The 1,153,433-nt window shown below is 40.1% G+C and overlaps 6 protein-coding genes and 2 long non-coding RNA genes across 35 annotated transcripts in view; 4 read left to right on the forward strand and 4 right to left on the reverse strand.

Moving 5' to 3' along the window:
• Nucleotides 1–389: 389 nt before the first annotated feature.
• On the forward strand, nucleotides 390–91,284 carry LOC110834305 (uncharacterized). 2 transcript variants are annotated; one of them, XR_002544552.2, is made up of 13 exons: nucleotides 390–788; nucleotides 25,078–25,163; nucleotides 66,002–66,143; nucleotides 69,434–69,501; nucleotides 70,354–70,614; nucleotides 72,311–72,544; nucleotides 73,545–73,764; nucleotides 74,773–74,840; nucleotides 75,971–76,051; nucleotides 77,431–77,685; nucleotides 78,244–78,522; nucleotides 80,390–81,364; nucleotides 91,070–91,284. XR_002544552.2 is itself a non-coding variant. In XM_022073309.2 (12 exons), exons 2-12 carry the CDS (start codon nucleotides 25,097–25,099, stop codon nucleotides 80,494–80,496), a joined length of 1,782 nt encoding a protein of 593 aa, XP_021929001.1. In that variant the 5' UTR covers nucleotides 390–788; nucleotides 25,078–25,096; the 3' UTR covers nucleotides 80,497–90,743. The 2 variants fall into 2 exon arrangements, 1 of the variants encoding a protein (XP_021929001.1); XM_022073309.2 differs by lacking the exon at nucleotides 91,070–91,284 and having other exon boundaries at nucleotides 80,390–90,743.
• An 80,034-nt stretch (nucleotides 91,285–171,318) lies between these two features.
• Nucleotides 171,319–235,286, forward strand: LOC110840741 (uncharacterized). The gene is made up of 30 exons (XM_087340131.1): nucleotides 171,319–171,426; nucleotides 175,047–175,256; nucleotides 176,726–176,974; nucleotides 178,842–178,987; nucleotides 179,933–180,042; nucleotides 180,430–180,625; nucleotides 181,838–182,128; nucleotides 182,977–183,234; nucleotides 183,813–183,894; nucleotides 184,178–184,277; nucleotides 188,775–188,934; nucleotides 191,602–191,878; nucleotides 193,924–194,172; nucleotides 196,133–196,278; nucleotides 197,745–197,854; nucleotides 199,609–199,804; nucleotides 200,766–201,056; nucleotides 202,157–202,414; nucleotides 202,998–203,084; nucleotides 204,206–204,308; nucleotides 208,226–208,325; nucleotides 208,388–208,635; nucleotides 212,627–212,836; nucleotides 215,261–215,509; nucleotides 217,478–217,623; nucleotides 219,280–219,389; nucleotides 231,633–231,828; nucleotides 232,790–233,080; nucleotides 234,193–234,450; nucleotides 235,061–235,286. The coding sequence occupies exons 2-30, from the start codon at nucleotides 175,053–175,055 to the stop codon at nucleotides 235,149–235,151; spliced, it is 5,412 nt and encodes a 1,803-aa protein (XP_087196257.1). The 5' UTR covers nucleotides 171,319–171,426; nucleotides 175,047–175,052; the 3' UTR covers nucleotides 235,152–235,286.
• On the forward strand, nucleotides 224,157–230,335 carry LOC147871155 (uncharacterized). Of its 2 annotated transcripts, none has more exons than XM_087340361.1 (2): nucleotides 224,157–224,880; nucleotides 228,545–230,335. In XM_087340361.1, exons 1-2 carry the CDS (start codon nucleotides 224,157–224,159, stop codon nucleotides 228,757–228,759), a joined length of 939 nt encoding a protein of 312 aa, XP_087196487.1. In that variant the 3' UTR covers nucleotides 228,760–230,335. The 2 variants fall into 2 exon arrangements, with proteins under 2 accessions (XP_087196487.1, XP_087196488.1); XM_087340362.1 differs by having other exon boundaries at nucleotides 228,551–230,335.
• A 2,487-nt stretch (nucleotides 235,287–237,773) lies between the features above and the next one.
• On the forward strand, nucleotides 237,774–255,021 carry LOC110838804 (fatty acyl-CoA reductase wat). Of its 3 annotated transcripts, none has more exons than XM_022082407.2 (9): nucleotides 237,774–240,512; nucleotides 242,738–242,964; nucleotides 243,389–243,637; nucleotides 246,383–246,528; nucleotides 248,350–248,459; nucleotides 249,396–249,588; nucleotides 251,592–251,873; nucleotides 252,952–253,209; nucleotides 253,649–255,021. In XM_022082407.2, exons 2-9 carry the CDS (start codon nucleotides 242,752–242,754, stop codon nucleotides 253,767–253,769), a joined length of 1,572 nt encoding a protein of 523 aa, XP_021938099.2. In that variant the 5' UTR covers nucleotides 237,774–240,512; nucleotides 242,738–242,751; the 3' UTR covers nucleotides 253,770–255,021. The 3 variants fall into 3 exon arrangements, with proteins under 3 accessions (XP_021938099.2, XP_021938102.2, XP_021938100.2); XM_022082408.2 differs by lacking the exon at nucleotides 237,774–240,512 and adding an exon at nucleotides 240,535–240,925; XM_022082410.2 differs by lacking the exon at nucleotides 251,592–251,873.
• A 6,447-nt stretch (nucleotides 255,022–261,468) lies between these two features.
• On the reverse strand, nucleotides 261,469–958,693 carry robo1 (roundabout guidance receptor 1). Of its 24 annotated transcripts, none has more exons than XM_087340339.1 (29): nucleotides 958,568–958,693; nucleotides 929,996–930,030; nucleotides 823,342–823,474; nucleotides 801,573–801,729; nucleotides 734,574–734,654; nucleotides 675,793–675,927; nucleotides 590,851–591,420; nucleotides 353,214–353,522; nucleotides 301,506–301,659; nucleotides 300,786–300,916; nucleotides 299,830–300,096; nucleotides 298,019–298,296; nucleotides 296,604–296,808; nucleotides 294,322–294,647; nucleotides 292,688–292,918; nucleotides 292,194–292,419; nucleotides 291,775–291,890; nucleotides 289,557–289,759; nucleotides 288,845–289,005; nucleotides 287,789–288,090; nucleotides 286,710–286,887; nucleotides 286,067–286,302; nucleotides 284,355–284,532; nucleotides 282,365–282,534; nucleotides 281,357–281,546; nucleotides 279,896–280,015; nucleotides 279,136–279,362; nucleotides 278,683–278,899; nucleotides 266,489–277,234 (listed from the first exon to the last, which is right to left on the reverse strand). In XM_087340339.1, the coding sequence occupies exons 7-29, from the start codon at nucleotides 590,918–590,920 to the stop codon at nucleotides 277,011–277,013; spliced, it is 4,719 nt and encodes a 1,572-aa protein (XP_087196465.1). In that variant the 5' UTR covers nucleotides 590,921–591,420; nucleotides 675,793–675,927; nucleotides 734,574–734,654; nucleotides 801,573–801,729; nucleotides 823,342–823,474; nucleotides 929,996–930,030; nucleotides 958,568–958,693; the 3' UTR covers nucleotides 266,489–277,010. The 24 variants fall into 24 exon arrangements, with proteins under 24 accessions (XP_087196482.1, XP_087196465.1, XP_087196462.1 ...); XM_087340336.1 differs by lacking the exon at nucleotides 958,568–958,693 and adding an exon at nucleotides 947,001–947,095; XM_087340340.1 differs by lacking the exons at nucleotides 801,573–801,729; nucleotides 958,568–958,693 and adding an exon at nucleotides 947,001–947,095.
• Nucleotides 692,440–696,018, reverse strand: LOC110838809 (uncharacterized). Its single transcript, XR_002546243.2, has 3 exons — nucleotides 695,828–696,018; nucleotides 695,314–695,405; nucleotides 692,440–692,934 (listed from the first exon to the last, which is right to left on the reverse strand). It is a non-coding gene; the product is annotated as an uncharacterized LOC110838809 (long non-coding RNA).
• Nucleotides 958,694–1,024,624: 65,931 nt separating the features above from the next.
• On the reverse strand, nucleotides 1,024,625–1,148,373 carry LOC147871156 (uncharacterized). Its single transcript, XR_015532584.1, has 3 exons — nucleotides 1,147,448–1,148,373; nucleotides 1,051,375–1,051,528; nucleotides 1,024,625–1,025,631 (listed from the first exon to the last, which is right to left on the reverse strand). It is a non-coding gene; the product is annotated as an uncharacterized LOC147871156 (long non-coding RNA).
• A 2,200-nt stretch (nucleotides 1,148,374–1,150,573) lies between these two features.
• The window catches only part of LOC110841072 (uncharacterized), a 19,649-nt gene continuing 16,789 nt past the window's right edge, over nucleotides 1,150,574–1,153,433 (reverse strand). The window contains exon 3 of the mRNA XM_022086376.2: nucleotides 1,150,574–1,153,433. This exon is cut by the window's right edge and continues 33 nt beyond it. Coding sequence (XP_021942068.1) covers nucleotides 1,153,147–1,153,433 — 287 coding nt within the window. The 3' untranslated portion in view covers nucleotides 1,150,574–1,153,146.

The following is a 1,153,433-nucleotide window of genomic DNA, read 5'->3' on the forward strand; positions in this document are numbered from 1 at the left end:
GCCATAGGAACCTGAAACCTCAGCAACTTTGCGCTTCTGGACCGTGTGTCGAATTTACACCGAGCGGGTAAAGGGAGGGTTAAGAAATCACTGATCTGTTTGACCGAACGGAAGATTACAGTATCTTCTGGGCTTGGACATTGGGATTACAGAGCGGTGCTTTACCGATCGAGTCACCGAGTGCGGGAAATGGAGGTGGGGCTACAGTGCCCCACCTCTGTACATGCAGTGGGTCTTTTTGCTCCGAGACTTGTTTCTTCCCTCTACCGTCAGTCAATATTGCCTATTCTGACACGTCATCTGCCGGGAAAGCTCCCCTCTGCCGCCATAATGGATTCGTCCACAAACCAAGTCACGTGACTTACCGAAGGTCCCCTCCCTAACCCGTGCCGCCATTGCTGGGAGACGGCTAGAAAAACCAGTTATAAGTTGGAATACGGCCTTCGTATATCGCGAGGAGTAGCTGTAGGTGATTGTGGCTAGAGAAAACCATCTGCTAGCTCATCTCGAGTCATTAAGTGTCTGAGTTATCGATTTTGAAGTGCTTGCGTCCGTGTTTTCGTCAATAGTGTGCTGAATGTCGACTACCATGTCGTGGAAATAGAATAAAAAAACAACTTCTATGGCTGTTTGTGGTTAGAAGGTAAATTGTACGTACTGTGTAAAAACAGAATGAGTGATGTGAAGCCGCTGTGAGTGGATGGAGTTCCACCTGTCATCTTACGAGAAGAGTTGGCTGGGGTCTACCTCAGGGACGCACCTGGCAGTCTGCAATTAACATCTGCAAGGTGACGTTTTAAGATCTGTCACATTTATAATGCATCCAAATAACGGCCTCAACACAGCAGATGTTGCGATAATATTTAGTTCCCGACGAAGGCAATAAAATAAAATGGGGAAAAAACCTAGCGGGAGCAAGTAGGGTCAGTGGATAATTAACTACAGAAAATACCCTATTTATTAATTTACTAGTGCTGCGTGACGTCACTATTGATCGCAGATTTATTTTTAATGATAATTAGCATTTATGTTGTAATGGAGAGGTTTTTAACGCAGGTTAAGTGCACTATATAATGTACTTGTGAAATATGACTTGTCATGCTGGAGTGTAAAATGCTAGTTGTTTGTTCTCATGGCAAGTGTAAATATATGAGGGATGTCAGAAATTCTGTTACACAGTTACTGAAGTTGAATATTATCCTGTGGGGTATCATTTCGCACAGATGCGGATAAACTGAATCGGAGAATATCAGTGACCACATATATGTCAGAAAGAAAAGCCAATCTCCGTATTTTTGATGTTTTAGTCAGGGAATTTGTGAGTACTGTACTTTGTTTTTAGTAACCGCAAAGAAAACTGAATTCGGTGAAAATAACGGATTCCAATTGTTAGGCAAGAACAGTAAATGTAACGCGAGTTTAAAGTCTCTGGTTCGAGTTTCGAGATTGTAAAGTTGTCTAAATAATTTACTCACCCCCAAGAACATATATTATTCTTTATAAAATATAACATGTTTTCCGACATTAACATTTAGTTAAATGGTGAGTGTTAAAGTAATCAGAAGGTGTTTCGCATCATGGCGATCTCCTCCCCCAAGATGTAATTGATATTCATTTATTGTACCCTTGTTTTCAAAGCTAACTAATATTACAGATCCTGCAGTGAGAAGACATTACATTCTACTACAGAAGATCAGAAACATTGATAAAGTCATAAATGATTTTGTTGATTGTGTATTTTGATAAGTATATCGTAACAAAAACATTATAGATCTTCATGAGGTATGGTTTATGATTATGCCACGTATCTGTTTTCTATACGATGACTCGTTTTTCCGAAATTTGATGGAATTTGAACTGCATGCAGAGTAGGGACGTAACCACCCTATTACTACGTTTGTATCTATACAGTGCAAGAAGGGTTTAAAGCGCTTTGCCGCGAAACGTAACACACACACTCATACTTTTTACCAGTTCCATAGCAAGAGCTGGGGGATCGTTAAGGCGCGAATTTGCATGTGTTCCATTCTCGCTCCCGGGACCTTGGCCTCGCATATTTAGTATTGTGTTCAGGCTATTAAGGAGTCCCACAGCCGTGTAGAAACAAGACGGCAGCAGCAACCGCCGACAGACTTTGGACTTGCAGTAGAAGTATGGGGCGTGGAACCAGGTTAACTAGGAGCCGTACACACATTACACGGGTGTACGTCAAATTGCCTACCGCACAGTGGTGACGAATAGTCACTATCTCACTGCACTCTCTTGCCATCGATGTATGATGGCTGGCTGGGAAGGTCTTGGACCTGTCGGATGGGCGGATGAAGAGTGGTGAAGGCAAACAGAGTTTTCGACACAACAGTGCTAATAGACAGACAGTACTGTTGAGGGTGACTGACTAGCGCCATCTGGTGCACATCTAATGCTTTGTTTGCGTACAAAGTTTCAATAATAACGCCATCAGTGTGCGGTAGGCAATTTGGTGTACAGCCGTTCATTTACTCACCAGGCGCTTTGTAAGTCAAATTGCAGCATGCAAGAAGGGCCCTTAATTAAGAATTAAGGATTTGCTGATCTATATGTATATGAATTTATGTCAATAATATGTGTACGTCTAATATAGAATAATTCTGTATAGTTGATGCAGCGTCGTCAAATAAGTACACGTGAAAGTGAAAGGTAAGAATGGTGATCGGTTTATTTTGTTTGGGCTCCTTTCACCATTGCATTGCGCGTCACATATAGTCGATTGAGGAGAGGGCAACTAACTAATCCTTCTTGCAAGCTGTTTGTCGTTTAGCTAGTCATATTACCTGCATTTTGTGGAATTCGAAAGTTCATTACCGTGTTCACAAGAGCCCGCCACCGGTCCCTGCCCTGAGCCATAAGAGTCTAATGCCCACTCGCAAACCCTACATCACCAAGATCTGTTTTAATATTATGCCCCTATCTGTGCCTAAGTCGACTTCCAAGTGGTCTCTTATCTTCAGGTTTTCAAACCAAAAACTTCTTCGCATTTCTCACCTCCCCCATGCGTGCTGTATGCCCATCCAAGCATATTTCCCTGGTTTTATAGTTTTAATAATTGGTGAAGAGTGCAAGCTATGAAGCTTTTCTTTATGTTATTTTTATCCTCCCTCCTATAACTTCATCCCTTTTAGGTCCAAATACATTTTCTCCTCAGCACCCACTTCTCTCAGACATCTTTAATCCGTTTTCCCTTTGACATGGGAGACCAGGTTTCACAGCCATGTAAAGGAAGAAGCCAACGTATTGTTTTGTATGTTTTAATATTTACGTATTTAGATAGACGGGAAGACAGAATGTTATGAACTGCTTGTAGCAAGCATTCCCTGAATCTAGTCTTCTCTTAATTTGAAGATTTCCGTCTTCTGGGTTGTTGCGCTGTGTAGTCTGGTCGATATTAACTAACGTTTCAGAGGTCATACTGCCTCCGTCATCAGGGCGATGAATATTAATTTCCTTATAAATGCAGTTCTGATTTGTTAACATCGTCCCCAAATATCTGAAATTTTGTCACATTTTCCAAAAATTTATTATAGTCGGCGCAGTAGTTTCTGGCCGGTGGAATTTTCAAGGGGAAGGCTAGGAGCGAGTCTTTTTTGCTGACTGCGCCGAGGAGCGAGTCTCGGACCGAACGCCCAAACAAAAGAAATGCACTGACCGTGCCACCTCAGGTACACAGACTAGGCCCGTCCGCCAGCTCCGCTAGCTTCTCCACCGGCCAGAAAATACTGCGCCGACTATAGCTGCATTTATCCAGCAGACAGGTGACGGACGACACATGGACTTGTACTTCGTTTTCTCTTCGTTTGCTTCTAGACCAACTTCCTTACTAGCTTCCGTGTTTTTCTTCGTAGTTTTAACATGCTGATAAGCAGCCGCGGACAGCCGACAAATAGTGGTCTTCCGTCTTGGGGATTGAGCAGAGAGCAGATAATTCCTCACCGTAATGGGAACCAGTAATTTTACGGAAATGTCACTACGGGATTCTGACTTGGACGGAATCTTTGGCACAACCTAAGCAAAGAAAGAAGTGAAGTGAAGTTTTGAACTTGGAACATAGGAGTCGCTCATGGGGTAGGTTCATTGACATCAGTAGAAGAGAAATAGAGACGTATTATTTAAAATTAATGGGGGATACAGTTTAGGTGGGACAAAGATATCGAACCAGCAGACTATTATAATGTTTTGGTGCCTCTCCCATACATGGAAATTGAGAAGAAAAGGGACAGAGTGCTTAGGACAATGTTTGTCGTAGTTAGGAGAGAAAACAGCGAAGAAGAGTAGGAACTTAATGATTTGTACTCTTCGCCAAGTCAACATTAACATTCAGCCTGTCAGAAATTAATACAATTTTCTTTTTCTGAAAATCTGAAATTACTCGGGCGTGTATGGAAGGATGTCATTAAAATGTACTTTAAGGAAGTAGGTGTGAATGAGTGATCACAATGATTGCGTGGTCCGAGGCGTGGTCTTGACTGCTCAGACACTGGGATCGTGGGTTTGAATCCTACTCGCAGTGTGGATGTTTGCGTCTTTTTGTGTTGTGCTCTCTTGCGTAGACGGAGACCTTGCGTCGGGCTGATCCCCTATCCAGGGAGTCACACAAAAAAACGAGTAGACGGTTTCATAATTTTAGAAGTATTTATGACCTGGAATAGATCATATGGCCTCATCCGTGAAATATGTAAGGTGGAGGGGATTCAGCTGGCTTAGGATGGGGTCTAGTGAACCTGCCCTCAAAACGCCACAAACGTCTCTTCCGATATCTTTCCGTTCACAATCATCGAACGATCTCTCAAATTTCAGTTATCTTCTAAGTAATTCGAGGGTTTATATTAAGAAAATGTTATTCGTCTTTTTATGGAAACCAGATACTCGTTACTGCGTTCACAGGACTCATCCACTCGATCCTATCCCAAGCCAGTAGCTGTTCACTTGTGATAGTAACGTGTGTTCTCATATCAAGCAAATATTTTGAGTAGTTGTTTACATGTGTTGCTATTAAATCACTCAATTCACTTTTCATTATTTATATCTTAAATTACGCCAAACTCTTTTTCCTTAATCCACGGCCCACGTTACAATACGGAAAAAGTGTGACGGGGAAAAAGTTATTGAAAATTGCGTATTTTCAATCTTTTTTTTTTACCTAGGATGAGCGGTTAACGGCGTTACGCTCTTGAACATTATCGATAGTCGAACGTTGGTGCGATGACATGACAGTTCGCTAGTCGTAGCTGTTTTCCTGGTTTATTTCACTTCGTGTTTCCTCAAGGCCCGCGACGTTGGGAAGACATCCACCCCCCTCCCCCTTCAGCTGTCACGTAAACTTTTTCTGTTGATAACGTCGAGTGTAGGATCATAACCGCTCGTCATAGGTAGCAAACACATGATTTTCAAAGGTTTTCCCGGTTTTTATTTCCCCGTGTTGTGGTCCCGGGCGTGTGGGACACGCTGTTTGACCGAGCAAACCGGTGGGCTTATTGGTTCGTATCTCTTGGGCGGTGCTACCAAGTAGATTTGAAGCGGCGTCTGTTGCATCGTGTTGATCCAGAAAATTGTCAGCATCAGATCCTTGGAGAATGCTCTCGGTTTTCAGTGGCTGTCATAAATCATCCACCACGTAAGCTCGGTCCTTTTCGGACTATCATGTCAGTGACCGAGTGAATGACCGTGAGTTGGTTCACTTTAAGCTTGATGAATATCTTATAACAAATGATGGCAAACCGATGGCTTCAGTAAGAAGGAAATAACGAAAGCTCTTTGTCTGTGTAGTTTCTTATTCTTCGTGTCATAGAAGCCATTCATCTTACCCTGCAGTGCGTTAATATGAACTATTCTTAAAGTTAAGCTTCCTTTCTTATGCCTAAAACATTTTGTGGTTGATATTTAACGATAGATGGCAGGCAAAGGATTGTATTATAGTTGATCAGACACTACGATGAAACTGTGCGTCTTTGAACATTGCTAATCATTTAAAGTGCTTGGTTCGAATGACTTTTCGCTGTGTAGTATTTTTCACATGGAATGATTTAAAAGGCGCGTTCTATGAAATATTATCCTTCCATTACCAGATAGTCTTTTCAAGTTTCCTTTTGAAAATTTTTGTACGCATTTCTTATCTTTGGCTATGCTGTCTTGATTGTATCATCCTAATAATATTTGGAGAAGATTATAAATTATGAGGTTTCTCATTGCGTAATTTCCGCAGTCACTTGTCAGATCTTTCGTCTAAGGACCAAATATTAATCGTAGCTTCCTGTTAGCAGACATCTTCAGTTTGAGACCAAGTTTTACACTCATACAAAACAAGAAGTAAAATGATAGATTCATGCGGTTTAGTTTTGGATAGCAGACGAGGATACCAAAGATTTTCAATTATTATTTTCTTAAATTCTTTTTGAAATCGATTTTGATTTATTTTTGTTAAAAAAATTTAACTTTGCCGTATTTTCGAAGGATTTATTAGCTGTGTTTATATTATGATTTTGTCTTGCATTCTCATGATGAGACACGAACCTATGCATGCGAGGATCACGATTGAGGGGTTTGTGAGAGAAAACGACATACGTACAAAATTAACCTTTTTGAGAAGTGGTGCGTCACTGTTTACAGTCACATTAACACGAAACAACAGACTTTTCGTAAAACACGTAGAAAGTTAAATTTTTAGCGGAGTAAATGTAGCAGAAAGACTGAAATTTATTGCAGTCCAAGGCCGAAAATAAAGGCGACACATTGCTCCGAAACGCTGTTAAACACGCGGCCTCACAAAGCAGACGACCGCAGTCCACAATTTTACCGAATGTCATGGTTAGCATTTCTGATTATCCTCTTCGCATCCGGGAGACAGCTTCAAGATCTTGGCCCGGAGACCGCTATCTTAACTCATATATTTTCACGGTTTTACTCAGTCCCTACAGGAAACTTTCGGGGAATTATTCCTTAAATTGGTTAATGATCACTTTCTTTCACGTCTTTTCCAATTAATTATTTGCTATAATCGTCTCATTCGACGCTGTGTAATCTGAACCTCTGAAAATGTCGTTAAATAAACTATAATTAAATAAATAAATTAACATTTTATCCGCCCGTGAAATCCTCACGTCTCAAGCCGTACTTCAGTCGTCAAAATGAAAGGACCAGTGACGAGAGACCGGTTGAGGTGAGACGAGCACACGAACACATGTTCAGACAGGCGTACTGTCCACAGACCAGGAGAAAAGCCCTGCGGGGGGAAGTCGTTTCTGGGGCGGTGCAGGGGGAATGTTTACTATCAGGTGGACTAGAGGGCTGCTATTGGTGGGAAGTGTGATTACGTCAGAGTTTTACGCTACTACACAGACTGAAAACATCAAGCAGTTAAGAGTAGCGTGTTGTGAGTACACCTCTAATGTGTTCTGTGGGTGTTGCGATAATATTCTAGATTAAATCGCTGTGCCGCTGTGAGGTAATCTTAAAGCTGTACCCATTAGAACACATGAAAGCCTGTCGTCTGTTGTTCGTTCAGTGGTTGTGGAACGAATGCTTTTAGGATGGGTCGTCACTCACAGCGAAATCTTGCGCATGCGCGTATATCGAATTCGTAGCAGGGATTTTCTCCTGGTCTGTGGACTGTAGGCACACGAACGTGTTTCATGTGTTGTATTTGTTGTTATTCTTGTCCTGCATTTTATTTAACTCGATGCTCATGAATAGGTTGTTAATTATTTTAAATCCAAATTTATTCAGCGATTCAGGACTTAAAACCAAAAATTAGCTTGTTATAGAAGGGTGTTGTGATGTAAATTGAATCCCTTCTGATATGTTTGTCCGACCAACAGCTGCAGAATTTCATTTCGTATTCGTGTCAAAGGATGTCAGTATTGTTCGCGTACCGCATGTGGTTCTGCGAAGTGTATAGCCTATTAACAAGATTCGTTTAAAGTAACTTCCCCCTTGATACCTTGGAAGTCCGCGTATCGTATGAACTGAACGTGCGTGTCAGTCCACGTTCTGTGCTCTTTTGTGCTCATTTCACTTAAGTGGAAGTTTGTACACCCAAAACCTGGTCAGCCAGAGTGTGAAACCCTCGTTAACGTTGCTTGTTTAGTTGCATTGTAACGTTGTTAGCCGGTTTTATTAAACTTTTGAAGCTCAGAGGCAACTATGTACGGTATAGTCGGCGCAGTAGTTTCTGGCCGGTGGAATTTTCAAGGGGAAGGTTAGGAGCGAGTCTCTTTTGCTGACTGCACCGAGGAGCGAGTCTCGGACTGAACACCCGAACAAAAGAAATGCACTGACCGTGCCACCTCAGGTACACAGACTAGGCCCGTCCGCCAGCTCCGCTAGCTTCTCCACCGGCCAGAAACTACTACGCTGACTATACCTGCTTTGTTATTATATAACTCCGGTATTTTTCCAGAATGTGTTTGTATAGGTTTAGATTGATTCTTCAAATAAACAGCGATAATTTTCTTAGAGAGTATCGACCTATTTTACTTTGTAATGAAGACGCGTTGGTCCGTCTTTGAGGAAAGAACGTTTTAAATTATACAAAAATGGGAACTGTCGAACAAGGCTGATTTAATACCTCGAAATGCACGTTGCAAAGGACGCGTGAGGGTATTGTGTCTATTCCGGCGTGGAATTCTCATTCCGAGCTTGGATCCCTTGAAATTCGGGCAATAGGCTACGCATAGACCGGTTTCTTAAATGACTTTGCTGATAGCGTGTCATCAGGTTTTCAGGCAAGTAGACGCTTTCAGGTAAATTTAACTCGCCCTGTATTAAGGCTTGACCAAAGGCATTGTCTAGGACAGTGGTATTCAATCTGGGGTACGCGAAGACATCTTAGGGGGTACGTGAAATTTAAAATATATATTATTTTATGATTAACACTGAATAATCAGTAATGTAATTTATTTAATTTATTTTAGATGTAGATTATATACTATGTATAACTCGAATTATACACTAACAACTTTGGGGGTACAAAGTTGAAGAGAAATTATATCTGGGGGTACGCGAACAAAAAAGGTTGAATACCACTGGTCTAGGAATAGCCTTCCATTGTGGTTACGACTATACTGAGCATCAGTAGTTAGCATACTATGGAAAATAATGTGGACTGAGTGCTGTTATAGTGTATTGAACTGAAACTCGCAGGTGCTTTGATCTTGATGTGGTTTCCATCTCTGCTACCGACACCACTAGGCAAATTCCTCCTGTTATAATTTGCAAATTGGGCCCATCGTGAAGTTGGAGTTGTTAATAATCCGGTAATGAAGCATTACAGATGGCCATCGTCGTGTGTCCTTTCAGGAAATGACAGGAACAAGCCTTAAATGGGCATCCATTTGGAAGATCTCTGAAAGGCGAAACAGATTACGTAATTTGAGATTTGATGGTTGTTTTAGTTATGATTTTTTTTTATTTAGTGTTCTGTCTGACGACAGGTCCATATGAACAGGATCCTTCCATCCTTTTCTCGGACTGGGACCTGTTCATATGCGTTCTTGGCAGATGATCCAGAAGTGGTTTGCCATTGCCTTCTTCTGTGTGTGAATGGAGTAATTGTTGGGATGCCCCGGAGAAACCGGGGAAGCCCCCGGAGGAAAACTCCGTGTTGCCTAGACCACGGCCTTGCCCAACACAAGTTATAAATTCGGGCACCGCCGGGAATCGAACCCGAGACCCCAGGATTACAAGGCCAGCGTTCTAACCGCTAGATCACCGTGGCATTTAGTTATGATGTAACGTAATAATTGTTATGTAATGTCAAGAAGACAGTAACAATTTTTTTTGTTTAATCGTTTTGTGCTAGCGTCGAATCGTGTGAAAACGCTGAAAAAAGTAAACTTTGTTTTATAAGATTCTTAAAGTTAAGTAAAAAAGTCACCTGATTCTGAAACCAAACACAAGAAAGGCGAGATTTCAGGTTCTCACGGATGTTAATATGAAGATTATATTCTGGGATATTGCGCCGTGTGGTTTGGTAAACGTTTGTCGACGTTTCATAGATGCTTGCTGCCTCCACCATCATAAAATCGAAAGGGCAACGTCGTAATTTGCCAGACATTGGATAACAGAGTTGTGGCAGTAACACGGCAACATCTGATCCTTCACGATGAAGTGAAGTGGTAATGAATCTTAATTCTTTTTCGATTCCCGAATCACTTCACTCAGAATTAAGTTGAAGTTAACGACCTGTCACTTTTTAAATCTTTTCTTCGAGACGCGAGTGAGATAAATGCCGAGCAGTGAACTTATCCCAACGGATGCTGGGAGAAAATACACCCCCCCCCCCCGTTTCAGATAGGCGATAGATCAGGATCTATATTTCACCGGATCTCTCGCGTATGTCATGAACTGCACCAAAAATGTCTTTCATTTCAGCACAGTGAGGATTTTGTAGTGAAAATCAGCGGAATATTAACGAAGTTGTCAATGTGATGGATATTTAAAAGTAATTTGAAACAAATTTTAATTATTGATGGTAGAAAGCGCCATTAGATTACGTTTGAATTAGTAATGCATTGCATTTTCATTTGTCAATTTAATTCCGATGTTGTGAACCAGGTGTACATTAACATTTGGGACGTAATTTTCGGGTGTTTATGACGCCTGCTGTACGTATGTGGGCAAAACGAGAAACCTGTTAGGTCTAAGAATAGTACTCGTCTTGGGCTCGAACCGGCACCCGTTTTACTAAATTTTTACGAAGGCCCATTAAATATATTTGTTACATTACCAAATCGTTAGTACATCGCTATGCAAATTTCAACTTAACCCGTATCGCTAATTCCTTAGTAAATACCGAAATTGAGAGTTTTGTAGTATGAATCGTGTTTTTAGCCTGGTCCGCGTTTTAATTTTTCCCTTTTCCATGGTTGCATGTAGCTACTTTTCATTAAGAAGCAGCTAACTAAGTCTGTCGATTACTAATTTCGATTCATTCTCGATATACCGGGTAACTGTCGAATTTCCCTCATACCTGTCTGGGACCGGAGGGGAAGTTTCTTGGTACGGTACGTCAGGACACGAAAATGTTCTATATTTTTTACCGAGATTTTGTTCAGATTGTGAAAAAAAGTCTCCTGACTCATGTTAGGTAGAAAAACCAGCTCGGACACGTGTGGATCACTTATCATAACAGTATGACGAGCTGTCAGACTGCGAATGGCGGAGAACGTTTCTAGATATGGAGAGTAGCCGCAAATAAGCAGTCGTGGAAAGCCGACAGGGGGTGGTCCTCCAGTTTTGGGTTTGGGCGAAGGGCCAACAGGACTTCGTCCTAAAAACTAGCACGTCAGTGTATATTCCACATGGCTGTTGTGAATACAATCATGAACTCTCGACTTTGTTCCTTACTGACTAAATTGAACTGGCTTAATTTGAGTTGAATATTTTTTTAAGATTTGCCATTTGACTGATGCTGTTCGCCCCCTCAGAAATACGCACGGTTACCGTTTAATATAGCAACATGGGATGACTTAGTGACATTCTGTTCACGTGGAATATCTGAAGATAGGGTCATGCTGTGTAAAACGTGAACGGACAGGTGCATTTTTGTTTCAGGTATACGAAAAAAGAACGGGTTTCGTACCGTAATTATAACGGTTGATGGAACGCGAAGATTTAGGTCCCCACTCCATCCATATCTTGTGTTCGGCAGCGTTGGGATGGGTGCATGCTGGCAACACGTGTTCGAATCCTGCGTAGGGCATGATATGCCTGTGTATTTTAACTTGTTCGTTGTCATTCTGTGTAAAGACGCAATGGAAAATCTGCAATAGGAACCGATATCAGAACGAAGACATTGATCATAGTTGATTCATTTCTACGTCATCGTCTGCATTGTTTTTTGATTTTTCCTTGTGTGGCCACACGCACGCACGCACGTCCGCGCACACACATCATAATTTCAGCTACAACACTCTGCACGCGAGCACCCGTTCTACTAACTGTTAAGAAAATATCGACTGAGTTTTCCGTTGTTATATCCCTCAACTTTTGTGAATTACTTTTTTAAACACGCCTGTGTTGGTGTTGGCCATTGCTTTCGTGTGTGAACGCGCGTAGTGATATAAACGACTAACTGGCCGAAGGATCGGAGCAAATGTTTTTTTCGAGACTCGTACAGAAGCCTTCTCTCCCCTCGTCTCTCAGTTGAGCACCTTACAGTGGCAACCCACACAGATTTCACAGCCCATTTAAACGATCATCTGCCGTAATGTTCCTTACATATTTTACGCATCAACGCGATGTAATGTTGAAAGAGAAGAAAGTCTTTCAAAAACGTATTGACAACAGTTGGTACAGTTTCTGATAACCTCTGCTGATGGCTCGACGATGGACGTAAACTGCAAGTGGGTGAAGATGACTGACTGTCTTTGGCGTTGAAGTGCCATGTAGTCTGTTAGAGGGTGATTTTATTTTGCCTTTCGTATAGGAATTTAATTTTAAAGCCATATTTATGAAGACTGTTCTAAATATCGACCCGTAAAATTAGTTAAACGTTCATGTAGTAGGATGTCATACGTAGTTTTATGTTGCAAACTCGTGTTCGGAGTTACAGCTCGCCCCATGAATCTCGCAACTGTTGTACAACTTAATGTGTGAAGTTATCATTATATTATTTATTTAGTGTTCTGTCTGACGACAGGTCCATATGAACACGATCCTTCCATCCTTTTCTCGGACTGGGACCTGTTCATATACGTTCTTGGCAGATGATCCAGAAGTAGTTTGCCATTGCCTTCTTCTGTGTGTGAATCTCCATTCATTGTTGGGATGCCACGGAGAATCCGGGGAAGCCCCCGGAGGAAAACTCCGTGTTGCCTAGACCACGGCCTTGCCCAACACAAGTTATAAATTCGGGCACCGCCGGGAATCGAACCCGAGACCCCCAGGATGACAAGGCCAGCGTTCTAACCGCTAGACCACCGTGGCTATTTAAAATCATTATTGGCATGAATTGTACCTTAACGCTAAATTTAAAAAAAACAAAACAAAAACAATTTAAACAGGAAGTAATTGAAGATTTCTGTCTTCTGGGTTATTGCGCTGTGTAGTCTGGTCGATGTTAACATCGACCAGACTACACAGCGCAATAACCCAGAAGACAGAAATCTTCATATTCACCGCTGTGAGAACCTCAAGTCTTACAGGAAGTAATTGGATCGGAAAGTGAAATAATTGACAAGAAAGTTAATGTACCTTAATTAAGGGGTGTTGATACTGAAAAATGAGAAAAACGCTGATAGTAGAGATTTTAATCAACATGAATTTAGGCCAGTTACGTATTTCATGAATTTGATGCGTGGGGCTCTGGGTCATCGAAGGTGTTGGGGGGGGGGGATACCCAATTCGGCCCCCCCCCCCCCATCTTCCCAGTCCGTTTACGTCACTGGCTTAATTATGCTGTCGACTTGTCTGGCCCACTTTACGTTACCATACCCGGCATTTATAATATGCTATGCATGTTTTGCGTTTTCAGATACAAACGTTGGTATTCATGACAGCGGTTCTAATTAAGATGGCTCCGTCACACCTGGACTCGTAATTCCAGTTTCTGACAACAGAGTTGGAGGAGTTGAGTGGGGGGTGGGGGTTGCATCCAATTATCTTTGTGCATTATCATGGGAGTCAGGTCGTTGGGTCTGATACAGCAACAAGCTAGTTCTCTCTTCACTAATCTCTCCCAACTGAAGAATATGTCTACCTGTTTTGATAGCGGTTTTCAATCAGGGGCCAGGTTTGACTTAGTTAAATTTATGTTTACAGTAAACCCTGTTTAAGGGGGAATCTGCATGAAATAGCAGCTTCATTTGTATGCTGCAGTGGAAACGGAGTGAGAATCGATACTAAATAAACAGAAAATGACGTGGGAATACGAAAAGAAGAAGTTAACGGAAATTTGTCTGCTGTTTTATGTTAAAATAATTTTGTTTTGCATTTTTTTCTGGGGGTGAACATTCCTGGCAAGAATTAACCCTGGACTCAATACGTTCCTTAAACTCCGTGCGGACCCCAGTTTTAAAAAGGGCTGATAAAAATTAAATAAATTAGCGGGGTTCTAAACCAAGTTAATCTTTATTTAATTTTTAATGCATATTTATTAAAAATATAACACATAATTAGCATCAATAACAGCAAACCCCTGTTACATCAACGTAATGAATATCAAATACGTTTTGACTTTGTGTTTAGGACACACTGGTTTCTGAGATTTCAATGTAATTGGTTATATTCTTGTATATCTCGAAAGGGGCAGAAATTACACCTTTTCTCAGATGTTTTAGTGTGGGTGTGTAAAGTTCATCAAAAGAGTTCACGCATGGAACTGTAGAAATGGATAATTCCTTCTTTTTCTGTCTTACTGCATTGTAGAAAACAGCTTGGCCTGACATTTTCCCCCCTTCTTGGAAGTGAAGGGCACGGAGACATTGTTTTCCTTGAACACAAACCGTAATGAAAGTCCCAGCCTTCTTGATAATTTCTTGATTTTCCAGAAGTATCCGTGTTTCGAGTTCTGTTTCTACAGATTTTGATTATCCTTTAGAACCTGAGATTCTGACAACAGTTTTGGCAGCACTGCATCTGCGATGTAGGCCCTAAAGGTTCAGCGTTCGATCGGTAGACACTTTTACCAAAACGGAATCAGACGAATGCCCTCTTCGTCAGATATTTCACTTGTTCACACAGCCTTTCAATATTGTCTTCAGATTCGGAGCTGCTGTTCTGTTCCACATCTTTGTCCAAGTCCTCAGCCTCCAGTATCAGAAGACAGATATCAGAACTTTCCAGCAAACTAGTCAGTCCCCGGTTTCAATTATTCGTTTCCATGGTTACGTAACAGTGTGATCGGCAATGCCTGGGTCATGCGGGTTGCTGTGAAAGACATGGACCGGCCCATAACGTGTTCTTCTGTCATGAAGAACTCCTAATACCTAAGAAGGGATGATCTAAGAATAAGAATAAGAAGAAGACTGGAAATGAACAGGGTTCCTGTTGTAGTATGAATTTCTGAGGTTATTTTGGCGTTTGAGAAACGATGGACAGATACAGCTTGATAACTGGATTCAGAAGAAACTTGTTGTTTAGGAAGGTCGTTTGTGAAGCTGCTACACATCCTGTTTGTTCTCTGGACAGTTTTGTTTTGTGTCCGCTGTCTCTCGTCACAACAGCGGGTAATAACACACAAATACGGGTCCATTAGTTGGTTTCGCCTCGTTTCCTCAGTAACCTGCCATTAGACGACTAGGCGCCTGTGGGCAAACACGAGCATGCAGCAAGACCGTCCTCATCTCGGTTGAAGGAGACGTGAGTCGAAATTTCACTTTCAGCCGGACAGCCTCTTGTAACCGAGAGGCATCATTTCGAATTAGTTTCGTCTTCTTAGATGTTTGAGTCGTTGTTCCCTACCCGGATCTGATGAAGAGTGGAAATTTACAAACGCATTTTGCGGCGTAGAACCCCGCCTAACATATTCGGAATAGAAATATGTTTCTGACCGACCGAATTAGCAGTGCGTGCATTAGAACACAGATATTTTCTGAAGAAGAATTTTAAACATTACATTACGTTGTGTGGACCGCCACGGTGGCCTAGCGGTTAGAACGCTGGCCTTGTAATCCTGGGGTCTCGGGTTCGATTCCCGGCGGTGCCCGAATTCATAACTTGTGTTGGGCAAGGCCGTGGTCTAGGCAACACGGAGTTTTCCTCCGGGGGCTTCCCCGGTTTCTCCGTGGCATCCAAACAGTTACTCCATTCACACACAAAAGAAGGCAATGGCAAACCACTTCTGGATCATCTGCCAAGAACGTATATGAACAGGTCCCAGTCCGAGAAAAGGATGGAAGGATCCTGTTCATATGGACCTGTCGTCAGACAGAACACTAAATAAAACTAATAATTACGTTGTGTACAGACGTTCATTTTCCTTGTCTTTTGTCAAATATACAGAAATTATTAAAATACAAGAATTTTAATGAGATATTTAATATCGTGTACGTTGGACCATTGATGATAAATTTGATTTTTAGTTTCATGTAGCGTGGATTTAACATCAGGCCGATACGGACTAAAGTAAATTCACCAGGCAGACAACTTTCAATGCATATTCCTTTTTTGAAATTATACAAAATCATATGAGAAGTCAAACGCGCAGATTGAAGTTAAACATACTCAAACATACCTGTTATTACCTCGTATTTGTTTAATGTAGAGAACGCACAGTATACAAAAGTAAGCTTAAAATTTACCTCCTCTGTTTTCGACAAAGATGGGGAAGCACCTAACCTAACGATGGAGCCCAGTCCTTAATAATAATTCCCCTGTGCCTCCCTTACTTGTATAGGAAAAGGGCTGACAAACAATCTAAGTGAGGAATGGAGCATCGTACAAAATGGGAAACTCCATAAAGTCACAGTTTTCCTAGTGGAAAGGATATTAAGACCGGCTGCACGTACGTCTTGGATGGAAGATTAGTTTTCGAACGCCACCGGTTAGACCGAGATCGAAATGATAATATTAAAATGTAAGAAATATTTGATTTGAAATTAACTGGCTGAGGGTCAAATTCAGCAACTCAGGTTTTGTGATAGATGGCGGGTGTTGAATCTTGTGGAGAGAGGTTAGTTCATCTTAAAATGTCGTTACGTGACCTTGTCTCAAACAGTTTCATCCAGATTACTAGGCTGCTCAAAATATATTTCGGTACATGAGCTAAGAAAGAATCGCTCGATGAAAGTCTATCGGAGACGCAGTCATACATTCTGAATCGTGGTACCAAAAAAAGGTGATCGATCACGGTGTGTACTACCCCATTGTTCCGTCTTCGTCATTGTCCGCGATATTTTATATCAAGTATTGCCGTCGCCTTTGCGTATTTTGTTTCTCATGTTCATACTGCCCGTACACGTGCGGCTAATCTGTACCGCTCCTAAAATAACGTCGAATGAATACGTACTGTGAAGTGCATCGTTAAGTAATTTAATATGAAGTGAGAACTGACTATGGAGTTCGTATGTGCTGATTCATGAAGCTCTTCTTAGAGCTGGCTAAGCGGTTAATATCCCTACTCTATATTCACCCAGGTACAAATTTTGAATAACATTGTTGATGCAGTCTAGTGTTTCTCTAGTTCCCGTCATTACCACACAGTTATAAACAACACTGTGTACAACCACCAACACTGCACAGTCATCAACACAAAAACTATATCACCACCAAGACTTCACAGTCAACACCAACACTACGCGGTTATCAACACAAAAACTGTATCACCATCAAGACTTCACGGTCAACACCAACACTACGCGGTTATCAACACAAAAACTGTATCACCATCAAGACTTCACGGTCAACACCAACACTACGCGGTTATCAACACAAAAACTGTATCACCATCAAGACTTCACGGTCAACACCAACATTACGCGGTTATCAACACAAAAACTATATCATTATTAAGACTTCACGGTCAACACCAACATTACGCGGTTATCAACACAAAAACTATATCATTATCAAGACTTCGCAGTCAACACCAACACTACAATGTAGTAAAGGCAAACCACAAACACTCTCGAGTAAACACCAACACCATCTACACGAACAACACAGTAATGAGCTACAACCACACAGTCATCAACACCATGCAACCACAAACATCGTCACATAATATTTCAAGCAGTCTGCGAGTGTACTGATAGTTTTTAACCAGTTCAAAGTGCAGTGAAGCAGATGGCTGTCTTCCAGCTGCACTTCTGTCCCCACGCTCGTAATATTAACCTGTTAATGTGACAGCCAGCAGCGCCAACAGACGAAATGCAGCTCCGATGCTACGCACACTGTTGTGAGAAATTGTGATGTGGTGTATTTTAAGGCACTAGTCCAGTACAAACTTTGAGGGACTTCCACAAAGAGTGTTTTTCGTAACATTTTAATAATGTACGCCTACGTCTTTGTTTCTGGATTCTGTCAGATATTTTGTACGAATGTATTTGTCTGCACGACGTGTCCCAGGCAGTCTTTTTAATATTCGTAGTTCGTTCTCATACGTGGTAGGGCCAAACTTTCGCAGAATCGTCCTACACTCAGTCGATCAATCTTTTACTGCCCACCGTGCTGGATACTCAAGGACAAGGCGAGATCTTGAGAGTGGCTGTGTGTGGGTCGACTCCGGGAATTTTTTTTTACTCGATTATTTATACTTGGTGGAGAGTGAAGCACCTGTTTACGTGATTTCCCTTCATTCCCTTTGATTTCGTTTCTGGAAAGTCAAAATTAATTCTTCGGCCCTGACAGTCTCTCTCATCCTATAAGATGAGACGAATACAGAATAAAAACATTGAAAATGTTATATGAGAGATTATTTTATAAATATTTTTACGTGTTCTTTGAACGAAATATGAAATGAATGTGTAATGGGGTTTGTGTCTGACCATCAGCGTGTTCCATCGTCGAAACTCTTGATCGGGTTTTGATAAAATTTCTTATTGGGGGATCTGTACTATACGTTGTCGAGAGAATCATGAAGCTCAGATCGAAACGGGTCGTGGAAAGAACAAGTTAGGAAGTGTACGCCTAGCATAACTGTTCTGACGCCTTTGCTCTGTGTCTAGATTATCATTTCGTATATGCTAACATGTTATGCCGTTGTAAATGGTACAAACCGTGGTAGACGGATGAACATTATTTTTTTTTCAAAATTGACCCGAAGTTTTTCAAGTTATGAGATGAAACATCACTATTTTCTTTTGTTTAATTGAAACACTTCTTGGTATTTGAGAATCTCTAAAGAAACACGAGGCAGAATTATTTCAGAATTTTGGATGGGTTTGCAGCAGTGTATTTTGTCTGCAAAGTAACTGGTTTTGTTTCGTTTGTTTTCCTTTCAGTACGATTAAATAAATCGCTCAGAATCTTAAGTGTATGAAATACCAACAATTTTTTTGAAGAAAATGATAAGAATTAATGAGATCAATGAGTTATGCTGTCCCACTATACGCCATGTAGGCGTTTGGGGTGAGTGGAGGTATAGCTCCTCTCTTCCTTGACATCGGCACTAGATGGGGGTGAGTGGTCAGCATCACGCCCCGGCCGGCTTTACCCCCGGGAAAGGACCCCAGTACCCATTAGATAAGAGGCTGGGTGGGCCACAGAATCGGTCTCGACGCAGAGGCTAGAGGAAAGTCCTCTGTTCTTGTCTGGGATCGAATCCCGGTCGTCCAGACCGTAGTCACATTATTGACTGAGTAGAGGAGTCCAGACCTTTTTCAGAGCGATATCCTATACATCAGTGGTATTCAACCTTTTTTGTTCGCGTACCCCCCAGATATAATTTCTCTTCAACTTTGTACCCCCAAAGTTGTTGGTGTATTATTCGAGTTATACATAGTATATAATCTACATCTAAAATAAATTAAATAAATTACATTAATGATTATTCAGTGTTTATCATAAAATAATATAAATATTTTTTAAATTTCACGTATCCTCTAAGATGTCTTCGCGTACCCCCGGGGGTACGCGTACCCCAGGTTGAATACCACTGCTATACATGATACAAGTTCATGACTCCACATATTTAATAATACGAAGAAGACTGTTTTTAAATAATATTTCTCTCCAAAGGGAAGTACTAGCTTCATGAGATCTTTGTCTGTACCCCCATTTAACTTCTGAATCAACTGACTGGCTTTACTAAAGGGTATCGTGCCTTTGTAGCCCCCCCCCCCCCCCCAGCATTGTATTGTTCAGTTTCCTGCAATTCGTAATAACAACATGGCGGACATTTCCTCAATATGACTTTAACATTACCAAGATTTGTATTATGTTTAATGGAAAAGTATGCAGGACTTCAAGGACACATCCAGTCGCTCAGGAGTTCCATAAATTTGACTGAGGTACTATGGAGTAAGGTTTGTGCATTGTACTGTCGAGAGCAAGCTTTCAAGGACTGTGTGTTCAACGCCCGGAGGTCCTTTTACGACAGAATATGGGTTACAGCACTGCGCTCCCATGGGATTCCGACCAGCTTTATTTAATGCAAGACACGGTTGGTTGACTGACAATGGCACAATGAAGTAAGCCAGTTAGAATGATTTATGATGCCTCGGGCGATCAAGTACTGTAGATCAGCCACTGCTGGATTTATACGGCTCGAGTACGCGCTAATACACAGATTATCAACATATGGCCTCGGAGACTGGATGAGCTTACATGCCAGTTCATGTTGACTAGGCATTTTCAATAAATGTTTGCTTCGAATTCCGAGGTTCCTTGCTTTTAATCTTGAGGTATGCTTTTAGACGTGACTTTGGGTTTGTTTGAGTCAAAAGATTGTGTATCTTCTCAAGTTCTGGGGAAATTTAGTGCCTGTAGTACTGCTTTGAACACGCAAACTCGTACTCGACAGGGCGTTCTTTTGGTATAAGAGCATTGCACTCATTAATTTTTATCTCGTAAGCATTTTTATATTTTAACAACAAATTTAACATTTTCGTAGACCTAGGTTTAAAATGTTGTGGGCTGTATTTTTGTGTTTTCAATCGATAATATTGAACGTTTTCCTGTAAAATTCACCCTATAATTGACGCGTACTCCTCTGTACCACTTGTTGTTTGTATTTATTTGTAACATTTTATTTGGTACAGAGCATACAGTACAAGTTGTGAAGCTAATTCCATTTTAGTCCTCATCCGTCTGCTATCACGCGAAGCAGAAATCGAACTTCACGTGATTTTTCAAAACCTACGTGGCATCCCAACAATTACTCCATTCACACACAGAAGAAGGCAATGGCAAACCACTTCTGGATCATCTGCCAAGAACGTATATGAACAGGTCCCAATCCGAGAAAAGGATGGAAGGATCCTGTTCATATGGACCTGTCGTCAGACAGAACACCAGATAATGAAACGTGGCATAAACCAGGGAAATGTTAAGGTCTGTAAATTTCGTCGAGAGAGAGAAAGAGAGAGAGTGAAGTTACAGGCCTTGAAATACACACAACCACACCACAGTTGTGTATATTATTGTTCATATTTTTCAGTTAAAGAGACAATATTATAATGTGTACAGTAATTTTATGTAAAATGTCCCATTCTGTCCCACGACTTCTGAACCAGAAGATCGTGTGTCTTTTTAATGGTTGTGATGAAGGCGGTGTTACAAGTCGGTATTGCTTAGAACCCAAAGTAAATAAGGGTAGTAGGGTAGAGCTAATATTACTATTTTGTGACTACTGTTAGGGACTGATAAAAATATAATTTCTCAATAGTTTAGAGAAGCTTGGCCGGGTCTGTAGACGACGATGAGGATCGAACAGGTGATTCAGTGCTGGAAATCGGTTTCTGGAAAAAGTCCATTGTATGACGAAAAATAATGATTTCGTCGTCTGCGCTGGGTTTTACAACTTTTCCGGTGAGGTAGGTACTGTTGTTGTCAAAGTTAGGGTCAGTTAGGGGTCACTTCACGACACTTTCTTCCAATACGTGTTTACCGGCGTTTGTTCATAGTGACGTCATTCCGTTGTGAGACAATGACACGTCATAGGAAATATCGTACGTTGCTCAGTCTCCCTCTCGCCCCTATCTGTCGAGCAGTGGTCAGCCGCATCGTTACCCTAAATTCCTATGAGACCCAGAATTTATGACACCGAATTAGAATCCCAGGAGACAATAAAGAAAGAAATTCTCAGTTGTCACAAAAGTATAACAAAACTAGTGGCACGACTCTTGAACTCAAAATATCTGCTAGTCGATCAGCAATAAGTAAGGGATGAAGGGAAGATGGCTGTGGCAAGGGGGGATCAAAACGACTTATGCGATACCCCCCCCCCCCGCCCCAACACGGTTGGATGGTCCCGACGTCTGTAATTGTAACGGTCAACGAAGCTCGGAGATATCTTGCGACGAGTATGTTTGGAGATGTAAAATGTGGATGAAATTAAATTTACGTTTCTACAATAAAAATTCTTTTTTAATTGTTGAAATGAGACATACAAGCTCAGTGCTTCAGGATAATAGAGCATTTTGTACAAAAGACCCGTTTGACAGACGTCTTATTCAGGATCCTCTGAACCCTTCTTGCAGATGGTGACGAGGCGGACAAGAAGTGGATTGGCTCGTGTTGAGTCGAAAGAGGAATTTTGAATCACTTTATAAATGGTTTTTGACGTCAGAAAATTGTTTCATCGAATTGGTATTTACTCACGAAAGAAGGACTGGTGAATAAAAGTAGTCCCTTTTGTTTTTGACTGTACATCGATCCCACTTCCGCTTGACTCCCACAAACGTCTGTTTCTTGGTAGTTACACGACGCTAAATTGGAACCTTATGATTGGAGACAGATGAATGGTTGGGTCAGACAGCAGGCCAGCTCATTAAGTGAATGTTTGCAGGGCGATGCGTAAAACTTCCCTTAATTGAAACCCGGGTGGCTGAACATTCTTAACTCTTAACAAGCCTCTGCTTCTCGGAGCGTTGTGTCCAGTATAAGAAGAGTCCAGCAGCCAGACGTATTTATTAATTGGTACCACGGTGGTCTAGCGGTTAGAACGCTGGCCTTGTAATGCTGGGGTCTCGGGTTCGATTCCAGGCGGTGCCCGAATTTATAACTTGTGTTGGGCAAGGCCGTGGTCTAGGCAACACGGAGTTTTCCTCCGGGGCTTCCCCGGTTTCTCCATTCACACAAAGAAGAAGGCAATGGCAAACCACTTCTGGATCATCTGCCAAGAACGTATATGAACAGGTCCCAGTCCGAGAAAAGGATGGAAGGATCCTGTTCATATGGACCTGTCGTCAAACAGAACACTAAATAATAATAAGATGAGGTGGTCTAGCGGTTAGAACGCTGGCCTTGTAATCCTGGGGTCTCGGGTTCGATTCCTGGCGGTGCCCGAATTTATAACTTGTGTTGGGCAAGGCCGTGGTCTAGGCAACACGGAGTTTTCCTCCGGGGGCTTCCCCGGTTTCTCCGTGGCATCCCATTCACACACAGAAGAAGGCAATGGCAAACCACTTCTGGATCATCTGCCAAGAACGTATATGAACAGGTCCCAGTCCGAGAAAAGGATGGAAGGATCCTGTTCATATGGACCTGTCGTCGGACAGAACACGATGTAAATAAAATACCCGGACGGCTGAAACAATTGTTAGTAGATAATGCATGGTACATTAACCAACTATCTTTGGCATTTCGCTAACATTTGTTCTTTTGCGAGAGGCAAACGCGTTTTGGTCATTCGACCATCTTCAATGTTTTCGTGCGTTCCACTTAAATGTAATTATGTAGCCAGTTAAAACACGGTTGATTTATAAATAAATTAAGCTTTAAAGTAAAATGGTTATGTGAGATTCGTGTAAAAGTGTTCGGAACATGGCCAAGGATCATTAAAGTACATACATATTACATGTTGCATCAGTGTTTGCGTAGATGTCGCTGTATGCCCAAGGGACTTTAGATGCCCCCAAAGACAGTTGTCCGAAGGAATTAGGTCGGGTGACCTCGGCGGCCAAACAAGTGGACCCTGCCGTACTAGGGCTGAACTGAGCTGTTGGATTGCATAATGGATGGTTCCTCTTACATTATAAACGACCAACCCTCTACTTCCATTTCAGGAAGGTTACAATGTGCGTAAGTGTTTGCGGACGTCGTTTCTGAAACTTTGTTAGCAAAGAAATCAGCTCTTACGCGCAGTGAAATGCTGATCACCGAAAGATCATTGGTAGCTTTCAATAATGGGAACTGTAAAATCAAGGAATAATAATTTGGATTTGAAGTTCTCACAGTTGCAATTCCGAAGATATCTGTCTTCTGTAGTCTGACAGAAGTTTACCAACGTTTCGGGGCCCCTTGCAGCCTCCATCATGAGGGCGATCGTTGGTTTGTAACGTTGTTGTACCAGATTATATGACGGCACAGAACAGAAGACGGCCATCTGAAGGGAATAAAGTCCAGAGCAGTGTCGGAGGTACTCCTCGTTACATTACCAAACGGAACAGCTCTTACCCGGTGTCCTACGTGAGCGATTAAGTGTGAGCGGTGCGAGTTGCGTGGGTGAAGCAGAAATATCAAACTGGCTGTTTGTGTGGCGCTGTCCTATGTTACAGCGAAGCGGTCGCCGGCCAAAGCCGAGATCAAATATTTTGATATTTTCGCGCAGGTCGCTGCGCTGGCCAGTAAGGCGCATGCGCAAGGAAGCTCTGACTGTGCAGTACAGGGAAGGCGCATGCGCAGGAAGGCCGTGTGTTTCTCTCACGTAGGACACAACAAGCGATTCCCTTATGTCATATGACACCCCATGCTGCTTATGCAGCTCGCACAGCTCGCTTCTTATCGCTTACCTAGGACATTGCCTTAAGGTACATCGGCACAGCGTGTATATCTCGAGAAGTGAGTCGAGCCGAATAAAACATTGAAGGGAGCTGAGAGTTTGACGTACCTGATAAATAATAAATTAGACAAGGACTGACTAAGAACTAAGGTTGAAAGAGAGGTTCGTTCCATTACCTCGTGTTTCTAAAATTAACATGTCCGAACAGAAATTGGTTGTCGGTGTTTGGACCTGCGGGTTATGCTACCAGGGAGTTTGGTTAGAACCGAGCTATAAAGTTTATTTGATACGACATATCGTTCAAAAACTTGCCTCACTCCTATGCAGGGTTGGATTTAAATATTAGATTTGAGTTCATTTTCTTTCTTGTGGTTACACACTCATGTACATGAAGCAGGGTGGTCCAACAGTTTACACACCTGACTCGTATTCTGGATGTAAATTATTCCAATCTCGTCCGGAGACCTGATGTCCTCTGGTTTTGCGTTGTGCTTGAAAATGGATATCGACTCGTTTTCCTTGACGCCCGTCCCTAGTAACAAGTCATCCTGTCTGACCTATCCGAATTTGTTCTACAAAGTTATAAGATAACGAAATGACTAATGATTCAGTTACTTGTGTGGTATTGATTTCTGTGAGCGCTGTGTACGTTACTTTCAGAGCCCCTAACCACTTCATGTCATTCATATCATTCAGGAGATTGCAATATTGTTTTGTGTTGACAGAGCCTCTGAGGGCCCCGCCATGAGGAGAGGGGCTGTGATTGGATCCTGGTGGGGCGTCCTATGCTCGCTCGTCGTGGCCGTCCATGGTGAGTGCAAGTGACTCATTCACAATTAACGCCTGAGGTGGTTGTTTCCTGCTAGTGCAATGTGGACACAGTGAGAACTTTGGATTTGTCACTGGAAAAGCATGGCGCTGTCTCTCACACCCTACGAGACGTGTCTCGTAAAATACGGGTCTTGAAACTGAACACGGAAAACACGCAGTGGTTGATTTTAAATTCATAGAAACAATGTTTGGCCTTTGATGATGATGATGATCTCTTGAGGGAAAAGTTTTTTTTTTTTCAGTTCGTGGTCTTCTGAGTTATTACATTGTTTCATCATGTCAGTAATACTAACCTTTCAGAGGAGCTTACTGCGTCTATCTACAGGGTTGTGAAGCGACTTAAATGCTGAAGATTGTCTTCTGAGTTGTTGCGCCGTGTAGAATGGTAGATGTTTACCAACGTTTCGGAGGTCATACTGCCTCCATCATCAGGGCGATTCTTAGTATGAAGATTTCTGTCTTCTGGGTTGTTGCGCTGTATAGTCTGGTCGATGTTTACCAACGCTTCAGAGGTCATACTGCCTCCGTCATCAGGGCGATGAATTCAGGCAGTATGACCTCTGAAACGTTGGTAAACATCGACCAGACTACACAGCGCAACAACTCAGAAGACAGAAATATTCATACTCATCGTCCTGATGATGGAGGCAGTATGACCTCCGAAACGTTGGTTAACATCGACCAGACTACACAGCGCAACAACCCAGAAGACAGAAATCTTCATACTCATCGCCCTGATGACGGAGGCAGTATGACCTCTGAAACGTTGGTTAACATCGACCAGACTACACAGCGCAGCAACCCAGAAGACAGAAATTTTCTTTCTCACCGCTGTGAAAACATCAGATTTTACGACTTATATGTTGTTGATGCGAAGGCCTTAAGTGGCATGGCGTTACGAATACACGACTCGGACTGTCTTTGTCAGGGGACAGACACGCACAGTTGATGACAAAGCTTCCAAGATGAAAGTCTCTTCCTCCTTCAGAATCATGAAAAAGAAATATCAGAGTTGGAGGGACGGTCGATTACACTTTTGCTCTGATTTCCTCTTCTTTGTGTTTCTAACGAAAACAGCTGGAGGTTGCCGCACTGAAGTGTGATGCTATCAGAGCGAGGCTTGCAGAGAGTCTCTGACGCATTGCGATGTTTTACTGTTTCAGTGAATACCAATGCAGTCATTAGGGATGTGTCATGGAGCTCTTGTGCGTCTTATCTGTGCTTCGAAATGTCTACCATTGATTTACTAGCTTAATCTTCCTCTCAGCAGGTTGGCAGCCCTGTCGTTACATTATGCATGTTTAGAGTGAGTCATGTTTGTTTCAGACTACAATGGGCAGGAAAAGTACAATTATTTGCATCTGCTTAAAATGTTTGCACTCCGTGTTCTTTTATCGGTGTCCCCTTTCCGTGTCGTCGTAAAATCAAACTTCTGTACAATATTACGTTTTTTTTTTTTTTAGAGATTTGTCATTCAAGTAGGCGTAATCGTAATTTATTGGCGCTGCGTTGTACCTAATCCGTCGTTAATTGAATGAACCAGGCAGTGGGAAACATTTTATTATTGGACGTTAAACGAATGTAATTACAGTTGCGCAGTTTGGAATGGGTTGGGCGCGTTTTACAAATGGCCGAAACAAATATGTGTCTTATTTAGTTTGTAAAACGCGTGGACCGAAGATTCCGAAATGTATTTGGAAAGAATTAAATTTGTTACGAGCGAGTGAAGGAAATGGCTGAGGACTGTGTCCAGTGGCTTCCCTTAGTTGTCAGCGACGATCTGTCTGGTGTCGTGACAAGGGGGAACTTTTGAATAGTTTATTTCATGGAATAGTCAGTAACTTTAAGGATTTAAATTCACATGACTGCTTTTAGTGTAGATTTCTGTGTTAAATTTAATCGAAATCTGGTGACTGGTTGCTGAGATGAAATTGTTGGCGGACTGATCAGAGAATTTGCTGTCCGAGACGGGTCTGGCCGAACTGACGTGTTCCTGGGTCACCTTGTCACTTCTAGTTAGTAATGTTTATATAGCGTGTTTGTCGAAGTTCTTAATGTTGATGGAACGTTGAGGAAATTTGAAGGCATCAAGGCGAGATATGAAAGAAACATCTGGTTTGCAGATGGACGGGAATATCGTAAGAAAAATATTGAAATTGGTAAACTTAAAAACGAACGTGAAATGTAGCTTCTATCGAATCATCCTGGTGGAGAAAGTGTGAAATTAAGAAGCAGTCGGGATATCTGAAGTGAAGATATCGGTTGAAGGACTCGGGGAAACGTGAGGGTGGAACGTTTAAACGATTAGTAAAAAAAAATAGGGTATGAATGTGTGGACTGGATGCAGAATAGGGGTAAGTGGTGGGGATTTTGAAAATGCGGTTATGAAATTCGTATACCACAAAATTCGGGTAATTTATTGAGTAACTGAGCGATTGTTAACTTGTCAAGAATTCTACTCTTGCATGCCAAGTCTGTATTGCGTCCTAAATTCCCAATTTCTTTGTCGGATTGATTTAGGATTTTATGATGTCTTGTACTGAAACTTAGTGTCGGACTACGAATTTGGCTTCATTTTCCTGTTGTACTGATGCTTTACTTCAATAATCCATAAATACCATTCGTATCTTTTAATACAAGTTATCTTAAAGTCACGCAATCCAATCCTGATACATATTCTACTTGCTTTATGTACATGTTTGTGGGATAACCCAGTCTGAAGAGTTTTTTATTTCAATGACGTTCGTGGAGAGCGCAAGAAAGTTTGACGGATGTCGACGAAACTATCGTCATTTGACACCTAAGGCCGACCGAAACAGTTCATCAGAAGATTATGTTTGGCGTAGGAGATTCGGGAAATATACCAGGTAGTGTTCGAAAATGAACTCTCTTTGCACTTGTGAAAAAAGACATCCTCGCACTTCAACTGTTTGAAGACAACTGACGGGTCTGGCGCGAACAGGTTACAACATGACGCGACCTCCGTGGGCTCGTGTGTTTATTAATTAATCCAGTCGAATTGTATTTAATTGCAACCATCAGTAACACTTAAGTCGATCATTCTGTAACCGTATCGAAAATGCTTGAAAGAGGACAACTTATTTGGAGCAAAGGGGTGGTTAAATCGAATCCTATTAGGTTTTCTGGCTTGTCATGTATGAACTGTTATATTGTACATGTAAAATTACACAGTTTTGTTGAATTTCAGTACGCAGAATACGTCTCCAGAAATTCTCATTTTACTCCAGAAAGGAAATAATGGCTCTTAAAGATAGACCTTGAAGCAGGGAACCCTTTTGCCTGGCTAAGTAAAGGGCTGACAAACCCTTTGAGAAATTCTGAAGCGTCGATATTTAGATTAGTTCTCTGTTTATGAGGTTATCACGGATGTAAAGATGCAGCTGTTGGTCTTCTGGGTTCTGACCCCCCTCCGTATGGATTTGTAGGTAAATACCAACCGAGAAACATATTGGCTCCATCTTCAGAACACCAGCCCTGAAACTGGAGACATTATGTTTCTCCGAAACGTTGGCATAACTCTTGAATGAATATATTATCACTACCTTACGGCAGGGATTTTTAATACGAAATCTCATCAAACCAGAGAAAGAGCTCGGGAGATCTCCCTCCAAGAGGTGATAAAGAAACGGCTAATAGCTATGCGTCTCGTTTGTGTGCGAATTCGCAACTAAAATTTCCACAATTGCACCTTTTACCTTCTTTCCGTCCGTCTGTCCGCATGTAACAGTTCGAGAACGGCAGAATGGATTTAATTTAATGGGCGAGAACATAAATAACACAAAGAAATACAAAGAAACACTTTTAGACGAAGGCTGGCCGGAGAAATAAATACAGAGAAAATTAATTACATCTCGTCACCAGAATTCTGACAACAAAGTCGTAATATTTTGATGGATAGTAAATTGTAAAAACGTGGCACAGTTAAGTGTTCGTATGCACAAAGAAGGCAAGAGGAGATTGAATTTTGATACTACTGGCAGCCAATTGAGAATCTTATACGTTGTCGTCCAGTGTTTAAAAACGTGAAGATTAAAATTCGCAGAGGTATGAATTTATCTGGTGTTTTGTGTGGGTATGAAACTTTGTTTCTTGCTTTAAAGGAGGAACGTATATTGAGGGTGTCGTGAGAGGACTTCTGAGGAGAAATATTCCAAACTAAGAGGCCGGAAGCTGGAGAATGATAAGGATTTTGATAATTCGTACTTTTTTTTTTACAGAATATTGTTAGTCTTATTAAATGTTGATTGATTAAATGATCAGGACATGAAATGCGCATTAAATTGTATAATTGACCCAAGAGGAACAATGAGGTTTTACAGAGACGGTGACAGAAATAATTCACTTCGCTGGGAATTGTTAACTTCTTCGTCAGTGGGATTAAATAAGTGGGTACACGCTGTTTGAATTACCCAATGGAGTGTTGAACCGGACTCTGAAGTTGCGTCTTCCCTGATGATTCACATTTATCGAAGAGTAACGTTTTGTTGATCGCCATTCGTAATAGAACATTAAAAATTAAACATTACGAGGTTTATTAATAAAAGTAAGAGTCCGAGGCTTGGATAAAAGCGAATTTTTAAAGTGAGTGATTATTATTTTTCGTTGACTGTGCAATAAAGAACTACGAGGACAAGTTTTCCATGACGGAGCGCCATTTTGTCTGTTATTTAATTAAGTTTTCACCACACGAGAATGATATTGCTCCGAAATAAAACGTAAAACTTGTAGGACATGGCGTACGGTTACATCATGCACCTAGAAATAACAACACCTTCTGCTGTCACTAAGTACAAACTTGGGAATACGTGTCATATCAACGGCCATTGTTCAGACAGCACTCGACTATCAGCTGCTACAGTAGCCGTCAGATCGCATGTTTCACAGCCACGGTTCACAGTTACAGATAGGTTTGCTACGCAGCGAATTCTGCGATGGCGTCACTCGCCGGGGCTCCGGTGTTCGTGTTGCAACCGAGCATAGTTTTGTCGTGACCTTGAAACATGCAATTTGGTGATGGGTCTTGTAATCGGTCCCAAGGGAGCGAAGGCCTAACCGAATGTCCGTGTCTCCTTTGGGGGTTACACCTTTGAACCATGACATTTTGATGGATTGAATGATGATGAAGTGTCGCTTTTAGCTAATTAGAAATGAATGAATTCGTGTATGAAGTAAGCAGTTAGAACATTGATAAGTGTCTGGTATTATGTCTTATACTGGTGTATCGTCGTCTTCATTTTGTAATAGTTCAATAACGTTTGGAGTTAGAAGAATGGAACCGAATTTTCCGCTGGTTCTTAAGTCCACAAAGGTCTATACCAGTGGTATTCAACCTGGGGTACGCGTACCCCCAGGGGTACGCGAAGCTATCTTAGGGGGTACGTGAAATTTAAAATATATATATTATTTTATGATAAACACTGAATAATCAGTAATGCAATTTATTTAATTTATTTTAGATGTAGATTATATACTATGTATAACTTGAATTAAACACCAACAACTTTGGGGGTACAAAGTTGAAGAGAAATTATATCTGGGGGTACGCGAACGAAAAGGGTTGAATACCACTGCTTTAGTCCACAAAGGTCTATACTACCAAGTACTCGGACACGTTTTTGTTATTTAACTGGAATATTTTTATTTTAAACCTAATAATAATATAATAATGCCTCTTGTCTGGGCGTGGGTCTTGGCCGCTTTGACATCTATGTTCCCAGGTTTGAACCCTGCTTAAGGCATGGATACTTGGCCTCGTCTTTCTTTGTTTTGTTGAGCTGTCCTATGTCTTGCGAGTTCTGATCACTCGTCCAAGATGTCGAAAGTAATTCATAATCTGAGAAGTACTTCTGAACTGGTTCAGGTCCCAAAGCCTAATCCTTAGGTACTGGTGATTGTAATGATAATATAGGTTATAAGAGTAACCATAAAAATTATAGTACTCGGATAAAACTTGTTCTAAGGGTTGTCAAGTTCCCAAGACTTCTGTTTCTGAATTCCTGTATCGTGGTCTCTGAGACTTCAGCTTCTAGAGTGCGTAAGTTCTGCTTCGAGAAGGCATGTAGTACGTAAAATATACGTGAAAGGAAAATGGGCCTAAGAAACATCGTTTAAAGAGGACGTTACAGGTTAGCACGAGAGAATTCGTGTCTCTGTCTTGCCGTCAAGTGAGGTAATGAAATGTTTGCATTTGTAAAATCTAATTCCCAGGTTTAACGTTCACAAAACCTGCGGCAGAGTATCAGAGTAAATTCAGAGCTCGCTACATATTTAGTACGCAGTCTCTCAGCGTTCTTCGTAACACTTCGTGCATCGGAGAATCCCAATTAAACGAGAAGTTTCATAAGGACTTAGGGACGCCTGTTTTTAATGTAAGGGCTCCCTTAGACGCCAGTCAAACCACAAGATTATTAATTATACAGTTCAATGATCTGTAACTAACACCAGAGTTCTTGAGAACCTGATAGTCGCTCACCTCGTCAGTACGTTCCTTGCCTTTCATTCAACCTGAAAGTTCATTACAGTGTTTATAAGAGCCATTGAACCTTATTCTAAGTCCGGTTTCCAATGTAGCACGCATTTCGTCTTCCGCGATTCACAAGCGCACAACAAAGGTTTCGCAATTAATATTGTGGGAGATGTGGTACAGCGCGCTACGTCAGAAGCCAGCACGTAAGCAAGTAGCGTGTCAGCATTCGAGGTTTGGCTAACATCATCGCTTGGAAAGTCATTCAATCCTTTCCCCCCCCCCCCCCCCCCTTCAAGATCATTTTTAGTGTCTTTTGTATTCGGGCCTGCGCAGACAGTCGGGGAACGTAAGCCTTAACGAAATGGCTTACAACACCTGTGATGGGCTGTTTGGAACTGGTTAAAATTGCATTTTACGTGTTTAGTTCTGTTGTGTGAAGCGTGTTGTGGAACTGTCGTTACTGGTAGAATAGTCACATGGCCCAGATGATTTGAATTTTATTAGGAGAAGACAGGACTTTACGGCACCATAACCTCACTAACAAGGACAGTGGGCCGGAATAGGTGTGACTAACCATCAAATGAATCCTTTGAGAAAGCAGCTGCTGTTTATCGCTTTATCTTTTTTTAGCTGAAATCAGAACTGCCTGGTTCGTAAATAGACCAAAAAGAATTATGTAACTTTTGTTTTTTTATTACGACTGAACATTATTCTCTGGCAAAGTTTGTAAGCTGAAACGTAAAGAACAACGGAAGTTGGTAAGAGTGATGTGTGAAGTTGTCGACAGGGCGCACATATGTAGCTCATTAAGTGGCGACTGGAGCGCTGTTGGCACATGGCTGGGTACTAAACCTCGGTTTCCTTGTTTGATTTATGTTGGCGCACTTTGACTTCGGTTGTTACTCGTCTTCAGCTTCCAGTGGAAAAAATTTCGACAGTGACGGCGACAATCTCGAGTTTAATTTATTTTATTCCCATGTCTACACCTAGGACTGCATGTGGTTGTCAACCAAAATGTTGTTTGATTTCGAAAACGACGTAAAACCGAGACAAAATATTTTGATCTTAATTTATTGTACTCTACAGCCAGTATTTACGTCATAAGGTCTTGTTTCGTACGGCGTGAGGTTTCTGAGAGGACATTTTTTGATGAAGATGGCGCTACGTAGTGGCAGTTATGTTTCGTCGCGGGAGGTGTTCTACCAGACTGTGGAAACCGCTGAATACGATCGATAAGAAACAGAAACAATCGGTTAGACTAATGTAAAATTGATGACGGAAAGAACTTTGATATATTTCTGTTCTGAATAAGTAACATCGGATGTAGAGCCTTGTCCCTCAAAGTACGTGGACATAACTTTAACGTAGTACTGAATACTGGCTTTTATAAATGATACGTCTCTTATCTTAAACACAGTATATTCGGAATCCATACCCAACTTTAACATAATTTATTCCAAAGCACCGTGCTAAACGACATGTTATCAATAAATTGCCATCAGACATCGATAATTTCCGTGACGTAGGAATCGAATTACCAGAACCATATCCTAACAATTCTGGCGCCTTCGCTCTGTTACTAACAGGTGCTGCTGTCTGATGTTAATCTAAATTTGAATATGTCGGCAAAACATTATAACTTATCGGTATCAGATTTTGTAATTTGTTTATAGGCTCTCGACAGACTGAGATGGAGACGTAATGGCAAAGTAATGGGCGCATCTTTGGCACTTTTTCTCCTCCGATAGTTGCATAAATCAGTGGTCCTGCCGCGATGCAAAACAGCTAAGACGCATTTGGGAAAACGTGTGTAGGCTCTTCGAAACATGATCACGCCCTTTCATTCTTTAGTTACAACAGATAAAGTTGGAGATGGCGGAAGTTGCATTCCTGGAATGAATTATCTGTGGATTGTGTTCCTCGAACACTCCCCGCTATCTCATCAGCCTGTTACTTGCTACTGCCTTGCAGGTGTTTGAATACTGGGGGAAATATTAAAAATACTCGGTGTCAGATTCGTCAGCTACCGTTTGTCGTTCCAGGAGTAGATCTTTCTACTGTTCAAGATGTGCATTCATCTTACCACACTGGGATACTGGGAACGACCCGTTCTTCAAGTTCCTGAGCACTGCGAGTCGCAACCTTTCGTTGGCTTTGATCTATTAGACATTCGGTAGGACTCCTTGGACGAGGGATCGGCCCGTCCTAAAGCCTCTACCTGTACACAGGACAAGACAACACAGAAAAACGCGAGCAAACATTCATGTCTTGAGTGGGATTCGAACCCACGGTCCCAGCTACCAAGCGGCAGAAGGCCCACGCCTCAGACCGCGTGGCCACTGAGGACACACATGCTCTATATTAAATTCAAACGTTTTATAACAACCCTTTTTTATTTCCGTTTCGCAGCTTCGGAACTCTGTTCGAACAATGCCTTTAACGGGAACCCCCCCCCCCCCCCCCCACTGGGCCCTTCCACGGTAAGAGGAGCCGTTGGGGGGGGGGGGGCTGAAAGAGACTGGGATACGTATGATGGCGATAAGTTGACATGTCAGCACACCAATTTATCTCTCTCGCTCTCGCTTCTGTTTAGAAGTCTGAGTCGTCATCTCTTATGTCTGCCTGCCTGTGGCTTTTTTTTAAGGCCTCGTTCATCTGCTGTGTTTTGCGCGTGACAGAGGCCGTGACGAAGCAGAACGTGGAACGGGGCTTAGTCGCTACGGAAGGCCGGTCGTACTTTGTTTCTAGTTGCACCGTCACTGGAAGTTGTCGACTCAACTACAGTGGTTACTTGCAACTGTCAGCACAGATTAGTTCGTTGTCAAACGAACGGCCATACGAGAGTTTCACTCACTCGTTGGCGTGACGCTTGGCTTTCGATGTTAGTACGAAGTACAGCCGATAACTCAACCCCGTCTCTGTATAGTGTTTGACTACGAACTGTACGATCGGGGTTTGATTCCCGGCAAGGGTAGATGGTTTTTATTCTAGCCTTTGCGTCAATACTAACTCGGGACCTCCACCCAACCTCATATCGAGTGGGTACCAGGGGTCCTTTACCCGGGGTAAAGCGCCCATCTAGCGTCGAAGCCAGGAATATGTAGGAGCAAAACTTTTTTTTTCTCAGCTGAATTGCCCTCCATATGTTTGTAAGATGTTGCAGTGGAACTTTGAAGGCTCGATTGTGTGATTCGTGCGGTTAAAATAATAGCTTTGGTGTTTTATTGATATTTTACACCTCAATAAAAATTTCATAATACATTTTGCGCCGTTCTTAAAAGATCTATCACAGCGTAAAGTGTTTCGGACACTATTAACTGCTGCAGTATTGCATACTGACAGGCGTTTTAACGTTCAACTCACCAGTTAAAGCTCCCAGAGTCGGCGTGTTCTTTGCTGATCACAGCCTGTGACCACTTTTTTTTTCCTGAAAAGTCTCCAGTGACGTCATGTTCATATAAAACGCCTACCGCCTGTTATATAGATGTCCGCATTTGAATCAGGGGTCTGACACAGAATCCGTAATAAATTTCAAACCCAAAACTCGATCCAGTCCGTTGCGTACAATAGACCTACGGTAGAAGTTGTAATGTATGAAAATAAAATTCAAAATTCATTTGGTCTGCCGTAGGTCTGTATCACTTCATACGCATATTTTATCCAAATGCATCTTGTGGTCTGGAAAAATATCCGCCCCGGAATATATGCATAGGCGTTCTTTTCTTTTAACTGTACATTTAGAGCTTCTAAGAAAACGACAGTCTTGTTGAAGATTCAGAATTAAAATTTTATGAAGTTAAATATCGTCCGATCTGCAGGACCATTTTGGATGGAACATAGTTTGGTACACCTGAGGGTGCATGTTCTTATTCTGTGAAGTTTGAGACGCATTACCACAAAACTACCCTTTAACCGCAGTTCGGTATTTCTCGTGATGAGGTGTAAAGAAGGTGCACGTATGACTGTAATCCTTTTCCTGATATTGGCACTAAGCCCCCCTCGACCAGACGACTCACGAGGAGTCCAAATCCCGTCACCGAAGTGGAAACGTTAAGAAACACGTTTATGGTTTGGTTCGGTAATTCCGTCTGTTTTCCACCCGAACTCACCCTTCTCCGTTTCCCCTCTCTCTGTATGTAGTATCTTTTAGTACTTTCCGCCTCGCCTTTTTATGGTGTTCTTTGGTTGGAACCCTCGTTCTTGAAAAATGTCAACGTTCCCTGCGTCTGACTGTCGGCATCTCGTCCTTTCTTCGCTGGATAAAAAATAAAATTGGAAGAAGAAGGCTTTCCATTCGTCATCAGGGAAAACTTCTAAAGAACGTCATTTCCAGTTCCCGGTATCTTGAAGCTACTGTTTTTATTGCGTTGGTACTACTGTGGGACTTCATTTATACAGCGCTGTGACGTCATGCCTGTGACTGATATGAATATTCAAAATCAGGAGGTATTTTGTTGGTGTATTATCAGGATACTCCAGGCTTTGGTCTTGAAGTTTTGCTGTTCCTAAGAAATGACCTTGTCACTCCGTCAGTATGCTGAAAGTTCGAAACGACGGAATATATGAGCGAATTTATTTAAGATAAAGCTAAAATTGTACTTGATTTTCTCCAAAAACTTCTCATCTTACAAAAATGTTAGTATTTGAGGTTTTCACGGCGGTGAGTCTGAAGATGATTGTCTTCTGGGTTGTTGCGACGTGATGAAAAATGTTTAAAATTTACGGCATCGTCATAAAATAAAGTACGAGGTGCTATCGGAAAGTTTCAAGACTGTGTCAATAGAGGGCGAACCGGATGTAGTACGAGCTTCTGCCGCTAGGGGGTGCGGCCTACATTCATAGTGAATCAGCGTGCCAGCCGGCATCATCGAATTAGCATTTGTTTCTTAGTTACGGGCGTTTTGGTAGTGCATTACACCGACCCTCCTGCGATTTCGGAATGGCGTGTGCATCAAATTTTGCCAAAGACTCGCCAAAACGGCTACGGAAAGCTATGAAATGCTAAAGCAAGGATTTGGGGAGTCCGCAATGGGTCGTGCACAAACTTTTGTGTGGCATTCACGTTTTAAAAATGGCCGAACCTCTGTCGATGATGACGAGCGTTCTGGACGACCATCTTCGAGCACAACGCCCGAAAATGTTACGAAGATCGACGTCGTACCATCAACGACTTGTGCGACATTGTTGGGATAGGCTATGGGACCTGTCAGCTGATTCTAAAGGAAGAACTTCACATGCGACGCATCCTGTCTGAGGACCAGAAGCAGAATCGACTTCTCGTTTGTCAGGAGCTCAAAGATCTTGCAAGAACCGACCCCAACTTCCTTTCTAAGCTCCGAGTAACTTCTTCCTCTTCCCAAAGATGAAAATTCAGCTAAAGGGAAGGAGATTTGAGACGATAGAAGAGATTGAGGCAGAATCGCAGATGGTGCTTGACAGGCTGACAAAGAAAGATTTTCAGGGATGCTTCCAGGCTTGGCAGCGGCGCTGGGATCGTTGTGTTCACTCCCAGGGGAACTACTTCGAGGGTGATGGATGAATTTAATACCTGAGATAAGTGTACGGGTTTTTATATGCGCAGTCTTGAAACTTTCCGATCGCACCTCGTAGTAGTATACCTACCAAACTCGCGGACCACATAAGCATAACTTGCGGACCCCCTGTTGATAAACACTATTCCACATTGTAGTGGGACTCATGTTGTTTTGCCAGACCGTGATCTTTGAACGTTCAAGCTAAGTGAGTAATTTGAATAAATTGACCCGTCTTTGTTGATTTACATCCACATGAACGTATTAACGCGGTCTTCCACAGCGGGTGGAAGGCATCGTGAAACAACCGATACAGATGTTTATGTGTCCCGAAGGTTTAAACACGAGTTTATGATGGGGTATGGTTATGGTCTGGGAGAATCGTAAATACTATATTACTGGCACGGCTGTGTATGGCTCTGAATCTATTAACTGGATTCTCACAGGTGCAGCGGCAAACAGCTTCGTCCCCGTCAGGTGTATGGTTGGTTGGTTTGGTGATGTGTTTCAATCCTTTTATCCCAGAGACAGACCAGTGGTGGCTTAATTCGTGTCTGTCCTCCTGTGTTGAAGACTGTAGGGTAACAAACAAACAAGCTACTGATCAATAGCGTATGTGGGATTTGATTTTGAGAGTGTGATTAAAAGAATCAGCTAACGAAAATTACATAAATTTTATTGTATTATTAATTCGTGGAATGTTACTTTGATAATGGTCATCCCTGCTTTAGGATACTGGCACCGTGTGGAAATGGACTGTTAACTAGTTTCCTTAATATCTGAAAACACTTTTTCAATATTGTTGGTACTTGGCAGTCACTCAGTGACGAACGAAGAAGTATTGAGGAGAGTCAACGAGCAAAGAAACATTCTGCAGGCCATTACACGAAGGAAAGCTATCTGGCTGGGACATATTATGAGAAGGAATGGGTTAATGAGTGATATCACCGAAGGCCAGGTTGAAGGAAAGAGAGGACTAGGAAGAAGATTGATGCAGCTAACCGACGATCTTAAACAAGGAAAGAAGATGAAGTTTCAGGAATTAAAGCGAGAAGCCGAGAATAGGGACAACTGGAGAGCTCTTTTTGGGCAGAGCAATGGACCTGTCATAAGACAGAACACTTAATAATAATAATAATAATAATAAACTTGGCAGTATTTTTCCTTGTGAGAAATTGACGGTTCAGAACGTCAAACTAGGACGTTTCTACCTGCGGAACACTGGGAGAGATGCGTTCGAATCGCAAAATCAGAAATGAAACTTGATATTGGTAGCACGTTTAATGAACTGTTACGAAATTTGAATAAATTGTCTTTATTAATAATCGTGAATGCTCCAGATAACGATCAGATACAATAAGAACAGTTGTTGCATTCTGATGAGAAGGAAATGTGAGTCTGAAGATGGCTTCTGGGTTGTTGCGCCTTGTAATCTGGTAGAAGTTTACTGACATTTCATAGGTCCTTGCTGCCTCCATCATCGGGGCGCCCTGAAAACCTCAAATCGTACAAATGTGACGAAATTTAAGGCCGAAACTACAACGGGAATTTGACCTTTCGAAGTTGGCACCACCGACGGGAGTGAAGGACATCCTCTCTTGCCACCTTTTCCTCCATCCATTTCTTTAAACGACCAGTGAAATGGTTTATGACCTGAAGGACACACACGATTACCTCTGTAAGGCAGCTTATGCATTTTAAAACCGTTCTTCAGAAAGTAATGGCTGAATTCTGCTGCCATGTCAATGGCGCTGTCCCTTCGTCTGAACTTTTTGTACGTTTTTACATGTATCCACTGTCCGCGTATCCGCTGATTCAATTTTGGACGTCAGTGCGATTTGTGAATCTCAGCACAAAGAACATTCTTCTTTATGGCATCCCATCTTCGTGTTCTTCAAATCATACGTAGTCTGTCTACAGTAACAACATGGCAGCTGTATAGTCAGCGTAGTAGTTTCTGGCCGGTGAAGCTAGCGGAGCTGGCGGGCGGGCCTAGTCTGTGTACCTCAGGTGGCACGGTCAGTGAATTTCTTTTGTTCGGGCGTTCGGTCCGAGACTCGCTCCTCGGCGCAGTTAGCAAAAGAGACTCGCTCCTAGCCTTCCCCTTGAAAATTCCACCGGCCAGAAACTACTGCGCCGACTATAACAACATGGCAGCTGTGCGAATTTGGTAGATGGTAACATTAATTAATTGTTGTTTGCGTTAGGAACCTGTTTATCTCTGTGGTGACAGATCTTAGATGAACGAATGAAAAGAGTAGTTTTTATAAAAGTGGAAAATTACAACATGGCTGTGAAGCGAAACTATTGTATTTTGATTTAATGCCCGTAGCTGCCCTGAAGATGGCAATTGCAGTGTTTATCTAAACTTGGGATAATTTCGGCATCAGAAATTGGATATTGAACTCCAATCACGAAAAACAAAAGAGTAGAGCCGACCGCACTACCAGCTGGCCTGTCTTGGCCCACACAGTAGGCGAGTGGTTAATTCTCCGACCACAATCGAACGCCGTCAGAGCGCTACCAGTGTTGGCGTTCAAATGGTGGGGCTGTAAATCGATTTTTTTTTTTAATTTTGTGCCATATTTTTATCTGATAGTGTATTTAAATGCCGTGCCCACTGTTATTAGGATCTTGAGGGTAAAAGGAAAAATGCGAACTTGTGAAGTCTGTATTTAACACCCTGTGTAGTATTCATACTCGCCATAATCTCATTTCCGGGGCAGAGTACAATATATGCCATTTTTTGGGCAAACCTCTTCACATCCATCTATCTTAATTCATTTCTTCCTCAACAGCTGCTCTATTTCTGACATTCACTTACCCTAAGGTCTTGTAAGTTTTGCCCCCTCTCACATGTTTCGTTCTCGCATTTATATTTTCCCCCTTTTCTATGTCTGAGAATTCCTCCGACACGGAATCGTCCGATTGGTTTACCACGCAAAAGGGAGAAATTGTTTGCGGGCTTGCAGAAGAACGTTGTTCTCTGTGGACACATGACTCTTAGTCACCAGTTCTTGACGTTGCTGGTTTCCTAGCACGTCGTTACGTAAATGTGTGATGATAAACCTCATGCCCTGTGAATCAGCCTGGTAACTATTCGAAGTGGTGTGTTTGTGTGCATGGAAAATGTGGAACATTCCACTAGCCTTGTCTAACATAAAAAGAGTTTTAGATCTGTAACTGTTGTGAATATTTTGTAACTGTACGTAATTTATTGTCGGTCATGTGCCATTTTTCAAATCAGTGTCCGTCCCTACAGGTTCATTTACTTAAGTACCTGGATTCGGAACTTTGTCATGTTCACCGTCAACCCCAGTTACATCCCAACTATTTTCCCCAATTTGCTACAAGTGATTCTTTAACCTTGTATGTTCTATTTGAATATGTCTTCTGGGATGTTGCACCGTGTAATTTGGCAGAACCTTACGTTTCAGAAGATATTATTCATACCAGCCGCCATGACAGTATGAAATCTTAGTTTTTTTTATATATTAAATCTTGTCCGTCTAATCACAATAAATTCTTATTAAATATTAAAATATTACAATAATTAACATTTAAAATATTAAACATTGAGCATGATGTATATATACAGAACAACATCGAGTGTGTTATTAAAAATGGAATAAAAATCTGAAATAGAACATCGTCTGATATCTAGAAAAAAATCTGATAAAAATGTACGCTAGCATAATGTATGAAAATTGTATTTTGAATTATTTACCGTTTTGAAGCTTTATATAATTATATACACCTGAGGATGGTTCTTTTAGGAACTGAAACATGTCGTGAAACATGAAAAATGATGGTCTAATGTAAATCGAATATTTCGATAAAGAACATCATTTAATATTTTAAATATTTTAAATGTTAATTATTGTAATATTTTAATATTTAATAAGAATTTATTGTGATTAGACGGACAAGATTTAATATATACTTATTATATCACAACATTCTACACTTCTGTCTTTTTCCGACGGAAACACAAATTACATGGCGCTGTATCTGAATCGAATATAATGCTCAACGATACATTTGTGTTGCCACATTTGCGGGGTGGTGCTTTACCGAAGGATTCCGTTTGGAATTACTCAGGGATTTTCTGTTCCGAGAGTCTTTCGTGGTCCCAGAGCGAGGGTCACGTTATGTAGAGGAACGCTGTGTAGGGGTTTGACCGTATTTACCGCCGAGGGCACCTCGCAACTTGACATGTGATGATGTTCTGGTGTTGTCGGTTGGTACACTGCGGTGTGTTCCAAGTGACCCGTAAATTCTGTCAGGGGCTCGCTTCGTTACCGTTTACATTACAAATTGCATCACATTACAAAATATATATTATTCTGCAAAAGTTTCCTTCTAAAATGAAATGTAATAAAAATTCGGAAAGTGACTGCCACAGATATTCATCCGCTGTCAAAAAATGTCGATCGGTGGCTACGAATCGTTAGGAAACCCACTATTACAAAGAAACTATTAGCACTTGGCTAATAGGTAGACCACGAACTTGTGTTGGGCAAGGCCGTGGTCTAGGCGTCACGGAGTTTTCCTCCGGGGGCTTCCCCGGTTTCTCCGTGGCATCCCAACAATTACTCCACTCACACACAGAAGAAGGCAATGGCAAACCACTTCTGGATCATCTGCTAAGAACGTGTATGAACAGGTCCCAGTCCGAGAAAAGGATGGAAGGATCCTGTTCATATGGACCTGTCGTCAGACAGAACACTAAATAATAATAAGATGAGGTGGTCTAGCGGTTAGAACGCTGGCCTTGTAATCCTGGGGTCTCGGGTTCGATTCCCGGCGGTGCCCGAATTTATAACTTGTGTTGGGCAAGGCCGTGATCTAGGCGTCACGGGAGTTTTCCTCCGGGGGCTTCCCCGGTTTCTCCGTGGCATCCCATTCACACACAGAAGAAGGCAATGGCAAACCACTTCTGGATCATCTGCCAAGAACGTATATGAACAGGTCCCAGTCCGAGAAAAGGATGGAAGGATCCTGTTCATATGGACCTGTCGTCAGACAGAACACTAATAATATTAATAAAACTAAATAATAGGTAGGCACAGTATTGTGGAAGAGACCGAGAGGCGACTAGAAAGATACGATTACCTGCGCCGCGTACAGCAGAAATCTTCGGTTCTTGGTTTATAAAGCTGGTAGGTGCTATAAGGAGGGTCTGAATTAGGTTGGTTTTGGCTCTGGCAATGTGGTCGGGGCTCTTTGAAGAGCCCAAACAAGATCAGGGATGCACAATGGACTCAACAGTGGTCTTAGTGCCTGGGGCGGATGAAGTTCTTTCCCCATGTACCAACAGGGGAACGAAGAATGTACCTGCCGGAGAACTTCAAATTGCCACTCTTACTTGTTTTACATAGCAGTAGAATAATGCAACAGAGACGGAAGACGTGGGCGAAACGTGTAGGTCTACCACTGACAGAAGGAAGTTATGAAATATGCAACATTTTCGTAGAAGGCGTCACGTGAAGAGACCGCTAGGTAGGCGTGGGAGTAGACTGTGGCGTTGATGTGGCTCAGGGTAGGGTCCAATGGCCGACTGTCTTGGTGACAGTCGTGTATCTTCTGGTTATATAAAGAGTTTCTTCAGTTGTACCTGAAAGTGTGAAGCGGGTATCTTTCTACCGTGAAAGTGGATAGGCCTGTGTGCCGAGTTAGGATCTGCGTTTCAAATTTTTTTTTCCACAAACTCATGTAAGAAAATTAATACAACACGAATTATTGTATCACATATTCTTCAAATTCTTTATATATAGATTTAAAAATTTGCAAGAAAAACGTTTCTACCTACTTCGGAAAGCATTTTAGAGACAAACATGGACCTAAAAGAAGATGATTGTCTTCTGGGCCGTAGCATCGTGTAGTCTGGTAGAAGTTTACCAACGTTTCAGAGGTTCTTACTGCCGCCATCATCAGGGCGATGAGTATGAAGATTTCTGTTTTCTGGGTTGTTACGCTGTGTAGTCTGGTCGATGTCCACCAACGTTTCGGAGGTCATACTGCCTCGATCATCAGGGCGATGAGTATGAAGATTTCTATCTTCTGGGTTGTTGCGCTGTGTAGTCTGGTAGAAGTTTACCAACGTTTCAGAGGTCATACTGCCTCCATCATCAGAGTATGAAGATTTCTGTCTTCTGGGTTGTTACGCTGTGTAGTCTGGTCGAAGTTTACCAACGTTTCAGAGGTCATACTGCCTCCATCATCAGGGCGATGAGTATGAAGATTTCTGTCTTCTGGGTTGTTGGCGCTGTGTAGTCTGGTCGATGTTTACCAACGTTTCAGAGGTCTTTGCTGCCTCCATCATCAGGGCGAAGAGCCCGGATTAGCCGAAGTATTTCGAAAGTTTTTCAGTGAGAATTCTCAGTACAAAGCTTTCCCCACGTAAGCTTCCCCATTTTTCGCTTTCTATAAGAGAAATATAAGTATTCGAAATATCCGTTTTGGGCGGTGGTTTAACCGTCCAGTCTTACCTCCAGGTTAACGTGTCGGTTCTTCCAGTGCACAGGGGTCGCCAACCGTACGCTCGCGGAAGTGTTCCGAGTGCTCGCGAGAACTCTTTGACGAAAGCAACTGAGCGGGACCAAGTTCGGTTAGTGCTAACGGCACACCGTTTATTATATTTGAGCTAGGGTAAAAGTATGGAAAGTGTTTACGTAATATAGTGATGATTCCTCAATTGTAAAAAAAACCTTTCATTTTAAACGCCCACAACTTCTTAAAGCATATGGTATCGGGTTTTGAATCGCAGTACATTCACGTATCCCTGTGGTATGTACGTGTTACACCGGGTGAGCACAAAATAACTTTTACACTTTAAAACGTGATACAGGAACTAATTCGGCGTACGTAGAACTCCACACCCATACCACCCGGTAGAAAAACTCTCAGAGTTTGTACAGACTTCACGGAGACTCGATATGTCCACGAGTCAGACGGCAGATGTCGAGACGATAATCCAGCGCGTCTCCAAACTTTGTGCTGTGTCCTCAGTGATGGAACCTATGGCAGTTATGATTCTCTGATACTCGGTTGGGTAGTTTCATGTGGAATTGTGTGCGAAATGCGCGTTGCACATCTGTTGCAGACGCTGTCTTCCATAACTGCAGAACACACGAACTCCTCTGCTGTGGGGGTAGCCGTTTCCAAAAATAGTGGCATCTGGCGGAGGCGTGCAAAACAACAGTCATCCGGGTCATTTGAAAGAAAACTTTGAGAGATTTTCTACCTACAGGCGCGGCTGTGAAGTTCTGAGTACGTCGCATTTGCTATCTGTATCATTTTGAAAGTGCAAACCTCTTTTTTAGCTCACCCTGTGTTAAATATCAGAGGAAGTAATCTTTCTACGTTTCAGACAGCTTTCTACATAATGTAGGCACCTCTGCGAAAAGTATATTGTGCAGTACACAAGCTGTAAACTGTTTGTGTTCGTAATTTATTAAGAATGACAAGCTGCTTTGTAGGCCGACTTATTTTCGAGTTTTTTTATCTTACACCGTTAATCTGTTGCACAGTTTTCTCGACTGCCGGACCTAACTCTTTAATGGTTCTTGCACGCTGACGTAACGTGGGGAATCCCTAGGCTATCCTTGTTACTTAGGTTGCCATGGTTACCAGGGGAATCTCCAGTCGTACATACGACTCTGTCGTCACTGGAGTCATTAGCTAAGTTCTGAGTTCATATTCTGGCCAACCCGCCTGAGGGTGGCTCAGCATTGAGAATTATCTGAGGGTCATTTGTTGCTTAGGTCTTCTCAGTATCGCCCCTCTGTACGAAGTCGATCTTTCTGTTTGATTTACCAATCCAGGCTGCTGAATGCGATTATTTCTTCTTTAAAATCGAAACGAATGCATTTAATCGTTTTCTCGTAAGGACGAGTTTTTTAATCGACAGTTATCAACAGTAACACGGAATGGTATTTACCATAATGAGGTGCGTTCTAGAGATATAGGCGGTGCATTTCAATGCCGAAGCTGTCCGTACGCTTCAAAATACTTCTGTGATGTACGAGGTGCGATCGGAAAGTTTCAAGACTGTGTCAATAGAGGGCGAACCGGATGTAGTACGAGCTTCTGCCGCTAGGGGGTGCGGCCTACATTCATAGTGAATCTGTGTGCCAGCCGGCATCACCGAATTAGCATTTGTTTCTTAGTTACGGGCGTTTTGGTAGTGCATTACACCGACCCTCCTGCGATTTCGGAATGGCGTGTGCATCAAATTTTGCCAAAGACTCGCCAAAACGGCTACGGAAACCTATGAAATGCTAAAGCAAGCATTTGGGGAGTCCGCAATGGGTCGTGCACAAACTTTTGTGTGGCATTCACGTTTTAAAAATGGCCGAACATCTGTCAATGATGACGAGCGTTCTGGACGACCATCTTCGAGCACAACGCCCGAAAATGTTACGAAGATTCGGCAGGTCATTCACGAAGATCGACGTCGTACCATCAACGACTTGTGCGACATTGTTGGGATAGGCTATGGGACCTGTCAGCTGATTCTAAAGGAAGAACTCCACATGCGACGCATCCTGTCTGAGGACCAGAAGCAGAATCGACTTCTCGTTTGTTAGGAGCTCAAAGATCTTGCAAGAACCGACCCCAACTTCCTTTCTAAGCTTCGTGTGACTTCTTCCTCTTCCCAAAGATGAAAATTCAGCTAAAGGGAAGGAGATTTGAGACGATAGAAGAGATTCAGGCAGAATCGCAGATGGTGCTTGACAGGCTGACAAAGAAAGATTTCCAGGGATGCTTCCAGGCTTGGCAGCGGCGCTGGGATCGTTGTGTTCACTCCCAGGGGAACTACTTCGAGGGTGATGGATGAATTTAATACCTGAGATAAATGTACGGGTTTTTATACGCGCAGTCTAGAAACTTTCCGATCGCACCTCGTACTTTCCCTCACTCATAGGCAGTGGTTCTCAACCGGTGTGCTGCGAGGTTGCCCCTCATTTTTCGTAATTTAGTTTTTTTATTAATCAGTTGAATTATAATAATTGTAGTTCGCCTCAAGTAATGGCGACTGTGTAAGTTGGCTTGACCGTCTCTTGAAACGGGTCACATCAGACTGACATGGTAGACTGGAAACCACAGAAGAACGTTGCTTCGGATGCTATATTTTATTTTCCAGACATCGGAATTATAGAGGACAAATAACATCAGACATTTTCGTTAACTGGCTTTGTTCACGAAATTACACGCTCTGAAGATTCTCAAACACCAGCTGCACTGTCTTTGACAGTACCAAAAAATGTCACTAGAGGCACTGGTGGTGCAACACAGTTCTGAACGTGGTCATTTTTTTGTTGTTATTTCCCGTCCTTCCGCCGAGGAAAGAGATTTTTTTTTTTGAAAAGGGAATATTGAAACCGTATTTACGTGTCCTTACACTATCTTTTGAGTTCGGTGTCTGTCAACTTTTTTCCCCTGCGTTCTTTGTTTGCATTTTCGTTCGGATGTTTTCGATTTTGTTCGGAATTTTTCGTATGAGCGAGTTCGCTTTCGGATGACGAGCAAATGTGAATATTCGTGAGGCGAGGACCGACTGTATTAACAAATTGTTAACCCAAATGCTGGAAGGTGATCAGTGCATCGGGGGATCTCTGCATTCTCAGGACAATGACATAAGAACATCGGTGTCGTGAGCTAGATTCGAACCAAGAATCACACAGATTTGTTTTCCACCGCGATGTGTCTTCTGGGATTTACGCCGTGAAGTCAGGTAGATATTAACCGACGTTTTAGAGGAGCTTACTATCTCCATTAGGATGATCGCCTCCGAAACTTCAGTTACTTATCTACCAGGCCACGAAGCAACATTCCAGAGGACAGCCGTCTTCAGTTCTATTAATCACAGTCCACATTGTGCTCACAATTCATGCACTTTCCTCAGACAGGTCTGTGATGTCGTGAAAAATAAGAGAGTAGGTTTTTTTAATCATACGGTACGTCACTAAGAGACCAAGTTTCCTAATCATACGGTACTCAACAAGGGACTGAATTCCCTAATCATACTGTACTTTACTGCCATCCTAATATCTATGTAATTTGACATGAGCCAATGAAACGAATTGAAATATCAGCTTTGATTACAGAGTGTAAGGGCTCTGGTAGGAGGCAGCTGTTCTGTGACAATATATCAAGAACTTAAAGCACCACAATGAAAATAAATAAATAAATACGGACCTGCTGGTTTACCTGGCATATAAGTTACCAGATGGTAGTTTTGTGGTTGCTGGTTTCAACCCCCCAACATAAAGCACTGATGTGAGGAGACCTATAATACGGTTCTCCTAGCATACCCTTCAGTTCGTTTTCGTCCAGTCCACATACGCCGTATAATTTTATCATCGCCATTCTTATACCTCTGCCTTTGTGGGTCTTCGTCTGTTGTAGCACCCTTCTTACAGACGACCCGAATATCCTCCAGGGGTGTTCAAGGCAGACTTCAAAAGTAACGTATGACCTGGGCAAAGACGTGTCGTGTAGTAACCATTTCATTCCGTGGTGCACAATCCCCATCTTAAGAAGCTGGTGGTCGTTTATGGAGTCGAGGAACTCCATAGCGTAGTGAGGATAGTGAAATCTAGGATGCTCCGATTGGCTGGACATGTACGAGGTGCGATCGGAAAGTTTCAAGACTGCGCGTATAAAAAGAAAACCCGTACACTTATCTCAGGTATTAAATTCATCCATCACCCTCGAAGTAGTTCCCCTGGGAGTGAACACAACGATCCCAGCGCAGTCTTGAAACTTTCCGATCGCACCTCGTAGGGGTGCATACAGGATTTTGGTACGGAATCCTGGAAAACGACCACTGGGAAGATCAAGAAGGAGATTTGAGGATAACATTAAGATGGATCTTAAGGATTTTTTTTTTAAAAATTTCTTTAGAAGGTAAGTTAAAAGTGAGAGCATCTTCACAGCGGTTGAAGCCAGACTCCTGCCAAACGCACCAATGCAAAACGGACCGTATTCCTCTCCCGTCTCTGATATAGTTTTTAGGGGGCGTAAGCCGTCTTTTGCTTCCCTCGACAGCCCTGTTATGCATAATTATCACTGTGTAAAGATGTTACATCCTTTAGCACGTGCTGTAAGGGTACTGTTTTGACAGGGAAGAGGTTGTATTATTTACAAGATTTACATAACGGAGAGGCAGTTTATTTATTCCTTTAACAGTGCAGTTTGTTTTAAGAAAACCCCGGGCTATGAACGGGGCTTTCCGCTCGTATGGATTTGCCACTGACCAGCAGCTGTTCGCATGCAACCTGTTGAGAAGCGCTTATGAGATCGCTCCACATATATCTTTATCAGACGAGATTAATGGAAGTGTTATCCGTCGACAGCAGCTTCTGTAAGGAATGGAAGAATACTGACTTTCGTGACAGGCGTAGAAAATGAATAAGAAATCTGAAAAGGCACGAGGAGAAGGTCTTCCTCACATCGGCGATGAGACGGGAAATGTAGAAAATATACCCGTGGCAGGACAGATGATGTTGATATGCAATTGTCACTGCTTTTGAATACGATTATGTGGGTCCTGTGATTTGCAGTCAGCTAAGATACCAGTTAGGATGATGCTCTTACGGCGTAGTGCCAAATATTGAAAGTTTGTGCAAACGATGGTTCTTTACTGTCACCACAGGGGGAGATGTTTTGGGTTATTTTGTTGTGGCGTGCATTCATCATGCTTTTCTGGGAATTTTCGTTGATTTTTAAGAACCTGTCTTTATCTATTTTTACTTAGTTTCCAGTATGAGCCGGGATAGCTCAGTCAGTATAGTGACTAGCTACGGGCTGGACGACCGGGGTTCGATCCCCGACGGGGGCAGAGGATTTTTCCTCTAGCCTCTGCGTCCAGACCGGCTCTGGGGCCCACCCAGCCTCCTCTACAATGGGTACCGGGGTCCTTTCCCGGGGGTAAAGCCGGCCGGGGCGTGATGCTGACCACTCACCCCCATCTAGTGCCGAGGTCAAGGAAGAGAGGAGCTATACCTCCTCTCACCCCAAACGCCTACATGGCGTATAGTGGGACAAACTTTACTTTACTTAGTTTCCAGTATATCGTTATGTATTAAACGTGGTAAGGGTTTTTTTGTTGTATTTGTTGAAAATCTTCTTTTAAAAAAAGTCCCGGGTCTTTTTATATTACTCTACATTTTGTTTATTCGGTTCGAATCCCAGGATTTGCCAGCCTAAATTTTTTTTGGTTTGGGGACAGACCGTGGCAGAACCCCGTATTGCGATTATGTCGATGAGAGGATGATTGGCAGTCACAAAGAATGCACACAATCGTAGTTACCCTAAGCGGCATTCCTCCCCATGATCCTGAGAACCGAATCTGCTAGAACACTTTTACGACCATTGCAAAATGCTAGAAACCCAGGGGCATTTACAAACAAGAGTGGATCGGTGTAAGCTGCTTCATATAAGATTTGAATCACTTCGACCTTGGAAGAACGTTGGTATCTAACTTCAAGTCCACGGCGCGTTACAATCCAGACGTCCAACATCTGCAATAAATATATATTTTAACAGAGTGGACAGTATACGTATTAGGGGCCATTAGATTATATGTTTAGGAACGTGGATAAAGTAAGCCTATTCGTCTTATTTAAAGTTTACGTCTGTAAGTAGGATTTGAGGTTCTGATAGCGGTGAGTCCGAAGATGGCTGTATTCTGGGTTGTAATGCCATGTAATCTGGTGGAAGTTTACGGACGTTTCAGAGACCCTTGCTGCCTCCATCATCGACGTGACTTTTACCAGACTACAGAGCGCTACGACACAAGACAGCCATCTTTTCCACGTATATGTATTGCTTAGTGAGAGCACTTTTATGTCGTGTATGTTTAACGAGGAACTCATAAATATGAAGATTGTTCATGATCGTATATTTTCGATGTATTTTCGTCAGGGGCTCAGATATCAAATCTCGTCAAAATTTAGCGCACTGCTCCGGTGTCTCGGTCTTGTTAGCTCGCCGGCTTCGTATCGGGGAAGTCCAGGGTTTGATTTTCGACCCGGAGGCTGGATATTCTGACGTTCTTTTGAGAGTTCTCTCATTTTATCTTGTTAAATGCTGGATACTTGAATGATTAATAATAGCGTAACAGGGCACGTTTTGTATGACATTGTGTGTGTGTTATGCGCCCCCAGAGTCCACAATAATGACTGAAGATGTCAAAATAGTTTATTTTACAAGTGCTGCTACCATTAAGAAACTTTTAGAAGTACGGTGCTTCTAATACGAGAAATAGAAACGTCCATTGGGCCACTAGTGCCTTAAAATGGGCTATCGGTATATTTTTTCCATACATTCTCAGTTCTTCATTCGTAATCATATTTCCACTCGACGTCATGTAAACTGTGCAATTGATATCTGGTAAAAATCTGATAAAAATGTACGCTAGCATAATGTATGAAAATTGTATTTGAATTATTTATCGTTTTGAAGCTTTATATAATTATATACACCTGAGGATGGTTCTTTTAGGAACTGAAAATGTCGTGAAACATGAAAAATGATGGTCTAATGTAAATCGAATATTTCGATAAAGAACATCATTTAATATTTTAAATGTTAATTATTGTAATATTTTAATATTTAATAAGAATTATTGTGATTAGACGGACAAAATTTAATATATAATATATGATAAAGCGTTATTAAACCGACGGACTGTTTTGAAAGTCTGGACGTGACCTCAGAACTCTCGATTGTGATCTTGCTGTCTGGTTATCCCTGTAACAACCGCAACGATTCCCCCCACCCCCCATACCTGTAGAAGGACCCGCAAGACCGCCCCTAGCAAACAATCATCTCTTATTTACTACCATTTCAGGAGCCATCCTCCATTCTTTGCACCCGGCTCAATTTCTTTTTTTTTATGGTTGGGATTCCACAGATTCATTGGGCCCCCGCTGCGTGGAGGTTCAAAATACCTTCTCAATCTCTGGACACGTTCGTCCCCTCCCGTAGTAACCAAACTGAGACCAAGACTTTTCAAAAGTTTGACACAAAACTGGTCGTTGCTGGGGGGGGGGGCTGCCTTTTTGTGTGATGTACTGAGCAGTGACAAGCCGTACACGAAAGTATTATACGTACTTTTCTGTCCAAAATGCCGAACACTTTCATGGGGGAAGACAGTAAAAATGAATGCACTAGAAAGTTTCAAAAGAGATTTCGTGTCAACCGTAAGATTTTAAACTGAGGATTAAAATATCAACCATTCTATTAAGAAATTGCGTTTCTTTCATTATTGAACCCTTGGTTTTTTGGCTTGATTGATTTTTGTAAAAAGTTACCGGTGCATTTATTCTCTCGTCCTAGGCGTTTTAGAGGAAATTTGAAGCAGCAAATTTCCTTCCCCATCCAAAGTACCGTTCGGGGCAAGCTTATGGTATTCTTCGCCCTTACTTATTGATGATGGCCACGGTGGTCTAGCGGTTAGAACGCTGGCCTTGTAATCCTGGGGTCTCGGGTTCGATTCCCGGCGGTGCCCGAATTTAAAACTTGTGTTGGGCAAGGCCGTGGTCTAGGCAACACGGAGTTTTCCTCCGGGGGCTTCCCCGGTTTCTCCGTGGCATCCCAACAATTACTCCATTCACACACAGAAGAAGGCAATGGCAAACCACTTCTGGATCATCTGCCAAGAACGTATATGAACAGGTCCCAGTCCGAGAAAAGGATGGAAGGATCCTGTTCATATGGACCTGTCGTCAGACAGAACACTAAATAGAAATAAATAACTTATTGATATTTATGTTCACAACCTTTTTTCACTCTCGGCACATCCTAATTTGTCAAAAACACATTCAAACAAATTCTCAGTCCCGTTTCGATCAAAATTTGTGTGTGCAATGAAAACGTTATAACGCTGGGCGAGCACGTACTGAAACAAACGCGTTAGAAGGTAAGTTGTTGTCAGCAGTTTCGTCATTCTGCTGGTAGGTGACTCTCAAGAATATAATAAAGCCACAGGCATGCACAGTTGCTTCGTAAAAATAAAGATAAAATTTATATCCCGAACTCTTGCAAGATAGATGTAGTTAAGGGGTATATTTTTTTTTTTAAATTTCACGTATCCCCTAAAATGTGAGATACTGAATGATTATTTTATCTGTTTTAAAAAAAGTCGTAATTGTATTTTGAATTGAGTTCAGAAATACCCATGAAGTTGTTTTAAAACATAACCTCATTCAAAGATTACTACTGTTACGACTACTACAGGAAGTTAACAGTAATAATAACTGTAAAATCCCGACTTCATTAATGTAACCTTTGTAATTAACGTACAGGGGTGTACAAATCTTTTATGTTCGTTCTGATCTGTTAGATAGAATTCTTTGGTATTCGCATAATATTGTTCACTGTGCAGTGAGTCGATGGTTTGCATATGAAATGATATTTTTCAAACCTTGTACGCTATATAATGCCGAGAGTTAGGGTGATTTTGGGTGACGATTTATAAAGGACAGAGTCTGAAGTAGCTTGTTGGGAGATATTATCATACCATTTGCCTGGAGGGTCCCACATACAGTGGAAGATGCCCGCAACCCCACGGTCCTGCATTACACAGTGGAAACACGTTCTGATTTTTGTTAATTTGCCTATTTTTGGGGGAGGGGGGAAGCAGTGTTTTTCTAACAGAACTAATTTAATCCTCTGCCCTGCTTCAAAGTAGGCCTCTTTCTGTTCTTAGTAACGAAATGAAATTAGTCCCAGAGGAACGACCAAAATCGAGATCCGACGCGCTGGCGACCTCTCTACGTCATCTGGACATTTTCCTCTCTTCACGGAGTTTGGCCCGCGGGAAGGGATAAATAGATGAACGAATGGCCTCGTTATTAATGACTCTGCTCTTCTGAAATACTCATTTAATAGCCCCTGGTATTGGATATAAAAACGAATGGAAGAAACGAGAAAGAAATTCTGATGAAGCACCTTCAGGGTACACAAACATTAATTGCAGGGTTACTATTTGTTCAAGGCTCCATATTCCCTTGAAGGTGTAGCGATTTGCTTGTTTGCAGTATGAAGCATGCTCTGCTCTCAAATAACCACGTGACCGCTGTTTGCTTTCCACGGGGTTGGTTCACAGGTCGACAAAAACGACTTGGAGTCTAAAGGATATGTTCAAAGCAGCGCGTTCTGTGTAATGAATGACGTCCGATACAAAACTGCAAGCTGTTTACTGTAGACCTACGTATATGTAAGAGACGAAGAACTGCTGTAAAATGATTCAGATTAATTTGTTAAATTATAATTCGGGGTCGCGTGTTTCAGCCTCAGGGTTAGTTCCGGACCTGACCGGATTGATTTAACCAGTTACGATTCTATGCACGAGATTATTTGGGTCCTACTCGTATCGAAATAATGTCGTTTGACTACGACCGATGTTTCTTGTTTCTTCCGACTGAGCCGTGAACGTCCAGCCGGTCGTAAGTCACTTGGATCAGACAAGAAGACGGAACAGTCGTGAAGCTCCATATTGTGTTTTATTTATTTATTTAGTGTTCTGTCTGACGACAGGTCCATATGAACAGGATCCTTCCATTCTTTTCTCGGACTGGGACCTGTTCATATACGTTCTTGGCAGATGATCCAGAAGTGGTTTGCCATTGCCTTCTTCTGTGTGTGAATGGAGTAATTGTTGGGATGCCACGGAGAAACCGGGGAAGCCCCCGGAGGAAAACTCCGTGTTGCCTAGACCCACGGTCCAAGTCTGACCGTCGGTCCTCGGCCTGATTCAAATTATAGCTATCAGACATTGTGTAAGTAGAACATTTAGGGCCTTCTGTGGCTTCTACTCGAAAAGGAACATTTTTCGTAACTGCGTTCATGGCAAATTCGGAATCGAGAAACAATTCACACCGACTTGAATTTCTCGGGTATTTTCGTAGTTGTTTCCTCCCAGAAAATAGTTCGAGATGAAATCTTACAAACTGGGCATTAGATATGTTTGTACCGTTCCTCAAACGCACGAAGTAACCTCAGATGTTTAATGGAATTTATGCGTAAAAAGAAAAATGTGTTAATGTTAAGATTTTCAGGGTAGATTGTAAATTGATAGGGTTTCATTCGGGCTTTACTAAAGGGAAGTCGGGCTTAGCTGGGGTTCTAAGTGACATATATCAGGATAAACTTCGGACCCTGAGCCAGACGAAATTAAAAAAATCGGCCAGTCCGGACCTCTTTAGTTATGGTTCGCTCAGCAGGACCCCTTTTTATCCCTTCTCAATGTTGCCGGGCTTACCATTAATAGTATCTAAATCTGAGCGGAAATGTGCTCTCGGATGATTTCCATTTTGTAACTTGATATGCTCCATGGCATGTTCTTACGGTACGTGACGTTGTATGTCTGCCGCCGTTCAATAAGCAGAATGACACAATAAACAGTAGCTGTGTATGGCGTCCACATTTGCAGAGGACGGCTGACGTCGGCTCGCGGATTGTTGAGGATGTAGTGTAACTTTACAGGTGAAGATTTCTGTCTTCTGGGTTGTTGCGCTGTGTAGTCTGGTCGATGTCTACCAACGTTTCAGAGGTCATACTGCCTCCATCATCAGGGCGACAACCCAGAAGACAGAAATCTTCATACTCTTCGCCCTGATGATGGAGGCAGTATGACCTCTGAAACGTTGGTTAACATCGACCAGACTACACAGCGCAACATCCCAGAAGACAGACATCTTCATACTCTGATGATGGAGGCAGTATGACCTCTGAAACGTTGGTTAACATCGACCAGACTACACGGCGCAACAACCCAGAAGACAGAAATCTTCATACTCATCGCCCTGATGACGGAGGCAGTATGACCTCTGAGACGTTGTTAAACATCTACCATACTACACAGCGCAACAACCCAGAAGACAGAAATCTTCATACTCATCGCCCTGATGACGGAGGCAGTATGACCTCCGAAACGTTGGTTAACATCGACCAGACTACACAGCGCAACAACCCAGAAGACAGAAATCTTCATACCGCCGTGAAAAACCTCAAATCATACAAACTTTACAGGTGTTCGCTCGTGCAGTGAACGCAAAATAAATGCAAGCTTGGACCGCGTTACGATTATGCACCTTTCATCTCCTCCGCAAGTAACAGTTGACCCAGCCATCCGATTTTCGTGAAACCTTTCATAAAATACGTGGAAAGGGCAGGGGGAAAAAGAAGGCACGTATTGTGCAACTGAAAACACGCTCCCATTTTAATTTCTACATTATCGGTGGTGCCTTGATACATTGACCTTTACACTGCACTGTATCTTGTGATCCAGAGGGACTATGGAACACTAGCAATGCAGGCATACGCCTTGCTTATCCCACACTCGCGTCTTATACAGCCTAAACATAATAATTTCACACCCGATAAGATACAAGGAAGAAATGTATTCGAACAATCTGATTTCCTTGAAGACTTCCTCAGACATCGTGGAAATGAATCACATCCGTTGTGATAAATAAGAATGCCTTCTTGTTTAGCAGACTTTACTTTCTTCTTCTTCTTCTTTTTTTTTTACGAAATTTGTGTAGGAAAAACAATTTTTTCGAAACATCGGTTTCTTCATCCCTCAAGGCCGTCCTACAATTTTGTCCTACACCTGCCCGTACACACATTGGACTGTTATCTCAACTCTGACTTCTTTTAGCTATTTCGAAGTGCTGTATGCAAGCGCCACGGTGAGTGACGACCCATCCTAAAAGCATTCGCTCCACAACCACTGAACCAACAACAGACGACAGGCTTTCATGTGTTCTAATGGGTACAGCTTTAAGATTACCTCACAGAGGCACAGCGATTTAATCTAGAATATTATCGCAACACCCACAGAACACGTTTAGAGGAGGTGTACAGTCCACAGACCAGAAGAAAATCCGTGCTAGGAATTCGATATACGCGCATGCGCAAGATTTCGCGGTGAGTGACGACCCATCCTAAAAGCATTCGTTCCACAACCACTGAACGAACAACAGACGACAGGCTTTCATGTGTTCTAATGGGTACAGCTTTAAGATTACCTCACAGAGGCACAGCGATTTAATCTAGAATATTATCGCAACACCCACAGAACACGTTTAGAGGTGTACAGTCCACAGACCAGGAGAAAATCCCTGCTAGGAATTCGATATACGCGCATGCGCAAGATTTCGCGGTGAGTGACGACCCATCCTAATAGCATTCGTTCCACAACCACTGAACGAACAACAGACGACAGGCTTTCATGTGTTCTAATGGGTACAGCTTTAAGATTACCTCACAGCGGCACAGCGATTTAATCTAGAATATTATCGCAACACCCACAGAACACAGATCAGGTGCACTCACTACACGCTACTTTTAACTGCTTGATGTTTTCAGTCTGTGTAGTAGCGTAAAACTATGACGTATCATACTTGCCACCAATAGCAGTCCTCTAGTCCACTTGGAAGTAAACATTCCCCCTGCACCGCCCCAGAAACGTCTTTCCCCCGCAGGGCTTTTCTCCTGGTCTGTGGACTATGGTAGTGTTGACTGCAATGGACAAATGTTTTTTGAAAGAGTATTATAGCGCAGCCGTTTATGGCGAGCGGACCGCAGAGTGGTTAGTGGTTAGTTGCTGGGGCAACGAGTGAGGTGGCTGTGGGTTGTCAGACCATGATTTTAGATAAAAAAAATGTGGATGATGAAGGATTAATGATGACAGTTAAAGGTCGTGGTCTGTCCTACCATAACACCTACACTCGATATCTGAAGAGACGACGGCTGAGAAATGTAGCGAACCAGGTAACTGCCCATCACGTGATTTACAACTCGTGTTCGAAAACTTTTGACTGTGTTGTATTTGGGTAATGTATTGAGCGGTAGTAAACGTAGACGAGGAACTCGGACACGTGAGTGATATGCGGTGTTCACGGTCACCTGCTACCTACTTCAATGCGTCTAATATCCATCTTAAACAAACGCATGCAGCTTACAACTAGGACCGTCCCTAGGATGCGGCAAATCAGTTTGATTTTATTGAATAATGAATTCGTTATTTGCTGGGAGTTTGGTGTCAGCAATACTCACCGAAGACAGTTGGCTAAGACAGTGGTATTCAACCTGGGGTACGCGAAGACATCTTAGGGGGTACGTGAAATTTTAAAAAAAAATATTATTTTATGATAAACACTAAATAATGAGTAATGTAATTTATTTATACATGTCGTGAAACATGAAAAATGATGGTCTAATGTAAATCGAATATTTCGATAAAGAACATCATTTAATATTTTAAATGTTAATTATTGTAATATTTTAATATTTAATAAGAATTATTGTGATTAGACGGACAAGATAATATATACGTAATTTATTTAATTTATATTAGATGTAGATTACTTAACTTGAATTATACACCAACAACTTTGGGGGTACAAAGTTGAAGAGAAATTATATCTGGGGGTACGCGAACAAAAAAGGTTGAATACCACTGGGCTAAGACACCGGTAGGTTACCTCAGAGGAGTGTGCGACTGCTCGTAACAATCGATAGACGTTATTAATTATTCTGCACGTGTCACCCAGTCTGGGTAGGGGGTTTCGCTTATCAGTTCTCCAACAGAATAGCAGTTCTTAGTGTCGAAACTGTGACTGTGTTCAGCTGTGACACAAAATTGAATGAAAATTTTTGTTTTGTCGCAGACAAAAACTTACTTTGCTCCGAAAACTTGTTTCCAGTTTCTCTATTATTGTCTTATTCGATACTACTGTGTCCTTTTATGCATTGCCAAATGTTTCACGAGTACCAGCATCGATGCATCGAAGTCGAGTTGTTATTGAAACAGTTCGAATACAGCGCAGTTCTGTTGTTATGTGTAATGCTGAGGGCAACTACTGTTCGCGACTGTAATCTTGAGACATGCGAGGGGGGGCGAGGAAAGGGGGAAAGATAGCGTCTGCCTTTAATGATTTCCAGCATTCCTAGCAAGTCTCAAGATTACAGTCGCGAACAGTACATTGAGCTGAATTGCCGTTGCTACTTGATTCAGTGCTCTCACTATCTAGATGTGTAACGATGACGTCATTAGAACTTGTAAGTTCAGCCACTCAGCTACTCCAGAAATGTCTCGTCTCTTATGGAACCTGAAGGTTAGTTAACGTGTTCTCAAGTGCCACACTATGTGACTTCAGAAGATGAGTAAACGTTATAAAAATAATTAAAAATAAATGTAATGTAGCTCCTGCCCAAGCCACGTTAACCCCCTTCTCACCAAAGAAAGATGATAACAACTGATAGGAGGCTGGGTGGCCTGGACTGCATTGCCCCGAATCCCTTGTCGCCCGGTCACATTACTCACGAAACAAGCAGCAGATGTTTTTGTTGTGATGAGTACAATGCCCTCTCTGTCTTTAACTATTTCCAATTTACGAAGTTTATAGGGACGGAGAAAGGTTAACTTGGAGCACAGATGAGGACAAAAAAAAAAAAAAAAAAAAAAAAACTTCGCTTGTGGGTGACGTCACAACTGTAGGAAATTGATAGCAATTCTACTAGTCGTTCAAAACGCATCTGACCTCAAGAAGCGAAGGATATGTATAAAAATATTATATTTATTGTCAGTAAACCGAAATCTTAAAGCAGATTGGTCACGTAACTCACACTGTGGACTTAACGACTCGAAATACTACCCAGAACTGAATCCTGAGATAAATGTTTTCAGCAAGGTCGCTGATACGCCAAGCACGTTGCCCACGGAATGTTTTAAGTTCTTCGAAAAAGTACCGGAAATAATTACTCACCCCTCTCGTGAGAACTGCGTAACACATTTAGTCCCGCCTAGAGTGGTTGCAGATGAAATCGAGATGTTCTTTTCGGACGCAGCCTGTGGCTTTGTATTGATTCCTTCAAAATTTTTTCCTTTCACGTGCATTTCTAATGGTGTATTGTAGCTGGTATTATTGTCGTCTGTCAGTTTGAAGACCGCCTTTCTTCATTACATCCAGCCGTTCTTAGGCAGCTTATTTACACAATGGACTTTAACCAGCTGTAGAAAAACTCGCGTTACTATCCCAGGTGGCTTCTACGTCCATTCACTTCTAAAAGTGTTTCTCTAGCCGAAATCACGTGACTATTTCTCACCCTGTATATTTGTCTTCGGAAAATAGACAAGAATATAATAAGTATCAAAAGTATTTGGCGTTACAGTGGTACTAGAAGTTTGCCGACGTTTCAGAGGTGCTTATTGATCATACTTCCACATTTATTACATATCATGGATCCATAAGTTAGTCTGATGACAGTTTTTTTTAGTGTTCTGTCTGACGACAGGTCCATATGAACAGGATCCTTCCATCCTTTTCTCGGACTGGGACCTGTTCATATACGTTCTTCGCAGATGATCCAGAAGTGGTTTGCCATTGCCTTCTTCTGTGTGTGAATGGGATGCCACGGAGAAACCGGGGAAGCCCCCGTGTTGCCTAGACCACGGCCTTGCCCAACACAAGTTATAAATTCGGGCACCGCCGGGAATCGAACCCGAGACCCCAGGATTACAAGGCCAGCGTTCTAACCGCTAGACCACCTCATCTTATTATTATTTAGTGTTCTGTCTGACGACAGGTCCATATGAACAGGATCCTTCCATCCTTTTCTCGGACTGGGACCTGTTCATATACGTTCTTGGCAGATGATCCAGAAGTGGTTTGCCATTGCCTTCTTCTGTGTGTGAATGGGATGCCACGGAGAAACCGGGGAAGCCCCCGTGTTGCCTAGACCACGGCCTTGCCCAACACAAGTTATAAATTCGGGCACCGCCGGGAATCGAACCCGAGACCCCAGGATTACAAGGCCAGCGTTCTAACCGCTAGACCACCTCATCTTATTATTATTTAGTGTTCTGTCTGACGACAGGTCCATATGAACAGGATCCTTCCATCCTTTTCTCGGACTGGGACCTGTTCATATACGTTCTTGGCAGATGATCCAGAAGTGGTTTGCCATTGCCTTCTTCTGTGTGTGAATGGAGTAATTGTTGGGATGCCACGGAGAAACCGGGGAAGCCCCCGGAGGAAAACTCCGTGTTGCCTAGACCACGGCCTTGCCCAACACAAGTTATAAATTCGGGCACCGCCGGGAATCGAACCCGAGACCCCAGGATTACAAGGCCAGCGTTCTAACCGCTAGACCACCGTGGCCATTCTGATGACAGTAGGATATGGAATAAGTCATAAAAGTACAATACATATATGCAAGAGCAATTCATACTGATATGAAGATTTCACATTATATAAACAAAAGGGTTTTGCATAAAGTAGTTACATGTTACAAATCGCATTACATACAGTAGATAAATTATACTACCCGTTGTATTATTTAAAAAATGGCCAATAATTTAATTTATTGATGAACGTAGTTGCTTCTTTGTAGTGCGCCCATATCTTATTCCAGTGGTATTCAACCTGGGGTACGCGTACCCCCGGGGGTACGCGAAGACATCTTAGGGGGGTACGTGAAATTTAAAAATATATATATATTATTTTATGATAAACACTGAATACTCAGTAATGTAATTTATTTAATTTATTTTAGATGTAGATTATTTAACTTGAATTATACACCAACAACTTTGGGGGTACAAAGTTGAAGAGAAATCATATCTGGGGGTACGCGAACAAAAAAGGTTGAATACCACTGTCTTAATCGACAGAACCATAAGACGCACTAAACTGACATTGCTATCTCTTTTAATATTCGTTTAAAACGGTGGCCGTGGATTCTGATAACATCTACGCCGGAAAAGAACAGTAAACTGGTTTGGAGTCACTGTTGATGCATCCAACATAATTAGATCTGCCGGAATGGTACGGAGCTCTTCGTGAAGGTTTTATTGTGTTCAGTGACCGAAATAAAAGAGGAAAGGAGACTGCACTCTTTAATTAACAGCTAAAATAGTTGGAAAACTAGCATCGGTGTATTATCACGGAGGGCTGCTTTCTCTTGGGGAAACTCAATATACAGGATTGCCAAAAGTCTCGCCCCGTAGGAATATAATGCATTATAATGTAAGTGACTCTCGTCGAGAATGATCCACGCTTTATGGTCTGGGCGGCGATGTGGGAGGACAGGTTGATCGGCCCACACACTTTGACGTCTAAGTCATGGTAGAAACGCATCTCCACATGTTGAAAACATTTGTTATGCCTGTATTTTACGACATACAATTGGCAGATGAACAGAATCTTGTTACAAGAAGGTGCATCTCCCCACATTGTGCGCGATTTCTGTTTCCGAACCAGTGGATCGGGAGTCGTGGTCACCTAGAATGGTCACCGCGGTCACTGGACTTTACGCCTTTGGAGTCTTTGCCACCGAAAGTCTCTCGTTTACACTGACTGATCAAGAAATGTTTAAGAAATAAAATAGTGTAGTTGCGTCATATTGTGATTTATTAAATTAAAATTAAATTATTTGGTTATTCCGTCAAATCACAATGTATTTAAAATAAGATAATTAAAATAATTAAAATATCATTCTGTGTTCCATATCGAATAATCGATTTACAATTGGAACAGTTACAACATGTTTCGGTTTTATTAAACCATCATCAGGTGTAAAATTATATTAAATTTAAAACTCAATTACAATTTTTTTTACAATTTTTCGTAGTGTAGTTTTGGAGGTCGTGTCTAGATATTTTCATATAATGGATCAACTTTATTGTTTGAAGTGATGCTTTTGATGTTTACATCGGTCAGAGATGAAATAGTAGACAACACAGTTGTGTCTGGAGGTGATCCAGAAGTATTACCATATCCGATCAAGGTTTAATACTGAATGCGGTTGTCTACTATTTCATCTCTGGTATGTTTATTTTACTTTCCTTATAATATTATTTATTTATTTAATTGTTTTCTATATTCATCCATATTCATTAATGTTTCTTTGAATCATTTACTTCACAGACCGATGTAAACATCAAAAGCATCACTTCAAACAATAAAGTTGATCCATTATATGAAAATATCTGGACACGACCTCCAAAACTACACTACGAAAAATTGTAAAAAAAAATTGTAATTGAGTTTTAAATTTAATATAATTTTACACCTGATGATGGTCTAATAAAACCGAAACATGTTGTAACTGTTCCAATTGTAAATCGATTATTCGATATGGAACACAGAATGATATTTTAATTATTTTAATTATTTTAATTATCTTATTTTAAATACATTGTGATTTGACGGAATAACCAAATAATTTAATTTAAATGTTTAGGAATTGAAGGACGATGTGCGATCTGAGTGCGATAAAATTACTGGGGACATCTTGCGGCTAGTTCAAGCAACTGTTCCGTGACTGGAAGTTGGTGGCCAACATTTTGAACATTTGCTGAAACAAAGATGATTCGACGATAAACTCTTTGGGGCGCTAGTTTTTTGTGCAGCCTGTACACGGAGCGGCTGGGAGTTACAGATCTCGGAAGAGAGATTCAGTTAATGTGTGCAAACCGTAAATTGTAGCTTGCTGAAAAGGAAGGGAGGCTTTGTTAACATCATTAATAATAATAATAATAATAATAATAATAAATTAAGGTAAAGGCCATATACACTAATTTCAAAGCCATAGAAGTTTCTGTAACTGAATTTGAAAGCAGTCATTAATCCAAGTTACCACGTGCTCCGGTTATACACGTGGAGTGTAGGTTTGGCAGGGAGTTCTGGCAAGAACACGGAAGACCACAATCCACTTGCTGACGGCCGTGTAAACCTCTAATCTCTCTCGTGTAACGAAGTTTACAATCAGGCAGTAATAACACGCAGTTTAGCTGGCGGGTTAGTGTGCTGGGCCCGTGCTTAGATGATCATAGTAGCATTGAATCCCCACTCATGCGCAGAATGTTGTTTGAAATTTATTTGATAAATTCCATAATTATTTGTTTAAAAACACTAATTATTTCACGTTTAAAATGTACCCACATATGATATATGTTTTAATGACAAATGTTTAATCGTACTGTACAAAATGTTGTTTATATAATTGTAATGGCGATGAACCTCAAATTCTACATAATTGTAATGATTATTATACCGATTTATCTGGGGATAATTTTAATTGTTCGTAAAAATTAAGTTCTTCACAGTCTCAGCACGCAAGTGATATTGCAGTTGGCACGGGAACTTACAGCACGTGATACATAGAAGCATAACAGTTCTCCTATTCGCGTGCAGTCTAGTGCAAAGATGTATACGAGGTGCGATCGGAAAGTTTCCAGACATCATGACAACGCCCTCAAAGTTCGGCAGTTTTTGGGCTCAAACACCATGGCCGTCATCCCGCACCCTCCTTATTCGCCGTGTGACTTCTTCCTCTTCCCAAAGATGAAAATTCAGCTAAAGGGAAGGAGATTTGAGACGATAGAAGAGATTCAGGCAGAATCGCAGATGGTGCTTGACAGGCTGACAAAGAAAGATTTCCAGGGATGCTTCCAGGCTTGGCAGCGGCGCTGGGATCGTTGTTTTCACTCCCAGGGGAACTACTTCGAGGGTGATGGATGAATTTAATACCTGAGATAAGTGTACGGGTTTTTATAGGCGCAGTCTAGAAACTTTCCGATCGCACCTCGTAAACGCACGCAGCTTATGAAGGTTTGGCAGTCCATTATATACTGGCGTATAGTCTGATATATGTATTTTTTTCCGCGACCCGAATTAACTTTGAGTTAATATTTTCTTGCAAAAAATAATTAACCCGAGATTCCTCGGTATAACCAGGGAAGTGGTTAAGTAGACGCATAGATTCTGTGTATGTTAAATTGTCGGATTAGGGCTTCATCCCAATATTTCGTACCATTACAGTTTTTGTCAGTCGTCGTGTGTAGTTTATCGTACGAAATCAAGATGTGAGGTTATGGTGTTCTCAGTGGCATGACGTTTACATGAGATTTGCGTAAAGTGGTTCATACGTTGGGACACACACATAGCCTGACAATCTAATGATTTTGTTTTACTTTAGAATTATACCCTTCTGCACTCAGTATTCAGTAATTACCAAGTCGGTTAGCCGATTATCATATGCGAGCAAGGACTCTTCGTATACTTGGCTGTGCAGTTCTGCAAGCTACCATCCAGCGATGACAGGAATCAAGATGCCTCCTACATTCATTGCTTTTACTCAGACACGTTACATTGTAACTCATAAAATGTAACCTGAAACTGATGTATATAAATTTTAAACAGGAAGTAAATTAAAATTACTAGTCATTTTGGAAAAGATATATTGGCTAGAGACTGTTGGTTTGTAAGACTTGAGGTTCTCACAGCGGTGAGTATGAAGATTTCTGTCTTCTGGGTTGTTGCGCTGTGTAGTCTGGTCGATGTTAACCAACGTTTCAGAGGTCATACTGCTTCCGTCATCAGGGCGATATTCATACTCATCGCCCTGATGATGGAGGCAGTATGACCTCTGAAACGTTGGTTAACATCGACCAGACTACACAGCGCAACAACCCAGAAGACGGAAATCTTCATACTCATCGCCCTGATGATGGAGGCAGTATGACCCCTGAAACGTTGGTAAATATCTACCAGACTACACAGCGCAACAACCCAGAAGACAGAAATCTTCATACTCATCGCCCTGATGATGGAGGCAGTATGACCTCTGAAACGTTGGTAAACATCTACCAGACTACACAGCGCAACAACACAGATGACAGAAATCTTCATACTCATCGCCCTGATGACGGAGGCAGTATGACCTCTGAAACGTTGGTTAACATCGACCAGACTACACAGCGCAACAACCCAGAAGACAGAAATCTTCATACTCATCGCCCTGATGATGGAGGCAGTATGACCTCCGAAACGTTGGTTAACATCGACCAGACTACACAGCGCAACAACCCAGATGACAGAAATCTTCATACTCATCGCCCTGATGACGGAGGCAGTATGACCTCTGAAACGTTGGTAAACATCGACCAGACTACACAGCGCAACAACCCAGAAGACAGAAATCTTCATACTCATCGCCCTGATGATGGAGGCAGTATGACCTCCGAAACGTTGGTTAACATCGACCAGACTACACAGCGCAACAACCCAGATGACAGAAATCTTCATACTCATCGCCCTGATGACGGAGGCAGTATGACCTCTGAAACGTTGGTAAACATCGACCAGACTACACAGCGCAACAACCCAGAAGACAGAAATCTTCATACTCATCGCCCTGATGACGGAGGCAGTATGACCTCCGAAACGTTGGTTAACATCGACCAGACTACACAGCGCAACAACCCAGAAGACAGAAATCTTCATACTCATCGCCCTGATGACGGAGGCAGTATGACCTCTGAAACGTTGGTTAACATCGACCAGACTACACAGCGCAATAACCCAGAAGACAGAAATCTTCATACTCATCGCCCTGATGACGGAGGCAGTATGACCTCTGAAACGTTGGTAAACATCGACCAGACTACACAGCGCAACAACCCAGAAGACAGAAATCTTCATACTCATCGCCCTGATGACGGAGGCAGTATGACCTCTGAAACGTTGGTTAACATCGACCAGACTACACAGCGCAATAACCCAGAAGACAGAAAACTTCAGACTGTTGGTTATTCAATAATTTTTTGACTGAACGGAATCAGTTGATAAGTGGAACAACACTACTGTCTACAGTGGACCTTTCCACGTAATGATGACTGAACGTTGAACGTCATCTCCGCTGATCGCGTGGGGCATGCAATCACGGTTAGTAGTTTTAATAGGTAACTTGGTGATTTATGTTGTCTGTTCACAGGTGGTTGCCAGTTCCCGAAACAATGGTCAGGACACTGGTTCCAGTCTGGAGTGCCTCATCTGCTCACTGTCAATTCAACCTCCATAGAAACCAAAGGAGAGTGTGTGGAGGGTCAGGGAGACAAGTTTATAGTAGAGGACAGGTGAGTCATCACAGGTGGCTTTATTTAGTACTCTTAGTAGTCTATTACAATGTGACCTACACATCTGCTAGCTTGGACACATATTGTGCTTGGTTTTATTCTCTGAAATTGAAAAACACAGTTACAGACACTTTGCATGAATAAAGCGAATTACATAATATTAAATATTTCAGATACATATCAGCGTTGAAAAATAAAACAAATGCCATGCGTTCCTGTGTTCTTAAGTTGGCAACAGGAAGTTCTGGAAAGAACCTCGTGATTTCGTAATCGCTTTTAACGCTTGAATCTGCAAGAAATCGGCGATGATGCAAGTGATTTAACTTTGTGAAAACGTGCAGTTTTAGTATCTGGAAGTTTTGATATTAGACGTCGAATTTTTGCAGTATCACTGTGCTTTATAGTTTTAACCACTGTATACCGCTATACTGTAATGTACAGATTTTACGTGGTAATGTTGTATTAAGAGATTAACATTATTTTGGTAATATGTATGCTTGTTTTGATGCATTTGTTCCCTTTCTGATGTAACCATTTTAAAGAATTTATTCATGGCTCTGCTAAATCAGAACGGAATAACGTTAGTAATTCTCTCAGGCCTTAAATCTAGGAACACTATGCAATTAAAACGTAACTCATATTCCATTTCTTGAACCACAGTTTTGAAAAGAACGTGTATTACTGCATTGTTTTAACAATAACTTATGTTAAACAGTGTTATTTTGTAATGGTTACTGTCTGTCTTATACCTTTGAAAAATTTTAAGCAGTCGTTTTCGAGACGAATTTTAACGAACATGGGGATCTCCAAACTTTTTCACAAGTGTGCCCTGTCGTCAGTAAATTCAGTGTTTGTGGGCCCGACTGCGAAGGATGAAACATTTTTTTGGAAACGTAGATGCCCAGTATACGAATCTAAGTTATTTTATTAGTAAACGTGGAAAATGAATTGGAAAATTAAGATTTTTTGCAATGATCATCCAACCCACAGGCTGTACTTTGGAGATCCCTACTCTACACTAAAAAAATAATAATGATTGCCATACGTGGTTCTAAATTCAGTTTAACGAATATACTTTATAGGAAAAGTGACTTTTAAGGTAAGACAATTTTCATGCTTCCTTCAGCTTTTTGAAGGCGGAACATTTATTAGTAGAGGTCTTTTCAAATTTAGATTAAATTAAAGTTGAGAACATAATATACCTTTGTATTTTACTTAGGAATGTGAGAATGTAGCAGTGAATCTCTAGTTACTTTCAAGTTGAATATAAAGTTGTTTAGTTGGGCTGCCGAGCCTGTGGAGAAGGAGTGCAGATCTTACGTAGAAATTTATCTAGACTCCCTTCAAAACACACTGCTCTTTGTGAACGCAGCAAAGGAAACTAAGAATTGAGCTTCATAAACTTAATAAAGTCTCTTGTTTCCGATGAATACTGCCTAAAACCACTGTCACAATACAAAACACGACGGGAATGTACAAATTATATAATTGTGAAGTACAGGAATTTTAACAGTTTCACTGTAGCGTGAACTCCATTTGTGTCTGTAATAATTGCGCGAACGTTAGTGCGATAAGAGTTGGATTATATTTGTGGTTTCTGCGAAGTTATAATTAGTGCTCGGGTGGGTCGGGTCTCTTTCGCTTTGCCATGAGAATAATAATAAGTGAAAGGAGAGCATATAATATCCTGGAATGTATACAGTTGGCATTCTGCTTTACTGCTGCTTGGAATCAATAATCCACTGGCATGTGGACGTAGACAGATGGGAGCATAGCTGTAATTCTCTGCATGTATCACTTATAGCTTCTTCTTTATTACGCCATCTCCTTTACAGGTGGTTGGCGACAGTGACAAGATATGAATCACATCACTATTGGATAAATTTGAACGCTTTTAGAATTTTTCCATCAGTGTTTCCCTGGTGTTACTAAGCTCAAAATTCAGGAATAACATACTGCCTGTAAATTTGGGAACTTCTAATAGGCTGTGGACTGATGCGACTTACAGTTCCTTTCAGAATGATTAAGAAATGGTCTTAAAAGCTGGGGTGGCTCGAGTCTTCTATGCTAATGACACGTAATGGTGAGGTCTACGAGGTGCGATCGGAAAGTTTCAAGACTGAGTCAATAGCGGGCGAACCGGATGTAGTACGAGCTTCTGCCGCTAGGGGGTGCGGCCTACATTCATAGTGAATCAGTGTGCCAGCCGGCATCATCGAATTAGCATTTGTTTCTTAGTTACGGGCGTTTTGGTAGTGCATTACACCGACCCTCCTGCGATTTCGGAATGGCGTGTGCATCAAATTTTACCAAAGACTCGCCAAAACGGCTACGGAAACCTATGAAATGCTAAAGCAAGCATTTGGGGAGTCCGCAATGGGTCGTGCACAAACTTTTGTGTGGCATTCACGTTTTAAAAATGGCCGAACCTCTGTCGATGATGACGAGCGTTCTGGACGACCATCTTCGAGCACAACGCCCGAAAATGTTACGAAGATCGACGTCGTACCATCAACGACTTGTGCGACATTGTTGGGATAGGCTATGGGACCTGTCAGCTGATTCTAAAGGAAGAACTCCACATGCGACGCATCCTGTCTGAGGACCAGAAGCAGAATCGACTTCTCGTTTGTGAGGAGCTCAAAGATCTTGCAAGAACCGACCCCAACTTCCTTTCTAAGCTCCGTGTGACTTCTTCCTCTTCCCAAAGATGAAAATTCGGCTAAAGTGAAGGAGATTTGAGACGATAGAAGAGATTCAGGCAGAATCGCAGATGGTGCTTGACAGGCTGACAAAGAAAGATTTCCAGGGATGCTTCCAGGCTTGGCAGCGGCGCTGGGATCGTTGTGTTTACTCCCAGGGGAACTACTTCGAGGGTGATGGATGAATTTAATACCTGAGATAAGTGTACGGGTTTTTATAGGCGCAGTCTAGAAACTTTCCGATCGCACCTTGTATCTAATTGGTGGCTCCAGCTGGCTACTTCCCACCTGTATAGAGCTGGGAATGCATACTTGGGATCTTACAAAGAGCGCGTCTGTTGTATAAGGAGCTGGGCCACTTGTTGACCGGTTGGTTTCTGTTCCGGTAGATGTTTAAGGCTGGTAATACATTGTCTGAGTCAAGTCAAGCTGAATTTTTAAAAATTTAGCCACAGATGCACGTAATGTATGTGGTCGTAATTAGAATATGTGAAGTCTGATCCTCTAGGTCCGTGATGGTGACTACTGGCTTTGTACAGTGGATAATTACGATGTCATTTGCAGCTAAATACGGTTTCTTGCTTGCAGAGTGGACAGCTGTTACCGATGCGTTGTTATACACGAGAAGCACCCAAATGTGTTACAGTACAAGGAGAGTAAGTATGCAGTATTCTGTTCTTTTAAGTGGTGTGTCATAATTGTTGTAATGAAGGACAAACGTAAACAGAGGACGATTTTTTAAAATGAGACCCGACATTTTAAGATTGGATTCATCCGTGTCAATAGTGGGATGTTGGTGGACAAGGAAATTAACTTTTGGTTTATATTATGTTGAATAAAGTTATCCACATTTTTGTGCTTCTCATTTAAGACCACTCATACGTACACTATTTGCTGTGTTCCCATTAAAAAATGTCTATGAGTCAACTATATTTTTACATATGTAAATAGATCTAAATATCTGGACATCCCAACAATAATTTAAAGCTTTTTTGAATGTTTTGCGTTGTTATTTTATTTCATGACATACCATGATAACCAGGTTTGCCATGTAAACTAATGTGTGCAAAAGTACTTATTGCTTATTGTTTGAAAATATTGTACAGAGCATGATATTTTTAGTTCACTACATTTCTGATATAGTAGTTTTTATTTTGGAAAGAATTTATTAGGATAAATGTACAAGTTAATTAAAAACTTAAAGTAAAGAATTGGTTTAAAAATATTTTTAAGTCCTTTACATTAATTAGAATTTTATCTTGTTCCATAAGTGCACTGTTGATATTATGTCTCAGTTGTATTGATAGACACGTTCTCTTCATAAGAGGTTTTATTATTCTTTTGCTCATGTAAGATGTTATTTTGCTTTTAAAGCAAAAGGTAATACTTTGTAATTTGTCATGAAGTTCTCATGAAATGCCTATTGCAGACTAGCTGTATTTTTCTATGGGTTATTTATTGATAGCATATATTTTGAAGTTGGGTTACATGACGTGTATTTATTGCAGCATACTGTGATTCGAGAGAGAGTCTGGACCATATGTGTGGGCAGATAACAGGCGACGCCAATTTGTTCTCCATGTTTCGGGCTGAACCAGCTGGTTTACCTGTCCCCTGCCCTTTTAAAGGTGCACCCTTCACCTTTACATATAACCGAGGATCGGGGGAGTGCGGGAGCCCAGTGTCAAGGGTGGACTCTTGTACAGATGAGTCTAAACTTCTGTTGAGGTATCAGGCCTGCCCCGATGTACAAGGCACAGAAAGTGCAGGTTTGTCATTTTTAATAATTAGTTTATTATTTTAATGGAATGGATTTGGTCAGAACAGTAAGAAGTTGTAGTTAGGACTATAAAATTTCCTTCGCCTTATCGTTGTGTCAGGTGCAGCTTATTACATCTTATGCCATCTCTTCACTGTTCTGAAATTTCTCTGCCTCTTAGACTTTATGCTATAATCTGGTTTTGGTATTCTCTTCCTTTTATTCTGAACCTGATATTTCTTGAAATTAAAACACGCTGTGGTAGATTTTGGCGATTGATAACGTGTCAGTTTTGGAGTCTGTTATGACAGCCTACTTCGCTGTACTACCTAGAATTGTTTATGACACATTTCAGACCCTAATTTGTTGCTGTAGCTTTCAAATTACAGTTTGTAATGTGATCATGTTCTATATTAAACTCAAGGCAAACCAGAAAGAATAAAACACCATGTGCAATCCTGTTCTGTGTTTTTATTGTTGTTGAGAATTTCACCTTCCGTAGCTTATGTCAGCTTCTTAACTTCTTGAGTAACTTGTTCTTATCAATTTTGATTACATAAACACAAAGACTAATTAAGTCAAGGTTTTCAAGTATGTGTGTCTGTAATTTGGCACCATGTTCCACCATATTATGAAGTGATGGCATTAACTTTCCTCACATCATTTGTCATGAACAAATTAATGGAAATGGCATTTTATTACACAGGGACCTGGTAAACATGCTCAGAAGGTCTTGGGTCAATCCTCTTCATATGTATTCAGGTTTTTCTCCTGCCTCGTGTCATAGTTAAACTTGAAAATGTGCGAAATATCAGGTCTCGACTGTGGAGCCCATCCTAAGAGAATAGGTCACCTGTACCAGCTTTCATTCCCTGCATCTCAGAAATAAACTTATTGACTTATCTGGGTAGGCACTTGTAGCGAAGGTCATGGCAGGTTTGTGAGACTTATTAGTTTTGAATTAATAGGCAGCTCTGTGCGACTTATTAATTTAAATTGTGTCATTAGTATTTATGAGAATTCATTCAGGAGGGTGCAATTACTCTGTATTCCTTTAACATGGGGTGAAATTGCCATTCAGCTGCATATATAATACAGAGCGTTATTTGTTATGGCCTTTGGAATGTGGTTCTGGATCTGTTGCGACAGTTTACTTTTTTATATTTATAATATGAACAAAATATTATGTAGCATTAAGAAAAATATGTTTTCCATCTGTCATAATTTCTCCTTTTGGAATGCTACTAGTTACTTGTGCCCTCGTTTAGAATCTGAACAGTTCAGTGTGTTTTATTCATATTTTGGCTTTAGGAATATAAGTGTTTACATTGTATAAATTTAAAATATACTAGCTTAAAAATTAGATTTTGTATGAAACCTGTAACAGAAGATGGAAATTTTCTTGAAAATGGTTCTGATGGTTTTGGTTACGTTTCACTCGTCTGAATAGAACATGATCCCAAACAGTACTATTTTAGATGAATGTTCTAAAATAAAAGTAATATGATATCTAGGTATTCCTTCACATACACAATGATATGAAGAAATAAGTGCAATATTTCCCTGGTAGTGATCAATGGTTTATAAAACTAATTTAATTTTATCATCAGGATTTATTATACTCATATCTAGAAATGAGTCTAAAGTGAATGTTCTGCCAGTTTATCTCCGAGATGTCAGAACTTGTTTGTACTTCAATTTTCCAGTGGAGGAGCTTGAATGTCTAGCCACATGGAAAGATGGTTCTACACGCTACCTGGTGGGAAAACTGTACCATAAGATGGCTACATCAGATGAAGACCGGTACAGGTGTTTTGTATATGACCAACAGCACCAACACAGCCATCACCAGGTTTACCAAGTGGCACAGTCTGGCGATGCAACATGCAATGGGCTTCCCTCTGCTCTGGAGGGTTCTCGCACAATGAAACTTACAACAAGTATGTTGCTTGTGTTATGCCTGACACTGTTACAGCCGTCGAATCAAAGTGTATGAAATGATGGGATCACTTGAATAGGCGAAAACAATTTCTCATCGTGATGGATGTCTTGCCTCATAACCAGACTATAGGACAGAAACATTACAGTACGGTAGCTAATAAATCCAAGTATGACAAAATTTGAATGTTTGGGAAGAAAAGAAGAAATCAAAATTGCATTCATGAAGAAATTAAGAGCAGATTACATCTGGGAATGGTTGCTACGTTGCAGTTCACAATATTTTGTCTTCCTGTCAGTAATGTAAAAACATAACTAGCCAACGAACTATTGAGAAATGTATTCAGAATTTTAATTGGACGTTTTGTAAGGCAGAGACCACCTAGAAGACCTAAGCACCGTTAATATAACATTAAAACAGATCTTAGGCAAATAGGTTGTGTGTTGATTGGATTCATCTGGCTCAACACAAAAATTGGTAGCAGGCTCTTGTGAACATGGTAATGAACATTCAGTATCCAATAAAATACATTAAATTTCTTATATTAGGTTAGACTAGGCCAACCCCCTTCACTTCACTACTACCATTAGAAGAAGCTAGCATGCAAAGCAATAACATCTGAAACTCTGGAACAAGAAGAAGCGTGCTGACGCTGAAGCTTCAGTAAAAATTAAATTAAATCCGTGGCATAACAGCTCCAGAGAGCCAAAGCCGACTAGCTTGACTGCTGGCCTCACATTCACATGCCTAAGCAGAGGTGAACGATCATCCAACCAGATGTAGAATGACGTGTGGTCAGCACGACGAACCCCCAGCCGAAGCTTCAGTAAACAGTTGATAAAGAAAACCTACAGCGGAGTCTTTCTTGAGAATGTGACATTATGCTCAGCAAGTTGAGAGATATTCTGAATCAGAAAAATATTCTGTAGCTAATATATACTTGCAGTTAATCAGCTGTTATCACAGATCTTTAGGTGATCGTTAACACTCGTCTGTTGCAGTTGAAAATCAGCACAGCCGGTGTCGCTACCCTACATTTATCACTGACCATCACCACTGGCATACACTGGACCATTCACAGTCTTTTGTGATCCTTCATAAGAATACTACGCTGCGCATCACCAGAGAGGAGGGAGGGCAGGAGATGCGGGTAGTGTGTCACAATGAATACCACACGTCACACCATCAAGTCACCGTAGTTGCCCATGCCACGAGTGGGTGGTTAGTATAATGACCTTATCATTACTGACAGAACAGATTTATTTATAACCTGATTGCTACATTGCATGAGGTTTGCTACGTGAAGTGATTCCTTCAGAACTTGACTAAAATGTTCAGTGGCAGTGGAACTCACTGGGTGATAACGTTATAACAGTACTATCAGCAGTGGGACTTGATATGCCATGGGGGAAAGTTTTTATAAAAACTAGTAATATGGATTTATTTTTGAAGGTGATACCATCATACCTCTATCGATTATTGCCACTCTCACTACAGGGTGACCAATGAATCTAAAACCCTGGAAAATATGTGAATTACAAGTGGAGATTCCACTTCCACCCCTGATTTTGGGAACAGTCAGTTCCTCTCTGTTTAGCCATTCTCCTTTCATCCTCTCCTGGCACCGTCTTAAAGCTGTGCTGTTGTCAGACTAAACATGATGAGTGACTGGTAGAGAATATGTTATAAAACAGTTCAGCATGAACAAGATATGGTAACTCAGTCTACCACAGCATTACTGACAACAGTCTTACCAGAGGTGTATCAAGTATAGATTTTCTAAGCTGCAGAAATGAAGTCAGCATTCCTATCAGGCGATTTTGATTCATTGGTCCTAGTATTTCTGCCATCCTCATTAAAGTTTTTCATAATTTATATTCTTCAGTGCTTAGTCTGTTTCCTTGTTCCATGTCTGCTGTTATTACTCCACCTCCCAGATCAGAATGTGTATTTCTGCTCTGTGCAATCATATTTAAAATGTTATCTAGGATTCTTTTTATTATAGCCGGAAAACATGTTCTTTCCATTTCTGTCTGTTTGATTATTGTGTCTGAGAGAGGGTGTATTTGTAATTATTCTCTTACATATGTGTTTTTCATGTAAATTACATTCTAAACAGATATAACTTGTAATCTAATTACAAATTCTGATTTTGTATATTTATTTCTTTTTTATTTGGTATAGGAGGTTGATTTTTCATTTGGTAACACATTGTCCGTCATGTTTTAGCAACAGTGGCTATGTCTGCATGGCATTCTACAGGCGTGAGGGTCATGTCATTGAACTGCAGCAGAGCAGTAAGTACAAATTAGAGTGTCCTCTTTATTCATTGTTTAAGTACATTTCTGGTGTCGGGGAGGTTTGCGTTAGTGTTGTCAATAGTCCAATAATTTTTAATTAACCTTCGTACAGACTGTATATCCTGGGTAACTAATTTTAACTCTTAATATTTTAACTTTTCATTTTGTTCTTCACATGACACCCAAATAAGGAAAAAATTGAAGTGGGAGACCTAGAAATCAGTCCATTACCCTTATATTTATTCAGAAAGTAGGTAGTCAGTGAGATTTTAGCTTTTCAAAGCAGTGAGTATGAAACGGCTGGCTTCTGGGTTATTCCTTGTAGTCTGCTAGAAGTTTACTGTTTCAGAGGTCCTCGCTGCCTCCATTATTCAGGCAACGATTGCCTTGGTGATGGAGGCAGCAAACACCCTGAAATATGTGTAGACTTCTACCGGACTACATGGTGCAACGACCGAGAAGACATCCCTGAGGCTGTGGAAAAGCATAATTATCAAGGATCTTAAAATTCCATTTTGCTGTTTGTCGTTTCTTTCTGCAACAAAAATCAGACCTGTCACTTTTGAGCTCGTAATTGTATACTGCAAGCTTATCTTAGAAGTATCCCTTTTTATGTTTTGTGTGTGTTGGATGTACTGGAACCTCAGATTTGAAAGTTATGCCTATTTACAACCCTTGATATATATTTTATGTCTCTTTGTTTGCTATGCTGATGTGTATGAATATAGAAGATTCAAGCCAAGTCATGTTTTCCAATGAAGCTACATTGTGTATGTCAGGGAGCCCATATTGATATAATACAACCGAAATAGAAACTTTACAGTGTTACTTTTAAATCAGTTTGTTTTGTTATTCTGTGTTGTTACGTTCATTAAAAATTGAAATACCAGTGTCTCTGAATATTACTTTCTAATACACATTTATTGTTTATTTCTTGTTATTTGCACCGGACATAAGAAAGTTTGTATGCGTACTTTGCACGATGTATTTAAGTTTAAGAGAAACTTGTTCCGATCTTTTACGAGGGGACCGGACAGGCAGGTACACAAAGAGTTGAACTTCTCAGAATGAAATGTGGAGTAACTGAATTAATATGCATTAATATTTCTTGAATGCTTTGCTTGCAGCTCTGTTTGTCCAAGTGCCAGAAGAGGCATGCAGTCCTGCCAACTTTAATCCAGCTACTCTACCATACATAACACTTATAAGTAAGTAGCAAATATTCATTTTGAGGTCACTGCACTGCTAATGATCTGAAGATTCTCCACACGTTGGAAGAGTATTTTGCAGTTGTTGGCTGTGTTTTATTTAAATGTGCCGGGATGGCCGAAAGTCACAATTGGATGGTCTGTAAGGCATAATAAGATTTGTCATGAGTAAAGGAAAGAAGATGTGTGTTATGATGATGGTATGCACAATTCATGTGCATGCTGTAACTGAGTTAAAAGGTTAGAATTCCATACCTTCAACACCACCACACCCGTTAATGTTCAGTGGGCCTTCTGGTGCACTTGGCAGCAAATACAATTATGCGTTGAAAATGACAGTAACCATATTTACTGATTAGAAGGCTGAGTGCTGTGTGGTGCAACATCTGTTAATTTCATAATGTACATTGATATCATTTACATATTCCTTTGTAGTTAAAATGTTTGTATACTAAGTCTCTAATCTTGTATTATGCCTTCTACGCCATTCAACTTGGACATTGTCTGTCCGTGTATTCATAAAGAACATTAAGTAAGTACTACATATTTCTCTTGCTTATGATTTAGGTATTTTGTACTTTTCCTCAGTTCTTTCATATAAAACAAAAAGAAAATACTCCACATTTATCTTGAATTGTCCTACACCATTTTCTCCACATTCCCTCATTGCAGATGTGAGGGTTTCATATTCCACAAAGCAGAATATGAATCACCACGGTGGTCTAGCGGTTAGAACACTGGCCTTGTAATCCTGGGGTCTCGGGTTCGATTCCCGGCGGTGCCCGAATTTATAACTTGTGTTGGGCAAGGCCGTGGTCTAGGCAACACGGAGTTTTCCTCCGGGGGCTTCCCCGGTTTCTCCGTGGCATCCCAACAATTACTCCATTCACACACAGAAGAAGGCAATGGCAAACCACTTCTGGATCATCTGCGAAGAACGTATATGAACAGGTCCCAGTCCGAGAAAAGGATGGAAGGATCCTGTTCATATGGACCTGTCGTCAGACAGAACACTAAATAAAAAATAATAAAAGAGGTGAAGTTTCATAATAGATTTATAAGTTATCATAGGATTGTTATAAATGAGGAACCGAGATGATTATGGAAGAAGTGATCATGATTTATTGAAGGTATTATTCTGGCATTCATGTGGCAGGCTCATTGAAAACTATGGGAAACCTCAGTTTGGATACACAACATCACAATTGTACCATTTATCTTGGATATTTCTTTCTCTTGATATGCCATCTCTGCCATCTCAATTGCTGGCTTTCTCTGCGGGCTGTAACCATGTTTTAAATCCTTCAGTTGGTACCATCTCATGTTTTTGTGTTGGTACTTTTATTTGTACTTGCATGACTGTCACACTTTTATTGCAGCTACATCACTCCATAAAAAGAGATGTCCATACTTGGGGCGCTACACCGTCAGTGGGCTGAGTGTCGATGGACGGCAGGTGTCAGCTGCCCGTCGGAAGAGGAAATGCAGTGATGAACAAGGAGTGGTAGACAATGCAGATGTGGACAGCAAGGCAGAGTGTGGCAGTTATGACTTTGAATCTCTTGTTGTTGGATGCTCAGAGAACTCGGATACCATGGAGTTCTACTCTTCGTGTGACACAGAAACTGTATCTGGTATGATGATTTATATGCTTCAGTGTAAAGTCTGGTTTTTTACCTTTTAAATGCAGTAATTCCCCCAAAAGTCTGTAAAGACGAGAAATGAGTGCATAAGAATATTTTAACTTTCCGCAAATAAAGTCCGAGACAGAATCGTAATGTAACAAATCAGTAGTGATCTTTTGAAAATGTGACAAGGTTCAATGACTTAAAACTAATATGAACAATCTTGTTATTGTATCGTCTTCTTTTAACATAATAGCAGTGCAGTAAACTGTAAGTTTGCTTGTAAGTTATGATTTGGGAGGGGGTGCTATAGTTCGGAAGGAGTGGATCTAGACCAGATGGAACCTCGGTAATCTTGCTATATGTTTATATTTTTTACATTACTCATATGATATTTCAAGTTAAACAGACTTCTTTATCATTTACGTAAACTGTGTTTCAGTTACCATAGATAATCAGCACTGTTCTGCATTCAGATCTCACTTTGAAATTTCATACAGCCTTGTAGTAAATAATGTGACGTCTCTTATTATGAAGTTAACATACTTGCTTATTTTGAACTTACAGCATACTTTTGCCATGGCAGCTGGGAAGACAATGGAACCAGCTACTTGATTGCATCTCCTGTCAGTCGCAAGTCGGTTGGAGCCCGACGATTCTGCTTCATCTACACGCGCAGCGATGGGGAATCTAGCATGGGGCTTTTGCAGCAAGCAGTTGGAAACAAGCGTAATGGGGTGGGACCAGTGTCTGCTATGCTGAGGCTGTCCAGTGTCACAGAATCCTGCCATCGAAATATCAACCCGGGGGTTACAGGTGCCTGGGCATTCAATCTCACAATCATTGGTTCGTAACATATGTACATAATCAAGTGATTTTGTGTTAATAAATGCTGGAACAGGCTAGTAATTTTAATTCTCCAAGATGTTCACTATCTCATAAAGAAGAGCATCTGATTGCAAAAACAGGTACTTGCCAAATGCTAGACCCTCTTTAGTTTCAAGATACATGATGAACTAACTCCATGGAGCATAGTCCTTTTTGAGAAGCTGATAGAGCCAGTCAAGAAATTTCAAGCCTTTTAATGAACTTGAACGTTTGTTGCCATGTTCACAAGAACCTGCCACCAATTTCTATCCTGAGCCAGATGAATCCCTGCTTCCCTAAGATTCAGTTTAATATTATCCTCCCATTTATGTCTAGGTGTTCTGAGTGGTTTTACCTTTCCAACAAAATTTTGTGTACGTATCTCATCTTCTCCATTCCCCACCCATTTTTATCCTCCTTTCATCCTTGATTTGATCATCCTAATAATACTTGATAAATAGTACAAATTGTGGAGTTGTACAGTATGCAATTTTTTGTAGCTTCCTTCCACTTCATTCCTCTTCAGTTAAAACCTTCTTTGCACCCTGTTTCGAGACATCCCCAATCTATTTTCTTTGCTTAATGTGGAAGACAGAGTTTCACAGCCATACCAAACAACAGGTATTAAATAATAGTTTTCATTTTAATCTTTACGTTTTCAGATAGCAGAAAAAAAAAGAGGTTCTGAACTGTGTGAAAGCAAGCATTCCCCAAAATTAGTCTGCCCTTTATTTCTTTGTGAATGCAATTTTGATTTGTTACTGTCATTTCCAAATATATGAATCTGGCCACATTTTAGGTGAATGTGTCGGCTACCATCGTATAATGATTTTGTCATTTAGTCTGGTGATGAGGTAAGAACATGCTAAGTAGTCCAAATACTGGGGAGAATGATGATCACATTTTTAGAGTGAAGATTTAACCTCTGATGCTTGTTTAAAAATGCCTTAATATAAAACCGCAGCATTCAGTAAGTAAAATGATTGTAGGCTGATATTGAAGGGTCACCACTTACTGCATGGTGTCAAAGTAAAAAGTAAAAAGAAAAAAGAAAAATCATCATCATCATCATCATCCCCCCCCCCCCCCCCCCCCCGATCAGTAAGATGATAATTATTTTGGATGTTATATTAGTCATCTTTTTTTTTCTTCAAACGGCGTTTCAGAAATTGAATCTGTGTCCTTCAGACAGTGGTCACCTGATGTTGGAAACAGATCTGTGTGATATTTAAAAAAATCTAATATAATGGACAATGTTCAAAAGTAGTAATCCTATTTGCCTTCTTGGTATGGTGCATACTGCTTGATGGTTGGATACCTTTCCAGTGCCAAAGTTTAAAGCTTGTGTTGATATATCACACCACTTAATGAGTTTAACTGTTTTGCTAGTGAACAGTTAGTACCATTAGAACTCTTACATTTTCATGTAACTTTCCATTGTAAACACATTAACCTTGAAGTGTGATTGAATGTGATTTTATCATAGTGAGCTGCGTTTTGTTTTTTTGTTGATGGGATACATTTATTTCATTCAAGATTGAATGTGAGGGAGATTCATATCAAATTACTATAAATTTATTTTCCTTTCAATAAAATCTTCTCGGGCAATCAGCCGTGTTTACTGGTTACCGTAGTAAACCGAAATTTCGGGAACAAACTCTGTAGATGGGGACAATTTGTTTCCAAAACGTCGGTTTACTACAGTAACCAGTTAATGTGACTGATTGCCTGAGAAGATTTTATTGATTGTACTTGCCGCAAAAGTCTCAAATCCTATATTATTTTCTTTTGTAGCTTATGTTAGTATTACTGAGGCTTGGGTTGCAGGCATTCATTGTTTTTTCAGGTCAGTGTGCGGAGGCATCGACAAGTGCTGTGTCAATGACGGCAATTGCATTTCCCTCCCTGTTCTTCGTCATGACTCTTGCCGTAGTAGTATCGAACATGAGATGATGACGACGGCGATATCACATGGGCAACAAGAACGCTCTGGGCCGCAGTCAAGACATGTTCCGAAGTTCACCAAGCACCTGGTGGCTTAATAGTGAAGGATATTTCTAATTGGCTAGCCTATGGCAGTGTTAATTCTAATGAAAACAGTGTGGTTACTGTGTAAAAATTCTAATTTGAGTTTGAGTAACTCTGCTACTAAGGCTTTCTGATTAAGATGGCTCAATAGTAAGATGTATGTAACTCTAACAAAGGTGTAGGATGGCTCAGTGAAAAAATGTAGGCATCTAATGAGGGAATGTTAAATTGATACAATATGACATTTCTGGTTGGTGAGCGTTTGGAACAAAGAGGTGTGAAGATTGAGTAATTTCAATCAGAATATTGAATGGCTCATTTGAAAGGGAGCATAGGTGCCTAAGTGGTTTTGTCCAAGCTGTACAGTACAATTTCTTACTGTAATCACGATTCCAGACAACGAGTGGACCTAGCCCCCGCTGTGGACAATGGCGTTGACGAAGACTGCGTAACGGCTTGTCGATTCCAAAGTCATTGATCAGTGGAAGTATTTTCTGAACATATTAGACATTGCAATGTCTGTTGTTAGCATTAGTTACATTTAACAAGATGTGTTGGATCACACTGTTGGTAATTTGGATGCACACGTACTGTCATTTGGTGATTGTGTATAGCATGGAGGCAGCTTCCAGTTTACAGCCTTTTTGTTTGTTTGAGATGGGATTGGTGCATCATTTGGCCTTCGAATTATATTGGGCAACAGATGCAATGTGCCCATGGTCTTGAAGGGTACTGGAATGATGGGACATGAGGCTGTGTGGAACAAGATGTTGCAGATGTAGCCTACAAACAGGTGAGGACAAAGGAAGTGTACTCATCATTGTGTTCCTTTATTCTGTTAAGCACTTTTCCCACTGGCTATTAGGTTCCAGTTACATGTTAATTTCACAGTAAGACATTTTTTTGTATATTGTCATTTTGATGCAGAAGAGGTTTGTAGATGTTCATATTCCCTCCAAGGCATGCCATGCTAATGCTGGCATATTCGAACATCTAAAATTTGTGTGTACACAATTTATGAATGGAATAGTTGAAAAGGGATGGGCCACATGCGAGGGGAAGGTACATTATTAATTAGTATGGCACTGGATATTTTGTTTGCATTCAGCTGTGTCGGTGAGAATACTGGCACAAGGAATAGAAATAAACTAGGAACTTGGTTTTGTATTATCGTTGGAAATTACAATAGAATTGGCAGCATCATTCTGCAAGTTTACACTTCTTCTGTGCATAGTGTTGTAACCTTGTTTTCTGATGAAAAATAGTATGCAGTTGTGTAACCAGATTTGCAAATTAATATACAACATCCTTGAGTTCTTAATTCTTTGCATGAAAATGTATTTAATGAAACAAATGAACATAGTTGGAAACCATTGTTCCACAATAATACGTATGGTATCACGATATGTTCTATTGCTTCCGTAATTCCTTGCAAGTCACAGTACATGTGCTTAGTGCAAGTTTCAGCCGCCAATTCTAGTGAAAAACATTACAGTTAGCTAAAATTATTAATTCAATTCTAAAGGGTTTTGACGACGGTAGTTTACACTTAAAATTATTCATTGTCGGGACTTTTTCCATCGTCCAGTGACAGAGACTAGCTCTATCTAAGGGACCCAACAGAGTAGGTACCTCTCACCTGAAAACGGAGACAGAACCTGCCTCTGAAATGTCGTGCTTTTAAAGAACAGACGATGGAAAAAGTCCAGACAATGAATAATTTTAAGTAAAATTATTAAATTTGACTCTTGTAGGTTGTCAGTTTATAATAATGATATATACACTGTATTCAACAACTAATTATTTAAGAGTGTACAACAGAACCCTAAATGAAGGAACAGCAAAGAAACCCAAAACAAAGAGTTTGAGAATGTTTTGTTGACATGTGGCAGACATGATTTTATTTAGGAATAGGAAATCTGCGTATGTAGCATTTTCCATTCTCACTCCAAACTGTTCCAGATCTGTACAGTAACTGTGAACAAGTTTGATAATTGGATTTGGCCAAGCAGCCAGTAAATTATAACAGTAAGTTGTATCTGCATCATGGTTTTTGCATATTTAGACTTTTCTCAGTATACACATATATTGAAGTTCATAGCACTAACTAAATATTCATTGCCATCAGAGTGCCTGTATCCTTTTTTGGTAATTTTTTTTCATGTACTGTTCAATTGATATGTTGTGTGAGAGTGATTTCCTTGTCGAGCATGTCAGCCAAAATCATACAAACTGTTATTTAAAGACAGAGATTTTCTTTTATTACTTTGCTGATTAAGGCCTACTGCTGTAATTGTAACTTGTTTTGTATTTATACAAAGGTGCTAAAACTAACATTTACAGCGCCTAAGTTTTTCCGTCTTGCCGCAGCAGACTATTTTTAATTAGATCTGACTTCACATGAACCAAGACACTTTCATGATTACTTATAATAGATTTTGCAGCCAACTACAATTTGGTTAGTGTTTGCACGTATACATATATTTAATTATCTTTGAAAATAATAATTTATTGATAGGATATTAATTTCTTAACTCTTAATAACTTCCATTGGTGTGCAGAGTTACTCAGAAAAAAAATATTGATATTTTATCAATTTGTGCAACTGATGAAATATTTTCATCCATAATAGTGAAGGGGTTAATATCCCATATAAATATACAGTTTATTGAACAGGTAATTTAAAACATTCTTGATAATGTACCAATATTCAAGAAGCCTTCGTGCACCATTCAAGTCAAATCCATTGTCATATGTCAGTCTGTTGTACAGGTAAAAACCAGTGAGTTATGCTGATTATGTTAACGTGTCTAGGAACAGGGCAGTGGTGAATACAATTAAATATTGTCACTAGATCTGATATGTCTGATGTAAAGCTACAGGTCCATTTTGCTATTTTATTGATGTTTTGTGAACATAGATCAAAGTAACACATGAAAGATCACGCAGTTCCACTTGGAGATGTATGAAATCACAGATTCTAAAATTTCAAAATCTCTCTTGTTTCTGAATTGTATAATTTGTGCTCTGTTGATTATATTTAGTTCAGAACAGATTTCCACCCTAATTATTTGTATGGAAGCCTGTCAAGACGTGCCCCTGTTCTAATCTATACGGTTCTGCATCTACACGGCCATGCACTGCAAGTAACAAGTGTCAAGCCAGGACTGTGGAATGTGAAAAGTATGATGAAGTTGGCTTTAATGTAGTAGCACTGATATTTTTTGTCATAATAAGTATTACACTGATCAGGGGAACTTGGTGACAGATCACTAACCTTCTATGTGGAATTGTGTGTCGCTGGAAAATCGGCTAGTACCAACATGTTGACATTTTTCCACACTTTGTTTCCGTCAGAAGTGGCCTACTGCTTCCATTTTGTTTCTTGTGTCCATTATATGTCACTCTCTAATAGGTGTAACACTCTTCAGCCATCCTGCTAAATGTCCACGTGAAAAAGGTTGTACACTGACAATTCTTATGTTTTAACATGTTCAGTGCTGCCTTAACTGCATGTATGACTGATTCCAAGAGCTAATGTTTTTTCAAGGATTTGTAAGAAATAATGAACCAGATAGTAGCACTACTATTATATTTTAATTCTTCTTCTTCTTCTTCTTCTTGTAGCGTTATAACCCTATGTGGGTCTTAGCTTGTTCGACGAGTTTTTTCCATTCTGTCCTATCATTCACAATTCTACTCCATTCCCTCACATCTTCCTCCACGTAATCTAACCATCGTTTCCGTGGTCTCCCTCTCATCCTTCTTCCCATCGGTCTCCATTCCATCACTCATTATATTTTAATTAATTTTCTTTAAAGGAACCTTCAGAATGTACTATGACACATGTGCAGCACACATCACTGATAGATGGTTTATATTTTGTGCTTGCCAGTGTATGCCATCAGTTTATTAGGGTATAGAATACTACGTAATTACATAAAAATACTAAATTAGTTTCCATTGCTTTGCAGTGCTTCTTCAGTGTATTGCCTTTCTCATTTGTTTTGCATTGGATCAGCAGATCACGTGTTACTTTAGGTGACTTGGATTTCGTTGTTATTCGGGATTAGAAACGGTGAACTTGCAAAATAATACTTCGGTTTCTAAATTCATTATTGCTTTAAGTGTCACTGAAATTCCTGAAAGGTCTCCGCATCTGAACTTGGTCTGCTAATGTACACACAATTTTTACTGCTGAATCTGTTTCATTTTCCCTAGCAATTGGTTCGCTTATTTTGTATCAAGATGAATAATATTTGTCCTGTATACATACTACTAGAAGACATATTTGCCACTAGAAGAACTTCGGTTTAGGTCCTGAAGTTACCTGATTAAATAAGTTGGATGTATTGAGAAGTGGTTACTATATTGGCAGAAATTTCCATTGTGCTATACAAAAATTGTTATAACTGTGAAGATGAGGGTATGTGATAAAATAATGAAATTGATAACATATCGACATGCGTAGCAGAGAAGAGATTGGAATAAATCATTAATATTTGTAAAGTCCAGCTTCCTGGTGACGCTAACACCAATTAAAAGGATAGGGATGGGAATCTATTATCAGTGGATGCAATTATAACTAATAACAGTGAAATGGGTAATGTATTTTTTATGGTTGACTGATATATTGGAAGATTTGATTTGAGTAATGTACAGAAGTGCAGGCATGATGTAGGAATTTTTTCCGCCCCTCCAAAGATCTGCCACATCACTTTTTTATACAGTACTTTATATTTGTTTTAGATCAGTTTTGGAATTTGTAGACATTTTTTTGCTAATCTTATGACAAAATAAATCCTAAATTCAGAGACAAAGTTAAAGTCTGCGAAGTTAGAATAGTTTGTTTTGAGTTATAGATACACAATATGAGTCATAGATTTACATTTTTCAGGTTTGCTTTAACAAAATTTGTGAGGTCAGAGGGCTGGTACACGTTCATTTCAGTACTTGTAGTTATTATTGCATGCTTTTTATACATTCATTTATAAGCTTAGATTTTTTAAATAAGGGCAATGGAACCGAGTTCCTCAAACACAGTATAGAGTGTCACACTGATGGATATGTCAGTAACAAAGAAGAAGGCTGACATTGTTGAATTAATCTTAAATTTTGTACGTGTAAGGAGATGTACATATGTGAGATTTCATATTCTCACAGTGACGAGTAAAAGATGGCTGTCTTCTGGTGTTTTGCATCACGTGTTTCGTAGTTAGCGACTGATGTTTCAGAACCCTGAAATATCAGTAATTATCTACCAGACTAAATGGCAAAACATCCTACGATGCGGCTGTCTTCAGATTTACATGTCTCCATCATATCTGTATCATAGATCCATCTTCTTTCCACTTTATTAGTGGCCTAATTCATATCAAGGGTGATAATATTTCTTTATGTCTAGTGAATGGTACAGAGGAATGTTATTTGGGGTGGGTGGGGCAGAGGGTTCTGGATTGCATCTCCAGCCAGATCGTGTGCATATTTTTTTCTGTACAGAAAATCCACTAGGTCTCTTCGGCCAATATTTTAAACGTCACTCTATTAGAGGTATCGTAAAATCTTCCTGAAGGATGTTTCCACATCAAAAATTAATTCCTCCACTTCACTGATAGTGATTTGCCACAAACGTTATGTTTGACTTTTGGTTTACTTCCTGCCATTTCTTTTATATAAGATTACAAAACGTCCTAGGAAATGGGCGGAAGAAATGTGTAAAACAGACATCATGAAAAATAAACTAACACAAATGGTGTAATAGAAATGTTGCAGTAATCATCCAACTGCTATTCAAACATCTTATATCTGTGGAATTAATTTTATTCAAAACAATACTGTGATTTGAAAAATCTTATTTTTAAATTCATCATTGTTTCTTGTGACAGGCAGAATTGCTTTAACTGAAATGAGAGAAACGGAATACGAGTCCGCAAGGCAGGAAGTCAAATTACATTATTAGCTACATTTCAGAACAGTTATTCAGGATTTGTTTCATTGCATTCTTGGAAAGAGTTCACAAACCACTAATGGTATGCTCATTCATATGAACTTTATGTAGCTTTTGGCAGCAACAGAATGAAATATGAAAATGTTTTTGATTACCATATATTGTTATGACTGTCTTCTCACCTCGCTTAATGATGCACTGTTTTATCGCACTGTTGATATCAGTAGTGCTGTGTTCATTGTACCACATCACTCTGCAACAATATTTTTAATGTGGAATCATTCAACGTTTCCGTTTTGTAATCGGAAATTGTTTGAAGTACATTTTTATAATTATTATTTTTCACGTTAAAATGGAGTATAACTTATAAATGAACTGGTGGATCTATGATATGTTACACTTAAAGCACTTTCAACAATTTTTAGAAAGTTATATATATTATCCTTACTTTACATTTTAAGTTTTTACACATATACTAAAATAGTTCCTGTTTTTTTATTTTGTTTTATTATAACAATGAAAAAAATATTGAGTTCTATGAGAAGCTGGTGTTAAAGGATTTTAAATAAATGCATTTGGTAGCTTAAGGTCTTATTGTTGACATTCATGTTCTAAACCGTGTATACATGGATTTTGTATGTGCCATCTTACTAGCACACATTCAAAACGAAGAATCCGGCCAAGCGTACAGGTTGTGAGAAAGGAGATGGCCCTAATGAATATATCGCCTAATGTCATGACATCTATTTCCATATTTTAATGTTCCGTTGTGATCAACAAGTAAGAGAAAAGAGTGGAAATATTGCAGACACATTTGTTGGCTTTATTTGTACCTAGTTTAGGTACATTGATATTTGTTCACTTCAGTGTACCTTGAAGATGTATTCATATGAAATTTATTGAAGTGTTTTAAAGTAGAGGAAATACATCTGTTTTGAATGTCCATTTCTACCTGCCTCTCAATACAATAAACCTAAACTTTTGTAACTTCTATAATTGTTGTGGAACCCGATTTTGTCCATAAATAAACCCTTGGAAAAGTGCTTCATTCAGCATGGGTTGCTAAACCAGAAGCTGAACATAATTCCGGCACAAAGGATCTGTGATTTAACATATTAATTAATTTTAAAAAAAACAATTACAACAAAATTTTGAGAATGTTAAAATAAAAATAAATAACTTTATAATTCTTCTTCTTCTATGGCTGTCCGGTCCGTGTTTGGTCCATGGCCTTTTCAATTCTCCTCTTCCATTCGGTCCTATTGTTAGGTCCGTCTGTCCGAGGCTTTGATTGAGGTTTCAAAACATCTTCCTTTTTACGGTGCAAGGTTGTTAGCCTTGCGACCAACCCCCAACCTGGAGGACCAATTATAAAATGATTATGAAGGCAATTTCTTGAGTATCTGCTGAATGCTCTGAAGGAGCCTTTCATTTGTTAAGGGTGTATTTCTGTTAAGACAAGAAAATAAACTCTTGAAAGTGTATAGTGTCTAATTGAAAATTTTAGGTGGGTTTTGATTTTGTAGAAACAGAAAGAAAAAAAAATTGTCATGGTTTTGAAATGTTGTATGATTACAATCGGAAATTTTGGCTATTGTCTGTAATGAAGATACAGAATATTGTAGAAATTTGGCAACAGATACCTGGTACTAATTCAGTTGTAAATGCAATATTTCCAGTCTTAAATTTAAATAATTTTTTTTGAGACAGTTCCTGGAAATGTGTCTAAACCAAGGAAATAGAAGCTAGAAATGTGTGCAGCTACTTTAAATAATTTGTTAATTTCTGTGATCAGGTCAGCTTCAGTTTGTGGGTGACTGGACACAAATTTTATCTGAAATAATAAACTTAACGATGACTGATTAAACTTTATTTGTATAAGGCCAAACAGAAAAATGATGGCAGTGATGTACTGTATTTTAAAAGATCAGTATTTATATGTGTTATATATATAATTTTACAAGAAATGGATCTCTTGAGAATTTGTTACTTGCTTCAAGATGACAGTTTGTGAATGGTTAATGAAAAAAATGCTTTGATGTGAAAGCATTTGTAACTTCAAACAGTCAACTTGTACTCTAATATTCTGGCATATTTGATCAAGAAACCATATGAAAAATATTGAGGTTCCTTGGTTTTTCAAATGTTTTTACGCATTTTGTGATTTTTCCTATATATTGCATGTTGCAAGATATACACTTTTATGAAGTAATTCAATGAATGAAAACCTCTGCTTAAGAAAACGCCTAATTGTAACAAAGTGATGCCTTGTGTTAGTGATTGGTTTCATAATGGAACACTAAAACCATTGGTTAAGTAAGTCTGACATTTCGTAAGTATAGGTTTGCTGCTTCATCAACTAAAATTTCATGATCTTATTATAAATTTCTGCATTTCTTACAAAGAATATTCTGACCTAAGAATCCTAGTACGATCAAAGTTTGAAACGTGTTACGGATATAATTTAAGGCTCGAATGTGCAAGCTCTGTGGGAAGAAGTTTAAAGTATTATATTTTGTTTTGATGGGGCGAGTGTATCTGTGGAATCGAAGCTGCTAAGAGGATTGTTTTTTATATCCCAAATGATAATGAGAGGTAATATAAAAAATTTATGGAATGATTTTGACAGTGCACGTAACACACACTTGGAAAGCTAGTTATTATTTATGCCCTGTGATATTTGTCGATGATATCGAATGCTAATTATGTGTAATATTTTAAAAGTACTAAGTAATGAGTTTTTTTGGCACATTTACATAGAGGTAGTTTTACACTTCGAGTATGTTAGTGATTCTGCATGCCCTTTTGTAAAAGTTTGTTCAGCGTCACCAGTGAAGAAGAAAATTGGCAGAGTAATATAAAAAATATTAGCAAACAAGCCACTGAATTACTTAATGCAAAAATTGTGTTTTTATGAAGTCTTTGATTTGCATTTTGAGAGTTAGAGTTTGTAGTTGTAGAAGGGTAAAGGATATTGTGTTGGGTGAAACCAACTCCCCTTTCATGTCTGTTACACAGAGCACCGGTGCATCGAAGATTGAAAATCAATCATTATTGCGTAATCGAAGACCCTCCTCAATGAGTCTAGCCAATAGTAGGCTTCTGCGCTGACCTATCATAAATGACAAACTCTTATAGATTGGAGCACTTTGCAGATTTTTTTTATGTTTTTATAATCATTGAATCTTCGAAGATGGCTGTCATCTGGATGGTTGCACCATGTAGTCTAGTACAGCATTTCTCAACCTATGGTACGCGAGCCAATGTTGAGTGGTACACGAACTACGTAAGAAAATCAAAAGTTAATATTAACATAAATAACAGTTTTCCCTGAATGCATTTGGCTAGTGGTACATTTAATGTGTTAAAATTGGACTTAGTTGTACGCCAGCAGAAAAGGTTGAGGACCCTTGGTCTAGTAGAAGTTTACCGATGTTTCAGAGGTCCTTGCGATGAATCATGGTGGAGGCAGCAAGGACCCCTGAAACGTCGGTAAGCTTCTACCAGACTACACAGTGCAACAACCCAGAAGACAGCAATCTTCAGACTCACCGCCGTGAAAACCTCAAATCCTACGTTGACTCTACCAAGAGGGCAACAAGGAATTTTTGGATTTGCAACAAATAGGGAAATACTGTTAGTCACATGATCTGAATGAAGTTTGTTAAACTCGTTTGAAAATTTTCATTCCACCATAGGGATTTTCTGGAATGTTCTGGGAGTCGGAGATGTAAAGTATTGTCTGTGTGGGATGTTATGACGTAGCTTTGAAACCCCTGTGTAGTAAACTGTCTGCAGAAGCCATTAATGAATTCTTGCTCGTAATCTAATCTTTAACGCATCACTTTGATAGAAAGGAAGGCTTTCTTTAAGCCAAGGTTTCATAGGGTAACATACATATATTTTGAATACTGAATATGTTTAATATAGTCCACATTTTGTTTTTTCTTATTGATGGAAACTTGTGCTAATGTATCAACTTATTGTGAGCTTTTTCATAATTTATCAGAACCGTCACTTTAGTGCCAAAAATTGGTCAGAAGTAAAAAAGAAAAAAAAAGAACACAAATTAAAGAAGCTGTATTGTGTAATTCCCTGAGTGCACCAATGCTAATTAAACTATTGATCTGCCAAAAATTGCCATTATTGCGTTAATGTGGAAGAGATTTTATTTATAAATTTTTTAATCCATAATGCAATAAACCATAACTTCAAGTTAACTACATTTTTGAGTATGAGATTCATGTGTTTACCTGTCAAATATGTTTCTTCCCTACATTGTCCATACTGTACGAGAGCGATGCCAAGTAACATTCTGTATAGTCGGCGCAGTAGTTTCTGACCGGTGGAGAAGCTGGCGGACGGGCCTAGTCTGTGTACCTGAGGTGGCACGGCCAGTGCATTTCTTTTGTTCGGGTGTTCAGTCCCGATAAGCTCCTCGGTGTAGTCAGCAAAAGAGACTCGCTCCTAGCTTTCCCCTTGAAAATTCCAGCGGCCAAAAACTACTGTGTCGACTATACCTTCTGTGTGTAAGTGTTCTTTATGTTCTAGGATGACCAAATACCTTGTGGGCTCATCCATACATATTTGATGCACGTGTGTGATTCATCAGTAACTGGAACATGATCCATGTGACTCAAGTGCATACTGCAGCTGTGAATGTATTTAAGACATTGGCAACATTTCTTTGGTAAAGAAATGTTGTTCTTGTCTCTTAAGAAAGAAAGAAAAAGAAAATAAAGTTGAAGCTTTGTTGTCTGTCATTATATGATGACATTTCAGTATTTCTAGTTGTAAGGTTTGCTATTTTAAAAACGATACCATGTATTTAAGTATAATGGTAATGTCAATATTTAAGCGACATCTTTCTCATTCTAGGAACCAGGAAAACACCCCCCACAACCCAGGGGGCAAAGCAAACACGGGATTGCCCTAGGAGGGTTCACACCTACCCTGGGGCTTTCACCACAGGTTTTGCCCAAGTGAGCTCTTCCGTCCTGGGCCTTACCCCCACTCAGCTTACCTCACTTTGGGGCTTCCCCAATAGGAATAATATCAGAATAGATGGCCCAGGCTTTGGGAATATCAGGACTGCCCCCGAGGGCTTGCCAATATCGCTTTACCTCTTTCGGAGCTACGGCTTCTGGGGATACCCCCAGGTAATTCCTACCATGGTTGCTCCGAATTGGGCTTGCACTCCCGGGGCTTTAACACACAGACCTTTCTCCGTATGCTTGTTCCCGAGGGCGTAGCCCACTGCGCTTGGTGCTATATGGGTTGGTCCCGCGAGCTTCCTCCTGTGCCGCCTGGCTCACTGATGTTTTAAAAATCCATTGCATTTTTCTTTGCTGGGTTAGATAACCACCGGCACTTGCTACTACAGGCTTGCCCACACACGGGGCTCGGAAAAACACCCGGGGATATCCTCCCGATCTTGTTCCAAACCGGGGTTGATACCACCAGACCCTTGCATTTCCTCAGCATTGGTGCATCATCAGACCAATCGTCCGGTAGGACCGGTGGCAACTTATGTCGGAGACTTTTGGTATGGACGGCGTTTGACGGGCCCTCGTTTAGTCAGGCAGGCCTCATGACAAGCAGGCGCCCATTCAGGAAGCCTGGTCTCTGAAGAAGCCGACATCTTGTCTAGGCGGTGTGAGGTGAGTCAGCGTGTGTTCTAGCTTGCGTTTATTTCGTCAGGTTTGCGGGCAGATAAACCAGTTGTGCCGGCACGTCCTAGAGTCGACATTTAATCTGCCTGATGTGTTGTAAGTCCTGTTAGTATCTGTTCTGGCAGCTGTCCGATCAAGCCTGCAACTACATACGATGACGTCTTGTTGGGCCGTCTAGGTATTCTGGCGTCTAATATGGCTCGTGTGTATTCATGATTTTCTTACAACGCCGTCGTATCAGGTGGGCATTTGGTCGTTCCGGCATCATCCGATCGGCGTTTATGCAGGTCTGGCATACATTGTCAGACCTACGTGCAGTTAGGTCGAAGTATGTTCGGTCTTGCATATAGTCGGACGGCGTATGGTTCGGCCTGTGTGGAATGATGTCGGCATCCTTCGTGAGTGGTGTCCCGGTAAGGTAGCGAATTGCCCCATCGTCCTGTAGTCAGGCTATTTTCTGGGAAACGAGACGTATAGTATATTAAAAAATTTCACCTTAAAATTTTTTTCTCGAAAATTTTTGGTTTTGTTAGACACTGCAACATTTTTTGATTTTTCGAAAATTTTAAAAATTAAAAAAAAATTCTCAAAAATTTCCGTCAGAGTCGGAGTGCGGCAGAGACCGGATCCTGCACAGAACGTCCTGCTCCACCGTTGGCTGTCTGAGTTGGTGTTTGCCGCATCCGATCTCTGCTTGACTCGGTCTTTGCTGCATTCAGTCTCTGCCTTACCCGGTCTCTGCTTGACGCTCTGTGCCTCACCCGGTGTCTGCTTGTCTCGGTGTGTGCCGCACACGATCTCTGCTTGACACGGTCTCTGCTTAACTCGATCTCTGCCTCACCCAGTCTTTGCCACACCCGTTCACTTTAGAACCGGGTCTTTACAGACGGTCTCTCAGAGATCGGTTCCTACAGATTAGTGATGGTGCAGACACCGAGTAGTTCAGAGAACGTGTCCGTCAGAGACAACGAGAGGCAGAGACCGTGAACTGCAGAGAATGGTTTGTGTAGGGATAGAGAGGAGAGAATGTTTAAAAAATTTCAAAAGATTTGAAAAACCAAAAAATGGAAATTGTCGAGAAAGTGCACAAAAGTTAAAATTTTTGAAATATTTCAATTTTTTTCTCGAATTTTTCGAAAATTTTTGTTTTGTGCGCTTAGAAAGTTTTCAGCATTTTTTAATTTCTCGAAAATTTTGAAAACCTACAAAATTTCTTAAAATTTTTTCCTCATAGCATCCCTACGAGAACCACTTTCTGCCGAACGCTGTCTCTGCCAGACTCGATCTGTACGTGACACGGTCTGTTTTTCACCTCGGTCCTGCTTGACACTGTGTGCCGCACATGGTCTCCGCTTGACTCGTTCTCTGCTTGACTTGGTGTGCCACACCCGTTCCCTTTCCAACCGGCAATTTTTAGACCGCGTGGCAGAGAACAGGCGGTGCAGACACCGAGTCAGGCAGTGACCCGGTCCGTGAGAGACAGCTTGCGGCAGAGCCCGTGTCCTGCAGAAAACCGTGTTTGCAGGGATCCGGTGGAGGGAATGTCGAAAGAAGATTTGAAATTTTTCAAAATTTTCGAAAACCCAAAACATAGTGGAAATTGTCCAAAAAGCGCAAAAAAGTGAAAAAAATTGAAAAATATCAACTTCAATTTTTTTCGAATTTTTTGAAAATTTTTGGTTTTGTGCGCCGTTTAGACACAGCATTTTTTTATTTTTCGAAAACTTTGAAAAATTTCAATTTTTATTTTCAAAATCTTCCTCATATGATCCCCACGAGAACCGCTCTCTGCCGAATAAGGTCTCTGCGGCACCCGGTCTCTGCTTGACACGTGCCACAACCTTCCTCTTTAGAACCGGGTGTTCTTAGGGACGGCTTTGCAAAGATCGGTTCATACAGAGAAATGATGGTGCGGACATACAGTCAGGCAGAGCCAGAGTCCGTCAGAGAAAGCGTGCGGCTGAGACCGCTTTCAAAATTTTTTAAAAATATTTCAAATTTTTTTGGTTTTGTGCGCTTTTCAGACAATTTCCAGCATTTTTTGATTTTTCAAAAATTTTGAAGTTTTACAATTTTTTTTCAAAAATCTCCACAAGAGCTGCATGCCAGCCTCGGTGAATGTCACATCCTGTCTGCCGGACTCGGCCTCTATGTCAACCCGTTGCTGACTGCCTCGTTGTGTGGCCGACCGTGTTCCTGTCCGTCTCGGTTTCTGCCTCACGTAGTGTTTGCCGCACCTCGGCTCTTCAGAGAGCGTGTCAGGCACAGACCGCGTTCGTCAGAGACAGTACAACAGAAACAGTCCGACAGAGACCGGTTCTGCAAGGCATCAGATGGGGAGAATTTTGAAAAAATCATCAACATTTTGGAAAAATAAAAAAATGCTGGAAATTGTCTAAAAAGCGCACAAAACAATTTTTTTTAAAAATTTCACAACCAATTTTTTTCAAAACTTTCGAAAATTTTTGGTTTTGTACGCATTTCAGACAATTTCCAGCATTTTTTGAAAGTTCTTAAAATTTTCAACTTTTTTCAAAACTCTCTCCAAGAGATGAATGCCAGCCTCGGTGAATGCCACATCCTGTCTATGCCGGACTCGGCCTCTATCTCAACCCGTTGCTGACTGCCTCAGTGTCTGCACAAACCGGCCTCTCCACGACTCGGTGTGTGGCCGACCGTGTTCCTGCCTGTCTCGGTCTCTGCCTTACGTAGTGATTTGCGAACCTCGGCTCCTCAGAGAGCGTGTCAGGCACAGACCGCGTTCGTCAGGGACACAGTACATCAGAAACAGTCCGACATAGACCGGTTCTGCAAGGCATCAGATGGGGAGAATTTTGAAAAAAAAAATTGGAAATTTATCAAAATTTTCGAAAAATAAATAAATGCTGGAAATTGTCTGAAAAACCAATTTTTTTTTGAAAAAATTATGAAGTTGAAATTTTTGAAAATTCCACCACCTGATGCGTTGCGGAAGCGGCCCCTCTCGGACTGTTTCTGATGTAGTGTGTATCTGACGAATACGGTCTGTGCATGTCTCGGGCACTGCACGAACCGGTCTCTGTAAGACACGGCTCTGACGTGCCGTCTCTGAGAAGCCCAGGTTCGGAAGACAACAGGTGAGGCAGACGCGGACCTGCCGAGACGAATGCTGCAGAGGCTGGTTGGTGCAGACGAGGAAGGTAGCAACTGGGTGAGATGGTGGTCGAGTCCGGCAGAGAGAGGATGTGGCATTCACCGAGACTGGCATGCATTTCTTGATGAGATCTTTGAAAAAAAATTTGAAAATTTTTCGAAAAATAAAAAAATGCTGGAAATAGTCTGATATGCGCACAAAACAATTTTTTTTTTGAAAATTTAGAAAAAATTATGAATTTGAAATTTTTCAAATTTCTTTGGTTTTGTGCGCTTTCTGGACAATTTCCAGCATTTTTTGATTTTTTGAAAATGTTCAAAATTCCACCACCTGATGCGTTGCGGAAGCTGTCCCTCTCGGACTGTTTCTGATGTGTGTTTCCGACCAATACGGTCTGTGCATGTCTCGGGCTCTGCACGGACCGGTCGCTGTAAGACACGGCTCTGACGTGCCGTCTCCGAGAAGACCAGGTGCGGAAGACAACACGTCAGGCAGACGCGGACCTGCAGATAGGAGTGCTGCAGAGACCGGTTGGTGCAGACAACGCGGAAGGCAGCAAGTGGGTGAGATGGAGGCCGAGTCCGGCAGAGGCAGGATGTGGCATTCACCGAGACTGGCATGCATCTCTTGATGAGATCTTTGAAAAAATTGAAAATTTTCAAATTTTTCGAAAAATAAAAAAAATCCTGGAAAATGTCTGAAAAGCGCACAAAACCAAAAATTTACGAAATTTTTCAAAAATCTTTTAAGTTGAAAAATTCCAAATTCAAATTTCTTTTCTGCCTCACCACAACACGTCTCTGCTAGTCTCCATCTTGCCTCATCCGGTTTCTTCTAGACCCGGACTCCGCTTCACACAGACTGCAAGACACGGTCTCCGCAGCACTCGCTTTCTGCCGGATGCAGTCTCTATCACCCGTACTCTTCCGGGCTAGATCCTTGCTGGCGATACTTCAGAGACGTTACTACATAGATACACTCGTGCAGAAAACAATTCCAGATAGAGACTTCGTCCTTCAGAGGGAGTGTGTTTCAGACTCTGTGTGCTGCAGACACCGGTTGTAGCCGATAACGGGAGGGAAGTATTTTAAAAAAAATCAAATTTTACAAAATTTTTAAACAATACAAAAATGATGGAAATTGTTCAAATGCCGCACAAAAGAAAAAAATTGAAAACTTTCAAATTATTTTTTTTTAAAAAAATCGAAATTACTGTTTTTCTGCCCTTTTGAGACAATCCAGAATTTTTCGAAATTTTTCTCAAGTCTTGAAAATTCACATGTCCCAAGTTTTCAGAAGTCACTTGTCCCAAGTCTTGAGAAGTCACTTGTCCCCAGTCTTGAGAAGTCACTTGTCCCAAGTCTTGAGAAGTCACTTGTCCCAAGTCTTGAGAAGCCACTTGTCCCAATTCTTGAGAAGCCGCTTCTCCCAAGTCTTGAGAAGTCGCTTCTGCCAAGACTAGAGAAGACGCTTGTCCCAAGTCTTGAGACGTCACTTGTCCCAAGACTTGAGTAGTCACTAGTCCCAAGTCTTGAGAAGTCACTTGTCCCAAGGCTTGAGAAGTCACTTGTCCCAAGTCTTGAGAAGTCACTTGTCCCAAGTCTTGAGAAGTCACTTGTCCCAAGTCTTGAGAAGTCACTTGTCCCAAGTCTTGAGAAGTCACTTGTCCCAAGTCTTGAGAAGTGCGTGTCCCAAGTCTTGAGAAGTTACTTGTCCCAAGTCTTGAGAAGTCACTTGTCCCAAGTCTTGAGAAGTCACATGTCCCAAGTCTTGAGAAGTCACTTGTCCCAAGTCCTGAGAAGCCACTTGTCCAAGTCTTGAGAAGTGCGTGTCCTAAGTCTTGAGAAGTCAAATTTCGCAAGTCTTGAGAAGTCACTTGTCCCAAGTCTTGAGAAGTCACTTGTCCCAAGTGTTGAGAAGTCACTTGTCCCAAGTCTTGAGAAGTCACTTGTCCCAAGTCTTGAGTAGTCACTTGTCCCAAGTCTTGAGAAGTGCGTGTCCCAAGTCTTGAGAAGTCACATGTCCCAAGTCTTGAGAAGTCACTTGTCCCAAGTCTTGAGAAGTCACTTGTCCTAAGTCTTGAGAAGTCACTTGTCCCAAGTCTTGAGATGTCACTTGTCCCAAGACTTGAAAAGTCACTTGTCCCAAGTCTTGAGAAGTGCGTGTCCCAAGTCTTGAGAAGTCACTTGTCCCAAGTCTTGAGAAGTGGGTGTCCCAATTCTTGAAAAGTCACTTGTCCTAAGTCTTGAGTTGTCACTTGTCCCAAGACTTGAGAAGTCACATGTCCCAAGTCTTGAAAAGTCACTTGTTCCAAGTCTTGAGAAGTCAATTGTCCCAAGTCTTGAGAAGTGCGTGTCCCAAGTCTTGAGAAGTCACTTGTCCCAAGTCCTGAGAAGTGCGTGTCCCAAGTCATGAGAAGTCACTTGTCCCAAATTTTGAGAAGACACTTGTCCCAAGTCTTGAGAAGTCACTTGTCCCAAGTCTTGAGAAGTGCGTGTCCCAAGTCTTGAGAAGTCACATGTCCCAAGTCTGAGATGTCACTTGTCCCAAGTCTTGAGAAGTGAGTGTCCCAACCCTTGAGAAGTCACATGTCCCAAGTCTTGAAAAGTCACTTGTCCCAAGTCTTGAGAAGTCACTTGTCCCAAGTCTTGAGAAGTGCGTGTACCAAGTCTTGAGAAGTCACTTGTCCCAAGTCTTGAGAAGTGCGTGTCCCAAGTCTTGAGATGTCAATTGTCCCAAGTCTTGAGAAATCACTTGTCCCATGTCCTGAGAAGTGCGTGTCCCAATTCTTGAGAAGTCACTTGTCCCAAGACTAGAGAAGTCACATGTCCAAAGTCTAGAGATGTCACTTATCCCAAGTCTTGAGAAGTGAGTGACCAAAGTATTCAGAAGTCACTTGTCACAAGTCTTGAGAAGTCACTTGTCCCAAGTCTTGAGAAGTTACTTGTACCAAGTCTTTAGAAGTCACTTGTCCCAAGTCTTGAGAAGTGCGTGTCCCAAGTCTTGAGAAGTTACTTGTCCCAAGTCTTGAGAAGTCACTTGTCCCAAGTCTTGAGAAGTCATTTGTCCCGAGTCTTGAAAATTCAATTGACCCAAGTATTGAGAAGTCACTTGTCCCACGTCTTCAGAAGTCACTTGTCCCAAGTCTTGAGAAGTTACTTGTCCCAAGTCTTGAGAAGTCACTTGTCCCAAGTCTTGAGAAGTCACTTGTCCCAAGTCTTGAAAATTCAATTGTCCCAAGTATTGAGAAGTCACTTGTCCCAAGTCTTCAGAAGTCACTTGTCCCAAGTCTTGAGAAGTAAGTTGTCCCAAATCGTGAGAAGTAAATTGTCCCAAGTCTTGATAGAGTGCGAGTCCCAAGTCTTGAAAAGTCATTTGTCATAAGACTTGAGAAGTCACTTATCCCAAGTCTTGAAAAGTCAATTGTAACAAGTCTTGAGAAGTCACTTGTCCCAAGTCTTGAGAAGTCACTTGTCCCAAATCTTGAGAAGTTACTAGTCCCAAATCTTGAGAAGTCACTTGTCCAAAGTCTTGAGAAGTCACTTGTCCCAAGACTTGAGAAGTGCGTGTCCCAAGTCTTGGGAAGTCACTTGAACCAAGTCTTGAAAAGTCACTTGTCCCATGTCTTGAGAAGTCACTTGTCCCATGTCTTGAGAAGTCAATTGTCCCAAGTCTTGAGAAGTCACATGACCCAAGTCTTGAGAAGTCACTTGTCCGAAGTCTTGAGAAATCAAATGTCCCAAGACCTGAGAAGCCACTTGTAACAAACCTTGAGAAGTGCGTGTCCCAAGTGTTGAGATGTCACTTCCTCCAAGTCTTGAGAAGTCACTTGTCCCAAGACTTGAGAAGTCAATTGTCGCAAGTCTTGAGAAGTGCGTGTCCCATGTCTTGAGAAGTCACTTGTCCCAAGTCTTGAGAAGTCACTTGTCCCAAGTATTGAGAAGTGCGTGTCCCAAGTCTTGAGAAGTCACTTGTCACAAGACTTGAGAAGTCGATTGTCCCAAATCTTCAGAAGTGCGTGTCCCAAGTCTTGAGAAGTCACTTAACCAAGTCTTGAGAAGTCACTTGTCCCAAGTCTTGAGACGTCACTTATCCCAAGTCTTGAGAAGTGCGTGTCCCAAGTCTTGAGAAATCACATGTCCCAAGTCTTGAGAAGTCACTTGTCCCAAGTCTTGAGAAGTCACTTGTCCCAAGTCTTGAGATATCACTTGTCCCAAGACTTGAAAAGTCACTTGTCCCAAGCCTTGAGAAGTGCGTGTCCCAAGTCTTGAGAAGTCACTTGTCCCAAGTCTTGAGAAGTCACTTGTCCCAAGACTTGAGAAGTGCGTGTCAAGAGTCCTGAGAAGTCACATGTCCCAAGTCTTGAGAAGTCACTTGTCCCAAGTCTTGAGAAATCACTTGTCCCAGGTCTTGAGAAGTGCGTGTCCCAAGTCTTGAGAAGTCACTTGTCCCAAGTCTTGAGAAGTCACTTGTCCCAAGTCTTGAGAAATCACTTGTCCCAGGTCTTGAGAAGTGCGTGTCCCAAGTCTTGAGAAGTCACTTGTCCCAAGTCTTGAGAAGTCACTTGTCCCAAGTCTTGAGAAGTCACTTGACCCAAGTATTGAGAAATGCGTTTCCCAAGTCTTGAAAAGTCTCTTGTCCTAAGTCTTGAGATGTCACTTGTTCCAAGACTTGAGAAGTCATAAGTCCCAAGTCTTGAGAAGTCACTTGTCCCAAGTCTTGAGATGTCACTTGTCCGAAGTCTTGAGAAGTCACTTGTCCAAAGTCTTGAGAAGTCACTTGTCCCAAGTCTTGAGAATTCACTTGTCCCAAGTCTTGAGAAGTCGCTTGTCCCAAGTCTTGAGAGTTCACTTGTCCCAAGTCTTGAGAAGTGCGTGTACCAAGTCTTGAGAAGTCACTTATCCCAAGTCTTGAGAAGTGCGTGTCCCAAGTCTTGAGAAGTCACATGTCCCAAGTCTTGAGAAGTCACTTGTCCCAAGTCTTGAGAAGTCACTTGTCCCAAGTCTTGAGAAGTCACTTGTCTCAAGTCTTGAGATAACACTTGTCCCAAGACTTGAAAAGTCACTTGTCCCAAGCCTTGAGAAGTGCGTGTCCCAAGTCTTGAGAAGTCACTTGTCCCAAGTCTTCAGAAGTCACTTGTCCCAAGTCTTGAGAAGTCACTTGTCCCAAGTTATGAGAAGTGCGTGTACCAAGTCTTGAGAAGTCACTTGTCCCAAGTCTTGAGAAGTCACTTGTCCCAAGACTTGAGAAGTGCGTGTCACAAGTCCTGAGAAGTCATATGTCCCAAGTCTTGAGAAGTCACTTGTCCCAAGTCTTGAGAAATCACTTGTCCCATGTCTTGAGAAGTGCGTGTCCCAAGTTTTGAGAAGTGCTTGTACCAAGTCTTGAGAAGTCACTTGTCCCAAGTCTTGAGAAGTCACATGTCCCAAGTCTTGAGAAGTGCGTTTCCCAAGTCTTGAGAAGTCACTTGTCCCAAGACTTGAGAAGTGCGTGTCACAAGTCCTGAGAAGTCACATGTCCCAAGTCTTGAGAAGTCACTTGTCCCAAGTCTTGAGAAATCACTTGTCCCAGGTCTTGAGAAGTGCGTGTCCCAAGTCTTGAGAAGTCACTTGTCCCAAGTCTTGAGAAGTCACTTGTCCCAAGTCTTGAGAAATCACTTGTCCCAGGTCTTGAGAAGTGCGTGTCCCAAGTCTTGAGAAGTCACTTGTCCCAAGTCTTGAGAAGTCACTTGTCCCAAGTCTTGAGAAGTCACTTGACCCAAGTATTGAGAAATGCGTTTCCCAAGTCTTGAAAAGTCTCTTGTCCTAAGTCTTGAGATGTCACTTGTTCCAAGACTTGAGAAGTCATAAGTCCCAAGTCTTGAGAAGTCACTTGTCCCAAGTCTTGAGATGTCACTTGTCCGAAGTCTTGAGAAGTCACTTGTCCAAAGTCTTGAGAAGTCACTTGTCCCAAGTCTTGAGAATTCACTTGTCCCAAGTCTTGAGAAGTCGCTTGTCCCAAGTCTTGAGAGGTCACTTGTCCCAAGTCTTGAGAAGTGCGTGTTCCAAGTCTTGAGAAGTCACTTATCCCAAGTCTTGAGAAGTGCGTGTCCCAAGTCTTGAGAAGTCACATGTCCCAAGTCTTGAGAAGTCACTTGTCCCAAGTCTTGAGAAGTCACTTGTCCCAAGTCTTGAGAAGTCACTTGTCTCAAGTCTTGAGATAACACTTGTCCCAAGACTTGAAAAGTCACTTGTCCCAAGCCTTGAGAAGTGCGTGTCCCAAGTCTTGAGAAGTCACTTGTCCCAAGTCTTCAGAAGTCACTTGTCCCAAGTCTTGAGAAGTCACTTGTCCCAAGTTTTGAGAAGTGCGTGTACCAAGTCTTGAGAAGTCACTTGTCCCAAGTCTTGAGAAGTCACTTGTCCCAAGACTTGAGAAGTGCGTGTCACAAGTCCTGAGAAGTCATATGTCCCAAGTCTTGAGAAGTCACTTGTCCCAAGTCTTGAGAAATCACTTGTCTCATGTCTTGAGAAGTGCGTGTCCCAAGTTTTGAGAAGTGCGTGTACCAAGTCTTGAGAAGTCACTTGTCCCAAGTCTTGAGAAGTCACATGTCCCAAGTCTTGAGAAGTGCGTTTCCCAAGTCTTGAAAAGTCACTTGTCCTAAGTCTTGAGATGTCACTTGTTCCAAGACTTGAGAAGTCATAAGTCCCAAGTCTTGAGAAGTCACTTGTCCCAAGTCTTGAGAAGTCAATTGTCCCAAGTCTTGAGAAGTGAGTGTCCCAAGTCTTGAAAAGTCACTTGTCCCAAGTCTTGAGAATTCACTTGTCCCAAGTCTTGAGAAGTCGCTTGTCCCAAGTCTTGAGAAGTCACTTTTCCCAAGTCTTGAGAAGTCACTTGTCCCAAGTCTTGAGAAGTCACTTTTTCCAAGTCTTGATATGTCACTTGTCCAAAGACTTGGGAAGTCACATGTCCCAAGACTTGAGATGTCACTTGTCCCAATTCTTGAGAAGTGCGTGACCCAAGTCTTGAAAAGTCACTTGTCCCAAGTCTTGAGAAGTCACTTGTCCCAAGTCTTGAGAAGTCACTTGTCCCAAGTCTTGAGAAGTGCGTGTCCCAAGTGTTGAGAAGTCACATGTCCCAAGTCTTGAGAAGTCACTTGTCCCAAGTTTTGAGAAGTCACATGTCCCAAGTCTTGAGAAGTCACTTGTCCCAAGTCTTGAGAAGTGCGTTTCCCAAGTCTTGAAAAGTCACTTGTCCTAAGTCTTGAGATGTCACTTGTTCCAAGACTTGAGAAGTCATAAGTCCCAAGTCTTGAGAAGTCACTTGACCCAAGTCTTCAGAAGTCAATTGTCCTAAGTCTTGAGAAGTCAATTGTCCCAAGTCTGGAGAAGTCAATTGTCCCAAGTCTTGAGAAGTCACTTGTCACAAGTCTTGAGAAGTTACTTGTCCCAAGTCTTGAGAAGTCACTTGTACCAAATCTAGAGAAGTCACTTGTCCCAAGTCTTGAGAAGTGCGTGTCCCAAGTCTTGAGAAGTCACTTGTCCCAAGTCTTGAGAAGTGCGTGTCCCAAGTCTTGAGAAGTTACTTGTCCCAAGTCTTGAGAAGTGACATGTCCCAAGTCTTGAGAAGTCACTTTTTCCAAGTCTTGAGATGTCACTTGTCCGAAGTCTTGAGAAGTCACTTTTCCAAAGTCTTGAGAAGTCACTTGTCCCAAGTCTTGAGAAGTGCGTGTCCCAATTCTTGAGAAGTCACATGTCCCAAGTCTTGAGAAGTCACTTGTCCCAAGTCTTGAGAAGTGCGTGTCCCAAGTCTTGAGAAGTCACTTGTCCCAAATCTTGAGAAGTCACTTGTCCCAAGTCTTGAGAAGTCACTTGTCCCAAGTCTTGATAAGTCACTTGTCCCAAGTCTTGAGAAGTGCGTGTCCCAAGTCTTGAGGAGTTACTTGTCCCAAGTCTTGAGAAGTTACTTGTCCCAAGTCTTGAGAAGTCACTTGTCCCAAGTCTTGAGAAGTCACTTGTCCCAAGTCTTGAGAAGTCACTTGTCCCAAGTCTTGAGAAGTGCGTGTTCCAAGACTTGAGAAATCACTTGTCCCAAGTCTTGAGAAGTCACTTGTCCCAAGTCTTGAGAAGTCACTTTTCACAAGTTTTGAGAAGTCACTTGTCCGAACACTTGAGAAGTCACATGTCCCAAGTCTTGAGATGTGCGTGTACCAAGTCTTGAGAAGTCACTTGTCCAAAGTTTTGAGAAGTCACTTGTCCCAAGTATTGAGAAGTGCGTGTCCCAAGTCTTGAGAAGTCACTTGTCCCAATTCTTGAGAAGTCACATGTCCCAAGTCTTGAGAAGTCACTTGTACCAAGACTTGAGAAGTCACTTGTCCCAAGTCTTGAGAAGTGCGTGTCCCAAGTCTTGAGAAGTCACTTTTCCCAAGTCTTGAGAAGTCACTTGTCCCAAGACTTGAGAAGTGCATGCTCCAAGTCTTGAGAAGTCACATGTCCCAAGTCTTGAGAAGTCACTTGTCCCAAGTCTTGAGCAGTCACTTGTCCAAGTCATGAGAAGTCACATGTCCCAAGTCTTGAGAAGTCACTTGTACCAAGTCTTGAGAAGTCACATGTCTCAAGTCTTGAGAAGTCACTTGTACCAAGTCTTGAGAAGTCACTTGTCCGAAGTCTTGAGAAATCAAATGTCCCAAGACCTGAGAAGCCACTTATAACAAACCTTGAGAAGTGCGTGACCCAAGTGTTGAGATGTCACTAACTCCAAGTCTTGAGAAGTCACTTGTCCCAAGACTTGAGAAGTCACATGTCCCAAGTGTTGAGAAGTGCGTGTACCAAGTCTTGAGAAGTCATTTGTCCCAAGTCTTGAGAAGTCGCTTGTCCCAAGTATTGAGAAGTGCGTGTCCCAAGTCTTGGGAAGTCACTAGTCCCAAGTCTTGAGAAGTCACTTGTCACAAGTCTTGAGAAGTCAATTGTCCCAAGTCTTCAGAAGTCACTTGTCCCAAGTCTTGAGAAGTCACTTGTCCCAAGTCTTCACAAGTGCGTTTAACAAGTCTTGAGAAGTCACTTGTCCCAAGTCTTGAGCAGTCACTTGTCCCAAGTCTTGAGACGTCACTTATCCCAAGTCTTGAGAAGTGCGTGTCCCAAGTCTTGAGAAGTCACATGTCCCAAGTCTTGAGAAGTCACTTGTCCCAAGTCTTGAGAAGTCACTTGTCCCAAGTCTTGAGAAGTCACTTGTCTCAAGTCTTGAGATAACACTTGTCCCAAGACTTGAAAAGTCACTTGTCCCAAGCCTTGAGAAGTGCGTGTCCCAAGTCTTGTGAAGTCACTTGTCCCAAGTCTTCAGAAGTCACTTGTCCCAAGTCTTGAGAAGTCACTTGTCCCAAGACTTGAGAAGTGCGTGTCACAAGTCCTGAGAAGTCATATGTCCCAAGTCTTGAGAAGTCACTTGTCCCAAGTCTTGAGAAATCACTTGTCCCATGTGTTGAGAAGTGCGTGTCCCAAGTTTTGAGAAGTGCGTGTACCAAGTCTTGAGAAGTCACTTGTCCCAAGTCTTGAGAAGTCACTTGTCCCAAGTCTTATGAAGTGCGTTTCCCAAGTCTTGAAAAGTCACTTGTCCTAAGTCTTGAGATGTCACTTGTTCCAAGACTTGAGAAGTCATAAGTCCCAAGTCTTGAGAAGTCACTTGTCCCAAGTCTTGAGAAGTCAATTGTCCCAAGTCTTGAGAAGTGAGTGTCCCAAGTCTTGAGAATTCACTTGTCCCAAGTCTTGAGAATTCACTTGTCCCAAGTCTTGAGAAGTCGCTTGTCCCAAGTCTTGAGAAGTGCGTGTCCCAAGTCTTTAGAAGTCACTTTTCCCAAGTCTTGAGAAGTCACTTTTCCCAAGTCTTGATATGTCACTTGTCCAAAGACTTGGGAAGTCACATGTCCCAAGACTTGAGATGTCACTTGTCCCAATTCTTGAGAAGTGCGTGACCCAAGTCTTGAAGAGCCACTTGTCCCAAGTCTTGAGAAGTCACTTGTCCCAAGTCTTGAGAAGTCACTTGTCCCAAGTCTTGAGAAGTGCGTGTCCCAATTGTTGAGAAGTCACATGTCCCAAGTCTTGAGAAGTCACTTGTAACAAGTTTTGAGAAGTCACATGTCCTAAGTCTTGAGAAGTCACTTGTCCCAAGTCTTGAGAAGTGCGTTTCCCAAGTCTTGAAAAGTCACTTGTCCTAAGTCTTGAGATGTCACTTGTTCCAAGACTTGAGAAGTCATAAGTCCCAAGTCTTGAGAAGTCACTTGTCCCAAGTCTTGAGAAGTCAATTGTCCTAAGTCTTGAGAAGTCAATTGTCCCAAGTCTTGAGAAGTCAATTGTCCCAAGTCTTGAGAAGTCACTTGTCACAAGTCTTGAGAAGTTACTTGTCCCAAGTCTTGAGAAGTCACTTGTAACAAATCTTGAGAAGTCACTTGTCCCAAGTCTTGAGAAGTTACTTGTCCCAAGTCTTGAGAAGTCACTTGTCCCAAGTCTTGAGAAGTCACTTGTCCCAAGTCTTGAGAAGTCACTTGTCCCAAGTCTTGAGAAGTTACTTGTCCCAAGTCTTGAGAAGTGCGTGTCCCAAGTCTTGAGAAGTCACTTGTCCCAAGTCTTGAGAAGTCACTTGTCCCAAGTCTTGAGAAGTCACTTGTCACAAGTCTTGAGAAGTCACTTGTCCCAAGTCTTGAGAAGTCACTTGTCCCAAGTCTTGAGAAGTCACTTGTCCCAAGACTTGAGAAGTGACATGTCCCAAGTCTTGAGAAGTCATTTTTCCAAGTCTTGAGATGTCACTTGTCCGAAGTCTTGAGAAGTCACTTGTCCAAAGTCTTGAGAAGTCACTTGTCCCAAGTCTTAAGAAGTGCGTGTCCCAATTCTTGAGAAGTCACATGTCCCAAGTCTTGAGAAGTCACTTGTACCAAGACTTGAGAAGTCACTTGTCCCAAGTCTTGAGAAGTGCGTGTCCCAAGTCTTGAGAAGTCACTTGTCCCAAATCTTGAGAAGTCACTTGTCCCAAGTCTTGAGAAGTCACTTGTCCCAAGTCTTGAGAAGTCACTTGTCCCAAGTCTTGAGAAGTGCGTGTCCCAAGTTTTGAGGAGTTACTTGTCCCAAGTCTTGAGAAGTTACTTGTCCCAAGTCTTGAGAAGTCACTTGTCCAAAGTCTTGAGAAGTCACTTGTCCCAAATCTTGAGAAGTCACTTGTCCCAAGTCTTGAGAAGTGCGTGTTCCAAGACTTGAGAAGTCACTTGTCCCAAGTCTTGAGAAGTCACTTGTCACAATTTTTGAGAAGTCACTTGTCCGAACACTTGAGAAGTCACATGTCCCAAGTCTTGAGAAGTGCGTGTACCAAGTCTTGAGAAGTCACATGTCCCAAGTTTTGAGAAGTCACTTGTCCCAAGTATTGAGAAGTGCGTGTCCCAAGTCTTGAGAAGTCACTTGTCCCAAGTCTTGAGAAGTCACTTGTCACAAGACTTGAGAAGTCGATTGTCCCAAGTCTTCAGAACTGCGTGTCCCAAGTCTTGAGAAGTCACTTGTCCCAAGTCTTCAGAAGTCACTTGTCCCAAGTCTTCATAAGTGCGTTTCCCAAGTCTTGAGAAGTCACTTGTCCCAAGACTTGAGACGTCACTTATCCCAAGTCTTGAGAAGTGCGTCTCCCAAGTCTTGAGAAGTCACATGTCCCAAGTCTTGAGAAGTCACTTGTCCCAAGTCTTGAGAAGTCACTTTTCCAAAGTCTTGAGAAATGCATGTACCAAGTCTTGAGAAGTCACTTGTCCCAAGTCTTGAGAAGTCACTTGTCCCAAGACTTGAGAAGTGCGTGTCACAAATCCTGAGAAGTCACATGTCCCAAGTCTTGAGAAGTCACTTGTCCCAAGTCTTGAGAAATCACTTGTCCCAGGTCTTGAGAAGTGCGTGTCCCAAGTCTTGAGAAGTCACTTGTTCCAAGTCTTGAGAAGTCACTTGTCCCAAGTCTTGAGAAGTCACTTTTCCAAAGTCTTGAGAAGTCACTTGTCCCAAGTCTTGAGAAGTGCGTGTCCCAATTCTTGAGAAGTCACATGTCCCAAGTCTTGAGAAGTCACTTGTCCCAAGTCTTGAGAAGTGCGTGTCCCAAGTCTTGAGAAGTCACTTGTCCCAAGTTTTGAGAAGTCACTTGTCCCAAGTCTTGAGAAGTGCGTGTCCCAAGTCTTGAGAAGTCACTTGTCCCAAGTTTTCAGAAGTCACTTGTCCCAAGTCTTGAGAAGTCACTTGTCCCAAGTTTTGAGAAATGCGTGTACCAAGTATTGAGAAGTCACTTGTCCCAAGTCTTGAGAAGTCACTTGTCCCAAGACTTGAGAAGTGCGTGTCACAAGTCCTGAGAAGTCGCATGTCCCAAGTCTTGAGAAGTCACTTGTCCCAAGTCTTGAGAAATCACTTGTCCCAGGTCTTGAGAAGTGCGTGTCCCAAGTCTTGAGAAGTCACTTGTTCCAAGTCTTGAGAAGTCACTTGTCCCAAGTCTTGAGAAGTCACTTGTTCCAAGACTTGAGAAGTCATAAGTCCCAAGTCTTGAGAAGTCACTTGTCCCAAGTCTTGAGAAGTCAATTGTCCCAAGTCTTGAGAAGTGCGTTTCCCAAGTCTTGAAAAGTCACTTGTCCTAAGTCTTGAGATGTCACTTGTTCCAAGACTTGAGAAGTCATAAGTCCCAAGTCTTGAGAAGTCACTTGTCCCAAGTCTTGAGAAGTCAATTGTCCCAAGTCTTGAGAAGTGAGTGTCCCAAGTCTTGAGAAGTCACTTGTCCCAAGTCTTGTGAAGTCACTTGTAACAAGTCTTGAGAAGTCAATTGTCCTAAGTCTTGAGAAGTCAATTGTCCCAAGTCTTGAGAAGTCAATTGTCCCAAGTCTTGAGAAGTCACTTGTCACAAGTCTTGAGAAGTTACTTGTCCCAAGTCTTGAGAAGTCACTTGTCCCAAATCTTGAGAAGTCACTTGTCCCAAGTCTTGAGAAGTGCGTGTCCCAAGTCTTGAGAAGTCTCTTGTCCCAAGTCTTGAGAAGTCACTTGTCCCAAGTCTTGAGAAGTGCGTGTCCCAAGTCTTGAGAAGTTACTTGTCCCAAGTCTTGAGAAGTTACTTGTCCCAAGTCTTGAGAAGTCACTTGTCCCAAGTCTTGAAAAGTCACTTGTCCCAAGTCTTGAGAAGTCACTTGTCCCAAGTCTTGAGAAGTGAGTGTCCCAAGTCTTGAGAAGTCACTTGTCCCAAGTCTTGAGAAGTCACTTGTCCCAAGTCTTGAGAAGTCACTTGTCACAAGTCTTGAGAAGTCACTTGTCCCAAGTCTTGAGAAGTCACTTGTCCCAAGTCTTGAGAAGTCACTTGTCCCAAGTCTTGAGAAGTGACATGTCCCAAGTCTTGAGAAGTCATTTTTCCAAGTCTTGAGATGTCACTTGTCCGAAGTCTTGAGAAGTCACTTGTCCAAAGTCTTGAGAAGTCACTTGTCCCAAGCCTTGAGAAGTGCGTGTCCCAAGTCTTGAGAAGTCACTTGTCCCAAGTCTTGAGAAGTCACTTGTCCCAAGACTTGAGAAGTGCGTGTCAAGAGTCCTGAGAAGTCACATGTCCCAAGTCTTGAGAAGTCACTTGTCCCAAGTCTTGAGAAATCACTTGTCCCAGGTCTTGAGAAGTGCGTGTCCCAAGTCTTGAGAAGTCACTTGTCCCAAGTCTTGAGAAGTCACTTGTCCCAAGTCTTGAGAAGTCACTTGTCCCAAGTTATGAGAAGTGCGTGTACCAAGTCTTGAGAAGTCACTTGTCCCAAGTCTTGAGAAGTCACTTGTCCCAAGACTTGAGAAGTGCGTGTCACAAGTCCTGAGAAGTCATATGTCCCAAGTCTTGAGAAGTCACTTGTCCCAAGTCTTGAGAAATCACTTGTCCCATGTCTTGAGAAGTGCGTGTCCCAAGTTTTGAGAAGTGCGTGTACCAAGTCTTGAGAAGTCACTTGTCCCAAGTCTTGAGAAGTCACATGTCCCAAGTCTTGAGAAGTGCGTTTCCCAAGTCTTGAGAAGTCACTTGTCCCAAGACTTGAGAAGTGCGTGTCACAAGTCCTGAGAAGTCACATGTCCCAAGTCTTGAGAAGTCACTTGTCCCAAGTCTTGAGAAATCACTTGTCCCAGGTCTTGAGAAGTGCGTGTCCCAAGTCTTGAGAAGTCACTTGTCCCAAGTCTTGAGAAGTCACTTGTCCCAAGTCTTGAGAAATCACTTGTCCCAGGTCTTGAGAAGTGCGTGTCCCAAGTCTTGAGAAGTCACTTGTCCCAAGTCTTGAGAAGTCACTTGTCCCAAGTCTTGAGAAGTCACTTGACCCAAGTATTGAGAAATGCGTTTCCCAAGTCTTGAAAAGTCTCTTGTCCTAAGTCTTGAGATGTCACTTGTTCCAAGACTTGAGAAGTCATAAGTCCCAAGTCTTGAGAAGTCACTTGTCCCAAGTCTTGAGATGTCACTTGTCCGAAGTCTTGAGAAGTCACTTGTCCAAAGTCTTGAGAAGTCACTTGTCCCAAGTCTTGAGAATTCACTTGTCCCAAGTCTTGAGAAGTCGCTTGTCCCAAGTCTTGAGAGGTCACTTGTCCCAAGTCTTGAGAAGTGCGTGTACCAAGTCTTGAGAAGTCACTTATCCCAAGTCTTGAGAAGTGCGTGTCCCAAGTCTTGAGAAGTCACATGTCCCAAGTCTTGAGAAGTCACTTGTCCCAAGTCTTGAGAAGTCACTTGTCCCAAGTCTTGAGAAGTCACTTGTCTCAAGTCTTGAGATAACACTTGTCCCAAGACTTGAAAAGTCACTTGTCCCAAGCCTTGAGAAGTGCGTGTCCCAAGTCTTGAGAAGTCACTTGTCCCAAGTCTTCAGAAGTCACTTGTCCCAAGTCTTGAGAAGTCACTTGTCCCAAGTTTTGAGAAGTGCGTGTACCAAGTCTTGAGAAGTCACTTGTCCCAAGTCTTGAGAAGTCACTTGTCCCAAGACTTGAGAAGTGCGTGTCACAAGTCCTGAGAAGTCATATGTCCCAAGTCTTGAGAAGTCACTTGTCCCAAGTCTTGAGAAATCACTTGTCTCATGTCTTGAGAAGTGCGTGTCCCAAGTTTTGAGAAGTGCGTGTACCAAGTCTTGAGAAGTCACTTGTCCCAAGTCTTGAGAAGTCACATGTCCCAAGTCTTGAGAAGTGCGTTTCCCAAGTCTTGAAAAGTCACTTGTCCTAAGTCTTGAGATGTCACTTGTTCCAAGACTTGAGAAGTCATAAGTCCCAAGTCTTGAGAAGTCACTTGTCCCAAGTCTTGAGAAGTCAATTGTCCCAAGTCTTGAGAAGTGAGTGTCCCAAGTCTTGAAAAGTCACTTGTCCCAAGTCTTGAGAATTCACTTGTCCCAAGTCTTGAGAAGTCGCTTGTCCCAAGTCTTGAGAAGTCACTTTTCCCAAGTCTTGAGAAGTCACTTGTCCCAAGTCTTGAGAAGTCACTTTTTCCAAGTCTTGATATGTCACTTGTCCAAAGACTTGGGAAGTCACATGTCCCAAGACTTGAGATGTCACTTGTCCCAATTCTTGAGAAGTGCGTGACCCAAGTCTTGAAAAGTCACTTGTCCCAAGTCTTGAGAAGTCACTTGTCCCAAGTCTTGAGAAGTCACTTGTCCCAAGTCTTGAGAAGTGCGTGTCCCAAGTGTTGAGAAGTCACATGTCCCAAGTCTTGAGAAGTCACTTGTCCCAAGTTTTGAGAAGTCACATGTCCCAAGTCTTGAGAAGTCACTTGTCCCAAGTCTTGAGAAGTGCGTTTCCCAAGTCTTGAAAAGTCACTTGTCCTAAGTCTTGAGATGTCACTTGTTCCAAGACTTGAGAAGTCATAAGTCCCAAGTCTTGAGAAGTCACTTGACCCAAGTCTTCAGAAGTCAATTGTCCTAAGTCTTGAGAAGTCAATTGTCCCAAGTCTGGAGAAGTCAATTGTCCCAAGTCTTGAGAAGTCACTTGTCACAAGTCTTGAGAAGTTACTTGTCCCAAGTCTTGAGAAGTCACTTGTACCAAATCTAGAGAAGTCACTTGTCCCAAGTCTTGAGAAGTGCGTGTCCCAAGTCTTGAGAAGTCACTTGTCCCAAGTCTTGAGAAGTGCGTGTCCCAAGTCTTGAGAAGTTACTTGTCCCAAGTCTTGAGAAGTGACATGTCCCAAGTCTTGAGAAGTCACTTTTTCCAAGTCTTGAGATGTCACTTGTCCGAAGTCTTGAGAAGTCACTTTTCCAAAGTCTTGAGAAGTCACTTGTCCCAAGTCTTGAGAAGTGCGTGTCCCAATTCTTGAGAAGTCACATGTCCCAAGTCTTGAGAAGTCACTTGTCCCAAGTCTTGAGAAGTGCGTGTCCCAAGTCTTGAGAAGTCACTTGTCCCAAATCTTGAGAAGTCACTTGTCCCAAGTCTTGAGAAGTCACTTGTCCCAAGTCTTGATAAGTCACTTGTCCCAAGTCTTGAGAAGTGCGTGTCCCAAGTCTTGAGGAGTTACTTGTCCCAAGTCTTGAGAAGTTACTTGTCCCAAGTCTTGAGAAGTCACTTGTCCCAAGTCTTGAGAAGTCACTTGTCCCAAGTCTTGAGAAGTCACTTGTCCCAAGTCTTGAGAAGTGCGTGTTCCAAGACTTGAGAAATCACTTGTCCCAAGTCTTGAGAAGTCACTTGTCCCAAGTCTTGAGAAGTCACTTTTCACAAGTTTTGAGAAGTCACTTGTCCGAACACTTGAGAAGTCACATGTCCCAAGTCTTGAGATGTGCGTGTACCAAGTCTTGAGAAGTCACTTGTCCAAAGTTTTGAGAAGTCACTTGTCCCAAGTATTGAGAAGTGCGTGTCCCAAGTCTTGAGAAGTCACTTGTCCCAATTCTTGAGAAGTCACATGTCCCAAGTCTTGAGAAGTCACTTGTACCAAGACTTGAGAAGTCACTTGTCCCAAGTCTTGAGAAGTGCGTGTCCCAAGTCTTGAGAAGTCACTTTTCCCAAGTCTTGAGAAGTCACTTGTCCCAAGACTTGAGAAGTGCATGCTCCAAGTCTTGAGAAGTCACATGTCCCAAGTCTTGAGAAGTCACTTGTCCCAAGTCTTGAGCAGTCACTTGTCCAAGTCATGAGAAGTCACATGTCCCAAGTCTTGAGAAGTCACTTGTACCAAGTCTTGAGAAGTCACATGTCTCAAGTCTTGAGAAGTCACTTGTACCAAGTCTTGAGAAGTCACTTGTCCGAAGTCTTGAGAAATCAAATGTCCCAAGACCTGAGAAGCCACTTATAACAAACCTTGAGAAGTGCGTGACCCAAGTGTTGAGATGTCACTAACTCCAAGTCTTGAGAAGTCACTTGTCCCAAGACTTGAGAAGTCACATGTCCCAAGTGTTGAGAAGTGCGTGTACCAAGTCTTGAGAAGTCATTTGTCCCAAGTCTTGAGAAGTCGCTTGTCCCAAGTATTGAGAAGTGCGTGTCCCAAGTCTTGAGAAGTCACTAGTCCCAAGTCTTGAGAAGTCACTTGTCACAAGTCTTGAGAAGTCAATTGTCCCAAGTCTTCAGAAGTCACTTGTCCCAAGTCTTGAGAAGTCACTTGTCCCAAGTCTTCACAAGTGCGTTTAACAAGTCTTGAGAAGTCACTTGTCCCAAGTCTTGAGCAGTCACTTGTCCCAAGTCTTGAGACGTCACTTATCCCAAGTCTTGAGAAGTGCGTGTCCCAAGTCTTGAGAAGTCACATGTCCCAAGTCTTGAGAAGTCACTTGTCCCAAGTCTTGAGAAGTCACTTGTCCCAAGTCTTGAGAAGTCACTTGTCTCAAGTCTTGAGATAACACTTGTCCCAAGACTTGAAAAGTCACTTGTCCCAAGCCTTGAGAAGTGCGTGTCCCAAGTCTTGTGAAGTCACTTGTCCCAAGTCTTCAGAAGTCACTTGTCCCAAGTCTTGAGAAGTCACTTGTCCCAAGACTTGAGAAGTGCGTGTCACAAGTCCTGAGAAGTCATATGTCCCAAGTCTTGAGAAGTCACTTGTCCCAAGTCTTGAGAAATCACTTGTCCCATGTGTTGAGAAGTGCGTGTCCCAAGTTTTGAGAAGTGCGTGTACCAAGTCTTGAGAAGTCACTTGTCCCAAGTCTTGAGAAGTCACTTGTCCCAAGTCTTGAGAAGTGCGTTTCCCAAGTCTTGAAAAGTCACTTGTCCTAAGTCTTGAGATGTCACTTGTTCCAAGACTTGAGAAGTCATAAGTCCCAAGTCTTGAGAAGTCACTTGTCCCAAGTCTTGAGAAGTCAATTGTCCCAAGTCTTGAGAAGTGAGTGTCCCTAGTCTTGAGAATTCACTTGTCCCAAGTCTTGAGAATTCACTTGTCCCAAGTCTTGAGAAGTCGCTTGTCCCAAGTCTTGAGAAGTGCGTGTCCCAAGTCTTTAGAAGTCACTTTTCCCAAGTCTTGAGAAGTCACTTTTCCCAAGTCTTGATATGTCACTTGTCCAAAGACTTGGGAAGTCACATGTCCCAAGACTTGAGATGTCACTTGTCCCAATTCTTGAGAAGTGCGTGACCCAAGTCTTGAAGAGCCACTTGTCCCAAGTCTTGAGAAGTCACTTGTCCCAAGTCTTGAGAAGTCACTTGTCCCAAGTCTTGAGAAGTGCGTGTCCCAATTGTTGAGAAGTCACATGTCCCAAGTCTTGAGAAGTCACTTGTAACAAGTTTTGAGAAGTCACATGTCCTAAGTCTTGAGAAGTCACTTGTCCCAAGTCTTGAGAAGTGCGTTTCCCAAGTCTTGAAAAGTCACTTGTCCTAAGTCTTGAGATGTCACTTGTTCCAAGACTTGAGAAGTCATAAGTCCCAAGTCTTGAGAAGTCACTTGTCCCAAGTCTTGAGAAGTCAATTGTCCTAAGTCTTGAGAAGTCAATTGTCCCAAGTCTTGAGAAGTCAATTGTCCCAAGTCTTGAGAAGTCACTTGTCACAAGTCTTGAGAAGTTACTTGTCCCAAGTCTTGAGAAGTCACTTGTAACAAATCTTGAGAAGTCACTTGTCCCAAGTCTTGAGAAGTTACTTGTCCCAAGTCTTGAGAAGTCACTTGTCCCAAGTCTTGAGAAGTCACTTGTCCCAAGTCTTGAGAAGTCACTTGTCCCAAGTCTTGAGAAGTTACTTGTCCCAAGTCTTGAGAAGTGCGTGTCCCAAGTCTTGAGAAGTCACTTGTCCCAAGTCTTGAGAAGTCACTTGTCCCAAGTCTTGAGAAGTCACTTGTCACAAGTCTTGAGAAGTCACTTGTCCCAAGTCTTGAGAAGTCACTTGTCCCAAGTCTTGAGAAGTCACTTGTCCCAAGACTTGAGAAGTGACATGTCCCAAGTCTTGAGAAGTCATTTTTCCAAGTCTTGAGATGTCACTTGTCCGAAGTCTTGAGAAGTCACTTGTCCAAAGTCTTGAGAAGTCACTTGTCCCAAGTCTTAAGAAGTGCGTGTCCCAATTCTTGAGAAGTCACATGTCCCAAGTCTTGAGAAGTCACTTGTACCAAGACTTGAGAAGTCACTTGTCCCAAGTCTTGAGAAGTGCGTGTCCCAAGTCTTGAGAAGTCACTTGTCCCAAATCTTGAGAAGTCACTTGTCCCAAGTCTTGAGAAGTCACTTGTCCCAAGTCTTGAGAAGTCACTTGTCCCAAGTCTTGAGAAGTGCGTGTCCCAAGTTTTGAGGAGTTACTTGTCCCAAGTCTTGAGAAGTTACTTGTCCCAAGTCTTGAGAAGTCACTTGTCCAAAGTCTTGAGAAGTCACTTGTCCCAAATCTTGAGAAGTCACTTGTCCCAAGTCTTGAGAAGTGCGTGTTCCAAGACTTGAGAAGTCACTTGTCCCAAGTCTTGAGAAGTCACTTGTCACAAGTTTTGAGAAGTCACTTGTCCGAACACTTGAGAAGTCACATGTCCCAAGTCTTGAGAAGTGCGTGTACCAAGTCTTGAGAAGTCACATGTCCCAAGTTTTGAGAAGTCACTTGTCCCAAGTATTGAGAAGTGCGTGTCCCAAGTCTTGAGAAGTCACTTGTCCCAAGTCTTGAGAAGTCACTTGTCACAAGACTTGAGAAGTCGATTGTCCCAAGTCTTCAGAACTGCGTGTCCCAAGTCTTGAGAAGTCACTTGTCCCAAGTCTTCAGAAGTCACTTGTCCCAAGTCTTCATAAGTGCGTTTCCCAAGTCTTGAGAAGTCACTTGTCCCAAGACTTGAGACGTCACTTATCCCAAGTCTTGAGAAGTGCGTCTCCCAAGTCTTGAGAAGTCACATGTCCCAAGTCTTGAGAAGTCACTTGTCCCAAGTCTTGAGAAGTCACTTGTCCCAAGTCTTGAGAAGTGCGTGTCCCAAGTCTTGAGAAGTCACTTGTCCCAAGTTTTCAGAAGTCACTTGTCCCAAGTCTTGAGAAGTCACTTGTCCCAAGTTTTGAGAAATGCATGTACCAAGTCTTGAGAAGTCACTTGTCCCAAGTCTTGAGAAGTCACTTGTCCCAAGACTTGAGAAGTGCGTGTCACAAATCCTGAGAAGTCACATGTCCCAAGTCTTCAGAAGTCACTTGTCCCAAGTCTTGAGAAATCACTTGTCCCAGGTCTTGAGAAGTGCGTGTCCCAAGTCTTGAGAAGTCACTTGTTCCAAGTCTTGAGAAGTCACTTGTCCCAAGTCTTGAGAAGTCACTTGTCCCAAGTATTGAGAAGTGCGTTTCCCAAGTCTTGAAAAGTCACTTGTCCTAAGTCTTGAGATGTCACTTGTTCCAAGACTTGAGAAGTCATAAGTCCCAAGTCTTGAGAAGTCACTTGTCCCAAGTCTTGAGAAGTCACTTGTCCCAAGTCTTGAGAAGTCACTTGTCCCAAGTCTTGAGAAGTGCGTGTCCCAAGTCTTGAGAAGTCACTTGTCCCAAGTTTTCAGAAGTCACTTGTCCCAAGTCTTGAGAAGTCACTTGTCCCAAGTTTTGAGAAATGCGTGTACCAAGTCTTGAGAAGTCACTTGTCCCAAGTCTTGAGAAGTCACTTGTCCCAAGACTTGAGAAGTGCGTGTCACAAGTCCTGAGAAGTCGCATGTCCCAAGTCTTGAGAAGTCACTTGTCCCAAGTCTTGAGAAATCACTTGTCCCAGGTCTTGAGAAGTGCGTGTCCCAAGTCTTGAGAAGTCACTTGTTCCAAGTCTTGAGAAGTCACTTGTCCCAAGTCTTGAGAAGTCACTTGTTCCAAGACTTGAGAAGTCATAAGTCCCAAGTCTTGAGAAGTCACTTGTCCCAAGTCTTGAGAAGTCAATTGTCCCAAGTCTTGAGAAGTGCGTTTCCCAAGTCTTGAAAAGTCACTTGTCCTAAGTCTTGAGATGTCACTTGTTCCAAGACTTGAGAAGTCATAAGTCCCAAGTCTTGAGAAGTCACTTGTCCCAAGTCTTGAGAAGTCAATTGTCCCAAGTCTTGAGAAGTGAGTGTCCCAAGTCTTGAGAAGTCACTTGTCCCAAGTCTTGTGAAGTCACTTGTAACAAGTCTTGAGAAGTCAATTGTCCTAAGTCTTGAGAAGTCAATTGTCCCAAGTCTTGAGAAGTCAATTGTCCCAAGTCTTGAGAAGTCACTTGTCACAAGTCTTGAGAAGTTACTTGTCCCAAGTCTTGAGAAGTCACTTGTCCCAAATCTTGAGAAGTCACTTGTCCCAAGTCTTGAGAAGTGCGTGTCCCAAGTCTTGAGAAGTCTCTTGTCCCAAGTCTTGAGAAGTCACTTGTCCCAAGTCTTGAGAAGTGCGTGTCCCAAGTCTTGAGAAGTTACTTGTCCCAAGTCTTGAGAAGTTACTTGTCCCAAGTCTTGAGAAGTCACTTGTCCCAAGTCTTGAAAAGTCACTTGTCCCAAGTCTTGAGAAGTCACTTGTCCCAAGTCTTGAGAAGTGAGTGTCCCAAGTCTTGAGAAGTCACTTGTCCCAAGTCTTGAGAAGTCACTTGTCCCAAGTCTTGAGAAGTCACTTGTCACAAGTCTTGAGAAGTCACTTGTCCCAAGTCTTGAGAAGTCACTTGTCCCAAGTCTTGAGAAGTCACTTGTCCCAAGTCTTGAGAAGTGACATGTCCCAAGTCTTGAGAAGTCATTTTTCCAAGTCTTGAGATGTCACTTGTCCGAAGTCTTGAGAAGTCACTTGTCCAAAGTCTTGAGAAGTCACTTGTCCCAAGTCTTAAGAAGTGCGTGTCCCAATTCTTGAGAAGTCACTTGTCCCAAGTCTTGAGAAGTCACTTGTACCAAGACTTGAGAAGTCACTTGTCCCAAGTCTTGAGAAGTGCGTGTCCCAAGTCTTGAGAAGTCACTTGTCCCAAAATCTTGAGAAGTCACTTGTCCCAAGACTTGAGAAGTGCGTGTCACAAGTCCTGAGAAGTCATATGTCCCAAGTCTTGAGAAGTCACTTGTCCCAAGTCTTGAGAAATCACTTGTCCCATGTCTTGAGAAGTGCGTGTCCCAAGTTTTGAGAAGTGCGTGTACCAAGTCTTGAGAAGTCACTTGTCCCAAGTCTTGAGAAGTCACATGTCCCAAGTCTTGAGAAGTGCGTTTCTCAAGTCTTGAAAAGTCACTTGTCCTAAGTCTTGAGATGTCACTTGTTCCAAGACTTGAGAAGTCATAAGTCCCAAGTCTTGAGAAGTCACTTGTCCCAAGTCTTGAGAAGTCAATTGTCCCAAGTCTTGAGAAGTGAGTGTCCCAAGTCTTGAAAAGTCACTTGTCCCAAGTCTTGAGAAGTGCGTGTCCCAAGTCTTGAGAAGTCACTTGTCCCAAGTCTTGAGAAGTCACTTGTCCCAAGTCTTGAGAAGTCACTTGTCCCAAGTCTTGATAAGTCACTTGTCCCAAGTCTTGAGAAGTGCGTGTCCCAAGTCTTGAGGAGTTACTTGTCCCAAGTCTTGAGAAGTCACTTGTCCCAAGTCTTGAGAAGTCGCTTGTCCCAAGTCTTGAGAAGTCACTTTTCCCAAGTCTTGAGAAGTCACTTGTCCCAAGTCTTGAGAAGTCACTTTTTCCAAGTCTTGATATGTCACTTGTCCAAAGACTTGGGAAGTCACATGTCCCAAGACTTGAGTTGTCACTTGTCCCAATTCTTGAGAAGTGCGTGACCCAAGTCTTGAAAAGTCACTTGTCCCAAGTCTTGAGAAGTCACTTGTCCCAAGTCTTGAGAAGTCACTTGTCCCAAGTCTTGAGAAGTGCGTGTCCCAAGTGTTGAGAAGTCACATGTCCCAAGTCTTGAGAAGTCACTTGTCCCAAGTTTTGAGAAGTCACATGTCCCAAGTCTTGAGAAGTCACTTGTCCCAAGTCTTGAGAAGTGCGTTTCCCAAGTCTTGAAAAGTCACTTGTCCTAAGTCTTGAGATGTCACTTGTTCCAAGACTTGAGAAGTCATAAGTCCCAAGTCTTGAGAAGTCACTAGACCCAAGTCTTCGGAAGTCAATTGTCCTAAGTCTTGAGAAGTCAATTGTCCCAAGTCTGGAGAAGTCAATTGTCCCAAGTCTTGAGAAGTCACTTGTCACAAGTCTTGAGAAGTTACTTGTCCCAAGTCTTGAGAAGTCACTTGTCCCAAATCTTGAGAAGTCACTTGTCCCAAGTCTTGAGAAGTGCGTGTCCCAAGTCTTGAGAAGTCACTTGTCCCAAGTCTTGAGAAGTGCGTGTCCCAAGTCTTGAGAAGTCACTTTTTCCAAGTCTTGAGATGTCACTTGTCCGAAGTCTTGAGAAGTCACTTTTCCAAAGTCTTGAGAAGTCACTTGTCCCAAGTCTTGAGAAGTGCGTGTCCCAATTCTTGAGAAGTCACATGTCCCAAGTCTTGAGAAGTCACTTGTCCCAAGTCTTGAGAAGTGCGTGTCCCAAGTCTTGAGAAGTCACTTGTCCCAAGTCTTGAGAAGTCACTTGTCCCAAGTCTTGATAAGTCACTTGTCCCAAGTCTTGAGAAGTGCGTGTCCCAAGTCTTGAGGAGTTACTTGTCCCAAGTCTTGAGAAGTTACTTGTCCCAAGTCTTGAGAAGTCACTTGTCCCAAGTCTTGAGAAGTCACTTGTCCCAAGTCTTGAGAAGTCACTTGTCCCAAGTCTTGAGAAGTGCGTGTTCCAAGACTTGAGAAATCACTTGTCCCAAGTCTTGAGAAGTCACTTGTCCCAAGTCTTGAGAAGTCACTTGTCACAAGTTTTGAGAAGTCACTTGTCCGAACACTTGAGAAGTCACATGTCCCAAGTCTTGAGAAGTGCGTGTACCAAGTCTTGAGAAGTCACTTGTCCAAAGTTTTGAGAAGTCACTTGTCCCAAGTATTGAGAAGTGCGTGTCCCAAGTCTTGAGAAGTCACTTGTCCCAATTCTTGAGAAGTCACATGTCCCAAGTCTTGAGAAGTCACTTGTACCAAGACTTGAGAAGTCACTTGTCCCAAGTCTTGAGAAGTGCGTGTCCCAAGTCTTGAGAAGTCACTTTTCCCAAGTCTTGAGAAGTCACTTGTCCCAAGACTTGAGAAGTGCATGCTCCAAGTCTTGAGAAGTCACATGTCCCAAGTCTTGAGAAGTCACTTGTCCCAAGTCTTGAGCAGTCACTTGTCCAAGTCATGAGAAGTCACATGTCCCAAGTCTTGAGAAGTCACTTGTACCAAGTCTTGAGAAGTCACATGTCTCAAGTCTTGAGAAGTCACTTGTACCAAGTCTTGAGAAGTCACTTGTCCGAAGTCTTGAGAAATCAAATGTCCCAAGACCTGAGAAGCCACTTATAACAAACCTTGAGAAGTGCGTGACCCAAGTGTTGAGATGTCACTAACTCCAAGTCTTGAGAAGTCACTTGTCCCAAGACTTGAGAAGTCACATGTCCCAAGTCTTGAGAAGTGCGTGTACCAAGTCTTGAGAAGTCATTTGTCCCAAGTCTTGAGAAGTCGCTTGTCCCAAGTATTGAGAAGTGCGTGTCCCAAGTCTTGAGAAGTCACTAGTCCCAAGTCTTGAGAAGTCACTTGTCACAAGTCTTGAGAAGTCAATTGTCCCAAGTCTTCAGAAGTCACTTGTCCCAAGTCTTGAGAAGTCACTTGTCCCAATTCTTCACAAGTGCGTTTAACAAGTCTTGAGAAGTCACTTGTCCCAAGTCTTGAGCAGTCACTTGTCCCAAGTCTTGAGACGTCACTTATCCCAAGTCTTGAGAAGTGCGTGTCCCAAGTCTTCAGAAGTCACATGTCCCAAGTCTTGAGAAGTCACTTGTCCCAAGTCTTGAGAAGTCACTTGTCCCAAGTCTTGAGAAGTCACTTGTCTCAAGTCTTGAGATAACACTTGTCCCAAGACTTGAAAAGTCACTTGTCCCAAGCCTTGAGAAGTGCGTGTCCCAAGTCTTGTGAAGTCACTTGTCCCAAGTCTTCAGAAGTCACTTGTCCCAAGTCTTGAGAAGTCACTTGTCCCAAGACTTGAGAAGTGCGTGTCACAAGTCCTGAGAAGTCATATGTCCCAAGTCTTGAGAAGTCACTTGTCCCAAGTCTTGAGAAATCACTTGTCCCATGTGTTGAGAAGTGCGTGTCCCAAGTTTTGAGAAGTGCGTGTACCAAGTCTTGAGAAGTCACTTGTCCCAAGTCTTGAGAAGTCACTTGTCCCAAGTCTTGAGAAGTGCGTTTCCCAAGTCTTGAAAAGTCACTTGTAATAAGTCTTGAGATATCACTTGTTCCAAGACTTGAGAAGTCATAAGTCCCAAGTCTTGAGAAGTCACTTGTCCCAAGTCTTGAGAAGTCAATTGTTCCAAGTCTTGAGAAGTGAGTGTCCCAAGTCTTGAGAATTCACTTGTCCCAAGTCTTGAGAATTCACTTGTCCCAAGCCTTGAGAAGTCGCTTGTCCCAAGTCTTGAGAAGTGCGTGTCCCAAGTCTTTAGAAGTCACTTTTCCCAAGTCTTGAGAAGTCACTTTTCCCAAGTCTTGATATGTCACTTGTCCAAAGACTTGGGAAGTCACATGTCCCAAGACTTGAGATGTCACTTGTCCCAATTCTTGAGAAGTGCGTGACCCAAGTCTTGAAGAGCCACTTGTCCCAAGTCTTGAGAAGTCACTTGTCCCAAGTCTTGAGAAGTCACTTGTCCCAAGTCTTGAGAAGTGCGTGTCCCAAGTGTTGAGAAGTCACATGTCCCAAGTCTTGAGAAGTCACTTGTAACAAGTTTTGAGAAGTCACATGTCCTAAGTCTTGAGAAGTCACTTGTCCCAAGTCTTGAGAAGTGCGTTTCCCAAGTCTTGAAAAGTCACTTGTCCTAAGTCTTGAGATGTCACTTGTTCCAAGACTTGAGAAGTCATAAGTCCCAAGTCTTGAGAAGTCACTTGTCCCAAGTCTTGAGAAGTCAATTGTCCTAAGTCTTGAGAAGTCAATTGTCCCAAGTCTTGAGAAGTCAATTGTCCCAAGTCTTGAGAAGTCACTTGTCACAAGTCTTGAGAAGTTACTTGTCCCAAGTCTTGAGAAGTCACTTGTAACAAATCTTGAGAAGTCACTTGTCCCAAGTCTTGAGAAGTTACTTGTCCCAAGTCTTGAGAAGTCACTTGTCCCAAGTCTTGAGAAGTCACTTGTCCCAAGTCTTGAGAAGTCACTTGTCCCAAGTCTTGAGAAGTTACTTGTCCCAAGTCTTGAGAAGTGCGTGTCCCAAGTCTTGAGAAGTCACTTGTCCCAAGTCTTGAGAAGTCACTTGTCCCAAGTCTTGAGAAGTCACTTGTCACAAGTCTTGAGAAGTCACTTGTCCCAAGTCTTGAGAAGTCACTTGTCCCAAGTCTTGAGAAGTCACTTGTCCCAAGTCTTGAGAAGTGACATGTCCCAAGTCTTGAGAAGTCATTTTTCCAAGTCTTGAGATGTCACTTGTCCGAAGTCTTGAGAAGTCACTTGTCCAAAGTCTTGACAAGTCACTTGTCCCAAGTCTTAAGAAGTGCGTGTCCCAATTCTTGAGAAGTCACATGTCCCAAGTCTTGAGAAGTCACTTGTACCAAGACTTGAGAAGTCACTTGTCCCAAGTCTTGAGAAGTGCGTGTCCCAAGTCTTGAGAAGTCACTTGTCCCAAATCTTGAGAAGTCACTTGTCCCAAGTCTTGAGAAGTCACTTGTCCCAAGTCTTGAGAAGTCACTTGTCCCAAGTCTTGAGAAGTGCGTGTCCCAAGTCTTGACGAGTTACTTGTCCCAAGTCTTGAGAAGTTACTTGTCCCAAGTCTTGAGAAGTCACTTGTCCCAAGTCTTGAGAAGTCACTTGTCCCAAATCTTGAGAAGTCACTTGTCCCAAGTCTTGAGAAGTGCGTGTTCCAAGACTTGAGAAGTCACTTGTCCCAAGTCTTGAGAAGTCACTTGTCCCAAGTCTTGAGAAGTCACTTGTCACAAGTTTTGAGAAGTCACTTGTCCGAACACTTGAGAAGTCACATGTCCCAAGTCTTGAGAAGTGCGTGTACCAAGTCTTGAGAAGTCACATGTCCCAAGTTTTGAGAAGTCACTTGTCCCAAGTATTGAGAAGTGCGTGTCCCAAGTCTTGAGAAGTCACTTGTCCCAAGTCTTGAGAAGTCACTTGTCACAAGACTTGAGATGTCGATTGTCCCAAGTCTTCAGAACTGCGTGTCCCAAGTCTTGAGAAGTCACTTGTCCCAAGTCTTCAGAAGTCACTTGTCCCAAGTCTTCATAAGTGCGTTTCCCAAGTCTTGAGAAGTCACTTGTCCCAAGTCTTGAGAAGTCAATTGTCCCAAGTCTTGAGACGTCACTTATCCCAAGTCTTGAGAAGTGCGTCTCCCAAGTCTTGAGAAGTCACATGTCCCAAGTCTTGAGAAGTCACTTGTCCCAAGTCTTGAGAAGTCACTTGTCCCAAGTCTTGAGAAGTCACTTGTCCCAAGTCTTGAGAAGTGCGTGTCCCAAGTCTTGAGAAGTCACTTGTCCCAAGTTTTCAGAAGTCACTTGTCCCAAGTCTTGAGAAGTCACTTGTCCCAAGTTTTGAGAAATGCGTGTACCAAGTCTTGAGAAGTCACTTGTCCCAAGTCTTGAGAAGTCACTTGTCCCAAGACTTGAGAAGTGCGTGTCACAAATCCTGAGAAGTCACATGTCCCAAGTCTTCAGAAGTCACTTGTCCCAAGTCTTGAGAAATCACTTGTCCCAGGTCTTGAGAAGTGCGTGTCCCAAGTCTTGAGAAGTCACTTGTTCCAAGTCTTGAGAAGTCACTTGTCCCAAGTCTTGAGAAGTCACTTGTCCCAAGTATTGAGAAGTGCGTTTCCCAAGTCTTGAAAAGTCACTTGTCCTAAGTCTTGAGATGTCACTTGTTCCAAGACTTGAGAAGTCATAAGTCCCAAGTCTTGAGAAGTCACTTGTCCCAAGTCTTGAGAAGTCACTTGTCCCAAGTCTTGAGAAGTCACTTGTCCCAAGTCTTGAGAAGTGCGTGTCCCAAGTCTTGAGAAGTCACTTGTCCCAAGTTTTCAGAAGTCACTTGTCCCAAGTCTTGAGAAGTCACTTGTCCCAAGTTTTGAGAAATGCGTGTACCAAGTCTTGAGAAGTCACTTGTCCCAAGTCTTGAGAAGTCACTTGTCCCAAGACTTGAGAAGTGCGTGTCACAAGTCCTGAGAAGTCACATGTCCCAAGTCTTGAGAAGTCACTTGTCCCAAGTCTTGAGAAATCACTTGTCCCAGGTCTTGAGAAGTGCGTGTCCCAAGTCTTGAGAAGTCACTTGTTCCAAGTCTTGAGAAGTCACTTGTCCCAAGTCTTGAGAAGTCACTTGTCCCAAGTATTGAGAAGTGCGTTTCCCAAGTCTTGAAAAGTCACTTGTCCTAAGTCTTGAGATGTCACTTGTTCCAAGACTTGAGAAGTCATAAGTCCCAAGTCTTGAGAAGTCACTTGTCCCAAGTCTTGAGAAGTCAATTGTCCCAAGTCTTGAGAAGTGAGTGTACCAAGTCTTGAGAAGTCACTTGTCCCAAGTCTTGTGAAGTCACTTGTCCCAAGTCTTGAGAAGTCACTTGTCCCAAGTCTTGAGAAGTCAATTGTCCTAAGTCTTGAGAAGTCAATTGTCCCAAGTCTTGAGAAGTCAATTGTCCCAAGTCTTGAGAAGTCACTTGTCACAAGTCTTGAGAAGTTACTTGTCCCAAGTCTTGAGAAGTCACTTGTCCCAAATCTTGAGAAGTCACTTGTCCCAAGTCTTGAGAAGTGCGTGTCCCAAGTCTTGAGAAGTCACTTGTCCCAAGTCTTGAGAAGTCACTTGTCCCAAGTCTTGAGAAGTGCGTGTCCCAAGTCTTGAGAAGTTACTTGTCCCAAGTCTTGAGAAGTTACTTGTCCCAAGTCTTGAGAAGTCACTTGTCCCAAGTCTTGAGAAGTCACTTGTCCCAAGTCTTGAGAAGTCACTTGTCCCAAGTCTTGAGAAGTGAGTGTCCCAAGTCTTGAGAAGTCACTTGTCCCAAGTCTTGAGAAGTCACTTGTCCCAAGTCTTGAGAAGTCACTTGTCACAAGTCTTGAGAAGTCACTTGTCCCAAGTCTTGAGAAGTCACTTGTCCCAAGTCTTGAGAAGTCACTTGTCCCAAGTCTTGAGAAGTGACATGTCCCAAGTCTTGAGAAGTCATTTTTCCAAGTCTTGAGATGTCACTTGTCCGAAGTCTTGAGAAGTCACTTGTCCAAAGTCTTGAGAAGTCACTTGTCCCAAGTCTTAAGAAGTGCGTGTCCCAATTCTTGAGAAGTCACTTGTCCCAAGTCTTGAGAAGTCACTTGTACCAAGACTTGAGAAGTCACTTGTCCCAAGTCTTGAGAAGTGCGTGTCCCAAGTCTTGAGAAGTCACTTGTCCCAAAATCTTGAGAAGTCACTTGTCCCAAGTCTTGAGAAGTCACTTGTCCCAAGTCTTGAGAAGTGCGTGTCCCAAGTCATGAGGAATTACTTGTCCCAAGTCTTGAGAAGTTACTTGTCCCAAGTCTTGAGAAGTCACTTGTCCCAAGTCTTGAGAAGTCACTTGTCCCAAGTCTTGAGAAGTCACTTGTCCCAAGTCTTGAGAAGTCACTTGTCCCAAGTCTTGAGAAGTGCGTGTTCCAAGACTTGAGAAGTCACTTGTCCCAAGTCTTGAGAAGTCACTTGTCCCAAGTCTTGAGAAGTCACTTGTCACAAGTTTTGAGAAGTCACTTGTCCAAACACTTGAGAAGTCACATGTCCCAAGTGTTGAGAAGTGCGTGTACCAAGTCTTGAGAAGTCACTTGTCCCAAGTTTTGAGAAGTCACTTGTCCCAAGTATTGAGAAGTGCGTGTCCCAAGTCTTGAGAAGTCACTTGTCCCAAGACTTGAGAAGTCACTTGTCACAAGACTTGAGAAGTCGATTGTCCCAAGTCTTCAGAAGTGCGTGTCCCAAGTCTTGAGAAGTCACTTGTCCCAAGTCTTGAGAAGTCACTTGTCCCAAGTCTTCATAAGTGCGTTTCCCAAGTCATGAGAAGTCACTTGTCCCAAGTCTTGAGAAGTCACTTGTCCCAAGTCTTGAGACGTCACTTATCCCAAGTCTTGAGAAGTGCGTGTCCCAAGTCTTGAGAAGTCACATGTCCCAAGTCTTGAGAAGTCACTTGTCCCAAGTCTTGAGAAGTCACTTGTCCCAAGTCTTGAGAAGTCACTTGTCCCAAGTCTTGAGATATCACTTGTCCCAAGACTTGAAAAGTCACTTGTCCCAAGCCTTGAGAAGTGCGTGTCCCAAGTCTTGAGAAGTCACTTGTCCCAAGTCTTCAGAAGTCACTTGTCCCAAGTCTTGAGAAGTCACTTGTCCCAAGTTTTGAGAAATGCGTGTACCAAGTCTTGAGAAGTCACTTGTCCCAAGTCTTGAGAAGTCACTTGTCCCAAGACTTGAGAAGTGCGTGTCACAAGTCCTGAGAAGTCACTTGTCCCAGGTCTTGAGAAGTGCGTGTCCCAAGTCTTGAGAAGTCACTTGTTCCAAGTCTTGAGAAGTCACTTGATCCAAGTCTTGAGAAGTCACTTGTCCCAAGTCTTGAGAAGTCACTTGTCCCAAGTATTGAGAAGTGCGTTTCCCAAGTCTTGAAAAGTCACTTGTCCTAAGTCTTGAGATGTCACTTGTTCCAAGACTTGAGAAGTCATAAGTCCCAAGTCTTGAGAAGTCACTTGTCCCAAGTCTTGAGAAGTCAATTGTCCCAAGTCTTGAGAAGTGAGTGTCCGAAGTCTTGAGAAGTCACTTGTCCCAAGTCTTGTGAAGTCACTTGTCCCAAGTCTTGAGAAGTCACTTGTCCCAAGTCTTGAGAAGTCAATTGTCCTAAGTCTTGAAAAGTCAATTGTCCCAAGTCTTGAGAAGTCAATTGTCCCAAGTCTTGAGAAGTCACTTGTCACAAGTCTTGAGAAGTTACTTGTCCCAAGTCTTGAGAAGTCACTTGTCCCAAATCTTGAGAAGTCACTTGTCCCAAGTCTTGAGAAGTGCGTGTCCCAAGTCTTGAGAAGTCACTTGTCCCAAGTCTTGAGAAGTGCGTGTCCCAAGTCTTGAGAAGTTACTTGTCCCAAGTCTTGAGAAGTTACTTGTCCCAAGTCTTGAGAAGTCAATTGTCCCAAGTCTTGAGAAGTCACTTGTCCCAAGTCTTGAGAAGTCACTTGTCCCAAGTCTTGAGAAGTCACTTGTCCCAAGTCTTGAGAAGTGAGTGTCTCAAGTCTTGAGAAGTCACTTGTCCCAAGTCTTGAGAAGTCACTTGTCCCAAGTCTTCAGAAGTCACTTGTCACAAGTCTTGAGAAGTCACTTGTCCCAAGTCTTGAGAAGTCACTTGTCCCAAGTCTTGAGAAGTCAATTGTCCCAAGTCTTGAGAAGTGAGTGTCCCAAGTCTTGAGAATTCACTTGTCCCAAGTCTTGAGAATTCACTTGTCCCAAGTCTTGAGAAGTCGCTTGTCCAAAGTCTTGAGAAGTGCGTGTCCCAAGTCTTTAGAAGTCACTTTTCCCAAGTCTTGAGAAGTCACTTTTCCCAAGTCTTGATATGTCACTTGTCCAAAGACTTGGGAAGTCACATGTCCCAAGACTTGAGATGTCACTTGTCCCAATTCTTGAGAAGTGCGTGACCCAAGTCTTGAAGAGCCACTTGTCCCAAGTCTTGAGAAGTCACTTGTCCCAAGTCTTGAGAAGTCACTTGTCCCAAGTCTTGAGAAGTGCGTGTCCCAAGTGTTGAGAAGTCACATGTCCCAAGTCTTGAGAAGTCACTTGTAACAAGTTTTGAGAAGTCACATGTCCCAAGTCTTGAGAAGTCACTTGTCCCAAATCTTGAGAAGTGCGTTTCCCAAGTCTTGAAAAGTCACTTGTCCTAAGTCTTGAGATGTCACTTGTTCCAAGACTTGAGAAGTCATAAGTCCCAAGTCTTGAGAAGTCACTTGTCCCAAGTCTTGAGAAGTCAATTGTCCTAAGTCTTGAGAAGTCAATTGTCCCAAGTCTTGAGAAGTCAATTGTCCCAAGTCTTGAGAAGTCACTTGTCACAAGTCTTGAGAAGTTACTTGTCCCAAGTCTTGAGAAGTCACTTGTAACAAATCTTGAGAAGTCACTTGTCCCAAGTCTTGAGAAGTTACTTGTCCCAAGTCTTGAGAAGTCACTTGTCCCAAGTCTTGAGAAGTCACTTGTCCCAAGTCTTGAGAAGTCACTTGTCCCAAGTCTTGAGAAGTTACTTGTCCCAAGTCTTGAGAAGTGCGTGTCCCAAGTCTTGAGAAGTCACTTGTCCCAAGTCTTGAGAAGTCACTTGTCCCAAGTCTTGAGAAGTCACTTGTCACAAGTCTTGAGAAGTCACTTGTCCCAAGTCTTGAGAAGTCACTTGTCCCAAGTCTTGAGAAGTCACTTGTCCCAAGTCTTGAGAAGTGACATGTCCCAAGTCTTGAGAAGTCATTTTTCCAAGTCTTGAGATGTCACTTGTCCGAAGTCTTGAGAAGTCACTTGTCCAAAGTCTTGAGAAGTCACTTGTCCCAAGTCTTAAGAAGTGCGTGTCCCAATTCTTGAGAAGTCACATGTCCCAAGTCTTGAGAAGTCACTTGTACCAAGACTTGAGAAGTCACTTGTCCCAAGTCTTGAGAAGTGCGTGTCCCAAGTCTTGAGAAGTCACTTGTCCCAAATCTTGAGAAGTCACTTGTCCCAAGTCTTGAGAAGTCACTTGTCCCAAGTCTTGAGAAATCACTTGTCCCAAGTCTTGAGAAGTCACTTGTCACAAGTTTTGAGAAGTCACTTGTCCGAACACTTGAGAAGTCACATGTCACAAGTCTTGAGAAGTGCGTGTACCAAGTCTTGAGAAGTCACATGTCCCAAGTTTTGAGAAGTCACTTGTCCCAAGTATTGAGAAGTGCGTGTCCCAAGTCTTGAGAAGTCACTTGTCCCAAGTCTTGAGAAGTCACTTGTCACAAGACTTGAGAAGTCGATTGTCCCAAGTCTTCAGAACTGCGTGTCCCAAGTCTTGAGAAGTCACTTGTCCCAAGTCTTCAGAAGTCACTTGTCCCAAGTCTTCATAAGTGCGTTTCCCAAGTCTTGAGAAGTCACTTGTCCCAAGTCTTGAGAAGTCACTTGTCCCAAGTCTTGAGACGTCACTTATCCCAAGTCTTGAGAAGTGCGTCTCCCAAGTCTTGAGAAGTCACATGTCCCAAGTCTTGAGAAGTCACTTGTCCCAAGTCTTGAGAAGTCACTTGTCCCAAGTCTTGAGAAATCACTTGTCCCAAGTCTTGAGAAGTCACTTGTCCCAAGTTTTCAGAAGTCACTTGTCCCAAGTCTTGAGAAGTCACTTGTCCCAAGTTTTGAGAAATGCGTGTACCAAGTCTTGAGAAGTCACTTGTCCCAAGTCTTGAGAAGCCACTTGTCCCAAGACTTGAGAAGTGCGTGTCACAAATCCTGAGAAGTCGCATGTCCCAAGTCTTGAGAAGTCACTTGTCCCAAGTCTTGAGAAATCACTTGTCCCAGGTTTTGAGAAGTGCGTGTCCCAAGTCTTGAGAAGTCACTTGTTCCAAGTCTTGAGAAGTCACTTGTCCCAAGTCTTGAGAAGTCACTTGTCCCAAGTATTGAGAAGTGCGTTTCCCAAGTCTTGAAAAGTCACTTGTCCTAAGTCTTGAGATGTCACTTGTTCCAAGACTTGAGAAGTCATAAGTCCCAAGTCTTGAGAAGTCACTTGTCCCAAGTCTTGAGAAGTCACTTGTCCCAAGTCTTGAGAAGTCACTTGTCCCAAGTCTTGAGAAGTGCGTGTCCCAAGTCTTGAGAAGTCACTTGTCCCAAGTTTTCAGAAGTCACTTGTCCCAAGTCTTGAGAAGTCACTTGTCCCAAGTTTTGAGAAATGCGTGTACCAAGTCTTGAGAAGTCACTTGTCCCAAGTCTTGAGAAGTCACTTGTCCCAAGACTTGAGAAGTGCGTGTCACAAGTCCTGAGAAGTCACATGTCCCAAGTCTTGAGAAGTCACTTGTCCCAAGTCTTGAGAAATCACTTGTCCCAGGTCTTGAGAAGTGCGTGTCCCAAGTCTTGAGAAGTCACTTGTTCCAAGTCTTGAGAAGTCACTTGTCCCAAGTCTTGAGAAGTCACTTGTCCCAAGTATTGAGAAGTGCGTTTCCCAAGTCTTGAAAAGTCACTTGTCCTAAGTCTTGAGATGTCACTTGTTCCAAGACTTGAGAAGTCATAAGTCCCAAGTCTTGAGAAGTCACTTGTCCCAAGTCTTGAGAAGTCAATTGTCCCAAGTCTTGAGAAGTGAGTGTCCCAAGTCTTGAGAAGTCACTTGTCCCAAGTCTTGTGAAGTCACTTGTCCCAAGTCTTGAGAAGTCACTTGTCCCAAGTCTTGAGAAGTCAATTGTCCTAAGTCTTGAGAAGTCAATTGTCCCAAGTCTTGAGAAGTCAATTGTCCCAAGTCTTGAAAAGTCACTTGTCACAAGTCTTGAGAAGTTACTTGTCCCAAGTCTTGAGAAGTCACTTGTCCCAAATCTTGAGAAGTCACTTGTCCCAAGTCTTGAGAAGTGCGTGTCCAAAGTCTTGAGAAGTCACTTGTCCCAAGTCTTGAGAAGTCACTTGTCCCAAGTCTTGAGAAGTGCGTGTCCCAAGTCTTGAGAAGTTACTTGTCCCAAGTCTTGAGAAGTTAATTGTCCCAAGTCTTGAGAAGTCACTTGTCCCAAGTCCTGAGAAGTCACTTGTCCCAAGTCTTGAGAAGTCACTTGTCCCAAGTCTTGAGAAGTGAGTGTCCCAAGTCTTGAGAAGTCACTTGTCCCAAGTCTTGAGAAGACACTTGTCCCAAGTCTTGAGAAGTCACTTGTCACAAGTCTTGAGAAGTCACTTGTCCCAAGTCTTGAGAAGTCACTTGTCCCAAGTCTTGAGAAGTCACTTGTCCCAAGTCTTGAGAAGTGACATGTCCCAAGTCTTGAGAAGTCATTTTTCCAAGTCTTGAGATGTCACTTGTCCGAAGTCTTGAGAAGTCACTTGTCCAAAGTCTTGAGAAGTCACTTGTCCCAAGTTTTAAGAAGTGCGTGTCCCAATTCTTGAGAAGTCACTTGTCCCAAGTCTTGAGAAGTCACTTGTACCAAGACTTGAGAAGTCACTTGTCCCAAGTCTTGAGAAGTGCGTGTCCCAAGTCTTGAGAAGTCACTTGTCCCAAAATCTTGAGAAGTCACTTGTCCCAAGTCTTGAGAAGTCACTTGTCCCAAGTCTTGAGAAGTGCGTGTCCCAAGTCATGAGGAGTTACTTGTCCCAAGTCTTGAGAAGTTACTTGTCCCAAGTCTTGAAAAGTCACTTGTCCCAAGTCTTGAGAAGTCACTTGTCCCAAGTCTTGAGAAGTCACTTGTCCCAAGTCTTGAGAAGTGCGTGTTCCAAGACTTGAGAAGTCACTTGTCCCAAGTCTTGAGAAGTCACTTGTCCCAAGTCTTGAGAAGTCACTTGTCACAAGTTTTGAGAAGTCACTTGTCCGAACACTTGAGAAGTCACATGTCCCAAGTGTTGAGAAGTGCGTGTACCAAGTCTTGAGAAGTCACTTGTCCCAAGTTTTGAGAAGTCACTTGTCCCAAGTATTGAGAAGTGCGTGTCCCAAGTCTTGAGAAGTCACTTGTCCCAAGACTTGAGAAGTCACTTGTCACAAGACTTGAGAATTCGATTGTCCCAAGTCTTCAGAAGTGCGTGTCCCAATTCTTGAGAAGTCACTTGTCCCAAGTCTTGAGAAGTCACTTGTCCCAAGTCTTCATAAGTGCGTTTCCCAAGTCTTGAGAAGTCACTTGTCCCAAGTCTTGAGAAGTCACTTGTCCCAAGTCTTGAGACGTCACTTATCCCAAGTCTTGAGAAGTGCGTGTCCCAAGTCTTGAGAAGTCACATGTCCCAAGTCTTGAGAAGTCACTTGTCCCAAGTCTTGAGAAGTCACTTGTCCCAAGTCTTGAGAAGTCACTTGTCCCAAGTCTTGAGATATCACTTGTCCCAAGACTTGAAAAGTCACTTGTCCCAAGCCTTGAGAAGTGCGTGTCCCAAGTCTTGAGAAGTCACTTGTCCCAAGTCTTCAGAAGTCACTTGTCCCAAGTCTTGAGAAGTCACTTGTCCCAAGTTTTGAGAAATGCGTGTACCAAGTCTTGAGAAGTCACTTGTCCCAAGTCTTGAGAAGTCACTTGTCCCAAGACTTGAGAAGTGCGTGTCACAAGTCCTGAGAAGTCACTTGTCCCAGGTCTTGAGAAGTGCGTGTCCCAAGTCTTGAGAAGTCACTTGTTCCAAGTCTTGAGAAGTCACTTGATCCAAGTCTTGAGAAGTCACTTGTCCCAAGTCTTGAGAAGTCACTTGTCCCAAGTATTGAGAAGTGCGTTTCCCAAGTCTTGAAAAGTCACTTGTCCTAAGTCTTGAGATGTCACTTGTTCCAAGACTTGAGAAGTCATAAGTCCCAAGTCTTGAGAAGTCACTTGTCCCAAGTCTTGAGAAGTCACTTGTCCCAAGTTTTGAGAAATGCGTGTACCAAGTCTTGAGAAGTCACTTGTCCCAAGTCTTGAGAAGTCACTTGTCCCAAGACTTGAGAAGTGCGTGTCACAAGTCCTGAGAAGTCACATGTCCCAAGTCTTGAGAAGTCACTTGTCCCAAGTCTTGAGAAATCACTTGTCCCAGGTCTTGAGAAGTGCGTGTCCCAAGTCTTGAGAAGTCACTTGTTCCAAGTCTTGAGAAGTCACTTGTCCCAAGTCTTGAGAAGTCACTTGTCCCAAGTATTGAGAAGTGCGTTTCCCAAGTCTTGAAAAGTCACTTGTCCTAAGTCTTGAGATGTCACTTGTTCCAAGACTTGAGAAGTCATAAGTCCCAAGTCTTGAGAAGTCACTTGTCCCAAGTCTTGAGAAGTCAATTGTCCCAAGTCTTGAGAAGTGAGTGTCCCAAGTCTTGAGAAGTCACTTGTCCCAAGTCTTGTGAAGTCACTTGTCCCAAGTCTTGAGAAGTCACTTGTCCCAAGTCTTGAGAAGTCAATTGTCCTAAGTCTTGAGAAGTCAATTGTCCCAAGTCTTGAGAAGTCAATTGTCCCAAGTCTTGAAAAGTCACTTGTCACAAGTCTTGAGAAGTTACTTGTCCCAAGTCTTGAGAAGTCACTTGTCCCAAATCTTGAGAAGTCACTTGTCCCAAGTCTTGAGAAGTGCGTGTCCAAAGTCTTGAGAAGTCACTTGTCCCAAGTCTTGAGAAGTCACTTGTCCCAAGTCTTGAGAAGTGCGTGTCCCAAGTCTTGAGAAGTTACTTGTCCCAAGTCTTGAGAAGTTAATTGTCCCAAGTCTTGAGAAGTCACTTGTCCCAAGTCCTGAGAAGTCACTTGTCCCAAGTCTTGAGAAGTCACTTGTCCCAAGTCTTGAGAAGTGAGTGTCCCAAGTCTTGAGAAGTCACTTGTCCCAAGTCTTGAGAAGACACTTGTCCCAAGTCTTGAGAAGTCACTTGTCACAAGTCTTGAGAAGTCACTTGTCCCAAGTCTTGAGAAGTCACTTGTCCCAAGTCTTGAGAAGTCACTTGTCCCAAGTCTTGAGAAGTGACATGTCCCAAGTCTTGAGAAGTCATTTTTCCAAGTCTTGAGATGTCACTTGTCCGAAGTCTTGAGAAGTCACTTGTCCAAAGTCTTGAGAAGTCACTTGTCCCAAGTTTTAAGAAGTGCGTGTCCCAATTCTTGAGAAGTCACTTGTCCCAAGTCTTGAGAAGTCACTTGTACCAAGACTTGAGAAGTCACTTGTCCCAAGTCTTGAGAAGTGCGTGTCCCAAGTCTTGAGAAGTCACTTGTCCCAAAATCTTGAGAAGTCACTTGTCCCAAGTCTTGAGAAGTCACTTGTCCCAAGTCTTGAGAAGTGCGTGTCCCAAGTCATGAGGAGTTACTTGTCCCAAGTCTTGAGAAGTTACTTGTCCCAAGTCTTGAAAAGTCACTTGTCCCAAGTCTTGAGAAGTCACTTGTCCCAAGTCTTGAGAAGTCACTTGTCCCAAGTCTTGAGAAGTGCGTGTTCCAAGACTTGAGAAGTCACTTGTCCCAAGTCTTGAGAAGTCACTTGTCCCAAGTCTTGAGAAGTCACTTGTCACAAGTTTTGAGAAGTCACTTGTCCGAACACTTGAGAAGTCACATGTCCCAAGTGTTGAGAAGTGCGTGTACCAAGTCTTGAGAAGTCACTTGTCCCAAGTTTTGAGAAGTCACTTGTCCCAAGTATTGAGAAGTGCGTGTCCCAAGTCTTGAGAAGTCACTTGTCCCAAGACTTGAGAAGTCACTTGTCACAAGACTTGAGAATTCGATTGTCCCAAGTCTTCAGAAGTGCGTGTCCCAATTCTTGAGAAGTCACTTGTCCCAAGTCTTGAGAAGTCACTTGTCCCAAGTCTTCATAAGTGCGTTTCCCAAGTCTTGAGAAGTCACTTGTCCCAAGTCTTGAGAAGTCACTTGTCCCAAGTCTTGAGACGTCACTTATCCCAAGTCTTGAGAAGTGCGTGTCCCAAGTCTTGAGAAGTCACATGTCCCAAGTCTTGAGAAGTCACTTGTCCCAAGTCTTGAGAAGTCACTTGTCCCAAGTCTTGAGAAGTCACTTGTCCCAAGTCTTGAGATATCACTTGTCCCAAGACTTGAAAAGTCACTTGTCCCAAGCCTTGAGAAGTGCGTGTCCCAAGTCTTGAGAAGTCACTTGTCCCAAGTCTTCAGAAGTCACTTGTCCCAAGTCTTGAGAAGTCACTTGTCCCAAGTTTTGAGAAATGCGTGTACCAAGTCTTGAGAAGTCACTTGTCCCAAGTCTTGAGAAGTCACTTGTCCCAAGACTTGAGAAGTGCGTGTCACAAGTCCTGAGAAGTCACTTGTCCCAGGTCTTGAGAAGTGCGTGTCCCAAGTCTTGAGAAGTCACTTGTTCCAAGTCTTGAGAAGTCACTTGATCCAAGTCTTGAGAAGTCACTTGTCCCAAGTCTTGAGAAGTCACTTGTCCCAAGTATTGAGAAGTGCGTTTCCCAAGTCTTGAAAAGTCACTTGTCCTAAGTCTTGAGATGTCACTTGTTCCAAGACTTGAGAAGTCATAAGTCCCAAGTCTTGAGAAGTCACTTGTCCCAAGTCTTGAGAAGTCAATTGTCCCAAGTCTTGAGAAGTGAGTGTCCCAAGTCTTGAGAAGTCACTTGTCCCAAGTCTTGTGAAGTCACATGTCCCAAGTCTTGAGAAGTCACTTGTCCCAAGTCTTGAGAAGTCAATTGTCCTAAGTCTTGAAAAGTCAATTGTCCCAAGTCTTGAGAAGTCAATTGTCCCAAGTCTTGAGAAGTCACTTGTCACAAGTCTTGAGAAGTTACTTGTCCCAAGTCTTGAGAAGTCACTTGTCCCAAATCTTGAGAAGTCACTTGTCCCAAGTCTTGAGAAGTGCGTGTCCCAAGTCTTGAGAAGTCACTTGTCCCAAGTCTTGAGAAGTGCGTGTCCCAAGTCTTGAGAAGTTACTTGTCCCAAGTCTTGAGAAGTTACTTGTCCCAAGTCTTGAGAAGTCAATTGTCCCAAGTCTTGAGAAGTCACTTGTCCCAAGTCTTGAGAAGTCACTTGTCCCAAGTCTTGAGAAGTCACTTGTCCCAAGTCTTGAGAAGTGAGTGTCCCAAGTCTTGAGAAGTCACTTGTCCCAAGTCTTGAGAAGTCACTTGTCCCAAGTCTTGAGAAGTCACTTGTCACAAGTCTTGAGAAGTCACTTGTCCCAAGTCTTGAGAAGTCACTTGTCCCAAGTCATGAGAAGTCACTTGTCCCAAGTCTTGAGAAGTGACATGTCCCAAGTTTTGAGAAGTCATTTTTCCAAGTCTTGAGATGTCACTTGTCCGAAGTCTTGAGAAGTCACTTGTCCAAAGTCTTGAGAAGTCACTTGTCCCAAGTCTTAAGAAGTGCGTGTCCCAATTCTTGAGAAGTCACTTGTCCCAAGTCTTGAGAAGTCACTTGTACCAAGACTTGAGAAGTCACTTGTCAAAAGTCTTGAGAAGTGCGTGTCCCAAGTCTTGAGAAGTCACTTGTCCCAAGTCTTGAGAAGTCACTTGTCCCAAGTCTTGAGAAGTCACTTGTCCCAAGTCTTGAGAAGTGAGTGTCCCAAGTCTTGAGAAGTCACTTGTCCCAAGTCTTGAGAAGTCACTTGTCCCAAGTCTTGAGAAGTCACTTGTCCCAAGTCTTGAGAAGTCACTTGTCCCAAGTCATGAGAAGTCACTTGTCCCAAGTCTTGAGAAGTGACATGTCCCAAGTCTTGAGAAGTCATTTTTTAAAAGTCTTGAGATGTCACTTGTCCGAAGTCTTGAGAAGTCACTTGTCCAAAGTCTTGAGAAGTCACTTGTCCCAAGTCTTAAGAAGTGCGTGTCCCAATTCTTGAGAAGTCACTTGTCCCAAGTCTTGAGAAGTCACTTGTACCAAGACTTGAGAAGTCACTTGTCCCAAGTCTTGAGAAGTGCGTGTCCCAAGTCTTGAGAAGTCACTTGTCCCAAAATCTTGAGAAGTCACTTGTCCCAAGTCTTGAGAAGTCACTTGTCCCAAGTCTTGAGAAGTGCGTGTCCCAAGTCATGAGGAGTTACTTGTCCCAAGTCTTGAGAAGTTACTTGTCCCAAGTCTTGAGAAGTCACTTGTCCCAAGTCTTGAGAAGTCACTTGTCCCAAGTCTTGAGAAGTCACTTGTCCCAAGTCTTGAGAAGTGCGTGTTCCAAGACTTGAGAAGTCACTTGTCCCAAGTCTTGAGAAGTCACTTGTCCCAAGTCTTGAGAAGTCACTTGTCACAAGTTTTGAGAAGTCACTTGTCCGAACACTTGAGAAGTCACATGTCCCAAGTGTTGAGAAGTGCGTGTACCAAGTCTTGAGAAGTCACTTGTCCCAAGTTTTGAGAAGTCACTTGTCCCAAGTATTGAGAAGTGCGTGTCCCAAGTCTTGAGAAGTCACTTGTCCCAAGACTTGAGAAGTCACTTGTCACAAGACTTGAGAAGTCGATTGTCCCAAGTCTTCAGAAGTGCGTGTCCCAAGTCTTGAGAAGTCACTTGTCCCAAGTCTTGAGAAGTCACTTGTCCCAAGTCTTGAGAAGTCACTTGTCCCAAGTCTTGAGACGTCACTTATCCCAAGTCTTGAGAAGTGCGTGTCCCAAGTCTTGAGAAGTCACATGTCCCAAGTCTTGAGAAGTCACTTGTCCCAAGTCTTGAGAAGTCACTTGTCCCAAGTCTTGAGAAGTCACTTGTCCCAAGTCTTGAGATATCACTTGTCCCAAGACTTGAAAAGTCACTTGTCCCAAGCCTTGAGAAGTGCGTGTCCCAAGTCTTGAGAAGTCACTTGTCCCAAGTCTTCAGAAGTCACTTGTCCCAAGTCTTGAGAAGTCACTTGTCCCAAGTTTTGAGAAATGCGTGTACCAAGTCTTGAGAAGTCACTTGTCCCAAGTCTTGAGAAGTCACTTGTCCCAAGACTTGAGAAGTGCGTGTCACAAGTCCTGAGAAGTCACATGTCCCAAGTCTTGAGAAGTCACTTGTCCCAAGTCTTGAGAAATCACTTGTCCCAGGTCTTCAGAAGTGCGTGTCCCAAGTATTGAGAAGTCACTTGTTCCAAGTCTTGAGAAGTCACTTGTCCCAAGTCTTGAGAAGTCACTTGTCCCAAGTATTGAGAAGTGCGTTTCCCAAGTCTTGAAAAGTCTCTTGTTCTAAGTCTTGAGATGTCACTTGTTCCAAGACTTGAGAAGTCATAAGTCCCAAGTCTTGAGAAGTCACTTGTCCCAAGTCTTGAGAAGTCAATTGTCCCAAGTCTTGAGAAGTGAGTGTCCCAAGTCTTGAGAAGTCACTTGTCCCAAGTCTTGAGAAGTCACTTGTCCCAAGTCTTGAGAAGTCACTTTTCCCAAGTCTTGATATGTCACTTGTCCAAAGACTTGGGAAGTCACATGTCCCAAGACTTGAGATGTCACTTGTCCCAATTCTTGAGAAGTGCGTGACCCAAGTCTTGAAAAGTCACTTGTCCCAAGTCTTGAGAAGTCACTTGTCCCAAGTCTTGAGAAGTCACTTGTCCCAAGTCTTGAGAAGTGCGTGTCCCAAGTGTTGAGAAGTCACATGTCCCAAGTGTTGAGAAGTCACTTGTCCCAAGTTTTGAGAAGTCACATGTCCCAAGTCTTGAGATGTCACTTGTCCCAAGTCTTGAGAAGTGAGTGTCCCAAGTCTTGAGAAGTGCGTGTCCAAAGTCTTGAGAAGTCAATTGTCCCAAGTCTTGAGAAGTCACATGTCCAAAGTCTTGTGAAGTGCGTGTACCAAGTCTTGAGAAGTCACTAGTCCTAAGTCTTGAGAAGTCAATTGTCACAAGTTTTGAGAAGTGCGTGTCCCAATTCTTGAGAAGTCACTTGTCACAAGTCTTGAGAAGTCACTTGTCCCAAGTCTTGAGAAGTCACTTGTCCCAAGTATTGAGAAGTGCGTGTCCCAAGTCTTGAGAAGTCACTTGTCCCAAGTCTTGAGAAGTCACTTGTCCCAAGTCTTGAGAAGTGCGTGTCCCAAGTCTTGACAAGTTACTTGTCCCAAGTCTTGAGAAGTCACTTGTCCCAAGTCTTGAGAAGTCACTTGTCCCAAGTCTTGAAAAGTGCGTGTCCCAAGTCTTGAGAAGTCACTTGTCCCAAGTCTTGAGAAGTCACTTGTTCCAAGTCTTGAGATGTCACTTGTCCTAAGTCTTGAGATGTCACTTGTCCCAAGTCTTGAGAAGTCACTTGTCCCAAGACTTGAGAAGTGCGTGTCCCAAGTCTTGAGGAGTTTCTTGTCCCAAGTCTTGACAAGTTACTTTTCCCAAGTCTTGAGAAGTCACTTGTCCCAAGTCTTGAGAAGTCACTTGTCCCAAGTCTTGAGAAGTCATTTGTCCCAAGTTTTGAGAAGTGCGTGTCCCAAGTCTTGAGAAGTCACTTGTCCCAAGTCTTGAGTAGTCACTTGTCCCAAGTCTTGAGATATCACTTGTCACAAGTCTTGAGAAGTCACTAGTCCCAAGTCTTGAGAAGTGCGTGTCCCAAGTCTTGAGAAGTGACATGTTCCAAGTCTTGAGAAGTCACTTTTTCCAAGTCTTGAGAAGTCACTTTTACCAAGTCTTTATATGTCACTTGTCCAAAGACTTGGGAAGTCCCATGTCCCAAGACTTGAGATGTCACTTGTCCCAAGTCTTGAGAAGTGCGTGACCCAAGTCTTGAAAGGTCACTTGTCCCAAGACTTCAGAAGTGCGTGTCCCAAGTCCTGAGAAGTCACATGTCCCAAGTCTTCAGAAGTCACTTGTCCCAAGTCTTCAGAAGTTCTTGTCCCAAGTCTTGATAAGTCACTTGTCCCAAGTCTTGAGAAGTGCGTGTCCCAAGTCTTGAGAAGTCACTTGTCCCAAGACTTGAGAAGTCACTTGTCACAAGACTTGAGAAGTCGATTGTCCCAAGTCTTCAGAAGTGCGTGTCCCAAGTCTTGAGAAGTCACTTGTCCCAAGTCTTGAGAAGTCACTTGTCCCAAGTCTTCATAAGTGCGTTTCCCAAGTCTTGAGAAGTCACTTGTCCCAAGTCTTGAGAAGTCACTTGTCCCAAGTCTTGAGACGTCACTTATCCCAAGTCTTGAGAAGTGCGTGTCCCAAGTCTTGAGAAGTCACATGTCCCAAGTCTTGAGAAGTCACTTGTCCCAAGTCTTGAGAAGTCACTTGTCCCAAGTCTTGAGAAGTCACTTGTCCCAAGTCTTGAGATATCACTTGTCCCAAGACTTGAAAAGTCATTTGTCCCAAGCCTTGAGAAGTGCGTGTCCCAAGTCTTGAGAAGTCACTTGTCCCAAGTCTTCAGAAGTCACTTGTCCCAAGTCTTGAGAAGTCACTTGTCCCAAGTTTTGAGAAATGCGTGTACCAAGTCTTGAGAAGTCACTTGTCCCAAGTCTTGAGAAGTCACTTGTCCCAAGACTAGAGAAGTTTGTGTCACAAGTCCTGAGAAGTCACATGTCCCAAGTCTTGAGAAGTCACTTGTCCCAAGTCTTGAGAAATCACTTGTCCCAGGTCTTCAGAAGTGCGTGTCCCAAGTCTTGAGAAGTCACTTGTTCCAAGTCTTGAGAAGTCACTTGTCCCAAGTCTTGAGAAGTCACTTGTCCCAAGTATTGAGAAGTGCGTTTCCCAAGTCTTGAAAAGTCACTTGTTCTAAGTCTTGAGATGTCACTTGTTCCAAGACTTGAGAAGTCATAAGTCCCAAGCCTTGAGAAGTCACTTGTCCCAAGTCTTGAGAAGTCAATTGTCCCAAGTCTTGAGAAGTGAGTGTCCCAAGTCTTGAGAAGTCACTTGTCCCAAGTCTTGAGAAGTCGCTTGTCCCAAGTCTTGAGAAGTCACTTTTCCCAAGTCTTGATATGTCACTTGTCCAAAGACTTGGGAAGTCACATGTCCCAAGACTTGAGATGTCACTTGTCCCAATTCTTGAGAAGTGCGTGACCCAAGTCTTGAAAAGTCACTTGTCCCAAGTCTTGAGAAGTCACTTGTCCCAAGTCTTGAGAAGTCACTTGTCCCAAGTCTTGAGAAGTGCGTGTCCCAAGTGTTGAGAAGTCACATGTCCCAAGTGTTGAGAAGTCACTTGTCCCAAGTTTTGAGAAGTCACATGTCCCAAGTCTTGAGATGTCACTTGTCCCAAGTCTTGAGAAGTGAGTGTCCCAAGTCTTGAGAAGTGCGTGTCCAAAGTCTTGAGAAGTCAATTGTCCCAAGTCTTGAGAAGTCACTTGTCCAAAGTCTTGTGAAGTGCGTGTACCAAGTCTTGAGAAGTCACTAGTAATAAGTCTTGAGAAGTCAATTGTCACAAGTTTTGAGAAGTGCGTGTCTCAAGTCTTGAGAAGTCACTTGTCACAAGTCTTGAGAAGTCACTTGTCCCAAGTCTTGAGAAGTCACTTGTCCCAAGTATTGAGAAGTGCGTGTCCCAAGTCTTGAGAAGTCACTTGTCCCAAGTCTTGAGAAGTCACTTGTCCCAAGTCTTGAGAAGTGCGTGTCCCAAGTCTTGACAAGTTACTTGTCCCAAGTCTTGAGAAGTCACTTGTCCCAAGTCTTGAGAAGTCACTTGTCCCAAGTCTTGAAAAGTGCGTGTCCCAAGTCTTGAGAAGTCACTTGTCCCAAGTCTTGAGAAGTCACTTGTTCCAAGTCTTGAGATGTCACTTGTCCTAAGTCTTGAGATGTCACTTGTCCCAAGTCTTGAGAAGTCACTTGTCCCAAGACTTGAGAAGTGCGTGTCCCAAGTCTTGAGGAGTTTCTTGTCCCAAGTCTTGAGAAGTTACTTTTCCCAAGTCTTGAGAAGTCACTTGTCCCAAGTCTTGAGAAGTCACTTGTCCCAAGTCTTGAGAAGTCATTTGTCCCAAGTTTTGAGAAGTGCGTGTCCCAAGTCTTGAGAAGTCACTTGTCCCAAGTCTTGAGTAGTCACTTGTCCCAAGTCTTGAGAAATCACTTGTCACAAGTCTTGAGAAGTCACTAGTCCCAAGTCTTGAGAAGTGCGTGTCCCAAGTCTTGAGAAGTGACATGTCCCAAGTCTTGAGAAGTCACTTTTTCCAAGTCTTGAGAAGTCACTTTTACCAAGTCTTTATATGTCACTTGTCCAAAGACTTGGGAAGTCCCATGTCCCAAGACTTGAGATGTCACTTGTCCCAAGTCTTGAGAAGTGCGTGACCCAAGTCTTGAAAGGTCACTTGTCCCAAGACTTCAGAAGTGCGTGTCCCAAGTCCTGAGAAGTCACATGTCCCAAGTCTTCAGAAGTCACTTGTCCCAAGTCTTGAGAAGTTCTTGTCCCAAGTCTTGATAAGTCACTTGTCCCAAGTCTTGAGAAGTGCGTGTCCCAAGTCTTGAGAAGTCACTTGTCCCAAGACTTAAAAAGTCACATGTCCCAAGCCTTGAGAAGTGCGTGTCCCAAGTCTTGAGAAGTCACTTGTCCCAAGTCTTGAGAAATCACTTGTCCCAAGTCTTGAGAAGTCACTTGTCCCAAGACTTGAGAAATGCGTGTCCCAAGTCCTGAGAAGCCACATGTCCCAAGTCTTGAGAAGTCACTTGAGCCAAAGTCTTGAGAAGTCACTTGTCCGAAGTCTTGAGAAGTGAGTTTACCAAGTCTTGAGAAGTCACTTATCCCAAGTCTTGAGATGTCACTTGTCCCAAGACTTGAAAAGTCACTTGTCCCAAGACTTGAGAAGTGCGTGTCCCAAGTCTTGAGAAGTCACTTGTCCCAAGTCTTGAGAAGTCACTTGTCCCAAGTCTTGAGAAGTCACTTGTACCAATTCTTGAGAAGTCACTTGTACCAAGTCTTGAGAAGTGCGTATACCAAGTCTTGAGAAGTCACTTGTCCGAAGTCTTGAGAAGTCACTTGTCCCAAGTCTTGAGAAGTCACTTGTCCCAAGACTTGAGAAGTGCGTTAATCAAGTCTTGAGAAGTCACATATCCCAAGTCTTGAGAAGTCACTTGTCCCAAGACTTGAGAAGTGCGTGTCCCAAGTCCTGAGAAGTCACTTGTCCGAAGTCTTGAGAAGTCACTTGTTCCAAGACTTGAAAAGTCACATGTCCCAAGTCTTCAGAAGTGCGTGTCCCAAGTCTTGAGAAGTGACATGTCCCAAGTCTTGAAAAGTCACTTGTCCCAAGTCTTGAAAACTGCGTGTCCCAAGTCTTGAGAAGTCACTTGTCCCAAGTCTTGAGAAGTCACTTGCCCCAAATCTTGAGATGTGCGTGTCCCAATTCTTGAGAAGTCACATGTCCCAAGTCTTGAGACAAGTGACATCTCAAGACCTAATACAAGTGACTTCTCAAGGCTTGGGACATGAGACTTTTCAAGACTTGGGACATGAGACTTTTCAAGACTTGGGACACGCACTTTTCAAGTCTTGGGACAAGTGACTTCTCAAGATTTGGGACAAGCGACTTCTCAAGACTTGGGACACGCACTTCTCAAGACTTGGGACAAGTGTCTTCTCAAGACTTGGGACAAGTGACTTCTCAAGACTTGGGACAAGTGAGTTCTCAAGTCTTGGGACAAGTGACTTCTCAAGTCTTGGGACAAGTGACTTCTCAAGACTTGGGACAAGTTACTTCTCAAGACTTGGGACAAGTGACTTCTCAAGGCATGGGACAATTGACTTTATAAGACTTGGGACACGCACTTCTCAAGACTTGGGACAAGTGACTTCTCAATACTTGGGACAAGTGACTTCTCAAGACTTGTGACAAGTGACTTCTCAAGACTTGTGACAAGTGACTTCTCAAGATTTGGGACACGCACTTCTCAAGACTTTGGACAAGTGACTTCTCAAGATTTGGTACACTCACTTCTCAAGACTTGGGACAAGTGACTTCTCAAGACTTCGGACAAGTGACTTCTCAAGACTTGAGACATGTGGCTTCTCAGGACTTGGGACACGCATTTCTCAAGTCTCGGGATAAGTGTCTTCTCAAGACTTGGTGCACGCAAATCTCAAGACAAGTGACTTCTCAAGACTTGGGACAAGTGAATTCTCAAGACATGGTATACGCACTTCTCAAGACTTGGGACATGTGACTTTTCAAGTCTTGGGATAAGTGACTTCTCAATACTTCGGACAAGTGACTTCTCAAGACTTGGGACAAGTGACTTCTGAAGACTTGGGACATGTAACTTCTCAGGACATGGGACACGCACTTCTCAAGACTTGGGACAAGTGACTTCTCAAGTCTTGGGACACGCACTTCTCAAGACTTGGGACAAGTGACTTCTCTAGACTTGGGACAAGTGAAATCTCAAGACTTGGGACAAGTGACTTCTCAAGACTTGGGACACGCACTTCTCAAGACTTGGGAGAAGTGACTTCTCAAGACTTGGGACAAGTGACTTCTCAAGACTTGGGACATGTGACTTCTCATGGACTTGTGACACGCACTTCTCAAGACTTGGGATAAGAGACTTCTGAAGACTTGGGACAAGTGACTTCTCAAGACTTGGGACACGCACTTCTCAAGACTTGGGACAAGTGACTTTTCAAGTCTTGGGACAAGTGACATCTCAAGACTTGGGACAAGTGACTTCTCAAGACTTGGGACAAGTGACGTCTCAAGACTTGGGACAAATGACTTCTCAAGACATGGGACAAGTGACTTCTCAAGACTTGGGACACGCACTTCTGAAGACTTGGTACAAGTGACTTCTCAAGACTTGGTACAAGTGACTTCTGAAGACTTGGTACACGTGACATCTCAAGACTTGGGTCACGCACTTCTCAGCACTTGGGACAATTGACTTCTCAAGACTTGTGACATGTGACTTCTCAAGAATTGGGACAAGTGACTTCTCAAGACTTGGGACACGCACTTCTCAATACTTGGGACAAGTGACTTCTCAAGACTTGGAACAAGTGATTCCTCAAGACTTGGGACAAGTTACTTCTCAAGACTTGGTACACGCACTTCTCAAGACTTGGGACAAGTGACTTCTCAAGACTTGGGGCAAGTGACTTCTCAATACTTGGGACATGTGACTTCTCAAGACTTCGGACACCCACTTCTCAAGACTTGGGACAAGTGAATTCTCAAGACTTGGGACATGTGACTTCTGAAGACTTGGGACACGCACTTCTCAAGACTTGGGACGAGTGACTTCTCAAGACTTGGGACAAGTGACTTCTCAAGACTTGGGACAAGTGACTTCTCAAGACTTGGGACACGCACTTCTCAAGGTTTGGGACAAGTGACTTCTCAGCTCTTGGGACAACTGAATTCTCAAGACTTGGGACAAGTGACTTCTCAAGACTTGGGTCATGTGACTTCTCAAGACTTGGGACAAGTGACTTCTCAAGACATGGGACAAGTGACTTCTCAAGGCATTGGACAAGTGACTTTTCGAGACTTGGTTCAAGTGACTTCCAAAGACTTGGGACACGCACTTCTCAAGTCTTGGGACAAGTGACTTCTCAAGACTTTGAACAAGTGACTTCTCAAGACTTGGGACAAGTAACTTCTCAAGATTTGGGACAAGTGACTTCTCAAGACTTGGAATAAGTGACTTCCAAGACTTGTTACAATTGACTTTTCAAGACTTGGGATAAGTGACTTCTCAAGTCTTATGACAAATGACTTCTCAAGACTTGGGACTAGCACACTATCAAGACTTGGGACAAGTGACTTCTCACGATATGGGACATCTTACTTCTCAAGACTTGGGACAAGTGACTTCTCAAGACTTGTGACATGTGACTTCTCAAGACTTGGGACAAGTGACTTCTCAATACTTGGGACACGCACTTCTCAATACTTGGGACAAGTGACTTCTCAAGACTTGGAACAATGATTTCTCAAGACTTGGGACAAGTTACTTCTCAAGACTTGGTACACGCACTTCTCAAGACTTGGGACAAGTGACTTCTCAAGACTTGGGGCAAGTGACTTCTCAAGACTTGGGACATGTGACTTCTCAAGACTTGGGACACGCACTTCTCAAGACTTGGGACAAGTGACTTCTCAAGACTTGGGGCAAGTGACTTCTCAAGACTTGGGACATGTGACTTCTCAAGACTTGGTACACGCACTTCTCAAGACTTGGGACAAGTGACTTCTCAAGACTTGGGACAAGTGACTTCTCATGACTTGGGACAAGTGACTTCTCTAGACTTGGGACACGCACTTTTCAAGACTTGGGACAAGTGACTTCTCAAGACTTGGGACAAGTGACCTCTCAATTCTTGGGACATGGGACTTCTCAAGACTTGGGACAAGTGACTTCTCAAGACTTGGGACAAGTGACTTCTCAAGACTTCGGACAAGTGACTTTTCAAGACTTGGGACAAGTGACATCTCAAAACTTGGGACATGTGACTTCTCAAGAATTGGGACACGCACTTCTCAATACTTGGGACAAGTGATCCCTCAAGTCTTGGGATAAGTGACTTCTCAAGACTTGGTACACGCACTTCTCAAGACTTGGGACTAGTGACTTCTCAAGACTTGGACACGCACTTCTCAAGTTTTGGGACAAGTGACTTCTCAAGACTTGGAGGAAGTGACATCTCAATACTTGGGACACGCACTTCTCAAGGTTTAAGACAAGTTACTTCTCAGCTCTTGGGACAATTGAATTCTCAAGACTTGGGACAAGTGACTTCTCAAGACTTGGGTCATGTGACTTCTCAAGACTTGGGACAAGTGACTTCTCAAGACATGGGACAAGTGACTTCTCAAGACTTGGAACAAGTGATTTCTCAAGACTTGGGACAAGTTACTTCTCAAGACTTGGTACACGCACTTCTCAAGACTTGGGACAAGTGACTTCTCAAGACTTGGGGCAAGTGACTTCTGAAGACTTGGGACATGTGACTTCTCAAGACTTCGGACACGCACTTCTCAAGACTTGGGACAAGTGACTTCTCAAGACTTGGGACATGTGACTTCTCAAGACTTGGGACACGCACTTCTCAAGACTTGGGACAACTGACTTCTCAAGACTTTGGACAAGTGACTTCTCAAGACTTGGGACAAGTGACTTCTCATGACTTGGGACAAGTGACTTTTCAAGACTTGAATGACGCACTTAGCAAGTCTTGGGACAAGTGACTACTCAAAACTTGGGACAAGTGACTTCTCAAGAAATGGGACAAGTGACTTTTCAAGACTTGGGACAAGTGACATCTCAAAACTTGGGACATGTGACTTCTCAAGAATTGGGACACGCACTTCTCAATACTTGGGACAAGTGATCTCTCAAGTCTTGGGATAAGTGACTTCTCAAGACTTGGTACACGCAATTCTCAAGACTTGGGACTAGTGACTTCTCAAAACTTGGACACGCACTTCTCAAGTTTTGGGACAAGTGACTTCTCAAGACTTGGAGGAAGTGACATCTCAATACTTGGGACACGCACTTCTCAAGGTTTGGGACAAGTGACTTCTCAGCACTTGGGACAATTGAATTCTCAAGACTTGGGACAAGTGACTTCTCAAGACTTGGGTCATGTGACTTCTCAAGACTTGGGACAAGTGAATTCTCAAGACATGGGACAAGTGACTTCTCAAGACATTGGACAAGTGACTTTTCGAGACTTGGTTCAAGTGACTTCCAAAGACTTGGGACACGCACTTCTCAAGTCTTGGGACAAGTGACTTCTCAAGACTTTGAACAACTGACTTCTCAAGACTTGGGACAAGTAGCTTTTCAAGATTTGGGACAAGTGACTTCTCAAGACTTGGAATAAGTGACTTCTCACGATTTGGGACATCTTACTTCTCAAGACTTGGGACAAGTGACTTCTCAAGACTTGGGACATGTGACTTCTCAGGACTTGTGACACGCACTTCACAAGACTTGGGACAAGTGACTTCTCAAGACTAGGGACACGCACTTCTCAAGTCTTGGGACAAGTGACTTTTCAAGTCTTGGGACAAATAACATCTCAAGACTTGCTACAAGTGACTTCTCAAGACTTTGGAAAAGTGACGTCTCAAGACTTGGGACAAATGACTTCTCAAGACATGGGACAAGTGACTTCTCAAGACTTGGGACACGCACTTCTGAAGACTTGGTACAAGTGACTTCTCAAGACTTGGGACAAGTGACTTCTCAAGACTTGGGACACGTGACTTCTCAAGACTTGGGTCACGCACTTCTCAGCACTTGGGACAATTGACTTCTCAAGACTTGTAACATGTGACTTAACAAGACTTGGGACAAGTGACTTCTCAAGACTTGGGACACGCACTTCTCAATACTTGGGACAAGTGACTTCTCAAGACTTGGAACAAGTGATTTCTCAAGACTTGAGACAAGTGACTTCTCAAGACTTGGTACACACACTTCTCAAGACTTGGGACAAGTGACTTCTCAAGACTTGGGGCAAGTGACTTCTCAAGACTTGGGACATGTGATTCTCAAGACTTCGGACACGCACTTCTCAAGACTTGGGACAAGTGACTTCTCAAGTCTTGGGACAAGTGACTTCTCAAGACTTGGGACATGTGACTTCTCAAGACTTGGGACACGCACTTCTCGACTTGGGACAAGTGACTTCTCAAGACTTGAGACAAGTGACTTCTCAAGACTTGGGACAAGTGACTTCTCAAGACTTGGGACACGCACTTCTCAAGACTTGGGACAAGTGACTTCTCAAGACTTGGGACAAGTGACTTCTCAAGACTTGGGACATGTGACTTCTCAAGACTTGGGACACGCACTTACCAAGTCTTGGGACAAGTGACTTCTCAAGACTTGGGACAAGTGACTTCTCAAGACTTGGGACAAGTGATTTCTCAAGACTTAGGTCAAGTGTCTTTTCAAGACTTGGGACAAGTGACATCTCAAAACTTGGGACATGTGACTTCTCAAGAATTCGGACACGCACTTCTCAATACTTGGGACAAGTGACTTCTCAAGACTTGGTACACGCACTTCTCAAGACTTGGGACTAGTGACTTCTCAAGACTTGGACACGCACTTCTCAAGTTTTGGGACAAGTGACTTCTCAGCTCTTGGGACAATTGAATTCTCAAGACTTGGGACAAGTGACTTCTCAAGACTTGGATCATGTGACTTCTCAAGACTTGAGACAAGTGACTTGTCAAGACATGGGAGAAGTGACTTCTCAAGACATTGGATAACTGACTTTTCGAGACTTGGTTCAAGTGACTTCCAAAGACTTGGGACACGCACTTCTCAAGTCTTGGGACAAGTGACTTCTCAAGACTTTGAACAAGTGACTTCTCAAGACTTGGGACAAGTAACTTCTCAAGATTTGGGACAAGTGACTTCTCAAGACTTGGATTAAGTGACTTCCAAGACTTGTTACAATTGACTTTTCAAGACTTGGGATAAGTGACTTCTCAAGTCTTATGACAAATGACTTCTCAAGACTTGGGACTCGCACACTATCAAGATTTGGGACAAGTGACTTCTCACGATTTGTGACATCTTATTTCTCAAGACTTGGGACAAGTGACTTCTCAAGACTTGGGACAAGTGACTTCTGAAGACTTGGGAAAGTGACTTCTTAATACTTGGGACAATTGAATTTTCAAGACTTGGGACAAGTGACTTCTCAAGACTTGGGACAAGTAACTTCTCAAGACTTGGGACACGCACTTCTCAAGACTTGTTACACGCACTTCTCAAGACTTGGGACAAGTGACTTCTCAAGTTTTTTGACAAGTGACTTCTCAAGACTTGGGACAAGTGACATCTCTAGACTTTGGACATGTGACTTCTCTAGTCTTAGGATAAGTGACTTCTCAAGAATTGGGACAAGCACTTCTGAAGACTTGGGACAAGTGACTTCTCAAGACTTGGTACACGCACTTCTCAAGACTTGGGACAAGTGACTTCTCAAGACTTGGGACAAGTGACTTCTCAAGACTTGGGATATGTGACTTCTCAAGACTTGGGACACTCACTTCTCAAGACTTGGGACAAGTGACATCTCAAGACTTGGGACAAGTGACTTCTCAAGACTTGGGACATGTGACTTCTCAAAACTTGGGACAAGTGACTTCTCAAGACTTGTGACATGTGACTTCTCAAAACTTGTTACACGCGCTTCTCAAGACTTGGGGCAATTGACTACTCAAGACTTGGGACAAGTGACTTCTCAAGACTTGGGACAAGTGACTTTTCGAGACTTGGGACAAGTGACTTCTCAAGACTTGGGACATGTGACTACTCAAGACTTGGGACAAGTGACTTCTCAAGACTTGGGACACGCACTTCTCAAATCTTGGGACAAGTGACTTTTCAAGACTTGGGACAAGTGACTTCTCAAAACTTGGGACACGCACTTCTCAAGACTTGGGACAAGTGACTTCTCAAGACTTGGGACATGTGACTTCTCAAGAATTGGGACACGCACTTCTCAAGACTTGGGACAAGTGACTTCTCAAGTCTTGGGACAAGTGACCTCTCAAGATTTGGGACAAATTACTTCTCAAGACTTTGGACAAGTGACTTCTCAAGACTTGGGACATGTGACTTCTAAAGACTTGGGACACGCACTACATAAGTCTTGGGACAAGTGACTTCTCAAGAGTTGGGACAAGTGACTTCTCAAGGCTTGGGACAAGTGACTTCTCAAGACTTGGGACAAGTGACTTCTCAAGTCTTGGGACTTGTGACTTCTCAAGAATTGGGATACGCACTTTTCAAGACTTGGGACAAGTGACTTCTCAAGTCTTGGGACAAGTGACTTCTAAAGACTTGGGACAAGTTACTTCACAAGACTTGGGACAAGTGACTTCTCAAGACATGGGACAAGTGACTTTATAAGACTTGGGACACGCACTTCTCAAGACTTGGGACAAGTGACTTCTCAATACTTGGGACAAGTGACTTCTCAAGACTTGTGACTTCTCAAGACTTGGTTCACGCACTTCTCAAGACTTGGGACAAGTGACTTCTCAAGACTTGGGACAAGTGACTTCTCAAGACTTGGGTCACGCAAATCTCAAGTCTTGGGACAAGTGATTTCTCAAGACTTGCGACAAGTGACTTCTGAAGACTTGGGACACGCACTTCTCAAGACTTGGGACATGTGACTTTTCAAGTCTTGGGACAAGTGACTTCTCAAGACTTGGGACAAGTGACTTCTCTAGACTTGGGACAAGTGACATCTCAAGACTTGGGACAAGTGACTTCTCAAGAATTGGGACAAGTGACGTCTCAATACTTGGGACAAGTGACTTCTCAAGACTTGGGACAAGTGACTTCTCAAGACTTTGGACAAGTGACTTCTCAAGACTTGGGACAAGTGACTTCTCAAGACTTGGGACAAGCGACTTCTGAAGACTTGGGACAAATGACTTCTCAAGACTTGGGACACGCACTTCTCAAGACTTGGGACAAGTGACTTTTCAAGTCTTGGGACAAGTGACTTCTCAAGACTTGGGACATGTGACTTCTCATGACTTGGGACAAGTGACTTCTCAAGACTTGGGCAAGTGACTTCTTAAGACTTGGTACACGCACTTCTGAAGACTTGGGACAATTGACTTCTCAAGACTTGGGACAAGTGACTTCTCAAGACTTGGGACATGTGACTTCTCAGGACTTGGGACACGCACTTCTCAAGACTTGGGACAAGTGACTTCTCAAGACTTGGGACAAGTGACTTCTCAAGACTTGGGACAAGTGACTTCTCAAGACTTGGGACAAGTGACTTCTCAAGACTTGGGACAAGTGACTTCTCAAGACTTGGGACACGCACTTCTCAAGAATTGGGACAAGTGACTTCTCAAGACTTAGGACAAGTGACTTCTCAAGATTTGGGACATGTGATTTCTCAAGCCTTGGGACACGCACTTCTCAAGAATTGGGACAAATGACTTCTCAAGTCATGGGACAAGTGACTTCTCAAGACATGGGACAAGTGACTTCTCAAGACTAGGGAAACGCACTTTTAAAGACTTGGGACAAGTGACTTCTCAAGACTTGGGACAAGTGACTTCTCAAGACTTGGCGCAAGTGGCTTCTCAAGACTTGGTACACGCACGTCTCAAGACTTGGGACACGCACTTCTCAAGACTTGGGACAATTGCCTTCTCAAGACTTGGGACATGTGACTTCTCAAGACTTGGGACAAGTGACTTCTCAAGACTAGGGACACGCACTTCTCAATACTTGGGACAAGTGACTTCTCAAGATCTGGGACATGTGACTTCTCAAGACTTGGGACACGCACTTCTCAAGACTTGGGACAAGTAACTTCTCAAGACTTGGGACAAGTAACTTCTCAAGACTTGGGACACGCACTTCTCAAGACTTGAGACAAGTGACTTCTCAAGACTTGGGACAAGTGATTCTCAAGACTTGGGCAAGTGACTTCTCAAGACTTGGGACACGCACTTCTCAAGAATTGGGACAAGTGACTTCTCAAGACTTAGGACAAGTGACTTCTCAAGACTTGGGACATGTGATTTCTCAAGCCTTAGGACACGCACTTCTCAAGAATTGGGACAAATGACTTCTCAAGTCTTGGGACAAGTGACTTCTCAAGACTTGGGACAAGTGACTTCTCAAGACATGGGACAAGTGACTTCTCAAGACTTGGGAAACGCACTTCTCAAGACTTGGGAAAAGTGACTTGTCAAGAATTGGGACAAGTGACTTCTCAAGACATGGGACAAGTGACTTCTCAAGAATTGGGACACGCACTTCTCAAGACTTGGGACAATTGACTTCTGAAGACTTGGGACAAGTGACTTCTCAAGACTTGGGACAAGTGACTTCTCAAGATTTGGGACAACTGACTTCCCAAGACTTGGGACATGTGACTTCTCAAGACTTGGGACTCGCACTTCTCAAGACTTGGGACAAGTGACTTCTCAAGACTTGGGACAAGTGACTTCTCAAGACTCGGGACACGCACTTATCAAGACTTGGGACACGCACTTCTAAAGTCTTGGGACAAATGACTTCTCAAGACTTGGGACATGTGACTTCTCAAGACTTGGGACACGCACTTATCAAGACTTGGGAACAAGTGACTTCTCAAAACTTGGTACAAGTGACTTCTCAAGACTTGGGACATGTGACTTCTCTAGAATTGGGATACGGACTTCTCAAGACTTGGGACATGTGACTTCTCAAGACTTGGGACAAGTGACTTCTCAAGACTTGGGAAATGTGACCTCTCAAGACTTGGGACACGCACTTCACAAGACTTGGGACATGTCACTACACAAGACTTGGGACACGCATTTCTCAAGACTTGGGACAAGTGACTTCTCATGACTTGGGACAAGTGACTTCTCAAGACTTGTGACAAGTGACTTCTCAAGACTTGGGACATGTGACTTCTCAAGACATGGGACACGCACTTCTCAAGACTTGGTACAAGTGACTTCTCAAGACTTGGTACACGCACTTCTCAAGACTTGGGACAAGAGACTTCTCAAGACTTGAGACAATTGACTTCTCAAGACTTGGGGCAAGTGACTTCTCAAGACTTGGGACACGCTCTTCTCAAGACTTGGGACAATTGACTTCTCAAGACTTGTGACAACTGACTTCCCAAGACTTGGGACATGTGACTTCTCAAGACTTGGGACACGCACTTCTCAATACTTGGGACAAGTGACTTCTCAAGCCTTGGAACAAGTGACTTCTCAAGACTTTGGAAAAGTGACTTCTCAAGACTTGGGACACGCACTTCTCAATATTTGTTACAAGTGACTTCTTAAGACTTGGGACAAGTGACTTCTCAAGACTTGGGACATGTGACTTCTCAAGACTTGGGACACGCACTTCTCAAGACTTAGGACAAGAGACTTCTCAAGGCTTGGGACAAGTGACTTCTCAAGACTTGGGACAAGTGACTTCTCAATACTTGGGACAAGTGACTTCTCAAGACTTGAAACAAGTGACTTCTCAAGACTTGGGTCACGCACTTCTCAAGACTTGGGACAAGTTACTTCTAAAGACTTGGGACAAGTGATTTCTCAAGACTTGGGACAAGTGACTTCTCAAGACTTGGGTCACGCACTTCTCAAGACTTGGGACAAGTGAATTCTCAAGACTTGGGACATGTGACTTCGGAAGTCTTGGGACAAGTGACTTCTCAAGACTTGGGAAAAGTGACTACTCAAGACTTGGGACAAGTGACTTCTCAAGACATGGGACAAGTGACTTCTCAAGAATTGAGACACTCACTTCTCAAGACTTGGGACAAGTGACTTCTCAATTCTTGGGACATGTGACTTATCAAGACTTGGGACAAGTGACTTCTCAAGACTTGGGACATGCGACTTCTCAAGACTTGGGACACGCACTTCTCAAGACTTGGGACAAGTGACGTCTCAATACTTGGGACAAGTGACTTCTCAAGACTTCGGACAAGTGACTTCTCAAGACTTGGGAAACGCACTTATGAAGACTTGGTACAAGTGACTTCTCAAGACTTGGGACAAGTGACTTCTCAAGACTTTGGACAAGTGACTTCTCAATACTTGGGACAAGTGACTTCTCAAGACTTGTGACTTCTCAAGACTTGGTTCACGCACTTCTGAAGACTTGGGACAAGTGACTTCTCAAGACTTGGGTCACGCAAATCTCAAGACTTGGGACAAGTGATTTCTCAAGACTTGCGACAAGTGACTTCTGAAGACTTGGGACACGCACTTCTCAAGACTTGGGACATGTGACTTTTCAAGTCTTGGGACAAGAGACTTCTCAAGACTTGGGACAAGTGACTTCTCTAGACTTGGGACAAGTGACATCTCAAGACTTGGGACAAGTGACTTCTCAAGACTTGGGATACGCACTTCTCAAGACTTGGGACAAGTGAATTCTCAAGACTTGGGACAAGTGACTTCTCAAGACTTGGTACACGCACTTCTCAAGACTTGGGACAAGTGACTTCTCAAGACTTGGGACAAGTGACTTCTGAAGACTTGGGACAAATGACTTCTCAAGACTTGGGACACGCACTTCTCAAGACTTGGGACAAGTGACTTTTCAAGTCTTGGGACAAGTAACTTCTCAAGACTTGGGACATGTGACTTCTCATGACTTGGGACAAGTGACTTCTGAAGACTTGGGACAAGTGACTTCTCAAGACTTGGGACAAGTGACTTCTCAAGACTTGGGCAAGTGACTTCTTAAGACTTGGTACACGCACTTCTCAAGACTTGGGACAATTGATTTCTCAAGACTTGGGACAAGTGACTTCTCAAGACTTGGGACATGTGACTTCTCAGGACTTGGGACACGCACTTCTCAAGACTTGGGACAAGTGACTTCTCAAGTCTTGGGACAAGTGACTTCTCAAGACTTGGGACAAGTGACTTCTCAAGCCTTGGGACAAGTGACTTCTCAAGAATTGGGACATGTGATTTCTCAAGCCTTGGGACACGCACTTCTCAAGAATTGGGACAAATGACTTCTCAAGTCTTGGGACAAGTGACTTCTCAAGACTTGGGACAAGTGACTTCTCAAGACATGGGACAAGTGACTTCTCAAGACTTGGGACACGCACTTTTAAAGACTTGGGACAAGTGACTTCTCAAGTCTTGGGACAAGTGACTTCTCAAGACTTGGCACAAGTGGCTTCTCAAGACTTGGTACAAGTGACTTCTCAAGACTTGGGACACGCACTTCTCAAGACTTGGGACAATTGCCTTCTCAAGACTTGGGACATGTGACTTCTCAAGACTTGGGACAAGTGACTTCTCAAGACTAGGGACACGCAATTCTCAATACTTGGGACAAGTGACTTCTCAAGATCTGGGACATGTGACTTCTCAAGACTTGGGACAAGTGACTTCTCAAGACTTGGGACAAGTGACTTCTCAAGACTTGGGACAAGTAACTTCTCAAGACTTAGGACAAGTGACTTCTCAAGACTTGGGACATGTGATTTCTCAAGCCTTAGGACACGCACTTCTCAAGAATTGGGACAAATGACTTCTCAAGTCTTGGGACAAGTGACTTTTCAAGAATTGGGACAAGTGACTTCTCAAGACATGGGACAAGTGACTTCTCAAGACTTGGGAAACGCACTTCTCAAGACTTGGGAAAAGTGACTTGTCAAGAATTGGGACAAGTGACTTCTCAAGACATGGGACAAGTGACTTCTCAAGAATTGGGACACGCACTTCTCAAGACTTGGGACAATTGACTTCTGAAGACTTGGGACAAGTGACTTCTCAAGACTTGGGATAAGTGACTTCTCAAGATTTGGGACAGCTGACTTCCCAAGACTTGGGACATGTGACTTCTCAAGACTTGGGACACGCACATCTCAAGACTTGGGACAAGTGACTTCTCAAGACTTGGAGAAGTGACTTCTCAAGACTTGGGACATGTGACTTCTCAAGACTCGGGACACGCACTTCTAAAGTCTTGGGACAAATGACTTCTCAAGACTTGGGACAAGTGACTTCTCAAGACTTGGGACACGCACATATCAAGACTTGGGAACAAGTGACTTCTCAAAACTTGGTACAAGTGACTTCTCAAGACTTGGGACATGTGACTTCTCTAGAATTGGGATACGGACTTCTCAAGACTTGGGACATGTGACTTCTCAAGACTTGGGACAAGTGACTTCTCAAGACTTGGGAAATGTGACCTCTCAAGACTTGGGACACGCACTTCACAAGACTTGGGACATGTCACTACACAAGACTTGGGACACGCATTTCTCAAGACTTGGGACAAGTGACTTCTCATGACTTGGGACAAGTGACTTCTCAAGACTTGTGACAAGTGACTTCTCAAGACATGGGACATGTGACTTCCCAAGATATGGGACACGCACTTCTCAAGACTTGGTACAAGTGACTTCTCAAGACTTGGTACACGCACTTCTCAAGACTTGGGACAAGAGACTTCTCAAGACTTGAGACAATTGACTTCTCAAGACTTGGGACAAGTGACTTCTCAAGACTTGGGACACGCTCTTCTCAAGACTTGGGACAATTGACTTCTCAAGACTTGTGACAAGTGACTTCTCAAGACTTGGGACAAGTGACTTCTCAAGACTTGGGACACGCACTTCTCAATACTTGGGACAAGTGACTTCTCAAGCCTTGGAACAAGTGACTTCTCAAGACTTTGGAAAAGTGACTTCTCAAGACTTGGGACACGCACTTCTCAATATTTGTTACAAATGACTTCTTAAGACTTGGGACAAGTGACTTCTCAAGACTTGGGACATGTGACTTCTCAAGACTTGGGACAAGCACTTCTCAAGACTTAGGACAAGAGACTTCTCAAGCCTTGGGACAAGTGACTTCTCAAGACTTGGGACAAGTTACTTCTCAAGACTTGGGACAAGTGACTTCTCAAGACTTGGGACAAGTGACTTCTCAAGACTTGGGTCACGCACTTCTCAAGACTTGGGACAAGTTACTTCTAAAGACTTGGGACAAGTGATTTCTCAAGACTTGGGACAAGTGACTTCTCAAGACTTGGGTCACGCACTTCTCAAGACTTGGGACAAGTGAATTCTCAACACTTGGGACATGTGACTTCTGAAGTCTTGGGACAAGTGACTTATCAAGACTTGGGAAAAGTGACTACTCAAGACTTGGGACAAGTGACTTATCAAGACATGGGACAAGTGACTTCTCAAGAATTGAGACACTCACTTCTCAAGACTTGGGACAAGTGACTTCTCAAGACTTGGGACAAGTGACTTCTCAATTCTTGGGACATGTGACTTATCAAGACTTGGGACATGCGACTTCTCAATTCTTGGGACATGTGACTTCTCAAGACTTGGGACATGCGACTTCTCAAGACTTGGGACACGCACTTCTCAAGACTTGGGACAAGTGACGTCTCAATACTTGGGACAAGTGACTTCTCAAGACTTGGGACAAGTGACTTCTCAAGACTTTGGACAAGTGACTTCTCAAGACTTGGGACAAGTGACTTCTCAAGACTTGGGACACGCACTTCTGAAGACTTGGGACAATTGACTTCTCAAGACTTGTGGCAAGTGACTTCTCAAGACTTGGGACAAATGACTTCTCAAGCCTTGGGACACGCACTTCTCAAGACTTGGGACAAATGACTTCTCATGTCTTTGGACAAGTGACTTCTCAAGACATGGGACAAGTGACTTCTCAAGACATGGGGCAAGTGACTTTATAAGACTTGGGACACGCACTTCTCAAGACTTGGGACAAGTGACTTCTCAAAACTTGGGACAAGTGCTTTCTCAAGACTTGGGACACGCAATTCTCAAGACTTAGGACAAGTGACTTCTCAAGACTTGGGACAAATGACTTCTGAAGCCTTGGGACACGCACTTCTCAAGACTTGGGACAAATGACTTCTCATGTCTTTGGACAAGTGACTTCTCAAGACATGGGACAAGTGACTTCTCAAGACATGGGGCAAGTGACTTTATAAGACTTGGGACACGCACTTCTCAAGACTTGGGACAAGTGACTTCTCAAGACTTGGGACAAGTGCTTTCTCAAGACTTGGGACAAGTGGCTTCTCAAGACTTGGGACAAGTGACTTCTCAAGACTTGGGACACGCACTTCTCAAGTCTTGTGACAATTAACTTCTCAAGACTTGGGACAAGTGACTTCTCAAGACTTGGGACATGTGACTTCTCAAGTCTTGGGACAAGTGACAACTCAAGACTTAGGACAAGTGACAACTCAAGACTTGGGACAAGTTACTTCTCAAGACTTGGGACAAGTGACTTCTCAAGACTTGGGACAAGTGACTTCTCGAGACTTGAGACGAGTGACTTCTCAAGACTTGGGATATGTGACTACTCAAGACTTGGGACACGCACTTCTCAAGGCTTGGGAAAAGTGACTTCTCAAGGCTTGGACAAGTGACTTCTCAAAACTTGGGACAAGTGACTTCTCAAAACTTGGGGCATGTGACTTCTCAAGTCTTGAGAAGTCACTTGTCCAAGTCTTGAGGAGTCACTTTTCCCAAGTCTTGAGAAGTGCGTGTCCCAAGTCTTGAGTAGTCACATGTCCCAAGTCTTGAGAAGTCACTTGTCCCAAGTCTTGAGAAATCGCTTGTCCCAAGTCTCGAGAAGTCACTTGTCCCAAGTCTTGAGAAGTCACTTGTCCCAAGTCTTGAGTAGTCACTTGCCCCAAGTCTTGAGAAGTGCGTGTAACAAGTCTTGAGTAGTCACATGTCACAAGTCTTGAGAAGTTACTTGTCCCAAGTCTTCAGAAGTGCGTGTCCCAAGTCTTGAGAAGTCACTTGTCCCAAGACTTGAGAAGTGGATGTTCCAAGTCTTGAGAAGTCACATGTCCCAAGTCTTGAGAAAACACTTGTCCCAAGTCTTGAGAAGTCACTTGTCCAAGTCTTGAGAAGTCACTTGTCCCAAGTCTTGAGAAGTGCGTGTCCCAAGTCTTGAGAAGTCACATGTTCAAGTCTTGAGTAGTCACTTGTCCCAAGTCTTGAGAAGTCACTTGTCCCAAGTCTTGAGAAGTCACTTATCCCAAGTCTTGAGAAGTGCGTGTCCCAAGTCTTGAGAAGTCACTTGTCCCAAGTCTTGAGAAGTCACTTGTCCCAAGTCTTGAGAAGTGCGTGTCCCAAGTCTTGAGAAGTCACTTGTCCCAAGTATTGAGAAGTGCGTGTCCCAAGTCTTGAGAAGTCACTTGTCCCAAGTCTTGAGAAGTTACTTGTCACAAGTCTTGAGAAGTCACTTGTCCCAAGTCTTGAGAAGTTCTTGTCCCAAGTCTTGAGAAGTTATTGTCCCAAATCTCGAGAAGTTCTTGTCCCAAGTCTTGAGAAGTCACTCGTCCCAAGTTTTGAGAAGTCACTCTTGCCAAGTCTTGAGAAGTCACTCGTCCCAAATCTTGAGAAGTTCTTGTCCCAAGTCTTGAGAAGTCACTCTTCCCAAGTCTTCAGAAGTTACTTGTCCCAAGTCTTGAGAAGTCCTTGTCCCAAGTCTTGAGAAGTTCTTGTCCCAAGTCTTGAGAAGTCACTTTTCCCAAGTCTTTAGAAGTCACTCGTCCCAAGTCTTGAGAAGTCACTCGTCCCAAGTCTTGAGAATTCACTCGTCCCAAGTCTTGAGAAGTTCTTGTCCCAAGTCTTGAGAAGTTCTTGTCCCAAGTCTTGAGAAGTCACTCGTCCCAAGTCTTGAGAAGTCACTTGTCCCAAGTCTTGAGAAGTTATTGTCCCAAGTCTTGTCTGCTTGTTTAGGGCTGTGCCTCACCCGTCTTAGCTGAATTCAATTTTTTTTCGAAAATTTCGAAAAATCGAAAAACGTGGCAAATCGTCCAAAAAGCGCACAAAACTAAGAATTTTTGAAAATTTTCAAATATTAATTTTTTTTTGAATTTTCCGAAAATTTTTGGTTTTGTGCGCATTTCAGAAATTTTGCAGCGTTTTTTTATTTTTAGAAAAATTTGAGAAATTTTCCTTCTAAATTTGACCTGTCCCATCCCTATCAGGACTAGACTCCCAAGTCTTGAGAAGTCACTTGTCCGAAGTCTTGAGAAGTTCTTGTCCCAAGTCTTCAGAAGTCACTCGTCCCAAGTCTTGAGAAGTCACTTGTTCCAAGTCTTGAGAAGTCACTTGTCCCATGTCTTGAGAAGTCACTTGTCCCAAGTCTTGAGAATTCATTTATCCCAAGTCTTGAGAAGACACTTGTCCCAAGTCTTGAGAAGTCACTTGTCCCAAGTCTTGAGAAGTCACTTGTCCCAAGTCTTGAGACGTCACATGTCCCAAGTCTTGAGAAGTCACTTGTCCCAAGTCTTGAAAAGTGCGTGTCCCAAGTCTTGAGAAGTTACTTGTCCCAAGTCTTGAGAAGCCATTTGTCCCAAGTCTTGAGAATTCACTTGTCCCAGGTCTTGAGAAGTCAATTGTCCCAAGTCTTGAGAAGTGCGTGTCCCAAGTCTTGAGAAGTCACTTGTCCCAAGTCTTGAGAAGTAACTTGTCCCAAGTCTTGAGAAGTTACTTGTCCCAAGTCTTGAGAAGTCACTTGTCCCAAGTCTTGAGAAGTCACTTGTCCAAAGTCTTGAGAATTGCGTGTGCCAAGTCTTGAGAAGTCACTTGTCCCAAGTCTTGAGAAGTCACTTGTCCCAAGTTTTGAGAAGTCACTTGTCCTAAGTCTTAAGCGGTTACATGTCCCAAGTCTTGAGAAGTCACTTGTCCCAAGTCTTGAGAAGTCATTTGTCCGAAGTCTTGAGAAGTCACTTGTTCAATGTCTTGAGAAGTCACTTGTCCCAAGTCTTGAGAAGACACTTGTCCCGAGTTTGAGAAGTTCTCAAGACTTCTCTGACTGTTTTGATTACATTTTGTTTTTTTGCAAAAATTCGAAAACCGGTTTAACTGTTTTTTTTCAAAAGTCGGTTTTTGTATAAACCCTAATACGAAAGAGAATTAATATAACGTTGAAGGTTTCTCTGGTAATGTTTGTGTTAGTAACAAGTGGTTGAGGAAAATTGTAAAAATGAGAAAATTCTCAGGAAGGCGGAATTCCAAGATTGAAACAATCCTACTGTTAAATCTGACGGTGTTTCTGCTGAAAATGAAGAATACACGTGAGTTGTTTTAAAAATAAAAGGAGTGGATCGCGATCAGTCACACACTTCTAGGTTGAATGACACAAACAGCTGTGACACGAGGTCGTCATCGTTTATATGCTTCTGCTTAATGCAGAACTGAAATGTCAGCAGCTCAAGAAATGCTCATACTTATTAAACAGCCTGACGCTGCAACTTGGAAGAGGCCGGAAATTAAAAGTTTGTCTTGCTTTTATACTACATAATTTTTCAAGGTTTCTAGAACCATACTCCGTGTTTTTGTTGTGTGGGTTTGGAGGGCCTTGTCTACTTTTAACATCGTTCCCTTTAAAAGGAATGGCAGGGCTGTGCCCCACAAATTAAACCGCCCAAATGATCAGATTTTTTTCAGACAATAAGACGACAGACATATTAATACAAAGGTACATATGCAAATATGAAGCACAAACTAAGATTTTCCAAAGAGTGATGACAACCAGCACATTTTCTGTAGGAACAGAAAGTGTTCTTTCTCTTGTAAATTTCACGGTTGAAAATAGCGGGTAAATTCATAATAAGAGGCAGACTGAAAGAATTCTCCACATGTAAAAAAATAGTTTGATTTGCTCTGTACCTTGCGTTATCCTAAGGAATGTCCTGTCCGTCACGTTTATCAACGAAGAACATTTCGTTAGATTTAAAATCGTGGGGGGTTTTCAATTTAAACTGCACATACAGAGATGGCAAAATTTGTGAAAAGGAAAAAAAATCTGTAACTTTAAAAACTACAAAAGCAAGACTACAGATTACCATACATAAACAAATTTCACCTGCATAAAGAAAAGAAGTTGAACAGAACAAAAAACACCACAATATCTATAAAGTGCTTTGTGGATGTATAGTAGGACAGCTTTATATATGATTTGAGGTTTTCACAGCGGTGAGTATGAAGATTTCTGTCTTCTGGGTTGTTGCGCTGTGTAGTCTGGTCGATGTAAACCAACGTTTCAGAGGTCATACTGCCTCCATCATCAGGGCGATGAGTATGAAGATTTCTGTCTTCTGGGTTGTTGCGCTGTGTAGTCTGGTCGATGTTAACCAACGTTTCAGAGGTCATACTGCCTCCATCATCAGGGCGATGAGTATGAAGATTTCTGTCTTCTGGGTTATTCCGCTCTGTAGTCTGGTCGATGTTTACAAACGTTTCGGAGGTCATACTGCCTCCATCATCAGGGCGATGAGTATGAAGATTTCTGTCTTCTGGGTTGTTGCGCTGTGTAGTCTGGTAGATGTTTAACAACGTTTCAGAGGTCATACTGCCTCCGTCATCAGGGCGACGAGTATGAAGATTTCCGTCTTCTGGGTTGTTGCGCTGTGTAGTCTGGTAGATGTTTACCAACGTTTCAGAGGTCATACTGCCTCCATCATCAGGGCGATGAGTATGAAGATTTCCGTCTTCTGGGTTGTTGCGCTGTGTAGTCTGGTAGATGTTTACCAACGTTTCGGAGGTCATACTGCCTCCATCATCAGGGTGATGAGTATGAAGATTTCTGTCTTCTGTGTTGTTGCCCTGTGTAGTCTGGTCGATGTTTACCAAAGTTTCAGAGGTCATACTGCCTCCATCATCAGGGCGATGAGTATGAAGATTTCTGTCTTCTGGGTTGTTACGCTGTGTAGTTTGGTAGATGTTTACCAACGTTTCAGAGGTCATACTGCCTCCGTCATCAGGGCGATTCGATCCTTCTTGGAAAGAAGGTTCTATCTTTTAAATTGTAAACGTATTTTTGTTAACCTGTATTAATTAATTATTGATAGAGGAATAATGAAGTCTATTATTATGAAATACCCTTCCTGAACACTTATCATACAATGTCAACGATCTTTAACTTTTTATGTGTACTTTTCACGAAGTGCATGAAAAGAACGCACATAAAGATGGTCATTTCTGTCTGTCCGTCCATCTGTCCGCATGAGTCAACCCCGTAACCACAGTGACCTATGTACATATAGTACCAAGGGAAGGATGGTAGTCAATGTAACTAAGAAAACCATGGCAACCTTAGATTAGGCTACGTAAAAAAAACGATATTTGTGTGCCAGGGGCGAAGAATAAGAATTCACACTTCGGAATTCTACAGTCTGAATACTTGAAAGTGGATTCCTTAATCGTCTAAAGTCTAACCTCGATGTTGGGATGTCCTGAACCTATTCACGCCAGGTCCTATTAAAAGTTAGACGAGACAGAAAGTGTTCGGCTACAACTAATACTGCTAACACACTGCCTGTAACCTTGTCTGTTCGTCATTAAATGTTTAATGTTGTTATTAGCACGTTTTCAGTTTAAATGTACACTTTGTCCTTATTTGTAAATAAAACAGTGTCACTTAATTGAAAATGTGGACTTCATTTTATAGCCTTCTTTGTTTTTATTTAGTAACACAAATTGTCATTTCGTAACCACTTTATGCATAAACATCAATGACTTAACAACAGTTTCTCAGGAACAAATACGTAATTGCAAAAAGAGTTGTCAATATTGAAACGTTAAAATTCCTTTTAAATATTGGCTATTCTTGTTGTAATATACGTATTTTTTTCCTTAAACAAGAAACTACTTTGTATCAACACATTTGGAATCTTCTTTGTTGCTATATTTGTGTTTGACTAGTGTTATGAAAATATTTTTTTTTCGCTTCAGTCATACAATATGTTGTTTCGACATCGATTCTTAAAATCGAGAATAAACGGTATTAGGGTTACGCACGAAAACAAACCAAAATCACACACAAATATCGCAAAACGTTCGAATGTTTCAGTTGTCCCTCATATTACCGCCAAGGCGCAAAGCAAATGTGTTTAGAATTATTTCTGAAGATAGGAACGCTACCTAATTCCAATCTTTATAACCATCACTAAAGTAGAATTCGAACATTTAGAAAATCCATAAGAAGAAAAATAGTGTTAAACTGATATGATGATATTTTATACGAGTACGTGATATTGAAGGTTTGCAGAGCCATTAGAAACTTGTTAATACGTAGGTTTTGCCATTGCATGAGAAGAACTACGTAATCAATCAACAAGAACAACAATTTTATTAGCATCTTATGTAGTTTAAGTGATTTGCTAATGCTACGTCAGTTCACGTGTTAGGTGTAAGCCATGGACGATCAAGGTACGGCTTGAGGGCCGAATGCAGCCCACAGGACCCCGTCACGTGGCCATTTTAACGTACCGCTAAATTACAACTGGGTCAGTTATTAGAGTACGATAAATCGGGGCGAAAGCCCTGAAATTCCTTATCACTGTTTTTGTTAGTTTTCTTTGGTGGAACTATGTTATCAGCAAGTCACTAAAATAAAGTGGCTATGACCCCTCAGTGTTTTGGTAAGATAGAGGAGTGTGTGACGGCTAGTAGCAATCCACAGATGATATAAACTATTCTGTATTTTTCCACATAGTTTGGGGAGGGAGAATTTGCTTAGCAGATCTCCAAAATAATTGCAGTTCTTAGTGTTGCCACTCATAATCATAATTTCAACCAGAACACGTGTGCGAGCTGGACATTCTTTCCAAATGTGAGTTGTAACGTATTTGTCAAATATCGATCAGCCGTCATAATCGATATGTTTATGTTGTGTTTATTGTAGAACAAAGTGTTCTCCAGCGGTAAAGTTTCATGCTGACTGCAGTAGACGTTATGATTTTTCCAATCCACTTTGCTGACGAGATTGAATTTACTTTAATTTGCTTCTAGACAATACTGAGAAAGTTCGTTGTCAGACAAATATTATTGTATGCAAATTTTATACCAGTTTTGTTCTTTGGGGTCTAGTGTTCTAAGTGTAAATAACATTTTTTTAATGCTTTGGGCTGTCTAATATTAAAGAAAGCACAGAATTAAACAAAAACACTTTATACGTATAATTTCTTTATCAACAAAGTATAAAGTGGATTTCGAATGTAGAATTTTTCAAAATAAGTGAACATTTTTGTGTTTACATGAACTAAAAAACATTAGGTTTAAGTGAAAAAAGGTTCATTAAGTCACAACATAACACTTCACAAAACAGTCCAATGGTAGTCTCTCTGCTTTGCAGACACGTTGTGTTCCTTACTTGCTAACTAAAAGACGTAAACATTTTATTTTTGCTTCTGATGGGAAATTCGTGAGAAAAGACTACAATATATAGCGCAAGAAATTTTTCTTGAATAAATGTGTTTTTAATGTTCCAAATTTTTCACGTGGAACAAAAACGCGACAACATTAAGATAAGTGACTTCATTAACCCAGTAACATACAAAAAGACGTGAAAGCTCTTATTTAACACTGGATGAGAGTAATTTCACAAGCGATATTGCTCAGTTATTAATCGTCATTAAACACGTAACAGATTGTTTTGAGATGGTCGAAGAATTATAGCAGAAGTCACCAAATTGCATGCTTCAAGGTCACGGAAGAACTTCAACCCCCCCCACCCCCACCCCCCAACGCAGCACCAAGTTAACAACACAACTTTGCTAGCTTTGATACGCTGCAAGCTCTGAGCTGCCTTCAGCAGTCACATAATCCTGCCGTAGGCACTGTTGTGCTGTTAATTTTAATTTATTCGTTTGTCACAGTTTTGTATTATGTTGTATTTTGCGCTAAATTGCTGTGTTGTGATATGAAAGATCAACATGAAGTGTCCTCGGCTGTTACAACAATAGTTAAGTTGGACAGATTCACATAATCTGCCATCATAAGTCAGAATTAGAGGGATATTTACAATATGTACAAGCTTTTCAATTTAATATATTTATGGGTAATCTGAAATTTTCAATAATATAAACGTCTATATTAAACAAACTAGCTGTTCGGTTATGTGGCGTGGTCCCAGTTGCACACAACACACAGACGTACACTGTATTTTCTCAAAAAATAAAAAAATAAATCGAGATGTGATTTTCGAAAACATAAAGCTGGAACCTTAAAATTTCATAGCCATAATGTAGGTGGTAAGAGAAATATTTGTAATTAATTATTAATGCCGGGAAGAATAATTCGAAATATATGGAAAGATTTTTAATTTATTAAAATAATATAAATCTATGGCAAATGCATTAGAAAAGTATTCTTATGTTAAGAAATACATTAAAAATGCAGTGATATAAATATCTTATCGGTCCTGTTACAAATGAAAATATTGCAGTAGGTTGAAATGAGAATTCCCGCAAAACGTTCATCACCTGTGTTGCAACGTTCTATGATTTTGATGTGGCCTTGAATCAAGCAATTTTGTGATGCCTACTATAGCCAGTCTTAAAAAGTGTTACATGGCACTAAAACGGGATAAAATGTATGTCTGAGTGTGTGTGTGTGTGAAACCAGGAAGGGAAATTAGCTGCACTGGACAGAACTAAAGCCGGAGCAGTGGAAACGCGGTCTGAGGCATGGTCGCTGCGACCGTGGGTTCGAATCCCACTCGAGGCATGGATGTTTGTTTGTCCCCTCTTCCAGTCTGGTGGATAAAGACTGGCCACACAAGGCAAGGCGAAACCACCGTGGTACTTTCGCAAGAAAACCCTGATGGGATCACCACGATCAAAGCTGACCATGAAAACTAAACTAAAAAATAAAATAAACTCGTTATGATAGTTATAGTGTCATCTGTGAACTTCATTGAATCTCATGGACTTTTTCATTTCCAGTTTAATTTTTCCTGTTGTTGAAAACTGGTGATAAATACGGGACGTTTTGTGTCATACACAAGTCCGACGGCTGAGCCGTGAGCCAGTGTCGAAATTTTTTTAGCTTTGACGCTTTAAATAGAAATGTCTATAAATGAGAAGGACAAAATTATGACGGAACTTATTAATGAAAAGTGACTTTGGGATTTGGCATTGCTATGCGATGTCAGCCGTCAAAGTTAACAGATACTCATATCTAATGTCTGAGGCTCTAAGAGCTTCTGGATGAAAGTATTTCGGTAATGAAGATATCCGTCTTCTGGGTTATTGCGCTGTGTACACAGCGCAATAACCCAGAAGACGGATATCTTCATACTCACCGCTGTGAGAACCTCAAGCCTTACATATTTCGGTAATAGTTGTAAAATTTTAACTGTATCTGTGATGAAAATTGTTTGATTCCTTGGCTGAGAATTTTAAAATGAGATTTAATGACTTCGGAATTGTGCCACAAATATGCGTATTTTTAAAACCTTTCTCCATTGAAGTAAGGACGATCCAGAAATATTGCAACTTGAATTTACTGTACTGCAGTAAAACAAGATTTCGTGTAGCTGTTCGAATAAGAAAGCTTTAGAAGATGACTGTGGGTTGTAGCGCCGAATTTCAGAGATCCTTGCTGGACCAGGAAGGGCATTTAAAACTGTGGTAAACTTGTAACAGACTACACGACGCTACAACACAGAAGACAGCCATCTTCGGACTCACCGTCGTCAGAATTTCAAATCCTACTAACGAACCTTTAATTACTCGTACCTTTTATGTCGGCGTTCGATCCCCGACGGGGGCAGAGGACTTTCCTCTAGTCTCTGCTTCGAGACCGGTTCTGGGGCCCACCCAGCCACCTGTCCAATGGGTACCGGGATCCTTTCCCGGGAGCAAAGCACGGCCGGGGCGTGATGCTGACCACTCACCCTCCTCTAGTGCCGAGGTTAAGAATTAGTAGGAGCTATACCTCCTCTCCCCCCCCCCCCCCAAGCGCCTACATAGCTTGTAGCGGGACAACTTTATATTTTATGATTCTTAACCAGTATCTCGCTTCTCTGAGTTATGTAAGTTGGTAAGAAATTGTACAATTGTATATCTTAGCACAAATACATGTGAGCAGGATAGCGCAATGCAATGCACATTAGTAACATAATACCCATTCAGTCGTGCCTGTTTGCACAAAATGGCGCAAGGTCTGTTCTTTTAAAGCCAGGGATTCCCCAACACAGTTATTCATTATTTTTTGCGGGCAAATCTAATATAACTAAAGAGTAGAGCAAACAAAGGCGTCTGCCAGATCTCCTAGTTGCTAGCACACCAGAAACCCAGACCTATTGCGTGAAGGTGGACTTATCGCACGGTAACGACCACACACTGCTCAGCCAGCAAGTAGTTCTCCTGAAGCTCGAGGTTAACAGCGCCACAGTAAATTTGAGTAAGTACCACACGCAAAGTTCTGAACATCCACGTTACTTGCAGTTATACTAATTAGCACATTATTTGGGAACTGGTTACTTTGGACTCTAATTTACTACGATACAGACTGCCGAATTATAGGATAACTAATTTCGGAGGAATTGTCTGTGTCCTTGTTTAAGGTAGGTGAACCATTTCGGAACTTACCTGAAGGGCCTGATGGAAACCACGAAAAACAGTGGACAATCGTTCTCAGGATCGTGATTTGAACGCGAGGATAAGCAGTCATTACAAACATTAATTATATTCATTTAAAATTGTTATGTTGATTATTTAATTTTTGGTCAAATTTTGTCCAAATCTACATCAGATGTAGTACAGAAAAAATTCTCACCATTCAAATACCCAATGAAGGAGTCCAAGCACAGTTTTATAAAATTAATTAATTATAAGGTTAAAGTCCAAAAGAATGAACATCGTTCCTAACGAAAGAACGGAAATCAAGTTATAATCTTGAAAAAAAAATCCATTTTATATTTTACAAATGATCAATCCATTTTCAAAAAGTAACTACACAGCGGTATATAGTGAAGAACTTGAAACATCGCCATTTTTAAATACGACAATTGACGATGACGCAACTACAGACAATGTTACTGTACCTTATGAAGAAAGATAAATACTGCAGGAAAATGCGTTATATGTTCGTATTAACTTTTCATATTCATATAGGTCAGGCGAACTCCAAACTGCATTATAGCAGGCCTGGCCAACCTTCTTTGTTGTGCGGGCAACTTCGGCAAAATTTGGTCTTTATGCGGGCAACATGCAATTCTCAACAGGAAGTGTTTATTTGTAGCACATTTTTATAAAATGAATAAGAATGTAATGTATGTCTCCATAAATAAAAAGCTCATAACCTTTTTAAAATACTATTGCATGGATTTTAACTTATGAAAATATCAGGAAGAAGCCGCTGGTGGTGCTTGCACATCTGCAAATCGTCGACAAAGGACAATCAACAGTGGGGAAGTACATTCTTCTTCAGCGGCATTTAATATTTTCTTGTTCTAACGTGTGTTCGCGAGTGCCTATAATCCTAAATTGGGCGTGGAAGATATTAAAAACTGCATGAGAATATCAGAGCTTTTCTTGCAGAACATGTCAATAGTCACTTCCAAAAACACTTCAATTTCACAGCGCATCGTTCACTGATTCCTCTTGGTATCTGATATTAAATTTCGGCTATTTTCATGTCACTAATCAGCAAAAACTTTTCAGCAGATGTACAGAATGTTCGTAAGCCGAATTTACGACGACGTGCAGGAAGGCATCAATAACAACACCTTCACGGATTCTCTTAAATATTTTCCATAGTGCAACTGGAAGAATTTTTTTGTGCAGAGATATTGATGGTGTTCATGGACAATACGTGCGTATTTTCTTACTATTGCATTATTTATCCCAAGCTACTATGATCTTAACAAGATGAGACAGACATTGAAATTTATTTCCAGTATTTTTGTACGCTCACAAACAAGCAGTACAACCTCTTAATATTTTGTTAAAGTGGCATTTGTAAACATAATCCACATTCATTTCCCAAATTCCCTCTTAGAGAAATGGTCTCATATAAGGAAGGCAAAATGTGTCAAGTTTCACCGATGAAACTCGGGTAAAATTACAAAATTATCCACCAACTAAGATAACGTGGCATAACCCAGTGACACACGAGATCCTTGATTCCAAGAATAAATAACTTCTTCTTTCAATTCATACATACACACGCAAAAACGATAAATTTGGTAACCATCTAACCTCTCTGTGGAGGCTGCATATTTTGATCCATTTCATTCTGGCAAATACGCGTTATGAGAAGTGGCCTGCTTTTAATTAACAAAGGTCTACAGCATTTTTTAAAATCATGTCCTACTGTTTTCGCAGAAATCGCTTCATGATGCAAAAACTAAATGTGCTGTAAAGAAGATTAGTTATCCTTCTTGACTAATGACACTTTTAATACACAACTATTAATTAGCACCATGTGAAATAATTTCCACACAAAATTTCCAACATAAACCAACATGTTTTAGGCAGGTGGTCAGTGCAGTGTATACGAGGTGCGATCGGAAAGTTTCAAGACTGCGCCTATAAAAACCCGTACACTTATCTCAGGTATTAAATTCATCCATCACCCTCGAAGTAGTTCCCCTGGGAGTGAACACAACGATCCCAGCGCCGCTGCCAAGCCTGGAAGCATCCCTCGAAATCTTCCTTTGTCAGCCTGTCAAGCACCATCTGCGATTCTGCCTGAATCTCTTCTATCGTCTCAAATCTCCTTCCCTTTAGCTGAATTTTCATCTTTGGGAAGAGGAAGAAGTCACACGGCGAATAAGGAGGGTGCGGGATGACGGCCGTGGTGTTTGAGGCCAAAAACTGCCGAACTTTGAGGGCGGTGTGCGCTGGCGCGTTGTCATGATGCGTCGCATGTGGAGTTCTTCCTTTAGAATCAGCTCACAGGTCCCATAGCCTATCCCAACAATGTCGCACAAGTCGTTGATGGTACGACGTCGATCTTCGTGAATGGCCTGCCGAATCTTCGTAACATTTTCGGGCGTTGTGCTCGAAGATGGTCGTCCAGAACGCTCGTCATCATCGACAGAGGTTCGGCCATTTTTAAAACGTGAATGCCACACAAAAGTTTGTGCACGACCCATTGCGGACTCCCCAAATGCTTGCTTTAGCATTCATAGGTTTCCGTAGCCGTTTTGGCGAGTCTTTGGCAAAATTTGATGCACACGCCATTCCGAAATCGCAGAAGGGTCGGTGTAATGCACTACCAAAACGCCCGTAACTAAGAAACAAATGCTAATTCGATGATGCCGGCTGGCACACTGATTCACTATGAATGTAGGCCGCACCCCCTAGCGGCAGAAGCTCGTACTACATCCGGTTCGCCCTCTATTGACACAGTCTGGAAACTTTCCCATCGCACCTCGTATGTCTTGGCCTGTTTCAATTTATTCAAGTTATCTGAAACACAGAAACTGTTCTCAGTTATTTACCAGTTACTAAGGCAACCTTACGTGTTCATCTATTTGTATTACCCAGAAAAAAATCCTTTTCATCTCGTTCAGCTACGCTGTAAGGTGGCAGCATCAGCATGTCCGCAAATGTATAACGTTTAATCGTTTTGACTATCGATTCTGCTTCCAAATAAATTGTCACATCAGCTCTGTCTGAAACTTCCGTGGAATCGAATCGCCACAGACGAATCAACCTAGACTGGCAAGGAAGTGATCCGGTTTTTCAAGTCGAAACGTCACCTAAAATGTTTCGTCTATAGAGCCCTCTGACCACAAAATATTTACTGCTGATACACTGATCAAGGGAGCTATAAAAAAAACTGCTCGAAGATGGAATGCAGTTCAAATTCGCCACTACGTCTCTACATACATGAGATAGTGCAACACAGAAAAATACGAAAACATTAATGTCTCGAGTGGGATTCAAACCCACAATCCCTTTGTTCGAGCAGTCAAGACCGCATGGTCACTGTGATACGTCACTTGCGATTCCCTTGCTATACTTAAGCAACATTATAAGACTCCTTAAAATTATCTTCCTGCCATTCAATGGAAATTGCTCTGAACAAACTGGCACATGTATTACTTCCTACCTTTTGATTGTATCAAGACATTACATTGAAAAAGAACAACAAAAGAATATTGATTAACAGCTAATTAAAATTATAAATTAATATAAAACTGACAATTCAAACACAAGCTATTAATGAAGCGTGAAGAGAAATTACCGCAGTCAGGAACTTGACCGCGAACAAGTTGGAACGCGAACGCAAACAACAGATAAAAAGGTGTAGTATTTTAAAATACAATTTAGAAGTCTCAGTCTCTCTGAAAGATAATAAGCTATACGAATGGGTACGTGGCTACAACGTTAAGGGAGGAAATCGTCTACCTGAACAATTCCAGCGTGAATACAGTAAATGCATATTTACTTGAACGTGATACCATTAACACGTATAGACAGTTTTTCTTCTTCACTCTGCATACGAATTTCGACTTTGTAAATCAGCTCTCAGTACTTCCCTAAGAAAATTGTTTTGAAAATGTGGTAACAGTTACACAAGTCGTTATTTTTATTAGTATTTTAAAAATCAGAGTTATTATTCAGATCAGAAGGTATCACACACATTCACCATGGAGACGGACTGGGCTTGATCGAGTAGTCGGAAACGTCTGGAAACGTCCGATCTTTGGATTGTGCATCGTAAGTGGAATCATCACGTTTCCACTTTCCTGAAGGTATGACCTTAACGCTCGATTCTTAACGGAGGCCTCTGATCTTTTGTGTTATTCATTACCTCATACAGAAGGTGAGGTAATTTTAGAAAATAAAATTGACATTGCATAAACCATTTCTTCCAGAATGAGACGATACCCATTATTACTAACAACTTGGACATTCTTATGAATTATCAATGGTCTGGTTTTGTTTAGCAAGATCTTTAAGTATACAGGGTGATTCAAAAAGTTAGGGCCAAACTGAAGGAGCGTATAGAGGGACTCAGAGAGAACAGGAATCCATGTCCTCCGAAGTTATCCTGAGTCAGTCGAGGCCATTTAAGGTAGGGAAGTCTGATAACATACCCCTGAAATAACCGTACTTTGCTATTCTCCTACTAGCTTAATTTTTTTTTTTTTTTTTTGTTAATGTACAACGACTACCTTACCGCCACTGTGGTCTAGCGGTCAGAACACTAGCCTTGTAAGCCTGGGGTCCCGGTTCAATTCCCGGTGGTGCTCAAATTTATAACTTGTGTTGGGCAAGGCCGTGGTCTAGGCATCGCGGAGTTTTCCTCCGGGGGCTTCCCCGGTTTCTCCGTGGCATCCCAACAATTACTCCACTCACACACAGAAGAAGGCAATGGCAAACCACTTCTGATCATCTCTGCCAAGAACGTATATGAACAGGTCCCAGTCCGAGAAAAGGATGGAAGGATCCTGTTCATATGGACCTGTCGTCAGACAGAACACTACAAATAAAAAATAATAACAACGATTACATTAGAGCATAGCAAAGTACGATTATTTCAGCGGTATGTTATCAGACTTCATTCGACATTTTCGAAAACCGACTGTCCTTCGGTCCCGTTTAGGTCGGCAAATTGAAACCTTACTGTGCCATTAAATGTAATCCTCCTCGTACAGCCTTTTAAATATCAGTGGTAACTACATGAACCTTGTTTTAACATTAAATAACTTCGCATATTACCCACGGAGTTTATTACTGGTCTTGTTTGATTGTCAAAGTAACCAGGAGTTGTTTCCTCAAACATAGTTATCCAATTCAACTCTGTAACGGGGAAGTGTTTTCTTTGAGGTACGGACTGAACTACCTCTTTCCACGATTACACCTCACCGCCTTGGGCACGCAGCAATCATTCTTAGCACAATGCGCAAGAAATAAAAGAATAAAAAGCTGTCCATGTCTGCCAGTTGATTCATTCCAATTCTGTGCGCGCATAAATGTCTGAGCGCAGAATTCCTCACGTAAACGGGCAATCACGAGGAATCCCACATCATGATACCATCACCCAGGCACAGAAGCGACAGACACTATACCCACTTAAAACCAATGACAAATATGACGTCGTATGATTTGAGGTTTTCACAGCGGCGAGTATGAAGATTTCTGTCTTCTGGGTTGTTGCGCTGTGTAGTCTGATCAATGTTAACCAACGTTTCAGAGGTCATACGGCCTCCGTAATCAGGGCGATGAGTATGAAGATTTCTGTCTTCTGGGTTGTTGCGCTGTGTAGTCTGGTCGATGTTAACCAGCGTTTCAGAGGTCATACTGCCTCCGTCATCAGGGCGATGAGTATGAAGATTTGTGTCTTCTGGGTTGTTGCGCTGTGTAGTCTGGTCGATGTTAACCAACGTTTCAGAGGTCATACGGCCTCCGTAATCAGGGCGATGAGTATGAAGATTTCTGTCTTCTGGGTTGTTGCGCTGTGTAGTCTGGTCGATGTTAACCAACGTTTCAGAGGTCATACGGCCTCCGTAATCAGGGCGGTGAGTATGAAGATTTCTGTCTTCTGGGTTGTTGCGCTCTGTAGTCTGGTAGATGTTTACCAACGTTTCGGAGGTCATACTGCCTCCATCATCAGGGCGATGAGTATGAAGATTTCTGTCTTCTGGGTTGTTGCGCTGTGTAGTCTGATCGATGTTAACCAACGTTTCAGAGGTCATACTGCCTCCATCATAAGGGCGATGAGTATGAAGATTTCTGTCTTCTGGGTTGTTGCGCTGTGTAGTCTGATCGATGTTAAAAAACGTTTCAGAGGTCATACTGCCTCCGTCATCAGGGCGATGAGTATGAAGATTTCTGTCTTCTGGGTTGTTGCGCTGTGTAGTCTGGTAGATGTTTACCAACGTTTCAGAGGTCATACTGCCTCCGTCATCAGGCCGATGAGTATGAAGATTTCTGTCTTCTGGGTTGTTGCGCTGTGTAGTCTGGTAGATGTTTACCAACGTTTCAGAGGTCATACTGCCTCCGTCATCAGGGCGATGAGTATGAAGATTTCTGTCTTCTGGGTTGTTGCGCTGTGTAGTCTGATCGATGTTAACCAACGTTTCAGAGGTCATACTGCCTCCGTCATCAGGCCGATGAGTATGAAGATTTCTGTCTTCTGGGTTGTTGCGCTGTGTAGTCTGGTAGATGTTTACCAACGTTTCAGAGGTCATACGGCCTCCGTCATCAGGGTGATGAGTATGAAGATTTCTGTCTTCTGGGTTGTTGCGCTGTGTAGTCTGGTCGATGTTTACCAACGTTTCAGAGGTCATACTGCCTCCGTCATCAGGGTGATGAGTATGAAGATTTCTGTCTTCTGGGTTGTTGCGCTGTGTAGTCTGGTCGATGTTTACAAACGTGTCAGAGGTCATACGGCCTCCGTCATCAGGGCGATGAGTATAAAGATTTCTGTCTTCTGGGTTGTTGCGCTGTGTAGTCTGGTCGATGTTTACCAACGTTTCAGAGGTCATACTGCCTCCGTCATCAGAGTATGAAGATTTCTGTCTTCTGGGTTGCTGCGCTGTGTAGTCTGGTCGATGTTTACCAACGTTTCAGAGGTCATACTGCCTCCGTCATCAGGGTGATGAGTATGAAGATTTGTGTCTTCTGGGTTGTTGCGCTGTGTAGTCTGGTCGATGTTAACCAACGTTTCAGAGGTAATACTGCCTCCGTCATCAGGGCGATGTGTATGAAGATTTGTGTCTTCTGGGTTGTTGCGCTATGTAGTCTGGTCGATGTTAACCAACGTTTCAGAGGTCATACTGCCTCCGTCATCAGGGCGATGAGTATGAAGATTTCTGTCTTTATTGAGCAATCAGGCCGTGAGACTGAAGTCATCCTTTCCCCGCGAGCAAATTTGTTTACCGTTTGCACTTACAATTAAGACGTGCATGTTTTCAGATCGTAATGGAATGCGAAGGCGAGACTGCAGTGCAGCAGCTGTTCCACGGCGCTGTCGTCTTCGTGACGGGGGGCACGGGATTCCTGGGCAATGCGCTGCTAGAGAAGCTTCTACGCTCCTGTCCTGGCGTCAGGACCATATTCATCCTCTTGAGGCCCAAGAAGGGCAAGACTCAAGAAGAGCGATTCTCTGGTCTCTTCGAAGCACCGGTTAGTACAGGAGGCCAGCGAAAGTATTTATGAGACGCCTGCAGACAAACTTGAATATAAAAAGTGACTAATTATTTTAACAAATTCGTAACATTTTGCTGTTTGCAGCATGGTGAGTTTCTAACGTAACCGCCACAATACCCTTCCAGTTAAAGAAGTGTCGCTAAATAATCCAAGGAAAAATTAAATGCAAAAGAACACTTTAGCTGTCACAATCGGATCCTCCAAAGTTCTTCCATTTTCGTTACACGCAATCCCACCCCCCACAAACCATTTTTACACGCCCTGCTACTCTGGAACTCATTTCATCCAATTTAAGTCGAGGATTTTTAAGACGTCTCTTCTCTAAAGGCTTTTGACTTAAATTCTGCATGCATTTCTCATGATGCAATTTTTTCCAACAACCTATAACTTTATCTCTCTCGAATCCAAATATTCTCCGCAACACCCTGTTCTCAAATACCCTCAATGTGAGAGATCACATTTAACAAAACAAGTTCCATTATAATGTTCTCTTTAAATCTTTTTGTTCTTATAGCAGCCGGGAGAACAAAAGATTCCTGAAGTGTCTGGAAATAAGTATTCCCCAAATTTAATGTGAATGCGATGAACGACACGGCAAACAATGAACACCATTTGATTCTCGGTATGAAGACATCTCGTGTGTACAAATGTTTCATTTCCAGTAACCTTGGCCATGTATGTTAGGTTAGAACTGAGTGTACACACACGCGTTGTAGAAATTATTTACGTGTGTGCTGAAAATTATCAACTACGGGGCAGATCAAATATTTTGGTTTCACACAGGAAGAATCACAAGCAGAAATCTTTGTTAACACTCAATTTGTAAAACGGACTTTCACATTGACGTGTGTGCATATGACAAATTGCGTACAGCTGAGTGAAGAGATGAAAGCTGTTTGCCAATCAGGTTACACTTAATCATTAAACGCTGTAATCCTATAATTTTTTCTCTCTTCACCGATTAATTAGCCATGTACGTAAGGAAAGGAACACGGAATCCTGTATCCCGAGCCAGTTGAATCCAATTCACAGCTATCAGTTCTCTAAGATCAGTTTAATATTATCCTTCTCGGTATTCAAACTGGCTCCTTTCCAAGAGGAATGGAGAGAATTGATCACAACCAGACAACACACAGAGACTGATGATGCTCAGAATTAGTACAAAATTGATGACTGCCTTCTGCAATGTTGCGTCAGGTTGCCTGATAAAAATCGATAAACGTTTCAGAGGTACTTACCGCCTCAGTCATTAGGGCGATGGGAACACTCTCATCACCCCGATTATACAATAAGCATCCCTGAACACTTCCTACCAGACTACACAGTGCAACATCCCAGAACACAGCCGTCTTCACACACGTCACCACGAGAACCTGGTATCTCACCCAGTACAAACTTGTATTAACATCCATAAGGTCAGGGCTGACTTGTTTCATTGTGTCCAGGTGTTTGAATCCATGAAGAAGGCCTGTCCCAACTATATGACCAAAGTGAGGGCTGTGGCCGGTGACTGTGGGTTGCCCGGCTTGGGCCTCGGAGAAGCAGATCGCGAGCTGCTATGTCAAGAAGTGAGAGTCGTGTTCCATATCGCAGCAACTGTCCGGTTTGATGAAAAGCTGAAGACAGCTGTCCACATCAATGTCAGAAGCACGAAGCACCTGCTAGAGCTCGCAAGGCACATGCCACATCTCAAGGTACAAACTCAGAATGCCTGGAATCGAACATGGTCCTCCAGTCTGGAACTAGTGTTCTTGCTACTTATAACTGCAACAGTTCCTTCAGCTGTTTTGAAATGTGTTCAGTTTCCAATCCCTGTATTCATGCCAGGAGTTCTCAAACGTTTCCAGACCTGGGGCCACATTCAACATTTATCAATTAGCAAGCTACAGGCTTTTAAATTAGGACATAGCAGTTCATTAAAACGGCTAAGTTTTACCTACTGTTTCAAACAGGTTCACATGAAACTTAAGACTTTTCTTTAACAAATTAGTAATTACTGAGATATCTGGATACTGGGAACGACCCGTTCTTCGAGTGCCTGAGCACTGCGGGTCCCAACCTTTCGTTGGCTTGATCTATAGACATTCGGTAGGACTCCTTGGACGAGGGATCGGCCCGTCGCAAGGCCTCGACCTGTACACAGGACAACACAACACAGAAAAACGCGGACAAACATTCATGGCTTGAGTGGGATTCGAACCCACGGTCCCAGCGACCAAGCGGCACAAGGCCCACGCCTCAGACCACATGGCCACTGCGGACCCCTACTGAGATATCTGGCACTGATTTTGCTCCAGTAATCTCTCAATACCAAGTCTAATTTCGGCTTCTGAAATTTGCATTTTTTTCCTTCCATGTTCATCATTAAAATGCATCCTAGTTCTTGATTTAACATTAATTTAAACAGTTGTAGACTGTGACGATTACAGCCAAGTAACAGCAGAACCAATCAGATAAAAAGCATCATTAGCCAGCTCCAGCCAATCAAGTGCTGTTAGCCACTGATTGGTTCTGCTCTGTTCCAGTGTATGGAGTTGCACTGAACGTTTTAATTTTTAATTGTGCAACATGGTTAGTATGAATGTTCCACCCCTCTTCAGTGGTCTCATCCAACGGTATATGCTTCAAAGTGCTGTGGATCAATGCAAGAGAAAGCAATTTAAGAATTTTAGTGCGGTATATTTCATAATGACCGCCACAGTGGTCTCGCGGTTAGAACGCTGGCCTTCTAATCCTGGGGTCCCGGGTTCGATTACCGGCGGTGCCCGAATTTATAATTTGTGTTGGGCAAGGCCGTGGTCTAGGCAACACGGAGTTTTCCTCCGGGGCTTCCCCGGTTTCTCCGTGGCATCCCAACAATTACTCCATACTTCATATACACACGAGAAGGCAATGGCAAACCACTTCTGGATCATCTGCCAAGAACATATATGAACAGGTCCCAGTCCGAGAAAAGGATGGAAGGATCCTCTTCATAATATGTCGCCAACCTCCTGTATAGGAAATAAGAACTGTGAAGAACAGTGAATGATTCTGTTACTGGCATCATTATCATCCTCTCACATATTAGATCATTTAGCCTGTTATAGCTTCACGCCATTTCTTTAGTGGTCTTCCTAACCTTCAATTCTTTGGCTTGTATGCCACAGTAATAAATATCTTTATGAAAGCTGAAATAAGGACATGGTCCTGCTAAGTGGCTGTTTGCCAACAGTATTCTACGTTTAGTTAGGCCTTGGGGTTGTATAATGCCTACACTGATGTAATGTTTAAGCCATCATGACCTGGTCCCCAGACCCTTGGTTAGCTGCTAGTGAAGTATCAAAAACAGGTTGTACCATGAGACTTTGAGGCAGAGAATTTAATAGAAGTGGCTACTGGAGGCACCTCTTATTCCTTGCAACCATAATTGAGTCTGTAATGTTGCCAGTTATTCAGACAAGAACAGAATCAATTGCTCAAAGACTCTGCATTTTGCATCTTTCTTATTTTCTTCTCTTTCATTTTCTTTTATACATTTGGAATTTTCCTTGCCTTTGCAAATGATGTTTTTCTTTCCAGTCGTTCATCCACGTATCATCTGCCTTTGCACAATGCCCCATTAAACACATTGAGGAGAAGTTCTATCCAGTGCCATTGCAGTGTGACAAAGCAATACAGCTAGTGGACCTTCTGGATGAAGATGTGCTGTCCATTATGACTCCAATGTGAGTATGGAAGTCTTGAACCCTCTGCTGACATTTGGTGTGCCAGATCCCAATCACCAAAAAACCATAATTTGCACATTATGGATATAGAGCAAATAAGAAATTATTTCAGAGTATGAAACATGAAAAAAATATATATGAACTTGTATTTAACTGTTTCCCCGAATACTTTTATCTTAAAATATGATAAAAAGTTACATTTTTATGTTTCACATTTTAAATGATTGCACAAAAATTAAATCATTGATGTGTTTTAATGCAAAAGTATTTAATTGTAGATAAAAAGTAAAAGTACAAAATTTTGTTAATATAATTATAATTATTATTGCAAGTTACCTCAGCCACATTTCAAAAACACTTAAATATCCTCTTCACAATCACAACGTACAATGGACTGAAAAGCTACCGCAGGAACTTACGACATGTGCTACAGAAGCATAGAAGCACAGAAATCAGTTTCCAAACAAATATAACAAGTTTCTGCCTGGCAAGAATTAACACAGGAAAGGGATTTAAAAGAAAATCATGAGGGAAAGAGTGAGGATGAGATACAGGAAAATGTCAGAAACTACGAGATTAAACCGTGACTGGAGAGGGGGGGGATAGCAATATGAGTAAGGAAAGCTTGAGCTAACACAACTCATTACAAACAAGTATCACAAGTTGATTTCATATAGAATAAGGAAATATTTTGGATATGCATTTTAGAAGTACAGGAATAGAGAATTCATTTGAGACTTTGTATTTATTAAGTATGTTTTCCTTTCTTGATCACATTCCACATAGTGCGGTGTTATAGGCTGTCCACAAAACCAAGGATCCTACATCATAAACTACTCAAGGGTGAGAAATAGGTCACTGTAATAGCAGTGACTTAGGCAATGCTTAAAGAGTTAATTAATATTTCAACTAAACTGTGCAGATGTGAATGGTTATTAATTACAGGATACTGAGGGAGTGGCCAAACACATATGCACTCACTAAATCAATTGCTGAAGACACAGTACGAGAGTTTGGAAAGGGCCTGCCAATAGCAGTGGTGCGACCTTCTATAGGTAGGTAGCTCATATTTGTTTCCAGTTTCTCATTGTGAAAGGATTATGGAAATGGTAACTGAAATGGAGAATTACTAAGAAGAACGTTGCATGACTGAAAGCTGCGAGTCTAGAATCACTCCATAAGAGCAAAACGCTGTCCTGTATAAACATGTAAGTGTCACTTAAAGAAAGTTCTTCATGAATAATTTCTACAGATGATATTCTGCTAATTTTTTTCCCTATTTTAGAGCATAATCCAAAAATGTTTACAGTACAAAAATCACTGTCATGTAGTGTACCTGATCTCATATCGCAGAAATGAACATAATTCTTGAATATGCTAGTTACAACACCACAATCATTTGCACATGAGGCCAGTAAACTGATAAGACTGCTTTTTTATAGTGATAAGTACCGCACGTGAACCTTTCCCTGGTTGGATCAACAACATTTATGGAGCTACTGGAGTTGTGGTAGGAGCTGGGGTTGGACTCCTAAGAACCATGCACTGTAATGAAGATATGTTGGCAGAAGTGGTTCCTGTCGATATGGTTATTAATGTGATGATAGCTGCTGCTTGGGACGTAGCAACACAACAAAGGTAAACAATCAAGTGCCTGTACAGGTGACTGACTGGTATTATCTTAAACTTCCTTCATGGCCTAATTTAAAGTATACCAGCTGAGATTCTAAATGGGAGAATGATAATGAAAATCAAAATGATAAGTGGCAGACAAGACCCATGGTTGAAGCCACTTTTTCTCTAGTATTTGGCAAATGCAGAAAATTTGATCAGTTGTAGATCTACTGTGTGTGACAAAGTTCAAATATTTGGGAACAACGATAACAAATCAAAATGAAACTCATGAGGAAATTAGTAGGAGACTAAATTATGGAAATGCTAGCTACTTTTCAGTTAAAAATATTTTTTCTTCCATCTGATTTCTAAGATCCCGAAGATTTAAATATACAAAACAATAATTTTGCCTGTTATTTTGTATGAGAATAGGTCGTTGAGGAGGATATTTGGGCCTAAGAGGGAAGACGGTGGGGCGTGGAGAAAACTGCATAATGATGAGCTTAAAAATCTGTACTGCTCCCCCAGTTTTGTCAGGGTGATTAAGTCGAGAAGAATGAGAAGAGTGGTGCACATGGATGGGGCAAGAGGTGTGCACCGTATATTTGTCAGGAAGCCTGAAGGGAAGAGACCGCTGGGGAAACCTAGACGTAGGTAGATAGGAGGATAATATCGAGTCGGATCTATGGGCGATAGGAGTTGAAGGCAACTGGATATTGCTGGCCCAGGACAGGGACCGATGGAGGGCTTTGTTTAATTCGGTAATGAAACTTTGGGTTCCCTAAGCCGTGTAGTTATTTAGTTAATAGATCTATTATGATAGAACACTCACTGACCAGTACGAATCAAAATTAAATCTGGCCAACAACTTATAATTAGGACTCATCCCAATGAAGAACATAAATGAAATTCACTGAGTGGTTTTGAAAATGAAATATACATATAGACAAGAAGATGTCCTCACCAAAGTATTGGTACACGTGTTTCATGCACTTTGTACAGAGAACACAAAAAAATGCTCTAAAAGTTTATGTTCTTGAAACAATGGACATAAAAGTGGACTGCATAAGATTTTAAATCTGTGACTGGCAAGCACCTGGCTGACAAGGGATTGCTGTGTATAAAATTAAGGACCATTATAGAAAAATAACAAACTTATGTGCGAGGAATCAACTCACAAGGGCACAACCAACCTTATCAAATTATAAATATAAAGTGTTTTTGTTTGTTTCATAGGTTGAAAGCACAGCAATATCTACTTGAAAAACAAACTGGGAACCTTCCAGGTCCAGATGATGATATTCCCATCTTGAACTATGTATCTTCAATTCAGAATCCTCTCACATGGGCTCAGTATATGAAGTTTAATGAATGCGGGAAAGAATTCCCATCTATGAGAGTGCAGTGGTACTACTGCTTCCAACTTAATAAATACAAGATCATGCACAATTTGTATGCCATTTTTCTGCACTTTCTGCCAGCTCTCATTGTGGATACTGCAGCCAGACTTGTTGGGAAAAAGCCAATGTAAGTTCCATAAATTAACAAGCTGAAATATTAAAATGTGTATGTACACTAAACCCTTGATTAATGGATTTTGGATTTAACACACACCATTTGGTGTTGTCAATTTGTTTATGGATGTGAGGATTCTTTTGTGCTCCATTATCTCTCTGCAACATCGTGGTTTAGTAGACCTTGTGTTATTGTAGGTGTCCTGTTCACATTACTAATATGTTTAATGGTGTTTGTAATTATGGTTTAAGGATGCATTACTGGACAACCCTTACAGTCCATTATGCTGAGGGTTTATAGTACATATGTCACACTGTAACGAGGCCTGAAAGTGATATTGAGGAAAGAGCTTCAAATTTATTACACAAGAACTGTATACTCAAAATGATAAAAATATGTTAGGCTGTAAAGGGGCCTGTCATTGTATGAGGTCATAGAAGCATCTGATTCATGACCGGAAAGAAGGGCGATAGGCTCTCGCCAAGAACACAACCCAGCACAGTGGGTCCTGAAAGGGGCTGACCTCTTCACTATCCATCCCCCCTCCTCTGATGCCTGTTTGTTGACTCCCTATTGGCACAGAACCGTTTCCCACTTATTCCTCAGTTATCACCAGCCCACTCCATCAGCATTCCCTACCTCCAACACTATAAAAATATCTCGACTTCCCAGTGTTTCCGATTTCCAATCAAAATTATTTTTACAAAAGATAAGTTGCCTAATGAGATAATCTCTCACCAGCAGCAATAGCTCCTACTTTGAAAAAGTCATGGCTGGAACACTGAAACCTTTAAAAGGCATAAAATATAAAAAACTTTTTCTAAACATAACAGTCTCAGTAACTTCTTGTTTTCTTTCAGATTATGGAATGCTTACAAGAAGATACACAAGTTTGTTGATGTGATATCATACTTCTCCACCCAACAGTGGAAGTTCACAAATGACAATGTGCAGACTTTGTGGAAAAGGATGAGTCCTGAGGATCAAAAGCTCTTTGACTTCAACATTGCTAACATTGATTGGCAGTCTGTATTCAAAGATTCCATGCTAGGGTTGCGCACGTATATGGCACAAGACACCCCTGACACAATAGAACCTGCAAAGAAACGCTACAGAAGGTACAGCCAAAATGTTTAATAAAATGACTGTAGTGTACTAATACAAATATCAGTGCGGTAAGTTGGAAAATTAGTTATAGTAGATGGCCGTGAATTGAAAGTAACAGTAGAAAAAATAACATTCAATTCAAGTGCCATTTTATTGTTCTATTATTCAAGACATTTAGTAATCTCTCCTAAATCTGAACTCAGAAAATATTACACACCAAAGAAATGAACAAACTGCAGTCTTATATATTGTGTAATTCAATCTCAAGTGAAGTACTGAAATATGAAGTGAGCCGGGATAGCTCAGTCAGTATAGTGACTAGCTACAGGCTGGACGACTGGGATTTGATGCCCATCGGTGGCAGAGACGTTTTCCTCTGGGTCCCACCATATCCAATGGGTGCGACAGTCCTTTCCCAGGGGTAAACAACTGCAGTTCAGTAATGACACTAATGACCCACTTAAAAGCTACATTGTTGTAGTGAAAGTAACACAAACTGTGAGTTACTTGTGTAAAAGTGGCAGTAACTTCATGAAAAGGATTACAGAAATAGGAACTTAGAACAATAATGCTGTCATTCTGTTTTCAGGTTGAAGATTGCACATTACACTTTGGTGTACACAATACGCTTTATTCTACTTGCCACCTTAACATGGATTACCATCAACATGGTGATGTGACATCTACAGCTCTTCAAGTCAGCAAAATGGAAATACTATTGGGTGTAGATAATTACTTTCAAAATTAATGAGTCCTGCCATTATTCATGTTTTCATATAAGATGATAAAAATACAACACAATTTGCTGTGAAACTCTTAGCCTTGTCATTGTTAAGAACAAAATAATTTCACCACATAAAACAGACCACTTCATTTTGTATATTTACGTAGCACAGTGAGCATAGTAACTGACTCAATTGACTACATGCTGAATAACTGGGGTTCAATCCTCAGCGGATGCAGAGGATACTTCTTCCAGCCTCTGCATCTAGAGTGGCTGTGATGCCCACCCAGACTCCTATACAGCGATTGCTAGGAGGTCATTTCCCCCAGGGTAAAGAGCGACTGGGGGCATAATCTGACAGCTCGTCTTCATCTACTACCAACTTCAAAAACAAGTAGGAGCTACACCTCTCTCCCATGCACGTCCATGGCTTGAATTGGGGAGTTTTACTTTTATGTGCGCGTAATATTCTCGTAACTTTAAATTATCCCTAACATGGATAATTTTCTTATTAAGAGAAAGAAAAGAAAAAGACACTGAATACAAAATGAAGTGGCATTTGCAAATTCATTCAAATTAAACACAGGTTCTGTAGTTGCAAGAACTAATGGTATTGGAAAAAAGAGCTACCATATCAAATTTGACTTAAGTTCAATACTTTAATTTTTTATTTTGCCTGCATTAAAGTTCCTCTGCATACAGAAATAAAAACTTCAGTTCCCAGGCTTTCTGAATAACAAGTCTCTTAATGTTATTTGCATGTCCACAATTGTCTTCTGGAAACAATGTAAGTGTCTGAGAAAAAGTTCTCATCATCAGAATTCACTGTAACATTATCATAATTGACACTGGAAGTCATGATAATGCAACTTCTCCAGAAGACCCTTTCTCCTTTCTAGTTTCATCTATAGCTGAACACAGGTTCTTATTAAATAATAAGCTTTAATATTTATGTAACATCTTGATTCATCGGACACATTAATTGTTATTCCTACCATAATTTTTGTCTCAATGCCCATTCCAAATCAAGATGATTTAAACCCTTCAGCTTTATCACCCAGCCCTCCTCCTTTCCAGGATGCTTGCTTCATTGGGCAATGCAGCCAGTTATTGCGTCTCTAAAGACTTTACCCCAGGAACCAGCTCTCCCTTGCTTTTGCCACCAGACCTGGATATCCCCGTTCTTCCACCATCCTGGCAACAATAATGGCCTTGCTTCTTTAAATCTCTAACCCAAATACCTCATTTATTTGTTATTTTCCCCATTAAAATTTTTCAAATATAAAATACCTTAAATGACTGTTTCAGTACTATGGTAATTCACTGTTACCACATATTTTGTTACTGTAAATACAGGAAGCCCAAAAACTCTTGTAGTAAGATCTGATTTTTCATCCACCTAAAATATCAATGAAACATTCAGCTTTCCTTTTAATGTCTTATAACACTACATGTTTCGATCTAACGGAGACCATCTTCTGGTGGCATGTAAGGTTTTTATTGAACTGTATGTAGCTTATGATCTATTAATAACCAAATTATGAGTTACAAATAATATGTAACACGCTGTACATTGGGTCTGCGGATTAACCGCAAAACATTCGAGAACCACATACACCATTAAAATATTGACCACTGAGAAATATATATCAAAAATTTGTGTAACTGCATTTCAATACCAGCAGCTGTGAGGAAAATGTGTCACTTGCAGCAGTATCACAATGTTTCTTAACAAACTATATACCATCCAGGAACATCGAGTTTCATGTACGTGCTCGTAACTGCAACAGCAACTGCTCTGCTGTACAAAATTTCATGTACATTTGAGCTTTAATATTTGAAACATTTACAAAACCTCAAAATTTTATTTCTTAATATAGATTGTTCCCTTATTTACCAATTACTGATAGGGTAGCAGTCCTGGGACGGTATAATCCTGATGCTGGAAGCACAGGTTTTCTTATAAAAAGGGCTGGTCATGTCTGTTTGTCCACATGATTTTGGTTTGCTCTATAAATTTGTTTCATTTTAAAAGTTCTTTCAATTTAATCATGTAAGTGACATGGTTCTCACTTACCTTGCAATTCTTAGCCATTTGTAATAAATTCTGCCACTCTCTGAAGCCAGAAGATATCACAGTTCCTGTGCTGGGTGAGAAAGTTCACTTATATCACTGGATGACTAAATAAACATGTACACAAAGAAAGACATAGTGAACTATACTTATAATTCAACTGAGTACATGGCAACCTCAATGAGAAAGGATTTCTCAGTCAGAATAGTGTCAAACTACTGACTGGGAGAATGGAATTCAATCCCCAGCAAGAGCATGGAATTTCCCTTCTAGCCTCTGCATCCAGATCACCTCCTATCCTGTGTGTACCAGGGGTCCTTCCCCTGGAGATAAAGCAAGGCTAAGGTGTGATGCTAATCACTCATCTCCATCTAGTGCCAAGGTGAAGAATAATTAGAAGCTATATTCCTCTTCAAGTACCTGCATGACATGTAGCAGTGCAGATTTACTTAACACGACAACCTAACAGGTTACCATCGATCAGGTTTAGTATACAAAAATATCACTGTAACCATATTTGTTTGAACTGTACGATATAGCCATTAAATTTATGGAAAGGAAATATTTATCTCATTCTCAGAAAGGGAAATTCGAGCTGTTCCTTCTCCTGTTTCCTTTTCTCCACACCAAATTACTTATTTCACATGTCAACTCTGATATCATTTGTTACCTATATAACACAATACTTGCTTACTAACCTAACCATGCACTCAGCAGAATTACATAGCCACTTCGATCTCACGAATGCCACCGTTAAATAGTCTATTGGTATTCTTACTACGTGTTTCTTTGTACACATAACCCTATACATTTTACTTCGCTCCGTTATTTTAACGTTATAACACACTACACCTAGTTAACTTCAAATTTTGAGTGAAATAGGTACCGCCAAATATTACTTTCGGAGTATCGGAATTTAATAATCGATAGTTGTCGCTCAATGCCACTGACACGCCAAAGATTATACCACGATAAAACACTCATCTCCCTAATGATAGAGGCAGCAAGCACATCAGAAACGTTGATAACCTTGTACCATACCACACGGCAGTCATTCTTATGATGCACACAGATTAAACCTGCTTTTGTAATTCATGCTGCAGTAACTCAACAACTACTCGATAGCTTTCAGTGAGTCGTCAGCGTCACGCACCGGCCGCGTTTACTGCCGGGAAAGAACCCGGGTACCCATTGGATAGGAGGCTGTGTGGGCCCCAGAGCCGGGCTGGATGCAGAGACCAAAGGAAAATTTTCTGTCCTCATTGGGGATTGAACCCTGGTCCATAGTAAGTCATAATACTGAGCTACCCTAACTCTATCCAATAGAAGTTATTTTCACAAAGGACATATTGCCCGATGGAAGCCACTATCACTAGCAACAATGGCCCTTTGACTGAATACCTCAAGGCAAATTGTTAATTGTAATTATAGTAGTGTAGACCGCTGGGGAGACCTAGACGTAGATGGTATGATATTCTCTGGTGGGATTTATGGGAGATAAAGAATTGAAGAAGACTTGATTTTGTTGACCCAGGACAGGGTCCAGTGGAAGGCTTTGGTTACTTTGGTGATAAATCTTTGGGTTCTGTTAGCCATCTAGTTAGTAGAATAAATCCAGCTTGAAGGGAACACATGTGGAATCAGTGCTTACGTTACATATTTTATGCAAAAAATATATAAACCTGTATTTACTTCTGTTAATAGATGGATCAGACTCACCATGACTTCTACAAGGTAGTCCACTGATTTGTGAAGATTGAAGTCACAATGGTTAATCGTTTAAATATTTCTCAGTTTTTAAGGACTGTTTAATTGCGTTCTGAGTTATTACATTTAAGTTCGCTGTCAAGACCCTCATCTGTTCTGGGTCACCAAAATGCAGAAGGTCCAATGTTTGGTATTCCTGAACTAGACATAATTAATTATTTATCTTTCTCTAATGAACAAGACATGTAGTATCACGCAAAAATACTTACACTGGTGTGATGTAATTTAACATATCTTCATTCAGTGATTCCACCAACTGTTCTCTCTCTCCAGTTCACTGGCAATGAATAAAACTTATCATTTTCTTTACTGGAACAATTTTAATGTGCCACCGAAATGTGTACAAATGCCAACAAGAAAATATTATTTTCAAAACATATTCAGATTATGATCCGTTGTATCCCTTATATTTTCTATAAAACAAATACAATAAAATCTGCCCATACTCTCTCAATGTGGTTCATTGATATGCAGCCAAGTTAATGGAATGACAAAAATACAAGAGGAATGAAGCTGAATATAAAGCCTGTATTACCATAATGCTACACTCACCTTCGGACTACTTCATCAGAAAATACCTTGACACATAAATCATGGTGGTATAACCATTACAACTACAGTACAAGAAATGTCACTATCTAATTCCACAGGAGTCTATCATAGCAGTATGGCAATTACCATGCATATAATTCAGAAGAAATGTTTCTAATTTAGGTTAGTTTGTCCATAAAGATGGCTGTCTTCTGGGATGTAGCACCATGTAGTCTTGGTAGTCTGGTAGAAGTTACCAATATTTCAGAGGTACTCACTGTCTCCATAATCAGGCCATGCATGAGGAATTGGTCTCAGATATAGGGACCAGTCACTCAAGGCAGGACATCCTCAGACAGAAGAAGAGGAGAGAAGTTGAGGCTGCTGCCAAGGCTACGGGTTGGGCAAACATTCCACTGGCCAGTCCAGTGGGTAGACATCTGGTTCTGCTGCAGGATGGGAAGGGCCTTTAGTCTCCAAGAAGGCCCCTCAAACCAATGCACGGAAGCATAAAGCCAATGAGTTGGACTTATCTAACTTGGGCAGTTTGCTGGAGCTTGCAGCTAGATACCTGGGCCACTGTCTGGAGCCAGTTCTGCACCTCTGCCTGCAAAGGCAAGGAGTAAATCTGCCCAATGTCCAGAGGTTAAATCCACTGCCTCTAAGGGCGAACAAGTCGGTCATCAAAGGTCACAGGAAGTCTTAGATACAACAATGCCTATCTCAACCCGGACGCTAAGCCAGCACAATGTCCTTTTCAGGACACTAACCCAGCTCTGGCCAGTTTCTCATTTTCTCTGTCCCAACTTGTACGTTATTTTATCCATATCCCACTCAACTTTCTCCCCTGTATATTCCCTTTCCTTATACTCTTACACTTCTTTCATCTACCCTCATTTCCTTTTATCCAGTGAACTTCCCACTGGTCCCTCAGGGGCCCTGATAAGGACCATTTTTTATTTACCCTCTCTCTTTTGCTTACTTCTCCCCTCCTGACCAGGCTATGGTATGCCCCACTCTCCTGTTTGATCCCTTGCTCTCAGATAATGCAAGACAGCTGGGGACAGCTAAAACAGTTTGGCCTTGAGAAAGACCAATTCCTCCTTTCCAGTTATCCAGCAGCGGCAGGCTACAAGCAGCAACTCCCTGATCTGTCGCCTATTTCATCATGTCTCCAAACCAGGGCGATGAGTCACAAAATATCAAATCAGCAATCAGTCTGACCTCTAGCTTGAATCTCTGGTCAGGCTGTGGTACGTCTCTGTCTCTTTTTGGTTACCTTGCTCATGCCTGACGCTCGCCCTCTTCACCACTCATCCGGCTTCGGTTCTGCCTCGAGTGACTAGTTCCTACATCTCAAACCCAGTCCTCTTACATGGCTTACCTGTCACCCTGATAATGGAGGCAGCAAATACCCCTGAGACTTTGGTAAACATAGATAAACCAGACTACATAATGCTACAACCCAGAAGACAGCCTTCTTCATACTCACCACTGCGAGAATCCGAAATCTTACCTGGTCTATTCATAGTTTTGCCCTACAAACAAAATATACCCTTGGTCTGTCAGACGCCTGGTCGGACTTCACGAAATGACGATGGCAATCTGTCACAAGATCTCTACATACATGAGATAGTGCAACACAGAAAAATACGAAAACATATTCATGTCTCGAGTGGGATTCAAACCCACAATCCCTGTGTTCGAGCAGTCAAGACCGCGCGGTCACTGTGATACGTCACTTGCGATTCCCTTGCTATACTTAAGCAACATTATAAGACTCCTTGAAGTTATCTTCCTGCCATTCAATGGAAATTGCTCTGAACAAACTGGCACGTGTTATTACTTCCTACCTGCTTGATCGTATCAAGACATTACATTGAAAAACAACAACAAAAGAATATTGATTAACAGCTAATTAAAATTATAAATTAATATAAAACTGACAATACAAACACAAGCTATTAATGAAGCGTGAAGAGAAATTACCGCAGTCAGGAACTTCACTGTGAACAAGTTGGAACACAAACAACAGATAAAAAGGTGTAGTATTTTAAAATACTGATCAGACAATTTAGAAGTCTCAGTCTCTCTGAAAGATAATACTAGGTGCGATCGGAAAGTTTTCAGACTGCGCCTATAAAAACCCGTACACTTATCTCAGGTATTAAATTCATCCATCACCCTCGAAGTAGTTCCCCTGGGTGTGAACACAACGATCCCAGCGTCGCTGCCAAGCCTGGAAGCATCCCTGGAAATCTTTCTTTGTCAGCCTGTCAAGCACCATCTGCGATTCTGCCTGAATCTCTTCCATCGTCTCAAATCTCCTTCCCTTTAGCTGAATTTTCATTTTTGGGAAGAGGATGAAGTCACACGGAGCTAAATCCGGCGAATAAGGAGGGTGCGGGATAACGGCCATGGTGTTTGAGGCCAAAAACTGCCGAACTTTGAGGGCGGTGTGCACTGGCGCGTTGTCATGATGCAGCAGCCAGTTGTGGTTGCGCCACTTTGACGGCCGCTTCCGTCCTTTAGAATAAGCTGACAGGTCCCATAGCCTATCCCAACAATGTCGCACAAGTCGTTGATTGTACGACGTCGATCTTCGTAACATTTTCGGGCGTTGTGCTCGAAGATGGTCGTCCAGAACGCTCGTCATCATCGACAGAGGTTCGGCCATTTTTAAAACGTGAATGCCACACAAAAGTTTGTGCACGACCCATTGCGGACTTTCCAAATGCTTGCTTTAGCATTTCATAGGTTTCCGTAGCCGTTTTGGCGAGTCTTTGGCAAAATTCGATGCACACGCCATTCCGAAATCGCAGAAGGGTCGGTGTAATGCACTACCAAAACGCCCGTAACTAAGAAACAAATGCTAATTCGATGATGCCGGCTGGCACACTGATTCACTATGAATGTAGGCCGCACCCCCTAGCGGCAGAAGCTCGTACTACATCCGGTTCGCCCCCTATTGACACAGTCTTGAATCTTTCCGATCGCACTTCGTAAGCTATACGAATGGGTACGTGGCTACAACGTTAAGGGAGGAAATCGTCTACCTGAACAATTCCAGCGTGAATACAGTAAATGCATATTTACTTGAACGTGATACCATTAACACGTATAGACACTTTTCCTTCTTCACTCTGCATACGAGTTTCGACTTTTACTCATTCCTGACATCGGCACTTGATGGAGTGAGATGTCAGCATCACGCCCCGACCGGCTTCACCTCCAGGAAAGGCCCCCAGAACCCACCGGACAGCTCAGGCCGTGAGATTGAAGTCATCCTTCCCCCGCGAGCAAATTTGTTTACCGTTTGCACTTACAATTAAGACGTGCATGTTCTCAGACCGTAATGGAATGCGACGGCGAGACTGCAGTGCAGCAGCTGTTCCACGGCGCTGGCGTCTTCGTGACGGGGGGCACGGGATTCCTGGGCACTGCGCTGCTAGAGAAGCTTCTACGCTCCTGTCCTGGCGTCAGGACCATATTCATCCTCTTGAGGCCCAAGAAGGGCAAGACTCAAGAAGAGCGATTCTCTGGTCTCTTCGAAGCACCGGTTAGTACAGGAAGCCAGCGAAAGTATTTATGAGACGCCTGCAGACAAACTTGAATACAAAAAGTGACTAATTATTTTAACAAATTCGTAACATTTTGCTGTTTGCAGCACGGTGAGTTTGTAACGTAACCGCTACAATACCCTTCCAGTTAAAGAAGTGTCGCTAAATAATCCAAGGAAAAATTAAATGCAAAAGAACACTTTAGCTGTCACAATCAGATCCTCCAAAGTTCTTCCATTTTCGTTACACACAATCCCACCCCCCACAAACCATTTTTACACGCCCTGCTACTCTGGAACTCATTTCACCCAATTTAAGTCGTCTCTTCTCTACAGGCTTTCGACTTAAATTCTGTATGCAATTCTCATGATGCAATTTTTTCCAACAACCTATAACTTTAACTCTCTTGAATCCAAATATTCTCCGCAACACCCTGTTCTCAAATACCCTCAATGTGAGAGATCACATTTAACAAAACAAGTTCCATTATAATGTTCTCTTTAAATGTTTTTGTTCTTATAGCAGCCGGGAGAACAAAAGATCCCCCAAAATACCTCCTTGTAAGTTACGATAATATTTTAACTCTCCCTAGCGGTACCAATGATATGGCTGTGCACACCACAGAGTCCTGTTCTAATCTGATGGATAAGTAAGCAATTCGACGCCAGTATATTCTGAATATTATGCCTATTTTTATGCACTTGTAAAATAATTATTTCGGAATGAACTAAACGTCATATTTTCGTAACACGAAACTTAACGTTATACTTTTCCATGACTACTGATGACAACAAACTGGAACGTATTCAGCAGACGTTTGCAGTCCTGTGCTATAATCCTTTCCTCCCCCATGTTAATGGGCAGTATTTAAAATTCAAAATCTTAACGCAAGAGGATATATTGCATTGATGCATTGTTCCTTGTCCAAGTTCACCGTAGTTTAAAATACTGCCCTTCCCTTATGGAAGATGTCAGTCTCTGCATCCCTGCTTGGAATCTGAGAGATTTTTCTATGTTCAGTTTTAGCCCTTTGATCAAAAACAGTCCCTCTGCTAGATGCACATCAGCTGCTGATGTCGTCTGCAGGGACTTGGACATATTCGAGACGAAAATTGTCACACTTAATTACATCCTACAATAATCTAATGTACTTAATTTATCTAAATTATTACTACAAATATACCAATGTATTTAGTAGCAATTTTTCTTTGTGTATGGGAGTCCTCTGCACTCATGTATTTTATATTCCCTTTGTTGTTACATTCTTATAATCATTACTTTGTTCGTGTGTTCGTCTCTGTGCTGTATCTGTAATTGGCCTTCTTGCTGTTGACACAGCACATTAATAATAAACAATTGAATTGAAATTAGCATATTAAGTAATCAACTTTGGCTGGCGTGTTCACTCTGTTATGAACAATTATACCAGTCTTCGAAAACAGGAATCATGTGTCCCTGGCCCTGGGGCCAATAGCGTAGGGCATGGGGTCAGTGTGCTAACTGGCATTATTCCGTGGTAACTTATTGCTTTGTTGCTCTGCACGTGTGTTTTCGACTTATGAAACGAGTAAATGAACCACTGACAGGAAGACGAAATCCTGTATCCCGAGCCAGTTGAATCCAATTCACAGCTATCAGTTCTCTAAGATCAGTTTAATATTATCCTTCTCAGTATTCAAACTGGCTCCTTTCCAAGAGGAATGGAGAGAATTGATCACAACCAGACAACACACAGAGACTGATGATGCTCAGAATTAGTACAAAATTGATGACTGCCTTCTGCAATGTTGCGTCAGGTTGCCTGATAAAAATCGATAAACGTTTCAGAGGTACTTACCGCCTCAATCATTAGGGCGATGGGAACACTCTCATCACCCCGATTATACAATAAGCATCCCTGAACACTTCCTACCAGACTACACAGTGCAACATCCCAGAACACAGCCGTCTTCACACACGTCATCACGAGAACCTGGTATCTCACCCAGTACAAACTTGTATTAACATCCATAAGGTCAGGGCTGACTTGTTTCATTGTGTCCAGGTGTTTGAATCCATGAAGAAGGCCTGTCCCAACTATATGACCAAAGTGAGGGCTGTGGCCGGTGACTGTGGGTTGCCCGGCTTGGGCCTCGGAGAAGCAGATCGCGAGCTGCTATGTCAAGAAGTGAGAGTCGTGTTCCATATCGCAGCAACTGTCCGGTTTGATGAAAAGCTGAAGACAGCTGTCCACATCAATGTCAGAAGCACGAAGCACCTGCTAGAGCTCGCAAGGCACATGCCACATCTCAAGGTACAATCTCAGAATGCCTGGAATCGAACATGGTCCTCCAGTCTGGAACTAGTGTTCTTGCTACTTATAACTGCATCTGGGAGAAACCGCTGACTGGACGATCATTTAAAGACACTGTAACATTGTTGAATCACTTTTAGTGTCACTTGAGAAAAAGACAAACATGGTTTATTGAAACTGCAGTGAGTAAAATGTGTAGTCCAGTTCTTTGGGAATTGATGTTATTTGCTCTTAAGTCCCTGAACTAAAAGCTTACCACAAGCTACAAGAAAACAAGTAAAGAGAGAAGCAGCTCACCAGGTTGTGATGTCTGAAGCTGGCAGTGGCTACAGCCTGGATATCCTTACTAGTTTCAGTTTCAATTTAGAAAACCATATTTCTGTAAAATTTAACTTTCATTACAATGCTATTTCTAATTTTACATAACATGCCAGCCTGGGCAGTGCAGCTGTTTTATCTATGTATCAAAAATTCCTTCAGCTGTTCTGAAATGTGTTCAGTTTCCAATCCCTGTATTCATGCCAGGAGTTCTCAAACGTTTCCAGACCTGGGGCCACATTCAACATTTATCAATTAGCAAGCTACAGGCTTTTAAATTAGGACAATTTATTGAAAGGGCAATGTACTTTATTCAAACGGCTACGTTATACCTACTGTTGCAAACAAGCACACATGAAACTCAAGAATTTTCTTTAAAAAATTAGTAATTACTGAGATATCTGGCACTGATTTTGCTTCAGTAATCTCTCAATACCAAGTCTAATTTCGGCTTCTGAAATTTGCATTTTTTCCCTCCATGTTCATCATTAAAATGCATCCTAGTTCTTGATTTAACATTAATTTAAACAGTTGCTGTGACACGTACAACCAAATATTGATGACATTAACAGCAGAAACAGTCAGATAAAAATCATCATTAGCCAGCTACAGCCAATCAAGTGCTGTTAGCCACTGATTAGTCCTGCTCTGTTCCAGTGTATGGAGTTGCACTTACGCAAAGTGTCAACCAGCTAGGCCAACATGGTTAGTATGAATGTTCCACCCCTCTTCAGTGGTCTCATCCAACGGTATATGCTTCAAAGTGCTGTGGATCAATGCAAGAGAAAGTAATTTAAGAATTTTAGTGCAGTATATTTCATAAACCTAACAATAGGACCGAATGGAAGAGGAGAATTGAGGAGGCCATGGACCAAATACGGACCGGAGAGCCATTGAAGAAGAAGATATTTCATAAAATAAGTGATGGGTTTAAAATTAAATAAGATTCTGATTCAATTCACAAAGAGACTGTTATAGATATAAAACCAAAATAATATGTTGCAAATTCAGCAATGATATTTACAAAACAGATTTTATTTCACACACATAGCAAGACAGTAGCAATGAAATGAAATAAAAATTGTGAAGAACAGTGAATGATTCTGTTACTGGCATCATTATCATCCTCTCACATATTAGATCATTTAGCCTGTTATGGCTTCACGCCATTTCTTTAGTCGTCTTCCTAACCTTCAATTCTTTGGCTTGTATGCCACAGTAATAAATATCTTTATGAAAGCTGAAATGAGGACATGGTCCTGCTAAGTGGCTGTTTGTCAACATTATTCTACGTTTAGTTAGCTTCTGGTTAGGCCTTGGGGTTGTATAATGCCCACATTGATGGAATGTTTAAGCCATCATGACCTGGTCCCCAGACCCTTGGTTCGCTGCTAGTGAAGTATCAAAAACAGGTTGTACCATGAGACTTTGAGGCAGAGAATTTAACAGAACGGGCTACTGGAGGCACCTCTTATTCCTTGCAACCATAATTGAGTCTGTAATGTTGCCAGTTATTCAGACAAGAACAGAATCAATTGCTCAAAGACTCTGCATTTTGCATCTTTCTTATTTTCTTCTCTTTCATTTTCTTTTATACATTTGGAATTTTCCTTGCCTTTGCAAATGGTGTTTTTCTTTCCAGTCGTTCATCCATGTATCATCTGCCTTTGCACAATGCCCCATTAAACACATTGAGGAGCAGTTCTATCCAGTGCCATTGCAGTGTGAAGAAGCAATACAGCTAGTGGACCTTCTGGATGAAGATGTGCTGTCCATTATGACTCCAATGTGAGTATGGAAGTCTTGAACCCTCTGCTGACAATTGGTGTGCCAGATCCCAATCACTGAAAAAATATATAAATGTTCACATTATGAACCACACATCTGATCAAAGAACAAATAAGAAATTATTTCAGAAAAAGAAAACTCCTCCGTTTTGGGAAAATAACAAAAATATACTTGAACCCTTACTAAACTATAAAATAAGCAAACAAACAAACTATTAACACTATAACATTATAGTGTTAATAGTTTATTTGGTTGCTTAATTTATATTCTAATACACTACACGGTATGCAAAGTTTTAACCTTACTAAACTGTTTCCCAGGTTAAAGTTTTCTGAAAATATAAAATATTATATTTTGTACTTCATATATTGAATATACACAATGATGTGTTACGATGCAAAATGTTTAACTGTACTACACAAAATTTTGTTTATATAAATATAATTATTATTGCAAGTTTCCTCAGGCACATTTCTACAAACACTTAAATAACCTCTTCACAATCACAACGTACAATGGACTGTATACCTACCGCAGGAACTTACGACGACATGTGCTACAGAAGCATAAAACCCTTGTGTTTACATGAAAACCAGTGTAAAAAGCTACAACTACCGGATAATAAAAAGGATGTAATATAGAAATGTTACACAAACAACATAGGTGTTTTATGTCATAAACAGTCTCTTCATATACTGAGCCAGTTTTTAAATAAAGAAAGTAAAGTTTGAAGTATGGCCTTCCTTCTTTTGTTTGCTGCACTGCAATACAATGTAATATTATTTCTTACTCCGCAACCTGTTGTCATCTGACAAAACTAAGAATCCATGGATGTGAAGAAGATACACACAAACACACAGGAGGACTTTTTTCGTTACCCAGTATCTTATATTGCACCCCCAGATGGCTGGAGTTCTGAATGATGAAATGAACGAAAATAAGACCAGGAGGTGTCAGGAGAAAGCACAGAACTCAGTTTCTAAACAAATATAACAAGTTTCTGCCTGGCAAGAATTAACACAGGAAAGGGATTTAAAAGAAAATCATGAGGGAAAGAGTGAGGATGAGATACAGGAAAATGTCAGAAACTACGAGATTAAACCGTGACTGGAGAGGGGGGGGATAGCAATATGAGTAAGGAAAGCTTGAGCTAACACAACTCATTACAAACAAGTATCACAAGTTGATTTCATATAGAATAAGGAAATATTTTGGATATGCATTTTAGAAGTACAGGAATAGAGAATTCATTTGAGACTTTGTATTTATTAAGTATGTTTTCCTTTCTTGATCACATTCCACATAGTGCGGTGTTATAGGCTGTCCACAAAACCAAGGATCCTACATCATAAACTACTCAAGGGTGAGAAATAGGTCACTGTAATAGCAGTGACTTATAGGGGTAGGCGATGCTTGAAGAGTTAATTAATATTTCAACTAAAGTGTGCAGATGTTACTAATTACAGGATACTGAGGGATTGGCCAAACACATATGCACTCACTAAATCAATTGCTGAAGACACAGTACGAGAGTTTGGAAAGGGCCTGCCAATAGCAGTGGTGCGACCTTCTATAGGTGGGTAGCTCATATTTGTTTCCTGTTTCTCATTGTGAAAGGATTATGGAAATGGTAACTGAAATGGAGAATTACTAAGAAGAACGTTGCATGACTGAAAGCTGTGAGTCTAGAATCACTCCATAAGAGCAAAACGCTGTCCTGTATAAACATGTAAGTGTCCATTAATGAAGGTTCTTCATAAGTAATTTCTAAAACTTTGTTTCGTACGGCGAAGTGAAAGCAATTTCATCGTTTTCTTGCTGATGATTTATAAAAACCAGTCTCTTGTGCAAGGTATATCAGTGACAGTTAATCTTATATGGTCCCTTTCTCTTGCCCAGCACAATATTTTTTTATTTGTTTCTTGTCTTGAAGAGAGCCAGTAAACCTAATTTTATCAGTAACTTGACGAATTCCCATTGTGTTCAGAATTTTGAACCAAGAACATTTACGGAAAAATTGTCTCCAACACTATTTCGCAGAACAGTATATTTCACATTGAACTGATAGTGATTGGGGGGGAGGGGACAGCATATGGAACTGTATCAGCTCACAAAGATAACATTTTTGCCAAACACTATCATAGATTTATCCTTTGACAGTGATAATCACTACTTAATGCACTGTTTGACAATATTGCAGACTTATTCATTAAGAGTTAAAACCAAAACTCTGTGTCTACTCTTTTGATGATGAACAGTTTCAGTGGAATTTACTGGCATTGTTTAAGCTTTCTCAAATGTTATAGAATTATTAGAACTAGTCAATGTTTGTTGAACAAAATGAAGAAAATCTTTGTTCTTGGCAGGTCCCACATTAAATCTATCTCAGGACAGAGATTGGCTAACCAGACAGGAATGTTTCCTCAGTCCATCTAGGAAGTAGTACATCTTAAAGTAGGCCAGAATAATTTCTTTCGTTTCTTGTCAGTTCCATCATTTGAAGTCATTCTGTCAGTTATTTGACACAGCCTATGCAGTAGTTAAATTATGAATAGCCCTTCAGTTGTTTCCGGTATAGTACCACACATAATTTCCAGCTTCATATTCTTTGAATGAGATACTTCATAAAAGTGTGAACATAATGTGTTCTAATTAGGTTATTTCTTTGAAGTACTTAATGCATTACGTTACATATCAAAATATTCATTAACTAACAGTCAATTTTATTTGCTTGTTCTGTTGTTTGCATTGGTTCTGAAATTGGAAGCTAGAATGTTATAATAATAATTGTTTACAGTTTCTTGATCATGAGAGAAAAAGTGTTTTCCACAAACAGCTACCAGTGGCAAACATAGCAAATGTTACTAAAACACTTACAAAAAATACTAAAGGAGTAAAACCACATATAATTATATTAGTAAAAAAATTACAATAGATATAAATAAAGTCTACTAAATGTGTCTACCACGTTCCTATGGCGGACACTAGGCTGTTGTTTCTGGTGAGCAAACATTTTAATCACACATAAAACACATCAACTGCCTTCGAAAAATTAATTTTAAAAATTAAAATTAATGAATGGGAAAGGTAAATAACTTTCCAGATTGAAGAATGTTCACACATTCTGTATGGTTTTAAAGATGATATTCTGCTAAATCATTTCCCTATTTTAGAGCATAATCCAAAAATGTTTACAGTACAAAAATCACTGTCATGTAGTGTACCTGATCTCATATCGCAGAAATAAACATAATTCTTGAATATGCTAGTTACAACACCACAATCATTTGCACATGAGGCCAGTAAACTGATAAGACTGCTTTTTTATAGTGATAAGTACCGCACGTGAACCTTTCCCTGGTTGGATCAACAACATTTATGGAGCTACTGGAGTTGTGGTAGGAGCTGCGGCTGGACTCATAAGGACCATGCACTGTAATGAAGATATGTTGGCAGAAGTGGTTCCTGTCGATATGGTTATTAATGTGACGATAGCTGCTGCTTGGGATGTAGCAACACAACACAGGTAAACAATCATGTGCCTGTACAGGTGTCTGACTGGTATTATCTTACACTTCCTTCATGGCCTAATTTAAAGTACTTCCTTTACATTTTACTGGAGGAACTGAGGAAAACCAGCTAATTTCTGAGCCAAGATTAGAACCTAAAATTTCCTGAATATGAAACAGAAATGCTAACCACTCAGTCATGATGATCATTTCTTTAAACAGACAAATTTTAATTCATCATGTTTCCTCCATGGTTACAGTCACATTAGAAAAATGGATGTAATGAGTTCAACACTGTCAACTGTGATCTTCTGGGATGACTCCATCTAGTCTTGCAGGTGGCTGCCAACATTTTGGAGGAAGGGAGATGGTGTTACATTCCTCTAAAAAGCTGGCAACAACTTGGATGACTACATGGCATCTCAACCCAGAACACCACAATCAATATATTGTCACCATGAGAACCTAACATTTCACGCAATTCAACTATGACAATTTTATTGATCAGCAGAATATCATCTCATGGACCCTTTTAACGTTTACCCAGGAGTTTGTAATTACCAATACTTACAACAGGAATGTAGTGGAGATCTTGTGATAGTAAGCATATTTTTCTCACTTGATACATTACCCCAGTGTGAAAATAGTGATCTCACCACAAGGGAAGAAGAAAGATTAAGGATATTTGAGAAATGTGTTTCATGCACTTTGTACAAAGAACACAAAAAAGTGCTCTAAAAGTGTACAGCAATCTGTTGCCAACTGCAGAGATTATGTTCTTGAAAAATGGACATAAAAGTGGACTGCAAAATATTTGAAATCTGTGACTGGCAAGCACCTGGCTGACAAGGGATTGCTGTGCATAATATTGAGGGCCATTATAGAATAATAACAAACGTATGTGCGAGGAATCAACTCACAAGGGCACAACCAACCTTATCAAATTATAAATATAAAGTGATTTTGTTTGTTTCATAGGTTGAAATCACAGCAATATCTACCTGAAAAACAAACAGGGAACCTTCCAGGTCCAGATGATGATATTCCCATCTTGAACTATGTATCTTCAATTCAGAATCCTCTCACATGGGCTCAGTATATGAAGTTTAATGAATGCGGGAAAGAATATCCACCTATGAGAGTGCTGTGGTATTACTGCTTGAAACTTAATAAATATAAGATCATGCACAATTTGTATGCCATATTTCTGCACTTCCTGCCAGCTCTCATTGTGGATACTGCAGCCAGACTTGTTGGGAAAAAGCCAATGTAAGTATGCGTAGGTTTCCACACCAGCATTTTCAACTTCCTACATGTGTACAAAATTAGAATTTAAGTTTCATAAATCAAAAAGGTGTAATATTAAAATGTACAGGTAGCCCTCGATTTGCACCGGTTCAATTTGCGCTGATTCAGAATAACGCCGATTTTGAAACCACCAAGCCAAAAAGTGAAAAAAATACATTTTACTATTACTTATAACATTTTACAATGTATCTCGAACTGATTATTATACTAAATCTTAATTCTTACATCGCTGATTTTCAATAAAAATTATAAATACAGTAATCTATGCAATTACACAATTATTACATTACTGTGCACTCTGAAAATGATAATGGGTACACCTTGATCATTACAGATGTGAGGGTCAATATGAAACAAAGGCCAATGCCAATTGTAAATGATGTTTCACAGTTAGTATTACTCAGTTCCTGGATTTTGTTCATCATCTAGTATTCTGAACAGACCACAGCTGCAGAGAAAGAAATACGTTCTCCATCCCACCATAATGGATCACTTATAGAAACTTGCAACCTGTGTTCAACAATATCAGTGATTCAGGAACCATGGAAGATAGTGACATTGTCAACATACAGTTTCCTTCAATTCCCCTAAGTCATCCTGCCACTCATATAAGTTGTGCCATTATGTTAAACCAGTTCCATCAGTAAAATCTTCTCAGGCTGACAGTCATATCAGTTGGTTAACAATAAACATTTCAAGGACCACCTCCATCCCCGTCATTAGGATTTGATCTGTTGTCTGGAATAAACATAAAAAAATACTTACTTCATGTATAAAGTGAAGCTTTCGTGGCGACTGGAGTTGATCAAAGACTCTCAGGTTACAAGCTGCGTCAGGTGGCTGAATGGTGAATAAACCATATCTTCTGCCAACGTTCTCATCGGCAAGCACGCTAAAAAAAGGACCAGATTTGTTAGCAGCATCCCTGAGGATGAAAGCAGAGATTGTTCTCAAAACGTTGGCAGAAGGTTTGGTTTATTCACCATTCAGCTAATTGACGTGGCTTCTAACCCAAGAGTCTTTCATAATAATAGTTTTAGTAACTTCTTGTTTTCTTTCAGATTATGGAATATTTACAAGAAGATCCACAAGTTTGTTGATGTGATATCATACTTCTCCACCCAACAGTGGAAGTTCACAAACGACAATGTGCAGACTTTGTGGAAAAGGATGAGTCCTGAGGATCAAAAGCTCTTTGACTTCAACATTGCTAACATTGATTGGCAGTCTGTATTCAAAGATTCCATGCTTGGGTTGCGCACGTATATGGCACAAGACACCCCTGACACATTTGAACTTGCAAAGAAACGCTACAGAAGGTACAGCCAAAATGTTTAATAAGCTGACTGTAGTGTACTAATACAAATACCAGTGTGGTAAGTTGGAAAATTAGTTATCGTAGATGGCCGTGAATTGAAAGTAACAGTAGAAAAAATAACGTTCAATTCAAGTGCCATTTTATTGTTCTATTATTCAAGCATTTAGTAAACTCTCCTAAATATGAACTCAGAAAATATTACACACCAAAGAAATGAACAAACTGCAGTCTTATATTTTGTGTAATTCAATCTCATATAAGTGAAGTACTGAAATATGGAGTGAGCCGGGGATAGCTCAGTCAGTATAGTGACTAGCTACAAGCTGGACGACTGGGATTTGATGCCCATCGGTGGCAGAGAAGTTTTTCAATGGGCCCTACCCTATCCAATGGGTGTGACGGTCCTTTCCCAGGGGTAAAGCAACTGCAGTTCAGTAATGACACTAATAACCCACTTAAAAGGTACATTGTTGTAGTGAAAGTAACACAAACTGTGAGTTACTTGTGTAAAATTGGCAGTAACTTCATGAAAAGGATTACAGAAATGAGAACTTAGAACAATAATGCTGTCATTCTGTTTTCAGGTTGAAGATTGCACATTACACTTTGGTGTACACAATACGCTTTATTCTACTTGCCACCTTAACATGGATTACCATCAACATGGTGATGTGACATCTATAGCTCTTCAAGTCAGCAAAATGGAAATACTATTGGGTGTAGATAATTACTTTCAAAATTAATAAGAGTCCTGCCATTATTCATGTTTTCATATAAGATGATAAAAATACAACACAATTTGCTGTGAAACTCTTAGCCTTGTCATTGTTAAGAACAAAATAATTTCACCACATAAAACAGACCACTTCATTTTGTATATTTACGTAGCACAGTGAGCATAGTAACTGACTCAATTGACTACATGCTGAATAACTGGGGTTCAATCCTCAGCGGATGCAGAGGATACTTCTTCCAGCCTCTGCATCTAGAGTGGCTGTGATGCCCACCCAGACTCCTATACAGCGGTTGCTAGGAGGTCATTTCCCCCAGGGTAAAGAGTGACTGGGGGCATAATCTGACAGCTCGTCTTCATCTACTACCAACTTCAAAAACAAGTAGGAGCTACACCTCTCTCCCATGCACGTCCATGGCTTGAATTGGGGAGTTTTACTTTTATGTGCGTGTAATATTCTCGTAACTTTAAATTATCCCTAACATGGATAATTTTCTTATTAAGAGAAAGAAAAGAAAAAGACACTGAATACAAAATGAAGTGGCATTTGCAAATTCATTCAAATTAAACACAGGTTCTGCAGTTGCAAGAACTAATGGTATTGGAAAAAGGTGCTACCATATCAAATTTGACTTAAGTTCAATACTTTAATTTTTTATTTTCCTGCATTAAAGTTCCTCTGCATACAGAAATAAAAACTTCAGTTCCCAGGCTTTCTGAATAACAAGTCTCTTAATGTTATTTGCATGTCCACAATTGTCTTCTGGAAACAATGTAAGTGTCTGAGAAAAAGTTCTCACCATCAGAATTCACTGTATCATTCTCATAATTGACACTGGAAGTAATAACAATGCAACTCTTCTCCAGAAGACCCTTTCTAGTTTCATCTATAGCTGAACACAGGTTCTTATTAAATAATAAGCTTTAATATTTATGTAACATCTTGATTCATCGGACACATTAATTGTTATTCCTACCATAATTTTTGTCCCAATGCCCATTCCAAATCAAGATGATTTAAACCCTTCAGCTTTATCACCCAGCCCTCCTCTTTTCCAGGATGCTTGCTTCATTGGGCAATGCAGCCAGTGATTGCGTCTCTAAAGACTTCACCCCAGGAACCAGCTCTCCCCTGCTTTTGCCACCAGACCTGGATATCCCCGTTCTTCCACCATCCTGGCTACAATAATGGCCTTGGATCGCACTAGGTCAACAATAACCATGAAGAACAACTTTCAAAAGTCCAAAATATCAAGTTCCTTCTGGCTTGTGCTTTCAACACAGTGCTGTTTGATCTAGATTCAAAATCTGTCGCAAACTTCTTAATTATTTTCTTAAAACTTTGACCTTATTCTTCCTTTAAAATGTCTCTTTATTTAATTTTGAATTGTTCCTGTAGTGTGCTACTTTAAATCTCTAACCCAAATACCTCATTTATTTGTTATTTTCCCCATTAAAATTTTTCAAATATAAAATACCTTAAATGACTGTTTCAGTACTATGGTAATTCACTGTTACCACATATTTTGTTACTGTAAATACAGGCAGCTCAAAAACTCTTGTAGTAAAATCTGATTTTTATTCCACCTAAAACATCAATGAAACATTCAGCTTTCCTTTTAATGTCTTATAACACTACATGTTTCGATCTAACGAAGATCATCTTCTGGTGGCATGTAAGGTTTTTATTGAACTGTGTGTAGCTTATGATCTATTAATAACCAAATTATGAGTTACAAATACTATGTAACACGCTGTACATTGGGTCTGCGGTTTAACCGCAAAACATTCAAGAACCACATACACCATTAAAATATTGACCATTGAGTAATATATATCAAAAATTTGTGTAACTGCATTTCAACACCAGCAGCTGTGAGGAAAATGTGTGACTTGCAGCAGTATCACAATGTTTCTTAACAAACTATATACCATCCAGGAACATCGAGTTTCATGTACGTGCTCGTAACTGCAACAGCAACTGCTCTGCTGTACAAAATTTCATGTACATTTGATCTTAAATATTTGAAACATTTACAAAACCTAAAAATTTTATTTCTTAATATAGATTGTTCCCTTATTTACCAATTACTGATAGGGTAGCAGTCCTGGGACGGTATAATCCTGATGCTGGAAGCACAGGGGTTCTTATAAAAAGGGCTGGTCATGTCTGTTTGTCCACATGATTTTGGTTTGCTCTATAAATTTGTTTCAATTTAAAAGTTCTTTCAATTTAATCATGTAAGTGACATGGTTCTCACTTACCTTGCAATTCTTAGCCATTTGTAATAAATTCTGCCACTCTCTGAAGCCAGAAGATATCACAGTTCCTGTGCTGGGTGAGAAAGTTCACTTATATCACTGGATGACTAAATGAACATGTACACAAAGAAAGACATAGTGAACTATACTAATAATTCAACTGAGTACATGGCAACCTCAATGAGAAAGGATTTCTCAGTCAGAATAGTGTCAAAATACTGACTGGGAGAATGGAATTCAATCCCCAGCAAGAGCATGGAATTTCCCTTCTAGCCTCTGCATCCAGATCAGCTCTGGGCCTATACAGTCTCCTGTCCTATATGTACCAAGGGTCCTTCCCCCGGAGATAAAGCATGGCCAAGGTGTGATGCTAATCACTCATCTCCATCTAGTGCCAAGGTGAAGAATAATTAGAAGCTATATTCCTCTTCAAGTACCTGCATGACATGTAGCAGGGCAGATTTACTTAACACGTCAACCTAACAGGTTACCATCGATCAGGTTTAGTATACAAAAATATCACTGTAACTATATTTGTTTGAACTGTACGATATAGCCATTAAATTTATGGAAAGGAAATATTTATCTCATACTCAGAAAGGGAAATTCGAGCTGTTCCTGCTCCTGTTTCCTTTTCTCCACACCAAATTACTTATTTCACATGTCAACTCTGATATCATTTGTTACCTATATAACACAGTACTTGCTTACTAACCTAACCATGCACTCAGCAGAATTACATAGCCACTTCGATCTTACGAATGCCACCGTTAAATAGTCTATTGGTATTCTTACTACGTGTTTCTTTGTACACATAACCCTATACATTTTACTTCTCTCCGTTATTTTAACGTTTTAACACACTGCACCTAGTTAACTTCAAATTTTGAGTGAAATAGGTACCGCCAAATATTACTTTCGGAGTATCGGAATTTAATAATCGATATTTGTCGCTCAATGCCACTGACACGCCAAAGATTATACCACGATAAAACACTCATCTCCCTAATGATAGAGGCAGCAAGCACATCAGAAACGTCGATAACCTTGTACCAGACTACACGGCAGTCACTTATGATGCACACAGATTAAACCAGCTTTTGTAATTCATGCTGCAGTAACTCAACAACTACTCGATAGCTTTTAGTGAGTGGTCAGCGTCACGCACCGGCCCCGTTTACTCCCGGGAAAGAACCAGTTTACCCATTGGATAGGAGTTTGTGTGGGCCCCAGAGCCGGGCTGGATGCAGAGACCAAAGGAAAATTTTCTGTCCTCATTGGGGATTGAACCCTGGTCCATAGTAAGTCATAATACTGAGATAACCTAACTCCATCCAATAAAAGTTATTTACAAAAAGGGCATATTGCCCGATGGAAGCCACTATCACTAGCAACAATGGCACTTTGACTGAATACCTCAAGGCAAATTGTTAATTGTAATTATAGTAGTGTAGACCGCTGGGGAGACCTAGACGTAGATGGTATGATATTCTCTGGTGGGATTTATGGGAGATAAAGAATTGAAGAAGACTTGATTTTGTTGACCCAGGACAGGGTCCAGTGGAAGGCTTTGGTTACTTTGGTGATAAATCTTTGGGTTCTGTTAGCCATCAAGTTAGTAGAATAAATCCAGCTTGAAGGGAACACATGTGGAATCAGTACTTACGTTACATATTTTATGCAAAAAATATATACACCTGTATTTACTTCTGTTAATAGATGGATCAGACTTCTATAAGGTAGTCCACTGATTTGTGAAGATTGAAGTCATATTGGTTAATCGTTTAAATATTTGTCAGTTTTTAAGGACTGTTTTATTGCGTTCTGAGTTATTACATTTAAGTTTGCTGTCAAGACCCTCATCTGTTCTGGGTCACCAAAATGCAGAAGGTCCAATGTTTGGTATTCCTGAACTAGACATAATTAATTATTTATCTTTCTCTAATGAACAAGACATGTAGTATCACGCAAAAATACTTACACTGGTGTGATGTAATTTAACACATCTTCATTCAGTGATTCCACCAACTGTTCTCTCTCTCCAGTTCACTGGCAATGAATAAAACTTATGAAGATTTCTGTCTTCTGGGTTATTGCGCTGTGTAGTCTGGTCGATGTTAACCAACGTTTCAGAGGTCATACTGCCTCCGTCATCAGGGCGATGACGGAGGCAGTATGACCTCTGAAACGTTGGTTAACATCGACCAGACTACACAGCGCAATAACCCAGAAGACAGAAATCTTCATACTCACCGCTGTGAGAACCTCAAGTCTTACATAATAAAACTTATCATTTTCTTTACTGGGACAATTTTAATGTGCCACCGAAATGTGTACAAATGCCAACAAGAAAATATTATTTTCAAAACATATTCAGATTATGATCCGTTGTATCCCTTATATTTTCTATAAAACAAATACAATAAAATCTGCCCATACTCTCTCAATGTGGTTCATTGATATGCAGCCAAGTTAATGGAATGACAAAAATACAAGAGGAATGAAGCTGAATATAAAGCCTGTATTACCATAATGCTACCCTCACCTTCGGACTACTTCATCAGAAAATACCTTGACACGTAAATCATGGTGGTATAACCATTACAACTACAGTACAAGAAATGTCACTATCTAATTCCACAGGAGTCTATCATAGCAGTATGGCAATTACCATGCATATAATTCAGAAGAAATGTTTTTAATTTAGGTTAGTTTCTCCATAAAGATGGCTGTCTTCTGGGATGTAGCACCATGTAGTCTTGGTAGTCTGGTAGAAGTTACCAATATTTCAGAGGTACTCACTGTCTCCATAATCAGGCCATGCATGAGGAATTGGTCTCAGATATAGGGACCAGTCACTCAAGGCAGGACATCCTCAGACAGAAGAAGAGGAGAGAAGTTGAGGCTGCTGCCAAGGGTATGGGTTGGGCAAACATTCCACTGGCCAGTCCAGTGGGTAGACATCTGGTTCTGCTGCAGGATGGGAAGGGCCTTTAGTCTCCAAGAAGGCCCCTCAAACCAATGCACGGAAGCATAAAGCCAATGATCTGGACTTATCTAACTTGGGCAGTTTGCTGGAGCTTGCAGCTAGATACCTGGGGTGGGGACAGCTAAAACAGTTTGGCCTTGAGAAAGACCAATTCCTCCTTTCCAGTTATCCAGCAGCGGCAGGCTACAAGCAGCAACTCCCTGATCTGTCGCCTATTTCATCATGTCTCCAAACCAGGGCGATGAGTCACAAAATATCAAATCAGCAATCAGTCTGACCTCTAGCTTGAATCTCTGGTCAGGCTGTGGTACGTCTCTGTCTCTTTTTGGTTACCTTGCTCATGCCTGACGCTCGCCCTCTTCACCACTCATCCGGCTACGGTTCTGCCTTGAGTGACTAGTTCCTACATCTCAAACCCAGTCCTCTTACATGGCTTACCTGTCACCCTGATAATGGAGGCAGCAAATACCCCTGAGACTTTGGTAAACATAGATAAATCAGACTACATAATGCTACAACCCAGAAGACAGCCTTCTTCATACTCACCACTGCGAGAATCCGAAATCTTACCTGGTCTATTCATAGTTTTGCCCTACAAACAAAATATTGTCTGAAGATAGCTGACTTCTAGGCTGTTGCACCGTGCAATCTGGTACACATTTACCAGTGTTTCAGAGGTCCTTGCTGCCTCCGCCATCAGGATCGCCTGATGATGGAGGCAATATAACTACAATAAGAAGATGGATGTCTTCCATAATAACCTCAAATTCTACAAAATAATACAATATTTTATGCGCCATATGGCATTTTAATACTACTCTACTAATAAAAATATACCCTAAAACTAAGAAAAAAATTAAAATTAATTTACCACCATCCCTGCTTTTATGCCAATATTCGTGGTGGACAAAGAATGGTACTCTTAAGTGTAATATGCATCTTCTGTAGATGCTGTTATTACTTGGTCATCCGCAAATATTATTATATTGTAGTACTGTATTATGGCTACAGATGAGCGGATAATTTTATTCTGGAAGTAGGCTTTTGAAGTGAGAAGTGGACATCTGAGAATGGTGGGCCCTTATGATTACAGTGACAGGGTTTTGAATTCCATTATGAGAATAAACCCGCTGATACCTGAATATCTATTTGCTGATACTGGGAGATTCTGTACCATGGAGCTAAGTAAAAATGTTTGCCAAGTTATTTTGAAAACCTCATTTCCATATTAAAAAGAGGACAGGTGTTAAAGTTTCACACAAATATAATTTTTGAAGAAGCCCCAATATAAAATTGAATCACATTATTCTTCTCAGAGAATGTAACTGAAACTTGCAAACTTCTGTATTCCCCGTTGAATTCCTATGGGCTGATACGGATGTGAGTCCTGAGGAATGTCCACAAAATTATGCACTCTTATTGTCACAGAAATGTGAAGCAAAAATTCAATTTGCACTGCGAACATCGAATTAAAGTTCTATTTCCATTTTCCTTCAGTTCGCAAGCTAAACTGACGTGTGACCTCGGTATTTGTAACACCAACGCAATTGCGTCTGCGCACAATTTGAAGGTTCACAACAAGTGAATCTCACTGTCAAGTAACTGGTAACACACAAACGATCTTTAGTCACCAAGGTCTCACTCATCGTGGGAACAATTTTATTCCCCACACACATTTTCACAATCGTTCCTCACTTCAATACCGTGCTAGTAACATATTCCTCAAAACTTTCTTAACCATAACCTTGTCCATTGTGACCTTACAGGGCAGAGACTGAACAGACCAGTATTTTACATTATTTCCTGCATTGTAACGCGTGAACTCAGACTGCACCATCGCCAGTTATCAAATAACATTGTGAAGATATCCGTCTTCTGGGTTGTTGCGCTGTGTAGTCTGGTCGATGTTTCGTTAACATCGACCAGACTACACAGCGCAACAACCCAGAAGACGGATATCTTCATACTCACCGCTGTGAGAACCTCAAGTCTTACAAATAACATTGCGTCTGCGCATTGAGGAACTCCTTAATGCTCGCTGGCTTCCATAGTGCTTGTCATGAACCAAACTTCTATTATCTATGTGTGTCTATAATAGCAAATGTAGCCGCCACCAAATTGCGTGCTTCCACCTTTTACCTAACCTATAAGACGCTTCATCTACTGCACTGCTTCCCAAACTTTTTCCTTCATTACCCAAAACCGCTTATCTGCAAGTCCTTTTTACCCAATGTAGGTAAAACACAAACTGCACAGAAAACATATTTTAAACATCTCTAAACATTTTAGCAGTCACAAAAAAATTGTAATTATTCACCATGAATATTTCATCACCCAGGTCCCAGCTAATGAGTACAATGCCACTGCTCCATCTTATTTACTAGTTCCACAAAATTGGGAACAATTGGGGACAGTACACACCTCATATCGTATTCGGTGTTCACAAACTGGGACCCTTGGTCTGTCAGATGCCTGGTCGGACTTCATGAAATGACGAGGGCAATCTGTCACAAGATCTCTACATACATGAGATAGTGCAACACAGAAAAATACGAAAACATTAATGTCTCGAGTGGGATTCAAACCCACAATCCCTGTGTTCGAGCAGTCAAGACCGCGCGGTCACTGTGATACGTCACTTGCGATTCCCTTGCTATACTTAAGCAACATTATAAGACTACTTAAAGTTATCTTCCTGTCATTCAATGGAAATTGCTCTGAACAAACTGGCACGTGTTATTACTTCCTACCTGCTTGATCGTATCAAGACATTACATTGAAAAACAACAACAAAAGAATATTGATTAACAGCTAATTAAAATTATAAATTAATATAAAACTGACAATACGAACACAAGCTATTAATGAAGCGTGAAGAGAAATTACCGTAGTCAGGAACTTGACTGCGAACAAGTTGGAACGCGAACGCAAACAACAGATAAAAAGGTGTAGTATTTTAAAATACAATTTAGAAGTCTCAGTCTCTCTGAAAGATAATACTAGGTGCGATCGGAAAGTTTTCAGACTGCGCCTATAAAAACCCGTACACTTATCTCAGGTATTAAATTCATCCATCACCCTCGAAGTAGTTCCCCTGGGTGTGAACACAACGATCCCAGCGTCGCTGCCAAGCCTGGAAGCATCCCTGGAAATCTTTCTTTGTCAGCCTGTCAAGCACCATCTGCGATTCTGCCTGAATCTCTTCTATCGTCTCAAATCTCCTTCCCTTTAGCTGAATTTTCATCTTTGGGAAGAGGAAGAAGTCACACGGCGAATAAGGAGGGTGCGGGATGACGGCCATGGGGTTTGAGGCCAAAAACTGCCGAACTTTGAGGGCGGTGTGCGCTGGCGCGTTGTCATGATGCGTCGCATGTGGAGTTCTTCCTTTAGAATCAGCTGACAGGTCCCATAGCATATCCCAACAATGTCGCACAAGTCGTTGATGGTACGACGTCGATCTTCGTGAATGGCCTGCCGAATCTTCGTAACATTTTCGGGCGTTGTGCTCGAAGATGGTCGTCCAGAACGCTCGTCATCATCGACAGAGGTTCGGCCATTTTTAAAACGTGAATACCACACAAAAGTTTGTGCACGACCCATTGCGGACTCCCCAAATGCTTCCTTTAGCATTTCATAGGTTTCCGTAGCCGTTTTGGCGAGTCTTTGGCAAAATTTGATGCACACGCCATTCCGAAATCGCAGGAGGGTCGGTGTAATGCACTACCAAAACGCCCGTAACTAAGAAACAAATGCTAATTCGATGATGCCGGCTGGCACACTGATTCACTATGAATGTAGGCCGCACCCCCTAGCGGCAGAAGCTCGTACTACATCCGGTTCGCCCTATATTGACACAGTCTTGAAACTTTCCGATCGCACCTCGTAAGCTATACGAATGGGTACGTGGCTACAACGTTAAGGGAGGAAATCGTCTACCTGAACAATTCCAGCGTGAATACAGTAAATGCATATTTACTTGAACGTGATACCATTAACACGTATAGACACTTTTCCTTCTTCAGTCTGCATACGAGTTTCGACTTTTACTCATTCTTGAACTCGACACTAGATGGAGTGAAATGTCAGCATCACGCCCCGACCGGCTTTACCTCCAGGAAAGGCCCCCAGAACCCACCGGACAGCTCAGGCCGTGAGACTGAAGTCATCCTTTCCCCGCGAGCAAATATGTTTACCGTTTGCACTTACAATTAAGACGTGCATGTTTTCAGACCGTAATGGAATGCGACGGCGAGACTGCAGTGCAGCAGCTGTTCCACGGCGCTGGCGTCTTCGTGACGGGGGGCACGGGATTCCTGGGCAATGCGCTGCTAGAGAAGCTTCTACGCTCCTGTCCTGGCGTCAGGACCATATTCATCCTCGTGAGGCCCAAGAAGGGCAAGACTCAAGAAGAGCGATTCTCTGGTCTCTTCGAAGCACCGGTTAGTACAGGAGGCCAGCGAAAGTATTTATGAGACGCCTGCAGACAAACTTGAATATAAAAAGTGACTAATTATTTTAACAAATTTGTAACATTTTGCTGTTTGCAGCACGGTGAGTTTGTAACGTAACCGCCACAATACCCTTCCAGTTAAAGAAGTGTCGCTAAATAATCCAAGGAAAAATTAAATGCAAAAGAACACTTTAGCTGTCACAATCAGATCCTCCAAAGTTCTTCCATTTTCGTTACACACAATCCCACCCCCCACAAACCATTTTTACACGCCCTGCTACTCTGGAACTCATTTCACCCAATTTAAGTCGTCTCTTCTCTACAGGCTTTCGACTTAAATTCTGTATGCAATTCTCATGATGCAATTTTTTCCAACAACCTATAACTTTAACTCTCTTGAATCCAAATATTCTCCGTAACACCCTGTTCTCAAATACCCTCAATGTGAGAGATCACATTTAACAAAACAAGTTCCATTATGTAAGACTTGAGGTTCTCACAGCGGTGAATATGAAGATTTCTGTCTTCTGGGTTATTGCGCTGTGTAGTCTGGTCGATGTTAACCAACGTTTCAGAGGTCATACTGCCTCCGTCATCAGGGCGATGAATATGCCAATAGGGTGTGAGGAGTTGGATTTTATAGGCAGGGAAGTGAAAGGTGTAGCCTGCCCCGAGCCAATGGGAGCAGGTATGGGAGTGGACCAATGGTAGCACGTGGGCGAGGGTGGGAGAGGGAGAGATTGTAGAGAGAGAAAGGTGAGTGTAGTTGTATGGATAAAGGCCCTGAAAGGGGCCGAGTTAGTGGTCTGGTTGGTTCTGGCGGCGCACTCTTGCTCGTTCTCGGAGTCACACTCCGAGGACTTCAAGTTCCATTATAATGTTCTCTTTAAATCTTTTTGTTCTTATCGCAGCCGGGAGAACAAAAGATCCCCCAAAATACCTCCTTGTAATTTATGATAACATTTTAACTCTTCCTAGCGGTACCAATGATATGGCTGTGCACACCACAGAGTCCTGTTCTAATCTGATCGATAAGTAAGCAATTCGACGCCAGTATATTCTGAATATTATGCCTATTTTTATGCACTTGTAAAATAATTATTTCGGAATGAACTAAACGTCATATTTTCGTAATACTTTTCCATGACTACTGATGACAACAAACTGGAACGCATTCAGCAGAAGTTTGCAGTGCTGTGCTATAATCCTTTCCTCCCCCATGTTAATGGACAGTATTTAAAATTCAAAATCTTAACGCAAGAGGATATATTGCATTGATTCATTGTTCCTTGTCCAAGTTCACCGTAGTTTAAAATACTGCCCTTCCCTCCTGGAAGATGTCGGTCTCTGCATCCCTGCTTGGAATCTGAGAGATTTTTCTATGTTCAGTTTTAGCCCTTTGATCAAAAACAGTCCCTCTGCTAGATGCACATCAGCTGCTGATGTCGTCTGCAGGGACTTGGACATATTCGAGACGAAAATTGTCACACTTAATTACATCCTACAATAATCTAATGTACTTAATTTATCTAAATTATTACTACAAATATACCAATGTATTTAGTAGCAATTTTTCTTTGTGTATGGGAGTCCTCTGCACTCATGTATTTTATATTCCCTTTGTTGTTACATTCTTATAATCATTACTTTGTTCGTGTGTTCGTCTCTGTGCTGTATCTGTAATTGGCCTTCTGGCTGTTGGCACAGTACATTAATAATAAAGAATTGAATTGAAATTAGCATATTAAGTAATCAACTTTGGCTGGCGTGTTCACTCTGTTATGAACAATTATACCAGTCTTCGAAAACAGGAATCATGTGTCCCTGGCCCTGGGGCCAATAGTGTAGGGCATGGGGTCAGTGTGCTAACTGGCATTATTCCGTGGGAACTTATTGCTTTGTTGCTCTGCACGTGTATTTTCGACTTAGGAAACGAGTAAATGAACCACTGACAGGAAGACGAAATCCTGTATCCCGAGCCAGTTGAATCCAATTCACAGCTATCAGTTCTCTAAGATCAGTTTAATATTATCCTTCTCGGTATTCAAACTGGCACCTTTCCAAGAGGAATGGAGAGAATTGATCACAACCAGACAACACACAGAGACTGATGATGCTCAGAATTAGTACAAAATTGATGACTGCCTTCTGCAATGTTGCGTCAGGTTGCCTGATAAAAATCGATAAATGTTTCAGAGGTACTTACCGCCTCAGTCATTAGGGCGATGGGAACACTCTCATCACCCCGATTATACAATAAGCATCCCTGAACACTTCCTACCAGACTACACAGTGCAACATCCCAGAACACAGCCGTCTTCACACACGTCACCACGAGAACCTGGTATCTCACCCAGTACAAACTTGTATTAACATCCATAAGGTCAGGGCTGACTTGTTTCATTGTGTCCAGGTGTTTGAATCCATGAAGAAGGCCTGTCCCAACTATATGACCAAAGTGAGGGCTGTGGCCGGTGACTGTGGGTTGCCCGGCTTGGGCCTCGGAGAAGCAGATCGCGAGCTGCTATGTCAAGAAGTGAGAGTCGTGTTCCATATCGCAGCAACTGTCCGGTTTGATGAAAAGCTGAAGACAGCTGTCCACATCAATGTCAGAAGCACGAAGCACCTGCTAGAGCTCGCAAGGCACATGCCACATCTCAAGGTACAATCTCAGAATGCCTGGAATCGAACATGGTCCTCCAGTCTGGAACTAGTGTTCTTGCTACTTATAACTGCATCTGGGAGAAACCGCTGACTGGACGATCATTTAAAGACACTGTAACATTGTTGAATCACTTTTAGTGTCACTTGAGAAAAAGACAAACATGGTTTATTGAAACTGCAGTGAGTAAAATGTGTAGTCCAGTTCTTTGGGAATTGATGTTATTTGCTCTTAAGTCCCTGAACTAAAAGCTTACCACAAGCTACAAGAAAACAAGTAAAGAGAGAAGCAGCTCACCAGGTTGTGATGTCTGAAGCTGGCAGTGGCTACAGCCTGGATATCCTTACTAGTTTCAGTTTCAATTTAGAAAACCATATTTCTGTAAAATTTAACTTTCATTACAATGCTATTTCTAATTTTACATAACATGCCAGCCTGGGCAGTGCAGCTGTTTTATCTATGTATCAAAAATTCCTTCAGCTGTTCTGAAATGTGTTCAGTTTCCAATCCCTGTATTCATGCCAGGAGTTCTCAAACGTTTCCAGACCTGGGGCCACATTCAACATTTATCAATTAGCAAGCTACAGGCTTTTAAATTAGGACAATTTATTGAAAGGGCAATGTACTTTATTCAAACGGCTACGTTATACCTACTGTTGCAAACAAGCACACATGAAACTCAAGAATTTTCTTTAAAAAATTAGTAATTACTGAGATATCTGGCACTGATTTTGCTTCAGTAATCTCTCAATACCAAGTCTAATTTCGGCTTCTGAAATTTGCATTTTTTTCCCTCCATGTTCATCATTAAAATGCATCCTAGTTCTTGATTTAACATTAATTTAAACAGTTGCTGTGACACGTACAACCAAATATTGATGACATTAACAGCAGAAACAGTCAGATAAAAATCATCATTAGCCAGCTACAGCCAATCAAGTGCTGTTAGCCACTGATTAGTCCTGCTCTGTTCCAGTGTATGGAGTTGCACTGAATGTTTTTATCTTTAATTACGCAAAGTGTCAACCAGCTAGGCCAACATGGTTAGTATGAATGTTCCACCCCTCTTCAGTGGTGTCATCCAACGGTATATGCTTCAAAGTGCTGTGGATCAATGTAAGAGAAAGTAATTTAAGAATTTTAGTGCAGTATATTTCATAAACCTAACAATAGGACCGTATGGAAGAGGAGAATTGAGGAGGCCATGGACCGAATACGGGCCGAAGAGCCATTGAAGAAGAAGATATTTCTAAAATATGTGATGGGTTTAAAATTAAATAAGATTCTGATTCAATTCACAAAGAGACTGTTATAGATATACCACCAAAATAATATGTTGCAAATTCAGCAATGATATTTACAAAACAGATTTCATTTCAGACACCTAGAAAGACTGTAGCAATGAAATGAAATAAAAATTGTGAAGAACAGTGAATGATTCTGTTACTGGCATCATTATCATCCTCTCACATATTAGATCATTTAGCCTGTTATGGCTTCACGCCATTTCTTTAGTGGTCTTCCTAACCTTCAATTCTTTGGCTTGTATGCCACAGTAATAAATATCTTTATGAAAGCTGAAATGAGGACATGGTCCTGCTAAGTGGCTGTTTGCCAACAGTATTCTACGTTTAGTTAGGCCTTGGGGTTGTATAATGCCTACATTGATGTAATGTTTAAGCCATCATGACCTGGTCCCCAGACCCTTGGTTCGCTGCTAGTGAAGTATCAAAAACAGGTTGTACCATGAGACTTTGAGGCAGAGAATTTAACAGAACGGGCTACTGGAGGCACCTCTTATTCCTTGCAACCATAATTGAGTCTGTAATGTTGCCAGTTATTCAGACAAGAACAGAATCAATTGCTCAAAGACTCTGCATTTTGCATCTTTCTTATTTTCTTCTCTTTCATTTTCTTTTATACATTTGAAATTTTCCTTGCCTTTGCAAATGGTGTTTTTCTTTCCAGTCGTTCATCCATGTATCATCTGCCTTTGCACAATGCCCCATTAAACACATTGAGGAGAAGTTCTATCCAGTGCCTTTGCAGTGTCAAGAAGCATTACAGCTAGTGGACCTTCTGGATGAAGATGTGCTGTCCATTATGACTCCAATGTGAGTATGGAAGTCTTGAACCCTCTGTTGACATTTGGTGTGCCAGATCCCAATCACTGAAAAAATATATAAATGTTCACATTATGAACCACACATTTGATCAAAGAACAAATAAGAAATTATTTCAGAAAAAGAAAACTCCTCCGTTTTGGGAAAATGACAAAAATATACTTGAACCCTTACTAAACTATAAAATAAGCAAACAAACAAACTATTAACACTATAACATTATAGTGTTAATAGTTTATTTGGTTGCTTAATTTATATTCTAATACACTACATGGTATGCAAAGTTTTAACCTTACTAAACTGTTTCCCTGGTTAAAGTTTTCTGAAAATATAAAATATTATATTTTGTACTTCATATATTGAATACGTTACGATGCAAAATGTTTAACTGTACTATACAAAATTTTGTTTATATAAATATAATTATTATTGCAAGTTTCCGCAGGCACATTTCTACAAACACTTAAATAACCCCTTCACAATTACAACGTACAATGGACTGTATACCTACCGCAGGAACTTACGACATGTGCTACAGAAGCATAAAACCCTTGTGTTTACATGAAAACCAGTGTAAAAATATATAAACTTGTGGTTTACGTAAGTACAGCATTCCAAAATTCTTAGACATCTAGAGTCAGATACATGTATTTTCTTCACAACCCAGATAAACTCAGTTGGGTAATAACAGGATAAAATAATAAATATTGTCCTGGATAAACTCAGGTAAATATAGTATTATTTAAACAAAAATCATCAACCTGAGATATCTTGGAATATTCAGGGAAGTGATTAAGCTACAACTACCGGATAATAAAAAGGATGTAATATAGAAATGTTACACAAACAACATAGGTGTTTTATGTCATAAACAGTCTCTTCATATACTGAGCCAGTTTTTAAATAAAGAAAGTAAAGTTTGAAGTATGGCCTTCCTTCTTTTGTTTGCTGCACTGCAATACAATGTAATATTATTTCTTACTCCGCAACCTGTTGTCATCTGACAAAGCTAAGAATCCATGGATGTGAAGAAGATACACACAAACACACAGGGGGACTTTTTTCGTTACCCAGTATCTTATATTGCACCCCCAGATGGCTGGAGTTCTGAATGATGAAATGAACGAAAATAAGACCAGGAGGTGTCAGGAGAAAGCACAGAACTCAGTTTCTAAACAAATATAACAAGTTTCTGCCTGGCAAGAATTAACACAGGAAAGGGATTTAAAAGAAAATCATGAGGGAAAGAGTGAGGAAGAGATACAGGAAAATGTCAGAAACTACGAGATTAAACCGTGACTGGAGAGGGGGGGATAGCAATATGAGTAAGGAAAGCTTGAGCTAACACAACTCATTACAAACAAGTATCACAAGTTGATATCATACAGAATAAGGAAATATTTTGGATATGCACAGGAATAGACAATTCATTTGAGACTTTGTATTTATTAAGTATGTTTTCCTTTCTTGATCACATTCCACGTAGTGCGGTGTTATAGGCTGTACACAAAACCAAGGATCCTACATCATAAACTACTCAAGGGTGAGAAATAAGGTCACTCTAATGGCAGTGACTTATAGGGGTAGGCGATGCTTGAAGAGTTAATTAATATTTCAACTAAAGTGTGCAGATGTTACTAATTACAGGATACTGAGGGATTGGCCAAACACATATGCACTCACTAAATCAATTGCTGAAGACACAGTACGAGAGTTTGGAAAGGGCCTGCCAATAGCAGTGGTGCGACCTTCTATAGGTAGGTAGCTCATATTTGTTTCCTGTTTCTCATTGTGAAAGGATTATGGAAATGGTAACTGAAATGGAGAATTACTAAGAAGAACGTTGCATGACTGAAAGCTGCGAGTCTAGAATCACTCCATAAGAGCAAAACGCTGTCCTGTATAAACATGTAAGTGTCCCTTAATGAAGGTTCTTCATAAGTAATTTCTAAAACTTTGTTTCGTACGGCGAATTTCATCGTTTTCTTGCTGATGATTTATAAAAACCAGTCTCTTGTGCAAGGTATATCAGTGACAGTTAATCTTATATGGTCCCTTTCTCTTGCCCAGCACAATATTTTTTTATTTGTTTCTTGTCTTGAAGAGAGCCAGTAAACCTAATTTTATCAGTAACTTGACGAATTCCCATTGTGTTCAGAATTTTGAACCAAGAACATTTACGGAAAAATTGTCTCCAACACTATTTCGCAGAACAGTATATTTCACATTGAACTGATAGTGATTGGGGGGGAGGGGACAGCATATGGAACTGTATCAGCTCACAAAGATAACATTTTTGCCAAACACTATCATAGATTTATCCTTTGACAGTGATAATCACTACTTAATGCACTGTTTGACAATATTGCAGACTTATTCATTAAGAGTTAAAACCAAAACTCTGTGTCTACTCTTTTGATGATGAATAGTTTCAGTGGAATTTACTGGCAGCATTCCACCTGGGTCATATTAGGCTAGGCTGAAGGCTGGTACAGGGAAGTGGGAGGGGGAAAAAGTGATAGAAGTGAGGCAAAACTAACTGCAGCCCCAGACAAACGTATTGTTTAAACTTTCTCAAATGTTATAGAATTATTAGAACTAGTCAATGTTTGTTGAACAAAATGAAGAAAATCTTTGTTCTTGGCAGGTCCCACATTAAATCTATCTCAGGACAGAGATTGGCTAACCAGACAGGAATGTTTCCTCAGTCCATCTAGGAAGTAGTACATCTTAAAGTAGGCCAGAATAATTTCTTTCGTTTCTTGTCAGTTCCATCATTTGAAGTCATTCTGTCAGTTATTTGACACAGCCTATGCAGTAGTTAAATTATGAATAGCCCTTCAGTTGTTTCCGGTATAGTACCACACATAATTTCCAGCTTCATATTCTTTGAATGAGATACTTCATAAAAGTGTGAACATAATGTGTTCTAATTAGGTTATTTCTTTGAAGTACTTAATGCATTACGTTACATATCAAAATATTCATTAAGTAACAGTCAATTTTATTTGCTTGTTCTGTTGTTTGCATTGGTTCTGAAAATGGAAGCTAGAATGTTATAATAATAATTGTTTACAGTTTCTTGATCATGAGAGAAAAAGTGTTTTCCACAAACAGCTACCAGTGGCAAACATAGCAAATGTTACTAAAACACTTACAAAAAATACTAAAGGAGTAAAACCACATATAATTATATTAGTAAAAAAATTACAATAGATATAAATAAAGTCTACTAAATGTGTCTACCACGTTCCTATGGCGGACCCTAGGCTGTTGTTTCTGGTGAGCAAACATTTTAATCACACATAAAATACATCAACTGCCTTCGAAAAATTAATTTTAAAAATTAACAATTATTTATTTTAATCCGTCTTATCACAATATTTAAAATTTCTTATAATTAAGATAATAAAATATCATTGATGTTCCATATCGATTGATCGACAAAAATTCGTTTACAAATTTAACACAGAACCCTACACCAAAATATCAAAAGAAAATCCAAAAAATAACCCAAAAATGTAAAAACATCTTTAACCCCCCAAAAACTCAATATTATAATTACAGCGCGACTTCACCCACAATTACAGGACTCATAAAATTACACAAAAATCCCTATTCTATCAGACCATTAATAAACTGGACATCAGCTCCTGCATACAAAATTTCATCAAAAACAGCAACTCTCTTAAAAGAATACTGCAATTTACCAAATACATTCAACATAAAAAATTCTATAAATTTAATTAACGAACTTAATGAACTCAACCTCAATAGAAATTTACATATGTGTTCATTCGATATTACAAACATGTACACTAATATCCCTACAGATATATTACAAGATATCATCCATAATATACTAAATAAACAAAACCTCGATACACAAATAATAAACGAAATTAAAATAATAACAAATCTTATTATTAATCAAAATTATTTTCAATTTAATGACAAATACTGGCAACAAAATACTGGACTACCTATGGGTGCCCCCACGTCAAGTATACTTTCTGAAATATTCCTCCAATACTTAGAACATAATAAACATTTTAAATAAAAACCATATCCAATACTATAGCAGATACGTAGACGATATATTAATAATTTACAATACGAAAAAGACAAATATTCAACAAGTACTTAACGAATTTAACAACATAAATCAAAACATTCAATTTACAATAGAACTTGAACAAAACAATACAATAAACTACTTAGATTTAACTATAATAAGAAAAACAAAAAGCTTTGAATTCAAAATTTATAGAAAACCAACTACAACAAGCACCATAATACATGCCTCTTCTTGCCACCCCTTTGAACATAAACAAATGTCCATCAATTACTTACTAAACAGAAAAAATCTATATCCAATATCTACAAAAAACAAACAAATAGAATTAAACATCATCCAACAAATTCTTAGTGAAAACGGATATAATAATCACAAAATAAATATAAAACCTAATAAAACAACAAAACCTAACGAAAATGAAAACATACAAGATAAATGGGCCACTTTTACATACATAGGTAAAGAAACCAAATTCATAACAAAACTATTTAAAGAAAGCAAAATAAAAATCGCTTTCAAAACAAAAAACACAATAAAAAACCTCCTCAAACAAAAACCACCAATAAACATAAACAATCAATATAACTTACCGGGTATATACAAATTAAAATGTAAAGACTGTCCATTAACATATATAGGTCAAACTGGCCGCACTTTCACACATAGATACTGAACCGTTCTAAGGTTCAGGGCCTCAATGACCTCTGGCGGCCGGCGCTTGAACTGTGTTTGGCTGGCCACGAGAAGGTGAAGTACCGCAAGACGATGATCCAGCTAGCATAATCCTCTATGTTCCCTTACGTCACTACGAACCAATTAGCTTCTTTCCCCCCTCTCCATGTCTCAGGCTCGGGAAGACGCGTGATTAGGATTGACCTGGCTTGGGTCTTTCTTTTTTCCGGTTCGACTGTTATCATAAGGAGACGTGCGTTAGGCTTCGTTTGGCTTCAAAATTCTTGGTTCTCTATTTCGGTTCAAAATTAAGTCTGATAAGCTTATTACGATGGTCGACGGAATTTGCAGCTTGTGTATATAGTTATTTTCTGGTGTGAGTTTTTTTTTATGAGTAAATGGAAATTGTAAGTATCGAATACTTGTGGTCGGGCGTGGCCCAGTGCGATATGCATATGTCTCATCGTATAGGTTGACGAGTATTTTATTTTGTTTTTTTTATCACTATTACTCTCTTTTTTTTTGTGTTTCAAAAGTGTATTTTTGATTTGTTGTCATTCACGAGAAAAGTGTGGGGTCTTGCAATAAGTGAAATTGGACACCTGTCGCGAGGCTAGCACTGTGTGATAAGTCGGGGGAAATACCAAGTTGATCACGAGCTACTGCGTAGCAAGCCGCGTGATAACGAGGCTATGCCTGGTGAGAGGCTAGCGTCCACTTGACCGCTCTTTGTCTGGATGGGAATCCCAGGCTGGAGTGCAGTCGGAGATTGTAACGTCAAGTGAGGAGAGTGTTAAGTTGAATCCGTGTGAGGTTCAGAAAAAGAGGTTTGATCAAGAAAAATGGAACTTGATCTTCTTAACGTTGTCACAGACCAAAAAGGGAAATTGGTCTTTGTAACAAAAAAAAGCTAATGGAAGCTTTTGTTGTTAGTTGGTGAAAGCACTGCGACCCACATATTAATACTTGTTAGGTATTTTGAGTTTACTTGTGGTCGAGTGTACGAGGTGATGAATTAATTGTGTCGATATCAGTGTAAAGCCGGTCTGGCGGCTAAAAGGGGAGTTTGTGGGTAGCCAACTGCGCCTACAAACATTCAAATGTTTAAGGGGGGCCTTACGTAGTATTCTGTTTTAAATGGAGAATGGTTTTTCTTGGATGTTGAAGGTGTGGCTGCCATCAAGTATGGACACACTTGGGCGTATGTTTGTGTAACTTTAATATTATCTTCCGAAAGATTAATTGTATTCTTGTTTTTGTAACACAGTTTCTTTTTTTGTAATTCTTGCCTTTTTATCATTTTTTTCACATTAAATTCATTTTTGTTTGTTTAACTTCAAAACTGATTGGGATTTAATTAATTCATTGTTTGTTATGTTCAACTGCCTTCAATGTTCCTTGGTTTCCCCACGAATATCTCGGGGCGTAGAATACACGAGCAACCGAGTATTAGGTGGACCGGATGAGCTGATGGTTCATAAATGGTAGCAAATGGACAGGAGGAGGAGCAGCTATCGGTTCATAAATGGTAGCAGAGCGTGGTTTGTTTGTTAAAGGTTTATAAATATTTGGTTAGATTAGTTTTGTTCATCATTAATTTTTCTAGAAAATTGTATGTTCATTACTTTTGTTTTTGTAAAATTCACTGTGTAACTCTGTGTGAATTAGATTAATGAAAAATTGTTTTGTTGTGCCATATTGGGCAAAGTTTTGATTTACTGCTGACTAGTGTGTTAATAATATTGATTGGTTGTTTGTGTTTTATGTGACCAACATGCCACAAACGTGGATTCGTCGTCTGACTATGGAGCAAGCCAGTCAAATGGCTGAGCAGTTGAACGTACCAGCAGGTGGTTCATTGGAGGAGATTAGGGCGCGCATAATGGATAAGTGGGCTGAGATTGAGACCATCCTGCCTTCAAGTTCTGAAGTTCAGGTGAAGTTGGAAAAAGTTACCCCGGTTAGTGTTGCTTCTAGTTCTCTGGTGGATACCGCTCCAATTCAAGTAAATTCTGAGGCTACTGTTGGAAAGATGAGAAGTCGTGTGGTGTCTGATCTTGTGAAAAATGTTCTATTGCTTCTTAACACTGATCCTGAAAACATTTTAAAATTTCTGATTCAACTTAAGGAAGTTCATGATTTAAAATTAGTTTCTGATTTTGAATTTTTGTCATTGATTGTGGGAAGAACGTCTGGTAGAGTGGCCCAAATCATTGGAAAATATTTGGTTGGAAGGCCCGAGTGGAGTACATTCCGTGCTGAGTTAATTGCAACTTTCTTTCCTCCCAGGATAAGGGAGAGATTTTTGGCTTCGTATGTCCTTGATCGTTTTCAGGCAGCGAACGAAGAGTTGAACCAATATTTGATGGCTGTCGTAGCTGCAGCAGATATTCTTGGGTATGAGGGTCCAGAAACTCTACTGGTGAATAGGATTCTTCAGAATCTTCACCCGTCGGTGAGGTCATATCTCCAATTTTCGGATAAGCCGACTTCCATTGGTGAGTTGTTTTCATTGGCTACAACTGTAGCGGAAGCAGTGGCGGTTGAAAAGCAGCGAGATACTGCAGGTAGATGGACCTCAAGTTCAAGGCCAACTCCCAAGGTTGTTCCTGTGACTAGTAGTATGGTTATTACATCCCCTGGTCGATTATTAAATTCTCGTGTAACATGTTATCGTTGTGGTGGTATAGGCCACATGGCTAGAAATTGTCCGTCGACTCAGGTTAGTGGTAATGTTGACCCTAGGAGTCAGGGAAACGCCGAAGGCGTTCGGCCGAGACAGGAAAGAAGGCTGGAAACCGGACGCCAAAGACAACCCAGCCAGTGAATACAAGAATTTCTAAAAGTAACGTTAGTAGTCCTTGGGTAGTTGCGGTCATTAAGGAATGGCGCTTGCCCACTGTTTTTGATTCTGGCTCATCTCGATCTTTCATTAGGCGAGATGTCTTTGAGCGTATGAAACAACTTGGTCTTCATCATACTTTAGAATCTGTTCAAGATAGTTGTGTTACTGCAAGTGGTCAATCTTGTACAATGACTGAGGCTGTAGTGTGTTCATTCAAAATTCAGTCCTTTTCTTGGAAATTTAAGTTCCTGATCTTTGACCAATGTCCAGTGCCTTGCATTTTGGGAGCAGACTTTATGTCATATGCTAAAGTAAGGTTAGATTTTGCAAATCATAGTTATAGTTTTGGTTTTGCTCCTGATAAAGAATTTAAATTTTTACCTTTGGAATCCTGCAGGAAGCAGTTTAATGTTTTGCCATGTTCTGTTGATGTTTTTGACAAGTTAGTATGTCCGTGTCTACCTATGTTTGATGACGAGAAGGTAGACAATGTTGTGTCAAATTTTCCCAAGTTGTTTTCGGAAAAATTGGGTACCGTAAAGGGAATGGTATGTAACATTGATTTGACGGATGAGGTTCCTGTTCGGAGTAGGCCGTATCAGTGTGCTCCGCCAAAATTAAAAATTTTACGAGAAACTGTTCAAGATTTATTAGATAAAGGGGTGGTGAAGAGAAGTCAGTCTCAATATGCTAGTCCCGCTTTCTTGGTGCCAAAACCAAATGGATCTCACCGTATGGTGATTGATTACCGCTTGTTGAACAAAAAGGTCATTTTTGATGCTTTCCCTATGCCATCTGTTGAGCATGCTTTTGATACCTTTTCCAATGCTAAAGTTTTCTCGGTGTTAGACTTAAATTCTGCTTACTACCAAATTCCATTGTCTTCGAAAAGCAGGAAGGCTACTGCCTTTTGTACTCCTTTTGGTTTATTTGAGTTCACTAAATTGCCCATGGGAATTAGTGTGGGTTGTCAAACTTTATGTCGAGTGGTAGATTCATTGTTTGGCGATATTAAACTGAAATTCGTATATAACTTCATGGATGATCTGGTAGTTTATTCTCAAAATCTCGACGAACATCTTGAACACTTAAAGGAAGTGTTTCGACGCTTGGAAAAAGCAGGTTTTACGTTAAATCGCAACAAGGTTCATTTAGCCCAGTCCGAGATTAAGTTCTTGGGACATACTCTGTCGGCTCAAGGAGTGAAGGTTTTGCCCGAGCGAGTGGAAACAATTCAAAAATTTCCAACGCCTAAAAATCTAAAGGCGGTCCGCCGTTTCCTTGGAATGGCAGGATTCTATGCACGATTTGTGCAGAATTTCTCGTTATTAGCGGAGCCCCTTCACGCGTTGAAGCGTAAGAACGCTAAATTTGTCTGGGGTGAGAGCCAGCAAACTGCATTCGACCAGCTGAAAGCAGCATTGTCAACACCTGTGTTGCAGGTTCCTGATTTTTCTAAAGAGTTCGTTTTAGTAAGTGACTCAAGTGATGTCGCTATTTCGGCTGTTTTACATCAAAAACGTGATGGTGAATTAGCTCCCATAGCTTATGCTAGTCGTTTGTTGTCCCTAGCAGAAAGAAAGTATTCCATTTATGGGAAGGAATGTCTTGCTGTTGTGTATGGGTGTGAGAAGTATCGTGCCTATTTAGAGCACAAGGAATTCACCTTACACACTGATAATCAAGCCTTGTCTTGGCTCTTGAGACATGTGAAAGAATTAGGTCGAAGTGGCAGGTGGGTTTTGCGTTTGACTCCTTTTAAATTCAAGGTTTGTCATATCCCTGGAAAAACCAATGTGGTGGCTGATTGCCTGACTAGGCAATATGAAGAAGTGCCAACTGATGCTAAATTTTCTGGTCTGATACTGCAACATCTTCCGGCAGCTTTCCAATCTATTCGTGAGCATCAATTGAAAGATCCATTTTGTGTAGAGATGCGTCAAAAGATTGCTGCATCAGATCCAAGTATACGAAATTACAACCTACATAATGATACCTTGGTCTATTTCCCTTCAAGAGGAAAAGGAAAAAGGCGGTTGGTAGTTCCTGAATCTCTGAAACCTATGATCTTCGAGTATTTCCATGACTCCACCTTGAGTGCTCATTTAGGGATGACGAAGACATTGCGTCGCATTTCTAACGTGTTCTATTGGCAAGGTATGAGGGCAGATGTCCTTGATTACGTGAGGAAGTGCCAAGCTTGCCAACGAGCAAAACCTGCTCGAAATACTCAAGTCGGATTACACCAGAGTCAAGTGGTTACAAAACCCATGGAAAAATTATTCATTGATTTTGTTGGACCCATCGTTCGTACTCGAAAGGGAAATGTTGCCATGTTAGTGGTCTTAGATGGCTTCTCTAAATTTGTGTCTTTGTACCCCGTGAGGAAGATAACATCTGAAGCTGTTGTTAGCTGTTTGATGAAGTTCTTTCCTTGCTATGGGATTCCACAGTGTATTGTTTCAGACAATGCAACTGTCTTTAAATCCAGAGCTTTCTATAATATGTGTTTCTCTTGGGGGATTCAACATGTAACAACGTCGCCATATTACCCTCAAGCCAACCAGGTGGAAAGGTTTAATAGAAACTTAAAGGCTGCGTTGAAAATTTACCATCATTCTCAACACACACGCTGGGATGAGAACCTCCCATCCTTGTCCATGGCATTCAACTCTGCCTGGCATGAGTCAATTGGAGCCACTCCAGCGAAATTGTTTCTTGGTCGAGAATTAAACCATCCCCTCGGGTTGAAATGGGAATTGTTCGACTTAGATATGCAGAAAGACTCTGTCGAGATGAAAGATTTTTGGGCTGATGCCCTGTCCAACCTTCGGAAGGCTAGAGAGAGAGTAGCCTATAGGTATAATCAGTCTAGGAGGCAGGCTGAATTCAGGGAGGGAGATCTGGTATTGGTGAGGCTTCACCCCACCAGCTCCAAGTTGTTGAAACGCTCCGCGAAGCTTGAGAACATATGGTCTGTTCCGCTAGTGGTAGCAAAATTCTTAACTGCTGTGACGGTACAACTAGCGAATCCTGACACTGGAGTCTTTGTGAGAAAGGCCCATGTTTCGCAGTTGAAAAAGTTCTTTCCCGGTGACTGATGAAAAGAAATCGTGAATGCACAACTGTATTGTATTGTATTTTTAGGAATTATGTAGTATATTATTAATTCTTGTTGTGTTATCCAATGTCTATTAAGTCAACCTATATAGATATTTTTTTTATAGATAATGATTTAATATGTATGTGGAATGGATGTAACCTGGTATGAGTGAAGATGAGCATGTGGGTGTATTTTGTTATAAAGGTTTTCCTAGTTGCAGGAGCTGAGAGACATTTCCGTGTTCCTTTTTTCTTTCCCTCTGGCTGGATTGGTGATCGTCAAATTAAGACTGGATACTGCGATGAAGTGGAGAACCCTGCCCTGGAGAACATTCAAGTAACATCTGTAAAACACTTCGGCTTGAGATGGAAGAAGGAGTTGTCAGTGAGTGAGGCGTTCCTGCTGGTCGGGAGATGGACTCTCTACTGATAAGGCTCTGGAAATAATTCTACCTTGTGCATGTCCTAGGGGGCGCAAATCCGTTGGCTGGTGGTGGTTGTGAAACTGGGGCTACTTGTGGCCATGGTGGACTCTAGTTTTCACTAAGTGCTCGATCCTTTGGGATCCTTCAACATCTGAGTGATTATGTTCTTCGGAGGTGGAAAAAAGTGTGACGAAAAACTTGTTCAAGTTTTTCTTAGATGAAGGGGGGGATACTGAACCGTTCTAAGGTTCAGGGCCTCAATGACCTCTGGCAGCCGGCGCTTGAACTGTGTTTGGCTGGCCACGAGAAGGTGAAGTACCGCAAGACGATGATCCAGCTAGCATAATCCTCTATGTTCCCTTACGTCACTACGAACCAATTAGCTTCTTTCCCCCCCTCTCCATGTCTCAGGCTCGGGAAGACGCGTGATTAGGATTGACCTGGCTTGGGTCTTTCTTTTTTCCGGTTCGACTCTCATCATAAGGAGACGTGCGTTAGGCTTCGTTTGGCTTCAAAATTCTTGGTTCTCTATTTCGGTTCAAAATTAAGTCTGATATGCTTATTACGATGGTCGACGGAATTTGCAGCTTGTGTATATAGTTATTTTCTGGTGTGAGTTTTTTTTTATGAGTAAATGGAAATTGTAAGTATCGAATACTTGTGGTCGGGCGTGGCCCAGTGCGATATGCATATGTCTCATCCTATAGGTTGACGAGTATTTTATTTTGTTTTTTTTATCACTATTACTCTCTTTTTTTTTTTGTGTTTCAAAAGTGTATTTTTGATTTGTTGTCATTCACGAGAAAAGTGTGGGGTCTTGCAATAAGTGAAATTGGACACCTGTCGCGAGGCTAGCACTGTGATAAGTCGGGGGAAATACCAAGTTGATCACGAGCTACTGCGTAGCAAGCCGCGTGATAACGAGGCTATGCCTGGTGAGAGGCTAGCGTCCACTTGACCGCTCTTTGTCTGGATGGGAATCCCAGGCTGGAGTGCAGTCGGAGATTGTAACGTCAAGTGAGGAGAGTGTTAAGTTGAATCCGTGTGAGGTTCAGAAAAAGAGGTTTGATCAAGAAAAATGGAACTTGATCTTCTTAACGTTGTCACAGACCAAAAAGGGAAATTGGTCTTTGTAACAAAAAAAGCTAATGGAAGCTTTTGTTGTTAGTTGGTGAAAGCACTGCGACCCACATATTAATACTTGTTAGGTATTTTGAGTTTACTTGTGGTCGAGTGTACGAGGTGATGAATTAATTGTGTTGATATCAGTGTAAAGCCGGTCTGGCGGCTAAAAGGGGAGTTTGTGGGTAGCCAACTGCGCCTACAAACATTCAAATGTTTAAGGGGGGCCTTACGTAGTATTCTGTTTTAAATTGAGAATGGTTTTTCTTGGATGTTGAAGGTGTGGCTGCCATCAAGTATGGACACACTTGGGCGTATGTTTGTGTAACTTTAATATTATCTTCCGAAAGATTAATTGTATTCTTGTTTTTGTAACACAGTTTCTTTTTTTGTAATTCTTGCCTTTTTATCATTTTTTTCACATTAAATTCATTTTTGTTTGTTTAACTTCAAAATTGATTGGGATTTAATTAATTGATTGTTATGTTCAACTGCCTTCAATGCTCCTTGGTTTCCCCACGAATATCTCGGGGCGTAGAATACACGAGCAACCGAGTCAGCGAGTATTAGGTGGACCGGATGAGCTGATGGTTCATAAATGGTAGCAAATGGACAGGAGGAGGAGCAGCTATCGGTTCAATACAAAGAACACATTGCAGCCATAAAACACAATAAAGACAGTTCTGCATACGCAAAACATATTCTAAATACAGGACATGCATATAATACAATAAATGAAACAATGGACATATTAGAAATAGTACAAAACAAAAAACATAGGAATACAATAGAAAAATATTACATACAACAAACATATAAACAAAACATTTGTCTAAATGACAATAACATACTCCTTAATAACCCCATCTTCAATGCACTACAGATCATTAACCCCAACCCCGACAGCCACCTTTCACTTACTCCTTCCACAAACAACCAGAGTCAGTATTGACCCACACCTATACGATGACAGTAGTACTTCTGGACATATCGGAACAATCACTCCTACACTATGGTATGTTTTATTTTAGATTTACTTTTATTTTATATTTTTATTTATATTTTACTGCTACTTTCTAACTATAATTTATATATTTTGCATTTTATTCTCTAAATTCTTTTATAAATTCTTTCAAACTCTTTGGTGTTTCTTTCAATCTTCTACTTACAGACCGATATGTACATCTGATAAAATTTAAGAAAAGACAACACCTCGCCCAAAATTGAAAAACAAATGGCATGAAACATTACAAAATGGAATCATATTTGAATTTTAAGTTCGTAAATATTATACACCTGATGATGGTTTTATAAAAACTGAAACATGTTGTGTAAAGGATGTTCCAAAATGTAAATCGATCAATCGATATGAAACATCAATGATATTTTATTATCTTAATTATAAGAAATTTTAAATATTGTGATAAGACATTAAAATAAATAATTGTTAGAAAATTCACAATATGACGCAATTACACTATCTTTTAAAAATTAAAATTAATGAATGGGAAAGGTAAATAACTTTCCAGATTGAAGAATGTTCACACATTCTGTATGGTTTTAAAGATGATATTCTGCTAAATCATTTCCCTATTTTAGAGCATAATCCAAAAATGTTTACAGTACAAAAATCACTGTCATGTAGTGTACCTGATCTCATATCGCAGAAATGAACATAATTCTTGAATATGCTAGTTACAACACCACAATCATTTGCACATGAGGCCAGTAAACTGATAAGACTGCTTTTTTATAGTGATAAGTACCGCACGTGAACCTTTCCCTGGTTGGATCAACAACATTTATGGAGCTACTGGAGTTGTGGTAGGAGCTGCGGCTGGACTCATAAGGACCATGCACTGTAATGAAGATATGTTGGCAGAAGTGGTTCCTGTCGATATGGTTATTAATGTGACGATAGCTGCTGCTTGGGATGTAGCAACACAACACAGGTAAACAATCATGTGCCTGTACAGGTGTCTGACTGGTATTATCTTAAACTTCCTTCATGGCCTAATTTAAAGTACTTCCTTTGCATTTTACTGGAGGAACTGAGGAAAACCAGCTAATTTCTGAGCCAAGATTAGAACCTAAAATTTCCTGAATATGAAACAGAAATGCTAACCACTCAGTCATGATGATCATTTCTTTAAACACACAAATTTTAATTCATCATGTTTCCTCCATGGTTACAGTCACATTAGAAAAATGGATGTAATGAGTTCAACACTGTCAACTGTGATCTTCTGGGATGACTCCATCTAGTCTTGCAGGTGGCTGCCAACATTTTGGAGGAAGGGAGATGGTGTTACATTCCTCTAAAAAGCTGGCAACAACTTGGATGACTACATGGCATCTCAACCCAGAACACCACAATCAATATATTGTCACCATGAGAACCTAACATTTCACGCAATTCAACTATGACAGTTTTATTGATCAGCAGAATATCATCTCATGGACCCTTTTAACGTTTACCCAGGAGTTTGTAATTACCAATACTTACAACAGGAATGTAGTGGAGATCTTGTGATAGTAAGCATATTTTTCTCACTTGATACATTACCCCAGTGTGAAAATAGTGATCTCACCACAAGGGAAGAAGAAAGATTGAGGATATTTGAGAAATGTGTTTCATGCACTTTGTACAAAGAACACAAAAAAGTGCTCTAAAAGTGTACAGCAATCCGTTGCCAACTGCAGAGATTATGTTCTTGAAAAATGGACATAAAAGTGGACTGCAAAATATTTGAAATCTGTGACTGGCAAGCACCTGGCTGACAAGGGATTGCTGTGCATAATATTGAGGACCATTATAGAATAATAACAAACGTATGTGCGAGGAATCAACTCACAAGGGCACAACCAACCTTATCAAATTATAAATATATAGTGTTTTTGTTTGTTTCATAGATTGAAATCACAGCAATATCTACCTGAAAAACAAACAGGGAACCTTCCAGGTCCAGATGATGATATTCCCATCTTGAACTATGTATCTTCAATTCAGAATCCTCTCACATGGGCTCAGTTTATGAAGTTTAATGAAGGCACGAAAGAATACTCACCTATGAGAGTGCTGTGGTATTACTGCTTGACACTTAATAAATATAAGATCATGCACAATTTGTATGCCATATTTCTGCACTTCCTGCCAGCTCTCATTGTGGATACTGCAGCCAGACTTGTTGGGAAAAAACCAATGTAAGTATGCGTAGGTTTCCACACCAGCATTTTCAACTTCCTACATGTGTACAAAATTAGAATTTAAGTTCCATAAATCAAAAAGGTGTAATATTAAAATGTACAAGTAGCCCTCGATTTGCACCGGTTCAATTTGCGCTGATTCAGAATAACGCCGATTTTGAAACCAGCAAGCCAAAAAGTGAAAAAAATACATTTTACTATTACTTATAACATTTTACAATGTATCTCGAACTGATTCTTATACTAAATCTTAATTCTTACATCGCTGATTTTCAATAAAAATTATAAATACAGTAATCTATGCAATTACACAATTATTACATTACTGTGCACTCTGAAAATGATAATGGGTACACCTTGATCATTACAGATGTGAGGGTCAATATGAAACAAAGGCCAATGCCAATTGTAAATGATGTTTTACAGTTAGTATTACCCAGTTCCTGGATTTTGTTCATCATCTAGTATTCTGAACAGACCACAGCTGCAGAGAAAGAAATACGTTCTCCATCCCACCATAATGGATCCCTTATAGAAACTTGCAACCTGTGTTCAACAATATCAGTGATTCAGGAACCATGGAAGATAGTGACATTGTCAACATACAGTTTCCTTCAATTCCCCTAAGTTATCCTGCCACTCATATAAGTTGTGCCATTATGTTAAACCAGTTCCATCAGTAAAATCTTCTCAGGCTGACAGTCATATCAGTTGGTTAACAATAAACATTTCAAGGACCACCTCCATCCCCGTCATTAGGATTTGATCTGTTGTCTGGAATAAACATAAAAAAATACTTATACAAACATAACAGTTTCATGTATAAAGTGAAGCTTTCGTGGCGACTGGAGTTGATCAAAGACTCTCAGGTTACAAGCTGCGTCAGGTGGCTGAATGGTGAATAAACCATATCTTCGGCCAACGTTCTCATCGGCAAGCACGCTAAAAAGGACCAGATTTGTTAGCAGCATCCCTGAGGATGAAAGCAAAGATTGTTCTCAAAACGTTGGATGAAGGTTTGGTTTATTCACCATTCAGCTAATTGACGTGGCTTCTAACCCAAGAGTCTTTCATAATAACAGTTTTAGTAACTTCTTGTTTTCTTTCAGATTATGGAATGCTTACAAGAAGATCCACAAGTTTGTTGATGTGATATCATACTTCTCCACCCAACAGTGGAAGTTCACAAACGACAATGTGCAGACTTTGTGGAAAAGGATGAGTCCTGAGGATCAAAAGCTCTTTGACTTCAACATTGCTAACATTGATTGGCAGTCTGTGTTCAGAGATTCTATGCAAGGGTTGCGCATTTATGTAGCACAGGAAACCACTGACACGATAGAAGATGCAAAGAAACGCTACAGAAGGTACAGCCAAAATGTTTAATAAGCTGTAGTGTACTAATACAAATACCAGTGCGGTAAGTTGAAAAATTAGTTATCGTAGATGGCCGTGAATTGAAAGTAGCAGTAGAAAAAATAACGTTCAATTCAAGTGCCATTTTATTGTTCTATTATTCAAAACATTTAGTAATCTCTCCTAAATCTGGACTTGGAAAATGTTACACACCAAAGAAATGAACAAACTGCAGTCTTATATTTTGTGTAATTCAATCTCATATAAGTGAAGTACTGAAATATGTAGTGAGCCAGGATAGCTCAGTCAGTATAGTTACTAGCTACAGGCTGGACGACTGGAATTTGATGTCCATCGGTGGCAGAGAAGTTTTCCTCTAGCCACTGCGTTCAGACCGGCTCTGGGCCCCACCCAGCCTACTATCCAATGGGTGCGACAATCCTTTCCCAGGGGTAAAGCACCTGCAGTTCAGTAATGACACTAATAACCCACTTAAAAGCTACATTGTTGTAGTGAAAGTAACACAAACTGTGAGTTACTTGTGTAAAAGTGGCAGTAACTTCATGAAAAGGATTACAGAAATGAGAACTTAGAACAATAATGCTGTCATTCTGTTTTCAGGTTGAAGATTGCACATTACACTTTGGTGTACACAATACGCTTTATTCTACTTGCCACCTTAACATGGATTACCATCAACATGGTGATGTGACATCTACAGCTCTTCAAGTCAGCAAAATGGAAATACTATTGGGTGTAGATAATTACTTTCAAAATTAATAAGAGTCCTGCCATTATTCATGTTTTCATATAAGATGATAAAAATACAACACAATTTGCTGTGAAACTCTTAGCCTTGTCATTGTTAAGAACAAAATAATTTCACCACATAAAACAGACCACTTCATTTTGTATATTTACGTAGCACAGTGAGCATAGTAACTGACTCAATTGACTACATGCTGAATAACTGGGGTTCAATCCTCAGCGGATGCAGAGGATACTTCTTCCAGCCTCTGCATCTAGAGTGGCTGTGATGCCCACCCAGACTCCTATACAGCGATTGCTAGGAGGTCATTTCCCCCAGGGTAAAGAGCGACTGGGGGCATAATCTGACAGCTCGTCTTCATCTACTACCAACTTCAAAAACAAGTAGGAGCTACACCTCTCTCCCATGCACGTCCATGGCTTGAATTGGGGAGTTTTACTTTTATGTGCGTGTAATATTCTCGTAACTTTAAATTATCCCTAACATGGATAATTTTCTTATTTAAAGAAAGAAAAAAGACACTGAATACAAAATGAAGTGGCATTTGCAAATTCATTCAAATTAAACACAGATTCTGCAGTTGCAAGAACTAATGGTATTGGAAAAAAGAGCTACCATATCAAATTTGACTTAAGTTCAATACTTTAATTTTTTATTTTGCCTGCATTAAAGTTCCTCTGCATACAGAAATAAAAACTTCAGTTCCCAGGCTTTCTGAATAACAAGTCTCTTAATGTTATTTGCATGTCCACAATTGTCTTCTGGAAACAATGTAAGTTTCTGAGAAAAAGTTCTCACCATCAGAATTCACTGTAACATTATCATAATTGACACTAGAAGTCATGACAATGCAACTCTTCTCCAGAAGAGCCTTTCTCCTTTCAAGTTTCATCTATAGCTGAACACAGGTTCTTATTAAATAATAAGCTTTAATATTTATATAACATCTTGATTCATGGGACACATTAATTGTTATTCCTACCATAATTTTTGTCCCAATGCCCATTCCAAATCAAGATGATTTAAACCCTTCAGCTTTATCACCCAGCCCTCCTCTTTTCCAGGATGCTTGCTTCATTGGGCAATGCAGCCAGTGATTGCGTCTCTAAAGACTTTACCCCAGGACCCAGCTCTCCCCTGCTTTTGCCACCAGACCTGGATATCCCCGTTCTTCCACCATCCTGGCTACAATAATGGCCTTGGATCGCACTAGGTCAACAATAACCATGAAGAACAACTTTCAAAAGTCCAAAATATCAAGGTTCCTTCTGGCTTGTGCTTTCAACACAGTGCTGTTTGGTCTAGTTTCAAAATCTGTTGCAAACGTCTTAATTATTTTCTTAAAACTTTGACCTTATTCTTCCTTTAAAATGTCCAAGACAGCTCTTTATTTAATTTTGAATTGTTCCTGTAGTGTGCTTCTTTAAATCTCTAACCCAAATACCTCATTTATTTGTTATTTTCCCCATTAAAATTTTTCAAATATAAAATACCTTGAATATTTCCGTCTTCTGGGTTGTTGCGCTGTGTAGTCTGGTCGATGTCAACCAACGTTTCAGAGGTCATACTGCCTGTCATCGCCCTGATGATGGAGGCAGTATGACCTCTAAAACGTTGGTTAACATCGACCAGACTACACAGCGCAACAACCCAGAAGACGGAAATCTTCATACTCACCGCTGTGAGAACCTCAAGTCTTACATAAAATACCTTCAATGACTGTTTCAGTACTATGGTAATTCACTGTTACCACATATTTTGTTACTGTAAATACAGGCAGCCCAAAAACTCTTGTAGTAAAATCTGATTTTTATTCCACCTAAAACATCAATGAAACATTCAGCTTTCCTTTTAATGTCTTATAACACTACATGTTTCGATCTAACGAAGATCATCTTCTGGTGGCATGTAAGGTTTTTATTGAACTGTGTGTAGCTTATGATCTATTAATAACCAAATTATGAGTTACAAATACTATGTAACACGCTGTACATTGGGTCTGCGGTTTAACCGCAAAACATTCAAGAACCACATACACCATTAAAATATTGACCATTGAGTAATATATATCAAAAATTTGTGTAACTGCATTTCAACACCAGCAGCTGTGAGGAAAATGTGTGACTTGCAGCAGTATCACAATGTTTCTTAACAAACTATATACCATCCAGAAACATCGAGTTTCATGTACGTGCTCGTAACTGCAACAGCAACTGCTCTGCTGTACAAAATTTCATGTACATTTGATCTTAAATATTTGAAACATTTACAAAACCTAAAAATTTTATTTCTTAATATAGATTGTTCCCTTATTTACCAATTACTGCTAGGGAAAGCAGTCCTGGGTTGGTATAGTCCTGTTGCTGGAAGCACAGGGGTTCTTATAAAAAGGACTGGTCACGTCTGTTTGTCTATATGTCCACATGATTTAACTAGACACCCACTGGGTGGATTTTGATTAAATCTGATATGCACATGATACCACTGGGGACTACCCTAAAATAATACTGCAACATGGGGCTGAAGCCTTGCACTGTAGAGGAGGGGCCGCCCTACTTTCCCCCCCCCCCCCCCCCCCCCCCCCCCCCGCCAGTGGATGCAAGCTTTGGGTGTGGCCGTCGCAGGATGTTCCAGAATGTTGTATTCCCCTGCTGAAAGGAAGGTTCGGGAAAGAGAACATGCGAGATTCTTGGCCTGGAACGTTCCTAAAATTAGCTGATAGATATGAGAGTTTCCTCCACGAGTGATGGTGATCAAGCATCGAACAGTCGGGACTAGCATGGAACAATGAAGCTAGCATGGAGCAGAAGTGAACAGTGGTGGAGTTCAGTGTTGAACAGCAAAACGCAGTGTAAGTTCAGAGTGAGAGTCCAGCATGGGTCTAACATAGTCCAGCGTTGAACAGTAGTGCCCAATCATGGAACACTGAACCGTGATGGATAGTGGACAGTCAGTGAACTGGCGAGATTGTGAGCTAGTGAGTGTGAGAGCAAGAAGCCACTGAGTGGTCTGGTGTGTGAAGAGCACCGAGTTCGAGGACCAGAACAGCTCGGCGGACAGTACATGTAGACAGAGCTGAGTTTGTGTCACGAAGTTGTAGAGTTAGAGTCTTGGTGACTGTTTTGTCAAATTTGCCTGAGTGTAGACTTCTGTAGATTGATTTTTAAATAAATCAGTGTTGAGATAGAGCTCAAGTTTTAGTCGTCGTCGTCGTCAAAATACTTTTAAACTACCTACAATCGGAAATACCAACATGGCAGATGAACAAAATTGTGAGGTGGGACTGACAATAGACCACTTGCAATAGGGCCATACATTGATGTATGGTGAGAGATTTTCGGAAAACAAAATGTTGGATCATAATTCTTTGTATAAAACAAAATAACAACATGGTGGTTGCACAAAAAAAATTCTCACTTCAGCAGAATTATATCCCATGTTTCCATGCATATGAGTTCAGCAGTACACTACCACTAAGCAAACATGCCTTATGGAGCATCAGACATGATTAACACTTCTTAGCATTAAGACCAGATGATCTGCACAGTTCAAAACTAATGTCGTAAAAGTAAGATAACTGTTGTCATCTTTTATTAATAATTAAAATTTGCAAAAAATAAATGTATGTATTCCAGTACAGATTACACCTTTCCAGTTATGTTGACATGGAGCACATTCAGACCAGTCCTTAAACCTTAACACATGTCATGTACTTCCAGTAGAAACTGCGAGCTTCCATCATTAAGGTGACCTCTGAAGCAATGGCGAACTTCTACCAGACTATATAGCACTACAACCCAGAAGATGGCTATCTTAAAGCTGTATACGAGGTGCGATCGGAAAGTTTCAAGACTGTGTCAACAGAGGGCGAACCGGATGTAGTACGAGCTTCTGCCTTTAGGGGGTGCGGCCTACAATCATAGTGAATTAGTGTGCCAGCCGGCATCATCGAATTAGCATTTGTTTCTTAGTTACGGGCGTTTTGGTAGTGCATTACACCGACCCTCCTGCGATATCGGAATGGCGTGTGCATCAAATTTTGCCAAAGACTCGCCAAAACGGCTACGGAAACCTATGAAATGCTAAAGCAAGCATTTGGGGAGTCCGCAATGGGTCGTGCACAAACTTTTGTGTGGCATTCACGTTTTAAAAATGGCCGAACCTTTGTCGATGATGACGAGCGTTCTGGACCACCATCTTCGAGCACAACGCCCGAAAATGTTACGAAGATCGACGTCGTACCATCAACGACTTGTGCGACATTGTTGGGATAGGCTATGGGACCTGTCAGCTGATTCTAAAGGAAGAACTCCACATGCGACGCATCCTGTCTGAGGACCAGAAGCAGAATCGACTTCTCGTTTGTCAGGAGCTCAAAGATCTTGCAAGAACCGACCCCAACTTCCTTTCTAAGCTCCGTGTGACTTCTTCCTCTTCCCAAAGATGAAAATTCAGCTAAAGGGAAGGAGATTTGAGACGATAGAAGAGATTCAGGCAGAATCGCAGATGGTGCTTGACAGGCTGACAAAGAAAGATTTCCAGGGATGCTTCCAGGCTTGGCAGCGGCGCTGGGATCGTTGTGTTCACTCCCAGGGAAACTACTTCGAGGGTGATGGATGAATTTAATACCTGAGATAAGTGTACGGGTTTTTATACGCGCAGTCTGGAAACTTTCCGATCGCACCTCGTATGTCATGTAAAATGTTTTGACTAGTGACACTAGTGACACCTACAATGGTCAAATATGAATTGCATGAATTTTAAATCTGTTACAGTGACACAGAACAAACTGCTCACAGGTTTTAATTATTTTAAATGTAGTCTGATTTCCGCTATGACCTGTATAATTTTAAACCAAGTTCAATGGGAAATATATTAAAGGTAAATGACTTTCATGCGTAAGTCAATGCTGTCACAATGACTTATCAAAAATAAAGCAACTTGAAGATGACTACACATTAGTGAAAATGTGTAATGTGCCATGTATGTTGTGAGTATTGACAGTTACATAAATTAAATGCAGAGTATCTTGATTTGTCCTGTATTAATTACTTATTCATGCACAAACACAGTTCATGCCCTTCCTGTAGAGTTTGTCAATAATTTATGACTTACCTCTATACAAATTAGTGGATTCTTCAACAAGTAACAAACAACACTCAGTGCTCTGCGAGACAGGGTAGTATTAGAAAAGTATTCGAGTAAAGAAAAACGAAAGCACGTTAAATCTACATTTGAAGCTATTACGTCTTGTTTCACAACACATTGCACAGCATACAACAGGTATTATTGGAAGAATATAATGTAAGTAAATGGATCATTGTATTATTCAAAAATAAATACAAATCAAGTTATTTAAAAAAAATTCATTGTCTTGCTGCTTTTGTATAAATGAAACATGGTAACTTAATCTGAGGAAAATAGAGAACATTTCACTTTATGACATAAAGTATTCACTTGATACTGTAATAATAATTAAATCTAGGACTTTATGATGCACCTGATGTAGATAGGTACTAAGTTTGTCGGCTACTTAATATAGCTGTACAAAAGTATACAGCACCATGTCAATGAATAACCTGACAAAATAAAAATACCATGAATAAAAAAAATTACAGATTTCTAATGCCACAGATAAACATTTCTCCACAGTATGAAATCTGCTCTATGTGGTAGTTCCTTTCTGAATATCACTGAGTAAGAAAATCATGTCATTGGTAAGTATACACACCACAAAATAGTATTCCACTCTCAGATGCTGAATCATTTAGAACTGCGTTAGTGGCTTCATTTCCCATTACATCCACATAACACAGAATGGAAAGTTTTGTAGTTGACCCTAGGAGGGGAAGAACGTGGGTAAGATTTTGTTCTAACATCTTCCCTGATTAATATTTTCTGAAAATATGACCCATTTTTTTAACATATTGAATATTGATATGTGTTTAGATGAGAAATATTTAATTGTACAAAATGTTGTTCGTGTCATTGTAATGATTATTATCCAGAGTTATATTATGTCACTTTCCATTGTTTGTAAAAATTAACTTCTCCACAATCACTGCATACAGATAACATGGCCAGTTAGCAGAGGAACTTGACACATGCTATAGAAGCATAAAAGTCCTGTTCACGTGTGATATACGAGCTGCGATCATAAAGTTTCCAGACTGCGCCTATAAAAACCCGTACACTTATCTCAGGTATTAAATTCATCCATCACCCTCGAAGTAGTTCCCCTGGGAGTGAACACAACGATCCCAGCGCCGCTGCCAAGCCTGGAAGCATCCCTGGAAATCTTTCTTTGTCAGCCTGTCAAGCACCATCTGCGATTCTGCCTGAATCTCTTCTATCGTCTCAAATCTCCTTCCCTTTAGCTGAATTTTCATCTTTGGGAAGAGGAAGAAGTCACACGGCGAATAAGGAGGGTGCGGGATGACGGCCATGGTGTTTGAGGCCAAAAACTGCCGAACTTTGAGGGCGGTGTGCGCTGGCGCGTTGTCATGATGCGTCGCATGTGGAGTTCTTCCTTTAGAATCAGCTGACAGGTCCCATAGCCTATCCCAACAATGTCGCACAAGTCGTTGATGGTACGACGTCGATCTTCGTGAATGGCCTGCCGAATCTTCGTAACATTTTCGGGCGTTGTGCTCGAAGATGGTCGTCCAGAACGCTCGTCATCATCGACAGAGGTTCGGCCATTTTTAAAACGTGAATGCCATACAAAAGTTTGTGCACGACCCATTGCGGACTCCCCAAATGCTTGCTTTGGCATTTCATAGGTTTCCGTAGCCGTTTTGGCGAGTCTTTGGCAAAATTTGACTTGTTCATGAAAATCCGCCATTCCGAAATCGCAGGAGGGTCGGTGTAATGCACTACCAAAACGCCCGTAACTAAGAAACAAATGCTAATTCGGTGATGCCGGCTGGCACACTGATTCACTATGAATGTAGGCCGCACCCCCTAAAGGCAGAAGCTCGTACTACATCCGGTTCGCCCGCTATTGACACAGTCTGGAAACTTTCTGATCGCACCTCGTATTGTAAAAATATACAAATGCACATGGCTTATGATAGTATAGTAGCCTGTCATTTGCCAACATCTAGTCTGATATACTTATTTTCTTCATGATCTGAATTAACTTGGTTTAGAAGTAATGGGACAGAAGAAACAATATTGTCCTGAACTAACTCTTCAGGGCTGTATGCTTAACGGTCTTGAATAGTCTGTATTGTTCTTAAGAAATCAGAGTTATTTTGGTTTATTAGTTCCCACATCCTTCCTAGTCTTTTAAGTTTCCATTTTCAAGAAATTTCCCCACAAAAATTTTGTATATACTTCCTGTTTCTCCTGTCCAAGTGATATGGCCAGACCTTCATAACAGCCTTCATTTAACTAGCCTTAGAAGGAAAAGAATACAAAACACAATTGTTCATGATGTAATTTTCTCCATTCCTAACTTTCTTCAACTTTCTAACATCAAAAAGTTATTTCACACATGAACCATATTAGCGCATTATGTCCTCCAGAAAGAGCAACAACTATGGATAAGAAAAGCAAAGCCCCAAGTAAAAGCAACATCCTGGAAACATTTCGCGGTGCTCGGGTCCTTGTCACTGGAGGAACAGGATTCGTGGGTCAGGTGCTAATAGAGAAACTGCTCCGCACATGCGAAATAGACAAACTCTATATAATCGCCAGACCCAAGAACGGAATGACAGAAAAGGAACGTCTTGAGAAAATATTTGATGATCATGTAAGTTTATGCTTTGTGTTATTCTGATTACTCCAACTAAAACCCTCAGATTAAATTTGTAATATGTAGAATTGCTAAGTTAACAAGATTGTGGTGGCACAGCGGTATAACACATTCAGTTTAAAGTTGAGGAACTGAGTGTTTGCTTCTCACTATGGAGATTCAAGTGCAATTCCAGGGTAATTCAAGCTGTAAAGGAGATAATGACATGATCTGCTATGATAGAATATAAAAAAAATTAAATTTAAATCCAGACAAAGGAAATGATTAACACCCGTAATGAGGTGGAATTATTCTCATTCATAACATCAACTGAGTGTACAAGAACTCAATAATGATTATTTGTTACAATCTCTGTAACAGACATAATGTTACAGTCAGAGTATAAATCTTGTCCTTCAAGACAGCCTTTGCTTTATTGCAGCTGTATAGACGAGTGAAGCATGAACAACCAAACTGCATGAGTAAAGTAGTCCTGGTCAAAGGTGACTGTGAACAACGAGAACTTGGACTGAGCAGAGATGACCATGCTGTTTTGGTCGAAGAGGTCAACATAATATTCCACTCTGCAGCCACAGTTCGGTTTGATGCCAAACTCTCTACAGCTTTTGCCATAAACGTTCTAGGAACTAAGTACTTACTGGATATGGCCAGAGAAATGCCACATCTGAAGGTGAATCACCACACTGTATGAAGCTCATGTAGTCATTATCTGTATAAAATTCTAGAACCATGCATGCTACCTGATAACACATGCTAACTGATTGTCATAAAGTTACTGCATAAACAACCCATATAATTTCAGGGCTTAATTCCATTGCAAGAGAGCTTGCTTGTGATTGATTGATTAGTTATTTATCAGTATCACTATTAAAACATAACAGGACAGTTGTCTGCACTGTATCACAGACATTTCTACGCAGTCTCGGTACATGCCCAGCCTCAGGTTCACAATGAAAATGTCAATAGTGCTGTATCAGGTGTACATATACGTGAAGAAGGAAACAGAAATAAATATTTGTTACTCCTTTTTTATCTTATAGCTACATTACAACATATGAAATACAAGAATACGATGGACATTACAAATATAATATACTAGAATACAGTACTATAATTTTAGGTCAAGATTGGCAATCCATTCAAGTACTGGTGGAGAGGCTAGGAGGAAATCTGACTGTTCCCCTGGATATGCCCTCAGGTGGCATTCCTGTACAATATGTTTAATGGTCTGATGACTCGCACCGCAGTCACAGTTGGCTGTTTGAATTTTTCCCCATTTGTTAAGGACATCTGCGTATACACCATGGCTGGTACGGATCCTGTTGAGGGTTTTCCATGTTTGTCAAGGAAGGCCTTGGCCTGTTGGTAATTTCTGAGGGTTTATATGGCTGTTTACATCAGGAGGAGTTAGTTCGGCCCAGTTACTCCTTATTTTTCTGTCACACTAATTGACATTTAATGAGTGAAATGTCAGAAGTGGAATATCACAGAAGACTTCGAAGGGAATCAATTCTGTGTATGAATACATTAAATGAAAGCATTTTCAGTAAGGTAATCTCAGCACTAGCAAATAATGCCCATCTATTAAACTCATTTTAGAACAACTCCAACCACATTACAACTTCAGAATACAAAATGTTTACATACAATTGAACCATACACAATTATGCATGCACCCCCCCCCCCCCAACCATTCAGAATCACACATTCTATACAGAAAGATTTATATTCAAAAACCATAAAGCTTTAATTTTATATATTTAAAAGACTTGATATTGTTGGAGGTTCACTTCATATTCTAATACAAAATGAGGAAATTTCAGTGCGGTGGAGAGCACCCTTGCATCATATACAGGAAACACCTGTTTCTTGGCTATAGATTGGTTGAACTCACTGAGGGAAATGTTACAGTAATACAGAGCATTCTTTTCAAGAGTGAGATGCTTCAACCATCAAATTTGCATGACCTGTAACACAGCGTGGTCCAACTGGTGGCAAAATCTGACCTGCAAAAGTATTTGTTAATTTGTTTCTAATTAGTAAAAACACATTTTCTTTTCTTTTCGAAGTTGACATTCCGTCAATGATAAAAGAACATTCTGCTCAGTGCTCTCACTAAAGCTATTGACTTTAAAAGCATAAGATGCACGTTCTACTGGTACAAATTGTTAAAGTATCAGATACAAACTGTTAAAGTAGCGGAGTTCAAATAATTTGCGTAAGTTTTCCAGGTAAAAATTTTGAGAGATACAAGCTGTTGCAGGATCAAATTTAAAATAATATACAACTATGTAGTAGTTTGTGCACATTTAAATAGAATTTATATTTCAGTATATGCAATGGTAAATTGTCATTTTTGAATGAGTATTATTAAAGATAACGACTATGCAGAAATAGTGACAGTAGCAGTTTCTTGGTCCTTCGGCAAACAGGAAAATTATTCTCGCCCGTGCAAGGAAAAAAGTTGGACCACCCTCCTGTAACATATAAGTATGCTTCTCAGCTGTACCTTAACATTAGAGATGATAATAATAACAGTCTGTTCTGGTTCCAAGAAGACAACTATTATCTAGGACCAAGTTCGTTGAAATATAATACAAGTACCTCATGCCATCCTTAAAAAAGTTCTCCTATTATGTAGATTTACTGCACAAATCATTTACAAGTCTTAAACAGTAATTAAATTATTATTGTTGCAGTGAATGAAAATGGGCCAAACCAGCAAAAGTAAAGCCCCTGGAAAATGTGAAGTAGAAGGGTTGATTCCATAAATTTTGCTTGCATAGATTGCATTTCACAAAATCAGGAACAATTGGACTAAATTAATTCCACATTTAACTTCTCTTCAGCCACTGAACAGATCATTCCAATGTGCCTCATAGCATGGCAACACCATAATAAGGAAACCAAACTTCCAGCCACAATTTCTGTTGGCAGTTTACCAAATAGACAGAAGCATAAGTCAGAGAAATATAGCTCTTGTTGCATTGTTTGTCACAATGTCAAAAAGCAGCATGACCAGCTGGCAATATGTGAACTGAGAGAAGCGCTTAACTGTGTGCAAAAAGAAAAAAATACTTTCTTCATCATCACAGAGACTTCTGCAATACAGTGCTCCCAACTTCCATTGGAGATACATGAAACTTGTTAATGTTTTAAGCATTAGTCTTAACTTGCTCCATGTAAATAACAGGTACAAAGTAATAGGGACGGGAAACACTCCATCTCTATAGTCTTCTTCATCCACCGCATCTAATTCTTCTTGTTCATTTCAGCACCTCATACATAATCTCTACCTGACACTAATAAATAATCTCACAACAAACATATTCCTTTGAAAAGCCGTAAGCAATTTTAAACATGAATACAAGGGAAATGAAAAGGATTATTAAACAAATTTTCTTGCACTTTGCAGGCATTTGTACATATTTCTACAGCATATTCAAACTGTGTAATAAAAGAGATTCACGAGCAGTTCTACTTGCCAGCTCTGAGGTGGACAGAGGTAGCACAGCTGATAGAATCACTGGATCAAGAGACAATTGAAACTATTACACCAATGTAGGTATTTCAACCACAGTTTCTGCTGAAGATGGCCGTCTTCTAGGTCATAGCACCATATAGTCTGGTTGAAGTTTACCAACGTTTCAGAGGTACCTGCTGCCTCCATCATCAGGGCACTGAGTTGGAGGCAGCAAGTACCTACAACCCGAAAGACAGCCATCTTCATACTCACCACTGTAGGAGCCTCAAATCCTACAAAGTTTCTATTCCACCAATAACCATGTTTTATAGAAACCTAACAATCCAATAAGCAGTAATAACATGTCAGACTAATGCTTGTTTGATGAAAGACTCTCCATATCTTCTGGCAACATTTCGAGAACAATCTCTGTTCTCATCCTCAGGGCTGCTGCATAACAAGTTTGATCCTTTGTAGCATGCTAGCCAATGGGAACTTCAAGTGTGCTACAAAGGATCAGATTTGTTATGCAGCAGCCCTGAGGATGACAACAGAGATTGTTCTCGAAACGTTACCAGAAGATATGGTTTATTCACTTTTCAGCCACCTGACGCAGCTTGTAACCCAAGAGTCTTTCAACAACTTCAGTTGCCGCGAAATCTTTACTAAATCCTTGTTTATTTAATACTTCCTCAACTGCAAGCAGTATTAGTTTCAAGTTTAAGTATAATTATGCATAACAAAATAGACATAAAACAAGAGGGAGGAGTCACAGCCTGTTTTAAGATCTTAAGAGATGTGATCAAAAAATTTCCATATTAATTTCTTCTATATTTAACATATTTAATGGCTATTCTATACTGTTCTTTTCAAAGTAGTTCATTTGCGAGCTGATACAGGAAGTCCAGTGATTTTTCAATTGTTGGAAGCATTTATGGAAGTGTACTGTATTTTATGATTTTTCTGATTGCAATGACATCATTAAATCTCCTCCTGTCAGGTACTAAGCAACTATCAAGTGTAAATCTGGAAAATATTGAGGGTAGGAAAAACAGTCATGCAATTTCCTAACAAGACAAAGCAAAGTAAATGCAAACATTGTCGTAGTGGAAAAACAATCTCCAGTGTGCTATTTTTCAAGACTTCTTGCCATAAATCTTACTGCAGACATTGCAAAACATATGCGTGGAACATAAAATATTATGTTCTCATGGTGGCAAGTATAATGAGGGCTGTCTTCTGGGTTGTTATGTCATGTAGTCTGGTAGAAGTTCACCAATGTTTTATAACCAACTTCAAGTACAGTAGAGTCCTGATTACCAACCAACATAGAACTGAAGGACTGACAAATAATAAAAAATGGAAGAATAATGAAAACAACATAGCAACTCAATTTGTGACATTACTAAATTATGACAAAACACAGTATGGCATCAAATAAAAAAGTTTATTTCACAGCACCCCGGATAAAATGGAATGTTGGGTAACTGAAGGTTGGTTAATCAGAACTGTACTGTATGTAGAAATGCTGATTTATAATTTCCAACATGTCCACAACACCTCCTCTACCCTTCTGGGGTAAAGCAGCCAGTGCATAAACCTCAGCACTCAACTTCACGTTTGTGTGAATCACGTACAACAAAAACATGTAAAATTGGAAATGTATGACAATCGCCATTTTTACATGAAACTGGCACCAGAATTCTCTGTTACCAAACTTACATCACAATCTCTGATAAGCCTGGAGAAGGTATGATGCAGGTAACAGGCCATTGAAATTTGGCCACAGACAGCATATCAGCGCTCCTAATACTGAAATAAAACCATGGATATGTAAATAGCAAAAGCATGTATAACGAGATCCCCCTATATAGAACTACTTAATGATTGTACACATTGTAACTCAAAACTGTTTCCAGTGTGCTAGGTGACTACCCAAATACATATTCATTTACAAAGTCTGTAACAGAGGATCTGATCAGAGAGGAAAGCAGAGGTCTTCCAGTAGGCATATTACGGCCTTCTATTGGTAAGTAGAGCACACTTACTACTCTTGCATTCATAAGGTCTAGGTAATCTGCAAATCTTCTCCTCAGAAAACGTGAGGTTACTCAAAACATAAGGTAAAGACTACATCTGAGTGACAATAAAAACTATTAGTTCCAGATTCATCATGTTTAACTTAAACTGATTGATTATTCAGTGATGTTTATGTTGTACAAAATTGTGAGGTTATGTAATGTTGAATGATATTGCAGGATACTTTATTTATTTATTTTTATTTCTGGCTTACTTAATGATGCTGTAAGCAGCTCAGACTCTATAGTCAAATGACAGGATGATTCATGACTGATGAATTGGAAATAGCATAGAAGGTAGCCTGATTTGATTTCCAGACCCTAAAAAAACCCCTCTAAAATAGACAGTAGAAGACAAACCAAACAGCATTTTGAAAACATTACCTTATTTAATAATCATATAAATGTTAAAATTCTTTAAGCAAAATTATGTCAAATGGGGAAGCCTGTGTACTTTTATAATTTATCTTTTTCTGTTCTTGCATACAAAATATAAAATGATTTCATATGAAAGTAAAACTGTCAAATATTATATATACTGTAAATTACAAACACCAGTGTTATCTATTTCTAGGTTCTATTCAAATATTGACCTTGAGAAATTCACAAAAAGCCTCAGAATACATTCTGGACTTCTTTTCACAAAAAATGCAGGCCGCAGCAAACAGAGGGAAACATCTAGCTTCACATATAACTACTACACACATAATAAAAAAGAATTATTTATGCATTACAGACGTTCTTGTATGTTGGGTCAGAAAATGGATCAAATATAGAAAGAAAATTAGAGAGCAGACAGTTGAAACAAATCCCTCTGCAGATGATTACCATGTTAAGTTTAGTACAGGAACATACAATTACCCCCAGTTCATGTGATTGTTTTACAGTTGTTAGTACTGCAAGTGAACCTGTAGTGAGCTGGATCAACAATTTGTATGGTGCAGTAGGAGTAGTGACGGGAGCAGCATTGGGCCTTCTCAAGACCATGTATTGTGACAGTGATATGCCAGCAGACATTGTTCCAGTTGACATGGTCATCAACAATGCAATAGCTATTGCTTGGGATCTAGCAGAGCACACGTGAGTTGCATTTATATATATACAGTAAAACCCCTCAAGTTGGACACCTCTATATCCTGGACACCCCTTTATATTGGACACTTTTAATTGGAACTGGCAAATATCCTATAATTTTACATGTCCACAATACCCTATATCTTGTACACCCCTTTTTGTTGTAAGTTGGACAGGTTCATGCACTTAACTTCGATGCTTTTCAGGGAAACTTTTTCAGTTACATAGTTTGTTATTTTGAATTTCTGACTGATGAATGCCTCCTCTCTGGAGGATTATCTTATGGACATTGAACCCATCATTGGAATGCACTGCAAGTGTTTAACTATTCTTTTGCTGAACCCTTAACTGCAATATTGCAGAAGACACAGTTTTAACTCCATCAGTTCTGTGCTTGCATTTGAGTTCAGACTGTGTTAACAGAAATGGAATTTTTCTTTTTGCGATGGGGAAGCAAAAATTGGTGGAATAAACTTTAGAAAATGTTATTGAGGCTGGGGTGTAATGTGCAATGCATGGGAGTGGGCTTCAAAAGATTATTATTAATACTATTGTCATAATTCTTAATTCAAATAAGTCTACAGTAGTTAGTATATGTAAGTAAATAGATTATATTGTCATTAGACCACAATCTGATTTTTCTCTTTCCCTCTATCTTGGACGCATTTTCGTGGAACCCCGTGTCCAACTTAGAGAGGTTTTACTGTGTATGTGTGTGTGTGTGTGTGTGTATGTATGTATGTATGTGTATGTGTATATGTGTATATATATATATATATATATCCCTCTTACCACATATATACAGCTTGAAGTGGGTACAGAGAGGAAGCAAGATGATCCGTAAAATCTCATAATTTGAAACAATTAAAGAAAAGAGACACTTGACCTTCTTTACCTTGCATATAATTTGAGATCCAGCTAACAAATAAAACCAGAACTCTCTTAAGATAGCTCTCTTCTGGGTTGTAGCGCCATGTAGTCTGGTAGAAGTTTACGGACATTTCAAAGTCCTTGCTGCCTCCATCATCATAGGAATGAGTTGCCAGATGATGACTAAACGGCACTTCAACCCAGAAGACAGCTATCTTTGAACTCACTGCAGATAAAAACCTCAAATCATACTAAAACTTTCTTAAGCCTTTAAAGCCAATGGAAAATATATATACCACCTATTTCAACAATCAATAACTCTAATTTTGTATTTATGGGTTTCACAAGATTCTCACTGTAAACTGTGATTATTTCCTTAAATAACACAGCAAGTTTATCTCTGTAATGGTGAAGAGTTATGATTTCTTTGCAGTATGCAATTTATGTTCATTATTTAGAAAGAGATCCCACTGCAAAATCACACACAACAATAGGGAAAGTGATAATTTCATAACTAACTAACTAAATGGCTTACCGAACCCGAAGGTTCATCACCGAATTAACCAAAGCCCTCCACCGGACCCTATCCTGGGCCAACAAAATCCAGTCTCCTTCAACTCCTATCTCCCATAGATCCCGCCTGATATTATCCTCCCATCTATGTCTAGGTCTCCCCAGTGGTCTCTTCCCCTCAGGCTTCCCAACCAATACCCTGTGCACACCTCTTGTCCCATCCATGCTCGCTACATGCCCCACCCATCTCATTCTTCTTGACTTAATCACCCTGACAATATTGGGGGAGGAGTACAGATTTTTATGCTCATCATTATGCAGTTTTCTCCATGCCCCATCGTCTTCTCTCTTAGGCCCAATTATCCTCCTCAACACCCAATTCTCAAACACCTGCAATCTGTGTTCCTCCCCCTGAGTTGATAATTTCATAGTGTTTTGAAACATATGAGAAAATTTCAGTTCTTTAACTGAATAATAATAAGCATTTCTTTACTTTAGTTTTTGCATAATTGAAATTAAAATACCCATTTAACTTTATGCAGCAATTTACCTTTCCCAAAGCTGTAACTTGGTCTTACATTTTAATTTATTTGGAGAAAACTGACTTAATTTTGTGTTGTTATCAGGTCTGAAAACAAACTTCCTAATACTGACATCAAAACAAGTAAGAATGAAGACAAAATCCCTATATTCAATTATGTATCATCAATACAGAATTCCATCACATGGGGAGAGTTCATGAGACTCAATGAGGTTGCAATTATCTATCCATCTTTTAAATGCATATGGTACTATTGCTTCCAACTCAACAAGCACAGGTTCATTCATAACATATACATCATATTTCTGCACCTGTTGCCAGCAATATTCATAGACACTGGAGCCAAGATCATTGGCAAACAACCAATGTAAGTGCCTCTACAAATACTTTACACCAAACTTATATATAAAGATTTATAATCCTTTATTAAATTGCTCCCTTTTCATGACACAGCTTGGCCAAACACAAAATAAGTAGTTGTAAAGAGATGATGAGGGATTATCCTTGAACTTGGGTTTGATTTATAGATTGACTGATTGAGATTTTAGTCACCCTCAGTGGACTAGTGGTTGGCATGCTTGCCACTGGACCTAAGGTTCGCAGGTTCAAACCCACCAAAGGTTGATGGATTTTTAAGGGTGATAAAAATATGTAGCACAAGTTCCTTCGGAGGGGAAGTAAAGTCAGCGATCCCATTTCATAGATTTACGGCATGTAAAAAAACATTACGAGCATGAATGAGATGTTTCATAAGCAAAATTCAGCAGCCATTTCTCAACCAAAAGTCTCCTGATTCACTACTAGATGGCTCTAGCAGAAATAATCAGGATTGAGTAGAAATTGTGCAGAGGCAGTGAGCTTGTCACTCACAACTTATAAATGCACACTTCAAAGACAAAGAAACCTCCCACATGGGAGGAAACCATGGCTTGACTTTGGGCTGTTGTGCCATAGCAAAAATATTGAGATTTTAGGTTCCCACAGTGCCAAGTATGGATAGCTGTCTTCTAAGTCGTTGCACTGTGTAGATTGGTAGAAGGTTACCAATTGTTTCAGATATGTCTGCTGTCTCCATCATTACCCTCATGATGGTAGCAGCAAGCACTTCTGAAATGTTAGTAACTTTCTACCAGACTACGTGGCATAACAACCCAGAAAACAACCATCTTCAGACTAACTGATGAGTTTAGAGTAGACTCAGATGCTCTGTTATGTGTAATTATCTACTCATCAAATAATTCAATAAAAATCACAAACTCAAATAACTGTGGTTTGATATTCTAGAATTAAATAGTGGCATGTGCTCAATTAAAGGTATAATCGTTGCACTGCTATTGGGGCCAGATGCTATTCTGATCGCCAGTAACCATTAAAATGTAGCTTGTTATGATACTTCACAAAATGGCTTGGAACTAGTCAAGTTTACAATGTATTACATGTTACAGCATGTGGAAGGCATACCAGAAAATTCACAGGTTCACAGATGTTATTGCATACTACAGCACTCAAAGGTGGATCTTCCATAATGACAATGTCCAGAATCTCTGGAGAAAGATGAGTCCTCAAGATAAGGTTATGTTTAAATTTGACATTACTTTACTAGACTGGGAAGTGTACCTTTTCAGCATGATTAGGGGACTAAGGCTTTACATCCTTCAAGAAAATTTTGAACATCTTAAAGAGTCATCAGTGCGATACAAGAGGTAAGGCTTATTTGTGTTTTTAAGATAATGGAGATCTGCTTGTACATTCCAACAATATTTGGAACAGCTGTTAAATGTACATGGAGCTAACAATGTTGGGCAGGCTGAAATATATACAGTTCACCTTATAACCTGAGCCTAGCTCTCATTTTAAGATTCCATAGCTTCTGGAAATTTCATATCACATATATTGCCATGCACTCATCAAATTCCAGCATAACTGATCCAAACTGGGGATAAACCAATACGTTCAGAAGTCCACAAACTCATTAATTATATTTTGAACAAAGACTGCCACAGCAATGGAATTAACTAAGTCCATGATTCATCATAAAAAAATAAAGTGATAAATTTTCTGAACAGGATGCATAGACTTTTCATAGTTGCAGTAATTATCATGTTCATTATTGTTTTTATTCTGAACTCCATTTCTTTACAGACTGAAATATCTGCATTACACAATAGTATATTCATTTAGACTGCTTCTGCTGTATGCAGCTTACCAGATAGCACTTCACTGCTGGATCGCCTACAAGGATGTTTTATTGGAAGTACTATAAGAGAAACTCGGTATTCCCAAGAAAGTCACATGAACTGCCTCATACACTATATAGTTACATAAAAATTGCATGTGAACATCAGCAATCTACTTACATATCTTTATTCTAGGTGTTTTCTTGGTAAGAAAGTCTATTCTGAAGCATTAGCTCAGTTTGCCACTGAATACTAGCATTCTATTTTACCTACTAAAAACTGGGAACAACATTATCAAAATTCTTCTTTTTACAGACTTACACACCTGACACTAGTATTTTTATTTTCAATACTCACACACAATAAGGTTAAAAAGTTAGATACATTATTCTTACACCTTTATTTGAATTCCTTAATCTGAAGGAAAGGATAAATCATCACAAACTTTCAGTTTTATTCGACTAGAGCTGTGCTCACTTTGCTCACCAACCCCACTGAACAACGCCCATTCTTCCCTCCTATTCCACTCATTCCATTTACTTTCCTGCATTCCTTACCTCCACATTTTATGAATTTAAGAGCAACAAACAAGGGAAATTAACAGAAATTATGAATAGTTTGTCCTTTTTCAGCTTTGAAAACCAATGCACCACATGTTCACACACTTCACATGGTACTCCTATCTACATCTCAGTTTCAACAGATTTATTTTCTCCAGCAGGTCCAATAATTTGTTCCCATCAGTGAGTAGCTATCTCAGCTTAATTCATATAAGACACAAGTCAAGAAGTGCATACTTGTAAATCTTGCCTATTTTTCTTTTTATTCACAAAAGAAACTGGAGCAAACAATCTAATATATGTATTTTCCAATTTAGCACCCAGAGCCATGTATGTGTTTTGAATGTTGCCTCCTTTCTTGTCTGCACATTCACTTGTTTATTTGAAAGTGATTGTTGAGAGAACAGCATAATTTGGAAGACACGGCCATGACATTCATTTAATACACACTACAGACTAAGCAATAACTGCAATTTATAGCCTACAATATATGTTGACATGTCTCTTACCTTGTTCATTTTAAAGGAAAAGCAGATATAAAAGATAATGTCAATTATCTTACTTAACTTCAATTTATACCTATATAAATCATGTATTAATAATATCTCCTTTAAATAATATAAACCTGTGACAAAATAATACAATGCAAGTTACCTTGCAGTGGTGTACTGGATTAATATGAAAGAGGTCATGTAACTGAATTCTGACAGAGTAAAAATTGTTTTGTTTCATGTACCTGTCATATTATTGTTTTACAATGTATAAAGAATTACTGTGACTTTGTGCATTTTTTTTATAAATCTATTAACATACACCATTGTATGACCCTATATTATGTGGCACTACTGTTGCCCTAACCTCACATGTTTGTCCATCCATCATGAAGATTGCTGTCTTCTGGGTTATCGCACAGTGTAGTCTGGTGGATTTCCACCAATGTTTCAGGGGTCATACTGCCTCCGTCATCCTGATGATGGAGGCAGTATGACCTCTGAAACACTGGTGAAAATCTACCAGACTACACAGTGTGATAACCCACAAGACAGCAATCTTTAGACTCACCACTGTGAAAAATTCAAATCCTTCATCCATTATGTTGATAAAAACGATTGCAGGAAACTAGAAGTAAGAGTTTAGGATTGCCTCCAATGATATAAAGTCCACATCAAATTTCACAGAAGTCTGTCAAGTTGAATCATGTGGATAGACAGGCATGTTCAGCCCTATAAGTACTTATTTTGTGAAAATCTTGCAGAGAATATATAATAACTGTATGGAGTCTGATCAGATCTAAATGGGCCACAAAGAATCATTAATTAACCAGTCATGAGAAATGATGAATAAGGTACCACAAAAATATACAGAGTGGGTTGGAAGTAAGTAGGCATTAAATAATCGCTATGCATTGGATCTTTTTGAAAGAATACATATTCATTCTTCTTGTCACTTAGATTTTGAAAAATGTGTGTGAAAATATGCCTAATATATCCTTGAATTTAAAAATAACAATAATAATGAAGATCCAATGATACATACTGCACTGATGCATGCCATACACCAACTTTCATGTTAGGTAAAGGCATCCCACGTATCAGTCCAGGATTATTTTAACAACCTGAGTCTGTTACACTGTATACATACATCACCATTCAAATTAAACTTGCAACAATGCCACAGCCTAGTGGTTAGCCCTCATGCTTTGTACTAGGTTCAAATCTCAGCTCAGAGACTGACTGAGGGCTTTCTAGTTTTTCTCAGTCTGTCCACACAGATACCAGGATCATTCCTTACATAAGGCCATGACACCTTCCTCCCAAATCCCTTCCAATTAATTATCCATTAACACCTTATATATATATATGTAGTTTGAACTATTTTGGCTTGCTCTATGAATTTGTTTCTTTTTAAAAGTTCTTTCAATTTAATCATGTAAGTGACATGGTTCTCACTTACCTTGCAATTCTTAGCCATTTGTAATAAATTCTGCCATTCTCTGACGCCAGAAGATATCACAGTTCCTGTGCTGGGTGAGAAAGTTCACTTATATCACTGGATGACTAAATGAACATGTACACAAAGAAAGACATAGTGAACTATACTTATAATTCAACTGAGTACATGGCAACCTCAATGAGAAAGGATTGCTCAGTCAGAATAGTGTCAAACTACTGACTGGGAGAATGGAATTCAATCCCCAGCAAGAGCAAGGAATTTCCCTTCTAGCCTCTGAATCCAGATCAGCTCTGGGCCTATACAGCCTCCTATCCTATATGTACCAGGGGTCCTTCCCCCGGAGATAAAGCATGGCCAAGGTGTGATGCTAATCACTCATCTCCATCTAGTGCCAAGGTGAAGAATAATTAGAAGCTATATTCCTCTTCAAGTACCTGGATGACATGTAGCAGGGCAGATTTACTTAACACGACAACCTAACAGGTTACCATCGAACAGGTTTAGTATACAAAAATATCACTGTAACTATATTTGTTTGAACTGTACGATATAGCAATTTTATTTATGGAAAGGAGATATTTGTAGGATTTGAGGTTTTCACGGCGATGAGTATGAAGATGACTGTCTTCTGGGTTGTTGCACTGTGTAGTCTGGTGGATGTTAACCAACGTTTCAGAGGTCATACTGCCTCCGTCATCAGGACTCTTCAAGGAGATATTTATCTGATGCTCAGAAAGGGAAATTCGGAGATGTTCCTTTTTCCTTTTCTCAAGACCATATAATTCACTTCACAGGTCAACTTTGATATCATTTGCTTACCAATACAACACAGGACTTGCTTACTAACCTAACCATGTACTCAGCAGAATTACATAGCCACTTCGATCTCACGAATGCCATCGTTAAGTAATATATTGGTATTCTTACTACGTGTTTCTTTGTACACATAATCCCACACATTTCACTTCGCGTGTTAACGTCTTATTCCGTTACTTCAACGTTTTCAAACACTACTCTTAGATAACTTCAAGCTTTGAGTGAAATAGGCACCGCCAAATACCCGAACAATATTACTTCCGGAGTATCGGAATTTAATAATCGATAGTTGTCCCTCAATCCCTCTGACACGCCACAGATTATACCATGATGAAACACTCATCTCCCTGATGATGGAGGCAGCAAGCTCATCGGAAACGTCGATAACCTTGCATCAGACTTCACGGCAGTCATTTTTACGATGCACACAGATTAAACCAGCATTTGTCATTCATGCTGCAGTAACTCGATTAATCGATAGCTGGCAGTAAAACCTTTTTGGCTACAACCCGAAGATATCCACCCAATAAAAGTTCTTTTCTCAAAGGACTTATTGCCTACCGGAAGCCGCTCCAACTAGCAATAACGGCCCTTACACCGAATTCGTCAAGGCCTTCTAAAGCACTTTCCCGCTTATAGTTTATGAGGCACTATTTCCGAATTTCAGCTATGCATTTCAATTACAGGGTTACAAATTGCGCTCCAATCCTTAGTTAGCATCTTGGTTGGGCAGAAACCTATTGTGGAGGCAGCAAGCACCTCTGAAACATCACTAAACTTCTAGACTACACACCACTCTACCCAGAAGACAGCTATCTTCATACTCGACCATCATTAGAACCAAAAGTCTGAAATGGGTTATTAATTAACTAACTAACTAACTAGATGGCTTACCGAACCCGAAGGTTCATCACCGAATTAACCAAAGCCCTCCACCGGACCCTGTCCTGGGCCAACAAAATCCAGTTTCCTTCAACTCCTATCTCCCATAGATCCCGCCTGAGATTATCCTCCCATCTACGTCTAGGTCTCCCCAGCGGTCTCTTCCCTTCAGGTTTCCCAACCAGTACCCGGTGCACACCTCTTGTCCCATCCATGCGCGCTACATGTCCCGCCCATCTCACTCTTCTCGACTTAATCACCCTCACAATACTGGGGGAGCAGTACAGATTTTTAAGCTCGTCATTGTGCAGTTTTCTCCACGCCCCATCGTCTTCCCTCTTAGGCCCAAATATCCTCCTCAACACCCGATTCTCAAACACCTGCAATCTGTGTTCCTCCCTCTGAGTGAGAGACCATGTTTCGCACCCATACAAAACAACAGGCAAGATTATTGTTTTGTATACTTTAATTTTCAGGTTCTTAGAAATCAGACGGGAAGACAAAATATTTTGGACTGAGAAGTAGCAAGCATTTCCGGAATTTAGTCTCCTCCTAACTTCCTCACAAGTATCATTTTGATTTGTTATTGTTGTTCCCAAATATTTGAACTTTGTAACCCTTTCAAAGGATTTATTAGCCACCCTAAGATAATTTTGCCCGCCTGTCTTCTGATGACGAGATACTAACATGTACTTAGTTTTTTCTGAATTTACTTCCAGCCCCACTTGTCTACCAGCCTCTAGTAAAACTTCTGCGTTCCTCTTTATTGTATTTATATCGTCCCCCAATAAATTAACATCATCAGCATATGCCAATAGCTGATGTGTCCCATTCAATTGCAAACCCTCCTGCCTACCTTGGACCTTCCTGATGGCGTATTCTAGCGCAAAGTTAAAGAGCAAGGGAGACAAAGCATCTCCTTGTTTTAGACCGTTCTTGATGAGGAATGTCTCAGATACATATTTACCTACTCGAATTTTGCTACAGGTTTCATTTAAGCACATTTTTATTAGACCCACTAGCTTCTTTGGTATACCAAATTCAATAAGAATATTATATAGCACTTCTCTCTTCACAGAGTCATAGGCTTTTTTGAAATCTATAAATAACTGATGTACGGTCCCACCGAACTCCCATTTTTTCTCTAGTATCTGACGAATGCAAAAGATCTGATCAATCGTTGATCTGTTTCGTCTGAACCCACACTGATGATCCCCAATAATTTCATTCGCATATGGGGTTAACCTTGCCAAAAGAATGTTGGATAGAATTTTGTATGAGGTTGATAGCAGCGATATTCCTCGGTAATTACCACACTCAGTCTTGTCCCCCTTCTTATGAATAGGAATAATTATGGATTCCTTCCACTGTTGTGGCATCTCTTCCTTATCCCAAATTAACTGAATAAGCTTATGGATCCTCATATGCAACCCTTTGCCACCTGCTTTAATTAATTCGGCCGGAATCTGGTCAATTCCTGGAGATTTATAACTTTTCAACTTCCCAATGGCTAGTTCCACTTCATCTAAGCTAGGTTCTGGCACCAACAGTTCAGCTGTATGCATTTTAATCTGTCTAATATCACCAGTATCATGAACATTTAAGAGCTCGCTAAAGAAATTTTTCCACCTATTCACAATTTTTATTGGATCTGCAAGCAACTTGCCACTATCATCCTTTACCAAATTGGTCTGGGGTTGATATCCTTTCTTAAAGTTATTAATGCCTCTGTACAGGTCTCTGATGTTTTTTTCCTTATTATTTGTCTCAAGTTCAGCAATTTTGCCCTTCAGGTATTCCCTTTTCTTAGTCCTAAAGGTTCTACTAGCCTCACGTCTCACGTTACATAGATTATCCGCATTTGTTTTGTTTGGGTTCTGCAAACATTGAAATTTTGTTTGCTTCCTTCGATCTATTAATTTTGAACATTCTTCATCAAACCACGGTTTATTTTGCTTTCTCCTGTAGTATCCTAGTTTCTCTTTTGCTGAAATTTTGATGCAGTTTCTGACATTTTCCCACTCCCTGTTGATGTCCACACTTTCATTATCCTCATTTGCCTCTAAAATTTGAAACCTATTCGAAATTTCAACTTGATATTGTTCCTTTGCCTCTCCCTCACTTAATTTTTTCAAATCAAATCTTTCTGTGTCAAAATTTTGTTTAGTTCGTCTACTTACTGAAAGCCGCTCCCTCACTTTTGCTACCACCAGATAATGATCAGTGTCGCAATCTGCTCCTCTGAATGATCTCACATCAATTACATTTGTCTGCCTTCTCTTATCTACTAAAACATGATCTATTTGATTGTGTGTTCTGCCATCTGGAGAAGTCCAAGTGTATTTATGAACATCACGGTGTGGAAATTTTGTACTTTTTACAATTAAATCTTTTGACGTAGCGAAGGTTACTGCTCTAAGACCGTTATCATTACTAAGTGCATGGAGACTCTCGCTGCCTATTGTGGGTTTGAAGATATCCTCCCTCCCAATTTTTGCATTGAAATCTCCTAGCAGAATTTTCATGTGATACTTGCCAAATGTATCAAATACTGATTCCAATTCTTCATAAAAGCTATCCTTGATATCATCGCTTTTGTCTTCAGTTGGGGCATGAACATTAAGGACAATGATGTCGCACCAACGTCCTTCCAAAATTACGTAAGACAACCTGTCACTAACAAATTCTACTCTCTTAACTGCTGCCCTAATTCTGCTATGAACAAAAAAACCCGTCCCTAGCTGATGATTGTCATTCCCCTTTCCATAGAAAAATGTAAAATTGTCCACTGGGATCATGCCCTCCCCCTCCCATCGCACTTCCTGCACTGCCACTAAGTCTAACTTATAATTCCCTAATTCCCTACACACTGATTTCAGTGCCCCAGCCCTATAGAGGCTCCTAATGTTCCAAGTACCAAATCTCATGTCCTTTTTCAATTGCCGTGGTCGTGCCAAAGAGTCCGTCCTGATCCGAGGCTTGGTTGATTTTTTCGTAACACATATTTTTTTTAAAGGTGAAAGGTTGTTAGCCCTACACCCAACCCCCAACCTGGAGGACCAGGGTATCACTCTTAGTCTAGCGCATCTCCTTAGACCTGTCCGGCTTGGGTGACCCTACCATGAGCCGAAGCTCAGGCCGGCATAGCCCTAAGGGTCATTTGAGCACGCAAGCCTCCTCACCCGGCAGATTGCCTTCGACAAGGTGGTGATACCTTCATAATATTTACTGACCTTCACATATCATGCTGTAGTTGTCTGCTGTTCTATTTCAATATGTGTGGGCAGCACAATTTTTCATTATCTTCTTACTCTTAACAATGTTCTGGGTTAATACATAACATAAAACTTGTAGGTAGATACAAATGTTTTGGAGAAACAAACTGTCTCCATTTTTGGTGCTGTAGGTTTATGCACATGCACTTCTGTCCATGTTTGATACATCTAATCACTTATATAAAATAAATAATTAGAAATAGAAATAATAAATTTGCATATATATGGACGAAAAGTTTGTTACATTCCCTTCTGAACTTAGAGGAAGATTAAACTGACTGAACAATGTAAAGTAATACTCTTCATTCATAAAAGTAAACAATTTTATTAAACTGAAATAATATACATGTGGGTTTATACAAGAACTGATACAATCAGTGGAAGATGCCAGTGGGGGAACACCTCCTATACATAAAACCATTTCCAAAAAAAGCAAATATATCACAAGTCAATAACTTGGTGCCATTACTTCCCTGACACAAAACCCTTTGCATATTAGTTAACAGCTGTGCAAAGGAATTAACATATCAATAATCCTCTTGCAAGTGAGAGTTGGCAACTTAGTACAGTAATTATACTGATGTTAATGGATAAAATAAACAGTGACTAGCAATATGGAAACAGTGAATTCTGTCTGCAGTGATGAAGAACCTTTTTCATGATAATAAACAAAGTTAAAATTTGTAATACATGGCACCTGAATACAACAGGCCCCATCACACCACTTCTTTGGATATACTGTTTGATCTACATTGATATGTCCTGCCAGAAAATAAAAGCTTAATTGGTTACCTAATTGAGCTGAAAAAATCTCTGGCAGCAAGAAGTCCACAGATTTTATTTTCAAGGAGCTTGATGTACTTATGATTATTCATTAATAAGTTAATAAGCATATAACAGTTATAAAAGATAAAAATAAAGGTAACTGAGACAAAGAAAGAAATTAATGCTCCTTGTACTAGTCAGATTGAATACAGAAGGAAATGAACTCTGTATTAATACAAACACCAGAACTACAATCATGTAGCATCTGAGTGGCAGCAATGAAGAATGGAAATGTAAAAGACAAACAAGTAATGAGTATTATTGAGTAATATTCTGTAATCTTTTTCACCTGCAGCACACTCTAATTTGTCAAAGACACATGATAGCACACCATAAAATTTCACCTCACAAAAAAGGGGTATAAAACTGTATGTGACCATAAACATGTATCTACATACAAATCCTTGTCCTATAAGAATAAAGGCATATGAAAATAAAAACATAGCACATGTTAAAACTATCAATGATGAACCAGTGTGTGTCTGTGTGTGTATTATAAATTCTAATTACAGAAGATAAGATATTATACTTTTCATAACTTTGTAGCTCACCTGTAACCTTGTGGCAGTACATCAGTGTACTATGGCACAGCAGTTTTGGAATAGTATTATAAAAGATAATGAATATGACACTCCCTTTGAAGTGCCCAAAGCAGATAAAGTTACAGAAAATAACAGTAATAATGTGGTAAGAATGACAAAACAATTGTGTAACTTCATTTTCTGCATCTCAACAGTGGCAGGAATTACACACTCTAAAAATATCAACATACACTCTAATAAAATATACGCGCTATACCGAGATTTCACATTGTTTATTTACTTTTAAAATTTTCAAATATAAAATTTGATGGGTATACAGAAAAAGTGGAAAAGATAACTGAACAACTAATACATTGACACCTACTGGAAAACAAAAACGGGGGAAGACTAAATGCATAGTGGCTGTAAGTGATGGGAATTAATGGGTATTTGTAAGATAGAGGACATCGGAAAATAATCAAATGAATATTAGGGAAATGGACTGAAGTGGCTCAAAATGGTGGCCAATTGTAGATTTTAATATTACAGGTGTTGAACCTTTGGGTTGTAAGAACAGGGGGTGAGATGCATCTTAGAATCTACTCTAAGTATGTAATTAATTTTTGTGTCAAATGAATGTTCATGAATGCCTCTCCCTATATTTGATAAAATTAGTAATCCTAGAAATGGAAGCACTAAAAACTGAAATGGTGTAAGACAGAATCTCATTCCTGAATTGTCATATTTGTTTTACAATGCAGATTTCATTCACTTCATTGGTTCCCCATACATGTTAACATTTGTCATATAGGAACAGGGGATTTAAACCAAATACTATAAGGCTGTGGCCAGACTTTAACCCCTAAGTAGATAAGGACAAAACACTCACTAGAACAGAGCCAATTAATTTAGTAGTAAACACACCCAGTTCAAATTTCACCTACAAACAATATTCTTTGATCGAAATGTTCTATGGTTTTCTTCATTTCCCCACCATGACAGTACCTTGAAATAGGCTATACCTACTTCCACTTGCATTCATCCTGATAAACCACTCACTATTCAATGAACCTCTCCTCTACAGGATTCAGAATAAATCAACATGTTGTTTAACTCCATGAAATGCATAGCAATCAATACACACAGGTCTTGTAGACAAGTTTCTTTCACTGGTAACTCTTGTAATATTTCTCTGATGTCTCACCCACGAGGCAGTGTATGATGATTTATTGGGCCCAGAGAGAAACCTCAGGCTTCTTCATTCACCTTCTGTACACTGTAAATTCATGACAAAGTTTTTATTATTATTTAAATCTAACAAAATTACAAACATTAAAAAATTATTTTCCTTAACTTGGCACATTTTAAGGTTCCACAGAATCTGTAAGCACAAAAAATTATGGTAGTTTCTATTTCGATATTATATAGTAATAAGAGGAAGGGCATGTCATGTAACAATATTCTGTACATCACTTCCTCGACAAATTTTCAATTATAAGGAATTTCAACATAGGCACAAAAGTTTAATAATGTGTATGCTCTTTTAAAATTGCATGTATGAAATTTATATGTATTAACTGTATTTAAAATGGGAAACAACAACATGGTACTGTTTACAATTGTAATCTTGAGACTTGTGTGAGGAAGTGGGTTGAAGGAGGAAAGATAGCGTCTGCTATGCAGTAGCCCTTAACACTTCAGACTTCCTGCATTCCTTGCAAGTTTCAAGATTGCAGTTGCAAACAGTTTTGTTTGTTTGTCATTGGTCTTTCGACTGGTTTGATGTGGTCCTCCAATTTCACCTATCTGGCGCCAATCTCTTCTCTTCATTTCCACATATTTTTTACAGCCTTGCAAACAGTATGTACTTTTAATTTTATGGTTATAATTGATGAAGCTCTGAAAGCAGACATGTGAAATTTGGTATAACTGAAATAAATATGCTAAATTTTTACAGGTTCCACATAAAATGTAATTTGTTTGGCAGGAGTGTGTACACGATGATGACATGAATGTTTTAAGATCCCACTTGTAAAGAAACTGTTAAGAGTCTAACAAGTCAAGACTTGGCTCATATTAATGTTTTGTACCATTTAAGTAATAGTGGTCATTGGTAAGGGGCTGGTGTCCTGTGCCAAAAGTACTGGCTTGAGACCGACCATTCTGCTATAATGCCAGAACTCTGTGAATGTTAGGTTAATCATACTCTCCTGCTACTGCTCAGAATTCAGGTCACCTCTGTTTTCTGTCAAGGCATTCATGCACATTTCAGATAACATGGGTATAAAGATGCATGTTAATTCAGAGTATGAAGATATTAACACTATATAGGACCACTCATTTTAAAAATTAAATCCGTGGCGTAACAGCTCCAGAGAGCCAAAGCCAACTAGCTTGACTGCTGGCCTCACACTCACATGCCTAAGCAGAGGTGAACGATCATCCAACCAGATATAGGGCGACGTGTGGTTAGCACGACAAACCCCCAGCCATTGCTAGCTTTCCTGACCGGATTACGCTACTCATTGTAGCTCCCCAATTTCCTCACGATGCTGGGTTGGCACCGGTCCCATACACTGGTCGAAAGCTCATGAGAAAATTTCTTCTCCCCTGAGACTCGAACCAGCGTGCTTTCCATATCGCCGGTCCGAAGCATGATGCCTCAGACCGCGCGGGACAGGACCACTCATTTTACTGTTGACAAAACTGATCAATAGTAGTCCACACATAACATAGCATAGAAGCAAGAACACTTTTCTTTGTATTTCATTAATGTCCACCATATACAAAGGCATTTTGAAGAGGTTCCAAGAATGTTGACATTAGAAAACACCACGTACCCATGAACATTTCTTTCTTTTGCCTTGGACAGCTGCTCTTAAAAGTTGGTTCTAAAAGCAAAAGTTGATGAATACCAGTACATACAAAAGCTTTTACATTTTATGGCATGTCTAAGACCTACTTCCTTAAGTGTGATGACCAATGACGGACGGTTATACATTAAATGGTAAACATTTCCTCCATAACAAGAAATTTCTTAAGAGTTACTACAGCATGACCAGTGGATCTATAATCCAGCAAAACATGTGGACCAGAGTGAAAAATCCACTTCCACGCCTGCCTTTGGGAATAATCCCTTCCTCCCTGCTAAGCCACCCCAATCTTTCTCTTACTTCTACTGGCCAACACCTTCCCATCCACACGTTTACCAAACTAAGTGTAACAATATGATGGATGTAGAATATGGTATAAAAAAATCCTACAAAATAACAATCTACCAACTAACTTTACCCTAAAAGTATTGGTGCTTTACTAGAGTATGGAGGACAGAATTCCCAACCTGCAAAAACAAAAGCAATGCTTTGACCACTACTTTGAATTTTAGATTAGTTGGACCCATAGTATTCATTGATCAAGATTTTGTACCATGGAAGTAGTCAAGAAGCAGCATGAAACTAAGTTACCAGAATACTTGGGCCATTTTTCTTCTGGCTTACCTGTACTAGGTCTTAAAGAGCTTCATAATTATGTATGGCTTCAATCAATTCCTTCTTGCAATAATGGATATTAAAATTAGGTTCATCATAATAAGCAAGGCAAATTTGCAACTGGGGCTTTAATTTAACTTTGAGATATGCCTCAAGTGTACTGAACTGCCCATTAGGTCCACAAATGTGTGAACTTTCTTGTCAGATAAAGTTGACCTTGTACCAAAGAGCTGAACCATAACAGAGCATACACAAGACATAGTCATGCAGGAGAAAAGCTACCGTTTCCAATGGTAGTATCAATAAATACAAGTTCTGTTACTATCATAACATTTTATTAAGAGAAATCGTTCCTGTATCGTTTTCATGAACAATTAAGAGCACAAGATTGTTGTATCTTTGCAGTCACTGAGCTTAAGACCACTACTTCACCATCCAATAGAAACAACTATAATTTTCTATTTTGGTGGATGAAACATAAGGAATTTAAAAAGACTGGTTATTATTTCTATTACAAATAAATAACAGTATTTACAGAATATGGACGTGCAAATAACAAACTCTGCTATCATAATGGCATACAGTTCTATCAATATTAATTACACCGCTATACATAACCTAGAATTATGTACAGAAAGATGATATGGTTGACACATGGTCTGATATTTAAAAATTAGAGTAAGTCCACTACAGGATGTCTGTAAATAAAAAAAAAAACTGTCCACAACTCCAGTAACATAGTAAATATAAAAAATACAACCAAAGACAACTGGTTGAGGTAAGTCAAAACTGTCTTATCTAAGCTAATTAAACTTTGTGTTGTTACTACACTGTGTACAAATATTGCCTCATAAAATGTGAAAAAATGGATCAGAGTACCCATATCCACACTCCAATTTGGATTCACATCCAAAAATAAGTCTCATTCAAATTCAGATGTTTATGGTTAGAGGACATACTTTGTCTTTTAGTAAATGAATTGTATACTGGAAAGTTCCATGTACTGTTGCAAAATCACGTTTGGTGCTTTATAATCAACTAAACAAGAATATTTACATGGATTAAATAAATGTCTACACGATCAGATGGAAATGCTGTTCAACTGATGATAGATTATACCTGCTGGCTTCAATCCCTTAACAGTCCTGTGGGATTTGTAGTGGAAAATTAGGCACATCCTATCCAGAGTAATTTAGTTTTTCCCAGCTAAACATATTTCCACCAACTACTGTCTCACCTTGGTTAGATTTATATTAAAGAGTTCTTAGAGAGATGTGAAGATTAAAACCATTTTCATGTTGTCAGCATATCAGAAACAGGCTATGGGAATTACATAATTTTGATTAAGTCTTATTTAACCCATTCACTGCTGGCCTAAGAGCTGAAATGTTTTATGTTGTGCTATGTGACAGAAAAAAGGAACAATCCACCTTTCACAGACATCCAGCAGCTACCATGGAAACTAAATCAGTTTCACTGACAAAATAAAATGTAACTTGAATATGCTGAACCCACTTTCATACAATAAACAGCTTGTGCTACAAGAGTTACAATAACAAAACCAGCTGAATGGTATTGTGACAGGATCCACCTAGAGAAACATGATATGACCACATTATCTGAATTACTCCATTGAAAATAAAATATTTCATAGCTGTATAGTGACTAGAAGAACCTTGTGAACTTTTATATGTAAAATATAATTTAAAAAACCATTCAGTGTTGAGGGCTATTTCATAAATATTAGTTACTCAGTTACTTAGCTTGGAGTGCCACATACATGTACAATTTACAAGTTGCAGACCCTCCTTCAACATTAGAAAGAGGTTCAGTCCCCCAGAGAGATTAACTGTCATGTATAAACATCTAGTTAGGTCAAGTCATAGTTGATGGAGGTATAGGTGTTAGTACATATCAGCTGAGAAAAACAGAGAAATGTGTTATCCACTTCTTGTTAAAATGTTGGTAAGATACATGTAATAGTTCAGTGGCACCCTGCATTAAAAATATTGTGCATAGGATAAATAACAAATGACATTCAGTTTCACCTTGTCAGATGACTCAGACTTCAACTTCTTGACAGCCATTGCAAATTCATTCAATGTCTCTTCAGGGAAATAACTTTACAAATGAGTTACACTGCATATTAAATACAGATCCTGAATTTGAAAGATGGAAGAAGTCAGTATAGAGTTAAATTCTTTTTGAACAAATATGTTGGTATAAAAAGTTTATCTTCATTCTGATGTGTATTTACATAATGATTAGTTACTTTACAGTGCTTTTACACTCTCCTTTGGACAGATAGAATGTTATTAAAACAACTAGTGACCTAGTGCAGACCTGCACAACATGCGGCTCCCAGAAAGATTTTTTCTGGCCCAGGGGTGATTGGCTCAATTGTATACAGGTCCCTGAAAAATCATCTTTCAAAATGAATCAAGTACAATAAAACCTAACATTCTTGAACGTTACCAATCCTATCATAAAAGTTTGTACTTTCTAATAACCAAAGTATTAATAAAAACTTGTTAGTTACTGAATTCATGCTCTTATAAATTTAAATAGTAATTAATGCAATAATTAATAAAACACATTCGTGTATTTATTTACATACAATTAATACAAAATCTTCAAATACTTTTGACTAATGTAATTATTATACAAAAAATAAAAGACTGCAGCCCAAAGCACTTACATAGTTTACATTTTGGCCCAATTATACTTTCAAGTTGTGCAGGCCTGACCTAGTGTTTAGTGCTGAATGCTAGATATATAAAGAGAGATCAATTTTGCTCCAAGAATGTTGGCAATGTCCTGGACCTACAGATCATCTTGCATTAAGGTCATTACTTATATAAAGTCAAATGGTAACAAAACATACTACTTACCCTTTAAAGAACAGTGGCAACTGGAAGTACTACATCCTTTAACAATCAGTACCTTAGCATTTTACCCACAGTTTCCATAAATCATTAATTAACTAATGTTTAAATGGAGAAGCACTGTTTTTTCTTTGAAACACAGACTGAAGTTTTAAATATTATTTAGATGAGCTTCTGTTTGACCACACCACTACATCAAACTCTTGCTTTTGATATCTAGTTATTATACGACATCCTTATGAAGAGAGAATATATCTCAGACTGCAACTTACTTATGACACTTTATATAGCAAAAGGACTGCATGGTATATTAACACAAATTAGCTGAGAAAATTTCTGGAGGAAAAATTAGTCTAATTCAAAAATACAAATTCCTTTCTGATTATTTCAGATTAATTTCAAAAGTAAAAACAGCTTTTAAGAGCAAAACATGTGTGCACATTCATGACAAAGGTTTGGAGATAGCAGCTGAGTTAATACATAACAAAAAATCTTTTGTTAACAATTTTTTATCTGGATAATACCATGGCTATTACACAAGTTTGTTTTATACAAATCTGAAGCATCACTGTGCTTCAGAACATGAAATTTTTAATGATGGAAGAAACGCGTCTACAGATTTTTCATGATAACACTTTTGTGTTATGTTAAAACAAACCACATTTCAAGGATACAAACATTTAGAGTATACTTTCCCAAATACTGAAAATGGCCTTTCTATTATGATGCATTCTGATCTACTTTCTTGTCCCTAGATATTTCCCTCTTATTATATGAGTGCAGTCACTGAGAAGAAGTGGTGGGGAGAATTTTGCAAACATTTCAAATAAATATTCAGTGGATACAACTATTTGTTTGAAGATTTCTGTCTTCTGGGTTGTGGCGCTGTGTAGTCTGGTCAATGTTTACCAACGTTTCAGAGGTTATACTGCCTCCGTCATCAGGGCGATGAATATATCGCCCTGATGATGGAGGCAGTATGACCTTTGAAACATTGGTAAACATTGACCAGACTACACAGCGCAACCCAGAAGACAGAAATCTTCATTCTCACCACTGTGAAAATCTCAAATCCTATATAGAAAGTAATAAGTTGGTAGAATGATTATATGGGGGACTGAGAATGCAATGGATGATGGTAAAGATGATGCACATGGGTAATGACAAACTGAGAATCCTGTCACACAATGCACTACCTGTAATAGGACGGCTTCCTTATGGCCTATAATTTCATCTCAATGAAAATCAGGGCTGAGTGGACCCTTTATACATGCTACATAAATAACACCAATGTTTTAAAAAAGGATGAATAAAATTCATATCAAAAAGTTGTGTGCACAAAGGGTGAGAGCACCACATGGAATTCTGATGTACGTGGATCAAAGGAATGGGAGACGAGTGAAATGTAACACAGACCTACAAATTACTTCCTGCTCAGTTATGTACAATTTCAGTTTACACCTATAGTAACTATCTACCAGATATGTGATACATGTACTAATAACCCCACAGTCATCTATTCACCCCAGTCATTCAGAATTATAAACTTTCTTCATTTAAAAAGGATGCACTTATACAATGTATATAAACTCACTTGCTTTGATGTACACAAGCATTACAGACTTTAAAGGCTTATATTTTTTAGGAAAGGCGGGTATGCCTTCCACGTGGCTCATATACACCATATCAAGGTGACAAGAATAATTATTCACATAGTTTAGAATAATTTGTGCATTTGGCAACTGGAGCTGAGAGTGACTAGATGTTAAACCTTTATTTGCCATGGTCCAGCTGACAGTACATCGCAGTAGAATACCATTAAACACCAGAACTGACAGCCCTACAATATGGGGATTTAAATTCCATATTCCTGTACAATAAATATAACAAACCATTATGACCAAACTGGTTCTGGAAGATGGGCAAATCCTGGTACATGGAACTTTTTCCCAAAAATTCTGGAACTCCAATCTACCACAATCTTCCAGATATCTACCCTTCACATACCATATAATTAATTAACCAGACACTATATACAATGATAATTTGCATGGATACTAATAAACAATGTTTTTGATTTACACTTTACATTACAACTTTTCTATTACAGTCTTCTTCACTCTTCAACATCATCCAAAACTGAAGTTAGCATGGAATAATACATGCTTTGTATACATATCTACATGGAGTTAACTTTAATTACCTTGAAAACGTGAAGGAAAAGGAAAATACAAAATATTCGTCTTATTAGAGGCTGCAACTTCTTTTCTGAGATATCTCTCAACCTATTCTGTTTGTATTTAAATACTATGCATGTAGAGCTGTACCCATATATACAGCAGTATCTTGCTAACTGCAGAATTTATGCCCCGAAGGACACTGGTTGGCAACATAAAGGCCAAAAGGGAAATTTCATGAATAGTTAAATCGCTAATGTCTTAACACTCATCAAAGCCCAATACAACTGCATATTTAAAACAAATTAGACAAAAAAATATTAAAAAGTAACACAAAATACATACTTCACACAACGTAATGGCAATTTGGAAGCAGTCATGGATCTCTTAAGTGGGAAATTTAATAACTTTCCCATATACACAAATTAAAAACAGTGGATGCTTGAAGTCTGAGGCTGAAGAAACCGTCTGCAGTTAGCAAATATACTGATTCTGCAAACATGTTGCGCAATTTAAAGCAATATTCAATTTAAAGATGACTGTCTTCTGAAATGCAGTGCCATGCAGTCTGGCAGAAGATCAGTGACACTTCAGAGGTGCTTGCTGCCTCCACCATCAAGTCAATAGGACACATCATTACATCAGCATCTTCAATATATACCATTATTTATTTCTTCGTATGTTTCATTATATTTAGACTTAATAATGTATAATGGAGATACCTAAGTTCATCCTTGGGCCTCTCAGAGTAGAGGTCATGCGAGTAGTAGTGGCACCTAAATGCGTGATGTGTAAGCTGAGAAGAGGGGAGTTCAGTAGTAGTGAGGGTCACACAGCCTCAGCTGCGGTGACACACAGATCTAAACATGGCTAGAGCCACAAACCAACTGAAGCTGACTCCCCTCTAGCGCTTGCTTCGGACAGGTCCATCTCATACGACAAAAATCAGTCCTTTGTGCAAGTGCCGACACTTCTCGCTTGGCCTCTACTTGCCACATCAATAACTCATTCTATAAAAGACAGGCTCAAGTTGAGAGGGGTGTGGTCATCAAAGGCTTGGAGATCAACACATGCCCTCATGATGGAGGCATCAAGCACCTCTAAAATATTGGTAAACTGCTATCAGACTACATGGTGCATCATCCCAGTAGATAGTCAACTTCACACTTGCCACCATGGGAACCTGAAATCCCAAACAATATTAAGTTTGTTTCAACATTAGCAAGAACTTCTAAAATATAAAATTTCACCAACAGCAGAATAACCACTCTGAGTTTAAATATAATATTTAGGGAGTGAGATGAGATCACGATGAAGATGAAACAAAATAACTTCAGTTTAAAATCTGAGGTGTCCTTAAGGCAATGTCCTATGTAAGCGATAACAAGCGAGCTACCCGAGCTCCATAAGCAGCATGGGGTGTCATATGAAGCGGGGAATCGCTTGTTGTGTCCTGCGTGAGACACCCCAATAGAAGCACACAGCCTTCCTGCGCATGCACCTTACTGGCCAGCACAGCGACTCGCGTGAAAATATCAAAATATTTGATCTCAGACTTTGGCCGCTTCCCTCTCCTGACCTCTTCGCTGTAACCTAGGTCAGCGCCACACAAACAGCCAGTTTGATATTTCCGCTTCACCCACGCAACTCGCACCGCTCGCATTTAATCGCTCACGTAGGACACCGAGTAAGAGTATTACCATGACACTGGACCAATTCACTATGCCCTTAAAACAAGTGAAGCATCTGATCTTACAAAGCAATAGGAAACCTTTGAAGTGAAGCCCCACTTAGGACAGACTTCAATTAATTCATATGGCACAGATCCAGTTCCATGGAACAATTAGTATATACCAGAGTGTGAAATATACACACAGGATAATAATGTTAAAGAAATCCAGGACTGAATGTAGTATACATTTACTTACAAATGCTTCTCAAACGTTATTGGCATTTTGACAGGCGATTGAGGCTGTTGTGTGTTATGACACATTGGTCGTGCCTAAATCAGAAAAATGAACATAACAGCCATTTTCCAGTATCTATACATCACTTTCCCACACACGTTCCATGTTACACTAAATAAATTCATTAATTGGCCAGCCACAGGTGACAAACTATTCAGAAATTATGAGTCACTGTTGTAATAATGGGATGCTGTCATTCTGTCCAACCTTTAGATCACAACATATCAGAAACAATATATTTCTAACCTTGGGTGAAATTTAGGGAAGTGCCTAAACAAACTGGGTCTGTTAAAGTAGCCTTATGGTCACTGGATAACACAAGCCAATCAACTGAAACTATATGAGCCACTATGACAACATTTTGTCTGTGGGAGATAACAAGAAAATTTACAACTGTTGAAATATGCATGAACAAATTCTATTAGTTGCAGGTCTTCATGTATATCTAATGACAATGAAAGCACTGAAATTATGTTGGATTTGAGGTTTTCACGACAGTGAGTCTGAAGAAGACAGCCATCTACCGAAATTAAGTAGTGAATGAAAGATTTAGGATAATGAAACTAAAGTAAATATGGAGGGGATGTAATGGCCTTTATTAAAATCGTATCATTTGTCTAGCACCACTGGGTGTGGCTGTCGTGGGGGTGAGGGCAGAAATAAAATGGTGAAAACCTGCATTACTTGGCTGTTCTTCGCCATTATGAGGCAATACCCTGCTTCAGTTGATTATGTAACACTGCTATAACAACTTCCAAGGTTCTATTGTGTAAAATGCCACGTAACAGGACAATTCTAAATTATGAAGTCAGAGGAATATTGAAAAAAGTAGTAATGGCCTCATACTTTCATGGACAATAATGAAAATATTATGAAATCTGCCAAGAGAGCTGATTTCTGTCCAGGACTTATAGCAGGTACCTCGAGGAGTCATATATGTTACCACTGTGCCAATTTACTCATACCTGTCTGTATACCACAAATGTGTATAATAACCTCTTCTGCTCTCAGTATGTTTGATATTTACCACAGTTAAGGCTTTCCACCAATATAAATTAATTAAAAGATACCACAAAGGTAACAAATAAACGGAGGCACCACTCCATTGAAAAAACAAGCCGACTGAAGATATACGGCCAAACAATGCTAAAAGGATCATTTTAATAGGCTGAAGAGCTGTAAAATGATGAAAGATGGCATCCTATTTAACTTCCTCAACTGGTAATATCAAGGGTGGGATAATATGGGTAGAATCTCATCTAAACCTGATGACAATTTTTGGGAAATATTTCCACAAAGCACATAATTTCAATTAAAATATCCACTATTAATGACGGCAGGTGCTGTTTAAACAAGTATACACCCCACCCCCCGAGCGCTAATGATCGCCCTCAATATCTTAACTGTCTTTTGTCCAACGGTTTCGTACAATTCATGTAAAACCTTAAACACATTAGAATGTTTGAGGAATCAAAATAAGTATTAATTTTCATAAATATCTGATAGAATGGTTTGTTCACCTAATCCAAAATTTCTGTGTGTGTTTCCTTAGGCAAGATTACTTGACCCATGGGTATAAACTAGCACTGAAAGACCCTCTGGTGAAAGTATACAATGATCTCATTTTACTATCATATTGCTAAAATTTGCTCTGAATTATGGAACAGTTTCCTCCCAATGCAGGAGCCAAGTTAGATGAACACCTCAAGAACCAAGTCAATGGAAAGTAGCAACTTTGTGTTAAGCAACATCCTTGTAACACATCTCACATGCTCTGAGACACTGATATCATCATTGAAATAGATGAAAGATTGACAGTTTATCCACTGGAGCAGTATGCAATTAGAAATCTGACAAACATTGGGATAGTATGCAAAATATGTTTCTGTATCTCTCAAACCTTCTCAAAATTGAACTCATAGCTAAAAAATAGTTTTCTTTCTTTTGTTGCTTCTCTCTGACTCCATGTTAAGTCGGTCTTTGTCACTATCAGATGGTGCAGCCTTACAATGCAGATGAAGAAGTCCACTGGATATGAAGGCTAGTCCTGAATATGTTGGATAAGCAGTCATACGCAGCTGACAATGGGTAGGCCTGGTTGTCAGTTGGTCTAACCCCCCCACCACAAACAACCAGCATATTATAGAAAGTTATAAGTTCAGTGTCAAGATCTTGTGAAGAATGTTTAAACAGCGTAGGATGCAACATCTGATATGGGTTTGAATGCAACACATAAAAAAAAGATAAGTGTCTTCTGGGTTGTGGTGCGACGTAGTGTCGTAGAAATTTACCATCCCTGTGAGAATCTAAATTCCTACATACAAACAAATCTAAGATGCCTCCAGCAAATGGCACTGAATTTTAACATTGTTTCATTCATTGAACTCCTAATGGCATTACAAAACATAACAATATATCTTGTCAGGAGACTTTTCACCATGTTTTCCTTCTTTCTTTTGATATTTTTCCAAATATGGAAGAAATTCTACCAGAGCTCATTCTTTTGATATTTTCATCCACAGCTCTGTTATCCGTAAAATGTTATTTTTATGACCTCATAAAACACATACTCATTCCCATACTAATCTCATCTCAGTAATTCACGTAGCCCATTTTTCAGTGTCACACATTATCATCCCAGAAAGTGATTTAAAAATACAAGCGTCCACATGTCTCTGCTGAGCCCACAAAGTGAATGTAACTAATAGTATTTACACTTATATGTATTCATGGTTTGTAATGGTAATTCAATACTCTCAATGTGGCAATAAAAGGACTGTGTAAGTGGAATTTGGACACTTGCCAGATACCTAACTCTCAGCTATGTAACTGCAACTGTTTCCTGTAATTCTAACAACACTTGTAAACGGTCACCTCTCTATGTGACATATTACTAATGGTTCATCAAGCCTTTAGCATGGCAGTTCTTGTACAAAAAATCAAATAAATTATAAAACACAAATTCTTATCGAAGTCTATTAAAAAATCATTCTACGAAATTATATTACTCCTTAAAAAATCCATATAATTTGGGTACAGCCATAACTGTATTTACATTTGATGTATCTTTCAGATGACAAAAATAACATGTAACAGTATTAGAAAGAGCAGCATTTATCTCACTTAAACATGAAAACAATGGCACAATGCATAGTGCCAAAACTTAGTGCTGAACCACAAGGGCAGGGCTCCTGCAGAGTAAGAGTGATTGGGAGCGATAAGCTGACGGACAATCCAGTGTGGCAACTTCCTCACTCAAGTAAAAAAGGTTGAAGACTGCTGTCTTCTGGGTTGTTGCGCCATGTAGTCCGGTAGAAGTTTGCTGCCTCTGAAACGTCAGTAAACTTCTACCAGACTACATGGCACAATAACCCAGCAGATAGCAATCTTCAGACTCACCGCCGTGAAAACCTCAAATACTACACAATGAAGCTGAGATATAAAGCAGCCTCAACATTTTTCATCGCTAGCTAAAACTTAACATTATCATCCAGTTCATGCACGTGTATCAGATGGTTCAGCACTAAGTTGTCATGCTATAACATCACAATATTTATAATATTCAAAACAACAACTTATTGAGTTAAAACAGAGACTGCAAAAAGTGTCATATGCATGTGAGCTTTGAGGTTCTAATGGCAGTGAAGGTGATGTTTGTCTTCTGGGTTTTCATGCAGTGTGGACTTCAACCCTGAAGATGGAAACAGTATGTTCCTCCATAACACTGGTATCTACCTATAAGCCGAAACAGAGTCACAACCCAGAAGACAAGCATTATCACGAAATGACAATATCAAAATGAAGCATCATACAAGACCATTTATGGGCGTTCAAACTGCGAACACATATAAAATGAGAGGCCTTACTGTGACAATTTGGTAGCTGGATAAGTTATGCCCTGCCACTTATCGACAAAATATTCCAATGCAATGTGACCACCAAGATCATACACATAAAACCAATGAACAGGTGAGTTTCTTATCGCATTGGGTTGGCAGTGTTGGTAGTGGCACTGTTGTGGAGAGTATGAGCATCACTCGTTTCACCTGGACTGGAGCTTGACGTAGTGCAACCGCCACCATTTGCAAAAGCATTCCCACTACCGGTTAGTGTGTGATGGCGCTGGCTTGAGTTACTCAGGGTGTTGTTGCAAGATGACTGGGAGGTGGGGTAGTTGGGTTTGGCATATGCTGGGGTATCATCTGTGTGCAGGAAACACAACCATGTGATGTGTTACTGAATACATCTACAACTGAATAATGAGTCCCATGGGACTGGTCCTATTTTGTAAAATCCAATCTTAAGGGAAACCTATAAACAGAACACTGTCCTATTTCTTATGGCACATTACACCTGATTTCTTTTAGAGGAAAGGTTTTCAATACTGGGAAACATTTGTAAGTGCTGCTACAAATGCAAATATCAATGGTGACCAACCATACTTCATAGCGTGATCTGTGGTAATTTTAAAAAAATCTAAACGTATTAATGTTAAAAATATTATATCCAAAAAAAATTAAAAATTTTACTACTAAGAAGTTCAAATAAATGCTGCACATTTACACACACAAATTCTGAAACATTCCCACACTGACTACGCATAAAAAAACATTCACAAAAGGGACTTTGTGTGTTGGTAGTTCTTGTTAGATCAGAATTTTACTGTAGGTGAGGAAATGTTTACTATTATATGTGTGCAAAACTGTGCAGTTACCTAATTCTGCAGAGACTCTTGTTCTTCACTCATGACAAATATCTTAACATTATTCTCTTTCTTAAAAAATGTTGTAGCCAACTATGTTTACAGCTTAAAAAAGAAAAGTCACTGAAGAAAACAATGTAATACAGCAGATCTGATTTTAAAAAATGCAATATTACCAGGCACCACAAATCAAAACATACCTCATAGTTCGTTAGCATATAAGGTCAATTAAGGAGAGACAAAACAGTTGAGCTTCAAAAAAACATTCCTGAACATCAAAAAATATCTCAGTCAAATTACAATCAGACACTGCAATGCATGCTAGTTATATGTTTTATGAAATTTCAGTAAAACAAATTTTAAGTGATACGGAAATAATACAAGAATGCTCGAAGCCAGATGCAGATGTTGCATCCACATATAAAGAACATTTATATTTTTTTCTTGTTTTAATCATTACATTAATATTTGTATTATCTGAAACCAACAATTTATTAAATAAAGTGTAAATCATATAGTTATCATATCACTTAAAGCTTGTATAGGATTTTGAGCTCTGTAAATTGGTCCCAATGCAAAAAAGGTACACAGCAGTACATGAATCCACTAGTTTTATAGAGTTAGACCTTATTTTGTGGTTAATTTCATGACACTGTCAGTAGGTCAGATTACAAAGCAGTATATAATAGGATGACTGAAAATTAAGAAACTGGAAATTCTGTAGGAGGAGGCAGTTACGATGCATTACAAGTACCCCTTTTTACAAGTTAAAGAACCTATACAGAATTCTTGCCTGGAGATTTTCCATCTGAAACAAATGCTGTGCATCCACTCAATCCTAGCCAATTACTTATTGACTCATTTATCAATCCAGCCCTCCTGTTTATGATACACACACAGATGCATTCCATGCACTACATCATATTTTCACAGGATGGTTAATCATACCTCTACGTGTGTGATGGAGGGAGGTAGGTTCTCCCCTCTGGTGCTGCACTCTATGAGGAGGCCTGGCATGAGGTGGCCTTGCGCAGCTGTAGTTTGAGTCTGTGCTGTAGGAAGGTGACACTGGTCGGCCACAACTTGCTGACATATTTCCACTATTCTGTTGGTGATATGGCCGCCGCACATGTCGAGGATTGTTTCCCATGTGTGAGCAATTCTGCTACATCAATCACAAAGAGAGAAAGGTTTCACACAACATAAACATAATACCTCATTGCAAGCCCCAAGATTATATCTGTACACTTTATATGAATGTGGGATGCTCTTGGCTGCAGGAAAATTATCTAGATACTCCTAAACGAAAGGCCAATTAGTTTTCATCATAGTGCCTACACAGTACCAAATATTGAGGTTAAGTAAGATAACACTAAAGCGAAGCTGTCCCAGACTACTAACCTGTGCGTGTTGTGCCATCACTTCCGCTGTGTCAGCATAGAGGCAACTTGATTCACTACAGGAGCAACATGTGTCACTAGCATCCCCACTTGAACAACTGGCATGATCGTCATCCCAGGATCCTGCAGTTGTTGAGCCTTCCCCACCACCGGTACCACCACCAGGACTACGCCACTGATGTTCACAGTCACTGTTGGAGTCAGGAGCATCCCATTCGCCATTTGGACCTGTAATATACAAACTTCAAACTTTGCATCTCGTCATTAAGATATCTCATTTATCCCTTTCCTAGCTGGCAGTGAAGTATTAGAGATGCAATGCAATTACAAGATAATCACCCACTAGATATCAGGCTAAAATCATTACTTTCAAACTCTTTTGACACTATTTTATTTGTAGTGTTCTGTCTGACGACAGGTCCATATATTATGAACAGGATCCTTCCAACCTCTTCAGGTTGTCAGGGACCTGCTCATACATATATACATTCTTGGCAGAGATGATCAGAAGTGGTTTGCCATTGCCTTCTTCTGTGTGTGAGTGGAGTAATTGTTGGGATGACACGGAGAAACCGGGGAAGCCCCCGGAGGAAAACTCCGTGATGCCTAGGCCACGGCCTTGCCCAACACAAGTTATAAATTTGAGCACCACCGGGAATTGAACCCGGGACCCCAGGCTTACAAGGCTAGTGTTCTGACCGCTAGACCACCGTGACGGTCTTTTGACACTATAGCCTCAAATTTCCGCAAGTCATATTCACCCAAATCCAAGGGCACTCCTTGCAGATGTAGCCTGGCAGCTAATGATTCACCTGCCAGGCTTGGAAGTGATGACTGGATCCCTCGATCAATTGCACTGTGACCTACACGTGCCAACTCACCTGCAAAGAAACACAGTGACTCAATAAAATGTCATAAGACAAGATGGGCAACACATAATAAAACAACGGATATTCTGTTACAGTTAGTCTGAATGATTTAGTAACAATTCTGGTGTTTCTATGCAAGATCTTTTCTTCTTGCATTCAGATCAGCTTTTAGTTTGTGTAATATGCATCTTGAAGCAATTTCCTTGCTTACATATTACCTTGAAACCATTAAAAGTAGCAATTAGCAGATGATAAAAGACAAGTTCACAAAGTTGTCAATTTAAATACCCTCTGGACAGCATTTTCACATTGCTTATCTCTCCAACAAAAACACTTGAAATATCAATGCACTGAAATAATATATTTTAAGAAAAGTGTCTGAAATTATTTGACATTTTTATTTACATAGTTACAAAAATTAACTGTGATCTTCCTCAAAATAGTTCCCTTTGGAGTTGACATACAGCTGCATACAATGCTGCCACTTTTGGAAGCAGTGCTGTACATCACTTTTGGTAAGACAGTTCAGCAACTGTCATTTTTGCCCTCACCGCTTCTACCATCTCTAAATTGATCCTTCTGAGCACGAATTTGATCTTGGGGAAGACAATGAAGTCACAGGGAGCCAGGTCTTGTAAACAAGATGTGTGGTAAAAAACAGTAATGTTCTTACTGGTCAAATACTGCTTCACAGACAAAGCTGTGTGGGCTGACGCTTTATCCTGGTGCGACAAACCACCCAATTTTCCACAACTCTGGCCATTTTCTTCTCGTCGTTCGCGCAATTTTGTCAAGATTTCGATCTAATATTGCTGATTTACCGCCTGGCCAATGAGAACCCACTCTGTCATCGCAACACCCTTGATATAAAAGAAACTTGATGGGAGTGAACAGCCCAGGTGCTCATCATCTTCCACGCTTTTGCTGCCTTCCAAAATCGATTGTGTCATTCGAACACACATGACAACAATCTTTCCTATATGCCTCAGTCAATAACTGAAAAGTTTCTGTCGCAGATTTTTCAAGTTTAACGAAAAACTTATTGTTAACACGCTGTTCCAATTTACAATCTGACATTTTCTGACCGAGTGTAAAAACATTTCTGTACAGAAACACACGTCCACTGCTAATGAGTGAAGCAATCAATTTGAAACTTGCACCACTGGTAGAGGATAGATCAAGGTCAAATATGGTACATTTATTTCACCCACAATATTACTGGTTGCCTAGTTACACCATCAGTCTCGTTATTTTTGTGTCAGACCTTACAGACATAAACTTATTTGGTTTGGAAAACTTTTAATTAGTTTTGTTTCTGCAGAATTCTAACCAGACAGAAATACAAGACATTACCTGGCATCTGTAACTGTGATGGACAGTTCTGTTGGTACTCATTGCCATCAAAGTTATGCTGGCAACCCTGCTGCCCTTGTCGCTGTTGCTGTGCAGTATATGGGTGATACAGGTTTGAGTGTACACTGTGATTGCTACTCCCTCCATTTGAGTTGGCACCACTGCCAAATCCTAGAGGAAAACTCGGTACCTGAAAAACAATAACATGAAATCTTCTTTACCTGTATAAAAGCACCACTTTCTTAATGTCTATCAATGTGGCATATGTCTTGTTCCAGTGTCCGAGATACATTTAATACAGACGACACTCTGAGAGTTAACATATTTCATTCTCAAGTGATTTGTTACTGTATCTGCAGTTCTTCTGTTTCTTCTGGCAGCAAACAATACTGAACCCAGAAACCATGGATAGCATAACAGAGTTTCATCAACCCAACAACAAAATTACACGATTCAGTGAGTTCAATGTCCAATTGAATTATAATTGAAAAAATTACATTCAATAGCACAAAATTAGAGTAGACCCAACTGTTTAAATGTCATGTACACTGACTATATATCTCAATCAGATGAATGAGAGCTAGTGCGATTAGTGCAGTAGAAAATTTCAAAGTCTGAAGGTAAAATTGTTCATTTGGACTTTGCCCATTGTCTAAATTATAAAATAATGTTTCAGAAGCCAGATTAAGCTTCTGAAACAGATTCAGTTTTTTATTATTTTATGATTTGGATGTTGGACAAAGTCCAAAAGAACATTTTGCATGATGCAAAGTGGTCATGTCTATTTGAAAGAAATTTTGTGACACTTCCATACAGGGCCTTAAAACAAACAAACAAACAAACAAAAATCCAGTCAGGATAAACTGACTTCATGGCCTAGATCAATCCAAGAATGAATAAAAAAATTGGGACCTGAAACACAAAATTATGGTAGAAAACCTCATGGGAAAGACATCTCATGGTAACTATATACTATTAAATTATTAAAATTATATGTACATAGCTAACCGGGGGAGGATGTTGCTGTGGTGGTAGCAGGGCATAGCGGCCGTCACCATAATTGTTGTAAAGTGCGGCCTCACCACTAACACCAGCCCCTGGTGCCCAACCAGTCGAATAGCCATTACTGCTTCCACAGCTGCTGCCTCCTCGTACTGGAGGAAGAGGGGGTGTGGGTCCTGCAATATAACAGCAACAACCCCTTTACAAATAATTTCACCTACTACACCTAGACTAATTCCTACACAATCAATTAATATAAGATTTACCTCTTTGTACTACTATATAATCACTATTGTTGTTAAGAGAAATTCTTTTTTCTATAAAGCTTCAGCTTCTAACTTTACATGTTCACATACAAGGACATGTCGTTCTGTTACGGAATTTATGCACAGATTTATCTTCACTTCTCCTGTTTGAAATAAATGCATTTATCCTTCCTTTTAATGTGTAAAAGATGACCTTTTAAGCCTGAAAAAAGTCCCTCATACTAGTCACCTTCAAAAAAGCATAAAATATAAAACTTAAATACTAAAATTCTGCTCAAAGTGTAAATCCCACAAAAATTATTTCTAATTGAGCTTGTTTGTTATACATAATTAACATAAAATAATATGTGGTGGGATGGAATGATCACAATTATCATAACTGCAAGGCTGTCAGATGAAATTATTGAACAACAAATTCAATGGATGGTACAGAAAATATGTCGTGGCAAGATAAGAGCGATTTTGATTCACATACGCCTTCATATGACGATCCACTTAGAAATAGAGCTCAGGATGAACTTCAAATGTCAGATGCAGATGAGAATATTGCAGAATTTGAATGCATATTAGTTTAATAAAGATTTTTACAAGCATATTATCAGTAAATACAGCCCAAAATTTTTAATTAAAATTTAAATTTGATGTCACCTTATGCACCAAATTGTCTTTTATGCCAGATATACAGTATATATACATAACCTAGGGATGGTAAGTCAAAACCTAGTGTATATCTAGCACTCGAGAAGCAATAACTAATTGGCTTTAAACACAAGTATATATTTAACCGAGGCTGAAGAGTGAAAAAAGAAAAGAAAAAAATATTTTCATGCTTATGAATGTTGGACACATCAATGAAATAAAGGCATAAGTGAATGAAATTTTTATTACCCTTACTGAAATTTATCTACAAAGTACCAAGCTCCAAATTGTGTTACTTGCCAACTGGTAGAGAATATATTGGTAATAACATTTTTACCACTAACACAAATGAAAATTACAGAAGTTAACAATGAATTTATTTTAATTTATTAACTCATCCCTCTTAATGCTGCTGGTTCATGTTGTTGACCTCCTGTAATCATGCACAGATTCTCAGAGTCAAAGAAGTTGGCCAGATGTTTGTAGCATATCACTGTGGCCAACACATGGAGTGCCACGCATAGACCTTATGGTTAATGCCAATGCTTTCAAATATTGGCAGAGAATATCTTCACAAAACCCAGCTTTTATTAGTGGTTGTAAACATGCCCCTGTGCTACAGAAATTTCTGTTGCAGGAATAACTAATATACTAAAGTATTTTCTGTGGTGTTCTTTAATAATTTGTATTCAATTTGTTCATAACTGATTGATCTTTGGTCTTAAGGCACGAGATTTAAAATGTAAACATTAAAAAACTTAAAGAATTGCATAATTGTTACACTGCCTTTCAGCAGTTTGTATACAAAATACAGTTTCTTTGAAAGTTTAAATATTTCTCTGTCATTTGCATAAAAATGTCTGCTTTAAAAATAGCGTTTTCTGTTACATTTTTTTCCGCCAACCTTCATAAAAACACTGGGCAGTTTAGGGCGGTAGTTTCAGACAATGGATTGGCACCAAGAAGGTTAATAAGTAGACTTGCAAATTGCCAAGTGCAGGCATATGATAGCCAAGACAGAAATGAAAATCTTCTGTTCACTTTCATTGTTCTAAAACTTACATAATGGGGAAGACTAAAATGCTACATACCAGCTGCACCCTCTCCAGCAGAATGAACTGTATGGCTCAGAGGGGTACCCTCCCTGGAGCAGCTACTGCGTTTCCCCAGCAATGGACTATTGGGGTTGAACCCCTGACCACTGGGATTAAAATTAGGAGAAGCTCCTCTGTTACCTGTAATCCCTTGACTGGGATTGGAATTTGGTAACTGCAACAAAAAATAAAATTGTACTGGCACTTCATTTCAAAAACATATCACTCATGTACTACGAGGCACGTCCACAAAGTAAGTTTCCCACTCATCCCACAGCTAGCAAACCTTATATTGCGCGCAGCGACTGTGCGTACGTGATAGAGCAATGACGTAGCATGGCGCATGCACTAACGGTACTTCCCGCGTTCTCACAGTAGCATTGTTGTAGCTGTTGAAGATGGAGGTTCTTATTCCAGCTCCCACCGACTGTGAAGTGCGGTCAGTGATAACACTAGGCCGCACACGGCTCCTGCAGGAGACTTCAGCTGGGAGGTGTTTAATCATCCACCCTACAGCCCGGACCTCACTCCCAGTGATTTCCATCTTTTCCTACACCTCAAGAAATTCCTGTCCGGTCAGTGTCAGCGTTTTGAGAATGACAGAGAGGCGGAGATGGTTGTCACACAGTGGTTCCAATCCCAGGCGGCAGACTTCTACGACACAGGTATTCAAAAGTTGGTCCCACGGTATGACAAATGTCTCAATTCCGGTGGCGAATATGTTGAAAAATAGCTGGACACTTGCTGTATCTGTTGCAATAAATATTTCCATGAAATTGTGTTTTGTTTCTGTAAACGGCCCGAGGGAAACTTACTTTGTGGACGAGCCTCGTATAATGGCATTCAAACCTCCATGTAAGTGGCACCAGAAGGGCTGAGGAATGAGTAACACATTTTTGTAACTTGCAAATCTTATTAAATTCACACACAAAGAAAATCTACTGTTAGTGTCAAAATATTTGTCATTAGAAAGTATAGTCCATGCATTTAAATAGAATAGTAGCATCATTTACTTACTGCATAATGTTTCAAGGATCAAATATAATACAAACAGCTTCTGCAAGCAAGCAGTGGATTGTAGTGTTCAACCCCTGCTCACTAAAGGGAAGTGAATTATGTCTGGCTCTATTAAATTACATCACAATTTTTTATTTACGAGAAATGAGGCAGATTATACAGAAGAAAGGAGAGTAACACTTCAGTGATAAATGTTTGGGTTGAGCGAGTAAACATGCAATAATATTAAACTAGTATCATACAGTCCAGACTTCTCAATAACTATGAATTATGCAGAATGAACCACGTCACTACGCAAAAAATATAACACTGAAGTACAAGTACACTTATAAGACACCGTCTGGGGCTTAAATGTAAATTTCAGCATGCATTATGATTTTCTAAAGGTCTATGACAATGGTTGATTGATTGTACAAATATTATGTTGGACACTTTTCATTACCTGAGGAATATCTGACAAGACTGGAGCACAGAAGATTCCCAAGACATTTGAATATCAAACATATCTCAGACAATAAACAATGTCCAACATAAATAATCATTGAATGTGTGCTTTATGTGCAACTAACTACAGTGCATGTTCCTTACTAGCTGGAAAATGCTTGTTTGTTCCAAGCTTACTAAAATTTTCAATTATGATAATGTTTAAAAAACTACAAAGCACGACACATAAACTCTCTCTTCACACTCACCGGTACAAGCAGCCTACTACTAGGATTAGTATCACTACCAGCAGTAGAAGGCGGGGGATGCTCAGGTGGTGGGGGTAGAAACTCGGCCCAATTAGGCAGTGTGGTCTGGCCCTGAGCCTGTTGTCCCCCGCCACTGTTAATGGCGGTGTGGGAAGGGGCAGAGAACTTTCGGCATCCTGCCATTGGCCCAGGCTGCAAACGTCTCCCAGGCAAACCATTGTCATCTGGAACACAGACTAACATCAGGAGTGAATATGGTACGGCTCCACAGTGCAGGGCAGGTACAATATCATTTATTTGTAAATTAAATATAATAACATTTCAAGTGCAAAATCTACCCCAAAACACATGTTGAAAAAGTCTTGGTAATTTTTGTGAAGTCAGGAACCACATCCAATTTTTTTGCATTGAAATTAATGAGCAATTGATTTTAAGTTTACAAATTGCCACCTCATAAACAATTTTCGTTAAACAAACTGCATTCATAAACTGAAGAATCGGTATATCTAAAAATCAGATTACAGCAAACTTTGGCTGCTATTCTAATGTTCTAACATGCGTCCGATTTGTTTGTGGTTGTAATGTCATCATGTGGATGTAGGTCAAATAGAAGCAGCAATGTTTTAAGAATATTCTTTCTCACCTATATACACGCTGCCTATCTCTGAACTTGGGCTACTGCTCGACTTGTTCCCACGTTCAGGATTCGTGTCCAGGCTTGAGAGATCTGGTTTAACACAGGAATCGCTTGAGCTTGACGTCTTAGCTTCGCCCCCTCCAGGACCACTAATTGCAATAGGCACAAATAGCTGACTGTTATCCTATAAAAGAATAAGCAAAAAATTTACAGTAATCCTTGAAACAATTTGCCATTGTGTAGTCAAGACAACTAGCACTAAATATGACAATAGAAACTGATTCTCTTAAACTAGCAGTCTTGAACCAATACAAGTTGCTAAGGTCTTTGGTCCGGGTACGCAACATTATCTCATGGCCTAATTTTGAAGCTTTCCCCCCCAGGGATATTATTTAATTCACTTCTTAATTATGAACCAGCGGGTTGTACTTCTGAAAGATGGTTTCAGTACTGCAAGTATGCACAGCAGAGCGAACAGAATGACATCTAGAGACAAACTGTGCCCCACCATCACCTTCCACAAACATCCTATTTACAATGGTCAGGCTATAATGCTAGACAAGCACATATGATACTCATGTTATTACATGTGATAACTAAGAATTCAGAACAACACAACAAAATGAAAGGGATTATTTCCAAAAACAGCACCACAAGTACATGAACCACGAACTACTTACTCTGAAAAAACCTGTGGCCTACAGTATATGTAACAATGGCATCGACATAAAAATGGTGCATTTTCATATTACAGAATATACGCCTGTGTATAGCTCAGTCAGTATAATGACTGGCTACAGACTGGACTATCGGGATTCGATCTCCAAAGGGGGCAGAGGATTTTTCCTCTAGCCTCTGCATCCAGGCTGGTTCTGAGGTCCACCCAGCCTCTTATTCAATGGGTAATGGGGTCCTTTCCCAGGGTAAAGCATGGCTGGGGTGTGATGCTGACCACTCACCCCCATCTAGTGATGAGGTCAAGAATGAATAGGAGCTATATGTCCTCTCCCCCCAAGCGCCTACATGGCATACAGTGGGACAGCTTTACCTTTTACTTTTATAGTACATAACAGCCATTAACATACCATGTTGTCTCTTCTAGACATGGAATTAATGAGCGTTGTAGTGGCATATGGAGCTGGGATATCTGGTTCCTTTGGTCTGCAGTTGCTATAAAATGTGGTAAGATTCCTTGTGTCCACCTCAGCATAGTCTGTGGCAGAGGAGTTTAGGTCATGGCTTGCTGCTTGGTTGTTGAGCAATTTTGTTTCTACACAGACACCCGTGGAGTCCTCATTTGCTGGCCGCCACCCTCTATCAATCCACAATGTCTCCTTCCCATTCATTAAGTTTAGTTGCGATATGTCATTTGCATTCACTACAGGAACTGGAAAATAATCGAATACAAATTGTGTGTTTCCCTTTAGAATATGGATACATACTCTGCAATAGGACTCATCCTGCTACTGTGAGTCAGAAAAGTTCTGGGAAGAATAAATTATGCTCAGTTTCATTCACTACATACAAATGCTAGCACAATTTGTTATTAAAAATTTGCCAGTCTAAGGCAATGTGGTTTTAAGTTATAGAAGTTCAGAGAACAAAATGCTGTTTTCAAGAAGTCTTTACAAAAGACTGATATTTTTAACAAATATACAAACACCCTTCTGCCATTCAAACATAAATTTGAGGCTATGTGGCAGTTTTACTAAATCAAAGGTAACAGAAATATAGGCCTTAAAATAGTGATCACACTTTAGTCGTAAACATATCCTTTACACTTGCACGGGCAAATTATCAAAATATGTGCAAAATTTCTGTAAGAATATAGTTATTTTTAAATTCTTAACCTCAGACTTTCACATTCTTGTTATATCTGCAACTTTTAACTCCCCATAGAACTTTCATGATCAATTCATAGGAATACTTGTGATATAAGCACCATTTATATTTACGACTTATAAATTATCCCTATCAACCAAAACAGTTAATATAGACTTCACATTGTTCGTATATTGTTTTTTACACTTTACAAAAAAAACCTTAAGCTGACTGTTACAATAACATGTTAGGGACAACACTGAAAACATGTTCTCTAAACACAATACCGAAGCGTCACATGCCCAATGGATTATACATACCATTCAGGTGCCCAAGCTCCTTGCCAAGAGCTTGACGTCTGCGCAAGTACAGCATGCCAACAAATCCCAGGACTAAGGTCAGCACTGTTCCACCAATCAAAAGAAGGAACCATGTCTCACGCACAACACTGCTGCCATCGCCACCTTCACTGGGATGAGCCCTGGGCATGAACAGACAAAACCATATAAACGTACATTCACCCCACCATGACCCATTCCACTTGATACTCAAACAATGATCCAGACTGAACAAAAACATTTCATAAGGCAGCCAATATGTAGCATGTTGTATTTCATGGTGCTGATTGGTGGAGCAGAAGAGCGGGCTGCTATCTGGTGGGAGATCATGGGGTTGATGAAAAGAGGTGATGAATATTTTAAGAATACATGGTGAGAAATGGAGATGAATTTTTGGTGACCACGTTAATCAGGAAAGGATTTTCAGTGACTATTTGAAAAATCCACAAAATTTTTGTATTATTCATACGAGGTAGCTGGTGGCTGCACTTTCAAAATTATATGTTTAATGTGTTTAAAAATGACTGGAATTTAATTTCTCCAGCAGCTTACTGTAAAAGTAATCATTATATCATGAAAATTATTCAAACAGTAGGAAGCTTCTTCCTATATAAAGGCAAAGAGCAGCACTATACGGAAATCACGTAATGTTTGTGAAGAGACCAAAATACAAGAAACATAGCAAATGCCTCACCTGGGAGGGTACTGATGCAGTAGCGATGGGTCCATAACAAGAGCCACTGGGGAAGAGAATGGCCCCAGGCCAACACGAGTGTATGCCACAACTCGAGCTGTGTACGAACCTCCAGTGGTGAGGTTATTCAAGAGGACTGATGTTGTTGTGGCATTCAGAGTCATCTGAGCTAGGATCTTACTGCCATTGCCCTTGATCTGAATCTGCAATTTTACATGGAACCATCAGATTCATCTGCACTGTGCCTCAGCATCTCATAACACAGTGGTCTCAGAAAGTGCAGGGAAAACAAAAAGAGATATTACAGGTTCTTGCTTTCAAAATGACAAGTAATGCTAGCAGTTCATTCCACTCATAATACATTTTAAGTAAATATGAATTTAAATATTGTTGAGTGAATCCAATCAGAACTGTCATCTAATAACATAATTCAAAATAATGATTCTTATGTCACATTTGGAATACATGCACAAAAAATTAAATTACTGAAATGCAGTTTGATGAAAAATAATTAATTGCACCAGACAAAATGTTGTTCATATAACTGTACTATTGTTATCCCAAATTATCTCAGGCCACTAGCCAATGTTTGCAAAAATAAAGTCCACAATTACAGCATACAAATGATATTACAGGTGGCACAAGAATGGACACATGCTATACAAGTCCTTCAATTGCAAGTGATCTACGTTAAAAATACATAAAATGCGCATGGCTTATGAAAGTAAACCAGTCTTTCATTTACCAGCATGATGAGTCTAGCATACGCATTTTATTCATGATCTGAATTAACCTGGTTTAATAACAACGGGCAGAAAAAAATATATATATATTCCCAGATTACTGGGATACTGGGAACGACCCGTTCTTCAAGTGCCTGAGCACTGCGGGTCCCAACTTTTCGTTGGCTTGATCTATGGGCATTCGGTAGGACTCCTTGGACGAGGGATTTTCCCGTCGCAAGGCCTCTACCTGTACACAGGACAGCACAACACAGAAAAACGCGAACATCCATGGCTTGATTGGGATTCGAACCCACGGTCCCAGCGACTAAGCGGCACAAGGCCCGTGCCTCAGACCGTGCGGCCACTGTGGACCGACAGCAATACCGTAACTGTTTCCAAGTCATGTATCAGTGATTAACACAAATCACTTTTTATGCACTAGAAACTGTATATGATTTTCTAGCAACCAAAAAGGACAATTGGATGTGATGAAGAAACATCAGACAATGTTTATATACAGTACAACCTGACATAGTTAATTGCTTGCAAAGTTTGGAGAAATGCTTTAGTTAAGCCTCCTAAGTTTTAATTACTACATAGAACAGTGGTTTAAAATATTTTATTGTGATTACAGTAATATTTATTTGCTCAAGTGGTTATCATGGTGAAATTAAAATAATAAATAAAAATTCAGTGTTCTCAAAGTCTTTAGCATTACGTATATCAAGAAGGTAATAATTCTTTGTATCAATAAAGTCTTCTAGGTATACTCCCTGCCTAATCATTCCATTCTATCTCCTTCATACTCATCGCCCTGATGACGGAGGCAGTATGACCTCTGAAACGTTGGTTGACATTGACCAGACTACACAGCGCAACAACCCAGAAGACAGAAATCTTCCTATCTCCTTCACTTTCACAGTTACGTAACTGATGTTCCCTTTCAGACATTACTACTGTTGGCCATAATAAAGAATTATTTCTTATTCCTAATCTAATATAATGTAATTTAGCAACAAGCTTTGAATGTTGAAACTAAACTGCAGACATAGATCTTCTTCTTCTTCTATGGCTCTACGGTCCGCATTCGGTCCATGGCCTCCTCAATTCTCCTCTTCCATTTGGTCCTCTGTTAGGTCTGTCTGTACGAGGCTTTGATCGAGACATAAGATAGTGTTGCAATAAATTTGCTCTACTGATTCCTCACCTACATAATATTTAATAATTCAGTCCATATGGCAAACAAAAAAATAACACTCCACCATTACATTACAAATATCAATTTGTTATCACTATTTAATGAAATAATCCCCGTATACACTGCAAATCATACTGAGCACTGACAGTTCAGTCAATAAATTGACAACTTTCAACTGAATGAATATGGTTCAGCATTTATTCTAGTATTGGGAATTTTCTGTTTACAGTCAAATCTGCACTGATTGCGGTGAATCGACAGAGACAGGTAGCAACCCTCCAAGTCTGTGACGTACCTTATAGCCCAAGAGAATCCCATTGTGGTGCTGTGGTGGGGGCGGAGACCAGCGAACAAAAGCAGCTGTTGCATTCAGCATCCCAACTTGCACATTGTCTGGAGGAGCTGATGGGACTGCAAACAAAGAAAATGAGCGGTAAAACAATTACGTGCCCTGAAATATCAACACGGTGAAATTTTATTACAAAATGACCAATAGTAAATGTAGAAATATTAACTTCCAACCAGATGAAATTTGACATTCACAGCAGTAAATTGGGTATTGCCATGAAAGTGAAAGAGTTCCCCCCCAACCCCCATGACCAACAGAGCTAATACATAAAATATTAGGATGCACATTAAAATACAGCCACATAAAAATAAACATGTTTCATAAAGTTAACTTCACTCTCAAAACTTGTGCATATTGCTACTTGCCATCTTCTGCAGTCTGTACATTTTTAGAATTGGATGGTTGCCCCTCTATGGATTTGAAGAATGGCACGAGGAAGAATTCATATTTTGTGAATTTTCGCAGATTGGCCACAGTGTAGCTTGTGGAGCCAGCGTTCAGCACTGTCACCATGTTGTATTGCTGTGAACCTCCAGACACATCACGGAAACGAATGTAGAAGCCCTCGACATATGTCTCACCAACTAGGATCTGAAAAACACATAATGCATGCAGCCCTTGCAGAAAGCCGCATATCTTACTATACTAATTTTGGAGTCCCAGATTACCCCAAAAAAGATACCTCCTCTGTCAAAGAGACTACTAAATGCTGTTGATGAATCTGAATATTTTTGGTTCTACATCTAAAATTTATTCCAACATTCCTTATATGATACTGCCCCAACACATAAAATGTGTATTTGAAGTTCTTTGTCTGTAAGCAAACATGCTGGGTCACAGCCCCTTTCATGTGACTTACATCCCAGATGAGTCTGACAGAGGTTGAGCTGATTGGCTGAACATCCCGCAGCTGCACTACCTTTGTCCCCAGCCTGGCACGTGCCTCATCTAACTCATACTTTGGTACTGCTCGCCGATCGGCTCCCAGAGTCCGCACCACGTTCGACACAGGACTAGGAACTGACACTCCATGTGAATTCTCAGCACGGACCAGAAAGACATATGAAGTGTCTGGTTTCAAGTCCCCAATCTGGAATAGGACCCAGAGGTAAAGGTAACGCTGACAACCAAGTTCACTTCACTTCGATACTATAAGAGCATTCCTCACGTGAATATGAATCTAACATCTTTCCTTTCTTACTTTCTCATATATGTTTTCAGTTCAACATAAAGTATGGAAGTTTGTGCAACAAGTTACATCAACAAAGACACAAAAAAGCAACCAACAGCCACACGCAAGTGGAAGAGAAATGTAGCCAAGAAAATAATGTGAGTTTGAATTATGTTTTTGCAAGCCCTGTGCATATTTGTTAGTGTACGTTCTCTTGTTTTGTCTTGCTTATCAAGTAATTTCAGTGAAGACTATTAATTCATATTGGAATCTTTCGTACATATATTCAAAGAGCTCTCCAGTTTCCAACACGTAACTTTAAATGAGATGTGTCCAATTGTACCACACTGACTATAAAGTAAATAAAATTACTAACAAAATGCCATCATCAGAGACTTGCTAGTTACCATGGACATGTGCTACAGTTCTGACACTTTTATGCTGGGTGAGTCAGAAGTATGTTTACAAACTTCGTGTGCGTGTTCCAGGATCAAAAATAAGAACTAATGTTCCTATGAACATGGGGTCGCAAATGTTTCATTTTCGAAATAATAGCCAAAAATAAGTTTCATTATTATTTATATCAAAGTGAATCCAGCTTCTAGGAAAGATTTTCAATTAACTTTTAGGCAGGAATTGTTGGTGACTTGCTTATTGGTCCATACATGCTTCCATCGTGTCTAAGAGGACCTTCATATCGGTGATTCTTAAGAAGACACTTGCAACGTCTCCTTGAAGATGTACCACTGAATACAAGAAGACATATGTGGTTTATGCAGGACAGAGCCCCAGCACACTTGTCTCATTGCGTCAGATATGATCTCAATGAACAGTACCCTCAGCGATGGATTGAGAGTTGTGACCCAGTAGCATGGCCACCGAGGTCACCGGACCTGACTCCATTGGACTTTTATCTGTGGGGTGACTTGAAGTTCGTCGTTTATGCAACACCCATAAACAATGATGACGACCTATGGGAACGTGTGCAGAATGCATGCCAGATGATTCGAGGTAACCCTGGTGTGTATGAATGAATTCGACAGTCTTGTGTACGTCATGCTCGTGCATGTGTGGAGAATGGAGGAGCAACCTTTGAGCATCTGTTATGAAGAAACATCCCTGTCCTTATACTTGGCAATAAAGGCATACGTTGAAAATTATTTTTGGCTATTGTTTCGAAACAGTTGTGACCCCATGTTCATAGGAACATTTTTTCTTATTTTTGATCCTGGAACACACACACGAAGTTTGTAAACATACTTCTGACTCACCCTGTATAATGTCTTAGAATTTACTTGCAAAATTTCAGCTCAGAGACTCACCGTGATTGTGTCAGCAGTAACTCTGTTGGCTGCTACCACCCAACCAGTCTGGAGGTCTGAGCTGAAGTACTCGACAGTGTATCCTATAAGAGGTGAGGCTCCAGGTTTGCTCTTGGTTGCCTCATGCCATGAAACAGTGACAGATGACTGGGTGGAGTTAAGAATATGAGGTTGAGACGGAGAACTTGGATATGTAGATGGATCTGGCATGCGGTGTAGGTTGGGAGCTGCTGTCTTCTCAACAGTGAGAGAAGCTGACCAAGAAGTCTCCCCACTCTCAGAACTTGCTGTGCAAGTGTACAGGCCTGAATCAGTCAGCTGGAGATCTAAAAACACAGTGTGTGAAGTAATTAAATAAAGTGCTATAAAATGTTAAATTGGCTTTGCTTCCATTGTGCACTGCTTCCATGTTATGAATAAAACATAAATACAATACAATTTTCAATGTTTACCATGGCTTACAAGTGTTGGAAGTTTCTTCTGCCACGATCAATATACACGTGGCACCTTCTAACCCAGTGGTCCCCAACGCGGTGCCCACGGGCGCCATGAACATTATAAAATCAAAGCACAGATCTCGACTTACTGACGCCCATCTTAACGATTGTTTGCGAGCAGCAACATCATCCTACACTCCCAAATTTGAAAAACTGGCCGATGAAATGCAGTGCCAAACATCACACTAACTTCCCACTTGAGTAATAATAATTGTACTTATAATTTATTGCATGGTTTCTTGTATCATTAAACGTTGTGTTGTTTTGCGTATTATTTGGTGTCCATGTCTTATTTGTCCACAGAAAAGAAAATTTGGCTTTGTTAATTGGTTGGTGCCCGCCACGATCTCATAAACTCTCAAATGTGCCCGTAAGCACAAAAAGGTTGGGGACCACTGTTCTAACCAATGAACTACACAAAGTACTGTATCTCCACTCTGGATATTAAAACTTTCACATATTAGATGCTTCGTGTGGTGGACATTGAGGCCACTTACTGGCCTTCCATAGGCTCTAAATGTTAACCTAGTAAATTTGTTATACATAAGTAGGGTACAGCACAAACTTCTAAAACTTGAAACCGATTTTGTGCACATATTTCCAACACCCAAAATATACACAACCAAATCCAAATCTACTAATCATAAATTGAAGATCCCATTCTTGACATCACTGACCATTTTTATAATCATGAGAGTCACTGGGTAAAAATGTTCAGATGAGATCACAATATTTTTCTGATGGAGAAAATGACAGCCATCTGACAAAACCCATATCTTAACAAGGACCATAAACTGTGTTGTGGGCTCAATATTCTTTATATCTTGTTCAGTGCCTCTGCGTCAAAAACTACACTAGTAACACAGATAATATTCATAAGATTACTAATGACGACTCAATATTCAAATAACAGATTTATGGTAATTCACTTCCTTATTTACACCATTTATTTCACTGAATTTATACAAATCAAAATGGCAGAGCAGTCTTCCATATATATGTGAAATAATGGACCATGCCAAGTGGCAGACTCGCTCGAACACTTGACAGTAACATCCTGAGGTAGACTGAAGACGGACTGCTTCACTCCCTCCATGCCAACACAATCATGGTATGCGTGATACTGGCACTAAACCTTTAAAATGTGTGAACAGGTACCTTAATGCATAAGTGTTATTTACCGCAGACCAAATCGAGTATAAAATACAGTAACTGGATCAATTCCCTCAGCGGTTGATATTGGGTTACAAAGCATATGATTAAATGACTAAGATGACGAGTGATACTGGATCATCACAAATAGTGGACTAGTGGTTAGCGTATTCGCCACTGGACCCAAGGTTCGCGGGTTCAATGCCGGCAGAGGTCGATGGATTTTTAAGGGTGATAAAAATCCGTAGCAGAACTTCCTTCTGAGGGGAAGTAAAGTCAGCGGTCCCATGTCATAGATCTATGGCATGTAAAAGAACCTTGCGAGCATGATACGAGATGTTTCATAAGCAAAATTCAGCAGCCATTTCTCGCCCAAGTCTCTCCTGATTCACTGCTAGATGTCTCTGGCAGTCAAATAAGGAGTTAGTAGAAATTGTGCAGTCAGTGGGCTGGTCGCTCACTACTTATAAATGCATGTTTCAAGACCAAAAAACCTCGGAAGGGAGGCGGCGATGACCTGCTACTGGATTAAGCTACTAATAGAAGACACAAGTGATGTCCAATTTGACAAAAATGGAAATAAATCAGAACAGGCTAACATCTTGCCAAGTTATCATGCTCTCTTTTCCTCACCATCTATATGGAGCGTTCCCGAGTCCATGACCTTGATACGAGGACCCTGGCTGATGAGTGGTGAGCCGTTCTTGTACCATTTGATCCTAGGTTGAGGTGTGCCAATTGCCTGACAAGGAAGTGTAGCTACTGACTGTAGTGGCAATGTCTGATTGGCGGGGCCAATCTGCACAATGGGGGGTGGAACATCATCCACTGATGTGACCTAGGCAAAGTGGGAAAACTCACATTCACATTCTCTCAAAATCATGCACAACATGAAGTTGGGTTCCAAGGTCTTCAGCCCTGTGGGATGAGGTATGTGGCGAGAGGAGCTGGAATAAGGAAAGGCAACTGGGCCAGTCACAAGGCCACTGTTTATCTGGTGAATAATTAACAGTCTGTGCTCTATGACATGGACAGAGTATCCCTTTGTAAATTATGTTCCTGTTTGGTGCTACATGACAAAGAGCAAAGAAAATGATCATGTAGACTTCACAAAAACAGCAATGGAGAACTTGATCAATACTTTCATTCTGAATACTACATACATTTCCTTATGTTTGCTATCATCACAGTTCCTACCCCGCATTTCTACCAGTGCTCCAGAATTTGGACCAAGATAGTAATAAAAATTGGCACATGAGTTATCTGGGGCAGAAGGCAGCCCATTAAAGCATGTCCCAGTTTAACTCAATGCTTCATCTACCCCTTAGGCTGGGGCCACACGACCGTACAAAGTATGTCCGTTGTAACGCACATCGTGACGTCCGTGATAGAAATATGAAGGGGCAAGATCACAGAACGCAACGGCTTCTTCCAGCTCCATTGGGGCAACTGACGCATCACACTGCGCTCGTGTGGTGTCCTCACCTACGCCCGTACAAAAGTACGTCCATTGCAACAGATGTACTTTGTACGGTCGTGTGGCCAGGGTCTTAACTCTTAACTCCTAACCATAACAGGTGGCATTTGAAGGGCACAAGGGGCTGTATTACAAGATTACTTACTGCTTGCAGGAAACATTAGTATCTACCTATAAGCCTACAGGATGTCACAACCCAGAATGATGATAACAGCAATATTAGTATCAGAAAAACATTGCTGCAATAATAGAATAGGGCAGTGGTGGTGATGGTGATGATGATGATAATAATAATAATAATAATAACAACAATTTACTACTCATTTTAATTTTTTTTCAAATCGGGCTTTCTGGAGACTGAACTTAGTATTTTTTCCTTCTTCAGTATATTCATAAATAATCTAAGTAAATACATAACAAAATATGGTATGGACATAGAACAACAATGAAATAATTTTGTAATGATGCACAAAGGTAAAAGCATGTAAAGATTATGATACCCTTGAGTCACAAGACAGCACTGATAATTAAGAAAATATCAAAAAAGAATAAAACATTCGATATGACAAACCTGCAGGAATGCTCTCACAGTGGTAGAGCCAGCCACACTCAGAGCAGAACACACCAGAAACCCAGCATCCTCACGCTGCACACCCTGAATCTTGAGTGCGCCCTCAGGGGTGACATGGAGGTGCCCATAAGAGTTGCCTGGGAACATAAGCACTTGGCTGCCTTCCTTAGTCCAGAACACAGATGGTGGTGGGTTGCCCGTTGCCACGCACTCAAAACTCGCCAACCCGTTCAGACCAACCTTTTGATCTTGCGGCTTTGTTGTGAATACAGGTGGAGCTGCAAACACATGCAACAGTCAAGATACGCAGCAATTCAAAAGTATTTAGATCCCATATTTGCAATGCCTTAGTAGAACTCTTGTAACATAAAACAAATGCTAATTTCATAAACCAATGTGACACTTGTAGTAGCAAAATCTCATATCTTGTAATGATATTATAGAAAATCTTAGAGAAGCAGCATGATATTTTGAAGCACAAAATACAACGCTTATGGTCAAAGGGGTAAAGTTAACCCCCAGGGTTATAGTCCAGAACCGAACACCATTCATTACCTCGGAGATATTGTGGGTTCAGTTCCAGAGCATCACAATAAAGCAAATGTCACAATAAAGCACGTCACACAATTTTTTTGGTTTCCCAGTGCATATAAAAAGTTATGTTTACACTATACTGTAGTCTATTAAGTGTGAAATAGCATTATGTCTAAAAAAAATACGAGAACATTGCAAGAATTACCAAAATGTGACAAAGAGACGCACAGTGAGCACATGCTGTTGGAAAAATGGCGCTGATAGACTTGCTCGACGCAGGGTTGCCACAAACCTTCAATTTGTAAAAAACGCAATATCTTCGAGGCGCTATAAAACGAGGCATGCCTGTACTAAAACACTATTATTGCCCCAAAGAAAAGAGTAAAAACAAGAGATTCAGAGCAAGAAGGTGATGAATATGTCTTCAATCATGATAATTACTTACATGTTAATGAACCAAACAAACAATGCCAAGCGTAATAGCAAACAAAGCCTTATCCATGAGGCATACTGAGTAACACCAGCAGCATGTGTTTAAAGGGGTTTATTTGAGATGCACTGCAAGGCAGTATCTCTTACTGGTGTCAGTGTGGCTTACTTAGTCTGGCCATCAGAGAGTTAATAAAATATTCCTGCAACGAAGCCATTTTTTCCCAAGAAGAAAGTTTCGTTGCAATACATCTGAGTATGTATGAAAGTATTCATACTTCAGCTTTTTTTTAAAATTTTCCATGCTGATCCCCTTCTTTATGACATTTTGGGAAGAATATCTTTCATCTGTGATGTAAGTTATAGGCACAAATGTGACGTGGCAGATTGGAAATTTCTGATGAGGACCTGATAAATGAAGAAAACTTACATTGATGGTTACTTATCACTTTAAACCTCAGAATGGATAATGAATAACATATAAATGGACTGACTTTAGCGGACACGTTGTTCCAGAGCACAAGATGACCAATGATGACCATGAGACCAATTAATGACTAAAATAAAAATGACACATGACAATCATAACTCAGCATTTAAGTTCTGTAGGATGGAGAAGGTGAGAGCATAAACAGAAGTAATAAATAAAGACAATAAACAGATTATTATGAAACTTTGGTACAATTCAAATTACAGAGTGAAGTAAAGAACATGAGAAGAGGTAGAGGTAGTTAATTCCACATGGAATGAAAACATGAAGTAGTATTTAGAACACCAGAGGATGGAAATACCACATGTTCAAACAAAATAAGCTGTAAACTACTGGAGGAGTATCGCAGGGTACTCACAGTGCACGGTCAGGGACGCTCGAGCCGACACGCTCCCCACGAGATTCTCGGCATCACATATGTACAGCCCTTCGTCGACTGGTTCGACGTGCTCTATACGGAGAGACTTGTCATCCAGGATCTGTGCCCGTCCAATTGGCATTTTCCCATCATCTCTTCGCCATAAGATGTTGGGATCGGGGTCGCCGCCGACCCGGCACTGGAACTGCACGCTCTGCCCTTCCAGCACTGTCACATCAGATGGTTCCTTGCTGAAGAATGGCTTCACTGAAACCACGGCAATAATCATGTTTGACATTAAAACATAGCATAAGACTGTCAGTTATGAGGCACTGAAATTACTACTAGGCATGTTAGCATCGTGGGTGGATATTCCCCATGAACTAAAACTACTAAAAAAAACCAAACAACAGGGCCAGAAAATAAAACTTCAGTGAGAAGTACAAAATTTAATTTATGAAAAGCTTCCAGTGCAAATTAATCAACGTTTAGTGGTAAGCACTTCATATTTGCACCGTAAAAAAGGAAGATGTTTCGAAACCTCCGCCACAGCGGAGGATAGGACCGAATGGAAGAGGAGAATTGAGGAGGCCATGGACCGAATACGGACTGGAGAGCCATAGAAGAAGAAGAATTCTTGATCTAGAGGCCAGTTATCCTGAATTGACAGGATTATCATGGTTTTCCAAAAGTCCTCAGGCCACTGCATTCCACATCCTATTTAATACATTTCTCACCATTCCATCATTCGACAATATAAAGTGTCACAAAACCGGTCTGGAGAATGTTGCCAATCACAACATAGTAGCATAATAATCATCAAGCACTGCAGGGACCAGGTACTCGAGGTTCTTGTATGATTTTTGCCTGCTTGAATAAAGTGACGATGTAAAACATCATGCCAAAATTCCATCATCTACGTTTCTAATCAGGCGAGTTCTAAAGGTATTACATACCATGCACAGTGAGAGTAGCTGGGTCGCTCTCTCTCATACCGACCATGTTCTGAGCAACGCATTGGTACTTTCCCTCGTCCCCTGGCCGCACGTCAGCTATCATGAGATTGCCACCATCTATCACACGCACCCTGCAACCACACAACAATATTATTTCATGTGATTGATTAGAAATAAACTATAAATCAGAATTAAAAGCAGTCACATGGCAGACAAAGGGCAATGTTACGATGGGCCTTCATCAAATAAGTTGTGTGACATAATCAGACAGATTAGTGCCTAATAGAGCCAAGTGGTGGACTTCTCAAATGGCTATAACTCGCAGAGGTTGTCAAGACGCTGTCTTTTATGGAACCCAAAGTTTCACCACTGTAATCCATCCTGTCCAGATAAATCCAGTCCATACCCTTACATTTTATTCAACACCCATTTTAAATTCCCATGTATTCTTCGGTATTAAAAATGACTTTTTCTCTCAGCGTCTTCAACCAAAACTCCCGTAAATAAGTTATTTAGTCCTTCATTTGTACAACTGACCTGATGGACATAAAAATGTGAGGCAGAAAACATTAACTGTATATTACGGATTACGCAAAATCTGACGGCTTCCAAATTTTTACACAGCGATTCTTCTAAACCCATTCTGAAGTTAAATCATACAGAGATTGTCAAGTCTAGTAATTTAATAAGAGCTGAATTCAGTAATTCCAAAGTAGTTACCTTTTGGACGCTTCAATGTCGATTGTCTGGCCATTTTTGCGCCAGACCAGGCTGGGCTCTGGGTGACCCTTTGGGGGCCCACATTCTAAGAGTGCAGTCTCTCCTGCTGCAACGCGCGTATCTTTTGGCACGGGACGGAATTCATCACGTAACACTGGAACAATGTATGGCATCTGTCAATATCAGCACCATGAAGTGAGGTTAATGACATATCACTGGGCCACTATGAAAGAAATACTGACAAATTATTTTGGATAACCTTGCAATTTCTACGAGTCTCCGTCCTGATTCACTGTATCCTACAGAATTGTGCATATGAAAGCAACAGCAAAGACATTTTTTAAATAAAAGATCAGAACTTTTTGCAATGGTCAAAACTATAAGTCGTGGATTCTACCACGTAGATGTATGCGATACGTTCCTTCAAAACACTGGTAATCAATGACAAAGCTAAATGGCAAACAGAAGACCAGAAGATACTAAAAAGTTGCTGCCTCGTGTTTGTGAAGTTTAAAAGGTGTTCAACAAACTATTACTGCGGCCAGCAAATAACAAAGGATGAGAAGATGTAACTTTTAAAATGGAATATTTCTGGTAAAAGCCCAATTTTAATCAATTACTGGTATTTGTAAGAAACAATGAAAAGGAGTAGTTTTTTATAATGAAAACCACAACGTAGTCAAAAAGAACACATGTCGACGGTTTCTAACCTATAATTTTTAGTTTTCATCAACAGGTAAATGAAATATGATATGACAGCAGAAAATGTAGAATTCTTCATTCCTTGTTTTATATAAGAAAAACGTTTCTGTAGGCCTACTTTCCTCTTAGAACACAAATCAAGATTATGTTAAAATAGGCTACTTTCACTGTTCAAAAAATTGAGCTAAAGTTATTATCGTGTACTCCTATAATCGTTCATCTTGTTTAAAGAAACGAGACGTAAATTACACTAGCTGATAAACAGCTACATGAACACTCATATTAAGGCTTGCATGCATATGACGTAGTAACATCTCAACTGTAAACGGATAACCAGTAACTGGAAGCATAATTTTCCGCTACAGTGAATGTCTTCAGAGTTCTAACGTTGGTAGTTTCCTGCAATGGTGAAAGTTTTGTTTTACATTTCCACTGCGTCCAGCGCGTGGTGGGAAGCAGACGGCTTGAACAAGTCTGTAAAGAATTTTATGGGGGCAGGCCTTCAGGAAAACGGACCACAATATAAAATCATAAACAGATACAACAGGACGCAGTTCACAGTGCAGAATATCGTAATGCAGAAAACATCGTTACAGCACGTACCAGAATAGACTATGTGTAATATTTCTGTGTTCGGGGCAGCGATGTTCTGGGGTGTTCAAACGATATCTGCTGCGAGAATTTCTCCTACAATCCCAATTAAGTAAATATATATTCATAACTTGCGACGAACTTCCAGCAATAAGCCCACATCCTATTCAAACATCCCGCTGACAAACTTTAATCTCCGTTCTGATTAGACGTCCCAAATTTCCGATTCCATCGTAGTACATACGCCCCCCCACCCCCGGGGGGGGGGGGGGGTTGATTCTGACTCTGGTAAAATAACACGAAGATTTCGATGACGCCTGCACCAAAACCAGCTGCTAGATATGGTCCACAGCCAGTTCACTCTAATTAACATCATTATCGCCCATTTTCAGAAGATGAAATTTAACATTTTCCCTGTGCCCTTAAAGGTCTTAATAAATGGCTTCTTAAGAGGTTTCACGACAAATATTTTGTTTCCGTAACTGAAAGTTAATTCCCATGCAGTGAGTCGTCATTAATTCTTCAAGGACTTAAAATAGAAAGCAATTCAAAAACTGTACAGAATAAATAAGATTATAAACGTATCTGTTGTTTTGTATGGTTGTAAAACTTCACTCAGGCATTTACAGTGAAATATAGACTGGGGGAGGGTTTTTTTAGAGAACAGGGTGCTGAGGAGAAGAGACCTAAGAGGGAGTAACAGGAGCCCAGAGAGAAAAAAATGCCAATATTATAATTTCTTCTCCACAAAATACAAATACAGGGATCATCAACTACGGTGAGATGGGCGTGACACGACAGATGGGGACATCTTACCGTATTCTGACCGGAAAAAAACCTGCAGGGGAAAGACGACTTGGGAGACCCAGATGTAGATGGAAAACACTAAAAGGTATCTTGAATGCATGGGATATCATCCAGAGGCTGTATTTGTAAACATAGCAATAGACCTTCGGGTTCCGTAATAGGGAAACTGCTATAGTCAGCGCAGTAGTTTCTGGCCGGTGGAGAAGCTAGCGGAGCTGGCGGACGGACCTAGTCTGTGTACCTGAGGTGGCACGGTCAGTGCATTTCATTTGTTTGGGCGTTCAGACTGAGACTCGCTCCTCGGCGCAGTCAGCACGAGAGACTCGCTCCTAGCCTTCCCCTTGAAAATTCCACCGGCCAAAAACTACTGCGCCGACTATACATGACGTTACTTCGTATTAACAACTATTTTGTAATCTGCCTTCAATGGGCATGATGGACTTCCCACAACACCGTCAACATTAATTCCAATGGCTGGTCTCAAACCACACATATATTACATTACGCGTGTTACATGATACGCACTTCTGTTACAAACTTCCCACCATGGACAACCCTAGCCAACAACACATTTTATACAACACTATAGGAGAAATTGTGAAACAAGAGCTATGACAGCATCCCTAAGAAGACCAAAAAGGTCTACTGGTTGAGAATTTCGTGAACGTCACAGAGGGCATGGATAAATTAAAAGGATAAACTTGCCATATGAATTTGAAAAAAATGTCCACTGATGAATACAAAAAAGGAGATAAAATGGCGATTATGCAACACCGAAAAAAATCAAAAGGAGTAGAAAATGTTGCGTAGGACGCGTTTTGCAGCTAGGGATTAGTTACTCTGCAGAGGACAAGTGGATGATGACTCGAATGGGAGGACGCCATGAAGCGAGTTAATTAAAAGCAAACAGCTTTGATGGACGAGAGCAGAGACGGGGCTTTTAAAACCCGTGTTACGACGAGGAGGCTTTACACACGGGAACATTGCAGTTGGGAATCGCTTGTTTACCATCTGAGGATCTGGATTCAAAGGTGACAGCAACCTCTGACGTGTTCTGCGGGAATGCCTCGTCCGTATTTTCAAATCCTTACAAGGTCAAGGGCTTCAAGATTGCAAATGCGTGAAATATAAACAATTACTGAGCACTTGTTAATTTCCTGAAACACTATAGACAGACCAAAGATTATATTGATGCTTAAAAACTATCACGCTACACGCCATGTAGACGCTAAGGGGGAGAGAAAGTATAGTTCCTACTCATTCTTAACCTCGGTACTAAATCGGGGTGAATTTTGACGTAAATAACTATTATTTCCTAGAACGAACTGTTTTTGTAATTGAGACGCGTTGTTTTCTTTGAGGTAGGTAATATGTTTATTTTAAATGTTGGTATATACCTTCGCGAGCCACGGTGTCTAGCGGTTAGAACGCTGGCCTTGTAATCCTGGGGTCTCGGGTTCGATTCCCGGCGGTGCCCGAATTTATAACTTGTGTTGGGCAAGGCCGTGGTCTAGGCAACACGGAGTTTTCCTCCGGGGGCTTCTCCGGTTTCTCCGTGGCATCCCAACAATTACTCCATTCACACACAGAAGAAGGCAATGGCAAACCACTTCTGGATCATCTGCCAAGAACGTATATGAACAGGTCCCAGTCCGAGAAAAGGATGGAAGGATCCTGTTCATATGGACCTGTCGTCAGACAGAACACTAATAATAATAATAATAATACTATACCTACGGCGTCACAACCCAGAACAACTAACCATAACATCTTCTATTTCCGTCCTTTTTAAACATCCGTCATGCCATTTCACGTTACACAACCTGCTCAGGTGTTACAATGCCGTTAATAAAATGAGAATTATAAACTGAATATATTCGTTTAGTTTTTGACTTGGTTTTGAGATTTGCTGGCAGCTGTCTTGCATTTACTCAGTCCTTCTGCGAATGCCATGGCAGTACATTGAACCCCGCGGCGACTGGTAACGCACTGATGATGTCCAGACACGTTTCTCTCTCGTCGCGGGCTCCCGTAAACCGTGAAACGAACGGGGCAGAAAGACACTACGCGCCAGCACTGAGAGAACCCACCGAAATTCTGCACCATCAAATCCATTTTAAATGTGATCTTAAGGAACCTGCACATTGACCGCGAAGTACGAGTTAAGGCGAAACACCACGCACTTATGGCATGAATAACCAGTCATTCATGCTATACGTATTACACTGAACTAACACTGACAGACAGGGAAGCATTTTAGGCGTTACCTTCCACTTTAATCAGTTGTCAATTACTTCTGGTACCCGCAGACGAGCTATCCTGAATGTCTTTCGTGGTTTTTCTCGGCCCCTCCTGCCAAGTGCGGGGATAATACCTAGGATTAGGTCATGAACGCTTCCTTCCACATCGTTCCTGATTAATTTTTCATCATTATTATCTCATTCGGCCGTCACAGTGGCCGCGCGGTCTGAGGCGTGGGCCTTGTGCCGCTTGGTCGCTGGGACCGTGGGTTCGAATCCCACTCAAGCCATGGATGTCTGTCCGCGTTTTTCTGTGTTGTGCTGTCCTGTGTACAGGTAGAGGCCTTGCGACGGGCCGATCCCTCGTCCAAGGAGTCCTACCGAATGTCTATAGATCGAACCAACGAAAAGTTGGGACCCGCAGTGCTCAGGCACCTGAAGAACGGGTCGTTCCCAGTATCCCCTTGCAGAGATGGCCATTTTATCTTCTCGTCCTTTAAAGATCTCCGACCGTGATTTAATTTTACTCAATATTCGTAATCTGTACTTTACACGAAATATTAGGAAGATCTTATGCGGGGAATGAGAGGAGCGTGGCATGTAGATCGCATTGGTAAGATGAGAAATATACATAGTTTTGGCCGGAAAGCCCAAAGGGAAATATCTAGATTTAGTTGAAAGGATAATATTAAAACGGATATGGAATATCTGATGGGACCCGCAGATGCTCAAGGCACTTGAAGAACGGGTCGTTCCCAGTATCCTAAGTAAGTATTATCTCATTCGACGTTCTATAGTCTGAGATACTAATGTAAGTCCCGTTAAAGAAATAATAAATAATTCGGGGGGGAATATTTTGTAGAAGGTAGTGCGTAATTATTTTTGCCCATCTGTGGCAGAAATGATGGCTGTCAGCAGAATTTCGGGGAGTACTTGCCACAAGGAGCAAATGTTGGTATTCTGGGTTGTAACGCCTTGTAAAATTATAGGTAGATACCAACATTTCTAAGGAACATGCTGCTTCCATTTTCAAGGCTGAAGGTCCACGATATTATAATCCAAAAGACCAAAATGGACAACTACACCGCCTGAGGAAACTGAGATATGAATTTTGCAATAGTTTTCAAGCTGATATGCCTGGGACTAATGGCAAGTCGGATATCCAATGGATCCAGGATCCGTTGTGATTTCGCATCCTTTAGACAGAAATGTCTTGCTCACGGAGCAAATAAACACGACAAGAACTATGGTCCACAGTCATAAATCCCGATATTGACAGAGCAATCATTAGCATAGACTAACAAATCGCATTCTTCGCAAAGTTAATCAGCTGTAGAAATACGTGTTAAGTCACTCTGCTGACATATCACCACGATATACAAAAGTTTATTTATTTATTTATGTCAAATGGCAGGTACAGAGAATTACATCTTTGACCCTTCTTTGCCAAGCTTGTAGACCACTTTACCGTCAACGACGTTGCCCAAAAGCAGAGATACGCATCCTCAATCATATGTGTAATAAAGGCCGAATATAAACTTGAATGAAATGTTGTTGAAGAAATTCAACACCGTTCGATTTGCTCTTAATGTAAAAAATGTATTAAAATTAATTAATTGGGGAAAAATTAAATTATGGTCTAGCGGTTAGAACGCTGGCCTTGCAATCCTGGGGTCTCGGGTTCGATTCCCGGCGGTGCCCGAATTTATAACTTGTGTTGGGCAAAGGCCGTGGTCTAGGCAACACGGAGTTTTCCTCCGGGGGCTTCCCCGGTTTCTCCGTGGCATACCAACAATTACTCCATTCACACTCACACAGAAGAAGGCAATGGCAAACCACTTCTGGATCATCTGCCAAGAACGTATATGAACAGGACCCAGTCCGAGAAAAGGATGGAAGGATCCTGTTCATATGGACCTGTCGTCAGACAGAACACTACAAATAAAATAAATAAAAAAGCTCTGTAGGTTTCCATTGCCAAATTTAATACAACTCCGTTAAGTGACCATGTAATTTAAGCAAAAATATATGACCTTCACATTATGTGTCCACTTCAAGCACAGAGTGAAAAAACTCACATTACCGTAGACCTGAGTTTATCGCCTTTAATTTACACACTTTTCTTAAGGCACGTGATCCTAGTGCCTAGACGACAAGGCGCGCCCGCGCTACAGAAGTTTGCTTCCCGATCTCCGTTTGGTTTGAGGGCCATTAGATGAGCCTTCCTTTTACCCAGAATAACGCTTGATGGCGGATGAGTCAAGCACCCCAGTGGGGGGATAGTTGTGATGGAAGTGGCTAACCGATGGCCTGATATCGGCAGGATAAAACTTGCTAATGCATCTAATAGCTCGCCCCCCAGGTCCCAACGAGCTGGTTACAGAAAACCTCATTAGGCATAGGATAATTGCTGTTTGGTCACGGAAAGAATGAACAGGGGAAATTGGGCGTCTACGTTGCCAGCAAAAATGAGCTAACAATCTTCAGAAACCTAGTGACATCTGTATAAGATTTTGAGGTTTTCACAGCGGTGAGTATGAAGATTTTTGTCTTCTGGGTTGCTGCGCTGTGTAGTCTGGTAGATGTTAAACAACGTTTCGGAGGTCATATTGCCTCCATCATCAGGGCGGTGAGTATGAAGATTTCTGTCTTCTGGGTTGTTGCGCTGTGTAGTCTGGTCGATGTTAAACAACGTTTCGGAGGTCATACTGCCTCCATCATCAGGGCGGTGAGTATGAAGATTTCTGTCTTCTGGGTTGTTGCGCTGTGTAGTCTGGTCGATGTTAAACAACGTTTCAGAGGTCATACTGCCTCCATCATTAGGGCGCTGAGTATGAAGATTTCTGTCTTGTGGGTTGTTGCGCTGTGTAGTCTGGTAGATGTTTAACAACGTTTCAGAGGTCATACTGCCTCCATCATCAGGGCGATGAGTATGAAGATTTCTGTCTTCTGGGTTGTTGAGCTGTGTAGTCTGGTAGATGTTTAACAACGTTTCAGAGGTCATACTGCCTCCATCATCAGGGCGGTGAGTATGAAGATTTCTGTCTTCTGGGTTGTTGCGCTGTGTAGTCTGGTAGATGTTTAACAACGTTTCAGAGGTCATACTGCCTCCATCATCAGGGCGATGAGTATGAAGATTTCTGTCTTCTGGGTTGTTGCGCTGTGTAGTCTGGTCGATGTTAAACAACGTTTCGGAGGTCATATTGCCTCCATCATCAGGGCGGTGAGTATGAAGATTTCTGTCTTCTGGGTTGTTGCGCTGTGTAGTCTGGTCGATGTTAAACAACGTTTCGGAGGTCATACTGCCTCCATCATCAGGGCGGTGAGTATGAAGATTTCTGTCTTCTGGGTTGTTGCGCTGTGTAGTCTGGTCGATGTTAAACAACGTTTCAGAGGTCATACTGCCTCCATCATTAGGGCGCTGAGTATGAAGATTTCTGTCTTCGCCCTGATGACGGAGGCAGTATGACCTCTGAAACGTTGGTTAACATCGACCAGACTACACAGCGCAACAACCCAGAAGACAGAAATCTTCATACTCATCGCCCTGATGATGGAGGCAGTATGACCTCTGAAACGTTGGTAAACATCGACCAGACTACACAGCGCAACAAACCAGAAGACAGAAATCTTCATTCTAGTGACATCTGCTGAAACGACTGGCATCTTACCCAAAGAAACGACAAAATACATAGACATTAACAATGAGTCTGAGACAACGGTAGCTGTCTCGGTCATAATCTTACAACCATCCTGACGCATGTCGTGATCTACCCCAGGACCTCCAGGCCTATGACAGGAAAACAGCCTTTAAAGTACGCCACGATCGCCTCTTTACATATTTTCACGTGGTCACTGTTCATAATGACCTGGAGTTATGTAACTTCTGAATACGAAACAATTCAATTAAATATCCAACAAGAACAAAATATTTAAACAGTTTTATAAAAAAGTTTACTTAATTATAAAGTTATAAAATGTCGTCCTGCCTTTTAGAGCTCACTTTCTGTTCCCCCTGAGTTTGAATCACTTTGAGCGTAATTTGTTACTGGACTGGCAAGGACCGACGGTAGCCACGATGGTATTAGGATTCTCCAAACGAAAATCTAAAAGTGGTGGATAGAAAATGCTTCCTGTGCGCCCAAACACAAAATGTCGCTGCAGCTCCAAACTTACGACACCCAGAAGCGACGTGTGACTTGTTCAAAAGTGCTAGCCAAATTCCAAGGTGTGGGGGTGGGGGGATGACTTTGGCAATTGAATCCGCACAGTTAAAATCTCGAGAAACGTTTTGCAAAAAGCCAGTGCTAACGCGTTAGCAGTCGAAGTTTGGCTAACATCTTAGCTTGGGAGAAAATGCAGTTCCCAAATCCCTCAGGCCAGCACTAAACCGTGCGCCTTCCAACTACGCCTGCGCAAAGGGAAATCTTACTCCACGACGTGGAAGACAACGGGCAGATTATCGACGGCTCATAACGCCAGCAGCGGGGGAATTACTTCACTAAAGTGAGGCCTTTTAACAATTAAAAATCGCTGTTGTAAACAGTGTTTTGAGAATTTCGCGGCCATCAGTAGTTAAGAACAAAATCATGTAACGACAACTGATTCATTACACCTTGGAATAATCCCAAATATAACGGAAGCGTAATTATGCTTTCCATATCTTCAAAACTGATAAATTCATACCTTAGCTTATCAAAACGCCACGAAACGAGGACTAGTAATGGAGCGCGTGCAATTATACGCAAGGCATTAAGCCCATGGCGTGCCTCTCGTCTGCAAAACACAAGCAGTACCCACTAGAAAGGAAGTGTGGGTCTACGACAGTCCATCATTTCACCCTCCTTCCAAGATAATAGCGATTTGATGAATCCGCCCACAAGCTAAGGCGGCCCTCAGCCACGAAACAGCATCTGCTGGCATTTGTCTGCTTTCCAGGCGCGTTGCTGTCCTGCTAGTGACATTCTACTAGAATGTAAACTGGAACTAGCGACTCGTGTTTTCACGTTGGAACGTCAACTGATGAGCTGACAACAGAGCTACATTATTCCACCGTAGCTGGAGCCTGCTACGTCACTATAATTCTCCTTCACTACAATACGTGTGCGTCACAGACCCCTTCACCCCGTTCCTTACATATGTACGTAACTCACCGACAGGACCACAGAATAACTAAACAACCAGTTCACTAACTCGCCCGAAAATTACAATTATCGTGTTCAAAACAATTCGCCACTGGCCACGAATCCTGAATCGCATGAACCCACTCCATATCTTCATACCGAATTTATCTACGATCCATTTTAATATTATCATATTTAGGTATAGATATCTGAAGTAGAAACTTCAGCCTCCTCAACTTGTGTATACATTAATCTTCTTTTGGCTTTTGACTACTACACGCCACGTATATCTGATGCTCCTTGATTATATCGCTCTAATATTTGCAAATTACGGAATTCCGCATTATGCAAAGTTAGGCTCGTTACTTCCGTCTTCATGGGTCCAGTCCACACAACACCTTCACTCTACAATCGGTCTCCAGTGTACGAGACCAAGTTCCACACTCTCACAATAACACAAGCAAAATAATGTAGCAGGTGGCTGTCTTTAGTATTGTAGTGCTGTATACTCTAGTAGAGGTTTACCATCGACATCGCCCTGATGATGGAAGCAGCAAAGACATCTGAAACGTTAGTAAACTTCTACCAGGCTACATGGAACTACAACCCAGAAGACAGCCATATTTGGACACACCGCCGTGAAAACCTCAAATCATACAAAATAATAATGTTTACATTTTCAAACAAGAGGAACCGGATGGCAGAGGAAGCATTCCTCTAATTCAATCTGATCTTCATTTGTTCCTAACCGCAATTTTCACTTCTTGCTGTCGTCTCCGTGTATTTAAACGTCATATTGTTGATGGATTTATTAGCTATATATATAAGAAATTCGTCCTGCATTCCGGCAATCAGACATGAACCTGTAGATTATTTTAGGTTAAGTCAGGTGAGGTTAGGTTAGGTTACGTTAGGTAAGGTGAGGTTAGGTTAGGTAAGGTCAGGTCAGGTGAGGTCAGGTTAGGTGAGGTGAGGTCAGGTGAGGTGAGGTTAGGTTAGCTTAGTAACGGCAGTTTCTTCTACGTATCCATCTCCTTAGTAGCTTATAATGGAGTTCCTGTGTTTCTCTTCCATGTACTCATGTTTCAACCAATAAATTAGCTACAAAATATGCCAGAAGCTCACGTGACATCCAATTCCAATCTCTCCTGATTCTCTTGCAATCAGCCAACAAATCAACATACAAACTATACAGCACACTGAAGGATCCTTCGGCCTTAGTGGATGACCGAAGCATTTCGACCGATCCTCAGAATCTGCTCCTGCAGCTAAGGAGGACCCGAGTCTGCAATACACCTTATAAACGGAGTGACTCGGTTTGGTTACTCTCTTAATACACAGAACTGCCTGTTTATTTTCGAACACTGAATGGGATAGAGCGCGTTGTGGAAAAACAGCAAAATTGTATTTCCTCATCGTGGGCAAAATAAATAAACAAACTTTGAATGACAGGCCAATTCGTTAGCAACAGGTAACTAGGTCTGTCAGCCTGTCGCAATACCGAGCTTACGTCACGCGCGAAGAAAACAGACGACGGTGCAAACCGCGATTCAAGGACTGGAATTTATTAGATGGTGGCCTACAAAGCGACATCATGGCCACCGGCTACTGAGCGTGCCAGTGGGGGAGCTGCCCAGTTTGGTGGCCCAATCCTCCAAGTCTCAAATGGGGCTTTAGTTCTTCACGACAGAACACGATCGATTCCTTCGGCAGACTCTACAATTCGATACACACATTACGCGTAGTCTGGTAAAAACTCACCAACGTTTCACAGAATCTTCCTTCCTCCACCATCCGGGTATCACGGCAGGACACATCTGAAACTTTCGGTAATACCCACCAGAACACATCCCAGAAAAAGACAGTCATGTTCATACCTGTCACCGTGAGAACCTGAAATCTCACCTATGCACTTAATGTCCGGCCATGTTGTGCCATAGAACTATTCTTCCCTAAACAACCATTACAAAGAAACGGGTGGGAAAATAGATTTATGAGCTGTTCGGCAGAGGGAGAACTATTTCCGCGTGTCACGGCTTAATGCCTATCAGGCCAGCACAAGGGAACCCCCCCCCAAACACTCTGACCCCCCCTATTAACCTAGCTACACAAGCAATTGTAGGGGGTTGCTGATGGCAACACGAGGGATGGCATCTTAATATCCTCTTCCGCCTTGCGGCGGGGGGCAGTACTAGCCTCCGGCTAACGCACGTGCAGATAAGAGGAATCTTACCGGGCGGTCAAGCCCAGCGTTCATTACATCAAACTGCACGGTTTAAAACACGAAACTTGTTACCGTGCCTTGTATTTTATGAAAATGGTTCAGCCTTACTTCTCCTATACAATGTTACTGATGATGGTCTTTATTCGGATATAAATCGATCGGAGCATAAAGCTAACATCTACATCCACAGTATTGAGGTTAAGAATGTGTGGAGATATACCTCCACACCGCCATACGTCTGAAACAGTGGTAATCACCCCGAACAACTTTACCTTTTGACCGGGTTCGATCCAACATGTGACACGTTAAAATAGAAACACTGAAAGCGTGTAACTAATAAAGTTTTACAAACCAATTTCACTCTTTCGCTCTCACCCTATTTCTACTGTTCTGGTCTTCAACACTCAGGCCAATTTTCACATATTTACAGCAACTGTGCTTTGGAAAACACTCTATTGGTGTGAGTAGCTCTGGCTGTAGTATTTGGAACACTGTCACCATCGCTTTCAATGTAATCAGTCACTTTCAGGAGTAGTCACTAGCGGCACCTATCCTTGAACTTGAACCAGCCATTGTCTAGGTAAAAAATTTACAAACACCAAACCCTATATATAATAAACTAAAGCAAAAATAGTCAGCCAACCCCGAGGTAAACATGTGAGCTCTACGTATTTCATTTGTTAAAAAATGTTTGCCTAAAGGAGACATCTGTTGAGGAAAATATGAAATAAATTTTAGAATATATGATCCAGCCTTGTATTGCCATCTGGGAGCCTTAAAAACACTAGACTTCGCCAGCTCCGATGGATCGGACGCAACAACCCAGAAGAGAAACCTTGTAAGTAGTACGAGAATTACTTCACTGGGAATCCTGGATATCAACAAAGAATAATTCCGATAATCCTTCATACAACAAACAATATTTGAAGGATCAGAAACCATCTGCGGCGATGTGGACAGGCTACAAACTCTAAGAGTTCAAACCATGTCGCCTTTTTCCTAGGTTATCACCTCTACCAATAACAGATACAAGAACAGTAACATCAGACTTGGAGTCATCCATCATGTTTGTCATCACAAATCCCACTGTAACCCCCCCCCCCCCCCCGCCACACACCATCCGTAATATTGACAGGCTTACATCATCAATACGGTCGATTTAAGTCTGTTCTAGAAGCTTCACCATTGCTACAGTGCATTGTAAAATCCTATATTCACTTCACTAGATCGTTTCTTTCTGCAGATTATTCAATATTAAACGCCGACGCCAACCCCTTCAAAAGACACGTATATCCCAGTGTAGACGGGACAGTTCAAGAAGAGGCGACAAGTTAGGCGATAGCTGACATCTTGTCACATCCTTAGTCCGTTCCCTTCTTTGTTGGTGCAGTCAACTCACTAGTTTACCTCGCCGACTACTTAACGTGTAGTCCATGAGACACAGTGACACGCCGGCCACTGGGTGAACTGACAACTCCACTAAAAACCATCAGGTACCGCACCGTCCATTGTATTCAGGATGCTACTGTTCTGAGGCGACGTCCTACTGAGGGTTAACTGGTCTCTGCGTGTCATTTCATACATAAGTAGGACGAATTCATCTCAATGAACTGACTGCATGAATAACCGAATGACTTCGCCCTGAATACAGACTAATTTAACAACCAGTAACTCTGCATTTATGGGTTTCGAATGATTCTCACTGCAAACAGAAATTTTTCCTTATGCAGTATCAACCAATTGAAATTCGTAATGGTGTTTCTTTGTGGTACGGAATGAGTTATCCGATATTATCGGGGGTTTCCTCACGCCACTGGGATACTTCCGCACTACGTACACCTGGAACAGACATTGGAACTGAGGAAGGCTTGAGTTAAAGCCGCGGTTGGCGTCTTCACAATACACCCCAGTGCCATGTGGACGTAGTAAGACGCAGTGTGGGCGGAACAATGCAAAGCAGATCTTCATTTGAACATCAGTCACCGTTCAACGCAAACTAAAATGGTTAAGAGACAAGAGAGAACAGATAAGTCCCCCAGCGAGTTTGTAGTAACAGTGCGAGAGAATTAGGAGGTCCCTGTGACGTATCAGGCCTGGGAAATGTAGAATCACACATGGATAACATAACTCAATGGAATAAAATTAACATTTGCTTACATTTACTGTGCACTTAAAATACGTTAGAATGCGTTCACCAAAAGCCGAGTTAAAACTGTGGACAGATAGACAAACAAACACGAATTCTACGTAAGCCATATCACTTTCTAAAGAACGCCTAATGACTGCAACACGACGCTCGCCTCGAAACGTTCATTTTTTTATGGCTGTGGCTTAAAACCTGCTGGTTTGCTTGTTCGACGTTTCAGAAAACTGCTGACAGTAGCGACCATCTCCTACAGTACGAGGCAATTGGTACGCGGACGAGATGCGAGACGCAAGAACACGGAACGCAGTCTACGTCCTGTTTTAAATATTTAAATGTCCACTCTAGCCCCGGGGACGCTGACTCGTCGATTTTAAAACGACGAGATGAGAGGGGAGGGGGAGACGTGTACTCGAGTGGGGAGGCAGAGCACATAAGTATGCAACCCGCAGAGCAGCGATCATGATGCTTTGGACGCTCAAGGAGAACGGCATACAAATACAGTTGCAAGGAAACAAATTGTGCCAGCCCATTCCTTACACATGAGAGAACAAAGACAAAAGTTTCTCGTGGCGAACTTGCGGTTACAGCTACATGGCAAAACTTGTTGAATAACGCCAGTGGGCAAGGTCATAGTTACATGGCACAAGTCATGTAGTGAAAAGGGACTTCTGAAACACCCTGTACATACCTGTCACGATTCAAGTAACTTTTTCAATTCGTGTGGATCGTTTCTATATTAGCAGCGCAACGAGACTTCTGTGAGTTAACCCTTCATTCACGCGACTTTGCACTTCAAAACACAGGGATCGCTGGTTCGAATCCTGTTCAGGGCAGCGATGTTTTTCTGTGTTCTGTGGTGATTTGAGTCACTACCCAAGTAGTCGTAATAATGATATCCAAACGTCTACAAGATGTCCGCACTGGAATCATTTAATACCTTGAAGAGAAAAAGTTTATTTGCCTAGATTAAAACTGTATATGTACTCTTTAATAAAGAAAAGTGTTATAAAATTTTATCGTCCGACCAACAAATCGGAAGAAATTAAAACACGCGACAGACTGCTTCCCCCCCCCCAATATTTATATTTACTTTGCGCGTAAACAAAGAACAAATCTCCCAGAATTGTGGGTAAAGGTTTAATATGCAAGAAGATTTACCTACTTTCTAAACAGACTGTAACTGCCGATCGCCGTAGTGTGATGGAACGTCTAGTAATTAAAGAGCACCCCATGTCAGGGTAATGGTAATTAGTTTTACGTCACACGCATTTATCAGCACGGAGTATGATGTAGCCCAAGGAACTGAAGGGAGGGACCTTCGATCGAGATCAGAGTAGAGCAATTTTCCGTTACTCTAAAGCATTCTTAAACGGCGAGGGGAAAAGAATCGATTATTTTGTAATCGATTACATCGTTCTTAGAGATGAGGTTCTCAGAGCGGTAAAAATGTCAAATGGAGTCTTCAGGGCCGTGACAACGTACGAGGTGCGATCGGAAAGTTTCAAGACTGTGTCAATAGCGGGCGAACCGGATGTAGTACGAGCTTCTACCTTTAGGGGGTGCGGCCTACATTCATAGTGAATCAGTGTGCCAGCCGGCATCATCGAATTAACATTTGTTTCTTAGTTACGGGCGTTTAGGTAGTGCATTACACCGACCCTCCTGCGATTTCGGAATGGCGTGTGCATCAAATTTGGCCAAAGACTCGCCAAAACGGCTACGAAAACCTATGAAATGCTAAAGCAAGCATTTGGGGAGTCCGCAATGGGTCGTGCACAAACTTTTGTGTGGCATTCACGTTTTAAAAATGGCCGAACCTCTGTCGATGATGACGAGCGTTCTGGACGACCATCTTCGAGCACAACGCCCGAAAATGTTACGAAGATTCGGCAGGCCATTCACGAAGATCGACGTCGTACCATCAACGACTTGTGCGACATTGTTGGGATAGGCTATGGGACCTGTCAGCTGATTCTAAAGGAAGAACTCCACATGCGACGCATCCTGTCTGAGGACCAGAAGCAGAATCGACTTCTCGTTTGTCAGGAGCTCAAAGATCTTGCAAGAACCGACCCCAACTTCCTTTCTAAGCTCCGTGTGACTTCTTCCTCTTCCCAAAGATGAAAATTCGGCTAAAGGGAAGGAGATTTGAGACGATAGAAGAGATTCAGGCAGAATCGCAGATGGTGCTTGACAGGCTGACAAAGAAAGATTTCCAGGGATGCTTCCAGGCTTGGCAGCGGCGCTGGGAGCGTTGTGTTCACTCCCAGGGGAACTACTTCGAGGGTGATGGATGAATTTAATACCTGAGATAAGTGTACGGGTTTTTATAGGCGCAGTCTAGAAACTTTCCGATCGCACCTCGTATAGTCACACAGGTGGTTAACAACGTTTCAAAACCCTAGGTTTAAACACGACAATTGAGGCGGTACGTTCCTCCGAATGTACAGTATCGCGGATCTGAATTACAGACTTCCGTAATGGGAATCAAACCGATTATCGATATTTAAAATAGGTTGTTGTTTCAAGCTATTTACACAATCCACTCTCAAGTACTTTCCCAACTAAAGCCTGAGCTCCTATGGGCATCTTACTGTAAGATTATTAAATAAACTAAAATTAATTGTAGCCAAAGAAGACGTTACGTCGATCCAAATTCAAAGCATTTTAAAATCTCGACCTAATCAAATCACATTATTGAACACTTCTACAGAAGAGTGCAACATACTCGTGAAAATATATGTCCAAATACATATTTCATAGCCTGGGAATAGTTTTTCAATGTTTCAAGATTTGTGATGGACCCTGAAATGTCCCAACCTAATGATTTCGAAACGAGTTAAAATTTGTATTCTTCTGTCCCATAAGAGGAGATCACTATTTCCAAACAAGAAAACCTGTTCCAAATTTTAATTTGTAGATATGCCTTCTTGATGTTCTGTAACTCTGCCACCAGCCAGACGAGGGCGTTACTGCTGTCAGTTGAAAAATTGCGGCAGGTAGAATCTCTTTCTGCTTAAAAAAAACCCCACCTTCTTTCGAACGATAAGCTAAAGCAAGTCTCCAAAGGTGTAATAAATTAAGGTTATAGGCCCATTGTAGACACTTGGGCGAGACTGTAAAAAGAATGGTAGACGGTAAAATATGAATCCCACGAGATAATTAAATCCTGACGACGATGGAAAACGACTCGCGTGCCCTCTGTACAGCCACATCTCGTGAAAATGGGGCAGTCCCTAAAGACGCTTTTCTCAAATTTCGGTAAACTTGCATCTGTCTGGTATGACCCATCAGTAGTTTTCGTTCCTGACTTACGCTGAACTTTATTCTTAATCAACAGCTGATTGTACTCCACAGCCCGAATATTTTCAATATTTCTATAATAAGTCGAGAGCGGGTTCTGAACTCTGCGACTGTAAATCGATCGGGGGCGTGCAGTCAGAACAACATACTTATCCGAAAATAATTTTAAGGTCGTATAGTAAAATCACCGCCACGGTGGTACAGCGGTCAGAACGCTGGCCTTGTAATCCTGGGGTCTCGGGTTCGAATCCCGGCGGTGCCCAAATTTATAACTTGTGTTGGGCAAGGCCGTGGTCTAGGCAACACGGAGTTTTCCTCCGGGGGCTTCCCCGGTTTCTCCGTGGCATCCCATTCACACACAGAAGAAGGCAATGGCAAACCACTTCTGGATCATCTGCCAAGAACGTATATGAACAGGTCCCAGTCCGAGAAAAGGATGGAAGGATCCTGTTCATATGGACCTGTCGTCAGACAGAACACTAAATAAATAAAATAGTAAAATCCTGACAATTCCCAATTCCCTGCGATAAAACTAACGAGACGGTCGTTTTGAATTTGAAAAGGGGGGCGTCATCACGCGGAAAAGTTCAACGGAGGAATACAGAAAAGCTAACCAATGCCCCGAAATTCGAAATCAGAACCTTCGACGAATGCTGAGGAAAGAGGCCAGAAATCATAAATCGCAAAATGGGGCGAGGCTGGAACCACGGACCTCCCGCCACTTTGCACAGCAGCTGAAGGGGGACCGCTAATGGACCACCCGATCAATGCAACGCTCCCTCGAGAGCCCCCCCCTCCCCCTCCAATGCATCACGCTTTGTTTCAGGGGGCAGACAGCCTGTGGGCCTAACCCCGTGTCCATTTTTACTTTCTCGCATAAGGATGTATTGTATTTCTGAAAATATCGACTGCCAATATTTCGTTACTGGTAAGTAGTTAAGTTAACGAAGCATCTGAAGGTACGTTGCGTCAAGATTAAGCGTTCACAATTCAGTAACAGAATAGCATATGAATTATAAACAAATATAGACAATTATCTTCAAAATTTGCCTCTTCAAGGTATTAGTCGGATTATCAAATGACTGGTGATGAGATAAGCTGAGAATGTACCCTTAGGAAAATTAAAAAGTCATACATTTTTCAGTCGGAAACACAGAAAATAATAATTACTTGACATATCGAAGTGTAGATGGGGCAGTTGTAATTGTTCGCAGAACGAGGTGTGTAGATTGGATTCATCCGGCGACTTCTTTGAACACACATAAAAGGAAGGTTCTTGGCCGGTCCACCGAGTATCCGCTTCTCAAGAAAAACTGTGAATTTGTTACGGGAAAAAAATGAATGTCACGTCGCGTTGTGGACCGCGCGTCATTTCCATTATGGTTTCACATTTTAGAAGTGATGGTACTAGGCAGTCAAATGACGGAGGGGAAGGGTTGTGTTGCATTATAGATGCCCAACGATCTGTCAGATGCTTAAATGTGCATGGGGGCCCCACTGCGTGGTGTAGAGGGCGAATGGATATAACCGGAAGACAGGAGTAAAAAGAACAAAACAATGTTCCTGTTATACACGATCGCCAACATAACTGTACACGGTACATACGGCATCACACATGATAATTTCAAATGGTAAAACGGTAGACAGCAAGAGTTACATGTCCTGAAGCGTTAAACATCTTCATTAAACAATAAAAACCCGATTCTCAGATCGGTAGAGTCATAAACATCAATCTTGACTGAAATTATTACCATCGCTATCCAGAATATAAATGTCAAACACGTGATTTTTCTTTAAGAATATAATTCTGAAGGCGGTTTACGTTTTAAAATGTCATTATTGTCGCTTCAGATTTTATCCTGTGATAATGGACTTCATATTTGGTTTAGATGCGCTTAAACATCGCGCAGTCCAAGCTCCGTTGACCGACACAAATACACACATGGAAGGTCGCGAAGTGATAGACAACCCAGACCCTCCTTGTGCTACAGAATGTGAATTATTTACCTTTAACGAGTCAGCTATTTTCGGTCTTAATCGCCGTGAGAACCAAAAGTCGTACTTGTTACGTTTATGCTGTGCGTACGGTTTAGGGCATGCGCTGTAGTGTTTTAAAGTTCCCTTGGTACACAGACACACCTCCCCCCCCTTACCGTCAACACTTACTGTGAGACAGCTCAGGCTCAGAGTCATTCTTCGTCCAGTGCAACTGTACTTAGCCACGTACGTCCTACAAGTAAACAAGACGGAATCGAAACAAGGCAGAAACACACAACGTAGAATGCCGCAGTATGTTCATTGTATTGTTATATTCTATAGAAAGAACGCTATAGACCTCTACGTCTCTTCGCAAAATTTATTTATGAGAAATCTTCCATTGCTGCTGTTAGTACGTCGTCGTTAGTTTCCAGATCATTCTGTTAGTTCCTTGCGTCTCCCTTCCTGTTGCATCGTAGACAGGTGCTGCCACGCTGCGAGCCTTGAAGTGGACGGACCACGACCTCAGCTGGTAGCCAGGCAACTACAGTCGCCTTGGTGACAGTGATATGACACAGGAGACAGTCGAGAACAATTGCTGTCGCAGTCTGGACGATATTCCAGGTGGCACTGTCATCTACGTTTCAGTCAAAACACGACTGGCAGTCACAGGCCGACCATAACCTCAACATTTTGCTTTCAAACACCTTAATTCGTTGAAGTAACAATGACGATACAATTACGCATCCGAAAATAAATAAAACATAAAAATAAATTACACGTAAATCAAACAATGAGAGAGAGAGAGACATTTCCTGAATGTGTTCTCACCTTCACTTCATTGTGAAGAACATTTCTGCACGTTGTTATAATTTATTTTCAAAGTATTTTTTTAAAGAACGTACCTACTGGCATTTGTTAAACGTGACGGGCATTTAGTTACCTAAGAATTACGTTCTTTGGTGTGCACATTATTGCATGCAGTCATATCAACTGGGTTAATTTGAAACATACTGACAACTCAACTGGCTTATTCAATTAACGAATTCATCTTATTGGCGAAAAACTTTATTGGTATGAAAGAGAGCGAAAGGAAGATTTTTTGTTGTCCTCAAGGTCAAACAAGAATTCAATGTGAGTTACGTAAATGCAGCTGAACAGAAGCTAAAGACGCATTTCTGAGCTACAACAGTGACGATTTTTGCTCGTCTCTGGCACTAACGACATTGATGTAGGATATTCTTCAATGACATCATTAATACACGATTTAAACGCATAAACGGTAGTAATCATTGAATAATTAATTTACCGACAGTCTGTTATTTTCGCGCTTTAGGAACGGTCCAAGTTTGTTGGTCAGTGGTCTTTCCAAAATGTCTTCTTGAGCATCGAACACTGGCCCACAAGGTAGGGTGCTGCGATACCGGCAGAGCCAACGGTGTGGCAGAAACCGCGCTAATGGGCTCAACATGGTAGACCGATGTGTTTTTGTAACGAGATCACGATGGTGACCGGGCCCCAGCGGGGTACCGACAGGATCATTCAGCCAGAGATTGGTCTCAGCGGGAATCAAACTGGAACCCCCTGGGGCGACCAGGTGGGGGGCAATCGGGGAGAGCTAAAACGGAAATGAAACCTGCAATATATAAAATGATCGGCAGCACTTCCAAATGGACAGGCAGTTAACCGGAAGTGACGCGTTTTATAGCTCCTGAAATGCGTGGAGCGCGGGAGGTGGGGAAGGGGGTCAAAACAGCAAAAAGCGGACAGGTAAAATGGAAACACGCGAGAAAATTGACTAACCATTTAAGTCGCTCGATTCTCAATTATCAGAGTTCTGAAATTCGACACGGGTAACAAAACCACGCCACAGACGATTAACCAGCAGCGCGAAGTTCTACTATACAATTTAAACTTCTTCGGTATTCTTTGAACACAGAGAATTAATTCATCACGGGCTGGTCGTGTATGTCTGTCCGTCCGTCTAGTCAACTCCAGAACCACTGGACGGATTTGGATAAAATTTTATGCGGAGGTTCTGCTACTCTACATAACCTCAAAATCGTACTTTTAAATGACCTACGAGCGGTGATAACAAAATGACGGTTGAGGAAATTCGTGAGGTAGACAATGAGGTGCTACGATCTAGTGGCCAAAGTGGGAACTATCGCGCAAGACGACTCTTAACACATCTACATGCACATAGCAACGAACGTTTGAGGATATTATACCTGTGTGGAATACACATTCCGAGCTTCCTTTTGAAAGATATCTTCGTTCGGTAACTTAGCATTTGCCCACAGAATATATCTAGGGATTTCGTATGACGCTCAGAACTGCGATTATTTCCCTAAATGACATTAACAACATTAACATTGTTTAGGCGAAATCCGTCCTTTAAAGGGTTATACAGGAATGTGAGTATCAGATAAACTATACTGATCACCAAACTGTATGCTTCAAGGCATTCATGCCCCTTACCACGTGGCTCCAAGTCAAAAGTACAGATTTGCTACGCAGCGACGTCTGAGCTGTTCCACTCGCCTGGCCTGCGCAGTTCATTTTAAAAAGCTGTACGATTTCTCTACGATCTTTCATTGCAGCATGCAACTTAATATCGAAAAGGTCGTGAATCACAATGCGATACAATTCGATCTCAGAATGAATCATCGAAAGCAAGTTATTTAGCCAACTTTGGTCCACTTATTTAGTCCGGGTGGCATCAACTGAAACAAGAAACGCAAAAACGGGAATGTCCAACGACCAAAATGCGACTGGACCCGATGATGAACAATGGTGGAGGAACCCGTATAAAGAAATTTTACACAAAAAATAGGGAGACATTACCAGAAAATATAAGCAGTTGAAATAGTTTGGCGATTCACAGTTTTATATTTATCAGGCAGTTTGAATAGGGAACGGTTTATCAGCTGTCCTTGGTGACATCTTTCCCTCCAGACGAACACTAGGAAGACATCATTAAAACATATCACTGCCTCCTTCCAAATCCTTACCCACCAGTGTCGTCTTTTTGGGTGTGTAGCACTCTGATTCAGCGGGGTTTCTCAGGAAATAGGCAACCCGCACGAATTCTTCAGGGCTCGCGGTGAAAGCGTACATCGGGTTGCACTCCCGAGGCCCCTCGTACCCGAGATATTTCAGCCCAGGTTTTTCCCAGAGGCGCTATTTGCCTCATAGGACTTGCACCTTGCAGGTTTACTCCCCTTCTCCCGGACTTGGTTGGGAACCACTGGGCTTTTAATATAGCAGGACTGGAGTTATCCTCGAAGGGCTTGCCAACACACCGGACTACGCCACTTCCGAGGACTATGCCCCATGGGGCAACCACCACGTAATCCACTCCACTCCTGCTTCCAGCTATGCTTTATCCCTCGGGTTTTTCCCCAGTAGACTTTTTCTGTGGGGCCAAACACCCGTCTCCGCTGCTTCAGATCTGCCCTCGGGTCTCATCTGCTGTATCCAGTTCCCTCGGGCAGAACTCCACCCAGAATGCATTCTGACTTAAGCCAAGCCCCCAGTGCTTGGTGCTCCACGGTTTAGGTAATGTTTAAAGTGAGCAGTGGCAGCACTGGGTATAATCGAATGGGTTGTGGCACCACTGCGCCGTTGGACCTACTGTCCACAGACCAGGAGAAAAGCCCTTCTGGGGGAAGTAGTTTCTGGGGCGGTGCAGGGGGAATGTTTACTACCAAGTGGGCTAGAGGGCTGCTATTGGTGGGAAGTGTGATACGTCAGAGTTTTACGCTACTACACAGACTGAAAACATCAAGCAGTTAAGAGTAGCGTGTAGTGAGCGCACCTCTAATGTGTTCTGCGGGTGTTGCGATAATATTCTAGATTAAATCGCTGTGCCTCTGTGAGGTAATCTTAAAGCTGTACCCATTAGAACACATGAAAGTCTGTTGTCTGTTGTTCGTTCAGTGGTTGTGGAACGAATGCTTTTAGGATCGGTCGTCACTCACCGCGAAATCTTGCGCATGCGCGTATATCGAATTCCTAGCAGGGATTTTCTCCTGATCTGTGGACTGTAAGGATATTACGGCGCACAGCCTAGAGTATGGACATATCCAGTTGTGGCGCTTCGGACAGAATCGCGTTCTAGCACCAGCGAATATGAAAAGATGAAGTTGCGATTCGCGTCATACCAGAACACGCACAAATGAGGTGAGAACGTCATTCATGGTTGACAATTTCCCAGCTGCGGCATCGTAAGAGTGGTGCTAACGGAATAACGGGGAAATTGCTTCATTTGTGTAGCAACAAGGTTCTAACTATAACGTTACTTTCCATACTGCTGTTTCTCTGGACTCGGAACGTCGTTCAATATTCTGAAACGAGACTACTACGTTCCAAGCACTGAGATTAGCCGTTTGCATTGGACCAAACAGAACAGACATTTTTTCCACCTGAAGACCGGAGCAGGGCAAACGCCCGAAAACAGCAGCTTCGTTTTAGAATATTCAACGATGGATAAAATGCAAAGAAAGCATTAACATCGAATAATGGCATGACGTTTCAAGTCGTGTTTTGAGGAACAAGTCTGTAGAATTTACATCTCTGAAGAAAGAGTGTTGGACGTATTTCTACTAGCAGCACAGATTTGTGTAGACACACGGATAGTAGGACGTGATTGGTTTACTGCTTCCTTTTTCCCCTTTACATAAAATTCTATCCGATTAGTTCGGGTATCCGCCCAATATGAGCGTTATCAAGCAAACGAATCAGACGCTACAGCAACAGGCTTTATTTCTTCATCAGCAGCGAAGACCTTGTTTCATACAGCCTCCTCCCCACCCACTGGCCAACCAGAGAATTGAGTCAACTCTTCCTTTCCACATTTTCGACCAGCAAGCCTTGGTATCCACAACACAATGACAAATAAAGTATAATGGCTTTAGAATGAAAGAAATTATATTTTCCGCTGACGGCCTGCAGAGTGGCCTACCATACAATTCTCCGTATTCGATTCTCGAGCGTGTGAACAGATCGATTAATGCAGCGTTTGGATTCGATATTCATATCTCGACTGACAAGAATTCAAACTACGTCAAGAATAGCGCACGAATCAAAATTATTAAAAACACAGTCATAAGTATTACCCAACACAAGAAAACATTAACAATATTGCTAATGCAAAGATTATAACACCACACATTCATTAGCGTTACGCCATAAGGCCTAAATTCCATCAGCTGGCAACCAAGCTACGAGCACTCGCTTATACACTGAATAATCAGTACTGTAATTTATATTAGATGTAGATTATTTAACTTGAATTATACACCAATAACTTTGGGGGTACAAAGTTGAAGAGAAATTATATCTGGGGGTACGCGAACAAAAAAGGTTGAATACCACTGGTCTACGTTACTTGAAAGACGAGTTCGAAGGCGCCTCGTGGTAACAAATATGCAAAAAAAACCTTCACCTACAATACGAATAAATGAGATCATGTTTGGAGCGCAACTAATAGAAATGTCGGTCTGTAGCTTTCATTTAGGTAATACCTAAACGCGGGTGCAGGCAGCAGCGGGCTGGGAACACGATGAGCGGTATGTATGCGTAAACAGGGATGCTAACCATAAATTACGTATACGGCTAGGGTTTCCCGACTAGCAGAGCGAATATTAGCTTCCAACGATCGCAGTATTGGTATTGTTGAAGACGTTAAGTCTTGTAACTGTCAAGACGAGGGTTTTTGGAAACTTTTAACATGCAATTCCTTGAAAATCGGTCAACTAATGGATATAACGTCAGTGTCGTTAATGGATCATAGACTACAAGACACCGCTCAGTGGCCTCAGAACGTAGGCTTCTAAACAGAATACCTTTCTGCTGTACAGAAATTTCTCCAATGAGATTTCCCGTACGTCAACATGCCACGGGCCATGGAGGCGGTTTGGGGGGGGAGTGATTGTATCGCTCATGTTTGTTCTTGGTCTCGGCACTAGATGGGGTAAGTGGCCAGCGTCACGACCCGACTACGCTTTATCCCCAGGGACTCTACAAGGAAACCACTGAATAAGAGGGTCCCTAAAGACGGTCTGGACGCAAAAGCTGAAAAGAAAAGCCTGCATGGGCATTGGAAATGTGGATGGGGCGATGCATGACAGGACGGCGCATCTAAGAGAGCACAAAACGACCTTACGGTGCTGGAATAAGGAGAAATGAAGAGTGGAGAACAAACGTGGACACGTGACAACTGCAATTGATGTGCTGATAGCCAATACTCACTTTCGCCGGATAATTAATTTGCAAAGCACATCTAAGGGCGGTATCGCACTAGGATGCCATGGCAGCGACACCAACAGCGATGCCATGGCGTCCAGTTGCCAGAAAAAGACTCCTGACAAGCTGCCAGCTTTCGACGCCAGTCGAGCGAACAGATGGATCAACATTATGAGATCACGAAATGAAGGGCTATTAGCAAGGAGAAATGTCCACTTTTATCACTTTTGAGAAAATGAGATTTACCTTTATCAAAACTACATACCTGGAGTGAATTTCAATTCTGTAACAAAGAAATAAGTAAAAAAAAAATCTCCATTCACACACTTTGCACGTCCATACCATTATTTAATTTGAAATATTTCAGTTCTTGCAAATCACATGTAATATTACATGAACAAACTTTATTTAATAAAACATTATAAAAGCAGGTTTCTTCTTAATTCACGTTATTTGTGATATACAGATTGCTAAATAAAAAAACTTATAAATCAAGTTGCCACATTGGAAAGCGGCCCCACAAATAAAGCCATAGAAACACTTCTTAGCTTATTCTTTCTTTTCTACTGTAAATAAATCTCCTCCAAATATTTCCACAAGTTCTACCCAGTTTCTTTTTTTCAAGTCCCGGTTTGCGTATTCAATAGCAGATGAATCCCATAGTGATGGTCGGGACTGAATTTCAGTTATCAATCTTTCGGTGTCGAAATTATCCATGTTTGGAAGAAACAGAAATACACACAAGCACATTCACGCACGGACGTCAATGGACTGGCCAGACTGTCATGTGATGTTGATTTGGCCTTGGCCGTGGCAGCGATGCCAGTAGCATTTGAATTTGGCATCTTGGTTGCCAGCGATGCCAAGTTGGAAGCGCTGCCAGACGGATGCCAGGTGCGATATATGGTCACTAAATTATTGCATTGAGTTTGGCCGAGATGCTGGCAGCTGCGCCATGGCCTCCCGTTGGCATCCTAGTGCGATACCGCCCTAAGTTTCAGCTGTACCTGTCACAATAGAGACCTACGGACACCAGTCGGATTTGAAATATGTACGGAAAATGCAGATTATGTTTAAATGCTGAGGCTGGTATTAAAACAACTAACCCAAGATGACCTGTCAATGTAAAAGGGGTAGGAATATGCCTTTTTGTAGACTTTCAATTTACTGCTGTACTTTCTTTGCAAATCGTATTGAAAGTACATAACATTTCAATTAAAAGTGAAAACATTCGATGCGACTGAAGCCAGGATCCTGACAAAAGCACCAACACAAAACCGACAGCCTGGATGCAGAATAAACTTAAAATGCAGATTCCGCCAGGCCTCACCATTTGCGCCATCACAGCCTCGTCTGCATTTCTTGTCACTAGAGGCGGAGCCATCAGAACTTAATTCCATTATTTACCGCACCGAAGCGTGGTGGCCAATGCCTATCGTGTATTACACAGGGTAATTCTGCTTCTGATTTCCCTCCTGTTTTGCAGTTCGTGACTGATCGTGCGTTTCGGTGGTACACCCTGTACGCTAATTTTTGTGGGGAATGACGCAATGACAGCTCTAGATATATACCTCGCTGTCCTCAACAGGCATATTCTGCAATTACAGGGTAGACACAGAGAAAAAATGTGACGCGTTTTGTGAATACCATTTGAGCCCACCTGTTATCAGGTGTACGCCTTTCAGAACTGACCCCTCACACCAGATGGCGCGCGAGTTGCCCCTCAGTGAAGCCCTCCCCATCATTCAGACGGCACCCTCTCGCCCCTAATTGTAACTTTTTAATAAAAGTAGCAATAAATAACAGAAGTACAGTCACATTTTAGTGTACAGGCCACGCCGTGTTCGCCCACAGCCATTCTTTCTTATTTTAAACTGGTTTCCGGTAGGAAAAAGTTCAATGCCCCCGTGTGGACCTACAGTAAAAGTCAAATGACACTGAACGGGTAAGCGCTACAACTAACCGAACTAATTTGTTGGGGTCCGTTTTAATATTATCCTCCTTACATCTTGGTCTACGAAGTAACTCCTTTTCCGAAAAATTCCTCCACAGAAATTCTCTTTGCCGTTCTCCTGGAATTTGATTCCAAGTTAACAGGTTGAAGACTACAGAACAAAAAAGTTGTTCGTCATGTATTTTTCTCCCTTTCGAGCTTCGTACACTATAGTTCCGAACGTGATTTAAAATTCGTACAATTTATGTTTTCACTCAGAACGTCAGAATTCTAGCTCAAATCTAAAAGTTTGTGACAATGGTGCGTTTTTAAAGTAAAAAGTTTTCTGGATGTTTTCCATCGTCTAATAAAATCATAGAATTGCACGAAGTTTCGGAAATGGGACTCTGAAGACGAAGACAGAGTCCAATCTCCGAAACGTCGGGCAATTTTATGTCCTGTCTAGGTACGTGCGTACCTGCAGACCCCAATGAGGTGGAGCACCATCTGTAAGCTGTAAGTGCTCAATTTTTGGTACTGCGTACAGTTCCAGCATGTCCAGGAAGGTGTTCATGTTTCCAGGCAGATGGATCGGCAGAGACGGTCCAATGCCTTGGCCTCCACGTTCACCAGACATAACACCACTGGATTTTTTTCCTGAGAGGTTATGTCAAGAGCATTGTGTTCTGAACACCAGTTAACGGACTTGATGACCTTAAGACCCGTAACAGGAAGGCGATCTCGGCTATTCCAGCGGACATGCTCCACAGAACATGGCAAGAGCTCGAATACCGTCTGGACGTTCTCCATGCTACCAAGGGAGCCCACATCGAGGTCTACTGAGGTCAGTAAAAAAACTTCCAGAGTTTCACTGTAATCTGCCGCAAACCGCATGTGGCTAGATCAATTTGTTTGCGCGCCACAATTTTTCAAAACCCCGAAGGGACTTTGTGGACACACTGTATACTTATATTACAACCAACGAGTATAGCCACTTCCTTCCACTGTCAACTTCTATTTGAGTTACGTTTAACTACCTACTGGGCCAATAATGGCCAAATTTGGCACGGCAGCATTTACTGTAGACCCAAAAATACCAGATTTAACTAAAAATCCGTCGGGTAGTTTCTGAGACGAAACATCTCGATAAGCGAACGGCTGACAAAAGTTACTACTTTAGTTGCAACAAAAGTCATTTCTTTTCGTAAACACGCTAATACGGCTGTTACTTGGAACAGAACAGAAGCTCCTCATGAAATTATAGCAGATTTTATTCATAATTTCCCCACAGTTACGGATTTTATTATATACTATCGAGACGTATTCCATGGTGTCTCGCATATTGGCAAACCTCTGGGATCCTCAAACTATAGTTTGAAGGCTAAAACGGCTCTTGGAAATCATTTTTGGACAAATGACCAAAATAAACCGTGTGAAACAATTCATCGACACAAATGTGCTTCATGTAAGGTATCAATCAACGGGGGCGGAGTAATGTCACGAGTAACAGACAATACGTAACTACAGCGCGCTTAAATATGTAACGTCGTTAGTCGGTTGTTCGCGTTTTCCAGTAACGACCTGAAATGAAAATAGGTTAAATATAATTTGTATATGTATGGACAATTCAGAAAACAATGACTGACGTACATTAAACTTATTACGAATTCGTAATTTAACCGTATGAAATTAATATCCAAACGCGTTACACAAAAATATCGCTTAACAACTTAATTTTATTAGCATAAACAGTCATGGTAACCGGTCTATAAAACACGCTAAACTCCCTCACTGGCTTTTCAGCCGTCCTTTGACCGAAGCTTATGTTTCCTTTCCCTTTTATTTACTATATTCCCCCTGAGATAACGCCCAATCTATCTTCGTTTGCTTCTGTTAAGATACATTTCAGAATGAAATATTTGGCTAATGTGCAAACCTTGATGAGTTGCTGACAAACCTCGTGATTTCACACGTGCGGCCGAGGACCTAGGGTAAGGAGCCGTGAATGTATGTTGGCCCGCATCACTCAGGCTGCCAACGTGAGTTTCACGCACACAATAAGCCGTTAATTCATCAGCTGGGGTTGACTGGTGATGCTGAATATCAGAGACACGCATCCAGTCACCGTAATACAAAAGAGGAGCGTGTCGCATCTTAACAGCTTTATACGCGCCCTTGATACTACAAATGGCTTCACACTACAAGCAAACTAGCATTAAAGACATTTCTAAAACATGTCCTAAAACAAAACGCCAACAAACCATTCAAACAAAAGTAATCCATATATTGCATTTGCAGATACAATGGAGTCAGTAGACTATCGATGGGTTACGAAAAGCAGTCACGGGTCGAACGGAAAAGTTACACCGATACAGATGACTCGATGGACACCCCTGGTAATTGCCGCGTAAAACGTAAAACAACACATGCCCGAGGATTTTCCTATTGTTTTACCATGAGAAGCCTCAACTGTAGTCGCTGGAGTCAAAATGATGGGACGCGTCTACGTAAGTGTAGCTCAGTCGCCCTCAGAGGCAGCTTCTACCGTGGCCGCGGATAGGATATTGATGCCCCAAATTATTTTTATTTTTATTTAGTGTTCTGTCTGACGACAGGTCCATATGAACAGGATCCTTCCATCCTTTTCTCGGACTGGAACTGGGACCTGTTCATATACGTTCTTGGCAGATGATCCAGAAGTGGTTTGCCATTGCCTTCTTCTGTGTGTTAATGGAGTAATTCTTGGGATGCCACGGAGAAACCGGGGAAGCCCCCGGAGGAAAACTCCGTGTTGCCTAGACCACGGCCTTGCCCAACACAAGTTATAAATCCGGGCACCGCCGGGAATCGAACCCGAGACCCCAGGATTACAAGACCAGCATTCTAACCGCTAGACCACCGTGGCATCGCCCCCAATACTGAAATAAAATATCTGATGGAGAAATTACATTTTACGATTTTTTTTAAAGATTTAACAAACCAGAGCCCGATACTAAATGACACTTAAATTCATGGCAATGTTCAATGGCAGGAATACGAGGATGACATGTGACGATTTACATGATATAATAAAAAAATATACCATTTAGTTGTCTGCAATATTTGCATCCGCAAATGAAACAGAGGCCGCAGACACACGACTCCCTAACAGGGCTCTGGTATAAGAGAATGCCGACTTGTAAAACACATGACATTTTGGAACTTTAAAACCCATGCCATGCGATCTCTTCTATACAAACTCCATGTCAGGGCACCAGTACGTATGGACACATTATTTAATGACGACCACTTTGAATCTCCCGAACATCGCGAGCCCATGAAAAATGCAACAAACCTGACATGACAGCCGCTCCCTTGCCATGGACGCTTCTTTGATTCCAAGCGCCCTTTAAGTATTTAACTTACCAATCCTAATATAGAGGTCGCGCGAGAAGTGCTGACACTTGCGCAAAGGAATGATTTTGGTCGTATGAGATGGACCCGTCCGAAGCACGCGCTAGAGGGGTGTCAGCTTCAGTTGGTTTGTAGCTCTACCTGTGTTTAGTTCGGTGAGTCACCGCCACTACCACTGAACTCCCCTCTCTCGGCTTACACATCGCGCATTTAGGTGCCACCATTACTCGAGCGACTTATTACTGCGATCGGGACAACCTAACCTAAACGTCTGCAACACAAAACGGCTACCTTATGTTTTACAACAGTATTTCAGATTACCCTTTCATATAAAATCGGACAATTCTGGCTCAATTTGCATATAAAACTCAAAAGGGGAACCAACCCTATCTTGCTGCCAGCTCAAATTCCTTGTTAAGGGAGTTCAAGCATCAGAAAATCAACCCTTTGTCTTCCTATTGCGTTCTGAAGGGACATGCACCCTCTCATATATTCCTGTCAACGTCACATTCTCGAGGTCCAAACACGGCTCCGTGCAAAGTGGGTACCGGCTGTGTAAATACCATTAACTTTAAAATGTCAATATCAAAGTCCAGATGGCAAAATGGCGACTGTGAAACAGTATAATTAGTGTCGACGTGTTACTTTTACGTCTAACTTTTTAACATCCGGTCACTGCATTTATCCCTGCGTTCTACGCATCCTCATAAAACATCCCTAACTCCACTGTTCTAACGGTACGAATGAAGATCATCTCCGTCGCTCAATTGCTCCGTTCTCAAGACATTCTTTACTAAAAACTATGTTGCTTACCACAAGACACGAACTTGGTAATGTCTCCAGGGAACGCATCCGACTGTGACAGGCTCCAAAATTACGTGAGTACTCGAAGCACTGCGATACTATCGACGTGGAACTTAGCTCATAATCGAACGACCGAGCATCGAGGATGCAGCTGTACAGCGCTGCTGTTCACATCCTCTCACACTGGCAGCCTCGCTCAGGTGCGATACATAACATCCAGTCTAATTCCTCGGGTAATTTACATTACAACGCCCAATCACAACAAAATTGATTTTATTAGATCGTTACGCACCACTAAATTGCACTTTCCCGTACAACTTAGTGAAATTTACTGTAACTCCGAGCTTAGATGACTTGAATGGAATTTTTTTTAAAAAAAGGTGAAATGTTTTCAGTTACACTATACATGTTCGGACAGACTCTCTGCCTTTCCATCATCCGTTTACAATCTTCGTGTAACGTAATTTAAGCTCGGGCTCATTTTGCGTCAACTGTAAAACAGGCCACGATCGTTTTAAGTCCATAGAATTCATGATTATCTTATCTTCGCTGAAATTCAGCAAAAAAAAAAAATCCTCTGCAGTTGAATAAGTTAGGGCTCGATCATTAATCTCTCGCCATATCAAATTTTATTACAGCAGTAACGTGTCTGACGTGAGCCTGCCCGGCTGAAGACCGTCTCCCCGGGTCAATGCAAAAAAGCAGGTGACAAAGGTCACGAACATCTTTTCCGCCCGCCCTCTCCAACTCGACGAAGCCATTAGACGTGAACTTCCAATGTCCGTGGAGTCGTTAAATAAACCCACGAGTCAATCAAGTGTTGATCAAAACTCGCGTCTTCCCGAGTAACTCCGAGTTGAGCTACGTCACTGCATGGAGAAGGGCGAAGGAGGAGAGAGACGGGAAGGAGTCTGTCAGAGCGTGTATTGAGCAACAGAAAACATTTCCCAACTTTTAATTTTGACATTATCTGTGGCACTTTGATGTACTGACGTTTACACTACGCTGTATTTTGCGAACCAAAGGAACTATAAAGCACATGCCATACGAGGTGCGATCGGAACGTTTCCAGACTGTGTCAATAGAGGGCGAACCGGATGTAGTACGAGCTTCTGCCGCTAGGGGGTGCGGCCTACATTCATAGTGAATCAGTGTGCCAGCCGGCATCATCGAATTACCATTTGTTTCTTAGTTACGGGCGTTTTGGTAGTGCATTACACCGACCCTCCTGCGATTTCGGAATGGCGTGTGCATCAAATTTTGCCAAAGACTCGCCAAAACGGCTACGGAAACCTATGAAATGCTAAAGCAAGCATTTGGGGAGTCCGCAATGGGTCGTGCACAAACTTTTGTGTGGCATTCACGTTTTAAAAATGGCCGAACCTCTGTCGATGATGACGAGCGTTCTGGACGACCATCTTCGAGCACAACGCCCGAAAATGTTACGAAGATTCGGCAGGCCATTCACGAAGATCGACGTCGTACCATCAACGACTTGTGCGACATTGTTGGGATAGGCTATGGGACCTGTCAGCTGATTCTAAAGGAAGAACTCCACATGCGACGCATCCTGTCTGAGGACCAGAAGCAGAATCGACTTCTCGTTTGTCAGGAGCTCAAAGATCTTGCAAGAACCGACCCCAACTTCCTTTCTAAGCTCCGTGTGACTATTTCCTCTTCCCAAAGATGAAAATTCAGCTAAAGGGAAGGAGATTTGAGACGATAGAAGAGATTCAGGCAGAATCGCAGATGGTGCTTGACAGGCTGACAAAGAAAGATTTCCAGGGATGCTTCCAGGCTTGGCAGCGGCGCTGGGATCGTTGTGTTCACTCCCAGGGGAACTACTTCGAGGGTGATGGATGAATTTAATACCTGAGATAAGTGTACGGGTTTTTATAGGCGCAGTCTAGAAACTTTCCGATCGCACCTCGTATAAGGAAAGGCATCGCGTGAAGAAAGATACGCATGCGCGTAGACGTTGAACGACTGGCAGCAGTGGATACATTCCGATATTTAAAATGGACGCTACAAGAAACCCACGAAAACCACAGGACAGCCGATGCAGCGGACGATAATACAGTCAGCTACCACAGGAATAAAATCCAGCCGCGTTATCACTAAATCAAGAGTCTCCATTCGACACACGCGTCGTCTTTTTAGACAGGCCCAGAGAAAGTATGGAATGACGTAACAGTAGCAATCAACGGGCGGGAACTGACTTTGCCCTGCTACATTATTTCTCTCTCTCGCAGCTTCCGATCCTGTCGTAAAACGGATCGCTTTGCATATGCTAATTAGACAGCGGCAGGTACAAGTCCGAGGGACTGAGATACGCCTCAATTAGACATTCGACTTCCCAATGATATTAAAATAACATAATCGTTAGACCAGCAGGGGCGTGGGAGGCAGCCGGTCTTACAGACACGCCCTGATGCCCCGTTAAGTAGTTGATTTATGTCCACTCAAAAATTCGGCAATGTTTTCGTGGGAATGGTGCTCGACGAAATTTCATAGACATCGCGTTCTCTAATCTAGTCAACAGTCGCCACTTACGGCGTCTTCCCGCCTGACTTCACACAGCTATGTCTCGCTGACTGGCAGTTAGTTCGACGACTTTTTCAATCAAATGCAGAGGTCATGTGCCGCCACATAAAATATGATATAATGGCTATAAATGGTTAATCTCGAGGAATAACGGATGTCACTGATTGTGTTAACGTTACTAAGCCAGTATTTTCGTGGACGGACCGAGAAAAACCAACAAAATATTTCTGATACTCGATCTCTGGGCAAAGGTTCCGACTAATAGCCTCCTAGTCAGAATAGGGAAAACAAAACACAATAAGGAAAGATCGGTTGCTGATTGGTTAATGACGACACTGCAATAAGATACAGAGTTACGTAACAGTCAGTGTTCCCACGAAATAGCAACTGCTACTGCGGTCAGTCGAAGAGCAAACTAGGTATCGCTTTCCAATCGGGAAACAACGGCTGATTCTCAAGCAACCGGATCTACTGTACACATGGTCACAGACAAGTGTATACATTTCGTCCCCTGTCCAAAGTCAACTCCCCCTGCCCCCCATCCAGTCAACTGCCAGCACATTCCACTATACACGTGAGGCCTGTAACTGGCCGAGCCTTGTCATGGCCACAGCGTTCAAATTCCTGAACAATCTGTAAGATTTTGATCAAGTTTATATTCCATATTGGATTCCTCCGTCAAACTCTTTAAATGAATATGTAAGCTGTAAGATTGTCCAAGACGAGTAACAATAGACTTTTCAAATATTCTACACCACAGAGTGAGGACGGATAGTCCTGGAAAATAACTTGAGAGCCATAATTCAAACTTTATATTATTGTGTTGTTAGGTATGCGCTCGATGATGGGGGTCTATCTCGATAAATACTCAGATTTCATCAAGCTGTGTATAAACTTGGATCTTTTAACCAAATTAGGTCACATGGTCTGTCCCAACTATCACTAAGAATATGAATAACTACACACAAGGGGCAGAAGATTGTTGAAATGCTACACAGGACAACACATACAAACGTAAGCGAACATCTATGACCCACGTCATGTAAAGTTTTGTTACAACAAACGAAACAACGAAACCAAAGTGCCATGGAAAACAATAATTTAAAAAAAACAACACCATTTTTACTTTTAACATCAGGGTTTTCTATACTGAACAAGAAATATGGAAGAATTTACTTACAAGAAAATGCACTGAACCTTGCCCGTTTATATTCCAGTTTCGTCAATTTATCATACGACGGCTTTATTTTAACCCACCTTTCTTCATACAGAGCTGCAAATATCCTGTCCAGGCACGAAAACATTGATACTATATACAAATCCTATTTACAGGCAGGAGAATGGTGTTCTCTGCCCACTGCAAGCCGGGCTCCTTACCCTGAGCGAGACGTGTTAAATTTTTTCCCACGCGTCTGCCAGCGCTCAGTGACTCATGGCGGACAAGGGCGAGCTTTCATCCTGGCTCCAGACACATTTCTTAACAAATAGTCCAGCGACTGCTCTCATTACGAGTGTCAGGCGCTAGATACAGCGAGTGGTTCATATCACAGACTGCCTACAAGAGCTTCCCCGGGTTTCAGGAACTACTTTGTCACGAAAACAGTGAAAATATCACGCATTTTTGGATTTGTGGCCGTCAGATTCAACGATGTATTCCCCTAATCGATCATATTATCTAGTAAAGTGGTTCTTAACCTTCTATAGCCGTGACCCAAGTTACGGCTTTGGCGATCAAATCCTGCGCATAATTTTTATTGAATTAAACAGATCGGTATTTATTGCAATAATGAAAATACCAGTTGAACGTTAAATTATGATAGTATTGAGTAGTAGGAGAAGAAACTTGGTACAAATATATAAAATACTTTACCATAAGTTTGTACCTCCTGAACCGCAGACAAAAATATCAAAAAAGTTATTAATTAAAACGAGGGTACGAAAGACTTACAAATACAAATAAGCAACAATCTTAGTGTGTGCCTTGGTTTTGTATTTGATTCGATTTTTAAGCGTGGTTTCGTTGCAAAGGCTGCACTTCAGGATGAACCTTGTTAGCGGACTTCGCCTCTCTTTTATCTGTTCCCGTCCGTCGCCAGGCTTACATTCTTCGTCAACAGATGGTGCCACAGGGCTGCTAAACTCTTAGACAAAGAAAGTGCAGTTCTACCTCTGTCATCGCCCCTTCCACTTCAACTGTCACATTCAACTTTATTTACCTCGTCAATAAACTTTCAACAAACATTTTGATTTTACTGAAATATTTCGCGAGCCACTTAAATTATCATGGCGACCGAGGGGTTAATAACGACTGATTCGTGCGCCAATACCCAAACCTAAGTGCACTAAACTTGGAATAAAAATCTAGCTTATACTACTGTCAGACTTCCGAATTTATTATAAATTATTTTGCCATTCAATATATTCCTTGTACTTGATAATGGATTTTATGACCAGAATCTGACGGTAAATAATTTGCCTGGAAAAAATCAATCGTCAGTCAGACATCTAGCAATACTCGTACTTAAGACTGAGTAATCTTTCACCATCACAATCAAATTGTGCTGTTGGAAGTAACATGCATCGTTCTACGTGTTACCGCACAGTACCGACATCAGCAAACGTGTTCTGTAATACAGAGTAACTATTTTTCATCACACAGTGTCAAAATGTACACTGATCGCACAAAACACATCTGTGGACATCAGGTGGCCCGCGGCCTGCGGCTTGAGAAACCCTGCTCTGAACGTTTTATGTCCTGAACTCTACTACGTCACCGGATATAAAGATCGGAAAATAAATACACCTCAGAACTGAACAGGCGCTTGGACGCTGAACACTGCGGTGAAATTTCTATCTACATCACAACCTAAAATATACAAAACGTCCAAACAAAACGTACACCAACGAATTCAACGAGCAGGAAGAAAACCTAAGAACACGTGAGTAGATAATTTGATCGAGTTATTGTGACCCAGATTCTACAGACGTTCAATGAGGGCACAGTGAATTTCTAAATGCAGTTTCGAACCAGACGTTAAGAAAATCCATGGTAACTGTAGCCACTGCATGTTTAAAACTCCGGCAAAGTGGTAATCCATGGTACATGTATACTGGATCCCTTACGTATCCCAAAATAAAATAAATTAAAAGAGAGTGAGGTCAGACGAACGAGGTGGCCAAGTGAGAGGCCACCACCCTACAATTCATTTCTTTGGAAACCTGTAATTTAAGAAGTCCACGCCACTTTCCTGTAGAAATGTGAAGGCGCTTCGTCTAGTTGGAAAAGCATGTGATTGGGACCGTCATCTTTTAAATAGAGGCATAAGTAATCCTCTATTTGAGAGCACCTCTACAGACGAAAAGATTTTGAAACGTCATACTAATTTTAACTTGAACGTATAACTTTAGTCAAATGGATTGTAGTTCTCATTCTTCCGAGCAATTATATAGAAAAATGTATACTTTTAATGTGTACGCTCTGTATTTTACGGTTCCACCTCGGTCTGACTCTTAACATATGCGACCAGTTCGCCTCACTAAATTACAACCACAAAAGTTCCTCGTAGTCCCTTAGTTAAAATCATCATCTTAAACCGCTCGCTTCCAGACACATGTAAACTAGTCATATCTCCATTTACGCACTCTGCATTTCTTTGTTTTTTTATGGTACTGAAGAACACCACTTCTTCATTTAGAGCGCCTTAGTTCTGTCTTCCAAATCCTTTCTGTAATAGGCAGCATGACAGACAGAGACAGGGTGGCGATGACAGAAAGCGACGACGTCTCTTAGAATGCCAACCTAACACTGCATACAACTACACACACATTTTACACGAATTAACGTCTGAAGCTTCGTCTTGCGGCAAATCAGCGTTCAACTTTTTCTTGCGTCCGTGCGTAATTATTTCTACTCTACATTTGACTGTAACATTGAAGCAGACACGTGGCAAACACTCCGACGTCACACAAACAAAGACTGGGAATGTACTGCCCCACACCAGGAACTCGATCGAATCAGACTTACAACATCCGATAACTGGGGTGTTTCCATTTTTGTCCTCCAGAGTGCGAGCAGGAGAGCTCCTTCAACCTGTCGACATTACAACAAGTTCTCTCTCACTGTCACGGGGCCACAGACATCACGTGACAACATGAGATCTGCGAAGAGGTGAGGCGTTCGAAACCTTTGAGGTCCGTAACACGATACAGCAATGTATATCAAACAAACGCTTGCTACAAGTTGTCGGCGTTTAATTCAATGTAATTGATGGTGTCCATATTTTTCTGTTGTGGAACAAAAATGTATCAATCCCCGAAGTCTATTGCAACAGCCCAAAGCGTTCATGAGCTGTGTATAGTTCGCGACTGTGATCTTGAGACTTGCGGGGTGAGGAGGTGGGGTGCATTCCTTGCAAGTCTCAAGATTACAGTCGCAAACAGTACACAAAAATGGAGGTGTGGTCGGTCTATAAGCGGCTGAAATTGCCCCAAAGTCGCGTTTTCCAATTGTGCAAGAAGTTTTTTGGGTTCGAGACTCATGTCGGAGGAAAACGGGAAGGAGTAAGTGTCAAGTGTTCTTGCTGCATATCTAAATTCGATCATACAGTCAGCGACCACCACATTAAGGGATGACTTCAAATACTTTTCTTCTTTATTCTCTAAAACTTCGCGATAATGGTCGATTTATTAATAATTATTAATAAATCTACAATTATAATTGATACCAATATTATGTTAGGATATTTGGCGTGTTCAGCTTTCGAATATAGCTCTTTTACGGTGAAGGTTGTGATTAAACACAGGACCTCCAGAACAAGTTACTAAGAAAAAAAACCCGGGCATTCGTACTTAAAATAAGTTTCCATAAACAATAATGAAAACAATAACTGATAATGTACATTTTGTAATTACAACAAACTACCGAAACTTCAGACATTGGACACTTGTAACCGATTTTTGTCTTTTCAACAGAAAACATAATATTTGAAAATAAAATAAAACCAGACATGTTTCTTACAAAGCAGCGTGCGTTCATACAGTACAAAGAACGTACATCAAGACGACTTATCTCTTACCGTCAACAGCGCATGCCCCAATATTTACTGGAACGTTTAAAGCAAGCGTATTTAAGCAAGACCTAGATTAAAAGTGTGAATTTAATTTTCAAGATGTGGGGGGGGGGGAACTTCTCATGTTTGCGGGCACCAGCATTCATTTACTTTTACCATAAGCAAATGTTAAAATTTTTATAACTGTATTTCAGTATCCTGTAACGATATTTATTATTTTAGTGTTCTGTCTGACGACACGTCCATATGAACAGGATCCTTCCATCCTTTTCTCGGACTGGGACCTGTTCATATACGTTCTTGGCAGATGATCCAGAAGTGGTTTGCCATTGCCTTCTTCTGTGTGTGTGAATGGAGTAATTGTTGGGATGCCACGGAGAAACCAGGGAAACCCCCCGGAGGAAAACTCAGTGTTGCCTAGACCACGGCCTTGCCCAACACAAGTTATAAATTCGGGCACCGCCGGGAATCGAACCCGAGACCCCAAGATTACAAGGCCAGCGTTCTAACCGCTAGACCACGATACTAATTTATAATGATACAATGCGAAACAAATCCATGTTTGGAAGGTCCCCGTTTCAAATCTTGGGGAAAGGGAAACTTTGTTTCTCGTGGTTTTCCTCCATTATTAAAGTACAAAACTTCCTGGGTAATACAGGAACAGAAGAATGGAGGAATATGGCTTCCCATTGCGTGTTCAAGTGCGAGATACAGGTCTGATCGAATAAAGGGCGACCCAGTTCCCTCGCTGCAGTTCAAACAAAGGCCGGCCTCTGCAATGTCTACGTACGTCCTGGTACCCTCGCAATGGACGTGCGTTCCACTGAGATAATGGACTCTTTACATCTGAGATTTGTCTGTGTACGTTCTAATTTTACCTTCCGAAAACAAATTTCAGTTTCTAAACACACTCTGAGCTGTCTGAACCTCGATTGGCAGCATTAGCATGAGATGAGGTCAGGAGGTGGGAACCTCCCAATGTTCGTTCTTTTGTGCAGCACAAAGGAGGAGTGAGAGAAAATTATTCACAGGAACACCTTCCTTTGTTGTATTTGTGATAATGATCACCACGAGATGAAAGACAGCGTATCACCAAACCATCTACGAACAATGAAGTAAGACCTGAGGCCTCTGACACTCGACGCTCGTGGTTCGCCCCTTGGCCCGTGTCCCTTTAGCAGCCATTTAGCCATTCCTGCGTGTGGTCAGAACACTTCAATTCAAAGGAACGCAGTTTCCAAATACCGTTTTTACCACTAAATCGAGCAAAAAATTTATTTTTATCTTAAGTCGGGCATCTTCACATTGGCCGTCCAAAGAACCTCAAATCTCACTTATTTTAATCTGATTTCGGTACTGCGCAAAAAGAACGCGATCAAGGTATGTTTACAAACTTCCAGATATTGATCTGCATGAAGAATCAACAGAAATGCGAGGTAATAAATAAATATAAAACTGTACTCCTTAAAATGGACGCAACATCTCCAGTTCGCTCAAGATGCCATATCCGTCGATCTACATTACCATCTGAAAGCCGAAATCCTCAGTCCATAACAGTCATCAACCAAAGTCCAAGAACGCGGACCGTTTAGGACACCGGTCAGTTCATCTGTCTCCGCCAGACTATCATTGACGCGAACAAAACGTTCAGTGACGCTGTATGTATTTATGAGCGGCTAAAAATGTTAATTGGGTCACGCTGAAATAAGACCCCGATATCCTGCCCTACATTCTGTACGCTGGCCTTGTAATCCTGGGGTCTCGGGTTCGATTCCCGGCGGTACCCGAATTTATAACTTGTGTTGGGCAAGGCAACACGGGAGTTTTATTCCGGGGGCTTCCCCGGTTTCTCCGTGGCATCCCAACAATTACTCCACTCACACTCACACAGAAGAAGGCAATGGCAAACCACTTCTGGATCATCTGCCAAGAACGTATATGAACAGGTCCCAGTCCGAGAAAAGGATGGAAGGATCCTGTTCATATGGACCTGTCCTCAGACAGAACACTAATAATAACCTTAAGAACACTATTACGGCCATTTATTTATTTAGTGTTCTGTCTGACGACAGGTCCATATGAACAGGATCCTTCCATCCTTTTCTCGTACTGGGACCTGTTCATATACGTTCTTGGCAGATGATCCAGAAGTGGTTTGCCATTGCCTTCTTCTGTGTGTGAATGGAGTAATTGTTGGGATGCCACGGAGAAACCGGGGAAGAAGCCCCCGGAGGAAAACTCCGTGTTGCCTAGACCACGGCCTTGCCCAACACAAGTTATAAATTCGGGCACCGCCGGGAATCGAACCCGAGACCCCAGGATTACAAGACTAGCGTTCTAACCGCTAGACCACAAACGGCCATTATTAGAGTAAAAATATACATAATATGGCATGGCAAACTCCTACAATGGATGATCACCTCATTTCGGCTGTTTCTGGTGTCCTGGGTATTGATTTCAGCGGGGAAACCATGGGAATAATAAATGTAACAATACGAAAGGCGGCACTGGTATCCAAGATCAATGTAACAATTTGATGAAAGGCGTAGACAGGCATGGGTGGGCCCACTATGTCGTCTTCGCTGGCGCTAAATCCCAAAAGAACGCCAACGCCTAATAAAAGACTGCAGATATTTACGGCCAGGAGATCTTGCATATATTAAGAACGCTAAAGGCTAAGGTAGCACCCCATGTCAGCTGTCGATAAATTATTATTCGCCATATTCACAGAAACCTGCATATTCAAAGCATCTTGTTTGACCTTTTAAAGGCCAGTGGAAACTACACGTTTAAATATAAAATGGCTGTATTCTGAATAAGATAATTCATGTGGGATTTGGTGTTATCACGGCGGTGAGCCTGCAGATGGCTGTCTTGTTGTGCCGTGTACTCTGGTAGCGATGATCGCCCTGATGATGGAGGCAGAAAATACATCTGAAACAGTATCGACAAATCGAGCTTTGCAATGGTTAAGTTAACTGATTAGACGATTTTCGGGGCTAAATTTCGAGACAGAGAGAGACACATCCAAACGCTAGGCAGTAAAAGATACGCTCACTCCGGGGTTCCGGGAACAAAAGAGCAAACCGTCGTGTGGCAATGTAGAGACGCAAGACACGTGGTTAAACAAAACAATCAATTAGCCATGGATCCCCTAGCAAAAAAGAAACAGTAGGCAGGCAGAAGTTTGCGCTGATCAATACGACAGATCAGCGGCCACTGGAGAGGCTTGGCGGCCTCAAGAATAGACCTCACACCACAACCCGACGCGGCTTCCTTCGCAGACGGAAGGCTTTAAGGAGGAAAATCATCTTTTCTCCATCATCTACCTCATCCATCATGTCGCTCTACACTTTTTCTTCCACTTTCTTACACTCAAAATTTTCTCTCGAGAGCAGAATCAGAAGAAAAAGGAAGATTTCGCAAGCTACTTTTATCCCAGCTTTCCCCTGAGTTCGTGCACCCGTAAGACTTTTTCTCAACGACTCACGGAGCCATGTCACCTGCATTAAGACATTCAGAACCCAAGCTAAAAACTACAACTGAACAGCAGTTTACAAATAAAAAAATTGACAGTGCAACCACGGTTCCGGAGAATCTGACGTAAATACGCAAATGTATCAGTAGCGTGAAATGCAATGCGCTCTTATTTATATAAATAAATGTTTGTAGAACCTAAACCATTTGCGATATGTAAGATCTGAAAACAGATATGGAGAGCTCAAGAGGTAATACGTATTTCGTACGCAATATGTCCCGGTCCATCTCTTACGGTTTTCGAGAGGCGGGCGCTTAACGCGCCAGATACATTGAAAATTGTACACATTGGTTCATTAAAATTACAATAAATTTATAAACAATTATAATTACAATAAAATACGTTACAGATTCTTATAGGTCTTTATTTACTGATCATTTTACATGTAGGTCGATGACGTCACTTCTGGAAGAGTTACAATTTAGACCTTTGAAGCCGAAGCTCGCCTAAATACTATTTAATACATCAGTCCGTACCGCGAAGAAAACACAGCACTTCATTACAAATGTCAACTGGTTAACGCTGTTTAAGGACATAATCCCTGTTTACGTTGAGAACAGTCCGAAATGACGCGAGTGGATTGCGCCTTTATTTGTATAAATAAATGTTTGTAGAACCTAAACCATTTGTGACATGTAAGATCTGAAAACAGATATGGAAAGCTCAAGAGGTAATACGTATTACGCTTTTTTGCGGAATAACACTGGCCCTTACATATAGACGTATTTACGTCAAAAAAATCAGCCCCGTCCGTCTTATCCCTACGTACACCCATGTAGTTCCACCGTTCCGATTCTAACTGGACACGGTATCGGGTCTCGAGTATTGACAACTGCACTTCCTGAATAGCTTCTTTAGCCAAATTAGGGGGCAGTGCAGTAAACCATCGTTATTTATCGGCCCAGAATCCAGCCTTCCTCGCATCTGTCAGTTATCTTTCAACGCCAGTGCCTCTACACCTCTCGTCGGTTTCCTTCATAAACATATTTCTTAACCACACTCCATTCGTAAATATAACCGACAGAAAACGCAGTGCCTATCCACCAATAGCATTTATTTCCGTTGTTTCGCAAGCCAGTAGCAAGTACACTGACTAATTTTCTTTATTTTTACGATAAAGTCAGTCGCAATGTCTCTGCAGTCAATTAAGGAACTCGTACGCACTTAATTGCGGCAAGAATTTCTGTCCTTGGTCCAAACCCCTATTGGAGCAGTCGTCTTTGCGTCATGTACGCTCAGCGCATTGGACAACTGAACCACACTCGCAGCACGTTACCGTCTGACCTTGAGCTACGCATGGCCACGCGCCAGCAGTGTTGACAAGGACGTAGTGTACTGTCCCCAAACGTCTTTCATCGCCAATTTATTCGTTATTTAACGGCACTGTCACTAATCGAGACGTTGCAGCATCTAATTATAGATTACAATGAATAATTAACTGTAAGGGATTCGTAACAGATCGCTCGTCGCCTAATTTAAGGTTTTACGCCGGCAGTGATTGAGTGAAACCACCAAAACCCTAAGTCGGCACAACTGTATTTCGGGCCGGGTCATGATTTAATCGCGAATAATTAAGGATTAAACGCAGTAATGCGAGTCTTTGGAAGTTGTGTGCTTTATTAACGGACTAAGCTTATGATTTCTCTCTTGGGCACAAAACATTAATTTGCTTTTAACACAGAACATTATTATCGACGCTTTGAAGAGGTGGCGCCTCTGGCGGGTTTTTTTTTCAGAACTCTATCGCATATTTGTACAATAAATCGCCTTACAACAAAATGACGTAAAAAGGAAGACGATGCGGAAAAACGGAAAACAAAATGAAGTTTTCACGACCGACTGCTTCAATGCATTCATATGCTAGACAAGCTAAAAACACGGGGACACCCCATTTCTGATTGATTGATGATAGCATTACTCCAACCCACAAACGAACGAGCTTTCTCGATAATCGATATATCTCTCCTAGGATGTACGTATCCATCACAGCGAACTAGGGATATCGACATCCGTATCGATTATGGTGTCACACAAAGTGGCCCTACAGCAATGAGAAATGGGCGATCGCTCAAAGAAACCGTAAACCATACGAACGCATCTCGAAGTTTACGTATGAATATCTGCATAACGCTACAACTACCGACGCGAAATAATAGAAAAGAACAGACAAGAATACAATGCAAATACGAAACAAACATTCTCCCCCAGTTCATTTTAAGCCCAACGCTAAAAGCAGCAAACATGGTAATTACCAAATGACAGCAGAAGATAAAAGATTTATGACAAAATAATGTCAAACACGTTGACATTAGGCCTATTAAAATATCACTGGTACGAAAACAGAAGGTACCACGGTGGTCTAGCGGTCAGAACGCTGGCCTTGTAATCCTGGGGTCGCGGGTTCGATTCCTGGCGGTGCCCGAATTTATAACTTGTGTTGGGCAAGGCCGTGGTCTAGGAAACACGGAGTTTTCATCCGGGGCTTCCCCGGTTTCTCCGTGGCATCCCAACAATTACTCCATTCACACACAGAAGAAGGCAATGGCAAACCACTTCTGGATCATCTGCCAAGAACGTATATGAACAGGTCCCAGTCCGAGAAAAGGATGGAAGGATCCTGTTCATATGGACCTGTCCTCAGACAGAACACTAAAATAATAATATAATAAATACGAAGGCAAAGCGAACAGAAGAGCATCTACCGCGTGAAAACAAAGTGTAGAAAGAAACCATGGAAGTCACTTTTGAGTCTTTTAATTTGAGGTTCTCACGGTGAGAACCAAGATGGCTGTATTCTGGGTTATAGCGCCGTGTAGTCTGGTACGGGTTTACCAAAGTTTCAGAGGTCTTTACTACCTCCATCACCAGTTCGTTGACTCAACTCACGATGGAAGCAAGGACCTCTAAACGTCCGTAGAATGCGAGCCAAAAAATAGTCCCATCTTCTAAGAGTCATTTCTATGGATGGTTTGTAAGACGTGTAAAATAATAATGACTGCCGTAACTATACAGCTTGTCAATACATGACAACAATTCACCTTACAGGCACTCTGATATGTGCGTACAGTCTGTTGCATAAATCAGTAACACTGCAGTCGCAGTCAGAATCTCAATGGATTATCTTTCAAATCGCATGAGTACGTCAGCTGGTTGGCGCGACATAATCAACTGTGAGCTGGCAAAATGCAGTCACGTGAGTAGAACTGAGGGTGGGAGAAGTTTTGGTATAGCTAAAAACACCGTTGACACACCCCCAGGCATCAAGAGAAACCTCCTCCTCTCGAAGAAATGACACTGACATCAAAATAACTGTTTCACTATCTGACAGCTCTTAGAATAAAGTATGTTGATAAAGTCTTTTATAGTTGTCAAACACTACGTAAATTGCGCCTGCGTAGGAAGCAGCTGAGAAGCGGCCGTACTGCGCATCACGTGATCTCCCGTTGTACACCAATCACAGCCGATTACTGCGGAATGATACCTATTACTCGTTTGCATTTCGTTTATATCCGGTTTGGAATAAAACCGAATGAACTGGGACTATATCGTACACAGAAACCTGTTAGTGCTGAGCCATAGGCTAAAGGCTGCATGGATTTAATCACACAGCTCCATCTGACTATAATAACTGGATGGCATAATAACTACATAATAAAATACTATCGTTTTAGCCATTTGTTAACAATAATAATTAACATCATAATGAAAATAAAGCAACAAGCTTAAAACTATTACCAGTAATTGGTCCTGCACAGATTTACGAAATAGCGATAATACTGATTATAATTTAATTAAATTATTCATTTTAACGAGCTAACTCAACAGCCTACAGGAGCCTATTATAATAAACACAAGAAAATAATGAAAAAATTAAACTAATTACTCATACATATAATCAATCTAAAAACTCTCTCGTGTGGAGACAATGTTTCTGGTCAAAACTGTCCAAAAGCCTGGATGTAACAACGACTATGTCTTAGCGTACTGCTCGCAAAAAGTGTCTTATTTGCCTTCTAGGAGCACAAATACCAAATAGTAACAATGTTTTCGAAAAATTATAAAAAAAAATTGTGATGCAATCGCGTTAATCAACTGTTTACTGTTATCTTACTTGGTACTCAAGACCGAGCTCTGTCGATGACGGACATTAACTGCTGTTCGGAACCTTCAGCGCACATCTACCGGACGCTGTGCAACACATGAGGGCTGTCCTTATGAAGACGGGCCTTCCGCCTCGGCCACGTATTTTCCGCTATAGTCTACAGCCGTGTTTCGTGGCACACAGTAATTTGTTAAAGACATGACGGCACAACACACAATATAGCATCACACATTATAGTTCCTTGCCCTATATAAATCGGCATTTGTAAAAACATAAGTGCTAACTCAATCATCACTACAACGCTGAGATTATCGTTTACGATTTATGCGGACTGACAGGACCTACTGGTACTCGCCTGGCGTTAGCTACAAGCAACACATATGCCACCTAACGTTATATCCGTACATACTGCACACACCCACATGACGGAAAACGGTACTTGTGGGTTATCGGGACACATCGCTTTAAAAATAGGTTAGGTTAGGTTAACGTTTGTGAATAAATGACATATACTTGAAAGTTATTATATTTTATTTCAATAAATGACAACTAACCTAACTTAACCTAACCTAATCTAACCAAACCTAACCTAACCTAAACAAACCTAACCTAACCTAACCTAAACAAACCTAACCAAACCTAACCTAACCTATTTTTAAGGCGATGTGTCCCGATAACCCACAAGTACCCGGAAAACTTCGTCAGAAACTTGGTTTCTGTTTTATCGTTAATACAAACAGGGTGTCTATCATTCTGTACGAGTTAGTTACAATTACCGCTGAAGACCGCCACTGGAACCTCCCATGAGGATCTTCAGTTCGATTCGTACATCCACGTGGCTTTTACATTTTATCAACAACTTTGCCCTACAACCAACGAATTTCTGGTAGCGAGCCGAGGAACACAAGCCATGGTGATTTTCGATAATAGTATGACAAATTAATTTGTACACGTCACTGAGAAAATATGCTATCTAAAATAGTATTTTGTATATTAATCTTATAATGTAAATAGCCACTCGACTGGCATTCAGCTTTAGTCACAAGTTCCACTTGTGGCCTGCGCATTTCTAGTGTCACTTGTTTGGCGTGGCGTCACAATTTAATTGCTACACTCATGTTGAACTCGTATCACTACGCATAACGTGAACATGGAATACAAATTTGGAGTAGACATTCGAAACTGCCATCCATCAATGTCACAATCAGGCCAGTAAATAAAGCACAATAACGAATTACAGCATGCCATCACAACCCGCTGTCATCAGCATGATGGACACCTTGTCTGGCGTTAAAGCCAACTTGTCCATTAAAGGGTTCCATAAACTCCACACTAGTCATCTATCATTTTACATGTCTTATCGCTTGGGTTTCACTATTCCAGGGATAGCCTTGCTTCTTGAGACCAGTTCTAAAAAAAAATTTCGTCACAGACCAGAAAAAGTGGGTCGAGCAGAACAGAACTACTTCTCTTGAAGTCTTAAGTCTTCAACACTCCCCACCGGTCTATTTAATGAACTGTTGGGATCACGCACAAACGTAGCATGCGAGCATTCGCCTGCAGCCAGATTCAAGTTCGTTCTCAACTCACGTTACAATCCACAGAGCAAAACATTACCACTAGTATTTGGCCGCTATTTCATTACGTTAAAATTTAAGGCTTGATGCACGTGACTGTTGTTTCATTCGAAGCTATATTGAAGACAGGAGAGTACAATGAACTGCGTTCTGACACAAGAACAAACGTCACTTAAAGCTCGTTTTGCTCACAAGGTCAACGCCTCAACTCTCCACATTTCAGTTACGGGTCGATACTATCCATCCGGCGACCAATTCCTTCTCGTATACGCAGCTTCTTAAAATGAACGTCCTGTATATGACTAACAAAGCTAATGAAAATCCGTAAGCTGTTGTCACAAACGAATGAAAACTGACATAATAGTTTTCAACTAGAGCATTTGCTTTTCTTGTATCCCCCCAACAAATAAATGTCCCTAATTCAATCTCACTAACAGTGTCAAGCTTCAATAATAACCTTCACTGAACAGGAGTCCGTAACACTTCACCACGGGTTGGGAGAAACAAAATGTCTGGCTATACAATAAACCTGACAGTGGAGACAAGGAAGTGACGCGTCGCGTCCAACTGCAACCTCCATTAGCATTAACGGGTCCATTAAAGGCTGAAGACTCAAAAGTGTGCTGAGAAGTGATCAATCATTTCGTAAGTCGCGCAAGCAAAGACAAACAATGCAGGAAGGGCGCGTCTTCCAATACCTTCATATAGCAAAATGGCCCTTAACAACATCCCCGTGCCCATTAGTAGCTATATAATAGATCAAGCAGCCATTACAGCTGGCATGAAACATGGCTGCAGCGCGCAGTCCTGCAATCTTATTCTTAATGAAATGACGCAGAGGGGAGGGAGGAGGGAAGCGGGGAAATACGTGCAGGTGTTAGAGATGCTCCCTTCAGTATCTCAAGTATCAGAAAAGGCTAAACGCACTGTAGACGACAGCTCTGCCCAAAGACGCGAGATTCCACGTCACTTAAAAGTAGATCGGGTGTAACCGGAGTTAACACAAACTGACTTCCAAGTTTTGAAAGCTTCGTGCTCTTGTGACACCTGTACTCTGAAGCGTGTAATGCCGGACATAAAATTGACCGGCGTGACTGAGGTCTGGCAATACACCGTAGCAAACATAATCTAAGCATGGCTATTATAAATGGTCGCCATCAAATCGAAGTGTGCCAAGCGCCAGAGGAATCAATTACCGCTATAAGCCACTGCGAGTCACCTTTTGTGGCTTAGTGGTTCCGTTGCTTCAAATGACAGCCATGCTTTCATGTCAGCCTGTCAGGCATTCCTTCGCTGTTCCCTGGCGAGCCATTACTGTCTGATTCACAGCACAGACTAATACGTATGTCCACATAATTTATTACAGACGGTTCATCGTATCAAGCGATGCGTTTAGATAGTTAAACTCTGAAACCCTCTTATTTTCTATTCATATCGACAAGATGGAAACAAAATTTTTGCTTGAACGAATCAACAGAGAAGGGAATTTCAGCCACTAATATTTAAGGTCATTTAATAGAGTTCTTAATGGGAAGCTAATATAATCTCAGCTCAGCCAGAAATTTAGAGTATTATAGTTTCTTTTTTTAAGAACTATTTTAATATTATCCTCCCAGCTACGTCTAGATCTTTGATGCCAAGACCCACGGCCATCCCATCTTACATGGCTTTAAGAGCCATTTCGAAAAGCAATCAACATAACTTTCTTTCGTTACGCCAAGAAGGCCGGCGTGTATTTCACACAAAATGATCTTTTGTCCTTCCTTTAAAGGCTTCTTGATTTTACAGCGAGCAGCCTAAAAATAAAATCTTGAAACTTGTAATTCATTATCTTTCCTGGTCCAACGAAATGTCACAGACAGTTGCAGAACAAAACTTCAATGCCAGCCAGAACTTTTCTTGAGTGACAGGCGTGATGTAACCTAGTTAATACCTCGGCAGTCTGCTAGACTAAAGTCACGCGAGAGATATAGGTACAGTCCACAGACCAGGCGAAAATCCCTGCTAGGAATTCGATATACGCGCATGCGCAAGATTTCGCGGTGAGTGACGACCCATCCTAAAAGCATTCGTTCCACAACCACTGAACGAACAACAGACGACAGGCTTTCATGTGTTAAAATGGGTACAGCTTTAAGATTACCTCACAGAGGCACAGCGATTTAATCTAGAATATTATCGCAACACCCACAGAACACATTAGAGGTGCACTCACTACACGCTACTCTTAACTGCTTGATGTTTTCAGTCTGTGTAGTAGCGTAAAACTCTGACGTATCACACTTCCCACCAATAGGAGCCCTCTAGTCCACTTGATAGTAAATATTCCCCCTGTACCGCCCCAGAAACTACTTCCCCCAGCAGGGCTTTTCTCCTGGTCTGTGGACAGTAGGTATGTAGTAAAGAGAATGAAATCGCATCTCCTAACAAGACGACGATGTGACTACAGCAACAAACAGAACGTTAAGACGAACGAGATGAAGCTGTTATCGATGATTTCAACATAGAACCGAGAACCCATCATCCAATTTACGGTCTACAGAACTCCCAAGCCAACCACAGATTCATTTTTATTACCATTTTCTCCGCCCACGTGATTTGTAATTACTTGGCTATTCGAGGTTCTTTGCAGATGGTAAAGTAGGTTGGCTTCCGCACCCAAGACGGTAAGATAGGGCCTGAGCGGAACACGAAACTCGCGTGACAAGTTTCGCCTGTTTACACGATGAACTACATATCAAAATACGGTCAGTAGTTTCGTATGTAGACGAAACATGCAGACAGACAAAAAGAACCTGCCATTGTGTTCTTCTCCTTATGCAAATCCCACGCTGACTAAGAAGTTGGCCAAAACCTAGCCTGGGCCAGATGAAATCAGTCTACACCCACACAACTTGTTTCACGAAGACCCAAGACCCATTTTAATACAACCGCCACAAGTTTTCTAAGTGGTCTCTTAATTTCAGGTTCAGCGACTAAAATTTGGAATGCTATGTGTTTCTCATTCGCGTAAATAATCTTTCTTAATGACACAAACAAATGTTCTTATTGACTTACGTTACGGCATTAGTAGAAACGATTTATGAATGGTTTAATGATCGTTCATGGTCAGTAATGAGATCTTTGTCAATACAAATTAGGCCAGGTTTCATTAAAGCACTTCTTAAGGAACACCGAAGAATTAATATACAGCACAACATGCAATTATAATTAAATCCAGTTCAAATAAATTCTCTTTTTTCCCTTTGTAAGGAACAAGTCTATTACCCAAGAACAAATCCTGAAATAATATGAAAAGAAAAGTCGAGTACTTGTTTTCATACACGGAATTCAAAAGGGCGGTTACCCGTCCGGGTGTTGACCTTGGTCAGAGTTGTTGTACTCACCGGCAACCTGGAGGGTGGCGTTCCGGCTGGTAGCGAGGCCGGCCTGGTTTCGGGCGACGCACCAGTACACCCCGCCATCTTGTTCCTTCTTTCCATGCATAACCCTGAGGAAGAACAGAGACCCGGCGGGCAGCAGGACACGATGCGACTTGGAGTCTGAGGGAGAAGTGCGAACTGGTTCCCCGTCTTTGAACCACTCAATTGTCGGCTCCGGCTTGCCTTCCGCCTTGCAATTCAGGGTCACGGGTTCGTTCTTCGCTACTATCATGTCGGACGGGTGCTCTGTGATCCTCGGCGTCCGATACTGGCCTGGAAGTAAAACAGAAGACTCACAGTACGTTCAACCCACAGCATGACTCCTGATGTAGCCCTTACCATGTGAAAAACAACGCCCTTACTGACGTTCAGACGTGCACAACAAAATATACGCATGCGCAAACGGATCGTTTCGATGATGCGCGGGAGGTATGCGCAAACGGTACTTTCCGAATACAACGTGTAGATGCAACGTCAGTGCACACAACTTAAAAACAAAATAATTTAACAAATTAATAAGCACGACGTCCATGTACGTGTGTGTTAGAGAGAGTGAGATAATTTATTTTGCCGTGTCCGAACTCAAAGGCCAACGTTTCATAAAAATGCCTTTTTCTGAAATATCGGCATTCAAAATGGTTGACCCGAACAATTCTACTGGGTTGTAACTTCTGTCGACACAACATAAAACAATACTCTGCGCTCGAGAATAACATGACTGGGGCTGTAGGCACGCGAGCCACACTTGGTACAGTCACTGAGAAGCCCTGGTAACGAACCCCACAGCACCATCGGGTGACAGCCCGAGAAAGCGCATCATTTGTCATAGAGGGAAGGGTGGCATCACTGTGGGAAAAAGGGGCGGAGAGAGAGGTGAGGTGCAAGGCCACCAAAGCGCACAGCTTCATGGGAAACTGACTCCATCGCCCACACGAAAACAAAGAAGGTTCGCGATTTGTCCCAGATCTTTAACGATGCTGTATCAACAACTCGTTTTGTAAGAAGAGGGCAAGTAGTAGGATTATTAAGATCTGGAACAGACAACATTATTTCTGAATTATTCCTTTCGCTGGTCTTGTTCATTAACTGCAAAACCAAATACACAGAGTCTTAAATACAGGTATGTCGAAAATATATCTTAGACACCTGTTATTCAACGAAGATTTTCTCTCTCTTTCACAATATTTCCCGTGAATGGCCAACGAATTAGGAATTTATATTATTTTGCAACGCATTTCAATTTTTCACACCACAAATGTCAATTTATTAAAACTAGCATAAGAAGGTAGCATCATCGAACTACGTAGGTACGTTACTCGTGCAAGTTAGTTGTTTACCTCAACAGATGGCACCTCTGTGACTTAAACTTCTAGTACATTCTCTCCATTCTCTCTTGTCTACTGCTGCAATCTGCAAATCATTCAGAAAATTTCGTGTGAAAAAAAATCAGTTCTGTTGTCGCGACTGACAATTTAGCGGTGGAAACAAGAGTTCTTCTGGCCATATTTGATGTGTTTTACTATTTTATAAATTCCTTCACTGACCGTCGATAAAAAATGGATAAAAGATGTGTCCCAAGGAAAAATAATCTGGGGTTATGTTGAAAAATACTACAATAATAGCAAACGAAGTTGGAGTTGTATGTAAGGTTTAGCTTCGGATTTTTGGTAGAGTAAAGAAGATAAATTGGGCAAACAAATATCTCATCGCCCTGATGATGGAGACTAAACTGCGCTACACCCCCTGAAGGTAGACAGCCATCTTCGGACTCACCGCCGTGAACACCTCAAATGTCTTGTGAGTTTGGTTTAAACTCCGTCGTCCTTTAGGAAATGGTAAATTAATACACGCATGGGCTCAGAAGTATCCATAAAACACGGACTAAAGACAAACGGATAATCCATAGAAAATACACAAAAACTAAAGCATAAATATATGACGTCACGTGTTGAAGACAGAAAATTCTTGAGCCTCGGGATTTTTGAAATGTACTGCTGTGATGAGACAACAGTACAAATTATGGATGAGAAACATCTGTACGGCGCAGACCTGAAGAAAAACCGATCGCTGTGTTAAATCAAGCGAAATACACTGATAAAATCGTGGTCTGAAGTGGAAGTTCTTGGAACGTCACAATTCCGTTACATGCTGCGTGTTTCCAAAAACAACAGAATTTTCGAGTAGGACGGAGCTCTTACATTCTGCCAAAGCATGAATCCTCCCCACAGTCACAATGGCCAGGAAACAGCTTAAATATTAATCCATTTGAGACTTTTTTGGGAGAAATTTAAAGGCTGTGTCGGCAAAATGTTTTCTGCCACTAAGCAGAAATTCGCTGAGAGGTTGGTACAGTGATCAAAGACTTGTACGTTCAGAAAGAGAGCGGGGGGGGGGGGGATAGAGAGAGAAAATTCATGCCATGACGCATTCAAGTTCTTGTAAAGGCCAACCCAGGACAAAGTATCAGGATATTTATAATATATTACTTGATGTGTACCTACTATTTATTTTTTTCTGCGAAAAGCTCGTATCAAAATACCTAATTCGTCTAACAAATTATATTATGGAATGGGTAAGAAAAACTCCTAATTTTTTTTGCCGTCCAATGTCCTTTATATTTGTCTCTCTTTCTCCATTTTATATTCCCTTTGGTCCGTACGATTCTGACGAGTTCTTACCGCAAGAGAGAGAGAGGGCGAGGAGAGGGCGAGGAGAGGGAGAGAGAGAGAGGGAGTGAGAGCGGGCTGGTGAGGGGGGGGAGGAGAGGGTTGAGGGGGAACAGAGGGGGAAAGAGACACTGGTAAATTTCATCCGAACGCCTCGTATGTACATGGAGGATCCGGGGGTCCCCGGTTATTGCACAGACCCATATTCTGAATACTTTAACCTCGCCCTACACTCAGTGTCACGCGATGAAGCATTTTAATTTGGGCAATTGAACTCTTTGACACAGACAAACACATCCAGCAAAGAGTGGAAGAACTGTCCACACTCTACTACACATCGTATTAATCGATTATCGATTTGTCTCGCTGAAAAAAAAACACACAGTATATACAATTAGTCTTCTAATATGCATAATAACAGAAAGGCGTGTCAGCAAACTGGCTGATTTATGAGAACTTCTTACGTTTATTTGAATTTACAAATGTCCATTATCACTGTCAAAACATTTTATTTTAAGCATAATGATATGCAATATTTTTAAGATAAAATAGTTGCACAAACAATGCAGCTGTGGAAAGATGGAACAGAGGTTGCCCCATTTATCTGCAAATCCCTTCGGGGTGGTTTCAGCCAAGTGTCAGAGCGGGTTCGTCGGGAAAAACTGCGAGTGTTATTTCCACAAAGAATCTGTGATAATGGCGGTGCGGATACATTTGAGGTACGCGTTAAGCCTTTGTAATAATTTCTGCAGTCGCTCCAGCCGCACTATTGCTTACTAGACAAAGTTCTTTACAGAAGGGAAATGGGTTGTGTGTCGCCGTTCAGCTTGATGGATGTGTGTCAGGTGAGGTATAAATCGGGATGGGAGCCAGTTAAAGAGAAAATACCAGAAAGTACGGGGACACGTAACAGATGGCTGGTCGCTTATTCTGAGTTCTTACATAAAGGTTTTGAAGTCTGGGAAACGTAAGATAAAAGGTAAAGTAAAGTTTGTCCCACTATACGCCATGTAGGCGATTGGGGTGAGTGGAGGTATAGCTCCTCTCTTCCTTGACCTCGGCACTAGATGGGGGTGAGTGGTCAGCATCACGCCCCGGCCGGCTTTACCCCCGGGAAAGGACCCCGGTACCCATTGTAGAGGAGGCTGGGTAGGCCCCAGAGCTGGTCTGGACGCAGAGGCTAGAGGAAAAATCCTCTGCCCCCGTCTGGGATCGATTCCCGGTCGTCCAGTCTGTAGCCAGTCACTAAGATATGCATACGAAAATGTGGTTACAAACGGACGCAAATTGTAAAACTAGGAAGGATATGATTTGACGAGAACTGAAATTATGTGCCGTCCTCAGTTTCTCCAGAGAAATGGCAAATAACCTTAGACTAGGCTGCGATATCTTCCTCAGACACCCCTTACAAGTTATTATTCATTAATCATGCTATTCTCTGACGCTACACACTCTGACAGCGTTGTTAAACGAAAAACACAACTTAAACGATGAATTTAAAAAAGTTGAGTTCCTGTCAATCTGCGAGTATAATGAAAGAGCACAAAACGGGAAACGTTCGAATGTCCATGAAAGACCTTAACTTTCTGTCCCTGAGGTCAAAATATTGTTGCGTGCGCAAGTCAATGGACCTGTGTGGCAGATCCTACAGTGACCACTGACGTCATATTAACGCTTCTCGTGACACTGAAATCAAAACAGCGGATATATTAAAACGCGGATAGCGAAACCGCGTAAGAGTAACCTGTTCGGGGCAACAGGGCGATGGTGTAATCGGTTTGTCTTACCTGATATGTGTCGGGATTCATAAACAAAACTTTTGGATAAAATTAAAGGTCCGGAGAAGGTACAATTCTTTCGAAATACAAACAGTTCTGACAAGCGGGAATATGTTATGTGAAACTGTCTGTACCTGAAACTAACAAGCCTTGTTTCCAGGCTGAAGATTTAACCCACTGCAGCGTTTTTAGTCTTTGTGTAACCCACGCTGCCTCGTTACTCCCTACATTCCAGTTAAATTTAGCTCTGATGTACAAGAAAGAGGGTTCAAATTTCAAAGAAAACATTTTAACAAACTTGGAACCTTTTGTTTTATTTATTCCAGTGAATATACTCCAAAACTATGTTAGGCGCGTTTCCTACACAAACTACAACACCAGCCGTTATTTAAATAAGATAAATGTTGAACGTTTGGTAGTTCCGCCCGAGATGTGTTGGAACTTGTTCAAAATACGCAAACTGCTTTGTCGTCAATGGTAAAAGCTCGCGGAGTCAAATCTTGGCTTACGTCAAGGTCTAATAGGCAGCCACTAGTAGATTTGATAATGGAACAAAACACGACCGTCCTCCGCTCCCATAATGCGTTCGGAATGTCACGTGTCTTTTCCTCAAGTATACAACATTTAATTTATATGGCTCATTTTCCCCATTGGTCAGCCCTAATCCCTGAGACTACAGTGTTCCATAAGCCACGGTGGTCTAGCGGTTAGAACGCTGGCCTTGTAATCTTGGGGGGTCTCGGGTTCGATTCCCGGCGGTGCCCGAATTTATAACTTGTGTTGGTCAAGGCCGTGGTCTAGGCATCACGGAGTTTTCCTCCGGGGGCTTCCCCGGTTTCTCCGTGGCATCCCAACAATTACTCCATTCACACACAGAAGAAGGCAATAGCAAACCACTTCTGGATCATCTGACAAGAACGTATATGAACAGGTCCCAGTCCGAGAAAAGGATGGAAGGATCCTGTTCATATGGACCTGTCCTCAGACAGAACACTAAATAAATAATATATAAATACAGTGTTCAGTAAATCAAGACGAATGTTTGCAGTCGAAATTTGTGAGCCCATCACAAAAAGTCATTGGTCCAACGCTGATTCCTTTACGAGCTGGCAAGTGGCTAAACTCAGCAACTACGAAATATAACAAAATAACACAGTTCACATTACATCGGGACAGCGAAGATGAAATGGCTTATGTCAAAATCACTTCTAAATCAGCTTAAATTAAACTACAGGTAATTTAGCTAGCCTTTTATAAATCGCTAAACCATAGTTTCATCATATTGACTAATAGTGCGGTAATTTGTTCTGGGCTATGCATCCGCTAAAAACGTAGTTCCGTAACACTGCCAGAGACCTTTTCTACCATCTGACGCCCATAAAGAAAGATATACACAGTTTGTTCAACCCATGGCACGTCATGAACAGAAGTCTTGGAAAAAACCTTAACAGTGAACAGCCTTTACGATCAGCTAATTAAACGATAAAAGATTTAGTAATGTTGACGCTGGGGGGTGCTAGCGACTGTCCACTGTAGCTTAGCCCAAGGAATGTAGAGGAAAAGTGACGGTACAAGGTTATTTAGAAATATTTTGGAACAAATAACACTTTCCTTAAACAAACATAGTACAAATTATTAAGCTTTACGTTAAGAATTTTCCTCTGACATGTCACGTCATCTTTTGGGCGTAGGATTTCGCTCCATTGGAGTTAACAAAACTTCACATTCGAAAAAAAAACCCAAATTAAAATTAAACTTTGCGTATTACAATGTTCAGGTAATATATGACAGGCAATATTTGTTTTATAAATGCAATATGCATCATTGGGGTAGGAACAATTACATTCTGGACCACACAGGACGTCTGTTGCAGACCTACAGCATGAACAGCTGAAGAACACTTTTATGAGATTTCTGGTTGGGGTTATATGAAGAGGGGTATCTTCTCGGACGTTACGCCATGTCTGTTAGAAACTCTCCGACGTTTCGAAGCACCTTTGAAAATTTGGGTTATTTTCCAAGACACTACACTTTCATCTTCGTTAAAGTTTATTTTTGTAGTACACAAGAACTGAAGAAAAGATGTCATCTCTGGGGGCAGCTATGCAACCATTGGGGCTACAAAATAAGTTCGGACTGAATTCGAATGTGTGTCTGTCTGCTTTCCTTGTAGGGGTGACGGCTTCAGGAAGCCCCTACGAAAAGGGAGTACACACAACCCCTGGTGTTTATTGCCAGCAAACAAACTACAGCTGTTTGTCTTGAGAACACACAGATTCTTCACTGGATTGAGAGCCCATCCGTAAAACAATCAGATTACTCTGCGACTGACCAGTCTACCGTTATGTGATTTACTTAAATGTGGAAGTGAAACGTAAACACGGCGGGAAAGGGAATTGTTGGCACAGCCATGGTTTAATCAATTTGTGTAACTTCTGCTTGAATTTGAATGACTCAGAATTGTGTGCTATGGTATCAACTACGTTGTTCCTCCAGATAACATAATCAAGTTACTTATGAAGCTTATACGATCTGTGGCTGTGATTTATATTTTGAAAAGTCAACGAGAAACGCTAGAATAGTTTGAATAGCAAATAACGTAAGATTTTTGTAACAGCGCCGAATTTAAGAATGTGTATCATGGCCAAGTGGGTGATGAAGAAACCAAGAACGGAAATGGATAAGCAACAGACCGAAAGACAATGAAGAAAAAGTGTGCAGATAAACAAATAAGAACACGTGAATCTGATTCGCTGTTTTAGAAGGGTTGTGAACATAGTGTAATACGACGTACAATTATAATTACTAAATTTTGCACTTTTTCATTCTCTGATATTCTGAATACTGTCAAGTGGAGACAATGAAGAATGGATAATAAATCCATCATCCATTCATCACCCTGATGATGGAGGCAGTATGACCTCTGAAACGTTGGTTAACATCTACCAGACTACACAGCGCAACAACTCAGAAGACAGAAATCTTCATACTCATCGCCCTGATGATGGAGACAGTATGACCTCTGAAACGTTGGTTAACATCGACCAGACTACATAGCGCAACAACCCTGAAGACAGAAATCTTCATACTCATCGCCCTGATGATGGAGGCATTATGACCTCTGAAACGTTGGTTAACATCGACCAGACTACACAGCGCAACAACCCAGAAGACAGAAATCTTCATACTAAGAATCGCCCTGATGATGGAGGCAGTATGACCTCTGAAACGTTGGTTAACATCGACCAGACTACACAGCGCAACAACCCAGAAGACAGAAATCTTCATACTCATCGCCCTGATGATGGAGGCAGTATGACCTCTGAAACGTTGGTTAACATCTACCAGATTACACAGCGCAACAACCCAGAAGACAGAAATATTCATACTCATCGCCCTGATGATGGAGGCAGTATGACCTCTGAAACGTTGGTTAACATCAACCAGACTACAGAGCGGAATAACCCAGAAGACAGAAATCTTCATACTCATCGCCCTGATGATGGAGGCAGTATGACCTCTGAAACGTTGGTAAACATCTACCAGACTACACAGCGCAACAACCCAGAAGACAGAAATCTTTATACTCATCGCCCTGATGACGGAGGCAGTATGACCTCTGAAACGTTGGTTAACATCAACCAGACTACACAGCGCAACAACCCAGAAGACAGAAATCTTCATACTCATCGCCCTGATGATGGAGGCAGTATGACCTCTGAAACGTTGGTTAACATCAACCAGACTACACAGCGCAACAACCCAGAAGACAGAAATCTTCATACTCATCGCCCTGATGATGGAGGCAGTATGACCTCTGAAACGTTGGTTAACATCAACCAGACTACACAGCGCAACAACCCAGAAGACAGAAATCTTGATAATAAATCCGTTAATACGCATCGGACAATCTGATGATAGTGCTCTCTCTCTATCTCTCTCTCTGTGTGTTTGTAGTTTTATCCAGCTGATTTAGGTTGTCCACTTACTGAAACTAGACGATTTTGAGGGGGCCCAGCTAAGAATATGATCCCAACCACTTCAATTCACGACGAAAACAGAGAAAGTTTGTAAAATTTCGCGTTCTCGGGAACGACTATAAAAAAAGTCCCCGAACTTTGAAATACCTAATATTTACTTCCTTGTATGTTTATTCGTTGTACGTACGAAATTCCTAAATAATAAGCTATATTATCCTATCTTGATTTATTTAAAGGCACTGTTCTAACTGCGTTTGCTGGTTCGTTGCGTAGTACCTGCCGAATTGTCGATAATTAATTTCATAGAATATATAAGTTGTAGTGGTCTATTTTAACCGTCATTACAAAATATATCGAGATGGCTATGAGGATGCAGAAATTCTTAAGTGCGCCAATTAACCGCGGAACATCGGTCTATCATCAGGTGAGTTGCGCTGTTATCAAAGTAACCGAATGCAATCCCAGGTGGAGTTTCTTTCTCGTTATCTGTCGCCCCCCCCCCAACGCCTAATTTCTCTGCAAGCTTGGGGAGGGCTCATGAATAATTTCACCCTCGACGGGCAATAACTCACCGCTCCCCCTTTACGTTGTGCCGTACCCTTACCTTAATGAATTATCCATACTGCTTGGCGTGTTCCCGTGCGACTGGAAAATGCTTCCATAATACCCGACGCACAAATCAAATTGGCATTATTTTGAATTTGCATTATTTCATCGGGGACTTGTGCCTTATAACTGATCAGTGAAGCAAGACGGAAAGCCAAACCGACGGTCACAGAACCGAGCCAACCATTTGCCGAGAACACTGCCAAATCCCCTCAGTAGTGACTAAACAGGGATAAGACAGGAATACCACAATGGAAGCAGCCAGCTAGCTACTAAGCACGGTCGGGGAAGTCACGTGACAAGCGCCTGTACAGTAATACATCATCAGAAAGCGTCTTTTGTTTACAAAATATACGTGAATCACTTTTATGAGACGAATGGCCGTAGGGTACTGAATGGGGTAGAATTATATCATTTAAGCCAAGTTTAAACTCGCATTCACACTATAAACATATAAAGTAATAAAATACGGTAATTGTGTTAATTATACTGAAGTTTTGTTGCTGCATGGTTAGGATGCTTCCATCCCTATTTTATAGCCGGTAAATTGCTAACTGCAGTCAAAGAACTGTCATCAGGACATTATACTTCATCCTTTTAGGTGTAGGGTGCATCTAGATATTTACAAATTAGATTAATTCCATTCCAAAGATAACTTGATTAATACTTTTCAAGAAGATGATAGCTGATAAATATTAGAATCATACAAAATCACGATACAGTGACCGAAAAGTCACTCAACCCTTTCCTAACATATTTTCTATTTACCAAAAAACATATCACACTGAAAAAAGTTATACCGAGTGTTGGAAATGTCCACCGCCTTCATGTCTGATGCATCCCTGCAGTGACCAGAAACGGCTGACCAAACGAGATATTGTCGATTTGTTTGGGACAGAATATTCGGGGAATGTGTCCCTAAAGTTATTCCGGCGACTTTAATAACAACGAGACTGCAAGGCAGTGTTCGAAAATGAACTCTCTTTGCACTTGTGAAAAAGACATCCTCGCACTTCAACTGTTTGAAGACAACTGACGGACTCGCGCGAGCAGGTTGCAACACGACGCGACCTCCGTGGGATTTTGCGTAGTCACAGCGACATCGTGTGTTTATTACTCCAATATAAGTCTACTGAAATGAATCATCAATACATATTTTGATACGGGTTTCTTTTCGATCATCTTGTACAGTCTGTTGGCAAAATGCAGCATTACTGGGCGTTAAAACAGACGGCCATATCAGCACCAAACAGTGGGTATACTGCCGGTATCTTGACCTCGGTAAATGTCCGTGTTCAGTAAAATAATTTCCCCCTTGACATCACTAAATGTCACTAAATACAGTAAGCACGTGAGGCGATCTGCAAGGCGCCCTGCCAAATTTCTAAAAAAAAAAAAGTGACAGTGGAACCACGGTTCCGGAGAATTTGACGTAAATACGTCTATACGGAAAGGAAGTTTATATATTGGCTTTATTCCAAATATTTCCTTTATACATGCTTTACAATTGGGTAAAGTTTGATTAAGACTTTGCTTATTCAACTTGAATTAGTTACGCTTAAGATGGGTCTGTGGTAGCTGAATGTAATGTAAAGTAATGTAATGTAATGAAATGTATTTTAATGTAATGTAACGTTTCCTAGGTAACAACAATGCCGAGTAAACTGATGATGTTTCCAAGGTAACATAACAATGAAGTTACACTTTTTCGTTCCACTTTTTGCCGAATGACACTGACCCTAAAATATAGACGTATTTACGTCAGAAAAAGAATGGAATCAGACATTGTAAAAGCTGAAAAAGTGTTTGTAATTAAGTCGTGGCCTATTTGGGGATGCAATCTATGCAATCGTGTGGGGTCTGAGGAAAACTAAGGAAATCTTCAGCCACACTGTCCTCATCGTAAATTCGAACAGTGCTTCTGACGGGAACATATCAGCCTCGTACGCCAACCGCCATGTTAACCTGCTCGGAATCGTCAAAGAGCAAGGAACAGAAAGCAACAAAAAAATCATGAAATTGCTCGGGGTGTGCTGATTCCGCTCATTAGCTGCGTTTTAATTCTCGGCAGGCCGGTCTTCGCTGCAAACCGCGGTGTACTTACTTGACGGTAGATCCCCGCAGGGGAGCCAATAAAATAGCATGAAACCTAGCTCCCCCTCTTGAAGGAAACCTCAGCTTAGTTTGACTCTGATACTGGGGACTGGTTCTTCTCTGATTGTGTGCGTTTGCTTAATAAACAGGTTGTGTCCCCCTCACACAGCATGGCAGAGAGAACACAACAGAACATCGCTGCCTTCTTGGTCTTCGCCCTAAGCCAGATTTCAGTATTGTAAGTTCTCTGGTTTTCTTTGGGTGAGGAAAATGCAGCAACTATCTGGGGGGGGGGGGGGGGGGGCCACAAACGACCCTCGGGCCATTTCGTGTTTGTGATACACTCTCAGGGTCGTCTGACCTCTGAGGGTCTCTAACGTCCTATTTACAGAGACGACAGGATTTGTTATACATTGAATCAGTCCATCTTGAGACATCTACCTAACAAGATAAGTGAAAAGGCATTCGTTCTACGCGATCCCAGATTTCAGCCGTCGTAAGCCCAGGATCTATTGTCAGCGGGGTCGATAATTTTCTTCCGTAAGCATGGAATTTTAAATGAAATGTAAGATATACGCCCAAGCTTGTCAAAGTTACACTTGTGTAGGTGGATACCAGCTCTAATTTCAATTTATACATTATCTAAGAATTATTATATTTTCTTATATTCAAGTCTCGAACATGTAAGTAAGCCTATTTAGTTTTGTCTGATTTTTTATTTTTATATTAAACTGACGTCCGCCACGTGGTCTAGCGGTCAGAACGCTGGCCTTGTAATCCTGGGGTCTCGGGTTCGATTCCCGGCGGTGCCCGAATTTATAACTTGTGTTGGGCAAGGCCGTGGTCTAGGCAACACGGAGTTTTCCTCCGGGGGCTTCCCCGGTTTCTCCGTGGCATCCCAACAATTACTCCATTCACACACAGAAGAAGGCAATGGCAAACCACTTCTGGATCATCTGCCAAGGACGTATATGAACAGGTCCCAGTCCGAGAAAAGGATGGAAGGATCCTGTTCATATGGACCTGTCGTCAGACAGAACACTAAAAAAAAAAATTAAACTGACAAGCGTACGACACAGATCCTGTGATTCGGAAACACATCATATTTTGCGATAAAACTACAGACAATCCTTACAAATGGTATACATCGAACAGCGGAAATCAAATAAGGACGATGCATTCAATAGCGCTATTGAACTTCGTTGTTAGCACCTCGAAAAGTAACATACGAAGCAAGTTGACGATGGCAAAGGAAATCAAACTTTTCCAAACCTTTCAGAGACACACGTGTACGAATATGATACAACAGACCAATGTTTTCAAATAACAAAAGAAAACAGACTTGATACAACCTATCGCATGTATTCATAATGTGAAGACCATAAAACATGGTTCTAGACTTCCATTTTAGGCCGTCTACTAACTTAACGTACAGTTGTTAAGTTACATTTATTTTTACAAACGAACTGTCTGTCTCGCGTCTGTAAATGCCAAATGCTGGGGGCCGTTCGTGTTCCGCTTTGTTAAACAGGCTGTACTCTGTGGTGGCAACGAACACGAGTCCACGCCCCGAGCGGAAGTCGAACCGGCAGCGATAAGATAGGTATCCTTTGTGTTGCCTCGGTTCAAACACATCCGCCTTGTACCTCGTACCTGGTATACCAACGGTTCTGGGACAAAGCCTCCTATCAAAGGCGTTGCAGGGTTAAAGCAGCCGAAGAGGGAAGCTAATCACCGCATCTAATGCAGTGGTTTGAGAATACGTGATGCTGTTAACTCGATTCGCCCATACGTCTGAAAAGTGCATATGAAGACAAATGTAAAACACACTTTTTTCTTATACAGCACGTCTCATAAAACCACGGCCATAAGGACTCTTTTGTTATTTGGTAAAACACGGAAGAATGTAAAAGAGGGAAATTTGTTTGGTGAACTACTAAGAGTGGAATTTTTTGACGTAAATACGTCTATATTTTAGGGTCAGTGCCATTCGGCAAAAAGTGAAACGAAAAAGTGTAACTTCATTGTTATGTTACCTAGGGAACGTCATCTGTTTATCAACAAATCGACAATAATGGTTACATAAGGAACATCTCGTGCCACGGTGGTCTAGCGGTTAGAACGCTGGCCTTGTAATCCTGGGGTCTCGGGTTCGATTCCCGGCGGTGCCCGAATTTAAAACCTGTGTTGGGCAAGGCCGTGGTCTAGGCAACACGGAGTTTTCCTCCGGGGGCTTCCCCGGTTTCTCCGTGGCATCCCAACAATTACTCCATTCACACACAGAAGAAGGCAATGGCAAACCACTTCTGGATCATCTGCCAAGAACGTATATGAACAGGTCCCAGTCCGAGAAAAGGATGGAAGGATCCTGTTCATATGGACCTGTCGTCAGACAGAACACTAAATAAAATAACAATACATTACCTTACCTTACATTACATTCATCTACCAGAAACCCATCTTAAGCGTAACTAATTCAGGTTTAATAAGCAATGTCTTAATCAAACTTATCTCAATTGTAAAGCGTGTATAAAGGAAATATTTAGAATAAAGCCAATATATAAACTTCCTTTCCGTATAGACGTATTTACGTCAAATTCTCCGGAACCGTGGTTCCACTGTCAACTTTTTGTTTTGCCAGAGGGCGAGACGTCAGTTCATGTTTCAGAGGGGAACCAGAGCTTCAGATAGACTGTAAGCGTCCTATCGGGAAATTGCCAGCTTGCCAGCCTACAAACCTGCATAAAACAACGTTAGTGGTGTCATTCTGTCTGTGTGAATGTCTCCCACTAATAAACGTCCAATCAAGTCACCGGCCTTCTCGCATCACGGAATACACCAACACATGGCGGTCGTGTGAACGCCAGAGTTTGGAGAAAGTCTGGATCTATTTACTGCTTGGATTCTCTAACTTCGGAAAATGCTATTGCATCTCGAGTGCGTATTTTCTTGTAGAGATAAAGAAACACGGGCTTGTGTTTAAAATATTACCAAGGCGACAACAACGCTGGGAAATTTAGCTATAACTTTGTCGTGTTCGCTTTTCGTATTTTGAAAACCTTTTGGTACCAAGGAAAACATGCAGACAACATACAAAGGAGAACATTAGCATGATAAATTTCGCCGTCTGACGGCTTGAAGCAAATCATTCCTCATGTTGGAAGCAGTGGGGAATCATGGCGCCTCGAGTCCACTTCTGCATAACTGCGGGTCATTGTGTGACAAACGATTTCCCTGGTAGTGAACACGCACCAAACGGCCCGTTTCCTGTCTGAAGCAGCAAAATACTTTGTAAACATTCGATTTAATCTCGGTCCGAAGAAACCCTTATCCTGGCTAAACTGTTTCCAAAATTTTCAGGTTCTCGCGGCAACGACTATGAAGAATACTGGTCAGTGGGATGTTGTTTCGTGGTATAAGTTTTCCGAAGTTTCGGAGGTGCTTGCTGCTTCCATCATCAGGGCGATACTCGCTTAATGATGTCAAATCCGTTATTGTAATTATTCACGCGCCCAAGCCCATAGTAACTTGACTTTACCGACAGACTCATTCTAGCACAAAATTTACCTTTTACGGAAACTCAGAGGTTCATTTGTCATCACACAAGCTGGACTCGGTCAGTCGAACACCAACCGTAAGAAGAAACACTTAAGTCTTCTACTACTAAGTGAACAAGGGGGCTTGGAACACATTAGTAATAATTGTTGTTAATGACAGTAACAAGACGTCTAATAATAACAGAATACAAAAAAATATTTTACACATTTGCATAAAACAACAGATTTAAAAGACCGTTTCATACACAGACGTGATTTTAATTATGAAAACTTTGGCAAGGCCAATTACAGGCATTCCACCACTGAAAAAAGTTATTATAATAGTCATTATAGACCAACCTTTCAATCCTCCTATTTTAGACACTTAAAATATAATTGACTCCCTATACGATGACATTAATGTATTAATTAAATATATAATCCTTGATTAACAGACGCAAACAAAACATATAATACTTCAACCATTTCTTCTACTGTCATGTAAGCCTAATCGTCACCAAAAATTCCACTCCGAAAATATCGTATACTTTGTGCGAGGAACGAGGTTCCATTTGCAAAAATGGCCGCCCTCCAACAGAAAGGCCTTCAAAATGTCTGACAAGAGAGGACAGATAACCAACGTAACAGCTTCCTGCATGAAAAGCGAACTCCTTCCGTGTGATGCAGTGAAAATGCAGAATCAGCAATAACAACCTCTACTTTTAAATTCCCACACCAGAGTGTTTCTAAAGCAAGAGGTAGGCAGATCACGCACAATCCCCTACGCCGAAACTACACCCAGTGCTCACTGTAAATGAATGAATCGTTAGGCGCGCATGCGCGTGTGACTGACGAAAGTTATAAAGGATGAAAAAGTTGTCAGTGGAACCACGGTTCCGGGGAATTTGACGTAAATACGTCTATACAGAAAGGAAGTTTATATATTGGCTTTATACTAAATATTTCCTTTATACATGCTTTACAATTGAGTAAAGTTTGATTAAGACATTGCTTATTTAACTTGAATTAGTTACGCTTAAGATGGGTCTGTGGTAGCTGAATGTAATGTAATGGAAGGTAATGTAAGGTAATGTAATGAAATGTTTTATAGGTAACAACAATACCGAGTAAACAGATGTTCCTTAGGTAACCATTATTGTCGATTTGTTGATAAACAGATGAAGTTTCCTAGGTAACATAACAATGAAGTTACACTTTTTCGTTCCACTTTTTCGTAACAAATTTTTGCCGAATGACACTGACCCTAAAATATAGACGTATTTACGTCAAAATAAATTAAACCTTTGGGTCGACGCTTGTTTCAGAAATCACAAAAGTCTCCATTACAAAGATAAATACGTTAAAGGTGCATTCAGAGTTACACAAAGCACGCGAATGCAAAATGGAAATTTTCAGATTGTTAATCCAGGGGGTACATATTGAATCTGAGGTTTGTCACGGCGGTGAGTCTAAAGATGGCTATCATAAGGGCTATTCATCCCAGATCACACGGTCCTAACACCCAGAAGACAGCCATCTTCAGGTGAAACATAGTTGCCACAGGGCTTAAAGAAGAGTTAATAAACCAAATAACAAACTGACTGACTGACGACAGACACTTCCTATTGCAACCATAAACATCAGTGCCGCAAATTAAAACCCTTGGCTATGTTAGCAAACACTACTTCCTCGGCACCGAGAGAAATTACAATTGTCGTCTCACGATCTTTCCTTAAAAGCTGTCCCTCGGCTCTCGACAGGGGGTGAGTGGTTAGCGTCACGCTCCGGCCGCGCTTTACCCCAGTAAAGGAAGCTGGTGGTCACTGGGTAGACCCCAGAGCCTAGAGGAAGAATCCTCTGCCACCGTCGGGTATCGAACCCCGGTCATTCAGTCCATATTCAGTCGCTATACTGACTGAGGTACCCGCCTCAATATCAGATCTTTCCTTAACATCTCATTTTCTACAGCCCTGTTTCGATCGTCCCAATTAACCATGCTCAGAGAGGGTTTCCCAACTAAAATTCTCCGTCGTTTTCTTTCTGTAACCCAACAAATATGCCAGGCCCATTAAGTGTCCCTTAGTATATAACAATATCAGCAGAACACGTCCTCTAATTTCCAAATTACGCGTTTCTTTATTCTCCTCAGGAATCAAATACATCCGGATACATATTACAGTTCTACACTGAAGGCAAGAGGCAGTGTTCTCTGCATTTACTGAACATGTTCTTCGCATAGCCACCATATTTGGATCACTCATGAGTGCGGTTTTAAAAATGTTTACATTCAACGGAATGACCCTGATTCTTCTAAAGTTACTTCGGCAGGATTCGTATTGCATGCGCCACGTAATAAGAATGTTTGCCTCTTTCATAAAACAGCCAAAATATGGCATTGGTCTTACAAACTCATCCATAATTATTACTTGAAAAACAGCTGTTTTATCTGGGGGATTCGTAAAGTGTTTAAAAATTCATGTCAAACTTAAAACAATGAATAGGCCTACATCGATTACTGAGCACTGTGCATGGCTTGGAGAGCGATCTAGAGGAATGCATGTCAAATCCTCGTGCATTTTGAATGTTGCGTAATGGAGACAACAGAGTAGTCACGTCTCGATCAATGCGACTTCGAAGCAAACTGACTCCAAGTTGCTCTTACTTTCCAAGTGACACTTGAAGACTCGAGGAATGTGCCTCCGACGTAACACAGACACATACTGGAAAGCTTAAAATGTCATTCGGTCTAGCCATTAAAAGCGTAGCAACAGCGGCCCGGTCTGAAGGTCTGTCATCCGCTCAAAATATGGATGTTCGTTGTATTTGTTACCAGACAGTCGTCACTCGTCGTTCTTGTTGAAATTCGGCGCGAAGACGTACCACCGAATATTGCCAAAACGTGATTTCCTCTCAACCACACGTCATGAACAAAGTCTTAAGACCGGAGACCACCTCCGCCATTCGGTGCAGGGGCATGACATTGCGAGTAAGAAGGAAAGTGGTTTGTTGACAACCGATGACACGATAAAATTTGCAACAGCATCAAAAGCAGACACAGAGTCAGTGTGGAACATCCTGCGCACGTTTGAGATCAATACTAACATAAATCGTTCTTGGTGAGATTATAGTTCTCATGGCTGGGAGTACAAGATGACTGTCTTCTGGAAGTTGCGTGTAAGTTTCTAACCTTTAGCAGCTATAGGTCCGTCATAAGGGCGATGGTGGATGCAGCAGGGACCTCTGAAACGTCTGTAAACTTCCACCAGACTCCACGACGCAATAATCCATCTATCATTTTCATCCCCAGACAGACGAACAAAGTCCACACCCTCAAACGCAATTCCTTCGGCATTTATTCCGACGTTATCCTCCCATCTACGTCAGGGCCTCCATATTTGAATCTTCCCTTCAAGTATTTCTAAACGCAGGCGGATGGATAATATTAAAATTGACGCTAACAGACACGGCGTGAAGGTAAAGCATTCATGACCTCTGGAAATGGAGCCAAAGATGTGCTCTTGTGAACACTGTTATGAACATTAGTGTTCAATAAAATACGAAGAATTTGACTGGGTGAGCGACTACTAGTTCTCATGAAGGGGATTTAAGTAAAATGCTTAAGCTTTCCTTGTGTTTCGTGTTATCTGGCAATTGTTCACAAATTCCCATCTCACCTTCCTCGGCCTTTTCCTTCCTGATACATGCTGCATGCATTAACCATCCAATCTCGTCTCCATAACCTAGACGCGGAAGTGGAAACATGGCAACACACAACAAATGAACATCGCTTTAGTTTCGGCGTGTTAGCGTTATTCGTACATCAGCGAGCTTTGTTTCGGTGATGATTAATTTAACGACATAGTAAAAGGCCCATTAAGCTAATCGTTACGTAGCAATTATCGTAACTGCAGCTGATAATGCACAGTTATTAATATCCGAATGTCAAATTAAGTTGATGTATCACGCAACCAGAAACTCTCAGTGTATTTCTGTTTATTTAATATCAATAGTGTGCGAAAAATACGTTAGAGGCAGCACTGCAGTGAGAGACAACAGACAGTGACCGTTCCTTATAAAATGCGATGATAGGTAGGAAAAAGATGGATCGTTAGAGAGAATAACTCAAGAGTTAAAAATCGGGATATGTGGATCTTCGTGGGAAAACGAGAAATGTGTACAAAATTTTGGCTTGAATCACTGAATGGTAGAGATCACAAGCAGGATCCAGGCGTAGATAGGTGGATAATATTAAAATGGATCTGAGGGGTTTGGGGGGGAAGGGCTGGTTTCACCTGGGCCAAGACATATGGATTTGCAACAAAGCTTAGTATAGTATACCCGAAATTCGTCGTAACAAATAGAAAGATACCGACGTTAAAATGTAGGCTGCGTAAATATATGGCGTTAAGATGAAAGATTACCTTGTTCATTCGAATGATCTTAACTTTTCGCGTAAAGATCGAACATGTATCTCGATAAAGTACATTCACTAACAAAGGCGGATGTCTGTCTCCTCCCGGTTTCCAGCAGGAACTGCATCACTCATAGCCAAGGGCTTGAAACAACGGCCTCAAAAATTACTTCGCACGCAACGCTGTTATACGAGGTGTTTGCCCCCAAAAAATTAGTTACCATGGCTTTTGAAGTAACCCTCGCAATTTTCGACACCGTTCCGCTGATAACATTACTCGTGAAGTATAAGAAGGAAATATCGTAGGCGATCACTATCAGACTAGGATACTAACGCGTTGCCCTTGGTTCTGACTCCATGTTGTCCCACTACAATTCTTTTTTCATTCGTTCTTCTTCCACAAATTCAACACTACACGTAAATGTACATTCCATAAAGCAACCGTTTTAAGTTGGGCCCGAAGGCCCATTGGTTATTGGTTAAACAGATAAATTTACTGAAAAAATTTGACGTATTTCCTCGACGTTAAGAACACTCTTGATTTAGTAATAGGTTTTCAGGAGAAAAAAAAGACGCTATCGATTGTAAAATGCACATTTGATTTATAAATAGGTTTTCTGGAAAGAAACACGTACATTACAACAGGAGTTGTGAATATTCAAACACAAAACTTCTTTAATTTAAAACTTTTCAGAATCTTCTTTGTAGCAATCATTGTGTGTACTCACATGGTAGCTTTTTCTTTCACTTATGTCACAGAAAACAATTCGTCGCCCTGATTTCATAAATTTTAAAATATGAAATAAGCGCGTCTTCAAATAGAGGAAACACGGTATTAAAAAATACAACTATTATACAATATTGCATAATTAAATATACACGCAGCCACTACAAAGTAATGTCGGACCAAAAGCTGCAGAGAGGCCACAGGTTGAGAATCCCTGCTCTAAAAGTTTCTGACAGCCACTGGTTCATAAAATTCCACGATGTCTATATTGTTCACAACCCAACGAATATTGGGCCCCTTTTCGGGGTTCTGGCTGCTACAAGGTTTATTCTAACACCTGTAAACACTTATTTATTTTTAATATTAGTGGCGACGAATGAGATGAAACTGAATACTCAACTACTATGAAAAAAAGGCTTTCGGGAAAATTCCAACCGAACACCTGAAGACGAAACTGGAGTTAGATACCGAAACGTCGTGAAAATAAAAATATGCCACAAGTAGTGGACACCACCTAAGCCTAATAAATGTAAGTCAGAAAAAAAAATTTGAGGGCGGCGATCTTCCGGACGGAACAGGGCGTGGCGCAGAATTGCGGAAACAATTCAGTCCCTCCGGCTTACCCCGCATGCAATCGCCCCCGTCAATAGCCCATCCTGTCTTAAATCGAAACAACAGAGCCCACATGTACATAAAAAATGTGAATTGATACAAAACTTATTTCCAGGTCAGAAACGTCATCCAAGTGACGTCATCACTTACAAGTGATAAATAATCTTTCGCATGAGTAAGATCTAGTACACTTTTAAACAGGGATTATTACACGCGTTACAAACGAGGAAATTGTAAACATAGGTCTATAGGCTTCACAATGGCATGGAAGGTAATCAGTCTGCGATAAAACCAGCTATAACAGCACAAATCAACAGAGTTGTTATTTCAGACGTTAACAAATAATAAACGATAAAATTAATACCAAACTTTATACGTTACGCCCCGAAACATAAATAATCGTCCCATTTCAACACATGGGACAGGAAACATCGCAATGAATTACAAAATCTCATTTAATTTACACGGTTCAGTATCTGGGCTTCCAGGCCGCTGTATCACCAAAACATTGTTTCATATATCTATAAATGTCCATTCGTTTGCCTACTTCCACACGCCATTTGATAAGCAGCGCTCCGCTTGGGGTGGGGTGGCGTGACACAGGACTGCACGCCAATCCGCCATCCGACCAGGCCACAGGGCGAACACCACCTGAGACCACCAGACGTGGTGTGATAAGTGAGGGGAAAAAACTTCAAATGCCAGGGTCGCACCAAGAAACGGGCTTGGAATTAATATGACCAGGACCCTAGCTATTTTGATGGTACTCCATATAGAATTTCCGAAAACACTCGTCATATGTCGCTGTAATATTTTAATTCCAATAATCCTTCCCTATTGTGCCACGGTGGTCTAGCGGTTAGAAGGCTGGCCTTGTAATCCTGGGGTCCCGGGTTCAATTACCGGCGGTGCCCGAATTTATAACTTGTGTTGGGCAAGGCCATGGTCTAGGAAACACGAAGTTTTCCTCCGGGGGCTTCCCCGGTTTCTCCGTTGCATCCCAACAATTACTCCATTCACACACAGAAGAAGGCAATGGCAAACCACTTCTGGATCATCTGCCAAGAACGTATATGAACAGGTCCCAGTCCGAGAAAAGGATGGAAGGATCCTGTTCATATGGACCTGTCGTCAGACAGAACACTAAATAATAATAAGATGAGGTGGTCTAGCGGTTAGAACGCTGGTCTTGTAATCCTGGGGTCTCGGGTTCGATTCCCGGCGGTGCCAGAATTTATAACTTGTGTTGGGCAAGGCCGTGGTCTAGGCAACACGGAGTTTTCCTCCGGGGGCTTCCCCGGTTTCTCCGTGGCATCCCAACAATTACTCCATACTCCATACACGCAGAAGAAGGCAATGGTAAACCACTTCTGGATCATCTGCCAAGAACGTATATGAACAGGTCCCAGTCCGAGAAAAGGATGGAAGGATCCTGTTCATATGGACCTGTCGTCAGACAGAACACTAAATAAATAATAATATAAATAAATAAATCCTTCCCTAAAAACAGCGCTACATTGGTACGTCTGGGGGCTTCTTACGTCACAAAAGGTGTTCTTCACGACACACGACGTGTAGTTTCGTTAACAAACACGGTTCGACGGAAATGCGAATCTCTCTTTCTGAATCGACTGGAATAGACTTGACGAGTGGACCAACCCATAATGCATTCTCGATGTGCAGTTCGTGCAAAGAACGCACAAAATGCTACCCTTTATCGGATTTTATTTTCTGAAACAGAGCATAAGGAAACATCGAAAAAAGTAAGTAATCCTCACAAAAACACATAAAAAATGTTTTAGGAAAATAAAACTTTTGGGATTTGCGCATTACAAACGCGTGCGTCTACTATTTTAGATGAACGTTGAGTGCGGTTATTTTAAGTCCGGCTTCATGCGAGCTTTAAACCTAGAATACCAATAAGATTCTAAGGCTCCGTGTCACTATTATCTGCAATATTATTAATTTTAATTTGTTATGAATTTCTGTGCCTTCTGAGCGCGCAAAGTAATGAATTTTCACTGTAGAATGTTTCTCGCAAATTTAGCCAGTCTCAGTCTGTGTACATCCCTGGTGTTTCGTGTTTCCCAAACCCTGCCCTGCTGCGTATAAGTAACAAATTAATTTATCCAATAAAATGAACATAAAAACGGGATGTGGATAGGGTGAGAGGCATATCATGAAAATACTCTCACTGAACGCAAATCCGAATCAACAACATGGTTCCACGTGCTTTTAGATAAAGTATACGGTAAAAGTGGTCATGAATCAGAAAAGACAACAAATAAGCCGTTGTGTTTTACAGCCTTCATCAATCGTGTATAACAGACAAATAATAAAATACAGTAACTTTCAAAACATAATTCTAGTTACGAACAAGAAAAACCAAGAATCAACATAACATCGAAATGTCACATCACGGACTTCAAAGGGGAAATCTCCTACAAACATCTGTGGCAAAACAGGTCTACTATTCAGCATAACAATCATGTCTGATACAGCGCCTTCGAATTTTTATTTCCACTGCCTGAAACATTCAGCTGTAAAAATACTGTACACCAAGTTTTGCGTTTACGAATAAGGGTCTATTTATATAGGAACGTAAAGATAAAGACACGAGCCCCTGCCGATTTTTCAGAAAATATTATTCAACGTTTTTCAATGGAACTGTTTATATTGACTCCGAGCTCGTCCGTTCCACGAACGATTCTCGTCCAACTTACGTCTCCAACGATATTTTTCCTAAACAGTTACATTGAAGAACGTTGAATAATATTTTCTGAAAAATCGGCAAGGGCTCGTGTCGTGCTCGTGTCGTTATCTTTTCGTTCCTATATAAATAGACCCTAAAACCTACTTACGTAAGAAGCCAGCCACCTGTAGCGAGTTGGGGGTCAACGGTGTAAAAGACACCACTCCAAATCCATCAAGTTATAAGAAATGTGTAGGACGTTTGAGAGGTCCATGGAGGCAGCATGGACGTCTGAAACGTTGGTGGAAATCTACCAGACTACACAGCGCAACAACCCAGAAGACAGAAATCTTCATACTAAGAATCGCCCTGATGACGGAGGCAGTATGACCTCTGAAACGCTGATAAACATCTACCAGACTACACAGCGCAACAACCCAGAAGACAGAAATCTTCATACTAAGAATCGCCCTGATGACGGAGGCAGTATGACCTCTGAAACGCTGATAAACATCGACCAGTCTACACAGCGCAACAACCCAGAAGACAGAAATCTTCATACTCATCGCCCTGATGATGGAGGCAGTATGACCTCCGAAACGTTAGTAAACACTACCAGACTACACAGCGCAACAACCCAGAAGACAGAAATCTTCATACTAAGAATCGCCCTGATGACGGAGGCAGTATGACCTCTGAAACGCTGATAAACATCGACCAGTCTACACAGCGCAACAACCCAGAAGACAGAAATCTTCATACTCATCGCCCTGATGATGGAGGCAGTATGACCTCCGAAACGTTAGTAAACACTACCAGACTACACAGCGCAACAACCCAAAAGACAGAAATCTTCATACTCATCGCCCTGATGACGGAGGCAGTATGACCTCCGAAACGTTAGTAAACATCTACCAGACTACACAGCGCAACAACCCAGAAGACAGAAATCTTCATACTCTGATGACGGAGGCAGTATGACCTCCGAAACGTTAGTAAACACTACCAGACTACACAGCGCAATAACCCAGAAGACAGAAATCTTCATACTCATCGCCCTGATGACGGAGGCAGTATGACCTCCGAAACGTTAGTAAACATCTACCAGACTACACAGCGCAACAACCCAGAAGACAGAAATCTTCATACTCTGATGACGGAGGCAGTATGACCTCCGAAACGTTAGTAAACACTACCAGACTACACAGCGCAATAACCCAGAAGACAGAAATCTTCATACTAAGAATCGCCCTGATGACGGAGGCAGTATGACCTCTGAAACGCTGATAAACATCGACCAGTCTACACAGCGCAACAACCCAGAAGACAGAAATCTTCATACTCATCGCCCTGATGATGGAGGCAGTATGACCTCCGAAACGTTAGTAAACATCTACCAGACTACACAGCGCAACAACCCAGAAGACAGAAATCTTCATACTCATCGCCCTGATGACGGAGGCAGTATGACCTCCGAAACGTTAGTAAACATCTACCAGACTACACAGCGCAACAACCCAGAAGACAGAAATCTTCATACTCATCGCCCTGATGACGGAGGCAGTATGACCTCCGAAACGTTAGTAAACATCTACCAGACTACACAGCGCAACAACCCAAAAGACAGAAATCTTCATACTCATCGCCCTGATGACGGAGGCAGTATGACCTCCGAAACGTTAGTAAACATCGACCAGTCTACACAGCGCAACAACCCAAAAGACAGAAATCTTCATACTCATCGCCCTGATGATGGAGGCAGTATGACCTCCGAAACGTTAGTAAACATCTACCAGACTACACAGCGCAACAACCCAGAAGACAGAAATCTTCATACTCATCGCCCTGATGACGGAGGCAGTATGACCTCCGAAACGTTAGTAAACATCTACCAGACTACACAGCGCAACAACCCAGAAGACAGAAATCTTCATACTCATCGCCCTGATGACGGAGGCAGTATGACCTCCGAAACGTTAGTAAACATCGACCAGTCTACACAGCGCAACAACCCAAAAGACAGAAATCTTCATACTCATCGCCCTGATGACGGAGGCAGTATGACCTCCGAAACGTTAGTAAACATCTACCAGACTACACAGCGCAACAACCCAGAAGACAGAAATCTTCATACTCTGATGACGGAGGCAGTATGACCTCCGAAACGTTAGTAAACACTACCAGACTACACAGCGCAATAACCCAGAAGACAGAAATCTTCATACTAAGAATCGCCCTGATGACGGAGGCAGTATGACCTCTGAAACGCTGATAAACATCGACCAGTCTACACAGCGCAACAACCCAGAAGACAGAAATCTTCATACTCATCGCCCTGATGATGGAGGCAGTATGACCTCCGAAACGCTGATAAACATCTACCAGACTACACAGCGCAACAACCCAGAAGACAGAAATCTTCATACTAAGAATCGCCCTGATGACGGAGGCAGTATGACCTCTGAAACGCTGATAAACATCGACCAGTCTACACAGCGCAACAACCCAGAAGACAGAAATCTTCATACTAAGAATCGCCCTGATGACGGAGGCAGTATGACCTCTGAAACGCTGATAAACATCGACCAGTCTACACAGCGCAACAACCCAGAAGACAGAAATCTTCATACTCATCGCCCTGATGATGGAGGCAGTATGACCTCTGAAACGCTGATAAACATCGACCAGTCTACACGGCGTAACAACCCAGAAGACAGAAATCTTCATACTCATCGCCCTGATGACGGAGGCAGTATGACCTCTGAAACGCTGATAAACATCGACCAGTCTACACAGCGCAACAACCCAGAAGACAGAAATCTTCATACTAAGAATCGCCCTGATGACGGAGGCAGTATGACCTCTGAAACGCTGATAAACATCTACCAGACTACACGGCGCAACAACCCAGAAGACAGAAATCTTCATACTCATCGCCCTGATGACGGAGGCAGTATGACCTCTGAAACGCTGATAAACATCGACCAGTCTACACAGCGCAACAACCCAGAAGACAGAAATCTTCATACTAAGAATCGCCCTGATGACGGAGGCAGTATGACCTCTGAAACGCTGATAAACATCGACCAGTCTACACAGCGCAACAACCCAGAAGACAGAAATCTTCATACTCATCGCCCTGATGATGGAGGCAGTATGACCTCTGAAACGCTGATAAACATCTACCAGACTACACAGCGCAACAACCCAGAAGACAGAAATCTTCATACTAAGAATCGCCCTGATGACGGAGGCAGTATGACCTCTGAAACGCTGATAAACATCGACCAGTCTACACAGCGCAACAACCCAGAAGACAGAAATATTCATACTCATCGCCCTGATGACGGAGGCAGTATGACCTCTGAAACGTTGGTTAACATCGACCAGACTACACAGCGCAACAACCCAGAAGACGGAAATCTTCATACTCATCGCCCTGATGATGGAGGCAGTATGACCCCTGAAACGTTGGTAAATATCTACCAGACTACACAGCGCAACAACCCAGAAGACAGAAATCTTCATACTCATCGCCCTGATGATGGAGGCAGTATGACCTCCGAAACGTTAGTAAACACTACCAGACTACACAGCGCAACAACCCAAAAGACAGAAATCTTCATACTCATCGCCCTGATGACGGAGGCAGTATGACCTCCGAAACGTTAGTAAACACTACCAGACTACACAGCGCAACAACCCAGAAGACAGAAATCTTCATACTCTGATGACGGAGGCAGTATGACCTCCGAAACGTTAGTAAACACTACCAGACTACACAGCGCAACAACCCAAAAGACAGAAATCTTCATATTCATCGCCCTGATGATGGAGGCAGTATGACCTCCGAAACGTTGGTAAACATCTACCAGACTACACAGCGCAACAACCCAAAAGACAGAAATCTTCATACTCATCGCCCTGATGATGGAGGCAGTATGACCTCCGAAACGTTGGTAAACATCTACCAGACTACACAGCGCAACAACCCAGAAGACAGAAATCTTCATACTCTGATGACGGAGGCAGTATGACCTCTGAAACGTTGGTAAACATCTACCAGACTACACAGCGCAACAACCCAGAAGACAGAAATCTTCATACTAAGAATCGCCCTGATGACGGAGGCAGTATGACCTCTGAAACGCTGATAAACATCTACCAGACTACACAGCGCAACAACCCAGAAGACAGAAATCTTCATACTCATCGCCCTGATGATGGAGGCAGTATGACCTCCGAAACGTTGGTAAACATCTACCAGACTACACAGCGCAACAACCCAGAAGACAGAAATCTTCATACTCTGATGACGGAGGCAGTATGACCTCCGAAACGTTGGTAAACATCTACCAGACTACACGGCGCAACAACCCAGAAGACAGAAATCTTTATGAGAAATGTACTTGCTAGTGAGAGCGGCGTAGACTTCAAAATGGAAAACATTACCAGTTTAATATTCATCAATTTTGTTTCTATTGGATAAACAATCAGCACAGCTTGAAGCAAATAAATTGAGTATTACTGAGATAAGGGTTTGTGTGTGGCGTGTGAATGGACAGCAAATATCCGTGTGTACCTATAAGGAATAATATCCCAGTGCAAGACTTATTTCTCACTTTCATTCGACAAACCTTTCTGAGTTTCACTCGACTGTCACCGCGTTTTAACGCCTATACCATTGATAGACAATTCATGGCGCTATAACGGGGTTCCACAAAAACTACTGTTCGGCAAATTACAGATTTGGCACCATCCCAACTAAACGTACAGTGAATGTATTTTCTGTTGTGAGAGCACAAACTGTTTGTCTCACAGCGCAGATATGCGGAAACATTTGCTTAACGATGCATTACATAAAACTACACGTAATGTTTTCATCAAAATATCAAATCCGGAAGCTTATTGCAGTACATGGTAGTCCCTAACTGTGGAGTTTTTGGTCAAAGAATATGCAAATCCAGGAGTTCTGAATGTGTTACGACTGTGAATGATAATCAAACAGTTTGAATGTCATTCCACTGTTCAATAAAAGAGAAACATTTATTATAAACAACTGAGATATCCTGGATTAATTACTTTTGATTATTCAACTGACGACCGTCTTAAAATATCGAAAATATATCAAATCCTTTTTCATGGATGTGTATTCAAATTTCATCCAACATCGTCGTATTAGACATTTTCATCGCAGTGGAAAAAGCATACATGTACCACCAGCTTTAACATTCAATAATTCTGTATTTGAAGATTTCTGTCTTCTGGGTTGTTCCGATAAATTCATCTACTAGACTACACAGCGCAACAACCCAGAAGACAGAAATCTTCATACTCATCGCCCTGATGACGGAGGCAGTATGGCCTCTGAAACGTTGGTAAACATCGACCAGACTACACAGCGCAATAACCCAGATGAAAGAAATCTTCATACTCATCGCCCTGATGACGGAGGCAGTATGGCCTCTGAAACGTTGGTAAACATCGACCAGACTACACAGCGCAACAACCCAGAAGACAGAAATCTTCATAATCATCGCCCTGATGATGGAGGCAGTATGACATCTGAAACGTTGGTAAACATCGACGAGACTACACAGCGCAATAACCCAGATGAAAGAAATCTTCATACTCATCGCCCTGATGACGGAGGCAGTATGGCCTCTGAAACGTTGGTAAACATCGACCAGACTACACAGCGCAACAACCCAGAAGACAGAAATCTTCATACTCATCGCCCTGATGATGGAGGCAGTATGACCTCTGAAACGTTGGTAAACATCGACCAGACTACACAGCGCAACAACCCAGAAGACAGAAATCTTCATACTCATCGCCCTGATGATGGAGGCAGTATGACCTCCGAAGCGTTGGTAAACATCGACGAGACTACACAGCGCAACAACTCAGAAGATAGAAATCTTCATACTCATCGCCCTGATGATGGAGGCAGTATGACTTCTGAAACGTTGGTAAACATCGACCAGACTACACAGCGCAACAACCCAGAAGACAGAAATCTTCATACTCATCGCCCTGATGATGGAGGCAGTATGACTTCTGAAACGTTGGTAAACATCGACCAGACTACACAGCGCAACAACCCAGAAGACAGAAATCTTCATACTCATCGCCCTGATGATGGAGGCAGTATGACTTCTGAAACGTTGGTAAACATCGACCAGACTACACAGCGCAACAACCCAGAAGACAGAAATCTTCATACTCATCGCCCTGATGATGGAGGCAGTATGACTTCTGAAACGTTGGTAAACATCGACCAGACTACACAGCGCAACAACCCAGAAGACAGAAATCTTCATACTCATCGCCCTGATGATGGAGGCAGTATGACCTCTGAAACGTTGGTTAACATCGACCAGACTACACAGCGCAACAACCCAGAAGACAGAAATCTTCATACTCATCGCCCTGATGATGGAGGCAGTATGACTTCTGAAACGTTGGTAAACATCGACCAGACTACACAGCGCAACAACCCAGAAGACAGAAATCTTCATACTCATCGCCCTGATGATGGAGGCAGTATGACTTCTGAAACGTTGGTAAACATCGACCAGACTACACAGCGCAACAACCCAGAAGACAGAAATCTTCATACTCATCGCCCTGATGATGGAGGCAGTATGACTTCTGAAACGTTGGTAAACATCGACCAGACTACACAGCGCAACAACCCAGAAGACAGAAATCTTCATACTCATCGCCCTGATGATGGAGGCAGTATGACCTCTGAAACGTTGGTTAACATCGACCAGACTACACAGCGCAACAACCCAGAAGACAGAAATCTTCATACTCATCGTCCTGATGACGGAGGCAGTATGACCTCTGAAACGTTGGTAAACATCGACCAGACTACACAACGCAACAACCCAGAAGACAGAAATCTTCATACTCACCGCCCTGATGATGGAGGCAGTATGACTTCTGAAACGTTGGTTAACATCGACCAGACTACACGGTGCAACAACCTAGAAGACAGAAATCTTCATACTCATCGTCCTGATGATGGAGGCAGTATAACCTCCGGAACGTTGGTTACCATCGACCAGACTACACAGCGCAACAACCCAGAAGACAGAAATCTTCATACTCATCGCTGTGAAAACCTCAAATCTTACAATTTTGTATTTGCTCCCAGAATGCACCTGCGGGCTTCGATTGTCAAAGTATTTCCTCGAACAGCGTTAACCATCTGATCTCTGTAATGGAAGACAGTCTTGATTTCTGAACAGTATAAACTGAATATTTAAGTGTTGTGTAGAATAACTTCGTGTTTCAGCGAACAACGGAGCTAAATAATGAGTGGCGTGTTTGGGACTCGCTTGTTGCTTGCGGATATGACAGACTTTCTGTACTTTTCCTCCCGTTAGGGGGGGAAAAGATTAATAATCACAGTAGAGGAACTGTGAAAATGTCGTCAAATTACTATAAAAACATGCGAGCAGGCCACCATTAAGAGTAACAGAAAATAGAGACGAGTGGAGCGTAACAGTCGGGTGGACAGATCATCGCTCAGTGTCCGGGGTCGCGTGCCGGGAAACCCCACTCAGGGCCGCCAACTTTGTTTTCTTTTCCCTGAAAACTGGTGTCGGGAGCGGCTTGACGAATAAGCTACAAACGAGGCCCGTTATAGGAAATGGAGGACAGAACATCCATAATTCGATGGCCGAAACACGTTTTTCGCCGCGTTCTCATACAGCTGAGTGGTATCTTGTTGGTATAACCATTATATTTCACTTGAGGTTAAGTCTCAACTACAAAATAATCACAAATGATTTTGCTATAACAGTATTTTACAAAGGTTGCTCTTTCCTAAAAGCAACCATTAGGAAGGAGTACGTTTATAACGACCATTTATGCAAATGATTTCTAAGAACCTGAAAATTAAAGTATACAAAACAATAATTTTGACTGTTGTTTTGTATGGGTGCAAAACATGGTCTCTGACTCAGAGGGAGGAACACAGATTACAGGTGTTTAAGAACAGGGTGTTGAGGAGGATATTTGGGCCTGAGAGAGAAGACGATGGAGAAAATTACATAATGACGAACTTAAAAATCTGTACTCCTCCCCCAGTATTGTCAGGGTGATTAAGTCGAGAAGAATAAGATGGGCGAGGCTTGTAGCGCGCATGGATGGGACAAGAGATGTGCACCGGGTACTGGTTGGGAAACCTAAGGGAAAAGAGACCGCTGGGGAGACCTAGACGTAGATGGGAGGATAATGTCAGGCGGGATCTATGGGAGAGAGGAATTGAAGGAGACTGGATTTTGTTGGCCCAGGACAGGGTCTGGTGGAGGGCTTTGGTTAATTCGGTGATGAACCTTCGGGTTCGGTAAGCTATCTAGTTAGTTAAATATGTCCAAATGTGGGTTGTAACAGACATACACATCAGACCCATAATGACCAATCTGTCGGAAGGATTCCTCATATCTACAAGAATATTTTTCGTTCTAAACAATTTTTCTAAGCTTGGCATTTGTTCATCAAAATAAAATTGACAGTTTAAGGTCTGTGAAGTAACACTGTGGTCCTAAATGCTGGGAAGCTTAAAAAAAATTAAAAATCTTGCAAGCTGAAACATGTAAAAAGGTTGAAGAAACAGACATGGCTTGTGTGAATATGAGTTATTTTCAGTTCTCTCCATGTCGAAAGTCACGTCAAAATCCTTAACTAATCTAGCATTTCCACTGATCCTGTCAGTAAAAATTTCAGGGCATTGAACTGCAATGTTTGCCTCTCATTTCAAACGCTGGAGCCTTTCCAGTGCTTCCTTATTGAGTGGCGTAAGTTACTTCTTACATAAAACAAGAATCACGGGCAGCCGCCGGCGACAAATTAGCATTCAGCCCGAACTGTGATGTAACATTCTGTATTGGCAGTAGAAGCTAGGTGCATTAAGGCAGCTGTTTTGAAAGCGATTTGCCTGGTGGGACGCCGAACGGTCACTGGGTAGATCAAGGCACTAGGAGCGACCTCCTAGTTGCCAGGCGGCGCTCTGAAACGCCACGTAAGATTATCTAATTTACAGGCTAATATCAAACATTAATGTACCTTTTGGTAATAGAAGTGTAATAATGTTCGTCACAGGCCACGATGGTCCTCGATTCAATGCAATGGAGGTCACACAACTACACTCATGAAGATTCGATTTCTATCATGCTCTGATATCCGCATGTCTTCCAAACGACCGCTCTTTGACGAGAAACTTTCATAAAACGTCTGTGCCAATTTGCTGTACACCACATCCGTGCCAGGCTTATAGTTCATCAAAATTCCATTCATTTAACCACAATTACCAAACTGGATGAGATATCGGTACAAACGACAAATTTGTTTTTCACGTATTAACGTTCCTTCCAATATTAAATGTTATATAGTTATCAAAAAGTCTAGCAACCCGTTCCTTATTATATTTTCCAAAGAATAAATAAATAAATTACACTGAAATCAGACAAAAACATGTTATAACTAACTAGATGGCTTACCGAACCCTAAGGTTCATCACCGAATTAACCAAAGCCCTCCACCGGACCAACAAAATCCAGTCTCCTTCAACTCATATCTCCCATAGATCCCGCCTGAGATTATCCTCCCATCTACGTCCAGGTCTCCCCAGCGGTCTCTTCCCCTCACGCTCAGTTAATCTTGCCAAAAGAATGTTTGATAGAATTTTGTATGAGCATAGCGGTCAGAACGCTGGCCTTGTAATCCTGGGGTCTCGGGTTCGATTCCCGGCGGTGCCCGAATTTATAACTTGTGTTAGGCAAGGCCGTGGTCTAGGCAACACGGAGTTTTCCTCCGGGGGGCTCCCCGGTTTCTCCGTGGCATCCCAACAATTACTCCATTCACACACAGAAGAAGGCAATGGCAAACCACTTCTGGATCATCTGCCAAGAACGTATATGAACAGGTCCCAGTCCGAGAAAAGGATGGAAGGATCCTGTTCATATGGACCTGTCCTCAGACAGAACACTAATACTAATACTAATAATGCCAGCGTAACGCTGAAGCATTACTTAGCCGGATGCAAAAGGCCGTGCTTCTTGGGTCGCTCCGACTACTGCGCGTGCGCACGACCCCAACTCACTGTAGCCGCCTATCTCGTGGTTCGAGCCGTGACTACAGTTTCATCTGGCCTGCAAGCATCCGAGTTATGACGGCAACACGCCTGAAGTTTTTGGCTGCTTGTGGACCAATTAAACAATTCATAATAATAATAATAATAATGTTATAAGTGTTACAGATATCAGCAGCGTTCAGCGACGCGTACAACCACTCGTTTCACGAATAAACTGGCTAAATACAGCCGGTCTACGCCAATCTGACGAGGCTGATGACGCGAGAACGGTTGGCCACTTTCTATAAAGAACAAGAAACTGAAGGCGGTTGGAAATAGTTGGCTTGTCCTCATAAGTCTCTTCTCACTTCTCCGAAGAATCTTTGGGACACTCTGTATAATATTTTAATACCAATGGAAAGTAGCACAACAAATATTTAATTTACGTAACAACGCCACCCAAGAGCAGAAGGGGGGGGGGGGGGGGGGGGGGGGGGGGGGAAATCAGTTGGTTCGGGGGCCACTTTAAATCGCGTGTGGTCTCAAAGGGATAATCGGACCACCCCGAAAGGGATCCACTAGGCGTGAAATGACCCTTAAAATAATCCATTTCGATGTAATTCTGCCTATAATCACCGCTCCGAGCACGCACGCTTGAGGGGCGGGCTCATTAAAACACACACAACTCATGATTCTGGTAACGGCGCATATTTCCCGCCAATCGCCTGTTCCCTGACGTGTCTTTAAACACCCAAAACCACGATTTGGTCCCACGATCAGGTATAAGATTGCTACTCGGCCTGTCTTCGTGATGTTAAGGGTTCGGCGTTAAATTAAAAAAAGGCTACCGTTAAACACCGCAGCCCGCAGTGGGATTTTTAATACAATTTCAGACCCATAACACGATGTTACCGACCAAGCAGAACTGATTATTTTCTATGAGTTAGTGCATTATGATAACAGCCTTCATACGTTGGACAATGTGCACTGGGGGTATGTTTCACACGGTCCTACACGTGTGACCGGCTATCATCCTCTTATTAACTGTTTTAAATACTAGTGGCGTTAGTTGGGATCGAACCCAGGACATTTGAAGTCCAGCCTACTGTACATGTAGTCTAGCGATCAGCGGTAAAATGTACCAAAGTGAGTGTACCATTTTGACGTGGTCCTGGTTTGACACTGGCTCGACCAAGGGGCATTTGTCCTTGTTTCATATGAAGAAGGCAGCAAAAACAACTTTCGAAACCCTGTGGTTTAATGCCGCCTAGGCGATTGGTGAAGCCCCTCCCCGCCGAAATAAAATTTAACAAAGTGCCCCTCTATCGTAAGAAACCTTCGAATTAAGCATGAAATAGGTGTGGACTGACCATCGAAAATTTCTTGTTTACAATCAACGCGGAGAACTGCATGATGGCAGACTACAGCGGAGGCAGTGGTTTGGATGTGTCCTTCGATGCGTCATATTAAGGACTAACTCTATAATGGATTTTACGTGACACTTAACACAAACGGCGCCAGTGGCCTACTTTCGGGAGGTGCCCGCCTTGGCTGGGGTCCCGGAACGGGAAAATTCTTTCCAAGTAGGTTAAGTCCGAAGAGGATGGCTTCTAGACTGTAGCGCCGTGTATTCGGGTAGTATTTCACCGACGTTGAGAGGTTCCTTGTTGCCTCCATGGTCTACCGAAACGGTAAAATTGTACCAGACTACCCAGAACACTTGTCTCTTTTTTTTCAGGAGTAGCCATGTTTTATAGAAATATCACGCTTTCGAGATAATGTGCAACCATATTTACGGCTGAACTCACTGGCTTCAAGACAGTCCAATTCTCAATCTTTTGTTTGAATAGGCCTCTAATAAAATTATAATAAATTGGGAATTTACTTCAATAAAAATGTCGTAAACTCAGTTCTGGTGGAACGTTAATTTTCTGAATTACGTGAAAGATTATGCCTCGTTATTTTCCTGCTTATAATTATCTGACTACTTAAAGACCTTCAGCAACACTCTAGAGCAGTGGTATTCAACCTTTTTTGTTCGCGTACCCCCAGATATAATTTCTCTTCAACTTTGTACCCCCAAAGTTGGTGTATAATTCAAGTTATACATAGTATATAATCTACATCTAAAATGAATTAAATAAATTACATTACTGATTATTCAGTGTTTATCGTAAAATAATATATATATAATTTTTAAATTTCATGTCTTCGCGTACCCCCGGGGGTACGTGTACCCCGGGTTGAATACCACTTATCTAAACGACGCAAACTTCATTCCATACACCACCGTAAAACACAATACATTTTATGACGTTATTAGCAACAAATATTTAATTATCGTGAAAATACTATCACGTTCTCATTAACGAGCTATCAGGAGAGTTTAATGACTCTCTAAAGAAGAATTTAAAAATCAGGGCGGCTATAACCAATCTCGCCGGAACCATCTGTCTGCTGGCCGGAAAGATGATTCCTTTTGCTTTGGCTAATGTCAACAGACAATATTTTATGACGGCGAAGAGTGAAATACGTAAGCGCTTTCCTTAAAAAACAAAAGCAACACACCGGAACGCTGTAAGAGTTAAACCGAAAACGACGTAACTATAAATAAAACGCGTGAAATGGATGATTAAAGATTAAAACTCTTCTTAGTTACCACGTGGATAATTGCATTCCTGGAGCAGCTAACAACGTGGCCACATTACGACACTCGAAACCTATAATTTGCTCCGTCCGTGTCGATTAAGTTTGGCATATGTGAGCTTCACCCTCCCTAGGAATCCACACCCGTTCACAACTGGGTAGTTACATACATACGTGATTCAGACACGCCAAATCCAAGCCGTGAGACTTGTCACGCAATTTATGACGTCACAGACGCCACACTCGTCGTCTTAGCAACAACAAATGAGTGGGTTGGTTCGGTAACAAAAGACGGTCTCCAATGCCACTGGAACGTAAGAGAAATTTCTGAATACTCAAGCCAAGACCCTTTCGGCCATGTAGGCGCTCAGGGGGAGAGTTGGTGTAGTTTCTACTCATTCTTAACCTTGACAATAGATGGCACCGGCCGCGCTTTACCCCTGGGGAAAGGACCCCCCTTCCCGTTGGACAGGCGACTGAGTGAGCCCAAGAGCCGATTTGGACTTAGAGGCCAGAAGAATGCTGAGATCGACATTGCGAACAAGAATGTCGCGCCGTTGAGAGGTTCTTGAAATGTTTGCAGAAGCCTGCATGACATATCACGCGGTCCCCATGCTAATACATTGTACAAAACTATCTTAAGACTTACTGCCAGTTTTCATAAATTTCGAAGCATTTATAGCCACGATTTTCAGATGAACGTGATTGTGTAGCATTCGCGCGAAATCAAAGTTTCTGTGTTTATATATGAACCCGCTTCGAAATACTTAAGAAAAGGGTCTTTCCTTTGGTATTTATGACGTATAATACAAGTCCTGAAGCACTATTAACCACTTTAACCTGCGTTTCGTTTAAATAGTATCCAAGAAGTCAGGTCGTACGCAACCATATACGAGGGTTACTTCAAAAGTCATGGCAACTAATTTTTTGGGGACAAACACTTTATATTGAAGTGTCAAGAACATTTTACGTCTTTGGAGATGGAAAGTACTACACCATCCTCCATATTCACCCGACCTTTTGCCATGTGACTACGACTTAATACCCAAATTGAAACAGCCATTGCGAGAGAAACGCCTTCGTACACGAGAGGACATTTCGAACACAGTTCAGCGCGAGATGGCAAGATTTGGAGATGGTGAAGCTGATGGTATTTGCCGTCTTCCTCGTCGTAGTCGGCGAGTACTTGATATACTCGGAGACTACTTTGAAGGTTACTAGTCTTAATGTAAGAATTCTGATTTTAACTTACATTGAATTTTTTTAATCACAATTGAATTTTGAATTGCCTACTATATCTACACCCATTCACACCTACCTGATCTGACTACGCCTATCGGAGGAATATATCGTGCCCTTTCATCTGTATATTTTGAACTTTCTTCAATATAACGTGTTTTCCCCCAAAAAAATTAGTTGCCATGACTTTTGAAGTAACCCTCGTATGTATTTCATTTTCTCTGCGTACGTCTCAACTGAGAGATCATCTTGTCAACAGAACACTGAGTTCCCGAAGAAAAGATGATGGGTCACACCACAGAGGCAAAGAAAGATGCCATGACAATATGATAACAGTAGATGCGAGTAGCCAACTTCAAGGCACAGAATATTCTGCGACACTTGGCAGACCTGCTTACTGAACTGATCAAACAATTTTCATCAGCTCTAGAACCCCGACGTCCATCACACTTATCATACAAGACGGAAATTATATTAGACCACATATTCACTGCTTACTTCTCAAATGTCTATTTTAATAATATCTTCCATGCAAATACAGGCCTCTTCAAGAATGACTACGCCGGTGAAATTCCTTGTCCGTTTGCTAGGGTAGAGTTCGTCGTCTCTGAAGCTTACCTGAAACAGAAGAAGATGAAAGGTAAGTACGCCCGTCCGAAATTCTACATGAAACACAAATCGGTGAACAGAAAAATCTTGTGAAATCGGTTTCATGAAAACTGTGGTTTAGTCTAAAATATCGTATTCTAAAAAATGTAAAAATTGACGGCTCTACGAATCTGAACTAAACCCAGACTGTGAATAACACAATTGATGTGCCCAAAAAAAACTTATTCGGTTCGATTAACTGATTAACTGTCTAATTAGTTAGACGTTCAATGCACCTGTTTTGACATACTTCACCCCACACTGAATCTTCATAGCTTTCTTCTATTTTCAGCTGCAAACGAGACTTTGTTTCAGCCAATAGGCGAACAGTATTGCAAGAGAAACCACCAAGATGTCCTACAGGGAGGTGCATGCTACTAGACCGAAGTTATTGGTCAGCTACACGTTCCGGCCGCTTTATCCCCGGATTATCACTAGGCGGATTGCTAGGTGGGTCCTGGCGCCAGTCTAGACACGTGAGTTTGCCACCGCCTTCCACTCAATACAAATAAATACAAGAATGACCAAAGAAAAGTTGTTTAAAATTTATTCTCATTTTGCCACTGAAAGCAATGAAGTTATTATTCCCAGTTCAGTAAAAAAAAAATTACTAAACATGCCGGTGGCTTCTTACATTAAACCCAACCGGCACAACTCAATTGTTCCCGTTAGTACAATAAATGAATGAATTGTCGTGGCATACAAAGGGTTTAATAAATTGCGTTCATCCTGCTGTAAAAGGGCTGTGAAATATGATTTATTTGCCCCGAGCCCAGCTGGGAAGCGTAAGTGATGTTTACTCAAGATTATTTTTCCCCAAGCTTTGTTCAAAGGGCAAACGCACGACAATAGCAACAACGCAGCACAGACCTAACGCCTTTGTACGACGTCGGTCAGCCAACGTTCAAAAAAGCCATATCTCGATGCATCTGAACACGTGAACCTGAAATCGAAGCTAATAAATTACATGCCACGACGAAAAAGTTGTGTTAGCATTATCTACAGGGTGATTTAAACTTTATACGCAGGGCAAAATTCTGAGGCGAGGCCGTGTGAAATCCTTGGCGCGAAAGAATCAGTATGTAAAAGAACCGTGCGTTTTTAAAATGTCGCTAAATTAAGAACCCTTGGCTCAGAATAGCAATTTTCTTCTTATTACTCCAGGGGTGGCCAACCCGCGGCCCGCATGTGGCCCGCCTTGAACATTTTTTCCGGCCCGCGAGATTCATCACACTTTTACAAAATATATTTATTTTATTTGCAAAAGCTAAGTGAAAGAGTGGAGAAACAAATATCGCACTAGTAAAATAAATATTTTTTAATGATTTCATTATTTTTATTTCATTCATATTTATATATTTTCTATATTTAATTTTTAGTGCTATATATTTCTTTACAATGTACGCTTAGTATCATTATTATTATATTATCTATGTTTACATGTAAGAATAATAGTAAACACAATAATAATAACTCATTATGTTTCAATTTTTCACTCCAAAAAAATGTCTATAGTGTATCTAAATCTAATATGGGGATATATAATTTCATATGTGGCCCGCGGAGTTATGATGCATTTCCAAAGTGGCCCGAAAGATCATTTGGGTTGGCCACCCCTGTATTACTCAGTTACCTGTAAATAAAAAAATACACCGGAACAATTTTCGAAAAACTCCGGTTTCAAATAGGCCTATATAATAAACGACAAACCACGATTAAATCCTGTATATTATCCGTGAAAGTATATGTCTCGAAAACGAGCTCTTATTTCAAAAACATGCAAAAGTCTTAATGTTTATTAATCACCAGACGTATCTTTAACGTGAACTAGAAGACTTGACTGATCACAAACGTCACAGAATTCGTTTTAATATGGTATCGCCAGTCTTAGTGGCAACTTACAGTCACTGAGGACGTGTTCCTTTGTAAACAATTGTAGGCGGACGGGCGCGTTCCATCCACGAGTCGCAAATACCATCACGATGCACGGAGTCGAGTGGCAGATCCTGTTTATAAATGGTGGCGCGTGCCCAAGCGGCCATTACAGTTGGAAGGTAATTAGTTATCAGACGTTCCGGTTCGCTGAGCAAGCAGTCAGGCACACGATCCAGAAACCGGCCGACAGAACTCAAAAAAAAAAAAAAAAACTCCCATGTCTCGGAGTTTGCATGCCAGCACCACAGCTGATTTTATCCTCATTTGTTAGTATATCGGGGGTTATCAACCTTTAAACACCAAGTCTACACGGTCACACAGCGCAAAAGACATCGGTATAATTATAGTAAGAATTTTTTTTCCGTCTACACAAATATCTCTTCTAATAATGTCTTCTTTTCAAACACGTGTTTCGTCAGTTTTAACCTATCTTCAGGCTGCACTTTAAAATGTTAAAATGAACTCTATGGCTTTTCATATGTGGCATTTCCTGTCATTAAAATATGTAAATGAAGATAAAGGTAAAATATAAAACTGCCAAATTCTGCAAAATCTTGTTACGTATTAAGTCTGTAATAAAAGATAAAGTCGTGATACGGAAAAATACATATTATATATAAAGTTTAAACATTTGTTTCCTTCTAAAACTTCTTGACGATAGTGAAGAGTCAATTGAATAAAAATTTTCTTGGATATTATCCATCGTCCGGAGATAGGGATTAGCTCTATCTAGTGGGCCCAACTGTGTAGGAACCTGAAGACGGAGACAGAGTCCCATCTCCGAAACGTCGTTTTACGTTTTATATTTACTAGACGATGGATAATATCCAAGAAAAATTTTCTTCAATTTGTTTCCTTGTTTCTGCAATATAAGTCAGCTGATTATGCAACGTTAACCACGCAAGCTGGTTGCACCTTAAGCACGGTTTCACAAACCAGCGTGAAAATTCGACAGCTAAGGTTCCAAGTAAGAAAAGTTGCCGAGTTCCAGTAGAACAGTCAATGATGTCCAGAGCTCTCAATTAACTGTGTTATACAACTTACAGATTAAATAAATGTGAGGAGTAATGCTTTTTTACTTTCCTATCAGGGTTTAATGGGGTTAGCTGTGCATTGGAATTCCATGCTAGAACAGAACTGCACAACTCAATACTTTGCTTTTCTCCTGCCCAAAGCACAAAAAACTTTCGTGAAACTAACTCACTGCTCTCGGAATATAGGAAAGGGGGAAAGGGCTAAGGAAACAGTATTCCCTAGCTCAAGGTCAACCTTGTATAATTCCCGTCGCATTTACCAAAAACGAGGTTTTGGAAGCCGATCAATTCCAACGCCTACGAACCCAACTCGACGAAGACACGTTCTTAAAACCTATCATTTTCGTAATAATATTTGGTACAAACTGCGATAATGCCTCTTTAAATATTTATATTTTCCTTTGGTGTGTACGTAACCCGCACAATTTCGTCGAATTTAACCAACGGTGACAAATTCATTACAAAATGTGGCACTGTACGTATTATTATTATTTATTTAGTGTTCTGTCTGACGACAGGTCCATATGAACAGGATCCTTCCATCCTTTTCTCGGACTGGGACCTGTTCATATACGTTCTTGGCAGATGATCCAGAAGTGGTTTGCCATTGCCTTCTTCTGTGTGTGAATAGGATGCCACGGAGAAACCGGGGAAGCCCCCGGAGGAAAACTCCGTGTTGCCTAGACCACGGCCTTGCCCAACACAAGTTATAAATTCGGGCACCGCCGGGAATCGAACCCAAGACCCCAGGATTACAAGGCCAGCGTTCTAACCGCTAGACCACCGTGGCGGCACTGTACGTATACGTCTGATTAAAACGATAAAGGTCAACTGAAATGCTAGTGACAATTTTAGGTTACAATTGAATAAGTTATTCCAACCCGGAAAATCGTCTTTAGAAGTGGTTATTTTACTTAACAAGGTCCACACGCAAAACAACTGCTGCTCAAGTGTAACATGAACCTAGCAACATTACGAACCTTGTCACACTAGTAATGAAGGCACGGCCTAATTCTACAGCCTAAACGTAATAATTTCTCGTCCGATATTCTACAAGAAAAAGCGGGTTATCTCTCAGTTGCGCTGTTTCGTAGTTTTCCCGTCCCTTCCAGGTGTACTTGTAATGGCCGTCCACGCTCAGAGTTATCTTAAGGTACAATTTGGCTGCAAGCGACAGAGACAAGCGACCGAGGCAGGCGACAGAGACGGGAGACGGACACATCGCCACACACCTTTGAGGTAACGACCGAGACATGCGGCAAAGTGTTTGTTTTCTTTGTTTTGTTGAGACATACGTGCACATATTCTGTGAAAAATGAGTACAAAAATGCTTCTAAAAAGATTACTCGAAGAAGAAGAAGAAGATGATGATGTGTTGCTGTGTTATTTGTTGCGAAAGAAACAAAGAAAACCTATGAGTTCAATTTTCAAAACCAGACGTGAAGAAGGATCTTTCTGTCGGTGGTCAGTGGTCGGTTTTCTGCTACTAATTCTACCAATTGCTCGTCTTGGTCACCAGTAAATTTAATTTCTGCCATTATTTTACTCAACAACACAGTGCTGCCTGAGCCCGTCGCGAGACACTACTGGTCCGAGAGCGGTCTCCTGTGCTTTGTCTCTGTCGCCCGTCTTTGTCTCGCGCTCGTAATTGTACTTCATACGATTGTACACAGAGCAGACAGGAAGCGACCAGTCTCGGTCTCGTAACTCTGTCGCCTGTCTCTGTCGCGTGCAGCCAAATTGTACCTTTACGGCAAGTGCACTGCAACAGCACAGATTATCTTGGTAACGAAATCACGGACGATCGGTGAGGAGGAGAGTCCAAATGAACAACGTTTCTGTGCAGTTTATAAAACAAAGTCACAGAAACTGTATACTGTGCCGATGTTTTCTTAACAGTTAGTAGAACGGCTACTCGCGCGACATCGACGCTGCCCAACGGAGCGAGTAGCAACTAGGATGACAACTCTCAAGATACCTATCTTGCATGCTAAAGATACATAGGAACTTGGAAGAGTTGAGTAATAGCACAGAAGAAGTGTACTTTCCAAATGAATCAATTCGAGTTTGGCTGGCAGGCCTCAGACTTAATCGCTTGCGCATGAATTCGAACCGGATTCATCTCGTGCGACAAAACACTGAAACACAAGTCGACCTGCAAATTTATTCAAATGCAATTTCTCGCGATTATGTAGTCCTAAATCTGCAGGCTGGTGCACTGGAGGTTGCTGGCGACTATACATTCACGCGAGACATTAGAATCGGGCACTTTTAAAACCAATTCAGACAACCTTCTCCACGGAATTCCTATGCTATAGAAAACCACTAACAACTGGCCAGCGAGCGAGGTCCATCGTCGTCATATGATGGGGTTCCGCTCGTATTTGTAAAGAACGGAAGACAGCTGCTCCATCTCTGTTCATCGCGGAACACTGAACAGACGTTCTGGACGACGTGGACATTTGGACGTACTGAAAGCTTTAGTAGGAAAACCACTGTTAAAATATCAAGTCACAAAGAGTCAACTATATCAGAGGTTAAGACATCTACAGGTTGGGTGGGAAGTAAGTAGGCATTGAGAAATGGTTATAACCTCTATATTTCCAATACATAGCAATTACGTAATGCCTACCTACTTTCCACCCACCCTGTATTATCAGATCCAGCCGTTTGACTTCCCCCTGAGCCATTCGACTACAATTCACATTATTTCAATGGTCTAGCGGTTAGAACGCTGGCCTTGTAATCCTGGGGTCTTGGGTTCGATTCCCGGCGGTGCCCGAATTTATAACTTGTGTTGGACAAGGCCGTGGTCTAGGCAACACGGAGTTTTCCTCCGTGGCATCCCAACAATTACTCCATTCACACACAGAAGAAGGCAATGGCAAACCACTTCTGGATCATCTGCCAAGAACGTATATGAACAGGTCCCAGTCCGAGAAAAGGATGGAAGGATCCTGTTCATATGGACCTGTCGTCAGACAGAACACTAATAATAATAATAATAATAATAATAATAATAATAATAATAATGACGGTAACACAAATACAACCAGTGAGATTTTTCGGGTTCTCATGGCTGTCTTATGGATCGTTACACCGTGTAGTCTGGTATACGTTTACCGACGTTTCAGAGATCCTTGATGCCATCAACTGAGCGATCGACCTCTAAAACGTCGGTAAACTTCTACCAGACTGCACGTTGCAACAACCTAGAAGAAAGACATACTAAAATATTTCTTGTCTTTATCTGACACTTCGTATAAACGACAGATTTCCGTAAGAACTGCAGTGCGGCCGGGCGCCATGTCAAGTTTTGTAGCACAGTTAATTTAATGGTAATCAGTCCGAGCTCGGCTCGTTTTAATTACTTGACGGGCCCGCATAAGATGGATCGCGGGTTTTCGTGACTATCTCGACGTCTGGAAAGGCTTCGTTTTAATGTCCCTTAATTTCCTATTCCCCTAGGAAGATAAAAAAATTCGTAGCGACGAAGAATACTCTAGTGCTATGTGAATCTGAAGGTGCAACGAACAAGATATAGAAAAGAGTGAGGAAATTACAAGCCAAAATTATCCTGGCGTCGGGGTATACGAGAAATTAAGGAAAATGGTTAGAGAGAACTACATTCAGACATGCAAGCACGTAGACAGACAGAGCTATACAAACACAGGCATAGTTACGAGGTGCGATCGGAAAGTTTCAAGACTGCGCCTATAAAAACCCGTACACTTATCTCAGGTATTAAATTCATCCATCACCCTCGAAGTAGTTCCCCTGGGAGTGAACACAACGATCCCAGCGCCGCTGCCAAGCCTGGAAGCATCCCTGGAAATCTTTCTTTGTCAGCCTGTCAAGCACCATCTGCGATTCTGCCTGAATCTCTTCTATCGTCTCAAATCTCCTTCCCTTTAGCTGAATTTTCATCTTTGGGAAGAGGAAGAAGTCACACGGAGCTTAGAAAGGAAGTTGGGGTCGGTTTTTGCAAGATCTTTCAGCTCCTGACAAACGAGAAGTCGATTCTGCTTCTGGTCCTCAGACAGGATGCGTCGCATATGGAGTTCTTCCTTTAGAATCAGCTGACAGGTCCCATAGCCTATCCCAACAATGTCGCACAAGTCGTTGATGGTACGACGTCGATCTTCGTGAATGGCCTGCCGAATCTTCGTAACATTTTCGGGCGTTGTGCTCGAAGATGGTCGTCCAGAACGCTCGTCATCATCGACAGAGGTTCGGCCATTTTTAAAACGTGAATGCCACACAAAAGTTTGTGCACGACCCATTGCGGACTCCCCAAATGCTTGCTTTAGCATTTCATAGGTTTCCGTAGCCGTTTTGGCGAGTCTTTGGCAAAATTTGATGCACACGCCATTCCGAAATCGCAGGAGGGTCGGTGTAATGCACTACCAAAACGCCCGTAACTAAGAAACAAATGCTAATTCGATGATGCCGGCTGGCACACTGATTCACTATGAATGTAGGCCGCACCCCCTAAAGTCAGAAGCTCATACTACATCCGATTCGCCCGCTATTGACACAGTCTGGAAACTTTCCGATCGCACCTCGTAGAAGGAAAAAATAGACGGATACGTGAAACAAAACACAAGCTTAGAGATGTCTGCATCAATGCCAATGGCCGCATACACAGAAATACAAACACACTTAAACACACACACATTTAAACATGAACACGATAAACCATCTGCAGCTGAGAAGTACAGTTGACAAAGACTTGCTATCAACCTCCGGATTAATGTTTACACTAAACGCTATTCACCTGTCTCAAAAAATGATGCAGTGTTCTTAAGCAAACGGTGAAGTTCGTAATTTCACAAACCGTCATATCACTGCTGTCTGTAGTATGTGACCAATCTCTGTTTCACACCTGTTGTCTTATCTCCCATGCTCAGTTCATCTGTCAGATTCCACTCTCTCCCATAAGACCGGTCTATTCGAAATGGATATCTTTATTTTGATCTTATGCAATTCTTTTCCCACGACTTATCATCCTTCCTGGTTATCCGTATTTTGCTATTCGCTCAGTCATATCGTGTGTCATTCGTACATTCATTCACCAATTCTACATTTCTTGAATACCCCCTAACTAACTAACTAGATTGCTTACAGAACCCAAAGGTTAATCACCGAAATAACCAAAGTCCTTCACCGGACCCTGTCCTGGGCCAACAAAATCCAGTCTCCTTCAACTCCTATCTCCCACAAATCCCGCCTGACATCCTCTCATCTACGTCTAGGTCTCCCCAGCGATCTCTTCCCCTCAGGCTTCCCGACCAATACCCGGTGCACACCTCTTGTCCCATTCATGCTCGCTACATGCCTCGCCCATCTGATTCTTCTCGACTTAATCTCCCTGACAATATTGGGGAAGGAGTACAGATTTTTAAGCTCATCATTATGCAGTTTTCTCCACGCCCCATCGTCTTCTCTCTTAGCCCCAAATATCCTTCTCAACACCCTGTTCTCAAACACCTGTAATCTGTGTTCCTCCCTCTGAGTGAGAGACCATGTTTCGCACCCATACAAAACAACAGGCAAAATTATTGTTTTGTATCTTGAATACCTCCACTGCTGATTAATGACTTGGCTTGCTTCAAGATGATTCTTTTGAGACGTGGTAGCTCAGTAAGGGGATAACCCCAGAGCAGTCCCTGAGGAACCTGTGGTAAACAAAGCTTCAATGAAGCATAATATCTAGATTCTCCCCGGACAAGCATCATTCAGCCAATGCCCCGTGTCCACGTTACGTGAGATCGCCAAATGTTACGACCGACTGCCCGAAAGAACCTACGAACATCGCCACGCCCAGAAATGCAGACTCACGTCCACTGGGAACTTGCCATTTATGTTTCGTTCTTTGCACAGTGGGCAGGAAACGAGCACATTTTGGACTGGCTATGTACGTCTACCGGTTCATCTCGCAGCATCGTTCAACGCGGTAACCGCTGCACACAGATTTTGGTGAAATTTCGTATAGTCGTTCGTTATGACATTTGGGTCTACGATCACGGCGGTCGAACGAACATGTGAGGTTGGATGGACACTAGATTTATTATTTGTAGTGTTCTGTCTGACGACAGGTCCATATATTATGAACAGGATCCTTCCAACCTCTTCAGGTTGTCAGGGACCTGCTCATACATATATACATTCTTGGCAGAGATGATCAGAAGTGGTTTGCCATTGCCTTCTTCTGTGTGTGACTGGAGTAATTGTTGGGATGCCACGGAGAAATCGGGGAAGCCCCCGGAGGAAAACTCCGTGATGCCTAGACCACGGCCTTGCCCAACACAAGTTATAAATTTGAGCACCACCGGGAATTGAACCCGGGACCCCGGGCTTACAAGGATAGTGTTCTGACCGCAAAAATTAAATACAACAAAATACGAAAAGAAATGCTTGCGCGTTTGATAGGCGTAAATATCTGTTCGTCTGTCTCATAAAACACTTCTATACGACAAATTTCTTACACACATTCCACTACCAAGACTTGATTTTGTAAAATAAGTAAGACCCTAATTTCCATGTTGCTTTAAATACCTTGGGCTCACGTCCCCAAGACGTACCCCGACACGTGATACCAATCACGTTTCTTACTCCGAGCGTAATTTCCATAACAATACTACGACTTTCCTTTCATAGAAACAGCCTGTTTCTAGTGAAAGCAGTCCTCACCCGTTTCATCCAAATCTCAAGGACTGGCTTTCGAACGCGCCCTAATCGGCTGGCAGTACAAGCGGATTAGCGTCGGCTCGGTCCCTGCGTTCGGTAGTTAAATTGAAACGGATTGCACGGCCGATGCTGATAATGATTACGCACGTGTCGTGCGAGGGCGACGTATTAATCAGCTGGGACCCATAGCGTCGACACAAAAGGGCAGAACAGGTTCAACTGGTATGCAGCTACGCATTCGAATCCCGTCCGGTCCATGGAAGACGTCAGTGTTTTTTGTTACCTAAACAGATAAGTTACAGTGGCAATTTTGTGGGACCAGTGGCATTAAACCTGATAATTATTAGCAACTACAAATTTTACAAAAGTACGGATCACATCACGACACTTAGAAACTGGGCGTCAGAAGTTCGTGATGTATCTTCGTGTAAACACTTTCCCGGTGTGAGCAAGTTTATTTAAGGCCTTGCATTTCAGTGTCACGAGAATAATTTCGCTGCCCTGCATATTAAAAATGCTCCATCAGAACTTAAGTAAGAAAATAATTTGTATCGAGATCAAGTTTAATGAAGGCAATCACATTTTTAGTCCAGAAGTAAAATTACCTCGGACGCAGATAAATTTTCTTCGACAGAAACTAAAGCTGAAAGAAAAGTACGAAAGATAGAATATAAACAAAAGAACATGACTGTCTTTTGGGTTGTGACACGGTGTAGTCTTGCAGATATAAGATTTAAGGTTTTCACAGCGGTGAGTATGAATATTTCTGTCTCATCGCCCTGATGACGGAGGCAGTATGACCTCCGAAACGTTGGTTAACATCGACCAGACTACACAGCGCAACAAACCAGAAGACAGAAATCTTCATACTCATCACCCTGATGACGGAGGCAGTATGACCTCTGAAACGTTGGTAAACATCTACCAGACTACACAGCGCAACAACCCAGAAGACAGAAATCTTCATACTCATCGCCCTGATGATGGAGGCAGTATGACCTCTGAAACGTTGGTAAACATCTACCAGACCACACGGCGTAACAACGCAGAAGACAGAAGTCTTCATACTCATCGCCCTGATGATGGAGGCAGTATGACCTCTGAAACGTTGGTAAACATCTACCAGACTACACAGCGCAACAACCCAGAAGACAGAAATCTTCATACTCATCACCCTGATGATGGAGGCAATATGACCTCTGAAACGTTGGTAAACATCTACCAGACCACACGGCGTAACAACGCAGAAGACAGAAGTCTTCATACTCATCACCCTGATGATGGAGGCAGTATGACCTCTGAAACGTTGGTAAACATCGACCAGACTACACAGCGCAACAACCCCGAAGATAGAAATCTTCATACTCATCGCCCTGATGATGGAGGCAGTATGACCTCTGAAACGTTGGTAAACATCGACCAGACTACACAGCGCAACAACCCAGAAGACAGAAGTCTTCATAGTCTTGCAGATATTTACCGACGTTTCCGGGTTCCTTCTTCCCTCTTAGCCCTGATAATGAAGGCAGCATGATCTCTGAAACGTCGGTAAACTTCCACCAAACCACACGGCGCTACAACCCAGACAGTGCTTGAAACTCAAAATCTTACAAAGAAACAAAAGTACATGAACGCCGAGGATAAACACAGACCATTCTCGGCATAATTTGTTGGGCACGCTTGTGGCAGGATCGGGTAGGGCAAAATTCCGAACAATGGGCATTATCAGAAGGAAGACAGAACGTGTCAGGCCAGATCAATATACCCTGGCACTGAAACTCAACAAAGCGGGGTGCATTTGAGGGTTCGCTCGGTCGGTGCGTGCAGGCATCGCGGTGCGTGGATGTAGGTCGTTAAAGTTCCTCTGAAGCAGCCTATTAGCAATTCACTGGCACCAACGCTACCTGGGGGCTGAATTATACACAGCAGAATCCATCTTCTGGCGCCGGTGCACCCACATTAGGGAGTTCTGATATAATTTCTAGGAAAAACCCCCGCTTTTATGAGGCATTAAATGAGATCTATACAAGACAGACGCCATTACAATGTAATATTTAACGACAGGACACAGTACTCTCACTATCGATTACTCTCGAACAAGATAATCGACTGTACGTAAGATTTACAAAATTGTATATGCTTTTGAAATAAACTTAACTTTAAACTACATTTTCTTTAGAACTGCAGTGGTATAATATCAGTTCAACATTCAACAGATTTCCTCCTCAATAATAAAATAATAGTTTTTGCTTACAGATAAGAATAATAAAAATAAAATAAAATAAAATAAAAATAATAATAAAAACGTTAAATTTTTAAACTAAAACGAACACAAAGCTGAATTTTAAAAGATATGATCACAGATCATAAACATTATTTATCTCCGTGGGATTCATCGTTCGATGCATTAAAGCTCTGCTACTAATGCACAAATCTGTACGAAATATTACATTATATACCATGGGTTGCAGACAGTGTAAATTTCCAATTCACAAGTTTAATTACAGGGAACTTTCTAATACCGACGCTTCGTTTCAACGTAATTTAATCATCAAAATCCATTGGACAAAAACAGCATCGACAATACGTAAAATATCATCACACAACGAAGTTTCAAAACTAGTTATATCTTCACATTTGCAACTGTAGGCGATCCCACCATGGGGCGAGGGTACAACCAATGATTTGAATCGTAGGACCGCGTGCAGATACACGATTGCTCTAATCAACTTACTCGCAACGCATCATTACCGACCGAGAGCCAAAGTATTTCAATCAGTCGTTCGCTGATATTCTGTTGGCTAACAAGGACGATGAAGTATGTACTTACGTAAATGTAACACAATTTGAATGCACATGGTGGGGGCATGCCTTGTTACTCAGATAGTGAACAGATACTCAGCGGTATCCGACGGCCTTCGGGTGACAGCCGCGTCGAAGTTTTCGTGTTCATCAACGTGGCAACTGCAATGTTTGTTGAGGATTGCAGTTGTGCCATGTACACTGCACATCTCGAGGTACTGAGTAAACACAAGTCTTCAACTCCGACATACTCGGAGATGAGTCTTTAACATTCACCGGAAATCTCATGCGGAACTCGATCTAGTCATCAGCGCTGAAGGCTGCTATGTTCCTGGATCGAGGAGACGCCTGTTTTATACAAAGACTATTAAAATGGAGTAGATAATCTGACAAGGGTCCATTGGCAGGCTGTCGTCAACACAGTAAATGGGGCTTCGGGTATCCTGAAACATTGGAAATTTCCCGACAACTCTGTGGTTAATCGCAACAGATTAGACACTTGGGTAATTTAGATAATTAGACTACGATGTTTCTAACTAGATGAGGCTATATGGCTTCGAATTAGATGGGAGATAATCATGAATAGTGAAGACCTGCCACGGTGGTCTAGCGGTTAGAACGCTGGCCTTGTAATCCTGGGGTCTCGGGTTCGAATTTATAACTTGTGTTGGGCAAGGCCGTGGTCTAGGCAACACGGAGTTTTCCTCCGGGGGCTTCCCCGGTTTCTCCGTGGCATCCCAACAATTACTCCATTCACACACAGAAGAAGGCAATGGCAAACCACTTCTGGATCATCTGCCAAGAACGTATATGAACAGGTCCCAGTCCGAGAAAAGGATGGAAGGATCCTGTTCATGTGGACCTGTCCTCAGACAGAACACTAAATAAATATAAATAAAAATGAAGACCTGTGTATATGGACGGATTAGGTCATAGGCCTAAAACAATTGAAGGATTGTACCAGAAACCTCTTGGATGAAAGACTGGAACCATTTCGGATAGCGAAGATTATCCCTCAAGTAGCTATTATCTAAGTCAGAGAAGTAATAGATCTACCAATCTGATACTGGAGAGTAGTGGCAGATCTGATAAGCTCAAGTTGTTCTAAAACGTTGTTTAGAGTTCATCTTAGTTGTAGTAAAAACAAAATTCCCTGCAGTTTTTTCTTCACAATCGCTGCTGTCATCGGGGGGGGAAAACACACGCACGATTTGCTCACACAGGGAGACAAGAACGAGAAGTCGCATCTGATAACTGGGTCCGTGAAACAGCCTATGTGGTACAGCATTCTGGATTCTGCGAAGACTCTTTCTTACAGCGGCGTTCAGGGAGTACGTTAGCTGGCAAACTTTCAAGTCATGCATATTTATAAGAAGAAATACTCAATTTCTTTATCATTACGGCAGCATTAGGACTGCGGCGAGGGAGGTTCCAAAACTTATACAATGAAACGGAAAATTGTCTTCTCCGGAATATTTCTTTGGCTCCAAGTGATCAAATGGGCAAAAAAATATATAAAAGCTGGAACGTTTTAACGAGAAAACGTAAATAAAAAATTGCTACCGAATGAAAAGTACTGGCCGAAGGACAGAAGAAGTGCTAATTTTACTACCAACTACAGTTCCCGGAATTTACCAAAGAAGTGAAATTTTATTACGCTATGTTGTTCTTAGAATTTAAGCGCCATTTTGGCTCTAGAAATATACAAACGCGTCTATTCTGGAATCTGTGAATATTATAGAACAGCATACATAATATTCTTGGTTACAGAAAGAAGCGTAAAACCAATTTAAAATTAAAAATTCAGTTTTTGCTTCAAAAAAACTAGAATAATGTCTCCATTGCAAAGATAAATTGCTAATTGTCGTTTAGGAAAATATTCGTTGTAAAACATGTTGTATGGAATTATCGCTTGAAAAAAGAGGGGCCAGTTGATGTAAATCAGTGGTATCCAACCTGGGGTACGCGTACCCCCGGGGGTACAGGAAGACATCTTAGGGGGTAAGTGAAATTTAAAAAAATATTATTTTATGATAAACACTGAATAATCAGTAATGTAATTTATTTAATTTATTTTAGATGTAGATTATATACTATGTATAACTTGAATTATACACCAACAACTTTGAGGGCACAAAGTTGAAGAGAAATTATATCTGGGGGTACGAGAACAAAAAAGGTTGAATACCACTGAAGTAAATGATCATGAACGTTATTAACAAAAGCCCGTGAGAGACTGCATTGCTGCTGGAACTGCACTGCTCATCGCCAAGAGCTACAACGTTTCCCCAACACGAGTCAAGTATCACTCCGTGAAAAACAATGAAATCAACTAACCCAAATAATAACAGTTGCTGCCGCCAGGGGCGTGGAAGTGACAGTCTAACTTAATCAGTAAACGCAGTGCGGTTCATCGCCGTAAAATACAGAATTGTATAAAAAGTGAACGTCGTAATGCGGCTTCCGACTTGGAAAGAGAAAACTGCGACACTGTATAAAAGTGGTTTCTAAACGCAAGATCACGGAAATATAAATTTCTGAAATAATACATTAATACAAAAGTATGTAAGAAATAAATTGGACAAAATATAAAACACTACTCCTTCTAATAGACGGCAGGAAAATCTTATAAAAGAAAATACAGCAGTGTATTCTGATATGCAAATGAAGAAGTCAGTCACTGCACTGATTAGCGAAGTTCTCTCATTCCAAAGGATATGAACAAAAGAACGTTACAAACAGCGGCGAAGGTTTGCATAATCCATCGTTTATTTACCGGTTTTATTGAACGAGGAATTTCTTAAAACATTTTGCTGTCGAAGTGTCGTCCCATCTTGAACAGGTTTTACGGTACATAATAGACGTTTCTTTTACACCATCTGGAGAGAAATTAAGAATTCTTTATCGTCAAATTGTCATAAATTAAGTAGTTATGTGGGAAAAAATCTAACGCAGAGAGCGAGAAGCAAGTACGATCAATATAATTGTGAGGGTGGAAGGGGGTAACGCAGAAGAAACTCTCGGTCTGTGCCATTAAACCGCCTAAAATGAAGCTAATCTGTGTATAATTTGTGGTAATTGCATTTCCTAACGCGGCAGCAGCACTGCCTGGTTATTCATTTCATAGGAAGGGGAACGTCATAAATCCCCGAGACACGTTTTCGTTCTGAACAAGGAAGTGAAAAAAAGCTGAGAATAGCTACATTACAAAACGCCAGAGAATGGGGAAATTACAAATGGTAATCTTTATGTTAAAATACGTCCTACTATTCATTGCAGGCATTTTTGTTTGCCATCCACTTCACAAACGCAACTTTTCAAAAAAAAGTATTAAACGAAAACCTCAAATCTTACACAGTGTTAAACAATGTTAACTATTTGTTCAAACTTCTTCAAAAATCAGTAAATCCTCGTATTATATTTTTTGTGTTACAAATAATCTTCGTGATAAACAGCTGTATTACTTCCTTAACCAGCAAAAACCAATTGATATTTGTAATGGTGAAGTCTGGTGTTTTCTATGCGGTACGGACTAAATTATTAATATCATTGAGACCAGCTTCGGTTTCTAAAGGGTTAATCGAATACAAATTACCAAACCTACTGTGACAGTGAAATACTCTTACACTTGGCGAAACAGTCACAAACAAATGAACAGAGAGGAATTTATTAGTGTGGGGAAAATAAATTTACGTAACTAGATATGTCATGACTTTGCCACGATAGACTAATTAAGTTAAGTAGCTGGATTCGTATCTCGACGGAAAATAAAACGAAGGCCTGTAAAGAATTTTGCTTTAGAGCCCTGATAAATCAGCTAGATAATGTGACATTTTTAAAGAAGCAGGCTGAGATTTCTATTAACAGAATTGCTTTAAGCGCCGATCAATTTGAAATCTGTTTCAATGTGCTGTGTAAAAATATAAATACTATAAACTTTCTCATATGGGATGTACGTTATAAGTTTCACAACTAATCTTCACAGGATGAAGAAACGTTAATGTATTTAAATACATACAGAAAACTACACGCCATAAAAGTGAAAGTCATAGCTTCGCACTGACAATTAGGTTGGCTTCACAATTTGGCCGCCTTTATCCCAACGATGAGGGCCTACTATGGTCTTTGATAATTCTAGATATATTGTGAGACACGTCAAAACACCCCGAATAAAATGCTGAGAATCTTCAACGCTGAGATAACAAGTGAAATTCCAAATATAATATTGTAGTAGGTTCAGAAATGTCGATTTGATATAAATTCTTGTTTCGTCTACTATGTTACCGTCTTTCCTGTAGACGCCAGCACGGGCCCAAATTTTATAATCTGAAGCATTTGGCCCGAGTTTATCTTCAAATGGTCGAAGTTCTTGAAATGAGATTTAAAAAATGTCCTGTGGAAAACAGAAAAAAAAACATGACAGGAATATCGATTAGGTAAGTGCGGGTAAAATCTTATTGGATTTCCAGTTACGAATTAAATTCTCAACTGCCCGTTTATTTAATTCTGAATCTAATTTGTTTCGCTAAATGAAAATGACGGGCCTTGGACCGTAGCTAGTAAACTATATCAACACGCCCGAACGCGAAACGTTCCTTGCTAACTCGTACCTGTAAAAGTAAAGTTTGTCCCGCTATGCGCCATGTAGGCGCTTGGGGTGAGAGGAGGTATAGCTCCTCTCTTCCTTGACCTCGGCACTAGATGGGGGTGAGTGGTCGGCATCACGCCCCGGCCGGCTTTACCCCCGGGAAAGGACCCCGGTACCCATTGTAGAGGAGGCTGGGTGGGCCCCAGAGCCGGTCTGGACGCAGAGGCTAGAGGAAAACTCCTCTGCCCCCGTCGGGGATCGAGCCCCGGTCGTCCAGCCCGTAGCTAGTCACTATACTGACTGAGCTATCCCGGCTCATAACTCGTACCTGTGATAAGTGTAAAACAAGAAAGAGTCTATAAAACGTCCGTTGATGTAAGTAGAAGTTATTTCATCAAATCCCTTTTATATAAAACAAAACAGATAGAAGAAAATGAGCATTTCAACATGCTTCAAGTGTAGCTCATTACGTATTTCATAGAGCAAATAATGTTTCGAGCAAACGTTGCAGACAAAAACAAAACGCGTTGTACACTCAACTAACTTTTTTCCGTCTCACGGTTTCCCAGGTAATTAATTATATGTAACTATAGACGCTGTAGAATTTCCAGAACCACTAGACTGAATTCTATCAAATGTTATCCGGCCACAGTTGATGGCGTCTCTCATAATACATTCTGTAACTACGCTGTCTTTTTAGAAAGAATGAGTTGAATCACATATCCACATCAGTAAAATCATTCTAAAATTAAGAAATAAAAACTAACGTCTGGTTTAACTGCTGCCTGTTTTCTAATACTGATTATTGCGAAATAATCTTCCGATTTCGGATGAGTTTTCTGTAGACTCACCTGCAAACCAAAAATAGCGAGACCGCAACTGATATTAGGCCATGTCTGGAGCATGAAAACACCTAAGTGGGAACAAGTCACAAAATAGTGTCGAAAGACTGGTCATTAAAAACATTTTCTTCAGGAAGGCTGGCTTCGCTTATGGTGCCATCGACTTCACAAGTTTGAGCAACCGTCAAGTTGGCATTACCGACTGTAGGTGATTAAAATGTACGAGTTTCGACGAACCTGCGATGGCATAACGTCTATACTAAATTTCATGAAAATCTATTCAGGCGTTCCTACATACTTATAGAAAGACGGACAGCGTGGTCTATGCGGGAATGCAAACGCCCAGGCGGCAAAATGGCGTCAGGCAACGCGGAAGCTCGGGCTCCTTTGATTGTATTGTTTAAGGTGTTTCTTGTTTTTTCTGGAACAATTCCGAACGACAGACGCAAACAATGCAACGAGACTCAAAAGCTTGACACAGTCTGACCTCATTCAACAACCAACTAAAGACACGGAAATCGCTCGCTTGCCGAAGTTCTCTGCTGTTGTGGTAAAATAATGTCTCTCGCCGTCACAACAAAAACAATTTTACGAAACAAGGCTCGTGTTTCTTGCCTCTCGTTTCCTCTTTTCTTAGTTCGCATTCCTTCTTTGTCAGTGACGTGTCCGTTTGATTCTTCCTCTATTGAATGTTATAAGAAGAAATGTTCGTGTACGAGCGTCAAATATGTCAATCTCACATAACGACATCCACCAAAATGCGTCGATCCAAAGCCATGCATGCGCAAATGCTTCAGAGCTGCTTAACACTGACACATGAACCAGAAGTAACATCGATATATTTTACTGCAAATATGGAACGTAAATTCTGCGATTAGTTATGGCATATGGCAAAGACATGAAGTAACATTACAAGACAAAGTAGCATTACAAGACAAAGTAGCATTACAAGACAAAGTAGCATTACAAGACATAAAGTAACATTACAAGACATGAAGTAACATTACAAGGCATAAAGTAACATTACATGAAAAAGTAACATTACAAGATATGAAGTAACATTACAAGACATGAAGTAACATTACAAGACATGAGGTAACATTACAAGATATGAAGTAACATTACAAGACATAAAGTAACATTACATGAAAAAGTAACATTACAAGACTTGAAGTAACATTACAAGACATGAAGTAACATTACATGACAAAGTAACATTACAAGATATGAAGTAACATTACAAGACATGAAGTAACATTACAAGACATGAAGTAACATTACATGACAAAGTAACATTACAAGACATGAAGTAACATTACAAGACATGAAGTAACACTACAAGACAAAGTAACATTACAAGACATAAAGTAACATTACATGAAAAAGTAACATTACATGCCATAAAGTAACATTAGATTACTTAAAGTAAAATTACATGACATGAAGTAACATTACAAGACATGAAGTAACATTACAAGGCATGAAGTAACACTACAAGACAAAGTAACATTACAAGACATAAAGTAACATTACAAGACATAAAGTAACATTACAAGACATAAACTAACATTACACGAAAAAGTAACATTACAATACATGAAGTAACATTACATGACATAAAGTAACATTACATGACATAAAGTAACATTACAAAAGCGGGCATTTTAGACAGTACCTGACGCATATACATTAGGGTGTTTTACTTTTAATCATTTAAATTTTAAAAATGTGCATTTATGAGCAGAAACAACAAACGGAGAGTAACCCAGAAATATATGGATGAGTGTTGATGGAACAGGCTTTATAAACTTAATCCTGTTCGTCCAAATACAAAACTTCATAGTGACGTTAGGGAACGAATATGTTTTTGTGTTTCCATTAAAAAAAGTTCTACTTCAAAGGCACCAACAATTAAGGCGTGCAGAACAGACCAAATACCAGTTATTTCAAGCTTCTTTTGACGTATGTTGGCATTATATCCAAGCACACACGGCCACCAGAAATGTCAGTCGCGTTTTCAATAAATCTACGCAGTGACGCCGGGGTCCTGTCCCTAGAGACGCTGCCGCGGGCTCAGCTGTTGCGTTGCGGACAAATTGCAGATCGAGCCACGTGTCAAGTGAAGTTTAACTGTCGCTTCCTGCTTCAAACTTTTCACCCCTAGCACGATTTAACTCTTAAAGCACGACTATAGCTAGCATGTATGTACCACGTGCTATATTCAATAACTATGCATTTGCCCTCAGTTTCACAGAATAAACACAAACTTTTAACTCAAAACACATTAACCAGTTTGTAGAATAAGGAGTAGCTATAAAGTTTTGCTCGAAATTTCGTATTACGTTGTTTCATATATAAAAGAATCGCCCGATGCCCCAGTGGAGAGGTCATCAGTCAAGTTACGGGGAAAATGGAGACACGCTGCTTTGCTGTTTTAAGCAAGGATTTTGATGGTTTTTTCACGTTTCCAAAATTGTTAACATTAAAATACCTCTTTTATACACTTTACCCTTAAAACCTATCTACCTAGAGGAAACGCGTTGTATTTCGGTGGCGACGTTTCAGGTTATCACGACAAGTATAAAAAAATTGAAGTAATTCTTTGTAACCTGATATTCTTACTGTTCGACATCCCAGAGGATCTTACTTCCAAAATCTTGATTATAGAGGTTAGAAACGTTTATCTAAAACGTCGGTCAATAATTATAAGGCAACGCGGTGCTACGCCCCATACTACCGTCTTCGAGCTGTTTTCTTAGAGGTACGAATTGAGTTTTCAAATATTCGGCTGAAAATGTACTCTATTAAAATCAATCTTAACGTTTTAGTACAGTACAAGCCCGAAAGAAATTTTGTTCGTATTGTCTCCATTCGTTTACAAGCCCCATCATGTGTTCTCACGGGACACTGCCACCCAAGATATATTTTTGGCCCAGAATTTTTTTCTGCGTGTCCGAAAGGATATGAAAAATTATGTGCTCATGATCAGTACTATTACTTTTTACAATGACTTTGCAGAGACCACAAAACACCATACTATAGTCGTATTACTTCGATTACCACACATTCCATACAGAGTAGCTCAAGCCAGCCATTTCAGTAAATGGTTATACGTAAAAACGGAACAGAATCGCTTTTATGGACAATGTCCAAGAACGCGTAGACCAAAGAAGGCAGTGTCCTTAGTGAAAGACCAGGCCATTCACACAACTCTCAACATTTTTGTGGTATCCCGAGATTCATTGCCAGTATTGTGAAACATTTCGTAACATACTGTTTTCTTGGGGGGCGGGGGGTTGTTAGGAGTTACCCTTCATATCTGGAGGTCCCTCACCCATCAGCGCCCTCAATATGCTTTATGTACTGGTGGTAACGGACCCTGCTTCATGGTTTATGTATTTGTTTACCTAAATACCTCAGTTGGCAGCACTGGTAGAAATTAAAATTGAAACTCACGCCAGTTGCCGCAGGACAAAATATTGCTCGCAGAATGTTTTACATCTGTTCATACATGTCCACGATATAGGTACTTTACTGTTTACTTTTATCGACCAGCCTTTTCCCCCTATGTAGTGGAAAAAGGTCTGAGGCCAGTCAGTCAACTCTCCGAAACAAACGCCTTGGCCGATTGGCGAACTGGTTTGCTCGCGGATGGCAGGAGTTCGATGTCGGTAGGGAGTTGGAATTTTTCAATGTCCCTGTGTCGGGGGGGGGGGGGGGGGGGTGTTTGTCAGTCACCACATAAACATTGGTTAACTTAGCTAAAGCGTTTAGTCATCTAGTGTCCAGATCAAGAATGTCATGGACCTTAACCTGAGGAAAACCACGAAACTGTGCCCCTGTCGAGTTCAAAACAGGGCATTGCTCAAATGAGACACATTATCGCTGTGTTCACGTGTAGGGCTGATCGACGCTCGATTCATTTCACGCACAGAATATCTCGATTTCTCTCTTTGATGTCACGTCCATTAAGTGTAGGATCGTTCCAGGTTTCATCCAACTGGTACTTGAAACAGGGTAATACGAATCTAAGAGCAAAGCTTACAAACAACTCACCGGAAATATTAATGCCTGGGGGTGTCTCTATGTCCCATAGTAGCATGAATAGATATGTTTCCCTTTTAAAAAAATGAAAATATGTACCTTCAAAACTGACGTCATACAATATTATCAATAGAAAACAATGACAACAGAGCGCGCGTGTGTCAATACACGTACGCTGGGCTGCGATAGTAACTGCCTTCTTTCGTTACGTAATAATACGAAAAAGACCGTAACGTCTTCCCAATTTCAGTGTGTACTGCCGGAAATTAAAGCGTTGCTATGGAAACCATGTTTATTTAGTATGAGAAATCCAGCCAAACATTCCGTGACTTGGGAGATATCGAGAGTCAATCGAAGAAGGAATGCATTAAAGTTTTCTAGGGAATATAACTGGGGTGCTTGTAAATTACTTAGCATGCAGAGAACCTACATACAGCACAGCGAAACTGTGCGTGGTATCTCAGAGGCGAGGTCATACGCGAGACCCTAAGTAAGCCACAGTTGAACTTCGGGCTGCCTAGAACACTGTTAATTTAATAGTGCATACAGCCTACTAAAACACGCGGTTCACCCCACCACTCAGACTTCAAGTTTCTGATTGTAACACTTTCCTTATAATGTGTGAGGTTATAGTGTGGCTGTTTTTATAGAATCTATTGAATGCTTTCCTGGTATTTATTGTTACCAGATTTTTTTTGTCCGTTAGTTACAATTTCCGTAGCTCCAATAATTACAGGTTTGGCCAAACATTTCGTGTTCCACATTAACTGAATTTCTACCTTCTCGATTACATTCTTCTCCTATGGCACTGCTACATCTACCAACAAGCAAACTTTATCTTTGTTATTTTTAATTCTTATGTCAGGCCTAATTTTCCAGAACTTGTATCCTTTAATTAAACAGCAATGTTTTCATGGTCACATTCTGGCTTAGGCGTGTGTTCCTACCAGTTGTCTGTCGTTTCAATTCCTAATGTTTTGCATTCTAAGTGATAAGGATGAGGCTTATTTATCTTATTGGTGTATTTGGTGGTAAAAATAGTTGCTTATCTGCTTCGGATACTGCTAGTCTGCGCGTGCCAACTGTGTCAATCAAAACTACTCTACTTTTACTGCGAATCTAAATTTCAAGGTCAGTCCCTCAGCCAGATGTGGTTCTGCTGCCAATGCAGTCCATGGGAGCATTGACATCACTAACAAATACGTCATTTCGCTTGCGGATACGTCAGCTTTGTCCAATCAAAATATGTTTTCTTTTTCCCAGTGTTTCGCTTTTAACCTATTGGCAAGCACATTAAATAAACCAGTGTATTTTAATATTATCATTTATTAAAACGTGTACTTTAAATAAAACTGTTTTCAGTAACAAGATCTCCGTCTAAAAGCGGTGAAGTTTAATCGTTACTACTAACCGTAGGAGTCAACACGTACATGTAAAGAACGCCTACATAATATTCGCAGAGCCCTCTGTAAAGCAAAGCACGAGACTTCCCGTCTCGGTGACAAGAGACGGTCGCCTCTCGTACGAGTTAACGCTAATTATTCGGGCCCGTGGTTAAGGCACGCAGGAAACGTCTTAGCCTTAGCAGAAAGATATGAAAAGAAAAATCCTGCTAATAGATGCGAGGCCAGGTCCAGGTCACACACGTGTGGTTGGTGGGAAAATAAATCCCACCCTCGCCCCTACCTGGCAACAACTTCAAACCTCTTCGTTCGATTAATTACGTTTGGCGATTTTAATGGGAAATTCAACACCTCACACTTGGCAACTCTGGGTCCGCGTTATGCCTGAGGATGGCGATGTAAGGCAACTGTTTTGTTTTCGTTTGTTGTTTGGAAACATTGAGCAAAAATATTGTCATGGCAAGACGAACTGTTAGTGACGTAACAGAGACATCGATAATTTATTTATCGTCAGGCTATTCTAATTGTGACATCCCGGGGGCACCTACCTTAATTACTAATAATTTAATTCAATAGTAATGTATCTACATTTAACGTTTGCACACGCAGGCTGAGTTTTCCTCAGGAGGCTTCCCCGGTTTCTCCGTGGCATCCCAACAATTACTCCATTCACACACAGAAGAAGGCAATGGCAAACCACTTCTGGATCATCTGCCAAGAACGTATATGAACAGGTCCCAGTCCGAGAAAAGGATGGAAGGATCCTGTTCATATGGACCTGTCGTCACACAGAACACTAATAATAATAATAATAACACGTAGGCTATCAGCTGCAAGAATGTAGTGAAAGTACTTAGATGGGACACAAGATAAACATTCAATACCAAATACAAAAAAAAGGTGAACAGGAAGATTTGAACGCAAAACATAATATATTTCAAATATATTTTCCAGAAGGTACAGCTTATGCAATCAGCCTTACAGAGGAGGTTCAACCCTCGTTCATGAACCGAACACTCTATAACACGGATGAAGACAGTAACTTCGTGGGGCATGGCCCGTCTTTACAGCTGTTCAAACAATTCCCCATCACTTAAAAGATACCAAATATCATTACCGCGTTCACAACAGCTCACCACTGAGCACTAGAAAAATCTAGTCATGTAATCACACCCTTTGTAAGAGACGTTTCGGTAAAATCCTCCACATTACGCCTAGTTCTAAGGAGTGATCTCTTCCCTTCAAGATCTCAGACTAAAATATATGTTGTATACATTTATTGTCACGTGAGTGATATGTGCCCAAACCATCTCGTCCTCGATTTTATCGTCCTATTAATACGAGTACAAGTTCTGAAGATCTCTACACAATTTTCTACACATTCGTCTCAATTTTCCTCTCTCACATTAAAATATTATCCTCAATATTTTGTTTTCAGACACCTTCAATGCACATTAATTTATTTTTAACACGCAGATTTCTCACTTCGAAGCTGACCGTCGCTCAGACAGTCAAGAAATTCCTCGCCTTTTATGAAACAGGTATGTTAGTTTCGCTCAGAGTCACACACGAGTACAGTCCTCTCCCGGCCGCCATGTTTGAAATGAATTAAGGGCCCTCACCGTATACTTGACACGTCTGGCGCTATTACTGCGTCATCTGGCGACTTTCCCCTAAAATAAAAGTCGTAACTTTTATGAAATATGCCTGCCCGACCTGAATTCAAATTTACTGGTACATGTCACAGCCTCCTACCATAGCTATTAGAAACTGTTAGCTTTACGGACATACATTATCGCACCAATTTTAATGGGACAGCTTTTTGGCACGAAGTTGACGGCTAATAGGTGTAGAAGAGTGCATTTACAATGTGAAATACGCGGCCAGAACCCTCGTCCATCCATACGCTACCTCATCGTGAAATGGGCTTGTCAAAACTCTATATAAACGATGCATTTAAGAGTAATTTGCATTGCGTTCCGTCGGACAGACCAAGGTATGTACAGTCAAATGGAAGAGTTACAGGTCTCCGTGTGGGCAGAATGAAAATCTAGTAAATGTCGCTCGGTGTCGATCTGCTCTCTACGTTATATAAAAAGTTGTCAGTGGAACCACGGTTCCGGAGAATTAGACGTAAATGCGTCTATACGGAAAGGGAGTTTATATATTGGCTTTATTCTAAATATTTCCTTTATACATGCTTTACAATTGAGATAAGTTTGATTAAGACTTTGCTTAATCAACTTGAATTAGTTACGCTTAAGATGGGTCTGTGGTAGCTGAATGTAATGAAATGTAAAGCAAGGTAAGGTTTATTTATTTAGTGTTCTGTCTGACGACAGGTCCATATGAACAGGATCCTTCCATCCTTTTCTCAGACTGGGACCTGTTCATATACGTTCTTGGCAGATGATCCAGAAGTGGTTTGCCATTGCCTTCTTCTGTGTGAGTGTGAATCGAGTAATTGTTGGGATGCCACGGAGAAACCGGGGAAGCCCCCGGAGGAAAACTCCGTGTTGCCTAGACCACGGCCTTGCCCAACACAAGTTATAAATTCGGGCACCGCCGGGAATCGAACCCGCGACCCCAGGATTACAGGGCCAGCGTTCTAACCGCTAGACCACCGTGGCTGCTAAAGGTAAGGTAATGTAATGAAATGTTTATAGGTAACAACAATGCCGAGTAAGCAGATGTTGCTTAGGTAACCATTATTGTCGATTGGTTGATAAACCATTGTTACACTTTTTCGTTCCACTTTTATTCCGAATGACTCTTCCTTAGGACGTATTTACGTCAAAAAGAACGTGCCCGATTCTTTATAATAGTGTTGACATAGTAACGTGGTCGCAAATTTACCATCGAACGGGCCACATATCATAGAGACATTTTTGGCTCTCTGTAAACGTGTTAATTTCTGCATGGTTACTTCTACTCTCGCAGAAGCTGAGACTTTTAAGCAAATGATGCAACAGGGAAACACTACTTAGCGGGGAGGGGGTATATCAGCCACTACCCTTGAGGCAGAAATGGGATATAACTTATCGGCCGGAAAGCTTTTCTGTGTCCAGCCCGTGAATTAAGGCCTGCAAAGAAGTGTCTATAGCACACCTTCAGTAATAGCTGTGTGGTAGGCCTCATATTATCCACGCACGTGCGGACGGATCTGACAGAAAGTAATCTGTAACGTGGAGCACGTTACAGGATCATATATAATCATTGCATCAGGAGGAATAAGGCAGAAATCAGTCAACAAAATAATAAAATTAACTGCAGAAGAAACACAGTTGACTTACGAGATGCGATCGGAAGGTTTCCAGACTGCGCGTATAAAAACCCGTACACTTATCTCAGGTATTAAATTCATCCATCACCCTCAAAGTAGTTCCCCTGGGAGTGAACACAACGATCCCAGCGCCGCTGCCAAGCCTGGAAGCATCCATGGAAATCGTTCTTTGTCAGCCTGTCAAGCACCATCTGCGATTCTGCCTGAATCTCTTGCCAAAGACTCACCAAAACGGCTGCGGAAAGCTATGAAATGCTAAAGCAAGCATTTGGGGAGTCCGCAATGGGTCGTGCACAAACGTTTGTGTGGCATTCACGTTTTAAAAATAGCCGAACCTCTGTCGATGATGACGAGCGTTCTGGACGACCATCTTCGAACACAACGCCCGAAAATGTTACGAAGATTCGGCAGGCCATTCACGAAGATCGCCGTCGTACCATCAACGACTTGTGCGACATTGTTGGGATAGGCTATGGGACCTGTCAGCTGATTCTAAAGGAAGAACTCCACATGCGACGCATCATGACAACGCGCCAGCGCACACCGCCCTCAAAGTTCGGCAGTTTTTCGCCTCAAACACCATGGCCGTCATCCCGCACCCTCCTTAGCTCCGTGTGACTTCTTCCTCTTCCCAAAGATGAAAATTCAGCTAAAGGGAAGGAGATTTGAGACGATAGAAGAGATTCAGGCAGAATCGCAGATGGTGCTTGACAGGCTGACAAAGAAAGATTTCCAGGGATGCTTCCAGGCTTGGCAGCGGCGCTGGGATCGTTGTGTTCACTCCCAGGGGAACTACTTCGAGGGTGATGGATGGATTTAATACCTGAGATAAGTGTACGGGTTTTTATACGCGCAGTCTTGAAACTTTCCGATCGCACCTCGTACGTCTCTATAGAAGCATTTTCTTTGTATTCCAGTTCTCACACCAATTCACTTCCGTCTAAATTGTGACGTACATTCGATAATGGTTTCCGGTAAAAAGATACGTCAGTTACGGACAGATCCGAAAACATTTCAGAGCAATTCATGTACGTCCCGGCCACAACTGCTTGATTTAGTTTTTATCAATCAGTAGTGGACCTTCAGATTCTGATACCGAGAAGTTAATTACTTGAGTACAATTTTTAAAACAAAAAACAAAAATATCTTCCAGGCCTTCGGTGTCTGGACTAACCGAAATCTCTGCGCGGATTGCCACTGTGGTTTTCAGTCGGGACCGCACATCCCGGACTTTGCTAGGTTTGTCGACTTTAACGCGACACAGACATTCAGATGCTGAGTGCGTTCAAAACTAACACAGCACAGACGATGAACTTTCAGTGGGGCGGGCGGCTTGTTCTATCAAAGGCTATATCACTGATACACTATCTGTACGGTCCGTTGAAAGCTACTATAATCAGGAAAAAAAATCCATCAATTATTTCGTACGAACCAAGTGTTCTGAACATTTGCTTTCAGGTTCGACCCGTCCTATAGATCTTCGATGGCCTCTGCATGTGAAGCGAGATGAAGGATTAACTACAGCCCCAATTGTATTGCCCTCAATAAGAAGACGATTATATGCGAGATGCCATTCCATCTTCGTGTTCAGGAAGTCCAGGGTTCCAGTCTCGGTCCATAGACGGCTTAAAGGTTTTCGTGGCTTTTCTCAGCCCCTCCAGTCACAACAAAACTTTACCTGAAATAGCATAAAATGACTATACTTTACTATGATTGATTCCGAAATGTCGTAAGGAGAAACCCCTTTCTGTGATTTTTCTTATAGAGCTCGTTGCGGTGACCATTCTACAGAAAAACTGGAAACCATCCCCCTTGCAAGAAGCAGTGTTTTTGAGAAAATGTGCGTGTCTACGCGCAGTCGCGGCTAGAGATACCATCAAAATCTGAGGGAATGTTCAAATTTTGTTAAAATCGGACAGCAGAAACGGGTACATCACATGAAGTTCTGCATATGTTTCTCTATGCAGAGTTTGATTTGCAGATTTAACGACACCTTTTTTTCAACAGCTCAGACTAGAAATGGAGAGTGGTTAGGGGAGAATCCCCAGGCTACCTTGGTTGCATGGGGAATCCTCCACCGCCTAAACTACTCGGATATCGTTGGCGCTATATACAACTGTCAACGTTCAAAATAGCTCAAACGTGTATTGGATTCGTGTAAAGTGGTTATAAAGTATGGAGGACTGAAAAGTAGATCAGACCGAGCTTCTGGTGTGAATCATCGCCGAATTTCGTATAAATTCGTCAAGTAGCGTATTACTTCGTGTTGCTATGTGCATCCAACCACTATAATTGAAGGCAGCGGTGTGTTGTAAACACTTTCGAACCTACTGTAATATCATAATATTAACAGACAGGATTTGTTTCGATGACCAAACGTCACGGATTTGTTTGATTTGTCTATTCCTATCAGCTGTGATAATAATGACATTAGAGTCTGAATAATGATTAAAATGGAACTGTGCCCCATGGCAGACTCCTCATTCGGCAGTGACAATACGAGGTGCGATCCGAAAGTTTCAAGACTGCGCGTATAAAAACCCGTACACTTATCTCAGGTATTAAATTCATCAATCACCCTTGAAGTAGTTCCCCTGGGAGTGAACACAACGATCCCAGCGCCGCTGCCAAGCCTGGAAGCATCCCTGGAAATCTTTCTTTGTCAGCCTGTCAAGCACCATCTGCGATTCTGCCTGAATCTCTTGCCAAAGACTCGCCAAAACGGCTACGGAAACCTATGAAATGCTAAAGCAAGCATTTGGGGAGTCCGCAATGGGACGTGCACAAACTTTTGTGTGGCATTCACGTTTTAAAAATGGCCGAACCTCTGTCAATGATGACGAGCGTTCTGGACGACCATCTTCGAGCACAACGCCCGAAAATGTTACGAAGATTCGGCAGGCCATTCACGAAGATCGACGTCGTACCATCAACGACTTGTGCGACATTGTTGGGATAGGCTATGGGACCTGTCAGCTGATTCTAAAGGAAGAACTCCACATGCGACGCATCCTGTCTGAGGACCAGAAGCAGAATCGACTTCTCGTTTGTCAGGAGCTCAAACATCTTGCAAGAACCGACCCCAACTTCCTTTCTAAGCTCCGTGTGACTTCTTCCTCTTCCCAAAGATGAAAATTCAGCTAAAGGGAAGGAGATTTGAGACGATAGAAGAGATTCAGGCAGAATCGCAGATGGTGCTTGACAGGCTGACAAAGAAAGATTTCTAGGGATGCTTCCAGGCTTGGCAGCGGCGCTGGGATCATTGTGTTCACTCCCAGGGGAACTACTTCGAGGGTGATGGATGAATTTAATACCTGAGATAAGTGTACGGGTTTTTATACGCGCAGTCTTGAAACCTTCCGATCGCACCTCGTATGAGATCATAGAGCATGTGGCATACATGGGGGGAAACAAGAAACGATGTCATAATTTTGGTTAGGGCCCTGGTAGTATGAGAGCGCCCGGTAATCGGAATATTGGATATGGATGTGAAATAGAGGATGCATGTGTGTGAAATGGATTGAACAGGTCTGATTACGGCGAAATAACTTTCTGGTCCAGTAAGAGGGAAATTTATGTTGTTGGTGGTGAAAACTGAGGAACAGTCTCTTGCAACGAATTCAATTCTGCTCATTTTTGAGCCGAACGCCACATGCACACAGAGTAAATTAAACCTGCTACGTCCATGTGATTCCAAGGGAATGACCACAAATCCCCGAGTCCTCTTTGGCTAGCAAGAACTGCGGTCTCCAAATTAATCCCTTATAGCTGCTTTTCGGAAGCATTATGAAAGAGAACTTAGACAAAAGAACAGCCTTAATTAAAGGATGTCCCAATTACGTCTGTTTTATCTGCAACTCGAATTTTGGCAACACTGCCGAGCTTTGATGTGAAGGTTTGGGATTTAAAAAGAGGGACAGGAAAGGGTGGATTAAAAACCCAACTGGATTGAATTTAGACTCCCTTCCATGCGCAGTAATCCTCTAACCAAATACAGCTCCAGATAAATCGCCCAGTCCGAGGGGAGTAGATGGATTGGTTCGTTTGTTTTGGCCGGGGATTTGGGGTAAATTACGATCCGACATCACAGTGTCCATTTTATCCGTCCTCTTTCAACCTTCACTGCAGTAAGAAGCTGTGTCATTTCGTACAGATATGTGTGACTTTGCCTTCTGCGATGCCACGATAAAGACGACTACTCCACAAACTAAGTAATCAACATTATAAACGTCCCAGAAAAACTATTTAATATTTCCGTGCGTTACTAATTTAAAAACGCATTTGAAACAACTGCCCACATCTCGTGTTTCAAACGCTGGGCCATTTTATATTAAAATGGGGCAAACATTTTACTTAAGCGACTAAATAAGCGGCTTGTCGGGTTCTATTGAATCAGGTGCCTTGTGATTAAGGTATATCGCGGAGCATGTATTTAAACAGGCATCAAAGCTGGTAAAGTATTCCTATCTGCTGTAGACAGCCAGTAGGCTGCTGGATATTTCTTCCACGCGATCCAGACATGCGGTAATCCTCCAGCTCCATCTCGCAGATAAGAGATCAGCATTAAATTGAGCCTAAACCAAGAACATGCATCATGCATACAAAGAGGCGTGTATACATGCAAATAAAACGAAATAAATTACATGGAACATGGCGTTGTTGTGGGGTACACGTTTAAAGCTCCAAGAAAACGGCTAGTCTGTTGGAGTAAAAATAACTAACTTCTTCATGGCATACCTAAAACATAGTTTTTTCGAAAAATACTCCAATGACGCATGTGGTCAGAATTAATGAAGTGATATCAAATCAAAGGGACACCGGACTTCGCGTCCGGTGTCACGCTAAACGAACACGGACATTATAAAATCATCGTCGCGTCTCCATTACTGCTCGTTCTGCTTTTTTTGTATATCCACTTTTGTTGTCGAGGTTCTACATCATGAGAATTTAGTGGGAACGGACGTGGTCCTAATGAAAACTAAATTTTAAAAATACACGCGTTTCTTTATCAAATTTCCTAATCAACTAATGCCCTCTTTTGAGATAATATTTCAGATGGCCCCATATATCACGCCAACATCTGCAATATGCCAATTTACTCTTTCACGTGATGATTGTTATACTTGATACTTTCAAACCCAGCGGTAAATATATGCACCACCCACTTCACCATGTATTAATGAGTTCCATATCTTTATCGCAATAGATCGCGATTATATCCTGTCAAACAGATTTAACCAATTTGTGTTAGTAATGGAGAACTGTTGTGTTCTCTTTGCGGTAGGGGCGACATTTTTAAATAACGTTTGCTTACACGAAATTTATTTTCGAAGGGTTAATGCTAACCGTAGTTTTATACGACTCTGGAGATTACCTGAGCTTCGACATAACAATATTGTATTCAACGTGGAGGAATTTCCGACTACATTCAATTCCATCTGTTGTTTCACTGTTGATAGCTAGCCATTATAATATAAAACATGTTTCACGCGCAGTTCCCCACATTTACATCTCACATCAGAAGATATTTATAGCCGTAAGAATATATTTCCCCGGCTGTAAGTTTCAGGAAGCGTATAGAATCGTGGCTGGAGAAGCGAACGTAAATCAAATGCCACAAGTTCTGCGCCGTCAAACTGAGAACTACTACTGTCTTGTGCGAATCCACCGTCGTGTCGCTGGCTACCGACAGAAAGGCCACACGAACTTCAGTTCACCCTCTTCTATCCCAGGATCACCCTCCAACCCCATTTTAATATATATTCTTCCCACTTCATTCCTGGGCTGTTTCATGATCCTCCCTTACCTCTCCAACCCGTCATTCAGTTTCAGTTATCAACCATTTTCGTTCTTGTCCAAATCAAAATTATTTCGCGTTTACGTTTTGAACAAAAGGCAATGCCAATATTTCTTCCGTTATCCTCATGTTCAAAGTTATTACCTGATCTAAATACAATTATACTGAGGGATCTTTATTAGTGAAGATTTACTCTTTTCGACAATTACACATAAGTACTTTTGAGTATATCGCCACGGTGGTCTAGCGGTTAGAACGCTGGCCTTGTAATCCTGGGGCCTCGGGTTCGATTCCCGACGGTGCCCGAATTTATAACTTGTGTTGGGCAAGGCCGTGGTCTAGGCAACACGGAGTTTTCCTCCGGGGGCTTCCCCGGTTTCTCCATGGCATCCCAAGAATTACTCCATTCACACACAGAAGAAGGCAATGGCAAACCACTTCTGGATCATCTGCCAAGAACGTATATGAACAGGTCCCAGTCCGAGAAAAGGATGGAAGGATCCTGTTCATATGGACCTGTCGTCAGACAGAACACTAAATAAATAAATAAATACTTTTGAGTATTCGCTGGAAAGTTCGATTCGTATAAAACTTGCCTCGTAAAACACGTCATCACCAGTGGCTTCCCTGTATCACCTTGTTTTGCAGGTCAGAAAACCTCTCAACTCCTCTCGTATTCAACACAACTGGATTCAATACTTCCGTAAATTAAATCTGGGCTTTGTAAAATGTATTAATAATATTTAGCACAACTGAAAAGTTTGAACAATTACTGGTAAATTCAATAATACGTCGAGAGAAAATTTCTGGAGTGTCCCTTATCTGCTGTGTCCACTGTAACCCAATTGCCCCGTATTAGTTCGTCTATACTAACAGTGAATAACTGCTGGTGTCAATAAATTTTGTAGGGGGGGGGGGTGCATGCTCAAAATAGTAGGAGAACACTTGAGACGCCATAATACTATAGTTTGTGTATGTTGGATAGTTAATAAAATATGAAATATATTGATTTACACGCGTCATATAGTACAGAAGTCGTTCTACTATTAATTTAGTCTACTGGACATGTGATTGGTGATGATAATATTCAAAAAGTCAACACACTATCACAAATGGGCTCGTTTTGTAGACCGACATTCATTCCATACAAAATTGGAAACAAAACAATATACAAAAAAAATTGATAGGCAGTGTCGGACAGTGCGGCAGTACGTCAATCGTGTATAGTATATTGAAATTAAACATTTTTGTAATTCTGGTTGTATTTTGCCCTCATATATCGCGACATTTTAAAAAAATCGGGAAATTATCAAACTTCTTGAAATTCACAGCCTCGTATCTTTTTGAGTTTTTGAGATACACACTTGGAGGCCAGGATGAGTTGTAACATATACACTCCTCTACAAAACAACGCTCGGTTCACTCGGATCGGATAATTAGTCTCTGAGATATGATCCCGTTTATGGACACGTGTCGAATCCGGAAAGTCGAAAATCGTGGGTTCATTTTGCGCGTGCGCAGTTCGCGACGTCCGGCCGCCACGAATGTCGGAGCGGTACTGGCACAAACGTTCATCCTTTCTCTTTAAAACGAGACTAAGATGGCGGCGCTATGTCTATTTTTAGCCGAGTTATTGAAGTTTGAAATTACTTCGACAGAAACTGTCGCTCATTTGGGCGCGATTGCCTCCCCACACCCGGCATCGATTTTAAAGACGTTTTCACGTCAAAACCTAAATACCCTAAAATATTCTGCGTTATTCTTTTTCAGTTGAATTGGTGGGTGTCAGAAGGCCTGCGCCAATCCCATGTACCGAGGTTTGGAAAGAAATCTGAGCTAGGGTGACGCCGGGGAATGAAGCCAAAACGTTGCATTGTGGAACGCTGGATTCCAGTGAATGCGAATGGTTTTATCAAATGTATTTTCATTCAAACCAAGTACTCGTGAGTACTGTTTATTAATTTGTGAGCTGAGCCATTCAAATCCACGCCTTTGTTCCCCTGAAAGTGTGAGCGTGTAACAACGCCGTTCGCCTAACGATTCTTCTCTGTCACGCAGTTTCTGAATGGATTGAGCTCACATGGCTTACTAGCAGACCAGCATTGCGCTCATTGGCCACTCGCAAACTCCAGAGCTTGACTCGTCTGTCAGTTCCAGTTCCAGAATGAGTAAAAACTGTAGTTACTACATTTTCAGGTCTTCCGGAAATGCTGGCAAACATTTTCCCGTACACTATCACAAACACAATATTTGAAATTTGCCAAAACGTTGTTCCCATTTTCAAAGTGGATTATTTATTACGTTTACCCTTGCGAGAGCAAAGGTATTAATAAAAGGCGAATTTAACCCACAACCACTACGTCGTGTAGTTTGGGGACGTTTTCAAATGAAACGTAGCGAAAGTTATGTCATCCGAAGTGTTAGGTTTGTAAAATTAAACGCACTACAAAATTAAATACTTAATTTTAAAAGTTGCAGCTGCGTGATGTTTTATTGATATATAATAACGCCGAAATTGGTCATTTTGAATGTGGTGATCTTATTGGCTTGTGACAAATGAGTCACACAGAACTGCAAGAACAATTTGAAGGAAAAAACATGTAATTTGAGAGTTTTGGAACTATTACGCGTTCACCAATAATACAAAATGTTGGCTGGTCTAAAGACGGGGGAACCACCCCCCGTGTTCCTGGCTAAGATTATAACGGTAAGAGTTAGCATTATCCAAAACTTAAATTCGTGTAACTGTGATTTTAAAATACAGGTTTGGGACAGGATCAATTATTGCACACCCTCATTACAGTTTGCTGGCTGTTTGTACGCCAGAGATTTATCGCTGTCCGATCATGATTTATTACCACGTCCGTTGTCACGCTATTCCGACATTTCGACCCGGAAATGTCTTTCCCGACGAAAGGGTTTCAGCAGAAGTGTTGCAACACATTTCTACAGTCTTCTGTGATATTTCGCCGTGTAGTCTGGCCTACTGACGACAGAGGTAGCAAGTGCCTCCGAAACGTCGGTACCCGGAAATGTCTTTCCCGACGAAAGGGTTTCAGCAGAAGTGTTGCAACACATTTCTACAGTCTTCTGTGATATTTCGCCGTGTAGTCTGGCCTACTGACGACAGAGGTAGCAAGTGCCTCCGAAACGTCGGTACCCGGAAATGTCTTTCCCGACGAAAGGGTTTCAGCAGAAGTGTTGCAACACATTTCTACAGTCTTCTGTGATATTTCGCCGTGTAGTCTGGCCTACTGACGACAGAGGTAGCAAGTACCTCCGAAACGTCGGTAAACTTCTACCAAACTACACGGCGCAATACTGAATATTACAAGCTCTATTTCACAACTAACCCCGACAATAATGTAAAAAGTAAGTAGATCGGTATGAAGATATATAGAACAAGTATCAAAATGTAAAGACGCATAAGTAAAATATATTTAAAGGTAATATTTTATAAAGTTATGGCAGCACCCGCACTTAGACAAAGAAGGTACCAACAATGATCATGATTAAATTAATTATTCGGTTTTTTTCCGTCTAATCACAATTATATTTAAAATTTACAAATAAGATAATTAAAATATCATTTTATGTTCCACATCGAATAATCGATTTACATTTGGAACATTTTTTACTATTATTTGATTATTCGATGTGGAACATAATAATTATATTTTAATTATCTTATTTGTAAATTTTAAATATAATTGTAATTACACGGAAAAAACCGAATAATTAATTTAATATTTGATTCACAATATGACGCAATTATACTATCTTATGAATGATCATGATGATAATGACGAAGTCGATGATGATGATGGTAGTGATATCGGTGATGGTAATACAGTCAAGCACTGTGTAAAAGAAGCTGATGGAAGAGTTAATTTCCTAGCGAGGGGTCACTCCAGGCCAGAGTTACAATGACCATGCAGATGTGCGTTTCGTTGTGTTCAGTTTCCTTTTTGCGGTAATTAGCAGCATATGGGACGGTCCATGATATGCGAGCCCCACAGATGTACATGCGTCATCACAGCCTCTGTGCTTTGTTCCATGAAAACCTTTCTGAAAACAAGTTGTTTGCCTTGCCTACATATGAAAACCGAGATTAAAATGATCAAAAACATTTTAATTTCCCTAATGTCGAATGATCCCCAGTGAATTGCATATTAGGAACGGCTACGAGAAACTGCAAGAAATCGACTTGTTCCACTCTGTTGTCAACCACATGGTTTTATTTACGTAGTTTGCTTGAATGATTGAATTAGATGTTGATGCATAGAGAGTATAATATTATAAGTGTTTAATATAAATCTATAACTAATCTATATATGGGGAGCCTCCGACATCTCAGAAAAAAGTAAAAATGTTACGTTCAAATAAAACTCGATATTTAGATTAATGGAATGTAGTATTGTGCACTGTCTCTGAAATTAACAAGTCACTCACATATCAAATTCTGATAAAAATAACGGGAACCGTACACGTGGGTTTCGAAATTTGGGACACAGCCACAAACATCCGCGCAGTTCCCATGTTCTTAATTACTATAGCAAAATAATTATTATATTTGTAGACATTTTCCTATGCTACACAACGCCTGCTTTTCTGCAAAACTTTGCTATAGTCGGCGCAGTAGTTTCTGGCCGGTGGAATTTTCAAGGGGAAGGCTAGGAGCGAGTCTCTTTTGCTGACTGCACCGAGGAGCGAGTCTCGGACCGAACGCCCAAACAAAAGAAATGCACTGACCGTGCCACCTCAGGTACACAGAGTAGGCCCGTCCGCCAGCTCCGCTAGCTTCTCCACCGGCCAAAAACTACTCCGCCGACTATACTTGTCGTGAAACCAAAAACATTACGTCCAATCGTCATTCTTTCATTTTAGACGAAAATAAACTCGACATATTCTACAAAGGGTAACCAATCCATTAAAAACTTAAGAATCACCAACACACAAATTCTAAAGATCGAACATTAAATGAAAAGCGATTTATGGTTTGGTATGAGGTTAGGAACGAAGTAATCATCAATAATTTTACACAACGCCTCTCAGTAGCTCGGAAACTATTACAAAGTTGAAGATGGCTGTCTTGTGGTATGTTGTGCCGTGTACTCTGGTAGATGTCTGCACGTGTTTCTGGGACGCTTGCTACCTTCGTCATCAACGTGACAAGGCCAGATCCGAAAACAACGCACACAAATATTCTCAATTAGTAAACATTTTCCGCGTTTCGGTATTCATATACTCATATTTTTAATTTTATTTGTTCCTTTTGAGATTTATTAGAAGGTACGAGAAATATAAATGGCAGCCGCGTATACTACGGAAACCATGAATCTTCAGGACACGAACCTCGCTTCAGTACAAGTTATCTTTTGCCTTCAAGCCTATGGAGACGTTATAATCGCGCTACAAACAGTAAGCAAATCGGAATGTCAATAATCAGAGCGCACGGTTCGTGATGTTCACTTGTTCCACATTGTGCACAACAAGAAACAAACGCAATTCGCGGTGCGACTGTTCCTGTTTTGCGAGCTTCTAACAGTGGAGGCCGATAACGTACAAAAGAGACTAGTTTACATACAATGACAAAAACAGTTCCGGAAAGCAGTTGGGGGGCCATTTTCCTGTTTTATCATTTGTTTACAGAAGCTACAGGGACGTGGCAAATAATATTTAATTTACAACTTAAGTCCTGTTTAATTTGTTGCGTCCGTTAATTACGATAAATTAATGATACCGACATAAAGATTTCGCATTGCTACTACTTTAAAGATAAGATTATTTATTTATTATTATTATTTAGTGTTCTGTCTGACGACAGGTCCATATGAACAGGATCCTTCCATCCTTTTCTCGGACTGGGACCTGTTCATATACGTTCTTGGCAGATGATCCAGAAGTGGTTTGCCATTGCCTTCTTCTGTGTGTGAATGGAGTAATTGTTGGGATGCCACGGAGAAACCGGGGAAGCCCCCGGAGGAAAACTCCGTGTTGCCTAGACCACGATCTTGCCCAACACAAGTTATAAATTCGGGCAGCGCCGGGAATCTAACCCGAGACCCCAGGATTACAAGGCCAGCGTTCTAACCGCTAGACCACCTCATCTTATTATTATTTAGTGTTCTGTCTGACGACAGGTCCATATGAACAGGATCCTTCCATCCTTTTCTCGGACTGGGACCTGTTCATATACGTTCTTGGCAGATGATCCACAAGTGGTTTGCCATTGCCTTCTTCTGTGTGTGAATGGAGTAATTGTTGGGATGCCACGGAGAAACCGGGTAAGCCCCCGGAGGAAAACTCCGTGATACCTGGACCACGGCCTTGCCCAACACAAGTTATAAATTCGGGCAGCGCCGGGAATCGAACCCGAGACCCCAGGATTACAAGGCCAGCGTTCTAACCGCTAGACCACCTCATCTTATTATTATTTAGTGTTCTGTCTGACGACAGGTCCATATGAACAGGATCCTTCCATCCTTTTCTCGGACTGGGACCTGTTCATATACGTTCTTGGCAGATGACCCACAAGTGGTTTGCCATTGCCTTCTTCTGTGTGTGAATGGAGTAATTGTTGGGATGCCACGGAGAAACCGGGTAAGCCCCCGGAGGAAAACTCCGTGATACCTGGACCACGGCCTTGCCCAACACAAGTTATAAATTCGGGCACCGCCGGGAATCGAACCCGAGACCTCAGGATTACAAGGCCAGCTTTCTAACCGCTAGACCACCGTGGCACAAAGATAAATTAACTGAAAAATATCTATCGCCACACAAATCACATAATAGCCGAAATCAAGGTTGGGATGAGGAAGAAATGTGTGAATAAGTGCGTACCAATAATTTTGAGTACATATAGGTTTGGAGGCTGTTTACTGTGTCCATCGTCACGGTAATGGGGCGATGCAGTATTATTTAATATATATATATATATATATATATATATATATAATTAATTTGGTGTAAAAGACACGGCAGCATTTATACCGGAAGTCGTTTAATTAGTTGGGTTAGGTTCGAACAGGTCCATTAAACTGGTCTTGTTGCATATTCAAATTTGCTGAAAAGAAACCAACTTAGCTCCAGATGCCACATTAATAGTTCGTATCTCGTTAAGTGTTCGCCACACCAAATAACATTCCAAATGAAAACCGAGATCACACCCAAGGGTCGTGTTTGTTTTCCGGTTCATACAAAAAGTTGTTTATCAGAAAACAGACTTCGTGTACGCTTAAAATATACACCGAACCGATAGAACCGAAATTAAAGCCGACACAAGACTTAATCGACGTCCGCTGAACAGTGTCGGGCAAGAAGCTGGCGGAAATCAACGCAATTACGTGAGTTCAGTACAAGAATGTCGTGTATTGAAAAAAAGTAGTCAGGAAAAATAAGTTACGTGAGTCGTTGGGGACTGTCAGTACATAGCATAAATTACTAAAATTGGTTGTGATTGAATTATCAGTTCTATCAAAAAAAAAAAATTAGAAACCTGCCCTGAAGATGTCACTTAATGGAAGAATATATTACGGAGCCCAAAGGTTCACTACGTTGTTCACAAGATCACGCCAAATTATGAACTCAAAACTGTTTCCCTTAGATCTATTTTAATTAATATCACACTCCTACCTACGAGAACGTTTTTCGACTTTTCCTTCCCTTCAGGGTTACAAAATTTTGTTGGGATACGCCAAAGGACATTTTCAACGTAAACATTAATAAACCCTAAGACGAGATAAGATTCTACCATCTTCTACGGAGAGTCAAAGAATTTTGTAACGTGAAGCATCGAGTTCAAAATTATGCAAAGAAAAAGATTTTACTTTCAAATGACACAAAGTCTGTGTGGTTTACAGTGCAGAAACACATGTCTTAAAAAGTCACAAAAATATAATTCTAAGATGACAGCTTTTGAATGATGAATGCATTTCCTAGGAGTCAAACCTCAAAGTTGCTGCCTCCTAGAGGAATTCTTTATAATTACAAGTCCTGGATTCCTTCTCTCAGGCACGAAACCTGGGGGCAGACGGCGCTGACGAAGAAAACATCCTCCAATGGAACTTCTGTTTCGGATATGTTACACGACCGTCATTTGTCTGGCAGACGAAGAACTGATGGCTACACGATTCTATTACTGCAGCCCTCTGGTGTTAATGAGCTACAAACTCCAGAGAGGTCACCAGGGAGCAGCACCAGTTTCCTTCTGCTCATCTTTAAAAGCTCATTTCCGATACAGTCCTTGATATTTCCGGTACAGAACAGAAAACAGCACAAAAAACCAACACGAAGAAGGGAGGCAAAAAGTTAAGTGTCGAAAGACAAGACAAGATGCTTGATCTCGCCTGTTTATTCTGCAACTGAAACCTCGTGCAACAAAGCCAGTCGATGGGGGGTCACTATAGCCTTTAAGCCAGCTTATAATGAAGTTACTCAACTGTCTCGGTTACGGTAAAGACGGAAAAAGTGCCACGAGAAATATCTATCACCAACAAACTATGATAGCAATAGCGGAGCCAGTTGAGTGGATGGAGCAGAGTCCTTCTTCAAAAGCTGATAGTGATTTAGTCACGAAAAACCGCATTTTATTAAAAACACAGGTTCGTTGCCGTGTTCTCAGGTGTCCGACGTCGGTCCCCAACCTCAGCAATCTTCTAATTTACGACCAGATATTCCGATTGCCATGGCCAAGGCAGCTTTCGTCAAGAAGAGGATACTTCTCACTAGCAAGTTGGGCTTGGAGATGAAAAAGAAACTAGTGAAGTGTTACGTATGGAGTGTCGCGCTGTATGGAGCAGAGACTTGGACACTCAGGAAGAAGGAACAGAAATACCTGGAGAGTTTTGAAATGTGGTGTTGGAGAAGAATAGAGAAGATCAGGTGGACGGATCGAGTGACCAACGAAGAAGTATTGAGGAGAGTCAACGAGCAAAGATTACACGAAGGAAAGCTAACTGGCTGGGACATATTATGAGAAGGAATGGGTTACTGAGTGATATCATCGAAGGCCAGGTTGAAGGAAAGAGAGGACTAGGAAGAAGACTGATACAGCTAACCGACGATCTTAAACAAGGAAAGAAGATGACGTTCCAGGAATTAAAGCGAGAAGCCGAGAATAGGGACAACTGGAGAGCTCTTTTTGGGCAGAGCAATGGACCTGTCGTAAGACAGAACACTTAATAATAATAATTGTTCCGATTGGTCTCCTCCGTTCAGGATTGCAAATTAAAATTTTGCGTTCATTTCACACTTCCTCCGTGAGCGCTACAGGCTCCGATCAAACATCCTTTTTCAACTTATAAAAATATATAATATGCATGCAAACATCTATTTACACTATGTATTATACTAACGCCAAACGCGTTTCGACCTCAAGAGGTCGTCATCAGTAACACAAAAAACAAGTTAATTCATATAATATACATCAAAAGATTATGGTTTTAACAGAGCATAAAGGTAAGTTCTTTATAAACCATGTTTAGTAACACTTCGCTGGCTGTTGGTTGCACTGGAGTTGGTGTATTGGGCACTTCGCTGGAAGTCCACTGGTCTGATGGTCACATTCTTAAAGAACTTATTACGTACCGTTATTTTGTACTGCAATCTGATGTCCAGACATGAACATGTATTGGTTTTCTTTTCGTTGAAGTCTAGACCGACAAGAGTTCCTTTGTTCTTTATAAGATATTTTGTCCTCTCCCAATAAATTAACATCTGCACAGACAACACACCGATGTGTCCCATTCAACTCCAATCCACATTTTTCTCTGACCTTCCTGATGACATAAATCAGACCATTCCGAACACGAAATGAACCGCGCAAATATTTACCTGAGTGGACTTCACTACAGTTTTCATGTGTTTCATTGGCACCCCCGAAGACTACATCGTTCAGTAGAAAAACAAGGTGTGTGCCTCCTCTGGGGTCACACTATGCCGCGAAATAAGAGAATTCTGTTTAAATTACGTATTTTTATATTAATTGTTTTATTTTTAGGATCTATCGAAACTAAGTTCTATCAGGTATTGCTACTTATGTCAGAGACGTGGATAAAATTGTATAAGGAAAAATGTACGACGCTTAGGCGGAAACACGGAATGCGTGCATTTTCCTTCACAGTTTCAGTATGTGATTCGAGATGCAGGCAAGCAATTGAATGGGGATTTGTAAATCGTTAGGGAAACTGCACAGTTGCGGGATCTCGGGCTTCAATACTTAAAAAGAATTTGACCTCGTACCTAACCTTTGAAACGTGGGCCTACAAGCCACGCCAAGAAGCAGCCATGTCTTGTACCTACTTCATGAACGCGTGATGGCGACTGGAGGTCGGGTCGTATTTTACACATGTCAACTTTGTTTTTCAATTCACTCGTCACAACTCAAACGTCATAATCGTTACAGAAACGCGGTTAACCCCCCCCCCCCCCCAAATGTTTTAACAGGCTCCATCACCGCTCCTTTTTTGTTTTTAGTTTCATAAAATTACCATTAGGTGGCGCCAGCACAGAATCTAATTTTAGAATCCAAATCTCAGACGCCATTCGTGAACAATACAGGCAACATTTAACCCCTTTCAAGAACCCTAATCACAATGTTTCATCAAAGAGTAACTGTTGTGGTCCAGACTTAATGTAAGTACTGTAGTGGGGGTTAATCCGTGCGTCTAACGACTGCTGAAAGTAAAAGGCACGTTGATCAGATGGGCAATGGCGGGGTATACTATTCATACTAAAAACACAATTTCACGGTGTCAGTACTTTGTAGCTCACTTCCTGTAATGGTAATGTCTTTGGTTCATATAGTATGTGTGTTTTTAAATTCTACCTACAAGACAAACATTACGGCTAAACGGGAGTTAATGAGCCTCGAAAAAAAGTTCGTGCCACGCGAGGTTATTCTAACGCGGGAGAGAATTTCTACGTAAGAGAATCAGTTTGTGTTATCCAATGTGGTATAATAAATACAAATTGTCGTGTAAATATTTATTAAAAACCTTTACTTAAACTTTCCTAATATCTGTAGGCAGTTTAAGTCAAATTTTGCAAGATTCGAACTGAAAATTAGTGTATAGATTTCTGCTCATTATATATGAATAATAAACCTCTCGTGCTTGCAAACTCTTATATATACTCCACGCTAAGGGTTGCAAGTACGCGGCTAAGTACGTGTAATTAAATTACATGGCAATATGTAACTTTACTTCTAGCTTTGATTTAGCTACAATTTCTTTCGACAATTCAGACATCATTAATTCTGAATCTTGTTGCTGAATTCCGTAGCCGTAAATTAATTTACGAAACTCGGCAGTCTGATGCGAAAGAATGACCCCGAGTATTTCTCTGCGAGCGGGTACTTCAGCTTCCAACTTCGAAATTCTGTTCATGGAGTCATCAAGTCCTGCATAATTACGCTGGGGCGTGCACTTTGCTGGAATGAGAGATGGCCGTCTCATCATAACGTGTTCAGAATATGGCGTTCAAGGAGCGATTTAAAACGTCGTTCAGGGTACTATAGTCGGCGCCGTAGTTTTTGGCCGGTGGAATTTTCAAGGGGAAGGCTAGGAGCGAGTCTCGGACTGAACGCCCGAACAAAAGAAAACCGCTGACCGTGCCACCTCAGGTACACAGACTAGGCCCGTCCGCCAGCTTCGCCACCGGCCAGAAACTACTGCGCCGACTATACCACAAGACTTGTATCTTCATATAATCCTTATAACCACTCAGGAATTAAAATAAGAAAATTCTGGTAATAAAAACCCCAAACCAAATCTTAAGCAGTGCCCGTTGAAGTTCACACCTCTACTTTAGTCTGCCGTGGTGTTAATTGTTCGGAATCCCTATTAACCAAAGCAGGTCAGTCGACATTAAATCACTCTTAAACGAATTAATCAATCGATGACGAACCACTGGGAGGATATTTTGCGGGTCCCATTCGTACCCCGAGAAATAAGTGAGAAATTGTAGTTTTTCAATCTTCAGGATTCGGTCACGATCAAACATCAACTTTCACTGACTCGCCGGGTAGAATAATTTTATTGACGAAACAAAACATTCTCGTAAGAGACTAGGTTTGAATTTCATTCCATTTCTCGTAACCAATGACGTAAGAGTAAAGTGGCCGAGGCGTGAAGCTGAAAGCTCATCACCGTCCAGTACCACGTTAAGAATACACGGATTTATAAATCTACTTCCTGATAAGCCCTTATGGATGTGATATTTAGATGAGCATCAGGGACAATTTTAACTTTATACAGTTTTGCCAAATGTCTGTCCTTAAAATCCATCTAGCAAAGACGTGCACAAAATTGCTGTTAGCGTGGAATTTTTAAAATGCTAAGACAACGGTGTTCGAAGATTAACTTTTGGCCATGTCAACAGAAAATAACCACTTTTCATACAATAACAAGCCAGCTTGTAGGAATGAGATCAACATGTTACAATATTAAATTTCCCCCAATGGTCCGCCTACTGGTTATAAGTTGGTTTCAGTTCAGTTCAACTTCTTCAACTAAAACTCCCACAAATAAGTTATTTAGTCGTAAGATTTGAGATTTTCACAGCGGTCAGTATGAAGATTTCTGTCTTCTGGGTTGTTGTGCTGTGTAGTCTGGTGGATGTTTGCCAACGTTTCAGAGGTCATACTGCCTCCGTCGGTAAACATCTACCAGACTACACAACGCAACAACCCAGAAGACAGAAATCACCTGGTTTCAGTTCATTAACTTAATCACAAATCAGTCACGAGCGACAGTATAATGGTGTTCGGCTTCAGAAGCAAGCGTCTCGGGTGTACGTCACGGTGGGTTTGCAGAAGTCAAGAATGTCAGCTTGTGCCTGACAAATTACGATATAGACGCTGATTACCAAGACGGAATGCCAAGATGTGCATGTAACGTGTGACCAACAACCATACACATGTCAAGACGACGCAGAACATAACACCGCAATATTAATTCTGTCCTGTGATACTTTTAGTGGTGTTTAATGATGTAAATGCGGTCATAGGCCCTTACATACATAACCTTGGATCTTTCGCATTCTAGATGCGCTACTGAATCAGGGTAATAAAGTAAAGTTTGTCCCACTATACGCCACGTAGGCGTTTGGGGTGAGTGGAGGTATAGTTCCTCTCTTCCTTGACCTCGGCACTAGATGGGGGTGAGTGGTCAACATCACGCCCCGGCCGCCTTTACCCCCGGGAAAGGACCCCGGTACCCATTGTAGAGGAGGCTGAGTGAGCCGCAGAGACGGTCTGGACGCAGAGGCTAGAGAAAAAAATCCTCTGCCCCCGTCGGGGATCGAACCCCGGTCGTCCAGCCCGTAGCTAGTCACTATAATGACTGAGCTATCCCGGCTCACTGAATCAGGGTACACATTTTTAAAGAAATACGCCAATACACTTCATTCTAAACTGCTAAAAGAACACAGTCTTCCTTCGGGAATATAAATGAATATTTCTGACAGCACTCGGCGTGTTTGAAACTAGGGTCTTGAAAACTTTTTATACGTCTCACCCCACAACGCTCCACACTTCTATTTGCAACAGATAATTTGTCACGGTTACACATGGAATCGATAACCAATTTCGTGTTTCGCGAACGTACCGCCACGAACGAATACTGCACAAACGTCTTAAAAAGTTATTCCAGTGATTAAGTACCAACCGCATGGTAACGTACATGAAAGCGAACATACAACCCACGTGTTCCTAACGTCGTCTCAAGTATACGGTTAAGACATCAACCCCGTGGCACACCAGGTGTCCTTTTGAGAGTAGATATGGTCAAATCGACTGAGATAAAAATCCTTACACCAACCATGAATCGAAGCCCGCTCATCCAACTCGTATTAGGTCACTTGACTGTACTTCCCGACGTATGGCAACGAATAATTCGGGTAACAAAAGTTAAGAACCGCTTCTTTTAAGTGTAGTGTCTCTGTGTGTTTTTTTTACAATTATCTAAGCTTATAAATATGACGAAATATCGCTTCAGTGTGCGTCACACCGAACAAGCCGCCAGACGGTCATTCAGTGCGAGACAGGTTCCGTCGAACTTCCATCAACATCAGTAAGATTCAAAGCATTCCGCAAATGTTTGCTAACACTCACAGAAGTCTACTCACTGTGCATGTTACTGTTTGCAGTGGCCCGTAACTGCGAGCAATAAACATCGAACAGACGATCTCGGCAGGCGTCTTGTCGAGTTCGTGACTGACAGGTTCAAAAACCTCGCAGGAGTGGAATTCCCCGCTGTTCCTCGTGGTGCTACAGTAGTGCGCTAAACGAGTATAGCGAAGCAGTACCAACACAAAACACCAAAAAAAGAACATTCAGGCATTCTGTATCGTGATACAAACATTTACGGGCTCCCGGCTTCAAATCCTATGGTCACAACGAATATTAAAATTTAGATCAGAATAAAAGTAAGTAAATAAACAGTCAAGACTATTTAAATACTGGCACAAGCCGAATATCAAAACGTAGTATAGGCCTACAATACAGACTATCGACTACATATATATCTCACACACAAATTTCAACATTTATGATTTGAGGTTTTCACAGCGGTGGGTATGAAGATTTCCGTCTTCTGGGTTGTTGCGCTGTGTAGTCTGGTCGATGTTTACCAACGTTTCAGAGGTCATACTGCCTCCGTCATCAGGGCGATGAGTATAAAGATTTCTATCTTCGGGGTTGTTGCGCTGTGTAGTCTGGTCGATGTTTACCAACGTTTCAGAGGTCATACTGCCTCCATCATCAGGGCGATGAGTATGAAGATTTCTATCTTCGGGGTTGTTGCGCTGTGTAGTCTGGTCGATGTTTACCAACGTTTCAGAGGTCATACTGCCTCCGTCATCAGGGCGATGAGTATGAAGATTTCTGTCTTCTGGGTTGTTGCGCTGTGTAGTCTGGTCGATGTTTACCAACGTTTCAGAGGTCATACTGCCTCCGTCATCAGGGCGATGAGTATGAAGATTTCTGTCTTCTGGGTTGTTGCGCTTGTAGTCTGGTCGATGTTTACCAACGTTTCAGAGGTCATACTGCCTCCATCATCAGGGCGATGAGTATGAAGATTTCTATCTTCGGGGTTGTTGCGCTGTGTAGTCTGGTCGATGTTTACCAACGTTTCAGAGGTCATACTGCCTCCATCATCAGGGCGATGAGTATGAAGATTTCTATCTTCGGGGTTGTTGCGCTGTGTAGTCTGGTCGATGTTTACCAACGTTTCAGAGGTCATACTGCCTCCATCATCAGGGCGATGAGTATGAAGATTTCTATCTTCGGGGTTGTTGCGCTGTGTAGTCTGGTCGATGTTTACCAACGTTTCAGAGGTCATACTGCCTCCGTCATCAGGGCGATGAGTATGAAGATTTCTATCTTCGGGGTTGTTGCGCTGTGTAGTCTGGTCGATGTTTACCAACGTTTCAGAGGTCATACTGCCTCCATCATCAGGGCGATGAGTATGAAGATTTCTATCTTCGGGGTTGTTGCGCTGTGTAGTCTGGTCGATGTTTACCAACGTTTCAGAGGTCATACTGCCTCCATCATCAGGGCGATGAGTATGAAGATTTCTATCTTCGGGGTTGTTGCGCTGTGTAGTCTGGTCGATGTTTACCAACGTTTCAGAGGTCATACTGCCTCCGTCTTCAGGGCGTCATCGCCCTGAAACGTTGATTAACATCTACCATACTACACAGCGAAACAACACAGAAGACAGAAATCTTCAAATTTCAACATGGCTAACTATTGGCACAAAGAAGACATTTACTTTGGAAGGTAAATCAAACGTTTTCAGCAAGTGTAGTTCAGTCAGTTGCACGTCTGACCACGGACGGAACGACTGGGAATCAATCCTCTGGTAGAGGCAAAGAATTTTTCTTCTGCCTTTTGCGATGACACTGATTGTGGGGACTACCAACATACCAATCAAAGACGGCCGAGGCGTGACGCTGACCACTGACCCCCATCTAGTGCCGAGATAAAAAATGTATCCGTTATATATATATATAATATATATATACCTACAATTTCAGAAATTATTATAATTAGCGCGGCCGTATTGCTATACCGTTGTATTTTATTTGTTTATTTAATGATTCTGTGCCAACTGGAGATATTTCTGAACATGGAATGAGATCGAAACATTGGGGGAAAATTACACACGAACTGGCGGCCCCAAGTTCAAAACGGGAACCTCCCAGTATCATACGTACTTTGATAATCTAAAAGCAACTTAGAACTTCCTCATAAGCTCATAAATCAGATCAATGGCGTTTCCTATGTTTATTTGTCAGATGCGGGTATATTTGGCTCATAAAGTTTCACAGAGAGATGCCGTTGTCATAGTCACAAACTCGTCTCAGATGCGGCCACCCATGTGTGGCACATGTGTTCATCGTATACAACACAAGGCTAGAATTACACGTGGCGAACATGCTCCACTATTAACCGCCGCTTTTTATGGCTTTACTGCGTAAAAAAATTACCGTTATGCAGACACTAAACTATCCCACTGTTTCACACCCCTATTTAGTCTATGTTCATCATACAAAGAGAGATAAAAGGCAGCCATATTGATCTGAATGTGTCTGCCTAACAATTTCAGGAGCAAATGACTCAGCTCCCGATGAAATGCCTTTAGTGTCCGCTCCGTCTTGACTCATTACAAAAGACGCCAGTCGAGGCGGTGCGAACTTCTGAGGAGGAAGTGTCCGACGTTTAAGATAGGTTCTTCTAGTAGGCAGCTCTTCGAAAACATAATTTAGTAATGTATAAGAAAGAATGCCATTACAGGACACCTGTAGGGCTAAGCCTACAGTACAATTTCTTCATGCGTGCGTGTGTGAATGAGAGAGAGAAAGAGAGGGATGGGGCGTGTGTCTGCTTCTACTTAACAACTTTCAAACAAACCGACAGTTCTCATGATAAGAACAACGAAGGTTTTCATATCAGAGCTTAACCACATTAATATGAAGGCTTAAATTTTATTAAAAAAAATAAGAGAGATGAAGGCGAGGTCCCGGTTAATTTATATTATTTGTGGTTTATTTAACGACGCTGTCAAAATCCGACTACATAACGTCGAGTGCTGCGATTATTAATAATTAAACTGGAAAGGACGCTAAAGTAACAGGTCGTGGTCTATTTTCAAAGAGCTATAGGGGAACTTGCCTATAGGTAGGATTTGAGGTTTACACGGCGGTGGGTCTGAATATTTCTGTCTTCTGGGTTGTTGCGCTGTGTAGTCTGGTCGATGTTTACCAACGTTTCAGAGGTCATACTGCCTCCGTCATCAGGGCGGTGAGTATGAAGATTTCTGTCTTCTGGGTTGTTGCGCTGTGTAGTCTGGTCGATGTTAACCAACGTTTCAGAGGTCATACTGCCTCCATCATCAGGGCGATGAGTCTGAAGATTTCTGTCTTCTGGGTTGTTGCGCTGTGTAGTCTGGTCGATGTTAACCAACGTTTCAGAGGTCATACTGCCTCCATCATCAGGGCGATGAGTCTGAAGATTTCTGTCTTCTGGGTTGTTGCGCTGTGTAGTCTGGTAGATGTTTACCGACGTTTCAGAGGTCATACTGCCTCCGTCAACAGGGTGATGAGTCTGAAGATTTCTGTCTTCTGGGTTGTTGCGCTGTGTAGTCTGGTAGATGTTTACCGACGTTTCAGAGGTCATACTGCCTCCGTCAACAGGGTGATGAGTATGAAGATTTATGTCTTCTGGGTTGTTGCGCTGTGTAGTCTGGTCGATGTTAACCAACGTTTCAGAGGTCATACTGCCTCCATCATCAGGGCGATGAGTATGAAGATTTCTGTCTTCTGGGTTGTTGCGCTGTGTAGTCTGGATGATGTTTACCAACGTTTCAGAGGTCATACTGCCTCCGTCATCAGGGCGGTGAGTATGAAGATTTCTGTCTTCTGGGTTGTTGCGCTGTGTAGTCTGGTAGATGTTAACCAACGTTCAGAGGTCATACTGCCTCCATCATCAGGGCGGTGAGTATGAAGATTTCTGTCTTCTGGGTTGTTGCGCTGTGTTGTCTGGTAGATGTTAACCAACGTTTCAGAGGTCATACTGCCTCCATCATCAGGGCGGTGAGTATGAAGATTTCTGTCTTCTGGGTTGTTGCGCTGTGTAGTCTGGTAGATGTTTACCAACGTTTCAGAGGTCATGCTGCCTCCATCATCAGGGCGATGAGTATGAAGATTTCTGTCTTCTGGGTTGTTGCGCTGTGTAGTCTGGTAGATGTTAACCAACGTTTCAGAGGTCATACTGCCTCCATCATCAGGGCGGTGAGTATGAAGATTTCTGTCTTCTGGGTTGTTGCGCTGTGTAGTCTGGTAGATGTTTACCAACGTTTCAGAGGTCATACTGCCTCCATCATCAGGGCGGTGAGTATGAAGATTTCTGTCTTCTGGGTTGTTGCGCTGTGTAGTCTGGTAGATGTTTACCAACGTTTCGGAGGTCATACTGCCTCCATCATCAGGGCGATGAGTATGAAGATTTCTGTCTTCTGGGCTGTTGCGCTGTGTAGTCTGGTGGATGTTAACCAACGTTTCAGAGGTCATACTGCCTCCATCATCAGGGCGATGAGTATGAAGATTTCTGTCTTCTGGGTTGTTGCGCTGTGTAGTCTGGTAGATGTTAACCAACGTTTCAGAGGTCATACTGCCTCCATCATCAGGGCGGTGAGTATGAAGATTTCTGTCTTCTGGGTTGTTGCGCTGTGTAGTCTGGTCGATGTTTACCACCGTTTCAGAGGTCATACTGCCTCCATCATCAGGGCGATGAGTCTGAATATTTCTGTCTTCTGGGCTGTTGCGCTGTGTAGTCTGGTGGATGTTAACCAACGTTTCAGAGGTCATACTGCCTCCGTCATCAGGGCAATGAGTATGAAGATTTCTGTCTTCTGGGTTGTTGCGCTGTGTATTCTGGTAGATGTTTACCAACGTTTCAGAGGTCATACTGCCTCCATCATCAGGGCGATGAGTCTGAATATTTCTGTCTTCTGGGTTGTTGCGCTGTGTATTCTGGTCGATGTTTACCAACGTTTCGGAGGTCATACTGCCTCCATCATCAGGGCGATGAGTATGAAGATTTCTGTCTTCTGGGTTGTTGCGGTGTGTAGTCTCGTACATACTTCTCAGTACTCTGTTCTAAATTTATGTTCTCAACCGAGGATGAGAGACCAAGTTTTACGCCTACGTGAAACCTGTGAAGTTACAGACCTATACAGTTTACTTTCGTTTAACGAGTTGGTTTCTGAAAATTTAGAGCAATAAAATAAAGTTTACAATCATATGGATTGGTACCTCAAGAGAGGTCTGTAACAAATAACTTACATGCCGTATTTCCTCGATTTTAAGAAATCATTAATTGCAAGAAACGCCTTTGATTCAGTAGAAGGTTTTCAGGAGAGAAGACTATCACATATAAGACACGCAGTCAATTTAAAAGTTAAAAAGTGCGTCTTAAAATTGATGAGATACTGCATAACATATGTGTACTCCAATTTGAAGTGGTCAACAAACCCCACTTACCATTCAAGCTTTTGTTCTAAATACAGAAATCAGTGTCTAAATATCGATTTAGCTTCCCTGTTTCGGCTTTGGGACAGAACCTTCACAAGAGAACATCGTAATTATAAAACATAATTAATCTACAGAAACAAATGTCTAAACTGGTATCGTTAACTTTGAGATTTATTTCTGTACTCACAACAGTTTCATAATAAAGAATACTTTAACACGGCTGACATTTTATTGCGCCCCGACTCAAACGTTTTCAGGGAAATGTGGTCGTAATCCGAATTAATATCCTTGGTGAGTCAAACTACAAAGAAAGCGTGTAAACATGGCTCGCATGCGAATCTCACGAGGTGGTGCGGTGCTATCTGCATGAGTTATGATACCACGTGACGCGCTGGCCGATACGCGCGCACTCTCGCGTCCCATTATCACATCACTGCATACGGCGTCACACAACGCCCCTCGTTTCAATTTCGGGCAGATAATTTAAAATAATGCTGTTGGATGGATAAAAGCCGTGTCCAGATTATGACTATTTCCGCCTCGTAGCTGTTTGTAAATATCCATTTGAAGTAAACATATTTCTAATCCCGTAACTGGCAAAGTGGCTTTGTATAAATATGACGGCCACTTCACATTCGAAGCAAGTGGCCTTCTTTTAAACTGAAGTAATTAAAGCTTTACGTATTTGTTTGTAGGCTATCTAACAAACAGAACAAGAATTGACAGAGCACCAATATGATGACAAGACCAACAACAAAACGTTTTGGATCTAATTTAACATCAAAATAGTGAATGTTCCATTTAAATAAAAGTTCTTTGGATATTTTCCATCGTCTATTAAAACATCCGAAGAACCTTTTATTTAAATAACTCACCATCGTCACGAACTTTTACAAGTGAATGTTCCACTTTCACATTTTAAGCGTTTTCGTTATACGCGGTGATTCGCAGGAACTCATCCCCCGCGTATAACGAGAGTCTGTCGTGTAGCTAAATGCACAATGAACTTGTTGCTAAGACTACGAAAGTGTTGTCCCTGCGATCAAAACAAGAGACAGCGTCACGACGTTTAATGACGTCTACACAGCCGCCACTCCTTTTTTACTATTTACGAATACAAGAGCATTTATTGTCACGATAAATCCTTTCATATAAACCGTAATGTTAATTTATGGGGGACCGATATTTCACACTTAAAGTGTGTTAGTAAATCACGTTGTATTAACAATTGTGGGTCGCAATCTGTAATGGAGATATCGACTAATCGTAATTCAATACTGCAACCAGACTTTCATTATTACTCATCTACGTAACATTTATTTTCCTCAAAAAATTGTACCCTTTACCCAACGGAGAATTGTACCAAATATACGCATAGTCAAAATTCACGATTACAAATCAGAATTTTGGTTCAGATAAAGTCACTGCGATGTAGCACAGTGACTTTACGAAAGATTGGGCAATATCAGTAAACGCATTACATCTTCTAACATGTGTAAAATACCTCTTCTAAAAGTCACTTTGTGTTATGAGTTTTAAATTCTGGATTTGGACTCATTCAATCTGAAGACACCGTGTAACTGAACCAAATTCAATCACTGACAGAGGCTAGAGACTCGATGATGGCGTTCGCTATAGTTTTTTCTAGGCATACCAAGGAAAGGTAAAACAATACGGGAGGACCTGAAATCTAAACCACCTCTTTAATATTCTGTAGCATATAAAGAATAAATACAGGGGCCCGGGCGTATCTCGGCGGGTGATCACGGATCTATTTCACTACCGACTCTCGCTGCATTGTTCCGCGTGGCTTCCGAAATCCTGACACGGGGGTTGGGTGTCATTTGTCACCCACGAACCTACTGTCTCATATCTGCCAAGGCTACTGCCCATCGTTGTTGGTTAGTGCGAGGACCACCCACCTACAGGACGTAAAATAAGTCCACGTGGGGATTTTCGTTGTTCGGATCACTGACAAAGGTAAAGTTTTCAAATCTGAAAATCTAAAGAAAATCAGGCACATAAATTTACCATTACATGAAAAATTTCCCACTCCTAGTGTATGATTTTATATCCATGTCTTGATTTATTTAACAATTACGTTATCATCTATTCGTCTGGGATGGAAATACTAAACAGATACTGTGGTAGCCGTCACAAAATTGCATGTTTCAAGGGCATGGAAAGACGTCGCCCACTCTCTCCCGCGGATCTAATTCACCAGTACACTGCTGCGAGTTCATAACTGCCTTCACTTGCATGGGCCACGCTGTTGCTGAAACAGCGTATGATTTTACTGTGACCTTCCAGCGAGCAATTTGTTGGCGCCTACTATACGAGACCATGTTACGATGTGTTAAGCGAATGACCTGGCTGATAACGGGCATTCACTGAACCCGGTGACGACTCCACTGTTTCTAGATATGGCGACGTAAGTGTGGCGTAAGACAACGTCAGAGGACGAAGTGTGCACGAAAAGTTAAATGAACATGTGTCATTAACTTTAAAAAAATGCTCATTGTAAGCAAAAATATAAGTCAAAATACGGACGCATACATACAGCTCTACGCACTTGGTTCTGTCGTGCCTGACTCAACTTTCCGGTCGGTTTTGATTGGCCCCGGTAGCAACTCGGTAAGAATCTTTGAGGGCCCCTCCACATCATTCAGAGCTCCAGTCGGAATTCCAGACAATGCAGACAGTTCATAAAAGTACTGCCGGTTAATGGACAGATGAACAAAAGGCCGCTTCACAAACACAAAACACTTTGTCCTCGTGCGACTGCTTAAACGCTGGTAAACATCTGACTCGGAGCCGACTGGCATTCGCTTTTCTGCTCGCCCAAGCTTGAAACGTCATCTCCTCCTGCCTGAAGACAGAAATCCAATACACTTCATCACAGATACGGCACCTGTGACTCCTGTCAGGTAGGCCACCTGCCTGACACCGTCCACCGCCAACTATTCTCCATACTTAACTAAACGCGTTCGGTGTTTCAACTGACACAACGCGTGATTCCTTGCAGTTCTCTCACGCCGGTAAAGCTGTCCCACTTTTCGATACGGAGAGGAGGTATACCCCCTACATGGGGGTGGGGAACCCGGTATCCATTGGATACGAGGCTGGATGGGCCCCACAACTGGTCCAATGTCTGAGGAAAAGCGTTACCTCGAACAAGACGTTTTGTGAACTGGTTATGCGTACTGACCATAATCTCGCAGTAGGACCGATTATGTCACGGGGTATTTGGCTGGATAAAGAACGTTGTCTTCTGGAAGCTGCACCGTATAAATTCAGAGAGATCGCCTATATCATCAGAGCGGTAAATAAACCGTGCGAGGCCCTGACGATCGAGACAATAAATGTCTTTTAAACACGCAACACCCAAGAAAACCTAGACAAATTGGTAACTTTTCCTATATGTCGTACGGAGCGACGAAAATTTCGTTCAGTGTTGAAGATGCATGTCCTTACATAGGCTTCATGCCCGTAAAACGATAAGCTAATGCGAATTTTTCCATCGAAAGACAGGACCAAAGACACATTCGTTTTTATTACACTTCAATCACTTCACTGTACTTTTCCATCCAATGAACATACTTTGGCCTGAGATACGGAGCAAAGGTTGCCGGAACGTAAACCTCGTACTCCCGAAGTTTTAAGAGTGTGGTTCAGCCTACACGCTCTCTGCACACTGCAGTGGCTGTTCTGACGTCATCATGTCGTATTAGCAAGCCCGAACAGAGGGCACCACTTACAGCTAGACACAGCGCCATACTTGTACGGGCAAAGTTCTCCAACATTAAGTACAAAGTCTCCGGTTCAGGATACAACTTATAGTTAGAACCACCTGCAAACTTCTACCCCCCTCCATTTTCCATCTGAGCACAACTTTCTCCGGCCGAAATGGGGCAAAATGTTCTCAACTAGTTTTACTTGGGATGAAAATTACGGCTCGCGTGAAGCACGCAACTCCAGACACAAACCTGCCAGCGCCATCTGCTGTTGTGTTTAAGTACGATTTGATGTTTTCACGGCGGTGAGTACAAAGATGGCTGTCTTCTGGGTTATAGCGCCGTTCGTCATTAAGACGTATCCCGGCTGCTGATTAAATATTCTTCATTTTTAAGATGGCCCGTTGCTCACAGCGACAGTTACTGCCAAATACTGGTTAGTGATTAACAAAGCAACGAATATTTCTAAATCACACGGATTAACAGAATAGGCTCATCAGACGCTACCCTATTAAGCCTGCACGCGGACTGCACACAAGACAGGCTGAGGACAGCGACGTACGGAAGACGTTTCTGCGGTTTGAATCGCGGTGCGAGTAGGAATGTATCCCAAGCGTTTAAAATTACAACCTTTTATTATTATTTTTTGCGAATTTATGTTCTTAAACCTTCCCCCAGACCTTGGAATGCAGCATTGCCTTACGAAATCGGTGTATCAATTTCCATCTAGCGAAATGACGTTCCCAGGGTCAGCGGTCACTTGTTAAATCTGTCTTGTATATTCTCTGCGTTGGAGAGTAAATTTCCCGACAGAATTGTGATCCTAATGGACAAGCATAGAATTAGATTCACGCTGCAAGTCTCGACAATAAAGCGCATAAATGTTATAAACTTTCACTGTTATGCCTATCAGATGTTTTTCGGAGTACATAAAACCGTGGAATTTGTAATTTGGAGATATTTTCGTGAAGACTCACATCGAAGACCCCCGCTGTGTTAGTACACCTCACAGTCAGGCCCATAAGTAATTGATTTACGAAGGTTTTCGTTCTAAAATAGTCTTCAACAAATATATATATCCTAACCAGTGTTCTTACAAAAACATTTCGTTCCACAGAAAATAACGTTCATATTAACAGGTGTCATTGAATAAATTTTTCATGTTTTATTTCGGGTAACATATGAACTGATATCAAACAAGACATCGTTTCGGAAAGGGTTATAATAGCTCATTTGCATTTCCAGTGTTGGTAGGAGATGTTTTTGGACAAGGTGATACTGCGACGTGTCGTTCTGTAACAGTTTACAACACGCTGTCACCGCGAGGCACTCAGACACACAGACAAAGAGATCAAAGAAATCTTTTGGAAAGAAATTACACTGCTAATGCTCCTGGGACAACTGTCATTGTTTCTGTATGCGGAAGCGTCTTCCTATTTGGAGCGGCGGGCCAGATTCTTTGTGCTAAAGTAACACTAACTCCTTGACTTCACTCACGTCACACTAAAAGGGGAATCACTGTTGACAGACGTGGTATAAAGTCGGTGCTTCATATGTGCTTGAAAAGAAGATAATACTTTACAAGTATTAACACACTGATGCCCAAATTGAGAGAGGGGGGGAGTTAACATATAATCTCGTCCATCCGCATCTGTCAAAATTCTTGATTCCGAATGTTACAAATTAGAGCAGATCTCAGTGTTTGTCGGCATTGTTCGTCCAATACCACCGTGCAGCAAACGTCCGTGGCCTCAACAGAAAGATAATAATTTTTCAACCGAAAAGATTACCGCTACAGTAACTAATCACGTTTCAAGGTCACGGAAGGAATTCCTCCCACCGCGTCCGTTAGGGCGGTATCGCACTAGGATGCCAACGGGAGGCCATGGCGCAGCTGCCAGCATCTCGGCAAAACTTAATGCATTTATATCGCACGTGGCATCCGTCTGGCAGCGCTTCCAACTTGGCATCGCTGCCAACCAAGATGCCAAGTTCAAATGCTACTGGCATCGCTGCCACGGCCAAGGCCAAATCAACATCACAGGACAGTCTGGCCAGTCCATTGACGTACGTGTGTGAATGTGCTTGTGTGTATTTCTGTTTCTTCCAAACATGGATAATTTCGACACCGAAAGATTGATAACTGAAATTCAGTCCCGACCATCACTATGGGATTCATCTGCTATTGAATACGCAAACCGGGACTTGAAAAAAAGAAACTGGGAAGAACTTGTGGAAATATTTGGAGGAGATTTATTTACAGTAGAAAAGAAAGAATTAGCTAAGAAGTGTTTCTATGGCTTTATTTGTGGGGCCGCTTTCCAATATGGCAACTTGATTTATAAGTTTCTTTGTTTAGCAATCTATATATCACAAATAACGTGAATTAAGAAGAAACCTGCTTTTATAATGTTTTATTAAATAAAGTTTCTTCATGTAATATTACATGTGATTTGCAAGAACTGAAATATTTCAAATTCAATAATGGCATGGACGTGCAAAGTGTGTGTATGGAGAATTTTTTTTACTTATTTCTTTGTTACAGAATTGAAATTCACTCCAGGTATGTAGTTTTGATAAAGGTAAATCTCATTTTCTCGAAAGTGATAAAAGTGGACATTTCTCCTTGCTAATAGCCCTTCATTTCGTGATCTCATAATGTTGATCCATCTGTTCGCTCGACTGGCGTCGAAAGCTGGCGTCTTTTTATGGCAACTGGACGCCATGGCATCGCTGCCATGGCATCCTAGTGCGATAGCGCCCTTACAGTGCGACTGACGGTCGACACAGTAGAGTGCTACAACTTTTGCTAGGTTGCGAGTTCGTATTCTAAGCAACCTGTGCTCCGCTATGCACTGAAAAGTTATATATGATTTGCTGTGACCTTGAAACATGCAATCTCGTGACTGCTAGTATAAGTTGTCTCTCACAGTGCAACGGTGGAGATTCCCCTTCAGCCCCTTTCACCTGCTTGCATAAACTGGCCTTGGCCTTGATTATGTTTCGGAGCTGACCTTCTTCAGTCTTCTAATATGTACTAGGCGTTCTTTTTCAACATTAGTTCAGTGTAGACTTCCAGATATAAGCGTGGGGCATTGCGCTTGTGGCCGCGATGTTGTAATATTTGCCGACTTGTCCTTTTTTTTTTGTTTGGCAGAAACAAAATTATCCATTCTGTTGAAAAACACAAATTAAACTTCAAGAAATCACCGTTAAAACACCGACACCTGTTTAACTTTTCTTTGGACGGCAAAGTACTGCACTCCAAATCACTACGCGCACAAACCAAGCAACTGCTGTAGTGGCTGTTCCTTCGACCGTACACCATCCCGCTAATTATAATATAAAAATACATTATATTGGATGAAATTTAAACATTTGAATAAACTCTTCACACTTTTAATGAACTACAAATTTCTTAAAGTACATTCTTACGAAACACATTAGTACAGCAACTCTCCGTTTTGTAAATGAGAACGTATTCACAGGGGGTGAGAGAAATGGACGTACAAGCTCATAAGGACCCGTGCTTCACTCATATCTGGATTGTTTGTGGAGGTTAAATTTTACTTTCAACTACCATCCTGGCACATCTTCCTCCTATGGTGCTTAGACACAGAGGCGCCTTTAGTGTTGTTATAACTACACGGTTGCTATGTCCACAATCTCTGTGTGAGGCAATCTAAATGATGGAGCACCGTAGGGGGAAGCTAGTGACGTCACTTCCTGCACGGGCCACGTCAGCCACAGGTCTCGATCCATCGTGCACTGAAGATACTGCCTGGATCTCGAAACTACCTCGCGTAATAAATAACAGGGGGGCACAATGACCATTGCCCTTGTGCACAGTGAAAATGACGAAAAAATTATGCGTGAGGTGTCATGATTTGGGGGGGGGGGGGGGTCCTGTGTTAAAATTTTAAAAACTAAGGTTCCGTATTACGAGAACCTTTTATCTGGAGAAAAGTTTTGTATCTTTTCACTAAAATAAAAACTTCTGTAAAGAAATATGTTTTTTTGTTTCAAGATATTGGTTACTTTCGGTTGCCACATAACTTTTCTAACCATTGACATGCCAGGCAGCATATTTAATGACATCAAAAGCCCTTAAAAGCCTAAATAAAACGGTGTTCCATAATAACAATTTCTGTCCTGCAGAAACTTTATTTTCTTCAAAAGAAATATGTACTTGAAAACAAATATAGGGCGATAAAGGAACGCTATATTTTTTTGTAGGACTGTGGACTGATAAGAAATGGGTTGAAGCCATATTACTGAAAATACACAACTCTTGCTGTTGATACAGCAGTACGCATGAATGTGAGGGCCCAGATCACATGACCGTACATCATTACATCTCGAAACCACGGCTAATACACTGATACATTATCATCGGAATTTAAAAGTAAAATTTGAGTTACGTCTGAGTGATCAGTCTCGGAGAATGTTAGAGTTGTCAATCAAGCCTAAACTTTACGTGCATGTGTTGGTAGCACTGCACGAACGGGGCGTTGCGTGACTGGGGTGGCGGTCGGGGGTCGATCCACCACCTCGGACCTACTATTAATGAATCGACAGTCCAGTGGGCGTGGCACACAGTGGTGCAAGTGGGTGCTCACAAGGTGCTGAAGGTTTACAATTACAAGCCACCAGATGAGATCTGGGAGTTATTACGTTGGTAAATATGACGATGTTGTTTTTTTCTGGGTAGTGATGAAGAAACATACAATCTCCATCTTCGGGGTACCTTCCAGAATTGGTATCAAAAGGCGAAAATTATTAGCAATCTTCAGACCCACCGCCGTGAAAACCTCAAATCCTATACAGCAAATTATTACTTTTATTTGCCGAGTGGTAGGTAAAACTCATTCCTAAAGTTCCGGATGTACCTGATTCAAAGTCTTGTTTTATTACCGACAGTTATGAATAGAATTTCTCATGGATTTCCTCAGTCCCTCCCGTGGAAAATTTCAACCACTCCCCAGCCCTTGATAATTATATTACATCCGTGGCTATACATTTTAAAGTTGATGCAGCGTACTCACATAATCCGATATTGTTTCAAACTTCGTAAGTAGGAATAAATATCGCGACCAAGATAATTAACGTAATAAAAGTTGCATCAGAACTTCAAGATTTCTGACAAAATTCGTGTTTCAGTTTGAAACTAGAGGAGACAATGTCCCGGTGTGATTTATTGATGAAAAAATAACCTAATCTGGAGCATTTGACAGTTTTGGGCAAGTTTTTTTTCTGGTCACGAATCGAGTTGTGGAAATCGCATGTCGAAGACTAAATAAAATATTCGAAGAGCCAAGCTCGTAATTGGAAAAGTGTCTGCACGATCGTCGAGTCATTCCGAATCAGCGCGCTCGAATCACGTGGCGACGTACATTGGTAAAAATGCTTTGTTGCTTTGTAATAAGAATGTATTGTTACCGAGTTTCTCAACTTTTGGTCCTGTTTTACACCACAAGCCCTTTAAAATTCTTCCAACACTGCCCAGTAATTACCGCAAATCCTCGATTTAAAGACGACCTTCTTTCACATTCTAAACATCTGACATCTGACTTGCGTCTTATATTTGACGGCGTCTAAGAATCGATGTCAAAAATTATATTGTGTGACTAAAGCATAAGGAAAATATTCATATCCATAAAATTAGTCGTGGGACAGTGAACAGAAATACAATAACAATAAATATTAATAATACAATTTTTAATATTCACCAATTCCTATTGAAAAATATTTTCCCCCTGAAAACCTATTACAGAATCATGAGTGCGTCTTACAATCGATACAGTCTTTTTCTTCTGGAAACCTATTACAAAATCGATGGCGTCTTAAAATCAAGAAAATACGTTTCTGTTCGCATTTCGTTCCATATTTCTATTTGCACACTCGTGACTCGCGAATGACAGTCAAGGACTCTGAAGCTATCAAAGAAGCCGACGGCGACTTTAAAATCTTCAGTGCCAACACACGAACAGTCCCTGTTTGTTGTTTTGTAAGTTTCGCGTTTCTCTCTCTCGCTCTCTCTCTCTCTCTCTCTCTCTCTCTCTGGAGACCCCACTAGCACTTTTCTTGTAGCTTACTGGTAACCAAGGAGATCATTTGGTTAGCCACTCAGGAGATACCCCGGGAGACACAAACGACAGAGCCCGAATAGTACAAGTCGACTTCTCGCTGCAGACTAAGAACTTCATTGTTAAATTCGGTGGGTCATATACATTGACAATTACTTAAGGGATAAATTCCTTCAAGGCCCCGATAGACTTTTATACCCAGTCGTAAAAGGGTGTTATCCCCGCTTTACACCTTAGTTCTATTATAAATTATTACGTGGTAATAGCCTTTTAGAGACTCGGTTACTAATTTGAAAACATTATTCAGGACACTCAAGTCAGGTGCAGACATATTTTGCGGAGAACTGACTGCAGGCCATGCACACTGCGGCTTGCGTGAGACAGAGTGAAGTGCCGTTAGCTGTAAACACGCATGCGCAGATTCTAAATCTTGCAAAACAAGTGAAACTACGTTACGCGCATCGATTAGTCCCAAAATGTGAAGGTGTTCTGAAACCAACGACGGTTAATCAGGCAAGATTTGTAAAAAAAAAAAAAAAAGGTTTACATTTACAAATATTCCGATTCTATTTTTAATTACGCTTTCATCGGTGGTTCGCCAGGACAGTCTGTAACAATCTTACCACAAGGTATTGAAATGCAATTTTTAAATTGAATGTGTGATACGTTATATGTACCCTGAGGCTTGCCGAATTGTACGGTCGGGCAATTCCATGTTTTATTGCCGATGTAGTTTACGTGTGGCTTCCCTCGCTGATTCGCATCTCTGTTCGCACACATTCGCTGATAAAGGACGCAATTATCCTGAAATTTATCACGCACTTACATGTAAAATAATGATTTTGTAATTGATTTGTGTGTTCCAATTCCATCAGATTCTGTCCACGGTACCATCTCCATTTAAAATATTTCTTTTTTGTCCATATATGACATTCAGACCGCCACGGTGGTCTAGTGGTTAGAACGCTGGCCTTGTAATCCTGGGGTCTCGGGTTCGATTCCCGGCGGTTCCCGAATTTATAACTTGTGTTGGGCAAGGCCGTGGTCTAGGCAACACGGAGTTTTCCTCCGGGGGCTTCCCCGGTTTCTCCGTGGCATCCCATTCACATACAGAAGAAGGCAATGGCAAACCACTTCTGGATCATCTGCCAAGAACGTATATGAACAGGTCCCAGTCCGAGAAAAGGATGGAAGGATCCTGTTCATATGGACCTGTCGTCAGACAGAACACTAAATAATAATAAGATGAGGTGGTCTAGCGGTTAGAACGCTGGCCTTGTAATCCTGGGGTCTCGGGTTCGATTCCCGGCGGTGCCCGAATTTATAACTTGTGTTGGGCAACGCCGTGGTCTAGGCAACAAGGAGTTTTCCTCCGGGGGCTTCCCCGGTTTCTCCGTGGCATCCCAACAATTACTCCATTCACACACAGAAGAAGGCAATGGCAAACCACTTCTGGATCATCTACCAAGAACGTATATGAACAGGTCCCAGTCCGAGAAAAGGATGGAAGAATCCTGTTCACATGGACCTGTCGTCAGACAGAACACTAAATAATAAAATAAAATAATATGACATTCAGAACATTTACTAGTTCCAGTAGGTTGATTTTAAAAGGGTTGAAAAATGGATTGCAGCCCGTGTTAAAAATCCACACCCACCCAAAAAACATTGCTCGAAAACCTTACAAAAAGAGATATGGCGAAGATTAAGTTGTACGGGGTCTACTCTGACCAACTGCATGCAGGACAACCATCCTTCTGAAGCTAACATACGCCCAGTAACACAAGGTGATTTCCGTAATTTACGGAACACAAATACTCCACTTTCGTGTTCACAAGGGTCCGCCACTCGTCCATGAAGTAATCAATGCAGTCCACGCTCCATCTCCACGTCTTAAAGATCCACTTTAATATCCTCCATCTATTCCTACGTCTTTCAAGGTGGCCATTTCCGTTCAGGTATTACGTCTACATGTTAAATGTTCTTCTCGCCTTCCCCTGCGTGCTACATACACTGTCAAACTCACACTTCTTGATTTGGTCATCCTAATAATAATATTTTCTAAATTGTACACATACGAAGGTCTTCATAGTGAACATTTCCACACATCGTGTTTCTCTCGTGTCAGAATATTCTTTTTAACATCCTTCATCGTTTCTCGCTCTCACAAAAACAAGGCGTTATTACAGTTTCGGATATTTTAACATCTGCGTATTTAGACAGAAGGCGAAAATCAAGATCTGTTAACTGATTGGTGGCAAGTATGGAGATCGGTGGGCTGTAGAAACACTGACAAACACTAATAACTGAGGTTCTACGTCCGAGTGTCGCTGTAATCCGAATACTATAGTCAAAATAACGCCTCGTACAGTTTCACCGAGTTGCTGATGGCTTTAGACACCAAATAGTTAATCCAGCACTGCCAGAACACGCGTAAACTGTTATAGGATGATTCAAATGGTCCCTGTGTAATCAACCACATGTTTAAAGGAATCTGCAAAATCCGCAACATCTAGGCCCCCTACGTGCGGTTAATTATGTTTCTATAACCTGTAATCCTGGGGTCTCGGGTTCGATTCCCGGCGGTGCCCGAATTTATAACTTGTGTTGGGCAAGGCCATGGTCTAGGCAACACGGAGTTTTCCTCCGGGGGCTTCCCCGGTTTCTCCGTGGCATCCCAACAATTACTCCATTCACACACAGAAGAAGGCAATGGCAAACTACTTCTGGATCATCTGCCAAGAACGTAGATGAACAGGTCCCAGTCCAAGAAAAGGACGGAAGGATCCTGTTCATATGGACCTGTCGTCAGACAGAACACTAAGTAAAAAAAACTATTAATCTGTTGGTTCAGTTTCTTTACTATAATTAAAGGCGACTGCTCAATCTCACGCTACACAGACCAAAAACTGGAGGAGTTAAAGTAGAACGTATGTGGAACAAAATATTCCTGGTCTACCTTAACCCTCTGAAGCCGGACACTCGTTTGAATAACATTTAAAATTTCAGTTCTTACCTTAAAGAACGCAAAGAGAATACCCATTAATAAAATCAATTACTTAAACCTGTTTCAAGAAATATTCGATGTTTATTCTGAAAATCTCATTAAAACCACGAAAATACAGAGATATCAAATGCTAAAACAGGTGGTACATGCCACAGCGTTTAAAAGGGCCGTGGTAGTACCCCCCAGTAACACTCTAGAAGGATTTAGAACCACAACAATGTCAGTCAAGTTAGTTGGCCTTCGGGTTCAGAATCGAACCCGGGGCCTCCGAGAGTGAAGTGGGAATGAAAACAATCCGATAGCCACGTTCTGATTGATTACAATAGACGCGGGTACGAAGTGAGGACCCTCACCCGAAAGCTACAGGAGACATACTGTTACATGGAAGTGAAAAATATATACAGAGTGATTCTTAATTATAAGCATTTTCTGTATGCCTGGACGCTGGAGTCACAAAGCCCTGTTACGCATTCAAACTGAGTGAATTTTCAGATACTTTTGTAAACATTCTGTTAACACCAAATGTCATGCTGAAATCTAATAAATGCATTCCTAAAAACGTCACTTCTCTGATTTGACTTAGTAATCCATCTCGTTCTCCCTAGCATAGCGGTGGCCGCCACATACGTACAGGGCACAGGAGACTTCGGGCTTCGATTTAGAACAACACGATACTTGGATTTTTTGCATGTATAAAAAATCACCCTGTGTAGGATTATAGACAAGCATGCTGTCGGAATGAACTCTCATCAAAATGAAAATCTACAGATTCCAAGTTCATGAGAACAAACAAAGAAAGTTATTGTTTACTAAAGCAAGAAACGCTTTTGGGTCTATATTCCCACGCGGAAGCCAAAATACCCCGCCATTCAGCGCTTCGTGGCTGACATTTCTGATCGCTGAAAGGTTGGTGGTCCTATAACAAAACGTCGAAGTTGTTTTTAGATGACAAACAAAGGCGGCTAGACGCATTTCTTGGCAGCCATGCCGGTGTGTATTTTCAACTCAAACACGTGGTTCCACAATGCAAATCACTCTTCAGAAGCTCGTCTGATTTACAGCACAAGACGCGGTACAACTGCTGGACACCAAAGAGGAATGCGTTTGCAAACAAGTTAAATACCTTTGCGATGTCTGAGACAGCGGCGCGTCTGATTAAATGTGACATTGGAATTCGTAATGTAAATAAGTATATAAATCTCTCTGAAACCGAACCAATACAGTTTTTTGTTTCTTTAGACGATGAACGTTGGGAAAGTTGATAAATCCCGTGCTTTTTGGATGGTGCCCGGTTCGAATCTCGACCGATATCATGGCGGGTTTATCCTCAATCCATGTAAGCAAATTCAAGACAATATACGAGGTGCGATCGGAAAGTTTCAAGACTGTGTCAATAGAGAGCGAACCGGATGTAGTACGAGCTTCTGCCGCTAGGGGGTGCGGCCTACATTCATAGTGAATCAGTGTGCCAGCCGGCATCATCGAATCAGCATTTGTTTCTTAGTTACGGGCGTTTTGGTAGTGCATTACACCGACCCTCCTGCGATTTCGGAATGGCGTGTGCATCAAATTTTGCCAAAGACTCGCCAAAACGGCTACGGAAACCTATGAAATGGTAAAGCAAGCATTTGGTTAGTCCGCAATGGGTCGTGCACAAACTTTTGTGTGGCATTCACGTTTTAAAAATGGCCGAACCTCTGTCGATGATGACGAGCGTTCTGGACGACCATCTTCGAGCACAACGCCCGAAAATGTTACGAAGATCGACGTCGTACCATCAACGACTTGTGCGACATTGTTGGGATAGGCTATGGGACCTGTCAGCTGATTCTAAAGGAAGAACTCCACATGCGACGCATCCTGTCTGAGGACCAGAAGCAGAATCGACTTCTCGTTTGTCAGGAGCTCAAAGATCTTGCAAGAACCGACCCCAACTTCCTTTCTAAGCTCCGTGTGACTTCTTCCTCTTCCCAAAGATGAAAATTCAGCTAAAGGGAAGGAGATTTGAGACGATAGAAGAGATTCAGGCAGAATCGCAGATGGTGCTTGACAGGCTGACAAAGAAAGATTTCCAGGGATGCTTCCAGGCTTGGCAGCGGCGCTGGGATCGTTGTGTTCACTCCCAGGGGAACTACTTCGCGGGTGATGGATGAATTTAAAACCTGAGATAAGTGTACGGGTTTTTATAGGCGCAGTCTTGAAACTTTCCGATCGCACCTCGTATGATTTGAAGCTTTCACGGCGACGTAATTCAACATAATCTTCTCGGGCCCATTTGATGCGGTTGATCGCCCGAGAAGATTTTATTCAAGATAATACTTTAAAACAATCCCTACCAGCTAACAGGCCTAATTCATATAATCGACCTCTGTTGACATTGAAATATGTCGAAACAACCTTGTTCGGTAACCAAATTGCGTCTTCCCGTGAAATGTCCCACAAGCTCTGCCCTGTCGTTTATATACGCGTAATACAGCCGTTTCGCATGAACGAATTCTGATGAAATTTGGCAGTGACTGACGATTTGTAACCGGTGGGGGGCAGGAAATCCTGAGAGCATCAAGATTTTTATCGGCCGTTTATAAAAATATCATTTCCAAATTAGACACATAAACCATGTTGACCCAACTGGTACTTATTTCGCGAGATTCGCAATTAGGAAGCCTTTCACGAGAAACTTCATTATTTGGACAGTACACTGGTCGAGAAGCGTCTACATGCATGGTGAAGACGAGCGATACATCATCCCTGAACAGCGTCAAACCAGCCTAACCCCACCACCAAATTTCCCGAATATCCATTTTAGTATTATTCTACCATTGTCTCATGCAGTCTGGTGATGAGATATGAACAAATACGTAATTTGTTTGTTTCTTGAGCGACTTCTTCCTGAAAAAAGCCTCAAATGTTCCTGATAAATTCATTACCTTATAGGGGAACAAACCCCGCTTATCTGTCGGAAGATCTTGCCAGCAGTACAAAGCTGTTTTTGGCAGGCCGAGAAGTACAAGATGGCGTACTTCGTAAGAATTGTCACGAACGCACGCTGCAACTCCGCAAACTACAATCGAGTAATGTCAATGACTGGCTGGATCCCATCCCACACTCCGTCAGCTTACTTCTGCGTGACGTACACAAATCGAGCGAACGGTGAGAAAATGTCCGTCTCTCCGACTTACCCATCCATTTTAATCGACTTCGATGACAACACACGTGGAGATTAGGCAGAAAACGATTGAACTAATTTGATTTTCGATTTATCAATGTGGTCGAAAATTAGGCCAATCGAACATCATTTTCCGATTCTCAGGCGGGGTTAACGGACTGGGACATTTACTGGGAGTGCATAATTAACTGAAAAGAAGGGGAAACGAGATTGCTCTGTGAACGTGGTGAGTGTTCAAAACATGTTTAACTTAAGAATGAGTAGGGGCTTGTAAAAAATCTCCCCCCCCCAAGCGCCTACATGGCGTACAGTGGGACAGCTTTACTTACTATTTTGCTTCACAAAATTCTACATAGGTTCAATCTCTCAAGTGCCTTCTGTTCTCAGATGTTTCTCATTCTAGCACCGGACTTGCAGTCGACGACTAAATCCTCCGCACATAATCGGAATGAACAGACTGGATGTATTTCCCAACGCCGTGAAGTTGAGAAAATATCTTTGAGAAAACCTAGAACACCGTTTTAACCGTTGTACAAGGCCACGTAACCTGCCTTAAAGCTATTTCAGATAAGATGACTGCGTATGTTGAGCTACAGTGCGCGAGAGTTGAAGTCCCTCTGCTATACGTGGCCCGGTAAGCAAGTGACTGGCGGCAGTGCGCATGCCTGAGTGCAGAACACTCGTATTACTACTCGCACGTATTGTAGCTTTCCGCTGCGTCGCTGTTCAGTATCGTTCATTTGTTTTGTTCTTACTGACTACTAAAAACTTCCAGTGTTATAAAATATTACCAGCAAAGTGTACATCAAATTATAACAAGCACGATGCTTTCTTGTCTGCTAGTAGTGCAGCAAATGACATCCCAGGCTGAATGTCACAGGGACTTCTATTTCGTACTGTAGAACAGTGGTATTCAACCTTTTTTGTTCGCGTACCCCCAGATATAATTTCTCTTCAACTTTGTACCCCCAAAGTTGTTGGTGTATAATTCAAGTTATACATAGTATATAATCTACATCTAAAATAAATTAAATAAATTACACTACTGATTATTCAGTGTTTATCATAAAATAATATTTTTTTAAATTTCACGTACCCCCTAAGATGTCTTCCTGTACCCCCGGGGGTACGCGTACCCCAGGTTGAATACCACTGATTTACATTGTCTTCGCGTACCCCAGGTTGAATACCACTGCTGTACAAAATATGAGAAAGGAAGCAGTCTTGATCTGCCTGAAAGGGCTCGGGAATCGACAACGATATCGATATCGATATCGGGGTAGTCGAAGCAGTGAACGACATTCAAAAAGGCAACCTCCCGTATATGTTTGTCGCTGAGACCATATGAAACAGACACGACAAGCTACTTTGTGCAAAGACCGCTAAGAAAGCGTTAACAAAAAGAAATTCGGGTCTTAAAAAATATACTGTGGTTCAGAATTGGGTACAACGGCACTCTGTTAGCCATAGACCTTCAAGACGCCACAGATTCATAGTATAATGAATGCAAAGTCACGGGTTGGAATGCGCTACGCCATCTTCCAAAAACAAAACAAATAAACAACCCCTGTTACTGAAACATGCAGTTATAACTAAGCGTTCTTGTGTCGGAGGGCCTGTGGAGCTCACAGAACGCTAGAACAGTAACTGAAACTGTGAACGGAATTAGCTCATTCGTTTCATCCCTTCGAGTCAAGTTTCTATTAATTATGGGCCTTCCAATTAGTTCCACTCCAACGTGACCTCATATTCCTCCGCACAAAGACCATTTTCTGGTATTTCCATTTATATACGTAACACCCGGCAATAATAAAATTCTAGGACTCGGCAGTTGGCAGCACTGCTTACTATTTGATTTCCGACACAGGGATGTTACCGTTGCATATTTAATCTCTATCTTTGCGCCTTCACCAACTCGCATTCATACCGGTTACTGCTCCATCCACCCCTCTCTCTCTCCTGCCATCCCCTCACCTTGCCTCTATCGAACACTCATTCATCACCCTCTCTTATTTCCTATTCTCATTTTTCTCCCTCACGCAGTCTTATCCTCTTATTATTCCACTCCCCATATTTTCTTTTCTTCATCATTATCCTTTTATAAACAGGTAATCCCTCATTCCTTATCCTCTCTCCTTCAGACATAATATTTTGCTTTTGTGCGCCTTCTCGCCATCTTGTAAGGCGGATCTCCCGAGATCTCGTTTCTGCCTTCCGCTTTGCGTCAGACGGCCATTGTGAAATACGAATAAGCGCATTACATATTTTAAAAATCACGCGGTACGTTCTGTAATAATTACACGTGAATTTGAACTTCGATCTTATTTCATATAATTCAACACAGAAAAGGCGCAGATAAGTCAATAAATTCCTTACAACAAAAAAGGAACACATTACCAACTCTATCAAATGACTCGTAAGAGAACACAGGGTTCAGTTGGAAACCCGACGAAGAATGGTTGAAAAGACAATTAAATGGATCTTGGGAGAACAGATTGTTAGGATGGCACTGGCTCAAGATCGTGTCCATTGGTCAGTTTTTGTACTGACGGCGTCGAACTTCATGGTTGGTCAATTACTTAACGAGATTTAAGTTATGAACACTTTTTGTGCAGAAATTATGTAACGCTTTCAAATTGTTCGTTTCGAGTCCACACGGAACAGAAGCTCGGACTCATAATCTGTGACAGAACAGCAGAACGTAAAACTTTATCAGCGGCTTTGGTAAAGGTACTCAATCTCTTCAGCAGCTACCAACAGACCAGGGGACAGTGCACCCGGGACATTAGGGAAACAATAGTGTCGTCCACTTTGCCTTTTAAGCACCACCTGATTGATAGCGCGTTCAAATCACACGCTCCAATTCTGTCTGCGCCCTGACCTGATGGCTACACTATTACCAGCGAAACATCGGATGCAGACGGGTCTCAAACCTCAAAAACTTCGGTACGGTAGGTCAGTGTTTGCCTCTAAACCATCTGTATGAGTGTTCCAGAACCATGATACTGGAAACAACGAGTATAATACCACTGACCAGGCAGCACGTTGGGTTCTTCAACCCTGACACGGCTGTTGGCGAGTCTCCGAGACCAGCCAGAAAATTTAGTTGCTGTATAGACACTGTAACCGTCCACCCTCTCCCGGTTTTGCTCCGGTTAACTCAGGATACTCAGGGTTCAAAGGTTACAACTACATCGAAACCCAAATATATTTATTACGTAGTTTCCTTTACAAAATGCACACTTACAAAATTTATGCGAGCGGTGCGAGTTGCGTGGGTGAAGCTGAAATATCAAACTGGCTGTTTGTGTGGCGCTGTCCTAGGTTACAGCGAAGCGGTCGCCGGCCAAAGCCGAGATCAAATATTTTGATATTTCCGCGCAGGTCGCTGCGCTGGCCAGTAAGGCGCATGCGCAAGGAAGCTCTGACTGTGCATGCGCAGGAAGGCCGTGTGTTTCTCTCACGTAGGACACAACAAGCGATTCCCTCATGCCATATGACACCCCACGCTGCTTATGCAGCTCGCACAACTCGCTTATTATCGCTTACGTAGGACATTGCCTTATAATGCCTCACTGGTCTCACTCCTTCAAGGGACCACCTGGTATCCTCCTCTGAAGAGATTATGCGCTAATATTATAATCACTTCCTTGTTCAAGGCTTGCCCTCGCAGCTGTAATTCACAGAATTCCATTACCCAATCATAAACGAGTTTGATAACAATAATAATGACGTACGGACGTCAAAACAAGGTCCCGCCTGTTACAAAACTTATGGCACGATCCAGAACGGCACACTTACGTAGCCGTTGACAAAACAGTATTTAAAATACCGGAATTAGTACTTCTACAAACTGTTTCACACTTCGAAAACAACATAAAAACAAATTTCGTTCACAAATATTAATTAAAATCTTTCGTGTTATTTGTAGTTTGACGACGCTTGCGACAGCTTAAACTATGCGGCGTCAGATGATGGAATGATTACAAAACAACGAATTTCGAAAAGACGTATATAAAGTTTGAGGTATTGTACCAGCACTTGCCTAGAAATACAGAGGAAAACCACCGAAACACGTTCAGAACAGCCGGTCTCCAGGTCGAGATATTAACCTCAAACCTCACGAATACGACGTGGGCGTGTTAGCAACTTAGCCGCGACGTTCAGCAAAATTCCCTTGCTCATATGCAATAACCATTACAGCGCTAGAAAGAGTGGGAAGAACTGTTGGTAGTGCACATGGTGGGGGGGGGGGGGTTAACCGCATTTTAAGGGAGGGGGTTTTTAGGAAAATGGAAGAGATAGTGGCAATGATGGCTTATTGACAGGTGCGTGGGGTCACATCATCAGGTGGAGGTCCCCAGCTACGACGAAGGACTGTAGGGCAGTCAGGGGTACAGACAGGATGTTCTATCAGAACTGGGCTTCTCTTAACCTTGCGTACAAGAGAATAAGATGGGGAAACAAGAAATCTTCTTTATTACGCCGTCTCCTTTACACGAGGTTGGCGACATTATGGACAGGATCCTTCCATCCTTTTCTCGGACTGGGACCAGTTCATATACGTTCTTGGCAGATGATCCAGAAGTGGTTTGCCATTGCCTTCTTCTGTGTGTGAATTGAGTAATTGTTGGGATGCCACGGAGCAACCGGGGAAGCCCCGGAGGAAAACTCCGTGTTGCCTAGACCACGGCCTTGCCCAACACAAGTTATAAATTCGAGCACCGCCGGAAATCGAACCCGGAATCCCAGGATTACAAGGCCAGCGTTCTAACCGCTAGACCACGGTATAAACAAGAAATACGTATAATTCTTTCCCCATAAGCTCGTGGCGCTACAATACAAATGACAACATAATTGTGAAGACGGGCGTCTTCTGGGTTGTTGCGACGTGTGGTCCGGTAGAAGTTTAGAGGCGTTTCACAGATCCTTTCTGCCTCCATCAGCGGGGCGGTGATTCATCGCACCGATGATGGGCCCACGTATGAAACTGATCAGCAATACGTCCTCCGTTTTAGCGGCAGATCGTTACTGGGCGTGGCCTTTGCTTCACGCACACGTGGTCACCTCTACAGCAAATACGAATTGGTATCAGGTAATAAATGCGTTTCGAGTCAACAGACTAAACAGTTTTTGTGGCACCGTGTGACTGCAACCTCATCCCTTACAATTCCCATGAAGATAAAACTCGGCTAAGTTAGCAGGGGGCGCGGTTGCCTGGAAACCAATGCTTGGTTTGTAATATTTAAGTACATGTAAGCAGGCAGCCAGGCTACTTGGCGTCGGGTAGTTAAACATACGCTGTTTGCCGACTTAGTATTAATGAAGATGGCTATCACGCTACGAGACAGCCACTAGTAAGACGTCGATCGAGAGCTTCAAAGAAGCTAACAAATGCTACGAGTGTCTGTCTGTCTGTCCGTCCGTACGACCATCTGAGAGGAACGCATACAAGGACAAGCAAGGTGGACGATGATGCACTACGAGAGTTACTGGCCCAATACGACCGCGAGATGGACTTCGGTCGAGAACGACGTCAAAGTCTGCAAGACGGAAGACACGGAAATCCGGAGAAATAAACTAGGACGAATGAAGCGGAGACAAGGAAGGGAAGAAAATATAGGAAGCAGAAGAGATTAAGAAGAAAGGAGAGGCGTGAGAGAATAAGAATTATAGGACAAGATAAAATTCAAGAACAGGCGGTAAAATTGTTCAAGGGGAGAGGAAACAGACAGAATGAAAGTGTATGTAGAAGATGAAAAAGAAATGATAGATGAAGACAAATAATAGCCTCTAAAAGAGGAGGGGTTTATGTGGCATACTTCAAACACATTTTCTGACCAAGAGTTACATTGGTCTAAGACAATGGTATTCAACCTGGGGTACGCGAAGACATCTTAGGGGGTACGTGAAATTTATAAAAAAAATATTATTTTATGATAAACACTGAATAATCAGTGATGTAATTTATTTAATTTATTTTAGATGTAGATTATATACTATGTATAACTCGAATTATACACTAACAACTTTGGGGGTACAGAGTTGAAGAGAAATTATATCTGGGGGTACGCGAACAAAAAAAGGTTGAATACCACTGGCCTAAATCACACATACCTTTCTGAGAAAGGGCCCACTTTTTGCATCACTTTTATTAACAGTATTGGATATTATATTCAACCTCTCGGCGTAATATATCCCGATACGACACTAGGATATTTTACCACGGATATGTTTACAAAATCATGCCTATTTCCGAGTTCAAATCCCGACACTGACCATCGTCCTCTAATTGCGAGACGAAAATTCACAGGCAACGCTAAATTAACTTGAAGTACCAAGACAAACGTAAAATACATCTCTCTAGAAAGCGGCTTATGGCAGCCTACATGCCCAAAAACAAATGACAATCATAAGCAAGCTACGTAAGACAGACAGAAACCATACTTACACTAATTGCTCAAACATGTTACAATCTTAGTTTCAGGACAATTCATAGGCCAAGATTGGAATTGCAGTATTTACAGAAAGAGAGTGGACTGCATTGCTTGGTGATTAGGACACAGAATATACAGAAAAAGTACTACCTACAGGAATACGTAGTGATTTTATATAGAATTCGATATATCGACTTCGAACAATGAAAGCGGTGCAGCAAATTCCAGGGCGTGGGGAGAAAATTCCTGAATTGAAACCCAGAGCGATTGAAAAGAGCGGTAACACATTAGCGAAATGGAAGCATGAAGTTCGCAAGAGCCAAAGCAGTCATGGCTTGGGGGGTGGGGTTCAACTTGGCATTAACATACAGCGGATCTGAATCCTTGGTAGGGCTTCTTTCCCGAGAAAATACATCAGCAGTCCACTAAGGACCAGGATATCTCACGAAACATTTTAATAAAGAAATCTGTGTTGAAAGAATCAACATATAACTACTCTTAATAACTCTGTAAATGTACATGTTAAAAATGCACCTTTTTTGGAACTTTCAGTCACTACCAACACTAAACCCTACATTATCATCATAAATCTACTTTATTATGCATTATTAAAAATTATACAATATACTCGTCTCACTTTTGTCAACAATTTGCACTAACACGGAGCAGACTTATGGGACATTTCCAAAATTGCATCAGGAAAAAATTTAATATATTACTGACACTAACCAGAAGATATTCTTGAGGTATGTTATCGCATACAATTTCTAGTCTGGCATTCAAGTTAATTGAACGGCTTCCAAGACCGATAAATAACTACAGTCCGTGAGAACGTAAATACTTGTGACGTATGCAGCCTGGAAAATGGCATGATACATTACTAGCAGGCCGAAAAACGTCGCCCTTGTTCTGATGTTTATGTAAACTTTGTGTGAAATCCTTTTCCCCTAGAACTGTAGGAAGTATCATTACAAATTAAATGAATAACGATACTGCGAACAAAGGAGCAGCGGAAAGCAACCAGCAGGCCAGATAAATATCTTTGTACTAAGGATCAATGTTCTCCAACCGGGAACAGAGGGGTTAACGCATGCGCACATCACTTACCTGCCGCGCCGCCAACGCCACAGTTAACCAGTGTGACCCGACGTGGCATAGCGACCATACGAAATATTACGAAAAATGGTTAGACAATTCAGGAAATGTTGAGTCACACACACACCACCGGTTTCTGGCCTTATAAAATAAGGGAAGAGGTCCGTTGTGATAAGTTTGTTGACTGTGAAGATAAAAATCTAGATATGGGCTGCGAGTAATGACTGGGGGGAGGGGGAGGGGAGATATGGAAGTGCAGTAAACTCAAAACATGGCGATGACCGTAATAATTCTTCCCCGTTCTGGTACAACCAGTTTCGCGCCTCAACAGCTCAAGGGCTCCGTAAACAATCTGTGCCCCAATAAGATCAGAAGAAATATGTTGCGGTCCACTTTTTTTTAAAAAACATAACTTCATGTTTTCCCTGGGGGAATGGGGAGGCAGAAATTTCAGACACTATCCCTCCAGCCTATATTTGTTTCAAATACCTCTAGAATATAACCCAAACAAGAAGTACCATGCAAGTTACTGTAGAGGTTCTGACCTCATTCGAGAGGTACGCTAGTCGGATGGGTAAATTTATTGCCTTGCAGGATATATCTCGTCATCCATCTTAACTCCCGTATAGTGCATAAACGGCCGCGTCCTTCTAAATCTCCACCTACAGCCATGGTCACCGCATCTAAAACCAGAGGTCAAATGCAACATTGCCAGATACTGTCCAACAAATGACTACGTTCCTCGTCACACGTTACGTTTTTTAAACTGTCCATTAGCTGCTGTGACACAGGCTTCGATAAGTCTACGTTATTAACGTAGTGTCTGAACTTTATTAAAACTTTAGTGCAGTGTATTTAAACTTCTATCAGTTATATTACCTTACCTTGAAGAACGCACATTTCGGATTCGTAGATCTTGCAACAATGGGGAACCACCGTACACGTCATTTGCTGTGGCGGTGGATTAGTCGCCATTCAACATCACGTTCGCGCCTCACCTCCACAGACAAAGTAATAACCGACAAGTAATCCACAATCGTAAGTGCTGCTCCGTCACAATGGTCGTACAAAAATTAAAAAGCCATTCAGTGATGCACTAGAACACAATCGACCTTCTTCCATGTTGGCGCAACTTTCGATTATATCGATACACCACTCGACCTGCACCGTCACCACACACTGGCGAGTGAATCCTGACAAGTAGTAAATGCCCCTGGCGTGGAACACGCGAACTACAGCTACAAATGCTTTAGTTGGTTGGGTAGTTACCTATTTCAAGGACAGTGGTAACGTACATGGACCACCTACTTAAACATTCAGTGTCTTTGCAAATTTCCCACAGAGCGTATTTATTCCACTGTTTTCGTAAGATTTTCGGGCAAATGTTGTAAGGGATTCGATCTATTTTCTTCTGCGGTAGGAACTAAATTTCTAAATACACACTACTTATCGTGACGACCACGTCATGAAGGTCGCCATTACATCAGAAGTCCCGGAACTACTGTCCACAGATCACGAGAAAAGCCCTGCTGAGTGAAGTCGTTTCTGGGGCGGTGCAGGGGGAATGTTTACTACCGGGTGGGCTAGAGGGCTGTTATTGGTGGGAAGTGTGATACGTCAGCGTTTTACGCTACTACACAGACTGAAAACATCAAGCAGTTAAGAGTAGCGTGTAGTAAGTGCACCTCTAATGTGTTCTGCGGGTGTTGCGATAATATTCTAGATTAAATCGCTGTGCCTCTGTGAGGTAATCTTAAAGCTGTACCCATTAGAACACATGAAAGCCTGTCGTCTGTTGTTCGTTCGGTGGTTGTGGAACGAATGCTTTTAGGATGGGTCGTCACTCACCGCGAAATCTTGCGCATGCGCGTATATCGAATTCCTAGCAGAGATTTTCTCCTGATCTGTGGACTGTATTTACAGCACCGTGAAAAATAAACGAATCGCTGATCGTCACTGATGACTGGCTGGCACTTGAGCGACGTCATCAGATGGTCCCGAATTCGGCTCTCGGTTCGGACATGAACCTTGTATTGGTATTATTGGCCTTTCTGACTGGCAAAACAGAAACTTCGCTGCTGATACACCAACTGATCGTGTCGGTGCTACGAACGAGATATCTCGCCCAAGTATTTTTAGTGTGCTGAACCTTCGTTTGGCATCACGAAAATGGGGAGGGTTTTTCAAATGTAATTTATGACACTCGCAAACAACCTCAGCAGTTGAGCCGAACCTGTGACACACGCATTAAGTGTGTGTACTCACTGTGACACGCACAGTTCTCCTAATTATTTCCACAGCGACGCACGACACTAGCTAACATAGTAACAGCCTTCCATAATCGAGACGGGGTGAGAATAATTCATACGCACCCTTCGTTGTTGTCTGGGGAGGAAACACGCTGTAATTAATCCCTCGCCACCAGCGTCATTTGTCTGCTTAAATATTAATTTAAAAATCGTGCTCTGCCTCGCCTTTCCTTAAGAGACCCTTTTGTTTTATTTGCGATGCAAAGTCTCTAGGATTAACTCTCAAGAGGAAGACGACTTGCACACAGGGGAATGATTCATAGACTTCAGCAGCGCGTTATTATCCTAGCATTTACCTTCAATAATGAAGAAAGTCATATATCTCCTTCAGCGTAGCAAGAGTGTGTATATACGGACGAAAGAAGAGGGAAGTTTTGAGGTTATGTTCTTTGGCTACCTACCCAGTGCAACTGTGACGATAATTTTCATGCTGTTGCGGACCAAGGGGCATAGAATGTCCAGGACTTGTACCGTACGTGACAATACGAGGTGCGACCGGAAAGTTTCCAGACTGTGTCAATAGCGGGCGAACCGGATGTAGTACGAGCTTCTGCCTTTAAGGGGTGCGGCCTACATTCATAGTGAATCAGTGTGCCAGCCGGCATCATCGAATTAGCATTTGTTTCTTAGTTACGGGCGTTTTGGTAGTGCATTACACCGACCCTCCTGCGATTTCGGAATGGCGTGTGCATCAAATTTTGCCAAAGACTCGCCAAAACGGCTACGGAAACCTATGAAATGCTAAAGCAAGCATTTGGGGAGTCCGCAATGGGTCGTGCACAAACTTTTGTGTGGCATTCACGTTTTAAAAATGGCCGAACCTCTGTCGATGATGACGAGCGTTCTGGACGACCATCTTCGAGCACAACGCCCGAAAATGTTACGAAGATTCGGCAGGCCATTCACGAAGATCGACGTCGTACCATCAACGACTTGTGCGACATTGTTGGGATAGGCTATGGGACCTGTCAGCTGATTCTAAAGGAAGAACTCCACATGCGACGCATCCTGTCTGAGGACCAGAAGCAGAATCGACTTCTCGTTTGTCAGGAGCTCAAAGATCTTGCAAGAACCGACCCCAACTTCCTTTCTAAGCTCCGTGTGACTTCTTCCTCTTCCCAAAGATGAAAATTCAGCTAAAGGGAAGGAGATTTGAGACGATAGAAGAGATTCAGGCAGAATCGCAGATGGTGCTTGACAGGCTGACAAAGAAAGATTTCCAGGGATGCTTCCAGGCTTGGCAGCGGCGCTGGGATCGTTGTGTTCACTCCCAGGGGAACTACTTCGAGGGTGATGGATGAATTTAATACCTGAGATAAGTGTACGGGTTTTTATACGCGCAGTCTGGAAACTTTCAGGTCGCACCTCGTATACTCTTTGTTCAACGCCATATTTTATATTTTCACAGCAACATCAACAGATGCGTCCACATCAAGGAACGACGATGGATTGGTATGAGGCAGGCAGGGATTTGTGGTTGGATTCCTGGGAATAATCAGACGGCCGTCGGTCTCATGATGAACTGGACACCCGTTGCGTTTACACGTTTTTGTTTATCAATTCATGCACATTGACAGCCAAATGACACATAGACACATTCACGGAGCGACACAAAAGTTGATTCTATACCAAAGGCGTCCGGCATGAAATGTCAAGCAGTTTTATTAAATTCAGAATGTGGCGTCATATGGAAAAAACAAATGAAACATTAAACGGGGGTTGGGGATTTATCTGTATTTCTGTCACTGCGACAAGATACGAGTCACGGGGGCCCAACGAGGCTGAGTTACGTTCTGCGTGCGCACTTCGGGGCGAACGCATTTGCACGCATGATTTATACGATTCATTTATTCGGTTGTTTTATCAAAACGAGGTTGCTAACAAGCCGGATAAGATACACAATGGGCGTGTGTTGCTATGAAAACCCGAGGCTCTTTATTAAATTAAAACTCCTAAACAGAAACACGAATTTTAAATAGCGTCCGTTTTATTGTGTAGTTTACACAATTGAACGTACACACATAAGGAGAGCTATGCTTTAATTAATAGCCACGGTGGTCTAGCGGTTAGAACGCTGGCCTTGTAATCCTGGGGTCTCGGGTTCGATTCCCGGCGGTGCCCGAATTTATAACTTGTGTTGGGCAAGGCCGTGGTCTAGGCAACACGGAGTTTTCCTCCGGGGGCTTCCCCGGTTTCTCCGTGGCATCCCAACAATTACTCCATTCACACACAGAAGAAGGCAATGGCAAACCACTTCTGGATCATCTGCCAAGAACGTATATGAACAGGTCCCAGTCCGAGAAAAGGATGGAAGGATCCTGTTCATATGGACCTGTCGTCAGACAGAACACTAAATAAATAATATATAAATAATATGCTTTAATTACTCTATTTTACTTGCTTACTTCGCTTTTATCGAGTTCTAGGATAAGAATGAAATAAGCACGTAGTACCAAATAAAGATCTAAGAGGATCTTGCGGAAATGAGACGGACATGGGTTGGATTAAGCTGGCTCAGGATAGGGAACGATGGCTGGTTCTTGTCAATACGGTAATGAGTGTGATGGTTCCATAAAAGGCGGGAAATATAACTAGCTGATAATCAGATTTATAGAAGGGGTCTGATACATGGAGTTGGTTGTTAAACAAAAGTTTGTGCTATACTGTCGCTTTACGTGTTACGTAATTACAGATACCGATATTGTATCCTTGGCGTCTTAAATTCCAGCTGAAGAGACATTATCAAAATTTCAATAAATTTCCTAACGTGTGAAATCAAAGTTGCGAACTTTTTCTGTCCCTTAGTGCCTTTGGCGATGGTGTCTTCGTTTTCCGCTTCATCCATCGTGCTTTGAATATTTTTTGAAGGAATTAACCATGCCGACATTCTCCGTTGGATTCGGCATTACCCGAAAACAGTTCGGTCTAACGGATCCGAGTAGATGTCACCCCTTTTCACCTGAAGACGAACGAAAATCCAAACTTCAACGCGCGGTGGCTCGACATTTAAAAAATTTGGCCAAGTCCAAAACAAAGAACACGTAAAGTTTCGCGGTCTAAACTTATCGAAACTGTGGGGGGGGGGGGGGGGGGGAGAGAGGAGGAGGTGGAATTGTACTCTATAAAGGGGCCTGGATTGGGCTGAGAATTTTATCTTTATCTACGTTCAATATATGGATTTTGTGGCTTAACCTGGCCGGCTTTACTTTGTTGTGAGCTCTCCGCGACGCATTGTCATTAAACTGACAATTTTGCCCTGCGGATCCTCTTCAACACACCCTCGCCGTTCGCGGGTCTATGTTCAAGAAAACCCCCACGAACAGGAAATCTCGATGCGAGGGCTAAGGACCTTGCGGGTAAACTTAGTTCCAAGGCCCACAAATTTACGACATTGAAACTAAATATGTATAATTAATGATTAATAAACATGAAACCATCGGTGTTAATGTCTATCGGCATGACGAAGGCGTTACTACCTATCTAAAAACTGCGAAAAATACAGTCGAATTACACTCGTTGGGGCACGATATCAACGTAGCTACTAAGACAGGAGAACAGATGCAAAGTTTTGCGTATTATTCAGTGCGTTTGCGCACGAGTGACAGCGAATTATATATGCAATATATATAATTCTATACTTTATAAAAGAGACACTGAAGTTAATACATTCAATGGCAGCGCCTATCACCCACTAACACAACAGTGACACAAAATTCGCTACACACCTGTGACAACTGCAGTTCTGCGGCAGAGACATCACGTGACTTGCAGTGAAATATTCTGGGTTCATTACCCGGGCACTGCATTTCTGAGGGCTGTAGTTGCAACCACTTACCTGCAACATACAAACAAACACACGAACACGTTAAACTTGTAATAATCTGAAGTGCATGAGCGGAATGATTGATGCGTTGTTGAACAATACAGATGCAGCAGATGGCAAGAACGGATACAAGTTATATTACATCGCGACTGAACATCTGAATCCGCGTCTAATGTTGCTGGAGTAAGGTGAATGGACAGATGTGCTCATTAACACGACTCTTCAATATCAGTTTCATGTCCAGTCGTTCGAGATTTCTTATTTCAGCTACAGACAGGCGGAAATAATTATAATAATCAGCGACCTTAAGGGATAAGAAATAGCTCAAAAATCAATCTCATTTATTACACCAGAATTTATTACGGAAAATTGTTAAAATTGTTGCAAAATATCAAGTCGTTCGCCTTTCTTTGCATTGTGACTGATGAAATGAGGGTTTCGTTGAAGGATAATACCATGATACTGGTTTCAAGATGGCGGCAAGCCCGTCGTTGACGTCCCAAGACGTCTATGACTGTAAAAATATCCGACCAATCCCTCAAGACTTTTATACGCTCGACGCAAAGTATTTCCGAGCCTAAGATACGTCACAGTAGCAGTGAAAGTGAAGACTGGTGGTGGCAAGGTGGGAGCATTGCGTCTTATGTGCTGTCTCTTAGCGGTCACCTCCTCCCACCCTCTTCCTCGGTTGGCTGGTACGACCCGCACGGATAACGAAGCTCGAAGTTATCTAGCTACAAGTCTTTTGCAGAAATACAAAGTCCAATGGCAGTAGCTGCGTTGACCCTCGGGTCAGCGTACGTCGTTCACCTTTATACACACAGACAAAGCAGTTCAGTTGCTGAGGTCTGGCGGCCACATTATGCGCTCTACGGGCAGTCGGATGGGCAAACCGTCATTGATTAGTTCTGGAGCACATTTGTCTTTGAATCGAACAAGGTCATTCGTTACTTTCAATAAGTACAATAGCAGCAAAATTAAGGAGTTCTAAATGATATCCACTATGCCACGGTAGTCTAGCGGTTAGAACGCTGGCTGTAATCCTGGGGTCGCGGGTTCGATTCCCGACGGTTCCCGAATTTATAACTTGTGTTGGGCAAGGCCGTGATCTAGGCAACACGGAGTTTTCCTCCGGGGCTTCCCCGGTTTCTCCGTGGCATCCCAACAATTACTCCATTCACACACAGAAGAAGGCAATGGCAAACCACTTCTGGATCATCTGCCAAGAACGTATATGAACAGGTCCCAGTCCGAGAAAAGGATGGAAGGATCCTGTTCATAATACGTCGCCAAGACGGCGTAATAAAGAAGAAGAAGAAATGATATCTCCCTAAGTACTCGTAGAAGCAAGTCCCTCGACCGGGCCATTGAAGGGTTCATGCATTGTCTTCTCGTCGTCTGATAGACGCTTCACAAAGCAATACGAATACTAAAGATGTGGGTCATCTGGGATACGACGTCGTGTGGCCTTGTAGGTAGATACATAAACGTTTAGGAGGTACACACTGCCTCAATTTTCAGCACTCCATATGGCGACAGTCCCTTCTACCAAAATGTTTGTAGGCTCTATCTAACTATCTGCATGTCCACACGGAATCAAAACTCAGAAGACCAGCGCAGGCCGTCCGCGCGCCACTGTTGCCCTCGGGAGGGGAGCAGGTTACTGCACCTTGCTTTAGTTATCGAGTGGGTACACACTGAGCATGGCCGATCCACCGCCGTATTTCTATTACGCATTCAAATCACGTAATGGACGGTTTATTATATAACAAACAGACGCGTTCAGTTGTTTCAGACAAGTTACCTAGTTATTCAAAATGTCCGGAGCTCGACTGCGGCACGCGATTGTTTCGTCGTAAGTACACTGTTCAGGACTGTCGATCCCTCGATACGCATACCTATATGCCGGATAACAGGACGTCGAAGGGAAAATTCCAGACATTCCTAACTTCCTAACCACGGCGCCTGATGAAGGTGGGTGGTCAGTAGTTGGAGACAACTGGGCTAATGATATTTACATAAACTGGGGTCGTCCGGCTCAGGATATGGGGCCAGTGGCGCGGTTATGTGAAGACGGGAAATGTATTAAATAATTTATGGCCTATCATCTTCTCAAATCGAACAACATTTTTGTAAAACGTGGTCAATGAGAGCTGCAATACCGACTATTCTGTTTGAGTGTGGACGTGCAAACCGTTAGTGAAGACGGGATGACATTTTTCAGGGCAAAGCTGACGTCTTCATGAGCCCCCCCCCCCCCCCCCCCCCCGGGCAATTTACAAGTGCAAATTAAAAGTCCGCATTAATTGTTACTGTCACTCCTGGCGACGGACCCTGCCCCTGCAAGCCGGTCTGTCAACACCGCGACAATTTGAATTCGCTGCAACTGGGTTATTTTCTGATAACACGGCTTAACACGTGTTCGCCTCGCAGAATCCATCAGCAGTAATAACGTTTATCAGAATATTTCGACTACAAACTTTAACTCAGATGGTTCAGTGTCTCCTAAGGGCCCTTTGTCCATCCCTCAAATGACGAAGAAGTTAAATGGCCCTTAGGAAACAGGTCCGACATTCCTGTACTACGTGAACGATATAATCGATTCAAAGCGTTAATCGACTGTCCGTGTTACTTATAGCCAGTGAAAGTCGCCCTAGTGTGGCCGAGATGATTGCCCCTTGGGGTCTCGCCCGTATCTTGAGCGACAGAGAAAGCCCGGCTAAACAATGGCCGGTGAAAACAAGAGGGTGAAAAAGTGAATAATGTCATCGTCAGTTTATCGCCACTTTCCCTTCTATGAAGTCCTTGAAAATTCAATCAATCATAAGGACAAATTGAATGGCAAATTATATTCCATTATCGCGTCGCCCCGATTACACGCAATCTGCTACCCCCGTCGTGAAGATGGAATGTAAGAAATTTAAATTTCATTGCTACAAATAGGAAAAAAACCATATCAACGAAGATAGTAAGGGAATAAAAGAGAGAGAAGAAAATTAAAATAAAAGCGGAGAAATTGAAATAAATAAATAGAAAACAATTAAAATATAAATGTAAAATAAACGTGGACACGAAATAGAACAGAACACAAATGTGAAATAAAGCAAAGTTAATTAAATGAAGGCCACTAAATAATAGATTCATTTATTACCTGTCGTCAAGGATAAGTGGCCGAATTGTCGCGAGGCCAAAATGGACGACGATGAAATCGGTAATTCCCGTGAAGTTCCTCGCGCAAAACCAGAAACGCCTGCGTTCACAAAACGAAGGACATTATTTTATCATGAGGATATTTTCTTTCGGCCCGTGACACAGGGGACTTCTACGGCTGCAGCACAAACGTTCTGAACCCCCCCCCCCCCACCCCCCACCAACTTCAACCGCGGGTCAATAAATTAGGAGACTGCATATCTCGTTAGGAACTATAATACTACGGGATTTATCCCATAAATCATGCGACCATTGTAAGAATATTATCGTTTTAGTTGTCTGAGAAGAAGCGACTGGAAGAGAATGGGGGGGGGAAACACCCAATGTCGCCAGCCAAGTCTGTTAAAAAGATACATAAGACTTTATAGTTCAGTTGTAGGCTATTCTTAGTTTTATTAGAGTCTGTCTGCGACGCTCAACGGCACCAGAGGGGGAAAAAGACTGAAAAGAGAAAGAAAGGAAAGCAAGAAGTAAGTAAAAAATAAACCGAAACTGTGAGATGCTATTTGTAAGGGTGGGCAGTGGCGGAATGTGGTGCCTTCCACAAGCCACTAGATGCCAACCTGCTTTCAAACAAGGAAGTCAGCTGGTAATTTACTAATGCAGTACCACGACTGTTTGCTTCGTTAGCGCAACTATTTGTCCACATTTTGATCGCCATGATACAGGGTGTGCCGTTTAAAACGCAACCTAACAGTATTTGTAAACATTGACGTCAACATAACAAAAGAAACGAATTTTTTTTTTAAAATCTGTTTCTGTCCACAAACCTCCTTACTACTCGGTGTATTGCTGTGTTATCTGAATGAAATGCTCAAAGTCTTCGCTAACAGTAACAAAAGATTTCAATGCGAAGTAGTAATGTTCGAGAAAACACCCTAAAAAGATACGCCATGTTTGCGCATGCGCGGCACCTCGACACTAGTGACATGGGTGTTGAAACAGTTTACTACGAGTGACTGCCGAACCACTGAGCCATAAACATCAAAACGTCCAACGGGCAACTTTAAAACGTTTTAACATATCATTTTTATAATTATTTCTTTTAATCATTTGTTGGCATCGGGAACATCAAATACTATGATGGCCACATTGAACCAAAACGTGTTGCTCTAGTGAATCGGTATTGAACGAAGTTTGCGAAATGTGACGAACACGACAAACCCAAGATCAACATAACACACGTGGATATTACACTACAGGCTTTGCCTTGATCCAAATACATTGAAATTTTAATTTACGATATGAATTAAAATTTGCGCTCAATTCTTAATCCCACGATTCCCAGGTTCACTTGTTATTAAAATAGTCGATGTGTTCGACTCAAATCGAATTATGTCGACGTGACATAAACTATAGATGTCGTTAACGTCTACAATTTTTGTTTGTTTGAACCTTTTCCTTTCGACATGACGAGACACGATGAAAATTTCTGGTTTTGTGAGATGTAACAGGTTCCCTCCGGTATAATTAGTGTCACAATAATCGATTTCTGTCCGGACTGAATGGAACGTCGATACTCATTAGGTGGGCGTATGTAAAATGGGTGAGGCCCATTTGGTAAATACATACTTTATAGGAGTACGGGCTTGCTCGTTTGTTAACTTTACTGGATCCTTGTTTACTTCCGGTCTAATTAACTTAATAATAAAAAAACACATTTGTAATTATTTACCTCACAACGGTTATTCTGACACTAATCGTTTATCAATTTTACTTTTGCACAATCGATTCCTTTAGTTTCAAGCTCTTAGATGTACGCATTCGACATGAAGTTCATAAATACGCGATTATTTGACTGATATAAACCGAATCAAATTCTCTTAACAACTTCCCGGCTTCTACGACAGATCTTGAATAAATACCTAGTTTGAACCAGATCCGGCAACTGTTTTCGGAGATAAAATACGAGCATACTTCCATACACTTTAAGAAACCAAGCATCAGGCATTTCGCCTTTATAGTCTCAACTGTTGATCCTTTATAATGAGAATTATCGCTATTAGGTCTGTCCGAACTACGGTCATGCATATTTCGAAGTCCGGAGCCAAACCAGGGACACCTGACATGGGAACTTAACAACAACGTTTGGCCTCCGTATCTAACGCAGGAACACTATACTTGTTTAATCATAAAGTCGCATATGCTGGAATTTTATTGTCCGTTTGAAATGCAGTGAATAAGTTTAAACGTAAGAACCGTGGGGCATGGAGTTACAGCTCCACACATTCGTAACTCTGATTCAGACTGAATCGAGTCGTTCCGGCCCTTATTAAACCCAGAGACATAGCCCCTCGCACAGATCTATGACACGGTTGGCCCACAAAGCCGCTGACAGTTAAAAGATATTCTAGTCATTTACCTGTCATTGTCATTCTACTGGGATTCTGAGGACGTCCTGAGTCAGTTGAATTCAGTTACATACTTGCCGGGTGTCAAATGTAAAATCGATCGATCGATCGATATCCTTTAAAACAATTATTATTGTCATTTTACTACGTGTCTCAGCAAGCCGAGGTCATGGTCCCATCCAACAATTCTTATATGAAGGACTTCCCGGCTTGCTAAACAAATGAGACACGAAGACGCAAGACTTTTGAATCAGGAGTCAAGTCGGAAAGGAGATATTAATAACAGCTTCACTAAAACAAAGAAAATGGTTCAAGGAAAGCATGCACGCGGTGACTGAGACCACGGCTTTTACGAGCCGATGCCAATATTAAACAGTTTCGACAATCGTCTGTAGACAGCTGTAGGAAAGGTGTCGTAAATGGAACACAGCTATTCTGAAGAAGAAAAAATGTGACAACATTGTAATGAAAAGCCAAGGGAGACTCACTTTTCGTTAACATACTAGGAATGTTACAATTAGATCTAATTAAGTCGTAATAATCAGTCACTGATTTCGATGACACTATCGGAATTATACACCATTATAAACTTCCGTTAAAAATAACTCTTTAAAAATTAAATTCTAAAGGGTTCTGACGATGGTGGATTACACTTAGTCTCCGTCTCTTTGCGAATTTATGAACCACTTTGGCCACGTATCTTAAGGATATGATTTAACATCCTTGTCTGCCGCATCAAACAGAAAAGGAATAAAACACTGAAAAATGTAATTTGTTTTATGTCGCATAAATAAGCTATGCATTCACATTAATTATTTGTGAAAATTTTATGAAACGCTCCTTCATTTGCGTTAAATACTGTGTTCATAGCACGACAGGAATTATTGTTATGTGGGAAATGATTCAAAGAAACACACACTTTGCCTTCAATAATCTTAGCGTTCTGGGTTGTCGCGCCGTGTAGCCTGGTAGATGTTTACCAACGTTAAGTCCTTGCTGCATTCATCATCACTCCTAAACTCGGGTCTCACCGCCTTCAAAACTTCGTATCCTACGAGGTTCTCGTTTTAGCCCGGACCGCCAGTGCGACACGCAGGTCCGAGTCACGCGTCTGCCTTAAGAGCGACAGATGTTCCTGTCATCGACAGCATTTTGCAGCTCGGTCATAAAACCATCTCTGTCGCGGGCTGTTATAACTTATTTATCGTCGATTTTCATCCGAAAAGAACGTTAATTCCAGGGAAATGCACGACGCATAAATTAGTGCCATAATCCCAGGCCCACTTAACAACGCCTCACGATCACCTGTGTCAGGCTTTGCTTAATTTATCCTGAACGTTAACTATAACTCGGTCGAAATCCAGATAAATGTACGAAGCTAGGCTGGCGAATGAAAACCCATTGGGCCCTCTAGTATCGACGATAAACTGCACACAGACGATTGAAACTATCCTACCGTTTAAAATAACTGCCCTATTTCGCCTTCCTTGACCACGATTAATCCCGTTCCAGCAGTTAATTTAGGTCCAGCGAAGCCTAAGCATCAACACGGGGGGGGGGGGGGGGTCGTCTAATAACTAAAACTATTCACAAGTTTAATACACAATGCACATTTTATCCAGAATCTCTCGATGTAAATTTCTATCTTAACATATTTTAGAAAGTTGGTAATGTTGAAACGTTGGCGAGAATGGTTGTACAGGTTCACAGGCAATTCACTTCGAAGTCCTGTAGATTACGTAAGTGCTCCCTAGGTTCTGTTATTATCCGTTAAAATACAGGTCAGTTGGGGTGTGTGTGTGGCTAACATATGTAAGCATGTGATATTTACAACACTATTAATGCTTCAACATAAAACAGCCATAAACCATAGTAATCGCATACCAAGACGGTCCATGAAAAGAAATATACAACTATATTAACTACGTGAGTTAAATTGTACAATATTTTAACAACGCGTACAAATACGGTGCGTAGCGAAAACAGATCCAGTTGTTAAAATCAAGTTTCAGAGCTAACCTCAAAATGGCTGCCCTTATGTTAACGAAAAATGTTTCTGTGATACATACTTTAACTGAAGATAATAAAAGTACTGTTAATAATTTGCGTGTTTGATGGGTTCTGGCGAATGTCAGAGCTGGAGATGAAGGTGGTATGTTTCTCCGAAACACTGCCATCTACCGACCACTCTACCCGGCGCCAAAACCTCGCCATTATGCTCGCCGTCGAAATAACCTCAAATATAAGCAAGACTAGGCTATGTTCTCAACCCTAGAATCTGCTTACATAAGATCTGGTCCCGTCCGAATTACTTGTCTGTAATTTTAATTACGGCGAATTAAACATAAGGTAGGGCGAAGTACAAAAACCGCTAATTCGAGGGACAATGTTCCCAGCTTGTAGGATGATGGGGAATGAGCCCCCCTTAGGAAGGCAATTGATGTTGTCCTGAAGGCAATGTTCCAGCATCTGCAGTAGGCGGGACAGTGCGGCCGTATGACTAATTACGGTTCACACCGAACAATTAGTTCGACGTGACACATTGCCCGCACCCACGGTCATCGCCCCCATCTCCGGGTCATGGTCTGACCGTAACGTAAATGTTACGATCAAGTTTCCCAGTTTGAATCCGGATGCAAAATATACAGACCGTGCAAGGCGTGCCGATTAATGCACTAACCAACGCCCTGGTAGCTGAACCCGCTGGTTCAACACCGAAAACACAAAAGCCCGCCACCGGCCACTATCCTGAGGCAACTCCATTTGCCATCCTCACAGCCCACCTCCCTAATATCCATCTTGATGTTATCCTCCCATCTGCTTCTTGGTCTTCCCAGTGGTTGTTTTCAAGACAGACTCTCACAAAAATTCTATACTCACCCCTTGCCTTTCCCCGTGCGTGCTACGTGTTCAGCACATAAATAACTTACACGACTTAACAAACACTTGTCAGTACTGCACTGGACAGTTGTGTACTGTAGGGACCAGGTTACTTTCGAGTTCGCGGCGCGGGGGGTGGGGTGGGGGGGTGGAAGTCACCATGCGCGCGCATGTTTTTTTCATAACATAACTGACAATAAGGTGAGTTTCTTGGAAACAGATATCATGCTACCTGTCCGTTCCGTGCACAGACCAGGCCGTGCCGAGCCGAGCGCACCTACCTACTGCCCTGAGGAACTCGGCTATCCTGGTCAGTACAGTACGCGTTATGTCAGTGTTATATAATTAAGCAAAGAACGTCGGCTAATTCTTTAACTGGCTTTACCGCCCCACTAAATGTTCTGTTTCGCAGATTTCTAAAGCCTTACTTGGACAGAGATGAGGGTATCTGAAAATCTCAACTTGGGGATTAACAGCCCAAGCGCCAGGTTAAATCCGGGTAGACTAAAGCTCCCCAAACACCGGGTGTTTGTGGTTCTGGACTGAACGACCCAAAAGCTGAAGTGAAGAACGTACTGTGACAGAAGCCAGGTCATTTATCAGGTGTTCTTCACGTTATACAGTAAGATAAAAACGCAACCCGCATGACTGCAGTCACTGGAACAACGGCGTTTCAACAATGAAAACACAAGACCTCGGATGCCTTCTCGCCTTTGATAACACAGTCGCATTTGTTTCTTTCGAGCAAGAGTGGCATAAGCGAGGCGGTACTCAGCGACTTCCTGGCGTGTAGTTTAAAAAACAGAAGGGCACAACAAGCAATTTCCGGTTCAATTAAAAACTTAGGCTTGTAGAATGTTGAGGTGAAGCACTGCTTAAACGTTAAGTGTCCCAACGGATTAATCCATGTAAAATTCCTTCGTAAGTTACGTGTCTGCCCGAAAGTTTCCTTCACGAAAATAATCTGTTGCGAGGTCGTCTCTCCGTCTACTAAATAATGTGAGAGTCTCCCACGGTTGGGTCTGGCTTTCCAGACGGTAAGTGGGACACTTGTTCACACTGATACATATCGCCCACTTGGAGCACTCTGATCACGATCAATTTCAATCTAACAGTGACAACATCGTCTGCAGGTGGGACACACATGGTTCATGACGTGGACAGGAGAATCGACGGTTTTGAATCCAACCTGAGAGGTTTTTTATTTACCTCGTTCGTTATGCTGTTTTTATGACGACTGTAGACCGACATGGATGACATTTCACGGCCTGTCTTCCCACGCAAATATTCTAAATTGAAAACATATTAAAAATAAAATCAGACTAGAAATAAAACATCCCGCCTAAGTAACTTTCCGCAAAAGGGCCCTGAACTTTAATTATCAGTAATAATACAAAGTTCTGCCTATGGAAACGGTCCTGTATGTGAATGATATTCACAAAATTAGATAAAACACAGTTATTCTCGTAGTGGGGTATTCCAAACTACTATTAATCTCTTTAAATGTGCGTGTCCTCGTAGCCCCGATGATGGAGGCAGCAAGCACCTCTGAAATATCCGTAGACTTGTACCAGGAGAAACAGCCTTCCTCATGGCCACAATATTACGGCAAATAACAGGATGCTCAATTTCGACTCTGCGGTGTACACGATCTGTTCACCCTCCCGTTTCACAGATAAAAATTAATAATTTGCAAAATCACTTCTACAATAAATGACTTCGTTAAATTCATACGAGATCTTCTTACTTAAACACACAAAGTATATTCCGAATTACTTATTTTGGTTGATAATAACATGATACATTGCCTAATCAGCGAACAATGTCGCACACTTATTTTAAAGCGACATTACGCTTCAAGAATATCAACTTGGGACTAAAATTCTATTTTTTTTTTGTTTTTGTTTTGTAATGTTCTGTCTGACGACAGGTCCATATATTATGGACAGGATCCTTCCAACCTCTTCAGGTTGTCAGGGACCTGCTCATACATATATACATTCTTGGCAGAGATGATCAGAAGTGGTTTGCCATTGCCTTCTTCTGTGTGTGAGTGGAGTAATTGTTGGGATGCCACGGAGAAACCGGGGAAGCCCCCGGAGGAAAACTCCGTGATGCCTAGACCACGGCCTTGCCCAACACAAGTTATAAATTTGAGCACCACCGGGAATTGAACCCGGGACCCCAGCCTTATATCGCCAAAAAAATTCAGAAGTGTTTTACGAACTTCGTTTCTATTCTACCACACTTTTTCATGTTCACTGCGACAGCCGGTGTAATCGCCTGTCACTACGTAATTCCAATCAATCAACCGCATACAAATATTTGTTCCCCTTACATGAAGAATCTAAAAACTTCACGAATCGATCATATACTGTTTGCTTACTAGATGCAAAATGCTGCTTTCAATTTGGTTCCCCTAACTTTTTTTGGCCCAGTTCCTAAGTCGTCAAATGAAAACAGTGATTTTGTTCCCATCGATAAGAAAAATGTATCCAAATAAATAAATAAGTATATAAATAAGAGACTGGCACGCTTAAAATGTTGTAATGTTTACGAAAAAGAATTACATGTTCATTCTGCCCTTTGTTTAACAAACATTGAATTTAGCTGTTAAAATACTATGTATTTCGCTCTGATGGTAACAAAACGAGCAAGTGTTTGCCGCATAACCTGCTGTTTACTTGGAGTGCTCTGGGCTCGAATAAAACACGGTGAACCGCCACTGATAACGGCCGCAGAACAGCCATAAACCATCACTCTCAATTCCGCAGCACAAAATAGTTCAGTCCACACAACTTCTGTACATACGCTATAGTTGAGTGTTGCTGCATTACTATAAAAAAAAGTTGATGCCTCCTCCGATTGAAAATAAATTTACCTGGGGCGTACTTTACAACATAAGAATTGTTTTTAAAATAACAACAGAACGGCTGAATGACGACTGTAGCACCGCAGAACAACGGAAAACATCAATAGCATGTAAGAAATGTATCTATAGCAAAGAGCAATGTTCTCCCGTCAGACACGGCTGGGTTGCGCATGCGCACATCACCACTCGCCTTCCACGCCGCCTACGTCAAATTATTTACTTAAATTTCGCGGGCTGTGCATTGACGCGTTGCTAAATCAACCTGGTTTTGTTTTGACAGTCAATTCACATTAAAACAACAGCAAAAGCAGGAGTTCAGTCCGATGGAATTAAATTATCCCATCTGCTCGTTGCAGGTAGGGGTTCGTAACACATGGTACAGGGTGACCAAAAAACAAAACATCAAGCTGAAAATCACGACTTAAGATTTCATATTCCAGAGACGGCGAGCATGAATATGAATGTCTAAAGGTACAATTTGGCTGCACGCGACAGAGACAAGCGACCGAGGCAGGCGACAGAGTTACGAGACCGAGACTGGTCGCTTCCTGTCTGCTCTCTGTACAATTACGAGCGCGAGACAAAGACAGGCGACAGAGACAAAGCACAGGAGACCGCTCTCGGACCAGTAGTGTCGCGCGACGGGCTCAGGCAGCACGTGTGTTGTTGAGTAAAATAATGGCAGAAATTAAATTTACTGGTGACCAAGATGAGCAATTGGTAGAATTAGTAGCAGAAAACCGACCACTGACCACCGACAGAAAGATCCTTCTTCGCGTCTGGTTTTGAATATTGAACTCATAGGTTTTCTTTGTTTCTTTCGCAACAAATAACACAGCAACATATCATCTTCTTCTTATTCTTCGAGTAACCTTTTTAGAAGCATTTTTGTACTCATTTTTCACAGATGTGAACGTATGTCTCAACAAAACAAAGAAAACAAACACTTTGCCGCATGTCTCGGTCGTCACCTCAAAAGCTGCGATGTGTCCGTCTCCCGTCTCTGTCGCGTGCAGCCAAACTGTACCTTAAGATGTTGCGGCGTGTAGTCTGGTGGGAGTATACCGACGTTTCAGAGGTTCTTTCTGCACATCTGTACACGGCGAAACATCCCAGAAAAACGCCATTTCGAGAATCATATCGCATCTTCTTACTTTCGATTACTTTTTCCTCACACTTCATTGCTCTGTATGTGGGCTGAATGTTACAAGCTACAATATATATAAGAAATAACGCAAGATAAAAAAAGAACGCTGTCATCTCTGTACAGAATTACGCTACAGCGCACTCCAAACTGCTCGTAGAGGGCAGTTAAGTCGGAATATTGCTCTGGGGAAACTCTGAAATATAGACGGGGCAAGTTATTATTTATGGTGGAACTGAGAGTCGTAACTTAGTTCACAGGTTCAAGAACATTACCACAGTACCGATGGACATGGTCGCCCTTTGGAAGCATTAAGCTCGGGGATCGGCAACTATATGCCCGCGGGTAACACGGTGCCATCTAAAGGGTTCGTGAGTGCTCGTGAGAATATTAAAATAATAATTTATCCACACAACGTGGTAATTTATGATCTAGGAACTGAATCGCTGCCTAATGCTGAGAAGTTCTAAATTTCAGATTCTGTTCATACACCGCATTGACGGGTTTGCGTGTAAATAGTCTTCCGGGATGTTATTTATTTTTAGTGTTCTGTCTGACGACAGGTCCATATGAACAGGATCCTTCCATCCTTTTCTCGGACTGGGACCTGTTCATATACGTTCTTGGCAGATGATCCAGAAGTGGTTTGCCATTGCCTTCTTCTGTGTGTGAATGGAGTAATTGTTGGGATGCCACGGAGAAACGGTGAAAGCCCCCGGAGGAAAACTCCGTGTTGCCTAGACCACGGCCTTGCCCAACACAAGTTATAAATTCGGGCACCGCCGGGAATCGAACCCGAGACCCCAGGATTACAAGGCCAGCGTTCTAACCACTAGACCACCGTGGCTCCGTGTAAGACTCGTAGGTTACTGCCTTACTCCCTTTTACGTCAAACTTCTCGCTGACCGCCAGAGAAAACCGATTGGTAGACCCCAGCTATGGCTGGAACGAACAGTTTGGCGGGTTGCCTGCTACCAGACGTCGTAAAGAGTCTTTGACTGATGGTCCAACGAGGCCAGCTAAAGGATAACGTCGACGCGAGGCCTGTTCGGTGCCCCCAAAAAAGTTACCGCCTACTGCCCTCTGGCTAACGTCTAGAAAAAGTGAAAACCGTCCAGTAAAAATGCCTATGTTGGACAAGAAGTTCCTCGTGTCTCATTTACTTAATCTCCTTCTACGTGTTCCCGTTGTTCAGTCTCGCCTCCTACCCTTTGTATCCTGGAGGGAACCCTTTGTGGTTAAAATGCGTTGTACAAATACGGACAAAGAAATCTGACTGAAAATCCACAGCTTGCAACTTTGCGAAGCAGCAGTGTCCACGTGCGGTGTATTTTTTTTTTGCCGAAGGCACCCGAAATAAACCTTTTTGAGTCCAGTTTCTGCAGATGAGCTGTCCGTATTTGCTGTGATGTAGGCTACACATTCATCATTTTAATATTAAGTAATTGCACATTCGCCCAACGGAGTGAAACCTCCAACGAGGCTAAACCAGCTTTACAGATAGAAATTTACCTTCACTTTTCCAAACTTCTGTCAATGAAAGCGATGCCTTCCAACTGTTTTAAACGAACTGACAGAATTACGACTGGATTTGATTGAATACGTTTTAAAGTCAGCGTGCACTCAGTAATTCAAGTACACAATGAAAATAATGCGATACCTTGATGACGTATAAACCCAAGCACGCAACCCTTAATACTGCTTCACACAGAATGTCCGCTAACTAATCACAGTAATTAGAATCTTCTTCGTCAGATCCTGAGAAGGATAGCAAGCAGTTAAACTTCGACATCAGATCGACTGAGAGCAGAAAACGTTTAACACAGAGCGACGTTTTAAGTAATTAACCCTCTGGAGCCGACATTCGTCCAAAGAGTATTTCAGAATTCAATCCGTCCCACAAATAAAACACAACTTCATTACAAAGATCAATCGATTAATAATGCTTATGTAAATAATGACTGTTTATACCGAGAACCTTTCAAAACCCATAAATACACTCTGAGGGCAAAAGTTGCAGTTATAGTCGGCGCAGTAATTTCTGGCCGGTGGAATTTTCAAGGGGAAGGCTAGGAGCGAGTCTCTTTTGCTGACTGCGCCGAGGAGCGAGTCTCGGACTGAACGCCCAAACAAAAGAAATGCACTGACCGTGCCACCTCAGGTACACAGACTAGGCCCGTCCGCCAGCTCCACCGGCCAAAAACTACTGCGCCGACTATACAGTACGCGGTTAATCAAGCCACTGTCAGATCCACATGTCCCTGGATTATTTTCATGAAGACAGGACTTTCACTGTGTCCAATTATCTTCAATAAAATTACAGCAGAATTCTCATTACTGTAACCTGACACAACAGCTCATCGGTGCAAAGAATTGCGCGCGACAACCGTAGGGTTCGTTCAGAAACGCGGAATATGTCACGTCATCTGATGCTGATTCGTGACGGTCCGGTCTGCTTTCCTTTTCCAGCGAGTAACTAACTACACGGCACACGACAGAGATCAAATTATTTTTAACAAAACGTATGCAGCACTCGCTGTAGCTAGAAGTTCAGATTACGGAATATATGATCGTTGGACGAAATCCATGCGTAGTTCTGACTAACCAATGGAGACGTGACAGCCCACGCAATTCACACAAGAACAGTGGACGCAAAATAACTCCTAGTTGAGCTACGTCACAGTAAGAGGGGGACAGAAGAGGAAAGGACAAGGGTGGGGGAAGACGACAAAGAGACTGCCTGAGCATGTATGGTGTAACTGAAAACATTTACCCGTTTTAATTTACACACAATCAGTTGCATTTTATACATTGATTATTTATACACTGCACTATTTTGTGAATCAAAAAAGTGTAAAACTCAAAGCAATGCAGCGAAATTTCTACAGCGTAACTTGGTTGGGTTCGGTCAGGTCAGGTTGGGTTGGGTTAGGTTGGGTTGGGTTTGGTTTGGTTAGGTTAGGTTAGGTTGGGTTGGGTTAAGTTTGGTTAGGTTAGGTTAGGTTAGGTTGGGTTTGGTTAGGTTAGGTTAGGTTAGGTTAGGTTGGGTTGGGTTGGGTTAGGTTAGGTTTGGTTAGGTTAGGTTAGGTTGGGTTAGGTTAGGTTAGGTTGGGTTGGGTTTGGTTAGGTTATGTTAGGAATTTCACATCCGATAGTATGAAGTAAGGACTACATTGTTTCTTCGTACGTGCTATCTCGCACGGTCGGCCCATGCCTACCACATGTGTATTTGTAATCTGCGAATACTACACAGTTCTTTACCAATAAATACCAGATGGCAGCAGCTTCAGTCAGTGGGTCAGTCACGCAGGAAGTTATCTGTAAATGAAGCGTTGTTGAAGCCCGCGTTCGATCAATGCCAGTACCCCCTCCTCCCCTCGCCAAAGCAGTGTCCCTCTGGGCTATTACGGCAATAATTATCCGAGAAGAGGGCGGATCACGTCTTACGGTTCATTAGCTCCGCCGAGCACGGCTCCAGGATGGTCCAAGGCGAAATTCGCGACTCCGACTTGACATATAGGAACATTAACGTACAAAACTGTCCCTGCAGACCTAATCCAAGCCACGATTCAAACACCCACGCGTTCAGGGTCGGTTAACTGTGCTCCTAGTCCCGTCAAACGGATGATTAACGATGACCGGGGGAATGGGCGTGATAATGGCCTGTGTTTATGGTACTGTCTCAACGTTTCCCAGGGGGCCACGAAAAGAAATTTCGGTAGCCATTCTCCGGGCTGAGATTCGAACCCGCAACTTACAAAACAGAAAATGACTAATATGACTCTCTTGTGCGTTTACCACTTGATAATAGAGGGTGCACGGACCTCTGAGAAGTTTGTAAACTTATATCAGGCTACACTGCGTTACAACCCAGAAGACAGCCATCTTTGATCGATGTTTATTTCGAGAATTACATGAAATCTAAAAATACATTCATTGCAGTGTTACTTGATGGTAGAACAGATGATTCATTCTGCTGTGCTTCATAAAGAGTTAACGAATATTGGTCTTAAACTAAATCTATTACAATATAAACATACTGAAACATGTTAAAATATCAAGATCCATTTTATTCGCACGTGTTGTGAGACGCTAATTACTCCCAATCGCTACTTTTGCTGCTGATGATCAATTTATGGATGAGTATTGGAGAATCCCCAGGTCCCTTTCAGAGATCGCGTCTTGGGGGAATCCTCCTATCACGAGAATTTCAACACACAGAGGTTCTTGAATTAAGCGATGTCATTTCAAATTTCTGTCAACACTTGGGTCGGACCTCGGAAGAACGCCAAATGGAGTGATTCCTATTTCTGACACGGACTGTTTCTACGCCACCGAACGTTAGATGTTACATTTTTTTATGGAAAGAGCTTGGTGATCCTGAGGGATGTCTGTGTTGTGATAGCATGCGATAATAATCTTGATGGCTAGAATTTTTTATTAATGTCGCTGAACCTCCTGGTTCTGGCACAAGTGGAGTGATCTCATAATACAGACAGCGCAGGCAGCTGAATAATAATTAATATCAATGCGTCAGTGTTACAAAATAACGTGATTTTAGTGTAATTAAATATAATTAAATTACGGAGGACGAGAACAGAAAGGTATTGTATGTTGTTTTCCTGGTTGTATCACAGCTAATGAAAATACGTGCTAACATATCCTTACAAAAATAAATACAACCGTGTATATATTATCGATTCCTGAAAATACAACAAGGTTTTATCTTGTGGTATGTGAACCAGAAGCCATAACATGTTAGTGCATTTATTAATTTCTCACTGTAAACTATGCTTTTAGTAAAATGTTTCATTAACGTTACATTCTTAACACGCTTACATACTGTGACGGCTGTAGGAATCTGAGTGACACGTACTATTTTGATGGCAACGAAACTTCGTGGATTGAAAACCAAATGTTCGCTTGTTCGACACGTGATCTAGTAATGATTAACGTCTGTGTTTCGGCGCCTTGTAGACCAGTCGGTAGAGAACAAGGTTTCGGAGAACAATTAAAAGATCTTAACTGTTAGCGCCACCAAAAATAAATGCTTCGCCCCAATTAGCAAAGCAGTGAACCGTGAAACCTGAAAGACACAGGTCATAGAGAATGAAACAAAGAAATGAAGACGTGTTTCATTATCAGTTTGACAGATCGTCACAAGTCCTGAGTGTGAATTACAATCGTGACTACACGCGACAAACAATAGCCGATGCTTCCTGAATCTTAAGTGGCGATGATCTGGTGCAACAGCGCCTTATGTGACTGTCCTGGCTTCGAGACCTATCGTACACTGCAGCATCATTTGTAAGCGAGGACTCACAATGAACTTACAGTACTGAAACATGGAGGAGTAGAAAAGAGCTTACGAATGGTCGCATCTTTAAACTGTCTTACCCACTCACGTCTTATAGCATCCATTACAACTTGAATCTCTCGAATACGTAACAAGTAATGTTAATGAATATACAGGGCTAATCTAAATGATGTTCCCGATTTGAAACACATGTTACTCACGTTTAATGAAATTCAGATGCACAAAATTGGTACCGATGGAAAGAGAAACTCTCCAAGTTTATGTTGGTATACTTCGCGGCCGCGTAGTAACACTGTTCGCCGCCAGGGGCGATATGAGAGAAAATGGCTGCCATAAAAGACAGGGGAGCCTTTTGTGTCCCGGATTTCCACGTTCACCGGTCTGTTATTAGTGTGCAACGGCATTTCCGAACTGAGTTTGCGGCAGATCCACCCAGTGGGCATACAATTCGTAAGTGGTATTCCGAATTTAAGAAAAGGGGGCTGCATCTGTAAGATAAAGTCAACCGACCGCCCGTCAGTAAGCGAGGAAACAGTGCTGGGAGGAACTGGATGTGTGCCAAGTTACCAAGGGGGCTCACATTGAACACCTGTGATCAACTGAAACAAAACCATCGGTATGAATTTTGTGTATCTGAATTTCATTAAACGTGAGTAGTAAGTCTTTCAAATAGGGAATATCATTTAGACTAGCCCTGTATTAACGATAAACGATAAAGTATATTGAAGTGACCGAAAGAGAAGGAAGCGGGGGGTGAGAGAGGGGGAGGAGTACAATTTCGACGTTTCCCTCGCTAATGATTCCTTGCACACTTCTAATACTGACATCTCACGCATCATCAGTTGCACTTTCGCAACATTGCGTACTGGTATCTGACATCTTCACTCTTCAAGACAGCAGGAAGTGAATGAATCTAATTGGCTGACAGGCACACGTGACAGTACATGCGCAGAAGCGTCAAAAACATCCGCTGTCGTTGAAGACGGTCAGCATAGCCAACTCCACACTTCCTGCTCACATCAAGGCGACACGTACAACGTCGCAAGCAGTTCCTAGTCACAAATTTCCAGTTCTGGCACAAATAAAGCTTCGTTGACTTCATAACAGAGCACAACAACCAATCGTGTTTGCTTTCGCAATTGTCGGCATCTTATAGATTACAAAAGTGTTACGGACACATTTTCTTACATTTTAAATGTTCAAGACGCATACCTTCTATAAATACAGCGAACGAAAAAGTGTGTTCTTGAAGAGACGTTCAAACATATGAATGGTATGCAGTTCTTTTGTAAAGACAGCTATGAATGAAATCTAGTCGATACTGATTCCACAAACAACTTCCTGTTTGAGCAGTAAGGTGCCCGGTCGAATTCTGGCAGAGAACACCACCGAGGGTAAGATATTATCGGGACAGCATTCCGTCCGGGTCCATCAGATCTAAACCAATTCTTATTAGGGTGAAAGGTCATACCTTGTAATTTAATAGCCTCTGGTGGTCATCAATTACGTTAATGGCGAACAAAGAAATAAAAAAGCACATAAGAAAAACAGCGAGCGGTGCGAAACGAAAGACATACGTTGTAAAGTGTATCGGTAGTGCATCGACACTTGAACTGCGCTGTCAGACATCTTGTTACACGAAGTGGTAGCACAGAGGACGGACGGCTCCACGCGAGACAAAACATCTGCGGTAATGCCAACAAAGGAAGGCAGAATGTCCCTAGAAGTGTGCGGGGGTTGGGGCCTAGGCGGGGTCCCTTCGATATTTCTGAGTACAAGTATTCCCAAGTATGCTCTGGCTTTATGAGGTTATAAAAATGTCCATAGCCAACTTCAAGAATTGATAAAAGCGCAAACTACAACACAGCAACTCTTCACAGTCGGTAACCGCCAGTCTTACGACGGAGGCATATTTACAGGGCAGATATTAGTAGTGTACAGCAGTGGTATTCAACCTTTTTTGTTCGCGTACCCCCAGATATAATTTCTCTTCAACTTTGTACCCCCAAATTTCTTGGTGTATAATTCAAGTTAAATAATCTACATCTAATATAAATTACAGTACTGATTATTTTTTTATTTATTTAGTGTTCTGTCTGACGACAGGTCCATATGAACAGTATCCTTCCATCCTTTTCTCGGACTGGGACCTGTTCATATACGTTCTTGGCAGATGATCCAGAAGTGGTTTGCCATTGCCTTCTTCTGTGTGTGAATGGAATAATTGTTGGGATGCCACGGAGAAACCGGGGAAGCCCCCGGAGGAAAACTCCGTGTTGCCTAGACCACGGCCTTGCCCAACACAAGTTATAAATTCGGGCACCGCCGGGAATCGAGCCCGAGACCCCAGGATTACAAGGCCAGCGTTCTAACCGCTAGGCCACCGTGGCGTGTTTATCATAAAATAATATATATGTGTTTTTAAATTTCACGTACACCCTAATATGTCTTCGCGTACCCCAGGTTGAATACCACTGGTGTACAGCACGTGACCAGTGGCCTCCTGATTGGCTCTTTCCCGCGTTTCCTTCTTCCACCTCCTCACCCCCCGCAGCATTTCAGCAGTACTAACGAGCTCGGACCAGAAGTGTACGGAAGTCGACCGTGTTACGTCACTACGTTGCAGTGTGAACGCTCCTCGCTGGAGCCAGGAAGCTTTATCGTCGATACAGGTATGCGTGACAGGCAAGCCATCTCGAAGACAATGAAGATCGAAAGAACTGAATAATTCAAAACGTGCCTCAATACTGATCGGCAATATTAGTAATTTAGGACGACGTTTGTCCTCTTGGGACGTACATAAAAATACGCCGGGGAATAAAAATTCTTAACTACTCCCATTCCGACACATTTGTGCCCCGGTACAACGAAGTAAAAACGCACTCAAACGTGTCTCTCTCTCTCTCTTTTTATCTCACAAGACGGTTTGAAGAATCTCCTGGAAGTGTGTTAACTTTAGGACGATGCAAATAAAGTTAGTTCTGGAAGCGTGTGGCCGTTTTACATCGCAACAGCCGCGGAAACTTAAAGAACCTTTTCGTGTAGCGCCCGGCTTAAAAACGATGGTCACAGCTCGTCCTAATTACCCTACGGTGCAGACACATTCCGAAATTACGTCTCCTCTCCGCGCATTACACTTCGACGCTGCAATTACACTGCGCATGCGCTAAACTTTGTTGGTGACACGTTCTCAGGACTGAGCCTCAAACTTGAGGGTTATTTCACGACATCGTGACAACTGCAAAGCTTTTACGGTTACAGTAAACGGGTTTATTTATTCTTCACCTCAATTTTTGCTTATTTAATGATGCTTTCTCAACCGCAGAGGTTACATATACGAGGTGCGATCGGAAAGTTTCTTCACTGCGCCTATAAAAACCCGTACACTTATCTCAGGTATTAAATTCATCCATCACACTCGTAGTTCTCCTGGGAGTGAACACAACGATCCCAGCGCCGCTGCCAAGCCTGGAAGCATCCCTGGAAATCTTTCTTTGTCAGCCTGTCAAGCACCATCTGCGATTCTGCTTGAATCTCTTCTATCGTCTCAAATCTCCTTCCCTTTAGCTGAATTTTCATCTTTGGGAAGAGGAAGAAGTCACACGGAGCTAAATCCGGCGAATAAGGAGGGTGCGGGATGACGGCCATGGTGTTTGAGGCCAAAAACTGCCGAACTTTGAGGGCGGTGTGCGCTGGCGCGTTGTCATGATGCGTCGCATGTGGAGTTCTTCCTTTAGAATCAGCTGACAGGTCCCATAGCCTATCCCAACAATGTCGCACAAGTCGTTGATGGTACGACGTCGATCTTCGTGAATGACCTGCCGAATCTTCGTAACATTTTCGGGCGTTGTGCTCGAAGATGGTCGTCCAGAACGCTCGTCATCATCGACAGGGGTTCGGCCATTTTTAAAACGTGAATGCCACACAAAAGTTTGTGCACGACCCATTGCGGACTCCCCAAATGCTTGCTTTAGCATTTCATAGGTTTCCGTAGCCGTTTTGGCGAGTCTTTGGCAAAATTTGATGCACACGCCATTCCGAAATCGCAGGAGGGTCGGTGTAATGCACTACCAAAACGCCCGTAGCTAAGAAACAAATGCTAATTCGGTGATGCCGGCTGGCACACTGATTCACTATGAATGTAGGCCGCACCCTCTAAAGTCAGAAGCTCGTACTACATCCGGTTCGCCCTCTATTGACACAGTCTAGAAACTTTCCGATCGCACCTCGTACAGCGTAGAATACAGAAGAGGTTGTTTGTGAATGATGAATTAGAAGATAAGAGGCTATAATGAACAACTTTAAGGTGCTACTCAGCAACACTCACAAGTCAGTAGTGACTAAGGAAAGTCGAAAATATTCGTCGGTATATCCGGCCACCGAATAGAGTATCAAGCGTGAGGCCTCGAGATTATCGAGTGCTGAGCACTCGATAGAGTGCCTGTGGTCTATTCAAAGCAATCGAGTAAAATCTTGAAACCTCTCTGTTAAAGTAAACATCTTGATTATGTGGCGGGAATTCTTTCAGTAGCCGTGCGCTTACAATTCGTAAATCATCAAAAGCCTCCTGATGAACGATGTAGGTCTCTACCTCATGAGACGGCCGGGGTTTGAACCGGGTCCATACTAATGACGATCACAATGTTTACCACAGAGTTAACTTGCTTGATAAACTTTGTAAAAAAAACCAGATTAGAATGATAATTGGCTTCAGGGAGCATTGCTGAACAAAATACCTATTTGAAACTGGTCTAGCTGGACATTTTGTAACACGAAAATAAATATAGCACATATATATATTCCGATATACATCTGACAAAATTCTAGCCGCTCAACAGTGTAAAGTCTTAACGTTACGTATAGTTTCATCAAATTGTTCTGGAGATAATGTTAATCAGATACACATATGAAGAAAAACGCTCTAAACTGGTGCTGAAAATTAATCCGCTTCTAATCCTGTCGTCTCACCGGTTAAATTCCAAAGGTTTTTCTTGGTTTTCCTCACTCTACCCACGCCAATACCAAAAGTAAATTCCTGCCTGCAAATAACCCAAAACCTTTACCTGCTCACAATCCTACATTATCCCATCTAGTAAACGTCCTTAATCGCACTCGAATTAAATCAATCCAACAAGTACGCAAAGTGAGTTTCAATACAAATAATTGGCCCGTTCGTGATAAAGCGTGTACTTTGTGAACCTTAAGAAATGTTATGAAACGCGTCTGAGAACATGGAACGCCAATACGGGCTCTTAAGCACACAAGCTACATTTAGACAGCTGTTACGTGTGTGATGAGGGAAATAAAATGCCTGTAATTTCCCTGCAGAACACGCTATGATTTCGAGCAACTTCGCCGCCTATGTTATCCCTTTCGGTCCCCGTTACAAGACATAATGTCTGGCGAAGGGCAGTAAATGCTCACAAACTGCTCCATCATCATAGAAAGACGTGTGAGTAGATTAGCAGGCTGTATAAAAACTTAAATGAGCGGTTACACTGAGGCGGTTATCACAAGATAGGAACAGTAATTGTTTAAACCTGCGTGAAAAATGGCTTTTCAGACATACAAGACCTCTGCAGCCATCTCCAGCGAGATTTATTCATATGGGGGTTTGGGGCGACCACTCGGACGTTTCTCAACATGCTGGTAGCCTACAATTCGAGTGTAGGTTCGGCAATTAATCGTCAATCTCATTTATAAACTGACTAAATAAGTATCGGGTTACGGAAACAACTTCTGGATCTAAGTACCGATACCACAATTGGATCATCCAATCCTTCGTCAAAATCGATATCCCTGCAAATTAAATTCACTGGCCTTCTCGGTCTTCCACTAAATCTACGAGATATTCCCATCATAATTCTGCACGCATTCTGTGTTAGCGTCACCGCTGTACAATGTACGTACTACGCGCCACACATTTCCTGTTACAACTATCTTAATAACACGCGCTGGTTCACCAAGGGAAAGCTGGTCAATGGCTGTCACCTAAAAGAACTGCAACATAAAAACTATACGCAAAGTTAAAATTTTGCGTAAATTGGCATTTATTCCGAAGGGCATATAAATGCATTCGACACAACAAAAATAAAGTGATAAATGAAGTTGTGACTCTGACTGGTAATGTCCACCCCTAATGGTACGGTCACTTCTTGATTCTCAGGATCTAATTGAAGTAAACAGGGCAATGATTGGATAAAACGTTTCATTTGTAAGTAATACGCATGGTATACGAGGTGCGATCGAAAGGTTTCAAGACTGCGCCTATAAAAACCCGTACACTTATCTCAGGTATTAAATTCATCCATCACCCTCGAAGTAGTTCCCCTGGGAGTGAACACAACGATCCCAGCGCCGCTGCCAAGCCTGGAAGCATCCCTGGAAATCTTTCTTTGTCAGCCTGTCAAGCACCATCTGCGATTCTGCCTGAATCTCTTATATCGTCTGAAATCTCCTTCCCTTTAGCTGAATTCTCATCTTTGGGAAGAGGAAGAAGTCACACGGAGCTTAGAAAGGAAGTTGGGGTCGGTTCTTGCAAGATCTTTGAGCTCCTGATAAACGAGAAGTCGATTCTGCTTCTGGTCCTCAGACAGGAGCCTTGGCAGAAACTTGGCTGCGATGCGTCGCATGTGGAGTTCTTCCTTTAGAATCAGCTGACAGGTCCCATAGCCTATCCCAACAATGTCGCACAAGTCGTTGATGGTACGACGTCGATCTTCGTGAATGGCCTGCCGAATCATCGTAACATTTTCGGGCGTTGTGCTCGAAGATAGTCGTCCAGAACGCTCGTCATCATCGATAGAGGTTCGGCCATTTTTAAAACGTGAATGCCACACAAAAGTTTGTGCACGACCCATTGCGGACTCCCCAAATGCTTGCTTTAGCATTTCATAGCTTTCCGTAGCCGTTTTGGCGAGTCTTTGGCAAAATTTGATGCACACGCCATTCCGAAATCGCAGGAGGGTCGGTGTAATGCACTACCAAAACGCCCGTAACTAAGAAACAAATGCTAATTCGATGATGCCGGCTGGCACACTGATTCACTATGAATGTAGGCCGCACCCCCTAGCGGCAGAAGCTCGTACTACATCCGGTTCGCCCTCTATTGACACAGTCTTGAAACTTTCCGATCGCACCTCGTATTCATAACAAACAATTCAAAAACAAACTCGCCAAAAGTATTGAATAAGAAACAAAGGCATCAGACACATGCAACAATATTGTGGACTGAACCATGAGAAGGTGGCGACATTCGCTTTTCGACTAAACTAAATAAAACACCAGCTACCAGCACCATCAGAATGCATCTGTCTAGCGTTTGTCAGAAAAGTTCCTCATTATCACTGTTCACTGGCAGCCATTACCCCGTCTTCCCCTTCAGTACAAAGGTCTACGTCGTAAAACATATTACATCTCTGCTATTCAAATACACATCTTAAAAGTTCTTTTGGTCACCGCCTACTAAGCACATACTGTATAAAATTAGTTTCCTCCGTTGCTACGCAGAGCAAAATCATCTAAAAACGCCTGAAAGTTGCTGCATAAGTGACGAGCAAACGATTAGAACGCCCAGGGTTTGTATTCCTTGCAGGGGATTTGGGGTGTTTCCGTCCTTCATCATTGCCAGAACCGTAGTGTGTCTACTAAGCCTTCTGTTCAGTAATATACCACTGGTTCCTTCATCTACAATAACCATTCATTTACATCTCGAGACTAATCGTTCGTGGACCTTCACCGCCGCGGTCCCTAAGCGTAATAGAATGGAAGTCAGCCGCAAGAAATATACCTTTTTACTTTGCAGTTCTTGCTTTCATGGCGTTGCTGACGTTGATTAATCATATCCACAACACATTTTATTTAAACTAGCGCAAAGCGTCTATCAATTTTTGTTGATATTTAATACTTCGTTAAATAGGTCTGATGTTTTAGTTCTTTACGTCGCTGTTCAGAGGCCAACTGTTATTAGTCAGTCAACTTTCTACGTCCAACTCCACCCTTGCAAATCTTCGTCTTAAAATCGATCATAAAGTCAGTTTTCGTAATCGTAATATATCGAATGAGTATCAGTTTACCTTGTTGGTGTTGGTACTTCAAATAGTTAACGTCTTCTTTCACTTTTCTTCATTCCTTAAATAGGTCTGAAGCGTCATTTGTTTACTCGGCAGTGTTGTGTTGGTAAACACTTTTATGTTCAAACACTGCCACTTAAAAGTATAATTAGTATTGTTGGAGAGCCAAAAATGGTTTGATCTAACTGTTGGGACAGGGCGTGAGATTCCATCTACGATGTTCTATCTTTCTACACGATGTAATATATCAAACCCAACTCAACAATCACGGACTACGATAACGAAATCAGAATCAAGTCCACCACTCCGTAGACTTTCCAAGCCCAACCACCACCTTTTTGTAACCCTCAAGGTCACCCTGTTTGCTAGGTCGCTGCTCTCGCCAGTTGCGTGAATTAACTAGTAGATGGAAGATTGTAGTGTGGTGTGGAGTTTTGAAGGCGGGTTGTGGCTTTTGGCCACTGTGATCTCCACTTTGTGTCGCCAAAGCTTACGTATTACCGGCAATGTTGTGCTTAAGATTTGAGTTTTAATTGAAACATTCTGTATAAGCCATAGGATATTTCTACTTCAACAGTACGAAAGAAATATTAGGTTTGATGAAGCCAAACAAATCGATTACATTTCGGCAAAAAAAAAATACAAGATATCGAGAATCTTTCACGTGTATCGATTGCAGTAATCGATAATTTGCTTATTTGGAAAGTACAGGACCAGATGAAAGCTGCGATTATGCTCAAAACTCTTATTTCAACGAAGTCTACATACTTTAATTATAATTAATTTGTGTGAAAAAACCGTTCGAGTAATGGGAATGTTTGTTCGAATCTTTCTTATGCCAGAGAATGTATGACCACGCAACAGCGCTGAAAGGCAAAGAAATGAAAAAGAAACTCCCTTTCAAACGCCCAATTAAACTATTACCAACCTTAGTAATCAACAAGACGACGTATAAAATAAAGAATACACATTTTGAAGCAGCAGACGTCATACAGACAAGAAACTAAAGTCCCACGAGTCCAACAAGCTACCAGTGTCACGAGAAATGGCGAAAAGAAAGAGTCCTCGAGGTTCTTACGGTCCGTCATGATCAGCCAAGTTAAGCAAAATAATCAAACCCAGATGAGTAAGAATACAATACAATAAACGTAATTCCGAAAAGCTTTAAACCCGCTATTGTCAATAATTGGGATAAAGAGAAATGCGGAAAGAAATTGTACTGAAACCCGGAGAACAGGAGATGGCGGGCGAATCGACAAAATGGCTGATTTACAGGAGAATAAATTCTGACGTTTATCCGGTTTGACAAGTGTGGATTAATGAGCCCAAACGGAACTTATCTGCATCTGTGTGTCGAGCAGGATCAACATTACGCCCTTTTGGCTAGATGTCAAAATGTATACCGCCATGATGGATATTAGTGGGCTGGGCGCTTAATATGGACTTCGAACCCTCAGTCTTCAGGAGATGAGACAGATTACAATAAGTAAAAGCATTACAAATTAATTAATGCGAGGGAGGCTGATTCAATCTACAAAGTGGTACTTTTCTTTGCTGTCCTGTTGTCCGTTTAGCATTTCAGTTACAATCACTGAGGATTATAACGACATATGAGGTTCGTACGGAGGTGAAGATGTCGATTATGTTCTGGCTTGTAACTCCGTGTGGACTTGTACGTGGGTGCGGAACTTACTGCCTTCATTTTCAGGGCTGCGCATGATGAAGATTCAAATTGTTAATAACTACGAAAAGTGAGCCTTACTTTCATAACCTTGTGAACCTTCAAGGAGGATTCTTCAATACATGGACAATATTAAACACATGAAAGTAGGTGACTGTAAGTGCCTTGCGTCATGGCAAGACGTCATGAAGAATTACAGGGGACGTTAAAGATAAGCTCCTCGTCCCTTCGATTTGAAGTCGGATGCTCCAACCGCTTCGCTCATCTACGAAAATGCCAAAAGGCAAGGAGTGGGGCTGTATGATGAAAAACGAGGGACAGCCGAAAGAGGAAATCCAGAGGATATTCGGTCCCAAACCCTTTTATTTAAACAATGGCGTAGACTATAGTTCGTTGTTGTTTCTTGGCTCCACAACCAGGTTGTGGGTCTTCGCCGCCTCCTTTATGGAAGTTTCTTGGTCTTGAAGTGTGCATTTATGAGGTAGTGAGTGACCAGCCCACTGACTCTGCACAATTTCTACTCAATCCAAAATTGATTACCAGAGCCATCTAGCAGTTAATCAGGAGAGTCTACGGTGAGAAATTGCCGCTTAATTTTGCTTACGAAACATCTCGTATCATGCTCGTAAGATTCTTTTACATGCCGTACGACATGAGACCGCCAGCTACTGAGCTACGAACATAGTTCGTATCATTATTAATAAGTTTCATTTGATCGCTTATGGTTTTATTTACATGTGCTGTCAGTAGGTAATACCCCGGAATGTGTCTGGATGTACCGAGGAAAACTACTAAAAACGAGTCTGAACAACGTCTCAAGACCAACGAAGTAATTCCTCACCTCTCGCTATTCGTGGCAGTGTAGTGGTTAGCATGAATGGTCGCCGGTTTAAATCTCAACCGAAGCGGCGACAATTACGACTAACTTTTCCGTGGTTTCTTGTAGTCGCTGCTGTTGAACGCCGGGACTGTCTTCAAACAGCAGACAAGTTCTTTTCCCTGTCCACTCCTAATTCCCTATACAGAGTCATGCTTTATTGACGTCGTTAAGTAATGTTAATAGTTATTATTTGTAGTGTTCTGTCTGACGACAGGTCCATATATTATGAACAGGATCCTTCCAACCTCTTCAGGTTGTCAGGGACCTGCTCATACATATATACATTCTTGGCAGATGATCCAGAAGTGGTTTGCCATTGCCTTCTTCTGTGTGTGAATGGAGTAATTGTTGGGATGCCACGGAGAAACCGGGGAAGCCCCCGGAGGAAAACTCCGTGATGCCTAGACCACGGCCTTGCCCAACACAAGTTATAAATTTGAGCACCACCGGGAATTGAACCCGGGACCCCAGGCTTACAAGGCTAGTGTTCTGACCGCTAGACCACCGTGGCGATAATGTTAATAGTACTCAGCCTTTCAATAGAGAAGAAAAATTCCTCTACTCGGACCGTAATGTTTGTCCGCGTCCATATGCCGCCTTGCGTGTTGCGTACTTCTCGATAAGTAACGTATTTTCCCCGGTGTCAAGTTGAGCGAGACCGGACTGTGCTTAGGAACGGCTGCCATCTCAATGGGGGGTATGAAATTGGGATGAAACTATATTTTGAGAGGGGTACACGTTTCGCTTGCTGGATAGCGTCTGGGCCATCGGGGGGTTGTTAAAGAGGTGATGCAGCCCAGCGGGTAGGGAAATACCGACACTGATGGACGGACCGCGGCATTCTTCATTGTTACCTGCCCTGCAGAGACAGACGTCGTATCAACCTCGCCTGTCAGACAAGATGATTACTTGAGTTAAAGTAGGAATGATGAAATGAAAGTTGCATACGACTGATTGAAACTACGAAACTGCCCAGTTAAACCAACAGCTAACCCGGTCCGCATTTTTCCCCTTTGACCTTCGGGTTAGGCAACAGCGATTACAGAGTCCTCTGCGGGCAATGATTTGTGCGTCGGCGAGTGTCTGGCGTCTGTCTGGGTGATGACGTCACCACGGAGGATTCACCCTCGCGGCTGCGCAGTTGATTGGAAGTTACCCATGTCAGAATTCCACGGCGATGTTTCCACACACAGTAATTTTCGTGTCCAGAAACGCACACAGGTAAATCGGGTTGCAGAAATACCCAAACGATATTTGTGAAGGCTTAAATAATCAGTTAAGTAAGCGAGAGGACAAATCAGTGTTTCCTACATATCCTGAGTAAATCACAATAACGACGAAAATATCGGTCAGGTTACGGGATGCAAATTGAAGAACTTTGCTTTGTAATCTGCATTCCAAATCAGCGTTACTGCTACAGAATGAAAAGGTCACACAGTTTTGTTGCCCCTAATTCTCTCGAAACTACGTTTTACAAACCATTCGGGTACAAATTTCTCACTCCCACATTATCTTCACACTTTCTTTAAAGAATAATAGTAGCATTTAACGACAAATTAAAATAAAAATGAATACTGCCATTTCTCTATTGCAATAAGGAAACATTTCGGAATGGGAGGTCAATTTGTGTCAGGACAGAGACCTGTGTCGGGCTCTTGTAATGAACCATCGGTTTCCAAATAATATGCTTAATTTATGGCTAGCTTAGATTCTGAAGGACTCTGGCCTCCTATCACAGCGTAGTCAGGGTTCGCTTGTACTGCTTATAACTCAGCATTAAATAAAACACACTATCCATTACTGTACTCAAGACGGTTTTAAACTGAATATTTATTATTCCCCCTTGACGACTGGTGTGATTGCTTTACGGCATGTAACGTTGACGGGTCAGCGTTCTGGTTGAGTACTTACAAAAACAATAAATCAGTCTAATTTAATTAAAGTATCGTCCTATCGCGTGATTCTGCCTCTGGATTTGTGGCAGGACACTGTAAACATTAGACATGCTTGAAACAGGCAGTTATAAATCTGCCATAACCAAATCATCACGTAAGCCAGACGAGATATGTCTAACGCCTTGATAACTACAATCTCCTTTAATTAAAATATCATTTACATATTTGATATTTTAATATCTTATGTATAATTTTATTTATATACAATTGTGATTAGACGGAAAAAAACATTAATAATTAAATTTTAATTCACAATATTACGCAATTATATCAACTTACAATCTCCTTTACTTAAAAAAAATCACAAGGCATGCGTCGTGGAACCGACGCTACCCAAAGTTCATACACTGTGGCTTAAGCGTCTCTCTGCCCAAGTGGTACCTGAACAACACTACACTGAAGGCTAGCAGTTTAATTATCAGTTTGAGTATGCTCTTCGAAATGAAAGGATTGTTCGCTTAGAAATTCAACGTCCACTCAGTTTCTATCAGGTTTGAAACCGGCAGACATTCTAAACAGACACCAACGTGAAGCAGTGGAATATCTTCTCGTCCACATTTGCCTTCGTGAGAAATTTTAACTTGAAAAGTTAACCGTCGCTCAGATAGTAAAGAAATTCCCGGCAGTTAAAAGTCTCGGAAGTTCATTACCGTGTTAAGCCATATCACGAGTCAGATGAATCCAATACACGCTTCTATACATTTCCCGACGATCCATTTTAATATTATCTTCCAGTCAAAGCTTGAATCTCTCGAGTGGTCGCTTCTCTTCAGGTTCTTTAATAACAATCTTGAATGCGTTTCTCATCTCCAGCATGCGCGGAAGAAGCTCCGCCCACATTCTCCTTGATATAAACACTAATAATTAGGGTTCGGATGTTCATGACATGTCATATTTTAAAGGGGCTTCTATTTTGATTCTAAACTGAAATTAAATACTAAGTGGGTTATTCTAATCACAATTATGCTGATTTATTTTGCATGTAAATGCATATTCAGGTTATGTATTTGGTCATATTTGTAGTTAAATGCATATTTTGGTTATATTTTGGGTATAAAATTTTTACTTGTAACTACATTTCTCAGACACTTACAGTGAATCTTTCAGTTAGTTAAGATGTCGAAAGTGAAGTGTTCTGAAAGTGCGAAGTTAAGAGGTTTCTTTAAAGATTTCAGCTAGGAATATTTTAGTTCTGATGGAACAATTCTTTTCTGTAAACTCTGTGAAGTTAAAGTTACAGTTGGTAAGGGATTTAGTGTGCGACAACATTGTGATACGCAAAACATAAAAATAATTTGAGTTGAGAAAAGTCATCAAAGCAAGCGTCGACTTCTGTTCGATGACACTGCAACAACTTCACCATCAAACAAAACATCGGAATTTTCAAAGGACCTGTGTGAAATGATGGCGTCTGCCAACTGAACAAAGTGAACAATGAGCAGTTCAAATTTTTCTTGAAGAAACACATGACTCAGTTTTTTCCAGACGAATCAACACTACGAAAACACAATGTACCTGCTTGTTATGTCGTTAATGACACCTTCTTGATACAATAAACCACTCCTCTATCGCTGTACGTCTCGTTAACGCCATGAAACATTTGTGACGTCTCAAGTTACGAGACCATCTTGTGTGACAATCTTAAGATTTTCATTTGAGACCTTGAAAATGCACATCGTTATATATTGTAATGCAGCCAAGAATGGAGAATGAAGAAATGTACTTAATATTATGAATTTTATTTATTTCTTGTAATTAACAAATTTGAAATGCATGAAAGGCCCTCTCTTAAAATTTATCTTATTTCTATAGGAGCACGTATTCTCAACATCTGATGCTGATCCAAAACGAGGCATTTACAACTTAAAAAGACTGAGGTTTTGATTAAAATTGCTAGGAAATCACGTAATGTAATAGTTGTACATGCAAATGTAAATAAATAACATGATTGAAATGCAAAACCCTTTTTTTTAATTTTAGCGAATATTTTTCCATAACAAAGTAAGTCCTATTTTGCCCTTTCTGGGTCATATTTCGCTATTTTGGGGGCATATTTGCACGCATATTTCTCGGTTTTGGGGTCATGAACATCCGAACCCTACTAATAATATTTAATTAGTTCAAACTACGGAGCTCTTTATGAAGTTTCGTCCACCCTCCTGACACTTCACCCCTCTTTGGTCCTCTTAATCACCTTCAATCTGCTTTCACCCCTAAACCCGAGTAAACAGGTTTCACAACCATAAAATATTAAAAGGTCAAATTACAGTTTTGTGTTTTAATATTTACTTATCTAGATAACAGACGGAAGCCAAAACATTAGGAACTGCATTGTAGAAAACATTTCCAGAATTTAGTGTGCACTTAATTTGTTTGTTTTTTCGCAAATTCAATTCTGATTTTTTTTAACGTTGTTACCACATAACTTTGCCAGATTTTAAAATGTCTGGCATCTGCATTCGTATAATAATATTGTCTGTACTCTGGTGACGAGACACGAACATTTGCTTATTTTTTCTCCTTACTTCTGGACCAAGTCCCTTGCTATCACAACAGAGCTTCCTACTTATTCTTTAATATATTTATTTTCACCCAAAAACCAATCATCATCAGCATACGATCGTATACCAGAAGCCGATGAACGTCATACCAGTTTTCTTCTTTACTTAGGCAAACTTGGTTGTATTTTCTATGCCAACTTTTAAAGGCAGTAATGTTAAAGCATCTCCTTCTTTCAGACCATTCTGGAAAAGAAATGCGTCTGATTTTTATCTATACCAAATTTAGTATAGTTCCTTGCCAACTGAATCACATGATTTCTTTGTGTCCATAAATAACAGGTAGAAATTTACTTGACAGGAAATCTCTATTTTAGTCAAAGTTTGGTAAATGACTCCACGTATCAGATTCCTAATCGAGAAGCTGACAGTTGGCTGTAAATAAATTCTCCACTATATGTCACCCAAAATTTCATTGCAGAATTCTCAAGAGTCCACCCACCACTAGTACCCTGTCCCGAGCCAGTTAAATCCAACCAACATTGAAATCCATTTTAATATTATACCGATTTATGCCTAGATCTCTGAAATTGTCTCTTCTCTTCGGATAAACCGCTTAAAATTGCACTTACATTTATTTCTCGCCACGTCATGCGTGATACAACATTTGTGAATGGAGAAGGTTCAGTCCACTCATGAGTAAATTCCTCCCGACAACCCACAACATTTGCCCCTTTCTTCCCGTTCGCTTCCCTGGCTCACAGGGCCGCAGTCTTCAGAGTCAAACATTTCCAATAACTCCCAATGCAACCCGATCCATCCATCTGTCAAACTCCGTATCTTCTATAGGGTTTATTGAAACAACTTCGTAAATATATCAAACGCATTTTATCTCGTGAGTTCTCGAAAGTGGCTGGCAGAAAAACAATTGCAAAAAGGAAAAAAAAAAAGTGTATCATGAAAAACGATACGCCCCGTCGAATCGGCAGACTTCAGCGGCCAACGCACCGCAAGCGGGTGGAGTTGCTCTTGTGCTGGCAAAGGACCATTGCAAAAAAATGTAGTGACAAATGTACTATTCCTTTCAGACATCTAAAGGCTTGGATTCGAACCATATACTACAGTTGAATAAAAATTTTCTTGGATATTATCCATCGTCTAGTAAATATAAAACGTAAAACGACGTTTCGGAGATGGGACTCTATCTCCGTCTTCAGGTTCCTACACAGTTGGGCCCACTAGATAGAGCTAATCCCTATCTCCGGACGTAAAACGACGTTTCGGAGATGGGACTCTATCTCCGTCTTCAGGTTCCTACACAGTTGGGCCCACTAGATAGAGCTAATCCCTATCTCCGGACGTAAAACGACGTTTCGGAGATGGGACTCTACCTCCGTCTTCAGGTTCCTACACAGTTGGGCCCACTAGATAGAGCTAATCCCTATCTCCGGACGTAAAACGACGTTTCGGAGATGGGACTCTATCTCCGTCTTCAGGTTCCTACACAGTTGGGCCCACTAGATAGAGCTAATCCCTATCTCCGGACGTAAAACGACGTTTCGGAGATGGGACTCTATCTCCGTCTTCAGGTTCCTACACAGTTCGGCCCACTAGATAGAGCTAATCCCTATCTCCGGACGTAGAACGACGTTTCGGAGATGGGACTCTATCTCCGTCTTCAGGTTCCTACACAGTTGGGCCCACTAGATAGAGCTAATCCCTATCTCCGGACCGAAACGTCGTTTCACGTTTTATATTTACTAGACGATAGATAATATCCAAGAAAATTTTTATTCAATTGACTCTTCACCATCGTCAAGAAGTTTTAGATTTGATACATATACTACAGCATTAAAATACCGAGACACAGAAACTGCTGCTGTCAAACGACGTCTTTGGATTAAAAAACGAGGTCTACTCGGTATAGCCTTTCTTGAGGAGCGCAGATAGTCGAGAAATTTCCCGTTTTTTCGTGGACAGAAAAACCCAGTACAAACCTAAGCCATATTTATCCATCCTTAATCGCATCCTCTACTTTTATGTCTACTGGGTGAAGGCCTCCCTTCAGGCTTTGCAAAATTTGTACGCATTTATCATCTTCCGTTACTGTGTTATATCCCGTCCTCCTTCATCTGGTCACCTTAATAATATTTCGTGAAGTTCCGTCTTATAGTTTTCTCCCGTCTACCGTCACTTATCATTCTGAGGTCGAAAAAGTCTTCTCAAAGCCCTGCCCTCAAATATCCCGACTTTGTCGTTCCCTAATCGTGTGATGCCACGTTTCGTAACCATACAAAATTACAGGTAAAACTCTCGTTTTGTATATTTAACTTTTAACTTTCAGACTGCAGACAAAATATTCTGACTTGCAACGCAGAAACCACTCCCCGAATTAATTCTGAGTTAGTTTTCTTTTCAATTGTATTCTGAATTGCTTACGTGAACTACGAAACACTTTTTTCAAAATTTCTTTAGCTACGTTTATATAATGATTTTGTATTGTAGTCTGGCCAAGGGGCATGGACATGTAGTTCGTTTTCTCTGCGTTTACTTCTAGACCAATTTCCAACTTGTGGGTTTCTCTTCATGATAATTATGTTTTCACCCAATAAATTAACTTTTTTTTAGTGTTCTGTCTGACGACAGGTCCATATGAACAGGATCCTTCCATCCTTTTCTCGGACTGGGACCTGTTCATATACGTTCTTGGCAGATGATCCAGAAGTGGTTTGCCATTGCCTTCTTCTGTGTGTGAATGGAGTAATTGTTGGGATGCCACGGAGGAAAACTCCGTGTTTCCTAGACCACGGCCTTGCCCAACACAAGTTATAAATTCGGGTACCGCCGGGAATCGAACCCGAGACCCCAGGACTACAAGGCCAGCGTTCTAACCCCTAGACCACCTCTTCTAATTATTATTTAGTGTTCTGTCTGACGACAGGTCCATATGAACAGGATCCTTCCATCCTTTTCTCGGACTGGGACCTGTTCATATACGTTCTTGGCAGATGATCCAGAAGTGGTTTGCCATTGCCTTCTTCTCTGTGTGAATGGAGTAATTGTTGGGATGCCACGGAGAAACCGGGGAAGCCCCCGGAGGAAAACTCCGTGTTTCCTAGACCACGGCCTTGCCCAACACAAGTTATAAATACTTCGTGAAAGCATGTCATATTAACCTTTCCGAACTTTACTACAGGATGCATTGAAACATTCTAATTAACCTAGGATATACCCCGAATTCGATGAGAACATTGCATAATAAAGCCCTCGTAAATGAAAAGTTCTTCTTTAAGTCAGTGAACAGCTAACGTACAGTCCAATTGCACTCATATTTCTTTTCCAGTATCTGACGAATGCAGAATATCTCGTCAGCAGCTGATGGACTATGTGGAGATACACTCTTATATGATCCTATACAATGTCGTTAACGTACAGCGTTTAACGTTAATGGAGACGGATAAAATTTTGTACGTAGTTGATAACAGTGTTATTCATCGAAGTAAAACCCTTCTTACAGAAAAATATTCTGTAAATCTCTCAGAACGTATTCCACTATCACTTGCCAGGATAACTTCCGTCGAATTCGGAATCCATTACAATTTATAACTTTTCAGCAGCAATCCAACCTCAAAATAGCCAAGTTCAGGTACTAATCTTTGAATTAAATACCTGAACGAAGTACCAGACCATTTGTTATTATAAGTATGGGAAATAAAATGGGTTGAAATGTGAGTTGTGCATATTTTTTCTTGCTTCTATAGAATTTGTCGTCAAATGGATGCATTACTCCTTCCAGCCCGCCAGCGGGATCATTCCCCATCACGTGTTACGCTCGATATGTGAAAGGTTCTATCACCATGGAAATAGAAGGCCGATACTGGGAGCAGAACAGCCCGGATATTGGATCTTGTTATGATATAAAGTGGATGGACTTGGCTTCAAATAAACAGCAGCTGCTGGAATTCGTGCAGTGTTACACTTCCTGTAGATCTACGCTTTCACGAGAGAACTTTGTGTTAGATTATCACAATATTTACCCGTAAAATCTCTGCACCAATCCAGAACATTTCAATTACCCATAAGCATTTAAAAAGTATACACTTATTGTATAAAGATACATTAAAAATTATGTTTAATTATTAAAATATGCTCAGATTAAGAATTAATAATATGATAAAAATTATTTTTACATTTTAATTTGCATATTTAATTTTATAAAATCATTATTCTATTCAATAACTCGCGGAGAACATGGTAAAAGCTTGTGGCGAACCGGTTGAGAAACACTGCATTAAACAAATGTCATGTTCGGAAGGCGTAGACAGCAGCAGATCACGATGCGTTATCTTAAATGTAACTCAGAAAATGAACAACGTCAAACACAACATTTGTGTAGGTCTAATGTACCTCAATCCACCTGCACTAACCACAGTGCAGTGTGTACGGAGGAGAGACGAAAACACATAAGCAAGGTGGGAGTGACCGGATGTTCCGCGTAAGAAACGAAACTTTAATAGAGAATGAGTACAAAGGTAATGGACGCTGGGACAGAGGTTAAACCTTTATACTTCGGATTCTCAAACTTTCAAACGTGGGTCCACATTCACACCTTCACGTCGACTCGGAAGCAGCCCGGGTTTAAATTATGGCAAATTATTAGACATGTTACTTAATGAGATGATAATGTTGCGTCATATTGTGTTGAAATATATACTTGTTCAATTTTATCAGTCTAAACACAATAAAATATTATTACAATTAACATTTAAATATTTAAAATATATTAAAATGATGCTCTCTATCGAAATGTTCTATTTACATTAGAGCATCATCTTTTAAACTACATGTTTCGGTTCTAAATGAACCATCTTCAGGTGTATAATCTGACGAAGGATTGCACTTAGGATATTACGTTTGAGTTTATATTTGGATTATACACCTGAAGATGGTTCATTTAGAACCGAAACATGTAGTGTAAAAGATGATGCTCTAATGTAAATCGAACATTTCGATAGAGAGCATCATTTTGATATATTTTAAATATTTAAAATGTTAATTGTAATAATATCTTAATATTTAATAATAATATTTTATTGTGTTTAGACTGATAAAATTGAACAAGTATATGTTACTTAATGTACGAGGCGCGTCCTCAAAGTAAGTTTCCCACTCGTCCCACAGCTAGCAAACCTTATATTGCGCGCAGCGACTGTGCGTACGTGATAGAGCAATGACGTAGCATGGCGCATGCACTAACGGCACTTCCCGCGTTCTCACAGTAGCATCGTTGCAGCTGTTGAAGATGGAGGTTCTTATTCCAGCTCCCGCCGACTGTGAAGTGCGGTCAGTGATAACGCTAGGCCGCACACGGCTCGACGGACAGCAAGTCTCCTGCAGGAGTTCAGCTGAGAGGTGTTTAATCATTCACCCTATAGCCCGGACCTCGCTCCCAGTGATTTCCATCTTTTCCTACACCTCAAGAAATTCCTGTCCGGTCAGCGTCAGCGTTTTGAGAATGACAGAGAGGCGGAGATGGTTGTCACACAGTGGTTCCAATCCCAGGCGGCAGACTTCTACGACACAGGTATTCAAAAGTTGGTCCCATGGTATGACAAATATCTCAATTCCGGTGGCGAATATGTTGAAAAATAGCTGGACACTTGCTGTATCTGTTGCAATAAATATTTCCATGAAATTGTGTTTTGTTTCTGTAAACGGCCCCAGGGAAACTTACTTTGAGGACGCGCCTCGTATGATCTGAACTTTAGTGATGAGTAGGTGTGATTAATTCTTCTCGGGCTACCAGACGTGACAGGTGGTTCAATGGAGAGTACCCTGAAGACGATAAAGAAGAAGACTGTTCTCGAAACGTCGGTGTTTTCTTCATTAAACAACCTTACACGGTTGGTAACCCGAGAAGAATTTATTATGTTACATAATGTTGCAGACCGGTTTCTATTTACTCAATGAACAGATTGCAAAAAATCCAATAATCATACCTTATATCGATTGAGATGACGGAGTCAAAACTAATTCTACTCTCCTTTCGGAGCACGTGGTAGACATGTTACTGTCTATCCTGAAAACATTTGCTTCTATCATTCTAATACTTCCTGTATGACAAATGTTTTTTGCCTACTATTTATTATTATCATCTGTGGTTCAACATTCCTTGACAGATCTCGGCCTCCTCATATTCTCGAGGTTACTTGGTCTTTTTAGACACCCGGTAGGACTCCTCGGACGAGTGATCGCTGTCTCAATACTACACTGTATAAATATAAAGACAATTGTGCGAGACAAACGCTTACTTGGTAATTGTGACTTGACAAAAATTACTTCCACGAGTCACACACACCTAACGAAAGAATGTTTTCCTCATGGGTGGTCCCAGAAGTTGTTTGCTGACGCTTAACACGTTAAATTTCCGTTACTGCAATGTCGATCCGTCCTTCCAAGTCAGACGAAAGTCTTCGTCCTTGATTACACGTTCTTCGTCTAATTGAACGGCCTGTTTACAGCGACTACCAAATACCGTCAATATCAAAACGTCTCTTCTAATATCAAGTTACAATTTTTTTATTCCACGTGGCACGATAGTACTTGATATGTACGCGGGCAGGGGAAAACACACGGGCCGATCCTTGATAACCCTTGCTCCAGGAAAAACGCGGCAGATGCAAACAGGAAGGACCTTGTGTCACCCCGCTTCGGCTATCTAAAATCTGCCAAATACAAGGAGAAAGGACAGAGCAGTGGATTCTCACGGTGGAACCAGAATGCGGTATGAAGGTTCTCTGTTTTGTGCCTTTCAGACTTCGAAAAACTCTTGACACGCACTGTCCTGAAAATAAATTATGAGAACGCAAACTTCACATCTGTAACCTGAAGAACCTCAGGTTTATGCTAATCCCTGACTAGAATCACTGCCATAAATAATCCAAATCAAGTAAAATGGCTTACAGAAGATGACCTCAGGAGATGAAGACGGAGACTGTACGCTTCTCCGAAACGTTGGCATCTACCGACCAGTCCACAAGGCGCCAGGAAAAAAAAATCATCATCGCTGTGAAAACTTCATATCTCTCGTCGCCCACAGAACTTCCAAGGACCAACAGAAACTTCAGAATGCTAGTAGGCGTAAGCCTATTCAACCTCCAGAGGACAGTACACCTCGCTACGGTCTACATCGACCAAAAGAGCATTTGAACAACAAATCCAGTATGCCAGCCAGTATAGGTCTGCGCGGGCCAACATTTTAAAACTTTATCCTGCCCAGAACGAGTATAATTTAGCCAAAGTCCGAAATTTACCTTTAAATACGTTACCCGTAATAGGAAGAAGCCCGACCTCCTTTCATTCCGACCCGGGTACACCTCGATCTAGATGTACAATCTGCCTTGACTATCGCGTTAACAACACAAGTTCATTTTAATGCATAAATTTGCATGGTCCGAGAAAGTCAAATATATTGAGAATGGTATCATACGGACACTCCTTGTGCTGCGCGGCTTACCACGTGTAGACTGCTTTAAAATCGGGCCAGGATAAGGTAATCTATTTCTCACCGAGTAACTTCATAAATTGGTAGCATGTCTGACTTCTATTTGGGAGGAATCACACAGAATCCTCAAAATTCATTTTCTTATTTATTAAGTGTTCTGTCTGACGACAGGTCCATATGAACAGGATCCTTCCATCCTTTTCTCGGACTGGGACCTGTTCATATAATTAATATAGGAAAATTAAAATACAAGACCCCTCAACAAAATCATAGTTCGCAATTATACTATTTCATTTAACACGACTCTGAATAGCATTAACGGTTGATACAACGTCGTAATATGACGATAAATAATAGAACAATTTAATGAACCACACAGCTACCGTAAGCAGCATCCCTAAACCTATTGTGCTGGGTGTAATATATGAAACGTGGAACGTGACAAATTGTGTGAGTTGGTAAACATGGGAAATATACATCTTTATTCCATTCCCCACCCCCAAACCTCATCATCCAGGCAGAATATTAAGCGAGGCATACAAGGGTTACATTTCAGGGACCCGAAACATACTAAAACCCGTCCACCAAAATTCTTCTGCCATTTTCCTGAAGCAAACACGGGGTTATGACATTTTCCCCATGGCCCGCGGTTGTACACACGCGTCATCAGTCATAGTGTCGAGCAACACTTCGTAACCCTGCGGCTTCGTGCCAACAAAAATCCCAAATTCCACAAAAATCATAATAAATGCCACGTCATTTTCCAAGCTTCGTCAATTATACGACGTCAGCAAATCACATGCATCAAGGACAAGGAAAGAACCCCCCTTCATTCTTTACCGCGCGGCTCTAAGTCAAAATCACGGCTGATGCTGGCTTTGCTACGCTGCGAGTTCCGATCTGAACTGTCTTCACTCCTCTGGTATCAGCTGTTCGTATTACAACGTTGTAGGAGTTTCATATGAAGCTCGAACGTCCAATTTGTAAAGTCCGTATATTCCTCCTCGTGCGTCCGCCCTCAATTTCAAGTTCTGTCCTAACTAACACGCAATACCTGTATAACCTACAATCAAAATTCGGAAAGCTGTTTTGGGAGATCAAACAGGCGGACGATCGGATAGATTTGACTTCCATATGAACATCCTTGAATTCTTGTAGTCAATGAACACAAAGTAGAGCTCAATATTTGTAATGTTCATACTTCAGTAGCTTGACGAGACTTTTAATCTGCATGTCTGTAAGTGTTCACAGATCGAGTTTAAGAAACTGAAAAATAACCCAAGAACCATCTTAATATTTGATACGGGAGATTGCCTGGAACTTTGCATATTTCACAACCCTTCACCCCGCTAAATCCCAACAAAACTAGCTTTTTAGTTCAACGCCACTACCACAAAAGCTGGTCCAATTCAGTTTTCACCCCTCCCTCGTTCAACAAAAAATATTATCCTTGAATCGCTTCACTCCACAGATGACTTCATCAAAATTTCGTACCATCTTCTTGTTTCCAATACCGGAACTGCATCAGCTTGTATTTAAGCGTAATGATACGGCTCTATTCGAATGCTGGTTAGGTACCACATTCACACGACACTTATTTACAAACAAATTTAATATCTGATATACAGGATAGAAGAAGCTACGGTGGTCTCGCGGTTAGAACGCTGGCCTTGTAATCCTGGGGTCTCGGGTTCGATTCCCAGCGGTGCCCGAATTTATAACTTGTGTTGGGCAACGCCGTGGTCTAGGCAACACGGAGTTTTCCTCCGGGGCTTCCCCGGTTTCTCTGTGGCATCCCATTCACACACAGAAGAAGGCAATGGCAAACCACTTCTGGATCATCTGCCAAGAACATATATGAACAGGTCCCAGTCCGAGAAAAGGATGGAAGGATCCTGTTCATATGGACCTGTCGTCAGACAGAACACTAAATAAATAAAAAATATACAGGATAGACGCGACGATTAACTCAGATTAAACATGCAATAAGTAATGTGCAAAGTGCATTAATTTACTTGTAAACATGTATAAAGACGGCAACTAACAAACTACACGTTCAGCCAATCATAACTTCCTCCATCTGACTATCTGGTTTGTAATATCCTTCATTTAAATATTTAAGTGGGCTCTTCATTTTACAAGCAAAGAGATTAAACGGACGCCCATAAAAATTACGAAATATATGCAAGGACCTGCGATTTAAAACTTTAAGAAAGTTCTACATCGCAGGCTTTCACATGAAGTTAAATTCTTACTTGAAGCCAGAGACGTAGACTCACCTTGTTTCGTTAAATCAAGACAGTACAGGATAAAAACAAGAGTCTACAAGACTCCATTAGCGCTACTCGTTATTTCAAGGCAGTGCAAATTCGTTTCACAGCCAAGCAGTAGCTGTGCTATTTATTGTCGGCCCTATGACCCCCCCCCCCCCCCACAACAGAAAACAAGTTGGAGTTAATTTTAAGTAATAGCTGTTTAGAAACGAAAATAATGCTTCTAACTGCGCCATCTTCCAGACTACTTGCGAGGTGTGATTCACACAACACGACTGCTCGGTAAACTCATGAACTAGCCTGTTAACGTTAAACGAATTTCGATTCACTCTGCCTAAACACACTGTGACATTCCCGGTCACAGTAGACATTTGGTCTGGCGGCTCCCGGGACGATCCGGACTCGTAGTCAAAAGAAACATGGCCGCTTCTACCTCCGAGCTATTCCGGCTTAAAACTGCAAAGTGCTGGCAACATTACCCCTGTACGTCTCACATGATTTTACAATCAACAATTCTTCATTTTGTATTCAATGATTTCGTATAAGACTCACCATTAACATGATTTCTTTCTTCGACAGCATTAACCACTTCGCCTTTGAAATGGTGAGGTGTTTTCTTTGAGGTACGGACTGAATTCTTAAAATATTATACAAAAGAGCTTCGGTTTCAAAGAGGTGTAATTGTTTTCGCAAGGGAAAACCCGCGGATAAATCAACTACTTCTCCAACCGAGAGAAGATTAAGTTAATCTTCCGAATCTTTGTGTTCCAACAACTACACCGCGATATTCATTTGTTCACTTTGAAGGAAAGGCGACTGCAGCGCCGTAGGCCGCAGCAAGCAAACCTGCCAACATTGCCGACGTAAGTTCCTCTGAAACGGTAATCTGGCGCCACAGCCGTCAATTTACGTCTCGGAAACAACCGGTTGCAGCTCGGATTCTGCAATTTGGAGGCTGGTTACTCGTGAAGCTGATGGCGCGAACTGAAACCCAGTGGCTTAATGTTCGATCATCATACCATGATCAATCTGTTCCCACGGTATGAACGGTCTGTCGTGCGAAAATCTGTGGCGCGTCAAGTACAGATCTCCAAGCGGATGTGATTCATGGTGGACGGTTAAGGCGACAACCAGCGTCTCTTGAAGGAAATTTCCGTTTCTTCTGAAGATGCTAGAAGAAGTTAAACCACTTTAAAGATCTATTCACAGACAGTGAGATAACTGAAACGGATCTTGAAGAAATATCATGTGAAAATGTCGACTTGGGTAAATGTAGCTCATGATATGGAGAAATGGTGAGCTCTTCAAGTCTCGTAGACACGGGGTGAAGCTGGATCCTTAAGAAGATTGAAAATTCTTGAACCGCTAAAGAGCTGTGAGATTTGTAAGAAGATTTTTGACCCATGTAACTGGTTTGGATATAACCTAATCCTACCACTTATTCGGCACAACCTTGAACCTATCGTAACGTTTATAATTTTCATTTCAATCTTCTATATCAAAAATAAACTTTTTAATGTGTGAATTTAGTCAGTTATCAGTAAAAAAATATTTCGGAGGTTAGCCATCATTTTGTTTCCATTTTCTAAAAAAAAAGAATCCATAGAATTTGCGTGGTTTAAAAAATCTATACAAATATTCGTCGCTAACAGCAAATGCCCCCGCCCCAGTTCAAACAGCCACTATGGTGCCATTTTTACGTGAAATATGAGCAAGCATGGGCGAGTTTAGCTTATGCGGGGGGAGGGGACTGCCGATGACTGCATAAGGAATGCTTTGGACACTCACCCATTGAAAATTACCTTCAAGACTTTTATAGCGTGCCTCAATTCTGAGGTTCATTAATAATTAGTCAATAATATTTAATCTGCAAATCTAAGCGCGCGACAACTCATCCAGTGGTAGTTAGCGAGGTAATTGACGGGGATGATAATAACGCCGTGGGCGGGGTTCGAATCCAGTTCCGAAGCGTATGACTTACTCGATCCGTCAGTCGAAGTCACAAACGCGGAAACATTTTTCGCCAGTATACACCCTTCACCGTCAACTACAAAGTTCACATTTAAAGTAGACGCGACTGTACATTCAGAACACGTTTAGTCTAGGGTAAGTGGTTCTAGAAATTATGACATAGCCAGTTATTAAAATGCGTGCACCCCCCCAAAGTTGGGGGGGGGGGTTGTGCAAATATACACGAGGCGCCATTAAATCTACCTGATTAAGTAGCATGTTGGAGAATTCTTCTCAGTGTTTGCCTTCCTGGCAGGAGCACACAGACTTAATGCAAATAATACAGGGTTACAAGTCTTCCTTCTAAACGCCCCGCTAATGAAGAAGGCTCACGGAGAAACAAGCTCGCCATCTACAAATGTTAAAGGGGTGGGGAGACATTTCAACGGTAAGGTTTGGTATTTTGTTTCACGACACACTATTAACTGTAAGGAACATGCATCGTATACGAGGAAGATGAAAGGATCGGGAAGGCAGCGGCTATAGTTTGTTTGAAAAAAAAAGTATCTACGTATGTATGGAAGGACTGAGAAAAATCGTGATTTTCAAATATCCTGGACAAAGCGTCATACATGTTCCTAAGTGCCAGAGTTCATTTAACAACACTGTATCAGTCGCAGATGTTAAAAAGAACCGGATGAAAAGGTACTATTGACGTCAGAAATTTAAAAAAAAAGTCAGACGACCAACACGAAAAAGAAACGATGAGCAACCTTTAACACGGATAGTATTTAAAACGGCAAGACTCTTCATCTTCGGCAGGTAACTAATGGGTCGAGAAAAGCAAACCACATACTGTAACTACTTCCAATATTCTTAATGGTTCCAGTCCCGTTCGACGTTTTCGGTACACCGCGAAACTATCATCTATTCAAACTCGCCTACAAGCAGTGAGTTAAGTCTAAGTTAAATTCTTATGAGAAACCAAACACTAAAATTTAACCGCCCTTTGAAGCCAAAGTTCGTGTAAATAGTATGTAAACGTTCAGTTTCCAACGCAAAAACACCACAAAATTTCTCCACCAAAAATATTAATTACTTAATACTATTTAAATAAATAATCTATGTTTACGATACGGAACACATAGACATAGCGAGTAAAATGCATGGTTATATTGTTAAAGCAAGTGGAACACATATTTGCCACTGAGTTTTATAAAGGATTGAGAAATTTGGTACTGCAAATCATCAGCTAATTTCCTTGTAAGCAAATGCATCAGCCACCGTTGCGTAGTTATTAACCTTTTGGATCTGATGAAAACGACCACTGGGAAGACCAAGAAGGAGATGGGAGGATAACATCAAGATTGATCTTAATGAGTTGGGCTGTGAGGATGGCAAATGGGTGGAGTTGGACCAGGATCGTGGCCGGTGGCGGGCTCTGGTGTTGTCAGTGTTGGAACTGCGGGTTCTGATACCATGGAGTTTGTTAGAAGCAATATTTAAAAAACTCTGGCTGAACCTCAAACAATACATTAACCCGTCGCCATTAAATACATTCAATTCATTTACACTGAGAATCACGCGAAATCCATTAAGGTCTAGCAGGTGAAACACAGAGATACTGAATGTTACAGCAGATTGCACATAAAATTACAATATGGACTCTGAATGTTAAGGATTATTCCCTATTCGTATCTGTACCTTCGGTTTACTATTATCCTATTCGGAAACCCGTGATCTGTAAGCAGAATACGTTTATAAACTCACCAGTACATGCATACCTCGTTTTATTGCGCTTCGCATATGTTGCGTTTTTTTACGAATTGAAGGTTTGTGGCAACCCTGCGTCGAGGAAGTCTATCGGCGCCATTTTTCCAACTGCATGTGCTCACTTCGTGTCTCTGTGTCACATTTTGGTAATTCTCGCAATGTTTTTAGACATAATTCTAATGCACACTTAATAGACTAGAGCACTGGTATTCAACCTTTCTTGTTCGCGTACCCCCAGATATAATTTCTCTTCAACTTTGTACCCCCAAAGTTGTTGGTGTATAATTCAAGTTATACATAGCATATAATCTACATCTAAAATAAATTAAATAAATTATATTACTGATTATTCAGTGTTTATCATAAAATAATATATATATATTTTAAATTTCACGTACCCCCTAAGATGTCTTCGCGTACCCCCGGGGGTACGCGTACCCCAGGTTGAATATCACTGTACTAGAGTATAGTGTAAACTTCTATATGCACTGGGAAACCAAAAAATTCGTGCGACTCGTTTTATTGCGGTGGTCTGGAACCAAACCCGCAATATCTCCGAGGTATGCTTGTATTTGCAGCAAGTGTTTCTCCTGCTAGCGAGTTTCGCTCAAGACGAACTAGGTCCAGAGTAACAAATCACAAGATGTACGCTCCTAATATTATGAGCCGGGATAGCTCAGTCATTGTAGTGACTAGCTACGGACCGGGGTTCGATCCCCGACGGGGGCAGAGGATTTTTACTCTAGCCTCTGCGTCCAGACCGGCTCTGGGGCCCACCCAGCCTCCTCTACAATGGGTACCGGGGTCCTTTCCCGGGGGTAAGGCCGGCCGGGGCGTGATGCTGACCACTCATCCCCATCTAGCGCTGAGGTTAAGAATGAGTAGGAGCTATACCACCTCCCCACCCCAAACGCCTACTTTTACGCTCCTAATATTAGCCACATCAGGTGGCAGGAGTCGATTTCCGCCTCCCACACTGTGTGGCGTGCACGTGTTAGACTTGGTGATTGTTTAATAACGCTCTGGAGCCATAACACCAACCATTCTGCTCGGCTTAATACAATAATCGTTCTTAATAAACACCACGGAGGACAGCGGTAATTAGAGACACTTTGTCGTGATCCCAGTTGACAGTGCGATGGGATAAAAAAACGCACAGCGCACTTAAGGCAGATCTGTAAAGAATAAGAAATCATCTGGTTCCCATGGCAACACCGTGGTTTTTGTTTTCTGTTAAGGCTGACGTTATCTTTGAAGAGATGTATTATTTTGTAACTATAGGCCTAATCGCACTGGAAGTATCAAGTCCTTGCGACTACTGCCTGGTTCTTAGAATATTTAAAGATGCTGTTCCATCTGTACAGGTTATGGGTAGACGATGGCTCACTCACTGTTTTTACCGACTTTATCTGTTCTCATAACCTCAATACTGCACATGAAACTCGAGCGTCTCCTTTTGTCAAATAATGTCGTTGAAACTTCAGGCTATTGTTATAAAAACGAGTAAGTGGTTAAACTGCAATTACCCAAAGGCCCCCTCGCCCCAGCCCAGAATTTCTTGCGTGAATCTGAGGCTCATTTCATCAAAATGTACAAGGCAAGACTAGCACGGCCTCCAAACGAGTATCATAATTACGGTGTTAGGATAATATTTATGCTCAAGTTTAACCTAGTACGCCTGCAGATGCCAACATTAAATTTACCTAACCTAACCTCACATTTTCGTGCCAGTTCTTAGCAGTATTTCCTACAGACAATCCCCATGTATGACCTAGGCTTATCGCCATGGCAAAACTTCGCGTGTCTAATTGAAACAGTCTGCCAGTTAAGACGGAAGGAAGACCTCTGCCATCAATAAATGGCTTCTGTGTTCTCTAGTCGGTACAGCCTAGAAAAGGGGTTGGGAACCTTTTCAAGTTGGAAGGCCGCATTAATTTAGCTGTAATCAAATAAGGCCGCATTCAAGAAACTCCAATTAGATATACTTAAAAATGTACATTATTTTGTAAAAATCAAACTACTACGTACTTAATAATTTCAAGAAATGAAAACTATTTCTTAATTTTAAAGTTAACTAATCTTTTAATAACTTTCTTGTGTCTGTTTTTTGTTGGAAAGCATTTGAATGTTTGGTTCCAGCATGGAGGTCCACAGTTTCAGTTGATCCGTCATTTGTGACCTTAAGGGCGTCTTGGAAAATGTATTAATAAAAATACAAGGATTTGTTCTGTAAAATTTGGATTCAGTCAAAAGGCCGCACTTAAGGACCTAGAAGGCCACATGTGGCCTTAAGGCCGCAGGTTCTCCACCCCTAAACCTAACCCACTGCTTTTACTTTTCACTTTGTGTACACAATATCATTCACAAGCGTTAGATCACTGTGAAATATCCGTCTTTCTTAGACTGCATGTTTCGACTGCTGCTCAGTCATCATCGGGTAAGCAAATTATACGTTTTGATAAACTATAATTTATTTAGATAAAATATTTAAAATATGTACATTTTTTCTGGACGATGACAGGTTCCGTGCCATTGAGTATGTTTAAGCTTTTCAGTTGTTTTCGAATTGCATATGTGTCTGTTTGCGAGCGCTCGCCATGTTGTACAGGTAATTGCGTCTTGTTTTGATGTATTAGACCCCAGCAATGCAGAGGTTTCTACAGGTGGGGGGGAAATTTTAGACGACTTTAAGGGGTGGTAAATTTTGATTAATTTAAATCGGGAGGGCTGCATGAGAATCATTCAGTGGCAACTCGGAGCTTGGGAACAATTTCAGCATTTGCTTGAAGACAGAGGAAAACCTGTGTCGAGATGGCATCTGAAACCGAAGCTCATATCACATTTAAAGCATCAGTTCGTACCGCAAAGAAAACACATTACTTCTCCATTACAAACATCAAGATACTAGTAATGTTTCAGAAAAAATGTTCACTTCTTCTGAGAATCATAAAATCCATAAATAATCTCTGTGGAGAAAACACTTGAATTACTGGTTGTCAAAACAGGTGGTACATATAGTTACCACTACGCTCTAAATGGTTAACGATACATGGCAATCGCGCTAACAACGCGAGAAGCCTTCTTCGAGGTCTGCAACGACTACCCTCCCCTTGTCCCAATATTTCAGGCCTAATCGTTAGATAGAATCTAACTGACAGCTTATCGGCACGTGTCTCTTTAATTACTCTCGTCCTGCACGTGCAGATGAAACTGTCTACCGATATCCGATCGACGGGGAATCTTTGGCCGCCCGCCTCTGTTCCGCACAATCACCAGGCTCCCTGGCTCTCGCGCCTTAGACAAAGACAGCCGGAACTTGAAGCCACCCACTGACCTCCATACGTCAGAGTACCGTACGAGAAGACTCCCTTCCACTCTTCCCACACTTCATAAAGCGATGTTTGGCCCTTCCTGTCTTCTGGGTTGTTGCGCCGTGTAGCCTGGTAGGAGTTTACCGACGTGAATCTGGTTCAGTGCCTCGCTTCTTCGTTGGCCACAGTGAGCTGTCGTCTCGTAGTCGAGTGTAATTATTCTATGCCCCCCCCCCCCCCGATATCACCCCTTCTGCAGTTTACGTACATTTACCTTTGAAAAGTTCCTATTTCCCTTTCTTTTAGTGTTACAAAGAAGGCAACTTTTCTGTTTCTTAATTTGCAACGTTTGTTCCCATATTTTAAGGGGTCGCGAAGCAGATGTTCCAGGCGCCATCATCAGAGGAAGCAACGTTTCTTCTACCTACAGGCGCAAGATTTATAATTCCGTAACCAGTCGAGCCGGTAACAACAGAATGCAGCACATCCGACCTTTTCTATTTGGAAAATCAAGAATAAATCAAGTCGCTAACTATAAACAAGTATATGAAACACAAACTGAACAACAACCCAACCTATCAAACCAGTTAATCCTTTGAAGCCGAAGCTCGTCTAAATATTATTTGATAAATCAGTCCGTACCGCGAAGAAAACACAGCACTTCACCGTTAGAAATGTTAACATTTGTAACGGTGAAGTGCTGTGTTTTCTTCGCGGTACGGACTGATTTATTAAATAATATTTAGACGAGCTTAGGCTTCAAAGGTCGAAATAGTAACTCTTCCAGAAGTGACGTCAGATACCTATATGTAAAATGATCAGTAAATAAAGATCTTTAAGAATCTGTAACGTATTTTATTGTAATTATAATTGTTTATAAATTTATTGTAATTTTAATGAACCAATGTGTACAATTTTCAATGCATCTGGCGCGTTAAGCGTCCGCCTCTCGAAAACCGTAAGAGATGGATCGGGACATACTGCGTACGAAATACGTATTACCTCTTGAGCTTTCCATATCTGTTTTCAGATTTTACATATCACAAATGGTTTAGGTTCTACAAACATTTGTTTATACAAACACTCGCGTCATTTCTCTACTCGGCAACTTGAGTTCATTTTCTTCCCTACAGGAGGCAGAACAGTCACGACTTTAACGCCTCTCTCACTGTTATACCTCTTTTAATACACATCGAATCTTTTAATTAAGTGTAGCTCTGTAGATTTGTCCTGGCGTTCATCACGACGTTTTTATAATCTACAGTGATTTGTTTTAATGTCACGTTATTGGAGGATAAACTACTATCAATTAAAACGTATCCTAGAGCGAGATTTGAACTAAATCCGTCAACAAACACAAAAAAGATCCACGCGGATTTATGTTTAGAGGTTGTCAACTACTTGAAGTACAAGAAGGTAAACTCATAGTACTCATTCGATATATTACGATTACGAAAACTATTACGAAAACTGGCTTTATGGTCGATTTTAAGACGAAGATTTGCAAGGGTGGAGTTGGACGTAGAAAGTTGACTGACCAAGAACAGTTGGCCTCTGAACAGCGACGTAAAGAACTAAAACATCAGACCTATTTAACAAATAAGGAAAATCGAAAGAAGACTTACATTGAAAAACGAGACCATATTAACAACACACGTAAAAAAACACGGGGGTAAAGCCGGCCGGGGCGTGACGCTGACCACTCACCCCATCTAGTGCCGAGGTAAAGAATGAGTAGGAGCTATACCACCTCTCCCCCCCCAAGCGCCTACATGGCGTATAGTGGGACAGCTTTACTTTACTTCACTATGACAAAGATGGCAGCCGTGTATATGACGATTGTAGAACTCATTACCATTTTTTAAATTCCTTCAAGTCTAACAACGCTCTTATACGGACAGAAAATCGCTTATTGACAGTGGTGTCCTACTCGAAACTGTGCCATCTTCAAAATAACCTACAAAAAAAACTGAGACATGTCTAGCGGAAGAACACGATTTTGAAATAACCGCGGATTGCGTTATGGAGTCATAACCACACACAGGCGAGTGAAGAATTGACATGTTACTGGATTATGTGCTCCATTATCCATGTCTTTCGCCACGGCTCTAGCCCTTCCACTTACGATGTCAAAGACGCTTATATTTCTTCTGGGAGTCGAGACATAAAACAAACTCGCCAGCTTCCTGAAATATTGCCCGTACAACAGCGAGACGCTGACTGGTGTGGGTCAGACGCTGAAGAACCGTCAGACCAAAGCTCGTAAAACCACAGAACGAAAAACGTTAGGCAGAAAATCCATGACGGAAGAACGACATGACCTTGGCCTGTGACCCGTGGGGGGGAAGGCACTTCTGATAGATCCAGCAGGCTATGAATGAAACTTGCTTGCATAAGCAAACATCCTACAGTTTTCACAGGAATTTTAAAGCGTGGTTAACGGCGTTAGACGAAGCGTTGCTTTAAATATAAAATTTGATGACTCTTCATAAAACTGTCAGATGACTGTTTTATCTCCCCCCCCCAAAAAAAAACAAGCTTAAAATAGTTTTGTATGAAGAACTTGAAACAATATCTTGCTTTGCATTACATAAAGCTTAGAGGAGTTTTACGGCCCTTAAAAATGAGTTCAGCTGGTTCTTCTCGTGTTCAAATAACATAAGGCACGGCGCGTTAATCTTACGCAGGCCGTCTGAATAAAGAAAATCCGCCATTATGCTCCTACGGATACCACCAAAACTTCTCAACTTAGAACTCGCGGTTTTAAGCGTCTGATGACGGCGTCTCAGCAGTCGCGCGGTGTAGTGACGGAACCGACCGCTGCTATGAACTAAGAAGCTTGCACTCATATTTAAAATTAGTAATTTCTGGCACTGTGTGGCTGCATTCCATCATCATCATCATCTTTTATCGTTAAGGACCACACACGTGTCGTGCTCTAGTTAAGAACTTTTAACTGCAGCGATTTAAAGCTTATTCATGGACCAGTCTCCTTCGGTGTGAAAACAATCACTGGAATCTCGTATCTAGACACGTTGGATCTGTTCTTTAAACCACAGCTTCGGCAAGACACTGAGGCAGCATACATCCTGTCCGAAAAGGTACGTGCTCAGTCGTATCGGCACTGCAGTACCACCTCTACCCTCGGGGTCAAATTTCGACTGACCGCCCCGATCACCCGACCTCATAACCCTTAATTTTCATTTCTGGAGCTCAGTCAAAGACAAAATCCTGAAGAAAACTGCGAGACAGAATCCCTGTTGTGAAACAATGCTCTTTCCAGTACGCGATTTGAGTAAGAAGTTGTAAATACTTTTAAAATGCATTTGATAGTGGTCACGGAAGATTGGGGAATGGAAAATACGTAGAAATAGACGTAGCCTATTTCAGTATTTCACTTCACAGGTCATGACTGGGGAAATCAATGGTCCCTACATCAGAATGCGGATTATAAACTATGTGAACAAACTACAAACACGAACGTGTCTAAATATCATCAACAGTAGGACATACTGCTGAAAGTTTGTCCCATCGAGTCCACGTCTGCCCCATCTAAACCGTAATTGCTTTACAAATAGTCAGCTAGTTCTTGAACCATAAGGCAACCGTCGTCGCGTCATAGGAGGTCATGCACATTCGTAATTAACTTCAGACACAATACAACATGGCTGCCACCTGGAAGTCCAAGGTTGTAGGCACAATATGATGCAACGTCTATTACTATAAAAATTTCTGATTCCCCGTTGTCGTCAAAAAATGACGTCATCAAACAATGTCACGTTATCTGTTTAGTGTCTTACTCAAGATATTAAAACGCAACCAACCCCACCTTCGGGGGGTTGGTTGCGTTTTAAACACTTGAACAAGTGTTTTAACCCCCCATGCGGGGGGTTAGTTTAGTTTTTAACTCAAGATTTTAAAATGCAACCAACCCCCCGAAGGGGGGGGGGGGTTGGTCAAGTGTTTAACCCCCCATTCGGGGGGGGTTACTTTAGTGTCTTAATCATGATTTTAAAACGCAAACAACCCCCTCGAAGGGGGTTGGTTGCTTTGTAAACACCTGACCAAGTGTTTTAACTCTCCGTTCGGGGGGTTAGTTTTTCTTACCCAAGATTTTAAAACGCAACCAAATCCCCGAAGGGGGGTTTGGTTGAGTTTTAAAATCTTGACCCCCTCCAGGAGCTCCGAAAGGAGCGCTCTGCTCTAGTATTGTAAAATCGTTCACCATATGTTGGGGTCGTATTAAGAAAGAGTAAAATTAACTATGGGTCCTTTACGGTTAGCGCTCGAATCTGTAAGATTACTCGGAATCTTTCACGTCTGTACAAGAACACGGAACTTTAATTTAAAGCTTAAAACCGGAATAGGCGGGGACGATTCAACAGGAAGACACACTCTCCCTCACACTCCTTGGACTGTGCCCACGGCAAATCTATGACAATTCATAAGATGTTTGTCTTCTGGGTTGTTGCGCCGTGTAGTCTTGTAGACTACACTACCAGGGATCTGATGATGGAGGCAGGAAGCACCTCCGAAACGTAGGTAAACTTCTACTAGACTACACGGAGCAACAACCCAGAAGACAAACATCTTCAGACTCCCGCGTTACACGTAAAGATGCTCTAGAATCTCAGAAGTAAATGCGATACAGTGGCTTCTGATTGCGTTCTGGTCCAACACCGGTGATGTGCCCACGCCGTCTGGCTGGTCATGCGTTCAATAATACTACCAGTTCTCGGGGGAGCGCACCCCAAGACTTACGGTGCACCTTAGCATTATTCCACCCCTCGCGTTATTTCCCTTCTCCCCAAGTCATCCAATTTCTTCTCGTTTCTTATATTCTTACTTGCCTTGAATCATGTTCTCCCTTAAGGACCGAGCACTGCACAACAGCAATGCAAGCTGATGTCTGAATATTAAATGAGCAAAAACCATTCACTATAACAAACCTACCACCCACCCTTCTAAAATAAGGGTAGTTTCCATCTACCTTCTGTACAATCCTGTTTTGGAATAAGCTTTGTTGTAACTGAAACTACTGGGGCAACAGCGGCTTATGTACAACAATTTCGCTGCTGCAAACTATTCAAGAGTTGATGAAAGACCTTGGGTTACAAGCCGCGTCAGGTGGCTGAATGGTGAATAAGCCATATCTTCTGCCAACGTTTCGAGAGCAATCTCTGCTCCCATCCTCAGGGCTGCTGCGTAACAGATCTGGTCCTCTTTATCGCGCTCGCCGATGGGAACTCCCAGGACCAGATTTATTACGTAGCAGCCCTGAGGATGGGAGCAGAGATTGCTCTCGAAACTCTGAAAGAAGATATGGTTTATTCACCATTCGGCCACCTGACGAGGCTCGTAACCCGAGAGTCTTTCATCAACTTCATACACCACGAAAGCTTCACTTTATATTCAGGAGTTAGTCAAATATTTCCTCCATTCCTCTTTTATAACGGAGAAAGAGAATTCTGCCATATAATGGCGTCCAGACATAACTGCCATCTGCGTGTCGTGTCGCCAAACTTGGGGAAGTCACAAGACTGCAGGTATTTTTTTCATTTATAATCCATACATGCTGAAGGGTGTGTACACAGATATCATAATATTAAATACCCCGAGGGTCCTGATAAAAAGAACCGTAGCACACGAACAACAGCTGGCAAACTGTGACATTTCAGACATTACTTCAAATGACGTCTACTGCCGGATAGGTTACAGAACTAGCAGTTATACCACAGAAATGAAAGAATGTCGGCTGCTGTGACATACGAGGTGCGATCGAAAGGTTTCTAGACTGCGCCTATAAAAACCCGTACACTTATCTCAGGTATTAAATTCATCCATCACCCTCGAAGTAGTTCCCCTGGGAGTGAACACAACGATCCCAGCGCCGCTGCCAAGCCTGGAAGCATCCCTGGAAATCTTTCTTTGTCAGCCTGTCAAGCACCATCTGCGATTCTGCCTGAATCTCTTCTATCGTCTCAAATCTCCTTCCCTTCAGCTGAATTTTCATCTTTGGGAAGAGGAAGAAGTCACACGGCGAATAAGGAGGGTGCGGGATGACGGCCATGGTGTTTGAGGCCAAAAACTGCCGAACTTTGAGGGCGGTGTGCGCTGGCGCGTTGTCATGATGCGTCGCATGTGGAGTTCTTCCTTTAGAATCAGCTGACAGGTCCCATAGCCTATCCCAACAATGTCGCACAAGTCGTTGATGGTACGACGTCGATCTTCGTGAATGGCCTGCCGAATCTTCGTAACATTTTCGGGCGTTGTGCTCAAAGATGGTCGTCCAGAACGCTCGTCATCATCGACAGAGGTTCGGCCATTTTTAAAACGTGAATGCCACACAAAAGTTTGTGCACGACCCATTGCGGACTCCCCAAATGCTTGCTTTAGCATTTCATAGGTTTCCGTAGCCGTTTTGGCGAGTCTTTGGCAAAATTTGATTTGTTCATAAAAATCCGCCATTCCGAAATCGCAGGAGGGTCGGTGTAATGCACTACCAAAACGCCCGTAACTAAGAAACAAATGCTAATTCGATGATGCCGGCTGGCACTCTGATTCACTATGAATGTAGGCCGCACCCCCTAGCGGCAGAAGCTCGTACTACATCCGGTTCGCCCGCTATTGACACAGTCTTGAAACTTTCCGATCGCACCTCGTATAATAAAGTTAGTTCATATATCCTACGAAGCAGTCTAGTATTAAACTAATATGTACTCCATGTTCTTGTCCCCCTCCACCCATCACTACTTCGCCAAACAAAATATTTAATACGAAACCTACTTTCGCAGGCGTGCCAACATAACGAGAGTGTGGGGGCTTCAAATGTTATTTATGTTCATATATTTATTCGGAAAGAATAGGAAACAGTTAAAATGTCGAAATGAATGATTCACAGTCAACCAGAAATCCTAACTCAATACGTGAATTGTACTAAATACATATCATCTTCTTGCCTTCACGTACGAGGAAATTTAATACCGGAATCGGCCTCAAAATTGCTGTCTTCTCCAAGGCCTGCCCCTGGCCTTGTTCCCGTGCTATCTTAAGCCACCAGTTTACATGATATAATTAGTCTTATGTTGCAAATTCAGACGAAATCAAACGTTTTACACGCAAATGATGTGAACCGACTCATTAATGGCAAACATTATTGTGTCGTCAATGTTTCGTATATTCCAGATCATGTTGAGAGAGGAAACGTTTAGTAAATTTTAAATGAATCAGAGTTAGTATCATTTTCTGACGATAAACCTTTGAAATAATGGCACTACACCACACTTTAGAGCCATGTTTAAAATATCACTGCTTTTACCGACTTTATCTGTTCTCATAACCTCAATACTGCACATGAAACTCGAGCGTCTCCTTTTGTCAAATAATGTCGTTGAAACTTCAGGCTATTGTTATAAAAACGAGTACGTGGTTAAACTGTAATTACCCGAAGGCCCCCTCACCCCAGCCCAGAATTTCTTGCGTGAATCTGAGGCCCCTTTTCATCAAAATGTACAAGGCAAGACTATCACGGCCTCCAAACGAGTATCATAATTACGGTGTTAGGATAATATTTATGCTCAAGTTTAACCTAGTATGTCTGCAAATGCCAACATTAAATTTACCTAACCTAACCTCACATTTTCGTGCCAGTTCTTAGCAGTATTTCCTACAGACAATCCCCATGTATGACCTAGGCTTATCGCCATGGCAAAACTTCGCGTGTCTAATTGAAACAGTCTGCCAGTTAAGACGGAAGGAAGACCTCTGCCATCAATAAATGGCTTCTGTGTTCTCTAGTCGGTACAGCCTAGACCAGGGGTTGGGAACCTTTTCATGTTGGAAGGCCGCATTAATTTAGCTGTAATCAAATAAGGCCGCATTCAAGAAACTCCAATTAGATATACTTAAAAATGTACATTATTTTGTAAAAATCAAACTACTACGTACTTAATAATTTCAAAAAATGAAAACTATTTCTTAATTTTAAAGTTAACTAATCTTTTAATGGCTTTGTTGTGTCTGTTTTTTTGTTGGAAAGCATTTGAATGTTTGGTTGCAGCATGGAGGTCCACAGTTTCAGTTGATCCGTCATTTGTGACCTTAAGGGCGTCTTGGAAAATGTATTAATAAAAATAAAAGGATTTGTTCTGTAAAATTTGGATTCAGTCAAAAGGCCGCACTTAAGGACAGGTGGTACATATAGTTACCACTGCGCTCTAAATGGTTAACGATACATGGCAATCGCGCTAACAACGCGAGAAGCCTTCTTCGAGGTCTGCAACGACTACCCTCCCCTTGTCCCAATATTTCAGGCCTAATCGTTAGATAGAATCTAACTGACAGCTTATCGGCACGTGTCTCTTTAATTACTCTCGTCCTGCACGTGCAGATGAAACTGTCTACCGATATCCGATCGACGGAGAATCCTTGGCCGCCCGCCTCTGTTCCGCACAATCACCAGGCTCCCTGGCTCTCGCGCCTTAGATAAAGACAGCCGGAACTTGAAGCTACCCACTGACCTCCATACGTCAGAGTACTGTACGAGAAGACTCCCTTCCACTCTTCCCACAATTCATAAAGCGATGTCTGGCCCTTCCTGTCTTCTGGGTTGTTGCGCCGTGTAGCCTGGTAGGAGTTTACCGACGTGAATCTGGTTCAGTGCCTCCCTTCTTCGTTGGCCACAGTGAGCTGTCGTCTCGTAGTCGAGTGTAATTATTCTATAGCGCCCCCCCCCCCCCCCATATCTCCCCTTCTGCAATTTACGTACATTTACCTTTGAAAAGTTCCTATTTCCCTTTCTTTTAATGTTACAAAGAAGGCAACTTTTCTGTTTCTTAATTTGCAACGTTTGTTCCCATTTTTGAAGGGGTCGCGAAGCAGATGTTCAGAGGAAGCTGCGTTTCTTCTACCTACAGGCGCAAGATATATAACACCGTAACCAGTCGAGCCGGTAACAACAGAATGCAGCACATCCGACCTTTTCTATTTGGAAAATCAAGAATAAATCAAGTCGCTAACTATAAACAAGTATATGAAACACAAACTGAACAACAACCCAACCTTAACCATCAAACTACAACTATCAAACCAGTTAACTAAGCATGTAACTGACTGACTCACCACGAGTCAAAATTTACTTCCTTCATCCGGAATTTACCACAGTGCAGTAGCGTTAAGACTCCATTAGCACACAGCAGAATGCGTGTATCAATAAGACTCTCTCAGAAGCGTAACACCGTGCAGGCAGGTAAGGTTTCCGTTCGAATGTGGGAGGAGCCCTTCAATCGGCTCCCACAGCTCAAAGCATTGACTGAGGTGACACGCGTAAGCAATGGCTAACACCAGCATCCACAGGTTTAATCCTTTACGTACCCAGTGGTAACCATACGTACCACCTGATTTACACAGTTAATAACTCTGCGTTTTATATGGTTGGGTTTCGTATGATTCTCAGTGTAAACACGGATTATTTCCTTAAACAGCGTTAACCAGTTGGCATTTGTAACGGTGAAGTGCTGTGTTTTCTTCGCGGTACGGACTGATTTATTAAATAGTATTTAGACGAGCTTCGGTTTCCCAAAGGGTTAAATAAAGTATTGTGATGCGGTAAACAATTTCGACATACCTTAAGAACTTGTAAAATGTGTTACATTGAGTGAACCATTTGTCACACAAATTTTTCTTAAATATTCATGTTAGAAGCACTTTGAAGAATATCGTCGGTTTAACCTTCAGTATCCAGGAAAATTCGTGAACTGTTACCCAAACTATCTGCATTGCTTTGTAGTACGTGTGACTATAGTTTTCTGTGATGGGTTCATTACTTCCTTCTGCTGTTAATATTATTTCTATTATTACGTACGAAATACGTATTACCTCTTGAGCTCTCCATATCTGTTTTCAGATCTTACATATCACAAATGGTTTAGGTTCTACAAACATTTGTTTATACAAACACTCGCGTCATTTCTTTACTCGGCAACTTGAGTTCATTTTCTTCCCTACAGGAGGCAGAACAGTCACGACTTTAACGCCTCTCTCACTGTTATACCTCTTTTAATACACATCGAATCTTTTAATTAAGTGTAGCTCTGTAGATTTGTCCTGGCGTTCATCACGACGTTTTTATAATCAACAGTGATTTGTTTTAATGTCACGTTATTGGAGAATAAAATACTATCAATTAAAACGTATCCTAGAGCGTGATTTGAACTAAATCCGTCAACAAACACAAAAAAGATCCACGCGGATTTATGTTTAGAGGTTGTCAACTACTTGAAGTACAAGAAGGTAAACTCATAGTACTCATTCGATATATTACGATTACGAAAACTATTACGAAAACTGGCTTTATGGTCGATTTTAAGACAAAGATTTGCAAGGGTGGAGTTGGACGTAGAAAGTTGACTGACCAAGAACATTTGGCCTCTGAACAGCGACGTAAAAACTTAAACATCAGACCTATTTAACAAATAAGGAAAATCGAAAGAAGACTTACATTGAAAAACGAGACCATATTAACAACACACGGAAAAAACACGCTGAAAAACTAAGTATTAAATATCAACAGACGAAAAACGCGAAAATATCGAGAAAGAACGACAAGGACTCTAGAGAAAGCGCTCCGAAGGAGCGCGTTGCTCTAGTCATTAATAAAAACTTAAAACTCAGTCGATGTTTTCTTAACAGTCAGTAGAACGCCTGCTCGCGTGACCTTGGCGCTGCCGAACAAACCCAGGGGCAACTAGGATGACAACTCTCAAGAAAAGTAACCTTGTTCGGGAACCCTAAAGGGACACGACCGCTTGGGATACCTGTACGTATATGTAAAGATAATATTAAAAAGGGCATCAAAAACAGAGGGTGATAAGTTGTGGAACGAATCCAAAGTGACTTGGGAGAGAGTTCGTGTCATAATTCGTTATGTTCTGTAAAAAGACTATTATTTTTGACTAGCTGTGGACATTTTAGCTTCTCGGAAATGACCATTCTCCATTGCATGTAGAGAAAACAAAATCCTTGTTACGACATGCAAATTTATTGTTGCACAACAAATGTTTAAATCCACATAATCATCGAACCCTGAAGATGATTAATGACACTGCGGCTAAAAGACTCATCCAATCACGAACTCGGTACTCAAATGGAAACGAGTGATCAGTTTTATGTTTCAACAGCTTTAAACCACGCAATGGCTGATGTCCTTATCTCAGCATTCCAAAATTATTTGCAACTCGCTTTTCAGATAGAAGTAGCTTGGTTATAAATGAGTCATAAAAGTGTCGATAAAAGATTATCAATACCCAAGAGCAACGAAAGATACTAACACACTTGTGGAAGGCACAACCTAGTCCTTCCTTGTTACTATCGGGTGTGAAATTATTACGTTTGGGCAGTAGAAATTGCGCTCCATTGCCTTGTGTTTTACACTTCACTTCACAAAATAGTTCAGTGTATATAAATCAGTTTATCAAATGCCACTGACTGTGTGGAATTTAAAATGTTAAATGTTTTCAGTTGCATTTGTACATGCTTAGGCAGTCTTCCCCTCCCAAACCCCTTACCCCTTCCATCTGTCAACCCCTCCCGCGCTGGCGCTGTTGTAGCTGAGTCTCGCAGTTATTTTGCGTCCGCTGTAGTAGCTATGGGCCTTTGCAGCTGTCAGCGATATTCCAAGTAAGACTGTTCCAGTGACGAAAGTCGCGTTTAGTGTCTGAGGCGTAACGCCACTGACAATAATTATGCCGTTACCACAATCGAGTTACCTTCCGCCTATCCGTATATTGGAAGCAGCAGAATTGAGTTTCCCCATAGATTTAGCTGTAGGAAGCGAACTCCTTCTTCAGTCCCACTGAGGGGAGGGAAACCGCAAATAAGAAATTCGATTTTCAAATTTGAATAATGCATGTGGTGGTGTTCGACTTAGTATGGGCTTGACGAAAAGGAGCGTGTATGCCCTGGGTACTGACGGATTGTGGAGGGGGTGGAAATGCGAGAAATTCGCAGGGGTGAGGAGAAAGATTGGTCGGATTTGTTTAGCAAGACTGCTGCTGCCAGCTATCAGTCGGTTATGGAATTAGCAAAAGAGAAGCACAGAATACATGCCCATTCAAATAAAACCAAATCTTTTGTATACTGGCTTATCTGTATATATGCACACCCTCCGAAAACACAGTGGTTTACTTAATACGTTATAATATATCGATATTATATAGAGTTCGGATATATTATTTTTTTATACATTATCACGGCCTTACAACAATAAATCAGCCACACCATTACACAGCTCTGTCGAATCATAGATGTCCTCATGTGAATCACTTTCCATACGAGACACACTCTTCATTTCACGTGACTCAATGTTCAGGTTTTACGCTCAACACCCAAGCTATAGGAACGCCCCTTGTCGGCTTTCCGCAACAGCTTATTAAATATATTTACACTAACCATCAATTGTAGTGATTGTGTTGAACTTACGAAAACATCAAAAACGTTTGGTCAGTTAAATATTTACTGTATAAAATTATTCATTGTCAGGACTTTTCCCATCGTCTTTTCTTTAAAACCGCGACGTTTCGGAGGCTGGTTGTCTCCGTCTTCAGGTGAGAGGTACCTACTCTGTTGGGTCCCTTAGATAGAGCTAGTCTCTGTTAAGTGTAAACTACCGTCGTTAAAACCCTTTAGAATTGAAATATTTACTGAATGAATAGACACGTTTCTCCGTATCGTTGGCATCTATACGGCGCGAAAGCCCAGATAAATATCATCGTCCTCACAGCCGATAAACATTAAATCATTTTGGTATCAACGCATTTCCAGTCTTCCGACACTAACATGACATTCTATGCACTTCTTTATCCTTCAAGAAACTCTCGGTAGTATAGCCAGCGCAGTAGTTTCTGGCCGGTGGAGAGGCTAGCGGAGCTGGCGGGCGGGCCTAATCCGTGTACCTGAGGTGGCACGGTCAGTGCATTTCTTTTGTTTGTGCGTTCGGTCCGAGACTCGCTCCTCGGCGCAGTCAGCAAAAGAGACTCGCTCCTAGCCTTCCCCTTGAAAATTCCACCGGCCAAAAACTACTGCGCCGACTATAGAAGCAAAGACGACAGATTAATAGATATCGTACGAGATAGGAAAATCTATATTATCTCGCCAGCAACAGACGCATGACGATTAAAACCATAAACAATGGTCCCAATAATATGGGCAATTCTGTATGATTAGAGGTTTTATGATCTCCAGACTTCGAAAGTAATAAGCTGGGGAAATCAATTACTTATCCACCCTACTCGGCAGCTAATGGCGCCCCTCATCAATTTAAAATACGTCACAGACTCAATGTCATTTTTGAGAGTCCCCTCGGAGCTACTAAGAAAGCCTGGTGATACGAGGGAGGCCCACCTGTAAGAATGTCGGAAACGGAACTTTGAGCAGCGGAGGTTCTCAAGGTGTGAAGCAGGAAGTAACTGCCATCTATACAACATGAAAATGTTCAAATCCCTCAGGGATTAAACTTTGTCTGATATTTTAATGGACGCCTGCAGTCGGTCTTCGATACGAATATCTTAGATCCAGAGTCGTTAGCTGGAAAATAACTTGTTTTAAACTTTGTTTCTGCCCGATTAAGGACTAAAGTTTTTTTATTAAGATTATACGTTGTCGACCTTATGAATGCGTCCTCAAAGATTGCCCGTATTTCCTATTTCTGGAGGTCCAAAAAATATACAGACATATTCGCACAAAAATTACTAATTACTCAGTTTAGAGTTGGCTAGTTTGACTTTGTTAAGGATCAATTTCGTTTGTTTAATTTGATAATCATTTCAAATACCGTTATCTTTTGAGAGACAAATGAACACAATTAAAGACGATTTTGTCCGTCCTCGTGTTACAATACAGAGACGCCGAATGGATTTAGGAGAAATTTTATATACATGTCGCTGAGGGCCATCCATCATTCTATATTTTTGTTTGAAACAATTGTCAATAACATGGCGAAAATACGCACTTTTGGTGTGGAAACTCTAGACGGTTGCTTGGAATCTAGATATGCTATTCGGCTTTGTTTTGATAACTGTGTGTAATATTAACTTTGAGCTAGACGCCTAAAGTCTGGTGTGGCTATGGGCAATCAACACGGCTACAAATTGTGCATGAAACACTGTAAACAATTAAACATACAGTGAGGATGAGAATATTTGATGACTTGTCCGGTAGATTCAACATGCGTATATAATAAATTATTACGAACGAAATAAACACACTTCTTACTAACAGACGATAATTATTAATAATATTAATGATAGATACAGCACTGTGGCGCCACGGTGGTCTAGCAATTAGAACGCTGGCCTTGGGGTCTCGGGTTCGATTCCCGGCGGTGCCCGAATTTATAACTTGTGTTGGGCAAGGCCGTGATCTAGACAACACGGAGTTTTCCTCCGGGGGCTTCCCCGGTTTCTCCGTGGCATCCCAACAATTACTCCATTCACACACAGAAGAAGGCAATGGCAAACCACTTCTGGATCATCTGCCAAGAACGTATATGAACAGGTCCCAGTCCGAGAAAAGGATGGAAGGATCCTGTCCATATGGACCTGGTTCAGACAGAACACTAAATAATAATACAGCACTGTAGAACGCAGAGTAAAATACGAAGTCAAATGATTACTTTATATTTCAAGTACTTTATGCAAACAGGATGTTACATTTCCGATGACTGTCTTTTGGAATGTTGTGGTCTCCTGAAAACTTGCCTCCATCTTCACGGCTCTGATGATAGAGGCAGTAAGAACCTCTATAACGTCTGAAAAGCCATCTTCATATTTAGTAACGTGAAAACCTGAAACCTCGCCAAGGACACACTTCTTCAAGAATTCCCCGTTAACCCTTTTAAGCAAAATCTCGTCAGTCCTTACCGCAAAGAGAACAGCACTTAACCATTACAAAGATCACCTGTTTGCTGTGATAATAATACGAAACCCATAAATATAATATTTATCGACTGTTGAAGCAGGTCACCATGGGCTTCAAAGAATTAAAATGTCTGACCGCCATTATATTAGTGTAATAAGATACTCTGCGTGTCATGTAATGAAGGAGAGTCTTCTTTCGAATCACCCTATACCACCCTCGTTACTAATGCACTGCACTCTTAATTACGTCGGGGGGAGAGGTCCCCCCCGCCGTTCAACTGTAGCACTGGGATTTAAAGCAACTCTGCTTGTCTTGCAGTCCGCTCCAGCCATTGTTACACGTTACGCACAGCTGTGGTGGAACCAGGAGTCTGCTTCAACCCCCCTGCAACACGCACTGCTCATTATTTTCGGGAAAACCAACAAGGATAAATAAACCCTACGTGGGAAATTTCTCGTGCCCCAAAAGAAAAAATCATTTGCCACATTTCCCTGAAAATGTGTGACGTCTCTGCAAACAGTTTCTTCTTGTAATCAGATAATTCAAAATAAAATGTTTATAATTTCGTGACGAACTCTTTTATACGTGAAATTGGAAGTCTACAGCGTGAGAGAGATCGACAAGTAAGCGATTTTAATAAAATATACCTATCGCGATATCATTCCAAGTGTCTAGATAAAAGCTCAGTAAATATATTTCGTGAAAAGTAAAACATACATATAAGAAGTTTTGTGCAAAAACGTCTCGAAAAGTTATAATTTTCGAAGGTGATACAAATTAATACACATGATGGTTTGTAACGATGACGTATTTTAATCGCCTGTGACACGTAAAATAAAGATTATGGATAATGTTCACAGAGTTCGTTGTTTTAATAATATAAATGTTTCTGTTGTGGGGTTACAAACTGAACTGAAGCTGATTAAAGTCCAGTGGCGATGGTAATTCGGGTTTTAACATAAGAGAAAATGTGCTTGTCGATTGGTTTGTTGGTTACATCTACTTTTATAGAAAAAGGAAACAAAAATTGCCATGACATCCCATTCATCCATTCACCCTCAAAATTGTGTAAGATTCAAACTGTGATAGTCGAATTAACTTGACTTCTGTAACATACCAGATTCGACAGTCTTTGATCAAATATGGTTTAATAAAAACATAACTGGGCCTGAGAAATCCACGGGCCGTCCCAGTGTTAATAATTTTTTTTCAGTTAAAATGGTAGGACGATGAGGTAATTTTAAAGAATTCAGTCCGTACGTACCGCAAAGAACACAAAACTCTTCACTATTACAAAGATCGACCGGTTAATGCTCTTCAGAAAATTGAAAATCATACGAGGCCCAAACACAAAATGAATTGTCGAATGAGGAAGTGGGCTTTAAAGGATTAAGGTAATTTTAAGCTAAAATAAAACATGATAAAAAAATTTAATGTTTCAAGGGTTCTTCAGCTATCCATACAAACAAAATATTTAATATTTTATTTCTGTGATCTGTATTCAAATTGTGTGTATATTTAATAACAGAAAAATATAAAAAGATGAATAGCGAGGCCCGAGGTTCGTTCCCAGAGCAGCCTATGTGGCAATCGTATTGGATGGTTTTCTTACCAAGTCATTTAATCCCTCCGTTTTCACTCTTGTTCTGCCTGAGGGAGTGATACTGGGCCCGCAGTACCACAGAGACTCGATCTCCCTCCATCGCAACTAACAGAAAAAAATGTCTCCGTTCAAGTTTAATATTGGTCTCTGTAACAAAAATTTCGCTCCCAAGCAGCTTAAGTATCAAGCCATTAGCAAAACGAAGAAACACGTTTAATATAGCCGGAAACATGTCGATTCATGACACGTTCAGACTCCCTTTGTCGCATCCTTGCGTCCCGCTAGGGGTTTGTGCCCCACAGCTATAGAACTGTAGGGTTACAATGCCAAAGGAAACAATGGTGGACAACATAATTTATCGTTGAACAAACCGTGAAGGGAGATTAAAAATGCCATGGTGGGCCGGTGAGGGCCTCCAAGGTTCTGGCTTGATTGTCCTTTTGTAAAGCTACAGGGAGTAACATTTTCATAAGGCTGGCACACAAAGGTGTCGGGGAATCCCGCATAATGAAATAGCTCCGCTCATCTTTTTATATCTGCGTTCTTCCTTTCATAATGACAGCATCCTCACACGTTCCGTCTACCTGTTAAAATTATAGGGTGAAGACGATCTGGCTCGAGGCGAGACACGGGGTCCCTTCCTGCGTGATCGTGGCATCCTACGAGAGCTCCAGCACCGGATGGGAACACCGTTAAAATCAACGGGGGAACTACGAAGACGCGGCCTCTGCAGGTCTCAAACGGCGACACCCGCTGTCTTGTCGGTACTATAATGCGAACATTTGCCGCCTACATCTTCCTTTAAATTGAAGATTGCGCCGGGTAGATGTCCACCGACGTCATCAGGGCGATGAAATTCATCTTACCAGACTACACGGCCCACAGACCTACAGCTGTGAAATCCAAAAATCTTTTCTTTAAATTGTTATCAAGCAATCGTTTCTCCAGAACTAATACAAAAATTGGTTTTATCGAACCTTGATCGGCGTGAATAAAGCCATCTGTCGATCTAACGGAACTTCCGGTTTCATGACGCCAGCGGTTCCTGAGATGAAGTTACCTGCCATCTGCAGGTATAGTTCGTCAATTGATCTTTATTGATTAGGTATGTGCACGAGATCTTAAAAATTAAAGAAGTTTCATGTGTGACTTGTTTTTGTAAGACAGATACTGTAATCAGCTGGCGGGTGTAGGTTATGTGCAAGTTTCTGGTTAATGAAATTGAAAAAATCAAAACTCATGGCAGACCACAAACAGCATCACACTTGAATCTATACGTCAGATATCCACAATGAAAGTTCAACAGTAACACTAATTAAGTCCTCAGCACATTTTCCTCGTATAAAGTTACATTTACATTACATAATGCTGTTATAAAATTACTTTTCAATGCTTTATAAATAATAATTCGTATGATACGACTAATAATTCGGTTATTCTTTATTAAATCTTTTTATCGGGGCGGGGGGCATACCCTGACTGTTGACACATCGTCCTGGAGTAATTAAACGAAAATATCTAAGTAATTAGAGCAATATGACCACGTGGGTCTTAGAAAGATAAAATATATTCGCTGCCTCGAAAACCAAAGCTATCTTTAGCCGCTACAAAGTTATAAACGCGTTTAAAACAACGATGGATTTTAACAGATCCTGCTTTAACATGCTGCAATTAGACCCAAAGGCATATACTATATTATACGAGGCGCGTCCCAAAAGTAAGTTTCCCTGGGGCCGTTTACAGAAACAAAACACAATTTCATGGAAATATTTATTGCAACAGATACAGCAAGTGTCCAGCTATTTTTCAACATATTCGCCACCGGAATTGAGATATGTCATACCGTGGGACCAACTTTTGAATACCTGTGTCGTAGAAGTCTGCCGCCTGTGATTGGAACCACTGTGTGACAACCATCTCCGCCTCTCTGTCATTCTCAAAACGCTGACGCTGACCGGACAGGAATTTCTTGAGGTGTAGGAAAAGATGGAAATCAGTGGGAGCGAGGTCCGGGCTGTAGGGTGGATGATTAAACACCTCCCAGCTGAACTCCTGCAGGAGACTTGCTGTCCGTCGAGCCGTGTGCGGCCTAGCGTTATCACTGACCGCACTTCACAGTCGGCGGGAGCTGGAATAAGAACCTCCATCTTCAACAGCTGCAACGATGCTACTGTGAGAACGCGGGAAGTACCGTTAGTGCATGCGCCATGCTACGTCATTGCTCTATCACGTACGCACAGTCGCTTCGCTCAATATAAGGTTTGCTAGCTGTGGGACGAGTGGGAAACTTACTTTTGGGACGCGCCTCGTATTACTTGGCGCTGAGCGAAAGAATTGGATTATTACGTATGAAGTTAAGGATTTACGGGTGTATCACTGTGTGGTGCAGGGATTGTAAGACGTGTTCCCATGGGTAGCTAGGTGCCCTTTGAAGGGTTTTGGGGTGTCCATAAGGATTATTGAAGATTCGCAAACGCTTTCTTTAAAGGTTTTATTTTTTAGCTGTCCGACTGTCACAATCTCACGTTATTTCCTCACGAGCCAATCCGCGTATGAGATCGGAGAATACAATAAACATCTGACAATTTCAATTCATACATTTTTCCTTTTCGGTAAATTCCTATGGTTTTTTTTATTTAGTGTTCTGTCTGACGACAGGTCCATATGAACAGGATCCTTCCATCCTTTTCTCGGACTGGGACCTGTTCATATACGTTCTTGGCAGATGATGCAGAAGTGGTTTGCCATTGCCTTCTTCTGTGTGTGAATGGAGTAATTGTTGGGATGCCACGGAGAAACCGGGGAAGCCCCCGGAGGAAAACTCCGTGTTGCCTAGACCACGGCCTTGCCCAACACAAGTTATAAATTCGGGCACCGCCGGGAATCGAACCCGAGACCCCAGGATCACAAGGCCAGCGTTCTACGTTATACGAAAAACGTTGTACATCGTGTTTCATTTTACTGCACTCGCAATAAAAACAAAATTAAAACAAAAACCACTGTCGCGGCAGACGATAAATTGTCAATATTTAATACTGATAACCCCCGATATAATTCTAAATCCCCGCCACTAAATAAACTTGACGGAAAGCGGGGACACACACAAGTCGTTTTTATGTGCGGTGTTAAGAAGCTGATTTCGGTTTTAAAAATCGAAAATTTCGGGGGAGAGGGGTAGGATTTCCTTCGTTTTGCACGGCGGTGCGAAGCCGGTACCACGCCCGCGTGACAGAGCGGAATAAAGGCGCTCCCCCAGTAGATGGAATCTCCAAGATTTACTCTCTTACTAGTTATGGCTGTAGTACGCAAACAAAGAATTCTGTGAAGTATAAATATTACAGCACGACCAAAAGAAATGACATGCTAACTGGTGAAGAGTCAAAACTACGTAACGCTTAACCCTCGAAAGGCACGACCAGTATTTAGAAATGTTATTCTTATTTCCAAAATACACATCACCGTAAGTATTTTAACTGTATTTAAGATAATATTTGTTTTGTATTCAAAGAACCAGCAGTAGCAAGCATGAACGACAAATTACATGGTTTCGCGGCCGATCACTTACCACCGACATATGAACAGGTAACTCGTTTATTATCGTGTTTTCCGCGTCTAAAACTGCGAGGCTGGGTGAACGGGTGCACATTTTACAAGATCTTAACTGGGCGTGGCTTGTCGTGGAAAATTAGTACGAGAGACTTCTTTCGTGTTCAAGCGATTCAAATTTCTATCCTTACATCAACGCCTCGAACATTCTACGATTTTCATTAACCAAACTTAACTTTTTAAGAAGTGTGTTCCCTTTGAGGTACGTTATGAACATTTAAATGTTACTTAGATGAGTGAAGTATCATTACAGGCTGTCCTCAGGACTGTCTGTAATCAGGACGAGATTCGAACTTCTCCACTAAACCCGAAGGGCGCTGCCCCTATAACACCACCGCCTCGCGTCTTTTTCTCAGTCAGTTGCTTTCAAATATTTTCTTTTCTGGGGATGTAAAGACAAGGCTTTCAAGTTAGTTCTTACAGCGCGTCCGCAAAATTCTTCTTTCTGGCGTCGGAGAACCGCAAGACATATTACAAGTACGTGTCTTTCGCCTGTGGTAAGGAATGTACCCCGGCAAATCTGTCATTGGAAATCCTGCGCTTTTCACCGTACAGAACGAAAGTCGGTTCCTACAGGATGAAAAACAAATGACGTATTTATATTCAGAACGGTTCACAGACAGTGATCGTCAATGTGGGAAAAATCGCGAAAAACAAACATGGTAGGCCGGAAGGATACATTTAAATGCAGTAAAACCACGACAAATTTCTCTCAGAACAGTCGATTACGTGTACCTAATCATGGCGTCACAAAATTTTAAATGAAAAATGAAGCACAACTCCACACATTCACTTAGTCAGCAAATACCTCTGAAACGTCGGTAAAATTTTTATCAGACCGTGGTAGAGAGCCTAAAAATCTTCCCTTAATCCGCAAATTAAAGTACTATTTCCCATTAAACCAGATAAAAGCCAATGATACAGGCATCGCAGTGAAGCGATTAGTAATTCAGCGTTGTATTCAGAAAGTACCCAACTCAAATCTCGACTATGCGTCTCGATATTTCAAACATGATTTTTCGTGACAATGGCTGTCTTCCGGAATGTTGCGCCGTGTGGCGTAGTATACATTTACCGACGTTTCTGAGGTACCGACACAAACTGATATATCATTACTTTTTTCGTGGTTTAATAAACCCCCTATGACAAGATGACTTCCTCTCGGAGTACCCACATCACTACAAGGAGTTTTCCTTGTGCATCTCTGCGGGAAGGCATACTATTTAGAAGCTTTTCGAAGTTTTTCACGAGTCCCTTCAGAAAATTACGTAGTCCGTGATTATTTCCTCTGAAATCCAATATTTAACAATAGTCATTTTCAATTTTAATCTCTTTCACGTTTACATTTAATATACAGTCGTTAACAAAGCCAATGTAAAAAAAAAGTCCACTGTCTACAAAACGAAGAATTATTTATCGCTATGAAATTCGTCCTTGGGCACAAAATGTGAATGAGACGAATTATAAGAATAATATCGAGACAATTAAACCGACATTCGTTTCGATTAGAATAACTTTCAGTCTGTTACACGTAAGAATCCTAAGCAGCTGATACGCATACCGTTCAAAACGCGCATGCGCTCTTCATTTTTCACTGTTCGCCTGCGCGGCTGGTTCCCAGGCGAGTTATTAGTAAGCAATACGAGTGCAGCCTTCTTGCGCGTCTCGGCCGACCAGTTTTCCGATATGCGACATCCAGAAATGACCGGCTACAAATCACACCAGCAGACAGGATGAGAGACTGCAGCAGCGATATCTGTACACAGGCTGCGAGTTACAAGGGCAGGACAAGACAGTCCGCTTTTAAACGTAATGGAAAGCTTCATGTTTCAAAAACCGACATATCTTACACAAAGTACAGGCTTTCTATAGTGTAGGACTTGGGAAAAGTAAACATCATAACCTTCAACAACAGTAACTTTAAAGTATCAAATCACAGTTGCTCCATATCTATTCGTGTATCATTTGGGTGTTGGACAGTGGACCAGTTGGCGACCAAAGTTCCGTAGACACGCAGAGACACCCCCCCCCCCCACACACAAACGTCACAATTAAAGTAAAATCCTGTGTTAACTGGACATAATATGGAGACAGGACTTAAAACCAAAGCTTATTAGTATGGGTTGACTCGAGACAAGCCGGCAATATTAGAATTTAGTATCCCAAACCTTGCTAAGGGAGGGCCTCAGTGCGTCCGTGCACTGGAGAAGGCTACACGAAGGTACAGTCCACAGACCAGGAGAAAAGCCCTTCTGGCGGAAGTCGTTTCTGGGGCGGTGCAGGGGGAATGTTTACTACCAAGTGGACTAGAGGGCTCCTGTTGGTGGGAAGTGTGATACGTCAGCGTTTTACGCTACTACACAGACTGAAAACATCAAGCAGTTAAGAGTAGCGTGTAGTGAGCGCACCTCTAATGTGTTCTGCGGGTGTTGCGATAATATTCTAGATTAAATCGCTGTGCCTCTGTGAGGTAATCTTAAAGCTGTACCCATTAGAACACATGAAAGCCTGTCGTCTGTTGTTCGTTCAGTGGTTGTGGAACGAATGTTTTTAGGATGGGTCGTCACTCACCGCGAAATCTTGCGCATGCGCGTATATCGAATTCCTAGCAGGGATTTTCTCCTGATCTGTGGACTGTATATTTGCCCCTCGCCAAAGCAACATGACCCGGTATTACATGTGACTGGTCGACTTCACGCTTCGGCTTCGTATTCCGCGGTACCCAGGGCTTGCAGGTGTGAAAGTGCCGAATATCGGAGCTGGAAAGTTCAGTCACGACTGCGGATGCACGAGTGAATGATGGGTCATCGCCGACAGCAGCAAATCCTGTCCATGTTTGTACAACACAGCTCTTCGCTGGTGAAGTTGTGAAGGGAGCGCGGAGACAAGCTTCCTTATTTAGAACGAGCTCAAACAAAGGAATCCAGGGCATGAGTGATACGTAACATTTTATTTTCCTTCACGTCTTATGGGAAATTCCTGGGTTATGGTAATTTCAGTGTCTTCTTCTTGATTTTGTATCCAGTCAGAATGTAAAGACGTTGCAAATGCTTGAAATTGGGGCGGGGAGTCAACGTTATAACGAGACTTCTACCATTTGCACAGAAAAGGACCACAGTTGTACCAAAAAAAAAACGTTACAAACCACGAACTGGTTTTACACAAAGTTTCAGCTGATAGAGGATTCCAGTACGCCTGTCTAGAGCCTGTGAGACTCAGCTTCAAAAGCCTTGTCGTTTATCGCTTATCAACAAACCGAAATGTAACATCATCCACACGGCAGCCATATTTTATGAGTTTCGTAAGATTCTCGGAATAAACAGCGGATAATTTCCTTAAACAGCATTAGGTCTCACAATTTGGTCTTTGTAGTGGAGACGCATTGCGTTTTCTTTGAGGTACGGACTGAGCTTTAAATATTTAGATATATTTCGTGTAAAATAGCTTGGTGGAAAAAGTGATGTCGACAAATGGAGGATAACTAAACTATGTATTACGTATTCATTCATCTTAATTAATGGCGTAGTGAATGTTTATCTAAGTATGCTAAAATTCAACTTGCATTCAACTTGTCTTTATGGTGATCCAATCCAGGCAATAGAATAAGTTTGTGCGACTTGTCCCGCGAGTATTTGAGATAACCTCAAAATATATGCTCTTGAGTAAATTGGTCATTCAAACTGTCCGACCTAAATAGATATAGAAATGGCTAGGAAATTTTCTAAAATTCTCCAATATTACATTTAATTACAGTCTGATTATCCATTCTCTAGTTGATTAATGTGTACGGTATTAGACGATCAAGACCTCTCACCTGGGCATCCACTATTCTCACGACGAAGTACCTCCATTAGCCACTTTACGCGTGTCTGTGTGGGGTCGGACATTCCTTTGCGGACTGTTCTAAACTTGGAATGCGAGCGATATTCTAAAACAGGCTGTAGGACCCGATCTGCGCTCCCCTTCATATGATAAGCATTTCACGTTGTCACGTAATCATTAGACAGCTGGCAAGTCAAGAACAATTCAAATTACGCGTTCTGACACGTGACATTGCTGCTTCAATGCTGCGGCTGTCCTGAAATGGAGGCCGAACCTGTCATTATGGAATTTACAAGGAACAAAAATAGTATCGCGAACAAGAATATCAAGTTTTAATTACACGACCTCCGTCTCCTTTCGAGTTTTATGTTCCAGTTTCCTTGTCTTTTGAAGGCCACGCCATCTGTCAAAAATAAGACAGTGCGGCCACCTTTTTGAAACAAGAATCTAATGAGTCATTATATTAGGTGCTACGTTTTATTAATAAGTGGAATTCTAAATCAAAACTTAGCATATTATTGTTTAGCCATGAATTATGAACAAGACATTACACGCCTTTGTGCATCTAAATACTTACCTGGACAAACTGTTCGAGAGCTCGATTAGAGATATCGCTTGACAGAAATCGAAACATGTATCAGACTCGAGAGGTATATATCGAGATCCGACTTGATTACGAAAATATACAGGCTACAGCGCGGTACATATACTGAAGAGGAAAGCAAACATTCTTTTAAGGATTTACGACAGTCTAAACTACTGATTTCGCCTGAAACTAAGAGAGAATGGTTAATAAACGTGGAACAAATGACTGTGAGATTACTTCCAAGATAATTCTCCAACTGCCCAAGAAATTCCCTGGGTTACGACTGCTACAGATTAGGTGGCATCCTGCAGTAAAAGAGATTAAAGCTTGTACCTGGTTGGTCGGCGACGTGTGGTTTAGGTGGGAGACGAACGGCTTGGCCCGGTGTTAACTCAAACTAGTGCAACAACAAACTTGTTAATCCGTGCAGAAGGTCGACTTTCGAGTCTGAGATCGCTGACACGCCGCAAACATTCCAAGAAAAGCGTGTTGGGATGTGTGTGCTGTGGATACCACGGGAAGCATTATACAAATTGACATCATCGATCTCTGTTCTCGAGAAGAGTTAATAATTGGTAATGACGTTCCAGATCCACGCAGGTCCTCCTGAGGATCTGTCGTGAAGCATGTCGCTCGTAAATGTGCGTCTACGCTACTCGGGCCCAAGGACTCACGTCGTCTCGAGATACTCCGGAAAGTGGACAATTTCTGTAGTCCCAGTCGAATTTATCGTCCCAATAATACAAATCGCGTTAAGATCCATCTAGCCAATCAGGGGGCAGTATTGTAAAGTAATGATAATTTGAGATGGTAAAGTTGTGTCATATTGTGATATAATAAATATATATTATTTAAATCTTGTCCGTCTAATCACAATAAATTCTTATTAAATAATAAAATATTACAATAATTAACATTTAAAATATTTAAAATATTAAATGATGTTCTTTATCGAAATATTCGATTTATGGTCTAATGTAAACCGAATATTTCGATAAAGAATATCATTTAATATTTTAAATATTTTAGATGTTAATTATTGTAATATTTTAATATTTAATAAGAATTTATTGTGATTAGACGGACAAGATTTAAATAATATATATTTAATGATAATTTACTGAATAATCACTACGACCGAAAAGCACGTGGTGGCCCGCTGTAAGAAATGAATCTATGTCCAGTGCCGGGGGCTTCAAAATCTTTAGATTTTGATCACATATCACGTGTTCTGGTGTAAATACCAGCGTAAGAAAATTACTTATGCGGGCTAGTTTTGTACGTTGCAGTGTGTCAAACCAATTGTCTTGAAAAAATACGAAGTAGAAATCTATTCAGTCCGCATTTATTAACAGATTAATAAAGTTAAAGCTACTTTTAGTTGTCCTGTGCTGAAAAAACATGGCGGCCCCTGGCAGACCCTTGTCATCGGCGCTACTAGCCAAAAGACAGTCATCTTCGTATTGACCGCCCTGAGAACCTCAAATGTTATATTATTGTTGTTCTTCACTGTGAATCAGTCCATGAAAAAAAGGCCTGTATCAGCCGGAGCGTTTGTTTGCTGTACACCCACTGAAATGCGACTTCTAAAACTCAATACATTGCCCGCTTACATCAATATAGAACAGAGTCCTCCTTGATACGCAGTCAAGAAGCTGTCTGCCTTTCATGGAACCCAGAGGCACTGGTCGCAATAACCAGTCACTTTTGTCTGTGTAGTATCATGAGGGCTTGGGTTCAGTTGGCTAGCAACTGAAGCTCTCATTGTCAGACCGCTATGAGATGACGATATGCGTTAAACAGACAGCAGCGTTCACTATAAGGTCAGTCCAGATGTTCTTGGAGATGACAGAATCTCCTTCATCAAAATGACGAAACGTTTCAGAAGTGTTCCTTATTTTTTACTCACTATTTGGCTATTAAAACGCATCAAAATGAAATCCTCTTACAGATAACGCGGTTCGTTGGGTAAACATTCATTTTAAACTTGCTGTACCGATCCCACGAGTTACTTAAGTTCCATCACAGGAAAGAATGTTTTTGTAAGAGGCGTTCGAGGCGCATTGAACGAACACTGCATGATTCTTAGATTATGTAATAACGCTTCATCAACGTCAGACGTTACTTCGAGTCAAATGAGAGAGTACAATAAATATGAAGATTTCCGTCTTCTGGGTTGTTACGCTGTGTAGTCTGGTCGATGTTTACCAACGTTTCAGAGGTCATACTGCCTCCGTCCTCAGGGCGATGAGTATGAAGAGTTCTGTCTTCTGGGTTGTTGCGCTGTGTAGTCTGGTCGATGTTAACCAACGTTTCAGAGGTCATACTGCCTCCATCATCAGGGCGATGAGTATGAAGATTTCTGTCTTCTGGGTTGTTGCGCTGTGTAGTCTGGTAGATGTTAACCAACGATCCAGAGGTCATACTGCCTCCGTCATCAGGGCGATGAAGATTTCTGTCTTCTGGGTTGTTGCGCTGTGTAGTCTGGTCGATGTTTACCAACGTTTCAGAGGTCATACTGCCTCCGTCATCAGGGCGATGAGTATGAAGATTTCTGTCTTCTGGGTTCTTGCGCTGTGTAGTCTGGTAGATGTTTACCAACGTTTCGGAGGTCATACTCCTCCATCATCAGGGCGATGAGTATGAAGATTTCCGTCTTCTGGGTTGTTGCGCTGTGTAGTCTGGTAGATGTTAACCAACGATTCAGAGGTCATACTGCCTCCGTCATCAGGGCGATGAAGATTTCTGTCTTCTGGGTTGTTGCGCTGTGTAGTCTGGTCGATGTTTACCAACGTTTCAGAGGTCATACTGCCTCCGTCATCAGGGCGATGAGTATGAAGATTTCTGTCTTCTGGGTTGTTGCACTGTGTAGTCTGGTCGATGTTAACCAACGTTTCAGAGGTCATACTGCCTCCGTCATCAGGGCGATGAGTATGAAGATTTCTGTCTTCTGGGTTGTTGCGCTGTGTAGTCTGGTCGATGTTAACCAACGTTTCAGAGGTCATACTGCCTCCGTCATCAGGGCGATGAATATATAAGGTTATGTGGTCGACGTTTATTTATTTAATGCCAAGTAAAATGACAGAATGATCACGTGCTTTAACTGGAAATAACTGAAGATAATATTCTCGAATTTTCTTGGTAATCTTGAGGATATTGATAAAATGTAGTTTTAGCCAATAAACCCGAATAGCAGGCGTTCGACCTCAGAACTTCATGGAGTCTTACATATCCTTAATCAAATTTTCGTGAAAATTCTTATATTCAGAGCTATTTTCTCAAAAACATTAAACTAATGACGCTTTGTGTGAATCTGAAACTTGGTCTCCGACTAATAACGTCAATTTTGAAGTGTTTGGAAAAAAATTGACAGAATATTTCGGCCTAGGGTAAAAATGTCGTAACAAAACGTTTTAAGAGTAGAACGGATGAACATACAGAATTCATTAAGAAAACAGAAACGTGACAGAAAAAGACAAAACCACTGGTTCAGTGGCGGGTCAAACGGCTGCCTCGTGTCGGCAGTACGACCAAGAGTTCAAGATCAGTCAGGGTGATTGTGTTCTTCCACGATGACTCCCGTCCTCTGTCGCTTCTGGAGCAGAACATCGATCACAGTAAATCTCTTCTTGTATCCCCTGCTATACGTCTTGGTAAATTTTAAGAACCGAGCAGACAACGATAATAGACCTAAAATCCTAGCCTTGAAATGTCAGTAAAAGTCTTAAATCAAAATGTCACAGTTTCGCCTGCTATTATGGAGTTCTGAGAAATGAACTATGTTATCGTCTACATTTCTTGCATAAGGTTAATATTTGTATAATAATTACCGCTAGACTGCTTTAGTGGTCGGCCTTGGTTGTGAAATTGCAACCAGGAGGCCGTCAACCTTAATAACGACTCAGAAAATACCCTGAATTATGTAGAACGAACAGCATAAGTTACACTTAACATTCCTAATGTATTAATATAAATAAATCTTACTTTTAAGTCTCGTTTTAGAAGATATTTTAACAATTAACGACATACATGTCTCATCCTCCATTCGAAATTCGGGATAATATTCTGAATTTAGTTACTGTGCGTTAATATAGAGCCATGATAATTCGACTAAGGATACCGGCTTTGAACGTTACTGACATGCAAACACACTAGCACTAATTAGTGTAGAAATCTTTAGTGACTGAAAACAGGTAAATTAAAAATATGAGACTTCCGTTAAAATCGTGTCTGAAAACGATATGACGTCTGATGATAAGTCTGAGGAAAGCTGACAGTTGCATGTATCATTCAATAGTACATGAAAAATGATTTTTTCGTGTTTACGTAGTATGCCTAAGAGATGGCGCAATATCTGATGCTGTATTTTAGACGGAATGGAAACAAGCCTTAGCAAGGTGATGTCATCTCTCAAAATTTCTGCTTCTAACTAAAAATGCAAGAAACAAAATGAAGTCGCGCCGAATCAAGGATAGGAAAACTCACCACATGTGACTTTTCGTGGAGGTATCTGAAAATCGAATCTTCGGACAGCAGACGTTTACCAACGCAACGAATGTCTGCACAACTTACCTGCAACACAAAAACAAAACATTGTTATTGCTTACAATTAAAATACGTCTCCTCGGTTGCTTGGATACTTGTCAGCTTCCAGCCAACCATTCTATTACCAAGTTCCTACTCGCGAAGATCGCAACTTCGAATCCCGATTGGAGTAGAGATGTTTGATTTTTGCTGTTTCCTTGTGACGAAAGAGTTTATGCGTCGGACTTGCCGCCGACAAAGGAACTCCACTTTGTGTCGAAAGCTTCATTACCTGGTAACTAATTCTAGTACGAAAAGGCCGTAAAATCCTAATCGAAATCGAAAATAATAATCGCGTGAGTCAATCGTGCATGTAAAACCTGGCGTTCGCAAGAATGAAGCAGCGAACGTATTTAACTTTCTTAAGAACCATCCTGAACCGTGAAATTAATTCAAAGGATATTCTTTAGAAATTAATTTAAAAATCACGTTACTCTATATTAATTTTACGTGCTTTCCACGTCTTTTGGCGTAAGCGAAGAATACCTTAGGGGGCCATCTATATGCCAAATGCAGCAGCAAAGACCACGAGCACATTCTTGTCTAAGAGACAGAGTACATTGTTTTAACAATGACAATTCAATAACAGTGTTACAACAATGTCATTCGATCACGCTGTTGAAACAAAGACCTTCGACAGCATTATAATAAAAGTTATATGTTGGCTTTAACGTGACGGTGGTCTGGCGGTTAGAACGCTGGCCTTGTAATCCTGGGGTCTCGGGTTCGATTCCCGGCGGTGCCCGAATTTATAACTTGTGTTGGGCAAGGCCGTGGTCTAGGCAACACGCAGTTTTCCTCCGGGGGATTCCCCGGTTTCTCCGTGGCATCCCAACAATTACTCCATTCACACACAGAAGAAGGCAATGGCAAACCACTTCTGGATCATCTGCCAAGAACGTATATGAACAGGTCTCAGTCCGAGAAAAGGATGGAAGGATCCTGTTCATATGGACCTGTCGTCAGACAGAACACTAAATAATAATAATAATATGAGGTGGTCTAGCGGTTAGAACGCTGGCCTTGTAATCATGGGGTCTCGGGTTCGATTCCCGGCGGTGCCCGAATTTATAACTTGTGTTGGGCAACATGGAGTTTTTCTCCGGGGGCTTCCCCGGTTTCTCCGTGGCATCCCAAAAATTACTCCATTCACACACAGAAGAAGGCAATGGCAAACCACTTCTGGATCATCTGCCAAGAACGTATATGAACAGGTCCCAGTCCGAGAAAAGGATGGAAGGATCCTGTTCATATGGACCTGTCGTCAGACAGAACACTAAATAAATAAATAAATAATAACATTTGGAATCTTAGTGAACTCAGGCACACCTTTTCGATCTTGTTTTCTATCGATATGATTTTTTAAGATATGGCTCACTGTGTCGTGTGCAAAGACACGGCCATGTGGGCAAGAAACCAGTCTTCATGCGTGCAGGCGAAATTCATTGGTTTTTGGTCAGCCTAAGTGTCAAAGATACTATTCAAATTAATCTTAGAGATACGAGGCTATAAACTTTGTACTTAATATTTTCTTGAAAAATGTCGATCCCGTATCGGAGATTAAATTACGAGCCGTCGGTTTTATTTTCTGACCGCTGAAGATCACAAACCGAGTAGATAAATCGTCCAAGTGCTGTGGTGACAATCGCGGATGACACGAGTGGAACTAGTGTCAATAAACTTGGAAATGTGACCCTCGTTACTCAAGAGCCTTCAAGTCCCGATTTATTGCTCCAAGACGCAGATAAACTATTTGTCGGTTCGTAAGAAATTCACTCGCGTGATCTGTCACGTAGCACCGTTTCTGTGTCTAATATTGCGCGGACATCTGTTCATCCTCCAATATAATCGGGGCATAATTGTTACGAAGACATCAATTAACCTCCTAAAGCCGAAACTCACCTTCTAAACAATAAATCATTGCCTCAAGAAAACCGCGCGTCTGTATTTGATACGAAACATCGATTGGTTAATGTTGTTTGAGCATATAACCACTGTTTATTCTGAAAAAACAAATACTTTGTTGGACAAAATGAGAGATTCTTACTGTTAAAAAGATGGTAAATGAAGTTACCACTGGGATTAAAGAATTAAGTTCCATGCTGGACAATATTAGAGATATAAAGACTTCTGTTCAGAGCAGACACCATTTTAAAATTCATGTTACATAATTAACCAATTCATAACCAAATACTTAAAGTTTATATTTTTTCAGATGGTTAAATAAAATTCCGTCCACTTTCTCCAACAAAAATATTAATTGTTTACAAAATAAAATCGATCCTGGGCCTCATCCTGAAAAAGTACAATCTAATATTCTCTTCAGACACCTTCCTCTGATATCCATATTATCTTTCCATACAACCCTAAGTCTCACAAGATATAACTGTACATTCTTATCACCGACTGAAGTATGAGTGAAGAGAAAACTCCGATACCTGATTCATAAATATATTTCTTCGTTACCCCATCAGTACACACCAATAAAACAACAAAGTCGTACAACGCCGGAACACGAACAGCAAAGCTCAGGCGACTGAAGACGGCTCAGAGCTCGCAGCGTAGAATTGTAAGCAACGCTGTTCTGTGAGTTCCGCCGATAAGGAGAGCGGGGTCATTCCGTAACCCTGGAGAATACAATTTAGTGACGGCTATTATAATAGTATCAAAAATGGGCATGATCAGGTTTCGCTGTTAAAATTTTCGTTGTCCTAAATTAAACAGAAGTTACCAGGAAGTTTTAACATATATTTCTCTCAAAATGTGACGCTGAACACTGTTTGGGTTAGAAAATACGCCTAAAAGAACAAAGTTAAGTTCTGACGAATTTTAACGTAGCCCACACACCCCCAAAAGCAAATGTTCACGAGATTACGTCAGTAACACAAAATACATCGACGGGTGACGGGACAGACCTCCTCATTATTCGTGAATTTAATGCATTTCCTGGAAAGAGCTACTCTTTCTATAACACGTGTATCCCAAAAAAATTATAAACCCTTAGGATTTGAGGTTTTCACGGCGGTGAGTCAGAATACACCCATCTTCAATTACAAAACTAAGAATGCTTAGAACCACACACTTTTGCCAGGACGAGTGGCTCTGTAATCAGGCCCGCCTACGCGAGTGAGCTCTCGGAAGTGGGTAAACAGCTGTCTTGATCTGCAATTAACAAGACTTCCTCTAGGCCGCCGCGGTGAAGTGCTCCGTGTCCCCCCACTCGAATGTTCGACGTGTTCTAGCAACCGACAGCCAGTCCCTTAACAGGATCCAACAATGGACGGCCGGCTCTGAACATGACATCGTCACATTCAGGGCAAGCTGGGATATTTTAATCGATTAAAAGCGTGGATACCAAATTGTTTTAGTCTAAAGCTCTCGTGATGTGCATAAAAATTCCCGAATCCCCCCCCAACCTCGAATGTTATTATGCACTTCAAAATATAAAACCCACCAATGAATTTTAACGATATCTATGTATAATTTGAGGTTTTCACAGCGGTGAGGATGAAGATTTCTGTCTTCTGGGTTGTTGCGCTGTGTAGTCTGGTCGATGTTTACCAACGTTTCAGAGATCATACTGCCTCCATCATCAGGGCGATGAGTATGAAGATTTCTGTCTTCTGGGTTCTTGCGCTGTGTAGTCTGGTCGATGTTAACCAACGGTTCAGAGGTCATACTGCCTCCATCATCAGGGCGGTGAGTATGAAGATTTCTGTCTTCTGGGTTGTTACGCCGTGTAGTCTGGTAGATGTTTACCAACGTTTCAGAGGTCACACTGCCTCCATTATCAGGGCGATGAGTATGAAGATTTCTGTCTTCTGGGTTGCGCCAAGTAGTCTGGTCGATGTTTATCAACGTTTCGGAGGTCATACTGCCTCCGTCATCAGGGCGATGAATCTCAACAACCCAGAACACAGAAATCTTCGACGTCTATGTACTTTTCCTATTTATAAGAAACTTATGTGTAGTAATAAGGTCATTAGCTCCAACAAAGATTCAGGGCTCCCAAATTGTGAAAACGCTGGTCTAACAGAACGAATAATTAGTAAATTTAATATACTGTCAAAAAATTGCACACAAAATTTAGGTTACGAAAGCTAATTAAAACAGTAACTTGGCAAAGACCAATACTCATGGTGGGTGTTAATTAAAATTTCTTTCACAGTGCCAAATAATCGTTTGTTAAGGCTACACTAAAAATTGTTTTATGTAATTCATAACCACGCACTGTATTCCACAGATGTTGCTTACAGAAGACAAGTATTGTATAAACAACTGGGGGAAAACTGTGGAGTGATTATAAGTTAGATGAACTGCTCATTCCTTATTTTGTACTTAACAGAGTTTACGTCTTGTTAATTTTATTGCTGTCGTTGTCATGACAACAAACGCCACTTCCTACTTCTGTTGTAAACAACTGGAAGTATATGTCACGGACTTCTGTTTGTCTAGAACTTGAAACGACTCGAAGTTAAAGTGAAGTACCTACCAGTACAAATGCATACGGCGGACTACGTATACAAAATAACTCATAATAAAACCTCTGACTTCCAAATACAGAATACTCGATGGAAGGTCTGAATTACGTGAACAATACGAAAGCCACGGTGGTCTAGCGGTTAGAACGCTGGCCTTGTAATCCTGGGGTCTCGGGTTCGATTCCCGGCGGTGCCCGAATTTATAACTTGTGTTGGGCAAGGCCGTGGTCTAGGCAACACGGAGTTTTCCTCCGGGGCTTCCCCGGTTTCTCCGTGGCATCCCAACAATTACTCCATTCACACACAGAGAAGAAGGCAATGGCAAACCACTTCTGGATCATCTGCCAAGAACGTATATGAACAGGTCCCAGTCCGAGAAAAGGATGGAAGGATCCTGTTCATATGGACCTGTCGTCAGACAGAACACTAAATAATAAATAATAAAAATAAATAAATAAGGTCACCCTGAAAATAGTCAAAAGGGGTACAAAGTCAAAATTTCCCACTCGATCCTTACGTATGAGAGGTTTCATAATTCGTTTGAACATTTCTCAGGATTCCGAAGGCGGGAATTAGCCCAACGTAAGACCTCTACCTATACCTACAAAGACCCATTCCTAGAGTGGGACTCGAACCTATGTTCTCAAACCAAGCAAACATGTAGTGCTAAATGTAATCAGCAGTAACACAACCCACCCAGCCATCGCTAAGGTCATTAAAGTAAAATTATCTTCCGTGGCGTTGCTTTATTTACCAGTTCAAAAAAACCACCGCTCCCAATACGCTGGCCTGTCGACTGACTCTCTTTCAAATTACTAAAATCCGCTCCTAGGGGCATCGGCCATATTGGCGCTGATAAAGGGAGGAAATTAGAACACACGACGCCACCGAGATCCCTGAGGGAACGAAATATAAAACAAGTTTCATTAATATCGTTCCACTGGGCCAAGTGTTTATCCCTGGATCTGATTCGGGTCTAAAGCTAACTCACCCCCCCCCCCCGGGGGGGGGGGGCATCAGACAGGGTTTCTGTCCTCTTTTCTCCTTTTTACCTGAAGACGGAAGCACAATCCGGTTTTTGAAACTTTGTAGTTTTATTATTTTATAATTTAGACGATGGACAAAGCTCAAAATAACTGTTTTACACGTTGTAACTCATCATCGTCATAAACCTTCAGGCATCTTCCTTTTTTACCAAGAGATGACAATCCTTTGATCTTAACAGCTTTCGTCCCACCTCTACAACTGCCGTCCTGATGTCCGAGTTTCGTAACTAAGCTGATACCTGTTGTTAATCTCAATGTCCAACACAGTATTGATCAGACAACGCGTCAGACTTTCAATTGTGAAGAACCACCATCACGAATCAGTCTCGACGCCTTCAAGGCCAATTTCCAGACGATAAGTTACCTTCAAATACGACATGACCAATTCCTTTACAGTAATTCACTGTTCACAGTTAATAAACACCGTATCTCCCATTCGAAGTTACAGAGGTCTTGAAGTTAACAAAGCGTCGTTAAATTACGCCAGCTTATAACATGCTAAGCGCAAAATAGAATTACGTAACGATTTACGCAGCTATTGGAACGATGATGATGGAGGCAGCAAGCATCTCTGAAACGTCGATAAATTTCCAACTGATTACACGGCGCTACAACCCAGACGACAGCCATCTTCATATTCGCCGCCGTGAGAAATTGAAACGTCAACGCGAACGCATAGACTTTCAGTTCATTAAGTACTTAACAGAAAAGTATTAAATTTCGCACGTGAGGTCGTAAAATGAAGATACAGCAGACTGAGTTTCGACGAAAATTAAAAATAGGTTTAGAAAATCTGTTGTAAAAGAACGTTCAAAATTAAAGAAATAAATACAATTACATATTATTTAACGTTTTAAAATCTGAAGATTGTTACAATATAATGTACTATATGTTGTAATCCGTTTTTAAAAACAGTTTGTAAGAGCTGTATTAAACTTTATATAAAGCCGTTTCTGTTAACAGCAAATATTTAAATGTTTAAGTGGTTTTATTTAGTTTTCTGTCTGATGACAGGTCCATATGAACAGGATCCTTCCATCCTTTTCTCGGACTGGGGCCTGTTCATATACGTTCTTGGCAGATGATCCAGAAGTGGTTTGCCATTGCCTTCTTCTGTGTGTGAATGGAGTAATTGTTGGGATGCCACGGAGAAACCGGGGAAGCCCCCGGAGGAAAACTCCGTGTTGCCTAGACCACGGCCTTGCTCAACACAAGTTATAAATTCGGGCGCCGCCGGGAATCGAACCCGAGACCCCAGGATTACAAGGCCAGCGTTCTAACCGTTCTGTAAATTTGTTACATTTTCTTTCAATTTTGCTGATTAACCCAGGTTTCGGTTGTCTAGGAAAATATATTTCCCAACCAACATGTAGTATAATCGGGAGTCTACCGTACACTAAATTTCGTGCGCGATGTCATTAGAAATACTCTGGAGAATTTAATTTTGGTGATTACAGAAGCTCAAATACAAATACGTATAGCCTACGTATAGCAAAGTAAAAATAATGAAACAAAAACCATATGAGCACATCACAAGAACTACAACGACGTAATATTTCTACTATTGATATAACCTGCCAGTGTTAAATATCAAGACGTGAGCTAAATACTGGGGCCTGTATAACAGTTCAAAATATGCCCATAAACTCCGCGTAACCCAAAAAGTAGTTCCTCATTTCCGGTCTGTAAGCGAGGTTCAAGAGTTGAGGCAGACATATTTAATTTCGCCTTGACATCTGCAAACGTTATACACAATCGACTCGATACTTACAAATTAACGAAGTGTTTGTGATACATTCATGACGCACTAGAAGTGTTCTTTCGCAAAACACGTGGACAGTGGAAAACTACTGCAAAGAAAATCAAAACTTCAACCAAAGACAGTTTCATTATAACGAAGAAAATCAGAATGGATTGGAAATGAATGGAAGACATTAGATTGTGGTCTATGCTGATGATAATGACAATGTAAGGTAATACGTCTATATGTACACGCTACATACCGCATACACAAAGGCCTATTATAAATATTGCTAATGATCCCTTTAGACAATTTGGCGACGTTCAAATACAAATAAAAATTAACGTCACGTCACGACGAGCAGGGGGGCTGAAGGAATGATTGCCGCTATTCAGTCCAGGGTCTTTTGTCTCTCTGTCCCCTATCCAAGAAAGTGGGGGTTGAAATGTTTAAAAGACGCACGTCTCTACCTCCGTAGCTGTACTTCGCCCTACGGGTGACTGCACAATATTTAAGAAGTGCTAAGGGAAATAATTCCACCTAAGGAAGAGTTAGAATTTATTAAAAACGTGGCATAATAAACAGTTAATTAATATGAGGACGTTTCAGGGTCTCATGGAGACGAATATGAAGATGGATGTCTTCTCGGTTGTTGCGCCGTGTAGTGTGGTAGAAGTTTACCGACGTTTCAGAGGGCCTTGCTGCCTCCATCATCGTCATCAAATGATTAAGGATAATGGTGTGGCGTCTTCGAACTGGTAAACACAATTAAGGTACAATTTGGCTGCATGCGACAGAGACAAGCGACAGAGACGGGAGATGGACACATCGCAGCTTGTCGCCACACACTTTTGAGGTGACGACCGAGACATGAGGCAAAGTGTTTGTTTTCTTTGTTTTGTTGAGACACACGTTCACATCTGTGAAAAATGAGTACAAAAATGCTTCTTAAAAGGTTACTCGAAGAAGATGATGTGTTGCTGTGTTATTTGTTGCGAAAGAAACAAAGAAAACCTATGAGTTCAATATTCAAAACCAGACGTGAAGAAGGATCTTTCTGTCGGTGGTCAGTGGTCGGTTTTCTGCTACTAATTCTACCAATTGCTCATCTTGGTCACCAGTAAATTTAATTTCTGCCATTATTTTACTCAACAACACACGTGCTGCCTGAGCCCGTCGCGAGACACTGCTGGTCCGAGAGCGGTCTCCTGTGCTTTGTCTCTGTCGCCTGTCTTTGTCTCGCGCTCGTTATTGTACAGAGAGCAGACAGGAAGCGACCAGTCTCGATCTCGTAACTCTGTCGCCTGCCTCGGTCGCTTGTCTCTGTCGCGTGGAGAGTTTAAGTGACCTTACTGACGTACCTCACATTAAGACAAGCCTGTCATGCCCCGTTGACTAATAAGTCATTACACAACCTGTAATTCGCTAGAATTCGTCCTGAAGTCATGACATAATCTGTCGTCCGAGCGACAGGACTCAGCAGTTTACAGACACCAGCCCCCATTATAAGCCAGCCTGCTTCCAAAGTGTCTAACATAACCTACAGGTAGAAACATCGAGCGTCGAAACCAAATTCAAAATATTTAACTTCAAAATGAATCGATAACAACGAAGAACCTTTACCGATATGCGGCCAACACGGCTGTCAGTAAACTCAGCGGATTTCTCTTAGATGTGTAACTCCATGCATTTTTAAACTCGGTACAAGTAGGGTGAGATATTCACGCTCCGGCCGCCTTACGCCCGAGAAACAACGAACATTTTATCTACTGGAAAGGAGGGTGAACGGGTCCCAGAGCCAGTCTAGACGTTATAGCACAGAGAAAAAAACTGTCCTGCCAGGAATCGAACCCCGTTCGTCCAGCCCGTTGTCTACTCACTGTACTGATATAATCCGGCTTCTTTCTAATCCATGTTTACCTTCCATGATATTTATCTAAATATACCAACGTGCAGTATTGTCATGTGAGAGAAATGTGATTGGAAAGAATTAAATTACATCGGAGAAAAATGCATGTGTACGATTGTGTTAGTTTGAATTATGGTAATTAAAGCAACTAATTCGAAACTGGAGTAAGCGATAAATGTATACTGAATTTTCTTCCATGCGACTAACAAGGCACGTAGTGACGGGGTCTTTAAGAAACAGATTGTAGTAGCAGGGCGTGTTATATGGAACTGTCCCAAGGCTTGGTCCATGTTGCAGTGTTGAAGTTGTTTATAAGGTGAACTACAAAGCTCTAAACCGAATACAAGCAACCGTATTAGTTTTCCACAAGTTCTTAGTATAGTCGGCGCAGTAGTTTTTGGCCGGTGGAATTTTCAAAGGGGAGGCTAGGAGCGAGTCTCTTTTGCTGACTGCACCGAGGAGCTTATTGGACCGAACGCACAAACAAAAGAAATACACTGACCGTGCCACCTCAGGTACACAGACTAGGCCCGTCCGCCAGCTCCGCTAGCTTCTCCACCGGCCAAAAACTACTCCGCCACTATAGCAGTCGACTTGTAACGTGCACGATGTGAGAACTAGCGTCTGTGTTGGCAGCCAACTGTCTTGAATGTTCTTTACGAAAGAACACCAGCTTCTAATGATCCAGCAACTTAACGTGACTCCAGTGGGGGAACCAAAATAACCAACTGCCACTGTGTTCTACTGCATACACATTAACAACCTGGTCGGCCATCTTGTAACAAGCATTACCGACACGGAAACGTCAGTTAATGCAATAGACAGTAATGTATAAACACTGCTTTATCTAACCCCATCACTCCATAGACATTAACCATATTTGTGAGTGACAAATATAATTATTTATGTTTGATATCTATGCTCTTTAACGGTTCACATTTATCCATGCAAAATTGGCCGATTTTTAATTCGTATTAAACGTGGAATGGTGCTTTATCGACAAACTCTGAAAACGAGAATGACTCACAAGCAGAAGGAAGTAGATCGAATCCTCAACAGGCTATTTCAAAATTTGCTGACTATCCTCTGCCCTACAACCAAACGTGTAGTTCTCGCAAAATATCTCAGAGCTTCGTTGACAGTTACAAATACACACGTTGATGCCCAGGGAAGGAGAGAGAGAGAGACGGGAAGCGATAGAGTGCAAGGTGTCTCTCCCCTCGTGCTCTTTCCATAGCATATCGATATATTTATCGACAAGATCAGTCGATCACGCCCTGCACACGGAACCACCGTGGGAGCTGACTGTGAGAAAGCAGGATCAAGGCCTTCAACATTATCTGAACTGCAGACATGGTTATGGATGGCAAGGTGACACGAGTCGAAACATAAGAGGCGGTGAAGATGGATGGCAGAACCGGAACCAGTCCGATAAATAAATATGGTTGAAAAGGCACGATTACATTAACAGTGCACAAAAGTTAAGTTCTTGGTCCAGATAAGCATCAAAAGCCTAGAGAAAATAAATGTTACAATTCATTAACGTCTTTTGTTATCTTGATTCAATTAAGTTATTCTGGAGATTACCATTTGACATCTCAATGACAAAATACACAAAAGCTATCATTTTCTTTTTGTTTTTGGACTCCCGTGGGTGCCAGGTTAACTAATTTAACTCTTAATAATATATTAAAAAAATTCACACGCGGTGCATTACATACAGCACTAAAATTTTATTTCGCCTAAATTTTCATCTACGTTTATCTAGTAAACTAAGTATTAATGTTTGCTCAAGTATACTGTGATTATACATCGTCTTTTAATCAAGGCTTTCAGAGCCGGGGCCCTTATAATACAATCTTTAGTAATTCAGTCCGTACCGCGAACAAAACGCGGATCACCATTACAAGATCAACTCGTTAATGCTGTTTGAGGAAACTATCTAAGATGGTAAAGTTGCGTCATATTGTGATATAATAAATATATATTATTTAAATCTTGTCCGTCTAATCACAATAATTCTTATTAAATATTAAAATATTACAATAATTAACATTTAAAATATTTAAAATATTAAATGATATTCTTTATCGAAATATTCGATTTACATTAGACCATCATTTTTCATGTTTCACGACTTATTTGAATTATTTATCGTTTTGAAGCTTTATATAATGATATACACCTGAGGATGGTTCTTTTAGGAACTGAAACATGTCGTGAAACATGAAAAATGATGGTCTAATGTAAATCGAATATTTCGATAAAGAATATCATTTAATATTTTAAATATTTTAAATGTTAATTATTGTAATATTTTAATATTTAATAAGAATTTATTGTGATTAGACGGACAAAATTTAATATATAGAAACTATCTAAGTTTACTCTGAGAATAATACAAAATCCCTGTATGCGAAATGCAGATTTAAAACAGATGGTACATATAGTTACCATTAGACTTTAAACTGTTAATGACAATTGTCAACCTAAACTTTTTCGCCGTAAGCAGAACGCGCATATACGGACGGGCCTAAATGGCAGATACATTGACTGTTAAAACAGATGGTACATATAGTTACCATTAGACTTTAAACTGTTAATGACAATTGTCAACCTAAACTTTTTCGCCGTAAGCAGAACGCGCATATACGGACGGGCCTAAATGGCAGATACATTGACTGTTAAAATAGATGGTACATATAGTTACCATTAGACTTTAAACTGTTAATGACAATTGTCAACCTAAACTTTTTCGCCGTAAGCAGAACGCGGATACACGGACGGGCTTAAATGATACCCACATTAACCGTTCCAGTTTGTTGCTTCCAGTCAACTCCGCGTTTGTCACGTAATAACTACATTACAGGAACAGGTTGGGCTGGAAGCAAGCTGAACCCTGGACCGGCCAGCTGCAAGTTAAAATTACGCCATTAATGAGGTTACGGATGTGCCCGATCGACAGGGTCACTCAGTCCTGTTACCACGGTACGTAAGTTCCGTGGAAACACTTTCAAGCCCGGTGGTAAATATATGAACCACCTACTTCAGATAATCAATAACTTTTATTTTCTGGGTTGTATTCTGGTGGAAGTTTACCAACGTTTCAGAGGTCATTGCCGCTTCCATCATCAGGGCGATCAACCACTGAAACGTTGGAGAACTTTTACCAGACTACAACCCAGAAGACAGCCATCTTCATACTCACCACCGAGATAGCCTCAAATCCAGTTTCTAGTTTTTGTATTTGCGTGTTCCGTACGATTCTCACTGTAATCGTGGATTGTTCCCTTGAACAGTATTAACTGATTGATTTTCATAATGGAAAAATTTAAGATTTGGTGTACTTATGACAGTGAAGATGATGACACCTTACGGAATCGCAGGCAGATAGTTAACATTTCCTAGAAACACGCTGTCTCCATCTTCGGGGCTTATACCTACGAGTCTAAACGGCGTCGCAACCCGAAAACATTGTCACGTGCTGTTTTCTCTGACGCACGGCCTGAATTCTTAAATATTGTTTGGATGAAATTCGGTTTCTGAGGGTTAATTGTGGAGATATATATAAGCATGTGTTTAGGTGGTAAAAAAAGTTTATAGTTCTCATAACGTACCAGTCATTAAGTAAGGAATTTTAAGGTCATTACTCTTGAGTGTTCTTAAATTGCAAAGAATCTAGCACTGTGTATAACTGTGGCCTTTGAATCGGCGCTGGTCCGCGGAGGATGGCTAATCTATCATTCACATAACAGAACAAAGTCTATTTAATAACGTGAAATTATTTTTATTGTTTCAGACCTCGTAAGCAAGGAATGGGAGTTATTATTACATGACAAGAAATTTTGTGGTTCATTAAATTCGGCGAACTAACAAGGTAGAACGGTCATAGTTATTCCGTCGATCATATAAATCTACCATGATGATAAAGATCTATCAGTGACTAAAATCTCCAAACTGACTCATACTTCAGCTAGTTTAATCCCGTCTTCGTCTATGTGACGTATTTAATCTTAAAACAGCCTATTCCTGTCGTGGTGAAAATTCCCAACAAAAATTTTACATGCATTTTTGTAGCGCACTCGTGCTACGTGTGTCGGAAACTGTATAAATTCTGAAACTTCTCGTTCTGTTAATTTCCTCTAATAGCACTATTCTCCTACGATCAAAATTCCATAGGCGACTGAACTAACTAAACCCTTAATTTCACCGTCAGTAGAGTAACTGGCACTCGTGCTTCGTATTTGGGTTCAAATCTTGGTCCGATGACCGGCTATACCGGTATATTTTCGTGTCTGCAAGAGTCCTTCCGGGCAAATACCGCGACAGTCTTTACGGGCGATCAATTCTGGCCACATGTGGTGGAAAGTGTGATATGTGATGTTTCACAAGCAAATTCACGATTTGTTACCCACAAGTCATTAAACTAACTATGTGCAGGAATGGGGCAGTGTTAATGAGAAAGTAGAACCAGCTTGTCATTCAGATATCCATTAAAGGAAATGCCAAGAGTGGATACAGTAGTGATTCAGCAATACGACTGGCTGCATAAGCCAAGTACTTGCTCCCAGAATGCAATGCCGTCATGGCGAGGTCCATACACGCAGACTTCTTCCTCCATGTGTACGTTCTAGTCGCAGAAACTACTGATTCCAGTTATCATTCCAGATAAACAAATTAAAAAAATCCAAAATGGCTATCTTCTGGAGGTATCCTGATGACCTCTGAAACGTTGATAAACTTCTACCAGACTACACAGCGCTGCAACCCAGAAGACAACCCATCTTCGGACTCACCGCCGAGAAAACATCAAATCCTATTAAGATAATCATCGTTAACTTTCACACCTTTCATTCTTTAAGTTTTCACATCCCATTAATGTTAAGGACGTGTTTCTTCATTCCTTAGACTTCCTTACTTCTATCTCGTACAAGGTTCTTCCTGCATGGCGCGTCCACACTGCATACGAAGACGTCCTGCAGACACCGAGGGCAGCTGAGAATATATTTAATGAACAGTCGAGGACAGCCGAAAAGGTGTGTTCATCGAGCTTCGGGGTTGGGCGGCGACTAACAACCCCTTGCTATAGAAAAATACTTGCAAATTGCAAAAAAGTTGTAGGTTACAGGGAATAGAAATGCCTCTTCAGAGAATAACATTAACCAGCCTTTAAAAGACAGAGTGTGTATGTGGAGTGGATTAATCTGGCTCAAAGTAGGGACCACTGGCGGATTGTTGTGAACACGGTAACGAAACCCTGGATTCTATCTACGGTGGAAATTTTGACTAGTTAAGAAACTGTTAGCTTCTCAGTAACAATTCAGATCCATCCAATCAGTATCACATGGGGTTGTCTCTCCCCTAATCTAGCCAACGAGCCACTTGCCCCATTTCAATACACGTATATTACATAAAGACGCATTTCTTAAACTGCGTCGATTTGAAAGTTGTGAGTGATGAATTGTAACGTGAATTTAAATAGTTGTAGTCTGTTTTACTACATTATCCGAGCATGTTCATGAAAAATATGGGAAGAAGTATTGCTAAAAACAACCCGTCCACATATTTCCTTTCGTTCAGGCCTTGTTCGCGGTGACTTCGTTAAAAACAAATGACGTTCAGCAGATGACAAGACAAACGAAATGTTTGGAGCGAGTTTCTCTGTTCTCTTTAATTTAATACAGACAGCCGTCGAGGCAGACTGGCTGTTCTCAGTCACACATTAGTCACACAAACCCAACGACGGGTGGATGGGAGATTTTGGCCTGTCGCTGATGTGGAAGAACACAAGACCTTGTGACGGGATGATAAAACACTACGCGTTACGCCTCCAGTTTTGCACAGTGAACGTTGTTACGTGTTCACTGTTAATATTATTGTCAAGAACAAAATGTAATGGGATTTAATTCATCTTGCAATCTCTTAAAATCTTTTACAATGACCTCCTTGACATCTCGAGCTGTCGTGCCATTTAATAAATACCCGTGCATATCCACGGGAATAAATTGCCTTTGGTTGTCTGCCAACTTGAATAGAGACAGGTTTAATGCAGACGAAAGTCACCCGGAATACTAAAACTGCAAGGTCTCTGACAATGAGACCTTTATAACCATCATCTGCTGTCCTCAACTCAAGGACTCTGAGCTGTGACTGGCTTTGTCAACTGTCTTGAATACGACAGGCTACCTGAGACGGAGGCAAACGAGTAAAGTTTTTCTTTTTATACAGTGGATACAAAATAAGTCCGAGCGTGGGTGACCTTTGCAAATGCACTTTTGTTCGGGGGGACTGCGAAGCGATTGCACATTATTTATTTTATTTGTAGTGTTCTGTCTGCCGACAGGTCCATATGAACATGATCCTTCCATCCTTTTCTCGGACTGGGACCTGTTCATATACGTTCTTGGCAGATGATCCAGAAGTGGTTTGCCATTGCCTTCTTCTGTGTGTGAATGGAGTAATTGTTGGGATGCCACGGAGAAACCGGGGAAGCCCCCGGAGGAAAACTCCGTGTTGCCTAGACCACGGCCTTGCCCAACACAAGTTATAAATTCGGGTACCGCCGGGAATCGAACCCGAGACCCCCGGATTACAAGGCCAGCGTTCTAACCGCTAGACCACCGTGGCACGGTGATTGCACATACAGAGATATAATTCATTACGTTAAAGCTGAAAAAGTAGCGCATGCGCGGTAAGACGTGCCTGCATTGCTATAGTCGGCGCCGTAGTTTTTGGCCGGTGGAATTTTCAAGGGGAAGGCTAGGAGCGAGTCTCTTTTGCTGACTGCGCCGAGGAGCGAGTCTCGGACTGAACGCCCAAACAAAAGAAATGCACTGACCGCGCCACCTCAGGTACACAGACTAGGCCCGCCCGCCAGCTCCGCCAGCTTCTCCACCGGTCAGAAACTACTGCGCCGACTATACCCCAAGACTTGCATCTTCATACAATCCTACGCATCACCAAGAAATGTCTGGATGATTACAGACACTATCACAGCTACTTTTACGTTGGTCGGTTGTACCTAGACAGCCTGTGGTTGGATAAGGCGCCCCATAATGGACGATACTGACAGCCGACAAGGCGTAGTCCTCCGGCAAGGAGTAGATGAATGTACTGAAGCTGAGCTGTGGGCAAATAAAAAAGAGACAAATACGAACGCTCGTATACATTAAGGCTAAACATTTGGGAACAAGCTATGGACATTCGGGTTGCATAACAGGCAGGAATGACTAGATGAGCGACTATCAGTTTCTCAAGAACAGCTCTGCTTGGATTATATCACTAGAGTCGAGACGGGCGAGCCATGTAGCACACATGAGGAAAAATTATAAAATACTTCAATTACAGAGTTCGAAAAAACAAGGATGTCGAGACGTTATTCTGAAGTCAAAGATGCAGACAGAAGATGACATTAAGACGGTAGTGAAAATGTAAATTGGGTGCTACTTAGAGGTAGGGTAGTTTAGGGGACTAACATTGCAGGATTAAATTTCAACAAAACAGTATCGCCATAAAAGGCTACAGATCGCTGTCGAAACTGTCGGCTTCACCCACGCCCCACCCCCGGAGAAATGGACACTGCTGTTGTACTACCATTAAGTCTGATACTGGTATCAGGCAGACTCTGGCCATGAAATGGCGAAATAACTGCGGCTTCTTGAGAAAGGCCATAAAAATCGAAAGATAACTGAATGTAGATAAAGTTAACGATGGCTCCCAACCTTAAACGACAAGACGAGAACAATTTGCATTACGTTTTAGGATTCAAATATCTGCTACTGGAGCAGGCTGTTCCGAGACACTGCAGTTTCATCGGCCCCTGCAGACAGACGTCATCACCCACGCCAGTGTCCCATTAATCAGAATTAAATTTTAGTCTCTTAAATCTATTACAGTGAGGTCCTTCATAGTGTTTCTAAGGGCGGTATAGCACTAGGATGCCATGGCAGCGACACCAACAGCGATGCCATGGCGTCCAGTTGCCAGAAAAAGACTCCAGACAAGCTGCCAGCTTTCGACTCCAGTCGAGCGAACAGATGGATCGACATTATGAGATCACGAAATGAAGGGCTATTAGCAAGGAGAAATGTCCACTTTTATCACTTTTGAGAAAATGAGATTTACCTTTATCAAAACTACATACCTGGAGTGAATTTCAATTCTGTAACAAAGAAATAAGTAAAAAAATTCTCCATACACACACTTTGCACGTCCATACCATTATTGAATTTGAAATATTTCAGTTCTTGCAAATCACATGTAATATTACATGAACAAACTTTATTTAATAAAACATTATAAAAGCAGGTTTCTTCTTAATTCAAGTTATTTGTGATATATAGATTGGTAAACAAAAAAACTTATAAATCAAGTTGCCATATTGGAAAGCGGCCCCACAAATAAAGCCATAGAAACACTTCTTAGCTAATTCTTTCTTTTCTACTGTAAATAAATCTCCTCCAAATATTTCCACAAGTTCTTCCAGTTTCTTTTTTTCAAGTCCCGGTTTGCGTATTCAATAGCAGATGAATCCCATAGTGATGGTCGGGACTGAATTTCAATTATCAATCTTCCGGTGTCGAAATTATCCATGTTTGGAAGAAACAGAAATACACACAAGCACATTCACGCACGGACGTCAATGGAGTGGCCAGACTGTCATGTGATGTTGATTTGGCCTTGGCAGCGATGCCAGTAGCATTTGAACTTGGCATCTTGGTTGGTAGCGATGCCAAGTTGGAAGCGCTGCCAGACGGATGCCAGGTGCGATATATGACTACTATAATGCATTGAGTTTGGCCGAGATGCTGGCAGCTGCGCCATGGCCTCCCGTTGGCATCCTAGTGCGATACCGCCCTAACTACTTCATCAGCAACATTTCCATCGCCAAACTGCATACTTCAAGGACACGGCTCTGACGTAAGTCAACAATACAGCATTGCCATCTTTTCTATGCTGCAAATTCTGAGCTGTCTTCAATCACCTGAACTTCACTGTTGGTGTCAGGACGGCGTACGAAACATGGAATTTGGTGGTGGCGGCGTAGGTGGGTGTAGAAGTTCTGCACAAGATACCGCCACTGGTTTCTATTTTGATATATGAATTCAGTCCACGCCACGTCCATTTCCTTAACAACCAATTTAAAATTATGCACCCACCTAAGTCTTTGTGTCTCAAATGGCCTCTACGCTTCGTGTTTGTCGCCCAAAAACTTCGCATTCATTTATCATCCCTCGATGTGAGGTACATGCCCAGCCCATATAATCCTCCTTGATTTTATCATCCAGATGTCTGACGAAGGGTTTAGTCTAAGTATGAACACCTCGCTTGTTTTCAAAGATGCCAGGTCGGAAAGCTTTCTGAACACATTTACTTCGCTGCAAACAAGTCGCAACTATTGTCAGAAGAGCGAAGGAAAATATTTACATTTCTAGCAAGCAAAGGTTCGGAAATCGAGCGAACGTCGCACGGAGAGAGACGAGAAATGCATGCCAGCATGAACCTAACCTAACTTCTGGAATTGAAAAAAAAAATCAGCTCACTAACGTGTGAGACGTGCAGCTGACTGCAATAAACAGTAATACCAAGCGTGCCATTCAAACTCTCCCCCCGCCAACAGCGACCGACATGTTGACTTACTTCAGGGGCAGAGAGTCTCCACTCTGCGTTGTCACCTGTATTACTCATTTCGTTGTTTGAGCAGCCAGACAGACCCTTTGGGGCGATACACCCTGCAGGGTGCAATGGGAAGGGAGGGATATCAATACGTGCAGATAATTTATGGTACAAATGAAGGAGGGGCGAATGCTAACGAGACAAAACAAGAAATAAATTCGCCAGAAGGTATAAAATTAACTCTTAATTTTGTATTTATAAGTTTTGTTTGATTCTCACTGTAAAACAGTGATTATTTCCTTAATCAGCATCAACCAAGACCCACGTTTTTATCTTATATTTATTCACTTTGATAAATTTCACTAAAATATACCGAATGGATAATTCGTGTGTCATCAGAGCCCTGATAATTGAGGAGTTTAAGTACCTATGAAACGTCGGGAAATATCTATCAGATTACACGGCGCATATACCAGTTTCATGCCGCCGTGATTCTAGGAAATATTAAAACTGAACATTAAAATAAATAATGTCGAGAATATATCCACCACGTACGAAAGTATCAATTTTAATATATATATATATATATATATATATATATATATATATAAATGCAAGGGTCAATGTAGGATTCTGAATTATTTGTCGAGTTAACTTCATGTGATTCGTGTGTCGAAGCCGTGCTGTTCTCGTTCTGTAAATAGTTTCCGTCATTGCTTGAATAAAACGTGGGTGGCAGTGCACGCATGTCGTTTTGGGTGTGAGGAGGAAGTTTCCGCCCTTCCTGCTGGGACTGTACCTATATTATTTCGCATTCATGACTTGTCAGCGTATTTATAACTACGAACGTCTCGCCATTGTTTCTGTGGTCCAGTCTCCGCGGTCACTTGGATACATGTCGGCAGAGTGGAGATTAATTATGGGTGTAACGCCCTTTTGTTTGAGCGACACAATGACACTTATAGGGTGACACTTATAGAATGACATTTGTGTACAGGATAATACAACATGTGTATATTCTACAGCAGTGGTATTCAAACTTTTTTTGTTCGCGTACCCCCAGATATAATTTCTCTTAAACTTTGTGCCCTCAAAGTTGTTGGTGTATAATTCAAGTTATACATATTATATAATCTACATCTAAAATAAATTAAATAAATTGCATTACTGATTATTCAGTGATTATCATAAAATATTTTTTTAAAATTTCACGTACCCCAGGTTGAATACCACTGGTCTACAGCATAGTCGGAACATGTCAACATTGATGTGATTCTAAATTTAGCGCCCGTTGAAGTTATAACTAACTTTCATTACATTATTTAACGATTCTGTCAGTAGCTCAGGGTTATACGGAGTTACATTTATATGGGAACGTGCCTTACGTATCGGTTCTCTTTGAACAATGCACTGAATCAATATCAAAAATGCAATGAGCTGGTTATTTAATTGAAAACTGTCCGTAACATTATTTAGCGAAGATTGTGTGTATTTATCTACATCCTTGAATGTCCCTCACACTCCTGGAAATGGTTCATGTCCGTAGGATTCTTCTACCTTAACCTTAAATACCTCACCGGAAGAAATTAATAAATGTGAAGTCGGGAGATCTTAGTGGCCACTCAGTGGAACACACTCTACCCCTATAAGAAGGAAGCATATTAGCAAAATGTGCAGTGTTCTATCTGGCATGACGCAAAACAGAAATGCAGTCGTCAATAACGTCACGCAATCATCCCATCAACTTCCTGACAAGAAAACAAAGGAACAGTGGCTCTCGTTTGTGACGATACACAGACCCATGGTCCACTCCAATACCACGACGCATGCGCTCAAGAGTGTCATCTGCTTCGCGTCGAGTCTCCGAAGTCAGTGGCACATACGAGGTGCGATCGGAAAGTTTCAAGACTGTGTCAATAGAGGGCGAACCGGATGTAGTACGAGCTTCTGCCTTTAGGGGGTGCGGCCTACATTCATAGTGAATCAGTGTGCCAGCCGGCATCATCGAATTAGCATTTGTTTCTTAGTTACGGGCGTTTTGGTAGTGCATTACACCGACCCTCCTGCGATTTCGGAATGGCGTGTGCATCAAATTTTGCCAAAGACTCGCCAAAACGGCTACGGAAACCTATGAAATGCCAAAGCAAGCATTTGGGGAGTCCGCAATGGGTCGTGCACAAACTTTTGTGTGGCATTCACGTTTTAAAAATGGCCGAACCTCTGTCGATGATGACGAGCGTTCTGGACGACCATCTTCGAGCACAACGCCCGAAAATGTTACGAAGATTCGGCAGGCCATTCACGAAGATCGACGTCGTACCATCAACGACTTGTGCGACATTGTTGGGATAGGCTATGGGACCTGTCAGCTGATTCTAAAGGAAGAACTCCACATGCGACGCATCATGACAACGCGCCAGCGCACACCGCCCTCAAAGTTCGGCAGTTTTGGCCTCAAACACCATGGCCGTCATCCCGCACCCTCCTTATTCGCCGGATTTAGCTCCGTGTGACTTCTTCCTCTTCCCAAAGATGAAAATTCAGCTAAAGGGAAGGATATTTGAGACGATAGAAGAGATTCAGGCAGAATCGCAGATGGTGCTTGACAGGCTGACAAAGAAAGATTTCCAGGGATGCTTCTAGGCTTGGTAGCGGCGCTGGGATCGTTGTGTTCACTCCCAGGGGAACTACTTCGAGGGTGATGGATGAATTTAATACCTGATATACGAGTAAGTGTACGGGTTTTTATACGCGCAGTCTGGAAACTTTCCGATCGCACCTCGTATTATTGGAGGACCTGAAAGCAGAACTCGCCAATTGCAGTTTCTTCGTGATAGAGGGACGTAAGTCACTGATAGATTATAGATAAAATGACGTAAGCCAGAGCAGAGAAAACCTCCATTAGGTGAACAGAACAGCAATTATTCATTTAACGCCATTTAACTTCACCCTCGTGTCCAGTGTCACGACCCTAACATGTGAACAGCTCAGTTGGTCAACAACTGGGGGGTTTGATTCCTTTGTTGCTGTCCGAAACAAAATAACATATATACATGCTGACACTTATATGGCGTTCAACGTGGTGATTCAGAACACATTTTGCGTGGCAACTCTCCTTCAGCGATCCTTGTTTCAACCCGATGTTGATTGAACAATGTGCCCACATGGATCATGCGCACTGCACCATAATAAATCATGGGGCAGAGACACGTGACAGAAATTCAAAGAAAGTTCAAATTAAATTATCTCATAAAGAGATGACTTAACTTCTGGGATGGGTCGCATAGTCTGGTAGAAGTTTACAAACTTTTCAGACGTCCACTCATCGCCCTGATGATGGAAACAGCAAGGACCTCTGAAACGTTGGTAAACTTCTACCAGACCACTCGTCGCTACAACCCAGAAACAGCCATCTTTATACTCGACGTCGTGAGAACCTAAAATCTCACCAATTATCTCATAATTCCAATAACGCATGTGGTATGTATCTGTAATGGAAGTGATCAGCATTTTATCGAGGTTATTTAGTTCTAGTCGGGTAACGCTTTCCGTAAGTGATCAGGCCGTGCCTCCAACCGTCTGCACGCTCATCCCCAAAAGTACTTAATGGCTTTCCATAAAACTTGTTACTGGACAGATCAGAGCTGGAGGTTATAGTGTAAATTTTAAACGTTGTTCATGTCGGTCCAATATCCTCTATTTTAAATAAAGTTAAATTTTAACTTTTAACTTTTATCGATACGACTGGTCGCACGATAAATTTGTAAATAACGTAAAATATGCAGCAATATCACGTTTAAAATCTACGGCTATTATTTTATAAACATGTTCGATGTAGTATTAATAAAATGGACGGAGATTAATGCCCGACTACAGTGTGTCGGCTGTAACGCTTTTGCAATACTGGGCTTGTCTCTGCATTAACAAGCAAATATAACATTTTAAAAACAAGCGTACCAGAGGGAAATGTTCCAGTCTGACAAACAGTCCGCCGCTCGAACACTAAAACTGGAGGAATGGAATATAAATGTTTTATCGATGTACGTCTATGATTCAAATCGAGAATCGAATAACGGTCTTCGATTAAATTTAGTAAGTACATTATACCATTGCAATAACTCTAAAATCACACTTTTTAATTCTCTACATTCGAAAATACCAGCACGACGAACAAACTTGTGAAGTTTATCTTGCAATAATGATTTTACAACTTAATTACGCGCCATAGCAATTCTTGCACTGTAAACGAGAAGCACCATTATGGACTAGTCCTCTCTCTCTCTCTGGCCGTATGACTGGTCAACAATGGGTTCATAAAACACATTTTGTGTTGCAACAATGAACCTCAAACACGTCAGAGCGAAAACGGTCTAAGCTCAATGTTGAAAGACGTTGTTCCACACAATTATTTGGGCTAATATTAGTCCAGGCCTACGGTGGTCTAGCGGTTAGAACGCTGGCCTTGTAATCCTGGGGTCTCGGGTTCGATTCCCGGCTGTGCCCGAATTTATAACTTGTGTTGGGCAAGGCCGTGGTCTAGGCAACACGGAGTTTTCCTCCGTGGGCTTCCCCGGTTTCTCCGTGGCATCCCAACAATTACTCCATTCACACACAGAAGAAGGCAATGGCAAACCACTTCTGTATCACCTGCCAAGAACGTATATGAACAGGTCCCAGTCCGAGAAAAGGATGGAAGGATCCTGTTCATATGGACCTGTCGTCAGACAGAACACTAAAATAAATAAATAAATAATATTAGTCCGATAATGGTCTTTGTTGCAAATTTGCACTAAAAATACCTAGACGATCAGCAACCCCGTCTCAGCAGTTCAAAAATCTTAACTTTTAAGTACGTATCGTATAAACACCGACGTATATTATGCAAATGTTACTTTTAGTTATGGTTCGGCAGTCGGTATTTTAAGTTAAAAGAGATATACGCCAAGAGAAGTTTTCGGGAAGCTAGTATAAAGTATTTCACAAAAAAATTAAATTAAAAATTTAAGAACGGAATGTCAATGAAGACAAAGTTGGCAAGCCCGTTCAATTATTCGCTTGATATAAGTCACAGCAGTCGACATGTCATACTATCAGTGAGATCAAGAGTCAACGAATACGATACCCACTAAAATATTAACTGAGAGACATACCGCGGGACGGATAGATTACTGAAGAAGGTTGTCTGAGTGGAGAGAAATGGCCTTCGAAAAGTTGACAAATTACAAAGAAACTTTACTTTACAAAGAAACTTTATAGAACTTACACAGTTCTTTATCATAAACTAGGTCACTACTGTCATAAATTAAATTTCACGTTAAGATCGATTTATTTGTATTTCTTTCGAGATGCTGTATCGACTTTACGATGTTCTTAAGTTCGTGAAATACTGCCTTTGAAATAAGGGAATAAATTATTTGACTTTTCAAAAAAAATGACAGCTGGAACTAGTTTCAAAGTGGGAAAAGCAAAGCAATGTGACTAAATCACTGGCCAGTCGACGAGCTATTCAAAAAACGACTTGTTGTCACTGGAACCTATCGAGAAACATTTTCATCCAATTCATAACCTCTCATCAACTTTTCCTTACATAAATTTTAAAATTATCCTTCCATTCATGTTTTGGTCTCCCAAGTGGGCTTTTTGCCTACAATGTTTTCTAACCTCAAATATTGATTAATTTATCCAGCGAATGCCAAGTTAATTTAACCGGCCTAGCAATATTAAAATAAGAAATTTATGTTTTAATAATATTTCCCGAGGCCCTGGGCGCGTGAATTGACATTGGAGGCGATACATCAAGTCATAACGTATTATGTTTATGTTCTGTATCCCATAAGGCCGAAAATCCCTTGACATAATTTTACCTTTGTATTTCTTATGGTTCATAGGCGGAACGATTTGTGTGCGCGCGAAAGAAGTATTGGTGGTTGGCGTTTGGGGGGAGGGGGGTGCCTTTTTTCCTTGTATTGTTTGCGTAGATTGCCTTCTCATATAGATTTATCTGAGACCGACAACAATGAAGAAGGAATTGAAAAGTTTTCGATAAACGCCTGTGGAGAGCAAAGGACAATTGTAAACGCCTTCCATAAAAAGTCATTGTTGGCTATAGATTGTTTACTTTTCGGTATTAACACTCCTCGTAATGTTTGAGTAACTGGAAATTGTTTCCAGCTTTTATTAGTATTGTTCAACAATGTCATACTGTGGAATTGTTGTGTAGCTAAGGTTTCTTAGCGGTCGATCGATTTTAGGTTATGAAAGCAGCTGTGTTGTTTAGTGAGATGTCGGGTGTTAAATGGGATTGTGGTATAAGAAGAGAATTTGAATCCCTTGCTCAGAATGGAGAAAACACTGAGTTACAACTAAAAAAATGTAGAATTAAGTAGGTCACTTGCAAGGAACTGACCATTCAAATGTAATTTACAAAGATTTAAGTGAAAATTAATGTGGAGAACCGGTAGAAGACTTGCATGAATAGGGTGAGACAGTTCTAGAGGTGTAGTTTTCAATTCGTTGAAACTATAACAATTGAAATCGCCTTCAATGCTTCGATGTGTATTTTTAAATAAGAGTCCTCGCAAATCAGTAATGCAGATTTTGCGACTTTCAGTACGTCTGTACGCACGCAAAGAAATTTCATTTTTATTACTATTTTCAGTGTTCTGCCTGACGACAGGTCCATATGAACAGGATCCTTCCATCCTTTTCTCGGACTGGGACCTGTTCATATACGTTCTTGGCAGATAATCCAGAAGTGGTTTGCCATTGCCTTCTTCTGTGTGTGAATGGAGTAATTGTTGGGATGCCACGGAGAAACCGGGGAAGCCCCCGGAGGAAAACTCCGTGTTGCCTGGACCACGGGCCTTGCCCAACACAAGTTATAAATTCGGGCACCGCCGGGAATCGAACCCGAGACCCCAGGATTACAAGGCCAGCGTTCTAACCGCTAGACCACCGTGGCGGTGAAAACATTTCAATACTGCTACATAAATATGGCAGAGTCAAATCGACGTTATTCATATATTTGTGTAATCAGGTCGTAACAAAATGAAAACGCCGACATAAACTTTCTCGTTCTCCGTGATGGAACAGGTGGTGGCGACAGGACCATGTTCCCTCGATAAGTGGACTGGGGTAAAAAAAATCAGCTATCAAAAACAGTACCGAAATACTCAGATATCAAATGAACTGTGCTGTTGATATAAATGTCGATGTCATAAATGAAATTCTGCCATAACATAAATACGCTTTGTTCATGTAATCGTAAATATTCCATGCAGGGGGAAAAAGTACTTTAATTTGTTGTTCCCTCTGGCTGGGATATTATAAATTGCATAAAATGGTAAATGTTGTATGTACTACCTTTGATTACAAAAACAGTTTATCTGCTTTCATTTCGCATTAATATTTTCTTTAGGTGACTGTTTTCAGTAGAACCTGTATTGTAAAACAAGCTATCCACCAACACCTGCTATTACTCGTATATAGACAGATAAGTCTTATTTTGATCCTACACAAATTTCCAGCAGTAATGGCATCTTGAAATATCGTACAGATCGCTTAAAACCTTGCCTTTCTAGCCCGTACATTCTCCGGCATTGATCAATAACACAATTACCATTACCAAATTTCGACCAAAATACGTGCTGGATAATACGAGGCTCGTCCTTAAAGTAAGTTTCCCTGGGGCCGTTTACAGAAACAAAACACAATTTCATGGAAATATTTATTGCAACAGATACAGCAAGTGTCCAGCTATTTTTCAACATATTCGCCACCGGAATTGAGACATTTGTCATACCGTGGGACCAACTTTTAATACCTGTGTCGTAGAAGTCTGCCGCCTGGGATTGGAACCACTGTGTGACAACCATCTCCGCCTCTCTGTCATTCTCAAAACGCTGACGCTGACCGGACAGGAATTTCTTGAGGTGTAGGAAAAGATGGAAATCACTGGGAGCGAGGTCCGGGCTGTAGGGTGAATGATTAAACACCTCCCAGCTGAACTCCTGCAGGAGACTCGCTGTCCGTCGAGCCGTGTGCGGCCTAGCGTTATCACTGACCGCACTTCACAGTCGGCGGGAGCTGGAATAAGAACCTCCATCTTCAACAGCTGCAACGATGCTAATGTGAGAACGCGGGAAGTACCGTTAGTGCATGAGCCATGCTATGTCATTGCTCTATCAGGTACGCACAGTCGCTTCGCGCAATATAAGGTTTGCTAGCTGTGGGATGAGTGGGAAACTTGCTTTGTGGACGCGCCTCGTATTATTAAACTACAAGTGGCAACTTTAACAAATGGACTTGAAAGTTGTTGGTGTGTGTAGTTAAACACTAATCCAACTCTAAACGAATCTTGAAGATAAAAAGGTGTTTTATCAAACTTCTCTTCTAAATAGGTCTATGATAGACGTAAGTTAATAAATATTTTAATATTTCCTGCTTATCAGTAACTCCGTGTGGATCTATAAGTAGATACAAAAGTTTCGCAGGAGTATAAAGCCTCTATCTTCAGGGTGTTGGTAGTCTATCTAGAGGCCGAGCGAGAACTGCTGACACTTGCGCAAAGGACTGATTTTGGTCGTATGAGATGGACCCGTCCGATGCACCGCTGGAAGTCTAAATAGGTCTATGATAGGCGTAAGTTAATAAATATGTCGTACTCACCGCTGTGAAAACCTCAAATCTTACATCAAATTCGTTCTTTGGTGAGACAGGGTATAATACGAATTATGATACTGAAAGTTTTTCATCCTCTCTATGAAAATAAAAGTATAATTAAAACCTTTAAATATTGCACAACCTGCTCCTTCCCAAAACCTTCCAACATATCTCATCACACATTACTTGATATCAGTAGAATAACCCAACTCCATAAAGAACAATTCTCCCTGAAAAGCTCGCTGTCGCTTACCCAACGTTCATTGCCGTCTTAACAAACGTGTCACTATATTCCGTCCCGAGCCACTTAAATTGTAATTCTGACTTAATGCGATTCGTACATGTTCTTAATTTCACCACATTTTCGGAGTATTCATCCGAAATCTTCATGTATTATGACTTTGCCCGCCTCCTGGCGACAAAATGATCATATACCCTAGTTTATCTTTCTCTGCGTTTACTAAGAGACCGACCTCCTCATTCAAGCGTAGCAGAACTTGTCATTTTATTTATGGAATTTAAGTTTCAGCCCAACAAAATCAAAATCATCTAAATAAAGCACAAGTTTGTATGCCCCATTCGATTCCGATTCATCGTGTTCTTTATTAACTCCTCTGAAGGTGTATTTAGATTCAAAAAATAATCAAACAAAATAAATCAACTAGTTTATATGTGAAATAGGCTAGCAAAAATGGCTGGTGGGAACACAAAAGGAAGTCCTAGCTGGCGTTTTGTTACACCAAGAAGAATAAGAAGAAGACTAGCAGGATGCAAACAGAAAGAGAGCTGGAAGCTGTGAACAGAAACATCCACTGTGGATGCGTTACAACGGAACTTTGGTGTAATCTGGGATTAGGTCGCTCCCTCTAACAGAATTACGTTACACTACGTGACGAGGGACATCGCCTCTAAGGGGACTGGACACAACACGGTTTAAGATCACCATGGTAACTCAACTACGAGGAGGCTTTTCCTTTCAAACCGAGGAACCTCAGACGCATCACATCTAAAGAGACTATGGTACCTTCAAAACTTCGGGAGTCTTTTCACTTCGAACACAGGGACACAACACAGATACAACGACCATATTAATTTAAAAAAAAAACTGTTGTTTCAGAAGGTTACAGCATGCTACATATCGGAATGACCAACCAAACTAAACAACCCGTAGGTTCAACACCGAAAACACAAAAGCCCGCCACCGGCCACTATCCTGAGCCAACTCCATTTGCCATCCTCACAGCCCACCTCTCTCCCTAAGATCCATCTTGATATTATCCTCCCATAATATGCATATAACAAAACACGTATATGTTTCCTACTTATCAGTAACTCCGTGTGGATTTGTAATAGATACAAAAGTTTCGCAAGAGTATAATGCCTCTATCTTCAGGTTGTTGGTAATCTATCTAGAGGTCGCGCGAGAACTGCTGACACTTGCGCAAAGGAATGATTTCGGTCGTATGAGATAGACCCGTCCGAAGCACGCGCTAGAGGGGTGTCTGCTTCAGTTGGTTTGTGGCTCTAGCTGTGTTTAGATCGGTGCGTCACCGCAGCGGAGACTGTGCGACCCCCACTACTACTGAACTCCCCTCTCTCGGCTTACACATCGCGCATTTAGGTTCCACCACTACTCGCGCGACCTCTACAAGTCCACACGCGTTACTACCCAAGACGCCAACATCAACATCTTTACCGTCGGGTAAACATCAAATCTAAAATATGAAAACATGTTTTGCCAGGCTACCATTAATAACACCGACCCTTGTACTTCTCTAAGATGTCAAGTTGTCATTGCACCTTTAACCACAGTTCTAATAACGTACTTATTGGGTACTTCTATGTTCATCGTCATCGTTACCAAACGGTCGGTCCATGTTAACAGAGCATTTTCAGATAATAAGTCAGTAAGTATTTAATGACAGTGCCATAGCTTGGCAGCAATAATTTTAAGCACAAATTACCAAATAGCAACATAGAAAGAATATATTCCAGGTCTGACGGATGAAGCCAATACTCGGTCACTCTTTCAATGTTTTAATGGCGATTGGGCCTTTCAGATCGTATATTTTGACATTATGGAACGCCGATGAATATTTCCTCCTACGACCATGAAGGTCCCCAGTAAATAAACAAATTTCAAGCCCGTAATTACTACAGAGTCTGGAATGCAATATTGTATCTTGTCTCGTTATAAATAAAATATGATGCATGTGGTCTACATCAAGGCATGCATTCAATTAAGATGCATCGCCCACGAGCCGTGTATAATGTATTGAAGCAGCGTACATCAACACAAGTCTCTTTACACATTAAAGTTTCTTGCGATGGCTTCAAGAAGTGGCTCCAGACGCTAGACCATTATCACGTTCTGTTGTTTACACAACTAAAATCTTGCGCTGGTTCGTGGTTCTTTGTTCAGAGTTAGGACTGCCCAGGAAGACGCCGTGGCTTTCATTACATCTACCATGCTCGTCTAAATAATATTACAACATCAAGTTCTTACTTAAAAGAAAAAAACAAGACTCCATTGCAAACATAACTTGCTTAACGCTGTTTAGAGGAAAAATCACTGATTATTCTAAGGATCGTACTGAAGCCATAACACGCTATGTGATAGATGAATTTGATTTAAATAAAAATAAACTTTTATTAAAATTAGGCGACGTATACTGTTTATGAATAGCACAAACGAAATAATTTTTCTGCCATTATAACCAAAGTTATCCAAAAAAAATCTCCCATTCTATTTCCATTACAGCTCTTAAAAGTCTTTTCACACAAATATCCACTGTACCACTCACATAAATTCCGTCAAAATTCCGTACCTTCACATTTTTAGAAAAAAGACTTTTACTTCCTAGCCCGCATGATTCACCATTGTTCACAACAAACCCTCACTTGTTCCTACCCCGAGAAGGATGAGTCTCATTTATCGTCCCTGTCATTTATATAAATTTTAAAACTGTCCTCGAACATACGTTTCATGTAAGTCGCGTTCTCCATTCAGGCGTTTCAAAATTTTGTATACAAACATCCAACTATCACAGACTGCATTAGAAGGTAATCTTAAAATCACCATACACAAGAATATCAATAAAGTAGTTCCATAACTCCATACTTCAGCTGACTGAGGAAGGATTTAGATTTAACGGTTAACTTTTCTTAATTGACGTTAATACAGATCGTTTCATTACTCGAAAATTAACCGTAAAAGATGACGGGAACCAATAACCACACATATTTAAACATCTATATCGTAAAGTTATATATTTTGTCAGCTTGTAATACGAAAATTCCCTCAACTTATACTGTTCTGTCAACAGTTACCAATGATCAAATGAATCAGTAGAAAGAAAAGAAATTTAAACGTATTTTCACGCATTTCGGTAAAAATCACAGAAAGCTGATACATTATACTCCGATTCTTCGCTTGTTTCGTTAATGAAAAGAATTACGTTGAAGAGACAAGCTTATGTTTTCATATTACCTCCAAAATCTGAAAGGCTATTCTACTTTAATTGGTACAAATAACTTCTGTGACTGATAAATAGTCACGCCCAAACTATTTTCGTGTCTTCGTTCGATTAACGATATTCATCTGAGTTTTGACGCCGAAGTCTGGTCGGTAGATGCCAGGTCTCAAGATGGATACAAAATGTTGGCATCAACCGACGAGTCTATACGGCGCCAAACCCAGAACAACATCGTCATAATCATCCTGACAGCTGTAAAAACTTAAAATCTCGCATTTAATTAATTTACAACTTCTCGTCAACTTTCTCTTATAGGATGCAAACACGTTATCCACTGTCACTCATACAAATGGTATGGTACTTAACGTTAAGCGTCGTCGTCCAACCACTGGACGAGAAATAACATTCAGTCTCTTGAGGGGCATTTCCGAAAAGTAAATCTCGCTGAGATAAATGAATTAAATAACGATCATGAGGTGAGCGAGATATATCGATAGGTTATGTTTATGTTACATCGAATGACCAATAAACACCGTTTTAACACTCCCTTACGAAAATACTAGGTGGGCTGGTGAACATAACCTATAAAACCCACATAAATAGACCAGTATTGTGGGCCTGGCTGTCACAGCCAATGAAAACAAAAGGCCAACGACTAAAGCAGTAATTCTGGATATTAATGGGAACAGAATCACGCTTGAAGATGCAAATAGGAAGAGATCTGATCCCCAGCTGTTCCATGAATGAAGCTCGTAATGTGTGCAATAATAAAGCTACAAACATACGCCTCTTACATAGGAGGCCATGTCTGGATGATCCGACATAACTTTAGAGGTTATTTTGCAATGAAGTCGTGTCTTAAACTGTTAACACTTTCCTGTGGAGAGGTTCATGTCCCAGACCGCGGGCCACAGTGATCGACTAGAGCTGACTGACAAATTTATATTAAAATCCCAAGGAAATAGAATGAATGTGGGATTTGACGTAAGTGGAACCATACCACTAAAACGGACATTAAAGAACTAGTTTGTGGAGACTTGAATTGAAGATGATGGAATCTGAAGGCTGGCATTTTTAAAGGCTAGTCTGAGCTTTGGGTTTACAACAACATGGGAGTTTCTCTCGTTACTCAGTAACTATTCACTACTGAAACAAGAACATGGTTAATTTCCGGGATGTTGTAAATACCAGAAGTCCAGCTCCGTGAACACAGATATTTGCCATCTGACCGTGACATGAACAACCTCAGTCTTGTATTCATCAGAAGAATCAGCTGTCCTTAAAGCCCACTGTAATGTTACTCGACTCTCCAAACCCCAATGCTCTCTTTCTAGGAGGTTGTACAATCAAAATTTTCTATAATCAACTCTTGTTTCCACTTCCAAATTCGACTCTAGCTTCTTAGACGTACGATTTAAACTATGAAGTAGCAACACGACTGAGATGTTGCACTGTCCAGTTTGATAAAAGTTTTCCGACGTTTCAGAGGTGCTTTCTGCATTGATCACCATCATCGTACTGTTGATGGAGGCAGAGATCACAGCTGAAACGTCGGAAAACTTTTACCACACTGCAAGTTGCAACATCCTAGACGAGTGTCATCCTCACCTGAAATATCACCTTGAAGTAGCAATTTACAGGAAACACATTTCTGCATGTATTATCATAACCAGTAAACACGATATCTGACAAGGCATATTTGTAGCTACTGAAACTATTTAAAAATTTTATTATTATTTAGTGTTCTGTCTGACGACAAGTCCATATGAACAGGATCATTCCATCCTTTTCTCGGACTGGCACCTGTTCATATACGTTCTTGGCAGATGATCCAGAAGTGGTTTGCCATTGCCTTCTTCTGTGTGTGAATGGAGTAATTGTTGGGATGCCACGGAGAAACCGGGGAAGCCCCCGGAGGAAAACTCCGTGTTGCCTAGACCACGGCCTTGTCCAACACAAGTTATAAATTCGGGCACCGCCGGGAATCGAACCCGAGACCCCAGGATTACAAGGCCAGAGTTCTAACCGCTAGACCACCGTGGCTTTTTAAAAACTTATACAATCATAAATATTACGCCTCGTTAACGTCTAGAACGTTGCTCAACAGTAAACACAAGATTTGTTTTGAAACGAATGCTAACCAGCTTCTAAAACTCCCCGAATTTGAGTCTTTTACTTTATAGCCTACATTCCGCATATCATTATGAAAGTGGTTCACGACATTTTGTAATCAACCAAACACCTCTTCAATTTCTGAAGCAAGTAACAGGCAAATTTACATGAACTCAGAAGTACTTGTGTATAACTATGCATTACTTCAGCTCCAACATGAACACCAACATGACGGCAATAAACGTACAGCGTCACGAATGTCATTTTGAACAAGATTCTGGAATTTCGCCAGTTATAATGAAGCGTGAGATCACGGGTTCGAAATCCGCATGGGGCATAAGCGTATGCATTCATTTTTCTTCCAATATGTCTATCACCCGTGAAAAGAGTCCTACTACACGTCAGGCGGATTAATCCTTTCAGACTTCTGAATCTCGACAGACAAAATGGTCTAGTATAATCCATGAAAGTCGAATACGATAATGTGAGACCTGAGGTTCTCACAGCGATAAAGATGACAATAATGTTCTTCTGGGTTGTGACACAGCGTAGACTCATTGATATATATCAACGTTTTGGGAAAACATAGCTACTACCTCCATCTTCGGGGCTGAACATGTTGGAATATACCTACGAATCCACACGCTGACAACCCAGAAGAACAGCATCGTGCTTCTAAAATGCACAATGGTGTCCCCATTATCCGACCTTCGGTTACTCGACATTCCATTTTATCCTCGTGTCGTGCAAAACGCCCATTACTAATTTCTTTGAAAAAGAAACTTTCATTTACAAATTTAAATCATATTAAATATCATATTTTTGTGAGATTTTTTAAATTTGATGTCACACTGTAGTTTCTTCGTAATTTAATAATGTCGTAAATTCTGTAAAGAAAATTTAGCTGTGCTTGAAGAGATCTATGAAAAATTAATCAGTCTGATGTATAAAGTACAAATCAGTATAACATCAGATCGAACTGCAGATACATTTTCTTTTTAGATTTTATCGTGATATTAACTAGTGCGACTAAACCACTGTAAACCCATTAATAAATCTTGGCAACGAAATTAACACTAGAACTTAGCTAGAGACGCGAAACTCAGTACGGCGAGATATTGGGAACATATTTTATACAAAAACACTTCAACATCGTAAATTTTTGAAGTTGCATTTAACAAAGAAATGAAAATCAAAAGATGCTATTTGTCCACCTGCTACCTAATTTACTGCCCCCACAACAATCAGCTGACAAGAGCAGATTAAATAGTTCTGCAAAAATATTTTCTGGAAAAGTCAACATCACATGTTAAGATTTTGAACGTCTAATACCTTCATGGAACAGCGAGTTGGAGGATCACTCAACTGTCAATTTTTAAGTGGGATTAAAGGCCAATTCTCGAGACTACTTCTGCCTTTAAGATTATATGAGCAGCGTCAAAATATATTAAGAGTGGTATTAAAATTGTTATACGTTGTCAGATTCTTAGTTACGAAACGTTAGCACCTACTGGTGGACTGCCAGCATGACATTGCGTAGATGCCCCATAATTCAGCAAACGACACGTGGCTTCACATTCAGGGGGTGCAAGTTTCCGTTTCCAAAGATTGCTACATGTTTTCCTTTATTCTAAAACCTTCTAAACATATAATTTCCAGACCTAAAATTTAAGAGTAGCGTGTAGTGAGTGCACCTCTAATGTGTTCTGCGGGTGTTGCGATAATATTCTAGTTTAAATCGCTGTGCCGCTGTGAGGTAATCTTAAAGCTGTACCCATTAGAACACATGAAAGCCTGTCGTCTGTTGTTCGTTCAGTGGTTTTGGAACGAATGCTTTTAGGATGGGTCGTCACTCACCGCGAAATCTTGCGCATGCGCGTATATCGAATTCCTAGCACGGATTTTCTCCTGATCTGTGGACTGTACTAGTTCTCAAAGTGTGGATTGCGAACAGCTGGCTTTTGCTTCTATGAATGCAATTTTTTTTACGAAATACATAATCTGACCTGACCATATACGAAAAACAAGTGATAAATGTGAATGACAAACCGGCTCCGACTACATCGCTGTGGAGAAGGGGAGGAATATTACAAAAGTTTTAAAACTGGTAGTTCCATAAAATTCACAGCACAACAGCGTCAACGCCAAATATTTGAATGAACATAAATAAGCATTGAAAATGGTCTGGAAGTGAGTTATACAAGTTAACTATTATTATAAACCCAGTATTCGTCTCGAACATTGGTAAATACAAATATTCTCAGTGACGAAAGACTTCTTCTGGATTCGCAATGGGGTCTCTCGAACAGGAAGTTACATTGCCGATCTTTCCACTAAAACACACCTCATCACAGTAAGAACGCAGGACACATAACATCAAAAATTATGAAGTTTTACACGACAGTTCGCAGGTTAATAATAAAGCTTACAGTACACACGTCTACATAAGATTATCCAAACAGTAAAGCCGACATATTACAAACGCGTACGAGATTAATAATACGTTTAATCTAAATGTTACAGTCTATCTTTTGAATACTTCTTCGTATTTATGGCCATAATAATTATGTGAAAACGCGATTAGATGTTATCTGCTTAGTAACAAGACGGACACGGAATCTGGTGTAACAAGGTGCAGAGAATAAAACTTGTCTTCAAGAAGAAAGCAGGGAATCGTGAGTTTTTACTGTCACTCCACATGAGAATTCTTTGGCTTAGTATTTACCCCTTCTTCAAGAAAAAATAACTGTCATTTTGGTTCGAGTTGTGACGACGATCGATACCTCGAATTATGCGGCAATTAACGCAGTGATACTGTATGTAATTTCTCACTAGCGCAATATGAAGAAATGTAAAAAATTAGTCCAGCCTGATTGAAGTGACATCAATGATAATGACAAATAAATTTATTAGCTTTTAAAATAAAATTAAGCTGTGGTCGGCCTGACAGTCATATATCCAGTAGATCAGCCATAGAATTACTACTTGCCAGCCAGACAACCAAAATCTAATTTGAATAAAAAATTTCCTTGGATATTTTCCATCAGAGTAGGTACCTGAAGACGGAGATAGAGCCCAATCTCCGAAACGTCGTCTTCTATTTTATTATTTTACTATTATATTTATTTAGTGTTCTGTATGACGACAGGTCCATATGAACAGGATCCTTCCATCCTTTTCTCGGACTGGGACCTGTTCATATACGTTCTTGGCAGATGATCCAGAAGTGGTTTGCCATTGCCTTCTTCTGTGTGTGAATGGGATGCCACGGAGAAACCGGGGAAGCCCCCGGAGGAAAACTCCGTGTTGCCTAGACCACGGCCTTGCCCAACACAAGTTATAAATTCGGGCACAGCCGGGAATCGAACCCGAGACGCCAGGATTACAAGGCCAGCGTTCTAACCGCTAGACTATTTTATTATTTAGTGTTCTGCCTGACGACAGGTCCATATGAACAGAATCCTTCCATCCTTTTCTCGCACTGGGACCTGTTCATATACGTTCTTGGCAGATGATCCAGAAGTGGTTTTCCATTGCCTTCTTCTGTGTGTGAATGGAGTAATTGTTGGGATGCCACGGAGAAACCGTGTTGCCTAGACCACGGCCTTGCCCAACACAAGTTTACTATACGATGGAAAATATCCTAGGAAATTTTTATTCAAATAACTCACCATCGTCACGAACTCTTTGAAACCAAAATCTAATCTATATTTAGAATTAGCTGTTGGATTTCCAGTATCGAACTTGCGACGTGTATCGGAATAAAACAGACGCCTCGGTCATTGCAGACAAGGCGGTGAAGACGTCAAGAGTGGTTTTCTGGGTTGTGTAATTCTGTGGTGGGTACCACCTACTTACCACCTATAAGAGTACACTGTGTCACAACCCAGAAGACTATTATCGACAAACTTCTCTAAGCTTATCTTCAATCTGAGGTCGTAGATTTCCTCATAAGAAAGAGTGGAAGTACATAACTCCTGTGGAAGCCCTGTAATTCGGAGACATCATTCCGTCCACGCAAAATGTAGCTCTCTGTTTGAACAATTTCAGTCGCACGCCATTTTCAAACTATCGACATTTTAAGTCTACTTTTATAAATTCAAAAACGTTCCTAAAAATTCGTCGACCTATTGTTCTAAACACTCGTTCGCTTGTTTTACAAAACCAGCATTTTGCATTGTTTAGTACAACGCGCATTTCTTGTCAGCATGAAAAAACACGAATTCTAAGAAGGAAAAAAAAACTTTCAATGGTTTGAAAAACACTAGATTTACTGTAAATCGCAGCAAAAAGTGACTCTTAGGTTCAGAGACCAGACCTAACGTGCCTTTTTAACGTAGTTATTGATTGCTTTACAAGACATTAAGACCACTTGAATTTTATAGTTGGAAACTAATGTTGCCTTACGCAAAATAACTGACGTAATTAGAAGAATTAATTATATTTAGTCGTCGTGGAAGCTTCAGATCATACAACTGACGTAATATTTTATTAATAATTCAGAATCCGCGAATAACACGTGATGTATTCTGGTTCGGACTACAACAATCCAATATTGTTTAATGGAGCACTACGTTTTGCCCAAACGAGTAGATTCTGACATGATTTCACTGACGCCTCACTGCCTATGTAGAAGAAACGTTCCATCAAAGCCCGCTGTGAAAAAAAAAGAACGGGAAATTTGACTTCGTACTGATTTATCCACTGGACACAACGACACAAATCCGTAGCCTATGTAGCAAATTTTCGAACGGAGGGCAATCAGTCGTGTCCGTCCGTCAATTAGCTGGCCAGTTATTTAACCAGCAGCTAACACTCGTCCTACCAGTCAATCAGTCATCCGGTACCATCAGCACAAACAAGATTTCCCCCTCCATCTTTATCTGAAATAAATGAAACGAACAGCTGACGGATATCTGATTTTTTCCTCCTTCTTGTTCCAGACACAACGGGAATGCATTACTGGGGGCTGCTAATGACAGTTTTTCTGCAGTCTGGCAAAAAATATTGAACATGACTGAGCTAATTCTTGAAGCTGATGGCACGAGGTCTTCTGTTTCAGACATGGATAACTTCGAAATGTAACTCAATAAACAGCTGTTTTTATTGTAATCCTTTCTGATAAAATAGTCTCCTGTTTACACAGATTAAGCCCATATATTCGTTCAGAACCGGAATTGTGAGACGGAGATTATTTAGACGCGTAGCAAGAAGTGACCCGGAATCATACGGTGTCTTGTCAGCCACCATTAAAACACACAGAAAAACGTCGAATTTGAACATGAAACCTCAATGTAATTCATAATATCTTATCTCCAATTCATAATCACTCTAGTAACACTTATATATGTAACTTTTATATATATATGAGTCTGCTGTTGTACTCCGAGATTTAAATAAAAATACTTTGAACAAGACAGCAAATTTTGTTGCAGGCTGTACCACAAAGAAAAAGTTAGAACTCCGCTTGATTTATAAAAATTTCAGTACAATCGATCGTGCTTTTAAAAATAAACAGACATTAAATATTCCTCTGTAACTCTGAGTACGTCAAGTTCATGCATCGGTATTCATTCTTTATGAAATGCATACAAACTTTCTATAAAAGTGCATTACCATTATTTACTACAAATAGTTTATGAAATGAATTATACTGTTCACGGAATTCCACCAGTGACAACTCGATAAAATCATGCTTCATGCACCAAGAGGCCAGAGCCTCTGGCTAATTCTCGCTGGAGGGAGAACTTGGTCGCTACATGAAACAGCGCCTCAACGTGCGGATATTCCTGGCCACCATACAACGGTGCCTCAGCGTTCGGCCACCATACGTATTTAATTCCACAGCGGTGCCTCAGCGTTCGGCCACCATACGCATCTGGCCACTGAAGGTGTAGAAGTTTCTCTTCAACACAACGACCAGAACGAAACATAGCTCATCAAGTCTATTTGGTAAATCGGGCCAAAGCTGCCCGAGTTATAAGATGGAGATTAAAATTGATAGGGGCTTTAACTACAGCTCGGTCATGGGTCTCCTTTTTGATCTGAAAGTAACGCCTACACAACACAGACATAAGCCTGCAACGTAGTTCCGTTTTCAGCGTCGCTGTGTCCTGTAGGAAACATTCACGTCCATCTTCTGGACAAGCTGTCATCCTTTCGCGATCTCTCATATAGAATTAAATAATACGCAAAACAGGCACCTCATATAATATCAAGCTTAATTAAGAGCCACGAATAAATATAAATAAATATATCGCAGATGAAAAACTAGAAAATTCTTAGAAAGTTCTGCGCCCGCCAGATGACCTACCACTGACAGCGAACATAAAAATATGCATCGACACACGTGAGCAATCGCGGACACACACACATATCATATAGTATTCAATTCTTATCAGTTGGGTCTACATAACTATCTAAAGAAATTATGTCATGTGCTTACCGTATACTGAAGATCCCAGAATACAAGCCAGTAGAACAGCTGACGTAAAGTGTTTGTACATCCCTCCCATCGTATCTTGAAGCTCGTACTATTACTTCTTCACTTAAATATGCACGTCCAATTACACTGAACACACAATCGACGGACAGAATCCATCATTTATGTCAAATTCTATCGTTTCCACCAAAGTATATTGCACTACAAAACTGCAAAACATAAATATATTCACTTAAAACACTAACGTCTGACACAATAGGCCTATATCAGTAGACGGGTTGATTTATAAAATTATTTCGGTTGCTATAATGGGGTACTGTTATCTGGGGATGTGTATAAATCTCTAATGTTATACCAGCAGATAAAACATTTACACAAAAAAGCACTTAACACAGAATATGGGCTTGTAGGGGCGTTGTATTTGTTGACACAGGCCCATCAGAAGATAACCGAACGCTATAAAAACGAAGTTCTAAATGTTTATAAAAATCTTCTAAGAAAATTATAGAATTAAACGAAGAAGGTTCTCAATGCGCATGTGCCGACAAGTCTGTGTTGTTTAATCCAGCGATCCTGCAACAAAACAGAAAACAACAACATGAAACTGATTGAGATGATATAGTTGCGTCATATTGTGATAAATATATATTTGTTTAATCTTGTCAGTCTAGTCACTATAAAATTCTATTAAATATTAAAATATTGCTATAATTAACATTTAAATATTTAAAATATATTAAAATAATGTTCTCTATCGAAATGTTCGATTTACAATTAGAACATCATATTTCACACGACATGTTTCAGTTCTAAAAGAACCATCTTCAGGTGTATAAATTATATAAACTTAAACTCAAATATAATTTCTTAAATGCAACTTTTAGTTAGATGTTTTATCAGATATCAAAATGATGTTTTCCTCCAGATTCTTTATTGTATTTTAATATCGTATTCGAAGTTGTTCTGTATTTTGTTGAATCTGATGTTGGTGTTGCATTTTAATAATTTACGTTTTATGTTTATATATTGATATATATATATATATATATATTGATATTGATATATTGATGAAATTGATTACAAAAGACAGCTTCGAAACAGCTTATAACAAACAGGACTGCTAATCGGTTCAAAACATTAACGCGATCTATGGTTACCCAAACACTGTAATTACGGGTTCCAATCCCGATCTGTTGTCCGTGGTATCTAGACTCCTGACCCTGGTCTGATTCTCAAACGAACCTCACCTCTCTTAATTAAAAATATAAAACCCTACACAACAGAAAAGGGTCTAGTCCGAATAGGGTACCACAGAATCAACAAAACACCAATAAAAAAACTATATAAACTCTTCCACACTGAAGATGGAAACAGGAAGTTCCTCCGAAGCACTGGTAACTACAAGTCTACATGTCATGGAGTACTCACACGGCTCCAATAAAGACCTTCAAGTCAGTTTTCTCAAAAGAAACGGAAACCAGTCTTCACCAGATCGAATATTCTTAAAGACCCTCACACCCTCAGTTCATGTGATGAAAGGCGACACACAATTACGTAATCATACTTTGGACCGCCATAATGACTGGGTGCAAGTTTATAATATACCGACAAAGTGTATTTTATCTACATGCTTTGTAACAGGAGAAAAAAAACTGTTATTTTCCCATAAAATATTTACAGCAACACTTTCTGGGCCAGACTAATTCTGAAAGTGTTCAATATTTCACGTTAACGGCGCATCAGGTAACCGAACATCCCATCGACATAACCAGAAGTACTGTAATTTTTGAAAACGCCTTTTTAAAAGGTGTAAGAACACAACTTATTAACTCAGCGCGAAATATGTAAAAAAAACGAATTTCATAAACGATTATTCACTTGTAAAATGTTTATATACCAAACGAATACTTCAGTGTTAAAGCTTCTTGTAAAGACTGCCAAATGCCTATTTGACAGAAAGTTTTCAATTCATTTATATAAGTGCTTGACAACAGCCAAATAAGGCCAAAACAGCCAAGCACTGACAATACGAAATAAAATTAATAATAAAAGTAAAACATTACAAATAAAAAACAATCAAACAAATGAACTAAAAATATAAATGTACCATATTAATAATAATAATTAAATTAATTTATTGCATAAGTCACAAGTAAATGAGCTAATAATATGCTTAAGTAATATAATAATTAAATTAACTCAGTTAAATTTTGAAACAATACATAGGTAATATACAAAATTAAATATTAATACTGAATAAAAACAGTAAACAATAAAAACCAGAAAAAACTTACAAAATCAAAAACCAAAATATGGACAAAAGGGAATTATTTAAATACAATAATTTCCGCAGTTCACCTGTTCATTACAAGTAAACGGGATAGATAAAAAACGTGTAAAGACTGCCAAATGCCTATTTGACAAAAAATTTTAAAAAAATTATAATAATAATACATAATAATAGTAATAACCTTTACTAAGAGACCAGCCATTCAAGGGCAGCATCAGGGACGAGACCCCTAATTTAGGACCGAGAGTATTATAATGTGCTGCTATGTCAAAGCTATCGAACATTTCATGGGGCGGTGACAGATGAATACGGTACGGGTCAGAGGCGGAATGAAAATTAATTAGTAGGGTTAAATAGAAAGGGAGAGAGTCAAAACCCATTTCGTCTAAAACAAATCCAACTTCGAGTCACTCAGGATTAACCAGAATATCCACTGTGGCGTCAGTGCCTAGTCGCTTATGGCACGGCCAATAAGAATAAGAATAAGAAGAAAACGTCGACGACGTTTCGGTTGTTTTGTTCGTCAGTTACACAAAATTCTTACACGGAAGAGAATCACGCTGTAAGTGAAATATTTCCACTGATCTGTTCGCTCTAAAGGAACGTCACGTAGTAGCGGATACATCTGCTCCGTATTAGGAGGTGTCTTGTTCGAATCCCTGCCGGAAACAATCTAGATTCATGCAGAGAATTTTAATTTTTCTCAATCGCAGGATAAACACCAATGTATTGACTTAAACGGGTCCTCCCTATACTTCCAGGCTAATTAATCTTAATCATCACATGCCATTAGCTGCAAAATAACCTATGCAGCTGATACAGCTACATAAAAATACGTTGTGTCCCTTGAATAAGTCCCACAGAAAGTATATAACACAATAACCGTGTAATTACGCAGATACATGCATATATTAATTTGTTCATTTAATTTCAAAATGCACACTCTATAAACTAATTATCTGGTTACATTACATTTTTTAATATGATAAATATTTAATAAGGTACAGTTTTTCCATTATATTAAGTGCATTCTACTGCAGACTTGCATAATTAAATATGTATTCATCTTAGGAAGATTTAGATTCGTGTCAAAGAAAAGATTCTGAAGATACAGAATAAACTTTATTTGATTCCTGATCACCATGACATTACGAATTTAATGGGCGAATTACTGTGTTGAATACCTTTAATAAATGATTAATAATACGCATTAATTATTTTTAGTAATATTCTCTCTCTAGCGTTCTTGACATATAATTCATGTTTTACCAACACACGTACTGGTGCTTCATTACACTGCACCCGAAACGTCAGTGTTGGATTATTAATAACATGCTCACAGTCAATGTGGACAGGGTGATAGCCTAGAATTTAAAAATGAGCACATAAGCAAATTTTCTGCCGTATAAATTACAATCTACCATCTGAAGACGGAAATATTAAACACACGAACCTGTAGATAACGCGATATGAAAACAGTGATTTCTAATCTGCAATAATAGTTTCGATGTCGTCCAAAAGCCAGGCTGGTCCCTGCACTGTTTTAACTATTCGACATAAAATATCGATAAGCTACATCGACTTCGATTACGAAACCTATGTCTGCCTTGGATTATGAATATTTATAATCGTACAATTACAACAAATACTAATCTTACCCTTCCCGGGGGGTGGAGTGTGGCCGGGGCGTGACGCTAACCACTTACCAGAATCTAGTGCCGAGATTAAGACAGAGTAGGCGCTGTACCTTCCACCCCCCCCCCCCCCCTCAAACGCCCACATGGCGTGTAGTAGGACAGCTTTGCTTACTTACCCTTACTTACGGCCACGCACATGAGCTTAAAAATCTGTACTGCTCCCCCAATTTTGTCAGGGTGATTAAGTCGAGAAGAATGAGATGGGCGAGGCATGTAGCGCGCATGGATGGGACAAGAGGTGTGCACCGGGTACTAGTTGGGAAACCTGAAGGGAAGAGACCTCTGGGGAGACCTAGACGTAGATGGGAGGATAATGTCAGGCGGGATCTGTGGTAGATAGGAGTTGAAGGAGACTGGATTTTGTTACCACAGGACAGGGTCCGGTGGAGGGCTTGGTTAATTCGGTGATGAACCTTCGGGTTCGGTAACCCATCTAGTTAGTTAGTTAGACGGCCAGGCACATTTTAACCCTTGTACGGTATATATTCCTTGACATATTTTGTATGTAGAACAAGACATTTAGGTTTTATGACCGGTGTAACCATTATTCGTAACGCATTTAAGTCACTCTAAACTTAAACAAAAACCAATTTACAAAAATTGCACTGATAAAACAGTACAGCATCGTTAAAATATACACCTACGAAATTTTTATGACATAATTATTTTGTTGATGATTAAATATATTAAAACTGCATGCAGCCAAATGTAAAAATATTTCTGAACACCCTACAACGGGCCAATATACAACGACGTCTGAACATTCCCTTATACCCGATAGCCTCGGACAGTCTAAGGAGGTTCGCAGTCGTTAGTAACAGGCTGTAGGCACAACCAGTCAGGTTAGACGATGCATCATCAATTCTACACACAGACAAGTTAGTAACAGTAAAATGACCACATGTTATCACATCGGGAGCACAGTGCCCCTGGGGGCAAAGCACACGAGTTCCGGGCGGCTCTGGAACACCAGACGCAATAAAACAGGGCAACGGGTGCGTTTTCGAAAGCGGCCCTCGTCAAATTTGTAAGTTTATTTGAAAATAGACACGCGACAGGCGTCATTCAGTTGTTTCGTCCGCATTCCGTCATGCAGAAGATGAAATCTCGAGGTCAGACTCATCTACTGGACCATATAACGTGAACCACAGGATAACTTTCACAGCTGGTAACATTAACATTTGAGTAACACTGGATTTCAGGCAGCGACGGCCAATAATTTGTTTTTAGACGATGCACAGAAGTAAAGATCAAGTTTTTATACTTTTTACTCTGATCGGAAGATGGCATTAACGCAGAAATGTACGATGAACGAGATAATCATGGGCGCCATTTTGTGTATCACACTGGCCTAGATAAACATTTATGGAAGACAGAAATCGACTGCTACAAATCTAATCAATATCTTAAGTGACAGCGATGAATATGTCGGTGACATTGTTCTACCCTGAACATGGAAACAGTATGTTTCTCCGAAACGTTAGTATCTTCCCACAAGTCCACACGGCGTTACTACCTAGGAGACTAACTTCAACACCTGGTAAACATTATACATAAATCACACTGCAGATTCATAATGTCTGTTGACAAACAGGTAATTATGTTATCACATGAACATATATTTCGTTAATATAGGTTTACGGCGCATAGAAAAGCATTTCAAAGAAAAATTGTTTTACTTTTGTACGACGTAATCAATAATTTCGCATACTAACAACTTTTATAACACTAGTTGTCATGTTAAACACACATTTCAGCCATCTTAAGGCCATAAACGTTGTCTAACTGGATGTTTTACACACCCGGTTAAATTGTTTGATCTACAGCAGTGGTATTCAACCTGGGGTACGCGTAACACCGGGGGTACGCGAAGACATCTTAGGGGGTACGTGAAATTTTAAAATATATATATATATTATTTTATGATAATCACTGAATAATCAATAATTCAATTCAATTAATTTATTTACGTGTTTGCAACAGCAAGAAGCCAATAACAGGCTGATAATATATACAATAATAATGAAATAATAAAGAAAAATAGTACAAAAAGAGATTAATTAAACTTGTACATGTACAGTATTAAATATAACAGCCAAATACAGGGAAGCCCAAAATAGAAACAATATTATACACAAAGCAAAATAAATGAAAAAATATAAATAAAAACAAATAATCCACATAGGAACACTAATTTATTTAATTTATTTTAGATATAGATTATATACTATGTACAACTTGAATTATACACCAACAACTTTGGGGGTACAAAGTTGAAGAGAAATTATATTTGGGGGTACGTGAAATTTAAAAAATATTATTTTATGATAAACACTGAATAATCAGTAATGCAATTTATTTAATTTATTTTAGATGTTGATTATATACTATGTATAACTTGAATTATACACAAACAATTTTGGGGGTACAAAGTTGAAGAGAAATTATATCTGGGGGTACGTGAAATTTAAAAATATATATTATTTTATGATAAACACTGAATAATCAGTAATGTAATTTATTTAATTTATTTTAGATGTAGATTATATACTATGTACAACTTGAATTATACACCAACAACTTTGGGGGTATAAAGTTGAAGAGAAATTATATCTGGGGGTACGTGAAATTTAAAAATATATATTATTTTATGATAAACACTGAATAATCAGTAATGCAATTTATTTAATTTATTTTAGATGTAGATTATATACTATGTACAACTTGAATTATACACCAACAACTTTGGGGATACAAAGTTGAAGAGAAATTATATCTGGGGGTACGTGAAATTTAAAAATATATATTATTTTATGATAAACACTGAATAATCAGTAATGTAATTTATTTAATTTATTTTAGATGTATATTATATACTATGTATAACTTGAATTATACACCAACAACTTTGGGGATACAAAGTTGAAGAGAAATTATATCTGGGGGTACGTGAAATTTAAAAATATATATTATTTTATGATAAACACTGAATAATCAGTAATGTAATTTATTTAATTTATTTTAGATGTAGATTATATACTATGTACAACTTGAATTATACACCAACAACTTTGGGGGTACAAAGTTGAAGAGAAATTATATCTGGGGGTACGTGAAATTTAAAAATATATATTATTTTATAATTAACACTGAATAATCAGTAATGTAATTTATTTAATTTATTTTATATGTAGATTATATACTATGTACAACTTGAATTATACACCAACAACTTTGGGGGTACAAAGTTGAAGAGAAATTATATCTGGGGGTACGTGAAATTTAAAAATATATATTATTTTATGATAAACACTGAATAATCAGTAATGTAATTTATTTAATTTATTTTAGATGTAGATTATATACTATGTACAACTTGAATTATACACCAACAACTTTGGGGGTACAAAGTTGAAGAGAAATTATATCTGGGGGTACGTGAAATTTAAAAATATATATTATTTTATAATTAACACTGAATAATCAGTAATGTAATTTATTTAATTTATTTTATATGTAGATTATATACTATGTACAACTTGAATTATACACCAACAACTTTGGGGGTACAAAGTTGAAGAGAAATTATATCTGGGGGTACGTGAAATTTAAAAATATATATTATTTTATGATAAACACTGAATAATCAGTAATGTAATTTATTTAATTTATTTTAGATGTAGATTATATACTATGTACAACTTGAATTATACACCAACAACTTTGGGGGTACAAAGTTGAAGAGAAATTATATCTGGGGGTACGTGAAATTTAAAAATATATATTATTTTATGATAAACACTGAATAATCAGTAATGTAATTTATTTAATTTATTTTAGATGTATATTATATACTATGTATAACTTGAATTATACACCAACAACTTTGGGGATACAAAGTTGAAGAGAAATTATATCTGGGGGTACGCGAACAAAAAAGGTTGAATACGACTGATCTACAGCATTATAAATAATAAAACTGTAATACTTTTAAGTTTAAGACTTAAAATTAAAATGTTAAAATCGTTAGGTTAATTATATCGTTAAATTTTACTATACCAGTCGGCATTAAATAGGCATAGTCCTTCAGCCAGGTGTGTCATTGCTGCAAATGATGTATGTAAATTTTTGGACGTATTTGGTATAAACATTGTTTATTTTGAGGGCACGTTCTCAATAAGAGAAATGATTTAGAGAGTGGCCTTGATTGGATCTAGCTTGGTTATTTGTTTTAATTTGATTTTTGTTTTTATTTTGTTCCTTGTATTTTATTTTATTAGTGTTTACATTTTTACTTATTAATTATTTTGTAATAAATTAATTTTGTATCCATGCAGTAAAAACAAAACAATGCAGACTCGAAAGCCGGGTACAGACAACATCTAACAATGTTAGCCAACAAACTGGCCGAACTTTGTTGGCGAACGATGTCTCTAAATAGGATGAATAATGTTGATAAACATTCGGCTTCCGAACCGGAATTTTTTTCAGAAACAAATATTTGGTCAAACAGTTCATTTCTATTCTCTTTTGGAACGAATTTCCATAATCTTGTAGGTTTTGATTTTTTCACGGCTGTGAGTACAAAGATGGCTGTCTTCTGGGTAATATGGTAGAATTTTACCGATATTTCAAAGGTAGTCAGGGCAATCACCCATCGCCTTGATGATGGAGGCAGTTAAGGACCTCTTAGACGTTGGTAAACTTCTACCAGACTACAAGGCGCTACAACACAGAAGACAGAAATCTTCATACTCATCGCCGTGATGGCGGATGTAGTATGACCTCTGAAACGTTGGTAAACATCTACCAGACTACACAGCGCAACAACCCAGAAGACAGAAATTTTCATACTCATCGCCCTGATGATGGAGGCAGTATGACCTCTGAAACGTTGGTTAACATCTACCAGACTACACAGCGCAACAACCCAGAAGACAGAAATCTTCATGCTCATCGCCCTGATGATGGAGGCAGTATGACCTCTGAAACGTTGGTAAACATCGACCAGACTGCACAGCGCAACAAACCAGAAGACAGAAATTTTCATACTCATCGCCCTGATGACGGAGGCAGTATGACCTCCGAAACGTTGGTAAACATCGACCAGACTACACGGCGTAACAACCCAGAAGACAGAAATCTTCATACTCATCGCCCTGATGATGGAGGCAGTATGACCTCTGAAACGTTGGTTAACATCGACCAGACTACACAGCGCAACAACCCAGAAGACAGAAATCCTCATACTCATCGCCCTGATGACGGAGGCAGTATGACCTCTGAAACGTTGGTTAACATCGACCAGACTACACAGCGCAGCAACCCAGAAGACAGAAATCTTCATACTCATCGCCCTGATGATGGAGGCAGTATGACCTCTGAAACGTTGGTTAACATCGACCAGACTACACGGTGCAACTACCTAGAAGACAGAAATCTTCCACAGACATTTCCGAAATTGTTTGCATATTAAATTTAACATTTGTTCTACTGACTAGATATCCACGCCTAAATAAAGATATAAATAGATTTAATTATTACATCATTCAAGGAAAAAAACTGATTCTTAACTGACGATTAAAATTACATAGAATTAAAATATAACCAAGACATTATACCTTCACAAAGTAAATATATAGATTTATTTTATATGATTATTTGTGTTTTTAAAAATAAATCACGCGTCTGGTAGGCAGACGAACACTGTCCGCTTTGAAGTTTACCGTTCTGCTACAAGACATAAAATGTTATCATGAAAAACGTTCTCTAACTAATGAATGTTCTTTCACGGCGAAGTAAAAGGAATTTTTCTCGGGTTACCAACCGTGTAAGGTGGCTTAATGAAGAAAACAATTGAGTACCCTGAGGATGAAGATGGTTCTCGAAACGTTGGTGTTCTTCATTAAGCCACCTTACACGGCTGGTAACTCGAGAAAAATTTATCACAGTAGGTCCTACTATTCAATATGATCCGAAATTTAGCAAGACCTTAACTACAATCTTAGGTCTACAAATGGGAGGGCAGAAAGACACTACGGGCTGGATGAGAAAAAAGCTGGACGCTCTTCGCTGTAACAAACTTCTGTGACATTTCCATCAGAAAATACGCGAAAGAAGATTATCAGTACAACGAAAAGGAACCATTTCTGTAAGACAGCGGCTGTTTACACTGGAGTCCGTGTTGATTTTCTACCATCATCGTAACGGATCTACGAATATGTTTATTTAAATAACTGTTGTTACACTAAAATTTTTATCAATTTACATGCGTATGCAGGTCGCATATCGATTGTCTTATTATACATTCTTAGTCTGTTGACACACAAAAGACACGCCTACATGAATCAACATAATTGAAGTAGCTATGATGACAAGACGAAAGTAGAAGGGTCACAGTGGAAAGACATTTCAACCTGTGTAGACTTAAGCTCTCTTTCCTTTGAAATATGCATTTACATTTATTTAACAATGGTCCTCCTATTCAATAAAAAAACTAACTTTAAATTTAACCAACTTCTCTTTCAAGAGTTGTCGTTCGGCTTATCGGTTGGTCGTTCCACAACCCGAAGACACGGGTTGTACCATTTAAAACGCAGCTGAACAGAACGTAAGACTATACAAATACAAAATCTATCATCCCCTCGTGTAATGGACTCGCCCAACCTCAGCCGAGACTATACGCTGACACACTGCTACTCACTTCAGTCGAGCATAAGCTATGCAGGTGCAAGGATGGTCTATTCACGAGTAGAACGTGTTATTATCGAAGATTACTTCGCACTGAAACCGTTTAATGCAGTTCGTTAAGCAACAACGATTCTGACAAGGAAGTAACGAATAAGCTAACATGTTTTCCCTTACCATGAGGTCTCAACCAAACTTTTGTAATGCATTTATTTCCTATTCATTTAAATTGTCATTGAAAATGGCGGGAGACATGCATCACAGTTCACATACATAATTAAAGGTCTTCGATGCGATACAAACTGACTGCTCGTAGGAATCATATAATTCGTTCTCAAAATAGATATTGATTGTTAGAACACAATGACAAACTGAAACATTAAAACTTCAGCTCCGCCTAACGTCAAACAGGCTAAAAATGACACCGCCAACCGACATACTGTCGACGTTGGAACTTTTCCTTTCAGACAAAGAATAAAACCAAAAATCAATTCACCCAACAAACAAAGGAAATAATAGCACAGCGGTGTACGACCAAATATGTTATTTTCTCAGAGTTAATTTAAAATAAAAACTAGGCAGTATTTCTGTATGTAATTTCTATTATACTTTAAACACTGCGCTCTAGACGAAACAAATTCTTTTTTATGAAATGTCAAATTATTTCCACTAACCGCCCACTATAAACAAGACGCCTCGTTCAGTTCACAACTTGCTATTTCCTATTATAAAAGCCAGTAGCACCAACTTTTGAAGGTCAAAGCTGCTCATTTCACACTAGACACAACTACATATGAGACGACTCTGATAGACGTTCATCACAGTTTTCCTCAAACTCCATGATACTACATCGACGTCATATCTCAAATTTTAAACCTCACATGGTACAGCCACTGAATGTTGTCTACGACAACGAATTCATTAGTTTCGTCTACTGCAAAAGTCAAATGAGAAATCGCAGCGGAAGAAAGCTGTTACAGCCTATAGCGCTCCGAGAACCTAACCAGGGGCCATCTGGGAGACACCGCGGTCACTCCACGAGTCACGAGTGGCTGTAACCGGCGAACTCTAGCATGTCACGACCGCGCCACCGGGAGACGGGATTAAAGTCTCGTGCTTCTCCTCAGTCCCTTCACTTCACCAAGTGCTGGGATAGTAGGTTAAATAGGTCACGACAGTTTCTCGATGTATCAGTACACATACTTTCGATGTTAATGAGGTCTCATTGGTCGACATCAACAAGGAGTGATCTGAAACTGGTTATGATCAATGTAATCACAGATAATCGGTGAAAAAATAATAGAAATACGGAGAAAATGTCCGAATACGTCGAAGATATAAAACAGTCTGAAAATGGGAGAGTATTCCGGTATCCGAAATGTCTAAATACAAAAATCTTCATAAATCTGTACAACAAAAAAGATAATTGTAGAAAAAAGTACGGAGGAAGTATGTGACACATAGATAATTACGTTTACGACCACCAAGATAAAGCCTAAAATATTATTATTATAACATGTGAATAAGACCCAGTAAAACAATTTGCATATCACATCCCAAATCGCATAGCGGACGGGAATAATTTAACAAGAATTAATGGACCTCTAACAACGACATCAAGGTCCCTTTTGAATGTAACGATAAACATGTGGACCCAATAACACATACAGAATTATGTTTCGCTTGATAAATTCCAAAGAAATATCCAAGCATAAAACAATTTAAACAATCGCCTTCAGACATCCGATGAGAACACAGTTAATGAAGACGCGATGCTGTATAAAAAGCCTGTATAAAGATACGAGAAGAACTCAGAGTGAAGAGGCAATAAAAATGTTTTAGTAACATTAATCAATTCAAGATTTCCTCTGGAGTGACCTTCATCGCCTCTTGTTTAATCTGTACATTGACGATATCATAAGACAATAGCAAACACCTCGTATTGATGGCCTCTCCGCGTGATACTCTTTTGTTTGCAGACTGTCATAACATACACTAGCAAACATTAAAAACACTATTCAAAGACGGGTTATAGGTGAACATCCTTTTGTTGGTTTATATACGAATGTAATGTTAATGGTCCTCGAACACTTCCTTGTAATATCACCAACAATGAATTTATTATACACAGTAAATGCATGCTTGTAAATGAATACATTCAGTTTATAATACTTGCGCAAAGCTATCCGTCTATCAATTTCTGTTGATATTTAATACTTCGTTAAATAGGTCTGATGTTTTAGTTCTGTACGTCTCTGTTCAGAGGCCAACTGTTCTTGGTCAGTCAACTTTCTACGTCCAACTCCACCCTTGCAAATCTTCGTCTTAAAATCGATCATAAAGTCAGTTTTCGTAAAAATTAGCATCATCTTCAAGGATCAGTAAACACAAGATGGCTGTCTTCTGGGATCTTGCACCGTGTAGTTTCGGAGTTAATTACTGCCTACATCACCAGGGAAATGGAGACAGCAAGGACCTCTGAAACGCCGGTAACAGACTACAACCCAGGAGCCAGCCATATTCTTCAGCAAAGGATTAGTAGATACGAAATTTGTGTACAGGAGGTTAGGGGAATAGCGGTCATCGGGTAATGCCAGTCAAGCAGCTTTCTGACTAAGGACAGTAGAAGTTTCCAGCTGGTGCTGCCACCTACTACCCAATTCAACGAAGTACAAAAGCGATCTTACAAACATAACTGCAGTCGAAGCGACGTTCACGCAATACCATTAAAGTGTACATAATTCTAAAGTCTGAACAAATGAATACTTAACTAAATATTTATAACACGATGGGAAACAGCACAGATGGCGAACAGGTGCGTTCCAGAAAACGCGTAAAGACGAGCTTTTCTCACTCTGACATAAACATTTGAAATCAATGTTAACTATAAGAAACACAGGCCTTTTGTAGCTGACAATAAAACCTCCAGACTGAAAAAAGAATCACGACCTTAATTTACATTTGACGCTGGCATTTGGGCACGAATTAACAGCCCGTTTATACCGCATTTAAACTAATCATTGGTGCTTTGGTTAAATGGCACAGATTACAACGGTAAGGTTATATGGAAGAGGTACGTTCCCGGCAAAGAAACTGAGGAAAATAAAGACAATAATCAGCAACATAGCTAAGATTCGAACAGGATTACTTTTGCAATAAAAATGCAGTACGTTTATCACTGCAATGACGCGTTCGAAGACTCCACATGGAAAGTTATTAAATATTTTTAATGCCAAAACAATCTGAACGTATGCACGAATCCTTCGTGCCTTCGTGCACAGCAAAACTTCGTGTTACCTGTTTCGAATTAAAATATTCAATTCACCCCATAAACGTCCGTAATGACTGGCATACCAAGTTTTATCAAAATCTGTTAAACGATGGCGGTGAACACAAGGACGTATGATGTCTGCAAAAATTATGTTAAAATTTGTAACATGAACAACAGCACTAGAAAACCTGTGTGTGTGCGGAAAGGTTCTTCTTAGTGTGTTGTATTTATAATAAAAAGTTGAATGCTTAAAATAAATAACTTCATATATAAATAAGTGGGCCCTTGATGGTATTTTCACCAAGAGAGCAAAAAAAAATACAAACAGATCAATAAAAATACACAAAAAAATAAATCAGTTAAAAATATTCCAATACATAATAAAATAAAACAATACATCAAATTGCAACACACTTAGTCTGACGGTGAAAGCAAAACCTACAAAAATCAACAGAAGAAATTACAAAACCTAACTTTGTTATCAGGTACTGCCACTTGTTCCAATTAAAAGTTTGCAATGTCAAAATGGTAAATAATTAGTACGCCTACGACGCTTAGATTGTTCAAATGTCATTCCATTGTCACCGGTTCACTTACTAAAATTGTTAAACTACATTAAATAAATTTGTTAAAACACGTCCTTCTGTTATTAAGAGATAACTTACCAGACTAATATTCTTCATGTTAAGGTTGGTACGAGTTTTGTATGTATAAACACCAATTAAACTTTTAATCGTATCCATATTATAGTCTCTTAAAGTGCGTCATAATTATCACATTAGCATAATACCATTTGATCAACCCGTGTATTTAAACACGTCTACTTTGGTTTAACTTACGACTATCATTTTGTAGTTCAATGAATCCTGTGCACAACACGAAGAAATACGAACATACTTCTGGAGACGCCCCTATCTACGTTTGTTTCCCGCTGTACAGCAGCAGAAACGACCGGTAGATGTCTCTGGCCTACATAGGGGACAACTAAACATTCTGTACGCGTTACCCACGCAGCGGTAGCTAAATCTCATGCAAACTGCTCAGTGATCAGAACGAATCCTTAACAGTTTTACTCAGTCACTAAAAAATACATTTATGTCAAAATATATAAGTTCCAGAATTAATACAGTGATAAAAACACAAAAACAGCTCTTTTTATAAAAGAAAATTAATTGTCTTAACTTGCATCATAAAATGTACACAAGGCTAGTCTGAAATAGGAATGTTTTCGTCTAATACACTTCTACACAACCTATTTTGCTGAGACCACTTTAATATTATCACACCATATACGTCCCGTTCTCGATATGGTCGCTATTAAAGTCTTAACTGGAATGATGAAAATAATTAAAACAGGGAAGTCACAGGCAACTGTATAAGGCGGAATTGCCCCCTGCTTTCAATATGACGCAACCACGGAAAGACAGCTTTTACGTATTTGTGGAGTCACACTAATATACGATTAAATTTAATTATATCACACGCATATCCATAAGTAAATTAAAATCCCGTTAGTAATGTAGCAAGGCCAACCATTAACCAAAATAATTTAAATAAAAAGTTGTAATGCCCTGCAAATTCTCTGAAATGCTACGGTGACGCCCTGTGGAAAACGCAAAACTAAAACCTATTAATTCCATTTCCGCCTACGCAAAAACCGAACTTCGCAGTTTAGTTCTTTACACCCCTATTTCGCGTTCCAAGAAACTTTTTTCGGGCAACAGTTCGACCATTTCCTTAAACAGCATTAACCAGCTAAGCTTTTCTAATGGTGACGAAACGTGTTTTCTTCGCGGTACGGACTGAATTCATAAATATTACTCGGAGAAGCTTCGGCTTCAAAGGCTTATATTTGACGTATATACAACCAAAACTTAAGATGGGTCGAACTTTGCAGCCAGTGTATGAACAGTCAAACCTTTCTCCAGAGGCTGCTATGACGTGCAGATCTGCTGTTTTATAAATATGGGACTATTCGTGATGGCGTTCGTCAAACCACAGGACGTGGCTAAAGATTTTCACGGATATTTGCTTCTGTAACTTTATGGCTTATTTTTATGTACGATGGCGCCGTCTGCACCTAGCCCTAAAATCGTATTCAACGATGACTGTGATCTCGTTACATCTTGTGGAGCGGGTAGGCTACGCGGTTCAAACGCTGGCCGGAAACCGTCCGACTTGACATTTTGTGGTTTCCATCTGTGTCTACTGTCCGGATGCTGATTTTTCGCGAATATAACGTCTCTTTCTCAATTACGTAAATTATATCTGATCAAACTGGAGAATGATTCTGAAAAAAATGGGGAAGGATATCGAAAGAGGAGGAAGTTGGCTGTTTTAAAGCAATTTCCATTCCAGAATTTACACTGAAAAGCGTGAAATTTTTAAAACTATTAAAATTAAAATAATGTCATGCAACCTACGTGAGCTTCCCAGCTTTATCTCGCAGATTGTACCCACTTATTCGAGGCAAAGACTGTACTAACCTTAATCCCTACTTAAATCACAAGCCATGCAAAGTATCGAAACAATTCTGACTCGAAAAGCGTAATTCAATCTTTCTCGATTAACAAGTCACGTGATAATGCTGAAACTTTGGTGCAAAAAAAAACCTCGTACCAACAGACAAGAAACAGAAAGTAGGCATTGGATGTCATCGGCAAGCAATGAAGTGCATTTGGCTGATAACAAGAGACTAACGGCGATGTTTATGTATCGGGGCACAAACTCAGGAAGATGAAAGGTGAAACAAAAATGCTCTTCGAATGGGAAAGTACAAATTTCTCTTACTTGCCTTGCTGGCACACGAATTCCAACATTAACCATGATGGAATGGCGACTTTTTTTGAATTTTATACGATCAGACTACATCTCAGAAAACACTCATATCAATTTTGGACAAATCCAAGTAAGAAAATTAATCTTGGTTTTAATAAATGAATAAAACACGTAGGAGACACATCGAACCTGAAGATGGTTGCGGCCGAAACATGTAGCTCGATAAGCACTTGACCGTGGTGAAGTGGTTAACACTCCTGCTTCGTATTCGTGAGGTTCCAGATTCAAATCTCAGCCTGGAAACCAGCATTGGTAACTGGTGTTTTAAGTGGTCTTCCTCAGTCCCTCTATACAACCTGGGTAGTGTCTTACGAAGGCCACAACCGCTTCCTTCCACATCCTTTCCAATTCATTATAGAGAAAGTACAGAAACTTTAAACATCACTGGCATACTAATTAGGAGTGAAATGAATAATTGATCTTACGTGTGAAAGACTAAAACTACGGTTTTCTGAAAGTGAAGTTCTAAATGGTTTTCAACACGTCGCTGCTGTACCGAAATCAAAATCAGTATTACTTTTTTATATAATTACATCAGTCTACAATTTCATGAAAGTTTCGATCGCGTTTTGTAATTCTCGTGTATTTTTTGCATATCAAATTGCTTCGATAATGCTTTCGGCGTTACTTGCCAAAATAAATAAAACTATAAAATTCGGTCCGCCACTGTCGACAAAGTTGGGAAACCTGCAGACGCCAGCAACTCGCGGTCTGTACAGCACAAACGAAAATAACGTACGTCTTTCATCTCGTGAAAGTCGACAAATCGGTAAGTGGTCTTCTGAAAGCCGGCTTTGCATTCCTGCACAGCTAGGCGGATGTTTATTATATTTACAATGGCTGGGTGTTTGCATAACTTCTGTCCCCAATGAAATTAATAGATTGCGTACTTTACACTTCAGATGTAACACAGACTAGCCAGATTAGTGAAAAAAGGCTTTTGATTAAATTCCACGTAACTTCACTAGCACAGGGCTCAGTATTATTTCTAGAATATCATGGGCTTATTACATCCCTCCCCACCAATATTATCACCGTTGCTCCAAAAGCGTTATGCATAATTAAATGAGGTTTACACAACACAGTTTGTTCTGTTTTCTTTGATGAAACATTTTTTTCCTGCCTGTGAATTGAACTTTCACACCAATCCACCGAACGTATTCCGACAGCTGCCACTTACTTTCCATTAATTTGCTCGGTGTCTTCAGGTTTCCCGAGAGTTAACATAATAATAAGATAGTTCACCTTAGTTTCATAATAATTCAACGAATTTTGCAACCAGTAACTGATGTAAGGTTTTCTTCAAATGCTAACAAATCCGTATGGTAACAAACAATTAAAATACGACCTTTTAAAAAAATTGTCACATTTACCGCAAACATTTTAAGGGAATGAGCTCCAAACCTGAAAACTTTCCTCCCTCTGCCCTGCAAGCGATCTCCGGCTTGTACCAACGCAAGTATCTGCCCTTCGTACGTCCTAACCGATAAGCCGCCTTGAGCGCCCTACCACATCTCAACAACTGAGAACACAACGCCAATATTCGTCGCTTTTCTGAGTTTTGCCCGACAGCAGTGGTTTATGATCGGCGCTGCTGTTTCGATTCAGTTTGTCTAGGTAAATACAGGCACAATGCCTTAAAATAAGCCACTTCCTTACCTTAACAGTCAGCATTCATAATCATCTGCACATGTTTCGTAGATAACATAAGCATCACTGCATCGTTAAACACTGTACATGCAAATTGGATCAGGGGTCTACTGTCCCACCCAGATACATTCAAACCCCACATACCTTGTTCTTTATCCGATCATTACTGCCATTACAAATACCACACACAAACTTTTTAACGAAGTTCACTAATTCAATTAGAAATTATTTTGAAAAATAAAACATGTTGGTCGAAAAGGGTGGTCCTGTTTAATAGTGGTTATAATCAGCCATATGCTGACAGCCATTTCTTGATAACTTGCACCTAACATCAAGCTGTGCTAATACCCGGCTAATACATATTCAGTTCAGGTCAACGTTCAAACCCCGACATTAATCCAACATGTACGAAAAGCAACAAATCTTGACGTTGTTTCATCTCAGATTCTACTGAAGACTTGCACCGTAACTATGGATTTAATAAACTGTGCTGTGACTTTATAATACACCAAGACAACATGGTTGCATTGTCGTCACTTGTCGGTAAGAAAGACATGAACACATCCGAAAAAAAGCATTCTTCTCGCACTGAGAACGTCACCACAACCCTACTTTAAACTGCAATTACCTTCAAGGCTTCTGTTATCATCCATTATTTGCACAAATCACAATTACACAACACGCTACTGAATGATCGTTGCAGTCCCAGAATGCACCTCACCTTAAAACCTACTAGCACACAGACTCGCTCGCGACTGAGGACTCGTTTGAATGGGACAAGGCACGCGCTGCAGAGCCTGCCGTTCGGCAGAGGTCGGGGCGACCCGGAGTGATACGAAGCTATGGCAGCTGCGGGATGCGTCTCGGGGGATAACATTAAAAAATGAACACAAAAGGCGCATACAGCCTATTTAAACACATTCGTTATTGTAATGCATAAACTAGAACGCGTAACCATTGTGAACCAATGCACACACAATGCTTGTTGGCTGTCACTAGAGGTGGGAAGACATGAAAACCGAGAGAGCTTGTAACGGAAACATGGAATCTTATTATTGTCATTGCTTATCCTTCTTTCTACTCTTTACTCTTCGTTTTCGTCATGCCTCTACTGTCTGTTTCTTCTCAATTATTTGTCCTCTCCTTTCTTATAATTCAATCTCGTCCTGATCTTTCCTATTGTCACATTGATTTCAGAATGTCGGCAACATCGCTCGTTTCGTGTACGTGGTAAGGCCTAAACTGCAGGAGTAGTTTCTCTCTGGGAATATTTCGACCAAGATCTTGGCAGCCTTTAAGAGACAGCAGACTGGAGGACAGAGCTGTTCTGGAGAGCTATTAGCCACACTGCAAATTAATTTGTTCATACCAATAGCTCTTCATATTACTTATGACGGGAATTTGCGTAGTTAGAAAATAGTTTATCTTATTTATGATAATATTAATCATCGTATCAACAGACTCTGTGAGCGTTCAGTCTGAGGTGCGGAGAAAGTAATTAAATAACTATAAATGAATTAATAATATTCGTTGTTATTACCATCCATATTTGTCTTAATTCCTCCGACATCGCATCTTTTCTCCCGTTAAATTTACCTAAATTTATTTCTTTTACACTTATAAATAAAGATCGTACGGCACAGCTATCAGTTGTTCAGCCATTTCAAATAAAATTAAATTCCCGTTGCATTTCCAAGTTTTTCTTTAAGTACTCTGGGATTTTAATCCAGGTGCATCAAAATATTAAAATCGATCCTCATTTATGGTTCCTCCGAAACGTCGGTAGGCCTTTACAACCAAAAGACTACATGACGCAACAGCCCACCTAAACCACAATATTATGGTTCTATTCCCTTGACATTCGATGCACTCAAATCAGATTTTTTTCTCCTCAAAGTGTGTCTCGCAGAACTTGCTACGTTCTCGTCAGTCGAAAATGGCTGCGATGTCCTTGTATCTTCAGAGCTATTGACAATAGCGAACTTCTTGAAAACGCAGTGACTTATACAAAACGCATAAGTTATCTTGGGAGTTGTCTTTCTATAGTTGCCACTACAGCGTCAAGGTCGCGCTCTACTGACCGTTATGAAAACATTAACCGAGTTTTCCGTCAGTATTAATGATCAATCTCTCTTTACTTACTGTTAATCACTTGTTAAACCTTTTTGTACTGATGTTAGCCACTGCTCACGTGTTTCACCGCACGTAGTACTGTAAGCGAGTGATCGATAGATCGAAACGGAGTAATGTTTGCCGTAAGTACCAAGATGATAATGGAGTACTCCATAACCTAGCCTTGCGTCGGCGCATTATATCAATTCATAAAACTCTCCTATAGTCTACACTGACTAATCAAATTAACGCTCGACCAACTTTATCTTGGAAGGAAGAGATCTCGAAGGCTCAGTCGACACTAGAGTCGATCTGTAAACACTATCGATTCCCGCTAGTCCAACACACAGTAAGCAACTTCTTAAATGATCTATTCCATGTAAATAACATCCAGTCAGTAATTTAGTTGGGTAAGTAAATTTATAATAATATGACGAGGGAGGGGATTAGAAAGGGTCTTGCGTCCCTGGGTAATGCGTAAAAGAAATGCAATTTCTTTCAATGACTGTTTTATAAAAAGGTATGATTGACTCTAAAAATGGCTTGGGTATGATCCAGCACAACTGAAGAGGGGAAGAAATTGGAAAATAATGAATAAAAGCACTGACGGAGCGAAGATATAGAGAGAGGGCGGAGGGGGGAGGGGGAGGGGGGACGAAACGACAAATTAAATACCGCGGGCGATAACGCGGCTTACAATTCAGATTAAGTTCGCGGCAGTTTTTCTGGCAGGGAGATGGCAGGGAGGCTATCGCCACCAGAATTCAAATTGCTTACGCCACTGGGGCGGGTAATAAGACAGCTGCTTCCCACCACCCCACGATTATCGGGGAAGATTTGAGAGGGCGCCACTTTTCCTGCATGTGAGTAGATTAGACCAGTGGAAACTCGGTTAGAACCTCGGATTCTACCCTCTTCCTCAGCCTGTAATCTCGTGATTTCCGCAAGTCGGTAGAAATCTTAGATTTAAGTAGGCCATGGCAGATTAGTTGTCAAGTTATTTAGCTTCCGCCATGTTGCTGCTTTAATTATAAAAAAAAATTCTGACGAGTATACGTTTTTTTCGTGGTAACAAAGGCCTGTCATTTTTGATGAAGAAACCCACAGATCTAGCGAGAAAAAGAAAACATTTGAGAGATAATACTAAATGAAATAAGGCTGAGAGTATTCGAATGGGGCAATTGTGAACACGCTAATGAACATTCGGCCGCCTTTTATTGCAGAGAATTTCTTAATCAGCTAAATGACTTCTCGAGATGTACAGTAGCCCATGGTGTTGGTTTATTCGAACCGTGAAACTGTTCAAGTTAAGGGAGATGGTAAGTGTATGTCATATTAAGGTATATTTTTATAAACAACTACAAATTCTGCAAGAATAAAATGTGACACGCTTATACTTGTGGGTTTTCTGTGCCTCTGGACATCTTCGTGATAATCATCTACAAAGACGAGGCTTTTTAAACCACTCCGGTCCCAGGATTAGTCAAATTGTTCCCTCCATCTCTTCAATGGTCGGCATCTTTGGTAGTTATGGAACAACTTCGAGGAATATGATCAGTTACTTTATTTTTCCACATTGATCGAATATATTTACTTCCTGTGTGATGTGTTTATTCTTGATTTTATCTGTTCATCGACAGCCTAACGCAGGTATCCGAAATCTGATTTCAACATCTTCAAATTGTTGTAGTGGTTTTTATTCAGGGTCTATAACTCCCTGCCATAAAGATGTGATGGTACAGCAAGTAATTTATAGAATTTTAGTACTTTTTCCTGTCGGGATTTATAATTGTTCCACACATATAAATAAACCCTTGTAATGTGTTCTGTATATATAAATTTTACTGACATTATTTTATATTTTTTATAAGTTTCTTTATTTCGTTGTCTCCACCTTTGTTTTTATATATATATATATATATATATATTATTTTTTCTTAAAAACTGTAAGCCTATTCAATACAACCATTCAATTTATACGAACGATTAAATTGTTGTTTGAGTTGCTATAGATATTTCTGACGCATGTCGCGCAGTTATTAAATATTCTTCTATAAAAATAAATTAAAAAATAAGTTTACAAATATATTGCTATATGCATCAAACCGTAGCCTGTAGTGTGTTTGCTGTTCAGTGAAATGCACCTTAATATGACAAAATTAACATTTTGGATAAAGGGTTTGCCATATTCCATGTCACGATAAATGATAATTTTGTCGCTGATATTCTCAAACAGAAAACGGGCCTATATTCAACATGGAAAACTGCATTGTCTGATTTACACTGTGTATAATAAAATGGTAAAATGCGTATGTTGTGAATTTGAGGTTAAAAGTAAAGTTTGTCCCACTATACGCCATGTAGGCGTTTGGGGTGAGAGGAGGTATAGCTCCTCTCTTCCTTGACCTCGGCACTAGATGGGGGTGAGTGGTCAGCATCACGCCCCGGCCGGCTTTACCCCCGGGAAAGGACCCCGGTACCCATTGTAGAGAAGGCTGGGTGGGCCCCAGAGCCGGTCTGGACGCAGAGGCTAGAGGAAAAATCCTCTGCCCCCGTCGGGGATCGAAACCCGGTCGTCCAGTCCGTAGCTAGTCACTATACCGACTGAGCTACGCCGGCTCATGTGAATTTGAGGTTAAGGCAGAATTTGGTCGCGTCCTATTCAAGACAAACAAAGTAATAACCTCAGAAAATTATGTCTCGGTGTTTCGAGGAGTTCCTTAGCTTCCAGGACGAACTTATCTGCTGCATTGTATTTAATGGAGTTTTGTATGTAAGGTTTGGGAGATATTTCAGTAAACGATTCACGAAACCGGTTACACGCCTGTTGTGTGAGAAATACTGGTTACAGCTACTAGAAATGCTCGAACATGCACTATTCTGGGAGTGAGGAAGTTTACGCGGACGTGGCAGAATACAATTCAGAATGTTTAAAGGCGTTGTCAAACATTATTCCCTGACGCCCAGTCCCAAACTGCGTTTTATGGCGCCTGCTACCTGCTAAATTACTTTATGGATTTGAAACGTTTGTTTTAATCCCATAACAACTGACAATCACTCATAAAATGTCCGCTGTACAGGCAATGTTTTTCAAGACCCGAAAATTGTAAAAAGATTTTAACAGCTGGGAGCGATGACATTTGAAAAACACGGAATAAATTGAACCACAACGGACTAGAAATTATGACACGGAATTCATACTGCAGAACCTGGTTAATGCAGAAGAACCAAAACTGTGCAGGTTTCTCCAAAATTTCTTATTCCTCAGGCTTAATTGGGTTATGCGTTTTGGTAGCCTCTGTCCATCTTAACCGTCAGCCATACTGAATGACTAGCCTAAAAGACGGACATAAACATATTCTTGCGGGATGTTACGCCGTTTAGTCTTACAAATGTTTATAGACGATTCAGAGGTAAAATTTGGTGAATTATGATACTACACGGCGCAACATCGACGAAAACAGATATATTTACACTCTTAGCCATGAGAACTTAAAATCCCGCTTAATTCTTACGTCACTGAACAACACCATTCAAATTTCAATAGTTACAATGAGACGTGAAGAGTATCACATTTGGTAATTAGATAAGTATCTCTATAAGGGGGCGTGGGTGGCCTATTAGAAGTTGATATTCAGGAATTCACGTCAAGAGACTGAAGAAAACCAAGATAAGCCTATGAATAACCGGTAAACGTCATACTTGCTAAGTGACACACGCAAGAAGGCGGCTGGCGCGTAGCGATTGTCAGTTGTTTGCACAATTACAATGCTTATGTCGCACGTTTCAGCAGTACGTTCCTGCGCTAAGTCGTGGACTGGTTGTCACGCTTCACGAGTCAAGTAACCGAATACTTTATACACCATCTCTCCGGCCTGCCTGTGTAGAAACTGTCGCACGCAATGTTACCCTTCCACGTTCTAATACATCAGTTGTACACCAAATGCAGAGCATAAACAGTTTTCTTTTAACGTAAACACGACATTCGCATATTCGGGGGGGGGGGGGGGGGGCCGAATTCAAATCTCGGACCGGAGATGGATTATCTTGACTTGGTGTTTTCATGGTTTTCGTAAGTCCCTCCAGGCAAATGCTGCGATAGTAAATTAGGCCACAACAGCTTCCTTTCAAAACCTTTCCAATTCATCATTCACTGGTATCTTCTCATTCGACGCTGTACTGATAAAGCGTCGTTAAATAAACTATAAATATATGAATAAATATGTAATGTGTATAATACTACCCGAGCGAGCGTATAACAAGTGACTGAAGAGGACACGTGTTAATACCGGAAACATCGAAAAATCTAAAATTCATCCGCTATCGTTCTTGTACCCATTTTAAGAGCCGTTTAAAACAGAGATGACTGTTCAGGGAGATCACATCGGTGGGGAAAATCATCTTAAAATGTACTTTTATTTGTCCACTGGTTTACCACAAGCACAGTTTTATTCAACCGAAATATAACGTAATTGAAGACAAGCAGGTATTTGACATGCGTCTAAAACTTAAAATTTATTAAAATTGGGTTATCTACGGCATAATTGTAAACGTAATTCGGGCTACACGAAATGTCAAAAAGGGAAGACTTCATTACACATATCTGCTCTCTGAAATAACTCTTTACGATACGCCACTGATCATCCTCGTCCGTCCTGTGCCCATGTACCATCTTGAAGAAACAACCAAACAATCTTTGAGCCTAAATTATACACTTTTTTGATGTTAAGAATGTATGGAGTTGTTCCTCCAATCACATATATATCCACATGACGCGGTGGTCAGTGATATAGCTAGGGAAAGTTTTACTTCACCTTAGATTCACTTCGTACGACGGCTGGGACAAAGTGAATTTGTTAGAAGTACCTTTTTTTAATAATCTGTAGAGAAAAGTGTATGCCTACTTCACGCGATGCACCCAGTTTTCATATGTGATTCAGGGGTTAACTGAGTCAATACATCTGTAATGGAGGAAATTCCATCTCATATTCCCAGAAGCCCGAGTAATGAGGGTATAAACCATAACATCTGTTGTAGATAGCATGTGACTGTCATATGCTATGTAAATGAGTTTAAAGTTATGTTCTTATAATTTGTGGTTTCGACTGGACTCCCTGCTGACCAGATAATAACATATGACCAGACAAGATGAGCAGGTTCTATAGACTCTCATCAATCAGACAGAAATGATTGCATATATTAAATTGCATTTGCTGTTTATTCCAGAAATTTAACCTCAAAAATACAACATATTTTAAAATGCTAATAGAAATTTGTACACACTTCTAGGATATAAACACTATCTAGTAGTAAATATAAGACGCATTTTGAGTCACTTTGTTGTAGAAGTAATCCGAAATTTAAATAAAATTAGTAACAGTGATGATTTGGCGCATTCTACACTATTCTCAAAATACACGCTCAAAATAATTTTAACAATATCTGAATCGCCCTGTGCACGGTAATAAGCTAACAATATATTATTTTTAAAACGAAGTAAAAGGATATATTTATCTCTCTTCCACTGCTAGGATATAAACTGGAAGTGACATTTCAGGTTCTTACGGCGATGAAGAAGGTAATAATAGCCCTCTGATACACTGTACCTATAGTCTTATAAAGTTTACCGACTTTTCAAAGCCGATGACTGCATGCATTATCAAGGCGAGACTACACGATGAAATATCCAAGAAGACTGTCACTTAAAACATTAATTTTTTTATATAAATTAATTAAGGTATAATAGAACTATTTAACAGTATAATTCTAGGGTCTTGGGCCATGAAATGTGGGGAAAAGTGGTGATTTTGTCTTCTCTGACGTGAACAGACCTGAACTACTTATCGGTTTACTACATGAGGCCAAAATTCGATGATTAGTGCAGTGGTATTCAACCTTTTTTGTTTGTGTACCCCCAGATATAATTTCTCTTCAACTTTGTACCCCCAAAGTTGTTGGTGTATAATTCAAGTTAAATAATCTACATCTAATATAAATTAAATAAATTACATTACTGATTATTCAGTGTTTATCATAAAATAATATATATTTTTAAATTTCACGTACCCCCAGATATAATTTCTCTTCAACTTTGTACCCCCAAAGTTGTTGGTGTATAATTCAAGTTGTACATAGTATATAATCTACATCTAAAATAAATTAAATAAATTACATTACTGATTATTCAGTGTTTATCATAAAATAATTTATATTTTTAAATTTCACGTACCCCCAGATATAATTTCTCTTCAACTTTGTACCCCCAAAGTTGTTGGTGTATAATTCAAGTTATACATAGTATATAATCTACATCTAAGATAAATTAAATGAATTACATTACTGATTATTCAGTGTTTATCATAAAATAATATATATTTTTTAAAAATTTCACGTACCCCTTAAGATGTCTTCGCGTACCCCAGGATGAATACCACTGATATAGCGACTCGGTTACAGTCAGAGGATCTGTGGTGTTACTTCCTTCACCCACACGTATACAATGATTATCAGACCCACATTTTACTCTCTTTCTGGGGTTATAAACCCAGATTAAGAATGAGGAAGATTTTACCTCTACTCTCGATGTCGTAGTGCGTAGGTACAGTAGCCGTTTCTCTTTCAGTATTAACGAAGAATGACGTCAAGTTTAAAAGAAACGTTTGGTTTAGGGACCTATCTGTGACAGAAAACAAAACTGAATGTCATCGAGTATTGTCAGCAACCGACAATGCAATTCTGACAGATTTGAGAAGATTTTTCGCATTTTAAGTGATATATTACGCGTACTAACATCAAAGCTAGGAAATAACACTGTGTTTACTTTAGGCCGTGTCAGGATTTCGGAGTATTGTGTACAGCTTCCTTTTAGAACTCTATCAAACCTTTTATTTGAAGGCCATTTTAACAAACGATTCTCTGGAAACAGAGTTATGGCTGTGTTATAATTATTTAAATCTGTAAAAGATAAAGGCTGGTAACGGAACGCAGGTTTCTTAAATTGTAATAATTATATAAAACCTTGGATGTAATCGTAGATGGGAGGATAATATTAAAATAGATTTTGAAGATATGTCGAGAGTGTTAACTGAATTAATACTGTACAATGGCGTGAGCACAGTGATAACATTTCAGCTCTGCAACTATCAGCTTCTCAGAAAGGTCTGTTACTTGGGGTACTTTATGTATCTCAATTAACAACACAGGGACTACAGAACGTTTGAGGTTATGTTTCCACTACGAATAAATTCTCATACTTAAGAAAGATGAAATTTCTTAATTCGTTCAGGAAAGCATTACAAAGATTCTGAGGGCCCTTCTGTGTTTCTGCAGTGTACAAACTAAATAATCTATGGGTGTTGGAAATTCTCACAGCGTCCGAACACCTCACCAGCGGTTACTTCTCTTTGACACACCCTTAATAAATTACAGTACAGCCTGCTCCACAAGTTATGCCACCGTCAATCAAAACTTCAATCGGTTTATAATATTATCACGTTTCTTATTACAATATTTTGGGTTAATAACTCAAGGTATTATGGTATTTTGTATTTTGTATTCTTATATGGAACGTATAAAAAAGGTGACGTATGTTCATCCGAAATGTTAAAACGTTAGTAATCATCTATAGAATTACATATTGCCACAACCCAGAACGCCATAATGTAAATTTTCACCACCTTGAAAAACTGAAATCTCATTAAAGTCCGAATCAGTACTTTGTTTTCTTAAATGACACAAAATTTCTGAGGTTAGATCTGACAGGTGGTGTATCTTACATAAGATATCATACGTCTGTTGACAATTGTGGTGAACAGAAGTGGACTCAAAAACTTTAGTATATTTAAACAAAATCTGATTTGTTATGTATGAATGCTTCTTACTCGAGCCATTTACTTTAGAAAAATAATGAATGTTGGATTGGAGTTCGTGTAAAGTATGAGCTATGAAATCCATAACTGCGTCCGTCCGAGAGTATTTAGCACAGACTCCCCGTTATAAAATTCAATCAAAATCCAATGAAACGTATCTATTATAAATCGTTCTACGGACGGACAGATACAACATTCACTGTGCATTAATTATGTGCACTTCGCGTTAAGAATGAATAACAACTTATGAATGTGATTTGGCTTCGAATCGTTGATTACAATACGAACTTTCACAAAAATTATTTTTTGTACGTACGTATATGTACGTAGCCTACGCGGGTATGTATGTACGTACGCGTGCTTGCGTGCGTGCGTGTGTGTATATAAATGGGGTACACGACAAAGCGACGTTTGCTTTGTGATCGTCAACTGATATTTTGTGCATCAGCGTTTTTCAAAATCGCCAAAATCTTAATTATTAGTTTAGTTCTAAACGCTGAAACACTAACATGAACAAGCTTATACCGTAAGCACTAGTGCCACTACAACACAACGAAAAGTATGGAGAAGACGAGACGAGTGGGAAATGTAAAATGTTCAGTGGAAAATGAAACTTTTCTATTGACAAGAAAACGTTGTGAGAAAATACGAGCAGATTATTAATAATATTACAACAGATTGCAGAGATGTCGTTTGTGAAAATGTGAACATAATTTAGATCCTAACTGGTTCAGGGTAAGAATCCTGCCATGATGAATTTTGCTCTGGCTGTGATGAACATTCGAGTATATTTATTTAGTGTTCTGTCTGACGACAGGTCCATATGAACAGGATCCTTCCATCCTTTTCTCGGACTGGGACCTGTTCATATACGTTCTTGGCAGATGATCCAGAAGTGGTTTGCCATTGCCTTCTTCTGTGTGTGAATGGGATGCCACGGAGAAACCGGGGAAGCCCCCGGAGGAAAACTCCGTGTTGCCTAGACCACGGCCTTGCCCAACACAAGTTATAAATTCGGGCACCGCCGGGAATCGAACCCGAGACCCCAGGATTACAAGGCCAGCGTTCTAACCGCTAGACCACCGTGGCATAGGCCCACTGTAACACCACGAGACATTTTAAGCAGATATGTGTATGTTTTTCGAGAAAGAGTCTGTATTGCGGTGTTAGATGCTTGCAGCTGAGTGAGATTTCAGGTTCTAAAGGCAGCAAACACTTCCGAAACGTCGGTAAATTTCTACTAAACTACACAGCGCAACATCTCAGAAGACAGCCATGTTCGTACGTGTAATGATGTTCACTTCTCTCTACTAATTCCCTGCTGAGTGGAAAAGATGCCATAAAGTTAGCTAAAAAGGTAATGTACTGTCTTTCATGATGAAATCCCTTAGTGGAAGTATATTATCACTTATGAACACGTGTAGGTCTGTTCTGTTATAAGCACAATGGGATTTATATGTCATCGCGTGTCGGAACAATGGCGTTGCAGCAATAATTCTACCGTGAATGACTTAATCCAATTATAACCGTTTCCTCTGACTCCGTGTTCTCTAATTGGCTGGTAAAATTATTGACGTAATTTCTACAGAACATTTTTAAATGCATCAGCTTGTGTGAAGCTGATTGTGGTCTTTCAGGTTGTGACGACGTACAAGCTAGAAATTTCTGAAGAAATGTATGGTCGCCATATTATATTTTTAATATTGTACGGGATCACAACACGAAGTCTAACAAACATATTCATCGCTGTGATAACCTCAAATCTGAGACTTTATGCAGCTGTCTTGAGAGCGAGATAGACGGTTTTAATTCTTATTAGGTGAAGGTATTTTAAATCTGATTTTATACAATATATTTCATGGATAACAACAGGTATTTATAAGCCAAATAATGACTTACTGATTAACGCCATGGCCCTAGAGTTTCTGAAAAACCTTAGCTGTCTTACATATTTTTCTCTGTCCAATATTCATAGCATTTTTCATCCATGTATTTAGACCTATCTGTATTATACCATCCAGAACGTAATTTAACAATCTTTTTCTAGGTATACCCCTTCCTTTAATATTTTCAACCATTACAATTTTTAACCTATTTGACTGTTTTTTTGGCCCAGCCATCTTAATCTTGAGTTTCCTATTATTCTTAATATGCACAAATTCTGATATGAACATCTTAATTTTCGGTTATTCTTTATTCTCCACAAAAGTCTTCCATTAACTGGACGAAAAATTTTCCTTCAAACTACTGATAAGATCTGTCTAAAAGAAAATACAGTTTTATGTTTTTCCGTATTTCAGTTGTCTTTTCTGGGTAAACGTAATTTCCGGTATTGGTGTGGAAAAATATAATACACCTAACAGCAAAAATGCATCTTACACTAAATACAAACTGTGTCACAATTTGACCCCGATTTAAATGAAATAAACTCGCAGTGGCCATATTGAGAACTTATAAAAATGTAACTTGTAAAACAAATTTAAAATTGGTTCCAGTTTGACGTCATTCGTATCATACCTGCTGTTTTGTTAGTTTCAGAGTTATAATTTTGTTAATATGAGACTTAATTGTTACTAATCTTCTTTTATAAGTAGGTGAACTATTAAATTATCACAAATGAAGAAGGAACACAGAATCACAGGTGATAGTCCATATACCATTCAGTGCCAGATTTGACACTGGTGGTGATAATTTGTCACCCCTGAACTGAATCGTTCCAGTAGTGTATATGAAAACATATTTTCCAAAATTCTTCATAGTAGACATCTGGTTTAAATTTCGCGTGAAAAATAAGTGATAATTAGTATAATTTGTAACAAAAAATATTTTTTATTTTGTGTGTATGTTAGCCAGTGGTTTTGGGGGGGGATTGAGAAAATTTCGTAATGAGATGCTTCAGAATGTGTATTCTTTATTTATTTATTTATTTAGTGTTCTGTCTGACGACAGGTCCATATGAACAGGATCCTTCCATCCTTTTCTCGGACTGGGACCTGTTCATATACGTTCTTGGCAGATGATCCAGAAGTGGTTTGCCATTGCCTTCTTCTGTGTGTGAATGGAGTAATTGTTGGAATGCCACGGAGGAAAACTCCGTGTTGCCTAGACCACGGCCTTGCCCAACACAAGTTATAAATTCGGGCACCGCCGGGAATCGAACCCGAGACCCCAGGATTACAAGGACAGCGTTCTAACCGCTAGACCACCGTGGCTTTTGTGTATTCTTTACTTTACTTGATACTAAAGTTTAGGAATGTGGACAACACAAATAACTCGTACGACATTTTAGTCTGAAGACACATCATCACTCGTGCAGACATGATAATCGATATTTACACCGGCTACAGAGTGACTGTAGACTCTCGTAACTCATAACCTGCGTTTACTTAACGTCTACACGGTAAAGCTGCTTAACTATCCAAACCATGGATTATTCTAATATCTCTGAGCCCTTAATACATTGGAGAGCCGTATGTGGACTGCGGGTAGCGGGTTGGAAATCTCTGTTTTATCTCTTGAAACGTATTATCAACCTATTCCTCAAATATCCACTTTAGTTTTCTCCTTCCATCTCTCGGAGTATACAGTAGTTGTAATCAAAGATTTTCTCCCCAATTAACCTTTTATAGAAGTACTACGTTTCTCTCTCGTATAAACCAAGGCCAAATAAAATTATTTATAAGCTTTACTTATATTATTATGGTAGAAATTAGAAATTTGAATATGAATTCGATTCACCGTAAACGTTTTAGATCATACAATATTAAAGTGAATCTTCTGCCGGTATTTTGGTAAAATTGGTTACTTAAGTAGTAAGTTAAATCCTCTTAATATCCTGGGGAGATACAAATGGATTTAAAATTAACCGAAGGAAAACAATAATGATGTTCAGGGAGAATAGTTACAAACGTCACAATCTTTTTTAAAAAAGAAAGTGTAAACGGGAAATACATTCGACTATTTTGGAACTAACACTTCTACCAACCCAGATATCGTTTACGGAAATCGTTAAAGCAAACATAACAGAGACGTTTAGGAAAAAGTAGGACATTTCCAATCTGGAATTCTATCTCTTGAAAGGACAATGACACTGTTCAACATCAAAATTGTTTCAGCTATTATACGGACTGTAGATTATATGAAATCATATAATATCGAGAGATCTGGAGCCAATGGGAAGAGTTATAGCAACTTTTCTCCCCAAAAAATCTTTACCGATCTGAAGATTTACCCGTAGAACCTGGTGTTCGCGCTTCAAAGAGACATTCCTAAATGAACAATTGTGTATTCAACACTCTTTTACCCCTTTAGGGAACAGAACAGCAAAGAGAAATGATATTTAGAACGAATTCTACAGACCAGAAGAGACAAGGGTTGATAAACATGATCAAGAATGTGGCAGTTTACCACAAAATAAGTACGATTAAGAAATGCCAAGAACCTGACCTACAGTTTGTCTTACGAATTGCGCTGGAAGCTTTCGTTTGTAAAACCAGACAGTATCAAGATTTCTCCATCATGATGACGGAGGCAGTATGACCTCTGAAACGTTGGTGGACATCTACCAGACTACACAGCGCAACAACCCAGAAGACAGAAATCTTCATACTCACCGCTGTGAAAACCTCAAATCATACAGACAGTGGTTGTAGTAAAGAAGATTAAATGCACGACTATACGGTATCTCTCTTTATAAAAATTTGAAAAGGTTTGTGGCGGTAAAGGGTGTGATTGCTTCTTAGTGTACACGGAATATCGTGAGAACTGCATTCAGATACAAGAGATAGGCCAGGAAAAGAGAGTTTCAATTTGTTTACAAGCGAAGACAAGAAACACGGTTTCAGTGGCCGCCAGGAGAAAGCTCCTAACCCAAGCCATAAACCCGACAGCATAATTCTCCTGGTGTGACCATATGCTGCGTGTCTCCCCAGTAGTAAAATCTAGCTTGTTCGTTGCGGTATAAACAGAACAAGAAAACACCCTTCATCCCATTGGATGGGGTAGCCTTGAAAACTGTTTTACAGCTATTGTGTAACAAATACAGCCGTTCTGTCCTGGCTTTTATGCTGTTCAAGGACAGAGAAAATTCCAGAACTATAGGATATCCGAATCCGTACTCATGGGTCGTTCGTGTAGGCGAATTGGACTCATTTTTCGGTTTCACCTAGTGTTTCTACAAGACGTGATGTGATAGTGAGTTGCCATGAGGTTGAAAGACAGCGGTTTGATTCTCTGTCGGCGCAAATATTTTCGCCACCTAACCGAGAGTAAGGTTGAGGTTGATATTGATAACTCGCCTCCGTGTTCTGTGAGGTCTAGAAATCTCTGCCCGGATACTTTCGTTGCCTGGCGCTCCAGCTCACAGGTTAACAGTGATGTAATGGCGGGTCTCTAAAGCAGAAGCTGAGGAACGTTGTTATCAGGGTGGCAGATTTTGTAAAATTTCAGACAATACACAGTCAGAATTTTAATATACTCACTGCTCTTTAAACTCTGTGTTTCATTCGTCATTTATCGAACGTTACTGTAATATGTTCTCAAAGAGAAATTCATATATGCGCAGAGGTGTTTCGGGTACGTTAATTTTTGTAATCGAGATTTTCGCTCACTATAGCAACAGTGCGATCACAGCAGCAAAGTTTTAGCAAAGTAAAATAGGCTATTGCAACTATTTATAAGGATTCCATTTTAAACAAATATATGGGATCGCAGAACTATGAAATATGATTCGGGGACAATGTGTTGTACATACCCACAATAGCCAAAAAAAATATATATATATATATATATACACACACACACATACATATACATACCGCCACGATGGTCTAGCGGTTAGAACGGTGGCCTTGTAATCCTGGGGTCTCGGGTTCTATTTCCGGTGGTGCCCAAATTTATAACTTGTGTTGGGCAAGGCCGTGGTCTATGCAACACGGGGTTTTCCTCCGGGGGCTTCCCCGGTTTCTCCGTGGCATCCCAACAATTACTTCACATTCATCATCATTTACATACAGAAGAAGGCAATGGCAAACCACTTCTGAATCATCTGCCGTCAGACAGAACACTAATAATATATATATATATATATATATATATATATATAGCCTAGAAATTGTACTGTCAATCCCACACATCCTGTTTATCTCGTACATAGGTGAGTACGAAGATGGCTGTCTTCTGGGTCGTAGCGCCAAATAATCCGGTAGAAGTTTCAGAGGTCCTCGCAACCTCCAACATCAGAGCGATGACTCATCTTCAAATCTCATACATATTTATTGAATAATTCTAGCTATGTGAGGTTAAAGGTAAATATTACGAGGATGATCGTTAAAATCAGGTTATTTGCTCTTCCTTGGCTTAAGGTATTGTCAGCATTGTTCTTGTTTTGTCAGTTAGCTGAAGATAACATTTCTCTTTTACGACTTGAAGATATCTGGCCTGAGTCAACTCTCAACACGCGCCTTGACAAAGGGTCTCTTTGTCCTCATCTGTTTCACAGTTTCTATTCTTGAATGAGACTGGAATTCTCAGTTGAAACCTACGCCTTTATAAAAACTTCCATTTTGTCTATATTGACCCAAACTAAATGATTAGCTTGGCACAAACAGTGTGTAGAAAACGAATTTAATTTTGTGCCTGGAACAAACATCTAAATATTAACTTCATGGAACAGAGCCCTCGTTGAGTAACAAGTAGTCGTTCAACTGGAGATGAAATTCCCTGCATTTTGTAAAACTCGCATGTTCATGACCGTGTTCACAAGAGCACATAAACTGCAGTGCTTTGTGTCGCATTTTAAACAATAATTACAAAATTTTAAGGCGAAGAGTTAATAGTCCTCACCCAACCCAAATTTACCACGACCCCTTGTCAGTTGTCCGGCACACTTATTCGATGTCTTTGTAGCTACCCTCCATATCTGGAGGTCGTCTTCTTGAACCCCACCTGAGGACCTGCCATTTATCAATTCGTCCTGCTTCGTATTCTGTAGGTCCTGAATTCAAATCCCGGTTCGGAGACCGGCTGTTTTGACTAAGGCTTTTCGTGATTCTCCTCAGTTTCTCCAAAAAATTCTAGTATCGTAAATAAGGTCACAAATGTTTCCTTCCCTATCCTTTGGAATTCATCAGTTATTATCATCATTTCGTCATTCGACTCTATACAGTCTGATCTACTCAAGGCGTTGTTACATAAACCGTAATTAATGACAATTCGTCTGGTTACAAGTTGAGAATAATCAAGCCTTACTGATTGGAGATCTTTTGGAATTGATACAGATTGTTACGAAATTTATTCTTCAGCGATGTATCAACTGAAGAGGTTATCTGGTACGGAGAATTTTGTGGTAGTAAACTGGAAATGAGACTTGGACACACAGGAAGAAGGAACAGAAATACCTGGAGAGTTTCGAAATGTGGTGTTGGAGAAGAATAGAGAAGATCAGGTGGACGGATCGAGTGACCAACGAAGAAGTATTGAGGAGAGTCAACGAGCAAAGAAACATTCTGCAGGCGATTACACGAAGGAAAGCTAACTGGCTGGGACATATTATGAGAAGGAATGGATTAATGAGTGATATCATCGAAGGCCAGGTTGAAGGAAAGAGAGGACTAGGAAGAAGACGGATACAGCTAACAGACGATCTAAAACAAGGAAAGAAGATGACGTTCCAGGAATTAAAACGAGAAGACGAGAATAGGGACAACTGGAGAGCTCTTTTTGGGCAGAGCAATGGACCTGTCGTAAGACAGAACACTTAATAATAATAAACTGAAAATAACGTATTTCGTCTTACATTCGAACGAGAAGCACGTAACAGTCTTGTAGGGGTTCCATCTGCTATGGAGAGAACAAAATTTCGGGTTTGTATTTGATCGATCCACATTGGTTATCTAGGACGGTTAACGTATGAGTATAATTTAATGTAATTCTTGGCAGAGGGTTTTCTCAGTACAAAATGTAACTGTAATACCCTCTTTGCTTATAAGCCGGTTCTTTCCCAACAGGTGTAATGGTTACAGCGCCATGAATTGGTCACAAGAGCCTTGTTTTGAAAACGGAGTCCATGAAGGTAGGGGATACTTTAAGAGAAGTATCCTGTCCCTTACACCCTGAGTGCTATCAACTTCTTGTTAATGAGGGCAGTGAATGGAAGCTGACACTAGTTTTCTGATGTGGAAAGAGTACTCTGAGAAACGACCTCCTCTTCTCAGGTTTACTAGAATAGATCTTTGCTACTTTTGTAATGGTACTTGTACTAAGACCAGAGTCCACATTCTGCCACATGTTTAGTGAAATTTCCTCACTACATACTAGGAACAGAACGGCCTCTTAGAATTTGCTATTAACCTATACTCCAAAACCAGATCATCATTATCGTATCCTCTAGTGGCTTCCACATTCTCCTGTTTCTATCATCTTTATATTTTACTTTGCATTTCTTACCCTATTATTCAACTGTATATTCCCCTCTGCCACACCCAATGTTCCTTATTTAACATTCATTAGATTTATTTATCGCCTTCGTCTTTATCATGTTATAAATTATTTAATCAAAATTTTGTCTGGTTTTCATCTTTCTTCAAATTTCATCTTAACTTATTTAATTGTCTCATGACATTTTTTCCCTGAAAATTCTTCAGTGCTTGATGAGATTTCACGTTCTCGCGACGGCTAGTATGAATTTTGCTGTAGTCTGGTAGAAGTTTACTGACGTTTCAGAGGCAGTAAAATCCTCTAAAACGTCGGTAAACGTCTACATGGCACATCAACCCAGAATATAGCTATCTTTATCACTCGATCTATAATTTTCTTGATTGCTAATTCCTTTTCGTCATTTTAATAGTATTTTGCCCACAAGCTCTCCATAGTGTGAATACATGTTAAAGAGTCGAAAATATTATACAATATATGTCCTGAGAAGTTTAGTTTTCGAGATAAACGTCACCGTCAAATGGGGATACACATTTCTCAGAAGTGTTATTTGTGACGTCGATGAACAAAGCGCGTTTTGGGGTGTAATCGAGACACAAAGTGCAGAGAACGGCTCAGTTGTGACTGAATGGTCGAACACGAAAACTGTGACATGAGCATAACTCTCACTGAGCGGAAGATTTCCGGCTCTGGTTGAACGCGACATATCCACGAAGGCGCATTGGACGTGGAAGGCCAATTCCATGGCCTCCTCGGTCGCCGGATCTAACTCCCCTCTTGTGGGGACACCTGAAGCAGCAAGATCTTGTGGTAAGACTTCAAGCGTCTGTGGTAACGGTCGATGCCTAGTGGCGCACTGCCGTCTGCCAGGAACTGGACGTAATCCATTTCGAGCACCTGTTGTAAATATAATGCACCACTGCTTTGATCATTTGATAGTTTACGCTATTGGACGGTAAAGTGTCATAAAAATTACATGTCACAGGACATATGTTGCATATTTTTGACAGTTTTTATGAAGGAATCACACTATGGATACCTTGTGCGCAAATTTCCTTTCGCTCTGGTTTCCCCATAGCGGTTAGAACGCTGGCCTTGTAATCCTGGGGTCTCGGGTTCGATTCCCGGCGGTGCCCGAATTTATAACTTGTGTTGGGCAAGGCCGTGGTCTAGGCAACACGGAGTTTTCCTCCGGGGGCTTCCCCGGTTTCTCCGTGGCATCCCAACAATTATTCCATTCACACAGAGAAGAAGGCAATGGCAAACCACTTCTGGATCATCTGCCAAGAACGTATATGAACAGGTCCCAGTCCGAGAAAAGGATGGAAGGATCCTGTTCATATGGACCTGTCGTCAGACAGAACACTAAATAAATAAATAAATCAGCCAACTATACAGAATGCCCCAAAAATATGTATACACACAACTATTACATGAGTCAGGATTTTGTATACATCTTTTTGGGGGCATTTTGTATATTACTGTCGATCACGGTCTTGTGGGATGTAACGCCATGTGGTCTTACAGATGGTTCGGCAGAACCTATCGCCTCAATCTTCAGTATTGATTCTTTGAACAGAAAAGAGGTTTTGAGCGGAATCTTTTTATTAAAAGTGAAATTTTACGAGTTCGCAGTGAAGATAACGTTGTTGGTTATCTGGGCTGTAATGCTGTGTGGACCTAGAGGTATCAAAGTTTCAGAAGAACATACTGCTTCCATCTTCAGAAATCATGCTGCACGAAATTAAGAAAATAAACATCGACAATTTTTTTTTAAAATTATCACTAAAATATATTTTAATTTTATACCAAGCTACTGTAGACATAATTGTTTTCGAGTGCTTTAGTGTAAAAGGATGATAAAATCACTCGGAAATTAACATATCTTTAAGTTTTACTTCCCAGCCTTGGCCCAGACTCCACGGTAATTACAACAACAATTTACCTCGCCCGAAAATTTCACGTCTATGGAAATACAGAAATAGCAATTCTGGAATCAACAATCACAAAGTTTTGGCGCTGACACGGAAATTGCATTTTATGGGCAGAGCTTAGTCGTCTGCAAACGTAAACTCAGAAAGAATTTCTTGTGTGTGTTGAACAGAAGAAAAATGCTTTGCAGATTACTGAGATTCGTCATCACCGTAGCGTGTTTTGTTACAACAATCGACTGTTTCTTCTTCGCACGTGGGCTCGTTGCGAACTTCCGGTTCAGACAGAGACGTTCCTTGTCTCTCCCCCAGCAACATCCCTCGTGTTGCTATGGTAATAACTTCCCCTGAAGTGCACAAGACGCCCCTCGCACGAGCCAGGTCGTTCGCTGTCCTTCCAGGCGACAGACGCCTCGTGTCAGACCTTCGCTTAAAAGTTACGGAAGGCGACAGAGCTGACCACAGAAAGCGTGTAGTAAGTACAGCATAATACTAAGTGATTCCAGCTAAACGTGGCAAACATTGTCTCAATATTTGATGGCGACTGAAATTCAAGAATGAACCCATTATCTAGTACGTTTAGAGCTATATTTTTAATATATATAAAATAATTGTTAATAACCCCAGAAATTAGGATGCAGAAGACTTATTAAATTTCATTAGAAAGTGCATTTTGGGGGATATTGGGCGCCCATGTTGGTATTAACGCCATGTAATGTCCGAAAAATTACCAAAAAAAAAAAAACACCACGGAAAATTGTGTATTTTAATTGATGTCATACCAACTACATTTTAAAGTTTAAGCACTATGAAATTTATAACTGGTAAACGAGGTTTCTTTGTAACATTACGTACCACACTTCTGGCGAATAAACTATTTTAACATCAGTAAGTAAAGTAAAGTTTGTCCCACTATACGCCACTTAGGCGTTTGGGGGGGAGAGGAGGTATAGCTCCTCTCTTCCTTGACCTCGGCACTAGATGGGGGTGAGTGGTCAGCATCACGCCCCGGCCGGCTTTACCCCCGGGAAAGGACCCCGGTACCCATTGTAGAGGAGGCTGGGTGGGCCCCAGAGCCGGTCTGGAAGCAGAGGCTAGAGGTAAAATCCTCTGCCCCCATCGGGGATCAAACCCCGGTCGTCCAGCCCGTAGCTAGTCACTATACTGACAGCTATCCCGGCTCACTAACATCAGTAAGTACAATATATAACAGCAAACCAACACGAAAGCAAGGCACGTTACGTATTCATGATGTGTTCCTTAAGCGCAGGAACAATGTTAATATTTACATTTCGTTTTAATATTATCCTCACATATGTCTTTATTTTAAATCTGGTTTGCCAATTAATGTAAATTTACAGCTTTCTTCATTTGTACTGCATATGAGAGCTATCATAACATGTCTGATTCAATGCAAGAAACAGTGAGGACAATTTGTAGAAAGCCACCACCGCGAAACACAACAAATTGATGTCCTGTTAACAATATAATTTAGTTTGTATAACTTACGAAATCCTTAATTCATTTAGCCTGATTGAGGGACCCACCCTACTTCGACATCTCCCCCCCTAAAAGCAAACAGCTGTCAAACGCACGGCTGACCAGGGCTGTAGTTCGTCGTTATGACGTATCGTTAATACAGAAAACAGTTGAACGCTCTCTCGTTAGTGGCGCGTGGCGCACACACCACCAAATATAAAAGTTTTAAAATAAGAAACAAAGCAGTGTGGTCGATATTAAATTTACTTAAATTGCCTTCTGGTAAGATCATGAGTTCTTCGCCTTCCATTTTCATTTCGAGCAAATGTAACCCTCAAGTTCAACCAAAGCAGACATTTGTTGAACACTGTGGATTTAGGAACACATAAGGGTCACAGGAAGTTCACGCCGAGTTGAGTAATTGGGCAACGAAGCGTGAAACGTACCATGTCCAACCTGGAGCTATCGCCATTTATATATTATTATTCTTTTTTTTGAATTAGTCGGAAAAAGCTGTAGACGATGCTGATATTATTCGGGTTAACACAGCGGAACCGATAAAAAAATCTAAATTAATTATCTCAAGTAGTATTTGAGGTTTTCACGGTGGTGAGTCTGAAGATGGTTGTCTTCTGGGTTAAACTTCTACCAGACTACACGACGCAAAAACCCAGAAGACAGCTATCTTCCTTAATTATCTCAACATCGAAAAGATAGCAGACAATTACGTGCCAGGAATAACACTTCCTTCGACTGTTTTTGTGTAGCTATGGAGAAGCTGGTAAAAACGCTGACTGCTACTTGCAGAATTATCAACCACTTAAATATAGGCAAGACAACGACATCTAAATTATTCGGAGGCTGGCTGTCACGACTTAGCACCGGTCAGCATAATTCAAGGTAGCTGGATATTACTGTTTAAAAGACTCGTAGCACGGATTGATAAGAAATGCGTACACATCTTGAAGATGACTATCTTGTTTCGACTAGTATGGTAGAAGTTTACCGACGTTTCAGAGGTGGTTACTGTCTTCGGCATCAGGGCGATTGCTATGGACAACGGTCTTCATACTCGCCGCTGTGAGAGCTTTAAAAAATACCTCTTTGTATTTGGAGTGGTTTTTTGTTGTTGAATAGACCTGTGAGATTAACAGTCACGTAAAAATATTTTTTATATGTGCATCATTGGCGTCCAAGACCACCTGAAGCCGTCGTCGGAAATGTCACACAATTCTAACTGAATTTCTTCAACGACGCTGATCGCTGAAATTTCATTTTGCAGTTCTTCAATTGTGTGCGGATTATTTTTGTAACCTGTGCCAAATTCTCTCACAAGTACGGAATTCAGACACAAAATAAAAATAAAAAGTGATATTTGCTATGTAGTTAGACCGTCTTTTTATAAAGTCCCTGTGGGTTGTAAGAATGTGACCTGTTTTGCACAAGATTTGGTGACGATTTACAAAGTACCAGGGGAATATCAAACTTTCGGAGAACCATGATGTCTCGATCTTCTGGCATGGATACCAAAATCGATATTTTCACCACCGTGAAAAATTGAAATATTACACAAATTTTGATGTCTGTTAAAGACCGGTGACAGAGGAAACCCGAGTTTCGGAGAGAGAAATGTCCCAATGCCTTTCGCAACTAGAAATCTAAACTAGACTGACCTAAAGTCGAACCCGTGACTTCGCCGGTGTCTAACAAACTAGGATATGGCACGAAGCATAAATCTCAAAGAACATTCACATGCTTGTAGCCAAATTCGTCAAATGAAACCGAAAGCTGTCTGTTGTAAAACCTTGGCACATCACCCACGCCAATTCGGAGCACTCGTCCAATGTTCCTGGGACCTTACGAGTAGTGAAACAACTGTTACCTTATATATATGCCTGTCTGTCTGTCTGTCCACCCGCCAGCCGTCTTCCACTTTATCTCATCGAATTGAGAAGGATTGACAAGAAATTTCGAATTCTCACAGAAATCCAGATGGCTGTCTTCTGGGATGTTGTGGTGTGTAGTCTGAAAGAATATGACCGACGTTTAACAGGCGCATACTGTCTTCCACCTCCGAAACATCGGTCATATTCTAACGGAGTACACACCACAACATCCCAGAAGACAAGCATAATCAAGGATTCAGGAGTTTAAAGACGCTGCAGACAGACAGATGCAAACAGACGTATTGTGACCATAAAATCTCTTTGCCACATGTGTTTTTAAAAGTTTCTAGAATGCACTCATTGTTTATTATTCTCCTGTCTTATTTTAATCTGAATTATGAGATTAAATCTCATGTATACGTGCCCCTCACTCCTGCGCATAGAAAACTGCTGGTGGTCACACGATCGAGTGACCCTCACAATGCTGACAACGCGTTAAGGGTGAAACCGTATGCCGCTCGCATGTCATTAAGGCCTACAACTTAAACTATTAACTCCCCCCATAAGAGTGTGCGGTGGTCTCCGAGTTCCGATGTATATATCACAGTTATATACAGGGTCACTTTATTTCAATACTGAGCCCTGAAAAATGTATATCCTTCCCCCTCACCCATTTGTAATATCCTTCAACAAAAGACTTTACATTTTGATACCAGTATAAAACTGCATTTATATTAACAAAAGCGGAAAGGTTACGAGGTGGTTAAAATTACACAATCTAAAAATTATTTTGTTTTAAAATTAAAACATAATAGGCTGCATACTAATAATAATAAAGTGTCAAATGCACAAATTAAAAAAGTAAATAATTTGTACGTCTTTTGTTTATATGTAATCACGTATGTAAATCGAACTTTTAAAAAAACAAATATTTTATTTAGATATTCGAAAATAATTTGGGAAAATTCAAACAGGTGTTACTGAAGATCGAGCGGCGGGGTACCTAGAACGAAGTGTCCCTCGGCAGACGCGGATTGTGCACTTTAAATAAAGCGGTTATGTAAAATCGTCCGGAATTGCAGCTCAACCAATAACTAATTATATCGAAACAGAATTAATGAGTGAATGAACCACCAGACAAAACCACGTAAATTAATATAATTTTTCTTAAGATCAATTTCAAATTATGCTCCTGTTTCATTCGTTTCAAAAAAATTTCGAACTAAAGTTTCTTAACTCCTTGAAAGTTTTCCCGTCCGGTTCACATATAAAGTGCATCATGATATTAATTTTACTAGTTTAATAAAATCGGGTTCAGTGTTTGGATTCTTTATAACATACAAAATGTAAAATCACATAACATTCATCCATTTCGTCATTTGCCCTTTTAAATTTAACCCATATGGCGATCGATCGCCCTGTTGATGGAGGCAGCAAGGACTTCTGAAACGTTGGTAAACATCTACCAGACTACGCAGCGCAACAACTCAGAAGACAGAAATCTTCATACTCATCGCCCTGATGATGGAGGCAGTATGACCTCTGAAACGTTGGTTAACATCGACCAGACTACACAGCGCAACAACCCAGAAGACAGAAATCTTCATACTCATCGCCCTGATGATGGAGGCAGTATGACCTCTTAAACGTTGGTTAACATCGACCAGACTACACAGCGCAACTACCCAGAAGACAGAAATCTTCATACTCATCGCCCTGATGGAGGCAGTATGACCTCTGAAACGTTGGTTAACATCGACCAGACTACACAGCGCAACAACCCAGAAGACAGAAATCTTCATACTCATCGCCCTGATGATGGAGGCAGTATGACCTCTGAAACGTTGGTAAACTTCTACCAGACTACACAGCGCAACAACCCAGAAGACAGAAATCTTCATACTCATCGCCCTGATGACGGAGGCAGTATGACCTCTGAAACGTTGGTAAACTTCTACCAGACTACACAGCGCAACAACCCAGAAGACAGAAATCTTCATACTCATCGCCCTGATGACGGAGGCAGTATAACCTCTGAAACGTTGGTAAACATCGACCAGACTACACAGCGCAACAACCCAGAAGACAGCCATCTTCAAAATTACTCCTTCGTATTCGAAAGATCCCAGGTTAAGTCATCCACATCCACACACCCTGATGGAGGCCCAAGCCTCGATATCGTGGTCGTAGAAAGCTTGGGAAGTTGCATTCACCCTGTTCGACCTCTAGAACCATAACCGAGGGACTGTTCCCACACCAGAACAGGTTTCAAAGCCTCTCTCACAAAGCACTATTCTCCCTTTCCTTAGAAGGAGCGTATATATGTCCATTCAATCTATCCATGTTTCTTCTCGGACGGAAAAGTCCCTTATAAACTTCAATTCAATTTCCATCAATTCAACAGCTGAGCCCCGTGAATCGTTATTAGCATGTCTGCACCCATTCTTAAAGTTTCCGGGGACGGTCAGGCTTTCTTCAGGTACTGTCGGAAAGAAATGATGGCTACCTTTGGCAGGTTAACAGTCTTTCTATAATACCTTTGAAGTAGGCGTTGGATCTTACATCTGTTATATCATCGGCATGGGGGTCTGACGAGTATAAAAAATTGTGCAAATGTGTGCCTTAGTTAAAAATCTCAGGATCGCTAATAATGCCATTGGACATAATCCTGAACCAGTTCTATGGACTACCCAAGTTACTAATCTATTTCTTTAAAGTGTACCCCCTCAGATCTTCTCATTGATCACCCAATTGGACGTTTTCAGACAGTTTTCCTTGTCAATATTCTGCCAACAGTCCTTGTCCCCAAACCCAGTCGTACCAACAGTTTATCGAAGGGGTCTAGCACAATCTTCTTTATTATAATACATGACAACGTTATTCTAATTTTCACACATACTTCGTCCTCGTTATATCTTAATAATTTATTGGACATTTTGTTTTAAAACATATTTATATTGTTCCTTCGAAGCAGAAGACCACGTTTGACACAAACACAATAAATGTTATATATATATATATATATATATATATATATATATATATATATATAGACGAACTTTCAAAATCTTCAGCGCTTTGTGAAGTTCGTGGGATGGTAAAAGTCTTCGAAGTGAACAATAACATTTCGAAAATGTATGTCTTCATAATTTCATTATTTGTAAGGGCTATTCCCAGAAACGTATATTTTGAAACATTCACAAAATAGTCATTAAATATGCCTATATTTTCATTATGAATCCCTTCCTTATCATGCTCATATATTACATATTTTTGTTTCGAATCGTATTTACTTCTAGATCATTTTATTTACTAATCCTCAAAAGACAAAGTATTTTATAATGAATTTATATTCTCGTCCAACAAATTAACATCACCATAAACCAGCATTTTACTTACGCCGTTAAAATTTCAGCCTTTCCTGATGATACATTCTAAAGTAAAATTAAAGAGAAGCGATGTTTAAGACATACAGTAACTAGACATGTAAAACTGGAAAACGTCAGATATCGTTTAATTTCACGATCATTTACCTCATGAACAGCCTCTTATGTTAATTAAACAAGTAGGTTTCTTACGTATTTGGAGTTCTATTAAAATATTATACACTATTTCTCCCACAATCAAAGGCTTTTTTAAATCGTACAGCAACCGACGTAATGATCCATTCTCTTTATTCCCATTGGGTAAAATGTATTTGATAAATAACTGACCATTTACCAAGAAATCTACAGCAATGATCACTAACAATTTTATTTAGGTTGTGTTAACCGTGCCAAAGAATACTGGATATAATTTGGTGTAAAGTTCATAAAAGATGGAGTCCTCGTATATAACAGACTAGCCAATTTGAAGGTTCAAATCTTTTATATCAATTATCGTCAATGATCTTAATTCAGTTAAATTTAATTCCCAGCCTCATAATATTTTCCTTCAAGATTCATTTTATTATTATCCTCTAATTTTATTATTACTCTCCTATATGGCGGCTTTTCAAAAGATTTCCCAATCGAAATTCAGTGTTTACTTCCTGGGTTTATCTCCCGTTCTGCCATCTTAATTCGAATACTATAAGGGCCTATTTATATAGGAACGTAAAGACAACGACACGAGCCCTTGACGATTTTTCAGAAAATATTATTCAACGTTTTTCAATGGAACTGTTTATATTGACTCCGAGCTCGTCCGTTCCACGAACGAGTCTCGCCCAACTTACGTCTCCAACGATATTTTTCCTAAACAGTTACATTGAAAAACGTTGAATAATATTTTCTGAAAAATCGGCAAGGGCTCGTGTCGTGCTCGTGTCGTTATCTTTACGTTCCTATATAAATAGACCTTAATACCAGCAGCGCTGTGTGACTCAAAACGTTCCTTGTTATATTTTTCCATTGTAGCCTGTTAATCGGTAACATATCGAGATATTTCCCTCGGTTCTTTGTTCAATTAGCCAACTATATGCTGTTTTTCGCCAGTCTGATGTTCACAACGATGCATACTAAGCATTAACTTCATTGTTAAAATTACCTATTGATTACAATACACAAAATTTTAAACCAGACGAAAAACCCTGTAGATGGAAATATGCTCTCCGAAACAATAGCATCCACAAATTCCACACGCCGTCAAAACTCAGAACACATCGAAACAGAAGGAAATGCACCGATTTTAACAAATAATGACAAAAATTTCCTAATTATTCATGTTTTTTTCCGTCTAATCACAATTGTATATAAATAAAATTATACATAAGATATTAAAATATCATTTACATATTTGGTACAACTTTTTACTACATGTTTCGGTTACATTGAACCATCTTCAGGTGTAAAGTTAAAAGTTAAAAATTATAATCTTATAAACTAAAACTTAATTACTGTTGTTGTGTAACTTCTGATGACGTTTACTTCAAAATTCATTGGAGTGAGGGTATATTTTGAAGTGATAGTTCTCCTCGGATACGTTAGTACTTCTGATTACCTTCAAGACATATCTTCGCTCTTCCTTGGCCAATGTTAAACCACTATCACTTCAAAATATACCCTCACTCCAATGAATTTGGAAGTAAACATCATCAGAAGTTACACAACAACAGTAATTAAGTTTTAGTTTATAAGATTATAATTTTTAAATTTTAACTTTACACCTGAAGATGGTTCAATGTAACCGAAACATGTAGTAAAAGGTTGTACCAAATATGTAAATGATATTTTAATATCTTATGTATAATTTTACTTATATAAAATTGTGATTAGACGGAAAAAAACACGAATAATTAAATTTTAATTCACAATATGACGCAATTATATCAACTTAAAAATTTCCTATATTTAAATACTATGAATTCTGCTGTAAAAATTATCTTCATTTGTTATGTGAATCTGAAGCCGTAACAAACGTGACATGGCATTTATACTAAAGTAAATTAATAGCAGTTAGTATCACAGTCTCTTAAAAGAACTCAGAAACAATCATCAATATTAAGTGCCCATTTGACTCCAAATTTCTTAACGGTTACCGGTTTAACCCACCGTCTCACCGGATGCCAAAGACAGGAAAGCTTTACATCTTGTCGTGCAGATTAAATAAACCCTGAGATAACCTTCATTTAGCCTTCCACTGCCGAGTTCCCATTTTCCTTCGAGCGTGGAGAATGATCTCGAAGAATAAATGGTGTTATGTCTACGGTTTCAAATGTAGTGTTTCGTATTCCTAATTCGTGTTTGGAACAAAGCAAGTGTTATCACAAACCTGCCCCCGTCGCCAAACCCATAGCTGCGAACCAGCAAACCACTGCTTTTATACGTAACATTCTGTAACCAAAGATGACGGACAAATTTGTTGCGGACGGATCAGTATTTCTATTGGACCAACACACGTGATTTCCGGATATGGGGTTGAAACACAAATATTTACAGAGAAAGGTTTTTACAACACAGAATTAATGATTTTACAGGCAAGTGAGTTTTATGTTTTCCTTTCTTAATCTACTGCACCAGCAAATTAATTTCAGAGTCAGAGATAGAACCAACTCGTTGATCGTCACTGATCTTTACCAACTTTTGTATTTCCAAGTGTGTCCTGGCTAGAAATGGAAGTAATTAATCCAGGGGTGCCAACCCGCGGGCCGCGGGCCGCATGTGGCCCGCCTTGAACATTTTTCCGGCCCGCGAGATTCATCACACTTTTACAAAATATATTTATTTTATAATGGCCAAAGTAGTGAAAACCAAGGTATTAAAAAAATACATTATTTGTGCATCCATATATTCAAAAATTATCTGTCGAAATTATGAGAAAAAAATTAACTTTGATTTTAAAATAATATTTTTCACTCCAAAAAAATGTCTGTAGTGTATCTAAATCTAATATGGGGATATATAATTTTATATGTGGCCCGCGGAGTTATGATGCATTTCCAAAGTGGCCCGAAAGATCATTTGGGTTGGCCACCCCTGAATTAATCCAACAACTACCCTGGCTATCACATTGAAACATGAAAAGTAGGAAGTCTTCCGTCTTAATTTCGTGGTTCAGAACAAGTCAGATAAAATGTGTCATTAGCCAGCTAGGCAGGAGATCGCGACGAGCGTAAGCCACAACTACTTGGCTAACAACTACTGCTTGGCTGGAGCTGGCTAACGATACATTTTATATGATCGTTTCTGCTGTGAACCACGAAATAAAACAATTTGTTAGTTTGACTTTTTTTGACGTAAATACGTCTATATTTTAGGGTCAGTGTCATTCGGCAAAAATGTGTTACGAAAAAGTGTAACTTCATTGTTATGTTACCTAGGAAACTTCATCTTTTTATCAACAAATCGACAATAATTGTTACCTAAGGAACATCTATTTACTCGGTATTTTTGTTACCAAGGAAACGTCATCTGTTTACTCGGCATTGTTGTTACCTATAAAACATTTTCATAACATTACATTATCTTACATTACATTACTTAATATTACATTCAGCTACCACAGACCCATTTTAAGCGTAACTAATTCAAGTTAAATAAGCAATGTCTGAATCAAACTTATCTCAAATGTAAAACATGTATGAAGGAAATGTTTAGAATAAAGCCAATACATAAACTTCCTTTCCGTATAGACGTATTTACGTCAAATTCTCTGGAACCGTGGTTCCACTATCACTTTTTTTATAGTGTTAGCCATGCTAACACGCTGAAAACGAGCTCTGTGTCCCTGCCACCAACCAACCAACCAATCAATCAATCAAAACGCAACATAGTTTTTAGAATAACTAACTCATCGACTAGATGCCTTGGCAGTTGACTGATGATAATAGTCTTCATTCTGTAAAAGCTTCCTCGAAATGACATATCAACCTAAGGATAAATGTATTGTGAATGTTAAACGTATAATTGTTTTGAGCTGTAATTTAGCAGAAGTAAAAATATTTTATAACTAAAATGAATTCTTTAGAAACAAACACAATTTTCATATTTAGTAGGCTACAAAACTGGCCTGAGTTACGTAGTAACTCGCAAATATTTTGCTTGCGTGTTCCTCTGAATAACAGAGCAAGTATCTAATCAACTAACAAAGAGAACGAATAATAAAGTTTTAAACTCGTCACTATTAACCTCATTAAAAATATTTCACACAGTGTGCCTGAAGATTTATTGCTGGCTCAGTCTTACACACTTCGATTTCTCAGTCTAGGTGAGATTTCAGTGTGATAAATGTTGACCAACGTTTGAGATAGACTGGAGGCAATACGCTCCTCTGGAACGTTGGTTAACATCTACCAGACTACCCAAAACAGAGCCATTTTCTCACAGGCTACATCTGAAATTTCAACTGTATTATCCTACTATCTGTGTTCTTCCCAATTCTCCTTCTTACTCAATTTTCCAGTACGAATATGCATTTATTATTTCAGCCCATATATCGTTCAGGTCTCTAAAATACCAGGAGACACGTATAAGCCATGAAAATATTACAATAATTAACATTTAAAATGTTTAAATATTAAATGATGTTCTTTATCGAAATATTCGATTTACATTAGACCATCATTTTGGTCTAATGTAAATCGAATATTTCGATAAAGAACATCATTTAATATTTTAAATATTTTAAATGTTAATTATTGTAATATTTTAATATTTAATAAGAATCTTATTGTGATTGATGGTCTAATGTAAATCGAATATTTCGATAAAGAACATCATTTAATATTTAAATATTTTAAATGTTAATTATTGTAATATTTTAATATTTAATAAGAATCTTATTGTGATTGATGGTCTAATGTAAATCGAATATTTCGATAAAGAACATCATTTAATATTTCAAATGTTAATTATTGTAATATTTTAATATTTAATAAGAATTTTATTGTGATTAGACGGACAAGATTTAAACAATATATATCCATATATTATCTTCAGATCTTTGTTTTCAACAGTTTAATTTCTGTATTTCCCACTTTCACACCCACACAAAGACATGACAAAAGATTAAACTTGTATAACTGAATGATAAGATGCAACTAGTACATTCATCATTCTTTTCATCATCAAGTTCAGTTTAACCTGTTTTCCATATTCCATAAAACAACGTAGCCTTTTTAAGCATTCGTGTCCATATATTATAAGCGTGTGTAGGCCTATACGTTGTCGTGTCCTCGGGTAATAAATTTAAACTAATTGGCGGGTTTTCATGAAACTCAGTACCAGAGACGTGGTGTAGGAGCCGATCCCCCTCTCCCCTGATCTTAAGTTAAGTCCCTGTGATCAACTACACCTGCACGGTAATAATAAACACTTCAGTTTCTACTGGTAGGGCAGATAGCTTAAGACACAAAATCAACTGGAACGCTCCAAGAATAATATAAAAACAGCACCAGATATAAGAAAACCAAGAACTTGTAGGACGGACGCAGTCGTACCATTTAACAGCCTGCAAAGACAGCTTTCTGGTAAGACGCAATGTGGGAAAAGAATTAAGTCAATATCGTCTCCATAATCTATGAATCATTGGAATCTTCAGCAAGGCTTTGACGAACATCAGACAGGCATCTGAACATGTCACAAGGCTTATAATCCAGAAACTTCTGTGCCATATACAGGCAACTCTCGGTTTACGAACGTTCGATTTACGAACATTTGCTATAACGAACGTCACAATTCATTCAAAAATTCTTAAAGTCGCCAATAGATAGAGTTTCTTATAAAACGAAATACCAAACGTTTAGTGAACATAATTGTAAGACTTAAATAAATAAACTTTTAAAAAATGTATTTATTACAATAATTACCAGAAAATTGTTATATAATAATTATACTGAACTGTTCTTGGTTAATAAAACTAATCTAGCGTAGAATGTTTTCTCGTGGGAAAGAAATCGGTGATTCCTCCCATTGTAATATATAATAATATATTTAATATAATATATAATAACATCGTAAAAGCTCAGGAACGCAAGAAACACATTGCGAACAACGTCTTGGAACGGAACTCTTTCGTAAATCGAGAGTTGCCTGTAATAATGAGTGCATTTTTGCAATTTGAGGTACTTCGTCTCTGTTGAAACAAATTTATCACAACCAAGGATGTACATAATTAGGTGATAAACACTGCCACTGTATCCGTCATTTAACTTGCCCTCCGTTCTGGATGTAGGGGAGGTTACTATGACATGCTCCAAGCATTTTCTATTAAGCTGCTATTATCTTCCAAAGTAACATGTACAGAGCGTCTCAAAAATATGTATACACATTATACGGAATATTAACCTTGTTATCGATCTCAGAGTGTTGTGGTATCAACATTACGGCGAACCCCCACATCGCCTGTCTTGACAACTTTACCGTCACCTGACTTTCTCTTGTGGGGAGCAGAGCACAAAGCCAGCAACACCTGAAGACCTCGGGCAAGAAATTGAACGGTCTTGTGCAGCAACTTTGGTGGCCACTTGTCGGTCAGTTGCTAACCGCTGTCAAATGTGCCACGACGCCAACAGTGGTCATTTTGAACACATGTACTAGACTCGCTAATTTACTGTGTCAAAGCTGACGTATGTCTTAACTAGATGGGTTAGGGAACCCGAAGGTTCATCACCGAATTAACCAAAGCCCTCCACCGGACCCTGTCCTTGGTCAACAAAATCTAATCAACTTCAACTCCAATCTCCCATAGATCCCACCTGAGATTATCCTCCCATCTACGTCTAGGTCTCTCCAGCGGTCTCTTCCCCTCAGGCTTCCCAAATAGTGGACCCAACCAACTAGATGGCTTAGGGAACCCGAAGGTTCATCACCGACTTAGCCAAAGCCCTCCACCAAAACTTGTCCTGGGTCAACAAAATCCAGTCTCCTTCAACTACTATCTCCCATAGATCCCGCTTGATATTATTCTCCCATCTACGTCTAGGTCTCCCAAGCGGTCTCTTTCAGTCTATTAAAAGCCTTTATGTCATTCAATAAATGCGCCTGTAAATTTTAATGAGACACACTGTATTTGTTCACGTACTGAAGACCTATGGGCAGCGTGTTATAATGGAGAATACTAGCCGTTCAGAATGTATTGACGTAACACGACGTTATAGTACTCTGCTGTATTTCTGCATTGCTGTCCGGTTGCAAAACTCATCAGCCTAAGCGCCCGTCCAAAATAACAACCATACGCCGGTTTTAAGTAAATGTCTGTCATGTAGGCGGCCCAGTAGACTAGTGATTTGAGCATGCGTAGAAAACATTGGTCTTCCTTTCCGCTGCTTCGCTGTTTGTCCGTTATCCATTTCTATGTTTTGTCATTCCAGTGTTATTAAGTATTGCCAGTAAAATTTACATCAAATTGGAAAAGGCACAACGTTTTTCGGCCTGCTAGTAGTGCAGCACGTGACACCCCAGACCTCATACGTCACTCTCGAATACAATACAATCTGCATATTGTATTGTTAATAATACAACGAATTTTTTTATTTTATTTAGTGTTCTGTCTGACGACAGGTCCATATGAACAGGATCCTTCCATCCTTTTCTCGGACTGGGACCTGTTCATATACGTTCTTGGCAGATGATCCAGAAGTGGTTTGCCATTGCCTTCTTCTGTGTGTGAATGGAGTAATCGTTGGGATGCCACGGAGAAACCGGGGAAGCCCCCGGAGGAAAACTCCGTGTTGCCTAGACCACGGCGTTGCCCAACACAAGTTATAAATTCGGGCACCGCCGGGAATCGAACCCGAGACCCCAGGATTACAAGGCCAGCGTTCTAACCGCTAGACCACCGTGGCTTAAATAACATTTTATACTGAGAATCGACGGGATGAACTTTTTATATTGAACAAGATGAACATGGCTGTCTTCTGGGTTGTAGCTCTATGTAGTCTGGGAGAAATTTACCTATCGCCTGATGATGGAGGCAGCAAGCATCTCTGAAACATCAGGAAACTTCTACCGGACTACACGACACAACAACCCAGAAGACAGAAATCTTCAGACTCACAGCCATGTGAGCCTCAAATCCTCAGTAATACAGTTTAATATAACATTACCTTTGCAAATTAAAATTAAATCCAAAAATCGAGCCAGACGCAGACTACGCCAGAGTCCACCATTTATGTCACTGTCTCCTATTTGCATTTCTCGCTGCAAGACTCACCAAAGACAGAATTTGATTTCGATGTTTTTGCTTCGCACGAACAGGACACTAGTCCAGTCAGGTGTAACGAACATTGGCTATTATATTAGGAGTGGAGCATTATTATAATCATAATTACCATCATTAAATATATCTTCTTATTACAGCAACACGCCGTGGTAATTGATCCTCACCGCAGTCCTGAGACATGAGCGGATGGCACTTAATGAAGGCGCGTGTTACTTAGCACTGGACACGGAGAAGTCTGATTCAGTAAACGTGCAGACTGTGACCCCATCTCTAATTACACTAATTAGTCGTTTTACGAACATACAGTTAATCAATATTCACATTATTACATTTAAAAAATAAATATTGCTTTCTTCAGATTAGTCTTATACGTAATTAATATATATATATATATATATATATATATATATATATATATATATAATACCCGGTCTTGTAAGCTTTCTCAAAATATCTCGCCTTTCAATAGAAATCAACTCCTTGCTTCTTAAACTTTAAACTATGTTTATCACTGCTAATTACAATATTACATATATATATATCACATTTTAAATAATAATGTATATTATATGCGTATTACGTATTTGCTTTAAGTTGGCTTATATATTTTAATTATTGCCCTTAAATTGACAGGAACATTTGTTTTCGTGTAATGAATGTTCTCATGACAAACAATTTTGATCCATTCTGCGAAAGGAGATGTTGTCGTGTTACTATTGTGTTCATATTGTGTGAAGAAGTTTTCATGACTTGCGAAATGAAAATGGGACAGATCTGAGTTTGCTTTCAACAGAGATTAAAGTCTTCCAACCATTTGCTTTGGCGTTAAATAGTGATTTGTTACAGGAAGATCCATATAGTTGACATCAATACGATACATGAACGAAAAAAAGCTTACAAAGGTTTTAAAAACGTGTTTCTGCCCAACAGAACTTTATGTCCTACAAAAATATAATTATTCATAATTTGTAAAATAAAATACCGGGAAAATGAGATTTGCCTGACATGTAGCATGCATGGTAGAGATGAGAAATAAATACAAAATTTTAGTAGTAATATCTGAAGAAGACACGTTTTGGAAGACACAGGGAGGATAATATTAAAATGGGAAAAAATATGGAACGGATTAATTTGATTCAGGTTGGAGTATGGTGGTGGGAACTTGTAAACATGGTAATTTACCCTTTGAATCCATTAAATTTAAGACACTTCCTGATTAGCAGAGCTACTGTTAAAATCAGAAAGAAGGCTCTGAACTATGGAGCGGCTACTACACTATATTCAAATTCCGAAATGCAAAACTACTGTATAACAGCTCTGTTACATAAACAACTGATAATCATCTACTTACAGTTCTCAAATTAGAATTCATTGCAGTAGTAATGACGTCTCCTGATGAGGTATTCGAATATAAACACAAATTGAACAGATGCCCCCTGGGATATTCAGTAATACACACATCAGTTATGGATGCGATGTTCTCTCCGAGAATCAATTCCCATACCTTTGTTGAAATTGCTTTGCAGTTAATCAACACAGTTCATGCTGATAGCATCAACGTAGTTCCATAGACCCGTGTTATAATCAGACCGTTTTAATGATATCACTGCGCATGCTCGTAGCGAGAATAAAAACCTACACTAAAATGCAACCCGTTCGACACACACTCATAAACACACTTACCGTGCACACCGAAGGAAAAAAATACATTTCAGATGTGCCGGAGTTTAAAGATTTGAACTTACAGAGACGCCATCAAACGGTTGAGAAAACCTATTGGCAGACTTCACCATTTGTTCGTACAAAGTTGAATAGTGAGGTTATGTACTGTGAGGAACTTTGATTTTCAATGTCAGCCTTCTGTAAAGAGATAAAGTTCTATAAACGAGACTGTAGTAACCGAGTCGAGGCTTTAATTAAATTTAGCAGTTGGGACGCTGGTCTTGTAATCCTGGGGTCTCGGGTTCGATTCCCGGCGGTGCCCGAATTTATAACTTGTGTTGGGCAAGGCCGTGGTCTAGGCAACACGGAGTTTTCCTCCGGGGGCTTCCCCGGTTTCTCCGTGGCATCCCAACAATTACTCCATTCACACACAGAAGAAGGCAATGGCAAACCATTTCTGGATCATCTGCCAAGAACGTATATGAACAGGTCCCAGTCCGAGAAAAGGATGGAAGGATCCTGTTCATATGGACCTGTAGTCAGACAGAACACTAAATAATAATAATAATAAGAATGGATGTAACACCACTGAGTTACTAAATTATGTTTGTTTTAAATTCCCGTTTGCGTTTTTATAAGCTGATAATTACATTTTACCAGTCGAATTAGTCCACATACCTTTAGTCAATAGATAAATATATAAAAATAAAATAAATACCCTTGCAACCCAATGATGATATTTTAGCATAAAAACTGATTGTACAAGGACTGGACAGTCGGGGTTCAAAACCCAATAAAACAGTTGTATTTTCCTTCAATCATACTGCATACAGAATCAATATAAAAACTGTTTTAATATGTTGATATTATCTGCGGTTGTAATGTCGTGTCCCTCCATTCCCAGACGTCTTTCGAGATCTGACTCTTGTCTGACAGACTAATTTTGGAACAGACACGCATTTTAATAATATTCTCTTCACTGAATATTGGGTTAGGCCGATATATTTTTCATCCAATTTCGGACAAATTAAATCAGAGTGTTTTGTTATTTAGCGTCGAATTGCGTCAACATTTTTCTGCAGATATTATAGAATAAAACATGTAAAATTGGCTAATATGTACAGTCATTACACGATATTTGTTGTTTAATACACGACTAATACCTCTACACATATTCCAAGGGGATATGAAGTTGGGGATAAGTTAAGATTAATCACCGCTCTTAATGAGTACAAGCGCTACCACGTATTATTTTAACTACACAGTAGTACCAACCCTTCCTGGAATGATTTCCCTAACAGCTGGACACAATTAATAACTTATAAAAAATTATCACCGCGACTTTGTAATGAGACTAATTTGTCTACTTTATTGCACAGAATGCTAAATTCATTAGTCACGTGATTAATTGCAATAGGCTGTGAGCGTTCATTCTGATTGCGAGCTATTTATTTCAGGTCTCAATTCCCTTTTGGCGTCCGCCATCACGCGATTCACTCGGTGAAAGGAACCACCTGATATTGACAGTCAATTCATTCAGGGCATTGAACCGTTAGCTGGGGTCCTTGACGACCGGGGACGGAGACGTCGAATGCAAAGAAGATCTCGATATAAAACAGAACGAACCACACCGTCAGAATACGCGAACTTATTGCCACAGTCGTATTTAAGTTCAGTGACTCTTTAAAGTTACGTTATTAACACGTTAATAACAAATCAAAATGACACTCATGAGGAAGTTAGGAGGAGACTAAATTCTGGAAATGCTTGCTACTTCTCAGTTCAAAATATTTTGTCTTCCCGTCTGATTTCTAAGAACCTGAAAATTAAAGTATACGAAACAATAATTTTGCCTGTTGTTTTGTATGGGTGCGAAACATGGTCTCTTACTCTGAGGGAGGAACACAGATTGCAGGTGTTTGAGAATTGGGTGTTGAGGAGGATATTTGGGCCTAAGAGAGAAGACGATGGGGCATGGAGAAAACTGCATAATGACGAGCTTAAAAATCTGTACTCCTCCCCCAATATTGTCAGGGCGATTAAGTCGAGAAGAATGAGATGGGTGGGGCATGTAGCGCGCATGGGGTGGGACAAGAGGTGTGCACCGGGTATTGGTCAGGAAGCCTGAAGGAAAGAGACCGCTGGGGAGACCTAGACGTAGATGGGAGGATAATCTCAGGCAGGATCTATGGGAGATAGGAGTTGAAGGAGACTGGATTTTGTTGGCCCAGGACAGGGACCGGTGGAGGGCTTTTGTTAATTCGGTGATGAGCCTTCGGGTTCGGTAAGTCATCTAGTTAGTTAGTTAGTTAATCAGTTATTAACACGTTAAACACGCCAAACTCAAAATGAAAACGGAAAATAAACGATCATATACAAACTTCTCCTTCCTGATCCGATGTTATGATTAAAATTGCACCATCTTTCTCTAACGCCAAAGAAGAGACACTTTATTTCTGTAAGGAAAAGGAGCATGAAAGGTTCCCAGTCAACGCTCACTCGTCCTTCTGACAAGGATAAAACGAAGACGTCGGTGTGGTTGAGTAGGCGTTATCCCGATGCTAAATCGGTCATGGTCCCGTGGCTCCTGTGTCATGGCCACCACAGTCACCGGACCTTAATCCGATAGAATTTACGTGTGGGGTTCCACAAAAATGTGGCGTACCGAACCACTGCTGACATCAGACAGAAACTGGATGTAGCAAATGAGATTCATATCAAACTAAGGTATTTGACAGCGTCGAAGCCTTCTTCCGAAATGGTGTTTATGTGTTTATGGCCATGACGGACATTTACAACATTTGTTCGTACATAAGTAGATCCTTCCACAGTCAAACATTTCGCATTTAAGAGATGTTAGAACATTTTTCTCGTAAACTATTTTCTGTTAAATTTTTAAAACAGCATTTCCGGAACTATTTCAATTAGATCTGACTCATATTAACATTCTGTGGCTCATCTATCATTTATGACACATAATTAGAAACACCCTGTACTGTCTAACGTACTGACAACGTTGTAAATTAACCACTGATAGGTATAAATAAGGCCTCTGATCCATGAAATTAGTAAATTGTTTGTAAAGAAAATTCAATAAGTGCGATTAACTACAGAATATTTATTTCGCAAGCATGTGACAAACGATTACGCGGAAGTAGCCCCTCTGTGACCTAAAATAAAACAGATTACTGACACGTATTTCGTAGACATAGAAAGAGTCAGTCACATTCTCTTTCGGGTTTGAGTACTGGCTATGAGAGACAAATGAAAGTCGCGAATAGTCTTCTGTTTGACAATGAGCAGAATTTTCTAGACAGTGCAAATGCTATGGGTCGGCCTGACTTCTTCAGGAGAGCGGTCGACTCATCGACCTGAGTTTTACCTCGAAAAAATATGTTATTGTGTGATACAGATGCTTCATTAGAAGACCTACAAATAACACGATACTAAACTTTCAAAATTACTCGCTTGTAGTCGTAAGGACAGCTGGTATAATGAAAGTTCTTACAAATCGACGTAATACGAATGGAATATATTTATGCTCGTTGTTATTATTATGGATTTTCTTACTTTCCATGTCTTTTGACCATCTGTTTTGAAATGTATTTATATCTATGAGAATTTCTTACGTGGTGTCCGTTACACCCAGGCCCAGAAGCATATTTGAATAAACTGATATTAACCTACGAAACATTATATGAAAAGCAACACTTTGGTAATATAGAAAGCAAAGCAGCCTCATATATAAACAGCAAAATCTGTAGCTTACAGTGATAAAGATGTCTTTGGTCTCTTTACAGATTTTCGGCATAAATAGCGTGGATTTTGATGCAATAAGTAGCAGAAATGAAACTCGCTCTTTTATAAGCGCAATTTTTAAATTCCGTACAAATACGAACATTTTCAGAACCTAGTGGAAGATTTGAGAAAATTCAAACCAGGTCTACTCCAATGACCGTTCCTACAAAATGTCTTAATATTTCATTCGCAGATAAGGATTCGTTCAGGATATGGAAGGATATCTGCCGATCACTCACCCTAGGAATCCTATATCCTGTTTGAATATCACAGTTCATAAAACCTGTATATTCCTAGAAGACATTAATAAACCAGATTACATTTATTCATATAAAAGCCTTTATATATACATTTATTTTCAAAGGGTCTTTAAATGTTTGCTGTTAAACAACCTATTTTATGAACACGAACTTCTGAATTAATTCCGTGTCGACCACAATTTTTCAATCCCATTTACGTAGATCAATGGACAGAATAGGCCAAGAGATATTTAGCTTGTCCAATAATTAATTTATTCCCTCGTCTGTGAAACGAATAACTAGCCCACTTTTCCACAAGAATTTTGGAGTCGGGTCGTAACACGCCTTGTGACTGCAGTAATTCATTTTATTTCCACGGAGAGGCGCACAATTATTTTGACAGCGTATAATAGCAAGTTGGTCGCGGCTGCACCAGCCAAGCGTGTGATAGCTCCAATTAAACAAACGTCATTTCAAGTCACGGGGTAGAGAGTGCTTCGCCATAATACGTTTACGCTTAAATCATACTAGCCGTGCCACAAATATCGCGACAAATTTGCCGGTCTCTTTACAATTACGAAATCCTGAATATGTCATCACACCTTCATAATAATTTCTCGAATTGGAATTTGATGTTTTTGGAACCTCTATGGGTCAAAGTTGATAGGAATAAAACTTTGTTCGTGTTTAACACTAATACAGACATTTCAGCATTATTTTCACAAATCGCACAGTATAATATTTGTTTTTTTTTAAACGAAATTAAATATGAAAACATCATAACGGCGACTAAAGATTACTGCCAAACGAACCGACATAAAATAGACCGCCTGACTCCTAACGCTAGTATTACGGCAAACGCAGACTCCGCCAGACTCCACCGTAGGGACCACCACAGTCTCGTATGCATTTGTTGCTGGCGAAGTCAGAACCCAATTTAAATTCTTTTCCGTATGCACCAACGGCGCAGAAGTACGAGGTGCGATCGGAAAGTTTCAAGACTGCGCGTATAAAAACCCGTACACTTATCTCAGGTATTAAATTCATCCATCACCCTCGAAGTAGTTCCCCTGGGAGTGAACACAACGATCCCAGCGCCGCTGCCAAGCCTGGAAGCATCCCTGGAAATCTTTCTTTGTCAGCCTTCATCGCCCTGATGACGGAGGCAGTATGACCTCTGAAACGTTGGTTAATATCGACCAGACTACACAGCAAAACAACCCAGAAGACAGAAATCTTCATACTCATCGCCCTGATGACGGAGGCAGTATGACCTCTGAAACGTTGGTTAACATCGACCAGACTACACAGCGCAACAATCCAGAAGACGGAAATCTTCATACTCACCGCTGTGAGAACCTCAAGTCTTACAAACTATTAACACTATAAATTACACTATTGTCAAACAAAATGGTTTAAAAAAATTTTAAACCATTTTTGAGTTAATTCCCTTTTGCCACTGATGATGACCTCTTGAGATCGAAACGCGTTTGGCACTAGTGTTATTTATAGTGTTAATAGTTTGTTTGTTTGCTTGTTTTATATTCGAATACACTACACGGTTATCAAAGTTTTAACGTATAATTTTCGGTAAGAAGTTTTCTTATTTAACGTTCTGGTCTGCAAGTACAGTGGTTATCTTCTCTTCCGGAAGAAATATGAATATAAACATCAGACCAGGCAATGTTAACTGAAGAGGGTCGTCCTAATTACAACAGTAAGTAGCTACAAATTACAAAGGGTGGAAATTTTTAGTTTCACGCATGGTTTTTCGTATTTGTTTTGTGAGATATATTAAATTTAATCACATAACAATTCCGTTATATTGTACACAGTGTACCGTTAAACACTTCTACCAAACTCCTCGATTCAACTATCTACAAAATACTAAGAAAGACGAAAACATCTGAAACTTGCAATTTTATATATTTTATTCTTTGGTTGGAATATTTTACACACATACAAAACAGATGACAAAATCCTATTTTGATACGTTCAAGACTTCAGTCCTTTTAGGAAGAGGAGTAGATGGAAAATTCTGAACTCAATGGATATGAGTTTTTCTGAATTTATTGTGGAACTTAAAAAATGTAATCACGAGAAAGTTAATTTATTTTAAGACCGTTTGTAATAAAAGTACCGAGGTATCATAGAACGGACTTTGTCAATCTCTGCTACAGGAAGTGTATATGTAATAAATGGCCAAGGAATTTTTCGTTTTGAAACATCTATCTGTATATGTCTGTCTGTCCATCCATTCAGCCGTCTTTCTGTTTATGTATTGCCGATAATTTTGAATTAATTGAAAGGCTAATGTTTCTATTTGTGACACGCAGTACTCATTCACATGAACACGGAGATTTTGATTAATAGAGATATTTTATGATGCATTTGAAATGAAGAAGTGATTTATGGAATTCAGTCTAATTCCCACAAGAGACATTTTCAAGTGTTTGTATTTGCACGTGTACCGTGTGAAGAGCTAAGTTAACTTCCCGTCATGATCGAAGCACAAAATATCTTTTGAAAATAATTTAAATAATTTTAATTGCATCTCAGTCGTTTACAAAATGTACATGAAAGTGTATAGGAATTTTCAAACTTATTTTTTTTGTTTTCGAACTTCGAAACGTTGACACACGACAGCCGAATTGTTTTTAAGGTATAATAACTACGCTACAGAATGGATGAATATGATTTTGGCTTTGATTCCTGGCAGGCAAGAAACCGGTTCTAGGATCTGCTCTGTTTCGGTGAGAATGGGAACTCCATACAGGAATTTGGGGGGGGGGGGGGGTGACGTTTAGTAAAAAAAACAATCGACATGTTAGTGACATCTCATTTTTATGTAATTTATAGCGATTTAACAGTAATTTAAAACGCATCTGACTTCAAAAAGAGGACAAATTTAATAAAAATATTATATTCTTTTTTCACGTAACTCACACTAGAGATTCGACTGTACGACTTGAACTATTATCCATAACTGATAAGTGAGGTAAATGTTTTCAGCATTACGTAGCGAAAGCTTCTTCAGCGACCGTTTCGAGCCGCCCGTAATGGTAGCCCACATCTATACCTCCATACAGTGCCAAGGCCAAAAAATAATGCAGATTTTCCTCCACGACCCCATACATCTTCATGGCGTGACAGGGATTGTACCTTTGCCCTTGGGGTTCATTACAAATAAAATTGCGGATGCTGATGGCGAGACGGGCTAATTATATTCGTGTGTTTCACAGTGGCGAAGGCGACAGGCCTGTTATCCCCCGTGGTTGATCAGGCCTGACAGGTGCTGGCAACACGCATGCGTGAAGACGCATTCCATCATGGCAGACAGTTGCTCTGCTCCGTCATCCTTTGACACGCAAAACGATCTTCTATTTCTTAGGGCGGTAGAACCATATCAGGGGTCGGCAACCTGAGGCCAGAGAGCTAAATATGGCCATAGCAACATTTTCATGCGGCCAGTGACGTAATATGGAAATCAACTAATGCTGGAAGTTAATATTTTAATATTTTCCGTCAAATCACAATTTTTAATAAGATAATAAAATATAAAATATTTAAAATATCATTTCACGTTTTATTAAACCTCGACCCGACACAGTAATACTTCTAGATGTCTTCCGCTAAACACTTCATGTCTCTATCAACTCATCACCGACTAATATTGAACATCAGATGAACCACGCCATATATATAAAAAACAATACCTTCATTCTAATATATAAGAGTAATCTGATAAGAACATCTTCAATAAACTGCATAACATTGTAAAGAATTGTATTTCGAGTTTTAAATTTACTAATCTAATTTATACCTGAGGACGGTTAAATATAACCGAAACATGTCGTAAGAGACGTTCCAATTTTAAGTTTTTTGTCTCTTCCTTTTGATTTGGAGGTTAAAATTAAACAAATTAAAATAATCAATAAACGCAACGCAAAATGTACAACAGTTTTTAAAATATATTAAAATTGATAGACCTGATGATGATGTGATACACATTGAAACATGTCGTCGATACAAAAAATGTAACAAGATGCAGTGTCTACTGAGAATGTTATAATTTTAAATAATTTTAAACAACATTATTTTAAGTTTGTGTATAGACGGAAAATAAAAATATTGTATCAATAAAACACAAACATGACGCAATTAAGATATAAAAAAAATTCTTAATAATAAACTCAGTTGTGTAGATATGTAGTTATTATTAATTTTCAATACAGTTTCGTTCCTTTCTGTGGCATTATTAATTTTTTTTTGCGCCCCTCGACAAAGATATGAATAGCCAATGCGACCTGAAGTAATGGAAAAAGTTACCAACCCCCGACCTATAACGTCCATGTTTTTATGAGTAACTTCTATGCCCCTTCATAGAACGACCTCTCTTATTATGAGGCGTATGAATTCAACTGACACATTACTTATTTGTAAAATTAACGACTCTGTACCCTATCAGTGTCATGCAGTGTTGTTCTTTTTTAATGACAATGTGTCAGCTGCGTAGGTTGTATACAGGGTCTATGAGAAATTGCTGCATATTTGTGAATAATGAGATGGAAAGAATGTGAAAGAAATGTTTTTAGTGTTTATGTCGGGCGATTGCAGTCTATCTTATTCACAAATGCAGCTTCAATAGTTCTCATCGCACAATTTTTTATTTTTATATTATGTTTCTATTATTATTATTAGTGTTCTGTCTGACGACAGGTCCATATGAACAGGATCCTTCCATCCTTTTCTCGGACTGGGACCTGTTCATATACGTTCTTGGCAGATGATCCAGAAGTGGTTTGCCATTGCCTTCTTCTGTGTGTGAATGGAGTAATTGTTGGGATGCCACGGAGAAACCGGGGAAGCCCCCGGAGGAAAACTCCGTGTTGCCTAGACCACGGCCTTGCCCAACACAAGTTATAAATTCGGGCACCGCCGGGAATCGAACCCGAGACCCCAGGATTACAAGGCCAGCGTTCTAACCGCTAGACCACCTCATCTTATTATTATTTAGTGTTCTGTCTGACGACAGGTCCATATGAACAGGATCCTTCCATCCTGGGACCTGTTCATATACGTTCTTGGCAGATGATCCAGAAGTGGTTTGCCATTGCCTTCTTCTGTATCTGAATGGAGTAATTGTTGGGATGCCACGGAGAAACCGGGGAAGCCCCCGGAGGAAAACTCCGTGTTGCCTAGACCACGGCCTTGCCCAGCACAAGTTATAAATTCGGGCACCGCCGGGAATCGAACCCGAGACCCCAGGATTACAAGGCCAGCGTTCTAACCGCTAGACCACCGTGGAACATTAAAGTACTGTTGAACTTTCTAGAAAAACTCATTTCCTCTGCCGGGTAACGAACCCCGGTGGGTACTTTGAAAGAAATACATAGAAACAATAATAATTGTAGTTAACCATACATTTAAAATTTTCGTGAATACAGACGTAAACTCTGTCATATAGCAGGTAAACGCTCAGGAGACGTACCGCTGAGTTATGCGCTGTGCTTTTCTGTTTCCGATTACAAAGCGTCGAGATCACTCGGTGTACCTTCCCATCCCCTGTTACTAAAAGCTGATTCTGTTGGTTCAGAACAGACAAAAATTTGTTTTTCTGAACATGTTTTCTCTTCTGTTGAAAACAACACAGATTTATTTATGAGAATTCCGTCCCGTCATATGAAATTAATTCTCACCTGAAGGATAATATAAGTCCAGATATTTTGTTATTAAAATGAAGCCCCTGATAATAAGTAAAGACTAACAATTCCATCCCTGCCAAATAATTGTCGGATTAGATTCGTGTGTAGGTACATATATAGACAGATGAGATAGACAGACAAATCGATAGATCGATATACAATCAGATAGACAGACAAATCGATAGATCGATATACAATCAGATTTATAGACAGACAAATCGATAGATCGATAGACAATCAGATTTATAGACAGACAAATCGATAGATCGATAGACAAACAGATAGATAGACAGACAAATCGATAGATCGATATACAATCAGATAGACAGACAAATCGATAGATCGATAGGCAAACAGATAGACAGACAAATCGATAGATCGATAGACAATCAGATTTATAGACAGACAAATCGATAGATCGATAGACAAACAGATAGATAGACAGACAAATCGATAGATCGATAGACAATCAGATAGACAGACAAATCGATAGATCGATATACAATCAGATTTATAGACAGACAAATCGATAGATCGATAGACAAACAGATAGATAGACAGACAAATCGATAGATCGATAGGCAAACAGATAGACAGACAAATCGATAGATCGATAGACAATCAGATTTATATACAGACAAATCGATAGATCGATAGACAAACAGATAGATAGACAGACAAATCGATAGATCGATAGACAAACAGATAGACAGACAAATCGATAGATCGATAGACAAACAGATAGATAGATAGATAGATAGACATCGATAGATAAATAGACAGATGTAAGTACTACTGCCCTAGGTTCGATCCAAACCTTCGCTCCTAATATTAAAATGAATAAGAAATATAAAATCTGTCAGTATGACAACTAGTCACCTAAAGATGGAAACAGAGTCAACTCCCGAAACTTCGAATAATAAAATATTATTGAAAGGACAATGCCTAACGCAACATTCTTACAAAAAATGTAACTATTTGATAGCACAGATCGAATTGTGCAAAAAGTTGTATAACTGTGAGTCGTTCAAAAGTTTTGTCACACAGAACTTGTTCCATTTTTGCTTTACGCTTAACATACAAGATAGATGGATAGGTTTCTTCTGCACAAGACAGCTGTCCTCAACATCTGGATTCTAAATTGCAGTACGTGCTTAAATACGCGATACTTCGTACAAATGTGTGTGAGGGAGTGTACAAGTACATTTATTTACAATAGATGTCTCTGCGAGCAGTAGAGTGCCCGCGGCCCCTCGTGTTAAGAAATCAGAGAGGTGGGAAATGTCGGCACTGTGAGCTCAGATGAAGAGGTTGTGTTGAGTGCGTTCATAAATTACTGTGTGTGTCTCTGAACGAAAGGTAGATCACTAAATTCATGTCCTTAACAGGGCAATTCCAAGATTAGCTTCTGAGCCGCTCAGGACACAACCAGTTTCTATACATCACATCCCCTTTAGTCCCAGACAACCGTCCAACTAGAGATTTAAGTTTAATTTCTTTATTTTGTAGAGAAAGGTACATTTATGATATCCTGATAACCATGCGTGTATGTGGGCCTGTGTTTAATTTTTCTTATCTAAAACCAAGTCCACATTTGCACATCCTGTCGTAACAACAAGGGATTCCTGAATTCGTATGTGGACGTACGCAGCGCATTCTGGCGAACGCCCACACCTACTACGGTAGCGTGACGTTATACCCCTTTGATGGTGTCTGAAAAACCGACAGTTGAGCGCGAGGCGAAATGAACAGTCGAGAATGTTATAGCTTCGTCCGCGCAAGCGCATTAGCTGTTACGTTACGTCAGAAGAGGAGCTGACTTTAAGTGGGATTTTTCATGCTCGCGTGTGTATTGTGAGTCTACGTTTCCCTGATACTGGAGAAACAAATGAAATCTGATGCTGAATTTAGAAATCCAACATGGTGGAAATGCGAACTTCTGAGGAACAGCTGATAATTTCTCTGAGCTTTAGACTTTCAACAAGATTATTCTGCCACATTTTCGAACGCTTTTTTAGACATCTAATACGACTCCTTGAACAAATCCCCCCCCCCAAAAAAATTATAGGTACTATATTAATAAATTGCATACTCGAAAAATACACAGTTTTTACTGACAACAGTCACATCGATCACCCACCCTAATCGATTCTAACTTATCGACCTAGCGCCATTCAATGTACAAGAATAAATCCTTAATTGATTCTGACTTTTTAACAATTCTGTTTCATCTACAGTGGTTATAATGCTGAATGAACCTGAAGATTTCAGTGTGAGGCAGAATGCTAAACCGAAATTTGCTTAGAAAAATTGAGTAACGTAATAAAAACTTTTGGGATAAGCGGTCAGCCGACTGATATTCGAACTGGGTAACTCCAGCATACAAACTTAAAGCAATAACCTGTTAGGATAATTCATGAAATTATGACCAATAGATACGGAGAGGCCATGTTTATAAAATAAGTTAAATCTGCTCTGGCTATCAGCGGCATGAGATACGATATCATAATCGTCCATCAACGTGTAATACGAGACTCGCGGACTCTCCCAGTCTTCACCGTGGCACTGGAGTTAGGCTCGTTTCACACATATACGGCGACCGTCCAAACGGCACCGTTTACACGGAACGGTGAACATTTCACACACAACTGATCATACCCGGAGCCGGTTATTCTGTTGTTTGTTGCCAACATAACTTGACAGTAAAACAAAATTTTCTCAGTTATCGTCTCTCTAGAGCCCGAGGGTACATAGAATGCTCGTTTGGAATATTAAGTAATAAATGGAGGATCTTTCATCGAGCTATAAACTTGCAACCTGATTTTGTTGTAGACATATTCTCAAGGCTTGTGTTGTTTTATACAACTTTGTCCGGGAGAGAGACGGCTACGAGGCAGAGGATACATTGACAATCACAGGACTTGATAAAATACGTGGTGAAGAAGTAGTGCGCGGGGGAATATCAGCAAAGAGTGTGAGAAATCTTTTAGCTGACCACTTCTTAACACCTGTTGGCTCTCTGAAATGGCAGCTTTCAAAGATTTAATTTCATGAACGTTAATCATATTTTTATTACTATACCTATATTTAATTGTAGAACAATTCATAATTCATTTCATTGTAGAAAGTTTAATAAATTCACATTCACTGATTATTACTTCACAAGGTTGGTACTTAAGTCACGGAACCGGGCATTACACACGGCACGTGTGAAGGAAGCCATTCAACTGTTCACCCGACTACCAAGTGGTGCGCCGTTAGAACGGTCACGGCGCCGGGTTTTGTAATGGGAAGACACGGCAACTTCACGGTAGACAGTTACCGTATAGACGGCACCGGTGCGTGTGAAAGCTCTCGTATAATCTTCGACCTTTAACCGTGTAAACGGAGCCGTTTGGACGGTCGACGTGTATGTGTGAAACGGGCCTTAGATCGCCCTGACTGTTAGGCCCATGCTCACGCCACCTGCAAAAAAGCTGTTCAGGAGCAGAACATGTGTTTATTATTGAACATTACTTCACTTCGAAATCATGTGCTGTTTTCCGTGAAGTGTTTGGAGAAACGTGTCACCGATTGGTAACAACATTTCTGGACAAGAGAAGTTTCTGTGACAAGAGCCAATCAGACCACGAAACAGCTGAAACTGAGGCCGTGCCGATTTCAAACAATACATCATCTGAAACGATGGTACACGGCTGCAAGAATTCAGTATTGCCATTGGTATTGAAGGCGCTTATGTGTGATAGTCAGGGTTACGTTTTTAATGGAACACTTCGCACGTGTGTTTATATTTCAAACAACCCATTTCTGAAATTTACAAAAAATTGTTACAGGAAGATTTTAATAAAACTTTTAGAGGAAATATTAACATGAACCACAACGATCCTTAATTAATATCAACAAACATAGATCAATATCTCTTAACTTTAAAAGTTATTTAATATTTTTGTAATATTTAATATAGTTAAATTACACCAAATATATTACAGTCACACTGAACCACATTGGTCCACCAGTGTTAATTTCTATGACTATCCGTTTCAACTATAAAATATTTTTATTGTACTAAATCATACTTTCAGCCACTGTTGACGACTAAAAATATGGATGTAGTGTAGTCGCTGATGTGTTCATTTACAGATCGCTGCCAGTTCATCTGAGCTCTGCTACACATTGGGTTCGAGTCCAAAAATGGTTGGTTGGTCTCTACGAAAACAGGCGGGACCACGTTATGTTTTTGTTATTCAGAACATATGAAGAGAAGTTAATTGTCCAGTGCACGTTCTTTGTTAGAACGCCATTCAACTTGACGCATTAATCAATGTTTTACTCCCTGAAGAAGAATTGTGCCTTTCTTTATTTGTCCAGCGTCATGGCAAAGGAACGCATCTCTAAGAAACAGACACGCCTTGTTTCAATAAATGGAAGACCACGTTACTTCGAAGCCAAAATGAGTAATGTGTAATGAGAAGTTCTCAGAATAACTGGCAACGCCTAGTATCGTTTAAAAAACCTTCCATGTGCAACCAGAGAATAACTGAAGTGAACAATTTGCCGATGATAGGGTAAAAGTTTGAAGGCCAAAAGTTATGATAAAAGCATGTTTGCTCATTTACAGTTTCACATTACCCTTGGTTTAATAATACTAGCATCTTAGCCTTAATTTCATATACATTTAAAATCATATTTCTATAATGTTCTTGGAAAAACAGACATCAACCTAAATTAACCTACTCTACTCTACCCTAACCTAACCTAAGGTAACCTAACCTAACCTAACCTAAGGTAACCTAACATAACCTAACCTAACCTAACCTAACCTACCCTAACCTAACCTACTCTACTCTACCCTAACCTAACCTAAGGTAACCTAACCTAACCTAACCTAACCTAACCTAACCTACCCTAACCTAACCTACTCTACTCTACCCTAACCTAACCTAAGGTAACCTAACCTAACCTAACCTAAGGTAACCTAACCTAACCTAACCTAACCTAACCTAACCTAACCTACCCTAACCTAACCTACTCTACTCTACCCTAACCTAACCTAAGGTAACCTAACCTAACCTAACCTAAGGTAACCTAACCTTTCTAATAATTGCTTTTTGTGTCTTGAAGTTTTCGGACTTCTACCCTGGCACCGATGAATAACGTAGTAGACGAAGTCTTTCCACTGGTACAGAAATCTGTCAGACTTAAGCTCAAAATCTCCACCCGAACGCGTTTATAATTTTCAACAGACACAACTGTCTTATGTAAATTGTATAAATAAAGGGACCTGACTCTTTCCCAGGTGTGAATTAAACAAAAGAACGATGTTCATAAGCATCAAAATTCTAACGTATGATATTTTCTACAGTCTCGACGACCGTGGTTGTTTCTTCTTTTTGTCACTGCATCAAAAATGGCGCTGGGGTTCTCACAAACTCCATAGCGTACCAAGGATTTTCCCCTCGAACGAAACGTGGTGTTTAAGTACAACTCAATATATTTTAATGAAGACCAATGTTATCGTGAAACAAATAACTTTTGATGTATGAAACGTACAGGAAACAAAATTCATGATAAATAAATTACAATTAAAATTTAATTTAATTTTATATCTTCCGGATAAATTATTCAAAGACTTAATGTGGCTGGTCTATAACTTAGGACACTGAAAATATTTTTAAACTGCATCACAATCTTCAACATATTAAGCCCACACGCAAAAATCCTTATGTGGATGGAATCAAGAAACTACAATGGAATTTTGCATTGCCCACTAATGTGAATATAAGGCAAGTCTTAGCTGTCTTTAGGATGTTGAACTACGTAGTGTGGTAGATATTGGCCGACGTTTCAAAAGAGCTTACCATCACCACACTACCCTGAAGATGGACGCAGTGAAGTATCCGTCAGTCAATATTTGCACAAACTACACAGTGCTACACTTCATCCTTCAGCCATCTTCGTACTCGGGGCTGTGAAAACTTCAGACCTCCCCATAAGTTAAGTTATTTCGACTCTCGCCCTCAAGAGAATTCCGGTACTACGAGTGGAAGTCTTGGTATAACCATGAGTAACAAGATGACGATCTAGCGCCTAGGTAAAATTGCTATTAAGCACATACAGGACAATAACCATTAAAACTTTACTGCAGTCTTCCTTATGATCCGCTGAGACATCCTCACCACTTGTCTTACAAAGTACTGAACCCCTCTGAATTGGTACATCCACTGCATTTATAATGCTCTCTGACAATAAATTTACCAAAAGGATGCAGGAATTTTATGACTGACCGTTAGTGGATGTGGTCACCTTCAAACCAAAGTCCGTTTCTTTCCTGAAAACACTATTGAAAACTTTTTTCTGAACACCCTTTCAGTAACTGTATCACATCATTCTGAGACATCACGGAGTTTTCCTCCGGGGGCTTTCCCGGTTTCTCCGTGGCATCCCAACAATTACTTCATTCACACACAGAAGAAGGCAATGGCAAACCACTTCTGGATAATCTGCCAAGAACGTATATGAACAGGTCCCAGTCCGAGAAGAGAAAGGATGGAAGGATCCTGTTCATATGGACCTGTCGTCAGACAGAACACTAAATAAATAATGGCCACGGTGGTCTAGCGGTTAGAACGCTGGCCTTGTAATCCTGGGGTCGCGGGTTCGATTCCCGGCGGTGCCAGACTTTATAACTTGTGTTGGGCAAGGCCGTGGTCTAGGCAACACGGAGTTTTCCTCCGGGGGCTTCCCCGGTTTCTCCGTGGCATCCCATTCACACACAGAAGAAGGCAATGGCAAACCACTTCTGGATCATCTGCCAAGAACGTATATGAACAGGTCCCAGTCCGAGAAAAGGATGGAAGGATCCTGTTCATATGGACCTGTCGTCAGACAGAACACTGAATAATAAAATAAATTTACTTGCTTTCATACCGACATAAAGCACGGATCTGAGGATCGTCTTTCTTTGCCTTCTCGGGCTTCGCTCCTTTTCAGTTTCTCTGTTCTCGTACTCCGGGTAACTGTCGATTATTCCAGTCCCCGCTTTAAACTTCTTCCCTCCATTTTATATATTCATTCAACCGTAGTGTTTTTGGTCTCCCCCTTCTATATCTTTCAGTTGGTCTCCAGTGAATAGATTTGATCATTCTATGTGTCAATGACAACGTAACATTTTATCTTATTTCTTCTGACATCCACCTTTTCTATTTTTCATTTCGTATCAGACCCCAGGTAGTATACTTCAAACGTCTCAACTAAATATCCGTTACTGTTTACATAAATCTAGTTACTTCATTCTAGTTTATCACCCAAGATTCTGCCCTTTAAGGTAAAGATCAAAGGGTCATTGTAAGCTTGCAGAACTATTTCGTGTCTTACATATTACCCTGTCTATAAAATTCCTGTAATGTATTCTCTAAGGCCTGAAGCAAGATTCAAAATACTGATGTTAAATAATATAAGAATTAATTAACGACCCTTAGTAAACTATAAAGTTTAAATACAGTAGCATAAAATGAGGTAAATTTACTGTGAATTAAGAGTAGGTAAGATATGGAAGAATGTAGTCGTGGTAATTTTGAATACACTAACCTAGAATTCGACTAGAAAGACTGCGAAAAAAAAAAACTCGAGTCAAGATGTTCGACAGTAGACCGAAATTATAAATGTTTACCTCCGAAATAAAGTCTGAATCAGGTTATAGATGTTTATTATTTAATAAAGTCTTCTCGGGCTATCAGCCTTGTTAGTTGGTGGTGGTAGGTGGTTTCGACAGTCAACATCCTTGAAAATGATGACAGAAATGGTCGTCGAAACGTCGGCGATTGAACACCATCTAACACGGCTGGCAGCCCGAGAAGACTTTATTAATAAAAGCCGTCGTGAAATCTTCACATCATATATGTTTATTATTGTTTGAGCTACGCTTTGTAGGCCACATCTAGTATTTGGAAACCCTTGCCCATAATTCGCCTTTAACCCAACCAGGCCCTAAGATTCATATTAAAGATAATTCCCCCCTCTCTTGAAACACAATGTAAACAAACCCAGATGTCTGTTGGACAGCGAAGATAAACAAGGTTACAAAGCAAACTTCGATCAACGCCTTTAATGAATGTTAACTCGGACGATGTTCATCAGTATAGTAATTAACATCAAGGTGTATTTCTAAACGTGCTCGCGGTGGACAAGATTAATTAACACAGGAATGTTACAAGAAGAAGGCGAGGACAGTTCATGTTAATAACTCTGTGATAATTGAATCCTAAGGACCAACACTGGAAAGATTAATTAGCTATTTTAGTCCAGCTAATGACCTTGAAACTTAAGATGTATTTTAATATTATACCTCCTCCCTCATCTCTGTTTGTCTTTAAACGTTTGTTGTCTCTTCTAAAGACGTAGTCAGCCATCAAACATCATCTCTGAGTATATATTAAATCTTGTCCGTCTAATCACAATAAATTATTATTAAATATTAAAATATTACAATAGTTAACATTTAAAATATTTAAAATATCAAATGATGTTCGATGGTCTAATGTAAATCGAATATTTCGATAAAGAACACCATTTGATATTTTAAATGTTAACTATTGTAATATTTTAATATTTAATAAGAATTTATTGTGATTAGACGGACAAGATTTAATATATATTTGTTATATCACAATATGACGCAACTTTACCATCTCATATCATCTCTGAGATTTAAAAACCGATGCAATATTAAATGGCGATTAAAGTTCCCGATTGTGTAATTTTCTTCCTTCCTTTTAAGTGTAATTATATTTATTATGCTGCCATTTCTTGAGTCATAAGATTTAATAAAAATTCGCTACTTTTTTCTTAATTTTTTGCAGTTTATATGATTACTGGCCAAGTCTGCGTTTTCTTACGTCGTAAAGGCATCAGGACCTTACGCATGTTTAAATTCCAAAAGTACTAAAAGGATTTTGACGAAGTTTGGTACTGGTCTATACATCAACATTTGTACGGAAAATTTAACATATATAAACCGTACCTTGCGTGAACCTCAGATCGGAAAATCAGAATATGATAGGACAGACCAGTCTAATCCAGTTCTGTACTAGAACCGCTTCAGACTTCCAGTGTTGTGACGATAGTTTGGACGATATCCGTAAAACTCTGAGACGCTCTCCACGAGCCACCGAAAAAAAAAGTCTTCAGAGTGAATTATCCTACGTAAGTTCACGTAAGACTGCAAAGATCTTAAAATTCACGAACTCGAAGAATCTGATAAGTTAAAACTACTTCAGAACTACACATGATTTTCACACTTCATTCGAGGGGTAGAAATTTTTGTTAATGTTTTCAAAAATGGTGAAGCATGGTTCAACAAACCCACCAGCACTCATTGGTTGAGTTAAAAAAAAATACTGAGCTGTATATTTCAGACGTAAATGCAAAACTCTTCACTGGGTTGCATTAAATTTCAATGTCATTTATTTCTTGTTATAGAATATGTTTCGATCAACCTTTACTTATTCGGTTTTTGTCCGTCTAATCACAATTATATTTAAAATTTACAAATAAGATAATTAAAATATCATTTTATGTTCCACATCGAATAATCGATTTACATTTGGAACATTTTTACAACATGTAAATCGATTATTCGATGTGGAACATAAAATGATATTTTAATTATCTTATTTGTAAATTTTAAATATAATTGTGATTAGACGGACAAAAACCGAATAATTAATTTAATATTTAATTCACAATATGACGCAATTATACTATCTTATGAACAACCTTTACTTGAAAAATATCTGACTTTGTTCATTTCATCTGTAGTGAAGTTATTTTTGCAAAACAATATCTGTGATACATATCCTGAAGTTCAATGTGTAACCTGCACTTCGGGAATGAGTCGCGTCTTCTGTTGACGATTATCAAAAGTTTCGGTTAACACTGAAGTTGTCATCTTCAGGGTAAATATATACGTACAAGGCAGATATAGGTGGCCAACAAAATTACACGAATTATCTATACTTACAAATACATTTCAAAACCGACGAAGTGTGGAAAATTAATTCTGGAATATATGTAACTACACACATTTCCACTCTTGAACTTTGTAAAACAAGGGCAGTATAATAAAAGAATGCTGTAACATCACCATGGTAACAGAGCGAGACATATAATCGTGAGCCAGAGATGTTTTCAGAGTACAATATGTCACTGCTTTGGGCCTTCGTCAGTATCAACGACCACCCACGTACCTTCCCCTGGAAACATGTGTACGCTCATTAGCATACCCCGCGTCACCGGGTCTGCACGCGTATCCAGCAGACGTGCAGTACACGCGTGCACCGTAACCACTCTACCTAAGGGCAGGTAACATTCTAGCGTCAAATTTACCGGACAGAGAGGGTCTTGACCAAGAAAAGCAATTTCTTGTAAAGACTGAAGACGACTTCAGATCTGTCAGAGATCTCATGGAAAAATGCTTGGTGATGACGATATTGGTCTGTGTTTTTAACCATGTAGATTCGTAAATAGATACCAACGTTTCGGAGAAATTTTCAGTGTCCATCTTCACGCCTGAATTAGCGATGCTGGTAAATGGAGGAACTTATACAGGATATTTCTGGTCTCTGATATGTCAACTCACTCTGCCTTCCCTTTTTCTTACTTAATGTAAATCCATCCAATTCCCAGGATCATAATTTCAGCCCTGAAGAAAGAGACAGACACTTTTCTTTCTCCGAAACGTTGGCATCGACGGACGAGTTTACACGACGCCATGAAAATCTTAAATCTTAAATGCTAAGTGGATGGTCCACCTTAATCTATTTATTCAGATGAAAGTGTTTGCAGAAGGTTAGCTCTGCAGTAACGTATCTCAACTTTATATGATTCGTATCGAATAAATAAACCCCTTTCGTAGAATCCAGTTAGTCATTGTACTTTTTCAACGAATCCCGATAAATTTGTGTTTTAAATAGGCTACAAAAAGTTGTCCGAAATTCATCATGCAGCATCACACTGAGATCTGTCACTCGACTGTAATTAATCCGTCCTGCTGTTACAATTCCATGTACAAAGGCATGTAAAACCCAATATTCCTTTATTTCCTAAAAGATAAATTATTTCTACTGCATAAGAGCAAACGGACAGCCTAAACAAATTCAAGAAGTGTTACATATGCCGGTGAATCTCAAAGAAACAAAGACAAACTTTTGCTTTAAAGGAAACTAAGAAATTCACAGGACAGTAAAATATTTGATCCACACTGTAGATACGAAGAATTACCAAGATGCTCGTTCGTTGTATCATCCGGATGTAGCGGATGACCACATGAATATTTGATGTTGAAAGCAATGCTTTGACGGTCTCCACAGACGTGAATGTAATTCGGCGCAGATGTGGAGCGAAGCAGAAGAAGGCGGCTTGACTTCTTTATTGTGGGCGTGTGAGAACTGATTCATGGCATCCATCATCGCACACATTCAACACACCTCTTAGTGGGAGACGAGAGTAAAGATGTCATTAATCTGCCGTGTATGGCAAGAATGTCGAATAATTAAACACTCCTAATACAAAAATCAACCACTGTGGTATGGGACTGTGCGCTGATACAATAACTCAGTTCATATCCTCAAATTTTGGTTTTAAAATATACGTTTAAAAATTATATCAACGGTTTCTTTACATTATAATTAGCAGTCTGCAAAAATGATTACATATCAAAATTAGATAGTAGTTTCTCTAACAAAATTATCCCCAACTTCTACCCTCAACGAGCAATACGTTCCTAATTAAACATACGAGGTGCGATCTGAAAGTTTCAAGACTGTGTCAATAGAGGGCGAACCGGATGTAGTACGAGCTTCGGCCGCTAGGGGGTGCGGCCTACATTCATAGTGAATTAGTGTGCCAGCCGGCATCATCGAATTAGTATTTGTTTCTTAGTTACGGGCGTTTTGGTAGTGCATTACACCGACCCTCCTGCGATTTCGGAATGCCGTGTGCATCAAATTTTGTTAAAGACTCGCCAAAACGGCTACGGAAATCTATAAAATGCTAAAGCAAGCATTTGGGGAGTCCGCAATGGGTCGTGCACAAACTTTTGTGTGGCATTCACGTTTTAAAAATGGCCGAACCTCTGTCGATGATGACGAGCGTTCTGGACGACCATCTTCGAGCACAACGCCCGAAAATGTTACGAAGATTCGGCAGGCCATTCACGAAGATCGACGTCGTACCATCAACGACTTGTGCGACATTGTTGGGATAGGCTATGGGACCTGTCAGCTGATTCTAAAGGAAGAACTCCACATGCGACGCATCGCAGCCAAGTTTGTGCCAAGGCTCCTGTCTGAGGACCAGAAGCAGAATCGACTTCTCGTTTGTGAGGAGCTCAAAGATCTTGCAAGAACCGACCCCAACTTCCTTTCTAAGCTCCGTGTGACTTCTTCCTCTTCCCAAAGATGAAAATTCAGCTAAAGGGAAGGAGATTTGAGACGATAGAAGAGATTCAGGCAGAATCGCAGATGGTGCTTGACAGGCTGACAAAGAAAGATTTCTAGGGATGCTTCCAGGCTTGGCAGCGGCGCTGGGATAGTTGTGTTCACTCCCAGGGGAACTACTTCGAGGGTGATGGATGAATTTAATACCTGAGATAAGTGTACGGGTTTTTATATGCGCAGTCTGGAAACCTTTCGATCGCACCTCGTAAGTAATATATTTCAAAGCCAAATACAAAACTTCATAATGGCTTGGAGTTATGTTGTCACTAACAATATTTAAAAAAATACAGGAGGTTCCGGACAGAAATAATAAAGCTTATTTTATTACTGTACACACTTCCGGTAATGTTACTGTACGTTTATAATCGGGCGATAAAATGCAGTTTAGCTCGTGGCTTATATTATTAGACTCGTGCGTAATATAATACATGATATACAGTTTTAATTTGTTTAATATTTTGAGTAACAAATAAGATTTTTATACGTTGTTGTTGTTACTATAATTTTTATTACTCGTTTATTTTTAATTTTTCACTAATCTAAATATTCTGCCTACGTTAGATTTCTCTTACATAACCTCAAAGTTTCACACTGACGCCATATTTGTAATTATTCACATATGAGCAATATTTCATACGTAGTATGTATGAATGTTTATAATCTATCTTCACATAACATTTCATATTCCAAGCTCCAATAATCCATTAGTTATCGCTGTCAAACTGAAAGGCAAATGAATATTTAGCACGGTCAAAATGTTTTCATTTCATAATATTGAAACCAAATATAGGTCCTACCTCATAAGGCCGTGCGTCGGCCATATTGTTAACACTTATAGTATGAAATTATAAATATAAGTGTCTACATTTGAACTCAAGTGTACAACAAATAATGATTTGAGTGCACCAATAAACTGAATCGATGACTACAAAAACATATAATCCCCCCACCTCAAAATCGAGTTATTGGCTGAAAGCATTCTGTTAAGGTAAACAAGTATTACTGATATAAATCTCGCAAATCTTTTAGACTTTTCTCAGGCATTCCAGGCTGAAAACAGAAATATACACCGTGGAGTAATAATGTTCAAACTCTCTGTGCGTGATGACCACTTTCAAGTATATTGTTTTAAAGTTTTATACGAAAGTAAACATTTATGGAAAGGGCCTTTTTGACGAGTGTAAACCCAGCAGGACTGCCTCTGAGGTTACCCTAACTCTATTTGTGGGCAAAATGTCACCTCAGAGGAAACTTCCCACTAGAAGTTAAGAATCACAAATGGGCTACATAAAGAAGCCGAAAGAGTACATTTATACCAATTTCTTAACTTTTTCTTAAGACCTTATTGGAGTGGCTAACGAAAGAGAGGTACTGATGTACACGAGGGAAGTAAATTTATTAATTTCTACGTGTTTCTTTTCTCCTTGCCCCTCTATTTTGGAGTATACGTCTAGTATAAAGTGTGTTATGCCCATTTGAAGGCTAAATCTCATGTATAATGTAAGATTTGAGGTTTTCACAACGGTGAGTATGAAGATTTCTGTCTTCTGACCTCTGAAACGTTGGTAAACATCTACCAGACTACACAGCGCAATAACCCAGAAGACAGAAATCTTCATACTCATCGCCCTGATGATGGAGGCAGTATGACCTCTGAAACGTTGGTTAACATCGATCAGACTACACAGCGCAACAACCCAGAAGACAGAAATCTTCATACTCATCGCCCTGATGATGGAGGCAGTATGACCTCTTAAACGTTGGTTAACATCGACCAGACTACACAGCGCAACTACCCAGAAGACAGAAATCTTCATACTCATCACCCTGATGACGGAGGCAGTATGACCTCTGAAACGTTGGTTAACATCGACCAGACTACACGGCGCAACAACCCAGAAGACAGAAATCTTCATACTCATCACCCTGATGACGGAGGCAGTATGACCTCTGAAACGTTGGTTAACATCGATCAGACTACACAGCGCAACAACCCAGAAGACAGAAATCTTCATACTCATCGCCCTGATGATGGAGGCAGTATGACCTCTTAAACGTTGGTTAACATCGACCAGACTACACAGCGCAACTACCCAGAAGACAGAAATCTTCATACTCATCACCCTGATGACGGAGGCAGTATGACCTCTGAAACGTTGGTTAACATCGACCAGACTACACGGCGCAACAGCCCAGAAGACAGAAATCTTCATACTCATCACCCTGATGACGGAGGCAGTATGACCTCTGAAACGTTGGTTAACATCGATCAGACTACACAGCGCAACAACCCAGAAGACAGAAATCTTCATACTCATCGCCCTGATGATGGAGGCAGTATGACCTCTTAAACGTTGGTTAACATCGATCAGACTACACAGCGCAACAACCCAGAAGACAGAAATCTTCATACTCATCGCCCTGATGATGGAGGCAGTATGACCTCTTAAACGTTGGTTAACATCGACCAGACTACACAGCGCAACTACCCAGAAGACAGAAATCTTCATACTCATCACCCTGATGACGGAGGCAGTATGACCTCTGAAACGTTGGTTAACATCGATCAGACTACACAGCGCAACAACCCAGAAGACAGAAATCTTCATACTCATCACCCTGATGACGGAGGCAGTATGACCTCTTAAACGTTGGTTAACATCGATCAGACTACACAGCGCAACAACCCAGAAGACAGAAATCTTCATACTCATCACCCTGATGACGGAGGCAGTATGACCTCTGAAACGTTGGTTAACATCGATCAGACTACACAGCGCAACAACCCAGAAGACAGAAATCTTCATACTCATCGCCCTGATGATGGAGGCAGTATGACCTCTTAAACGTTGGTTAACATCGACCAGACTACACAGCGCAACTACCCAGAAGACAGAAATCTTCATACTCATCACCCTGATGACGGAGGCAGTATGACCTCTGAAACGTTGGTTAACATCGACCAGACTACACGGCGCAACAGCCCAGAAGACAGAAATCTTCATACTCATCACCCTGATGACGGAGGCAGTATGACCTCTGAAACGTTGGTTAACATCGATCAGACTACACAGCGCAACAACCCAGAAGACAGAAATCTTCATACTCATCGCCCTGATGATGGAGGCAGTATGACCTCTTAAACGTTGGTTAACATCGACCAGACTACACAGCGCAACTACCCAGAAGACAGAAATCTTCATACTCATCACCCTGATGACGGAGGCAGTATGACCTCTGAAACGTTGGTTAACATCGACCATACTACACGGCGCAACAGCCCAGAAGACAGAAATCTTCATACTCATCACCCTGATGACGGAGGCAGTATGACCTCTTAAACGTTGGTTAACATCGACCAGACTACACAGCGCAACAGCCCAGAAGACAGAAATCTTCATACTCATCACCCTGATGACGGAGGCAGTATGACCTCTGAAACGTTGGTAAACATCGACCAGACTACATAGCGCAATAACCCAGAAGACAGAAATCTTCATACTCATCGGCCTGATGATGGAGGCAGTATGACCTCTGAAACGTTGGTAAACATCGACCAGACTACACAGCGCAACAACCCAGAAGACAGAAATCTTCATACTCATCGCCCTGATGATGGAGGCAGTATGACCTCTGAAACGTTCGTTAACATCGACCAGACTACACAGCGCAATAACCCAGAAGACAGAAATCTTCATACTCATCGCCCTGATGACGGAGGCAGTATGACCTCTGAAACGTTGGTAAACATCGACCAGACTACATAGCGCAATAACCCAGAAGACAGAAATCTTCATACTCATCGGCCTGATGATGGAGGCAGTATGACCTCTGAAACGTTGGTAAACATCGACCAGACTACACAGCGCAATAACCCAGAAGACAGAAATCTTCATACTCATCGCCCTGATGATGGAGGCAGTATGACCTCTGAAACGTTGGTTAACATCGATCAGACTACACAGCGCAACAACCCAGAAGACAGAAATCTTCATACTCTGATGATGGAGGCAGTATGACCTCTGAAACGTTGGTTAACATCGACAGGCTACACAGCGCAACAACCCAGAAGACAGAAATCCTGATGTATAATGCACACACCCTTGTTAATTTGACTAACTTTTATATAGTTTAAAAAATTCTTATGGCTATACGAATAACAGCTTATGAAATAAAAGTCTTTACGAAAAAATGATAATTAAAATTATCTATGACAATAAACTCTTCAGTTTCCGGAAATGAAAATTCATATTAACATTAAAAGAAGTTTTGAACGTAACAAACAATTATTCAGAAACAGATTTTCGTCTCCACAAACTTTGTTATGCCTGACATAACCTATTTTCTTTCTGATTTCACCAATTAATTTCTATGCACACAATCTGATAGCTTCTTTCACAGTACATTAGGATCAACGTGTTACTGGGATTAAAACACTCAATAAAAACACAAAGGATGGTGTATAATTGGCTGATATAAAAGTGTTTAATGTGCTAGTTCCATGTTGAGAAACAAAGAACCAAGCGTCTGAAGCGACGCCATGTTCACAGTGGACAGGGCTTTCGTGACACAAGTGCATCTATCACCTAGACGGTAGGTACATAGCCAATTAACAAAGCCTCTGACATCATTATGAGGTGCAAGTTTCCACCTGCAAAGTTGCGAATGCAGAAAAATGCACAGTGAGGGGTTTCTCAATTTGTAGCCTATTCTCTCAATTATTTATTTTAATCCGTCTGATCACAATATTTAAAAAAATTTATAATTAAGATAATAAAATATCATTGATGTTCCATATCGATTGATCGATTTACATTTCGGAACATTTACACAACATGTTTCAGTTTTTATAAAACCATCATCAGGTGTAAAATATATCTAAGAACTTAAAACTCAATTATGAAAAATGGAAAAACAAACGTAATGAAACATCACCAAAAAACTACAGAAATCATAATTGAGTTTTAAGTTCTTAGATATATTTTACACCTGATGATGGTTTTATAAAAACCGAAACATGTTGTGTAAATGTTCCGAAATGTAAATCGATCAATCGATATGGAACATCAATGATATTTTATTACCTTAATTATAAGAAATTTTAAATATTGTGATCAGACGGATTAAAATAAATAATTGTTATAATATTCACAATATGACGCAATTACACTATCTTAGCCTATTCTCTGATAATCGCGGTCCATCGGTGACCAGATCGCTTTTAATTCGGTATATCCACTTTCGAATCTCGTCTATCCCAATAGGTTATCGTAATTTTCAACAGCTCTCTAGGCACGTACTAGGAACAACACTTTAAAATATGGCACAACCAATTTAACAACCTTTACATTTCGTTGATTATCCCAAGATCACGAGATTTAATTGATTTACTCTCGATTAGATAATTAAATCAAGGCAGTTTAAATGAATAGCAACCTTGAAGGATATATGAAATACAGTCGAAATTTTGACTAGGAAAATCGAATAGAAGTTTTCGGCTGAATTGTAAAGATACATTCTTTGTGCTTTGGAGGCCTTCGGATAAGCAATTAGTTCTGTACGAGCATCTTTCGTGGGATTCTTCAGTTTTTCCAAGCAAAAATGTAATTGGCCCTTTATAGCCTATACATTCTTACTAAAATGTCATTCATAATTATTGTCCAATTCGACGGATCTGAGAAAGCATCGTTAAATAAATTAAAATAAAACAAGAGAAGAGACCTCTGAAGGCCGAGGAGTACAGTAAAGTACATCGAAAATACTTCGTACTGGGTTGAATAACAGATTCCTTGTAATAGCAAAGAAGAATTTTCAGATTTAATAACAACAAGGAGTTTTGTTCCAAAGCGAAAAAAGTTATCAAATACTCAAGAAGGAGTTTGTGTTATAAAATCAAGTCAGTCAGTTAATCTGAAATATTATAAAGTGGTCAGATCCTAAAGGACCACTTTGAAAACAAAACATAAACTCAGTAAAAAAAACCAATCCTCACAGAAGTTTTGTATCAAATTCTGTTTCTTATTATAAAAACAAATTTTCTGTGGTGACATGTCACGTCTGTTAAATCCTGAGATTTTTTATGTTGGTGAAATATTACACACGACAATTTTATAGGCATGAATGTGTCGAGGCTGTACGAGGAATTCGAGATCAGTAATTCACAAGACTACATAAATCCATTTTTGAATGTCAGTTTTAAATAAGTCGGAAATCAGAAAACTTTCAAATAAGAGACTTCAGTTAAGATCAAGGGACATAGTCATTCTTGATAAGATAGCAGTCTCTCAGCTGGCCATAGAAGTGTAATATTTTTATGAAACTCGAAAGCACATTGTATTTATAAATGTCTGCATCAGCGCTGTATCCTGAGCCAGATAAATCCAGTTTACACCCTCCACCATATTTAAGATAAATGGAACAGTATGATTACTTGACTATTCGTAATAGATATGAACCTGGACGCATAGGAAGTTTGGTCTGTTCATGTGTGTAAGGGGGAGTGGTCATAATCGCCTAATTTCTTCAATTCCAGGCCTAAGGTAAAAATATATTATTTATAATATTTTCTCTGTAATGTAACAGAGTGTGTAAAAAATTTCGTGCAGAAAAACCAGACACGCACCTGAGGCTATGCTAAAACAGTTTAAACATTTTCGAAAGTGATTTTGAGATTGAAAGTTTTAAACGAATTAATTAAATTAAAAATTACGTTTTAATATGAAGTTTTATCATTATTTCTGGACATGGGTGGGGGAGGTCCTTAGTAAAATAACATAAAAACAGGAAATTAAACCTGACGATGGCCACATTGGTTCGAAACATATTGCTGAAGTAGACAGTGAACAATCATATGAAGAAAAAATTGTTTAACTGTTTTACAAAAACACACTAGTATTTAAATTAAACGCGTTTATACTTAGTTTAATATAAAATAAAATAGGGGTATACAAATATGTGTTTCTAGCTGCATCTGAAGCTTAAAATTTTATTAAAACTCGAACATTTGGGGGCATATATCGTGTACAATTCGAAAACTCAGTCGGGCCGTATAAAACATTAAATAGGGCAGGGCTGCGACCCACGGGCCGCGAGTTGTAACATATGACGTAACGTATTACCTCGACTGTCGCTACAAATCTTCACTTCACAACTCGATTTTTGGACACAGACAGTTTTAAAGATGGAGATAAATTTTATCCCGTGTTTATTTAAGAACCAAAGATTTATACGTTGTGGATGACAAGTAATACGGCTTGCAGTCTTACCTTGACACTAGTTGAAATCAAGTTATCAGCTTTACGCTGTGGCCGCTTTGTACTCGTGAGAAATCTGTCTCTCTGCTGATTGGACAGGATCCTTAATGACTCGTAGTCTGGAGGAGGAGAGCCGAACTTCAGGGTCTACGAGATCAAAAACACAGATTGTGAAATAATTAGTGCGACTTATGTTTTAGATCTTTTAAATTAATGAAGGTAAAATGGTTGAAATATTTACCATACACACGTGGGAGAAAAGAGAGAAGTGTCCTTTTCGACTCAAAAAATTAGTGAAGGAGACTATTTTGGAAATTTTAAGTACACAGAAAGATATTAAAAATAATTCTAGACAGGTAATTAAGAACGTCATGCATTGATAACTACCAACTGTTCAAGAAACGTTGTATAAATGACATTGTTAATCGATCGTCATGTTACATACACAAACATACAAGAGGAGATTAAAAAAAGTTAAATTTTTCTTCAAGTGTATTTGTACATTCCAGCATGGGGACTTGGCAATGATTTGAATTTCCGCAGCTAAAATAACCAGAAAACAGTGTTTACTAGATGAAAATTTAAACCCTATGAAGAGTCAAACTGCATTTCCAGCATCTGTTCCTAGCTTTCTACGGCTTGTTCATTCATCTTCTTGAAGTACCTCATTCTGACACTGTTAGGTTAACTCCCTAATCTCATTCTATTGTCCGTCTTTCTTTTCTCCTTCTTTTGTCCTGGGCCGCTGCAGTTTCTCTTCATACTTTCAGTCTTTCTACATATTCATATTCCTTTCAGTGACTTCTTCTATTTCAACCTTATTCTTTCACTATTTTATAATCTCTAAGCTTCATCAACCTTTTATGATTTGAGGTTTTCACAGCGGTGAGTATGAAGATTTCTGTCTTCTGGGTTGTTGCGCTGTGTAGTCTGGTCGATGTTAACCAACGTTTCGGAGGTCATACTGCCTCCATCATCAGGGCGGTGAGTATGAAGATTTCTGTCTTCTGGGTTGTTGCGCTGTGTAGTCTGGTCGATGTTAACCAACGTTTCAGAGGTCATACTGCCTCCGTCATCAGGGCGATGAGTATGAAGATTTCTGTCTTCTGGGTTGTTGCGCTGTGTAGTCTGGTCGATGTTAACCAACGTTTCAGAGGTCATACTGCCTCCGTCATCAGGGCGATGAGTATGAATATTTCTGTCTTCTGGGTTGTTGCGCTGTGTAGTCTGGTCGATGTTTACCAACGTTTCAGAGACAGAAATATTCATACTCATCGCCCTGATTCCCCCCAAGTCGATCAGTTGCTGACAATTATCCTACGCGGGAACAGCGATTTGTAATACGCACTCCGCAAGGTTGCAAATGTGCCTAATACAGAACAAGTTGGGAAATATATGCAAAGAGTACCAATACTCCTGTTACTGTTTACCGATGTTGACCAATATTGTGTTATTTTGACTCCTAAATATCAAATTTCATGAAAATCTGGCCAGCTGTTCTCGGGGTGTTACACGCGTACAGACAGACAGATGGTAGAGGTGATGTTAATAGTTGGTTCCGGAAGACCAACATCGACGTCAAAACGTGGGTTTCTCCTCAACAAGTCTGAACAGAACAATACATTCGAGCTCTATCCTATCATAACCTATTCGAGCTGACCACACAAAGGTGGAGAATACGAACAACGTTAAGTCCGCTGTAGTTCTTAAGTCTCTACATAATCCGCTCAGTACTTTATTTGAAAGTTCTCATGCCTTTGTTATCCAAGCAGAATAATAGGATTTTACAGCCCTAGTTGTATACAATCCTATTTATGTAAACTAATTTACATTCTGCCATTCATATTGAGACTAAAGTGCAGTATTGCAGACGAGACTATTAGGGTCACAGCTGAGAGTATCCAACTGTGGAATTTTGTGGCGAGTGTAATGAAAATCCCGATTTAATAAAAAACAAAAACAAAATCTTTAGCCAACGATTTTAAAATATCCTTCAATGAAGACTTTGTTTCTTAAAGTGTAACTTCGACTTCCAAATCGAGTCGAAACGAATTCCGACAATTACACAACGTTTCTGCAAACATTACAGTTACCATCTTCAGGGTAAATATGAGGTTGATTGGTATTTTTGGAAGTCTTATACACTGCAGACAGAAGAAGGTAAAGAGTTAGATTCGATGGTGCTAACTGGCGATGTCCGCTCTGCCCAGTATACCACACATTCACCCTGGAGATGGCATCAGAAATGTTTGCCGAAACGGATTATTTTCAATATTCGAAGCAGCTTATCACCGAAAGCCAAAGTTGCATACTAAACTCCAAACACGAAGACAAATTACAAGGACTGTGTTACTTAGTAATACAGTAGTTAATTAATCACATAGCTACGATTCCATAAATGTTGAAATCCTTTCATACATTCATATATAAGAATAATAACAGATTTCACTCTGAATTGTGTCAGTTGTTTGTGTCTCAAAGACATAACTGGAAACCTCTGCGTCACACTTTATACCTATAATAACCAGCTTGGATCAGAGTTTTCAGCCCGCGGGCCGCAAGTTTGGTCGCCGGTGTGCTTTGTGATAACTTCGTATATTTTATATCATGCCATTCTGAATAAAAATATTTAATGCCTAATTTAAACAGGCCATATTTAATTTTTAAGCTAATAACGGATAAAAACAACACCAATAAATCTGTTGACGGCAGCAACTTATTATGTGGAAAGTGACGATAAATTTAAATAATTCTTTACATGACACATTTTAATAAATTATTGTATTTTACAGGTCGGCAGACTGCAAGTAAGTGAGAAAGGGTAAATGTAGTCCGAGATGACGAAAGGTTGAGTACCCCTAGCTTAGGTTATTAAGAATAAGCACATTATGGATGCTGATTTTAATTAAATTACTGCTTGTTATTTGTGCTGATTTGTATGTGATTTACTTCAATGAAATGTTGGGAGGATAATGCATGCATCAGCACGCAGGTTATGAAGTTTCTAAGGGTATAACGTATTTAACTACAATGAAAATGGTATCTAGTAATTGTGTAATTAGCAAGAACTTACATAAACCACGTATAAGAAAGTAGATTTTTAAAGTACTCACTTTGAAGTGTACAACTTCGGATTTAGAATATTGAAAATTATTAATTTCAGCAAACACTGCAGTTGTTTGCCGATACGCGGTAAACCTCCAAAAGGTGAGTGTTGTGCAGTAGGGACCAGATTACTTGCTAGCTGAGCTTTCTAGTGCTGTGGATAGTTGCACTCGGCACGGCCTGGTCGGTGAAGGTGCGCGCGCAGTGCTTATCACCTTGCTCTTCACCCCCGTCGCATAAAACAAGCAAACAATCTGGTCATCGCTATACAATGAACCGAATCCGCGAAAATCTAAAGGCAAGAATTACACCTTGTTTAAGTATAAGATTCTCTGTTTAAATTTTACTGATGCGTCGGTAGCGTAGCACGTATTCGTTGATAGATACGTATTACGTCATTTCATTCATTGTCACTATCAGAATTAGTGTTTGGTTATTACACTGATCATTGCAAACAAAGTTTGCTTGATATGAATAAAGAGTATGTTATGCTCATGCGCACGATTTCTGCACAGCCAATAGGAGAGGCATCTAAAGTTGACGCGTTTTACGTCACGAAAGAGGCTAGTCCAACGAGTGTGCAGCGACCAGCATTTCGCTTTATTTCTATAAAAATATGATGAAACATTACATTTTTCCCTTTATTCTAGTCTTTTATGAATTCGCTGTTTTTTTATAATTCCTTTCCCCTTCAGTCAATGATTTGAGAAATGTCTGATTTTCCAAGTTTTGAAATGACAGTATATGTTGACTTCCTGTCTTATCCTCCCTGCTGTTCGAAAATCATGCGCCATTGTGACATATGTGTGATGTTGCCGTGACGTATTTTGGGGTGCGCAGAACACCGGAAAACACTCACTGAGCATACCCACATCTTTGTATCAAGACAGCACGCGACTTCAGAGCTGTTACGCAGTGGGCCGCAACGTCTCGACACAAGTCCCCCATTCCGCGACGCCCATTCGGGATTCTTGAAATTCAGTTACCGCTGAGCGTCACTTGAGGCGAGCGGCGTCTGTGAAGCGGGAGGGGGGGAGCAACATATTGTTATGAGGGTGGCATCGCTACAGTTATGGCTCTCCATTTGAACCACTTTACAAGAAGTGAGGCTACTACTTTACTACCACGGTTTCAGAAAAATATAAAAATAAAATAAGAAATAAAGTGCAAAGCTGGTTTCGAAGGAAATGGACCCTGAACTTTGAAATTATGTGCATAAGAATATTATTTTTTTCCTCTTGTTCGTAAATTCAAGGGGTAACGTGTTTTCTGAACCCTCCGCCAATACAGAAGTTGTGTCTTCCGCCGTATAACAGTAGCTAGAGAACAGCTGGAGAAAATGGTTTCTTTTCTGTTCTCTGCTCTACTTTATACGTTCCGAGGTTGATCGAATAAAGTAAAAATCGGTTCGGTTCTAACATACATTTTAAAATGTCGCCTCCTCTCAACTTTAACAACAAAATATGAACTTGTAGACCCGTTTATTTGCCAATAAGTCCTACCACTTCACCTGAATGATACGTTTGACTTAAGTTTTATTATAAAAATTTCAAAGAATAACGTTTTCGGATTGGTGTATATGTAAAGATAAAAAATATTGACTCTTATGTATCCAAATACAGTCTTATTCATTAGCTTTGTCGCATAAATTAAAGAAATTGAAATGTGTTGAAGGCAGCATCCTTGGTGAATGCCTACAAGTTCACATGACTTTAAAATCCATAAGGCCAACATTGACAGCGTATAAATTATGTCCAGCAAATTTTATTTTCAACTTATGAAGAGATTTTCGTTACATTACGTATTTTTATTGCATTCCAGTCTGTCTTCCGATTTTAGGAGAATTCAACTTTAATCAGCTACCATCTATTTAGTTACGTGAAATGACACCGGATGGTCATGTCAGTCTGGTAACCCCCTTATTACGAAAAAAGTTTATCTCCTCGTTGTGTGTTACTGGTACACAAAATGTAATTACCAAGAGTTGTTTTTTTTCGATGAGGAGGGCAGTTCTAAAATGGTCAGAGTCACTTTAAACGAGGTCACCAATGGCACTGTTAATTTCAATACACCGAAAAGTTTGCACCTGGTCAGAGATGGTTTGCGGGTAGCCTACTCACGCAGAAGCAAAAGTCATCAACACTGCTAGAAAAGTCGTCTTATAGGCGAAAATGAGCGGCTTATTTCAAAGACCATTGACATAACAAACGCCATTAGCTGACAATAACGACACAAACTCAGAGTTTCAAACGTTAACGATTAAGAATTGTCCTTCGTGCTAAGACAGTCTTAACTTTCGTTTACTAAAATTCCACACTTTTGAATATCTGATTCTTATTTAGGTCCCAATTTACAATTAACTTCTGAAATTATGGATCCTTTTTAGACAATTGGTAAGACTATTACAAGTTAAATATATAATTTTTATTTGACAGACACTTTTTGATCTGATCTGATGCGGTTCTAAACAGACCTGTCCAGTACAAATTATGTATCATTGATATAATTGTAATAAAATCTCGATAGTAAACATCTGATAGTCAATTACAGCTACATGGTATGAGAAATTACATGTTCGATTTCAGTTTCTCAAGGCAGCGATTATGGAGATGTCTTGTAGAGGTCGCACGAGAAGTGCTGACACTTGCGCAAAGGACTGATTTTGGTCGTATGAGATGGACCCGTCCGAAGCACGCGCTAGAGGGGTGTCAGCTTCAGTTGGTTTGTACCTCTAGCTGTGTTTAGTTCGGTGCGTCACCGCAACTGAGGCTATTCGACCCCCACTACTACTGAACTCCCCTCTCTCGGCTTAGAAATCGCGCATTTAGGTGCCACCATTACTCGCGCGACCTCTAGTTGTAGTGCTGTCTGATAGACGTTACTGACGTTTCAGAGGTACCTGTTGCCTCTATAAAGGCCCTGTAGGACACTACAACCCAATAGACAGCCATCTTAGATTATGAATTCATATGGTTGATCGGAGAATCGACTAGCCGCTAGACCCTACATACATCAATGTCTCGTTCAATTCTTTCAGATCACGCACCCTCTGTGATCCGCGGTTAGCTTTTTTCAAACCCAGTTCTTTAAAGTGTTTTGAGAGAATTCTTTGCGGCTACGAAGGGGACCATATTCCTTGCCCCTTGCGGTTCCACACTGGAATTCCTTCACATAAAGCACGCAATCTTATGCCGGAATTACAAGAATTGAAAATGGCTGCTTGGCATCTTGAAGGGCTTTCGACATAAAAGAAATCTTGACGGGCACAAACAACATTAGTTATTGTATTACGTTTTTTTTATGGCTGTGATACGATAAATTGAATACCACAGTGCTTCCATCTGTGTGAAGGTCGTCAAAACTCCTTTTACTTACTGCAAATAGTGAGCGATTATGTTCCGCTATCCTGGGTATTTTGTTGGAGATTTTGATGTCTCGTAATTTTAAACATTTCTGAGATATCGAAAACTTTTAAGAAATACATGTTTAGTTACGTAATTTCGAAAGTTAGGGTACGTCCTCAACAGTGGCTAATGCTTCAGTATGGATAACGTGCACTATAATTATTATCAAAATATCTTAACAGTGTTGTGTAATTGTTCGGGTAGAAAAATACGGTAATTACCGACTGACAAATGTGAGCATAAAATTTATGTTAATTTATTTCTGAATATGTTAACATTTAAAATTTTTATTGACAACTCAATGACAGCGATTTAGCAGAGATTTATAAATATTTATCTAATGGTTCCGAAGATATAAATATATGCATGATTATTATTTTAATGGTTTATTTATAATGACTTTAATATTATACAGCTACAAATAATAAGATAAGTAGGCTAAATTATGTATGGAAGTGGCCGTGGCTCAGTTTTTCTTACTGTCCCAACATTTGCTTGAACAGAATAAGAAAAACGATAACAAACCTTAGTTCGGGCTGAGATTTGAACCCGGCACTTTTCGAGTACGAAGCACGAACACCAACCACCCAACCGCAACGTTCGGTTGGTTGTCACATCAACAATATTTTCGTTCTATAAACAAGGGAATTTAGGTTGGCAACAGCGATGCAGTAACGCGGCTCACGATCTGAGTTGGCAAGCCTTGCTGTGAATTGAGTATTTATGAATTAATTTGAGTCAGACAAGATAAAGCCACAGCGAAATTTTTACCTTCAACAGTGACAAGCAGATATGATTCTAAATAACTCGCTTTATCAAGTTTGCGGGCTATTATAAACACGGTAATAGACATTAGAGTTTTATAAAAAAGCAGGACATTTCTTGATAAGCTGAGTGACTATCAGCTTATCAGGAATAACTGTGGTCAATGAAGTGGGTGAGTTTAACGAAGCTCTCCTAATGTTATTATGTATTATGATTATGTTGTTGTCAAGAAAGAATTAGGCCGAAAGGCATACCTCGTTTTATTGCGCTTGTCATATGTTGCGTTTTTTACGAATCGAAGGTGTGTGGCAACCCTGCGTCGAGCAAGTCTATCGGCGCCATTTTTCTAATAGCATGTGCTCACTTCGTGTCTCTGTGTCACATTTTGGTAATTCTCGCATTGTTTTTTTAGACAAAATGCTATTTCACACTTAATAGACTACAGTATAGTGTAAACATAACTTTTATATTCACTGGGAAACCAAAAATTTCGTGTGACTCGCTTTATTGCGGTGGTCTGGAACCGAACCCGCAATATCTCCGAGGTATGTCGCTCAAAGCGAAATTTGCCTGTTAGCTGTGAGTTCTATCTTACCCAGCGAATTTCATCTGAACTGAGAAGATGACAAGAATAAATTGTGAGATACGGTACCTATTATTTCATCATAGCACGGTGGTCTAGCGGTTAGAACGCTGGCCTTGTAATCCTGGAATCTCGGGTTCGATTCCCGGCGGTGCTCGAATTTATAACTTGTGTTGGGCAAGGCCGTGGTCTAGGCAACACGGAGTTTTCCTCCGGGGGCTTCCCCGGTTTCTCCGTGGCATCCCAACAATTAATCCATTCACACACAGAAGAAGGCAATGGCAAACCACTTCTGCATCATCTGCCAAGAACGTATATGAACAGGTCCCAGTCCGAGAAAAGGATGGAAGGATCCTGTTCATATGGACCTGTCGCCAGACAGAACACTAATAAAATAAAATAAAAAAGCTTTCCCAACACTGATAAATCGATATTGATAAAAAAATTCAATTTGCTCTGCAGTTCCAACCACGGTACAGAAAGTGTTGAGAAGATGATAGAGGTAAACTTTATCCGCGATGGTTGGCAACGCTGAAACTCCTACGCAACTAGGCTCTCCTTTGTTATGTGTATTGTGTACCCACAATACCAAATCTTGTTAACATCGAGCGAATAATAATCGAGTTGTTTCACGCCGACAGACGGACTGACATGCCAAAGAAAACAATAATGCTCCTAAAAACATTTAACAACTACGGAATGTGAAGACGTTTCGTCACACTCAAGGCACTGAAATGAAATACGTGACAAGGCAATGAATTACATATGTCGCGATTCCTTGGTTTCCTCGCTACGTTTCACGTATCTGTGATGTAATATGGCGTCCTTTTCATATTGGAGGCGGATGCAACTTTCTCTCTGTCGCTGTAGAGAGAGGGTAGCTTTAAAATTTTGAATAGCTGCTTTTACAGCCTCATTTTATTTCTCTAAAATGCTTAGAGTTCCTCTTTGCTGAACTGCCGGGAAATTGACACATTTAAAAATGGTGCAAAGGCTTTTTGAGGTCTCCCTAGGGAAGCTGTAACAATGCCGGCAGCCATTTCATGTACAAAGCAAGCACCATACTACCACGCCTCTATTGAGATCGTTCAAAATCTCTACTGCCGACAAAAGCATCGTCTATGTGCGTACGTACTTTTGAACCACTTTGTCGATTCTTTGTAAAACTCGGCAACAAAGTTTGAAGAGGACTTGTAACTGAGCTTTCAGTAGCCGATGAAGCAATATGGTTCATATTGTGATTCTTTAAACTATCAAAATTGTTACTTACATTCCCACCATCACCACAAGCTTCCATACAGGAATGAAAGTTTGTTATACTTGTCTTCACGTGACAAGGCACATGACCTTGTGTGCGCAGAAGTTAAAACTGCGTTGTGCGCAGAAATAGTATTTTAAATCAGTATCAATGACGTAGCAAATTATCTAGCTGGCTGCACTGAAAAAACAACTGAATTTGTGTTGTCTGAACTTTTCTGAGTTCTACGCTACATGAATCATCTATACTCTCTCAGCACTAAGAAACGTATTGAACGTTGAACCATCAATGTTATTTTTTCGCACCTGAAATAATCAAGAACTTAAAAAAATCTCTAATCTTTTGTCCAATACTTAGCGCCTATTTCTCTACTATTAATTGATCAAATTTACAACATAGTAAAGTAAAGTTTGTCCCATTATACGCCATGTAGGCGTTTGGGGTGAGTGGAGGTATAGCTCCTCTCTTCCTTGACCTCGGCACTAGATGGGGGTGAGTGGTCGGCATCACGCCCCGGCCGGCTTTACCCCCGGGAAAGGACCCCGGTACCCATTGTAGAGGCGGCTTGGTGGGCCCCAGAGCCGGTCTGGACGCAGAGGCTAGAGGAAAAATCCTCTGCCCTCGTCGGGGATCGAACCCCGGTCGTCCAGCCCGTAGCTAGTCACTATACTGACTGAGCTATCCCGGCTCTAAATTTACAACATAACCTAACTAAAACCAATATTTCACAATGTACACAAAATAAACTCCTAATTTCAGAAATAAAATTCTATATCGCGACACTAAGATTCAGTAGTTGATACCAAGTGGCAATAATTTGGGTTTGAGGTTTCCACGGAGGTCATCTGTGTTATGAAGCCTTCTAGAGTTTTAGATGGTTATTGAATCTTTTCGTAGATGCGAACACATGGCAATTCTTGCCACTACACATCCAAGGCTGTTCGCCAATTTATGTGAAAACTAATACAGGATTTAAAACAGCCGAGGGAGGGGTGTCTGTTAGTCGACGTATGTGGAGAATATGCCTGTTTTTATTTACTGTTATTTAGTTTTTTACATCGCCCTGATAATGGAAACATCAAGGACCTCTGAAACGTTGGTAAACTTCTAATTGAGGACAACAATATTTTGATTTGTCGTTGAAAGGTGAAGATACAATCTGTGTTTCATAATGTTCCCGAGAATGTAATAAAACTCAACGTCATGTGACTTGTAAGATTAAAGTTAGGCAACTAGTCGAAGGAGGAGGGAAGTCCCACCGTGTGTAGATGTCATGCGTGAGTCTCATATAAAACTGAGGCCAAGAACACTTTAGTACCTAAAAGTAATTATCACTTATACTCTTCTCTTGTCCTTGGCCGACAAATTTAGCTGTTTGTTTATGTAATTATTATTTCGTTTAGATGTCAGGGATACTCTGACGATGAGAGTTGTGGTAAATACTCGCTGAGGAATCTACGTCTGCGCATAGAAAGGGTGCTGTTACATAGAATTTAGTTTGCTTTCACTATTAATACCAGAGAGGATATAATACAGGAAGAGAGAAACAAAGAAATGCAGAAACAGCCTCAGATAATAGAAAATAAAACTTACACGTAATATCTTAGAAATGTAATGTGTTACGCTTTCATGAATATAAGAAAATATAATGGACTTATAATTTTGAGGGCTGTGATGTAGAATTTGTCATGGCGCCACTTCTATAGAAAGATCTCATATTTCATGTGTGCTTACGCTTTTAAGCCAAAAGGACGATTTCTGAACACACGTATTACAGGGATTTCAAATTTATTAATACGCAAAAAAAGTATCTTAAGGACACCCATGAGTATGTGTATATACAGAATGATTCAAAAAGTTAGGGCCAAACTGAAGGGGCGTATAGAGGGACTCAGAGAGAACAGGAATCCATGTCCTCCGAAGTTATCCTGAGTCAGTCGAGGCCATTGAAGGTAGGGAAGTCTGATGACATACCGCTGAAATAACCGTATTTTGCTATTCTCCTACTAGCTTAATTTTGAATCACACGTATCCCGGGTGTTGGATAGGGAGACGAGGGTCAGTCCGCTCCCCAGACTTGACACCTCTCGATTACTACTTTTGGGGGCATGTCAAGAGTCTCGTTTACGAGACACCGGTGGACGACCCAGAACTTTTGGCCAGAATACTTTCTGCATCTGACGTGGTCCGTCAGACTCCTGGGGTATTTGAAAGCGTGCGCCAGAGTTTCGTTCGCCGATGCAATGCCTGCATTGAATGTGGAGGACGCCAGTTTTAACAATTCTTATAAATTTAGTTTGTAAGATTGTTAATGTAATTCTTGTACATTAATAAACAAACTAAAATTAAGCTAGTAGGAGAATAGCAAAGTATATTTCAGCGATATGTTATCAGACTTCAAATGCAAATTAACATAAAATAACTAACTAGCAATTGGTAAACTGTCATGTATTAGGTTTTTAATAGAAATCTGGGGTATTTAAATTTAAGATTGGGAAAACACGTAGCACACACTGGTTAATTCAAAACGGCATATAAAATGTTAAGTCCCATAATCTGAAGGGATGAGATCGACAAGGGAGTCATATTGGTAGATGGGAGGATAATATAAAAATATTTTTTTAAAAACAGGGTATGAAAATGAGTGGTATATTAATATCTCTGAAAACAGCTCAGTGGCACGCTCTGGTAAACAGGATGTCGAACCCTCAGATTCTACGAAATAATGAGAATTTATTGACTAAATGGAAGACTATTAGTTTCTAAAGAAGGTACTTATTCGGTGGAGTCATTTTTTTGTCAAATGGTTGAGAAAAAACCAACAAACAGGCAGACCTCTTCATGAAGCGGTACGTTCATATCCTATACAAGTCATTTCTGCATAAGATACAAACAGCCCACCGTAATAGGCCCATGGCTGGATTCAAATACTTTCTGACGAACGGCAGACGTGGTTAGAAGCTCTACTAACGTCCAGACCAAATATCGTTTTGTCGTCAATCGATTTACGTAACACGACTACATTTCTGTAAATATCGTTGTCCACAAAACCCACAATCATCAACGTGAAGTAGCGATGTATTTTAAGATGGATTACAAGAGCTTAATTTAACTTAGTTTTAACCAGCGCACTCTGTGCGACATTTTAAGTCTCTGGAACTTGTATCCTGACGAAACCAAAAGTCTGTTTACTTCCGATTTGATTATAATTATGAACAAATTTTGTAGGAAATGATAAATACAAGATGAAACGGAATGCTGTTACTCTGAGAACCAAAGCAAGATATTTTGACCTGAGTGGACGTATGAACGGAAAATGTAATTTCTTATGGGCCTACAACACAAATATCACTGAGATAAAATCGGGGCATTCTCCTCAAAAGAAAAAAAAAAAAAAAAAAAAATGTTAAATTTCTTAGTACACAACGCATTTTGGGCTCAAACACTTATTATATAACCGCTTAGTAGTCCCTCCGTCTGTACTCATGTAACAAGTCGAGAAAGAATCAACATATTTTCATGAAATTTGATATTGTGGTGTATTATTAAAATTTGTCGACTTTTTGGGGGTAAAAATCGAACAAAAGTATGTTATTGTTGTTCGATACATTGCACGAAAATTAATTTCAAATGTATATACATAGCCCTCAAGGTCATTTAAAATCAACGAATTAAAAACGACGCGTAGTTAAAATTTGTTTTAACAGATGGCAGCAATGAAAAATACTGCATGTCTTCGGGACAGAGGTGAATTAAACATAACTCATGAACCACTGCAGCCAACACTTTACGCAGACTTTCTAATAGTCTTCTTTCCCTGTCCCAACAAACGCTCTTAATATTACTAAACACAACGTCAAAATTTTGGTAATATATAACCCCTTGGGGCGTCACGACGGCTGGCGCCGTAATCACTAACGGGGGTGGCGCTGAACGCACCCTTCCAGACGTCTGGAGTTACCCTTGATTACTTTTGCCGACCCCTCGTCCATTGTATGTTTCAAGTTTACTGTTTTGATATCAAAGATGCAGCAGTAAAGGCTAGCACCCGGTTAAAACGTACTGAACGTCTTCAGATGAACGACGATTAAGGCCATCTTTAATGCCACCTAGCCACAATAATGACCCTTATGACTATTCAAAGTTGTCTCCAATATGCCAGCTCTCAGTTTGGTTCCTTTGCCCTCTGTGGGTTTCTCGAAGAACTAGACGACAATGCTCACTTTATAATCTAGTATTTTCTCTTCATGTTGAGCTACCTATTAAAGAAGTCGGTAATTAATGTTAACTCGTTATTCATTAAGCTTGTTCTCCTCCATGTGATTCAGAACATTTCAGCTTCCAACAATTATGGATTAGAACTATAATTGGAATAAATTTGGTCTATAACTTTGAAGAAGTAATAAATATAAGTACGTCTGAGAGAAAAACCACTGAGACAAAGATAAAAACTTTAACTAAAACAGAATTTATCAAATTACAAAATAAATATCTTTACAGTTTAATCTCTTTTACCTTGGACCTTGAAAAAACTTTTAACAAATTTGAGATTTCATGTTTTAATGACGACTAGTATGAAGATTACTGTCTTCTGAGATATTGCGCTGTGCAGTCTGGTAGATATTAACGGACGTTTCGGAAGAGATTACTGCCTCCATTATCAGGACGATGAGCTAACAACGGGCAGAAACTTTGAAATACCAATTGACAGACCAGGGCTGTCTTTTCCAACCTATTTTTATATTTATCCCAAATATCCCGCGCACATTTTGTTCATCAGCTGGTGAAACAGGCAGTAACGTAATTGAAACGTCGGTTAATACCTACGAGACTACACGGGCAAAACCCCATAAGACAGACATGTTCATATGTAACAACGGTTGAGTCATTACAGACGTAGCCATTAAGATACACACTGTAATTTCCTAAGTTATAAGTCAAGATCCTTGATATACTTTGTGTATTGGCTTTACTTCTGTCAACAGATCTGTTGTGTTTAGCCACACTGACATTTTATTGCATTATATTTCGTTTTTTTTCTGTGACGACCGTTGGAATCGAATATGGGACCCTTCAAATGCGATTACAGTAACGTACGATAAACACGGTATCGACCCAACAGTCGCAACTAATCATAAATCGATCTTAAAACCTTGCATACCGTGTAGTATCGAATCACTATATAAAATTACATGTATAAACAAACTTTGGTGGTGGTGGGATCTAACCCGTTTATTTGTATATGCAATTTTATATAATAAAAACATGTCACATGACAACTACTGCCCGAAACGGGAGCAAAGCCAGTTCCCGAAACGTCGTATATACTGAATATAACTCGCACGATGGACGTGCCCAAAACGTCCTTGCAATTGTCTGCTAAATGCTACTCAATATTGAATTATTTATCTGAATGTCTGACAGACTGTCTGGTATATAACAAAATACTGTTGCTCTATGCCCTCACTAAATACGATTTGAGCCAGTTAGATCCACTCAAAAATATCAAACATCTTCCTATAAGGCCCTTTTTAATAATATCATTCCATTTCCATTTAGAAATTTTATTACTCAAGGTAATTCTAACGCAATTATATGATTTAAATATGTGCTGAAGTTATTTTTAGGGTAAATAAATCAATGTAGGTTCATAAACATACTATTTAAATTAAAATGTAAATGAATGGAGTTTTTTTATTATTCATATTCAATAGCTAGGGAAAACTTGTAGCAAATCAGAGTGAGAATTGACACAAGAGGGCCATCTATAAATGCGTCGCCTGCATTGAATTCAAATTCAATTATGACTCTGATTTCATTCACTAAACTCGTCGACAAGTATGATGGCGGTAGAGTCTTGAACGTGTCTGCGCACGTGCCTTCACGAATCCATACGCTTCACCGGATTAGTGTAAACTACTCAGCTACAGGTACTTCAAGCGTGAAGTAGACGCCATTTTCACCTCTCTCTAATCGTCATTCGTCTGTTTTGGTTACGTTAGATTCTGTAGGCTCGTAGCCGTATAAACGTTCCATGTGAACAGCAAAAACGTCATTGAAAAAATTGGGTTATGTTCAAGTTTCATGTTTAAGTTTGGGTTTAATAATTACTACCGTCTGCCCTGTTGCTAGTTACTAGTCAGCCAACTATAAAAACTAGTATCAATAAATTATCTAAATGAGAGCAACTGATTTGGCTGGAGCTATATCTAGGATTCTCAAACGCAAAGTCAAGTCATGTAGATAAGCGTACCATAGTTTGAAAATATGAGATGCAAGTGATAAAGAATGAAAATACGAGTAAAAAGGGAGAGATCAAATATAACAAGCTGCTACAGTCTGCAGACGTGATTAGGAAACAATTTCCTGAGGGCCAACTGTCAAAGAAATGTTGGGATTATTTCTAATAATATTTCCAGCTGGCCAGAACGCCCAGCACATCCCACGATTGTGATCGCCAAGTAATCAGTGCTCCAGATCTCGCAGCCAAAGAACAGTAACGAATCAACACCGCGGGCTTGCACACGTTGCAGGCCGCCCTCAACTGCAGAATACCCTAGCGCAGAAACATTTCTCTTTGCATATGCTACACAAATTTTTAAGAACACACAATGGAAATATGTTCCGAGCTGGCTGTACTTGTTTTATTTAACGACACTTTTCAATTACATTCCTTACAAGGCGTGAAATGTTAAATAAAAATTATGTTTTCAGAAGGTTGTTGTCTGTTTAAAGGCATTCTTACGTCGAAACTGTTGTCTAGAAGGAGGGTCTTACTGATTGCGGTTTTCCGCGCCGTGTAATATCACAGGATTACATGGCACCATAATCTAATGCTAAAATCGACACTTTTACCGCCATTTTAACCTCAAATCTAAGACGATTATAGAGGTTAGTCTGTTTAAATTAAAATGATATGAAATGTCTTTTCCTTACGATAATTTTTACTGGGTAAGCAGTTGTATAAACTACAATATATGCATTGTATTAATATTTTGTTGTAATGCCTTAATCTTTACACAATAAAATGCTACGTGTTGTCTCTGGTTCAGAGAGTGGCTGGTTCCATCAAACATAAAACTACTTCGGTTTTATACAAATGTGTCATAAAAATTATTATTGATTATCACGTGAAGTACATAAATATTTAAGATACTAAACTGAGCTGACAAAAATATGAAAAACATAAAAATAACAGTCTCAAACAACACAGAATACGAATATACCAGGTTTATATTTAATAATAAGAATCGCTAAATTAATCATAATATAAGTTAATAGCTGGTAACAAATTCTTCTATATGTGGTAATGTTACAATATTTGTGAGTAAGCATGATATTCAATACCCTATATATATTAAAATAAACAGTCTTTTAGCTATAGCCTAATTCAATTCTATCTTCTCACAAAATTAAATTTTCACATAGGCCCACAGTTTAAAATATAATTTTACCCACATCTTCATTAGAAGTAACATCGTTACATCTACAAGAGATGAACTCTTAAGCAGATGAAGAAAACTTACTAATGCACAGATATTTGATTTTCATCCATAGGCCTATCTAAAATCGTTAGGGTAATTTAGTCAAAGTGTTTCGGAACTTCTGATACACTGTGCGAGTGTAAGAGACGAGAAACGTGTAATAGAATGATTTCGTTTGAAATCTCAAGGAAAGAAGGCAGGCAGGAGACCAAATCCTTTGTGGGAAAATGGATCTTAGCAACACAGTACGAGAACGGAAAAAATAAATGACTTCGAAGCTTATTCTGGTTAAAATAATATCGAAAATATATGATGCCCTTTCATCAAACATTCATTCATGAACTTCGCTACATTTTCTGAAGCTTTATTCTAAGTTGTCATAGATTCCGGTCATGGGAAGTAATTTAATATTCTCTAAATCAATAATATTTTGTTTGAAGATTGTGTAAGAACAAATTTCTTGTGTTTTGTCTTCAGAGGCCAACTGGTCTTATCCCGCATTAGCTAAGGCAGTTTGCTCCAACCAGAGTCCCGCGGGACACATCCGGCCCTAGTCTAATTGTAAACGGGAAAGCGAAATTATATGTTAATTAGTTACTGATTAAATCAATTATTTGTTTTAATCCGTCTGATCACAATATAATTTTTATTTAAAATTTCTTATAATTAAGATAATAAAATATCATTCATGTTCCATATCGATCGATCGATATGGAACATGAATGATATTTTATTATCTTAATTATAAGAAATTTTAAATAAAAATTATATTGTGATCAGACGGATTAAAACAAATAATTGATATAATATTCACAATATGACGCAATTACACTATCTTACTGATTAACACAAACTCAACTATTTCGTGATTAGTATCTGGTCTACTGTTTTACGTGCAAGTGGTACACATTCTGTTTATTCTAAAACCCTTCCTAAAATATAAGTTTCCCAGATAAATACTGGGTCAGACATAAGCTATTGCAAGAGTAAATTTAAAATAACATACAACTGTATAGTAATTTTTGTATATTTCAATAAGTGAGCTCGAGCTTTTCGATAATATTGATATTTGAGCTGACATTTGTGAATAATTATTGTTAAAGACAACGAAATCTGGCTATTAGTTTAAAAAAAACAGTATCCGGTCCTTAGGTTAAACAAGAAGACTTCTTAGTCAGAAGAATGAAAAGGTTTGGACAACCCTGAACTACGTTATACCAAAACGTACGTGATAACGGAATTTGAGTGTACATTTTTAATTCCTGTATGTTCTTGCCAAGCAAACTTGATTAACACGTAAACGACATTTTATGATACTTGTCATGTTTAAACAAGGGTAAGATATTGTTGTCCCAAAGAGACATGGAAAATGCTACCATATGAAATAAACAAGACACTCCTACCAACATTATGAAGCCGCCATCAGGTTGGACAACCAGCGGGTATATAATGTGTAATGTTTATAGTTTACAGCTTTGGATGGAGACTGTCTCTCTCCATGTCGAAAGCGGTTATCAAGTCCGGTTGTTAGAATAAAAAGATGATTACAAACGTAATAAATTGATTGGGCGGGTCCGTTCTATAGCCGTATCTTTTATTTACATTAATAAAAACAAATCTCGAAGATTCAGCCTTCATTCAAGTGTTTTTTAAGGCTCACACACGAAAAATATTTGTTTACAGAATATATGGATACGTTTTTAATCGAGTACATGTAATTTCAAAAGTGTAACAACAATTATTCAGTTATCGTTAAAAAGTCGTTTACATTCTGCAACATCGTCAACTTTATATTTTAAATATTAGGCATGAATGACAACGTTTGGGCATATTCATCATCATCATCATCAATATCAGTGTTATTCAATTTAAACAACAAATAAGACCAGTGTTAAAGATTTCCGTCTTCTGGGTTGTTGCGCTGTGTAGTCTGGTCGATGTTAACCAACATTTCGGAGGTCATACTGCCTCCATCATCAGGGCGATGACGCCCTGATGACGGAGGCAGTATGACCTCTGAAACGTTGGTAAACATCGACCAGACTACACAGCGCAACAACCCAGAAGACAGAAATCTGCATAATCATCGCCCTGATGACGGAGGTAGTATGACCTCTGAAACGTTGGTAAACATCTACCAGACTACACAGCGCAACAACCCAGAAGACGGAAATCTTCATACTCACTGCTGTGGAAACCTCAAATCTTACAACACCAGTGTTACTTTCACCTCAGAATTTCACATTTTTATAGCTGTCTTTTCCTTTCGGATGCCAGTACAAACTCTTTCATATTTTGACCTATACAGTTAAATAGGTTTCCGGACATAATCATGTCTAATGTAAACAGATGAAGCATTAGAAATTAAATAAATGACGCGTTAATCTCAAGTGGAATCTGTAAACGAATGAATTATTGTCTACAGCCTAACAGCGGTTTGGAGGTAAAGCTCCACACATTCACGACCACAACAGTAAATGTAACTCAGACCGCTTGTCTCGAACGAAGGAGGCCCATTTAGACTGGAAGCTGGGTTAGTTAGTTAGTTAACCGAGCATTTACGGCTTACAGCAGAATGATTAATTTGTTCTACAGAGTTAATTTGTAGACTGGAGTAATTTTCACAATGGCACAGTGCTATAGGACGAGAAGTTCATACTTTAAAACCCGCAAAACGTGCAAGATAAAATAAATTTACTAAAGAAATTTGATCGTTGAACGGAATGTAATTTGCATCACAATTACGATCTCATTCAAAGAAACGATCGTCCGGAAAATCGGAAATATTCGGCGGGGTCCTAGAACCCTGAAGAGGAATTTTGAGGTCAATGCCACTACATTCCACAGATTCTCAGTGCATTGTGTTTTTATTTTAGTATATAATAATGTTTGACAGGGAAGTATAGAAGCCAAAAAGGCTAAAAATATGTTTACCTGCTACGACATTACTGGTGTGACTGCATGCTACAGTTATTCCACGTTGCAGCCAGGCCATCGACGTACTCCATCGCGATTAGATCTCAATACTATAATTATAAACATAATTATTATGCTTACCGATTGTAGTGGACAGCGCTATAAGCGGTGGGCGGAATCGAGCAGTATATAACAGCTTTACTACAGTCTGACTTTTTAGTCATGACTGCTGAATTACGCATCAGGGGAAGCCCGCAATGCCTGCTGCATTCCTTTCTCCTTAACTAAAAACTGTAAAGCGAACGGCGACAAGATGGAATTGAATGATACTTTTCGCTCACTGTTTTGTGACAAACAACACTGCTTAGATCCTGATCTGTTGGTTTACACTGTCCACTGAAGGGCAGATTTGTCCGTTAGTGGGAGGCTCTTCTAATTGTTCGACAAACCCATGACGTCATTATAATGTTGACGATGTGTGGACTCGTGATAGATTCCAAAGGTTCGGAGAAATATAATGTTAACATCTTACCCGGTGTCCTACGTGGGCGATTAAGTGTGAGCGGTGCGAGTTGCGTGGGTGAAGCGGAAATATCAAACTGGCTGTTTGTGTGGCGCTGTCCTATGTTACAGCGAAGCGGTCGCCGGCCAAAGCCGAGATCAAATATTTTGATATTTTCGAGCAGGTCGCTGCGCTGGCCAGTAAGGCGCATGCGCAAGGAAGCTCTGACTGTGCATGCGCAGGAAGGCCGTGTGTTTCTCTCACGCAGGACACAACAAGCGATTTTCTTATGTCATATGACACCCCATGCTGCTTATGCAGCTCGCACAGCTCGCTTCTCAAGATTAAACCCATATTAACGTAGCAGCTATTTCAATGCAGCCATAAAGCCTGGTCATAGAAACATGCAAACATTTTTCAACATAGTACCGCAGTATCGACAGTCATCTGTCCTAATATGAAAAGGTCGATTCGTCAGGACTTTAATCATCTGCAAACATATGTCCATACGATATGTACAGTGCACATGTTACTAAGCAAAGCTGGAACACTTTTTCACGCTAAAGATAATCATCAAAATATTTCAACTGTGTGCTCACAGATTAATTTTATTTTACGGAGTTTAAACGCAGCGGGCAATCGAAACTTTTTATCATATTATAAGGTATATCATATATTGGGGGTGTTAGAAAAATATGACTGAAGAATTGAGGAAAGTAACATTTAAAGGTATAATCTGTCACTCACGTAAAGAAACTGAGAAAAAATACAAAAACCTCTACCATAACAGACGGTAAATGACCGAGATTTAAACCAGATACGTCCTGAAAGTGAGTCAGACGTGTTACCGCTACGCTAACCCCAGCGGTGGATTAACTAAATATGTTACCAAAACTACAGGGAATTTGAGGCTTCAGGACATCTGTAAAGGACCAAGAATAACATCATCCTGTCAGGATCTCAGACACTACTCTAGAATTAGGGACATGAAAGTGAATGGATGTAAGGTCCATATCGTAATTCTTTTTTATCAGATCTTCAGAGGTTCAGCTGTATTTTATCTTCATGGGGGGTAGCCCCTAGCATAACTTCTAATTTGTTGATTACGGTGCAGTGTAGGATGATAGAAATAATCAAATACATCCCGGACACACACGTGGTGCGGTAGCGCTGAGCCAGCCTGCTCTGTCGATGTAAGCACAACGCCAAACAACTTGCGCACTACGCCATATTAGTGCCACGTAACTTCCAACAGAGGCAGTAAACGGCAAAGTCCTGGGTTCATTTGAAGTGAAAAGGGTGGATATATTAGTTTGTAAACGTTGCTGGTCGCTGGATGTCAAAGTTCATTACCGAATGGTGTCATTAAAAACATTAATATCCATAACAAAGAGAGAGTAACACTAATTTTGGGGTTATGTACTGAAATTAATATGAAATTAAAACAGTGGGATTTTTTTAGGCAAGGACAGTTCAACTCTCGTCTTCCCCCAACATGCGTGATAATCATAGTATTTTTTTAAATCCAACTAAAATGGGCCTGTAACAATTAGTAATAAATTAAGAAATAAGTCCGTGGGCCTGACTGTAGTGGTACCATGTCTGACGTAGCCAGCGGGCCGCCATTTTGATTACTCTGTTTTACGCAAAGCAAGTCAGGTCTGTTGCTGAGTTATTCAGAATAGATGGTCAGAAGGGCCACTGTAAAAACGAGCACGATACGAAATGTTTCAAAATATTAAAATATACAATTCTGGTCATGCACACTTAAGGGATGAATACTCACAGAGTGTGTCTGAGAATGGATCTACGTGGGACAGGAGGGTGGAGAAAACCGAACGTACCCCATAATTAGTAAACTTCACTCACCAAATATTCTTAGGATGATCAAATCTAGGAGGATGAGATTGGCAAGGCACGTAGGGCGCATGAAAAAATAAGAAATGCAAACAAAATTATTTTTAAGATGATAATGTTGCGTCATATTGTGTTGAAATATATACTTGCTCAATTTTATCAGTCTAATCACAATAAAATATTATTATTAAATATTAAAATATTATTACAATTAACATTTAAATATTTAAAATATATTAAAATGATGCTCTCTATCGAAATGTTCGATTTACATTAGAGCATCATCTGTAAAAGATGATGCTCTAATATATATTAATATTTTAATATTTGATAATAATATTTTAAGATGTTGCTCTAATGTAAATCGAACATTTCGATAGAGAGCATCATTTTAATATATTTTAAATATTTAAATGTTAATTGTAATAATATTTTAATATTTTATAATAATATTTTATTGTGATTAGACTGATAAAATTGAGCAAGTACAAAATTATTTTTGTAAATTCTGAAAAGAAGATACAACTCGGGATACCAAAGAATAGATGGAGGATAATATTAAAAGGGATCTTAGGAAGAAAGGTTTGAAGGTTGTGGATTTTATGTATCTGGATCAGGATATGAACCGTTTCGTACACGTCAATGAACCATCAGTAGCCATAAAATACGAGTAATTTCTGGAAAAGCTGGGAATACTATTACTTTTAAGAGGACTGTACTACAAATCGAAGACAATACGTAATAAGATAAAGTATTTATAAAGAATCTCATTCTCTTTTTGGTGGGGCTCCATTCTCCGTTTAAATGGTACAAGTGATCACGACTTTATCATAACGATCTACTAGTTCTGCCTTATTAGAGGAGCTACAATTTGTAATGACGTCACTGGCTAGGAACTTCGTTCAACAATTCGCGATAATCGACGTTTAATATGGAGCAATCACAACTGTTGAAGCATTAAGATAATCGCGCACTATGCTACAATCTTACAAATACGGGTCTAAGGCGTCATTAAACAAGTTATTGATACATATGATTCCGGTAACCGAACGCAGTTAAAATATTCTGGCTGGCTAGCTGGATGGATGAAATTCTGTTAGTAGCATAGCGCTTTCAAAAGCTACTGAACTTCACGTCTTAACAAAACGATGACAACATTTTCAAACACATTCAAGACTGTGCAGAATGCAGAATACAAGGTGCGATCGGAAAGTTTCCAGACTGTGTCAATATAGGGCGAACCGGATGTAGTACGAGCTTCTGCCGCTAGGGGGTGCGGCCTACATTCATAGTGAATCAGTGTGCCAGCCGGCATCATCGAATTAGCATTTGTTTCTTAGTTACGGGAGTTTTGGTAGTGCATTACACCGACCCTCCTGCGATTTCGGAATGGCGTGTGCATCAAATTTTGCCAAAGACTCGCCAAAACGGCTACGGAAACCTATGAAATGCTAAAGCAAGAATTTGGGGAGTCCGCAATGGGTCGTGCACAAACGTTTGTGTGGCATTCACGTTTTAAAAATGGCCGAACCTCTGTCGATGATGACGAGCGTTCTGGACGACCATCTTCGAGCACAACGCCCGAAAATGTTACGAACATTCGGCAGGCCATTCACAAAGATCGACGTCGTACCATCAACGACTTGTGCGACATTGTTGGGATAGGCTATGGGACCTGTCAGCTGATTCTAAAGGAAGAACTCCACATGCGACGCATCATGACAAAGCGCCAGCGCACACCGCCCTCAAAGTTCGGCAGTTTTTGGCCTCAAACACCGTGGCCGTCATCCAGCACCCTCCTTATTCGTCGGATTTAGCTCCGTGTGACTTCTTCCTCTTCCTCTTCCCAAAGATGAAAATTCAGCTAAAGGGAAGGAGATTTCAGACGATAAAAGAGATTCAGGCAGAATCGCAGATGGTGCTTGACAGGCTGACAAAGAAAGATTTCCAGGAATGCTTCCAGGCTTGGCAGCGGCGCTGGGATCGTTGTGTTCACTCCCAGGGGAACTACTTCGAGGGTGATGGATGAATAATTCAATACCTGAGATAAGTGTACGGGTTTTTATACGCGCAGTCTGGAAACTTTCCGATCGCTCCTCATATGTATTTACAGGCGTGTTCATCAAGTGTTACAACTGACATGTTAACATCCATGTTTTTCAAGTTACACAGAAATTAGAATAACATCCACAAGATATAATTATATACTGAGTGAATAAACCATCACTACTAAGGCGAAACTGTTCTCTGTTATTAAATACAGCGAAAAAAAATTAAATAATTCGTTTAATATCTGGTCCAAAGGCGTATTAAAACAGAGCTTTTGAATATTGCTTTTTCCTACTGAAGAAATTATTATCACAAGATTTATGGTCTTACGCGAAGTGATCGTTAAATTTTCCTCTCTAAATGAAAACTGAAATTACTCTCGACAATTTCCCATAAAATTCTGCAAAATGAAATTCAATCAAAATCGGTTTATCCATTCACGAGTTTATTCAGATTGATGGATAGAGCTATAAAGCGATTTTAACGCACCTTCCGTGGGGTTGTGAACGCATCTAGCTAGAACTTACATTCATTGTTACAACCAAAATATTGTGTACGAAGACTTCCCTTTGAAATCGTTACAGTTGGTCCATTCGTTTTAATTTTTGTTCATTTTTTTATACACTGGTCATTTAACATCAGCAAACGAAAGGAAGTCATATTGTATCAAGATGCCCATCGTCTGAATTGTAGTTTGCCAACGTTTCAGAGATGTTTTGTTCCTCCATCATCAAGGCGATGGTCGCGACGCACTAAACAAGATGACAGCTAGCTTCGTATTCGGCGACGCGAGAACTTGAAATCTCACTTCATAGACTATCAGCCAATCGCCATCACAGAACACGTCTCTCATTAAACATTTCCGAAAACACTAGGCATCAGGGTGAGAGGAATTGAAACGTGGTGAGAAAGCATCTTTAAAGAATATATAATAAACACAACCGTGGTATTGTAACAGTGTTGTAACGTTTACAACACGGGTTGTAGAATTCAAATGGAGACAATAAATACAGGGCAGGTTCTTAAAACAGTTTATTCCCTCTCTGTATTAACGTAATAACAATAAACACGAGAAATACAATTTTCTGTTGTAGTGAAGCGATCATTTTTAAGTTAAGTACTTTAGGTTAGATGGTTTTGTAATCTAAGTGTTGGTTGATTTTGAGTGGGATATGTTGTTTTGTTGTGTCTTATTGTTTTTGTTGTGTCCTTTTTTTATTGTTTTGTTCTGTCTCATTGTGTTGATGTATCTCATTGTTTTGTTGTGTCTTATTGTTTTTGTTGTCATTTTTTTTATTGTTTTGTTCTGTCTCTGTGTTGATGTATCTCATTGTTTTGTTGTGTCTTATTGTTTTTGTTGTGTCCTTTTTTATTGTTTTGTTCTGTCTCATTGTGTTGATGTATTTCATTGTTTTGTTGTGTCTTATTGTTTTTGTTGTGTCATTTTTTATTGTTTTGTTCTGTCTCTGTGTTGATGTATCTCATTGTTTTGTTGTGTCTTATTGTTTTTGTTGTGTCCTTTTTTATTGTTTTGTTCTGTCTCATTGTGTTGATGTATCTCATTGTTTTGTTGTGTCTTATTGTTTTTTTGTTGTGTCCTTTTTATTGTTTTGTTCTGTCTCATTGTGTTGATGTATCTCATTGTTTTGTTGTGTCTTATTGTTTTTGTTGTGTCCTTTTTTTATTGTTTTGTTCTGTCTCATTGTGTTGATGTATCTCATTGTTTTGTTGTGTCTTATTGTTTTTGTTGTCATTTTTTTTATTGTTTTGTTCTGTCTCTGTGTTGATGTATCTCATTGTTTTGTTGTGTCTTATTGTTTTTGTTGTGTCCTTTTTTATTGTTTTGTTCTGTCTCATTGTGTTGATGTATTTCATTGTTTTGTTGTGTCTTATTGTTTTTGTTGTGTCATTTTTTATTGTTTTGTTCTGTCTCTGTGTTGATGTATCTCATTGTTTTGTTGTGTCTTATTGTTTTTGTTGTGTCCTTTTTTATTGTTTTGTTCTGTCTCATTGTGTTGATGTATCTCATTGTTTTGTTGTGTCTTATTGTTTTTTTGTTGTGTCCTTTTTTATTGTTTTGTTCTGTCTCATTGTGTTGATGTATCTCATTGTTTTGTTGTGTCTTATTGTTTTTGTTGTGTCCTTTTTTTATTGTTTTGTTCTGTCTCATTGTGTTGATGTATCTCAATGTTTTGTTGTGTCTTATTGTTTTTGTTGTGTCCTCTTTTTATTGTTTTGTTCTGTCTCATTGTGTTGAAGTATCTCATTGTTCTGTTGTGTCTCATTGTTTTGCTGTGTCTAATTGTTTAGTATCTTATTGTAGGTCACTGCCACCGGGTATAAACCCATTTGCAGTCAATAATAAATAATAATAATAATAAATAAATATATTGGGCGAAGTTCAACGCAACTTAAAATGATAAGAAGCAAAGTATATTTAAAAGATCGCTGTCTTCTGGGTTGTAGCGTCGTGCATTCTGGTAGAAGTTTACCAACGTGAACGCCCTCTGAAACGTCGATAAACTTTTACCAAATTACACAGCTCTACAACCCAGAAGACAGACGTCTTCGCCGACGGAGAAAATTAATTCTTTTAAGATTTTGCTGGTGTGTACTTCCAGCAAAATATTGGTGTAGTTTCAGAGATATAAAATTCTTGTATATGTTTGGCCATTTACGCTGAGTTTCGTTTCATAATTTCAAAAAATTCGATTCTCTTTTGAAGCATCATCAGTCCTTGTACATTACGCTCATTAAAACATACATAAAACACGTGGAGCTATTATGTCGGAAACTCTCGGTATGTAAAATCTCATTCAATTCTACAATGAAACATGGAACTAGCCGATACAGTGCTTGTTCCGCGCTACTGTGCCAGTTGATTTATGTCGAGACTATACCCGGTGGCTTGTAACAAAATTTTCCTCGCCCCGCCCCAATTTAAGACACTTCTCCCCCAACACACTTGAGATACATATCTGCCTCCAAATGACGAGTTTCGCGGAAGCCAAGCCGTGCATAAAAAAACCAAGTGAATAACCCAGAGTCCTTCCTCCTACTTGTATTGGCAACTCACCCCTAGTAGCAAGAAAACCAACGGGTTCTTTCATGTCGTGCCAAGATTTCATCTTGTTTCAATCTGGCTTTCAGGTTTAATTTGGTAATGGCTATGAACTTCATGTCAACGGACCGTAAGAACATATATGTCATAAAGACATTTGACAGACGGAACTTACACACAGATTAACCTTCCCTGGAGATGATTTCAACAACTACCGTTTTTAAAACAGCTGACAGTTATATTTAATTGTAAACAGGTATATAGAGATAGATCATAAATACATTTCCCTTTCTTAAAATCTTCAAATGACGATCTGTAAATAAACCAAACGAATGAAGCAAGAAGCCAACGGAATAAGTGGCTATATTAGTCGTCACAAAATTGCATGATTCAAGGTCACACTCCAGCCTCACCACGCGGCTCGAAGTCAACTATACAACGCCGTCAGCATTGCTACTCTGAGAGTTCTCGGTTTATATTGTTGATGTTGCAACGTTGTATGATTTTAAACTGACCTTGAAACACGTTATTTGGTGACGGATACTCAAGTGAAATATGTAACAAGTTTGTTACAATGACGAGTAGAAAACATTATTTTATTATTCAATAAATTTCCTCCTGTTATGACGCCTGAAGGTTCACAACCATCAGTACAAAAGGAAATTACAGAATACTTTACTGCATCGGTCGTATATCAGACCTTCAAAAAATCTTCCTAACTACTTTCTTAATATTGTCTTTATATCTGTGCTTTCAGATCCAAAATCATTTCTAAAAACAAATTTTCTGTGCAATTAGACTATTGTTTCTTATTCTTCTGTTGAATACTGCAAGACCGAGCTATTCACCGTCTGTGTTCGTCTGATATGACTCGTCAAATTGGTCAACGAAGGGTCCGATATCTGTTCCTTGTACTACATTCTTCTGAATCTTCGTCACATGGCTGTACGCTGGTTCGCATTCGTCATCACTCACCAAACCTACTGCATCTTTCTTGATTCCAATTTCAAGAGGAAATGTCTGCCCTTATGTATATTTCTGTTTATTTTCATCATTTCAGCTACACTGAGCCCTGCAATCTGTTAACTGAGTGACCTCTCACTTTTAACGTTTCGTCAGTGCAATAACCCTATTTAAAAATTATTATTTAGTGTTCTGTCTGAGGACAGGTCCATATGAACAGGATCCTTCAATCCTTTTCTCGGACTGGGACCTGTTCATATACGTTCTTGGCAGATGATCCAAAAGTGGTTTGCCATTGCCTTCTTCTGTGTGTGAATGGAGTAATTGTTGGGATGCCACGGAGAAACCGGGGAAGCCCCCGGAGGAAAACTCCGTGTTGCCTAGACCACGGCGTTCTAACCGCTAGACCACCGTGGCTATACAAACTATATTATTATAAATTAAAACCTACCCTTCTTTAACTAGACTTATACCTTACTAATTTTACTCTCTCACATTTATATTTGACAGACTCTAACATATTTTTCTCTCCTAATTTAACACAATCTTTAACGCTTTCTTAACCTTCATTACATTGCATCATTTTCGCACAAACCACCTTCAAACATCTCGCAACAAAATTAGCAATTAATGCATTCTGCGCTCATTTGAATGCGGAGACATGCTGTCGAGGGCTTGCAGCGGCCAGTGGAAATATCAGTATTACGAGCAGAGAAACATAATCTAGTCGCCGTGGATTGTTTAAGGTCTGATCACCGATCGTAGAGTTTAAGATTCCTCCTTTATTTTCGGAATATTCTAGGTCCTCGAATAAATTCTTCTGCGTTGTCCTCTGTCCCTTCCCACAAACATCCGGCCTAGTTTCTTGCGTCAACATTCCTACTTATCTGCCCTATATAACTATTCATAATAATCCTTTTATTTAGTGTTCTGTCTGACGACAGGTCCATATGAACAGGATCCTTCCATCCTTTTCTCGGACTGGGACCTGTTCATATACGTTCTTGGCAGATGATCCAGAAGTGGTTTGCCATTGCCTTCTTCTGTGTGTGAATGGAGTAATTGTTGGGATGCCACGGAGAAACCGGGGAAGCCCCCGGAGGAAAACTCCGTGTTGCCTAGACCACGGCCTTGCTCAACACAAGTTATAAATTCGGGCACCGCCGGGAATCGAACCCGAGACCCCAGGATTACAAGGCCAGCGTTCTAACCGCTAGACCACCGTGGCTATACAAACTATATTATTATAAATTAAAACCTACCCTTCTTTAACTAGACTTATACCTTACTAATTTTACTCTCTCACATTTATATTTGACAGACTCTAACATATTTTTCTCTCCTAATTTAACACAATCTTTAACGCTTTCTTAACCTTCATTACATTGCATCATTTTCGCACAAACCACCTTCAAACATCTCGCAACAAAATTAGCAATTAATGCATTCTGCGCTCATTTGAATGCGGAGACATGCTGTCGAGGGCTTGCAGCGGCCAGTGGAAATATCAGTATTACGAGCAGAGAAACATAATCTAGTCGCCGTGGATTGTTTAAGGTCTGATCACCGATCGTAGAGTTTAAGATTCCTCCTTTATTTTCGGAATATTCTAGGTCCTCGAATAAATTCTTCTGCGTTGTCCTCTGTCCCTTCCCACAAACATCCGGCCTAGTTTCTTGCGTCAACATTCCTACTTATCTGCCCTATATAACTATTCATAATAATCCTTTTATTTAGTGTTCTGTCTGACGACAGGTCCATATGAACAGGATCCTTCCATCCTTTTCTCGGACTGGGACCTGTTCATATACGTTCTTGGCAGATGATCCAGAAGTGGTTTGCCATTGCCTTCTTCTGTGTGTGAATGGAGTAATTGTTGGGATGCCACGGAGAAACCGGGGAAGCCCCCGGAGGAAAACTCCGTGTTGCCTAGACCACGGCCTTGCTCAACACAAGTTATAAATTCGGGCACCGCCGGGAATCGAACCCGAGACCCCAGGATTACAAGGCCAGCGTTCTAACCGCTAGACCACCGTGGCTATACAAACTATATTATTATAAATTAAAACCTACCCTTCTTTAACTAGACTTATACCTTACTAATTTTACTCTCTCACATTTATATTTGACAGACTCTAACATATTTTTCTCTCCTAATTTAACACAATCTTTAACGCTTTCTTAACCTTCATTACATTGCATCATTTTCGCACAAACCACCTTCAAACATCTCGCAACAAAATTAGCAATTAATGCATTCTGCGCTCATTTGAATGCGGAGACATGCTGTCGAGGGCTTGCAGCGGCCAGTGGAAATATCAGTATTACGAGCAGAGAAACATAATCTAGTCGCCGTGGATTGTTTAAGGTCTGATCACCGATCGTAGAGTTTAAGATTCCTCCTTTATTTTCGGAATATTCTAGGTCCTCGAATAAATTCTTCTGCGTTGTCCTCTGTCCCTTCCCACAAACACCCGGCCTAGTTTCTTGCGTCAACATTCCTACTTATCTGCCCTATATAACTATTCATAATAATCCTTTTATTTAGTGTTCTGTCTGACGACAGGTCCATATGAACAGGATCCTTCCATCCTTTTCTCGGACTGGGACCTGTTCATATACGTTCTTGGCAGATGATCCAGAAGTGGTTTGCCATTGCCTTCTTCTGTGTGTGAATGGAGTAATTGTTGGGATGCCACGGAGAAACCGGGGAAGCCCCCGGAGGAAAATTCCGTGATGCCTAGACCACGGCCTTGCCCAACACAAGTTATAAATTTGGGCACCGCCAGGAATCGAACCCGAGACCCCAGGATTACAAGGCCAGCGTTCTAACCATCTTATTATTATTTAGTGTTCTGTCTGACGACAGGTCCATATGAACAGGATCCTTCCATCCTTTTCTCGGACTGGGACCTGTTCATATACGTTCTTGGCAGATGATCCAGAAGTGGTTTGCCATTGCCTTCTTCTGTGTGTGAATGGAGTAATTGTTGGGATGCCACGGAGAAACCGGGGAAGCCCCCGGAGGAAAATTCCGTGATGCCTAGACCACGGCCTTGCCCAACACAAGTTATAAATTTGGGCACCGCCAGGAATCGAACCCGAGACCCCAGGATTACAAGGCCAGCGTTCTAACCGCTAGACCACCTCATCTTATTATTATTTAGTGTTCTGTCTGACGACAGGTCCATATGAACAGGATCCTTCCATCCTTTTCTCGGACTGGGACCTGTTCATATACGTTCTTGGCAGATGATCCAGAAGTGGTTTGCCATTGCCTTCTTCTGTGTGTGAATGGAGTAATTGTTGGGATGCCACGGAGGAAAACTCCGTGTTGCCTAGACCACGGCCTTGCCGAATACAAGTTATAAATCCGGGCACCGCCGGGAATCTAACCCGCGACCCCAGGATTACAAGGCCAGCGTTCTAACAGCTATACCTATATAACTATTAATAATAATCCTTAAAAGACATAAATTATCAATGCATTCACCGTTACGTAGCCAGACGAATAAAATACGGTCCATTTCAATACTGCGTTTCCTTGTGTCTTCAAGATATTCGTCGAAAGTTGTAGGTACTAACTGGCATCGAAGAAACAACCTTTTGACACCAAGAATAGCAAGAGATCATATGGGCGTGTTAGCGATCGGTCCAACAGATAATATCCGTCCTCCCCACACATGCACCAGGACAATCGTTCACCTCTCAGACAGTGAATCAGCGGTAGAGGGTAATCCGAGAATAGAAGTTACGTGTCTACCTCGCTAGCCGTGAATTGGCAGGTGTAGGATCGCGTGCTGATCGCCAACCTGTAATTAATCGAGCCCACACACCTGCGAGGAGAACAAGTTATGCTCGGATTCTGAACAAGTAGATCGGCAATCTACCGTCTTGGCCTCTGACAGTTTCGAATAATATCTGCAAAGTTATGGTCAGTACAGCACTTTAAAGCAGAGGACTTAACATTTTTATGTGCCGATCATTTTAAATTCTTAACTTCCAACCTTTCAAAATGTCACACAAAAATTGCTCCAATATATTTTGCGTTTATTTTAAAATATGTCGATCGTCCTGGATTTGATCTGGTACAAAAGATTATATCAATTTGTTTTGGAATTTTAACCTCGCCCTATTAAATATTATAAAATCAATAAATACACCCATTTCTTTGTCTCTGAACGACAATGCCTGTATATACAACGCGAGTGTGTATATAGGACACCTTTCTCCTCATTACGTATGAACCATCCATATCTTGAATAAAACCTTTCATTTTGTTTCGTCATTAAACAATTTAAACGTATCAACCCACTATTCAGCATGCAAGCTGTCAGTAAGTGAAACCTGGCGTACCTAGTCGAAGCCGTTTGTCCACCCTGATCACCTGTCCGCGCCGTTCTCATCGCGTTCTTCAGCTGTTTTCATTTTGCTACATAACAATTCCAGCAGTAACTTATATTCCAGTTCCAACTGGAGAAATATCTAGTGAACCGCGCCCTGTGCCTGCGGGGTGCTGAAAGTGGCGCCAACTACACGCAATCTAGTGTAACACACGCCCAAATAAATAACAATCACGCCACGCTGTTCAGAACTAAAGAAAACGCTAAGACATTTCGATGGTTACTGTCTTTCAGACGACAGAAACATTCTCTTCTGTGTAAGCTTCATTTTTAAGCATCCCAGGGCCTAAGTTCTGAAACTCTTGCACAGTAGTGGATGCAGACACGTGCAGAAATAAAGCAGAACACAACAGCTGCAGGCAATTTCTCATCGTCGTCTCTCTGTGATGTATGAATGACGTTCTTGCTTTTTAACACTGCTTCTAGGCAAATATCAGGAGTCTACGAAGACGTATGGAGAAAGAAGGAAAGATACTCGCGTAACCACCACGCCACCTCCTGGGTGACTAGTTAACTTCGCGTTGTGGGAAAATTTACTTTCGTGCAAATAGTCCATGCCCAGAAGGGTACCATGCAGGCTGGTGTAAAGATGACTCTAGGGATGTACCAGGGACGAATCATGGCACCTGTCCATCAACAGCCTCACCACGTTCATGTCAATTGGTTTCAATATTTCGTTTTATACGCCTTTCATGCTAATGTACTCACTATTCATGATTTACGTTAAATGTTTTGCAGGTCTACGTTCTGCCGTTAAATAACGTAATAAAAACATGAATTTGTATCATGATATGGACGTCTACCCCGAGGGCCGAGCCTGGTAGCAACCAGACGTTACACAGAGTATTTCGGGCTTTCTGGGGGTCACTCGTTTCTCGCAAAGAAAAAATGATATTTGTGCTTACGACCACCTTATGGTCGTGACACATTTGGGCTCCGGAAACAAATCACACCGACTTGATTTTCTCGGGGATTTCTGTAGCTGTCTTCTCCCCAGAAATATATTTGACAAGCTGACCAACTGTTGTCAAAAAATACTGTGCTACGTGTAGTCGATTACAAAATAGATTTCGTACGTACCTGACCTTAAGAACTTAATGAAAAATAAGGATGGGACGTTCATATATAATGCCTTGTTTTTTGTATTGTAAAAACTGTACGGGCTGTGTCTATAAATGAGAGTTAAACCTTTCAATGTAAGAAAAAGGGAATCAGAATAAACCCCTTAGCCACTTCGGTTTTTTCATGAGTGTCATCGGCTAATGATTCTCGTTACGATCCACTCAACGACTGGGGTTGGAGGCAGACAGACAGAGAGCGACCGAAGAGATATTCACAGTCGAATAGTTTGATTGTACTGCGCTGTCCCCATGAATAACTTAATTTAGAAGCATCCCACAGTTTCGATGTTAATGTATCGCACTACCCGATGGATGAGTCTTATCTGGTCCCAGAACCCGTTAGTAGGACAAGTTCCTATGTAGCAAGTCGTTAGTCGTGGTTTCGTTTATAAAACGACGCTGTATCCACTATTTAAATTGTGTATGGTACCCAGAAAATTTTCGAGGACAAGGCTTTAAATGTAAGAGCAGTTGTTTACATCGTTGTTTACGTCTCGTATAATATTTGTGTATTTTACATCAACTACTGAGGACATTTTGTGTAGCTGTAAATGGTGATAACCATGAATGACTTGCGTGTCATTCTTTACGGTTTGTATAAAAGTTACAGAAGTCAGTTGAGTTTTATTGGTTTGGATGTAGCCCGCGACGTATAAGGAGTCAGATGTACCTCGCCCTGCTATCGATATATATCGATCTGGCCGGTCTTCTAATTGGACAATACAGATACAGGAAGTATCGACGGACGGATGGACCCACACCCAATTGCGTTTCCGTTAGTAATTTAACGTTCCAACCGGGAGCTGGAACCGTGTGTTAAAATGTTTCCTCGCCAGTGAGAATATGCATTTGTTGGTCAGACTAATCTTGTTATCAAACCAGATCATATGCACGATTACACTTTTCATAACATGAAATAACTTCAAGTACACGTAGAATGTAGTGACGTTGTAATAAGAATAATAAGATAAATTATAAAAAAAAACACTGATAGTACTGAATATAGTATTTTAAGCCCTACGGGTTTGAAAACACTGAGTGGTTTCAGAGGTTACTCACTGCCTCAGACCCCTCCCTAAAGGAGATATAACATGACAAAATATATAACCTCCAGCTGAAGTCAGAGTTAGAAACAAACCCGGAACCTTCCGAAAATGTAGGACAGTGCTAACCTTTCAACCGCTACCACTGACGTTCTTAAACACCCGGAAACAGATTGAGAGACCTGAGATTAAACAATAATGGACTAGAAGTAGAAATGATTTTTGAAGACCGGACCGAGTCAAATTAGAACGCAGCTGAAGGATGTCTAGACAAATAGAGGACAGGACCTGAACGTAGAACCTGCCAAGCAATCTAACGGAAAATTCGATTTTCTTGTCCAATTAGTAATCAGATTACGGCGCTGCGATAAATTAACGCCACTTGGGTGGGCCATTTTGATTCCCAATGGACGTTGACCGCTGCTGACCTGTCAACAGGCTCCAGACCATTGTCGCCAAGGACCTTACCTCAACGACAGAGCATATTTAACCTTTCAGTGAAATAAAATGTACCACCTTCTTTAATATCCAACAACTGTGGAAGTATATTTATGGGCTCGTATAATTTTCAAAATAAAGATCGATTTCGTCTCTTGGCAGAATGAATAAACTGATTTTATCATGGAAATGTGTGTTTTGTTTGGAATTAGAAACTTTATTTCAAAATGTTGTGAAGATTAACTTTGTGCTGTCAAGTAATTAAGAATATTGTGGTCATTATTCTTTCGTGCATGTATTCAGAAAGAAGCCTGCTGTAATATCGGCCGTGGGACAATTTATCCTGGCACAATATGCCAGGATATAACGTGGATAAAAGTAGGTGTGGACGTAATGATCGGCACAATAAGAATAATTTTATTATCATTATTATTATTGTTAATTCGACCATTCAGCAAAGTGATTGTGTTTAAGAACTACGGACAGAGATTGTTCCCTAGAACAGCTTTTTCTAACAAACATCTGAAAATAAATCAAACATTAAACAATGTATAAAATCCTGGTTTAGTGTTTTACTTACAAGTTTAACGTAACCATGTATCATTATTGTAAATTTTTATTTAATTTCTGAATTTAGCACTCGTATTTTTATATATTTCTAGCTTAATCGTTTTCAGAATTTTTTAAAAAGCACAGTGCAAGTATTACTGTTATCATCATCACCACCACTGTTGATGATACTGTCATTAACCTGAACGCGGTTGTCACAAATGCTATAGATCAGGTAATTCCCCGTGGGTTTACCAGAAACCCAAAATTCCCTCATTGGTTTTCGAGTGCTTTACAGTATTACATTTACAAAATAGATTACTGTTACAGACGTTTTAAAAAGATTAAGACTTATTATTTTTATAGTAAATATCCCTTCTATCGTAAGCTAATAAAGCTACAATCAAGTCTGACAGACTTAATTAGTTGAAGTCCATTGATGACAATTTAAGGTCGCTAAACCCAAGTAATTTTAGAAATACATGGAGCCTCATAGAAAAATAAATTCCACTTCTATTCAACGTGAGGTTGATTGTACTCGTTTGACAGAACCCTATAATGTTGCTGATGCATTTGCTAAGTATTTTCAGTCAGTCTTGTTTATGAGTAACCCCTTCCCCTGTGGAGTCCTCTGAATTCTTATCATTAGCCCGTATCTCCGAATTGGACATTTGTAAAGCAATCAGATGTCTAAGACCACCTAAATCTGTTGGAATTGATGACGTCCCTACCTTTGTTATAAAGGGTTGTTCGGAGATCTTTGTTCCTGTTCTCAAGCACATCTTCAATCTAAGTTTAACGCAGAATTATTTCCCTATTTTATAGAAACAGGCTTCTTAAAAAAAGGCAATTCTGCCACTGTTAGTAACTACCGACCCATTTCTATACTTAATACTTTTTCCAAATTATTTAAACTTGTTATTTATGATCATGTCTCACATTACGTAAAGTCCAAATTAAATCCTTGTGAGCATGGATTTGCAAAATCTAAATCTACCATAACAAATCTGGTAACGTATCTAGACTTTATTAACCCAAAAGTTAGCTCCTAGGGTCAAGCTGATGTCATTTATTTTGGTCTTAGCAGTGCATTTTATCTCGTCCCTCGTAAATTGCTACTCGAAAAGCTCACTGGTTGGACTCTCTGATGGTTATGTAAACTGATTTTGTAGTTACTTAACCAACAGACAATCCCAGGTTCGCGTTTCTGGAACTCTTTCGTCTCCTTTTGTAGTCCTCTCTGGAGTTCCACAGGGATCTGTTTTGGGTCCTCCACTTTTCAACTTATTCATTCATGATATATGCGATGTAATTAATCATTCTTGATGCCTGATGTTCGCTGATGATATCAAAATTTTTCGTGTCATTAAATATCCTAACGACTGCAATCAACTTCAAATTGACATTGACTCTGTACAAGGTTGGTGCACTCATGAAACTCAATATTAATAAAACTAGAGTAATTTCCTTCTCAAGGGAAACCACTGGATTTATCTACGCTTATAAATGTTCCCAGTCCTCTGTTCTCCGGGAATATTTATTGACTCTATCTTCGATTTCAACAAGCATGTTAGGTGTTTTCACAGTGTATTAAGTTGTTGGGTCTTGTTCGCACATTAACCTTTCCATTCTATCCTCTTGACTGCCTCCGTACGTTATATTTAGCCTTAGTTAAATCAAAGCTCGAGTACGCCTCTGTATTTTGGAATTCTGTTACGTCCACTAAAGCCAACAAGCTGGAACTCATCCAGCAGAAGTTTGCAGCCCTTTGCTATGAGCGTTTCCTCCATGTTAATGGACAGTATTTAAAATTCAAAATCTTAACGTAAGAGGATTGTTCCTTGTCCAAGTTCACCGTAGTTTAAAATACTGTCCTTCCCTTCTGGAAGCTGTCGGTCTCCGCATTCCTGCTCGGAATCTGGGAGATTTTTCTATGTTCAGTTATTTATTTATTATTATTTAGTGTTCTGTCTGACGACAGGTCCATATGAACAGGATCCTTCCATCCTTTTCTCGGACTGGGACCTGTTCATATACGTTCTTGGCAGATGATCCAGAAGTGGTTTGCCATTGCCTTCTTCTGTGTGTGAATGGAGTAATTGTTGGGATGCCACGGAGAAACCGGGGAAGCCCCCGGAGGAAAACTCCGTGTTGCCTAGACCACGGCCTTGCCCAACACAAGTTATAAATTCGGGCACAGCCGGGAATCGAATCAGTTACAGCCCTTGAATTAAAAACAGACCTTTTTGTTAGATGCACATCAGCTGCTGATGTCGTCTTCAGGGACTTCGATATATTTGAAAGGAAAATTGTTTCTCTTAATCACGTTCTATAATATCTGTATTAATATCCACATATTAGATATTGATTACATTAAATATAAATATATTTTTCCCCTCTCTCTCCCCTTTTGACTAACTGTGTGTTGTCATTCTAATTATATAAATTATATGTTTTAAATTTGCATTTTTCTTCGTCTTTTAATCTAACTGACTTAATTTATTTAAACTATTATTACAAATATATGTATTCAGTAGGAAGTTGCATTTATGTATAAATTTCCTCTACAATACGTAATTTTAAATAATCTCTTTTTTGTTACAATTCTGTATTTATTATCGTGTTCTTGTGTTGTATCTGTAATTGGCCTTCTGGCTGTTCATACAGCACAGTAATAACAAAGAATTGAATTATTATTGGTAAATTTATTGTGTGTGTAGATCCACTTATATGTTCAAAATTCTTGTAAAATGAATTTCTTTCAGAAACTACTCCTAAACGCACACAACAGAAAATATAACGCAAGTCCTGTCATATCGAAAATGAAATTGTATCACAGAACACAATATTGTGCAGGCGCAGTTGCAGAGTTAGTTATGGAGCTACATGGAGTCGACACATCGTTAATGGTCAAACACAGGTTCGCAGCTACTCACTCGCACCCAAAAGTTGTCTTGCTTTGCCAAGTTTCCTTAACTGAACACGTCAAGCAAAACTGATGGGCTCACATGTTCACAACTAACACATCGTGGATCGTTGTCCGATTTCAATTAAACTTGGTAAAAACATCATGTCACCTGAAATTTTAACACAGCGGAACATTTCCTTTTACGTAGGGTTTGAGGTTTTGACGGCGGTAAGTACAAAATGGCTGTCTGTTGGGATGTTGTGCAGTGTAGACTGCGGATAAAGGTAATATGCGGATTCGAACCGTCGGTAAATTTCTATCACAGCACATGGTGCAACAACTCAAAACACAGCCATCTTTAGGTTTAATTCAAGTTTTATTACATCAAAAGTGATAGCCTGTTCATTAAAATTGTTTATATCTTCCTGTAGTTATTATAATTAGTTTTATTTTACAAGTAGTTTTAATTTGTATGTTTTGAGGTTTTAACAGACATGATTATGAAGATTTCTGTCTTCTGGGTTGTTGCGCTGTGTAGTCTGGTAGAAGTTTACCGAGTTTCTGAGGTCATACTGCCTCCGTCATCAGGCAGTATGACCTCCGAAACGTTGGTAAACATCGATCAGACTACACAGCGCAACATCCCAGAAGACAGAAATCTTCATACTCATCGCCCTGATGACGGAGGCAGTATGACCTCTGAAACGTTGTTAAACATCGACCAGACTACACAGCGCAACAACCCAGAAGACAGAAATCTTCATACTCATCGCCCTGATGACGGAGGCAGTATGACCTTTGAAACGTTGATAAACATCGACCAGACTACACAGCGCAACAACCCAGAAGACAGAAATCTTCATACTCATCGCCCTGATGACGGAGGCAGTATGACCTCTGAAACGTTGGTTAACATCGACCAGACTACGCAGCGCAACAACCCAGAAGACGGAAATCTTCATACTCTGATGATGGAGGCAGTATGACCTCTGAAACGTTGGTCAACATCGACCAAACTACACAGCGCAACAACCCAGAAGACAGAAATCTTCATACTCTGATGACGGAGGCAGTATGACCTCTGAAACGTTGGTTAACATCGACCAGACTACACAGCGCAACAACCCAGAAGACAGAAATCTTCATACTCATCGCCCTGATGATGGAGGCAGTATGACCTCTGAAACGTTGGTAAACAGCACAACAACCCAGAAGACAGAAATCTAGTTTTAATTTAAAAAGAACGTAATATTAATAGACGGATAAGCTTAAATCTTTTCAGTTCTCGGTCTTCTGATATTTGCTCAATGAAAAGATAATTTATTCACACGTTACTGCGGCTATAAGAACATTTTATAATAATTATTGTTTCTTTTCTTCTGCGTTTTAAAATAACGAAGAAGATGATAAATAAAATATACTGTTTAGGTTATGGTTATAATAGAATATGTAGTCGAAGTCTGAAGTTTAATGACGATGGTGCGTTACGTAAAATTGTTCTTTTAAACTTTCAAACGTCAAAATTATATAATTATGAATCTAGAACATGGATACTACTCTTGTCTTCAGGCATAAATGGGTAAATGAGAAGAGAAAGACTGTCTATTTGGTCCCCTGTTTGAACTAGCCTCAGACCTGGACGTCTAGGTGGAATTTGTGTTCGTCTTATCCTTTAATACATGAATACGGAAGAAAAATCCGGTTTGAAACTTTGTACTTCTGTCATTTTATAAATTAGACGAATGCCAAAGTCAAATATAACAAATTTTACATGTTATATTTAGTTTTTAAAAAATATGACGATGTTACGATCTGTAGTTCGAACACAAGTTGATACAAGTAGCGAACTGAATGTAGAAGTCGTGATATTTGGGCACTGAAAGTGATTTGCTGGATATGGTAAATCAATGCATCAATTCGGAGGCGAGGAATGGGTGTCGTTCAAGGGAATGTTCAGACAAGGACATTCTTAGATCGCGAGGAAAGCTGACACGCTTACCTAGAACGTTCCACATGTCTAGGCCCTCTGAAGAAGTAATGGAAATCACTTTTCTATAGATTTCTTCATTCAATCTGCTTCCCTTCTCTCTGAACTACTGACATACTGAGCGCCATTTTGACTCACTTGTATTCGCAAGGCATTCTGTTCGACAGGCAGACCTCATCGTCCATTCTACCTGAGCTGTTTAATAATTCTCCCACTATTTTAAGCCGTTCTATTCTGAACTCGACCGTCGCTATGATCAACAAACGCCGACCGACGTTAATAACAATTCAACCGATATGACGTCCCACAACGTGGAAATCATGCAGTGAATACGTCATTATACCAAGACGAATGGCCCGGAAGGTATTTGGAACAACCACCTGCTTCTTGGGTGGATTTGGAAATGTTTTGAGACTTCGTTAATGGAAATAAATTAGGGTAGTTGCCTCCAGATAAGAATTCCATGCCTCGGTTATAATCTCCAAAGCCATTTGTATAATTCTGATAGCGGGCTGTCTGACGTGAAAATAATCCACTTCAACATAGAATTTGTGTTCCAATAATTGGGAACTGAAGTGGGTTCCTATGTTGTAATTATTATTACGGAGATAGTCAACTATTTTCAAGCTCTAAAGAATTAAATCTCTGGCCCCTTTCTCTCGTGTAAATCTATCTGAGTTCTACAATAGACTGAGTTACCATGGTATACCTCCACTAGCTGCCTGAAGCAGAGTCCTTCTAGTGAATCAGCTAGTGGGAAAATTCCTTGTCTTTAATATGAACCGAAGGCTCGCTAATGTGTTCAAAAGTGCACCTTATTCTGAGCCAGTTGAATCGAATACTTAAACTCAAATACTATTTTAATTTATCCATCCATTCATCAAAACTTGAGTGATGAGCAATCCTACTGAATATTCTGTACGTATTGGATTCAAATCTCGGGGCTGAGACCGAATACCACAAGTTCTTCCGTGTTTGTCCTCAGTCACTAGAGGTTATTCTCGGGATATTACCTGAAATTAGGCAAGGACCGCTAAATTCCATTCAATTTCCAATTCATTATTCATTAATGATTATGTCATTCTGTGTTCTTTAATCTAAGCTACGTGAAAAGTCGGTAATAAACCACAGTTTTAACACAGGCCAAATACAAATTACGAAGAGTTCAGTATACGTCCTCTCTCGGGTCCAAATATTCTTCTCAACATCCAGCATCCACACGCTATTAATCTATATTCTTCCTTTACGACGAGAGGAAAAATTATTACAGACGTTACAGGTTAAATTGAGCTTATCCGTGACAGTTACCTGTGATATTCAAACACTAATAAATATATACACTGAACAAAAATAAATCGAAATAATAATTTTGTATAACACAACATAACATGACATGACATGACACGAATTAATATAATACAATAAAAGACCCTCAATAATTATTCCGAAGGACAGTTAAAAAATAATCACAAAGCCCGTGATCAGGATCGAACTACGAATGTCAAATCACGCTGTTGACTACGATATCACTTCAAATTAACATGCACGTTTTTCAATGAAGAAGATGTCCTACAACAGAATATTGTAATCAAAATAAATTTTTAAGTCTACAAAATTCTCACAACATTCTAAAAGCAACAATAAACTACATTTCTATAAGTAGTGTACGATTTGTCAGAGAATGGGAAAACTTTATTGAAAGTTACAACAGAATGATTTTTTCGGATCCGATAATACAGGGTCAACGTTTTTAAAAAAGCAGAATTTCTTACTGGTGGTTATAATTCCTACATTTTGGGAGGTTTAGTAAGGGTTTCTGTTAAAATCTATTCATATATTGTGTAACGAGGGATGGCCGGATGAACGTCCCCCAGAAATTAGGGGTGAAAACTAAAGTGGGCATTATGCTGGATGCCATAGGCGTTGCTAGGGGTCAGCTGTTCCAGCGGTAGCTTCCTGATAAATCAACGCGGTGTCTGACAGCGGCAGAATCCAGCTACCAAAATAACTGATCCCGTGGTACAATACTGACGCTGTGAAACACAAATGTTCATCGCCACAGGCATAAAATACAGTCTACGTCATTAACGCAAAAGCGTGTTTTACTAAAATAGATAGACCCTCCAGCTTCGCGTCCGTCTGTTCGCATAAATCAACTGCGCCTTCAATAACAAAATTTTTATTAAGTTTTATAATAAAAGTATCCTACCTACTTACACTCTGATGGCAGAAATGACTCAACGCTGATAATATCGGTAGAATTGCACTGAACACGATTCACCTTAGAGCGTCAAAATTTATCGTCTTATGGTCCTTCTTAATATCATTCTGTCATATTCTACTTGTCTTCTAAGCGAATTAGCGACTAAAATACTTTATCCGCTGTTTGCCTCTTCAATTTGAATAACAGTCTCCTAGAGTTCACTACTCGAACAAAATTAAATGACTTATGTAAAAGTTTCTTGTTGTCTAACAACCTCAACTGCTTAATTGGACCTACTCCTGCAAGCTAGTTCTTATACTTCCCTCATTACTGCTTTTCAATCGATTAACAATGTTTTAGAATGAAAACCTACACTGAATTGTCACAATATTCGAAATGAAACATGAAGTCAGACCAGAATTTAACTTTCGATGTGTAAAAGTCAGGAAATAAATAAAACAACTCCATCAAAACGGACGGTAGACATTTTACACTATTGATCAATCGAATAATTATATATATTCTTCACTGTAGAAAATACTGTCTTCTGGAATGTAGTTCCGTGTACTCTGGTAGATATATATCGGACGAGGTTTCTGCCGCCATCATCATGGTGGAATCCTGATAATTCAGGCAGTAAGTTATTATTAAACGTCGGTCAATAACCACCAGACTACACAGTGCTACAACCTAAAAGAAAGTGGCCCTTATACTATGTAGGATTTGAGGTTTTCACAGCGGTGAGTCTGAAGATTTCTGTCTTCTGGGTTGTTGCGCTGTGTAGTCTGGTCGATGTTTACCAACGTTTCAGAGGTCATACTGCCTCCGTCATCAGGGCGATGAGTATGAAGATTTCTATCTTCTGGGTTGTTGCGCTGTGTAGTCTGGTCGATGTTTATCAACGTTTCAAAGGTCATACTGCCTCCGTCATCAGGGCGATGTCTCAAGAACCTCTGAAGCGTTGGTGGACATCTACCATACACGGTGCAACAAATCAGAAGAAAGCAATCTTCACTGGGAAACCTCGAAACTCACTTAATAAACGAAGTGTGGCCGCTTCCCAAAAAATTTCCCCCGTCAATATGCTCTATGCGTTTTGTTTTACAATCGGAAGTACATGTCCGTACTATCATAATACTTTAATTTAAGTACTGTACAAATAGTAAAGGAAAGAGACACACTATGAGGTACCTCATAGATCCAGTTAGAGTATTTTCACATATATTTTATTTTCAGATGATCGCATGTTACCTCCTCTATACAAATATTTAAATTACACTCGCTGAAATATAATGTACACAATGAAATTTTCAGTGTGAATAGACATTTCTTCTCTTTTTGTACGTTATACCGAATTTACATCAAATTTCCGTTCAGAAACATATTCTAACAATACATGACAGGGTCGTTCAGCTTCTGGACCTCGGAAAGTGACCTGGCAGATTCCGCTCCTCAGAGTCTGGGCCAAATGTCCCCACAGCTGTCGAAGACTCAGCCACCCGTCTCTCTCTTTAAATCCCTTTTTCCTCTAGCTGATCCTTTCATCCTTTCCAGCATCTCACACGCCCCCCAGAACTAACCCAACACAAACCCTCCCGCTGTGAGAGGTAAATTTGCTATTTTCAATGAACTCTAACGGCAGTGCATTAGGGATGGCTGTTTCTTGGAGAGGACATGACGTCAGAACCACGGAAGGCCAACAAGAGAATGACCTTGCCGCTGATAGTCAAGTAAAATGTTTGTTCCTTTCTTGCTTGGTGTGATTAATGCATCACATACATTCGTCTGTGAATTATGAGGTAGCATCTGGCGTCATGAAAGTCAATTTTTTTGATATCAGAAATTTTGTATGTTCTCAAACATTTCCCAGACTTTTCTCTATCAAAGTCTCTCTGTCACAACGCTGAGTAAAAGACAGAAATTGTGCAGACATCGGATCATTTCTCAATATGGTGAGGAAGGCAAATTCTTAGGGCCGCCAATCGGACAGCAAAACCTGAGCGTAGCACATCGCAAAGCAAAAGACTTTTGTGTAGGAACCTCGGTTACACCAGCTTCTAACTAATCGAAGTCGCTTTTAACTGATTTGGGAGAAAAAAAAGTAGGATTTGAGGTTTTCACAGCGGTGAGTTTGAAGATTTCCGTCTTCTGGGTTGTTGCGCTGTGTAGTCTGGTCGATGTTTACCAACGTTTCAGAGGTCATACTGCCTCCATCATCAGAGTATGAAGACTTCTGTCTTCTGGGTTGTTGCGCTGTGTAGTCTGGTAGATGTTTACCAACGTTTCAGAGGTCATACTGCCTCCATCATCAGAGTATGAAGACTTCTGTCTTCTGGGTTGTTGCGCTGTGTAGTCTGGTCGATGTTTACCAACGTTTCACAGGTCATACTGCCTCCATCATCAGGGCGATGAGTATGAAGATTTCTGTCATCTGGGTTGTTGCGCTGTGTAGTCTGGTAGATGTTAACCAACGTTTCAGAGGTCATACTGCCTCCGTCATCAGGGCGATGAGTATGAAGATTTCTGTCTTCTGGGTTGTTGCGCTGTGTAGTCTGGTCGATGTTTACCAACGTTTCAGAGGTCATACTGCCTCCATCATCAGAGTATGAAGACTTCTGTCTTCTGGGTTGTTGCGCTGTGTAGTCTGGTAGATGTTTACCAACGTTTCAGAGGTCATACTGCCTCCATCATCAGAGTATGAAGACTTCTGTCTTCTGGGTTGTTGCGCTGTGTAGTCTGGTCGATGTTTACCAACGTTTCACAGGTCATACTGCCTCCATCATCAGGGCGATGAGTATGAAGATTTCTGTCATCTGGGTTGTTGCGCTGTGTAGTCTGGTAGATGTTAACCAACGTTTCAGAGGTCATACTGCCTCCGTCATCAGGGCGATGAGTATGAAGATTTCTGTCTTCTGGGTTGTTGCGCTGTGTAGTCTGGTCGATGTTTACCAACGTTTCAGAGGTCATACTGCCTCCATCATCAGAGTATGAAGACTTCTGTCTTCTGGGTTGTTGCGCTGTGTAGTCTGGTCGATGTTTACCAACGTTTCACAGGTCATACTGCCTCCATCATCAGGGCGATGAGTATGAAGATTTCTGTCATCTGGGTTGTTGCGCTGTGTAGTCTGGTAGATGTTAACCAACGTTTCAGAGGTCATACTGCCTCCGTCATCAGGGCGATGAGTATGAAGATTTCTGTCTTCTGGATTGTTGCGCTGTTTAGTCTGGTAGAAGTTTACCGAGTTTCAGAGGTCATACTGCCTCCGTCATCAGGGCGATGAGTATGAAGATTTCTGTCTTCTGGGTTGTTGCGCTGTGTAGTCTGGTAGAAGTTTACCGAGTTTCAGAGGTCATACTGCCTCCGTCATCAGGGCGATGAGTATGAAGATTTCTGTCTTCTGGGTTGTTGCGCTGTGTAGTCTGGTCGATGTTTACCAACGTTTCAGAGGTCATACTGCCTCTATCATCAGGGCGATGAGTATGAAGATTTCTGTCTTCTGGGTTGTTACGCTGTGTAGTCTGGTAGAAGTTTACCGAGTTTCAGAGGTCATACTGCCTCCGTCATCAGGGCGATGAGTATGAAGATTTCTGTCTTCTGGGTTGTTGCGCTGTGTAGTCTGGTAGAAGTTTACCGAGTTTCAGAGGTCATACTGCCTCCATCATCAGAGTATGAAGACTTCTGTCTTCTGGGTTGTTGCGCTGTGTAGTCTGGTCGATGTTTACCAACGTTTCACAGGTCATACTGCCTCCGTCATCAGGACGATGAGTATGAAGATTTCTGTCTTCTGGGTTGTTGCGCTGTGTAGTCTGGTCGATGTTTACCAACGTTTCAGAGGTCATACTGCCTCCGTCATCAGGGCGATGAGTATGAAGATTTCTGTCTTCTGGGTTGTTGCGCTGTGTAGTCTGGTAGAAGTTTACCGAGTTTCAGAGGTCATACTGCCTCCGTCATCAGGGCGATGAGTATGAAGATTTCTGTCTTCTGGGTTGTTGCGCTGTGTAGTCTGGTAGAAGTTTACCGAGTTTCAGAGGTCATACTGCCTCCGTCATCAGGACGCAACAACCCAGAAGATAGAAATCTTCAAAAGATAAACTATTTCCTGTGATTTTTCCCTCTAATGCAGACCTTCTGGGCGTGGTTGCGAAGAGAAAATTCCTTAACTGAAACTCGTGTTACTCCGTCTGGAAGCCTCTCTACCTGCTACCCGCGAGTTTTCCAGGAAATAGGTTTATTCGAGCCGAGGTGTTTAAAAATTCACGTCAATAAACATGTCTTTCGTTCTGAGAAGACAGTTCATTTTTATTATACGTTCCTCTGGAAGCTCATCAACTGAACAGCGAGAAACTGTTACAAGAAACATTTTGTCGGGCTACAGAACAAAGACGATATTGTGTACCCACACGATTAACTTAGCCTTTAAATAGAGCATTGTGGCTCGTATATAAGCAGCGGAGTTTTAAAACATCTCCGTACAAAAATAGCTCACTGCCTTCTTTAAAAAGTTGACAGTTATTCACTGGATCAAGAAATTCCTTGTTCTTTTCAGACTAGACGGTTCACAAACTTGAGACAGAGATTGAAGGTGTTGGAGGAACAAGTGTGAGGAAAAATTTGGAATTACAAGAGTTGAATGTAGAAAATTACATAAGTAGGATCTTCAGAACATGCTTGTTACTTGGTATTGTTGGGATCTTACATAATGTAAAACTTATAAGGGAAATAGAAAATGGGTTTAAAAGTTCTGATTGGAAAATAGTACAGAAAGTCACCGCTTGAGAGGGTAATATTCGCATGCATCTTTAAGAAATATGTCGAGAAGTCATGTTCTTGATTGAAATGGCCTAACTGACCGCTTTTTTGCTGGCATTAATAAACATTCGCTTTCCGAAGTGACAATCAGCTACATTCATGATAAATTACTGAAAACATGAATATGTTTAGTCAGAAATCTGCCCGTGTTAGCTACCCTGAGTGGCGTTCATACCATTTTAAAACTTCGCAACGTATTTAACTTTTTCCACGATTTTAAACTGCGATAATATTGATAACTTCATAATAAGTTAGATTTAACGGTAAGAGGCGACGAAGTGCCGACCTGAGAAACCACCCTTCATCAGCTGTCCGCCGTCTGATCATTTAACTCATTTTGTCTCCTCCATCCATCATCCCAGGATACGATATATAGTGGGTTCAAATGTCGAAATGTGTGATTCCAAATTTAAATTTCTTTGGAAATGTACAAGACAAATCTCGGCCGCGACATTGAGTCTATCGTGGTTGTCTTCAGTAAGCACTAGACATTGGGGGTTATAAAAAACAGAAATAAAATACCTAACAAGCATGAAGTGGTCCAGAGGGGACGACAGATGAATTTCCAAATATCATCTTGCGTTGTACCGTCTGGTAGAAATTTACAGACGTTTTCGAGGTGCTTGCTGTCTCTTCATCATCAGGGCTCCGATAGCAGCAGACAGATTCACCAAGCACCTCATAAACGTCGGCAAACTTGTACAGACTATACGATGTAACAACCCAGAAGACAATCATTATCACACTCGCTGATGTGAGAACCAAAAATCTTACCTAATTCATGCCTTCTATTTGCAGCTACATTCCAGGGCACCTTGAAATTCTTCATTATCTCTTTGACAACAAAATACTAGTTTTCTGGGTAGGAAAACATCTCTAAGAAAAATTTTAAACAAGCCGAGTTTAAGGTAGTCTTTGTGTGATGGATTTCCTAGAACAAGTGACTGGGTAATGTATCAGCAGATTTTTAATATCAGTTACTTTTAGATCTATTACAATTCAGGAATTCGTCCACAGTCTAGCATTCAGAGTAGGACATATCGATTCACGATGTGTCTAAAGCCACTCGGATGAAGTTAAGAAATATGAATTACATCCGGGTATCACAGATCGTCAAGTATCAACGTGTACACAACATAAAAATAAAACTCATTTTATTTTCTATGTAACTACAATTCCTCTGGACCGTTCTTGAAGAACAACACAAATAGACATTTTTAAGATGTAGTAAAAATTTTATTTTTCCGTTCTCCCTTGGCTGACATTCTTTTCTTATTGATTGTTTCTGCTAGTTTCCTTTCATCTAGGCCTCTACACGTACCGGTGCTACGACTCCTTCCCTGAAACATCTCAATATCCCCTTCATAACAATGCCCACACTTCGTTTGACTCTCCATAAAATCTGTAGTTACCTATTCAGTGCTTTGTATAAGCATCTTCCTTCTTCGGACAACAGCTCATTTTAAACTCGTACTAGTATCAAGCAATCATATTAAAATCTATTCCCTTCTTGGACAGTATTAGGCTATATCCGTCATCTAAGAGACTTACTAAAGACTCAAAAGTCCTGGAAAGGGAATTTTTGGATATTTCTGTTGGCTACCATGTCAATAACAGCTCTGGGCCCCTCCAAGTCCCTTATTAAATCAGCACTAAAACTCTTTCGTTGAGGTTAAAGACGACGAAAACGTGATCGTTTACTTTCCTCCCACAGGTTAACAGCCTATACTTGCATTCTGAAGGCACCGGTTCGAATTTCGGTCAAGTTAGTGGTTGCCATGATTGAGATGTTTCGTATTTATCTTCAGTCTCTCCAAGCGAACATCGATGCAGAACCTCACAACACGCCAAGACCATTTAATTCCAAATTTTCATTTACTATTCATGATAATCTATTTTCGAGATGCTACATCAGTAAAATCACCAGCTGAATGAGAGTCACTGATAAGCTATAAATGAATCTGTTTCTGTCAAGCTTAGCTGTCAGATTCACGTTCTTAACGTTTTGTGGTAAGACAGAAAGACGGCTTTACCCTCCGGTAAGCTGCGTTTTGCATGATGCCAGTACTAACAGTACCGCTTTGTATGGGTGTAAAACTTGGTCCCCTACATTAAGGGAAAAAGACAGTTTAAGAATACGGTGATTTGGACTGAAGAGGTTGAAGTCCATAATTTGTACTCTACACCAAATATTACAAAGACCAAGTCAAGTCGGATTAGGTGGCTGGGGAATGAGAGACAGGAAATACTTACAGAATTTTGATTAAAAATCTCACAGGGAAGGGATAACTTGGAAAACCTAAGAATACATAGGAGGATAATATTAAAATGGTTATTAGAGAAATAAGGTGGGATATTGCTAATTGGATTTATTTGGCTCGGGATAGGATATTACTTGAGAGCTCTTGTTACCACTGAAATGAACATGATAGTTCCACAGAAAAATAAAATTGTTTCGGGTTCAATAAAAGTGGGTTATTCCTTGACTGGCTGAACGACTGCCAGCTTCTCAAGGTGAACTTTGCATCATGGAGTTAGATTTTTATTTTGTTCTCGTTATGTAATTTTCGCCATTGCATTGTTAACTCATTCCGTGTTAAATCCATGCATTGTCTTCAGAACCCTTAGAACAATTCACAAAGTTTCTTATCCGTACACAACAGCGCATAGTTTAATGCATTTAGAAGACGAGAAGATAAGACTTTTGTTTCGACATGCTAGAAGTAGCTAGTTGTGTCTTTTCTTTGCTATTTTATCCCAAAGTTAAGACGCCCTCTTGTTTCATGTCCTATTTTATTCAACTGAGTTAAGGGGGTCTATAGGGGTTGGGGGGTTGGAACAATGCGCCCCAATCACATCTGCCAGGTCCACGTGATACTCTTGATGAACAAATGACCTGTCAAGGCCACACGGCACTCCTGCGCCGAGTATCTGCTTCGAGTCCTGTCCACAACAGGATGACATGCTTTCCAAACAGCCTTCAGCGGTCAGACCATTGTAATTCTGTCTCGAATTATCGATTAATCCTGGAAATACAAAGCCGTGTCACTAACCACTAATGAATAAGTTACAAGTGATTCTATTTATAGGCCATTTGATGTATCAAGCAACGCTGGAAGAGACAATGCTGTCAGTGAACGGTCTGGGATTCGAACCTGGCAAGTCAGGCCTATTAAATCTGATCCATGATGCTTGTATCTACAGGTGGTGTGAGAATCATAAAGCCATTAATCACCAATATTTAAACCTACGTTTTGTAAATAAACAAAATAAAAAATTAGGTCTCTAAAATAGGTTTCCTCTGGTGTTTCATAAACAATTGGTTTGGTTCACTCAACTGGTTGGGTTATATAGAATTGGTTTAATCATAAAGTGCCTATACACGAATTTTAATGGTAAACAAGGTTACCATTTTAAAGGAAAATTAAAATTCTACATTTATATGTTTTTATTAATGTTTCGACATGGAGGACATTTTATAATCTCTAGTGTGAAGAAATATATGAAATCTGTCTAGTATGCTAGCTAACTGCGTGAATGTGAGATTGGATTTCAGGTAGAAAGAGGCTTTATCAAACATTTGCGTCTTCTTACTGTTAATCCCAGCACTGACACCGGCAAAGCCGTTATCATCATGACATTAAATTAAAATTAATGATGCTGGGGCAGTGTCACGTAGCGTGATGACGTTTACACAAATTTTAATAAAAATGTCAGCTGGTTTAAGAGTTATTAGTGGTGGCAAACCACACAATAACATAACGTATGTATCTAACCTTATACGAACAGGGAAGTATCCTAAAGCTGAGAAAACAAGGCGTAGTTCCTGCACGATCCGTTTATGGAAAGAACCTGTTTATGTTAGTCACAGAAAACTTCATAAAACCCAGCTAATATACGTTACCTCATGTCTTGAAGAAACAAACTTTAATTCTACCAGACCGGCGCCTGTCAACAAAATAACATAATAAAGAAATTCGGATGTGTCTGTGAACATGACGTGCCGACAAAGCGATTATGCATTTCTTACTACTGCGCAGTCTCTGTTTTCAGACTTATAATTCCCTGAAATTGTCGAATGTAGATGTATTACATTTTGTGGATCTTTGAAATATAAATACATCTTGAAAAAAATTCTGCATAAATTGTGATAATGAGGAGGCCTCTTGTAATGTCCGTCTGTTCGTCCTCGTGATGACAAGAACGAAGATGGTCCTCGAAACGTTGGTGTTTCCTCCATGAAACTAACTTACACGCTCGCCTTAAGCGTGTTAGCCCGGCTAACACTCCATGCACTGGAACAGAGCAGAACCGACGAGCCTAGTTGAAGGTTACAGAATAATTATGTCTCGAAGTGTCTTATTAGCACTGACAGTTCGCAGTAAAACGAAAATAGTTCAGGCCTCAGTTCGCAAATCATCTTTAACTATAAAGTGTAACGACATTCCTTTAACGGGTAATACATTTTGTAATTCCCTTGTTGTAAATTTCGTAAGTTTCCTAACGACATTTTATCAACTGCAAAGTTTAGGTGGGGTTCAGTGGGTTTACAGAATGTTTATGTCAGGTGAACAAAAGAGGAAAAAGTGGTTGTGGTCTATTTAAAGGTAAACCAATCAGATTGAAGAAACTTACGTACTCTGTCGGAAAGACCCGGAAACCCCTCGATACATATCGAACAAACGATCAGCGAAACAGTCATATTCCTGAGGTATATGGCTCGAATTTCTACTCTGTCACTACTCTGACTATGGTCTCCCGTGGTTATCTTCAGTCTCTCCAGACGACTGCTGGATCATTACTTTCATTGAATTTTTTCGCCATTCATATGCAATAATATTGCCATCTTATTCGACGCCACGCACTTAAATATATTCTTGATGAGAACACTACTCCCCTCTGATAGGCCCTTAAAAGGGCCTACTCTCTTCTCTACCGAGCAATCTCCCCGTCTAACGCCTGCTTCGAGGCTCCAGGTGGCCCGGAAATTTTCTCCACATTCCATGTCCCTCACTGACCCACTCCCTCAGCCTTCCCCTCCCTTATTTTATTTAGTGTTCTGTCTGACGACAGGTCCATATGAACAGGTTCCTTCCATCCTTTTCTCGGACTGGGACCTGTTCATATACGTTCTTGGCAGATGATCCAGAAGTGGTTTGCCATTGCCTTCTTCTGTGTGTGAATGGAGTAATTGTTGGGATGCCACGGAGAAACGGTGGAAGCCCCCGGAGGAAAACTCCGTGTTGCCTAGACCACGGCCTTGCCCAACACAAGTTATAAATTCGGGCACCGCCGGGAATCGAACCCGAGACCCCAGGATTACAAGGCCAGCGTTCTAACCGCTAGACCACATCATCTTATTATTATTTAGTGTTCTGTCTGATGACAGGTCCATATGAACAGGATCCTTCCATCCTTTTCTCGGACTGGGACCTGTTCATATACGTTCTTGGCAGATGATCCAGAAGTGGTTTGCCATTGCCTTCTTCTGTGTGTGAATGGAGTAATTGTTGGGATGCCACGGAGAAACCGGGGAAGCCCCCGGAGGAAAACTCCGTGTTGCCTAGACCACGGCCTTGCCCAACACAAGTTATAAATTCGGGCACCGCCGGGAATCGAACCCGAGACCCCAGGATTACAAGGCCAGCGTTCTAACCGCTAGACCAAATCATCTTAATATTATTTAGTATTTTGTCTGACGACAGGTCCATATGAACAGAATCCTTCCATCCTTTTCTCGGACTGGGACCTGTTCATATACGTTCTTGGCAGATGATCCAGAAGTGGTTTGCCATTGCCTTCTTCTGTGTGTGAATGGAGTAATTGTTATGATGCCACGGAGAAACCGGGGAAGCCCCCGGAGGAAAACTCCGTGTTGCCTAGACCACGGCCTTGCCCAACACAAGTTATAAATTCGGGCACCGCCGGGAATCGAACCCGAGACCCCAGGATTACAAGGCCAGCGTTCTGACCGTTAGACCACCCTCCCTTAACCCCATATAAATCCCTCCATTTACTAACGTCATCATCTCAGCCCTGAAGATGGAAACAATGTGTTTCTTTGAAACGCTGAGGCACAGAAAGCCAGAGTGGTAAATGGAAATCACGTGGCCGAGATTCGAACATAGAACGTACAAAGTAGAAGCTGGGACCCTCATAGCTGAGGATGCTTAAAACGTTGTTGGATTAAAAGTTATAGAACGCTCTGAGTGACGACGGCTGAATTAAGTTCCTGTTACTTTGTTACCATGTGCTAATGCTTGTCTTACTCCGTCGCTGTTGGGGAAGGGGGCGCCTTTCAATTAGCATTATCCTATTTCCTCCGGAGCGCGGAGTGAGATATTCTCTATATATCTTATGCTCACAGAGCTTCCTCTACCTTACAATGGAATTTCGCCTCGTCTTTATTAAGTCATATCATCCATCAGGTAAACATCGGCCCGGCTTCAATTAATTCCGGAAACAAATCAAATATTCCAACTCTTTGGTCTTTATAAATCTATGCTTTATGAGATAGTAAATTAAATTCTGCGAGTATTCTAGAGAGATTAATTATCAGAGGTTCAAAGAACGGTTAAATATTCTAACATTCCTGGAAGTCAGGAAAGATAAACTTATTATGCATAAACTTAATGAAAGGCTGAGTAATTATAATGTTCCCCGTACAGTGGCTCTGTCAGCAGTTCAGCGAAACTATTCACATCTTTGTGTTCGAGAGAAGAAGTAGCTACAGATAAGATCCATGTACAAAAATTGTTTCAGATGTTCAAAAAATTCCTCGTTCTTTAGAACTCGAAGGCTCAGGAAACTTAGTACAAAAAATAGTCCGCCATTCGTTTCTATCCTCAGTCACTTCTATTCATTTCGTATCGTGCTGTATTGAAGTGTTTGTTATTAACACAATACCTGCACATAGGACCATTCTTTCTTAATATGCATAACAATTAAGTTCCCGGAATGCCCCCGTATTTGTCGCGTCGAGTACCGAGCAATGACCAAGCAGTGACGTGTTACGATGTGTCTGCATTGCGTCTTGTGTGTTGATAAAACAAATAAGACAGTAGTATCGAAGCTATGTCAGAGTTACATAAATGATCATCGCACTGATGATGGAGGCATCAAGGACTTCTGAAACGAAGATCTCTGTCTTCTGAGTTGTTGCGCTGTGTAGTCTGGTCGATGTTTACCAACGTTTCGGAGGTCATACTGCTTCCATCATCAGGGCGATGAGTATAAAGATTTCTGTCTTCTGGGTTGTTGCGCTGTGTAGTCTGGTCGATGTTAACCAACGTTTCAGAGATTATACTGCCTCCATCTTCAAGGCGATGAGTATGAAGATTTGTGTCTTCTGGGTTGTTGCGCTGTGTAGTCTGGTCGATGTTAACCAACGTTTCAGAGGTCATACTGCCTCCATCTTCAAGGCGATGAGTATGAAGATTTCTGTCTTCTGGGTTGTTGCGCTGTGTAGTCTGGTCGATGTTAACCAACGTTTCAGAGGTCATACTGCCTCCATCATCAGGGCGATGAGTATGAAGATTTCTGTCTTCTGGGTTGTTACGCTGTGTAGTCTGGTCGATGTTTATCAACGTTTCAGAGGTCATACTGCCTCCATCATCAGGGCGATGAGTATGAAGATTTCTGTCTTCTGGGTTGTTGCGCTGTGTAGTCTGGTCGATGTTTACCAACGTTTCAGAGGTCATACTGCCTCCATCATCAGGGCGATGAGTATGAAGATTTCTGTCTTCAGGGTTGTTGCGCTGTGTAGTCTGGTCGATGTTTACCAACGTTTCAGAGGTCATACTGCCTCCATCATCAGGGCGATGAGTATGAAGATTTCTGTCTTCTGGGTTGTTGCGCTGTGTAGTCTGGTCGATGTTTACCAACGTTTCAGAGGTCATACTGCCTCCATCATCAGGGCGATGAGTATGAAGATTTCTGTCTTCAGGGTTGTTGCGCTGTGTAGTCTGGTCGATGTTTATCAACGTTTCAGAGGTCATACTGCCTCCATCATCAGGGCGATGAGTATGAAGATTTCTGTCTTCAGGGTTGTTGCGCTGTGTAGTCTGGTCGATGTTTACCAACGTTTCAGAGGTCATACTGCCTCCATCATCAGGGCGATGAGTATGAAGATTTCTGTCTTCAGGGTTGTTGCGCTGTGTAGTCCGGTCGATGTTTACGAACGTTTCAGAGGTCATACTGCCTCCATCATCAGGGCGATGAGTATGAAGATTTCTGTCTTCAGGGTTGTTGCGCTGTGTAGTCCGGTCGATGTTTACCAACGTTTCAGAGGTCATACTGCCTCCATCATCAGGGCGATGAGTATGAAGATTTCTGTCTTCAGGGTTGTTGCGCTGTGTAGTCCGGTCGATGTTTACCAACGTTTCAGAGGTCATACTGCCTCCATCATCAGGGCGATGAGTATGAAGATTTCTGTCTTCTGGGTTGTTGCGCTGTGTAGTCTGGTCGATGTTTACCAACGTTTCAGAGGTCATACTGCCTCCGTCATCAGGGCCCTGATGCTGATACGAAAAAGTCGAGTATCTTCGATTAACCGAAGGTCGAATAATCGGGACTCCACTGTACTGCTTGCGTTTATGTTCGAAACACCTGCAGTACTGTTGACAATTGAGTGATGCAAAGGAACATACGTTAGACCTAAACATCCGGTAAGCTGAGGGCGATCCGTTACTTGGGGTTGAGACGAGATGCTGTGTTCCATCTAGTCTGCGTTGCTGGTACAAGTAAACTGTCTCTGTTTTTACCACCAGGGGGGAACCACATTACAGCGTTCGCCAGAATAGAAGTTGAACATTATTACTGATGTTCTAAACATTATCATTATTATTATTGTCCTCTTATAAAATTAAGAATTACTTTGTCGAAACTATGGAGGAGAATATCATTTCTGTTCTTAGAGTAAGCTTATCTTTACATAATTGCTAGCTCAGACGATAACATGGCTGAATTAAATAATTATATATTCAAGAAGTCTAGTACATGAGATCTGAGGTTCTCACGGTGGTGAGTAAGAGAATGGCTGTGATCTGGGTTGTTGCGAAGTGAAATCTAGTAGAAGTCTAACATTTTTTTATTAAATCCAGGTTTGTTAATTTGATACTGAGATCCAATGAGTTTAAACCCAATGACCAGTATTGCTATTAAGTAACTCCATGGAGCAGAGTCCTATAAGAGTAGCTAATAGTCGTTTAGGTTGTCAAGAAAGGTCCCGTTATTCATACAACTCGAAGGTCCATTATCATGCCCATAAAGACACGCCTGGTATGTCCCAGATGAATCCAGACTAAATATTATCATGCTATTTTCTTAATGTTAATTTTAATACTAACCTCAAATCTCGCCTGGAATAATATGCGAATTTATAACTTTTCCCACGCATGTTACGTGCCAGCAAATCAGGCCTGCTTTATTTGAACACCTTATAATTATTTTTGTAGACAAGTGATGAAGTTCCTCGTTATGTAATTTTCTCCATTATCTTTCTCTATAATCCCTCACATTCAAATAATCTCTTCAGCATTGTGTTCTCAAACTTCTTAAATACGTTGTTCTGTGAAGTTAAATACCAAATTTCACACCCACACAACACGATATGTGTAAACAACAGATTTTTACATTTAAATCTTTAAGTTTCAGACGGCGTACTGGAAAAGAAATTATTCTGAACTGAATAGTAAAAAATTTTCTCCGAACGTAATGTGTTTTTAATTTATTTCCTTAAGACCAGCGTTCGATTCCCGGCTCGGTTCTTGATTCCATCCACCCTCCTGTCCAATAGGCATCCTTAATATATTTCTAGTGGTAAACAGCTGAAGGGTGAGGACCACGGTCCATTCCAAAGAACCTTTTTTGTCGTCATGCGTTGGGAAGAAACTGAAAAGAGCTGGAACGAGTTTCGAACCAATGACCTCTAAAATACAAACCGCACTAAACGTTGGTATTTTGAGTGCTGACATGTGACCTCCCCCCCAAAAACAAGATAATCATTCAGGTTACAAATCTAATGGACCTACACAAAAATGATTTCTGAAACTGATGTTTTTGAGCCTGAGTGAAGTCGTTGCGTAGATGCGTAATAAGGCTAGATCATGTCTCTCTAGAGGCTAATCCGTTCCTATAGCAACGAGCTTGTAATCCTGAGACGCCATGCAATTGACCGTATGAACTATCGTAGTGGACATCTTACACAACGTAACAGAGTATCTGTGTCAAGTTCAGCTTACATACCTTAGTTTAGTTACCAGAGACAGGTTCCATTACAATACCCTTACAAAATGGAATCTGCATCCATTTTTATTAATAAATCTCAGACCATTAGTTTTGTCAGCTGCTCCTGCTGGAATTCAAACACTCGATAATATCGATCGACAATAATTATTACACAACTAACTAACTAACTAGATGGCTTACCGAACCCGAAGGTTCATCACCGAATTAACCAAAGCCCTCCACCGGACCCTGTCCTGGGCCAGCAAAATCCAGTCTCCCTCGACTCCTATCTCCCATAGATCCCGCCTGACATTATCCTCCCATCTACGTCTAGGTCTCCCCAACGGTCTCTTCCCTTCAGGTTTCCCAACCAGTACCCGGTGCACACCTCTTGTCCCATCCATGCGCGCTACATGTCCCGCCCATCTCATTCTTCTCCACTTAATCACCCTGACAATATTGGGGGAGGAGTACAGATTTTTAAGCTCATCATTATGCAGTTTTCTCCACGCCCCATTATCTTCTCTCCTAGGCCCAAATATCCTCCTCAACACCCGATTCTCAAACACCTGCAATTTTTGTTCCTCCCTTAGAGTGAGAGACCATGTTTCGCATCCATACAAAACAACAGGCAAAATTATTGTTTTGTATACTTTAATTTTCAGGTTCTTAGAAATCAGACGGGAAGACAAAATAGTTTGAACTGAGAAGTAGCAAGCATTTCCAGAATTTAATCTCCTCCTAATTTCCTCATGAGTATCATTTTGATTTGTTATTACACAACTGCACACAGAAATTCTTTGTTTTGAAGAGTAGCGTAAAAGTTGTGTTATAAAATTTCGAAGCCGAGCTGTCTACTTCAGCAGGGTCGATGTTGATTCTTAACTCGATTTTGAGGCAGCTGATCATTCGAAATGATCTTAGAGCAAAGGTTTAATTCACCGCGAGAACTTCCAAATTCACCACAACACAACCAACTTGAAGTTTCCCAGATTAATTTGATATCACCAGGGAGAATATACGCGAAAAGTGTGTTAATGTCTTACCTGTAATTAAACGTGGAGTAGTAATCGAGTGTTTTTTAAAGGCCAGGGAACAGATGGTAGCTTATTCTAATCTAGCATGAAGAGCTAAGTAATGATCAACAATTTACTTACCTTTTACACTGAAGCGTTTTCATATAAGGGGAAGAGACCGCTAGAAGTCTTCTGCCCTTTGGGGTTCAAATCTCTTTCTTCCTGTAATCAAAGATTTTTCTTATGAATCAGAGCAATATTTTTAGTCTGACCATATTTTTATTTTCAAGAGGTCTGCACCGGGTATTGGTCGGGAAGCCTGAGGGGAAGAGACCGCTGGGGAGACCTAGACGTAGATGGGAGGATAATCTCAGGCGGGATCTATGGGAGATAGGAGTTGAATGAGACTGGGTTTTGTTACCCCAGGACAGGGTCCGGTGGAGGGCTTTGGTGAGTTCGGTGATGAACCTTCGGATTCTGTAAGCATTCTAGTTAGTTAGTTAGTTAGTTAGTCAGTTATGTGTTTATTTTAGTCAAAGTCATGTCCTGACAAACAAATCATTTTCCCGGCTGTCTGATATCCAAAACTTCTCTCATATCTGCGGATGACCTGTCAATTTCGTCGACTTGAGATCCAAAAAGGACATCACCGTTATGTTTTACATAACGATAATAAGCGACGAGTACAATTAAATCAACAAATGTAGCAACAAAACCAGTAACACCAGGGGCCGAGGTGGCCAGTCGTTATAGTCACTAGTTTACGACGAGAATTCGATTCCCAAGACAAAATACTTCTTCTCTCTTCACAACGTCCAAATAAATTCTGCTACTCACATAGCTTTCTATAAAATGGTTACCGACGTCCATTCCTCGGGGTAAAACTAACCAATCAGCTCCATCTAGTGTCGAAGTTATAATGAGTGGAGGTATAACTCCATTCCCAAACACGTTTGCATGTTGAGCTGTTTAGATAAGTATCAAAGACAGCTTAATAACGACATTAGGATAACATTAATAATAAGAGACACGTCGAGATATGTTTGTGTGTAAGTATGTGTTTAAAATAAGAGTAAATAATTATACAAGTTGAAGCCGTTATGAATGGTTAATGACAGCCAAGTCATGCGAAAAGAATTCATTCTGCACCAGTTATAACAAACCATAAGACAACCACAAGATAACAGATCATAACCACACCATATTCAATTAACTCTTCAAATGTTATGACTTAATGTTTAGTAATTTATAGAAGAAGGGAAGTTTATTCTAAGAGGACTGGAGATGGACTTTCAAAGGGAGAAAATAAATTTGGTCTCTAACTCAGGAACACAGAATGGGAGACAGGGGACCGACATTTAAATGGGTGATATTGAAATAGGTCTCTGTAATATGAATTTGACTGAACCCACTATCAGTCAGGTCCACTGGCGGATGAATGCGTTATTGGCAATACATCTTCATGCTCCAACATCAATTTTTTCTTATTTATTTACTTTGTGGGTGGAATTTATATTTCGTGAGTGCAAAGGTACTGTTAATTGAAAGACTCCTAACAATTTTCACTAGACATTTCATTCTAAATGTTATTTAAACGCATTAAGTGGGCACATCGACTGAACGTCGCGGAAGATTACTTAGCAATTCTGATTCGGATCGCCTGCTAATGCTGTTCGTGGTTTCTCTCAGCCCCCCCCCCCAATGACCTTGAACTAGGCCTTAATCGCTTCCTTCCACAACCTTTCAAATTCATTATTCATAACCACAACCCTATTATTCGACAATATATATTTTAAGATACTGACAGCTTCATAAAATTAACCGCAAATAAGTACGCAAAAACTCGCCTGTTAACACTTCTAAATTTCTCATTAACGTTTTGAACCTAAGGCTCGTCTTAATAACATTTAAAAATTCAGGCCTTACCTCAATGAAAACACAATCCATAACCATAGCAAGTATCAGCCAATGCTGTTTCGGAAAAAAATAATCACTTTTTACTCTGAGAATCATTTTGGAACTGACAAACGGATTTTGTGGGCAAAAATTTGAATTGTTTGTTAAAACACGTGGTATATGTAGTTCCCACTATTTAAGTTGTCTTCAGATGGCGAGATCATACGGAGTTCAAAAAACGAAAGCCACCATGACCTATTTTAAGATGGATTTGCAGCATGAATCTGGAGACTGAGTGAAATACCAACAAATTTATTTCTGACAGTCTGTAACCCCGCGTCGATTCATATAATTCGACATACCTCCTGGCAACAAAGCCAGAACATCAACGCCTGCTCGATAAATGGCTATTATCGATGTATCGACAGCAACGTCGATCAGTCAGCACGAGAACTGGACTGGCGGCATGACTAGCTGTTCTATCGTTGTTCGGAACCTTTATTTTCAATATCGAAGAGATTAAAATGGATGCTAATGGACAGCGGAGTGATTTTAATTCGGTGATAGTACCCGACATTCTAATCAATACTCTACTCAACGACCTTCGTTATTACAGTAAATAAAATACTTCACAACAGTTTATGACAAAGCAATTAGAATACAAGGATCTTGTGACAGTGGCGGCTGGTAGTTTTACCTGATCCAGTTGATGTTAAAACTTCAAAAGCATTAAACCTATTCATATTATTAGTTATTTGTTTTTAGTCTGATTTTTGCTCTTTTTTGTTCCTTGCATTTTATCAGCGCTTTACGAGGTGCGATCGGAAAGTTTCAAGACTGCGCGTATAAAAACCCGTACACTTATCTCAGGTATTAAATTCATCCATCACCCTCGAAGTAGTTCCCCTGGGAGTGAACGCAACGATCCCAGAGCCGCTGCCAAGCCTGGAAGCATCCCTGGAAACCTTTCTTTGTCAGCCTGTCAAGCACCATCTGCGATTCTGCCTGAATCTCTTGCCAAAGACTCGCCAAAACGGCTACGGAAACCTATGAAATGCTAAAGCAAGCATTTGGGGAGTCCGCAATGGGTCGTGCACAAACTTTTGTGTGGCATTCACGTTTTAAAAATGGCCCAACCTCTGTCGATGATGACGAGCGTTCTGGACGACCATCTTCGAGCACAACGCCCGAAAATGTTACGAAGATCGACGTCGTACAATAAACGACTTGTGCGACATTGTTGGGATAGGCTATGGGACCTGTCAGCTGATTCTAAAGGAAGAACTCCACATGCGACGCATCCTGTCTGAGGACCAGAAGCAGAATCGACTTCTCGTTTGTCAGGAGCTCAAAGATCTTGCAAGAACCGACCCCAACTTCCTTTCTAAGCTCCGTGTGACTTCTTCCTCTTCCTCTTCCTCTTCCCAAAGATGAAAATTCAGCTAAAGGGAAGGATATTTGAGACGATAGAAGAGATTCAGGCAGAATCGCAGATGGTGCTTGACAGGCTGACAAAGAAAGATTTCCAGGGATGCTTCCAGGCTTGGCAGCGGCGCTGGGATCGTTGTGTTCACTCCCAGGGGAACTACTTCGAGGGTGATGGATGAATTTAATACCTGAGATAAGTGTACGGGTTTTTATACGCGCAGTCTTGAAACTTTCCGATCGCACCTCGTATACCCATATTAGTGTTTACCTAGGTACATTATTTGTTTTTTATATATATTTTGTTTTTTGTACTTTTGAATTAGTGTTTGCTTGTCATAGGCTCTTTGCTGTTTGCAAACACTCTAATAATGGAACTGAATTTAATATGGTACAATTATAGATTTAGTTTCATTTGTTTGTTTTTGCATTTGTAATGTATTACTTTTATCGTTATTGAAATGAATTTAATTAATCTATTACATTTTATCCTGTACTGTTGTTCAGTACTTGGCTGTTATTGGCCTTAACTAGCTGCTATCAAGCACTTAAATAAATGAATTGAATTATTATAGTAATTAAGATTTTCATGATGGGCACAGCATGCAGCACACACAGAGGAAATAAAATACGCGGATAAATACTCGTGGTTTAAAATATCGAGGGATCATTTGTGAAGCCCATGCCGGATGCGAGGATAATATTAAAACGGATTTTACGGCAGAGATTCTCAATATTGAGTAGCTCCCCGGATCAGGGTATCGATAGCATGAATCTTTAGACATGGATGAGGACAAAGTCGAATGGAGGGTTTAGCGCATATAATGACTAGCTCCTGGACTCCTGATGTACTGAATAACACAAGATGACCCTTAACACCAAGTTACGCTTATCATTGGAAGCGACAATCAAGGAGGTATCATAATTTAAAGCTTACCAGCCTTTGATCTGGTGACTACTGTTTCGAACACCATCCAGGCGACGTAATTTAACCTCCTGTTTCCGTACTGTTGAATTGGTATTAGAATTACAGCTGGCTTACTAACTATACAGGCAGTTCTACTGCAAATCCATAATATTTGTCTTCTCATGCTAGCCCTGAGTAGGAGCAGTCAGAAAAACCAACTTCTTGGAACAGAAATATAGAAAGAATTAAAACTCAGTATAGGTCGCGCGAGAAATGTTGTCACCTGCGCAAAGGACTGATTTTGGTCGTATAAGATGGATTCGTCCGAAGCACGCGCTAGAGGGGTGTCAGCTTCAGTTGGTTTGTAGCTCTACCTGTGTTTAGTTCGGTGAGTCACCGCCACTACCACTGAACTCCCCTCTCTCGGCTTACACATCGCGCATTTAGGTTCCACCACTACTCGCGCGACCTCTACGATGGTCTGAGAATAGGTGTAGCTGCTTTGCGCACAGTGAGTGTTCTGTGTTTAAAAGTGCAAAGAGTCTGCGATGTAAATAAAATGTCAGAGCTATGAAGTAAACAGACCTCATTTGACATGTTTAAAAAATTGGTTCCCATTTTGTCAAGAAACTACCTAATTTTATGGGGAAAGAATTTTACAAAAACCGACTTCAAACCTGAACGAATATATATTATCCCATAAACCACTGTCAGGCCTATATTACCATAAGAATTAATAAATCTCCAATGTGCTTACTTATCTTGAAGTACTTCGAAAAGACTTGTGAACCTATTTTTAATGTTCTCCCGGCTTGCAACATTTCATACAAACAGTGCTATAAAGTTACCAACATGAAACATAAAGATTTCCAAACACAATACCGTGAACCAGATACCTCTGTTGGACGACCGATGCGTGTCTCCTTACAGGAATGTAGGGATATTTCTGTCTGCTAGGAGAGCAAAAACAGTCTGGAGGCCCACACTGACTCACCGTTTGTGTTGCAATGCCTAAAATCACGAATGACTTCATAATCACTTGCGAACACAAACACGTGGCCAGATGGGATTAAAATCCTATCAGGAGCCCCTAATTCAGAGGCTGAATGGAATTCATAAGTACCATCTTCTCCTTCGTCCTTGAATATGGCACTGGCGGACAAATCTTCCGACAAGGAAACACGGGTCAAAGATCACACTACTTAGTAAGCAATCGAAATGGAAAGTTCAGTAGCGAAGATAACTTTCTATAAATTAATACGCATTTCTTCATCTCCAAGTAGCAGAGGTCATCTGCCAAAATGATGCCACCATTATCGTCCTTAGTTGGCTTCTTGTTTGGGCCGAAACGTGCAAAATTCAGTTCGGGCATTTTGGTGAGTCTGAAGGGAAAATGCGCTGGTATACGACACAAACAATTCACGAGCCTTCACTGTTACAAGGCTGAGCTGAACAACAATTAACACTCTGATGCTGAAGAGGTGGCACGGTGAAGTACCACTCTTGTGCGCGCATCGAAGCTTCTACCTGTAGAGTGGCTGAGAGGGCAGTGTTAAAGCACTTCAGCGCGTTCCTGAACCAGCGCACTGCTACGCTGGTATAAGACAACTCACCGTCAGCCTGCCTTCTAGCACCAGAAAACACCAAACTCTTGGCGCGATACCGATCAAACAAGCTAAGCGGAAACAAGTCTGAATTACATTCGGAAGGTACTAGGACCACCACTTATCCGGGGTACGGTTATTCTGAGGTATTTCGCAGACACTCTTACTTCGATTAAGCGAAAATCGAGAAGCAATTTGAAACAGACTGAGTTGAAACTATAATTAACCCTCCAAGTCCCTTATATGCCTTCATCCCGTAGTGATCACCTGTCTTTATCTGTTCATTCAAACATTCTTTTCTTGCATTATTATATTTATTTAGTGTTCTGTCTGACGACAGGTCCAAATGAACAGGATCCTTCCATCCTTTTCTCGGACTGGGACCTGTTCATATACGTTCTTGGCAGATGATCCAGAAGTGGTTTGCCATTGCCTTCTTCTGTGTGTGAATGGAGTAATTGTTGGGATGCCACGGAGAAACCGGGGAAGCCCCCGGAGGAAAACTCCGTGTTGCCTAGACCACGGCCTTGCCCAACACAAGTTATAAATTCGGGCACCGTCGGGAATCGAACCAGAGACCCCAAGGCCAGCGTTCTAACCGCTAGACCACCGTGGCCATCATTTATTATTTAGTGTTCTGTCTGACGACAGGTCCATATGAACAAGATCCTTCCATCCTTTTCTCGGACTGGGACCTGTTCATATACGTTCTTGGCAGATGATCCAGAAGTGGTTTGCCATTGCCTTCTTCTGTGTGTGAATGGAGTAATTGTTGGGATGCCACGGAGAAACCGGGGAAGCCCCCGGAGGAAAACTCCGTGTTGCCTAGACCACGGCCTTGCCCAACACAAGTTATAAATTCGGGCACCGCCGGGAATTGAACCTGTGACCCCAGGATTACAAGGCCAGCGTTCTAACCGCTAGACCACCGTGGCTTCTTATTATTATTTAGTGTTCACTTGGACTTCTCCAGATGGCAGAACACACAATCAAATAGATCATGTTTTAGTAGATAAGAGAAGGCAGACAAATGTAATTGATGTGAGATCATTCAGAGGAGCAGATTGCGACACTGATCATTATCTGGTGGTAGCAAAAGTGAGGGAGCGGCTTTCAGTAAGTAGACGAACTAAACAAAATTTTGACACAGAAAGATTTGATTTGAAAAAATTAAGTGAGGGAGAGGCAAAGGAACAATATCAAGTTGAAATTTCGAATAGGTTTCAAATTTTAGAGGCAAATGAGGATAATGAAAGTGTGGACATCAACAGGGAGTGGGAAAATGTCAGAAACTGCATCAAAATTTCAGCAAAAGAGAAACTAGGATACTACAGGAGAAAGCAAAATAAACCGTGGTTTGATGAAGAATGTTCAAAATTAATAGATCGAAGGAAGCAAACAAAATTTCAATGGTTGCAGAACCCAAACAAAACAAATGCGGATAATCTATGTAACGTGAGACGTGAGGCTAGTAGAACCTTTAGGACTAAGAAAAGGGAATACCTGAAGGGCAAAATTGCTGAACTTGAGACAAATAATAAGGAAAAAAACATCAGAGACCTGTACAGAGGCATTAATAACTTTAAGAAAGGATATCAACCCCAGACCAATTTGGTAAAGGATGATAGTGGCAATTTGCTTGCAGATCCAATAAAAATTGTGAATAGGTGGAAAAATTTCTTTAGCGAGCTCTTAAATGTTCATAATACTGGTGATATTAGACAGATTAAAATGCATACAGCTGAACTGTTGGTGCCAGAACCTAGTTTAGATGAAGTGGAACTAGCCATTGGGAAGTTGAAAAGTTATAAATCTCCAGGAATTGACCAGATTCCGGCTGAATTAATTAAAGCAGGTGGCAAAGGGTTGCATATGAGGATCCATAAGCTTATTCAGTTAATTTGGGATAAGGAAGAGATGCCACAACAGTGGAAGGAATCCATAATTATTCCTATTCATAAGAAGGGGGACAAGACTGAGTGTGGTAATTACCGAGGAATATCGCTGCTATCAACCTCATACAAAATTCTATCCAACATTCTTTTGGCAAGGTTAACCCCATATGCGAATGAAATTATTGGGGATCATCAGTGTGGGTTCAGACGAAACAGATCAACGATTGATCAGATCTTTTGCATTCGTCAGATACTACAGAAAAAATGGGAGTTCGGTGGGACCGTACATCAGTTATTTATAGATTTCAAAAAAGCCTATGACTCTGTGAAGAGAGAAGTGCTATATAATATTCTTATTGAATTTGGTATACCAAAGAAGCTAGTGGGTCTAATAAAAATGTGCTTAAATGAAACCTGTAGCAAAATTCGAGTAGGTAAATATGTATCTGAGATATTCCTCATCATGAACGGTCTAAAACAAGGAGATGCTTTGTCTCCCTTGCTCTTTAACTTTGCGCTAGAATACGCCATCAGGAAGGTCCAAGGTAGGCAGGAGGGTTTGCAATTGAATGGGACACATCAGCTATTGGCATATGCTGATGATGTTAATTTATTGGGGGACGATATAAATACAATAAAGAGGAACGAAGAAGTTTTACTAGAGGCTGGTAGACAAGTGGGGCTGGAAGTAAATTCAGAAAAAACTAAGTACATGTTAGTATCTCGTCATCAGAAGACAGGCGGGCAAAATTATCTTAGGGTGGCTAATAAATCCTTTGAAAGGGTTACAAAGTTCAAATATTTGGGAACAACAATAACAAATCAAAATGATACTTGTGAGGAAGTTAGGAGGAGACTAAATTCCGGAAATGCTTGCTACTTCTCAGTCCAAAATATTTTGTCTTCCCGTCTGATTTCTAAGAACCTGAAAATTAAAGTATACAAAACAATAATCTTGCCTGTTGTTTTGTATGGATGCGAAACATGGTCTCTCACTCAGAGGGAGGAACACAGATTGCAGGTGTTTGAGAATCGGGTGTTGAGGAGGATATTTGGGCCTAAGAGGGAAGACGATGGGGCGTGGAGAAAACTGCACAATGACGAGCTTAAAAATCTGTACTGCTCCCCCAGTATTGTGAGGGTGATTAAGTCGAGAAGAGTGAGATGGGCGGGACATGTAGCGCGCATGGATGGGACAAGAGGTGTGCACCGGGTACTGGTTGGGAAACCTGAAGGGAAGAGACCGCTGGGGAGACCTAGACGTAGATGGGAGGATAATCTCAGGCGGGATCTATGGGAGATAGGAGTTGAAGGAAACTGGATTTTGTTGGCCCAGGACAGGGTCCGGTGGAGGACTTTGGTTAATTCGGTGATGAACCTTCGGGTTCGGTAAGCCATCTAGTTAGTTAGTTAGTTAGTTCTGTCTGACGACAGGTCCATATGAACAGGATCCTTCCATCCTTTTCTCGGACTGGGACCTGTTCATATACGTTCTTGGCAGATGATCCAGAAGTGGTTTGCCATTGCCTTCTTCTGTGTGTGAATGGAGTAATTGTTGGGATGCCACGGAGAAACCGGGGAAGCCCCCGGAGGAAAACTCCGTGTTGCCTAGACCACGGCCTTGCCCAACACAAGTTATAAATTCGGGCACCGCCGGGAATTGAACCTGTGACCCCAGGATTACAAGGCCAGCGTTCTAACCGCTAGACCACCGTGGCCATCATTTATTTATTTATTTAGTGTTCTGTCTGACGACAGGTCCACATGAACAGGATCCTTTCATCCTTTTCTCGGACTGGGACCTGTTCATATACGTTCTTGGCAGATGATCCAGAAGTGGTTTGCCATTGCCTTCTTCTGTGTGTGAATTGAGTAATTGTTGGGATGCCACGGAGAAACCGGGGAAGCACCCGGAGGAAAACTCCGTGTTGCCTAGACCACGGCCTTGCCCAACACAAGTTATAAATTCGGGCACCGCCGGGAATCGAACCTGTGACCCCAGGATTACAAGGTCAGCGTTCTAACCATCTTATTATTATTTAGTGTTCTGTCTGACGACAGGTCCATATGAACAGGATCCTTCCATCCTTTTCTCGGACTGGGACCTGTTCATAGACGTTCTTGGCAGATGATCCAGAAGTGGTTTGCCATTGCCTTCTTCTGTGTGTGGGTGGAGTAATTGTTGGGATGCCATGGAGAAACCGGGGAAGCCCCCGGAGGAAAACTCCGCGTTGCCTAGACTACGGCCTTGCCCAACACAAGTTATAAATTCGGGCACCACCGGGAATCGAACCCGACACCCCAGGATTACAAGGCCAGCGTTCTAAAATTTATGTTCGTGTAGACTTTGGTGGTTCCCTGTCACCACATCATGGCGCGTCCTCAGGTCGCGGATGGAGCAATAGCCTCCAGTTATAGAGATTAGCTGCGAATTTGAACCACAATGTTGTCGTCTTCATAATCACCGCCGTGTGAACCTGAAATCACACTGTCATTTGCATTTTCGTAATCTATGAAGGGTAGATATGATGGCAGACTGAATTCTTACTCCCGACATCTCTTTAATGTTAAGGATGACGGGTCAGTAGCTTTATCTTTTTTCAGATCATATTGTCCTTCCACTAGATTAATATTCTTTTTAATATAACAGGTTTAATCATTATTATGTTTACGTAATGCTGTGCGTTTTAGCTGTATAATAATGGCGTTATACTTACATAGTGTTTACAAATATTCTTCATGCCCTTGGTTTTCTGCTTGTAATTACTATTTTTATGAATTTCAAAATATTTTATTTTATTTTTCTTCATTAAACAAACTGGTAAATTCCCCAGTCCTTTTCATCAACTTTATGCCCTACCTGGGCCTAACCTTTCACTAACTCCTTCGGATTCTTCCTAGCCTTTGGAGCCTGTTTCTCTGCGTCATCAATTTCCCCTCCCCTGTCACTTTGTTGATATCACGGACCTACGGGAACCCTAATTCCAGCAGACTGGAGAAACCTCCGTAAGCGAGAAGCTTCATAAGTTCCACCCTTCGTCATATATTAGCGTGATAGAATCAAGGAGAATGACAAATGAATACAACACTTTAGCCAGAAAACGTAACCGGAAGGAATCACACAGGAGACGCAAACTTAGAAATGAGAACAGTATTAAAATGGATCTTATTAAAATAGGCATGTAGGTGTGGACATTTTTTGTCTGTCACAGAATACAAACCAGTAGCGGGCTTTTGTCCACACGAAAATTAATCTTTCGTTCCATAAAAAGCGTTTTGAATGTTTTTAATCTTCATTTGTTTTTCGGTCACTTGAAATTTGTTTCCAAATACTTGATTCTGTGTTAGAATATTCATCTCTGAAAGACAGATACTAAGTTTTATAACATATATTTATTCGGTTGAATTATCTTTTCTCATCATTCTAAACCATTAAGGGAAATTTATCTGTCGAATCAAAGACGAAATCAAGAAATTTCATCATGTTCAAACCAATTTTTCTGGGCCACAAAATAATTAACATCAAGTCTGGATCTTAGAATATTTATAGACGCTGTATCAACAGCATTTATTAATTAGTGTCTAGCGGTTAGAACGCTGGCCTTGTAATCCTGTGGTCTCGGGTTCGATTCCCGACGGTGCCCGAATTTATAACTTGTGTTGGGCAAGGCCGTGGTCTAGGCAACACGGAGTTTTCCTCCGGGGGATTCCCCGGTTTCTCCGTGGCATCCCAACAATTACTCCATTCACACTCACACAGAAGAAGGCAATGGCAAACCACTTCTGGATCATTTGCCAAGAACGTATATGAACAGGTCCCAGTCCGAGAAAAGGATGGAAGGATCCTGTTCATATGGACCTGTCGTCAGACAGAACACTAAATAATAATAAGAAGCCACGGTGGTCTAGCGGTTAGAACGCTGGCCTTGTAATCCTGGGGTCACAGGTTCAATTCCCGGCGGTGCCCGAATTTATAACTTGTGTTGGGCAAGGCCGTGGTCTAGGCAACACGGAGTTTTCCTCCGGGGGCTTCCCCGGTTTCTCCGTGGCATCCCAACAATTACTCCATTTACACACAGAAGAAGGCAATGGCAAACCACTTCTGGATCATCTGCCAAGAACGTATATGAACAGGTCCCAGTCCGAGAAAAGGATGGAAGGATCCTGTTCATATGGACCTGTCGTCATTCGGAACACTAAAAATAAAAATACCTCGCCCCTTAATAATATCCTAGATGATTAATTTAACTGCAATATAAAACTGTGTAAATGCCATAAAACAGAGTATCCCTCGAACCAAACAGGCAGCGAAGTTACCGAAGATGTAGTCCTCATAACGAAGTTTCGTCGTAATCCAGAACTGAGGTTTCAACTCCATTACCGGGCAAACAAAATATAGAGACGGGCGAGAGGCCGGGGGGGGGGGGGGGGCAGAAAGATGCAGCGCTGAGCATCCTTTCCTGGTGATGGAAAATTGCTTTTACATACACAGGTAAAGAAGCAGAGCGAACTATGATCCATACGGAACCTGTAAAGCAGATGGGCTACAAACAGAAGCTACTTTCTTGTAGCCCCGAAGTTGATCAGTGTGACAATTCAATCCAAGGCGTTCATCCCTTAATATTTCAATTAACTGTATAACATTAATCGACCGATAGATCGATCGATCGAATTAAAACCAACAAACTAGCTACATCAAACACGATTTTGGAGGAACTGTTAAAGAAGAAGATTGTGGTCTGTTTAAAGTATTATTGCCTGAAGTTACTCAGTAAATAAAGGAAGAACTATTAATCATTGTGACTCGATACTAAAAACAAAAGCCGCAACGGCCATACTGACACAGACATTGTCTAAAACTTGAAATTTTACATAAGGAGGGCGGGCCGAAATTTTAGAATTTCACCCGGCCTGAAATTTATCTTCAAATAACCTACCCATAATCCACCTATGCCTGACTTCCATTTATTCCAGCTCAAATGAAGCCCGAATATGCCCTGTCGTGTCATTAATACATGTTTTAATTAAAAATGTCGGGGATACTTAAATAAACTATTTAACGATGTTTTATGAACATCTGATACTATTTTGTCTAGTGAAGAATTGGATAAAATACCGGATGGAAATTTTCTAAGGTGTTATTGCGAACTATTTCAGAGAGAGTCAGCTACGAATATATCACGAGCGTAAGACGCATGCAATTATGAACTTTCTCATTGCGACAAAAATATTGCCCGAGAAAGCCCGAAATGGTCCATCGTTTTATTGCTGTAATTTGAACCAGGCCTGAACTCGAATATTATATGTGTTACCAGGCCCAGGCCCGTGCAGGTCTGAGTGTGTGATCCCAAAACCCCCACACCACAAACAACCAGAGTTTATTTTCCTTACATGCAAGTTTTAATTTCCCTGGTATCAGGTTCTACAAGTTCTAACAGCCAATGTTGTTGTTAACTCCCCTAAAATAATAAAGGGAACGCTCTGTCTGTCCGTCCGAATGCTAATGTCATGAAGCATCTCTGTATACGTTAACGTTATTCTGGCTTATTTAAGTTGGGAGTTCACGACCTCGCGCTAGGCTCGAGTGCTCGAGTGCTTTTTATGAGATCAGTTTTTTCAGCTCTAAAAGGGAATATGAGATTTTGTCCCAGACGTCACTGCTGTGTCTAGTCCCTTTAAAATATATTCGTTTGGAAGACACTTAAGTAATTCTGAGTTCAGAGCCGGGTACAAGAGAACGCATGGCCAACAATTTGATTTGTTTAAATAGCGTTTAATCAACTGCATATTTTATATCAGACTATGAATAAAAAATTAATGAGATTAATCATCTGTTTTAAAATTTTAACACCTGCGCGCTTGATAAACTTTAGTGACCGTTTATTTACCAAGAAAGCAAAAATTTGGAGATGAATAAGAAATTTTTGTGTCATACGACCAGATCGCAGTAAATCCTAAAATTGTTACTTCCTCCTGATTATTTGGGACCAAAAATAGTCGTATGAAAATAAACAACGAACGCAAAAGAACGTGTAAATATCATGGGAAGGGCTGAGGAAAACAAAGTGAAATCGTAGGATAACTAGTCCCAAAGCTGAGATCGGAAGACGAAGCGATACCAGAACCAGTTGATTCAGATAATTACTACCGACACGTATGCAGTAGCCATTTTTATAATTACATGTCTTTGTTATTAGAAACAGAAAATACTTCATCATAAACGTCCCCTTATTATGCACATGCCATTCGTTCACTTTTTACGTGATCTCTCCTTTCAGATACATCCCTGAGAAATCTGAAATTTAAACACTCGCAATTTACACTAGATCGAAGCATTGTCTGGTTACTCATCTGCTTTATCGCTGCCAACTTTACATTCTGAAAGAAAAAATAAACAGCTGACGTATTATCAACATGCTATGTGTTTCTGAGTTTAAATTTTGACTCAACTGACATTTTTTTTTTTTACGAAATTTGGTATCTACGTCACGTTGTTAGATGCTACCCTAACCTCAATGCTGCAACTTTTGAGTTAACACTAACGCCATTTGAAAGGCATATATGATCCTAAAATGACGTATCGTAATAGATCCTTGGAAAAATTGGCAACTTTGTTACAATAATGTTTTTGTGAAATGTAAAATTGCACAAATTGCGATCTCGCGATTATTTGAGGCTTTGTCCTATAAATTTTACTGAAATTATATATTTACTGTTGTTTTATACGAGAAGAATATTTGGACATTATAAAATGAGATAACAGGGTAAAGATGAAAATTACAGGTTATCTACATAAGGACTCTCAAATATGTAGTTTTACCTTGTAGGATGTTTATCGCTGTTTATTCTGTGAATCATGAAAAACAAATAAATGCAAAACGCAGAATTAATGATCGCTGATCCACGGTGGTCTAGCGGTCAGAACACTAGCCTTGTAAGCCTGGGGTCCCGGGTTCAATTCCCGGTGGTGCTCAAATTTATAACTTGTGTTGGGCAAGGCCGTGGTCTAGGCATCACGGAGTTTTCCTCCGGGGGCTTCCCCGGTTTCTCCGTGGCATCCCAACAATTACTCCATTCACACACAGAAGAAGGCAATGGCAAACCACTTCTGGATCATCTGCCAAGAACGTATATGAACAGGTCCCAGTACGAGAAAAGGATGGAAGGATCCTGTTCATATGGACCTGTCGTCAGGCAGAACACTACAAATAAAAAAATAAGAAGGCAGTACATAACATTACCGCTGTGTTTTAAGTTAACAACACAAGATGTAGAATTTTGGAATTATGTGCAGTAGGAGTGCAAACATTGCAAATTCTTGTCGAAACTATTTGTAATAGCATTTGAAATTTAAAATAAGTTAGGTTGTACAAATCTTCTGCACAGAACTTGCATTTCCTTTTTCATACATGACTTTTCGCCTGTCCTCATAGTCAACACGCAAGCCTACTCCGTTCGCCTGTGAACAAAAATGTAACGGATATTCGTGAAAGTAAACTGGCTACTGAGATTTATGTTTGAAGCTGTTGCTCTAACCTAAGTATTTCATTCTGTACAAAGAGGCGACTTTGTACAGTAAGCTTGGTCGGTTTAGTCCTGGGGACCGAGTGGCCTTCATTTTGTATAAAAGGTTACTGTCTTGTCCAAGATAAATAATCAGAACCAGGCGAAATCTTGCTGAGTGAGGTCAGTCATTCGGCTTAAATCTAAGTACAAATAAACACGCCGATGTATAACTCTCCAAGCTCTGTCTGAGAACTGAATGTCAGTGTAACAGGCGTTAATATTAGCAGCCACTGATGCCTGACTCTATCATAAGGAGACACTTTTAAGAATCTCATAATTATTGGGCTGATAACAGAAATTCTGTTATGGAGCCCGAATTATAATTTCTGTCATGCCGAGTTTTGAATTGGATCGTATCGTGGCATAACCCAGTAAATTTAATATTTTATAACTTTTCTTATTATGAAGCAGATAATTTGTTAAAATAAATTTTAAAATTCGGTTCTTACCTCAAAGAAAACAGTATGCGTCTTCTTTACAAGGACCAAAAGTAAATAATCACCTATCATTCTGAGAATCATATAAAAATTAGAGAACCTATATGATATTTTCTAACCCGAATATAAAAGTTATCTTGGTTTATCACTCGTTTTGTGTTTCCTGTCCATCCCATTCTTCTTGATTTAATCCTCTGAAGCCAAAGTTCGTCTGAATAATATACGAACTTCTGTCCCAACATCAAAAAAAATCACAACACTTCTCCATTAGAAATATTTGTTAGTTAATGCTGTTTGAGAAAATAATTGGTTGATAAAAGACTCTCGGGTTACAAGCATCGTCAGGTGGCTGTATGGTGAATAAACCAAATCTTCTGCCAACGTTTCGAGAGCAATCTCTGCTCTCATCCTCAGGGCTGCTGCGTAACAAATCTGATCCTTTGTAACGCGCTCGCCGATGGGAACTGGTCCTGAAGATGAGAGCAGAGATTGTTCTCGAAACGTTGGCAGAAGATATGGTTTATTTACAATTCAGCCACCTGAAGCGGCTTGTAACCCGAGAGTCTTTCATCAACTTCAGTCGCCGCGAAAGGTTCACTTTATATACATAAAAATAATTGGCCTTTCCTCAGAGAATCATAATGAACCCAGAATACACTCCAAGGGAAAAATACAGTTTTTCTTAATATATAAGTAGGCGGTACATAAGTTACCATTGGACATTAAAAAGTCAATACGGCCAAAAGTACGATATACTTTCATATTTGTATTTTCGAAAAGAAAAACTTCATACAAAATTGTCGCTTTCTTTCAACGTATGATCCATTCACCGCAGAGTGGTAGATATTCTGAAGGGAGAAGTTTTATTTATAACTTACGTCATTCCTTACTAACGCCACGTCGTTAAATCAAGGAAGTCTTAATGGATAGGACACGTCACGCTGGGCGGGGAAGCAATAAAGACTGTAGAATTTTGATAGGCAAACCTGGAAGTTGCAAATTAAAAGATCGACTCAGAGTCAGGCGAATAACAATTCTACGAATTTCATGATTGGAAAACGTGTATTGCAGGATAGGGGACTTTCACGCCCTGATGATGGATGTAGCAAGGACCTCTGGAACGTCGGTAAACTTCTACCAGACTACACAGCGCAACAACCCAGAAGACAGAAATCTTCATACTCATCGCCCTGATGATGGAGGCAGTATGACCTCTGAAACGTCGGTAAACATCGACCAGACTACACAGCGAAACAACCCAGAAGATAGAAATCTTCATACTCATCGCCCTGATGATGGAGGCAGTATGACCTCTGAAACGTCGGTAAACTTCTACCAGACTACACAGCGCAACAACCCAGAAGACAGAAATCTTCATACTCATCGCCCTGATGATGGAGGCAGTATGACCTCTGAAACGTTGGTAAACATAGACCAGACTACACAGCGCAACAACCCAGAAGACAGAAATCTTCATACTCATCGCCCTGATGATGGAGGCAGTATGACCTCTGAAACGTTGGTAAACATAGACCAGACTACACAGCGCAACAACCCTGAAGACAGAAATCTTCATACTCATCGCCCTGATGATGGAGGCAGTATGACCTCTGAAACGTTGGTTAACATCGACCAGACTACACAGCGCAACAACCCAGAAGACAGAAATCTTCATACTCATCGCCCTGATGATGGAGGCAGTATGACCTCTGAAACGCTGGTAAACATCTACCAGACTACACAGCGCAACAACCCAGAAGACAGAAATATTCATACTCATCGCCCTGATGGTGGAGGCAGTATGACCTCTGAAACGTCGGTAAACATCTACCAGACTACACAGCGCAACAACCCAGAAGACACTAATCTTCACATGTATTCTTTCTTAATTCATTCGTGCTTCACACACATTTTTATTATTTATAATCCATTAAATTATAATTAGAGGCAACTGAAGTTTTAAATGCTGTGTACAAAGGATTGAATGAACATATTGCGACGTGTGTTCTGTATGAGACGGTACAGGTTGGTTCAAAAGCTAGCCGAACTTAATTCATCCCAATAAGTTCCGTTCTACAACCCACAGAATAGCAAAATATCACTTATAGCAATATATCTACTCTCCTTTTTGCAAAAACAGCTTTTCAATGGAGGTATAAGTCTGGTTTGTCAAGTAGAATGTCTACAAGTGAGATTTTCCGTATGTTTTCTACACATTTATGTTTCCGTCCGACACGCATACCTCAAAGCGCGTTTATTAAAGACAATTACACAAGTTTAAAACTGCCCTTCAGGTTTTGCGTTTACTCCTACGGTATTCCATATCAGATGGTTGGAAATACGCGCTGGCTATCACAGATTTCTCAAAAGTTGGCTCATTAAACAGCCCAACGTCCACCAAGTACCAAGTATGTTATCTGCTCGCCATATAGCAATCAGACCCTTTTAGTGTACACGTAACTTGGTTTGTGTACTGTTATAATTTAGCTTTGTGGCCTGTTAACATTAAATTTAATTACTCGAAATTAGATTCTCTTCCGAAATTCACCCTTTCGTACCCTCAGGGTGCATTGTGTGACCATGAAACTATATGGTTTAATACCCCATTAATACCCAATTACATGACCACCTCCGACCGAAATATTTTTATGATGTGGTGTAAAATCTCGGGGCAAATAGTCTTCATAAAAGCACACGGAGATAAATCATTCAGGGTTCTTGTGTCTAAAATAGCTGTACTTTAAAACCTTTGATCAATTTGACCAAAATTTAATATTATATCTACTTCGGAATAAATTTGGATTGGTTGGGCTTCATATCATAACCACATACCTTAATAAGTACTTAACTTAAGTAAAAAATGCGCCTCCATAATCAGGGCGACGTCGCTCTGATAATGAAATTAGAAAGGACCTCTGAAACGTCGGTAAACTTCTACCAGACTACACGGCGCAAGGATCTACAACAGTGGTATTCAACCTTTTTTGTTCGCGTACCCCCAGATATAATTTCTCTTCAACTTTGTACCCCCAAAGTTGTTGGTGTATAATTCAAGTTATACATAGTATATAATCTACATCTAAAATAAATTAAATAAATTACATCCAAAATAATGTATTAAATCTGTCCCTGATTATTCAGTGTTTATCATAAAAAAATATTTTTATTAAATTTCACGTACGCCTTAAGATGTCTTCGCGTACCCCAGGTTGAATACGACTGATCTAGAACACAGTCATGTTCAGTTTTAACCGGAAGGTTGCAGGGTTAAAAGACGTCCTCAAACAAGATGGGTAATTTGCTTATGAGTGGGGAGGCCATCTTACATTTAATAGCGATGGATTCTTTCTTGGTACAATACCACTGCTAGAGCCCGGCCATATCTCACATGAGAAGGATCAGACAGGCAGACTACACACGAAAAGACATACATAACACTCAAAACGGTTTAGTAAGCTTATCTTTACGTGGTATTACGTAACTTCGTTCTAAAAGCATATCAAAGTATCTGCTTCGTTACTGGCCACATCCCTAAACTAATTATTATTCATACGTCAAACAGTACAATGAATTCAAGGATTTCTGTTTACAAAGAATTTTCCTTGTTTGTCTATATCAAAAAACTGTTAACTTCATAATTCGTATTCTTTATCTATTATTACAGTTAACGTATGGGCGTGCATCTAAGTTTTATGCATAAAACCTCAATAATTCACAGATGATTTATTATCTAATGTTAGATGATGATGATTCAAAAGCGGAAATCAGTCAAAATGATGGCGGAGGCGTTGGAAATATTACAAATTATTAACAAAGATAAGATGTATTGAGATGATAATGTTGCGTCATATTGTGTTGAAATATATACTTGTTCAATTTTATCAGTCTAAACACAATAAAATATTATTATTAAATATTAAAATATTATTACAATTAACATTTAAATATTTAAAATATATTAAAATGATGCTCTCTATCGAAATGTGCTCTAATGTAAATATAACATTTCGATAGAGAGCATCATTTTAATATATTTTAAATATTTAAATATTAATTGTAATAATATTTTAATAAATAATAATAATATTTTATTGTGTTTAGACTGATAAAATTGAACAAGTATATAAGATGTATTGTAAAAAGACGGCATTCGCTTGGAATACTGGAGAAGACCTCTTAAGAACTCAATATAGATTCGAACCAGGACCCTCCATTGTGCAAGAATTATAATGTTACGAGACATGACTTATATACGAGGCATTTGTAACTGCTATCAGTTTTTCTACGTCCTTTTCTCATGTAAGGATTTTTTAACTGGTTGAACCGCCAACTATCCTCACCAACACGAAAATGCAGAAATAAATACGACTAAATGATTCTAAAAATGGATTCCAAGGATTAAATTACGCAGCAAGATGATAGGAGAGAAATCTAGTTTTAGTAGGGCGGTTAAATATTTAACTCAAAGTAGTCAACAGATACGGAGGGCACATAAAAGTAGAAATTCATATCAAATTTAGTTTCAAAACCTCAAGATCGCTTAGTAGACGAAGAATAAATGGGAAGGAATATTGAAATATCTTAAGAAAATAGATCCTGATGATCTCAAGTGGATTTAACTGGAAATGAGAAAAGTATAAATGTTATAGCGATGAATATCTTGGTTCAATATCACATAGATGTCAATACGTTAGCCTAAATTTTAATACCAGTCGACAACTGAGATGAAATCCCACGTCAGAAATTCCTGAATGCAAAAATGAGGCAATGATTTTCCGCAATAGATATTCGTTCGTCCGACTTGATGGTCCCTGGTTAATGAAGTCAGGTCAGATCTCGCAGAGTAGTAAAGTTATCAATGCTGTTGGCCTACTATTTTGGAAAAGAGGGGGTTTAAATTCTTCCGTGGTCTTGAAGTTTAGTTAAAGTTGTTCGAATACTGCCACCTGGTGTGAGAAGTACAAAACCAGTGTTTAAACTTCCTACTAGCGTAGTAATACTGGAATTTTGTTGAAAATATATCCAGTTAATTTTTTAATGATTACATAATAAACTGTCACTGAGTTACGTCACATACGAGGCGCGTCCCAAAAGTAAGTTTCCCTGGGGCCGTTTACAGAAACAAAACACAATTTCATGGAAATATTTATTGCAACAGATATACCGGAATTGAGGCATTTGTCATACCGTGGGACCAACTTTTGAATACCTGTGTCGTAGAAGTCTGCCGCCTGGGATTGGAACCACTGTGTGACAACCATCTCCGCCTCTCTGTCATTCTCAAAACGCTGACGCTGACCGGACAGGAATTTCTTGAGGTGTAGGAAAAGATGGAAATCACTGGGAGCGAGGTTCGGGCTGTAGGGTGGATGATTAAACACCTCCCAGCTGAACTCCTGCAGGAGACTTGCTGTCCGTCGAGCCGTGTGCGGCCTAGCGTTATCACTGACCGCACTTCACAGTCGGCGGGAGCTGGAATAAGAACCTCCATCTTCAACAGCTGCAACGATGCTACTGTGAGAACGCGGGAAGTGCCGTTAGTGCATGCGCCATGCTACGTCATTGCTCTATCACGTACGCACAGTCGCTTCGCGCAATATAAGGTTTGCTAGCTGTGGGACGAGTGGGAAACTTACTTTTGGGACGCGCCTCGTACATTCTTCGAATAGGCAGATAATAGACAGAGTAAAATACTTGCTTCTATTGTGGTTACAGAATAAATAGACCTGTGCACTTTGATCTGAAAAAAGGTTAAAAATACGAAGAAATACTGTCTGTCCCTATACAAAGTGTGCCACAGGCGCCAACATAGAATACAGTGTAATTATGATATGCCCGTATTTTAAGGTACTACGCCATAATTCACCTGTAACAACATAGGAAAAACATAAAAGACTTGACTGGGATTCGAACCAGGTATGCTCCGAACGCAGGAATGTTTATGTTAGTCGCGTAGTTGTAAATGGATATGGATTTACAATTTCACTTTTTCATAAGTCCGATCTTCACGCACCAAATGCTTAGAAGTTCAATTTCATTAACAGCGCCGATATAGAATCAAGAGAGAAGAGGAAATATAAAGTTAAACGGGCAGAACTCTTGTAGCCTCCGGGGGAGGACATGAATGGATATTGGAGAATCAGACACGACGGTCTGTTTGCTGAACGGCCTCTGCGATATTTTGAAAACCTGCAGTAATTTTGGAATGAAAAACAGACAGCCTTCATGTTCTAATGGCAACATTACTCATAATGACACCATGGAGTTTTGAGCAATTCTTTCTCCTACGTCTTATACGAAACAAGGAAATCAAAATGTGGGCAGAGTACAAAAATCCTCAGTAAAACAAAAGGCAAGCATAACTCAGTGTAGATGTAAGGTTCCTTTATAAAACTCTGTGTTGGTGGAAATAAATAAATATATATTAAGAAAAAATTAATCATTATCACCTATAATACCATCTACAGTGGTGAGCTCCAGCTCCTAAATCAAATTACTCTGAATTTTTGTAAATTTCCTAGCTGTGCCCATGAAGTATTTATTTTGAACTCCGCCAGTGAGTGGTTGTCCTGGATAAGTTTCGCTGCTTCAAGTAAGGCTACTATAGTTTCCAATACTGAAATATAGTTGAAATGTGCGCAATTTAAACCAACCTAACCTAAACCAACCTACCATAATTTAACCTAACCCAGACCAACTTTACCAAACCCAACCTAACCTAAACCAACCTAGTAAAACCCAGACCAACCTAACCCAACCCAACCCAAACCAACCCAATGCAACGTAACCTAACCTAACCCAATCTAAACCTAACATAACATAACCTAAACTAATCTACCATAACCTAACCCAGACCAACCTAACAAAACCCAGACCAACCTAACCTAACCTAACCTAACCCAACCCAACCCAACCCAAACCAACCCAATGCAACGTAACCTAACCCAATCCAAACCAAACTAACATAACCTAACCTAAACTAATCTACCATAACCTAACCCAGACCAACCTAACCAAAACCAACCTAACCTAAATCAACCTAACAAAACCCAGACCAACCTAACCTAACCTAACCTAACCTAACTCAATCCAAACCAAACTAACATAACCTAACCTAAACTAATCTACCACAACCTAACCCAGACCAACCTAACAAAACCCAACCCAACCCAACCCAAACCAATGCAACGTAACCTAACCCAATCCAAACCAAACTAACATAACCTAACCTAAACTAATCTACCATAACCTAACCCAGACAACCTAACCAAAACCAACCTAACCTAAATCAACCTAACAAAACCCAGACCAACCTAACCTAACCTAACCCAACCCAAACCAACCCAATGCAACGTAACCTAACCCAATCCAAGCCAACCTAACATAACCTTACCTAAACTAACTCGTACATATCTTCTGGACATTAGCAACTTTTTCCGCAAGCACAAGTTCACTTAACTGGATAATTTGTTCGTAATTTTCTCTATCACTAATGGTTCCAGCACACAGCGACCACCCTATATCTGAGCGAGCCGAATTTTCTCCCCTCGTTACACAGGTTCTTCATATACACACAACCACATCTCCATAGGTGGGCCGGTATACATCAGCACCTATTTTCCATAATAGTACATCCCTCCTGTGGATGATTCTGGTTGTGTTTATTTCTTTATCTCCCCAGCCTTATCGTCTTACTTCTTCAGTCGCATTGTTTATTTCTGTCTGTTTTACTGCCTTCTTCGAACACATTAAAGCAGTAATTTGTCCGGCTGAGAGCGAGGTAGAGGGGTAGGAATGGTAATATTCTGAATTTGAAAGTGTAATCACCATCTGGAATACATTAATGGCGAAAACCTTACCTATAATTATTAATGTCAAGAGCTCAGACTTTGTGCATTACTTGTGAGTGTATTCAAATTGTAGGCTATATTGTTTCATCAGCTGTATGTTCCATATCTCACAGGAAAGCTACGTCACCAGCAGAGTACAGATCATTAACGAAAATGAAGTACTGGAATGTTTTAATAATTTTCCTGATTACAAATTCTGATATCAGAATTAAAATACATCTCTGAGGTTTTAATATTCAATACCTGAAACACAAATTCCAGTAGCTGGAACCATTTCGAGCCAATTCACAAAGACTCATTTGTTTTTTTCCTTCAATATATTTCAATGCTAATTCAAAACCAAAATACTGTACGAACATTGTTTTTTGGTCACCCACGTGTTTTACATAACCCACCCAGGTCATCCTATTCATTTAATCACATAAACAATCTTATATACTAATAGGATAATGTTTATTACTGTGTGTTGTGCATAAATTATTATAATCGTTGCTATGGTAATACTGTTAAGGGATTTTCGGCTTAATGGGACAATGTTTATGACTGTGTGTATATGTGTTGTGCATAACTTATATAAACTGCCGTCATGGTAACGCTGTTAAGGTATATTCCGGTTATGGCTTGCGATACTTAACTGCGTCCTATGTATGGCTAAAAATTCTCATGACCGAGGTTCATTTTTTGTGTGAGATTTATATTATTCTTAAATGAAATGGCAAATCCCCGAGGGTTCCGGTAGCTATTATAATTTAAAGACGACAAATTATGAAAGTATAAGTGACATTTTTCCCCAATACGGTATCTTAATACTTTGTCCCAAAGACAGGAGAATCAAATTGAACAGAATCCTAATTGAAGAGGTTGTGGGTATCTGGAATGATCTGAATTGACTCAGGATACGGTCAGATGATGTGGTTTCGGAATTGTGGTGATGAACATTTTGGCTCCAATACAAGACTGGCTTTTCTTCTTATACGCTATTCGGGCATTACTTTGTGTGAAGAACAGATATTTATCTTTAAATAAGTGATTGGCAACCTGCTGCCCGCTGTTTTGTACGGCTCGCGTATGATTTTTATTACACTGTGTCAGAGTACAGACCCTATGACAAAAATAATTACAAGATAGCAAAAAATTATTTTTGTTAACGTCGTCAGTGTCTGACAATACTCGTTGTTGTGAGTAACTTTCAGCTTAGGTCTTAATTAAGAACTTCAATTCAAGAACTGTGAGACGTCATACTGATGAATACTTTGAAGAATGCATGCGAAAAGCACTATAATTAATTATGATGATACTAAAAGATTACCATAGCAAAAACAGTGAATTATCTCAATGGTAAAAGGTTTTGTTTGGGTAAAGAAATGGGAAATATGTAAACATATTTGCAATAGTAGACGTAAATTGTTAAGCTACATTCTTTAATATATTCTAATGGCGTTTCAACAAATTAACCTAATTTGTAACGTTGACGTCAGAATGTCGATAACAGAGGTTGAATGTGGCCCCAGGTCTGCGAAAAGTTGGGAAACCCAGATGAACCAATTTCAGTATAATTTATAATTAATACTGTTTAATACACAGTGGACATAAATGTTCATAACAGTCTCAAATATTTATGAAGAAAAACTTAAATAACACGCAGGAACGAAAGAGAACTTTAGAAAGTGTTTTGCTAAACCAGCGAAGTCCATTGTAATTCTTGTAGATGCTTACTAAAGTTTCGAGAAACCTGTCGCCTCCATTCTCAGAGTATAATATGGAGACAATAAACTAAATCGAAAATTGCTAATAATAAAATGAAACACTACGGTGGATCATGAAATAAAAGGCCACATTTCATAAATATCCATCTCTGTGAAAAAGTAAAATCTAAGATAAAAATTATTAGTACTGGCTGAAAACGAATAGTATATTAGTATTATTAACTATTTGAATCTCAATGGTTACTATACATACCACGTCTTTAAACGCTTAATAAATCTAAGAAAGGCGATTATTTCTCTAAACAACATAAACCAAGCGATCTGTGCGATGTAAAGCACAGCGTTTTCTTTGAGGTAGGAATTTATTTTTAAATATTACTTAAATTAATTTCGGTTTCAGAGTGTTAATAGTTAATTTTGACATACTATATTAAATTCTTAACTGTAATTTGCACGGCATTAATAAACGCTAACCGAACATGGAGAAGTCCCCATTCGACTTCCTAAAATGGTACTCAAGCACTGAATATAAATGGTATATGGTATACTGCGGGCCAAAATATTTGCATTTAAGCCAAAATGGATGCCTTTGCCGCTATTAAAACATCTTTTTAGAAGAATATTAAAAACACAATTTTATATTGCTTTTATTATTGTAGACCTTGGTAAAAGTGAATAACACATACTGATGACGGTGATGATATATTCTGGTATATTACACCATGTAGTCTCGTATAAATTGACCGAAGTTTCAGATGTTCCTACCACCTCCATAATCAGGGATTAACCCCTTCTACCAGATCCAGCAGAGTAAGGATCTACATCTGAAGACGGGAGCAGATTCAGAGCTCGAAACGTATTGGTACCGTTTTTAATATATTCAAAGATAGATCAATCCTGAGAACCGGTACTAATGAATAAAGAATGAGGCTTACTGGCTAATTGCTGGTGACATGGGACAGAGTCACACAAGCTGTAACTATAATTTCTGCTTTAGAATAAGCAATATCAGCTTCGTTTCTTGTAAATGCATGTTAATCGGATTACTACAATATTAACAAATCTGACTTTAATTCAGAAGTTACCTGGTTCGAACTCTGGCCAGGAGCAGTCTGCTATGACTGGTATATTCAAAAATTTCCCTCTGTCCCTCCGAGCAAATTTTCCAAAATACCTCAAAAAATAAAAAATAGCTTATTAACATATCTCTACTGATTTATTACGCATTATAATCGTACAGTAATGTATTAGGCACAATATATCCTCAGCAGTTGATAAACAGTCGTAGCCAATCATAGCCGAAGACTCATCGAGAAAAATAAGGCATGGTTGGAGGCCCGCAAATATTATTTTAAATATCTCCAAGTTTATAGTTGCGCAGGCTATCCTATTGTTATGGAAACATCACGAAGATCCATTTCTGGAACCTGTAATGAACAACTTCAATTCAATCCACGCCTTCACCTCCATTAATAACCTATTATTATCGTCATATACGCCCAGGTTTCTGAGTGCTCCCTTGTATGAAGTTTCGTAACCAAAACTACGTACGCTGTTCTGTATCATAAACCTTCATCCTTCTGATTCAACTATATTGTTAATATCAGGTGAAAGACACATGTTACAATGCTTTTCGACGTGAAATTTTCTCCGTTCCTGTTTATGAGAACACATTACATTGGGACAATACACTAAATCAGATCTCTGAGGTTATCATTTTGGTAAATATGTCGGTCGTGGTCTACTCTGTTGTGGCGTTGGTTGAACCCTGAAGATGGAGGCGATATATGTCCTTAATAGGATTATAAAGTCCTCATTAGCTTATGCCTCTTTCGAAATATCCAAAATGTGTAGTATATTTCATGTATATAAAAGTTAAAATCTATAGATTTTCACTTTCCTCAATCGTGATAAATTATCGTAACAGCGAACTATATATCACCCTGACGATGGAAACAGAAATTTCCTCTGAAACATTGGTCAACATCTACCTCGCTACACGGCGTAACATCCCAGACGATAGCCATCTTAAAACAAAATATCATTTGCCACATACGTCCAGAACGTCCTCCTCGTATTTTTAATTTGCTTTAATTGTTAAATGTGAATATACAAATTTTAAATGCTAAATGCTTCTTGAAGAGCTAATACTACGTTCAGCTTGTCAAAAAGAGCCTTATCCTTTATAGAACTCGATAGATCGTCACCGTGTGCACAAGAGCCTGCCATCAGTCTCTATCCTGTCACATGAATCCAATCCAATCCAAACCATCAACCACTATTTCCCTTAAAAATCTTTAATATTGTCCTTCCAGGTCCTCTCCTCAGGGTTTACAGTCCAAAAATTATTACCTCTCCCATGCGTTCTGCATGCCCAGCCCGAATTTAGTCTGTAGTTCCTTTGTTTTTGCATATCTGACTTGTTAACGTTGCTTCGAAATATTTCAGCTAATGATTTATTCAAGCAGTCTGGTAACGAGTAGCGTTTGCTTCTACACCAAATCCATTAGCAGCATCTAACACAGTTTTCTGTTTTTCTTTATAATAGTATTTTTCATAAAATAAATTAATATCAACACAAACCAAAAAATTATACGTCCCATTCAATTCTAACCCTTTTGATATCTCAGAACTCAGTGATGGCGTACAATAAAGTAAAGTTAAAAAGTAATGGTGATAAAGCATCTCCTTGTTAAACGCCATTCTGAATGGGAAATCCACCGGATAAATTATTCGAAACTGTTTCACAGCTGATATATGTATACTGCATGCTTGCAGACTTGCCAGTTCGTATTGCGGTAGGCAATTGTCTGTGGGTCCATCACTCACTCTGTTTTGGACGACACAACAGTTAAAAGAAGTGTGCTGACCGCTCGAATCACGTAGTGCAGTCACGCGTCACGCGGCGTGTCGGATGTGACACCGCGTGACTTGTTTACGGCACGAGTGCGTCACTTCCGGATTATGATTCGTTATTATGCCGCTATGGCGCTGGGACCACAGGAAGTGATGGCATTCTTTGTTAACACCACTTCGAGACGGGATATTCTTTCTGCGTGGGAATAACTCTTGGACACACTCATCACTGACCTTTCGACGACTTCGTAACTTAACAGTATGCCAAAAGAATTAATTGCTTTTGTGGTATCCGTCGATTCGATAAAGTTTTAGCAAAATCTCGCCAGGACTAGATTAAACCAGAAAACGGAATGTAGCAAACGAGTGGTTATCGCCTGTCCTTTGTTTGGGGGTGACAATTTTAAAACATCCCTTAGCCGGTTTCTTCTACATCCTTTGGACTTCTTTGTTCTCAGTTATTCTCCTATTTGTTACGTAAACAAAGAAACAAAATGACGTCATAAAGTATTTGCAGTTTTCCGTTCTGCGCAAACTCGAAGAAATCTGACATAACATCTGTGGACTTTGGAGCAATCATAGTCACGTGTCTACTGTCCATGAAATATTGTAACGTTGTCATGCTGGGAGGATAAAATAACAGCAAAAGCCGAGACCGTTGATCCGATGTACCGTAACAACGTAGTAGGATCACGATCCATGTGTAGGGCGTCGAGACAGCATGATTACAGACACAGAGCAGCGTGGAGCGGGCGGGATTGAACACGGATTGATTCTTGGCTTTCAACTGCAGAGGTTACGTGGTCGAATCAGACGATAACACGGTCATGTACAGTTGAAAGCTATGGGGGAAGAGACCGTCTGTGATGGAAGCATAGTTCGAATGGACGATCACATGTTCCAGGTCCAAACATCTGGATGGTCTTCGATGAAGTTTTACATCACGAGGACACATTATATATAAGTCGTGGGGAGAATTATATTCCTTCTTTTATAAAACCACTACACCCTTACTGTGTGTGACGTTGAAACAAAACATTACGCATTTCTAAATCGATCATCGATAATCTATAATATAAATCGAACTGATATTAATAACTTTTTAAAAATACTTTTCTTTTCAACATGATGTTCATTTAAAGAAAACGAATTATACTTTAAAGAACAGCTATAGTACGGTTCCCATTTCACTAGTTGGCACATCCACTTGTTCAAAATAGACGAAGTTGAAGTAGGAATGTGTCAACTTACAGTGTCATATCCGTGCCATTTATCAGCTTTGAATTACTCTAAACAACGAATACAATACCAAGCCCGTCACCTCAAATCCTAACACATTCATTACTAATTTCTACCTTCCTATATCATACGATCTATAATGTCTGCAGCTGAATGAATATTGTTGAATAACGTCAGAGTATGAAGATTTCTGTCTTCTGGGTTGTAGCGCCGTGTAATTTGGTAGAAGTTTACCAACGTTTCAGAGGTCATACTGCCTCCATCATCAGAGTATGAAGATTTCTGTCTTCTGGGTTGTTGCGCTGTGTAGTCTGGTCGATGTTTACCGTTTCAGAGGTCATACTGCCTCCATCATCAGGGCGATGAGTATGAAGATTTCTGTCTTCTGGTTTGTTGCGATGTGTAGTCTGGTCGATGTTTACCAACGTTTCAGAGGTCATACTGCCTCCATCATCAGGGCGATGAGTATGAAGATTTCTGTCTTCTGGTTTGTTGCGATGTGTAGTCTGGTCGATGTTTACCAACGTTTCAGAGGTCATACTGCCTCCATCATCAGGGCGATAAGTATGAAGATTTCTGTCTTCTGGGTTGTTGCGCTGTGTAGTCTGGTAGATGTTTACCAACGTTTCAGAGGTTCTTACTGCCTCCATCATCAGGGCGATGAGTATGAAGATTTCTGTCTTCTGGGTTGTTGCGCTGTGTAGTCTGGTCGATGTTTACCAACGTTTCAGAGGTCATACTGCCTCCGTCATCGGGGCGATGAGTATGAAGATTTCTGTCTTCTGGGTTGTTGCGCTGTGTAGTCTGGTCGATGTTTACCAACGTTTCAGAGGTCATACTGCCTCCATCATCAGGGCGATGAGTATGAAGATTTCTGTCTTCTGGGTTGTTGCGCTGTGTAGTCTGGTCGATGTTAACCAACGTTTCAGAGGTTCTTACTGCCTCCATCATCAGGGCGATGGTCACCCTGATGATGGAGGCAGCAGACTACATGACGCTACAACCCAGGAGGCACCCCTGAGAACCTTAAATCAAACCTCAGATACGACCAGATGCCGGGATTCTTAGTCCTGGTCAACGTCATTAAAATACAGTCTTAGGGAAATACGTCGTGTCTTTCAAAAGTTATAACGGCAGGACGTGCACATCTACTTGTCTGCACTAGGCAAACACATAATGGGAATGCTTCGTAACGTAAGAGGAACGGATTTCGGTGTCTTCCGGTCAACTACACTGAGTGTACTTTTGTTATTTTGTACTGAAACGGAAGATTTGGACACTCCTCTCGCAGAGAAGACCGACACCTAACAAGTCAGTTCGTTTTACAGCTGTGTTATCAATGAAACTCACTGCTTGATATTCCTTGCAAGACGTCTCGTGAGTTTCGTTGACCTTTGCAAATACGTACGCATGTCGATGGCTTGCTAGCCGAGGTAAGGGTTGGGAGGGGACGGGACAGCTCAGTAGGCGTTTTGATACCTCGTGCCCATTCTATCTTCACTTGTCACTCTTACAGTGACGCAGCTCAGGCACGCAGATAATTTGCGCCCGGTATATTCCTACTTCACACAAACCGTAAACAAAAAAACTTTCAAATTTTGGGAAAGTCCCACTAAAGATTAATACATACCACATACATAATAGATACAGTAATTTCCAAATTTTTATTTAAGAAGAAATTATCGATATATTCTGTATTTAAATATACGAGGTGCGTTCGGAAAGTTTCTAGACTGCGCCTATAAAAACCCGTACACTTATCTCAGGTATTAAATTCATCCATCACCCTCGAAGTAGTTCCCCTGGGAGTGAACACAACGATCCCAGCGCCGCTTCCAAGCCTGGAAGCATCCCTGGAAATCTTTCTTTGTCAGCCTGTCAAGCACCATCTGCGATTCTGCCTGAATCTCTTCTATCGTCTCAAATCTCCTTCCCTTTAGCTGAATTTTCATCTTTGGGAAGAGGAAGAGGAAGAAGTCACACGGAGCTAAATCCGGCGATCCGGCAAGATCTTTGAGCTCCTGACAAACGAGAAGTCGATTCTGCTTCTGGTCCTCAGACAGGATGGGTCGCATGTGGAGTTCTTCCTTTAGAATCAGCTCACAGGTCCCATAGCCTATCCCAGCAATGTCGCACAAGTCGTTGATGGTACGACGTCGATCTTCGTGAATGGCCTGCCGAATCTTCGTAACATTTTCGGGCGTTGTGCTCGAAGATGGTCGTCCAGAACGCTCGTCATCATCGACAGAGGTTCGGCCATTTTTAAAACGTGAATGCCACACAAAAGTTTGTGCACGACCCATTGCGGACTCCCCAAATGCTTGCTTTAGCATTTCATAGGTTTCCGTAGCCGTTTTGGCGAGTCTTTGGCAAGTCTGGAAACCTTCCGATCGCACCTCGTACAAGGGAAAAAAATCGAAAAATCTCTGCCTTCTAGGTTGTAGAGCCGTGTAGTCTGGTAGAAGTTTACTAATGTTTCAGAGGTCATTGCTGCCTCCATTAACGCCCTGATGATGGAGGCAGAAAATACCTCTGAAAAGTTTGTAAACTTCTACCAGACTACACGGTGCTACAACCCAAAAGACAAGTCGTCTTCGGACTCACCGCCGTGAAAAATTCAAATACTACGTAAATTAACAACATTGATGCAAAATGTCTGGCGTTGATCTGAGTCCTTAGCAGGAACTGTGGAACATAATACCCAGCTGTCCCGTAGCTCAGCTCCGTCAACGCCAAATTTCTTAACGTTGTAGACACAGTTAGTTACTGGGCGAGGCGAGTAACAAGAGGCCATGCACCTCCTTGATCTGCAAGAACATTCACTTTGGGCGGTACCAGGTTCACCGGTTCACGCGTGTTTTGAAAATACCAAGGCAGGAATTACATATATACCAGCCTTCCAAGACCTGGTACCACGTTCACTCTTTCTTATCGACACGAACTGTAGAGTTATAACTGACGACAACTGACCTTGAAATTTATTGATAATTTATTAAAAATGCGACTAACTTAATGTAGTAGACTGTTTCACATTTGTAGCCAGAGATCATAGAAATAATACTTAAAAATTCAGTCCCTACCGCAAAGAAAACACAACCTGTCTAAATTGCAATTTTAACTGGTTAACTGGTTTAAGAGATAAGCATAATTTATTCTGTGAAGACAATAAAAAAGATAACTCTGTGGGTAAAATACAGATTGTTGAATGTTGAGGATTGTTTGATTTGTTTGAAGAAAGTGTATCAAATCTAAAACTTCTTGACGATGGTGAAGAGTCAATTGAATAAAAATTTCCTTGGATATTATCCATCGTCTAGTAAATATAAAACGTAAAACGACGTTTCGGAGATGGGACTCTATCTCCGTCTTCAGGTTCCTACACAGTTGGGCCCACTAGATAGAGCTAATCCCTATCTCCGGACGTAAAACGACGTTTCGGAGATGGGACTCTATCTCCGTCTTCAGGTTCCTACACAGTTGGGCCCACTAGATAGAGCTAATCCCTATCTCCGGACAAAGTAAAAAAGTGAAAGTCTCTCTCTCTTTTTATTCCGGGACTTTCACTTTTTTACTTTGTCCGGAGATAGGGATTAGCTCTATCTAGTGGGCCCAACTGTGTAGGAACCTGAAGACGGAGATAGAGTCCCATCTCCGAAACGTCGTTTTACGTTTTATATTTACTAGACGATGGATAATATCCAAGGAAATTTTTATTCAACTGAAGAAAGTGGTAATAAACTTACCACTAAGCTTTAAATCGATATTAATTTTTTACTAATACGAACATTGAAGACTGTTGTCAAATTTTAATGAAAAATACAAATATTCACAATTGGGATATCTAGCCTTCTAGTCGAGACTCGAACACTTAATTTTCCGCATACGAGGCAGCAATTCACAACTCAACTTTAACGTTCTAACCGTATCATGAGATTCAGTCCGTCTGACCTGCGTGTTCTGTAATATGTATGAGAATGATAGGTATACAGATCTTAGTGATATGTAAATGTCACCACAAAGTTAGTTAAAAGACAAGATGAAGCTTGTGATCGCGGTTCTGTGGACTAGGTCCAGGAAAGGGAGTGGGGACAGATTATAGCAACTTCAGTCTCGTAATGAATATTACTGAACTGAACACGCTGTGACAAATTGCAGTCTGCTAAGACTGCGAGTCCTACGCAACGCGACGCTCAACTGCGGATCAGAGGACCCTGCCTCGCCCACTACTCTTAGAGCTGATTTCTTGTTTCTGTTTCCGAGATAATAAACACCCTATAAACATTTTATGCAAATACCAACTAACGCCATCGCATTCAAAGTCTGCATATCGTATTTTTACTTACATTTCATAACCAAGTAAATCTAACTATAGTAGATGTCATGCTTCAAGGTCAAAGCAAAGTCGTACAGCGTTGCAACACCAACGGCCGAGGCATCGCATGGCAAAACTGGCAACGCTGTACTGGCGACTTACAGCCGCTGGGTAAAAGCTTTAAGTTCTTCCGTGCAATTTGGTGATGGCTCTAAGAAAATAATGCTTGGTCGAAACAGTTTTGACAATCTAATACAACTATTTTCAGTTGTATGTGTGTTTTACGTTGATTAAATTGTAAGTTTTTATTCTTAATTTTACATTTAAGATTAAAAATTTGTTTTTGACATAGGTTTGTCTGTTCGTAGTGACAAAATTGTGTTGGAACATCATTAAAATGGAAGAATTTTCTGTAATAAGAGTGGCAGATGATGGGAACTGTTATTCCGGAGTGTGGCTATATTACTTGAAAATGGTAAAAGCCAGTGTGATGTAATGAGACGACAAGCCTTTACGCATGTCTGCAACAAATGGGATATGTTTCATGAATATGTAATACAAGAGATGGCTCTAAGTCTACGACGGGCTTAAGTGAGGGTATATGGAAGACACGTGGCATTTTGTGAATTATATAAAGTAACTATAACCACATTACAATGAAAGAGAAAGACGAGTGAAGTGACAATTGACAAACCAACTCCGATGATACTCAACGGACTGTTACATTAATATAAAATTTGTACGATTACTATTTTTCGGTACAATCTCGCACACAGAGTTAAATGTTCCGTTCAATTTTTACATCTACAATATTTGTAAATATGTTATTTTGAACAAAAGTAAATATGCATGATTTTAGTTTTAAAGATGGCTGTCTTCTGGGTTTAACGCCGTGATGATGCAACAAGGATCTATGAAACGTTAAAGAATTTCTAAACCAGTGGTATTCAACCTGGGGTACGTGTACCCCCGGAGGTACGCGAAGCTATCTTAGGGGGTACGTGAAATTTAAAATATATATATATATATATTATTTTATGATAAACACTGAATAATCAGTAATGTAATTTATTTAATTTATTTTAGATGTAGATTATATACTATGTATAACTTGAATTATACACCAACAACTTTGGGGGTACAAAGTTGAAGAGAAATTATATCTGGGGGTACGTGATATTTAAAAAAAAAATATATATTATTTTATGATAAACACTGAATACTCAGAAATGTAATTCATTTAATTGATTTTAGATGTAGATTATATACTATGTATAACTTGAATTATACACCAACAACTTTGGGGGTACAAAGTTCAAGAGAAATTATATCTGGGGGTACGCGAACAAAAAAGGTTGAATAATACTGGTTTAAATCAGTGGTATTCAGCCAGGGGTACGCAAAGACATCTTAGAGGGCACGTGAAATTAAAAAAAATATTATTTTATGATAAACACTGAATAATCAGTAATGTAATTCATTTAATTTATTTTAGATGTGGATTATATACTATGTATAACTTGAATTATACACCAACAACTTTGGGGGTACAAAGTTGAAGAGAAATTATATCTGGGGGTACGCGAACAAAAAAAGGTTGAATACCACTGGTCTAAACGACTACACAGCTCTAAAACCCAGACGACAGCCATATTTAAAACTAAGACAATGGGGTGAGTGACTTTGGTACCTAAAGTGATGAAGAGACAGGGGAGCTCAGTGCCCTTCATCAAATGGAATAACGGAGGATGAGTTCGGTGGGGCATGCGTACTTAGACCCTGATGGTAGGATAGACTATAAAATGGATTTTAGGGAAACAGAGTGCGAGAATTCTTGTAGGGACCGGTGGCGGGCTCTTGAGAACACGATAATGAATACCAGGAGTAGATTTTCTTAAATATCTTAGCGTGCTGTTACTATCTAAAGAAATTTACTTTATCGACATAGGACTATGAAGTTAGTCATTCTGCTTAAGCTTATTTCATTGCCGAAGACAGACAGACAGACATACTTTGCATTTAAACGGCAGAGATTATGAATATCGAGGTGTAAAAATTATTTTTTTACATCGATTTTTACCACAGAAATATCACATACAAATGATAACACGTTATTGCTGTATTATGTAAAATTCTTTTCGCTCATATTTTTCCATCGTCTAGGTGTTTAAAATAACCACAATGTTTCGGAAGTAAGTTCTATTTCCGTCTTCAGGTGGCGGAAGCCCCCTGATGATACCTCTAGTCGAGCTAGTCTCAAATACGTATAATAAAACTGAAAACCTGACACGTTACCATGCAAACAGTTGTTTGCTACTGATTCCAGAGCCATCTTATTACTATTCCAGGATCTTGAAATTACTTTTTTGCATATCTTGATGATCGCCACAAGCCTTATAGCAACTGAGTGGAATGGATACCTGTACGATGGGTCTGAAGCCACTCCTAGCCATTTTCTTGTAACTTGGGGAAATTGCGATAGATAAATCAGTGGTCTGGGGCGTGGGACATTCGCCCACCCCAAGCAGCGGCGTCACACCGACCGGGCACCTCGAAACAACTGAACGACTAGCAAAGCAACCAACTTCATGGAAGTGAGTTCTTCCTGAGAAGGTAACTTACAGAAATTTCCCATCTTCTATGGAACACGAAAGTTCATTCCCGTGTCAAGATCAAGACTAAACCTCCCATATTCTCCGACTTCTTTACGACCTATTTTAATATCATCCTCCCATCTACTCCCTCTCCTGAGCGTCTTCTTCCCATCATTTAAAAATACTCAATGCACAACTCTCTCATGCATACTTCATACTTGATTTAATTATTCTAATAATATGTGGTGAAAAATACAAATTATGAAAATCCTTATAATGCTATTTTATCCAGCCTTTTGTCACTTCATTCCAAAAAGGGCCAAATATTATCCTCGGTAATCAGTTTTCAAACATAGTCTGTGATTTTGTAAGTTTTGCTCGGAAATACTTGTTAAATTGAAACGGAAAATTGTTTTTGTTAAATACCACCCTGCCGACATGCATCCGTTAAATTTAAAAATTTAAATTGTTAATTTTCTGTCTATTAGAACCACTATACATTTGAATTCAATTAATAAATATATATATTTATATGATCTATTTTGCTGTTTCCTTGTTTATTATTCCGTTTAACCCCTTTGTCATACATAATTTTTATTAGGTACTTGAGGAAAATGTGGCCATGGTATTTGTTCATAATATCAAGAAAGATTTATAGCATACGCAACACATGTGCACACTATAGGATTTACCCTAGAAATATTATGACGTATGTCTTTTATCAAGAACTCAAAAAAGTAATTATCTTCTGAAAGGTATAATTTTGGCCATATAGCCTGCACATTGCATATATTACGGCCAACCAAAATATTTCTTCTAAATAATGTGTGAATTTAAAATACAGACGCAAAGAATTGAGACGTAAAATTATGAAACATTATTAAGATTTATTTGATGTATCCCAAGCTGGAAGTAAAAAAATACATATTATTTTGAATTAAAAATGAATTGACAAATCTTTATTAAAGAATAAGAAACTTAAAATACATTCAATTTTGTCCATGACATCTAATTGTATTTTTTTTTTTTATTCGTAGTGTTCTGTCTGACGACAGGTCAATATGAACAGGATCCTTCCATCCTTTTCTCGGACTGGGACCTGTTCATATACGTTCTTGGCAGATGATCCAGAAGTGGTTTGCCATTGCCTTCTTCTGTGTGTGAATGGAGTAATTGTTGGGATGCCACGGAGAAACCGGGGAAGCCCCCGGAGGAAAACTCCGTGTTGCCTAGACCACGGCCTTGCCCAACACAAGTTATAAATTCGGACTAATTATTTAAGTTTATCAAAATAGTCTTTCACAATTGATGTACGATTTTTGGGCATGTTTGGCTATAGAACCTGTACTCAATACATTTCTTTATCTCTGCCAAAAGGACATCTAACAAAGAATGGCATAAAACCCAGTTATACCATGCAAAATTACAAAATGTCCCCTTTCGATTCACGTCTAAGCAAATTAATTTCCGTTATTTTCCTGAAGTTTAAATGGCGTCGGACGACACACAGCGCCACGCAGTTGGCGGCTGTCGAGCTAAACACAACTTTGCCGATGTTTGTGACCTGATAACGCTGATTACAGGTAATATTCTACAGCAGTATAAGTACATGGCCATCATGAAAACTTCATATTCCCTTCTAGTACCATGCTGTCGAATTGAAATTACATTTTTAAATTAAGAAAATGAAAGTTTGTGTAACGTGGAGACTGTGTAGAGTATTTTAATAAACCTTTTCAGTCTGGTATCATTTAAAGACAGTACGGTAATGTAGACCGAAAACGTATGTTGTTAGAAACAGTTGTTTTCTTGAAGTGTTGAGAAATTGCGCGTAACATTTCTACCACTGCTATTACACACCATATAAATTCAGTGCATGTATTGCTTATAGAGTCAGTACGAGTAAAGAGTGTACTTCGCCCAAACGCGACGACTGTGTGACCAAATACGGGGAGCAGTAATTTAAGTGCTACCTGAGAAGTTATATTAACTTTTCCCATATTCCATGAAAGAGTGTCAGTAAACCGCTCAGATCTCTCAGCCAATCAGCGATCTGAAGGTTTACCTCCGCATTTCCCACTATTAGAACTTCAGGCAGACGGGAGGGGTTTGAAATCCGTGTCCGTTTGGAACTGTAATTTCGACGTAGATTCAGTTTGTGTGGAAATTGGCGGTCACTCTCCCAGCCTGTTGAGAAATTTCCAATTTCACTACTCGTATTCCTGGAGGGGCAGTAAGGCGAGGTCTTGCAACCAGCACGAAATGGATCGACGTTGAAAGGATTCGATATCGCCGTGGAAGACAGCGAAACAGCGGGGCATGTACCATGGTCAACAAATAGAATCAGAACAAACGACTGTCTACAATATACGAGGCGCGTCCCAAAAGTAAGTTTCCCACTCGTCCCACAGCTAGCAAACCTTATATTGAGCGAAGCGACTGTGCGTACGTGATAGAGCAATGACGTAGCATGGCGCATGCACTAACGGTACTTCCCGCGTTCTCACAGTAGCATCGTTGCAGCTGTTGAAGATGGAGGTTCTTATTCCAGCTCCCGCCGACTGTGAAGTGCGGTCAGTGATAACGCTAGGCCGCACACGGCTCGACGGACAGCAAGTCTTTTGCAGGAGTTCAGCTGGGAGGTGTTTAATCATTCACCCTACAGCCCGGACCTCGCTCCCAGTGATTTCCATCTTTTCCTACACCTTAAGAAATTCCTGTCCGGTCAGCGTCAGCGTTTTGAGCATGACAGAGAGGCGGAGATGGTTGTTACACAGTGGTTCCAATCCCAGGCGGCAGACTTCTACGACACAGGTATTCAAAAGTTGGTCCCACGGTATGACAAATGTCTCAATTCCGGTGGCGAATATGTTGAAAAATAGCTGGACACTTGCTGTATCTGTTGCAACAAATATTTCCATGAAATTGTGTTTTGTTTCTGTAAACGGCCCCAGGGAAACTTACTTTTGGGACGCGCCTCGTACATAATGCGATAGATTCTGATCAGGGTGTCGTAATTAATCTGACAACGATGTTTGAACTGAGTTTATGAAGAGAGAGACTACGATAATTTGAAGGAGGCGACCGAGTCTGATTTTATTCAAATATCCCGAAAGCGAATACGATGTAGACATACCAAAGTACGATAATCTCAATTAGGTTTTTGTAGCCGAAGTTCAGCGTATAACATTGCAGGTGTCATCTTAAGATGGCCGAAACGTTGGATAATAATTATTATTCGATGCGGTTATATTAAATTAGGTTAGCCGACAGTAATTCCGACATTCGAACCGGGTACCTTCCCAAATACTAGCCCGAATTTTATCGCTACATTTACCTGGTAGATGGAGGCGGGCTGTATCTGACAGCCTGGTCACGTGTTACCGGTTTACACATTAATATGCATTTGAGAGCCACTATGGTGACAACCTACGCCAAATAAGATGGCGAGATATAAAGAATTAAATTAGAATGGTGGTCGGGGAATCAGAAGATATAAACCAGACAGGACAATGAACTTAACCAAGGTGTACCAGTACTTACATGAGAAACGTTTGCATAATAAATGCTTATAGAATTTACGTACTGGGATATATAAAGATGGCTGTATTTTGAGCTGTAGCACCGTGCAGTCTGGTAAATAAATACAGAAGTTTCAGAGTTATTTTCTGCCTCCATCCATGATGAGATATAAACGTCGATTAATTTTTACCAGAGTCGATGGGGCTACAATCCAAAAAATAAGTGAGAAACTCAAAACCTACTTTATTATTATTATTAAGTGTTCTGTCTTACGACAGGTCCATTGCTCTGCCCAAAAAGAGCTCTCCAGTTGTCCCTATTCGCAGCTTCTCGCTTTAATTCCTGGAACGTCATCTTCTTTCCTTGTTTAAGGTCGTCGGTTAGCTGTATCAATCTTCTTCCTAGTCCTCTCTTTCCTTCAACCTGGCCTTCGGTGATATCACTCAGTAATCCATTCCTTCTCATAATATGTCCCAGCCAGTTAGCTTTTCTTCGTGGAATCGCCTGCAGAATGTTTCTTTGCTCGTTGACTCTCCTCAATACTTCTTCGTTGGTCACTCGATCCGTCCACCTGATCTTCTCTATTCTTCTTCAACACCACATCCTACTACTTGGAATAAATTAAGTTTCCATTCGGCAGAGATCGGAGAACCACCGGTTGATGACCACTGAGTCAGACCATGTTTGTCGGTCTGTAGCTTCTTTAAAGTCATGAAATTTTTCGACGTATTTTCTTTCCAATATAAGCCTAGAAAGATATTGGGTTTGAACATCGCTCATTTATAGACAGGACTACAAATATGATGAATGTGTTTCCATCTTGACGCTAGATTTCGAATCCATTCTTGGAATTATCTGATCACAGAAGTCCTTAAAGAAAAGTCGAAACACCTCTGGTCAACACACGCCACAAACTCCCACGTGTAAAGCGAGATTCAAACTCGCGGTTTCAGGGTTCATAAAGTATGATGCTATAATAGTTTCCCTAAAAACAACGACGAAAAATGCCACATGAGACAAACTTCTCTGTCTTAAAATAAATACTGTCAATCGGTAGGTAGCTTCAGAAGAAAACCACAAATACCTCCCACCAACCTGGACTTCACTGAACGGGAGACAACAGACGTCATTACACCTACTGATGGGCGTGCTTCGTCCGGGCACGGCTTTTAATTTGCGAAAGCCGGCGTTATTATTATTGGATCACAGAGCCTTATAATCAAATTGTAGAGCCACGGACCCTACTGGGTCAGCCGAAAATCTATTCACTGCTTCTCATGTCCTGAACTGTCCATATAACTGCTATAGGTTGAACACGCAGTTCCCACTTTGACCACCAGGCGCATAACCTCAATGTCCACTTCACGGGTTACCTCATCCGTTATTTTGCCATCACCGCTCGTACGATATTCAAAAGTACGATTCTGAAGTCGTACAGAATGGCATAAACTCCATATAAAATTTCAGCCAAATCCGTCCAATGGTTCTCGGGTTATATCGACTGGAAAGACAAACGACCAGCCCATAAAGCGTTTTTGCTGCTATGAACTTCGTGTGTAATAATAGCAATAATTTCATTAGATTTTGAGATATCTGCTAACAGAAGTCAGGATGGACTCTGTGTGTTGTAAGAGAACGTGGAGGGCCTCAAGTGAAGATCTACAAAGTGTTCCGGCAGGAAGTCTAACAGTAAAACAACATTAAAGGGTTAAGCTGAACACTTAACAATATAGCAGAATAAGATTCCCGATTTTAGACACGAATTCCACGTTAAATATTAGAAATTAAGTGACTTTCTTTAGACTAATGCCGGTATATTACCATTAAGTAAGTTAAGGTAGAAAATTACGAAACGTAACACAGAGTCCTAACAACATAAAAAGGATTCGCATGACTCAGAACGAGCTCCAATGGCAGGAACATTTGTTCTTATACAAGGCGGCGAATTTCTTGATTAGCTGTACGACTACTAGCTATTCAAGAAATGGGTATTTCGTAGGTTACAATTAGTCACATGATTAGGGTATCCTCCGACGTTTCCATATAAAAACTTTTTGGCTTTTGGTTAGGATTTTGGACATGTTCTATATTATTCTCTTTTGTATCAGTACTTCGAACGACCCCCCCTTAATGTAAATTTCCATGTGTGTCGTCATGTGTCCCTTAAGCTTTGAACAGTCGCCATTTTGAGCTTCACCTTCAGCGTGAATATGGCAACTGCAATGCTTACCGAGACGATGGACAAATTTCAACATTTGACGTGACCCATCTCCAAAAGCCATAGTTTTACCGCAAATTCTTAATTGTATTTTAAATTAATAATTTCTAATTATGTAAGATTTCAGGTTCTCACAGCCGCGTGTATGAAGATACCTGTCCATGAAATATTGCGTTGTGCAGTCGAGTATAAATTTATCGATATTTAGAAGTTCTTTGCTTCATTTATATTCCTGACGATGGAAGCAGTAAGAACATCTTAAACGTCGGTAAACTTCGATCAGACCACACAGCGAAAAAGCTTAGAAGACACTGATTTTCAGCTGTTACGTAATTTTTCGCTGGGATCTTAATTCTATATTTGCCACTGCTATAAGTCCACTGTATTTGGGTTAGATCTTTATATAAATTTGCGTATTTTTGTATGTTAATAGTTGCGAATAGATGAGGGGACCGAGTAACTGGCACACTCTTACATGTAGACAGAGAACTGCATTTTGGAACATCCGATTGTAACGATTACGAAAGTAGCAATGAGCATCGTATGCTAATACGATCGACCCACTTGGTCCCTCGTTATTGCCTCCAGGGTACGTGTCTATATAGCCAATGCGTTCCACTTTAATAATTCAGAAAATCCTGTGTTAGTGTTGCCTTGACTACTGGTGCTTTTGGCGCCAGCCTAATCAGTCTTTGCATCAGACACTGAGAAGTGTAGGCTGATCGGCGGAAGAGACAGAACGAATTATCGTATATGTGCTGTAGATTTATTAATGTTCCGAAGGATCCTATAAATCATTAGACCGATATCGGAGAATCTGAAGTTAAATTCTGGACTATGCAGTACGAGTACCCTTGATATGCTTCAGGTTGTATTAAAATATTTAAGCTTTCACCGAAAATTTTACTTTTCCTTTGCATGTCATTTACTTAAAAGATAGAATAAAGACCAAAATCAACCAAACTGTGTAAGTGACAGCCAATGTTGAATGTATACAATACTTGGCAAACACACGTAACACTTATCAATGACGACAATTAGTAAAAAGAACACGTGACATGATCATAAAATGTTATTCGTAATATTGTGATGTCACAAATTTTAAATCACCATTTGAGAATGTTTCAGTTGGTTTTAAATGATTTTGAGGTTAAACATTTATTTAATGTAATTTTTATAGAATATTACTTCCCAGAGGGTAATTCTGACACGCAAATTCGTAATGGTATAAGTAACTTAACTTCAGACCTCAAAATGGAGACAGCGAGTTTCTCTCAAACATTGGCATCTACCGACAAGTGAACACGGCGCCAAAATCCAGGAAAACCATAACCATCATCGCACCCGCCGTGAAAATCTCAAATCTCACGTATAAAGTAACTTTAATTTTTTGACACCAGGTGTCATAAATAAATTTATCAACACTGATGGCATACGGACCAAAACACGTTCGTCTTGAACAAATAAACGTACCCCCAGATATAATTTCTCTTCAACTTTGTACCCCCAAAGTTGTTGGTGTATAATTCAAGTTATACATAGTATATAATCTACATCTAAAATAAATTATATAAATTACATTACTGATTATTCAGTGTTTATCATAAAATAATATATATATTTTTTAAATTTCATTTACCCCCTAAGATGTCTTCGCGTACCGCAGGTTGAAACCACTGATCTAAAGCAGTGGTATTCAACCTTTTTTGTTCGCGTACCCCCAGATATAATTTCTCTTCAACTTTGTACCCCCAAAGTTGTTGGTGTTTAATTCAAGTTTTACATAGTATATAAACTACATCTAAAATAAATTAAATAAATTACATTACTGATTATTCAGTGATTATCATAAAATAATATATATTTTTAAATTTCACGTACCCTCTAAGATGTCTTCGCGTACCCCCGGGGGTACGCGTACCCCAGGTTAAATACCACTGCCTTAGAGGACAGAAGCATTCAAAAAGATGCTTTTATATCACATCAGGGCGGCAAATTTATCAGAGACAACATTATTGTAAAATGTCAGTGTACTTCAAAACGTGATTAAAGTGCTACAGACAGACACACAGCCGTGGACGACCTCATGAGGAATTCTTCCCTTACGGTGAAGCATAAAGAACACCTGAACCCATAAATTCAGCTGTACTCTGCAGCCAAAATGCAGTAATTTATTATTTAATGACATCATCCACACAATTACTTTACTTAAGGTGTAATTTTTAGCCTTATATTTGTGCAATGACTGCTTAATGACATCGTCATTACAGAGCTTTGGCTCAGGTCTACAAGGCATCAATACGTAGGGACTGTTAAGAGAAAACTGATCGTGACATCTAGGATTCACATTGGGGAATAAAAAAAAAGAATGACCTTTGTTAGGTTAGTGGGTCTTCAGACCTTGGGCGTCTGGAATGTAGAACATGATTCACATAACCCTACACTACCGTGTGACGTCTGATGTACGGATTCTGCATTTGGGTTTCAAATATTCTAAGAATATTACATTTAAATTTATATTGATTATACACCTGAAGATGGTTCATTGAAAACCGAAACATGTCGTGAAAAAGATGATGCTCTAATTGTAAATCGAACATTTCGATAGAAAGAGCATCATTTTAATATATTTTAAATATTAAATGTTAATTGTAATAATATTTTAATATTTAATAAAATATTTTATTGTGATTAGACTGTTAAAATTAACAATTAATCTAAGAAGTTATATTGGTTTGCTCGTCACAAAAGGAAGGACGAGGAAACCCTAGGATCGATTATCCAAAAACTGTCCGTCCGTTCTCAGTAACATACTTATTTATTTTGAAAGCGTGTCTCTCTGCTACGTATTGATCACTTTCGTCATGTCACCGTTAATATTCTGAGAGGCGCTACTGGTCAGAGACAAACTGATAAAGAAGCGATTGGACCAGTCGCTGGAGTCCAACATTAGACTATCTGCAATGTTTCTACAAGTAAATTTTAATTTAATTTCAATACATATTTCACGAGTACAGAGAAGAAAACTAGCATATTTAAATAAATGTCAGGTTTCTGGATTTAATTTCAAACTAACAAATTAACGGAATTTTATAGATTAAAGGCGATATATGGATATGTTTTTTTGGAAAACTAATAGCTAGAACAACAAACTACATTTAAAAAATTGTTCAGAAATACAGGAATATCAAACATATGTTTTTTGAGTGTGAGATTGTGGTCTTTAGGATGTGACACCGTATAGTAAAGATTGAATCGATATGTTTCTCCGAAACGTCGGTAACCACCTTCGAGACTATATTATGTCAAAACCCACAAGGCGACAGGCTAATACGTTCTGTAGGTCCTGTAAATTATGAATATCGCAGTGATATTCATGTGCTAGGTTGTTAGTTTTAATCTAAACAAAATGTTCTGTATAATCACGATTATTCTGGGCTTCTTATAGGTTTGAAAATTGGCTATAATAAGTATTATATTTGATACTCAGACCCTGTGCACAGAATTGTGTTCTTTAGGGTATCGCTTAATTTTTATCACGTTGTAACAACTGACGTTTCAATCCTACATTCAAGATGTACGCAAATCAAATAATAAATTAGGAGTTTAAAATTATTTTCTACAACAATAATGCTGGATTTATAAACGTTATTATTATTTAGTGTTCTGTCTGACGACAGGTCCATATGAACAGGATTCTTCCATCCTTTTCTCGGACTGGGACCTGTTCATATACGTTCTTGGCAGATGATCCAGAAGTGGTTTGCCATTGCCTTCTTCTGTGTGTGAATGGAGTAATTGTTGGGATGCCACGGAGAAACCGGGGAAACCCCCGGAGGAAAACTCCGTGTTACCTAGACCACGGCCTTGCCCAACACAAGTTATAAATTCGGGCACCGCCGGGAATCGAATTAGTAGCCTTATTATAATAAACTTCACATACGAAACAAAAGCTGTCAATGTTGTTGTCGTGTATACTCGGCCTAAATTTGCCTAAAACTGTGGGTAGATATAAAATTCAGCCCTGAAGATGGATGCATTATGTTCCTTCGAAACGCTCGTATCTACGTACATTCTACGACTACCAACATAGACGTTTTTACCGTCTACAGAACATAAAACCACAAACAACAATAGTTCCTATTACATGTCATGTTTTAGAGTAAAATGAACGAATTTCGGATGGGACCCTCTTGGTCTTCATCGACCCATGGAAGTCGCCAGGGGCTTACGTCAGGTGCTGTGTGTGTGTTAGGGTGGGGGATTAATACCAGCAGCGGTTTCTTACTCAGCAAGTTCATAGTTCCCTCCAACTTGGTTTTGCGGCGAGCGAAGTGAAGGGGTAGCTACGGGATTTGTTCGTCATTTGTCTCTTCTCCATTATTAAAACAACAACTAAGTATACTGTCAGCCAGCTGTCTGCCGGATGCTGCATTGTTAATCCACGAGGAGCTAACAGTTTGTGTGTGTGTGTGTGATGAGATCATTGTTCCCACTTTTCCCCTAAAACTTGCGTAAAACTTGTTTGGAAAACGTCCCAGGCTCCTGCCAATGTAACGTAGGATGAGATCTTGTCAGAAACTTTTTTTCAAATTGGGATATCAGTGAAGTTTTTTTGTGTATTGGTAAAAAAATCTATAACAAAAATATTATCTTACATAATTTAACAGATTTTATTGAGAAGCTAAACAGTATAATCAATTAGTAAAAAAAATCCCCTTCCTTTTACGGAAACCCAAGTTTCATTACCGTGTTCACAAGGGTCCGCCATCTTTACTTATCCTGAGACAGTAGAATTCAACCCACACCATCAAATTCTAATTGCCAAAGATTTTTGTTGCTATCTACGACCAGGTCTAACATGTGGTCTTTTCTCTTTAGTTCCTTCAATCGAAGATCATCCTAATAATATGTGATTAAAAGAACAAATATGTATCTTCTCATGCTATTTCCTCGAGACAAATCTTTCAAAAAAGTGTTATTATTTAAATACATCATTAGATCGACAGCAGGAAGAAAGACCTTATATTTATATAAAATAATGATTAGATTAATTTTATTTCAGAAATATCATATTTCCCTGTCTTCCGTCAGAAGCCATAAGGTTAAAAATTACAAAACTACGATTTTCCTTAAATTTGCAGAACTTGGCCTCTCAAATTCAGGAAAGAATATAGACTTAGTGCATTTCAGAACAGAATATTTAAAAAGATATTTTGATCTTTGAGGATAACGTGACACGAACATGCAGAACACTTTATAATGGGGAGACGCATAAATTGTATATTAAAAAAAAATTATCACGAAATTAATACAAGTTTAAAGTTGGGCGTGGCGTGTAGTATGAATAGGATGGGTATATTGCTAGCAGAATTTTAGTCGGGAATACTAAAGGCAAGATACCGCTTATATCATCTACGTGTGAATAAGTAGAGTGGTTTCATCTGGTTTAGGATAGCGTATAATAATAAATCCTAGGGGACAATAAATGACGGAAAATTAACGACTATTAACTTTTCAAGGACTATCGGTCTTCATGGGAAATATACCTTAAACGTTACGGATATAATTTAATTACGTTTTACAAAACTTTAATAAAAACTAAATTTATATTATCTGAAACGGCTCTTAATACAAAATATCCTTACAGCATAAAATAAATTATAACACAACAACAGTTTTGAATCTTATAACACCGAAATTAAATACGAGGCGCGTCCCAAAAGTAAGTTTCCCACTCGTCCCACAGCTAGCAAACCTTATATTGAGCGAAGCGACTGTGCGTACGTGATAGAGCAATGACGTAGCATGGCGCATGCACTAAAGGCACTTCCCGCGTTCTCACAGTAGCATTGTTGCAGCTGTTGAAGATGGAGGTTCTTATTCCAGCTCCCGCCGGCTGTGAAGTGCGGTCAGTGATAACGCTAGGCCGCACACGGCTCGACGGACAGCAAGTCTCCTGCAGGAGTTCAGCTGGGAGGTGTTTAATCATCCACCCTACAGCCCGGACCTCGCTCCCAGTGATTCCCATCTTTTCCTACACCTCAAGAAATTCCTGTCCGGTCAGCGTCAGCGTTTTGAGAATGACAGAGAGGCGGAGATGGTTGTCACACAGTGGTTCCAATCCCAGGCGGCAGACTTCTACGACACAGGTATTCAAAAGTTGGTCCCACGGTATGACAAATGTCTCAATTCCGGTGGCGAATATGTTGAAAAATAGCTGGACACTTGCTGTATCTGTTGCAATAAATATTTCCATGAAATTGTGTTTTGTTTCTGTAAACGGCCCCAGGGAAACTTACTTTAAGGACGAGCCTCGTATATTTTGATATAATGTATATTCAATAAAATTAAAATAACAATATTTCCTAAGCATTTTCACTGTGATTAACTTCGCAACAACGAGTGTATGTCTAAAATATACGGAAATTTATAAGGGTATTTGGATAATATGTGCACTTCAAACTTGAATAGGTAGGCTACATTTCGCTTTTGCTTTACGAAAGGTTTTGTACCAGCCTGGCATTATCTGCGTTCCCTACAGACAGAGCTGAATGGGTGCTGTCCTAAACGCCAGGCTTGTTTTATATACCAGGGAGCTGAATAGGCATCTCCCACGCGTCCTTAAATATCATTTACTCTCTGACTCTGAAAGCGAGGCAAATTCATTCATTTCCTTTCAAATTCGTATCCGAGCGTACCAGTCTCTCTTTAATTCCAAGCATCTTTTGAAGAGACGCCATTGCTGCCTTCCTATTTCAATACAAATCTTCAAAGCAATAAATGAAACCGGACACTCTTGTATATATTTTGATACTTCATTTTACGTTCACATTTACACTTTGGTAACTGAAGGTAATCAACTATTACAATTATTCCACGATACGCAGGTTTTAAAACAAACTAAGCATGCCATAGGACTCATTTAACCAAATTAAATTACTATGACCTTGAACTTTTATCATGGATGCCATAAAAATATTTTCTGCTGTGTATTATTTTAGCCACATCACGTGTACTCTGCATATTATGTGGGCAAGAAAGTCTTGTGTCTGTCGAAAGGATACAAAAGATTTTGTAATCCTGTCATAAAAAATCCAGGAATTTCTCTTTATATAAAGATACAAGATAATTATTTTATTTAATTTAAAATTATTCATCGTCAGGACTTGTATAATCTACCGTCGTCAAAACCCCTTAGAATTGAATTAATGTATTTGTTGTTAACGAATAAGTTATTAACGATACGATATATTATTTCCGGAAATCGTGGTCTTGTGGGAGGTCCTGGCTGCAAATCTCACTACCCTGACTGAGATTTTTCGTGGTTTTATAGTTATCACACCGAATTTAAAAAATCTGTATCTGGTTAAGATCTGTGACTATTTTAAAGCATTTCCAGTGTTGAAGATTCAGCGAAGTACAAGAATATTATTTATAGCATTGTGTAAATTCTCAAAATTTACCCTTCAAGAATAATGGGAAATTATTCAGCACCACCAAACCAACTAACACAAATATATCAACATATATCGTAAGCTATTCATTGCAATTTAATGATCATTTTGTAATTCAAAGTCCGGTCCACTGAATCTATGCTGTTTTGTTAATACTCAATTTCCGATAAACAACTGAATCAGTAAAGAATAAATATATCAATGTTTATAAAGTACGAGGTGCGATCGGAAAGTTTCAAGACTGTGTCAATAGAGGGCGAACCGGATGTAGTACGAGCTTCTGCCGCTAGGGGGTGCGGCCTACATTCATAGTGAATCAGTGTGCCAGCCGGCATCATCGAATTAGCATTTGTTTCTTAGTTACGGGCGTTTTGGTAGTGCATTACACCGACCCTCCTGCGATTTCGGAATGGCGTGTGCATCAAATTTTGCCAGAGACTCGCCAAAACGGCTACGGAAACCTATGAAATGCTAAAGCAAGCATTTGGGGAGTCCGCAATGGGTCGTGCACAAACTTTTGTGTGGCATTCACGTTTTAAAAATGGCCGAACCTCTGTCGATGATGACGAGCGTTCTGGACGACCATCTTCGAGCACAACGCCCGAAAATGTTACGAAGATTCGGCAGGCCATTCACGAAGATCGACGTCGTACCATCAACGACTTGTGCGACATTGTTGGGATAGGCTATGGGACCTGTCAGCTGATTCTAAAGGAAGAACTCCAGAAACTGCTACTATGAGATTATTCGATAAATTACGCAATATAAACTTTTATTTTCTTCCCAATTTCATGATCCGTCTTCTGTCTTCCTTATTATCATATTTATCTCTATTTAAAATCTCTTTGTATTTCATTTTTCATATTCGTCCCTTCCTTCTCCCCTGTTTTTTGGTAATACTTCTTGAATTTCTTATTCTTCTAATCCGTTCTTTTATGTTGTTCTTATCACCATTACTTCTTTGGCACTATTCACCTCATCGCTTAATATATCTTTCGCGTTATTTTGTGTTCTTATGATCCACACTTTTCCTAATCGTTCTTCTTCGTGTTCTTACCTGCTCTTTCACCTAATTACTTTCTCAAGTTTCGTTCACTCTCAGCCATTTCACTCTGAGACTCCTTGTCGTATTTCCTTATAATTTATTTCTTAGTTTATTTCTTTCCGTCTCTTCGTGTTTAGTTTTTCAACTTTTTTGCGCATTCGCTTTATTCTTAACTGCCTCGTAGTTTCTTTTCCACGTTTTTATTATTTCTTTCTTTATACTCGCGCGTATCCTCTTAATCCAAATCTTTCATCCATTGCTAATTAAGTTTATAGTTTTGATGCGTCATGTTTGTGTTTAAAATTCACATATATATTTATTATTCAAGTCATATACACAAACTTTTAAATTATTGATGTTAAAATTTAAAATTGTTCTTACTTTTACATGAAATTTTTATTTTTATTACAATATCCAAACTCTTTTTCACATATAAATAATATTAATAACTCAAATGTTAATTATATTATTAATAATTTCACAGAACAATGAACAACTAACATAATATGCAACATAATATGCAAAATAATAAGAAGACCAAAGAAAACACCCACAATAGTAATCTACAATCTACAATCAACGAAAAGCTTGCATTAATAAATATAGAATAGTTTTAAATATAAAAACCCGAAGATGATGCTATGCCATCGAAACATGTAGAAGTAATAAAGCGCAACATTGTAACATCGAGATAACGATGAATGGCGCAGAATATCAATTTTAAATTTTAACATCAATAATTTAAAAGTTTGTGTATATGACTTGAATAATAAATATATATGTGAATTGCTAATTAAGTTATTTCTGCTCAAAGAAGCTTTCTCTGTTTTACAGGAAAGGAGGAGGGCGGTATGGCTGAAAATCCATATAATTTCACTGAAAACTGCTGGTTGGCCAAGCTTTCGATGTGTTTTATTGTCATCTTTGTATTGTAAACGTTATTCGGATGTAGTACAAAGGAGAAATCAAATTATAGCATACTCTTTCATTGTCTTCTTGTCTTTATGGAGTCGTTAAATATTCTTATTGCGGCCGTTAACTTCTAACACGAAGCTGCGTTGGAAGTGTGTTTTAATGCGTCATAACACTGACAATTAGTAACTGACTACGCGATATAGCTTTATTTCCTCATAACCTCAGGTCCTGTTGATTGATACTCCAGTTTTACGCCCGATAAATTCCTCGAAGGATAATAGTTCTTGGGCCATTATGGAATATAGATTCCCCAGGACTGATCAACTCGTCATCGTATTTCAAAACATATTCGTATTCGTCAGCCCTGTAACAATCAACTTTCCTTCTCCATACCCCATAATATTCATTCTTCTTTACTATTGTCCTTTATTTTCTCTCTCTCTCATATTAATCTTGACTCTTTATGTCTGTCTTCTCCTTCTCCTTATAATATTTCTGCCATTTATTACTGAATCCACTCGTACTCCTCTTCCTTACTTTTGCTTCTCCGCATTTTTATACGATTCCACTGAGTATTCTTCACATTTATTTAACGTTTAAAAATCCATTGGTAATTATATACGTACCTGCTTCAACTATCAACAATTCCTAATTTTATGTAAATTAATTTTGTAAAATTATCACTGTAAACATTGATAATTATCGATGTTTACAGTGAGAATTATAATTTCCTTAAATAATTATTCGTGTTTTTTCCGTCTAATCACAATTGTATATAAATAAAATTTATACATAAGATATTAAAATATCATTTACATATTTGGTACATCTTTTTACTACATGTTTCGGTTACATTGAACCATCTTCAGGTGTAAAGTTAAAAGTTAAAAATTATAATCTTATAAACTAAAACTTAATTACTGTTGTTGTGTGAGTTCTGATGATGTTTACTGCCAAATTCATTGGAATGAGGGTATATTTTGAAGTTACACAACAACAGTAATTAAGTTTTAGTTTATAAGATTATAATTTTTAACTTTTAACTTTACACCTGAAGATAGTTCAATGTAACCGAAACATGTAGTAAAAAGATATACCAAATATGTAAATGATATTTTAATATATTATGTATAAATTTTATTTATATACAATTGTGATTAGACGGAAAAAACACGAATAATTAAATTTTAATTCACAATATGACGCAATTATATCAACTTCCTTAAATAACTTCAACAAGTTTATCTTTGTAATCAAGAAGAATTGTGTTTTCTTTGCGGTACGGAATAAATTATTAAATCAAACCTAAAAGTTCGTGACGATGGTGAGTTATTTGAATAAAAATTTTACTTGGATATTTTCCATCGTCTAGTAAAATAATAAAATAGAAAACGACGTTTTGGAGATGGTGCTCTATCTCCGTCTTCAGGTACCTACTCTGTTGGTCCCAACAGATAGAGCTAATCCCTATCTCCGGACAAAATAAAAAAGTGAAAGTCTCGGAATATAAGATCACCATCCATCCGTGAGACGTAAAAAGACAACACACTTAAGAAAAGAGTATAAAACAAATGTAAAAATGAGGCTCCTATAATGGAAGTAATGAAAAAACCAGAATCCAGAAAACTACGAAACCAAAAACCAACCAAGACAGTAAATGAATAAAATAAAAATAGTTGACACTCAAATAGTTAAAGGCGAGAAAAGCCAAAAGCCACCTCCGAAACGTCGTTTTCTATTTTATTATTTTACTAGACGATGGAAAATATCCAAGAAAATTTTTATTCAAATTATTAAATATTATTCGACTTCAAAGGGGTTAAGAGAATTAAAATTCTGATTAGCAACAGACCATAAACAAATAGGCATTCATGAATTTGTATTAAAATGCAGGCGAACAGGCCAGATACTTGTGACAGATGGGACAAACAAGAAATATGACAGATATAATTGGTAAAATGGATGCGAAGGGAACTTAAATGTGGTTTATTTAACTCTGTCATCAGCTTTTAACAGATTATACAGAGTCGAATTGTGGGAAAATTAAGAAATAATGAAATTGAGAAAGCGACCGTGGTCGATTAAAGGAATGCTACCATCACAACCCTGGGGTCTCGGGTTCGATTCCCGGCGGTGCCCGAATTTATAACTTGTGTTGGGCAAGGCCGTGATCTAGGCAACACGGAGTTTTCCTCCGGGGGCTTCCCCGGTTTCTCCGTGGCATCCCAACAATTACTCCATTCACACACAGAAGAAGGCAATGGCAAACCACTTCTGGATCATCTACCAAGAACGTATATGAACAGGTCCCAGTCCGAGAAAAGGATGGAAGGATCCTGTTCATATGGACCTGTCGTCAGACAGAACACGAAATAATAAATGAAGCCACGGTGGTCTATCGGTTAGAACGCTGGCCATGTAATCCTGGGGTCCCGGGTTAGATTCCCGGCGGTGCCCGAATTTATAACTTGTGTTGGGCAAGGCCGTGGTCTAGGCAACACGGAGTTTTTCTCCGGGGGCTTCCCCGGTTTCTCCGTGGCATCCCAACAATTACTCCATTCACACACAGAAGAAGGCAATGGCAAACCACTTCTGGATCATCTGCCAAGAACGTATATGAACAGGTAACAGTCCGAGAAAAGGATGGAAGGATCCTGTTCATATGGACCTGTCGTCAGACAGAACACTAAAAATAAAAAAAATAACCATCACAACATTTGATTAAAGGAATGGGGAAATTCGTAGAAAACCTCTGTTAGAATAGCCGATTTCCGGAAATTGGGGAGACGGTCCATCATATCTTATTGACTTGATTACAGAGCCGATTAGACCTGGTTATAGAATCTTTTTTGTATATTCTTATCTCCAGTTTCTCAGTCAAAACTTCCCTCTCGTTACTCGGAATTGTTGTTGGGGACCGCTTAGCTAAACCTCAGCCTTGTAAACGAAGTTTGCACAATGGTAAACAATGAGAGTGCCACCATGTTTGTGAAGTAAATCACCGATTCCGGTCGAAAAGAACACCGCATTCTCATCCAAATTTTGTTGCTTATTCTGGAAGGCGGAAAGACACTGGGCCTCGCCTGCATTTTAAGCAACACGCGAAACACTTCGCAAATCATTTCTGCTGGAGTAATAACATTAAATTATTACTGCAATTTGAAACTTGGCAAAGTAACTTTGGCCAGTTCCAGAAATATATTATGCAGTTAACATATAACTTTATGAAACACCGTCTTTATTCTGAGAGAAAAGTATATTTGAAAAACAGTAGCGAAAATATTATTTGGACCGAACGGAAATACAGTCGTGAAGGCATCCGGTGCAAACGAGGAGACGAAGGTACGAAGGCAAAGGTTTACGATATTTCACTTTGTGATAACGGTAGTAATAATTATCAATATTCTATTACTACAGCTATTTTAAAACTTGTATCTCACAGTTTTCAATCACTTGGCATCTCGAGATGTGTTCATACGCGTTCCCCTTTATTTTTCAGCATCGCTCAAATATATTTACTTCCTGTGTGATGTGTTTATTCTTAATTTTATCTGTTCATCGACAGCCTTCCGCACTCCTGCCATAAAGAAGTGATGGTAGGCCAGTACTTTATAGAATTTTAGCATTGTTTCCTATCCGCATTTATAAAGTTGTATATTTTTAATTGTTCCACACATACCGGGTGATTCAAAAAGGACTTTACAACTTTGAAAGTGTATAGAAATTTATTCAGAAGGCTTACAGAATCGGTTTAGGTGTCATTTTGTAGCAAAACAAATCAAGTTTGACTCACGTTGTGCTGTAGTATCGAATTCCGTCACCGCGAGCGCAAGCGGCAGTGCATTTGAAAATGGCTCGAAAATGTTCTCATACCACAGTTAGACGAAGATGACCAAGAAGGACGCATTCACTTCCAGCAAGACGGCTCACCACCTCACTACCTCACAGAAGTCCAGGATTTCCTCAATAACCGTTTCCCAGGTCGGTGGATTGGTCGAACAGGGTCGATAGCATGGCCACCTCATTCTCCAGATTTTTTCTTATGGGGTTTCATTAAAGATCGTGTGTATGTTCCACCCTTACCTGCCAATATCACTGAGCTCAAAGCTCGAATCACCGCCGCAGTTGCAAAAGTGACACCGGATATGCTGGATCGTGTTTGGCAAGAAATTGATTTCAGGTGGGATGTCTGCAGTATCACCAATGGCAATCATATCGAACCAAAATGACTATTTGAGGTAAAACGTGATTTGTTTTGCTACAAAATGACACCTCAATCGATTCTGTAAGCCTTCTGAATAAATTTCTATATACTTTCAAAGTTGTAAAGTCCTTTTTGAATCACTCTGTATAATTAAACTTTTGTAATGTGTTCTGTATATATAAATTTATGTTACTGCGTAGCTGGAAACCTAATTAACTGAAATTTCTAACTTGTTCATCTGTATTATTATTTATTAGTATTATTATCATTATAATATATTTTCCATTTATAGTTAGGAGTGTTGTCTTTGTTTTGAAAGTAATCAAATTACACGTTGAAGTAAAATTAGATAATTTGTGAAGGAATTTTTGGACAGAATCCTGTGAAGCAGTTAAAATAACTTGACCATCTGCAAATAAAAGTGTTGTCAACGGGTCACTTTTTTTTTTAAAAAAAAGCAATGTATTCCTGCCACAATGTTATGGAATTATTCTTATGAGATATCGATGTAATTATTCAAGTGAAAATTGTTCACTAATCATAAAAAATTATATTTTTATTCACCATCGGAGTTGAGTTGAACAGTAAACCTACCTATTTCCCTCCTTTAGACTTTATTATGTATTAAAACTTGTTTTAATGTACTTTCTGCACCTCGTATATTTGATTGCATCTCTCGAATTTCCTTCACTGACATGGCAGTCGATAAACACTGGAAGGTCCACTGTGGATCGATCATAGTGCTGGCAACATTACAACAAGCTTATCGCTCGGTTTACACGGGGCAATTTATTCAGTTGGTCTATAATCTTATAAATTAGTACATTGCTATACGTATGCAAATTCGAGGGATAAATACAGAAAATCTATCAACGCGTAATACCACATAGGGGAGGTGGTGGTAGCGGGGGGGGGGGGAGATTGCATGTTGTTTGGGGCGACCAAGCCATTTGTGGAGGGATGCAACAATTTGACAGGCTTACGTAAGCCACACGCTCATTCTAGCCCGGTTAGCAGAATCAATACACTCAAATCTGCTTCATACGTAATTTGCAGACACTACGTATTTGGTTTTACTGGTTCAAGAAGACAAACGGGATCTACCAGCTGCTCCGTAGTCAGCTGACTCTTATGATGAAGATTTCTGTCTTCTGGGTTGTTGCGCTGTGTAGTCTAGTAGATGTTTACCAACGTTTCAGAGGTCATACTGCCTCCATCATCAGGGCGATGAGTATAAAGCATTCTGTCTTCTGGGTTGTTGCGCTGTGTAGTCTGGTCGATGTTAACCAACGTTTCAGAGGTCATACTGCCTCCGTCATCAGGGCGATGAGTAAAAAGATTTCTGTCTTCTGGGTTGTTGCGCTGTGTAGTCTGGTAGATGTTTAACAACGTTTCAGAGGTCATACTGCCTCCATCATCAGGGCGATGAGTATGAAGATTTCTGTCTTCTGGGTTGTTGCGCTGTGTAGTCTGGTCGATGTTTAACAACGTTTCAGAGGTCATACTGCCTCCATCATCAGGGCGATGAGTATGAAGATTTCTGTCTTCTGGGTTGTTGCGCTGTGTAGTCTGGTCGATGTTTTCCAACGTTTCAGAGGTCATACTGCCTCCATCATCAGGGCGTTGAGTATGAAGATTTCTGTCTTCTGGGTTGTTGCGCCGTGTAGTCTGGTAGATGTTAACCAACGTTTCGGAGGTCATACTTCCTCCATCATCAGGGCGATGAGTATGAACATTTCTGTCTTCTGGGTTGTTGCGCTGTGTAGTCTGGTCGATGTTTACCAACGTTTCGGAGGTCATACTGCCTCCATCATCAGGGCGATGAGTATGAAGATTTCTGTCTTCTGGGTTGTTGCGCTGTGTAGTCTGGTCGATGTTAACCAACGTTTCAGAGGTCATACTGCCTCCATCATCAGGGCGATGATTATAAAGATTTCTGTCTTCTGTGTTGTTGCGCTGTGTAGTCTGGTCGATGTTTACCAACGTTTCAGAGGTCATACTGCCTCCATCATCAGGGCGATGAGTATGAAGATTTCTGTCTTCTGGGTTGTTGCGCTGTGTAGTCTGGTCGATGTTTACCAACGTTTCGGAGGTCATACTGCCTCCATCATCAGGGCGATGAGTATGAAGATTTCTGTCTTCTGGGTTGTTGCGCTGTGTAGTCTGGTCGATGTTAACCAACGTTTCAGAGGTCATACTGCCTCCATCATCAGGGCGATGATTATAAAGATTTCTGTCTTCTGTGTTGTTGCGCTGTGTAGTCTGGTCGATGTTTACCAACGTTTCAGAGGTCATACTGCCTCCATCATCAGGGCGATGAGTATGAAGATTTCTGTCTTCTGTGTTGTTGCGCTGTGTAGTCTGGTCGATGTTTACCAACGTTTCAGAGGTCATACTGCCTCCATCATCAGGGCGATGAGTATGAAGATTTCTGTCTTCTGGGTTGCTGCGCTGTGTAGTCTGGTAGATGTTTACCAACGTTTCGGAGGTCACACTGCCTCCGTCATCAGGGCGATGAGTATGAAGATTTCTGTCTTCTGGGTTGTTGCGCTGTGTAGTCTAGTAGATGTTTACCAACGTTTCAGAGGTCATACTGCCTCCGTCATCAGGGCGATGAGTATGAAGATTTCTGTCTTCTGGGTTGTTGCGCTGTGTAGTCTGGTAGATGTTTACCAACGTTTCTGAGGTCATACTGCCTCCATCATCAGGGCGATGATTATAAAGATTTCTGTCTTCTGGGTTGTTGCGCCGTATAGTCTGGTAGATGTTTACCAACGTTTCAGAGGTCATACTGCCTCCGTCATCAGGGCGATGAGTATGAAGATTTCTGTCTTCTGGGTTGTTGCGCTGTGTAGTCTAGTAGATGTTTACCAACGTTTCAGAGGTCATACTGCCTCCGTCATCAGGGCGATGAGTATGAAGATTTCTGTCTTCTGGGTTGTTGCGCTGTGTAGTCTGGTAGATGTTTACCAACGTTTCAGAGGTCATACTGCCTCCGTCATCAGGGTAATAACCCAGAAGACAGAAATCTTCATACTCACCGCTTACAACTCTTACGATGATTATTAAATATCGGCATTTACAGTAAACCATCTTTTAAAGATGATTTGTTCAACGCGGATTCGATTATCCGCGTAAAAATAAAGTCAAGTAATTCTTTGTCGAAGGAAAATTGAATTAAACGCCGTTTATCAAGCAATGGTGTATAAAATGTTAAAGACTTTTAGCCTTGAATTGTACAGGGTGGGACAGTGTTCATCGTTTTTAATGATACACTAGTCGACCACACTTTATTCAATTTTATTGGAAGTAATCTTAATTGAAAGACTAGTTTTTGCCATTATTGAATAACAGTACAGCAAAATTACTTCTTAAAACTAACACCCGTCAGATGTCCAGTAATACAGATTCACTGATGGGCTAGATTCATAACACGGTCCATTAATTTATTTATAAATTTACTGCTCAGCAGTCGATAAATCTTTAAGGACTGTGTTTGAACATCGAAGAATTTCCCGCCTTGGTGACATTTCTTGGCCAACCCGATCGCCCGAACTGTCTGATTGTGATTTATTTTTAAGGGGCTACTTAAAAAATAAAGTGTTTCAGATACGTCCGGCAGACGTAAATAATCGCAAATATAGAATTAATGAACAAGTTAATGCCATCTTACCGGCCATGTTTCTGGGCGAAATGTAAATAGTCATGAACTAGTCCAACAAATTTGATGGACGACATTTGACGGGTGTTATTTTTTAAGAAGTAGCTTCGTTGTACCTTGATATTTTTGTAAAGAACGTAATTTGTTTTATTTAGCATATGTAAGTGTGTAAATAATCAGCTCAGATGCTATCAGAAATTTCTTCCAAAAGCGTCTATCAACCCTTCGTCTCATATCATTTAACATGCTGTTGCATTGTTTTCGAGTATTTCACTGATTATAATATTCCCCTTGCACATTACTGTGGAATCAAAACGTAAATTTAAAAATGATAATGAAGCAAAAAAATACAGGTTCTACAAATGAGCACAGTAGCGGTTAGACTATCATTCCGTTAATATTTTATTTTAAAGTCCAACTTCCCGATTACATTCTACTTTAAAGCTTACTTTTCCGATCGTACCTTATTATTCGTACGCCACGGTGGTCTAGCGGTTAGAACGCTGGCCTTGTAATCCTGGGGTCTCGGGTTCGATTCCCGGCGGTGCCCGAATTTATAACTTGTGTTGGGCAAGGCCGTGGTCTAGGCAACACGGAGTTTTCCTCCGGGGGCTTCCCCGGTTTCTCCGTGGCATCCCAACAATTACTCCATTCACACACAGAAGAAGGCAATGGCAAACCACTTGTGGATCATCTGCCAAGAACGTATATGAACAGGTCCCAGTCCGAGAAAAGGGTGGAAGGATCCTGTTCATATGGACCTGTCGTCAGACAGAAGACTAAATAAAAAAAACACCTTATTATATAACTGTCAGAACATAAATACCATTACAGAATACTGTATATTTATATATTTTTATTTGATCTGACTTTCCACGGCAGTGTTCCGGTCTGTCAAATTGACTCCGTGCAATATTAAGTTCTTCCGCCGAGCATTTAAAATATTTTTCCTTTCATAATCCCCACTTCTCTATATCTTGGTAATATCTTCCCATATCTGCATCTGGGTCATCCAAAGGTAGAATTCCAACAGTGCAGAAGAACATGGCGTGATAACGACCCATCGACTTCCAGAGCGCAGAAAAAGAAACATAGGATAGTTAATGTTCCAGAATCACGATAAAGATCTATTATTCTAAGATTTTGTCTGAGTGCATACACATAATACATATTATAAAATTACACAAAAGGTCCTTCCTGTGAAACTGACAGTGTCTTAGATTTTTAAGAAATTCTTCGTATTTTACGGAACCCGAAAGTTCATTACAGTGCATTAGATCCCATAACTGGGAAGTTGTATCCTGATCCAAAAGATTCCAGTACACACCCATAAACCGTATCTCTTTAAGATCCATTATCCACCAATCTACGCCCAGTTCTCCCAAGTGGTTTTCATGACTAATATTTTATATGTACTTCTCATCTCTCCTAAGCTCGCATGTTCTCCGCCCACTTAATTAGCCTTCATTTGATCACTATGATGATAATTGTTCTGTTGAACAAATTACGAAGCTCAAGTAGTTTTAAAAATATGTTTGTATTATTCTTTAAACTTTAGAATGCTTAATTTTGCTATACGCATTTAACAGATTATTTACGAATACTGAACGATGAGTTTGACAGAGAGAAAAGAAAAGAAAACTGGTAAATTGTTTATCAGAAAAGGTTAAGTTGTATGGTAGAGTCATTTTGTGACTATAACTACATTATTATTAAGCAACCGTCTCCACACGACAATGCTTGTAACCTTGAGCACTATACATTCATATAAAACATGTCTTGACGTTTATTTTACTGAGCTACATGTTTCGGACATAATCAGTCCATCTGCAGGTCCTTGTCTATCTTCGAAAACTATTTTATTACGATAAATATCAAAAGTGTATAAGAGTGAATTCAAGCTATAAATAAAAACCATAAACATATAAAATATAACTAACTTTATGGCAGTAATTATTGTATTTAACCGATTAGTCGATTATCTTCGTTAAAAGTAAAATTAAAAATAGGTTTAAAAGCTCAATTTGTCAGATTCTTTTGTCGCATTTTCGTGTTAAGGACAAGCATGTATTTAGTGTTAGATGTTTACAATTTAATTTTTTTGTACGTTTTACATTTATTCGTTAAATTTAATCTTATTCATCAGAACAGAATAGTTGCTGAAGTGGCCTGAAGATGGACTGTTTGTGTTCAAAACATGTCGCCTAGGTAAAATAAACTTCACGACGTGATAAATTAGTACATAGCACATAAACTTACAAATACTTTTACGTGAAGATCGTTACTACATACTATTATTTATTTATTTAGTGTTCTGTCTGAGGACAGGTCCATATGAACAGGATCCTTCCATCCTTTTCTCGGACTGGGACCTGTTCATATACGTTCTTGGCAGATGATGCAGAAGTGGTTTGCCATTGCCTTCTTCTGTGTGTGAATGGAGTAATTGTTGGGATGCCACGGAGAAACCGGGGAAGCCCCCGGAGGAAAACTCCGTGTTGCCTAGACCACGGCCTTGCCCAACACAAGTTATAAATTCGGGCACCGCCGGGAATCGAACCCGAGACCCCAGGATTACAAGGCCAGCGTTCTAACCGCTAGACCACCGTGGCGGCCATACTACATACTAATACAGAAAATAAGAAGCCAATAAAACACAGAGATAGCGAGAATATAAGAAAACTGAATAAGGTCTCATTACCATTACACCACTTGTTGTTACTTGAGTAAAAACCACTTTGAACGTCGCGACGTGGTTTGACTGGGCACGCGGTACACGGGTTGAGAAACAAAATGAAGGTAGTGGAGGAATCAGCATACCATATTCACTAGATTTGAGAGTGTTCGACTACTGTTGTAAAACAATATTTTAAAACCCAATGGTAAACATTTGTACCAAAAATCAACATTCAATATTTCTGCCTTTGTAATTACGGGTTTCGTGTAATTCCTACTGTAAACAACTTTAAAAAAATAATCTTAGCAATGGGTAAGATTTGTTTTCTTTCAGGTAAGACCGATTTCCTATGCCAGTACTTTCGTTCTTCAAAGGATTAAACAAATACGTTTTATGTAATGTATAAGAGGCAAGAACTCGCATATAATATGTGTAAGATAATTGAAGATATAACTGAATCAAATCTGACGTGGATCTATCCAGGCTTGCCAATAGATTATATGCAAAAGCGACAATAGAAAAATATCATATACAGCAAACATTTAAACAAAACATTTGCGTAAACGATAATAATATTTACCTCAATAACCCCATCTTTAATGCCCTTCAGATCCTTGATCCCAACCCCGACAACCACCTTTCACTTACTCTCCCTACAAGCAACCGCAATCAGTATTGAACCATGACCGTTCGGATACGTTACTACTTCTAGACACCTCCAGACACATCAACGTGTCTACTCTCTCATCTTTGGTATGTTTAATTTTACTTTCCAATTATATAATTATTATTTCATTTTGTTTTCTATATTCTCTCATATTCATAAGTGTTTCTTTGAATCATTTGCTTTGCAGACCGATGTAGAACATCAAAAGCATTCACTCCAAACAATACGTTCGCTCCAATATGTGAAAATAATATGGATATGAACATCATCAAAAAGCTACACAACAGAAATTGTAGTTGAGTTTTAAGTTTATTGATATAATTTTACACCTGAAGATGGTTCGATGAAACCGAAACATGTTGTAAAAATTTTCCAAATGTAAATCGATTATTCGATGTGGAACATAAAATGATATTTTAATTATCTTATTTATAAATTTTAAATATAATTGTGATTAGACGGACAAAACCGAATAATTAATTTAATAAAGTAAATTCTTTACTGACACTTGGACATTGTCGAAAGTGTATCTATATAATGTCTCTTCCGAGGTTTTGATATTCCTCAGAAAGGAGAAGAAGAAGAATATGATACAAAAGTCACACTTCGAGACAGGAAAGGCGCAGGTTTACTGATTAACATTTCTATACGAAGAAAAATCAGCAGACAGAATTATTAATTTTGTTAACACTAATAAATAGGTATATTAAAACAAAAAGGCGAGAATAATGCTTAAAAGAGAGGAAGACAAACGATATCCCTTAAATAAATACCTTTTTCTATTCTTTATTATAATGACTGTGAGTGAGAACCCAACGTACATTTCAGACGACGTTACGTCAAGGAAACTCTTGGGTAACCGAAGCAGAACTGTGTTACTGATGTATTCAAATAAAACTAGTTGTGATAACACACGAACTGGATTAATGTGTGTTAGAACAAGGCCTTCAGTAACAGACTTTTGTGTTTAGAGCGATGAACATTCAAATTCCACACGAACGGGAAATAATTTCGACTGCTGAACGAAGATCGATTGATCGTTGGTCGGTTGACATTTTAATTACTGTGTTCATAATAATCCTTATCATAATCATAATTTTACACCTTTATCATAATAATCCTCACTATTATCACACCAAGTTCTTATTTCTCATGTTGTTTATAAACAGATACGATTATTTCGTAGAGACAACGATCTCGCGGACTGTGACGCCAAAACATTTTAGAATAACTCAACTAAGATGACTTTCTTCTGGGATGTATCGCTTTGTAATCTGGCAGAAGCTGACCGATCACCATGATGAAGGAAGTAAGCACTTCTGAAACGTCGGTCACTTTCTACCAATCCTACAATCGTACAATCAAACATGTGATATCTAAAAGATTTCACCGTTTTCTATAAAACAGAGACACAGGATAGGGCGATAAATTCTTACAGGCCTGAATGGCACAGTAGTTGCTCTGGATCTCGGCGATGCAAGGTTTTGTCGTGTCAGCGTAATGAAAATTGAATTTATTGGGGACTGAAACTCGTTTCCTGCTTTCCCATCAGTAAATTTTCATTTCACGATATGATTAATTTAAAAGCTGTATTAGCAAGCTCCCTCTGTTCGATATACAGCCAGCAGCTAGCAGTACGTTCAAATCTCCGAGAACAGAAAAATGTAAACATCATAACGCTTTCTACCGTAATTAGAAACTGATTGATCGCTCGCTTCTGACGGCGTGGTGTACGCTGGCCAGCAAAGCCATAGTGTAAACACAGTAAAGAAGAGAATTTAGTCAAATTCAGGGAAACAACGGACTTGGCATCAGATCCTGAGTGTAGTCCTGTACTCAGGATTGTAATAAGAATGTGCCCACTTCAAATACCAGCGATTACACAGGTTATTTGATAGGAAGTCTTCTTTTTTTGGTTTCAATGCGTTCTTACAGATATGTCTTAACAAATATCTTAAAATATTACCCAGTTTCTTTCATATTAATTCCAGGCCGAATCATTCTGTAATATCTCATCTGACATCAAATTGTCACAATATCCTAAACTTATTGCAAAGAGGAAACAAATAAGTTTTTATATATCTGAAATTAATGATGAGCTTGTTGTTAAGATACCTTTAACCGCACAAGAAAGCACACTTTAAATTAAATTACAAGTAATTATTAATCTAATTAACTACACGTTAACACGCGTTTCGTAAAAATATGATGATTGCTCAGCTGCGAATAAATTTTCTCCTATTATATAGAAATTGAAGGTTATATATTTTTATAAAGCCGATTTTAATGTTTAATGCCTGTTCATTTTGAAAATTTCGATGAAAATTTTGTAGTCGTGTCTCGTACTTCTTTATTTAATTATTTAAACGTGTGCGAAGAGTACAGATTATGAATTTCTTCCCTACGTCATTTTATAGAGCTTCTTCTGTATACTTCCTTTTTCGTAGATCAAATTATTCTACGCAACCTTCAGTTTTTGACACGCTCAATTATGTTTAAGTTATCACTAAATGACATAGGATTTTTAAAAATAACAGTTCACGCAAATGTGTTCTGATCGTAGAAGACATTAGGGAGGTTTCTTTATAGATCACTTATTGCACGAAAATTATTCCTCAAGCAGCCAACAGTTATTAAATAGTTCATAACATTCTCCACTGTTATTAAAACAGAGGGTTCATGACCATTTTAAAATAAACACGCTACTCAACTTCATAATTATCTAGACCTGTAAAAATTCTAATTTTCACAACGCCTACCTTATTAAATTGTTTCAACCTAAATCTTCCATCACTGAATTAAGATAGGATTTTTCCCGTGCGAAAAATATTTCGTTCATATCAGTCTTTTTAGATTTAATGACAGCCTCGATTTGAACCAGGGACCTCCTAAATACAAAGCAGGAATACTAACCACTCAGCCACAACGTTTGATAATATGTTTAAAATATTCCCTCTCGTATATTTTATACTTTTCCCCCATCCTTTATTAATTATCTATCCCAAATTCAAAATTTATTTTCAAATATTTGCTAGTTGTTCCCCTGAAAAGGCGATACTACACTCTGATAATATCTTATTCTACATTCATTTAAACAAGAGATGAGGTTACCACCCCTATTTCACATTCACACAATCCTTCACGTTGCTCACTTAAAGCGTACGATAAGATAACAAATTATGAAGTTCAACGTTGAGTAATATTCATCCTTCTGTGAACTCATCTCATTTCATTCTCTTCTCTGTCTTCAGATATCTGCAGTATTTTACCATCGCTCTTAACATACAATTAAAACAATGGTGGAAAATTTCCTTAATGAAGGAATGGGATAAAATACCTTTTGTTTTAATGTTGTATCTTGTGATTTAGAAGATAAGTTTGTTTTAAATGTATTTTTGAAACACCCCCGTGGCTTTGTTACATATTCAACAAGTTTCTTTTGTTTTGTGAGACGAGCGAATACAAATTAATTTGGGTCAGATTTAAAGTTCTCACGGCGGCTATTTTAAAACGCATTGTCCCTTGGGACATTCTACTAGACTACAAATAAAATAATCCAAAACAATTTTTTTTTATCTCTGTGTTACCTGCTATTTGGATAATAATATTCAATCACACACAAATTTAGCACATGTTATGTAATAAAATAGGCTAATAGACAATTTAATATTTCTTCACGAACTTAAGTCAGACATTTTTTACATCGCTTTTCTTTCCGACTTAGGGGAATGTCGTATAATACCTGACAGCGTGCTTACTTTGCCGAAACGTCGCTAGTTAGTGACACTTGTCAAGTATCGGAATCTTGCCTCTGTTCGTCACAGACGACAGTCCTTACTTGGAGTAAATCCGTTGAGTCGCTCAGGCGCTGTTAGTGAATCTTTCAATTTGTATAAATTTTGAGCTACGTTGTTTATTTTTAGAAGGCTGTATCAACTAATTCTGGTAAGTACAATAATGCCTCGGAGTAAAACAAACAGATTCTAATATGAAGATTTCCGTCTTCTGGGTTGTTGCGCTGTGTAGTATGGTCGATGTTAACCAACGTTTCGGAGGTCATACTGCCTCCGTCATCAGGGCGATGCATCGCCCTGATGACGGAGGCAGTATGACCTCTGAGACGTTGGTTAACATCGACCAGACTACACAGCGCAACAACCCAGAAGACAGAAATCTTCATACTCATCGCCCTGATGATGGAGGCAGTATGACCTCTGAAACGTTTGTTAACATCGACCAGACTACACAGCGCAACAACCCAGAAGACAGAAATCTTCACACTCACCGCTGTGAGAACCTCAAGTCTTACAGATTCTAATATGATTTTATAGACACTAATGCTAAAGACTTTCATGTATTAATGCCATGTGGTACAACCGCGAAACATCGTGACTGCTGGACGGACTCTTGAACGCAAAGACAAGTTGGTATTACTGCTACTGACGCACAATTTTACAAAAATCTCACTCTTTTACGTAACTGCTCACCTTTGAAGCCCTGTAAATGTCACGTCAGAAGAAGCACATGGAAGGCGGTGGATGTAAGAACTGACTGAGGATGAGCCAAGACAAGATAAGGTCACGTCCGCAAGATGCCAATTAAGACAGTTTCAGTTGAAAGGTCGTTCCGCCGGAAACAACAACACTGAAGCAAATTACAAAACGTATACATTACTTTCTGAATACAAATACAAGCGATTACTGTGTTCGCAGTCTGAATCATGGGAGGAAAAAACCTTTTGTTTTAAAATGTTGGGTCACAATACTTAACGAAACGGACTCCACACTTTCGTTAAAATCCAATTTATGAAAAAAAGAGACAACAATAAAAAAGCACATGTTATTATAACGTGTATACAATGGAAACTGAAATTACTGCACAAGGACCTCTTTCGTCACAGTAGCACAAAATTTACTTTATTTTACATTTTTGTTTCAATTCTTAGCTTTTGTGAGGTGGAGTGAGGGACTCTAAGTGGACACGTGGCTTCTAATGGGCCCTTCGCTCGTCTCAAGATGATACCTGAGTAAATACAGACCAAAAGTTGAATGATAAAGACAGGGAAATCTGAATGTCCTGTCCCACTGCTACTTGTAACGTCTGTAGTTAAATAAAAGAATTTACTTTTAATAAATTTTCAAATACCGTTCATCTACAAGGTGCGATCGGAAAGTTTCAAGACTGTGTCAATAGAGGGCGAACCGGATGTAGTACGAGCTTCTGCTGCTAGGGGGTGCGGCCTACATTCATAGTGAATCAGTGTGCCAGCCGGCATCATCGAATTAGCATTTGTTTCTTAGTTACGGGCGTTTTGGTAGTGCATTACACCGACCCTCCTGCGATTTCGGAATGGCGTGTGCATCAAATTTTGCCAAAGACTCGCCAAAACGGCTACGGAAACCTATGAAATGCTAAAGCAAGCATTTGGGGAGTCCGCAATGGGTCGTGCACAAACTTTTGTGTGGCATTCACGTTTTAAAAATGGCCGAACCTCTGTCGATGATGACGAGCGTTCTGGACGACCATCTTCGAGCACATCGTATAATTATAAAATCAATAAAAGTCATGTTTGTCTTCTGAGTTGTTGTGTTTTGTAGTCTGTTAAAAGCTGACGGATATATCAGAGGTTCATTCTGCCTCCATCATCAGGGCGACTGCCCAGATGATAGAGCCCGCAATAACCCATGATACATATAATTTCATACTCGCAGCAGTGAGAGCCTAAAATCTTTACAAAGTCATATAAATCTGTACGGCGCATACAACCATTCTCAAATCGATACATTTGCATCATCTTTTTAAGCACAAATCTTTCGAAATCCTCCCGACTCCCCAACATTTACACACAGAAATAGCTACACAATTATTTTGGTCCACGCAGATGTGTAGACAAATAACGAACGACATTTGTTTCCAATTTGTAGAATTTTTAAACGTCTTCGCACAGAGATAAATGTCTTTATTAGCCTCCTAAACGCGTTAAAAGAGACACAGCAGTGATTTGGAACAAAGACCATATTGTCAACGGATTCCATTGTCATGTCCTGTTTCAAAGAGATATTGTGCGCCTGCCAAGTACAGAACTGACACCAGGGGAGCTGATTTCTTACGTCACTGGCTACTGAAATTGTTTCAAATACTTTGAGATGTCACTCTGACTACGACGGTCTGTTATATTTAGACCCTTGAGCCGGGATAGCTCAGTCAGTATAGTGACTAGCTACGGGCTGGACGGCCGGGGTTCGATCCCCGACGGGGGCAGAGGATTTTTCCTCTAGCCTCTGCGTCCAGACCGGCTCTGGGGCCCACCCAGCCTCCTCTACAATGGGTACCGGGGTTCTTTCCCGGGGGTAAAGCCGGCCGGGGCGTGATGCTGACCACTCACCCCCATCTAGTGCCGAGGTCAAGGAAGGGAGGAGCTATACCTCCTCTCACCCCAAACGCCTACATGGCGTATAGTGGGACAAACTTTACTTTTTAATGGTATCTTTAGGGATGGCCTGTCAGTGTGTTTAGTCTAGTTTGGCTAAGGATTATAGCGATACAGTAACACAAGGTCCTACAATTCATGTCTTAGACTTTGTTAATTGTTCAAACTTTTAAAGCCCACAACGCTTCCAAAATTAATACTGTTTAATTTATAATGTAGGTAAATACTACTCTGGGTCTCTATGAAGAGATTTAGTATCAAATTATGATTCACGATTGTAAATTTTAAGATAACACATCCTTAGATATCTGTGAATAGGATTACAAAATAAAACGGATTGAGTTACATTATTCTCTATTTATTTTATTCTAACTTTTCGTTGGTTCGATCTATAAACATTCGGTAGGACTCCTTGGACGAGTGATCGGCCCTTCGCAAGGCCCCTACCTGTACACAGGACAGCACAACACAGAAAAACGCGGACAGACATCCATGGCTTGAGTGGGATTCGAACCCACAGTCCCAGCGACCAAGCGACACAAGGCCCACGCCTCAGACCACGCGGCCACTGTGACGACTTATTCTCTATTACAGCGGTTAAAATAAGCATTTAGATTTTTTCGAAATCTTTTGTCCTCTCTCAGAAGTCAAGTTTTCTGTTAACATATTTCTAAAGCAGTTATTTAAAAACAGAAATTATCCCAGAAAATGACTACGTATGATGAACTGTAGAGTATTCATGAAGATGCGGTCGTTTCATGAACGCAGATGTTTTTCCGAGGTTTGTCTTTTAAGAAATGTATAAAATCACGAAATGAGACACAGGAGCCAATGCGCAGACTCCCTCATAAATGTCAGTTACTAAATATTAAACTAATTGACTGGTTTACCTAACGTCATTTACACTTAATATTTTAACTGAAATTAAAGAACCTGTATGAGAAATTAATGTTTCGTCGTATAACGTACAGCTGATGATGAAGGAAATAGGAAGCTCTGAAACGTCGGCCAGTTTCTACCAGACGACACGACACAACAAACGTTACAAATAAGGAAGACAACCAAATAAAACTTTAAAATAAATTATGAATCAGGAAGTAATGCTAATCGAACATCAGGAGCCTAGGCACTACATCTGAATTAGTGGAGATACAGTTCCACACTATCTCTGACTATAATTCAGACAGGAGTGATTCATCAGGTTCACACTGCACCCGCCTTTACGCGAAGAAAATAGTTCCTTGTTGTCAGAGCCCTTGTAGACTCTGGTTTATTTACGCAAGAACTGGTGATTGCTTTGTTGGCTTCACATTTCAAAAAATGAAATAAAACGAAAGTTAAACCAACATCACGCAAATATTCTACAGAAACACTTTAAATCCACACTGTAAAAGCAACTTTTAGCGATTGGCGTAGGCTTTGCGTTTCATAGTCCCTGATAACGTGACATCCAGTGACGACACCCACTAAGTACACGCCGTGAGCTATGTGTGTATTTCACCCGCCAGAGCGCTCTGTATGCGGTCTTGTGCTGCGAGCGTGTTAAATTGCAAAAGGAGATTCATAAAGCAAGTGCTTTCCGCAGTCTAATAAGCAGGTATTAGCTCTTTAGAGCACAGTGGTAACTAAATGTATCATCTGCGTTAAAATTTAATAACTCTGAATTTTGCCTACAGTATGATCCTCAGAATAAACAGCGACTATTTCTGTCAACAGCAAAAGCCAACTGATTCTTATAATGGCGATGCATCGTGTTTTTTTAAGGTATGATATGAATTTTTAATATTATTTGTATAAATTTAATGCGTCAAATGGTGAATTTGGAAGTTCAAATAATGCCGGTTACCTTATCAGCCATGAAGAAAATTAAGTCACTTTGTAGCGGTTATAACGCTGGCCTTGTAATCCTAGGGTCTCGGGTTCGATTCCCGGCGGTGCCCGAATTTATAACTTGTGTTGGGCAAGGCCGTGGTCTAGGCAACACGGAGGTTTCCTCCAGGGGCTTCCCCACTTTCTCCGTGGCATCCCAACAATTTCTCCATTCACACACAGAAGAAGGCAATGGCAAACCACTTCTGGATCATCTGCCAAGAACGTATATGAACAGGTCCCAGTCCGAGAAAAGGATGGAAGGATCCTGTTCATATGGACCTGTCGTCAGACAGAACACTAATAATAATAATAATATGAGGTGGTCTAGCGGTTAGAACGCTGACTTTGTAATCCTGGGGTCTTGGGTTCGATTCCCGGCGGTGCCCGAATTTATAACTTGTGTTGGGCAAGGCCGTGGTCTAGGCAACACGGAGTTTTCCTCCAGGGGCTTCCCCACTTTCTCCGTGGCATCCCAACAATTACTCCATTCACACACAGAAGAAGGCAATGGCAAACCACTTCTGGATCATCTGCCAAGAACGTATATGAACAGGTCCCAGTCCGAGAAAAGGATGGAAGGATCCTGTTCATATGGACCTGTCGTCAGACAGAACACTAAATAAAATAATAAATAAGTAGCACGGAAGGCTATATACGAATTAGCGTGTTAAACTGTTCCATACATTTTTAAGAATTATATCGCTATCAAATAGGAACACAATATGTATTTTCCTTGACATTCCAGTAACTAACTTCGTATTTATAGGAACTGCAATACAAATCTTTTGGGTTCATGAAACCTATCCAAGTACTTAGTCGGCAGATTTCAGAAAGAAAATACCGAAAGAATGGGTACCAACTTAGATAAGTCACATCGTGTTCGATACCCGGGAGACATACATTTCGAATCCCGGTCAAGAAACGACAATCCTGATTCATATTATCCTAGATATTTCTCATCCTAAATACCGGACTGCGTCGTGTCACTTAACCACACCTTTCGCAGTGAGCATTTTTATAAGTATCTTCACATAGTATTCGCTGGTGAATAATACCAACACGACAAATTTTCAGGGAGATTGTCATTTTTTTAAGCCTCAATGAAAAACATTTTTGGTTTTTAAAAAATACAATTTAGCGTAACTGAAGGAATAAAAGTGATAAAAAGATCTATAAACAATTGATTGCCAAGTATGAACAGAACTGTTTGCAAAAATAAAGTGTGTACGAGTGGATCTATATTTTTAAAAGGACCCGAACCAGCGTTGTTGATGCAGACAAGTAAGGACGCCTATCAACAACCACAAAGAAACAAAACATGGATCGTGCTCTACCAATGGTGCTTGGTTACTGCAAGCTATTTTGGAAAAACCTGAAAGTCTTCAAGTTTTCTCATTAATATTGCCCATCCTTGGGTCAAACCTATAGTGAAGCATCCAAGTTCACAACACACTCAGCACAAATGGACTACAACCGAACCACACTCGCACCTTGACAAGGCCTCAGCAGTGTTACCATTCAGCAACAAATATATCCTTATATTGTCCATACTTTTCCAATTTCCCTTGTACTTTATCTATATTATTCATTTTATTTAGTGTTCTGTCTGACGACAGGTCCATATGAAAAGGATCCTTCCATCCTTTTCTCGGACTGGGACCTGTTCATATACGTTCTTGGCAGATGATCCAGAAGTGGTTTGCCATTGCCTTCTTCTGTGTGTGAATGGAGTAAATGTTGGGATGCCACGGAGAAACCGGGGAAGCCCCCGGAGGAAAACTCCGTGATGCCTAGACCACGGCCTTGCCCAACACAAGTTATAAATTCGGGCACCGCCGGGAATCGAACCCGAGACCCCAGGATTACAAGGCCAGCGTTCTAACCGCTAGACCACCGTGGCGGTACTTTATCTATAAGGAGCATAAAATGTGACGCAAAGAATGCCTCAGTATGTTAGAGAACCTCGTGGCGTACAGGGGAACAGGAGCCCGATATGCAGAGCACGAAGACATCTCTGCGGTCTCATCAAGTACCCAGACCACCGAAATAAAGACAAAACAATGATGATAAAAAGTATGGGGACTTTTAGTTCTAAATATAAGAGAGGACGAGAGGGGAATCAATAAGAATAAGATAAAACATACCTCAAAGGAAAGTGAAAGAAATCAAAAGGACGAGAATTTAAGGAAGGGGTGGTAGTAGGGCTGGGGGTTGATTTGATTAAGAGTTTCCGAGACAATGGGACGTGATCTCAACTAATGAAGACTTCGGGAACCCAAACAAATAGGGAGAAAGAACAAAAACCGACAGCGGGAAAATGAATGAAGGGGAGAGATCGAGAGGTTTCGAGACTTATCGAACGTAACGGACTGAACTCGAGTCAGCCGTGCGCTGGCTGCACACCCGTCGGTTTACAATAACGGACTGTTAAGCCACTGACCGACGTATTTACCACAAGGCGAATATTACACTACGCGGCAATGAGCGTCGTAACAGATGGCCTGGGAGACTGCGGTTTGTGACAGCCACCGATTAGGGTTCTGAATCTGAGGGTCACCGGTTGGTCACGGGACAAAATTTATGTTGGGAAATATCGCTTTAGTGCGAACGTGTTGTGGTTTATAGGCACACACATCTCACAGATAAAGCCTTTTGGACTATTCCGAATACAAATTGTGAAGAATCATTTAGGTCAGGGGTGGGGAACCTGCGGCCTTAAGGCCACATGTGACCTTCTAGGTCCTTAAGTGCGGCCTTCTGACTGAATACAAATTTTACAGAACAAATCCTTTTATTTTTATTAATACACTTTTCAAGACGCCCTTAAGGTCACAAATGACGGATCAACTGAAACTGTGGACCTCCATGCTGCGACCAAACATTCAAATGCTTTCCAACAAAAAACAGACACAACAAAGTCATTAAAAGATTAGTTAACTTTAAAATTAACAAATAGTTTTCATTTTTTGAAATTATTAAGTAAGTAGTAGTTAGATTTTTACAAAATAATGTACATTTTTAAGTATATCTAATTGAAGTTTCTTGAATGCGATCTTATTTGATTACAGCTAAATTAATGCGGCCTTCCAACTTGAAAAGGTTCCCCACCCCTGATTTAGGTGGTATTTTTTTAGGATTTCAAAGGCTATCTCAAGGTATGGAAATAATATTAAAAATATATTAAAATTAGCCGTCAATCACAATTTAATATTATTAAAAGATTAAAATATCATTTTACGTTCCCTATCGAGAACTCGATTTACATGTGGATATGATATTTTAATCTTTTAATAATATTAAATTGTGATTGACGGCTAATTTTAATATATTTTTAATACTATATAAATCACAATATGACGCATCTACAATATCGTATGGAAATAAACAGAACACAATAACGCATAAGAACGCGGGCGTAATTAGAATTTGAAGTTCTTACGACGGTGAGAACGAAGACAATCATTAACGCGGACACACTCCTAAATTACAAGGGTACCGTATGTTAGGTACTTACATCTCGACCACTGTGTTCATCACATAAGCTAACTGTACTGCTGGGAGAAGCATTTAACAAGAACACAAATACACGTACACTACTTACTGAGATGAGTTTCGGTAATTCTAAAGTTTCGTAGGGCGATGCAAGTTACGAAGATACCGACTGGCATAATAGAAGCAGGAGTTTAAGTTTTCACCGTGTTTAATAGATTTACGCAGCACGTGAATCGGAATTCTGACTAAATGCTACGGATGAAGCATCAGGGATAAGGTAATTAGCAACTAGAGACAGTCTCAGCATACGTCGTAGGCAATTTTCATTAATGAGCACCATGAGGGAAAAAAGTTAAAAATTAGTAAGAAAGTTTACTGAACTTTGAAGTTCCAAATGAGAGCCATAAACATGAATCAGACTGGGGAAAATCTAAAGAAGTCTACAGAATACGTATGACAGACAACAAAATTAAAGTTCTTCATTCGCTAAAAATTTTTAATACTTTTAATACTCCTTCAGACTAAAGACAAATACAGTGCTACTTGTTTATGACTTTACGTCTGTGACATCAACTTTGTTATAAAAGGGCAAAATCTCAATGAAATTTTCTTTGACTTTACTCTGAAACTTATACGAGGTGCGATCGGAAAGTTTCTAGACTGTGTCAATAGAAGGCGAACCGGATGTAGTACGAGCTTCTGCCGCTAGGGGGTGCGGCCTACATTCATTGTGAATCAGTTGCCAGCCGGCATCATCGAATTAGCATTTGTTTCTTAGTTACGGGCGTTTTGGTAGTGCATTACACCGACCCTCCTGCGATTTAGGAATGGCCTGTGCATCAAATTTTGCCAAAGACTCGCCAAAACGGCTACGGAAACCTATGAAATGCTAAAGCAAGCATTTGGGGAGTCCGCAATGGGTCGTGCACAAACTTTTGTGTGGCATTCACGTTTTAAAAATGGCCGAACCTCTGTCGATGATGACGAGCGTTCTGGACGACCATCTTCGATCACAACGCCCGAAAATGTTACGAAGATTCGGCAGGCCATTCACGAAGATCGACGTCGTACCATCAACGACTTGTGCGACATTGTTGGGTTAGGCTATGGGACCTGTCAGCTGATTCTAAAGGAAGAACTCCACATGCGACGCATCCTGTCTGAGGACCAGAAGCAGAATCGACTTCTCGTTTGTCAGGAGCTCAAAGATCTTGCAAGAACCGACCCCAACTTCCTTTCTAAGCTCCGTGTGACTTCTTCCTCTTCCTCTTCCCAAAGATGAAAATTCAGCTAAAGGGAAGGAGATTTGAGACGATAGAAGAGATTCAGGCAGAATCGCAGATGGTGCTTGACAGGCTGACAAAGAAAGATTTCCAGGGATGCTTCCAGGCTTGGCAGCGGCGCTGGGATCGTTGTGTTCACTCCCAGGGGAACTATTTCGAGGGTGATGGATGAATTTAATACCTGAGATAAGTGTACGGGTTTTTATACGCGCAGTCTGGAAACCTTTCGATCGCACCTCGTAGATGTGACTCTGTAGAGGTCTTAGATACAGTTTTAGAACCAAGCGTCGATTTATTTGTCTTGTCGGAACAAAAATACTATGAAATAAACAGGAAAGCGTACATGTGGCATCATGGATATTACGTAACGAGAAACTTTCTAGTCACAGAATTTTCAGTTTAGTCAAATCAAATATGTTAGATTAGGCAGCACTTGTAGCACGGATAATGCACAATAAGGGTGATACAAGAATGCTGATTCGCAATTCGATTTGATAATCATAATTGGTAACAAGTGATTGAATAACGTTCCAGGCTGCCTTCTGTAAGGGCAGTGATATTTACCTGGAAAGAATGGGAAATTAAAGAATACATAACAAATAAATAGGATTTGAGGTTTACACGGCTTTGGATTGCTTCACCGTGTAGTCTGGTAGACGTTTACTGACGTTTCAGAGGTGCTTGTTGCCTCCATCATCAGGGCGACTCACATATATATCATCCTTATGGCTCCCATTCTGAACTATTTTAATTCTATAGTCTGTTGTTGTAGTATTCGCATTAAATAGTTTGATAACTTTCATAATAAAATTATATTTTGTGTATATTCTCTACTTTCTGCTATATTTTTAAGACATCTGATTACAATCGAAGCCTATATAGCATGCATGAGAGAGATGATAAATGCGTACAAAATTTTGGTCGGAATATCTTACTTACATGAAAGACCACAGAATCAAATATTTAGTTTTCAAGAAAGACAGTGCTCTGTACAGTTATCTTATAGCCCTACAATCCCCGTCACAAGCAAACAAATACATCACTTGTAAATTTAACGACGCTCAGCGACATTTTGTACTTGAAAAAACGAAACAGTGCGAAATAAGAGAATGGAAACCGTGCGAAATATTTTGATAATGATATTTGATAGATTCGGTTGGCATTAGTGCGTGTGTGTAAAAATATATTTAGGAAAATATTTTGTCTATCAGAAAAAAAAATCAAATAAATTCCTGAAAGTGCGAATGTCAGTTTGATCAGGTATCGTAACATAAAAGTCGATTTAAAGTCGTTTTCTGGCACTTCTAAATTTTACGATTTGTTAACATTTTAAATTTCACATTTTGGTCGCAATGGGATAGAATCGTATGGTCCCGTAATGTACGAGGGAATTATGAGTAAGCTACAGGTCTGCACAGACCTGAGCCTGGTCCTGTTAGCACAGAAAATGTTCGCGTCTCGTCCCGATTCAAATGACAACAATAAATCTCTTTTGAACTTTTCGGGCATTCTCGTAAAGATGAAGTTAGTTGGCAGGTACACTTATCCTATGCTCCTGACACAGTCGGGCTCCGGGGGAAAAAATCCCACCGACTTCATATTCTCGGGGATGTTCTTAGTTTTTACCTACTAGAAATAGTTCGAGATGACATCTTACAAACCCAGGAGATGCGTTCCTCAAATACAAAAATAACCCCAGAAGTCCTTATTGTGTAGTTAAATAATTCATTGAAGGATTACTAACATTTATGCATTAAACACGTAGCCTGTTAATAATACGATAGTCAAAACATTTTAAATATATGGAGACAATCCCATAACTTTCTAGTCAGTGATATCGATTAATTATAGCAACTGAGAGTTTTAGCATTATATTCACGACTGAGAGAAAAGTGTTTTGTAAATATGTAAAATCACGAGAGCCAGAATTGCCTTCGGAGACCAAAGTCATTCCAACTCCTACAGATCATTTTATAACCTAATTCTGTTGACCATAGGAGAAGCCCAAGAGGGATATTGTATTTGAACTTCGTGCAAACTCTTCCGCATTCAAAAGGCGAACCAGTGTTTGAACAAGTAATATAGCAGATAACATTGTTCAAACTACATCCCTAGGGAAAACTGCAAATATAACACAGGACGTGATAAAATCTCATGGGCCTGACTGTTTTTGCCTAAACAATGTAGACGGACTGGAAATGGCAGTCATGATAATTGGTCCGACAAAATTGTTTTGCTAAAATTTACAAAAGTCAGACTGAGCATTTGAACCTACAAACAATACACTGGTTTATTTACTGTGACGAGGTTTTATAAGGTGCCGACCATACTGTACGAACTCGGATGTCAGAAATAATAAACAGTGGCAATGTAAGAGAAAATAGACTCATAAACAGTAAAAATCTTACTGGATTAATGATAGACTATAATTGTTTCTATATGAGATTGAATTTAGATTTGAGGTTTTCACAGCGGTGAGTATGAAGATTTCTGTCTTCTGGGTTGTTGCGCTGTGTAGTCTGGTCGATGTTAACCAACTTTTCGGAGGTCATACTGCCTCCATCATCAGAGCGATGAGTATGAAGATTTCTGTCTTCTGGGTTGTTGCGCTGTGTAGTCTGGTCGATGCTAACCAACGTTTCAGAGGTCATACTGCCTCCGTCATCAGGGCGATGAGTATGAAGATTTCTGTCTTCTGGGTTGTTGCGCAGTGTAGTCTGGTCGATGTTTACCAACGTTTCGGAGGTCATACTGCCTCCGTCATCAGGGCGATGAGTATGAAGATTTCTGTCTTCTGGTTTGTTGCGATGTGTAGTCTGGTCGATGTTAACCAACGTTTCAGAGGTCATACTGCCTCCATCATCAGGGCGATGAGTATGAAGATTTCTGTCTTCTGGGTTGTTGCGCTGTGTAGTCTGGTCGATGTTAACCAACGTTTCAGAGGTCATACTGCCTCCATCATCAGGGCGATGAGTATGAAGATTTCTGTCTTCTGGGTTGTTGCGCTGTGTAGTCTGGTCGATGTTAACCAACGTTTCAGAGGTCATACTGCCTCCGTTATCAGGGCGATGAGTATGAAGATCTGTCTTCTGGGTTGTTGCGCTGTGTAGTCTGGTAGATGTTTACCAACGTTTCGGAGGTCATACTGCCTCCGTCATCAGGCCGATGAGTATGAAGATTTCTGTCTTCTGGGTTGTTGCGATGTGTAGTCTGGTCGATGTTAACCAACGTTTCAGAGGTCATACTGCCTCCATCATCAGGGCGATGAGTATGAAGATTTCTGTCTTCTGGGTTGTTGCGATGTGTAGTCTGGTCGATGTTAACCAACGTTTCAGAGGTCATACTGCCTCCGTTATCAGGGCGATGAGTATGAAGATCTGTCTTCTGGGTTGTTGCGCTGTGTAGTCTGGTAGATGTTTACCAACGTTTCGGAGGTCATACTGCCTCCGTCATCAAGCCGATGAGTATGAATATTTCTGTCTTCTGGGTTGTTGCGATGTGTAGTCTGGTCGATGTTAACCAACGTTTCAGAGGTCATACTGCCTCCATCATCAGGGCGATGAGTATGAAGATTTCTGTCTTCTGGGTTGTTGCGCTGTGTAGTCTGGTCGATGCTAACCAACGTTTCAGAGGTCATACTGCCTCCGTTATCAGGGCGATGAGTATGAAGATCTGTCTTCTGGGTTGTTGCGCTGTGTAGTCTGGTAGATGTTAACCAACGTTTCAGAGGTCATACTGCCTCCGTCATCAGGTCGATTCAACTTTACTATACGTTTAATTTTAACACATTTTAATTACCCGAGATTACTAAATAATTCCCTCGTTTTTGGTGGTAATCACTTCATGGTTTTTACACTGTACCCATTTTCTTCAGTGTATAGGACAACGATATAAAAGTCACAGTAAGGAATTCAGCCTAAGTTCGAACCCGAAGCTTTTGGTTTAGAAGACGTAAGCTACTTCAAGCTTTTTCTCTGGTATTTCTATATGAGTGTCATTATCCCTTTCACGTGTAGCTTTTGAAGTTTTCGTAACCTCAACAAATTAGTTCTGAATGCCACAAAGACTGACATAAACTCGTCAAAGCTCATGGCTTCTAGTGAGACGTCTGCGCGAACTGACTGTCATTTGTTTTTTACTTTGGACCGCTCGCCACATGGCTCACTGGGATGTGATCTTCAAAGGGGCTACACCCAAGGCAGACGGGGGCTGTTAGGATCGGTATAAATATCGCATCCGGTAGAGACTCAAACACGAAGAAAGGGTGGAGACATTTCAAATAATAATAATAAAAAGAAAACTTTTTTTAAGAAAGTCGTGTCAAAATGGTAGACGAATTCACAGAATTATACATGATGCCTCTCCTTCAACAGAAGGAAGTGGCGTCTTCCGTCATCGCCGTGTTAAGTACGCAGATTAACAGAGATTTTAAACAGTATTTGAAGCTAAGTTTTCAGAGGCGATGATGGCTACTGTTATCTTATAGGTTGTGGGAGGAACATTTTCCTGGATCTTAAACTTCAAAATGGAGTGCTACACCACTGTAACATTATACATAAATAAACGTAGCTCTACAAAGAATGCCTCGTGCCACAAAATGACGCATTTCCGAAAGACGTGAGCCTACTTTTATCTTAGTGTGTTGGTAACAATGATTTATCGACGAGATGCCAAACGAATTTAAACAGAACCAGACATAATGAGTTCAGAAATTTTCTCTAAAAGTTACAAAACTGAGAACAAATTTTTTGAAGGTACAGAGAGAGAATGGGAGGATCTGTACCTCCACGCACCACATACGCCTTTCATGGTGCGTTGATCAGTGATAACATCACTTAAATAACATACTCGGCAAAGCAGATAACCTCTCCCGTTACTTGAAGACGCAGAGGCAGCCAAGCTAACATTCGTGATCACGGAAATTACTACTCAAACGTTTCGTGTCTAAAATTACATTAAATAGTCACAATAATAATAATTACAATAATCGAGGAGTAAGAGATACAATAAATTAACCTCCAAGAAGTCCTCAAGAATCCAGGAATACTCCGCCATTTATATTACCAAAGTATCATTATAAAATAGAATCCACAAGAGCCTACCAGTGGCATCTATCGTGAGCCACACGAATCTCCAAATATTTCTTAAACTGAAATTGTGGACACGTGTGTGTATGTATTCGCTTATGCACAATTCTTGAGGAAACCACATAACCAATTCCTCATACATATTCTATTTACCAAAAAACATATCACACTGAAAAAAGTTATACCGAGTGTTGGAAATGTCCACCGCCTTCATGTCTGATGCATCCCTGCAGTGACCAGAAACGGCTGATTTGTTTGGGACAGAATATTCGGGAAATGTGTCCCTAAAGTTATTCCGGCGACTTTAATAATAACGAGACTGCAAGGCAGTGTTCGAAAATGAACTCTCTTTGCACTTGTGAAAAAGACATCCTCGCACTTCAACTGTTTGAAGACAACTGACGGACTCGCGCGAGCAGGTTGCAACACGACGCGACCTCCGTGGGATCTTGCGTAATCACAGCGACATCGTGTGTTTATTACTCCAGTCGAATTGTATTTAACTACAACCAACAATAAATATATCAAACTGTCTCTCAAGAACGGATACATCACTTTGAACCAAATTTGGCATGTTTATTCTTTGAGGTTTAACAAAAGATAGTTTAGAAATGCAAAAAACTCTAGTTCTTGCAGCTGGAAAACCAAGCACGATAAATAAACAGTGCCAGGACCAAAGTTATTTGTTTAAATGAGAAATTTACAGGCATAAAGGCTGAAACGACAAAAAATATTGTTACTGCATTTTGTAAACTAAACCCAAGAGTAGATCACTTGATCGTTTCGATGTCTATAGCATTATTATCGCCTCAAAATCTAAAGCAGCTGCAATGTTGGAAGTCCTTGAAGATGGTGATTCATATAACTTTAACTTATTTGTGACTACCTATAACGTTTCTTTCCTACTTAGCTAAATACAATTTGGTATATTAAAAATTTAATTAAAATCGGGACAAACACACATATAACATCATATTGTTACCTCCTTCTAAGGTACGCTAATGAAAAGATGTTTTCTCAAAGCAAATAAATGAAATACTGGTTCATAAATGATGTCTATTGCGTTGGATACGAAAATTAAAAATAGGAACACAAGCTCTTGGGAAATGTACAACACAGCCCAGATGGAGTACCCCGTACCAATGGAGTGAAAACCACTGAGAAGTCGAGTCTAGTACTTGAAAGGAAAGGAAGTCACGTGCAAGTTGCAGACTTCGTACTTACTGTGCCCAGGGGTCAGTGGTGTTTACATTTCGGCTGCTGAAGAATTTACAGAAGACGACATTCATGAACGTTTGTTTTGTCTTATTTCTGTCGAAAATGCGCCAGCAACACGGGTCATTTAATTTGCTACTTGCTTTCGTTTTACTGCATATTTAGCTAAACTAAGCATCATAAACAAATAATTAATTTCATTCTTCTTTATTACGCCGTCTCCTTTACACGAGGTTGGCGACATATTATGAACAGGATCCTTCCATCCTTTTCTCGGACTGGGACCTGTTCATATACGTTCTTGGCAGATGATCCAGAAGTGGTTTGTCATTGTCTTCTTCTGTGTGTGAATGGAGTACTTGTTGGGATGCCACGGAGAAACCGGAGAAGTCCCCGGAGGAAAACTCCGTGTTGCCTACACCACGGCCTTGCCCAACACAAGTTATAAATTCTGGCACCGCCGGGAATCGAACCCGAGACCCCAGGATTACAAGACCAGCGTTCGAACCGCCAGACCACCTCATCTTATTATTATTTAGTGTTCTGTCTGAGGACAGGTCCATATGAACAGGATCCTTCCATCCTTTTCTCGGACTGAGACCTGTTCATATACGTTCTTGGCAGATGATCCAGAAGTGGTTTGTCATTGTCTTCTTCTGTGTGTGAATGGAGTACTTGTTGGGATGCCACGGAGAAACCGGAGAAGTCCCCGGAGGAAAACTCCGTGTTGCCTACACCACGGCCTTGCCCAACACAAGTTATAAATTCTGGCACCGCCGGGAATCGAACCCGAGACCCCAGGATTACAAGACCAGCGTTCGAACCGCCAGACCACCTCATCTTATTATTATTTAGTGTTCTGTCTGAGGACAGGTCCATATGAACAGGATCCTTCCATCCTTTTCTCGGACTGAGACCTGTTCATATACGTTCTTGGCAGATGATCCAGAAGTGGTTTGTCATTGTCTTCTTCTGTGTGTGAATGGAGTACTTGTTGGGATGCCACGGAGAAACCGGAGAAGTCCCCGGAGGAAAACTCCGTGTTGCCTACACCACGGCCTTGCCCAACACAAGTTATAAATTCTGGCACCGCCGGGAATCGAACCCGAGACCCCAGGATTACAAGACCAGCGTTCGAACCGCCAGACCACCTCATCTTATTATTATTTAGTGTTCTGTCTGAGGACAGGTCCATATGAACAGGATCCTTCCATCCTTTTCTCGGACTGAGACCTGTTCATATACGTTCTTGGCAGATGATCCAGAAGTGGTTTGTCATTGTCTTCTTCTGTGTGTGAATGGAGTACTTGTTGGGATGCCACGGAGAAACCGGAGAAGTCCCCGGAGGAAAACTCCGTGTTGCCTACACCACGGCCTTGCCCAACACAAGTTATAAATTCTGGCACCGCCGGGAATCGAACCCGAGACCCCAGGATTACAAGACCAGCGTTCGAACCGCCAGACCACCTCATCTTATTATTATTTAGTGTTCTGTCTGAGGACAGGTCCATATGAACAGGATCCTTCCATCCTTTTCTCGGACTGAGACCTGTTCATATACGTTCTTGGCAGATGATCCAGAAGTGGTTTGTCATTGTCTTCTTCTGTGTGTGAATGGAGTACTTGTTGGGATGCCACGGAGAAACCGGAGAAGTCCCCGGAGGAAAACTCCGTGTTGCCTACACCACGGCCTTGCCCAACACAAGTTATAAATTCTGGCACCGCCGGGAATCGAACCCGAGACCCCAGGATTACAAGACCAGCGTTCGAACCGCCAGACCACCTCATCTTATTATTATTTAGTGTTCTGTCTGAGGACAGGTCCATATGAACAGGATCCTTCCATCCTTTTCTCGGACTGAGACCTGTTCATATACGTTCTTGGCAGATGATCCAGAAGTGGTTTGTCATTGCCTTCTTCTGTGTGTGAATGGAGTACTTGTTGGGATGCCACGGAGAAACCGGAGAAGTCCCCGGAGGAAAACTCCGTGTTGCCTACACCACGGCCTTGCCCAACACAAGTTATAAATTCTGGCACCGCCGGGAATCGAACCCGAGACCCCAGGATTACAAGACCAGCGTTCGAACCGCCAGACCACCTCATCTTATTATTATTTAGTGTTCTGTCTGAGGACAGGTCCATATGAACAGGATCCTTCCATCCTTTTCTCGGACTGAGACCTGTTCATATACGTTCTTGGCAGATGATCCAGAAGTGGTTTGTCATTGTCTTCTTCTGTGTGTGAATGGAGTACTTGTTGGGATGCCACGGAGAAACCGGAGAAGTCCCCGGAGGAAAACTCCGTGTTGCCTACACCACGGCCTTGCCCAACACAAGTTATAAATTCTGGCACCGCCGGGAATCGAACCCGAGACCCCAGGATTACAAGACCAGCGTTCGAACCGCCAGACCACCTCATCTTATTATTATTTAGTGTTCTGTCTGAGGACAGGTCCATATGAACAGGATCCTTCCATCCTTTTCTCGGACTGAGACCTGTTCATATACGTTCTTGGCAGATGATCCAGAAGTGGTTTGTCATTGTCTTCTTCTGTGTGTGAATGGAGTACTTGTTGGGATGCCACGGAGAAACCGGAGAAGTCCCCGGAGGAAAACTCCGTGTTGCCTACACCACGGCCTTGCCCAACACAAGTTATAAATTCTGGCACCGCCGGGAATCGAACCCGAGACCCCAGGATTACAAGACCAGCGTTCGAACCGCCAGACCACCTCATCTTATTATTATTTAGTGTTCTGTCTGAGGACAGGTCCATATGAACAGGATCCTTCCATCCTTTTCTCGGACTGAGACCTGTTCATATACGTTCTTGGCAGATGATCCAGAAGTGGTTTGCCATTGCCTTCTTCTGTGTGTGAATGGAGTACTTGTTGGGATGCCACGGAGAAACCGGAGAAGTCCCCGGAGGAAAACTCCGTGTTGCCTACACCACGGCCTTGCCCAACACAAGTTATAAATTCTGGCACCGCCGGGAATCGAACCCGAGACCCCAGGATTACAAGACCAGCGTTCGAACCGCCAGACCACCTCATCTTATTATTATTTAGTGTTCTGTCTGAGGACAGGTCCATATGAACAGGATCCTTCCATCCTTTTCTCGGACTGAGACCTGTTCATATACGTTCTTGGCAGATGATCCAGAAGTGGTTTGCCATTGCCTTCTTCTGTGTGTGAATGGAGTACTTGTTGGGATGCCACGGAGAAACCGGAGAAGTCCCCGGAGGAAAACTCCGTGTTGCCTACACCACGGCCTTGCCCAACACAAGTTATAAATTCTGGCACCGCCGGGAATCGAACCCGAGACCCCAGGATTACAAGACCAGCGTTCGAACCGCCAGACCACCTCATCTTATTATTATTTAGTGTTCTGTCTGAGGACAGGTCCATATGAACAGGATCCTTCCATCCTTTTCTCGGACTGGGACCTGTTCATATACGTTCTTGGCAGATGATCCAGAAGTGGTTTGCCATTGCCTTCTTCTGTGTGTGAATGGAGTACTTGTTGGGATGCCACGGAGAAACCGGAGAAGTCCCCGGAGGAAAACTCCGTGTTGCCTACACCACGGCCTTGCCCAACACAAGTTATAAATTCTGGCACCGCCGGGAATCGAACCCGAGACCCCAGGATTACAAGACCAGCGTTCGAACCGCCAGACCACCTCATCTTATTATTATTTAGTGTTCTGTCTGAGGACAGGTCCATATGAACAGGATCCTTCCATCCTTTTCTCGGACTGAGACCTGTTCATATACGTTCTTGGCAGATGATCCAGAAGTGGTTTGCCATTGCCTTCTTCTGTGTGTGAATGGAGTACTTGTTGGGATGCCACGGAGAAACCGGAGAAGTCCCCGGAGGAAAACTCCGTGTTGCCTACACCACGGCCTTGCCCAACACAAGTTATAAATTCTGGCACCGCCGGGAATCGAACCCGAGACCCCAGGATTACAAGACCAGCGTTCGAACCGCCAGACCACCTCATCTTATTATTATTTAGTGTTCTGTCTGAGGACAGGTCCATATGAACAGGATCCTTCCATCCTTTTCTCGGACTGAGACCTGTTCATATACGTTCTTGGCAGATGATCCAGAAGTGGTTTGCCATTGCCTTCTTCTGTGTGTGAGTGGAGTATTTGTTGGGATGCCACGGAGAAACCGGGGAAGCCCCCGGAGGAAAACTCCGTGTTGCCTAGACCACGGCCTTACCCAACACAAGTTATAAATTCGGGCACCGCCAGGAATCGAACCCGGGAACCCAGGATTACAAGGCCAGTGTTCTACCCGCTAGACCACCGTGGTTATTATATTATTTAGTGTTCTGTTTGACGACAGGTCCATATGAACAGGATCCTTCCATCCTTTTCTCGGACTGGGACCTGTTCATATACGTTCTTGGCAGATGATCCAGAAGTGGTTTGCCATTGCCTTCTTCTGTGTGTGAGTGGAGAAATTGTTGGGATGCCACGGAGAAACCGGGGAAACCCCCGGAGGAAAACTCCATGCTGCCTAGACCACGGCTTTGCCCAACACAAGTTATAAATTCGGGCACCGCCGGGAATCGAACCCAGGACCCCGGGATTACAAGGCCAGCGTTCTAACCACTAGACCGAGAATAATACAAGTCCCATTAAAAAGTCCTCCTTGATACAATATGAGCTCGGAGGTGACTTTTCAACCACTCTACAGAATTGTAATAATTCTTTGTCCATTAATAACCTCGAATCTTCTTGTGGTTTTTCCCAAACGAAAATGTATATCCACTTTCTTTTTCTCTCATGCGACCTACATAAGTTTCTTCCCATTACATATGATATAATGATCGTACAACACTGGTGAAAAATACAGCTACTCCTAGTCATATAATTTGATAACAGAGATTATCCGTTTATACTCTTTCCTCGCGTCCTCGTTTTACACTTTTAAATACCAAAACTGCCGTAACTAAACATAATTCCGCTTTGTGGGAGGAGTTAAAGGAGAGCTCAAAGACTTGAAATTGGTTGTACAACGTGTACATTCCGCAAAGAAACTGTATATTAAAAGAATAGCATTTATTTTGAGCGAGATGTTTGGGGGATGTCATTTATAAATGGAGAGAATATTTGTGGGGTTGTAAGAGAATTCCTCTTCTTAACGTTGCCAGAGATAAGACATCACCAGGAAGCATGGTTTGTTTCTGAAACAAGCTATGTGTCAAAACTAATATATCAGCTGTACCACTACGCACTTGTGACACGGTACATTGAGTCTCGGCCATCCATCTCTCCGCACCTCCTACAGAGCCATCTGCTGCCGTATCCAGTGTCTGACTGATTGAGTCGGTGCAGCGATACTGAATCTCTGTTTAAGACGCTCTGTTAACCGCCAAATCTATCTACTAATAAATATATTAATGGCGTTCCTATTGATGGTCTACAGATATATCAAGACGCGAATCACCTTACAAGTCCAGACAAATTCATTTTATTTTAGCTGTAAGACTAACTTACATCATAAATATATAATTATAAGCGATACAAAGAAATATGGTAATACCCAGGCATTGTTTGTGGATCTTTCTCGTAATATAAGCGGTAATTTATAAAAATATTTAGAGATTCACACAGCCAACTCTGTATTCTATTATTAGGATAGTCTAAATCGAGAAAGCAATGTTGAGTTTGAAAGAACCTACAGCTTGGATAGTAGTCGAAATAAAAAATTAAATTACAGAAAAATATGATAAATAAATCTGCTTTCTAAATTTCTCATTTGGAAGCCCGAAAAAGTGGGTTCATAATATGAAAACACATGTACGGAAATATGTAATATAATATAATTACGTTAACTGGATTAACCTGCCACATGATCGAGTCTATTGGTGAGCTCTGTTAATAGGAGCTTTGATTCCTTATTTATTTATTTAGTGTTCTGTCTGACGACAGGTCCATATGAACAGGATCCTTCCATCCTTTTCTCGGACTGGGACCTGTTCATATACGTTCTTGGCAGATGATCCAGAAGTGGTTTGCCATTGTCTTCTTCTGTGTGTGAATGTTGGGATGCCACGGAGGAACCGGGAAAGCCCTCGGAGGAAAACTCCGTGTTGCCTGAACCACGGCTTTGCCCAACACAAGTTATAAATTCGGGCACCGCCGGAAATCGAACCCGAGGCCCCAGGATTACAAGGCCAGCGTTCTAACCGCTAGACCACCGTGGCCCAATATTTGATTCCTTATTATGCACAAAAGATAGACTTAAATACATACTCAGGGAAATCTTAAAACATTCACGCATTTTTTTATATTTGGTTCAAGACACTGTACTTTATCAGTATTGAAGTACAGACTTGATGCTAAAATTCCATAAAAAGTCAATTAATGATTATTTTAAATGAAGCTGTTGTTTCAGAATTTATACGTTACTGTAAATTAATCTATTAAAACAAATACAATGGATTCCGGTTAAATGGGACACATCGAGACTAGAACACTTTGGTCCAATTAAGCAGCTGCCCCAATTACGCGAAATTCCACGTAAGGAGCTAAAAATGTTTGTTCTTTTAAGATGTCCCAAATAAACGGCTGCCCCGATTAACCTATGGCCCAATTAAACGTAATCTACTGTATTTGAAAAACCAATAACTTCGAGAAACTTCCAATTACATTATCTACACGATTTCAAGAATTATAAATGTTTAAACATTGACGCAGAAAACAGATTTGTAAAGGAAATGACTGTCTTGTGGGATTCTACGCTGTGTAATGTGGTGGAAGTTTACCGACGTTCCAGAGGTGCTTTCTGCCTCCATCATCACGGCGGTCATCTTGAAAAGTGGGTCTCCATAACAAGTACCTAACATATATTGAGTGTATCATACCTCATTGATCCCGGCGTTGGTGAACTGGAGATTCAAGACAGGGGTTTGTCGATCACATTATTTTCATCGCAGTACATTTGCTGATTTCCTGGTAGATCCTCATCAATGATATCCAATGCACAACAACAGCTCACTGTAACACAAAGGAATGAGAATTCAACACGAGAAATACGTAGAACATTATAAATATGGTCTAGAAGATTAATAAGTAATTTATTTAATCCTTCGCCCCGTATATTGTTAATAAAAAAAGTCAAAACAGTGATTTACAATGTAAGAAAAAATTAATTCCACGTGAGTTTGAAAGTACTTATATGTAGATGAGAGGATAATATTAAAATCGACATTGAATAAATAACCTTAAGGGTTTGGACTAGATTTATTTGGTGTGGGTACCAGTAGCGGGCTCTGAACCTTCGAGTTCAAGGAAGTATATTTAATTTCTTGATCAAGCTACTAGTAATTAATATTTAGTTACTTTGGGAGTTAGTTACGAAAACCTCTACCATGCTACATGCTATCATTTCATATAGCCTAAATTTCTTTGCATAATATACGCCTACTATATGATGCATGAAAAATCTGGTAGAATAACTTAAAAATTCAATTACAGGAAAAATTAAGTTTGACATTATTACGTAAAAAAATTATTAAAAATTCTGGTTCCTGTTATAAGGCAGACGTCATTTTGGTTACTTATTTTTAAAATTGCCACTTTTACCTTACTAACATGGTTATTCCCTGAATTATGTTAATTAGTAATTTACATGTACCTTACTGATACAAATTTTAAGCCATATCACAAGAAACTATTGTAATTATAAGTCATTCGCTTTCTTCTTAAATTTTCTATTAAAAGCCCCATATCGTTATTGGACCCAGTTAAATTCACTTGAGTCCCTATTTTAAACTCCATTTTACAAATTCACTTACATGAATGATGTCTCGCCCTACTTGTTCTGTTGATATGCGTACTGTGGCTCTCTTATGTACGTAGAATGCCTATGAATTACTGCTACCAACTTATGCAAGATTAAAATATGCTAAATCTTATAAAACTGTTGTGGTTTGTGTATTGTTTATTTGCATGAGATACTATAAATATAAATTTGTTGAACAAATTATAATTGACCTATTAATGTAGGCTGCCTACTTTCTGCAATGTCTGGAGTACTGAGAAATGTATTTTACATCCTTAACTAGTCCTTTTATGACCATTCGTAAACAAAATATATCATATCAAAAATGTCACAAAGTTGTTATTCTTTTGCCAAGACCCTGGGTCAATTGACATACGTTCTCATAAACTACTATTATGTTTACCATCAAGGTTATCAACATACTAAGCTTAGAGAAGTCAAAACATACCAACATAACACAGTAAAAACATTGCCTTCCTATTAACAACAAGGTAAAATAAAACATTCAAATATCAAGTTCAAAATGTTGTACAAGTTAACTTCTTTATAATAAAGCTTTGGAGCAATGAATCGAGAATTAGGAAGTAATATATCGACTTACAAGAGGAATATTCACTCTGTTATAACGTCTACGTACATCGTTCACACACAAAACTGGTATGCCATTTAACCTAAAGTTAACACAAGAAACACCTATCAATGCAACAATAAATGACTGTCGAAGTATACTAATCCAATCTGTTTCAATAACACGTTTGCACACAAAACTTGCAAACCTCGCTGTCACAACACGCCAACTTTCACTGGAATTGAGTACCAACATGACCAACCTAACAGCGCGAAACTTAAAATCATTTGAAGAAAAAATTATTCAATAACACACGTGTATCATTTTACCCAATGCAAATTAGTGTCACCTATATATATATATATATATATATATATATATATATATATATATATATATATACTGGGAACGACCCGTTCTTCAAGTGCATTGAGCATCTGCGGGTCCCATCAGATATTCCATATCCGTTTTAATATTATCCTTTCAACTAAATCTAGATATTTCCCTTTGGGCTTTCCGGCCAAAACTATGTATATTTCTCATCTTACCAATGCGATCTACATGCCACGCTCCTCTCATTCCCCGCATAAGATCTTCCTAATATTTCGTGTAAAGTACAGATTACGAATATTGAGTAAAATTAAATCACGGTCGGAGATCTTTAAAGGACGAGAAGATAAAATGGCCATCTCTGCAAGGGGATACTGGGAACGACCCGTTCTTCAAGTGCCTGAGCACTGCGGGTCCCAACTTTTCGTTGGTTCGATCTATAGACATTCGGTAGGACTCCTTGGACGAGGGATCGGCCCTTCGCAAGGCCTCGACCTGTACACAGGACAGCATAACACAGAAAAACGCGGACAAACATCCATGGCTTGAGTGGGAATCGAACCCACGGTCCCAGCGGCACAAGGCCCACGCCTCAGACCGCGAGGCCACCTGTACAAGTTGGTTTCTGTGTACATAAATACACAGAATTGTACAAAACATGAAATTAAAATAAATTAGCCAATTAATAATTAGTGGATATCAGTAATGTGTTAGGTATGTTTCTAATAATAACAAAAATGTTGTATTCATTATAACGCGAAACAACAGAATTTTCAATCAGTTAGGACATAATAATGCATTTCTTTAAGATTTAAATTTAGTCTGTTAGTCAATTTTATTAATATTTCTTAAAATATATTACGTATCGTGCAAAGAAAGGCAATAGTTGAAAAGCGAGGGTCTGTAAGATGGAGGCGTGCTTATAAAACACTTAAAGGGCTTACAAGCCGAAGTCTATGGTTTGATGCCGGTCGCAGCAAACATGTATAGTGCAACTGAAAACATTCGCTCTTAATTTCGTCACAATCAGTGGAATTTTGGTACACTAACTTCAAGACTAAAATTTATTTTATAAACCATACGAACAAACAACAATAGCGATGTAGTCACACGCCCTACTTCTATAGCCCAAACGTAATTACTTCACATCCGATAGTATAAAAGGTAAAACTGGTTTATTTCCCAGTATGTGGTATCGCTTCACCTCTCCCACATGTTATTTGTAATTGTCAACCGAGCTCCAAGTTTTCTTGCGTCCACTGCAATCTTCAAACTGCTTCTACCCTTGTAATTTTCTGCAAAACCTAGGCTGCTTTACGGTTGAACTAAACTAATATGGAACCTGATGAATACCCTAAACATGTCCTTCCCATCTTTGCATCTCAGTTTTAAAACGCTTTGAACGATATAACTCGTCCGGAAACAGCTTTACTTGAATTTGCAAGTAAAATGCACCCTCCAAGAAGCACACGGCCGCAATATTTCGATACTAAATGCGGAAGGGTTGACGTTACACAGATGAATGGATAAGAGGGCAGACACAAATTCACGGAAATGCTACAGGGCAATTAGCTTGCATATATTATTTATTTACTTCAATGTGATTAATTAGTGGATGTGTGTTTTTTATTGTGTGTCAGATGTTTTCTTTTGAGTGTGGTATGTTGTATTGTTGTGTCTCATTGTATTGTTGTGTGAGTGCATCAGTTCATGACGTTTGTAATACATTACAGTTATTGTCTTATGTCTAGGTGGTTTTAATTTCTTTTTTTTTAAGTTAAGTACTTTAGGTTGGATGGTTTTGTAATTTATGAGTTGGTTGATTTTGAGTGGCATGTGTTGTTTTTGTTGTGTCCTTTTTTTATTGTTTTGTTCTGTCTCTGTGTTGATGTATCTCATTGTTTGTTGTGTCTTATTGTTTTTGTTGTGTCATTTTTTGTTGTTGTTTTGTTCTGTCTCTGTGTTGATGTATCTCATTGTTTGTTGTGTCTTATTGTTTTTGTTGTCCTTTTTTTATTGTTTTGTTCTGTCTCTGTGTTGATGTATCTCATTGTTTGTTGTGTCTTATTGTTTTTGTTGTGTCCTTTTGTTTATTGTTTTGTTCTGTCTCATTCTGTTGAAGTATCTCATTGTTCTGTTCTGTCTCATTGTTTTGTATCTTATTGTAGGACACTGCCACCGGGTATAAACCCATTTGCAGTCAATAATAAATAATAATAATAATAATAATAACGCAGGATAATATAGAATTACGGGTTTATCATTGACTAACGAATACGAAAGGCCTAAGTTAACCATTTATACCACGGGCTAACTATGTACCATCTGATTTAAAATATAATAATTTCTCATTTCGTTTATAAATTTGGTTTGTACCTCAAAGAGAACAGCATTTCTCCAATACAAATAGGAAATAATCGATGTTTAATCTAAGAATCACGCAAAAAAAGACATATTCCGTAGACAAAATGAACAGTTAATGAATGTTAAAGTAGATGGTACTTTTGGTGGACCTGTGGATGGTCTTAAAGGGAAAACTGAGGAAGACCTGTTCTGCGTTTCAAGCTATTGTTTCAATTTCAGAACACGTCGTGCTATTTGTTGCCAACTACTTTTTCTGTGGACTTCGTTGTCAAAGTGTCAGAAATACGAACATAGCTTTCATTAGTAGGGATTCAGCGGGAACATTCCATTTGATGATAACAGCAATACGTGTTGTCATAAGAGAACAAAATGTCTCATATGAACTGTGTACAGTACTACTCACCTACGAAAGAAGTCCTATGTTACTATGAAATTGTCGCTCCATTATCGAATCACAAAAGCACACAACGGACTCATGTTAAGAGTAATTTTAACGTAGTTATGATTTTCCAACTAAATTCTCCAGCATATTTTAATACCACACTCCGATGTGATATAATAAAATGTCTCCCAAGAGATTTTTATCAGATTTCAAAGGAAAATTTATCCAACTGTTGTATTTTAACCATAACATAAATTTACCACAGATACATTTAAGGTTTTCACAAAACGAAAACATCTTTGCATAAAACTTTGCCTGACCAGACAAAGCCATGTTTCCAGAGATATATCTAGTAATTAAGATGCACTGTTTGTAGGTTATGATAGAGATAACCTTCCATTTTCATGTTCAGTGAACATTAAAATTATGTTTTAAACACAAACATGGCGGCTGCGATAAGTATGGAGCCGATTCTCAGGTACCTTGCCGCATACCTTCGACGTCAGTGACGTAGCCGAGTCAATATTTACATTACGATGGACAAGGAGCGTGGGGCTTTCATTGGTTTGAAACACAACCAAGGGAGGGTTATCTTAACGAGCAGTGGAATGCCGTGTAGATGCGCCCACCGGGTGTCACAAAGTGAAGACAACAATTCAACAATTATTTTACTTTGTATTATTGGAGCATGGTTAAATAAATTAATATTTAAAGTTCTCATGACGGGGAGTACAAAGTTGGCTGTCTTCTGGGTTTTAGCGACGTGTAGTACGACCCTGATGATGGAGGCAGCAAGTACATCTGGAAAGCAGGTAAATTTCTACCAGAGCGCCATTCAAATTGATATTCTTGTTTTATTACTGAGAAGAAAGTACGTAAATCTGTCGTGTACTCAAAGACAGTAAAAGTTAATTGTATGTAATTCGATCAAGTCCAATTTATTTTCAAAATTTCGGATTCAAAATGGCCATATCGATTATTATTACTTTTCGAATTAGGTCTAAGGTAATCGGTACTTCAAAAGTCTGAAGATAATAAAATATATAATTACGATTTGCCACTTCGGTTCCGTGTACATAAAACTTTGTCACAGGGAACTGATTAAAATAATACTTTTCTGCACGCCCGGTTGTACGGGGTCCCTGCAGAGGAATGACCATCAGCGTGGGAACATGGGACGCTGTGTGTGTTCTTCAGATATCTCGGCAATACAAGCACATCCTGACTGGAGGTGACCACTCAAACGCACAAAGCGACTAAGTTTCGTAAAATCCTGGAAACAAGCCAAACAACAGCTTGCGTCATGTTTTCTGGAATTTAAAATCTGTAATTAAAATTTGAAATTGAGTGAATAAAGATAATATTAATAATGTTTTGTTGTGTTTGACTGTTTAACATTTATAGCCAGAATTCAGGACAAATCAAAACATGACTGCTAAATCGATTCTTTGAAAATGTGACAAAATTCAAATATCTGGCATTAACAAATTAAAATGACATTCACGAAGAAATTTCGGCCATATTAAATTCGAGAAATGCGTTTCCTTATTTAGTTCAGAATACTTTTATCTTTACGCCTAGCATCTAAGAAGACTGTGACTGAACTACCTATACCCCTAACATTTTATAAAACCTAAAGGTAAAGAGAGATTAGAAACACATTAAAGATTTTAGTCAGAAAACCTTATGGAAGGCAGGGGAAACTCAGTCGTAGATGGGATAACAAAATTAAGACGAATCTAGTAGAAAGAGGGGTGAAGTTGTGGACTACATTCATATGGTTCAGGGTACGAACCAACGGCGGATTCATGTTAAAACGGCAATGAAATTTCGAGTTCCATAACAGGAGGGGAATTTCTTGACTAACTGAGCGACTATTAGCTTTATGACAAAGATTCTATCCGATGAAGTTACACTTTTCCCTACGTAGCCCACATAAGCATACCAATTGGTTTACATTATTAATCGTAGTATTCTGGGAAATACTTTCTGTTGTGTTTTAAGATTCCATTCGGCTTCAGAATCCAGAACACCAAAACTGACGTCCTCACAGTCGCGAGGTCTTCAAATCTCAAAACATTTACAAACTTTTGGGTTCCTGAAGACGGCAGGTTGCATTTTGCCCATCCGGATGATTATTTAAGGTTCAACTCTAAACTATTGAGCTGTCAACATTTACAATTAACTTTCTCAGACGTGGTCGTTGTAAACACTATGCAGCGTGAATACGTACGAGTCCAATTAACAGAGTTAAGGAATTAAATGTGCGTGTGGGTTACTTCATTTCCAGTTTAACTACGTGACTCAGCTACTGCCCCTAGAATTTCAACTCCCACTACCACTTCCATCACTTCCCCTCTCGCGCTACTCAGCGGCCACGTCTAAAAGCTTAACTGTATTTCTCTACTCGCCTGTAAAATAATCTCGGCGCTGTAATTTATACCATTAATGTTCCACATATTAAATTCACACCAAAAGAGTATATAATTTAAGTAATTTAATCCCAGATTGTTTAGTTATACTAAATGTAAAACAAAATTATAAAATAACTTCTCGTAACTTGTCACATTTTAATGTACAGTCTGTGCAAAAGCAAATCATTATTTTCAAAGGTAACTGTGTTTGTACGATGGAGGTACACGAGGGTGTTCATAACGTACTTGGTCGAGATGAATCAGGCCCAAAGTTGTAGTTAGTTCATCACAACTGACGTTAGAAATTTCAGAGCCCTGTGAACAGACACCAAAAATGCCAGGGACTCGGAACTGGGCCCTAATGGCGTCTCTCTCATGCGAGACACGCCGACCGTCTGTTTTTCATAAACTTATAGCTCGGTCTCTAATTAATTTGTCTTTGCTGCTGACACCGCGCTGATAAAAAGCCGTGTTCTGGAGAAGACTTCGCTGTCGTACCTTCTGCTCAGGCATGCAACACGTCGACGAGGGTGGAAAAAACGTTTTTGTGGGTGTGTAAATAATGATGAACCCCGATATTCTGACAGCACTTTTATGGCTAAACTGAAACTCTTTAGCATGCAGACAGGAGTTCTGCATCAACGGGGCTCATTACTTTTAATGTAATGAAGTTAAGATGCAAATCTGAGTTGTTATGAGACTTTTAGCAGAATATCTACAATTTTAAGATTAAATTCGCTCAAGGATATAGTTCAGTGGCCGATGTCTGTGATGACGATAATGATAAATCTTCTGCAATTTTTATTTTATAAAAATAAATGTCACTTACCCAAGAAAACTGGCCAACTTCCAGTTCCTTTTTTATTAAAAATGTTATAAATTTTGTACTGCAAGTGTCATTATGATTTCTGGACAAATAATCAAGTTATGCGGACGAATCTGATCTTACACACGTTTACATTTTTTTTAAGATTCAGTGCTTAATGTTTTTCCAAGGGTCCTGATTTTAAATCGAGGATGATAATTTAACTTATCACGCATTTAATTTTCAAAAAACAACAAAAAATCTTGCAACGCATCAGTAGTTTATTGCGATCCCAACTTCAACACAAATGAAAAGACGCTTTAAAATGGATCAACTATTTAGTGTTCCCAACCTCTTCTATTTTACCATGACAAGAATAGACACGGTATCAGTACCTGCTATTGGACGCTGATGATAGACTTGTAACTCGTTATAGTCGGCGCAGTAGTTTCTGGCCGGTGGAGAAGCTAGCGGAGCTGGCGGACGAGCCTAGTCCGTGTACCTGAGGTGGCACGGTCAGTGTATTTCATTTGTTTGGGCGTTCAGTCCGATAAGCTCCTCGGTGCAGTCAGCGTTATACTATCAGGTGGACCAGAGGGCTGCTATTGGTGGGAAGTGTAATACGTCAGAATTTTACGCTACTACACAGACTGAAAACATCAAGCAGTTAAGAGTAGCGTGTAGTGAGTGCAACTCTAATGTGTTCTGCGGGTGTTGCGATAATATTCTAGATTAAATCGCTGTGCCTCCGTCAGGTAATCTTAAAGCTGTACCCATTAGAACACATGAAAGCCTGTCGTCTGTTGTTCGTTCAGTGGTCGAGGAACGAATGCTTGTAGGATGGGTCGTCACTCACCGCGTAATCTTTCGCATGCGCGTATATCGAATTCCTAGCAGGGATTTTCTCCTGGTCTGTGGACTGTAGCTTCTAGCCTTCCCCTAGAAAATTCCACCGGCCAAAAATTACTGCGCCATAGCTTCCAAGTGATATCGTGCGACGAACTGTGGAGAGACGTTGTTGTATTCAAGCGTAAGTGTAGTTAGTGTCCGGTTTGCGCTTCACTTTTGTAGTGTTTCCGGTCTTCGTTCTCGGAAAGGCGACTGGTTATCATAAATAAAGATCTTCGTGTTCTTGCCACCTAAGCCCTTAGACAACATTCTTCATCATGTTGTCATTTGTCATTTGATGCCATACAAGTCGCTAAATGCATACGCAGAGAACATTTGTCAGTGTCGAGATCAAAGGATCCTGGAGAGTAGTAATGATATGTTGAATCATATTCAGAAGACTGGCCTATAGACATTACGGACCATTTTACGTCCAGTTTATTATAAAAATTCTTTTGTACTTATTATCAACCACTCAAGAACCAGATCCGGTCTCGACGCAGAGGATAGAAGAAATAAAAATTCTCTGCCCTTGTCGGGGATCGAAACTTGGTCATCTACTCTGTAATCAGACCAGACCAGCTTCACAATTGTGATAACAGAAAGTTGAGATTATGTAGACACAACTAAGGCTTCGTATTAAACTGGTAATTGGTTCATTTATCGTCCTAAACGGTATTTCGTGTTCTTCCTCAGTCTGTTCATCGTCGCTTCTAAGAGACAATCAGCCATCTTACCACATCTCACTCTGCGCTGTGGGATCACAGAAATTGATAAAGCATTGTAAAATAACCGAACAGAAAACCAATAGCCAACAGAACGTCAGCTTGTCTTTCAGTACATGCAGTTTCATCTCTATAAACCCTGCAGCGAAATAGTGTAAGTCTGGTTGAAGGAGATGCGACTGTGCGTTGTTTCTCGTTAGATTTAACAACGCTGCATTGGAGTTATACTTTGTATTGCCACTTCTGAAGCAGGAGACGTCTCGGTTCAAATACCTCTTAGGTCAGGGCACCAATGTACACACGGAAGTGTTTTCGAGAGCCCTAGAAACGTCTACGTAAACATCTGATGCAGAGGAACTTCGGTTTTTGCTTACTCCATATGATGTATCACGTTTTTGACAAGGTGAAAAATACTTACGTATTACTTAAAAGGCCCTTAATCACAGACGGTAGTGATTTCAAACGCGCTTGGTTTATTTTTTATTTTAAATTTTTGTACATACGAAGTGCGATCGGAAAGTTTCAAGACTGTGTCAATAGAGGGCGAACCGGATGTAGTACGAGCTTCTGCCGCTAGGGGGTGCGGCCTACATTCATAGTGAATCAGTGTGCCAGCCGGCATCATCGAATTAGCATTTGTTTCTTACTTACGGGCGTTTTGGTAGTGCATTACACCGACCCTCCTGCGATTTCGGAATGGCGTGTTCATCAAATTTTGCCAAAGACTCGCCAAAACGGCTACGGAAACCTATGAAATGCTAAAGCAAGCATTTGGGGAGTCCGCAATGGGTCGTGCACAAACTTTTGTGTGGCATTCACGTTTTAAAAATGGCCGAACCTCTGTCGATGATGACGAGCGTTCTGGACGACCATCTTCGATCACAACGCCCGAAAATGTTACGAAGATTCGGCAGGCCATTCACGAAGATCGACGTCGTACCATCAACGACTTGTGCGACATTGTTAGGATAGGCTATGGGACCTGTCAGCTGATTCTAAAGGAAGAACTCCACATGCGACGCATCCTGTCTGAGGACCAGAAGCAGAATCGACTTCTCGTTTGTCAGGAGCTCAAAGATCTTGCAAGAACCGACCCAAAACTTCCTTTCTAAGCTCCGTGTGACTTCTTCCTCTTCCCAAAGATGAAAATTCAGCTAAAGGGAAGGAGATTTGAGACGATAGAAGAGATTCAGGCAGAATCGCAGATGGTGCTTGACAGGCTGACAAAGAAAGATTTCCAGGGATGCTTCCAGGCTTGGTTGCGGCGCTGGGATCGTTGTGTTCACTCCCAGGGGAACTACTTCGAGGGTGATAGATGAATTTAATACCTGAGATAAGTGTACGGGTTATTATAGGCGCGGTCTTGAAACTTTCCGATCGCACCTCGTACATATGTCACCGTTTTAATTTGAAATATCCTCCTACTACCCCTCACGCAAAAAAGTTTGCGACCCTGTCTCAGAGCACAGGACTGCCGTGTGACGTCACAGCCAACGCAGAAGATGTGTAATGAAGGTACACTGGTCGTGGAAATGTTTTGATCCTTGGTGAAATGGAAAATTGTGAGCCAAAATTGGCTCTAAGCACCAAACTGCAAACCGGATTTTAAATAACTGTTGTAACTTCGCTGAAATGTACCGAATACATGTCTCTGTCTCCGAGGTAGTGATCAGATGTTCTAGGAACGTTTCACACGAATCGAGTCAGTTGAAACAATAAGCCACGTGTTTATGGGCAATTTCGGCTCATATTAAACGAAGATGGCTGTTTTCTGGGTTGTGGCGTCGTATAGTCTCTCATCACCGTGTTGATGGAGGCAGCAAGGACCTCTTAAACGTTGATAAACTTCTATCAGTTTACATGGCGCTACAACAGCCGTCAGAACCTCAAATCTGACCATGTCGAACAAGTTCCAAAGATGCATATCAGGACAATTTTAACATATCACAGACATTCATACAGAACTACAATTTTTCCAGTTTATCCTTAAAAATTCCCTTGCGACATTACAATGAATTTAAATGTACACCGGACTTTTAGTAACTTTTTGTGCATCTACAACTCAAGACATTTCTCTGCAAGAAATCTGCCAGTTGTACCAACACATTTAACTTGTGCTGCGCTGCTGTCTATTGGAAATTATAATTAATTAAATTAGAATCTCTCTCGCATTGCAGTAATCATATTCCCATGTTGTTAAAGGAAACTTCTTTATCTGGTTATTTATTTATTTAGTGTTCTGTCTGACGACAGGTCCATATGAACATGATCCTTCCATCCTTTTCTCGGACTGGGACCTGTTCATATACGTTCTTGGCAGATGATGCAGAAGTGGTTTGCCATTGCCTTCTTCTGTGTGTGAATGGAGTAATTGTTGGGATGCCACGGAGAAACCGGGGAAGCCCCCGGAGGAAAACTCCGTGTTGCCTAGACCACGGCCTTGCCCAACACAAGTTATAAATTCGGGCACCACCGAGAATCGAACCCGGGACCCCAGGATTACAAGGCCAGCGGTCTAACCGCTAGACCACCGTGGCGGTTCTTTACCTGGTACGGCAATGTTTTTTTCATGACTGCATCAACATAATGCCACCGAATTCAAAACATAATTGTTGTAACTTTAGATTTACAATAAAAATAAATAATATCGAACATATCTCCAGAAGAAGAAATATGATTAATTAATAATTGGTCTGCTTGAAATATCAGTTTCCTCTACTGAGACCGTTCAAAGCTACATTTATCTACCTCTGGAAACAACACAAGCAGAACATAATATAATTGGCGTAGGATACAATTTTGTAACAGAGTAAATGAAAGAAAACTTTATTTACTCTGTTCCTTCATCTTACGACGGAGAAAAGACTTTTAACATGTACCACGTCATCACCGACATCATACAGGGGTGTCCAACTAGTACACACCACTCACAAATATCAACTTACGATATATTCTTCATAAATAGGAAAAATACAATAACTCACTCTCTATCAGGAGAGCCAAAAGGCTGAATATAACTACAAATCCCTCCACTCGGCATCGTTTTGAGTCACTCACACCCTCACAACCTGATCCAATATAATATTATACAATTTCCTTCTTGGTCTTCCAGATGGTTACAATAAAATTGCCATCAAAATTCTATTTAAATTTCTAGTCCCCCATTCGAGCTAGATGGCTAGCCCATCGTAAATACCCTGTTTGTATCACATTTACAACACTAGGTTTTTGTGTTTAGATGAAGAATTCGCTGAATTACCTTTAACCTTCTTAGCTCCGGTTAAAAGCACTCTTTTGAGTACATTATTTTAAAACACTCGTAGCTTATGACGTCACTTGAAAATTAGAGACCACGTTTCAGAACATTACTAGCAAACTGTATTTCTTTTATTTCATATAATTCTAACTTCAATGTTCCCTGACTACACGGGATTGTATCAAGCTTTTAAATTAATATTATATATATATTCAAAATGTATTATCTGAATAGAAATATACATCCATACATACTGTTTATTTTAGATGTTCCCTTGTGTTCAAATATTTAAAACTTTTTAAAATCATTACTATAATCCTGTGTAATTGTATTATGATTTTTCTTCAGATTTCTATTTCGTGATTTGATCATATATATTTATTTATTTATAAACAAATTTCTCTACTATTCCTGTCCTATATATAAATTTCTGCTTTATTTTATGGTATTTACTCACCTAGAAAATTATCATAATTACATATATGTACTTTAAGTACGTAATTTAGATGCATATTTGCCTGCTCCATTTGTATTTTTTTATATATATATATTTAGGAGCAAAACTGGAAGGCAATGCAGATGATTTAATCGCCCTATTTTAGCCCACTGATAATTAGCAATGCGTAAGATGACCTGTCTACATGCATAAATATTATTTAAAAATACCAGACATTATTACTTGATAAGCGTGTTCGATATTCCGAATTAAATTGCATATTTAAATTAATGAATCTAAATCTGAAACGTAGGCTTTCTTAAAATCCGTAAACATATTTTTACATTTGTCGAATGGAAATTTTAATCAGTAGACTCCTTATTTGGATAGGTTCCACTCTGATAGTCACTAAAGAATTTATTCACAAATGGTGTTAACAATGATTGAAGAATTTATAACATTTTTTATTAAGTCACATCAGAAACTAGTGCAATCAGTTTTTTCTTTCGTCTTATAATCAAATTCAATTCAATTCAATTCAATTCATTTATTTGAGTGCTTGGCAACAGCCAAAAAGGCCAATAACAGCCAAGCACTCACAATACAAAAAAATAATAAAAGTAAACATAGCTATACAAAACAAATAATGAACTAAATATATAAATGTACAATATAATAATGATAATAAATCAATTCCTTAATTTAATATATTGCAAAATAATGAACAGTAAATGAGCTAAATAATATGCCTAAGAGTGAAACATTAAAATAAAAAACAAACAAACAAATGAACTAATTATATAAATGTACAATATACAATTTAATTCATTTATTTACGTGTTTGCCAAATTAAATACTTTAATTCTATAATTAAATTCTTTATTTAATGTACTCACCAACAGCTGCTATAGCCAATTACAGGGCAACACAAACAAACAAACAAAATACAAAGACAACACAGAAAAAGGAAGAAAAAAAAAGACATTAAAAACTTAATAGATAACATAAAAAGCAAATTTAAAGTACAAAAGTAACCAATAAGGTCCACTCTAGGTATTATGACACTTGAATTAATTAATCTTGAATTATTGCTACATCACGACATCAATAATATTCAATTTTGAAATGTAAACATCATCGTTATGATATCTTGATACGTTGATCAACGTTTCTGCTTTCAAAAGTCATCAGCTGTAAGTATGTTTTGTGGCTTGTTTAAATAAATTTCCCGTCATTATCTGCAGCCTAGGTTGGTAACACTTTTTAAATTCCTTTATGTCATTACACAAGCCTAATTTCTTCTCTTTTTTGGTTTCGATATCAATGGTCTTATTTTAGAAACTCCCTCCTATCATTAATCTCATGCAATTTTAATCTTCGTAACTTTTAAGTGTCTCCGAAAAGAAATATCAAATTTGTGAACGAATAAAGGCATATATTTCACGAAATTTCTTCTCTTACTTTTATAATAAACATATATGTATTGGTCGAAAGTCCGCTGTATAATCTAGACCTACTAAATAGCACTGGGTATGTGCCTATGTAAACACTCCAAACATAAACTCAAATCCAAAGTTGTAAATTACATATCAAACACATCTTAAACGCAGGTAAATTTTTATACAGAACTAAATCGTATACAGCCAGTGCCAAATTTCAAAAACTGTTTTGGCAAATTGAATTAAATTTACAGCATTATTTTGAACATAACTTCATCAGACTTTCTGAAATCCTTCCACTTTTCAGAAGATCGTTTCAGTTAAATTTACACTGAAAACTTTCACGAAGGGACCTAACAGAACACTATATTTTTTTACACCCGGTAGGTGTTTTGGCTCTCTGTGGGAACAGGAATAAATCAGGAAAACATTTCAATAACAAGCAACCAGCAGAGTCATCTGGTAAAAGTAGGAGTAACCGAATCTCGTATCGTATGATTGATATTGTCCATGACTTCTGAGTTTTACGTTGGTTCTTCAACTGTCTGCTTTTAAGAATAATCATGAAAATATAAATCAGAAAGACGGCAAACAGCATGAGGGACAAATACTCATATAAATTTTCTGGATTCCGCACGGTTTCCACAACAGAAACTTCACACAGCCTCCATTTTATGGCGACTGAACATAAACATGTGAAAATTAAGGTGCAATTGATTAACACTAACAGCTGTGCGTCCTATTAAATTTTAAAAAAATCGGACATTAGGTCTGTATTAAAAATCATTAGGGACTATACGCACATACCTACAGATAACACGCATCGACGCATTAATCATCCTGATCGATATCGGAAATCAAACGATTAATATCGCCACATAGCCCCATTAATTTCTCATCAACAGAAACGTTACGAACAAGGCACCTACCTAAGCGAAACAATATCAAAGCTTACAGTGGCTGTGTTGCGAGGTAAACAATCGATTTCATCAACCGTTCAAGTGACTGGTATAGAAATTTTATTAGATATTTGCTTTCCCGTCCGAGATCTCTGTTCAGCTCAATGCAGTTTTTCATTTAATCACACTCACAAACACAGTATAAATATGTAATCATTAAATTTTTTTTATTAATATAAAACACTTTCCACTAGTTCATGTGTTAACTCTGAAACGTCGGTAAACTTCTATCCATTCGTAGCTTCAAAAGGTTCTCAATCAATTGCTAAGGCTACACGAATGTTCTATCCTCTTACGGGTTATAATTTATCTAACTCACCCCATTAACTCTTCATATTTTAACAACTTCCCCGCTAAGTGTGTCAGACATCTCAAATAATATTAATATATTTCTATTTTACTAATTTGAATACATTTACCTTTTTCCAGCTTGACATTTCCTTCACTACAAATTTTCATAATCTCTCCTATTAGACGAACGAGATCTAGTGACTCATCATTATACAGCTTTTCTAAATCTTATTCACAAAATCTGTAAAGCTCCTTGAAAGGGCGATAAGTTGATTTAAATTCTTCTCAATTCGCAGAACATCACCGTGACGTCTGGACAGTTTAACCCTAGAGGAAAAGAAATCGACTCCTTTTCAATCTGTAAGGTCTGATCGGTATCGAATAAATGTACCCTGGACATGGTCGAGTCCAGTAACATATATTCAGGACTAAAGGGGAGAATGTGCGAGTTAAACTGTGATCGAGAGAATTTTCTATTCCTCGAGAGTCTATCTTTTACTAACAGAAAGTGCTCCTTTCCAAACGCCAGCTATTAAGACACAAACTTTTCCCCAGCCAATCGCGTGTTTTGGTTAATAGTCTTAGATGAATTTATGAAGAAGGAAACCGGAATCTGAACACTTATTAATGTCAATTAAAACCAATTAACAGTATACGGGGAGAGAGTTTACTATGACCGATCGTAAAAGTAATCGATTTCAATATAGGTGAAATTTCAGCTTCTCGCGGAGGCCATCTGGGATTTAGCGTCATGTAGTCTCGTAGAAATTTCTCAACGTTTCAGGAATACGTACTGGTTCCATGCCTGATGATATAAAGCAATATCCCAAGATGGCCGTTGTCTTCCATTTCAACCTTAAAGATCGAGATGATAATGTTGCGTCATATTGTGTTGAATATATACTTGTTCAATTTTATCAGTCTAATCACAATAAAATATTATTATTAAATATTAAAATATTAAAATTAACATTTAAATATTTAAAATATATTAAAATGATGCTCTCTATCGAAATGTTCGATTTACATTAGAGCATCATCTTTTACACTACATGTTTCGGTTCTAAATGAACCATCTTCAGGTGTATAATCCATATAAACTCAAATGTAATATCCAATGTGCAATCCTTCGTCAGCTGTCCATTAAATATCAGAAAGTTTTCCTCTTCCAGACCTATTGTATTTTAATATCGCATTCAAGGTCGTTTCGTAACATTTCGATAGAGAGCATCATTTTAATATATTTTATATATTTAAATGTTAATTGTAATATTTTAATATCTAATAATAATATTTTATTGTGATTAGACTGATAAAATTGAACAAGTACTTAAAGATTGAATCAACAGGCTTCTTCGAGACGTTGGTAACAACCTACAAGACATGTCGATACAACTCAGAGATCCACAAACGACAATTTTAGTTTTGTTCATCGTCTCTCTTTACGATGTGTCCTTTCTTCATGCCTGGACACACTCATCGTTTGTTATTAATCGCTGTAAATCTTTTTCTTCATTCGCATTTGCAGGGTCTGAGTTTTAACCTCTCTTGAAGGTTTATGACTGATATATTTTTTGGGGCATTGGTAGAACTCCTTTCATGAGTGATCAGCCCTATCTGCAAGGCTTCTAACTACACAGACACAGAAAGACTCGGACAAACATCCATGCCTTGAGTTGGGACTCGAACCCACGGTCTCAGCGACCAGGCGCACGAGGTAATCGCTGTTAAATTATTACGTGTATAATATGCTTTATGAATCTCCCTACGTGAGTAATGTTCAGGTAGGCACTTTAAGTATACTGCAGACCAGCATTAAGTCAAAGCTTTTGAAACAAAACACGACATTTCTCTCTGACATCTAAATAACAATACAAATGTATGAGTACCCCTATCAGTATGTGTTTACATTAGGGGTGGTTAGTTTTTTGGTTGAAGGGTGTTTAGGACAAGTAGCAGGGGGTCTTGTCGTGAATATTCAAGGGTGAAGGGAGCAGTCAGACGGATCCTAAAAAAAATATAGTCTGTAACTTAGAAATAACGTCGAGTCACTAAAACAACATTTCAGTCCTTTCTGCATTGCTAAACAACCAATTGAATAAGAATAACAAAGCCTCCTGACAAAAACACACATGCATCATGTGCTCGGCGTGAAGTCCACAGAGTTTAACGCTGTCCTTGGCACCCAGCGCAGTCTCCAGGCGAGCAGAGGAACTGAGTCACTGATATGCGATACGTGGAGGGAGCTTCTTGGCGTCAGACTCTTCCGTTTTCTAAGTAACGTGACAAAGTTTTCATTCTCTGTTATTGAAACAGCGATGTCTTATCAACAAAGAAGAGAGAATTATTTCTGGTTGCATGTGTGCCCCCAGACAATTGGACATACTAATGGGCCCCAATGTAACGCCATACAAATGGCGATATCATTTTATCATATTGTTTTCAAGATGGCTGTCTTCTGGAATGTTATTGTACAATGAAGTTTGATAGATATTGACCGGGTGTCCAGAATATAAAGGAATGCTGACCACTGGGCTGGTACAATCAGTATTGTCTTTCTTGAATTGCAGATAATTTTTAGCTCAACCCTTGAAACCCCATATGTACCACTTACTTCAACATTTTAAAAAGAATAATTATGATTAGACATTGTATTTACGAATTTCGTATAATTTAAAGGGTAAACAGTGATTATTTTCTTAAACATCATTAAACAATTAATGTCTGTAGTAAAGAAATATTTTCTTTGAGGTACGGACTGAATTCTTAGGTAGACTCTTTATTTAACGAGCTTCTACATCAAAGAGTTATCAGGAAAATCCTTGTTAATACAAAGAGCAAAAGTTAATCTCCAAAAATTTCGCCATTTTACTCCTCTGTTCACACCTTCCCCAACTATTCATCTCATATCAATTTAAATACCATTCAATTGACTACCAAGTCTCCCGATCTGTTTATATGCACACGGCTTTTCAACCAAAATTTGAGTAAATTTCCTAAGTCCACCAGACACCTTCTGCTCGTCTCATACTACAAAAATAAACAACTTTAACATTTCTCCATGAAAAATATAAATTAGAGCATTTCTGACTACGTCTTTTTATAAAATTTTCTGCCATTTGTATTTGTAGGGTAATGCGTATTTTAAGTGCATAGCTCCCACCTACTCCCAGCACTGTGAACCAATTCGTACATTGCTCGTCTACAGTAAGCGAGAGATAAGTTGAGTCCCTGTGACGTATGAGGCCAGGGCAGTCACGTGCTACTAGCAGGCCGGAAAAGTCGTGCTTTTTTTCTAATTTAATATAAGCTTTACTGGTAATGCTTTGAAACAATGGAAGTTATAAAGTAGTCAATAATAATAAAACAAACAAATTAATAACGATACGACGAACAGAGGACCAGCAGATAGCAACACAGACGTGTGAGATATCTTTACACCAAAGAACAATGTCCTCCACTCAGGAACGGAGGGGTGGTCACGCATGCGCACATCACTTGGCTACATAACAAGACGTTCTTAACTCTCGTGTACAGTAGTGCCTTGTTGCCAACTTCGAAGCTATAACATAAGCAGTAGGTTTGAAGTCGTACCGGGGCTGTAGGTTTATGAGATGTCTTCTACGTGTCTGTTGTCCTGAAATTACGATCATAAATGTCGCGAGGATGGAAAACCTTGGTCGCTCCACACTACTTAGTTCAGTGAAACCACCACAGACAGGAGACAGATATACGAACGCGTTACGCACGCGTATGTTGCAGGGATGTGTGATTGCCAGGGGACCGTCCCGTCATTGTTCTCACAAGTCACGTGGTGCATGGTCCAGCGAGAAAACCAGCCAATCTCGTGCACAGTCAGGTCCAGGTTAAAGTAGTTCCTTCGTAATCTGACCAGGAAACTGGAGGATATTATTGTAAGGGAAATGCTGCAGACCTATATTTTTAAGTTTATCTGTGCTCTACATTTAAAAGGAAGAAAGACCACACATGCCATCAGTCAATTAAGGAAATAGAACCTGACAACACTGCGACCGTGTATTGTTACGTGATGTTACAAACACAAACATTCGCTGTGTTTTGGTGAGTCGTTGTCAAAACAGCATTCGATATGCGAACGTGAAGACAGGATGGAAATTTAAGCGATGCTTTGAGAGAAGTGTCCCATCCTTTTCTAGCATCTCTTACTCCGAGGTACTGTCGATTCTGCTATAGCTTTGCACAGATCCGTCAGCGTCCACTGGCACCTCGTGTTGGCTCAATACAGCGCTAAGCCGTTACCATGGAGAAACGAGCTAGCCTAGTTAAGATCCCGGACAAAGTATCAGTAGCTTCCCAGTTCTGCACGGCAAACCAAAGATTTCGAACTATACACGCTGTGTTCTAGGCACGGGCCGGAATTAATTGTGGCTGCAGTTAATGGCGCTCGGGTTCGATCAAACGCAGATCATTGTACAAAAGGCTTGAGTTTTCTCATATCCCCTGTCGTCGTGTAGTTTCTCAGATACCGCCTTGGGACTGATCTGACTGTGCCAGTATTTTACTAAATAGGTAAATTTCTTAGCATGGTTTATGTTAACAGTTTAATCAATTAATACGATTAATCCAGCCACTTATTAATGAAGTATATACCTTGCTTTTTTAATTACTGCCTGGTGGTAGGATCGAAGGTTCAGTACCACTAATATTATACCAAAGATTGCCCCTGGGCACGACTCAGAGCCTGTTCCATCTACTTCTCAACATCACATACGTTTTCTACCTAACCAAACCTAACCTAACCCAACCTAACCGAACCGAACCCAACCTAACCTAACCTAACCTATCCAAACCTAACCTAACCCAACCTAACCTAACCGAACCCAACCTAACCTAACCTAAACTAACCTAACCTAACCAAACCTAACCTAACCCAACCTAACCTAACCGAACCCAACCTAACCTAACCTAACCTAACCTAACCCAATCTAAACTAACCTAAATTAACCAAACCTAACCTAACCTAACCGAACCCAATCCAACCTAACCTAACCTAACCTAACCCAACCTAAACTAACCTAAACTAACCAAACCTAACCTAACCCAACCTAACCTAATCTAACCTAATAACATACATCGGACTTCCAGTTATAGTAGCTACTTACTAAGAGAACTTTCCAAATAAATCTGTAAGCATTTCTGTATATCCATTCGAGCTACACGTCCAGTCTACCCTAATCTATTAGATTTCACTACCGTAACAATAAGAGAAATGTCTGATAACATAAGACAGCAATTTTAATTATATTAAAATTTCTAAATACAAGCATAACAATCATAATGATTTGAAAATTCCATTATCCTTGTTCTAAAATGTAACCAAATGATCCGTGGTAAATGCAATTGGATATTTACTTCCTACAGCCTGTTCCCAACTGAAATTTTACCTGACTTGTTTTCAAACTGTCAACGAATACAACTACGTCTGTGGTACTTATTTTTATTTGTAGTGTTCTGTCTGCCGACAGGTCCATATGAACAGGATCCTTCCATCCTTTTCTCGGACTGGGACCTGTTCATATACGTTCTTGGCAGATGATCCAGAAGTGGTTTGCCATTGCCTTCTTCTGTGTGTGAATGGAGTAATTGTTGGGATGCCACGGAGAAACCGGGGAAGAAGCCCCCGGAGGAAAACTCCGTGTTGCCTAGACCACGGCCTTGCCCAACACAACTTATAAATTCGGGCACCGCCGGGAATCAAACCCGAGACCCCACTAGTACTATTGAAACTAAGTATACGGACCGATTAGAAGATACCGTAGTTTGTTTCTACAGCCGAGCTCGGCCATGTGGTCGGTGGGGCTACTGGAACGTTTACTCTAGTCACAGTAGATTTTATCGGCTTATGTCAGAGCTGTTGAGTTTCTGTGTGGTAGGTTCATATGTCTCTTCCGATGTTCTGCTGAAAGAACAAAAGCTGTCTTTTCCATTGTTCAATGATTTTAGGCAGGAAATGTAAATCATATTCGACAATCTAGGCGCCTGAGCCTTTGTTAATCAGCCATACGTATGCAACTCCACTCTCGTTTTTTCCCAGTGCCTGGCACCACTAAGATCTGTAGCGTTGGACGAGTGTTCGTACAGCTACGAGACATTATATAAACTGTTTAGGTTATATAGTTGGCGTAGTAGTTTCTGGCCGGTAGAATATTCAAGGGGAAGGCTAGGAGCGAGTCTCTTTTGCTGACTGAGCCGAGGAGCGAGTCTCGGACTGAACACCCGAACAAAAGAAATGCACTTACCGTGCCACCTCAGGTACACAGACTAGGCCCGTCCGCCAGCTTCTACACAGGCCAAAAACTACTGCTCCAACTATACGAGGTTGTTGCTAATAATACAACAGCCACAAATTGATCATGGTTAGCGTATTAAGAAGTTCCCATTTCGAGATTATTCATAGGGCATAAAACGTTTCCCTCTGATGACCACTGCAATAATTTTGGTATCGATATTCAGCTGTTACCTGTTCTCAACACCATGTTATAAAATACATATTTATCTCTTGATTTAATACTACAGAAGTACAGTCGTTGAAATATATTAAATATGTTAAGACGAAACCTTATGAGTGTCCTAAAACTTCTACATGAAACTTTTTGTTTTTGATCTTCAGACTATAAATTTTGTTACAATTACGTACTTTTTTCGGTTTTATAGATATTTCTTTGATGGTATAATATCACAGACTTGTATGCATGTACAATATAAAATATTTTTGTGACCGAACATTTGACATTTATTCATGGTTTATATAACGACGTCAGGTAATACAGCATTGAATGATGACTAATAAATAATAAATTGAAAAATATGGTGGAGAAAGCTGTTGTGGCCTAATTTAAGGTACTCGACCACAATCTGCCTGATAGGAATGATGAAAAACATAAATACATGTCTAGATGGATGGCCTCTGGGCCGAAATTTGACAGAGATTTCTCGAATACAAAGCAGGAGCGAATCGGCCTCGATATTCGGCCCTTTCGAGATCATGTATTGCAGACAAAGATATGCCATCTTCTACTAGTTTAAGTCAGGTTGCGCCCGATTTATTTTGAATGTTAATCATAAAACAGTGTCGTACTGGACGATTATTACCGCCAGCATTTCAGTACTGTTACGTCAGTAACTATTGGTTTATAGATAATTTTCTACTACATTTCTTTTATTAGTGACGAGATCACACAAATGCTGTGACAAATTATAACTCATCGGCACCAAATATTACCATTGTTACAGTGACTGTAATCCAGACAACAAAACAAAAAAGGGAAATGATTATAAAATACAGTCGCGCTTGTATTTTGGTGAATTCAGACAGAATTATTATTAACACTTCATCAAACTATGAATTATAAAATTAAAAAAAAACATATTTATACATATAGCTGAAAGCTGGAACGAAATTCGAAACTAAAAGATACTGAAGGAATTTCTGTGGAGAATACATAAACCAGAGACAAGACGTAACATATGAAACTGGAAAATGCATAAAATGGAATTTATTTTATTTAAAAAGTAAATGAGTTTTTTTTACAAGGTCATCCTAAGGAGAAACGAGAATATTCGTTAACGAACAACAAAGGGACTACTTGAGATTTTGAAAACTTTAATAGAAGATTGTAATAAAATCAAACTTGGTAAAGCAGTCTGAGGGGTTGTGAAGGAAATTTAACTGGCTCTGGACCGCGTCTAACGTCGGTTTTGTGATGATGATCATAAACACTGGAGTCTCATATCAAAACAGCATTCAATTCGACAGCTGTATGTTTATGGTGATTAAGAGATACAATCGGATCGTCGCTAATGCTACTGTTTATCGTTCATATCTCCTCCCACATTTGTACCTCTCCACACTCTGCTTAATCTCGCAACCCAGTGTCCAGTAGGGCTTCAGTCTGATCTGTATTCCTCCGGCTAGTCCGGGAAACAGAGTGACGTCACACGGTCCGTGAACTGTAATTTATTTGACGTTCTTGTTCTTAAAATACAATTACATGCAAGGCACTGTCAAGATAAGAGTAGACTTTTATTAGTTGCGAACAACATATATTATGTGTTACATTGCTTTGCTACTCGGCCGAAGGAGTCTGTGGGCTTATCAAGGAGTGTCCTGGACGTGAATGTTATGTTTTGTTTTGATACCGTTGCGGATACTGTCCTGAGACATTATTTTTTTGTTTCCAAAATGTCTGGAAATCTATCGTCTCTGTTGAAATACACAGTTTTGAAACAAAGTATAAATTGTTTAATTTTAACCGTCTAATCACAATAAAATATTTTATTAAATATTAAAATATTAAAATATTATTACTACAATTAACATTTAATATTTAAAATATATTAAAATGATGCTCTTTCTATCGAAATGTTCGATTTACAATTAGAGATCATCTTTTTCACGACATGTTTCGGTTTTCAATGAACCATCTTCAGGTGTATAATCGATATAAACTCCGTGTTGCCTAGACCACGGCCTTGCCCAACACAAGTTATAAATTCTGTCACCGCCGGGAATCGAACCCGAGACCCCAGGTAAGGTAATGTAATGTAATGTTTTATAGGTAACAAAAATTACGAGTAAACACGACGTTTCCTAGGTAATCAGGTTACACTTTTTCGTTTCCCTTTTTCGTTCCCCTTTTTTGCCGAATGACCCTTCCTTATAGACGTATTTTAAATCAAAAATTTATACGTACGTATAAGTGTGTAAGTCGTCATTTTGACTGTAAGATTAAAGCGATCGGAGCGTGTAGCTGACCAATAATCTGCTAATTCCGAGGCGGTGAGGGCTCACGATTTATTTTTACGCGCTTTAAAATATTTCTGTTGTGTGACGCACGGTTCCCTCATTTTTGACAAGATTTAACAAGATTTCTTAACGCGACATTTAATAATGAAGTGTTGGAAATACGGAACAAATGGGCGCGTTCTTATGCATCAAGTTAGCTTCGTGTGGTCAACATATTTTACCTGTAATCAACAGGTATACGGTTCGAATCTTCATCGACATTCTTGTGGTTTGCCAAAACCCAGGCGAATGCCAAGATATCAGACATTCTAGACCGTTTCCTCCCTAGTAAGTACCTCTGAAACGTCGGCAAATTTCTACCACATTACATGGCGCAACATCTGAGAAGACAGACATAAAATCTAACGATTCATAGTTTATTTAACGACTCCATTTCAACTAAGAACGGGTGAGTTATGTGACATTGTTTGATAATTTGTTTATCGTGAATCTGAAAACAAAAAGTTTCGCTTCCTGTTCTAAGTTTGGATACTATTAAGTCAATTATGTGAAGATAACTCATAAACCTATGGACGATGTCAGGACAGACAGCTATCAAACGAAGCTTTGAACTCGGGATCTTCGTAAAAATAAGATATGTGCTGTTCGTCACCGTCATCAAAAAATCGTTTGTCGGATCTGTGTCCTTTCAGTTAATTAATATTATAATCGCATACTTCCATGTTCTCTAAGCGATATTATGTTTTAAAATCCATTCTCTCCAATTTTTACATTCCTCGTCAATATGTCCCATATTTTTACAACTCTGACAAGAATATACCAGATATGGTTGATAAACGTGCATGGAGACTCTTATGTGATATTTACCGGGTTCGAATCCCTGTCGGGGACTGACCCTTCGAGGTTTATCGTGGTTCCCTCCATAACATGAACATAGTACTTGTTCTCACAAACTTGTCAATTCTTCATTCATAATTATCTTACTATATCGCATTTGACGTAACATAAAACAATCAATTTATAGTGAATCGTGAAATAGCAAAAAGTTCTTTGTGAAGAGTCCTATCAATGCAACACGGCGTGAAGAAGAGTTGGCACAGTGCCAGCTCGTTTCACTGCGTCGTGTTCGCCTCGACCGGCAGAGAGACTCAAAACCCTCCTCATTTCATCTCATCCTTGTTTCCAGCTTCAATCTCCCGGGATTGATTTCTTCTGTTGCTCTCTCCAAATTATCTCACAGTCTTCTCCCCTCCTGCAACCTCCTGAAGACGTCTCAAGCTGGGAGCAATTTCTCCTGGACATGCAAACCTCGTGGCCATGACAGACACTGATGTGAAAAGCTTGTGTTTTATAGGACGATGCTACCTTAAATAGCAGACATTTAAGTTACTACTCAACACCCACCGCTGTGCGTTCTGTATGTAATGGTGATATAATAAAACTTACTAATAAATCTTTCTCCTGTTCGTTTTATTTATATTTAATCATATTTCAGCTATTTGTTTTTTGTAGTGTTCTGTCTGACGACAGGTCCATATGAACAGAATCCTTCCATCCTTTTCTCGGACTGGGACCTGTTCATATACGTTCTTCGCAGATGATCCAGAAGTGGTTTGCCATTGCCTTCTTCTGTGTGTGAATGGAGTAATTGTTGGGATGTCACGGAGAAACCGGGGAAGCCCCCGGAGGAAAACTCCGTGTTGCCTAGACCACGGCTATATGTAAACTTAAATACGTAAATAGAATCTGTTACCGTGGTTGACTGTCGATATGACAATAAAGTAACCTGATAATTAACACCGCAGAAAAATAAATTATTCCAAGTTCTCAACGTAATGACGTTACACAAAATAAATAATACAATAAAAAAGAAAAACGTGTAGTATAGTCGGCGCAGTAGTTTCTGGCCGGTGGAATTTTCAAGGGGAAGGCTAGGAGCGAGTCTCTTTTGCTGACTGCGCCGAGGAGCGAGTCTCGGACTGAACGCCCAAACAAAAGAAATGCACTGACCGTGCCACCTCAGGTACACAGACTAGGTCCGTCCGCCAGCTTCTCCTCCGGCCAAAAACAACTGCGCCGACTATAAATAGACAACCAAACGCATTAAGACGACAAGACAGCTAGTCATAGAATCTTCACGTACATAAATTATTCCTTAGACAATGGACTACGTACAATAAAATAGCTTCGAATTTAAGCAGTGTGATCACATCTCTTCCAGCGTTAAAAGAATTCTTATTTGTTTTGTATAATGGTAAATAAACTTCCAGGAAACTTCGATGACGCTCGTCTGTTGTTACAGAAACTGATGCACATTGAGATGGCATGAATTATTCAGCTGAAAGATGGTAGAAGTGAATCTTGGATAATCAAATGTAGTTGCCACTCTCGAGATGTGAATTATTTATCGGTTTCGGTTTTCGATAATCCGAACGGATAACAGATGCAAAACGACGTCGCGGCGATGTCACATCGATTTATCTCGAAGTTCTAAGAATAGAATGGAACAGTCCAAGATACAAAGCAGTGGTCCTTGGGTTTGGCTTTGATAAAACTTGTCTCGTGGCTGTTTAGTACTTTAATGGCCAGTTAATGGTTTATTTAACGACGTTGTCAGCAGGTCAGGTTATAAATCTTCGAATAATAGATTGACAAATGAATGATGAATTGGAAATATATGGAAGGAAACGATCTTGGACAGATTTAAGTTACTATCCCAGAATATGCCTTGAGGTACTGAGAAAAACCATAAAATCCTCAGCCGAGACAGTTGATGTCCGGGCCGAAATTTGAACCTTAGAACTCTCAAATACGAAGCAGGAATGCTAACCATTTGTCGGCGAAGTCCGGTCACTTGGATAATATAAAGTAGTGTTTTAAATAGCATTAGTTTTTGGTAATAGGCTAATTCTGTTACACTTTAGATATATTTAGAACGTTTGCTGTGTTTTAGGGAAGTATCTTGTTTGAATCTCCGTGAAGATACGTTACTAAGAATGCAGAATTACTCCTGGGAGCTTCAGACAAAAGTTAATTGTTCCTCAAAATAACGTAAATCTGCCACTTATTTCCAAGGACTTGGATGAGATCCAAGCGGTGTTCTGTAATGGAAATTAATTTCTTCAAGTCTCGGCCGGATATCCCAATTAATGATTAGATAGTTTTCCTCAGTCTTTTAACTCGAATTTCAGAACCGCGCCTTTGAAGTTGAAATTCGCCTGAAAAAAAATTTAAACTCCAGTCCGTACCGAAAAGAAAACACAACACTTTACCATCACAATGATTAGTTTGTTAACGTTATATAAGTAAAAAATCACTGTTTATACTAAGTTTCAAGACTATTGATTGTTAATGAAGATATAACATATAAAGTCCATTATAATTAGGAAGGCTAAATTATCAGAATTCTTTCCTCTCACATTATTCTAGTTCACTAATAATCATCATCTTGCTACTGCATATTTGACACTGTATGAATTAAGTACTTTCAAAAAGTTTACTAAGAAATTATTTATGAAGAAAACTATGACATATTCCAGAACTATATCTGGTGGGCGGATGCCTTTTCGAAGCACAAACTTGTAACGTATGTGTGAAAAATTTTGGGGGGAGACCACGCTTCAATTCCCCTTATCTTTAACTTCCTTCTGTTGCGAGTGGAAAGCCGCCACAGACAGACAGGAATGTCGTTGTCTGCAAGCATTCATTTAAAGAACACTTAAAATATAAACCACTCTGCTTGAACGAAGCGGTACACAGACTCACTGACCTATTCTATTTTTAACGTGTACAGTTAATTATCATCTTCCTCCTCAGTTTTCTGAACGCAAAGAGTATTCATACAAAGCAAATTTACATTACAAAATACACTGTAATATGTAGAATTTGAGGTTTTAACGGATGTGAGTCTGAAGATGGCAAATCTTCTGAGTTGTTGCGCTGTGTAGTCTGGTGGAAGTATACCGACGTTTCAGAGGCACTTTCTTTTATAATTTTCCGTTGTAACTACTTTCATTGGCAGTCTACAATCCCGTGTAATAGGTTTGACTGTCTACATACGAGAACAAGATCTGTCACTTCTTGAAACATCGCGGACGTGGGTTGTGTATGTTGACAACTCTGAAAATCTTCGTCTCTCCCCTTAAAAGCCTCTAGAACTGATGATGGCTGAACGATCCAAGTGGGCGTGGAAACCCATGGACAATTTATTTACTGGGGTGTCTGTCTGTCCGTTTAATTGTGGATAAGCTCGGTTTCCGACCCTTTTTACACAACAAAAATTCCCGCCTCTGTGCAGTTCTATGAAAAAAAACGTTAACAGCAGCGAACAGCAAACAGAACATCTTTTTTCAACTTCCATCAAAAGTCTCAGTTTCACTGAACATTAAGAGTTGTCCGACTTCTTTAGTAGCTCTGTTTTCTCTGTCGGCCAGTCTTATCCGTTGTGAGGGTCACGCATCATATAATAATGACGATGGTAACAGTTTCATTAAAATAATAACAATAAAATGTAAAGATACGTTATAAAGCGAATCACAATCCAAACTTTCTGGTTTTAAACGAATTAGAATTTTTAAGAGATGAATAACTACGAATGGTTACTTGATTAAGAAATATCGCTTGAATTTAATAATATAATTCAATTCATTTTTATAAAAATGCATATGGATTTAATAATATACTAATCTGTATCTCGAATTTCTCTAATCCAGCAATGCCCATACATTATAAATCGTCTACCATGTATTAATTACTTCATAAACATGTAATTTAGGAATCTCCACGATTAGCCACTCAATCATAACTTTAAAAAAAAAAGAGAGACAGACAGACAGGCACGGCAAGAAGCTGCTCCTACTTTTATATTAACCGCCCTACAGCATCCCAATTCTCGACTGTTGCCAGGTGGTAGAAGAGATCTTGAAGCAAGGACAGTAGCTGGGGTGATTCTTGGATAGCTCGCGTGTGATTACGGTAGGAGGGACGGACAGATCAATAGCTGCAAGGGGGAGGAGGGTTTACGACCCTTGTGGAGAGTTACACTGCCAGGGGTTGGTACTGTTTCCAGCAATACAGGAAATGAGGTGTCTGGAAGCAATGTTGGGGTGTGGGACTTTGCGAACTAAAATATTTCCATAACCCAACACGCGAAAAGGGGTGAAAAACGAGCATGTACCCCAGTAACATCATTAAAAGTAGAGTAAATGCGTGCTGCACACAGCTAGCATAATTACTTCGGCGTTATAGGGGTGAAACGCTAGGCAGAAGTACCATGGACGGGGGAAGGCATTGGTCGTTTCCCAGGGCGTTGGAAAAGTTCGGCTTTGTTTCCAACTGCCTGGTGCTTGGTATATTGGTCCTTTATAGTTTCAGTGTAGCAGTCTTCTTTGAGTAGCTAACAGTTGTTAAACTGCCCATAAAATATCCTGTTGTTTTCCAGAAATATTATCACTTTCGCTACAGAAGTTGGCCTTATCCTGAAAAAGTTCACATCTTACATATGTTTCGCTACTCCAGGAATATTTTTCTAACTAAAATTTATAAACAAATTACATATTTATGCTTACTACGTCCGCCAAATTCTACTTCCTTGATTTAATCCTATTAACAATACTACTTTAACGCGTTCTTTTAACAATGCTTTAGCTTTAACAGATAAAATAGGTAACTTTCCCCTGTTTAAGACCACAACATGAAGACGTATGGTGGAGTGAAGATAAACCTCCATATATTCTTATCCTAGGCTGAGCAGAGTAAAATACAACACGCTCTGGGCGCCTATCCACTGAAAAAATAGCCTCTGGTGAAATTGAAAATGAGGTTAGGTGGGCCCAAAAGCCGATCTACACGTGTGCCTATAAAAAAAAGTATCCAGCCCACAGCTAAATTCTGTAAGTTCTGGGGACATTCTGACCCCATTCAATTCCAGCAAATCACTATTTTGCAGCACAGGTGAAACCTCAGAGCTAAAGAACAAAGTAGGTATAATGTATCAATATCTGAGAAATTCTAAAGTACGATGCGTTTAAGTAAAAACAGTGCGAACAGAAGCCCATTAACATATCATGTAAGTGATCTACATAAAGTGTCTCCAAATAGCTTTCAACATAATAAAAGAAACATTTAACTTATATTTACATTTATGTACGAAAAGTATTAGAAATTATGTTCTCTGACTTGTAAGCACTTTTCAACAGAAGACAACTGTCATAAATCCGAGCTGTTAACCCAGAAAATAAAACCACATAGTCAAAACTCTAAATGTTATATTACTATAAAGAGATATTCTGATCAATCTATACCATGATTGTCAACCACAAAGAAATAGGAACACATCAAATTAGCAAAGAATCTACAAAATCGGATAATAAAATGCACCCTAACCAATTTGTAACAGAAATAGTCCGAATGTGTCATATTCTTCACGTTCTTTTTACTTGATTTGGTTTAACCTCTAAAGGGCATTATGCTGTGGGATCAGAAATGTGATGGCTCTGTGTTCATTTCTAAGGGGTCGTTAATAGCCTTCTGATCTCAGGTTAAAGTATTTCATATTCTTTCTTTATTGTTATGATGGTGTGAGATGTCTCTGTGGAACTAAGGCCACTAACGGGTCCATTATCCACCTCCGAGTTGATAGAAGAGTGACTATGCAACAGCGGTGGAATGATACTTACAGGGTAAACCGAAGGCATTGAGAAAACATCCGTTCCAGTACCATTTCGTCTACCAAAAATTCCGCCTGGACTTTACTGACATCGAACCTGGGTTTCCGTGATTATAAGCCGGGGGAAAACAGTCTATTGTTTTTATATCATAATTGCGTCATGTTTGTGTTATATCAATACATATATTTATTTTTCCAGTCTATACACAAAACTTGTTTTAAAATAATGTTGTTAAAATTAGTTATAACATTTACAATATAAATTGCATTATGTTATATTTTATGGCGCTTTTCTGTGTCGTATAATATTACATTTATCACAGCGCTTTTGATTTCGACGACATGTTTCGATGTTTACCACATCATCATCAGGCTTATCAATTCATATATTTTTAAAAACTATTGTACATTTGTGCATTGCGTTTATTGATAAAATCAAAAATCAATGAAGACTGAAAATTAAAAATCAATAAACGCAATGCACAAATGTACAATAGTTTTTAAAAATATATGAATTGATAAGCCTGATGATGATGTGGTAAACATCGAAACATGTCGTCGAAATCAAAAGCGCTGTGATAAATGTAATATTATACGACACAGAAAAGCGCCATAAAATATAACATAATGCAATTTATATTGTAAATGTTATAAATAATTTTAACAACATTATTTTAAAACAAGTTTTGTGTATAGTCTATTGTTATATACGGAACATTTAATCTACTTACACAATGAAAATTGTTTTCTCGGCTTTTTGGATTTGGCAGAGGATATCCCAAAAGCTATGTACCAAGTTTAATGTTTTATTTCAACTGAACGATGAGATACAAAACCCTGATTCAACTACCATTCAAATCAACACATCACCTTGTTGTTGAAGGCCTGCCGATTTGACAGTAATCTTCCAAAACTGATACTGTCTTGCGCAATTACGTGACGTGAATTTTGAAATTTTGTGCCCGCCTGGTCCAACGTTGATGCTAAACTTTACCAGAGGCACTCTTTTGACCTTCACTGGGCTTCCAAATGATCGAATGTACTCTTCGATGATAAATATCTGCTGATCCGTACTGTAGGCCGCCATTTTGTGATACTACAAACTCGAACGAAAAAAATAGCATGAGTATTACAGTGTGTCAGCGTAGTTTCTTCAAATTATAATCACTTTTTATTTATTTAGTGTTCTGTCTGACGACAGGTCCATATGAACAGGATCCTTCCATCCTTCTCTCGGACTGGGACCTGTTTATATACGTTCTTGGCAGATGATCCAGAAGTGGTTTGCCATTGCCTTCTTCTGTGTAATTGTTGGGATGCCACGGAGAAACCGGGGAAGCCCCCGGAGGAAAACTCCGTGTTGCCTAGACCACGGCCTTGCCTAACACAAGTTATAAATTCGGGCACCGCCGGGAATCGAACCCGAGACCCCAGGATTACAAGGCCAGAGTTCTAACCGCTAGACCACCTCATCTTATTATTATTTAGTGTTCTGTCTGACGACAGGTCCATATGAACAGGATCCTTCCATCCTTCTCTCGGACTGGGACCTGTTTATATACGTTCTTGGCAGATGATCCAGAAGTGGTTTGCCATTGCCTTCTTCTGTGTAATTGTTGGGATGCCACGGAGAAACCGGGGAAGCCCCCGGAGGAAAACTCCGTGTTGCCTAGACCACGGCCTTGCCTAACACAAGTTATAAATTCGGGCACCGCCGGGAATCGAACCCGAGACCCCAGGATTACAAGGCCAGAGTTCTAACCGCTAGACCACCTCATCTTATTATTATTTAGTGTTCTGTCTGACGACAGGTCCATATGAACAGGATCCTTCCATCCTTTTCTCGGACTGGGACCTGTTCATATACGTTCTTGGCAGATGATCCAGAAGTGGTTTGCCATTGCCTTCTTCTGTGTGTGAATAGAGTAATTGTTGGGATGCCACGGAGAAACCGGGGAAACTCCCGGAGGAAAACTCCGTGTTGCCTACACCACGGGCCTTGCCCAACACAAGTTATAAATTCGGGCACCGCCGGGAATCGAACCCGAGACCCCAGGATTACAAGGCCAGCGTTCTAACCGGAATTGACTGTTTCGTAGATATAATATGGATTCATGGTAGCCATTTACAATGAGAAACCACCAGCGCTCAGCAATATTCTATAGTCTCTGGTCTTCTCACATAGTGTTTGCGTGCGTCCGAATTTTGCAAAAATTTTAAATAAACATCTGCAGTTTCATCGTTTCTGCAACTGGCATTTCAAATTTTAATTTTATCCCTGAAAGAGAGTATCTAATCTATTTACCTCTGCAGGCACGTCACGTACATACACACATATGTTGCGCCGCCAGTTCTGGATGAAATTTCTCATACTGGTAAAGCCTTGCAATGTTTTCCACAATTACGATGTTTACAGGTGGAATTTCGCTTTCCACCTCTTGTCCGAGATAACTACCAATCAGAACATTTCAGGTGATATTTTTTACGTAAGTTCTGGGACACGTCAAGCTGGTCGCCTGCTTTACAGGCTCTTCACTAAGGACTGATGACCTACACGTTTCTGATCTCACAATTCGTAGCCAAAATAGGTGACTTGAAGAAGAAATGTATGTATTCATCTTATCAAATCCAATAAAGTAATGTTTCATACATTTTTTGTATACCACATAAGAGAATAAAGACATAAAATCCAAGGCATCAGACTAATACAGAGATATTCCTGCACTGAAGAATGGGATAGTATTTTGAAGCATGAAGTGATGTTCTTTGTACGCCTATACACGAAAATTTCACTCACTGTTTGAGGACATGTTCAAATACGATAGCCCACTGATTCAATTATAAAGGAATGATGCACGCTCCTGTAAAGTAATTTCATCAGATTCCAATGCATTTTATTCGGAGTATGTTTTGACAGAGTAAAAACCATATCGTAAAATGCTAAAAATGCACATTTGTTTTATAAAGGCTCGTAGCAATTAGAGCAAGTTAACAAGGAATTATATTTATACAAGACAAATGCAAAAGGTTTTATATAAACATTACGTAAGATTAAAAACTATCCAGAAATATATTAGAGGAGATTTATAACACACGTAACTCCCCGCGAGGTAATATTTCTTTGTCCACAGGTTCCAAATATTTTGCTAGATGAATATACAGAATTATTCAATATTACATTTTATAATTTTGTGGATATGTTTTATTTTCACAAAAAAATAAAAAATGTAAATGCAATTCGGTACAGAAAAGACTGTTTTGAGATACATTATAAAGTTTATACGCAGCACACACTGAAATATTCCAAGTTGCAGATATTTTGGTCAGTATGGTACTTAATTTGTTGGTAGTAATCTAATTAGGTGTGGCTTAGTATGATTTCAGGTGCCGGAAGTTTACTCAGCCACTAGGAAGAAAGAAAGTAAAGAATTATGGAAAGACGTATGATCTGAATTTATTTGTATCTCAATTTGAACACGGAATCGAAGAAGAGTGGCTCCATGTAACAAAAAGTCTGAAAAATGAATTATACAAACGAGGAATGAGCAAATTTGAATCTTATCAATCGCTATATTGAATACCACCTCTCAATCAGAACACTACAGTAATAATTTATTTAATAGAACTTCAAGAAAAATAACAACCTTGACCTTCAAAATTTATAAACAAATTTTATTTTTACGTTTATATATGACAAAGAAATTACATTATAACATTTAATCATAATCCGTTTTAAGGGAGTTTTCTATTTCATAATAATATTATATTTTTGAGTCAGGTGCAATGCTTATTAACGACTATAAAGGTGGAAAATAAATCAAAAACGTAACTTATAATCTAGGCAAGAAGTAACAAAACAAATTTCATGACGACATTTTTCTCCGAACTTTTAAAACGCACAAAAAATTATCTCAATGATGGGTCCTATTTGTCAATGTAAATATGTTTCTAGCCAAAGTGACCAAACTAGTTCTGCTGTCCGAAGTTTTAATATCGCTGAGATAATTCATTGAATTTATTATGTAAGCATTCAGTCACGATATAGCTAAACTTTATCGGACTGGTTCTTATAACCAAGGGGGTAACGTGAAGAGAAGAGAATTTGTAGGCCTTGAAGGCAAAAACAGGGCGGAATGAAGGAAAATTGTAATCTACGAGTTAAAACTGTTTTCGTCGTCAAGGGACGCCAACTTGGAGATGATTTAATTTCCTTTTCCCTGATAACTTCCCCCTTACGAACTTCAAAGTTACTTCCCCGGTTCTAATATATGCGTTTCTGATCGCATTTCTATCCCACTAAACGGCTGGCGAGCGAGCACACAATATGTAGCGAACTGCACAGCGTCTGCGCAGTTGCGAGTTTATCTCCATAATAATGTTAATGACGCTGAATCTGTGTGGATTAGAACACGAATTACTTGCATCGTATTGCAAGAAACCGTTCAGTGACGTTCGCTAAATATAAACATTATTTCCACAAAATGTTATAACTTATTTTCCTTTAAGTTAATTATATAAATGTATATAACTGAAATGCGAGTCTAAAATGACAATTCTCTGAAATCATAAATAAATCGTATTCTGATTCAAATAAAAAGTAACACTTCTACATTACAAGTATCAATTTTGTAGATGCTGTATAGGGAAATAATCGATACTTATTTTCATTCATATTTATTCAAAATCCATAAATACACTCCGTAGGAAAAGAATAATTTACCAAACACTGAATCAGGTGGCATATACAGTTACTTTTGTGAAACGATTTTATTCCGAAGTTCAAATCAATCAGTCCTAAAAGGAATCGAAGACTGGTTGCCCAACAGGAAACCAGCCATTATAATATGAGTTTAAGGAACATTTCCGCTAATATGAACACTCTTTCCAAAATAAGATAACTGTAAAATTATTCATTCATCACTTCAAATTTAGGTCTATCATTCCTCCAGCGTAATTAAGTTCAGAATATGTAGAAGTTTTAATATATATATTAAAACTTCTATAGGCACAGATAACCTCGATAGCTCAAAAAACTAATAGTTGCTATAAATGAAGGCTCAAAAACATAAGTTATTTTTAAGATATTGTAGATGCGTCATATTGTGATTTATAGTATTAAAAATATATATTAAAATTATCCGTCATTCACAATATAAAATAATTAAAGGTTAAAATATCATTTTTTTTATATCATTTTACGTTCCCTATCGAGTACTCGATTTACATGTGGAACATACACTTGTGGAACATACACGACATGTTTCGGCTCTATATAGCCATCATCTGGTGTTATGTATATAAACTCTTCACTGGATTACTGATTTTTTACTGATTTATTAATAATAATAAGTTATTTTCTTGAAAATAACTCAGGAATAATTTTTATTACATTACAGTCTACTGATTAAAATAATAATAATAATAATTGTACTTCACATTCGGAAAAATCGTTTGCCCAGTGACAGTAAATTTCAACTGCGTAGCTTTCAACCACTTCCTTAGTAACCGTCCTGAATAAATATGAATATGGTGCCTCAGGGCCAAACGCTACGAGTCAGCACACGTCAGTTTCATCCCACACAACTGAAGAGACGCCTTCCACCTTGCAAACTAGCTTCGCCATTACGTGTAACGACATGGAAGTCGAGATTCCCAGGGGAATGGCGCTGCCTGCCGGATTTCTGTGGAATTAATGAGCAACCTACTTTCTTCACATTAAAACTGTCAGCCATCTAACCGGCTACTCTACAGGAAACCAATTAATTAATTGAGCTCACAGATTAGTCAGTCCCAAACAATAGTCAATACTTCAGGTAATTAGTCAGTAGATCGACTAAGCAAAACAAAACCACTCAGTAAGGCAAACACTTATTAAATCAATGAGAAAAGCAGGAAATAAGTCAATGTCGAGTAATTAACTGCATAGCCGGTTCCTTGGCTCATAAATTGTATTCTTAAACAGTTCATTTCAGAAAGTAGCGGTCTTTATTAGCTGTTAATCGTCAAGAAAACTGAATGGAAAAACGGATTTTTTGGCCAATTGTAATACTGAATGCCTTGTCAGCTGATATCCTGCTTAAGTGACTGACTGGTTTGTTAAACGACTAGATTGTTCACAAAAATTACTTTCCATATTTTCTCATATTTTTCTTATTTACTAATTTATTTGATGAGCCGGGATAGCTCAGTCAGTATAGTGACTAGCTACGGGCTGGACGGCCGGGGTTCGATCCCCGACGAGGGCAGAGGATTTTTCCTCTAGCCTCTGCGTCCAGACCGGCTCTGGGGCCTACCCAGCCTCCTCACCAATGGGTCCCGGGGGTAAAGCCGGCCGGGGCGTGATGCTGACCACTCACCCCCATCTAGTGCCGAGGTCAAGGAAGAGAGGAGCTATACCTCCACTCACCCCAAACGCCTACATGGCGTATAGTGGGACAAACTTTACTTTACTAATTTATTTAACAGAAGTTTTACCTTCTGATTGTTTAACGATTACAGTAGTCACAAAATTGCGTGCTTCAACGCTACGGAAAGACTTCGCCCCGCGCATCTAAGTCAATAGCTTTCCTACGCTGAGAGTTACGAGCTATATTCACTGGCCTGGATTTCGCTGTTCGTATTGCAACGTCATACGATTTTGATATGACCTTGAAACATGCAATTGGTGCGTGGCGGACTCGTTGTCTAACCTGAACATCAAACAACCTGGCGAGTGAGCCATAACACCGATTGTGATTGTCATGTGATGACAACTAAATCAATCAGCACAATCGAAAAAAATTACCAGGGAAGATAAAGTTGATTCATCAACTTATTCAAAGATCAAGATCTTGAGTGAGTGAAATTTAACCTCACCTTTCTCTATGGAGCTTAGGTAGATGGCCAGGCACCTTTAACTTTACTGTGTTGTTCACTGGATTTGTATCGAGTTACTAGTTGGACATTAATAGGTCGTCTGTACGTTTTATCAGCCCTATATGTAGGAACGGACGCACGCAAAATAACAAGGCACCAACTCCATGGAACAGAGTCCTTACTGAGAAGGTAATAAATGCTCACCTAGTCACGAAATTTCCCGCACTTTATAAAACCCAAATATTCACTACCGTGTTAAAATGAGCTCGACGATGAAGATGGCTGTCTTATGGGTTCTTGCGCCATAAAATCTGGTTGAAGTTTAATGAATTGTTTGCTGCCTGTCGGCAAACTTCTACCAGACTGTGCAACAACCCATAAAACAGCAATATTCAAAATTGAAAACCAGAAATTAGCCCGAAACTGGTCCCAATCCCTGAGCCTGATAAATCCAGTAAACATCTTCTCTGTGTTTTTCTTTTGGGGGTTATCTTAAACACCATCCTGCCATCTACGTGGGTATGTAGAATGTGAGACTTCAACCCTTCTATCCTCCAGCTCTAAAAATCTTATTTTTAATTCACTGTTTAATTAACGACACTGAGTAGCTCGTGCTATATAGCGTAGGATGATAACCTGATTAATGTATAATGAATCCCAAAGGGTATAGAAGGAGACGGCAGTCGCTGGGAAGGCTCAGGAAATTTAGAGGGTCTCACAGAAGAGAGTACGAACCGGGGTACTGAATCGTGCAATCTGGTAGTCTCCATCTTCAAGAGTGAGAAAACCTCAGTCTAGATATCCGATGTTCGTGTCGGGATTGGAACCCAAATACAAAGCAATAATGCTAACCACTATGTCGCGACATACAGTACCTCTCAAAACGTCCCCATTCACACGACTTTGACGTTTTGAAAATCATATCCAGTGTTGTCTAGTTGCAAATTTAACAGGGTTAGGCTCGAAATATCGATCGAGAATATCGAAGGAACATACATTAGGCTATTTTCAGTGCCTCAGTAATGACATAAAGATATCGATTGCTGGGTTGTAGCCGTTGTGGTTACTAAAATTTCAGATGAAATTCAACAGTGAAGAAAGACTCGATATTTTCCTCCGAAACGTTAAAAATCACGCACAAGATTACACGGCGTCATAACCCATACGATAACAAGTATAATTGTTTTCTGTTTTCAGCACTACAAATTCTGCTTACAGAAAGCCCCAAAATTAATTTGATATTATGACCTTCAAATAATTTAAGGAGAAATTCTGGTTCTGCAAACAACGCAACAGGAAAATTAATGGATATAGGTTAAATAGCACAAGTTATTTATTGTTTGTGGTTCTTAACATAAACCACGCTAAGCAATCTTCACAGAACATGACAAAACCCCAAGTAAAGATTTCCTTATAACTTTCAAGAACTTGAGAGTTTATAGTCAATGAAATCTGCAGGTTTCCACAATATAAGGTAAAAATATATTTCCTGAAAATGAAGGAGTAACTTTCAAATAGCATAAAAATTACACATTTTATTGTATAAGGGTTTATATAATAAGATCTGATACTTGTTTTATTATTATTATTAGTGTTCTGTCTGACGACAGGTCCATATGAACAGGATCCTTCCATCCTTTTCTCGGACTGGGACCTGTTCATATACGTTCTTGGCAGATGATCCAGAAGTGGTTTGCCATTGCCTTCTTCTGTGTGTGAATGGAGTAATTGTTGGGATGCCACGGAGAAACCGGGGAAGCCCCCGGAGGAAACCTCCGTGTTGCCTAGACCACGGCCTTGCCCAACACAAGTTATAAATTCGGGCACCACCAAACAGTTAAAACAGACTGCAACTGGAAAGCTTCTTAGGCATTAAGAAAGCTAGTTTGTTTTTAAAAGAACTCACAACGCACATTCCAAAGCGCACACGATGGTTTGTGAGTAGCGACTCCAATCAGATCTGTCGTGCGTTCTCATAACTTTCGGCTACCAAGCAAATTAGCCCTTTGATAAAGCACTTTGACTTCTATTCTGCGACAATAACCTCTCGTATTATTCAGCCATAATGAAACAACTGATTCACGGTCGTTAAACAACCCACGAACGAGCTAACTCTGATACTTTACATTACAAACTCGTATTTTTCTTGAACTCAATTCTGCAACAGTAAATCTCACTTATATGACAAGTTGTGAATGTTCAGTTCTCGAACCACTTCCTTTCGATTATCGCACACTTCGACTATCGCCGACAGAACGAGCGTGTAGAACACTTACAGGCCTGTGATATGGTCACGTAACTCTATTAGATTTGCTGTCGTATGTTAACAATCTGCCACGGTGGTCTAGCGGTTAGAACGCTGGCCTTGTAATCCTGGGGTCTCGGGTAGATTCCCGGCGGTGCCCGAATTTATAACTTGTGTTGGGCAACGCCGTGGTCTAGGCAACACGGAGTTTTCCTCCGGGGGCTTCCCCGGTTTCTCCGTGGCATCCCAACAATTACTCCACTCACACACAGAAGAAGGCAATGGCAAACCACTTCTGGATCATCTGCCAAGAACGTATATGAACAGGTCCCAGTCCGAGAAAAGGATGGAAGGATCCTGTTCATATGGACCTGTCGTCAGACAGAACACTACAAATAAATAAAAATAAAATGTTAACAATAAAAGTAAATAATTCCTGTAAGAGAACACTAGAAGATTTTAAAAGTCATTCAAAACCCCGGAAGCATTAATTAATACTAATATGGTGTTTCATTTTCTGCATAAGTACTCGCTTTTAACATGTTATATTATACAGACACTAAACACACAAACAGACCTGCGCAAGTTTATTAGAATACGTGGTGGTAATTTTCTTTGACGGGCCTGGAAGACGTCGTTACCTACTGTTTTCCATACCGAGCTCTATTTTATGAGGTGGATACTAATTAAATTGAGGGAAGAGTTTGGCTTTCACAAATATGTAGATTTGCTCAACCAACTTCTGTTGAATTTTGATGAAATTAGAGTAGCAACTTCGTAAGAGGGTTTTCAAAGCTGATATAGCGTGGTTAATCGGAAGAAATGTTCTCCATAGTCACAGGCTCCTCTAAGTAATTGAGCTAAAGCCTAGGGTTTCATTTTAAACGAAATGTCCTATGCTTTCCCCAATACCTTCATTTGTTTCTTTTACGGACAGATCTGTTTAGTAATTAAAACAGTACACTGCGGGTCTACACCAGTAAAGATAACTTTATATGTTGTACCTTCTAATTTTTACGCGACTGATGTACTATGACCCGTTAACGTTTACGGGAATGAAATTTTTTTGTATTAAACAGTAATACAATTCATCATCAGCGTCATCTTTTAAAATCGTATTGAAAGTACAAAATTTATAAAATTCTTTATAAAGTACATAAAATGTGAGTATATTTTCAAGGAGATTTAAGCCAAATTCCTGTTTTTATTTTCTACATAGCCACATCAAACTACCAAATTTGAGATTTATTTTTGTTTGTGATAAGCCTAATACTTGAGAATAACTCTCTTAATTATGCAGTGTAATATTTTTTATAAGATTGTAATCTTACTTCAACATCCGTCTTGTGACCTGAGATAAGACATCTTAAACACCGACACTGAAATGTTGAAACCTGACCCATAAAATTCATCGTCCGTCAACTGTTTTAAAGATATTTTAGCAGTTTGTCTTGTTGGCTGAATTTAAGTTTTAATGACTGATATTTTCTGTTGATATTTAAATGATGTTTCATATTTTGTAAGTCATCTGATTTGTTAAGTCGATCTATTTATCTGCCCAGCGTATATTTACGATTTATTGAACGATGCTAACAGTAACTCAGACTGTCGTCTAACGAATATTAAATTGGAAATTAACATAAAATTATTGTGGTAAAATTTAAGGTACCATCCCGAAATCTGTCAGTAGGGATTGAGGAAATCCACGAAAAAATCAGGATTTGAACACAAAACCTGTCGAATACAACATGAAACCTCTCAATCGTTGTGCTAGACGTCTACAGTATCCTACTGTATCTTAGATGTAATTTAAATTTAAATTCATGAAGAAAAAAAACGTATCTTATATGAACGTAGGCCGGAAGATACAGAAAACAGACATTTCTCCGGTGTCGCCGGAAACCATCGCAACACACTGCGCCTCTGCAGGAATTTTATTGAAACAAAAATGCCAGTGCGACTTTTGAATGCGCGCGGCGGACATATTAGAAAGTGAGGGGTGGATGGTCCGCTGTGCCAAGGTACGGACTCATTTCGACGTAATCCAGTGTGTGCGACATAAAATATCATTCATACACACACGCATTTTTTCAGCCGAGCCCGAGACTAAAGTTTGGAAGGGAGGGGCGGGAGGGGAGGGGAGGGGAAGGTGATAGTCAAGATGAGGACGAGGGGAAGCAAGGAATGGAGATGCGAAATAAAAAGGGAGATTCCATGAAAGAGAGAAAAGTGAGTTAGTAGTTTTAGGGGATCTTGGTGCAAGGGAACGTGGCTGGTGGGGTTTAGGAGGGGGAGGGAGAAAATTCAACAAGAGGAAATTACAGAAAAGGGGAAATAAAAGAATGAGACGGATTTATTTTCTTATTTTTTTATTTGTAATGAAAGGAACAGCGGAAAGAGTCTAATCCGGGCGGGTGATCGATGTGTAACCTTCCTTAAATACGGAATTGCTCCGGTGAAAATTGCAGTGTGGGGTACAGGCATGTGCAAAACATAATGAACCTACTCATGAACGAAGCTCCATGAGAAATAATACTACGATTACGATTTAATTAATTACATCAGATTATTTGCTTTTAAGATGGTTATTTGGAAATATTGTCTTCTCCTAACTGAATTAAATTCCATTCCTTAACACCGAGTTTAACTTCGTTGGTTTACCTAAGATAAATTTCGATTCTGATATAAAATTTGCGCAGTGACTTTTACGTGTGGATTAAAATTTTTGGAGAAACTTTAGACAATTTTTACAAGTTTCGATGCAATTAATATTGTTTGTAAGAATGCGTGGATCTATATATCGATTCCCTCAAACATCGTAACTGAAAATTTGAATTCGTTTACTGATAAAGTTGAACGCAAATCTCAACTCCCGTCTCCCGGCAGGAACTGCATGATTTACCGCCAAGCGCTACAACGTTTTAATGATACGAACAAGTCTAGCATCATTCTACGTAAACAATAAAAACAACATACTATTACAGCAGCTCCTACTGTGAGCTGAAAGTGACAGCTGCGTTCAACTTTATCAGTGGACGCACTCTAATTAAACACAGGAACAACTTTGCCTTTTCTTAATTACTTATTAAGATGGACAAATGATCTAAGAATCGGTTTGAGACTGATCCCAGTAGCTCTCAGACCGATAGAAACTGAATCGTGAGGGTCGGTACCAAAATTTGCCGCTAGTCGCATTGTTCCTGATTCAAGGCACGTCTGCTTTGAAGTGCGCCCTGACCTTATTAACAGAGCTGGCGACCCTCTCGTATAAACCGTGTACTCAGGAATTCTGTGCGACGTTCATAAGCGTTGTGCCCACAATCCTTACAATTTCTGACCTTCTTACAGGTTAGCACTCTCTTTCCTTTCCCTTATCTCCTAAACGCAGTAATGTTGCTGTCAGACCTACTGATTTATATTCTACAGGTCCTGGGTTCTAGTCTGAACCCGGCTATCTTCTGGTTTTCCTTCGTAGTTCTTCCAGACAAATTCCAGTACCCTACACCGGACAACACAAGAGTCACTTCCGTTCATGATTGTCTTAATCTTTCATAATTGTCCTGTAATCCCACACAGTATCATCTTTCAAAAGAGTAGTTTAATATAACGGGTGTCCGGTAAGTCCCAGAACATAGTATAACTTTGTTATCTGACACTTTATTATGTAATGATCATGCAAAGAGGAAAATGTTGTTGTAAATAATTTGTTTACAATCTAAAGTGCTGGAATTTCTTTACCTTGGACGAAGCGTTACGATGCTAACTCTTGCATGATCAATAGTAAAAAATTTCGACAATGTATAAGCTGTATCCTCCAATACAATTTCCGAGTTATCAGGAAATACATCCCTCTTTTGCGTTCATGTCAACGTGAAAATATCGCCGTTTTACTATTGATAATATAAAGATTGTATCACCGTAAGGGCTCGTCCTAGGTAAAAGGTAACCTGTAATATTTGAGATTGGAAAATCATGATTTGCAACAACTTTTCCGTTTTTACATATTTTTTCGTATTTTTCCAGATATGAGTTCTCCTATGGCCTCGGATTTATTGGACACTCTGTGGATTAAAATATGCCCATTTTTGTCTTCACAAACTCCAATCGGCTCATAATAAATTATTTTATGCACAAAATGTAGAAAACGTACACATAATTACGAGATCTCGTTTACATATTTTCGTCCTAGTGCCTCATTTCCTAAGCTACTCGAATTTCGAAAAAAAAAATATATAAAAAATATTTCCAATATGTATCAGTCAACTACAACCCATACACACTTTGCATGATAGAGGACTGATATTAATCAGATTTCCCAAGAGATTCTAATATTTTTATAGCAATGGTTTACTCTCAATAATGTCAAACCGTCAAGTCAAAAATCTCATAAGAGCTTTACTATCGCAACGGTTATTCAATTCAATTCAATTAATTTATTTACGTGTTTGCCAACAGCAAGAAGCCAATAAGAGGCAAACACTGATAATATATACAATAATAATGAAATAATAAAGAAAAATACTACAAAAAGAGATTAATTAAACTTGTACATGTACAGTATTAAATATAACTGCCAAGTACAGGCAAACCCAAAATAGAAACAATATTAACACAAAGCAAAATAAATGAATAAATATAAATAAAAACAAATAATCCACATAGGGAACACTAATATAATTATACACACGTAATCATAAATAGCATTCCCTTATTTTTACGATGGTAAGAAGAGAGGTTAGACTGGTTTATAAGTAAAGGCAGAGAAGATAACTGAATAAAAATTTTCTTGGATATTATCCATCGTCTAGTAAATATAAAACGTAAAACGACGTTTCGGAGATGGGACTCCGGACCGGAGATAGGGATTAGCTCTATCTAGTGGGCCCAACTGTGTAGGAACCTGAAGACGGAGATAGAGTCCCATCTCCGAAACGTCGTTTTACGTTTTATATTCACTAGACGATGGATAATATCCAAGAAAATTTTTATTCAATTGACTCTTCACCATCGTCAAGAAGTTTTAGATTTGATATACAGAGAAGATAACGCTTACGACTAGGCCAACAAAGTAGCAAGCCGCAGCTCAGGCTCAGGATAGTCGCCGATTTCAAGCCGCAGAGGCCCAGAGCACACAATGCAGTATTTGTGGTGGATTAGGGAGCACTGGGAAAGACATTTCTCTGAGCTATTCGGCTTGTCCTTGTCAATATCATTCCACCGCTGTTCTATATTCATATACCATCTAGTGGATTGAAGGACGCAGTTCGTAATTTCATAACCACGCCCCTTCCCAACAACGACTATAACCACCAAGATGACAATAGGAAGACAACAAACGAAATCCTTCAAGGTTAAGGTTAATCTCCATCTTCAGGGCAGAAATGGAGTGTGTACGTTTCTTCGTAGAGCTGGTATCAACCTACGAGTCCAGACGGTGTCACCCCAAATTTCAATACCACAATTCGATCCACATCTGAATCTTTCCACGAACCTGAGGAACGTCGGTGAAAATATACAATAAATTTCAACTAAGCATTAATGATGAGGACTGAAGCATTGTTACAATGCTTCGCTCAGTTGACGAGTTTCACAAGGGGCAGTACTGAAAGGCGTGGAGTGATGCATAAGAGCAAGGCGGCACCCTGTCTCAAGGGCTGTAAAGACAAGAGACTCTTGTCACGGCGTGATTAATGAAGACTGAGGGGTGACGAGGAGCGAATTTCCCCTGTCAGGATAGCGTCAGAGCTTTTAAAATCACGAAGCGGAACCAATCATTTCATTCGATACCCCACGAGTAGCTGCTGTAATGTGATTAAAAACGTCACCAGTCTCGTCAAGATATAAAACCCGCAAGTGAAATGTATCCATATGATATCTTGAAGAAATATCTCACTCTATTTTCGTTTGCGTTGTGTATTTTAGAGTTCCAAACGATTAAACAATATTGTTGTTCTTTAAAGAAAGTAGCTCAAAGCTTTAAAACCTTCTTAAGCCAGAAAGAACTTATCCACTATTTACGTAACGCGAAGGTTAATAAAATGTTGATTCTTCGGGTTATAATTTCCCATTGATTTCCATTCTCACAAATTGTTAATTATGCAACGACTTTCCATCAATCGCTTTGTAAGTTCTCTGTAAACTCTGAGATCGTGGTCCATTTTTTAAAGTTGCGTGTTTGATCTGCAGGCATAAATTGGTCGTTTACTCTCATTACATCATATATGAAGATTTCTGTCTTCTGGGTTGTTGCGCTGTGTAGTCTGGTCGATGTTTACCAACGTTTCAGAGGTCATACTGCCTCCGTCGTCAGGGCGGGGGCAGTATGACCTCTGAAACGTTGGTAAACATCGACCAGACTACACAGCGCAACAACCCAGAAGACAGAAATCTTCATACTCATCGCCCTGATGACGGAGGCAGTATGACCTCTGAAACGTTGGTAAACATCGACCAGACTACACAGCGCAACAACCCAGAAGACAGAAATCTTCATACTCATCGTCCTGATGACGGAGGCAGTATGACCTCCGAAATGTTGGTAAACATCGACCAGACTAACAGTGCAACAACCCAGAAGACAGAAATCTTCATACTCATCGCCCTGATGATGGAGGCAGTATGACCTCTGAAAAGTTGGTAAACATCGACCAGACTACACAGCGCAACAACCCAGAAGACAGAAATCTTCATACTCATCGCCCTGATTACGGAGGCCGTATGACCTCTGAAACGTTGGTTAACATCGACCAGACTACACAGTGCAACAACCCAGAAGACAGAAATATTCATACTCATCGCCCTGATGATGGAGGCAGTATGACCTCTGAAAAGTTGGTAAACATCGACCAGACTACACAGCGCAACAACCCAGAAGACAGAAATCTTCATACTCATCGCTGTGAAAACCTCAAATCATACAAACTAATATGTTCGTAGCACTGCAGCATTTTAATCATGAAAACAGTGTTGGTGTTTACTGGGATGACGTCGGCGTTCCTAGTTTAAAGTTATCAGGATCATAGGAAACAAGGTCAATAATCAGTTATAAAATTGCGAAATGTACAGTTGAAGAACACTCCGTGTGTCACGATGTCTACGTGCTGAGATTGTTCCCAACTTCCCAACGTGTGGATACTGAAAATGGCTGGCAGATTCGGGCGGTTGTGTGTTACTCCATGCACCTGCTCAACAGCGACCGCGTAAAATCGAGGGACCTAGGCCGCGATGAAAAAATATTACCACAGTATTTTTCCGTGAATAAGCAAACGAGGAGGGTATATTTTACTTAAATCGTCACCAAGTATGGATGTATCTGATTAATACCACACAAACTTCGAATGATTCAGCAATTATCTGTCACCAAACGAAACTGTTTCGTTCAGTTGCAGTGTTTATTTTATAGAAATCTGCCGTACGTATCACAGAACTGTCGCATTACAAATCTTTACTACCTTGCACAAAATGTCACTGGCGCCAAGTCCACAATGACTATCAATGATGGAAATAAAAGCACACTCCATTATTATTAAGTTCACAGCATGTTCAACAGAAATGGACACATAATTACATACGAATCAGTTATAATTCCTTGGACTTATTCATTGTCACAATTTTCCTAAGATGCAATGCTTCATTAATTGGTTGTGTTTCTGTCATTAGGCATGGAAAAATCTAATCTCAAGGGACAGTTTGAATGAGATAAATCAGTCGCTGGACATAGAATAAACATAAACATAATTTGATTTAAACACGTGCATTTGGAATTTATGAGGAGCATTATACAACGTAGTTAGTTCTTAAAAATAACACCCCTCAGATGTCGTCCATCAAATTTGTTGCACTAGTTCATTTTTATTTATATTTATATTTTTAAATATATTTTTTTCTTAAATGCAACTTTTTTAGTCAGATGTTTATCTGATAAACATCTGACTAAAAAAGTTGCATTTAAGAAAATATATTTAAGTTTATATAATTTTATACACCTGAAGATGGTTCTTATATAACTGAAACATATCGTGTAAAAAAGTGATGTTCTAATGTAAATCGAACATTTCGATAGAGAATATCATTTAATATATTTTAAATATTTAAATGTTAATTATGGTAATATTTTAATATTTTTAATAGGAATTTTATTGTGATTAGACCGACAAGATTGAAAAAAATATGGCATTAACTTGTTCATCAATTCTATATTTGCGATTATTTACGTCTGTCGGACGTATCTGAAACACTTTATTTTTTAAGTAGCCCCTTAAAAATAAATCACAATCTGACAGTTCGGGCGATCGGGCTGGCCAAGAAATGTCACCAAGGCGGGAAATTCTTCGATGTTCAAACACTGTCCTTAAAGATTTATCGACTGCTGAGCAGTAAATTTATAAATAAATTAATTCCATATCACTAGCCATGTTTCTGGGCTTAATGGAGAATGTTACGAATCGAGTGCATCAGTGAATCGATCGTGATGGATATTCGACGGGTGTAATTTTTAAGAAGTAATTTTGCTGTACTGCTTTCAATAATGTCAAAAACTTGTCTTTCAATTAAGATGACTTCCAAATAAATTGAATAAAGTGTGGTCGACTAGTGTAAATTTTAACAAAAAATGATTAATGAACCCTGTCCCATTCTGTATTACTGAATGGGAATAATGTGGTGGCTTGCTTATGAGTGACTTGTGCAGTGGTCTGTGACGTCAGGCAGCCGTCCGTGCCTCAGCGAATAAAGTGTATTAAAATGATGTATGGGCCCGTCCTAGTTTGCAATTTCTGTCAATAACGGATTATTTTCTGAGCCTCTGTAATAATGTTCTACATCTTTCTATATACAGGCATACCTCGGAGATATTGCGGGTTCGGTTCCAGACCATCGCAATAAAGCGAGTCACACGAATTTTTTGGTTTCCCAGTGCATATAAAAGTTATGTTTACACTATATTGTAGTCTATTAAGTGTATTTATTTAGTGTTCTGTCTGACGACAGGTCCATATGAACAGGATCCTTCCATCCTTTTCTCGGACTGGGACCTGTTCATATACGTTCTTGGCAGATGATCCAGAAGTGGTTTGCCGTTGCCTTCTTCTGTGTGTGAATGGAGTAATTGTTGGGATGCCACGGAGAAACCGGGGAAGCCCCCGGAGGAAAACTCCGTGTTACCTAGACCACGGCCTTGCCCAACACAAGTTATAAATTCGGGCACCGTCCAGAATCGAACCCGAGATCCCAGGATTACAAGGCCAGCGTTCTAACCGCTAGACCACCGTGGACTATTAAGTGTGCAATAGCATTATGTCTAAAAAAACAATGCGAGAATTACCAAAATGTGACACAGAGACACGAACTGAGCACATGCTGTTGTAAAAATGGCGCCGATAGACTTGCTCGACGCAGGGTTGCCACAAACTTTCAATTCGTAAAAAAACGCAACATCCGCGAATCGCAATAAAACGAGGTATGCCTGTAAAATTTTATTATATTTCTACCAATTTAATTTTTGAACAAGAGTTTTATCCGTAATATTTATAGAGTTGCAAATAATAAAAATTGTTAATGTAGTAGCCGTCATAAAATCCCACGCTTCAAGGTCACGAAACTTCATTCATCCTATTGCACTACTCTAAGTCATCAGTACAACGTTGATATCTTTGGTATGCTGCGAATTCTGAGCTGTCGTCACTCTCTTGGGTTCCGCAGTTCGTATTGAAATGTTTTCTTAAGGTTTAAGAATGAAGGGATATATTATCATAATATAATTTGGAGACAAAACTATTTAAACCCTAAGCCATGACATGAAAAAATGAAGGTAATGCAAGTCGTTACCTTGAAGCACGCAATCTAGTGACTACCATAGTTTAAGATTCGTTCGTATAAATATCTGCGTAGAAGTCCAAAACGTCAAATCACAAACTTAACTAAATTTCATTGTCAGATTGTAACTTTACGTTACTTAAATATGGCAGTAACAAATCATTCGTGAGATTGGTATAATAGGAAAGTGTTAATTATTTTGTTGTTGCAAATATCTAGGGCGAGAATTTAATTTATAAGAATATTTTAAAGATTATATGGCAAAGTACAAGGACGAGGCAAGGGGAAATTGTGGCAATTGTGTGGATATTCACGAGAGAGAGAAGTCGTTAACGGAATCATCCATTGTTTCTCATGACAAAGTGCAGAAACGTGTTTCCACGGCTACTGCAGACTTTGAAAGAGAATTTCGCAAGTAATGCGGCCGTCTGAAGCAGCTGAAACTCATTACATAGCTCCGAACAAGAAACGTAAGAATAAGAGACAGAAAGGAATGTTGATAAATTTGATGAGTGGATTTTAAGAACTAATTGTTTTAATTACTACACAGAAGGAAAGACAGTGAACACAATCAAGGAGCAAATACCAAAAATCTACTAACAATTATCAGAAAAATTGGATTTTGCGGAGGAATGCTAAGGCAAACAAAAAAGTATTGACGAAAAAGTCACAAATACTGGGGTTGAGATACCCGAAAAATCAAACAACTTTGAGAGGAAAGCTATTCCGTCGTTTCTTTGTGAAGAGATTTAAATTATGGGATTTTTACTGGTATTTACCTACCACTCGTAGCACGCCCAGTATAGCAGTGTTAGTTTTGTGTTTATGTGTGCAAATCTACAATGAATTAAATTATCTTCTATTGAAAGTCGTTTCGTGACAGAAGTAACGCACTCTTCAAAGTGACTTGCAGAAAACATCAAAGGATCGACTTGAGAGCCTATTTGTGCAATATGGTAACCAAAGAATGTGGCGAAAACTTCTACGGTAATAAAAAGCGATTGTCAACATTGGCGATGCAGGTAGAAAGTCTTAGAATCGCTTATGGCTCCACACTTAAACGGTGGAGGGTAGGAGGAGATATTTCATTCGGTCGCTGAAAAAGCTTGAAATTTTTCAAAACGAAATAAAACAAATGAATTTTAATCCGTTACAACGAGATCATCTGTAATCGATTTAGTTAAAAATTGTGCGTTGTACGTCATGCGTTCTAAATACAAAATGGCAACTCCGTATACTTTGCATTCCAAGAAATTCAAACTCGAAACTGTGTCCATTATCGTATTATTTATTTAGAACAATTTAGTACAGTACAAACGCTAATATTTAAGTTTTTACTGTAAATATTTGCCTGAAATTATTACGTATTCCGATTACGTAAAATCAAGGAATAATGATATGCAAACTACTTTTAATAAAAATTTTCTTGGATATTATCCATCGTCTAGTAAATATAAAACGTAAAAAACGACGTTTCGGAGATGGGACTCTATCTCCGTCTTCAGGTTCCTACACAGTTGGGCCCACTAGATAGAGCTAATCCCTATCTCCGGACGTAAAACGACGTTTCGGAGATGGGACTCTATCTCCGTCTTCAGGTTCCTACACAGTTGGGCCCACTAGATAGAGCTAATCCCTATCTCCGGACGTAAAACGACGTTTCGGAGATGGGACGCTATCTCCGTCTTCAGGTTCCTACACAGTTGGTCCCACTAGATAGAGCTAATCCTTATCTCCGGACAAAGTAAAAAGTGAAAGTCCCGGAATAAAAAGAGAGAGAGACTTTCACTTTTTTACTTTGTCCGGAGATAGGGATTAGTTCTATCTAGTGGGCCCAACTGTGTAGGAACCTGAAGACGGAGATAGAGTCCCATCTCCGAAACGTCGTTTTACGTTTTATATTTACTAGACGATGGATAATATCCAAGAAAATTTTTATTCAATTGACTCTTCACCATCGTCAAGAAGTTTTAGATTTGAAACCACTTTTAATTCTCAGCAATTACTAGTCGGTGCCATAGCTCAGTGGTAAACAGAGCCATCTGGTGGGGCATTCGGGCAAGTTTTTTTCCTGAATCCTTCGGTGCACCCTTGTCAATACAATTTCACCGCTGCTCCATATCCACTCGTGTTGCAGGCCGGATAAAGGGCAAGTTAAAATCAGCAGTTCCTAGGTCATAGTCACATTCCATTGCAAAAATAACATCAGAGAAATTATTAGTTTGTGGTCAACATATAGTAAAGTTGTTAAGAATCTTGCTTCAATGATATTCAATTTGTCTCCATTTTACTCGTCCGTTATTCAATGACATCTGAAAACGCATTTAACATCAGGGGAAAGAGGCTACATAATTTCATTATTCATGTAAAATCATGTTTTCTTTCAAAATAACTACCATGAAGAAAAAAACGCTTATACACACTTCCGCTTAAAATTACACAAAAAGTTCACCGTAGCCCAGCCACCACTCGCGGCAAAATTTCATTAAATTTAGTAATAGTTTATAACCCTACGTCCGCATCGTCTTTGAACCACACGGTAATGTCTCACTCCAAGGAGCAGAGTCCCTCTACAGGAGAAGCTACCCGCGTAGCTTTTAGGGAAATTTACGCATGTCCATACGATCAATCCAGTCTACAACCTCCAACCTTATTTATTCCAATTCAATATTATCCTTCCACTTAAGTCTACGTCTTCCGAGTGGAATCTTTCCTTCAGGATTTCCAACTAAATTGTTGTAAGCATTCATCATCTCCCTGCTACATACCTCGCCCATCACATTAACCTTTATTTGGTCATTATATCTGATGTAGAGTGAAAATTCTGAATAAGTTGATATAATTGCGTCATATTGTGAATTAAAATTTAATTATTCGTGTTTTTTCCGTCTAATCACAATTGTATATAAATAAAATTATACATAAGATATTAAAATATCATTTACATATATGGTACAACTTTTTACTACATGTTTCGGTTACATTGAACCCTCTTCAGGTGTAAAGTTCTCCTCGAATACGTTAGTACTTCTGAATACCTTCAAGACATATCTACGCTCTTCCTCGGCCAATGTTAAACCACTATCACTTCAAAATATAACCTCACTCCAATGAATTTGGAAGTAAACTTCATCAGAAGTTACACAACAACAGTAATTAAGTTTTAGTTTATAAGTTTATAATTTTTAACTTTTAACTTTACACCTGAAGATGGTTCAACGTAACCGAAACATGTAGTAAACAGTTGTACCAAATATGTAAATGATATTTTAATATCTTATGTATAATTTTATTTATATACAATTGTGATTGGACGAAAAAAAACACGAATAAGAAAATTATGAAGCTTGGTTGAAATTGTTTTTCTGGGCGAGTAAAGAAAAGCTTCAGGTTAACAGCGTGAACAATGCTATTACGCAAAATGATCTTCGGTAATTACCTACCAAGTACCATTCCAACTCAAGTCAAGTGTCGGAACAAGCCAACTTCCTAATGTTTACTGTAACTTTGCTCAGCCGCCAGCTCTCCGAGTTTACCACGCCATCCGTCAGTGGGAATTCCAGCTAATTAACACTTGTGAATAATTATTACGCCAATTAAACTTTTATAGAAAGTCCTCTTTGCCTCCCTTTGGGATCGTCGAACCCCACGGGCATTCTCCAGAAACTACAACCATCCACTGATTCATTACGCTAGACCGTAATATGTGGTTTCCTGTTTAGACAACCCGCAGCACACCAGTGTAAACGAAGTTGCTGCAACACGGCGCAAATGTAGTGGCTTCACTACTGATGTCGGACCTCACAGAAAACAAACAGCAAAGGAGATGGAACACATAATTTTGTTCTGTGTGTATATATGTCAAATAAATATATGTGCGTTTACGTGTGTACGTACGAATGTTCGTATATACAGGATGAGTGAGAAGTATGTGTACAAACTTCGTGTGCGTGTTCCAGGATCAAAAATAAGAAAAAATGTTCCTAAGAACATGGGGTCGCAAATGTTTAATTTTCGAAATAACAGCCAAAAATAATTTTCAATGTATGCCTTTATTGCCAAGTATAAGGACAGGGATGTTTCTTTATAACAGATGCTCAAAGGTTGTTCCTCCAATCTCCACACATGCATGAGCACGACGTACACAAGACTGACGAATTCGTTCGTCCACACCAGGGTTTCCTCGAATCATCTGGCATGCATTCTGCACACGTTCCCATTGGTCGTCATCATTGTTTGTGGGTGTTGCATAAACGACGGACTTCAAGTGACCCCACAGATAAAAGTCCAATGGAGTCAGGTCCGGTGACCTCGGTGGCCATGCTACTGGGTCACAACTCTCAATCCATCGCTGAGGGTACTGTTCATTGAGATGACATCTGACGCGACGGGAGAAGTGTGCTGGGCTCTGTCGTGCATAAACCACATTCGTCTTCTTGTATTCAGTGGTACATCTTCAAGGAGACGTGGCAAGTGTCTTCTTAAGAACAGCCGATATGAAGGTCCTCTTAGACGCGATGGAAGCATGTGTGGACCAATAAGCAAGTCGTCAACAATTCCTGCTCAAACGTTAATTTAAAATCTTTGCTGGAAGCTGGATTCACTTTGATATAAAGTCAATTCATTGAAACTTATTTTCGGCTATTATTTCGAAAATGAAACATCTGCGACCCCATGTTCATAGGAACATTTTTTCTTATTTTTGATCCTGGAACACGCACACGAAGTTTGTAAACATACTTCTGACTCACCCTGTATATGAAGATGACTGTATTCTGGGTTGTTGCGGTGTGTAGTCTGGTAGAACTTTACCGACGTTTCGCGGATGCTTGCTGCCTCCGTCACAATCACCCTTATGATGGAGGCAATAAGCAGTCTGAACAGTCGTAGTGAGACAGAAACACAGTTATAAAGTTAAGCTATTAAAATGCATGCTTTGACAGGGAAGGCGAAGAATATCAGTTACACTGCAATAACGGTAGATTGCGCCGACAACAGTCACCGGAGGAAGAAAGCAGATGTACTGCGGTAATTGTCGGCTGTGTTTACTCAGACTGGGGAAGGCCCAGAGATACGTTACAGAACGGAGATCCTCCATTGGAAACAAGATACGACGCTATTGATTTCAGGTATTTCTCTTCTCGGTGCCCTAAATCTGCTGTATAAACTGCTCTTCGCCCACACCCATCCTATAACACATAACAGTCCCCTTTCTGAAAGCAATTTCAGTTCTCCCTTACAGAGGGCTCGTGAAATATTTGGTAGATGTCACCGACGGGGGAAAGTTATTATTTAATCGAACACGACCAGCAGCGCACTCTGTTCTACATCCCTTACAATGTGAGGAATCAAAATGATCAGCAGAAGTCACGAAATACATGTTTAATTTCAGCGATTATTAGGTACAAATTTAAACACACATAAATCGTCAGCTGATTACCTCATAATGTAGGGTTTTATATTTATTTATATTTATTTATTTAGTGTTCTGTCTGACGACAGGTCCATATGAACAGGATCCTTCCATCCTTTTCTCGGACTGGGACCTGTTCATATACGTTCTTGGCAGATGATCCAGAAGTGGTTTGCCATTGTCTTCTTCTGTGTGTGAATGGAGTAATTGTTGGGATGCCACGGAGAAACCGGGGAAGCCCCCGGAGGAAAACTCCGTGTTGCCTAGACCACGGCCTTGCCCAACACAAGTTATAAATTCGGGCACCGTCGGGAATCGAACCCGAGACCCCAGGATTACAAGGCCAGCGTTCTAACCGCTATACCACCGTGGCTTATTATTATTTAGTGTTCTGTCTGACGACAGGTCCATATGAACAGGATCCTTCCATCTTTTTCTCGGACTGGGCCCTGTTCATATACGTTCTTGGCAGATGATCCAGAAGTGGTTTGCCATTGTCTTCTTCTGTGTGTGAATGGAGTAATTGTTGGGATGCCACGGAGAAACCGGGGAAGCCCCCGGAGGAAAACTCCGTGTTGCCTAGACCACGGCCTTGCCCAACACAAGTTATAAATTCGGGCACCGCCGGGAATCGAACCTGAGACCCCAGGATTACAAGGCCAGCGTTCTAACCGCTAGACCACCGTGGCTAGTATGTATAATTTCACAGTTACTCTCTCTTACTCAAATTACCTTAGTTCTCGTTGTGATCAATGGAGCTATACACTGCGCATGAGCAGAAGAATCGGACGCGTATAGTCGTCCTCCAAATTAATCCTTTGTGGATCTTGTTTACCAAAGCATAGAGCACCGATGAATGATTCACGTTTTAAACATTGCTAAAACATTTAATGAGTCAAAAATTCCTTCTGTCCTTGTAAGAAAACAACGTCAGCAAATACTTATGGTAATGTCCAATGATTGCTTCCAGTAAGTACTTTCGTGTTCCATAAAAACAAGGAATTTCCCTATAACTAAATAATTATCAGGCATTAACAGAAAACCATGCACCGCAAAATTAATTACTGTAATTTTATTGAAATAGACTGCCACTTTTACTACAAATTTCACAATCTATTAATCTACTACTCGATTTTATTATATATCGTCCAGGTACTGATTCGTGTCTTTGAGGTAAACATTTTCGGTAGCAATTTTTTCAAATATACTTAAATTAATATTCTGTACCATACGTAAGAGTTCGTGTTTCGTAACCGTCTGGGTATGTTATTATACTTTTCTTGCACGATGTGGGCAAAATAAAACCACATAAGTCTGATCATATTTATGTCAGTCCGATTTGGATAAAATTTGGTACGGGCTTTATTCCATTCCTAAAATCGAAATTTTAAATTTTCTACAATCGGTAATACCAACATGGCGGATGAACAAACTTGTAAGGTGGAATCGACACTAACGCCACTTGGAACAATTCCATGCTCTGATGTATGTTAAAATTTCTGAGAATTAAAACAAAACCTTAGCATTATAATTCTTTATATAATACAATATAAAAACATTGCAGATTTATAAAAGAAAAAAATATTTTGACTTTACCGAGATTCGATCCCATTGCCCCGTGCTTGTGAATCCATTATGCTACCACACAGATTAAGTACCTTATGACAAGAATTTATTAAATACCGGTAATTAAAGAAAACTTTAAGGTACTTAATTTGTATAACTTGAATTTATAGTTATCTAAGCAAGAAAACGGACTTAATGTTTTGGTAGTAATTAATAAACTAGAAGAAACATATTTGTGTGTTCTGGCACGGAACACGCATTTCCAGTCTTGATCAATAAAAAAATATATATTATGAACGTCGCATTTATCTGTTCCCAAATACTTTCTTTCGAAACAATTGACTAATCTTATTAAACTTGGTTTAATCCTTATTGCTACATGTTTGCGCCCTGCATTAGTAATTTTAAACTGTCATCGAAAAAATTTGTATTTTGGTCTTGCAAACTTTTGAGCTGCACACGTCCTTAGCGCTAATAAAATTTTCTGTGAATAATACGCAATTTTTGTTGTCACAAATTATTACAGAGAATGTGAGCAAAGCTCTGTTTGAAAAACACGAAATGACCCTCTGAAGTTTAAAATTAAACAATGTGTACAAATTCAGCTTCTATCTTAAATAAATACAATGCTTCTGCATTACGGAGATCAATTTACTCATGTAATTTATTGTTCTGGAATAAATATTAAACCCATAAATACACTCGGCAAAATAAATTGTTACTTATACTAAATGTTAACGCAAGTGATACAAGTAATTACCACTGAGCTCTTAAAAGTTTAATTCAAATGCGCTAAATCTTGTATGGGAAGTGAACTTAATCATTTTTAAGGAAAACAGGATCGTACGTTATATTTTCTTTCTTTTATAGCTGTGCTTTTGTAAGCCCAGCAGACAGAACGATGTTATTTTCTTAACTGTGCTATAACGATCAGAAATATTTCTTAAATTTAGGCTATTTAAATGCAGTCAAAAACCTGGTCGTTTGTTTATTTCTATCGTTCTACTACTTTCAAAATTCTTAATGTATTATCATTTTATGATGACGTTTTAAATTTTCCTTAGATCTCAAAATATTCTTGCATTAGATTAAAACCTCTGCGTGTTTTGAAATGTATATTTTGTCTATATTACTCATAGGCTATAGGGAACGTGTTCGTGATGGCTAATTTATGTGGCCATCTTCCGAGCAATAATTGAAACCTCGGCGTCTGTCGGTGGTGTTCAGTGGCTCTGAGTTCTTCAGGGAACAGGAAGCGATAATCAATGATTGTGTTTACAGAGATAACGGGGAATGTGATGTCCTGAGGGGAAATCAGCTCCGTCATTAATTGGTCAGGGGCACGGATATAAAACCTGGAGGGTCTTCAGTAAGCTGAATTCCTCCTTCGTTCAATTTGACGTTCACTGGAGGCAATATCAATTCCATGTCACAAAAAACGGAACAAATAAACCTCTATTAAACTATTCATTCTTAGGATATAAATTCTTTGCACGAAGTGCATAGCGAGAACGCGTTATAGGCTGGTCATTTGTGTACGACCATCCGTCCAGTCGATTCAACTTGAGAACCACTGGACGGATTTCGATGAAATTTGATATGGAAGTTCTGCTATTCTGCACGACTTCAGAATCATACTTTTTAATATCATACGAACGGTGGTAACAAAATGACGGATGAGGAAAATCGTCACTTGGACACTGAGTTGTTACAATCTGGTGGCCAAAGTGGGAACTATCGATGAAGGAACATTTAATATCTCTACGTGGAAAATAATGCATGAAGTTAATATCTGTAATCCGGAACGGGAAATACTTTCTCAACTTGTTTGTGTTTTAGATGTTGTATGAGCAAACCTTTTTCGGTTGCAATTGTGAAATCATGCTGTAAAATGATCACGTATCACCAAATTTCTCATGTCTTGATTATCAGAAATATATCTACATGAATGTATTGAAGTGTACTGCGAAAAAGTTGACTTAGTGCTAATGTACTTCGCATACATTCGACTGGTGCCCGGTTTAAGTCCCGGTTGAGATCAGATTAGAATGTAAGTTTGGGGCCATGACACAAAAACTGTGTTACTTTTATATTATCGATTTTGTCAGAAGTGATGTTAATATAAATAAAAATTAGTGACTAGAATGTCATTAGGGTGTTGTTAACTTTAAAATAGTTAAATCTTGTTAAAACTGCCGGCATATTTAGGGAGGTCATCGTGTATTTGTAACTGAGATGCGTATCTTGTAATGACCATTCTCAAATTTTTGCACACCCATACATCTTGTAATCTGAGAAACTCCTAAATATTTTTCTACATTTACTTGAAATTGATCAGCGTTTGTTAAATATTTCTGTAAAATTTTCAAAACGTGAAAATATATGTAAATGTATTTTGTTTATCGATACGAAGACACGAAGTTACACAGGCATTTTTATTACAGCAAGGCATGTGTTATAAATTTAAGTGAAACATGCCAGTTGCTTAAAGATTGTCTTTAACGGAAAGCTTGCAGTGGCTATATAAGGCGACGTTACGCGAAATCGTAATTTTCAGAGCGAGGTTTTCAGTTGTCCGTGTATTCTCTCAACTAAGCTCGCCCGTCACATTTCTCAACAAGAAGGATAGAATCGCTGTGCAGAAGATTCACCCGTGTACAGTCGACGCCACACAAAACTCGAACGTTTTAAAGATCATTACAGGTACAACAGACACGACGAAATACAACAAAGTCCCTCGGTCTACGATGCCAACGATTAACGATACGTTACGATCGTATATCGATTAATGAACCGCCTCCCATGGGGTCCCAATGTTTGTTAGCGATAAGTGTTCAATGGACGATATAACGATTGACGATATATCGATTAACGATATATAGATTAAAGAACCTCCTCCCATGGGGTCCCATTGTTTTTACTTATTTATTTATTTAGTGTTCTGTCTGAGGATAGGTCCATATGAACAAGATCCTTCCATCCTTTTCTCGGACTGGGACCTGTTCATATACGTTCTTGGCAGATGATCCAGAAGTGGTTTGCCATTGCCTTCTTCTGTGTGTGAATGGAGTAATTGTTGGGATGCCACGGAGGAAAACTCCGTGTTGCCTAGACCACGGCCTTGCCCAACACAAGTTATAAATTCGGGCACCGCCGGGAATCGAACCCGAGACTAGCAATAATTATTCGATTGACGATACATTCTACTTAAAGTTTCATTCATAATTTTGGCGCGTTCTGTCTCTGAGGTTCAAATATTACACAAGATCTGTAAGAAACAGTTAGGTCTTACTAAAATCATATTAACTGTTAGGCTCATGCGCAAATTATAATGAACAGTCGAATTGAAAGAAACTCCCACACACTGAGTAATGACGAGACGTCAAAAGTATTCGTCACAAAATTTCATACTTCAAGGTCACAGCAAGATCGTATTCATCACAACACGAACAGCGGAGCACAGACGAATGAAGACAGCTCGGAACTCTCAATGTAGCAAAGCTAGGAATGTTTGATTTGGAGCCGCGCAGTAAAGAAGGTAAATTCCTTCTGTGGCCTTCAAACGTAGGATTTCTTCACTGGTATTAATGTATCTAAGATTAGTCAGTTAAAAGATAAACCTCGCACGTGCTTTATTTGTTAGTTGTAAGTATATTCACATTTTAAATTGTCTGTACTCAAATTACGTGTCAGGAACATGGAGACAAACAGAAAGTATTTGTTATTCAATAAATTAAGAGATCAAGGCGACATGTTTCAATGTGTATTACATTATCATCAGGTCTATCAATTTTAATATATTTTAAAAACTGTTGTACATTTTGCGTTGCGTTTATTGATTATTTTAATTTGTTTAATTTTAAGTTTTTGTCTCTTCCTCTTGATTTGGAGGTTGTACTTTGATGTTTTATATCGGGTTGTAATTGATGTGTTGTGCGTCCGATATTAAGAGACGGTAAACTGCAACTCGTCAATACAAAAAATGTAACAAGATGCAGTATCTACTGAGAATATTATAATTTTAAATAATTTTAAACAACATTATTTTAAGTTTGTGTATAGAAGGAAAATAAAAATATTGTATCAATAAAACACAAACATGACGCAATTGAGATATAAAAGATGTTATAGTGTTATATAAATTTTAACAACATTTTAAATACGTTTGTGTATAGACTGTGATAATAAATATATACTTATTAATATGTATTTGTGCTGGGACATGAATTTGTCCTCATATACGAAAAGAGAGAGAAGGTTTAATTCTTCCCACGGAATTGATTTGTGCTCTGATAACGTCTCATATTACTGTATGTGTATTGCCTAATCAGCTGATAACAGCAATATTAATACCTACATAGAGTTTACAGGCAGAGTCAAAGTCTAGATACTAATACAGCAGCAATGCGATAATGGCTGAGCTGTTTCTCCAGGGAATCTCCACACCTGATACTCGACCGACCAGGGGTGTTAAGAGGCTATCATAATAGGGGCAAGGGGTGGGGGTGTTTATATGCTGCAACGTAATAAATGGACGAAGCCCCTGGCATCATGACATCGCTGTAACAGCCCCAGGGTTTGTGACTGTATTGTGCTGGCTTTGTTCTCACAGTCTAGTTGAGTGACTGAGTTGGAAGGGAAGTACATTTGATTCAAGAACAGAAGCGCTGAGTATTTACCTCGATTTCGTCAAACTTTGTACAAAAATATCCAATCCACTTGAAATGCGTGACTGGTTTTTGTTAAATTCGTCCCTTACTAATAAAACATCGTCCTTATCTACAACCGTAAGTGAATTTTAAATCTGCAGCTAGTAACTGAATTAAAGTCTAAATATAATAAACTTCAGAGTATATATATATATATATATATATATATATATATATATATATGTTCTGTGTAACTTTTGTTACATGCAAGGACAAAAACTTAATCCCCTACTGTGATTGGCTTTTGGTTTTCTCTAATACCCTCGTTTGTTACAGCATTACGAATTTATCTACTGTTAGGGAAAAGCTTGATTTTATTCAATTCAAAAATATTTATCATCTCGTTTGCTATCGGAAACGCAAAATATCAGAATATACAAAACAATAATTTTACCTGTTGTCCTGTATGGTTGTGAAACATGGTCTCTTACCTTGAAGGAAGAACGTAGATTAGAAGTATTTGAAAACAGGAGGATATTTTGACCTACGAGTGATGAAATAAGCGGGAAAATTAGAATATTACACGACGAAGAGCTGTGTGAATTGCACGAGTCTCCTAGCATAATGAAAATAGTGACATCTAGGAGAATCCGCCGGGCTGGACATGTAGCACGCACGGGGGACAAGGGGTGCATACAGAATTTTGGTAGGGAATCCTTATGGAAAACGACCACTGGTGAGACCAAGAAGATGGGAGGATAACATCAAGATGGATTTTAGGGAGGTGGGCTTTAAGGATTGTAAATGGATGGAGTTGGATCAGGATCGTGGCCGGTGGCGGGCTTTGGTGTTGTCGTCGTTGAACCTGCGGGTTTATGTTACACAAGATGTTTAATGGCGTCTGTAACGATATATATATATATATATATATAAGATAATTTAGTGAGATTAAATTCATTAACACGCCATCTAAGAATGAGGTTTCATGATATTAATTTTATATGACTGTAGGAGCAAAATTAGTTCCTCATTTGTTTTCGGACACGGATTGTCTGCGCGTACTGTGAATCCTTATTTTCAAGGTCAGTCCTCAGCCACACGTGATTTTGTTACAAATGCAATTTGTAGGAGGACTTAATATTTAACAAAGACTGTAGTTTGTGAATGGATAGAACTCAGATTTTAGATCAATATAGTTTCTCTTTTTTCTCGTATATCCTTTTTGTTTTACATTATAAAATAATTTACTGTGTTTTCATATGAGCGCTTTTCAGCTCTTGCGAAGCGCTTTAATAACTGAATTTGATTAGATTGAACAAGCTAGCTGTACGGTCTTTTCAAGTAAGAGTGGTAATCGCGTCACTTAAAATGCCAGGTTTCGAAAAACTTTATGGTAATCCTAAAAAAATATGGAATGTTTGTTAAAGCCATACATACTTCTTTAGAACATGAATCAACGTGGTGGCTGTGCGAAATATATTTTTAGCATTCAGTGTAAACCAATGCATCATTTCAGCTACTAACGTAAGCCTATGTACAAGCTTTTTTTCACATACAGCAATACGAATCCTATGTTTAACGATGTTGCGATGTTTAATGCACAAAAAATCCTTACACAACAGTAACTTAGAGGTTGAATTAGTTCATTAGTTAGACCTGTGTAATTAGTTTTATTTAACTTATTCCACACCTGAAGATGGAAGAAAACGACAACAGTACTGGGTAGGCAGAAAGGGCGAGTTCTTAAGTAGGCTAAACCTGGGTGGTGCGAGAAAAGACAGGCAAGTAGTTCTGTTCAAGGTCCCACTGCATAGACCGAGCTACCAACGAATTGTCTGGCGAGGCGAGTGCTTTGGCGAGTAGCAATGCCAGTGGTAACCATGTGATTGGAGACAGCCTGCACTATGAACATTCGATGTCTTACACCACCCTTTACAGATGATGAGGATGGAGACTATCCCTCACCTGTTATGGATGGTCTCCCATCTTCATGGTATTTCACTGTACCTGAATTGTTTATATGTTAATATTCAAAATATCTTGTTACAAGAACTTCCAAAGTAGAGATCTGTTTTATAGTAAATAAATGTTATAAGCGAAATTCATACGACAAACTTTTCCGATAGAATTTAAGACAGCCAAGTAAAGACAAGTTGCTGCTAACTATTAACAGATCAGTCTGATAAATAAAAATGTAATAGACATAAAAGTATAATTATTGCCGGTTAGTCAGGAAAAAAGCGTTGACCTTGACAGTATGGATGGATATTGTGGGGGAAGCATTTGGACCTTGTCAAAAATACAAAAGGCTTTAACTCAGCATAATGTAGTTTGTTACAAACATGTTACAACTGATGAATTTATAACTATAGATTTACTGCCACCAAGCTGACAATGTCAAATATTTTGTTCTGAGTAACGAACAGTAAATATTAACAATGTTGATTTGTAGGTCAGCTTCCCCCTACCACCTACTGACAAGTGGGTTGATGCGATAATATAAATATATTCAACTTGTCGTATTTAACCATAAAGTTTCGAACCGTCGCCATGTTTATGCTCTTAACTTATAAACAATAATATTTTATAGGACGTTTTACATTAATCTATGCTCAATCAAACGTCATTTCTATCTACAATGGCCCATTAACTATTGATATCAAGCTTAAAACTAATGAAAACATTACTCACGGCCACTAAGTTGATACTTTCCGTAGCTTTCATCAATTCAGAATTCTACATTACGTGGCGTGGGTTCAATTCCCGGTGGTGCTCAGATTTATAACTTGTGTTGGACAAGGCTGTGGTCTAGGCAACACGGAGTTTTCCTCCGGGGGCTTCCCCGGTTTCTCCGTGGCATCCCAACAATTACTCCATTCACACACAGAAGAAGGCAATGGCAAACCACTTCTGGATCATCTGCCAAGAACGTATATGAACAGGTCCCAGTCCGAGAAAAGGATGGAAGGATCCTGTTCATATGGACCTGTCGTCAGACAGAACACTACAAATAAAAATAAAATAGTGTCACTCCCATCCCATACTACGTAAGTCACCTGGCAACAAGGAAGAATTTCTGGGTGGCCGCGTGGTTTTGTATAAGATTAGACGACTTCACAGCCAAACTACGCCATAATAGGCGTAAAGGTAACGTTCCACACATTCTAAACCTCGGCCCCAGATGAAGTGATATACGAAATTCATACTCCATGGAAATTACATTTTTGAGATATTTTTAAAGATGCCGATAATGCAAGTTTCGTCATAAGATTTGTGATAGTCTTTTCTGGATTCTACGCCACGTTATTTTAGGTACGAAATACGATGAGCAAAATAACCTGAGTTTCCGTCTGCGTAAGCCTACCTGAATAGAGGTTATTAATGACGGTGAAGAAAGGCAGCCATAACTCAGGGGTGCACTACAACGTACATCAGAGGACTCTTGCCTCCACTACGATAAATCGCCATGGAGACGCCTTGCCATATGTTTACGTGGCGCGCTCCGGCGTCTCGTCTGATTCAGTTTATGTTTGTTTCTTTGTTTTATCTTGCATTTCGTAATAAACTCACTTCGGGAGGAAACAAAAACCTTTAAATTCGAAAATGATGGCACAAGGAGGTAAACGAACATTCCTGAATTAGAATCTCCACGCGAAGACGGACTATCCACTTTTCGTGGTCTTCCTCAAACTCTCCAGACAAGTATGTGGAAAATACCTTAACAAAATCAGCTGTTGTTTCATTTCACAGCGTTCCCAATTAATAATCTTAGGTTAACATTATATTTAATAGCTGTTAAATAAAATTTTAGGGATAAGAGAGTCGAACAGTAATTAAAATTTAAAGGTAACGAGGCGAGCAATCAACTAAACACATGAAACAGAGCATTCCATAACAAATTTGTATTTGTTCAGCTGAAAAACAAATTATTTGTTACAGATATATATTTATTTTCACAGTCTATACACAAACGTTGTAATTAAATGATGTTGTTAAAATTATATAATATTAAAACATTATGTAGTATAAAATATTATATTTTGGCGCTTTTGATCGTAAATACGATTTTACATTATTTAGCGCTTTTTTACGACATGTTTCGATGGATAAGACCTCATCTTCAGGTTTATATCAAATTTATAATATTTTAAAATTATTAGATATTTTTATGCAATGTATTATATTGATCTGTGGTTTGTTTGTAGATTTTCCATTTTCATGATGAGTTGTTTGTTTGTAGTCAGACGTTTATTTTCTGTGGAATTAATGTTTAATTATTATCATGAAAATGAGTATGGAATTGACATAGGAAATAAATAAATAGAAATATAAAAGTGAAAATAAATATATATTTAATCAACACAAACATGACGCATTTAAGCTACAAATTGTTACAGATAGTTTACTATTTTCATTGCAGTATTCAGCTTTACTGCTCTCACCAAAAATACGAGCGGGCAAATCTTGGGAACAACCCAAGAAAGTGACGACCCCCCCCCCCCCCCCCGAAACAAAGTATGTTTCACTTCTCCCCATTCTTTTATCTTTGCAACTGCTCCCTCATTATCCTTCCTTCTTTATGTTTCTCCTTTTCACCTTATTTGAGTCACATTCATATACCCACAATGCATTTATTTCTGAGCCAATTTAATGATAACAAAGCACTAAGAACATTTATATATAAGACAGACGATTTAAAAAGAGACTGAAGGAGAGCGCACAAAATATTATTACTGAAACGTACTCATGGAAGATGAGATGGGCGAGATATGTAGCGCGTGTGGGAGAAATTAGAAATACATACAAAGTTTTAGTCGGGAAACCTCAACGGAAATAATAACTGAAATACGCAGGTGTAGACAGGGGATTATACAAAAATTTCTAATAAACTCTGGGTGTGAGTCTGTTAAATAAATTCATCTGGCACAAGATATGGTCCAGTGGCGGGCTCTTGTAAATGTCGTAATGAAACGCCAAGTTCCACAAAAAGGGAAAAGTTTCTTGGCCATCTGAGCGATTATCAGATTTTGGATGACTCTGTTACATGGTTATGATCTCTCAAGAAGTTCTCTGCATTAGGATTTTGCAATCAATATATGATATAGAAGTGCCTTTTATTTCGTATGCGTATTGGATACTGTAGTCCTGTAATTTTTTCTGGATTAAAACAACGCGATAATATTAGGCTTAAAATAGGATATATGAACATTGCTGTCTTCTAGGTTAATGCACCGTGTGGTCTGGTAGATTTCCACCAACGTTTCAGAGGTCATACTGCCCTGATGATGGACGCACAGCAATGACCTCTGTGAAGTCGGTAAACTTCTGCCAGACTACACAGCGCAACAACCCAGAAGACAGTCATCTTCATACTCATCGTCCTGATGATGGAAGCAGTATGACCTCTGAAACGTCGGTAAACATCGACCATACTACACAGCGCAACAACCCAGAAGACAGAAATCTTCATACTCATCGCCCTGATGACGGAGGCAGTATGACCTCTGAAACGTTGGTAAACATCGACCAGACTACACAGCGCAACAATCCAGAAGACAGAAATCTTCATACTCATCGCCCTGACGACGGAGGCAGTATGACCTCTGAAACGTTGGTAAACATCTACCAGACTACACAGCGCAACAACCCAGAAGACAGAAATCTTCATACTCATCGCCCTGATGACGGAGGCAGTATGACCTCTGAAACGTTGGTAAACATCGACCAGACTACACAGCGCAACAACCCAGAAGACAGAAATCTTCATACTCATCGCCCTGATGACAGAGGCAGTATGACCTCTGAAACGTTGGTAAACATCGACCAGACTACACAGCGCAACAACCCAGAAGACAGAAATCTTCATACTCATCGCCCTGATGACGGAGGCAGTATGACCTCTGAAACGTTGGTAAACATCGACCAGACTACACAGCGCAACAACCCAGAAGACAGAAATCTTCATACTCACCGCCCTGATGATGGCGGCAGTATGACCTCTGAAACGTTGGTTAACATCGACCAGACTACACAGCGCAACAACCCAGAAGACAGAAATCTTCATACTCAACGCCCTGATGATGGAGGCAGTATGACCTCTGAAACGTTGGTAAACATCTACCAGACTACACAGCGCAGCAACCCAGAAGACAGAAATCTTCATACTCATCGCCCTGATGACAGAGGCAGTATGACCTCTGAAATGTTGGTAAACATCGACCAGACTACACAGCGCAGCAACCCAGAAGACAGAAATCTTCATACTCATCGCCCTGATGACAGAGGCAGTATGACCTCTGAAACGTTGGTTAACATCGACCAGACTACACAGCGCAACAACCCAGAAGACAGAAATCTTCATACTCATCGCCCTGATGATGGAGGCAGTATGACCTCTGAAACGTTGGTAAACATCTACCAGACTACACAGCGCAGCAACCCAGAAGACAGAAATCTTCATACTCATCGCCCTGATGACAGAGGCAGTATGACCTCTGAAATGTTGGTAAACATCGACCAGACTACACAGCGCAGCAACTCAGAAGACAGAAATCTTCATACTCATCGCCCTGATGACAGAGGCAGTATGACCTCTGAAATGTTGGTAAACATCGACCAGACTACACAGCGCAACAACCCAGAAGACAGAAATCTTCATACTCATCGCCCTGATGATGGAGGCAGTATGACCTCTGAAACGTTGGTTAACATCGACCAGACTACACAGCGCAACAACCCAGAAGACAGAAATCTTCATACTCATCGCCCTGATGATGGAGGCAGTATGACGTCTGAAACGTTGGTAAACATCTACCAGACTACACAGCGCAGCAACCCAGAAGACAGAAATCTTCATACTCATCGCCCTGATGACAGAGGCAGTATGACCTCTGAAATGTTGGTAAACATCGACCAGACTACACAGCGCAGCAACTCAGAAGACAGAAATCTTCATACTCATCGCCCTGATGACAGAGGCAGTATGATCTCTGAAATGTTGGTAAACATCGACCAGACTACACAGCGCAGCAACTCAGAAGACAGAAATCTTCATACTCATCGCCCTGATGACAGAGGCAGTATGACCTCTGAAATGTTGGTAAACATCGACCAGACTACACAGCGCAGCAACTCAGAAGACAGAAATCTTCATACTCATCGCCCTGATGACAGAGGCAGTATGACCTCTGAAATGTTGGTAAACATCGACCAGACTACACAGCGCAACAACCCAGAAGACAGAAATCTTCATACTCATCGCCCTGATGACAGAGGCAGTATGACCTCTGAAATGTTGATAAACATCGACCAGACTACACAGCGCAGCAACTCAGAAGACAGAAATCTTCATACTCATCGCCCTGATGACAGAGGCAGTATGACCTCTGAAATGTTGGTAAACATCGACCAGACTACACAGCGCAACAACCCAGAAGACAGAAATCTTCATACTCATCGCCCTGATGAAGGAGGCAGTATGACCTCTGAAACGTTGGTTAACATCTACCAGACTACACAGCGCAACAACCCAGAAGACAGAAATCTTCATACTCACCGCCCTGATGATGGAGGCAGTATGATCTCTGAAACGTTGGTAAACATCTACCAGACTACACAGCGCAACAACCCAGAAGACAGAAATCTTCATACTCATCGCCCTGATGAAGGAGGCAGTATGACCTCTGAAACGTTGGTTAACATCTACCAGACTACACAGCGCAACAACCCAGAAGACAGAAATCTTCATACTCATCGCCCTGATGAAGGAGGCAGTATGACCTCTGAAACGTTGGTTAACATCTACCAGACTACACAGCGCAACAACCCAGAAGACAGAAATCTTCATACTCACCGCCCTGATGATGGAGGCAGTATGACCTCTGAAACGTTGGTTAACATCTACCAGACTACACAGCGCAACAACCCAGAAGACAGTCATCTTCATACTCATCGCCGTGAAAACCTCAAATCCTACTAAATTACCAATTTTTTATTTAGTGATATTAATTCCATTAACTTCGAACTATTTTGTGTACACTGTATACTCAAAAGAATGGTGCGGTTTCAAAACTTAAGCTGGTTGTTACCTCACCATTCTTTTGTGTATAACCTGTATAAGATAATAAATAGACATATGTAGGCATACGTAAAGAATTAAATATATTTTTTATTGGAATTACAAAAAACAAAAGTTATGTTATGCAAAGATGAAAAACAGCTTATATGAGGTGTTCATGCAATAATGAAGAGACACGCTCCAAACCCCTCGGCTTATACAAAGCTGCCACATCAATGTCTGTCAGCCTGCTTCAACCCTGTCTCTATTATACACAAGACGACCATTTCTATCTCAGTGTTATCCCGAAACTTATGTTTGACTTCGCTGAGTGTAAGTCTTTACAGAGTTGGGCGAAACAGCAGGACAATGAATGTGAAGGCTCGCGTGTTAAACGGATTGCCGTCACTGCTGTCTCCAAGTTGGACTGCCATTTTCGCAAATGCGTACCTGACAATGGCGATGCGACGTAGAAGGCAGCCGGACACTGTCGTGACGCTTAAGTCAGACAAAAGACAAACGCTACCCACAGACCGTCTTCCAAAGTTCCACAGTATCTAATTATATCTCACAACAGTGAACAGACCTTTCAAACTGAAACAGAAATATATATTTTGTGGTCTATAATATTGTATTTAATATTTTTACTGAACACTTTGGAAGAGAATGTAAAAAGTAAATTAATATCTTTAACGTTTCATACTTTCTTAAACTCTGAAATCAGAGTAGTAATTCTACGACACGTCAGAAAATTTCGTTTGACAAAGTGACAGATTTATGATGAATATAAATCATGTTCTTCCCCTAGAATTTTAACGTCATAACGTGAATATATGATTACAATACACTTATGAGAATTATATATTTGAATTCGTAGGAATTCCCTTTGGGGCCTTAATGCGGAGTTTAGATTTTTAAGGTCGACATCAGACAAATACAAGAGGGACTGGTGGTTTCTTGTTACTTTTGAACAGACAGCCCCTTTGTAAATTTGTCACGATGGACAGAACATTCTGAACATTTGTTTAATCTTTCAGTTACTATAGCATTTTCTAGATTTGGCCAAAATATTTTAATAGACACTCCTTATGCATCTTCATGCCAACGAACTCTTTATAAATTCTTAGTTGATTTAATGAATCTCTTTCAATTGCGAGGGTTATGTATTTTTGAATTATATAAAATATATTTATTTCTCTATTTTGAATTTTATCGAGACAATGGTGAGAATAATATTCCAGCGCAAAACATTAGCGGCACGGGCTGTATTTTTAACCTCAAATTTGATCCTGTTCTTCATAAGGCTTATTCCCGCATATTAAGATTGTTTCTTTCTGTTACATTCCTTTGTGGCCAAGTTCAATTCCGTCTCGCGAGGCAAACATCTTTCCCTTTTCCTTCTAACATTCCCCCCAAACGCGGAGGGGTAATGTAGGGGGTTTATTATGCAATTACCCTCAGGCCGTGCTTTGTACATACAATGTATTTTTCTTCAGATCCTTTCTGCCATTTTTTATAGTTTTTTTTTAACCGCAAAGCAAAGAGAATCTCGTGGAAGTTTTCAGAGGCAAAGGTACTATGAAATAAGCAAAAGAGCTACAGGCATTTTTCATCTCTATTCCGTTGTAATTCTTCTCCTTTTAAGGCCGGTTCTGGCGTTCAGGCACAGACTTTACGTAGCAAGTGGAATAAGAATAAGTAGCGAGTTTTCTATTAGGGCAAATAACATGAAAAGCTCGTCTAAATGAATGTAAAATCCACAAAAATATCCTTAAGATAAATGCATAAAGAAGTTCAAATTTTAAAGTTCGTGACATTTAATTTAAGACAAATAGTACAAATTATGAGTAGCTATTGGGGCTTTCCTATGGTCTGCTATGCATGATGAAAGCGCCTCTGAAACGTCGGTAAAATACTACCAATCTACACGGCGCAACAACCCAGAATACAGCCATCTTCGTACTCACCGCCGTGAAAACCTCATATCCCACTAAAGAAAGTTAGTTCTGTGTGTTTGTCTCAGAACCACGCAATAAAACCAGACAGAGATAATAAATTTAAAGAATCTTATTCTTTATAACTATAACGTCATTACTTGGCTTTACACTCGTACTGTGAAACAGCCCCTCAAGACCACAACCTGCAGTGCAAAGAGTCGATACGCGCTGTCCGATGTCTCAAATGGAACAATTGTCGCAGTCACTCCAGCATCGAAAGGGATGATCTCGAGTTCATCATATTTTTTCCTCGACACCGGCTATTTTAATTTATTTTAATTGTTCCATACCAGTAGCCACGGTGGTCTAGCGGTTACAACGCTGGTCTTGTAATCCTGGGGTCTCGGGTTCGATTCCCGGCGGTGCCCGAATTTATAACTTGTGTTGGGCAAGGCCGTGGTCTAGGCAACACGGAGTTTTCCTCCGGGGGCTTCCCCGGTTTCTCCGTGGCGTCCCAACAATTACTCCATTCACACACGGAAGAAGGCAATGGCAAACCACTTCTGGATCATCTGCCAAGAACGTATATGAACAGGTCCCAGTCCGAGAAAAGGATGGAAGGATCCTGTTCATAAGGACCTGTCGTCAGACAGAACATTAAATAATAATAATAAGCCACGGTGGTCTAGCGATTAGAACGCAGGCCTTGTAATCCTGGGGTCTCGGGTTCGATTCCCGGCGGTGCCCGAATATATAACTTGTGTTGGGCAAGGCCGTGGTCTAGGCAACACGGAGTTTTCCTCCGGGGGCTTCCACGGATTCTCCGTGTTATCCCAACAATTACTCCATTCACACACAGAAGAAGGCAATGGCAAACCACTTCTGGATCATCTGCCAAGAACGTATATGAACAGGTCCCAGTCCGAGAAAAGGATGGAAGGATCCTGTTCATATGGACCTGTCGTCAGACAGAACACTACAAATAAAAAAAATAAAACCAGTACCTAATCTCTTACTATTTAAAGTTTTTAATTCTAATTATGAGTCTAGTTTTATAGTGTCATTTGCTTTTTCATCTCAAACAGTCGCTAGTTACATCTATACCACATTCATCTTATTTCAGTTATGTAATCTAATACCAATTTAATCTCAATACCGAATTAATATCTTGTTTAAAATAATTATGAGCTTTGACACCAAAATTCCGTGTTCCTGTTCGATAGAAAGAAAGTACACTCACTCTCTCACTCTGGCTATTAGCCTTTTGTGTTCTTTCGTAAACCAATCACTCGGTGTTCTAAATACGACTAAATTTCATTATCTATGATGACTAGATCGCATTCTACTGACATGTTACGACATAAATCTGCAGTGTGGAGTGAGAGAGGGCACTCAATCACGATGTAATAATGTTTCGAGCCAGATTCCGTCATAATTGTCAGGTGGTTAAGGTACTTGCGTTATGATAATCCTTCAGCTCAAATGGATAGGAATGCAATGCGTGTTACAGAATCCTCTCGTTAACACGGTAATGAACCTAAGGATTTTATAAAAGACGGGGAATTTGACCAGCCGAGCGTACTATCAGATTCTCAATAAGGAATGCTCTACGGAGTTAGTTAATTAGTTAGTTAGTTATTGCATATCGAGGGATCGCTTCGAACAATTTGAAGGTCCACACACAAGACTGCCCATGAAGGAGATGTTTCGTATGCAAAATTCATCTGCCATTTCTCACCAAATTCTCTCCTGATTCACTAATAGATGGCTCTAGGAGTCAAATCAGGATTGAGTAGAAATTGTGCAGAGGCAGTGGGCTGGTCACTCACTACTCACAAATGCACACTTCAAAGACTAGGAAAACTTCGAAAAAGGAGGCGGCGAGGACCACAACTGCTAAGGAACAACATTAGCATTTGATCTTGTAACTCCAGAGCAGCTACGAATCAAATTGAAAATGGTTAAATGTATGAAAAAAGAATTATCGTCAAGACAACGTGTAAGTTAGGCTTATGTTTTATTTAGGCACTGGAAAATTGTTCGTTACGAATGACGGGAATGTATAAAAATGGTGCTTTCAAACAATTGTATTAATACAAACACAACAGCGTATAAAATTTAAATAATCACTTACTTTTCTTTAATTAAGAAAGTGCAGACGCTTTGGAAGTTATACATCTGTTTTATTGCATTGTATAGAAGTACACGTTTACAGAAAATGTTCATTGTGGCTTCAACTGATATTATATAATTAATTAGAGTATTCAAATTTTATTCTCTTATCAAGCTTATATACTTTTATATAAAGTTATAATTTAATTAATTTCAGTATTAATGTACTGGTTTTTTAAGCAGTTTCATATTCCATTTCCTTTGTTTTTTGTGAGTTTTACAATATCGCTGGGTCCGCAGTGGCCATGTGGTCTGAGGCGTGGGCCTTGTGTCGCTTGGTCACTGGGACCGTGGGTTCGAATCCCACTCAAGCCATGGATGTTTTTCTTTGTTGTGCTGTCCTGTGTACAGGTCGAGGCCTTGCGACGGGCTGATCCCTCGTCCAAGGAGTCCTACCGAATGTCCATGGATCAAAGCCTCGAAAGGTTGGGACCCGCAGTGCTCAGGCACTCGAAGAACGGGTCGTTCCCAGTATTCCCAGTTACAATATCGCATTCAGCAAGTACATCAGTTGCTACATGAGACAGAAATTAATGTAGGATTTACTTCTTTTTCTGTTCAAAACTTGGAAATTGACGTTTCTGGAGTTGAAATTTATAATTATTGCAGTGTTTGTCTCCTATGGAGAAGGCAGACATGAAAACGGTGATACGAAGTGTTTCATACGTCCAACAGAGACATCTTTGTTCTTGAAGGACAGGGGGGGGGGGGGGGGGTGTTTGTAACCGAAAGCAGAGCCTTCAGCCAACAGGAAAGCTTGTAACATATTTCTTGGTTATATCTTGTAACATTGTTAACCTATCAGGAGGAAGAGATCTACCAATGTTAAAGCCATACTCTTTTACAAGTTAAAGGTTTTTAAAATAATGTATTTGTGAATTTTAAGTTTCAAAATTGACTTCATATTGCATGTTGCTGTAGTAGTTTAGTTAAATTCAAATTATTCACCTGAAGATGATCCAATACGGTCGAAACATACCGACTTTTATTGTCATGCCTAAAATATGAGCATTGTATTATTAAACGCTTAAAAGAATAAGCAATGCCAAGAATATGACGATTTTTAAGTTACGTATTGACTGATGAAAAATACATTGTAGTTTTATAACAACCACAACAGGACGTTCTATTACAAGTTACATTGTGTTTAAACGTACGAAAAAGTTTTCGAGATAACCTAACCTGTATATCGGAGAGTATTTCTTACGCCTACCATGTTGCAGCTGTTACAAACTTGTATTTATTGTGTAATCGTTATCAAGACTTCATAAATCAGCGATGTAATTTATACGTGATCACAGTTAAAAGACATTCTCCACAAGAAACAGCAATACTTATTTGCTAACTAGCTGCAAACAGCCCGTAAACATGACCACGAGAGACACATTTTCAACCAATCTGAGCAGCGAGGACTAGCCTTGAGTTAACCCGCGTGGCGCCCAAACCAACAGTTCACTCATTATTGTCTTCATTAACACCACGTAATAGCATCCATCACTAATTATGATCCAGACACATACGACTGCAAGTTGAAGTGTCCCGTATAGACTTAAGTGAAATGTAGCTGCTTTTAAGGCCTTGGATAAACGAAAAGTATTTCTACAGCATTATTTCCACAAGGCAGCGCATAACAATTTAAATTAATTATATTTGTATAACCTAAAAACTAATATCATTACTTATTCTTTTATTAATTAAAGAATATAATACGATTCTATGTAAAGCAATGTCAGATATAATTTATCGAGATTATAAGAACTGTACACAGTATGTCTCTTCAACAACATTACCATGGCAACGGTTATATTATCATCCCATAAAACCAAAAATCCCTTACATGCAAATGAACGCCATAACATGACAATGGTTGTTATAACAACACATACATTCATAAATATCACCACACGAGACCCAAAATCCCTCTTCAGTATATAATGACCAAATAGACTACGAACACACTTTCCTCTCAGAAAATATCCACTGTCTGTTATTTATATCACACCAGTCTTCATTAATGATGAAGACTGGCTTTGTCTAACGCAGTGGTATCCAACATTTTTTGTTCGCGTACCCCCAGATATAATTTCTCATCAACTTTGTACCCCCAAAGTTGTTGGTGTATAATTCAAGTTATACATAGTATATAATCTACATCTAAAATGAATTAAATAAATTACATTACTGATTATTCAGTGTTTATCGTAAAATAATATATATATTTTTTTTAAAATTTCACGTACCCCCTAAGATGTCTTCGCGTACCCCCAGATATAATTTCTCTTCAACTTTGTACCCCCAAAGTTATTGGTGTATAATTCAAGTTATACATAGTATATAATCTACATCTAAAATAAATTACATTACTGATTATTCAGTGATTATCATAAAATAATATATATATTTTTTAAATTTTCACGTACCCCTGGGGGTACGCGTACCCCAGGTTGAATACCACTGGTCTAACGTACTCCACTAAGTAACTACCATTTTCAGTTCGAAACTGAAGACGAAAGCAACAATCTTAGAAAATTAATGGATTTTAAATTCTTTAAATTTTTATAAGAATTGGTATAACTTGAATAAAAGACGACGGATAATTCCAAATAAAATATGATAATAACCCACATTTTCCAATGAAATTAAGAAATATATGTGTACGTACATGTTGTATCTCATCTTACACAGTCAGAACTCTTCCGGGTATCGCAAGCTATGAATCGAAACAAGAAGGCTACTAGAAAAAAGAGCTTGACAATCTGGCACTTGATTTGAGACAAGGAGGTTTGATCAGCAGATGAATTACGGAGGATCTTGAAAGTAACAGCACATAAGTTAGTGCGTCTCATTTCGGTATGGATTCAGCTCACCTACTAAAACCCTCTCCTACACTCCTGCCTGAAAGCTGTAAAAATCCTAGCGAGGCGTTTCCACCGGACCAGACTCCGGGCAATAAATGTCAGTTTGGTCGGGGAAGTTTATAGGGGTAAAAGACCGTTCTCACCCCCTTCATCCCCAGTTCTCGCATCTGGTACAGTCTGGATCATCAGACATCCTGTCCATTCGCTTTCCAACACCTTCACGTCAATAACATTGTAGCACCAAAATGTACGTATTACAGAACGTTCGGGGTAAAATCCTAACACAAAAATCAAGAAAATATTGTAAAATGAGGGAATACACAATCTGTTCCCTTTGCTGCCATCTCAGTGTAATTATAGACTGAGGTTCAGAGCACGTTTGGGAACAAAAGAAATTCACGCCAAACATTAATGTTGAGCGGTTAAAACTCCTGATTCTCTTTCAACATTACCCGGTTTCAAACATCGGCCCGGAGACCGGAAATCGTGACTCACAATTTTGGTTGTTTTCGTCAGTCCATCCAGGTAAATATGTCTGAATAGCATTGCTTTAAATTAGGCCACAACCACTTCATTCTACATCGTTTCCAATTTATTATTTATTAATCATCATAAACCCGGCGCTTATGAGCTGGGTTAGTGATAACGTCTTTAAACAAACAATTAAAAATTAAATAAACACTGCGGTCTCAGCTCGTGGGTTCATTTTACAATCTTGTATCACGTAACATAACTTCTGCATAGATAAGTGTTTGATGACACGATGAACGGGGCTTTATTTTTTTTTTGTAGTGTTCTGTCTGACGACAGGTCCATATGAACAGGATCCTTCCATCCTTTTCTCGGACTGGGACCTGTTCATATACGTTCTTGGCAGATGATCCAGAAGTGGTTTGCCATTGCTTTCTTCTGTGTGTGAATGGAGTAATTGTTGGGATGCCAAGGAGGAAAACTCCGTGTTGCCTAGACCACGGCCTTGCCCAACACAAGTTATAAATTCGGGCACCGCCGGGAATCGAACCCGAGACCCCAGGATTACAAGGCCAGCGTTCTAACCGCTAGAACACCTCATCTTATTATTATTTAGTGTTCTGTCTGACGACAGGTCCATATGAACAGGATCCTTCCATCCTTTTCTCGGACTGGGACCTGTTCATATACGTTCTCGGCAGATGATCCAGAAGTGGTTTGCCATTGCCTTCTTCTGTGTGTGAGTGGAGTAATTGTTGGGATGCCACGGAGAAACCGGGGAAGCCCCCGGAGGAAAACTCCGTGTTGCCTAGACCACGGCCTTGCCCAACACAAGTTATAAATTTGAGCACCACCGGGAATTGAACCCGGGACCCCAGGCTTACAAGGCTAGTGTTCTGACCGCTAGACCACCGTGGCGAACTGAACGGGGCTTATCGTAAGAGAAAAGATTCTGGAGAGATAAAGATTTTAATATCACTTTCTGAGTACGTACTTCTGCAAAAGAATTGAGTAAAGCCACGAAATCACGTCTTTTTAGAGCTGAAATCACGCATTTATCGACTTCCACTCCGACGCGCTACCATTAAACCTCGCCGGTGGCTGCGCGGATTAAACATTGCTAAAATCCTTCAACACCGTGATGCCATATTGTAATTGGAGTTAGTGTCTATCCCACCTCACGATTTCGTTCGTCCGCCATGTTAGTATTACAAATTGTAAGAAATTCAAAAGCACGATTTTAGGGCAGACCCGACTTCTGCGAATTCAAGGTCGTATGTTTTCTTACAGTGATACAGCTTTAGTCGTCGCAGACTCTCACTGGAAAGCCCGAAACGACGAAAGGGGAAAAAAAATGGGGTAGTCGTTTTGAAGCTGCGAGAAATGCTCAGCTGCAGTGTCGGCAATGCGAGCTTCTAAATTGGGACATTAGGAAACTATTGGGACGGAATAACACACGACTTGCCAACGCGTCGCCCTGGGATTTATGTCTCGACACCCGCGGAGTTGTAACTGCACACAACTTCCGCTCCTGGATTAATGCACGGAATAAGATTTATTTCGGGGCTGCTCATTATCAACTCGAGGACTTTCCAATTAGCGGAACGCGGACCGTACATAATTTTCGAAGAATAAACTATTTTCTATTTGTTTATATTCCTATAACATCTTTATGCCATGCAATATATCATATGTTATTGATAAAGCGTTATTTAAATACAGCAAACAGGGGTGTCCAGACCATCTAAGGGTATTGATAATACAAGACGTCCCAAGACATCCCAGTACATTATTATTATACCCTGTTATAGACGATGCATGACGTAAGAAGAGGGAAGATTGTTTCTAGTCTCAAAATTGGTTCTTGCGTCGTGACACAGACACGAAACGAAACATTAGACCTTGTCCTGACATAGTTAAATGCAGTTGGTCATAAAACATATTTCTCAAATATTATATTACTTGCAATTGTTTTGCTTACTGATGTCAGTCAGCTTTTTAAACAATAATCATCGTTTTTTTTATTCATTTCCTGTGCTGACTGTATTTTATCTTATTTTGTGGTATTAATTTTATAAGTTCGTTCTGTTTTGTTTTATTTAGTATTTTTAATTGAATTATTTACTTAGGTATATTTAGTTTATTACTGATTATTATTTTGTAATAAATTAACATTGACATTTATATATTTAGTTTATTGTTTGTTTGATTTTGTATTTGTAATGTTTTATTTTTATTATTATATAAATGAATGTTACTATTGTATTATATTTCATCCTGTACTGTTGTTTAGTGCTTGACTGTTATTGTCCTTATCTGGCTGTTGTCAAGCACTTAAATAAATGAATTGAATTGAATTGAATTATGCGTCGATCTTTTTAAATGTCTGTTTCAGCAAGGTTTCTCGAACAAAGATTTGTATGACGTTCCTCGGTTCACACGATCATGCTAACTCTATACGTGGAGCTAATCTTAAAAGAACTCGATTTAACCACTGTACTTTGACGACATATTTATCGTCATGTCTTCTCACACACTTCACATGCCTCAGTTGTCATTTTTTTCTCTCCAAACAGTGGGTGAGAGACGACATTCCACACCCATAAAACACAATATACTTTATTCCAGAGGCGCACCTGAAGAATCCAGTAGGTTCCACAGGTAGACTCAAGGCCGTTAACATTCTCATTCCAGTATTTACAGTTTACTCGCAGATTTCCATTGTTTACCCTTAAATTTTGTAACCATGCGCGCAAGCAAAATGTGTCAGTTGGTTATTATTATTTATTTAGTGTTCTGTCTGACGACAGGTCCATATGAACAGGATCCTTCCATCCTTTTCTCGGACTGGGACCTGTTTATATACGTTCTTGGCAGATGATCCAGAAGTGGTTTGCCATTGCCTTCTTCTGTGTGTGAATGGAGTAATTGTTGGGATACCACGGAGAAACCGGGGAAGCCCCCGGAGGAAAACTCCGTGTTGCCTAGACCACGGCCTTGCCCAACACAAGTTATAAATTCGGGCACCGCCGGGAATCGAACCCGGGACGCCAGGATAACAAGGCCAGCGTTCTAACCGCTAGACCACCGTGGCTGTTGGTCACTTGGTTACGTATCTCAAATTAAATACCTCCTCCTACATAAAAAATATGTGAACCACGAAAGTGAAATCAGGATTACAACATTATGCAGCAGAAATTTTAGGATTATTTTAAATCTTGCTTTTTTAAGAACATCCGGAAATACCGTCATGACAAGAATCTCATGCATGGATAAGACGGAAGTTCAGAAAACAGTAAAAAAAAACATTCGAGAAATCTCATAAAAATTCCACTATTTCCTACTGGAATTTGCAGGAATGTGAGGGGAAAAAGAACACTGATAGAGAAAAGGCCACAGACGGAAGACGCGGGTAAACCACGAAGCAGAGAAGAACTGAAAGCCACAAGGACTAAGTCGAAAAATGTGAGACTGCTTAAGATAAAAGGCAGGCAAGTGCCTCTCTAATCTGAATACCAGTCAAATAGGAAGACATTTTTGAGAGATAAGATGCCTTCGAGAATTTTTTGTTTTGTTTCTCTCCTTCATTTGCCTCTTTGCTGCACCAAGTCTCCCAGCTGTCTCGCATTTTGCCGTTACACATCTCTTTACCCTCGACATGCTGTCACCAAGTTCCTGAAAGTATAGCTAACAGCGGTTCTCCTAGGAAACGGCCCAGCTAATGATGACGCATGACAGTCTAAGTAAGTTCTTCACGGTTATTCCCACACAGATGTCACTACCAGATTAACCTGCGTGTGTATCTGTAACGTGGTAAAGGGTGGAGGGTATAGATCATTCGAAGAACATTGTCTCGTCTATATTAAGTGATTTGCATCGTTTTTGCAGGCAGTCTAAGTCGTTTCAAGCGCTCCAAATAAGATATTTTAGGTTCCTGCAGCGGCTATTGGATCTGTAAAGCCGTGTACGAGGTGCGATCGGAAAGTTTCAAGACTGCGCCTATAAAAACCCGTACACTTATCTCAGGTATTAAATTCATCCATTACCCTCGAAGTAGTTCCCCTGGGAGTGAACACAACGATCCCAGCGCCGCTGCCAAGCCTGGAAGCATCCCTGGAAATCTTTCTTTGTCAGCCTGTCAAGCACCATCTGCGATTCTGCCTGAATCTCTTCTATCGTCTCAAATCTCCTTCCCTTTAGCTGAATTTTCATCTTTCGGAAGAGGAAGAAGTCACACGGAGCTTAGAAAGGAAGTTGGGGTCGGTTCTTGCAAGATCTTTGAGCTCCTGACAAACGAGAAGTCGATTCTGCTTCTGGTCCTCAGACAGGATGCGTCGCATGTGGAGTTCTTCCTTTAGAATCAGCTGACAGGTCCCATAGCCTATCCCAACAATGTCGCACATGGTACGACGTCGATCTTCGTGAATGGCCTGCCGAATCTTCGTAACATTTTCGGGCGTTGTGCTCGAAGATGGTCGTCCAGAACGCTCGTCATCATCGACAGAGGTTCGGCCATTTTTAAAACGTGAATGCCACACAAAAGTTTGTGCACGACCCATTGCGGACTCCCCAAATGCTTGCTTTAGCATTTTATAGGTTTCCGTAGCCGTTTTGGTGAGTCTTTGGCAAGAGATTCAGCAGAATCGTAGATGGTGCTTGACAGGCTGACAAAGAAAGATTTCCAGGGATGCTTCCAGGCTTGGCAGCGGGGCTGGGATCGTTGTGTTCACTCCCAGGGGAACTACTTCGAGGGTGATGGATAAATTTAATACCTGAGATAAGTGTACGGGTTTTTATACGAGCAGTCTGGAAACCTTCCGATCGCACCTCGTACTTGTAGACTGATACCTACTTCTCAGGCAAGCATACAGCCTCCATCTTCACAACGTTATTCTAATGACAGCAAATGATACACAAATGCAATTCTTACCGAATCATAATAAAACTGATTAAGTGATGCTTAGACATAGAGGCAGCAGGGATCCCTGATGATAAAGGCAGCAAGGACCTATTTTTTTTTTCGTGTCCAGTACACACCATTCAACACGGTGTGCATTGGTGGTTAGCAGGATTCACGACCCATCAGTACATGGGTTCGATCGGGACCGCGACATTTATACTCTTCTGCTGTGACCCCCTTTTTGCGAGATGAAAGTGGAGTAATTGTTGGGATGCCATGGATGTCTGGACCACGGCCTTGCCCAACACAAGTTGTAAATCTGAGCACCGCCGAGAATCGAACCCGAGACCCCAGGATTATAAGGCCAGTGTTCTAACCGCTAGACCACCGTGGCGGTTAGCAAGGACCTATGAAACGTCGGTAAACTTCTATCACACTGAACGTTGCTACAACCCAAAAGACAGACAGCCATCTTCGTACTCACCGAAGTGAGAATCTCAAATCCTGCTAAGCTAAATCCAGTCCATAGCCTCACACACAATATCCATTTTCCAAAATCTCTATAGTTTTTACGGTAACACGATTCTTAGGGGATTCCCCCCCTCCATGCTGGGGGCCGCCACCACGACATCTCGCTGCAGCTTATGAAACTTATTCTACGCTACCTCTTCATAAGGAGATAGTCCCATCCCTCCACAATAATACCAATTCATCTAATGTGCAGCTATTAGCAGGGAAACATGAGTCAGGCCGCATGACTTTGCAGTCTCCTGGAACCATTACGACAGCAAGTGGAGTGGCATAACAACAAATTAAGAGAAGCAGTCATGCTTCTTCAAATAGCTCAGCGATCCGACACTTAAGGGTTGCGGGGAGGGGGGGGGGGGGGTTGATAGGGTGAATCGTTAAATTAACTGGATTAAAGAAGGGGCCCATTTAAACGTACTTCTTAAGTTTCCCTCCACCCTAATTTACTGAACCCATTCTTACAAAGTTGTCGAGTTGTTAAGGCATAAGGCCAGAGAGGAAGAACGGATTAAGTAACAGACCGCCAAGAATTTTGTTTCGTGAAAATACGTCTGCAAACGAACGTTTAAGACAAGTTTTAAAACTCTTTTGTATTCAAAATAAAAATCTTTCATAATTATAATTTTTGATGTTTATATTTCAACAGTTTCCTTCTTTATAATTTTATAAATCTGATGTCCATCCAGAAATAGGTGGGGGGGAGGAGATGACCTCCTTTCCAGCGGCCATGTTTCTGTACAGAACGTGTTTTTTTTTCTGAAATACGCAAATTGCAGTTAGGGCGGTTAATCTCTGTTAGGAGGAAATATTAAGCAATAAATTACTATTTTGAAAATTGAAGTCAGGCATCTCTGCTAATGGTGTCTTCTCTACAATAGGAACATACAGAATGTGAATAAAAAGATACATATTAACCCTTTGAAGCTGAGGTTCGGCTAAATAATATATAACAAATCAGTCCGTACCGAAAAGAAAACACAACTTTCCACCGTTACTAAGATCAGCTGGTAGATGTTGTTTAAGGAAATAATTGCTATTTACAGTTCGAATCATATTAAAACCCACAAATACAAAGTCAAGACTTGTTGATCATTGAAGCAAATGTTTCATATAATTGGACTTTCAGTGGGTTAGGAAAAGTTCTAAGCCAGCAAGTTTTATTTTTTTTACATTAAGCTAGACTTTTCTAATCAACTGAAAACTCTAGTAATGAAATGTCATACACATGTATTTATGGATTTTACACATACAGCGACTATTTTTCATTTTTATAATTTTTTCTAAGAGAGTAATTTAAAGAAATTTGTACATGACGTGAAAATATCTCTGTAGGCCAGTTTAGTGTTTGAAAAACACACTAACTAAAGCCTCCGTATAAATTTCTTGGAGCCTGTTGTCCCACCGCCTTGTGATTACGCTGTCCAGGGGTCGGCCGCCATCTTCTGTCGCTATAATGACATCTGTGGGGACTATTTCTTCAGTCAATCGCATTGTAAATGACTTTTAAAGCAGGGCGTACACACGTGTATTTCACTACCTGCGCCTATCCTGCTAAATAACAGTACAACTTCTATCAAATATAATACTGCAAAGTGGTATAAGGTCTAGGGCAGGGCTTCTTAAGCTTTTTTTTTATACCTGGGGCCACATACGGCATTTTACAGACTCCTGTGTCCCAAGATTATAGATAAGAGGAACTTTTAAAAATATACACTGAAATTTATTTAAAATTGCTACCAATTTACTTACAATGTTGCAAACAGTTTCACATAAGCTGCGTTTGCTATAGTAATCTTTCAGTATCAAGTTTTATTAATCATACTGCTTTTTGCCATTCGAGGAAAAATAAAGGGTTATTTATAGCTAATACCGAATAGTCACTTAGCATTTATGTCGTAAGTTGGGTCGAATATGTGACGTACTTAAAGAACACAATCACATGTATATTTAAGTGAGGAAAACCTGACAGAGTTCGAGAACAAGACCTCGATGTAGAAGGGAGATGCAGACCTAATATTAAAATAAGACTTGCGAGAACTACCAGAATTTTATAAGGTCGTCCCGTGTTTTGTTGTAAGATGACAGTACCGACATAGAACTTAGTCGACAATTAAATTTATTTACTCCATCAAGACCGTGTCAGCGTGTCTCGGGACTAATTGACTATCATACTGCCCAAAGCACACTGTCTCAATCTACTTCTTAAAGTTAAATTTCAGATCAATCTCCCATCTATGAATCCGTCTCCTAAATACACTCACTCCTTCATGATTCTGTACCTATTTACGCGCTCATTTCCTGTACCCTCTTTCGTACTACACCCTCGCCCTTCTACGTATCTTGTCATGAAACCTTTCAGTAACTCGTTATTTACTTATGAATTGTCTGATAAAGTCTAAAACCTGAGCCATGCAAGTTCGAATTTTAAAATTTCCCGCAGGCATTTCCAAATTACCAGCCTTTCTCTTATCTCAGTCGTAAGCAAAAGTCGAAGACAGAGAGGGATATCTAGTCAAAATCATTCAAGTCCACCATCTTCTCCCACGTAAGACGTAATCATTATGCAAATCGCGAGACTTCGGATTTTCGTGGTGGCTAGAATAAAGATATCTGTCTTCTGGGTTGTTGCGCCCTGTAGTCTAGTATACGTTTACTGACGTTTCAGAGGTGTCTGCTACCTCATCGCGCTGATGACAGCCATCTTCAGACTCACCGCCGTCAAATCCTACAAATTGCTAGCCGTTGTCACGAATAGATCAGTGGCTTTTATCAAATTATTGACATCCGATTTAATTTTTATAAGGGCAGATAATAAAATATACGGCGTCTGACATCCACACAGAAATAAAATTGAGATAAAGCCCCATAAACATGGATATTGAGAAGACAAAATGAAAAATAAGAACGTTCAAATAGTGTATAAACGTCTAAAACTTCTTGACGATGGTGAAGAGTCAATCGAATAAAAAAATTTTCTTGGATATTATCCATCGTCTAGTAAATATTAAACGTAAAAACGACGTTTCGGAGATGGGACTTTATCTCCGTCTTCAGGTTCCTACACAGTTGGGCCCACTAGATAGAGCTAATCCCTATCTCCGGACGTAAAATGACGTTTCGGAGATGGGACTCTATCTCCGTCTTCAGGTTCCTACACAGTTGGGCCCACTAGATAGAGCTAATCCCTATCTCCGGACAAAGTATTCTATTCTTTTACGTCCCACGGATGGATGGTGTGGTAATGCCTTTTTATTCTGGGACTTTCACTTTTTACTTTGTCCGGAGATAGGGATTAGCTCTATCTAGTGGGCCCAACTGTGTAGGAACCTGAAGACGGAGATAGAGTCCCATCTCCGAAACGTCGTTTTACGTCCGGAGATAGGGATTAGCTCTATCTAGTGGGCCCAACTGTGTAGGAACCTGAAGACGGAGATAGAGTCCCATCTCCGAAACGTCGTTTTTACGTTTTATATTTACTAGACGATGGATAATATCCAAGAAAATTTTTATTCAGTGTATAAACGTGCTCCCCTTGTTTTTACATCCCACCCAAAGTTGTAAAGACGCACGTCACACGATTTACAATTTTTTCTATGTAATACGTCATCGAAACGTAATCAATATGACAACTTCAAATAACAGTGGTATTCTTACATCTCAAGAGGTTTTAATCCGATACGGAAACAAACGATAATCGATCCTTGCACGATGTATTGTTTAGAAGTGGAAATATTCTATAACAAAAGTAAACAGGCACATGAGTTTAATAAGAATTAAATAAAATTTAATCAAATACAAAGAAAATACAAAGCGTCTCACTTAAAAATGTGCACACTACACAAAATGTACGCCCCTTCAACGATAAATAATTTCGCTGGGACGCGTTTCGATTTCGCTGGGATTCTACAAAACATGAAAGTTACTTTGAACCAAAGAATTGTCACTCAGAATTCTGCGTATAGCAGAATATAATCCATGTATTAGATATGACATTAAACGATGCTATTCAAATAAATCCACAAAAGTTAAATTCAGGTGCTCATGGCACCGTGCGCAAATATACATTAAGATGTAATTGTGAGTTAGATATCAAAAATCACTTCAAAGATACGTAGTGGAAGGATTTTTGAAAAAAAAAATTAAAAGCGAAAATGTGAAATGAAGACAACGAATATACAGTAAAGGAAAAATTATGATGTGAAAGACGATAATTGTACATAAAATCACAACAGAATAAAGCTTGTGTTATCTAAAACACAATGAAGATTACATATGGGTCGTAGCAGAAGACCACAGGAAAATAATTTTGGGTCTGGTACGAAAACTTAGAACTCACTACACAAGAAAGCAAGGAAAAAAAGAAGGTGAAGTAGAAGAGACGAGCCCATAAAAATAAACTGAAAATTTCTGTCTATGTGCAAATCAAAAGTAACAACATGGCGCCGATCCAGTCTGATTCTTATGGTTCGTTATCACTAACAATTAATCGCAGACTTGTTTGTAGACAGCTGCTATACAAATCAGTACACTCTCTTGGGCTCTTAACCCATCAGTGACTTCCCTACGTAGAGCTATCAGCCTCCACAACATCATACAGTTATAATTCTAACGTTCAAAAAAAAAAGGGGGGGCTAAGCAATGTCGGATTCCTCCAGAATTGTCACTTACTCCTTCTGTAATATTTATGGATTCGTTCCAATATCCGTCATTGTTACCTCTCTCAAGTCTGCCGGGTTCGATTCATGCGGTGCCAGAATTTATAACTTGTGTTGGGCAAGGCCGTGGTCTAGGCAACACGGAGTTTTCCTCCGGGGGCTTCCCCGGTTTCTCCGTGGCATCCCAACAATTACTCCATTCACACACAGAAGAAGGCAATGGCAAACCACTTCTGGATCATCTGCCAAGAACGTATATGAACAGGTCCCAGTCCGAGAAAAGGATGGAAGGATCCTGTTCATATGGACCTGTCGGCAGACAGAACACTACAAAAAACAAGAAGATGATAAATGCTCCTGAATAAACAGCCAGTGCAAATCACCTGCGATGATTCGATGATGAATCACGTAAGTGACAATCAGCAAGCGAAATATTTAGTATCCTAACCGTGGCCTCTGAAATTGCTTTACAGTCAGTCCTCGCTTTAGGAAGATTCACTCATACGAACCTTTATAACTGTAAGAACAATCTAGAAAATAATTACACGAAAACCTGATGTAATGACAAGTGTAAAGTTATTTTTACACAAATTTTTAACACGATATATTGAACTACGTTCCTGCTATTTTAAACTTCTTACGATTACCTCATGTTAATAGTTCATCCTTATAAAGTTCAGTGTCTAACCTTTCAACAGCGTTCATTATATCGATGTCTCGATCAATGAATGTGATCATAAGTTTCAATTAGTACTCACAAGATAAGACAACAAATAGGATCTGAAATCCTCTATAAATAGTTCAGTTTTCTTTGACCTGATGCTATTTCTTCTTGTGAAAGGGAATTATAATAAAGACATGTGTGTTGTACCATGTTACTAATTGGCCAAGATTCTCTTTAAGAATACCACACTAATACAGGTATAAATTACACATTTACCCGAATATATCTTATTGGGAGTTTCACCGAAGACAGTTGATAGTACAAGATCAGGTCAGATAAAAGTTACACACCCATTTTGATGACCAGTCTCAATAATTTAAACACAATGAGATTGCTTGAAGTGGCATTTTTCTTTCGACATTAGAAAGACCAGACTATTAAACGCTGATCAGTGAAATGATCACTGTTTTCACTAAGAATCATACAAAAAAACATAAATACTAATGTAAAAACAAGGAAGTTATCTTAACCTGTTTTTAGCTACTAAGCAGAGACATCAGAGTCACCAGCCAGGTCAGACCAGAACCGAAGACTTCCCGATTACCCAGCAGGAGTACAGTTTACTCACACAAAAAGGTGCAATAGACCAGGTTTCAATTACAGAGTGTGAGGAAGGGAGGAGAAACAGATGCTGAACACCTAATGTAGACTCTGATTTCGTAAGAATACGTCCGACTAACAAATTAAAAAATACGTGCCCGAATTTATAACTTGTGTTGGGCAACGCCGTGGTCTAGGCAACACGGAGTTTTCCTCCGGGGGCTTCCCCGGTTTCTCCGTGGCATCCCATTCACACACAGAAGAAGGCAATGGCAAACCACTTCTGGATCATCTGCCAAGAACGTATATGAACAGGTCCCAGTCCGAGGAAAGGGTGGAAGGATCCTGTTCATATGGACCTGTCGTCAGACAGAACACTAAATAATAATAAGATGAGGTGGTCTAGCGGTTAGAACGCTGGCCTTGTAATCCTGGGGTCTCGGGTTTGATTCCCGGCGGTGCCCGAATTTATAACTTGTGTTGGGCAAGGCCGTGGTCTAGGCAACACGGAGTTTTCCTCCGGGGGCTTCCCCGGTTTCTCCGTGGCATCCCAACAATGACTCCATTCACACACAGAAGAAGGCAATGTCAAACCACTTCTGGATCATCTGCCAAGAACGTATATGAACAGGTCCCAGTCCGAGAAAAGGATGGAAGAATCCTGTTCATATGGACCTGTCGTCAGACAGAACACTAAATAAAAATAAACGTGCATTAAGTAATAATTCTGGCGCGGTCTACAGAATTTGAACCTCTGTCTTTCTGAATGGCTAAGGAATTCCATTCCATCGTAATTTATATGTGATTTTGATTAAACGCTATATGTGTGGACACAATTTTGGTAGATAAGACGCGGTAAAATGAACTTTAATGAAAATCCGTCCAACCGTTTCGAAGTTGAAACATGTGCACAGACGGACGGACAAAGCTATTTTAATAGACGTTAAGTAGGCATGCGAACGCCCCTAAACACTGTCATACATCTGTGCATGTTCGGTGCCCCTCTAATCACTTTTTAACGAATTAGCCACCAATTACGACAGCTGGTCTAAAGATTGGAGTCCATTCAATCATCATCTTTAAAATTAAGCATACGAAACATTTTGAGGAATACCATTAACCTTCCATCAGGCCTGCTATGTGAGATTAATCTAAATATGTAGACCTATACTAAAAGATTATTAGAAAGTAGTGAAAATACTGTTGATATACTTTCTTTCCAAATTTGAGAACAGCAAGACAGTACCAAATAAAATATCTTTAAATTAATGACTGTGAATGATACAACATAAAAAGTTCTGCGAGAGTCTATATTCATAAAAGAAACATCTTTCATATGTTAAGAATAATCGCACAAAAACTGTAAGAACATTCAAGTTTGTGTAAAATTTGAGATTCTCACGGCTGTGACAGCGAAGATGGCTGCCTTCTGAATTGTAGCGCTGTGTATTCTGGTAGAAGTTTACCAACGTTACAGAGGTCCTTGCTGCTTCCATCATCAGGGCGATGAGTGCCGATGATGGAGACAGCAAGGACCTCTGAAACATTGGGAAACTTCTACCAGGCTCTTCGATGCTACAACCCAGAAGACATCCACCTTTGCCTTTGAAAGAATTAGGAATCATCTACGTTTTCTATGCTGAAATGGTAAGTTGTTATTCACGTAAAGCGACGTTTTGATAAAACGTCAGTCCTCATCGAATTCCTAAGTTAGCATTGAGGATGTAAGTAGCCTGCTACTTTAAATAATTATTATTAAAAGTAAATTAAATCTGTCCAACTACACGCCGTGTAGGCGCTTGGGGGGAGTGGAGGTATAGCTCCTACTCATTCTTGACCTCGGCACTAGATGGGGGTGAATGGTCAGCATCAAGCCCTGGCCGGGCTTTAACCCCGGGAAAGGATCCCGGTACCCATTGGATAGGAGACTGGGTGGGCCCCAGAACCGGACCGGACGCAGAGGCTAGAGAAAAAAAAAATCCTCTGCCCCTGTCGGGGATCGAACCCCGGCCGTCCAGTCCGTAGCCAGTCACTATACCGACTGAGCTACGCCTACCTTGCTGATCGCCGTTAAAACTATTTCTGCTCAGAAAATTTTGAACACAGACAAATCATGATAATTGAAAGCAGACAAGACGTTCTCTGGATCACGCCGAATAACGAATTCGGTATGAGTTGTGTTGAACCTCTGATTTGTGCTACCTAAAAGACACGTGTGCTGCTATTAACGGACAAGTGACTCAGTACGCACATTGCCAGGATCTCACGGGTACACCAGCTGCATGCCATGCTGGTGTGAAGAATGGTGGCGAAAGTGGGCTGGGAATGTGTGGCCTGCCATAACCTCACACTCACGAGACGGTCCCGCCCTCTGTAATGTGATTCATGAAGCAGGCCACCTGAAAACTGCAGACACTCGCATAAATCTTGCCACCACAAGTGCTCAGACAGAGGGGGAAATATTACATTGTGGGAGAGAAATTTCTTAGCTTGAAGAAGGAAAAAGGTGGTGTCGCTTCGCACAGATGCTTACGCGTTTTGATTTTGTGGGCCATTAATAATACGACTGGCTACCAATTCGAAACAGGAACGCAACAGAAGGAGTAATGTTGCAGACGTCACCACCAGGTGCCACTTCTGATGCTGACACGAGGATGGAACAGAAGCAGTTTTTAATTATTGCTTGTGACAGCAATAAAGTTGCAGTCCGTATTGTCAATTTTATTTTGATTTATTTTATTTTATTCTAAGGTTGTTTTAATTTGAAGATTTCCGTCTTCTGGGTTGTTGCGCTGTGTAGTCTGGTAGATGTTAACCAACGTTTCAGAGGTCATACTGCCTCCGTCATCAGGGTCACAGCGCAACAACCCAGAAGACAGAAATCTTCATACTCATCGCCCTGGTGATGGAGGCAGTATGACCTCTGAAACGTTGGTAAACATCTACCAGACTACACAGCGCAACAACCCAGAAGACAGAAATCTTCATACTCACCGCCCTGATGATGGAGGCAGTATGACCTCTGAAACGTTGGTAAATATCTACCAGACTACACAGCGCAACAACCCAGAAGACAGAAATCTTCATACTCACCGCCCTGATGATGGAGGCAGTATGACCTCTGAAACGTTGGTAAACGTCTACCAGACTACACAGCGCAACAACCCAGAAGACAGAAATCTTCATACTCACCGCCCTGATGATGGAGGCAGTATGACCTCTAAAACGTTGGTTAACATCGACCAGACTACACAGCGCAACAACCCAGAAGACGGAAATCTTCATACTCACCGCTGTGAGAACCTCAAGTCTTACATTGTTTTAATTTATATTTTATCTCGGAGACTTTTCTCTAACACGTATTTGTGGTCGTGACGGTGGTAAAGGTGTCGATAGACGGCTTCTGGATTTTGACGCCGCGTCAGGGTGAAATTGGAGGCAGTATGGTCCTCCGAAACGTTTTCACCACATACAAGTCCACATGGTGTCACAACCCATAAGACCGCCATTAACATGGACTGCATTACACACGAATGTGACTGTGATAACGTCAGAAAGTTATGAACGTGCCGGTTAACAAACATAACACTTTAGAAGAATCACTTTGGCACTAAATTTCAATGGCATTGCCTTATTACGAAATTAAAAACTTCGTTATAATTTACATTTTGGTAAATGGTAAAAAGTTAAAGTAAAGTTTGTCCCACTATACGCCATGTAGGCGTTTGGGGTGAGTGGAGGTATAGCTCCTCTCTTCCTTGACCCCGGCACTAGATGGGGGTGAGTGGTCAGCATCACGCCCCGACCGGCTTTACCCCCGGGAAAGGACCCCGGTACCCATTGTAGAGGAGGCTGGGTGGGCCCCAGAGCCGGTCTGGACGCAGAGGCTAGAGGAAAAATTCTCTGCCCCCGTCGGGGATCGAACCCCGGTCGTCCAGCCCATAGCTAGTCACTATACTGACTGAGCTGTAAAATGGATAAATGTATCCATGCGTTTAGGCCAGTTAGATTAGACAATGGAGGTATATCTCCACGTATTCTTAGTCTCTATATTATAGATGAGCAGTAATCTTTACTCTCTGGTCGTTGTACCCGTTGGGAAGTAACCCTCGATACCCAGAGGTTTAGAGACTGCGTTCCTCAGACTCGGTCCGGCGGCGGTGTCGATGAGAAAGTTCGAGAATCGATTCGAGGTCATCCATTGTACTGATTGATCTGTCATGGCTAAGCTACTCTTTGCTGCTTTCAATATTCGAAATGAATGCTGTACTTTCTGGGAAGACATTTTATTTTACCAATCACTGGTACTGAAATTCTCTCTTCTAGCTGTTAGACGTGATTTAATAAAAATCCGTCAGTGATAAGGCCTCCAATATTCCTATAGATCAGTTGGGCATTCCGAGATTTTGGTACGTTTTGTGGGCTTTATTTATGTCTTATATTAAGCAGACTTCGGTGGTGTAGAATAGAAAATTCATTGTTATTTACTGAAGTATAATAATGAATTGCAGTACATCGCCAGTCGCCTCGTTTCTTTAAAACAAGACAGCTTTATGTATTCTCCTCCGTGTTATCAGCCAATGCAGACCAGAAGATAGTCATAGAAACCGGCATATAGAAGCTTCCATTAGGGGAAGGACTTTCAATAACGTCCACATATTTTAACTTCAATTAAGACAAGGATAACTTCTAGAGGAAGAAAATAATTACGTACTTTGGTAAGGAATGGTTATATAAATCATGTCTAACTAACTAACTAACTAGATGGCTTACCGAACCCGAAGGTTCATCACCGAATTAACCAAAGCCCTCCACCGGACCCTGTCCTGGGCCAACAAAATCCAGTTTCCTTCAACTCCTATCTCCCATAGATCCCGCCTGAGATTATCCTCCCATCTACGTCTAGGTCTCCCCAGCGGTCTCTTCCCTTCAGGTTTCCCAACCAGTACCCGGTGCACACCTCTTGTCCCATCCATGCGCGCATATAAATCATGTCAGAATATTTAAATATTTAAAGTTTAGGAACCTTATAGGATTTGAGATTATTGCGCCGTGTAGTCTGGTAGAAAAGTTTACCCACATCTACCAGACTACATGGCGCTACAACCCAGAAGAAAGCCATCTTTTAGAACCTTGTTTCAATCTACAGAAAATTAGCACATGGACGATATTCGAAAGGTGGATATCCCATTATCGTCCACCACCAAACATGACACAAAATAATTACAAAAGTAAATAAAAAAACTCAGAAACGTTGTATTATAAATTCAATTCAATTAATTTATTTACGTGTTTGCGAACAGCAAGAAGCCAATAAGAGGCAAACACTGATAATACATACAATAATAATGAAATAATAATGAAAAATAGTACACAAACATATTAACTAAACTTATACATGTACAGTATTAAATGTAACTGCCAAGTACAGGCAAACCCAAAATAGAAACAATATTAACACAGAGTAAAATAAATGAATAAATATGAATAAAAACAAATAATCCACCTAGGGAATACTAATATAAATGTAAAACTTTAAAGAATATAAAAAGACAGATAACGAAGCTAGATCATCTATCAAGACAACCTATCTAGATCATTTCCGTTATTGAGAACGTGCCCTCAAGGGAGACAATGTTTATGCTAAATACGTCCAAAAATTTACATACGTCATTTGCAGCGATGACGCACCTCGCTGAAGGACTATGTCTTAGTGCACTGCTCACACTAAAAGTAGAAAATTCTCTTATTTGCCTCGCCGGCACACGTAAAACAACAGCGTCCATAATGGAATGACAATTTATTTTGCCCTTAAAGACATTAACAAGAAATAACGCATCGAGATGTCGTCGTCTGGAATAAAGTGTTCTAACATTTAAAGTAGATAAGATCAATTCATATTTGCGTGGGATATAACAGTAATAATAATAATGATGATGATGATGATGATGTGAAAACAACATAAAAGGTTAAAATGAATAAAAGAAGTAAAATCATCCTAACTTCATAATATAAAAATAATAAAATTGCTTTAAACACAAAAACACAAAAGTTATAACAAGCCTGACCAAACTGAGAGCTAATATTTGAAGGTTATTGAAAAATGTCATATACATATCATTGTATATCAGGAATAACATTAAAAGTTCAGTGGGTGACATTAGAAACCAATTTTAGAAACGGTTTAACACCCGGGCAACGATGTAAGCAGCCAGTAACTAATATAATTTTGCTAAAAAAAACACACGTAAGGAACTACTTTTGAACGTCTCGAGGTAAGAAAATTAAACGTTCAGCGCGTGTTTATGAAAACCATGCCTTAAAACATTTATAATAATAACTATATGTCTTCTTGTAACAGCAGTAATGGCTGCACTGATTCACAGTGCGACCAACATTGAGGAAGAAATAACTTTCACTAAAATAAACACATTGCACCGTACAATATTAAAACCACGATGGACGAAATTGGAAGACTCTGCGATATTAGACGACTTTCCCTTATAAGGAGAATGTTCTTCAATTTAGTTTACTGAGGTCGTCACTCGTGCTATGTTAAGACGACTTCCTAAAGCGCGTAGGTTAAGGTAAATGTTAAAAACGCTTAAAGCAGTATATCAAATTCTTACCAGACTACACAACGCAACAACCCAGAAGACAGAAATCTTCATACTCATCGCCCTGATGATGGAGGCAGTATGACCTCTGAAACGTTGGTAAACATCGACCAGACTACACAGCGCAACAACCCAGAAGACAGAAATCTTCATACTCATCGCCCTGATGACGGAGGCAGCATGACCTCTGAAACGTTGGTAAACATCTACCAGACTACACAGCGCAACAACCCAGAAGACAGAAATCTTCATACTCATCGCCCTGATGATGGAGGCAGCATGACCTCTGAAACGTTGGTAAACATCTACCAGACTACACAGCGCAACAACCCAGAAGACAGAAATCTTCATACTCATCGCCCTGATGATGGAGGCAGTATGATCTGTGAAACGTTGGTAAACATCGACCAGACTAACAGCCCAACAACCCAGAAGACAGAAATCTTCATACTCATCGCCCTGATGATGGAGGCAGTATGACCTCTGAAACGTTGGTAAACATCGACCAGACTACACAGCGCAACAACCCAGAAGACAGAAATCTTCACACTCATCGCCCTGATGATGGAGGCAGTATGACCTCTGAAACGTTGGTTAACATCTACCATACTACACAGCGCAACAACCCAGAAGACAGAAATCTTCATACTCATCGCCCTGATGACGGAGGCAGTATGACCTCTGAAACGTCGGTAAACATCTACCAGACTACACAGCGCAACAACCCAGAAGACAGAAATCTTCATACTCATCGCCCTGATGACGGAGGCAGTATGACCTCTGAAACGTCGGTAAACATCTACCAGACCACACAGCGCAACAACCCAGAAGACAGAAATCTTCATACTCATCGCCCTGATGACGGAGGCAGTATGACCTCTGAAACGTCGGTAAACATCTACCAGACTACACAGCGCAACAACCCAGAAGACAGAAATCTTCATACTCATCGCCCTGATGACGGAGGCAGTATGACCTCTGAAACGTCGGTAAACATCTACCAGACCACACAGCGCAACAACCCAGAAGACAGAAATCTTCATACTCATCGCCCTGATGATGGAGGCAGTATGACCTCTGAAACGTTGGTAAACATCGACCAGACTAACAGCGCAACAACCCAGAAGACAGAAATCTTCAAAATCTTCCACTTCCCATTGTGTCCATTCGTCAACCGAGGGTGTCGAACCTCTGACCTCTATTTCCCTTCGTTATGATTAGGGTCTATGGACTTGAAGCGACGATGCAGAAGGTTTTGAAAGAATATCATAAAAGTCTGAAATGTTTCCCTCCCTTAATGACATTCACCTGTTTTCTCACTTTATACCTGGGCGTGTTTTCCTTTGAATTGGGTTCCATGCCGTAAGTTTTATTTTATTCGTATGAGTAGAACCAAGACACTTTCTCAAAGCGATCTCCTCCACATGTGGTTTATTCCTTTTCAAGAAGTATCTTTACATCTGCTACTCCATATAAGACTAACACGTAGCGCGGATATATCATCTGTTATTATGACGGGTATAAGACTTTTTATACAGAAATGAGCTATTCTTCATTGTAACAAGCTGTGGACACAATGGCTCTTTGCAGTGATCACGGAAGCGTATAGCATTGTTGCAACCAGCAGGGTCCCCTCAGTATTGCAGCACTATACAATCTATAATGCAGAAACCCCCAGATGCAGTTAAAGAACAGGGAAGTTACAAATCGTGAATTTACAAACAAGAAATTTCTTTTAAATTAAAAGCTTCTGTTCACGGATTACTTATTTCTTCGATATAATGAAATTGATAAGCAACAATTAACTTTGATGCGTCAGTCTGTAACCACATAACTTTGCTGTAGAGCAGTGGTATTCAACCTTTTTTTGTTCGCGTACCCCCAGATATAATTTCTCTTCAAATTTCTACCCCCAAAGTTGTTGGTGTATAATTCAAGTTATACATAGTATATAATCTACATCTAAAATAAATTAAATAAATTACATTACTGATTATTCAGTGTTTATCATAAAATAATATGTATATTTTTTAAATATCACGTACCCCCTAAGATGTCTTCGCGTACCCCAGGTTTAATACCAATGCTCTAGATAAATTAATTTTGATTAAATTCAGTATTATTTGTTCTAAAGCATATCGGTTATGGGTAAACGTGGACGAAAGAATCTACCACATTAAATTCAGTCTTAGACACATTATATATAATATTTTATTAATTTTAAAAGTTAAAAACGTAACCAATTTTTTTTTAAAAAATCCTCCTTATTTAACTCAAACACTATTGAAATCATTCCGTGTTCAGTAGGAGTCAATTCTTCATCGCAGTAGAATGTTTCAACGATGCACCATATAGTAACCATCGAAATTATGCTCTTAGACTCCCGTGAAATGTTAACATGTTGAATTTACATCTTAACATCCAATACAAGTTCAAGAAACCGGAGAAATTCTTTCTGGCACTATTCAAAAATTATAATACGGAACTTTTTTATACGATACGTCTTTAAGATACGGTTATCACGAACTAAAGTACAGTTTTAAGTCTGTCATTTTATCTTACTGCACTATTAATCCTTCTATAAGTTTATGGGCGGACGTATAGTATGTCGGCGGCATTGTTTCGAAGAATCCTTCTCAACAAATCAAATAGTTCCGTCAATAACTCACGAGATCCACCTTTTATTTATATATAAGCTATATCTGACTATAAATCTAGATATAAAAGTGACGTAATTTGGTTAGTGTTTCTCATTCACGCTACTGTAGAAGAAAAACAAATACTTTACAACAGTACTTAAATTTCGCTGTAGTTATGTGAGAAAAATGATAATTCTTATAAGATTTAGAGACGTGTTAACAAACATGGTTCTTGTATCACATGAGGTTTACCACCTAACAGTCATCGAACAGAAAAAGAACTTTATACCAAGTGAACTTTTAGTTTCTTACGACAGCGAGAATAACGTTGCACAGTACACTTTTGTAGAAAATTATCTATGTTTCGGAGGAACATATTTCTTCCATCATCAGAGCGTAGGTCAATTTTTACTAGATTACACAATGCAACATTTCAGAAAACAGTTACCTTCAGACCCCATATTTCGCGCGGTCAACATTATGCAATTTTACACAATAATTAATTAACCAAAAGTTTCTAACATAAAGAACTTGGACCAACATTTCACTGGCACTCGTGTTAAAAATACGGAAGCATAAGCCAAGCAGATAAGCGACAGATTAATTGAATCTTACCGGACTCTAGCCGGTGTTTTCACTTAAAGATTGATCAACAATATCTATATGACTTAAAGCAATGCAAAGGTTGAAACGGTTTCGGGTTCGATACCTTGAAGTTCAGTTCTTTGGATCTAACTTGACAGAGGGGAAGTTGGGGGGGGGGGGATACATAGACGGCCGGACGGATTTGGATAAAATTTGGTATGGAGGTTGTGCCACTCTGCGGGACCTCAAAATCGTACTTTTGAATATCCCACGAGCGGAGATAAAAAAATTATGGATGAGAAAAGTCGTGAGGTGGAGATCGAAGTGGCCAAATTGGGAAATATAAAACAAAGCTGATTTAATACCTCTAAATGCAGGATGCAAAGAACGCATGAGGATGTGTATTCCGGTGCGGAATTTGTGATAGGTGGGGTCAAATTGTCGCAAACCCTTTGTTACAGCAGCGAACCCCGGATAATGGAGGCAGCAATAATATCTGAAACGTTGGTAAACTTGTACTAGATTACACTGCGCTATAACCCAGGAGACTCCACAGGCATTGTGAACAAAACATGCATGTAGAGAGTGAGCGGAAAACAGATATGACCACAGCACCGTGGTAGAATTCTGCAGTGAGAGGATAAACAAGAGGTCCAGAAAATATTGAAGACATGGAATCATCGGAGCGTAACATGAAAATCCTTTGTATGTTCACAATACTCCTTCGCAGGTAATAGCGGGGTACAGTGTGTCGTGCGGTTCACATCTGTAACGGACTCCGCGCTCAACAAGATGGCACTCACCGTCTTCCAGAACCATTTTGACGGCTTCTCAGTCCTTGAAGGACCTTGGCCTCCTCACACATGGCAGGTCTCAAGGCCTCTGTACAGGACAGCACAACACAAAAGGACGAGGACAAAAATCTATGCTTTGAGTGGGATTCAAACCCACGATCCCAGTATCCGAACGATCAAGGCACACGCGTCCAGGCCGGCAGTCATTCTATTTTTTGATGATTTAATGAAATTAGAATACACATTTTCTAAGCAGGCAACTGAACGTACAAACAATTAAAAGGAAGCCGACCTCGAGAATATTTTGGTACTTTTCTGAAATGAAAACTGTTTGAAACAAATAAAAACCACGAGTTTCGGACAGAATCTACAAAGCCCAATTTCCTACTGCAGAAATACAGTCCCACGTATGTACGAAGTGCGAACGGAACGTTTCCAGACTGTGTCAATAGAGGGCGAACCGGATGTAGTACGAGCTTCTGCCGCTAGGGGGTGCGGCCTACATTCATAGTGAATCATCGAATTAGCATTTGTTTCTTAGTTACGGGCGTTTTGGTAGTGCATTACACCGACCCTCCTGCGATTTCGGAATGGCGTGTGCATCAAATTTTGCCAAAGACTCGCCAAAACGGCTACGGAAACCTATGAAATGCTAAAGCAAGCATTTGGGGAGTCCGCAATGGGTCGTGCACAAACCTTTGTGTGGCATTCACGTTTTAAAAATGGCCGAACCTCTGTCGATGATGACGAGCGTTCTGGACGACCATCTTCGAGCACAACGCCCGAAAACGTTACGAAGATTCGGCAGGCCATTCACGAAGATCGACGTCGTACCATCAACGACTTGTGCGACACTACTTCGAGGGTGATGGATGAATTTAATACCTGAGATAAGTGTACGGGATTTTATACGCGCAGTCTGGAAACCTTTCGATCGCACCTCGTATCTTGTTTATATTTGAAGATGGCTGTCTACTGGGTTGTTGCTCTGTGTAGTCTGGCAGAAGTTTACCGACGTTTCAGAGGTCATGCTGCCTCGATGATCATCGCCCTGATGACGGAGGCAGTATGACCTCTAAAACGTCGGTAAAATTCTACCAGACTATACGGCGCTACAACCCAGAAGACTGCCATCTTCAGTAGACTTTAATAGTTCACATATTAAAGTTGTATAATACCGTTATAAAAAGTTTCCTTACGAATAAAATCAACAGCAGTAATATTTATAAAAAGAATTTTAAGTTGGCGAATCAAATATACAAAAATACGATGAACAGTGATAATCTGTTTTGACCAGTCCGATTACAAAATCCCACAATTTATTTTTATAAAACCTGTACATAGAGTAAAATTGTTAGGAACCTAACGGAATAAGAATGATATGTTGTATGTCGCTACGAAGAACCAAATTTCGTTTAGCCAATATTGACTGATTGAAATAGTTTACTGAATTATATCGCTAGAAACCGTTTTAATACTGATTTGTTTCAATAATACATATTTGGAAATTAACTGTATAATAATTTTTGTTACCATTATCGAATTTCTAACACACTTCGCAGAGCTGTATTGAAGTTGGATAAGCCTTACAGCTCCCAGCATGCAATGTAGTGTTGGCACTCAAACGTGACTCTTGAATTCATTCTCCACTTAGAATTTCTAGGCGGGACATTGCTGTAAACAGGCAACCCTTCACCACGTTCACTCTGACCTCTCTCTCATGTGTAAGGACCGTGATATATCTGGATTATACTGAAAGTATGTTTTATCTCATTGTACATTCACGAGTGTAACCAGAATTTGAATACGGTGGCAGAGGCACTGTCCAACGCCTTAAATATTCAGAATGTTGTCGTTTAAAATTAAGATTAAAGAAACTTATTCTAAAACTTCAGATATCCGAGACACTAAGAACACAGGTTTCGGAATCTGCGGTGTATAAAATGCTTCAGTGTGGACGAAGAGACACAGTTAGTATGTATTTAGGATTTAAGGTTTTCACAGCGGTGAGTATGAAGATTTCTGTCTTCTGGGTTGTTGCGCTGTGTAGTCTGGTCGATGTTTACCAACGTTTCAGAGGTCAAACTGCCTCCGTCATCAGGGCGGTGAGTATGAAGATTTCTGTCTTCTGGGTTGTTGCGCTGTGTAGTCTGGTCGATGTTTACCAACGTTTCAGAGGTCATACTGCCTCCGTCATCAGGGCGGTGAGTATGAAGATTTCTGTCTTCTGGGTTGTTGCGCTGTGTAGTCTGGTCGATGTTTACCAACGTTTCAGAGATCATACTACCTCCGTCATCAGGGCGATTAGTATGAAGATTTCTGTCTTCTGGGTTGTTGCGCTGTGTAGTCTGGTTGATGTTAACCAACGTTTCAGAGATTATACTACCTCCGTCATCAGGGCGATTAGTATGAAGATTTCTGTATTCTGGGTTGTTGCGCTATGTAGTCTGGTCGATGTTTACCAACGTATCAGAGGTCATACTGCCTCCATCATCAGGGCGATGAGTGTGAAGATTTCTGTCTTCTGGGTTGTTGCGCTGTGTAGTCTGGTAGCTGTTTACCAACGTTTCAGAGATCATACTGCCTCCATCATCAGGACGATGAGTACAAAGATTTCTGTCTTCTGGGTTGTTACGCTGTGTAGTCTGGGAGACGTTTACCAACTTTTCAGAGGTCATGCTCCCGCCTTCATCAGGGCGATCGCTTTATGATTGACCTTAGTCAGTTATGTGCTGGGTATGGGCTAGACCAGTGGTATTCAACCTGGGGTTCGCGTACCCCCGGGGGTACGCGAAGACATCTTAGGGGGTACATGAAATATTTCAAAAAAAAAATTATGATAAACACTGATTAATCAGTAATGTAATTTGTTTAATTTATTTTAGATGTAGATTATATACTATGTATAACTTAAATTATACACCAACAACTTTGGGGGTACAAACTTAAAGAGAAATTATATCTGGGGGTATGCAAACAAAAAAGGTTGAATACCATCGGTCTAAACGACCCCTTTTTAATCATCAATAAAGATAGGTTTCATTTCCTTCACCAGTACTTTCAGAAGGGCTTTTGGAGCTCACACATTTTCTTATTTAACGGGTGCAGGGTGTATGCGGCCACAGCATTAAGATGACCCGAAGAATTCGCAGATTATCACCTCAGCTCTCCCTAAGTCTTCAAGGCATGGTGTTTACACACAGGACCCCACCAGGGACAACTTCACAATCGTTACCTTACAGCATCACTGGCACAAACATGGCTACCGTGCGAATCTCTGAGGGTAGACAGGTAGACCCTTACTAGTGTTTCTCTTGACACAGTTCTATTATCTTGAGCAACTTTAAAGAGCTGGAAGTTTATATATCCTTTCGTTAACGCATATATGAAATGTAAAATAATGCATACACAGTTTGGTCGGAATGTCTGACATCAACAGAATATTTACGATAATCTAGCAAGAATAATATTAAAATGGATCTTCTCGTAACAGGGTGGGAGAATATGAACCGGATTCATTTGGCTAAGGATATAGAACATTCTCGGGCTTTTGTGAGCACGGAAATGAACCTTAGGTGTTCCATAAAATCTAAAGAATTTTCTAACTAGCTAAGTGACTATTCTCAAGAATAACTTTGATCCATGGAGATCGAAATTTGTGACGTACTATGGCCATGGATCATTTCCAGTAAGAGAATAACAAACGATTTATTAAAGAAAATTCCTACAACATTTGGTATGGCAAGTATTAATAAACGCGTATCCTTTATAATTTTTTATTATCAATAAATAAAGAGGGACTGCTGTAACGTAAAAATTTATATCTAAGACAGTTCTGGTACATTATTTTTGCATTAGAAACTGCAGCAAAACTTCGTATTAGACGTTCCACGAGCCTCTACATACAAGATGGATGCAGTTGAAACATTTAAATATGTTCTTGTTGTCGATATTGTTCGATTATTGTTCGATATAAGCCCCGAATTATCAAGAAAAAATGACAACCGAGAAATAAATGACGACATCAGAAGTGACAGCATTTAATTATAATGCATTCCTGCGTGTTACCAAACAGGCGTGTTCGTTTGTTTCTATCATTCATCTGTGCCGTCCTTTCATGATAATGGCGGCATAATTGATGAAAGAATCACGTCTCACAGGCTTCAACTGTTTCCTCCCCGTTCGGTATAAAACTTTGTTCCCATACGTTCGTACGTACACGCGGCATGTACAAGAGAAAACCTCGTGTTCGGTTATTCGGTATGTACACTCTAAAATACTTAAAATTTATATGAGTACACCGAGGCGTTTATCGGAAGTGAATTCTCAGTAAACGCATAGTTTTCCTTGAACCTCGCTGAAACATACACAATTTTGCTCCCAGCTCTGTCGCCCTGAGGGTAGAAGTAGGATACAGGTTCCCTAATTTTATACCTTGCGCCCCCCTCAAAACGTTTCATAAATTTCACGCCCCCCCCCCTTCCAGAACAAGTGCAAGCAAACAGATTTGACATACAATTTAGCTATGAGTATACATTTTTTATAATTTAGTTTATATTATTCAATGAATTTAATTTAAAAAAACTGTAATAAAATATACGCTCGCTTCGTACCTGGATTAGTGGGATGGATGTGGTTTCTTCTGTGAACATAACCTATCATACTGAGGTTGGAGTATAAGCCGGGATAGCTCAGTCAGTATAGTGACTAGCTACGGGCTGGACGACCGGGGTTCGATCCCCGACGGGCAGAGGATTTTTCCTCTAGTCTCTGCGTCCAGACCGGCTCTGGGGCCCACCCAGCCTCCTCTACAATGGGTACCGGGGTCCTTTCCCGGGGGTAAGGCCGGCCGGGGCGTGATGCTGACCACTCATCCCCATCTAGTGCCGAGGTCAAGGAAGAGAGGTGCTATACGTCCACTCACCCCAAACGCCTACATGGCGTATAGTGGGACAAACTTTACTTTTACTGAGGTTGGAGTTTTGAAATGGCCGCTCTAAGAACGTTTTGCAAGTTAATCGTAGGTATAATTAGACTTATATTGCCGTTTACTTCCTAAAACCGCCGATGCTCTACGAGTCTGAATTCTACAGCACTGTAAGACAAATAAACTGCCTCAACCAAGCAAAGGATGTTAAATATGTTTCTCCATATTTCGTTAAAAAAAGTTTTTCATAAAAACAAAACCCCCCACCAGAAAACCACTCCCCCCCAGGGGGCGCGCCCCACACTTTGGGAACCTCTGGTATATATGATTCCGTCTCTTCGGCACAATTTCGGTATTCCTTCCAAGGCTACATGGTTCGACCCCAGACAGTGTCTTATGGCTGTGAATGCGTAAACTTGATTGAAATTTCTGTTTATGGCCCAGAACAAGAGACTTTTTGGTCACAATAATTAACATTTTTGATTTCAAAATAACACAGTTTTGTAGAACACATTCATAACTGCAGACTATCTAGAGAAAACATTGTACGAGGAAGAGATGGTTGGTCGTTTGATTATTTGGTCAGGTACCGTGTTACTAAGTGTATTAGTTTCTTTGTTGTGTTAAGTGGGAGAGGTACATAAGTCATCCATCGTAGAACAGATTCAATAGTTAGCTAATAGGCTTTGTGCTTTGGGTTCATATTATTACAGGAATCAACTAAATAATCATCTAAATGGAGGAGAGTCCTGGAGAAGCTGACAGTAGCTCAACCAGTCAAGAAAATCCCCTACTTTCATGGAATCGGATGTTTCATTACCGTGTTCACAAAAGCCCACTACTGGCTACTGAGTCCACACCTTCACACCCAATTCCATAAGATGTATTTTAATATTATTCTGTCATCTACGTCTAGGTCTTCAAGACTGATTTTTCCCTTCAAGCTTTAGAACCAAAATTTTGAAAGCATTTCTCACCTGACCATTTCATGTTAAAAGGAGCTCCCTGCTTAGTCCCTTTTGAGTTGATTATCAATAATTTGGGGAGATAAATTGTCACGTTCAACATATACGAATAAATACAATAATAATAATAAAAATAAATACAATAATAATAAAAAAAAATCTTTCAGAATTTTATAGCAACTAGGAAGTTTAGTATGTTAAATTTTTCTCACCAAAAGTAACTCTGATAAGATCAGACACACCACCACCAGATGTCCTACGCTACGTTTAGAATTAACAGCGCGTAAGAATCTGCAATATATATATGAAGTGTACAGATAAACCTCCTGTAGTTATACTACGTGCTACGTTCCACTGATGTGATTTTAGTCCATTATACGATGTTTTGTTTTAATTGTTTCACTGCAAGTTTACAATAGTTTTACGATGTTGTACCAAAATAAATCATACCTTATTCTTGTTCTAAACCAACAGATGACAAGATTTAACCCCAGATGAAGACATAAATGTCCCGAATATTTTATAGCTGCAGCCTGAGACAATTGCTCAGGTTCTATAGGGTGTGCAAAAATTAAGTCATCAGAGAAAGTAAAATTAACTTTTAGATCTGTATCTACTGCTTATTTTCAGAGAAACGAAAATATAGCTAAGGGACTAACACATTTACAATAAAATATATTTTTATTAATTCTAACTCACTTTCTCCCAACATTCGTATGTTAAAAATTAACGATTAAGATTACGTAGTGTGTAAATGTAAACTGGTTCCTTCTACACTAGAACTGTTATTAAAATATCGGCATATAGCAAAAATTATATAAAATATAGTAAGAATTCCATATATGACAGCACATTTAAAGTTGTTTAACTGTAACTGTTTGCCTGAACTATATAAAAAGAAGTCAGCGCAGATTTCTAGCTTACATTTTCAGCGTCAATTCTTACGTAACACGAAAACTCGTTCAGCGAAAAAAAAAAGTTTCGCTACCGTAACTGTAGGACAAGAAATGATGATGTTAGCACTACAAAATCGAATAAATGGGCAAAAGTAATTCCAATGCCAATCGCGATTTTCATGAACTACTGTTTGAATGAACTGAGTTTTTTAACTTCCTAACAGCTGATTTGTTCGCATCTATGTTCAGTAGCATTCAATTGTTAAATTATTGTGAATCAAATAACTTTAATAAAGTTCGCCTGATAAGATTATATGTTCTTCTTCCGTCTCACACGACCAAGTCTCACTTCCATGTTAGTGGTCCACAGAATATCCACTACTGATAATTATATACCACATACTTAACCTATAAAAAAACTTCTGTAGATATAATTCTTTTTTTTTACTTTGTGAAATGGCCTAATAGTTATAATTTTTATTTTAAACTAAACTTTTTAACCTATAGCATCACTTTCTCGTCTGTTTGTACAAGCAGTCCACAGTTACTTCGAGCAAATTAAAAATATAAATTACATAACATAATTTAGAATATAAACAAACATAAATTATACGACTTACGTGTATGAAGATGTTCTCCTTGTATCGAAATCCCTCTGTAATAATAAAAGCAAACAGTGTGTGAGAAAACGTTTGAGAACATTGAAATATAATATCGTAATTACTTATGTCAGCCTGTTACATATTCATTAAGTTTAAAATGTTATCATGGCATTACTAACTCACTGTAAGATGTCGCAATTATTACAATACTAGTCTAGTTTATGATACGTCTTACAGGAACTCTCAGTTGAAACATAATCTCTGTTACAATTTTTGAATTTTTAAAAATATGTACGTTTTAAGCATGTAAGTATATATTTTAATTTCCCTAGCTGTATGATTGCTTGTAGGCTTATGTCAGTAATTCAGATTTTTGAAATTTAGATGTGCAATTTTAGCGTAAGTTTTTAAGTTATTTAGCCTTCAAATTTTTTATTTATTTTACTGACTGCTTGGCTGCTATGTTTCTGGAACTCCCAGAACAGAATTTGAGTTAAACATTAATCGTAATTGAGTTCTGATAGTTTATGGATATGTTATATAGATGTATGTGTGGACTGAACTTGATTACGACAGGTACAAATAACAGGCTTTTGTGAACTTGGTAATGAACATTAGGATGAGGATTATACAACTTCATCGTTTTAAAGCACAGCTTTTTAAGGAAGACAATGAATTACGCAATTCGTTTGTTCTAAGTAAGTATTTTGAAAACGTAAATTATTGCAGGACCAATGTTAATTCGTTAATGAGCTTTTGTCGTCAGTCTCATATACTTCTTCTTACCGGCGTTCCTATGTTTTCAAATGGACGCCTGAGGTGCCCGTCCAAAGATATAAAGTCTTGGGACCAGCCCAAGCGACCATTTCTGACTGCCAGCAAAACCTAACACGGCCGTCCGCCGAGTGACAGATCCGTTTGTTAAGCACACCTGTCCACCACCTGACAACTTCTCTTCCTAGAAATCAGCCCACCCCCAAGTCTCAACCCTCTTTAACCCTAAGTAACACCGCCGCGCGTCCTGTGTACGTGTCCTGCATCCCTGAACGTAAAGGATTTCGGGGTCCCGGAACCTATTAGACCGGATGCGAAAGAAATGGGAACCTCTTCTCTGTGCTGTAAGTATACAGAGTGTCCCAGACGTTCCCGGCAACGGAAGAAACCTTGTTATTTCGCAAAATACTGAAAAATATAAATAGGGAAATTTATTATCTTCAGTTTTGAAATTTTTCACCTAGGACAAGCCGTTACGGCGAGACACTCTTTAAATTATCAATATCAGAAATTTTAAGTCACATACACAGCGGAAAACTGTGAAAACACACCATTCTTTCGCTGTCATGTCAAATTGGTAACATCGTAGTAATTTTAACTACTGATAATGTAAAGCATATCGCAGTTAAATGCTCGGCTAAGTTAAAAATTAAAGATGGCTGTCTTCTGGTTTGTTGAGCCGTGTAGTCTGGTAGAAGTTTACCGACGTTTCAGAGGTCCTAGCTGCCTCGATCATCAAGGCAATGAGTGAAGGCAGCAAGGACCTCTGAAACGTCGGTACACTTCAGACAGTCATCTTCAGACTCACTGCCGTGGAAACCTCAAACCCTACATGTTTAAAAATTAAAATTCTAGATATTAAAAACAAATTACTTTTTTCTGTAAGTTCTTAAATATTTTGATAAATTTCCCTGTGGATATGAACTTATGTAACACTCCGAATATATGCAGTAAGTCGGATTCCGTAGATGTCAGACCAGAATCGACACTTTAAAGCCGACTGATGTATCAGCATCAATTCGTCATCTGTGCAAGACTTCACAGCAACTTATTCAAGATTTAAAAGCCACGTGGGGATATATCCAGATTTTATGGTGGGGTGACTTCCTGAAAGCAATGGCTCGCTGTGCTACGACACAATTTTCTTGGTGAAATTTTCGCTGTTTTATGTCAGATGGTATTATGCAGAGATTTTATAGTTCCCGCATATGATACACCAGAGTTCGCAGACATAAACCTTACTAGTATTCCAAGAGTGCTGGCTATAATATCGCAAATTTTTTAACATAAAATTTGACCGGTGTCGATGGATCTCTTTTGCTTCTACTGTATCTTATAAGAATCCTCGTAGAGGTCCAGTGTTTTATTTTGCTTGATGCGACTGTACCGTGCTACGTAGAAATAATGTGTAAATCCTGTTTAGACGTTCAACATAACACAATGTATTCTTATCTCACTCAATAACGTGGGTTAACAACTAAAATTGATTTTAGATATCAGTGTCTTTCAGGGGCGTTCGCAGCTAATATGTGCAAGAGTACGCTTATTCATTTGTCCGTCCGTCTGTCGGCATGTGGCAACTGGAGAACCAATATACAGATTTGAATTAAATTTAGCACTGGGGAGTTTTACTAAAATTCGTCGATATATTTCAATTTTAGCTCAGATCTGACGACAATAACGATGACTTTACATGAAATTTTATGTTTCGTTTCTGCTTGCGGGGCTGACTGGGTAGGTTATCTCAGCGTGGAGGAATCCCTGCCAACCCCGTAAGCACTTAAGAGAATCGCCTGTGATTATGTCATTACCCAGCTAGACACTCAACCCACAACATTTTGGTCAACGACCTCAGTAACCTCTTGACACCACTGGTCTCTTTCACAAAGGTCAAAAGTCAACTACTAGCGAACACACAAGAATTGTTACACTAATCGTCTTTTTGCTAACTGGATTTTGAATAATGAGAAATATTTATTATTTATTTGTAGTGTTCTGTCTGACGACAGGTCCATATGAACAGGATCCTTCCATCCTTTTCTCGGACTGGAACTGGGACCTGTTCATATACGTTCTTGGCAGATGATCCAGAAGTGGTTTGCCATTGCCTTCTTCTGTGTGAGTGTGAATGGAGTAATTGTTGGGATGCCACGGAGAAACCGGGGAAGCCCCCGGAGGAAAACTCCGTGTTGCCTAGACCACGGCCTTGCCCAACACAAGTTATAAATTCGGGCACCGCCGGGAATCGAACCCGAGACCCCAGGATTACAAGGCCAGCGTTCTAACCGCTAGACCACCATGGCTGTTAATGAGAAATATATACCCAGAGAAATCTACACATCGAATTTTGTGATACAAAATCAGGAAATTTAAAGTCACACTCTTACATTATAATTATCTATACTTTAGCACAAATGCCCCCGACAGGGTCTTAGTAGTCATTTGATCTACTTGGACCAAAATTTCATTTCATATCATTCAGAAGAAAATAGCTAGTAAAATTTGAATAAATTTTCACGAATTTCCTCAAGCGTGTCTTATTTCTTGATAAATACAGTCACTGATCGGTGACCAAATTCTGCTTAATCGAGGGTAATGGCGCAGAAAGCCATGAATATCGTTGCGTCGCTCCGAACGCAACTGCGAACGTTTTATATGACAATAGGCGAAATCGTATCGACGCGTGTCAGCGGGCACTCGGCCAAGAATTGTCGCTTTCACAAGCAGCAAATGGCGCATTCAAACTTCATAGTATTCTGAAACTTGTTTGGGTACGTGTAAATCTGTGTCTGAGTTCAAAGGTTATCCCCCAAAATTTCCCCAGTTACATTTAACAGAATTTTTCTCTCCAGGGTTATTAACCCCGTCCTTCCAATTTCACGAAATGTGAGTAACAGCTATAAAGAAATATTCTGTTTCATCCGGAAAGACTAACTCAGTGTTAACGCATCTGACTCCTATTCGAATCCCGATTAGGAAAAAGTTATCATAACTGAAATTTTACATGATATTCTTCAGTACTTCCAGACAAATGACAGTACAACACAATGGCCGTTTGTCTTCATTTGTCCTAATATACCATTAATAATAATATTGATTTATTTAATTTATCTCATTCGAATTAAATGATACAGAGTCGTGAAATAACCACCTGCTGACTAAGAAATTACATGAAGACTAGAAATGAATACAATAAAGAGAAGAAAAAGAACTTAATTTTCGTCACTTGTAGTCCTACTTCGAAATCCTGGTGTCAGTCGACTGATCGATATCTGCACTCGAAATTGAATTTGGAGAGGTGCTATAGTAACGGACACAAAGCATTATTTCTGGTGTTGATTGCTGTCTGTTCGATGGAACGCTTGGGTTTCACTCTTCTGGAGTCTCTGTAGATGCTTTGTGACCTCATACTGTAGCGTTCGAAATGTAGATTAACCGCTCAAAAGCATCAGACACTACAGGGATAGGTTGTCGTCAAGAACATAACCCTACTTTGATCATCTTCCACGCTAATTTCACGTTTAACGTTAAAATAAACCAGGACCACTATTCCTGGTTCGTAGTCAGCTGTATTCGTCTTTTATTATTAGTTTGTGGGTTAATTAAAAATTATATTCAATATGAGAGAGAGAGAGAGAGAGAGAGAGAGAGAGAGAAAATGCATGATAAGTCAGAAAAATGCAGTCATGGTCCATTATTGCATTTGAGTCAAGAGACAAATAAACCACAAAGATATTCGGTGTAGGTAATGTTATCCCTACTCAAAAAATTATAAATTCTTGATTAAAAATCAAAAAAGTAACTATACCACATCTTTTGATTCTAATATTGTTAAATATGCAATAGTGTAAAACTACTTATTATAATTTTTGGCAATGCAGAAATGTCAGATAAATTTTAAAATAAACTGAACATCCCACGTAAAGAGTGTAAAATTACCAGAGAAATAATATCCATAATAATTCTCATTAGATTTAATCTGCTAACTAGCTAGCTTATTCTGTCGCGAAAAATCTTGTTTTAGCAGTTAACAGTTATCAACTGATCAAAAGATTTCAATTTGGGATCCGAAGCCAGTAACGTGATGATAAAACTCCGCCATTGGATAATATTAAGAGCCACGTCTGTCCAGTGCACATATTCATAACCGGTTTCAAATAAAATCCATTCAACATATTCTGATGGTGCGACCTTCGAGCATTAAATTTTAGTTTCAGCTACTACAGTCCTACAGCCAGTGACATCTATCGAACGTCTTGTCAGATAAAATTAAATAGAAACCTCTTCATTAATCTGTATCAACAACAGCGAAGAAAAGCAATAACATATAGGAAGCCTAGTCAAGTAAATGAAAAACGACGTTCACTATGAGTTCGACAGTTATCGCTGACATGGATCACTTGTTACAGGTGAACGTATACTGAGCCATTCTAATTGTACTTTGCTGAAAACTGGCCAATCGCGATGCCTCTGGGTGGTCCGGCATTTACGGACAGGATGTCACACTACAGATCTGTCTTTTATCACCGTCAATTAAACGGATTGGCTCCAGACGAAATGACAAACTGTATGGAATTCTGAACAGGCAGATAATTTTGCAAGCAACTTCCGTAAGTTGTGTTCGTTTTATTAACGGATGCCGATAATATTACCGTTTTACTATGTAAGGCATATATGAGTTAAACTGCACAAACACAGTGGTTGAATTTCAATTTTAGAATGGAAATAAGTTACAGTCTCGCTGTGTGCGCGTACAGCAGGTGACTGAAACTCATTGGCTCATGAAGGCACGTGACATTAGATGCGCAGTAGCGTCCGTCGTTCGTGTCGCGCATTTTGAACAAAGAATGCACGTTACAAAGTTCACATCAAAACAAGGCTCCGTGTTCTTTAATATAAAATATTTGTGTCGCCTTAAGGATAAGCACTTTCAATGTCGTAAGGTAGAGAGATGAATTAAAATAAGAAATTATGACATTACACGATGAACAACTTTCAACTGTCTTCTAGAACTTACATCTTCGAAGACTGCTACGTGATATTTGATCATAAATGTTTTACGGAAGCCGTTAACAAGTTGGCGACATGAAACATGAAGAAGGAAACATTAATGGCCAAGCTACATAGAGTGGGGCAGCGTTCGTTCATAATTTTTAAGACAGATTAGTCGACCGTAAAAAGTAAAGTGAAGTTTGTCCCACTATACGCCATGTAGGCGCTTGGGGGGAGTGAAGGTATAGCTCCTGTCTTTCTTGACCTCGGCACTAGATGGGGGTGAGTGGTCAGAATCACGCCCCGGCCGGCTTTACCCCCGGGAAAGGACCCCGGTACCCATTGTAGAGGAGGCTGTGTGGGCCCCAGAGCCGGTCTGGACGCAGAGGCTAGAGAAAAAAATCCTCTGCCCCCGTCGGGGATCGAACCCCGGTCGTCCAGCCCGTAGCTAGTCACTATACTGACTGAGCTATCCCGGCTCACCATTAGTCGACCGTAGTTTATTAAAATTTATTCAAAGTAATGCGAATTTATAGACAAGTGTTTGCCAGTGTTGTGAAACATTATAATAAAATTATTTCCTAAAAGTAACACCCATCAGATTTCTTCCATCAGTTTTGACGCTCTGATGCACTAGATTCATAATATTTTTCATGACACGCAGTAACACTAATTTCTTCAAAAATTCTGTTTGAGACCGACATTCTGACTTTAAGGTAGTTTCAAATGCAATTTATGAAGACTAGCTTCGATCCAATACCGCATGATTTATTTACACTACCAGACAATTCAAAATGAGCTTCTTACATTAGGAAGTAACAAAATGCTCACAATACACTCTTCTTGAGAGTCGTTATGATTACGTCTCTACGGCGAATGTAGACCACTGAGCTTTTGTACTAAAATGGCGTCCCTAGTTGAAATCTACAGCGCACTTACATAATTTCATCGGGACCACCAGCGTAAATTAAAATAATGAATAAACGTTGCTCCACTCTGTATAAGATAATTTGATTCAGAGAATCTATTCTAGATTTAACTAGGTCAGAGTCGGCTAAATTTTGTTACCATTATGAGACAGCCATGAAGCACGCCCAGGGCAGAGGGCAGGGCACCTACTGGTATTTCGGAAGACATAGCAAGAAGGTAATTTTGTAGCGCACTAAATCGTCTGTTTAGATTTATGTTTGTTGAGCTGCGTTTCGTTCAATTTTTCCAACCCCTCTTCTAAGAAATATTTTATATGAAATATCGTTAGGCCAATTATTTAAAAAAAAACATTGCAGTAAATTTAACATATTTTTAACAATGTTACAATAATCAATATAATATTATAATATTATATTTATTTATTATTTAGTGTTCTGTCTGACGACAGGTCCATATGAACAGGATCCTTTCATCCTTTTCTCGGACTGGGACCTGTTCATATACGTTCTTGGCAGATGATCCAGAAGTGTTTTGCCATTGCCTTCTTCTGTGTGTGAATGGAGTAATTGTTGGGATGCCACGGAGAAACCGGGAAAGCCCCCGGAGGAAAACTCTGTGTTGCCTAGACCACGGCCTTGCCCAACACAAGTTATAAATTCGGGCACCGCAGGGAATCGAACCCGAGACCCCAGGATTACAAGGCCAGCGTTCTAACCGCTAGACCACCGTGGCTATATTATAATCTACCACCCTATAATGATATCTGTATTTGTCACAATTAAAATAAATAAACACATTGTGAAATTCGAGCACACTTGAAAAGATATGTGCCACATACGATGACAAGGAAAAGTAAACAACTGGATATAAACAAATCTACATGTAAGTGTGTTTACGGGACACAATGTCAACGTTGTTACTCAGCAGTCAACACGTGTTTTAATCAATTTAATTAACATTAACCTGCATCCTGGTGTAAGACAGCCGATTAATTAGAACCCGTGGCTGCAATGGAGGTTCTTTTCAACGAGACATGTATCCAGATCAGCTGCTACTGCCCTCTTTGTGGCACGAAGCATGCACAGATCTGTACCTGGATGAGTTCCAATTTCAAAATGGAACCAGCGACGAGGAAAACTCTCCTGGACGTGTGATGAATCATGAATCGTCCTCATCCTGATGAACGAAATGCATATATATGAATTGCACAGGGGCACGAACTCAAACTTATTGTGGATTGTTCCTCTGAGAAAAATGTTTTACAGGTCTGCTGTAGTGCACATCCGTGGGTTCAGAATAACTTCTATGTGATGCGTCCATCTGGTCTTGTGGCTTCAGCATGAATCCAACTTCCATAATAAAAAAATAGGTCGAATAGCTTGCACTGTTACAGGTTTCATATAACTTGTGCAGCCAGAAATATTTCCAATATTACACCAATCCTTAACTCATTATAACAAATATCAACACTACGTCACATCACACCGTTGATAACACGAATGAACGTCATTTTATGAAACTGCCCTAGCAAATCTTGGAACCGCAATTCACTCTAATTACGATCTGCAGAATTGCCACACAAATTTTACCTTTCATTAAAGACCTCTCCACGTCTTTTGCATTCCCTTCCATCTTCTGTTTCTATCCATACTTATTTTCTCCCGGAACTTTTAAAAAACGCTTTTTAGATACGTTATGTCCGTCTGTTCTGAAGGGAAAGCACCTAAAGAACCCAATTTATAAGAAACTCGAAAAAAAATACAGTCTTACCTCATATGTGCACTCAACATTGTCCAGCCATTTTGATTTTGGTCCAGTCGAGTTTATTTAAAGGACAACTTAAAGGATCAAAGAAAATGTTACATAAGCTATATTTGATGAGCCTACTGATAGCTTTTGTTGAATGTTGATGTACACTTCTATTACTACAGTGTTGCTATTTGTAAGTTATATTAGTTTTAATTTAGTTTAGTAGCCGATTTATTGAAGCTTCGGAATTACATTTTACGTTGATATATAAGATGTATTAGAGGGTTTTTTTGGCACAAATTGAAAAATGCTGATTAAATATTAAATACACTTCTGTTACAGGTGTAAGTGTCATTTTCGTGGTTCGATTGAAAGTCCATCTTACTTAAGCGGCTATATTCATTATTTACCATAACTCTAATGCAATCTAAGTGGGAAAAAATCTTGGTAAATGGTTCAGGTACACAAAAAATAAAAACATTTGAGTTTTACGCAATAATTTTGTAACCATTACTGATATATAATCAACAACAAAAACGTATTAAAAAGAAGTGGGCGTCATTAAAAGTATTTATCTAGTTGCTACCGTCACTATACCACATAAATAATGTCTCCTCGACTTGTAACGCACTGCAAACAGACCTGGTCAGCAGAGAGCAGACATGAGCACACACAGATTTTAGAAGCTCTTTTAGGGTATATCTGCCCGTTCTTTAAGACTTCTCCTTTCTTCATTATATCCTTTCCCATTTTAATTTCTTCTCTTTTCCTTCATTCTCCCACATTCTCGTTCCTCACTGTTCTATTCTTCCTGCTTGTACCCCATACGTTCCCTGCATCCCTGATCCTCTGTCTTATTATCCTCGATTTCTTCTTCGCCTTTATTTCTTCGTTATCTTGCCTTATCCTTTATTCTCCTTTCTCGTGTTACGTCTCTTCCTGAATCTCCACTTGCTGTAGGCCTTCCACCCCAGCCGGCAGGTGGCAGCACGTACGTCGCCGACCGCATTCATAAGCTAATCGTGTCCAGAGACACGAGCTGACGCAGAATACGAAAGTAAAGAGTTATCCCTTTATCTCCTTCAGAATTTTCCTCCATGACTCCAAAAGTTTCTGAATTATAAACGATTCGATAACCTCGCGTCATTTTAACGTACAGTTCGGTCATGCATAAAGTACAACACGCCAGTCTGTTTAAATAAACATCTAACAGTGACTGTACATTTACAAGAATAACCAGGAAATATCAGCAAAATAAATAAAGGAGATGATATTAATACTCTAAATAAATCTTTGGAGCTAACGCTATCTTCACATCCAACATTCCAGTATAAAAACTCGTCATCAATAATAATTTTCCGATCGAATCAAAGAACTCCGTAGAATTTTATTAGCTTGTAGTAAGCTGACATTTGGTTTTCACTACACGCTCCGTTAAGACATTGAATTTCAAAATCCTTTGTCAAGAAACACATGAAAATCTGATAGGCGTTAAGTAACGTTTAGTTAAAAACTACATCTTCACACAATCTCGACGACTGAATCAAGGTACAGGTCCTGATGATATTTACTCATCTGGTAAAGAAATATTTGGTTTAATTGACCTGAAGTTTATAATCTCACCATAAAACCCCGCTATTTTACTATTTTTGAATTCAAAATGAAACTTACATTTACATTCTGTAAGTCCAATTTAAATATCATCCTCTCTCGCGCCCAGCCTTGTTCTAGTGCGTGCTACAATCACTGCCCATTACATTCTTCATTTGTTCCACCAAAGAAAGTTAAATGACGAGTATTATGAAACACGACTAAACGTAGTTTTATATTTTACTGCACTATTTAACGTAGATTAACATAATATGTCCTTATTTTAATATTTTCCGTCAAATCACAATTTTAATAAGATAATAAAATATAAAATATTTAAAATATCATTTCACGTTCCGACAGACACGTCATGTCTCTATCAACTCATCACCGACTAATATTGAACATCAGATGAACCACGCCATATAAAAAAAACAATACCTTCGTTCTAATATATAAGAGTAATCTGATAAGAACATTTCAATAAACTGCATAACATTGTAAATGATTGTAATTCGAGTTTTAAATTTTACCAATCTAATTTATACCTGAGGACGGTTAAATATAACCGAAACATGTCGTAAGAGACGTTCCAATTTGTAAATCGATCATTCGATGCGGAACGTGAAATGATATTTTAAATATTTTATATTTTATTATCTTATTAAAATTGTGATTTGACAGAAAATATTAAAATATTAACCTAATTCACAATATGACGAAAATATACTACCTTATAATGTGTCCTTGTTCAAAACGTACAACCATAACACATCTGAGAGTAAAGATTCTAAAGCTTCTAGTCCTGCTTTTAAAAGGTCGTGAGGTCACAAAAACAACACTGACGAAGGAAATAAATGACAATTTAGAACACGTATCAGTTCTTCTACATTTGCAGTGTCGCTGCCATTAGATTTTCAATTCGTGATTTCTAATTAAATATGGTTCCAAAAATATGTATTAGGGCCTTGAATATCATATTTGATAAAATGAATCCATGTACGAAATGACAGTACAAAAATCAATTTTACCTCATTATGTCTACAACTTTAAAACTTACGAAAAAAAAACTGTATAAAGCAAAAGGATGTGTTTATATTCGCGTAACTTGTCAGAATTGTTTCATTTCTTAAAAATATTTACAGAGCGTTGAGTCAATTACATTCGAGACGCGTGCAAAAAAGAATTAAGTCTTCATATAAGGTTTCAGTCGGTATTTTCCGAATTTAAACAAAACCGGAATTTGTCAACAAATTTTAGTATACCTCTCCGATGTCAAATTTAATAAAAATCCATTCAGTGGTTCTCGAGTTGTTACATTCTGATAAATAGACACAATTCTGCCAACTTCCGGTATTAAAATGAGCCCAATCGTGGAAATCCTGCCTTTTGTCCGTAATCGTGGTAACACTGGGTTCAAGGAGTTTCTACTGACAACGAAATAAACTGTATAAATCGTGTGTTCGTATTTTATAAAACGTAGGTAAAGATACTAAAATGTACAACTGTTGTAAGCTTCATACTGATAGATACACGCGATTTAAAATTTAACTTGTTTCACATTTTTCAGGGATGGTTCAATGCGATGATTTACATCTGAAACAAGTTCATTATTTAGTAGTTGGAAAAAAAAAATGCTGCTAGAGTAAAATTTCCTTATTCGTCTCTTGTCCACAAAAGCGAATAGAAGTGATTGAAAATCTTCATTCAATGTTACTTCCGCAGAGAACTTCATCATTATGAAGGACATGGACAGAATATCTACAAAATCCGTGACACAAAAAACTGTGTCCTTAAAGAATCACACTTTGTGCAAGAAAGGTATAAATCTAAGCAGTAACTAAAAACTGCATGAACATCACGCGTTTGTGTATAAACACTACAATAAGTCACTAAAATAATTTATAAAATTCATTCTTATTTTAATATTATCGTTACTTCCATCAGACCTAATACTGTCACTTCCAATTTAAGGAATTTCAACAATTTTTTCCACGAAGATTTCTGTCTTCTGGGTTGTTACGCCGTGTACTCTGATAGAAGTTCACCGACGTATCAGAGGTCCTTGCCGCCTCCATCATCACGGTGCAAAAACCCAGAACACAGTCATCTTCAGACTCACCGCCGTGAAACCTCAAATCCTATCGGATTCTCCTTTAATGAATGTGTTTATCGCGTATTCTTAGTGAAAAAATACAGTATCAAAACATACTTTAGTCTTAATGAAATTGTCAGGTTGGTCACAGTAAGATGTTTAATTATTACGCTATCCTATCACTAAAGCTAATGTTGATGGGGTTTGACTGTAAATCAAGAACAATTGCTGTATGATCCAACCCGGCTCTAATTAAAACACGCCGTAAATGGCAAATTAACAAGAGACAAGGACAGAGTTTTCAAGTTAAATCGGCCAAGCAGATCACTAAGCTCTATTTTGTGCCCAGATTATAAATGGGCGGTGGTACACCTCCATATCCCCATACACCTTCATATTACGCCGTGGTGTTCAATTCAAACTGGGTGTTACTATAAATAACCTTAAGATTCTTCCATAAGTATGGTGGATTTAAGTCGCTTGATACATGCATACCTCGTTTTATTGCGCTTTGCAGATATTGCGTTTTTTACAAATTGAAGGTTAGTGGCAACCCTGCGTCGAGCAAGTCTATCGGCGCCATTTTTCTAATAGCATGTGCTCACTTCGTGTCTCTGTGTCACATTTTGGTAATTCTCGCATTGTTTTTTTTAGACATAATGCTATTGCACACTTAATAGTGTAAACATAACTTTTATATGCACTGGGAAACCAAAATATTCGTGTGACTCGCTTTATTGCGGTGATCTGGAACCGAACCCGCAATATCTCCGAGGTATTCCCGTATATAAATTTATATCACAATAATAATAAGTTAATAATAATAGTAAATGGTTTTACCGCCACGGTGGTCTAGCGGTTAGAACGCTGGCCTTGTAATCCTGCGGTCTCGGGTTCGATTCCCGGCGGTGCCCGAATTTATAACTTGTGTTGGGCAAGGCCGTGGTCTAGGCAACACGGAGTTTTCCTCCGGGGGCTTCTTCCCCGGTTTCTCCGTGGTATCCCAACAATTACTCCATTCACACACAGAAGAAGGCAATGGCAAACCACTTCTGGATCATCTGCCAAGAACGTATATGAACAGGTCCCAGTCCGAGAAAAGGAAGGAAGGATCCTGTTCATATGGACCTGTCGTCAGACAGAACACTAAATAAATAATAAAATGGTTTTATAGATTATGAAATAGCGAGACAAGCGAGGCGTTCCTTCGTACAAGTCAACTGTACTAGTGTTTTACGTTGCTGAAGACGCGACCAAATTCGTTACTGTCAGAAGTGGTAGTCCGCCATCTTATCAGGCTTGTTAAGTAAGTGAGAGACATCGTAGGCGCTGGACAGCGAGTGTCACGCTGTCGCCACTGATGTCTGTTACATCCTCATCTCAAATCCTCACCCCTTCTGACACCAAACTCCCTTATCGAGGGGTGTGTTTTTGTAACAATCCTCAGAAGAACTTGCCGCTTTGAGGAAGTTTGTCGCCAACTTTTTTATATTCAGATTTTTATTAAAAACTTTTTTTGTTAAATAATAAGAAACTTGAAGGGCTGGCATCCTAACATGAACCCACCACAAAGACCGAAAGCACAGAGTGTTTCAGAAGTTGTATAACTTTACATATGGCCGCGAATTTATGTTCTTTGACTAGTTTCGGCACTGAAATTAGGAAATAAATAAATTTATGATTTAGAATGTCCAAGTCTATTTATCTCACAAGCACTTAATCATCTACATTCTAGTCCATAAATCTGAAATATATGGTTTTGCGAGTGGATTGGACAAATCCCAGTTTGTATTTAGTGAACACGCTTTCGAGCTGATATATTACTGCAGAGTTATTAATTTACTTAAATAATTAATGCTAAGTTGAGCAGAATATAGGGCTGAAAGTGTACACAGAGTAATATCAGCATGACTTAAGTAACTGAACGACGTTTCATCAGTCCATTAAAAGAACATCACTTCCTCTATTGATAAATTTCATCGCGGGATAGATTCAAACTTATTCTGGTTTTAAATAATGACGCGGGGGGTGATTAATAAATAATGAATTCGAACGGACGAGAAATGAATCGGTGGTGACCTAATCTGAAGTGCCATATTAACATTTAATTGGGACTGAATAAAACTACGATATAATTTTTATTTTAGCGGATCTCTGGGCCAGAGATTTGAACTCAGGGACTCACATACACCAAGCACGTATGCTAACCATTCAATCGTAACATTCTGTGATAAGTTTGAACATCAACACGCTAATACAAAAAATAATTTAACCGAATTTTACCAAATCTTTTACAGACGCAAATGTATTTCTCAAAAAAATATATGATAATCACATTCTTTAAAAATGGTTTCTTTTTATATGTGGAATACCGTTTTGAAAACCACACACATGTGGCAGTCCAAGAATGTGATCTCATAGATATCCAAAGTAAGTAAAGATACAAAATAAAAAAATATAGCCCCTAAAATTCATCACCATATCTGAAGCGTATACAGGATGTTGGTATAAACCTCTACTCTTAACCCCGAGACCAATCACGAATGTGACTAAAACTGTGAAAGGTATGAGAATTTACAAGAGTTAATTATAAATACATGTATTTGGTATCGTTAATACACTAGATTCCGGTTAAATGGACCATCGTTTAATCGGGACAGCCGTTTATTTGAAACAAATCTTAAAGAACAAACCTTTTTAACTCTTTACGTGGAACTTCGCATAATTGAGCCAATGTTCTAGACCCGATGTGTCCCAATTAACCGGAATCCAATGTAATAAAATTCTAAAATTTCAGTCTTAATTACACTTCATTCACTCTTTATTAATGATGTTAAATGTTGCTATCATGTACACATGTCACCTGAGATATCAATATTCTGAAGAAAATTACATAACCTTAAAATCTGCCTAAAATGATTCCCAGGCATATGAGGCGCATACAGCCCAAAGCAAATATTAAATCAATACAGCAGTCTAATAGTAAAAATATCTGCGTCCACAGTAACAATATCTGAATAAATATGACGCAAAATGAATTTTGAGGTAATTGTCAGAAGAGGTCCTCAAGGAAATTACACATCCTACGTAAAACGATTCTCTGGCATACGAGGCCTAAACACGAAACTGCACCCAAAACAACTCGCCCAGTAAACTCGACCCAATGGACAGCTTTAACTCGTACAGCTTGTCCCCAGCTTGCTTTACCACGACGTCCAGGACAGCGCGAGCTGGCAGATCTACTTACCAGCGACAGAGAATAATTTCAGGAACTAACACACACTTCTTGCAGCAGAGAGAGACAGTCATAAAGCGTGGGAAGTAGGAAGGCGAATGACACGAGATTCATTACTGCAAAACATACTAAACGTTGAGGGGGGGGGGGGGGGGGGGGGTAAACGAGAAATTCCAAAAGATGGCGTTACAAGACTTACTTTTAAACCACCGATATTCCACTGGGCTTACTTCTAGATCTCCCAAGATTTTTTTTCCTTCCTTCATTTGGCAAAATGATCATATTATGAAGTCCTGCATGAAGCAGTTTCTCCCTTATGGTATTATTTCCTTCTTGTTAGTCCATGTCCTCTGTTGTGTGAGTTCTTCCGTCATTACAAAAGTTTTGAACCAATACAAAACATTTGATACTATTAGAACGTACTGTTCTCTCCTAGATCTGTTTATTTTATAAATAAAAATGTTTAAAATGTGTGCAATCTGTCGGTGTAGTTAACCCTATAAAGCCGAATGGTACCTATATGTACCAGTTACTTTAACAATCAATAACTCTGCATTAGGTGGGTTTTAAAATTATTCTCAGCAAAAACAGGAATTATTTACTTACACGACCTTTTATATGAAGAAGAGATGAGTTTTCTTTGCGGTACGGACTAAAATCTTAGATATGATTTAGTCAAATTTCGGCTCAAAAGGTTAATTTGTTAGACGCGCGCTTAAATACTATTTGAAACAATCCTAAGGCCCCACTTTGGTAACTTTTTAAATTCCCTGTTATTAATAATCCAAATATGGCGGGCGAGCGAATTTGAGACGTTGCAATAACAACAGAGCCATGCAGGGTGAATTACTGTTCTTTGGTAACAACTCTGAAAAATATAGAGCAGCCACTTTTAGAAGTATAGAAAATATTAGCACACCTTGTCGCGAAATGTTCAGTTCCATAGAAGTAATTCACTAAGAGTCGTAACTTGGCAGGGAAATTTGTATTTAATCCTAGTATCAGTAATATTATAAAACATACGGTTTAAACCATCGTGACTTTAAAATACGCGTAAAAAAAGAGAATGGGAAGTGTTTTTTAATGGTTTTAATATCAATTCAACTGCTCAGTCTTTATTCAACTGTAGAGAAATTAAGTAACAAATATGTTTCAAAACTTAAAAATCCGTACACTACCTGACATAATTCAACCAGATGTTTGTTAGTTACCCTGTGTAAAATAACATTCTTCTTGACATGCTAATATGTTTACCAATAATGATTACAGAACATGTAATTTTATGATTAACAACGTATTGGGCACAGAAGGGCTACACAGAAAACAGAACAACACAACACAGTGACAGCAGCGCCTTCCTATCAATAATTAACTAACTAACTAACTAGATGGCTTAGGGAAACAGAAGGTTCATCACTGAATTAACAAAATTTTCCTAACAATAACGACGTAAAAACACATTAAAGTAACCAAGTTCAAAATGCAGCAGCAGCAAACAAACAAGTCGACTGACAAAAGGAAAAAAAATACTGCTCTGTTAGGTCTCCACAGAGTTCACACACAACCTGCTATGTAATTTAACCTATAGTTGGCTACACCCATAATCTACAACACAAGACATACTTATCGAAACAAATAGTATTAAAATTACGACTTACTTCTAAAATCTTCACTGGATATCTTTTTCAATACACCGATCACAAATCTCAGGCCGCAAAAGTTAACAAACTGTGATTAAAATGGTAACAGAAACACCAGAAGAAACACTTTTGCACACAAGCCTTGAACACCACGTCCTGTCAACACGCCATCTTCCTACAGTGTTGAGTACCAACATGATCAACTTCACAACGCGAAATTCAAGTAATGTCAAGAATATATTTGTCAGTAACAGATACATAATTTCACCCATCTATTCCATTTTAGGCTGGCCTTACCCTGCTTCGCATTACTGATACCTATATTTTAATACGTGTTTTTGTTTCACAGAATACAACAACTTCTACTGACACCAGCGAGCTTCAGCGCGTTCGGCTGTAGTTTGTAACCCTGAATTACAACTCTCTTCTAGTCCTCAAATTCGTTACAGTTACGAGCATGCTAGAACACGAGATTCCCGAAGCTTGTGCAAGAGATGGCATCACTCACATGCTCTTTCGTGGGAAATGTTTACTATTTATATATATTCTATTCTTCCTCATTCGAAGCGGTTGGCATTCGCGTTCCTTCGCCTAATATTTATGCTTTTCCTTTGTTTACTGTTAGTGCTTCAAGCAGGAATAGTTCCTCTGCTAAACATGGATCAGCCACAAATACTGTGGGCGATGATGTTCACATTGTATGTAAACATTTCGTTATGCTTACGTATATTTTTAAGCGACTTTATGTGGAAACAGCGTTTTTTAATTAGTTTTCCTTTCTGTTGTATTTAACTGCATTTTATTGCTATTTTGGTTTCATTAATGTTTTATCGATCTATTACTGACTATTTGACTGTTGATGCAAGCAACCTAAAATAAATAAATAAATTATGATATCTCATTTTACGCCATTCTACACGGCATATGTCCATGAGTCAGGGCATGACCTTAATCCTGATGCTCGTCAAATATTACCACAGGAAAGAAAAATACATTTACAATTAACCAAGTGCTACATAATTAATTTAAAATAAATTTCCAGAAGTTACATTATTATTGTTGTTGCTGTTAATATTATTATTGTCTTCGTCGTTGTCAGTGATCTCTGGCGTTCCAGAGGGCTCTGTTTTGGGGCCTATCCTTTTCATTCTATTCAATGATGTAAGTAATCACTCTAGGTATCTTCTTTTTGCTGATGATATAAAAAAATTTCCTAACGACTATTATCGTCTTCAATCTGACAACGATTCTGTACAACGTTGGTGCACTGCTAAATTCGTGAAACTCAAAATTGTAAAACCATAGTAATTTCCTTTTAAAGAAAAACTATTATATTGGTGTACGGTTATAAACTCTGTCAGTCTTCTGTAACGTAAAGTAAAGTTTGTCCCACTATACGCCATGTAGGCGCTTGGGGGGAGAGGAGGTATAGCTTCTCTCTTCCTTGACCTCGGCGCTAGATGGGGGTGAGTGGTCAGCATCACGCCCCGGCCGGCTTTACCCCCGGGAAAGGACCCAGGTACCCATTGTAGAGGAGGCTGGGTGGACCCCAGAGCCGGTCTGGACGCAGAGGCTAGAGGAAAAAAAAAAATCCTCTGCCCCCGTTGGGTATCGAACCCCGGTCGTCCAGCCCGTAGCTAGTCACTATACTGACTGAGCTATCCCGGCTCATCAGTCATCTGTAACAGGTACTTAATCTATTGAAGACCTAGGAACAGAAATTGACTCTTTCAACAAGCATGTTAGGTGTTTTCACAGTGTATTAAGTTGTTGGGTCTTGTTCGCACATTAACCTTTCCATTCTATCCTCTTGACTGCCTCCGTACGTTATATTTAGCCTTAGTTAGATCAAAGCTCGAGTACGCCTCTGTCTTTTGGAATTCTGTTACGTCCACTAAAGCCAACAAACTGGAACTCATCCAGCAGAAGTTTGCAGCCCTTTGCTATGATCGTTTCCTTCATGTTAATGGACAGTATTTAAAATTCAAAATCTTAACGTAAAGAGCATTTGATGCACTGTTCCTTGTCCAAGTTCACCGTAGTTTAAAATACTGCCCTTCCCTTCTAGAAGCTGCCGGTCTCCGTATTTCTGCTCGGAATATGGGAGATTTTTTTATGTTCAGTTACAGCCCTTGAATTAAAAACAGTCCCTTTTGTTAGATACACATCAGCTGCTGATGTCGTCTGCAGGGACTTCGATATATTTGAAAGGAAAATTGTTTCTCTTAATCACGTTCTATAATATCTATATTAATATCCGCATATTAGATATTAATTACATTAAGTGTAGAAGTTTCCTTTATGTATAAATTTCCTCTACAATACGTAATTTTAGATAATCTCTTTTTTGTTACAATTCTGTATTTATTATCGTGTTCTTGTGTTGTATCTGTAATTGGCCTTCTGGCTGCTAATGCAGCACAGTAATAATAAGGAACTGAATTATTATTTGCCGTTTCATGCTACAGTAGATTTGCTGAGGGCGTACATTGCCTATAAATATGTACGGACTTCTAGGAAGACTGAATCATTTAACACTATTCCAGGAGGATACGTCTAAATATACCTTTAATTCTAGTAGATTTAAAATAAATAATTGACATTGATATTTTTAACAAGGACTTTATTTCGCTAATGGACTTTTCATAACATTGCTCGTACTTGGGCTACATTTGCGTGTCTTTATCCACACGCTGTGGGCTTCATATTACAAATTTTACCGTATTCCTTATTTGTTTTTAGTTATATTTTTTATATACTGAGGCATTTGTATATTATTATGTGTTTTTTCTACGAGTATAGCCACGGTGGTCTAGCCTTGTAATCCTGGGGTCCCGGGTTCAATTCCCGGCGGTGCTCAGATTTATAACTTGTGTTGGGCAAGGCCGTGGTCTAGGCAACACGGAGTTTTCCTCCGGGGGCTTCCCCGGTTTCTCCGTGGCATCCCAGAAATTACTCCATTCACACACAGAAGAAGGCAATGGCAAACCACTTCTGGATCATCTGCCAAGAACGTATATGAACAGGTCCCAGTTCCAGTCCGAGAAAAGGATGGAAGGATCGTGTTCATATGGACCTGTCGTCAGATAGAACACTAAATAAATATAAAATTTTCTACGACGTGCATGAAATAAACGCATATAAGGTCTGTCTATCAGTCCGTATGATTCAACTTCAGAACCGCTAGGAGGTTGAAATTTGGTATGAATGTTATGCCATTGGGGACTACCCTAAAATCGTAATTTTCAGCTTTCTACAATCATTAAATTCAACATGGCCGACAAGCAAACTTGTGAGGTGGACTGATAGATACTAGTGCCAGTTAAATGGAGTCATGCAGTGATGTATAATTATATGTTTTCGGAAAATACTAGAATTTGATATGATAATTCTTTATACAACGTAAAATAATATGGCGTCTGCTTGTCATCTAGAAACACCGGAGATGGTTAGCAAAGTTGGCTGCAGTTCCAGAAATGTTGACTATAAAAACCGTTAAACTTTCGGTATTGATTTTGAAGAATGTACGATCATTAATATTCATATTGCAATTCCTATAACTCGGGACAGAAAGTTGGAAGCGATGAACAGTGTGGGGGGAAATTCATAAGGGCGATGTTAGAGACAGCATGTACCTCTGAAATGTCGGTAAACTTCTACCAGGCCCAAGAACCCAGAAGACAGTCATCTTCAAACTCACCGCCGTGAAAACTTAAAATCCTACACCCACAGAATGTCTTCAATAAGCTTAGGCTACAGAACAGAAAGTGTGACGTCTCGTCTTAACAGAAAACACATAAGAACCTACAAAGCTTAGTGACGGTGGTCTAGCGGTTAGAACGCTGGCCTTGTAATCCTGGGGTCTCGGGTTTGATTCCCGGCGGTGCCCGAATTTATAACTTGTTTTGGGCAAGGCCGTGGTCTAGGCAACACGGAGTTTTCCTCCGGGGGCTTCCCTGGTTTCTCCGTGGCATCCCAACAATTACTCCATTCACACACAGAAGAAGGCAATGGCAAACCACTTCTGGATCATCTGCCAAGAACGTATATGAACAGGTCCCAGTCCGAGAAAAGGATGGAAGGATCCTGTTCATATGGACCTGTCGTCAGACAGAACACTAAATAAATAAGAATAAATATAAATATTAAAACTTATTTGCGAAAAGGCCTTTATGGTTGGATGTCTAGACGTATGGATTGATCCAAAAATAAATGGATATACTAAAACATGGATGAATGACTGATACCGAAATGCATTCACTGGCTGATACGTAGATAGACGAATATATGGACGGACAAATGGGGTATGCTAAAAGATCTACAGACACATGAATTGACGGAAGGACACGGAAAAGATTATATAAGGCACCGTTTTTTTTAAAAAAAATCATATATAATGATAAAAAGAAAATAAATTCAACTGTGAACGTAATTCCTTAACACCCAGTACGGGTTCTTTTAAAGCCACTATACAGGGCACGAAACGTGATCGCTATATGTTTCAACATTTTCCTTTTATGTGAGTAAAGTTTCTTCAGCTTGTTTTAACCCCTTAAAATAATTGTACATGCAGCACTGAAAATAATGTAGCTTATATCCCAAAACTTAAAGACTTAATTTAAAAGCCGTATCAACCAGGTTTATGGCATCACGATTTCCTTAAATTCTCAAGGCTTGCACTAAACTTTATCTTTATCTCCACCCTTATTCTTATTATAGTGCCTCTCGAAGCGTGACGTCATCTAATACCATATTCAAACGCTTTCTTTAAACGAACCCTACTTTTTCAGACATATTTCCAAACTCCAAACAGAGAACAATGAGTGTACATTAAGAAGCCAATTGCATGCTATTAGTGTACAGTCTGGTACACAGCCAACGTGGAACTCGTGATATACAGTCTACAGTCAGGCGGCTTCTAAAAGGACTGAGATCCAGCTGTTTATCAGCAGAACTCCTTTGCGCTGATTGGTCACTCATAAACAGCAGAACGCGACTCAGTCGTCAGTTCTACTGAAAACACTACAGTGACCAGAGACGCTTTCAGTTTTATTGAATTCCACGTGTACAATAAAGTGTCGAAATGCTGGCTCGTAAAATCACGGCTGTTGGTCGTGAGTTCCAGACTGATTGCTGCCGAGATATCGATACTCGAAGCTAAAATAAAGTTGCAGTACAAACTGACTTCACATTTCAATGTACTGTTACCTGATAATTCAACTTCATTAACAGAAAACAGAAATAAGCAGTCGGACTAATTTTTTTATCAACAACTACTTCGCAAGTTGTGGTCAAATCGCCCTGTTTACGGATTACTGGAGTTATGTTCTTAATCATGATTAAAAAAGTGCAAGAATGATCTTTCTGCTTCACACAATTTTAAGTATATACATGAATTTTAAAAATGCACATATTAAAGTACAAAATCAAAAGGAAGGTTGGTAAGATTTAAAATTTTCACCGTACATGAATGTTTTAAAATCTCAGGTTATCAGCAGCGTCAATATTGATGGCCTGACAGAATTTTATAACAAAGGGAAGGTAGTGTTTCCGCTAACTTCTTAATTATAAAACATTTTATAGCGTGGTTACGCAACATAATTCGGGCATCTGTCTTTCCACTGTTCCATGACTCGTTACTCCATGATTTGACCAAGAACAGACATACCACCTGTCCTAAAAACAACGAAAATTTTATAAATACGTAAAATAAAATTGTCAATATCTTTATGATATAAATAAGGTTTCGTTGCCTTTATCTTTTTATATGAGGGCATGGCGGTCAAAATTCGAACGTAAGATTAATCCGGCAATAATTCTATTTCAATTTCATAGATTCCCCGAGTTTTACGATTACAATTTTAGGATCCTTCCGTGCAATATAATTAACTAATTAATTAACTCCAAGAAAGAGTTTACGTCTTGAGAAACTGACAGTACTCCAGATAATGAAAAAATTATCCGCGTATTATAGAACTCAAAGTTTCATTATCATATTCACAAAAATCCTACTCCAAATGCCATATACTATTCCTTTTTAACGTTTCGTAACATGGCAGCCTTTTCAAATGGGAAGTTTGATTTCGTCCGCCCAACCCCCAAGCCGATGCGCGCCCCTTGTCGGTTGTCCACGACTGCTTATTCAACCTAACGCCAGTTCACTCCATATCTGAAAGAATTTTTTTCGGTCCATAACCTGAGCACACGCGTTTACACAGCCTTGGAATACACAGCATTCAAATTTATATCAGTAACATCGCTAGCCGAAAGCGATACCTTAAACTGAGGCCCTGCACGGTATTCCGGAGTGCCACAGCCACTGTTACAATAACGATCATGTATCACAGACAGACGTGGCGGCAAATTGCAGCCACCTTCATTTCACGCTACCTCACAGACACTTGTTAGTTCAGTATGTTTGGTGAGAAGAGGGCTGGTTTCCCTCCTGTCTCTTTCATTCTATCTTTTTATATTCGTCATGACATCTAATGGCATTTTCTCAAAGCTAGAATAACTCGAGACACTATGATCACGACACGTATTATATTGGAAGTTGTCGTCCGAGGTATTCAGTATTTGTGTACATAAATACGAAGTAGATTGAAAAAATTAAGGATCATATTTTGACATTTTCGTCATTTGTCTGGAAAATCTGCCTAAGATTGATAATTCTGTAGTTAAAGGTCAAACGGGAATACGAGGTGCGATCGGAAAGTTTCTAGACTGCGCCTATAAAAACCCGTACACTTATCTCAGGTATTAAATTCATCCATCACCCTCGAAGTAGTTCCCCTGGGAGTGAACACAACGATCCCAGCGCCGCTGCCAAGCCTGGAAGCATCCCTGGAAATCTTTCTTTGTCAGCCTGTCAAGCACCATCTGCGATTCTGCCTGAATCTCTTCTATCGTCTCAAATCTCCTTCCCTTTAGCTGAATTTTCATCTTTGGGAAGAGGAAGAAGTCACACGGCGAATAAGGAGGGTGCGGGATGACGGCCATGGTGTTTGAGGCCAAAAACTGCCGAACTTTGAGGGCGGTGTGCGCTGGCGCGTTGTCATGATGCGTCGCATGTAGAGTTCTTCCTTTAGAATCAGCTGACAGGTCCCATAGCCTATCCCAACAATGTCGCACAAGTCGTTGATGGTACGACGTCGATCTTCATGAATGGCCTGCCGAATCTTCGTAACATTTTCGGGCGTTGTGCTCGAAGATGGTCGTCCAGAACGCTCGTCATCATCGACAGAGGTTCGGCCATTTTTAAAACGTGAATGCCACACAAAAGTTTGTGCACGACCCATTGCGGACTCCCCCAAATGCTTGCTTTAGCATTTCATAGGTTTCCGTAGCCGTTTTGGCGAGTCTTTGGCAAGAGATTCAGGCAGAATCGCAGATGGTGCTTGACAGGTTGACAAAGAAAGATTTCCAGTGATGCTTCCAGGCTTGGCAGCGGCGCTGGGATCGTTGTGTTCACTCTCAGGGGAACTACTTCGAGGGTGATGGATGAATTTAATACCTGAGATAAGTGTACGGGTTTTTATACGCGCACTCTGGAAACCTTCCAATCGCACCTCGTATGCTGCAAGTGTGGTTCAGTTTACCGTTTACTTCTGAAAATTCCAGTTTTATACGAAGATGAATGTATCGAATAACGTTGGATTGGGCAACAGTTTAATGGCCAGACAAATCCTCCACCTATGTGAGGAAACAGCAAAATATGCAATATTTCAGTAGCAAAATGCTGAATAGATACAAACAAACAATACTATGTTGTTATTCTTTTTTTATCAACATTCTGGTGTTTAAACACGTCAGCATCGCGTTAGTAAAATGCCCACACCAGTTACAAGTTTTCTGGTCTATGTCTGTGGAAAGAAACCTGATAGGGTATTACAAAAAAGTAAACTATATTTTTTTACTGTCACAGATGAGGAGACAACTAGGATTATAAGCCCTGTCTTAGCTACACAACAAGCAAAGACTTGTGTCCGGAATTCACACTGAACGTATAATTACACGAAGCCCCTCTCGGATAGCGCTGGTAATATGATTCTGAGCTTGTTTATACATAACCACTGCAGTGTCAAGTGTACGTAACACTTGATTGAGACAAGACTATGAAAAAAGTGGATGCATTCTTAGAGCTGCTGATGCAATGGAAATCTGTGTGACCAAGTAAGTATTTTTTATTATTTTTTTTTAGTGTTCTGTCTGACGACAGGTCCATATGAACAGGATCCTTCCATCCTTTTCTCGGACTGGGACCTGTTCATATACGTTCTTGGCAGATGATCCAGAAGTGGTTTGCCATTTCCTTCTTCTGTGTGTGAATGGAGTAATTGTTGGAATGCCACGGAGAAACCGGGGGAGCCCCCGGAGGAAAACTCCGTCTTGCCTAGACCACGGCCTTGCCCAACACAAGTTATAAATTCGGGCACCGCCGGAGATCGAACCCGAGACCCCAGGATTACAAGGCCAGCGTTCTAACCGCTAGACCACCGTGGCCATGATTTATTTATTTAGTGTTCTGTCTGACGACAGGTCCATATGAACAGGATCCTTCCATCCTTTTCTCGGACTGGGACCTGTTCATATACGTTCTTGGCAGATGATCCAGAAGTGGTTTGCCATTGCCTTCTTCTGTGTGAGTGTGAATGGAGTAATTGTTGGGATGCCACGGAGAAACCGGGGAAGCCCCCGAGGAAAACTCCGTGTTGCCTAGACCACGGCCTTGCCCAACACTTGTTATAAATTCGGGCACCACCGGGAATCGAACCCGGGACCCCAGGATTACAAGTCTAGGGTTCTAACCGCTACACCACCGTGGCGGCAAGTAATTTATACAGTGAGATTATAAAAGCGGATGGACTGAGGTTGTGCTCCAGGGGTTTAATCCCCGACAATGACGTGACTGTTCTCACAATCATCTACTCGCCAAATGATCCCTTGCATGGATAAATATATAAATCGTATTTAACTTACGAAGAAATCGTACGTCATAACCTGGAGTGGGCGGAGGACCCGCTTTGCTACGAAGGCTGTCGTAAAGCGAGAAAGTTCCAGAGGACATCATTTCCGGGAGTAGTATAAAAGAAATGCAAGCTTTTCACGGGTCACAAAACTTTAGCTTTTTCTATTCGACTTCGTATTTTACGGGATTGCTTTCTCGTGATACTTGATCCTGTCTTCTTCAACCTACGATCTGCAGTTGTTCGTCCTGGAGAGCCGACGACAAAGTCACTCCCTGGAACTATTACTAACGGTTAGATGGGACATGGCGATGTATTGTGAATCTAAAGCAATTTGGAAGGTACGTCATGCCTTGAGTACACAACTTTACAGAATAAATTCCCCATTATTAGACTGGGGCTCTGATTGGTTTAGCTAACTTTTATCCTTCTATGTCCAAAAATTTAAAACCAGCCTTCACTAAGTGAGATTTAAGATTCTCACGGCAGCGAGTATGAAGATGACTGTCTTCTGGAACGGTTTAGTCTGGTAGAAATTGACCGACGTTTCAGATGTAATTAATGCTTCAATCAATGCAATGCACTGATTTCAAAGATATAAAATCCAAAAAATAAATTGTTATAGGCTTCAGTAACCACTTTCGAATTCTCACGTGTAAAGTAAAATACGTCTCTTCTTTGTTATTATACATATAGAAGTAAGGCGGTATTTTATCTTTAGTAATTATAATTCGTAACATACACATTTATGTTTGTTGGCTATCATTATTTATAACAAACTCTGACTGGGCTATATGCTAGTCCACAGTTAACATTACTTAATAGGTGTTCGTACTTAAACCGAATTCATTAAAATTAATTTCAGTTTCATATAACTCTCATCCTTGTAAGACAATTAATCCCATTAAATTTGTAAAAATGAATTTAATTCTGATGCACCGTCTGCTCTATTCACCGATGAATAGAATGCAATGTGTAGAAGGTTTCTGAAATAGGAAATTTTTCTCTATTTCTTAACACAAGCATGAATTTACACACTTAATTTCTTATTTTATATTTTCATATGTTGAATAGTATAAATATAAATAGCGAGAAAAATACTGAGGGTACGTTCCCAAAGAAACGTTAAGTCCGTCAGCCGATTTACATATCGATTCAGCAGGTATAAAGCAAGATTGCACGTCATCAAGATGATTCCACTGTCATTTAATAAGTAACCGGTAGCAACAGACGCTGCTGAAATTTACATCTGCATATATTTTCTAGTACCCACTTTGCTGAGCCCATTTCAAATTTTCTACGCCCCTAACATGACCTCCGTTGCCCCCCATTAAACACAGACATCACCCAGTCTTCCGCAGTATCACTTTCGGCTGATAAAAACCATCAGCCACTCTTTATGGATTTTCACACCCATAGGATGTGTTAAAAAAGAGTTACTATTTGTAATATAAAGTGTAGATCACAGAAAGAGTAAAAAATTTGTGCCCCTCTGGTTCAAAAACTTTGATACAAAATGGCCGGATGTATAAAATGAAAGTTCTCTTGTCACGGAACGGAGAAAATTTACCGGAAGTCTCAAGCGCCATGAAAATGGGATGTAAGATGTTATAACTGATAAACAACTACAAAAAAGTTGCATATAAGAAATTATGATTAAGTTTTAAGTTTATATAATTGTAATTTTTACACACCTGAAGATGGTTCATCTAAGAACCGAAACATGTAGTGAGAAAGTGATGTTCCAAATGTAAATCGAATGTTTCGATAAGGAGCATCACATGGTATTTTAATTATCTTAATTTTAAATTTTAAATTGTGATTAGACGGACAAGATTAATTAATTAAGTGTTATATTTTGTAAAACCCAAATTTATTCTCTCTGAATGAACTTTTATATGAAGCAAATTACACGAAGTAAATCACTATATCTTTGCCCAATTGGCTGTCAAATAGCTTGCACCGCCTTGTGGACTTGTAGGAACAAACCAACGTTTCGGAAGCACACAATGCTTCCATGTTCAGGGCTAGAGATAGAATAGCGACTTTCGATGACTGGAGATACAAAGAAGAAGCATTTGCCCTGGAAATATAATAAACTGCTAACTTTATGTGAAAATAAGACTGAAGAAGTATTCTATGTAATCTTCCTTCTGTTGACAATGCACGAGACAGCGAACCACAGTCGATCTGGACGCAATGGTAATATCGTTACTTAAAGAAGAAGATGAACGCTTTAAAGAATTACGGATAAATTGTATTATAGGCCAAGGAAGAATCCTAGTAGAAGCCTAAAAGTAGATAAGGCTTAACATATGAATATTACACGAAATGAAGTTGAGATTTCAGGTTCTGGCGGCTGAGAGTTTTGAAATTACTGTCTTCTGTGTTGTTGCAGTTTCGTTAATGAAGATTTGCATATATTATGAAATGCAATCGCAAATACAGCTGAAACGGAACTGATGAAATACCAGTCAAAGAAACCTAATTTCATTTGATCGGGTTCGCCACACCAAAGGTAAAAGTTGTATCCGTCACCATCAGCAGCAGACCTTCCACGTAAATTTTCTGAGGTTACTTAAACAAAGTCAATCTACTCCAGAACATGTACGTACTCACTTTCCAGAAGCCGGGTGTGTTGCTGCTTTGATGACACATGACACAATATTTGTTTTCCAAATTCACTGCGGTTCATTTTACGGCAATGATGGATTGTAAACCTGCCAAACTGCCCAAGAAGTGTCTGGCTGCTTGGAAACCAGCAGTGACTCACTTGTAACACTAAACCGCAGTTATAAATTCTCGTCTGTAATGAAAGGAAATCAAATATGTAGTCACTGGAGCCATTGATAGCACAGCAAAATAATTCTTCAAGGCCAGAGTGATTCGAGTGAAAGGAGATTAATTTCCTAAATCAATTAATACACGACATTTTTGTAATTTCAAGCATGTTTACAATGCTCGGATTGTATAGGATAACTATAACAGACTGATCCCATACAAGAATCTTTAGAAAAGATGAACACTAGTCAGTTCAAACACGGCAATACTTCCAGACGGTCGTAACTCCTCCACTACTTTATTTCTGGTATGTTTCAAAATTAAATTTACCAATATATTATTTTATTTTCTATTTCTAATTCATTAATATTCATTTATTCTTTATATTATTTACTTTACAGGCTGATACAAAAAAACAACAACAACAAAACGTTCACCCACACAAAATCATGTTAAACACGACGTACATATACAGAACAACTTCGAATACGATATTAAAAATACAATAAAATCTGGAAAAAAACATCATTTGAAATCTGATAAACATCTGACTAAAAGTTGCATTTAAGAAATTATATTTAAGTTTATATAATTTTATACACCTGAAGATGGTTCTTTTAGAACTGAAACATGTCGTGTGAAATGTGATGTTCTAATTTGTAAAATCGAACATTTCGATAGAGAACATCATTTTAATATATTTTAAATATTTAAATGTTAATTATAGCAATATTTTAATATTTAATAGGAATTTTATTGTGATTAGACTGACAAGTTTAAACAAATATATATTTATCACAATATGACGCAACTTTATCATCTTTAGAAAAGAATGTTAAATATTAATTTTCAGGTGTTATGAAAACTAAAAATCTTGGATATTATCTTGAGCAATACGTGCAGGTACTAGGCAAGAAACCGTAAGGGCTTACAGTTCAAAACGTAAAGCGAAGTGTCCATAAAATCTACACCTGATATCGTATTTTGGTTTGACCTATATTCCTACAAAATTTGGCACATGACAATGCACACACAAACTGAAAGAAGAAACACACGTATTCCTGAGTTTGAGTTGTGAGGTCGGCGATAAGGTTTCTGTGATTTCCTATCTGGTAATGTTTACAGAATTGGTAAGGTAAATTTGAGAAAATCATCGGATTGCTCTTAAGAGACACCTCACATAGATCCTCAGGTGTTGTTTCAAAGTCGCTAAGACGATGGTTGGGCTAATTTGACGACTATGCGAATAACGACAACTCAGTAGCTGCAGACAAGATGTGCTACTTTCTGGCGCAGGTGGAAAGAGTGGTGTGTTAATTTTTAAGACTATAGAGTGCATTAGCGTGCAGTACTTCTTACAGCCTCTATCAACAGGCAGATAGCTAATTACTGCGTAAAGTGTTCTTCAAGACGCAAAAGTGCTGGCAGTCCTCGCCTGTCTGCTATCCTATCAACAGGCAGATCGCTAATAACTAAACTGCCCTTTTTGGCCAAAAGTACTTGAGGTCTCCATCATTCTATCAGTATCTACTAGTGTGATCTATCATTCTGTCAGCCCAAGAACTTTCCTGATGCCGTGGTAATGGTTAGTAAGTCCTCAATCATCCATCAAGCTGAATGCGAGGATGCTGGATATTTGGCAAACTATTTTAATAGTCAATATAACTGATAATAAGTTTCAAGGCTGTCAGTCAAACGTCATGTAACCTGTCACTTGTCAACCAAAAGGGTGGTACACATACTATAAGACACGAAACTAGTCAAAGCGGCTGTCACCCAGTGATTCAGCTAACGAAATTCTGCCCTATCCAGTAATTCAACTAACCAACTGTACCTCGATAAATCATTCTGTTAGCTAACCTGTCTCTTTCTCAGTCATTCAGCTAGCCGATCTCTTACCCAGTCATTGAGCTAGGTAGCATGTCTCTCATTCAACAATTAAGCTCGATAAATTTCCCCACCCAATCACTAAGATAGCTAACCTCTCTCTCATTCAGTCATTCAGATAGCTTACCTGACTTATCAAGTAATTCAGCTGACACCTGTCCCTAATCCAGTGATTCGGCTAGCTAACATGTCTCTCGCCCAGTCATTCAGATAACTAACCTGTTTTCCATCCAGTGATTCAGTTGGCTAACCTGACCAGCCATTTAGACAGCTAACCTGTCTCTCAACCAAGTATTCGGCTAGCGAAATTCTAATCCAACTATTTACCCAATTTGTCCCCTCTATAACTTACTATTCTGTTAGTCAACCAATCTGTCTTTGATCTATAATATTGAACAAACACCTAGTGGTTCAACTGGTGTTTCATCTAGTTTTAGAAAAAGCTAGCCAGACTGTCAGCCATGTATAAATCCAGTCATTCAGCCATTCTGTCAACGATACAGTAAGCTAACCAGGAAGATCTCAGTCACCTCGTAGTCCTGCTATGCCGGCGCCATGAACTTTACACAAACCAGACCCAGGCTAGACCAAACAGAGGGTCGCTCACTCGGGTTGCGTCTATCAGCAACGCGATAACCATCCCCGGAATTACAGTGTGATCTGTAACAAATTTACCTCTAACAGCGAGTCGTAGCTTTATACTGTGTATAAAGAATACCCTATGCGGCCAAATTATGTGCCTCAATCGAGCGAAGTAATGAAGTTTTGGTCTGTGATACGGAATTACAAACACTTTACTGCATAAATGTGTGTGGCACACATATTACTACAACGCCTCGTTATTCGAGGAACTCTTTGACGTAGAAGATATTTTAATAAAATAATAATTAGGATTTATTATGTTATAAATTTATATCAGAATATAAATATTTATTTATTTGTGGCGTACTCAACGACTCTGTAAGTAACTCAGACTTTACATCATAGAAATATAAATATCAAGGAAATAAGTAGTAAGATGCTTATTAGATTAAACTGATTCAAACTAGTGTTATTAGTAGGATTAACATTATTATTATTGTACCTTCGGGTTTTATGGGAAGACATTAAGACACGACATTAGTAATGTAGTTAGTTGATTGTTATGATTCTGACCCTAGTCTTGCAATGTCCTACTAAGTATTTTCCTTTCAAAAACGTCGCTTTTTAACTAAATATATATATTTAAATTTTAAATTTTAAAAATTTTAAATTTTAATTTTAACAACAACATTTTAAAAACTAAGTTTGTGTATAGACTGAAATAATAAATAAATATATACTGAATTTTAACACAAACATGACGCATCTAAACTATAAAATCTAAACTATAAAAAAAAATATATACCTGCTCAAATCTGCCTGTTTATACGACGAGAAATATACAGTCCAAGTATGTCAGTAGGGCTTATTTTGTAACCAGATGTCCTTGCTACCTCCATCATCAGGGTGATGCGATTGCATGAAAATGGCAGATTGTGAAATAAATAACTTCTTTGAAAGATTTGATAACTTATCAATCTTTTTTAGACTGTGACTTTGGTCAAACAGAAAGATAGAGACAAGTTTTGAAAACATTGCATGTAAGATTTGTATCACTTTCGGAAGATGAAACATTTAACAAAATATTAATTTAATTAATAAATAATTACAGACATGTAAGATTTGAAACTGGTTCTATTTGGATTCGAATATTGTCTGAATAAATAGGGAAAGAAACGTGTATTTATGCTAATAATAAGCTAGGACACATTATTCGAGTTGAAAAAGCAACCATTTTTAAATATTACATATCTGTACAATTTAGTTATAACCAATTTCTTGTCGCCCTATTAACTACATCACTTATTTTAATACGCCATTTGTACTAATGGTATTATTTTTACACACAGGACTATTAAGATTAATGTATAAGATAAGTTATTCTCAGTGTTTTTACATTGCGTTCAAGATACATGAAGGTGGAATTTACCGGCCGAAAAATCTTTTAAACGATTATTAAAATTTATATTATTAACATTAGTTAATAATTTATGTTAAGAAAGATGTGTTATTTCTTGCGTGTTTGAGAGATTATGGATATCTCTCAAACGACGTATAATCGATCACAGGGGCTACCAGTAGAAAAAAATTTAAGTTTTTAAGTGTGCCTTCCTGTACTGTTTCTTGGCTGGGACGTTTGTGAAGCAGGTAAACACACACTTTTACGTCTGACAATATTCTTTGCATTGGCTCAGGATCACAATTATAACTACTGCAAAAATTAGATACAATTGTTTCTACTTTGTTATCTATTTTCGGGGTTAGGGATATTTCATTTGGAAGCATAAGTAGCCCTCGATTTACGCCGGTTCAATTTGCGCCGATTCAGAATAACGCGGATTTTGAAACCAGCCAGTAAAAAAGTGGAAAGAATTATTTTACTATTATTTATAACGTTTTATACAATGTATCTCGCACTGATTCTTATACTAAATCGTAATTCTTACATCGCTGATTTTTAATAAAAATTATAAATACAGTCATCTCTGCAATTACGTATGTTTCGTTAAAGCGAATTTGCTCCAATGAGATCGATGAATCGGTAAAAGCTGTTTGTGAAATGCAAACTTTTGCATATGAGAGTTTGTTCTTATGCAATTTAATTCCTGGCGCTTTAAACTTTCAAAGGACTAATTTAATCTCTGCGGAGGTACCGGGATTATTTTTACTACGCAATTTTCTATAGGTCGGCGTCTTACATGAATGCAACTATCGCATAACAGCAGAGATGACTGTACACATCAATCACATGAAAGAATCGCGGGACCAACAAATTTACGATTTAAGTGTATAAAATATATTTTTTAAATACCCTTTATTTTATTTACGTTATTTCAGAGCTTTAAATGTAATGCCATTATATTACTCGTCGATGTTTTGGTGCTAGGAACGCATGTCATTGACTTCCCATTCATTTACGAGGTGCGATCGGAAAGTTTCCACATACATTATAAAAGAGCTTCAATTTACGCCGATTCCGTTTACATCGGTTCGTCCAAGAACGCATTCCCGGCGTAAATAGAAGGATACTTGTACGTATTTATTCCATTCCATGATATAAAGTCAGAACGCAGAAATGTAAAGCAAATAAAAAGGAAATAAAAACAGAAATTTTACCTGCTATGAATTTACTGTTGGACATCACTTTTCAGGAAAGGTGTATTTTTAATCAAGGTAAATTGGTAGGGCGGTGAAATTACCTTTGGCAGTACATTTTACATTTTACCTATCGCAAGCTGGATTTCGATTCCCCCCCATAATATAGCCGCAAAGTGTAAGGGGAGATATAACATTTTTTTATTTTTAAAAGCTCTTTCGTATACTGAGGATCAGAAGCTAATTCGGGGCTGTGTACTAAATCCTAGTAGCAATGTTGTTACATCAACTAATTTCGGAAAACTACCTCGCGCGCCTGTTATTAAGAATTTTATCGTTGGCTGCCAACATTACAGTGGCTTAACTGTGTAAACCAACACGCGAGCTACTACTATATGTTCAGAGGATATTAACTCTGAAAATTAAAGTTTATCCGTTACAAAGACATCGATCATTACAACTCCGCCTGAAGCACGAAAAAATTTATGTTGTTTTCTATAATTCGCGATTTTAGACACTACAAGTTGAAACAGATCTTCCATGAGAATAAGTTTAAGGCTGCAGATATTATCCTTAAAAAAGGACACCACCAAGTAATATTTCTCAGACTTATGTGCGACTATCGATTTCCGACTGCGATTTGTATATAACGTGTTCAGAATATATCGATATATAGAAGTCTGTCTGTTGCTAATATTGCATATTGTAAACATTAGTTCCTTCGTTACTAACACAAAACCATCGACTCCCAAAATCTATAAATTCTTAACATTTATGTAACTGGAATCAATTTATAATTATGTTTCACTATACTCAAAAACCAAATACTATAACTTTTTGTGAGTTAAGTAATATATTCTAACACTGCATAATTTCCAAATATTTGTACGTGGATTAGGAATACATCGTCTTATCAGGTCGTAATAGTTATCTAAAATGTCCAACTATAGATAAAATACTTTTTTTATTTGATAGCAATCAAGTATCCTAGCAAATAAATTGAATTATTTATAGTAAGGGATTATAATACTGTTTAAACTTGTCTTAAAATATTTTTTCTTTAGGAAGGTACCATTACGTCCACGGTATAAAAACTTTTGACTTCATTTGCCAAAGAAATTTAAACTAGCGTTAATAGATCGTGTCGCTAATAATATATTTTTTGAAATGGACATGTACAATGCAAAAAAGTACCTCTAAATGATGGTGTAAATGTAATGTACCACTCCAAAATCAATGACCTCTGTATGCCTTTTGAGATTTGTCAAGACTTTTACAAATTTCACTGAGCACAGCCTCTTTTGAAAGATATTTGTCGCTCAGGTAGTTAAACCTCCACCTTCGTTACAGTTTTCACAACGGCTTCCATGCCCTGTGGAACATTTCCTAATATTGTAGGTCTTTTTTATTACGAGGGGTTGGTAGCAGTCTTCATATTCCAAGCAAAAGGATCACCGCCCTCTCGGGAATAGTTTCTGGAAAGTTGGTAAGGAACACAATGGAAACATAGATAGCCGAATAGATGAAAAGATAGGCAGAGACTTATATATATATATATATATATATGAACTAAAACGACGTATAGGTGGCAGGAAGGTTTAATAGATGTAGATAAAACTTCTATTAAGCCCAATTACATTTCGTAATGAACATCCTTTGGTTCACAAACCATACTCCTTACCTCACTGATAATTCCCAAAGACGTTGCTGTAATGAAGAGACGTAGGGGCACGTGCGACGTCCCGCATTACACTGCTTGATATTGCAAGATACTGGTCCACGCAGTGGGACAATTTTATTTTCCCCATAGGTGTACATATGAGTTCCTCGTTGTCACTGACCGTATGGGAATCCCAGTACCACGTGACACTCTTCTTGTGACAATGCAGCATAGGGTCTGTCCGAACGGACAAAATATCACACGTATCGCAACAAGGATATAGATTACTTCCTGAGAAACAATTGAAAAATGTGACCTGTCATCTTATTCGAATAAATCATAAAATTATAATTTCGCAAGGACGACCACAGCTTCAATCGGATGGCCCGATATCTGGGAAACTTGGTGTCACAGTCTGGGAGCTTATACGGCTTCATCGGTGCTAATACTACCTTTATTACTACGTTTACCCTGGTTACCAAGGGAATCCCCGGAGAGGAATGCCCAGCTGACCGCTCAATAAATGAGGGAATCCTACGTGATTGTAATCAGGTGGTCAATTAGACAAGCAGGCGCCACATACCCAGGAAATGCAAAGGTCACTGGCCACTGATGACACTCGCAAAGACTAAAGGTCGATGTCGGTTCAACGGGTTAGAATTACTACGATATGCGTGCATTTCCGAATTGGTTTTTTCGCGGTTTAGAAGATACGCATGTTGCAGACTTTTGAGGCACCCTGTAATAAAAAAAAGAGGCTAGAAAACCTAAAATTTTTGTTCTTTTCCACTTTTCTCTCATACTTTAAATTTAGAAACAAAATTGCTCTTCATACACCTTATAGGATTCCGTATCTAATTGTAATTATAATTACTGACATTGTAACATTGGGACACTATTAAAAAGAACAATTTCATCCTTTAACATTGTTCTTATGGTTTAGAAAATATAAAACGTACGGCAGAGCCCAAAAACGTGTTACGTCATGCAAACGCATGGCTATTTAAACTAATATAGGGCTACAGATCCTAACTACATTAACACATCCTTAAAATTAACGTAAAAACAAACAGGACACTTTTAAATTATTATATTCAGATTTTCAACTGTTATAAATATTTAATAGTAATATTATATAAATGTCAGATATTCTCTAGTTTCAAAAGTGAATTAACTAAACTATAAATTATTTCTAAACTCAGCCACGTTACAAATTACTCACATTAATTTGTTGATTTAAATATTATATCACTACCCTCAACTCTGAACTATGTGAGATTTGGTATTTTCGTGGCGGTAAGGATGATGATGATGATGATGATGATGATGATGATGATGATGTTCTTCGTCCCTGAAGATGGTCAAAATATGTTCCTCCGAAATATTAGCATATACTGATGAGTCTACACGGCGCCAAAACCCAGATTAATGACATCAACAGCTAAGAACTAAGATGATATAGTTGCGTCATATTGTGAAATTTAATTAATTATTCGGTTTTTGTCCGTCTAATCACAATTCATATATAAAATTTACAATTAAGATAATTAAAATATAATTTTGTGTTCCTCATCGAACAATCGATTTACAATTGGAACATCTTTTTACAACATGTTTCGGTTTCTATATAAACCATCTTCAGGTGTAAAAGTTAAAATTATAAACTTAAAACTTAATTACAATTTCTGATATGCAACATTTTTGGTGATGTTCACTTCCAGATTCATTTTTATTGGAGTGAATGTTTTTGGTGTTCTACATCGGCCAAAGATGAGAGTGTAGATACATCTTAATGTGTCTGGAAGCACTAACGTATCTGAACAGATGTGATTGTGATTAGACGGACAAAAACCGAATAATTATCTAAGAACTACTTTCATAAGATATTATGGACAAGTTTAACTGCCTCAGGTCGAACCTGGTGATGGTCAGGGAGCGGCCGTTATAGCAGAAGTCTGTTTGAAAAAGGCGGCCTTGTAATTACTGGGTTAGGAGATAGGCATTTCTCTAACCCGAAAGGACTTGTGTTCCTTGTTCTAAGTTAATTAAAGTTGAAACAAAAGACAAGAAACCACTTGCTTTGCAGAGCGTTGTTAAAATAAACAAATGTGATATGTAAATTCCTGCAAATATAATTGGCGCCGAGTGGCTGGAGAACTACATAATACCGTGTTCTCTTCTCTGTGGTGAGAAGGCCGAGGGGCTTCTAGAAGCACCATCCTCCTAGGCTGCTTTGTATGCATGGCTGGCACCTGGACGACCGTCTTATGAACCATAAACCCTTCCACCCGAAAGAATGCGTAGTAATAAAAGTTTCTTATCTAGACTTACGAAAATTAAGATACCGCTCCTACATCTTGCCCCAATAATTAAAAGTTGCTGTGGATATATTTCCTTATTTTCTGTGGAAATTGGATTTAGGAAACTTGGCAGTTGAGTTTTAATCCTTAGGTCTCGACGGGAGAGCATCAGACCTCAAGCGATGGATGTTGTCTGGGGATCAACTTGTAAATTATGGGAAAATGTAAGGCGTTGCAAGGAAACTCATTCATTTGTATATGAAACCTCAAAGTGACCTTCCTTATATTACTGAACTCTCCGGGTGGGGACCAAACTAATGAAGGTTCTTTCATGTGTAATAATTTTATTTTAAAGTGAAGAATTTGCAGTTACGTAATTTATACTTGAAACGACGTAACTCCACACAGCAAGAGTTCTGTTTCAAAATCTGATGGTCGCTCAACTGATCAAGAACTTATTCGCTCTTTATTGACCTTTAACGTTCATTACCGTGAGATTTCAGATTCTCACAGCGACGAGTACGAAGATGGCTTTCTTCTGAAATGTTGCGCCATGCAATCTGGTAAAAATTGACCAATGTTTCAGATGTGCTTACTCTATCCATCAACGTGATGACTTTCTTGATAGAGACAGCAAGCACCTCTGAATCGTCCTGATGACGGAGGCAGTATGACCTCCGAAACGTTGGTTAACATCGACCAGACTACACAGCGCAACAACCCAGAAGACAGAAATCTTCATACTCATCGCCCTGATGATGGAGGCAGTATGACCTCTGAAACGTCGGTAAACATCGACCAGACTACACAGCGCAACAACCCAGAAGACAGAAATCTTCATACTCATCGCCCTGATGACGGAGGCAGTATGACCTCTGAAACGTTGGTAAACAGCACAACAACCCAGAAGACAGAAATCTTCAATCAAAATCATGTTTATTATAGTCTAAACATAAGTCAACCAGTTTTTCGTATCCTATGTCATATTTAATTTTAATATTATCAACCCATCTAATTCTACATACCACCTTCAAGTTTCCGGCTGAATTGTTTTATGCCCACTCAAGTGGGCATAAAAGATACGCCCTTATTTCGTCACGTCAGTACGTCTAATATTTTGTGAGAATTACACTAAATTATGAAGCACACTATGCAATTATCTCGTGTTACTTCTTATGTCAGGACATAAATATTCTGCACAGCACATTATCTTTAAACAGCTTCAGTTATGGTCGCCCCTTAAGCCAAGAACCCCAAGTTTCATGCATTCATATGAACAACGGGTAAATATATACTTTATAAATATTTCAATCATTGTGTTACTTGTGTACATAAGAAGGGGGGATATAATTAATGTGAAATGGATAGTAGCAATCGACCCCAATATTCAGTCTGCTCGTTAAATTCTTCGTGACTGTAATTTGGATTTGCTACTGTCTTTCCCAACTATTTAAGACTTTGCAACACTTTCAACACTACCATATATATTAGCTATTTTTGTATTGTTAGTTTGTCCTGTTTTCTGATTACAAGACTTGAATACAGTTACGTCTACGTTTCAGATACTTAATATTTAATTAACTCTCACTTTCACAAACACTGTTTACCACTTTCTACGTCTTTATCGAACCACATGTTTCGGCTGCAAGCTTCCGTCTTCAGAATTGATGTGTCTACGTGGTTATTGAACCAGCTTTCAAAACCAAGTGTTGCTGTATTTCGTGGTTTAGTCCATAATTGATATAAAATATTTTCTAAAATATAATAAAATTTTAGCAACTGAACTTCTGAAATATTTACAACTTTTAAAACACTATAAATTTTAATAGTATAATTAGATAAACTTGATATGATGGCCTTTCATCTATGTGATTGACTGATGTGTTTTCTGCTTGACAAACCTTACCAAACAATCTGCATAGAAAGAATGTTACTAACTTTTATCAGTATCAATAATTATCGTAATTATATTTACATCAGTATCTTATAAGAATCATACGTTCACAGATTTTGAAACGGAAATAGTCAGTTATCAGATCTCAGCTGCTTAAATGAAGAACTGAATTCAACTCCATGATTATTCACGTATGATTTATAACATTTCTTTCAAATACTCCCGTTTACCCTGCCGACCACAATTCCAGCATCAGGCCAACTCTTCTACCACGTCCTGAGTTGTTCGACATTAAATTATAACAAATTCAGGCTTTATTTGGGAATTCATAGCTGGTTCTGCATTATACGTGAGGATCTCATGACGGTAAAGGTTTTGGTGTTAGTTTTGTGGAATATAAAGCTATGTGGACGTGTAGGATCTTCAGGTTTGAAAATTGAGGCAGCAAGTTCCTCTGAAACGTTGGTATCTCTGAACGAGTACTAAGAAAGCAAGAAACTTTATTACGGAAGTAGCGTGTTGTCTATTATTCTGTGAATGATTTCTCGAAAATTGCTGCTAATTTAATTAAAATGCGTGTAATTATAAACACAAACATACGTTCTTAACCGTAAACTCTTTGTCTCCTAGCTTTTAAAAATAATAAATCTTCAACTTTAGGTTACCTTGCAGCTGTGTTCGAATTAGCAACTAGACACAAAAACAATGTTTTCCTGTGCTAATTATATGCTTTCCTCTTAAGCCTACCGGTGGACACTGTAAGCTTATTCTGAAGTGCCACTTTCGAAATGGATCATTTTGTGGAAAATGTTCACGCGACATACAAGCGGGACGGATTTTCTGCTAGATTTCTTGTCGTGGTGAAAATTTTGACGAAATAATTGTTTAATTTTAACCGTCTAATCACAAAAAAATATTTTATTAAATATTAAAATATTAAAATATTATTATTACAATTAACATTTAATATTTAAAATATTTAAAATATATTAAAATATATTAAAATGATGCTCTTTCTATCGAAATGTTCGATTTACAATTAGAACATCATTTTTTTCACGACATGTTTCGGTTTTCAATAAACCATCTTCAGGTGTATAATCAATATAAATTTAAATGTAATATTCTAAATGCAATCCTTCGTCAGATGTCCATTAAATATCGGAAAGTCATCCTCTTCTAGATCAATTATCATCTCACGAAATAATTTCTTACTATTTGAAACTTTATATAAGTGGTCTATTTTACACATCATCATATCAGGTATATGTTCTATGGTATGGCTCGTAACTGGTAATAGTCTACGAATATGGTAATTCGAAATTAAGTCTATAACTGGCCGACCTAAGCCCAGTATATTTGTCGCCAGCACAAAGGTCAACATTACACACAGTTTAATGAGTTGTTAATAGTAATGTAACTGCTTTATGGCTTTCATCGTCTAAACTTACCAGTAAAATTAGTCCGAGACCAGAGACTCAAAGTGACCCAATATGACGACGAGAAAATTACGGCTATTAGCATGACTTTTGGATGAGATCCAACATTAATACACTCACCCCATTGTAAGGGTCAGGTTTATTTGTGGGAACTTGAGTGAAGGTTGTTTCTCACTCCTAAATTACGTCATTAAACTAGTTTATAGTTGCACTGATTCGAATAATGGAGAAAAGTCAAGTCGAAACATCAACGTAAAAGAAGAATTGAAGTTATTGGGTAAAATATGTCAAAACATACAAGACTTCGAAGTCGAGGAGCGCAGTTGATTCATCAGCGTGAAAATGTTGAAAATAAACAGTTTCCCTTCAATATATCAACAGGATGAAGCCAATATTTGCAGAAAAGACACAAAACTTGACATGTGACCAAATATATTAGCAACAAGGACAAAGCTACACTTTATGAAACATTTAAAGTTGCTGAATTGTTTAAAACCAAACATTTACAACCACCCCAAAGAACTCGTCTCGTTCTCGTATGTGAAGAGGGAACAAATATAATAATTAAATGCAATAGGTTATAAAATACATTGTTACGGTCTCCTAACACACTGTTGACATGGTTACGAAAAATTCACCTCACTGGGAATCAAACCCCAGCTGTCTGCATAGTAGATAAACGGCTGAAAACTGAACAATCGCAGAAAACCCGAAGACGATTCCTTTTATAAGGCTTGGGAACTAATAATGAGGAAAGCGTGAACGAATATTGAGTATTACAAAGAAAAAATGGAGTGTAGACACTTAATATTTCGACCAAGAAGTCATAGGATTTTCCACTGTCATAATTCAGATCCGGAGTTCAATAGATCGGTAAGAATGTCATAGAAATATGAAGTCAACACAGTAAAAAAATCCGTAAAAAGATAAGTGTAGTACACAAACCGTATTAAATATAACATAAGAGTATCTAAATTTGCATTTAAATTTTGTAAACCTGTCCACATTTCTCTCCTTATCGAATGTCGCGTTCTGTAATTGATGAATTATGCACATACAATCTACATTAGATTTATTATCCTCATGTTCATATAATTTTAAAACTTCGGTAAATAACAATCTTATAAGTTCGTAAGGCTGGACCGTTTCACGCCATGGTACCTCTTCGAGGGAGAGAAGGTACGTCTCCTCCTAATTCTAGACATCTGCACTAGACGGGGCGAGTGGTCAACATCACTCCCCAAAGGCTTTGCTAACGAGGAAGGCGAACCCGGCACCCATTGGACGGGAGACTGAGTGGGTCATAGCGCCGGTCTGGACGCAGAATCTAGAAGGAAAATACGGGGTTTCAAACCGGCTTACCTTGACACACAAACTGTTTCCCAAAACACCAAGTGGAACCGGTTTTATTCATAAATCGAAGAACTCCTTCAAATCCTGGGAATGAAACCACATTTTTGCGCTCATCGTCTCATCAGCTTTAAAACGAGACTCTGTTTCTGAATGAACTCAACCAATTTGTTTGCCAGATATTCTGATGTTAAACCGAAAATTACCACAGTGCGTCTAATTAGCTGCACAAACGCGAACATAAAAATCCCAGTTCCGCTAATTAGACTGACTGACGCCGTGATTCAGCTACATTTTACACGAGAAAATTGCTAGTGTGTGTTCAACTGGCCTTCAACGCCACAAAAGCCACGCTTTGCCGGAAATTCAGAGCGATATCCTACAAAGTCTCATTCTATCTCATTTTTCACGAGGCCCATCGCAATTTGACTACACGCTTTCGGAATTCGATTATATCTCTGAGAATATTTTCTAACTTCCCTGTGATATACTGAGCCGACGTTTTCGGAAATAATTTGTTTCTGATCATGTCACGTGATCCTAAGTCGCCTTTAAAGTTAATTACACCTTGTCCAGTTTTATGAGTGACAACCGGAAATTATATTCGGTTATATATTCTGCACTTAAGTATACTTGTTCAAGTTCTGGAGTAACGTTTCTAATTTGTTCCCACAGGACTGTGCCTCTCACTGCATCGACTGAATCAAATCAGAAGTAAAATCTAGGATATGGTCTTGTTCCAAAGCGAACACAAAAATAATAATTAGTCCTCTTCGCCCTGATGATGGAAGCAGCAAGGACATCTGAAACGTTAGTAAACTTCTACCAGACTACATGGAACTACAACCCAGAAGAGAGCCATCTTCTAATTTACAATTTATTTTATGGGAATAAAATCGAGACCCCATGTTTGTCTGAAGTTATGTTTCTGATTGTAGAATCCCCTTAAAAATGTACTATACATTTCTGGTACTCTTTATATTAAATTTATTAATGTTACTGATAGATATAATTTCCTTTGTCTTACAACAACAAAGTCAATGCATACATTTAGACGCACTTACTGAAGAACACTAAAATAATTATTATATTTGTTTACCGTCAAATCACAATAAAATAGTAAGTTAAGATAATTAAAATGATTAAAATATCATCTTATGTTCCATATCGAGCATTCGATTTACATCGGAACATTCACAACATGTTTCGGTTTATCAAACCGTCATCAGGTGTAAATTATAAACTTTTAAACTCAAATTACAATTATTTATATTTTTACAATTTTATACTTTTATCATCTTTCTCAGTATATTTTTTGGAAGTTGTGTTTAGATATTATTAATATAACATTATTGTTGAGGTGGTGTTTTGATGTTTTACCAGTCATATATGAAATAGCAATCGGTTCAGATGTGTTCAGAGGAGAGATCCAGAAGTGTTACCATCTCAGAACGAACACTAAGTTGATATAATTGCGTCATATTGTGAATTAAAATTTAATTATTCGTGTTTTTTCCGTCTAATCACAATTGTATATAAATAAAATTATACATAAGATATTAAAATATCATTTACATATTTGGTACAACTTTTTACTACATGTTTCGGTTACATTGAACCATCTTCAGGTGTAAAGTTCTCCTCGGATACGTTAGTACTTCTGAATACCTTCAAGACATATCTACGCTCTTCCTCGGCCAATGTTAAACCACTATCACTTCAAAATATAACCTCACTCCAATGAATTTGGAAGTAAACATCATCAGAAGTTACACAACAACAGTAATTAAGTTTTAGTTTATAAGATTATAATTTTTAACTTTTAACTTTACACCTGAAGATGGTTAAATGTAACCGAAACATGTAGTAAAAAGTTGTACCAAATATGTAAATGATATTTTAATATCTTATGTATAATTTTATTTATATACAATTGTGATTAGACGGAAAAAAAACACGAATAAAAAAAACACGAATAATTGAAGAACACTAGTTGAAAACAAAAGAGAATCAGATAAAATATTGACCAGAAAACTTTACAAAAATGACAGCTTCAGAAAGTTCGATTCAGTAACAGTGATTTCACCTTCATGACGATGAAAAATAATATCAAGTTTTAGCAGGGTAAAGAATTAACTGTTACAATCGATTACTTACGAAACGTGGTGCTATATCGATTCTTTGGTACGTTTGTTTTGGTGGCTGTTATACATCTCTGGTAAAAAAATGTCGTGGATCTGAAAGGAATGTGTACATCCTTTCTGACAAGATCACGAGAAAATAAGAGGAAATTAACAGAATTTGCTTAATAGGACTGATTTCCGTTGATTTCAAGTGGATAGAAACCATAGACAAGCTAAACTATTGATCCAACTTGACGTATAAAACCCTATACAGCCCCCCCAAAATGCAAGACCTTGGTAGGAGAGCAAGAAGGGGTATATTGGAAATGTTTTATCGAGTTAAAGTTAAGGAATTTAATATAATACGGTCGGAAGCTTCTATATCGCGGCGTTTCTCTGTACGTAGCGCTGGTGTCGAGTTGAAAATCCCTCTACCATATACAGTAACCCGTTGCTTTCATTGAAACGCTTGTTAGATAAAAAAAATTACAGTGTAAGTGCTTTTAAGTTCGTACTGAAATTTCCCTAAGTTGGTGGTAGGGCAGTAGGAGATGGGCATAAAATGTACCACTCACCCTCCAGTTGATACCGCAAGGGTGTGCTTCAATGCGGGCAGCGTTGCGTTAAAAGGAAATCGTGAAGCTACGGTCTTTTATACCGAAATTAAATTTTTCACATCTGTGCATCCATAAGTTTGTTGGTTCACAGAGTACTAAAGAAGGCACAGACTATTGGCTAGCCTATAGACCTAATCGTCGAAATATCAACAGCGTGTACAATAGGCATCAATAAATAATTCATGAAAGGATTAAATTAATTACAAAGATATTCATGGCCATGTTAATCGTTACGAGATGACATGTAAGTAAAATAATAACATATATAAATTTATAATAAACTAGTTCATTTTTTCAAAAATTTATGATATTTACTAATGTCAAAGTGAGACGATCCCGCACATATGTATGTCACTCGTTATGCCCAAAGAAAAAGGGGGGGTCCATCCAGAACACTTCGTTAAATTTGGTGTATTATATAAAATATAAAACAAGAGGTAATTGTGTGCCCCGTAATGTCATTTCGTAGCACGATAATAATATTGAAACTAGCGAGAAATAGCCATTTTATTTTAGTTAGTCCAATAACTTTTTGTTGGCTTGTATTCAAAACTTACTTAATCACAAACCTTCAATATTTATTTATAACATCTTCCGTTACGAAACTAGATATTTTGATAACACTGAAATAGACCTTTTTCATACAATACTCAGATGTTGATTTTTATTTTAAATATAGTTAGCACAATATATATAAGTCATATACACGTTTATAATTGAAGATTCATCGCCCTGATGACGGAGGCAGTATGACCTCTGAAACGTTGGTAAACATCTACCAGACTACACAGCGCAACAACCCAGAAGACAGAAATCTTCATACTCATCGCCCTGATGATGGAGGCAGTATGACCTCTGAAACGTTGGTAAACATCTACCAGACTACACAGCGCAACAACCCAGAAGACAGAAATCTTCATACTCATCGCCCTGATGATGGTGGCAGTATGACCTCTGAAACGTTGGTAAACATCGACCAGACTACACAGCGCAACAACCCAGAAGACAGAAATCTTCATACTCACCGCCCTGATGACGGAGGCAGTATGACCTCTGAAACGTTGGTAACATCTACCATACTACACGGCGCAACAACCCAGAAGACAGAAATCTTCATACTCACCGCTGTGAGAACCTCAAGTCTTACACGTTTATAATTAATAAATAAGTAACTCTGTTCCAAGGTAGAAGATAAGTAAACTAATATAAATAAATGTAGAATACACCAAGTCTGTCACGTAAAAACACATTAATTTTATTAAAGTTACTTTTGTCTGGAATGTGAAATAACAAATGACTCCCGGCCTCATTTATAAGGTCAGGGCCGCTAGCTTAAAGCGTAATCATACTGAGATCGAAATTCTTCAAAACAAACGTTTGATGAAGTATCTATAGACCGTGGGATCAGGGAACTCTGTCTCACACAACATATTGCTTATGACAACATTATTAACATGTCTTAGTTTTCAGTAAAATATGAAACACAACTTCCTCACATTTCCGCCTCAACCACTGAAATGAATTGAAAATCTGTACTTAGCCTCAACACTACGGCGATCCAATTTAGATTATTACCAAACATAAGCCTCACCGTGATACCATCCCTCATTCCATTCGATCTTGTATAAAGGCAGACATTCCTGTTAAAACCCCAGCCGAAACTATTTGTCGGACTTCATTTTAGTGTTAATTCAATTTAATTAAATCTGAATTCGACGGGAAGGGAATAGCTCCATGACAACTGAATGGAATTCGCTCACGCAGGTCGTCCATCTTTTGTCTCGTGATATTATTATAACGTGGCTCCCCCATGGCTCTTTTCAACCGCGAACAAAAGCATCTCGCGTCCCGTATCCTAGAGGGTATGTCTGTTCTGCATGACCAACGCTCCCGAAAGCAGAGTCCAAGTTTAAAAGTGACCGTTCTTCTCATACATTTCTGTTTTTAATTTGCGCGTGTCCTGCAGTTTCTGATTAGTTCTCGCGGATTGGTTCCGCCCGTCATTATTTTCAGCGGGAACATAAATATTGACTAATATTTAAGGTGTTTTTTATTTGTAAATATTATTTTCTTTTGATGTACGCACTGCTGTCATTCATTTACCTTCAGACTTATGATACGAGGTGCGATCGGAAGGTTTCCAAACTGCGCGTATAAAAACCCGTACACTTATCTCAGGTATTAAATTCATCCATCACCCTCGAAGTAGTTCCCCTGGGAGTGAACACAACGATCCCAGCGCCGCTTCCAAGCCTGGAAGCATCCCTGGAAATTTTTCTTTGTCAGCCTGTCAAGCACCATCTGCGATTCTGCCTGAATCTCTTGCCAAAGACTCGCCAAAACGGCTACGGAAACCTATGAAATGCTAAAGCAAGCATTTGGGGAGTCCGCAATGGGTCGTGCACAAACTTTTGTGTGGCATTTACGTTTTAAAAATGGCCGAACCTCTGTCGATGATGACGAGCGTTCTGGACGACCATCTTCGAGCACAACGCCCGAAAATGTTACGAAGATTCGGCAGGTCATTCACGAAGATCGACGTCGTACCATCAACGACTTGTGCGACATTGTTGGGATAGGCTATGGGACCTGTCAGCTGATTCTAAAGGAAGAACTCCACATGCGACGCATCCTGTCTGAGGACCAGAAGCAGAATCGACTTCTCGTTTGTCAGGAGCTCAAAGATCTTGCAAGAACCGACCCCAACTTCCTTTCTAAGGTTTCCTCTTCCCAAAGATGAAAATTCAGCTAAAGGGAAGGAGATTTGAGACGATAGAAGAGATTCAGGCAGAATCGCAGATGGTGCTTGACAGGCTGACAAAGAAAGATTTCCAGGGATGCTTCCAGGCTTGGCAGCGGCGCTGGTATCGTTGTGTTCACTCCCAGGGGAACTACTTGGAGGGTGATGGATGAATTTAATACCTTAGATAAGTGTACGGGTTTTTATACGCGCAGTCTGAAAACTTTCCGATAGCACCTCGTATATGCACAGGATTTCTGCGGATACATGCACGTTACTATAATCTACAAGTCCGTTTATATTCTTTAACAATTCACACACGTCCTACCGGAAGTTGCGGAGTTTTTAATAACCATGATACATGTTCGAAACGGTCTCGGGTTGGTATCTAATCGGAGGTTGGCTATTCTGACGAAGATTGGTCGTGTTTTCTCTCGAAAAAATGTCGAAAGAAATCTCAAAAATGACGAAGACTATTGGTTTTCATGTTATCATTCCTTCAACCTAACATTCACAATAATATAACCTAACCAGGTAAAAAGCATCATTAAATAACTGAGGTATCAACAATTTCTAGTACAACACTTTTACATTGGAGATTATGGAAGAAATATAACAAATTCATAAACTTCCAGTAAATTAAAATAAATTAAATTAGAATAAAATGTAGGTCATTTGAAATCCAATTATGTTAAAGATCTTCTGTGACAAGTTTGTGTAAGTGAGATCGACTTTCTATTTAGATACTTAACCAGTTAGGGACAAGTAATCCAGCAAAATTGATCATTTTGGGGATTTATTTAAATGTCATTACAGCGTCACTATGTATAGCTTTGGTTTTTGGAAATGAGACGCTTCGAATTTTGTATCTTTTTCGTCGTTTCGGCAAATATTTAAGCTGTTTGTCATCCCCGGAAATCGAAGTTATACAATAAACACCAGCAGCTAATACCTGAGGAAAACATCATATTTTTTACATTAAATACAAGTCGACATTACACAAGCGCCGTATAAATCTATGAAATGGGAGAAATATGACGATATTTAGTGTAAAAAGCATATGGATTATAATATATTAAGAAACATGCAAAAATATTACAAAAATTTATACTATAACAAGAATATAAAGTAATATTTTGCAGCAGACAGTTTGGTGAATTTACTGGGTCGGGTTTAAAGGTCACCATTAAAGTTTTAACAGTTTCATGATACCCTCATCTTCACTGGATTGGAATTAATTTAACGATGATCACGAAACATTCGCTCACTGAATGGTGAAGGATGCATAACGATTTTCCTACTTTCAGCTGTCCTGCGGAGTACGTTCCACAGTCGCATTCATCAGATATTTATTCCCACTGAAAATGGAAGTTGACAGCAGAAATGCTTTTTCATTAGTTATGAATTTGGTTCAGAAACGGCATAAAAAGCGAATTCTTTTCTACATGGCTTTTTAAAACTGTTGAATTCGTTCTTTTATAAAATATTTCGCAGACAAAACAAACCATTGAACAGATAAAGTCTGAAAAGCACACAAAAAATACTATTGAACAGATAATGTTAGAAAAGTAATTAATCATTAAAGTAAATTAGAATATGGCTGTCTTCTGTGTTGTAATCGTTTATCGACGTTTCAGAGGTTTTTGTTGCCTCCATCATCGGGACGATCCATTGGTAAACTTTTACCAAACTACACGGCACATTAACCCAGACGACAGCCGTCTTCAAACTCACTACCGTGAAAAACTCAAATCCTATAAAGTAAATTACTTCTGTAGTCTGTTTTTCGACCATTAAAAATACTAACTTTTAATAAATAAAAATGTTCATCACCATCAGAAACGCTGAGCGCTGTACAAAATCCTGCAAGATTCCACAGCCGCGTAATCTATACTTGTAAGTTCCACATTATTTTATAATTTCCACTTTTATTTCACCCATCATTCAATTTACGATTCTCAATAGGTATCCGGGGAGCCAGCTCTGTCAGTATAGTGTCTAGCTACTGGGGTTCGATCCCCGACGGAGGCAAGAATTATTCCTCTAGCCTCTGCGTCCAGACCGGCTCTGGGGTCCACCCAGCCTCCTCTACAATGGGTACCGGGGTCATTTCCCGGGGGTAAACCTCTCACCCCATCTAGTGCCGAGGTCAAGAATGAGTAGGAGCTCTACTTCCTCTCCGCCCAAGCGCCTACATGGCGTGTAGCGGGACTGCTTTATTTTACTTTAATATCGGTATACGAGAATAATTAAGTTTTTTAAAAAGATTATATAGGCTATTTATTGTTACGTCTCTATTTTACGACAGAAAGGGGCAGCGAAATGAGAAACAGTACAAATATCATTTTGTGAGTCGTATGGTTCAGGGGAGCTGTGTTCCGCATTCCACGTGAATTCTGAATATCCAGTTAAATTAACTGAGTGTCTGAACAAAATTAACAATACAGTTTGCGCACGTCAAAAATGTTTGCCGTTTATTGTTCGTAATGGTCGGAAACAAAGAAACGTTTTGATTCCATCGGCTTTCAACTGAAGTTCAAGAGAGTAAGAAAAATTTTGAACTAATACAAACCATGACTGTTCGGATACGTTAGTACTTCTAGACAACTCCAGACACTTCAACGTGTCTACTCTCTCATCTTTGACCGATGTAGAACATCAAAAGCATTCACTCCAAACAATACATTCGCTCCAATATGTGATAATATGGATATGAGCATCACCAAAAAGCTACACAACAGAAATTGTAGTTGAGTTTTAAGTTTACTGATATAATTTTACACCTGAAGATGGTTCGATGAAACCGAAACATGTTGTAAAAATGTTCCAAATGTAAATCGATTATTCGATGTGGAACATAAAATGATAATTTAATTATCTTATTTGTAAATTTTAAATATAATCGTGATTAGACGGACAAAACCGAATAATTAATTTAATATTTGATTCACAATATGACGCAATTATACTATCTTATAATACAAACAAAACAAATTAGACACACGTTTGTCTTGACGATGTTAATTAATCATGTGAAAAATAGAATTACCGTAGATAGATCAGAAACTTTCACACCAGAAGCTCGTAAGTGTAGGTAAGGAATAAATTTGGAGAGTAACTAAGCGATATTATAAACTTTCGAAAACACATAAATTAAAGTTCACAGCACAACAGTACCACGGCAGAATTATTTCACCGCTTGCTTAAGAATGTATACAACTCAGACAAGCATCGTAGAAAAATTATCAAAGCTGTATTGTGAAAATCGAGCCGACTAGAAAGTGAGGGGTATTTAAGTCCTTCCGTGACCTTCAAGCATGCAATTTCGTGACGACGGGTATAGATTTATGAAGGTATGTGCTATATCCGAACGAAATACATAAGAAATTAACACTGAAAACAGTCCTATGACGACTAAAACACATCTGTTTGTTTTTAAAATAGTGGTGGTTGGATGATGCAACATCGTGTACAGAATCGCGCGAAATGTAGTCTTCAACTAATGTCGTAATGTTACAAGTCAGCTCATTTAATTCTCGCAAACGACACAACACCTCTTGAGTTCTGCCATACAAAATTGTTTTAAATGCCTATAAAAGACAGCCTAAAAATATTTTAAAAATCTTGCACAGCCAAATCCAAAAGCGTGAATGCGATTAAACTTGATAACGGTACGATCCTATGGCGAGCTTTTGTGAACACAGTGATGAACTCGAGATTTAATTTTGACAAGCGACGATCCTCCATTAACAAGGTTATGAGTAGGGTTCGGATGTTTATGACATGCCATATTTTTATTGGGGCGTCTATTTTCATTCAAAACTGAAATATGTATGTATGTTTCAAAATCAAATATATTATTTTATTTTCTATTTATAATTTATTAATATTCATTTAGTAGTTATATTATTTACTTTACAAGATGATACAAAAACAACAACAAACGTTCACCCACACAAAATCATGTTAAGCACGACGTACATACAGAACAACTTCGAATACGATATTAAAAATACAATAAATCTAGAAGAAAACATCATTTGAAATCTGATAAACATCTGAATAAAAGTTGTATTTAAGAAATTATATTTAAGTTTATATTATTTTATACACCTGAAGATGGTTCTTTTAGAACTGAAACATGTCGTGTAAAAAGTGATGATTTAATGTAAATCGAACATTTCGATAGAGAACATCATTTAATATATTTTAAATATTTAAATGTTAATTATAGTAATATTTTAATATTTAATAGGAATTTTATTGTTATTAGACTGACAAGATTAAACAAATATATATTTATCACAATATGACGCAACTTTATCATGTCAAAACTGAAATTAAACACTCACTGGGTTATCCTAATCACAATTATGCTGTTTTTATTTTGCATATAAATGCATATTTAGGTCATTCTTATGTTTTTGGTCATATTTGTCGTTAAATGCATATTTCGGTTATATTTTGGGTATAAAAGTTTTACTTGTAACTACATTTCTCAGACACTTACAGTGAATCTTTCAGTTAGTTAAGATGTCGAAAGTGAAGTGTTCTGAAAGTGCGAAGTTAAGAGGTTTCTTTAAAGATTTCAGCTAGGAATATTTTAGTTCTGATGGAACAATTCTGTTCTGTAAACTTTGTGAAGTTAAAGTTACAGTTGGTAAGGGATTTAGTGTGCGACAACATTGTGATATGCAAAACATAAAAATAATTTGAGCTGAGAAAAGTCATCAAAGCAAGCGTCGACTTCTGTTCGATGACACTGCAACAACTTCACCATCAAACAAAACATCGGAATTTTCAAAGGACCTGTGTGAAATGATGGCGTCTGCCAACTGAACAAAGTGAACAATAAGCAGTTCAAATTTTTCTTGGAGAAACACATGACTCAGTTTTTTCCAGACGAATCAACACTACGAAAACACAATGTACCTGCTTGTTATGTCGTTAATGGCACCTTCTTGATACAATAAACCACTCCTCTATCGCTGTACGTCTCGTTAACGCCATGAAACATTTGTGACGTCTCAAGTTACGAGACCATCTTGTGTGACAATCTTAAGATTTTCATTTGAGACCTTGAAAATGCACATCGTTATATATTGTAATGCAGCCAAGAATGGAGAATGAAGAAATGTACTTAATATTTTCAATTTTATTTATTTATTGTAATTAACAAATTTGAAATGCATGAAAGGCCCTCTCTTAAAATTTATCTTATTTTTATAGGAGCACGTATTCTCAACATCTGATGCTGATCCAAAACGAGGCATTTACAACTTAAAAAGACTGAGGTTTTGATTAAAATTACTGGGATATCAAGTAATGTAAGAGTTGTATGTGCCCATGTAAATAAATAACATCATTGAAATGCAAAACTTCTTTTTAAAAATTTTAGCGAATATTTTTTCATAACAAATTAGACCATATTTTGCCTTTTTTTTTGGGGGGGGGGGGTGGGATATTTGCATGCATATTTCTCGTTGTTTTAGGTCATGAACATCCGAACCCTAGTTATGAGTTATCTTTACAATAATGAGCGTTCGAATATCATAAGAGCACGAAGTTTTTAACCTGATGAATCACTACTACTGCTCAAGAAAACCGTGTTTGAAGATGGATTAAGTCATGTCTGTCTGTCTGTCCTAAACTGCCCTCTGTACATGCGCAGTACCTAACACCGAACCGCCCATTAAATTCGGATGTTTAAAAAAATAAGAATGATTGAACAGAGGGTTAGGGGAGAACCATCATTACCTTCAAATTGAACAGCTAATTACACTCGAATGAGAAGGGGGTGGATTAGGAAGGGCAGAGGTGAGAGAGCTTGAATAACAAAGGAGCCGCCTGAAGTACAGTCTGTTCCAACGAAAGTGGAACGTATTTTGCTCTTACGCATTACAAGTAATAATTCAGAGTTTCATTATAAGGCAGTATAAGCTGTGTTATGCAAAAATGTGCACAGATAAAGACAAAACATATTGGACAGATTATAAACCTCTGTAAACCATTTCTAAAGTGATTTTTATTTGGATAACTTGTGCCCCTACGCCACAAAAAATCTCATACGAGGTGCGATCGGAAAGTTTCAAGACTGTGTCAATAGAGGGCGAACCGGATGTAGTACGAGCTTCAGCCGCTAGGGGGTGCGGCCTACATTCATAGTGAATCATCGAATTAGCATTTGTTTCTTAGTTACGGGCGTTTTGGTAGTTCATTACACCAACCCTCCTGCGATTTCGGAATGGTGTGTGCATCAAATTTTGCCAAAGACTCGCCAAAACGGCTACGGAAACCTATGAAATGCTAAAGCAAGCATTTGGGGAGTCCGCAATGGGTCGTGCACAAACGTTTGTGTGGCATTCACGTTTTAAAAATGGCCGAACCTCTGTCGATGATGATGACGAGCGTTCTGGACGACCATCTTCGAGCACAACGCCCGAAAATGTTACGAAGATTCGGCAGGCCATTCACGAAGATCTACGTCGTATCATCAACGACTTGTGCGACATTGTTGGGATAGGCTATGGGACCTGTCAGCTGATTCTAAAGGAAGAACTCCACATGCGACGCATCATGACAACGCGCCAGCGCACACCACCCTCAAAGTTCGGCAGTTTTTGGCCTCAAACACCATGGCCGTCATCCCGCACCCTCCTTATTCGCTGTGTGACTTCTTCCTCTTCCCAAAGATGAAAATTCAGCTAAAGGGAAGGAGATTTGAGACGATAGAAGAGATTCAGGCAGAATCGCAGATGGTGCTTGACAGGCTGACAAAGAAAGATTTCCAGGGAGGTTTCCAGGCTTGGCAGCGGCGCTGGGATCGTTGTGTTCACTCCCAGGGGAACTACTTGGAGGGTGATGGATGAATTTAATACCTGAGATAAGTGTACGGGTTTTTATACGCGCAGTCTGGAAACTTTCCGATCGCACCTCGTATATGGGCACTAACGCTTCGGTGGAAAATCCTGTGTTCTCACACGCAAATCTACATGACGTCACGACCAAGTAGACAACCAACGTCATCTTCACAGCCGTGAGAAACTGAAACCTGGACGCCCCAATCTCCACATTGGAGTGTACATGAAGTACCTCCCCCCATCTCTGAAGTGCTACCAAGACCCCCTAACCAATCCACACGTGCGACCAGACGCCATGAACTGGACTTGGCGCCTAATTAGACTCAAGTCTCGGTATCAAAATGAATACTATGGTAATGGCGGAAGAGGGAATTAAAATTCAATTTTGGATCTCGTTTTCCAGTCTTACAATACTGGAGTTGTTAATAGCACTGAATGTCTTTTATTCTGACGGACAATGGACGCACGCTTTTGCGAGATCCCATTATCAGCACAAAGGAACAAAAGTTGGGCACCATGTGGAAGGGGGGGGGGGGGGAGTGCGTACGTCTGAGGCGTCGCGTGGCGCAAGTGTTTTGTTCTAAAAGCATGGGATACTCGACGCTGAATGAAATCTAGTGTTGGTACACCGTTGTTAAACATCGAATGAATGAAAAGACTTCGATGTTTGTGTGACTCCAGTCCCTCAAATATGTGACGGCCAGCGGGCTAGTGAAATTTCTGTGGGTCTATAACTAAAGTTCACTGATTAGTTTATTTATGACTTATTTCAAGAAATAAATAAAATTGAAGAGTTAGGGACAGAAAAAAGAGTAGGCAAGCTTTGAATTTATATTTTAAAACAGTATTATTATTTTCATGGAACAGTGGAATCAAAGAAATTATATTATTTAAAATATTTCAATTTGTCCATATTTTGTGGTATTTAATTTTGTAAGTCTTTTTTGTTTTTTATTGTTTATTGTTTTATTTATTATTAATGAATTGAATTATTATATTACTTAGGCATATTATTTAGCCTATTTAATTGCGAATTAATATTCAATATATGAATTTAATTATTATTACTATGGTACATTTATATATTTAGTTTCATTTGTTTGTTTGTTTGTTTTTGTATTTGTAATATATTACTTTTATTATTATTGAAATTAATTTAATTATTATATTATATTTTATCCTGTATTGTTGTCAGTACTTGGCTGTTATTGGTCTTATTTGGCTGTTGTCAAGCACTTAAATAAATGAATTGAATTATCGCTGTAATAAAGTAAATACAGTCATTTAGAAGTTATTTGGTATATGCGTAAAACTTAATCTTAGACCAGAGGGGAGATTGTTATGAAAATTTTGCCAGAAAGATTATTTGGGCCTAAGGCAAAAGAAGTAGGAAGAGGGTAGAAAAATTGTACAACAAATAGCTTCGTATTTTCTCTCCTTTCAAATATTATTAATGTGATCAAATAGATGACGATCAGATGGGCGGTGAATATAGCACGCATGGTAAAGTCGCGAAATGCATAAAACATCGTAATCGAAAAGCCTTAAGTGAATACGTGTAATACATACGCGTAGAATATAACCTTATGTGTTGATATTATTCAATAATGTTTGCGTTTATTTAAATTAATTTTCAAATTTACTGTTCTTAGCTCATTGTCTGAAGACCGACTGAGGGACGGAAAAAAGTTATGAGGACATCTTCAGGAAGTGAACTGTTGAAATATGGACTGAACAAAAATGGAGCGAGGATCAACTGCTCTAGAAGGACTCAGCCTTCTGGCTTAGATCCAAAATACTTTGCACACACTCGGCTGGTGTTAAGTAAATCTTGCTTTTCAAGCCAAGAACTTTCTTGTGAGCGCCATCTTTCTTTCCTTTTAAATTCTACGTTTATTTCATTCGCCATAGTTTTTTTCATTTTTCGCATAAATTTTATATGCATTGTTTTTATTTTTACATTAATTTATTCCTTCCTACCTTCCTCCGGGTCTTCATAATTTTTTCTTTGATAAGGCTTGCTTTACATTCCCATAAGAAGGTGAAGTTCGTGATATCGCGTCGTGTAGTCTGATAGACGTTTACTGATATTTAAGAAGTGCTTACTGCCTTCATCATCCACCCCCTTATAATAAATTCCTAATTTAAATTTTCCTTGAATCAATCACATTCTCCGATTCGTAACGTTATTATTTTATTGACACTTCGGTCCGTTGAAGTTGACCAATCTGAAATGTTTGGGAATTGTTTTGAGATTATATTTGTGATTGCAAGACAAGTATCATTAAAAAATTCTTGTCAGTCTTGCAGACTGGCAGAATACAATTTGACTTTCTTTGTTGTTAAAAATAGTAACTGTTTTAAACTGAAAACTTGATACCGGGACCTTGCACCACAAATAAGACAGTTTCTCGCCTCTGCAGTACCTTTATTATGGTAGAGCGAAGCAACGGTGTAATTACCACTCTTGTAGGACACTCGCCTTATGCAACGGCAACTTGTCCGACCGTTCTGTAATGCGGGTTAATCTGCATGTATTGTGTAGGCGCCTTTACTGCTGCAATGTAGTAGCTAGCTAAGTGGTACGATCGCGATAAGTACAAGCGAACAGAGCTCTCACCATTTGCGAGAGATACCGAGAAAATTAAGAGACTGCAAAGAATCATTCATAAGTCTTATTCAACAACGCCGCATCAATTACACAGATTATATAACGTTCAATGATATGAAAAGACAGTAACAAGGGGTAAGAAGGTAAGGATTTTGAAAAAGTTTATATAAGGGGGGGGGGGGAGAGAGTTAATCTTGGATATTCCGTGCCCCGTGTCTTAAAACCTCGCATACCGTGCAGTGTTCAATATTTACTTAAAATATATGAAATCATCCATACAAACAAAACTGTTTACACTTTGAAAAACACTTAGTGCCAAACGCGTTTCGACTTCAAGATGTCATCATCAGTGGCAAAAACATTAATTCATTATTCTTTCTATTAAATCATACAATTCATAAGACGATGGTTTGTTACAAAGCGCTGAGCTTAAAAAGGTTGCACTTAATAAAACCATACTCCATTTAATACCACAATAAACGTTTAATTGCACAATAGTTCGTGTATTATCTAAATTGAGTTACTTAGCTTTATGTCTACTGGCCTAAGTTGAGGTTTCCGTTGTTGGTCTACGGTGAGCCGTGGTTGCGTTCTCTGTGCCTGTGAACTTCAACGTTGCGTGATATTACTGTAATCCCCAAGCAACTTTGAAGTAAATAAAGTAGAAATGGGCACTGTCCATCTTAAAATACAACCCAGGTCGTGATATGTACACTGCGCTTACAAGACCATGCACGTAACCCAAACATTTTGCGACGCTGCGTACAGCACAGAGTACCGGAATTAAAAGACAGGTGTGCGGTTTCTTATGTTTTTCACTGAATCCGGTGGTCACGTACTCCGGTGCTAATATGTCGTTCATATTCTCGACCCACAATCGGGCCAAACTTCGTGACGCGCACAATTTTTTATCAGCAATTTCGTTAAAGGGGTGGTATTATGGGTAGGGGGTCATTGCGAAAACTTTTCTGTCGGATAGACGAGACCTGTCTGTAACATGTTCGATATATCGATTATCGATGCGCTGCCACTATGTGGCAGCAGATGCCTTGGTGGTCTGTCCATTTGACAGGAGCTCAGATTCATTGATCCGAAACAGACTTCTGTCTCCTTCCATTGTATTTTTACAATCCTCTTCAGCCTCCCTTATCACGTGTTCCCTCGTCACATGTTCTTTATCCTCATCCTTATTTCTCTATATAATTCTATCGTCTTTACATTCTTTTCATCTCTAGTCTTCTTGTTGTAGCGTCGATTTTAATATGTGCATTCTTGTATTCGGGCCACGTTTTATTTTTGTTTTATTTTAATTTATCTCCCTGTCTTGGTATTATTATTTGCTACTCGTTCTTCAGTTTTATTTCTGCGCCAAGTCTTCTTAATATCTTTATTGTAGATCTGCTATATTCCTTTTATATGTTTCTGTTTCTCTCTTCTATCTTGAAGCATTAATATTTTTTAATTATCTTCAAGTACTTGGGAAGCATAGTCACGACGGACGCCCTATGCACCAAGGAAGTAAAAGCAAGGATAGCCATGGAAAGGCAGCTTTCGTCAAGAAGAGGATACTTCTCACTAGCAAGTTGGGCTTGGAGATGAAGGAGAAACTAGTGAAGTGTTACGTATGGAGTGTCGCGCTGTATGGAGCAAAGACTTGGACACTCAGGAAGAAGGAACAGAAATACCTGGAGAGTTTCGAAATGTGGTGTTGGAGAAGAATAGAGAAGATCAGGTGGACGGATCGAGTGACCAACGAAGAAGTATTGAGGAGAGTCAACGAGCAAAGAAGCATTCTGCAGGCGATTACACGAAGGAAAGCTAACTGGCTGGGACATATTATGAGAAGGAATGGATTAATGAGTGATATCACCGAAGGCCAGGTTGAAGGAAAGAGAGGACTAGGAAGAAGATTGATACAGCTAACCGACGACCTTAAACAAGGAAAGAAGATGACGTTCCAGGAATTAAAGCGAGAAGCCGAGAATAGGGACAACTGGAGAGCTCTTTTTGGGCAGAGCAATGGACCTGTCGTAAGACAGAACACTGAATAATAATAATAACTCCTATATGTTCCTCCACTTTCTTCCTAAGTTCATTCTAAGTTGCTTCTAATGTTTCTTTCATATTCTGTAAATTCCATCTTCAGTTTCTTTCGTATTGTTTGTTTATATTTTTATCATCTTATTTTGTACGTCTTATGTCTTAAAACTTAATTCATCTTCTGACCCTTTTATTTCAATTCATTTACGGACATCCTTTGATCTCTTATGATTCTTTACGCCCAATTTTCCCTCCAGACTTCCAGACCACCGTTAAGTTCTAGGTAATACTGACAACAACGAAGAATTATGTAACACATGTTCACTAAGGTACTTGTAATTCTTACTGACTCTTGTCTGTCCAGCACTTTGATTTATAGATTCCTTACTGGTTATAAATTGGTGTAACTTCGTAGCGGAATTTTCCACAGTCCGTTATGAGCGAGATATCCAAGACCTGGATTTGTTCATGGATTTGTTTCATGGTGGTGAGTACAAAGATGACTGTCTTCTGGGTTACAACGCCGTGTAGTCTGACAACTTCAGAGGTCCACCATCAGGGCGATGGAGGCAACAAAAACTTCTTTAAAGTCATTCATTGTGTTAGAAGTTCAGTTTCAAATTCAAGTCTCCCACGTCTTTACACTCCATATATATTCTTGAATTTCCAGTATCAATCAAAATTAATTTTCGTTGGTAGAAAACCAAGTGAACGTCTGCCATTTTGTATTGCGATTTGAATCATGGGTAACGTTTTGAATTACTTAATTGCGATTTATACCATCTGTTAAGTGTTAGCCATACTACGTGGAGGTATATTAAATTTTAGTTCCACCACGAGTAAGTTAACAGACATTCCATACTTAAATGTGACATACTTTGAGACGGTTTGTACTATAACGTTCATAAAATGTCATCATATGCACGCGAAAGGTAGTGAGTGAGTCCCTAAGACGTAAGCGACCCGGTACGCAAGTGACGATGTGCGCATGCCCATTCCGGTATTTCTTAGTGAAAAACATTGGTTTTCTACGAATGTAATTCTAATGCCTGTTTCTAAGTTACCGATGCTCCGCTCTTTATAGTGTCGTTTTTCAGTCATTTTGTTATGTTATTATTTCTTAAGTCATACAGCTGTAAATTATGCCTCGTAAGTTAATATAAAACAGAGAAGACGATATTTCTCGGTGTGTCAGTAGTGCATCACGTGACTTCTCAAGCAGCATACGTCATGGGCGTTTATAAAACTCTCAGACTCTATAACAAAATTAATAAAATGCAACTATGGGAATACGAGTAAAATGCTTTTTATAATTTTTAATTACGGTAATTGGTAGTAGTAATAAATTATAAGATAGATACGTGGGTTAAGGAGGAGGTAGAGACGAGATAAATATTTATAAAAATGGAGTACAAAAAGAGAGAAAGAAATTTTAAGAGTGTGCTTGAACGAAGAACCTGGGAGTTGCAATTGTTAAAGGGATGATTTTTATTTTAATTCTTCTTAAGATACTCATTTTCAAGAAACACGTCTAACCCTGAAGATTTCTGTCTTCTAGGTTGTTGCGCCATGTAGTCTGGTAGATGTTAAGCAGCGTTTCGGAGGTCATACTGCCTCCATCATCAGGACTCTCAGAAACGTTGGTTAACATTGACCAGACTACACGGCGCAACAACCCAGAAGACAGAAATCTTCATACTCATCGCCCTGATGACGGAGGCAGTATGACCTCTGAAACGTTGGTAAACATCGACCAGACTACACAGCGCAACAACCCAGAAGACAGAAATCTTCGTACTCATCACCCTGTTGACGGAGGCAGTATGACCTCTGAAACGTTGGTAAACATCTACCAGACTACACAGCGCGACAACCCAGAAGACAGAAATCTTCATATTCACCGCTGTGAAAACCTCAAATTATACGTCTGACCCTGACGGCAATGCAGGGGGGGGGGGGGGCAACTTCATTCTACACGACTGTAAACATATTTTGTTACAATTAACTGTATCGATCACCGTCAGCTAATTTTCCTCGTCCTGTGCATGAGATCGTTTCATCTGCTTGAGTTATTACCTTCCACCAGGGGCGACGGCCTCGCAATTTCACAGCGCCATTGTTACGAGGAACATGGTAGGAAGAGGAATGAAGGAAGAAAACATGTGTCAAGCACAACGAAAAAGATAAGGCATCTTTTCTTTTCCACGTTATATATTGCGTCGTTTTCACGATGGTGTGAAGGATACGGCGAAGGATAGTAAGAAACCGACACTATAATATTTCTGCGTTTTCTTTTCAGTGAACTCCTGTAAGCAGATGAATTACACGAGGGATTCCCCAGGGAAAAGTTCTGAACAACATAACAAAAAAAAATTCCTTTTCAGTCCCCACTTTATAAATGTAAATAAGAAGCTTATCGGCACATAAAGAAAATTTAAGTGTATTATTAAAACAAATCGTAAATACACATGCAAGCTCAATGTAAGTTGGTCTTACAAACTTAGTAAAACTATCCCGCTATACTCCGTGGAGACGCTTGGGGGAGAGAAAGCCCTTTTTGCCTCCATCATCAGGGCAAGTCCTGATGATGGAAGCAGCAAGGACCTCTGAAACGTCGGTAAATTTCTACCAAACTACACGACGCAACAACCCAGAAGACAGCCATCTTCAGACTCACCGCCGTGAAAACCGCAAATACTACAACATTAAGTTTATTTTAGAAAACCTGAACGACAAATAAACCTAACCTGTAGACTACAATAGTCACGTACTATTTTTTTATTTGTAGTGTTCTGTCTGACGACAGGTCCATATGAACAGGATCCTTCCATCCTTTTCTCGGACTGGGACCTGTTCATATACGTTCTTGGCAGATGATCTAGAAGTGGTTTGCCATTGCCTTCTTCTGTGTGTGAATGGAGTAATTGTTGGGATGCCACGGAGAAACCGGGGAAGCCCCCGGAGGAAAACTCCGTGTTGCCTAGACCACGGCCTTGCCCAACACAAGTTATAAATTTGGGCACCGCCGGGAATCGAACCCGAGACCCCAGGATTACAAGGTCAGCGTTCTAACCGCTAGGAAGATATTATTGGACAAACATGACCAAATAATTTGCTGTACTGGGCAAAGTATAGCGTGAAAAGTTTTCTTTTGTATGGCATTGCTAGTCAGAGATGATCTCTGAAACTGTATGTAGCCATAAATTAAAATTTAACTACGCTTATTTACCTAGTGCTATAATCAACCATGCAGATCGGGAGTATAAATAACAAAACGTCACTTTTAACAGCATAAATACAAAATTTATTGTCATATCAACATAACGAGAAACTGTTTTTCGAAATTTTAATACAGCGCACAGTAATATTTTGCTTAGGCGTTACTGACGTAAACGTTTTAATCAAGTCTAAGTGCGTCGTTTTCAGAAACCACAGCCGGTAGCTTAAATCTACGGATTTTACTCTAATTTTACCACGTAATCCTAGGTTATGAAACTAACGCTACCAGTTTCATTCTGAATTGCATTCATCGCGTTGTGGAGCGAAAATGGGCGAAATCTCCCAACTGTGATTAAACTTTACCCCTATTCCATGAAAGTTTCCAAATGTACGTATTAAAATTAAAGCATTTATAGAGTTCAGATGTATCTTACTCTTTGTAGGACCTTCAGGGGTACATTCAAAGTTTCATACACGTAACAGTCAATTTATTTTGTGCCTTTTGGTCACCTTTCGGTTCTTTCTTTACCTAATACATCTTTATCCCGAGAAAATAATTATAACACTATTTCTTTACATTGCTTCAATTAAAATAATTATTATATTTGTTTACCGTCAAATCACAATAAAATAGTAAGTTAAGATAATTAAAATGATTAAAATATCATCTTATGTTCCATATCGAGCATTCGATTTACATTGGAACATTCACAACATGTTTCGGTTTATCAAATAACATTTTTCTTAATAACCACATTTTTAATGCACTCCAGTACCTTGACCCCAACCCTGACAAACCACCTTTCACCCACTAGCACCGCAGTCAATAACGAACCTCGTTCTGAGATGGTAACACTTCTGGATCTCTCCTCTGAACACATCTGAACCGATTGCTATTTCATATATGGTATGTTTATTTGCTATTATTTATTATTTTAGTACATTTTGTTTTCTATATTCAATCATATTTCATTAATGTTTTCGAATCTTTTACTTCACAGACTGGTATAAACATCAATAACACCACCTCAACAATAATGTTATATTAATAATATCTAGACACAACTTCCATAAAATATAATGAGAAAGATGATAAAATTATAAAATTGTAAAAACTATAAATAATTGTAATTTGAGTTTAAAAGTTTATAATTTACACCTGATGACGGTTTGATAAACCGAAACATGTTGTGAATGTTCCGATGTAAATCGAATGCTCGATATGGAACATAAGATGATATTGTAATCATTTTAATTATCTTATCTTACTATTTTATTGTGATTTGACGGTAAACAAATATAATAATTATTTTAATTAATATCACAATATGACGCAGCTATACTATCTCATTACATTGCTTCCTCTACAAATAGTATGGAAGTAAAGTACGCCATCATTATGGTGCAATATCGTCTTATGAACTTCATTTAAAATTTTATCAAATATTATTCTCTCAACGTTAACACCGTAAGTACATGAAATAATACGGGAATATGAGTGTGAATTTCAGAATAACAATTCAATTACTGATCTGATATTCAGCATTCCTCAGATACTGGAGAAAGAATGGAATTACAATATAAAGTTAAATAAACTATTTATAGATTTCAAGAAAGCCTATATGATCCATTTAGGACTAATATAATCACATATATGTTTCAAAACACATAACAATTGCAACTTATTTTTTTACATCCACAGTTTTAATTTGATTTAAATTTCCTTCAAATATTTAAAGTTAAATTTCTGATTGAGATTTGAAGTTCTCATGACGAATACGTCCGAAACGCGGAAGAATTTACAGAAGACAGATATCTTCATATTGACTGTCGTAAAAACTTCATATTTCACTTCGTAAATCCCGATAGGGAGAGTTATTTTCGCTTTTGTTATTTCAGTACTGTTATCAGGTCTACTATGATTGCAATTCTTGTTTGATGTGGTACAGATTTCTTCTGGGAGAATTACTATGATTTATGGCGTGTTAATTCTGTATCAACATTGCTGAGTATCTTCATATCTGTGTGTTACTCAAAAGTGACTGATTTTAGGAGACATTCGAAATAACTTCTGCTACTTATTTTGTACGCAAAATCTATTCAGCGAACAACGAGACGATACAGAGCCATTGTTTATCAACTTGATTTCAAAGTAGGCCTACGTCATTAGTAATGTCCAAGAAAATAAAAAATAGAAATTAATGGGACACATCAGTTTATGATATATTCAACAGATGTTCTTAAACATACACAAACAGAGCAATTAAATATTATAAGGCGTTAATGAGGTGGTTAGTCAAGATGTAAAATCATGTTCATATGCGATTACTATACTGCTAGACAGTCATAAATAATCATTACTAGCAGTTTCTTGAAAAATTCGACGATTTCAAATATTTTAGATAAAGAGTAATGCATCAAAATTACGTTAAAATAAATTAACAGAAAATATTACTCGGTAAATACATGCTACCATTCAGTACATACTCACCTTTATCCACAACTCCTATCGAAGATACATAAATATAATTCACAATATTATATTTCACTTTACGGTACCACGTGTCACGTGTTCCTTACATTACGTGCAAAAACGTAAAGCATATAATATATATATATATATATATATATATATATATATATATATATCCATATCAAACTTCTCGGCTGCTTGTTTACTTGTTGGTATCTCCTTAATTTCTGCCCTCTATCAGGCATCACGCCGCTCCAAACACACTTGACCTTGACTTCATATGTAAGCAAACGGTCAGGTTCAGAACCCGGTACCAATTGGATAGGGCAAGGCCTGGGTGGAAACCAGCGCTAGACAGCACGCGGTGGCGAATAAAAAGTCCGAGCCCTACCGTGAATCGAACCCCTGGACTCCAACCTGTATAGACTAGTCACTGTACTGACTGAGCTACTGCGGCACTAATTATGAAGTAATTGTCATTATCACAGTAGTCATTAGATATCGACTGACGAACTCCCGAAGCTAACGTGAACCCATATATACTACTGAACGAATTATATATCGATACGATCGCAATTCGATAATTTGTTCATTCCAGGGTGTTAAAACAGCCAATGACTCAATTGAGTGTTCGTCAGAGATCAAACATTGTTATTCACAAAATCAGTAGCAATTTATCGATAAATCTGAACGTAAATGAAACTTCCCGGCTTCAGGCTGAAATTGCATAACTCACCACCAAGAGCTACAAGGCTTTCCGAGTACAAGTCAAATCTCGCTCCACAAAAAAAAAAAAAAAATCAGCTAAGAAGTTGCTACCGAGAGTAAGTGACAATTTCGTTAAACTTTATCAGTGAAAGCACTGATACATCATCAGTGTGTTTCTCAGTCACTCCCGACAAAAATCATCGAAACGTGACGTTAAACAAGGTCAATATAGGTTTCATCAACGTTCTAATTAACCATGTTGTCCAATATCGACAATAAGTAGCAATATAAGATTATACAATGCAATTAATTTATTAAAATGAGCCAGTAATAATCCAAGTTTAAGATCGTGTGTTTGTGTTAGAAAAGATGCCATGATTTATTCTGATGAATTCCGTCAGACTGAGTGCTGTTTCTGTAAGTTTCTGGGAACTACCTGAGATTTCGGAACGAGGTGAGGTTTCTGGACCCAGAGGATTGTGACCTAACGTACAAATAATTACAGCGATTAACGCAAACTGAGACCGGGGGGGGGGGGGGGGGGGATGGCAGAGAGATGGCTGCGTGAACATCAAGACCCTCGGAGAAAGCGTCATCGGGTTACGAAATGCTGCAGCCAAAGAACGCTCTTGGAAAATACAGTAGGCTACTGCCCAGATAATGAGGAAAGTTCAGAGACAATGGTACTCAGAGTTTCAACTGTTCAAGTAGTATAAAAAAATGAGATACAAATTCGCCTTAATTACATTTTAAATGAATCTTTGGAGTCAATTGGTAACTATATGTTCCACCTTCTTCAAAAATCAATACAATATCTGTCTTCTGGGTTGTTGTGTCGTTAGTCTAGAAGAAGTCTGCCTACGTTTCAGAGGTACTTCCTGTCTCTATCATCAGGACGATGAGTTTATTAAAAAAGGATATATATTCCGAGTCCAGCCAAGGGTTGGGTTAGGGATGAAACTTCAAACGTAGGACCGAGAGCTGTTTTGTTGAAACTACCCCCATTCGACGGCGATAGATAAGTATGGAAGAATGGCGGAATTATGATTAGTACGGAAAAAACGAGAAACTCGGAGTAAAATCTGCCTCAGTGTCATTTCGTCCACCACGACTCTTACCTGAAGATATCCGGTACTAAAACCGAGTATTCACGGCGAAGGGCCGACGTCTACCTGATTGAGTTACGACACGGAAAGTGGAGATATGTATAATATTACGGAGTCTAGATGTCGTTAAATTTTCTTCTATTATATTTAGATTCATGATATGTGATACGTTAACCAATAAAGTGATTTGCCGAATCGTAAACCATCACACGTCATAATCCACTGCGTCATCAATGCTTCTGTCCTCCAGTTACCAGAGGCCAAAAAGTGAATCTGACACATAACTGAGACCTATACATCATTTCGTATTTGCGAATGTGTCTTCATACATTCTGCTTAAATTTTAACTATAAATATAAATATAAATATAAACATTATAGCGGGTAAAAATGAACAGAGCGTAATATTCTATCATCTATATTTTATTTAAAAGTCGAAAATACGTGGAGTTTAATCTAAACTTCGTCTACACCTTCATAAAATTGTGACTCGGTGAATATTAAATTAATTTAATGCAATAAATATTGTTATATTAAACATCAACTATTACAAATTAAATGTTAATCAAGAGCGGACGATACGTGTCCTCTGGCCGTTACAAGACATTACCAAATGGAAAAGTAATTATCTTCCGAAACGCTTTCCATTACTATTTAAAACGCGCTAATTCCAAAAGCAACGGTGGTTTCATTTACGTAGAATGCAAATTCACGGGAAACTTTAAATTTATTAACATCGTTTGTCACATTTTAATGAAAGCGGCACGGCCAGTCATCTCAGCCCCAACCGCGAGCACAGAGCTCCTTTGCCCCCGAATTCATTAGTGTCAGCCATGTATCTGGATCCAGAATACGAAACGATGATCACTGAGCCTCTCCAGGGAGCTACAAGACGGTTCCTGTACACTGCAAGAAACAGCAAAATGGCTTCTATTCAGCTGCACAGGTTTAAATGTTAATCTGCGATGGCAAGGTTAAATTTAACTGCAAGACCAAGGGTCTATATGCTGCAGGGGTTGCCATGGTTACTTATAAGCCTAGAAAACTGCATTAAGCTATAATGTAACTGAGAAAATTACATAAGAAGGTCCTTCTAACAACTCGGCAAGAAGCAAGATTTAATCTCTTTTCCGGCATGCAAGCTTGACGTTTCAGCTACTAAAGAAATTCTTTTCCTATATTAAACTGAATGTTCGTTGCGTTCAAAATAACCAAACACTGGACCCTATCCTGAGCCAGATGAATCCAGTTCAAAACCTCAAAACAAAGTTCTCTGATATCTATTTCAATATTTAGGATTTGAGGTTTTCGCGGCGGTGAGTCTGAAGGACCCCTGAAACGTTGGTAAACATCTACCAGACTACACGGCGCAACAACCCAGAAGACGGAAATCTTCATACTCATCGCTCTGATGATGGAGGCAGTATGACCTCTGAAACGTTGGTTAACATCGACCAGACTACACAGCGTAACAACCCAGAAGACAGAAATCTTCTTACTCATCGCCCTGATGACGGAAGCAGTATGACCTCCGAAACGTTGGTAAACATCTACCAGACTACACAGCGCAACAACCCAGAAGACAGAAATCTTCATACTCATCGCCCTGATGACGGAGGCAGTATGACCTCTGAAACGTTGGTAAACTTCTACCAGACTACACAGCGCAACAACCCAGAAGACAGAAGTCTTCATACTCATCGCCCTGATGATGGAGGCAGTATGACCTCCGAAACGTTGGTAAACATCGACCAGACTACAGAGCGCAACAACCCAGAAGACAGAAATCTTCATACTCACCGCCCTGATGATGGAGGCAGTATGACCTCTGAAACGTTGGTAAACATCAACCAGACTACACAGCGCAACAACCCAGATGACAGAAATCTTCATACTCACCGCCCTTATGATGGAGGCAGTATGACCTCTGAAACGTTGGTAAACATCGACCATACTACACAGCGCAACAACCCAGAAGACAGAAATCTTCATGAGATACCATGTTTCATACCCATACGAAGCAACAGGTAAAATGGAAGTTAGGGATATTTTAATCTTCGCATCTTTACAAAGGAGAGGGGAAGACAAGGATTCTGAACTCAATGGGCAGCAAACACTCATCGAAATAAATCCGCTCGTAAGAATTCATATCGGGTTTTTTAAATGTCGTTTCAAGTTCCTCTAAAATATTTGTGCTTTGTCACAATTTCGAAGGATTAATCTTTCGCCTATCTGATGACGTGTCCAAGGACTCCTGTCGCTTTTGTGAACAAATCCTTATTCACAAAAAATGAGTCCTTGGACACACTAGAAATCTGGAAGAACTGATGTCGAACTGACTCGCAGAGATAAAGCAGATGGAAATGAAATGGGAAATACACGCAGAATCTTTTAGTCTGTGTTAGAAATTTCAGTATCGTTCTAAAATAAATTACTCTGACGGATTTGCTGTCATCTGATGGCAATATAAACGTCTTACTTGTACACTTCAATAATTTTGTCGGGCTTCGGGTTTGGATCCTGTTAAATTCTCAAAGTTAATTGTATTTTGATTGTGAAGTAATGGAAATAACTATGTTGAACCCAAAGAAAAATTACATGTACAATTATTAAGTTCGAAAATTCTCTAAAGTTATTAAAATTGGAAAATACAATAAAGACGAAGGGTGACAATCATTTTGACGAGGGGTGTAATGGAGTTACTGTAACATTTGGTGTTTTTTCAATTGATATTGACCTCAGGAGTATTACAAGGCCTTGTCTTCAGCATAAATTTCAATGGCGGTTTCATATATATGGTGAATTAGGTCATGCGAGACAAAGCTTTCGTTCTTTGTAAATTTGATGAAATTTCACTTCACTTGAAAATAAGTATGGCAATTTATTCGCACGCGTTTTCTTGCACTTAATACAGAACCTCTGTTTTTTATAAAAATACAGTAAATTAATTCAAAGTAGTCAGTGTGAACACGGCAAATTTTCCCCATTAAAAGAGTTCAAACCTCCGAGAAGAGAGAATTATTTTACGCACACTGTAACCATCTCTGAATAACATTATTGTAAATCATGTCAGAACCATATTGCTACATGCGGTGGAGTGTTTCATTACCATATTACACGAGATAGGCCGAAGGGTCGGTTAATAATTGCCTGTAAGAAGGGTGAATGGGGATTGATTTGCTAAGGGCTATCTTGCTAAGGAGATTTCTTTTGCGGCAAAGATCACTACTCGAGACACGCAAAAAAAATGCAACTTACATATCGATAAGATAAACGAGAATGTGACGTCACCAGGATCGAGATTTCACACGATTACGAGGTGCACTTGTCGGTGAACGTTTTAAAGAAACAGCTCAACAGCGTGTTCCTTTCTGCATCTTATTTCATGAGTTTCTCCTATGAATTTTAATACAGATCATCGGTAGAGTTGGCTGTTGTTCGAATGTCTTGAAAAAGAATATTTTTGACAAATTCGTAACCACACAACCGTGAGAACCCAAAATCCTACCTTGTATTAATTTACCTAAGATTTATAATCCGTTTTGACTGATTAATTTAAAATATAACAAATTTAATTTTCCTTCTTCGTACTTTGGCATAAAATAATTAGAGTGAAAATATGCACTTCAATCATTTGTGTATCCGAACTCAAATATCAGTGTCTTTTGTGGGAATTCTGACGAAATCAACTCTTATAAACAGCCTCTAATATCATAATTAAGTATTTCTTTTCGTTTCCAAAGATATGCAGAAATTGTAACAAAGTCTGAAAACATGTCGCTGAATTTACATGCCTGCATTCTCATTACCTAGTAACTCATTTTACCTCGAAGCTTCGCTGAAATGCGACAGACCGTTCCTAAGTTCCGAGCTATCAAACACTCGTATGCTGTATTTTAATATTTAGCAGTGTAAAATACGCAATACCTACGAATACACAGCAAGATTAAGTAATATTCACAAATGAAATGAATTTGAAGTTAGATGAGTCACTCATCGAATTGATAACAGAGGCAGCAAGGACCTCTGAAACGTCGGTAAACTTCTACCAGGCTACACGGCGCTACAACCCAGAAGTCAGCTATCTTGTGACTCCGCCGTGAAATCCCCAAGTCCTACTAATCTGAAGTAAGGTGACTCGAAATGTCGCAAACATTGGAGAATTTGGAACTTATGAAAAAATGGCAGGCCACTAGAATAAGTAATATCTGTAAAGATTTATTCAGATTCGCACTGTTTACGTGATCAACCCATAACCATTGCATTTCATTACCCTATCAAAACAAGGTAAAGAGTCCACCACAAATATTTTCATTGTCCTTCACTTATTTATAAAATAGAGCCGAGTCCTTCATGAGAAGCCTACAGTCGCTCAGCCACTTAATAAATTCCTAACATTTTATGGAATTCGAAGGTTTATTATCGTGAATACAAGAGCCAGCCACTGGTCTCTAACATAAGCCAGAATAATCCAGTCCATATCACCCCATGCCATTTCTCTAAGATCCATGTATTGGCACGTCCTCAAGTTACGAAGGAAGAAGATGACCACCAGATACGAAGGATGACATCTTAGGGGTTGGGCGAGAGGTTAACTCCTCACCATAAAATAATAACTTATTACGAAACATAACTTATCACTTTACTTTTCAAAATTGTTTCTGTCTTCTTCATCAGCCCATGTGTTGTTCTGGGTATCATTCGGTATAGCTCAGCAAAGATTATTTCCTTGGTTAGAATTCGGCTTCTAAAGAAAACACTAATAAATATTCATAAAGAAATGTTGGGCCTGTATCTTAAAATATCTTCCAAGCTTTTGTCTGGTAACTGCAGATAAATGGCGATCACCTAACCTAAAAAACGGGCATGCGCTCAGCAACTTAAGACTTAATTGCAGACAAATGAATAGCGAGCTGAATTTTCTTGGGTAAACGTAACAAGAGGATAACAATTCTGCCACTTCGCGGTATTCTTCTGAACCATTTCTGGAAGAATGTGTCGGTTCAGGTGAGGACAAAGCAGGGACCTCGACCACTCGACTAAAAGCTAAACCTTGTTTCCTGGCGAGGTCGGGCGCGCCACTCCAAAAGCTAGAAATGAATCGGATCTTGTACAGTCCCTGTAGCCTGCACAACGGACACAGGGCTGCCAACCACGACCCCTAAGGGTTACTCATTCGCAGACGTGAAGATATTTTGGGATCTACTGACAGTCACGTTTTGAACCTATTTAGGCCTGTTAAAGTTCCTGCTTCTCCCTCGTTGGTGTTCTACTAAAACTTAATTTGTGATATAGGTTCGCCTTGAATGACGGCCTATTGTCATAATTTATTTAACTAGTCTTAGTCTATTTATTATTTATTTAGTGTTCTGTCTGACGACAGGTCCATATGAACAGGATCCTTCCATCCTTTTCTCGGACTGGGATCTGTTCATATACGTTCTTGGCAGATGATCCAGAAGTGGTTTGCCATTGCCTTCTTCTGTGTGTGAATGGAGTAATTGTTGGGATGCCACGGAGAAACCGGGGAAGCCCCCGGAGGAAAACTCCGTGTTGCCTAGACCACGGCCTTGCCCAACACAAGTTATAAATTCGGGCACCGCCGGGAATCGAACCCGGGACCCCAGGATTACAAGGCCAGCGTTCTAACCGCTAGACCACCGTACAATGAGAAAATTCACTAAAGAACTTTGTTGATTGCGTCAGTGCGTTCTTTACATGAAGTGAATGAATTAAACGAACATGGGGCTCGCCAGGTACGCGTGTGTCCGCATGATTCATCACGAGGAACTCCTGGACGAATTCCGACGAAATTTGTTACAAACATTATACCCTTGAGGACTATCTTAATATTGTACATTTCAGTTTCCTAAATGTAGGGAATACCAATATGGCAGACAAACAAACTTGTGAGGTGGGTTCGACACTAGCGCCACTTGAAATACGGCTATAGCCTGTAGTCATGTATCGTCGGAGATTTTAGGGTAATAAAAAAAATTTGGTGTAATAATTCTTTGAATGGATTAAAATAACTTGGCGGCTACATGAGAGAAAAATGTATCTGACCATTCGATCCCATTACCCATGCCAGTTTGCCTTATCACGTATTACCATTGATTTAATTTACTTCAAAAAGTCTTAAAACCACATGATTGTTTAGTTAGAAGCTAATATTTTCTAAGTGAGATAACTGACGTAATCTTATTAATAGAGAATTTGGGAAGAAAGCATCTGTGTGTTTCGATACGGATTGCCCCTTTCCAGACTGGTTTAGACAGCAGACTTCTGGCGCCCCTTACATAGACGTACCTGTCAAAATCCCCTAAAAGCAGAAGACATTTTATGAGGACTATATACAGAGTGAAATCATTTGCTATATTAATTTCAAACATTTTCCTTAGTGTATTCGCAGATTTTAAATGTATACATATTACCCACCATCAACGTTTAGACATAAATAATGTACAGAGGCGTTTTGATACAATACCATCGTCAGTGTTTAATTTTGACATGTACTAGGGCACGTTTCTCATTGCTAGGAGAGTGACAATATTGTTAAGGTCCCTGTTATACCTATAAATGTTATGCCTATACAATGTCTTACGCAAATTCATTAACAACATTTCCCCCCCTTTAGGTCATTTTAAAAAGCTATTAAATTGTATTGTTTGTTGTTACTTTGAAGCCAAAACTCGCCAAAATTATAATTAATAATTGAGTCCGTACCATAAAGAAAACACGTTGTTTAACGAACCAATCACTGTTTACACTGAGAATCATACGAAACTCATAAAGACAGATATCCGAGTTATTGATTGTTAAAGCTATCAGCAGGCTTTAAAAAGTTAATATATTATTTTGTAGTTATGGTACAAAGGGAGATGGAAAATTTCATTCCACTGACAAAATTCCAAAAATTTTCAGGGTATAAACTTAAAAAAGAAAGGAAAACCCGCACTTTTGCCTGACGATTACTGTAATTAACTGTACAGCATAGCATGACGACAGTTTCGCAAAGCGTCAGGACCCGGAAAAACTACACATGCAGGTAAGTTCACTGTGATTGGGTATCTCTGTGCTAGATTTGGCTTTGAAAACTACGCTTTTTTAAAGAGTTTATTTGCTAGCTCTTCTGGGGCCTATGGAACTAAATGTATTCATTACGCCTGGCTTATGGAATTTTGAGTGACGTTGGAAGTCATCATGCAAGCCACCTTCTGCATGCGCCTTACAACCAGCGTCTACAGCCTATGCTATAATATTAAATACTTAAATCTCATGTATATTAATTCTATTATTGTAAATTTTCAACTGCGTTATAGTATAAATCATAAATTATCAAGTGAAATAATACAGGTAGCTGATTTAAGTGGCCGGAAATTATGGGAGTGGGTTGAGTCTTGACCGCTTGAATACTAGGTTCGTGGGTTAGAATTCTTCGAAGCAGAGAACCTTGCAACGAGCTAATCGCTCTTCCAAGGAGTCCAACAAAATGTCTAAATTTATTTATAATTTCAAAAGTAATTCTAAACTTGAGCAGACCACAAGACCAGTCCGTAAATGTCTACAGTTGCTAAGCTCGCCGTATTCGTGGTTTGTCACTGCTTCTAACCAGACCCTGTTTTTAAACTAAAAGATCCTACTAAACATCGCCTCATATAAAATTAAGAACAGTGCACAAATAAACAAAATGGCTGATATCTAAAACATTTTAACATATATGGCCACGGTGGTCTAGCGGTTAGAACGCTGGCCTTATAAGCCTGGGGTGTCGGGTTCGATTCCCGACGGTGCCCGAATCTATAACTTGTGTTGGGCAAGGCCGTGGTCTAGGCAACACGGAGTTTTCCTCCGTGGCATCCCAACAATTACTCCATTCACACAGAGAAGAAGGCAATGGCAAACCACTTCTGGATCATCTGCCAAGAACGTATATGAACAGGTCCCAGTCCGAGAAAAGGATGGAAGGATCCTGTTCATATGGACCTGTCGTCAGACAGAACACTAAAAATAATAAAAAGGTCACGGTAGGACATCATCCCCCTATACCACACGGCTTTAAGTTCAAGGTCATTGCTGAAACACCGTGGTCAAAATCATTTGTTGTAGCAATGTGATTCATTATCATTGATGTAACGTAATGAAACGGACAGACAGACACAATATGTACGGGAGGATAAGATGATTTTCGCTTGCGCTAAAGCACAGAGGATAATTAAACGTATATCAAATAACCAGAAATAAATTACACATAGAATTTCATACTAACACTGCAGAGCCACTTGATTCTAAATACAGTTGATGCAGTCGTATCAACTAGAAAAAATAATCAAACATTAAGGGAACAACACAGGTTGATAACTTTTGCGAACAGAATGCTCTGTAGAATATTTGGACCGAAGAGAATTGAACTGCCACATGACTGGAAAGAAAGTCATTAATGAAGAGGTCTATAATGTGTACTCTTCAGCAGATATTATTAAGATGATAAAATTAAGGAAAATGACAATTGTGAGACACACAGCACACATAGGAGAAATGAGAAATTGGTACAAAATTTTTGTTGGAAAGCCTGGTTGGACGAGATCACTCAGAAGACCTAGATGTAGGCGGGAGGTTAATAATAGAATGGATCTTAAATCGGGCTGTAGGGTAGGGAGTGGATTTATCTGGCGCAGGATATGAACCTTCTGATTCCATAAAAGGCAAGGAATTTTGGAGTAGCTGAGAGTAGTATTTTATTTGCTTCTCATGAAGGATCGGCTGGATGTGGAGGGTCCATGGCGTTGGTTAATTTTTAACGTAACATAATTGGCGACAGTTGGAATAGCAAATATTTTAAATCTGTCACATTTTTAAAAGATCTGTTAGGCTATTATCGGGACTGTTAAGTTAAGTTCTATAGTGTTTACAACAGACTGTACTATTTTATGGTGGTCGAGTCACCGTTCCATTAATTACAGTCGTCAAAATGTTTTCTGGAAAACTTTCTTTTCTTGGGGCGAACGGAGTCTGAGGGCCCTATAACACCCGGTCAGTTGGAGATAACTGTGGTGACAGATGGCAAGTTTAGCCACAGGGTGACTAAAAACGTAGTCTCCTATCCTCGTATTGGCTTCAACCCAAAGCACATTTTACCACACAAAGCAACAGAGACAGGGACCAAAATAATATATAGGTATGAAGATTTCTGTCTTCTGGGTTGTTGCGCTGTGTAGTCTGGTCAATGTTAACCAACGTTTCAGAGGTCATACTGACTCCGTCATCAGGGCGACGAGTATGAAGATTTCTGTCTTCTGGATTGTTGCGCTGTGTAGTCTGGTCGATGTTTACCAACGTTTCAGAGGTCATACTGCCTCCGTCATCAGGGCGATGACGGAGGTAGTATGACTTCTGAAACATTGGTTGACATTGACCAGACTACACAGCGCAACAACCCAGAAGACAGAAATATTCATACTCACCGCTGTGAAAACCTCAAATCTTACAATATATAGGTAGAAGATGGCTTGTTACTGGATCGCTGCGAGGAATTTGTCTGATGATAAAGGCAGCAAGCACCTCTAACACGTCAGTAAACTTCCACCAGACAACTTCGCTGCCGTGAGAAAATGAAACCTCACTTTTTATTGATATATTATTTCGTTATATTGTGGATAGTGTCATGCTTGTTCACAAGTCTACGAGTGAGTGATTGTCAATAATGTTCTGAGATTTTCTGTCTTGTCTTGTGATAAATAACTGATCCCAGAAACCATAGACCTACTGTATTGTAGAGAAATTCAGTACAATTGGATAATTCAAGGCCACAAACTAATTCACCCCTCTTCGTCATGACTCAAAGTCACCAGTACAGAGTTGAGAGCTTTGTTACGCTACGAGATCTCAACTGTCTTCACTGGCCTTCGCTCAGCTCTTTGTGTTGCAACACTGCACGATTTTACCGTGACCTTGAAACATGCAATTTAGTGACGGCTACTAAAATCCATAAGTAGTCAGTCAAACGTGTATGAATATACAAACAGCGTTCGTAGAGAACTAACAACTAACGTTAAGAGACCTAACACTTATACCTGGAGTTTCCCTTGTTTTTTCTAGAGGCATTCGTCTAGAGGAATTGAAGCACAATTTCTGGGTAGTAGACCGATAATCGTCACAAGAAATTGATAATTCTAGAAATTTAAAAAAAGACACTGACTTTGTATACACCTTGTGACTCAAGACTTGTGTCCTCGGCTGAAAAGCACAAGTTACTTACTGATCTTATCCCTTTTAAGAGTATTTAATTAACTAAAAAACTTGCTGCTTGTTTCGGCAGGACTCTGTGTGTGGCGGAACGACCCTGTCTGAAGTACAGGCCCAGAATTTTAAATTTATCTCAGGTTTATAGCGGTTTTCAAAGCAAAAGTAGCTTTAATAGGTCAATATTTTAATCCTTTCTTATGGCATTTCGGCAAAGGTCACAGAACTCCTTCCTAAGATAATGCAATTACACGTGATAGCAACGCCATGTTAGTTTTAAAATTAGTTCATTCAACGTGTCCAATGTAGCGGTTCTTTCGAAACACAGTAATATCACATCTTGAATTTCTGTAAGTTATCACACACTGAAAACATTTTTGACGTAAATACGTCTATATTTTCGGGTCAGTGTCATTTGGCAAAAAGTGAAACGAAAAAGTGTAACTGCATTGTTATGTTACCTAGGAAACGTCAATTGTTTACTCGGCAATTTTGTTACCTACGAAACGTCATCTGTTTACTCGACATTGTTGTTACCTATAAAACATTTCATAACATTACCTTACCTTACATTGCCCGAATTTATAACTTGTGTTGGGCAAGGCCGTGGTCTAGGCAACACGGAGTTTTCCTCCGGGGGCTTCCCCGGTTTCTCCGTGGCATCCCAACAATTACTCCATTCACACACAGAAGAAGGCAATGGCAAACCACTTCTGGATCATCTGCCAAGAACGTATATGAACAGGTCCCAGTCCGAGAAAAGGATGGAAGGATCCTGTTCATATGGACCTGTCGTCAGACAGAACACTACATAAATACATACCTTACCTTACATTACATATATTACATTACATTACTTTACATTAAATTCAGCTACCACAGACCCATTTTAAGCGTAACTAATTCAAGTTAAATAAGCAATGTCTTAATCAAACTTATCTCAATTGTAAAGCATGTATAAAGGAAATATTTGGAATAAAGCCAATATATAAACTTCCTTTCCGTATAGACGTATTTACGTCAAATTCTCCGGAACCATGGCTCCACCGACAACTTTTTAACATCTGTTCAGGTAATTTATTGTCTGAAGTGGATAAGGAAACATGGCAACAAAACTAAGTATTTTCGATCTGATAAATCCCAACTGCACAGTCAGAATTTACAGTCGACTAGTATTTTCACGTGTTCAATTTCCGAAGTAGAATTCAAGTAGAATTTTAGGTTATCACGGAGGCGAGTAAGAAGATGGTTGTCTCCTAGGTTGTAGCAACATGTAATCTGGTAGAAGATTACCGACGTTTCAGAAGTGTTTATTACCTCTATCATCAGGTCGATCGCTACAAAGCTGAAGACAGCCATCAAGTTGAATTCATTCAGTAGGGATTTGTAAGGAAACATAATATAAAATGTAATGAAATGCCGTTCATCCACAGTGAACTCGGACGGACAGACAGCCACATTTCAACCAATATATTCAAAGATTTTGTAGTGCTGTACTCCTAAGAGTAGATTTCAGCAGATACACTAACATTTTTAAACGTATCCTTACAATAATCTTATTAATGTTAAACACGTTAATGGTCTAAAGTTTTCATAAGCTTATACAATGCTTATATCACGTTATATTTAATAAGGCATATGATAAAATTCTCTTAATAATCTTAATTTTCTTCATAAATAACTGTTATATACTGAAAAGTATCTGCACTCGATAATATTACTTTGATAGGCCTTTGCTAATAAATTATAATGAGACAAAATACGATAATATTCTTACGCATATAAACACGTATGCCGTAGTGGAACAAAGCCTGATCTTGTCATAATAAATACATTTGTCTTATTAAAACCTGTAACATCTTAAAACACGGGACTGGTCCTTCGGAACCATTCATACATTCCCTCAGAAATGACGCTAAGTCACTAAAAATTAGTGGCTATGTTGTTGTTTTTTAAAAAAAGATTCGCACCGACAAATACGTCATAGGAAGTTTAACATCGAATAAAGTGACGTGCAGACATTCATATTTCGGTTAATAAACACACCGACAGTTTTAGGGATGTTTACCGCAGATCGCGAGAGGTACTTTGATCTTCCAGTTTAACGGCGTGCAAGGAAGATGAAAGAATTCACGTTCATGGGGTGCGCTCACAAAGAAACACTTCTGACGCCGTCGTAATGCTCACTGACGCAAATCTTTGTAAGTGAATGACAGTTTATATCAAAATAAATACTCGATTTTATATCTACATATGCGAGTGTAACAGTTACCTTGAGGGTAGCCTGACATATTATTACAAGGGAAACTGGTTTCGAGATTAGGTTGTGAATTTGAAACAAAGACTAATCGACTATTACGAGACAGATAATACTAATTCTGCTGTATTCCCTTCGACATTCTATTGCATACAGTGAAACATGGCTGAAACGATTAGATAAATTATTGCATCCACCAACGCCAGCGATCGCCACGAGCGTAAGCCTGAACTAGCTTCCTAAAACGGCCGGGTGGCGCGCTGGCTGGCTAACGAAGCAATAATTTATCTGATCGTTTCCGTCATGTTTTAGTGTATAGAGTACTACTGAATTACGAAAGTGAAACAGAATATCTTTTTTATATTTCGTTTTTCGAAGTGTTAGCATGGCTTAACACGGTTAACATGAACCCAGTGCCCCTGTACCGAATCTATCCCTGCCTGTTTTATTTTACAGACCATAAAAGGAAGTATATAAAGACTGAAAACTAACGACCGGTGGTAGAGTGGTAGTGAGTGAGTGGTAGGAGTGATTGGGAGTGGACGAGACCCCCACGGGCACAGCCTGGAGAGAGGTAGGGACGATGCTTGCGCTTGCGCAGGCCTCCGCCCTCAGTTAGCTTTTTGGTTGTGTCCAGTGGGTCTCGTGATGAACGAGGGCTGCCAGAGGTCGCCCAAGGGCAACCGAGGGCGACCGATGTTCAGCAGGCCAGCCGAGGCCGTCCCCAAAAGACGGCCAAGTCGGCACAACGAGTGGTTAGACTACTCGGCTACCCTGACTGAGGTTTTCCGTGCTTTTCCTCAGTTGTAAGGCGAATGCCAGGGTATAACTTAATAGGGGCACGGCCCGCCACCCCCACCCCGATCACGGAGGCCATCAGCTGAAGTGATCTTTCCCCCATGCCGCAGAGGCCTTCAGCCGAAACGGCCCCTCCCTCTCTGGGTTCAAACCCCGGAGATCCAACCAACCAAATTCCTTTGGACAACTTGCCTGACGGGATGACCTCCCATCAGCAGCAACGGATCCCAGTTGTAATGGTCGAGGCTCCCGCCACGACGAAACCCCGTTAGCGTTAGCAAAATTTCCGTTTTTTTTTAAATTAAGACCGTTTACCATTTCCAGCAATGCGCCTTGTGCGCAGGAATGGTTTCACCTAGGTAGGGACGATGCTTGCGCTTGCGCAGGCCTCCGCCCTCAGTTAGCTTTTTGGTTGGTTGGTTGGTTGGAAACATCTGGTTGTGCCATGTTTTCTTTCTGTTTGCCTCAGGAGATCTATCTTCAATCAATTTCAAGACCACCAAATCACGTAGAAAAGTTAATCTAACATTTAAAATATAGATCCCGATATCTTAATTTATGTTCCAAATCAATTTGTAATTGTATAAAACATTTAATTATCCTGTAACAAATTGTACGGAGCATTCTGTGAGAACACACTTCACAATGTAACCGCGTAGCAGCCTTCGCTTGTTTCCTTGATTACGTCACATGATTCTGTAATCGTACACCTAATAGACGTTAAGCGGCTTTACGAAGCATACGTCACTTCATTTCTTCCTACCTTTTCTTAATGTTCCGACACTTTTCTCCTCTCATGCATGGACAGACAGACTAGCATCAATACAACCAGCTCGACAAGAAATACTTGAACGCCGTAAGGAGTTTCGAGAACAATTTGCTACCCTTCTCAACAGGGCGGAGGGGTACATTGAACAATAAAGTATTATACCAAAATGAAGGATTTTAAAACGTATGTCTAGATTTAAAGATCTTAGCATCTATTATAAATGACAAGTAGAACGGACCGTATTAGACAGTTGCCTTGAAAACGGTCCCCTTGGGGAAAACAAAATAAATATTTTGCTTCGCGGCAAAATAGCTGAATAACGTATCTGTAAAGACTTGTAAGCATATTTATGATATACCAAAGCATAAAACTTCACTTGAAGGAAAAAAAGTGATAGGAGAACCAGGGTTCCGGAGAATTTGACGTAAATACGTCTTTACGGAAAGGAAGTTTATATATTGGCTTTATTCTAAACATTTCCTTTATACATGCTTTACAATTGAGATAAGTTTGATTAAGACATTGCTTATTGAACTTGAATTAGTTACGCTTAAGATGGGTCTGTGGTAGATGAATGTAATGTAAAGTAATGTAATGTAATATATGTAATGTAAGGTAAGGTAAGGTAATATAATGTTTTATAGGTAACAACAATGCCGAGTAAACAGATGACGTTTCCTTGGTAACAAAAATTCCGAGTAAACAATTGACGTTTCCTAGGTAACATAACAATGAAGTTACAATTTTTCGTTCCACTTTTTGCCGAATGACACTGACCCTAAAATATAGACGTATTTACGTCAAAAATAACTGACGCCACTGTCTTATACAGAAAGAAATTAGGATAATTACTGTATTATCATAGACACACTTCCAATAATTCAATTTGAAATGTGACCCTACACAGCTGAACAAGCAAAAAAGATTATGTTCTTCTGGGTTATGACGCCGTGTAAACTTGCAGTTTGATTGGATAGACACCTACGTTTCGGGGAAACATATTGGTTCCATCTTTAGGGTTAATAATGGACATACGCTTCTCCGAAACTTTGGTATCCATTTTTGACCAAACACGGCACCACAGCCTAGAACAACAACATAGTCATCCTGACTGCTGGGGGAATTTCTTTTCTCACAGAATAAAGTAAGAATTCACAGCTTCATAGGTCTGAATCATATCGCTTCGGAAAATCGCATATAATTATTTCTCTTTGTAGAACGGAACGTAGCTCGGATGGATATTAATAAAATGGATTCAAGCTAATCAAATTCCAGGGATCTCAACTAGCTTAGTAGAGAGTACAGACAACTCTCGGTTTACGAACAAGTTCCGTTCCAAGACGTTGTTCGTTATACTATCTACTAAACATTGAATGGTCTATACAATACGTTTTATTATAATGTATGTATGACTTATGGTTTAATTATTTAGTGTTCTGTCTGACGACAGGTCCATATGAACAGGATCCTTCCATCCTTTTCTCGGACTGGGACCTGTTCATATACGTTCTTGGCAGATGATTCAGAAGTGGTTTGCCATTGCCTTCTTCTGTGTGTGAATGGAGTAATTGTTGGGATGCCACGGAGAAACCGCGGAATCCCCCGGAGGAAAACTCCGTGTTGCCTAGACCACGGCCTTGCCCAACACAAGTTATAAATTCGGGCACCGCCGGGAATCGAAACCGAGACCCCCAGGATTACAAGGCCAGCGTTCTAACCGCTAGACCACCGTGGCTCTCGTATACGATACGTAACGTAAAATACATTTTACTGGCTAGATTAGTTTTATTAACCAAGAACAGTTCAGTATAATTATCATATAATAATTTTCTGATAATTATTGTAATAAATACATTTTTAAAAGTTTATTTATTTAAATCTTACAATTATGTTCACTATACCTTTGGCATTTTGTTTTATAAGAAACTCTATCTATTGGCGACTTTAATAAATTTTGAATGAATTGTGACGTTCGTTATAGCGAATGTTCGTAAAACGAGAATTGCATGTAATGGTATATATGACGATGAACCTTGGAGTTCCATAACCCTACGGCATTTATTGAACATTAGAGTAACCCTCAAGGGCTCAAAAATGAGTCTATACAATTGAGTTCAGGCTCCAAGCGGACAATTCGAGGGTCGCAGTTCGTGTGTCATGATTTCTTGCAGTCGCGTTCAAATCTGAATAAGTCAAACGAAGATCCTCGCGCTCAGTATGACTACGCAGAAAGAGTGCAGTCCCGTCCGTCTGACATCTCACCATGGCTTAATGAACTCTTTAGTGGTCAAGACACGTTTCTGTCATGTAGAGACACGAGGTGTGAAGCTAGAGATGAAGATAAGCCCCTCCTTCATCAAATTTCCCCCCCCACTCCCCAATCAGTCACGGCTGCGCTGTTCTGGTTTGCAATCCACCTCTAGCTGATTGTCTGATTAACTGATTGATTATATGATAAAATTAATTACTTGACTAAATAACTACGCACGGGGCAAAAGGACGTAAGAGCGCAGATGGAAATTATGCTGACAAAATTTTAAAAAGTTTTTATGAGATTCTGAAATATTTCACTTCCCATGAACGATAATTTTCAACCTATAAGACTTTTCATTTTCAGTGTTCTGTCTGACGACAGGTCCATATGAACAGGATCCTTCGATCCTTTTCTCGGACTGGGACCTGTTCATATACGTTCTTGGCAGATGATCTAGAAGTGGTTTGCCATTGCCTTCTTCTGTGTGTGAATGGGATGCCACGGAGAAACCGGGGAAGCCCCCGGAGCAAAACTCCGTGTTGCCTAGACCACGGCGTTGCCCAACACAAGTTATAAATTCGGGCACCGCCGGGAATCGAACCCGAGACCCCAGGATTACAAGGCCAGCGTTCTAACCGCTAGACTATACGGTGTAAGAACTCAGAGGACCACAAGTGATATTTAACTACTCACTTATTTTCAAAACTTCGGAATTGAATGTGACACAGCAGACCAATGAATATTGTATAAACTGACAAAACGAATTATTGAAAGTTGGTTTTCAAAGTTATGATGTAAAAATTCGGGCACAATCAAAGTATATCTACACGAGAACACACAATTATTTTGTCTACATACAAAATACTTGGACAATTACAACGTATAACAAAGGACATAACCATATTACGACGTTTTATATGTGTAATTATCTCTCATTCGAGACCAGAGTTAATGTACAGACATTTATGGAGATTATCTGCATATGAAGACCACATGATTATGCCTGAATTAGTGGTTTGTCAACGCCCGTAGTTTTACATAATATACGTATTTAAGGACTTGATGTCATTTTCTATGGAAATATTTTTGCGTCATATTTTTGATAATAATTTAGGTTCAGTATTCCTTACAAATAAAACACTCTCAAATCGGTAATAGCCGTCAGCGTGTATGCCACGTATTTTATATGATTTATAAATCAGTAAATGATTTGAATTATTTTTGGAGTTATGCGTTCTATCACTGACATTTCTATTGATATTAAAAAATATTCCTTGAGGCTTCCAATGGCGCAATGCTTCAAAGTCGATTTTTGAACCATAAAAATGATACGTTAATTTAAATTACTGTCCCTAGGGACTTTTGAACGAGGTGATGTGCAGTGATTCAAGATATCGATCCTTGAACCCAACAAGTGGCCCTCTGCCGTTAATCACCTCAACTACCGTGTTCGTTCCTCCAGGACAGGGAGGGTTTGTTTTGGACAAAAAAAGTTTTACAGACCTCAGGACAGTGGACACGCCCTGCGTTAATTTGCATTGCATACAGTGCTTAGCAAGACATTCTGTTCTGACTCGTACCATTAATTAACCCTTCAAAGTCTGCTGGTAAATAAATGTATCATTTGCATAATCACCAATAACGATGTATTTTGCCCGTGGAGTGTATTCATATGTTCCGTTTAATTATCACTGTAAACAGCGACCATTTCCTTAAACACCGTTAACCAGTTGACCTATGTGTTATTGAATTGGTTTTCTTTGAGGTACGGAATGAATTCTTAAATATTATTTAGATGATCTTCAGCTTTAAAGTCTTAAGATGGTAAAGTTGCGTCATATTGTGATATAATAAATATATATTATTTAAATCTTGTCCGTCTAATAACAATAAATTCTGATAAAAAAAATGTACGCTAAAATAATATATGGAAATTGTATTTAAGAAATTGTATTTAAGTTAATATTGATTTGAATCTTTATATAATTATATACACCTGAAGATAGTTCTTTTAGGAACTGAAACATGTCGTGAAAAATGATGGTCTAATGTAAATCGAATATTTGGATAAAGAACATCATTTAATATTTTAAATATTTTAAATGTTAATTATTGTAATATTTTAATATTTAATAAGAATTTATTGTGATCAGACGGACAATATTTAAATAATATATATTTAAAGTCTTAATAGAGAACCAAGTAACTCCATTGTGAGAGGTCTCTCCTGGACAGATAATTTAAACTCGAACAAGGTCCATAGTCGACTTCATAAGAACACGCCGTCCAATCACATTTAAATTCCCATAACATATTACCAAATATACATTTTAATATTATCCCCTACACAGCGATCTTGAAAGGTAATTTATATATGGCTGTCTTCTGGGTTGTTGCACCGTGCAGTCTACCATGGAGGCAGCAAGGATCTCTTAAACGTCGGCAAACGTCTACCAGTCTACAAGGTGCAACTACCCAGAAGACAACCATCTTCAACAAGCCACTTTACAGAAGGTCTTTGGGTTCTCCTTCAATGGCAGCCGATAAGGCCGTTTTTCCACCGAGTCAGGGTCTTACTACTATAAGGCTTTACCGAGTGAAACTTTTAAAGGATGGGAGAAGCTTTGTGCTGTCTCTCACGTGTTTCAGTCCGACGCGATGCCATCAAGTTAGCTTTATCGAAAGTAATTTCCACAGCCTCGGGAATGGACGGGGCGAGATGGCAGAGTAATCGTGATTTGAAATCACCTCTACTAATTTCCATAAGAATGAAGGGTCGATCTTAATCGCAAACGCTTCCAAGTACTGAAAGGGTTGAACTATGTGAATGTGAATTGGACTTTATCATTAGTCATCAATCATCGACTGATGGGATGCGACGTCAGCATCATTCAGATAAATCATATGTCATCTCAGTCGCTGCTTTACTGGAAAGAAAGAGACGTTTAAGGCAGCTTTTGATGTGTGTCTGTCGGATAAACCTTTACAATTACATTGAAACGTGAAAGGTTATTAAACTGATACCCTGGAAATTATTGACTATAGATAAAGGTTCTTAGATGGGTTAAACGTATAAGAAATTTTAATTGCTATAAGGTACGCAGTTTAATAAACAATATTTCTCATGAGATGATAATGTTGCGTCATATTGTGTTGAATATATACTTGCTCAATTTTATCAGTCTTATCACAATAAAATATTATTATTAAATATTAAAATATTATTACAATTAACATTTAAATATTTAAAATATATTAAAATGATGCTCTCTATCGAAATGTTCGATTTACATTAGAGCATCATCTTTTACACTACATGTTTCGGTTCTAAATGAACCATCTTCAGGTGTATAATCCATATAAACTCAAATGTAATATCCAATGTGCAATCCTTCGTCAGCTGTCCATCAAGTATCAGAAAGTGTTCCTCTTCCAGACCTATTGTAATTTAATATCGCATTCAAGGTCGTTTCGTAATGTATGTCGCGCTTAACATGATCTTGTGTGGGTGAAACGTTTCGATAGAGAGCATCATTTTAATATATTTTAAATATTTAAATGTTAATTGTAATAATATTTTAATATTTAATAATAATATTTTATTGTGATTAGACTGATAAATTGAGCAAGTAAATATTTCTCATATCAGACCTGAAGATGGAGAAAGTATATTCCTCCGAAACGTCATAAAACTTCCCTTATAATTATTTTAATCTCGTTACACCATAACAGGATTTAATTAAGTATGCCATTGGGGTTTATATTAAACAGTGCTGCAATATTTACTATTGGTTACAATATGCAAATTTTTACATTATAAAGTCTCATGTGACCCGTGGAATTAAGTTTTAGCAGTGTTCGTTTGAATTAGTATGAAGCTCAGATCTAATGACATCGGGTCATTCTCTGCCCTCTTTATTATTCGATCCATATTTCAAAGCGAATTTTGATCGTCTTACAGAATCGAAAGTATGACAGGAAATAGCACGGCATTGTTCACATAAATTTCGGGATCTAGCAATCGTAACATTTTTATTTATTCCTTGAACTTCCAATTTCCTGCCATGTATCTTCTCGTCCTCGTGTGTGGGGGGAAGGGGTTCCGACTGTTTGAAATATCTGCTGCCGGCCAGTAAAGCCGATTCCTTAAGTTTTATCGCGTCCAGTCGAGTGCCTGTTACGTCGCCATGGTAATGCATTCTTAATGTCACAATTGAAATATTTGAGCATAGCGGAGTCCACAGCCTGCAGAGTAAGATAATAAACCGAACTGATTACTCACCATCAGCTTTTGTCTCAAATTCAGAGAGAACTTTAATTGAATGTTGTTTTGTCCCTTCTTTGGATATAACTTTCCTTTCAGATTCTCAATTGTCTTCTTTCTCTGTTCATTTTCTTATAATCGCTTTCTTTATAAGTAGGTATCAATTATTATTCACTTTTTGAAATGTCCTTATTTTTCTATATCTTTCCTGAGATGATAAAGTTGCGTCATATTGCGATAAATATATATTTGTTTAAATCTTGTCAGTCTAATCACAATAAAATTCTTATTAAATATTAAAATATTACCATAATTAACATTTAAATATTTAAAATATATTAAATGATATTCTCTATCGAAATGTTCGATTTACATTAGAACATCACTTTTTTACACGACATGTTTCAGTTCTAAAAGAACCATCTTCAGGTGTATAAAATTATATAAACTTAAATATAATTTAAATATAATTTCTTAAATGCATTTAAGAAATTATATTTAAGTTTATATAATTTTATACACCTGAAGATGGTTCTTTTAGAACTGAAACATGTCGTGTAAAAAAGTGATGTTCTAATGTAAATCGAACATTTCGATAGAGAATATTATTTAATATATTTTAAATATTTAAATGTTAATTATGGTAATATTTTAATATTTAATAGGAATTTTATTGTGATTAGACTGACAAGATTTAAACAAATATATATATTTCCTTCCTATACATATGGAATATATCTGTGTGTATCTGCCTACGTTCCTATATAACTATGCGCACGTCTAGATACGTATATGCAGCTTGTCTGTCCATCCAAATTCTTATGTAAATTATTCCTTTAAATATTTCATGATTCATTATATAATTCATTTAATGTTTATGGTTTATTTAAATTTCTACTTTCCTTCGCGCCGAGTAAACCGGCGTGGTGCATCATCGCAGTTTTCCATGTTTCGTGCTACCTCGGCGGAGGGATATCTACGCGAGGCGAGATTCGTGTGAAGAAATAGTGCGACGTGGGAAACGAAATACTGGCACTTCTGCAATCTCCACACAGAAAAAAAAATGCATCGAAATTCACATATCCGACAGGAACCACAATTTTATGACAGAAGTTGATTGGGGATTCACACGGCTTCAAGATACGATATAAGTGGGACGTTTTTTCAAAGCTGTAGTGAACGCTTCTTGGGAATATGAATATGGCGGAGAATGATTCAAAGCTGTTGGCAGCGTATGTTCCTGTGGGAACAGTGAGTTCCAATGTTAACTCCCTGAAGAAAACATAACTTCTGTGCTGTCCACAAGTTTTTATTTTATCATATTCTTACTATCTGCTGACAAGACTTGTACCCAGGTGGATATGTTGAGACAGTTAGATGACGTATGTTGTCCAGTGATGGAGACTAGCTCTATCTCACGGACCCAACCGAGTAGAAACCTATCGCCTGAAGACGGAAAAAGAGCTAGTTTCCAAAACGTCGTGGATACTTCTTTTAAACAAGTACGACAAGAAAGTATAAACAATGAATAATTTTAGGATTAATCTGCCATCGTCAGAACACTTTAGAATTGAAGTTTTCTAGTATTTCAAATGCCTTTTTACTTACGGAAATCGAAGTTTTGTAGATAACACCACACAAACACTAGTAGGAATTATTCCCAACCATCTCAATACAGATCACAGCAATTGTTTCTACTTCAAGCTACGTTGTAATGTCATACTCCCACCCAAACTTCGACATTCGAACTGGTCCCTTGCATTCAGATTTTCAAACCAAAATTCTATAAACTTCTTTTTATTTCCAATCAGATTTCATCTGCTACCCATTACAGTTTTATTTAATCTTCCTAAAGATTCTAGCCGAAGACAGTACTGTAATGTTCTCCCAGTTCAAATTCAATCCACGGCTTTAGCTTTATCTTTCCTGTCGTAAGAGTCAGACTAATTTTTTGCATAAATACGAAAATGTTGAAAATAATGATTAAATATTGTTCTTCCGTAAGGTTTATAAAACATTGACCAACAACCCAAAATACCAATCTCTGTAATCTTAGTCTGTTTTTGTGCGTCTTTTCAGAACACGACACCAGAAAAGCTGTCTTGGTCACGATATTTACCCGAAGTTCAGCTTGACAACTGCGCGTGTTAATGTTATTCATTTGTTCCCTGATTGTACTTCACACGGACACGAGAGGCGCTGTTTACCTTCTGTCTATAATTATGTCGCCCCACCTTAAGCATCGCAAATCACAGGGTTACCATCTCTAAACGATCCTGTTCAACTATAGGAGTAAAGGTAGACCAACTATTACTATTTTATATAGCCTATTAGTAAATTATTTTTTAAAAATATTGTTGCCATTAGATGGCTGTCTTCTGGGTTGTTACGCCGTGTAATCTGTTAGACGTTTACCGACGTTTCAGAGCTCCTTGCTGCCTCCATCATCAGGGCGAAACGCCCTGATGATGGATGCAGCAAGGACCTCTGAATCTTCTACCAGACTACACGAGGTTCAAGTCAGAACACAGTATTTTTAATTTTTGTCAAATCATTGCACAGACAATTCAAAAGTCAGAGTAGGCGTGTGGGGGGAGCAGAAATCTTTTTCCCACGTATTCTAAACTTAGATACTTTTAGAAAATGGGGAGTTTCACGTTCCGTTCGCTTTAACCCCCGGGGAGACAGTCCCCCAGTTAAGAATTGAAACGGCAATCCTCACCAATTTTACAAAAACTTAGTGACAAGTTTGAACAGTTAGGCAAAGTTAAACGAGCCAAAGGGTAAATTTGATTCCTGGGGCTAACAGTTTTAGAGATGAAGGTAGATGTAGAATTTATGTTAATGACGCTTTTGCGTGTTGGGCACGGTTATAATTATTGTGGCTCAGAAAATATTTCCGAAAAGTAAAATACAAGTAGAAAGAAAGATTAAAAAAGGAAAAAGAAGAAAACGAATAAGAAGAGATAGGATAAAAGCGAAAGGGAAATAGAATAAATAATAAGTAATGGCGGAAGAGATGTAATAGCATATTCAAGGTTACGACCACTACAAATGTGGTGATGATATAATCGATTCATTCTTTATGCCAACAAAGCATTATTAATAAATAATTCGACTCACCATTGACACTGATGTAAACAACCGCTCCCGCACGTCGCAAGCAGGAGAAATACAATTTTGAACACCACGTCACTGAGAGTTGTCCTGCCTGGGGCGACAGACAGCTAAAGGTAAAGCACATACGCTGTTGGTTCTGCCAGCACCTTACCCACGAACGGTGAACAGACAACGAAATGGCAATAACAATATCACTGCGCATGCGCTAACCTTTATAGGAGTGTATGTATCGATATATCGAAGTCGCCAGTAGCCAACCTAAGATTTTATAATTTATTTTTGAGCTTATCTCACGAGCGTTAGGAACTGTGGCCACTGTTAACACTTACCAAATCCTAAGTCAGCTGTCCCTTCATAAAGATCGGCACGTTTTCCGTACCATAATACAAATAATATCCACGTTGCAACGTGCATTTGGTGGTATTACAGCCGCCTTGTTCGATGGTTTCCACTTTGGCCACCAGATAGCAGCATCACAATGTCTGCCTCACGATTTCCCGCACCCGTCATTTTGTTGTCACCGCTCGTAGCGCAGTCAGAAGTACGATTCTGATGAGGTCGTGCAGAATAGCACAACGTCCAGATCAATTTTCACCCAACTCGTCCAGTGGTTCTCGAGTTGAATCGACTGGAAAGACGGAGGGACGAACAGACATGACCAGTCCATAGCGCGTTCTCGCCGTACCATGAACGCATTGTAATGTGTTTAGATATGTTATAACTTGTGTTACGTAGAATAGCTGAACATTTTTTGGTGTTAATGCATGTTTGGTTGCGTTCACAGAAGCCTAAAAGTTTTCAATAATGACAACGATGGAAGAATGTTCTATTGTTTGATCGCTCACAATGTGAACGTCAGTGAATATCTGTTTTGACGACGACGTTCGTCTGGGAAGATAAATGTAACTGAAACCTCTCCACGCGTGCGTCTGTTTGTGCCATTTAGGGCGGCATCGCACTAGGATGCCATGGCAGCGACACCAACAGCGATGCCATGGCGTCCAGCTGCCAGAAAAAGACGCCAGACAAGCTGCCAGCTTTCGACGCCAGTCGAGCGAACAGATGGATCAACATTATGAGATCACGAAATGAAGGGGTATTAGCAAGGAGAAATGTCCACTTTTATCACTTTTGAGAAAATGAGATTTACCTTTATCAAAACTACATACCTGGAGTGAATTTCAATTCTGTAACAAAGAAATAAGTAAAAAAATTCTCCATACACACACTTTGCACGTCCATACCATTATTGAATTTGAAATATTTCAGTTCTTGCAAATCACATGTAATTTTACATGAACAAACTTTATTTAATAAAACATTATAAAAGCAGGTTTCTTCTTAATTCACGTTATTTGTGATATATAGATAGATATATAGATTGCTAAAAATACTTAAAAATCAAGTTGCCATATTGGAAAGCGGCCCCACAAATAAAGCCATAGAAACACTTCTTAGCTAATTCTTTCTTTTCTACTGTAAATAAATCTCCTCCAAATATTTCCACAAGTTCTTTCCAGTTTCTTTTTTTCAAGTCCCAGTTTGCGTATTCAATAGCAGATGAATCCCATAGTGATGGCCGGGACTGAATTTCAATTATCAATCTTTCGGTGTCGAATTTATCCACGTTTGGAAGAAACAGAAATACACACAAGCACATTCACGCACGGACTTCAATGGACTGGCCAGACTGTCATGTGATGTTGATTTGGCCTTGGCTGTGGCAGCGATGCCAGTAGCATTTGAACTTGGCATCTTGGTTGGCAGCGATGCCAAGTTGGAAGCGCTGCCAGACGGATGCCAGGTGCGTTATATGACTACTAAATTAATGCATTAAGTTTGGCCGAGATGCTGGCAGCTGCGCCATGGCCTCCCGTTGGCATCCTAGTGCGATACCGCCCTTAGGGTTAAACGGGCTCTCGGCTCCATCATTTCAGGTACAATGCATCACGCCGTGTGCGCGCATGCGTGCTCCGTGCCACAGCCACGCATCCAATAAATTCCAAAATATTTTCACATCTCTCAAAGCTTATACATTTTTTTGGAGCAGACTTGTTAATTTCCTGATAAATTTACAATTTAGTTTCTGGAAATAGTTATATCCTGACGAAAATAAAAGTATTTCATGTCTACAGCCTACTACTAAGACAGTCTATCATACAAACTGTTTTCAAAGCACATAGTTGCTTCTCGTTCAATTAAACGCACTGATATTCTTATAAAGTGCCCGTTTCTACACCCCTGTCCTCACCCCATTTTTCAAAAAATGTTTTAACTCTTTTACTGTCTTTATATTATTATTTCTTCCTGTGCCTTCATTATAAATAAATTATATTATTAAATTAACTGTTTAACGAGGCAACTACATTACTGATAAATAAATAAATAATCAATGAAATAATAAAATAAGTAATTTATTAATTACAAAAAATACCATTAATAAATTGCATATTTTTATGTTCTAAAACTACAAAAATGTCAAAATCCTACAACGAATGACTGAAATATTACAGCCACTTCTATAACTTATGCGTTCGCTCTGTTGGTATTATTGATCAAAAGACATTACACGAACGTTGGAAAGTCTCCGTGACATGACGACCATACCAAATTTCAAGAACATCTGTCAATTGGCTTGAGTGACAGTATGATATCACATGACTGAATTTATAAGCTGACAAATTAAACAAATGAACATAACTTTCATGATCATCAGACTTTGCACAAAGAGGATGTGCGAGTAACAAGGACGGCGTTTGTTTGTCATTTGTTTCAAAGTATGTTGATGAATAATTCATGCGTTGCTCGGAAAGGCGGTGCTGGGTGCTGTTTGCGTGTGGGTTTTACAATGGACCCACACCGAAGTCGTTGTCATGGGATTAAGAGACTTTTCCTTAATTGTCAACTCCGTTCCGGGTGAGGAAATAATTTGGGACTGCAAGAGACACAGGATATGTCATTGTCCCGTGTCCTACCGGACATGTGGGCGGCGGACTGCCATTATCAGCCAAGGACTCTTCTATTTTCTGTAAACTACAGCCTGTCCCACAAACAATTCATTGAAAAATTCTGTCTTCTGGGTTGTTGCACTGTGTAGTCTGGTCGATGTTAACCAACGTTTCAGAGGTCATACTGCCTCCATCATCAGGGCGATGAGTATGAAGATTTCTGTCTTCTGGGTTGTTGCGCCGTGTAGTCTGGTCGATGTCAACCAACGTTTCAGAGGTCATACTGCCTCCATCATCAGGGCGATGAGTATGAAGATTTCTGTCTTCAGGGTTGTTGCGGTGTGTAGTCTGGTCGATGTCTACCAACGTTTCAGAGGTCATACTGCCTCCGTCATCAGGGCGATGAGTATGAAGATTTCTGTCTTCTGGGTTGTTGCGCTGTGTAGTCTGGTCGATGTTTACCAACGTTTCAGAGGTCTTACTGCCTCCATCATCAGGGCGGTGAGTATGAAGATTTCTGTCTTCTGGGTTGTTGCGCCGTGTAGTACGGTAGATGTTAACCAACGTTTCAGAGGTCATACTGCCTCCATCATCAGGGCGATGAGTATGAAGATTTCTATCTTCTGGGTTGTTGCGCTGTGTAGTCTGGTCGATGTTAACCAACGTTTCAGAGGTCATACTGCCTCCGTCATCAGGGCGATGAGTATGAAGATTTCTGTCTTCTGGATTGTAGCGCTGTGTAGACTGGTAGATGTTAACCAACGTTTCAGAGGTCATACAGCCTCCGTCATCAGGGCGATTCTTAGTATGAAGATTTCTGTCTTCTGGGTTGTTGCGCTGTGTAGTCTGGTCGATGTTTACCAACGTTTCAGAGGTCATACTGCCTCCGTCATCAGGGCGATGAGTATGAAGATTTATGTCTTCAGGTTTGTTGCGCTGTGTAGTCTGTTCGATGTTTACCAACGTTTCAGAGGTCATACTGTCTCCGTCATCAGGGCGATGAGTATGAAGATTTCTGTCTTCTGGGTTGTTGTGCCGTGTAGTCTGGTCGATGTTTACCAACGTTTCAGAGGTCATACTGCCTCCATCATCAGGGCGATGAAGATTTCTGTCTTCTGGGTTGTTGCGCTGTGTAGTCTGGTCGATGTTAGCCAACGTTTCAGAGGTCATTCTGCCTCCGTCATCAGGGCGATGATTCTTGAAATAAAAATTGGAACATTGTCTTTTGTCGATACATAACATTGTGTGTGTGCGTAAAATACTTCCAAACGTGATTCTCATTGTGAACTACCGCTCTACTTCAAGGTCCAAAGCCTACTGAATCAGATCTCGTTAAATATTAACCGACATATTCTTAAAGTAAAGTAAGCCCATTCAGTTGATCATTCTGTCTAAGGAATAATCAGTCCTGAGCCTCCCGAAAACTGAGATCTCGTTTTCAAATCCCGTCTGGGACATGGAAATACGTCCGCGTTCTTCTGTGTTTTGTTATTCTGCATGTCATGGGACAAGGAATCCTACCAAATGTCCAAATGTTTAATAATTAATGACGAGAATAAATAAAGCGACAGATAAAAGTTCGGATAATCGAGACTGATTAAATCTCCCCAAAGTCAGACTTCTTTCCGGCCAGGCTGTGACCTTCTCCAATCGGCTCCCTTGCTCTGAGCCAGACCTAACCCTCTTCCCCATTGGTCCGGCCATGATTCTACCTTGTGGAACCAATTCCTCGCTTGTGGCGTACTCATCGCACTTATGACTGAAGCATCAAGAACCTGTAAAACGTAGATAAACTTCTGCCAGACTACACGGTGCATCATCCCAGAGGACAGTTATCTTCATCCCGTTTTTATCATTCGTAACGTGTCACTGCATGTCCAGTGGGCACCTGTCATTTTATCATTTTGGGTGTAGGGTTCTTGAAATGCAGAAAGTGAATGATTGACCTTTCCTTGCAAATATAATGACAATGTGTTGTTTATCGATATATTGTCACTTGTAACGAGTTCTAATTTCACCAATACGAGCATGAGCTGAAGTTCTAAATCTGCGAATAAAGCAAAGCAAAGTCTCAGGGGACGTTCTGTATGTTGCCATATTTTATACGAGGTGCGATCGGAAAGTTTCAAGACTGCGCGTATAAAAACCCGTACACTTATCTCTGGTATTAAATTCATCCATCACCCTCGAAGTAGTTCCCCTGGGAGTGAACACAACGATCCCAGCGCCGCTGCCAAGCCTGGAAGCATCCCTGGAAATCTTTCTTTGTCAGCCTGTCAAGCTCCATCTGCGATTCTGCCTGAATCTCTTCTATCGTCTCAAATCTCCTTCCCTTTAGCTGAATTTTCATCTTTGGGAAGAGGAAGAAGTCACACGGAGCTAAATCCGGCGATCCGGCAAGATCTTTGAGCTCCTGACAAACGAGAAGTCGATTCTGCTTCTGGTCCTCAGACAGGAGCCTTGGCACAAACTTGGCTGCGATGCGTCGCATGTGGAGTTCTTCCTTTAGAATCAGCTGACAGGTCCCATAGCCTATCCCAACAATGTCGCACAAGTCGTTGATGGTACGACGTCGATCTTCGTGAATGGCCTGCCGAATCTTCGTAACATTTTCGGGCGTTGTGCTCGAAGATGGTCGTCCAGAACGCTCGTCATCATCGACAGAGGTTCGGCCATTTTTAAAACGTGAATGCCACACAAAAGTTTGTGCACGACCCATTGCGGACTCCCCAAATGCTTGCTTTACCATTTCATAGGTTTCCGTAGCCGTTTTGGCGAGTCTTTGGCAAAATTTGATGCACACGCCATTCCGAAATCGCAGGAGGGTCGGTGTAATGCACTACCAAAACGCCCGTAACTAAGAAACAAATGCTAATTCGATGATGCCGGCTGGCACACTGATTCATTATGAATGTAGGCCGCACCCCCTAGCGGCAGAAGCTCGTACTACATCCGGTTCGCCCTCTATTGACACAGTCTGAAACTTTCCGATCGCACCTCGTATTGCTGATGTTTACGGTAAAATATATGTCGAAATGTAAAGGAAGAGTACCATTTAAAATTCGTGAGAACACTTTAGGTAAAATTCAAGACGATACATCCTCTTTCAGCTGAGGATCTCAGAAATATCCTTGGTGGAATTACTAGAGAGCTCGGCTTCTGGCCAAAAACGAGTTTTTTGTCTGGACAAATATTGAAAAGAAAAGCTCTTTCGTTCGTCACTCCACTGTTATGTAACTATGGAAGCAAAGGGTCTACTTGAAACAAGTGTCTGGTGGTACAGACAGACAGACAGACAGACAGACAGGTTCATCGGCTGCCTTGTTTGTTCACTAAGTGGCTAAGATGCGGTTACATGGCATCACGTGACGGACCATTATGAACTCATACATTGTTCTGAGAATTCTTGTCTGCTCGTACCAGGGTCCTCTTGTGTTTGTTAGAAGAAAGTGTGTTTGATTACTGTAATATAAACGTTTAGGAAGAATAAGTAGTTCTGAAGAAAAAATCATTAACAGTGTAACAAATATGGCAAGATGCATTGAAATATGCGAGCGAGTGACAAAATGTTTAGAGTAAGTTAATTTAAAATGAAACTAGTTCTGGTCTGAATAATTGACTTGACTACAGTTGCAGATGGCAATGCTGAAATAAGTTGAATTACTTAAATCAATATTTCAGTCTTTAAATACGCTGTAAAATACATAAGCCTATTTACGAGGTTTCACCACTGATCGTAACATTAATCAACGAAGAAAATAATCATGTAGAAAAATAATTCGGAGTTATATTTGTTTTCACGAAGTCGGTCACTTTAAAATATTGGGAGCTCGCTTTAAAATAATTATTCTAAATATTCGCAGGAAATTAGAGAACCTATTTTGTATAAAAAACAGTTTGTCCGGATTCAATAAATAGATTTTTTCCATTTTCAGACAAAAATGTGTTTAAAGGAACAAATCACAGATAAAACACGCGCAGGACAGCTTGGTTACGGGAAACAAGACAATGGGATGATGAGTCTCCCCATCACCCTGATGATGGAGGCAGCAAGGACCTCTGAACTTCTACCAGACTACACGGCGCTACAACCCACAAGTTAGCCATGTTAGTTTGAGAACTTCAAATCCTACTAAGACAATGCGGATTTGTGAAGAACGTTGTGATCATGTTGGCAACACGCGCCTAAGGAATTTGGAAAATACTTGCAAGATTACATGAGGTCACAAGCAAGAAGACCAAAATCGATGGCCTTCGCTGCAGTGAGAACCTCAAATCGCATTCAAGACTTCAGTTACAATTGGAACATTTAGGGAAATTTGTTCGCGTATCTTACAGATTATCAGATCAACATTTCGAGGCTGCCAATAATGTAGCGGGCTTTCCAAATACATTACGAAATTTTTCCAAATGTCTTTTATTACAGAAATGTAAGTTCCATCAGATGCTTAAACGCACAATGAGAATATCTTAAAGAACGATAGGTAAATTTTATGAACGTAAATTATTTTTATTATTTTATGAATTTATTTTCATAACGAACCTAAGCTGTTTCTACCAAACCATCAGTTTGCTATTATTCCCCGTATAACAGCAGTCCAAGGATCAGAGTTTAATTTCAACCAGACGTAAAGCTTGAAGTGCTGTCTCCCATTGGCGAAACCGATGATAAAAAGTTATAAGCGACTTGATATCTGTTTTGTCCCATCACATTCTCATAATATCTTTCTAGCCCAGTGGTATTCAACCTTTTTTGTTCGCATACCCCCAGATATAATTTCTCTTCAACTTTGTACCCTCAAAGTTGTTGGTGTATAATTCAAGTTATACATAGTATATAATCTACATCTAAAATAAATTAAATAAATTACATTACTGATTATTCAGTGTTTATCATAAAATAATATATATTTTTAAATTTCACGTGCCCCTTAAGATGTCTTCGCGTACCCCCAGATATAAATTATCTTCAACTTTGTACCCCCAAAGTTGTTGGTGTATAATTCAAGTTATACATAGTATATAATCTACATCTAAAATAAATTAAATAAATTACATTACTGATTATTCAGTGTTTATCATAAAATAATATTTTTTTTTTAATTTTCACTATCCCCTAAGATGTCTTCGCGTACCCCCGGGGGTACGCGTACCCCAAGTTGAATACCACTGTTCTATCCGACGCGACTGAAATTTGTGGCTGTTTATTTTTCTCTCAGTAAACAAAATCGGGATTTCAACAGTTTTGTTGCATGTTTAAGCACAGTGAATATCTCCAACGTATTTTTTTAAAGCAAATCCCTGTTTTAATTCCTATTTCGAGGGGAGATACAGAGGAAAACACGTCTTCCCATTGTCTCGTCTGTTCTTTCTTCTCATCATTTTGGTTCCTCCCCTTCAGTACCTTTATCCTGATATTGACCGTGGTTGCTAGGGGTAGGTTTTATGTCCCACTAAGGAACTGGGGGCTACAAACATACAGTGCGCTTATGAGCACAAGAAGGATATTAGTCAAACTGCCATTAATTACAAATAAGAGCTTGCATGACAACAAACTACACGGAAGAAAATGTAAAATTTTCCAAAGGTAAACTTTCCTGTAGGATCTGAGGTTTTCACGGCGTTGAGTTTGAAGATGGATGTCTTGTGGGTTGTTGCGCTGTGTGGTTGGTTAACATCGACCAGACTACACGGCGCAACAAACCAGAAGACAGAAATCTTTATACTCATCGCCCTGATGATGGTGACAGTGTGACCTCCGAAACGTTGGTAAACATCTACCAGACTACACAGCGCAACAACCCAGAAAACAGAAATCTTCATAGTCATCGCCCTGATGATGGAGGCAGTATGACCTCTGAAACGTTGGTTAACATCTACCAGACTACACAGCGCAACAACCCAGAAGACGAGCCATCTTGAACCTTCTTTCTGCGAAACAGGTTTCAGAGGTTAGTATATACGTACAGTCTGACAATTGATTGAGAAAAAATAAGACAGAACGCAGGATTATTCAAATCCTTTCTCGAACGAGTGAGCTCGAGTCACAGAATGTAATTGAACATGCGAAACTTGTTTTTCAGAGAAGGACAAATAATATACAAAAATTGTTTCTTGTAGGAGAGAAGTAATAATTCAACATGTGTGTACTTAAGTCACGATTATTCAAAGATAGTCATAATATCTTACTTAAACACATTTCAACAACTGACAGACTCTAAAATTAATGTAATTCTCTAAGTACAAATCGCCTATAAGAAGTTTGTGATTCTGTTAAGACAGAAATACAGCAAATCATTCTCGACGAATTCGGTGAAACATACCAATGAAATTAGACTAATTAAAATGTTTTCAAGGCCCGTGTAGATAAAAGCCAACAGAGAAAATATATTCAGCACCAGAATACACATAATATCCTCGTGCATTATTTTCAACGTCAATTGAGAGATATTAAATTCATCTTGTTCTATTGTTCCTACTTTGGCAACTAGATCGCAGCACCACCTCAATGTCTACCTCATCAGTCATTTCTTATCAAGATTCGTACAATATTCAAAAATACGATTTTCACGTCGACATTAAGTTTCATCCAAATCTGTCCAGTTGTTCTTGAGTTAAATCGACTGGACTGACAGACGGACGGATTTGACCAAACCATTATGCGTTCTCCTTATGCACATCGTGCAAAGAACGCAAATTGAGTCTGATGAACTTCCTCGTCAGAATTATTAGAAAGAGTTAGTAGCATTATTGACATTCCTTTGTTATTTTACTTTCGAATACGTCATTATATATTTATTTAGTGTTCTGTCTGACGACAGGTCCATATGAACAGGATCCTTCCATCCTTTTCTCGGACTGGGACCTGTTCATATACGTTCTTGGCAGATGATCCAGAAGTGGTTTGCCATTGCCTTCTTCTGTATGTGAATGGAGTAATTGTTGGGATGCCACGGAGAAACCGGGGAAGCCCCCGGAGGAAAACTCCGTGTTGCCTAGACCACGGCCTTGCCCAACACAAGTTATAAATTCGGGCATCGCCGGGAATCGAACCCAAGACCCCAGGATTACGAGGCCAGCGTTCTAACCGCTAGACCACCTTGGCGGAATACATCATTAAGGAAGTAAAATAACATGACGAAGGGTAGGAATTAAATGGGACACATTAACTTCTGGATAGTGAAAATAAATATCGTACAGAAATACCCAAAAGGTTATTCTACAGTAGTAAAGGCTTTAGTCTAAAATTAAAAGTAGATTTTTAGGTTGTTATTTGTTATTCTGTGCGCCTGCGCAATGGCGACTGCGTAACAGCGAGAGGCGTACGCCGTGGTGTACAAATACTAGTTAATTTTTCGACACTTCAGCAAGAAAGGGATTAGTAAAATCTGTAAAGCATATTTAGAGTGTTTCTTCTAATCAATTAATAGATTGTTTCAAGTGAATGAAACGTAATCAGGCAAGAAACTAAAAGAATATTTCGTATCTACGCTGAGACAGGCTGGGTGTACGCCTTGAGCCGTTACTGCGCTACCCGCGGCAGTTTACGGAACTCAAGAGTTCTGAACGACTCGTGACGTCAAGTCCCACTTCAGCAATTTTTACGACTTCCTGGAATCGAAAGAAATGGTCGTCTTGCACCTTCTGTAAAACTATACACTTCACAGTTCGCGCCCCTGCTGTGTTAGGATTCAACTGGTTCTTATGACACTCACCAGGGTGCACGGTGGTCTTCACTCCACGGAACTTGCAAACTCCTCACAAGTTTAGTCCTCGAAACTTTCATTGTCCACTAGCTAATGTCGCCGGTCAGCGACCTGAACTTTAACGTCCCGGGTGGTGGTAGTGTTCTCACATTTTCAAAGTTTCTCGATGCCAAATAAACCACTCGTCGAATAATTAGCTGTCTAACTAAGCCTCTTGTAATAGAATCGATTCTCACGAGTTAAATCTAGTTCAGAACCTCGCAACACGCAGACCGTTTCAAATAAACATTTAGATATCCTCACATAACTTTCTCGAACTATAAAATAGTTGAAGATGGCGGTCTTCAATGACTCATCAGGGCGATGAGTCATTACACTGATACTGGAGGCAGTACGAACCTCAGAAACGTCGGTAAATTTCTAACAGACAACACGGCACAACACCCAGCACACAGTCTTCACACTTGTTACCGTAAAAATCTGAGTCTACGAGGTGCGATCGGAAAGTTTACAGACTGCGCCTATAAAAACCCGTACACTTATCTCAGGTATTAAATTCATCCATCACCCTCGAAGTAGTTCCCCTGGGAGTGAACACAACGATCCCAGTGCCGCTGCCAAGCCTGGAAGCATCCCTGGAAATCTTTCTTTGTCAGCCTGTCAAGCACCATCTGCGATTCTGCCTGAATCTCTTCTATCGTCTCAAATCTCCTTCCCTTTAGCTGAATTTTCATCTTTGGGAAGAGGAAGAAGTCACACGGAGCTTAGAAAGGAAATTGGGGTCGGTTCTTGCAAGATCTTTCAGCTCCTGACAAACGAGAAGTCGATTCTGCTTCTGGTCCTCAGACAGGATGCGTCGCATGTGGAGTTCTTCCTTTAGAATCAGCTGACAGGTCCCATAGCCTATCCCAACAATGTCGCACAAGTCGTTGATGGTACGACGTCGATCTTCGTGAATGGCCTGCCGAATCTTCGTAACATTTTCGGGCGTTGTGCTCGAAGATGGTCGTCCAGAACGCTCGTCATCATCGACAGAGGTTCGGCCATTTTTAAAACGTGAATGCCACACAAAAGTTTGTGCACGACCCATTGCGGACTCCCCAAATGCTTGCTTTAGCATTTCATAGGTTTCCGTAGCCGTTGTGGCGAGTCTTTGGCAAGAGATTCAGGCAGAATCGCAGATGGTGCTTGACAGGCTGACAAAGAAAGATTTCCAGGGATGCTTCCAGGCTTGGCAGCGGCGCTGGGATCGTTGTGTTCACTCCCAGGGGAACTACTTCGAGGGTGATGGATGAATTTAATACCTGAGATAAGTGTACGGGTTTTTATAGGCGCAGTCTTGAAACTTTCCGATCGCACTTCGTATTTATCCTTAAAAATGAGACATTTCTTTGTTTAGAAAGTGTGAATAATTGAGTTCTTGTGAAGACCATGGGAATGCGTTGGAACAAGGTCCATCGCCGCGATTATGGCAGCAGCAAAGACCTCTAAAACGTCGGTAAACTTCTACCAGACTATACGGAACAACATCCCAGAAGTCAATCACTTGGAAAATCAATTCTTGGCTAAAAACTAAATAGACCACAGCAGATTTCATTGTTCTACACCATTCAACTTAAGGAACTGAGGAATATCACGGGAAACAAAAGAAGGCAGCTCTTTTCGCGGCCAAGATCTCAACCGGCTACTTCAAGAGAAACAAGTCAGACAATTTGCGGCGAGGTAGTAGGGCAGATCATCTTTCCAGACGTAAAACATTGGAATATTTAAAAAATACATTGAAAACCGATGCCGATTTTTCTGTCCTCGGTGTCGTATAAAGGAGATACTTTTCCGTGCGCGTGTAAAATAGAGCAGGTTTATGGCCCTCCACAGGGTTAACGCGGCTAACCCATTTCGTTTGCATATGAAAATGTTAGCTTACATCAGAGCCTGCCCTCTGCTGGGAATTATGATGGTAAATGACACGTGGGTCGTTGTGGTACTCTCTTTTTAATGCCCTTCGCCCTTTCCTATGGACTGCAAAAGAGTTGGCTTGGGCGAAGCATTAAAGAGGAGTCTTTCTATAGCCCATTGTCTATTCTGTAATCTCCCGATGCGAATACACGAGTTAACCTTCATTTGGGCATTGAATGTTATTTTTATGTTCTTAATTTCACAACTGCATTTTAAAAATGTTTGCTCCTCTGTTGTTTTTAGTTTATTTTTTTACGTGCTCTCTGACGACGGTCCAGGAATAGCATAACAACGATCCTGCCAAATTTTAGAATTATTAGTCACAGAACGTTTTGTTATGACACTTATTTTCACGAGCTAGTCACTGATCCATGGTTACTAAACGATAAAACCTTTCGTACAGTGTTCTGATACGACCATACATCGTCATAATTGTGGTTCTAATCCCTAACTAACTAACTAACTAACTAGCTGGCTTAGGGAACCCGAAGGTTCATCACCGAATTAACCAAAGTCTTCCACCGGACCCTGTCCTGGGCCAACAAAATCCAGTCTCCTTCAACTCCTATCTCCCATAGATCCCGCCTGATATTATCCTCCCATCTACGTCTAGGTCTCCCCAGCGGTCTCTTCCCCTCAGGCTTCCCAAATAGTGGACCCAACCAACTAGATGGCTTAGGGAACGCGAAGGTTCATCACCGAATTAACCAAAGCCCTCCACCGGACCCTGTCCTGGGCCAACAAAATCCAGTCTCCTTCAACTCCTATCTCCCATAGATCCCGCCTGATATTATCCTCCCATCTACGTCTAGGTCTCCCCAGCGGTCTCTTCCCCTCAGGCTTCCCAAATAGTGGACCCAACCAACTAGATGGCTTAGGGAACGCGAAGGTTCATCACCGAATTAACCAAAACCCTCCACCGGACCCTGTCCTGGGCCAACAAAATCCAGTCTCCTTCAACTCCTATCTCCCAAAGATCCCGCCTGACATCCTCTCATCTACGTCTAGGTCTCCCCAGCGGTCTCTTTCCTTCAGGCTTCCTGACCAATACCCGGAGCACACCTCTTGGCCCATCCATGCATGCTACATGTCCTGAACATCTCATTCTTCTCGACTTAATCACCCTGACAATATTGGGGGAGGAGTACAGATTTTTAAGCTCGTCATTGTGAAGTTTTCTCCATGTCCCATCGTCTTCCCTCTTAGGCCCAAATATCCTCCTCAACACCCGATTCACAAACACCTGCAATCTGTGTTCCTCCCTCTGAGTGAGAGACCATGTTTCACACCCATACAAAATGACAGGCAAAGTTCTAATCCCTACGGGTCCATATTTATTTCCTACTCACAGCGATATCCAGCTGATAATAATACTCGGTGGTGTAAGACAAGGAACGTAAAACTTTCTTACCTGACTTCTGTTTAGCTGCGCGCCAGTTTCTTTAGGAATCAAAGACAAATGTAACACACCACAGTAAAAGGAACACGGAAAAGATTTATGATAAAAAAACCCAGAAATTGTTATGATCGACAAAGTTTGTGTCAACATTTAGATCTTAGTGGTTAGTATAGTTACCGATCTGCAAGATCGTCCTTGAATTGTCGGCCGAGGATCTATAGGAGACAAGGAGGAATTATATAGGATCCGAGACTTTCGCGGCGAGTACAATCAATAAAATCTTCTCGGGCAATCAGCCGGGTCAACTGGTTACCGTAGTAAACCGACGTTTCGGGAACAAACTCTGTCCCCATCATCAGGGTTCAGAACCCCGAAACGTCGGTTTACTACGTTAACCAGTTGACGCGGCTGATTGCCCGAGAAGATTTTATTGAGGGAGGGATTAGATTCTACAACTGTTTCCAACAGTTGGGGGTCCTAGCATTGAAACAAGTCATTTAGGTACCGGTCTCGTGCGGTTTCTTATTTGGGAATGCAAAGAAAAAGTTAGTTAGTTAGTTTGAAACAATTAAAGCATGAAAATTACATGTTGATGTCTGGGAATAGCGTGATATTTTCAGTTTAGATAATAGAGGCTTTACTTTGACTGATACCTCGATGGCTCAATGTAAAATTTTCGGATTTACTCCGTTTATTATATCCATTTTTTGGCTTTGAGATTAAAGCGAGAAAAATAAGAGAAGCCTAACTGAAAATCACAAGACGTAGATGAACAGGAAAAACACGGATCAGTACGCACGGCGCCGAATATTAAGTGAGTATGAGTGACAAGGTCTGAACCATTAGCTCTTCGGTTAATTGGATCTGTGGAATCACTACTCCCACTGATATGCAATCTGATCGTAATGAATGACACCATTCATGTTAATTGACGTGACGTAATACGTCATTGGTGTTATCTACCTGTCTGGTAATGTGTTCTGATTGATAAACAGGCCAAATAGGGAAGTGTAAACAGCGCAATTGAAACATCACTTCTCTTGGGGTAAAGTGTAAACGTACAGCATAAATTGGCTGGTAAGTTGGCTGTGTACTTACCTTGCCAACTAACATTCCAAACTAACTACGTACAACAAAGTACATTTTGAGAAGCTGATAGTCTCTCATCTTGCACAAAATTCCCCATCTTTTATAATCCGAAATTTTATTATCGTGTTCACAATTCGTCACTAGACCCTATTCTGAGCCATATCATCTCCGTCATGCGTGTTACATGCCCTGCCCATCTTATATTTTCTATTATATCAACCTAATAATACATTTTTCAAAGTTTATTTCTCGTAATGCTGTTCTGTCAGTTTCTAGACCAATTATTCTCCTTATAACCCGGTTTCATCATCTTATAAAAATCATGTAGTGCTTTTAAATGACAAATAATTTTCAGCCGAAGATGTAAAGATAATATTAAAATGGTCGACGCTAAACACTTGATTCAACTGGCTCAGGATGGGATCAGCTGTCTGAGGTTCACAGAGACTGCAATGAAGCTTCGAGTTACATAAAGAAGCTCCTGTCTCGAATACTTGAATATCTATCGACCTCTCATGAGATGTCCTGTTCTAGATCCAGTTTTACGCAAAAAAAAACATTATAATTTGATGGCGTAAGATCCCCAGGGCGTGCATAATCCACTTTTTTTAAAGTGTGCTAACTCTCACTTCACAATTTTAAATGTATCGCCCGAAACAACCCATTTCTCACACACATTTATTTATCGTAAAAACAGTAATAATGCTGACTCTATAGTCAATCTCTACGTTGAAAAGCTAATAATCCCTCCTACATCCATATATAGGACCCACCTACTCTCCTTCGCTTCATGAATGAGACGTTCATGCCTCTTAGGACTTCGGAGATCCATCAGGCTTTTTGGCCGTAAAACATTATTTATTCCACCTGGTTTAAACTGAACCGCTAATTTCGGCAAATAACAGCATTTACTCTTGATATGAGATGTACCCAATTCTGTTTATATTCAGTCATTTTATATTTCATTAAACGGAATTCTTTACAAAATATTATCTTTTGAAATCCATCCAATTTTGTTCATCACTTTACGTATCTTGAATATTTCCGCGTCATAATCACTAAATAAATCAATAAACATTCAAAGTGTAGGGCTAGTTTGAGTTTCTACATTAAATGTAGAAAAAAAATTCCCTGTAATGAGCGAGGCTGTAAGATAATCTCTTAATCAGTTGTTTATGTACGTCACAATCCTGATCTGTCACACACGAATCTAGAAGGAACTGTAACAGTTGATCGCTGAAATTCCGGGCATCTGTTTTCTTGAAAAATTATGTAACACATACTAAAAAACGGATGTTAAAATAAAAACATAACCTGTTTGTATTTGTTTAAATCTTGTCAGTCTAATCACAATAAAATTCCTATTAAATATTAAAATATTACCATAATTAACATTTAAATATTTAAAATATATTATATGATGTTCTCTATCGAAATGTTCGATTTACATTAGAACATCACTTTTTTACACGACATGTTTCAGTTCTAAAAGAACCATCTTCAGGTGTATAAAATTATATAAACTTAAATATAATTTCTTAAATGCAACTTTTAGTCAGATGTTTATCAGATTTCAAATGATGTTTTCTTCTAGATTTATTGTATGGATGATACAAAAACAACAACAAAACGTTCACCCACACAAAATCATGTTAAGCACGACGTACATACAGAACAACTTCGAATACGATATTAAAAATACAATAAATCTAGAAGAAAACATCATTTGAAATCTGATAAACATCTGACTAAAAGTTGCATTTAAGAAATTATTTTTAAGTTTATATAATTTTATACACCTGAAGATGGTTCTTTTAGAACTGAAACATGTCGTGTAAAAATTGATGTTCTAATGTAAATTGAACATTTCGATAGAGAATATCATTTAATATATTTTAAATATTTAAATGTTAATTATGGTAATATTTTAATATTTAATAGGAATTTTATTGTGATTAGACTGACAAGATTTAAACAAATATATATTTATCACACTATATCACGCAACTTTATCATCTCCTGTTTGTTTTATTAATCTTTCGCATTTAACATCAGTATTCAATGTTGCATAACCCATTCCAACAGGGGTAGTCGCTAAATAAACCAGAGACAGTAATTTCTATTTCGATCTAACGTACGGGAGTTCTGAATATCTCGTCCATTTGTTGTAGCAGTGACTGTACGGGTTATGTCTGTTGTGTTGGCCGGCCTGGAGGGCTTTACTACTTTACATGACAAGTGACTTCTTGTATAACATCCGTAGCGGTCACGCTGTGTGCTCGAGACACAATGCACACCGCATATAAAAAGCATCGTGCTGAGAGCCATGTGAGGACATCAAAGGCAGAACAGATGATAATGCAGACTGGGATGGTTTACACACTGAAAATGGGTCTAAGAACACAGGTCCATTCGTTGGGGCACCGCATGAAACAGTTCCAGTAATTGAAAAAAAACATTTTACCCCAGAGTCCTGGACATAAGGTAACATGTTCCTCCACATCTTAAGAAAGGATGGCTTGTACATAATGTGTTTTCTTTGTGTATTCCACTTAACATTTCATTCAACATGAACCTCTGTACTAAGATGTGTCACACTGGGCTCAATTCCAACCTGCAGATGAAACTGCAGGTGAACTTCGAGGAAACGTGACTGATTTATGCTTGTCAGTGACGCGGATAAATCCCAGACGGTGAATTGTGGTGAATGACGTTCTATTTTTGGTTTTCATCAGTATCACCACAGGAAAATAACTACAGTTAGTATAACCCACAATGCGACCGAAAATGGAACCGGATATCACATGAATATAAAACTATACCTGATTCCACCATGTTTGAGAGACGACGTAACCTACGCCCCCACCCTTCCACCTGTGGTCCACATATTTATAACTCTCTGTACTACCAGTTATAAAAACATTTAACTGGAAATTGGGCTTATTTTACGAGGTGCGATCGGAAAGTTTCCAGACTGTGTCAATAGAGGGCGACTCAAAGTTCGGCAGTTTTTGGCCTCAAACACCATGGCCGTCATCCCGCACCCTCCTTAGCTCCGTGTGACTTCTTCCTCTTCCCAAAGATGAAAATTCAGCTAAAAGGAAGGAGATTTGAGACGATAGAAGAGATTCAGGCAGAATCGCAGATGGTGCTTGACAGGCTGACAAAGAAAGATTTCCAGGGATGCTTCCAGGCTTGGCAGCGGCGCTGGGATCGTTGTGTTCACTCCAAGGGGAACTACTTCGAGGGTGATGAATGAATTTAATACCTTAGATAAGTGTACGGGTTTTTTTATACGCGCAGTCTGGAAACCTTTCGATCGCACCTCGTAATGTTGTAAATTCTCGGTTCAAATCTCGGCCTAGAGGTCAGCTATCTTAATTATTTAATAGTTCTTTTCAGTCCGTTCAGATAAATTTTACACTTATCACTACTCTGTAAACAATACTTCTTAAATAAAAGTGAACAATGTGTTAATACCTCAGCACACAACACGTTTTGATCGGATTGATTCAAACTAATGTATGAGGAACGGTCAGTATCGTAGATTCGATTTAGACAGCGGAGACTTCGCCATTCCAAGTTGTAGCCCCACCCCCGATACTTTAAAATGTAGAAAGACAGATGCGTCTCAAGAAGGTCATTATTAGGTTTATGATTGTTAATAACGATTAACAGAATTGTTTAGTCCTGTACTTTACCAAAATAACCTTAGAAAAGAAACATTACTTACTGTAAAATATTTAAAATAATGACAGTACTGTGTATGGGTCCTGTTTAGGTAACAGCCATGTCTGACGTCACTTACAGGCCCTTACTGTCTTTGAGTGCTTCTTACGGCGAGAAAACAACGGGTTTACACTAACCAACAATTTGTGGACCCATTTTAATGTTAACTGTATATTATTTTTCCACAGTAATAATACAAAATACAAAGACATGTATGATTTAATTTTGCTTCATTAAGAAGTCACGGAATAAAATATTATTTCTTAAAAAAGCTACATACGAGGTGCGATCGGAAAGTTTCTAGACTGCGCGTATAAAAACCCGTACACTTATCTCAGGAATTAAATTCATCCATCACCCTCGAAGTAGTTCCCCTGGGAGTGAACACAACGATCCCAGTGCCGCTGCCAAGCCTGGAAGCATCCCTGGAAATCTTTCTTTGTCAGCCTGTCAAGCACCATCTGCGATTCTGCCTGAATCTCTTCTATCGTCTCAAATATCCTTCCCTTTAGCTGAATTTTCATCTTTGGGAAGAGGAAGAAGTCACACGGAGCTTAGAAAGGAAGTTGGGGTCGGTTCTTGCAAGATCTTTAAGCTCCTGACAAACGAGAAGTCGATTCTGCTTCTGGTCCTCAGACAGGATGCGTCGCATGTGGAGTTCTTCCTTTAGAATCAGCTGACAGGTCCCGTAGCCTATCCCAACAATGTCGCACAAGTCGTTGATGGTACGACGTCGATCTTCGTGAATGGCCTGCCGAATCTTCGTAACATTTTCGGGCGTTGTGCTCGAAGATGGTCGTCCAGAACGCTCGTCATCATCGACAGAGGTTCGGCCATTTTTAAAACGTGAATGCCACACAAAAGTTTGTGCACGACCCATTGCGGACTCCCCAAATGCTTGCTTTAGCATTTCATAGGTTTCCGTAGCCGTTTTGGTGAGTCTTTGGCAAGAGATTCAGGCAGAATCGCAGATGGTGCTTGACAGGCTGACAAAGAAAGATTTCCAGGGATGCTTCCAGGCTTGGCAGCGGCGCTGGGATCGTTGTGTTCACTCCCAGGGGAACTACTTCGAGGGTGATTGATGAATTTAATACCTGAGATAAGTGTACGGGTTTTTATACGCGCAGTCTGGAAACCTTCCGATCACACCTCGTATTTTAAGGACATAACATTTTATGTCAAGAACATTTTTGTGTTCAAAGAGCAAGTTTTGGAGAAATCTACAATTCTATTTTAATAGACTATTCATAAAGTCATGAGACGTTGTATGAGTCTGTTTATTAAACAGACCGGCATTTTGTTAGCTCACAGTCGTTCTTTGCTGCCAGTTTACTCTCGTACGTACATTTTACGGACTGTTATTTTCTCATCAAGTTAGACTTTCACTGACAGCGAATAAGACAGGCCTTGTACGAGATATATGAAGTCACATGCTGTAATAAATTCTCCAATAAATGTGATTACGTGGAACCTTTTTCTAACACACGAAATATACAACATTTATGAATAAATTACTTAAAAATACGAAACATAAATGTTAATTTACTTATATCATGCTAATTTACGTTAAGCGATAAATTTTACTATGTCACATTGCAATAACGGAATCAAAATGGTCGGATAGCAAAGGCTTTCATCTTAATGAATGATATACGAGATCCCATATAATTATGAAATATTACATGAGGTTAATGTAATCTCACATAATTGTTTTATTTATTTCAATGTCTGTCACTTTCAATACCCCAGACAGAAAATATAATTTTCTTTAAAGAAATATAAAGTTTAGTTCTGATTCTCGTTGCAAAAAAATTGTCAGTGGAACCATGGTTCCGGAGAATTTGACGTAAATACGTCTATACGGAAAGGAAGTTTATATATTGGCTTTATTCTAAATATTTCCTTTATACATGCTTTACAATTGAGATAATTTTGATTAAGACATTGCTTAATCAACTTGAATTAGTTACGCTTAAAATGGGTCTGTGGTAGCTGAATGTAATGTAAGGTAATGAAATGAAATGTTTTATAGGTAACAACAATGCCGAGTAAACAGATGACGTTTCCCAGGTAACATAACAATGAAGTTACACTTTTTCGTTCCACTTTTTGCCGAATGACACTGACCCTAAAATATAGACGTATTTACATCAAAAACTGTATCCAGACATTAGTTATTCTTTAATTTATCCAACCATTCGGTCTAGTTGGACATACATATGCACCATTTCTGCTGTTACGTGACTTGACAAATCTGCATTTAAATTAAATTAACCATTTGTTCTGTCCACCAATACATCATCTAAACTTCATATTCAGTTCGATTTATGGTTTACGTTTGTAATATAAGGTGTGTGATTTATCACTACATTGTTTATTGCCTCTACAATCCCTGACATTGTGCTTAATATAATCTGTCGCTACAAAGAGCTTTCGACTGACAGCTACAAATGCATAGCTTCATATTGTTTGGGAATATTTGCGACAATTGTCAGAAGTGATGATGTTACATTTTCTGTGGTTCGGCGTATTGACTGGCTGACATTGTTTGGGGTCGTTCCATCATGTAGAATTAAATTTGACGTCCTTTGGGTGTTAAGAGGCAGACGGACATAAACTGAGCAGTCAAACGAAATGTAAATTAAATTGTTAAATATTTAATGTCATTTTGAACACCAAATTCCACCACTGAAACTATATTGAATGAGTTAAAAACAACGTTTAAACCTCTTACATTATTTGCAGAAAATCGTAACTTGTTTTGAAGAAGACCCAAATTTTTATTTATGTTTATAATTTCCCTCCTTCGCAACTCTATTAGAAAAAACTGGTTGCCTCAACTGCAGGAAATAGCCACACTCATAACACAGAAAAGAACGTAACCATTAAGTCCCTTCCTTTGTACCACCGGATCGGAGCCGACCCCTGGTGACATTAATGTTTACAAGTAAGTCGTAATTTATCTATTGTATATAATGGGTGGATTTATTTGTAACTTATCTCTACTTCATGTGAACCTTTTGTTTGTATTTTTGTGACATTTATATAATAGTATGACTTGTATTTGTATAACATGTATTGTATTATTATCACTTATTCTACATCCTATTGTCATCTGACTAACTTATGGATCCATGGAATGTAATAAAGATGTATGTATTATGAACAAGTTCCCTTTGATAGGGACCTGTTCATATACGTTCTTGGCAGATGATCCAGAAGTGGTTTGCCATTGTCTTCTTCTGTGTGTGAATGGAGTAATTGTTGGGATGCCACAGAGAAACCGGGGAAGCCCCCGGAGGAAAACTCCGTGTTGCCTAGACCGCGGCCTTACCCAACACTAGTTATAAATTCTGGCACCGCCGGGAATCGAACCCGGGACCCCAGGATTAGAAGGCCAGCGTTCTAACCGCTAGACCACCTCATCTTATTATTATTTAGTGTTCTGTCGGACGACAGGTCCATATGAACAGGATCCTTCCATCCTTTTCTCGGACTGGGACCTGTTCATATACGTTCTTGGCAGATGATACAGAAGTGGTTTGCCATTGCCTTCTTCTGTGTGTGAATGGAGTAATTGTTGGGATACCACGGAGAAACCGGGGAAGCCCCGGAGGAAAACTCCGTGATACCTGGACCACGGCCTTGTCCAAGTTATAAATCCGGGTACCACCGGGAATCTAACCCGGGACCCCAGGATTACAAGCCCAGCGTTTTGACCGCTAGACCACCGTGGCGGTTTAAGTCCCTTACGTTACGTTAATTTCCTCCATTGATCCCCTGTCACTTAATGCCTTCAATTCCGTCCCTGGACACTTCTTACAGCGACAATGAAGGTGCTGGAAGGTACCCGTCACATCCGCGGCTTCTCATTCCAATGAAATGAAAAGTGGACCCGCGTGTTCGTAAACCTTGCTGGCCATGGCGATTATCCCCTGACGATCTGTAATCACCACGTACCTAATGGCCGGAATGCGTCTAAGCCAAACTGTTTTATAATATTACACGCGCACGCACGCACACACTATGGCGATGAGTAATCGCCCTGATGATGGAGGCACCAGGGACCTCTGAAACGTCGGTAAACTTCTACCTAACTACACGGTGAAACAAGCCAGAAGACAGCCATCTTCAGTCACTTCCTCTTTGGTTTTACAGCAGAATTGCAACCGATCTTCATGCACATATTTTAAATTTTATTGATGATGGATCCAAAAGAAATACAGACACACGATGCCTCGTGTGGGATAATAATCCGTGATTTAATGAACGTCCAGCAGCGAATGGCTTTAAAAAGAAAGCAGTGCCTATTTCTCTCAGAGAAAAAAGATTCAAAGATATTAAGGCGCCGACGTCTGTGTCCGACGGTGGTAGACGCCGTTCGGCTCTTCAGATCCTCCTAGATCCATTTACCGCTGAGAGTTTCCACTGTTCAGTGTCCTCTGAGACCACAATTCTTTGCAGGATCTACACAGCTTAATACGGTTTATAGCCGTTGCTAACAGCAGCAGGAGGTAAAAACACGCGGATTCATGATAATATGGACTTTGCTGGGTCTGCTCTCGCGGGCTGCTGGCAAAAGATGTCTGGAGCCTTTAAAATTGGAAATTGATATTTTTTAAATGCCGATATCTGAGTGAATTAAGTAGGACCAAGTTTTTTTTAAAATAAAATGGTACCCAACAACACACCAATCGGCTGATTACGAGGTGCGATCGGAAAGTTTACAGACTGCGCCTATAAAAACCCGTACACTTATCTCAGGTATTAAATTCATCCATCACCCTCGAAGTAGTTCCCCTGGGAGTGAACACAACGATCCCAGCGCCGCTGCCAAGCCTGGAAGCATCCCTGGAAATCTTTCTTTGTCAGCCTGTCAAGCACCATCTGCGATTCTGCCTGAATCTCTTCTATCGTCTCAAATCTCCTTCCCTTTAGCTGAATTTTCATCTTTGGGAAGAGGAAGAAGTCACATGGAGCTAAATCCGGCGAATAAGGAGGGTGAGGGATGACGGCCATGGTGTCTGAGGCCAAAAACTGCCGAACTTTGAGGGCGGTGTGCGCTGGCGCGTTGTCATGATGCGTCGCATGTGGAGTTCTTCCTTTAGAATCAGCTGACAGGTCCCATAGCCTATCCCAACAATGCCGCACAAGTCGTTGATGGTACGACGTCGATCTTCGTGAATGGCCTGCCGAATCTTCGTAACATTTTCGGGCGTTGTGCTCGAAGATGTTCGTCCAGAACGCTCGTCATCATCGACAGAGGTTCGGCCATTTTTAAAACGTGAATGCCACACAAAAGTTTGTGCACGACCCATTGCGGACTCCCCAAATGCTTGCTTTAGCATTTCATAGGTTTCCGTAGCCGTTTTGGCGAGTCTTTGGTAAAATTTGATGCACACGCCATTCCGAAATCGCAGGAGGGTCGGTGTAATGCACTACCAAAACGCTCGTAACTAAGAAACAAATGCTAATTCGATGATGCCGGCTAGCACACTGATTCAATATGAATGTAGGCCGCACCCCCTAGCGGCAGAAGCTCGTACTACATCCGGTTCGCCCTCTATTGACACAGTCTAGAAACTTTCCGATCGCACCTCGTATTACGAGTCAAAACACATATTTTGCGCGCACATTTTGCCTTACGCATTCTTCCATATTTATTTTGGATAACAGCAACCGGTAGACATTTTGTTTTGTGATGAATGAATAACGAAATTAGTCCATTACAAATGTTAATCCCTCATGTGGTGAGGCCCGACAGCGTTTCCCCCAAGAGCAGGGTCACTTTCTAGGGGCATCACATGAACGCGGGTGTTAACATTTTATAAACAAAGATACTCCTCATTTCTAAGGATAAATAGTCTTCGATTTATTTCAACTGTTATGAGATTTCTGGTTCTCACTGCGCCGAGAATAAAGACGAATATTTTCTGGCTTGTTGCATCGTGTAATATCGTAGAGATTGACCGACGATTTAGGGCTGTTGACTCCCTGCGTCTTCAGGACCATCGCCATGTATGGCTAAACAAACCGGTAGTCATTTTCGTAACGTTTAAGTCATAAAGACTTGTTCCTTTTAATTCAGAAACTCACGACAAGTATAAAAGATAATTGTCTTCTGGGTTTTTGCGTCGCGTAGTCTGGTAGAAGATTACCGACGTTTCAGAGATGTTTGCTGCCTCCATTAACATGATCTCCGCCCTGATGATGGCGGCAGAAAGTATCTCTGAAACGTCGGTAATCTATAAGACTACACGACGCAACAACCCAGAAGACAGGTGACTTCAGTTCAATAAATGTTTAAGGCAGTGAATCGAGAACGTTAGTTCATGTGGTGAAACTTTTAGTCGCGTAGTTTATTCATGGGTTCAAGTCACGGATAGGCTAACGAGTGTCCAAACTGCGAAAACATTCCGTTACTTTCCTCCCTTTGGTAAAATGTCAGCATGGAATCTTGAAATAGGCAACGGTAGTTGACATTTGATTTTGTTCCTGTCCTATCGTCCCATTTGATGCTAAATAATTTCATCAGTTGGAAGAACATTGATCCACTAATGGCTATCAGTTTGTAGGTTCTACTATTACAATTGTGTTTCGATTTGTTTCTATCAGGTCAGACATCTACCCGTGAACTGGTCTCTCACCAATTGAATACTACACCCGCGCTATAGATACATTAAGCATTGAATCCTTCTTTTGTTATGTCAATTGGGTTTAGAGGGAAGGCAACATGCATGTAAATCTGAAAGACAAAAGGAGAAATATCGACCTTACGCTTACCATTCATTGAGATATATGTGGGTAGATTTTGGGTTGTTTCTTTTTGTACGCGTCTCTTGTTTGAACAACAGAATTATATAACCTGATACTGTGAAAATAGAAGTTTGTACTTTAAATATGCTTTCAAGCCCAGCGGCCCCACCTGCATTTAAGATCTTTGTTTCTCTGATGCATTCGAAAACTTTCAGAAAGCCATTTTAATAAAACGGCTCCGACCGTCAACATGAAATTACTCGACAACGGATAAATCAATTATATTCAAATGTAACAGTCGTAAGCCTACGAAATAATGCCCAATTGTTTCGATTTTCAATTAAATCGGGCAATTTTCAATGCCGCATTTAATGAAAGGATAAATACGTTTTCATGATTTGTCGTTAGAAAAAAAAATAGCAGGTAATTTTACTGTCAGTATCCTAGCAACCCAATGTTGAAGCGTAAATAATTTGACTTTTCTCGCTTTTCCCTGAATTATTAAACAGAATAGTTCGATTTTGAAAAAGTCAATGAAAACATTTAAATTCGATCTCCTCTGCGTTCAGTGATTCAAATGCCACCTGCCGTGCATATCTTGTATTATGTTTAAATCTGAAAAAAAAAAATCTCGATTGCTTCCGATTTCATCTGGGGGGAAATCGACTTTGGGAGTCGGCAGGGTCGTGGGAACTACAGTAAGGGTATCAAAGGTCACCGACCCCCACATCTGTGACGTCACTGCCGTCATTTGCAAGGCATTGAATGCGCCAGAACAGTTCGTTAAGCGTATATTTTCTGGCTTGTTTAAATTATAAAGAAGAGTATTTAGATTTTAGAGTGATTCACAGTGTGTCATTTTGGCTGCACGCGTGAGTGTGTCCAGGCATGGATATATAAATGCTCTAACACAGGGCTTCTCACCCTTCTTAGCTGGCGTACCATTAATTATAATTTAACACATTAAATTCACCACTTACAAAATGCGTTCAGGGAAAACTTATTTACGTTGATATTATATTTTGATTTTCTTGCTTAGTTCGCGTACCCCTCAACATTGGCTAGCATACCACCAGTGGTACTTGTACCATAGGTTGAGAACGCTGTTTTAACAGATTTTTTAATACAATGAAGTGTCACATCAAACACGCACCGCTGATATAAAAGTACAGAAATATATCCGGTCCTGAGTCACTTAAATCCAGCCATCGCCTGTTTTGTACGTTAATTTTAATATTATCCTTCACTCTTCATTGATATTTCAAACAGATTATTTTCTAAAAAATTTACGAAAATAATTTTTCAGTTGTATTTTCCTTTCTTCTGTCGGTCGTGGACCAAAGTTTTCCTTAGCGTTATAAATTCAGATTAAATGTTGATAGCTGTTGTCTTCCGAGTCGTCGCATCGTGTAGTCTTTCATTTTGCTTTCTACCTTCGTGCTAGGTACGTCTTAGAACCATAGCAAACAGCAGGTAAACCAATGAGTTTATGAATCGCATTCAATTCACTGTTTCTTACATTAAAATATAGACCATTTTAAAACCACTTTCTCATTAATTTAGGTCAGAACCTAAAGTTCCTTATAAGAACAAGACAATTTCCGTACCTTCACTTAACAAACACGCTCGTTTTGATAAGAATAATGTACTGTACAAGAGAAGGAATTATAAACAATGTTTAGTATTGTTTCGTTATCAAAACATCTTCATTAAGGCATTTCCACAGTTATTAATAAAATAAACAAACCTTTAACACGAAGAAATATGAACCCTGTCAGCACGAATGTATATTACACTGTAATACTCTGGGCCGCATATTTGTCCCGTATCTATTCAATTACTCAACACGCGATGTGCACTGCTACACGGAAACCCAGAACTGGTTTCATCGGGTGCGTCAAATCACGGAGCTCGTGTAGACTGGATTTGTAACAAAATACACTTTCCATTTGATCCATACTCGTATATGAAAAGTAAATCTTGTTATTAGCACAATAATTCACTTTCATTATCACATATGAAATGGGCAAAGATAGCTAAATTAACGAGACGATATGAGAAGAATGTCTTACGCCAATTTCCATACAAATGTTTCCGCATGTTTAATGAAATTATGGGACACAGAGCCTAAGAACTGAAAAGAAAGTCCCTCGGACATCTGGCATCAGACGACCAACCCACAGCCATTTTAATTGTTCATCGCTTCGACCCTTCCAGAGAAGACACTGACACATCATAAATAACATGTTCATTTACACATATTCCAAATTAGTCACCACCAGTATGAATGTAAATATTCAATGCCTAAAACTCATATTTGAAATTTTAAACAATCAATATTTGTCAGTTACCCACATTTAGAAGACGAGGGCTTGATGTTCTACTGGGTTTTGATGCTGTGTTGAAGACGGCAGTTCTCCGAAACATTGTAGTCTAATTACAAGTCTACACGGCGCCAAACCCCGGAAGAAAAACATTATCATCTTCACCGCAGTTAAAACCTCAAATTTCAGTCTACTGCTTCCATGACAACAGCGATGTAACGTAATACAGGCCAGCAAAATATTTTACCTTAAGGGCTAGAATCGTTAATCTCATGGTCACCTGAAGTGTAAGAGATACCAGGTTCTCACGGGGACGAGTATGATAATGGCTGTCTTCTGGGATACAGAGCCGTGCAGTCTGGCACTTGACATCAAGAAGATTGAGGCAGCAAGCACCTCGGAAAGGTCGGTAATCTTCTTTCAGACTACACGACTCAACATCCCCTAAGACAGTCGTCTCTAACACTGGATTTGTTAGTTTATAAACACGTGATGCTAAATATAATTCCATTATACGATCACCAAAAAAATCTTCTACATAGCTGCTTTTTTTTACTGTCGCGTTATTGCTAAATTTAACTGTATTCGTTTTTGAACATGTTTCGACTGTCACCCAGTCTTTATCATGTTCGTTTTACATTATTTCGCTGACGCAAACCGTTGCAGTTTCCTAATATAATCATATTGTTATTTGTCGAACATATCAATACATACTGTATGTGTATGATAAACCAGTTTCTGCACACCCGGTAGTATCCGTATTCCCAACAGGGCACCGTCTTGCTTAGCAACTTTTAATCAATCCACTACCTGCTGTAGATAAGGTAAACCACACGACAAAGGAAGGGGTCTGATGTTAACAGAAACAGTTCCTGGCTGTGTTATACGAGGGTTACTTCAAAAGTCATGGCAACTCATTTTTTGGGGGCAAACACTTTATATTGAAGAAAGTTCAAACAGTGTCAAGAACATTTTACGTCTTTGGAGATGGAAAGTACTACACCATCCTCCATATTCACCCGACCTTTTGTCATGTGACTACGACTTAATACCCAAATTGAAACAGCCATTGCGAGAGAAACGCCTTCGTACACGAGAGGACATTTCGAACACAGTTCAGCGCGAGATGGCAAGATTTGGAGATGGTGAAGCTGATGGTATTTGCCGTCTTCCTCGTCGTAGTCGGCGAGTACTTGATATACTCGGAGACTACTTTGAAGGTTACTAGTCTTAATGTAAGAATTCTGATTTAACTTACATTGAATTTTTTTAATCACAATTGAATTTTGAATTGCCTAATATATCTACACCCATTCACACTTACCTCATCTGACTATGCCTATCGGAGGAATATATCGTGCCCTTTCATCTGTATCTTTTGAACTTTCTTCAATATAAAGTGTTTGTCCCCCCCAAAATTAGTTGCCATGACTTTTGAAGTAACCCTCGTATAATCTTACGTCTTAGAATTTTGGAATGTGTATCCTTTAAGGAAGTTTCATCGTAAGGACTGGTAATCTTGTGAAGAACTTGTCGTTTATCTTTATTTCCTTTTCATTGTTCGTTCATTTCCTTTATGATCCTCTATTCCGTAGTCAGTACACCGACGATAGGGGGTCTTATCTCTGTAGACTCCACACCTACAAATACAGCGCAAGATGACAAAGAATCTCCTACACGGCTTAACATTTGCATTCCTCTGTGAAAGCTTCGATACGGCCGGCCTCTCAGCACATCATCCAATGTCAATTAAATCCACATGGCACCCTTCAGCCTGATGGATTATCGTCACTCGTAACGAAACGAAAGGAAGCAGTTAAGGGGTGAAAATAAAGAGTTTCATATTTTAGGGGGTTGTGTCTGCTGAGAGAGGATGAGTGTGCCAAGAGGGTGAAAACTGAATTATCCTCAAGATACAAGCCTCGTCGTTATTATTGCGGGGAGTTACTCTAACAAATCCCTAACTGTATTCCCGCCGGAGTATGCACGGAGTACACGTGATCGCGATAAACATTGGGATCTGTCTTATCGCGGACCAGCGCTTTCCCTTAACGCCATTTCGGGGCAAAGCGACTCAGACACAAGCAAAGAAACCATGGAAACACGACCACGACTCTAGCGTTTAATTACGCTCCTCCTTTCAACTTATTTAAAAATTAAAACTGCCATTATAATTTTCAAAACGCAAAAATATATACAAATTAACACAAGTTTAGAACATACAGTACCTAATATCAACATAATTGTTTCTAAATTACCACCAAATAGAAAATATTTAGATGTATCGATTATGTTACTCTTAAGTTGTGACTATGTGTAGTCTTGCGGGTGGATAAAACGTTTAGGAGAAAGTGACTTCAGTCCTGAAGACGGAAACTATATTTTCCTCCGAAACGTCGGTAACCACATCTAAGATTATACGGCGTCTCATCTCAGAAGACCAAAACAGGCAAACAGGCCTGTTAAACATCACTGAGCTGTTATTGTTTCTAGGGTAAAAGATTGGTATTCACTTTTTTGGAATTGTAAGTAACTTAAAGATGGCTGTATTCTGGGATATTGCGCCGTTGGGAAACTTCTACCACGCTACATCCTAGAAGCCAGTAATTTTCTTACTCGATTATTTGAAAACCTGAAATCTCACCTGGTAAATTACGTTTTTTGTGTGTGTTATGTCTGAAAACATCGATATTTATCGATACAGGCTAAAGTGTTTCATTAAATATGATAAATGTTTCGTAATTTCAGTTCAGTGTAAGGTCATGAATACATGACTTTGCTAAGTTCTGTCATGTGGCCTGTTAGACCAGTGCCATAATTACTTTACTCACCATCCGACTGCTGTACATCTCAATTCGTCGGGTCCCCAGTTTATCAGCGAGGGATGTGTACTCTCGGCTGACTGGGTTACTTCATTAATTCAATTTGTGCGTTGGTTGATGCGATTACTACAGGGATGTATCGACTTTCTGCCCAACTCACCCTCTGCAACAATACATAAAGCTAGAGTGCGGACATGCTATATAGAATCAATACCATTCATGTACAACACGAGATCCCATACATTCATATCCAGTATTCGTTCGTAATAAAAACAAGAATTGTTATGGGATGAGGAATTTGTCATTAAGGCCCGAAAGTGGTTGTTCAATTATGTAAATCTGTTCGGATTAAGGGTAGCAAGAGGGTGGGATTTGTGTCTTTTTTTATCACGATTGTATAGGGGTATAAAATCGAAAGAGCTTCCTCGTTTTACTGTTTCGCCATTTCCATTTTATTTTACCGAAATCACCGGAACAGTTTTCAAATAATGGAAAAGGAAACCCGTTACGACCGCTATTTTAGCCTTTGAAATGATGCTCCAAAAGTTTCTGACCTGTAGCACTATAGTCTGTTTCCATAGCAACCAACGTCGATTGAATGTCACGTGTTTCTCACGTCATTAGAGCAAATAGTGTTTATATGCCTATCCAGTCTTGAAGCTTGTCATTTATACAACTTCGTATTACGTGAATTACCTGCATCGAATGCTGAAAATTATCCATCGTTTCGGCTAACTCTGCAGTTGCCATCTTCAGAGCGAATATATAATACTTGGACGTTTTTGAAAGCCTTGTTCATTAGCCCGAATGAACATGGAGGTTGCCGTGACATGATGCGAATATGGCATTATTTTCAATAAAATCTTCTCGGGCGATCAGCCGCGTCACATCGTTAAAGACGAAACCGACGTTTCAGTGACCATCTCTGTCCCCATCATCAGGGTTCTGTCCTTATCGTACAGACGTTTCGCAACGCAGACTCACCGTCATTAAAATGATTAAAAGATTATGAATTCTCCACCTTAATAGCACTAGGCATTGTGTATTATGCGACATTGTACTTGCTAATTCATTTAGGGGAAATTATATTATATGAGACATTGTTTGGTTTAGTGGTCGAATACAGAATTCACGAAACTCAACTATAATTCAAAAACTTAAAACGAACGAATAATATTATAAATACAATTATAATACGGCCAGCCAAAATAATCGAAATTTCAAGATTTGTGATCATATGCAACGCAATGTATTTTGTTTGAGGGAGGGGGGTCATAATCGATTATCTAGATGTTTTAACAAATCACATTTCGGATGTTGTTTCTATTTCCATCTTCGGCTGGCAGGAGGACAAAAGCCTAATGTGGTCGACTTCGAGATACGTAGTCGAGGTAGGCTCAAATAATCGAACGCGGACAGCGACAACTAGACTCGTTCATCAGCCGATATCGAAATTTTTTTTCTAGCGAAATCAATTAGTGTGCTTTATACAAAATTAATATGTATAGTTTATTTACAAGCAAACGATCAGAATTGCCCATCAGTTGAATGCAATTCCGCTAACTTTAATAAAGACGTTATTACCATAATTGTACTCTACCTGAAACTATTAGTAAGAACTGCACAAAACACCACAACCCAATGAAGTCAAACCTCGTGAATGCGTGACAAGGACTTACAGGCGCGTCTTTAGAGTTAGCTTTCTAGTTGCCACTAGATTTGTCAGACCGTGTCGAGCTGCACAAACAGGCTTCTTACTGACTATTAAGAAAACATCAACAGAATATACCGTAATTATTAATGATCTCCCTGTCCTTAATTACGGCTAACTACTTGTTAAACCTTTTTGTACTGGTGTTTGCCATTACAGCCACGGTGGTCTAGCGGTTAGAACGCTGGCCTTGTAATCCTGGGGTCTCGGGTTCGATTCCCGACGGTGCCCGAATTTATAACTTGTGTTGGGCAAGGCCGTGGTCTAGGCAACACGGAGTTTTCCTCCGGGGGCTTCCCCGGTTTCTCCGTGGCATCCCAACAATTACTCCATTCACACACAGAAGAAGGCAATGGCAAACCACTTCTGGATCATCTGCCAAGAACGTATATGAACAGGTCCCAGTCCGAGAAAAGGATGGAAGGATCCTGTTCATATGGACCTGTCGTCAGACAGAACAGTAATTAGTTAATTAATTAGTTTGCCATTGCTGACGTGTGTCACCGCACGCAGAATTATAAGCAATTAATCGATAGATCGGAGTGGAGCAAATGTTTTCTTTCAGACTCGTACAGAAACCTTCTTCCGTTCCGATCCTCCCACCCGCCAGTCCGACACTTCTCCTGCCTCGCATGCCAGAGGTCCCGAATTCATTTCTGAGCATGGGAGTAAGTTATGATGACAGTTATTTCGCACTGTTCTTTGGTTCGAATGGATACCATTTCCCTAGTCACTCTTCCCAAATGCACGTCCATAACCATTCACCTAGCCGACGCTATAGGAACCTATGCAGTTCATAAAACTTGGTCAGAAGAAACGATCCATTCACGTTTAAGCATTCCTCGAAGAAAACTCGAACACGTAGTCAATGGATAAATAAAAACTTGCTTGCCTGAATTAAATATAGCCGATACTGATATAGCCTGAAGCCGTAATTCTACTGACAAGTATAGACCCGCAAATCGGAAGACTGTATTTTACGGAAGGGCACCTTGAAATTTTACTACGTAATACAAATGTTAAATATCGTAACTGTTTCCTAACGGAAAGAAACTACAGATCTAATCTTCTTGCCCTGTGTCAAAAGGATAGTACAATAAGGAATTTGCTATGCTTTTAGTAGTGGCCTCGCGGTCTGAGGCGTGGGCCTTGTGCCGCTGGGACCGTGGGTTCGATTCCCACTCAAGCCATGGATGTCTGCCCGCGTCTTTCTGTGTTGTGCTGTCCTGTGTACAGGTTGAGGCCTTGCGACGGGCCGATCTCTCGTCCAAGGAGTCCTACCGAATGTCTATAGACCAAAAAACCAACGAAAAGTTGGGACCAGCAGTGCTCAGGCACTTGAAGAACGGGTCGTTCCCAGTATCTATTGCTTTTTATCGCTGGCCTTGTAATCCTGGGGTCTCGAGTTAGATTCCCGGCGGTGCCCGAATTTATAACTTGTGTTGGGCAAGGCCGTGGTCTAGGCAACACGGAGTTTTCCTCCGTGGCATCCCAACAATTACTCCATTCACACACAGAAGAAGGCAATGGCAAACCACTTCTGGATCATCTGCCAAGAACGTATATGAACAGGTCCCAATCCGAGAAAAGGATGGAAGGATCCTGTTCATAATACGTCGCCAACCTCCTGTAAAGAAGACTTGCGTTTTATACAACGTTTACACAACTGACATCAGTAGTTCATACCTGCATTAACTATGATTGTGACTGAGGTCGGTGGAGGTGTGGGAGGGGAAGGGAGTGATTTTGAGGGAGGGGGTACGAGGAAGTTGTGTCGAGCAGAGACTTGTGTATAAAAACATAAGATGATGAAATAATAAACGTGTCCATGACTGCATGTATAATATAATTCCTCATGTATCATGTCGTCTACTTATCACCGGTGATATAATTTAATATTACTGAAGAGGTTAAATAAGGAAACTCTAGTCATCCGCAGGAGCTTAAGTTTCTTATCACAGATGTACTGGCTTTCTAAGCAATCAACATAACCTCAAAGCTTCCAGCTTATATACTACACGTTAGATAACGTAATCAGCAACAAATTAAACTGTGACCCTTTAAAGCCCAGTGGTAACTATATGAACTACCTGCTTTAAAAACCAATTTTCTCTTTCCTTCTACTGTCCTATTATCCTTTATGACTCTCCTTCTCTCTTCGGTTTCAAAGGGTCGATTGGTGTAATTCGTCATATATTTGCTTCTTAAAACAAGATAAAATTCGGTGCGAAATATGGAGAGGGGGGAATCAAGTAAAACAACACACTGTATAGAAAATTATAAATAAAATGTTCATATATACACGGTGGTCTAGCGGTTAGAACGCTGGCCTTGTAATCCTGGGGTCTCGGCTTCGATTCCCGGCGGTGCCCGAATTTATAACTTGTGTTGGGCAAGGCCGTGGTCTAGGCAACACGGGGGCTTCCCCGGTTTCTCCGTGGCATCCCAACAATTACTCCATTCACACACAGAAGAAGGCAATGGCAAACCACTTCTGGATCACCTGCCAAAAACGTATATGAACAGGTCCCAGTCCGAGAAAAGGATGGAAGGATCCTGTTCATATGGATCTGTCGTCAGACAGAACACTGAATAATAAATATACACATGAAACTAGCGTAACATCTGTGGCCGAAACAACGAGTTCATTAGACACCAATTACAAAATTGTAGAGGCGAATGATAAGGAGATAAATCACCAGGGAGTTCATAAAACAGTAGAAAAAGAGTTCAAAAGACGGTGATTGTCATGACTTGGAGTTCGGGGGATGGCGAACCTGCCGGCTTATAAGAGAAGACGGGATTTAGCACTTCAGTTAGCAAAGATGCAGTGAAATGTCGAATTACTTCCAAGAAATTTAGAGTCCAAAATAGGTCAATCAGCCCACAATACTGTAATACCACCACCCAAATATAAAAGTCTCAACAAAAGCATTGAGCACTATAAATAAGCAATTTCTTACCAAAACTAAAATTACGTAAGAAACTCATTTCATTAGGATTCTCATCTCCATGAGAGTTCTTTCAGCTTAACAGAGTTTTTCGCTATAAATTCCTCTTTCTAGGTGGCGTTTTATTGATGAGTGACAGACAGAATTATAAAACTCAAAGCGAACGTTGAGGGCTCAGGAAGAAGTAAAGAGTAACGCAGACGAGAAAATCGAAAAATTCGATAACTCGCAGCTTGTAGTGCGACCGCGCGAGTCTTAATGAGTTGCAGAGATTCAGAGGGTTGCCTAATCCGATATCCCCGATGCGCCCCTCCCAGCCTCACCCTTCGTGTCTTAATTTGACAAATTTCTTTTCTTGCCTTGTCACTGGGACGGTGCAGCGACTAAGTGATGAGGGAATATTGAACACGTAGTTGGCAGCAGTGGTTAATAGGAACGTTGGGGGTTCTGTGTCAAAGTAAACGAGTACAATTACAAACGAAGCAAGATTGCGACTTTACAGATTCTATTTCATGTTAGCTGCAATTTAGCAAAAGTATTGATTCAGCCTTCGTTATTTCATGTGTAAACTGCGCATAAAATGCAAGATTTGAAGTTTTCACAGCGATGAGTATGAAGATTTCTGTCTTCTGGGTTGTTGCGCTGTGTAGTCTGGTAGATGTTTACCAACGTTTCGGAGGTCATACTGCCTCCGTCATCAGAGTATGAAGATTTCTGTCTTCTGGGTTGTGCGCTGTGTATTCTGGTAGATGTTTACCAACGTTTCAGAGGTCATACTGCCTCCGTCATCAGAGTATGAAGATTTCTGTCTTCTGGGTTGTTGCGCTGTGTATTCTGGTAGATGTTATCCAACGTTTCAGAGGTCATACTGCCTCCATCATCAGGACGATGAGTATGAAGATTTCTGTCTTCTTGGTTGTAGCGCTGTGTAGTCTGGTCGATGTTAACCAACGTTTCAGAGGTCATACTGCCTCCATCATCAGGACGATAAGTATGAAGATTTCTGTCTTCTGGGTTATTGCGCTGTGTAGTCTGGTCGATGTTTACCAACGTTTCAGAGGTCATACTGCCTCCATCATCAGGGCGATGAGTATGGAGATTTCTGTCTTCGTGGTTGTAGCGCTATGTAGTCTGGTCGATGTTAACCAACGTTTCAGAGGTCATACTGCCTCCATCATCAGGACGATGAGTATGAAGATTTCTGTCTTCTGGGTTATTGCGCTGTGTAGTCTGGTCGATGTTTACCAAAGTTTCGGAGGTCATACTGCCTCCGTCATCAGGCAACAACCCAGAAGACAGAAATTTTCATGCGCATAACACATTGAAATTTTTTTCGAAAAGGTCAATAAACACGACTAGTGAGAACTTCTCCTAAAATTGCTTCCCGTTTCCTCAATATTTATGATCCATGTCTTATCCCCTTTACCCTGATACTGGAAAATTCATCATTGTTAATTCTAATCTCTGCTCAAAGTCACGCCGTGAACGGGTATAAGGGGAATTTACTAACAGGAATTAATTCAAAGCTGGAATGAAAGCTTGGCCGTTAGAAGCTGAAGAAAAATAATTTTGTTTCCTGGATAATCGCATCAGAGATTATTTCTAGGATATTTTAAAATAACGAATTTGACACTAACCAAGGCGAATGTAAGTCATTGTTATTTTGTAGTTTCTAACTGCATGATAAAACACATTGAATGTCATGATGCTATGAAATTATCTACGCTTACATCTCCAAAGCAGCGACTTCACTTTATCTATTCCAACCGATATTTTGTATACATTTCTAATCTACTAGACGCGGTACATACTCCACTCATTTTATCTTCTTAGACTAAATTATCCTAATAATATTATCTGAAAAGTAAAAATTATGAAATGCATTACGCAATTTTCCCCAGCGTTATACAACTCCCTCAATCCGATGTTAAATGTTCTCCTCAGGACACTGTTATAAAACCCTCAGGTTATATTCTTCTTTTAGGGCGAGAGACCAAGTTTTACATCCACATAAAGCAATCAGAAAGCAGATATCTAAATTTAAAACTATTGACCCAACAGCCGGCTGCCTGTTTCGAATTACCGCCCATTGGATTTTACTTTTAACTGTCCGAGCCAATATTTAATTCTTGCTCGTGCGGTGGGACCCCAAGCTGGGTAGGAAATGGACATTTTTGGTTGGGGAGCCACGTGCGGTCTGCAGTAACCAAATATTAATTGCGACTGTTCTGAGGGGACACGATCTCGTACACTTTTTATATCTTTTCGGAGATTCCCATCAGTATCACAGCGGCTGGTATTAGTTTTCCTGATTTGCATTGACCTCAGAGGGTCGCCATATCGGTATCACCATCGTGACATAACGGAACAATTTCTGACAGGTTGCCGTTGTTGGCATCCCTGACTATACTGTAGACATTTCTTCATTAGGTTTCATTTTACTTCGTACCTCCATTCCAAGAAAATAAAATTTAAAATATGACTTTTTCCTACCACTCTCTTCCACCAGGGTTCACGGAAAATGTGCGTAGCGTAGACGGGCAATTATTTATCTTCTGAGGCCGAATGTGGATAATTTGAAGTGATCGCGGGTCAGTTCTAAAATAAATACTAACTTAAAAAAACTGAGGATACTAACAGATATAAACACACTAAACAGCATTAAAATAATGAAATTGAATACGAAGTACTGATCTCTGACGTTCATGAGGATAAACAGAATCCGGGTCACGTCCCGCGCAAAGCTGTGCTTATAGCGTCGTGGCAGTAACTCCATGTTGCTAGTAGCTTTAAAACTTTCAGTTTCCACGAAAATTTTCTTCCTTGCGGAAAACGTAGGTTTCGGCTCCATTTCTGTGTAATCTCCACAATTTCTTAAATAAATAGCACATTTTCACAAAATTTGACACAAATGTTATGACACCGCAACTTGGAACTTCATTAATTTCCTAAAAACAGCCATAACAACAACTTGGAAGTAAGAACTTACGTGGTAGGTTACATTTAGTTCTGTGGTAAGGGTGCTCTGGTACCGTGGCAGGAGTGGCACTAGTACTACTGAATGTAAAGTTCTGGTATTATGGGGCTATTTGGTAGTAGATATTCGACAACTACCCATCTTTGCCAACATAGCATTTAGTGGACTTTTAAGCACATGACAGCCATACTACAACTTTTGTTTAACTTTCAGTTTTGACAGAGATATATGTAAAGAACACTAGGAGTAAGTTCTCAGATTAAAAAATTCGTACATATCCGGCTTCAAACCCACGACTTTTCAGTGTTGGAAATATTTAATGACCTTGTTCGCTTCGTCTAAATTTGTTTTTTTTTTTATTTGTAGTGTTCTATCTGACGACAGGTCCATATGAACACGATCCTTCCATCCTTTTCTCGGACTGGGACCTGTTCATATACGTTCTTGGCAGAGATGATCAGAAGTGGTTTGCCATTGCCTTCTTCTGTGTGTGAGTGGAGTAATTGTTGGGATGCCACGGAGAAACCGGGGAAGTCCCCGGAGGAAAACTCCGTGTTGCCTAGACCACGGCCTTGCCCAACACAAGTTATAAATTCGGGCACCGCCGGGAATCGAACCCGAGACCCCAGGATTACAAGACCAGCGTTCTAACCGCTAGACCACCGTGGCCATTATTTATTTATTTAGTGTTCTGTCTGACGACAGGTCCATATGATCAGGATCCTTCCATCCTTTACTCGGACTGGGACCTGTTCATATACGTTCTTGGCAGATGATCCAGAAGTGGTTTGCCATTGCCTTCTTCTGTGTGAGTGTGAATGGAGTAATTGTTGGGATGCCACGGAGGAAAACTCCGTGTTGCCTAGACCACGGCCTTGCCCAACACAAGTTATAAATTCGGGCACCGCCGGGAATCGAACCCGAGACCCCAGGATTACAAGGCCAGCGTTCTAACCGCTAGACCACCGTGGCGGTCTAAATTTGGTACATCATTTTTATTCTTTCTTCGTTCTGCATGAATGCGGGTTTGCTATACATGTATAATGCAACATCGAGCATCCAACAGGATGCGTGATCGGTCATGAGCTGTGAATCCGTGCCCTTTCTCAAGTAATTTTCCCGGCATTGAATTTGAGGGACTACGGGAAATTTCAAAACGCTGAAGGAAATTAACCAACGCCTTGGTCGTGAATAAAACCTGATACCTTCAGAGTATAACCCACAAACGTTCCATTCGTGCCCAATAGTCTCCTGAAATGACTACCCACTGTACCATTACAATGGGGAGAGGGCTGTCGATATATGAATAGTATCGTACCTTTATACGAGGTCTAATGGCCATAAAGTCGTTGCTGGTCACCATTCCGGCCATTACAGGTTATTACAAGAACTCCCGAGGGCCTGGCTCTTGGTGCAAGTTGGGCCCAAGGCGTAACGTTCTTTCACAAATGATTTCCTACGCAGAACAATAGTAGCAGAAGACACACTCAAACACACTTTTCTGAGAGTTACTATAATATTAAAAGGGGTCTAAAATATTTTAGCTATGAAGGTGCCAAATGGATTTATCTGTTTAAGAAGTAGTGGGTGGGCGCTTGAGAACACGGAAATGAACTCTCGGGTTGCATGAAAGGTAAGTAACTTCTTGACAAACAACAAATCTTCTCAAGAAAAACTGATTGATGGAGTTACGTGCAATTCATACACCTCAGACGTAATGGTTCTACAGACATACATTATTTTATAAGCCCCGTTTTGCAAAATAATGAGACATCAGTTCTTCTAAAGAAGTTTGTACATCCTGACCTTGTATCCTCCTGACTGCAGAAAGCTATACATAGGTACATAAAATCAGGATACACGAAATTAAAACGCATACAAATATGATTTTTTTTAAGATTCTGAATTTGGTTTACTTAATTTTCATGTCTGATTTTACAAATATCTTTACACACTAATAAACAAATAATCGTCGACTTTAAATATTTCAAAATGGCCGCCTTCTAGTAATTTCCTGTATGTTTTGACTTTTGCAGGATTCATAAACGTTTTTAAATTATTCCAGCATCAGAATTGTTATAAATAAACAGAATGTGCGTTTGAAAATTTACATTCAGGACGCAGAACAGAGTAGTAGGGAGAAATAAGAATTAATTACAATATAATTCTGTAAATTATTTCACTACATAACTAGAGCATTAATAGTTCCTGGGACTTCTCATTAAACAGAACAGATAAACGAAGAATTCCAAAAGCAGCTATTTAATGACGTCAGTTTTTCTTCGAGAGCGAGAATCTCATTAAGATATTAGAGCAATTAGCAACATATTATAGAACCAATGGGTTTAATACTAAAATAAATGGAACTTAATCTGATTCGAAAGGTTACTGCTAGCTAAATAACAAGAAGCAGAAGACATACAATGAGATGGAATTATTAATGTTGCTTCTGAACAACAGGCTCATATAGCGATGCTATGGTGGATGATGGTAATAACGAATATGCTATTTTAGAAGTTGAAACTATAGTCCTTTCTATCATTTGGCTCTTTAACTAATTAAAGCGACGGTATTATTAGAGAATATACCAGGAACTTTACATTACACAGGCCTAGAATACTTGTAAATACGCGCATTATTAATCCTGCGAAGTTACACCCATATTGGATCAACATAAACCAGCAACAAGTAATCTAGCATTGTACTATCAACATAAACCAGCAACAAGTAATCTAGCATTGTACTATCAACATAAACCAGCAACAAGTAATCTAGCATTGTACTATCAACATAAACCAGCAACAAGTAATCTAACATTGTACTATCAACATAAACCAGCAACACGTAATCTAGCATTGCACTATCAACATAAACCAGCAACAAGTAATCTAGCATTGTACTATCAACATAAACCAGCAACAAGTAATCTAGCATTGTACTATCAACATAAACCAGCAACACGTAATCTAGCATTGTACTATCAACATAAACCAGCAACAAGTAATCTAGCATTGTACTATCAACATAAACCAGCAACAAGTTATCTAGCATTGTACTATCAACATAAACCAGCAACAAGTAATCTAGCATTATACTATCAACATAAACCAGCAACAAGCAATCTAGCATTGTACTATCAACATAAACCAGCAACAAGTAATCTAATTGTACTATGAACATTAAAGCGCTGTGTATTTTAATCCTTACTTTTTTAAACAGGAGATGGGAAGGAAAAAATTCTGAGTTGATGCTATATGATACAATAATGTTTCCATAACAATCAAATTTCTTAATAGTTGGTCAACAGAAAGTTTCAAAGATGTGTCAGACCGTGTTTTAGATAAAACTGATGAATAATTTAGCAAACTTTCGACACAAATATCAGAATATAAGTTTCATTCCAGGTACAAACCTAAAATATTTAATATCGTCCAACCGAGCTGTATGTTCAGCTGATTTAAATCTCTTCAAACTAGTTACCCTGAAGGTAAGGTAGAAGTCAAAATGGCGAAACACCTCATTATACGGGCTGAATCACAAGTCGGTTCCAATTTAAATAAACTGCAGCAGCCATATTAAACACTTTTAAATATGTAAATTGTAAAATCAAACATGAAGTTTACTACAATATGACATTCCTCGTATTATAACTGCAGCTTTGTTGAATCCGAAGTTATAATTTCCTTAAATCGGGACCTAATCATAACTCACTTTGTATATTTTCATCTCCCACTGAGTTCTTATCCAAGTTTCTAAATACTTTTGATTTATATTTCTCCTTTGCAATCGTGCCAAATGTCTCAACGTTTGGCAGTTTTTTGGAAATACAAAACATTGTAACAAGGGCTCGGATATTTCCGGCCCTTTTTTTAATGTCATCATAAACCTTAAAATAGGACCCATATTTACATTTATTACCCTTACATTGCCCGACCATCCTTTCGTTTACACACGAAGAAAGAAGTTTATATTCTATAGAACTCTCTTAAAAAGTATCATGAATATAATTTTGTCTGTTGCACTGTATTTTGTATCACGTAGAAACTTATAGCGCCAAGTCGCCTTCATAATTCACAGAGATAGCTTATTCTTATACTAATAGCATTATCGGCAAAGTAAATTAACCACCACGCTAAGGCAGGGGGGTGATATGTCCCCTCAGTTGTATCAACACATGTTGGCTATTACTTTTATTGCAGGAGGGACCACTATTTGGTACAGCGCAGAGGCATCTTCGCCCTTGAAGCTGGACACTTACGTATAAAACTCATATACCCTTATACTCAGCAGTGGGTCTTTAGGCACTGTCAGAGGGTCTCCACCAATATTACGAATACTTTATCAAATTATAACATTTATCATGCGTAGGGTACTGGTTGGTTCAAAATGTCCCTACCAATTATAATTCTTTATTTTATCTAAATAATGAGGCATAAACATTTCATTCAAATACCATTCAAATCAGCGACTTAGGTCATTTATATTACGATGTGTTAAATGTCAATATTGGTTTCAGCTCTTGTTTTGGATGTGGGGTTTTGAGAATTGTCGTCCAAAAATGACTGTCTTGCGGAATTTTCTGACGAGGTTGAAATTGGGTGAATGCCCGGTCGACCTTTAACGACAAACGCTATTCTGTGCTATCCTGGGCTTTCAGATGATCGAGTGTACTCTTCGATGGTAAATATCTCCTCTTTGGTTCTGTACCTAATCGAACGAGACATATGATAAACAAATGACACTGTTTAAGGTTTACATGCGTCATGTTTGTGTTTTATGATTAAAATATATAATAAAATTCAGGTCAATACACAAACTTTATTTAGATGTTAAAATTTAAAATTTAAATGTTAAAATTTAAAATTTAAATGTTAAAATTTAAATTTTAACATTTAAATTTAAAATTTTAACATCTAAATAAAGTTTGTGTATTGACCTGAATTTTATTATACGAGGGTCGCTCATTAAGTAATGCCCCACATTTTTTTTCTCAGCCAATAATGAAGATAGAAAAGTGCACTTTTACATGCTTGAGATTTGATGTTTCCCGCGTTCGTGTACGGAGTTTCAAATGATTCAAACCGATAGCGGAGCTGTAGTGAACTGTTAAAATGGCGTCTGTGAACGACTCTCGTTACAAGCAACGAGCTGTAATTGAATTCTTTTTTGCTGAAAAAGAAACTGTGGTGAACATTCATAAACGTTTGTGTGCTGTGTATGGAAGCTGTGCAGTCGATAGGAGCACCGTTGGTCGCTGGGCTAAGAGAGTTAAAGCTTCAGGAAGTGAAGAAACCGAGCTCCGTGATCTGCCGCGCTCTGGGCGTCCTGCCACAGCCACCACTCCAGACATGTTGAACCGCGCGGATGCCATTATTCGTGAGGATCGGCGCATCACAACTCGACAATTGGCCCAACAGCTTTCAGTCAGTAATGGAAGTGTAATTGCAATTATCCGGGCTCTTGCATATTCGAAGGTGTGCGCAAGATGGGTTCCACGAAGTCTCACAGCAGACCACAGGATTCAAAGGAAAACGATTTCTTCTGAATTGTTGGAGCGTTTTGATGCTGAGGGAGAGATCTTTCTGTCCCGGATCATTACAGGTGACGAAACCTGGATACACCACTTTGAGCCGGAGACAAAAAGGCAGTCGATGGAATGGCATCATCCTCAATCACAGAGAAAGAAGAAATTCAAGACAACTCCCTCCGCCGGAAAAGTCATGATGACTGTCTTTTGGGACAGTGATGGGGTCATTCTTGTGGATGTGATGCCAAGAGGTGCGACCATCAATTCAGACGCGTACATTATGACCCTGGAAACCCTCAAGAAGCGTTTCCGACGAGTTCGGCCTCACAAGCATCCAGCAGAAATTTTGCTCCTGCATGACAATGCACGCCCTTACACAAGTCCGAGAACCCGGGAAGAAATCACCAAATTTGGTTGAACGGTGCTGCCCCATCCACCCTCCGACTCCATCTCTTTGGGCCACTTAAAGATGCTATCCGCGGAACAAGGTTTGAAGATGACGAGAGCGTTATTCAAGCAGTGAGGACATGGCTACGTGCACAGGACAAGAGCTGGTACCGGCAAGGCATGCATGCACTTGTTCCACGCTGGCGTAAAACCGTACAAGTTGATGGGGACTATGTGGAAAAATAGTATGTGTAAAGGAAACATTGATTTATATTGTCACTAAATTTGAGCCATCTTGAATAAATATGTTCTGAGGAAAAAAATGTGGGGCATTACTTAATGAGCGACCCTCGTATATTTTAAAATGACACTGTGTCTTCAAAGTTTTTTCAAATTTGGAACTGGACCAGCGGTTGATAATTAAAACTGTCCAATTGGTTCACGCAGTACTTTTCTACAGTACCGACACTGCTCGTGGTTTTATGCAGTCCCTACAGTACACGCAAGAAACACTTACTTCTTCTATCCTTAATAACACTATGTTAAGAGTTAAAAATCCCACTGCAGCCCAAATATCAGGATTTCGTTGCTACAAAAATTAAATTAATACTAATAATAACAGAGTTGGTTCAAATCAGGTAACTCGGAAATTCAACTCCTTCCCATGTGTCGGATAATCTTAGACCTATTTAAATCGCGCTAAAATCGATTATTTTTCGATATTTACGGGCTAAATTAGCTGAAGACACGTATAATATGAATTTATTGATTGCCTCGTAATTTTGTAACAAAAAAATCCAGTCGTCCTGCCGTTCGGCTCTGAAGTAACGAAGTTTAAGATTTTATCGTGTACGGACAGACACGGACCTGAAGACACGATTCTGCAGATGACAGCAGCCAATACAGCAGTTCAGATGACAAATATCTGTGATCAGAATGACCGGAAGATAGCATTGATTTCAATTAACCTAGAAATATATTCTAGCTTGATTGTAATTTATCCGTGGTAAGCATATACATAAAATGTAGGTACAAATAGGGCCCTAGTAGGTACTCAAAAGTTTCCTTTTGTCCTGGTGAAAGAGTAATGTCTATTTTGGCATTCTCATATTTTATCTTAATATATCAAATCTAAAACTTCTTGACGATGGTGAAGAGTCAATTGAATAAAAATTTACTTGGATATTATCCATCGTCTAGTATATATAAAACGTAAAACGACGTTTCGGAGATGGGACTCTATCTCCGTCTTCAGGTTCCTACACAGTTGGGCCCACTTGATAGAGCTAATCCCTATCTCCGGACGTAAAATGACGTTTCGGAGATGGGACTCTATCTCCGTCTTTAGGTTCCTACACAGTTGGGCCCACTTGATAGAGCTAATCCCTATCTCCGGACGTAAAACGACGTTTCGGAGATGGGACTCTATCTCCGTCTTCAGGTTCCTACACAGTTGGGCCCACTAGATAGAGCTAATCCCTATCTCCGGACCCATCTTTATCTTAATAGTTCTGTGTCGCTGCTGTTTTTGTTCTGTTTTCTTTTTTGTATAGAATCTATTGAATTTAAGTTCTTGCATTTCTGTTGTTTTCAGGGATATGAAATTAAATGTTTACTTAATTAATAACAATATGACGAATGTCTCTGAGCCCTCACTGTTTTAATCCATCTGCAACAACAATAACTCAATTCAATTAATTTATTTAAGTGCTTAACAACAGCCAAATAAGGCCATTAACAGCCACGTAATGAGCAACAGTACACGATAACATATAATACAATAATTACATTCATTTAAATAATAATAAAAGTAAAACATTAAAAATACAAAAACAAACAAATGAAACTAATGATATGATAAAGTTGCGTTATATTGTGATAATTATATATATTTTTTTTGTGATTAGACTGACAAGATTTAAACAAATATCAAACAAATAAATGAAACTAAATATATAAATGTACCATAATAATAATAATAATTCAATTAATTTATTGCATAATAATTCACAAGTAAATGAGTTAAATAATATGCCTAAGTAATATAATAATTTAATTAAATCAATTCAATTATAAAACAATACATATATAACATACCAAATAAAATATTAATACTAAATGAAAACAATAAAAACCAGAAAAAACTTACAAAATGAAAAACCCAAAATATGGACAAAAGGAAAACAATAATTTCCTCAGCTCAACTGTTTATTACAAGTAAATGGGCTAGATAAAATGCCTAAGCAAAATATACTCCTCGTTAAAGATGTCGATGCGCTTAATTTAATAATAATAATAATAATAATTATACCGTTTTGTTATTTACAAGTGTTATTTACATTGTGTTTAGGATATAAAATTCGTTGCAGTTAGTACGTAAGACTTCATGACTGTGGCTATCATTATTAATACGACTGCAGATATTTGAGTTCTCCCCACACGCAAACCTCATAGTATCTATCCTAGCAATGGATCAGTTTTGTGGTCTACCCCACGCTACGTGGTTTTGTGTATTTGACCGCACATCCATTTCACCACAACAATCAGGCCTCTCTTTTGACGTTGAAATGGCCCACATATCAATTGGCTGTTTGCTTGGCTGAATTGATTCCAACAATAATTCTATATTAAATTCTATTTTAAAAATAAGCCGCTCTCCTCGTGTTCTATCAATTTGTTTTGTCTGTTTCCTTCAGATGTTTATTAGTCGTCTGAGTTGGCAACGAGCCAGATCAATTCTTCCAGCAGTTTAAGACGTGCTATAGCAGTCGTCATAATGCAATCCTGCAACCTTGCAACATGAACAGACGAGTAAGGGCGAAGTCCTTCCGTGGCCTTGAAGCATGCGATTTGGTGACGGCTGCTATAACGTCTTCTAATAATAACAGCTCGTTCTTGGGTGTTGATAAACTGTGATTAATTATTTGCAAAACCAATTATTTTTTCGGGTTGGAAGTAACAACGGCGCTGTCCTCAAGCGAAGAAAAAACATTCACATCCGTTTAAAACAGCAGATAAAATTGTGCCTTTAAGTAAACAAAAATCATGGATTATCATTTTACTGTTATAGTCGACGCAGTAGTTTCTGGCCGGTGGAGAAGCTAGCGGAGCTGGCGGACGGGCCTAGTCTGTGTACCTGAGGTGGCACGGTCAGTGCATTTCTTTTGTTTGGGCGTTCAGTCCGAGACTCGCTCCTCGGCGCAGTCAGCAAAAGAGACTCGCTCCTAGCCTCCCCCTTGAAAATTCCACCGGCCAAAAACTACTGCGCCAACTATAACACAAATTGTACCAGTTCTTTCCAACAGGAAAATATACTTAGAAGCATCAAATCGCACAGAAATACGTAGTAAAGCGTGGGACAGATTTGGAGTATCTCAGCACAATCGGCTGCATTGTGAGCCACTGCTGATGTCAGACATGAGTCACTACGACCTGACGCGTCCAACTTACCCGGCCGGTCAGGTGCTGCCATCACAGTCACGCACCTGTAATTAACTCAGCAAAGCATGGCAGACACGCGCAATCACAGTTCATCCCGTCTGATAAATGCCAAGCAGCCAAGTTAACGGTCAAGGATATTCGGCAAGTGGATCTTTAACTTATTTAGCTATTAGTTTCCATCGATGTATACCGTTACACTTCTTGTTTGCGCAAAATTTTGGATTGTCACAGATAAGAAGCACACGGAATAAACTAATGCTCGACTCATACTTCAAAATAATACACTAATCCTGCTTAAACAACCAATAACTCTTTATTTTGTAGGCCTAATTATGGGTTTCAAATGGACTACGCAAAATATGTCTGAATATGTCTTAATAATATGTTATAAAGTATGAAAATTAATTTAACATTGATTTTATTAAACTTTTACAGCTTGTATAACAGGCCTATACTTATAGATATGCGAGAAAATTTAATGATATTAAAAAGCCACTCGAAGTAATTGTCCCAGAAAAAAAAAACTTTCGTTTTGAAGATGGCTATCTTCTAGGTTGTTGCGCCGTGTAGTCTGGTAGTACTTTACCGACGTTTCGGAGATCCTTGTTGCCTCCATCATCTGAGCGATATGTTCATCGCCATGATTATGGAGGCCGCAATGACCTCTGAAACGTCGGTAAACTTCTACCAGACTACTCCCTCCACCAAGACCTTATCCTGAACGAATTAGATCCACAGCTTACAAACCCACTTTACTAAGTTCATTTTAATATTATATTCCCATCTGATTTTATGTCTTCCAAGTGGTCTGTACCCTTCAGAGTTTCCAACTAAAATTTCGAATGTATTTTTCGTCACCCCCATGCTTGCTACATGCTCCACCAATCTCATCCTTATTGATTTGATGACCATAATAATAACTGATGAATGTGAAGCTCTTCGTAATGATTTCGTTTCAACCCTCTCGCTAATTAATCTCGCCTAGCTGCAATTATTCTCCTTCGCATCATGTTCACAACATCAGTGTTTTCTATACTAATTCTTTCTTGAAACATATTTATGTGGAAACGTTCTTTGCCCGTCTATATTTTTCATTCAGTTTTAACAAACGGAACTAAAAATCATTTAGACAGCCTTAAACGGCTCCATGAAGGACGCAACGGTCTGTGACGTCATTCAATATGGTCGAAGGAATCACTGAGCGAAGGAATTACGTCATCACCTAAAAAGTCAGATATATTTGCATTTCTGAAGGGAATTATTACGGCGTATTCCACTTGTACCGCCACGGTGGTCTAGCGGTCAGAACACTAGCCTTGTAAGCCTGGGGTCCCGGGTTCAATTCCCGGTGGTGCTCAAATTTATAACTTGTGTTGGGCAAGGCCGTGGTCTAGGCATCACGGAGTTTTCCTAGGGGGCTTCCCCGGTTTCTCCGTGGCATCCCAACAATTACTCCATTCACACACACAGAAGAAGGCAATGGCAAACCACTTCTGGATCATCTGCCAAGAACGTATATGAACAGGTCCCAGTCCGAGAAAAGGATGGAAGGATCCAGTTCATATGGACCTGTCGTCAGACACAACACTAAATAATAATAAGATGAGGTGGTCTAGCGGTTAGAACGCTGGCCTTGTAATCCTGGGGTCTCGGGTTCGATTCCCGGCGGTGCCCGAATTTATAACTTGTGTTGGGCAAGGCCGTGGTTTAGGCAACACGGGGGCTTCCCCGGTTTCTCCGTGGCATCCCAACAATTACTCCGTTCACACACAGAAGAAGGCAATGGCAAACCACTTCTGGATCATCTGCCAAGAACGTATATGAACAGGTCCCAGTCCGAGAAAAGGATGGAAGGATCCTGTTCATATGGACCTGTCGTCAGACAGAACACTACAAATAAAAAAAAAATTCCACTTGTCTGCCTTACTCTGTAAATAGTTCGCTTAATATACCCCATATGTTAATTAAAACTTTTCTATAAACAAATTTTTATCACAAGACGGTTCTATAGTTCAGGAATAATTGTTTATGAGATCATTTTCTGATATAAGCCAAGTTCTTTACATATTTTTATTGTAGACTACAACGTCTTGAGATCAAACTGTCCAGTTTTAAAAAATGTTGTTAGATCTGGGATCTTTGTTCTTGTGTCAAACGGAAAAATTATTCTTAGCCTGAGGGAAAAAATTGAACCACTGTCGCACCGACGAACTGCCTAAGCAACGCCAACTACCGACAAAAACAGATATCAGAAATTCCGAATAATCGATATGCCGCGAACTACGATCTCTCTAAACCAGTGGCCGCAATCGACAGTCACCCGACAAAAACTCCCATACTTACAAATTTATCGTATTTTTCTCGAAACATGCCTACATGGGTCTATACGAGGTGCGATCAGAAAGTTTCAAGACTGCGCCTATAAAAACCCGTACACTTATCTCAGGTATTAAATTCATCCATCACCCTCGAAGTAGTTCCCCTGGGAGTGAACACAACGATCCCAGCGCCGCTGCCAAGCCTGGAAGCATCCCTGGAAATCTTTCTTTGTCAGCCTGTCAAGCACCATCTGCGATTCTGCCTGAATCTCTTCTATCGTCTCAAATCTCCTTCCCTTTAGCTGAATTTTCATCTTTGGGAAGAGGAAGAGGAAGAAGTCACACGAAGCTTAGAAAGGAAGTTGGGGTCGGTTCTTGCAAGATCTTTGAGCTCCTGACAAACGAGAAGTCGATTCTGCTTCTGGTCCTCAGACAGGATGCGTCGCATGTGGAGTTCTTCCTTTAGAATCAGCTGACAGGTCCCATAGCCTATCCCAACAATGTCGCACAAGTCGTTGATGGTACGACGTCGATCTTCGTGAATGGCCTGCCGAATCTTCGTAACATTTTCGGGCGTTGTGCTCGAAGATGGTCGTCCAGAACGCTCGTCATCATCGACAGAGGTTCGGCCATTTTTAAAACGTGAATGCCACACAAAAGTTTGTGCACGACCCATTGCGGACTCCCCAAATGCTTGCTTTAGCATTTCACAGGTTTCCGTAGCCGTTTTGGCGAGTCTTTGGCAAAATTTGATGCACACACCATTCCGAAATCGCAGGAGGGTCGGTGTAATGCACTACCAAAACGCCCGTAACTAAGAAACAAATGCTAATTCGATGATGCCGGCTGGCACACTGATTCACTATGAATGTAGGCCGCACCCCTTAGCGGCAGAAGCTCGTACTACATCCGGTTCGCCCGCTATTGACACAGTCTTGAAACTTTCCGATCGCACCTCGTATATAAAACTTAGGTATTAAAAACATGATATTATCGTAATTATACGTAACGCATGACAAATTTTTAATCGTAGAACTCCAAAGTAGCGAAAGATGTGCACTAAGATCTCTAAATCTGAAAAGACACAAATTTATATTTACGAATGGGCCTAGGCCTATGTTAGCTTATCTAAAAATTGTAAAGTTTAATGAAAATCAGGGAACTTTCCGAAAATTCTATACGCTTTCTGCGTCTCTGTTCCATCTCGCGGTCATTCACTGGTAGTTTTCTGCTCGGTAAGGCTTGGTTTATAAACACTATACAATGTTGCATGGGTAAATGTAACATTTATAGGCACGGACATGGATTTATACTTTCCCTTTCCAATCGAGGGTGGAGAGGGAAATGGGGTCTTTAAACGACTGCTATATAATTCAAATTGAGATATAAGCTGATGTTTGTGTGAACGCAGGCAATGCATCGACCTACTAACTTGAGTCGTGATAAGGCTTATTGCCTTTCCGGAGACCTGAGATCAAATCTCGGTGAGTGTTTCATAACTGAGTTATATGTTCTGAGTTATATGTTTCATGAAAATGTTACAAAATAAATGTTTAATAGCTGCAACTAGCCACGGTGGTCTAGTGGTCAGAACACTAGCCTTGTAATCCTGGGGTCCCGGGTTCAATTCCCGGTGTTGCTCAGATTTATAACTTGTGTCGGGCAAGGCCGTGGTCTAGGCATCACGGAATTTCCCTCCGGGGGCTTCCCCGGTTTCTTCGTGGCATCCCAACAATTACTCCATTCACACACAGAAGAAGGCAATGGCAAACCACTTCTGGATTATCTGCCAAGAACGTATATGAACAGGTCCCAGTCCGAGAAAAGGATGGAAGGATCCTGTTCATATGGACCTGTCGTCAGACAGAACACTATATAAATAATAAGCTGCAACTGTACACCACAGAACGTTTTCAACAATTTTATTAACATCATGACGGAAAATGGTAACTACGATTAAAAAGTGGCCAGTAGGTGTTTACATAAAGGAGCTGCAGGAACTGTACGAAATGACAGTGAACTGTGTATGTAAAAACTGACAAACAAGAAAAACCACGAATCTTCAGGAAGAATTTATGTATCAAACTCTTCATATGTTGTAAAGCACAGAAATAAATACATAACTGTCTTACATTGGGACATTCAGAAGGCCTTAAAAATGAGAAACAGTGAAATCATAAGTAAAAATTGTAAATAAATAAGAAGTTCTGACTGTAACTTACAACGCCAAATGGTTAAATATATACTTAAATAATTTTTCAATTATGTGGTCCTGTTCTATACCTAATTTTCACTAGTTTTGACTAAAAGATGTCGTATTTACACCAGATTTACGCACTGAAATTACGTAAACATACAGAAAATAATAAGTACGTTTACATGTATACAAATTTACCATGCAACTACACGTTATTTTACATACAACAAAAGACGAACATAACCAAATCTTCATGTTTTATTATTTTTACATAAAATTAAGGGTGTTGCATTTAACGGTACTAATGTTACTGCTATATCAGAAGTTCGAAAGATTTCCTGTTGGTATTATTGATGACAGAAAATTATAAATTACAAAGACGAATGTAATATAACAATATCATGATGTTCATACCAAGTATCAGATGGAATAAAATTCAAATAATAAATGAAATAAAGCTATTTATATATTAAATATATATTATATTAAATCTTGTCCGTCTAATCACAATAAATTCTTATTAAATATTAAAATATTACAATAATTAACATTCAAAATATTAAATGATGTTCTTTATCGAAATATTCTATTTACATTAGACCATCATTTTTCATGTTTCACGACATGTTTCAGTTCCTAAAAGAACCATCCTCAGGTGTATATAATTATATAAAGCTTCAAAACGATAAATGATTCAAAATACAATTTTCATACATTATGCCAGCGTTTTATTTATCAGATTTTTACCAGATATCAAACGATGTTCTTTTTCAGATTTTTATTCCATTTTTAATAACACACTCGATGTTGTTCTGTATATATACATTATGCTCAAAGTGACTTTAGTGTGGGTGAACGTTTTGTTGTTTTTGTATCAGTCTGTAATGTAAATAACATAATGGTTAAATGAATATTAGTAAAATAGAAAACAAAGTAATATATATTGAAGATAATTTTTGAAACATAACCATCTTATAAAGCTATTTTTTTTATTAACGGGCTTCTGAAGCATTTCGAAACTCACTGGTCTTTTTAATCATTGTTATAACAAGACAAACGTAGGCTTATAGAGTATGTTTGCATTTATCTGGAGCTTTTAGCACACAGAATTATAAATGGCATAAATTAAATTAAATTTACATATGAATTATTCACTTTGAGATGATCCAAGAAAATTAATCATGGGCGAGTTTTTTAATGTATGATAAATACTTCTCAGGCTGTGCGTTTAGAATCCTCCATACATCCCGTGAATAATCATCATTTGCTTGTAGTAAGTTAGTGTATGTCACCGTGGTCACAATTGCGGCCCGCGGGCCAAATCAGGCACAAAATCACTTGTATTAAGGCACGTGAATATGTTAATTTGTTATTAGTAAAAACAAGTTAGTTTATTTAGGTATAAATATCACATGATCTATTGGCTTTAAAACCCTACCGTAAAATGTAAGTTCTAGGAGCTAAAAATTTTGTCAATACAAAAGCTGTTGCAAGAGTAAACTTTAAATAATACAAAAGTCTAGTAATTCGTGCACATTTAAATACAATTTATATTTTATCACATTCAAGGTGACAGAAAATTCACGTAACCCATAATACTTTTTATGGTTACAATACAAGGTAAATAGATTAATAAACACACAACATCGCTGAGACCTCTGAAGAGCCCACGCATTTCACGTCATGTTGTAACCTGCTCGCGCCAGTCCGTCAGTTGTGTTCAAACACTCGGCGCGCAAGGACGTCCTTTTCACAAGTCAAACTCGTTCTTACTTAACTTTCCAGAATAAGTTCAAAGACACATTTTCCGATTCTCCTGTGCTAAACAGATCGACAGTACTTCGTCTCGTGAGTCGTTTCTGGTCACTGCAGAAACTCCTCACAGGATTTGCAACAAACATGCATCGCTGAACGCGGTGGACATTTTCAACACTCAATATAATATTCTTTTCTGATTTCTACGTAATTTATTTGTTGACAAACGTGTCAGGAATGGGTTGATTCATTTTCGATCAACTTGTACAACAACGATTTATCGTTTCGGAATAAGCATTGTTAAACGAAACAATACCGGGCTTCTAGCTTTCAAAATCAATGCCAGGAAAGGTCTCCTGGCTAATTTGGTCTAAAATAAAAACTATTTTTGGTCCGATTCATGTCTACGTAATTGATATTTATAACCCGATATATCCGCTTCGACCATTTCGGTTTGTGCAGAAAAGATCTCGCGCTTGGTAAATTGAACCAGTTGACTGGAAACTTGCCACATGCATGTCCGTCAGTGTATGATTCGAATATTCATCACCCTTACACGTGGTAAGCCCATCACTGAGCCCTTCCGTGGTTCGTCTCAGTTCAGTTTCTATCCCAACAAACCGCCGTGCTGTTCCCTTCTCTTACCCCGAGCTGATCTTCACAGACTCTTACCAACTTTGCTCTTGTTAGCTATTCGTGTAACTTTCTTCATTCCCTCCTACTTTTTATCCCCCAGGTTTAATTCTCAGCAATGTTATATAACACATATTGAATTTTTGTTCTTACATCGGAGTGGGAAACAGATTTCGTGTACTGAATAAGAATAAAATCATATCTCAGACTGAATGCGGGAGTTAATTCTGTCTCTTGAATGCCTTTGCTGACATCTAGCCCTTTAAACCGCAATGGTAACTACAATATACCACCTGCTTAACATCCAATAGCTTTGTATTTTCCCCACAGAATGTATGTAAGAGTTTCATACGATTTTCATAACAAACATCGATCATTTCCCTAAACAGCTCAATTTTTTTTTCTTTGTAATGGAAGCGAGTTGCGATATGTAGCTGGCTGTCTTCTGGGTCGTTGTGTCGTGTAGTCTGGTAGAATTTTACAGACATTTTATCAGGGTGATGACTCAAGAACCTCTGAAACGTTGGTTAACATCGACCAGACTACACAGCGCAACAACCCAGAAGACAGAAATCTTCATACTCATCGCCCTGATGATGGAGGCAGTATGACCTCTGAAACGTTGGTAAACATCTACCAGACTACACAGCGCAACAACCCAGAAGACAGAAATCTTCATACTCACCGCCGCTAGAAACTCAAATCTGGCGAGTTATGATTTGAGTCAGGCATTGAATTTTTAAATAATATTTAGATTAACATCCTGCTTCAAAGATTTAAATTCTATGTTGTTTTTGTTGAATATCAATCTAATCCACCATTCCCAGATGACAGGGTGTTATTAAATATACCAATAACGGTCCTTACTCATGGTATCGCGAGCGAATGATTTCTTGTGAGCAAAATAACTTCGCAGTGAAGCCAGAGTGCCGATGTGCTCTGCCCCATTACTCATAGTAGGGCACCAGAAGTGAGGCGAAGGCCGAGTGAAGACGTCCCGGTTGAATCCTCCCTCTACGTCCACACACACTGTCCAATAATTTAATTCTTAAGCAAACATAAATGAAAAAACATACCACAGACTTACCTCAACGATTTCATATTTATTAACGTGGTACTTTACCATGGACGTCACCAGCTTGCGAAGTATAACAACTGAACATACTATGAAAATCAAAAACATTATCCAAACAAGAAATGAGACAGCGAGCTGCGAAGTGCTGCCACTAGGATATGTTAGTATGCAGTTGAAACAACATCTATAAATAATCTAGAATCTGACGAGTCAAATAGCGGTTATTTCTCGCCTCACCACAAAAATATCTATTTGAAAATAATTAAACGTAATACATTTCCAGAATTGTGTTTAGATGCAAATTAAGACCGAATTTCCACCAAAAGATATGTATATTTATTATAACAGCGATATTAGTGTAAACAGATGATTCTATAACATTTCTTTACTGTTTAAGTTTAAAAAGAGTCAATGTTTTATGTTCGTACATCGTAAGTTCAGAAGATAACAGGACAAGATAAAGTTGTCCTAGTGCTAAATTCCGCGCCAGGCCGTGAAGAATCCTAAACTTCTGCATTAAATACATGTGAGTGGTCACCTTCAGGCCCCGGCTACTTTATCCCCAAGAAAATAGCTCCACCCATTAGACAGGAGGCTGAGTGGTCCTTGGTCGAGTTAGCCAACCAAAAAAATACGTGGAAACTTGCTAAAATCAATACACGCGTAATTTGCAAACTGGGTGCAACACACAGACATACATTGTTAATCTTACGCGAGAACAGGCCTCTAGAGGGAGGTAGACATGTTCATCAGGCAGGGGTGTACATTTGACATCGTTATAAAATGCGGAGATGTAATTTAGTTTCGCTTTAATTCGGTCTGCGAGAAAAATTTTTTTAACACTACCATTTTATCAGTGTTTATTCACACATCCTCAGCCTGCCTTAATCCTCACGGTATTTTGACAAGGGACAGTGGTTATACAGACTGGGGCTCTGACAGCTCTGCTTAACAGCGAAAGGCCCGGTCGCATATCAGCGAGTTCTGTGAATAAATATTTCCCTTATTCGCCACATAACCACCGCATTAATATGATACAATTAGTAAGTTAATTCAATTACAATTCAACTTACATTTCGTCTTAACTCGTAACAAAATGATGGAGAAGTCTCTTGGAACGCAAGGATTTAAAATAAAGAGAAATAGATGTAATAATTCAATTCAATTAATTTATTTAAGTGCTTGACAACAGCCAGGTAAGACCAATAACAGTCAAGCACTGAACAACATTACAGGATGATATATATATATGTATATATATATAATAATAATAATGTTCTCAAGTTATGAAGAATATTGGGAGACTCAATGTGCACCTTCAGACAAACAATAACGAATTCCTTTTATCATTAAAGCTGAAGAGAATAGACAGCCGGACCCCACCACAGGCGCCACCATCACTTACTTTGTTTTCTGGCTACCAATATCGCTACCACCTGAACTTACGAGGTGCGATCGAAAGGTTTCCAGACTGCGCGTATAAAAACCCGTACACTTATCTCAGGTATTAAATTCATCCATCACCCTCGACGTAGTTCCCCTGGGAGTGAACACAACGATCCCAGCGCCGCTGCCAAGCCTGGAAGCATCCCTGGAAATCTTTCTTTGTCAGCCTGTCAAGCACCATCTGCGATTCTGCCTGAATCTCTTCTTTCGTCTCAAATCTCCTTCCCTTTAGCTGAATTTTCATCTTTGGGAAGAGGAAGAAGTCACACGGAGCTAAATTCGGCGAATAAGGAGGGTGCGGGATGACGGCCATGGTGTTTGAGGCCAAAAACTGCCGAACTTTGAGGGCGGTGTGCGCTGGCGCGTTGTCATGATGCAGCAGCCAGTTGTGGTTGCGCCACTTTGACGGCCGCTTCCGTCCTTTAGAATCAGCTGACAGGTCCCATAGCCTATCCCAACAATGTCGCACAAGTCGTTGATGGTACGACGTCGATCTTCGTGAATGGCCTGCCGAATCTTCGTAACATTTTCGGGCGTTGTGCTCGAAGATGGTCGTCCAGAACGCTCGTCATCATCGACAGAGGTTCGGCCATTTTTAAAACGTCAATGCCACACAAAAGTTTGTGTCTTTGGCAAAATTTGATTTGTTCATGAAAATCCGCCATTCCGAAATCGCAGGAGGGTCGGTGTAATGCACTACCAAAACGCCCTTAACTAAGAAACAAATGCTAATTCGATGATGCCGGCTGGCACACTGATTCACTATGAATGTAGGCCTCACCCCCTAAAGGCAGAAGCTCGTACTACATCCGGTTCGCCCTCTATTGACACAGTCTTGAAACTTTCCGATCGCACCTCGTATTCGATATAAAATCTGTTTCTTGTATACTAGCATGTTTTTCTCTACATATATGGATAGAAAACTCCACAACGAGGTTCATCAGGGCCCTGCATTGGACACACATGCGTTACTACTTTATTAGCTACATTTTAACACTGGCTGGAGTTTTCGTTATCTTGCAGCTTCGGAAACAAGTTCCAGCCAAACATGTAATTCATGAGCAGTACCACGCACGTGGCTCGTCCTAAGGGGAGTTGTTCAGAAAAGGGACGCTCACAAAAGACCGGGAGATTACCGCAGGGATGAAAGAGAAGTACGACGGATGTGAGGGGAATGCAAGGTAGGCAGACCGCATTACAAAGCGCCTCCAGAATTACAGTTCCGTGCACTGCAGAGGTTCTGGCTGGCTCACCTTCAGATGTGAATTGAAAACTAAAATTGTGGCAGTCACTTTACTTTACGTGGTGTATTAAGTTCAGGTGTAGAACCAAACTCGAGGTACCATTTAATCCAAGGTTAGCATGTATTAAATTCTACCAGTCTATTATTTTTATTATTTATAAATAGCTGCATAACTAATACACGTCTGCCAACATATCTCCCTTGAATACATCGACAAGAGTACTTAGACAATTGAATTTTATTATTTATTATATATTTATTTAGTGTTCTGTCTGACGACAGGTCCATATGAAGAGGATCCTTCCATCCTTTTCTCGGACTGGGACCTGTTCATATACGTTCTTGGCAGATGATCCAGAAGTGGTTTGCCATTGCCTTCTTCTGTGTGTGAATGGAGTAATTGTTGGGATGCCACGGAGAAACCGGGGAAGCCCCCGGAGGAAAACTCCGTGTTGCCTAGACCACGGCCTTGCCCAACACAAGTTATAAATTCGGGCACCGCCGGGAATCGAACCCGAGACCCCAGGATTACTGGAAAATATCGCTTAATGTCCATAGCTTTTATATTCAGAAGATAAATCTGTCCTGAAATTAATTAAAATTAAACACGTTATGGAGACTCGTGAAAGTGGAGGTTTAGTTCCACGCATTAACGTCTGCAATAAATGGAGGTTCATGATCAGCTTCACGTTCCGGCCGTGTTAAACACTCGTGGTTTCCATTGGATATGAGACTGGGCAAAGCACAGAGCCGATCTGGACGCAGTGATGAAGATAGAAATTCCTACATCTGCCGGGTATCGAACATCCGGCCGTGTTGTCCATGACCAGTCTCTGACTGAGCTAACCTGTCTTCTCAGTTTACTTACTTGTCTGTGGCTTAATGTGATACAAGACTGACACGTGTTGTATACTTCGAAAGAGTAAATGATGCTGAGTTTAATGCTGAGCTGTTAAAAATTCCGTATTTTAGTAAAGTGATAACTGTCATTTCTGCCATTTAAGTTTTCAAATTGTACAGCCCCATTCCGGGATAATGGTTGCGAAGTTCGAATGCAACACGAGCAGACAGAAGCCGATCTGGGGATTGGAGCGGGCAGTGGACCGGTTCCGTCATGAAATTTAATGTACGCTCTCCCGGCGATGGAAGAATAATGTATCAGTGCGCCACGAAGCGTGATTGGAACACAGCCGGCATCTGGTAGCTGTAATGTCAGTTACAGTGTGTACTGAAAACGGCAGGCGGTAACACGGACTTTTATAAATATGAGATGTTCTCACAGTTTGGTCATTCTTGTCCTTAATTAAGAGCTACTGGGAATGAGATACGCTTGTGTGGGTTACAGCCAATCGGAACACAAAGGTTACTTAAATTACTCATCTTTACCTAACAGATATTGAGAATGATCTCCATTTCTCCTACGACCCTTCTCGATGTTTACGCGTAGGAAAAACTTTACGTGATTTTAGATTTTCGCGGTAGTCAAAATATGGATGATGGTATACTCCAGTGGTATTCAACCTGGGGTACGCGAAGACATCTCAGGGGGTACGTGAAATTGAAAAAAATATATATATTATGATAAACACTGAATAATTAGTAATATAATTTATTTAATTTATTTTAGATGTAGATTGTATACTATATATAACTTGAATTATACACCAACACACGAGTAGTTGAAGAGAAATTATATCTGGGGGTACGCGAACAAAAAAGGTTGAATACCACTGTTGTAGATCCTTGCGCCGTGTAGTCTGGTAGTAGTTTACCGACGTTTCAAAGCAAAATATTGTCTGTAGGGTAAATATACTCTAAAGAAGCAGACGAAGTATTTATACCATGAAGATGGGAACGTTATGTTACAAGGTTGTAAGTTACTACGGAGCTGAAGTGTAGCTGATAAGTGGCGGAATTTCAATAATTTGGTGATTTCCAAACTCTCACGGCGGCGATATTAAGAAGGCTGTCTTCTGGGTTGTAGCGCCGTGCAGTCTGATAGAAGTTTACCAACGTCTCAGATGTGTTTTCTGCCTTCATTAGCAGGGCGATCGCCCTGTAAACATCTACCAGACTACATGGCGTAACACACCAGAAGTTATCATCTTATTCAAGAAGTGGTCTTAGTAGTATTTATACGCATCGAACACAAGAATACATTAATAATATCCGTAAGTGTACAACGGTTTCACGAGTGAGTAATTCAGAATTTTCTGAGGTAAACTAATTGGACTGTAACTTATTGTTCCAGACTTCCTGACAACAGGAATTAAAACTGAATCGGTCATTTGAAAAACCACTCGTGTCCAAAAAAAAACTCACTTTCGAGAAAACTACAAAGGAAAGAAATTAGCAAACACTATTTATCAACCTAAGCTTGTCTTACATTTCCACAGAAAAAATTGAAAAGAATCTAATTATTTTTTATAAATTTTTAAACTAATATCTTTTGCATCTACTTGTAAGTTAAAGTTAGTTTTTGACTCGTGTTGTTTAAACAAGTATCTACATAATATTGAAGGATCACTGCATGTATCAGGTGGGTGGGTGTGTATCTTACGTCGCTGTGGTTTCAGAAGCATCTTCATGGTCAAACCCTAAACAAAAACCTGTTAAATAAATAACATGAGTCCGGGACTCATGTCTTATATATATTGTGATTTGATTTGATTATTATTTACGCATCCGCCTAATATCTTGTTTTTATTAATTTCAAAAGGAGTGTTATACATATTTTTCTTACATCTCATCTCCATTACATATGGCAAGCTCCTGTTAGCCTCGGCAGCCCTTTAAGGGCCGATCCCTAAATAGCGGAAATTTGGCGAAAAAGCCGACCGTGAATGCGCGGAACGATGAATAAACAAAAACTTTAAAATATATAGGGTTCATGAATTGCATAACAAAATAAGATGGATATGATCACATGGCCTGTACTGAAATCAGGAATGGAATTAAATAAAAAAAATCCTGGTATTAACTTATAATGGTGACACACAGCAGGTCTGCTCAATTGGTGTGACGTCAGAGAATGATTGACCAATTAAATAAAGATGGCACAGTCAGTTTCCATTAAATGTTCTGCAAATTTCACAGCCGAAACCGGGGCCAAAAAATCGATGGATGCAAATAAACAGCTCTCCGTCAGTCCGACTGACAAATTATTCACCTGTCTATATCCAAAGCCAATTAAGCAAGAAAATCAAAATGTTTTTACCTTTAAATTTACTGATCTAATTTTTTAGCCAACTAAAACCTAATTCTAAACCGAAGCAAAGACGCGTGATAATGTTAAAATTTATTTTACAAACAAAGGAAGCAGAATAAGTATATACTTCAAAATTTCTGTCTTCTGGGTTGTTGCGCTGTGTAGTCTGGTCGATGTTAACCAACGTTTCAGAGGTCATACTGCCTCCATCATCAGGGCGATGAGTATGAAGATTTCTGTCTTCTGGGTTGTTGCGCTGTGTAGTCTGGTCGATGTTTACCAACGTTTCAGAGGTCATACTACCTCTGTCATCAGGGCGATGAGTATGAAGATTTCTGTCTTCTGGGTTGTTGCGCTGTGTAGTCTGGTAGATGTTTACCAACGTTTCAGAGGTCATACTGCCTCCATCATCAGGGCGATGAGTATGAAGATTTCTGTCTTCTGGGTTGTTGCGCTGTGTAGTCTGGTCGATGTTTAGCAACTTTTCAGAGGTCATACTGCCTCCGTCATCAGGGCGATGAGTATGAAGATTTCTGTCTTCTGGGTTGGTGCGCCGTGTAGTCTGGTAGATATTTACCGTTTCAGAGGTCATACTGCCTCCATCATCAGGGCGATGAGTATGAAGATTTCTGTCTTCTGGGTTGTTGCGCTGTGTAGTCTGGTAGATGTTAACCAACGTTTCAGAGGTCATACTGCCTCCGTCATCAGGGCGATGAGTATGAAGATTTCTGTCTTCTGGGTTGTTGCGATGTGTAGTCTGGTCGATGTTAACCAACGTTTCAGAGGTCATACTGCCTCCGTCATCAGGGCGATGAGTATGAAGATTTCTGTCTTCTGGGTTGGTGCGCCGTGTAGTCTGGTAGATATTTACCGTTTCAGAGGTCATACTGCCTCCATCATCAGGGCGATGAGTATGAAGATTTCTGTCTTCTGGGTTGTTGCGCTGTGTAGTCTGGTAGATGTTAACCAACGTTTCAGAGGTCATACTGCCTCCGTCATCAGGGCGATGAGTATGAAGATTTCTGTCTTCTGGGTTGGTGCGCCGTGTAGTCTGGTAGATATTTACCGTTTCAGAGGTCATACTGCCTCCATCATCAGGGCGATGAGTATGAAGATTTCTGTCTTCTGGGTTGTTGCGCTGTGTAGTCTGGTCGATGTTAACCAACGTTTCAGAGGTCATACTGCCTCCGTCATCAGGGCGATGAGTATGAAGATTTCTGTCTTCTGGGTTGTTGCGCTGTGTAGTCTGGTAGATGTAAACCAACGTTTCAGAGGTCATACTGCCTCCGTCATCAGGGCGATGAGTATGAAGATTTCTGTCTTCTGGGTTGGTGCGCCGTGTAGTCTGGTAGATATTTACCGTTTCAGAGGTCATACTGCCTCCATCATCAGGGCGATGAGTATGAAGATTTCTGTCTTCTGGGTTGTTGCACTGTGTAGTCTGGTCGATGTTTACCAACGTTTCAGAGGTCATACTGCCTCCATCATCAGGGCGATGAGTATGAAGATTTCTGTCTTCTGGGTTGTTGCGCCGTGTAGTCTGGTAGATATTTACCGTTTCAGAGGTCATACTGCCTCCATCATCAGGGCGATGAGTATGAAGATTTCTGTCTTCTGGGTTGTTGCGCTGTGTAGTCTGGTCGATGTTAACCAACGTTTCAGAGGTCATACTGCCTCCGTCATCAGGGCGATGAGTATGAAGATTTCTGTCTTCTGGGTTGGTGCGCCGTGTAGTCTGGTAGATATTTACCATTTCAGAGGTCATACTGCCTCCATCATCAGGGCGATGAGTATGAAGATTTCTGTCTTCTGGGTTGTTGCGCCGTGTAGTCTGGTAGATATTTACCGTTTCAGAGGTCATACTGCCTCCATCATCAGGGCGATGAGTATGAAGATTTCTGTCTTCTGGGTTGTTGCGCCGTGTAGTCTGGTAGGTATTTACCGTTTCAGAGGTCATACTGCCTCCATCATCAGGGCGATGAGTATGAAGATTTCTGTCTTCTGTTGTTGCACTGTGTAGTCTGGTCGATGTTTACCAACGTTTCAGAGGTCATACTGCCTCCATCATCAGGGCGATGAGTATGAAGATTTCTGTCTTCTGGGTTGTTGCGCCGTGTAGTCTGGTAGATATTTACCGTTTCAGAGGTCATACTGCCTCCATCATCAGGGCGATGAGTATGAAGATTTCTGTCTTCTTTGTTGTTGCACTGTGTAGTCTGGTCGATGTTTACCAACGTTTCAGAGGTCATACTGCCTCCATCATCAGGGCGATGAGTATGAAGATTTCTGTCTTCTGGGTTGTTGCGTCGTGTAGTCTGGTAGATATTTACCGTTTCAGAGGTCATACTGCCTCCATCATCAGGGCGATGAGTATGAAGATTTCTGTCTTCTGGGTTGTTGCGCCGTGTAGTCTGGTAGATATTTACCGTTTCAGAGGTCATACTGCCTCCATCATCAGGGCGATGTGTATGAAGATTTATGTCTTCTTTGTTGTTGCACTGTGTAGTCTGGTCGATGTTTACCAACGTTTCAGAGGTCATACTGCCTCCATCATCAGGGCGATGAGTATGAAGATTTCTGTCTTCTGGGTTGTTGCGCCGTGTAGTCTGGTCGATGTTTACCAACGTTTCAGAGATCATACTGCCTCCATCATCAGGGCGATGAGTATGAAGATTTCTGTCTTCTGGGTTTTTGCGCCGTGTAGTCTGGTAGATATTTACCGTTTCAGAGGTCATACTGCCTCCGTCATCAGAGCGAATTCATTTACCATACTACACAGCGCAACAACCCAGAAGACAGAAATCTTCACACTCACCGTTTCGAAAACTAAACCTGAAGACTGTCTCATGACTCTTGAATTACTTTACTGCTCAGTTTTTTGGAGAATGGTGTTTTATTCTGTATCTAATAATAAAAATAACTTTTAAAGCGTGCAAACGTAACGAAAGAAAAAATTCCAATCACTTTTGTAAAACAGTCTGAAAACAATGTTAAGAACTTGGGTTAAAAATCGTGCGTAGTCCAGGCTACAAAATTACGTTAAGTATACCAACATCACTCAGAGTAGGAGTGTTCAAATTTTTTAGTCTACTCTTCGTATTCCTCGTATACAACAACAGTAACTGATTAACTGAACTTAACTCTACAGAACAAAGTAATTTTGAGAAAGTGACTCAGCTAGTCAATAAATTTCATGCCAAGTCCCTGTGTAACATTTCGCATGCTGTTATTTTCCACACTATGTATTTATTGATTTCCCTCGCCCAATCCCAAAGCTGGAGGACCACCCCTTGTTGGCTGTCTCCGACTGCTTATTCATTTAGTTTGTAGTGACCCGGCATATATGGTGGCCGTCTCTTAAATCCACAACCTAACAATACGTACAGTTACTAGCAACTTTATTTATTTATTTATTTATTTTTGGTTTGTATGCGTGTAAAACTTGGTATCTGACGATAAGGGAAAAAACGGAAAACGATGCTGAGGAGAAAATTTAGGTATAAGTGAGAACGGATAAAACAGGGGGCTATAGAGACTTGCGCAGTTAGGAGCTTCGCCAGTTTTAGTCTTTCACTACGTATTAGCCTATTAATATAACAAAAACAAGATTCAAATTATATCATACAATTGTAAAAGGACATGAAATAGATTTGCATCCGAAAAATATTTTCAGAAAGGAAACGTTCCGAAATAAATTCGCGTGTCTTAATCAGCGTTAAGGACAGGGGTCTGGAAGGAAACAGTCAGTTTATTATAATGTCTAACCAGAACTCACCTGGAGAACTGAAAAAAGACGAAACATCTCAGGAGATCTACACTGACAAATTGTAATAGGCTGATTGAATAAAATTTTGGATATTATCCATCGTCTAGTAAATATAAAACGTAAAACGACGTTTCGGAGATAGGGATTAGCTCTATCTAGTGGGCCCAACTGTGTGGGAACCTGAAGACGGAGATGGAGTGCCATCTCCGAAACGTCATTTTACGTTTTATATTTACTAGACGATGGATAATATCCAAAAATTTTATTCAATTGACTCTTCACCATCGTCAAGAAGTTTTAGATTTGATATGTAATAGGTTGGTTGATAATTTACTGAAAGACGTTCAGTCATTTGCAGACGTAATATAGCTGCTACTTAAAAATGATCATTCATGGTCAACTTCAATATGTGGGAAACAAGTTGTTTAAAGATACCGAATATTCCGATATTTTAATGTAAATTAACGATAATGCTAACCAAAATTCTCAGTTAAATATCCTGTTCGTCTTTCGAACAGGGCTGGCCCAGAAAATCGCTGTACCAGTGAGATAACCTCGCTGGATTAAATCACATTTAAAACCGCACCCAAGATTATGTTTCGATTTAAGATATGAAATCATACTTTCACGAACATTTAAAAAACACCGAAATCCTTGTAAAATTGCGAAGTGGAAATTTTCACTTTATTGCCAAGCGAGCACTGTCCTTTTATCTTAGCTGCGTTATTTCTTATGTAAAAGTTAAATTTCATTACATTTAATGTTGGTTATAAGGGTCCAAAGATGATGCAAGTTACAAAATATAAGTCAGGGATGAGTGTGGGGGTTGTAATGTCGGATACATTTTTATGGAGTTTTTGGGGGTTACGGGTGTGTTAACCGACGTACGTACGTGCCTGGAGAAATAGCCTACAGGTCGGTGGCATCTGTACGTGCGAACTAACCATATCTAAAATTACAAACTTCAGATTATCACTAGACCCCGTTATGCACGGTTTGCTTGAATCCCTGGGGACGCATCGGACTATGAATATTGCTCATTTTCGTTTGTTGCAATTTTCAAAGTTTTTAAACAACCCTCAGTTCTTCATGTCTTACAAGTTACTGCTTCTTTTAAGATCTCTGGGATCTCGGGATGATACTCATCTGGCAACGAGAAGTAGCAAATTGGCTACTTCAAGGTCTCGCCCGTTATTACTACCACTACTTTGATTAGGTTACGTAAAGTCATTTTTAACCCGTTCCAGCCCCCATCTGCTTAAAAAAATCAGCAAATTTTCATTCTGTATTTATAAATTTCTTATGATTCTCACAGTAAACAGCGATCATAACCTTAAACAGCATCAACCATGTGATCTTTGTAATGGTAAAGATTTCTGTTCTTTTAAGGTACAGACTGAATTCCAAAGTATTATTTAGATTTTGGCTTCAAAGGGTTATCATGGAGTTCATTAATTAGAATCATTATTCCTCGCCTGAGCCCATTTATAAGAATAATAGTGAGGCAAATGCCTTTGTCTTGACGTAACTATACGTGGTCTAGCGGTTAGAACGCTGGCCTTGTAATCCTGGGGTCTCGGGTTCGATTCCCGGCGGTGCCCGAATTTATAACTTGTGTTGGGCAAGGCCGTGGTCTAGGCAACACGGAGTTTTCCTCCGGCGGCTTCCCCGGTTTCTCCGTGGCATCCCAACAATTACTCCATTCACACACAGAAGAAGGCAATGCCAAACCACTTCTGGATCATCTGCCAAGAACGTATATGAACAGGTCCCAGTCCGAGAAAAGGATGGAAGGATCCTGTTCATATGGACCTGTCGTCAGACAGAACACTAAATAATAATAAGAAGCCACGGTGGTCTAGCGGTTAGAACGCTGGCCTTGTAATCCTGGGGCCTCGGGTTCGATTTCCGGCGGTGCCCGAATTTATAACTTGTGTTGGGCAAGGCCGTGGTCTAGGCAACACGGAGTTTTCCTCCGGGGGCTTCCCCGGTTTCTCCGTGGCATCCCAACAATTACTCCATTCACACACAGAAGAAGGCAATGGCAAACAACTTCTGGATCATCTGCCAAGAACGTGTATGAACAGGTCCCAGTCCGAGAAAAGGATGGAAGGATCCTGTTCATATGGACCTGTCGTCAGACGTAACACTAAATAAAATAAAATAAAATAACTACACGTCACATATAACTAACTACAGAATGCCCCAAAAGATGTACACACATTATAAATACGGTGGCCACTTTTTAGCCAGTTTCTTATTGTCAACTGTGCCACAAAGCTAACGGTGGTCATTTCGATTGGTTAATTCACAAAGCGTCAATACGAAGGAAGCCACCGTGTCATAATTTCTGGAAACTAACGTCCAATTTTCGTTATGTTTTACAAAATTTATTCAGAAGCGACAAATTACCACAGCACATGCTCAAATACAAACTTCAATGAAATTTGCAACTGCTTGTATCGGACACAATTTGTTCCTGAAATATTTTGGAGTGAGATGAAACACATAAATAAATAATTTCGCGGGCATTGTTACACACTGTCTCGGGCAGGATGCGACCCGAAAGCCGCTATTTGGAGCACGTAAGAGTTAAAAGTAAAATTTTCCGGTTCCATGCATAAAGCTCATATTCAACCTAAGCAGTTCTTGAGATGATAACGTTGCGTCATATTGTGATAAATATATATTTGTTTAAGTCTTGGCAGTCTAATCACAATAGAATTCCTAATAAATATTAAAATATTACCATAATTAACATTTAAATATTTAAAATATATTAAATGATATTCTCTATCGAAATGTTCGATTTACATTAGATCATCAATCTTTTACACGACATGTTTCAGTTCTAAAAGAACCATCTTCAGGTGTATAAAATTATATAAACTTAAATATAATTTCTTAAATTCAACTTTTAGTCAGATGTTTATCAGATTTCAATAATAAATAATACAAATCTAGAAGAAAACATCATTTGAAATCTGATAAACATCTGACTAAAAGTTGCATTTAAGAAATTATATTTAAGTTTATATAATTTTATACACCTGAAGATGGTTCTTTTAGAACTGAAACATGTCGTGTAAAAGATTGATGATCTAATGTAAATCGAACATTTCGATAGAGAACATCATATAATATATTTTAAATATTTAAATGTTAATTATGGTAATATTTTAATATTTAATAGGAATTTTATTGTGATTAGACTGCCAAGACTTAAACAAACTAAGCAGTTCTATTGATATCCTACAGATGGCACGGTCGGCCCATATTCTTTCATGAAGTAATTAACAGACTTGAAGAATTAAAACGAGTTGTAAGCCTTAAATTTATCCACGAATGCGTTTCGTTATGTTTCGGACAAACACCAAATTTTGATGTCATCAGTAACCTGTCGTCATAGATGGGCACTGTTTCGAGAATGTCAGTTACTCTACGTAATACTATAAAAAATATCACGTGACACGAGACACGACATCAACAGTTTCTTATCCAAAATCTTCAACCGCTGCAGGTCTGATTAAAACTTGCCTTACGTCAAAAGCAAACGACTGAAAATCAAAAATGCATAGATTTTGTGAAAAAGATGACAATTCTGCACTACACACGGTAGCTCAGAACGACTTTCTGCATATTAAATTAGCTGTTTAATTGACAGAATTTGTTCCAATCTAACGCTAACGATCGTACTATAATTTATTAGAAGTTAGGAGTTAGGTCTGTTTACTTCTGAGACGAGATATTTTCCTCAGTATTATTCAGCTAGTTTGGTATTTCCATAATTATGACAAAGCTGATTACCTCTATTTTGTGGACTTATTCTGATTCTAACTTCGCTGTAATTTTAATTCAGTAACTTACACCAGTGAAAACACGTAGCTCAGAATCACCCTAAGGTGTAGTGAGAAGGGTTTTTTTTTTGGGGGGGGGGGAGAAACATCTACCATTGCAGCAGAGACTAAGTTGGCGAGTCGCATCGCGAATGACGAGGATATGAGGGAGTAACTGGAAGAGAAAACAGGAAAATAAAAGGAAAATTGGAGAAATACAGAAAAAAAAACGTGGCATGCCGTGGGTTAAGGGGATCAACACATCCGGTGGAATTTTGAAAAATTCAACACCAGTGGGCGAGAGAGACGGAGAGAGAGAGAGCGGGAAATTGACACGTGCGACGCATACAGTCCGTTCCACGAATAGTACCACAATCCAACAGTAGAGCACCTAGTGAGTCTTCACAACGAGGCGAACCATTTTGATTCTAAACAACAAAAATTAGAACAGAGGCCTAACTGTACAAACTGATTCACTGTTTAGTAAAAACAAAGATTTAAGACTTTCAAAACAGGGCAGTGGGAATGGACATTACGTCACTTTTGTGGTTAGGGTACTAAGACGAACACGGGAAAACACAACGTGGAAATATTCTGCACGTAAAAAATACCTGCTATAATGGAGGATTATATTATTAAAAAGGAGCATATGAATTATATTATTAGGAAATGTAAGAGAATAATTGACTTTGGATAAGATACAGAAGAGAGATCTTGTGGCGAGATGATGAACAGACACGGTAACAATATTTTAACACAATTGAATTATACAGAAGCCTTTACAGTCTTTTTCAAGGAAAGTCATTTTTTTGGGAAGTTTCAGTCAGTTTGTTACTTAACCGACATGTGCCATGTAAAATAAACTTTACACTAAATAGTTTTAAGGCATTTTTCTAGGCAGAAAGATGGTTGGAGGTTTGGAATGCAAGAGTTTTGCCTCGACATGAGTTTTAAGCTTTAACAAATTTGCAACGTTCTACTTTTAACTCTTCGATTTTAATCGATTAACACGTACGTGCTTTGTTCGATATAGGTCGTGAGCTCTCTTTTTTTTTAAGGTTTTATGCTATAGCTAAAATACTTAAGCCCAGTCCTGCTGATTTCCAAGCGAAATGTTAAAATTGCTGTTGATAAAATTTCTTCCTTTTCCGTGGATTGTTTTACAAGTTACAACAAAATGTAAATTGCTAGAAAGCAAGCAAGGTTTAAATTTACGCCGTGGCGTGACGGGCGGTACAGTGCGTGTTTACCGGCCCCCCGCCAGATTACATTGCTGTTCTACATATGCAATGTGATATCGTCTGCACTGGACTTCTGACACAGTATGTTCACACATTTGGTGCTGTTCCTGACGAACCATCCTAATTCAAGCATCTTGCCACCGCCCTGATGCAGTATGACCTCTGAAACGTTGGTAAACATCGACCAGACTACACAGCGCAACAACATAGAAGATAGAAATCTTCATACTAATCGCCCTGATGATGGAGACAGTATGACCTTTGAAACGTTGGTAAACATCGACCAGATTACACAGCCCAACAACCCAGAAGACAGAAATCTTCATACTCATCGCCCTGATGATGGAGGCAGTATGACCTCTGAAACGTTGGTAAACATCGACCAGACTACACAGCGCAACAACATAGAAGACAGAAATCTTCATACTAATCGCCCTGATGATGGAGGCAGTATGACCTCTAAAACGTTGGTAAACATCGACCAGACTACACAGCGCAACAACCCAGAAGACAGAAATCCTCATACTCATCACCCTGATGATTCATGATTGAGACTAAAAATCTGAGAAAAAAAACTTGATGGTATCTGAGGAAAAACTAGGCGTAACTCATGGACGTGTGTTATATTAGTACTTGCCACGATGAAATTGTCTCCAGAATACAAATATATCCCACTTCGGGTATTTAAGAAATAAACAAATATATTTGCACTTAATCCACTACAAACCCGTTTAACGGATTTGGGTAAAATTTGGTGCGGACTATATACTGTTGGGATCTACCCTAAAATTGTTATTTTAAATTCCTACCAACGGTGATAGCTACCAAAATGACGGACGAACAAACTTGTAAGATACGATCGACATTAGCGCCACCTGTATGGTTATAGATTTTCGAAAAATACGAAACTTTTTGAATCGAATTGCCCTGATGATGGATGCAGCAAGGACCTCTGAAACGTTAGTAGACTTCTACCAGACTACACAGCGCAACAACCCAGAAGACAGAAATCTTCATACTCATCGCCCTGATGATAGAGGCAGTATGACCTCTGAAACGTTGGTTAACATCGACCAGACTACACAGCGCAACAACCCAGAAGACAGAAATCTTCATACTCATCGCTCTGATGATGGAGGCAGTATGACCTCTGAAACGTTGGTTAACATCGACCAGACTACACAGCGCAACAACCCAGAAGACAGAAATCTTCATACTCATCGCCCTGATGATGGAGGCAGTATGACCTCTGAAACGTTGGTAAACATCGACCAGACTACACAGCGCAACAACCCAGAAGACAGAAATCTTCATACTTATCGCCCTGATGACGGAGGCAGTATGACCTCTGAAACGTTGGTAAACATCTACCAGACTACACAGCGCAACAACCCAGAAGACAGAAATCCTCATACTCATCGCCCTGATGATGGAGGTAGTATGACCTCTGAAACGTTGGTAAACATCGACCAGACTACACAGCGCAACAACCCAGAAGACAGAAATCTTCATACTCATCGCCCTGATGATGGAGGCAGTATGACCTCTGAAACGTTGGTTAACATCGACCAGACTACACAGCGCAACAACCCAGAAGACAGAAATCTTCATACTCATCGCCCTGACGATGGAGGCAGTATGACCTCCGAAACGCTGGTAAACATCGACCAGACTACACAGCGCAACAACCCAGAAGACAGAAATCTTCATACTCATCGCCCTGATGATGGTGGCAGTATGAACTCTGAAACGTTGGTAAACATCGACCAGACTACACAGCGCAACAACCCAGAAGACAGAAATCTTCATACTTATCGCCCTGATGACGGAGGCAGTATGACCTCTGAAACGTTGGTAAACATCTACCAGACTACACAGCGCAACAACCCAGAAGACAGAAATCCTCATACTCATCGCCCTGATGATGGAGGCAGTATGACCTCTGAAACGTTGGTAAACATCGACCAGACTACACAGCGCAACAACCCAGAAGACAGAAATCTTCATACTCATCGCCCTGATGATGGAGGCAGTATGACCTCTGAAACGTTGGTTAACATCGACCAGACTACACAGCGCAACAACCCAGAAGACAGAAATCTTCATACTCATCGCCCTGACGATGGAGGCAGTATGACCTCCGAAACGCTGGTAAACATCGACCAGACTACACAGCGCAACAACCCAGAAGACAGAAATCTTCATACTCATCGCCCTGATGATGGTGGCAGTATGAACTCTGAAACGTTGGTAAACATCGACCAGACTACACAGCGCAACAACCCAGAAGACAGAAATCTTCATACTTATCGCCCTGATGACGGAGGCAGTATGACCTCTGAAACGTTGGTAAACATCGACCAGACTACACAGCGCAACAACCCAGAAGACAGAAATCTTCATACTTATCGCCCTGATGACGGAGGCAGTATGACCTCTGAAACGTTGGTAAACATCGACCAGACTACACAGCGCAACAACCCAGAAGACAGAAATCTTCGTACTCATCGCCCTGATGATGGAGGCAGTATGAACACTGAAACGTTGGTTACCATCGACCAGACTACACAGCGCAACAACCCAGAAGACAGGAATCTTCATACTCATCGCCCTGACGATGGAGGCAGTATGACCTCCGAAACGCTGGTAAACATCGACCAGACTACACAGCGCAACAACCCAGAAGACAGAAATCTTCATACTCACCGCTGTGAAAACCTTAAATCCTATATATTTGGCAAGTTCCTTCAAAACTCATTGTCGGCTATACAAAGACACACATAGAGTTTGGATATTTGAGAAACACTTTTATTTTTTTAAAACGAAAATAAAAGGAAGAGGTTTATTATTGCTTTCTTCATATTTCACGAAATGGTTCTATAAAACGCGAGTTACAAGTAGGTCTAAAGCAACGTTCTACCTGAAGTAATTCCACCCTTATTGCAGACGTTGAAATGGAATGAAAATGCTTAAGAAAGGCGTTATATAGTCTGTTTAATAAACAGCAAGGCATCATTGTTAGCCTTTAAGCAATCTGGAGACAACTGTACCGAATTCAGTTCTTCGCTGTTCTTCAACATTTTCGTGCCATATCCTCTTGCCGAGATGAAAGATTGCCTACATTTATTATTATATCAAAACTCCGTGTGGTCTAGGAAACACGGAGTTTTCCTCCGGGGGCTTCCCCGGTTTCTCCGTGGCATCCCAACAATTACTCCATTCACACACAGAAGAAGGCAATGGCAAACAACTTCTGGATCATCTGCCAAGAACGTATATGAACAGGTCCCAGTCCGAGAAAAGGATGGAAGGATCCTGTTCATATGGACCTGTCATCAGACAGAACACTAAATAATAATAATAATCAATGTCACACTGATTGTAATATTGTTACATAACGTATTTTGTTTGCATTTCTACAAATCTAACTGTATGTGCCTCATAATTTCCTCATTAATCTCCATTCGTGACCGTGATCGATAATATCACGAAGATATCGATTACATTCTTCTGCTATCTGCAGTGCTGCTATGCAGTAAGAAACTACATAAGCAGGTGTTGGTTGGTTGGTGATCGTTTGCTGTCAAGGGATTTTGAGCCTTATGGTATAATATTCATGAATGTATGTTGTTATAACCGTTGCCATAGTAAAGCTGTTATGGGATTTTGGGTCTTGTGGGATATTTATAAATATGTACTTACTGCCTTGATTTCCCGTCATTTTGACGGGAAATTTACAAGTATTGTTCAGAATAGACTAATTAGTCAGTATGCTCAACAGTGAGAGCTCACTGCGTATGGATTTTACTAAGCGAAATCGTTCCACCAGATAAGTAGAATCAAGTTACAGAGGAATTGAAGATAGGCAATGACAGAGAAAATTCAGCTCTGTTGTATTTTAGCATGAAAAGGAAAGACCTTCATTTATTTAGTGAGTATGTTCCATCATTAGCAGAAATCCAAAGGGAATACAAACTGTCCACATTGCTCCGTAGATAACGAAGCGTAATCCTACTGGGGATGTACAGGACAGAAGGACAGTTTCTGTCGTCCTGTTTACGAGCTGCAGGATTACACGAGGTCGTTAGCTTCCTGTGAATGGAAACAGTTTCATCGGCCCACAGCACCAAACACCGAGCTGAACATCGGAGCTCAAGAGAACTACCATTTTGTGTGTTGAAACATTTGGTAGGCCCAGTGCCTCAAATATTATATTTTATTAATTAAATTTGTCCGAAAACCAAAATTTATCAACATTAAGTTAACTACAGTACTCGTATTTCCTCGACTTTAAGACTCACATTTTTTTTTATTTATAAAATCGTTGTGCGTCTTACATTAATGGCGTCTAAGAATCGATGTCGAAAAATTATACTGTATGACTAAAGGGCAGGGAAAATATTCATATCCTTAACCTAGTCGTGGGATAACAAAAATAAAGGCAGTAACAAAGAATATAATGAAAGAATTATAAAAAATAGATTTTAATTTGAATATTGACAATTGATATTTTCAAAAGACAATTCTGAATTGAAACAGACCAAAAGACCTAATTTGTAAAGGCTAAGGAAGGAAATAAAAAACAATGTAAGATCTAAATTGGATCTGATTACGAATTTTACAATAAAAATTTGAGTTAATGCTTAAACATTTCGTGAATATAGTTCAATATAGAATGCATTGTATGAAGACAAAAGTATTAAATCGTAATCAGTGATTTCACGTCGAATTACAAAAAAACTGTAATACGCAAATTCCTCAGTGTCACAGGGCCATAAAGTATTAAAAATGCCTGCTCTGACTGCATAGACACGAAAATCAAGTACACAGCGCAATGCGTCATCCTTCTTGACAATATCACGAATTTATATGTGTTTAGGTCTGGAATAATTCCAACAGCACCTCATAAATTACAGGGCAGAACATAAAGAAGGCTGTACTCGGTTTATAGAATAACGTAAAATTTAATATTATCGCCACAATAATAGTCATGAAGCAGGAAAAGTAATTTAGTCAAATTTCTTAAGCACTGAACCCGTCTCAAAACTATAATTAAACAACAGGTTACAACAATTCATCAGTTATTGTTATAAAATCAGACAGGTAACAAATATTCGCGCACATTTCACTTACAGCGATGTTAATAACTGTTACATATGTTTTTAAACATTTCTTCACACAAAATTTCATATTATTACACTGAGCAGTGTTCGAATTTGTCCCTTCTCATAAGATCGTACGGCTTCCATATTGGAATCGTTAACGATATTGAAGCAAGCAATTGTGCGTACGTTCCGGAGTATATAAAATGGTTCGCTAATAGGTAAAGTTCCAGAAAATTAATTAATGGACTAAACCGTCGTATAAAAGCGTCCTTGCCCTCCGAAGCTAGCCGAAACCTACAAGAAACAACCATATGAAAAGTGTAAATATAAAACAAAACACTGAAACATAAAATTTGTATGCTCGAAAAATTGCCAATATTATGTAGCATTGATGCGTTTAACATGATAGAAGATTTTGCAGGAACTCTTGAACTAAGCAAACCGTGGATATGATTAACGGACCGGTCTCTACCGAATTCTCACTATGAATAATTTAGATCATTAATAAAATGCGCCTCTCCTGGATTCTTGGTGGGGGACGCGAATAACGCCAGAATTTGGACTACAATCCATCTTGTGTAGTGCCGCGCTGGATGCCCAACACACCCCTGTGAAAAGCTTAGTTAGAGGAATGTAATCGCAGGTCACAATCATTATCATCTGATAAAATTAAATATCAGCGCATAATTCTGACGCATTACAGTAATTAGTGCATCAAAAACTAATGTTACGATCACTCTTAATTCTTTTTATCCCAAATTTACTTTACAGGGTTCTCTAACAGACTGTCACTCAAACCGAATTTAACAAAAACCTGTCAACGTGTTTTTCGACTACAACATCTATGCCCGTAATGTAATGAGAAGACGTAATAAAACGTTCATCTTATTGGTGATGGAACCCCAACATTCGCTGTGAACTTTTGAGCAAATACACACAGAAAATGAACATTTCCATTCACTTCTAAATACGAGGTGCGATCGGAAAGTTTCAAGACTGCGCCTATAAAAACCGTACACTTATCTCAGGTATTAAATTCATCCATCACCCTCGAAGTAGTTCCCCTGGGAGTGAACACAACGATCCCAGCGCCGCTGCCAAGCCTGGAAGCATCCCTGGAAATCTTTCTTTGTCAGCCTGTCAAGCACCATCTGCGATTCTGCCTGAATCTCTTCTATCGTCTCAAATCTCCTTCCCTTTAGCTGAATTTTCATCTTTGGGAAGAGGAAGAAGTCACACGGAGCTTAGAAAGGAAGTTGGGGTCGGTTCTTGCAAGATCTTTGAGCTCCTGACAAACGAGAAGTCGATTCTGCTTCTGGTCCTCAGACAGGATGCGTCGCATGTGGAGTTCTTCCTTTAGAATCAGCTGACAGGTCCCATAGCCTATCCCAACAATGTCGCACAAGTCGTTGATGGTACGACGTCGATCTTCGTGAATGGCCTGCCGAATCTTCGTAACATTTTCGGGCGTTGTGCTCGAAGATGGTCGTCCAGAACGCTCGTCATCATCGACAGAGGTTCGGCCAATTTTAAAACGTGAATGCCACACAAAAGTTTGTGCACGACCCATTGCGGACTCCCCAAATGCTTGCTTTAGCATTTCATAGCTTTCCGTAGCCGTTTTGGCGAGTCTTTGGCAAAATTTGATGCACACGCCATTCCGAAATCGCAGGAGGGTCGGTGTAATGCACTACCAAAACGCCCGTAACTAAGAAACAACTGCTAATTCGATGATGCCGGCTGGCACACTGATTAACTATGAATGTAGGCCGCACCCCCTAAAGGCAGAAGCTCGTACTACATCCGGTCCGCCCGCTATTGACACAGTCTTTAAACTTTCCGATCGCACCTCGTACTCTGACTTCTTCTCCTACTTCTAAACGTTAAAGCCATCTGCAGCCTATAAAATTATTGAAAGGCGACTATAAAGTACGAAATGTACGATCAATTTTAACTGTTATGGAGCCATGAATATTCCGAATTCGAGCATGCACACACGCGAGACATTGATGAGCAGAAAATCTGTAGAGAGATTAAAAAATAGCCCTATCACAATTGTATGTAACAAAACATCCTTCTCGCATTGGCGTACACCAAAGATATTATCAACACACAAAATGAGACAGCTATATGCTTCTTTATCTGTTACCCCTCCCAACTCCTCTGATCATGCCTTTTACTTCTGACGGATATCGAGCGCATAGATTCGCCCCGACTATTTTACACTGCTAATCGCACAAAAAAGCTTCACATTTACACGAAATTTTATCTCGGTTTGCTCTATTTGACTTTCTTCTGAACCTTATTACGATGTTCATCCCAGCCCTAATCGGTAATGAGTTGTCAGCGTAACGTGGGTTCATACAAGTTAGGACAGTGGCGATGTTCGCGTTTAGATCAGTTCACACGCAAAATCCATAAGAGTAGCTTTAAAGTTACCACGACAATAATCCGTGTGCGTAATATTGAAATATCTATAAAAATAATTTATAAATACCAGTATTAAATGACGCTGCTATTAATCTCGAATCATTACGTTTTGCTGGTCGAGAAGATGAAATCATTCAAACATTTCAATGTCGTGAACAACAGCTTCACAAAATGAAGTCTCGTATATTTAAATTCTTATTCAGTCCCTGTTTAATTCAAACATTGTTATCACATTGTTTTCGTTCATATAATTTTTAAAGGCAAAATATTAACTTAATATTAGGGACTTAGGTGTCTCGATTTGAAGATGGCCGTCTTCTGGGTTGTTGCACCGCGTAGTCTGGTAGAAGTTTACCGACGTTTCAGAGGTCATCGCTGCCTCCATCACGAGGGCTCATCGCCATGATGATGGAAGCAGCAATGACCTCTGAAACGTCGGTAAACTTCTACCAGAGTACACGGTGCAACAACCCAGAAGACTTCCATCTTCACACTCACCGCCGTGAAGACCTCAAATTCTAAGTGTCTCGATTTGGTTTCGTCACAATCTCTGAAACGGATAACAGGCCTAAATCTGCAGATGTCAGTTCTGTGATTCCCCGTGAAAAAACTGGCCTACCCTCAGAACAATCCGTGCGTTTAAACGTTAGTAGCAATTGTTCGGGAGGAAATTAACTGCAACAAGCAGATGGGGCGGAGATCTATTCGGCTGGCACGGTCCATTGCAAACATAACCTAACATTTTCATTCTTAACCATGGCACTGTTGCTACTGGATACAAAATGTTCATGCCAAACAGATTTGTAGTATCCAGCGTACTGAATTTTATTGCTGGCTGAAGAAGCACGTGTACAGGAGGCTTCATGATACATCTCGGCTGAATTACCTGCCATCTTAAAATTTTCATGATATTCCTTACTCCTCCGTAAACACCGGGAACATACGAAGGCAATAACTTTCTTCCATAGCCACTACATATAAACAACATCGTTATTTACTGACTCTAAACTCGTTAAAACAACTCACTCACTCTACGGAGCAGGAAATTCTTTGAAACGTCGACTGTATACTCATCTTGTCAAAGAATAGTCCACTTTCTTTATGGAACCCGAATGTTCATTACCGTTATCATAAAAGCTCGTCACCGGACTCTATCCTGAGCTAACTGAATCCAGTTTTCTCCATCGATTCCTGTCTCCCTAAGATCCATCTTAATATTATCCTCCCACCTACGTTAAAACAACGTCAATAAGTAATATGTTTATAGATATCATTATTTATCGTCAGTAATCTGAGGACAATTATGTATTATCGTGTGATCAACATATTTCATCTGTTAATATATCTCTGAGTGGAGATGTAACTTACGTAGTGCTGAATATAATGGAAGTAAGATAACATTGGTCGAATAGGAAGGGATTTGGATGTAGGTAGCCATGGCCTATTATATGATACTACCACAGAATTTGCTAAGAGAAGCAGATAAAGGTCTCTATGAGAACAGCTGAAGACCCAACTGAGATTCGAACCTGACACCTTGTGAATTCATGCTTACAACGTTACCACATCTTTAGTAGGTTAGAAATAAAAAACAATTGCTTTTAAAAAATGCTTCCTCTCGTACCAATAAGCCTGTTGTTTTCGGTAAAGTCTAGAGTAAGAAGTTAATCGACTTCTCTGCGGTAGAAGTTACGATAAATATCAGCCACTTGCTTGCTACCCTCCAGAGCGAGTGGTATATCTATTTACGACAGGGGTCACATCATCTAAGAGTTATTTTATTGGACCCACAGATAAGAACTAACTTTTCTTGATCACGGATGCTGAGGCACGGGCGGATCGTAAGCTGTTTCTCCCTCAAACGACTGCCCTCTAGCCGATCCACAACCGTTCAGCTTCGGAAAGGATTAGTTCCCACGCAAAACTCGTGTTACTGAATACATTAGTTTATCGTGAAGACTGAGTTTGGTAGCAGACATTAGCCAAGAGAATGTTTCAACATCGGAAGCACTTTCTGGAACGGAGAAAACAGCTCCAAAAGAAACCTCATGTAGAGGTTGAGGGTTTTAAATAAATTAACAGAAAAATAAAATAAAAATTTTCTTGGATATTATCCATCGTCTAGTACATATAAAACGTAAAACGACGTTTCGGAGATGGGATTCTATCTCTGTGTAGGAACCTGAAGACGGAGATAGAGTCCCGTCTCCGAAACGTCGTTTTACGTCCGGAGATAGGGATTAGCTCTATCTAGTGGACCCAACTGTGTAGGAACCTGAAGACGGAGATAGAGTCCCATCTCCGAAACGTCGTTTTACGTCCGGAGATAGGGATTAGCTCTATCTAGTGGGCCCAACTGTGTAGGAACCTGAAGACGGAGATAGAGTCCCATCTCCGAAACGTCGTTTTACGTTTTATATTTACTAGACGATGGATAATATCCAAGAAAATTTTTATTCGATTGGCTCTTCACCATCGTCAAGAAGTTTTAGATTTGAGAAAAATAAAAGTATATTTTGTGACAGTTTTTCAAACGTTTTGGGAAATAAGAGCTTCAACAGCATTTGTTGACATCAAAGAACTTAAGAAATAAGTTACAGATAACGTTATAATGAAATGTTACGCCACGTACGAAAGCATATATCAAAATAACGAGAAATTTTATGAGAAAAATTAATAAATTGGTCTTTCCGTTCAGCTATAGATTAGGAACTTTAAGGTTTAAGAAAAAAATGTAGAAATGATGATGGCTGTCTTCAGACTCACCGCTGGAAAAAAAAACTCAAACCCTACAAATATAAAAATATCTATTAAGTTATTACAGGTGCTTATTTCATACAAAAACCGATCATGGCTGTACATTATTTTTAACATTTAATTTCGGTATGTAAGCACATGAAACATAGAAACTTTGGTTCTATATTCGTAATTACAAAATTTTCTTCAGAACTTCGATCCCACAGAAGATTACAGGAGGATATCTGATATAGGTTCATTGACTGTTTCGCCCCATTTGATTTAATAATTATTTAATAAAGATTATAATCATTAACTCAGCAGTTTGTATTTATGGGTTTCGTATGCTTCTCAGTGTAAACAGGGATTATTTCCGTTAACAGCAAAAAAACAACTTATTTTTGTAATGGTAAAGTTTTGTGTTTTCTTTGAAGTACGGACCGAATTCTTAAATATTTTTCAGATAATGCTCGGCTTTAAAGGGTAAAATCAAGAGCAGATAAACACGAATACAAAGCTAATGAGACAACTTCCTTATTCTTTTATAGAATTTCACTCGAAGCAAACAAACGACGTACGTGAAACCATTAAGTAACAAAGAAGAAATCTCTTCAATAACATCGTAAAATCTAAATTAACACAAACATTACAAACTTGGAAAGAACGTATTTACTTATTTATTTATTTATTTATTTATTTATTCTCCTCTGCTCCGGGCACCAAAGGAGTACAACAGCTTCAGTGTCAAACGCACCACTGGCCTTCATACAGTACACAATGCAGAATAAGTATTACATATTACTTAGTAGGAGCTATACCACATCTCCCCCCAAGCGCCTACATGGCGTATAGTTGGGCAGATGTTTACTTTTGTTTATTGCCAATACAATCTATTCAGCTCTATATTTAATTTGTTTGTTATAATATTTACATACATTATTGATGCAGTAGCCTATTATTTTGAGAGTAATTATATAAAAGCTATAAAAATGGCCCTATTGCTACTGAAATTTTTCCCAGAATACATGTTAATGACCTGACGGTCGATAAAACATTAAATTTTAAACAGACGTATTTGACAAAACAACCTAACCTAACTTTGACTTTAACGCTGTTCTCCGCGTTATAGCGTAAGCGAAAAGCATCGCGTATGTCCATTAATATCTGCCAAGCTGTCTATAGCTTTCCCCAGGAACTAGGCAAGTCGCATTTCCCGGGGTTATTCCTCTAACACCTTATGGTAACGAAGCAACACGCTGACGTCACTGCTCATGTTAAGCGTAAAGAACACTTATATTATTATTATTTAGTGTTCTGTCTGACGACAGGTCCATATGAACAGGATCCTTCCATCCTTTTCTCGGACTGGGACCTGTTCATATACGTTCTTGGCAGATGATCCAGAAGTAGTTTGCCATTGCCTTCTTCTGTGTGTGAATGGAGTAATTGTTGGGATGCCACGGAGAAACCGGGGAAGCCCCCGGAGGAAAACTCCGTGTTGCCTAGACCACGGCCTTGCCCAACACAAGTTATAAATTTTCGTACATGGGTATGAAGTTATGTCCCTTACTATGAGGGTAGAACAGATATAAAGCTTATCAAAGAACAAAGTGATGAGGTAAATATTTGGACTTAAAATACAAAAATAACAGTAAAATATAGAAAATGTAAAAATGAATAGTGTCTCAGTTTGTGTGATAATTTTACTTCTTATGCATTATGTGATTGCGGGTTACAAGTACATGTGACCGCGATAAAACTTTGCATGGAAAACCTTAACATAGACGTAGGCATAGATGGAAAGATAATATTAAAAGTGGCATTTGAATACCGTGTGACGAATAGACTAAATCAGCCAGAATGGGATCATAGCGAAATTTTCTTAAGACAGTAATGCATTTCCGTGTTCTTTGAAAACAGATAATTTCATAAACAGGCATAAAATAGTTCGTAAATCAGGAAAAGGACAACAACCTAGCATCTCCAATTCGATACAATGGACCCAGAACATTAAATAGATCTCTCTACCATAATCCTGCATTTGCAACTCTAGAAATTACATTTCATATTTACCGTAAATCCTATTATAAGACGCGCGGTGTCAGAAAATTGAAGACCTGTTCCATGCGACGCTGCTATCTTGCGGAACTAACGAGAGACATCTCGAACACCACCTGCGATTAAAGGCACGGTGAGGGGCTAGCCTGTCGGGTGCGGGGAGGGGGGGAGAGCGCATGCGTGTGATCCGTGCAGTTAGTTACCCCTCCTTGCTCTGGAATGGTCGAACATTACGTGTTATGGGTTTAATAGTCAATAAGTTGAACAAGTATTTTATCGATGGTTCTGCACCTTCTGTACTATGCATACTTACTACATGGGTTATTCCAGTCTCAAAATCGGTTTCCTAAATGTGAGCAGTAGTCACAGAATCTGCTTAGTGCAAAGGAACATTCAGTTCACGCGCAACAATGGTCTATTAACTTAGTTAAATGTCGTGACCGACGGTTTAGTACTTCTGCCTTGTTTTCGGGAGGCGCTGCGATCGGTCATCAAAACGCCTATCGTGACCGAGATATTGAGGGGTTTTGTGCTGATAACTAGAAAGAGTGAACAAGATCCTTAAACCTCCTTATACAGTTGGAAAATATTGTGCTGCTGTTCTTCAGTGCAACTGTTCTATAAGCAAATTGTAAACTCTAGAAGATGTTGGCCATGAGCCAAGTGCATATGCACGGACCGTATGCGTTTTACTTGGATAGAGAATGGAGTAAGATCTAGCAATGGAGAGCAAGATAGGGCCGGAAATAAGGGGAAAATACAGCGGAAAACGAGCATTACGAGGAAATTGAATCGTAAAGTAGGGGCGGTTGGGAAGGAAAAAAGGTGCAAGCGAAGAAAAGACGAGGATCCCATTATTATCTTCTGGGCAGACGGCGTGTGATTACGTTTCAGTGCTGTGCAGTGAACTTCGCTGAGTGACACAGCTAAGAGGAGGCTACGTCGCGTTCAGACTCAACACGCTCTGCCCCAACTATACTAGTCACGGATCGGATAGCGGCAAATGTTACGTACTCAGCTCTAATACAGGTTTAAAATCGTCAATATTTAACAGAATTCTCGTGTATGATTTTAGGTTTTCACAGCGGTGAGTATGAAGATTTCTGTCTTCTGGTTTGTTGCGCTGTGTAGTACGAGGTGCGATCGAAAGGTTTCCAGACTGCGCGTATAAAAACCCGTACACTTATCTCAGGTATTAAATTCATCCATCACCCTCGAAGTAGTTCCCGTGGGAGTGAACACAACGATCCCAGCGCCGCTGCCAAGCCTGGAAGCATCCCTGGAAATCTTTCTTTGTCAGCCTGTCAAGCACCATCTGCGATTCTGCCTGAATCTCTTCTATCGTCTCACATCTCCTTCCCTTTAGCTGAATTTTCATCTTTGGAAAGGGGTAGAAGTCACACGGAGCTTAGAAAGGAAGTTGGGGTCGGTTCTTGCAAGATCTTTGAGCTCCTGACAAACGAGAAGTCGATTCTGCTTCTGGTCCTCAGACAGGATGCGTCGCATGTGGAGTTCTTCCTTTAGAATCAGCTGACAGGTCCCATAGCCTATCCCAACAATGTCGCACAAGTCGTTGATGGTACGACGTCGATCTTCGTGAATGGCCTGCCGAATCTTCGTAACATTTTCGGGCGTTGTGCTCGAAGATGGTCGTCCAGAACGCTCGTCATCATCGACAGAGGTTCGGCCATTTTTAAAACGTGAATGCCACACAAAAGTTTGTGCACGACCCATTGCGGACTAACCAAATGCTTGCGTTAGCATTTCATAGGTTTCCGTACCCGTTTTGGCGAGTCTTTGGCAAAATTTGATGCACACGCCATTCCGAAATCGCAGGAGGGTCGGTGTAATGTACTACCAAAACGCCCGTAACTAAGAAACAAATGCTAATTCGATGATGCCGGCTGGCACACTGATTCACTATGACTGTAGGCCGCACCCCCTAGCGGCAGAAGCTCGTACTACATCCGGTTCGCCCTCTATTGACACAGTCTTGAAACCTTCCGATCGCACCTCGTATGATAGATGTTTACCAACGTTTCAGAGGTCATACTGCCTCCATCATCAGGGCGATGAATCGCCCTTCAGAATTCTCGTGGTCTTCCTCTTAAATACTGGGATAGGAAGTCTGCATTCATGGACTTTTTATTTATAATTTACGAACACTATCGCTTAATACTTATCAGTTGATACAACGCCCCAATAAACAACCGGATTTTATAACCAGGATACACACCTCCATCTAGTGCCGAGGTTAAGAAAGAGTGGGCTTTGATTGATAAAATTGATGTCAAGATTACGTAAGTTATGTGCCGTGGAGTGATTGAAACTGTGATCCATAAACGATAAATCTCCATGAATTGATCTTTGTGTTCATAGATACATATGTACCATTATGTGAATATTGAATGCCACGATGGTCTAGTAGTTAGTACGCTGGCCTTGTAATCCTGGGGTCTCGGGTTCGATTCCCGGCGGTGCCCGAATTTATAACTTGTGTTGGGCAAGGCCATGATCTAGGCAACACGGAGTTTTCCTCCGGGGGCTTCCCCGGTTTCTCCGTGGCATCCCAGAAATTACTCCATTCACACACAGAAGAAGGCAATGGCAAACCACTTCTGGATCATCTGCCAAGAACGTATATGAACAGGTCCCAGTCCGAGAAAAGGATGGAAGGATCCTGTTCATATGGACCTGTCGTCAGGGACATGGTCTGTCTCGGGTACATGGAAGTACATACCCCATAAAGTGGTGAAGAGGTGGGGTGATAAAAATAATAATAATAATAATAATTAATAATAATACTTGCTAAAAACAATATGGATCCCGGAAATAGCTGCTGCCCTATGTACCTTAGGGACAAGGTCTGTCTCGGGTACATGGGAGTACATACCCCATAAAGTGGTGAATAGATGGGATATAATAATAATAATAATGTGAATATTAAAGCTTTTATTTAAATTTTCAATTGGGTATAATTTCGTGAGTCACTGCATAATTGGTCAATATCAACCTCACAAACTCTCTACGCATTTTAACACCGTTTATCATTTTACACACTACGAAGGGAAATCAAACAAGGAGGTAGTTGTCTCTTTTAGCGAAGAGGTCTCAGAAAATATACAATGCACAGTCTGGCTTTTACGCTTTTATTATTGGTATCGTAATTTCAACTTGAAATGATGATTGTTGTAACATTGGGGAACGGATGAATTTTAACGTCCTGAGTTACAGATTTTTATCTTGAATTGCAAACAGACATACCAACGTCTCTAACCTACGACTAATGTTAAATTTAATTCAAAACTTACCATCAAACACATAAACAAACATTCGATTTTACAGCCATCTTACAAAAGAAACGTAATTAGATTTTACGTCAGAATGAGAAAGTGGACAGAATTCTCCACTGTCACTGGAAAATTATCCCATTGTCAACAGTTAATTGGTAATGCTGTAATAAAATATACTTGAGGAGTGTTCCCTCATGACAGTTCCTCATGCGTGAAGAGATACACATCAGGTCTTATCATTATACTTATGTTTATTCGGAACACTTGACGTCGAAAGGACGATATTATGTCTACTGATTTGATCGTCAGTTTATGAAGTGTAAGTAAATAATTAATTGAACTGTGCCTCGGGCATCAGCAAAATTACATTAATACGTCAGATGGCGCTTGAACTGATAAGTAAACATTTCATTCCAATGACTGTTAGCATGAAATGATTTATTCTCCCACCAAACTACCTACATGACGCGTAGTGGAACAGAATGTAAATCCACAATCTGCAGCCACAGATAAGTCTCAGACAACGTCTACCATGAAGATTTCTGTCTTCTGGGTTGTTGCGCTGTGTAGTCTGGTCGATGTTTACCAACGTTTCAGAGGTCATACTGCCTCCGTCATCAGGGTGATGAGTATGAATATTTCTGTCTTCTGGGTTCTTGCGCTGTGTAGTCTGGTCGATGTTAACCAACGTTTCAGAGGTCATACTGCCTCCGTCATCAGGGCGATGAGTATGAAAATTTCTGTCTTCTGGGTTGTTGCGCCGTGTAGTCTGATAGATGTTAACCAACGTTCCAGAGGTCATACTGTCTCCATCATCAGGGCGATGAGTATGAAGATTTCTGTCTTTTGGGTTGTTGCGCTGTGTAGTCTGGTCGATGTTTACCAACGTTTCAGAGGTCATACTGCCTCCGTCATCAGGGCGATGAGTATGAAAATTTCTGTCTTCTGGGTTGTTGCGCCGTGTAGTCTGATAGATGTTAACCAACGTTCCAGAGGTCATACTGTCTCCATCATCAGGGCGATGAGTATGAAGATTTCTGTCTTCTGGGTTGTTGCGCCGTGTAGTCTGGTAGATGTTTGCCAACGTTTCGGAGGTCATACTGCCTCCGTCATCAGGGCGATGAGTATGAAGATTTCTGTCTTCTGAATTGTTGCGCCGTGTAGTATGGTAGATGTTTAACAACGTTTCGGAGGTCATACTGCCTCCGTCATCAGGGCGAAGAGTATGAAGATTTCTGTCTTCTGGGTTGTTGCGCCGTGTAGTCTGGTCGATGTTTACCAACGTTTCGGAGGTCATACTGCCTCCGTCATCAGGGCGAAGAGTATGAAGATTTCTGTCTTCTGGGTTGTTGCGCTGTGTAGTCTGGTCGATGTTTACCAACGTTTCAGAGGTCATACTGCCTCCATCATCAGGACGACAGAATTCTTCATACTCGCCGCTGTGAAAACCTCAAATCTTACAACGTCTACCATCTTGTTTAATGAATAATCTCGCAGAAAAGCATCTTTCTTACAAAGTTTCTTAAGCACAAATATTTTGTATTGTTACATTTATGACGCTGCTAATAACACTGCTAGAAGGTGGTCCCCCAACTAAAATGTGACATTTTCCTGGCACCGTCCCAGTTTCTTAGAAGTCAAAATGATTTTTGATGACGTCATGAAAATAAAAACCAATTCTACTTTCTAAGAGATAGACCTCTCAATTCTACCTCCCCATTGCCTTGTTATCGTAACTCTTCTTCCAGATTCCATTTCACAAAGGCTTCTATTTCTTTCATTTCGTTTCACAGACGTCTTCTACCTTAGTAAGTTCCTGTCACCTACTCTACTACATTTACCGGAAACACTGACTTGCCATTCGTCAGAATGCTTCAACACGGACCACACAGAAAATAAAATGCCGTTGATTTTGATTACATGTACACGAAATACAACTCTGAAATATATCTCTGTTGCCATGTTCTGCTTCCATCCGTATTCCCAAATGGATTTTTTATTTACATTTTAAACGTTTCTAATTAGAAACAATTTTTTTCAAACCACTTTAACCACTGAGGCACAAAATTTCTATGGGGTATTCAGCCCTTCAGCCTCAAATTCTGGAGTCTCGTATACGATTCTCGAATGCAATTTTTAACACAATTTCTCGTGATTTTCTTCAGCTCCTTAACACAAATACTAAAGGAAACTCTCACTATTTGTTACGGTAACTTCCTTGTAAATTCCTTCTAAACTGCCCTCCAATCAGACATTATATTGCCTAAACAGAAATAATTAAATACCTGGGGTTGTCACTTAACTTCAGATGCCAAATATATTCTACTTTGCTGCTTATTTCGCAAAATATTTGTGAAAATATCGTCTTCAGTACCGTCAAGCTGACACGGATTTTGGGAATCTATTGACTAGTCTCGGTTAACAGCCCCTTCAGTGATGGTCTTAATTTTCTTGTTCTAAAATTAATTCACGCGTAATCCTTAGAAGTCAATGGTCTAAATCAGGGGTGGCCAACCCGCGGGCCGCATGTGGCCCGCCTTGAACATTTTTCCGGCCCGCGAGATTCATCACACTTTTACAAAATATATTTATTTTATAATGGCCAAAGTAGTGAAAACCAATGTATTAAAAAAATACATTATTTGTGCATCCATATATTCAAAAATTATAGTGTATCTAAATCTAATATGGGGATATATAATTTTATATGTGGCCCGCGGAGTTATGATGCATTTCCAAAGTGGCCCGAAAGATCATTTGGGTTGGCCACCCCTGGTCTAAATGATAATTAGGAATCCAGACCATACAACAAACAACACATAACACTTCACTGTAACAATGATAAATTTCTTATGGTTGTAGCGGGTATAGTCTGGTAAAAGTGTTGTTGCCTCTATCATCAGGGCGACTCTTCGCTCTGATAATGGAGGCAACAAACATCTACCAGACTACATGGCTTTAAAATCCAGAAGAAACCCGTCTTCGGACTTGCAGCCGTCCGAACCTCAAATCTTACTTTGTGTATTTGTCAATCGATGCTGGTCTCAAAGACATTCTTCTCACCACCTACGACTTTGTACGTTGTTTGGCCTTTATTATTCGGAATTTACCATCACATGTGAGTCTGTGAGCTTTGTGCATCCCTATCAAATACCTAATATTTATAGAATTTCGTTAGATTATTTTGAAAAATAAACTTCTCTCAGCCAATAGGAACCTTTCAAAGGTAATCTGATAAACCTTATCTTCGAACATAGACTATCAATTCATATGCTAGACCAGTGATTCTAAATGTTTGTGACAGTGATGGAGCACTGAGAATATTTCTTTTGACATTGTCCTACGCCTGGTTATCGCAATTCGACGAAAAATAAAAGCTATTCAATGTTTCGAACTGAAGTTTGTCATAATTAAATCAGTATGATGTATATTTACATTTCTCATTAATTACAGACAAAAGTGCAACGCGGTTCCAGATTAGAACATAGCGTTGGGTCGTAAGTTGAAATCTTGAAATTATTTTCTTTCAGTTGTTATTATATCGTGACATGTCTCGAGCAACATACCTCCGACCGTGCGTCAGAAACCAAATTATTTAAATAATAATATCTATTAGTCGAAATAAGTAATAAAATAAATTCTGATTGGTTTAAAAGCAAAACGGTAGAAATTATTAACACAAAATGAAATGACAAAATAATCCTGAATGAAGTCTTACAAATGAAAGCGACCGATATAAGCGCAAAATGCAGATTGTCGCGTTTCCTTCTCGATCTACCATTTATGACTACAATGTTCCACCGATTTAGTCATATCCCATTTTCGTCGTCGTGGTTTCTAATGAACGTATCCCGAAGTGAAGTTCCCCCACCCGCGTATGTCCATCTGCTCCGAGAGCATGTGAGCATTATACATTAGTGCCCGTGCTAACAGACAGCAGTTGGAATGAAATTTTGTACGCATTAAAATTATTTTAAGTTTCTATTTGCTTATTTTGTGATGCCATCTCAACTGCTGAGATTTTGTTAGCATCGAATGATTTACAGAAGTATGACTGAGATTGGTGAATCCTTAGGAAGCGCTTGTGGCCTATTTTAAGGAGCTCCTTTGACATTACGTGAATCGTTCATTTGTGAGGCCACGTGAAACATAGACGTGCAGATTGAACTGTGTTATTAAAAGAGAAAATAACAAAGTTTCTTAAACCTTACAGCTGACAATTCGAAATCAGTCCTGTAATTGTTAAAGAAGACGTGAGTTAATTATCTCGATGGCTTGATTAATGATTCCAGTTCTGTTTTCTTATAAAATGTAAATGTACACATTCCGCTTGATTATCTTCAATTGAAAGATTAAAGGTGTCATACGTAACGTTATAAGTGTCCTCAAGATAGGCTTACTCGTAACATCACTCACCTCATCGACACTTCAGAGAAGCAATAAATAGACCAATAATTTAATCATTCGAGTTGTTAATAAATATTTCTCAAAGTGCTCTTATAATGTAGTGTTGAAACAAGAGTTCTCTTTACAAACAACGAAATTAATATCGACAAGACCGATAATTATTACAAGTTATATAATACTGACAAGATAATGAATTGTGTTCCTTGCTGAAAAAAGTAATAATGATTGTTAAAGATGATTATTAAATTAGGTAAGAGACTATAAGAAGCTAAAAAGGAAGCAACATCAGTGTCATTCATATGCTGCAATTTCATCGATTTTTGAAACAAGTAAACTATTTTAGGAAGGTGTAAAAAATTCTGGTTAACACGCGATACCTTTCAAATTCAAGATAAGTATACAAAACAATAATTTTGCCTGTTGTTTTGTATGGGTGCGAAACATGGTCTCTCACTCAGAGGGAGGGACACAGATTGCAGGTGTTTGAAAACAGGGTGTTGAGGAGGATATTTGGGCCTAGGAGAGAAGACGATGGGACATGGAGAAAACTTCATAATGATGAGCTTAAAAATCTGTACTCCTCCCCCAGTATTGACAGGGTGATTAAGTCGAGAAGAATGAGATGGGCTGGGCATGTAGCGCGCATGGATGGGACAAGAGGTGTGCACTAGGTATTGGTTGGGAAGCCTGAAGGAAGGAGACCGCTGGGGAGACCTAGACGTAGATGGGAGAGTAATCTCAGGCGGGATCTATGGGAAATAGGAGTTGAAGGAGATTGGATTTTGTTGGCCCAGGACAGGGTCCGGTGGAGGGTTTTGGTTAATTCGGTGATGAACCTTCGGGTTCGGTAAGCCATCTAGTTAGTTAGTTAGAGATTTAATTTTTTAATTCCTTGAAAAACGGACAAAAGAGCTCAGGACACTAGCAACAAAATCCTGGATTGATCACGATGACAGTTCAATTAAATTCATTTGTATCACGGTAGTCCATTTCGAAAAAATTAATTCTGGTATTATTGTTTCAAATACTTTTCAGGTATTTAAGCGTTCTCGTTTCAAAAGGTTCCTTTACTTATCTTCGCCCAGTTTCTAAATTTCTAATTGTAGAAAAACAACATGTGTTTCGCAATTTGTGAACACCCTGTGGAGACCGAATTGTCTGCCTCCACACGTAAACAATCAGAGCGGTTCATCCGTAAGGAGCGACTGGCCCCGCCCTTTCCGTGTTTTGCTTCACTCATCTCGCGGAATGAATATCGTCTCTCGCAACATCCGAACTGCATCGTTTATTTCACTGTGTGCACTGTACAGTCTAACATTGTGCAGCAGCATAATCACGCTTGCAAAGGAAGTTATAAAGGAGAAGCAGTCTGGGAATATTTAACACTCTCTGCGGACTTCGGAAGAAGTTGAGGAAATTTCCATTCAAGCTGCTGACACCTCGGTTTCACTCCCGGTTATAATCGTTTCGTATGTTGACTGACATTCGACACAGAGTTTTCGGGAAAACATAAAATAGCAATACAAGCTAAATTTTCTGTCAGAAATTATCCTGAATTTTGCTTTTATGGTTTTTTCTCAACCCTTTGAATCAGCAGTTCGTCTAAATAATATTTTCGAAATAAGTCCGTACCTCAAAGAAAACACTACACTTTACCATTACATAGATTAATTCCATAACGTTAAGAAAACAAGGGCGGAATATGTATTGAGTGCCGGATTACACGTAATATCTTCGTACGTTCTTTGCAGCGTACATTTGGAGATATTAAATCCGCTATTTTCGATAGTTCCCACTTTGACAGCCAGATCACAGCACCTCAAAGTCTACCTCACGAATTTCCTCATCCGTCACGTTATCATCACCGCTCGGAGGACACTCAAACGTACGATTTTGAGGTCGTGCAGAACAGCACAACCACCACACCAAATTTCATCCAAATCCGTTCAGTGCTTCTCGAGATGAATCGATTGGAACGACGGACGGACATACACAACTAGCTCATAACGCGTTCTAGCTATGCATTTTATACAAAGAACGTATAATAATAGCGGTTTGGAGTCAGAACCATACCTAACACAAAAATACAAAATTCAGTTTTGTTTATTCTTAAAGCAGATAGAGCATATAATTTAAGTTATACTTGGCTTTAAAGGATTAAAGGCTCCACGAACATTCGGGAATAGTACCTTAAATTAGTCCATGGTGTCTCCGTCACATTTTTTCCGATTTATTAATCATAATATTGTTCTGTGTTACATATTTTTGAGTTATTTATAACGTCGTCACATAAACCGCAGGGAAACAAGATATAACATGAGATTAAGCCATTACGAACCAGAAATAAACCGCTTAGTCAGTGATAACTTATAATACTTGTAACAAGTCGTAAACAATAGTAATTTACGATGAGATAAGTTCACTTGACCTTCGAAACGCAACTTGCAAAATTCAATGTCATTTTACCTACACGCATTAAGATATCACAGCTTTGAGGCTTCAAATTATCGCAGTGTTTTCCTTGAAAAGAACCGTTGGTTCTAAATAGCCTTATCACTTTGCAACAGATGTTTTTGTCTATAAAACAAACATTACTATTTATTTTAGATTTTTTCCTTATATTGGTAAAACATGTCTAGTTCAATCTTCAAATATCTATCACACTTGTTTACCGATACTGATTAGATCAGGTGTCCTGATCGGTAGAAGCGGTAGGTACCTCTGAACGTGGATCAACTTCGATGAGACTACACAGTGCAACATCCCAGGTAGCTGTCATCTTCATGCTCAGAGCCGTGAGAACCTAGAATCTCACTAGAGTCTTTCAAAATTGCCGTCATAGTGGCCGCTTGGTAACTGGGACCGTGGGTTCGAATCCCACTCAAGGCTTGGATGTTTGTCCGCGTTTTTCTTTGTTGTGTTGTCCTGTGTACAGGTAGAGGCCATGAGATGTGCCGATCACTCGTCCAAGGAGTCATACCGAATGTCTATAGATCAAGCCAACGAAAGGTTGGGACCCGCAGATGCTCAAGGCACTGAAGAACGGGTCGCCTAAGTATTCTAAGTATAAAAACGTAGTAAAGAAAGAGGTGGTAATTAAATAAATAGCCGAATATCCTGTCCAAGAACAGCGAATAAAGGACTCTGTGATACATGTTCATGATTCTTGGGAATGTGTTTACAAACGAAAATAATCAAAAGTGTAGATACAAGTACACTGAATAGGAATTCATGATATTGTCTCGTAAGAATTTAGCCTAACAATTTCTTATAATAAATTACATTACATTTCTTGTTTTCTAAAGCCGATGGTATTGAATAAAATAGACGTGTCTTGCTGGCTTGGGGTTGTAGTGATTAACAGGGGCTTATAGACTTGGTGATCTGGTGATTTTCGTTTACAGGTTTCATGCTCAAAACCTCCCGTCTCAAAAGAAAGCTAGACATTGAGTATTTGAAAAATGTACATGAAATGCATAACTATGTAGGATTTGAGGTTTTCACGGCGGTGAGTACAAAGATTTCTGTCTTCTGGGTTGTTGCGCTCTGTAGTCTGGTAGATGTTAACCAACGTTTCAGAGGTCATACTGCCTCCATCATCAGGGCGATGAGTATAAAGATTTCTGTCTTCTGGGTTGTTGCGCTCTGTAGTCTGGTAGATGTTAACCAACGTTTCAGAGGTCATACTGCCTCCATCATCAGGGCGATGAGTATAAAGATTTCTGTCTTCTGGGTTGTTGCGCTCTGTAGTCTGGTAGATGTTTACCAACGTTTCAGAGGTCATACTGCCTTCATCATCAGGGCGATGAGTATGAAGATTTCTGTCTTCTGGGTTGTTGCGCTGTGTAGTCTGGTAGATGTTAACCAACGTTTCAGAGGTCATACTGCCTCCATCATCAGGGCGATGAGTATAAAGATTTCTGTCTTCTGGGTTGTTGCGCTCTGTAGTCTGGTAGATGTTAACCAACGTTTCAGAGGTCATACTGCCTCCGTCATCAGGGCGATGAGTATAAAGATTTCTGTCTTCTGGGTTGTTGCGCTGTGTAGTCTGGTAGATGTTTACCAACGTTTCAGAGGTCATACTGCCTCCGTCATCAGGGCGATGAGTATAAAGATTTCTGTCTTCTGGGTTGTTGCGCTGTGTAGTCTGGTAGATGTTAACCAACGTTTCAGAGGTCATACTGCCTCCGTCATCAGGGCGATGAGTATAAAGATTTCTGTCTTCTGGGTTGTTGCGCTGTGTAGTCTGGTAGATGTTTACCAACGTTTCAGAGGTCATACTGCCTCCGTCATCAGGGCGATGAGTATAAAGATTTCTGTCTTCTGGGTTGTTGCGCTGTGTAGTCTGGTAGATGTTTACCAACGTTTCAGAGGTCATACTGCCTCCGTCATCAGGGCGATGAGTATAAAGATTTCTGTCTTCTGGGTTGTTGCGCTGTGTAGTCTGGTAGATGTTAACCAACGTTTCAGAGGTCATACTGCCTCCGTCATCAGGGCGATGAGTATAAAGATTTCTGTCTTCTGGGTTGTTGCGCTCTGTAGTCTGGTAGATGTTAACCAACGTTTCAGAGGTCATACTGCCTCCGTCATCAGGGCGATGAGTATAAAGATTTCTGTCTTCTGGGTTGTTGCGCTGTGTAGTCTGGTAGATGTTTACCAACGTTTCAGAGGTCATACTGCCTCCGTCATCAGGGCGATGAGTATAAAGATTTCTGTCTTCTGGGTTGTTGCGCTGTGTAGTCTGGTAGATGTTAACCAACGTTTCAGAGGTCATACTGCCTCCGTCATCAGGGCGATGAGTATAAAGATTTCTGTCTTCTGGGTTGTTGCGCTGTGTAGTCTGGTAGATGTTTACCAACGTTTCAGAGGTCATACTGCCTCCGTCATCAGGGCGATGAGTATAAAGATTTCTGTCTTCTGGGTTGTTGCGCTGTGTAGTCTGGTAGATGTTTACCAACGTTTCAGAGGTCATACTGCCTCCGTCATCAGGGCGATGAGTATAAAGATTTCTGTCTTCTGGGTTGTTGCGCTGTGTAGTCTGGTAGATGTTAACCAACGTTTCAGAGGTCATACTGCCTCCGTCATCAGGGCGATGAGTATAAAGATTTCTGTCTTCTGGGTTGTTGCGCTGTGTAGTCTGGTAGATGTTTACCAACGTTTCAGAGGTCATACTGCCTCCGTCATCAGGGCGATGAGTATAAAGATTTCTGTCTTCTGGGTTGTTGCGCTGTGTAGTCTGGTAGATGTTTACCAACGTTTCAGAGGTCATACTGCCTCCGTCATCAGGGCGATGAGTATAAAGATTTCTGTCTTCTGGGTTGTTGCGCTGTGTAGTCTGGTAGATGTTAACCAACGTTTCAGAGGTCATACTGCCTCCGTCATCAGGGCGATGAGTATAAAGATTTCTGTCTTCTGGGTTGTTGCGCTGTGTAGTCTGGTAGATGTTTACCAACGTTTCAGAGGTCATACTGCCTCCGTCATCAGGGCGATGAGTATAAAGATTTCTGTCTTCTGGGTTGTTGCGCTGTGTAGTCTGGTAGATGTTTACCAACGTTTCAGAGGTCATACTGCCTCCGTCATCAGGGCGATGAGTATAAAGATTTCTGTCTTCTGGGTTGTTGCGCTCTGTAGTCTGGTAGATGTTAACCAACGTTTCAGAGGTCATACTGCCTCCGTCATCAGGGCGATGAGTATAAAGATTTCTGTCTTCTGGGTTGTTGCGCTGTGTAGTCTGGTAGATGTTAACCAACGTTTCAGAGGTCATACTGCCTCCGTCATCAGGGCGATGAGTATAAAGATTTCTGTCTTCTGGGTTGTTGCGCTGTGTAGTCTGGTAGATGTTTACCAACGTTTCAGAGGTCATACTGCCTCCGTCATCAGGGTGATGAGTATGAAGATTTCTGTCTTCTGGGTTGTTGCGCTGTGTAGTCTGGTAGATGTTAACCAACGTTTCAGAGGTCATACTGCCTCCGTCATCAGGGCGATGAGTATAAAGATTTCTGTCTTCTGGGTTGTTGCGCTGTGTAGTCTGGTAGATGTTTACCAACGTTTCGGAGGTCATATTGCCTCCGTCATCAGGGCGATGAGTATAAAGATTTCTGTCTTCTGGGTTGTTGCGCTGTGTAGTCTGGTAGATGTTAACCAACGTTTCAGAGGTCATACTGCCTCCATCATCAGGGCGATGAGTATAAAGATTTCTGTCTTCTGGGTTGTTGCGCTCTGTAGTCTGGTAGATGTTAACCAACGTTTCAGAGGTCATACTGCCTCCGTCATCAGGGCGATGAGTATAAAGATTTCTGTCTTCTGGGTTGTTGCGCTGTGTAGTCTGGTAGATGTTTACCAACGTTTCAGAGGTCATACTGCCTCCGTCATCAGGGTGATGAGTATGAAGATTTCTGTCTTCTGGGTTGTTGCGCTGTGTAGTCTGGTAGATGTTTACCAACGTTTCAGAGGTCATACTGCCTCCATCATCAGGGCGATGAGTATGAAGATTTCTGTCTTCTGATTTGTTGCGCTGTGTAGTCTGGTAGATGTTAACCAACGTTTCAGAGGTCATACTGCCTCCATCATCAGGGCGATGAGTATAAAGATTTCTGTCTTCTGGGTTGTTGCGCTCTGTAGTCTGGTAGATGTTAACCAACGTTTCAGAGGTCATACTGCCTCCATCATCAGGGCGATGAGTATAAAGATTTCTGTCTTCTGGGTTGTTGCGCTCTGTAGTCTGGTAGATGTTAACCAACGTTTCAGAGGTCATACTGCCTCCATCATCAGGGCGATGAGTATAAAGATTTCTGTCTTCTGGGTTGTTGCGCTCTGTAGTCTGGTAGATGTTAACCAACGTTTCAGAGGTCATACTGCCTCCGTCATCAGGGCGATGAGTATAAAGATTTCTGTCTTCTGGGTTGTTGCGCTGTGTAGTCTGGTAGATGTTTACCAACGTTTCAGAGGTCATACTGCCTCCGTCATCAGGGTGATGAGTATGAAGATTTCTGTCTTCTGGGTTGTTGCGCTGTGTAGTCTGGTAGATGTTTACCAACGTTTCAGAGGTCATACTGCCTCCATCATCAGGGCGATGAGTATGAAGATTTCTGTCTTCTGATTTGTTGCGCTGTGTAGTCTGGTAGATGTTAACCAACGTTTCAGAGGTCATACTGCCTCCATCATCAGGGCGATGAGTATAAAGATTTCTGTCTTCTGGGTTGTTGCGCTGTGTAGTCTGGTAGATGTTTACCAACGTTTCAGAGGTCATACTGCCTCCGTCATCAGGGTGATGAGTATGAAGATTTCTGTCTTCTGGGTTGTTGCGCTGTGTAGTCTGGTAGATGTTTACCAACGTTTCAGAGGTCATACTGCCTCCATCATCAGGGCGATGAGTATGAAGATTTCTGTCTTCTGGGTTGTTGCGCTGTGTAGTCTGGTAGATGTTAACCAACGTTTCAGAGGTCATACTGCCTCCATCATCAGGGCGATGAGTATAAAGATTTCTGTCTTCTGGGTTGTTGCGCTGTGTAGTCTGGTAGATGTTAACCAACGTTTCAGAGGTCATACTGCCTCCATCATCAGGGCGATGAGTATAAAGATTTCTGTATTCTGGGTTGTTGCGCTGTGTAGTCTGGTAGATGTTAACCAACGTTTCAGAGGTCATACTGCCTCCATCATCAGGGCGATGAGTATAAAGATTTCTGTCTTCTGGGTTGTTGCGCTGTGTAGTCTGGTAGATGTTTACCAACGTTTCAGAGGTCATACTGCCTCCGTCATCAGGGTGATGAGTATGAAGATTTCTGTCTTCTGGGTTGTTGCGCTGTGTAGTCTGGTAGATGTTTACCAACGTTTCAGAGGTCATACTGCCTCCATCATCAGGGCGATGAGTATGAAGATTTATGTCTTCTGGGTTGTTGCGCTGTGTAGTCTGGTAGATGTTTACCAACGTTTCAGAGGTCATACTGCCTCCATCATCAGGGCGATAAGTATGAAGATTTCTGTCTTCTGGGTTGTTGCGCTGTGTAGTCTGGTCGATGTTAACCAACGTTTCAGAGGTCTTTGCTGCCTCCATCATCAGGGCGAAGACTCATCGCCTTGATGATGGAGGCAAGTGACAAATTACAAATTCACGCACACCACACTATTATCAACAATTTATTATTTCAGTTTTATCTCCTTTCTTTCTTTGTTTCTTCCTCTCATTCTCTTTTATTCCTCCTGTAGTTCATCAACTTATTCTGCGCACACAATATTTTGAGTCTTTGTCGTATTCTTCCTCAATTTTGACAGGTATGTTAATTCGCAGATAAATTTCAGTAATCACGTTATGAGATAATCAAAAGCATATTTCATAAAACTATTTTCCGGAGTGCCTGCTACCATCTCCCCTCTCAGTCCATCCATCCGTTCCTGTATACGCACCTAATAACTCGAGAATCTATGTATTTGCAAGAAAGATGTTAATGGGGAGTTTTATTAACATCTATCGACACATTCCAGCGTCGGTTAGATTCACACAGCAATGATGAAAATTTTATAAGTACATGAGCCGAAGTCTGGAATTTCCTGGCTACTTTGGCTACAATAGTTATTACGACGACAATATCAAATGTCAGATGTCAAATCCTGAAGAAGGAATCAAAACTTTCACGCACGATATACATTTAACTTATTTCTTTCGGTCTCCACAATGAAGTTTTCCACATATTAGAGTACAGTCTGCATTAGAGTTTATTGCATATTGTCGGTACCAAACAAATTAAGATAAGTTTCCCTTTAATCCAGATACGAAGACATCATTAATTGGATCTGTACAGTGTTGAGATCGGAATATAAAACAAAAGATCTCGAAGAGTTATCTTGAATCGATTAATAGCCGTTGGACTTGGAAAGACTAACTGAGGTGTTGTGACGAGCTTTCGTGTACCATTGAACCACACACTTACGCGCAAATAAGCTGCCTTTCGAATTTTTCTAAAGAACGCTGATATTCCATGAATACGATGTGAATATTTTGTGCAATTCATCACTGCATGTCAGAAGGCTGAATGTAATAGAGTCCCGATTATTCGACTTTCCATGTTTCCGACGTGCCGTGTATAAAGTATATTTAACATGCAGCGGAATGAATTCTTCCTTCCCACAAAGCAACTAATGTTGTTCAGGGGTTGGTGTGACCTTGAAAAAATCTCAGAAGCAATACAAAAATTATTAACAGAATTACATCATGTTAAACACTATTTTTGTTCATTTTTTTTTCATTCTATGCATTGTATTTTATTCGTAATTTAGTAATATCGTAATAAATTAAGTTTTATCTTCTTATTCATTAGCCTTCTATATTATCCGATATTCTCCTTTATCCCACAGCCCATTGGTCCCGTTTAGGTCAGATAATCGGGACTTACTGTATTATGCACCTACCATCACCGTGTTTACAAATAAATGTATAACAATATTATTTTATTTAAATCAAGACCTTCATTATAAGAGTCAATATATAACTATATAAAAATAAGCAAACAAACAAACTGTTAACACTATAAATGACACTAGTGCCAAACACCGCCACGGTGGTCTAGTGGTCAGAATACTAGCCTTGTAATCCTGGGGTCCCGGGTTCAATTCCTGGTGGTGCTCAAATTTATAACTTGTGTTGGGCAAGGCCGTGGTCTAGGCATCACGGAGTTTTCCTCCGGGGAATTCCCCGGTTTCTCCGTGGCATCCCAACAATTACTCCATTCACACACAGAAGAAGGCAATGGCAAACCACTTCTGGATCATCTGCCAAGAACGTATATGAACAGGTCCCAGTCCGAGAAAAGGATGGAAGGATCCTGTTCATATGGACCTGTCGTCAGACAGAACACTAAATAAATAAATGATGGCCACGGTGGTCTAGCGGTTGGAACACTGGCCTTGTAATCCTGGGGTCTCGGGTTCGATTCCCGAATTTATAACTTGTGTTGGGCAAGGCCGTGGTCTAGGCAACACGGAGTTTTCCTCCGGGGGCTTCCCCGGTTTCTCCGTGGCATCCCAACAATTACTCCATTCACACACAGAAGAAGGCAATGGCAAACCACTTCTGGATCATCTGCCAAGAACGTATATGAACAGGTCCCAGTCCGAGAAAAGGATGGAAGGATCCTGTTCATATGGACCTGTCGTCAGACAGAACACTACAAATAAAGTGCCAAACGCGTTTCTACCTCAAGAGGTAGGAAAAGGGGAATTAATTCATATAATATGATCAAAATAAATAAGGTTTTAAATAAAAACCCTGTGAAACCAACATCTAGTGTAGTGTTACTTATTAAAGAACTCGCCTTCAGGATTTATTTTAAAACCTTATTTATTTTGATCATATTATATGAATTAATTCCCCTTTTGCTACTGATAAAGACATCTTGAGGTCGAAACGCGTTTGGCACTAGTGTAATTTATAATGTTAACAGTTTGTTTGTTTGCTTATTTTTATATTCTAATACACTACTACTAATACTATATAACTATAGCAGGCAATAATATATATCCTAGAAATCAGTAACAGATGTAAGATTTTATGTTGATGATCCGACTAAAACCCAAAATTGACTTAATTCTTAATTAAAGACTTTTCTGAACACTTTGACCAGAAGACAAGCTGGTAATTGATAAGAAAATGAACGGTGACGATTCAAACTTGCAACAGAGAGGCTTTTCCGTCAGAGTGTGCATAACTTCTGATAAACTCCATTAATTCACGCCAATGGCATTAATTAAACAGTTTTCAATATAAACTCTTTGCATCTAACCACATTTTACGTCTAAGGCCCCTCAATGCTGGAAACACTTATTAAGAGACACTTTTCACCTGAAGAATGCACGAAGCGTGTGTGTGCGTAGATTACAGAGTCTTAATATTAATCTTTCGTTTGAACTGACTATGATTATCACGATAAGCGAAAGTGACGTTGATTTTATTAACGCAGTGCCGAAGGGTTAAACGAGCTAACACAGCGTTGGCAGTACTGGGATGGACCAAACGCGTATGTTGTCAATGCTTCAACGTTTTTCATTGCCAGTGACTGCACGCTCTTCAATATCACCGTCACTGTTAAAGTATCGTTAACGTCTTTAAAGAAATGTCCTACGTCTTTCTTTAACCAGAACTGATTACAATTATCAGAAATAATGCGATCATTGTAATCTTCTGAAATCGTGTGAGCCTGTCTGCTGTACATCAATTTGTAGTGAGCTTCTTTGTCTGTTGTCTCCTTCCCTATCTCAAATTCATACCTAAATTCTGATGCAAATTGTGGTTCTCCGCTCACAAACTGTACTCCCCCGTAAAAGGCCCTTTCTGAATCACTGTACATGAGTTTAGCCACAAATAAGTGAGAGAAATGGGTCAGAAGTACAGTGCAGCTAAACTCTTCAATCAGACTGTAGTTTTGAATCACGAAGTTGTGCTTGAAACTGTCCGAAATGATAGCGAAGTGTTCGTTTAAGATGTGCTTGGTCAGTTCCCTGCGGGTACCGGACCTAGAACAACCATCAACACCGACAAGGGACAAGCACACGCGCTGACTGAAGTCGCAGTGCTTTTGATGGACGTCGATTCTGTCTGGTGGCATCATCTTTTTGCAGCCACGCTCACGGTTTTGACAAGACATCAGCAGTGCATATGCCATTTTCTCCAGACCGTAAGACCTGGTCTTCTGGAAACGTTTCCAACATATTGGGCAATGTTGGCGATCTGAACATTCTGAACATATTAGGTGGCCCCTCTTGCAGGGGTAAATCGGTTCGCACACGTAACCATCCGAACACATGTGGCATTTCAAATGGTCGAGCGATGTCACTGACATAGTTCGTCTTTCGGGTTATTTCTTGTAAACAGATTTCGCTATCGAATAATTACTGAATCTGCAAAAAGAAAAAGGATACTTTTTCAAAACCTTTAAAAGCATTCCAATTACAATTTTCTATTTCTTTCTGAATTCGGATTCAATTGTTTCAGCCTTTGACAAAATCGAATTCAAATTTTTCGCAGAGGACATAAGTTTCTAAGTATTATTTGGAACGGAAAATCTATTTATCAGCACCTTAGTAATCTGACCCTGATTTAATAAACTTATAGATTATTTAACGATGTTTCCTCAAGTGCTTAGGTTAGGCCAATATAACATTAATGTCTTTAAGTAGGAAACAGGAGACCGTTGCGTATCCTAAGTCATCTCAGAATTCGTCTAAAGGAATTCACAAAAATCCTCAGAATATCGTGTAGCCAGTCAAGATTCGAACTGTGTACCTCCCAAGAACTAACGTCAATGGTTCCCATCAATCAATATGCCGACAGCACTCTTTGGGGTAGTGACGCCGTGCAGACTTGCCGGTAGGTATCAACATTTCAGAGAATTCTTTCCGATATCGTAAATTGACTTTAATTATTCTTTTCATAATTTTGGCTCTCGAATTTAGCAACGGGTAGCCTGAAGATGACATCTTCAATGTTTTCTGGAACGTTGAAAAATCTTCAACTCACAACACAGAGTTAAATATCGGCTTGCGGGGAAAGTAAATTAAAAAATTTCAAATAATTTATATAAAATTTACCCTTCCTCTGTTTTGTCACACCTAAATACAAGCTACTTCGTTACTAAAAAAAGGGCACTGTGCAGTATGTAAATAAATGTGTGTGTGCGCGCCTATGTATGTATTTGTGCATTTATATTCGTGCAGATTGATAGGATAGAATAAATTGCAATTCCAACAAATAATTACAATAATTCGTTCAAAGATAACCTTAAAGGTAAGAATTAAGGTATCTAACATGTGTTTAGAGGTAGCCAATAAAAATGTCTGTCAAGGAGCCGTGTAACTGAGACTATAACAGCAGAAGCCGTACTCAAAAATAAATAATTAAATTTCATGATTACTATCTTATCAAATCTAAAACTTCTTGACGATGGTGAAGAGTCAATTGAATAAAAATTTACTTGGATATTATCCATCGTCTAGTAATAAAACGTAAAACGACGTTTCGGAGATGAGGCTCTATCTCCGTCTTCAGGTTCCTACTCAGTTGGGTCCACTAGATAGAGCTAATCCCTATCTCCGGACAAATTAAAAAGAGTGAAAGTCCCAGAATAAAAAGGCATAACCACACCATCCATCCGTGGGACGTAAAAGAATAAAATAGAAATAGTAGAAACTTAATTCGTTAAACATGAAAAAGCCAAATTAAAACAAAGACCCACAAAAGGTGGGAATAAATACACATGAATATTAACTTGAAACTCGATGCCCACCTTGGATTTCTTGAGAGATGACAGGAATCCAAATAGGAGATAAATCCAAACTAGGCTGGTTGATAGGATTGGCGAGTAGTGCCATGTGTGCCGCCTCCTTGTATTTTCTGTAGATGGTATTGGGTTCAGTTAATAATACTCTGGCCCCATCTCCGAAACGTCGTTTTACGCTTTATTACTAGACGATGGATAATATCCAAGTAAATTTTTATTCAATTACTATCTTACTTCATAAATTCTCCCAGTCCGCCTTCTTACACAGATGATCAGGAGAAATGTATTAGTGAAAATTCTCGTTTCAGAAAAACTGCTGTCTTATGAGATTTTACGCCATATTGTCCCACAGATATTTATCAACGTTTCAGAAGTACTTACTACCCACATAAGACAATTATCTTAATACTCCCACCGTACGAAACTGAAACCTCGCTGTTTTAAGACTGCAGCGCCGTACAGCGTGATAAACGTTTACCAGCATATCAAAGAACTTACTGCCTCCATCATCAAAGCGATGTGACATGAGACAGCCTTTTTGTTACTCACGGACGTAAGAAGCAAAAATATTATTCACTTTGTTTATATCTTACAACCAATTAAATTATGTATTTTAATTCAAATTTTTAATAGTAGACTATAAATTTAACAATGACGGTAATTAATTTTGTAAAAAAAATCCTTTGAATCTTGACTTCAGACGTCTGAGACTGGCAACTCTTTGTCCAATTGTAAACAAAATAATTGCACCGGGGCTTAAAATTCTAAACTCACCTTAACATGTACTAGTCGCCGTCCTGATATCGATCAAACTAACAGCAGAGACGACTACCCGTATTTATAACCACAGATAAGGCGATAAATACGAACACAGGCTACGTCACAGTAAATTACAACAGGCTGTCACTATTAAGCGCAATTACTCGTTCTCTGATCCACGCAATTAAACAAAGATTCAGTTTTCTCTCTTCCCTTCTTCCTTTCCTTGGTTATCTGTTTACTATCCAAAATTATTTCCTTCTTTCCCTTTTCGACTTAACTTTTATCTTAAACGTTATACATACATCAATATAAATCTCGATTTTCCAAGTGAATTTTCAAACTAATTCCGTGGTCACTGATGTGTAACTTCTTCCTTCCTATATGTTAAGCCTATCGTAATGCTCTTTACCACCTAAATACAAAACTAAGGGAATAGTATGTAAAATAAAAGAGTCGAGTTAAAACGCCAAACTTCATTGCAAATATTGTCCTTAAATCGGAGGTAGCCATAATTTTTTATTTTAGAATATCTCAACACAGCGCCGATTGGTGGATCTACACCAGAGGTCGGCAAACTCCGGCCCGCCGCCTCTTTTTGTACGGCCCGCGAGCTAAGAACGGATTTTACATATTTAATTCTTTGAAATTTCACGGATATATTTTCTGAACTCAAAATACAGTTCCAGCAGCGTTTCTCGAATTTTGATGCAAGTGCAGAAGACATTTCCATATTTCAAAAACCATTTGACTGTACAATTGAGAATCTTCTACCTAAGCTTCAATTGGAAGTGATTAATCTGCAGTGTGATCACACGCTAAACAGCAAATTTCAAGAGAAGAATCTAACAGAATTCTATAAATGTCTTACAAGCGATGAATACGGTCAATTAAGATCATATGCTCGGGGATTTATATCTATATTTGGCAGCATCTACCTGTGTGAAAAGACATTTTCAAAGAAGAAATATGTAAAATCTCAATACAGGTCAGCATTAACAGATAAAAATTTACAATAAATTTTGATGATAGGGAATACTGAATTTAAACCTCAGTTTGGTGAAATGTTATCTCATAAGAGGCAATTTCATTCTTCTCATTAACAGAGCTGTGTTTCAAACAATTGTACTCTACTTATTATTATTACGTTACATTTTGTTCAATAAATTTGTTAAAACTTAGTTTTTTCTTGTTACATAAGTAGGCTTACCTACATAAATATCCTCGAGTTTGCCTCTTGGACCGCAGAGCCTAAAATATTTATTATTTGGCCCTTTCGACAAAAAATGTTTGCCGACCCCTGATGTACACCATAAAATGGAAAAGTCATTTCAAATATTCTTCTGACCCTCATCGAGACACTGACCTCTGTAGAAACAAGATTTTTTTTCAAGAAACACTTAACACTGCCCCGATTGCAAAATACTCAAATGATGATTATACTGTACGTCCATGTGTTTCTATTAACTTTCTTACTGAAGATTTCTGTCTTCTGGGTTGTCGCGCTGTGTAGTCTGGTCGATGTTTACCAACGTTTCAGAAGTCATAATGCCTCCGTCATCAGGGCGATGAGTATGAAGATTTCTGTCTTCTGGGTTGTTGCGCTGTGTAGTCTGGTCGATGTTTACCAACGTTTCAGAAGTCATACTGCCTCCGTCATCAGGGCGATGAGTATGAAGATTTCTGTCTTCTGGGTTGTTGCGCTGTGTAGTCTGGTAGATGTTAACCAACGTTTCAGAGGTCATACTGCCTCCATCATCAGGGCGATGAGTACGAAGATTCCTGTCTTCTGGGTTGTTGCGCTGTGTAGTATGGTCGATGTTTACCAACGTTTCAGAGGTCATACTGCCTCCATCGTCAGGGGGGTGAAGATTTCTGTCTTCTGGGTTGTTGCGCTGTGTAGTCTGGTCGATGTTTACCAACGTTTCAGAGAACATACTGCCTCCGTCATCAGGACGATGAGTATGAAGATTTCTGTCTTCTGGGTTGTTGCGCTGTGTAGTCTGGTCGATGTTTACCAACGTTTCGGAGGTCATACTGCCTCCGTCATCAGGGCGATAAGTATGAAGATTTCTGTCTACTGGGTTGTTGCGCTGTGTAGTCTCGTAGATGTTTACCAACGTTTCAGACCAGACTACGCAGCGCAACAACCCAGAAGACAGAAATCTTCATACTCATCGCCCAGATGATGGAGGCAGTATGACCTCTGAAACTTTGGTTAACATCTACCAGACTACGCAGCGCAACAACCCAGAAGACAGAAATCTTCACCCCCCTGATGATGGAGGCAGTATGACCTCTGAAACTTTGGTTAACACCTGCCAGACTACACAGCCTAACAACCCAGAAGACAGAAATCTTCACCCCCCTGATGATGGAGGCAGTATGACTTCCGAAACGTTGGTTAACATCTACCAGACTACACAGCGCGACAACCCAGAAGACAGAAATCTTCACCCCCCCTGATGATGGAGGCAGTATGACCTCTGAAACGTTGGTAAACATCTACCAGACTACACAGCGCAACAACCCAGAAGACAGAAATCTTCATACTCTTCGCCCTGATGACGGAGGCATTATGACCTCTGAAACGTTGGTAAACATCTACCAGACTACACAGCGCAACAACCCAGAAGACAGAAATCTTCACCCCCCTGACGATGGAGGCAGTATGACTTCTGAAACGTTGGTTAACATCTACCAGACTACGCAGCGCAACAACCCAGAAGACAGAAATCTTCATACTTATCGCCCTGATGATGGAGGCAGTATGACCTCTGAAACGTTGGTAAACATCTACCAGACTACACAGCGCAACAACCCAGAAGACAGAAATCTTCATACTCATCGCCCTAATGATGGAGGCAGTATGACCTCTGAAACGTTGGTAAATATCTACCAAAATACACAGCGCAACAAACCAGAAGACAGAAATCTTCATACTCATCGCCCTAATGATGGAGGCAGTATGACCTCTGAATCGTTGGTTAACATCGACCAGACTACACAGCGCAACAACCCAGAAGACAGAAATCTTCACCCCCCTGACGATGGAGGCAATATGACTTCTGAAACGTTGGTTAACATCTACCAGACTACGCAGCGCAACAACCCAGAAGACAGAAATCTTCATACTCATCGCCCTGATGATGGAGCCAGTATGACCTCTGAAACGTTGGTTAACATCGACCATACTACACAGCGCAACAACCCAGAAGACAGAAATCTTCATACTCATCGCCCTGATGATGGAGGCAGTATGACCTCTGAAACGTTGGTAAACATCGACCAGACTACACGGCGCAACAACCCAGAAGACAGAAATCTTCATACTCATCGCCCTGATGATGGCGGCAGTATGACCTCTGAAACGTTGGTAAACATCGACCAAACTACACAGCACAACAACCCAGAAGACATAAATCTTCATACTCATCGCCCTAATGATGGAGGCAGTATGACCTCTGAAACGTTGGTAAACATCGACCAGACTACACAGCGCAACAACCCAGAAGACATAAATCTTCATACTCATCGCCCTGATGATGGAGGCAGTATGACCTCCGAAACGTTGGTAAACATCGACCAGACTACACAGCGCAACAACCCAGAAGGCAGAAATCTTCATACTCATCGCCCTGATGATGGAGGCAGTATGACCTCCGAAACGTTGGTAAACATCTACCAGACTACACAGCGCAACAACCCAGAAGACAGAAATCTTCATACTCATCGCCCTGATGATGGAGGCAGTATGACCTCTGAAACGTTGGTTAACATCGACCAGACTACACAGCGCAACAACCCAGAAGACAGAATGCTTCATACTCATCGCCCTGATGATGGAGGCAGTATGACCTCTGAAACGTCGGTTATCATCGACCAGACTACACAGCGCAACAACCCAGAAGACAGAAATCTTCATACTCACCGCTGTGAAAACCTCAAATCTTACAACTTTCTTACTGTTTCCGGCCTGGCGATTGTATCGAAACTGAAGTTTGCTTACGCGTTGTATTTCAGTTTTCAAAGTGTGCGGAAAACACGTATGAAGAATCCTATTGCCCTGTTAAACAGCTGTGTAACCGCTCAGTCGGAATTCTTGGAATGTTATATGTTATTCTACGCAGCTGACATTGGGTAACGGTCTCATTTTCAAATCAACGCCCCATCTAAGCGACAAATTATTTTACTTCATCTACCTGCATTTGTAATTTCGTCAGTGATCAAAAGTCTCTACAAGTAATTTCTTACCAGAGTAGGTTTTATTTGTAACGCAGAATTGTTAGTGTAAGTCAATCAATAATTAAGTATTCCTGGAAGTTTATTTTTTTTTAGCTGATTGAAACAGATGGTCTGGCGTTGTATCGGACTTGATAAACATTCTTAACGGTATATTTGTTTTAGCACAAATGTTGGCGGATGGCGACTAGTGGGGGTGGAATATTTATTGCGGAAGTTCCTTATAAATTAAAAGGTAATTTCTGTTAAGCGGCTTTCGTAGGCGCAATGCCCGGGTGGACATATATACACAGGGGTAATGTATCGAGGTTTGACTGTACTTAGTTTATACTCATACTTCTAGTGCAGCGTAGAGAATTCTGGCTTACTTATCATCAAACAGGGCATGCGTCACAGATTAATAAAAGACGGGACTTATTTAATCGCGTATTCGAGACCGCACAGTAATAATTACAACGACTTGACACGTTAGATAACTACTGTCAGTTGATCTTCAGCATTTCGGTTTCAAGTTCAGATAACTTAATTATTCCTCATTTCTGTGTGACATTTAAATCTTATCGATAGTACATGAAACAGAGGATTCACTCTTCAAAACCTCGTAAGTAACACATGTTTAATTCATACACTATGAAAATAATTCGACCCTAAATGAGGGATTGTTACAAACCGTTAATGATTCTCTAAAGCAGGGGTGACCAACCCGCGGCCCGCGGGCCGCATGTGGCCCGCCTTGAACATTTTTCCGGCCCGCGAGATTCATCACACTTTTACAAAATATATTTATTTTATAATGGCCAAAGTAGTGAAAACCAATGTATGACAAAAATTACATTATTGGTGCAATTATTTTCCAATTTGAGAAATCTGGCACAAAAAGTTGTTAGCGCTTTTGGTTCAACTTACACCTGCGAATCGTTTTTTTCGAAAATGAAATTGACCAAACACAAAACACGCTCAAACATAACGGACGCTAACCTGCAACACCAGTTACGATGTGCAAATACCCAAATTGAGATCGATTTGCAAAAGCTAAGTGAAAGAGTGGAGAAACAAATATCGCACTAGTAAAATAAATATTTTTTAATGATTTCATTATTTTTATTTCATTCATATTTATATATTTTCTATATTTAATTTTTAGTGCTATATATTTCTTTACAATGTACGCTTAGTATCATTATTATTATATTATCTATGTTTACATGTAAGAATAATAGTAAACACAATAATAATAACTCATTATGTTTCAATTTTTCACTCCAAAAAAATGTCTATAGTGTATCTAAATCTAATATGGGGATATATAATTTTATATGTGGCCCGCGGAGTTATGATGCATTTCAAAGTGGCCCGAAAGATCATTTGGGTTGGCCACCCCTGCTCTAAAGGTTCCCCAGCTGAATTTCAATTCCTTATATTACGAGGTGCGATCGGAAAGTTTCTAGACTGCGCGTATAAAAACCCGTACACTTATCTCAAGTATTAAATTCATCCATCACCCTCGAAGTAGTTCTCCGTGGGAGTGAACACAACGATCCCAGCGCCGCTGCCAAGCCTGGAAGCATCCCTGGAAATCTTTCTTTGTCAGCCTGTCAAGCACCATCTGCGATTCTGCCTGAATCTCTTCTATCGTCTCAAATCTCATTCCCTTTAGCTGAATTTTCATCTTTGGGAAGAGGAAGAAGTCACACGGCGAATAAGGAGGGTGCGGGATGACGGCCATGGTGTTTGAGGCCAAAAACAGCCGAACTTTGAAGGCGGTGTGCGCTGGCGCGTTGTCATGATGCGTCGCATGTGGAGTTCTTCCTTTAGAATCAGCTGACAGGTCCCATAGCCTATCCCAACAATGTCGCACAAGTCGTTGATGGTACGACGTCTATCTTCGTGAATGGCCTGCCGAATCTTCGTAACATTTTCGGGCGTTGTGCTCGAAGATGATCGTCCAGAACGCTCGTCATCATCGACAGAGGTTCGGCCATTTTTAAAACGTGAATGCCACACAAAAGTTTGTGCACGACCCATTGCGGACTCCCCAAATGCTTGCTTTAGCATTTCATAGGTTTCCGTAGCCGTTTTGGCGAGTCTTTGGCAAGAGATTCAGGCAGAATCGCAGATGGTGCTTGACAGGTTGACAAAGAAAGATTTCCAGTGATGCTTCCAGGCTTGGCAGCGGCGCTGGGATCGTTGTGTTCACTCTCAGGAGAACTACTTCGAGGGTGATGGATGAATTTAATACCTGAGATAAGTGTACGGGTTTTTATATGCGCAGTCTGGAAACCTTCCGATCGCACCTCGTATACAGTCCCGCACAACAGCCATTACACACTTTAACTTGAAAATTCAGTCTTTATTTCTTTATTATTTCCTACATCTTACGCTTTCTTCGATACTTCGATTTCTGAATGTACTATACGCCGTTATAACGTTCTTACGAAGGCCGTATACAATCAAACCAGGAGTTGGCTCTTGGCCGGTTAATGCACAATATGGTGACGGTATTTTTTTATTCTACACCGGGTGTTTAAAAGAATACTACAAGATACTTATAGGCTGTGCGGTAATGCATAACATAAACAAGTTTAAAGTACTGAACACTCAGTTTGTGTGATGTGCTAAAAGCTATTAAAATTAACAGGCAGCACACGAGGATAAATTTTATTCAAATACGGTGTAATTAATTACGGATATGCTGTAAATTCAAGCAATCGTAAATATTATTGGTTTTGTCGTCGTAATATTTTGACCTGAATACCCAATGAATACTTGAATTAAGCTCCTGGATTGTACAATATCTGTAGATGTTAGAGACATATCAAAATGAAACGATAAGCTTGCAGAAGGTAAGTTGTTATTGCAGGTTCTACGTAGTTAAAAATGCACGTTATGAGACATTTTCATCTGCAGTTTGGTTAAGAGCAGTATGCAAACTGTGGGCCCTATTGCAGTGCAAAGTTGACAGTGTGTAAGAACTCGGCTAACACTCGGCAGTTCCTGAATCTCTTCGTACTTTAGCAAAAAGACCAAAAATCAATGCACGGAATCCCCTCGTAGCTTCAGCCCTCTTGACAGTTCATACCCTGACACCGCATTTCCATCCGCCCTATTCTAATGTTATTTTCCATTATCTTAAAACAGATTTCCTCCGTAACGCCAAATCCTATTGCGATATTTTAACAGAAGTCCATGCAGCCTACACCAAGGAGTAAGCCTTGAATCCAGTGGGGGTTTCGACACGATTACGACCGGATGTAAAAAAAGTGGTCTCTAGGATTTGATGTTTCCACGGCGGCGAGTATGAATATTTCTGTCTTCTGGGTTGTTGCGCTGTGTAGTCTGGTCGACGTTTACCAACGTTTCGGAGGTCATACTGCCTCCATCATTAGGGCGATGAGTATGAAGATTTCTGTCTTCTGGGTTGTTGCGCTGTGTAGTCTGGTCGATGTTTACCAACGTTTCGGAGGTCATACTGCCTCCATCATTAGGGCGATGAGTATGAAGATTTCTGTCTTCTGGGTTGTTGCGCTGTGTAGTCTGATCGATGTTTACCAACGTTTCAGAGGTCATACTGCCTCCATCATCAGGGCGATGAGTATGAAGATTTCTGTCTTCTGGGTTGTTGCGCTGTGTAGTCTGATCGATGTTTACCAACGTTTCAGAGGTCATACTGCCTCCATCATTAGGGCGATGAGTATGAAGATTTCTGTCTTCTGGGTTGTTGCGCTGTGTAGTCTGATCGATGTTTACCAACGTTTCAGAGGTCATACTGCCTCCATCATGAGGGCGATGAGTATGAAGATTTCTGTCTTCTGGGTTGTTGCGCTGTGTAGTCTGATCGATGTTTACCAACGTTTCAGAGGTCATACTGCCTCCATCATGAGGGCGATGAGTATGAAGATTTCTGTCTTCTGGGTTGTTGCGCTGTGTAGTCTGATCGATGTTTACCAACGTTTCAGAGGTCATACTGCCTCCATCATCAGGGCGATGAGTATGAAGATTTCTGTCTTCTGGGTTGTTGCGCTGTGTAGTCTGATCGATGTTTACCAACGTTTCAGAGGTCATACTGCCTCCATCATCAGGGCGATGAGTATGAAGATTTCTGTCTTCTGGGTTGTTGCGCTGTGTAGTCTGGTCGATGTTTACCAACGTTTCGGAGGTCATACTGCCTCCATCATTAGGGCGATGAGTATGAAGATTTCTGTCTTCTGGGTTGTTGCGCTGTGTAGTCTGGTCGATGTTTACCAACGTTTCGGAGGTCATACTGCCTCCATCATTAGGGCGATGAGTAAGAAGATTTCTGTCTTCTGGGTTGTTGCGCTGTGTAGTCTGGTCGATGTTTACCAACGTTTCGGAGGTCATACTGCCTCCATCATTAGGGCGATGAGTATGAAGATTTCTGTCTTCTGGGTTGTTGCGCTGTGTAGTCTGATCGATGTTTACCAACGTTTCGGAGGTCATACTGCCTCCATCATTAGGGCGATGAGTATGAAGATTTCTGTCTTCTGGGTTGTTGCGCTGTGTAGTCTGGTCGATGTTTACCAACGTTTCGGAGGTCATACTGCCTCCATCATTAGGGCGATGAGTAAGAAGATTTCTGTCTTCTGGGTTGTTGCGCTGTGTAGTCTGATCGATGTTTACCAACGTTTCAGAGGTCATACTGCCTCCATCATCAGGGCGATGAGTAAGAAGATTTCTGTCTTCTGGGTTGTTGCGCTGTGTAGTCTGGTCGATGTTTACCAACGTTTCGGAGGTCATACTGCCTCCATCATTAGGGCGATGAGTAAGAAGATTTCTGTCTTCTGGGTTGTTGCGCTGTGTAGTCTGGTCGATGTTTACCAACGTTTCAGAGGTCATACTGCCTCCATCATTAGGGCGATGAGTATGAAGATTTCTGTCTTCTGGGTTGTTGCGCTGTGTAGTCTGGTCGATGTTTACCAACGTTTCAGAGGTCATACTGCCTCCATCATTAGGGCGATGAGTATGAAGATTTCTGTCTTCTGGGTTGTTGCGCTGTGTAGTCTGATCGATGTTTACCAACGTTTCAGAGGTCATACTGCCTCCATCATCAGGGCGATGAGTATGAAGATTTCTGTCTTCTGGGTTGTTGCGCTGTGTAGTCTGATCGATGTTTACCAACGTTTCGGAGGTCATACTGCCTCCATCATTAGGGCGATGAGTATGAAGATTTCTGTCTTCTGGGTTGTTGCGCTGTGTAGTCTGGTCGATGTTTACCAACGTTTCGGAGGTCATACTGCCTCCATCATTAGGGCGATGAGTAAGAAGATTTCTGTCTTCTGGGTTGTTGCGCTGTGTAGTCTGGTCGATGTTTACCAACGTTTCGGAGGTCATACTGCCTCCATCATTAGGGCGATGAGTATGAAGATTTCTGTCTTCTGGGTTGTTGCGCTGTGTAGTCTGATCGATGTTTACCAACGTTTCGGAGGTCATACTGCCTCCATCATTAGGGCGATGAGTATGAAGATTTCTGTCTTCTGGGTTGTTGCGCTGTGTAGTCTGGTCGATGTTTACCAACGTTTCGGAGGTCATACTGCCTCCATCATTAGGGCGATGAGTAAGAAGATTTCTGTCTTCTGGGTTGTTGCGCTGTGTAGTCTGGTCGATGTTTACCAACGTTTCGGAGGTCATACTGCCTCCATCATTAGGGCGATGAGTATGAAGATTTCTGTCTTCTGGGTTGTTGCGCTGTGTAGTCTGGTCGATGTTTACCAACGTTTCGGAGGTCATACTGCCTCCATCATTAGGGCGATGAGTAAGAAGATTTCTGTCTTCTGGGTTGTTGCGCTGTGTAGTCTGGTCGATGTTTACCAACGTTTCGGAGGTCATACTGCCTCCATCATTAGGGCGATGAGTATGAAGATTTCTGTCTTCTGGGTTGTTGCGCTGTGTAGTCTGATCGATGTTTACCAACGTTTCGGAGGTCATACTGCCTCCATCATTAGGGCGATGAGTAAGAAGATTTCTGTCTTCTGGGTTGTTGCGCTGTGTAGTCTGGTCGATGTTTACCAACGTTTCGGAGGTCATACTGCCTCCATCATTAGGGCGATGAGTATGAAGATTTCTGTCTTCTGGGTTGTTGCGCTGTGTAGTCTGATCGATGTTTACCAACGTTTCGGAGGTCATACTGCCTCCATCATTAGGGCGATGAGTAAGAAGATTTCTGTCTTCTGGGTTGTTGCGCTGTGTAGTCTGGTCGATGTTTACCAACGTTTCAGAGGTCATACTGCCTCCATCATCAGGGCGATGAGTATGAAGATTTCTGTCTTCTGGGTTGTTGCGCTGTGTAGTCTGATCGATGTTTACCAACGTTTCGGAGGTCATACTGCCTCCATCATTAGGGCGATGAGTATGAAGATTTCTGTCTTCTGGGTTGTTGCGCTGTGTAGTCTGGTCGATGTTTACCAACGTTTCGGAGGTCATACTGCCTCCATCATTAGGGCGATGAGTAAGAAGATTTCTGTCTTCTGGGTTGTTGCGCTGTGTAGTCTGGTCGATGTTTACCAACGTTTCGGAGGTCATACTGCCTCCATCATTAGGGCGATGAGTATGAAGATTTCTGTCTTCTGGGTTGTTGCGCTGTGTAGTCTGATCGATGTTTACCAACGTTTCGGAGGTCATACTGCCTCCATCATTAGGGCGATGAGTATGAAGATTTCTGTCTTCTGGGTTGTTGCGCTGTGTAGTCTGGTCGATGTTTACCAACGTTTCGGAGGTCATACTGCCTCCATCATTAGGGCGATGAGTAAGAAGATTTCTGTCTTCTGGGTTGTTGCGCTGTGTAGTCTGGTCGATGTTTACCAACGTTTCGGAGGTCATACTGCCTCCATCATTAGGGCGATGAGTATGAAGATTTCTGTCTTCTGGGTTGTTGCGCTGTGTAGTCTGGTCGATGTTTACCAACGTTTCGGAGGTCATACTGCCTCCATCATTAGGGCGATGAGTAAGAAGATTTCTGTCTTCTGGGTTGTTGCGCTGTGTAGTCTGGTCGATGTTTACCAACGTTTCGGAGGTCATACTGCCTCCATCATTAGGGCGATGAGTATGAAGATTTCTGTCTTCTGGGTTGTTGCGCTGTGTAGTCTGATCGATGTTTACCAACGTTTCGGAGGTCATACTGCCTCCATCATTAGGGCGATGAGTAAGAAGATTTCTGTCTTCTGGGTTGTTGCGCTGTGTAGTCTGGTCGATGTTTACCAACGTTTCGGAGGTCATACTGCCTCCATCATTAGGGCGATGAGTATGAAGATTTCTGTCTTCTGGGTTGTTGCGCTGTGTAGTCTGATCGATGTTTACCAACGTTTCGGAGGTCATACTGCCTCCATCATTAGGGCGATGAGTAAGAAGATTTCTGTCTTCTGGGTTGTTGCGCTGTGTAGTCTGGTCGATGTTTACCAACGTTTCGGAGGTCATACTGCCTCCATCATTAGGGCGATGAGTATGAAGATTTCTGTCTTCTGGGTTGTTGCGCTGTGTAGTCTGATCGATGTTTACCAACGTTTCGGAGGTCATACTGCCTCCATCATTAGGGCGATGAGTAAGAAGATTTCTGTCTTCTGGGTTGTTGCGCTGTGTAGTCTGGTCGATGTTTACCAACGTTTCGGAGGTCATACTGCCTCCATCATTAGGGCGATGAGTATGAAGATTTCTGTCTTCTGGGTTGTTGCGCTGTGTAGTCTGGTCGATGTTTACCAACGTTTCGGAGGTCATACTGCCTCCATCATTAGGGCGATGAGTAAGAAGATTTCTGTCTTCTGGGTTGTTGCGCTGTGTAGTCTGGTCGATGTTTACCAACGTTTCGGAGGTCATACTGCCTCCATCATTAGGGCGATGAGTATGAAGATTTCTGTCTTCTGGGTTGTTGCGCTGTGTAGTCTGATCGATGTTTACCAACGTTTCGGAGGTCATACTGCCTCCATCATTAGGGCGATGAGTATGAAGATTTCTGTCTTCTGGGTTGTTGCGCTGTGTAGTCTGGTCGATGTTTACCAACGTTTCGGAGGTCATACTGCCTCCATCATTAGGGCGATGAGTAAGAAGATTTCTGTCTTCTGGGTTGTTGCGCTGTGTAGTCTGGTCGATGTTTACCAACGTTTCGGAGGTCATACTGCCTCCATCATTAGGGCGATGAGTATGAAGATTTCTGTCTTCTGGGTTGTTGCGCTGTGTAGTCTGGTCGATGTTTACCAACGTTTCGGAGGTCATACTGCCTCCATCATTAGGGCGATGATTAAGAAGATTTCTGTCTTCTGGGTTGTTGCGCTGTGTAGTCTGGTCGATGTTTACCAACGTTTCGGAGGTCATACTGCCTCCATCATTAGGGCGATGAGTATGAAGATTTCTGTCTTCTGGGTTGTTGCGCTGCGTAGTCTGGTCGATGTTTACCAACGTTTCGGAGGTCATACTGCCTCCGTCATTAGGGCGATGAGTAAGAAGATTTCTGTCTTCTGGGTTGTTGCGCTGTGTAGTCTGGTCGATGTTTACCAACGTTTCGGAGGTCATACTGCCTCCATCATTAGGGCGATGAGTATGAAGATTTCTGTCTTCTGGGTTGTTGCGCTGTGTAGTCTGATCGATGTTTACCAACGTTTCAGAGGTCATACTGCCTCCATCATCAGGGCGATGAGTATGAAGATTTCTGTCTTCTGGGTTGTTGCGCTGTGTAGTCTGATCGATGTTTACCAACGTTTCAGAGGTCATACTGCCTCCATCATCAGGGCGATGAGTATGAAGATTTCTGTCTTCTGGGTTGTTGCGCTGTATAGTCTGGTCGATGTTAACCAACGTTTCAGAGGTCATACTGCCTCCATCATCAGAGCGATGAGTATGAATATTTCTGTCTTCTGGGTTGTTGCCTGTGTAGTCTGGTCGATGTTTACCAACGTTTCAGAGGTCATACTGCCTCCATCATCAGGGCGATGAGTATGAAGATTTCTGTCTTCTGGGTTGTTGCGCTGTATAGTCTGGTCGATGTTAACCAACGTTTCAGAGGTCATACTGCCTCCATCATCAGAGCGATGAGTATGAAGATTTCTGTCTTCTGGGTTGTTGCCTGTGTAGTCTGGTCGATGTTTACCAACGTTTCAGAGGTCATACTGCCTCCATCATCAGAGCGATGAGTATGAAGATTTCTGTCTTCTGGGTTGTTGCCTGTGTAGTCTGGTCGATGTTTACCAACGTTTCGGAGGTCATACTGCCTCCATCATTAGGGCGATGAGTAAGAAGATTTCTGTCTTCTGGGTTGTTGCGCTGTGTAGTCTGGTCGATGTTTACCAACGTTTCAGAGGCCATACTGCCTCCGTCATCAGGGCGATGAGTATGAAGATTTCTGTCTTCTGGGTTGTTGCGCTGTGTAGTCTGGTCGATGTTAACCAACGTTTCAGAGGTCATACTGCCTCCATCATCAGAGCGATGAGTATCAAGATTTCTGTCTTCTGGGTTGTTGCGCTGTGTAGTCTGGTCGATGTTTACCGACGTTTCAGAGGTCATACTGCCTCCGTCATCAGGGCGATGAGTATGAAGATTTCTGTCTTCTGGGTTGTTGCGCTATGTAGTCTGGTAGATGTTTACCAACGTTTCAGAGGTCATACTGCCTCCGTCATCAGGGTGGTGAGTATGAAGATTTCTGTCTTCTGGGTTGTTGCGCTGATTTGCCGTCTGGCCGCAGAGAACACACTCTGACATCACAACACTTTTAATACCAAAGAAAACATTTGACGTGGCTTTGAACTTCGATGTCTCATGCGTCCTTTTTGAGAGGACTGTGATTTCCAGGTCATGGACAGTCGCCTCGTTTTCGGATCATACTGAAATATCCAAGTCTCATCACAAGTAATTACCGATTTCAACAAATCCAGTTAATCCTCAATTCGTTTTAAGAGGTCAGAATAAATTTCCTTTCGAACTTCTTTTTTGTTCAGCTGACAAAATTTTAGGAACTATTTTTGCGCAAACCTATTTAATGTTCAATTTTTCGCTTAAAATGCGTCGAACACTTTCCCTGTCCACATTAACTATCTCAGCTGTTGCTCGAACACCTAACCTACGGTCTCTCCGAATCACAACTCGCACTTTTTCAATGTTGTTATCGGTATTTGATGTGCGTGGACGAACTGGGAGCTCATCTTCTGCGCTTTGCCTGCTTTCCAAAAATCGTTTGTGCCGTTCGAACACACGTGCACGAAACAACCTTCACTGTAAGCCTCAGACAATAACTGAAAAGTTGTTCCAATTTGAGATTTGACATTTTCCGACCGAGCGTAAAAACACTCTTTCACTGCTACTGAGCGAAGCTACCAAGTTGAAACTCGCACCACTGGTAGAGGATAGATGAAGGATAAATAAGGTCTGTTTATTTCGCCCTCAATATTAATGGTTACCTGGTTACAGCATCAGTCTCGCTGTTTTTGTGTCAGACCTCGTAAGTTAGAAAGGGATAAATAGAGTGGTTTTTATTATTTTTAGTGGAATATGTTGTTAAAAGTCTGTTAATGAAAAAATACGTACTATAATGTTTGCTCTAATGATACTACAGACTTTTTTTAATATAGACCTTTAAATATCTGCCACACTAAACATTTGTGCAACCAGTTTGTAACAATTGTCAAACGTCCGTATAAAGACACACCTTTGCGAGACATAAGAGGGGTTGGATCATGTCGGAAGCAAATTTCCAACCCAAGTACAGCTAGCCATAAATCAGCCTGCAGGTTTCTACGGCCTTGTATTTCCTGTAGAGATGTATGCAGAATAACTATCATGGGAGCTATGAATCTTTCTTCTGCCTTTAGAGACACAGATAAAAAGTATTGTTGAAGAAACGAAAATGGAAGAAATTATTCGGTTCTGGAAACCGTTCCCCTCCCACGTTCATCACTACCCGCAGAATCACGAAAGTCGTACGGAATCTTTTATCACAACATGTCAATAACTATTTACGTCGACTCATACCACATATCTTTACAGATCTTTGATATGACATTTCTACTCCAAAATTATCATCATCAGCTTTAATGTCTGTATTATTAGGAGTGTATCCTGCTAATTATTCATCTGAAAGTAAAACTTATTGAATACAAGTTGTACCTTCGATGTAGGCATACATCCCATGACGTTTTTGTACAAATTTGTCTATAGCGGGAACATGGATACATGTTCCAGATCTTTCAAAAAGTAGTCAGTTGCTACTAAGATTAGCTGTTTGTAAATAAAAAGAACACAACAACATGGTGACTGCAAATATATTTTACTTCTCTATCTGACAGTGATGACCTTAAACCGTTGTAGCTAGATGTGAAATTTCGTGCAGCGATTGGTCATTGACATCCCTAAAATATCACTATAAAACATTTTTTCTGTGCATTAAAAACTGCATACCTTATGAAAGAATTAACAGTGAGGTTAAACTTTACGCAAAATATATCCGAGCTTCGTCGGCCGTTACAACTGCACACGTGGTTGGTCAACCAGCTCAGGTTCGGGGAGGGAGGGGAAGCGATACAATAGCGCATAAGGTATCCCTTCCCCTTTCACTGTGACGTAGATCAGGCTCGCAGATATTCTACGTTAAGTACAGGTCTGACAACCTTCAGGTAACAGCAATTTTTGTCAGAATGAATATTTATATTTATTTATTTAGTGTTCTGTCTGACGACAGGTCCATATGAACAGGATCCTTCCATCCTTTTCTCGGACTGGGACCTGTTCATATACGTTCTTGGCAGATGATCCAGAAGTGGTTTGCCATTGCCTTCTTCTGTGTGTGAATGCCACGGAGAAACCGGGGAAGCCCCCGGAGGAAAACTCCGTGTTGCCTAGACCACGGCCTTGCCCAACACAAGTTATAAATTCGGGCACCGCCGGGAATCGAACCCGAGACCCCAGGATTACAAGGCTAGCGTTCTAACCGCTAGACCACCGTGGCGTAATATAAAAATTCCTCTGTTGCTTGTATATACATAAATTTGTAGGGAAGTAGACGACATAGGTTCTTGAAACTTCGTGTACATTTGTTTGCGTAAGACAATATTTTTAATGCGCAACTTTAACACCCAGACACAGGAAGTTATTGGTAGAGTTTCAAAACTGAGAATTTGTAAACAACATCACTGCTATGATAGAGGAAGAAATGGTCTGCGTTCTTTAACCCTGACATTTTTCCCTTCAATAAACAACAGCAACTCGCAATAACAATGCTTGAAATCGACTTAGCGAGAGACAAAAAGTTGTCACAACGATAAATCATGTTCCCAAACCAAAGGATAAAGAAGTTTCTCATTTTGTTTACTTTCTGCAGCTAGGAGACAAAGTGTGTGGAAAATCGTCAAGGGGCTTGTGTATTTCCCCCAGCATGACATGTACTCTGTCGCCAGACGAAAATATGAGGTGCAGAATTAATGGTGGATCTCTGAGAATTCATACGCTGACACTTTATCGAATCGCACGAAGGACAAAACGGAATGAAGCGTGTGTTATAAACAGTAAACAAATGTGAAATAATGTATCAGAGTTCAGAAAAACCTAAACCAATGGCTCTCAAACTTCTTCTGCAGATAAGGTTTGTGACTCATGTTTACTTGTAAACAAATAGATGAACACAGGTAAGTATAAATCAATTTAATGTTCATTAAAAACGTTTATTCAATCTTATATTAAAAAGTAGTTTTGAAAAAGTACAAAAATTGTTAGAAGTATACAAAGTGTAATGGATTAAGAGAAATAATGCACAAATTCGAAAATTCTTCAAACCGTGGCCGTGCGTTTGAAAGCCAGATTCTTCAGTAAAGCTTTTGTGCTGAAAAATTTTGATTCATACAGAGGTAACGTCTGTTCAGTGCCATCGAAGTATATACTTCCAACTAACCACCGCATGATGTGAAAAAAAAAATCATTCAAGAGGATGGCGGTGACTCAGCCAATACAGAATGGCGACCTAGTTTTGGGTCGCGACCTATAAATTAAGAACCCCTGGCTTAAAGAAAATCCCCACATGCGTTCTTCCCAACTTTATCTACCTCCTGAAATGAATTTATTCGAGATACAAATCTACTATCGATTAATCTAATCAACAGCAGATATCTTAGGTTGTATCTTGAGTGTAAATATTTTCCACCCACTGCAAACTGTATGAAGCGTTAAAGACGTTAATCAGATATTGGTAGCTTATGATGTGTCAGTTTATCGTTGATAGTATAATTACCTTTCGATACGGAACAGATAACAGACAAATATGAAATTCGCCCGACAGCTCTAGAGTAGACCAGTAGTTCAAGCATTTTGTCGAAATTCGTCACGCACATATGACTTTACGCAGAATGTCCTGTGTTCAGTTCTCGGTCAAGAGGCCGTCTATCATTTTGTGGTTTTCTGTGTAAGATTTGAGGTTCTCACGTCGGTGAAGGTTTCGCTGTTGGTCTTCTGGGTAAAAACGTCGTGTAGACTTGTACGTAAATTCAAAGAAACACACCGTCTCCTTCTTCAGCCCTGAATAAATACTACCTACACGTCTATATGGCCCTACAATCCAGAAGATCAACACTGACGAGACTGTACACGTTTTCTCTTAAATATCTACAGTAATAGTGCCTTTCAGTAGGCCACGGCTTATTCCTTCCACGTTATTTCTCGTTTATTATCGATAATCCTCCTCCCAAGTATCGTTAGTTAAACTAAGAAACGATATTAAACATGTGAGGGCGCAGAGACTGACATATAGACCTTCCCAAAAAGCGATATTTAAACCTGTTCGTCCACAGAACGCATTGGCTTAGGTAAAGGCTTACCAAGGCCTAAAATTAAGGTAACACATCTGCTTCATACAATAAATTCTTCACGGGCTACCAGCCGTGTAAGGTGGTTTAACGAAGAAAACACCAGTGTTTCGAGAAAAGACTTCGTCCTCGTCCTCAGGGTACTGTGTTCTTCATTAAGCCACCTTACACGGCTGGTAGCCCGAAAATAATTAATTATACTTAGTCGCCGTAAAAGTTTTGGTATGCAACAGATCTATTCCAAGACTACCGTGAAGAGAAATATTGACACAGCTTTATCTCAGATCACGCGTCTTTCCAAGAAATGAAGAATTAGAATTTTATCTTGAGAGACACGTCCATAACGAAGTTGCTGCCTGAAACAGTAAGGTTTATCTCTTGTTCCGTGCCAACTAAAATGATTTTTAGTGCCAAATAAGGCTTCGTACGACTGTTATAAAGAATGAGCAGGATGGGATGTGGGGTACAGTTTCTGAAAGTAAAGAACGTTTGAAAACCACTGAAATCCGGTAGATAAAATTTCTGGAGGATATTTTATCATGAATGGATTATGAGGTCGGAATGAAATTTGTTCGTATTATAACGTAACAGTATGAAAGTTTAGCCTGCACATTTGAAGACGAACTGTACTGATTCACCTGCATGCTAGAGCAAGTATTTCTTTTCCGGAGTAAATTCCGGAGTTCTTTAGTGTCTGAGTCGGTAAATTGATGTTATTTCGTTTGCTACACGTGCACAAATGAAACATCTAATATCGACATCCTTCAACATGTAGGCCTTCTCTACTTATTCGTCAACTAATCTCACAAATTAAGTTCACCGTCTGCTGTGACTTCAGTGAATCCAAACCAGGATTCCCCTCTATTTACGATAAACGAGTAGTACTCGAACGTACCTGAATGTTTAACGATGTTTCTGTTCTTATAATAAGATTAGCGTATTTGAAATTCTCTACAACAGTGGTATTCAACCTTTTTTGTTCGCGTACCCCCCAGATATAATTTCTCTTCAACTTTGTACCCCCAAAGTTGTTGGTGTATAATTCAAGTTATACATAGTATACAATCTACATCTAAAATAAATTAAATAAATTACATTACTGATTATTCAGTGTTTATCATAAAATAATATATATATTTTTTTAAATTTCACGTACCCCCTAAGATGTCTTCGCGTACCCCCGGGGGTACGCGTACCCCAGGTTAAATACCACTGCTCTACAATACAGAATGGTGAAACTGAAGTCCGAATTATACACCAGGAAAAAGTAAAAGAATTGCAATTTTCTGAGAAAAACGACTTAATTGCGGTCCAGGAATCGACTAATTCAGAATCACATAACAGATCCGTGTTAACAGTGCCAGGTCCTATAACACTTTCTTATTTATCACTATCGATAAACACACATCAAGAAAAATCCTTCTCTGAAGATGGCAACTGTTAAGTTTGCCGAAAACTGTGGACGTGGATCAATCCTGAAAGCCGACGTTACACATCCTTCTCTCCATTGAAACTGAAATCTGGCCCAAGGACTGTCTTCGTTGCAGGCCTTAGTTTATATCCTGCTACCGTCAATCGATACAATTCAGCGTCTCTATTTCGAAACTGATTCCAAACAACCAGTATACAGTTCCTAAACAATGCCGAGTGTCCACACCTACCAGCAGCAACGCAGTTTTTCTAGACTACGCGCCCTTTTCCATTAAAAATTACACCTGACAACTCCGCCCTGATAAAGGAGGCGCTAAGTTCTTCTGAAACATTGGTAAACTTCTTCCAGACAACATCCCGAAGACATCCATCTTCACAGAATAAGATACCTACATAGCAGGTAGAAGATTCCATTTCTGTATTGCTGGAGGAGAGGTTTTCAATATTGTTGTTCATGAAAGAAACTACTTCCCATTTTGTCGCATAGATGTCAGGCGTGAACTGTGCGTCGCTGTACCGTCGCACGGAACTAATTCGGCATTATGGTGCCATCTATTGACAATAATATAAAACATTTTCTTAAACCAAAAAGTGTGGGACATCAGCGCGTAATCACAGAACACACACATTACGCCGTACAGCATATTTCCGGTTGATTTCGTTGTATCATACAACAAATGTCAAAAAATCCAAATGGGCACTACTCCTTATTTCCGAAAACAGATCAAAATAAACCAATTCAAATGATTTTAATGTATACCCAAAATAACCCATATTTTGTAGTGGTATTTTCTATATTGTCACATAGAACTGAATTACAGCCATACTCAATACTCCTCTGTGAAAAGGAGATGCATAATGAGAATGTCTGACTGACAGACGCATTCATCTCAATCCAAATGGGTCAGTAGCGTAAGATTTAACAAATATGTTTTATTACGTACTTATGTCTGATGAGCGGTTGTTAAAGGACGTGAAAATTGGAAGGTTAGGTTATGGGACGAAATGAAATCCACCCAACAGGGTTCAATATAGCCCTCCGATATTTACATACATAAAACCTGTCACTTTATTCAAAAAATAAAGCGTACAAGTGTACAGCCCACCCCATTATGTTAACTGACCTCATCTACAAAGTGCAAAGCATGCATACGTAATCAGATTAATGTCTTACGAAAATAAAATATTAATAACTGAGCTATTGCATTTCAGATGTTACCAGGCATTAGATTTTGAGAGTTAAACAAGAAGAGAAAATGGGACATGACCACAAAATCCCACATGAGTGCGTGATGGAACGGGATATACAACTTTTGTTTCATAAAGGTGCAGTACGCTTCTGACTGTTGAAGGAAAGAACAACTTCTCATTAATGTAAAGAAGAATTTTATATCAATAAAGTGGCGAGGATGATAAATATAAAAATGATAATCCTCTCAGACATTGGCCGGTTGACATTATTTATAGCTATTTAAAATAACTTGAAAATTTTGATCACCAATCTACCAATAGAAATTGATACACCCACAAATTGTAACCGTCAAAGAGCCTATGGCATCCAAGGACCTCAATGCAACCGAGATTTGAACCCGTGACCTCCTTAATATGAAGGAGAGCCAGCCACCAACTACGTTTGGTGCAGTGTGGTAAACACATAACCTTACCTACAAACCTACAGCAACCAAATAACTCTTTGTTGTGTCTTCGATCCTTAGATTTCTGGCTGTTGGAAGATGTTGCAAGGACAGGAATACCACAGACGCACCGCAGCTCATGTTTTCGAGTGTTCAATGCCAGAAACACATGACGTAACTTTTGAAGAACTGAAGAAGAGACTATGCAAACGTAAAGCAAGATTTACCAACCTACTTTATCACACACTAAAACCCATTCATTAATGATGTTTCTAAACGAATTCTTTCACAGTTACTATCACCTCTAATGTTTTGTAGAAAACAATGTAAAAATTTATACAGTGCGCATAATAATTCTACATTTCCAAAATAAGTTCTTCTGGAAATGTGTTACATTTTTGTTCATGTCTTTACAACACACTAGTAACATTAATGTTGGAATGCTGTACATTTTCTGTGATTTCATTACCTCAAGAAAAGTCATGAAATCATGTTAAACGGCCCATCCACGTACGAGTCAAACTCGCCGAGCCAGACTCGGCTCGGGTGTGTGGGGTGTCACGAGCCGAGTCAAGCTCGCCGAGCCAGACTCGTACGTGGATGGGCCGCTTTAGTCCTTGTTTACTAATCCATCAGCAAGTATTGAGTCTGATTAATTTTTCATTATCTAGAAACAATTCCCTCATACTCATCCACAACTTCACTTATTTTTAAAGCCTCTTTGCATTCTATTATAAATTGTTCTTGTTTACTTTAATATTTTTCGTTGTCTTTCCAAGAATAGAACAATGAAATCTTTCTGGAGTGCTTCTTCTTCGAAATGCCTAACATACAATAATATTTTATTTTTCCTGCTTTCCTAAAAAAGGGACTGGAGAAAAAACTGCTGCAGAATTTAACAACCACTGCTCTGGATAGAAAACTGTAAAAACTGTACCACCTCCTAATTCAGGAGACCTCTCCTACAAATCTAAATACATTTCCTAATGGCATTAATTAATACTGACTAACTCCATGCTGCTGGCAGTTGTTCAGCCACTCAAGAAATACCTTATCTTTAAAAGAATTTTAAGGTTAATGAACCTGCTATTGGTCCCTACGCTGCACCAGATCAAACTAGTCGACACCCACATGGAACAACACACAGTTATATTCTGTAAACACCGGTGATAACTGAGAAATTCTTAAATAAGTATGTAATGTAAAAAGGAGATACAACTTACCATGCTGAAGTCTGCTGTAATGACGCCTCACATCACTTATAAAGGTTCTGGAATGATTCCAGAAGTTCAACCTCGGTAAATGTAGCAATTACACATGTTACTTAGTTCTTGACAGCTTCAGCAATAAACACTATTCTACACTATACACTTCAGGCTCTCCAGAGATAAAAGTCACAAGTTAAGTTCGCAGAATCTAGGAGGCCACAGTTCTTTGCTGATTATTCTGTTATAGAACACGCGTCTGCGCTGTAGCATTATGTTGCCTGAAATACCCATAATTCCTTCCTTCAGCTGTCGACTGATGAGGGATTCTAATTCACGGTTTCACGAAACAAAAATCAGGCCAGTCATCCACCACGCACTTACTGTACACCAAAACCCTGTGTTTACGTCGTGTAATGGCTCGTGTTGAACAGCACAGAAATGTTCGTGGTTTCATATTACGTTTTGACCACGAATTTAAAACCATGCTTTATACATTATGAACAGAAATTGTCGATCCACACGTACATCGAGACATCGCATACATTTTGCAGTAAGCTGATGCAAAAACGAATTCTTCCTACATAACCTTGTTGTTTAATCTGACACGTAATTATTACTTTTGGGTGAAAATGAATTAGTCATGTCCCTGTGAATGCAGGCACCGACGAAACATCAGTTTTTGTGCTACACGTCTTAAAGATTTACAAAGACTTATCTGTGATTCTGTCTGAATGTCTTAAAAGTTTTCTTCATTTAACACACTGCTTTCGGATTCCCTCTTTTTATCGCAAACTGAAACCGTGAATCTGGGAATTTAATAGCAAACCTTCGAATCTATTTTGTGCACTTTTTGTTCCTTATGTTTCCACCATGAACACTCGCTGTTGAATTGTAAACTTTATTCCAACAGAACGAACTGAAAACTAAGAGACAAACAGATGTTCGCGTTTGCCTACTCGCGCTACCAACCTAGAAAACGACTACGTGTCGTATTAGCGAGAACAAAACTTACCGCCGGCAAAAAATTTCTTCGTTAACAGAATTATATTTCCCTCTACTGGTGTTTGAATGATACACTCTGTGAATATGATGTAAAACACGAATAAATACTGAAGAGTACCGAAATATTAAACATTTTTCACAAGGTTTAATTATCTTCACACCAGAAAAGACAACATTCTGTATTATAGAAAATAGTTTTCACAGCGATTTAAGTGAAGATTGTATTTTAATACAGATAACTTCAAAGCCCAACATTAATAGCGTGATTAAAGCATGTTCACAATGTAAACAAACTAGGTAACCAGCTGATCCACGTGAAACCTGCCCATTCAGTCAAGGTTACGAAACCAATCACCAGTCAAGTTCACAGCATGTGTCAGCAACCAACCACCTCACGTCAAACAAAAGTGGCTTAGTAATTTACCCATATGAATAGGATAATCCATTTACTGCGTGTGTGTACACACTAATATTCAAATAAACAGCTATGCAAACCAAGCAATTCTTAAACTGTTATGACAAAAAGATAAACAGAAGGTAGTTTACCTTCTGTTTATCTGTTTATGAATTAAACGTATTTTACAAGCAAATGACACTGATTATTTTCTTATCGAAAGAACAGCTTACTCACCGCCTAGGAACTGAGTAACCAGACCGTTCTATTGTAAATGTCAGGAGCATCTTATCGGCTACTTAAGTAGGGCAAGTAGTTACAGGACGACCGTTTTTAATAACTTGAAGTTTTTCACTGATTGGTCATGTTTGAAAATGCTTATGAAGTAATCAACACAATCATCAATACGTTTATTTAGTACAGCACAATTGAGAAACAATTTCATTCGACTGTTGAGTCGACAGTTATACGAGGCGCGTCCCAAAAGTAAGTTTCCCTGGGGCCGTTTACAGAAACAAAACACAATTTCATGGAAATATTTATTGCAACAGATAGAGCAAGTGTCCAGCTATTTTTCAACATATTCGCCACCGGAATTGAGACATTTGTCATACCGTGGGACCAACTTTTGAATACCTGTGTCGTAGAAGTCTGCCGCCTGGGATTGGAACCACTGTGTGACAACCATCTCCGCCTCTCTGTCATTCTCAAAACGCTGACGCTGACCGGACAGGAATTTCTTGAGGTGTAGGAAAAGATGGAAATCACTGGGAGCGAGGTTCGGGCTGTAGGGTGGATGATTAAACACCTCCCAGCTGAACTCCTGCAGGAGACTTGCTGTCCGTCGAGCAGTGTGCGGCCTAGCGTTATCACTGACCGCACTTCACAGTCGGCGGGAGCTGGAATAAGAACCTCCATCTTCAACAGCTGCAACAATGCTACTGTGAGAACGCGGGAAGTACCGTTAGTGCATGCGCCATGCTACGTCATTGCTCTATCACGTACGCACAGTCGCTTCGCTCAATATAAGGTTTGCTAGCTGTGGGACGAGTGGGAAACTTACTTTTGGGACGCGCCTCGTATAATCGAATGGAAAACTATCGACAGTGAGAAAGTTTCAAACTGTCAAATAATTCTATTGCTTTAATAATCGAATGAATTTGATTTTTGAAACCTTCAGTTTATTGTATGTTCTTTACGCTTTACTTTAAGTGAACAAGGCCGTTCATATACGTGTGGCATCCTTCAATCGAAGAGATCGTGTTGCCATATACTCCTGGTCCAAGTAATTCCATGTTCTGCCATCTAATAACGCGAGAACGGCCTATCGGATGTTCATTATATTTGCTATGGTGGGTCATAAGAGGCCAGTCCAAACTAGTATTTCTTAAATTTCAGAAGTCGGCAATACCAACGAGAGATGCTCAGTCGTGTAGTGATACTACGACGACGCCATTACTGATCCTTTGCTCATGCGCGGTGACGTCTTCACATCATAGTGATCTCAGATCACATTACCAGTGACCTTGAACGCCATTGTTGTCTTTGTAACTGTTGTATTTGTGATGTCCTGCCCTGACGTCATCACCATTGATGTACATATAGTAGTTATCCTAATGAATGACTTTAAATTCATCAGTTAATTAATCAGTAGACTTTTAAATTGGCATCAGAGGTACTGGGATGGTAGAAAACTTATGAAGTATCTAAGAGATAGGGTAAGTTTGTCAGTTAAACAAGAAACATTATTACAAATTTACTTTTATTTTTGTAGATGTGCATATTTTTATACATCAATACAAACAACAACAGATCCTAAAGTTTGAATTTGCAGTTTTAATAATCTTCATATTGTAAAGTGCCAATTGCAGGTAAAATATTTTCACTGGAACACAGAATTACATAATTTATTCATACGACATTTTTCACAGAATATTTATATATAGACGTACGTCTAAAATAGCCAAAATAATTACTTATTTTTGACTTAGCTCTGTTTAATAAAAATGAATAATTATATTATGAGAAACCACATGACTGTACACACACGGTTGGAGAGATTTAGTTTAGTACATGTCTGTCTTTGTATTGTTTATTTCGAGACAGTCAGAAGTGCAACTGAAGGAAGTTCTAACTCATTAAGGAACATGAGTATCACTTCTTAATTAAGGAAGTAGGTCGAATACTTTCATAAAGACGAAAAATTAGTGTTAATTTCGTAAAAAAAAAGCAATAGAATAGTCTAGATTCAGTGAGATTGTGGATCACAAGGAACTTTCATCATGACACTCAAGATGGCTCTGCTATAGTTATAGACAGTTACTGGATACTTGACGTGATAGGTTTTAATTGGAAATAGCAAAAACCCATTTTAAATTTACCACGCAACAAAACCCTTTGAAAAAACAACTGTCGTAGGGAATTTTATGAACATCAGATCGCTGTATCAACACTGAACTCTTCACCTGCAGTGTCACATTTCATGATAGTAGATTAAAGCTGATAAACCACTATCAGCAACTGTCCGTCTTCACCTATTTGTTTAACGTCATGCAGACGGCGTAATTCTTAAACGAATGGCATGTTTGTTGAGGTCAACACACAGCAAGGCTTTAAGCGTACCTGCCAGAACTACTCAGGCAAGGATTGTGTTCCCCCATTTGTCATAAAAGCGATCGGAACCCGACAGACCTCGAAGAGACTCAGGTTGAAAGGAAAACAACCAGTATCGACATTATAGGCACGTAACACACTGCCTATAATTTCCATAAGAATTATCTACAGCAGAATTTAATGTCGGTGGTATTTAATAGATCGTTGAACACTTCTACACTAGCTCGTCCTCAAAAATAGAATTGTTTTCATTTGAATTCATCTTGATGGCTTCAAAATTGTAATTATTAATAGCATTTTATATCATATAACTCAATGATCAACATTTAAAACACCAAGAATGTATGTATTATGACGAATCGTAATCGAAATAAGCATGCGTTAACATTTTTAAAAAAATTGAAAATTTCATAATTAAAATTTACCCCTAAAGAGAAATTGCTATTCAAGACGAAGTAAATACGAATTTTATAATACTGATATTCAGTATGAAATCCAAGTTTAAGGAAGATGAATTGGCTTCTTTTTTCTAGCAGTCGTAAATATAAAATTTCAGACATATAAATTGTAAATTTCTGAAAAATCTAATATTCTATTTTTGTAACACCAAGCACTCGAGTTTCGGAAATTTAACGGTAGAATTCAGTAATAATTGGCAAGTTTAGACATCGGACCGCATAATGAAATGTGTTTAATATTGCAACACAAATTCAAACTACACAATAACCCTACAACAACAGCAGTCAAAGGCTGTACACAAGTGTTTTTGACAAGCAGTGACTTAAGATTAAAGCGACAAATACCTAAAAGGAATCTCTGAAAGAAAATGTTCTAAGTCGACTAGAAAGGAAATGTAAGACGCATTCATAAGCTTGTAAAGCATCAGAATGTTGAGGTAGAGAGGACAGAAATATTGTCGCTTCAAGTCCTAGATATCTCCAATCACAAACAATTCATATACAAATGCCATCACAAACAAACAAACAAATTAGGTGATTGGGTTTCCTCTATAAAATGCCTCGTACAGTGCAAGAACCCAGATTCTCTCAGTTCATGATCCTGACATCAAAATTCGCTTTCGTCTTTCACAAAATCATTTCAAATTGAACCACTTTACGGGCATCAAGCTCATTCTGAAAGAAATCTCCTCAAGATTCGATGTACGGAATTTGCTTCACGGGATAAGAAAAACTGGCGTATATATAACAGCACTATCTTGAGAAACATAATGAAATGTAGAACAATGGAACTACCCAGACGATGGAGTGGGCACTTAATTCAAGTACCTTCACCACAGTGTGGCTGGAGCATAGACAATTTCGGTTTGTTTAATAGTAGCAGTTCGCGGAGAAAAATAGTTCCTCCGTCACCAGACACAAGTTGCTCTGTGATACAAATAAATGAGTCAAGAGAATTTTAAATCGAGACTGTGGATTAAGAAATATTCAATTTCCTCCCCCCACCCCACCCCCCACCGCCAAATACTGAACAGCAGTTAACAGACACTTTCTTCCACCCTTGGGATTTCACACTGCAAACCAGACTAGCAGAGCATTAAACAATTTGGATAAAGTTTTAATTTTAAAATTTGTCAGTACCAGTAACAAAATATTAAATTTCTATTTGGCTTCCATCGTCTGGATAATGACCGTTATTTCATGACTTTTTGTAAATTTGTGAAGAAGGAAACATCGAAGTGAACAGATTAGGCCTTGGTGTCCTTTTCTGCTGGTGGTGGAGCCACTGTGGGGATCTCCGGATACTCCAGGGTCACTCCATCCTCGCATTCGAAGATGGGACAGCAGTCGGGGAAGGCGGCAGTCTTGTTCGTATTTTCAGAGAGCTTGCACTTGGGATTGGGTTTGGGTAGTGGGCCGCAGTCCTCTACGAGCTCGAGCAGGTGTCCAGTCTCCTCGCCCTCTGGCTTCACGCACGTGGAGCGTCCGCAGAAAGGAGCGAGTTCCCACGTCTGACCGGGCTCCACAGTGGCGC

The sequence above is a fragment of the Zootermopsis nevadensis genome, unplaced genomic scaffold (assembly GCF_977971745.1).
Source record: "Zootermopsis nevadensis isolate Lab colony 2312 unplaced genomic scaffold, Znev_1.0 Znev_ptg000061l, whole genome shotgun sequence".
NCBI lineage: Eukaryota > Metazoa > Arthropoda > Insecta > Blattodea > Termopsidae > Zootermopsis > Zootermopsis nevadensis.

Bases quoted from the DNA above. Each gene is read 5' to 3' on its own strand.
- LOC110834305 (XM_022073309.2), top strand. From the start codon at position 25,097: ATGAGGAGAGGGGCTGTGATTGGATCCTGGTGGGGCGTCCTATGCTCG. The intron at 25,164-66,001 runs GTGAGTGCAAGT...GTCTGTTCACAG, and splicing joins GCTCGTCGTGGCCGTCCATG to GTGGTTGCCAGTTCCCGAAA. The intron at 69,502-70,353 runs GTAAGTATGCAG...TATTTATTGCAG, and splicing joins TGTGTTACAGTACAAGGAGA to CATACTGTGATTCGAGAGAG.
- LOC110840741 (XM_087340131.1), top strand. From the start codon at position 175,053: ATGGAATGCGAAGGCGAGACTGCAGTGCAGCAGCTGTTCCACGGCGCT. The intron at 219,390-231,632 runs GTAGGTAGCTCA...GCTTTTTTATAG, and splicing joins AGTGGTGCGACCTTCTATAG to TGATAAGTACCGCACGTGAA. The intron at 234,451-235,060 runs GTACAGCCAAAA...TTCTGTTTTCAG, and splicing joins GCAAAGAAACGCTACAGAAG to GTTGAAGATTGCACATTACA.
- LOC147871155 (XM_087340361.1), top strand. From the start codon at position 224,157: ATGCCACAAACGTGGATTCGTCGTCTGACTATGGAGCAAGCCAGTCAA. The intron at 224,881-228,544 runs GTGAGTTGTTTT...AGGTTTTCCTAG, and splicing joins GGATAAGCCGACTTCCATTG to TTGCAGGAGCTGAGAGACAT.
- LOC110838804 (XM_022082407.2), top strand. From the start codon at position 242,752: ATGGATAAGAAAAGCAAAGCCCCAAGTAAAAGCAACATCCTGGAAACA. The intron at 248,460-249,395 runs GTAAGTAGAGCA...ATTGTTTTACAG, and splicing joins CATATTACGGCCTTCTATTG to TTGTTAGTACTGCAAGTGAA. The intron at 253,210-253,648 runs GTAAGGCTTATT...ATTTCTTTACAG, and splicing joins TCATCAGTGCGATACAAGAG to ACTGAAATATCTGCATTACA.
- robo1 (XM_087340339.1), bottom strand. From the start codon at position 590,920: ATGGGAGGGATGTACAAACACTTTACGTCAGCTGTTCTACTGGCTTGT. The intron at 292,919-294,321 runs GTGAGTCTCTGA...GTCCTATTCCAG, and splicing joins TTACTGCTGACACAATCACG to ATTGGGGACTTGAAACCAGA. The intron at 278,900-279,135 runs GTTAGTAGTCTG...TGATTGATGTAG, and splicing joins TGATGGCACAACACGCACAG to CAGAATTGCTCACACATGGG.